This window comes from Columba livia, chromosome 1, assembly GCF_036013475.1.
Source record: "Columba livia isolate bColLiv1 breed racing homer chromosome 1, bColLiv1.pat.W.v2, whole genome shotgun sequence".
Lineage (NCBI taxonomy): Eukaryota > Metazoa > Chordata > Aves > Columbiformes > Columbidae > Columba > Columba livia.
The window spans coordinates 74,226,818-75,334,431 of record NC_088602.1 but is presented as its reverse complement, the minus strand read 5'-3'; the positions used below and the strand labels follow the sequence as shown (position 1 = coordinate 75,334,431).

Here is a 1,107,614-nt window from a genome sequence, read left to right as displayed (position 1 = left end):
TTGCCATTTTGCAGGGGCCTCTGGGCCTTTCTGCCATTTTCCTCTCTTTTCTTTCTCTGGAATTGGCTTTGGGACCAGGTGCTGTTTCCTGGGCCTGGCTGCTCAGTGTGTTTGTGAGGAGTTGCCTTGAGAATCTTTTGTTTCTATTGTATATGTATACATATATATATATATATATATATATATATTTACTAGTAGTGTATTAGTATTTTGATATTTTTTTAAACTGTATTTATCTTAATACGCATTTCTCCTTTCCCTTTTGATTCTCTCCCATGCTGGGGGTGGAGAGGGAGAGGTGAGTGACCAGCTATCGTGGTTGTATTGCTAGCTTGGGTTAAACCCTGACAAGCTTAAAAATAGTGCAATGACCAGGAAGCTAGAGGAATAAATGTTTTAACCATTTTTCACAGAGGGGAAGGTGCTAATTGAAATGCAGAATAGAGTGGTCTTACATTCCAACAACCTTGGTGATAAATTAAATTTTAAATCTTTCAAAATATTACAATTAAAATACAAATCACTGGGAAGGAATAACACTACTCTGCCAGATGAGAATTGCTCCAAAATTGTTACAGGGCTGGAGGGTAGCAAGGCACCTTTTAGACTTGGTTTGGAAATCACACCTCTGTATTGATCTGCTATTGCCCCTTCCTTGGGTGCTGATTTTTTTAATCCAGCTCTGCGCCTGGGACTTGAGTGTCACAGTCCCCTGATGCCTGTGGTGACAGGCAGCAGTACTAGCAATGAGGAAGTCTGTGGAAGTTATTGCTAGCAGTGGATGGTCCCACCTTCTTCTGCCAGCTCAACACACGGATCTGGGTTTTCCATCTCTTGGACCCCAGCCTCCAAGACTTTTTCTTTAGTTTGCAACACGTTTTGCAACCCAGTCCTCCCAGTTGGAGAAATCACCCCTGGGCCTGAGCTGCTCGAAGATGCCTGTTACTGACAATTGATCTGGCAGCCAGGGACTGCTGTCACCCCAAGGATGATATAGGGGGGCATCTCTGTAGGGAGCTGCACCTCCTGATGTTCTTGGGGACCCCAGGGCTGTGGAGATGACATGGGGATTTGTGCTGCTGTCTGCAGACAAGGATTTACTTCCTGGGGGACACAGCTGAGTGCCTCTTTGTAAGGAGTGGGCAGCTCCAAGTGAACCCTGAATCAGCAGGAGGGCAAGGATGACAAGCTCAGAGGGCATTTGCAATGCTACCCAAGGCCTTCCAGCTCTGCCCTTGTTACCCCTACTAGCTAACTGAAATGGAAATCAGGAAAGAGACCACAGGTCTATGGGAAAGCGGTTGTAACACTTGCAAATGAAGGTTTGCAACTGCTCTAAAGCACTTCCCAGGCCCCCTGCCCCAGGCAGCTACCCCAGGGAGTGATGTGTCCTTGGGCAGTGGAGGGATGGGGCATCCTGAGGCAGCCAGATCAGACTAACAGGAGCCCATTGCAGCTGAGTGATAGCAGAGTTAACAAGCCAGGAGGCACTAAGAAGATTGACTGAAGAAAGGGAGGGGTAAAAAAAAAAAAAAGACAATGGAAGCACTTTGTGCCTCTAATGATGGCTGTGATGTGGCAAATGAGGGAAAATTAGCACCAGACAGACAAATGGAAACTCATTTCAAGAGGCACTGAATGAGGCAAAATTGCAAATAGAAGCTCAGGAGATTAATTCAGTAGCAATGAAGCTTTATCTCCCAAGGAATCCAGTGCTCCCTCACACTCCCTTGCTCACTGTCTGTACCCTCGGAGCACACCTTCCCTGTCCTTTAGTGATCCCTCTTATATAAATACTATAGGCAAGAAAACATTTATTCAGAGCAGGAGGGTGAATTTACTTTGATGCCCTTCTCCCTCACACCTTTTTAAATCTGTATCTGCAACAAGCAGCTTCTGTCTGCAGCAAAGGTGGGAAGTATCACTGCTGCAGTGGCCAAAAGCTGACCTTGTGCTCAGCTTCACATGACAGACTGAGAAACTGGGATGGCTTGATCATGGTTAGGGTCATGGAGGTTTTAGCTTGGGGCATAACGACAGCAGCTGTGTGAGGTGATTTTTGCTTGTATACCAGAGGGAATAGTCCCCTTCCTCAGCCGGCTGGGCAATTTCACTTAATGAATTGCTGAATTCTGTCACTGTCCGTCTCTGAAACACTGGCTATGATATTGTGTTCTCCTGCTCTGTCTCTGTGACATGTGGTTGTTTTTTAGCCTTGTACCCTTTTGCCCTAGGAGACATAAGCTTGTCAATGTTGGGAAGAGCTGTGTGTCATGGAGAGGGGGCCTGTGCACCACTCTGTGCATCCTTCTGCACCTGGTGTCCACTCCAGGGTCACCCGTGACAGAGGAACAAGACTTGACAGCCACGCCTATATGTAGAACCTATCAAATAGGAGGGATTCACCCGTTTCATATAGTGATGCGACTCTGTGCTTGGCAGGTGCCACAGAGGTGAAGAACAGGTATAATATGTGGCATCTATGATAGGACAAGGGGTAATGGTTTTAAACTAAAGAAGAGGAGATTCAGGCTGGACATGAGGAAGAAGTTTTGTACAATGAGGGTGGTGAAACACTGGCCCAGGTTGCCCAGAGAGGTGGGAGATGCCCCAACCCTGGAGACATTCAAGGCCAGGCTGGACGGGGCTCTGAGCAACCTGATCTAGTTGCAGATGTCCCTGCTCATGGCAGGGGGGTTGGACTAGATGACCTTTGAAAGTCCCTTCCAACCCAAACTTTTCTATAATTCTATGATCTAGTTGGGAGTCTTGAAGCCATGCGGTCCCCTAATGGCACTCTTGCTCTACAAATTTAGTCTGCTGGACAAGCTATTTAACTGAGCTGCTTTCTTACAGGAGAGGCAGCCCTCAAGAAGGGCTGCCTGGGCTGTGACTCCTCTGTGTGCACTCTGTGACTGCAACAGGACCCCTGACCCTGGGCTCACTGGTCCCTCTGATTCTGGTTGAACACCTGCCCTCCAGTGCCAGCAAATGACCGTGGGCAAATCCATCAGGGGCACAGGCAGTGGGACCCTGCTGAGCGGGGCAGAACTGCAAAGGCTGAGTCTCACACAGGGCTGGAGTGTGCTGGCAGGTACCAGGCTGCTCTAATAATTTCCTTGTAATGAGCAAATTAGCTAAAATTGAAGCCAGTCTCCAGACACTTTATGAACAGATAAAAGAAGTGTGCTGCCTAGGGAGGTGTTTGATGAGTGCTCAGCTCCCGCGTTTTTACTTATTCTCGTGCTTCTCCACTATTCACGTCTCCTTTCCACCTTTATTGCTGCTAGGTAGTAAAGCTCCTTGCAGGTTTAGTGTTTGTCTCTTCCGTTTTTGTTTCGAGTGCATGATTCTTTTGAGCAAGAACGAGACATTTGGCCCACATTGATTATTTATGAAGGTGGGAACCTTTTTTCTCAGCTGCTTAGTAACTTAACGATGGTGTAGAAAGAGGCTTTCTGGAAGTAGCTGCGTGTCTTGCACGAGCTGGGAGAGAGGGAAGGAGGTTGAGAGGTGCTGCAGTACCTGATAGTGAGGGAGTGGAGAAGGGAGACAAATCAGCCTGAACTCACTGTAAAGGGTGATTTATCTACTATGCCACCAGAAAACAGGGGTAAAATGATACCCTTGGGAATTGACAGAACTCTACATTCACCTTGCAGAGGTGCTAAGAAAACACCAGTAAAGAGTGAGGCCCATTAGTATAATTTCCAACAGAAGGGAAGAGATTTTCAGGGGTGAGTGCAACAAGATCATTGCACTTCTGCTTGTGATGGGCTGGAAGCTCATCCCTCACCACCGTGTGCAGGCAGATGCTCCGCAGTTGCCTGGGTGCTGGCTGTACAGCCTGACTGCGGGTGAGGGCAGAGCTGAAGAGAACAAAGGATTTCTAGCTCAAGCCAGGCTTAATGGGAGAGGCATTGCAACCCTCCAGTGAGACCGCATACCGTGATTTCTGCAAAACCGGGCAAGTCACGCACATGTAATGGGTCACTGGGACCTGGTCAGGTGGAAACAGAAGATGAGTTTCCCTCCCCAGCCCCTGCCCTTCCAAGCCCAGCCTTTTGTATTTTCTCTCTTTCTATTGCCTGTCTGCTCACATTGCCCTTTACTAGTCCAGAAGATGGGAGAAGAAACACAGCTGACCAAGTGTTCACGAAAGAAATTTGCAGAGGGACGCCCGTATGAAAAAACACACCATTGAGAGAATACATTCTCAGGACCCCACACCCAAATACAAGGCTGGTAGCCTGGAAAGGTGTTATCCCTTTCTTATCACCACAAGTATGCAGGAAGGCAAATTCATTGCTTATTGAAAACTGCTCTAGAGCAAAACAAATAGATCAACACTAAAGGACAGGAGCTGAACTGTTTTATGAATGAAGATGCTATTAGCATGTGCTGCAAACAAGATAATGGAATATCAGTTCAAATTTCACTTTGCTGTTACTACTAAATTGGAATCCTACACAGTTTTAGTTTTCCTAAAAAATTCTCGTCGCTTCTGCTCTTCCCTTCATCTAGTGACAGCTGCACCTGTTAGATTCCAATCTGTCCCACGGCTTATGAAAAAAATATTTTATGGGAACATAAATTTAAATGCTGCTCCAGCATCAGTGCCTTTCAGACAGAAAATGTTACAGGAGCTGCCTTTGAGGTGAGAAGCCAGGTTAACGAGAGGAAAGGAGGAGGACAGTCTGCTTCCTTCTTTAGCTGCGTGTTGTCAGGATGTGCCATGACATTCTCCTATGGGACAAAAATGGGACAAGGGCAGGACATAGCTGGGAGCATCTGCAGTCAGCCAAGGAAGCACGGGCAGGCACCATGGATCTTGAGACTGGTTTAGCAAAGGACGGATCACAGGGATCTCGGCCATCATTTAAAAGCACAGCTTTCTCCACCGCAAGCAGGGCATCAGGGATAGCTGCTGAGGGAGACTGATGTCTCTGTGGCACAGATGCAGAGCCTCTACACCAGCACGACCTATCAGAGCCAGCCAAGAGAGGAGAAAGTACAACTCTCGGAGTCCATCTCAACTGAGCCAATACCCAAATGCATTCACCATGAGTGGGTTCTGTTTTTCAACCAGCTGCAGGGCTGAGGCTTTCCGTGAGGATTGCTGAACAAGAGGCAAATCTAATTTTCCCCTCCAGCAGTCTCAACAGCAGCAGAAAGCAGGGCCGATTTGTTTCGAGCAGCACAGGGGCACTTCACTGTGGCTGCCATGGCTCTCTGGCTGCTCTGTCTCCAAACCCTGGAGCAGTAGTGCTGCCGCCCCTGACTCCCCTCTTCATTGACACGGTGCAAGGGGGACATCCCCAGTCACTGACACAGTAGTGCTCCTAAAATCCTCATCATTCTCTTTCCCTGTCATACCAGCTACCACATGGCAAAGGCTGCCCAGTTCAGGTGGCCATGGCTGCACTGCTGGCTGAATGACAGTGGCATTTAAACCTGGATTCCAAGAGAAGCATGAGGGGTGGCTGACTGTGCTTGTTTGGAAGCAGAGGCCTGTGTCCATGTGCAGTGCCAAGACTTCATGCACAGCTCAGCTGGCACAGAGAGGTTACTGGTGAGCAGCCGAGTGAGCTAAGAAGTTTGTTAGGGAACAGACATCCTTAGCTTATTGAATGGTTTGGTATACAGCTTCTTGCATGGTTTAGAAACTCACTCAGCATAAGTAAGTTTGCTTAGCATAACTTCTGCAAGCTGTAAACCTTTGAAACTTTCTTCATCATAAAGTAAAAGAGGCCTCCAAGACTTCAAACTATAGAAGATAAGGAGGGCTGTGTCCCTGGAGATAAGTAAATGAACAGAATTGTGTCGAACAAGACAGAACAGAAGAATGTTTTGGCTACTGTCAATAACTTGTTTTCTTCAGCTGCAGGTGCAAAATAGCAACTGAATGTCAGAACTATAATTGACAGCCTGTCTGACAAAAATGAAGTGATCCAATGAAGAATGGGAAGATCCCAAACTCTAATTTTGCAGTTGGCCCAGAGTGACGCAAGGGCAGTGGGAGTATAATTGTCCAAGTGTTTTCTATTGAGGGTCCCTCTTCAGGAGGCACCCAGGTCAAGCTGCTCTATGCTGTACCTTTCAAATGAATTATTTATTTTAGAAGAATTTCTGGAATCCTTGCCTGAGTCTCTGCCATGTGAAACCTAGAGAAAAGAAACTTTGTTAACAAAGGTGTTTCTAGTTTAAAATTCGATCTTATGAGTTTAATAAAGATGAGCTAAAAGAAAGCACACATATGCAAACTTTTCTGTGATTACAGCAGGCTTATTCAGAGCCATGAGGATGGGAAACACTATTCAGGGAAAGACAGAGGTAGGCAGTGCACTGAGTGGGTACATGCTCTCCTGAGGCATTTCACTTAGCAAAGCGTTCACCTACAGAGATGGTCCCAAGAAGCCTATTCCTTGCTGGGTGTTTTGCTTACAGAGGAGCTCCCCAGAGATCATCCCTGGAGACGCTTTTACCCTTAGAAGACAGATGTCTTCATGGTATGTATTTTTAACAAGGCTTAAAGGTATGTTTTATTCCCCTACTCTTCCTTGCAGAATAAATACTTCAGAGCAGAGCAGTTATTGATCTGATCTGCACAAAATCCTGAAAGACGAGCTCAGTTGTGTGCATGGATACGGCCTCTTACCACACCCCTGGGCAAGCAGCAAAGCCATGCTGCACAACCAAGGGGTAGGTGTCGCAGAATATCTTGAGGGTTTAAGCTTTCACAGCCCTGAGCTGTAACCATCATCCTTTGCATGGTGCTCCAGGGGTTGTGGGGATAACGTTGTACCCAGGAGTACTGGCAGTTCCCAGGTGGAGCATGATAGAAATACCGTGATGCTAAGGCTGGCAGAGTTATGAGGTCTGGAGCCATCACCAGTGATGTGAGACAGTCTTTTCATCTTGGTATTGCTAACACCAAATTTGAATGGCTAGAACCGGCCAGCCATTTGGGCACCCAGATTTTGCTGGAGCACCTTATTTACTTGTGATGGCAACCAAAAGCCAAGTGCCTGTGCAGGGAATGGCCTGCTCGTGCAAAGGCCCTTGAATAAATAAAAAATTGGAACCTGGAAGATTTGGGAAAATGATTTCTGACCATTTTACAATTTTCTTGTATTAACAGAGAGGAGAAGTCACATCTCCCATGTGTAAATGTGCCTGGGTGGAGAAGTAAACCTGTGTTTTTGAGCTTCCCCTTTGCTTCAGGTGAAAGCACGGGTTTGATCATATGTCTCTTTCAGGGTACATCTGACACCAGGATTTGCATTTTAAACAAAGGGACACTTCTTGCCATGTGATGGCAAGCACAGTAGAGATGGAAAGGGGTTCCTCATTTCTAGGCCCTGTGGTCCCCAAGCTCCACAAGAAGGCAACAAACCAGAGAAGCATGACCTTGATGGCCTTAAATGCTTCCAGTCTGTGTCATATTGTGACAGGATCATCATGTGGATTTTGCTAGTGCAGTGTCATGGGTAAGGAAATGACAGCTACAACGGTGTAAAGCATCCAAGCCTTGTCAGGCTAACAGAGGCAGATGGTAATTACCAAGAGATGAGGGGGAACCTGAATCCTTCTTCCACCTGTGCCCAGTACCTCTGTGAAATCACTGGAGAAGTTCTATGAGGGATTATTTGCTGTGAGGCTGATAGAAAACGCACCGATAGAGAATGAAGGCATGACCATGATCTTTGCAGATGCCCACAGCCTCATTCCAGAAGATCCTTCAGAAAAGTTCTGATGAGCCATGAATGGTGCTCTTCCTTACAAGACGTGCACTTTGATACCTCAGAGAATTCTTTCTGTTCTTACCTCAGCAGTATGTTTTCTGATTATCTCAGCTAAACCAAGTAGTTTGATTCTTTTGCAAGTGCCTGTCTGCTGCTTTATAATTTCACACTTACTGGTGCTTAGATTCTTGATTTGTGCTTTTTCTACAGAGAGACAGTTAATTGCCAGACTCCAGACCTGGCATGTTTAAACTTCTGACCTGACTTGTTTAAAGCTGGGATCATTCAGGTCTTTATCCTGCATGGAAAGAGTGCTAGAAAAAAAGGTGTAGATAACCAAGTCTCACCCTGAGACACTCCCCGTGACTGCTCATGCGCTGCTGCTGCTGTTTTACAAACTCCTCTCTCCCTTCCTGGAAATAAATAAATAACCATACAACCCAACAGCTCAGATGTAAGCGCTTGAGCTCTTCATCGTGAGTGGTGTTTGGCAGTGGGGTGAAAACATGCAGATTCATTCATAGAGATGCTGTGTGGAGCTGCCATGGAAGAGCCTGTGGGCGTATGATGAATACTTAGTAATTAAGCTGATTCTGGGCACGTTGATTATAATTTCAGGGAGATGTGGAACATCCTGCAAATACTTACATAAACATCTGATTCCTGGGCCACACACACGTGTTTGTGTGCATATGGGAGGGAAGGGGAAGCAGCCTGACAACTGTTTTGAGAGTAAGAATAAATAGGTGCTGTTGCATCTGTGACACTGTTCTGGTTTTTAATCTAGCAGGAGAAACCACAGGAATTAGTACATTTATAATCCTGCTTTCTTTCTCTGCCAGACAGAGTGAACAACTCATTAGCATGAAGATTTTGCTCTTTTTATTCATCCAAATACTAATGTGGAGAGAAGCCACGTGGACTTCGGAGTCACTTACTGAGCACCTCTTGCATTTTCTGCTGTGATAGCACTAGTGCAGGAACAATCTTTTTTCTTAGGGCACTATCCAGGTCCTACTGTAATTCATGCAGTCCTTGATAAAAACTTACTTAGGACTTTAAACTGCAAGCTTCAGGAGCGTGTCTGATGTAGATGATGTTTAAATCTGGAGCAGAATGTTGCTCTTCTCCCCACCCCCCCAGCATCTCAGAGATATTTGGTTCTGGGACTTTGTTGGGGGCATATCTGTTAGTTAGACTATTTAAGCCCTGGTTTAGTACCTAAAAAGTCCGGAAAATGTCAAACTGGAGAGAAAGAAAACAGGAAAATGGAAATTAGTATGTCTGAGTAGGATCTATTTTTGTATCATGGTGGTATGTGCCACAAGTCCAGTTGCTCTTGTTTTGTGCAAGGTGGGGATGATGCAGATGATGGTCTGAGACCCCACCTGGCCCTGATCTTTTGGGATACTTCCTACAGCAGAGTGCAATGGCACTATTTATTACACCCTTTCTCCACATTTCCCAGCACTGCCTCATCAAAGCTCTGGACTTTCTCTGTACCCTAGCACAGCATTAGTGCTGAGATAAGGAGGAAACTAATTGCCTCCAGGCAGTTTTCATCAGCCTGTGCAACTCTTACAGAGTTTCTAGCTTTGCAGATGATGAAGACAGGCAGGGAAACAGACATGGGGGGGGGGGGGGGGGGGGGGGGTAGGGGGGATGGGCAGTAACTTCAGATAGCACTCGCTGCTTAATTGATTTCCTTCTTTCCCGACTGTATTAATCACTTCCCTGTGCATGCTGCCCAGGGCTCATTTCAAGCCATTTTGTGGACCTGGTAAGAGGGACAGGGAGTGGATCTCTTCCCAGCATCTTCTGGTCTGAGCCATAGGTCCCTTTATCTGTCTCCCTGGCTCCACAGCAGTGTACTTTCCACCAAGTCCCTCTTTGATGCTCTCTAATGCAGGAGGAGGTGAGCATGAAATGGACTGCTAAAACCCATGAATATTTCAGAGGAAAAAGTCAAGGGACTCCATTAAATTCTCTTCAGTCTCTGCAAATGGAGCTGGGGGGTGGGTGTGCTGGTTAATGAGGAATTCCAGTGGTATTCAGGCAATGTCAAGAATGCACCTAGCAACTTCCAGGCTGGTGTGACTGCATGATGCTATCAAAAGCTTTGCTTTTGGACCATCCCTGTAGAGCCACCCTGCTATCCTCTTCCCCAGACAAGCCCAAACAACCCTGCCATCAGCTGTGCCTTCTGCTGCCGCAGCCTATCCCTACATACCTACCCAATATTTACCACTCAGCTTACCCCAATTGTCCTCAGAGGTACCTCTTTCCTACTACCACACTGACAGCATGCCAGACTCCACCTGATATGCCCAGCAGACCTTTGGCTGTTTTTTAACCCAACACCCTCCTATAGTAGCCTGTCACCAACTGGCACACTGTTTACCAGCATCCCTCCCAGCTCACCTACCATCTTCACCCAGCCCCTTAACCAAGCCCTCATCCTCATTACAGACTCCTCAAGACATCTTTTACCCCCCATATCCCCTTATCAGCAAACAGCTAGAGCAGCGGCAGCTTTCAGAGCAACAGCCAGACAGAGCCTGACAGCCCCATATGTTTCAGCAGAGACAGTTCCTCCCTCTAATGGGCCCAGAGGAGCACGGCTTTCAAAGGATTCAGCATGGAAGTGACAGGCTGGAAAGCCTTATTAATGGGTTCTCTGCCGGCGAGGGGCTGGGAGGCAGAGAGTGCCAACAGCCCCGCAGCCCCAGCATGGTGAGGCAGAGCCAGCCCTCCCCAGCTGCCAGCGACCCACATTCTGGTGCTCCACAGTGGTGAGTGAGCCTTCCTCTCCCTTCTTTCAGACATGAGACATGGTGGTGATGCCCCCGGGGTCTTCAGCTTTTTCCTAGGGACCAGGTTTTTTAAATCTGTGTACCCTTCATCGCATTTCACACTTTGCTCTTCCAGCCCTGACTCCCAAATATGCCCTGTGGGATGTCTGGTGCAAGGTTTGGCTGTCATGAGTGGAGAGGAGCCTGGGGATGGCAACCCATGGCTGTAGGTCTCCTCTGTCTTTGCTACTGAGAAGTGGTGGGGTCAGGAAGCCGAAATGTCAGTGCTCAGAAACTGCTCACCCCTTTGCTAGTGCAGGCATGGCACATGAATTGTCTTCTGGTCTTTAAGTGTCTTCTAAAGGCGACCCATCACCACTCACAGGGCTGCTCCTCATGGATTTCTTCTCCTTGGTTTCTAGGAACATTGGTCCTTCATATCCAAAGCCACCACTGTCTCCTTTGTTAGACATCAGCCTTCCCTTAGGCCACCATTAAATCTGGCAGTTTCTTAGTTTTTGCTGTGTTGTTCTTAAATCACTCAGGTCCACCTCAAAATTAAAGACACCCAGGAAGGAAAGCCTCAAGCCCCAGGCAAACACAATGAAGAAGAATCTGCCCCACAGTACCTACAGTGAAATCGTCCCTCCAGTTTTTCATGAGCTGCTGCACAGGCAGGAGTCAATTGAGACTCATCAAAATTTAAACCACTGACTGACTGTGCTTAGATAGAGGGCCAAGGATGGGCACACTTGGTGTAGAGGGCAAAAATTGAACCTAATCCGTTAGACCTCTTCTCTAATGAGACAAACTGTTTTCCCTTCTCTGGGTCAGAGTCCTTAGGATAGCCACAAAACCTTTCAGAAGATGACTGTCTCCAGACAGAAAAAAGGGCCTAATCATGGGCTCAGTAGAGAGACATCTCAGCAGCATCTTTCAGTTCACCCTAATTAACTCTTCACTCTTACCCAGCCAGTGATGACCTGTGTCACTCTTCCTCTCTCCTGATGCAGATAATGAGTCTTATGGCTCTCTCTCTCTCAGCTTAGCATCCACCCATTGCTCCCAAAATGCTAATTACATTTTACTCATAACTGGCTTAATCAACTGCCATAATTAAAGTGCAAAGCAGTGCCTTTCTACCTGTACCCAGCTTGTAGTTTGGGTTGTAGGCTGATGCATTTGCAGAGATTGAAGTTCCCCAAGCCTGTTTCTGCAGCTATGGGAGTCTGTCTTACACAAGCTACCACCTCTCTGCATCCCTGCCTCTCAGATACAGAGTCAGTGGTGCTCCTCTGAGAGAAATGGGCTTTCACTTCCTTACTTCTCTTATTATTCGTGTTCACTGTTCCATGCCAAGCTAAATGAAAGTTATTTCCTCTTTAATAAACAAAAGTGGACCTACATTGAGACAAAATATTTACATTTTTAATAAACAAAAATTATTTTAGGTACAGAAACGTGTAATTTTCTTTGGCTTTTTCTGCTCAACTTCAGAGGGCAGCAGCCCCTGTCAGTCTGGGTGCCAGCTCTGCATACAATGGTAAAACATGGCAAAGTGTAGCAGCTTAGGAGATTGTAAATGTATATTACAGGGTACTTCATGCTGCCTGCAGGGTAAAGCATAGCAGACTTAGAAATCTGAATGATAGTATGAGAAACACCGGTCTTTTGCCGGTGACGTCAGCAAATCAATGAAGATGGCAAGTCTGCCATTGGCTTTGTCAAAAACTATGAAAACCCAAAGCTCCTGTTGTGGTTTCCCCAAGAAGAGGTCTCACCCAACCTCTTGTGGGCTAAGCTGCGGACCACCACAGGAATCAGAAACACATCACTCACATCTGAGAGAAGCTGGGGAAAGCCTGTCAGTGCAGTCCATGAGTGTAAAGAGCAATCTGAAGGGAGTTCACCTGGTGTCCTGGTTTTGTTAAAAACAAGTTTCTCTTTCAGTGAATTTTGCCTGTCAGCTAAAGCCTTCATATTAACTGCATTTTCCTGGAGAACCAGACACATTTTGGTAAACCTAGCAATGGAATGCAAACTTATTGATAAGCACGGATGGACATCTCGCGAGAAGGGCAACGAGAAAACCGGTGACCAAGAAACTGACCAACTGTGTATAACATTCCATTCATGTGAATACTTCATATAAAAGTGGGAGATCACAAGGGTCTCATCCTTTTTCCTTTTTGCCTTTGCTTTTTCCCTTCTGCTTATGGCCGACGTTAGGAGAGGACCTTGCTAGTCGTCCCTGCGAACTGAGGCCTAGTGACAGACTGAATCCAGCTCCGGTTGGCTGCAGAGTCCAATCCAGGACTTTGGTTGCCGGCTCTGCAGTTGCTGAGACTTTCATGATTGGTTTTGTATATTTTGTATTATTTTCTCTATTCTTATTAGTAGCATTAGTAAAACATTGTTAATTTTTCCAACTCTCTTCTCTCTGTCCTTCTTTCCCTCCTGATCACCTGTGGGAAGTGGGGAGAGGGAGGGGCAAAAAGGGGGAAGTGGGGGGGAAGAGGAGGTTAACAATACATCTGCCAGGGTTTTATTGTCACCCCACAATCTTAACCCTTGACACCTGGACAGAGCAGCAACTGGAGGGTGAACACTCAAGGTGAGTCACAGGTTATTTTTTGATGATTTGGGCAGAAAGTTTATTTCCAGATCACAGTGACAAGAGCATGACACTGGAAATCACACACAAAGAGCTTTGTGTGCCTTGTTAGAAAGTCTCTGGTGGAGATTTACATTAAGCTGTTTCAGCTGACACATGCAACAAGTGTGCCAGCCTCCTGCGCCCCTCTCTTGTGTAGAAGATAAAAGGGTGCAAGGCAGCCTTGCTAGCCCAAGGCAACCACTTATTTGGAGGGAAGTTCTTGGCTGGCCCTTTACAGGTGTTTTGCCCCACTGAAGCAAAGCAAATCTGCCAGGGTTGAGCCCTGCAATCTAATGATGTGGCTAATTGAAACTACTTGATTTTGAATGCTAAATATTTGTTTGCACACAAGCTGGAGTCCACGCCTTTTTTGGAGAAGCCATGGGGCAACCGATGATTACATGCAAGAATACAGACATCTAATTGCGTCATTTTCATTTGTAAATTGGCACTTTATGCAGAACCCGTGTGAGGTGCTGAGGTCTGCTCTCTTTCCCAGGCAGCTCCTTGGAGCCTCATCAGGAATTTTCCTGGGCCCTTGCTAAGCCAGCTGCTGTATTTCAGAGATGAGTTGCAAGTGATTTCTAAATGGTGGTTGCAAAGCTTCCTGGGATGAATAGATGTGATAAAAATGCTTAATTTCAGCTCTGCTCTTGAGCTGCTGACAGATACAACACAGCATGAAGTCAGCAGCGTAGCACAGCTTGGGCAGCAATTGCTGCTCTGCTCATATTTCCTTGCACTTGGCTCAAAGTTGATGCTGAGGGAAAGAATTTGGTGGGACTTCTTAGGTGCTGAAATATATATTTCTATCTCAAAAACTTCTGGACTTTCCCAGTGAACTACCGAAGCTTTAAATCTGATGACGAATTTGATACCTTTTAGATATGCTTGCACAGGATTGCCTGGTTGTCTGAAAAAAACTTATTCCATTTTGTACTCACTTTTCCATAAACATGCTGAGTGCTTTACTGCATGGTGACCCACATCACCCTTTCTGCACCCAAGCAGGTGTACTACTCGGAACACCCCAGCCCCAGCATTTTGCCATGGATATTTTGCAGACATGTGGTGCCAGGGCACAGTTTTCCTCAGTTCAGCCTGGTTTCAGGCTAGACAGCCACACACCAGCTTTTCCTGGGTCAAGAGTCTCTACAGCAATGTCTGTTACTTATTATATAAATACCCACTAATTTCACACGGAGAGACCACATCTTCCACCAGGCCTGTATCTTCTACCTCAATAGATATTTAACAACAGTAAAAACATAGCAGGCCTTTTACTTCACCCTTTCATTTTACCATAGCTTTTTACCCAGACAGAATAAGTAGAAAGTATTTCTTTCCACAGTAATAGGACTTGTCTGAGAAGGTCAAGGGAGAATGGAATGAGATTTTTCATAAAAGCATTGAAATCCTATACAAGGGTGAAATTTCTATTCCAGAAGCAAATAATTGCACACAACTACGTATATCTATAAGTGAGAGACTTTATTTGAACCAATTTTTCAAATACAGACATCTGTATTATTCTCACTTCTCGGGAATGTTTTCTGCTCATTTTTGAAGCTTGCAACCTTAGGACAATATTCAGGACATATGTGTACATTAGATCTTTGCAGATGGACACATTCATAATGCACAAGTACAATGAGTGAGAGACTCTTTCCAGATCCTCACACAAGAGCATCGGAAATGGGCCGCTCTAATTGTCAAGTTCTGCTCTTATTAGCTTCCAGACACGTCACAGTTCTTGATACTCTCTAGGCTGTAGCCGCCTTCTTCAGGCCCCAATTTACTACCATGTTACTTCAGCTGTATGCCAGTGTAACTCCTCAAAATAGGGCTTAGGTGATGCACAGGGATGTGTTTTGTTCATTGGGAACAGGAATGAGCAGAAAAAACAAGCTATTGGATGAACAGTTCACCTAGGATTTTCTTTTGTGAGAGTAGTCTAGGTCTCAGGCTGGGATTTATTTTTTGGAAGTGACCAGTGGTTCTGGGTGTGTAATAAATGAATCTTGATGGTCAGAGTATAGAGGGGACCAGTGGACTGGATCCCAGCAAGATGTCTCTCAAGTTGGGCACTCCAGACATGAGCCACTGAGGTCACTAGCCTGTTCTGCAAATCTCGACCTTCGCCTCTTCTTCCAAGTATTGCTCAACAGAGGAATGTAGTAATAAAGCATTGTAAGTAAGAATGCAGGCTCGCACATGACCTGAGATCAACACCCTGAAAAATGGATAGAGGGTAGTGCTTTCAGGACCACCTAAATGACTCATGATCTTCAGTTCCATTTTGGAAAATGACTGCAGAATTTTAGGCCTGAGACCCCAAATTCGACGCAGAGGGGAGTTTGGACGTCCTTCAGTGGCTGGGCCTTAGGAGCTTACGTCTCTTTGAAAGCCAGTGAATTGTGTGCTCTTAAGTGCCCATGTCACTTAGGTTATTCTGAAAACTGTACCCTATATACATATGGGTAGATAAGGGGCAGACTTTCACAGGCACAAGTGGCAGTTAGACATGTAACTCCCATTGATTTTTTTTCCCCCTCGGGGACCTGGAAAATCCCCCCCCCGAGGAGTTGAATCCTCCTCTCGCATTATTTTCACACCAGATTAACACCACTGGTTCCAGTGGAGTGACTCCTGAGTTACCCCAGTGTGAGCGAGAGGAGAACCAGTCCTGAGGTGCTCTAAATATCCAGTGAAAGTGCTATTGTGGCAATGTGGAAAAGCAGGGAATCTAAGCACAGGCCTGGAAGAGGACTCTCACCACCACTCCCCACGTCGCTGAGCTGCAGGTGACCACCGAACGGACTTCTGAGCCAAGAGGGGCCACAAAAACATTCATTCAGGCCCTTCCCTCCACATCTGCAAACCACAGCTGCTCTCCTTCCTTCCTAAGATACCTGTGACAAACACCAGACCTTCAGTACAAAAAGTCTCACATGCTAGTTTGCCATTCAGAGACCACAGATAAAAAGAAAATCTCCTGTGGGAAGTTTGGTATGAACACCCTCTTTCTTGTTTTCTTCTTTCTTTCTAACCCTCTCTCCTCCAGTCATGGCCATTTCTTTCATTTAGAGTGACATGGTCCCAAAGCAATGGTGTTTACATTGTCACCATAGGTGAGCTACTTCCAGCTAAGGCCTCTCATGGGGCTGCATTAGGGTTTGGGGTTGGAAAACACCGGGTCTGAAGGGATCTCAGCAGGATGCCCTTCCCCTCCCTTTGGAATGTGGCTCATGGTGGAGCTTCTTGGCTGATGCAACTATTGCAAGGGTTGTGGGCTTTCATATGCTATCAGTGTGGATAGTCTGTGGATGCCACAAGCATTGCAAAGGAAGTCCAAATTCACGTGAATGATCTGCTGCATTGATGGGGGTATTAGGTTGGGGTTTTTATACTTTTCCAAGGCTTAGTCTAGATGAGGTGAAATGTCAAGATCTGGCCTACAGCTGGTACAAGCATTCAGTATAGGTGTGGATCACTAGCATATCTTACTACAGAGGCATGGAAAAAGCCCCTCTTGGACTCTGAATTTCCACAGCACTGTACGTGAGGTCAGGCACCATATTCCCAGTGTGAGTCATCCTAACATGACCTTCCCTCTTCATATATAGGGTAACAACCACAGACACCTCCTGGCAAAGCTATATCCTCTTCAGGGAGAGAGGATTAGATATATAGTCCCTGGGGAATTCGTGTTGGCTGTTGCATCAGGAGTAGTGGAAAAGCTCCAACTACTCTGCTGGGCACTCTTTGCTGCACTCTTTACTCCTGGGACCTCCTGCCTCTTGTGCTGCTCTCAGCTCACTTGAAATCCTGCTAGAGAAATCATTCCCCAAATACCCCCGTTCTCCTTCCAGTTTCCATCCTATTCTACATCCTTTATACTGTTTCCTTTCAGCCTTTTAAAATCTGGCTGAAGAGGCAACTTAAGGAAATCCAAATGCTTTTCTCTGCTTTCTTCCTGTAACCTGAAGACAGCCCAGCTTCCTATACAAATCTTGTGTATTACACATCAAACCACTGCCTGCTCAAGACAGGGTTTTTCTGTGTCCGCTCTCTCACGCTCTTTTTGCCCTGACTCTCTGGCAGGATCAGGACACAGTACAATAAGAAAGATAGGGGGTGCTTGGTTACAGCTTGTAATTTTAAACTGGAACCAAGGGAGAGGAATTAGTATTTAAATTACTTAGGTTTGCAGTTGGTAACCACATACCACATTCTCTTTGTGGGGGTAAAGAACCAAAACACAAACCCCAACCCTTTGTTCTCTAAGCAACATGGCAAAGTGTGTTTTACAAACGGTGACAAAACACACGTGATACCCCAACCATCAGCCAAGGGGGAGGCACTATGCGAAATATAAAGATAAAACATCCCTGGGGAGAGAAAAATGTTTCTGTTTTTTGAGGAGGGAGGAAGGCCTATGTCCAGACATGAGGCAGTTTTATTTTCCTTATAAAGTTAAAAATAGTAATAGTAAAGTGGAGGCAAGATGAAAAGTTTGGAGTCTGAAGTCAGAAAAGCAGGGAGACCATGCGGACTTTGCAGAAACAGGCAAGACAGTCCTTGAAACTCTTGTAAATGGTCATGACAGGAGATGAGGCTAGACATAAACTGTGCTCTCTTCTTCCTGCCTCCTGTCAAACACCTCTCCCACAAATCCTGAGCGCTGAACCTCAGTTCTCTCGACTCGGTACTAGAGACACGGGGCACCTGCAATGTCTGATCTGGGCTGGGCACCCGGTGTGCTACAAACAGCAAACATACTCCGCACCTCTCCTTCCTACGCCTCGGCCCCCTGTGTCCATCAGAGCGCTCTCCCTCCCCAAACACCATCCACCCTCCTGCTGCTTCCATGGCAGAAACGGGAAGGGTGGTGAGACCTGACATACGGTCCAAGCAATGCCTGATGTCCGCGCTACATCTGCTGAATTGAGGTCAGGCTGGAAGGTGTCTCAGGGTTTACCACCCATCATGACATGGGAATATTAGCATATATATCGTTTATGAAGTATGACACAATACCTATCTGTCAGTCAGCCCATCTTTCTATCTATTTAGTCTGTCTAATCTACTTTAGCTAGCTACGTTTCACTATCTCTATCAATCGTCTATTGCTCCATATTATCTAATTTCTTCCTGTCTCTCTCTCATCTTTTTCACTCTAGTCTTTCTTACTCTAGCTATACTCCCCTCTCTCTCCCTATCATCCATCTATCCACTCAGAAATCTTTTCCCCCTCTTCTCTCTAATCCCTGTTTTAAAAAAATCTCTGTTCAATCTCTCTCCCACTCTCTCTTTCCCTCTCTTTTTTAAAATCCTCCCACTCTTTCTCTCTCCTATTTCTACACAATGCCAGGAAGCACATGGACATGAATCCTGATGCATTTGGATGGCACTTCCAGTGAGCGCGGTCTACGTTCAAACCGATCATCTCTGAGGAGACACCGTTCATCTTTTCTCCCTATTTCCAACAAAGAGATGGAGGAGAACAAAGGAGAAGGGCAAGGGAGGGCCAGCCAACCCTCCAAAGGCTGTGGGGCTGACAGTTCAAGTGTCAGCCACCAAGGGACATTGGGGCTGTCAGCAGACCCATCTTTGTGGGATTACTGCTGTGAGGCCAATTTAATTGTGGCCCTGCAGCGCTGTACAGCAATCCTGCAGGCTACGCTGGCTGCCGTTGCCAATGTGTCCAGGAAACCATACACAAGCTGGGGGGAAAGCACATGATAATAATCACGGCAGTGAAATAGCAAGAACTAGGCTTTCATGAAAGCCCAGTTGTGAATACATTTTAACTGTCCACTCCTGCAGCTCATAAAGAGAGCAGCAGGCCCCAACGCTGTTCAGACTCAGGCCTGGATGTCCATCAGTCACCCACTGGGACAGGGCTGGGTCTAGCGGGCATGTGGTTGGCACATACCAGGGAATACCCTGCACCCCATGGTAATGGAGATTGACAGGGTGGTGCTCTGCCCACAGCACTAAGCCTGAACCATGAGTTTAGCTGGCTGTGGGGGACAGCCATAAGTGACAGCTAAAAGCCTTGACCCTTGTTAGAGATGTGTGAACGAACCTGCGTTTCACCAGGGAGCAGGATTGAGATATTCCTCAAAGTGCTCTCAACTGGCTGTTATGCTACCAGACCTTGTCATCCCCATGTGCCTATTTGCTCAATGTATTGGCCCAATTTATTTTGCCAAACAGAACATTTTTGAAGGGCCACACTACGTTACTCAACAACTTCTCCAACCCCAGCCGGGTGCGGTGAGCATCACCCTGCTGACGGGGGAGCCCAGGCCCAAGAACCCTGTCCCATCCTGGCCCTCGGTGCTGCCCTCAGCAGGGGCTGGACCTTCAGCATGGACCAAAGCTGGTCCCTCTGCTGGGACCCAAGTGGGCTGCCTGGGCTCATACCTCCAAGGTCACCATGCTTCTCTGAATCCGGGCCTAGAGGTCTCCAAGAGGGCCGCTTATTTTGTTCTTTTCTAAAGCTGATTTTGCTGCTTTCATTATTTACGTCAGTGCTAACACCTCACTCAAAATCAAAGCCTGCTTCCCTTACAGCTTCCCTCAGCAGTGACAGGGAGAGTGGCTGGTCACTGACTGGTGGCCAAGGAGGACAGCAGAGCCACGCAAGAAGTGGCCCACCAAAGACCACAGGCCAGCAGGATGTACGGCAGCATAGAAATGCGACACGGTGGTATTAATGATCATTATTCTCATTTATTATAATTATTGTTCAGTTTGAAAAAGGAGCCTGGAGCCAAGCATTACGCTAATTGGCACATTTTTTTAGTTTTTGTTTTAGTTCTGAAAACAAACTGGGGTTCAGTATGATTTTTCTTTTCATTTGTTTGGTTTGGTCTTTTTTTCTTTTTCTTTTTTTTTTCTTTCGTTCATTCCATCACATTGAAAAAGGAAGAAAAGGACTTTTTTTTTTCCTCTTTTTTTTTAACTCACTCGGTAAGTCTGGACTCCTCGGATGAACGTAACATTGCACACACACACACTTGGAGAGGAGAGAGAGGGGAGAGAGAGAGAGAGAGAGAGAGAGCGCGCTCGCGGTGGGCAGACAGACACACGCACGCGCCAGGTCAAAGAACTCTGATACAGTGCAAGAATTTTCCCAAAATGATTGGATCATCATTACCAAAAAACTCGCCATAACAACACCAAGAAACAAAGAAATGTTTAAGCCACACTGTTTGACTGGGATTTTTCCTGCTTTTTTTTTTTTTTTTTTTTCCTTTAAATGTTTGCCACACAGAGAGAAAAAGGGTTTAAGTGGGAATGGGAGAGGGATGGACAGGCTCACAGATGTGAGCAGGAAGAGGGGAGATTGAGATTGGGGTGGGAAGGAAGGATAGAGGATAGGGGGAGGGAGGGAGGGGCAATGGGGAGTCATTTCTTAATGTTCAGGCATTTTCTTGGTCCGCCTTGCTCTCTTCTTCTTTCACCTCTTCCTGCTGGGCACTTTCAGTAGGTTTGGTTTCTTCTACAGCATCTAGTGGGGAAAGAGATGGTCCAGGGTTAGTCAGCCATTTATCTAGAGCATCCTGCACATCCGCACAGCCATCACACGATGGACTGCATGGCTTCAGGCTTCTCTCTCCCCAGAGTGACCCAGGTCTCAAAGTCCCTGGCATTTCTGCAGCATGGAAAGAACATGCCAGGGTTCAGCCCAGCAGACAAGTGTGTAGCCCTCATGGAACACCTTCAGCCTTGCCAGAAAGCACATGCAACTGGAAGGAGCTGGCTAGCGCGCTGCTGATGTGACAGGCAACTCTCATTCATTTAATCGGGTGCACTGATTAAACTCTGGGCTTACCACCTAGATGAGACTCCTGTATTACCCTTTTACTGAACCCAAAGACTGTGCCAACCATTGTTGAATTGTTGCCCCCTAATTAGTTCTACAGATTCTTCCAACTGAGTCTCAAAGAGGTCATGAAGAGAAAATTCTACATGCACTTGAAGCTTGCAAGACCCAGAGGGAAAAAATTTATAACCTGTAACTCAGACTTCTCTTAGACAGAACAGAGATCTAGAGAGATGTCTCTAAGCCTTCAAGAACAGGAGCCTTCAGCTGGGACATTGTCACATCTCTCCAGTTTTCTACGCTTTCCTTTCAAAGGTAGAGCTTCCCCAGGGGCAAACAACGAGTGTAACTTGAGGCTGGGTCTGCCTGTCAACCAGACACCTTGTTCTGACACACCATTCACACAAGAAATTAAAATGAATGCCAGGAGCAATCCCACAAAAATGAACTAGACAGGAGATCAGAACTGAGGAGAAGGCAGAGACAGCCAGGAGGGACAAGGTAAATGAAAGGAGTACCCCTCAAACTGGAGTGACCTTGCTGGATTAATCCACCCTGAGATAACAAGCCCCTCTCACTGCAGCAGGACAAATTTAATTGTCTCTGAGTTCCTGCTGACCAGCTCTTATCATCTCTAGATCATGGTACACTAACATGCTCCTGGGCCTCTTTCAGAGATCCTGCTAAGGTCTGTGCACCATGTGGACTGCTTTTTAGAGGTGAAGGTGATGGTTCACCCAGGGCTGCAGGTCTCTAAAGTGGAAGAATGCACAAGGGTCTTAGTGCACTGTAGTGATCACTCTGCTCCTTTCCCATCTCTCCCCATTCCTCACTGACTTCCCCCGCCTCCCCCCCGCCGGCCCCCGACACATACAGACCATGGAGAGGCCAAGCAAGGAGTATCACCCCAGATTTGGGAAAAAGAACAGGGAAAGACATGCTGAAGAGCTGAGTGGTGTGGGACAGACCAGAAGATTGGTATGTCACATACCTCAGTGCTGGCACTTGACGTACCTCCATAGACAGCATCACTGTGTCTCTGGTGGTCATTCACAGAGGACTGTGGAGTCCCTTTAAACTGGACGGTTCCTGGTTTCTCTGATGGGCTATCAGATTGCATTACACAAGCAAATAAAATGGGCCAGGGACTGCTCTCTGGCCCTGAGGCCAGCTGGCACCACACCGCTCATGTCCATATGGCTAAAATCTCTCTCTCTCCAGAGCAGGGTGGCTGTGTCTGGGAGCTGTCTGGGGAAAAACTAGTTGGCTTATTAAAAAAACACACCATGGCCCATGCTGTCATCTTAACAATACAGATGTTCACATGCCAATATTTAGTTTGTGAGGACCAGCATCCCCATACCCAGGTTTAGCATTAGTGAGAATGCTAATCAGGATGTGAACCTTTCTTTACTGACACCATTAATACATATTGGCCTGGTCCATTCAATGCCATCAGATGGCAGACTTGTATATGCTTCCAACACTGGCAGTAGGTGCTGCATTCTCACTTCCCTCTCCCCCTCAGCTATTTAGCCTCTTTTTTAGATTCCTTCCTACCCACCATTTCCATATGGATCATCTTTAACTTGTGTGCAACTTCCCATCCTGAATCATCTTCATTAAAGGCTCTGCTTTTGGACCTTCAAATACTTTTTGTCTTAGTAAACTCTGACTGCTGCTTTTCCAAAAGGAAAAAGTCTGTGGGAACAACCAACCCCATGGCTCAGTGCCACAGCCTGAACCCTGGCACCTGCAAAGCTCCTGTCAGCAAAAACATCTGTGGACTTGTTTTCCCTGGACACTGAATAGCTAAATAAGTACTCCTTCTATATATGGTACAGCCACAGTAATGAACTAAAGACAAAATAGGCTACTGATTAAAATATGATGCAAGTATTATCGGAAGGCAAAGCAGGCCAGCTTGCCCTAGTTTTGTTAATTTTCCTTAAAGACTTGATCACACTCCACTGGGGAGGGAGAGGAGTCCTTTTAATCCTGCTCTTGTCCAAGGCGTTCACAGCAGAAGACACACTGAATTATGGACCCAAAAGCAGAATCCCAATGAACAATCATCTACCCTAAATTTAAGCCAAAAGACTATCGTTAGCCACCAGCAAACGATGCTTTGCTCTAAGGGTCTGATAGATCCTATTAAGGCAGAATTTCTGTTTTGTCTGCATGTAAACGCAAGATGAATGAAAGAGCAACAAATGGTAGGCAATGCTTCATGAACACAAGCCCTGATGCTATATTGCATTATGTTTAAAACTTTTTGTGCCTTCCTGCCAAAAATACGCAGAGATTTTAGATGACAGTCCCCACAGCATCCTCAGGACAGCACAAAATGCAGCAAGCACAGGGACAGACCCTGGGAGGCCCTGCATACCTGTTGCGATACTGAGTGCCTTGGCCAAGACATACCAGATGCCCCCGTTACATCGGCAGCTGAAAGTGAGGTCTAGCTCCTACAGTGGTAGGCTCTTGACAATTGTCCTAGTGAGATGGGCAGGAAATCTGGTTGCACTCAAAGTGGGGGGACTGACAACTCTGGTGACACAGGGTAGCTCACAATGTTTCCTGTGATGTTCTTATCCTTAGGATAAACAGGCAGGTTGAAACACAGTTTTCTGTCGTGTTTTGTTCCCTCTTGGCTCACCACAGTGGCAAATCTAATTTCCAGGGGGAGCCTGTTGCACCCAGAGATCCCTGTCTGGCAGAGGAATTGCACAGGGGTGCCTCGCTGCCCACGTTGCTCATCTCTGGGGAGTAGTTAATCATAGGCAGGTGACTGATGAAGCAGCTCAGAGACTGCACTGATTTCTGCCATGGCTGAAATAGCCTGGACTGAGTCTGAGGTCATGGAGCAGCAGAAAGGATTCAAAGTCATTTCACCACATATTCAGGTCAACAGAAAGGAATCATACAAACCAAATGCTGGACATGGCAAACTAGAGCAAATTTTCCTGGCTGTGTATGTCCTAAGTATAAACAAGAAGTCTACATTTTTGAATAAGAATTATCACAGAAAATTCAGCCAACCACTCTCCCTCCTTTTTCTTGCATAGTATTGAAGCAATAAGTGGAAATACCCTACGCACTGTTACACCCTGCTAAGCTATGTCTTATTTTGTAATAGCTTTAGCAGGATTTCATTGATCTTTGACATGAGGTAAAAGAAGCAACCTGGTGATATATAGTAATGAAATTCAGCAAGAAGTAATATCACAAAGGATAAAAAATTCAGCACAAAAAATAAAGTTGAAGCTGTGGCACTGCTAAACCACAGCAGTGAAAAGAACAGGATTCTCTCTGTGCAATGGGAGCAAAGTAGCACAAACCTACTGACATCAGGGCTAGTTAATAGCAGTTTCTGATTCACAAAGGAGAGGCGAGACAGTTTATCTGACTCACCCTTCACCAGTTTGTTTGATGCAGGTTATTTCTGCCTCATGTTCTCTGGGCTTTTCTCCAGCCTAGTTTTCAGTGTTCTTCCTTTGGGAGGTCAAGGTATCCCCGGAGAGATAAGTAGATAGCTATCCTCAGGATTTCATACATCAGACAGGATATTTCTTACGTTGCTTTTTTACCCAATACTAGTCTTGATTTCCCACTTCCTTGAACTCTGGGCTGTTGCACCTGTTGGTTTCTAGTGGACAGATATGGCTATACAGGCAGAACTGCACAGCCTTGGCATTTTACATTAAGTTTGCACTTTGTTGGAATAGGTGTAAAAGGTGACAAAAAAGCAGCTGAGAATTCAGGACATTTAGGCAAAACGTTTAATCTCCCGCTTGAGAGAAAAAAATATTTCATCCTGGGTGGCCAAATTTCCACCTGTCTAAAATTATTTCCCTTTTGAACACATTAGCACTGTGAGATCTCCTCCTGCAAGATTGGAGTCCGCTGTGTCCACTTGCAAGGAAGAGAACAAGCAGGAGGCAGTGAGATATTAAGAAGATGGACCTGGACTGAGGCAGCACCAAGATGCACATGAAGAGATCATGAAATGGGAAAGCTGAAGTGAGAGTGGATGGACGTATCACTTCACTCCAGACATCCACAGTGACTTCTCCAGCTGATCTTCTCACCTGCTCCTTTTCTAATTAGTGGAAATAACCATGACATTTCTAGAACTCTATGAACTTGACCTATTTGGTTGCCTGCTTTAGGACAAGAGGAGTTGCAGCCTGTGAACACCTACACCTTTAGCAAGCCAAGGTGGAAACATCCACATTTGTTGTAGAGCATTTCAGCCACAGACCAAAAAGAAGGGTCCAAACTCAAACAATGAGAATAAAACACACATATGCATGGAGGAAACAGAACAGGAGGGGAGGCTGAACTGTAATATGAAGCAAAAGAAGCTTGAGAAGGGGCCAGAAGTTAAATCTGTCCTGAAGGATAAAGCAGGAATGGCTAGGTCAAAAAGCTAATGCCCCCTCCACCCCCCGCAAACAAGACCACCAGCAAAACCCACCTAGTTTGTGCTTGCAATCATGATCCTCACTGTTTTTTTAATGCGCGCTAGTCATCACTTGCACTGTTCCTAGTTATTCCAGGCCCATGGTTGCCCCTAGACACAGCTTTGAGATTTTACTTTGTTCTGCAGCTTTGCCTTTTCTTTCAGTCTTTTGAAGTTTATACTGCAGTCCAAACCATCCTATAGCATGACATAATTTTGCTAAAGAGACAACCATATGTGAGCTGAGCTGCTACCAACCTCTTTTCAATCTAGGACCCTGGATGGGGCAGCCAAGTTAAGAAAAATTTTGGGCAGCCAATTTAGAAAAGTTTGGGGCAGCCTCAGACAAACCTTAAGCTGCGGAATTGCTTAAGCAATAGAGCTGCATGGTGGAGGGGCTAAAGTGCATCTGCTTCCCAGCTGAAGGGCCTGTGTTAAAGAGATGCTTCATACCTACAGCTCCAACTGGTATCTGCTAGGGAACTGCTTTGCCCATGGAAAGGAAAAAATATGGAAGTGATCCTTGCTGAAATAGCGTCTTAGCCCCTCTTCCCCCTCAGCACCCCATTTATTTCCTGGAAAGGATAAGAGTCACATCTGTGAGCCCCGTTGGGGAGCAAACGTCTCGGACATATGCCACTCTGGTTGCTGTGAAGCTGAAGCAGGCACGCAAGCAGCATTTTTTTGCTGGATGGTGGTACTTACAGCTGCCTTTGCCTATGCTATGCTCTAATGGCTGAGTGTGCAGGCTCCTCTCCAAGTCTCTCCACTGCCCTACATTAGTGAAATTAGGTTGAGTGGATTTCCGGGTAAAACACTGTCTCTTGGGACCTGCCCAGCTCCCGTTTGACTTGCCAAGATTAATTAAATCAGAGCAGACATCAGCTTATGACCACAGTAGCAGCAACCTCTCTGCTGATCATTTCTTTTGTGGCTGGTGGCTTGGGTTTTGTTTTCCTTTTTGTCTCTGTTCCACTGCAGATCTTTAAATTACCACAGCTGATGCCAGGAGAAGAGAAACTGCACAAACACTCTGGGATTTTGCTTTTGCTGCTTTCCCATTGTTTGCATAATTATTGCTGATATTGATTGTGCAGCTAGAACTCTCCCATGCCTTCGTGCTAAAGTATTGCCCAGATCTACTCAGCCGTGGCTCGCTCTTTAGCATTTGCCATGCTCACTCCTTTCTCCCTCTGTTATCTGCCAACTACAGCTTGATCAGAGATGGAACAGAAAACCTGTGCCTCGTTTGGTCTCCTCTTTGCTCCCAAATACTAATCTGGGTTTTCCTACCCTGTTATAAGCAGAGCTCATCTGTCCCAGAGACAACTCTGTTTAGAGACATTTTTTTTGGAGGGTGAGGAGCACTGGAAGGCCCCATTTAAAATCCCTGACCCGAGCCTCTCCTAGTTTTAATGACATTTGGATCCAGATTTGGATCCAAGCTTCACAGCTTGATTCATCTGTCCCAATCCATCTGTCCTTCTAGCCAGCCAGACGCTGATTCCAGGCAGACGACGGTAGGTCTGAGACTGCTGAAACAAGATGCGCTTCAGGTTCAGAGTTATTGTTTATACAGTTCTCTTCACAATCCAAGTTAGCCCATTGCAGTCAGCCCTATGATGCATCATATGCAGTGCTAAAATCCTACGCCCTCCCCACTCGCTCCTTCTGAAAACTGGCAGATTTATCCTGGGCCAGCAAAACACTGAGAAATGAAGGAACTGGGTATTTCAGGTGAGTGGCTGTGTCGGGTCTAGGGGATTGACTTGCATGATTTCTCCCAAACCCCTGGTGAAGCCCTCACTCACTACAGACAGACCCAGGGTACCACCTGGTTCCTGCGAGCCCTGGGAGTCTTGGTGGGTGCATGGGACCTGGGCGATCTGCATATCCTTAGTAAACCCTGTAACAAGGTGGTGGGGAGGGATGATCCTACTGCAAGCAGCACGCAGGACGTCCAGGGAAGTTGCCCAGTAACTACTGGAAATAAGCAGGCAAACCCACCTGTTAAGGTTAAAATAAAAAGGTGAATACGACCACAATATAAGGTAGTTTGGGCCTCCTGCTCCTGGACTGCTTCCTCTTTGTTTCAGCACCAAGTATGTCAGCCTCAGTTGCTCCAGCAGAGAGGAAAAAAATAACAACTTCTGCCAGTCCCATGGCTCATGACTTTGGTCCAAGCTTGGATGACTGCCTCATCTTCTGATCCTGCGAAATCCTCAGAGGACAGCCAGCCCCAGTTCTGTCGCCCCAGCTGCCTTTGCGCTTTGTCAGGCCCAAGATCCAGTGGCCTAGGGGTTTCTTCTCCCTGTCCTCCTGCCCAGTGTCTTTCTTCCCCCAGCACCACCAGGGAAATCCCACCCTGCATCAGCATCCGTGCGTGCAGTAGATGGAAAGGAAGCGAGCAGTGGGAGAGATGCTCGGGGTGCACGGCTGTGGGGAGGGGGTGCCGAGGTGAGTCAAGCTTGCAGCTCCACTGCAAAGCATCTTTCACAGTGTCTAGACACCAGCTGCCTTGTTGCCATGGAAACTCCCCAACTTTGGCTGATGGGAGGGAGCAGTGAGGTCTCCAGAGAAATGGGAGTGGTGGAGAAAGAGGGTGGAGAGAGAAAAGGGAAGATGTTCCTTGTGAATGTGAGGTGTTAACCCTGTTACAGTGACACTGGCAGATATCTTTGCTTCCTGGAAAATGCGAAAAAAGTGTCTCTTCTTCTACTGCCATTTCCTTCCCATACCCATGGAGGCAGCCAGGCCTGAAGGCTGAGACAAATGACATGCTTACTTTTGGCTGGTCATTTATTCCTGCGTATTACCAGTACTTTTGGCCCAAATTTCCTGTTTACAGTGCTTATAGCTGGGCAATTACAATCCAGCTAGGGCTGGAAGAAGCCTACCAGAATGGTTAGGTTTTCAGACTGTATGATCTCCGTTAACAATGCCTTTCTCTTGGCTACCATCATTGCTACAAGCAACTGTAGCTCCAGGGAAGAAGAGGTACTCCCACCTGGCAGCAGTGAGATCTGTTGTGGTGTTTCTGTAGGGATGCCTTCTTGCACCAGAAAGTGGTGGGCAAGTGGGAGGTGGTGTAGTACAGTGGCTGAAAAGGAGGTAAAAGAGCCCTTTGGGGATGAGGCTGCCTTGGAGGCAGATATTTTGCACTGGTATTGAGTGGCCTCCTGCCAAACAGCATCAAAGGTGCTGACCTCAACAGACTCCTACCAAGGCTTCATGGTCTTTACAGCCAGGGAACCTGAAGTAGAGAAATGGGAAGTGACTTATGCAGGGTCTCCCCAGCCATCAGCTGGGGTCAGAGCTAATCTGATTCCAAATCAGTTGCTCAGCTGCCCTGTTGGAGCAGAAAGGCTCCCTTCAGGAGGGGTTCCAAGCTACCCATCTCTCCATCTCCCCAAAAAAGGGTAAGCCAGAGACAAAGACACCTCTGAAGACACTCAGACCACAGTTCTTCATTATCCACTACTTGACTTTCCAGCAAGGTAGTGTAGTGGTTTTTTTAGGTACAATATCCAGACTGTATCAGATATATAAGGTAAAACAGGGTATAATATCCAGATCATACATTCATGATGAACCCAGACCTTTGTGAATGTCAAGAGCTGTCTTCTACTGTGACCTTCCCAAATTGCTACAGGCAACCAGCAATGTAAGTATTTATCCGGTCTTCATCACCACAACCATAGCCTAACTCACAGTCATGGAGATATTTTATTCTTGTGGCACCCCAGTGAAGAAAGCAAAGGCTTTTATTTGGATTTTAGAGTGAGCAAAGCATGAGGAATTGGGCTGTGGCCACACAAAAGCTTGTAGTGTACCCAGGAGGCTGAGTCCCCTTGGCTTTTCATTCCAGCATCTCAACCAGCCACTCTGCACACAGCAACACTTAAAAATGTGTGATGCCTTGGTCCTGTGATTTCTGAAATTCCACAAAGTCCTAATTTGAGGTCAAAACTGGAGGCGTAGCAATCTCAGCGATACTCACCCTACCAACTATAACAGAAAGGTGGGTAGAAGAAAGGCATTCATTACTTCACCTGAGGAAAAGCTAAGAAGAAATAATCCACAAGCTGTTCATTTTTCTTCCCATGCCCCTGTTGATTTCACACAGGTCCTGCAGACCAGAAAGGCTACTCTTTTTAATTCCTTAAATAACTTGTGATTCGAACAGCTTGAACATAGAGGTTTTTACTTGTTTCCAGCTGTAGAATGTAACAGTTGGCAGCTGCTCTTGGCATACACGTTGGAAAACAGGATGTCCCCATCTCATCAATGGTATTATTTTGTGTAACCCATCTTTTTCCCCTTTCTGGGTTAAGTTCTGGAGGATGGCTTAGAGACAGGGAGCATGTGAGAGAACAGAAGAACAAGCACTTGAAACACCATATCAATTTATTCTTTAGCCTCTCTAGCGTGGCTGCCCTGTGAGATCATAGGGGAGAAATCAGAGCAAAGAGAAGAAGAAATGGAAGTACTCTGTGGAGGTCATGGCCAAGTGAGCAAAATGAAGACTTATTGAAGCAACTGATAGTGATTCCTGTATAGCCAGGACATTTCTAGTGAATTCAGGGAGTGAAGCTTAGAGCCCTTTGGGGATGGAGGTTTGGTTTTGGATAGGCCTGGCAGATGCACAGAGAATAGCACAGCAAGTGACAGAAGTTTGATAGACAGATCAGACCCTCAGAGGTCTGCCCATCTTACAGCTCCACTGATCAGCTTGGCCATCGTGGTAGGATCAGTAGGGGGATGAAAATGAATCCAAAACTGTGGCAGACTGCTGGCATTCATGCACCACTGATCCTGAAATAAAGAGGGTTAAGGAGGGGAAGGAAACATGCAGAGTGCTAGAGCCTTTGGGTTCCCCATGTACAGCTCGTACCTCGTCACACAGGACTGGCTGTGAGGCTGCTCTCCTCCCCTGCCCCAGCAAAGGTGGCCAGGGAAAAAAGGTCAGAGGAGGAAATCTTCCGTAATTGCAGCAAAAAGGTCTAAAAATTCCTTCAGTGCATCCAGAATTAATGCACTGCTCCTCCCTTCATACTTCTCCGCCTTCAGCTGTCGGTGGCAGGAAAACAAACTGCTGCAGCCCTTACTACTAACCACGTTTCCATTCCCCTTCCCCCAGACCAAAAGACATGTGCCATTCATAAGCTGCCTGACTGCTGGTCTCCATTATTAAAGCCTAGAAGGCTGATAAATTGGGGATTCACAGAGCCTGCAAGCCTCCAACAACCAGATTGCCATGGAAACTGGAGGCAGCCTCCATCTCCAGCAGAAACTATATTGATCTAGCTGAGGGCAGGGAATTGCAATCAAGAAGAGGATATAAAATATCACTTTTCCTTTCACTATCCTCCCATTTTGTGTTTAAATGAAGGAGAAATTTCATTTAGAGATCATTAGTTTGTTTCTGTCCATCTTCACACACCAAAGCTCTGCAAATTGGATGCTAAAATGAATTAAGTGCCCGTTGTCAGGCCTTCCACAGCCATCTTTTGTTGATAACTGTCCCCAGCAGCTGCAACATCAACACCACCAGCTCTTTGCATTAAAGATATTATGACTGTTTCCCATATGCACAGCTAGCGTGTTTGGTGCTGTACCCACTGAAGCTCCTGGGAGTCTTTGCTTTTCATTTCCATGGGAGGAGGTCATCACATATGTGACAGCCTGGACATAGGAAGAAACATTTCAAACTATAAGCACTTGTGTGGAAATCCATATTTCGAGACAATGCGGAGTGGCATTGCAGAGCAACCTTCTGCCTCTTCTGCCTCTGCCCAAAATCCCTTGTCTGCTACTGCTTAATCACAGCCCTCCAGGGATGGAAAGCTCAGGAGTCACAGCACCTGTCCTGCAAAACTGGGTGGGCAGCTGGGGAAAGTGCATTTTACACTGCAAAATCCAGATCCTCCTCAGTCTGTCACCTCATCCCTTGAGTGCCCATGAGAAAGACTAAGGGTTGGGAGGCAAAAAGCCACAGCTTGTCTTCAGGTGGGAGTTCAGACTGCATAGTTGCCTCTTCTGCCCAAGAAACCCCTGTGACCAGAGGTGTGGTGATGCTGATGCTCAGCCCTAGGGGCAAGGAGGGTGTAGGGCAGCCCTGTGGCTGGCACAGGCTGCTTTCAGAGAACCGAGCTGCACTGTGGGAGCTGCGTGGAAAATCTTTCATCAGCACTCTCATTGCCAGTGGCAGTCTTCTCTGTGAAGGTGTCAGCAGTTAGCATCAGTGATTCTCTTTTTAATTCAAATTTGGGACTTTTTTTTTTTTTTTTTAACTCAACCTTCTCCCAGTTTGAGAGGGACTTTTCAGACTCTGAACTTTCTCAGTGCTGCACCAAGTGAACAGGCACAGTTGTCCCACAGTAGCCATCTCAGTTTAATTGGCTTTTCACAATAACAATTCAATCAGGAGGGTAATGAATTCAGCTTTGGCATGGGGGCATCTGGTGGGGCAGCTGCAAATTCTGGCGAGACCTCACAGGGGCACAGCGAGGCAGCCCCATACCCAGCCAGCCATGTCACAGTGACACAAGGCCAGATTGCTTCACCTAACACCCCAGAGCACCAGGTATGTCCAGGTTGTCACTGGCAAAGACAAAGCTCCTCTGCACTGTCCACTGTGATGGAAGAAGTACCCTTACGGGGTGCTAAACCAGCCCTTTGCAGAGCTAGCCTGCAATGATGAGGCTTCTCTCTCTCTCTCATCAAAGGACATTTCAGCACTGCTGTGGCTATCCCATTGCTAGCCCAAGGTGGCCCTGCCTCTGCTGTGGGGCCAAGCAGTAGCAGTCCTCCAATATCTCATGTGTACTCAAAGTCTGTATGAAGCCCAGCTCTCCACAGGTCACAGAGGCTGTAAATTACCACAGCTCTCACTTGCAGAGTTTCTAGATTTTTGGTCAAGGTGGAGCAGCCCATACTTTTGGCTTGGTCACCATCATTTTGACAACAGCTGTCACAGAAGAGGGCCTTTTCTGAGGCCTGAGCCGCACTGAAATTGCACTGAGGCATAAAAAGTGGCACCCTGCCGTTTCGTGCTCTTGTTGTCTCCCCTGGTCCTCCCGCTGATTTTATTTGCTGTAAAGGTCCTTGGCTCAGGTCTTGCCTGCTGGTTGCAGAGTGATGTCATGAGACATCCACATGAATGAACACGTCTCTCTTATTCTTCCTCTCCTGCTGGAGCTGTTCCACTTCCACAAATCATTAAATATTCATTGGGCCAGAGGAAAACATTGACTCTGTAGGCCAGTGGTGAAGGCACTCATCTGCAGTGGGGAGACCAAACTCCACATACTGGCTCCAGCAAATCATAAATAATTTATACAAAGTGGAAAAGCTCCAGAAGGAGGGATCAGGAGAAACTTCATCCAGCAGCCCAATGGTTTGCTTTCAAAGCTCACTGGACTTCAGTCTCCTAGGGTAAGGCATGGGCACATTTTGTGTTTTGTCTCATTCAGGGAGTACCTGACCCTCACATGCTAGCTAGTCTAAAAGGAGGCAAAGTTTTCTCTTACTACTTTAATCTAGGCTTGACTTCCCCATTTTGTAGAAACATGCATATGTGTTTTGCTAGAACTGAGGACAAGAAGTAGTTGTATGCTACATCAATTGGGAAAGGCTGGAATTTTCTCCTTGTTCCCTGATGTAAAAATCAGTGACTTCATCCATCTTTCTCACAGTCATTTGGCTTCAGCCATGAAGAAGGTTTCTAGCTTGAGGCACAAAGAAACATTTTCTTTGTAATTTTGTGTCTCTTTATTGAGTGCAGTGAACAGTTCTGGATTAATATCTCTTGAGACTGAAGTCTGCTGTTCATCCAGAGAAGTGGGGCTGCTCGGCAGCAGCGCTGTACATTTCTTGCCCCTGCCTTCCTGGTGGGCCTCTGCTGTGTTTGGAAGAGGTTGAGTCATGGACAAGAGGTCAAGTTCAGTCCCTGTGCCTGGCACCATGTTTGGCCACACTGATAAGCCTTCCAGTGAAGTCCTGGAAGTAGTGCTGGGACAGGTTTGTGCAAATAGTACCTTCATCCCCAAAGATAAGCTTAAAAGCATGTGCAAAGCTGTTTACACTGCTGAATGATCTCTCAAACACCCACCAGTCCCTCTGACTTGCAAACCTGCAGCATCCTGAATGTCCACCCCAAACTCTAGGAACTGTACTGTGGGACAGGTGCAAGACTGAGCAGGTGTGGTGCAGGGCTAGGAGATCATATAGATGACAGTCATGCCTGCTTGCTGTTTGGCAATAAAGAAGTCACTTCCTTTCACTGTGCTTTCACCATCTGGATCCCTGGTGTTCCAGGTGAATAATGGACTGTGAATGCAGACAAAGGGCCAGACAGAATTGCTGCTCGTATAAATTGCAGCATCCCTACTGAAGATAACCTCACAGCAGCCCTCTAATCAGACTCTGTGAACACAGGGCATTTCCATCCCTTCTAACCACAAGGGAAAGCAGAAGACTATTACAATATTGCACCAAGTCCCTGTCAGGGGTAGAAACATACAGGTCTAAGATCAAGACCACAGACTCCTTTAACTCACATGTCTTTCTGAAGTGCAGCAGGGCAGGCCCCACCCAGGGCTTGGTCTTCTGTGGCATATCCCTTGTTTCAGCACTGATGACTGAAGATTACTCTGAATTACTTACAACACTGGGTGCTGAAATAACAGGTGAAATGCTAGCCTTACAGAAGTTAGTGAGGCTTAGATTCAATCCTGTAGCTACAGCTGGGGAGTGTTGCCTCCAAACAGGCTGTAAAAGATGGCAAGAGAGAGGGAAGAAGGGGATCTTGGAAGAGAAATTTTAGGATAGGTAACAGAGTGTCTAAGCTGCAATACATATTCCCATATTTCTAAGCTCACACCCAGTGAGGGGGTAGAGTCCTATTCTCATCTGAAAACTAGGCAGTTGTGGACTTAGTCCACATGAGCTTACATTCACACCTTCCTCTTAGAGGCTTATGTCATTTCCAAATCAACAGGTGCCCAAAACCTTTAAGAACAGCAAAGGAGTTTTTAAAAGTACTTTCCACCTCTCCAACTTCAAATCACTTTTACTTTATCCCATTGTCCACCTCTTCAAATGGTTTCACAGCTGCTAAGACAGTTCTGCCAAAGCCAGCAGCACTGGGGAATGCTCCTGCAGAATGGTCACAGCCCTGCCCTCCCACCCTTTTCCCTGTACATGCCATGCACTGTCAGCTATGGTTCTGCAGCACTGCACCACTTTAGCATTGGGATTTGGATGATCTTCCAGATGTCAGAGAGATTTTCTTCTCCATTAAGCCCTGTAGGTTACAGGTAACGTCCAGTTATCATTACTAGCATTCCCAATTACTGTGTTTTGTTGAAAGAAGATGGAGAGGTTGAATAGTGTCTGTCTTCTACCTTCTGCTTTCTTTCATAATGAAAAGAGGACTTATTTGCTGTTGCCTCAAGGTACAGCTGGAAAGTATGTGGTCCTTTGAACACTGGATAATTGGGACCTTATGACCTTTATCTAAGACTTATTTACATGAAGCCCTGAGTCTCACTTTTCCTGTCATTAGGAGAAGTGCATTTTCATTTACATCTCTGGGCGCTGCCCAGGTTTCCATAGTTCTTTTCCTGACTACTCTGCAGCCCTGCAAAGGGCAATTGTCCAACATGGGCTCCTGGCTGCCAGGACCTCAGCTGAGATTTTCAGCTCCATTTCAGTGGCTCATGCTGACAGTGATATAGCTAAGGACATAGAAAGAAAAAACAAACATTTCCACAGATCCCATTCACATTAGGTGATGATAAAGCCAAGGTTCTTTATCCTGTACGGGTTATTAAACCTAAGAGATATGCAAAGGAGGTCTTAGCAGGGAATCCAGAACTAAGAAAAAAGTCACAGTTTCAGTAACCTGCAAAAACAGACCACAGTCCCCTTCAGAGAACAGCTAAGCACACAATAGCAGCACTCTCCATCATTCGGTTTTCCCTCATACATCATCATTGTCTCCTCTATTTTCTGCCTGGAAGACATTCAACACTGACAGAGAGGAAAGCTAGGAAATGAGGGAGCCCTCCTTTGAGTCAAGCTTGCAGTATAAATGTAGTATTGAGAAAAATATTGCAGTTAGAGACCTGTTCAAATGGAGCTTGCACAAATTGGTCTTTCACAGGTCTATTGGAGGTCCAGAACTGGAGGTGAAACCTGTCCCACTGATGCCAGTGGCTTGACCTGAAAGGCTCCTGTTACTGCCTATATTTTCTTTGGTTCTCTTGGCTGCTGCCCTGTCTCGCCCACCATCATATGGTTGAATAAAATATTCATGCAGTACTTTTACAAATAGGAAGACTCCCAAGTCCAAAATGGATGTGGATGTCACTGTAGTCATCAGTGCTCATTGGGTAGCTGTCTTCAAAAAGCAAAGATGTTGGTGTCCATAAGGACTGGGATGAGAAGCAAACCAGAAGAAATATTGCATTTCTGGAAACAGGTGTATACAAGTATAGCCTTTTCTGGACTAATTTATACAGTGTCGGTTACCCCATCTCACAAAGGACATTTGCAGATTTAAAGGCTGTACAGAGAAAAGCAACAAAGATGCTAAAAGGCATGGGAATAATTTCATATAAAAAGCAATTGAAAGCATTGCTTGTGTTTTCTTCAGGAAAGAGATGAACAGCAAGGGCTATGCCCTCTGTGCATACTATATGACGCTATATAGAATAATCAATGGCATAAAGTGGGGCTATCGGAAGCTTTTGTTCTTTCTGTGACATAACGCAAGTACAGAAAGATATTTAAGGCAATGGTGGCCAATTCATTGCTGAAATTTCCGGCTATTGTACAGTTGGTTGGAGTTGGGGAAGCTATTGACACTTTGTCAATCGGATATTGTGCATTTATATACGCCAAATAAAGCCACAGCTATGATTAAGTATCAAAAGAAATAATACATCATGTTCCACTGTTAAACCAAATCCTAGCCAGAAGAGGACAAGGAAGAGTCCTAGTCATAGAGAGGCAGTTTACCCCAAATCTGTCCATGGCAGTATTTGGTGCTAGCCACTGTGAGAAGTACAATAAATGGATGCTAGACATTGCCAAGCCAGGTCCTCTAGCAGTTATTTTTATGGACTCTTGGGAGTACAACTTCACCTTATCAGAGTCCATGGAGTTGCCACAGAGACGGGAAGTGATCACTGAACTGACACTGATAATCCAGTATTAATGTACATATTATACAGCTCTTAAGGAATGTCTAACTAATCTGATCATGCTGACCTGGTGAACTTTCCCAATCTCTTTCCTTTGCATGTGGCAGTCATCTGTACCACAGAGTCAGTACTGATACTGTTAAAGTACTGCGTTTGGGAGCTGTAAATCCCAGCTGATTCTCTGCAAGCTTATATCTATCTGAAAAGTTCAACCTACTTGATCCTAGTGTAAAGAGATGACACTAGTCGTAGGAACAGAACACTGCTGGCAGCTACAGCAAACAGCTGCCACTTAAATTTCATTGTCTGTCTATTCTGCCCACTGATCTGCTGTTTGAGCCCTTCTCAGAAGAAAATTTGTTTATCATTTACGGCAGAAAGCCTTCCTCCCACGTGGGGATTTCAGAGCATTTTCTCGAGATGATCAGAGTGCAGCTGTAGCTGGCCACTGTGGAAAACCTTGTGATAAGGAGACAGTGATTTTAAGCAAAATCTAGTTGGAGTTTAACCATCAGTCTCGGCTATAGAGAGCCGTGTGTAAGCAAGAGCAACCACTATACACCCTGAGGAGCTCACACCATGACATTAGTACGCACTGCCTTAATGCCACCTGTATGTACTGCTTATAAAAGCTCCCTCCATGGAGACGTGTAAGAGCATAACGCTCTCAACAAACCTTGGTATATCATCTAGAAAATTCACTATTGTACAGATTCAAGACCAATGACTTTGTTCAGTAGGAAGAATACTATAAAGACGTAATTGAAGAGTGAGGCTTGCCAATTTCCCCACGAACAGGAGCTCTGCAGCATGCTACGATCAATGAGGAGGGGCTCAGCCAATGCCACAACAGCTGTGGTTCCCAACATCAGAAAAGGTGAAAGATTGCTGTCACCTTTCCTATAACTTCCATCCTTGACAAAACAAATGAGTTAAGCATCCTTGAGCATCTATGCATTTCTTACCAAGGTCCCAAAAGAACTGGTACCTCCTTGGTGCAAAACAGCGGTTAACCTGCTCTTTGCAAGAGGCCTTTTCCAGAGTCAGCCATCACCTTGTCGTCAGTGAAAATGCTTAGTGTGACCTCAGCTTTCACTAGAAGAGGTCAGGTCTTGCTTCACCACTGGTGCAGTTTCCACCTACATGGGGCAAGTTGCATCTCATTAGAAAGTAGCAGACCTGAGGCACACCTTGGACTAGATAAAGTATTTCACTGCAACAGAGGCAGAAATCCCGCACCTGTAGCAAGTAGTGTGTAGGTTTCCTGTTCTCTGGAAAATACTGACATTCCACTTAGCTCACCCTACCCCTCACATAGCTATTTGCACCAGTGCAAAGCAGGCTGTGAAATACATATGCAATGCTTATGCTCATGTAGACACAGTGCAAAGATTAAAAATTTCAGAGCAGCTGAGGACTAGGCACATACTTTTACACCTTTGAGAATGTTGCAGGTAACCTAAATTGCATTTATAGTCTTGCTTTGTTGCTGGAGTAGTACTACAGACAAGAAAATGCTGGCACACGTGCTTAGAGATGTTCCCTCTGGGACAGTCAAGGGAAGACTCCTGTATTTGCATTGCTTTCCTCAACTGCCAGGTGTAGCAGCAGAGATAAGCTCCCATGAAACAGAAATGGCAATGAGGGTGTTCTGCCTCATGCCAGCTACCCATGGGCCAAGACTAAAATTCCAGTTATACAACTGCAATTTGCTTACACAGTGCAGGCTGTACCTTCTAGCTGCTACATGACAATAGGCAGTCTCTGTTTCCAAATCTTTATACGGCCAGGGCTCCCTAGGTGCAGGAAGTATTGTCCTTCCATCAATGCGCTGACTGAACTGAAAACAAAGAACTGATTCAACTCTAAGCCATGAAAAAGGATCCATAGGGACTTGCTCCCTCTGAGGAAATGAAGAGAAGATGGTGCCTCCCAATGCTCCTTGCTTGCAGGATATAGAGCCCTGGGGGAACTGCTGGCCTGCTTACATGCAAAGCAATTGTCATCTGGCTGATTTTTCATTTCAGCTGTGAAACTGCTCCATTGTAAAGCTATTTCAGCGAGTGGGAGAAAGCATTCTTCATTTCCCAACAAAAGAAGATCCATTTGTTTCCTTAGGCACAATTTACTCTTTCACGTTTCTGGCCTTTGTTGTATTCTTACCTGACAATCTGAGAGTGCTTTTGATGTGAGAGCTAGCCAAAGTTGGAGGTGAGACTCAAAAATCTGGGAAAGTACAGAGAGAATCTAACATTGTGTGACATTCATCTCCTCTCCTCCCTTTAGGCACACAGTAGCCCATCTTCTTCTATAGTCTGCTGTGCTGGATGCTGATCTCACTTCAAAGCTGTGCTAATGTAGACTCTTTACAGTAACTTTGATGGAGACTCTCCGGATTTAAGCCAACAGAACCTAGATTAAAATAAGTCTCACCTCCTCATGCATATGTAATCTATAGATTCCCTCCTACCACTTTTGAATTTTGTCCTGTTGAGTAGGTTGGCATCTAAGGGAGCCTCTCCAAGCATTATACCAATATCAAAGAAGCAAAACTTGGATCATAACAAGAAAACCTGTAAACATAAATCTTGGCAAGGCTGTTCAGATAAGAGAACACTTTCTTGGCATACAAGTCACCCACCAAAAGACAAGATGACAACTAAGAGATTGCCCTTCTTACATCGATCCCTCATTGCCACTGAACAAAGCCCATTGACTCATTTCCTATCTGAGTTAGGTTGAATCCACCTACTTTTTCTATCTACTTTTTGATATATTGAGGATTGCTTAGAAACTACCCTGCCATGCAACTTGGAATGCCTGGGGTTTCAGATCAGCTAATAGTGGACACAGGATGGTTGTCTGGAGACATTTCCTAAGGTATTACCAACAGACAGGTAGAGTACATGGAACTGAATAACAAGGAGAGGTGAAGGCTGTCAGAGGAACTAGTGATTGGTATGAAGAACCACCCAGCCTTTCCCCTGCTCCAGAAACATTAAATATAAGCATTAAAAATCATGCACTTGTCTTAATTTGGTTAGTTATTCCTTTCCGCTCTTCCTGGCTTTTTTTTTGTGCTGCCCTTAGATGAAGGCAAAAATCTCTTCTGGATATAAATGAAATGTCATTGACTTCTGCTTGCATTTGCACCAGGGAAGATATCTACAAATAGCATGGTACAGCCATTGTAGTAAAATTCAAGGCAGATGAACATCAACGCACAAATGTAGCATGGTCGGCACGCCTCATGGTAGTAACAGCCAAGCATATAATGGCAACCAGCCAACTGATGACACTGGCTAGGAGCCAATTTGATTTATTTTTGGCAGCCTGACACCACATACTACTGTGCCAGTCTTCGATCACAGAAACAATAAGAGATGACCTTTGAAAGCCATTGGGATGACTTCTGGGAGAAGGGGACTGATGAAGCTGAAAGAGGATCTGTCCCCAGGCTGGAGGAGGACTGGAGTGGCAGATGTTTGGTAGCCCTCCCTCCTTCATGAATGACCAAGCCACTACAGCCGTGCCAGCAGTCACCAGTGCTGTGTTTACTGGGTGATGACTGGGAGAAAGGTCAGGACACAGAATATGTCTTTAAGTCTATGGAAAGAGTAAGTACCAAGAGAGAAACAGAGAGGTTTAAAGAGATGAGAAGGAGTAATAGGATGGAGACAGGAAAAAGAAAGCATAGGTTTTCTGTCAGGAAATATTTCCTGTCTATGGGAACTTTTATACTGTGATGATGCCCTTTTATGGAATGTTCTTTAGGGAGAAAGTAGTTCCTTACTATTCTGGATATTGTGCTATAGAGTGTACTGCAGAACACAACCCAGCAGCCTCAAGGAGATGGACAAGAAGGCTTATTTAATATTTTTTGCATTTGTTTCTTGAATGGCTCTGAGGGCACTTACTCAGTTGTTGGAATTTGTGAAGGCTGATATCATATCTATATTTCTTAACATTTTAAAGAGATTATCAGTTTGACTGTGGCTACACAGCTTCCATATTTGCTTTCTGCAAACATTGGTAAGCTTGAGTATTACTGCATACATATTGAGTAAGTATAAATAGATGCACATACCAGTCTTAAACACTCAGACAATCGCTGAAAACTCATTTTTAAATATATATTTGATTGTAGATTTTCCAACTTACCCCGTTGGCTAGATACTTACATAATAACAATATCATGTGCAAATGCATATTAAATAATGCATTTAAATGCCCACTTCAAATCATGTGGCCATGAATGGTTGTACACTTCAAATGATATTAAAGCCAACAAGAGCCTGGGAAGATACCTGCAAATAACATAGAATACTACATAGGAAGAAAATATTCTTTGATGACGGGTGACTCAAAACAGGTAAAATTAAGCAAATGGAATAGCCTACTACTATGAATTTCCTACCTCTATCCATTAGAGCAGATTCATCTGAGTAAAATTAGAATGTTATTTCAAAGCAGAATCACTAGTCCTGTTTAGGAAAAAGGCATCCCAAGTTTTAAATTAGAGCTAATTGGTACCCATTATCCTGTGTACAGAGGATCCCAAAACACTGATTCACTCTGTCCTATCTTTGCCATTGATGTTTATACCTTTGCCCAAGTATAAAAACAATGCAAGTACAGCATGCAACATAACAAATTAGCTTTCAGATATCACATGACATTTATTTTGCCACTCAACTTGTCAGGGAAAGTAAGTGCAAAGGGATCTAGAAATATTTACATGAAAGAAGGTAAAACTAGCAACCCTTTGTTGTGTACATTTAGTTTAGACTCACACTCTTGAAAGCCGCTCCTCTTGTCCATATCTTAAATCATAAATGTTCTGCATGAGCTTCTCTGTCCTTTTGGATGTCTGTTCTTTCCTATCTGTCCACTTTGTTGAACAGAAACAAAGTCACCTGAAGCCCTGAGTTAGCTATGAAGCTTGGAAATCTAATAAGAGAGTGGGAATTGTAATTTGTGGAACAGAAGTAGTAGACCAAATGAAATGAGAGAGAAATACCAGCAAGTGGACTCAGCAGACTGGGTGCTGAGGCTCTGTAACATTTACATCAGGCTGTTTATGAATATCAGAGTGATATGCTACCTTTTTACCCCAACAAGCTAATGAATGCAGAATGCCATGTACAACTGAATGTCTAATGAATGCAAAGGCTGGTTATGCTTGACACTGCCTCTTGATTGAATTTCATGTGGTGCCTACCTCTGATGTTATTAAAAAAAAAATAATAAAAAATTATGCTCTCTTTCTTTGATAACATAGGAAAGGTAAAGAACAAGGGCAAAAGTATCCTCGAGTCTTTGATGCATTTTCTACCCAGCTCAGTATCACAATTCAAAACCAGCTCTTCTTTATGGTTTGGAAGCACTACACCTCTGTCAAAAATGCTCGCTTTTGCCTCTCAAAACTTTTCACCTCTTCCCAGGGGAACCAGTTAAGTGGAGCTGCACTTGGTCAAGAGCAAAGAATTGAAAACATCTCCTAGAGCGACTGTTTGCATTCAACCCTCTCTTCCCTCTGCACTCACTGAACTGTCAGGGCCTTTAATCTTTCCTTTCTCTACCTGATTCTCTTACCATGTGGGGCTGACCCAGATGACATATCTAAAAGCTTCATGCAAGTATGACCATCACAGGCTACTCCAAGTACAGAGGCTAGAAGTATTGGTGTGGATGAAACCATAAGCAATGCTGACAGCAAGATGGTCCTGACTAGGATTGGATTGTACCAGGAATCTCATCCATTCACAAGCAGATGGTAAAAAGACCCCGTTTTGCTCCTTCTTGACCATTCCCACTAGCAAAGATAAGTGGTCTCCTGCACTATGAGAGCGCTTTCGTCTTCCGAGATTTTTCAGCTCAAGTTGGCAGCTTCCAGTGAGCTGGTATCAGGTCAGGCTGTTTCGTTGTCCCAGTGCAGCTGCCTGTGCTAGTGTGACTGGCAAGGTTCACCTCCCTCTTTAGCGTATGGAGAGCTCAGGGACGTCTCCCAGGCTTCTCCAAGCCTCCCAGTTGGGTGACGCTCTCCTGCTGCCATGGAAAAAGCGGTTGGATGTTGCCTCCACCTAGAGGAACAGGAGCCTTGAGAGGAGGTGCAGTACCTCCAACAGCTGCCAGGAAGCAGGGAAGAGGCTGTTACCAAGAACATGCAATTGCCCCTACCCCCAAAACCCAGCAAGGCGATTCCCTTGTTAACCCTCAGCCTAACCTCCACACAAGTTCTTGCTGGCTAGCCTCACATACGTCCCCAAGAGTCCAGAGAGGCATACACTTCTGGAGAGGCCCATTCCCCAGAGAAGCATTCACTCACCTGTCTTCTCTTCGGTTTGGCTGCTCTCCACTGTCTCCATTTGGGGTTGCGCTGTTGCCTTGGCAGTAGCATCCTCTGCAGGGGTGGTGGTGGCAGTGGTGTCAGCAGCAGGCACGTCGGCTTGTTTAGGCTCCTCTTTGTCTTGGGCTTCATCAGCCTTCAAGGACGGCGAGTTATCAGTGGAAGCTTTAGTGGCACTTTCCGTTTCGGCAGCAGCAGCGGGCTTTTCCTCCGAGGAGGCAGCAGGAGTGGCAGCCTGTGGGGCTGGCTGCTCTGAGCCCGTGTCGGCGGCTCCATCCCCTTTCTTCTCCTCTGCTGGCGCGCTGCTGTCTTTGCTGCCCTCCTCCAGCTGGGCACTGTCAGCGGCGGCTGCTTCTGTGGCGGCAGGAGCCTCGCTCTCTTTGTTCTCGGCCGCTCCACCAGCAGGGCCATCCTCTTTCTTGTCGGCAGCATCAGACTCAGATGCCGGGGCATCTCCCTTCTTCTCCCCCTTGAGCTTTTTCCTTGTTATGTGTCCGCGGAAGCTGGCCTGGATTTTGGTGGCTGCCTTATGAGCTTTATCTTCTGGTTTGATGCCATCTTGCTCGATCTTTTGGTCTCCATCCTCATTTTTTTCAACCTTTGAAGAAGAAAAAGGGAGGAAGAAAGAGAAGAAAACAGGGACATAAGTTAAGATTTCTCCAGGTGCAGCCCAGGCTCCGGTTTTATTGAGAATGCCTCACCTTCCCTTCCTGCTAACCGATGACAGCTTTCAGAGCAGCCTTTCCATTTGGTATGGGTTTGAAGCCAGGTGGCTTCAATTTCATCCTAAGGCTGGACAGACATGGGGAGTTTGTAAAAGGAATTTAAAGCACCTCATCATCTCTGTCAGCAATGCTGAGAGCACCTTGGCTGTGTGGAGAGGATTACACCAGCTGGGTTGTCTCTGTTCTCATGATTTATTTTCCCATCTATTTTGAAATATACCCTTTTTTTTTCCCTACTCATTTTCAAAACATTCTCCCAAGGGGGACTTTCACAGTCCTTCCAAATCCACCTTTGCCTTCAAGTCTTTGCTTCTTTTTAATGACACCTTGTTTCACAGGTGTGTGACTCTAATGACACAAAGTGTTTTGTCCTTTACAGCTTTTTGGCTCAGGATTGCCAATGGAGAATAGAATTTCTGCCCGCCCCACAACAGATGCGTGCTGTCAGACATGCACAGATACTCACAGGATATACTCCTCACAAATACCCTGCCTGCACACACTCCAAGCACTTTGCCTCTGCTCCCCACTCACTGTTTCAATGAAGGAATAATAGGCAGATAGACATCAGTCTTTCCAATTTCAGCAGAGTATTGTTATTTCTCTGACTATTGGGGGGAACTGAGCCTTGCAACAAAGAGCAGGCATTCCCCATGTTTTTTAGACTTAAGCCATGCATTAGAGTCTTAACGGGAACCAAAAGAGAGCCTGTACATCATGTTGGTCTGCTGCAGAGAGATAATGCTCAGCTTATAAACCCCCACTGAGTCTGCAGAACATACCATAGACTCATAGAATAGTATGGGTTGGAAGAGACCTTCAGAGGTCATCTAGTCCAACCCCCTTGCCATGAGCAGGGACATCTTCAACTAGATCAGGTTGCTCAGAGCCCTATTCACCTGGCCTTGAATGTCTCCAGGGATGGGGCATCTACCACCTCTCTGGGCAACCTGTTCTGCTGCTTTACCACCTGCATTGTAAAATATTTCTTCCTCCTGTCTAGCCCAAATCTCCCCTTTCCTTTAGCTCAAAACCATTATTTCTTGTCCTATCACAACAGGCCCTGCTAAAAAGTCTGTCCCCATCTTTCTCGTAGGCCCCTTTGAAGTACTGAAAGGCCAAAATAAGGTCTCCCTGGAGGCTTCTCTTCTCCAGGCCAAACAACCCCCACTCTCTCAGCCTGTCCTCACAGCAGAGCTGTTCCAGCCCTCTGATTATTTCTGTGGTCTCCTCTGGCCCCTCTCCAACAGGTCCCTGTCTTTCCTGTGCTGAGGACTCCAGAGCTGGATGCAGTACTCCAGATGGGGTCTCAGCCCAATAATTTAGCAGACCTTGGCCTAGTAACAGCTCAACTGCATATTGATGAAAGGACACTCTTCTATTAATATTCTCATTGGGAAGTATTCAAAAGAGCTACTCAGAAGCACAGCCACCGGCCTCTTTTCTGTCTGCACCTGGTTTCCCTCACTGGCTCAAGTCATAAAAGAAAGAAAACAATCTGGTTGAGATACATAGCAAGCATTTATTCCTGGGTGGGAAGAGAAAACCACCCCCAAGGCCATTGCAACTGAGAGGTGCCATCTGAGGAAAGGCCCAGGACCAGAACAGAAGAGAGAGGTGACAGACTATAAATACATTCAAAAAGAGAGCAGCAGGAACAAGGGAGAAGAAGTCACTGCAGCATGCACATGTGGCACTGGAAACACCGTGCCTGTGAAGAAAATTAGAAAGGACTGACCACACTGGCAGCAGTCACCAGGAAACAGACTGGAAGAGATCATTTTCATGGTATGAGACAGGGTCAGGCACATACATGTGAGCAAGGCTGTGTCAGTGAACCAAATGCTTGGCCACTGGCATGGCAAACGTGGTATCCACTATCTCCCCCTGGGTCCCCAGAGAGCACAGAATAGAATCATAGAATCAATTTGGTCAAAAGAGACTCCCAGGATCATTGAGTCCAACCATAACCTAACCCTGGCACTAAACCATGTCCCTAAGAACCTCATCTATATGTTTTTCAAACACCTCCAGCGATGGTGACTCCACCACTTCCCTGTGCAGCCTGTTTCAATGCCTGACAACCCTTTCTGCGAATAAATTTTTCCTAATATCCAATCTGAACCTTCCCTGGTGTAACTTAAGGTCATTTCCTCTCATTCTATCACTTGCTATTTGGGAGAAGAGGCCAAGACCCTCCATGCTACAACCTCCTGTCAGGTAGTTGTAGAGAGTGATAAGGTCTCCCCTCAGCCTCCTTTTCTCCAGGATCCTCCATCCTAGCACCGGTGCCCACCTGAGGTCATTCACCCGGTAAGCAGGCTTGAGCCTGAGTGGGTATGGTGGCCAAAGAATGAGCAGCCCCAAATCATCAATGAAAAGAGCCTCTCCATACAGCTGCGCAGAGTCTGTATACAGCAGAAATAAGTCTGGGATTGAGACAAGGCACCAGGATGCTTATATAGGCGGTGAGAGAAAAAGCCTGTGAACGAATATATAACTGATCTTAATACAGAGAATGCAGCACAAGGAGTTTTTGTGCTCCTGACTATGTCCAGGAACAAAATGGTTGTTGTAACTGTCACAGAGGCACAGCTGAGCAGTTACATCTACATTTCCCCAAGTGCAATAAGTGATGTGGTATGGAAAGTGAGTTTTCATGTTCATCTCAGCTTGTCAAAGGGCAGGTGATGGTTATGTGTAAAGACGGTGCAAGCATTAGCATGCTGTAACTGCTGATGCACGTCTTTTGCTTGCATAGCTACCGCTGCACTGTGTTATTCAGCATCTGGGATAAGTTTTTCCACCTATTGCAGCACAAGGGGATGGAGACAAATTTGAGGTACCTTTAAACTAGCATGTTCACAGAACAGCTGTGATTCAGCCAGGGTAGTGCAGAACTCTGCACAGGCTCATCCATCCTGCTCCTCAGGCAAGTTTTTCAGCTTGAAGTAAGACTTGTGTTGCTGTGGCAACATAACTACTAATACCTGGACTAGCTGTTCTAAGGAGAGGTTGAGTAAGCCTGCACTACACTGTAGCCACAGCAACATGAATATTGACTGGGTACTCCTTTATAGCACTGTGTAACACTTAGATGACCTAGCTTTCACTCTCTTTCCCAACTTCAAACAGCAGCAGGGCTGAGAGACTGGAAAGACAATTTAAACATAACTACAAGACCTTAAAGGTCCAGTCCCATATGCCTGATTCCTGCAAAACCATTAGTGAATGTGACAAAATTTTTCATCTCTGGACAAATATGAAAACCACTGACTGAAAGGAGATATCTCTTGCAACTGGCCTTGCTGCTCTCACATCCCACATACCTCCTGCACCAACCAGGACAGCAATTACGAAGCATGGCCTGCTGCATGCATGCCTCTCTGGCTCCAGAGGTGTTACCCTGTTACCTCGGCTATGCAGCTCTGCCAAGGCTTATCTCCTTCCCACTGCCAGCAGGAGGTCAGCGAACTGCAGGGTTGGCTCTCCTGCTATTCTGACAGATGAACTCATGGAGAGCTGTTGACTGACAGCCACCCCTGTACCTAGCAGGGAATGAGAGAGCACGTTTTCTCTCCGGGGAGGTCAGACTGAAACCTCTTATCCACACCTACCACGTTACAGAGTTAAAAGGCTCCTTTGCTATTCTGATGACATCACTGTCCTCTTATACCAGTTTGCATGACATCAGTTTGAGTCCTTGCCAGAACGCAACATTTGTAACTGCAAAACATATTTCTAACACGGTACTTTCAGCATAATTTCAGATACAAAAGATAAGAAACAAGAGGCTGCAGCAGAGGTGGAGTTTAAGGTCATGGATGAAAGAAATGTACTAATAGTCTGTCTGTGCCAACTGTGGCCCTCAGGAATCCTGTTTCTATTCAGTCCTTCCCCATTGAAGCATTCCAGGCATTTGAAATGCCTTATTCTCAGGCTACTGGCCTGCAGCTACTTCTGGGGTAGGACACGGTGTCCATATAGTATCACATGTTGTATCATGTTGTATCACAATGGGTTGGATGAAAAACAGATTGTTCAGAGGTAAACTTCTGTTCACACACACAAAAAAAAGACAAGGGCTCTTCATCTGTGGATTACGCACACAGCAGATAAGCCTTAATTAAGAAAGCTGCTCAAAAATAACCTGTATATAGTGAAGCTCCTGGAAAGCAATTTATATTCCTCAGAAGGCTAAAAGGGTGAGTCAGCCATGCCAGAATGTATTCAAAAGCATTTCAGTAAAAAACAAGAAAACTGTCTGTCTTATTTATCTGCCATGTGCATATGACATCTTGGTTGTAGTATTGTGGCTGGAATAAGGTAATTATTATTATAGTATTTGTACAGAATCTAGAGCTCCCAGCCAGGAATCAGGTTTGGTAAGGACAGGTTTCATATATTAGTATTCCATCACACACCCCCTCCATTTACACATTTATGTATAAAGTAAATCAATAGTAGTACTTAATGTTGACGTTTTCATGATATTTCAAGTGTGCATGCAATGTATTGTCATTTTACACAGAGTAAATGTCCTCTGTTTCATTTAGTGTGAGAGAAATCATAGATCCTTCAATGGCAGAAGGACTTGTAATCAGTGAGACTGGTGCACACATAGTTATATGGATGTATAAAGGGACATAGACAATTAAAAATGTCCTTTTTTTTTTTTTTATTCAGACCACACCCACATACCCAGTGAAGCCAGTGTGCAAAGCTTTGCCTTTATGAAACACACTGTTAAGCTTTTATGTCCCTAACTACACAATCCATGACATCTTCCAAACCTAGAGAGATGATCCTCTCACCATCCCCATCTGCTTGTCTGCCACACCTCCAGGTTTCTAGGACATCCCTTCCCAGGCAGTCTGTTCCTGTAAGTGAGACTTTCCTTGCTGTCACATAACTGAGAGAGCAGGAGATAAGGAATTAGTGTTTAAGACACAGGTAGGGCAGAGGTTGGTTCTCAGGTATTAGGAATGTGGAAGTCGCATGGAGCCATAACCTCTAGAAGATTTCTAATCTCTGGCCACCTTTCCATTTTCCATCTCTAAACCTGCAGCTTACAGAGGGGTCAAACTATGGCAAAGAATTAAGAAAGTCTTACTATAACCTCCAGGCCCTTCTGAATGTCCCACATGCTGGTAGGTCAGGAAAGGAGAAATGGAGAAACTAGATGTTTTTCAAATATTCCATGTGTTTGCATCCACATGCAGGCAAAGACAAAGAAAGAATGGGTCTGAGTACTTTGGTCCTTTGCTTGCTGTTTGTCCACTTGTCTCCTGTGTATCTCATTGCCTGGCCTTGGAAAAATAATCACATAGTTTTGTAATCTGGATGCTGGGATGGAGAGATCACGAAAGAACTTACTTTTCCATTAAAATGCCTTTCAATACTATATGGCCTCCTCTTTATAGCTATCCCCTTGCTGGCATTTCTCTGCCCACCAACATATAGCATATGTCATTCTCTTTAATGTTCATCCTAGGATCAGGCTGCTATACACCCAGTCATCACCCTGGTATCCTACTCCTTTCTGTCCTTAGATAGGAGCTCCTCTTTAATGTGACATGAAATCTCAGAGCCTTTTGATTCTTGATGCTGTCTCCTGGTATTTTGAAAGCCCTGTGCCACAAGTCCAGAGAAGGCATCTGTAGGACCACTGACAGTCGTCAATAATCTGCTTCACAACCCAAGGGAAATATGATACCTGATTATTAATAAAAAAAATCAACCCATATTCTCCATGTAACAATATAGGGACCTCAAGTCATTCCTTTCTCATGACACCTGCACTAAGGTGTGTGTGGAAATCTTTTGCTAGGTGAAGTAGCGGTGAACCAACTAATCACCTATGGTACTTGTGGGGTTAAGGTGCATGTCAGTCCATGCTCTAATCTTGACTAGAGCACAATGCATGTTCCTACTGATGTTATTCAAGGCCACTCAGGGCCAGACTCACAAAGAAATTTAAGCACCTGATTCCCATTGATTTCACAGGATTGAGTCACCTCAGTGCTTCTGCGGGCCTGGCTCTACATGACCTGATTTGTCTCAGAGATGGCATTTAAGGAGCAGAATGCATTTGAAAAAACAGACCAGCTGTCTCCCCAGAAGAAGGGAAGCATGGACACATGAGAGAGAGAGAGAAAAGGCTTTCACACCTTGTGAAGTGAGGAAGCAATTTAGCACAGACAACAGCTTTTTTTAACCCAGTTAAATGGTGTGAAGACACCTGGCTAGAGGATGGCACTTCTCAGCATAACTTGTCTGCAAGGCGAGGAAACAACCAGAGTTCCTTTTTTTCCCAGGATGACTATGGTGATGGTGGGTAAAACACCCTTGAGAGAGAAAAGGTTAATTCATCTCTCTGAAGGCTTATGAAGGGTAGTTCCCCAGGGTATAACTAGCAGGGTTTCAGCTCTCCAGTTTCAAATCCTCTAACAATGGAGTTTTCATCCTTTCCTCCACAAGATCCTCTCACATATAGGAAGTGTTCCCTCTTTTTTATGGCGCCTGGAATAGAATAAGCTAAGGATGGTCAGACAGACAAATGGATGTTATTCACTTGTGTACAGTGACTAAGAAGAGAAGTAGAAAATAATCTAAGCTAGACCTATTTAGATATTTTCAGTGTGCCTTTTCAGTAAATCCAGTATAGTCTCCTCACCTGTTTTGTGACTCTCTCTTCTGTTTTTCACCCTGTTTATGTTAGGCTGAATCATAGAATGTACTGAGTTGGTAGTGACCAACAAGTGCAACTCCTGACCCTGCATAGGACAACCCCACAGTTCACCTCAAGCGTCTGAGGGTGTTGTCCAGTCTCTTCTTGAACAGTGTCAGGCTTGGGGCTGTGACACCTCCCTGGGGACCCTCTTCCAGTGCTCCACCACCCTCTGGGGGAAGAAACTTTTCTTAATGTCCAACCTAAATCTCACCTGGCACATCTTCCTGACATTCCCTCAGGTTCTGTCATTGGTGAGAAAAGAGAAGAGATCAGCGCCTGCCACAACTCCTCCCCTTGTGAGGAAGCTGGAGCTGCCCTCTGTCTCCTCGTCTCCAGGCTGAACAAACCAAGTGACTTTAGCTGCTCTTCACACAGCTTCCCCTCTAAACTCTTCACCATCTTGGTAGCCCTCCTCTGGACATTCTCTAGTAGCATTATATCCTGCCTTTTGGCTGCCAGGGACACTGTTGGCTCATGTTCAACTTGCTGTCGACCAGAATCCCCAGATCCCTCTCTGTGGAGCTGCTTTCCAGCATCTCATTCCCCAATCTGTACATATAGCCAGGGTTGCTGTGTCCCAGCTGCAAAATCCAGCACTTGCCCTTGTTGAACTTCATGCCATTGGTGATCGCCCAGTTTTCCAATTTGTCTAGATCCTTCTGCAGGGTCTCTCTGCCCTGGAGAGTGTCAACCGTGGTGTCATGTACTACCTTGAAGCTTCAATAGCTCCAGTGGTTAAATGGAGAAAGGCACTCAGTACTGCTTATGCCGCCTTTGCAGGCTGGGTTAAAGAAAGAAGAGCCTTGTCCCTGAAGCTGATAAAAAGTGGTTGATGTCAGGACTCATACTCTCTCGAGCAGAGTGGCTCATGGATGTCACTGGGGAAAACGACTTGTCTTGGGTCTGATCTGGGCTCTGTGGAGCACTTTGGTGGTTGTACAGCACAGGAGGCATTCACTCATCTTTCAATTCAAAGCACCCAGAGTCTTAGAGACGAGACTGAGTTGCAGCTTGCCAAAGCAGTGCTTTTACAGTTAATATCAAGGGCATGTGTATATCCTGGGGTGTGGCTTAAGTGTGTGAGGGCACAAGGTCTACATGGACTGTGTTGAAGGCCCTGGGTGTCTGGCACGATCTACATCTATGCTCCCGGTTGGATCCTGGCATATACTGTGCTGGCAGTTGTGCCTGGTCTCCCTTGTGTCACTCCAGAAGGAGACAGCCAGCAGGCTGGAACCAAAACCAGGAAACAAAGCAGGAAAGTATCCAAGATGACTGTAAATCCACTCCCAAAGCAGTCCATGTTGAAGAAATTCAGCAAAAGGACCAGGTGAAAAACTTCCCTTGACCTATGCTTTGGTTAGAAAAGTCCATTCAAAGAATATGTGACTTCTGCTGCAGATGGTCTTAGACAAAAACACAAGCTCGGATGTCACTGGACTAAAAAGAAATTTTATCCAGGCTCAAACTATGTGGTTTGTGTGGTCCTGTTCAGGACAGTTTGGGCAAGGATGGTTGCTGCTATGTGAATTATTTTAAAGTTAACACCTTCAGACTCTGAATCTTATGGTCTGCTGACTACAAGCAGGTAATGAAACCCTGAATTATCAATCTCTTAACCTCCTCACCTTTTTTATCTCTTTTTTTTTCTTGCTTGTTTTAGTTTTGGACTACACCAAATTTTTCAGGGAATTGTTATTAACCTCTGGTGTCTCAGAGTGCCTGCTCCCATGAGGGCTGGATATATTTGCTTCTGCTCTAGCTGCAGCCAAGGGCCAGACGCTATAATTTACAGCTCAGACTTGCTTCGCTGAGATCTAGTGTGGGCAGCTGCTGAGCCTCCCCAGAGTCCAGGGTTATGTAGGGTCTCTAGAGCCACTTCCACAAGAAGCAGCTTCTTCCTGCAGCTTCTACCCCATTCCATCCATGGCAAAACAGGGCTGCACCAAGCTCCGGTGATCCAGCTTCCTCCTGATCTGAGTAAATCACAGGCAGGGATATTACAAGCCTTTCCACTGCTGGTCTCTGTGGTTACCTTGACCTTTCTTGGTTCCACCTAGAAATTGTGAGGAATTTTGTGCTGGGACCATCAGTCCATGGGCAACTAGATTGAGGCCCTGTCACTATCTCAGCACCTGATTGTGCTTCTTGCTGGTTTGCCCAGGGTTTTTGCAGCCAGCAGAATAACAATGAAAGGCTCAAGCCTGAAGTTCATCTGGTCTCTGAACCTTCTCTTTAACCCGCCTGTTAACTTTGAATCTCCTCTGGCACCTCCTTCTGGCAGTGACTGCCACCAACACTATGAAATCTCTCAACCTAGTGATGGGAAAGTGCTAAGCATCAAGTAGCTCCCTCCCTGCTTGATGGTAAGCTCAGGGCTGTATTAGTTCTGTTATTTTTATTATTATTGTTTTAGTTTATGTCACTGGAAGTGGGGGCAATTGTCTTCTGAGAAAGCGTTTGCAAGTTCATTAAAGTCAAACAAACATCCCCAGCAATCAGGGAAAGCAAGGCATGGACTAATTGCCAACACCTTGGGAAGCTGCTTAGAGGATGGGCTCTGCTATTGCAGCAGTGACCTTCCCCTCCAGCGCAGCCCCAGGCTTTGCCACTTGCAGGGGTGGGCAGGGAAGGAGGGTAGGTGTGGGGCTGGAACCCACGGTGGGTAGAAGGGGCACTGTGAGGAGCTGGGCTGGTAAGGCAGAAGGCTAGTGGAGGGAGAAGAACTCAAGCAGAGAAGGAAAAGAATGAGAGCAGGGGAGAGGGAAGAACAAAGGAACCAAATGGAGAGGAGAAAAGGAAAGGTGGTGGGAGAGGTAAAACCTGTTCAGTGCCAAGGCACTGAATGGAAAAAAGGCAAACAAGAGCCTCAACGACAGAAATGTGGCACAGAGGAAGGGAGACTGCAAGGAAGGCAGTGAGAAAATCACTGATCCACATCCGAAGGACATGACAGCGGGAAATACCAAGAAAAAACAGGCAGATAAATAGCTGAGCAGGGTCTCCTGGAGCAGATCTGCATGACTGAGTGTGACACAGCTGAAAGAGTTGTTGGCAATGCTCTCTCTGGCCCAAACCACCTTACTGCACAACCCTGGCTGTAATTTCCATAAGCACTGGGCTAGCAGTGGTCCCAAGCACTCTGTGTCAGCCTCTTGACAGTGTCCTGCTGGGGAGCTGGCCCTGTCAGTAAGCAGGCTGATTTGGACATGGGTGAATTCATGTGTGACAGTGCTGGCCTGAGTGTTTCCTGCTCCTTCCCCATCCTGTACAGTGGAGGTGGGAAGTGAGATGGAGCAGCTTCCCCAAGGCAGCAGGGAGATATGAGGGAGGAAATCCAGGTGGGGAATAAAGGTTGTTCAGTCCTTTGCTTGTAGCTCTATGTCACCCCGCTTGTAAAATGTAAGATGTGATGATGCTTACTCTGCCCTTGAAACATGCAGTTTTGCTGTGGTGCTGCAGGGGAGGGAAGTTGCTCTCACAAATATCCTATTCAATCATCACAGACCATCCCATCAGCCATGCTCATTCAGCTAAGGCTTCAATGAAGAAAACACTTCGGCTGTGCACCAGCCTCCTCTGTCTTCCTACACTGCCCTACAATGGACTTCAGCTCCACAGAGCATCTGGACAGTGATGTTTCTACAGTACCCCACTGCTTTACACCTTGTACCTGCACAAAGAAGAAAAGGTCTCTTTCCTCTTGCACTGCAGCTACTACTCTGTAGCTGTTACCTCTGTCCACAGAGTTGACAGCAGTTGGACTTCAGGGGGGAGAGGGGTGTGTATCCCACCAGAAGTGACAGGGTGACATGAAAAAGGTAGCCACCTGGATTCTTGATCAGGATCTCACAAGCACAGTGAAGTCCATACTGCCTTTCTTATGGTTCACCATCCTTCTGGTCTGAGCTTTGTCTTTTGTTTTTCTAACCTCCTGAAAGAGAGCCTAACCCACAGCACCACCCTTAGCCAACAGCTTCCCCATTCCCCAAGGAGCAGAGTACAATCTTTTAAATTGCCAGAGCTGCCCCCAGCAAAACACAAGTAACCTGAGTTGCAGGTCTAAAACAGCTCCGCCTAAGATAGCCTCTCTCATGACCTCTTCAGCTTTTATTCAAGAAAGACCAATCCCACATCCTCACTGCAGAGCTGAACTGTGTGTGTACCAGGATCTTGTTTGTATTCCCAAAGAGCAGGAATCCATAGCAAAGGCTTCTGCACAGACTCCATCTCCTCACTGGGACAGCTGGCTTTTTCTCAGTTTCTGGTTCTGATGGGTTCAATGGGTCTCAGTGGCATGGCCTCTCCTTACCAGCCAGGATTGGCTCTGCTTCTTGCTCCATGGGATTGCCTGACCTTGCTAACACCAGCTCCAGCTCCACTAGGACAGGGTGTCAGCCTCACTGCTGGAGGCAGGGAATGATAGTGTTGAGTACTGGCTCTAATCTTCATGGAAGCTTGGTTTATTGATTTGTGTTGTGAATCTTCATGCCCAGATCAGAGATTGCCCTCATGTGTTCACATGCACATTTTCCTCTGGCTTGCCCTGGCCATTCTCTCCACCCACCTTCACTGGTACTGATCTTCTGCAAGGTGGCTGATAGGGCTGTCATGACACAGAATGTGTATGAACTCAGCATGAGCAATGGGCAAGACATGGACCTCTCTTATGGATCTGAATTCTTCACAGCAACAGCATGTATTGGATGCCAGAGACCTTATAAACCTCCTGTGAAATCACTCCCAGCCAACATTTTTTTCTCATTTCTTTTATATGCTTAAAATGAAGCAGAGAAAGGGGAGAGATCCTCCGTCTCCTCCCTCCTTAGTCACTACTTCAGGTGAGAATGGGAAGAGCTAAAGTTACTGTTAACAAATATAGGAGACAGGTCACTGGTCCCCCTATGAGCTCTTAGAAACCGCTGACTTACAGCAAAATTTGAGAAGACCTAGACCATCTCTCTCTATTTCTCCTATCTCAAAGTTTATACAGCTTATTAACAAACAGCTATACTGAAATTTTACTGGAAGTTCTATGCCAAATGCAATCTTGGATGGTGGGAGTGTAATTTGATTGATTTCAATGATATTTTCACTAGTGATAATTTTTACAGGACCTCTGTGGTCTGCTGCTCCAACCAACTTGCAAGAGGAGACATTTTTATGTTCTAGGAGGACTCTGAACCTAAGTGAATTACTATTTGTAGTGTTGCGAGAGCATAAAATGCACGTCATTGTCGCAAGGTAAAGCCTTTTGCAGTATTTAAGCTGTGGTCTTACCTATTCCCTCCTGTCAGTGCAGGATGAGAACATCCTGAAAGAAGGCATAAGTGTCTGTCAGAACCTCAAAATGTCTCCAGAGCTGACCTGTATGACACAGCTTCTTTCACCCAGGAACCTTGGTTTGACTGCCTAAGACCATGCTCAGTTTATGTAACTTCAGTGCTTTCTAGGGTCTGTAAAACTGACGAATCAGGCCTGTGATTGCAGCCGTCACTCCTGAGCGGCACAGTGCTGAAGGCATAATGTTGTGCCATACCCCTCTCCCATCCTTCAGATAGAGCTGGCACCAGAGAACAGACATGGCTTTGACTGGGAAGATCCTTTGGGGGCACAGGCAGCTGAACACAAGATACAGTAGCCTCAGGGCTTAATCACTTATTCTAGAGACTGGCACTAAGTTATGGGAAATGCACATGTGGCTTAGAGCCATTTTGTTTCCTACTTTGCTCCTCTACTGTATACAGCCCTATTGAAAAAGGCGGAGGAGGAGGCAAGCCTGCAGTGCATGCTGTGATAAACCCTTTGTGGGCACTGTTAAGTTAGTGCTGTAAAGACCTCCAGCCAAAAGGAACATGTTGAATAGGTGTGCTAGGGGAAAAAAAAAGCCACAAGTGTTTAGATTCACCACTTTTAAGGGGTAGTATATCACAGCCACATTTAAGTTGTCACCCGGAACTTCTCCTAAGTTTCCTGCTGTAGGAGATCTATTCTTTCTTTCATTTTTTTTTACTCTCTGGGCTTCCCATCTTCAAGCTGTTATTAAAAAAGGGCTTCGATAAGCTTTAAACAGGTTGGTCCTAAAGTCTCCCGGCTTTTTTCCATTCTTCATTCAGGAATCATGGCAGTAGCCTCAAAGCACTGGGCATTGTGAAGTGTTTTCCCCAGGCACACAGTTAAGTTCATTCTGTATCTGGTGCATCTGTAGCACAACCATACTGTACATCCAGGCACACCTGGAGCCCACTCGGTGGAGGGCTTTACTCAGCAGCCCACCTGGCAGGGTAGCTGAGGGAAAAGGGACCCCTGGCAAGGATGAGGAGACGGCTGGACAGGTTGGGCACACAAAGCTCCTTCCACTCCTTTCTGCTCCACTGCAGATGTGATATGGAAAGTGAGTTTTCTTCCTGAGAAGGACTTGTGAGGTTTTGGAATAGAAACATTCTTCCCTCTGGAACCCATGAAAAGCCAGGCAGAAAGCATTGGGAAGTGTGCACAGAGAGAGGATCTAGTGCCAGAAAATGAGCAGTTTCCTCTTCTGTTAGCAAGGGCCAGTTGTCACTGCACAGATTTGTCACACACTGAAGAGCAAATAATCAGAAATCTCTGTGGTGCTCTAGGCTCTCCCTGTGCACTGCAGCAGGGCAGATCTTCTTCATCTTTAACCCACCCTGAAAGAGCAATGGTTTTTACCAGTTTTTGGACAATTCACCCAAAGATGATTCTCTGGGTTTCTCTGGCAGTTTATTCCTTTGGTGGACTAAGGAGTTCCTCCCAGAGTTTCAGCCGGCCCCCTGCATCTTGTCCATGTTGAGAATAGCTTTCCACTTTCTTAGCAACATTCTTTCACATATCAATAGCTCTCATCTGTCATACCACCCTTTTTTGCCAGATCACTCTTCCTAGCCTTCAGCTCTACTCAGAGATCTTACTTTGGTTACTGAATTCACATTTGTTCTGCTGAGAAATTAGTAAAACGTCTCCCCAGCTTTAATGAATAATGAAACACTATACTCATGAAAATAATAATTAGCAATATAGCTAAAAATAAATCAATGTGTGGATGAGACTCTCAAAGGCAGTAGGAAAAGCTGCAACCATGAACGTACTGCTGAAAATAGCTAAGCACATAGGGGAAAAAAAAAAAAGCTTAGGAGAACAATGATAGCAATCCATGTAGATTGTTAAACACAGTCCTGAGTCTGATGGCTCCGTTTCCTGTCAGCCTCACCCAAATGCTATGCAGCACATTTAGGAGTTTTCTAAACATGTCAAGAAGCTGGGTGGCTGGAGCAGGCTAGGACAAGTATGATGGAGTGGAAGAATGTCAAACAGTTTTCAGAGGTTCTCCAAGTGTTTCCATCTGGGCTCCTGTTGTCCTAATGTTGAGCCTCCAGATGAAGGAAGAGGTGCCCACTGTGAGAAGAGTCAAATCACAGAATCACATGATGTTAGGGATTGGAAGGCTGAGGGAGCTGCGTCTCTTTAGCTTGGAGAAGAGGAGACTGAGGGGTGACCTCATTAATGTTTACAGATATATAAAGGGTGAGTGTCACGAGGTTGGAGCCAGGCTCTTCTTGGTGACAACCAATGATAGGACAAGGGGTAATGGGTTCAAACTGGAACACAAAAGGTTCCACTTAAATTTGAGAAGAAACTTCTTCTCAGTGAGGGTGACAGAACACTGGAACAGGCTGCCCAGGGAGATTGTGGAGTCTCCTACTCTGGAGACATTCAAAACCCACCTGGACACCTTCCTGTGAAACCCCATCTACGTGTTCCTGCTCCGACACGGGGATTGGACTAGATGATCTTTGGAGGTCCCTTCCAATGCATGAGGATTTATGATTATGACAACCATTATGTTTTCTACATCCTTGGACTATATCTCCCTTGTGGTGTCGGGAAAGGAAGCAATAAATCAAGCAACAGGACTCAAGACAATGGGAGTGTGCTGAACACAAGAAAGGGCAGGAGCGGCATACGGGTTTACAGAGGAAAAACAATTCAGATACTATAGGAACCAGCTTGCTTTCTCCTAGCACGATCTAAAATATAGAGCCATTTCTTGGTAGAAAGACATAATTCCCACTTCTTCAGAAGTCACAGAACAAGGCTGATTCTTGCCAGACCAATCTATTGACCCATTAACAACAACAAGTCCTTATAAGACACATCACTGGAGTTAAGCAAACCATAGGTCTTCTCAAATGAAGCAAAGATTACGGTATGCATATGTCTACATTATGTGGCCGCGTTATGTCATCACTCTACTTTTCAGATAAACTGGTCTTTCAGCCATGAAAATAGACACAAAATCATGCAAATTCCATTATAGTGAATGATTACCTATCTAAAATTTTAGGCCAAGAATGCAACCTATGTTTTTTTCTTTCCAGTTACTCTTTCTTTGTCCTCCTTCCCAGTCAGAGAGAAAATCATATAAAACTATCACAACCTGCATGTCGTAAACACATACACATATATATATAAACACAGAGTGAGTAATTAGCAAAAAATCCACTGCCTGAAGTCAGTTTGCATAACCAATTCACTAAATCCTGCTGAAATGAAATCAGAAATGAAGCCTAGATACGGAATATTTTCAAACAGGTTCAACAAGAGTCATTTGATCCCTTCAAGAAAGAATGAGTTACAAATGCACGTACGCTTTCTGTACTCTTCCAAACCAGTCACTAACTTGAGGTTTTGGGATCTGCCTAATCCTTGGTAATATCTGAGAGTACTCAGTGTAGAATTGGAGCACCTATTGGAGCTTTCAGGTAACTAACATTTTTATCTCAGTGCAAAGCAGAGCAAAGAGTTTCCACCTGTATTTTGCTTTGGTTGTAGAAGCAATTATTTTGAAGCCTGAAGAAAATATAACACATCTCCCCAAGATGCCTGCTTTCCAGGTTGTACTCTCACAGCACTTTACAAACAGTCATGAATGATTAACATTTTAGTGTACATTCCTATGCTCTAGCTCTAGCGTGTCAACATAAACTTGATTGAAAGAAGAATTAAAGGTTTTAAAGAACGAATGGTGAGATCTTGACAAACGCGTGCTTGCCTTAATCCTATTGAAACCAGTGAGAATTAGGCACCCAGGCTCTTTGAAAATCCTGCTAGGCTCCTGCCTATATAAATCTTATTTGTTAGGACAGTTCTGTAAATTACCTGATACCACCATGCCACTGTTTGGAACTAGGCTTGTAAATATCTGCTGAAAGATTGCAAAGTAAAACAAAGGAGCTTAAAGAAGACTTAAAGCGTTAGCAGGAAATCTGGATATTTGAAGCTTAGGAAACTCAGGGGTATAAAAGGATTACACTAAAATCTTGGTCCTATTTTTTTGCCGTTGGAAGTTGGAAAGTTAAAATGCAAGAGACAGAGGCTTGGCAAAGGAGAACAGAGGATCTTGGAGTTAGTGCAGCCCACAGACGGGTGTCCTATAGCACTGCCCTACCTTTGCTGCTGAATTCCTCTGTTATCCTGGCCCACACTTTTCACAGGGTGATTCCTAGTGGCATGTTCTGCATCTCTGAGTAGCTGGCTTCAGACACTTTGAGTCTGATTTGGAGCAGTGCTGAGCACTCAGAGCTGCAGATGACAGTAATGGGAGATGTTTTCAGATATGTGCAATTGAAACTAGAAACTGCTAGTAAAAGTCGGGTCCTCTGTTTTCCAAATTCAATACATAGAATTAGGGGGTCCTGCTAAACAAAATCTCCCTTTGTGCCTCAGTTGTCCAACTGCAAAAATGAAGTAAAAATACTCAGTTGTTTCACGTGGGTGCTGTAAAGATTTACTAAGTAATGTTAGAGATGTGCTCAGAATCACAAGACAGACGAGGAGAAAATTAGCATTTTTTTTTTCAGAGCAGACTTTGAATAGTATTTATTGAGCAAAGCTGTGGGGTCACACGCTGACTTATTATGAGAGAACAAAATATTGACTAACTGCTCATTAAGTGAGCACTGTCTATTCAGTGACCTGAATGTGGTAGGAATCCCCGGAAACAAAAATATGATGTGTTCCTGTTATTAGAAGTGTACTGAAATACATTCACAAGAGGAGACCATGGTGAGGTTGCACAGGCTGCATTTCCGATAATGGCTAATTTTTTAATACTTGACTTAACAGCCTTAATAACTTTCTTCTAACATAGCTTCTCTGTTGTCTTTTTCACACATATACTAGCTCATGTGGCAGCTGAAGACTAAATCTATTTCCACTCCTAGTAATGTGGGATAATACAACTTGTACTCAGATTAAACTTTCTAAAATGCAACTAACTAAAATCATGGGAACTCAAAACTCTTGGCCTCAGGAGCATCTTAAAAAAAAAAAAAAACAAAATAAAGCTTCCGATGTCCAAGAGGTGTCAAACCCCTACCCAGTACTTTAGGTAAGGTGAGGGATTTTTCAACAAGTATCTCCCAGGCAGAAAACAGCAATAGGTCCCTGGGGGTCCCAGCACCCAGCATGGGAAGGGGTGAAGCTGGGTGCTCAGTTGAGTCCCAAAGCTTGTAGGGAGCTGTTGATCTCAGAAGCCCCTGAGAGCTTCCTCCCACATGGAGGTACTGATAAAAAAGGTAATCCTAACACCAGCAGTGTGCTGTCAGTAATATGCTGTATTTCCATTGTGGGAGTCTACTTCAATCACTCAGTATCTCGCTGTAGCTTTAAAGCCACAAGTTGGCCATCCTTGAATTAGGTGAGGCAGGATGATCAATGGAAAATGTAACATTTTTCTTAGCAAAAATAAATTAATAGAAAGTCTGATCTGGCAATTTAATGAGTGCACAATTACTGCATCAGGGAAAAGCCCCCCAAAGATTTAATAATTTCATATATACAAAAAGCTACTGAACAGATAATTACTTTGTTCAAAGGATCAGTTATGCCCTTGCCTAGTTTTCAGCAACTCAACGGACAGCCTGCAACATCAGAGCTAGAATAGCAGGGGTGCTGCAGGGCAGAAGCGCAGGGTGTCGATAAAAGTGGAGCAAAGGAATGACAGAAATACAGTTCAGCATTTTCCTGTGCTCTGTATAACTGAGTGCTATTTCACTGCCACTGGCAGCAAACTGACCTCCTGTTTACACCACGGTACTGGAAACTTGTGTTTTTTAAAGATCTGTGCCCATCTCCAATTCTGATTACCTTCTCCAGGCATTTCTGTGCTACTCAAGACTTTTCACAAACAGATTTCCGAGCAGCAGAATTGTTCTGTATGGTACCCCCCTGAGGTACTCAGCATACTCTGTTGTCTGCTGCGCCTGACAGCAGGGCAAGTTTAGAGGCAAGTACCCAGGAGAGAAGTTGCAAAATTACAGGTTGGCGATATCAACATCAATGATACCATACTGTGTGAAGCTGAGATGCGATGAATCATATGTGAAAGATGGAACTGAATGGGGCCGGATATAAGCAAGCAGAGCAACAAGGAGCACATTTTGCTTTCTGTGGGGACAGGTCAGAACCACAGAAGAGAAAGAGAAGAAAGCAAGCCCTGCCAGTGGGGCCACTTAACTGCACTTTGCAAGATGGGAAGGCTGACCTTATCTTGGTAAGGCCCCTTCAGTTCTGCAGTGGGTGCTTACAAGTTGCAGTATTATCTGCTGTGGTCAGTGCATCTCCTTCTATGGGGAGAAGAAGCCAGTTGAGCCGCACAATTGTAAATCTTTCAACAAAAATATCTCCTGACAGAGTCCGATGCCTTTTCTGCTTCTACCTTAATTTCTGTTCTGTGACAGTGTACACTGCTTCTTTGATAAAGCCAGAAGCATGTGTTGCCCCAGGGGTAGGGTGAAACCCCATCTGATTTGGGAGCAGTAGGGACTACAAAACCTGCACTACGTCACAAATACTAACACAAGACTTACATTTCCACTACCTTTTTGGCAAACATGGATCAGTTTAAGCCCAGAGAGACAACCAAACATGTACTTTGCAACATGGCTCTTTCTTCCCTTCACTGACAGTCTCTTCACTTCCATTCTTAACTGGAAGAAGGACAGTGTCCTTCCTCAAGACCTTCGAACAGGACCTTCTCTTCTGGCTACCTACACTGCCTCCATGAGGTATCTCTCTGGATCACTCTGCCTTGAACATCAACCCTGCATCAGTCCTGATGGCCATAGATTTAACTCCAGAGGAGGAGGAGAGTCTCTTAAGCTGTCATAGAGGACAATCTCAGCAGAAGTTTCCCAAAATAAGAGACAGGGTTTCCTCAAAAGGCACAGGCTTCAAGCCATAACCAGTGGTTAGATCTGGTGGGTTTATAGTGTCATGCCATGCTAGCATGTCTCAGGCCAACAGACATGGACAGAACTCTTCTTCCATGCTTTATGGAGTGCCAGTAAATTGCTTTTTTTTTTCCCCCAAGACTTCTGAATTTCTGTACTGGGATTTCTGTATTTTCATTTCAGTCTCTGCTAAGAAAAACTCTCCCTTGAGCACATTATGCTGCTTTGTTCCCTCCTGGGAGAAGTAAACTTTCTTCTGGAGATAATTCATGGACACAGAGGCCTGGGAGGCAACATACCACTTCATCAGCAGCCAGCATAGGTAGCAATGGTGGGAAAAATTCCCACCTATGCCTGGCCAGAAAATTGTGTCCCATCTTATGCACCAGAGATTTGAGTAAGGCAATACAGACACTCATAGTCCCCACAATAACAACAGCCTATTCAGACTAGGGAGAAACCCCAGGCAGGTTCTCATTAATAAAAATGTACAACTGTGTATCACCAATGTTCCTGTCCCTTCCTGGGCTTCCTGTTAAGCCCAGTTTGAAGGCTCTGACCTCTTTCTTAAGCCCATCCTGGTCTGGAGCTTACAGTCCAAACTGCCTGCCTGTCCTGGTGGAAGCACAACCTCTCCACCTGGAGATCCTCCACAGCAGCAAGCAAGAACCTGAACTTCATGATAACAGCAACTAGGTTGGGAGGACATACGACCTGTGATATCATAGACCTGCTTGTTTCCTCAGTTATCCAGGCCAAGCTTTCCTCAGGAGATTCTTCCATGGTCCCACCCCCACAAACACAAATATAAAGCAACTAGCAAATAAAGCAAACAAATTATTTGTATTACTCAAGCTATTTCCTCCAAGTGAGGAGAAGGGAGGGGGAGAGGAACAAAACCATACTTGTTCCGTAATTTATGGATAATTCATGCAAGCCATGTGAATATTAGTTTAAAAGCTATTGGTTGTATACAGAGAAAACAGGCAGAATGACTTCAGCAGATAATTCCACTATCTTCTGTGCCTCAGTTTCCTCACATGCAAAGGGAGTAATAGCAAGAGTGTTCCAGGCTGATTTGTTAATGATCTGAGCTGACAGGCTTCAAAACCAGTGAAAAGTGTAGTACCAGTTTTAGTGATAACACATTTGACCCATTTCAGCCCAATTATTCTGCAACCCATCATTCACAGGCACAGGTACAAAGTAATGTGACTCATATATTACATAAAAAGCCTGTCCTACAAGCATCTTTCTGGGCACATGGTAAAGGCTGAAGCATAAAATGTAAAATGGAGACTACCTCTGAAATCTCATGTTGAATCCCTTGTGCTTGTGATAGTCTTTATCACATCTTTTTATTTATTTTTTTTTTCCTTGCAAGTCTCCCCCAGCACAGCTACTACAAAGAAGAGACAGAGCTCACTGAGTGGGTAGCAATTCAGTATTTTCCCGTTATTCTAATTTGGACATGGCAAAGTGCCTTATTTGCCACACATCATTCAAATGCATCACTGAATGCAGAATACTAATTTCCTCATGGTCTTTTTCTGTGGTGCTATTTTGCCATAATATCTCAGTGCTTTTAATAGATGTTCTCCAAGGGAGGCAGGTGGGGTCGTTATCTCTAACAGCAGTGAAATCAGACACAAAGAGGTTAATGTCAAAATGGCCAGAGCACCCACTAATTTTGGCTCCCTAATTTGCAATGCCTTGAATTAGCATTTCCCCAGCTCTGTGCATGTTGAGAGCAGAACTCCACACAAAACCAGCCCTGCACTTCTGCAAGTCGGACCTCAGGTGTCTCAGACTAAGACCCCAGAAAATGAGAACACACCAATTAGTGGCCACCCATGGAAATACTCATTTCTAGGCTTTTTTTCATATCACATAGGAACTCGTGGCAAAAGGCAGGAAAAAGCCTAATTATTCAGAGCAGTATTCAATTGCCAAAACATGAGACCATTCTTCTGTTTTTGAACAGCCCCCTACCCAATTCAATACTTAACCTTCATCATTGGCAGTAAAGGAAACAGGAGACCTATAGAAAACACCTTTGTTTATGGCAAAACTCATTCAGTCCCTAAGTGTACTCCATTCTGTGCACTGAATGAGACAGGGATCCTAACGAAAAAAGTAGGTACCAGTACTTGATCTTATAATTAAGGACCTCATCATTCTGCCCACACGTGAGATGGATAGGCAACCCTTTTAATTAATTCTCTATATTCTAAGTGTTTGACTTTGAAAACTCAATGTATGCTTAACAAAAGTGTTTAATATCTTATTTTAAAAACGTAAACTAAAAGGAAGAAAATAGGAAGTTTCATCATTTGAAATAATAATGGCATTTTCTTTCCTTATATTGTAAAGGCACAACCGTTGCTTATTAAATGGCTGCAAAACTACACTTTGAAAACTTTATTCCTCTAATCTTAACAGATACAGCCAAATAACAAATTTTTAAAAACACAGCGTCTTTTTGAAGAAGACCCCTACCAAGAAAATTCTTATCCAAACAGGAAAATCTCATCAAAATTTTATATAGTTGAAAAGATTGTCTTTGACTGTTACAATTTATCTCATCCCCCAGAAGCTGGGTAATCCTGACTATATGCAGGGTGCCTAGTTCCCCCTCTTGCGTTGTGTAAAGGCGCTGGAATAAGTAAAGAAAGGATTTCTTCCTGGTGATTGTATGGACTCAGCACGTGATAAAGGAAGATACCACTGGTCAGCTTTAGTTCTTCTATATTCTCATGCAGCAGTAGCTCTTCTGCTGCATGATAATACATCCGGTGAAGGTGAATATTATATCTCAGCATGTTTTAGTCAGTATTCTCAGCAACCACTGCGACACATCATAATGGGAGCAGTGGGGATTAAGCACTGAAGGTGAGTGCTAGTAGGGGTACAACACTCCAGTTGGGAATTTCTGAGTGACTACCATATAAATGCTTTGAGACAATTCATATCAGGCAGGTAGAAGAAGCCACCAGCTGATAAATCCCTTGTAATAACTCTCTCCTGAGAATGATTAAAAGAGAACCTCAGTGTGGAGTTCTAGCAGATGTCTGTGTTCAGAAGACATATGTTGGAGCTAAGTCTAGGAAGAAGGTGAGATGCCTTGCAGAAACCATGGTCTTAAGTCCACTAGAAAATATGGGGAGAACTAGGCATATCAGTATCACGGTATACCAAATAAACACCTTTTGAACCTGCCTGTAGCAAATGCTGCAGACAGAGTGACAACAAAACTGTCTGGGTTTAGGCGTCTTGACCTGGTTATCAGGGAGGCATCTTCAGTTTTGGATCCCAAGCCCTGAACCCCTGCCCATAAAGAAACAACTATAGCTCCTCTCCGACAGCATGCAGTAGATAGGTATTTATCTAGTATCTCATTTAGCTTTCCTAAATGACAGGAGATGTTGATTCAACTCTCTACTTTACCTGAAAAGATCCCAAGCCTTACCTTCCTCCTACAGAAGACTGTTCAGAGTAAGCTGCCCCTAGCTTTTCCTGCTTAAGCACTTAGGCTTTTTAAAAAAAATGGAAGAATAAAATAAGCATGAGGCCAGAGATAGAGAGAGCACAGACGTAAATATAGTTTTATAGCCTACTGGTTAAGCACCCTTCTGCAAGAGGACGGATTGGGTCCAGTTCCTGCTTCAGTGAATATTTGATACTAATAATACAAAATAGTGTTGAGAGAGCACAAGAGATCATTTAGTCTATCCTCTGGCCCAGAAGTACTTCCTACAGCCCTTCAGTGATTGGAGCTGCCATAGTTTTCTCCATCTATTCCAGTGCATCACAATCCTTTTGGCCTCTTCCTAAAGTCTAGTCTGAATCACTCTAACAGGCCATTAAAGACCATTACTCCTTGTTTTATCCATCCTGAACAGGAAGAACAGATTATTTCCATTTTTCTTGCACTTGCAAGACTAGCACCAGCCTTATTCCTTTTAGGTTAAACAACCCTAATTATTTCAGTCTTGCCTTACAAATTGTATTTTTCTTGACCACCAGCAATTCTTACTATCCCAGTCTGCACTTTCTGTCAGTGGACCACACTTTCTTAGAGTGCAGTGCAAGACCAAGGCATGACATTTCAGCTGAGCCTTATTATACATGTGCTCAGCTGAGCTGAAGACTTAGTAGATGTGTCTTACAGCCTGTACTCCCATTTGCACAACCTTGTAAGATGATGTTTTCCTTTTTGATGATAGAATGATGTCCTAGACTAACGTTGGACTTGCGGTCATTTAGAGACCCCATCTTGCCTCCTGGAGGATGCCTGTTGGCTCCCATGGACAGCTGACTGCAATTAATTAATCATTCCCATGGAGAGCACTCGGTATTAGCTCTGATGCTGTTCAAACCAGGTCCTTGGTTTGACAAGTTTGTCTTGAACTCCAGTAATTTCCACTAGCCTGTAGCTCATTCATACCATTTGCAGATTTTAAAACCCACTTCCTCTACACAGTCATCCAGGTTGAAATTAAAATAGTAAGTACAATATATTGAATGAAAACACAAAGCATTAGCAGGCCACACCTCAAGCTTTTGGCAAACCCCTTGGTAGAGTCTTTGTTTCAACAGGAAATTAGTAAGAAATGCTCATGGAGTAGGATTATCTATATCAGTTCTGCATCCCTGCTGTAATGTTTCCCTTTGGATCATGTTTCTTTGCTTCACTTACGATAAAAGCCTGTTAGATAATGTCAAAATCCTTACAAATGACAAGGTATGACAACTACTTCCCCTGTATCCACAAGGCTTGTTACAGAAGAAAGCAAAATTAGTTTGACATGATCTATTCTTGACAGATCTGTGCTGGCTCTTAATAATCTCCTTTATTTTATTATTTCCACTATTTTTTTTTCTAGGAATGAAGATAAACTGAGTAGTCTGTAATTTCTTATCTTCTCATTCTTTTTTATCCTTCTGACACCTCATCCAGCCCTTGTGAGTCTTCAAAGCATTCAAAGCTCATGGTTCAGAGACTGCTTCCATCAGCTGTGCAAATAAGCTAGAATGACTTGAAACAATCATCTTACATCAGTACATCCTGATTTGTTCAGCTTTTCCTAGATTCTCATATTCCTTCTTTGTGGCTCCTATTAATTATTTTAGCCATCAGCTTGCAGGGGACCATGTTAATGGAGACATGCAAATTGGGCATAAAATGCTTTGGCCTTATTGACAATGTATTATGTAAAGCCTTAACCAAAGGTCTTCCTTTCCATCCACAAGTATCATAAACACTAAGGTAGAGAGTCAGGATGATATTCTTCCACCCTCTCATTCTGGCCCAATTAATATTTTATTTGTGCAAAATAGATCAGCTTCTTCAGGAAACACTGGTCCCAGTATATTCTGCAGTCTAACAGCACATTCTCCTGGGAGATGGGGTACGGATGTGTTCAGACAGAGATCATATATTCACCACATCTCTGGGTAAATACTTAAACCAAAGTGTTTCTGGATAAAAGGAAGGTAGTACATTCCCTTCCTCCTGAATGCATTCTGTGTGGACACTTGACCTGTGTGCTCTGACAACTTACCCATTTTGGCTGTGCAAGGAAAACAATTGGAAAAATACTTCATTTGTAGATCCCATGGTAGCTTAGCTGTTAAGTAAGTATTAGAGCTGATTATTGCTTATAAAACTAAGGATCATCTAGGCATGCCAGTAAGCAGCCTTTAAATGTTTAGAGGACTTTACAGGTGTAAGTGTAATTATCTTAGGACTTTAGGCACCTCCGCAGTTAGAAAGGAAGGAAGCTCTAAAGTTCTACAGCCTATGACAGACACCTCTAAGAAGGCAGTTCAACTTAAAACAATCTCTTCTGTCTCATTTTGGAAGAATGGTAAAATACTGTGACACATTTCAGACTCCTCTTGTCAGCCACTCCCTAATTAAAAAGTAATGAAATTCTTCAAGATAAGGCACTGTCTTATGGCATCTCCTCCTGAATCTCCTCTCGAATCATATGACTCAAAATAAGACAACAAGGAACCTAGGGAAAAATTAATTGATTTTTAAAGAAAGACTTGCTGAAAGTTCCTATAAGCCATTAGGGATAGTTTTTTCACTAGTTTGTCAATTCTTTTGTCTTCCACAGAGTCTTGTACACTGGCATCAAAATGGAGGGTTCTTTTTGCTCCATGTCTAGTTTTACCATATAAGAGGGAGCTTCCGGTATTGATTCACATATTAACTTAGCTAAGTATCCTCTAGAAGCTATTCAACTTCTGTTTACTTCATGGAGGTTCCAGTTAGCTTCAGTTCTTCATTTACTTTGGGGGGAGATCTTTTTTTTTCTTGCTCCATACATCCCTTCCTTAGGATGTAATCTCTTCTAGTTGGTATTCTGACTAGAATTTAGAATACAAGGCAAAAGCCATTTGCTAGATCCTGTTCTTTAGGTGGGACTGGTTGCATCCTTCTCACACTTTTGATTGCAATTTTAACAATCAACATTAAACATCAATTTTCTGTTGCGGGTCTTTGTCCTCAAAACTCTATATAGGGCTTGAAGTTCCTCTGGGTCTTCCACTGGAAATGCAAAGGGCAGGAAGGGTTAAAACCACTGTTTTTCATCTTTGATCAGGCAAGGTCTCCATTCCAATAAATTCTAACTCAGCCTTTGCAAGGTGCTAGACTGACTACTCCAACATAACAAGATAAGAATGAAAATCTTGACCCTAAGAAAGGTGACCCCAGTTGGGAGGAATCATGGAATCATTTGGGTTGTAAGGGGCCTTTCAAATGTCATCTAGTCCAATCCCCCTGCAATGTGCAGGGACATCTTCAAGTAGATCAGGCTGCTCAGAACCCCATCCAGCCTGGCCTGGAATGTCTCCAGGAATGGGGCATGTGCCATCTCTCTGGGCAACCTGTGCCAGTGTTTCACCACCCTCATTGTAAAAAATTTCTTCCTCACGTCCAGCTTGAATCTCCCCTCCTTTAGTTTAAAACCATTACCTCTTGTCCTACCACAACAGGCCCTGCTAAAAAGTCTGTCCCCATCTTTCTCATAGGCCCCTTTGAAGTATTGAGAGGCTACAATAAGGTCTCTCCGGAGCCTTCTCTTCTCCAGGCTGAAGAACACCAACTCTCTCAGCCTGTCCTCACAGCAAAGCTGTTCCAGCCATCTGATCATTTTTATGGCCTCTTCTGGCCCCTCTCCAACAGGTCCATGTCTTTCCTGTACTGAGGGTTCCAGAGCTGGATGCAGCACTCCAGGTGGGGTCTCACCAGAATGGAGTAGAGGAGGAGAATCACCCATTTCAGTGTAACTCTCCAATCTACAGTGAAGTGTCTCTGCTGAGGATAAACTTTTGGTCCAGCTTCTAAAAGCCCCTTTGCTTCAATTCCTCATTGTTCCAGTTCCCTATTGTTCCAATTCCCTGTTGTTCCAATGCCACCTCCCAGAGGCATCAGGTGCTTCTCAGGCACAGTCAAGCAGGTGATGCTCTCCTTGCATTTTCTCAGTGGGTTACTTCCAGCACTGGACTTCACTCTTACATGAAACTAAATGGCTGCAAATTTTACTGCCAGCAAATCAGCAAGTGATACTTGTTTCTTTATGTCTTTCCTTCCAAACCTAGATGTTTTTTGTTATTTATAAATCCACCACCAAATACCTTACTCCTAAAGCTGTGGGCAGACAGAAGGAATGATACAGGATGAACAATGGTCAGTTCAAAACCACTGCGGTTTACATCATGCTGGTTTCAATTTGAGCTGCAACAAATGACTGTCCTTGTGTGCAAAAAAGCAAAGCATGCTACCATGCCACCCAAGCTATGAGTACTTAACATTGCAGATTTATAAGATCGTTTGATACTATTAATAAAATAAATGGATTAGACTCTATTCAATAGTCTGATGAACTGGATGCCAATTGATAATAGTCTTAAAAATTATAAGAGTAATCGAAGCTGTAAATTATTCTGGTGATGACCAATTATTAGAAATCATCCCAATTCATAAAAAGCCTGAAGTTCCTGAGACCACAGTTTCACTCCTAGGCAATTATAAGAAAAGTGGAAACAAATTAACTTCAGAGCTATGTTCAGATCCAAACACACTGCCCTGTACCCCTAAATCTTAGGGGCATTCAAACCAAGTGAGTAGGACTTTTTCAAAGACTTTAGCTTTACTAATTACTAGCCCTTACAGAAAGGTGTCTCCAACAGAGAGAATGTTTAAATATTGTAAGATGTCACAGCTTTCTATAAATAGAGATATACTGTGATTATGGCTGGAATTAATTCAAGAAACTTCAGAAATAAGATGAGTAATGAATGGGACTGACATTTATTGGTTATAATTTAAAAGAATTTAAGTACATCCTGGCTTCCCTTTTGAGGCACCAAAGCCAAATGAACCTGGTGGGAGGAAGGCAGGCTCAGGACATCTCTCTTGGGCCAAAAAGACAGCTGGAGCACAGCCTGCCACCCAGCAGGAGTATTAACAGCCAAGGGACAAGCCCAGAAGAAGAATGAACCCCCAAGAAAGCAGAGATGGTGACACTAGTTTGTACTGTACGCATTGCTCTGATGGCAGTCATACCCCTCCCCAGCTGCCTGCTGGGGGCGGGCAACTTTTTACCTATGCTGACAGCAACACGACAGGTGAAGATGCAGCACTTTGCTGTCTCTGTCCATAGGTGCTCATTTGCAGTCGCTGTGACAGCTGCACCAGTGGAGAAGAACTGGGAAAGCTGCGAAAGCAACTGGAAGCACAAAGGAAGAACCCACATAGTTTTCCCTCCCACCAGCTTCCCTTCTGACACCAGTGCCAGGCAGGGTGAAGCAAATAAGACCCCGGTGGTAGCGGCTGATGCTGCCAGCAGGAGTCCCCAAGAAGCACAGTCTAATGGAGGGCTGGTACCCAGCTGGAGAAGAGAAGCAGCAGCAGGAGGACTGCATGGTCAAGAGAGCAGGAGGAAGACGAGTGGCAGAACAGATGGGGAGAGGAGACAAAATGAATAACAGGCGGAGACAGCGTGATCAGTGTAACTCCAAAAGCATGAGTTCCTTTTGTTATATTAAAAACAAGTCACTGTTTTCATTACACTATTCCTCCACCCCGTACACTTGTAGGTTGCTACAGGCTGGATCATTATAGTGGTAGGGGAGCAGCTAGCACACTGGTGAATAGCAGGGAGAAAACTAAGTTGTAGCGCTACTCTCAGACTCTGACCCATAGGAATAAAGCCTGGGTCTGGGATGAAAATCAATGGTTTGTGTTAAAGGAAAGCAAGTGGCTAATAAACATTCCAGCACTGCAGGAGTGACTGAGGACAGCTAAAGTAATGCTTTGCCTCTCTAAAGTACCTCTCACCTGAGAGCTACTGAATCCTTTTTTTCCTACACACTAGTTATTTTGTTTCCAAATTAAAAAGGCATCTTGCAGAGACTGCCATGACAGGCAGAGAAACTGTGCTTAGATCAATTCAGAAAGCAGGTTAATAGCACTGCTAGGAAGAGAAACCAGCTCTCCTGAAACAAATTCCTATGTACTAACTACTGGCCTGTGGTGCTTGAAACCTTGAAAAGCCATGGAGTTTTACATACACACTCAGCAGGTGATAGAGAGAGCCCTAAGGAAATATAAACACCTTCTCCACTTGATGCCATCAGAGCTCTGAGGTTACATGTCACCTCCCGCTGTGCTCAGGAGGATCTTGGAATTATAGATGAAATTAATGTGGATGGATTTCAGACTTCGACTTTGGACTTCAGGTTTTGAAAGATCTTTCACCCAGATACCTGCTCTGGTATTCCCACAGCAAGGCATTCTGATATTTCCACCAGCAAGGCACATGCACCTTCCACTGAGCCTTTCTGGATGGCAAATCTCCCCTTACCAGCCCAGCATCCCCCTGTGTAAAGTTACTGGACTATGGTTGTTGCCTTATAGCTGGTCACTGCACCTTCAAAACTCAGATGCAGCTGGGTATGGACTGCTGCTAAATCTATTCCTGAGACTTGTCAGACTCACAACACACAGGGGAATCACATAGTGACTTCCAAAGGCCATCCACAAAGAGATCTGCCATCAAAAGGTTTCCCATCTCCAGGTGCCTTTAGCCTGGAACTGTCACCAGAGCTACCATTCATTCTCAAATCCAAATAAAGCCCTCCATGTGTAGGGAGGAAGCCAAAGCAACAGAAGAGATGCAAGTCATTGATGTGCAGGAGGAGGGGACAACGGGAGAGTTGTACAGAAAGAAGGACGCATGGGCCAGCAACGCATGGACTGAGCAAGCAGTAGTCAGTGATGCACCACCAGTCTACTGGAAGCATGCAGAGGTCCTGTATTATACTTGGTGCTTTTGCTTCATACTACCTCAGCCAAAAACAGAGGCAATCTTCAGGCTATGCCAGCTGTTTTACCTGTTGATACACCAGTCTCTCAGCATATACATACCTGCTTGGTAGAGACTAGGCTGTTCCTACTCATGCCCCACATCCTCTGCACATGGAGCAGATGAGAGTCATTGAGGGGAGCACATGCCCCACATCACAAGGCCAGTGGATGGAAGCAAGTATGCACATCCTTGATTTATGTCTTGCAAGACTATCAGCCTGCTTTCATCTTGCAACGGACAAATGGGCCAGTTCACCTTCCCACTAGCACAAGAAGGCCTTGCAACTTGTCCACTGCCAGCAGCAGGGAATTCCTGTTCTCTGGGAAATGAGGAGGGAGAAGTATAATGTCTGTGGAGGGTGGCTACTAGATTCTGGGATGGTGTCACACAATCCATGACAGTTGGCTTGAAATAGAGCAGACTTGAGGTGAAACCTCTTTGCACTTTCTCCTTCCAGTCAGTCAAAGCCACATGACTGGCAAAGGGGTCCCTCTCATCCCTCAGCCCCAAGCGATGCCCACCCTCTCAGCATGGCATGGGCAGATGCTGGAGCTACAGCCCATTTTCTTATCCTCAGGCAGGGAGCAGCTTTGAGATCATTTGGTCACCCTCCACATTAGGCCAGGACAAGCCCTCAGAAAATATATGTCATTTCCTCAGGTTGCACACATGTACCCAGACTGGCACAGACAGATAGAAGATTCAACACAACCCTCTCAGGGGGGATGCCTCTACGTACCAGTGGGTACTGCCCGACTGTTTTTTTTGCTGGGACTATCATTCAGGCGCAAGTGGCAATAGGCAATTTGGATCAACAGACTGGTTTCTTTCCCTCTAAGCATTACCACTCTTCTTCTCCCCCTGGAAACTCTGCCTGCAATTAGTTCCCTAGGAGGGGGCTTGTCTGTGCCATTAAGAACAGTTACATTACGTGATCTAGGAGAAATCAATGTCTCTAATAGTCAGCAAAGGCAGTGGAGAAGGACAGGGTGATGGGAGGGGTGCTTCTCTGGAGACACTCTTGTCAGGAGAAATCCCAAGGGTATCGCCGCAGGAAGAGAAGTAGTAAGGACCTGGAGTAATTAAACTCAGCCATTGTTTACGGGAAGAAGCACAGAAACTACACGGTGTCTCTCAGAAAGGCAGAGGCTAGCCTCTCCCCAGGTGCAGATGAAATGCCTCTGCCCTGAAGTCAATGGTCTGTGGTGATTTACATCATGCTGGCAAGCAGAGGGAGGAGGGGCATGGATGGACGGACACCCTTCCTTTAAAATACCTCTTTTCCTTTCTCCAGGTTGGTGTTTAAGGGTAAGACAGTGCCCTGCAAGTTTTGAAGAATCTGGATTGTGCAGCATAATTAAGTTATTCTAAATGAGGTCCAAGACATTTTAATATCATGAGGTTAAAAAACCTTAACTCTGTGTGCATCTTCCTCTCTCTCTTTTTCTCCATTTCCTCCTTCCTGCACACCTCTGCAGTTCCTGGAATGACAAGACACCTCACCAGCTGGCTGTAATTGCTAGAACAGTTCCCTAACGTTTTCTGCTTCTCCAATTGCATTAAGCTGCATCTTCAGAGGTACAACCCTGTTTATTCATGCTGCTCGTGTGGAAGGGGAAAGAAATGCAGACTGGCTCTTCCCCCCTCCCTTCTTTGATTTGATGGGTGTGGCAGGCTTAAACCTTTGCAGCCGCTGGCTCTCCAGCACAGGGGCGAGGAGGAGAGGACGGAATGGGAGGGAAGCCGTCAGATATGGCTGGTGATGAATGAGACTCATCTCACCCACAAGTGGGAAACCTGCTTGCGGGTTATTGTTTAATCACTCATGCAATCCAATACTGAGCAGATACCCCCATAATGTCCATCTGTTCTAGTATGCGGTACATGCAACACTTGCATTTCTAGCCACCTATCTAACTATCCAGCCCTGTGTACTACCGACTTCATCTCTTGCTGGCAGTAAAGGTTGAGTTCAATTTTTCAGAAATTGCTTGACCCAGCCTTTCGGTTATGCCACCTTTTAGCAGAATGTTTTATGGGCACAGATTCAGTGCTGCAATCAGCTGTAGGCAGAAATGACAACACCAAGCTATCTACATCTCTCATGGGTGGGCACAGTCAGTCAGATACTTCACTCTTCACATTGGCATCGCATTCAAAAGGAAGAATAATCTGCAAGGTACCAGTGTGTGAACATATTTGTCTTTGAGGGGTGGGAGGACAGACACATACTGGCACACCTAGACACATATGTGAAGAGATTTCTTCCACGCCCAAGCCTGTAATTTCAACATTTTGCTCTTTAGCTGCCAGAAAGGCGAGACACCAGGGGCTTCCCCTGAAAAATAATTTGAGGACAGCTGTCTTTATTTTGGGAAGGAAACTCTTGCCTGCACTTAAGAACACATTCCATCTTCTTCTCCCTCAGAAAGGTCTGGGTGGGGACGGAGGAAGAGCAAAAGCTGAAAAACGACATCTTTTTCTTCTCCAAATTAAAGCTTCCTCTGGTGTATCACCAGCTTTGCTGAGCACACAGCTATATTGCCATTTTAGCAATGGTGGTGTGTATTCAGGTATAGAAGCAGGAGTTGGGCTCTGAGCCCAGGAACATCCACCAAATATGCACGGGTAGTCACATTCAGGTTGTATGGCTGCAAAAGGATCAGAAAGCATGTGCGAACGAGTGCATGTGTGCTTGTGCATATATGTGTAGTACAGATGCGAGCGACCAGAGAGCGGAGATGTGTGCTGCACAGGCACACGCAAAGGGGTGTGTACCATGCGGTGGATTAATGTACAGAGTGGGAAGAGAGGACTATGTGCGATCAAGACACCTGCATGCCATGCATTTCTAAATATGTCAGAATACAAAATGACAGGAGTAAACCCATAGAGATGTAAAGAACAGATGCATCGGAATATTATTCAGGAGCTTTAATGCCCAAGCTGTGATGGTATGGGCAAAATTATCTTCTTCCCCTAACAAGTCTCTTCTGACTCCAAAGAATCCCAGAGCTACCTACTTTATTTTAAAATTCGCTGTGCACCTTCGCCCACTGCTCTGTCACGCTGCCTCTCTGTCTGCCTTCCTTCTCCTCCTCTGCTCTTTTTATCCCATATTTGCCAGCTGAACGTGCTCTGTTGGCTGGCTGCAACATGTCCCCCCCCCAGCCACCACCACCTCCCTCCAGATTTTAGTGAACGTATCATTAATTGCAAAGCATTTGAAAAAACCTGCATGGGAAAAAACACTGGATGACGCAGGGTCTCTTTCTATCCTGTTCACCTGCCCCTCCCCATTATTCTACAAAATTGCGCCTTCATTTTATAGCACACACATCTCCATTCAGAAACACATTTTAACCTGGATTTTCTTTCAACACTGTGCAGTTCTACAGTAACCGGGCTTATTCACATTAGTGTGTTAGGCTATTGCTCCAGAATACTGCAGTGCTATATTGTAAGAGATATATAAATATATGCATATATAAAGAAAGTAACCAGTATGGTGCCATACCTAAGATTGAGTTGAATTATGCGCTTCAGAACGAGGACCAAAGCTCCTTGTTGCTACCTACAAATCCATAATTCAGAGAAGTTTCCAAAATGCTTTACAAAGATATCTGGGGCCAGTCACTGCCTCAAAGTTCCAACTGCATAAATCCAGCATCCTCCCAAGGAAGTCCAAGAGGTTCAGCCAAAATAGGCTCTCTTGATCAGGAGCACATTTGGGCTTTCACACAAAATAAAAAGGGGAAGGGAGAGGGAGGCATGATCTAACTAGTGGGTTTTTTTTTTCAATTTCATTATCATTTTAGACATTAAAAATTTGGCACTGAAAACTAGCCACCACCCAAACCTTCTCATCACCCCAGTTCCCTTATAGGAAAAGACAGGTGGTACCAGTAAAGAGAATGAACTGGTTTCCAACAGGTTCACACTGTAAGCTTCTCTTATCCCACCCGAGTTCGGAGCTGACAGAGGCGTGGTCCTCTGTCTCTTTACCAGCTGGTGCACAGTTGTCTAACTGGTTGTACTATGAAGGGTATTGCAAAGAGGGTGATTCTCCTCCTCCCCTGCTTAATGCTTTTATTATTATTTAATTGCATTTTTCACTATAGCGTAGGTTGAAAAAAAGCTTCAGGTTGCTCCTGCTCAGATTGTTGTAACACAAAAAAATGAATGCACCTGTCCTCCGAGCCACCTCAGAGCACATGGACATAAAGCATTTCCCATTCATTGGAGCCAGGAGCAATAGAGAGTGTTCTGACCAGGGATCAAGGCTCATTGGGCATCCTTTCTTTTTTTGGCATAAGATGAAGAATTGCTTCCTTTATCTCCAAGGTAGAGCCAGATCTCACCACGTTTCCTGCTAGCCGCACCACCCCCCCACCCCCCATCCACACCCTCAGAACCACAGACACAAAATCCTAGGCAAGACATCTGCCCACTATTAAAAAATAATAAGAATAGAGGGGAGATTCTTGTAGCTCCCAAAATGTGGATGTAGGCCACCCCCCTTCCCCACATCACCAGCCCCAGAAAGGCAAAACAGTCGAGTGGCAGGGTGTGAAAAGACCCTTCAGTCACAACATGCTGAAGAATCGCGAAAGAGACGTCTGCTGAAAACAGCTGAAATTTCCTCCCCCCTACCCCAGCCCCTACCCCAGCCCCTCACACACTCAGCCAGACACGCACCCCACGGACACCCAGCAACCTGGGGGATCTCTTAACAGGAAGAAATATATGTATAAAAATCTTCAGCTCTACCTGTTTTGTTCTTCTCATACAGCACAGCATGATCGTATTGTCCCCTTCCTTCCTTCTTCTTCCTTCCTTCTCCTCTCTCCTTTTCCTCTTCTCTCTCTTATCTCTCCCCCCCACCCTCTCCACTCCCTCCCTCCCTCCCTCTCTCTCTCTCCCTCTCTCTCCCTCGCTCTCTCGCACACTGCTCACACACACACGCACACACACACGCACACACCAGGGCAGTTAGCAGCAACTGGAAGGTCCACAGCTACTGCTCATCACACATGCACACGCTGCCTCTCCCTGCCTCCCTCCCTTACCCTTCCCAGAATTGTTCACCAGCTCTCCCCGACTCGTCACCTCCCCACCCCACCCCCACCCCAGCAGCCACCCCCCCAAGTCCCTTGCCAGCCTCATGAATAATTAAAATCTTCAATCTGGACCCAATTACCCAACGACTTTCCCACTGCACGGAGGCGACAGGGGAGCGGGGACACTGCAGACTGCGGAGGGGGTGGCAAGGGTGGGGTGGGGTGTGTCTGGGAGGCACCGGCCGAGGAGGGGAGCCCCCAGCCCCACTCCCACCCGAGCAGACGAAAACCCCAGCACCCGGCCATGGCCAGGAGTGCGATTTACGGGTGAAGAAAGCGTGGGGTGGGGTGGGCACGGAGGGGAGAAGAGGGGAGCGGGGGTATTGCTGTGGCAGGCGGTATATGCCATGTACAGGTGACGTACCGTAGGTGGGAGCTGCGAGCTGCATGGGAATCTGAAAATATAGTAAAATGGCTGTTAAAAATCCCCCTCCCCCCCACCAGCACACTCGCAAACATATATGTACGTGCTGCCTTCTTCATATATGCAGGCGTAAACCCTGCATGGTGACATCCTGCAGCACTGAATGGGACAACTTTCTCCCTCATTTCCTCAGTCCATCCTACAGACCTTCTATAGGCACAGAAAATGATACTTCTGCAACAGATCATTATTATTTTTTTTTTCCAGAATAGATTCAAAACCTACAGAAATCATCCTTTCCCTTCTATAGAGATCTCAATTAATTTCAGTGCCTAAGTAATTTCTACATCTCTTGATCTCTGCCTGCAAATTGCTGTAAACGGTTATGAGGAAGATGTGCATGTTCACACACCCAGCCAAGCCCCGTGCACGTGTGGGGACAAAATATAAGGGTTTGCATACATAGAAGACCATGGTGATGTGTGAGCCTGAGTGAACATTAATGCGCGCACACACACCCCCAAAGCACGCATCTTGGAAGTTATAACAGCCTGTTTTCTCAGAATATATGAGCAGGGTAGCTATATCTCTCATTCTGAAAAAATATTACAGGAAAGAGTTAAACCGAAGTATGACAATGTTGAGCATGTTAAAAATATAAAAAGACTGCTGGATTTTTGGGATTTCATCTACCAAAATTCAAGTTTAGCTTATTTTATTTACTGTGTCTGGGAGGCACAGTCAGATGCTGTTCTCTTTTTTAGCACTAATGTCACTACATCAACTTCTCTGCCATACCATGGAGTTATTTGTAATTTATTTTTAATGTAGAACTGCCTTGTCTTAAGTTATTATTAAGGCCTTTGCTCTTTAAATATATCTAAATACATTAGTAACACAAAGATTCACATGCAAGTGTGCACTTGTGCCAATAAGCGCATGCATATATAGACACAGTTTCTGGAATACCCCTCAGCGCAGACTCCTACATAATCATATTCAGTTCATATGACATCATTGCAGTTCCCAGTATTCCATATTTTTTAAAGGAAAGTAAACAGCATTTCAAAGAGAATCTATCTAGCTGTCTACATCTGTTGTAATTTAAGGGAAGTGCCTTTTAGGGTCAAGCAGGTATCAGCGTCAGGCCTGGCTTTGCAGTCTAGAAAAGGGAAATAATGGTATGATAATGGCATTCAGAGAAGATACTAAGCTGAGAAGAGTTGCAAACACCAGCTGACACAGAAGTAGACCAAAGGATTAAATAACAAAAATCAGATTCAGCTTCAGAAAATGCATGCAGAGAAATAGAAGGCAAACTATGCAGTCATAAAAGAAAACAGTAAGAAGTGGCAGAAAGCAATGGGCATCAAATTCGAGCAAGGGGTGTCTGTGACATACACCATGGCTGGTAACACCATACCAAGGCACTGAGGAACAGTGTAATGGCATTTTGAAATATGTCTATGGGATTTAGGAGCCTCTGCCGCGGCCCTAGAAGTTCGTGTGTCGCGAGCTTGTGGGCATTTGCTAACCCACACAACTGCTCCCAGTGCCCCTGGGAGATGAGACTCTCCCAGTCAAGCGTGCGTGTCCCCGTCTGAGAGCATCAGCCTGGACTTCCTTTGGTGACAATGAAGAGAAAGGGGAACTTTGAGGGTGTGATTCAGATCACCCTAAAGCAGGAGCCTAAACTAGGTCAGACGAATCATGCTTCAGAAGTGTTTCAGAGGCTTGTTTTCCTCCCACTGACAAGTCCTTTTTAGGGAACTTCCCTGCTGTAGGGAGCCCTGCTGAGGAAAGCCTTCTCAGCCCCCATCTTTCCCAGACACCCGCCTGGAGGGGGGCAGGCTGGCAGCAGAAGGGCTGTGTTGGTGCAGCCAGCTAGGGCCAAGCCACCTCCCTGTGCACACCTGGGGCAGTCTCTCGTCACCTCAAGTCAGAGCCACCTCCCTTCATGCCCAGCCCCATGAGCACTCTACACTCTAGCTTGTTGCAAACCACTTTTGCCACGTAGACAAAAACCCCTTAATACGCTCCCTGTGCATGTAGGTTTAGGGGTGAGTTGCCATTTTACTACAAGTAACATCTGAGTTTCCACTGAATTAATTTTCTTATGTAGAAGAGCCATAAGCTGAGACCTAAATTTACAGGGCATGTCAGTTCCTAACACCTCTTTCTTTCCAATCAAGACCCCATAAGACTTTAAATTCTTTAGCCAATTCTATGTTTCTGAAAATCATATCCCCAGCATCCCTTGCCTTGCCATTTTGGCTATGTCATCACTTCAACCTGTAGGGTAAATTACCTGGTAACACAGATGGAAAAAAAAGAACAAGTCCACAGCAATGAAAAGGCCAAAGGGAACGAGAAGGAATTAAAGGTGCAAACTTCAGCCAGGGTATTAATGAACACCAGAAGCAAAAGTCAAGTGAAGGAGAGGAGGTGAATTTCTATTTCTTGAAGTCACCAAGTCAAGATGGGATGCTTTCATCCAAGCGACACTTTTGTGTCTCCACTGCACTGCCAGCACTGGCTCATTCAGCACTCCTTCAGAGTTTCTGGATAACACTGCATCGTGCAGGACAGACATGCCTTGAAAGGCCTCTCTGACCTTGGCTTTTGAATCTACACAAATGAAAGGAAGAACAGTTCCAAAGAATAACATGAATGGGGGGGCTGGGGGAGGGATCTGGCAGGAAGGAGTGAACAATGACCATAGATTTTAAAAGCTTCATCTGTGAGACTTGACTAAATGATAGCTAAGGAGGTGGAGAAGCATGATATTTCCAAAAGGCAGAAGCCTCAAGAAGTGGAAGAAATCATCTGGAGTGATATATTAACCCACTTTTGGTGTATACTTCACGTTCCTTCACTGTGAAGAAGGGTATGGTTTGTGTAAAGTAATTATTAAGACGCCTCCTTTAATTCAAAGCCATGTCTTCTATTTAAAAGGGTCCAGATCATTTCAAAGTAATGAAAAATATCAGTGGTTGCTACAACATAGGGTGTCTGGACTGAGAGATTAAAACAAGTGCTTTTTCCCTGTTCATTTCTGCTGCAATATTCAGCAGTCCCTGAAGTTACTCCAGCAGCTCAAGGTTCATACTGGTTCAAGGAAAAAGCATTTCAGTCCAGCTGCTAATTTAGGTTTAATAGTAACAGCTTAGATTCAGTTCTAGTTTGAAGAACCACCTAATTTCAACCTGCTTCTGGGACTGTAATCAGGCCGATTCCCTGGCCAGACAAAGTTAAATAAAACCAAGAAGGGAGGTAGTTTGACTATAAGAGCTGTCCCAGTGGTAAGTATGCTAAACTGAAGAGGCGTCTCTTTGAGAGAAGTACTGTGAAAGTCCTGTTACTAGGGATATTTAAAGCTTCAGTAAAAACAGCACTGAAGTGAGCGACTTGCTTTCACTGGGAGATAGACTGGGTTTTCTTTTTATTCATGTGTTCCACATATAGTGGTAGCCTCGCCTTTTGTTAGCCAACTTTCATGCTGAAGGGAAAAAAGCCAATTTTATAAAGATTTTTTAGGATCCTCATTTGAATAGGCATTCCTGAAAATCTCACTGTTGGCCCACTTGCATTTTTAGTCTTCTCAGCAGCTTTCCAATTCTGGTCTCATTTGGTCTCACTTTCAGTCATCTATGGCTTAATGACACAAAATAGTGCAGTACAACACTATGACCAAACTCCTTTTCTAAATTATTTAGACATAGTCATGAATCTTCTTGGAGGAGTACCCATTTTTCAGTATAAGTATCACTTATGTCAATTCACCTTGAATTTCAGTTAATCTTGAATTATTAATAATAGAAAAGGAGACCCTAGTTTATTTTGACCTAAAACTGCCTGTATGCCACAGGTTGAAATGAGTGGCTTTAAACCCATGATTTTCAAAAGCTACAATGCCACTTACTCTTGCAGAGAAGGCTTTAGAAAATGCCAGTCCAGGAATGCTCTAATTCATTTAGTGCCTTTAATGACTGTTCAATTGCTTGTCCTCCATGACGCTGAACACACAATGACATTAGCACCTGTTGCCATCAGGCTAGTCAAAGAGATATGCACAGGTGCTCTGCATTTATTCCCTGTGATTTCCATTTTTCTTCCCATGCCTGCACAGCTGGGCTCACAGCACTGAAGACACCTGACTTTACAATGGGAAACATAATAAGAAATGGCCTCAATAATTTCCCTGTTGTTATCATTCTTAGAAAAAATGTGTTTTCTGTAAATTGCGTGGTGTATACAAACTCAAATATCTGAGAGGGAGCAAGGGTAGAAGGAGTTTCAACATGCACAAAGAATAGTCTGTATGACCCTCAGGTCAATATTAATTATTATTGAGCTCCAGAATTATCAAAAATGCAAACACAACAGTTAAATCCTAGCACAGCTTAGTGCTAAAGACTGTAACTCTTCAATAAAAGGAAATCTCATCTGCTTGTCTGTCAAAAAGAAAAATGTCATCACAGAAAGCAGTCAGCCCATCAGCTATTATTCTCAGTGTAGTTTCAATCTGCCACGGGGGAATGTGATACTTTACAAACCAAACCAAATATGAGACAGGATGACCCAGGAAGGCCCTTCCTGCTTCTCCAAGGACGCTCCAATAGGTGCTGTTTGGTATATGCAGCAGTCCCTTCAGATGTAGCACAGGCTTAGCAAAGCAAGCTTTGATTGAGAACCAGTAGTAACCTGGCACTCAGCATGGACCAATTTACCTCACTTCTGAGGCTGGTTCCATCACTTACTCTGAGTCCTGCAGTGCCATGGCAAGCTGCTGTCAGCACCCAGGCTGGCCACCTTACATTGCTACATGGTGGATATCTATGCTGCTCCATGCTGCAGGGTGTGATGGGACTGGCATGGAGACAAACGCCAAGGTGTGAGTCCTGCACAGTAACTTCATGGCATGATTGGAGAAGAAGAGTCCACCTTGGTGCTCTTTTACTCCCCTCCTGGCTTCTTCAGTGATATACTATACTGCCATTCCCCTAACACTGCCCTGTGATACCAGAATGATGACATGACAGTATTATGGTGCAAATCACAATTTCCTGAGCCTTCTTTGGACCTCTTGGCCCTGCTCCACACCTGCCCACAACACCCCTTATTCAAGTCAGAGTGGGGGTGATGATCTGGCTGCTCCAGGACTTGGAACATGGGAGGGCAGAGACAGGTTCCTCATTCTTCCTTTCTGTCCTCTCAGCTGATAGGACTCCTCCTTCTCTCCAGCAAAACAGATGAGCTGAGCAGATCCACTCTACATGAGGGAAGGTACATGGGGTATCCTGAACCCAAGAAATGGACAAGAAGAAAGAAAAGCTGAAGAAGACTTTCCTATGCCTGTACTTGGCACTGCAGTGTTAGCTATGGGGTTAAGCTTCCAGGGATGAAGAGCACCCAACAGATCAAATCTGCCCTAGCATTCAGCCCTTCAGAAAAGGGCATTCAAAAATTCTAACTGTGGCCAGGCTTCACTCACAGGCATATGGTGACCAGGCAACACATTGATCAGGATCACAGCAGTAGACCCCACAAACCACAGAGATGGTTTAAGGATGTTGGAAGACTATTTGTATTGGAGAAGTGTGAGGGGGTGGAGTGAACTGACAGGACCCTTTCACTCATCCAGAGCTGTACATGAAGGAGTTAGAACAGTAAAGATCTACTAGGAATTAAATGGGCAGGAAAACTGTAAACATCTACCTGCCTTAAGGCTCCAAAAAGCATTTCTCTGTGCCTTGGCTTAATTTAGATTAGCCATGAGATACACATTGAGAGGATAGCCCACACCCCTCAGTCTGTCAGGCAGGGATGGTATATGAAGATGTTTGTTCTTTTGCAGTGGAATCCTTAACACAAAACTCACTGCACCCATTAAAGTGGAAGAGCTCCCCAATCCAAAATGCGAAGCAGAAGGCTTGGGTAGGCAATGGGTCTGTAGTACAGTCTCACCATGGCCAAAATCCTGTTGCAGTTCCTTTTAAGTAGACCACTGCTAGAAGTAGGGAGATGGACCCATAATGATTTTGATGCGATTCAGTATCAAACCTCCATGAATTGCAGGTAGGGACTGTAACACTCTTACAAGCTAAAAAGTGCTCTATTTGGTCCATAAAAGCATCAATACTGGAGAATTTCATAGTTAAGATTCCAATAGCTCTGATTATCATCACATCACTCCAGCAGCATCAGAGCTGTGCTTTGGTGGGCGTGAGCATTAAAAAATAGTTCTCCTACGTTGCCAGAACCACACAATGCCCAGCCTTCATAATAGTGTCCTAGTACAGCAATTATTATTTCTTTTCCAAGACCCCACTGTTAACCCAAGGAATTCACCTCGGAAGGCAGGAAACACAGATGGAATTTTATTAAGAGTCCAGGACCAGGCAGGCTGGAATCCAAACCTGCTGCCCCGTGCATGGAAATCGCATTGCAGCGAAAAGCCCTGTTTTAGCTCAGCTCCACAGGATAAAGAGCTGTGTTTCTGGAGCATGTTTTTCCGGAGGTTTAGAAGCTTCTCCAAGCATAACAGTGAATTTTCTCACTGTGTAAATCTGGGGGATTAGCTCCCTCCCCAAGTGATTCTGGTGGCAAGGAGAAAGAGAAGCTTTCTGGCGAGGGGCAACCTAAACTCCCTAGGCTGTTACACAGCCCCGCTCGCTACTTGACGGACCTGTATTATACAACATGAGTGGCATATACCATGCCTGCCTGGCACTGCAACATGGTAGAGAAGGCTGTCCTCTTTCACGCCTGCTGCACCCCTTTCTTTGCCTTACAACCTGCATGCACAATTCACCCAGCTTGTCCCATCCTCACAGAATCAGAGAATGTTAGGGATCGGAAGGGACCTCAAAAGATCATCTAGTCCAATCCTCCCATCGGACCAGGAACACCTAGATGAGGCTACACAGGAATGTGTCCAGGCGGGTTTTGAATGTCTCCAGAGAAGGAGACTCCACAACCCCCCCTGGGCAGCCTGTTCCAGTGCTCTGGCACCCTCACTGAGAAGAAGTTTCTTCTCAAATTTAAGTGGAACCTCTTGTGTTCCAGTTAGTACCCATTGCCCCTTGTCCTATCATTGGTTGTCACTGAGAAGAGCCTGGCTCCATCCTCGTGACACTCACCCTTTACATATTTATTTTAATGAGGTCACCCCTCAGTCTCCTCCAAGCTAAAGAGCCCCAGCTCCCTCAGCCTTTCCTCATAAGGGAGATGCTCCACTCCCTTAATCATCTTTGTGGCTCTGCGCTGGACTCTCTCCAGCAGGTCCTTGTCCTTCTGGAACTGAGGGGCCCAGAACTGGACACAATATTCCAGATGCGGTCTCACCAGGGCAGAGTAGAGGGGGAGGAGAACCTCTCTCGATCTACTAACCACCCCCCTTCTAATACACCCCAGGATGCCATTGGCCTCCTGGTGTAGTTGCCACCCACAGCTGCCTGTCCCCTCTATCCAGCAGATGAGCCACAGTCTGACACAAGCACAGGCCAGAGGGAGTTTCTGAGCCTGAAGAAGACAGCGGGAAGCAGCAAGGGAGGTGACAGGCACCTGCAGTCAAGCGCTCGGGGAGCTTTATGCCTACTCAGGTAATGGCACAGGAGATGCAGTGCTCAATGGAGGTGGAAAGGTCTCCTTCAGATTGCGGGAGAAAGGAGGAAAAAGGCATTAATTTACTGCCTACGTCAGGGAAGACAAGTATGCCAGTCTTGATGGTCCTCTCATATGTGTTCATCTCAGTGGGATCAAGTTAAAATTTATTTTAATATTGTATAGTATAAAATGTAAAGGGTAATTCTTCCTTGTTACCCTGATTTATCCAGCCAGAGTGGAGGAGAAATAAGTTCATTCTTTGTTTGTTATGAAAGCTAAGCTCAAGTATGAACAATGTTCCACAGGAAATGATGGAGAGTTTGACAATCTTATCTGTATCATATGATCATATATTGAAAGGCTATATTGTTAAGAATAGGTACAAGAGAACACAATTTCAGCTGCTTCAGGAACAGTAATTCTGAGCTTCCTCAATTTAGAGTCCTTTTCAAGTCAGGGGGCTGTGTTTCCTCAGCATAGCTTTAGCATGCTATTTCCTTGGGTACTTTCTATAATGGAAATAAGTCTTTGTAATGTTAGAAAAGCAAACTATTGATGTCCGGCTTTCTCAAAGTTAGTCACAGTACAAAGATAAGACTGGCATGGCCCTTCTGTTCAAGAACAGTTCTGAGTTCTGCCTAAAACTTTAAATGTCATTAATTCCCTTCTTAAGGATAAAAGAAAAAATCAAAACACTGAGTCCTCAGGCAGCATCAAGCACAAAGAGGTAACAACCCAACAGTGTCAGGTAATCTCCATATTACACATGATATATGCCAGCCCCCCTATCCCACTTAGCTCTTAGCCACTCATGTTGAATAGAGAGCAGTGTGGTCATTTTGGTTCTTGCATTAAGCTCAAGAGTTACCAAGCCATGGTTTGAGGCACTGTGACACCCTTGAGGCCCTCCAGCATTTCCTGCAACCACTGGGAATTAATAGGCTAAAACTGAGTCTGACAGGGAAAGGAACATTGTTGAAACACAGCGCTCATTTAGTATTGTTGCCTGGAAGCCAGGGAAGGTTATTAATTCTTAGATCTTTGGTGAATACTGCCTCCCTTGTATGTTTATTCATCCAAGAAGTCAAAATGGTCTCCCAAGGGATGCTGAGCTACTGTGTCTGACTTAATTTTGATCATACTGTGCCCACTGAAAATGGGACTTTGCTGCATCTGCTTTTTTAACATCTCGTCAAGCTCCTGCAGGCTCCTATTAGATCTTCTTCACACGTAGTCTAACATTGCTGGCCAGAAATTTGCCTCGTTATTTCCCAGGACACCTACGGGTCCTTTCTGTGCAAGTACACTAGGGTCACGTCCCAGGAAAACTAAAGGATGATTTTGTACTTTGAAAACTTGAGTCATGTTCAGCATTAGAGTAGAGCTCTATTCCTCTGCACACAAAAAAATTAAGGAAGCATTGCTTTACCTTCATTGTTCTCAAAATGGATCTTAAATCCTATCTTACTGTCACTTCCTCCAGCTTTCTATTGTACACAACTTTCTGTCTGTCTTGTAGCAGTGAGGTCACGTACATATCAAAGTTGTTTGTGCTGGACGTGTTATTTCACCTAATCCCGAGAATTTCACAACAATTTTTACAAAGACGTTATTAAAAGGCGTAAGATCGAGTAAATGTTTCTGCCCTCTCCTGCAATGCTATTAAGTGGAACAGAAAGTCTACTCTGTAGTCACACTCTGCTTTTTGAACTACAACGGAAAAATTGCCCTATCTTAATAACTTAACTGAAGATTTAAAATGCTTTCATTATATCCAGTGCCATCTTGTGTTTTTGTAAAATCTATCCAAGCATTCTAATCATAATCTCATGTCCTTTTTTTTTTTTCCTGGTAAATTATTGTATTTGCTGTGAAATCTGTCTTTCTAAGATCCTTATTTCTTCTTCCTAGGGGTTAAATCTATAGAAGGATCAAAGCTAGGATTCCTTAGACTGCCAAAAACATGCCTTGATAAACATTAGATTACAAGTCTTATTCAAATTTTGATGCAGAACCACTTCCTCTCAGTTTTTCAAATTTCTTTGCAACATCCTACTAAACACGATCCACTTAAACTACGCCTGACTTTGAGCACATTTCTTTCTCTCCTTCATCACCCAGTCAGGGATCTAACAGGCTCTGTTGCTTTCTTATGGTCCCAATGTTCAATCAGTCTTAAGTATAGCTTAAAGCAACACCACCTCCTGAAACAAATAGACATTTTAGTAGACTTTAGGAAACAATTCTTTAACAGGGGGATGTATAAAGGTGAGCAACAAACAACCCTTTCTCAATGTATATACACTTATGCGCCGACAACAGCATTATCTATTTTTCTAAGGTTCAGCCTAGAGTTCATATTATTTAAAAGCTATATACATTTGCTGCAGTGTTTAGAAAGCATTTGCTCCTTTCTTTCATCATTTCAAATAGTTCCACATCTGTTTTTCACTGTAGTGAGATATTTACTGCTCCTAATATGCTTTGGGACCCTGATAAATTTACTTCTATTTCTCAATTACCACATTGCTAAAGGAGAAAAAAAAAGTTCTCACCCATCTTTCTTTAAGTTCCTTTGAAATACATCATAGTTCGTATTTATTATTAGCCACTGCTGAACACATCCATGGTTAAGGTAATTAACATTACTGTATGTGATGAAGATGCTTTGAAATGTCTCAAAACTGATCCTTTTTAAGTCACATGAGGCAAAACTCTCTTTCTTATTCTAAGACACTGTGGCACACAGTATCTCAAAATCTACCTCATGTTCTTAGAACTACCTCTCTACTTTCTGTAAACTGCCCCTGACACAGCCATCTCTTTGAACCTACATGGTCCCCTCACTTGACTCCTGTAGCCTCTAATAACTTTTTTCTGACCCAGAGATAGGGGAAGAAACAGAACTTGTCACAGCTCTTTCAGAACTAAGTGTCTGCTGATTCGTCAGACACTCTCTACCTCAGAGCTGCAAACTGTCTGGAAGAGGCTGAAAGAGTGTCTGGGGCAACATCAGGCTAGACGTGAGAAAGAAATTTTTTACAATGAGGGTGGTGAAACACGGGAACATGTTGCCCAGAGAGGTGGGAGATGCCCCATCCCTGGAAACATTCCAGTCCAGGCTGGATGGGACTCCGAGCAACCTGATCTAGTTGAAGATGTCGCTACTGATTGCAGGGGGGTTGGACTAGATGACCTTTGAAGATCTCTTCTAACCCAAACTATTCTATGATCCTATGATCTTTGTTGTTTCTTTTATTGCTGCTCTCTGTCCCTGGTTTTGGCTCCTGAATAAAGGGAGTGGACTAGATGGACCTTTGGTCTACCCAAGGATGGTCATTCTTAAGCTGCCAAACTGAGTAATGCCTGACTTTTCCTTTCCTTCACTAATTTAAATCTTTCTCTGTCCTTCACCCAGAGACAATATTCATGAAACTCCTGGAGACTGAGCTATCTTTGTGGCTACCACCTCTTTGTCAAACACGGGTGGGATGAGACAGTGAGTTGAAGACTCCACATGACAGGGACAGACCGACATCCTGAACCAGCAGAACCACCAGCATATTGGGTAGGATTCTTTGCTACTGTAGTGCCTTTTTAATACAACTTGCTCCAGAGGTAGGTTTCCAAATCAATGAATACAGCATTTCAGACCCATCAGAAGCTTCTCCTACAGCAGCTGGCTGCAAACATATTTCTCCTGCAAATTCTGGGCCTCCCAACTGTTGTTGGGCAGCAACATTTAGCCAAATGCTGTGGTGTAGGGCTCATTTAGCCAGTGACGTGTGTGATGCCTGTGGTACCAAAGAACTGCTTTGAGCTGCAGCAGCGTTAGGGCTAACAACACTCTTCCAGGCTTTCCTACTCAGCAGGAAGCAGTCACACAGCCATACAAGTAAATTACAGGCTTATCATTCCTCATTCAAGCATCAGCACAGTCACTCAGCAGAATCTCCACGTCCCTACAGCAAAACCATAGAAAAATAGTGGCTTGAACTGTACTGTGTATTTGTGCTTCACATTATTTATTGCCCCTGCTCAGTAACTTTGCTGCATGGTTATTTGACATGTGCCCTTTGAATAAGGAGCACTGGCACAGAGATGACTGGAAGACGAGGCCGTAGAAAAGAGCAGCCTAGGAAGCAGTTGTGCAAGGCTTATTATAAAGGGCAGCTAACTGATTCATCAATGCACTCCCCAGCAAACCATGCCATACAACTGCTATATTGAAATTAGCCTTGTGAAGTAAGGATTAGTTGGCAACAGTGTGCATGCTTGAAGTGTGAATATGTAATGTCTCCCCTCCCTAAAAGATGATAGGTGGGTTTTTTTCCCTGCAACTGCATGGTGCATGGTTTCAACTCAATCTATGACGTGTGCCCCAAGGCCATTCTTGCAGTCAATTCTAATTTAAGAGAACTAGCAGGATTTTCATTTTCTAGCATCGGACTGGTATTCTGGCTCTGACTCTCACCCGACAATGGAGGAAGAAAGCAAAAGAAATAGTGTTATAAACCAGCGTAACAAGATACTGCAATAGGAAGAGATAGGAACGAGGGTTGCCTCCTTTTGCAGGTCTTGCAAGGAAAAACAGCAAATCTGCCGGGCTACAGATTGCTGTGCTAGCACGCCGTGAGGTTGAAAGAGCATGTGGCAGAAATGGCTGCCTGGCTGCAGTGCACCTATTGCCAGCCCCGTCATTCAGGGCTGTGGAGGAGAGATAAAGGTTTATTTTAGTGCCCTGACAGCTGACAGGAACTTGTCATATTGCAGAAGCTGCTAAATCTCAGTCAGGGGAACGAGGGGAAGGGAAGAGAAATCGAAGCAATCGCATACTCGGTGCATGCTTGTCTAATCTCCTGGGGGGCAAGAGATAGGGTGAGGTCTCTTATGTATTCTGTGCATACAGCACATTGCATGAAGACGTGCTAACAAACACAAGAAGTAGAAGGCAGAAGAAGGTGCCAGAAGAATCTGGACTGAACTTTATTTCATGTTGTACCTGCTTGCAAATGACATGGGGAAAGCTATTGCTGTTGGGCATGGGGAAAGCTGCTCTGGGATTTCCTTGTGACTTCCCAAAATGGAGAAGAACCTGAGATGGTAGGATCTTCTTTGCAGTGTTCCTGACAATTGTAGGATTCATTCCCACAGCTCCAGAGATGGGAGATGAGGAAGAGTGGGAGGAAGAAAGGGTTTTTTTCTTTAGGGAAAATTTTGACTCAGCCTGCAAAATCAGTAAAAATTCTTGGTCTGGAAACATAGGCACTGCAATGTTTTAATCAAAATTTTCTGCAGAGAGCAGACACTTTCTGTTAGTGCATCTAGGAAAAAAAAAAAAAAGAAAAAAAATCCCATAGAATAGTTTGGTCTAAGATTTTGAGTTCTTCTTCCTCTCTAAATCATTTTATGATTTAGATTTTAGGCACATTCCCTCTACCAAGTCTTCCAACAGCTTCCCTACCCTTACTGGTGATTCCAGGCAATTCATCACATAATAGGTTTTAAGCTGGTGGCACTGCTGTGTCACTTCCACTCCCAGTAAACATGCAGCCTTTTTCCCCATCAAAGTTAGTTAGTGTCTCTTGCACAGTGTTCTGCACCTCATCAAATCACACCTACGGGCTGCTAGTTCCTTGAGGCAGGAGACCTCCTTTAGACAACATTAGATACAATGCTGAGCATACTGCCCGAGCTAGACAGACGTGTCAGCATCTTTCCACTCTTAACACAAGTGCAAATAAAAAGAAAAATCTGACCTGGATTTCAGTGGCAGTTGGGAATAAACTCTGGATTCAGATTCAACAAGCAAGGCATTTGAATCAGATTTATAGGTCTGCCTTGGAACATAATGTCCCTAAAACCAGAACCTGGATTCACTCCTTCTCATTGACATGATGTGTCAATGACACATCTTCTTAATGTGCTTCTGGTGTCTGATTGTTCCTCATGTTTTCCTCTGGCTTCACACAATAAAACACCTTTTGAACAAGCACCATGTCATCTTGGAAGCTGAATAAACCAAGGCTGTGCCTGAATCGCTGAAGAAGAGTAGGAAAGAAGGCAACAGAAATCTGCCAGCATGGCTGGAAGAGAAGCTTATCGTGCCTTGGCTGGCTTCACTTTGGTTTCCCTATCCAGCTTCTTTCCGTTAGTCGCCGTACTAATGTATCCCCAAGGGTGATGATCCCAGAACAATATGCGGCAAAGATGATTACAGTCTAAAAAAGAAAAGAAAACCCCGTCACCATGGATGTTATGGGTTTCAGCTTTTCACATTTAATCCTTTAATTGGTCTTTCTGGCAAGAAGAATTCAATACTTGGCTTTATTGCTGCATGGATGAGCCCTATTGCAAATCCCATTGGGATGAAGTTACAGTCATTTGGCAGAAAGAAGATCCTTAGCAACCTCTCAAAAGCCTACCCAGAGGGTTCCTTGTTGACATCACAGTTTCAATGTGATGTCATGAAGCCTCCTAGGAAATGAAAAAAGCGGTAATACCTCTGGATATTTGATGAGACTGGGGCTAGCCCTTACTCTGCTGTTGTATGTTTCAAGAGCTAAGTCAAAGGACAATTTGGGTCTTGGCTTGCAGCCAGGACATTGATGAATGCAGAATAAAGAATAACAAGGTTGAACAGGCTGTATGCACAATAAAAACAAATATTGTAATGATATTGAGTGTGCGGGACAAGAGGGAAAGAGAGCACTATGCCAAGGTCTTTGGGAAGGTCTAGTCTAAGATGTCCTCACAACTTACTATTGCTTCATGAACAGTTCTTTAGGTTACCTGCATGCTGTTGGGCATACCTAAACAACAGCTAAGCAATCTCAGCACCAGTCTCTTTGGAGGAGACAGTTTTATCTTATGGGAGTACCTAAGTAAATCGCCTTGGAACCTCCCAGCTAAACCTCTCAATAAAATTTAATTTCTCATGCCCCAGGCCAAGGGCGACAGCAGCTTTTTTGTGTTCAAATGAGCAGCCTCTGAGGTATGAAAGAGAGAAATGGCTTCATTTCGAATAAAATTAGACGCAGGAGCTCTGATGCACAGTCCTGTTCATTAATGACTGGTAACTCTTCTCTAAGAGAAGGAGAAAGACATAAGTCATCTCAATGAATGACCCTCCAAGATAGGAGTGTACTTTCTTTTAAGTTAAGAAGTTCCTGAATTCAAACCCGAAGATTTGGCCCTCCTCAAGTCAGTCAGTTTGTGCTGATGTAACTAATGAGGCATCTGGATCTTCCGACACATCGTCATGGTGTATGTGAATTGAAAAGAGAGCAGATTGACACCTATGAAGCTAAAAATAAAAGCGTAACCTCCGAGGTTGGGCCTATTGTGCTTATTGCAGGCGGTTGGGGTAGGATTGGTAGAGCTGTGCGTCCATCGTGGATGTCACCATGGCACACCCACGCCAACATCTCCACGGAGACACAGCACATTTCTAGCTCCTGCATCACCAACTTGTTGCCAAGGAAACATGAGGATGCAAAAAAAGAAAAAAAAAATCTCAATTACATTCAATTTTGAGACAGTCGAGAAACCCCTGAAAGGGATTTTAAAAGTGCCTGAGAAGGAAATGGAAATTGGGCTTCTAATTACAGATTCTCAACCAACTCCTTTTTATTCCCCGGTTATTCTGTCTGCTCACGTCACTGTCTTCCTGCCATTCTCTGTCTACCGAGGTACAAATGCCAGACATCAGTGAAAAGAGAATCAGAAAGAGCTTTCCTGGAGTGAAGGAGAGGAGGGAGGTAGGGAGGGAGGGAGAGCGGGGGAAAAGGTTACTCAGTAGAAGTTACATGGAACTGCTGGAGAGGGTCCAGCGTAGGGCAACGAAGATGATTAAGGGAGTGGAGCACCTCCCTTGTGAAGAAAGGCTGAGGGAGCTGGGTCTCTTTAGTTTGGAGAAGGGGAGACTAAGGGGGAACCTCATTAATGTTTATATATATATAAAGGGTGAGTGCCATGAGGATGGAGCCAGGCTCTTCTCGGTGGCAAACAATGATAGGACAAGGGGTAATGGGATCAAGCTGGAACACAAGAGGTTCTTCTCAGTGAGGGTGACAGAGCACTGGAACAGGCTGCCCAGGGGGGTTGTGGAGTCTCCTTCTCTGGAGACATTCAAAACCCGCCTGGACATGTTTCTGTGCGACCTCTCCTAGGTGTTCCTGCTCCAGCAGGGGGATTGGGCTAGATGATCTTTTGAGGTCCCTTCCAATCCCAAACATACTGTGATACTGTGATACTGTGATACAGTGGCTGTGTGCTGTTGGCAGGTGTGGTTGTACACATGCATATCTACACCCAAATGCATGTGTGTTTTTATATATGCAGCTGAGAAGGCACATGTGTATAGAAAGGTATATCTAAATCCGCACTGGATAGTCAAAAACCTGAGCTGTGCACCCCATGCCCCCTCTCCCTCCCCCTCAAATCCTTAAGCTGACTTAGAAATAAAGCAATTAAACAAGAAAAAGTTCATTTTTTTTTCCATTTTGTTTCTTTTGATGCATTATAGTGCTACATTTACAAGCTGTCTCCCCAACCACAAAAGCTACACATTTATATCCTTTTTTAAATTACAGCCAGCGTTTTCATGAAACCACCTGACTCTAGGAGGCCTAGCTTTGCAGAAAAGTAGCAAATATAAGGAGAATCACAAGAAGGTGCTGAGTGTTGGCAAGCTTGGCAGTGCACATAAAAGTGAGAGCGCACAAGAGAACCAGTGAATGCACCTGCTACAACATGCATGAGAGAGTACAAAGGGGAGGATTTGTTGGGTCTTTCTGTGCAGAGAGACATGATCACCAAGACAAGGTGTACAGCTGTTGTCAAAGCGTAGCAGAGCCAGATACCACCAGCTGTTAAACCAGCGTGGTCCAGAATTAGATGTGCCAGCTATCTAAGAGATGAGCATAGAGAAGATTAACTGTTTGAGTAAAAGTCTGCCTATCATCTTGCTTATGCATGGGAGACAGGGAAGGTTTCATTATATGATAGCACAAAGTGGCACAGATGTTTAATGGCTACCCTGCATGGCTTGCGGTATGGCTTGCATTTGGGTTACTGCTGAAAACAGATGAAAGAGCTCTGTTTTGACTTTCTTCTCTTCCGTATTCACAGAATCTCACCCTTCTTCACGCCTCAAACCTGTCATCAAGCTTGCAGCCAGAGGTGAGATGGCCGTTGGCCAAAAAGGCAAACTTACAGACAGAAGTTAACTGTTGCTGAATTGCAATGAGGGTCTTACAGAACGACACTGAAGGATCCTCATTAATACCAAAGGAGTTTGTCGAGGCTGAACAATGATGGAATTAATGATTTATGGCTGTTGATGGTAAAAGGTTGCCAACAGAAAGGTTTGGACTCCATCCCAGGTAGAGAAAAACCAGTGCTGGCCAAACAAGAATACCCCTTCTTGCCCCCTACCACCTTCTCCCTGCCCCTTGCACATGCCTTTGCAGGACTGAGATGTCTCTACCCGCTTCGATGCAGATTTTCTTCCCATTGCTAGAAGCAAATGTAAAGGAGGATGCCAAGAGTTTCTCTCCAAACCTGTGTGGTGAAAGTCCTGGCAGTCTGACAGCTTTTCCTAAGGTTGCCATGACATGGAAGTGATGGGCATATGAATCATGGTTGTGGAGAACACCAACCTACATGCAGATGCTGCGTTTGGATGAGCAGAAGCAAGTCCTGACCATCCCATTCTCCACTGCTTACTGCATAATTTGCAGTATCCAGTCACCTCAGGGACTGTAAACAGGAGGGGACAAGGAGACCAGGTCTCACAGGTATGCAGCAATATGAAACCACAGGAACACAAGCAGCCTAGGTCATCCAAATGATGAAGCCAAGGTCAGATTAAAACATTTCAAGCAGTTGCCAGTGGTCCACTTCAACTTTGTTCCTGAGTAAGGTGACAAGAGCTAGAGTGATTTAACTGAAGGCCATGGAAAGGGGTCTCTGCTTTGTCCCAATGCCAAGCTGCCTAGCAGGCTCAGCCCTTTTTCATGGAAGTAGAACACAGAGTGGGCACATCTGAAGAGGTCACCTTACCCCAGTAGAGATATAAAGACAGGGGGTGCCTGGTGCTGAAACTAAATAAGATATAGGGAAGTGGAGGCATTGCTGTCAAGATGGAGCGGAGGTCAGAGCTGGGGAGACGACAGAAGTCTTTTTACTCTCTTCAGCATATAAAAAGGAGTATCTTACTTCTCCATCACATGGCTCAGTTATACTCTTTCTCTAACATATCCAAAATGTCACCTTTTCTCAGCACAGATAAAAACACCATCCAAGTGACTACTTTCTGAATAAAAAAGGAGTGCTTTTAGCAGGCAGTTCAGATTCACAAATTACTTGTGAAAAAATGATATAATGCATTCCTTTAAAAAAAAGTATGTTTATATCACAACTTCCAGCTTCTGAATCACCAGTACATTTTCATGTTTCCTGGAGGGAAGGATGTTTTTCTAGTAACTTACTGTTTTGAATGAATTCATCGTGAAATACCCAACAAGTGTCATTAAAATTTGCTTTGGGCAAAATACAAGTTCTGAGAGTTTTTGATTTTTCTGTTTGCTACCAGTGCTGTTCATCAATTAAATGAACACTTATTCCAATTATTGACTCTTTCTTTTCAGGGGAGGGATTTTCATATTTCCCTAGATATAATTTTGCATCCTCAACAAATATTTTAAAAGCAATTTTAAAAGCCTAAGTGCTTTGAGTGAAAAGGTATTAAAAGCTCTAGGCAATTCCAAAATTTTGGAAAAATGTTTCTAAAACACTGTCGGTGCTTTCTTTTGTAAATAAAATTGGAAGAGAGTTTACAAATTATCTAAAATACCCACAGACACATGCATACATATAAACATCCATGCACTGTTATTTTTAAGCTTACCTTTTCATTTTGTGAAATAGACATACATTGTGACTTCATTTTTCTTGGAGGAGACATAGTATGACCTTCTTCTCTTTAACATACACAGTGTAGGCTCTCTCATTCATATGCATGCATACACATGCATACATACTATAACACACTGCATCCTTAAAATGCATATACACCATAATCTCACCCTCTAAACACACACAAACAAATCTGCTCTTTAGCATAAGCACAGCTACACACACACACACCTGCACAATGAAATCTTCCTAACACAGAGGCCCTGGAAACACAATTTTATCTCTCTTTAATACATACTGTCACTCCTTTTTCTAACACAATGTAATCTCTCTCTCGTTCAGTCTCCTTCATATACACAGACACACAAACAGACACATACAGCGTAATCTTATCTCTCTCAGATTCAACTACAGTATCTACATTATTTTCAAAATTGCATAAACACTTTCTGCCTGACATTTTCATTTGTAGACTCCATCACTCACAACTACACAAATGCTTGCAGAGATGTGAGGATGCAGAGGGAAGTCCTTGATCATACAAATGCCTGTGTGCTCAGGTAAAGAGGCCTTTTCTGGCAAGAAAATTTTCCAATGAAGAAGATGTTATAAGCAGTGTTTCTACTTTGGATGCAGTATTAGTTACACAGTGCTTCTTGTTATGATATTACACCACCAACAATTCATAAGGGACTTAAATAGCTTGATAAAAAATGTCTGCTAGATCATAAAAACAGATTATTTCTGTATTGCTATCATTGTCAAACACTTCATTGATACATTCCACAATACGTGCTGCGAGCAAATTACAATATGCAGTTACACCGATATTTCCTGTGACATATAATATGCTGTAGACCCTGAGATTTCAAAAGAAAAAAAAAAAAGAAAGATGTATAGAGGAGGTTCCACCTCCACTTAAGCTATTATTTCTACAACAAAAGTCTATGCTTAAATCACTTGTATTAGTAGGATTGTTCTAATGGGAATATTAGATGAGTGTCTGCCTCTGCAAGCTTCTTTACACAATGGAGAGTGGTAACAGTAAGAATTAGAGAATGTGACACAGAGCTCTTTTGCACGTCATGGATTTGGAGCCAGGGTACTTAGCTGATAGTTTCAGGGGGGCTTCTGCAAAAGTGAGTTTCGTGTCCTCACTCAGATTTCAAGTATCCAAATTACTTCACAATAGAAACAAATATCAAAATGAAAAGGACTTGCAGTTGATCAATGGTGTTCCAGATTAGCTAAAGGGGAAGCTTTTGCAGGGCCATGTTGGGCTACTAACTCCAAAGAGGGAGCTTTATAGAAAAACTGCAGAGGAAAAAGTTATTTAAAAAAAAATCTCAGGAAACTAGCTTCAAAGGTATTGTCTTAAGTCTAAACAAGCACCCTTGGCTAAACACAACTAAAGTTACTAATGGGGAATAACTTGCTACAGTCTCGGGGAAAATGCTAGTTTTAGGTCATAAGGGGGATTTCACCCAACAATTTGAGCCAAAGGATCGATATGCCTTTCAGAGCTCTTGGAGACATGAGAAAGGGAATATTTTTTCAGAGCCCAAACTCACAAAAAAAATTGATCCACTGAGGGCCTGGAAAAGCAAAAGCAGCTGTCCTGCTACCAGAAGGGACTCAAATAAATGTCTTCCTTTAATGGCCTGTGATACTGCTCTGATTAACAATACCTTGCTGTGAGAAGACTGCCTGGTGACCTGTATCAGCGCTGGGCCACACAGCTCCCAACAGAAAGACGCCTGAGCTGGGACCAACTGGGATCACAGACAACTGGAGCAGTGAGCTCAAGGCAAACAATAGGAGAAACACCGGATCCCACCTTAGGAGCGTGAAAGCCTGGAGCTTGAAGAGCTGATCTCAAAGGATATTAGGGTGGAAGTCTGCTGGCTGGCTATGACACCTGTAGATAGCACAGGCGCATCAGCAGCAGCACTGAACAGGTCATGGGAGAGTCACACAGCAACAGCATTCTGGCCTTTGTTAGGCCATAATCCCATTGGAAGTCAGTGGTTTCCTGATGCTGCCAGCCCAGCCTTCAGCTACCACACAAATACCTAAAGCCAAGCGCATGACAAAACTAGACCACTTCTAACCACTTTTGACAAGACAGAAATTGACTCTAATCTACTGCAGGAAGCACATACCACCACAGACTTTGCAAAATCCATACAGTGAGTGTTAATGTCAGCCTCTTTCCATCCACAGAATTCACAGAGCAGGAGTACATGGGCTGCAAACTTCCCACACACACCACATATCCTCATGTGCCTTTTCCCCTCTTGCCCCCTGCAATAGATGCCAAGTGTCCACTAGCCCATCTGTAAGGCTGTTCACAGCACTGGCAGGCTGTGTTGCATCAGGGACCAGAGAGCATTTCACATCAGGATCCGATCTCTCTCTACCCCCAAGGTAGGAAAGCGCCGCTAAGCCCCTTTCTATAGTGAGAAACCCACTGCAGTTGCATATAGCAACCACAAGCCTGATACAGCACATGGGCTTCCTGACCCCTTTCCTGAGATATCTGACAGCCACCTGGTAATCCGCTCCATTGCAAACATTCTCCTGAAAACAGGCTGGGAAACTAGTTCAGCTGCCCTCAGCAGCTCCACACTTTTTTTCCTTCTCCCCAAAAATTTCTCCCTAAGGACCCTGTTAATTTTGAATGCTATTTAGATGTCATTCCTGCTTGAGAAAATTTGGTAGGCCTCATGCTGCCCTGCCATGTGAGGGTCACTGACCTTAAAACCCTACTTGCTAGCTGTGAGGCAGATTTAGTTCTTGGAGTCACCTTGATGCACTTCACTAAGCCTCCAGGGACCTGTACGGAAAAGTCACCCGTGGGCTACTCTCAGCTCACGTGGAAAATTGCCTGCTTAGCATTTACTTGTGGTAGTGTCTTGGCCACTAGTTTGTCACTAGGAACAAGCACTGTTTTTTTATGCCCTGCTGAACAAATGGTTTTCCACAGATCGCTTGGCTAGCAGTGCCGCTGTCATTGCCATCCCCATCTCAGCTGCCTCCTGACCTTGCTGCTGTTCCTCCAAGCCTGAGCAGAGGCCTTGCCATCAAACTTTCTAGGTAAACCTCAGTGTGGTCTCCTGCAGCTCTTCCATTTTTATCTCTAATGAGATTGACCCACAGAGGCCACTCCATTGAGGATTCAGGAGAAAGCCACTAATCAAGCTGACAGAGCCATGTGACAAAGCTTCTTCCTCTCCCCCCCTCTCTCTCTTCCACATTTTCCCCCTTCTTTCCTTACTTTCTAATCAACTTAGTTATCTATCTTTCTGTCACAATAGTAGTTAAGTAGCTCTTCAGTATTTCAGAAATAGAAACAACCAACATCCTCCTTTCTTTTTTTCCTTCCATGGCTGTAGGAGGAATTGTTCAATTATTTTTTTAGGTGGTGTGATTTGTTTGCTTGTTTATACACATACATGTGAGTGGGTGTTTTATAGATGCATGTGAAGAGCTCAGTGGGGGAGGGCTTGGCTGAAGAGCCAAGCTGTGTATTTATTACTGAGAGTGGAAAGATGTAGTATGGACCTCCACAGCACAGTGCAGTCCCTGTCAGCACTCTGTCTCCTGCTTTTAGCTCAGCCCCATCAGCAAATCTGGGCAATCACCATGGAAGGAAGAGATTTAGTGGGGGAAGGAAGAGTAAGCAGTAATTATTTGGGGTTTGGCTACCTCAAGATTGCCTGTCCTAGACAAATAAGATAGCTCCTGCTAGTGTCTGAACATCTAAACATGAGATAAATGTTGTAGAGAGCATCAGTATCTTTTATTAGGCCAACTGCTATGGATGGAGGGGAAAAGACGCACACAAGCTTCTCTTTGGGTTTGAGGCAGCAATGGAGGGAACACTGTGCAGGTCTTTGCAGAAACTTTGACAGTTTTAGTGCTCTGAGATATGACAGAAGCAATTTCCCGGACAGTGTGCTTTAAAAAAAGAATATTTGTACAAAACTTCTCTAAAAAACATTTGTGCCATAAAGTACAAATATCCGAAAATATTTTGCTCTCGTCAATGACAGATACTCCACTGGCTTCTAACAACCACATTTACTGGAACAGCTTTCACCCTTTTAACAGCTCTTCCTTTCTCCATGTGCCATATGTTGTGTGTGGATCTCGTAAATAGAGAGAACCGGAGGCAATATCGAGGGTCTTCTGCCATTTTTGAAGCTAACTACTACTCAAGGGACAAAATAGCATCAAACATGATGTCAGGAGTTTTGCAGTGAAAGGATATAACAGAAGAATATATTTAAATCGGGAGAAGATACATTTCCAGCATTGGATTCACTGGAAGAGTGTTACCTCTATCCAGATTGCATGGCCATTTAAGGACTTCACATAATACTGGAATGACTGTTTTCAGATTTTAGAGTAAATGGTATGAAAGGGAAGAAAAAAAAAAAGTGTCTTTGTTCATTCCAAGGCAGTCTCTGTCTAAGTTTGTCCAACTGAATACCTTTCATCATCAATTTCACACAGAGCTGTCTGTTATGTCCCCAGTAGTTGAGTAGAAGAGTCACTGCTCTAAAGCCCCTCCTCACACATATGTGTATGTGGGAGCTGGGCCAGAGGGGAGAGGTGAAGGTGAGATGCTAGGTACTAGAGGAACCCTGCAGCCCTTCAATGCTCATTTTGCAGGAATCTGGGGAAGAAAGAGGAGGGAAGAGGGAAGAGGGAAGAGGGAAGAGGGAAGAGGGAAGAGGGAAGAGGGAAGAGGGAAGAGGGAAGAGGGAAGAGGGAAGAGGGAAGAGGGAAGAGGGAAGAGGGAAGAGGAGAGGAGAGGAGAGGAGAGGAGAGGAGAGGAGAGGAGAGGAGAGGAGAGGAGAGGAGAGGAGAGGAGAGGAGAGGAGAGGAGAGGAGAGGAGAGGAGAGGAAAGGAAGATTGCTGATGCAGCTGCATTCACATTCTAGGTGCCTATGAGACTGGTGGATGAAAACCTGGACATGAGCCAGCAATGTGTGTTTGCAGCCCAGAAAGCCAATCGTACCTTGGGCTGCATCAAAGAGAGCATGGCCAGCAGGTCAAGGATTCTGCCCCTCTGCTCTGCCCTGGTGAGACCCCACCTGGAGTTCTGTGTTCAGCTCTGAAGACTTCAGCACGAGAAAGACATGGACCTGTTGGAGAGGGTCCAGAGAAAGCCACAGAAATGATCAGATGGCTGAAACACCTCTCCTATGAGGACAGGCTGAGACAGTTGGTGTTGTTCAGCCTGGAGAAGAGAAGGCTCCAGGGACACCTTATTGTAGCCTCTCAGTACTTAAAGGGGCCTATAAGAAAGATGGGGACAGACTTTTTAGCAGGGCCTGTTGTGATAGGACAAGGAGTAATGGTTTTAAACTAAAGGAGGGGAGACTCAGGCTAGACACAAGGAAGAAATATTTTACAATGCAGGTGGTAAAGCACCAGAACAGGTTGCCCAGAGAGGTGGTAGATGCCCCATCCCTGGAGACATTTCCGGCCAGGCTGGACGGGGCTCTGAGCAACATGACCTAGTTTAAGATGTCCCTGCTCATTGCAGGGGGTTGGACTAGATGGCCTCTGAAGGTCCCTTCCAACCCATACTATTCTATGATTCTATGATCCTATGATTCTATGATTAAGGAAGTCCTCAACTTCAGAAAGTAGAAGGGAAGAAAACAAGCACTTCAGCTGTTGCATAGCTGCAATGAACCATCTTGAATAGTCATGATAGTATCTCAGCATCAGGATGTCAATGGGAAGTCATTGCACCTCTGTATGAGATTGGCTTAAAAAAACATGCCATTCAAAAAAAACCCTGAACCATATAATATGGGTTATTTTTATTTCCTCTCTGGGTTTTAAATCCTCAGTTTTAATCTGGTCCAATTTTTCAGTATTGTCTGCAACTGTGAAGACTAGAAGCACACATAAAAATGAAATCTTTTATTATCACGTTTTTCCATTATTCCATTGCCTGGGGATTTTAAGAAACACTTGAAGTATCTCTCAATGCACAGTGATGACATTGCTGTTCCCAGCACAGGTCTGCTATGGTCTTTGTTACTGTGTCAAGACACTTTTGCTTCCATATGCCATGACCTTTCCTTAAAGCTATGGATTTCTGCAGCTGCTGAGTTACTGCTCTGCAATGTGTATGCATATGCAGCATTAGATAGGAAACCGTGTCAAAATTTCCTTCTACGAGGCAGACTAGAAGTGAAAGAAAAGCAGCAAGAGTTGCACCCAGCATTTATTTCAAATATAGGCATTTATGCCAGCACTGGAGGGAATACATCCCAAATTAGCACATGACAGAGGGTCTCTACTAGCCCTTTCCAAGGAGAGTAACATTCCCTTGGGGAGAAGGCTCCCTCTCTCACTTTCTCTTTCTACCCATTCCGCTTCACCAAGAGAAAAGGCTGCAGTCAAGCCTGCAAATTCCTTGGCAGACAGCAGACAGATTTTTCTGTTTGCTGGCCCTTATGTGACCAATTCACACAGTACAAACAAATGATGATGCAGATGCTAAAGATGGCAAGACATTACAGTGTAAACAAAGGCTCTTACAGGATCCTGACAGCTCCACCACTCAGATCACCGCACACTGAAAGCAAGAGTGAGATCAGAATGCCTCTGTCCCCATCCCACTTGGACTCCCAGGTATGCTGGTTCATGTGTACATGAGATCTGTACGGCACATCAAAGCCTTTCCTCTGAATATCCAGCAATGGCACAGAGACCAAAAAGCTGGGAGAACTCAAGGCTCTGCAGTCTTGGTAGCATTACCAGTATTCACACAGAAATTTGAGCATCACTACCAGCAGCAAAAGCGAACCATGTTAGACCATGAGGCAGGGGGTTTCTCAAAGAGCATGTCTGTCCAGTTCCATGTACATTCTCCAGGGCAGGGAGAAAATCAGAAACCAGACAATCAACAGCATGGTGGAGCAGTGCACACACCCCCTACTCCTCTTCCTCAGGCGGTAAGCAAAGGAGGGTAAATGCTAGGAAGAAAGCAGGCTGGCTCCCCAATGTGAGAGCCTTGCTCATAAAACTCAATTAAGTGGATTACAGATGAGCTCATTCCCAGAGGCAGGTCACATTCCATTAGAGGCAGGCTCAATGCCAGGCAGACTCAGCACTGCTTGGACGGCAGCATGGTCCATCCCACCACTTACTATCACTGCCTCTGATCTCACCACACCTTGTAGGATCTCCTGCCCCGTGCCTCACCACTGTATGGCAGGGTCATTGCTCATCCCTGCTCATTCTCCCAGTGAGATAATCAGGGTGAGCATTAGGTCATGGAGAGAGACAGGGCTGACCAATCTCTCCGACACACCATGGTCTTGGGCAGCAATGTGGGATAGGAAAAGCATAGGGAGAAAGAGTCAAGGGAGCAAGCGGATGATGAGCACAAAGTGAGGTTCTGTGGAAAACAATGACATAGTTCAGGATGAGGCAAGGAAGGATGGAAACAACTGGCCCTGCAAACTGGATCAGTGGTACTTTAAGCGAAAGTGAGAGCAATCAAAGCTCTCAGCTCACTAATCCCAAAGGCTTTTTCACAGAATAGGTATAAGATTACAGCATCGTCTGCTATACGAATGTATATATGCCACCTACAGATAGTGCACTCAGCACTCAAATGTGTGTGTGTGTGCTTGTATATGGGGAACAAAGAGTGTGTCTGAGGTAGATCTGTATGGAGGATTGACTGTGTTCAGAAGAGAAAGTGGGGAGGGAGAAGAGAAGGTGAATGAAATCTGTGAAGGGTGAGCATGTGTGGGTGTAAGGGCAAGAGAAAGCTGGATGAATGAGTGTGTGGGTGTGTAATATATGGGCTAGAGTAAGTCAGATGTTATAAGCACCTGCAGGCATTTTGCCAGATTTGAGACCTATTTTGACTTGCTTTGTGCATCCCACTTTGTTTTCAACTGTTTGCAAATGTTCCTGGCAGCTCAGCTTAATTCGTACAAATAGCAACCAACTGAGAGCAAGCCAAATACGTTGTGAAATAGGTTGAGGAAGACGCAGTTTTTTGTGCAGATCCAAGCAGCAGGGGCTTTGTACCATCTGGAACTTGCGGACCAAGTCCCAGGCAAAGGCATACAAGGGAGATCAGTCTAGGTACCCTCCCTCCCTCCTCCCCATTGCCATCCCACGTGAGGAAGAAATACTTCAGGCCAGTTGCAGAGTGAGACATGCTGTCTGGACAATGATCCTCATAGAACGTGGGACCCACACAGCGCAGGCATCTGCTATCCTGGCACAGGAGACCTCAGTATCCACAACCTCTCTGCTTTACCTCAGGACTGAGAGGAAGACAGCAGGCCTATGTTTCAACCCCCTGTGCATGACAAGTGAACTGTTTGGCAATGTGAGGCAGCATGTTTCCTATTTGTTTTACCACCAGTTTACCAGGCTATTTTTGGACAACTTCACGTGCTTCTCTACACCTCTGTTTCCTAAGATGCAAAAACTAGCAGTATTGACACAGATGTGAGATCTCTTGATGAAAAGCACTATGTAGAACTCAGGTGACATTATTCTCCAACACTAGCTCAGGGTGACAGTCAAATCTCTTCTGCATTCCTTGACAGCAGTAACCAACCCTTAAGCTCTGAGGAAATCCAAGCCTGAAGTGCAGGAGCTCCAACTCTAGGCCCTACAGTTCTGCTGGTCCCTTCAGCAGGTCATGACGCAGGTTCTGGCTGTCCATCTCAGGACCTCCAGCATAACACATAGAGCCCATCCTAGGTGGCAAGTGATCTCACAGTCCCTTTGGCTTGTCCCAAGATTGTACTTGCTACTCTGCCCTTGGCAACGTCACCACCTGCCTGTATGCTGAGTGCACCAGAGTCTAGAATAGCTGGGACACAAAAGTATTGTGGCCATACCCTTTCTCTCCCCACCATGGGGACAGAAGAGTTTAGGGTTGTGTATAGCAGTCAAAAAATATGACCCCCTGCCCTTAATTCTGCTTTTCCCTTCCTTTCTGACTGCCTTTTCTTTATCATTATTCCTTCTGCTACCCTTTACAGAAAAGTCCGCTCCAGCAAGTGTGCACTGTGCTGAGCTGCCTTACCTTGTCTTACTGACGGTTCCTGTAATGGCTGACAGTACAGTGCTACATTCTCTTGTCTGTGTGCATGAATTAGCCAGCCCTTCTATTTCACCTTCAACGGAAATGAAGTGACCTGTCTATGCAAATAGCCTCCTCTCCCTTTAACTAGAGGGAAGACAATATATTTCCTCTCTAGGGAACTCAAGACAGAAAGAGAGAAAAAACAGAGATGCTATCAGGGTGCCAAAGCACTGGGTATAAGAAGCCTTTTACACCATAATAGTATATCAGGTGCTGCCCCAAGAGCAGTTATTGAGCCATGGCCAGAAATGGTGTGGTTCTATCCAGTGTGTTTTTCTCCTGTCCCCTCTCCCCCCGCTGGTGCTCTTCACTCCATGAGTCTATTTCTTTCAATGAAATAGTTTAAGGCACTGCCTGCAAGGAGGATCTTTTGTGAAATACCACAGCTCTGCCTTCTAAACCTTCCAGCTGAATGAGAATAACTGCTGCAGTTGCCACAGCACAGGCTACACAAAAATGATGCTTGTGTTTAATTACACTAAGTGGTTGAGGCCACTGCCTTACTTTGCTCCGGGATACGTTCATCTGAAAAGCAGCCAGATAATTCTGCTGCTGCTGCCATTCCCACAGTGTCCTGGGAATGGGGGAGGGGTGACAGTGAGGGGGCTTTCTGTCAGGTTTAGCTATAGCATACATATCTGAGCTGGGGGATCTCAGAGGATGTGGCTACACCAAGCAGAGATTCGCCCAAGACAGCGCCAGAGGTGGCTGGTGTATTCTCAATAGTGTAGGTAATGTCAGATTTGATGTAGGGATTTCAGCTGGGCTACTCCTGTGCAAGAAGAGGAGAAAGAAAAATGACTGGGAAGGGAAAGAAGGCAGAAAGCAACTGGAATGGGGATCCTTCAGGACTCCAGGAGGAAGAGAACAGAGGCAACCAGGATACTTCTGAGAGGCCAGTACCTTCAGCTGAAAGTGTTGTTTCAAACTACTGAGTCTTTCACTGCATGACGTTGCAGCCTGGTTTTGGCAGAGCAAACAGCAGGGTTGGAGGCATTTCAGTAGGTACAGCCTACTTTTCCTGGAGTTGGTCATGGGTAGTTCTCTCCCAAATAACACCAGAGCTGGAAGCAATATAGCCACATGTGCTTTGAGACGCAAGCAGGTCTGTTCAGAAACGGGGGAGATTAACTTCAGTGTCACGCTATGCTAATCTGGCTAATTTCCTTCCAGGGCTCATGTCTCTGCATGGATAAGCAAAGATATACCAGTTCATCTTGTGCATGCTCAAGTACTCACTGTACAAAGCACTGCCTTACCCATCAGAACATGCTTTGGGTGTCATTTTCACCCACCTCATGGACACTGCCTTTTGCAGTACAAGCAGTTCTTGGACTCAAAGCCCATCTCATCTTCAACTAAATCCTCTCAAAACGCTTCAGGAATCTGCCACTGGGATACATCAGCCAAGCTCCATTCACGGTGACCCTAAGGAGACCTGGATAAGGGAGAATCTCCTGATTTTCTTTCTTTTTTTCCCCAACCCCTTGGTTCAGACCCCTTGAGTTCCCAGGGATGAGAACCAGTGAATGACAAGCCTCTTAAACTCGGTTTAGAGTTACTCTTTTCTTAGCTACACATGCAGTAACAGAGAGATTTGCTGGTGGATCAAGGAGGTTTGTTGTCAGCCTTCTTGGGAGCCACCAATGGCTGGTGTTTTTAAAGAGTTTTTTTCCAGCGTTCTAGGGTGAATGCTTAGGACTTCCTGAAGAGGATGAAAGTTTGTATGGAGCAGTAATAACTTTTATCAGATTAAGGTATGCTGCTGGGTTAAAAAAACACACACACACAAAAAAACGAAAAACAACACACACCACAAAAACAACACACCGAAGAAACTGGAAAGCTCTTGTTACAACTGGAGATGGATAGCAAGGAGTTCTATCTGAATGCCTCATGAACAAATAAAACAACAAAAAAGTTTCATCAGATCCTTTTGGGCTTAACATTCAACATACGTATCTGAAATTTATACATAAATATACAGTGTTATAATTACCTAAAACATAAATTTGAACATTTGGTAGGCATCGAGCCTCTCAACTAGAACTTTGTTAATCCCAGCCCCTGCTGCCTTTGTTTTTGCAAGGCTCTTTTTTGAAGACATTGCCTGCGATGGACACCAAGGCACACTCATGGTGTCCTTCCTGTATACATATAGCCATCAGATGAGCACCAGGGTGATTCCAACCAGTCCAATCCAGGAATATGTATACAATTGTAACACAAATTGCGATCCCTGGCTTGCAAAGGTGAAGCCAGCTGCACTTAACCCACTGGACTCACGGACTGGTACTTTCCACTCCCAGAAAGATGCAGCATTGCTCAGTCACCATGGTGACAAGCACTTTTCTATACAGTAACCACCATCCTGAACTCTGCAACTCACTCCTGTGCAAAGACCAAGTCGGTATATTTACACACACAGTTTGTTTTGCCCTTGCAGCCCCAAGCTCTGCTCTTCACCAAGCACCTTCATACACCCCGTAACCTAGCTCTAGATCATTTCCGAGATGACCACGGGTGCCACTGGGGCTCTCACCAGAAGATGTACTGCTAAATGTTTTACAGGCAGAGTGGCTAGTGGCCTTCCCAAGCCCGCTGCAGGAGAGCTCCTCGGAAGATGCAGCCACAGAGCTGGTATCGAGCAGTCACCCGGCCAGACCTCCATGAAAGCGAGCGCTGCCGCAGTGGCATCCCCATCCCCCTGCAGACCCCTGTTTCTCCCCTGCGCACCCTGCCACCCTCCTGAATTAGGGGTACGGGCCAGCTCATCTTTTCCCCGAGGGAGGCAGGGCCAAGGTGGTGTGTGGGGAGGGCAGCGGGCGAGGGTAGCCGCAGCGCCGCCTCACCTCGGGGCTGGGGCGGGATGGCGTCTCGCCTTAGGGCGGGCAGCCGCCCTACCTGCGGGGAGCGAAGCCTGTGGAGGACCCAGCGAGCCCGGGGCTCCCCCCTGCCGCCCTCCTGGGCCTGCGGGAAAACCTCTTCCTCCCGAGCGAAGGGTTAACGCCGCCGTCCCCTCCCGCTCCCTCCCGCCATCTCTCCCCGCCCCCACTCCCCCCATCACGTCCCCACACACAACTCCTCTCAGCCAGGGCCTCCCCTGCCTCCCCGCCGGAGTCACCATGGAAACCAGCCCCGAGCAGCTGCCGGGTGCGGCCCGGCGTCGCCGGGAAAGGCGGTGGTGGCCGGTAGGAGCGGCCGCTGCGGCGGCGCGACCTGGCCCCGGGAGGCCGTTTTCCGCCCTGCCAAAGGGACCCTCCTTGGCTGCGGGCGCCGGGCGGCCCGACCCCTCCTCGGGGACGGGACAGCCCGGTACGTCCCGCTGCGGCGCTGCTGGGGGGTGGCTGGGGCAAGCAGGGCTGTAGGGCTCATGCTTGACTGCTAAATGGGCCGAGTCCCCACGTCTGTGCTCAGCAGCGATCAGTGGGGTTGCCTTGGTGGGGCTGGGAGGCCCTGAAAACAGAGGTTTAGGTGAGGTGGGCGCACCTGAGGCAGGCTGCACTTCTGCTGGCCCTGAAGTGGGATGTGGATCTGAGCTCAGGGCTTCGTTCTTTCTGCTCACCTCCCACAGGGAGACTTGGGAATGAGAAAGCTCCCCAGAAGCCTCACACGTTGCCACCAGTACCCCCTGCGACAAATATATGGCAGTAATTGCTAACCTTTACAAGCTCCCTCTTTTCCTCTGCACTACGGCATGGGCTTTCCTTCCCTGGGGAGATAAATGAGGCCTTTTGTCAGGTGTGGCAACTATCCTCCATCCACAGAAAAAAACACTGTCTCACACACCAATACCTTTTTTTCCATCGTGTGGAGTTGACCTAAGAAACAAGCCGTAATGTGGAAGTTGGTTTTACTTCGCGGTTGTAACACACTCTCTTGCAAAAGTTGTCACGAGCCCATGCGAGCCATTTCGGACCCTGTTTCCTTTCGTACAGTTCCCATGTGTGCCTGCATGGGCAAATTTGCTCACGACTCCCTGGAGAAGTGTTATGCCATGCAGCACAAGAGAGAGATGGCTCCAGAAGCCCTCACAAAATGCACAGGTGACAGCAGATTCTGTGGGAACAGGTCAGGCTTTGCCTTCATTTGCCTGCCAACCTGGAGAATTAGCCTGGTGGTGGAAATATATGTCAAAGGATGTCCTGGAAGGAGCTTGAAACAAAATAGGAAATTCAGCTTTGCTGTCCTACTATCCATAGTGAATCACGTCTTTTTTACCACCCTTATCTCAAATGCTTGCACCTTCGTGGCTAGCGAAATACCATCTCCAGTTCCAGCTCTGAGACTCATTACACCTATCCTGCCTGTAAGCTCAAAGTAGGGCCCCAGTTTTGGACTTGACCGTAATTCTATCAGGTTCTAGTCCCAAACCTGTCTCCTGCCTTCCTCTTAACTGTCCCAAATCTCATCCTGTTCTCAGTTATGTCCCTAAGTACATGGCTCCTCAAATCTTTCTGCCCAGTTTCTCGGTAATATTTCATTGTGCCCCTAACCATCAATTACACATCAGAGACCAAAAAGAGCGTTTCTCCATACCCATAAACTGCTTCTGAGACTAAGATTTTGCCTGTGTACGTGAGACCAACCTTTTGCCTCTGCTCTTCTAAATCAAACTGATGCCTCTTGGCTCCCAGCTTTCCCTCACTGTGTTTTCTTTCTAAGTATCTCTGCCTCTTACTTCTCTCCTCTATAGACTGAACGATTTGCAGTGCGGGATCTCCTTCTTTGATATCGTCCCATATTGCTCCCCAAAATGATGCAGCGCAGACACTGCAGCTGCTGTTTGGCTTCACCCAGGGCATCTCTCTCCCCCACTGCTGTTAGTTAATTATAAGATCTGATGTGGTCTAATAGGCAGGGCTGTTAGATGCAAACCCTCTCAGCTGCAAAATGCTAGGTATGGTTGCTGGTAACTCTCTATTTTCTGCTCCTCTCATGTTTTCTTATTATACCAAGTAAATATGACCCTTCCTTCTTCCTTACTAGAACAACCTATTTACCAGACATTCAAATATGTAAGTAGTGAAGGCAATACAAATGAACATTAATGGAGCATTGAGGCTGTTATTTAAATACACATAAAGCCTAGGCTATTCAATCCTTGTTATGTGATGTTGGGACAGGTCTGTAGCTCCATGGTTCAGAGGAAAGGTATAGATCAAATGGAGATGAATGCTAAGAATTACACTGGACTCCTCCAATCTGCTACTGAGGTATAGATCATTATTATTTGATTTTGTCTAAACACATGACTGCACCATTTTCTTTAGAATGAGCTCTTAGACAAGACATTTGTGTTTTTATGACTCTTGCAGCTGACCCCAGTCTTGAGATTGCTGTGGCCAAAAGCAGCTCCAATTGGTCCAGCAAGGGTCTAGAAGCCACCAAGCTGTGTAGCAGCCAGCCACGTAACTAGCTAAGTAACTCACTGCCTCAAGACATTAGACCTCAGGTCTCACTATCACCAGAACCTACTCAGCTGATCAACTAGTAGAAGAAAGAAATGCAACATGAGAAGCGAGATGAGAAATTAGATTGCTGGGGTGGTGTGATGAAATCAGCTTTTGTTTGGAGCTCAGAAACCACAGTGATGAGGATGGTACAGGCAGAGAAAAATGTAATTGATGTTAGATCTAGAATAAGAAAGTGTAAATGAAAGAGGGCCTGTTCTCCATTTCAGCATGCACTTTTTGTAAGTGTGTGTGCTAGACCATCTCAGTTCCTGATAAATCTGATGTGTAATGTACACCATTCCTAAACTTGTACTTCCCAGAGGCTTCAGCTGGCTCTCATTCATTGCAAATTCAGTGAAAATGGGGCTCAAAGGGCTACCAATACACCTTGTTGTCTGCCTTCCCTGCCACAAGCCAGGATCAGATACCAAGGAACAGCCATACTGGCAACCAGTATTGTTTCCATCACTGTAAATTTAGTGAAATAGTGGGATATTAAGCCACCTGCCAGTCTGGGTGATGGGACAAAAACTTAAGAGATGTTTTGTACGTGTAATGATGTACCTTCTTCAGGGACTTGGAGCCTTGCCAGTTTTCAGGCTGTTTTCCTTCAACTTTATGTAGAGAAGGGAAAAGAGAAGGTTTTAGCTTTCTGGATCCTCATGCAAAGAGCTTAGCTGTGTTAGCCTGTCACTTATGAGTTGGGAATCCTTCTTCCTTTCTGTCTGAAGATTAAATTTACCATAAAACAACACCATTTTTGCTTTGTACAGAATAAATTTGAAGAGGTAAAGTCAGGAAAAGCAATACCTAAATTAAGCCACCTATCATAACGTTTATCTGGCCTGGATGTATTCTAAATAGAGGAAAGTATGAAGGCCTCCTTCCATTGCTACGCTTGATAGGGTAAGCAGGGAGAACAGGAGGGAGGCCTTCCAGAAGCATGAAGATGATTTCTTGGCATAGTTCAGAATCAGCAGGAACAAAAGTTAGCTTAAGCCATCTTTAATTAAAGCTGTGCTGGATCCTGTCTCTTTTACAGCAAGCACATTCTCAGCCATAAACAGCTTTACACTGCAAACATAACACACAGAGACCAGGAACAGAATATACTACAGAGACCAAATCTCACTTTCAGTGGTGATTCACAGGGGCAAATGAGGACAAAATTAATATATGTAGGGGAGAAAAACTGACATTGCTGTGGAAACCATTTAACTTCATGACATTTTAAGTCTAAACTGTAAATTCCTGACAATGAATCAATGTAGTTTTGTGTTATTCTACCATTGCAGCCAGCCCAGAGTGGGCCATGATGACAAATACCTTCCAGGCTATCTCCCTGCAACAGAAGCCCCTACCGTTTCAGCCAAAGTGCCTGCAGTGACAGTATATGCTTTATGTGGTTCAGCTCTGACTGGGAAACTTGATCTCATAAACATCGTCAGCGTGAATTATGTTTTTATTATATGAAATTGTGTCCTGGCGTTTGCCCATATACCACATCACAGCCTGAGCGAACACATCGTACAAGCGCCTCTGCCAGAGCATGCAGGCATGGGGGCAAAGTTATGGTTGTTGCGAGGCCTCTCATCTCTGAGTCTGTCTGATTGACATCTCAGCTGTCATGTTTCATCGGTGTGAGTTCCCCCTCCCCTGCGTCATTCTTCAGCTTTTAGAAGGAAGGTGCTTGGTTCTGTGTCTATTCAGAGGCAGCACCATGACCTACACATCTGTCCCTGACCTTTAGCCTGATCAATAAAACTACAAATTGGTCTTTTCTTATCCTCGGCACTTTAGTCATAAAATCCCTATTGAGATGGAATGAAACACTGAACTTTATGTTTAGGCGTCATGAACATATTTCGAGGCGGGGGAGAGAGACTGGCAGTATTTCAGCCATCAAATATACAACCCTCTTTCTCTCGCTCACTCTCAGTGCAGCAATCCTGTGTGTTATATTTGAAACCTGTAGAACATCCCTCTTGCCTCTATATCCACACATTTTCCTAAATATTCGAGAATGCAGAGAAACTCAAGTGGCCCTTAACAATGCTTGTTTTCCACTACACATCCTTCCACCCTTTGGTGACTCTCCCTTTTCTACTTTGCTGTCTAGAGATGATGGGCTCCGCGTCTCTGGAAAACCAGTGGCCAGATCCAGCTGCCTCCTGAACATATTCTCTGGGCTACAAACAAAAGAAAAGCCACTGACCCAAACTCCTAGAAAAAGGATCTTTCTACCTTCTCACATCAGCAACCGTGAATATGAGGGGCAAGTAAAATGCAAATAGATTCATGACTGTTTTTCTGTTAAGAAGGACTTGTTTTTAACACCCAGGCTAGCCTAACACAGTGGAAGATGCAGAAATTACTCCATATCCAATGCAGACAAGAGCAGTTTTTCATCCAGGTTTGCTAAAGTAGTTTGAGATGGTCTCACATGGCACAGACAGTGTGTTCACGCAAGAAACAGCTCACACTGTCATATTCTTGTAAGCTCACCCATCAGCCAGAGACAAGCCTTTCGCCTGCCACATGCAGCTTGTGCTAGCAGCAGGCAATGCAGCAGACATGACACAGGTAGTGCTGCACCTGTGCTGCTTCAGGGATTTGTGTGCAGAGGACATGTTAGGGAGGCAGCAGAAGAAACAGCCCATTCCCACAAGGGAAGGGAAGGACAGGAGACACCAAGGGTGAGGCACAAGGACAGCCCTTCCTGCTGTAGGATGTTGGAGCTCCAAGAGGCAGAGCGGAGAGAGAAAAGCAACAGGGACAGACGACTCCACTGCATGGAGTGTTATATTCAGGAGGAAGAGGGGAGAGCCATAATTCCCTTGAGAGAGGAACAGAGAACATTTTGGGAGAGGACAAAAAAAAAAAAAAAAGGCAGTAAGAGTTTAACGCTAGATGGATGAGCTGTTGTTGCAAGTATTTCTGCTTCCAGGTGTTTTGTTGCGGTCACTGCAGAGGCCTGGCAGGCAGCATGAGCCACATGGGAGGCACAACCCCATGCGCTTGTCTCGTTAAGCCCTGCAGCAGTGTGGGCAGACCTGAGCTTGCATTTGCACTTGCTCAGGTCTGAAAAAGCATGTAAGGGCATTTTGGTTTTTTTATACCAACAGCCTTTAGCATAAAATCAGAAGGGCCTTAAGATGGCTATAAAGGTGCTTCATGTGTTAGTTTACACCCATTGCAGAGTGATGCAGGGGGAGGAAGGAGGCTGTACTGCACAGTTCTGTGCACAGCTTGGACGATCTATTTCATCCTCTTTACACTGAAAAAGCCGGTGGAGCCACATGACTTCTTCATGCTGGCAAGACAGTTGTGTATTTAGCATGCTCAGCTGCTAGTAAGGTTGGACACCACAGCTTTTACTCAGCTGCACTGCCATGGAGTGGCCCTGAATAACCTCCTGTGTCACTTCAGGGCTTTTAGCTGGTGAAATGAAACATGACTGTGAATCAGAGGAAGGAAGAAAATCATAGCAGACTGCCTTTGAATTATTTTTTGATAGTCAGACCACTCCTTATGCCAGGAAGGCTTGCCATTGTGTCCATCCATCCATAAAATAACAGAAAGCCAGATCCGGTCAATAAGGTGGACTAGAAGACTAGGAGTCTTCATTCTTTAAAGCCCAAGAAGAGTGGTATGAAAATAACACCAACTCCTATGTGTCTCTCTGATGCTGCTGTATGCTACATAACACTGCTGAGTCTGCAAACATGATTTCCTACACCTCAGCTTGGAGGAGAGGCCAGATATACTGTGTTGGAATCGCAGTACAGCATATGTTCAAGGCAGGCAGGTGGCAGGTTCAAAGTGGAGCAAATAAACAGCTCCTTTATGTAATGCACATTTTAGCTATGGAGTACCTTTTCTCAGGATTTTATGAATGCTGGAAGTTCATATGAGTTTCAAAAGTAAAAAAATAGAGTCCTAGAAGAAACAAGCATCAGAAACTACCTGATGCAGGTCTGCTGCTGTATTATACAGGCAATACTTGCTGGAGACTGCAAGAGTATCCAGGGCAAGGGTTGATATATGCTGGCCCTGATCCGTAGACTTACCGGGGTACCACTGTTGGCCACTATCAGAGGCAGAACTCTAGACTACACAGAATGGTTTCATCTGTAGCTGTTTTTATATATTCCTACATAAGGCAGGCTGAGACTAGAGTCTTCTGAATTTACACACTTGGCAGGGAAATCCCACCTTTGCAAAACAGAGGCTTTTTCTAAACAGACCTTTAGTGACATCACCTTTTAATGACAATGGATCTCTATCTCTTATTGCAGAGATGGCATTGCCATCTTTACCCATTTACCCTTTATTTCATTTGCTGTATGATCTTATCATTGTAAAAGACATCAGGTCTTTATTGTAATGTGCACTGCAGTACCCTGTAAGAAGAGAGAGGAGCTGTTCTTCAGAAGAACCTGATGCCAAAAAAGAAGATAAATAGAAGAAGAGGCACAGCAGAACAGAGAGGGAACGCAAGCTGGGGAGAAGTTGGTCCTGTTGGAACTTTTGCAAAAACAGTTCATATCTCTTAACTCCCAAATGAAACCCACAAACCTCACAAGCTATGTCATCTAGTCAAGTCACAGGCTTATTTTAAGTTCTACCTCAGAATGCTATTTTTTGCTATTTTCTTCAGTGCTTCCTGATTTCATGGCTGAGTGCCCTTTCCTCTAGAGAAAAGCACCACTCTCCGATAATGGACAACAGCTCAGCTTTTGATTATAGTTATAGCTCTATCACTGTGTCCATCTTCTTCCCTATTGCAATGCCATTAGGAACCAAACGAGCTAAATAGTTAGAGGATGATACACCGTTAGGAACCAGTCCTAGCTGCACAATACATTTTGAGCACACCAACGTTCACCCACTGGTTTCATCCGTAATCCATGCCCTGCAAAAGGATTCCAGCACTGATATTATTAAGACTTGCCCAGAGACATTCTACTGGAAGCAGTGGCATGACCAGACCATGATTTTAGCAGAAACAAGTTTTCATACTCCCAGTTCCCACTTTGTTGGCTGGTGTCATATTTGAGCATGTAACTTGAAGTACTCCAAATGACATAAAATACGCTGCATACCAACAGATTTGTGTTGGACTTGATCTAGTCATTCTGAGTTCTATATTCAGATGGTTGAACTGTGCAACGAATAAACATTTCTGGTACCAAATATAGAAAGAGTATATTTTATTGTAGATGAGAAGATATTATCTGCTCTGGTGGCAGTACTGGGGATTGATGGCAGCTTACAAAACGCAGAAACCGTGTGTGTGTCTTAATCTCTGATAGGCTTATCGCTGTACTAAACCACTTCTATAAATCGTAGGCCTAATGCTGCTTTGTGTTACACCAACACACACCCAGTAACTCCCACAGGATTTTGAGATACATAAATTACAGCAGAATTTGATCCCCTGTAGTGTCAGTATTTTTTAACACTCATTTTTTTTCAATATGTGGAACACATAAACACTCCAGATTGTTACTTAGTTCACTAAGTTCAGTCTCACTGGAAGACAACTGATGATACCCACTGAGTATAGCCAGGAGTGGCAAATTCCATAGACCCATTATGTGGGGTGATTTATGTGGCATTCATTGTGACTGGGCTTGGGGTGTTCACTTGTTTTTACAGTATATTGCTGGTCAGCTTTTAATGTATGTTAGACCTATGGATAAAATATCAGGTTCACAGAGGAAAAATAGGAACAAAATTTACATTTCATTCATTTTTTGTTTGTCTCTGCTGTTCTTACACACTCAAATGTCTAAATGCATTTGTTGTTTCCTAATCTACATGAAACTGTCCTGCAGGAACATTCATTATTCTTTTATTGCCAGCAAAACACATTGAAAAAGGGGTATTAAACATCTGGCCAACGTACATTTATGTGGCCCAAATGGCATATTCAAGTTCTAAGTATATAAGAATTCCTTTGAAAACAAAGGAAGTCTTTCCTCTGATTTGGGAGAGAACCTATCAAATACGAGCTGGTATAACGAAAGTAGTGGTCTCTGCCTGAGACAATGGATAGTTTAAAGCAGTGCCTGAGAAGTGCAAACTCCTGTATTTTACCATTAATCTCGTTTTAAGTCTAATGAGGGCACTTAGTCAGAATTAACTAGTTTGCTGCTAAGACCCAGTGATTGACAAAGAGACAAGCTTAGGGCTGGAGGTGACACAAAAACCGAATATTGCCAAAAATAAGGAAATGCATAAAGAGCAAAAGAAGCAGAGACATGCAGAAGAGCAGGGACCAGCAAAAAGTGGAGGTTTAGAAGTGATGCAGAAGATAAAAATGAATGGCTGTAGGAAGTGGGCATGTTTTCACCCCAGGAGAAAGACCTTTCAGCTAGGGGTGGAGGTGGGACCAAATCAGGAGATGCTATTTACAGCTCTAAGAGATGTGAGACCAGGTGCAGCGCAGCTTTGCTGAGGCTGCCTGAGAGGTAAATTCCTGGGTGTTGGGTCACAGCTCCAACAGCTCAAGGGTTTTCGATTTCAGAGAATTTTCCTGCCACCAGCACGTTTAGGGGAAGAAAAGTGAGTTCTGCAACAGTGCAAAAGGGCAAAGAAGGAGGTTCCAAAGGCTGGAAAGAGGAGGAGCAGGGGAAGGATCAGTGGTACCTTGGGTGGCATCAGTGTGATGGAAAGCATAGTAGATTTCAGGAGGAGAGCATGAGAGAGATGATGGAAGTGGGCTTTTCGGTTCTGTTAATATAAGATCCCATGGATAGGTGATGGGGTCTGTTTCCTCTGCTCCAGTTCTCTCATCACCTCTTCTGGTGCTCTTTACTCCTTCCTCCTTGGGCCTTCTGCCCATGCGTCCTTCCTCCATCCCATCAATCATCAGTCTACATCCCATCCAGCTGTGCACAACAGCTCCTCCAGGCAGCAGAGATGGCTGTCATAGGGATGGAGGCACAGGAGGCAGAGCTAGGAAGGTGGAAGTGGTAGCAGAAGAAGAGAATACAAGTGCAAATGATCGTTGCTGTTGATGCAGAAGACAGCAAAGGCAGGGTACAGATACAGCCTCTTCAGGCTAGGACACCCAAGGCACCTAGTTGTCCTTCATGAGGCTTCACCTTAGTACTACTCTACCTTACAGCATTCTGAAATTACCGTAATGTGGCAAGTCACTTGGGAAATGGCAGGGAAAGGTCTGCTACAGAAAATATGTGTCCATGGGACACATGTGTGTGTGAGGTCCCCTTAGAAGACACATACTCTTGTAGCAGCTTTGCAGGGCTGCAGCCTCTCTCCTGCTGAGGGACCCCCAGACCTGGACACAGCTGTCTGGCAGACACACAGGGTGTCAGAGGGGGACACTGCTGGGGGTGCTGAACAGGCAAGGCAGGAGATGCAGACACTGTGCCAGGTGGCAGGAGGGAGGTGGGGTGGAGCAGTGGGTAACTGATGTGCCTCATGCACAAGGTGCACCAGCTGGCCCCTGTCCGTACAAGGATGAGCAAAGCATAGACAAAACCACCACTTTGAAAAGAGACAAGAATGAGAGTGAGGTCAGATTCACAACATATCCAGACATATAATTTCCACTTATGCAAGACAGCTTTGCACCTTTATGCAGCATGATAGTTAAGAAATGTGGAAATAAACAAGAGAAAAAAAATATGATCAAGGCACTATCACGGAATTCAAATATCAGTGTGTGCCTGATAAAAAACATTGCCCGCTTGTTTTGTTGGATAATGGAGAAAACCTCGTATCTTTTTTTCTTTGGTTTTAAACTGGAATAACTATACTGGAGGGTCTTGTCAGATGCTTCAATAACGTGGCATTATAGCTTTATGTAAGTATGTGCTCACTTTACACATGTAGGTAGCCTAATAGACCAGCAGTAGTCTATACTAGAGTAACTACATGATTGCAGTGTGATGCCTTGGGGTCCAATTTTCAAAAGCCCGACCAAATGGATTGAAAACTTGCATCATATTTTCCAGAGTAACGTCAGTGCTTATGATGGGAGATGTTTGTGGGTGGTGAGGAAATGGCTGCTATATAAAGTAACAAAGGTTTGGTTTCTTTTGGGTCGAATTATAAGGGGAAATATAATGATAACAATAATAATAGTAGCAAGAACATCAACAGTAATGATAGGTTAGCACTCTTTTTGCTGAGGTCTGGTAACTGTACTGCAGTGATGCTGCTGCCCTCAGCTGCCCATCCTCCCCTCTGCCAAAGCATCGCTGCTGCAGAAACAGAGCTGGAGGAAGGGGACATGTGCTCGGGTCCTCGGCTGTCCCCACACACAGCTTGTGGTGGCTCCGGCTGACATGTGCCGCTGTGAAGCGCAGCAGTGGAGCTGTGAGTGCACGTTTTCCCCATTCTGCTCCGGAGATAACAGCCTCCAGCAGCGAGGTGGGATGGATAGCAAGGGGGACAGGACAGCGCCCCACCTATGGAAACCAGAGCTTTTATTTTTAGCCAGAAGAACGGAGATCGTTGTGCCATGTCTGAATATCTGTGTCCCTCCCATGGGATTGTCCCACTGATGGGTGACTGAGAGGCGCCCAACGTTTGGTCAGGGCAAACAAGTATTTCCAATGAAGCAGAATGACTAATCTTTTGTTAACCAACAAGAACAGCAGCGGAAGCATAAGAGCTAGGTGCAGCCCCGCTCTCTCAGGTCGTAACCAGGGACTGATGCAGAAGTTGTTGCCCTGGAGCCTGTCCTGGACCAGCCATCACCCCTGTGCTGAGGCCAAGCCCTGCCCACTGCAAAATGCCTGCAAAATGTCCACGGCTCTTCCTCTCAGCTGAAAACAGCTGTTGCTAGGGAACTGCTTAAAGTCAAAAAGACAGCATAGGATGAGAGGAGGGCAGCAGCTGAAGGATGGAGGGCCAGAGGCTGCCAGATGGGAAGATGAAAGGGGGGAGGGAGGCAAGATGGTCAAGAAAAAGGAAGGATGAAAGAGTGTAGGGTGGGAATTTTTCTCCATCTTGCCACAGAACAAGAATTCCATGACTTTGTCAGGACAGCATTTTCTTAAAACAGCTTCCCTTATTTATTTATTTATTTATTTATTTACTTATCTATTTATTTACGTTGCTGAGGTGGGGCCAGTGAGCAGGATCTTTCATTTTCATTTAGTGTGCTCTTTTCATTTAGTGTGCTTTCACGTGATACTTTCTACCTAATTTAATTATCACCCCTCCCTCCCTCTCCTAATGAAAATTACAGCTCTTATTTTTGCTCTGTCTCGCTCGTAGGGATTGTTATTCTTTTCCACTGTATTACTGAAATTGTGGATGCACCTCATTTTATAAATTCAGGTGGCACTAAAACAACAGGTTGTTTTGTTTTCTTTTCTTTTTTGCTCTAAATTTTCCTTCTTCCTGAAGTAAATGGAGTGCTGACAGGTGATCTCTCTCTGGAAAACATCAGGGCTGTACAGTTATTCAACATACAGAGCTACCTGTGCTCCAGTCAAGATCTACCTTGTTCACCTAAGGGTCTTTTTCAAAGTCAGCTGAACCCAGTGGCAGGTTGTCCTCGCATGAAACTAACTTTGGATTGGGCCAAGTCAGTACAAATCACTGTTAGCCCATAGCTCATATGTAAGAGAGGTGGCTTACATTTGCATCTGTTGACATTTGACTGCCCACCAAAGTGACCAGACACCATTAGAGTTGGTACAGCTCTCTGCATGGGTCCAAATGATGGTTCAGACCCTGGTATTAGGTTCTGTCAAAAGATGCTTCAATGCGTCTGCCACTGCACTGTCTATTTGCATGGGCTGAAGTGTGGTAGGTGATGGTGTTTGAATTAGAGTGAACTTTAATTGTGGGCAGTACTAATTCTGTCTGAATAGTGAACAAATGCATCTCGATAAAGGACAAGATTATATAGTTCATTGCAGAACAGAAATAGAAGGAAACAAAACATTCTTTGCAATTTAAAAAAAATAATAACATCATGTGGATAAAAGGGTTGGTAATAAGATATATATACATGAAGTCATTAAAGAAAATAAAATACGCTACGTGTGAAGTTTCCAAACTCAACTGTGGTTGCAATACCTTCCAAAGAAAGCCACGGCATATAATAAAAAGCTCTGTTTTATTGGTTTCAAATAGTATGATGTATAATTGACTTATGGCAGGGGTGGGTGGTGGGATAGGTAGTATTTCACTTTCAAGCATCTGGTCCAAAATCAGCCTTGGTTAGCAGTGATTGAATGTTATTAGTGTTTGATGGGTCTCTGGCAGAAGCTATGAAATGCACTGGGGGTTTCAGCGCACTTCCTAGTGGACAGGTGCCCAAACCACTGAAACCACAGCTCTTTTGGAGCTGGTTGCATTTGTTCTCATTGGCAATCACAGTGGAGTGACTTACGCCTGAATGGAGCATGAAGCAGGCTCCGTGCTGATATTTCTTCCTTTAGAGAAGCTCCACTGGTCCTGTGCTGAGGCACAGTAAGGCAAATATAGGCCTTGGTGGCCTGATGTTCCTAACTTGAGGTAAGAGCAAGAAAGTATCTTTCAGCTTTTGAACCAAAGGGGATGGAGGAAGATTACTGAGCTTGCAAAAGCCCATTCTCCCAAAAGAGAAACTAGAGAGGATTTAAGCCCTACATTAATGCCTGGTCTCTTGTTCCCAAGTTGTCAGGCTTCAGAAAGGAAAATTCTGTTTGTTTTGATCTCCAGCAGTCTCCTCTGTAGGACCAAAGGAGTTGTTATCTTGACTAGGCTCTTCTGTAATGCTTACAGTTCTTTGTGGCCAGAGATACGGTCATCGAGAGGCATGAGTCATGCTAAGGATGCACAGAATAAAATGTCTGGATAGGAACCATGTCATTTTCTGGACTTGGAAAGCTCACTCCACCCTCCCTATCCAGTGACAGGCAAGAGGACTGACCTCTGGAAATAAAGGCTCTTTGGCATATCAGGCTTGGTCTTTAGATGCTATTCACAGAGCTCCATAGCTCATGCTTCTTACTGACATTTAAATTTTATGTATTGCTTTCACCACATTGCCCTCATCCTGTCTGTTCTTGGCAGGCTAATAAATCCACCTGGCTTTTGAGGGCTGTCTGTCAGGCTGCTTCCCCCAGCCATCTCCAGGCCCTGTTCATTTCCTTCCACAAGTAGGCATGTCTTCTGCTTTGCTCCTATATTCATTTGCACTTGGCCTTGCAGTATCTGCCAGGTAGTTCAACATCTGAGTCTGTTGTTATCCCAGCCAGACTGTATTAGGTGGCTTTTTCATTAACCTCTTCACCGCTGTAGGAGAAATGCACTGTAGAATGGCCTTGCAAAACCAGAGAGTGAGCCATGGACAGCAGGTTGAGAGGGAAGAATTGTCCAGCAGCTACTGTCTAAGAAGCTCAGGAATTCCCTTATTGCCATGAAAATCCACAATAACTCATGCACCAGATGCTGGATGACAATAAAAAGACACTGCCCTTCTGATGCTCAACGTCATCTTTTAGTAACAGAAGCATTTGCACGGAAAGCTAGCTGCATGCCAGACCTGTGACTGCAGACTGGCCTTCTTGGTGCATTCTCCAGTTTCTTCTTGCATCCCAAAGCAGCAATGTATGGCTTTGGATCACCCCTCTGAAGGAGTCCTCCATCTCATTAATATATGCCACATAGACAAACCGGCTTCCTAACCTAGGCAGCATTTACCTCACCCTGAGAGGTGTCTCTAACAGATAGAAGCAACATCATGTGTAGCCACTTGTGTGTCCCAACTGATTACAGAGGGACCCTGAACTCAAGCTTTTATACCCCTCTTTCGGATGGCTAAACTCAGCTGAAACAAACCCCACGCTTAACAGTCTCAAGATGACAACTGAGAGATTTATGTTGTACAAGTCTACTGAAGTTACAGTTGCCTTCTTGCAGCTTTAGTGTTTCCTGAAAGTAATGAATATATCTCAATATTATCCAGCAGATCAAATTTGTCAAATAAGATAAAATATTAGTTAAACCAGAATATGACTTTTTGTGCCCAGAAATAGTTCCCTGGGACCACAGAGTTTGAGTAAGCTTTGAACTGGAATGGAATTGATTTGATATTAATTGACTAGTTGCCTTTGGCCTGAGAAGATAGAAAAGTTCAGCTGTAGTTGCTGTCATGAGGAGACAACAGCATGGTCAGTAAATGATGAAAGGTTTACTCATGCTGCCTAATAGGCTGAATAATAAAAGGGTGATGGTTTGATCAGATGTGGTTGAGGGAAGAGCTCATGCGTCAAGAAAAGCATAGTCCGACCCAGAGCGATGGGGACTGGAGCAGGAAGGGGACAGGCCCTGGAGAGTGGCAGTGCTGGCAAAGCAAGATTTTGTAACAGAGATGGTCAGTGAGGCAGAGTCTCAGCACCGAAGTCAAAACAAATGAGCATGATTCATAGAGAGTAAAGTTGTCTTAATTGCCTTCCATGTGCAGAGACTGATGTCAGTGGGTATATGAAGAAGTTGTCAGAATGGCCTGATGAATTCCAAGCAGAAATGCCGTTTCTTGACACATGGGAAGAGAAACTGTGTGTTTGCAGAGTCCTCTTCACTCCACACCAGTTTCCTCTGTGGCTTTCAAAGAATTGCTTTCCCCACATCCAGAAGTTTGCAGCTGTTGTTTCCTTTTCCTGTTCTATTGAGCCTTCCTTCCATTATCTGTTCTCCCTCATCTATCCCACCTCATCTATCCCATCCAGCATGGTCTCTTCTAACAAGCATGTTCATGTCATCTAAATAGCAGTTTCCCTCCTGAGATGAGGAGATGAGCAGCTTTACACAAGCAGTATCAGAAACAGCAGTTTTGACTCTTGGAGCAATTTACTCCAGCTCTGGGGGCTCCTGCTTTTGGTAGTCTTCATGTTCTAGCGTCAATAAAAGATCTTGGGGAAGAAAACCCTGGAAGTACAGTCCATGGGAATTTCAAATATTAGGCATTTTTGTTTGGTTGTGATTTTTAAAATACAGAATCGAGACAGGAAAATGCAGTTAGGATGCAGTAGCGTCAAAAGCTTTTGTGGTAATGTGGCTTGCCACGTTAGCAAATGTTATGAGGTAATAAGTCTGGATCTCTAAAGCAAAACGTCTTGTACAGAGGAGCTGATGTCCACATTACATGTACATGTCTTGTGGGGTTCAAGTTGGTCTAGCTGTTGTCTGGCTCCATGGGCTGAATGCCCATTAGCAGGTATGTTTAACAAGTGTTTCCATTTTAATAGGAAAATAAACTAAAGGGCACCTTTGCATCAAAATAAAATGCTAATTAAGACACATAAGTGTGCCTTAAGTGTGCCTCCCCTTTCATATAATAGAAGAAATCGTGTTCATTTGCTCAAAGAAAAAGGTTATTATTAACCACAGTCCATTTATCTGTTCAAGTGCAAGGCACTAGCAAGTGGAGTACTGCGTATTTAGAAACATTAACACTTGGAAAGCATATAGGAATGCCCTAAAAAGAAACATACCCTATGTTAACTATACTCCCTGTGCTTTAATGATCCACCCACGTCCAAAATGTTCCCTCCCTCTTTTTTAATCCTTCCTTGGCCTCATGCCACATTGATTTGAAGAAAGCAGTTTTTCCTTTGCATTATGTGTGGTTGAGAGCCCCTTGCTAAATGCTGAGAACCCTCAACGCCTGCTGACTCTGTTGAAAACTGATGGCACTCAACACTCTGTAAAAGAGCACGCAGTCCCCTGCCTGTTAGCAAAGGATGTGGACGGCAAATGGCTGTGTGGGTGTGAGCATGTCTGCAGGGAAAAGAGGAAGCAGCTGTGTGTGAGGAAAAAAAAGACTGACCAAGGAAAAGAGTTGTGTGTATGTGATAGGGGGAGACTAATACAGTTAAAATTGAAGTGATAAATCATACCTGAGATCCCTCTTGAGACCTATAAATAGGAAACTGAAAAGCATTTCCTTCTATTTATTTTATAAGTGCTATAAACTTTATCAGCTTTTAGTATTGGAGACTCGTGCAATATTTATGGGCTGTTTACTTTAGAAGTTATTCAGAGGTTAGCATCAGGAGGCTAATGAAAAAGAAAATTGGGATGGATAAAGGAAAGGGGGCTTTTCCTACGGCCCCATAGTAACAAATGCATCACATCTGAGTTGCTTGGCCTTCTTCCCGATGTCCTTTACTCCAGGGATGCCTGAATTTCTCTAGCAGGTACTTACCCTGAGCTTCACAGCTCCACAGGGGATCACAAAGAGCATCTCTTCTCGGTGAAAACAAAGACAAACTTCTTCAGAAATTCCTGTGAGGAGATTCACAAAGTGAAGAAGGAGATTGCACAATAGGGCTTGCAAAGAGGAGGTGCCTTGGAGGCTGTTTCAGAGATTTGGACAGGTGAAGGTATGTAAAGGTCCTCTAAATGGACCAGAATCTAAGGTGAGCCTCAAGTGGTCTTCATTTGCAATAGAGAGCAAGGATACTATAGGAATGTCCTCTTTGGATAAGCCAGTGGCAGTATTTTTGGACTGATTAGTAGGTTTGAACAAAATAACAATCTCCTCATCCTTCACAGAACTTCACACCAGTCACAACCCAAATGTCTAATTTATTTCTTAATGTCTGGAAGTATTATTTCAACTTTCCACACTTACGCAGTTTCATAGATGGCTTATCTGTGCTCTTTGCTTTCACATGGAGACAACAGCTGTTTTCAAAGGTTGGTTTTTTTTTTTCCAGAGCAAGATAAAATCTCTTCAAATTAATGGCTGGGTTAAAGAGTTTTCCAGAACATGCTGCCACATAGAATCCTTCTCTTGGAAAAAGTTGCAAATTGTTCACATAAGGAAATATGAACATACAGAGACAACTGGGCTCAGTTGTATGAAGGAATTCCCCCCAAAAAAGTGGTGAATACAAGCTAAAATTAAACAGCTCTAGAGTGCACATCTCATGGGCAGGACAGGAGGTCTGAGCTCAGCCAGACAAGGCATAGACACCAGAGATGGCACCAGCAAAATGTAGGGACTCTGCTGCCTGGTTGTTTCTGTGTGCAGCTGTGAGATGAGAACTAGACAAAGAAGAGAATGTGACACAAGCAGTTCACACATCTCAAAGGTAGGGAGACAAACATATTGATACATCAGTCCCTTCGTTATATCAAAGGTGAAGAGGATGGGGCACCTCTCCTATGAGGACAGGCTGAGAGAGTTGGGGTTGTTCACAGGGCCTGTTTCAATAGGACAAGGAGTAAAGGTTTTAAGCTAAAGGAGGGGAGATTCAGGCTAGACATGAGGAAGAAATATTTTATGATGAGGGTGGTGAAACACTGGCACAGGTTTCCCACAGAGGTGGTAGATGCCCTGTCTCTTGAAACGTTAAAGGCCGGGCTGGATGGGGCTCTGTGCAATCTGATCTAGTTGAAGATGTCCCTGCTCATTGCAAGGGGTTGGACTAGATGACATTTGAAGGTCCCTTCTGACCCAAACCAGTCTATGATTCTGTGATTCTATGAAAGAGGATACCAAGAGGTGTCTAACTTACCATTTTAAAATATCATCTTTGTTATGGCAAAGAAAAACAGGCCAACAACTTATAATGAGAAGCTAGACGTAGACAAATTCAAACAAGAAATGAGACCCGTTTTTTTAACAAATATAAGAACGAAGTTCAAAAATATGCTGTCTTTGGCACATTTTTAAAATCCTCAAATCAAGATCAGATGCCTTACTGGATGACACATTATTTTAACTACACACAATTTATTGGACTTATTACTGAAACAGCTGTATAAATGTCTCTGGCATGTGTCAGATTAGATGATAGTGTATCAGTCCCTTCTGTCCCTAAAACTGTAAGTTTGTGAGCAAAGAAATTACTCCTGTAGAGGTAAAACACTGTCTCTATTATTTGACTATAAAGACCTTATTTAAAAAACAAATAAACAAAAAAACCCAAACCCCACAAAAAAAAAACAAAGAAAAAACAACCACAAACACAAAGCCAAACAACCCTTCTGTGAAGTGATGTCATAGGGAGTATGGTTTTTTGCGTATGGCCTGTCTCTATACCCTGAATAAAATTTTGGCCAGCAGGAATTATGCCTTGAACCTCAATAAGGATGAGCCAGCAGCTGTCCATTAACTTCTGAGAAACTTCCAACTATTCTTCAAAGAAATTCAGCAGTGCACTGCCTGTATTTCACTTAGTGTTGGATGGACTGGCGGCACGTTTTGTTCAAGTCCTTCAAAAAACCCTGGAACAAACATTCAAGGATAGTCTTATAGTAACATGTTCTAAGTGTACTACCTTACAAGTTGCTGCTGCTGTTGACCCTGCAGAAAACTCTGACTACATTATTTTTAAACTACCATTTTACAGATTAATTTTTATTTACTTGGATGGGATTTATCAAAAGAGCTGGAAGAAGAAAATCTTTAGAGTAAATAAACCAATATGTCTCCTAGGATTTTATGTCTAGACCGGAAAGTTACTTATGGAATAACAAAAGAGAGAAAGAGAAGGAAAAGAAGGTGTTGTCAAAGGGTATAGAGCCAGTGTTATACCTAGACAAGGCTGAAAGAAAAATAATGATGATCCATGGTTCAGCTGCTGTAAGACAAAGGTTCAGAGAGGGGAAAAGGCCTGAGTTACTGGAAGGAAAATGATTAAATGATTCTGCTCTTTACTGGCCTAAGGAAGATGTAAGTGAATATGTTACTGTGGAAGCCAGATTCAGGATAGAGATGAAGAACAGTCCTTTCTGGCAGACAGTTTTAGCCACAACATAAATACTGATCTGCCAGAAGATTAAATCAATAAAAGACTAGTTTTCATAAGCATAGTATATGCATGTTATTAACTGAAACAAGATGAAGAAACCTTCTAGCATAGCATGCCTTTAAATTCTTAGGAAACTTCTCACCTTTGATGCAAGGAGTGATCTGAAGGAGTAACGATTTTTTTAATTTCAGATCCTGAGTGAACTAGGCAGCCCTCTGCACCTCCAGACTTAGGAGTTTTCCTTGCTGTTCATTTTCATACTCAAAAATAAACCGTCAGAAGAGAACATACAGGAGTTGCACTTTGTCCATATGTGAACACAATACCAGAGAGGTCCAGCTGGCAGCCTGAAGACCAGAACCAATCTTCCTTCCAGCCCACCATGTCTCCTCTGAGGAGGTGGGAAACAGCTGCCTGGGCAGCACACTTGGACCTAGGAATCAAACACCTTCGCCTATGGTTGTGAAAAATGTGATGGCTAGAGCTGCACATGCAGGAGGGGATGGTACTGGCATCAAGCCTTTTCCTTTGCTCATAGACTCCTACCAACAACCTGGGAGTTCCTCTGAGAGACCATAAAAGATTTCTGTGAACTCACCTTCCCATCTGTGAAAGTAGGTACCTAGTTATGCTAAGGGGTTTAACAATATTGAAGAAATCCTGGAAAAAAAAAATTAAAGACACCACAGACAACTAAACGAAGACTAATTATTTACCTCTTCACCTCTTCAATGGTAGATGGTACGGGTTGATTTTTTTTAAAAAAAAAAAAAGGCTCTGAGTGCATGTCTGACTAAGGCACATTACAAATTAATGTGTAGCTGTTTGTCAGTACATGCAGAGCAGCCATGTACCTTCAGTGTAAAACAACTGTTATTTTCTAATAAAGCAAGTAGCTCCATATCAAAGCACAGTTACCCATCTGGGTCTTGTAACTGAGTAGAAACTGAGAAGCTTTTTCTGCATCTGAGCTACCTTCAAAGATTCTCTCTAGTGTAGAGTTTCTTACACCTGGTAAAAGTTGAGCTCACATCACTATCCTGTCTTTGTTGGGATATTGAGATATTTGTTCTCATCTCCCTGATGAGTGTACAAACCTTATCTTTGACACTTGCACTCCTCACAAAAACAGCCAATGGGATCAAGAGCTATCTGGAAGAAAAAGCAGGAAAAAGACAGTGGTGAGTGAGAGCAAAAGTAAGTCACTAGAAAGCAGGGAGTATTTGGATTTTTTACAACAGGCTATAGCACAGAAGGGAGCAAAATGGCCACTACCCATGAACACAACCTCCTTGAGTGTCCGTAGGAGAGTGCAGGTGCAGTTCACAGAAAGCAATGCCATAGAGGACCACTCTGCTGCATTCTCAAGGTAGTATTTTCCAGCTCAAAGGGCAAGAAAATCCATCCAGTAAAGGTTTGTCCATTTAAAAAGAAGATGACAATGACTTTCAAGTGCTAGAGTGGGACCCGCTGTGATGGGAGAGGTGGCAGTGGGGAGGTGACGATGGCTTTCTCACCAGGTGACAAGACCATAAATGTCAATGAGCATTTCATTAGAGAGAAGGAAAGAATGTACAGACTAATAAAAGGCATGATGCTGACTGCACCTCCTCCTCAGCAAACATTTCCGGCCCACTCCTCTGTCATACAAGCAAAATTTATTGACACTATGCAGTGCATTAACCCTTAATGCATTGGCTAGGGTCCAGGGAATATTTCTATGGGAGTTATGTCCAGCAATAGAAAGACAAGATTTGGCTGCAGGGAGGCTAGTCGTATCCCACCCATTCTGCCAGAGTTCCTTCTGCTTGACCACGCAGCATGATTCAGTTTCTCCTCCCCACACCTATGGTTGTATCCTGCAAGCTCAGAACCAGTCTGTCCTCAGAAATCGTGGTCCTAATCATCGCTGCCAGTCTCTCATTGCATGCTCTGATAATATGCCGCTTCCCCACACCCCAGCCCTATTTTTCACCTCAGCCTGTTACTGGCTCAGTGTGGCCCTGGAACAATTCTCCGACACTACACTGCAAATGAAGATGCAGAGAGAGGTAATCCATAGGTAACCCGCAGCAGACCTCATAGCCTAAAGGCAACCATGCTTTAAGCATGCAGTGATACACAGACTTGGGAACTCTTGGTATTTGGAACAAGAAAATCTTTCCTCGCCAGCTTTTCTTTGCATTAATCACAACAACTCCTGTTTTTCTTGATGCCTTTCTGGAAGATCTCCAGGTGTGAGGTATCTGTGGATGTAGCAAGTATACCTCCTTTAGAAAATCTACTTCAGTTTGTGTTCTTTGCTCCTTGTTTCCAGCTTCCCCCTCCTCTCCAGGGCCTTCTTGTCTCCCCCTCTCCCTCTGGGGAAATATTAAAACTAGCTCCTAATTAAAGTGGTTGCAATTCCCCACTGGAGCTGTGGCGCCAGGGCCTGAACCCATCCTGTGTCTGAGTCCCCTAGAGACAACCCGGCCATGCTCAGACACCTTGCTGCTCACTCCTCCTGTCACAGGCTTTTTCATACTGGCTCCAGCAGGTTTCTCCTGTGTTTTCTCATGTGTGCTAATCTCTCTCCAGAGCTGCAGTCAGGGCATGATGGGGAGGTCACTCAGCAAATGAAATTAAGATCTCCCCGCTCTGAAAAAAATAACAAAATGGAAAGAGCTGTGGAGAGAAGCAGGAAGGACTGAAGCAATGATACAGCTCTGCCTTGTGCTGTGTTCACAGAGACAGCATTTCCATTTGACTTGCTGTTGTCCTTTGCTGAGACCCAACACGCTTCACAATGCCTGCCACCCCAATGACACTGAGCACGTAATCCTCTTACTGCCCAGATTAGCGCCACGCTCACACTGTCAGCACACATACAACGTATGGTGCACCCCATAAAGCAGCACAAATAAAAAGCTGGCCCATGCCTCTCCCATGCACATTCTGCCCACCACGTCCATGCTCATGACCCCCCACCAGGGCAGCTCAGAGGTGAAGGGCATCTCTTGTGCGGCACTGAAACCCTGACACTGAACTGCAGTATCACTTGTTCACAGGTACCACACCAAATGGGGCCTGTGTTGTGCAACTACACACACCCCTGCTGCAGCTACTGCCCACCACGCAGGTGACACAAGTTATAATACTCTGGCTAGGAACATCTGCCTCAAATGTCTCTTAAAACAGGGAGATCTTCTTCTGGAGAAGACTCCATAGCTGCCTTGTATACCAACATCATGTTCATTATGTCCAGCTCAAGAAATGTGCCAAGGGTACTGCAGAGTTTAACCACTGTGGGCCCCTCTTCATCTGGTGTGTGGTGCCTTACAGCTCCTCTTGGGAATTAGAGCTGCTCCTCCATTCAGTGGGAAGAGGCAATACAGGCTGCAGAATCCAGAGTCACTTGCACTGCAGTTCTCTGAACTAAGCAAAACTCAGCTACAGAGAGACCTTTCCCAATACATTTCAGAATATAAACTCAGCATGTATGTTTTCGACCTTCTGTGTAAACCCTCACCAGATGTGAATAAATAAGCACACACTTCGTCAAAATCATGCTCACATACAAATGCATGTGTGAAACATGTATCCCTCCCATCAGCCATACACACACAAATGTACACATGAGTTCAACTGGAAAAAAGTGCCGAGACAAAGAGAGGTTCCCTCAAGGTACGAAGGTCAGATAGTGAAAAAGAAGTCGTGCCTCACAAGCATTCAAATGACTTGCGTAATTACAGAAAATCCAGTGGTGGGAATAGTCTCTCTGTACTAATGTTTTCCAAACAGAAGTGACTAAAGAACCTAAGTCTCATTTGTAAAAATAAAGCAGACCTTACATGACTGAACCTCCTGCAGAGCCAGCTCAAAGCCCTTTGTCAGTGCAGGTGAAGTTCAATTTTCCCACCTCACTGAGAAGCAACAAAGATGGGTGCTCACTGCCCAGAGATGGCAAGCAGAGGGCAGAACTGGAGCTGGGATTGCTGCCATCCTCAGGTGTGCCTGATGATGCCAGAGGAATGGGAGGAGGATGGGCAGTGACTGCTGCTCCTAGAGAGACAATGCACATCCAGGCATAGCCCCTGGCTCATACACCTTGGCCCACATGCTTGGCAATAGCAAGCACCTCGGTCTCCATGGCTCTGGCACAGAAAGTCGGCAGAGGAACCGTGGCTGCTTTGCTGCCACCAGCAGTCTGCTGCCCTAGGCAACTGTGCTTAAAGCTGGCACTAATCATGCTGGCCTTGAATAAAGCTTAGGCTCAGGGGACTTGGCTGCCTTGGAAATTGTTAGCCTGTATTTTTCTTTCAGCTGTGACAGGCAAGGAGACAGTAAGGCAAGGAAGCGAGGAAAACCAATGTAACTGAAGTTGCCCAAAAGTTTCAATTCAATATACAAGAAATTGCTATGGGAAGGCAGAAACACTTGCTTAGAGATTCAACCTAGCAACATCAGGGACTTGCTGTCAGGTGTTTCAATAGAAAACCCGAATGAAATGAGAAAAATGGAAAAATCATTTAATCAAAATTTTCAGGGAAACCAGTTGAGTTTTCCTTATCAACTATTGCAAACCAAACTGTTTTATCGCAGAACCCAAATGGTCTAGCTGACAATAAAATAAAGAATTTGAGTTTGAAGTGCTGTTATGGTGTCTCACGGGAATGCCAGTATGAAATGTCTGGTGCTCCTGTTCCACATTACCTCCCGGGGTCTTCAGGTGGACTGCCTGTCCCATGGGACACATTGGTGTCAGTCAGAGAGATTCCATCACATTGCAGCTGTGTGCTGCAGCCATCACGAGCAATGAGATCTGGCAAGGGTGCTTGACTCTTAAGGGGAATGAGACAACCTCCTGCTTCCTCACAAAAAGGAAAGCAAATGGAAAGGACAGGTGCAGAGATACTCTGGTAGCAACAGGCATGTGAAGATCCCTCCAGTTAAGATCTTGAGCGCTGGAGGCTTACACACTGTTTGTTTCACTGAGGAGTGAGTTTGCAGCCGAATACTGATCCCACTAAGCTGGGACCATCAACAAGTCTATGAAAATAGCACAGTGTTAACCAAAAGCCTAAACAATAGCTTATGGTTGAAGTCATTAAAGATAAACCAACATGACTATCAACAAACCTTACAAGCCAGGGGTATGTAAGGAAAAATTAGTTGTTGTTTCACCCTGTAAAGAATAATCAGAATCAACACGGTTAGATAGAAGTAGTTCTTTCATATGGTATTTAAATACATTTGTATCTTCTCATAAAAAGTTGTTCAGGTCAGGAGTAGAAATGGATTCAGAAAGGGAATAGACAGTTTCACCACTGGTGATGATGCAACATTATAGTCTATCTGTGATTTTGAATTTCCTTATCTGCTAATGGTTCAGATTTGGGAATGTGGGCTTAGAAAAGATTGCTTGCTACTTGCTCTCTTCCCTCTACTCTTCCCTCAGTATTTACAACTGGCCATGCTGAAAATATAAAAACGAACAAGGCAATCTTACTACCAGTGCCAAGGTGTCAGTTTTTAGGTTATGTCCCACCACACAGTAGGACACCAGCACGCAACCACATGTGCTGTCTTACACTGGAATGAAAATGTCAGCCAGCATCAGCTCAGCCAAATGCATTCAACTGCTGGTAAGAAATGCAGTGATGTTCCCAATAATTCCTGTCTCAACTCTCGTGAGGGAATAACTATAATCTCCCCACAAATCAAAACATAATCTGCTCAACAGGGAGCTAATAAAAGAAATCCAATTCTGAGGGGAAATTTTTAGGCACATAAATTATTAATATAAAAAGATGTTGTTGTTCAAAAATAGCCCAAGCTGCTAATACATAGTTTGGAGTTACTTTCTGGACAACAACCAAAGCAGCCTGTCTAGGAAGGGATTGAAAGACTCATAGTTTCAGTAAAGTCATTAATAAGAAAGACTTATGCAGAAACTGCAGTAGTCTTGTTGCCTTTTTCTGTGTGAAGCTGTGCAAGAAACAAATACCCACTTAGATACTGAATAAGCAGTCAAACTAGAACCTGAACTCTTCTCAAAAAATAGTTTTATTCCTATGCAGGGAATCACTCATCTCAACAACCTACAATCAGAGAATAAGATAGATTACATCTGGTATACTAAAATATCTCCAAATAAGCAATTCCTGCTGTTACTGCTGCTCAAAAAACCACACAGATGATTTGTTGCTGGCTGCCCGTTATTGGAGCTACTTCGGTTTGCAGATGTCCAAGGCAGAGACATGTCTAATGAAAACAGACTGACATTTCCAACCTGATGCCTCTATCTCAAGTTTCTGTTTAGTATCATGCAAAACCTTACATGAACTAAGAGGATTAAATTCCCAGTCCCTGTATCAAAGCATACGGGACCAAATAATCCCAAAACTTCTTTTCCCACATTCCTATGCTGAGAATCATGACCAGCCCATAAAGAGAGGAGAGAGAGGAGCTGCCATGACTCAGGGACTAGCTCTACCCTGTTCTTGCTAAGAATGCACAACCATCATCACTAAATTTACCACTGTTTCTTTTTCCCAGCAATACTGACCAAGTCGGTCAGTGCTGTGGTATCTTTTGAATGTAAAGCCCCAAGAAGCTGCAGAGGCAACTTCTGTTTCACAGCTAAGCAAAGGGACTCAGAAGCAATGGTGCGGTGCTATCAGACTGTCGTGGGCACCAGTGCCCTTGCTGGCATTTGATTTGGCCTTAGACAGTCCATCTTAATCTATTGCTGCAGAAACCACCACATTCCCGATCACAAGGCCACCTTTGCCTAGGGCAGTCTGTGTTTTTTTCCAGCTCAATTGGAAGTGATTATTCCTGCAATAAAAGCAGGTAATAGTGGTGAAACTCTGGCACAGGTTGCCCAGAGAGGTGCTAGATGTCCCATCCCTGGAAATATTCAAGGTCAGGTTGAAGAGGACTCTGAGCAACCTGATCCAGTTGAAGATGTCCCTGCTCATTCCAGGGGGGTTGGATTAGATGACCTTTAAACGTCACTTCTGTGATTCTTTAAACGTCACTATTCTGTGATTCTATGATTCTGTGACTATTCTAAGTATCAACATACAGACTATAAACAGATTTCTGTCTCCTGCATATCAAGGAAGCCTTCTGAGATTTATTTGCCATTGTCAAGACAAAAAAAAAAAAAAAAAGAGTGGGCTTGCTGAGACATTGATGTCTTGTAGGACTATTGACCTTACTATTTCTCAGCAGATGTGGGACAGAAGGGATATTAAAGATGATAACTTCTAATAGTAGCTACAGTGAAATGTACAACAGGATAAAGAGCACCCTGTACAGTAATACGCTCCATCGCCATTTGTTGGCAAGGCTGAGTTTGTCAATATAACAACTGCCTTGCTCACACAGAGATGTGCCATATGTTTTTTACAACCAATTATCTTCTCCACAGCTAGAACATGTTCCCCTACTAAGCCAAAACCTGCAACTCCCGGTCCCCATCAAAGTCTCCAAATGTGCAACACTGACAATTTTGTCCCACAGGGCCAGACGTCTTTGCCTGAAGGACTGGAAAACCCCTAAACAGCATCTGTGAAGCCCACCAAATCAAACACACCTGAAAGGAAGGAAGGGAAGAAAGAGCAAGATCATAGATATGGATCTTTTCAGCCTTCAGAACTGACTCTTCCACAGGTCCATTTCTTTCTCATTCCTTATTCCTATCTTCTTTTTTTTTTTTTTTTCCCCTGATTGGACTTCTACAGAAAGAAGCGCTAAGAAAAGCAAAGCGAGGCAGCACATTCCTGTCCCTCAGCTTCCAGCCAGAGCGTGCCACGAGTGCCATGACAAGGGAGCAGCCACCCACATGGAGGAGTGGGCTGAGAGTCAAACTCTGCAGTACCTGGCACTCCCACGCCATCAGGACATGCCAGTCCCACTGGGCTACTGGTCAGCTGGAGACAAAAGCACTCTCTGTCAACAAATAGCCAGAAGGCTCTTTTGGATTCTCTGTTTTGGAATAAAACCTGATTTTAAAGAGTTCAAATCTGCTGCAAAATTGAACTATTGCTTTCAAGACAGCCACAATTAGAGCTGTGGGCATGGGACAGAAGTACCCAAGATTGAAAGTATTCTGCTTTAGAGAAAGACCTTCCAAAAAAACCCCAAAAACATAAAAAAGACCCCTAATTTTGAAATAGGGTTGCAGATCCATTTGCTATCATCACAGAAAGAAGGAGAAGCATAAACACATATACACACACCAAGGTTGAGACACGAAGTGAGGGAGTAAGTCCTTTCCCCTGTGTTCTGCACATCTAGTCCCTGAGGGTCAGTCTCAAGCACCCTTGGGACAGCAGTGATGTGAAACAGGATGGTCTCAAGGAACTCTATAACCACAGTGCACTGAAGGGGGCATTGGTGGCTCATGTAAGATGGGCACAGGTTGCCGAGCAGACCACACAAGGTCCGATGTGCCACCCAGCACACCACAGAGGAGAGCTTTGTCTGCACTACCCGCTGTAATGACATGTTGCAATTTACTGCAAGTTTTGCATGGCTTAAAAAGGCCAGGAGCTTTGCCACTGAAGTCAATGGGAGCGGGAGCAGCTCCAGGGAGACACAGCAGTTGAATCCTGTTGTCATAGGGTCACCACAGAGACATGTCAAGCATAAACCTTGGGAGTGTGGCTTGCCGTCTTCTGAACTGCTCTTCTGCAGGTGCTCAGAGGAAAGCAGTTTGCTCCAAAGGGTAAGCAAGGCTGGAGCTAAAAAAAGATAAATCCAACTGCTAATATAAACCAAGCTGAAAGGCCAAGGGTTTGTTTTTCATTTGTATTCTCTTCCTTGATCCGTGACCCACTCTGACCTCTCCCTCAGACCCCTCACCTCTGGCAGTCAGGCGGAGAATTAGTCACTCTAAGTAACGACACAGACCCTGTGGCTGTGGTCTGTGCTGGCTTCCTTAGGATCAGGGCACTGTAATTCCCTGCAGCTTGTGCTGCAGGTCATGGTGCTTCTCTCATTGGTCATCCATCTTCCATGATTCTTCAGCAGAAAGGCAATTTGCTGAAGGGTGCTCATGTCAGAAGTGTTCATGTCATATGGTAGGTGGGTCACTTGTCCTAAGTTGGCTGCCTGCTATTGCTTTGTGTTTCCTAATGTGCAGCAGAGATGGCAAGTCAAGCTTTGCAAGTCTCCTTCTCCAGTAACACTGCCAAAAGGGTGAGACACTGTCCATGAGTTGCTTAGGGTATGCAGAGCTCCAGAAATTTTGTTCTCTCTTATGACTGAGCCTTGGCTGAACCAAACACAGCTGAGACCATATGACTGGCTTCTTACTAGACTAGAAGTTAGTTTCATTAGAGGGCTCAGCCAGCAAATGCTGACTGTATTTCCTCAGGGTCTCTGATGGTCCCATGGGAGGGACAACAGGGACACAGAATTGAAATGGATGGCTTGCTCCCACTGCAGCCTCTCCAGATTTGCAATTCAATTCAATAAAAGATGGAGCAGGCTGCTGAGATGCCTTTGAAAGGGTCAGAGGGTTCAGAAGCAGCAGGAGGGAAATGGAGGCAGGTTACAAGCAGGAGAAGAGAAAACATTGTTCTTCTTCATTCCAGAATGAACACTCTACTTCTGGGGCAGGAGAAGGAACATCTCTCTGACTGAATTACCAACAAGGCCTGAAGAATAAGCAAGCGCTGGATGGCTGATGCCCATACCATTTAGCAGGCATACATGTGACTCAAACCAGGGGGAGCAGCAGCTTGTAGTCAGAAAACCTTCACCTGGGGTACTGAAAACTATTTTTCTTCACTTGTGTGCATATTTCTGTTCTACCACCTTCAAAGCAACAGCTTTCCATGTTATAGCCAAAGACAGAACCAGTGTGTTACACCAAAGTGTGAGAAAGGGTTTTTGTATGAGTTGCAAGGGGCTACAGAGATCCAGAAATATATACTGAAGTGTGCTAAGAGGTCACAGTGACATACCCTTTGCTTCTAATCCCTCAAGAAGGTGAGGTATTGCTGTAGACATCTCTACCTAATTGCTGAGTGGCTAGCATGAATTACAACACTATGATGATGAAAGCAATCTAGTCAGATAGGAGAAGACAGAATCACAGAATGTTAGGGATTGGAAGGGACCTCTAGGGAAGATCATCTAGTCCAATCCCCCTGCCAGAGCAGGAACACCTAGATGAGGTTACACAGGAAGGCGTCCAGGCTGGTTTTGAATGTCTCCAGAGAAGGAGACTCCACAACCTCCCTGGGCAGCCTGTTCCAGTGTTCTGTTACCCTCACTGAGAAGAAGTTTCTTCTCAAATTTAAGTGGAACCTCTTGTGTTCCAGTTTGAACCCATTACCCCTTGTCCTATCATTGGTTGTCACCGAGAAGAGCCTGGCTCCATCCTCCTGACACTCACCCTTTATATGTTTGTAAACATTTATGAGGTCACCCCTCAGTCTCCTCCAAGCTAAAGAGACCCAGCTCCCTCAGCCTTTCCTCATAAGGGAGATGCTCCACTCCCTTAATCATCTTTGTTGCTCTGTGCTGGACCCTCTCCAGCAGTTCCCTGTCCTTCTGGGACTGAGGGGCCCAGAACTGGACACAATATTCCAGATGTGGTCTCACTAGGGCAGAGTAGAGGGGAAGGAGGACCTCTCTCAACCTGCTAACCACCCCCCTTCTAATACACCCCAGGATGCCATTGGCCTTCCTGGCCACAAGGGCACAGTGCTGGCTCATGGTCACCCTGCTGTCCACCAAGACCCCCAGGTCCCTTTCCCCTACACTGCTCTCTAATAGGTCATTCCCCAACTTATACTGGATCCTGGGGTTTTTCCTACCAGATGCAATACTCTGCACTTTCCCTTGTTATATTTAATAAATTTTTCCCCGCCCAGCTGTCCAGCCTGTCTAGGTCTCGCTGGATGGCGAGACCTGAAAAGCTTGTCAAGAAAACATCCTGATTTAACCACCAAAATGTACAAAATCATTAGTAAGCAAGCTCTCTTCCTTAAAGTTTGAATTTGTCTTTCTTGCTGAAGTTCAGTTGATAAATGTCAGAAGAAGTCAGTGTGTCATATTAGCTTTGTAGTACAGTCCTGTCCCATACCCATGATGACAGAGCCAGAGCTATATGTTGTCATCACCAAACCTGCACTGAACTGTATGATGAAGACTTTTAAAATCTTACACTTCAGTTCAAGTATGTATCCCTGGACCAAGCAGGGCAGTTGCTGGATGTGGCTCCTTGCCTGCTGCTGGAAAAGACATCAAACAAGATGATAGACATGGAAAGCCCCTAAACAGTATTTGTGAAGCCCACCAAATCAAACACACCTGAAAGGAGGGAAGGAGAGAAAGAGCAAGATGATAGACATGGATCTTTCCAGCCTTCAGAACTGAATCTTTTCCACAGGTCCATTTCTTTCTTAATCCTTATTCCTCTTGGGTTTGATGGGGTTTTTTTTTTCTTTTTTCTTTTTTTTTTTGACAGGACTTGCTACTGTCCAGTATCTTTGTGCTGCACGCATCTCTTTCCTATGAGTCTTTCTTAGTACAAACTGATGGTGACGAGAAGCAGACATATCCATGCCATTATGTCCCAGCTCCCATTTTCCAGTACCAGACCATTCCACGAAAATACACAGGAGCTAAACACTGGAGCTTCACGCTGAACTTTGGCATAAGAGAGGGAGCTGCAGACTCTGCAGAATGCAACACTGAAGCATCCATAGCAAATGCTTTGTGCTAGAGCAGGTATGAACACAAAACATTTTCAGAAAAGGAGGAAAGGAAACAAAAGACTTGTCCTTCCCCAGCTATTTTTATAATTCCCTCAAAAGGAAGCAGACTTGCACCTGAACACATACCTGTTTTACCCACTCCCACTAGCTAAAGTAGTACATATTTTCTGCTTTTATCTGCAGAGCTTAGCAAGGCAATTTATTAATTTCTTTATCTCTCCATCATGTGAGAGTGAAAGCTTCATACAGCAGATTGCAAACAGTGTTGCTTAGACTTTTGCTGAGATGACATGTCCTGACTAAACTAGTCGTTCCATGGAGCTAGACGTCTCCTAGCCCTAACATACTTCTCCTGAAAGGCCAAGCAGGCACAGCATTATTTCTCTTCTCTGATGCACTGATATACCTATTTCTAGTGTATTTCATGGCAGTCTCTACCCAAGTATTTAGTGGATAGAATTAATCTATATTGCAAAACCATTCAAAACAGTCAGCCATCTTTGCAAAAGATCAAGGCCAAAGCCAGGGCCTCTTCTATTCTTCTCTATTCATCAGGATTTAAGTCTCATATTTTCAGAACATTTTGGCTCAGGCAGCTTCAGCAAAGTGCAAATTCCAGCTGCTCTGATCGCATGGATTCAAAACTCAACTATTTCCATTTTTGTGGCTACATGCTTCCTGTACTTTGAACTTGCTTTGAACTTTGCGTTTGAACAAACTTAGGAGCTTCCACTCATAATCAGTGAGAATTCACATAGGTGAAAAAAAAAAAAAAAAGAAAAGAAAAAATGAAAATAAAATAAAAAAGAAGATGTTCTCTATGGATCAGACGTAAAATCAGCCTTGGGTTCAGTCAGAAAGGTCAGATGAACTTCCTAATGAGCCCTACCTGAGTTTTAAGCTTGTACCGACAGCTGAAACTAGTCAAATTTTCCTCTGTTGCAGGTTTCATTTCACATGTTTCATGCACTTCTAGACCTCATCATTTTAAACGTATGTAATTTGGGTATTCCTTCTGATTTTAAGAGTAGATAGAAATCATATCAGAAAATAAGAAGGTGGCCAGACTGTTAAATCTCTCCTTCATTACTGGACTTCAACAAGGCCATTTTTTTCCATAGTATACTGGGGTTATTTCAGTTGAATGTAAAGGCGAAGTCACAGCTGTCCGTGTGGTAAAGCTGTCTCAGCTGGGCCGTGATCCTGAAGTCTCCACCAGATGGAGGGCCCATGGCTTGATGGAAGTTGCTGTAGGTGCCCGTAAGTGCTGGGACCACCTACAGGGCGAGACCTCTGGCGTCACTCTCTTCTACCCCATGCAGCAAAACACGCTGCTTTTTGGGCAGAAGCACATCCATCTGTGGAGCTACAGAGCTCTGTATGAGCGCCAATGCATGACATCAGTCTGACCTTATTTTCATGTGGCCACCTGCACAGGAAACAGCACAAACGCTTGAACTTGCAAGGTGAGAGGGCCGTGGTTGTCTGGTGCCAGCAGCATCCCAAATATCCACCTTTCTTGGATGCTGCCATTCTTCCCAGCCCACAAAAGCAGGAAAAGGCCCAAAGCTCTTTCCCGCCACTATATATACTTTGCCTTATGCCACTTTCTAGTATTAAGGCAGGGTGTGAGGTCTCATAGCCCGGTGTAGTCCATTTGACTGGTTCAATGAGAGTATTTCTCCTTCTTTCTGAAGACTGTTGCACATGATCATCTGAGCTACATGTTTAAATTAAACCTGAATGATACACAGTGAAAAGAAACTGTTTCTCTGTTTTGCTTCAAGCTGAGAGATGGAGAAAGCATGACACAACAACATGAGAGGCTGAGGCTTAGCCCAATGTAGCTTCAGTCGTCCTGTCCAGACCACATTTGGAAACCAAGCTGTCCTCTGCTATGTCCCAACAGATTTCTGCAGGTGGACAAAGAGAAGGGTGTCATCTGTGCCCACAGAGATACTCACAGCTTGCCTGAACGGGGTCCTGAGCAACTTGATCTAACTGGTCCTGCTTTGAACAGGAGGTGGAACTAGAGACCTCCAGAGGTCTTTTCCTACCTCCTTTATTCTCTGATTCTGTCATCTTCCAAGTTGTTTCACCAATACATTTCCAGGCAAGAAAAGAAGCGGAATGCAAAGTCCTCATTATAAACATATAAATATATTAAAAAGAGATATATTCTCCCATATATCAAACTCTAGCCCTTATTAGAGAAGAGAAATGTGAACTCTATTTTAACTGAAGCTGTTGCATCTCCTTTCCACTTATACAAATCAGGTAAAAATATTCAATGTCTCATGTCTATCTTTTTTCTTTCTAATAATTTTTAGCTAGCTCAAAACAAGTCAGATATACCATGGGTCTAAAGTTCAGCTGCAACTCAGATATTATAAAGATCATCTACTACCTAAGAGCTGCGATACAGAAAAGGTGAAGGAATTGTAAAGAAGAAAATTCCAATTAAAAATAGGAAGTGCAGAGTACAAAGAGAGATTGTGAAATGATGACGAGTGAGTACAGGAAATACAAGCAGAGACTGTCAAATAAGCAGCAGGAATGCGAAGAGATGGAGATTTTAATAAAAAAATACATGATAACTAAAGCTAGTCAGAAACAATTATTTTTTTCTCTGGAAACACTTTTACAAACCCTTTTGCTAGGGCTGGTTTTTTGTGTTTTGTTTTTGGTTTTGTTGCTTTTTTTTTCCTAAAGACTCGCTGTAAAAAAGGAGCTTTCACCAAACACAAAAACAATTTCAGTACAAACAGGAAAAATACCTTTTTGAGATTTTTTTTTTTTTTTTAAGGAAAGTAGTACAGAAGAAAAGATAAATTATATCATTATAATTACATTTTCCACTGAAAAAAGTTTCAGACACCTTATGGAGTAATGTGCAAGGCAGCAATGGCGATGGAAGCCTGGGGCAGCCTGGCTGTTGTCAAACCATTATCTTTCCAGAACTGCTATTTCACATTTGATTGTAGGAATGTTACACTTGCTTAATATTCCTTGGGAGAAAAAACACACCACAAACAGATTATTAAGGGGAAATAACTTCATATCTAAAAAGGTAACTGCAGAGATCTACAAAGCTACAAATATGGTATTGACCTCCTTCCTTGCGTTTTTTTCCCCCACTCAGATAACTCTCAGCTTTCACTTGTGTTTTCTGCAGCCATTAATGAAATCTTTCTTCCTACGGTACTGCCAAATGAGCTCTTTTATACACAGCAGCAAGGACAAATAATCCATCACCCGGCCCCTCTGAAATTCATGAGATACTCACCACCAGATAGTCTTCAATACAAAATGCTGACTTTAATTTTTTTCCTAACATAAGGCTATAGATGTAGATAATGATACAAAGATTGAAATAATTCCTGTGGAACATTCGCTAAAGAGCTATTCTGTGAGAGGGAAAATCTCAGGAAACCCCAGGTCCCAAAACACAGGTTTATCAAAAGCCCCATCTTGTAATGGTTACCAGTCAAGCCAACTGGAGCAGGAGGGGATACATGAAATCAGAATACAGCTTCAGCCTGAGTTTCATGCCTGCACTCTGTACTCACTTCTCTCCTTCTAGCATGAGCTTACTTTAAGCTTATACCATTAAAACACAGCAGCCTAAGGGAATGCCCAGAGCCAATATACAGATTCTCCTTACAATTTTGCAGGATCATACAGCAAAGATGTGCTTCCCATCTTTGCCTATAGGACCATTTATAAAATTGCCAGGATTATTCCTGTGCTTTTTTTTCTGGGAGTTTATTCTTCTCACGCAGAGGAAGTGAGCTGGAGAAGCCAGCCTCATGCAGTTCTTAAAATATTTGTGTTTCTAGAAGGGAGTGTGGCAGGGATTACAAGTAATGACTCTGGGGAGAAGGAGGGAGAGGAGGGGATTTGCTCATACACATTATTTCCACACAACTCAACCTCACTCTCTGCAGCTGAAGTGGCATCACTGTGCCATGGGCACACCAGGTCTGAATAGCCAGATTTGTCCAATCATGCAACTGCACTCTCCCTTATCCAGTCATTTGGTACCTTGAGCCGCTGCATCTCATTTCCAGCAGGCCTGCGTAGAGAACTATTGTAGAGATCTGTTGTTGGTGTTTGACAGATGAATGTGAAAAAAGAAAGACAAAACATTGTAGTAGTTCTGATCTGAGCCAAAATCCAAGTGCTTAGGGGACTTTCCTTGCCAAATCAATGAAAAAACAAACAAACAAACTCTATTTTTTCCTTATTTTGGCTCAAAGACAACATCTCATTCAATTCAAAGGAAATGTTCCCTTTTCATTTTCAGTAAGTTTAACAGAAACAAATGATGGGAATTAAAGACTAGAGGCAGACATTGCTTTATTCAGCAGTGCAGTGTTAAAATACACAAAGCACAGAGGGGCAGCTTTCTCCATCTGATGGACTTTGAAATATTCAGGTTTCTCCATTTTAGATCTACCCCCTTTCTATAGGAGGTTCTTATGTAAGTTAAGGTCAATCTTCACATTGCTCTGCTTCATACTACACATGCAATGCATGTAGCCAAGCTCTTTATAAACCCTGTTCAAAAAGGATTTAAATATGTTTTAGAAAATGGAACAGCTCCAGCAGCAGGGAATAAAAGAGGTTTACCTCAGAAAATCTGGGGTAGGAATATAATTTCAGGCTTGGAGTTGACAGCTGGGTTAACATGGGTCTTACTTCGTCATCCTCCAGTTTAGGAATGTAGCTTCTTACTCCTTTAAAACAAAACAAAACAACAAATCCCCTAAAACCTAACCCAGACCCCTTTTTGGCTAGTCAGTGGTGAGCTTCAAGCTCGGTGCTTGCCAAATCTAATTTCAAGCAGAGAATCCCTTAAAAAGGAAAAAAGAATTTCACTTTGCAGGACATGGCTTTCTTCATGATTATCAAGAAATCATTTATTTACCAAAAACATTTCATTGAGCCTCATTCTGGGTTACATGCTAAGGTCTTTGAATTGGTGATGGCACTTTGAAGTGCCAGTACAGTCACCGCACAGTGCTACACTAAAACCCCGAAGTTCATCAGAGCCTCTTGACAGTATGCTGACACATCAAACAGTGGAAAAGCCTTTAAATAAAAAAGGAAATAACACCCCCCCAAACCGCAGATCACCCAGTTAATAATTATAGGACTATACTGAATTCTTCCCAGTCTGTTTATTCCAAGATTTTTCGTTATGCCTGAAAGAGTTATTAGTCCAAATTATACATTTGATAAATGTGGGTTAACTCATGTTCTAAAACTCCAGTGAAAATCTCAGCCTTAGGGAAAGGGAACAGCAAAAAACCCCACCTTGGGAGCCTTCAATAATATTAAGACTGGCATCCTGAGGCATTGAAAATGGCTGGAGAGCTGAGCAGTAGGAAGAGCAGCGTCTCAACCACAGCTCACCGGCATCAAAAGGCAAATTCAGAAAAAGTGAACTAAACACTGCTCAGTGTAGCAAGACTGCAAGGCTGGCTGGGAGCTGCTTTGTGGGGCCTCCAAGCCAGTCACCACAGACCCCAATGTATATAAACTTTCTCCATTTACGCTTCCTGTGCCAGGACGGGAGCCATCTGGGCGTGCCAGCTATATGAAAGGCAACTTGGCAGCACCAGCTGTGTGTCCCCCCCAGCTCGGCACAGGTCATCCTCTGCCCCTGCACATCTAGAGCAGGTAGAAGCTCTTTGCCCATTCTTTACATTGGTCTTCGGAAAACAATGAAATCCATTTCGGTTTTGCTTATAACTGTTTCATTTCCACATGCACCTTGAATACTGTGTTTGGTTTTCAGCTCCTCACTACAAGAAAGACACTGAGGTGCTGGAGAGAGTTCAGAGAAGGGCAAGGAAGCTGGTGAGGGGTCTGGAGCACAAGTCTGATGAGGAGCGGCTGAGGGAGCTGGGGCTGTTTAGCCTGGAGAAAAGGAGGCTGAGGGGAGACCTGGTCACTGTCTACAACTACCTGAAAGTAGGTTGTAGCATGGAGGGTGTTGGTCTCTTCTCCCAAGTAGCAAGTGACAGGATGAGAGGAAATGGCCTCAAGTTGCAGCAGGGAAGGTTTAGATTTGATATGAGGAAAATTTTTTTCACAGAAAAGGTTGTCAGGCGTTGGAGCAGGCTGCCCAGGGAAGTGGTTGAGTCGCCATCCCTGGAAGTGTTTAAAAGATGCATACATGAGGTGCTTAGGGACATGGCTTAGTGCCAGAGTTAGGTTATGGTTGGACTCAATGATCTTGAGAGTCTCTTCCAATTAAAATGATTCTGTGATTGTCACTGTTCCCTGGGAATGTGGCTCTCATCATGGCACTTTGTTCTCTAGCGACTTTTTTTTCTGGAACTGAAAAAATAGTAATAATTACAGAAAAGGGTCTGCTATGCTATTGTGAATAAACGAAGCCCCTTTAAAAAGACCTGTTGGCAAAAATGAAATAAAGGTATCATCTGCCATGTTGTCCACACCCCACTCTCTCCAAATGTGTTGTATCCAACCTTCAGTATGAGCTTTCTGTAAAAGACAGAGTTTACCATGACCAGATCTGGGCACGTTAAATAATGTAATTCTTAAAATTTGGTTTTGTCACTCTGCATCTTTAAATCTCTGGGGCTATGACAAAACAAGAAATGCATGAGGAACTTCAATGAAAACCTGAATGTTCTTTTTTTGTTTTTCCCATAAGAATTAAATTAAAAGTCATTAAGCATGGGTTTTGCATACACAGATATACAGCAAGATGCTGAGCTGTGTTGTAAGTGCATACACAATTGCTGTATGGGGAGTAATTGGATCAATGAAAGCAGTTTGCAGTACCCAGCCAGCATATGCAACAACACTGGCTGAATTTTGAGAATGAAAGGTGAATGACCGGGAATGCCAGTCCCATGACCCACGTAGGTGGAGCAGCACGAGCTTCAAGCCGTGCGAGAATCAGTGCTTCCCAAATCTAATTTCAAGCAGAGAATTCCTTCGAAAGGAAAAGAGAATTTCATTTTGCAGGATTCAAGTAGTCTCTGAGCTCCTTACTGATACTGGCAAGAAGGCTGAAATATTGCCAGTAGATTTTTAGCTTGGTTTCTAGGGAAACAAGGCCTTTGTAAGCGCACAGGAGTGCCTGTGTCCATGTGTGTGCATATGTTAGCCTCTCAGATGCCCTTCACCTCCAACAGTTTTTGAGCTCTCTGGCTGGTTTCAAACCAACTTTGCTGAAGGTAGTGAAGGTACATTATTCTTACAAGTGTTGTGAAAACAGGTGATCTCACAAAAGCTCTGGTGTTCATTCTGCCACTGACAGAAAGGCTAACAAACCCACTCTTTCCAGACTTTAAGGAATCCAGGATACGGGATGCTGTATTTCATTATTTCCACAGACCACAGATCTGGTTGTTTCACCTTGTAGAAGCATTGCCCAACAACCACTGGAGTAAAACCCATCAAAAGCAGGTGACCCTTCCAACAGCCGCTGAACCCACACTGGATGCAAAGTGATTGTGGCAAAGGGATTGCAGACATGAACCCAGCAGAGCCGTGCCTTGCCTAATGCATCAGGTTTCACAAACATCAGGGGGGGCTGAGCATGCATTTGAGTCCCAGCTGAGTGGGCTTTGGGCTGTTGGACTCTCTCATCTGGGAGCATGTGGATTATTTGGCCAAAGTCCCCTGACTTGGTTGCTTTTATTGTTGCTTTTCATCTCCATGCTGACTCTGCTCTCTAAATGTATCCAGAGAGTGTTTCTGGGAGGGAGGGAATCGAGGGCACCAATGAAGCGGAGATGTGCTTAATGCAGACACCATTAATAAATCACTGATAGTTAAGATATAGATTGGGTGATGGGTGGCAGATGGGAAGGAGGAATGTCAAATTGCTTTTCTCATATAGATTATTGGATTAACAAGGAAGCAGCGGGCATGTGGCAAACCGGTGTAACAAATTACTATCATAAAAAAAAAAATGGAGCTCATCACAGGCTGGTAATAATGCCATGTCGACCATTAGCTCTCTGGAGAGGTACTTAGAGCACAACATCCGTCTTCTGGAAAAGAGACGGCCACTGGAACACCAGAGTGAAGGAGGCCCTCATTTACTTCTCCTTCCCCCTCCTCCTTCCTCTGACTTCAGGGCTCATGCTGTTGGAGCAGGGTGGTCAACAGCAGCTGTGATGAATCATAGCCATAGTTTTAATAAGTGCTGCTAATTATTCCCCCCTGCCTCTGACCAGGCTTCTGCTCTCCTCTGCACCAGCACAGACAATATTGGTGAGCAACAAACTGGCAGACTGACTCTGCAGTTGGGTCCCAATCCTGCTCCATCTCAAGTTGGTGGCAAAAATCCCATTTGCTTTAAACGGAAACAGATCAAGTCTTAATTCTCCTGCTGTTCCAGCTGTCAAATGCATCTGCCTACCTACATTGCAAGAGTTACATACTACTGTTGTGCTGCAAATAATGCCTCCTGATACACGCTTAGTGCATCAAAATAAGCCTCAAGTTGGCTTTAGTCCCTCTGTCAGAGTCCCCATTGCCTCCTACCAGGAACTAGCTATGCCTGTATGCAGCGAGCCAACACAGCAGGGGAACAGCAGACTACAGGTGTTATGGGGAAAATATGTATATCTTCTAAAATGAATAAATTAAGTGATAGTGCAGCTGTGAAAATACTATGCAGAGAAAAGAAAGAAAGAATGAATGAATGAATGAATAGCATAGCATAGCATAGCCCAGTTACCTAGTTTGGTCACTGGTTTGTTATTTATGCGTTCAGTCACTTGGTCCCACAAATTTCCTATTCAAATTAGGCTAGGTAAAATCATGTCTTTCTTCTATCCCCTGAGCATGTTTCCATGTTCAGTTTTTTAGTCACCCTGCCTTGATGTGAAGGAGGCTCACATTAAAACTCCGCAGTTGCCCCAGCCCCAGCCCAGCAGAGCTCTTGAGTCCTTCGCTCCTCATACAGGCTCCCTCCAAATAGTGCAGTCAGTGCTCATGGGGGAAAAAAAAACAACAAAACACAACAACAAACAAAAACCAGAAGTCAATGTCCAAACACTGAGTATTTTTCTTAGCCTTAAAACATGCTAGAAGTACAAAGCTGGCATAGTAAGGCAGGTAAGTGCCTTTGGTGTGCAAGCAGGGAGGGCTGTTGCAGCAGAAGCCCGATGCTGATCCATGCTGAGCACTTGCTGTCCGTGAGGCTGGAAAGCTTTTCTGAGAGAGGGCAGCTGCCCAGAGCACAGACAGCAAGGTGTGCCTGGGCTGCTGCAAAGCAGAGCCCACCTTGTGCATGAAGTCATAGGTAAGCATGTAATCAAACATGGTATTTTCGTCTCTATGTGCTACAAAGCCTAGCGAAGGTTGCACTGGTAATATTTAACTTGGAGGTGCTTCTCTCTTCACCTTTTTCTCCTTTTGATTCATGTGTCCAACAAACCAGAGTTTTAGAGGAGCAGATCCCCTCCTGTGGCATCCTCTGATGCCTCAATCCCACACCCAGCTCCTGCATTAGCCTCTCTCCACTCCCATCCATGGGTCTCCATCTTCACCTCCTTCGTCCTGATCTGATCTCAGCCTCCCCTTCCTGTCCTCTCCCCCATGAAGCTCCCTGAAAGGTCCCTGTCCTTTGGTCTCCATTCCGTTTGCTCCACTTCTCCTGTGAGCCAGGCCCTTTCCTCAGCCAGTCAGGCTCTCTAAAAGCCTTGTAATTTCATTCAGCTGCTAAACCTTCAGCTCCAGGCTGATTTTGGCCAGAAGCCTTGAGGAGTAGGATGCAGAAGGGCCAGAGAAAGAAACACCAGGATGTTTGAAGAGGGTGTTTTTCTGGTTTCAGTGGTCAACCTCCACATCAGAAAAACCACTGGTGCTCTTGGTCCTCAAAGATCATTTTATTGAAGAGGCCAATGACAAACCAAGCTGTGGAGACTGGGACGTCACAGGCAGACCAGCAAAGGCACCAAGTGCCTTGATCGTGCCCCCGCAAATCCCCCACCAGACCTGTGATCAATCAGCTTCTGCTTCCAGTGTTGTTATCTAGCGCTTCCTGCATGCACAAAATTAAAACCCCACTGAAGATGAGGTGTGTGTGCCCATGTGTGTTCCTCTGTGTGCGCATTTGTCAGTGCACTAACGTTTCAGGACCGGGCTAGGACTGTCATTCCAGCCATGCCACAACCTACCACAGGCGCCAAGGGTTACAGCTTTCCATGGAAACTCTAATCCCTGTGAAATGGGATCTTAGTTTGGTTTTGTTTTTCAAGAAAGAGATAAAAAAAAAAAGCTGAGAGATCGCAAAGCTAGATAAAAAGCTTTAAGATGGCAAGAACACCAACATCTAGTCACACAGACTGCCCCTATCTTTACTCTTCCAAAACAGTCAAGCTGGCTGGGTTTGCTTCTGAAGACATGAGTTATTTACGTCTTTCACCCACTCTGTGTCCACACATACATTGTCTGTTGTCTCTCCTTTGTCAGTTAAAAAAAAAAAAAAAAAGACAAAAATGGACAGCAATTTAATCACCTACACATCTTTCCCAATATAATTTATCCTGGACAGAGGAACAGCAATGTTCAAAGTGATTTAAATGTACAGTGGAGAAGCTGTGTGTCCATTGTATACTTAAGGGAAAAAATAGCAACAACACCCACTGATTATGAAGACAGTATTATAACTCTACATATACTACTATGTAGAATGGATTCAGGAATGACAGTATCATGATATACCAGTTGAGTATTCATTTCCTGGCTAATCTATAGCTTAGATCGTTGCTCACTAGGCTTACAAAGCACAGCTCTGGCCTGGCTCTCTGTGCTGTAATAACAAAGTTAGAGAGTGCTAAATCTAACCCATTTCCATGCAGTGTTTCACTGCCTTTATTGTGGTATTGGAGCCACAACCTCAGGGAGGGCTGAAATAACAAACCCTTGATTTCCATTTTCTTGTCCAGTGCATCTGCATAGAGCTTCACATCCAGTCCATCCACTAGCTGCACATCTGCAATGGACTGGGCACTTTCAGTTCCCTGTCCTAAGGGACAGAGTTGCCGCCACTGTGATGTCACCAGCTGTTACCCAGCACAGTGATGACATCATGCTAGGTGCTTTCATCAACAAACATGATGCTGCCGCACGAGCTGATCAAGTGCTGAAGTGCTAAACTGTGCCTGATTTAAACGAAAAAAACAAAACAAACCTACACAAGAAACAAAACCAAACCAACCAACCAATCAAAAAACCCCCACAAATTACCAGACCCAGAATATACCCCCTTTTTGTCATCTGCAGGAAACATGGTTATTTTAGCAGATTATTTCATCTCCTGAGATGCAAAGAGAGCACAACACACAGCATGCAAATGATAGGAGGAGAAAAGAATGAGAAGAAGATGAGCATGGGTGCAGACTTGGGAACAAAAGGCTGGGGAGCAGCCCCACAGAAAGAGATCTGGGGGCTTGGATTGATGGCAAGTTGAGCCCACAGTGTCCCTGGCAGCCAAGAGGGCCACCCATGTCCTGGGTGCATCAAGCTCAGCATTGCCAGCCGGGCAAGGGAGGTGATTGTCCCATTCTGCTCTGCACTGGTGCAGCCTCACCTGGAGCACTGTGTGCAGCTCTGGGTGCCACGGGATAAAAAGCATGTAAAGCTGCTGGAGAATGTCCAGAAAAGGGCTACGAAAATAGTGAAAGGCCTAGAGGGCAAGACTTTGGAGACACAGCTGAGGTGACTTGGCTTGTTCAGTTTGGAGAAGAGAAAGCTGAGGGGTGATCTTATCCCAGTCTACAACTTCCTTATGGGAGACAGGGGAGGGGGAGTCCCTGATCTCCTTTCCCTGGGTGACAGCAACAGGATTAAATTAAAGCTGTGGGCTGGAGGGAGGTAGACTGGACCCAGCCTTTTCTGCCTTTTTTTTTTTTTCCCAAGACAAAATGAAGCCTTTTGCTGCTGAAAATCCTCACTGTAGTAAACACCCATTTTTTGACTGAAGAATATTTTTATCCAGACTATATGAGTGTATTTACTCTAAGGCCACCTTGTCAATGAGGAAATGCTCCTGTTTCAATGCCTTAAATCAAAGAGTGTCTGCATAGCATATGGACTCCCAAGTTACAGACCAGGGCAAAATGGTCCATTTATGACACAGAACAGCAGACATTACATGGGAAACAGCAAGGGCGACTGCAAACATTTGATTAGTGAGACTGGATAAAATGTGTCTATCAGGCCACTGAGGTCCATATAAAAATACGAAATTGTGCCAAGTGTATAAGGAGTCTGTCTTCTAATACACTGGTAAGGTTAAAATAAAGATTTTAACAGCAGCATCCAAGGAAAAAAAAAAAGAACCCAAACTTCTCTAAGCATCCTCTAGAGGCTGTTTGTCGCTCTATGGACCATGGGCTGTCCTTGCCCTCTCAGGCCACTGGGCCAGGTGGCTCCAGACCAGATGGTCTTCTCCACACCTGTTAAAAGTCTCTATCTGTGCTGGGTGCACCCGCAGGATTTAAAGCATATAGGTCTTTGTGCAGACAGCTAATCTCTTGAATTTTATCCGTTAATTAACTAGATGCCAACTGTAGAGTACAGGTGTTTGGCAGTTTCATGAGACACACACCACAGAGTCAGCAGCTGCCATTATATTACCTGAAAGTGCCAAATGTTCCTCACTTGTAGCCCGGCACAGAGGATTGTACTGGGGATGACTCAAATGCTGTGACTGTCTGTACTACAATGAGGTTTTGCTCAGCCTTAGCGGTGGAGGAGGCCTCCACAGCTCAGACTGATGAGCCCCAGCAAATCTAACCATTGGGTTTAGGACGTTGCAGTCCCACCTTTGTTTCTGCCTGAGGTCTGACATGGCAGCAGGGATGCCCCACAACACTTGTGCCAGTGTCTCTGCTCCAGTGGTGCTGGTGAGCCCAGGGAAAAGCAGTCAGGAAAGCAGGCTGACTGGCAGTGTGTGGAAGCAGCAGAGGTCACAGACCCCAACTGCCACTGTCCCAAAGTCAGGGGCGCATCACATGGTTTGTGGTATGGTGGGGAGAAAGAGGAGGAAGATCATTCATTCTCCATGGAATAATGCAAAGGCCTTCAAAACAACACAGCATCCCCACACCTCATCCCCAGCCCTGACAGGCCATGCATTCAAAGCAGGTTTTTGGCAGCCCGTGAAAATGGGACAGATGAGAATGTATCTGAATGACACAGCTCTGGTAGCTTCATGTCCAGAAATTGGGCAGCCAGGATTGGCTTCATGTTAAAAAAATGCTCAGGTTTTAAGAGAAGAAGCCTCCATTCTCTGAGTGCAGCTCCCCCTTTCCCCATCTGTCTCACCTGCCTTGGTTTTGTCTATGGTGGGGGTTCTGGCCTGCAGACAGGAGGTGGCTGCTTGGGACTGCAAACTGGATGTAGTTCTGGATCCATTTCCACTGCTATGTCCTAGGCCACCACTTATCTCCTAGTCACAGCTTTAAGAGGAATGATCTTAAACATGGTGTAACAGAGATTATTGGAGATGTCCATTGCCCTGCTATGAGCATAGGACAGCTATGGCCACAGCTGAGAAGAGGCAGTGGTGAGACCCTCAGAGGATACTCGGTGGGCATCCAGGCTTGATCTTTCAAGAGAGGCTTAAGAAAATAATGCATCCAGCTCCCATAAAGCTTCTCTGAAAACCCATACCTCCTGCCAGTGATGAGATCCAGCATGCACCCACCAAGTTTGTCTGCGGGAGGCTACGGAATGCCTGGTGCAGGCACAGTGCTGACAGAACAGCAGGGTTCCCTGGCGAGGCCACTAGAACTGTGAACAGACAGCAAGGTCTCCTTCCCCCTCACCCCCCAACTGATTAGCGTGCTCAAGAAAGGTCTTGCATGTGCAAGATATCCGTAAGGCCTGCTGCCAGCTTTTTGCCAAAGCACTGATTTTTTGTGATGTGACTTACTGCTTTCTTCTAGTAATTATTGATAATGCTCTTGGATGAATTACAGACATTTAAAAATGAATCAGATTGTATGTGTGTCTGTCTCTCCTGTCCCCTTTCTGTTTCTCCACCACAGGATCTATGGCTTTGAAATGTTGATACATATTCATTACAGCTTCTACAACTTGAAAGGCATAGCTAAAGGGAGAGCTCAGATCAACAAGAATGTGAAAGCAGCAATGAAAGGATACATGGCTGTAAGCACAGTGAGTAAGCAGCATTTGAGCAGTTAGCTCAGGGAATGAGGTACCAGGAGATCTGAATCCTGGTCCTGGTTCTGCCAATATCTTTGATGGCTGTGGACAAGACTTCATGGTTCGGCTCCCTCAGCCAAGGCACTGACGCAGCAATGCTTACCAACACTCTGAGGCATCATGCTACATAAATGCAATCTCAAACTGATAGCAAGTGACTCCAGCTATTACCTTTCTGTCATTTGCAGTTATCAAAATGATGAATTCTTTGGGGGAAAAAAAAAAGCCCTAAGCAAATACCAAAACCATAGGTGAAAGCATCCTCTGCTCATAGCGTTCAGTGGCATGTGATGCACCTGGGCTTTTGCACAGTCTTGTGTGCACATGCACACACTTGCACACATGCTGTGTGCTGACATGGAGACAAGTTTTATTCTGCCTTGAAGAATTGCCAATCCAAAAGTTAAAACAATGCAGAAAAAGAAACTGTGGAGAGATCTTCCATATCTGTTCCTGTAGGCAGGGATGTGGTGAGAAAATGCAGATGAAAGATGAGTTTGTGTTTCTCAGGGCCATCGCAACAGTGCAGGTGTGAAGAGAGAAGCAAACTGTCTTTGTGCCAGTGGGGTGGCACAGTGTCAACATTCTCATCTGGCTTTTTTCTCCTTTTGTGCTGCAGCTCCTTCTGTGCTTTTCTTTGATGTGAAGCTGTGTCTAGCACCAGAAGGCATTCGGCTAGTGATCTCCATTTAGGGCAAGACAGAAAACCACATTGGGTAGAAATTCAATCATTAACCTTGGAAAATCCTTCCTAACCAAATTTTAATCAGAACTACTGAGAAATTTTGGTTTTAGCAAGCTGGCATTTTTTCGATAAAATCAATGCAGCTGAAAAATTCCCAGGCAGGCCTGGCTGTGACATCTGAGCAGTTCTGCCTCTCCCTGGCACAGCTTCAGAATGCAAAACTGTTGCATTTGGGACATCTTCAAGCTCTTATGTGATAGCACATTCACCTGTTAAAACCCTGCCTAAACTAGTCATTTAGTGCCTTTCCAATCAAGATACCACCTGCAATTTCTCTCTTTCTTCCTGAGAATCTCTTTACGCTTGTGCTAAATATGAGGCTAGTGAAAAGTTTCAAATTAACAGCAACGAGCTCAACACAGAGCAGGCTGAGTACTAGCAATGCTCGAGTAAGCTTTTTTCTTACAGCTCCTGACGCTAATACGTCTCAGATATTATCCCCAGAGATGAGAGAATAGCTTGCAGCATGTTCACTTGCTAGCCTCTCTGCCAGGCTTGCCAGTGAAAGAGGGAGACAGTTTCCAGAAGTGGTGGTATTTCTGACCTTCACTGATCCAGTAGGAACTGGACTGGGACTAAGTTCATTTCCTGTCGGCTGACAGCCAGTCAGCACATGATAGAAACTTGCAGTCCCTGCTGGTGTGGGCTGGATTCATATTGGCAAACTCCACATGAAAAGGCTGTCTAACCCATTACTAAACTGTTGATGCCAAGACATTTCCCCGTCTCCTGTGAGGATTCATTTTATAGTCTTTATGATGAACAGCCCTTGATATAAAATAGTCAGGGATAAAAAGCTACAAAAAAGAAAAAAGCATATACAGGACGAAAGCATAGCTCTTTGTTTCTTGATGCACAAAGATTCATCTCTGAACTCTGGAAATATGCAGGCTGGATAATGGATGCCATTAAATTTACAAAGGAGTCCTTCTTTTGACACCTACACATAGGTCACATCTGGAACATAGGCTCTAACCATCACATGCAAAGAGGGATGTGAAGCAGGTTTCCAGGAACCCTGACCAGCTGCAGTCCTCAGGGGTGCTCTGTGAAGAAGAGTGGAGTTGGGACATGTTCTAGTTGAAGCGAGAGCCCCTCCTTCCCCTAGTGCACCCAAAAGGGAGGTCATGTAAAGAACAATTCTCAGACAAGCAAACTATCTTACAGAATAGCGCCTGGACTGAGCACTTTGCTGATCTGATCCATGGTAAAGCACAGCGTGTGAAATAATACTCTGACTCACCTTACGATAAGTCCCCAGCAAGCCTGAGGGAGGACATTGTGGGAAACTCAATAAACCCATCACACAGCAGAAATCATGTGCCAACCCCCAGCTCTGCTTTTTTCTAGGTTTCTTTTAGGGGTTTTTTCCCTGCCCTTGCTCTGCAGCTCCTTCTTCCCAGGGCAGAAATTGCAAGGTCTGCTCACTAACATAAACCAGGCAGAAGGCATAGGCCAGACACTCGGCAGCATAAGCCACTTTAGTACCACAGGCCAATGGCTCTGCCCCAGTTTTACACTGGAAGAGAGCATGACCCAAGTGCGGTGTTAGGTAAACTGTGAAATTTGCTGATTAATTTACTCATACTTGACCCTGAAGTGAGCATTTAAGGGCTACTACTGAAGGTGTTCAGGTGACAGCAGCTAGAGTAAAGGAACACTGGCTTGGAAAATCAACCCTGCTACCTAACTGATGGGATGCCGCAGGGCAACACCACCTTGGTTTCCCCGACACCAGGCACAGAACGTGTATTTAGGCATCCTTTCCCGACTAACCATGCCCCAAGTGTTATTACAGACCCTCCTTATTGAGGTCACGCCTGTGGCAGCTGGTGCTCCTTCCTAAACCTTCACAAGTAAATCAGTTGCTTTGACTTACAGTGGCAAGATAGTTCTGTTTGATGACAGACTGCTTTAATGTGGCTTTTATCAGCGCCTTTCTCCCAAGATAAGGAGACTGTCAGAAAGATATCAGCAGTGGTTTAAGGTGAGCTGGATGCTGCTGTTCTAAATTAATAGCCGGACAGCCTCCATTCACATCTCCTGGTGCGAGGCACCAGAGGAGGTGTAGCCATAAGGCCTGTAGTGCTCATGACACCAGTGTGTATGCTTCTTACTATCCACTCTGTTGTGTCTACCAAGTGATTTTCTAAGGGTAGGTTTGACTCCAAGGGGGCTGCATATTCCCTTCTGATAACAGGCTACCTGATCTCATATTGCCTGTGTCTATCATCTCCGAGGCCCACACCACTTGGGAAAACAAATCGCAACCTGGAACATGAAGAGTAGAAGGAAGCATAATGCTGGAATTTGTTTCAACCAGCGAGACATGAAAGGACTGAAGTTTGAGAATAGCTGTGTCTCTAAAAAGACAAGAAGAGACACCTGTGGATTCGCACAGGAGATCACAAGTGAGTGACATGCCAAGCACTAGAGCTGCAGTAGACCATTGCTGTAGACAATGAGTTTCCAGGTCCTGACAGACCAGTGTGGTACAGACCAAGGCAGATCCAGACCCCACAGAGGGCAGGGCAAGGTAGCAAAAGATTTAATTCAAACTTAAAAACCTGTGTGGGTCCTTGCTGATATTGGGGGAGGTGGGAACAATAAGGATGGAGGAGTGAACTCCAGGCCATTAGGAATAGGGTTAGTAAATACAGGCTAGTGGTTAAAGGAGCTAGTTATTATGGGTGCTGTGATAACGTATTGCTGTGGGCAATGGGAAGAAGTGAAATAAATCTATCTGAAAGGAGTTCATTGCCCATGCTAGAGTGCATGAAATATGCCAGATCCTGGGTCTGTGCTGCTGGCTGCCTTCCCAAACCAGTGCACAACAAGGCAAGAGGGAAATTACAAATCTATTTCCCTGAAATTCTGGCAAGGGGAGACAAAATGGACACCTATTTTTCCTCAGAAGGGAGAGTCCAGCATGTTGGGTTTTTTTACCTATTCAATAAGCCACAGCACCAGAAAAGACAGCACTTTTCTCCCTTGGACAATATATCTTCTTTCTTGCATTGCCTGCTTCTGGCAGGCTGGCTCAGACTCAAACCTGAGCTGAGGGACCAAATCCTCCACTGCTTCTTCTTGATATCACCTCATTTCAGCTGTGCAAGAGGCAGACAGGAGGTATCTGATCTTGAGCTGCCTTCTGCTAAAGAAGATGGGTGATGTCCCTCAGTTCATGGTCAGGTGCCCACAGACTGTCACCACCCCCAGCTTCAGGCAGCAACGGCTGTACTCCCAAAGTGCTAAAAGATGACTCTAGAGTCTTCTGCAGGTCCTTCCTTCCATTTTGTTCACTAATGTCCATCGTCCCTGCAATCACAGCTACCTGAGGGAGGTGAGTCTTCTTGGCTGTTTCAAACTTCAGTGTGATGTATGAGGGAGCCTTTAAGCTGTGCCCACAGCTCTTCATCTTCATAATCCAAGATGGGTCCCCTTCCTTTTCTTGTCTGGGCAGGATCAGAAAGCTAAGATGTTATCGCTATCTTTAATTCGTCCATACATGTAATAGCTGTTTCTCTGAATTGCTAACACAGTATCAGCTCTCATTATACTGAAGAGAAAGTAGAGGGATTCATTCCTATTCTCAATTTTAAAATCAGAAGCAATGAATTCTTATATTGACTGGCTTTGGGTGAGAAAGTCATTGACAAAGAAGCAGAATAGTATGACTGTATCTATTTATCTATCCACCTATCTGTCTATGTATCTATCTATCTAATGTGTGTGTGTGTGTACACACGTAGATTGCCTCTGAAAAATAAAATCCTTCTGTATGCTAATTTTTCTTTTTGAGTTTCCAAGACAACAGTGGTTTCACTCAGTGCTGTCCCCATATAACTCCCTGGTCCCCTTCTCTTTGGAGACAGCTTCATGGTTTGTAAGTGCACTGGTTTTTTCTCAGTTTTTATAGATTTTTCATATGCTTCTAATCACCGACAGTGAATAGTCTTACCCCAGGAATCAGTGAATACCAGCACACAGAGAAGTTAGCCCAGAACAAGCTATGGTATGACCTTGCAGAGACCATCAGCAGCTCTGGTGTAATGACCCCACATGTTGCATGTGGAGCCACTTATCCCATCTACTTTGTCAAATGAACTACCTCACTTGGCTGTGGGGTAAAAGTCTGTTCATGGGCAGGTACTGTGCTCTCATGCTGTAAACATCACACCTTAACCTGCGATACTTTTTGTCTGGGATAACTTGTTCTGAATCTGTATCCAAAAGCATTGAAGAGGTATGTACTCTCCTCATTAAATTTGTACTGGAAGGGGTCTCAATAACCGACAGCAACAGTTGTAGATAGCAACACATAGTAGGATTTAACAGAATTTTTCCTAGACTGGCACAATTGCTCAGTAGATGTCATTTTTGCATAGGAAGCTACCAGCAGACATCTGACTTAATTTAGCCACTGCAGTTTGCAGTTTCCTGGTAACACAGCTGTGCAAGCGAAGTCTGCAAAAGCCATACAGCAGTGCCTACATCCTTCCCCACTTTCCACTGGGTACAGGTCCTTCTGGTGTCTGAAGTGCTCACCTGGTGTGAAACAGAAGCCCAAGGGCTTGTTTGGTTACCCATTTCTTGGGAAGGTTGTTCTCCTGCTGCTGGGATCTCACCTGTGGGAACACTTTCCTAATTTTCAAATTATATTCTTCACTATTGTTCCCTTAATTTCCACTGTGAGCATCAGTCCAGCTCCTTTCTTTCTCAGCTGAAAATGCAGATCATTTACCAGTTGCACCACCATCTCCTCCCATATATCTCCTTTTCTCTCCTGCAGCAAACATTGCCATGAAAAATCTTGATCCATAGGATTCAGGAAACTGCAGCAGGATATGCCAGGAAATGAGGGACAAAACATCTCTAAATAGTGGTAAGAAGTTGTGGGTCAGATTATTTGAAGGAGGCTTCTTCTCTACCTCTACTAGAAGCTCTCATTCCTCATCAGTCCAGAATATCAAACTCACTCCCTATCGGATGGGACATATGAGTGCTGGTGGGTTATAAGCAAGTGCTTTTGAAAGCAGCCAAGTTCCTGGGGTGTTACAAGTAAGCAAAAGAACAGAATTGAATAGCTGCATGTTCTGTGAAGAAGCTGTTAATCAGACATTCCTGCTTATCTATTTTTCAGGCTTTATTTTCCTGCTCTTTGAAAGAAGCTTATATTAAGCAGAAAAACAGACTCCAGGCCCCACCCAGGTTTAGAGCAGCTTTGATTTTGTGCATTCAGAAAACTGTCGAAGTTTTATAGGGGCATGTGCAGCTCTGAGAAATCCCCTTCGAAATGAAGTCTTCCCCCCCAGAAAGTTGGGCAAAATGTTCATATTTAGTATTGAGGAAAACTGAACAAACATAGAGGTGTTCAAAAACATTGTCTAAAGGTTATGTATAGCTGCAGAGGTGAAAGTGTGGTATGCCACACAGCTAGACATTGCTCTGCTCATTGACTTGCTGTGGGATATAGGGCAAAGTGTCTCAGTGTCCCCATCCATGAAATGTACACAAAAAGTGACAGGAAACCTGGCAGCTTTCATTCATATTTTTGAAATCCATTGAGATCTTCTGCAGGAATTGTTACAAAGGGATAAAATATTTTTATCTATTTCGTACTGTTTCAGGGGAGTAGAAATACTGAGAAAGTGAAGAGAACACATCTATTGAGATGTCTGGATTTCAATCCAATCTTGAACTTGGTACACATAGCTTTGATTTTGCAGTCATTGACTTGTGAATTTAAGAACTATTTGGCAATGTGTGTTGCCTTTAGGGTTCAGGGACAACAAGGTTCTGGAACACAACACATGCACACAAAGATGCCTCTTTCAGTCAGGCACCTCAATTATGTCAGAGAATTTTATTCCAGATTTTTATTCTACAGAAAACCACTCTGGAAACCTCCATCACCTTGAGAGTTCCTTGATCTTTTAGTACAATAAGCAGGTTATTACAGCTATCTGCTCTTCCTGCAGAACAGCAAACAATCAGAACAGCCAAGAAGCATGTGTGTACCCCTTCAGTTCCCAGAAGTGCTGTATGCAAAGCTAACACCAAAATAGCTTTGTCTACAGGAGCATGCCTTAGAATCGCACATCACAAATGTGTGCCTTAAGTCTGACTGTTTATTTATTAAGTATAGGCGATCAAATACAAAGAAAAAGGTAAATGATAGCATATAAAAGTGAAATAAATAATGAAAATTCTATGACTAGTAGAGGAAAAAAAGGCTTAATCTGCAGCAGTGGTGCACAGCATAGACCAACTGAAGCAAAACTGCTGTGTGGGAGCAGTTCTCACCTCCTTTGCCAGTCTTGACTTGAAGGGGGGTAGCAGAGGAGACCAGGAAGGGGACAGCTTGATTCTCACCTTCTGACAAACAGCATGACAATAGCTATTTGCCTGAAATGCAAAGCTGTGTATGAAAAGTTCCTTTCCAAAGAGGGCAAAACCCAATCTGAAGACACTCCTCCTATGAACACAAGTTCTGATGGCTTTCTGTGGCCACACGACTTTATGAGGAGCATCAAGATTTATGCAGCTTTGGCCTTATGTGAACAAAGAGTCAGTTGTCAAGTGTCAGGCTCAAATTGTAAGAGAGCTAGAGATTTTTATGTCGTTCTGTAAGGCACTTTTTAGAGATCAATAGCAGATTAAACTGCCCTATAGATACCAACAGTGACACATTTTAGCTGGATTTTGTCTAATCACACTTCAGAAGAGGGTCAGGCACAACCTAAGTCTTCTGTCAGTTCTGTTCACACCTGACTGTCACTAACAAGTGCAAAGGTCTTTACTGACACTATCAGCCAAGGGAAGAAACAATGCAAAGTGCAAAACGGCTCACGGTGAGTCATTTGCAGCTCCATGTGCAACTGGCAACCTCAAGAAGGAAGCATGTGCTTGTTGTGTGATCCTGAATTTACTACTGTGAATTAACATCTTTTTTTCCCTGTTCTTGCAATGGCCCTCTAATGGATTTACAATATCATGTGAAGACCCCTTTTATAAACTGCTGCCTGTAATAGCAGACACAATGAAAATTACCAAAGACTAGCTATGTTCTGGCTCAGAATTGTAATGCTTTTTAAATGCAGGATTTTATTTGGGAGCAGACTTTTGCAGTCCCTGTTTAGAAATCTGAGTTGGAGCTTTCACCCAAATTAACCAAACAACGTCAGCTTTTATGCTAAGCATCAGATTGTGCCAGCATTTTCAACTAAAGGTCAGCTACCCTGGCCTACAGCAAAGGTCTGTCTAGGACAAGGAGTCTGTCCAGCAGTCACTGGAAGAAAATACTTGGAGAGTGTTTGTTCTTAAGAGACCAAATATCAAATGTATATTCTGGAACACACAGAAAACCCTGATAACAACCTCTAGCAGACTCCAATTGGAATTTCCTGAGCCATTGATGATATCTTTATAACCCTCGGTAGGTTCCCATTCAGTAAACTAGCCCAGACCCCTCTGAAGCACACATAAGCGAGCATATGGCATTCACAACATCTGCAGTAAAGATCTCCACACCTGAACCACATGTTTGAAGAGCTATATCCTTTTAATGGCTCTGTTTCAGTTCCTAGTTTAATTCAGTGTCCACTGCTTCTCCAAACAGTGGGCAACCATTCTCCATACCACTAGTAAGAAATCAGAAAGGGCCCTGACTCACCCCTGGGCACAGCTCTCCCAGGAGGTGCAGAAAGTCCCTAAACAGCCCACACTCATCCCAAACTCAGGAGTTCACTTAAGCTCTTAATCAAATCCAGGCCCAAAAGGTGTGGACATTATGAAATGATAGAGTCAGGATACACTTCAAGATATCTGGGTCCTCATTGCTGGACTAGCTCATCACAATTATTGACTGTCCTTGTGGATTGACCCCTGTTTTTTTTAACCCACTTTGGCACCCTACCCACCCCCCTTTGCCCTGTGCCTGCTTTCAGCTCCAGCATGCTCTTCATCTGTGCTAAGAGGTGTCCACACAGAGCCAAGGAGGGAGGGTGTACCAGGGAGGAATGTTACTGAACAAGAAAAGACAGGGCAAGCAGGACACATCCCATGTCAGTAAATAACAAGAAGAAAGGTGCAAATGCTTCAGCCAGCTCTGAGACCGAGTAAGCTGAGCAAAGGGCTGAGCGGTGAGCATCTTTCTCCACCTCTATTCACAGAGCAGCCCAACAGGATCCAGTACCTACTGTTCTGGCATAATCCTAAACCTAATTTCAGGTGCAGTGAAGGAAGGAGTTACGATCAGATGTGCTGAACAAACAACGCAAATTTTAGCCTATGGAGCTCAGCTCATTCCCCCTTATCACCTCTCCCCCATTAACCTAAGGTTAAAATAAAGTCAGGATAAGAAAACTGTTTGTTGGAAAAGGGAAAAAAAATCTCTAAGTGTTATCTGTCAGCTTTTCTCACACAAACACCAGCAGCATCCACACACACTCACAAATACACACAGCATCTACTCAAAAGGAGGGAGTACTGTGAAAAGTCACCAATCTGTACTCATTTTCTGCCCTCAGGACCACAGAATATACAGCTTATCAAGTCCATATCCCAACCCAGAGCAGGATCAATATTTGTATAAACCTTCCCTAACAGATGAGTGTCTTACCTGTTCTGAAAAACCTCCAGTGCAAGCAATTCCTGCAGTGTCCCTAGGCCATCGATTCCTGACCTCACATATATTTTCTTTAGCCTAAAACCTTCTCCTAGTGTTTAGCCAAAGTCTCCTTCACTGCAGCTTAAGATCAATAGCCCTTCTCATACCCTCAGTTGAAAAGAAAACTAGTTTATTCCCTTTCTCTTAGTAGCAATTTCCCTATATATTTGAAAACTTAAGTTTTCCCACTCCTTCCCTTTAGTCAGTCTTTTCCTCTTTAGCCAAAATAATCACAAATCTGTCAGTCTTCCCTCACAGGTCCTGTTTTATAGACCTGAGGTCATTTTTATTCCTATTCTCTGCTGTCCTCACCAAATAGCCTGCATCTTTCTTTGCTTGCAGCATGCAACTGGCTGCAGTGCTTCAGCAAGGCTCTGCCACCACAGAGCAGACCATGGCCTCTTATGTTACATGCCTCTTTTTTGTAGCCTGATATGATATCTGATGTCTGCTGGGGTTTTTTTTGGCAATGTGGCATTTGCAGAGTATGTATAGGGACTTTCAGGGACAAATAGTTCATGCTTTAAAAGGAAGAGGTGACAAAGTACAAAGACCAAGTAGGACAAAAGGCAGAGCTTGCAGACTTAGGTCTTGATGTGGGGAAATAATTATTTCCTTTTACTGTCCTCTGGAACAACTAGAACATTGTATTGTATTTTTGACACTGCTGTATTTTGAATGCTGAAAGCCAGGGAGAGATCGACAGCATTAAAGAGAAATTCATTGAAGGACAACAAAAATGGTTAAGAAGTAAGAGAAAGAAAAATTTTAAAAAGTCATCCTCTATAATTTAATCAAGCAATAATTTTAGGAAAATATTATAGGCTTAAGCAAGCCTTGAAGATAGAAACATAAACAATGCAATGGTTTAAACAACAGCAAGCAGATGGCCAGAAGCAAATGCATTGACATAAAATTAATGAAAATACCATTTCAGTGTAACCTGGGAGAGAATGGGATTTATTAGGCCATGGAATAATTTCCACAAAAAGTGATGGAAGCCACACTGCTTGCAGCATTTGAAGCCAAACAAGGCACAAGAAATAGTCAGTGGACAGCAAGAGAAAGGTCACTGGACAAATTAGGACTGGATGATTTTCTCTAGGGCTTACCATTCCTGTTTTCAAATAAGAAAATGTGTAGATTATGTATATATCAAGGGAAAGACCCCCAACTATGTCTTCAGGCCAATGGAAAGTTCATGCGAGAGATTTTGCAAGTATCTTGGTAGGCCAGGAGACTAATCTGCAGCTCAGTGAGATCAGTGAGAATCCTTCTTCTAACTTTGCTGGAATTAGAGAAAACTCGAAAAGAATTACCTCAGGACTCCTAAGGCAGATGGCAGCTTTTGTGTTATGTCTAAGTTTGTCACACACAAGAAGAGTTTGTTACTGATACATCAGGAGCTGAGTAAAGCTGGTGTGACAGCAGTGAGGCAGCTGAATTTTTTTCTCTGTTTTTGCTGAGTCATTTGTTTCTTGTGAGCCGCACTTCCTGGGACACCAAAATGAACAGCGTATTCAAACTCAATTTGCCAAATAATTTAACGTGGAATGAGGCTAAGGTGGGGAAGAAGATCCATGTCAGTAGAGAGGTGATTTGAGACACTTCCAGTTTTTATTTCCGAGCTCATCTCATAAACAGGACAGGAAGGAAAGAGTGGATGCCCCGAAGTGTCACAGCAGGAGCAGCTGGTCACCCACCACCCTCAGCAGAAACAGCATCCTTTCGGTGCAGACAAAGCATCATTTTGAACCCAAAGAGAAGGGCTTAGTCACCAGACCGAGAGACTCTGAACTAGGCTACTGCCAGTATTTCTGGCTGCAGTTGTCCCACTTTGTACTGACACGTGGAGAAGGAGAAAAATAAACATTTCTGTCACTTGGCCCTCATGTGATAGAGTCCTCGGCAGCAATGAGAACATCACTTATTCTTGCTTTCCCACAGCTTGCTCTTGCCTTTGCACCATCATATTGTCAAAGAGGGCAGGGAAGTAGTGTCTTAGCTTAAAAATAGCCTGGCAAAACAGAAAGTGTGCTTTTAAAGCCCCATAGATTCTTCCATAAGCTTCATAACCCAACTGCCCAAGGGGGAAAAAATGCCAGAAGAATCACAGAATTACAGAACATTAGGGATTGGAAGGGACCTCAAAAGATCGTCTAGTCCAATCCCCCTGCCGGACCAGGAACACCTAGATGAGGTTACACAGGAACATGTCCAGGCGGGTTTTGAATGTCTCCAGAGAAGGAGACTCCACAACCTCCCTGGGCAGCCTGTTCCAGTGCTCTGGCACCCTCACTGAGAAGAAGTTTCTTCTCAAATTTAAGTGGAACCTCTTGTGTTCCAGTTTGAACCCATTACTCCTTGTCCTATCATTGGTTGTCACTGAGAAGAGCCTGGCTCCATCCTCCTAACACTCACCCTTTATATATTTATAAACATGAATGAGATCACCCCTCAGTCTCCTCCAAGCTATAGAGACCCAGCTCCCTCAGCCTTTCCTCGTAAGGAAGATGCTCCACTCCCTCAGTCATCTTTGTTGCCCTGCACTGGACTCTCTCCAGCAGTTCCCTGTCCTTCTGGAACTGAGGGACCCAGAACTGGACACAATACTCCAGGTGCAGTCTCAGCAGGGCAGAGTAGAAAGAGAAGGCTCTACCGAAGATGGAGGAAGACTGTCTCACCAGTCAGGAAAAGATGTTTACCCATGGGAAACAGGGAAAGTCAGACAAACCTGGAAAAGATAATGACAGAAAACTGTATGGTCCTGTGGCTAGGTATGGAAAGAGAAAACCTTGTCCTCTCAAGCCCTGATGGTGGGGGCTGGTGCTGGAGAAGGGTGCTGTACATCACAAGCAATTAGGTATCAAACACATTATACTCCTCCTACAGCTGGGCAGATGGTCCAGTTTTCCTCCAGGTTTCAGTGTCTTCTACCAAAATCCCATGTGACCCCCCAATCCAAGTAAAATGCTTTTTCAATAAGAGTGATAAGGAAAATTAGAATTACCTGAGGAAACCCCCAATCCCTCCTACTTCATGCTGTATTTATAGATATGCAGGCTCACATTCATACCCTTCATCTCCTGACCTGCAGTTAAGACTGAATTACATGTCATAGGGTGGCAGCCCTTCAGAGACAGGCCAAGCCAATGCTGCATTAAACCAGAGTGCAGAGCACCCTGAGCCTGACCTGTCAAGAGATATCACACTCATCTTCCCAGAGAAAGGCAGGGCTTCATAACTCACATCAGGTGGCAACTCTCAGGTCCTGGACATTTATGCCCTGAGCAAGTGAGCTAGTTTAATTTTTGTCAGAGGTGTTTTATTTTTTTTTAGCAAGAACTGCTGGAATAAAATGCTGTTAGCACATCAGCAGGCTTGTCACTCCCTCCCTGTCACATCAATCAGAGTGTCTCTGTGGACACAGGCTGCCTTACTGTGTGTCTCGGCACGGGAACAGAGAATCCTTTCCCCTCGCATCACTCATCCCCATTGTGAATGAGCAGCCAGGTTGTTCTGCTATGCAATGCAGTGAGGCAGGGGACAGGAGCCACCAAGTCCTACGATGTGGAGGAGAAGTCAAGACATTGCAGAGTAAGGGCGTCAGTGAAGCCATGTCCTTCATTATGCCTGGATTTGTAATCAAGGCTGATTCCAGACAGTATAGTTAATCCATGCTCCCCGAATCTCAGCTGGAAGAAAATGAATTAGCTTTACTGACTTCACTGAAGCCAAAGCAATTTACCCTGGCTGAGGATCTGATTCTTACCCTGGACATCAGTTACTGCATGTGTTTTAGCATACAGCACAAAAGCATGATTTTTCGAGCTAACCAGGGCTCTTTGGCTGATGGGAAGCAGCAGAACCAAATCCAGGCAGTACAATTTCAATGTGCTGTGAGAAACACAGCACCAGGGGGAAATGAAACCCCTGGGTTACCTCATGTGTAAAACACCACCCCACCCCCACCACAGCACCAGCAGCTGAGGCACTTCTCCTACCAGCACAGCTGGTGGCTCCCTCATTGAGGCCAAGCCAGTGTAGGTCCTGAACACGGTGGAGAAATTATAAGCAGCACTGCAGGGCATGCTGCAGGGAACATGCGAGGTTGTAAATTAAGGTCTTTCTGATTAGAAAGTGGTCAGAAGCACACACAGATTCCCAGTCTGGAGTAAGCTGCTCTTCTGCATGTCAAACTGATGTTGAAAGGCAAGCCGTCACACAGGAGATGGTGAAGGACACAGCAATGGATGAAGCAGCAGGTGCGTGTATGACACTGCCAAACGCAGAAAGCTATGAGTAGAGGCCAAGGAAGAACTTGGAGTCAGAAGACAAGCATATAATGGCAAAGGCTCATGAGACTATAGGGGAAATTCTGAACTCTAACCAAAGATGATTAGGAAGTGAGAGAAGATGTCAAAATACAAGTAAAGTGTTAGCTCACTCTGTCTAGGAAGTCCACATAGCTGCGACTCCATAAAAAAAAATATGCAATCATCGGGTCAGAAAATGTACAACCTGAAATATCTCAGTGGGGTAAATCTTTGTAGCAAAGGACAACGGAGCAGAATTATGGAGATCCTACAGTTTCTGGCAAATTAAACAACTTGGGGAGGGGGACACACATGCCTTTGTGGGATTTAAAGAAAAAGCTATTTCAGCTGCAAGGTTGAGGATGTTTTCTAGGATATGCAGGTACTACATGTTCTGGTGCAGAAAAAAGAATATCTTCCCCAGACAGCCCTTCTTGGGTATCATGCGGCAAGAGAATGGCTATGATGCTGCACCTTCTCCATGTCACAGCCAGATCCAGCCCTCATGAGGACACAGAGGCAAAGGAGAGAGTAAAGGAAAATCTCTCAGGGAAAACAGGAGGGGATCCTGTGACATAAAACTGTCTTGGATGTAGTATTCAGAAGTGCTTGAGAGGAAAAGACCAAATAGGACCTAATATTCTCTTAATGAGGCAATTTAACTGCCTGTAATTCTGTGTCCTGTGCATTGCGCTCTCCCAGCACAGGAGTTCAAAGGGTTGTCACAACAGGCCCCCAAAGGAGGGGTTTTATAATGAGTGATACTTCTTAGGGACTCAGTATGGGGCAGATATGCTGAGGAGAACAGGAAAAAAGAGAATCTAGGATACATTGAAAAACTGGTCATCAAGCTGGATAGTCAGTGAGCCATATTGCTGCTTACTGTAAAGCAGCACTAAAATCAGTGGTGCTCTCCCATAGACGGTGGCCAGTTCTGGTTTAAGAGCAGAGGCAATTCAAATTTAGTTTGACATGTTTAGCAAAGGGCCTTTGGAGGGTTTCATCTGCTCAGTTTCCCTGTGAGCAACTGTTTCCCCACTGTGAGAGAAAAATAAGGTTGTTCCTGCACAACTTGAAGGGAAGTCCTGGATTCAATTAGCTGGCAGAGAAAATGCTTTCTCTCTGTCTCTGTGTCTCTCCTCGTTCCTTAAGACGGTGGCTGTCCTTACACATGAAGGTCACCCGCAGCATGGAAGTCAGGGTAAAGGTACAGAGCAGGGGAGGCTCAGGCTGCGACACCTGCCACCTCAGTAACCTCCACAAACGCAAACATCAATTGTGCAGAGAACGGTAACTGTTTTAAATAGGTTAAAAAATAAAGACTGGTTATTTAATTTAGCTTACATGCTAGGTGGGTCAATATCTATCACTCTCTCCCTATCCTTCTTCCCTACCCCTTGGGTCTCTAAGGGCAGAGGTTTAAGTCCCAGCTGAGGAAACAAGGCATGCTTCATTTAGTAGCACAGCAGCAGGGTTGCTGGGTATGTCGTGCTTCTGATGAGACATTAAATCAAGGTAAACACTAATCTCAGGGGCATCACTGCTTAAGAAGCATAGGAAGACAAAAAATGACAAAACCTTCATGGCTTTTGTGCTTTGACCTCTCACTACAGTGTGATTCGACAAAGTGAGAAAGCCCAAATGTATGTGGAACAGGAGGTATCAAGTTTTCTGACTGCCTGCTGGTGAATTTTTTTCTTTTGCTCTAGGGGAGATTTATTGTGAATAAAGGGGCTCTGTTAAACAAAATCTTTATCAAGAAGAGCAAGCAGATATCATCCCAAGACCCAATTAAGCATCCAAGTTGCAAGACTATCCTCTCTTCTTCCTTGCACCCGTCACTCCATTCCTCCTTGCCCTACAACCCCCCTTTTGCCTTCCACCACCCCAGCAAACGTGTCCCTCCATCCACATGCTCCAGCCATCATGGGCCATTTTTCCTAGCTGAGGATTTCAAACCCTACTAGAAGGTCTGTAGCTCATGTCAGGCTGAACGTGCACAGCCATACAACAACTTATTTCTTTTACAGGTAAGAATCAACAAAGAAGACAGCTGCAGTATTTCAGCCTATTCTTCCCTTTTTCCCAGCCAGGCCCTAAACCGACTCCCTGCACAGGCATGATTTTCTCTTTGAAATAATCTTGATGCACCTGGTAATTGCTGGAATTCCTGACTGTAATGGTTCAACAATAATTATCTCTTTTTTTTCATGCCTTACACTAATTCTTTTTAATGAAATTGCTGCTCTGTGCGAGATACTGAGCTGTCCCAAAGACAAACAAAAAAGGAAAGTATTTATGCTATCAATGTCTTTACAGAGACTTCCTCACTTTATTTGGGTGTGAGCAAAGGGAGCAGAGGGTAGCAGTTTAGATCCTGCCCAGAAAAATAAACAACAAATTAACTGGGTTGCCCTCTCCAGTTCCCCTCATTTTCTGAAAGAAAAGAAAAATCAGCTCCACTTTCATGTTTTATTACAAGTCTCAGGAAGAAATAACATCCAGTAAATTCCGTAATTGATCATGCAAAAATAAAGATGAAAACATTGCAATATTTAGTCATAGGCTCCATTTAGTCTTAGATCCAAGGGAGGCTTCCAGTAACCTTTGCTGCCCCTGCTGTGGTCCTCCTCTCACTTTGATGCCAGCAGGTGTCATAGTCAGAATATGCTACATGGACCGTGATCATTTAGGAACCAGCACAGGTTGCACTGGGAAGGAGGGAGCTGCAATTTCACAGTGGGGTGAAGAACCCCACTCCAGCCCCAGTTTGTTCCTGGGGGGAGAGTGGTTGTGAGATGAAGGCAAGTTACCACACAGGGTCCCTTCTCTGTAGCAGGTACAAATCAGTGACAGGACACAGGTACTGCTCTGTCCATCATCTGTGACAAAGGCCCATATGTGACAGCACAGCTCCAGTGCAGGCACAGCCATAGCCTGACAAAAGTACCATCCCAATGATGGGCAGAGAGAGGTCTCCTCTAAAGAGGCAGGCAGAAGGGCCAGGGGAAGGAAGAGGAAAACATATCATTTTAATATTCGGGGTTATAATTTTTTATAGGTAAAAGAGAATGTGGCAGAATGCAAACCCCCCTCTCTCCCCCTCCCTCCTTCAGTATGGAAGGAGTAGGCACATCTCCCTCTCTTTCTCTGCTACTTGAGGCTAACAGCTTCTTTTGTTTGGCCCCAGAGCACCCCGGCCAGGGCCATTAGGAGAAGGGAGTGCCGAGGCCCAGTGAGCCACTGGGCACCTGCGGCCAGTGTGGGGGATGTTTGGAGGCTTCAGGGACACCCACAGCCAGTGTGGGGGTGTAGAGAAGCTTCTAGAATGCCTACAGTCAGATCTGATCAGCCAGTATAAAAACGGGATTCTTGTCGAGACTCCGCCCGTTGTCGCGGGTCTCTCGGAGCACGAGCAAGATGCTGCCGCCGAGAGGCCCCCTCCCCGGGATGGGGACTCCGCTTGCCTCACCGCCACGGCTGTGAGCAAAACTTCTCACAGGATTGCGAGTATATTTATACTTTTCATGCACATACGCACGTGTAACTTTCCGTGCTCAATATGAGCACATGTAAAATTAATCTTCGCAGAATCACGGGTGTATTTTCCTTCCGTGCACATTTGCACGCTTACTTTCTGTGCTTAATACAAGCACGTGTACTTTCCGTGCACATTTGCACACGTAACTTTCCATGCTCAATACGAGCATGTGTATAAATTATTTCCTCGCACAATCGCGAGTGTATTTTCCTCCCATGCTTCCACATAAGCACGTGTAATATTCCGTGCACATTTGCACGTGTAAGTAAATTAACTCTCGCAGGATTGCGAGTGTATTATAAATTTACCCTCGCAGAATTGCGAGTGTACGCTTTCCGTACTCACTACGAGTACATGTATCTCTTTAAAAATAATCCCGCACCATGTTCAGGCAAGTGTGTATTCGTCTCGGACTCAGGGACGGCTCCGGCATTGTTTTGAGTGAAGCCACGTGCATGCACTCTGTGGACCGCCTGTTGTATTAGTTGCTGCCCCTTAATAATTTTCCTCAACTGATATCCGAACCTTATTTAAGTCACCTTTGGAGTGTTAAAACCCTGTTTCTCACCGGTTTAATAAAAGTTGTTTTGGACCCTGTTGTCCCTTAAACTGACCTCGGGGTACCTCCATGACAGAGAATTTAGAGACTTTTGATAACCTCACTTTGTGAAAAACGAACCATTCCCCTCAGTCTGCCTCTGTCATGTGGAGTCAACAGACAGAGCTAAATCCAAAGCTACTGATTTAATTAGGCTTGCACTTGGGATTAATTTCTCTTTGCATAGCAAGCATGTCATCGGACATGCTTAAAATTTTGTTTTGACCAAGTCTCTTCAATTACCTCCCACCTACCCATCTCCCTAAATTCCTTGGACAGGTTGTATTAACCTCTGAAGAGCCTTAGACTTGCTTCTGGATCCCCTCCATCTGGCTTTCATCACCTTCCGGCCTCATGAACTGCTCCTCCAGAAACCTGCACTGGATATTTCCCAAGTCCCAAGTTTCCTCTCCCTGGAACTGCAGGTTCATTCATTTTCTGACAGTCTCTCTCTGCTGCAGCCCTCACAGCCCATACCTTAATTGTTGCTCTTTCTTCCCCTTTTAACTTAATCTGCAGGGGACCTTCATGTGCACGCATGACCCCATTACAGGGACTCTGAAATATCTTTCTCCATATTGGACCTCACCACAATCTTTATTCTCACATCTTTGTCCCCCAACACCTCCTTAAGGTTGGCTTATATTAGTCAGGCTCCATGCACAAATCTTCTCCACTACTTGTATTACTTTCCTTTGCTAATAAAGCTTTTGTCCTCACATCATCTGAGCCTGACACACAGGAGTCATCCTGGACCCTCTCCCATTGCAGAATGTGGTTGACTCCTTTAACATCATCCTTTATTCATCTGCCAGATTTACATCCCTCCCAGCCCCACTGATATTTTACCAGCAGTAAAATTATCTCCCACCCTGATGGTGACTTCATAATTTTTTGCAGCCTTCCAGTTCATCCCACATTGTTTGAAGGTCTGCTCCAGGACATCCCAACATGGCCTACCAGTGCAAGATGGTGGCTAGAAGAACCAGGATGTCAGGCAGGAGAGAGGTTGGTGTGGTTCTCTGCCAAGCTGGAAAAAGCACAGGGAAAGTTTATTAAATCCCTGGGAAGTCTGGGTAGCTCCAAACATCTCTCCCAGGACGACTCCTGCCTGACTGAGTAGTCAGATGTTTGACTCAGGAAATGCACTGACCCCTTGGGGACCGTGTCCAAGTCTCTCAGGACAGGGAGTTTGGCTGAGATGTAGGTCCAAGGGTGCCCACAAGAAGAATTCAGATGCCCCCTCATTTCCACCTGTGTCTTCATGAGTAGGATATAATGAAATTATTTTTGGTTGGATTATTTAGTGCTGCTAAAGTCTTTGCTGCTGGGTTTGCAACAGCAAACTTAACATACTCCCACCATCCCTTAGCTTATCCACCCCACAAGGACTCAAGTGCTTTTCAGGTTTTACGTGTGTCAGTGGCTGTCTTTGTACTAGCCCAAGATGCAGAAGACTGGACTGAACGTGAGTGACAGTGTATTCACACAGATCTGCATGACGTGGTCCTATTCTCCCTGTGCCTGTGCACATGTGCTCTCACACACAAAAGCCCCCGTGCCTGCCGGTAAGTGTGCCCTCTCCCATTTTACACCAGGCACACCCACACTCTGCTTCACGTCTCCTCTCCTGGCAGTTGCTCTCCCATTCACATTAGCAGCCGTGCCCAGGGACATACTCTCTGCACACAGATCCGCTCTTTTTCTCACAGGCACACCCACTCCCTCCCATGCGCTCTCCCTTTGTCTCTCTTTTCACAGTCACAGATACTCTTCACCTTAAAACTACCTCCCCCACTACCCTCAGCTGGATCTGGCCTTGAGCTCTTCCAGTGAAAGAAGCTACCTAGGAAGAAATGTTACTATTCCTTTCTAAAAATAAATATGTACCTTTTTTTTTTTTTTCTTTTCTCATGAGCCACTGAAAGATAGAGGCTGAGATCACCTTACAGTGCAGACAATGTGCCCGAGGTAAAGTGGTTCAGAGCAGTTTTACCCTGCAGATCCTCTGCTGAAGGATCAGGACCATTGCTTATTAGGAGAATAATAAAACAGCCCAAAAGCTTCGTCACTTCACTGCAGCAAGGAGTGAGCAAAATGGGGCTTCAGAGCCCCTTTCCTCTACAAGAGAAAAATTGTGCCGGCACTGCCTCCCAAGGGCTGCGGATGCCGTTGCCATAGCAACCCTGCATCTGAGTCAGAACTATCAAGGATCACCATGGCAACAAGTGTCTCACTTGCCATTTCCAGAGAGTTGACGAGGTTTGGACTCGAACCATCACATCACGGGACAGGGGCAGGGTGGGAACCATCACCCAGCAAGCCCCTGCCAGGGGCAACCGCCCCAAGGCCTTGGGACCAAACTCATCCCGGGGTACCTCCCCACAGATTCTGAGCCCCCCACCCCAGCATGGGTGATCGGTGGATCCACAGCATTGATGCCAAAGCCTCTGCACTCAAATGTGAACATGCTGAGGGTGTTGTACCCCTCGCTAGCCCCAAAGATGAGGCAGAGGTAGGGTTCAGGGTGTTTAGGGTGAGCTGACCCTCCATATAAAGCCTCTCAAATAAGCAGATTTTTTAACCTGTAAGCTCCAGACAAAGGAGGAGACAAAGCTCCCTGCTGTCTGCCAGCTCTCACCCTCCCCTCCGTGCAGGAGCCTTCATGCTCCTGTGAATATTGAGCAGAGACAGAAGCCCGGAGGGATTTGCATTTCACACTTGCCAGCAAATGAGCAACAGGAAGATCACACTGAGACCTCGGCACGGTGCTATTACCAATATGTGCACTAGATATGCACTCACTGCAGAGTCTGAAATTGCTCCTTTTTTTTCTCTCTCTGTGGAGAGGGACCAGGTGCTGCCTTTGTGGTCACAATGCCAGCACTGTCTGAAGGCAGGTGCCCTGGGTCCCGCACTTAGAAGGACTGCTGAGATTGCGCGTAGCAGGTTGATGGTGCGGCAGACCAGACCTTCTCCGTGCATGCCATGCCATGAAGTCAGACACATGTGTACGTGCAGAGAATGGCTCTGCATGTTGCACAGCAAGGTGGGTGTCACTGTTGCACAGACTGACAGTTAAGGCTCATGCAGGCAACATATAGAGGAACTCTGCAAATGCACACAGAGCTTTTAGCAACAGCATTATTTCCCAGTGGGAAGCTGGGTTTGAGGGGCACAGACACTGGCCTACAGAGAAGGAAAGAAAGCGTCCCCAAGACATCCATGTTGCAATTCTCTTCCCTACCATGTCCAAAGTGATTCTCACCACTCTCCTGCTGTAAGAATATCTGAGATGCTGGCAACACAACTCTGACAGAAAATACATGGGAATCTCAAGTTTCTCAGCCCATGCAAGGCGTTAAGCTCCTCTAGGCACTGGAACTTTGCCTCACCTACCTCTCTTTCTCAGCACTCAATCTCTGCCCTACCCTCCACACAAACTATGCACATGACACCTTTATACCAGAGAGTGCTTCTTGGAAAATGCACTGATATTGGAATAGATCGCCTACAAGACAGAGGAGGCATAGTTTTGTATGACAAGGGCTACCCAGATGTATGGGGTCTCCCACCAGCTCGTTAAGCTGGTAGGAATAGCTGAATGTACCTTCATCCTGCCGGCCCATGCTCAGGACAGGCAACACCTACTGAAGAACCTATATCCTTCAGCTACTGCCACCTCCCTGGAAAGGAGAAACCAGGTGATCCAGATGTGTCCAACCCAGATGTGTTGGTGGGTCCTTGATGACTGGACTGCACCAGGTCATCTCTCAGCCCATCCTGAGCCAGGGAACAGGTGCAGCCAAGGCTGTGCCACCTATCAGGAGGCACGCTGCTTTTTACAGGACCAGGTTTTGTGATCCTGGAACCTCTGGTGTCAAGGGTTATTTTCCCATGGCTCACACAACTCTGGCAGATTCAATGATCTTCTGTTACCAGAAAAGATCGGTTATACTGTTCTTTTTCCTTCTCCTCCTCCTCCTTGCACCATCCTACCCTCCCTGAGTTTTGGTGCACCACCCTGCCAGCAGCTATAGCACACCATTGACCCCTAATAGGCCCCAGACAAACCTTTTCACTAGAAAGACTCTTCTTTTTTTTAGTGAAAATGTTGTATTACAGGAAACACCAGGCACAGTGAGATGCTTGTTGCTCCCTATTTGTCACTACTGAACACACCTTTACCTTTGAGCTCTTTCAAGCCCAGTTGTAATGCGGCTCCCTGCTGGCTGCCCTCTTGCCTGGAGCTATTGCAATTTGAGTGAGCTGTTTTTTTGAGATATCTTTGTACTGTGTTAACTGAATTAAACAGGCACTGACAAGGCCGTAGCCATTGTGGATCAGAGCACTGGTTTGGAAAGACCAGCAGAAAACACTCACCTGAAAGCTTGAAGACTCCCCTTCTACTTGAGACTTTGAAAATGGATGAGCAGGGAGCAGTTGCACTCACAGTTGCTACCTAAAACAGATATGAAGCAGATCTTTAAGGTCTTCGAAAGACGGCAGCCTGCTATCCTCAAGACAAGCTTTAAGAAGAAGCAAGGTGGGGGTTGCAGCTGCCAGGGCACTGGGAGATTTCTATCTTCCACATCATTTCTCTGCATGTTTCCTCAGTGCCATGGGTCAACCCAAGCTGAGCGGAAACTGCCAACTGTTTATGCCTGAAATAATGAGATATTTCTGCTGGAAAAATAAAAAGAAAAAAGAAAAAAGCCATAGAACCATGGTAAAGATTGCCCTGCCCTCCTGTCTTGAAAAAGGTGTTTAGCTCCTGGTTCTTTGTATTTCTGATTTTTCATAATCTTTTTGTGTGTGTGTGTGTGTGTAACAAAGATATTTCTTTTTTTCTTATTAGAAGGGGAGAGGTAGAGAAGAGTCCTGATGAAAAGATAACGCCCAGTTCTTTCCTCCAGCAGCAGTGCCATCCTGCTCCCAGACAGTGAGCAAGCAACTGTGCCATCCCTTTTATTGTTGTAGTAATACTGGTAGGGCTTGATCTAGGCTTGCTAAAGGAGTTTGCAGTCCTTCTCCATCCTGCTTCTTCACATAAATTTACTCATTTTGTCATTAATACATGGTATACATGCCATTGACAGTAGAGCTGATGCTTTCGAGGTATGTGCAGCTACTTGGATTTAGTTCCAATTTAAACTGGCCCACACCAAAGTATTTGCAGCAAAAAGCCAAGAGCAAAAAGCCTTATGATAAGACTTTTCTAAGTAAATGGGTAAGCAAGTTTAATAAATGAATCACTTTGGAATTTTTTTTCACAAACCACCGTTTCTTCAGTGGGGCAGAGGTGGGAGATACTTTCCAGAGAAGAAAGATATTTTTTTTCCTTTAAACATTTGAGTTATCATTAGTCCTCAGAGTGAACACACCTATTAAGTTGATTCAAGGCCATTCACAATTCACTCTTTCTCTGAGATTTAATTTTAGGTCATCTTTCTCCTGAAAGCACTACATCCAGCAGTAGCCCAAGAGGCTGTTCACATCATTCTTTAGAGATCAGCACACATATGCTGCCATAACAGACCTATAAAACACCATCTTCTTTCTTTTTAATAGGAGGAAGGAAAGCCCAAGCTCTACTCAAGGTCTCAAATAACTTTCTGACAGATTTAGAGCCAAGCAGCAGGATTCACCCTCTTCCACTCTTCAGACAAAAAGGAGAAATCAGGGCCAAGCAGCTGCTGACTGTGGATCCCGTCCTGCTCCCCTGGTGCAGGCAGCTGTGGCCGCACGCCCAGCCCAAAGCATGTGATGGGGAAGTGAAGCTTTGTGCAGACATGTGTAATATTGATACAAATATGTGGCAAATTACCCTCTGCTAATGACAGACTGAGGCTATTCTCACTTATGAGTCACCTGTTTTTTTCCATATATATTCATCATGTGTTTATTTTCTTGTATTAGAGGAATAACAGCATTCCTGCTGGCCAGAAAGCTCGGTGCCTCAAAATAGCTCTGAGATGGATCTGGCTTGCACAGAGTATGCTGCTCCTTCACTTGATCCCAGGTCCTTTTGACACTGGAAAATGTTGGGTTGTGTCTAGGAGAAGAAAGAGTTTGTCTCACATCAAGATCAGTATCTGGAACCCAGACTATGAGGGCACAGCGGGCTGGGGGCAGTAGGAATGGCACTTTTTCTTCCTGCTTTTAGCTGTTTATTCCCATAAATGTTTGGCTTGCTCAGCTCCTGACAAGAAATGAAATACCGCAGGGACCAGCTGGCATTCTCCCACTCCTCCACGGACACAGCCACAAGACAAGCAATTTCATCTGCCCACGCAGGGACTGATGGAGGCTGTACAGGGGCTCTGTGCCACGGCTTGGCCTTCTCCACATCTCTGAAACTCATCTTACCTTCAAGTTGGGGTTGTTCAGCCTGGAGAAGTGAAGGGTCCGGGGACACCTTGTTGTGGCCTTTCAGTACTTAAAAGGGGCCTGTAAGAAAGATGGGGACAGACTTTTTAGCAGGACCTGTTATGATAGGACAAGGGGTAATGGTTTTAAACTAAAGGAGGGGAGACTCAGGCTGGACATGAGGAAGAAATTTTTTACAATGAGGGTGGTGAAACTCCGGAACAGGTTGCCCAGAGAGGTGGGAGATGCCCCATCCGTGGAACACTCAAGGCCAGGCTGGATGGGGCTCTGAGCAACCTGATCTAGTTGAAGATGTCCCTGATCATTGCAGGGAATTGGACTAGATGACCTTTGAAGGTCCCTTCCAACCCAAACTATTCCATGACTCTGTGATTCTACGACACCTGCTCTGTCCCATGATAACTTCAGAGGAACACAGAATAACTATAGCACAGGCCCAAGATGGCTGTGTAGACCTGACCCAGTTCTGTTCTCTTGTGTCTTCAGTCCCTGCTCAGCCCCATGGAAAACTGCTTTGACAGAGGGGGTTGCTTCTGTCCCATATTCAGACTCCTGGGAGGCTGTCAGCAGCTCCAGGATTCCTATGTACAGGGATTCCTGTCCATCAGTTTCACTAACTGACCCTGGGACAGCAAAGAATCATGACCCTTGTGTGTCAGGTTGTTTTCTATGAGGGAAGAGAAAGAGTGTGGCAAGGAAAATGTCCTGACTGGTGGATATTTTTCACTGCTGTGGCTGAATCCTTGTTAGGTACTGACTAAAGCAAGCGAGCTGGAGCATTTTAAAATTATTTTCCATTCAAAACAGTACACAAAAGCTTTATTACCAGTCCCAATGCTGGAAAATCACGTCAGGCCCCATCAAAACCATGACAGTGGCTTAAATCATGAGTTTAAAAATAGATGTGTTAGCTTATTATTGTTTGCTTTATGGTTTCTGAATCATTAGGTTAAACTGGCATCAAGTTCCAAGTGTTCCTTCATGCCAAAAGCTCTAAAAACTCATTCTAAAAATATTAATAAAACCCCTGAGATCCTCAACTAGTTTCATTCCTCTAGAATATGAATCTTCATGAAAAAAAACCACACAACACACAATGTCATAAAATCACTGTGAAAACCATGAGAACTGCCAAGCCCTTTCTTCCCCTCAAAGATTTCAAATACATGTTTTATCTGCTCATTTCTGCTAGCAACAAATTCAATCAGTGACTAAGCAGCACAAAGGCCAGGTTTACTTTTAATAGAAAGTAACACTTGCAGTTATTTAAGCATTGGCAGAGAGCCCAAAGACACTGCTGATGACCTTGCTATCAACAAACTTCCAAGCTACCATATTGCCTGCACACTGCTTAGGTTCCCTCTTTTTAATAGACCCAGTAGCTCCTGACCTGGAGGTCACTATACTCATGGAATCATTGAATAGTTTGGGTTGGAAGGAACCTTCAAAGGTCATATAGTCCAACCCCCTGGAATGAGCAGGGACATCTGCAACTAGATCAGGTTGCTCAGAGCCCTGTCCAGCCTGGCCTAAATGTCTCCAGGGATGGGGCATCTACCATCTCTCTGGGCAACCTGTTCCAGTGTTTCACCACCCTCATTGTAAAAAATTTCTTCCTCATGTCTAACGTGATCCTGGATGAGCTGTCTCCAGACCCAGAAGCAGCACAGCTCCTCAGCACTACAGCCTTCACATTTTAGGGTCCCACACCAATGTGCCCAGGGGGCTGCTGTGTTGTGCCCAGTGAATCCACGGGTCCCCGGGCACTATCTCAGGGATTTCTTGCCCTCAGGTGTATCACACTGTGCAAACCCTCAGCATTGCAGGGTGAAGGCTGTGCTGTGTGAGAGCTCCTCTACCTGTATTCAGAGGGTGAATAATGAGGGGATAATGCTGCTTTGGGGCAGGGGCCAGCCAGCCACAGCAACCACAGGGATTTATTGAGCACTATCAGCACCCTATGCATGAACTGCTGCTACCAAATACCTACTGAAGAGCAGCAATCCAGCAGGTTAAGGGAGGTTTTTCTCCCCCTTCCTTCTGCCCTGGTGAGGCTGCATCTGGAGTACCATGTCCAGTTCTGGGCTCCCCAGTTTAAGGACAAGGAATTACTGGAGAGAGTCCAACAGAGAGCTGCAAATATAATTAGGGATCTGGAGCATCTTGTGTGGAGAGACTGAGAGAGCTGGGTCTGTTCAGCCTGAAGAAGAGAAGGCTGAGAGGGGATCTCATCAATGCTTATAAAAATCTCAAGGGTGAGTGTCAAGTGGATGGGACTCCTTTCAGTGGTGCCCAACGATAGGATGAGGGGCAAAGGGTACAGACGGAAGCACAGAAGGTTCCATCTGAATATGAGGAGAAACATCTTTACTTTGAGGGTGCCAAAGCACTGGAACAGGCTGCCCAGAGAGGTTGTGGAGTCTCCTTCTCTGGAGACATTCAAAACCAACCTGGATGCATTCCTGTGTGACCTGCTCTGGGTGAACCTGCTTTAGCAGGTGGGTTGCACTAGATGATCTCCAGAGGTCCCTTCCAACACCCACCCCATCCTCTTGACGCCCTTGAGATACTTACAAGCATTGATAAGATTCCCTCTCAGCCTTCTCCAGGCTGAACAGGCCCAGCTCTCTCTCAGTCTCTCCTCATAAGAAAGATGCTCCAGACCCCTAAACACCTTTGTAGCCCACTGCTGGACTCCCTCCAGTAGTTTCTTGTCCTTATACTCTCCATCAATCCTTATGTGTCCTTGAGCCACTCTTATGTGATTTTCTTATAGTAATCTCTGGAAATTGTCTTTTTTCTGTAAAATCCAAACAGATACACCATAGCAGCAGGGAAAGAAGGGAGAAGGAGGCTGTGGATGAGGACAGAAAGGAGGTGCAGAGACATGTGGATAGTATGCATCAAGGAGTGATTGAGTTTCCTTCCTGTGCAGGTGAGTCTACCTGCTGCATTTCTAGCTGTAAAATCCAGAGGGCCAAACAAGACCCAGGAAAGACTAAAGTAACCAGCTGTGTCAGTGAAGCCAAAATGTGGTAGTGGTGGATACCTCAAAAGGAAAGAGGACAAGAAAATTACAGCTTGCTGTCAGGCATGCTCCAGTGCAGATGTGGAGCACTTCTCATGTGGCCATGGACACTCACACAGACATTGTAAACCTGGCTCCATGTGCTGACTGGCTGCTCTCTTGCATCTGGCCTGGGACTGGGACTGGAACTGGGACCAGGACTGGACTGGGACCCTCCAGTGTAAACTGGGATTTGAGCCCTTACCTCCCACCAGGCTGCAGTTGTGTCACCCTGCCGTTTGGCCACATTTTCTCCTCACAGGCTAGTTGTATCCCCTGCAGAGTCCCTTGGGAAGCAGCTTCTCTGCCACCACCCTTGCTGGCAGGAAAGCTCTGGGGAAGGATGTCCTGGAGTATTCTGTAGCAGTGGTGCAGTCCCCAGCAGATGTCAGGCTCACACCTCAGTCTTGAGGGGAAACATCAGGGCTCAGACTGAACAACCAGGCTCATGGTTAACTAATGTTCACCCAATTTTTCTTCAAAGTGTGTCAATATTAGTGCATCCAGATGTGCGGGGCACTTGCTGCTCCTTCATACCACCCAACACTGGTGCTCAGATGCTTATCTATTTGAAGCTAGCCCTCTTTGCTACTTAAAATGGAAGAGAGTCAGAGGGCAGGTTACCTTTCAAACACAGGTCCCCTGATCTGGGCTAAACCTTGCACCCTTTGCTGGTTACCCGGGACTTGCATGGCCAGAAATCAGAGACGTGCCATCAGGCTTGGTAAATGCTGGTAGACCAGGCTAATGTGGAGAGTTGGATGGGTGCAGACAGCTGGTGTAGCTAAAGGAAGAACCCTGGGGAGCTTGGAGAGATGAGAAGGGCTGAGATGAGCTGCTAGGGGATGCGAGCACTGGAAAATAAGAAATGCTGAGAGAGCCAGCTGGGGAGGCTAATAAAGCCTGCCTGTCAGGGAAACTATCTGACAGGCAGACAGCCAGAGGAGGGGAAAAAACAGCTCACTCGAGTCCACGGACCCATAACTGGGTTATAAAGCTATGTAATCCACTTAAGCTCTAAAACTGTCCTGCCTCCCTCCCCCAACCTTTACTCTCCTCTCCTGTACCTCTAATATGCAGAAATGTTTCCTCGAAGCTTCGCAGGAAGTCTTGACAGCGGTTCAATTTGATTAGCCCTGGCTGCAGAGTTTTCCCAGAGGATCTCGGGAAATACAGAGATACATGCCCCCTAGAAACCTGCAGGGTATTGACGAGTTCATACAGTGTCTGCAGTGCGGGAGAGACCTGCTCGGTAAGAGGGGCGCGCACACCAGCAGAGAGACAGGAGTGGGGTTTTTTTTAACCTGCATTAGGAATTATATGTGGACACTTAATGCAGTTTATTCAAAACCAGCTGTCTTTTCCATTATGTGTCATTTACCCTGAGAGAGATTGGAGAAGCACAAGATGCTAAAGGCCTCTTAGATCATCTAGCCTACCACCCCCCAAATGAAGAATTAATCCCATTAAGGGCCACCGTTGGCTTTGGTGGCTGCAAGATTTGGTCCTAATCGCACAAACACAAAGCCATTACAAGACTGCAATCTGACAGAGAAGCTTTCTTTTTTATATGGTATATTATTTCTTTAATTAAAGGATCTTATCTACATGCTAATAATTACAAAAATATGATCCACCTCTGCTCTTATTTCATTCTTATATCCTGGTGCACTGGATATAAGCAGGAGGTGAGAATGTGCAAACACACATATGTACTGAGATCAACAATGCACAGGCATATTAAAAAGACAGGTCCTTGCCCATGAGGGGATTATAATCTAATTTAATATATGGATTGCAGGAGTGCACTGTAAGGGAAAAAAAAAATAAAGTTCATTTTATAGTAAGGACGAGGAATGTAGCAGCAAACCTTTATCAAAAAGGGAGGGGTCCGCACTGATTTTCACATCCTTTGCATCAGCAAACCACAATAACGGAACACATTGTTGGCTATGTACGCATTTCGTTTGCTCTCTAATTATTAATTTAGAAAGGACATTCAGTCAAGGAGGGGACTGGATGATAAATGTCCCTGAGAGCTGCCTGGAAAAAATGAACAGGAAGGGATTTATGGAATGAGAGAGACAGAGTCCAGAAGGTTGTCTCCTACAGACACTGTAGAGTGGGAGAAGGTAAGAGGGCAGTAGGAGGAAGAGGACAAGGCTGAATGCACTGGCAGTGTCAAGGACACAAAGAGTGATGGGCTACAAGGTGGGAAAATGTGCAAAGAAGCCCTTTAAGAGGAGGGTAAGAAGATCAATACAGGAGGAAAATGCAAAACACAAAGAAGAAATGTATAACAGTGGAATCAAACTGTTTCTTCTTCCTCCTGCGTATTGCAGATGACAACTAAGGGCTCAAAATATTTGCATATCAATTAAACCTATATAAAACACTAGCAGCAATAGCAAGATTAGCATCAAATTACCAAAATCGACTTCAAATTTTTGGTCAACCTTGAATTTAGATTTTTTGGTGGATAAATACTTCGGTCATCTCCCCTGGTAAAAATGTGTTCCGCCATTGATCAATGCTAATGGCTTTCAATAAAGGCTAATTAAGTAATGCTATAAGATTGGACAGAGCATAAGCCAAGTCCCAAGCATGCCCTAAAGCCAATCTGAGGGGAAAAGAGAAAGGGGTACTTGTGAAGCTACGGGGGCTTATTTCCTCTACTGCAATCTTTAATAAGACTATCAATCAGCCAGGAGGGATGTTTATCCCTGTCTCCCAACATATCATACAGAGACATTCACTCCCCAGACACAAGCAAATAATGAATTGTTCTTCAAAGCAAGGGGAAGATGAGGCCCATCTAGTCACCACCTCAATCAAAATGGAAAGCACCAAGTCAGAAATATAACCCAAAGCAAGACAGAGGAGCAAAACAGATTAAATATATGTATAAATGTTTGTACACAATAAAAGGTGGGATTGGAACAAAAGAACAAACCATAACAAACCTAAAGGATAACGTAAGAGATTTCTCAGAGTTGCTGATGGGACAGATACATAAATTGTTACTGGCATCTTAACTTCTGTTGAATATCAGCATAGTGAGTTAAGCAAGGAGTGGGAGTCAAGACCACCGAAATCAGAGGTGTCTCTGCTGCCTCACACTGCTTAAACTACTGAGACATTAAAGGACACCCTCAAAGTAAGTAATTGGCCTTCATGGTCGTAGATAAAAGCTTTGAAACATAAAGCAATTGCACCCTAAAGGCAAGTGAAATGAACTCAAACCTTATTATTTCAAAATACATGATTAGCTTAAACTCTCAGGACTGATCTTCGTGGGGACAGTCTCCTGTTTCGTGAATGCTTAGGACTGAGAAAGAGGTGCTTACAGGAAGGGAAAGGACAGCTTCTTTCTGCAGACTACCCAGACCATGTGAGAAGGAAGAAAAAGGAAGAAAAGGTGGAGGTGACAGGCATAAGAAACAAACTTTTGCCATGTTAAATAAGAGTGACTCTGTGGTATTTGCAACATCCTTAATCTTTGCCCTGTCTTTTTTCTGGGTTTTCTTGTCCTTTCTACACACCACTCTACAGCCCCTGACTGAGATCATATCCCTCAAAAGATCTGTAATGGCTTGTACCTATGTGAGTGTGTTACATTGCACTTTGTATCACTCTTCTGAAGTTTCTATATGCATTGTATTCAATACCATACTAATTCTACAGCAACTTTTGCAAAGATAATACCTTGACTTTGCTGACAGTGAAATAATTGAAACTTTCATTTACAGACACCATATGAAAAAGTAAAGGGTAATATTTTTTAAGCAAAAATGTCTTGGAATGGATTAAAAGTGATGCAGCTATTGAGCCTTCTAATGCAAGCTCTCCTACTTCAGACTGCAGAGAACAGTGTCCATTAGCGACATATTCCATATTACACCAGGAAAATGTGTTTGAGACTCAGACTGAGCTATTTTACTGTTGAGTTTATTTTTGTTACTGATGTGTACATTTTAGCAGTTCTGGTGCTAACATCTTTGTGTATAAATAGTCAAATCAGTGGTTCTAGTACTCAAGTGACAAGCCATTATTTAAATAATCTTTACTCAAATGTTAGCAAATCTTGTTTATTCCCATAACCCTATGAACTCTGGTCGAACTGTACATGGGAGGTAAATAAAATCGCACATAAGAGGTCAAATGGAGGTGTGCGCTTAGTAGGAATGCAGTTTTTGGTCCATACAACCTTAAGATAAAATCATCGCAATAACAGAAGAGGTAGTCATGACAGTCTAAGGAAATCAAAACAAGATGCTGGGAGAAGTAATGTATTTTGTTAGACCGGCTGATACAGTTAGAAAAAAATGGTAATGCTTTCAAGCACATAAGCTCTTCTTGTCCTCTCCCTCTCCCCACCCAGTATATCAGCCAGTCTAATGTTGCAGCTCCTTAAAAACCTTGCTGCTTTTACAGAGAGATGAACTTGTGAAGAGGTGAGAAAATGCGACAAGCAGGACTGGCCATGCGTGCAAACCGGATCCTGAATTATTGAAAGGCAACCATGTGGCCACCACCCCAGCAAAGAGAGGTGAACAATAAGAGAAGAAGCCAGAGGAGCAGGGTCTGTGGTCATATGCCTTTCACCCCGAGTACGTATCTTTCATTTGTATCTGCATTTATTAATGGCTTAATGAGAAAGATTGTCTACATGCATAGTCTCACATGCCCTGCTTCTTTGTATGGTCTCACTCCCCCTTACTTTCTGGTGTCATTCAACAGCTGAGGAAAACAAAATGGAGAATCGGTCAGGATTTGGCTTGTGTTCCTAGCCATGTCTCTGGGTTAGACCTCAAGGCGATGGAAACTGATGGAGACCCACTGAACTCATGTGGGTCTGCTAACTTATGCCAATAAAGTATCCAACTTGTTTACTTATCAGCTGTTTATGTCTTACATGAGGAATTGTTCCTGTACTGACAGTTAATAAAAGATCTATTTATGTAAATGAGAGAGAGAGAGCATGTTCTTCAATGTTATGCCAGACTGGAGTTCATTTAGAAAAGATTGTTTTCTCCACAAAAAGTATCAGTTGAAAGACAAACAGACAGATGTCATGTTTGTTTTGAAATATTGGCACTTCAGTTAAATGAAAAAAATACAAAACTTGTTATAAAAACAGAATTTCCATTTGGCGACAAAAGTCGTTTTTTCAGGTTCTGCTGGAAAGCATTCAGCATGGACAATGTCTTGAATTCCCAGAGGTTTTTGTTTTTGTTTGGTTGTTTGGTTGGTTGGTTGATTGATTGGGTTGGAGGGGCAGTGTTTGTTTGGGTTAGGTTGGGTTTTTTTGTCTGTTTGGTTGGTTTGGTTTGTTGTTGTTGTTGTTTTTGTTTCATTTTTTTGTTTTTCTTCCAAATACATCAGTTCATCTAATAAAAGATTTTTCAGCCTGAAAGTCTTGCCTCACACCTTGGAATGTTCATACCACTTCTACAACAGCTTATATCAGCTATTTGCTAATGATGGTTTATTATCAGCAAGCAGGGTCTAATATTCACCATCCTCAGATATATGAGAATTACATATATGTGTTGCAAATGCATGAGAACATGCATGACCAGCTTGTGTTCCTCCCCAAAAGGGAAACTATGGATCAGTCACAATATACAGCTGCAACATAACAATAGCTATTGTCCTTTCATTTTCTGTGACAACTGGAACACAGACACTGAACAGCAGGACAATGGGGTTGTGTCAACATGCAGAAGGATTTCAGAGTGCTTACAGATATGAGTCATCCCAGTCTGTTATTGAACACTTAACCTTTGGCGTTATGAGACTTTCTCAGTGGTTTGATTCTCTTTGTTTTTGTCTTAATTAGTTCACCCCATCATTTCATATGGTGTGAAAGGAATGCATTCAATGCTTGCAGAAGTAAAAAGGGTTCTCTCAGGACCAGGAAGAATGGTCAAATTTCTTCAGGCGTTCTCAAACGACAGGGTAACCCACCTAATAGACGAGGGAAAGGCTGTAGATGTTGTGTACTTAGACTTCAGCAAAGCCTTTGACACCAAATCCCACAGCATTCTCCCGGAGAAAGCTGGCAGCTCATGGCCTGGATGGGTGTGCTTTGTGATGGATAAAGAATGGACCGGAGGGCTGGGCCCAAAACGCTGTGGTGAACGAAGCCAAATCTAGTTGGCGACTGGTCATGAGTGGTGTTCCCCAGGGCTCAGTAGTGAGGCTAGTTCTGTTTCATCTCTTTATCAATGATCTGCATGAGGGGATTGAGTGCACCCTTAGTGAGTTTCCAGATGACACCAAGGTGGGTGGGAGTGTTGGTCTGCTGGAGGGTAGCAAGGCTTTACAGAGGGATCTGGACTGGCTGGATCATTGCCCTGAGGCCAATTGCATGAGGTTTAACAAGGCCAAGTGCTGGGTCCTGCACTTGGGTCACAACAACCCCAGGCAACGCTACAGGCTTGGAGAAGAGTGGCTGGAAAGCTGCCTGGCAGAGAGGGATCTGGGGGTGTTAATTGAGACCAGCTGAATATGAGACAGCAGTGTGTTCAGGTGGCCAAAAAGGCCAACAGCATCCTGGCTTGTATCAGGAATAGTGTGGCCAGCAGGACTAGAGAAGTGATCGTGCCACTCTACTCAGAGCTCCTGAGGCCGCACTTTGAATCCTGTGTTCAGTTTTAGGCCCCACATCTTAATAATCATAGAATCATAGAATGTCCTGAGTTGGAAGGGACCCACCAGAATCATTGAGTCCAGCTCCTGTCCCTGCATGTGACAATTCCACAGTTCACACCATGTGTCTGAGGGCATTGTCCAGTCTCTTCTTGAACACTGTCAGGCTTGGGGCTGTGACACCTCCCTGGGGAACCTGTTCCAGTGCCCCACCACCTTCTGGGTGAAGAACCTTTTCCTAATGTCCAACCTGAACCTCCTCTGGCACATCTTCCTGACATTCCCTTGGGTTCTGTCATTGGTGACAAAAGAGAAGAGGTCAGCACCTGCCCCTCCTCCTCCCCTTGGGAGGAAGCTGTAGCCACCATGAGGTCTCCCCTCTGTCTCCTCTTCTCCAGGCTGAATAAAACAAGTGACTTCAGCTGCTCCTCATATGGCTTCCTCTCCAAACCCTTCACCAACTTTGTAGCCCTCTTCTGGACACTCTCCAGTAGCTTTACATCCTTTTTATCCTGTGGCGCCCAGAGCTGCACACAGTGCTCCAGGTGAGGCCGCACCAGTGCAGAGCAGAGCGGGACAACCACCTCCCTCACCCGGCTGGCAATGCTGTGCTTGATGCACCCAGGACATGGGTGGCCCTCTTGGCTGCCAGGGACACTGTTGGCTCATGTTCAACTTGCCATCGACCAGAACCCCCAGATCCCTCTCTGCAGAGCTGCTCTCCAGCATCTCATTCCCCAGTCTGTATATACAGTCGGGGTTGCTGTAAGAAGGACAATGAGGTACTAGAGAGAGTTCAGAGAAGGGTGATGAAGCTGGTGAGGGGTCTGGAGCACAAGTCTGATGAGGAGAAGTTGAGGGAACTGGGGCTATTTAGCCTGGAGAAAGGGAAGCTGAGGGGATACCTGATCGCTGTCTACAACTACCTGACAGGAGGTTGTAACATGGAGAGTGTTGGTCTCTTCTCCCAAGTAACAAGTGATAGGACAAGAGGAAATGGCCTCAAGTTGCACCAGGGGAGGTTTAGATTGGATATTAGGAAAAAATTCTTCACAGAAAGGGTTGTCAGGCATTGGAACAGGCTGCCCAGGGAAGTGGTGGAGTCATCATCCCTGGAGGTATTTAAAAGGTGTTTAGACGAGGTTCTTAGGGACATGGTTTAGTGCTAGATTTAGGTTATGATTGGACTTGAAGATCCTGAGGTTCTCTTGCAACTGAAATGATTCTATGATTCTATGGCTCATTATTTCTTACTCCCTGCCATACATACACACAAACCTGCACTTAAATATAAAATCTTCTGCTAGCATTGCAGATGAGAAAAGTATTGTCGAGATAGGAAAAGCCTTTGGGCTTTGTTATAGGTATATACAACAGCACAGGCATCTGCCTGACTAATGGTTTCCAATGTGTTTAGAGTTTGACCTGTTCTATATATCCATTAATACTCTGTGCTACTGGTTACTCCATAGTTCCCCTTTCTTTCCTGCTAGGCACTTTTCCATTCTTGTCCTTAACGGAACATTTTCTGTCTCTTCTCATCATTAAGAGAAATATGCGTGGCCTTTTGGGACTTGAATGAGAAAGTGTCACCCTACTTCTTTTTCTCCATTGTTACTCCAGGTGCACAGTCACCATCTCTAAACAGTTCAAGATCACTGATTCTGTATTTGGTAACAATCTGGCAGAATTTGGCACACTACACAGGAGTGAGGTCATTTGGTAGAGCAGGGATTCTGTGGGGATCTGTGGCTGTCTTGTTTGTTATTAATCTGTTCCTCCCAAGAACTCTGCTGCTGTTTTAGCTTTTAATCTTACAAATATTTTGAGTGCCATTCCTTTTTTGGAGAGCGTATTTGTTCCTTTGCCCTAAATACTGGTGCTACAGCCTCAAAATGATTTGTAGGGCTGGCAAGTGGGATCGTGCTTTCATTTGGAAGCTGTGTTTCATTGCCTGCTAGAGAAAGCACATCTAGCTCTTTGTAGGTTTAATGGTCATGAGGAACATTCGCAACACGAGTCATTCTGCACTGGAGTGTCCTTTCCCCTTTGTTGATAACACATAGATTCTCCCTCCCACCCATTCACCTCATATACTGCTCTTCTATCTTTCCCAGACAACAAACTCAAAGCACCTCCTGCACTGATCATGACCTTTTATATTTAAGTCTTTACAGTGAGACACTTGGAACACGCTGGGGGTATGGTGAAAGCTGATCATACAAGAAATATAGCGATCGTTCTGCAGCCAACTCTGTCTAGATCCCCATCTCACTTTTATTTGAGTCCCTGCCATGGGAAGTATTGAACTGGACTAATGCACAGGAGAAAGTAAATGCGTATTGAAGAACTGCTCAAGTTTTATCTAGCCACATATTAAATGATCTTGAATTTGGGGCAGATCTGGGCAAGGAAATAAAACAAAGCAGCAAATGATCTGTCTGACAGGGCTTTAGAATCGAGCTGTAACATCCAAATCTCCATGCTTATGTATGCGTGTTGTGGAGGGAGAGGAGGATGCACAAAGGGAGGGGAAGCCAGGCAAGGGGAATATATCTGTATGAGCTAATCTGTTTTTTGAGCTAATCTGTTTCTTGCTTTCCTCCTCCCCTCCCCATCTCCTTTTTTTCTGCCTGTCTCCCCTGGGAGATGACTCACACCTGCTCTGCCCTGATACTACCATTTCCCATCAGAAGCACACAGTCACTCTGATGTCACCCAAGCTGTTTTGTGTTAGATCCCTGCATTGCTTACATCTGCTCTTTGGTGTGCCAGATTCAAACACTGTGCTGGAGAGCATGCCCGTAACTCAGCACAGACTTGTGAAATCCAGCCACCCGCCCATGACATGCTGATGTCTTGATGGCATCATGAGTTTCTGAGTGCTTCAGCCTGCTGGGAACACCATTTTGGAGTGGGTCGTTGAATTGTCTCTTTGTCAGAGAGATGGCCTTTATGAGAATCCCAGGCAAAGCATTCACCAGTTGACATCAAGTCCTCAAACAGATAGACTAATGACTTTTCAATTCTAAAGGTCTGAGTCACTTAATCTGCATCTGACCTTATTCCACCTACATCTACCATCTTAGCTAAAACATATTTTGTCACCTGTGTGTAAACAACCACAATGGCATTCTATAATGCTTTCTGCGCAGGATCCCAAAGTGCCTTGAAAACATAAATGGATGAAGAATCAGGACCCCATCACTATGTCGCTAAACATTATTTTAATTCACAATTTAGGCAACTAAAGACATAGAGATAATCAGCATATTCCCCAAGGCTATATAAAAAGTTAGAAACAGAAAATTGGAAAAGAATGAGGCAACATGACTTTCAGTGCTGTATTTGAGAGCCAAGACTTATCCAATTCAGCCAAAAGGATTTGCAGGCGTTTTACATCAGTTAGTTCTGCAAAGTTTAACGTCTCCAAGTTGCTCTGTGCGTTTCAGGTTCAAGCAAGTCTGTACACTTTAGGGACATTCAATGATGATAACTGAATTCGAGTACCTTTTTGGCTCAAAGCAAGGCTATGGACTGAACAAAAGCTTAGAAAAACTTGGAGACATCTAGGTCCTGATGCCCACTGAAATATCACATAGGACAAGATCTACCTTATTCTGAATGTCAATAAGACAGTATTGTTCACCCAAACTATCCTGTCATTTATTTGTCTTCTCTGATGGGTACACCTAAAACACTTATCACTGTAGTATCCAGAGCTCCTTACAGATATTATCAAAGACAGGAAAGATGGTTTGACTGTGAGCTGTCAGAACTAAGCTCTCTATGTGCATAGATACTGTACTTATCCAGCACATACCTCTACAGCAGACAGCTAGAATTATCTGAAGAATATGACAAACGAAGGCGTGACGGCTTTCCCTAACTAGGAAGATGTTTTCCTTCAGACATGATCCCTGTACTGTGCTCTGACAGTTGCAAGCTTAAGGTTGATCTCCAGGAGATGCCACATCTCAGATGTGAGCCTTTCGCAGCGGCAGCTAAGGCCCTTGGAAGAGGCTTCCTGACATCGTGAGTGTCCTCTTCAGCCACAGCTGTCACTCCAGCTCTCAGGGAAAGTGGTGGGCAAGCCAGCTGCCCATCACAGCATGTATGACCTAATTTTTGGAAGTGCTGTAGACCTTTATTGACATGAACTCAGACTTGCAAACAACCAGGAGAAAAAGGAATTTCCTTTCTCCTTAGCACGAGAGAGACAGGCAGCTTTTTACAATTAAAATAATCACGAGCATATGTTTGACTGCTTGCATAAGGCATTAAAATCACATCCACAGTTTATTTCACTCTCATTTTCTTTGGGAAATGTGATACTGAAATAGTGCCTTGGCCTTTCACAGTGATAATTTCCCTGTTCTATTATAGGAGGGATAAAACAACAAAAAGAGTTCAGCACAGGTTTCCAAGAGGGCTTTTACATTTATATTGAGAGAAGGATGGATACTCTACTTTCTAGAGATTTTTATCTCTGTTTGGTTCAGCCATTTGTTGTTCCAGATGTCACTGGAAGTCCCAATAAAAAGCCTATTTTATATATATTACAGAGCTTTCTGAAATTCACCAGTCCCTCACTGAGCCCCTGGATTTATGCTCTGCCTTCTTGTTTGCCTCTCCTGGATGTCTGTCTTCTTCTTATCACTTTGTTCAAGCTATCATGTACCTATTTCCACAGCTTTCTGCCCCCTACAATGTTGCATTGATTCATCTCTTTCTGCTTCAGCTTTCAGTCTGGAATTGATCAGCAGAGGCATTTGGGAACTACAAAACCTGCCTCATCCCTCTAGTTTGATACTGATCACACTTAGCAGATGAGTCTTGCAGCCCCATTTACCCAGCTGCCTCAAAACACGGTAGAGAAGCAGTCAGGCACCGACACTCAGTGAGCAGTAGGGAATATGGCAGACAGGAAAACAACCCTTTGTAGTCCTGGTATCCAACTCTCTTCCAGACACTTTAGTGCTGGATTAGCTTTTATCACACTCCTGGAGTCTACAGGCTTCATCTCAGTGAAGAGATATAAAGCCATAAAGAAACATTTCAGGCACTACCTGTCCAGTGTTGGAATGGAAAAATACTAGCCACATCTGCAGTTAGCTGACACTCTGAGACTCCGAGGGGCTCCCAAAAGCCTTTCCACACAGCCTGGGACCTCTTTTTTACATTTTGCTGATGAGTAGCATGGCCTGGAGTTGCTCTTGTGTCTGTCCTTGCAGTCCATGATAACAGGGGCCTGCTAGGAAGCATCCCAATCTTTCTCCACTTCAACATTCATCACTTCATAGAATTATAGAATAGTTTGGGTTGGAAGGGACCTTCAAAGGTGATCTAGTCCACCCCCCTTGCAATGAGCAGGAACATCTTCAACTAGATCAGGTTGCTCAGAGCCCCATTCAGCTTGACCTGGAATGTTTCCAGGGATGGGGCATCTACCACCTCTCTGGGCAACCTGAGCCAGTGTTTCACCACCAGCTTTGTAAAAAAATTCTTCCTTATACCTAGTGTAAATCTCCCCTCTCTTATTTTAAAACCATTATCTCTTGTCCTATTGCAAAAGGGATATTGCTCTACTGGAAAGTCTGTCCCCACCTTTGACTTGATGTCATCCAAGTCTCCAGGGACAGATGGATCCAGTGCAGGTCTGTATGACTGCAATTCACTCATTGTGTGCTGAAATGTTCTTCAAGGCACAGGGCACCACCTGTGTATTCCCCTGTCTTAACTCTGACCCTCCTGCTACCAGTCAAGTCTAGTCAGTCCAAGGCATCTGTCAGGTAAGTAGCATGGAGGTGCTCAGCACACAACCACAGGGCTCAAATGCACAGCTAGACACTGCTTGCTGGATGTCACATATGGCCCTGTTGCCTCTGTCTTACATAAGTCTAGAAAGCACCATTTTGCTTTGCTGTGGCACTGAAGGTCCACTGTACAGCAGCAAGATGGGACACGCCCCCCACCCCTGCTGCCTGATCTGACATTGCCAGATTTTATTACCCATCTACTACACACACACACTGACACACACACATGCACAGTCCCTCTAAACTTCTGATAAAATGTGATTGATTATATTTAAATGCCAACACAAAAGCCTCTCTTGACCTCTATTTACACTGATCAATGTTTTCAAGAAACCTAAAGCTCCGGCACACTGAAGATGGAGCCTGATCTCTAACAAGTCATTTCTGAGGCTGTACCATGTCTTCTTTGGATTAACACATTTGGATCGTGTCCCTGTGTCTCGGGTGGGCAGCAGCACGACACCTGCTCCCTCTTCAAGGAACCAGGAATGAAAGAGCTTGTTCAGACAGCACAGAGAGAAAAAGTTGAGTCCTCCTAGATTTGTCAGCAATGAAGAGAGAAATAACATATTTCAGGATGGCTGAAAAATAAGGGGTTTAATGATGGTAGGAAAAAGGTACTTAAGTGGCAAGTTTAGTCATTTCTACCGAGTAATTATCTCACTTTGGTGTTATGGGGCTGTCACAGAGGCACCCCAAAGTCAGTTTTAGGCAGACAACAAGTTCCAAAATAGACTTCATTCTAACTGGAAAAGTATAGCAAATAATCGGACTAGAAACAGGGTTTATACAATTATTTAGCACTCCAACAACATAAAATACAGGTTTGGATATCAGTTGAGGAGATTATTGGGGTACAACAACATATGAATAAAAAGGTTCCACAATGTGCATGTGTACACTCACAAGAAACAAAACCAGAGCCCTCTGACTCCAGGGTACCCACAAGAAATAATCACTCGCCTGGGTTAGGCGAGGGCTTACACTCACCTGGTTAAGCAAAGACTCACACTTGCCTGGGTTACACAAGGACTCATTCAAGAATATATCCAGTAAATAATCACTCACCCAAACAAGGAGTTGAGGTGCTCTCAATCCCTCGAAGTCACACAGAATCACAGAATATTAGGGACTGGAAGGGACCTAGAAAGATCATCTAGTCCAATCCCCCTGACAGAGCAGGAACACCTAGATGAGGTTACCCAGGAATGTGTCCAGGTGGGTTTTGAATGTCTCCAGAGTAGGAGACTCCACAACCCCCCCTGGGCAGCCTGTTCCAGTGTTCTGTCACCCTCACTGAGAAGAAGTTTCTTCTCATATTTAAGTGGAACCTCCGGTGTCCTAGTTGGTACCCATTACCCCTTGTCTTATCATTGGTTGTCACCAAGAAGAGCCTGGCTCCATCCTCATAACACTCACCCTTTACATATTTATAAACATTAATGAGGTCACCCCTCAGTCTTCTCCACACTAAAGAGTCCCAGCCCCCTCAGCCTTTCCTCATAAGGGAGATGCTCCACTCCCTTCATCATCTTTGTTGCCCTGCGCTGGACTCTCTCCAGCAGTTTCCTGTCCTTCTTGAACTGAGGGGCCCAGAACTGGACACAATATTCCCGATGCGGTCTCACCAGGGCAGAGTAGAGGGGAAGGAGAACCTCTCTCGACCTACTAGGCACACCCCTTCTAATACGCCCCAGGATGCCATTGGCCTTAGACAGTGTCCCAGTCTAAGGGGAGGACTCCAGTTCACAGACTCACTGCTCCGAGAAGATCACTCAAAGGGGGCCTGTGGCAGGGACCCCATTTTATAGTCTGGTCCAGATCTGGTTGTGGGCATTACAACATAGTCCAGAAGCTTTGCAGCTACTCTCAGCACCTCCTTTGTTAAAGACCCTGTCAATTGACTCAGGGTCCTATTAAGGACCCTGTCAATTGACCAAGGGTCCCACCCCTCCTGCCCCACCAGCTGGTGGAGTTGAAGTCACCCTGCCCCGGGGCAGGAGAGGATGTGACTATCAGCACCTTGGTACCACCCTGGGTGTGTATGTGGGGACAGGCACAGTGAGGCACAAAAGGTGCTAAAGAGCCATCAGCGCCCCCACTGAAGGCTTCAGATCTCAGGGGGATGTGCAACTGCCACATGGGCTAAGAGGGAGGAGAGCTCTGCTGCCTGGTTCATGGGATGTGTTGACATTGTCTGAAGACCCAGTGCTTTCTGGCCACTGGTGCCTGAGTCTTCCCCTAGCAAATCCACACATTTTTGGTATATTCTTTTGTACCCATTATCCTTTCTAGATCACCACTTTATCTCCATTTGTAGGCTGCTACTCTTGTCAGCTAGCAGCTGCACTCAAGTGATCCTTCCAGTAAGACTCATGTGACAAAAGTAAGTGAAAAAATATATTGAATCAAATGTGCACACATGGCCCTTACTTTTCAAAATTGATTCATTAGTATACATTTCTTCTGGAAGTTTTCCTCCAGAGACTGGCAGCCTTAAGTGGTTGAAAATGCTAGGACTTCCTAGGAGATGAACCAGGCAGAAAATACAGACTATCCACAGACTATTGTGGAAACCCATAGTTTGCCCACATCTTGGAGATCTTTTGCAGCTCTGGCCACTCCATCTCAGGAGGGGACCTAACAGAGCTGGTAGAAGTTCAGAGAAAGGCAACGAGGACGTATGGAAAAGCTTATATACAAGGGATGACTAAATCATCTAGGATTCTTCAGGTTAGAAATCAGACGTCTGATAGGACTGTTAAGTAGCAAGTGCCTTGAAGATGTTGGACACCCACTGACTGTCTTTTCTGAAACAAGAACTTCAAGCGCCAAATGGAATGAGTAGGTAGCTTGTTCAAAACAAATTGGGTAGTTTATTTTCCGACACATAGCCAAACTGGAGAACTCCCTACCACAAGGCACACTATGAGCCTAGGCACATTCATAGTGTCGTTAGACAAGCTGATGGATAAAAAATTTCAGATGTACAGAAATGAGTCCAGGTTCAGGATATCCCTGAGTTGGAAACAGAGCTGGAAGTATAGTCAGAAGAAGTGTTACATTTACTTTCTCTATTCTGACACACTTCTTCAGGCATCTGCGTTTGGCCAACATCAGAGACTACCTACTGGTCCAGTTAAAACACTGCTCTAACCCAGTATTGTTGCTCTTTTATTCTTATGTCATGTATGGGCCTACTAAATGGAGATCAGCAGCTGTGACCCTACCCCACCCCCTTTCACTGCATCAGGCAACATGAGAAAGAACCTGATAGAGCTAAGAGCACCATTTTCAGAAGAGCATTTTAAAGAGAAGGCACTAAGGAGCACACTCCATGTTTACATGGCGCAATGCAAGGCAGTGTGGGGAAACCAAAAGTGTCATTTAAGATACGGGTCACGTATAGGAAGAGAGACAACTGAGCAGCACAGAGATTGCTTTCCACCTCCATAAGCCTTAAAAAAATCCACAACAAAAACCAAACCAGAAACAAAACTAAAACCAAAAACAAACAAACAAAACAAAACAAAGACATAAAAAAGAAGAGATTGTTTTTGCTGGAAAGCAAGAGGATAAGCATCCATATCACAGAAAAGCACATGCTTTTAGTCAGAGCCACTTTAGTCACAGCTCCATGGGAGAAACCAAGACCTGGAAGCATATGGAAAGAAATCTACAGCTCGATAGAAGAAACCCTGCAGCTAGGAAAGCCAGCCAGTGATAAAACCCCTGGGTGTTCCATGTTTTGGTACTTTAGAGGGGGTGAAAGGAGACTGGATCAATAGTGTTTGCATCATATTTGCGTTGTATCAATTTCATGCGTCTGTCTTCCTCTGGTGGCCTGTCTGGGCCAAATATGGGAATGCCCCCCCACTTTTGATACCTTAGTTGTCTGTAGGATGAGAGAAGAATTAATGCTGCCCGTACCTAGTGACTCTATGCAGGCAGGGCATGCTGGTGTTCCTACTCTCACTGAATTTTCTGTTACTTGGCTGATGTATCTTCCATACATGCACTCAAATTTAAGCTGATCTCTGGATTCAGGAACAGGGAATGTCTTCTATTGGTCAGATTACCTGTAATGGGGGTGTCATACTCATTTTCACAAGGGGCAACATCAGCCTTGCGGTTGCATTCAAAGGGCCTAATGTAATTTTAGGAATGTATAAATGTAACTACTCCTACATCTATACAGTACTAAAATTACATTCAGACCTTTGCAGACAACCACAAGGCAGATGTTGCCCCTTGTGAAAATGAGTTTGACACCCCTGGTTAGAACCACATGGTATCGGGGTTTGGGGTTTTTCCCTATAAGTTTTCTTTCAGTGTTCTTGTTTTGGTTTAGTGTTTTAGTTCTGTTTGGTTTGGTTTGGTTTATTTTGGTGTTGGTGGTCAGGTTTTTTTAACAAATAGCCTACTATATCAGCAACCTAGCTCATGAATGGTGGTGACCTGTCTCCTTCTCCTCTTCCATGAAACATTTAGTAAGCTTTTGGTCTTACAACAGGTTTTAAGTTTATTGTAAGGATATAGGGATTTATAAGATTGTTGTGAGCAGAGCAGATGTTCAGTAAAACCTCCCAAACCAGACCTTCAAGGCATGGTGGTCCTTTCTTAGGTGTGTTGCTTCAGGCACTGACATCCTGCTCACATTCAAGCCTCTTTGTGTCACCAAGGAGGCACAGTGATGGCACACAATGGAGAAGCTTGCTGTATGCTGCAGTACCTATGTTTTGGCGACTCATGGATTTATGCTGGCAGGGAAAAGATTCCGTTTCTGTAGGTGGCCTGAGATTGTTCTTCAGAACAGGACAGAAGGGTTTTGGTTTGTATTCAGACTGTTCACAGGTTTCACACTCACTTCCTTCATTGTGCCTGTCATCCAACACCCACACTCCTCCATCTCTTCCAAAGGTCTCAGTGTAACTCAGCTGTTTTGTATGTACTTGCAAGGTTCAGAATGGAGAGATTAATTTGTGAAGCTTAGTGCTATCAAAGGTAAAGGTCTTTCCTTCAAGCTTTTGTCTCACAAACCCCTCGTATCCTCAGGGTCCACAGAGGTCCTGCCTGTGTGCTGGAGGTCAGCCCTGACTTGAGATAACCAGAATTGGAGACATCCTGACCCAAATTTGGCTGCAGCGGGCAGACTCTGCAGAGTGTGCCCGGGATGCAAGACTGTCCATTCATCACAGCTCTCAGGATCTGCTGTCAGCAGTGAGGGCCACCCAGTATAAAATTCTCTGTGTTGCCACATCTTCTCATTTGTGACTCAAGTCTTAAAACCTTCTTCTGTGTTGGCTAAGACGGCTACAACCAGAAATGGAGAAAAGAGAGGTCTTTTTAAAAATGCAACGTCCAAGACTTCTTTTCCATTTGCTCAGAAGAGAGGCAGTGTACACTAACTTTGTCATTTCTTCTAAACAACCACAAATGCCATTCCCGGAGCTGTGTTTGGCACCCACCTCATGTTCCTTTTCAGCCTCTAGACTCCCCTCCTTTCCCTCTGATTTTTCTATTATGTCCCATGTATTCTACCTGCTCTGGCCAATCCTTCAACTGAAGGCTGTGACTTTGCTTCCCAAGAATCAAACAGGCTGCCAGCTTTCATCAATAACAATTTCCATTTTTTTTCCCTCCAGAAAGAAGTGCCTATCTGGCAGACAAAGGAAAGCACCTCTCACATAAAAGTGGAGCAGAACTAATGTATTTACTGTATTTCCCTATTTTATTATTCCTTGGAGATGTATTAGTTTAACAGGTTTATTTATGGTACGTGAAAAGTTAAATATTCCTTTGTCCTTGGGATTTACATAAACTGGTGCAGTGTGAGATTCTGAGGGTTTTAATGAGGTATTTGTCAAAATACTCTCCCTGGTATATATTTTTTTAATACCTTTGAGACCATACAGGATCGTTATACTACAATACTTGGCTTCTATTGGAAGCTGTTTGAGTGGCTTGCAATATCCTGTGGATATATTCCCTCCAGATGTCTGACTTCCCTGGTGGAGCTGTGAGAGATGAGAGGAGCAGAGCCTGGAGGATCCCTTGCAGACCCTCCGCTGAGCCAGGACAGAGCAGGGCAGCAGGAGCTTCATGCATCCTGCCTGGGTCCTTGGGGCTGGATCCGGGATGCTGCAGAGCTCACCCGATGGTCACGGGCCCCCGTGTCTGGGGTTAAGACACACTACAGGGTTCAGCCAAGGTGTTAGCGTAAAATCCTCCAAACCGAGGCATCTTGTTCCCCCAGCTCTCCTCCTTAGCAGAGTGAGGAGAAGCAGCTTAATGTCAAAAAAGATCTGGGAGAAAATGGCAGTGTGTGGTGCTGCTCTGAGTAAAGAGCTGCCAACACACGATGTCCAAAGCATCCAGGGCAGCCCTAATCTTCACAGTAAAGATACCAGCCATAAAAGACAGGCTTTACCTTAAGGGATTTACTGCAGGAGCTGGGTCAGACCCGTCACTTTTGTGGTTTTCAGTGTCAGCCCCAAGAGGCACAGCACCCCTCCTGAATTAGCACGGCAATGATGTCCTAGCCAGACAAGACATGGGCTCCATCGGGGGGGGATGTGGGGTGCGGGGTTTGTATGATCTGTTCCTGACCAGGTCCAGGAAGATGCACCCCACTTGCCTGAGTAGGGACACTCTCAGTCTCCCTCAGCATCCACAAATGCAACCCAAAGCCAGGGTACCACCACGGAGTAGCCATCGACAGGTCCCAAGGGGAAGGTTAGCTGCAGCTGGAACATTGCTGGGGATGGGGAAACAAGATGGAAGATTGCTCTGGGTATAGGGAACAGGCTGTGTCCTGAGGCTCCAGCCAGAAGGGACAGGAAAATGGGAGTGGGTTATGTAAGTGGTGCCGATCCCTCTATTTAAGGACACAGATGGAGACGAAGGAAGAAGACAATTATGTAACAACATTATTTACAGGTCTGACAAAATCCTTCCCAGCTTCCACATGTCCTTTATTGTGCGAAGTAAGCCAGATGGGAAGTGAGAATTAGAGCTAGTTAGGGATACCTTCATTAATTTATTTTTACTTCAGTAATTCTTCTGCAAATTAGAAAACACTGAAAGTTTCCTTTTTTTTTTTTTTAAAAAAAAAAAAAAAAAGAAAAAGAAAAAAAAAATACAAGGAAAAAGCTGCACCAGAAGAGAAACTAATCCCTAATTATCAGCTTAGTGGAGTGAATCAATATTTACCTCAAAACATGCTAACAATGTATATAAACACATCCTCATTCTTTCTCAGTCTGTGTGGGTGTTGATCTCCGGCTATGGCTCACTAGGCACAACCTGGGTAGTACTTAACTCCTGTTGATCCCAGGAAGAGATAATGCAGCCCTGGCTGGCACCAGAACTCAGTACTGAATCATATCAAAACCCCATGCATTGGTGGCTGCTACAGAAGCATTAGGTCCAGACGTGTTCCAGTATAACGTGCAATACCTCAAGACAAGCAGGAAAAGGTCACATGGGCAAGAGACATGGTTGGGACAGCTATGTCTTTTTCAGGGCTTTTTTTGCATTTGCATGTAGTGAAATCATCACACAGGATGTGCCAAGGTTACGCTGAGGTCCTTTCTTCAGCATGGTTTCTCCACCTTGTATCTATGGGTTCCTTTTAGCAAACTGATCAAGGGCCCACTGAAGATGGTCAGTCTTTCCATCTTTAATGGGCTTTCGATCAAGACCCATAAGGTCAATTCTATCAAATTTTAACTAATTTTGAGTACCCTCAATTCTCATTGAAATGCTAGTAGTCAGCATCTCCAGTGATGCCTTATAGATTGGGGCTCTAGATCCACTATGATGTGCAATGAGTAATTTATTTGTTTTTCAGGTGACTTTTCCAAGGTCATTTGAAGCATATGTCATTGGATGGAGAAGAGAAGCCATCTCTATGGACACAAATACCTCCTTATCCTCATGTCGGCAAGAGAGGCAGGATCGATCAGCAATGTCACATGCAGTGATAGACAACAACAAAAAAATTGGGTGCAATATTATAGAGCCAGGTTTCTATTTACTGTAGTGCTGTTACAGCTCCTAAAATATTCATTCAATTTTTAATAGGTTATCTGTTAAGCTAAAAAAAAAAAAAAAAAGAAAAAAATAAAAGTGCAGTTCTCCGAAACTAAATAAACATTCTTGCTGAATGGAAGCTTTAAATTTCAGAGTACATATCTAGCTCTAAAAGCTGAAGTGTACCCATTCATTATTTATAACCACTTATAAATTTTAAGTAATCTGCTAAGAGTTATTAGCTAACACTTGCTTTTCAGTGCCTAAAACATACCTGCTGCATGTACACAACTAGTCAGATTTTCAGTGAGGCAAAGGAATGAATCTGCCCTCTTGGTGGGCTGAGGTTTTTCAAGCATCAAAACTCCCACTGGCCATCTCTCTAACAGAGATACAGTGCTTCTTACAACACTCGCACCCCTCCCACCTGAGAAAACAAGACAGATCTAAGCTAGTCCCCAGGTCTCTGTCATAACCAACAAAGATGAATAGAGCATCTTTTGAGCAATTTACTTCATCCTAGTAGAAATGGCGTGAATTAGTCAGGGGAGGGTCTCTCATCTCTTTATGTTGATTGTAGGGAAAGCCTAGACAGCTCATTTATTTTACCCTCAGCTTTTTAGGAAAGATTTGTCCATTTATAGTCCTGTCTAAATTCTTAGCAAAGACAAATGCAAAAGGACTACAGTACACAGGGCCTCCCAGAATCTACGTGGTAGGGATGGGTACCTAGCATGGCATTTATCCACAGACACTAAAGCTCTCAGGCCTCCTTGCTCCACCCTGGACAATGTGCAAGCTGCACTGATCGAACCAAAAGACCGCAGCACTGAACTTGGGCTTTTGCACATTCTTCCAGTCTTCTTCGTGTCTTAAAATGCTTTCTGTCAGTACTTGTCTAATCCTGTGGGCTGCCATTTGGTCTCTCAGGGAGTCTCCTGTGGAGCTGCGCTGTCTTTCTCAGCTGAAGGCCAGCATTGACGTTTCCAGCTATGCCTCCTTTGCTCAAGGGGGAAGACGAGAGACATATCTTGTGCTAGGTGCAGTGAATAGATAGCTTAGTGGATTCAAAACAGACATGGAGGGAAAAAGAAGTTATGATCCTACACATGCTCGCATCTTCCCAGCTGCATTTCTGCATATTGCCTGAAAGACTGAACAAGTTGACTGCAAGAGAGCAGAGTTGTGTCCACATGAACAACTGTACTGGATTAGACAAAAGGTTCAACTGTAAGGCATTTAGCATGCAAGAAGGCAAAAGCGGTGCCTAGCAGATAGTTACTTCCATCCATTATCCTCTTTGGTTGTCCTTTCAGTTCTCAGAAATATAAACAACGTATCTCCTAAACTAAGTTTAAGAAATTAAGAAATTAACTCTCTCACTTGAGTCCTCCCTGCCATTTCTTTTTGCCTCGGTTGAAAATGTGAAAGCAAGCTTGAACTGCTGAGGAGAGAAGCAGCTGCACTGATGTCAGAGCTTCTCCGAGGACATTTCCCAACAGGCCCGGAAAAGGATTACACTGTAGCTGGTAGCAGTAGGGGATGTTGATTTTCAAATCCCTTTTATTCAGCATTTGTGTCAGCGTTTTCATGCGTGTTACCTCTGGGCTGAGCCAAACACAAATCCGTTCCTACTGGCCTTCTCATTAGCATGCATGAAGCAAATATTAGCAGAGTGGGCATCCGCACGGAATGATAGCAATCCATTTATGTGGCTTTGTGAGGCAAAAAGGAGGCAAGGAGCAGTGGAGTCTGACATAGAATCATGGATTCATAGAACGTCCTGAGCTGGAAGGGACCCACAAGGATCATCAAGTCTAACTCACGTCCTGGCATAGGAAAACCCCAAAATTCACACCATGTGTCTGAGGGTGTTGTCCAAACACTTCTTGAATATTGCCAAGGTTGGTGCTGTGAATACATCCCTGGGGAGCCTGTTCCAGTGCTCCACCACCCTCTGGGTGAAGAACCTTCTCCTAATGTCCAACCTAAACCTCTCCCAGCACATCTTCCTGACATTCCCTTGGGTTCTGTTTTTGGCAGCCAGCACCTGCCCCTCCTCCTCCCCTTGTGAGGAAGCTGTAGCCGCCATGAGGTCTCCCCTCTGTCTCCTCTTCTCCAGGCTGAACAAACCAAGTGACTTTAGCCACTCCCCATGCAGCTTTCCCCTACAAACCCATCACCAACTTGGTAGCCCTCTTCTGGACATTCTCCAGTAGCTTTATATCCTTTTTATCCCATGGCACCCAGAGCTGCACACAGTGCCCCAGGTGAGGCCGCATCAGTGCAGAGCAGAGCGGGACAATCACCTCCCTCGCCTGGCTGGCAATGCTGAGCTTGGTGTACCCCAGGACATGGGTGGCCCTCTTGGCTGCCAGGGACACTGTGGGCTCAACTTGCCATCAATCCAAACCCCCAGGTCTCTTTCCATAGGGCTGCTCTCCAGCCTCTTGTCCCCCTATTTGTACTCATGCCCATCTTCTTCTTATTCCTCTCTACTCCTATCATTTGCACACTGTGTGTTGTGCTCTCTTTGCATATCAAGAGATGAAATCATCTACTAAAATACTCACCTTTCCTGTGGACCACAGAACTGGGGTATATTCTGGGTCTGGCAGGGTTTTTTTTTTTTCTGATTGGTTGGGTTTTTTTCCTTTAAATCAGGTCTAGTTTAGCACTTCAGCACTTGATCAGCTCACACCACAGCCTCATGTTTGTTGACGAAAGCACCTAGCTGAGTGATGTCACCACTGTGCTGGGTAACAGCTGGTGACATCACAGTGGCAGCAAGTCTGTCCCTTAGGACTTGCTGTTGACGAGAACCCCACAAGGCTGTTGCTGAAAGCTGTGCATGGTGCAGAGCACTGGGCTGCTGTCTGAGAGGAGGAGCGTGTGACAGCCAGTGGGCCAGAAGCAGGTATGTGTATTGGAGTTTCAGCCTTGGAAACCAGGGACATCCATTGTCTGCTGGTGAAAGAAACTTTCTTTCATGACAGGTTTGTCACCTGTTTCTACATCCAAAGCAGAAAAGTGAGGTGGTCTTTTCATTATTCAGTCAACGTCTCAAACCAACCTCACAGGAAGAAGGTCTCTGATTTTTTTTCCTATCACTTTGATGGTGACTGACTTCTGTATATAAAATATGCTGATGTCCTAGCTCCTCAAAAGCAGGAGAGATCACTAGCAAAGCAGGGAATATGATAGAATCTAAGTTGCTCTGCTATACAAAATCCACTTTTCTGAAACAGCATTGTTTCATGGTGTATCTTTACTGTGAAAACTTAGGCACACATGAACACAAGCTCTGCATTATAAGTCATGTTAAAGAAAAAATGTTTCATACGTGCCTATAACCATGGTAGCTGGCCTTTCTCTTTTCATGCAGCAAAGCTACTGCAAACAAGGCATTGTACCAGATTCTGTATCACTAATGATACCAGAAGACTGAGAAACCCATGTCTATCAACAACATTCCTTGTGTTAAACTAATGACAAGCACCAGAAGCAGTGCAGGATGATTGTTTTCTTGGTCCCATCTGGGTCTTCTGCTGGGGAAGCAGAAAATGATAGTGCTTTTCAGGGAGAAACATTTGGCTCTCCATCCAACCTTTTATTTAAAAAAAAAAGCCACAGCATCAAGCCATGGCTTGATTCTCCAGTCTTTTGCAAAATGCTCTAGTGAAAAAGAAAAGTACATTGGAAAAAACATTGCCTTGACATGGAAAGGGCAGTGCTCTCCTCCACAGCCAACCTGATAATATGGAAGTGAGGTAAGAATTCTTATATCAGAGAAAATGCTTTAGATCCAGCATCTCAATCCACAGATCTCCTTCATTTTGTCTGAAGAACCAACACAAAGCCTTCCTTCTGAATCTCAGTGACTTTGTAACTCCAGGCACCTTGAAAAGAGATGGTACAACAGGATTCTAGCGCATCCCTACAGATCCCTTCAAATGAAGTCCATTAAGCTGAGGGGTGGGAGAAGATATCAAACAGCTGGCAGCTTCTTTGCTCAACCTCTGCCTGCAATGAGCACTGAGTGGTGACTGTCATTCTAACTTCATGCTTCTGATGCCAGTGTTTGAGGCTTTCCCCACAGTAGTGCCACCCCCATGTGCCCAATAGTAAATAAGTACCTCATAATTCAGAGTGCATTTTAAAAGCAAGCAGGTGTAACACTAGACATATCTCTCCCTTGGTGTTACTGACTGCAGAAACTGGCCCATCTTAACTTCATTGGCTCACTGAGCCAACAGGTTCATATGTAATATGTTTTTATTAGCTTATTTAATTGATCTTATGTGGTGGGAATGTAGCACAAGCTCCCCATGACTTTTCTTCAGCCAAATCAGAATTTATCTCCCCTCTGTCCACAAGTTGAGCACATAGCCTTATCCTTCAATACCTGAACAGATTCTCAGTTACCTTACACGCAGAAAGATAAATCCTTCCAGCAGATCTATGCCAGATTTCGTGGGGACAAGCTTGCCTTATCACTCTCAAATGTCATATCTGGACAAATACAGGCCCTGAGGCTCTCTGTGCAGGTTGGCCAGCACCCTATCAGCATCACTCTTCTCAGAGAAAGGCATAAGAACTTCCACAAACACCTCTGAGTGGCTAATCCTCTTGTCCCACTGCATGTCCTCTTACTGTGCTGTCATTAAACCTGAGTTAAACACAGTCCCCAAGAATTATGTTTGGGGTTTGTCCTCTTTAGCATTCTGACCTTGGAGTCCCCGTGGTCAAAGGCAGGAAAAAATTCCTACACTAATGCACGTGGCTGGCCCACCCTTGTTTCCATCCATCCATCCATCCATCCATCCATCCATCCATCCATCCATCACCCTGGAGCAGGTGAGTTAGCCATTCCTGGGGAATGGCAAACAAAAACTATCTTACCCTGATCAAAAACAAACAGAAAGGACAGGAACTGGATTTCCCTTAACTTCTGATTTTGCTTTTTCTAAATCACGTGCAATGTTCCCGCTCTCCTCAGAGATTCAGCAGGCCAGGGAACTGGGTGATCCTGGTGTGCAGTGTGATGGTCCTGCTCATCTTCTCTCAAAGTCTGTGGATAGCCCTGGGGGAAAACCCTGGGCACTGTGTGTGTTCCCTTTCCTGTTGCCCTCCGGCTGAAAAAGCAAAACAGCACAACATCAGCCTGCTGGGATGTGTTTTAAGCTAGTTTAGGATTTTTTCCTGGAAGACAGTAAAAGGGCCTCACAGTGTATTTCATGCCCTTCTGTGACATTCTAGTTATGGGATTTCTTACTCTAGGCAATCACCCAACATCCCAAGCAAAGCTGCTTTAGAGCAGAGCTGTACAGGTCTGGATTTCAGTAGTTAAATGTAACTGCTGCTGTATCAATAGTAGGAAACTTCAAACTCTCCTTTACTAAAAGTAAGTGCCTCTGATGTACATCATATGCCACAATTCTTATCATGCTTTTCTGTCTTCCTAACACTGAAGCATCATCAAACTGTTGAAACTGCCACTTTCTAGTAGCTTAATTGGTCAACAAGATCAGCTTGTATTTCTCTTGCCTATGAATTATTCTCCTCTTTGCACAATAAATATATTCACTGTTTAGGGCACATTACCACTGAGACTTCAAGACCAATTTGTTTTAAAGAACTGAGCTAGATGCTCAGAGTCTTCAGACTTGTCGTGAGAAGGTGCTACAGACCCTGCACCAGATGCCCTTCAGAAAAGGCAACACAGCAATGCTGTAGTGCCGTAATTGGTTTTAGTTGTTCCAAAGCAGGATGCTGATGAAAGAGGCACCCTTAGCCACTTTTTTCCCACACTAACACTTGTTCTGTCACAAGTATTCGTGGGACACAAGGAAGCTGGATCACAGAGCTGACGCAGCTGAAAATCAACCCAGGGCTGCATGGACATTTGCATGGCTGCATGGATGCTTGCACTGGCACAGAGCAAGTCTAGGAACATGTTGCTGGAGTGAAACAGAGGGAAGGCTTCCAGCCTCCACTTCGGTCAGCTTCACCAATTAGGAAACCACAGCTTGATGGGAAATCACCCAAAAGAACTAATGGGAAACGCAGCAGGAAATCACCCAAAGGAACTAATAGGAAATGCTATGATTAAAGGCCTTTTACTGGGCTTTTGCACCGAAGTGGAAGGAGCAAAGGGGGACTTTTATTAAATTCTTAAAAGCACGTCTCAGAGTAGCCTCTGCTCCCCTGCCTGAGAGGGGAATCTGGGTACCTCATACCATAGTGAATATTCTAAGTATTGGGCACATTTGCCTATCAGAGCAATGGCACCAGCTCATTCATCTGCGCTGCATTAGCTCTGTGTGGTTTAGACACACCTGCCAGGTCAGGACCTACCAAGGAGGCAGCTTTTCTGCTTAATCATTTGCAATCTCAGTCAAGGGCCAAGGTTTAAAAGAGGCATTGAGTAGCTTAATATGTTTGAGCTTCTACAGTGAGCAGCAGTGGTTTGGTGCTCTATTGGTAGTCTTTCTAACTAAGGTGTGAGGTTAGCAAGAAACATCTGTGGGGTCTGAAGGGTAAGTTTAGGCATGGCATATCCACTTGGTGAATGTTGTTTGTGCTGCTTAGATTTTTTTTTTTTTAAACTCTACTTTGGGATATTAAAACTGGCAATGTTTGGCTACTATCTGTAGTATCTAGCAAGTGAAGATTCACATGATACCTGCCCAACAAGATCTAAATTCTTCACCTTTTCCCACTTACAATGCTGATACACATATATACATAGGCTTTTTTCATCTGGGGAGGAAAAAAAAATCAATTCTTGATTAACCAAGAAACATAGCTAGCTTGGTCGGGTTTCTAGGCTTCCTTTTCTAGCTGACTCTATTTTCCGTTTCCTGTGTCCTAGAGAAATATCAATCTGCTTGCAATGGAATCTATGAGTCTTTCTTCAGTGAAAAACTAATAACCTTCTGTTAATCCAAACAGAAACAAAAATACCTCCTCTAATATTAATGTTTGTAATCTACCTTTAAAAATACATCCATGCCCTCCCACATACCTCCTTCTGGTTCTAAATTAATTGCTGGTGCTAACAGTGCCATCTCTTGCATGAAACCTAAAATGGAGCTTCTGACCATTTATAGTCATTGATTCCTGTAGCACTCTCATAAAGCATTGGCACTACAAAATCTGATGTCTAGCTACACTTTCCCTTCCACTTCTACCGGATATGAAGTTATTTGTCGGCTTTTATGTGAAGTCTTAAGCACTTTTGAGTGTGTTCTGTGCTGTAAGGTGAGCAACATGGCTTCCTTTAGTACTTCATGGAGAACTTGCATGGGGAGGAGGGAAGATGGCACTGTATATACAACAATTATTTGCTACAAATATCTTCTGAAGAACAGAAGGGGCATTGCTCCTTGCAACTGATGAACCTCCATAAAAGCGATCCTATTTTTATGCAAGCTTGTGTAATTATAATGAAAGGCCAAAGTGAAAAAAAACATGTAAGGAAATGTTACTAAACAGAAGACTACATTGGGCTGATGTGTTACATGCTTGGAAGTATGCACTGAGAGAATAGGCTTCTCTTTAAAGTGTGCTTAAGCAATAAGCTATTGATGTCCTTTTTGTCTGCGAATATTAGCTAATAACACAAGATGTCAATATTGGAACTGGCAGTAGAAACCAATGCCCAAGCCTGTGCTTTAGTCACCGGACCATGTGGCTCTCCACTGTACAGATGCATCCCGTTGTGGATGTGGGTGCTGCAGTGCTTAGCTGTCATGGCCTTTAGAGCAGAGCCCAGGTTCCTGGCTTAGGTTTAGGTTCCCTGTGCAGTGTCTGAGGGGAGATAAATGGCACAGAAAGAGACCTATGGAAACCTGCTTATTAAACAAGGGCACAGCTTGGGGTCAGTAGGCAACTACCAAAAGCTAGGCAATTGGGAAGTTCACACAAGTCAGTAAACCTGATGAAGCCCATCTGCTTCTCTAGGACTCACTGCTGTGAGAATAGGATTTGACTGTATGAGGATGACAGCATGGATACCATGTTGTGGAGGCCCCACCTTGAGCAGCTTGTTGCTGCCTCTATACTGAGCATGTAGCTTATGCAGGTGTGTTGGCTTAAGGGCTGGGCTGGTTTGTCTTCGGTCAGGAAACAATTCCCCTGTGGCCCCACAGAAGACAGTCCCTCTATTATTACTGAGGGACAAATAAATTTTGGGCAGAGGGCAGGACCCATCTTACATGTGCATTGCTGTCAGATCCTCTGGTGATCACAGGTGCGTGTTGCTGTGTCTGTCAGTGGAGTAAGCAAAGAATCATTCTTCTCCTTTAATGGATCTGAAGGGGATTGTCCCTAGAATAATAGCCCTGTGGTCACAGTAGTTGTGCATGATGTGGGGGAGTCTGGGCTGGGAGAGTATGTACAAAGAAGAAAACCTACTACTAGATCTCTGTTCAGGGTGAGGCAGGAGCTCAGGGCAGAGATGCTCCCATCTAGCACATAGAGAAGCAAAGCTATGCTTGGAAATCTGTGATGTGCACGTTCAAATGTCACTTATATAGGGTGCAGTTGTGTGGTGTTCTTCTTCACTCCTTCTGTGTGGATGGACTTTTTCTCTGGGGTTTATTTTGCTTATGGCTTTGTACAAGCAGTACTGTGAATATCCCAGGTTTGGGAAACTGGGCTAAAGTCATCTATGCACTTCTAGAGGGAAGTGATGAGATCTACAGTCTTGATGACTGGAGGCTGGGTATGTGATGGGAAAGGAGATTAGGGGTATTGAACTTCTTGCTAATTGCCACTATTGGTGCTCTAGCCTATTACTGGATCTGCTTAGGTGCAAGTCTCTGCATTTCAGTCCTTCTGGCAAGTGTTTTACTGCTATTCTGTGTTCTGCCAAAAGCTTATTGGATATTAATGTGCCTTCCTGTGGCTTGAATGAACCATGTCTCTTTAGCACTTCTAAGAAATACAGGAAAACCACTGATCCCATTCTCTTTCAGCACAGCAAACATCTTTGCTTCCCACTGAAAGAAGCCTGAGAGCTGCAAACCCTCACGTTTCTCTCAGTGTATCACAGAAGATGGGTGTATCAAATGACCTCTGTTCTGACAATTGCCACAATTGGTACAAAAGTTAATTATTGGGTGTGGTTCACCTCTTCCATCTTTCTGCTAAAATCAGACAGGATCAGGGCTTTAGGTAAAAGCAAATAGTTGAGTTGGAGGGTCTTTTCTCCCCAGGGAGAGAGAGCACATCAGGCACATCAGCACATCAGGCACATCAGCACATCAGGCACCTCAGTGCCCAGCAGGCACAGGCTGCAGAAATAGCACTGTTTTGTTCATACTCAGCTTCTCATGAGGCCAAGCTCTGAATGCTCCTGGCTGCTTTCAGTCTGTGGTTACTTCTTCAGTAGGCCTGGTCAACAGATCAAAACAGGCTTTTGCTAAACTCTCTGTTCATGGTTTCCAGTTCAGTGCTGGGTTTGTTCTACAGCGACTGCAGTTGTCCCAGAGAGGAGATGTTTTTCTCTTCTTGTTTGAAATCAGCATCTAATCTCACACTACAGTGAAGTTGAGCACCAAGTATGCTCCTATCCTAGTACTTGCCTACTATTGGGAGTGTGAATGTCCAGTTGTAGTGGAGATGTGACAGTATGAGCTAGCAGATAGAACACAAACCAGTGCTTGGCCTTCTGGGCATGCAGTCTAGTGGATAGGACATATTCCTATGCATAATAGTATCTTTTCACTGCTCTTTGGATCCCTCCAGCTGTCTAGGTTTTACTGCCATGGGTATGGTGGTATAAGTCCTGCTAATCTTAAATTTATCAAGTAGACAGCTGGGGACAGTGTCCCAAATGCAGTCCGATAAATGCCAGTTTTGTTGGCTTTCACTGCATATCTTCAGGGCCTAAGTCCTTCCCTGTATTTATGGAAGGACTGGACTGAGTCAGAGATGACCCGATGAACTGTGCAGCGTTTGAGTGTATCAGTGCACAGTGGCTCAGCTTGACTTTTCTTTGAAATTGTTCTAATCAAAATGGTGAAAGCACTTGCAGACTTAAATATAGCAGTACTCAGAAACTGAAGACATGAACCTTTAACAATCCTCCATTTTCTTCTGTCTACTAGAATAATTAATAATATGTAGCTTAAAAGGATCTCAAAGCATTATTTAAAGGAGGTATTTACCCCTGGCAGAAGGGCAGGGGTAAAGCCATGTGTGTCAAGTCAGTAGCAGAGCTGGCAATAAGACCTGGTTCTCTGGCACAGTGATGCAGTGTTCTAAGCACCAGATCAAAACCACCCTCATCTACTGCTGTAGTTAAACTCATCTTCAGTGAGCAACTCGCATTCTTAAAGGTCTGCAACAGTATAAAAAATGTGCTGTATTAGGACTGTAAATCGACTGCCATTTGTTTGAAATTATTTCAGGCAAAAGCTTCTGCTTTATTCCAGCATAATCTAAAAGAGCTTTATTGATGTCCTGTCTACCATCTGTTTTACATATGAACCTTGTGACTCCTAGTCTTTCAAGCTTGTTAATTAGGCCAATGAGAAGCATACCACAGGATCTCTGAAATGAAATGCTGGTGGCACATCTCTGCCAGCATGAGCTTGTTCTTTTCCCAAGTCGACAAGTGAGTGCTAGTTCCCTGAGTGGGGAACCTGTCTGTGATCAGCCCCTTTCTTTACTCAGGGGTGTGGTGCAGCACTAGTTATTTGCATTTCTTCTTGCCTTCTCACCTGTTGCATGGGAAATGTGGGCAGGAAATGGCTTTTGTGTATTTCCTCCCTTGCTGTGACACAGGCTGGATTTTTCCAGCTGCACCATACCTCCATTGAGCTCATCAGCTCATGAAAACTGCCAGATGTATAGATAGCATGAGCACCAGTGTGGGCTTCCATGGGCATCCATCTTGGTGGATTATGCAGATAGATGTTTGGAGGAGATGCAAGCAAGAGAAGCCCCCATTTGCTATGCAAGCCACTGCTAAATGGTGGAGTCTTCTATTTCCATTTACTGGCTGCTCTTTCTGAAGTCCAGTTTTGGTATTACTTATGCATTAATATAAAACAGTAGCAGAAATGCAGAGTACCTCCCCTTTTGTTCTTATCTTCTGCTTCCCCTCCACCACCACCTTGTAAAGCTATATACTCTGAAATAGAGACGCAGTTGCCTTTCCTGCTGTGCCTCCAGCTGGGGAGGGATGCTGGTTACCAGGAGACTGCCACACCTTCTTGCTGGGATAATGGCAGGCAGGGGCAGCTGGGGATGGCACACCAAGAATTGGCTTGGATTTTATTTATAGGTGTGTGATAAATTGTACCCAGCAACTCCAAGGTGTAAATCAGTTGATATCTCCATAAACAGATGCATAAAGTCTTAAAACGAATGTCTGTTCTAAAATACCATCTGATAAGGCATGTCTTTTCCTAGAAAGAGCTGTGTGGCCAGGCAGCTTCCTCCTCCTCTGCCTTCCCAGCTGAGGGAGAATGCTGCCCTCTCTTGGCTATGGACGCAAGCTATGTTTGCCACCAGAAACTACCCCTGAGGGGCTACTATTTCTGGCCACCAAAAGGGCACCATAGCATCCGGTTGCAGGGGAAGGTGATTTGCAGGCTGCTTGAGACGTAGCATCAGGATGTAGCTTCCAAGCTCCTGACTGTTTTGTTGCAGGCAGGTCACCCAGCGTGTTGTGTAGGGCTGCTGGTGGGTATGGTACCCAACATGCTTGGGTATACTTGGTTCCAAAGTGGTCAGTGAAGATGCATTTAAACAGGAAACACTTTTTTTGGGGGGGGCTGGGGGAATCTTCATATTCTCCACTTATACAGAAATGCCTGGGCTGAAACCTGAGCTCAGAGCCAGGCTGAAGGCTACACCAGCTCAGTTTTCCTCCTGCAGGCGGCCACTGTGGCTGGGACAGCTCACGTCTCCTGGAAGTGCTTGTTTTGTCTTTACAGGCTGACTGTGCAGTGTGAGGCCTGGGTTTATCTCCTATGGCTTCTTCCAGTGTCTGCAAGAATGGGCTGAGTGCAGGCACTACACTGACAGTAAACATTGCTCTGCCATGTGTGCAAGTGCAGTCTTGGGGCTTCTGAGGGATTTATTACTTGAGGACAGTTCTACCTTCCACTTTCCAGCAGAGCATAAGGTGACAGGATTTCTGTCATTCAGCCATTTGTAATGCGTTTAACAGCACCATCAGATTTTGCTACTAGACAATTGCTTTCTACAACTCTCCTGCCTTATGAGGAGTAGAAGTCAATCAAGATAATTTGGGCACTGCTTTATTCCTTCCCTCCTCTGAGCTTCTCTCAACCCTCATCATCACTTTAACATCAGCTGAAGAGTGCAGTTCCCTTTAGAGTTCCTTCCTCTTCTAAGAGCACAGTTGCTAAATGAGGTGAAGCCTTGCTTTGGGGACAAAGGGGGTGCAGACCTGCACAGTTGGGTGGTCTGGCTGAAGTTAAATTTCTCACTAGATGTGAGCAATACTAATGAATCTGTCAGGAACAAAACAAGCTCAAATATGACGAAAGGCTATCAAAATTACTTACCATTCTAGCCCGACTTGCAGTTTGATGCAGTTTTGCCTTGGTGATGTGTGCTGATTCTGATTATCCTCAGCATCTCTCAGAGTAAAAAGGTCCTTGGTTTCATACTGGAAAGCCATATGTGTTCAAGTTCCAAATTCATATTAATACATCAAGAAAGTGTCTTATCTTCTAAAGAACCACAATACAGACACAATACAGACAAGAGATTGAGGCTTGTACCAAAGAAATTGCTGTAAAACTTACTGTTAAGCTCAGACTGAATAACACTAAGCAACTCATGAGCCATAACCCATGTGCTGCAGAAAAACAACTAGTTTTTGGGTTCAGTGCTAGCTCTGAGGGCTCAACAGCATGAAGCTGAAGTGGATAACTGGACATGAGGAAGGCTTTCCTAGAGGTGAGGGCAGAAGGCATCCAAGGAGACAGGATGCAGTTTTCCACCTCAGAAAGACACAAAGGTTGGAAACCCAAAATTTGGAAGAATACTCTGGGGATGACAATGTCAACACTTTTTAGGGCCTTTCCAAATGTGGTGATCATGGTGGAGCAGTGGCTCAGCAATCATTCAGAAGGAACACTGCCATCTAGTGCACTTCCAACAGAGCATTTTCATACTACTTGGAAAATAATGTGATTCAGGTCTATGTGTGCAAAGGCACTGCCAGGTAGGAGAAAGCATTGTATTTTTCTGTTGTGTAAAGAAACAGTGTTTTAACTTACAGCTGATTTCTAAGTATGAAGATGAGGGGGAATGAACAACCCCCTTCTAACACTCCCATTTTGCATAAGTAATCCTTTTAGCTGCAATCTCTGTTTGATCTACAAAATGTGTTTCCACAAGATCTCTAGATGTATGCTTGTCCTACCCATTGCCTTGGCAACGTCCAGTTCCTTACTGGCAGTGGATAGCCTGTCAGGATGGGGACACACTTGCCTATCCTGTGTGTCCACTCACACCCTGCCTGTTCCATGCCTGCAGACTCTCTGTGTGCCAGCAAGACTGATGGTTCTAAGGAAAACTCTTTTCTATGAAACTGGTATGAATCACACACTTCCACCCTCCCCCCACCCCCGACCCCCTGAGAGATGGCCTTATGGCCTTTATTCAAACCCATAGTGGAGCAGAAAGCATCTGCAGCTCTCTCCCTGTTAAGGATAACTTTTTTTGTCTTAAAACATGAACTTCCCACATGCTGAAGTGAAGCACAGGGTGGGAAATGCTTGCATGTGGCACCACAGACCTGCTGTCTGCCTGGTGGCAGTGGGCAGAGCTCTGCACTGTGGAGCAGTGGAATGAGGCTTAGGGCTGGCAAAATAAACTGTTCTCAAGAAGGAGTCACTCAAGTTCATTTTCAGACCTATTAGAAATCCCCTCAATTTTTTCAGTGCAAGTCAAAATTACCTGTGTAGATACAAAGATGGCTAATTCTACTGGCGCTAGCGTTTTCTGTGATGTGCTCTGCTTATCTGACCTGTCAGTGAACACTTCCTTCTTTCAGGGAAGGACAACCTAACAGTTTTTGGCTCTGCAGCCTCTTCCATGTAGGAAGAAGGGATATGTCCCTCTCCATCCTGTCTCTGAAGTAGATGGAAGTTCTTCGAAGGTGGATAATGACGCTTATGGGGTTTTAGGAGGATCCAGAGGGAATTGTAAAGTGTTTGCTAACCTTGAAATGGCTGATTAGCTTTAATCATTGGTAGCAACTCAGAAATTACAGCTGGTTCTCATGTTCATGCCCTGGAGCAACGCAGCAGTTGCCTGCAGTTAAAGGTAGCCAGTTGTTCCTTCTCGGTGCAAATGCCTTCAGCCACAGCTGAAGGGTGGGTGACCAGTTTGGTGGGCTGACAGGAAGACCAAGGTCAAAACAGCTGCACCGGGTGGGGTGGTGGTGCGAAGTGGGGACCTAAAAAGTTCTAGATCAAACAATAGATTGTTCACTTCCTTGTTACTCTCAGTGAAATATTGCTGCAAAGCTGGTTTTCTTCCTTGGTGAGCTCTCCCAAACTAGCCATTAGATCATCTTTCTGACTTGGGTTTCTGATACAACTACTGCTGTCTGGTATCAGTGTAAACTTCAAGACCTTTTTTTTCAGTGTCAAGAAATGCACCCAATTTGTTCTGCACAGGGTGAATCAACAATGTAGTGAGCAGGTTGTGTAAACTGCATTCGGATGAGGCTGATAGCTCTGCTCCTACAGTCACAGCAGAAGTATGTGCTGACTTAGCAACCAGCAGCTGATGAATTAATCTGATCCCTCCACTAGATGGGATGGCAGCACCATAATTTCTAAGCACTTATGGTTAAAATGTGAAGTTCCAGCACAGTCTGCTCAATACAGCTGGGTCCCATGCCAGATTTGACTAGCCAGGGGCTATGAAAGGCAAAAGTGCTTAGTTCCAGTTCCTCTTCATCAGAAAGGGCACAAAACAGGAAATGATTCAGTGCCCCAGAGACACGATACATAGCTGATCGCGGCTGACATCATCCAGCAAGCAGCCAACATGGTGGCCCCACGACCCTCCAGGTCATATCCTAATGTGAACACAAACGAGGGAACAAGCAGAGGCTGAGAGCTGTCACTTCAGCATTGTCACTAGATGCAGCAAATGCTGTTAGCTGTCCAGAGAAAGGAGATAGAAGCGTATGTTTGGAAGCAGTAAGAAAGTATTAAGGTTACAGATCTATAAAAATGTTAACTAAGTAAAATCTTACTCCATTATTGCTAGTACAGTAATGTTGTATGGCCCCAATTGCCCATCTCATTCATTATCCCAGAGTAATGATAGCAGATAGTATGAGTAATAATTCCACTCCTCTTGCTTTATGCTTTTAATTTTGTGTGTAGAAGTTAGGAGTGTTGTTATTACCACTTTCTCTCTGAGGAAAAAGAGACATAAAGAGAATAAATATGTTGCCCAAGCGCTCTCAGCAAGTATATAGTGCAAACGAAGCAGTACCTGCATGTCCTGATTCCCAGACTCTTGAACAATATTCTACGTTATCAGGGCCCTTCATCACCATTAACTTCATAGGAACCTGGACACAGTCCCTTTAGAAAACCTGTTGGATTTTTATCTTGACAGTGCAGCAGACTAGACATTGTGTCAACTCTAATCTTAAAGGTATACTTTTACTGAAATTAAATGTGAAAATACATAGAACCTTGAGTACACTAGGTCTTGTGTTATGTTTTTATGTTTGGGTTTATTGAATCTTTTTACTTTCAGTTTTCAGAATGCTGAACATTTTTGTCCTGACACCACCACTCAGAGAGGGTTCATTCTGTCAATCCAAACTGGACAGTTGAGTAGAAGGCAACAGGAGCTTATGGGATCTGGGAAGGTGTGATGAATAAGCAAGGATTCTAGTATGAGCATGAGTTGATTAGCAGTGAAACGACTATATGTTTTGTCATTTAATGCCTAGCATTATGTTCCAGAAGTAATGAACACTGGAGAGGAACTGAACACTTGTAATTTTCCCCAAGCTAGAGCCTCAGAGGCCACAGAAGCAGTCAGGCAGTACTGCATCAGGTATGTTCAGCTAATGTGTTCAGTGCTTCCTTAGTAACCCAAAGGACTTGCATTCTGAAGCAGTTTCATGGTAAAAGATGAATGCCATTCCCAGGAAATCAGGGATTAGCCTAGGCCCTTCATGTCATATTTACTTTGAGCTAAGGACCTCTCAACTTCATTGTGGTACAGCTTTATTTTTCATCATTTGTCCTTAGTGGTGCACACTGCAACAGCACTAACTGTTGCTCCTTTGAACAACAGTAGCACCTGAGTATAAATATCCTGAGAGCACTGTCACATATCAGATACTGTGGGCAAGGCAAAATCTCCATTGTTCTGCAGTTGCTTTTTGCCCTGTGGTGTAAATTCTACTGAAAAACACTGAGTTTCCTCAGCATGTAAAAAGAGATGTTCCCATTCTTTCCTGACAAAGCATATTAGAGGATCAGAAATGTAGGTCCAACTCTTCTGGACATCCCCTTGATATGCTGGCATCACTCAGTTCTCAGCAACAAACACAACTGAAAGGGCAGCTCCAGTGACTAGTATGTGCCTCTGCTATGCCTTGAAGAATTTTCTCACACTATTACTTTAGACTAGACTTGCTGTTGTTTTCCCACTGTCTTTCTCAGCAGGTTCACAGGTCACCTTTGTGTGCTTCTATCCTAGTTATTGCTTCTTGTGATGTGTGTGTATCATTCCTGCTTTTAGCAATTGTGGCTTTTATGTTTTGCTAGTGCTGGCACACTTCTAAGGGAACAGTTTTTTGCTCCCATTGCAGGCTTCCCCGAGATTAGTCAACATCCACCTTGCCTGTGGTGGTGGACCAGTTAAGACAGATGCTGGCCACCTTGCCTGTTGGTATTATTTGTCTAGTAGTGAAGTTCGGAAGCTGTATTCCACAATGAGGTCCTCGTTTAACAGACAATAACACACAGACAGTTCCCACCCACAGAGAGCTCACTGCCTAGGGTTATGGAAAAATATATCAAGCGGAGGTCAAAGAATAGTAAAGGGCAATAATGCAACACCGGCCACCGTGCTTTCCATGGGCCTCTTGCCTCAGGGGTAACAGTCAACCTTGTCTCCATAGGACCAGCTGTGTCTTAATACATACATACACTCATGCACATACACGCAAGCTGTGCGTAAATTAAACAGTCTTTAGAGTGCTAACAAATAGCAAATGCTAAATCCAAGCCAGATGTGACCCACTCCCTAGATACCAGCTAGTGGCTTCAGGCTGGAGTTCCGTGCTGCTGGAGGTGACTTGGAAAGCTGGCCTGATGGGCAGGCTCCAGCACTTAAAATCCAGTGGGTCTCTCTGAGTTCTCACCTTTCCTCCGGTTTAGCAGAATTCCTGGACCCAGGCTATCATCCAGCAGGGAGAGTGGTTGTTCTGATGTCCTTGTGCTTTGCTTAAACACTGTACTTCTTGGAAGAAAGCAGGTGAGGGGGAGTTTATGTCCATGGTGTGGATTAGGATATGTTCTCCTTGGATGTTTGCAAAACGAAAGTATGTAGACCTTCAGAGTCTGACAATCTAGAGGATCCCATTCCTATGCATTCTATTCTGTGTAGGCATCTTTTGGGGCCTTTGTAGATCCCAGTTTTCCTGCTAATGTTGGAACTGAGACTTGTATCCAGTCTAGCAGACAACTGAGATAATGCAGGGCTGAGCAGCTGGAACTCCTTGCAAGATGGAGCAGAAAGCCTGCTGCAAAGTATCCTGCTCCACAGCTTCAAAATGAATAGCGAACATGGAGAAAACATCAGTGGCCTTGGTGCTCAGAGTGAATGCCTGTGGGAAAAGAGCCATCAGAATGGATTTGTGGATTAGGAAATCTTTTGTGAACATATTCAAAGTTGTCCTTGAAGTGATATTTCTTGGATTTCAAAAGACTGCTGTTTCTGAATTTTTTCCCTTTTGATTAACTAGGAATTGCATCAGGATCCCCATTATTATTACTAAATAAAACTCTGTTTGAGTTTCAGTCCATAAAGTTTGATCAAATGTATTTTATTGTTGCTGTCTAAACATTTAACCTGGTTAATGTCTAACTTCAAGTATTTTTAATATTTGTACTTACTAAATTATTCGGGGAGAAGCTACTGATCGTAGGCCAAACGCTGATGTCATTTACACCAACAATTAGCCCAACATTGCTCAACTCTTGTCAGGTGCTGCCAGGGTTTAAGGTTGTGGTGTCCTCCCTAGTTTCTCCCAACAGATGGCAGTCTCTTGACTTGTCTTTTTCCCTCTCAGATTTTAGGTAAAAAGCAGCAGGGAAAACACCCTTATTGTATTTTTGCCTTAAACAAGAAAGATTTTTGTCCTTCTTGATTCCACCTTTGCTTGTCAGACTAATGGTGGTGGGGGAAAGAAGCCAATTCCCGAAGCCCAGAGGAATAGAGGAGTGGATTTCACATTAATACATGAAATAACAGGGATGACTTCACAGTCAATATGTCACAAAATAGCTGTCAGAGAAGTCTGAGTCAAATGTAATGTGAAATGTTCACAGAAAAAGGAAGCAAGCCCAGCCGATCTCCTCCACTATGGCATGTTTTGGGGCACAGCTGCCTCTTGCAAACAGTCTTTAGAAACTCAAAAAAGCTCCATGACTGGCTAAAAATAAGCCTTGGCACCTTTCATGCAGACTTTGCAAAGCCCTGTTACAGACAGGAATTCATGCTCAACAGCCCCACAAGGTAAGAAGTAAAAGGCTTTTATAGATGGGGGAAAGTGGCACACCGGAGGTGGTCTACATGCAATTTTACTACTAGGTGTAAGTACTTTGAGGGCTGAGATCTTTTTATCTCTTTGTTATAACAGTGCACTCCCCGCTGTGCCAGCAGTTATAATGGTACAAAGGTACGTTATAGTTGTAAGATTATTCCCTTTGCCCAACATGAACATATTATTCTGATAAAAGTACTTGAATACAAATATAGTTGTGTTAATACTAAAGAGTTTGTATAGCTTTACTGAACTGGTACAGCTAAAGCAGTACAACCTTGGCTTATAGATAAGGACTAAATATCTTATCCAAATATGTGAAGCAAGTAAATGACTGATCTGGGAACGGTACACAGCAGTCTTCCTTCCCAAACTGCTTTTCAGATTTCCCAAAACTATTCTGTTCACATTTTTTTCCCACTATAGAGTGACACAAAGCATCATTGTTTGTCAAAATGTCATGGTTTAAAAAGAGATGCCACCCTTTTTATTTATAAAACCAAGTGAAACAAAACATTCAAAAATATTTGTCTTCTCTGGATCTTCCTTCCAGCAATACCTGGCATTTTTGTGTGTGCTTCCAGAGGAGAGAGTTCTAATAGTGTTTTAGTTGGTCCGGACCAAATATAGATATCTGTGTGGAATTCCTTGTGATAGGTTTTGTGGTTTCATTTGTGGTTTTCCTTGTTGGATTTTTTTAACATATATTTCCCAATGTTCATCCCAAATGGATAGTTAAAAAACATACTTTACACAAAGACCAGCATATCCAGCTGTCAGGTGGAAGCATGACAGAGGCTTAACAGTGTACATTTAACTACTTGTAATATATAAAATATTAGAAATGGCCCTGTCCCTGAGGGATTTCATTAAGCCTTGGATCTCAGGTTTCCTCTCTGTGCAGGTGTGGGACTCAGCTTGCTGAGCCCTGCAATGGGGACTGCCCCAATACAAGGCCAATGAGGAGGGATATGGTCCCCAAGGGTCTAACGCAGGAGGTGAGGGGCAGGGGAAGACGAGTGGCTCAGTAGAGCTTTGCTTGCAACATCGTCCAACAGTGTAATGGATGTGCAGTAGTAGCAAATGAAAAGGCAATGGGCCTTTATGGGGGAAGTAATAGGGCATGCCCACAGCTGCACCTCTTGTGAAGATTATGTTTTCATTGCATTGTTTTCCATTCAAATTATTTCTATGGCTCTGCATCCCTGTCTGAGCCACCACGTCTCATTGTTGTAGCAGTCCAGATAATGAACGTTTCTCCTATCCTCTACCAATCAGCCTTTGTGAGTTGACTTTCTTGAACATAACACCAAAATTTGTCTTCCCTGCTCACCATGGAAGAGCTTTATGGGCAATGTGGTCTGGCCATGGACTTGGTTTCTCCAAGGAGAATAATGGAACAAGCCTGTACAGCACTGGTGATATAAGGGTTGCTAGAGGCATCTAGGGCAGGCACGGACTGATCTTCAACTGAGCCAGACTGAAAAAATTCAAGACAATCAAGCCCAGATTAAATATTTCCAAAGTTCAAAGTTGTTTTTTTTTTTCTTTTAAAACTTCCATTGCTGTGGAAAAACTCTGCTAATTCAGTATTTCGAGACAAAAAATTAATTTTGAATTATCTGGATATCCCTTGGGAGGGAAATTCTGCTTTTCAGTGAGCTGGAAGTGAAGTATCTTAAAATTCCCAGGCAACAATCTTATATTGGTATTTTTAATTCTGAGGACCATTCCCATGAGTTTCTAGTATTTTTAAAGTAGGTCAAATTTTGAACACAAAAAAACCTTAAGAGTTATGCCCTTTTCATCTTTTCTTAGGAGCAATAAGCCTTTTTGGTATTATTGCTGGCTTAAATATTAAACAGGAAGCAAATTACATTTCCAGTCATTAAAGTAAAATAGAACAGCTCTATTGTCTGAATCAGTGCAATATTAGGTCAGATTGTCACAAAATGCTCAAAAATGAAGTCATATTGAAATAATGCAATAAATTAGACGTTTTATGCTCTGCTCGGCTTGATGAGGAATTACTTCTTCATTCCTGCCAACTAAGGTAGGAAATTCAGCCCCCCAAACTTGAATTCAATAAGCAACTATATGGAATTTGATATTCACATGCATGAAGTTACTACAAAAATGTAATCCATTACAATGTTGCTGTTTACAAGATTCCAGCTTACCAGTCCTCCTACTGTTGTCACCAGGTACTTTATTTTTAAGATTTGTTTTAAACTACTCCACAAATAGAGGTATTTACTTGCAACTCTATTGGCTTGAAAGTAATTGTACTCTATAGGGTTTTAGCTCAAGCAGGACAGAGGTGCGGAGCTACAAAGTGGCCTTTTGTGATAGTACTCCTCTAGTCAAACCACTGCTCACAAAAAATGTAATGCTAGGACAGATCTGAAAGGTCTTGGAGGGACAAGCGTAGAAAACACTTGACAGTATTTGACACCCCATGCCCAGTAGCCTTCTAGCAGCGTTGACCTGACTATATTTGTGTTCCCTAACTTGACATTAAGCCCGACAACAAAACTAAGCAGAAGCTGGAAATTGCTGCTGCTTAGGGAGTCAACATGCTATCATTGAGCTGAACAGTGATATCACATCTCCAGGAAAAGCTGGAGCTTCTGGCTGTTGCTGAAAGACATGGGGGGGTTTGGGTTGTTTCTCACAGGCGCTGTGCTCCCAGTGTTGCAGTTCCCAGCCTGTCCCAGTAAGGCACTGTGTCACTCAAGATCTTCCTGCTTTGCTGCCTTGGGCAACTGTCCAGAGAGTGGTTGTCCCCAATCTCTTGTAATTTTAAAAGCATTCATTATCAGGGATCCTATGGCCTCCAAGGGCTCTCTTACTGTGCCGAACACACAAAAGGTTTTCCCAATGTCTAAACCAAAACACTGCTGCAAATGAAAGCTGTAACTTTTTGTCTTGACCCAGTTGATTTAGAGAACAATTCATTTATTTTCTTCCACAGTAATTTTACTTAATGCCAGAACTTCGTACTGTTTCCCTCTTTCTTCCCTTTCCTTAGGAAATACCCTGTTTTGACCAAAATAAGACAGGGTCTTATATTAATTTTTGCTCCAAAACATATTACTTTTTTACATGTATAGCTGCCTGGACACTATTTAAATTGACTTTTTAAAGGAACCGTAATTAGGGCTTATTTTTTGGAGTAGGGCTTATACTTTGACCATCCTCAAAAATCCTGTAAAATCATGCTAGGGCTTATTTTCGGGATAGGTCTTATTTTCAGGGAAACAGGGTATAGACTGTTTTAGCCTACATTCGGGACTTAGCTTATTGAACTACCTATGGCTTCTCATAGAACTTGCTTAGAAACTGTTTACATAGAACTTCGTATAAGTAACTAAATTTGCTGTAAGCCTTAGGTCACAAGCTGTGAACTTTTGAACTTTCTGCCTAGTTAAGCAAAGAAAGCCCTAGAGTCAGTTCAAGCCAGAAGGGAGATTGGATCATCAGCAGAAGCTGCATCCCTAGAGATAAGTAAAGGAGTAAGCAAGTAAAAGTAAATGGCACATCCAGAGAAGACAAGAAACAGCAGAATGTGAGACTGACTGCTTAATACTACTGAAGAAATAGTTAATTGCTGTGACTAGGTGGTTTCATGACAAAGCTCATGGAGGAGCAGAGGAGTTAGCTAACCAAGTATGAAAAAGATGGACAACACCACGGGTTTACATTGACGCAAAAACAATCACCAGTAGCTGCTCGACCTGTCAAAAGTTCTCAAATCACAAATCAAACTCCGAGTAGGATGATGATTGTAGGCCTACTTTACTTTTCAGCAACTGCAAATAGATTATGCAGATATGCCAGCTACCAACAGGTAAAAACATTTTTTTAGCTATCAGAGTGGATAGAACTCTTCCCAACAAAAAAAGCAGATACAGGAAGAGTAAGAAAAGCCTTACTGAAAGACATTATACCCACCAAGTGTTTCAAGCAGCAAAAGTAGCGTTGTTTTGAAGTGTTTATTCAAACATGGAAAGACTCCTCCTGAGTTAACTTCAGCTTGTACAGGGCAGCTTTCCTTTCTTTAACACTCTCATTATGGTTTGATAACTCTTCCAGTTACTCTACCGCCAGATCAGAATGGTCCATGGGAGGGTCATCAGCCATGGCCAGGGTGTAGGAGAAGGCTCCCTCCAGGCACAGGGGCTCCCTGCTGCCTGGCCACCAAACTGCTAGCATATCCTTACTGGCATCTTGCTGCAGGACATTGTGCTCCCCACTTGACAAAAATGAAGTGACCCAATGAAGAATGGGGAGGCTACAGACACTAATTTTACAACTGGCCCAAACTGGCATATGAGGGGTGGGAAACACAGACTGTAAGGGCACAACTGCCAATAGATTTCTTTGTTTGGGGTCTGTCTCCAGAGGCACCCAGCTTGAGGTGCTCTCTACTGCTGTACTTTACAAATAAATTACACAAGAGGAATTTCCGGAATTCATGCCTGAGGCTCTGCTTTGGGCAACCTAGGGAGAAGAAACTTCCGTAACACCTTTCTAGACTAAACCAATCCAGTTCCTCTGCCCTATTTTGTAGGCCATGTTTTCTAAGATTCTTACCATTGCTACATCAAAACTTTTAGTCGCTGATCTTTTGAGTATCTTCTAAATGCAGTCATCAAAACCAAACACATAGTTCCAGCTGAGGCCTCCTTAGAACTGCGCACAGGCAAGCTATTTCTTTCCGGGCTTATTTTAAGTATGACTCTCCTGTTCGTACATCTTAGAATGTCTGTATACCCTAAAATTTGCACTTTTTACCTTTGCTTTGTATTTAATTTGTGGCGTAGCCTCACCTCTTGGAACTTCTTCTGTGGGCTTTCTGTCTCTTTAGTTATTCCTCTTTCAGGAGGAAATTCCTCAACTATTTCTACAGTTGATTTCTGTTTCTATACCATGGTTAATAATTCTACTAACTACAAAGCTGTTGGTTGGATGACTTCCTCAAGTTAACACAACATTCTCATCACGTCCTCTAAGAGGTTTGTAATGTTTTTGAACATGATTTCTAACCAGGAATTTTGAAAGCATGCTCTCTATCCCACAATTATTAATTATAACATTAAATAGAAGTGGACCCTTATCATCACTGGAAATACTTCGTTGTGTCAGCAAATTGCCAGTAACTTTCTGGGCATCTCTGACACTGCTGTAGTTCCCACTAGAAATGAAGCCTCATGATCTGTGGTGGACAACAAATGCTGCTCAAGGAGAGGAATCTGCACCTCTTAAAAATCTGCTGTCCTTCTGCAGTATGCTTTTTAATGACTCATTGTCATATATTCATTGCCACCTCTGCCTGTCGTTACCTAGAGTTACTAGCTGGGAGTTATCTCCTCTCTAAGGGTCACATAATTTCTCATTCAGTAAAATAACTCAGCTACAGGAGCCTTCAGCTCATTCTGATACTTAGTTACAGACTGTGAAAGATTTATGTATATGAAGTGTGCTCAGTTTTACTGTCATGCGCTATTGTTTTGACAGCCCAGATGAAGTTCCAGGTATGACATTATCAAACAGAATATGCCCAAGAGAAATTATTTTTCTGAGTGTTTTACTTCACACTCCATCTCAGCTTAAAAATGCAGAACAGGCCACAAGGAAATGAAAAGAAAATTAAAGCTTTGATTCAGCAAAGAACCTCAGCCTATACTTACATTTAAGCAGCTATGCAGTCAGATTAAGCCAATGCTTAACTACAGTACTGAGCTGAGTCTGATGGGGTCCTTACCTTTTTTTTTTTATTATTATTACTAGATGTATTTTTGCTTACTAATTACTCCCATTATATTAGGGAAAAAAATAATTTAAAAAGGCTAAATAAGGCACATTCTACCTGTGCTAATAGAGGTGCGGTGGGGTAACTCACATGACTGGAATACAAATATAAAGGTAATTCTTTCTTGAGGAAAGATACTAAGGTGGGTGGGGGAAGAGACATGTCCTTGCTTATTACACATCAGTTCTGAAATCAAATTGCTAAGAGAGTGACAAGTGCTCTAAGTCCCCTGGGACTGATGAGAGGAAAGAAGCTGGGTGCTCTCCCACTAAGGATCTGCTACAAACCCCAACTCATGACACAGAGGAGCTTTTTGCAGGCAGCTAGCAGAATAACCCAAGCTGATGGCAATAGGAGGGTTGTTTAGGAATGACCCCAGCTAGGGGCATTTCCTGGAAAATACTGGTGACAAACTTTGACATGAAAGATGGAGAAACCAACTGGAGTGGGAGCTCTTCCCCACATGGCTTCAATAGACAGATATAAACTACTCGTGTTATGAATGTGGGAGGCAACTTGGTTTAGGATGATAACTTCAGATTGGGGGATCCATGCAAAGGGAAGGACATATGTAACCCCGCAGTGTGTTACCACTGCTAGGATGAGGAAATTGGAGAATAGTTAGGGTGGATCACATAGGAGCAGTCTGTTGAGAAAAAGGAGGTAGGAAGCTCAGGGTTCTTCAGAGGAATGATAACCACCAAATCTAAATTAACCTAGTGTTCAGCAAGGAAAAGGAAGTATAGTAAGAGACAAATTTGGATGAAGTATGAGTTTTATTTGATCTGAAACAAAAAGGAAGTAGGCAGAAGGTGGAGGTAGGTAAAATGAACAGATTTCTGAAAGAACAGTGCAAGTATGCAGGATTACAGTAAGAAACACTAAAAAAAGGAAAAAGCAGAACAGGTCTTATGGAGAATAAAAGCTTTATAAATATATGAATGGTAAGAAAACTAAGGAAGGTCTTGGCCTTCTCTTTGATGGGAGGGGATGGAGACTGATACAGCCAACTGCCCTCAGGTCCCTTCTGGAGGAACCAGTGACACAAGCTGATCTTGGGACCCACAGTGCCTGTGGCAGCGACACTTATTGTCAGCTCGCTTGGGACCCAGGTGCAAAACCAACAGGTACAAACGATTCCTTCACTGTAAAAACAGCCCTCACTTCTGCCTGAGGGGCGTCTGTGCCCGAAGTCCTAAATGCAGAGGTCCCTAGAGCCCGGTGCCGAGGTGAGGAGTCCCTGGTGCAAGGCAGAGACTAGAGCGCCCCTGGGAAAACCACTTCACCGCGCTTCCCGGGCAGAAACGCCGAGAGCGGCCTCAGGAAGAAGGCGCACCGGGCGCTGCCGGGGTTACGAAGCCCGGGCAAGCCGACAACACCCGCCGCGGCTGGGGAAAGCCTCCCTCGGGCGCGCCAGGCTGTTGAAATCACACCGAAAACGCGGTCCGAAGCGGGGGGGGGGGGGGTGTGAGCTTCCCCCCGCCCCGGGCCCTGCGTGCCGCTCGCCCCGTCGTGAGGAAGGAAACGATTAAGCGTCCCTTCCTCCCACACCCGGGCCGGGGCGGTCGGCACCGCTGCCGTGAGGACAACGAGCAGCGCCCCTTACCCGCCCTCCCTGTCCCCGGCTGGCCCGGTGGCCGTTAGCGGCCACCCTGCGGGACCGGCCCCGCCCCGGCCCGCCGGGGCATCACCACCCCCGCCGCCCCTCGGCCCGGTATCCACTGCCGGCACTGGGCAGCACGGGGGGGCAGCGGGCACCGCTCGATTGGCCGGCGGAGAGCCAAGGGCGGCCTGCCTGCTGGGTTCCCATTGGCCCAAACGCATAGTAGCCCCGCCCCGCTCCTTCTCCCCCGTTGGCCGCCTTGGCCAGCTGAGCCCCGCCTTGCCCCCGCCTCTCCGGGGTCATTTAAGTTTATGGAGAAAATAAATAAATAAAGCGGGAAATAGAAATGCGTAGAATGGGGGGGGAGGGGGAGGAGGGAGCGCAGCCTAACATGCTGTTTGGGGGCGGAGGCGCTCGCGGCGACCAATCGATGCCCAGCTGCTAGAGAGAATGATTCCTCTTTAGAACCAGTGAGAGTTCTAGACTGCCGAAGGCGGCCACGATCGTTCTAAACGCCAGCCAGTGAGAGGCGCCATTCGTTTGACCAACACTTGCGCTTTCCAATAGGCGGGGCGCGTAGCGGGCCAGGGAGTGCGGCTTCGCCAATAGAAAATTAGCAGTGAGTCGCGAGGAGTGGGGCGGGCCCAGGCATCGGTGGGGGGGCGAGGCTCGTTTTGGGAGTGGCGGGGCTGTGAGCCAATGGAAGCAGGCCAGTGGGGCGGGGGGGCCGGGGGCCAATGAGGGGGCCGGCGAGGCGGCGGCGGCTGTCTGTGAAAGTGTCGAGCTGCTTCGCGAAGGGAAGGGAGAAGATGATAGAGGTACCGCGTTTCCGGGGTCAGCGGGGGGTTAGGGGCGGGGCCACCGGTGGGGACCGCCTACCAGGGGGTGGGCCGGTCGGTCCGCACCGTGAGGCGGGCGGTCTGGCGGCGGGCAGGGTGTGAGCCGGGTTTCCCGGGACACCCCGGGGGCGCGGGGCCAGGGAGCGGTGCGGCGCGCGGCAGTTTGTCCGGCGCGCGGGTGCGCGCACCCGCGCGCCAGCCGTTGGGTCGCAACCGCCGTTCTGAGGCGCTGGGCGCGCGCCAGGGATCGCGCGTCCCGCCGGGGTCGGGCGGAGCGGGGAGGGAGAGCCCCGTACCCGCCGCCTCCCCCGTCATGTCCCGCGGCTTTGCGGAGCCTCATCCCGTCCCAACAAAGTTTGCGAGCCGGCAGGGCCAACCCCGCCGTTCCCTTGAGGGTGCGTGCGGCCGAAGGGAGAGTTGGCACAGACGCATCCCCCGCTCCTCCCGCCCTCGCCCCCTCCGCGGAAGGGCCGCTGGCCGCGCCGCTGGGAAAAGTTGCCAGCGCCCTTTTGGGAGCGGCGCGACGGCAAAGCCAGGGCCGAGTCCGCAGGGACGGATGGCAGCTCGGCGGCAGCCCCCGGGAGGGAGGCGGCGGATGGTGGGGGGTGCGCAAGGTGCCCGGCGTGGCAGCGGCCGTGCCGGGTGAGGGGCGGCGGCGGGGGAGAGCCGTGCTTGGGAGGAGTTGATAGCCCTCCGACAGCGATGAGCTCAGCTGCTCTTTTATGCCGGCTCTTAGGGCTCACGGAGAAAATCGCACGTTGATCCTCGCTGAGGCTGGCAGCGCGCTTCTACCTGAGCGAGCCATCGGGATAGTTTATACCGCGGGTCCAACAGTGGCTTTAAAAGCAATCAGTCTGTTGTCCTTCCAGTGCCAGACATCTGTTTATGCCAAGATGGCAGGGTCTCGCACCCAGGTTCCCTTAGCCTTTTCGATAGGGAGTGTTCTCATATTTATTAATCGGAGTACGGAGGTAAAATTAATTCGCTAGTAGCTGCAGCGAGAGAACTAGAAAACAAACTGCCTTACTGCCCGTCATGTTATCCAGCCTGTGCTTCCTTTTGTAGCCGAGTAAGTCTCTATTTTTCAGGTTTAATGCCCTCTTGTCAGTCTTGTAGTCCCCTCTGCTGAACTGCAAATGAAAAATTGTAATAAAGTAAGACTTACAGTCTAGTAAAATGAACAAATATTGCACAAAGCCTGAACCTAGGTTCTCAGATCAAAGTAATTATTTAGGAGGAAAAAGTATTCTATAAAGACTGCGATTATTTACATCTGTGTAACAGTCCTGAAATCTGAACACCTTCTTGGGTCTTCCTGAATGGCTGGCATGTACTCTCATATAGAAATGATGTCTTTGAAATTATGGGGCTAATGTTGTAGAAATGCAGTATCATTTAGCATCTGTGAATTTTAGGGTGCTTTGCAAGAAAGAGTAACTCAAGACAAAAATAAATCTGTGGCATAAAAGTAATGTCATCCTTCTTTTACATAAAAAAACCACCCTCAGAGGCAGGAGCTCTTTTACTAGATAGGCTGTCAGATGCTATGAGTACACAATATTAGAGCTGATTAGGAGGATCCTTCCCACCCCAGTGGAAAACGTGGTATTTGTGAAGTTGCAGTTTTCTGCAGGAAAGTTCCAGTTTTACTGAAAAAAAAAAAAAGTTAGATTTTTCTGACCAGAAAATTAAAGTGATGGTTCATGGCTACCTGCCTTGAAGACTTCTGTCAGTTCCATTTTCTGCTTACAGGGAGAAAGCACACTTAAAAACATCTTCTCCTGAGACACCTCCACCCTTTTTCCCCACCCCCCCCCCCCCCTTTATTTTCCTCCCTTTAGGTGAATTACTTGGAATTTTTATTCCACAAAATATGTGAGAGCTTTACTTATCCTGAAACACAACTGAACATTTTTTCATAGGATGAAAATTCCAATATTTGGCCAGCCTGAATCAAAACTTCTGGAAACTTGAGACCAGATATTTGGCTTGTCCAAACTGGCTAGTTCCATTGTGTTTAGTCCACAGAGGATTTGGCCCTAGTTAATTAATGGTTCACCCGAGGTCATGCAGTGAGTTGATTTTTAAAGCTGAGGACTGAATCCAGAGCTGTTATTATTAAATCCTGTCATATATCTTGAAGTTTACTGCACAACATTGTATTTTTCTTAGACAAGCTGGATTAATAAGAGCCAGAATCCATGAGGCTCTGATTGCAACTTTTCTTAAAAATCATATTCTGAAAAATATATTCAATGGTGAACTTACTAGAAAAGAGAGTAAATATGTTGTAATTAGTGCATAGATGACACTGACTACCGAGGGAGAGAGAGGCCTGAAAAACTGCTTTTGTTATTTAAACCTTTCTTTCAAAGCACAAAAGCATTTGATTGGCACTTCACTGATTTAATAGTCCATTTGTAATGCAGGAAGAACATTACAGAAGATTTTAGCATTATTTTAAATCTCATCATTTAATCTGTAGGTGTTTTTAAAAATCCTCATTTCTGGCAGAATAAAACTTTCTGATAGAATGTAGAACCTGTGACTAGTTAGTTAAAGATACAGGTGCCTTTTGTCTTCCATAATGGAATAATTTATAAGTCTTAAAATGTAGCTTGTTTGTTGTGTTAGCACACACACACACACACACAAAAAAACCAACCCTTCTGGCCAAGTATTTTGTGTTTGCTGTTACTGTGTTGTAATGTTAGGAATGGAATCCTAAACCCCTGCTTTAAAATCAGGGTCACTAGCATTCAAGCTGGAGAGGAGCGAGCAGTTCAGATCCCGTACGGCAGCAATGCCAGATGTACAAGACACCAGCTAGCTCATTCAATAGTCTGAATTTACCGAGGTTGTCTTTCACCTGTACTTGTATAAAGATGCTTTGTGAAGGTTGAAATTTTTTTCTGAATTTTTTTCTGTTTTATGCATGGGGGAGATACAAAGGCAAGAAATCCAAACAGATCAGGGTGCACACTCTTGTTCCTCCCCCACCTCACCCCTTGCCTCTGTGTCTCTGATTTTGATGAGTAAAGAAGATTTTCATAAAGTTCCTGAAGGCTCATCTTTGCCTTCAAATGTTTTGGGAGTGACCTCATTGCTAAAATATTAAATGCTAGAAAGACCCTGAATTAAACAGCACTGGAATGACTTCTCAATGTCAAAGAGCCGTCAGTGACAGTCTGAACAGACCTTCTGCTGCCCAGGCCACAGCTGCACCTATTGGCTTCATTGTCCCATCCCTCCTACGCACATGCATGCCTGGCATTGTTTTGGAAATACAGCAGAAACTTGATAATTCAAACATGACTCGGAGAGGCACTTGTGGAATTAATTTATTGGGTACATTAGTGACTAGATATGCAGGCAGATTTAAAAAAAAAATGCTGTGTCATAGTGTATGATTTGTTCTGTTTCCTCAAACAGTGTGGTTTAATTGTCACTGCACTAATTGACTCTCCTGGAAAATATTTTGTTTGGTGTTTAAAAAGTGAAGTCTTAAAAGATCTCAGGGTGGTTCAATCCTTGTTATTTAAATCTGTGACGGGAATTGGGTTTTCAGCTCTTCAATGAGGAGTTATAATTTGGGATTAGAAATTAATCCATAGCACCTATTTTATGGCACAGGATTTATAGCAAGCCTCAGAGGTTAAACTGTAGCCCTAGTATACTGATGTGTGCTGTAGGCTTATTTGATTTCAGCAGGACTGCCTGCCTAAGACAAATAGGATTTGATCCTTACTGGGTAACCTTGGTCAAATTCCAGGTGACCCTCAAGACTTACTATTTCCATCTTGGTATTAGAAAATAAATGTGTCCTTTTTGTTTATTTTTCACAGGGCCTCAGTATTGTTCAGTGTAGTTTGACATGTGAGGCTGTAAATCCCTTCAAGCAAGGTGGGATTTTAGATTTGCAATGTGTTCTCAAATGATCCCATGTGTATCATGAAGGAAAAGACTGTCCTCTGGCCAAGTATGGACAGAACTTATGAAGCTAGGCTCTTTAAGTTTCCCAAGTGACTGCAGATATTAATGTAGAAGATGATATGGGGAAAATAATTATTTTTATTTTGTTCAAAGTACCAAATTCATGTTAAGTAAGCAGAATTCTTCTGTAATTGCATACATAGTACCCCAAGAAATCTCACCAGCAGTTTAAGCTCTCTGAAGAGGCCAGCTATTGCAGAAAGTGTGCATAAATCTTTACGGTATTGAAAAACAAAACACAAACATTATAGTTTCTCAAAATGGCAGCTTTTAGTAAACTTTGTTTGTTTACCCTTCCGTAGTCATGCTGGCCCTTGATCTTTGGTATCAGAGCAACACAAACAAAACAAAATTCAGTTCTTTAATTTTCATGAGCAGTATACACTGAGATGAATCATTGGGCATTTCTGAAGCAAAATAAAATAGTTCCCATTGACAGGTTTCAACAACCAGAGGTGATTTTGGAAGGTCTGTATTACTTTACAGCCTGAGGAGGCTGAGCAGAACAAAAAATAAAAGATTTCAGTATGTAGATTATTTTGTGCTTACAGTTATTAGTAGGTCTCAGATTCTACTCTGATTTTCCCAGGTGTTCATGACAGGTGCCTCAAGGACTACCAAAATGCAACACTCTGTAATCAAATTTCCTGGTAATATGAGGGAAAGATCTGAGTCCAATTCTTTTACTATTTATCTATGTATTCCAAGAAATAATTAGTCCTTCACCATTCCTTTTTTTTTTTTTTTTTTTCCCCATCAAATACGGGGTCCAACCCAGTTATTGCTTCTGGTATTTTCATTAAAGCATACTGAAGACTGAATACTTGTTTACTGGTTTTGGTTCCTGGCTTAAGACTTGGGACTTGTGAAGCTCTCTGCTCTGCCACAAATAGCATATTTGACTTTAGGGAAAATTGCTCAGCCTTTGTTTCCTATCCATGTAACGGGAATAATACCCTGTGCTGTCATCACAAATATTTGCAAAGGTATGTAGACGGAGAACTCTGAAGTGTTGCTGTTACAGTTACGTATAATATCTCAAGTAATAATGTCAAATAGTAGGTGCCAATTATTCTATTGGCTGTTTGGTTTGACAATAAATGCCAGTGTCAGTAGCTTTATAAACTTTGGTGTAGTTATTCTGGATTTGCATCAGAAAACAGAACACAGCTTAGACATGAATTTCCTCTTTGAAATAACCGAAGTGACATCAGTGGAATTATACAGGGATGATTTTGGCATGGATACTACTGAAAGACATAGCGCTGTGTGAGTGCTTTGGCCTCATACAAAGTGAGCTGTATTGGTAAAATAGGAGTTCAAAGCTTCTTTGGAACTGTGGTATCCTCTTTAGCATTTTAAGTTTTCAAGTACTGCAACTAGCACGTAGTGTTTCTGGAAGAACTTGCAGGATTCAAAAATGTGCATGTCTCACACTCAAAACTAATTATACACATAAATGTCTTAATCCCCCACACAACCTTGAGCACATCCACTTGACTAAAGCTTAAGAACTTCAAACTTTTAAAGAACTTTTGTGACAAACTCTGCTTAGAAATCTAGGCTTTTATTTCTTGTACGTAATGATTTCTATTTCCAGACATTGTAAATATTTGCCTTTGGAAAAATCTTTGTGTGATGTTTACCCACATCACTTTATGGAAGATAAAGGAAGTAGAAAATAACCACTGTTTCAAAAATTGGTGACAATGTTAACTGCCTATATTTTTGCAAGTATCTTTTCAGACCCTGAGGCTTTATTTTCACCACCAGCACTACTAGTTCTGTGTATTTGTCTCTCCCACTGATGGTAGTTGTAACTTGCAGTCATTAAGCATAGCTACCTCAAGTTAGATACTGAACACCCTCAAAACTAATGTAGAAGTTACGGCTTTTAGACATACTGAAACAAGGGCAAAGGTCTTTGGAACAGATTGGGAGGAGTGCCTGAAGTCTGGTGTTTGGGCCACTAGAAAAGTTGTTGTTCTTCAGTATTTTTAAGTGTAACAGAATGAAATTAGGGATTGAAATAGCAGGTGCTGCTCTTCTTCTGTAGAAGCAATATCTGTTTTGTTAAGCAACTTCCTGTTTCATAGCTGTAAAGTAAACAAATAAAATCTTTGTGCTATTTAGTTGGAATTTAAAGGTTGGGTCCAATTTCTCTCCAAAATATTCATGGGACTTCTTCCCTATTGTAGTGTGTGAATAACATCCACTGAACTCAATGTGAGTTGTTTTTTTTTATCATGTGGCTGAAAAGAAGAGTCCCTATTTATAGCCTTCAAACATTGGCAGGTGCAAGACTGCTGAGAAACTTTAGTCTCACACATACAAGCTAGTTGTTTAGCAGAGTCTTCTACATGGTGGTAGCAGCTCTTAGCTGGGCCGCTAGAACCAACAGCGTTGCTCAGTGGCTGTCTTCTTCTTGAGATCAATCAGCTTATATTTCCAGGAGGGTGTGTAATGAAGAAGGGCCTGATGGTGCTGATTGCAGTAATATACTTAGCTATGGCAGCTTTAGCTATTATTTATAGAAGTGCTAATTATATCAATAGAAATAGCAATATTAATACTGTTAAGTGTCAGAATCCATGCTTGACAGCATGAACCAAACGCAGCTACTGTGAAACAAAGCAGCCAGCTTGTCTCCCTTGTCAAACCACCAATATGCATTTTAGGAAGAGTACACACCCACCTTAATTGCTTGGGGTCTCACCATTTTTGCTCATCTTGTTATATCACTATCATTTCAAGCTGAAAACTCACAAGACCGGCTGTTCCCGTGAAATGTAAACTGTATCCAAAGCCAGTCTGGAAAATTCAAACTGTGACTAAAAGTGTAACAGTGGATTCCAGTTTAAAGCTGTCATCCTACAATGCTGGAAACTGAAAATTGTCTCAAAGTTCAGAATCTGACCCAAACTTCTTTTTTTGAGTCTGTATTCTACCACTTCTTGTTTACAAAATAGTTGGTGAAAACTCACATAGATTTCAATACCCACAGTTACGTGTGGTCTACGTTATAACCAGCCTTAATTGGCATCTTTTAAAGGGCAGAAATCATATTACCAAAAAATAAACAAAACTAAAAGAAAACAAGAGCATATTGAGACTCATTTTCTGGCTGCTTTTTTAACATTTAAAATGTGCTTGATTTCCTGTCACAGCTCTTGTTACTTCTGCCTACCTCTTGTGACAGTGTTTTAGACTGACTTCCCACAGGAGCTTACAAATCAAGCAGGTTAATGTCTTCATTAAAACTGAATAACAGTTTACTTTGGGAAAAAACATATTAAATATTTCAGGATATTGAACACCAAACTACTATTAAGCTTTAACTAATGCATTTACTTTGCTGACACTTGCTCTCCGATGGGACATGTAGCTCAAGTTAATGTCAGTAGAAGTGATGTTTAAGACTTCATGAGAAAGTGTTTCCAACCCCTTCTAGACAATTTTACTCTAATTCTATCACTCTGTACTTGAGAAAAAGTTTTAAATAAGTTATTTCAGCAACTTGCCATCCTTATTTTGGAAATGTACTGGGTATAAATGTCTCCTTTAGAGTTTTAAATAATCCTTTCTGTGTCCTAGATATATGTGGTACACAGTGTAAAGAAAGTGACAGTCTGCTGGCCTCTGGACATATGAAGAATGTCCTTAGCATACTTTGCCTTTGGGATGAAAATACAAGGATTGTCACAAACAGAAGAGGCTGGGTTTCTGTCACCCATGACTGCGAACGTGCCTTAAGGTGTGACTGATTTAGTGGATCAGCAGAACAGAAATGGAGGCATGTGGCCAGTCGGTCAAGGTTTCTCAGCTGGCAAATGGTGGTATTCTGCGTGGGTTGCTGCTCCTGCAAAACTGTGTGCTCATGTCTTTCTCACTCTCTGAGAATCCATTTGCAATGATGCCATGTGGGACACAGGGGCATCCCATCAGTAATAGGAATGGGGTTTGTTTGGGTTTCTTTTGTTTGTGTTGCACTGCAAATTCTGTTGGTGTAATTTGCTTTATCAGCTCTTCTTTTTTTTTCTTTTTTTTTTTAATCTCTTCATTTGGCAATCCTATGGTTTACTTATCTATTATCAGAGCCATGTCAGACTGTGATGCGTCATTCTTTCTGGGTCCAACAGCAGCAGCAGCAGCCCAGTACATGATGCAATCAAACAACATTCCTCCACTGGCAGATTTAGACCAATCCCTTTGAAGTTTGTTAATTTATCCAAAATCAAAGCCAGTTTCAGCCCTATGCTGTAATAATACTGATATTTTGTTATAACCTTTTTCATCATGGGTCTGTGATAGTCCTGGAACTCTTCTGACATCTCTTTAAACTCTGTGAACAGGTGATCTGTGAGTAAATCTCCCTGAGGAGTTAAAAACTTTCTTGAATTATTTACATCTGCTGTAGGAATTCTGGCTTGTATCGCATAGTGGGTTGGTTGCATAGATGGTACAAATTGGATGATGCAGAAAGAAACAGAGAATGTGCTTAGCACATAAAGATATGCATTAGTTGTGTGAATATATTTAATATATTTAATAAAAAATAACTCCTCCTGTAATGCTGCTGGCTTTAGCTGAGTTAACTTGAGGAAAAAAATTGCCCGCAAAAGTTAGGTTCTTAGTTATAGCCACAAAAGTGATGGTTGAAAGAGATGAATGGCTTAGAGCAGGGGTGTCAAACTCATTTTCACCAGGGGCCACATCAGCCTCGCGGTTTCCTTCAAAGGGCCGAATGTAATTTAGGACTGTATAAATGTAACTACTCCTACATTAAATGTATTAAATGTTAAATGTATTAAAGTTAAATGTAACTACTCCTACATTTATGCTGTCCTAAATTTATTTATACAGTCCTAAAATTACATTTGGCCCTTTGAAGGAAACCACGAGGTTGATGTAGCACCCGGTGAAAATGAGTTTGACACCCCTCTGCTTAGAAAATAATTTATGCAATAGGACAAAAGTAAAAAGCTGTGTTTAACTATTAGTGGGTATCTGATAGACTTCATCTCTCAGTGGTGGTGTTCTGGAATATAATGAGCCCTATCCCCATCTATTTTGGCAAACTTGGTAAGTCATGGTAGAGCAGTAGGTAATTAATGAGTGTACACGGAATATTAATTCTTTTTTATCTTTACTCATGATCACACTGCATTTAAGATGAGTAGAGTAGAAAAAATAATTGTCAGTTTTATTTGAATAATTCTGTGGGGAACTCCACTTTTTGAATAAGCAAATACAGATCAATATTTCCTTGAATTCACTTGTCATGCACATTTATTCACTATATTGTCATTCTTGCCCTTTAAGTGGTTCCACATGTCACATTTTTGAGAATTTTACATTTGTCATTTGAAAATAAAAATTGTCTGGCCTAGTCCTGACTTGCATGATAAATAAGATAAAACCTTGTATTTTTTTAACGTAGTGGCTGAGTACTTGTACTCTTGTGGTGCAAATGCATACTCAGGTTCATTATTTGTTTTCTGAACAGCCTCATGGACCTTTGTGTAGGCTTTGCTTTTTGTTCCGGTAAAGTGTAACACTTCAGTCGAAGAATGTAGACTTAGGTGGTACAGGCTGGCCTCAAGTGACATTACCAGAAACTGGAGGTTGAGATGAAGAGGGTTAGTAATCCCCCTTTGCAATGAATGGGTCATCACCCTGGTGCCACATGGGAGACATTTACCCCATCTTGCTGTCCTGCACATGTTCTGTGGATGCCCTTCTCTTGGGCTGGTAATCTGGCACTTTTTATCAATGCAGTGCTGCTCCTGGAGAGCACGATAACCTGGGTTTTGGGGAAATAGTTTACATTAATACTCTCCAGATTCCAAATTAGTGTTTAAGTTATTTGCATGTATATATTCTAACAGAAACTAGAAGTCCCAGATGAGATCAGTTCTCCATGCACTAGTGCGGGGTACTTAACCTACTGTAAAACAGAGGCACTGTTTAAGGATGCTTGTAGTTAAATAGGTGGGGGAAACAAAATATTAGAATTCCCACTATAGTGGTTGCAGACCAAGACACAGAAAGATTTAGTGACATGATCGGGATAATCCAGGGAAAGGAAAGAGAGGTTTTCAGAGGCAACTAACTCCCACTAAAGCAAGCATGGGAGTGATGTGCCAACCTGCCATTTGTGCCTTTGAAAATTTCCCCAGGGAGTCTATTGTAGAGCCAAGCATTGAACTCTGATCTTCAATCCCCTACCAGACAACCGTTCCTTTCTGCTTTAAGTATTTTTAATTGAAAAATACCATCTGAACAGTGTCTGTAAAGAATTACTTTTCCTCAGAACCTCCCAAAGAAAAGCAAAATGATGTGCTGCAGCAATAAATTAACCAGTGATCAAAATCAAAACCACAGTCTTGTTATGAAAACCAGAACTGGTGCGTAAATACTGTGAATTTCTGACACCACTGAAAAAATCTGCTGTGGTAAATGTTAATACTGTTAGAACTAAAGATTTTTGGTTTAATTATTAAACTACTCAAATCTCTTCTAAACAGACTTTACATGCAAAAGCAACAAATTGTTTAAGAAAACAGGCAGAAGTTCACCTCTTGCTTTACTGCAGGCACTATTTATATCTGTGTTGGTGTTTGTTTCAGTGAAGAGAATAAAACTGAAGCCTTCATGACCCTATCTTACTCTCCCCAAACAGCAGTAGAGTTTTTATAGAGTTGTATGTATGTTAACTCACATATTCTCATCACATCATGAGGAGGTGGACTCTCTTCCCATTTTGCAGTTTGGGAAACAGTGGCAGAACTCAAGGTTATACAAGTCCGGAGAAATTTTTAGAGTCAGATTACGCTGCTGGAGTGACCCATGTTCAGGCCACTCCAACACGTCCCCTAATAATATTTTACAAGCCTCAGCCATCTGTGTGTGATGAGATCAGAAGTAAGGAAGTCTGTAGTTGCCAAGAAAATTTTAGCTTGCAGAATTGTACAACTACAAAGAAATCCTACAGCGTCAACAAAGGAAGCTCAGAGAAATATTCACACTGAGAGCTCTTTTGGACTATTTTAATTGGAGACTATTTGCTTTTGTAAAATGTTAAGGGTTCATTCTTCCTTTTACCCACTTTATTGTTACTGACAGTGTTGTAAGCTTTGCATACATGATTAGTAGTCTCCAAAATGGCCAATCCTATATTTTGCAAAAGCAAGAATATACTATTTCTGCTGCACCTCTCTGTGCACTTGTAGGGGTAGCCAACCTTTTTGACTTGGCTGAATCCCAATCAATGTCTCACCTTCCTTCCCTTGACAGACAAGCTCGGAAGTAACCCAAACAAGACCCCTCCCCCCCCAAGAATTCTGTCCTCTTCGGACCCACAGAGTTCTTGCCATGTGGGGACCTCAGAGGTATGATGGGCTTATTACTTACATCTTCCTGCTTTTGTTTTAAGAAGTACCTCACAAAAACAAATAAATACAAAGGACAGGCTTTTCAAAAGCTCTCAGCGTCAGTCTAGCTCTTCTCCCTTTGAAGACAACTGGGACTTGAGTGGACTTGAGATGAAATTAAGCCAATACTAAGCATTTTCAACACTTCCAGTCATAGCCTCTCCCCAGAGAATTTATCATCCTAGAGAAAGGATTGATTAACACTGAAGTTGACCAATGGATTTGAATCTTTAGCTCTCAAGAACAGCTCTGATTTTGGAACAGAAAGTCTCTTGAGTTTTTGTTTTGGTCACGATGGGTTAAGTTCTATTAGAATTTCTCCCCGTTTGTTTTATTAGAAAATGGTATTTATTTGACTGTGGTATGCTACCTAAAATTGTTATAATTTGATTCTTTATTTCCATAAACATTACTGTGTTTATTTTGGAAGGGTGGTAACTTAAGAAAAAAAAAAAAAGACAAATTAAGCTTAAAAATATATTGGTTATCTCCCATATCTAATTTTCTCTTGTAATCAGTGTATATAATTTTCCTATAGCACCAATTTAAACAAAAAAAAAAAAAGGGAGAGGGAAGAGGGAAGAGAGACATTAGAATCTATTTTCAGGATGGCATATCAGACCACACGCACTTATGGGGTAGAGTAGATTTGTTATTTTGGGCGGTACTGTGGAACTTATGAGAAGCTTTCTTTTTTTATACAAAGTTAGTTCAGAGTAGATTAAAGTTTATTTCAAACTCAGCATATTTGACCTCAAGCATCATAAGAGTCATGTAGAATTGGCTCATGCTATTAAATTCCTACAGTGAACTCCATAATAATGATTAATTTCTTTCATAAACTCTCTTCATAATTAATACAGGTTTCATTGTGGGCACTGCTATTCTCATATTGATTATCTCTACAGTTTAGATTGGACTCATAAAACGATGTCTTTGTTTACTCTAATGACCAGACATTTATTTTATTTGGATAACTCTCATCATTTGCAAACTGAACTGGGGATACTGCTACCATAGAAATTACAAATATTTCAGAGCTCTTTCATGCAAGAGCAGGGATAATTTTTGGGCACCTGAGATTAATAATACTTTGGTGTTCTCTGATGCCTCTCTTCTGAGAATCTGAGTTCTTTATGAACATCAATTAATTAAGCTTTAAGACACCCTCCTGAAATAGGGAAACATTAGTAGCCTCTTGCACTGATGGATAAACTCAGATTTAGACATGTTGACTGACCTGGTCAAAGGCACCTGCCAAGTTATCATGAATATAATCCAGATTTGTTGATTACCAATCTCACTCTTCAGTCGTGAGGAGTTTCTTCTTTACTGGCATGATAACTTTCTATGTGGCATAGTTCCTTTTGATAAAATGTGGTTTTTAAAAAGTTATAATGCTTAGAAATGCTTTATCTGCTCACATGAGTATGGACCTTTCTTGTCGCTTGTTTCTTCTAAAAAATAATTTCATTTAATTTCCAGGGTTCTCTTATAAGCTGCAGTAAACTTTTAAGGCTCTAATAATCTCTTTTGGAGAAAAGAAAAAAAAAAAAGATAAGTTCACATTTCTGACAGACTTCAAAAGAAGCAGCTTTAGTGAGAAAAGCAGAACATAATGAATGATGAGACTGAGGTTTGAGTGTATTGAAGGAAAAGAGCCACAAACCAGCTTCTGTACACTTTAAACAATGTTATGCAACAGGTGAACCTTCTTCTTGGTCAGTCCTGTGTATAAACAACACAAATCCACCTTATTACGATATTAAAAAAACCCCCTTCTCCTATAGCTCCAGTCCTGAGAGCTCAAGAATGGGGACAGTATATTTTGTTTCGTTCAGTTGCTCAGACACTGAAGGATCCCATGGGAGCTGCTGAGCTCTCCTTGTTTTATTAAGTTCAGAGGGTGCTGGGGGAAGTTGCAGTGACTGGCAGCAGGCAATCCTAGAAAACCTTGGAGACAAACAGGAATTCCATTTTTTTGAGCTGCATTCAGCCATCCTGTTGTTGTCAAACCTCCAAATAGGGAGGGGGAGATGTGGATGTCATAAGTGGCACGTATAACCTTACTAATACTTGCAGTACAACATCCCCCATGCCTGAGGACAGTAAGTGCAACTGAGGACATAGTGGAGTTTACAAGAGTACCTCACATGTTGAGATGCTTTATAGTTCCCCCCTGTGAATAGCCTAGTGAAAACCATATGTGAAATATAAATATACTGGGACTTAAAAATGGAGCTGCATTCCAGCCTTTTAAGTTAATTTTGTAACATGCTGCATCTGAGGGTTTAATGTGTGTTGTATCCAATGCTAGCTGAATAGTGCAGGGCCTAATAAATGTGGTATGTACTGGAGACACTAAAGTGTCTTCTGGAAGATGCAAAAGCAGAACAAGATGATGGTGGAATTATCACATTTTAGTGAAAGAACAAATCCAGTTTGAACCAACTGGCTGCTTGCTTCCTTTGGTCTGAAGGCAACAATGAACTCCTGTTGTCATGCTGAGTCAGTTGGCAGTGACTCACTTTATCGGTCTCAAAATTGTCCGGCATTTCATTAGAACTGGATTACGCAATGGGTTGTTCCCTTTTCCCCTTTTTTCCCAATACACTTGTAATATTAATAGGTACATAAATCATCTGATGTTAACATGTTTCCTCATTAACTTTTACTTTTTTTAATTATAAGATTAGTAATGATACAACTTCCCAAAGAGGGAAATACAGTAATCCCAAATCTGACTTGAAATTCTAAGGCACAAACTTTCTTAGTTATGCACTTCTCTCAGTTAAAAATAAGTTGAAGCCTTTTGTTACTTTCCACAGGATATTGGCATAGCTAACATATGCTCACAATTGTTCAGCTGAGGTATGCGTTCTCTGTTGGGTGTGGAGAGAAAATTTGTATGTGGAAGCAGCAGCCAAGGTATCGGAGCTGAATTTTTCTCCCTAGCATGACTTTTTTGGTTATTTCTGTAAAGGCCACTCAAATGTAGTATTTTATCCACTGAAACAGTGCACATGTGTGATGCAATTTATTTTATGGGCATATTTATTCCTTAAACACAAAAAGACACATTATCTAAAATGTGAAGTGTGTGATTCTGTAATTAATAAATAAGGACACGCTCATGGTCTCTGTAGTCTGTGAAAAAACTTAGGTCTATGAGGCTTTATATCTAACTCTGCATAATAGTGCCCTTCACCAGATTCTTTTATTTTAGCACCTACGTTCTAACACAGTTTCAAAGTGATATGAATAAACTAAAAATGTGTAAAAAGTGATGCTGAGTTGGCTGGACAGCAATGCATCTGTTCTAAAATCCAGCATTTCTAAGTTCAAACATCTTGTCTGCCTTAATTTAACATCTGTATTTTCCACCTGCATTATTAAATTAATTGTGTTCAATAAAATCCATTTTGCATTACATATTTAGGGCAAAAATATGGATCTTCAGTTCTTAATCTTAGAAGACTTGATATGTTTGGAATATGTTCCGTGCCTGTCCCAATCTTGACATCCTATCCTGGGTTTCATCTTGTCTGTCTGTGTTTGGAATCAGTCCTGGTGGCAATGAAATGGAAAGCTTCCAAGCATCTTTGAATAATTTTTAATTTTTTTTCTTCAGTGGTTCTAGTTCTTTGTTGTTAATTAGATCAAACCACATTTCCACTGAGGCTGTAGCAGTAGTGTCATCAACCTGTAATCTGTTAAATCCCTCTGAAACCTTCTTCAACTGCTTTTGTAAATTTAGTACCTCTCTGTAAAGTTCCTTGCAGAGTAAAGTGTGCTATTTTTTGATCAAAGTTCTTCTTGTTCTCAGTGCAAATTTTGAGACACTTGTTGAAGCAAACGTAAAGGCACGTGTTCCCAAGAGCAACACTAAGTGTCTCTGGGAACCAGGGACATCAGTCTTCCTTTTTCATTCAAGTCAGCCAGGCTGCTGGTGATAGCAGAGTGATTTTTGTCTCTAATCTGTACAGTACAGTTTTGGGAAAATTTGGTTTCTACTTCTTCACTCAGTGTGGCTGAAATATAGCACCGAGTAGCCATGTATCAGAAGCAGAATAAAGTTTTAAACATTCTTGTTTCAATTTTGGTTTCGTTGTCTAACCAGATAGTAAAGATATCTTTCTGGTGTTTTATTTCATTGTTTTAGGATGGTATCTTCAGTAACATTGCAGCAATATTTGTGGTTTTCATTTTGGTACAGAATTAATAGCAGCATACAAGGACATACATTTCATTGTCTGTATGCTTGTGGCCATTAGGAGGTCATTTGTCATGTTCATGTAGCCAGCCTGCACTGATGTCACTGTTCAATGCTGTTACTTTTTCTTTTATTTTTCCCCGTTTCTTGACGTGGAGATTCTTGCATTGGACAGCTGAATTTACAAGTCTCTAAAATAAATGTTTCAATCATTGCTATCAATTGCTCATTTTGTGTTCCATTGAAGGCAATATCATTAAGATAAAATAAGGTTGCATCTGTCTTGTTAAGCAGAGCTTTTCTTTATAGCATAATCAACTAATAAGCTTATTTCTGAGTCTTCAAGGCACAAAGGTGTCTAATGTCGAAGAGCATCTAGGAGGTTTGGAACACAGATTTAAATTGTCATTGCAGCCACATTTAATAATGATAATGATAGCACTAAAAACATCTCACTTTCAGGATCATCAAACTCATCAGAGTTCTGCTTCAGTAGTTTCACTTAAAGAACATCTCATCTTGAAGGGTCTGCAGAAATGAATTGTCTGCACTTTTTGAAATGGATGTGAATTCATCCTAACTTTTTCTTGAACAATTTCTGACAATGCCTACACTGTACTGTTCAAGAATTATCTTGGATTTTGTATTACTTTGGTATATGCATACACTTGTTTCCTGTTGCTTTCTTCAACTTCTCTTTAAGTCAAATATATTAGTATTCTTCTGTGTGTTAACCATTAAGCTCTAGTTTGTAACAGTGATATGTTTAGTATTAACAGTAGAGCAAGAAACCTGATGTCTGGATTTAAGTTAGGATTGAAAACCTTAGTGAGATACCTAGCTTTCATTAGACCCTTGCTTATAGAATACTCAGACTACGTAGTGGCAGTTTTTAGATCCTAAAAATATTGTAAACTCATTTTCAAAACTTGTTCCATTTATTACTTTCTTTTTAGCATCTGATGACAAATGATTCCATCAGCTAGCAGCATCTCTTTAATCAGGCCCTGAAAGCATTGCTTATTCTCCGTGTAAGTAGGTAGGCAAAAGTGTAAATTTTTTGCTGTCTTTTACGAGGGACAGAAATCTTTGTACTCTTGTCACTTCCCTTTTCAGTTTTAGAGTGTTTAAATTTTTTTTCAGCTGCAGATTGAAATGAGAGCCTATTTTTTTTTAAGGATTGCATGTTCCTATTCTTTGTTATTTTCATATTATTGTTTCTAAGTGGCAAATCCTGAATAGTCAGCACTAATAGAAAAATGCCACTGGATAGTTCCGTATCTGACATTGTAAATGTAGGTGTTGTGACTCATGGACTCTTGGCCAAACTAGATATAAGCAACAGAAGCAAAATGTAATAACATCTCCCTTGGGACCATTGTGAAGGGCTGAGGACAGTTACACTGTAACTTGTGTTACAGCAGAAGCAGACCTGTCATCTTGGGCCAAATGTATTTCTGCTTGTAAAGCCACCTGTAGATTTCTCTGTTGGGCCTCTGTCTCATCAGTCACATACATGTGAGTTTTGCTTTGATGTTTAAAGAGGAGGGTGTGAGGAACACCTCTCTAAAAGACAGTGTTCCTCAGATGGTTTCAGTTGCTGAAAAGACAGAAATATGCTCGTTTACCAGTGCTATACAATTCATGCTGCTTTTGTTCGTATTTGTCACTGGCATATTTAGTGTTCCTCTATAGTTTATTGCCTTTTTTTTTTTTTCAATCTCTCTTGTGTCCGAAAAATAGTATGCATGTATGTGGGTACACATACTGCTTTTAAGAGCGAGAAGGATTTATCAGGTACTTCAGGATGTCCCAAGCAGCCTTCTGTGGGTTGAGAGCCTGGCCACAGTGGGAGAACGTGTGGGATGGTAACTCTGTGGGATGGTTTGCTCTTCATCCACCAAGTACTTCCTTGTCCCCATGGGGAATGCCTCAGGTCCAGAGCTTCTCTCAGAAATTGCCAAGGCTTGATCTAGTCCTGACTGCACATGAGACAGCTGAGTACTGAAAGGCCAAGTTCACAGGAGGGAGTAGGAGTATGAAGGTACACTTAGAGGAGCAGGGTTAAAGCTTGAAGCAACCAGGGGGTTTACTGTAGCTTTTTTCATTACGTGCCATAATCAACAGCTCTTCCCAGACATATGCAGTTACCTATGATAAGCCTAAAGACTGCAGCTATAGGAAATTCTTTTTTAGCCACAGCAGAATTGGCTAGGAGCTTTTTGGAGCTGAAGAGACTTCAGTTCAAACTCAAGTCCACGAAGATAGAGGTGCTTAGGGCTACTCCTAAAACACTGGGGTGCTTCCTAGGCATTTAATTGTGACAAAGGAGTAATTCAAGTTACCATGTATTACTTCCAGCCTCATGGTTTGCCTTTGCCGCAATTTTCAACATGCTTCCTAGTCTTTAATCTACACATCTTTCAGCTGTTAGAAGACAAATTGGAATTTTTTTCACTCTTCTTTTACTCTTGTAGGGAGCTTTTTTTTACACTCCTTGAGGGGAATGAGATAACTTTATGCACTTTTCCTTTATTTTATTCCCCGTTTTGCCTGTCTGTTCCTTGATGGCTTTCATTCTTTGATCAATTCCATCAATTTTAATTGGAATTTTTTCTCCCATCTTCTCTTGTGATAAAAAGATATTTTCACGTAATCTGTTTCTTTGGGCCCAACGGTGACAGGGCTGTCTTTGGGAATTCGGACATCTATTTTCCATTAAAATGAATGGAATACACTGTTAGTATCTTGTAGGGATTTGAACACCTTTGAGCTATTGTGAGGCAAATATTCTTGTTCCTCTGAAAGAGAGCTCTTGCCGTAGATAGAGATGGGCAATCTTGAGCTTTGAGACTTGTGGATAGTGCTGAGAGCCCGTAAGTCAACTTTTTGGTTTCATTTGTCTTGCACATAACTTTTCTTTTCTCGGAGGATTGGCCTGTAAAGTAATCTCAAAGAACTTCCAACACGATTAAGTACCTAACACCAAAAACTCCTAGAAATTGTTATGTTGTGGCTTCTCCAGAAAATGATATAATTTCTGTCTATATTTTGAGAGAGGTATCAGACTGAGCTGACTTTTAGCAGTATAGTAAACTGGTGCTTTATTTCCCTGGTGATTGACTTCTTGTGCTCAAAAACTACAGCTTTAATTTAGGAGGTAAAAAGCTTGTAGCCTGCTTGACTCTGAGTTTCTAATTAAAGATTGCACTAGATGTGAGATGACACTTGGTTATTTGCAGTCAGTCTCCTAATAGAAGAAGTCTTGGATGTTTGAAGTGGTGTTGACTCTGAAGACTTTTGACATTCATTTAAATGTTAAAACAGTTTACTGGTTTACTGTTTGTGGTTTTGTTGTTTTGTTTTTGCTTTTATTTATTTTTATTTTATTTTATTTTATTTTAAGAAATAAGGCAGGAAAAGAGATAATCCTGTTATGGAGACCTTGAGCATTGTTCTCCCATTTTGATACCTTGAACCTAGAGTAGGATTTAGATTGAAACAACAGTTTGGGAGAGTAATGCCCCATAAATTATTTTCATTATAACCCTGTGACTACCTTTTTCATACCTATTTTTAAACTGTGAATGATTATCAGCACTAGATGCATCCATGAGTTGGATGTGGTGCCTGAACAGCCAGTCCCAGCTCTTGTGACTGAGCACTGTACCTAGCAGCCATTAACAGGGCACTCCCAATTTCATCCCGTAAGACAATATCTGATAATCCCCAGTGAATTTTTATGGTGTATTACAGTTTTACTATATGTATCCTGAGGAATTCCAGATTGAAACTCGGTTTTACTTAGTTGGATGGATGCATGACATATAGCTTGATATTTATGTGAGATTTCTATCAGACATGATTTTTGTCTCTTGCTTGGTGCCTGGCCCACAAATGATCTACTAAAGCTAGTTGAGACTTTCATTTAGCTGTAGTGGTAGTACCTTTGTTTCTGAAACAGAAAGCTTTAAGGTATACTGTCAATTATGATTCTACCATCTGTGATGTTATCACAGTGTGGTAAAAACAAATGTTGAGTTATTCCAAGACCACAACAGAGAGTACTTAAAGTCATATTTGTATCCTGATTCTTACCGATATTTTGTTGGCCTCAGGACAACTCAATAAATGGAACAGCAGGACAGCAAAGTATCAGTTAATATAAAGTTATCTTTATTTTAACTTCTGTTTATTTTGTGGTTCTTGTTGCTCTTGTTGCATGCTATCAAATGGTTTCACGATGTGACCTCTGATTTTGAAGCAAAACACATTAAATGTTAGTTAGTACCGATTAGTGCAATATTATAATTGATTCTTTATTTACTCAAAAATCAGGAAATTAAAGTTCCCCTGACAAACTTGATTATGCCTAATTGCACAGATATTACAAAGGGGATATCTTATTACATAATCACAGATGATCTTGGTAGCAATACCAAATATTACAGTCCTAGCTAATAATTGAAAAGAAAGTTATAGAAAAGGAGCCCTTTAACCATAAAATAATATCTAACTTGAACTTGTTACAAAACCTGACTGAAGAGTAGCATTGAAGTTGGTGCACTTCGTTTCCATTGTATCATTTTGAAAGTATTATGCCACCTTGTTCCGTATGTTCTAGTTCTGTAATGAAAGACCCTTTTGTTCAAATACAGGTAAAAAAAATAATTGTTTGTGTGTAGGATACCCAAGCTCATTTTTGTAACCAGTAACCTCACCAGATCTTCCAATTTTTGATAGGTCTGATTGAAATAAAGGCTCTTGTCTCTGTTCTTGTGTAAAATAAGTCCTGAGGCTTAATTTTCAGCTAATACAACTTTTTGCTTTTAATTTCTTTGGCTTTAAATAATAATAAACTCTTTCATATTTTCTTTTAAAAATGAATTTAAATTAATATTTCAGGAAAAGAAATGCACCTCTAAATGTGTCCTTTAAAACAGCTGAGCAAACTGTGTTCAGATTATCCAAAAATATTCTCCTTTAGGCTAAAACAAAAGGACTAATTTGAACCAGTCTTGCTTGGTTTTTCTAACCTTATATAAAGTAAAAAACCATTCAGACCAGGACATTCCTTTTCTTTATTACATCTAGTACATCTAGCTTTTTATTCTTCAGAAACATCTCTGACTAAAAGTCTCAGAGATGATGAATCCTGTTCACCAACACACAAAAATAATCTCCCTGGGGTTGTCTATGGACAATCAAGGTTTGTGAAAATGAAAACCTTTATGTTTAATTTTGGTGGTGCTAGTGCTTGTAAAATGGTTGCATCCTTAGTAGTGTTTCCTGTGGATTTGATACAGAGATCAGCAGTTTTTTTCTTGGAGTGAGCTTTTCAGACTAACCAGGATAAACCTTTGTTTGATGTTTTACTCATTTCCATACTCCATGGTCTCTGTAATATTTAGTTTACCCCAAACAGAATCAGGCACTTTTATATACTCTCAGGTCAGAGACAGTTGGACTAAACACACCCAGGTCCCTGTGCCTGATATTTTCTGTTAGCTGGCTGTGGGATTTTAAGGGTATATATTCAGAAACACTAAGCATGGGGACTTAGTAGGAATTTGGGCCATCTGAATCTGGGTCCTAGGGTGAAATTTTGTGCTGAGCTGCTTTAAAGTATCATACAAGCCACACAGTTCTGAGAAAAAGTCCAGCCTTCTCAGTAACTTACAACTCCAGCCTACCTGGTAAATGCATTGGTTTCTCCTTGCCTAGAATACATGGAGAAAAATCTTATACAGAAACTTTCACAGAGTGCCTATATTTGAGGAAAATATTCCTACATCAGCTGAAGAGATTTCATGGTGAAGTACTAGATGAGTAATGACACTTAGTGTTGCTCCTTTCAAATATTACAGCCTTATTGTACATAGTGTGATTTGTGTGTGTGTGTTAGTCATATAGGCTTAGATTTAAGAAAATAAAAAAATAAATTTATGGTTTTTGTAAATGTATAGAAAAGCTTAAAATGTACTTGGGAGATAACAGAGATAAAAAAATCCCTGGTCTTTAAGACAATCATGTAACTTTTAGAGCCTAGTCAAGATTTTTTGGATGTTTGAAGTTTCAGTACTGTTTGTATCTTTTCTGTAGAGGTGGTTTTTGCCCACTTCACATATAGTCAATCAAATAAAAGTTAAAGTATGGAGTTTCTGTCTTTGTACATCTGATACACTTAAATTGCATTTTTGTTTCTATTTTTTCCAGAAGGGGCTATTCATTTGGGGGGGCAATCCTCTCAGATATGATACTCTAAACTAGAAGATAATTACCCGTTGAAAGAGTAGCATATTTGAAAATGCTGACATAAATATTTTCCAGGTAGAATGGATTCATGCTTATAAGCTTGTGAAAATATTCAGTTGCATTCAAAGGGTAAAATAACAGCTTCCAAAATATTGCTAGTGATGCCTCTCGCTTTTTTTCCCCACCTAGATCAGATCTTCATTCATGATCAACTTAGTGCATCTCAACTAATATGAAAATCACTAGAGTTGCAGAAGTTTGTTTTGGTTTGTTGTGGATTTTTTTTCTACTATTTAAAGCGGGTAAAATTAAAGTGATGGCCACCTAGAGCTTCAGCTTTTTCACTGTGGTTTATATCATAACCGTGTGTAATTATTATGACAGCAATCAAATCCTCCTGCATGCTCCCTAACTTTCTGTGACAAAAATAGAAATCTTTGACAGTCATCCTAGTTATCTGCTACAAGAGAGTGATGGATGTGCATCCTGACTTGTTTGTTACTGTAGCTTCTTTCAGATGGCAAAACTACTTTTTACAATTTGTTGTTCAGTTTAGGATGGATTCAGTATGGATTTCCATAAGTGAATCATCTCATCAAAATTCTAGTCCTTAAATGTTGACCGAACTGCAACATGACTCTTTATAACCAAATCATAGGTAACCTTTGGGAACAGTATAGTTATATAATAGTGGGTGCACCACACAATGCAGTAGGCTATGTAACAAGATCCGATTCCATTGTAACTCCACAGCTTGGGCGAGGGCCTTGCACATTAGCTCAACAGCTAAATTGGTCACAAATGGCCTGCCGATGCAAATAAAGGTAATATCCTATCACTCTCTAAGGGGAGAGGATGAACACATACATAGCCGAGACCACATACATAACTGCAAGTTGTTAGGTGTTAAATAATTACAACACAATCTGCACATTCAAGACAGAGCTAACACATGAACATCCCGAGTGTCTGTACATTTATGTGTAATGAGGAGATGGGGATAAAGCATGTGGGAGTCTGAGGACTTTTTATGTACTTTTGGTTTGTGAAATGGAAAACGGTATGTTGGTATGATATTGGTCTTCTGGAGTGTTCTATGAGGACTCTCAGTCCCTGTAGGTGGTGATGGACACACACCTGTGTTGATGGGTATAAAAGTAAAGGGATTGGCTTTGTTGGGACAAAATTTATTATATTGCATAGATCTCACTGTTACAATTTACTGATGCTACAGCAATATTTAGCCAATGCAATACTAGAGTAATGCAGTACTGTTGTATCTGACATGGGATTTTTATGCAGTGGAAGCACCATTTTGCAGCCTTTGTGCAAAGTGGCTTAAGGGCTTTGTGCACACAGTCATTGTGCAAAGTGTTCCTTTACCAAAGCGCTGGTAGTGTCATTCTGAAAGAAAGTAGGCATTTATGGTACTTGATACATATTACTTGCAGACAGATTTTCACAAATCCATTGAAACTGTTGGAGACATATCAGTTTTACATCTGATCTATTATTCAGGACATTCTGGGATGGAAAAAAGAACAACAAGCAACATTAGAAAAGCCAGTTCTGGTTCAGCAAGTGCGCTTCAGTCTTGCCAATCAATTGGGCTGTCTGAGAGCCTGATCCATAGAGGCAGCATAGCCTGAACTTCTTATCAGGAAAGCCTGACATCCCAATCTTACTTCTGTTCTCTCCAGAGCATTTAACTCTTTCCATTTAGTTTTTACTATTTGTAAAATGGGAATGACAGTAGCTTTTGGCCAAAGGAAGTTGTGAGATTTGATTTGTTAATAGTATTTGCAACTGAACTATGGAATAACAGATCAAAGTTATGAAATTAAAGGAAAGTATTACTTATTTGGAGGTCTGGCGCTAAGTAATGACTGCTGAGATGGGAGAACAATTGAGATTCTTTGCATATTGAAAGACACCAGAACTGCGCTGTATTTCTCTTTTTCAGTCCTCAGCATCTTCACCACTAAATCTGCAGGGATAAAGAGCTTTTGTGTGGTTCCATGTTTTTGTTGACCCCTGCTGATGTAAATCAAACATACTGTCCTCCTGTTATCTTCAGGTTTAGAAAACCTATTTTTAATCACTTCATACAGGTATCTAATTTGAATCAGCCTGCCACACTGCAGGACTCTTGTGCTTTTTTAATTGGCATCTTTCTCATTACATTTGAACAAAGTTGCAGGGACACTGCAGGACACCAGTAGAGACATCCGAATCACCAGTCCTGTTGGGCTGGCAACATGATGGTGTGATATACCAGGGGAGTCTAGGAGATCTGCGTATGTGCTGAAGGGGACTAAGTGGAAGCAATCAAGTTCAGACATGTTGCTGTGAGCATTTCTAGGTCCTGCCTATACCAGAGAGAGAATTGCGACAGAAATTTGCCTGGGATTTTTTAACACCAGTATAGTGTTAAACCAGCCTGGTTTCTAAGAGCAGTTCCTGGGATTCTAGTAAAGCAGAGTTCCGTGAAGGCATTGATGGAACTGTTGCAGGGCAGGTATGTGGAATACATCAAAACCAGTATGTTAACCCACCACAAGGATGGGCAGGATACCCAACCAGTTTATGGAATCAGTCCCACTTGCATGTCTTCAGAATTTGAAAAGTAGCCCTTAGATAACTGCTAAGAGGCCATCTGGTTTGTTTTTTTTTTTTTCAAAGGAAGTAGCTTTTAGCCTCAGGTATGGTTATATGATGCTATGACTCCAAGTTATATCTAAACTCAGCATGTTGATGCACTTGGCAATACAAAGAAGAGAGACCAGAGCAGTATAGAATATGTTATTTGGCACCAAAGCACCTTACTTCCCTCTCAGTCTGTCATCCAGAATCTCGTCATTTGCAGCAGAATTTCACAGTTCTGGTGGGCAGTTTGATTTTTCCCATGTCTCTTTTACTACTGAAGATCAGTGTGTTCTTAGGGCTCTGCATCTCCCTGGGAGAACTGTAGATGTGGCCTCTGCTGAGCCAAGCACCAGAACTTACCACCTACTATAGTGCTAATGTTTTTTTCGCTCTTTTCAAGGCTCTGCTAGAGGGGTTAGGGCTCCTTTGCCTCCCTAATGGCAGTGTCTAGCGATTAACTCTGAACTAAGAAGACAAGTTTACAGGAAAAGAAAAATAGGAGTATCATCTACTGGGTAGATCAGCATTGCCTGTTCTCGCATTCAGGATGGATAATGCAGCTTTTTACTGAGGTGTCTGAGACCCTCTGTTCCAGCTTCTTTCTCATGGGGTGAGCCCATGTGTGGCATAACCAAAATTTGGTGTCTCTGCCATGGGAGAGGTACATTCCCGGGCACGTGGCAGGATTTTCCTTGGCTGTCCTGCTGCATGGCCAAGCGTAGGCCAGCCGTGTGACAGCCATGTAGGCCCTCACCATCACATGGCAGGTGCATGTCTAGTCCTGTGACTGGGCTGAAAGCTGTCAGCAGTTACATGCCCTCTTTCCTCTTCCTGCAAGTGAACCAAGTACATAGCCCTCGACCTGCTCACGTAATGGAGAGGAGGAATTCCAGGCCCACAGGAATGCAGCGTGATGGAGAGCCGCCTCTCGTCAAGCATTTTGAATCAAGCACACAGGAAAACAATTTTATGTTGGCGAAACATTCAATCAGGATTCTCTGGTCAATTGCACCACTCAGGATTTTTTTACGCTCTTTTTGTATGGTTTAGGTAGACTGAATGATTTATAAGACAACAGAGAATCAGACCATTGATGGTTTAGATCCATTTCGAAAGACTTGCAGACGAGGAACCAGTTATGCAGATGACATCTTTTGGGGTTTTCATTCAGGTCAGATATTCCAATTTTATAAAGATTACAGCTAATTGGATTAATTTCTGATTGAGGGCCAAAACTAGCTTAAGTTGGAATCTACTTTGTATTTGCTTTCAAACAATCTTGAGGTTTGAAAGTGCTTGGTTTAATTCTGCAGTTCTGCATGTACACAAACCCCATGCAACTTTGGAAGGGGTGGCTTTGTGTTCCAGTTTGGGTCTAGTTCTAAGCATTGACATAACTGGACGGAACTGGGCTCAGTTCTAATGTACTTACTGAGATTCAGGCTTCCTCAAAATATGAGCAAATTTGGCCTGTGATCCTAGTTCAGATACATATATGATATTCCAGGAAGTAAGGATCTAGATGCCTCCCAACATACAGTTTTTGGATCTGGATCAATTGCAAATCTGAACATTTTTCAACCTTAACTGTTTCTGACTTAGTACTTGGATTTCAACCTGAATGTCTGTTAAATTTGAAGGGTTCAAGTCTGTATTTTATCCAAACTTGGTACATTTTGAATCTCTTCAGATTTGTATGTATCAGGCAGGTGGGACTGAGGAATGAATGTTATTTTGGGGTCAAATGTTCCAGACAACTATGAACTTATTACATCTGATATCCTCATTTTGGTGTAGATCTAGTTTTTAAACTTTAAATTAAAAGACTATTCCTATTATTAGAATTTAATAGTAGTATATAAAATCTTGTGGTTTTCGTCAACTGGCTCTATTACACGTCCCCTTGATAAGGTATATTTTTCCCATCATATTCTCTGTCATAAAGCTCTGAAAGATGCCAGGCTGAGATATGAAGACAAAGTACTTCATATATTTATGGTACCATCTGCTCATGGAACTACAGTTGAGTCCATTTTACAGGTGGAAAACCTGAGGCTGGGCATGGTCAGTTGGTACATAACCAGCCAGATTGAGTTACCAGTTAGAAGCAAAGTCTCCAAATGTGCTTTCTGCTTTCCTGACCTTACATACCCTTCAATAAGGTGAATATGGTCATAAAGTCCAGAGAAGCGAATATGTAATATGGCTACATTTTTGCAATATATATTTGGAGTAACTTGTAGAGCTGTCTCTACATATGCCAGGTGTGTATGCAGCTAAATATTACAGGAGTTGAACTGAGTCACCTAATAGAGCTTTTTGCTCTTTATATTTAACCGTAAGGTAAGAAAGGCTGTGTTTTGATGAAAACATCAGTGAAAATTAACCTTTTGAAAAAGAAAAAAAAAAATTAATCCTTCTGTATTTAACATACATCTGGATGAAAACAGAATGTTTACAAGTAAAATACGAAAATTTGGAGCAGCTACCAGTGAACAAAACAAATCAAATTCACCAGTCACCAGGCTGGTTAAAACTATAAAGGCTGTGTATCATGAATATCCAGCCAGCCTGAGGGTACAAATCCATGAGTCTAGGGAGTTTACCTGTCTCTTTTAGTCACCAGGCTATCCCTTTTCCATCACTGCAAGTTAGGCATATGTTGCCTAATAATAAATGGCAATAATAAAAATGTTTTGGGAAGCAGGGTGTTGTAATAGAGCTTTAGATCAAAAGTGAGTTTCATTTTACTTAATTTTAGCCAACTATGAGCTAGCTGCTGCGCCTAATCTAGTTGTGTAGGCTCTGTTCTCAGTGGAGAGAGAGAGAGAAAGCTGGGATGCATGGCTTTTGGGAGGTGCTTGTCTGCCCACTGACAATAGAGGGAGCCTCCACTACTGGCTTAGGTGGGACACTTTTAGGTGGGTATGAGTTAATCCATGCAAATTGTGTGTTAAGCATCAGGAGAGATTGGGTTCTTGTCTGTTTCCCCACTGCTTTTCAGCATAACCTTGGGAATGTCACTTAACCTTTTAAAATTTTTTTCTTGGACCCAGTTTCTCCATCTAAAAATACCCTGCAGATAAAGTTCTTGGAGAAGCTGTGTCCAAAGATGCAATACTGTTACCAGATCTTGCTTTCCTGCTTGTGCTACTTTCACATGCCTGTAGTTGTCATTAAAATCAACAAAATGTTTGTGATAGCATAAGTTTACATGTGATGAGAAGCAGGGCTGAGTAAAAATTATTTTAGAAGCAGCATATATTGTCTTCAAATATGACAGAATATTGCTAAAGTAAAAATCTAGTAACTGATTACCTGTATTGATTTTCCCATCTTTGCCTTCCCTTTACACCTTCCCTTGAGCCCCCTCCCCCAGCCGAAAAATATAGGGAGTGGGGAGAACGTTCTTCAAATTAAACCTGTATTTTAAATAACCTTGGCCTGTTTGCAACTGGGAAGATGTGGGGTGGATTTTTTTGTTTGTTAGGTTTTTTTCTTTTTTCTTTTTTCTTTTTTTTCCCCTTACTTGAGAGATTTATTTCTGTCCTTGTAACACCATGTACTATATGCATTGCACCTGTTCAGACATAAGCACAGCACATTATTATAGCTGTAGGGGTAGAAGCTTCCCAATATATATTTTTGAAAGGAGGGAATGCTGGGGAGAAGAGCCCTCTCTTTTCAATTGTTTACCGAGCAGTCTCTTATGAAGACTTCTTCCTCATCCAGATCAATTTTCCCTGCTCCCCTATTGTCTGGGGAAACCTATCTTCAGGAGCGCCTTTCTTGAAAGATCTCATGACTTTAAAATCATCAGTGGGCTTTGTGTAGCATGCCTGTCAAAAGAGATATGTTTACACCTTCCCTGCATGTGTTAAAGCTATAAGGTTACGGAGCAGAATGGCTGATACGTTTCAGCGCTTCACGCTAATATGCACCAAAAAAAAAAAAAAAAAAAAAATTATGATAATTACGTGGACTGTCTGAAACAATGCATTCCAACATCCTGTAACATAAATAAGAAAGGTGGAGCCAGCCGGCACGAAAAACTGTTTATTTGCCAGCGATCCCGCTCAGCACCCGTCTACCTTTTCTCGGCTGCCTCAGCCTGGCGGTATTGAACCTGTTGCTGCATTAGCCGAGTTGTATTTTGCTGGAGAGGGGAAGGAGGGTTGTCTGCTGTCTGGTAGGAGGGCTTTGTCTGTGCGCCTTTCTCTCCCTCTCTCTCTCCCTGCCTGTCTCTCGCACTCTCGCTGGCTCTCGCTCGCTCTCTCTCGCTCGCTCTCCCTTTCCCGTCTCTGTGGTTTGTAAGGTAGGTTGCAGTGTGTGTATATACACAACATCAAGAGCAGGAAAATGGACTCATTAGGGAGGCAGGCAGTCATTACCACTCACACTGTACTTCCAGGGAGACAGCGACTATGAGGAGACAAACTGAGGACTGGGGAACAAGGTAGGCCAGTCAACTTTTATAAAAAATAAAAGAATAAAGCCTCTACTCTCCTTAAACCACCGGCACTTCTTTATTTCCCTCCTCCCTCCCCCCCCCGCCTTGATTTTTAATTTAGAGATGTAAGTTTGCCAGACCTATTTGCTAGCTTAAAATTCGGAACATCTATAGAAGGCCTTACCCTCTACAAATGTTTTTTTCCCCTTCTACTTATTTAAGGGTGTGCCCCCTTATGATTCACTTTAATTACTTTTTTTTTTTTTAATTACAAAGGAAACAAATACGTTTGTTTTCCAACAGTAGTTCCAAGTGAATCAATATCTTTCACTCTTTTAAAACAGCCCTCTCCCTGTGTTTGTGGGTCGCTCTGCTTTTTCTTTTCTGTTTATGCAGTTCCATCTGTCCGTCCATATATCATGTTCTCCTTATTTACTGCTAAATGGGGTTTTATTAGTATTTGCCAATGACTTTTAACTGTAATGCCGGTGACCAGGGTTAACGGTGACTCTCGTTCTTTGTTTTATATATATATGCACACTGTAAGTTTAAAGTCCATGCTTGGCATACAGTAAATGAAAGCAGGTTCCACTCCTCCTGACAGGATTTTTATTCGGAGATTTTGCTGTTTGTCTGTTTTGGTGTGGGGGCGGATGGGGTTAATTTTGGTTATTGTACATGTACTTTTTCCTCCTGGATATTTTTAACGTCTATCTTTCACTATTAGTGTTTTTCCAGTTTCCTTTACTGGGAAGAAAGGAGATGTATATTCCAACTTTTATGTTGCTGATCTAATGTAACATTATGGAGGCATCGCTGAGTTAATAGGAATTCAAACTTTCTCAGAGGGAGTTTGTATCCTTGGCTGCCCCCCACCCTCCCACTTTATGCATGGTTATGCTTGTGTTTCCGTGTGTACTGCCGGCAAAGGGAGGGGGGAAGGGAATAGATATTTTTTACAGTGGTGGCAAATTATGAAATCTATCGAGCCATTTTGTCCAGAAATAGTAACTATTTATTTACCATTTTTAATTCCACAAATATGCTGCTTATTTGTAATTTCAACATTGAAGCTTTTCTCTGATTTTTTTTTTTCCTGTTTTTTTTTTTTTTTTTTTCTTTTTCTGGGGAGGGATTTGTGATGCATTTCATAGCCCATTTAACATTGTCGAGTTTTTGGAGCCCAGATTTATCATGGGTTCTAAAGACTGCTTAAATTCATCCATTTGAAATGGTTTTTTATCTGAGCTTCTGTCATTTCTGTTAGAGACTCGAACTACTACTCTGCTGGTAACAAAAAAAAGAAAAGAAAGAAAAGAAATATTGGAAGTGAGTTACATAAAATGTTCTGGAGAATCCTAAGTAATTATATAAAATGGACGCTGATCAGTGGAGGTCTCTCAACAATAACAAACGCCTTTTTTAATAGAAAATTATTTATTTAATAGCAAGAGGCGGACTTCTTAAAAACATGCATTAGGCCTTCCTCTTAGCACAAAGAAGTCCATAATGCAATATTCCCAACCCACCTGGGACTGCCTAGGAGGTTCTCCAAAACCTTCAAATCCTTTGAAATGTTTCTTAAAAATCCATTATTTTACAGCCAGGGAGAACTTTTACTGCCAGCAGGGTTTTTTTGCTGTTGTTTGGGGCTTATTTTTCAGCTGTCCTTTAACTTACGACTCCCCAGTTTCGACAGAAGTGCCTCCTCGCTGAACAAATTAAGTTAATTGAAATCCAAAGCAGCAAATCTATTCACTGGCACTTCAGCTACAGAAACTACTTGCTCCATTTTATTAGCAGCTTTATTTCCAGAACCTGAGCAAAACTTTTTGAGGTTTTATATATCGGTGTGCCAAGAATTGGTGGCTCATCTTGTAACTGGGGAATGGCATTGATTGCTTCCTATTTTTTTTCCCCTCCTGCTTTTTATTCAAGCTTCTAAATTAATATTTTGTTGGTAGACTTTAAATGTGTTTATTGCTTCAAAGGACCTGTTAACTGTAGCAAAGTGTTTCCTCATGTCTTAAAGTTTGAATCTCAAGTTTTGCAACTCAGATTTGAGTGTAAAGGGGATGCTGAATTTATGCCAAAAACGCAGAGGTCTTAAATGTGGAGTCGCTGATGCCTTTGGATGGTGATCAGTCTGCAGTGGTGCATCTGGAGCACGGACAGCCGTCCCCCTGCTGGGGTGGGTGGGTTTTCAGGCACCTGTCATTTTCTCCTAAACCTGTGCGGATGTACCTTCCTCAACAGCCCGGGTTTTTTGTAGGGAGACAGGTGAACCTGTGCTCGGGATTCTTACGCGTACATTTAGCAGAAGCCCAGCCTCATCTTAACATTTTTTAAAAACTTTAAACATGGCTAGGAGCTGCCTCTTGATTTTATGAAAATCCCAGGCAAGAAGAATTGGAGCAGAGAAAGAGAGCTGGAGTAAGAGAAACATTTTTTCATCAGCCAGTAAGATCTTTTTTAAATCTTAAAAACTTTTTCACTAGCAGGATTTAATTTTCTTTGAACCCCAAGTATTTTCTAGAAAAAAAAAAAAGAAAAATCTTAGCCTTTTCAATAGCACAAAGTCTGTTTGCAATCTGACTAGAGCAGCAAAGGGTAAAGTATGCCTAAGTAAACTTAAATCCGGCATATGATGCTGTAGCTGGAACTCGTGGAGCGTCGAATCTGTTGGCCAGGGGAGAAGGAGCGAGTTTGGCCGAGCGGCGTGTGCGGGGCAGCAAGGGGTGCTCGTGGTTCCTGTGCCCGCAGCCCGGGCAGCTGTGCAGAGCAGGGCTCACCGGGTTGATCGGGTCACGGTGCGCTTTATTTTAGCGTTGGAGCAGACAGTTATCTAACACACCCACATGAGGAAGTGCTCTGGAGCAGTTATTTCATGCTTTGCCATGCCCTGTAGCTAGAGTAATTTTGGCCTGAGTGGCGTGCGTATGTGCCTCTTTCACTCCCGTGAAACGAAAAGCAATGCTGTTGGGGTTTATTTTGTGTATATGTTTTTGTGTTGTGTTGGGGCGGTTTTTTGTTTGTTGTTGCCTTTTTTTTTTTTAACAGAACCAAAAATGGGATATAAACCAAATCCAAATACCAAGTCAAATTAATTTTAATAGCAGAGGATTTTGCTTTTCTCTTAAAGCAGGAAAAAAAATATCACTTGTTTATTTTGATAAAGACAGTTGTAGCAATTTCCTGAGTTGGACGTATCTTTATTATAAATATTACTCACAGTTTTCATATTTTCACATTTTCTTCATAGGCCCAGCTTATTCATAAGGGAAAACAGCTGCAGAAAATTTTTTAAAAAGTAATATTATTTATATAAAACTTTGATGTAAATAGGGAACAGTGTCCCCTGCTAGAGAATTCTGTGGCATGGCTTACAAATCCTGTACAAGAAAGATTACAGTCTTAGATAAATTGTTATTTAAATTATTTCAAGAAAACCCTGCTCGTTTTTGCAGACCATATGAGGTTTTAAGTAGAATGATTTGAATAGGCGTTCTGTTTAGAAATTGATGGCATGCTGTGGCCTTATAGATTTCAGTTGGTTTCACTCCTGTCTCTTTTTATAAGACTTTCTTACACTGTGATCCGTATGGTGAAGAGCTTCTACTGAAAAAGATTCATAAATGTTAATGGAAAATTAAACATTGAAATTTAACTTCAAGTTACTTTGATTATTTTTTTTAAGCAAAACTTTTAGTTGTTGTTTGTTTGTTTGTTTGTTTTTTAATGAAACAGTGCACTGCAGTTGTTTTTAAAAAATAACTTGTTCTCTCTTTAGGGTCTTCAGTTCAAACTGTGTGGCAGAGGGAAAATGATGGCAAATCAGAGTGAAACAGACTTCACTGATTTTGTTAGTTTGGCCCAAGAAAATTCAGAAAGTAAACAAGCTATCTGTTGTGAAAAATAAACTGGATTTTTAATGCAATGTCAATAATCCAGGTTGCTCTTGCTAAAGAGTTATGTTTAACCACGCTCCAAATTTTTAGATACTTTTGTAATACCTGTACAACATTAACTTGAGCATATTCTCACAGATCTAGCAAATTTTCGGTGAGGAGTGAATGAAAGCGAAGGCTTTTATCCAGGATGGTTTTTACTTTGACGATGTTACCTAGATTCCTGGTTATTATTTATCTTAAAAGTTAATATTTAGTTCTAACGGCACTGATCCAATTCTCCTCTAATAGGAAACTGGCATTTCAGAATGATTACTCTCTAGGTCTGATGTGTTTTCATATGTTTTTGTACTTAGTCCTTCAGTGCCATCATGTACTATGACGGCATTTTGACCGCCCAGCGCTGGCGGGAGTTCTGTTTGCAGACGGGTCTTGTAAAATGGTCACTGGAGGCACAGTGACGTGTGCCACCTCCATCTTCCACAGCCGCAGGGGCAGCCGGTGCCACGGGGCAGGTTACTACGCATCCCAGGAGTTTGCGAGAAGGATAAAGTTCAGCTTTTCTCATATATAGTGAAAACTATCTATCTTGAAGTGGTTAAAATACAGGAATGGGAAATCAGGGAAATGGGATAAAGCTGTCTTTAAATAAAAAAATACTGCTCCTTTGACAGCTGGGGTTTGGCTCTGGTGAAGTCAATGTGGGGGCTTCCAGCGTGTTTCTGATGGGGCAGATGTTCACCTCGCAGAGGAGTGAGCTCCTGGCCGGGTTGGCGCTGGGAGGCACTATGTGAAGAAAGGCTAGGGGAGCACAAAGGCTGAAATCCTCTCATGGCAAGTGGTCACTTCCCATCAGGGACAGCTTGCCCCGCTAGCCCCGTGGAGGGCAGTTTTGTAGCCTGTGCTGTACTTGTTCTTATCAGATGCTGTTCCTCAACATCTTCTATGAAGGACAGGTGTTCTAACAGAAACCTGTCCTACCTAATTCAGACACTGGCAGTGTCTTTAGGACTTTATTCTGTGTCGTATGCCTTTCCTTGTGCTTTTCTCAAGTGGGTGGACACAAACCCCTAGGTGACATTTTATGTCTGTTTTGCACAAGTGTAAATGACAGTTCGAAGGGTGAACCAAAACCCATATGGTGTTCCTGGATGTTTGAGTTAGTATCAAATCAGTGGTTATACAAGTCTGTATTAAAACCAGTTGGTAACTACATCAAAGAGGAAAGGAAACCTGAATGGGCAGTGCTCCCAACCTTCTAAAGCACCGATGGGAAACCCTTTGCAGGACAGAAGTGGTGCCATTCTGTCAGTTACACCTGTAGGTGACCGTTTAATGTTATGCTTCCATAATAGGTTTGTCTTGGGATTGTGGTATGGCTAAAAATTAAGGCAAGCATGGTGTGCCACTTGATTCTGAGGCAAATAGATCATGGCATGTACTCTACTGATGGTTTGGGTTTTTTTCCCAACTAAAAGGCAAGCTTCCTAATATCTTGCTTCTAAAATCATCAGTAGCTGGAAGTGCAATCAACTCCTTGACGATACAAAAGTAGGACTGGGAAAGTTGCCTTATGGACTTCAGAGTTGTCCTTTTAGCTGACTGAAAGTTAATTATTGATTTCTCTTTCCTCCCTAGAGATCCATATGCCTTTCTTTCTGGCTAGAAATTTAGTGGTCACAGTGCAGGAATTTGAGAGCAATCGTCGTGTGGCAACGCAAGATTTCATGGGCAGGATGTCAGGAACGGGTAAGATGGAGGTTGATATGGGGTGAGAGGAAAGAAAGATAACTAGGTAAAAGCTTATGTGCACTATCGTTTTATGTGGGGTGGACATGCAGCCTGTTATTCTCCATGGCTTTGTCTCCTAAACTCCTAGCAATTTGATAGCTGAGTCACAGCTATTAGTGACAGAGGGGAATGCTGAGAATGAAAACAAAACAACAACAGGAAAACAACCAAAAAATGTCATTGTTTAGGCACAAACACAAGAAAACCGTGTTTAATTGCTAATGTGCTCCCTCTGCTGGTTCTCTAAAGCTGACGAATGCTATTCCCAGGACACCGGGCCACACCCTCTGGGACAGTGCCTTACAAAAATTGTGTCTAGATGAATGACTTTGAGCTCCCTTACAACGAGCAGTATTAACAGGAAAAGAAGTCTTCCGACGAAGTATGTTAAAGCCTTATATACCAGGCATGCCTGCTGAGAAAAGTCATGAAATGTCCAGTCCTGAAATTCAGCCTTTTTTGCTTTGTTTTCAGTCTGTCTTAAATTTGACATGCATTTCTTTTTCTATCATTTCCCAAAGTTCGTCATTTCTATTTTGCTGCTGCTGCTCCTAGGATTTTTCCTGTCTGAAGGAGTTTTAAAAAATGTTCTCGGTGCTTTTAGTTTCAATTTTAGCGCAAGTAGTATCTGAAGAAGCCCCGGTGTAGCTTAGGCTTTGGCAGCTTCCTATTATTTCTATCACTGTTAGTTAAATTTGCTTGTCAACTTTATATTGTTGTGCCCACTTCATCCTGTCCTTTGGCTTCAGTACTGGCTGTTTTTTCAGGATACTCTTGAACATCCTTCCTCGCTGCAATGAATCTGTATTTCTTTTCCGAACACAGACTGAATTGTTTAAGATGTTCCCTACACAGCACATTTCCCCAGTAGACAAGATTTTAAAATCCAGTATTTTGTACTTTCATGCTATGAAAAATGTCTAAGAAGTCCTGGATATGACCGAGTATTGGAGAAAAATCCTGAAGAATGTTTATTAATTCCCACAGAGTATTTGGAATGTGTGGAAGATTTCTGACATGGTAATTATGTCATGAAAGATTGTCCTGTATTTCCTGTGTTTTCCACCTATGTGGACTGTCATGATAAAGAGCCTCATTTTGCAGGCTTTGACACGTCAATGGGAATCAGCTGTGCAGAGCTGTTGCAGGACTGGGCTCAAGTTTTCCGTGTAGAGTAGTGAAAAGTTTCCTTTCTGCAAGTCTCATGCTTCCCATCTAGGTGACTGCTTATTAAATCTTTATCCAGCAGGGACAATAAACCAAATAGCCTGGTGGGTAGCTAATTGGCTGGAGTGACTCAAGCCACACATAAATCTCATTTGTACTCAGTACGTCGACTCTCTCTGGCCTCGTCGCTTTCTCTAGTATTCGTTCATTTTGAGACAGCTTGAATATAGTGCAAAGAAAATAATCCCTGGTTCTTTCTCAAAGAGGAGGGAGGATACTTGTAGGATGCTTCTCCATTATTTCCCTTTCATAAGCCCTGCAGTTTAGGAACTCGTCCTCCTAACATGTAGCACAGGGAACTGGCCCCTCTGTGGGCAGTCACATCAGAGTCATCAGGAAACCAGTACAACACTGGGACCACATCACCCTCCTGTCACCAGGTCCTTGGACATGAGGAGTCATAGCAGGGGTTGTTATCTCTATGATAGCTTGCCCTCCTGCTGTAACCGCTGTGAGAATAAATAGGGAATTCAGCGCCTGAGGGTACCAATCTGGCACCTTTTGCTAGTGCTAAACTAATACAAGTGATTAGAAGCAACACGAACTCCCAGCGAAGGCCCAGCCCGTCCTGGCTCATGGGTGGACCATTTGAAGTCCAAGCCATGTTTTGTAATTTCCAGCATTTCATAAAAATACTGCTTTTATTTTCCTCTCTGAGCCACGGCCAAGTTTTGAAAGCTTCATAGCTTGCTCCAATTGGATAGAAAAAGTGTGTTTTCAAGATAGTGACATTTTCTAAATGAGCTGGTTCCTTCTGAACTATACCAACTTCATAGCATTTATCCACTAAGTTAGTCAGGCTCAGCCTGAAACATTTCACTGCTGTGAAAGCAGCTGCTCCTGAATGAGGTTAAAAGCCAGTTGTGCTTTTGCAGTACATTCCGCTATGCTGTACTTTGTGCTGGACAAGGGAAAGCTCAGTATTTTTCCCTGGTGCTGGGCATTTCTGGATGCTGGAATTAACTTTCTGCTAATCTCTGAGTCTCTTTTTACAGGGAACTGGAACCCATTCAAATCCTTTCTTAAACACTTTTTTAGACAAAGCTGCGGTGCAGTATCAGAAGTTGTACCCGCTTCTGGTTGCAGTGCAGTCACTACTGTCATCTATGCAAGTAAATAGGTACTGCCCAGGATAAGCGACTGATTAGGGAAACAGGATTAATTGTTTCTTTCTAGCTTTCTTTGTAACTTTCCACAAGTCACTTAATTTTTCAATGTCTGAGTTACTGGTCTTCAAGATAGGGATAATGATGTTTGTCAGTTTCTGAGAGCAGTTGGGAAACATAGTTACAGCTATGTTAGCTGATGTTATCTTTATCTCTCAATTTTGTGCCTTGTTATCACTCTAAAAGTGCATTGCAAACTCTTTTTTTACCCTAATGGGTTTGCTTTAGCCTCCTAGTGAAGTTTTTGAATACTTGTGGTCTTTCTCTGGCATGTCAGAATAGAACTGACACCTCAAGTCTTGTTTTTGGGCCGTGGGGTTTTTTTGGAGGAAGTTTTCACCTCATGGAGATTAAGAGCTAGCATTTACATAGCTAGTTTAGATGGCAGTAACTGTTCCACCCTGATCATGCAGACTGTGTTATGTTGGATCTCGGGTGGATTTTGTGTATGGTTTGAGCCATGCATTTTCACTGCATTCAGCCCTAGGCTGTCTTGACCAAACTGCTGTTAATAACTGAGCTAGGTCAGTTAAAGTTGTCTCTATGGTGGAGTGAGAGCCCTCTTGTCTGGATCACATCCATATCCAGCTTCGTGATAATTCAATCTCTTACCAGAATTACTTTCATTTTCATTCTACATATTTTTCAGGTGAAAAAAAAAAGTAGAAAACAAAAATGAAGTGAGTTAAAGTGAGCTTTTCTGGAGTTTCCTGGTTATGACTGGTTGTGCAGGAACACAATTTAGTTGACTGCAAGCTGTTTTGAAGAGTTACTAAAATCTAGCTGAGTAATGTTACTGTGGAACTTCAACGTGGCAGAAGGATCCAAATGGAGCATTTGGGAGGGATGTTTGGGAAGAACGTGAGAAGCTAGAAGAAATAAATGCTGAGATGCAGGCAGGGGGCAGAGCTGTTCAAAGAAAATGAGGACAAAAAGTCTGAACTGCATGCAAAAAGAGGGTCTAACTTGGTCCCACTGGCAGGAGAAGCAGGAAGTATTTGTGGAATAATTGTCTATTGAGGACAATGCTCTTGGGCTAAGAAGTTCCATGTTAAATTTCTGGATGTCCGTGTGTGTGCTAGAATGTTTATGGATCATATTTTACCCTAAGTTACATTTGTACGAAAGTGGACCGATTGCGTGAAAGTTAGAAGAGTCAACATTCAACTGAGAGCTGAATTTAGCTTTGTATTTCTAGCCTACTGGCTACAGCTGGCATACATCTGAAGCAGTAAAGATGATACATGGTACTCCACAAGTGATTTGTGACCAGGAGACAGTTTTCTTTAGGACAGTGCTGCTGAATTTGACCTCATTTTTGCTGTGAGACTGTCTCCCTTGTGGCAACATACATAGGTGTATTAATAAGATTCTTACCAGATCTCTCCTTGAAATCTGAGCTTGTGGAGCTGATGAAAAGGCTTGCTTTTAGGAGGTGTTGGTGATTATTCTTGTAATGCTCAGGCAAAGCCTGCAAAGAATTTAACATCCAAAAAGATGCCTTTTTTGTTGTTATTGCTCATCTGCAAAGGTTTAATCCTAAAACCTTGTGTGATTTTTTTTTGTTTTGTTTTGCTTTATTCTCATTACCCAAAAAAGAGAAGTGCCAGTTCTGTCGAAGTCTTTTCTAGGCTTTTTTAGATGGAATGACACACGTACTTCAAAACAGAGAGCAGTTATCAGCCGACTTCAGCTGGAGAAGGGAATGCTCACAAAAGGTTACAGGACAGTTTAGCCAGAGATAGCTGCTGATATGAATAAATAGCACTCTGCATTTCTGAAGAAACTTATTCAAATATCTTAAAGCGTTTAATGAAAGTAGTTAATTTAGTTTTGCTTAACTCCAGTAGCTGAATCAACATTATTATTTCCATTTTTTAATCAGGAACAATCAAGGCACAGAGAGAAAGAGGAAGTGGTGCCTGCATTTCTTCCTTCCTCAGTGTATTGTACATGCAGATGGGACTTGGAAAAGTAAAGACCATGTTCTATGGGCAAAGGAAGCTCAGATGTTTCTTGACTATATTAAAGATCGTTGGCTTTTTTTACACTGTGTGGTGTTGTAACACACATGCAACTTCTTCGCCATTAAAATCTTATTTCTCCTTTCAAAATGAGATAAAAAGACCCTGCAGTAACTGAAAATTGAGGCCAAACATATTTAACGTACCAACATGTCAACAGTCTTTTTTTTAATAGCAGAATTTAAAAAATATATTTTGGTGTTGTGTTTGTTTATCATTTATAATTACTCTCTTAACTTATTTAATATAACTTCAAAGACTTGTAAGCATATTTTCTTTCTCTGGTTGGATTTCCCACAGCTGGATAAGTCCCAGTGAGTGCCAATGTTAGCTTTGTCCGAGAAGTAGATGTTCGAAAATCAAACCAGTCTGTCGCCTCTCTTAATAATCATAGGGGAAGATTATACGTGGCTGAAATAAATAGTGGTGGTGTTTGTTCACGAGATAAGTCATCAAAAGAATACAGAAACTCCCTATCACATGTAAAGACAAAAGTACCTTCAAATAGTTACATTGTTCTGGACTGCTTATATGTATGATTGCATGTATGTATGACTGCTGTTAACCTCTATGAGAGCTTCAATATGTAAAGGAGAAAATAGCCCCTGAGGATACTTTGGACACAAGCATTTAAAGAGGATTGTTACTTGTCTGTTTAAACTGTTAGTGGAGGCAAAAGCACATGCAAGTAATAATGGCAGCTTGCTAGAACTGGGTTTGGGCAGAGCACAGATGTATTCTGGCCGAGGCATCTGTCAGAGAATGAACAGTAGGAGGAACTGAGTTGTTTGTACATTCAACCTGAAAACTGTACAATGAGTAGCTGCATTTAAGTTTTTGTTACTTGAGAATGAGGATCAGATCCACATTCTTGAAAACTTGCAAACAAGTTTTGGGTTTGTACTGCTTTCTAATATCTTTTCATTTCCCAGGAGCCAGTTTTAAAGTCTGTTGATGCTTGGAAGACCAGATTGGAAGGACAGCAACAGAAAATTTTATTAGCTAGTACAATTACTGCTTTCGTCTTTGAGAGCCAAATTCATCTAGCATAGAATGTTTACAAAAGAAAAGGCTGGAATGCACGATAAGGTTTTCCCTTTATCAGAGACATATGGACTCACCATCACTGGATATATTTGTGAGACACCATAATAAAGAACACTCCTCAGGCATATCTCACATTTCAAGGATCGAAGGGCAAACTGGATGCATGTCCCTGCTAGGAAATGGATGAACCAGCTTTTTCATATGCAGTCTCCAATTTTGGTAATCCCTGAGAAGCATTTAAAAGCCAGGATGGAGTCAGTAAAACCTTGTCTTATTAACCTCCAAAAGGACACAAAGGGGTTTGGATCGCAAAGCTGGTCTGCGTGCCAAATGCACCTCTGAAGTACTTTCATACTGTCTCAGCCTGCTTTAACTTTGGGTAGACACAGTACAATAAAGTTCATGAAGCAGATTAAAACAGTAGATGAAGAGACCAGGTTTACTGGGAAAATTCCCACCTGAGAAATGCAAGTCAAGCTTCTTTGTACAGGAGAGCTAATAAATGTCTTTCCCCACTCCATGCCTCCTAAGTAGAGATTTTTCCCTTGTTCCCCTTCCACATACACATAATTGCCTATTCCATAGATGGGACGGTCTCTGAGATTCATTTGTCTCTGGTGTTAAGCGTTGGTCCTGTGAAAGGTTCTCAAGTCAATTGTATTTGAGTCTTCTTTCTTTCTAGGACACTCATATATACTCTTACATGCTAAACTCGGACATCAGGGAGTTCTGCAGAGGTTCCCTGTTACACAGTTGTCTGTGCCTGCTATTGTGGTAATAAAAACTGGCAACTTTTTTCTGTCACTAAGCATCTCCACTGTTATGCATTTCCTTAAATAAATGAGCTTCTGGGTTTGTTTTTTAATTTACTGAGGTACAACTTTTGCTGTATATAATTAGAATGCATGAAATCTTCAGAACTGCAAATGACTGTTTTATAGGACACACAACTTTTGCTCCTGGGTGCTGTGAGCCATTATATATCTCTATATGGGTTTTAGGGAAAGATGGATTAAAGACTCAAAAACTATGTAGGCCTTAAGTCAGCAAAGGTAGTGGATACTTATTTCTTAACCATTTCACTGATTCACATCTTTTTGTCTCTTCCTTTGGTTTTAATGGGGATCACTGGTGTGTTTAGGGAGAAATTCTCCTTGCCTCTCTTGTTTTCTCAAGTTTCAAATGTGCCTAGAGATCAGTGAGGTGAGAGCGCAGCTGGGAGCTTCGGATCTGGAAGAATGACTGGCCAGGGATTTCTCTGAGCTTTTTGGGAAGGCTGGGTGAATGAGCTGAACTTCTGGCTGCACTGCTGTTAACGAGCATTGGTGAGGCTCCTTGCCTTGCCAAAGAGAGTCTTGCTTCCCCTCAGAGCACTTCTTCTGGAAAAGGCCAGGAAGGAAGTAATTCCGTGTGATTCAAGAGAGACTTTAAAGGTCTAGGCTCTATTTTTTAGGAAGCAGGCAGGCAAAGAGCCTACTTTGTTGTATACATGAAACTGTAAAACTTCAGGTTTTTATTGTTTCTTACTTTACAGAGTTTTTACTTTGCTGTATTTTTACTCTCTATGCCTATATATTTAACCTTAACAAAAGAAGCACAGTAAGATGAGCAAATGGAGTGGTATTCAATTTGCTTACTTATTTTCTGCCTGAGCAGGTCATGTACCCGCTCCTTGTGGCAGAAGGGGCCATATGCCATGGTTGCTCCTCTGTAGTATGACCAAATCTGTTGCGTGTGTACAGAAAAACTGAGCTCTGCAGAATTTGGTCCAGGTGCAGCAAGCTTACCGCTTGCGTGTGATACAGCTGTAATAATGTCCATGCCCAGGAGCTCCAGAGTTTCCTGGAATCACTAGGTTTACTGTGAACACGCCATAACTAATTGGGATGTTTGAAGTATACCCGACATGTCCCAGTGTTGCTTGACTGCATTCATGGTAGTTCTCTCAGCAGCTGTGCTGGGCTTGTGTGGGAGTAGGACCTTCCAGATGAGCATTGTCAGGAGAAGGTCATGAGTGAGATAAACAGAAGTTAAGCATCCAGAGCACAATCCTCAAAAACTGATTTTATTATTTTTTTTAATTCAGGTACTGTTTAAAATGACCTTAGGGCTTGTGTCAGAAGAGAAGATGTGAGAAATGTAAATAAGAGGACTTTTTGGGTCTGCTGCATACATTACTGATCTGAGTGCTTCAACTTCATGTCTCTGCTCTTCTATTCTGTAGCAGTAAAATGGAGTGATGAGGGTAAATTCTGCATGCCTTGAAGCTTTTTTGAACATTATGTGAAGTGTTCAGAAATCTTTAGGTGAAAAAGGCTGGGTTAAAAACAGCAATTATTGCCACATTTACCTTCTCTTGATCTGAGAGGAGCGAGCAGAAAATGCAAATGATTGTGTTACCATGAGAAATCAAAATGTGTTCATTTCAAAAATTTTCCCAATAAGATAGCCTTTCATGCCATCTGGAAATTTCTCCAGAAAACTGTCTTCTGAAGCTTTCATCCTTTCCCTCCTTATAGTGTTTTGCCTGATCGCATCATCAGTGGAAGAAAACAGAATTGAAACAAAGGGTGGCGGTGCTGAAAGACAAATGTTGATTCTTCAAAACCTTGTATCCTACTGATGTCAGTGAAAGTTTTAATTCCAGTTGAGGGTTGCAGTTAGTTCTGAGGATGACCAGGGGTGGGTATTTGGATAGAGAGGAAAATGACCAGCAAGTGTCCACCTGGATTCTGCAAAGACTTGCAGTTTGGAGACTAATCCCTCAGAGATGAAGAAACGTAGCTTGGGCATGATGAGCAATGCTGATGTGTTTATATCTTAACCCCTGGCAGAGTGAGGTCTTCAGGAAGACGGGACTCAGAAGTAGGATAGAGGTGAATCTAAATTAGGGAAAAAGGGTGAAAAGGAAGAGGAAGGTGCAGTTTGACAGCAATAACTGTCTGGATGCCTGTGTTTTTTCTGGAGTTTGTGGTGGAGCTGAGTCTCACCAGCAGTAGCGCTGCCTGTAGGGTGCTCAGCATAAATAGAATCCATAGATAGTTTTGTAGAGATCAGGATTTTATTTTGCTTCTGAAATCGGACCTTCTGTGACTCTTGGCTCTGCCATTTCTTACCTTATTGGCGGGATAAAGTTGATATTGCTTAGCCGAAATTCACATATATGAATACACTTTCATCTCTTTCTCTGTTGCTTTGTTTATCTGTCTCCGTCTATCTCTCTGTGCGCCTGCTGCTTGTCTGCCTGCCAGTTTTTTCTTTGTCTCTATCACTTCATCATTGAACCCATCTGTGTAGAAAATGGGATATTTGGCTGTCTTGTATTTTTTTAATTATTTTTTTTTTATTTGTGTCATTTTGTTCCCTGAGACTTATGAGGATAAAACTCGCACTCCTGGGGGTGCCAGGCATTTCAGATCTTGCATTTAGGAGAAGCCGTGATGCTTTTTGCGTCTGTTTGTCTGTCCATCTGTCTGCTGGTCTATAATAAGCTGTGCAGCGAGACAGCAGCTCACTATCTGTGTGTGTGAAATTAGCTAATTGGTGTTAGCAGCAATATTTTCGCATGTTTTATAAGCAAAGTGCAGCAAGGTATATAAATGTAGATATGATCCAGAGACACACACACATACACACACGCGCGCACGCAAGCCTGTCGCTGCTCATGCATAGACGCTCAGAAGTAATTAATGTTAATAAGATTTTAATGTGCTTGTGAGATCATAATGAGGAGAAATGAATGCTCTGATTAGAAAAAGGTAACTGTGTGTGTGTTTTGGCTTCAAACAAGATTCCCCGTCTTTTTTATAAATCACAATTTCAAAACTTGTTTGTGATTGCATCAGTCGGTTTTTATTTTCAAATTAGAGGTCTGTTTAGCCGTTTGAATGATTAGCCAAATAAATGGGTAAAACCCAGATCATAAGGAATGGTGCAGATTTTTTTTTTTCCTCTTAGAAAGCAATGCTACTATATGAGAGGGCTGGGCAGCTTCATCCTTCTAGCATTACATTTTTTTGATGCTGCTTTTAAAGCCTCATCAGAAACGGCTCTCGGAGACAGTGCTCATTTTTTACAAATAGAGATGTTTATCTATAGGTGTCTGCAATGCATAATCAACCACTGAAACTATTGTGCCAAGGCACATTCCTATTCATCAATAATGATGAATCCTCAGAGTCCAGAGGATCACATGATACCTTGATAATATTTTGAAATAATTAGTTTAAGAAAGCAGAAATGTATACATGTATTTTTTTCCTTTAATCAATTGGTTTCCACATAAGAGAGAAGGGAAAGTGTTTGCAGGAAATATTTTCCAAGCTAAGATATTTTTCATCCTAGGTGCTGTGTAGTCACCAGACCCCAGCTTGGCTACAATCCAGCTGGACACTAGGGGTCCTTCTCTCCAGCAAATCAGTGAAAACGTTGTCCAGAGGGCTTTGCTTTCATTTGCATAGTTATTATTGTTATTATTTTGAGTAATAAAATATATCAAAATATTAAAAAGTTCTTTCTTGATAGTGCTACACAAATCACTTTGGGATTGGGATTTTTTTTTTAATTGACACTGAGACATTAAATATTCAAAACCATCTAGAATTAAAAATGCAAGTTTAAAAGTTAATGCTCCAGTGCATGCCACGTTGCATACTACCCACTTATTTATTTTGGTGGCACCTGGCTTGAGTCGTGTTTTAAAGTGTTAGATCTATGTTTGAATTCAATGAATATGGTTCACTTCCATAAAGTGCTGAGGTACCACAACAGTGGTTGCAATGAGAAATGGTAGAACATGGTGATAAGATTGCAATTTCCAAATCATGCTGAACAAAAACCAGTGTTTAGATACAGCTTTGGCATGATTTGAAGTCTCTAAAGATGATAATGTGACAGTTTGTTTATAATGAATAGATTTCTTTTAGGGAAAGGAAGCATCATGCATTGTTTGTATTTGTTTATTCCTCTAAACACTCCTTTCAGCCAGCTGCTATACAGTAAGGCCTCTAACTCTAGTTTATCATTCAGATATTTCAATCAATGAACTTTATACAGGAACTTTAGTTTTCTGAAGTAGCTTGGGATATCATTTGCACATGTGTGTGCTTGAGTGTGTCTGTGCAAGCACATTCAGAGCGGCAGGCTGCCCAGGGGGGTTGTGGAGTCTCCTTCTCTGGAGACATTCAAAACCCGCCTGGACACATTCCTGTGTAGCCTCACCTAGGTGTTCCTGCTCCAGCAGGGGGACTGGACTAGATGATCTTTTGAGGTCCCTTCCAATCCCTAACATTCTGTGATCCTTTCTATAGATAATTTTATTAGAATCTTTTGAAAAATACCAATCCCAGTTTAGCATTAGTATTGAATTCAATTAGTATTGACTTCACAAAATAGGATTCATTTCCAGAAAGGGCTGGGGTAGCGCAACAGTGCTTGCAACGAGAAATGGTAAAGAGTGGCAATATTATTGCCATTTCCAAGTCATTATGAACAAAACCAGTGTCAGTAGATACAACTTTGGTGATTTTAAGTCTCTAAAGAAGATGATGTGACAGTTCAAATCGCGCTTCAGGGTTAGTATCTTCTTGCATTTTCTTCATTGCCTTTTTCTGCTTGTTGCCTGTGTGTTACCCTGCCAGTTCCCAAGACTAGCTTCCGTGAAATCAGAGAGAAAGTAGGTGCAAGACAACGGTAAACTCCAAAACCTCTGGATTTTCACCTTGGAGCAGGAAGCAGCTAAGCAATGTGGGGACTTTCTCTTCAGTTTTTCTGTGCTCTAGATGGAAAATGTTGAAGAAAACACTCAGTTTGATGTTCTCAACGTTAGAGATGAAGTAGCCAAGCTCCCTTCAGCTATAGGCTGAAAACTCCTTAAGGCTTGGGGAACTCAGGGGGAGCTGAGGCAAACTGGCTAAATGCATGAAGTCAGGACACAAAAATGAGTTGTGCTGAATCCTTGGAGGACTGCTTTAATTCAGGAGTAAATTAGTCTTAGACCAATGTAGCTTAACTAAATAAGGAGCTACAGGGAGCTTTGTGGTTGAATTAGAGCATCTACTCACTGCTTCAAGACAATTAAATGTGTGCATATTGATGTCAGACCTTCAGTTTACTTGTCTTGTCTTTCTCGATGTCCCCATGCAGACTTGGTTTAAGAGACAGATAAACTGTCCCAAGCAATTCATTCTGTAGCAGGGGTCCAGAACAAAACAAATTGCAATAGCTTCTTTGCTCTGAGGAAAATATCATAACACCTACTATTGCTCTGTTCTTGGCAGACTACTGGTTGCCCTGCTTCTCCTTGGGCACCATTGTTTCCTTGTGAAGTTGTTGGAGGATCCACAGATAATAAAGATGGCTTTCTGTTACAGTCTGTACATACATAAGTTCCAATATTTGGGAATAAAGCAAGCCAAAGGTAGATCTACCATGTATTTGCAATGTCTTCTAGAATTATTACATGAAAAGCAAGTGTATTCATATTCACAAGTTCTCTTTCTGCTTGGTAACCAGTTGCTTTACTTACATTTGGCTACTTTCATGTAGCGGTAGTTCAAAGGTGAGAAACAGGGTTTTGGGTGGGTTTTTTTTGGTTGTGATGGCAGAACAGAATATGGTGGGTGCATAGTAAAGACAAGTTACCTTGGGAGAAACTCATTTTCTCTTAAAGAGGCCTGTGCACAGTATGAAAACAGTATCTCCTAATTGTGTGTTGAGAGTGTGCCCTGAAGAATGTTTTAGAGTACCTTTGCCAGCCTTACTCATATTACACTTGTTTAATTTGACTGTGTTCCTAAGTACACATATAAGGTTAAAATGCTATTAATTCATGAAGTTTGTAATTGACAAACAGATTGTGAGTTAGCTGATAGAATCTCCATGCTGAACAGCATTGGATTTGCACATTGAACACCCTCTGCATGAGGATGGATTTTAGAGATAGTTGTAGGTCCTAGCTCTACCGAGCCAGCAGAGGAAGTAAGCGATCAACCTGAAAGCTTCATAGGCGATAGTCCCCTGCTAGACTCAAAGAGGAGGATTTTGTTCAAGTGTACTAACCGATGTCAGCTTTTTTCACATGATCTGGAGAAAGAAAGCATACATCCTAAAAGTGTCAAGCATTAAGCTTTAAAAGAACTGATTATCTCATCTTACTTGCCCGGTTCCCTATTTATGTTTTGAAATAAGTAGCTTCTTTTTCCAAAGTGCTTGATTTCCAGAAACACCTGCTGAAGCTGCTGGATGCAGAGAACTTCTAGCAGCATGTGGATTTAGAAAAACAGTTTTTGATACTGGTTTTGAAAATGTTGGCCAGAAGGCTCTTAGGTCTAGATGAGCTTAGAAATTCCAGATAACTGGTGTGACATCTCTGCCAAAAATGTTGTTTTAAAAAGTTGTATAATTGCTGTGTGTGGTATTTACATTATAGGAAAAAATATGGCTATCTGTAGGAAGACAGGAACTGTTAAAGAAATCAGGTAAGTTGACGTAGTTCAGTCATCTCTGCTTCTGAAAGTGTCAAAAACTTCTGAGATGGGTAAGGAAAGCCTTCTCATGAACAAGTATGGGAACACTTAGCCATGGTGGAAGTGCCTGCCTTACTCTGCCATGGGATAACTGGCCAAGTCTTGTGGGTGTAGGTTTTCTACTTGCTTAGAGTTCTGTTTGACTTAGTGATGCATATTCACACTGGTCATATGAAAGTTCTTTTTTTTAATAAGCTCTTGGTGTCAGTGTTCCTTTGCAGCAGATATGCGATCTACAGGTTGATTCACACAGGAAAGGAAATGGCTTAGTTTTTCTGAAGTTTTGTGTGTGGATATTAGGAAAGCTGTTTGGATATTTGAGGTTTCAAGTAATGTAGAAGCAGACAGCACTGAGCAACTAGATGAAGTCAGAAACTTGGATCGCTATGGCATAAATTTGCTTCCTGGTGTCTCAGTTTTGTTATCTGGTGGCCATGTGTGTGCTGTCGTTAGCGGAACTCCAGTGGCTTCAGGATTAGCTTCAGTCACCACAGAACTATACAACATAGTTTATGTATGTGCTAACTCCTGCGCTTATGCTTGTGTTTCCAAGTAGTGTATTTGGAAAGAGTCTGAATGTATAAGAAATGTATGAATAAGGAGTTTGGGTAATGGTTTGATTTATTTGGAAAATGTTAAAACTTAATCTTTTTCTCATTCCCCAAACTGACCTGCTGCTGACATTATGAGTAGGCCTTTTTACCTATGCCTGTATTAGTGATTCAAGAAAAATTGCAAATTTCCTGTGCTTCCCAAAGCATGGTGTAAGGGATCTGTTGCCTCAATTTACCTATTGTTAAGACACGATTGATATTTTTTAAGTCCTTGTCAAGCAGGTGGAACTAATTGATGGGAAAAACCTTTGTGTTCTTTTATATGAAGGCCTTTCAGATCTGCTTTTGGTCGCTCTCTGCATTACGCTTTTCAGCCATGCTGTTTGCAATGCACATGTTGGCAAGTGCAGTGCAGCAGCACCTCCTCTGCTCTGGGATTCCATATTTGAGATGCATCAGACCACCCTGCTGGCCAGCTGTGTCTTCTGTGTGTGATCCTGGGAATCAGATGGAGGTCGTGGTGCTTAACAGTGTCTGCAGGGCTTTGTGCCTCCAAGTGAGGTCCTGAGCTTAACTACATCTGCCAGCAGGATTTTTTTCTAGAGTGACAGTGTAGGTAACATGAACTGCTGTGTGAAGTCTTATGCATTGGGCCATCTGAGGTGCCTGTCTTCTAGACAGGCAAAAAGCTGTGAAATCTGATTTGGGAAGTAATGTCTCTGCAGTCTTCATTTGTGATATGTGCCACAGACTGGAGTAATCCATTGAGGTACTTGAGCCAGTGAAACAGCTGGAAGGTCCCAGCCCTGCCTACGTGGAAATTTTCATCTGACCACGTGATAAACATCCTTCCTTGGATAATGCCCTGATCATCCGAGCAGCACTTACGGAAAGTCCTGTGGCAGGTGGTGACTTGTTTCTGTCAGTGGTGGTAACCCAGCCTGCTCTGCTCCCACCGTCCACATCAGGGTCTGCACTTTGGCTTTGAGACTGGGGAGGAAGGGAACATGGGCCAGGGATCCCAGGAGAGCTGAGCAGGGAGTGAGGTAAAGGAGTGAGAGGATGGAGTTGGACCCTGGTTTTGTGGAGCTGCGGAAAGCAGGGAAGGAACGAAGCAGGAAACTGTGCCATGGGGTGGGCCATGGCAGAAGGGCATGGACAGTGGATTATGTAGATAAGTGGTTGAAACAGAATCTGCGTTCAAGGGTGGAAAGGTCAGAGTCTGTTCTGGAGGGAAAAAAGAAACAGTACAGACATACCTTCACCTCTGCACATCAGGGGTTCATCACAGCTGGGATATGTCATTGCCAAGGTGTTGGTACCATAAGAACCTTCTTTGCTTTTGGAAAAGCTTGTAAACATTAAAAACAAGTATAGTTGAGGCCCACTACTCATTACATTTTTCTTCTCTCTTAATACAGTAGTCCAGTCTCAATAAAGGTGTTTTTAACAAAATCATGCTTAAATACTGTGCCTTGGGTGCAACTGATGTACAGCATGCCACCTTTGTTGCTTCTTTCAAGGTGTTTCTACCTTATATTCCTTTTTCTTTCCCTGTTAGTGAGCAGCTGATGAAAAATTGTGAAAATTGCTGCTGCTACTTTGCTGCAACTTGTTGCTACTATCAGACCAGTTGAAAAGCCTTAACAGGTACTTGCTTTTATTCTAAAGATTCTCTGTGAGTCTCTGGACTTGATTGATTTATTTGGAAGCATCAGATATAGATTGAAACTTAAAGGATTGACAGTCCTGGTGTAATGAGGCTATCTTGAAGGATTGTAAGAGGCACTCTCACTTACTTCTGGCCTAGGTTACTTGTATAAACATGTATCTTGTTGAAATCCAGGCACAAAGATGGTCCCTTTCTGGGCTGAAATTTTCTCTTCCTAAGGTACATGATTTTTTTGTGGAGGATAAACTGTATTTTTTGTTATTCCTGACAAGTAATTGTCCAAACTGTTAAGTTGCGAGTCCCACTTTAAGTGATCTATTCTAATACATCGTTATCTTTGCAGTTAAAAAATTTTTCCTTTTGCCTAACTTGAGTCTTCCTTGCTGCAGTTTACTTCCATTACTTCTTTGGCAATTAATCGCATTCCCTTTGCAATAGCATTTTATGTACTGGAAATCTGGGTAACGTAGTCATTTTTGGCAGTTTTTCCACACTGTTTATGGCCATTATGATCATTCTTGCTTTTTTCTGGATATTCTTCAGCTGCTTCACATCTTCTTGAAATGTACTGCCCATAATTTGACAGTTTACATCTTGAAACTTCCCCAAACTGAATATAGCTGAAAGATTACTTCCCATGTCCTTGTGGCTGCATGTCTGTTTTTATAAACCCCAAAACGACAACTGACTTCTTGCTTCACCAAGATATTGCTAACTTACATCAAGCTTATAATTCACAATAACCCTATGTCCTTTTCTGAAATACTTCTACCTGCTCAGTTATCTACATCTTATATTTGTGTGATTAATTATTTTGCCCAGGTACATTACCCACATTCCTGTTGAATATCATCCAGTGCCTCTGGACAATTTTTTTTATTTGCCAAGGTCATTTTGGATTTTATTAAGTTATTCAGTGCCCTCCCAGGTTCATGTTGTCTTCAAGTTCAATAAATGTTTTCTATTCCATCATCTAGGCTATTAATGAAAAAATCAAATAGGACAAAACTCAGGGCAGAAATCCAGTTGATGTAGTTTTGTATCTTGATAATTACCATGTAGATTTCCTTATCCACATAGTTTTGCATCTGTGTAATACCATGGCTATGCTTGTTTTGTTCCTAGTTTTCTGATAAGAATATTATGTAAGATTGTCAAAGGCCAAAATAAAGTCAAGGTACATGACATTTGCTCCCTATGATGTTTCTTATTCTGTTGCAGAAGGAAATTATGTTCCTTTGACATAGTTTATTCTTAAATTAATGTTGATTGCTACTCCTCTTTTATATTTAGGTGCTTGCAAGCTAGTTCGATTCATTGTTCAAGAGTTTTTATAGGAATTAAACTTAAATTGCCTGGTCTAGAATTCTCTTGTTCTTTCTTTAGTCTTGTTTCTCTGCCTTTTTATGGTCGGTACTAGATTTATTCTTCCAGTCTTTTATTGTCTTCTACAAAGTCTCAAAGTCTGTTTGGCGCAGTTGTTGAAGGATACCAGGGTGAAATTCATAAATAAATGACTTGAAAAATACCTAGCTTATCTAAATACTCTCTAATCTGCTTGCTCTTTCTTCTGGAATGAGATCATACCCCTCCCTCTTCATGAGTATTAAGTGAGTTATCTGTGTCTCTCCACTTGAAATTTTGAATGAAAGGTGGTACAAAGAAAGGTGTTAAGCACTCAGCCTACTCACGTCATCTTGTCAGTTATCTTCCTCTTCATTGATGAACCGATCCACATTTCCCCTCATAGATCTAAATGTACTAATAGAATGGTTTCTCCTTACTCTTGATATTCCTTGTTAACTTTGTACTTTGACCATTATGATTTTGTCCCTACATGTTTGTACAATTTTCAGACTAATTCTCATGTATTCTGATATCATTCTGCTTTCTGCAGGCTTTTTTTCTCATGTTGGTAGCAGTTAAGAGCTCGTAATTTAGTGATGTTAAACCCCTGCTATTTTCCTTTCCTCTTTTTTGGGATAGCTTGTGCTTATGATAGTATTATAATTTCTTGGAAGAGCAGTTAAGCCTCTTTTGCTTCTTTTTTCCATAAACTCACAGGGGATTTTTACCTTCTAGTTCTCCAAGATCATTGCTATGTATTATACATTTCTAGAAGTCCAGTGATTTTATTTTGGTTTTCTCCCTCTTACTTTTCTGAAGAATTGTGAACTTGATGACTGTCTGTCTTGCACCCTCACCCACTCAGTCTGTTCATCCATACAGGCTAGAGCCCAGTCTAGAAGAAATGTCCTTTTGGTCTTTACTTTCTGATTAAAAAAAAAAGTCTCACATGCATTCCATGAAGGTGCTGGAAAGCTCTGATCTGCTGTGTTCTTTGCTCCACCGAATATGTGCAATTATTCTCCTTCATAGAAATGCATTGGCTTGCTTCACTAATTGTGGCTTTAACCCATCATGGCAGAGCTGGTTTCTTTTGCCTTTAATCACTACCTGTAGTTTTTCAGCAGGTTTGATGCTTGATACAGTCTGGACCTCAGAGCATGCTTGTGCAGTCTATCCGGGGCAACACTTGTTTCCTTTTTCCCTCTTCTATATCCTACTCACAAAGGTCATGTACCCTTTTATATTTCCGTTGCAGTTGTGTGAGTCAGACCGCCAGATTTCTGTCATACTAATTAAGTCACAATCTGATGATGTGTTAAGATTTCTAGTTTATTTTTTCTATTCCCCAAACTTGTTGCATGATATAGACGCAGGCGATGCTTATCTGATTGACATTTCATCCCTCTGTTTTGTTTTCTTTTCCCCTCTCGCAAACTATTTTCTGTATGGCTCACTTCCTCTTTGGAGGTCCCAACCAAGTTACTGTTGTGTATACTTAACTGTTAGGTTTTTCCACTTTCCCATTTTATTCCTTGTTAAAACACCTTCCAGTAGGTTAGCAAGTTAGTGCTTAGCTATCGTACTGCTTTTGTGTGAGGTGAATGTCCTCTTGTCCTTAGAAGCATTTCCCATGTTCAACAAAGTAAAATCTTTCCTTACTGTCACCATCTGTATCTGTGTGTAACACAGTCACCTCTAGCATTTGTGCTTAAAAGTCACTTAATTCCATTGTAATTTGAATTTACTGATTTAAAAGTTGGTTTATAGTATCAATATACTGTATTTCTTTTCCTATACTTCTGGTTTCTGTTTCTTTTTTTATTTTTAATTTTACTGCCCTCTTTCTTTTCTTTATAAAAATTATTTCTTCCTCTTAGCTTGCAAGTTCCTGTGGGAAGAATTTGTCTTCTCTCATGTCAGATATGTCTTAGGAGACTTGCTGTTCCTCTCTCAGTTTCAATTGCACGTAATTTTCTATTCTTGGTAGCATTTTTGGAAGTTTTCCAGATCAGTGCCATTGCAACTGTATGGTTCCCTATCATTGTCCTCTAAAATTAAAGTGTTCATCCAATTTCTGTCCCAGTTTTGTGTGAGTGTTCTCTATTGACCATCTTTGTTCATGCTTGTTTGTTGTTTCAGCCTGTTGTGAAACAGATGAAGGTTGAATGCTCTTTCCCAAGCCTTACTTAGTCAATAGCCATTTCAGGGCATTTGAACCCTACATCTTAAGGAAATGACGGATTTCTGTTGTACTGAAACTGTCATGTTGCCACCAATGTTTGTGTGGAAATCTTCCACACAAGCAGATATTCAATAGTCATTGGTTTAGTACTTGGAAAGATGGGAGGACATCTGAATGTGTATCTGTAGGTTTTTCCTTTTGTTTGTTTTCTTTTTAGTTTTAATACTAAATCATTGGAAAATTCTAGAGAATATAATATTTAAAGTGACTGCACAATCTGTTTTCTTACATTAATTTCTTCAGAGACCACCATTTAAAAATGATGTTTGGATACAGGTTACTTAACTGAGGTTTCCTTTAAGATGACTGAAGTTAAGACAGCCATTTAGGCTCCCTCTGTTATCAGTGGAGAGGAAGAGAAATACCTCTAGAGAGCTATTCATCCTAAATATATTGCAGTTTTAGAATGGGATTAATGGCTCTCTGGAGATGATTATGGTGGCTTCCGTTAGATACCTAACTTTAACAAAGATAATAAATGTATTATATGCATCTTAATCCCATGCCTGATCAGATTTATCAGAAAAATACTTCTACTGTCCAGATATACAACACAGGATGCTACCATGCTTTGTCTTATTTTGTAGAGATTTTGTATATTAGAGAGTTTTCCAGAGTCTAGAAGAATTGTATTTCTGTTTAAATATTTATTTTTTTAAACCTTGCTTTGTCTCCTTACCTTCTTGATTATAACTTGCTCTTTAATTAGGTTTGTGGTGAAGAAACTGTTTGGATTCTTTGGTTTTGATGTGCCTGCTTTTTGATGGGTTGCATTGAGACATCCTTTCAGCCATTTGCTCTCCAGTGTTGGAGGTAAATACTGTTCCATGTTTACTTCCTCACAGGTGACATGAAGATGAATTAAACACAGTTTCGAGTATATTGAGCTATAAGCTGTTATTTTTAGGTGAATATTTCATCTTGTATTTCAGAGCATTTCATGATGCAGCCTCTAAAAATAAGTGATCCTGGACAACAGATTAGACATATTTGTTGTTTTTTGGGGAAAAGCTAATGTCATTTTGGTGTTGCACAAGTTTCCCTCTTTATCTCTGTGCAGCCGTAAGGTGTCCATGACACTATTATTCTGGCCACTTTGTTGCCAAAAAATTGTCAAGAAATCAGTGGAGATTTCAGAGAAGAGCAACAGAAGTTAGGAGGCTGAAGAGACTGAAATATGAGCAAAGATTACAAGATTTTAATATGTACAGTTTGGACTAAATGATGACTAAGACATATGAGAGCAATCTACAAGTATTTGAAGGGTGTAAAATATTAAGACAAAAAAAGGAATTATTTTAAGATATTCAAAGGGGTAAAGCTCAGCAAGGAAAAATTTCAGTGTGAATCACAAAAACTTCCTGAGAATTGCACGTGCTGGAGTCATGAAGCAGATTCTGCAAGAAGGTGGTAAAAAGGCTCCAGTTTCACGTAGCCTGGAGATCACACCCAGGCGTGCAGCAGCAGCACACGGCTCTCGTGCCATCCGTCTCTGAGTAGCTACCGAGACCAAGCAATGCCTCAGCAGAGGCCACTGGGCTCTGTGCGGTCCGGCTGGACGGCCAGGTTGGCCTGTGTCCCAAATCAGGCTTTCCTGGGGGCTCCTGCAGAATGAGCTGCGGCACAGAGCATTCGTTCTGGTGGCAGCAAACTGTCTTCAGCTGCTGTTGGTATGTGGAAGCCCTTTTCAATCATATGGCTGTACATGCACCCATTCATTTGCTAAGCGTAGGCAGAATCAAGCTGTCACCAGCAGAATATAGGCAGAAAACTCAAGGAAATGTAATGGAGAATTTTACAGTATCCTGGTAAAAGACTGATATGACTTCAGGGGCTTTCTTTCTCCTTTTACCCTCTTCTTTCGTCTCTGTAAGTTCGTGCAATTACATCAAAAACTGTTTTTCAGTAGACTTTTTCCTCACAATTTAAGAGTCCTCAACACCTGTTTATGCATTCTGGAAAAGTCTGCAGATTAACACTGTAGGTTTGGTTAGTTAGGAGCTCCTTTATTATCTTAGTGAACTGCAGTGGACTAATTTAAGTCTAAAATATTTATATGTCGTGACCACTGTTTAATCGAGATAGTATTTTTCCTTAATAGGGACATCTTTACTGTTTATGGCTGGTTTTGCACTCATAACAGATACAGACAGAAGGAGTGCAGACGATAGTTCTTGCTTCCTTCTCTGCCCTCTGATCCTCAATTTTATTTTTTTGTGTGCAAAACCATCATGCATGCCAGCTTGGGGAGCTGGCATCCTTCCTGCTAAGAGCAAACTTGCTCTCTGTTGCAGTATAAATAGAGCTTTTTTCCAACTTTAGAGCAGTATTCTAGTGTTGCATACATACTCTAGCTCACGGGGAAGCAATAGCTGTATTAAAGGGTTTTCCATGTGTAAGAAGGGTTTTGTACTTGTGGCTTTGAATTCACTGGACAACTCTGAGCACACATCTGGGGATAGGCCTTTAAGCTCGGATGATATTAGGTTACTGGAATATTTCAGTTCTGGAGTGGCTTCATTTAAGAAGTTCTTACTTCACTGGTATGTACAGGAGAAAGCAAACCAAATGTCATTCTTTATAGTACTCCAAATATAAAGCTGGGAGCACGCCCAACTTTGGTAATCCTACGTTATCTGTAAACCACTGGAAGCAGAGAGGGAAATTACACCAGGTGAGACAGATATGTTTGAAATGCCATTTATTTTGCTAGATTGGAGCTTTTGATTTGATAAAAGCACCTTGTTCTGCTTTGTAAAAGTACTTGGCTGGGCACAACAAGAGACCGTTTGGTCAGACAGAGGCCACAGAGGAGGGTGTCTGGGGGAGTCTTGAGAGATGGGCCATTTTTTATTATAGAAGAGGCAACTTGAGCAAAACCACTACAATCTTTGCTGACAGCACATGAAGTTTCACCATGACCTAATTAGTCCTTATACTCTTGAACAATGTCCTCTGAAAGTTACCTGATAGAAAGCAGTCGCTGTCTTCCCTAGACTCACTAGAACTGATATCTTCCCAGTTGAAAATGCTGAGCTGTCTGTCCCAGTCATGCTCTTGGGAAGACCCTTTCCCATCCTTGCTTCTCTGGCACATGTGGCCAGCTACAAGCTAAACCCTGAAGAATACGAATTATTTTCTCCCCCGTCTGTGTGTTTTATTTTCTGAGTGTGGATGATCTGCTTCCACACCATCAGCCATCGTTTAGCTTCAGTCTGGACGCACTAGCGCAAGTGTTGCAGGGAGGGATTCTGGGTTTTAGGGTTACGCTGTGTTGCTACAGATCATGTCACCTCAGTGGGTAAACAGTCCAAAAATAAAACCAGCAAATGATACAAAAAGGAATCCAGTTATATTTTTATATCTCATTCAGTTTTGCTCCTCCTTCTGGTTTTATTGGCAGAGATATCAGGGGAGTGTACATCTCCATCTGAGAAGAGGTGAAAAGATTTGTAGTGGTTGTGTGGGTGGACACCTTTTTTTATTTTTTTTTTTTGCTATGGGGATTAAGTGGGAAGGGGTTTAGGATCTCGCACAACTGTCTCATTTGAGGAAATCTTTATTTTATCAGGTATAGAAAACAGCTGCTGATTTAAGATTTGTTACTAGTATCCTGCCTAGGGGTTCTTTATTTAGGTACTCAGCTCAAAGAGCTGCTGTCATTTAACCCAGAGGATTGCTTAATATTGCTGTGAGCCAAAAGTATGGTTGAGTGGACTCTCTTTTGAACCCTGATCTTGCCCTGCATGGTAGTGACAGATGAGTAGGGGTGGAAAAAAGGTGAAATTCTGCCAACCTAGGCTTTGGGGTCAACACTGGTCTGTCCCCAGAGCTCTGCATGACTTTGATTTATGACTGCAGAATACTGAGCAAGAGCCTGTCCTCTTCAAGCCCCCACGGTTCAATGTGAGATTAATAATTAATCAATACTGTTATCTTCTGTTATTTTGGGGAGTCTTCGACTGCCTACCTGTACTTCTCAGGGGATAGCAAAGACGTGGCTGCATGATTGTGTTGGAACTTGACCTGCATTCTCTATCCAAGCACATAGTGCAGCCCAAATTAGGATAGACGGTGGGAAAGAATACCACATGCCTTTGGTTTTAGTACACCTATGTCCACTGAGCAACTCCTTACCAAGGGTTTTGTTTGGGTTTTTTTTTTTTCCTAGCTTTGTGCTGGGGTCTTCCAGTATGCTCAGTGCCTGTGTAGTTAATGGCTTTTCTGGAAAGGAATTATGGCTGCCAGGATTGCTAAAGCCCTTATTCCAGGTATGCTTCCACATCACATTTATGCTCAGATTATGGTCCAGCCAGCTTTTCTGGCTTTGAGTAGGAATGGAAAACCTTTCTGTGTCAGATTTTGATCTTGAAAAAAGTTGTTTTTCAGACAGTAGCTATGGGTTTGATAGAATAAGGGTTATTATGACTCTTTATGGCTATAATCTTCTGCTGTAAGAATTCGGTTTGTCTCATGTCCCCTACTTAGGATTTCTCTGTAGTTATTTATACCATACTTACTGGACCTGGGATGCATGCGGTAAGGGGCATGACTCCTCAGTGTGGATCTGCAACCATGACGATGCATGGAAAACTTCAGTTAGTACTTAATGAACTTCTTCATATAGTCAATATGAGGACATTGCTGAGAATACAAGCCTTGGCAAGTAGAAAGTAGAAGTCTCAACTTTTTTTTTTTTTTTTTTTTAATTTTAAATACTTAAAGCGCTGAACTTAAGCACACTTCAACTCAGGAGCTAGAGAAAAACGAGATTTTCCTGAAGTCACTTCTGTAAGCCTTGTAAAGGCCAAAGAATGAGGTATTCCCAGTGAGTTAAAAAAATCTTAATTACAAAAGTCCTTTAGTAGGTACAAGTTGTGACTATTCTTTCTCTGAAAACACCAGCATTTCTGTCACTTCACTGGGGGTCTCTTTGTGCAGTAGACAAAAACGCATAAGGAAAACAAAACACATTGCATCTAGGAATTAAAAAAGAGTATTTTCTTTGTTCCAAGTAACGTATACTGGTAATTCTGAAAATTAAATAGAATATTTTTCTAAAAACTTAGTATGCAGCTCAAGCATTTCCATGGAATGTCCTTAACTATTCACTGACTCATTCCCTATTCATTTATAACTAATATATGGCACTTCTATTGTGGTTTCTAAAGCATGGAGGTTATGTGAGTCAGATGCAATTTAGAATAGAGCTTATCTTTAAATAATCAAAACCATACTTTGCCAAAAATACTAAAAAAAAGGAAAGAAAGTATTCGGTGTTATCAAAATATGAAGTGCTTTCTAAAAATGACCTTTTTTTCAATAAATATGGGGGGAGAAGTGTTACGTAAACCTAAGTGTTTAGCAGACATTCGTTTACTTCCTTCAAGGAGACAAGGGGTTTTCAGATTTTCAGAGCTCATGAGAAAGGCACATCCTTAAGTACTTGCACCAAGGACATGATGGAAACATTTTTCCTTGAAAATTTTTAGCCGTAAGACATAAGGTTAGAGGTGGCATGAATGATAACTTTCTTGAAGGCTGCAATCAAGGACGTTTTGAAGAACGTGGGGGTTTGGATCTCTCCTTCAAAAAGGGAGAGGGCAGAATCAACAACCAAATACCTCCCTGCCTACCCTTTTTTTTTTTTTATCTAATTCTTCCTTGTCCTTCTTAAGCTGATTCTGGTTCTCATGAAGTTTTTGTTAATGATACAGTGTTAGTAAGGGCACTTTTTTTTTTTCCTGTGACTTTGAAGTTCCTTTGTTGTGACAGCTGCTAGGCTGGCATTTCCTGGACATCAGTGGGATATGATGATAGCTTGCCTGCTTCCCTTCTTTCTGATGGATTTTCTCAGGAAGGGCAGCTAACTGGCAGACTCAGATTCACGTATTAAAAAGCAGAAGATGGATTGTAGTGGGCTGGATTTGAGAGAAATGCAGAGAACTGAAGAATTATCAACTTTCTTGTAACATAGTCAGCAGCATGATCTAGAGACAGAATCGAGAAGGTCTCAAAGGTAGGAACACGTATTCATCCTTCCGCTCATATCTTTTTTTTGTCTTTTTAGTCCCCCTTTATTTTTTAAGAGTTTGTTGCAGCAACAAATGGTTCTGACCTGTCAACCTGTACCAACCTCAGTAAAGGCCATAGAATAATGTGTATTTTTGCTATTGAAAGATAACATACTGATGGCTTAAAAAATCCCAAACAGCCATGCACAGAAGCATTTTCAACAATATATTAAGCCTCATATTTTTCATTTACAACATAGCTTTTTTTCCTCTGCTGATTTTGTTTTTAATAACCAAAGGAGCAAATATGTCTTGGTTTTGAGCTTTAATGTGGTGCCTTGTGTACTCTGATGACCTCCTAATCACACTCTCCATGACATGTCAATCTACTGCTATGGAAGGTGGGTGATTTGGGCTGTCACGGAAGTGTTGATAGGCTCATATGTCCTGTGCACTTAGGACAGGGGAGTTCAAAGAAATGCATTAACCAAAGGAATGAAATGGTATGAGAACCTATAATTCAGCTACTGGGTGTCCCTTTCCCAGTTCATGAGCGGTTCTTTGTCTGTATTGTGACTTTAAATGTGAGCACCAGGTGTGAAGATTTCTGTTTATTTTTATTTAAGCAAAAACAAACACAGAAATTTCAGAGCTGATGCAGATGATGAAATGTAAAGATGTGAGATGGATTTAGTAAATAATCAGGGTGCATATGTCTAAACAAAGGAGGAGATTGTAGAATGTGGTTTTAGTTTATAATGCTCTACTTTCATTACTATATAACCATCTGCCTCTCTGGCATCTTCCTTAAAATCTGGTGATCTTACACTTCAGTCTGTAACCTTCAACGTTACACTGGTTTTTCCTCTGCTGAGCTAATGGGATCATTGAGATGACAAGGTAAATGCTGTCAATATCTACAGTTTTATTCTTTGTAAAAGCTAAAAGGCAGGACTGACCTTTACTATCTTCTCGATTATTATATCTTCACAAACGAAGAGACCAGTCTAGTATGCAATTTTGAGAGGCATCATGTGAATGTGAGTCGAGGGGGAAAGGATCTGCTCCTCTTGGCACTGACAGGACTTCTTCTGTGGTCTTAAATGCAATACCCAACTGTTTTGCCAGAAATTTCCCATTTGTAATGGGTAGATAACTTGCCTCCCTGGTGAAGGTTATGACGCTTAGTTAATGTTTGTAAATTCTGTGAAAATGCTAAGTGTTGCAAATAAATAAATAAATAAATAAATAAATGTATAAAATTATGTGTCACCATGAAATTGAAGACTAAGTGAACACTTTCACCTTCAGAGTCCAGGACCTTTTATGCTGTTGTTCAATGAGCTGGGCATAGATTTATGATACTGCAGAATTGTCCTTGTTTGAGGAAGGCGTGGTCCAACATCTTAAATATACTTTTCTGTTTTTTCCTGAGAAACAGCATCATCACTTAAAACTTATTACTGAACCTTTCTTCTGAAAGTCTTTTCTAAGGCTTTTCTTCAGCTTTTCAGTTTCAGCAAATGACTAAGAGATATGTATTTCTAGATCTGCATCTCAATCCACCCTTGACTTGCTGGAAATCCTCGAGCAAGTTAGTTTGTTTACTGTGTGCTGAATCTTGACAGATCTCCTTGGATCTGCCCAATGCACTACTGAATACTGTGGTGAACAAAGCAGAAAACTTGTTCATGGACACAGACTTGAGGCCTTAAAATTACCATTCCACTTTTTTTCATCTGTAAATTAGTTACAAGGATGAAAACAGATTAATGATCTGATATGTACTTGTAAAAGATGCAAACATGACATGCCTCGGTTAATATACTTTGTTGGGTTTAAGAATGGTGAATGTTTCTTTTTTGATGCATGGTCTTGGGCAAAGGGTTAAAAGATCTGGAAGGCCAAACTCAGGTTAGTGGTTCTCTTGTTTTTTTATTATGTATGTTTTTGGAAGAGAAGGAACTTGAAGCTCCTTGCCTGGGCTGTTCTTGAGTTGTGGTGTAGATGCTTTGAGGGTATAAACCACAGAGGAAGTTGGGATAAAATAGCTACTTAAAAAGAGATTAAGGGATTTACTTCAGTGCCTCTATGGGCTGTGATTTAAAGGGAGAAGAGCCTAATTTTTCATATTGCAGCTACTTCTATTAGCTACAGGTTTTAACTTCTTGGAAAGATTCTCATGTCTTTCTATCAGCCAGTTTTGGGAGTTAATCCAGACCAGTCAACAGAACTGCATGTTGCACTTGATTTCTTGGTAATTTTAAAAGCTTTTCAGTGTCTAATCTGTCCAGTATAACTCCCTAGTCTTTTGCCGCAGATGGTATTGATCAGCAAGAATGCTAGATAACTATACTTAAACTCCATTTTCCAGAGGTTAAAAAAAAAAAAAAAAAGATACATTGGAAGTTGAGGTGTAGAGGGAAGAAGGCATTACATAAACCAGAACTGAATAAAGAATGGTGACTCCAGGTGAGAAGACTCTTGAAACTTCTCCTTGTGGACACTTAATTTTTTCTTTCCTATAGAGTTACATTAGGGACAGGTTAGAGACAAGACCTGAGATTTGTCTTCCAGCTTCCTTTGCCAGCAATGATCAGTGGGGACACAGCTTTGTCAATCTTTGAGTTTGCTGGCACCCTCAGAGTTTTACAACCACAGTTCTCATTAGAGTATTTTTGTAGAAGTTCTTGATCATCTTTACTGGAAACTAGTTTCTGTGTGACAGATAAAATGAGGCTGGCATGATATTGGGCAGTTGAGATGGAAAGCTTCAGCACTGTTATCATGTTCAGTAAGTGGAGGGTTTTTTTCAGTAATCCCAGAAGAACAAAATTGTATGCCGAGTAGTAGATGTTAGCATTTAAAAGTGTTATCTCAGGTGGTTCGTATTCAGTTATATCTGCCTATCCTGTATGAAAACCACCTTGAACCTCCTTAAATGTTCTGTCGCAAAAGCTTGATTCTAGAATTGTTCTCCATTTGTATACATTTATTTCATCTTTTTCAAATGTCAGCTCAGTATTTCAATAATAGATTTAATCATGGCTGAAGTTCTTACAATCAATTTTCAGTAGTGGATCATCCAGTTAGGAGATAATGCTCTCTGCATTTTTGTGATGCTTGATTTGTCTTATGATCAGACATATCCAAAGTCACTTTGGAAAATGAGTTGTAGATGCTAAAGTAACTTCAGTCAAAGTTCGGAAATTGTATACTGTGAGTGATTTGTTCTCCTAAATGGAAGAGGGCCAAGAGGTGAGTTTGAGCACCTGACTCCTGCTCATCTATGCAGTTCATGTGTTAGCTTTCCCTGTACTTTGTGCTTTCTCAAGTAATTCTGTTCAAGTCTGCTGTAGAGATGTTTAGCTCTGAGCAGTGTGGATATGCGCTAGTCTCAGCCACATGGGCTTAGGAGTTTGGATTGCTCTCAGCTTTAAAACTGTTTTATGTCACCGTATAGACATTTTGTGACCAGGAACCAATTGCCTGAGGCAAAAGAGGGAGACAGTCCCACTGTCTTCTGTAGTTTCACTTGAGAAAAGGGTAGACACCAAAGATCCTGTTAAAGTGAAGCAGTGGTTCTTTTCCGTGCCCCATGTGAATTGAGAATTGTCTCTGCTATGCACTGTTTGTAGGTGTGTTCTTTCATCAAGAAGGAAGCAGCGGATCTTATTTATTTGAAAGATTCCTCTGACCACATTCACTTTGATGCTATTGAGGCACTCGGCTACTATTTGGGGATCCTCAGTGGAGGTTAAATGAAGGGTGTACTTAGGGTGTAGTAAAGGGTGTACTGAGCTAGTGAGTTTGTGGGCAAATGGAAGCTCTACTTTGTGAATTCTCTGCTTCCAGCATTAGTCAGGACAAAGTAGATGGCCAGATAATCACATGTTTGCTGTCATTCTACCTCCATTGTCTGTGATGATTTATGCTTGCTCAGAGTCTGTTTGGTAAGGCTGAATCAAAATGTCAGGTTTCTATGCTGGCCATGCACAAAACTTCTGTTTATATGCACTTGGGCACCTCTTTGTCTTCCCTGTGAAAAGAATAAGAGAATTTGATTTTTCTTGTGAACATAGTTGCTTTCTTTCCTCATTGAGATATTTCTGTTTCTTAGGCTAGGTTGAATGTTCATTAGTGGGTTCCTCTGGCAGGCATTCAGTGGTAAAAATGTTTTCTGTCATGGGAAATGTTTAATAAATATGAATAAAAATCCAAGACAATCCAACCCCCAGTGGTTTCACTCATTTAACGTTTTCTTATTTCTTAAATTTCATTCTAGTTGCTTTTAAGCAAAACCAGCCAGTTTTAAGTCTGCATTAGGCCCACACTAAGGTCTAAGCTTGTATTTTTGGTCTAGAGTTTGGAAACATGAGTGTCTGATGCCCAGAGAAATGTATAATTTAATATTTTTTCTGCGTAAATTAAACCCGACTTGATGGATTACATGGGATTTTTTAAGGTATTATATATGGGATAGTAGTGGTAATGGAAAACAAGTGAAAAGGACAAAGACTTTGGATTCAGGCTGGCAGACTATATCCTAGAGGTCTTAAAGTACTATTTTAAACCTCTGGAAGGTTTGGGCTTGAATATTAGGGCTCAAATGTGCAAAGAAGGAAATCAATTTAGAAATATTTCAGGTTGAATCTTTTCAGCCTGGTTTTCTCCATGCTGCTTTCCAGCATGTGCTTTCCTTAAAAGCCTTTTCTACTTTCAGAAACTGTTTAAATGCTTGTTTTATAACTAGCATAATATTCAAAGTTTTCCAGCTTTTGGGGCACTGGAAGGAATGGTATACCCTTCACTGAAGTTCCCTAAAAGTCTGGGGGAGAGGCACAGATGAGAAATATAGCTTCTGTGCCTTTGTCCAGTATGCCATAAATATCATCCCAAACCACTGTTGGCCATTGTCACTGAAAGCCCTATAAGCTAGGCTTAAAAATAGTTGCTCAGTCTTCAGTAACAGGGAACAATACCCCTCTTACCCACATATTTACTAATGAAACTTTAATTTGGTTTGTTGTGCAGTGCTTATGGAGAGGTAGAACTATTATTTTCATTTCTTAGATGAATTGAAGCAGGGTGAGATGCCACTTGCCAAAGTAATGGCATATGTGCAGAGCCTCTGGGTGAACCTCATGCTCCACAGCCTGTGGCTGGTGCCCTGGAGTATTGATTGTTCTTGTTTTATGAGAAAATATTAGTACATACGACATGTGCCAAGCTATTGTGGAGAGATCTATCACAGCCACTTAGGAAATCTTTTTTATACTATTCTCGCACTCTTAGGAAAAAAAGAACAACATCTTAAGTCATCTGCATTGAAGTGAAGTTTCTGCGTTTATACATTAAAACACAACCTGTTAATGTAGTGGAACTTAAGAGATCTAATATCTACAAAGATTTGAACTTCACAGATCTGTTTCGTACCTTTACAGCATCCCTTTCAACCAGAGAGATTCTAGAGTCAAAATACACCATGAACTCACTGTGAAAGGGAACAGATGGAGATTAGGAACAGTAATTTCCTGCCCAGGTGACACCTGGAGGGCAATTTAGGGGTACAGTCAGGCACAGTTCTTGGAAGCACTTTTTGGCCGTGAAAGAAGAGAGGAGACAGGAAACTGGAACTTTTCTTCTTATAACCTGTTATGAAATGAAAATACTGGAAATCAGAAAGACATCACCAACTGTGAATGCAAAAGTCATGGCAGGATGCAGATTACTGGAGGCCCCTAGTACCCTCATAGTCATTGCCCAGGTGCCCTCCAAGGTGTGAGACATAATGGGAATTCAAAGTGCAAGCTCTTGATTTTTTTCCACCTTCCCTTTTCATCCTCAGGCTTTTATTTTCAAGAAGCCAAAAAGGATCTGAGATTGCAACTGTATTGTTTGAAGGCTAAATCAAAGGACTTGATCTATGATTTGCTCTACTATGTCCCTCTGAAATGAGCGTATGTGGAAAAAATTTGATCTGGTGGAAACGCACCTGTGCAGCGATTTTAAGTCGGTCAAGGGCTGGCTCTGCAACTGCTGAGTTTGGTCATGGCCTCATTCCAGCTGTTGCTGCAGAAGTGAGAACTTCTGAATTATCTTTAAGAGCATTGGGCCCAATATGAACCTTTATAATACTTCTGGGATACCTAGAAGTCCTATGATGAGTTGTTGTGACAGCTGGTTCCTCCATGTCTCCTGTCATGTCCCCTCTGCTTAAATCGCCCCGTGTTTACAGAGATGCTGGAGAAAGCCAGGGCAAACTCCTGGGCTACCTGAAGGTCTGTTTGGACCTCTCTCTTCCCCCTTCCCTGTTTGAAAGAAAATTCCACTCCCATTAAAATTTCCTCAACTTGCCAGTGAAGCTTGGTAACCAGAAAAAGGTCTTGCAAACAAGTGTGTGCAAATACACTTGTAGAGAAAGTCATCACCTCAGAGAAATTGATATTTAATCATTATAGATGATAATATTGACATTAGTGCAGATTACATTTGGTTTCAGTGTTTCTGAGGGGTTTTACCAGATTTTATAATGATTTCCTGGGGTTTATAGCATTCTTCAAAAAACAAGCCTTGTCAAAGTACCAGAAACTTTGAGAATCCATTTAGAATAGTCAGTTGCCTTATGGTCGAGTTACTTTACCTGAAATGGGGAACAACCAAGGTGAAGTCCTGTTTTTGAATAAGACAGCAAGGTCTTGTCCCTAAGCCTCACATGTGTCAGATGAAGTCTCTTATCTTTCGTATTGTTTTCATGAAAGACTAAAGAGAACTCTTCTGATCCGTAATGGGAAAAAATTACACTGTAAAGTCTCTTGGAACAGGGGGAGAATTCTATTCTGGTCTAGAAGATGCTGAATCAGTGCTTTCAGTATTAAAGCAAAAAATGTTTCATAAAATTACTACATTTTGAAACAAGAAAGAGAATCCCAGCTTTTACTATACTGCTCATGAGGAGCATAGTCAAAGTTCTTTAAAAACCAAAATCGTAGTAGGGTTTCTGTTTCCTCAATACTGTTAGGAGGACCTACTAAACAAGAGACAAAATAGCTGAGCCCTCAAGCTTACAGAAGTTTCTGAATGCCAGTGTCTAGAGAACTGGAATTATTTCAGTTGAGTTGTGTGTGAGTGGAAGATGTGAAGAGACAGGCCTGCTCACAGGATGGGGACCTCCTGACTTCATGGGCCACCAGTGAATGTTTTTATTACTCAAGCTGTGAAGTGCACGTGCACTGGAAATTGGATAACTTTTTCTCCCATTAATATCTTTCAATTCTGTTACTTTTAACTATGTTAAGTGCAAAAAACTGCAGACAAATGGTTGTTGGTTTTGGTTTGTTTGGTTTTTTTTGAGTGGAAGACTTTTTTTGTGAGAGAGGTTTTCATTGGTGTTAATAATCTACTTCTTAAATATCATTCTGCTTGTGAGCATTCCTTGGGCTGAGAAGGTGGCAGTGTGGTTCTCCCATAGAGAATTTTACCAACAAGTTCAGTTTCCATAGCTTACCATCCACCGTGCTTACTTCCTGCCCTGAAGTATGTGATAGGATTGTGCTTTTTGTTTGTTTGCAGTGGTGGTCAAAGCAGAAGGTCTGTCAAATAAGATCCTGTATGAGGTACAAAGGGAGGAAAATATTACTGAATAGTGAGGAGGCATTTACATACTTCAGAACAGATCTGAATCTTACTCCATTTTCTTTTTATAATGTCCATTTTGTAATGACTACAAGGAAAGGCACAGTTATGCTTCTTCAGTGACACCTATTTAATCCTGGTTAAGTAGGGATTTTAAGAATTTTCCTTGAAATGACTATCTGCACCAGAAGAACATTAATTTGGAAAGAGGTGTGAAATAATACAAAAATATCTGTTGACCTTACCGAAATAGAAGGAAGCCCATCTAGGCACCGTTACATGCTTTTTTGCTTTGCTAAGGTGTGCTTATGATCCATTCAAAAATACAAGTAAGGGCTTCTTAGAATTGCACAGAGAACTATTCAGAATTTAGGGACTGGAGAAGTCAAGACTGAACATTTTGCTGCCAAGGGGAGGCTGGCAGCCTAAGACCATTGCTTTTCTCTTTTACTGTTGTTAGTTGTGTGTAGTGCTTTTACAGCTGAATGCTGAAGAAAAAAAATCTGTATTTTTTTTGTACATTTGATAGACCTTCAGTAGAGGCAGTTTGTGTCCCTGGTCTATATATTTTACATTGTATATTGATGTCTCACACAGCAATAGAAAAAGAGAAAAGCAATAAGAAAACTGCTAAAATATATATTGTGGAGGGAAAAAATAAAGACATGTTTGTAAAACTCTGAACATTCTTAGAGCGTCTCAGGAGAAACAGTAAAACCCAGATCTTTGTCTAGCTAATTTTATAAAAAGGGCCTGGATTTCACGTGGTTTGTACATCAGGTAGTTGTATGGTATGACCTAAATGGATGTTGGGGGCAGTGCATGATACTTGTAATGGTGGAGCAGCATATGTTACACCTTCTATTTTCTGCACATGCTAGTATCTTTTGTCATAGGTATCGAATTTATCTTGGCTGACCCACACTTTTAAAATAATGATGTCACTTTGAGTTTTCGCCCTTAGAAACAAAATTGCATTTTTAATTAAAATATATTGATCTGCCACCCAGCATTTTTTTAGATTCAGAAACATCAAACCTTGAATTAAAAATAAAGTACGTATAAGTAGTCTACTGGTAAACTTTCAGAGCTCTATTTTGTCTTATGAGTGCACAAAGCATCTGTAGCAGTGGCAGTTCTGCAGAAAGCCCCACAACTTCCCCCTGAGTGGGCATGGAGCATCTTATGAGGAAACCAGGGCATAGGGGAGAAAGAGAATAAAGGCTGGTGCATGTTCACTTTGGTTTGGGATTTGAGATGCTATGGTGAGTGTTTGCTTAGGAGTTGTGGTGCAGACCTGGGACCTCTGCCCCTCACTCTAGCTCCTGTCTCTGTGGCCTGGGAAAACCTGCCCTCCCCTCTCTGACACCAGCTTTGGGAGTGAGCCAGCATGAAGAAGAGCATCTTCTAGTACATCATCTAATATGGAGAGAAGAAAGCTAATCATTGGTCCTGTTCTCCTCAAGACAGTAACAGAATAGCCATTACCTTCGATAGAACCCAGGGCCCAGCCCTACGCATGGTCCTATTTGGTGCTCAGCTGCCTTTCTCCGAGCACCGATGGGGGGAGATCTCCTCTGAACCGTGCCTCTGCAGTGTGGTACAGCTTTCGGCATCTACCTTCCACCTCAATCTGCTCACTTCACTACTATCCCCAAAACCAAAAACTTAATTTTGTTAGTAGTATTGAGCGGGTAGTTTATTATTATGTAGACTTTTTTGTCTGAGGGCCTGTTATTCATTCTGGGTGGAGGTGTTTGGCTTCATTCACGTCTGTGTCCACGTTTCAAGGATTTCCATGGTATTGACATTTCCATTGCAGGAATTTGAAGAATGTTCAATTATATGCAGGCCATGAAACATTATTTTCTTCTGTTTGCCAGTTGTTCCCTGCCAAATTTTAAACTGGGCTACTATGACTCTAAGATTTATTTTTCTTTTTTTACATACCTGCTATATTGTAATATATGCACATAGTGCACACACAAATAAAGCTCATACTGTAGCATTAGAAGACAGCACCAGATTTTATCTGGAGGATTATCGTGGGCCTTTTTCTAATTTATATAATGTTTTTGTTAATAGTGGTACCTCTTTTAAATGCCCAATAAAATACTGTAGCATTAATTTAAGTAGAAATTTCAGTCATTTTAGGTATCCCACCATTAGAACAGGTCAGGCTTTTAACAAATGTCTTAATAATTTTGCTATTAACAGGAATATTTCCTGAATTAAAATCAGGCCTCTTTGTCTCTGTCACTCATTGAAATGACCTACATATTTGGCAGATGGAGAGGACTTGCTTGTGCATTAGTACTGATTGGGTAGGGTTTTTCAGTTGTGTATTTTTGGAGGAGAGAGAAAGATTTAACAGAAGTTAACACTGTTTATTTTTTATTAATACTACAGTTGCCTTTTACAGAAAAATCATATTAGGCACATCTTACCTTTTAAGCATAGAGAACATCTAGGACGTTTCTCCTGGGCAACAGACTTCTGTCTTAATGTAAACCTTTCAGTGAAGCAGTGGACAACTTTTTTGCAATAACTCAGTTGCTGCAGAGGTTCTGGATGAAATCTCCTCTGGAGACCTGAGCTCTTCCAAGCCTTTCTGGGCACTGATGTTTTTCTGCTTAAGTATCTTCATTCCTTTTCCTGGCTTAGCGAGAGTTTTTCAGCATTATACTAAGGGTCTCGCTTAAAACGACTCGCTGACATGTTGTTATGTCAGCACATGTCTCTCTATTCTTTGAATTATTGAAAAAGACCTCTCAAGTTGAAGATTTCATTGGCTCTCATGATGACAGCAGAGCCTGAATCCTGCTGAGAAGAGGGAAACTGAGAGAGATTTAGTTGTAGATGTGGTCTGTTTATCTATTGCAAAATCACTCTTTGGTGTCTTGTGCACTGGTGCAGGTAGAAATGATTGCATATCATTTTTGTTTTAAGTTTGATTGGAATGTAACTAATTACACAAGGAAGTAGAAAAGCTCCATACATAAATGTGCTGCCTGAGGAAGCAATATATCCCACAGTCATTAGTCAAGAGATGAAGAACACAGTGGGACTGAGTGAAGTTACTTAAGGGATACATTTGACCCGCTATCTTTGTTTTTACTCTATGTACGCTGAAGGTCTAAGTCAAGGAGAGATACTAAGTTTGTCAGTTTCCATTGAAAGCAGAGAGAGCTGCAAGTTCTTAACATTTCTTCAAATCAGACTGTTTGAAGTCAAGTATATCAGTAGTGTCTGATCAAATTTAGTTACATATGTCCAACAAGTTCTCGAAATAGCAAAATGGGTAGTTATGGCCACTACAATGGGATTGTATTGCTGAAGATTTTCCTTGTTTGCAAGGGAGTTTAACTTGTCCTACCCAATGAGAACAGCCTACTGATCAGTCGACAGCCGGGACTGCTTTCCCAGTCATCTCTCAAACCATAAGGATGTTCCAGGGATTGAAGAGGCAAATTGGAAAAGGCCTTATATTATGATAAGCTTGTCCTTTACAAAATTCCCTACTGCTCCCCTGGTCTACACTCTAGGACTCTGAGTAGGGATATATGTGAAGTAGTTATGTGATGATGAGGATAATGATAATAATTAAAATATATATATATATATATGTATATATATAACAAATTTCAACTCTTAACTAAACTAGTTGCTTAGCATAATGTGAATAAATTCATATAAGGGATTTGATTTCCCTTCTTGGAACTGTAGGTCTTGTTTTATACTTAATTCAAGTAGAAGCAGAAGTCTTTCTGGAGGGACGGCCTCGTTTATTTGAACTCTTAAGACTTATTGTTAGCATGAGCTTCCAGGGATAGAGGAACTGCCATCATTCCACTTGGCCTGCTCTGTTATATTTTGCACCTGTGTGCTATCAGAGGAAAGTCACTGAGAATGCATCCACCTTTTCAGAGGAAAACAACAATTCTTGAGGTAAAAACATTGAATCATTGGGCTAATCATAATCTTACCGGCTACCAGTGTTGTCTCTTGAACAGGAAAGGAGGTTTTTAATTTATTAGAAGTTCTCTTGTAACAGGGACTGGAAACACAGTCCCATAGAATACCACTGGATGTTTATAATTTGTGTGTCTAAGCCAAAAAAAAAAGAAGCAGTGATGCCCTTTTAACATTATCTTTTAACTCTTTATTCTTGCATGAAGAATGATTGTAAGGAGTGAGAAAGACACTTAGAGACAACAGGGGAAACGAGGTGGTGCATCCTGTGCCCATTAACACTGTCAATTAGCACCATTTATCTTGAAATTTGTCCAGCTTGGAACACAAAGTATGTACATCAGGGTTTGGGCCAGACAGAAACATAGAAAATGATGGTATTTGTGGAGACACTGGCCAATGTGGGAGAGAGAGCAAAGGCACACAGTAATTCTAAAAAGAGCTGCATTTTTTGTGTGCAAAAATTTGATTATAAGATGATTCTTTCAACATAAACACAATTCTCTAAGGACTTATTAATGCTTCAGTAGCATAGTGGAAAGACTCTAGTGCAGTCCGCTTTAATAGCTTTCTGGCTTGAACCCCAATACATAATGTTCTAGTAATAGTTTATGGGTGACTGCAATAAATTGGTAGCAAGTGTTTTCCATTTTTTGGCTCTTCTTATCAGATCTGCTGGTGGAACATTTTGTTCTGAGAATATTGCAAAGGCAATTGATCTGCTTTGGATGTGTGCACAAGAGTTTTGTGTCTTTTAAAATATATGTATATGTGAGCTCTCTTGCCATGTTCAGAGATGTACAGTGTAAAGCTGGGGGCTAGTAGAATCTAAAGGGGGTTCAGAGCAGTTGGTTAGGCCCAGCAGGACTCCACCTACTCTAACTAATATTTATGCAAGTACTGCCAAAAAGGCAGAGCTTTCCTCCCCCCCCTGCCCCTTCCCTTCCCAATACTTTCATTGTTCTAGTCTTTTCATGCACTGGTGGAAAATTTGTTTCTGTCCATGCAGGAATAAAGATCTTTCACACAGGTTCATTTTAAACCCAAATGGCTTTTTGAAATAGAAAGAGACGTGGAATATTTTGCACTTAGTGGTGAGGGAAAGAGCCACTTTTGATTAGAGATGGGCCTGATATGGTCACCTTTGATTTCTTATTGGATTTGGAGCTGAACTTAACTGTAATTACAGAGTGAGATTCCATGGCCTCTATTATGCAGAACTGTCCCTCTTGGTCTTCAAATCAATTAATTCACAGCTCCAGATTGTCTCTACAGTCAGCCTAATTGAAACAGCCTGCTTTCATCTCCAGTCCCACAACCAGAAGAAGAGGTTGGTAGCTGAACCCAGATTGGAAATGTCTAGCTGCTTTCTGTGTTTAAGAGGCCAAACAAAAATGATCAGCCTCATTGCCTCTGGATTTTAATCCCCTGGATATGATAAATAAAGTCAGAGGTACTAAGTATCGGAGAGTAAGCCATTGTTATCCACTGAACATCCCATGCTTGTTCCTTGGCTCCATTTAGTTTCTTTAAACAGCTAGTGTGCTGGCTCTTTGCACAATCAGCCAACATAGCTTGTAGATTAGATTCAAAATGAAATGGGTACATTTCTCCAAGCTAACATTAAACACATGTAAAATTAAAGGACAGCTGAATACCTCCTTCATTCCTTTAATCTTCTGCATGTACTGGAACATTTGTTTTATATAAAGGTTATGTTACAAAAATACTGGACTTGGGGCAAAAATCAAATCTTGAAGAATGTAAACTGAAGTCTGGAGATCTCTAAAGCACAGAGTGAATAGACACTTGAGAAATATTTGAAGTAACAGAATGTGGACTTTGCCCAGTTAATGTTAAAAGTATCCCAAATGACAGCAGGGGAGTCAGTTTGGTTGTCATACAAAGCTGCAGAGAGAGCTGGAGATGAACAGAAAGTACTGAAAATCTGGCCCTGAGACAATAAATGGAAGTGCTAAGTGGATGAGAGTGAGAACTGACGAAGGAAGTTAGAAATGGAGAAGTGCAAAATAAGGGTTGTCATACCAGAACCACTTCTAATGGTGTTTACACTCTCATAAGCCTAACAAACGTGGATATTTCTTCTCTGATGCATGCTAGCCATATTATAGAAGCGTGCTAGGGACTCGTAGAAGGAGAAGAGCATCTGAATAAAAGTATGCAGCTGACTCTGACCACAGAGATTCAGTGGTACTTTTAGGCAGTTCCCATCCTGCAGCTCTTGTCTCCTTTCACTGCCTGTTTTGAACAGGGATCTTTTCTCCTTGTTTGCTTATTTAACCAAGTGATTAAGATAATACTATCAACTACTTGGAAGTGCTACCTTAAACAGTTTGATTTTCTTATTTTCCAGGGGAAAACCAAACCCAACCCATGTTCAGATACAGTTGTGGGAATCTGTTGCATATTGCATTCATATATTATAGGAGCTGAAGTTTTCCATCCTGTCTAACAGAAGACAGTTCTCAAGCACGGCTGCTAATGATGCACTAGACTGGCTCTTTCTGTCCACAAATAGAAATTTGTCCCATATCCTGCTAAGGATTCTGGGCAGGGTTGCCCAGTAGGTAATTTCCTGTAGTAAACATTACAATAATTAGAGTTATCGTTCCAGAGCACTGAACTTTCAGTATCTTTTATTACTGCATCACAGAAATCATACAAGAAGCAGCCACAGTCAGACAAAGCTGTTGTTATTAATTTCAGTTGTGCTAAAGCAAATATACCATATGAAAAATACAGAAATTAGATGGTCCTGGATTTCTAACCATTTATATTATTAACATGCCCATGAAATAAATGTGCAACAAAAAGCATGCAACTGAAGACCAAAAATTGTATTCCAAGAAGAATAGCTAAAAACTAATTTCCAAAAAAATCCCACTGCTTTCTTATGCTTCTATTATTTATGAAGTAGTTTATTTATTTTTACTAAGGAGCAGGTTTATATGTATGTTTTTAGGAAACTACTCACATGACAGACAATCAGTAAAGTCTAGTGTAATAGATAATATTAGAATGAATATAATATTTAAATTGGCAAAATTCAGAAACGTGGTGATGTTGAGAATGCAAAATGAGCAGCCCTGCAAGAAGACTCAGTGAGATTTGGTTCAAGTCATCTTGCTGGTTTATAGATGGAAATATTTTCCTGATTTTTTTTTTTTTCGATAGGTCAGAAGCAGAGAATTTGAGGGAGAATGTTCTATTAAAAATCAGTGAAAGCAGGAAAAGAAATTCGTGAGGTGTGTTCCTTTTATGTTTACTGTATTCCTTCGCTGTATAAAGTGGTCTACTTACAGTGCCATGATATGTTTGGAATAAACAGTAGAGTGCTATATTTCACTGTAAGGTCTGTCTATAGAAAGTGCTGGCTCTCAAATCAGCTGTTTACATTTTTTTGAAAAAGCTCCCATCTGTTACATCAAACTTGTTAATATAGGTCTACAGGATACAATAACATTAATGCTTTGCATATCCAAATGAAATGTCAGAGTCCAGTTGCAGACACCGAATTCGCATGTGGCAGTGTCCTGAATCCACCTCTTCAACTAACAGGCCATTTAATAATCCATGTAAGTATCTATAGATGTCTAAGTCTTTGAAGGTCTGTGAGGGGCCAGATGTACAAATGCAGTTACAACATCAAATCCTCACAAAAGCCTTTCCACCACGCTAGCATGACCACAGAAAATTTGGCCTCGTTTTTTTTGGCTGCGCAGCTACAGCACCGTCAAGACCTATTTAGAGTGAAAATAGGCTTGGTAAGGGTAGTCTCTGAGCTTCATGCTGTTTCCACTGAAGTTAAAGGCAAAGTGATCCCGTAAATAGAGATATACCTCATTTCCATGTGTATTTTGCCCCTCTTTTGAAGGAAAAAAAAAGAAGCCAAACCAAAAAAACACAGACTTTATTGGTTGTTTTGTTTATGTTTTGTCATGGTTTGCTTTGTTTCCATTTCAAACATAACTGAGTCCTTGATATTTTTATTTCTCGTATGAGCTACTATAATTTATTATTATAGTAGCCATCTGACTAGAATGAAGATGTATGCCCCTGTTTTGATCCTTGTAATGATGGAGGGTGCAATGTAAGTTTGTTATATTACCTTTCTTGTTTCTACTCTTTTGTATCCATGGTTTTTTAATTTACATTGCATTGTGAATGAAAACTCTTATCTTCTGTTATGTTTTTTTCCTGCCACTCAAATTTTACATCGACACAAAAGGTTTGTTCTTCAGTTCGTGTTCAGTATTTGGTCACGTTCATTATGAGATGTATCTAGAATACACAGATCACATATTATACATAAAATAGCATTTCTCACTGCATTTTCCTTGATATCTTATTATTAAGGGCTATTTTTTCATGGATAGAAACCCAGTCTATGCATAAAACTGCATTCAGATGAGCTTTGCACATCTAATAATATCTATTTTTATTACGAAATGCTCGATGATCAACAGTAATTTCAAGTACAATGGTAATAAATCATATTACTTGTAAACACAATGAAGCTGGTTAAATAGGACTATGCAGAGGGTTAATAGTCCAATAATAATTAAAATAATCTTCTTCAATTCAGTAATAACTTAGGCCACCTGCCTTCATCCAGCCCCCAACACCACCCTCAGTACTCCTTAAAAATATTCACATTACAGACAATCTTGTGTAACAGATTAACATAACATATCTGGAGCATTACTCAGATTTTTGGGCAGTGGCAATCTGAACATGTTCATAAGTTAAGCTTTCTTTTCTTCACAGCATCCTGCTATTAACGCTTGACTTTTTTTAGTTGTTGTGGCTCGACACAACAGGGAAGCGCTGCCTATGGTGTCGCAGGGAGGGCTGTCTAAGTTTGTGCATCGGAGGGACTCTGCTGAACAGAAATGCTCAGTGTTTTAAGGGGCTCACACAGATAAACTCAATAGTGTAAGGACTGAAATTTTACACTCAATTTTAGCTTTAAATGGCCGTGATACCTTTTACTCAGGATAGCAGATTACACAAATATGGATCCGTAGGTAGATATGCAAGAGAGACTTTTAAAATGCAGGGGTTTTTTTTCTTTAGAAAAGAAGATGTAATGTCCGTGGGTCAAAAACAGTAACATTATAATCTAACACAAGACTGGAAGTTAGGAAGCCTTTTGTTTTCTTCTTCTGTTCTTTATCTCACTCTGACTCATTTTTTGGGTAGGTTTTTCTTACTTGTAAAGTAGGAGTTGTGCCAGTGAGATTTGTGATGAGAAGTGTTTGGGGCACCAGTTATTATTGTTGAAGTATGATACAGTCTTTTATTTATGGTCCTTTTTTTTTTAGGTGACCAGACCTAGAAACAAAATAACTCTTTGCTATAAATGAGATGTAACATATAAGACCCATATTTTTGGTAACAGATTTCATCTTATCTGTTGGTAAAATAATTGGCCTCTGTAAAGAATCAGTAAGCAAACAGCCGAGCAATTTTTGCTAGTACATATCGTAATTCCCATTTTAAAAATTACTTAATAAAGATTGCTTTTTAAATAGAGCTATTTGGGTATATCAGGGGCACGTTGTACTAAATAAAAAGAGGAAGAAAAAATCCCTCTGTCTTTTGAAAGAGACCATTTAGCCTCTGAACATATTTGCTCCTCACTAAATAATAGATGTTATTCTCAGATAAATAGAACATGGTCTGTATCCTTCTGTTGGAAAGTGTTTTGTTTTGTCTGAATACTTCACCCACTCCATCTACCTGCCTCCAAAACAACAAGCAGATTTGGCTAGTATGTGTTGTAAGTAAATTTTAGGAGTGTCATATAAATTATTAATGTAATAAAGTTAATATTTAAATAAGCTTTTAATCATTAACAGAAGTGGAAAGTTCAGAGTTAAGATATTCTTTTTCCTCCCCATAAAAATAAACATTAACAAATCAGTCTCATTCCTATGCATAATGCTGGTTGCTCTGGTTTGAAAAGTTAACGGTAGTAGATGGATATGAAGATATTACTCTGGCAAAGTATTAACATTACTTTCATGCCCTAAAAAAAAGTCCAAAAGTGTTCTTGACATGTTAGTACCCGCAGTAGAAATTATTAGCATTAGCATTATTAGCATTTGGTTATTTGCATCACTGAGTTAACGGAGAGCTTTTCCGTTTGTTTTCTCATCCTCTTACCTGGAGAAAGAGTTGAGGCCACTGTGGTTTTTTGATAGCTCTTGTTTGTTAAGCATAGCTGTCTTTGGAACAGGCAGTTCAAATAAATAAATTGTGCATTTATGGAAGAAGGTGGTTAAGATTTGCAATGCAAATTTATTCCTAGGAAAAGCCACTCCGCTACTTTTGCTCAGGAAGATCCTTCTGCTCTTTGATAAATGAGCTGGTCGGCTGCTGCTGTGCTTCCTGGTGGCAGGATCTGCGATCGGAGTCCTGCTCTGTACTGTCCCTCTCCCTTCCCTCAACCGCAAAACACTGAGAGCTTGGTCTTTAGCCACTGCATTACGCATTGATTCTTCTCTGTCGGTAACAGATAACCATTTATAATTGTGATACAAATACTGGTTGGGGAACTGTTAGCATATTACTTTCATTTTAAACAGATCACCTTGCTAAATCTGAGAAGCATGAGCATGATAGCAGAGTTTTTAGCTGTTGGCTCAGTGCTCGCTGGTGGGCTTGTGATAAGCATGTATGATTCAGGCTTGTTCGCTACACAGCGATGCCTTGTTTTGAAGCAAGACTTCCGTGCTTTTACTTTTGCCTAATGTGTGCTTTTTGCCAGTAACTGAAGAAAGAGGAGAAGCTTGAATTTGCAAAATCTGAGCTCAAGATAGCTTTTTCATTCCCTTTAGGACTTGGAAAGTGATTGAGTGAAAGTGCTGGTATTTCTTCATGTGACTCCATTGTTGTCCTTGTCCTGTGATTTCTTTAGAGAACTCCTTCCCAGGTTTTATTTGGCAAAACCACTGAAATACATTACTTAACCTTCTATGAATAGAATGGAAGCTGTTAGTCTAAGTCAGTCTTCCGTGGGAGAGACAAGACAATGTATCTTTCATTATGGTTTTCTGTTTTAATGTTCCAAGAGGCATCACTTTAATTTTGCGTTAACCAGTTTTCATTTTGGAAGAGCTATTTGAAATACTACTGTACAGTTACTTCAGAGCTTCAAGATCGTACCATGTAGTATAGTGCCAGGCTTCTCTGATGTCTGCAAATATACATAGAAAAGTCAGGCATTTTTGGGCCCCCAAATCTGATGTCTGGGTTGACAGAGAAAACGGTAGAAGCATTTCTGGTTTTTAAAAGTTGTTTCAGCCACAGACAGGTTCATTTTCACTGGGATTCCAGAGGTATTGCCTTTTCTGAATAGAAGAACATGTGATCAAAGTCTGACAGCAGACTTTTATCTCCTTCCTTGGAAAAAATCTCATTTTGATGTGAGTTTTATTTATAACCGTTATTTATATTGTGACAGTATCTTGAGTATTCCTACTGGGTTTCCACTCTGGGCTAAGAGCAACACAAATCTCAGCTAGCCCTAGCAACTCATGGCCATTTGTTTGGCCTGCCAGTAGCTCAGGAAATGGTGGTCAACTGTTAGGCTTCCCAGGCTCTAAGAAGCAACGAGTTCTGTTGGTCTCATTTGTCAGTGCACTAATGGGCCTAACTTTCCTAACTTTCTGTGTGTGTGTGCTGACTAGTCAGCATGTACAGACCTTGGCCAGTCGCCGTTTTGCCTCTTAGAAATGATATCAAGGGAGCACTGAAGAGAGATCTGCTTTCTGATAGGATAGGAATATAGATCTCCATGATCTAAACATGAGTCATATAGTCTTGGCATCTAGGCTGGATGAAAGGAACAGGAAGAAGAAAGGGAGAACCTTCTCTGGTGATTGACTTAGCCTTGTATTTGAGAAGCAAAGAAATCACCCTCTCAAGATGCTCACCCTGTTCCAGTGGTGAAAGGAGCAGCCTAGACAACAGTGTCTTTTAGATGGTCAAAATTAGGTGAGATGACTTTGCCCTTAATGCCTCTATGTTTTTATTTTACTGCTTGCAAATTGAGGATAATCGAGTTCTATTTGGTTTTGCTTTGAAATTCTTTGCGATTCTTAGAGTTACGCAAATGCAAAGTAGCATGATGTTTGGAATTGCTAAGTTAATGAGGCAGTTGTAATACTGTTTTTTTCAGAGTGGACTTTATATTAATTAATAGAGAGGAAGGAAGCCTTTGTTGTTAAAGCAGTGGAGTGTAACTTGAGATAAAAGTTCGGCACTGTGTGCTGTCTCAGATTTCCTGAGTAACTCCAAACTGTGTGTCCCATCTCATCTGAAAAAGTAGTTCCTGCTCTTTCACTCTTTGGCTGGCATATCTAAAAAGATTTTTTCTAGTGATAACTGTCTCCCAGTCTGTGTTACTGCAGGGCCCAATATGTCGATCTCACTGCAATCTCAAAACTCTACTGCAATATAAATAATTTATTACTCAAAAACATAGTTTTGTTCTATATATTTCAGAAACTTTGTTTTCTTTCATTTAACATAAGACGGCAAAAACCTGGATAATCCTTGAAAAATGGAGGTAATTTTGTGCAAGTTTGAGGAAAGTGTAGATTAAAGTTATATATGTAGGTCATATTAGAATAATAATATCAAGTGGATCACCTGTTTTGAGGGGTATCACCTCAAGAAACAGGTTTTACTACATGAAGTATTTGTACTAAAGTGTTCTTACTTTTAAAAACTCATTACTGTATAGTAAGCAGTGAGTTAAATTCATCCTTGAATCTCATTGATTTTGTAAGATTACAGCAAAGGTTAGTTTGATCCAGAACTATCCATTCACGGCTGGTGAATTTTCAGCTGAAATGGTAGAGTCCCTTTTGGAAGGTTTCCTTCACTTCTTAATCTGTACAAACTTTGTTCTATAAAATATGAGGCATTCTTGTAATAGAGATATGTACTAGCTTGCAATGTAGCTCCTAATGTGGTTTTAAAACAAATGCTATATATTGATATATCTCGGCTAAGGTTTTTACTAAATCAACTGTCCTCATGTCCTTAAAGCAGGATGAATGTTAGAACTAAAAATGTCTTACTGATCTGAATATCCCAGTCCTCATGCTGATTAATATAATAGTTATTTTTGTAATAATATAAAATTTTAATTAGGCCCATTTTTTTTTACTTGGTTTCTATGTACCATTTTTTACATATTAATCATTATAAAAATAAATACTTTATCTGTAATGAATGAAATAAATTATAGGAAAATAAGGGGAAAAAGTGATGTCAGGATCAGAACTGTATTGTGGGTGTCATTTAGTACTCTTTCAAGTTTGTACTTCTAGTTCCCCTTATGTTTAGTCTAGAGGAGTGTATTGCAGCATGAAGGAACTGTTTTGTGTCCAAAAGTCATTGCAAAGTGGCAAATACTGAATTTTTAATGTCCCCCACTGAATATGACTGGGGAAAGACACATTTTCTAAGAGGTTTTGTAGGTTGTTTTGTTTTGTGGGCTTTTTCCTGGAGGAAATGCGAACTGAATTTCTCTATTGCAAGGCATTTTAGGGTGTGTCATGTAAGAGTTGTACACGTTTTGGGGTAATTTTGAAAAAAACAGTAAAGTATGAGAATAAAAAGAATGTGAAATAGGCTCGATTTTGTTTTATTTTTTGTTTTTCAAAATAAAAATGGTTTTGAATGTCATTTGGTGAAACATCAACTGAAGATACTGAGAAAAGCTTTGGAATTGATATTTTGTCAGGGATTGTAATAAACAGTAAGGGTCCTTTGTAATAGTACTGAAAATGCTTCACAAGTAGAAAAAGATGCTTTTGCTGAGATCATACATTTTTACAGAAATCAAGGTTAGTATTTACTTAAGTCTTAGCATCTATCTTAGCTACCTCATTACATAAGGTTTTACAGATGCATTGATAAATTACAGAGCAGAATATAAAAAACTAAACCATATTGATGACAAACAAGATTCTTTGCTTTTTGATGGACTTTTCCTTCTTAAATGGGATCTCACGGGCTTCAGAGGCAACTGGAGACAATTTGTCCAGGAAAGTTATCATCCTTCCTTCACCTGTCAGATGATCTCAAAAAAGCATATTCCTGGTAAGTGTCAATGATTTGCTTGTTAGAGATCAAGGCCTGTCAGGGTTAAGGTATAAGCCTTTTTTATCCCCCGGGAAAAGCTACTATACCTACTTTCCTGATGAAATTTAACAAGGGAAAGTGTAGAGTCCTGCATCTGGGCAGGAACAACCCCAGGTTCCGGTATAGGTTGGGAAATTACATATTAGAGAGCAGTGTAGGGGAAAGGGACCTGGGGGTCCTGGTGGACAGCAGGATGACCATGAGCCAGCACTGTGCCCTTGTGGCCAGGAAGGCCAATGGCATCCTGGGGTGTATTAGAAGGGGGGTGGCTAGTAGATCGAGAGAGGTCCTCCTTCCCCTCTACTCCGCCCTGGTGAGACCACATCTGGAATATTGTGTCCAGTTCTGGGCCCCTCAGCTCAAGAAGGACAGGGAGCTGCTGGAGAGGGTCCAGCGTAGAACAACGGAGATGATGAAGGGAGTGGAGCATCTCCCTTATGAGGAAAGGCTGAGGGAGCTGGGGCTCTTTAGTTTGGAGGAAACTGAGGGGTGACCTTATTAATGTTTATAAATATATAAAGGGTGAGTGCCATGAGGATGGAGCCAGGCTCTTCTCGGTGGCAAACAATGATAGGACAAGGGGTAATGGGATCAAGCTGGAACACAAGAGGTTCCACTTAAATTTGAGAAAAAACTTCTTCTCAGTGAGGGTGCCAGAGCACTGGAACAGGCTGCCCAGGGAGGTTGTGGAGTCTCCTTCTCTGGAGACATTCAAAACCCACCTGGACATGTTTCTGTGCGACCTCACCTAGGCGTTCCTGCTCCAGCAGGGGGATTGGGCTAGATGATCTTTTGAGGTCCCTTCGAATCCCAAACATACTGTGATACTGTGATATTTGTTTGAAGGGTATATAGTAAAATGAGTCACTTGTGTCTAATATGACTGAAATGATTTGAAAGTTAAGAAGGATCTGGCTGAAGTAAATAAGCTAAAACCCTTCTTCTACCCTTCCAAGGTGGTAAGAATTGCACCAGAACTGCTTATGGGTCTTTTCACGTAGGCCTGATTCTGATGAGGCTGAAGGATTTTCCCTTATCTGGCCCTTACAAATGCCTGCTGATGTAGATTTGATTCACTTTGTAAATAGGAGGGGCACGACAAACAGTATACTTTTCCTCCTAACTAAGTGCTAAACTCAAAATCTCCTTTCTAAGGGTAATTATTTGTAATTATGCAGTGAGAAAATTAGAAGGGCCAAAGCCCAATTAGAGCTTAATGTGGCTACTGCTGTAAAAGGGAACAAAAAATGCTTCTATAAATCCATCAGCAACAAAAGGAGGGCTAAGGAGAATCTCCACCCTCTGGTGGATGCAGGGAGGAACATAGTGACAGAGGATGAGGGAAAGGCTGAAGTGCTAATAGCACTTTGCCTCAGTCTTTAATAGTGAGACCATTTGTGCTCCAGGTACCCAGCCCCTGAGCCAGAAGACAGGGATGGGAAACAGAATGAAGCCCCAGTAATGCAAGGGAAAACAGTTGGTGACCTGCTAGATCATTTAGACACACACAAGTCTATGGGCCAGATTTGGTACACCCAAGGGTGCTGAGGGACCTGGCAGAGGTGATCACCAAGGCACTTTGAACTATTTATCAGCAGTCCTGGCTAACCGGGGAGATCCCAGTTGACTGAAAGTTGGTGAACGTGATGCTCATCTACAGGAAGGGCCAGAAGGAGGATCCGGGGAATTATAGGCCTGTCAGTCTGACCTCGGTGCCAGGGAAGGTCATGGAGCAGATCATACTGAGTGCCATCTTGCAGCATGTACAAGACAACCAGGTGATCAGCCCCAGTCAGCATGGGTTTATGAAAGGCAGGTCCTGCTTGACCAACCCAATCTCCTTCTGTGACAAGGTGACCTGCTTAGTGGATGAGGGGAAGGTTGTGGATGTTGTGTACTTGGACTTCAGTGAAGCCTTTGACACCATTTTCCACAGCATTGTCCTGGAGAAACTGGCAGCTCATGGCCTGGACAGGCAAACTCTTTTGCTGGGTAAAGAACTAGCTGGTTGGTCAGACCCAAGGAGTTATGGTGAATGGAGTAAAATCCAGTTGGTATCTGGTCACGAGTGGTGTTCCATAGGGCTCGGTATTGGGGCCAGTTCTGTTTAATCTCTCTACCAAAGATCTGGATGGGGGGATTAAGTGCACCCTTAGTGAGTTTGTAGCTGACACCAAATTGGGTGGGAGTGTTGATCTGCTGGAGAGTAGGAAGGCCATGCAGAGGGATCTGGACAAGCTAGATCACTGGGCTGAGGCCAATTGTATGAGCTGTAACAAGGCCAAGTGCCGGGTCCTGCACTTGGGTCACAACAACCCCAGGCAACGCTACAGGCTCCAGAGTGGCTGGAAAGCTGCCTGGCAGAAAAGGATCTGGGGGTGTTGATTGACAGCCGGTTGAATATGAGCCAGCAGTGTGCCCAGGTGGCCGAAAAGTCCAACAGCATCCTGGCTTGTATCAGGGAATAGTGTGGCCAGCAGGACTAGAGAAGTGATTGTGCCGCTGTACTCAGTGCTGGTGAGGCTGCACCTTGAATCTTGTGTTCAGTTTTGGGCCCCTCACAACAAGAAAGACACTGAGGTGCTGAGGAGAGTGAAGAGAAGGGCAACAAAGCTGGTGAGGGGCCTTGAGCACAAGTCTGATGAGGAGCGGCTGAGGGAACTGGGGTTATTTAGCCTGGAGAAAAGGAGGCTGCGGGGAGACCTTTTCGCTGTCTACAACTACCTGAAAGGAGGTTGTAGCATCATGGAGGGTGTTGGTCTCTTCTCCCAGGTAACAAGTGATAGAACAAGAGGAAATGGCCTCAAGTTGCACTAGGGGAGGTTTAGATTGGATATTAGGAAAAACTTGTTCACGGAAAGGGTTGTGAAGCCTTGGAACAGGCTGCCCAGGGAAGCGGTGGAGTCACCATCCCTGGAGGTGTTTAAAAGACATGTAAATGAGATTCATAGGGACATGGTTTAGTGGCAGGTTAACAGTTGGACTCTATGATCTTGAGGGTCTCTTCCAACCAAAATGATTCTATGATTCTATGATTCTAATTTCTGAACACCTATACAACCAGAATGGCTATAGCTATAGCCGGATAACTGGGATCCCTGGTCAGAGCTGCTCTCCAGCTCTTCCAGGAAAATTTGGATCTCATTTGGCCGAGTGATTCTTCCTTGGTACCACCTGCTGCTCATATGCACTGGGCATCCTTCCCTGGGGCTTCCAGCTAGCATCGTGTAAGTACACACTGGAAAGACTGCATAATTCATGAGGTCATAACTAACTTCATGAAGAATGTCCTGAAAGGACTCCTAAAATCAAAGAAAGATCTTACTTTGTCTTTTGGGTCTCGTGAAATACAAAAGTTTTTGGTAGGATTTGCTATATGCTTTGTTGCAGTCGTCTCTACCATGAAACTTCAGCAGTTAAGACAGTCACCTTTCCCTTCAGCTGGACATCTGCTGTGGCTTCCAGAGGAAAATTTGAAATCAAAAGTTAAAGGGATGAGCATTATGCCTATATCCCGAATTTTGCCTTTTTGGTCTGCCAAAGTATGTATAAGATAGCCTTTAACTCCATCATCAAATACATTTTTATAATTTTTTCCTACATCTCTTCTGCTTATCCTTATTTTCTGTAGCATTAGGTTTACGTAGAAATACATGTATTACTTATGCACTGTTCTTTATGTGTCAAACAGAATTTGTAAGTCATTTATGTGAGCGGTACACAGTAAACCGTTTTCACACAGTGTACTAAATATTAAATATACAGCATAACATGCTAATAAAATGTTGCTAACATAAGTAGGCCACCTAAATTAGAGCCTAAGCCAGCTCTGTGATTAACTGTCTCATCTCCTGAATTGCACCTTTGGAAGGCTTCAGTAGGGGAAAAAAAAAAAGTGTAGTACATAAATATTGACAAAATTGTTAAGATTTAAAACCAGGAAAAAAACCCAAATGACGTTGGACCATTATAGCAATTAAGAGTAAATTAATAAATGTTATCAGATATCACATTTGTAAGCGTTTGTAGCAATGATGAGGGAATAGTAGAATGTGAATACCTTGTTAAATATTATCATAATGCTCTTGTGAAGACTTCTGCTTGTATGTGAAACTTTAGAGTAGATTTTTAGTGCTGCGTCTCATATGTGCAGCTTCAGCACATATGCATATGTCTTTATTAATCCAGGGCTTCAAAAGCAACATTACAGAATCATTTCCAAAGAAAAGCTAGTTAAGAAAAGTTCAGATTCATAACCACATTTCTTCTGTGATGGTAATATAGCTTTTTTTTCTGGATGGTAATGACTGTATGATGGCCTGAGTTTGCTGAGGAGGAAACAGCATTGTTTTACCCTACTGAATGCTGGAGACTTCAAAGGGTATGTGCTGACTTCAGCAGGTATAGAAATGTTGCTGGTTTATCCAGCAAGGAGCTTGGAACTTCCCTCATTTTCAGTATATCACCGGGAAAGTCTGTGACACATCAGCACTGGGTTTGGCCGGACAGTGTGTCAGAAGGAGGGAGAACATAGAGATGGACTCAGATGGACTTCAGGCCTAGAACAACATCTTGTTGGATCGTCAGGGACTGGTGGCATTGACCTTTTTTATTTCGTTTGCGGAACTGACAAGATTTACTTCAGATGGGTAGCTTAATTCAATTTAAAAAGTGGGATTGTACCTGGGACTATTTTATCCTTTATTGTAGATTTTTTGTCTGGTTCTCCCTCTGAATCTAGCATGTTCCTAGCAGACGTACAGAAACAGGAGAGGGTGCATATGCCTCACAAGAATCTCATTTTAGTTCAATTGCAAGTCAGAAACAGCCAGCTCATTCACTAGCAATCATGTGAATATGGGATCTTTATACTAAAACTTTTATTTCTGTATTTAAAATTCCACCAGGGTTCAGTGAGCAAAAGGTATTTTGGGGTTAATAAGAAATGCATATTCTTCAAAACAACCCCACCTCCAAAAACAAAGTCCACAGCCTTATAAAATGTCTGTTTTGTGTCCTAAAATAAAACATGTATTTCATGCTCTAAAAGTCTGAGGTTTGTAGCTGAAAAAGATTAAGTAAATAATTCAGAGTTTGTTGTGTTTACCTGTTAATAATTAAGCAGGTTAGTCTGTGTACTTTTTATAGACATTGAGATTTATTTATTTATTTTTATTTACTGGGCTCATGTTCTGATTTTTAAATTTGAAGACTTTTCTGCCAAGGAAGAGATCACGAGAGAAAAATGCATCAAGGAGTTAAGTGTTGCACAGGAAGCAAAATCTGTAGGGATGCATAGTCTCTGGAGAGAATGGAGAACTGTCATCTCTTGCTTCCCTTCTGCATTCTTCCAGACTAGTCTCTAGTGCTTTGAGGGAATTAAATTTTAAAGGTGATAATGATTTTTCAGACAAAAGCAGCACCTTTGATTCCTGCTTTGTGATGCCAGTGACCAGGGATAGAGGAGTCTGTCTTTATTACAAGGTGACATTTGGTTCATCTCAGTCAAAGGAAAGTTGCAGCCTTGTTCTTTTTCAGAAATAGAACAGAAATTTTAAGGAAAAATCAGGTAACAAGACACATCCTGTATCTGTTTTCTTGTCATGTGAGCGAGTTACAGTCTAGTGAAAGGTTGAAAGCTGACAGCTGTAAAGTCTAAAATCTTTGTTGTTTGAGGAGGTGCAGAGAGGCCGACAGCAGCATGAGCTGCTCTCCCAGGCACCTTTAGATCCATCTGTTGCGGGATTGCACCGTGCGGCCGCTGAGGGTTTAGTCCAAGTGGGTCAGTCAGGGCATCTTTGTTTTCGGCGGTAATGAACAGGCCAATAGGTTCCCCTTGAACCTCAGTATCTGTCACTTGAGCAAAGAATGTGATGAGCAGCAAAATAATTCAGTGGTTTCGATCCAGTAATTGTTAGTTGCTGTTTACGTAGTCTAGACCTACGTATAGATTGAAACAGGGAATGGGAAGAGATTTGTGTTTAGGTTTGGTTTTTAACCCCCTCCCTTGCCAGGCAGTGATCCACCCCACTGCTAATTACATTCCCTTCCTGCCTTAAGCAAAGTTGTTGCCCAATGTTTTTGAATGTTTGAACTGTTCCTTAGGTCTTGGCAGAATGAGATACCGTTTGATATTTTCACTCACCTTTTCCAGAGGGGAGAGAAAGCACAGGATAGTGAGAAAAGTCAGTTGAAATGATTGGCATTAAAAGACAAAAGCTGCTGAAATGTTGAGAGTGATCTTTGGACTGTATATGAAAAATCAAAGATTTAAAAAGACTGTTTATGTGAGAATTAATAGCCTGATTTTGTTGACAGTTGAAGTCTTCATCTGTTACCATGGCATGTTTTAATTCACTGTCTGCATTGGTATTTCCTGCTGAAGAAATACATGGGCTAGTTGCTAGTACCTCTAATATTAAAAATGCCATTTGCTTCTCCTGTTCCTGGGGATGATTTCTGTTTATGTGAAGTTATGGCACATAAAGTTAAAAGGAGGTTAACCTGGTAGATAGTGTTACAGATGTTCCCATCCCTCCATCTTGTGACTGTTGCCATCAAAGGTCATTGTATCCTGGGCCTAGACAGTTAATCTAAGTCTTCCATGGAAATAAATATGGGCAGATAGTCCTTAGAATTTAGAAGCACACAGGAATCTTATTTTCTGAAAGACTTTTTCATGTGTTAAGAATGGTACTGTAACACTGCTGTTTCATGAAAATTTTTCCATACATGTGCAAAGCTTTGTTTCCTGCAAAAAAGCCAATTCATATACAGTTCATTAGCTTGTACTTGCAGGTCAGGTCAGTGGTCTGCTTTGGGCGGTTGTTTTAAAAAATTCTCCAAAATCTTCCTTTATCATGGAGTTTCTTTTCTAATTTCTTGCCTTGTTTTTCTGCCAGTGGCTGTGGCAACTGGAAGAAAAATGTTCCTCATATCACAGAATCACAGAATGGTTGGGGTTGGAAGGGACCATTTAGTTTAATGATAGTAATTTGATTTATTCCTTCCCCTTACCCCCACCCCTGACAGACAGGCTTGACTCATTAAACAAGTTAAAGAGATCTCTCCTCTAGTTCTCAGTGGACCAAAGTCCATATGACAAAAAATGTTACTATGATCAGTAGAAACTGGTCTGTGGTTGTAAGTCCAATGAAAGAGTGAACCATCCCTCAACATGGTTCCTCAGTTCAAGGCTGAGGGGCAGTGATGAGCCTGTGTGAGTCAATCTGTTCTGCTGCTGGAAGTACTGTCCTGGAAATGAGAGGATTTCAAGCTTTAAGCCTGCCAGATTAGACTTTTCCATAAGCATTAAATTCATACACAAGTCTTTTTTTAAAAAAAAAAAAAAAAATAGAACATTGCTGTGATGCATTGTCCATTTTGCTAAGGACATACTTTACCCAATGTTCGTGCCAGGTTGACTGAATCTCAAAAGAGACCAAGAGATTTACTGGTAGTCTCACAGTGAATCATTGTCTGAAACCCTTTTGGCTCCTATATTCTTAGCATTAATCAACAGTGATTCCTTTCATCCACTTGCTACCAGAGTTTAGTTTGTATGTATGATGACTGTGTTTGGAAGGAGTTGAACTGGAGTGATGGTAATATAATTTATCTTTTTGAATTTTGTTCTTTAAATATAGAGCCTTAAAAAGAGAAGATTCTCACAGTTATCGTTCTATAATATTTTCTCGCCCTGCTGTGAAAGCTCCATAACCTTAAGAGAAAATGTAAATAAAATTGACACGTACTTTAGGTGTTCTTGAACGGAATGTATTTATCTCTATTTCACTTAATCTGATGATAGTTCACTGAATAGCATTTTTTTCATTAGTCTCAAATGTCAAAAGGCCATGCAGCTTGCAAGGCATTAACATAAGGAAATGAACAAGTAGTATAGTTCTTTCTTGTTTGCATCTGAACAGCAGTACAGTATCCTGTTGTTACTGTACAAGCAACTGGCATAACAGAAGAGGCATTTTTAATTTAGGCCTGTTTAAGTTATCCATGTCTATATGTCTTATTTTTGTGGTAGATCTTGTTCTGGTTAGATGTTTCAAAAAGCAGAGCTAATAAGTGCACCTAATTTACTTCATCCTTGAAAGCACATTTTTCTAGGAAATTATCACAATCTACCTCAAGCCTCTCTGAGGATTGTGATAGATTTTGTGACTTTGAGGTCAGTAAGCCTATTGTGAGTCTGTGCTGTAAAGTACTGACCTTTGTTTAGTATGTTTGGTTTACTTTCAAGTGGACCAAAAGCAGTTTCCTGAGTCATGTGCATAGTTTTTCGCTCTGTTGATGTCATATGGATTCATCAGATTTAGAGGGTATTACTTGGTATGATATAATTTGAATCACCAATAAGATGTTGATCCAAGTGAAACCATTAAATGTAAACATGTAACTTGGAATTGTAAACAAAATGAATGGCCTGTAACTTTAGATATGGTATGTTCTAGTAGCTGTCTTGGTCCGACAAGTGACCATCTCAAGTGTAAGGCTTGATTAATTTAAATAATATATAAAAATAGTTTTAAAAACTATGTGGCAGAAATGTTGCCACTAATTAAACTCAGGCATTCAAATGTTTACAAAGGATTGATTGATGGTGGTGAAAATAAAGAAAACTAACTTTAACGGTTATACAGACTCTTGTATATCACCTTCTTGTTAGAACCACAACTTCCAAAAGTATAGCTGTCTATGTCATGGGCAGTTGTAAAAAATTTCAGGTGCCAGTAGGCCAGAGAAGAAAACTGAGACTTTTGACTTGGATTATATGTGTTGCAGAGCTTGAGGAGATAATGTCTAAGCACAGCCATGGGTCTGACTGATCAGTGGGTTGAAAATAGAAAATACTCTCTTTCACCTCGTGAACAATTTTTCCCATGCTTTCCCCCCGCTTTTCATCTCTTCCAGGTTCCCCAGTGCCACCCTCTCTTACTGGCCTCAGCACAGCCATCTCTCGCTGCAGCATGTTGTGTGCCAGCAAGTACAGAGTGGTTCAGTTGTTAGATGAGTTAGACATTAGGCAAACAGCACAGTTTCATTCCTAGTAGTATCACTTAAATCAAACATATCCCCGTGTAATACATCTAGCAGCATTTAAAGGTCAAAATCCTGTCCTCATTACTCAATATTTTAGGCCTTCTGTTTTGCTTTACTTGTTGTCTGCGCAGAACTGACAGACTATTCCAGACCATGGTTGTGTAATGTTGGAACGTACTAACAGCTGCCGTCCAGTGTGTCTATCCAGGCAACTGCAGACTTTATGAAAGCTGAAGCGTGTGCTATACAGCCTTAGCTCAAGCAAAAAAATCCGTCTTCCCTGGAAACAGTGGAAGCTGCCATCGAACAGATTATGCTGCATATGCTCAGGACTGACCCATGTAGGTTGGGGGCTTGCTGTAAGGAAATTTCTGCAAATGCTGAAGCTGGGGCATCGTTTGATTGTGATGATCAAAGGTAGAAAGCACCCAGAAAACAGGAGGAAGGCTGCAGACCTGAAAATGAATTGGGAGCCTGTCTCTGAGAAAGCAACAGAAGCATCTCTGTAGCCTAGTAGCCAGGAACTGGTGGGAAGTCAGGCTTGGGAACACTGAGCCTGAAAACCTGCTGGTGTTTCATCTTCTTTACTTGAGAAAGCAACATCTTGTTTCCTTTCTTTCTAGATAAGTAAGGGTGCTCCAAAGAGCCGTTCTTTTCTGTTAAGTAATCTGTTCTGACCTGTGGTCTCAGTGGTTAAAATGTCTTTGTGGCTAGCTTTCAACACCAATGAAGGATTCAAGAATAGCTGTAGGCCTACTTAGCCCAGTCTTGCTGTATCCAAGCTGGTATTAGATTTGAACACAGGTTCTTAGGCAGAAAGTCAGCGTTTGAGGGGAATGAACAGATCTCGCTGCTCCTCTGAGGAAACACGAAGCCTGGCTGGTGTGGATTTGGGCACTGTAATCTAAGTGAACCTCTCATAATGAGAACTGGAAGTTATGCCAGTCAGGCCCCTAAATCGTATTCTGAATTGGTGGAAGGAGGGTGCCCAAGTCTTGTTTTCAGACTTGCAAATACTCTTCCCTCAGCTGTTCAGCAGCCAGTTCTGAACATTTTGGTAATTGGTGGTATATGGTACCAAGTCTGTTTTTTGTTCTTTTTTCAAAATACAGCTTATAAAGGGGTTTTCTGACCATATTAGTAATGAAAGTCATTTATAGTTGAAAGATAAGAAGACTTTATACACGGTTTTTTATTAAAAAAAAAAAAGAACCTGTTCAAACTCTTGACCCATTAGAGTACTTACTTGTGACCTTTTCTACAAATGCATTTGAATGGCAAATGTGAGTGGCAAAACTCTGGTTGTGGCACCCATTTGTTTCTATCTCGAACAGGAATAAAACTACACTTACTGGAAAAACTGAGTGTTTTCTCTTTTAAGCATGGAGTCTTAAAAATCACTCCCTATTATTTTGGTATTCGGTTGTGTAACTTTTCTCTCTGAACGATGTGTGTAACATGACATTTTGGATACTGGTACATTTAGCTTTTGTTCATCACCTGTGCATGAAATGTGAATGTGTAGGACTTTGTTTTGTCTTCCTTCAGATAACTATATGTTTATATATGTACACTATTCCACCCACTTCCCCCACTGAGTGACTTAGGAAAACTCAAAGTGTTGTGTGTGGAGATGTCTAAACACAAGCATTTTTTTTCTTTACAGCAGCATAAGAAAGAAGTGTTGAGAGCTGCTCTTAACCCTTTTGGAGTCCGAAGTCAAAAGGTAAAACCAAATGCCAGTTTTTGGGTTTCTGAGGGGTTGATACCGTAATCATCTCTAAATGCTACTTCCTTATCACATTTGAATTGAGATTTCCCCCAGGAGAAAAGCAGGGATATGGTAAGAAGACTCAGAATATTATTAGACCTCTTTAAGAGCACCAGCCTATCTGGGCATAAATTCTACAGGTAAGTCACAACTGGTAAACTGCAATTATCTATTTTACTTAATATGAAAACATTGGCGTTAAGAGTCAGTGGGACTTTCAGTAGGGTTTAATATTGCTAAGGATTTAATGATTTTTGTCTCACTATAACTTGATAGTTTTTATGATATATAAAGTTTTTTCAAATTACAGTAAGACAAATCCTGTAGCTCTTTTCTTAGGCAAGAGTCCCTCAATGGGAGTTTTGCCTGAGTGAGAACTGAATGAGGTCTAAATAATTAGCAATTAAAATATTCAGTTACTGTGCTACTGTATATAACAAAGCACTGGAGGTATTAAAAATTGCTAATCTCCTCCTTATTAAAATGTTAACTGCTGAACATAATACAGTTTTGCATTTTCTATCATTCATTTTTGCAGTTCATTAGTAGAGGCGAAATGTTTGTGACAAATAGTCATTTGAACTTTTAAGGGATTGACTTTGTTTTCCTGGCATTTTAGTTAATATTTCTGACTGAGTTAATTTCCAGGTGGAAGTGTTTGTGGAAGCTATGGATTTTAGTCAAAAACTAGATAATGTAAAGAGGGTAGCTTCTGATATAGCATTCAAGAGTACTGACAGAAGAAACCAGATGGTAAGCTACTCATCAGGAGACAGAGCTGGGCAATTTACGTATCTGAGTTGTGTGCTTTTTGATCAGCAGCTTCTTGAAACAAACTCCAGTAATAGGTTAAGAATTGCCCATAGAGTTTACTGGGCAAATAATTTCCAGTAAGACACAAACATGTGAACAGTTCAGCAAGAGGTTAAGAAGCAAAGTTGGTGACATTGTTTAGTTGTGCACCCAGCTTTGTTAATTAGCACGTAGAGCTGTTTATTACTACCCTAGTTCCTATAAGGGCCACACTGTGCTCACATCCTGCTTCACTGCACAAAAGAATAGGGAGGAATAAGGTGCATCTCCTGTCTCCTTTGTCATGTAGCAGCAGGATGTGTGGAAAGGGAGAATGGGATTTGATGAGTGAGAACAGAGTGGTAAGTGAAGGTGATAACTGGTAGAGGAAGAAGGTGAATTACTGGAAGGATTTGGTGACAGGTGAATTTCTGAAGGGAAGGCTACTGCCTCAATACCTTTTCTCCCATAGCCACTCCCTGGAGTAAATTTTGTCACTTATTATGCCTAAAGGTTTTTTTCCTAATCTTTCTGAAGAGCCCTTCTAGACCTCGGCATTTAATTGTGCCATATAATGTTGTTGGCAATTCAGGCCATGATTCTGCAAGGATTTACGCATGTATTTCACTTCCAGCATTATGGGTAATCCAGTTGAAATAGATGAGATTAATTGCAGGACATAAAGTTAAGCATGTATATTATTCTTTGTAGTAAAAGAGGTGTATTTCAGTTTATTTATTTATTTTCAGTGTGGGAAATTATTTTTAAAAATACACAAATACAAGGGATTTTCCACCAATTTCGTGGCAACTAAAGACAAGTTGGGTGGTAACGAAATAAGCTTTTCTGCTTGTTCCCAAAATCCACAATTTCATCAGGTTCTCAGCTGTAAAGTGTGAAAAAGAATAGGCTGCTATCATTTTCCTTTTTACATACATAGTTAAACCTCCAGCTAGAATGAGATGATCATATAATTTATTATAGAGGAGTGAACAGGACAGAAATCAAACAGGAAGGCATGTGTGCTTGTGTGGACTCTTGTTTATAATTTCATCAGATTGGTGCACACCTCAGACATTTTATTTAGTGATAAGATATGCAAATTGTTCCGGAGCCAGCAGCAATACTTTCACCTGAATGTCAAAACTGACAGAGATTTTTAAATCAAACCTCAACAACAACTTGTATTTTAAATCAACTATTCCTAAGATACAACCAGCAACTGCAGACAAGTAAGTGCAGAATTGTTTTCCTGCTTTCCTTCATACTGTTTTCCTTCCTTTCTCATTTACCTCCATGGAAGAACAGGGTTGCAGGCTTACCTGTAAATACTGGGTGTAACTATGGGCAACAGTGCAGAGGAGCTATAAATCTATATGGAAGTATGCACAAAGCACAAGAATGCAAATTGAAAGTTGGGAGACTTATGAAATAAGATTTACCAGAGAAGATATCTTCTGGTTTTCCAGATGCATACATCATACCTTCCAAATCTGTTGAGGAATGGGTAGGGCAAACTCTTCAACTGTTTTTTCTCTGTTTTGTTTTATTTCTATTGTGTTTGTGCCCTTAAATCAGAATGTGGTAGTAGAAGCCTGTGGATACAATGGAAAGCTTGGACAATAGTTTTTTTATTGCAATTGAGAATTGAAGTTCCTCAAGGCTGTGGAAGTTCAGCTTCTGGGGGTTTTGGTCTTGAGTGTACATACAGCTATGGGAGAAAGGGTGTCTCTGAAAATACAGCTTGGAATTTAAATGTTAGATGTGTTTATTTTTGGAATCCTTGCTCAAGTCAGTGCCCACTGCCTATAAAGTGATAATCTTGTCTATTTTCCTCAGATTCAGTTCCTTCTCTTCCTTCTGTGAATGTCTGCATATAAGTATGTCCAAACATTTCCATCTGAGGTTTTCCTGGGGCTTTTTGGGGCTTGTTTTCTCCTTCTTTTTCTTTTTAGTGTGTGTACCTATTAACCAGAAAAATATCTGGGCTCAAAACATTTAACAAAGGGTAACAACTGAAGTATTCCTGTATCTGTGCACGAGTATATGTATGTGTGTGTGTGAGAGAGAGCTGTGATTAGAGAGATAATGAAAGATTGTTTGTTTTGTTTTTTTTTTAATGACATGCCTAGTTCCGTGTGTTTTTCTGGCTCTCTGTATTCCCTTCTACTCACTTGGTCGTTGTGTTGTAATAAATCTTCCTGTATGACAGATTAAAATTTCTGGTCCATTTCTTTAGTTGGTGACAGCCTCTTGCAGGTGGGGTTTTTTGCTTTCCACATTTAAATAAGAGCAACATTTTTGTTTTCCTACAAAATGAGAAAAAGGATCTATATGTGTTTATGATTAGAAAGGTATGACCTGTTCATACAATGAAAATCCCACAATACTTGCTCATGAAGCTGTGTCCCATAGCTTTCAGGGTCCCAAGAAGTACTCTTTGTGGAAAAGGACTTCCAAAATACTCAAGGCTTACTACTTGTGCAGATTTAGGCCACAGCAGAATATTTTGTTTACAACAGCTAATTCTAGGACCTACTTTGGTGTTGTGGATACTTAACTCCTACTTACTCAGAGACACTTCAAAATAATTAAAGCAAATGAATAATCCACACATGGAGCAAAGCCTTTCAGAGGGAAAGCGAGTTTATTGAAAGAAAGAATTTGCCTTTTTTTTTTTTTGTTCCTAAATAGCTCTTTCAAGGTCTTCTTAAATAAGCAGCAAATGCTTTTGTTGGAAAATAAAAAAAATAAAACTGAATCTTTGATTGTCATTTCTGTCATGGCTGATGAAGTTAAATCATTGAAAGCTAGGAAAAATCAGATGTAATTTGTTTTTTCAAGCTGAAGTCCAGGCAACAGTGTATTGCCTCTCCGTAAAATGTTGAGGTAGCACAGAGAGAAGTAAATGAGGTGTTGTGGTATGTTCACTTTTAATACACTAGCCTTAAAAGAATTTGGAAGGTTTGAAAGAATTTCTGGTGTTTGTTGGGGACTGCAGGGTGAAAGCACCAAAGGACGAGGAACACCCATGATGACTTTGATTTTTCCCTGACTGGCTGTAGGGATACTCATGGCTTAGTCTTTCACCTAAATGGATGCACTTTGACCATCTGCTCCAGTACTAACACCATGGCTGTAGCAATCAATGTTGATCCTTGCCAGTTGCCATTAGAGTTGTTTGCTTGCTGCTGTATAGGCAATAATTGCCTAGAGCTGATACCAATATTATTAATCTTACCGAAACTTATGCATACATATTTGATAGATGGCGATATTAGAATCTATCATATTCTTTCAACGTCAAGCTTAACAGAAAATCTCTGCTGCTGCACTTCTTCCTCACGTGCGAACTCCACAAGGGGAAATTCAGCTTCTTTCTTATGTTGACATTACATTTGCTGTTTTTTCTGTGCTGAGTTTGATTCCAGGCATCTAGGAGCATTCCAGGAGGAGAGGTGACCAGCATCGCAGCTTGCACTGCTGCTGCTCTACTTGTCATGAATAACAGCCTACTGGGCTAGTTAATCATTACACTAACTTTTCCCTATTCCTTCATAGCTGCCCAGGGGACTTGGGATACTGCAGTCTGGCTGCCAACACAAAGTTCAGTCTTGTGTTTGTGTGTTTATGCTTACCTGCATGCATATGCATTGTGTTGTTCAGCAGATATTCTACTATAGTAAAACTAACAGTGCAAGACCAGTCAGCCAATTTTTCTATATAAAACATTAGCTCTCCCACTTTTACCTTTTACAGCCCCCCCTCCTTTACCATTTTTGAAAATGAATGTGAAAGTCTCTTTATTCAACACACCGGCACAACAAATTCACAACATTCAGTGCCTTAAGAGTGGAGTTTCAGGATGCTGAAATTCTCTTTCTTAGGGCAGACGTTTGAATCATGGCCAGTGATTCACGCTGATTTGCCAGTGGCCATGATCTGACACCTCCTCTATGAAAAAGACATCCCTCTCCACTGGGAGTGAAAAAGTATGGGCAAGGAATAGATGTCAGTGAAGTCTTTCGAGATTCAGAAGAAGGTATTTAACCTCTATGGGTTTTGTTCAGATGTATGTAGCTGTACTGATTGCCAGGGTGAAAGCCAAGAAGCAACCTTCAGTCATCCTGATTTTTTTCTTCACCTGAAGTGCAGGTCATCTTGTAACAGCTGGAGGATGTGGCGCAGGTGACACCTGGCATTTTTGCCACATGGAACAAAATTTGCTATTAAATTCTTTCTTTGCCAGTGAGTTGGTTTACCTTCATTAGAAAGAATAAATAGCAATTTTGCTGTCCAGATGTCAATATTCAGGTGGCCAGACAGATTAAAGAACTGATCTTTAATATCTCTGGTGTTTGTTTTGTGAAAGTTAATTTTCTTCAATGGATAGCTCAGGACACTGAATTTTTTTGTTCATCCTCCTGGTCAGATTTCTAATCCATTGCCTTTTTTAAGCCAAATAGGCCCTTGGCTTCTATGGTTTTCCATAGAAGTAGAATTAGGGTTAACAAGGACCTAATTGTAAAAAGGAGGGTTAAATCCTCCATCTGGTGGTACAAGATTTTAACTTCAAAACATTATTGTGTCCTGCAAAATTCAATAGATATATCTTTCCCTGAATAGTACTCTGAAATCCTTTTCCCTTATTCTCTCTCTATCCCTCTCTCTTTCCCTCCCTTTATTTCTCTCTTTCTCTCTCTTTTTCTCTGTCTCAGTATCTCTCTCTTTCTCTCCCTGCCTGATCTTTCTATAGGTGGATGTATGTTTTTCTGTTAGAGCTGAATCAGGCATTTGTGTGGTGACTCCACTGAACACCTTCCATGTGCCTCGTTCATTTTGTAAACCTTCCAGTCAAAGCCACCCTTAAGTTATGCAATAGCATGATTGGCAGAGTAGCGTTGCTGCACAACTCAGTGTTATCAGTAATGCAGGTCATTAAAAGACCAACCCCCTCTTCGTCCTGTACCAGAAAATGAAAGAGCAGACAACAAAATGAGAGAGAGCAAGATGTCAGCAGTAGTGTGAGCTGGATCTTTTACATGGCAGCAACACATTTTAGTGCCATGTGGATGAGGTAGACCATTCTGACTCTGATAAACAGCTTTGAGGCCGTTTTAGCCCTTCTCTTTGGTTGTTTCGAATCAAACCTGTATCATTCTTACTGATATTAACAGGACTTTGGGGATTATACAAGTCTCTTTGCCTTCAGAAGGCATATCTTCAGGATGGCAGAGAGAATTCATGAAGGTAGTCAGAGGCACTTCTGAGAGACAAGCAGCTGAAAACTTGTATTTTTTCCTGGCAATAAATCACTATTGAAGAAAACAATAAAGAAGCAAGAAACATTGCTACTCAGCCATTCATAGAGCATTTTAATTAAGTAAGGAATTCTCCTTTAATTTTTTAAAAAATCTGAATTGTCATTTGCAGAACTTTGGAAACTGTTTCCTTCCTTTGAATTACAATATCTTTACAATACCATTTATTGGCACATTTAAATGTACTTTATGAGATGGGATTGCCCCAAGATCTCAGTATCCGGGTCTGAGAGTTCTCTTGTAAGTTACGTTCTAACAGTTTGATTGGTGTGTGGCTAAAACATAATGTTCCAGTCCATCTGCTTGGCTAGGCTATAAACATGAAACGAGCCATTTCGGTATAAACTTTAAGCCTCCTTGAGATTCTGGAGGCCACCAAACTGTATGTCTCTCAGGTAATCTTCACCAAGACTGGAGACTCTCATTGTTACTTCAGAGGTCATCAAGGGAGAGTGTCTTTCTTTTTGCTGGGACACTATACTGCAGTAGGGATTCACTCAATTTAGGGGTGATTGAACCTCCCTAGATCATTTTTACTGAAGCAAACCCCGGACATTGGAGAAATAGCTTTCCTTTGGTTATTCTGCAATTAGTTTTAAAAATCCTTAGCCTGCTGAAGTTCCTTCATTATGATTAGTGAACCTGAGCAGAGAGATTGGTGGAGACAACACTGGAATGGCAAAAACCTAGTTGTTACAAAGGCTGATGCAAGTAAGCCTTCCTCCCAGGCTTTTCAGAAAGGTGTGGAGGTTTCTTTTGAACCAGGTGTCTGGGGAGGGGAGCTGCACAGACTTTCATAGTAATGCCCACATCCCTCTTTCTCTCAGGGAGATCTCCTTCCCATAGTTTGGAGATCTGCCTGTGGATTTTTGAGGAGACAGTTACACGTGTATGTGCACTGAGCATCAGTGGCCTGCAGGTAATCCCATTGTCTCTTAACTCCAGGACTGTACTTTAGTAAAACAGGTTAATGTTCAGTTACCCAAGCTTTTTTATGGCAATAGCTGAAAGGCAGCAGCAGCTGGGAATAAACTTGAATATACCTTCTCTTGGTGTTGGCCAGATGTACCAAATGCTGTTTTCCTTCTCCAGTTAGATTTTCCATAATGTATCCTTGAAATGAGTTGTTTTAATTTTCCAGATCCCTAGAGTCATTCTGTAGTGTTTTAAGTCATTAAATTAAGCTAGCTGCTAGATTTTGTATTCAAGAAGTGACCCTTCCTACTTCTGCACCCTTATTGGATACAAAACCTCGCCAGTTTTCCAGTAATGTGGTTGTTAGGGGTGATTGGTACATTGTAGGAATAATATATATAAGCCTTAACAATGAGACTTGAGCTTAGATTTTGAAACCTGTACAGTCAAAACATGTTGATCTGGATACGGCTTCCAGAATTACAGAGCTTAACCTTTAAATAAAATCTTACTTTAGTACCTGTTACTTTGACAATTAAGTAATTGAGTGGTTTTTAAAAACAAAAAGCATGATCTAGCTGAAGGTTTTCCCTCTTTTTTGAACAATTTTCTAACCAGAGATTTTTGCTTGAAGTCTTGCCACTGGCAAAACAGGGAGGGAACGTATGGACTCATGCAGCATGCTCACTAGGGCAAAAAAAGAAAATGAAAAAAATAAAAACAACAGCCCTAAGTTATGTCTGAGCAAACGTCACATTTTTCTGATATGAATGAAATGCAGAACTCACTTCTTACTGCTTTGGAAAATGAAATGAACTAACCTCTCCATTTACCAAACAATTTCTGTGTGTGTTCCACTTTCGTTTCTTATTAGAAATCAAACAGCTTTGTTTTTCAGCACTTCTGCAAACTTAGTCCCTCATGCACACACACAAAACCTCCTAAATCCATGCATCCCAGGGAATCAAATATTTAGGAAGGTATATTTTTCATAGATGGTTATAAATATGTATTACAAATTTCCCATTGCATGAACTTCCTAAGGGGATAATACATGAAATCAGAAAGGAAAATGTTATGGCAAAAAGTAATTAAGTAAATTCAAATTTAGATCTTCCTTTTAGGAAGATGCAGACTGAAGGAACAACATGGCACAGATCCTAAAAACAGAGCAGTTGAAGTAGAACTGGTTTTGGATCTGAGGTTTTGCTTTTGACCTTTTACTAATAGAGAGTTAGAAGGCAACCTTGGAGTTGTCTTCACTTGCCTCTAGAATCTTTTTAGTTGTAGAAGATACCTGCTCATGAAATATGAGTAAGACAAGAAGTCTTCATTCTTTTGTTTGACTTCAGGGTATTAATTGTTAGCACAGCTTTCGATGAACTGAAATAGCACAGTAGCTCCTACAGGAAACATTCTTGGGGCTGATCCCTGCAAGCTTGAAACAAATGCCTTATTTTAATATATATTTTTTTAAAGAGGAGGGGCTTGGGGTATGTCTGTTATTTTTTTTCTCATTTCTCTAGTGCACTGCATACACTAAAATACCAGACGGTGAAACTTTCTCCTTACACAAAGCTGTCATTGTTTTAAGGCCATTCTGCTCCCTCTGAACTTGTGTTGAAACAGGTGCCTCACTTGCTTGGCGCTCCTGTAGCCGTTTTCCGGATTCAAGCACCACACGTACCCTGCACAGTGGCACTATTAACAGTGCGGAATGAGGCTGGGAGTGAAACTCATATAGGAGCTACACACCTAGGTGCAGTTAGTAAACAGAGGCAGTTACCCTCATTAGGCATAATTAAACCTAATATTGACTGTAAACTGTTACTTACCTTAAACTTCTTTGCAGACATTGTGGGGAAGGGATTAACCTAGCAGATAGGTACACTAATTGCTACCTTCTTCACATAAAAGTTACCATCAGGAAGGCCTATATTCATAAATAAAACATAGTAGGGGACAAGAGACTGAGAAATATGTAAATTCATTTGCAGAAAAAAAGACCAAATTAAAAAAAGAAAGTTGAGTGATGCTACTGGAAGCAAAATGGCACTCTAGCTAATTACCATGAAAAGTATGATAAATCATGGACGTGTATCCTTGACTTCTGACTGATAGAGCCTGCAGAGTGCAATCTCTCATGCGTAGCTGCATCTGACTGATTTAAACCCATACCACTATCGGGTTTGATGGGAAAGCACAAAAGTGTGTTATTTTATTTCCTTGGGTATTGTTGCTACCTCTTTCTCCTAGAAATGACTTGCAATTATTGTAAAAATACAGTCTGATTTCTTGTCTGCAGAAGAATTGTTGTTTGATGCAATTGACAAACAAAGGCTCCAAAGATGGTCTAGTTATGGTTTAATAGCTGTACTTTCAAATGCAATTGATCTGGTATATTGAGACAATTATAGAAATATAATAAAATGTCAAGGGAGGGGTTGCTTTTGCTTTGGTATATTTATTCTCATGGGAGACATCTTATGTCCCACAGACACGATCAAAAGTCAGAAACAGTTTTATTCATGGATTTCTATTTGTTTTCTGTAGAATTTTAAGTTAGGCACATAGCTGCTGTGTGCTTCAGCTTTTTGGTCTGCTTCCTCACAAATCTCATAGTTTTCTGCACTCTACAATCCCTGCAAGGGGCTGCAGACACTTAGTTAGAAGTTAAGCTGCTGAAAATGAGCGAGGTTTACAGGATGAGGCCATACTTCGTGTTATCGTGTCAGTGCTGTTACTGCTTAATGCTGTAAACACTGTATGTTTGAATACATAGTAATGATATGATTGCTGTTTGTGGGGTATTTTCTGTTTTCCTTATATATCTGTCCAGAGTACTTTTTGGTTGAGTATTATCAGAATAAAAGTGTTTTCTGCTGAGCTAGCTCACGCCAGAATAATGAGAGGACAGACTTACCCTGAGCTTCCTGAGCAGGGCATTGCCTAAGCCACAGGAATAGAAGCTTGACTACCCTAGTATTTAACACTCAAGGCGGAAATTTACCAGCACAGTGGTGTTCTTATTACGTGGATACTTTAACATAAGATTATTATTGGCTTCTAGTGAGTATTATCCTTCAACTTTGTATGAACGTCCATCGCTGGGCACACCAGAGAAGAAATCTAATATTTGTAAGGCTCATAGTATAGCATTTTGCTGAAAGAAGGAGTGGAAAAAGTGAGGTTGCTAGTTGAACACCTGTAGGTACTACCTAGTGAGTACCTTTGCTTTGTTTGCTTCTTTTCTCTTTTTGGTTTCTATTTTCTAGAGAGATTTACCCCTGTCGTATTGGTGTGACGTACAGGTAGGAATGTGTAGTTTCCAGGTACAGGTGTTATGCTTCAAGAAATAATGCTAAGTAATTAACAGTGTTTTCCTGCTCTGGTAGCCCCTATTCTTTCTCCGCAGCTTTTTGTGTACCCAGCTGCAGTGTTTATAGATGTTGTCTTCATATCTTTTTCACAGTTTCCCTGAGTTTTGACAGCATAGGATTTTAAGAAATATATGAGAATTGTTTCAGAGCTGCAAATCACTTTCAAGATTTACATGGCCAAATTCTGCAGTGACATACACACTATAACAGATTGTTAGCAAAGCAAAGAGATGTCCTCTGAGCAACATTCCAAAATTATCACTAGCTAGCAAAATCACAGGTTAAAAAAGGAACTATTTGCTGGAGTAAATACACATTTAGAGGCAAGGCGGTTCCAGCATAGAGAATATCTGCATCGCTTCTCTTGTTTAGGACTACAGAACTGCAGCAAGGAGCTTTCACCTGGGTTTCACTTTTAAGGAGCTGTTTGTTCTGTCTGCTTCTTCAGGGCGATTTAGAACAACTCTGTTACAGGCTTGTTGCTTTTTTTTCCTGGTTCCCTTTCACATCTTTCCAAAGGGAAGGAGGGGTCAATAGAGAGGAAATGGAGCAGCAGACTTGAGACATGGAAGTTATGAGGCTGCATAGCCTGTAGATTTCTGTTTATTATGAAGGTGCCTGGCCAGATTTCCCCAGAGCTGTCAGCTAGATGTCATGGGAAGTCTTAAGTCACGTTGCATCTGTAACAATGGACAGTCTAAATCCTGGGCATGCATTTCAGTGTTTGGCCTGTTAGTACCAGTTGCATGCTTTTTCTAATAAGAAATTGAAATTGGGTATATCAGCTTCCTAGGGAAACACTGAAAACAAGTATTTTTCATAAATAATAAATATTAGGAAATCTCTGTTACATAAGGAATGGGAATATAAATGCTAACCATTATTTTGGGGAGGAAAGAAATTATTCTACTTTACATGTTATCACCCTAAAAATAAACTGGATTAATTCCCATCTTCCACCCATCCAGCTGCTGCCCACTGGATGCTCTATGTCCACTGGACACAATAATAAGAGATCTCTTTGATGTCTTGTCAAACTCATTCCCTTCAGTTCTTCTAAGAGTGCACCTGAGATTCTAGCAAAACAATTATCTAAGTAATAATACACTTGAATCCCAGTCATCTCTGCAAAGCATAGGCCAAATCCTATGAATCCAAACTGAGGCAAAATTTCCACTAAAGTCAAAATTAGAAGCTTTGTCACTTGCAGGATTTCTGTCAGGCAGAAATTCCCTACTTACTTTCTTCCTCTGTAGTAAGGATGACTAAACACATTTATGGATTTTTATAATATCTGGACACAGAGAATCTTTTTTTTCTTTTTTTTTTTTTTTTTAAGTAAGGCAGATATTTTTATGAGCTTTTTTTTTTTTTGTGAAGGGAGTGTCTCATTTAAGCAGTAATATTTCTTAAATAACAGTTAAATGAAGTATTTGAAGATGAAATTTTAATTTTCATCAGTATCAGAACAGCTGGATCCTAAGACTGACTTAAGACAAAATAACTGAATGTGGACATATTTCTGCCAAGTATAATATTTGAAAATGGGATGGTACTCTTCATGTGAATTTGAGACATATTCTTAATCAACTGGTTTAATTTTATTTGAGTTAGGTAGAATGTGCCTGTTTAAAACTCTATTACATTTCTGCTGGGTGTGTAATACGTTTAAAACATTTTTGTGGTGTGGATCTTATCTGTCACATTCAGATACATTCAGCTCTGAGAGAAACTCCGTAATTTTTTTCCTTATGTGAAGTTATTCCTCTTGCAACACTCTCTAGAATGACAGTAGTAGAGTTTCCATCATTTTCCTCTATTTATAATATCAGAACACAATAGCAAATGTGTGAGGCTGTGAAGAAATCTCATCATGGTGGGATTTTTTGAAAAGAATTTGGGGTCACTTCACCAGCATCCTGGCATCTTCCTGGTATGTAAACAGACAGCATCAAGGAAATTTGGCTTTAACATGACTCCTTACTTCTTGGTTGTAAATTTTGCTCACCAGTGGGTCAATTCAGCAGTCTTCTGATCTAAATTCCTTGCTGAGCTGGGGCCTGAGAGAGAGAGGGCCTGTTGTTGCTTTTTCCATTACTAGCAAGGGAAAAAAATGTTTCCTTCTCATTGGCAAACTGTTTTGCTGAGAGCTACAGGGGAAGTCAAGAGATGCGTACAGGTGGAGGAAGAGTGTGGGAAAAAGTTGGAGACTGCCATTGTGGTATGAATGAAGAGAGGCACAAAAACTCCCTCAAAACAGAACAGCTCTTCCTGGTTAATATAAGTAGATTTAGTTACTTATCTTTTGGCATGTTAAATACTACTATATATTGAGCACAGAAACTTGCAGTCAATCCTGTAAATGCTTTAAGAAATCAATATGTGTCCAGTGCTTCTCCTGTTTCCTATTCATCCCCTTACATTTTCCTGTTTACTCCTACCATTCCCCCATATGTTATCTTCTCTAATGCTTCCTTCTCTGTTTTCATTCCTTTTTTTGTTTCCTGTTTCTTGGTAGCTCTGCTCTTTTGTGGCTAAAGCCCTGAATTTCATGGTCTGTCCTTACACAAGCAAAACACCTGTTGAAGTCAGTCAACCCCGCGTTTATCTTACCATGTTTTGGCCTTTGGTTGTTATCAGGTACTTACATTATATCCATAGCAAACTATCTGCATTTTGGGACATATGCTTCAGCCAATCTAAGGCCATTTATTTTACATTTACTTGTAGAATGAGTCTGCTTACTTCCAATCCCCCATTTGGAAGCTTATTAGGAATGCGCATGCTGCTATAACATGCAGATTCTAATGAGTAGGTGGGGAATAACTATTTTTCTTGTCTGATAGGTTAGTACTTTTATTTTACCCATTTAAAGACAAAAATGGGAATCTGCTTGTTTAATGTTCAGTAAGCTCTCAGTGTTGAGTGTCCAGGGGTATGAAGTGCCTAAACCAAAATAACTTAGGAGGTGAGGAGATAATTATATATGAAAGGAAGTACTGGGAAGGGCGGGGAATGCAAATGAAGGCAGGCCAAGATAGATTCAGTGCCACAGAATAACTCCCCGTTTACCCCTCCCTCAAACACACAGAAAATAACCCTCAATAACCTACTTGAGTTAATGAACATTTTGCTGCATCTAAAGTGTCGATGCAAGTGATCATTAGTTTTACAGGATGTCTGTGTATCTGAGCCCACCCTTGTTCTTTGGAGTCCCAACCTCCACTTTTTTGTGTAGGGTAGAAAGTAGGAAATGTTATTCCATTGGAGAAGAAGGGTTTATTTTGGGTGTTAAGATTTTCCTGTTAAGGTTATTTTCTTCTGCAGTGAAATGGAACATATGGGCTTTTTACACAAAGAGTATAAACTATGAGTGTCAGGTCATTGTAAGATAGTCCAAATCAATGTGCAGTTATCCATAATGAGTCCTGTGCTCAATTTCTCCCTTTGCTGAACGAAAAAATGACCACCTTTGCTATTAGAAGATCATAAACTGGTGAATGTCTGTGTCTGAGGGAAGGTTCTCAGTGTGCTGTCAGAAATCCAAAGACTCTGTTCCAACTGGCTATTGAAATATAGCCAGTTAGCTCTACAGGGCAGGGTGGCCTATCAGAAAACAGAGCCAAAACCAACAACACCACCAAAACCCTAAAACAACAACCCTCACAACACCAAAACCCAAGCAGGAAGTAAAAATATGAATACAGAAAGACTAAGCTAATGCTCTGAGTTCCGTGACCACTGTCCCTCTGGACCTTGGAAGGATGACTGCCTTCCATTTTCCGATTCCTCTGCATCCTGCATTGGAGAAAGATGCTACATAGTTATCACTGTAAAGCTCTTCCTACCAGTTAAGAATAAACGTACAGGTATATTTTGACTTGCAGCTAGAACCTGAAGGATTTTTCAGTTTGCATCCCTGATGTGCTGTTAGTCTGCAGCAGAATGCTCACAGATGAAGGTTGAACTTACCCTCTTTCCCTCAGCACCACTGCTGGTAGTGGGACTCAGGCTTCTCAGTTAAACGAATTTTTGTCTGCCCCAGTTTACCTATTCTGCATATCAGATCCATTGCATTTTCAATGCAATAGCTTGTTGTGCTTTAAGGAGGTAGCATAGTTACACGCCTTTGAGGTAACAAATTTTAAGTATATAGATCACACAGGAAAATGAGAAATGGTTTCTCCGGTGTTTGGAATGACTAGTAGCTTTACAGCCATCAAATTGAGCTTGGAATGCCAATTGACCCTTCCACTTTGTATATTAACTGGTGACTATAAATGAGAACTCTTTCTACCCTTGCTATGAGGTTCTGAGGCATGGCTATGTAATAATTAATGCCACTGTATCATTTTTTAACTGCTACAGAAATATAATATCAGATGCTCAGATGGCATCAATTGGCTTAGCTCCACTGAAGGCAACAAAATGCGATGCCAACTTATACCAGCTGAGGATCTGGCCCACAGTTAAAGGGAAAAAAGGGACAGGCTGCCAATATGGCAGGGAACATATTGAGATTTATGGTAGTGACTTAATCAGTAAAAAGTTCTGCTTGAAGTGGTTGTCTCTCTGCACATTCACATTAGTCATTTGAGCTGGAGACATTTGAATCTCTAACACAACCTGCATGGGCACATTCCTGCTCCTTCACTCTGTTCCGTACACTGTGCTCTCACGTATCTGAGGGCATCCCACCTCATTCCCTTCTTCTAGTTGGCAATCTCTCCTTACAGGTCTACCACAGATTCAGGGCCATACATTTTTATTTTTTTTAACATAATTTTAATTTGGATGACCGTATTTTTTCCTTTGCTAATATTTCTGGTGTTGCTTTCTTAATTGTACCTAAAATGTGGGGAATTTCACACATTGCTCTTGTAACTCTTATCAAGAAGTCCTATTTGCATGCAAGTATTATATTAATCTTGATAAGAATAAGAAAATCCTGTTTGCTGCCTTTTATTCAAATATGTACATTTTTTTTTTTACTTGGAGATAAGGTGATTGTAGCTAACTTAATACTTGTAAATTTTTATCTGCTGTAAGTATGATTGAATAACTTGATGGATACAAATTCTTTTCTCTGTATTACAGTTAGTGAATGAAATACTTATTAAAGATGAAATGGCTGTAGAATCTCCTCAGCCTGGTTCTTCTTCAGTAATATAACTATTGTAACATTTGGTATATAATGAGCGCTGTCTCTAAACTTGCGAGTCATCCCCAGTTCTGATACCCTGTTTTCGATTGTTAATAATGTCCAGAGAAAATAATCTTCTGGGCTTCGCAGTTTCCACGCTTGGTCTCATCTGTAATGTTGATTGTTCGAGAAACTCTGTGATCTGTTCTTGTTAGGTGAAGTTGAAGAAACAGCTCTCTTCTGCACTAAAATACCTGCCTTAAGAAACAAAACTAACTGATTGATGACCTGGAACTTGACCTACAATATGCACGTCCAGGCACTTTTGGATTACACCTTACAAGCAGATATTTAAGCAGGATAAACTTGTAGAAGTATTTAAATATCTAAAGCCGGCAAAGTATGTTGAGTTTTAAACATGTAATGAATTTGCTCTTCTGTGCTCTTAAAGTACAGAAAAATAAACTAATCATTAAAAACATCTCTAGATACAAAGCTCAGCTGCAGTTGTTAGGAAGTTTCAAAGGATGCTTTGAATGACACTCAGTCTCTTACCATGATGTATTTTCCTGCACTTCAAAGTAAGAGTGAGTCTTCTGTGGCATCTGTATCATGTAGGTGCGGAAAACAATGTCGAAGAGGGCAGGACACTATGTTCATTTCTTTTTCTTTTAGTTTCCTAATTATGGTATGTTTCAAAGAATGCAGTGCTACCTCAGCTGGAGGACTGTTGCCTGTCTTAGGAAAAAATACAGGACCCAGTCCATCTCTTCCTGAGGTCCATGAAAAGATTTGTGTTTCAACCAAGAGCTGGATGTTTAAACTTAAAGCATGTAGTATCTTCAAATCAAGTACGGTAGAGGTATGGTAATTGTAGCTGATTCACTTAAACAGTACATCTAAACACTTGAGAATATTGTAAAGTACTTATAAGAAAGGTATGACTTGTATTAAAATATTGCAACAAACGTTTAAAGCAATAATTATTCCTATATTCTCGGTTCTTTTTAGAAATTCCGGTGCATTTTGCCAGTTTCCAAATGATAATATATTTTTTTAAAGAACATTAGAGTGGTTTTACAAAGTATCATTATCACCATTTGATAGATGGAGGAACTGAAACACAGAACAGTTAAGTAACTTTCTCAAGGTTTTAGCATAATTCACTGCTGGCATTGAGTGTTTCATGCACTATTCCACTCCTCCTCTGTACTAAAGAATGCTACAGTGCCTTTATGATACAGTTTAAAGAAGAAACTCAACTAGTGGTCTCATGTTTACAAGTCTCTTGAAAAAGCCCTTCTTTAGACGAACATCTTCGTTTGCTATCCTGACCTTGTATCAAATTTTTTTATACACACATAGCACACAATAGAGAGAAAAACTGAACACCATCTTTGACTTGCCTGAGATTACAGTCAAAAACAGAGGGCAGAATCTGGCTAACAAATGTTGAGTTGAAATTCTTATAAATGTACTTCAACACTCCAAATACTGTTTCCTGTATATTGGACCAGAACAGAAGGTTAGTAGGAGATGGATGTCCCTAGTTATAAATAATTGTGATAACAACTAGCAGTACAGTGCACTTGAAAGAACAGTTAAGTCTTGCTGCAAAATGCATCCTAACTACAAAAATGACAGCCTGCACATTGCTGTGGATGGAGGGCAGCTTGCAGTGCTACTCAGAATAATAATATTTGCTTGTATCTGCTTAGAATATCCCAGAGTTTTGTAAATATCTCCTAGAAAGTAATCTGATGTTTCTTATTCTGATATTATTTAGGAGTGCAGGAAGTTGTAGTTTATCAGAAATCTGAAGTCAGGTTATAGCACTACTGGGCCAGGATGTATAATTGATATTCTTTTAAAATTACAATAGCTTTTACCTTACAGCAGAGTGTTGATGGTATGCTTTGCGGTCTGGCTGGCACCAGTGAAGACTGTGGTTAGTCCGGTTTTTTATTTTACAGAAGCCACTGCAGAAAAGAATACATTCTTCTTTCAGAGTCCTCTAAGCTTTGCTGAGGGGCATACAACTTGATATAAGTTGAAGGAAAGTTTCAGTTTACAGAGTGGGTAACTTCACTGTACGATTGTTGCCAGAATAGTGAGTTCTGGCCTGTTCCACAGTGTCTATGAACCTTACTTTGACTTAAAGGGATTTTTTTTGAATCATAGTTGTCATTAAACTCCACTGTATACACTGTGTACTCTCTGTTCTTGTACCACCTGAGAAATGTCTTTGCCTGACACGTAGTCACTGGCAAGTACGGAGACAAATCTGAGCTGCGTTTACCTTAGAGTCCTTCCTAAATGCTCTCACCGTTCTTGTGCCAATGCTAGCCTTAAGGGAGACATTCTCCAGCAAAAGAGAAGACAACAGTCTCTCCTACCAGTGGGGGCTGTATTATTACTCCCTGGTAACAGGTAACATTACGTGTATATATTCCTAGGGTTACTTGTTGCCTTTAGTCCTCCAAGCTGAATATATCTACATGTTGAACAATGGAATGAATAGATTGTGTCTTTCAAGATTTTAATTCTCATTTAGATGGGATAAGTTTCTGTTGTCACCATCTCTTTACCAGAGGGTCATGCTTATTTGCCAGGTAATGGGATTCATTGGGTATTGTCAGTACAATTCTTGTACAGTGTTGTCAATGGCCGCTTCATAGTTCCACATCTGTGAACTGAAGGTGCATTAAGGGGAATCAAAAGCTCGTCCATATCTGTCAGCTGCAGATGCTGTATTATCTGAGACACAGAGAGGGAAGGATGCATAGAGAAACATGAAGTAACTTGTGTTACTGTCTCAAGATCTTGGAACAAATCACACAATGAAAGCTGAAGTGGTAGCCAGTAAAATGGCTTCTGGGAGCTTCATTACTGTATATGCTTTCTAAAGTCTATGCAGAAAAACTAGGTTAAATGCTTTACAGCCATTTTGACATTTTTTGCTGAAAGAATTGATCTGTCAACTCAAGAAGAAAGTACCTTAAAAAAAGCTGAGAAATGAGCCTGTCTTAAACATTTTGATAGAATTTATAGCCTTTTACTCTGCAGCCGCTTGTCTTTACTAGAATTGTCCATCATTTATCCGATGGGAAGTAAACTTAAGTCCTAGTTCATGAACTAGTCTTCTAGTCGAGCACCTTATACTCTTACTATTGAGGCACAGCTCTGACAGTAGCTGAACCAAAACTCAGTCATGTTGGCCTTTTTCTGCTGGGGCAATTTTAGCATCCATGAGAGATTATTTGGGTTATTTAGTGCCCTTTCCACTACAGCCCCAACAACATGCAGGACACTGTAGTTACACTTTGCTGGAGAAGCTCTAATGGTTTGGGATGCTACATCCATCACTTCTAGGAGATTCTGGGTCAAAAGATGTAGTGGATTACAGTGTAAGGTGAGATAGCATCTGAAAGCTTGTTATACAGAGTCTACATTTCTGGCTTGTAGTTTTGCAGGTGTCATTGGATCACCAAATGACAAAAGCATTATAATTAATAATTCCAGTTCAGGTTTAGATGAGAACATCAAACCAGTAAATGCTGGATAAGACACCTCTAGACTTTACAATATTCAGCAAGTGCCTAACCCATGGCAATACTGTCCTCAATCATTACATGTTACCAACAGCTATCTTGAGGATCCCTTTAGGAAGACAGCAGTTGCTTTGCCCATGGAAATTTAGATTAGATGCAAAACTGGATTTTTCATAAGGCCTTGTTTTTACCTAGCTACGAATGTTTCCTTAGCACAAGTGAAAACTTTACACATTTTAGCTCAAACTGTACTCTACTAAGCCTCCCACATTTATACCCATCTTCTTGGCAGTCATCCCAAAATATGTTTGGGTTGAGGCATTACACATTACATTTGGTGAAGCTTTAGCATTCCCTGTTGCTCACATCAATCCTTATTTCTGTTTGCTCTTGTAATTTACAGTTAATGAAAATTCTAAGTTTACCTTTGTTTTTATTGGCATCTGTACAAGAGAACCTTTTAGCCTTTTCAGCCTCCCATCCAAATGGAAAGCAGAATCCAAAAGGGAAGGTAAAAACCTATCTGAGCAGTTCAATTTTAGACAGAAGCCCTTAGCATGCGTGTCAGCATTGTAGCATTTCTGAAGAAACAGCGGAAGAGCCTTGCTCTAGATTTGACCCAGGCCTGCTCCTGTGAGTAGGCTTGTAAGTAGCAGGTAGACACCAGCTAGTAGTTGATCATAACATCAGAGTGCCAGATCTTAAACGGCCATCTGGTTGACAGCCTTAACCAGTTTCTGTTCTCTTCCCATTCAGGCAAGATTCTGCCTGAAATTAACAGGAATTTGCTGGATTACCAATGTGGGAACGTGGCTAATAACAAACTCATGCTGATGACCTTAACACAGTGTAGGCAATATTGACAAAACAAACCATTCTGGAGTTAGCGCAGTCTTTTCAAACGAGCCTGTTAAAAATTGCCTCACAGATTTACAGTTCAGGAGATACTTTTTCTGTCTACCTATGCACTGAGCTGTGTATGTACAAGATTAGAATGTTAAGCAATGGGCTGTAAACAGATGGTACGTACATAATTTCTGGACATACACACAATTACATAATTGTGTGATTAATATTATGCTTATAAAACATTTATTGGACAGACAATTTTGAGTATTAACAATTCTTATACAACTACAGAATTATTTTTAAAGTAAGCTTTAAAACGCACCCTCTTCATTTATTTTTGGTGCTCATTATGCATTCTAAATCATTGCATGTTCTGAAACATTACCTCTTACATTAACAAAATATTTTGCAGGTGAGAAATACTGACAAATTTAGAAAAATGTGTAACCCAGAAGTATAATACAGTTGCATATTTCTGAAAAATAGCAGGTCTTCATGAAGGCAAACCTGACCAAGCTTTCCCACATCTGCATATAGAGCTACGCACAAGCTGTTTTTCTTATGTCATAAAAGTGTCGCTTTATCAGTAGCAACTCGCCTTTTGAAAGTTCATTAGTTGCTTTCTGGTTCTTCTTGCGTTGCCATTGCAGAGGCTGTGCAGTCTGGCATACTGGAGGACAAGGCATGGGAGAAAAGCACTGTTTGCACCTGTTTAAAATCTCCAGTGCTTTGTGTGGTTCCTGGGCAACAGGCAGGAATCCTGAAAAGCTAGGCTGCACTTGCTCAATTGTTGCTGGCAGCTGTGACTTTGAGAGAGCACATAGCAGCTCGTTAGCAGGTTGCTTGTGTTATGTGACATGCACTGAGCATGGCAAACTCCGAGCTGAGCTCTCTGCCTTTGCTGCCTACAACTGAGGCTGAGTTGCCTGGGGTTGCAGACTTGGCCAAGGAAAGCATTACTGAGACGTAAGGTGAGTTCCTCATTGGCAAAGGGGCAGGGAGGTGAGGCAAATAGATGTGAATCAGTGTTTTCTGTTTAGAAAAGGGGAACAGTAGCATAGGTTCTCTGCACCAATGGGTACTATTTTGCTCTAGCAATCACGTTTCTTCAAAGTATATTTGCAGTGGTATGACATACAAATGCAGGGGATAACGCAAATTTGAGTGTGAATGTGCGTGTATGTGTGCATATGTGATATGTGCGTTGCAGTGTGGAAATATAAGGAGACTTCATGGGATAAACCTAAATTTTATTATGAGCTTTGATTTCTGGGTCTTGTGTGCTTTCAGCGATCAGAATCAGATCTATCTGTGCAACCTTGATCTTGGCCTATTTAGGCAGCATCCAAGCAGCAGATGCAGTCACGCTGCAAGCCTGACTGGCAAATTCAGACCATGTCACCTTCATATCTACTCAGTTTGTGCCTCTTGGCTCAGATTAAACATCTCTTGGCTCTTGTGAAAGGGAGTTAGTATGTTGTAAATCTATTTAAACAAACTGCAAAGCTACAGCATTGTTATGATCTGTTGAAATCTTCATCATCAGACAGGAACAGATCTGCCATTGTCTTAAGATCTGTTTACACTCTACACTGCTTTAGCCCAGGAGAAGTGATATATAGACCAGTCTGTTCCTTGTATTTGTATCAGAGATCTCTTTTCTGCGGTTCCAGAAAACATTCTTTAGACACATGATACAAATATTGACAGTAGATGTCATTAACCCAAAATGAAGAAAAAGCAGAAGGATATCTGCCTACTAAGCAAATTAGATTCACTCTTGAAAGAAAAGTCCATCAAAGGCTGTTTAACACAAAGATATGAACGTAACCACTTGCTCAGGAAATCCCTAGCCAGTGGTTTGCCAGCAGCTGGAAAGGTTTCGTGGAGGGCAACAAGCCTCCTGATGGGCGCTGCCCACAGATTCAGTAAATAACTGCCCTGGCTGGTGTCCGGGAGATGCTGTTGAGCTTGTGCAGCTGCCTGTACGGGCTGCAATGGGACATGATGTGGACATGGTAGATTTTCAGTCGAACTGTGCTCCAGATACATGCTCTGGTGCTTATCTATTGTTGTTTATTCCTTAAGCTGAAAAAAAGAAAGCACTAGCTTTCAGGCACTGAGGGTAAATGCGATAAAATGAATAGATGCCAGAGTATGACATAATCTTGTATGTTCAGCATGAGTCCCTTGATTTATTTTTGTGTTCTAGACCAGGGCTTTTTGTTTCCTCATCTAGAAAATGAGGATAATTGGTGTTTGTATCTCACATTGCTATATAAAACCAGTATATTGTAAACTTTCTTTTCATTGTCATCCTGTATTTATCTGCTGCCACTTCCTTTTCTGTCTTAAACTAGGGTTATAGTCTATCTGACCGTGGAGGGCCTTCTGAATTCATTATCTGATATTATTTTGGCTATCAAATAATAGAAGAGAATAAACTGATATATGTGTGTAGGTCTGTGTGCATTTTTGCTCTCTTTTGTCATGCAGGCTGGAAACAGGACCACACAACTTGTGAGTTGACATCACTTTAGTCAGGACTCCCAGTTTCTATTTGAGAACCATATACATAGGGTATTATGCTATAGGAAGGTACATGTGATCCCTTTGGCTGGCTGTTCTTGATACCATCTCCTCATTGCAGTATTAGAACTGCAGGTTTCTTCTTCCTCTGCAGGTACAATGAGCAGAGAAATTTCACAAATTCGTCTTAATCCTTCTCCACTGTTTTTAAAACTCACAAAAATTATATCTGTAGGATTTTTTATGTTTGTTTAGAACAGGTTGTTAGCTGGTAATAACAACTGTGCTGCACAACACACACAAGCCATGGGCTGGATGTTTACAGAACATGATAATAGGTGTTGCATTTTTATGTGCTGATTCATTTTATGTAGACTGTATAGCACCAAAAACACCCACTCACAAATAAAGTGCAATAGAAAAATGTCATTGAAATGTTAAGGGTGTATGACTTAAAATCTTGCAACTAAGGACAATAAAATAGAGAGACTCATTCTGTTTATAAGTCATACTGTTGTCTTGGGTATTCCAGCTCATGTGGTTGAAAGGACAGACCCCACTAAGAGGACTGAGCTGCTATGTGTAGATACAGTAAGATGAATACAGTAGCCTCAAATTTTAGTGGAGATATGTTTGACAGAAGTCTCTCTTCAGTTTCAAACTTGGTCCCCTCATGGTTTAATTCATTCTGTAAATTACTGTCAGGTTTTTAACATCCCCAGGTGCTGACAGTCTGCAAAATAAAAAGTCCCCTATCTCAGAATGGTATACTTGCTTTGTTACTATAGAGTATATCTACATTCACATGCCATGCCAGACCTTTCACCATTTTCCTATGAATAGGATTGTAGAAGGAAAATGTGCTTCTGTGGAAACCTTGGTATGCAAGAACAGCATGTATTATTTGGAAGTATCAGCCAATCTCCTTTCCCATAGGCTCCCTAGTCAGAATTCAGGGCTACCAGGTACACCTTGAACAAGTTAGTGTGACAATAGACCACTCTGATGCAGTTGCATTATCAACTGAAGAACCTGAAGAATTTTAGTGACTTTAACGTGGGTCACATCTGAACACCATTTTAGAGGGAGGAGAGGAAAGAAAAAGAAGTTTGCCTCTGGAGATGTGAGCATGGGCAGAGCCAGCCCTTTCACCCTGCAGTCTCTTGTCTTTTTTTTGGGGGGGGTGGAGGGGGGCTTGTTTTCCACACTGCAGCGTCTACAAGTCTAGACAGTGAAATGTAATGACACTTCAGAGGCTGGTGTTCCTTCTGTCTGTAGTTTTATCATTGCAGCAGGTAGTTAGTGACACCTGTCATACTTGTGGTCCTTAAGATTACACAGAGCCTAGTAAAAGTCCACCGTAGCACTTGGTTACAATGCCAGCCATCTTTGACTTTTACCTTTTGGAGGGGTTTGTTATACTATATCTCAAATAGAGGAAAAGGAAAAGCAGAGAGGTCAAACAAAGAGGTATGTTAATTCTTTAATAAAACTACCTTGATAGATGATCTAAAACTAAAAAATCAAATGGAAGCTGAACTTTCCTTCTAAACTGCACAGTCCTCCCTTGCCAGGCTTCCCAAGTAGCCACCTTGTTTCACCATTGGACTTCTTGTCAGTGTTCCAGAACATGTGTAGCACGGGACAGCATTATTGCTCCTCTCTTCAGTGTATGTAACTTATAGGTTGTCTATTCTGCCTAGTCAGTGATGGGTCATGTCTTCAAAAATCCATCAAGTGTGCCTAACTGCACTAAAAGAGCTTTAAAAGAGAGCATAGTTCAAAGACACATCTGGGCACTAAAATTTCTGTTAGAAGAATGATACGATGATGATGTCTGGGCTAAATTTACTGGTGTTTGTTGCTGTTGTTCTCCTGCATGTTGTTGTTCTGTTACTAATCTCCAGAGAAACTGCATAGTTACAAGTTCTGCTAAGAAACAAGACCCCTTGAATACAAATTTACATGAGGTAATTTTCTTCTTCAATAATTGGAGATTACCTTGCCCAGTCTGCTTGTGGCTTCAGCTTGCTCTTTTTATCCAAATTCTTTTTGGTGTCAGCTCAACTAAATTGACACTTATCCCAGAGACAGTGAGACTAATTGTCCTAATTAATACAAGTGGGCCCAGGTGGGGATAGTTAGAGCTTGAGACCAGTCAGGTGGTATGGGCAAAAAGCCCTCTGGCATTTGAGAACTAGTACCATAATGGAGAAGGTGGTTGTACCTAAGACTGTAATGCTCTTGTGGCAGGTTTTAGTTAATTTATTTCTGCTTGAGTTGTTGTGTAATGTTTGTTTGATGTATGGATTTTCATGTATTAGAGGTGGTGTTTGTGGGAGGAGGGTTACGTTAAAGAAAAAGTTTCCTTTTAAAGAAAAAACATTGTCTGGTTATTCTAGCCTTGTAGCTTTTGTTGATCCTGAAACAGTCCGTAGTGTATTTCTTGCTGTGTCAGGATGTACTAGATTCGTCTAGCAGCTGGAGGTGTGTGGATTGGCTACCAAGTGAAGAAGTATTTACAAGGGTAAGTGCATGATTGTGTCGTGTTTCTGCTATGCTGTAGGTCTAAAATGAAAGCTATGACAATACTAACAAAGTGTATGAAAGGAAATCTTTTTTAATGGGAATTTTTCATGGAAATGGTTAAAGCAAACTTGTAATCTTTGAAGGTGTAGTTTATGTGTAGGGGATGGTAGAATATTATGCTCTTCTAACAAGCATCTATCATCTCATCACTGTTTACTTTGCTTCTTGATCATCCTACTCCATTTCTGAGCTACCTTTATGTCAGTAGCTGTCACTGAAGACTTCTACTTGCTCCCTTGCATCTGACAATGATTCTAAACAGGGTAAATTCTGCTTGTTGACTTTGAGAGTAGATTTTTAGCCCAATTTACATAGATAGGGTTTGGCGTGTTATCCTATCCCAAGTGTCTGTTCAGTGAAAAACATGCAGTTCTCTGTGTCTCCTCTCATTTTGTTTGCCAGCAACCTGGCAAGCAAAACTCTTTTCAAGTCTTGACCTGGCTGATGGCTATTTGAGGGCATAGAAAAAGAGAAAATAAATAGCAGTTACAGTAGTCCAGAAAACATTAATTGTGAAGGATTTAGACTAATATCCTGCAGTTCATTATCACCTTCAAGAATCCCATTGAACTGTAGTTCTAACCACCACACCTTTTTTTGTTTTGTTTTGTTTTATACCTTTGGGGTAAAGGTCACAATCTTCATTTTTGACTGTAGGGAAAATAACTTTCCCAAGCCAAGCAATAATATCGTTAAAAAATATGGGAATAGGTCAGCCAGTGCTTGCTCTGATCCCGTAGCCACAAGACAATCTTTCCCTTCATAGCAGTTTGGCTGCAGTATTGTTGTATGTAACCCATGCCGACGCTAAAAGCAGTATGAATTGTATACGTCTTGCACATCAGTTTCACTGTCTTAAAAATGAAGAGTTTTTTTCTTTTTCCACTTCCTTTGAAGTTTTAAAGCAGAACTTGCTGGTGACCCACTTTTGCTAACAGTTCTCTTAACTAACCCCTGTACTCGCTTATACTTTTTTTTTCTCTTCCCTCTTCCACCCACTGTCTGTCTAGCCTGGTTTAAAATTTTTATATATGTACTTTTAAAAAATTGATTAGTTGGAGAGCTGCCCGTTCTTCTGCGCTGTATAATAAGGATTTAAAAACTGCACACTGAATTCTGTATAGTGTAATTAAAACTGACCCAGATTTGGACCTGAGAACACCAGGACTTAGCCAAACTTGCCATGAGCTGAGTTCTGATGGCAGATGGGAGCTAATGAGGACACGCTACACTCCAGAATTTCCCAGCTGCTTGGCCCCTTTTTGTACAAACAAGGTTTGGAGTGAAGTCCCAATCCCAAGAGCATGTTCAAGCAAATGTACTGCACCCAGCATTCTGGGAAACACAGCAGTGCTGCTGTCTGACTGCTTCAGGAAATTTTTGAGGCATTATTTCCAAAGGGCTTTTACCGTGTGTCTCAGTGTCGTGCATATGCTGTTTCCCAGCTTCCATCTTATCCTAGGCTGTGATGATGTGCTTCAGACCCTGCCTGAATGTCCTCCCCCAGTTTCAGTTGGAGAACTCCCACCTTAGTTTAATGGAGTGTTAAAATCCCAAAGTACTGGTTCTCCCTTCGACCTGTGGTTCCCTTTGGTGGATTCAATGTCCTGGGACTATTCAGGCAGATGTAATTGAATCAGTTTGAAGCAGCTGTAGCTGGCATGTGGTCTCTCAGATTTCTAGCACCTGCTTGGTGGCTTGTTTTTTTGTTGTTGTTTTGTTTTTGTTTTTAACTCACTAGAGTGAAAATAGTGCCAAACCCAGCACTGGTCTTGGAGCTGATAAAGCACTTTCAGTCCTCTATCCCTTTCCCCTTCTAGCCTAGCCACCTCATTACTGGTGCCTGCAATAATGTTGTTGGTAGCGAGCAGAAACAGGTTTATGCTTCTCCTCCAACTGCCTCCCTCTCTGTCCAGCCAGCACACTGCCAATACTGACTCTCTTCTTCATAAGCTATGAGACTTAATTGTGCTCAGGTGTGCGGAGCGTCTGTGCCTTCCTTAGAAAATTGGGCAGCCCATGGTTTGCTGTATCAGATGCCCGCACTGAGTTTATCTATTGCTCTAACAGTCTATCTGCTGGCACGGCAAAGTGGCTGTGTCTAACAAATGACCAAGCAATACTGAGATGTTCTGTTCAGTGCTTCTGACCCCTTCCTCTGGTGTAGTGTACATAGATTTTGGTTACTGCGTTCCTACTGTAGTGTAAGTTTTAATAGAGTAAGATTTCAGAAGGGACTGTGAGTCATTTGGTTGCCTCCCTGTGTCGTGTGATTTATTGTAATCAAAGTTCAAATTGAACACAACAGTGCACTTGGCCAAATACAGTAACAGCACATGATGTAGTTTTCAATGTGATATTACAAAATGACATATTGAAACATTATTTTTTTAATATATCCCTCCACTGAATTCCCCTTACTCTGTACATAAAGTTTATATGCCTCCCTTTTTTGTCCCTCCCTGCCCCAGAGGATTCTTAATTCCAGCTATTTTTACCTTGGTGCTACTTTAGTTTCTGTTTCACACACCACAGTTTTCACTTTTGTCTTGAATGATGCCACTGTACTTCAGGATCCTGATAGTGAGGAAGAGTTAGACAAGAGTAACTGTGAGCTCTTATTTTTTTTCTTTGGCTTTAAATATTTGGGTAGGCTTCTCTGTTGCAGAAATTCCTATATTAGCCTATTCCAGTGTTGCTCTTTTTAAATTTTCCCCTCTTTCCCCACATTTGTTGGATGTTACTGTATATTTCTAAGGCTGAGAGGGCCTTGTCCTCAGCTGACGTACAGGGGCTTTCTTATTTCCTGCCAAACCTTTAAATACTGCTGTTGCAGGCAATTAGAAGTCATTTCCACAAAGTGTTCCAGGCAATTCTGAAGCAGTTTCTTTCTCTCCTTTTAACCTATATCTCTTATTTATATCACATATTAAAAGATTATGTGATTTGCCTGTAGATATTTGTGATGTAAGCAAAGTCATTCCTCCTGTGGAATATTCCATTGCTTCTGCAGCCAATGTGCCAGTCTGAAGCTCTCTGCGTTTTGTTGAGCTCAGGCATTTGCGCAGTGTTGTTGAAAGCAACTTCTCTAGGGTCTAAAGTACATTTCGATTCAGTGGAACTGAAATGACAGTTGATGTGTGTAGAATGAATTGTTTCTGCTTTTTCAAGGGGTGCAGTATAAAGTAGATGCTTCCCTTTATCTATTTGTTTTTACAGTAAAGAAGGCTACTATTTCTACCTTTAAGTTGCATTAGGTGTGCCTAAGTACAAGTAAAACAAGGTAGTTTATCAGAGTGTCTGTGAAAGTGATGCAGCTAAAGGTTTTTATAACTGTCTAATGGAAATACAGAGGAAGACGAAAACAGGAATTCCAATTAAGCCGGAATTGTTTTTATTAATCCAGCAAGGTGATGTCGCCACTTGATTTTTCTCTTGTCCTGTTGTGATTTGTAGTGTTTTGTTTGTTTGTGGGCTTTTTTCTTTTTTTCTTTCCATCCAGGCTCCCACTTTCCTACTCCTTTCTGGTTAGTCTTTCAAAACGTCTACCAATAAAAACATCAATTTGTAATGATAGCATTTGCAGCTCTTTGTAGTCTGGAAGTGCTACAGCTACAAATATAATCCACTGAATAAAATGTCAGCCACCAGTTCTAGGAGGGGACGGTACTAAGCCTTAAATTAAGAGATGGCGAAGGACTGCAGCTCTCAATTTTTAGTGATATTGTTGCAAAGCGGTTTTGCTATAAGCAGCAACACTCGTTATGAATTAAATAATGAAGAATAAATATGGAATATTTATCTTTTTCAGATGTTTTGGCTAGCCAAGATACATGTTGAGATCAATAGAAATACGGAAGGGAAACTGTACTTGAGACCACAGTGAATATAGCATCTAAATAAAGAGCAAATCAGAAAGTGGTGTTTGTATGCAAAAATACTTGTTGTTGGTAAGGGGCGGGGAACAAGCAAAAAGTATGCAAGTGTCTATCTTAGGATTTCTTGATGCCGTTTGTAGCGAGCCGGAACAAGAAAGCATCTGCCACCCTTATGGTTGTCTTGAAAATAAATATAGTTTTAGGTCAGCAGCAACTGCTAGCTGACATCTTTTATTCCTAGATTGTTTTTTCTTGTACTGAAGTTTACTTTAGAAATGTAGGCACTAAATAAGTGTGAATTCTACGCTAAGTACAAGAGGTAGTAGAAAACCAACAGGATTTATGTTCTTAAGAAGTCTATGTGGCATAAGTGAAAAATATATAGATGTTCTTTTCAGTCTGCTAGCATCTTGACTATATGAGTTGTGAATTAAGTAGTGTTTATAGAGCTGAACCATCCCTCTTATACATTTAATTTTAAGGTATCAGTTTAGAGACTCTATACATCTTTTACCTGGATACAGCTGACCAATTTTATGTGGAATATTCTAGCTTTTTGTGCACATGGAATAGAGCACTTCCCAAACTGAGCTATAGTAGTGAATAGCACAGGAGTGTGACAGAAAGGACGCAAAGGAAGTTAATAAATTGATAATGAAGTGGGATTATAGAGGATTGAGCATGGATATTAGAACCATTTCACACATACTTTTTAATCACTACCACTCTGCTCTGATTCTGTCTGGTGATATCACCCTGAAGTGTGTTGTTGGGTATTTGGAAAAAGACCATTTAACTTGTAGGTTATTGGCAAGCATGTCTGCATCCCTGACAGAGGCAAAGAGGTTAAGTGAATGATAGAGATGCAATTCTTCTGTTTGCCATGCAGTTGGTCCTTCTAGAATAGCCTTGAAAGAAGTTGACAAAAAATATTTGGAAAACTTGCAGTACTGTCTTTGTCTTTGATTAAAGCTTTTATTTTCTGGGTTTTTTCATTCCATCACTGAGTTCATAAATATAAAATATTAAGAAATCAGTGACCAATTTAACACTAAAGTGAATATAAAACGTGCTGCATTGTGCTTTTAAGTAATAAATAAAACTCTGCAAGGGAATCAAACTGATAGAAAGTATAGAGGAGGAAATGCTAAGAAAAAGGGAATCAGCTCTTAATTTTGGAGTATTTTCAAGAAGAAATCCCTGCATAGTTCTTTCACAGAATCACAGAATGTCAGGGATTGGAAGGGACCTCGAAATCTCATCTAGTCCAGTCCCCCTGCTGGAGCAGGAACACCCAGATGAGGTTACACAGGAACATGTCCAGGCGGGTTTTGAATGTCTCCAGAGAAGGAGACTCCACAGCCCCCCTGGGCAGCCTGTTCCAGTGCTCTGGCACCCTCACTGAGAAGTTTCTTCTCAAATTGAAGTGGAACCTCCTGTGTTCCAGTTTGTACCCATTGCCGCATGTCCTGTGATTGATTGTCACTGAGAAGAGCCTGGCTCCATCCTCGTGACACTCACCCTTTACATATTTATAAACATTAATGAGGTCACCCCTCAGTCTCCTCTTCTCCAAGCTAAAGAGACCCAGCTCCCTCAGCCTTTCCTCATAAGGGAGATTTATGTTAGGCAGGCAAATTATTGAAAGAAGTGAGTTGTCTTGTGTGGCACACATAACCCCCAGCAGCTTCCTGAAGCTTCAGTTTTCACTTTTCCCAAAATTCCATGCTCGACAACTGGACAGAAGGCTACACTGAATTAAATTTTATTGTTCTGGAGTTCTCCATCTATTTGCAATGCACATAATCAGGAATTCAGCCGTATCCCAAGAAATCTGTTTAACCTAACGAGAGCAAATGGCAATGGGTGTTTCTTACTCGGGACAGCAGTGCCAATGTTTCTGCTTAATTGGGGCATATTTGGCGGGTTCCAGTACTTCAAGTGGTTTTTAAACAGGTGTTTAATGGGTGTGGAATTCTGAACTCTGGCCCTTTGATACAGAAGTTGCCAAATAAAGATTAACAGGAATCTAAAGATCTAATGCAGAACAAATAATTTTTATCTTTGTATATTTATTCAGCATAATTTTTACTTTACCTTTTAAGTTGCGGGCAGGTGGGGAGATGTTTCTTCTCATAATTGAGAAAGTCCATTAAACAGGAACAACAGGATGTCTAACAAGGTGTCCTAATTAAAATTACCCTGTAATTTGAACAAAACATTCATTTGTATGTAGCTAAGTTTGACCTAAAACCCATCTAAATCAGGAGAAATTATTATACAAATTTTTTTCCTGCTGTAAAGGAAACTTAGCATTCTGCCAACAAACAGCATGATCCTGTTATTATACAGTATTCAAGAGTAAGGATTTTCTCTTCAGCGTTAAAAAAATAATGTTTTGAGAATATTTTTAAAATATTTCTCTCCTACCTCCACCCTTTGATAGCACTCATTCATGGTTGCATTTCTGCAGTATTTTGACAGCTGAGACCGTGTTGTTCTGTGCACACTGTAAGCCCATCTGAAGCCTTTGGTGGTGGCCAGTGTACTAGTGAACTAATAAGCAACTGAGATAGCAGCTGCTTAGCAGGACTGGTTGGCTCAGACTTGACTTTAGTATCTGCAGCTACACAGTTTCTGACTGGCTTGGAGTGCAAGCCGAGTAATTTTGTTATCTCGGGGAGCATGGGCCTGCATATGTAATCTAGGCTGTATCCACAACTAGGTAGATTTTAATTTTGTGTGTAAAAATGACGTACTCGTGTTCTAGCTGTCATGCTTTAAAATGCTGGTAGAGGCAAATAGTGTTTAATTTAATTTATTAAATCAAAGTGAATGTTTGAAAGAATTTGTTACCTTCAGAAATATTGTTTGTATCTAGAAGGGAATTCTCAGTATCTTTAACTTGGCTGAACTGCACAAGCTGCAACTTGTAGATGTTGGTTCCCAGACACAAGGTGGTGGAATTGTGTTTCCACCTGCTTTCTGGGCAGGTTGGGAGATCTTTTCAAAAGCTCTCAAAGCTGGCCTGAATGTGCTGCTGGTGTATTCAACTTAGAATCATAGCATTGTCTCAGTTGGAAGAGTCCATTGAGTCATTGAGTCCAACTATAACCTAACTCTAGTACTAAACCATGCCCCTAAGAAACTTGTCTAAATGCCTTTTAAACAGTTACAGGGATGGTGACTCCACCACTTCCCTGAGCAGCCTGTTCCAATGCCTGACAACCCTTCCTGGGAAGAATTTTTTCCTAATATCCAATCTAAACCTCCCCTGGCACAACCTGAGGCCATTTCTTCTTGTCCTATCACTTGCTACTTGGGAGAAGAGACCAACACCCTCAAGATCATAGAGTCTAACTGTTAACCTGCCACTAAACCACGTCCCTGTGAATCTCATTTACATGTCTTTTAAACACCTCCAGGGATGGTGACTCCACCACTTCCTTGGGCAGCCTGTTCCAAGGCTTCACAACCCTTTCCGTGAACAAGTTTTTCCTAATATCCAATCTCAACCTCCCCTGGTGCAACTTGAGGCCATTTCCTCTTGTTCTATCACTTGCTACTTGGGAGAAGAGACCAACACCCTCCATGCTACAACCTCCTTTCAGGTAGCTGTAGACAGTGATAAGGTCTCCCTGCAGCCTCCTTTTCTCCAGGCTAAACAGCCCCAGTTCCCTCAGCCGCTCCTCATCAGACTTGTGCTCCAAACTTGAACTACTTCACTATGATATGAGCAAATACAGAATCACACTTTTTTGATAATCCCACCCATAATGTCTAACACAAAGTGTAATGAGCCAGATACGTACAAAAAGTGGAACTTCATAAATGCCAAAATTTAATAAGGTGCAAGAGGAGCTACTTTCCACCGACTTTCACCCTTGAGGCCTGGTTATAACTCAGGTATAAAAATTCTGACTGCAGTCTGGAAAAGGTGGGTATTGGTTGTTGACCTGATGAAAGCGGATGGAGATCAGGTGTCCACAGTGATTCTTTCAGTTCTCTCAGTTACTGTAATTTCCGAAGATGGTGAATCATCTGTGGATGATAACTGGCTAGTGAAGCTGTTCCTTAGTGACTCCTTCTCCTGAAGAAATTGTATATAATGGTACTGGTGATGCCTTATTGCCACAGGATCTCTCTCACATAGGGTTTAAAATGTTTCAGTTTTTGAAGATCTCACATTTGAACTGTGGAGTAGGCAAGCTAAAAGAAGAGACTTGGACCACAGTGTCTACCATATTCAGCTGAAATCCAGAAACACATCCCACAGCATCTTGCACAAATGTTTGGGCAGAGTGACTTTAGATATCCTGATGGTTCAAAAGCTGAGTTTCCAGTCAGGATGGAATTAATGCTTGTGCTTTGGAAAAGTAGCAAAAGAAATACTGAGTACTGTAACTGTAGAGGTGTAAAAGAAAACTCCTGCTCTTTATTTCCAGATATATTTTCTGAAGTCCTTGAACGATTTTTCAGGAGCTTTTGGATGTCCTGGTAACGGTGGTTCTTAATCATGAGCTTTATCATTTGCCTTTGGCAAGAAAGCTCGATTCTTTCCTTTTGAATGTGGGACCTTGCCTTATTGCCTCAGGGAAGTATTACTGTAATGCATGTCACTTGAGGCTAATTCAACCTGCCACTTGGAAATTGCCCCTGGTGCAGATTGTAGCGATGAACCATTATTTCAAGCTATTTTTCATCAGAAGCACACTGCATGTGTTCTGTATGATCTGCATAGCCCGCTAGTTTATTTCAGGTTAGCGTGTGAGGTGGGGGCTTTTTTGCCTATAAAGCCATGATTGGTTTGGCTTCCAGCTATGTGACTGGAGCCTTCCTTCTATGTCATATACCAAAGCAGCCCCAGATATCTCAAGATGTAGGTCCACAGCAGCTTAAACTGACCAGTGCTGAGGCTGCTCTGTTGCTGTTTCTCCACCTGCAGAGTTTTGCTGCCTCTTTAACTCTGACCCCTGAGTTTCATACCTGGATGTTGAGCTGTGTCTGAGGCTTGATTTGGATGAAAACAATGGAAAATAAATTTTCATTCAGCTGCAATCTCCCTCAACCATACAGTTACCCTGTAAGGTATGGGCTCAAGGATGGGCTCAGGGACATATGGCCAGGAGAGAAAAGAGGTGAGGGAAGCCTGGGATTGGGGCAGCTCCAATTAAAATCAGCTTATATCATAGTGCAGCCACACTCTTAATGTTCTGGAAATAATAACCCATTGATTTCAGCAAGATATAGCTGTGTGCATAGGATATGATAGTTAAAGGTACTTTAGCTTAGGAATTTACTTTCTGTACTGTTTGTGAAAACCTGTGTTTTGGTATGCATCAGAAACTCCAAAGATCGCACACCTCAACCTTTCCATCCTTTTTTCCATCCTTGAAAAGGGGAAATGAGATGAAGGCTTGATTAATTTCTTTTATGAGGTTTGGTTGCTATATGTCGTTAGAAGCAAATCAGGCAGGGGGGAAAAAAAAAAAAAAAGAAGAAAACATTTTTGTAAGCAGTAGGGAATTTTCCCCTTTGAAAAAGAGCTAAAACTTCATTAACATTTCAGCCAGCTTTAAATTAAAATTTGTGTCTGAAAATAATCTGTAAAGTATTTTGAGTTCCAGTGAGGCATGTCAGGGCAGTATCAGCACAATTTTCTTCCATATGCAGCTATGTGATGTGGCTCCTGTATCTTCTGTCCCAGTGTTACTGTGCCACACATGCTGGTGTGAGACTGCCCATCAAATTAACCCTTGGCCTTCTGCTGATATGAAGCTGGTGGACCACAAACCAGGGCAAAGTGAACGGAGCAGATGACTCCTGGATCCTAAATACTACACCTGCTTTGTACACAACCTAACTTGACCTAATTATTTTTACCACGTGTAGTCCAGTTCCCTCAGGGTGCAGTGTGTCTGCTTACACTAGACAAGGTTGCACTTGTCATGTTTCTGTAGGACAGGCCCTTATAACATACCGTCGGACTGACCGGGTTGTCTTTCTCCCCTCCCTGTGCCGCTGTATGTTAGTACTTTGCTTTTTCCAAACCAGGCAGTACTTGGTCTGCCCCACTGAACAAAAGACACTGAGTGTGATGCTGGGAAGGGGAGAGTTTGAAAGTGAAGCCAGCAGCAATGCCGTGTAGGTAGTGACAAATGGCAGGCCGTTCTGCTTCACTGGATTTTGCACATTTGAGGGGACATGGAGATGTGCAACATGCAGCCTGAAATCATACTTTTTTTTTTCTTCTTTCCCTGCAAGGTTTTTATGTCAAGTCTGCATGGATTAGGTTTGCAGCTGTCCTCTGCAATCGGTACTCCCACTGCAAAGCCTTTGGAGTAAAACCCTTTGCTGATGTGTCATGCTTTTGGTAGGGCCTGTACGGGAGTTTTTGCCAACTGTTTATAAAGGTTTTTTGCTTCATGTGAGATCTTAAAGATAATTTTGTTCTCTTCTTTTAGGGAAGTAGAGGGTTTGACGCATCCCTTACATCCTGCGTTTACTCTGACCACAGTCCATCCCTTTTCTCACAAGCGGAGCTCAGCCCTGCTTCCCTTCCTGTTGATTCCCAGTCAGATACATGGTAAGTTTGCATTATCTCCAGACTTGTTGCCACAAGGTAAAATTCTGGCAGACGCTCTCTGAAATCCATTAGCACTGGGCATTGAGGGCAGAGTACTTCATGCCCATCAAAGATCGTTCAGTTGTATTCCAGGCTGACTGCAAGGAGAGGAAGATAGTATTGAATTAGTACTGGAGCTGAACTTCAGCATAGCATGTTATAGGAATAAAATATGAAGTAAAATATGTGACAGAATTAAATCCATCAGTTCTAATAAAGGAAACAGAAGAAAGCAAAGAAATCTTGGACCCCTAAATCCCATTAACCAGGCCAGAGAGAGAATGTGTTAAAAGGGAGCTGCACTGTATCTTTTTTCATTGTTTGATGAAATAATCTTTTTCACCCTTTAAGTGGTGTGTTTAAAAATCCTGGTATTTCTGAAACAAAGAGAATACACAGCCACGGAGCTAGCTGGTTTTTATACCTTCCTTTTCTTAGCATTGTCCTTCAGTACAATACAGAGCCATTTCTTTGTTCTCACAAGCTAGCAGCTAAATTGTATGTAAATGTATGCAAATTAGATGCTGTCTAATAAAGAGAGTCATTAGATGGAAGAAATATTTAGTTTAGGGGGAAAAAAGAAAAGAAAGCAGGTGTATTTTGCAATAGAAAAATGTAAGATTGCAAAAACCCCTCAAACTTTGGGTGAGGGATTTTTATAAAGCCATTAAAATATTTTCTAAAAGATTTGCCCTGCTCTTGGTCCTTTTTTCTGCCCTCTTTTTGTGTATATATATATGTACACTTCTGTAATTTTTACTTCAAACTCACCTTGGCTGTGCTATGTATGCATACTTGAACAGGTGTGTAAATATTGTAATAATAAATATTTGATTTCTTTAAATCATATAGCTATGAAGTTACACATATGTACCTTGTATTAGGGTGTGTTTTTTGCTTACTGCGTATATACAGGTGGAATCCATGTGGTAAATTTTATTTTCATGGGTTGATTTATTCATCATATGCTCTGACTGGATACCTTCTGCTCACATCGTCTTCCTTCATTTTATTAACCCCCTCCTCAAGAATTTTAAAGCTTGTTTTTTTTTCTTCCCATTTTATTTGTTCACTAAGCCTCGGCACCAGTTACGTTTCCATTCTTGCACTTGCATTTTCCACCAAGTAATCCCTTTTGAGGTGTGTACCTGATTTAAGTCTGAAGCAGCAGTGACCTTTTTAAACATGATGAAGTCACAGCTTTACTGTCAGGTGTCAGAGTGCTAAGATGCTGGGAATGTGCAGCTTTTTGTCGTCCAAAGCTGGAGATTTCTATGCCTGTGGATGCAGCACTCTGCATCCATCTAGGCTCTGAAAGATTTAAAATTGATGAACCTTATGTTCTTGCCACTTCTAAGGAGATAAAATTTAAGACTTTAATCTCTCTACTTTAGAATCTGTAGTCTCACTCTTTGAGCTCCTCTGTTTGGGTGGATTAGTATACATAGATGACATGGCTCAATTATTTTAAAGTCATTGTTGCATTTTGTTTCTGACGGTCAGTTATCATGGCTCAGGCAGGTGAGCTGATAGCTGTACATCGACTTGGCATATTTTTCCATTGCAGTTTTGCAAGTCTGGAAGTCTAAAGACATATATGTATATGTGTATAAAATATATGTATATAAAACTAATGTTGTTTAAATATTTACATATAAAGCCAAGGGATTGGCTTCCTTCCCAGAATTACTGGAACTACCTTCCCCAGGAACATTTGGACTTGAAAAATCTCTACAGCAACACTTTTCTTCTGGAACTAAACAACTTGTGAAATGAGTGACTGGCTCTGCACCCTTTGCTGTTCATATGTGTTCTGTTGCTTGGGGTGGTGGAGAGGCCTCTGTGCATGGGTGATACACTTCCAGTTAATTACGATAAGCTTATTTTTTATTGCTCTTTCCCCCCTCCCGGTTTCTCATTGGCTTATTTTATGAGAAAGTGTTTATGAGAGAAACTCTAGCACAGTGGGAATATTTTTGTCATTGTTCTAGGACAGGTCCATGCAATGTGCCACATCTGGGCCATGTGCAGTCTGGAGGCAGCAATTCCTGCCTGGACAGCTGCAGAGCAGGCAGACCGATCACTTAGAATGAACTGACTCCCCAGTTGCCCGGTGTCCCAACCATACTGGCTGAGCAGGCAGCAGAGAAACTATAATTTGTGTCTGCTACCTGGCGGGAAATGTAGGCAGGGTCATTGTAAGGAGGTGGTAGAATGTCAGCAGTGAATACTTGGGGTGCTTTTAAAGGTCTAATAAAGATGTATGGTGAATATTGCTCTGTGGGAAATGCAGGGAAAATGTGAGCTATAAGGATGCTAGGGAGAGATGAGGTTGATAAAGTGAGGAGAAACACAGGGTATAGTGGTGAGTATGAGGGATGAGGCCACACTAGTGAAGAGAAAATGTTAGTGGTTTACCCACTCACTTGGGGCACCACTCTTCTAGGCGGTTGGGTATCAAATGTTCAAAGAGAGCTGAGTCACTGGTGATGCAGATATTTAATACAGATGTTTTCATACAGGTGTTTTCTAATGCTGAAACCCTAGTTGGGAGATTTACACTGGAGGTGGGACAGGCTAGCAAACAAAATGAGTACCTTCTGTCTCTCACATTCTTGAGCAGGATGCAAAACATAGATGCAGATAGGAATGATGCTCAAATGGGGGAAGAGTGCTGCAGGTTTAGGGGCAGAAATCTGATTAATTCAGTTTTCCTCTCCAGACTTTCTGTGGTCTGGAGTAATTGTTCAGGGCGGGAGAAAATTCAGCACCTACGTACTTTTGAGGATATATGTGTTACTACCTTGCCCATCTTGAGAATAATGATAATACAACCTTCCTACCCTTGAAGTACAATCCTGAGGATATATGGATTAAAGGATGTGAGGCTTCTGTGTCCTGTGATAATGAATCCAAAAGCAGTACTGTAGACAGGTGTGAGACCAGTGGTCCATCTGGTCAGGCATAATGCTGTTCAAAGTCTTCAGCTGCAGCAGAGGGAGGCACAAGAAATCCTAAGTCATAATAGTGAAACAATCAATATTTTCACTAGTTATCTTGAAAGTAAATGAGAATTTTTAAACTTGCATTTCTCAGGAGCTTGTGCATCTTTAAGAAATAGTTTTAAGAAATAAAATATGCCACACTAAACTAATCCTAGAGCTAACAAATAGGCATTGGGACTAGCAGCTTTTGCTATTACCTACTGCTTATTATTGTTATTATTATTATTTCTTTTTAATTATGCAAAGTGCTAATCAGTTTGATTATGCACAGTGCTAATCAGGTTAATTATGCAAAGTGCTAATCAGTTGTTCTCTAAGCACACAAGGAGAGCAGAGGTGCTGGCAGTGAATGGTGGTTCTAGATGGGGGTAGTCACGGCAGTCATTCCTTGTTAAAAGAGGAGTAGGTGAGATGACAGGGGTTTTTGCTTCCATTAGAAAGTAAATTAAAAAAAAAGGCAAGCCATGAGGGTGATAGTTCTGGTGGGATAATGTCTTCTTTCACAGCAAGGCAGACTTTTTAGCAAGCCAGCTCATGCTGTTGGATAATTTCTGTAGGAGTTTTGAGTGCGCTGATTGGCAAGTACATTACAGAGAGGTCTTGTAATGGGTGGGATACAGGTTTCCCCCACTTGATAAGTTGGTATGCATAACTAGAAAATCACAAATTAGGCGAATTTGCTCAATCTGAAGTAGAGTCACCCTTTAAGCACTGGCAAGTAGGATATTGATAATGCAACATGAATAGCAGTTGATCATATGTTTGTATGGTTGAAGGTACTGCATGAGCATACAAAACGTGTATCATTCAGTGTAATGCCCTTACAAGCTGTAAGAACGTAGGGTGCCTTATCAGTGGAACGTACATTAGGCTGTGTTTCCTTTTCCTCTTTAGCACTACATTATAAACTAGAATATTGTGTTCCTGTGAAACAGGATCTGTTTTCAGTAAGCTATGTTCTCCTGACAATTACTGAAGATTCAGTGTGTCTTTCTTACTGTACTCAGTGTCTAATATCTAACCAGTATTCCTTATTTGATTATGTTTCAACTGTCGGTGTGGGATACATAAAGATTACTTTTTTCAGTTAGTAATGGGGATAACACTCCCAGAGCAGAGAGCTACTTGCTCATAAAAGTCTTGGGTAAAGGATCTTAAGAGATTTTTGAAGTCATTAAAGCAAAAGACTGCTCCTACATGAGGCCATCAATACTAGAAGGTTACTGCACCAACAATGCAAGAGAAATTTTCATTGAAAAATTAATAATTGAAGGTGCTCACTTATGGGGAATTGGGGCAAACTTTCAAGTATATTTAAGGTAGGAAGTGAAACAAAGCACCAGTAATCTATGTCTTGAACCATAGCCTGAAAATTAGTAATATTGCTGCCTTGGCTTTGTGACTACTCCACAAGACACTGACCCATGAGACAAGTTTACTACCAGGTGTGTGGTCACAAATATTCATCTGTTCTTATACATTCTTTCCGGTGTTAGAAACCCAAACATGCCAATGGTCCACCATCAAGCCTACTGCCTTAGATCTGGAGTATGGGAGTATGTGATGCAAATATTCTAAGCAAGAGGGAGATAACAACAGACACCAGTGACTTCGAATGCTTTCCTGTCTGATGAGAATGCTCTGAAGTCAATGTGCATCTTCCCATAAACTGATGGTGGACCAGGTCAATGCTGCCTCTAGGTGCTGCTCCAGAAGAACTTGATCTGTTCACCTCAGACCTGAATTTGACTTGAAGAGTCCAGTCCACAACCAGACTACTTCCATAGTTTTACTAATTTGTTTTCACTTACTGTCAGTGGCTCTTCCAGTGCACTCCACTTCTCCCTTATCAGCTCCTTGAGATGCAATAGGAGAGTGTGTATGATCTACCAACATAGGGGAAAACTCCAGCTTCTTCATGTAATCCCTTGGCATCACACAGCCTTGCAGGAAGCAGATACTTATTGTTCTGGATTATATCTCTATCTTTTGGAGGCTGGACTTATATAATATCAGAAGGGAATCAGTGTGAAAGTTATTGTGATGCTTTAGGTATGTTCCTTGCTATCATCCACATCTTTTCAAAGGGGAGCTTAATCCTGTGGAAAGAAAACCTCAAAGTTTTTGTGTTCCTGTGAGTTCAAGGGTCAGAGGAGCCTTGAAAGGCCAATAGCATAAACCACATGCTGATAGTATTTGCATGTTAGAAATGTCAATCTACCTGAGGCATAATCATAACCCCTGTTGCATTTCACCATCTCTGATGGCTGGCCTTCTGATGAACTCAGGAGCTAGAAAGTCAAAACTCTCATTCTGCTCCCATTTCTGCAGCTTTCTTTGTAACTCTGCTAAATTGCACTACCTTGCTCTGCTTTGGTTTCTCTTGACAGTACAGTATGTATAACAATATGGACCTAATGCAGGGGCATGGTTTGTAAGGCAAATGTATTGTTTGCAAGTGCTGTGGTGTCTCTGGATTAAAGGGTTTGTAGAAGTGCAGTATACTATGGGAAGTTATCCGAGTTATTAAGAAGCATCACCAAATCTTGTGATATTGTGTAAATTGGTGCAAGATAGCTACCGAAGAAGTTTGTGTATTCCTAAGAAGTGAAATAAGTGGATGGAGAAAACTCAGTTACCTTGACATTAGGCTAATGGGTTAGCAACAAATGAAGGAAGCCCAATAAAGAAATCTCTGCCTCCTGTGCTTTAAGAAGCAGTTCTCAAGAGAACAGAGAATTCTTTTGCTTGTGTGGCAGAAAGTCATTGCTTCAAAACTCCTCCTGCATTTTTTTGAGGACCTGACGGTCTTCAGAGGTGCCGGCCAACTGCTGCTCAGCTCTGTAGCAGCTGAGTCTGCTCATTGGCATTCACAGAACCGGGAGCTGGTGGGGAATTAATAACAAAAAGATTTTAAACGTTCAGCCTGACCTTTTAAAGTTACCAACCTGCATTCAGGTTACAAATACATGGCAATTTCCTCTTGAGCTGCAAAGACTCTAAATGTTAAATCAGTAACTCGATCAGACTAGCAACCCTTCTCCTCTCTGTTGTCTCGTGCCCAGCTGCCATGACTGGAGTAAAGAACGAAGAAAACTATCTAAACACATGCATAGCTTACTGTGACACAAGTACTTGGAAGAAACCCTACTGACATAAACTAACACAAAGTGACACTTTGTTTAAAAAGTTGTTTTGAATGTCTTCTCCCATTGATCTTTTGCAAGGGAGATAAATAAACACTGTGTGTGGTGCAGCCAGGCTGAGTATTTTTGCTCCTGCGAGTGTTTATACATTCTCTGGTGGTTGTTTGTATTGCTGTTTGTTGACTGTAAATTCCAGACCTGTATGTTTGTAATGTATACATTTAGAGGAGTGGTGCAGTTCTGAGAGTATGGTCAGGGTAGTGCTTTTTATGAACACAACCAGATGACTAATGGGCAGGGTTTGGTTTGTTGTTTGTTTGGGTTATTTTTTTTTTTTTTTTTGGTTGGTTGAGTTTTTTCCCCTCCTTGCAAAATAGTGAATTAGTCTTTGTGCTCCCAGTGAAAGAGAAGGCTGCGGTGGCATGAGCTTTAGCTAAGCAGGACCTTCTGTGCTCAGATTAATGCAGGTAGGTGAACAGGGAAAGCCACGTAGTATTTGCCTGGTAGGAATCAAGTTAGTTTAGCTTTTCATCTAATTAAGAAACAGGTCTGTTAGGCTTCCAGTTTGTTTGGTAATGATGAGGATGATGCATGTTTTCCCTCAGGAGGGAGGGACTGAAGTTGTTACAGAAGACAAAGTTTCTGGTGGCAGAGACCCCTCCTGCCCCTCTGTTCCTGTTTCACAGTTCTCTCCTTTGTCTTTGGACAAAATCTTCACTTTTTCACTTACCGTTGTTGTCAGCATCTCAATCCCTAGGACAGTGGGAGTGTGTAGAAGATTTTTGGGAACTGAGGCAGGCACTTCTTCATCCATCACACGGAATGGGTGTGACATCCTGAACATGTTTTGTGCAGGAATGCTTCGGCTTAATCAGTCACCATTTCTCCTGTTAGGTAGAGTTTTACTTGAACCTGTTTTTCTGTCATGTTGGTGCTAGTTAAACTGACACGTTTCTGATGTTGCAAATTGTTTAAAGCCTGCCTAGTGTTTTCTTTTTTGCTCTCTCATTCATTCACATTATGTACATTTATTAGATACATGTTGCACTTTCTTGCAGCTACCCTTACAACAACCTCTCTTGTTTCCTTATACCCTTGTAGTTAGTTTTATGTTAAACATAATTTTTTGGGAGAGCTGCTTCTGCTGCAGGTCTGCTGCTTACAAATCTAATGCTAGAGGAAAATGTTTGGTTTTGCCCATGCTAACATATTCTGAAAACATTTTCTAAGAGTTCTTGTGCCTTCAAGGTGTGGAATGATGCTTTGAAAAGAATTAGCTGAATGACCTTTGTGTCAGGGAGGTATTTTTTCCTTTTCTTTTTGACACTTGTGCATCTCACTGCCCTGACAATTAGCTGTTCCATGAAAATAAGGAGCACCTACGACCATTGTTAACTTCTTAATTAACTCAAGAGGCAAAAGTCTGTTTGATGGCCCTGAAGGTTGCGATGCTGTTGGTGGACACAAAGAACTGATACGTCGATGTGTAGCAGATGCTCTTTTTCACTTGGCTATTTGAAAATCCAGGGAATTAAATACACTAAAAAAAAAGTGAAAGAATATTTCATTTATATAAAGTCTAACCTGTAAATACTAGAATTAAAGTTTATAGAGCAGCCTTAGTTCAACTTCCCTGTTCTTTTCCAGTTTTTAATTACGTGATCATATGCTGTTTTCTGTGGGAACCAGTCTTCTCATTGTACACCTAGTAGACCTGGTCTGAGGTTGAAGAGAGGTTCTTTAGTAAGAGGCGGTTTTCTTTAAGATCAGTTGCCTCACTTACTGCAAACACTGGAAAATGTTTGATATATGAGGCAGGAGATAGCGGAAAAAGAAAGGTTGCTCTTATTCTCAAGATTATGGTGAGAGCACACATGTGCTTAAAGCAAAAAATGTGCTTGAGTTGCTTGTAAAATCGGACATCTTTAGGTGGATTACAACATAAGCTAGTCTTTCTGCTTTCCCTTACCAGTTCACTTACTCCTTTTAACCCTTCGCTATTTCTACCTTTTAAAACATTATATTCCTTTTCCTTCAGAGAAAGAAGAAAGTCAATACCAGTAGTAACAGCCTACCCTGGTCTTCTTTCTCATCACTTTACTGGTATACAAAAGGCACTTTTTTTTCCTCCCACCCATAAAATAGCATTTTCTGGGATTTGACTTTCAGTTCGTAGGAAATGCACTATGTTCCACATTACTCACTGGCAAAAGTGCACACAACTCTTCCTGAAGCTTTGACAGTTTAGTTGGAGATGCTGCTCTAAGTAGAATGTGTCTGTCTGTAGCCAGGTCTGTTTTCTAAGCGTTGGGAATTCAGCTGTTTCCTTGTGAATTCATCTTTTCATATTTTATTACTATGAAGAGAACACAAAGAGTGCTTGTTTCTTTCTTTCTCCCCTTCTCTTTTTTTTTTTTTTTTCCCCTCCAGTTGACACAATCAGTATTATTTGAAGGAAAAAATTACACACAGAATGGGAAATAGGGTGGGAAAATGTAATAGGATCTGCAAATCTTTTCTGTCTTGTCTGAGTAAATGAGAGCTGATGAGAGATGCAGCACAATGAGGGCTAGGGAATGCTAGCTGAACTGGTATATAAAGATTGATTCATTTTGCTTCATTTCATTTTACTGTATTGAATTTGAAAGGGAAAATTGCAGCGGACATGAAAGTTTGCTGTGGAAACACCTGAAGTTGCCATACCCTTGACATGAACCTGGGCAAACATGAAAAGGAATGTTAATTAAAGTGGTGTATGAAATGTGGAGGTGTGCTTCTGGAGCTACTTTTTGAAGAGTGCCCTTTCACAAAGCATGACCCTGTCTCTGGGATTGTTCTGCTGCTTCTATTTTTGATCTCTTTTATCGTGCACTTAAGTTACCAGTTTGAGGTGTCACTGTGTGGTGGGTTTTTTGTGGTTTAGGGTTTGTGGTGTTTTTGTTTGTTTGTTTTGGGGTTTTTTTGAGTCTAAACCATATGATTTTCAGGCAATACATTTTGCAGGATTATCTGGTGGCATCATTTTTTGCATGCAGACTTTCCCAAGAAGACTGGAAGGAGATTGATTCTTCCCCTGTTTATGCCCACCCTAAAGGATCATCTCGCCTTTTCAAATGGGTATAACACAGGCTAGGATAAAACTTAAGGGAACTTGTCCCTACGCAGGGTTCTGCTACAGGAATGCACTTGTCAGTAGATAATTTTACCTTGTATGTTACAAGCTGTAGGGCCTGTACACAACTGGAGTGACTGTACATCACTTGCTGAAAGGAGGAGCTGTAGTTAAAATCAGATGTCTCTTTAATCTGAAAAGTTGATTTTTGCAAGTTATTATGATAGGCATTGATAATTCCCCCAAAATGGGGAAGATAGGATTTTTTTTTTCCTAAGTCAAAGTCAGACATGGAGATCTGAAATAATGCAGCACGAACAGCAAACACTTCTGCATACAGTGTCTGACAACACAGATTGTAAGATTTGAAACTCCTATAGGAGTCACTACTCTTGGGAGATATCTTTGATGATGAAACTTATAAATATTAAACTTTTTTTTCTAGCCTAAATAAGCAGATTTTGATGTTCAGAAGTAAGATTCAACATCCTGTCTTCAGAGTCCAGCTGGTGGGACCCCAAGGCAGGTTCATGTCATGAGCACGTTTTAGACTCTTCTCTTGGGAAAGTTTTTTAATTTCTGGATTTTTATAAGATAGGCATGCCTGGCAAGCATTTACCTGGCAAACAGTTTGCTTTGTACACTCATTCCCTTACCAAAGCCCCTGAGACTGAAGAGGCTGGGATAGGGTTGGTGGACATGGGAACAAAAACAAAGGGGGATGGTTTTGCTTTTCTCCAGTCAAAAGGATGGTTTAATGGCATTGTCTAATACAGCTCTTCTGCCACTCTGAGAGCCAGGGAGAGACTGGGTCATTTTTAAATTGCCTCATCCCCAGTCATTGCTGGAGAACATCTTTCCCTCTTAACAGAGTTCTAGCAAGTGCAAGGGCATCTCTGGATGTGACTCATTCCCAAGAGCATCTCTTGAGCTCAGTACCTAAAATCGGGGTGTCACTAAGTGCCAAGGATCCATTTTTTTCCCTGGCTGTGGTCTTGGAGGTGGAAGGGGTCCTCACGTTCCCCCCTCCCCCCAAGTAAACCTTGGATAACTGAAGAAAAGTGAAGAAAAAAAAAAGTTCTTCCCTTTTTTTTGGCAGTGGGTAGCACATGGAAGAGGGAGACAGTGTTCCCTGTCTGGTAAGCAGAATAATGGCTACACAGCCTTAAGAACAGACATGAGAATTTAAAAGCTGATTGAAATCTAGAATGGGTTGGGGGTTTGGGAGGCAGGGTAAGGAAGAGTTCCGTATAGCAACCAATCTCTTCTGCAAATTATTTTAGCCAAAGTCTTCATGCTGTGCAGTCTGAATAGCTATCCTATCTCATATACAATAGTAATTCAAGGAATATTCTTTTTAGTAGAATAAACAAATTTTTGCTGCTTGACATGTGAAATGCTTGTACTAGTAAATTCCATAGACAGCTTCTTCCCCCAATATTGTTTTGTCTGATTATACAGCCTTGAAAGTTTAAAATTGACTGGTTTACCGTAAGAAGCATTAAGTAAATGCAGTCTCTCTATTTTTAATAACAGTAGCTCAAATTTCATGTGAGATCACACTAGTCCTTCAGTGTAATTAAGTTTATGGTTTTCTTATGCACTTCAAATGCCTGTGATGTGTAGTTAATAGTATTTTTCAGACAAGTATTAGGACACCTCGGCAGCGATGCCAATGTGGGCTGGTGTCTATCAGCAGTGCAGACACCAGAAAGTAATGGAAATTGCAAGACATTCTGCTATAATTTGTCTAAAAATATGCACGACAGCCAAGCTCTTTTACCTGAGTTTAGAAAGTGAGAAGGCTCTAAATTAGAGTGAAGGTTCATAAATGAATCGGGCACGAAACAAGGTTTTCAAGTTTGGCTCCGAGTCCAGTGTCTGTTGAGAGTGAAGTATGGCTGAATATCTAAAATCTTCTGCATCTTGGATTTTGTATCATGCTTGTACCTCCAGTCTAGTTTCCACTACTTAAGTTTTAACTGTAAACTGATAGAAGACTGTATAGGGAGTTTTAGAGAAAAGCTTTGGATGAACTTTTCATCCGTGTACATATATGAATACACATTGTTTGTTTAAAGGAATTGTGATTATTCAATACAAGACATTATTTTTTATTATTTCTAAGGAAAAAAAGTTATACTAAAGATGCCTAAGAATTCCAGTGAAATGGCTTGAAATTATTGGACCAAAATATTTCATTTAATTTAAACTGGTGGAGATTTTTTGTTTATTTCTAAGAAGTTTTGATTTTCAAATGTTTTGAAGATGAAGGCCAAAACTTTGCATTCATGAGGAGGAAGAAGGTTTCTGACTTGGCTCCATCCAACATGATTGTTGAACACTACAAGTTACAATTATACTTAGCTTGGTTTGTATGTAGAGCTGGATATGCACTCACAGTGTGTGTCACAGCTTTGTAAATCACAAGATGATGTGATTATTCTGATATCTTGGAATGTCTGTTCCTGAGTCAAGATTTTGGGAGTCTTAAGGTTCAGCTTGGTTGTGTATTGAAGTGTTGGAATTGAGCCCATAATCCCTTTCTGAAACAATTCCCTCTGATAGCACGTGAAAAATCTTCTCCTGCTCTAGAGAGCCAAGTACAGCTTGCTTTATGTGAGTGTTTAGGGACACAGTGAACACCAATAGGTAAGATGTGAGACAACCTCTCAGTGACCTTTTTAGCTCATGAGCTCCTGTGCAGTGCTTAGCTGTGGTGTGGGGACAGCCAATCTGGAAAAATCTCTGGCAGGTAGCCCTAAACTAGCCCTTCCCTCCTTTTCTTAAAACAGCATAGGTAAATGATAACCAACTGTTGATTTTGTTCATGCAAATTTTTGCCCATGCAAATACAGGCTGCAGGTTTTCTTTGTTACACATAAAGAGGTTGGAATGTGCTTTTGAGTGGGAAGTAATAACAGGAATAGTTGAGTAGCACCATCTTCTTTTGTTTTCTCCTCAATCAAGTGAGCATCACACAGACTTCGGCGAGACTGTTGCATCAGTAGAGGACTACAGGATTTGGTCCCACAGGTATTAAATGGTGTCAGTCCTTTGGGGAGCTTTCTTTGCCCGCTTTCTGCCTTTTTGGGAGGACCAATGGGGGCAGGAAACAGAGTGGTTGGGACAGGCTGTGGGATAACCTGCCATGGCATCAGCTGTCCATCTCTGGCTGGGAACTGCTAGTTGGCATTTGAGAGAACGTGCTTTATATGAAGAAGTGATGAGTGAATGGAAATTAAAACAAAGGGATTGAAAATAGAGCTGTAATCAGTCTAGCCCGCTATCTCAATAAACCGGGGACATTTTTTCACAGTGAATTTGGGGCAGATACTGCAGCAAGTGCCACAATAGCGGGGTCTTCCCCTCACTCCCTCCTCCCCTTCCATTAAATCTACATTTGGAAGGTGGATGGTGCTGACTCATAAATTAAATTGGAGTAATACATACAGTGTATATATATTTCTGTCACTTTGTCTCAAATTAAACACGAACCTTCTCCCCTGACAAGATGATAGAAAAGTTAATTGCTCGCCCTGGCTTTAAATTGGAATTTGAATTTGCAAAATGCTAAAGGTTTATGAGATCTAAATCATGAGGAGCTTAAATTACATTCCTGTGATAAAATATTAATAAATCAATTAAAACATAAGCCGAGTATAATATTACTTTTTTTTTGTAGGAACCTTGAACACAATAATTCATTAGAGTGTGCAGTAACAATTATTGTATCTTTTTTAATTTTCTTTTTTATTAGTTTTGTGTTTGTTTTTTTTTTTTTTAAACTGGGGAAAAGGCAGCATCAGATGGGAGCACACTACATAATGGTGGAATATTATCCTGGTACCAAATCTAGTCATCTCCTAGTAATGATGCACATACGTACAAAAGCATCTGAGCACCCCTGACTGCACACATCACATTGTGGCTCCAGTATGACAAGATGCGTTCCCTGACAGCTGGGGGCTGTTTCCCCATTTTCCACCATGGGAAAGGAGGACAGTAGCACAGGAAGAAGGGAGGAAATCTTACTGCTACTGAGGAGTTTTTTTTGGTTGTGTGTGGTTTTTGCTTTGTGTGTTTGTTGGATTTTTTTGGTGTGTGTTTTTTTTTTTTCCCTCCAGCCTCTTCCTATGCCATTTAATTATTTTCTTATTCTCCTTTCCATTTCTGGGTACAAGATTGGTATGATTTCAGTGTCAAAACCATCAAAAATTCACAGATCTTTCTGCAAAGTGGCCTGAGTTTTGTGTTGGGGAAACCTAGGCTAGAATTGGATTTTGTTACTAGATTTTCAGTTATGTTGTGAACAACTCTCACAGCTCTAATCTTTACATAACCCATTTCTGTGTACTATATAAAGAGCACTTCAGGCACAGTATGAAACTTAGTTATTTTTTGAGGAAGGAGGTGTTATGCTAGCTCAGCATGGATTTCTTATATGCAAACATTAATACACAGGGAATGCAATTACTACATATACCTGCATACCTCTAATGTCTGTGAAGGTGCGGATTCCTTTGTCAAGTGCTTTTTACCTTCTGTGAAATGACTGGACTGCATGTCTGATACAGCTACTCTTGGTAAAGGCTCTAATTGCTATTATTACATTATTTGTGTTGAATTCTTGAAACATTATTTAGTACAAATTACACATTAGTGCCAAATTGGCAGCTCCGGGGACTGAAGTCTGCTGTACATATCCGTAGCATGGGTACCACAGCTGAGGATGCTCTGCCCACACTCCCCGGCACCCCAGGGTCTTGCACAGTCTTTGCTCCTGTGAGTGGTAGAGCTTCTGTTGCCTACTCTTATTTTTGCTGGTTGTAGGCAAGACAATGGCTCCTTGTGCCCTCCCCTCCTGTGGGTCATCTGTGCTGCAACCGAGGGGTTCTTGACTAAACTAGAGAGTTTAAACAGAAGCCCAAGTTGTGTCCCCCTTTTTGGACATGGGTGGCCAGCAGAGGAGAGGGCTGTGTGCAGTAGGGAAGAGGGGGGCAGCTGCTGCTCCCCCCTCTGCCTGTGAGCAGCCTGCAGCCATCTCGCTCGCAGCCGTTCGGGACAGCTGCCGTGGCCAGCTGAAAGCAGTCAGGGCCAGAGTCAGCTGGGGAAATCAGTGAGAAGAGATCCAGGAGCAGGTGGTGGTTTGTGCTTCTAACCACTTGTCTGAGTGATGCTTTCCTTCAGTGCCCAGAAGCCATAGCAGGCTCCAGTGTTCCCTGGGTCTGGGATCCTTCGCGGTGCGACCGTAGCTGGTGGATTCAAGGATCTTGCTTTACTGTGCTCCTGGCTGTCCTAACATGGGAGTGACTTCAACTTGCAATTACATTTCAGTTTCCGCTGGCTTTTCCATTTGCCATCCCTCTGCTGATGAGACCAGTCAAGGTCTGTTGTGGTGATGCAGAATACGATAAGACTTTGTGCTTCTAAGCACAAGTACCATGTCAGTACTGCTAAGCTCTTCATGAGTATTAAAGAATCAGTTGTTAGTTTTTACATGCATTATTTTCATTATCCTTTTTTTAAGAAGGGGGATGTGGGAAAAGTCACTTTCCACCAGCTCTTGGAGTCATGCAGCAAGCTAATGGTGGAGATTCAGGTAGACCACATTTTTCCAACAGCCCAGCCTTGCACTGAACCTCATGAGGAGGACTGAAGAAACACCAAAGGCAACAACCTTTTGTTGGGAAGTAGAAGGTGATCATTGAGCTTGTTTTATGCAGACTGAGAAGTTGCTATCAGATGTGATTTGCTTCTTGTGACTGTCAAACTGAGCTAGCATTTAACCAACAAGCTAAAACAGGCGGCTTTGTATCGCCAGGGCAGTCTAATCTTCCTTTATTATGATTTTTTTACAGTGATAGATTGTTAAGGGTTGACCAGTGTTGTTTATTCCTGGCACTTCATAATTGCAGTCACTCAATAGATTCCATACTTCACAAATTCTGGTTTAGATTGTGACCAAATCATTGTGAGCATTCCTGCAAAACAGTTTTAAAAACTGGATTAGTTGAAGTTTGTGTGTGAAGTAAGGTATTCCAGATTCTTCTTGTGTACAGAGATAACTTCCAGCAGAAGTCAAGAAAACTTTTAATGCCAGGTTCTTTGTCAGTGGTACCTCTCTGCAAATCATAGGAGTTATGCTGCGGAAGTGCTTTCTCTATGGCATACTGTCCTTGCTTTGGGGCAAAGTAGACTATTCACAAGAGTGTCGTTGCCTCCTGTTCCTGCCCTCCCTAGGGCTGGAAATTTGTTTTAGCCCTGGATGACATCAAATGCTCGAGGTAGTGAATTGAGGCTGGTATATCAGCTCGTGGAAATGGAGAGGAGGGCATGTACTGGCCAGGGCCAGTACAGGTGGTACCCTACAGCTTTGAGGATCATCTTATCCAAAACCTTCCTTCCCTGTTCTGCACAGGGATTGCTATAGTTTCTTTACCCCTGCCACAGAGAGGCAGCCTGCAGGCAGATGGATGGATGGACAGACAGCCGCTGTGGTAAGGATTCCCATGCCTGTTGGGGGCACTGAGGTTCTTGCCGACAATGGTAAACATGATTTGGCTCCCATGTTCTCCTAATCAGGCTTACTCGCACTGAAGCAGAGATTGCTCTATCACAGTGCCAGGCCTCCGGCAATACCAACTGTTAAATAATAAACAGGCCCTGGTTGTTGGCAGCGGCTCCCCGGCCTTCCCTCCCCGCTCCCCACCAGCGCGGAGTACCCATTCTCTGGGCTTACCTGCCCGCCTGTGCTCTGAAACACAGACCAGTGCCCATGTTCGGTGGAGGTGGAAGCAGCACAGAGACATCAGTCTCTGTCTAATCTGCTTAGTTTATTATTCTCTGAGGACCTGGGGTGATATAGCAAACATGCAGCGCTTTGGCAGCACTAACAATGGCCATGCTGTCATTCTAGATACTATTACAGACTTTTGCCTAATGCATGGGATATTTTTCTCCTCTGTTCATCTGCACGTTCTTTAAGGTCTTCTTCTTTTTTCTTTTTTCCTTTTTTTTTTTTGTTTTCCTTTGAGGTGTGGGGTAGCTACTGGGAGGGACTAGTTCCTCCTTAATCAGCTTTGTTTTTTCTTCCTGGTAGAAGATTGGTATTTATTGTTTTATAGCATTAAACGGTATTACCAAGCCTTTTTCTTGTAGTGCATGGTTAGATTGGGCATTGGGATGAAGAACTTTTTTTTTTTGTTTTAATTGAATGAAGGGACTTTTTTGTAGAAGTCACTCCACCGATGGGAAAAAAATACTGCAGAAAATAAGCACACCTTCTTATCTTCATTTTGGCCACTTCTTTAATTTTTGTTTGATTTCCTTATAACCATATACACTATACACGTGGAAAACTGTATGTCCTGGTTTATGCAGAAGTGAAGTTCAAAAGCTTGGAGATAAGTCAGGAAAAATACTGTGATATTGTGTAGAAGAAGAGATTGTACTGCAGAGTTAAAATGTAACTGCATGAATAGATTGGTGCCTCCCTATTAATTTCTCTCTGGACCTCTAAAACCTTGTGTGGAACACAAGCCAGAATTTTCACTTGGTGGGATAATGCGTGGTTTGTTTGTTTTTTTGTTTTTTTTTTTTTTAAAGCCATATAGAAAATAAATTTTAAACAAAGATTTTTTTTCTCCATTCCATACAATTAAAAAGTCCTAAACTAAACTTTGCACAGAATAGACCATTTTTGTTCATATGTGAGGGAATTTCCTGAGCTCTGGGTTAACCATGGCATGGATGCTAAGAAAAAAATCTTTGTGTTTTCAGGAGATGTTGCACTATAAAAAGAGTGGTGTTTTCCAATGATCTGGGGGGAATTCTATCAAAAAATTCCCTATCAAGTCTACTTGAAACTCCACCCTTTATAATAATTATGGCAGGTGCAAATATAAGGAAGCAAATGTAATTACTAATCAGACCTGGGAGCACTGCCCTGCCGCTTGTTTTTCATTTCCTCTATGCAGCTTTGCTGTTACAAGTCTGAGAACTCTTTTAAAGCCCTCACATGATTAGCGTTCAGTGTCTAAACTAAGAAACACAAAATGGTGAGGTCTGAGGCTCACTGGTGCTGTTGCGTAATGTATATATGTATCTATCCTTTTTCAATGAGTGAGGCAAATTAAATACTTCAGAATAAGGTGGGAAACTTGAGTTTGTCTAAATCCTTGGGCCAAATCTCATCATATGGGATTTTCAAAACATCTAGATGACGTCAGGAGAGCAGCGCTCTGTGCTTCCCATGGCATTTGTTTTCCCAGCATACTTAAGCACTTCTGAAATTCTTGTGTGTTTTTTTAATCATCTCTGAAGGCTTTGGCCTGAACAAGCATCTGGCATTTGACGCAGTCTGTGTTGAGACTGCAGCAATGACTTCTTCCCCTGTTTGTCATTTACTGGAGTAGATCTCTACAGACGGTCTTTTGATTTATTCTCAACGGGAACAAGTTGGGAGTTCAGTGCTTCCGAAGGTCTTCAAAATACGGGAGAAGTATCAGACAATGAGCTCTTTCGTTAACGTGTTCTTTCTGAAAGTTGTAGAGTTTACATGGTTTAATATGTCTTTGTATTATTTTGTAAGAATGTTGAAGCAATGCCAACCGATAATTTTCAGGAGACTGGAACAGGGCAGCTACAGGTATGCAGGGAGAGGCAGTGTACTCCGGAGATTAATGAAGTGCCTTTGAAGCTGCTATTGTAGAAGCTGGAAACCTTGTTTCATTAAGCAGAAAAATAAACTACAGAAACAGAAGACTCCCTCTCCTTGTTTCTAACAGTGTTTCCTTTCTTAAAATGCACATTTTAAATCCAGTGGGAAGAGTCTTTTCTTACTGCTGACATACTCCTTAAATCATATTGTTTTCAGGCAGTAGGTAGAGTGTGTAGATGAGTGACATTTGCTTGTAACTGTATCTAAAACATAGTTTTAGTGACATAAAAAAAAATAATAAAAAAAATTAATGCATTTATAAGCTGAACCATTTACAGCAGGTAGAAGGAAAATTCAAACCTAGAGTTAACAATGGAAAACATTTCTCATCTCTTTCAGTGCCTGCAGCTGGGGTGTGATTTATTTAGCCAAGAGTTGTCTGGTCAGTAGTTGGTCAAGTGAATCACTAGGAAGAACTGGAGGGAGCTGTGGGAGTGATTCAGTAGATGGTGCTGTTCCCTTGAAGGCAGCTCTGATGCTGTGCCCAGCAGGATATTTAGAGGGTATTTATTTCTACAGCTGTAGCTTTCAGGTAGGACTTGAAAACCTAGCTGTTTGTTGCCATAAAAATCTTGTTAATACTTCTTGTCAGCTGCAGCAGATACATACTTGAACTTTTGGGAGCATGGGAGTGGGAAATAAGTAGAGTATGAAACATAATGGCTTCAGAGTCATCTCATACACTTAAACCCAAAGCTTAAAGAAAATTTCAGGATCTATGAAGAAACTGGAAGAAAAAAAACCTGTGGCAACAAGCAGGCAGATTTTTCCTTGCTGTGTGGATAGCATTCCTCCAGGTAGCACCAGACCTGGCTTCCAGCACAAGGCAAGGTTGAATCCAGAAGCAGACCCATAGAGGACTGCAAACATTCCAGTGCAGGGAGTTGCTTGAACGTGAGCTCTCGGTGATGGCTCTCCACTGAGCTGCGCTCTGGTGAAATACAGTCACTTAAATAAAAAACAAAGCAATGCATTTTTTCGGAGGATGTGAGCAGTGTCTTTCCAAGCTGTCTCCACACTCCAGAATTCTCAGAATCTTCAGAAGCAGCCCAACCTGTTGCACTGTGCTGGGCATATGTGCATCTTTTGTGAGAGGACTGCTTGTTGCAGTCACTCAGAAGGAAGAACGTTCTATTCAATTCTGCAGGCTGCATAAAATATAACATCAGAAATTTCCTTTCATATGGTATGAGGTCAGAAAGGACTGTTAGATCATTTACTTTCACCTTCTGTGTGTCACTAGCTGTTAGATTTGTCCAGTCATCTGTGTTTTGAACCCAGTTATGCACAGACAGCATCTCACCATCTTGAAACCATCGAGAGGCTAGAGCTCTCCCCTTCCACTGATAGTTTTGTTCCAATAGATAATTCCCTTGCTGTTTAAAAATGTGGGATTTGTTTCTGGTTTGATTTGACTCTTCTTTCTTTCTTTCTTGGCTTCATGTTCCAGATTTTGGTTCTTGTTATGCCTTTCTTCACCCAACTGAAGATCCTTGTAAAAACAATGCAATAAGGAAAAGTTAAAATGCCTTCCCAAGCCTACTACCCATTACGTCCTGTTTATGCCTCCAGGGATTGCATTAGCCAGCTTTGTGACATTGCACTAGGCATTCCTCTTCAGTTGTTTGTTTGTTGTAACATCAAAATCCTTTTCAGAATCCCTGTTTTCTGGGCTGTAGCACACCCTGCACACCCCTGTGCCCAATGCTGTGAATACAGCACGTGTTTCTTTTTCTTAAAGGTATGCCATACTAGAATGTTCTATTTGAATAAATAGAAGCTTGTGCAAATGCCTGATTCTCCGCATCTTTTGATACCCTCGTGTCCTGATCTTATATCAGTCATTGTGTCACCTAGAAATTTGTATCAGCAGTGGTTTTGTAACTTAGAAGTAATTTATCTTAATGCTTAATAGTGTCAGGTTTATTACTGATTTTACCTGTGTCTTACTAAAAACACCTGTGTTTGAAGACCCCCTAGGTTTTTCAACATGTGCTTTCATTGACAGAACTGGAATACAGTGTAGTATTACTAAGTCGAATGCTTATAAAACTGTAATTGTATATGCTTGTATGCTTAGAAACTTTATATACTTACCAACGAATGAAATCAGGTTTGTTTGACAAGACCTACTTTGCATAAAACCTTGTTGACAAGCATTAATTTTATTCCTATCCTTTAGTTCTTTATCAATAAATTCAGTCTTGGCATAAAGGGGTGCAACTTTACTGGTATCAGTAGAATTGTACATCTTGCTCACTTACAGTGTTTTAATGAGCCCATATTACTTTAAAAAAATAAGAATAAAGCAAAAATCAAGGCTAAAGGTATAGAAATGTCAGCAAGAGTATTTAGATATTTGGAGAACCAGTCTGTAACTTCTCTGTGTGGCTGTCGATGGAATGCGCTGGTAGTCCTGATGGCAGAGTACTCCCACAGTCTTCTCCAGTTTGTACTAAAGCTCGAAGAAAAACTTGGTTTTCCTCAGCTGGTCTCTTCTTTCATTTTCTAAAGTTCACAAAGGCAATCTAGTGGGAAAATCCTCAAAGCACCACAGAGTTGTAGGTGCTGATGAGATGGCTGTGAAGCAGACGTGCTGCTGTGGAGGCAGGAGGTTGATGACCCCTGTAAATATCTCTGTGTTCCTTTCAGACAGCTTGAGAGATGATTTTCTTTTCTATCAGGTCTTGAGATGTTTTGTGCCTTAAACGCCCTATTTTGGCTAGTAAGCCTGAAATAACCATTTACATTAGTCTTGCAAATAAAAAATCTTGAAGGGCTCTGCCAATAAGATTCATGGACTCCTGCTTTTGACTCTGTGTAGTGTGCAGAAATTTGCAAGATGTGAATGAGACTTGTGTGTATAGAAATATTTTAATCTTGTATAAAATAAGTATGTGGATTTTATTTCGTCTCTAGGGCATGGAGATTTGGCCAAAATTGGACTGGCACTGATACGAAAAAAAAAAAAATAAATCAGAGTATACAAGAATGACCTACTTTAAAAAATTAAATTGGAAAAAAGAGTAATGGCTTGTAGCTATGGGATAATGGAATTTGGGACACTGGTGACTATGCTTCATCCTAATCTTGCTTTTAATTGACAACAGATGTGTTTGTGCTTTATTGCGGAAGGACTCAGTGATCAACGTACCTTTGCATTAAACACTCATTGTTTTTATGGTGCTGTCCAGGATTCCAGTGTCCAGGTCCAGGATTTTCATTTGCATCCACTTGCACTATATTCTGAGGAAAGTTCACTCTGATAATTGGAAAACAAACAAACTTCACCCAGTCTCTTTCTTCCTCAGAAAATCCCCACTTTTTTTTCTGAATGCTTAAACTTCTTTCTTTCTGTTTAAAGGATGACATAGTGAAAGGCAGTGTTTCTGACAAGCATTGGGTGGCAGATTTATGTTTTCCCTGTTGAAAATACTTGGGCTAGGGACTCCCTCTTTCTGCATGGTGCAAAGGATTGTTGTTTCTGATCCAACTCTCTGGGCATTATTGTGATACAAATATTTTAATTATCATAATGTATGGATTGGAGAAGCTGAAACCGAATTTAAGTGATTTCCGCGTTTTAATGACATAAAATTAATGAGACTCAAACCTATGCTTTCAGCACTAGACTTACTCAGTAGCTGTATTCTGAAACCTAATGAAAACATTCTGTTTTCAAGAGAATATTGTTTTACAAGGAAGTTCTTAGTGATAAACCATTTGAAATAGCATTTTTTAACTTACTGTACTTTTATTACCCTGAAGTTTATTATAATTTTCTCATTCTTTTTGATGAAAATGGCATTTTATGTCTTAGCAGTTTATCTATACGTACAGTCCATAAACCCCTTCACGTTCCAAGTTCATAGTAGATTTGGTGAGATACCATGTGCCTTGGGGAACCTGAACAATTTAGTGAAATCTTCACCTTTCATCCCCTTCCAAATCCGACAGTCAGAATTCAAAGTGAGAATAATTACAGCAATGCAGTTACAGCAGTTCTGAAAGACAGGGTAATATGAAGACTCCAGAGGAAATGTTAACAATTCTAATAGTTTCTCATAAAAGAGAGACACTGTCAAACCAGAGGTTTAAACAAAGAGTAGGTTAAAATTTGAAAAAAGCAAGCAAGACTTAAAGGCCAGCAAGGGTCAGTTGAGCCATAGCACTGAGGATAAGCAACCAAAAACTTGTTGTCTTAAATACTGATATCTTTCTAGCAAAAAAAGACACATCTATTATCTGCCCCACTAGATAAGTCACAGGGGGACACAGAGGAATGAAATAAATATCTTCCACTGCTACTCTCTGAAATACTAAATTAAGGTTAGTGGCTATGTTTGACAAAGTATTTCATCTGTGCTACACATAGTGAACCACTAGTGTGACTGCTGCATTTATACAAATTGAATGGCATGCTATTGTCCATCATCTTTTTCTTTGCCTTTTTTTATTCTCATTTTGAATAATTCATGGAAAAAATGATAACTTCATAATGCCACAAACTCACAGCAGGCAAAACTAATTTTACATGATATGAAAACAGATTTTTATTTATTTAAGAGTAATATTTAAAGAAAACAACAACTTTTTGGACACCAGCTGCTGGGAAATAAATAGAATATTTTATGACAGAAAAAACTCCAAACGCGTTAAAAGCTGTTCCTGAGAGATGGATTAAAAAATAAAATATAGAGGTTGGGCAGATAAATTTAAACTTGCTGGTCACTGATGTAACTCTACTCCGTAGGGGAGTGAAGGATAGTTTTATGGAGGAAACTTCAGAGTAGCGTGAAGCTGTGCACAAGAAGTTCTCTGAATAGCTGGTGTCTGTGACTGGGGACGACCTGGGTGACAGCTCCGCAAGACCTTTCACGTCCTCTAGACCAGATGGTTTCTTCCCCTCAAGAGTCTGTTGTGTGAGAAGCAAGCCTTCTTTTCTTGCTAGTTTTTCCATATCCAACCTCAGCAATTTAGCAGGAGGAAACACGGAAGAGCTAGGATGCGGTGTTAAACTACAGCAGAGATAGATAGATAGATATGAAAAGATATATATGGGGTTATTTTTGTTTTTGGTTTTGTTTTTTTTCTTGAGGTGGCTTGATGAGTGCTGCAAGAGGTATTTTGGAGGGGGGAAAAATATATGTATATGTAAAATAAAATAAGTCTGTTAATGGTGCTGTGCGCTGCTTTTCCTTTGTGTTCTGAAGCAAGAGGAGGGAGAGCTGCCCCTCAGCACAGGGGGAACTCAGGCGGGCAGTGCTCAGGGTGCAATCATCTCCCCTGGGTACAATCTGGCGGCTGGTGTGGGGCTGAGCCGGGGCCACTGGCCCCTCCTGGGCTTCCTCACAGCTGCCTGAGGCTCCCAGGAGAAAGGGGGCCTGTGCCCAGTTTGGGCAGGGTGGGGAGGAGAAGATGGAGAGCAGGAGGAAAGCTGCCTGGTATTTTAGCACAAGAGCAGTTGGAACAAATGCCATCAGTAATATAAATGTTGTTTATTGCATTTTCATGTAAAATTGTTTAACTTAAAAACTCCTAGTGACAGAGGGAATGTAAATCTGAGGCTGAGAGCCTGAGTCACCAGCAGAAGTTTATTATTATCCCTGATAACAGCTGAATTCCAGCCTTCCTGTGTGCTATAAAATGGGGCAGTTTTGTCTATTATTGGCGCCGGGTGCACTGCTATAGTTAAGGGTTTGCCAACAGTTCAACTCTAAGCCCCTATTTTCATGGGTTTATAACTGAACTGTTCAAAATTCACTCCAGGCTGAAACTTGGCATACAAGATGAAGGCTCTAGAAGTTATGCTGAAACTTAGGCTGTCCTCAGGCAACTTCCTGATAGTGTTAAAAGACAAGGCGTGTGTATGGCTTCTTTCAAAAGACAAGAGAGAGAGCAAGAACAAGGACACCCAGCATTTTGCGCCTTTCGTTATAAAAGACGTTGTGGTTGGATTCTGGCTTAGAAGGAGCATCCCGATACCCCGCGGTATTCTTGCATGTATTAAATTGGAAAGACTTTTATTTAAATTTTGCATAACTTACCTGTCATCTTCCTTATTAGTTTTACATGGAGAAAAATCCATCAAGCCATTTGTATGTGTTTATTTAAATAGGAATTAAATGCGCTGTTGTTTTGCTATGCTTTAATGGTTAAACACCATTTAAGATTTCCATTTAACTAGCTGCCATTAATCAGTTAATATTTGTTCAGAGTATGGACAATATAACATGCTTTAACTATATGAAGTATATTTTTAAGACTTCTAGTAATATATTCCAAGAGATAGATTTGAAGGCCGCAATACAGTTGCAGCTGCTGTATATAACATTTGCTCTGGCCCAACATGATATGATACAAGGCATGCTAGAATCATGTGAAGAGAGTGTGCCTTGGTGTATTTATACACTCTAGTTCATCGGGGTATGAGGATCATCACCTTTTTTTGAAGGGACGTTCATTTTTCAAACTGCTTGGATGCTTTTATGGGGTTGTCATCTTGAAAGTTATGCCATCAGGTTACTTTTGATTTTGTAGCTGGTTATGGTGATCAGGAAGTGCCTTTGGTGCTGTAGACTGGCTGGAATCCTTTAAAGAAAGGAAGGGAATAGTGGTGACTCTTCATGTGATTATGCAGATTTATAAGTAGATTGGCCCAGCTGTGATATCTGATGCTGACCTCAGAAAATCAAGCTTTCTGTACATTAGAATCAAAAGCATGGGCAAAAAATTGCAAGATAGAAGGTCTGTTTGAGGTGTACCAAGAGGCAAAGTCTAAAAAAACCCCAAAGAAGTGGGTTAAGAATCATTCTCTGATATATATAGAAAGGTGGTGCTTGTCTTGTTATTCTTAATAAATATAAAATATGTATTTGAAATAAATGTGTCTGTACTTAGCGCATAGAATTTTGTTTAGATTTTTTCAGCACTTGACCAGTTAAGGATCTAATTCTTCACTCATATCTGTTGATGAAAGAACAGCGCTAGAAATGAAATTGGCCCAGTGAAACAAACTCTCTTATGCGGTCATAAATCAGAAGTAACCCTGGATTTACAGGTGTCAGTGTTCTGGATTTACACTAGCATATATCTAAAAATCAAAATTTAGCTAGCTATCTAAAATTTGGGAGTTTCAGTTCGTGTCATGGGGTAGCAGTTGGTTGGCATAGGCCTCCTTTTGTTGAGGTCATCTGGTGTGTCTGCCAACAACCGCGCCTGCAAAAAAATGTCATTATCTTAATATCCAACATTCTTGATGGATGACTCTCATACCTAACCTTGATTATCTCTGGAGAAAATAGTTAAATACAGTCTTCTGGGATTTGCTACCAAATATTTAAACATCTTACTGCATTGGAAATAGTAAATCCATGCAAAGAACTGTAACTGGCAGTGGGGCTGAGTGCATCTAGCTTTTTGCTGAACTTTGTTCAAATTCAGGCACTGTTGGCAGAGCACGTGAAAGGGCTTGAGGTCAAGGGGCTTCTGTGTGATCAGTCTTTGAGGTCTCAGTTTAAAAAGCATCATTAACTCAGTGTTACCTTTCAGTGCCTTTCTAAAATCTTTCATTTTAGACGAGAGGCCTGCGTGCAGAATTTAAGAGGCTTATTCTCTAACACAGAAATAATGCTGCTAAGCTGCTAGAAATCTCAGCAGCTTAATATAAGTGTTCAAATAAAAAAGTTAGTATTTTAACTGTATAACCTTCAAATATAATTAATAATGAAATCCTAAGCAGGAGCCTGGGGAAAGCGTTTGGATTCTTTCTATTTGTGGAATAGGTGCAGGTCTCTAGTGTACGGTTGAAAATAGGGACTAAATATTAGCTGATGATTTGGAAACCACTAATGTGTGCTGCTGAATACAGTCATAGTTGGGATATAAAGTAGAGCACAAGAGAAAACGAAAACAGAGGGACCTGGGCCACCAGCTTCATGCTCAGATAAAATAACAAACTTGCATAATAGGTGGAGGTATTCAGATGCAGAGTTTTTTCATTTGACCTTAGGATTAAATTATGTTATCCTGCCAGTGCAGGAATTAGTATATTATTATTTTCTTCCTTCCCTTACCAGTGCCACCCAAGTTATAATTTGGGAGCATAATTATGGGAAACAAAAATCACAGTAAGAAGGTGTGTCATGGCCACTTGTATGATGAGCCTGTTAAGATTTCTAGCACAGCAAGATGCGTTCCAGAAACATTGCCTTCTGGAGAAATAAGATGATGTCAAGAGTTAATTCGAAGGTAGTGGTCATATTCTAAGTTGCAAAAAGCAGAAAGAAGCTGTCAAGGTAATTAAGGGCATTCTCAAAAGCTGCACATGTTCTCCAGCGTGGCTGGAATTTGTTGCTCTTTCTGCGCTCTACTCTTTTCAGAACCTTTGTACCACTGTGGTACTTGAAGGATGAACAGGAAGGCCACCAGTTTGCTCCTTGATGTAGTGCGTAAGCTCTGCAGTAGTATTAGCTGTAAACAGGAACTCTCTGATTGTGACAGAATTTCGGCCTCGATAATGAAATAAACAGGGAGGAAAACTGACTGCGGGTACTTCAAGCATAAGGGATGTCCAGACAGTACTCTTCCAGAGTGCAAGTAGAAAAGGCAGAAGCCCTGAAAATGACTGGTTGCTTCTTCTTATTTTCCAGCTCTTTAAGCAGCTTGCAGTATGTGCTGCAGGTCTGATTAAGGTATGAATGAGGGTCAGGTTGGGCGTTGCTACATTAAAATCATGATTGGGAAGAAAAAAAACATGCAAGTGGAAAATGAAGTTTGGTGTATGCAGTAGTCAGTATTTACACATCACTATCACACTGTGTGACCTGAGGTATTGCAGTTATTTCCTATGTAGATATCAGTTGCCACTTTACTGACAGTTTCTGGAAGAGTGATGGTATTGGCTAATGGAGCAATCATACTGCTTGTTAGAGAAGAAAAAAATATTTTTAGACTTGTCTTTTATAACAACACCCTGAAATGGTTGATGGTACCTAAAAGGGATAACATAGAAGTCAAACTGTTACTTCACATAGCCTGTTTTTCAAACAGGAAGAAGCAAAAATCTCACAGAATGTGGAAAGGCCACTACACATTCACTCCTAGTTTGCTCTTCTAGACCCCCGTCCCCAGCATGGCAGCTACCAGGGCTGCATTTCAGTCCAGGACCAACTCTTGTGTTTCAGGCTATGTGGTGGTGTACCCTATCTGTTCTATTACAGTGGCTCAGTCAACCCTCCTGGTCCTCTCAGCAGCAATAACTTTTTGCTGCAGGAGCCGTAACCTGGGTTTCTGTGACTGACGGTGGTGGTTGTAAGAGAATCTCTCTGTTCTACACTGCCTTCTCCTCGGGAAAAAAAGACCAATTTGTTAATGCTTTCAGATGATACCAAATCCTTCTCGCACTTCGAGCAACTGAATGACTGTTTAGCAACCTCAGATTGCTTATGTTGTCTTGAAGTCGTTTATGTAACCTTTTGCGTTGTGTCTAAATGTGCCTTACACAATTAACACAGATAACTTGTTTGCTGAAGCTAGAAGCTGACTGGTTTGACATTGCAAAAATTGAAATAAAGCAGAAATTAACTTTTCCCTTACTCTAGATTCAGAAAAATGTTCTGGACATCTTAAAACGTTAGCAGATGAAGATACCAGATTTCTAAAATATTAACAGATTCCTCTAATAAGGTGTTTTAGAGTTTTGTTTGAGATCCTCATTTTCTTTAGCAATGTTTGTTAAACCTCCTATCTCCATAGGCCATACAAATTGTTCATATTAGCCAAAATCAGATATTAAGTGCTTAATATATCTGGAATGCAGATCTAATCTTCAGGACTTATATAGCTGTCAATTAAAAGCTGAAGACTTTAATTTTTTGGTAAGAGTGGTGCTTCTCGATTCTATGTAGTTTTTCTTCCACTTCGAGAAGTTAATGAGAAAACTTCTTGTCTTAGGGTTCATTTTCATCAGCACTGCTGAAGGTAGCAGAGAAGAAGAATGCATTTCTAGTAATTTTCAAGAAACAATTCATTCAGTGAGCACTGGAATTCATGAATCTAGATTTTCTGTGGATTAGTGTTACGGCTGATTGACTTGCTGCGTAAGAAGGTATGACCTCTCATTGAAGTATTTTCTGGTTTTTGAGGTGTTTATAAATCCAGTTCTGTGGTGCTTAAGGTATGAACTTGTACTGTTGGCCCTGCCTGGAGGGAATTTACAGTGTCTCTCTCTACCCCTGCCTTTATTTGTGGAGCTTGTAGGAATAATCTTTTTTTTTATTCAGGATTATACGCCTCTAGCAAATTTGGTTGAAATGGCTAAAGTGAAAGAGTATTAGGGATGGGATGTGTCCAGACAGCACAGTTTTACCCTTAAGGAGACCAAGAGAAAAAACTGATATCCAGAGACAGAATATCCTTACTTATTCCAGGTTTAACCAATGATTTGCTCTGTGACCTTTGGCAAACCACTTGTCTCTTTATGTAGTAAGAAAATATTGATTGATTGAATCGATCTCTGCATGGGATGAGGACCATTTTCAGATTCCTGACTGAGGATCTCAGGGTTCTTTATTGCCAAATACTGAGAAAGCCGAAGGTAATGGTAAACAGGCTGTCAGTATTTTCTTAAGATATGCTGACATATGTCTTGGTAATGATTCATACTGAAAGGTTTGAGTAGGTTCTGCTGGTTGAACAATGCAGGTGAAAATGTTTCTCAGAATTGAGGGCAGTTTGGGCATGGGCTGTGCAGCCTGAAGAAACACGAGCTAAGAGCATTTATGGGTTTGAGAGGTTTACCTGACCATTATCATTAAGAAAAAGATCTCCCCAAAATTAGGAGAGATTTGTTTAACTCTGCATGTACTGTCTATGAGTTATTGCCAGTTGAAACTTGCTGTAAGAGAAACAGACAACATAAGTTTACTTGCTTGGGTTTTTTTGGTCATACATTGGCAAATCTCTGAAAAGTGAAGAATCGAGGCTTCTTTTTAATTCCTTTGCCTGTCTGTAATATATGCTAAAGCAAATTCCCTCCTCTGTTTCTTATTTGATCATGTGATGTAACATGTGAGCCATGCAGTGGGAAGCTGGGTATCAGCATCACTTAGAACAAATGAGCGTCTGGAAGACTGGTAAGTTAGGCCAGCTTTAAGCTTAAAAGCAAATCTTTACATTAACAATACAAAAGCCAGTAGTTCTTAATCTCTATTCGTTATTATCACTGCATATTCAAACAGTTGATTCTTAACAATCCCATTCTACATTAGCTGTACAACAGCATTGATGCCTTGTGGTTGTCCTGCAGTCCCAGGTGGTCTTAGTCACCAAGGCTGAGGTCATCAGTTAAGAGCTTTTTTTTTATGAAGGAAGTGACTTCTATATTTCATTTGCTCTTCTTTGAGGTTTTTATGTTTCTCATCCCTCTTCCCAACCGAAAGAGGGATAATCTCATCTTCTCCCAACATTGTCTTAAAGACAAGCACTTGCCCTAGTTCTACCAGGTGGTTTTCCAGTTTAATTTTCAGGATTATTGTGGTTCCAGCAGATACCTTTCCTGCTTGTTCTGTGTCCTTTTTCTTATCCTGCAGATTTTAGTACTTCTCACAGTTTTTCCTGTACCCCCTTTTCTGCAGCAATAACACAAGTATCCATTTGCCCTTTTGAGATCATATGTTACTTACATACTGGTGCTTAGCTGTATTACAAAATGTTTCTGCATTTTGTCCAGTTATGGTGTTGGTATTATGATCCTACAAAATATTATACACTCATGTAAGTGACCAATTGCAGTGTACTTATGTTTGGGTTCAAGGCAAGCAAGTATCAATTACATCCAGCCTGGTGTACTTCTCCTTTACGTGTGCAACAGCCTGTGCTTTGGCCACACTGTGGGATTTCCAAAAGAAGGAACTTTCTGCTTGGGTCAAGCTCTTTCACAGAATTTGTTTGATTTCTCTGTGGTGCTGGGGGAATCTTCTATGATGCTCCTTAGCTAGGCAGGATAGTGAGAACAACAGGTAAAGCTCTGCATAGAAGATTGCTGGCTTTTAGTTGGCTATTGTGTGACCTTCAAGAGCCCCACATGGTTCTGATTAACTGAGTTTGTTATCCCTGTGGTCCTTAAACTTTGATTACTTCATGTGCACAGAGTTTAAGCTGTCTGTCAGGCATGAGACTGATCGTTTGATAAGTCATACATTTCACGTTTCTTGATTGTATAATGAAATGGTTCATGTTCTCAGAATTTGTTATAGTACTTCATAAAAGAGGGTGTTTGGTGTTAGTTTTGGGGTGTTGTTTTTCAGTTGTGTTGTGTTGTTCTGTGGTATGGAAAGCTGAGATGAAACTGCTTCCTCTACAGGGGTCTGTGACGTTACCAAATTTTTCATAGTTACTGCTGCCACATATGGTTTTCTGTACTCTCTGGTCTACAAGTCTTTTTCTGTTCTGTGGGGAGTCTTCAGTGAATATCAGCCAGCAGGCATAATGCAAGAAATCTCAGGGGTCGTCAGTCAGAAGTTACATTACACTATGCCAAATTTTATTTATTTATTTATTTATCTATCTATCTATCTATTTATTTATTTATTTTTACTCAGGACCTTACTTTATTTTTACCAACAGTTATTAAAAGAGGCCCATCTTGTCCAAGTTTTGAAAAAATGATGAGAAACTGTGTGTGACAAAGACCACATTAGGATGCCTCTACAAATGAGGTGGGAAGTCTTGAGCTATGTAGCCCTTACATATAGTGGAGAAAAATAGAAGGTCTCTTCTGGGCATCTCTGTAGACAGGGCTGGGGGGTGGTGCTGTAACAGGTTAGTTCATCACCATGTGGTTCCCGTGGCGTTGCTTATGCAGTGTCGGTGTAGCGTGACACCTTTCTCAAATACAGAATAAAGTACTGATTATGAAGAGTTGCTTAAAAACTATACATGTTGTAGTTTGGAAGGGAGGATCCTAGATGTTCTCTGATGTCCTTATTTTGTTTAGACCAAGTAGAAAGGACTGCTGCTTTGATTCTCGATGTACAAGCCAGCTGACATCGTGTGACAGCATGAAGAACCATGCTACTCACAAGAGGGATCTGCAATGATGATTCACTTCATCATGTTATTGCTTTCCTTCACCCTTGGCACTAACCATGCGGTGTATTGTTTTAGCTTTTAATCTTCCACTAATGGCATTGACATTCTAGGGTGAGTGATACTTAACAGACTTATCTGTAGGAGTTTCACTGGCAGTAGCACTCATTTAATTCTTCTTGGATAGATACAAGCTCAGTTTTGGATCTTTGCACTTCAGTCTCCTTTTGAGAGAGTTCAGTATGATCAGAAAAAAAGGAACAGATTAGTGCTCACCTCAAAATACTTGTCCAGTCTGGTTTGTGTGTCTATGCCTCTTTCTTTCAAGTAATGATGATGACAGAAATTATTTTGCTTTACTTTACTAGAGGACTTCTTGAAATCCTTAGATGATTACACACAGTTGCAACTCTATATTGGAAGTTCTGTTGGTTCTTTTTTCCAAATATTACTTACTAACTTGCATTAAGAAACTTAACAAACAGTATTTTGAACACCTGGAAGAATAAAAATTGCTTTCCTGCTTAATGACTCCAACTTTAATATTCACTATAATCATCCAATGTTCTGTAACCACCAATCCAGAAGTTGTCCACCATACCTTTCAAGAAAATAGCGTTGTACCATTCAAAGTGCAAAGGGAAGGCACAACAAAAAAGAAGTATAAGGAATCTTAAAAAGTAGTTTTTAGCAAAGGAAACTATGACAGCATTGTACTTATAACCTGAACTGTGTGAATTTTAAGTTGTCTTTAATGAAAACATGAAATTTACATAAAACGTGACAAAATTTGGGATTGTTACAAGTCATGTCCCTCAGAGATGCATGCAAGGTTATGAAAAGAAAAGAACACCTGCATTTCTTTTATATATGTACATATGTATCTATGTGTGTGTAAATAAAAATCTTTCAAAGCAAAAGTGCAGGCGTTTCTTTTCAGTCTCCTTCCTCCCCCATCCCTACTGTACTTAGTCCTTTCAGCCTCCTTTTTACAGAAAAAAGGCACAGATTTCAATTTTTAGGGTTGCAAACTATTTTTAAAGATCCATTCCACTTTAATATTTCTGGCTTCTGGCTTTCAAACAATTGCCATTTTACCTAAAAGGGCAATGTGTTTACATATTGTATGTGAAATAACTTTTGAGACTAGTGTTTCCTGAATGTCTCTATTATTAGCCTGGTGATAGCTCAAAGATAAAGAACCCTTCCTATTTGTAACGGTAGTGGTGAGAACTTAAAGATAGTGTTCTTAATCTTTTTTCTGATATGGACACCTCTTAATGTGGGATGCATCTTAGGAAATCTGGACAATCCTTCTCTTATTAATAGTTGCAAGGCTTCTATCCCCTCCAGGTTGGAATTATGTAGTTTTCTCTTTGAGTACTAACTGTGGTTGCTTCCAGTGCAAAGTTAAATGTTGAAAGTATTTTCAGCTGTCTTTTTTTTTTTTTTAAATGCAATTTGGCAACTGGGAGTAGGGTGAGCCAAAGCAATGTGACTAACCAGATTTCTGCAGGCCATCAGCAAGGGCCTCACCAGTGGTACATGGACTGTCATGCTACTTGAAGAGGAATGATTGTAGTGCATGACTCTTCAGGAGTCCTACAGGTAAACTCTGGCCTGGAATGTTTTGTTAGCGTTTTAAGAAGAATAAGGGAACACAGATTTTATAGGCTAATGTGTTTAAGTGGCCTTGGTATCATCAACACAGTGGGATTTTCTGCAGCATGCAGAGGTAGGAAATAGCTCTGTACACATTTACTGTGTAAGACTTCCTCCTTTTGGACTTAATGTGGCTTAGAACAAAGGAGAAACAACTTTTCACCTGTAATTCACCAGTGGAAGAATCTTTTTTAAAAGCATTAGAGAGATCTTACTTTGTCTCTGTGAATATCAGGGCCCTGCTGTACTGGTTATTTTTTATTAATGCAGACTTCCAGTCAATGAGGGCAGAAAGGAGATCGCTGACTACATAAAATTCCAGGCTGGTTTGAGTTATAGCTCAGGATATGAAAAGTTCCTCTTTTGCCCAGATATGAGGTTCAGTCACAGTTAGGAAATAAAAGGCCATAGGGCATTGTTAAAGAGAGCTAAAAGAGCGAAAAGCATGAGGGAGAGTTGTGTCAGATGACTGCAGCAGCAGATCTGGTGGCTGGATTTCTGAGTGCCCCTCTAGCATCTTCAGGTCTGCAGGGGAAACAGTGTAGCTGGTGTTGGCATCATGGTATCTCTTCATGGAAAAGAAAGTGTGTTGCTAAATAATTTTGAGATTCGAGGAGGAAAGGATGAATATGTTTGGGAATTTCTGTCAAGTTACTTTACCAACTAATTACAGGGACATTCGAATACATGGAGTTGAAAGCAAACCTCCATTCAATTGATGTTAACTAATACAGGATTTTACATAGTAGTCTTTGTTAGTACACACAGATGCATAATGAGAATGTATAGGTGTATATAAACCCTAGAATCTTTTTCTTGTAAACTGTTGCCCTAAAGTTTGGCTTCTTATTTTATATATATATATATATATATATATATATTATTTTTTTTTATTTTTTATTTTTTTTTTTGAGAAAATGGGTAACAGAGTGGGATAGCTGTTGGTTCCTGGCAGGCTTAATATATTTTGCGAGTGCCTTTACTGTGGAAGATGAATGTTCAAGTTCTTTTCCTTATGCATTGGTTAGTATTGGGGTGGAGGAAGAATGAGATGGTGCTGGCCTTCATTATTGCAAAAAGAGTCCCTCAGAACACAAAAATAAACTAAGCAGCTTCCTTTGTGTGGTATTTGTAGAGAACATAACTCAAGAGTGTTGAGCTCTTTCTGGGGGAGGTGCAGAGGAGGGAAGGAGGAGGAGGCTTTTAGATCTTCTCTGCAAATGACAGACAGGTTCATCTTTGATAAATGTACATGCATCTCAGTTGTGATGTCAAAAAGTCTTGAAGGATCTCTGCTTTTCAATCCATCGTGGCATATTGAAGAATTAAATAGTTTAGTTGTATAATATGTAAATGATCCTTTTTCTTATTTGCGAACATTATTTTCACTGTCTTAGGAATTGGGCCTGAAATATTTTTCTGGGCTTAGTGGCAACAGAAAGGCATTAGATCAAGAACATTCCAAGATTCAGATTGGCTGGTATTTGCTTATATCACCATGACTGAATGTTACCAGTTTCAAAATGCTTTTTGGTTGTTCAGGAAATTTTAAAACAGCTTTGATTTCAAACATGAAGCTTGGCAAGTGACTGGTCCATAATGCATTCTAATCACTTCTGGTATTTTGGAAAAGACTTGAAAAAGATTGAAGTTGTTATGTTATTAGAAATCTAGTTAAAAATTGCATATTTGAACTTCTCTTCTTTACCTGGAACATAATTAGCATTGGTCTTGTAGTCCTTTGCCCAGGATGAGTGGTAATGTGATGGAATTTAATTTTGTATTTTGCTGTACACAGTTTGTGTTAGATTTTACTACTAAAAATATATATACCAGTTTCAATTCTGTAGTTTAGTTGACCACCAGGGGGGTGCATTTGTTGTCATTTGTTTTGTTTAAACATATGTTATGGAACCAGTTGAATACCTTATTTTCCCAATAATAATAATAATAATAATAATTTATTGTATATTAGGGGTGGTTTGGGTTTTGTAGTGCAAATGGAGCTAGAGTGAATTTTAGTCTTGGTACTTTGAACAATTCAATGATGCAGAAGCCCTACTAGCCTGAGCTCATACCTAGCGTGTAATCTTCTTATGTATTTGAAGCAGAGAATAAATATTGCATAGATTTAAGTGTGTGCACAGTATAGTTCAGGGTCCCTGGAATAACCACAAATATCGTTTCTATTGGATCAGGTGGGCAGGATGCTGAGGTCTCTGAATCCAGTCCTGCAACATATGTAGATATAATTTGCCTCCAGCAAAAGTAGCAATTCTTTTTAAAAATCCATTTTAAACTTATCTAGTAAATATGCTGTTGCTTTATTAGCTAGATTTTGCAGGATGTGGCTGCAGCATAAAAACCTTTTTGTTGTTTTTACTAATATTGTGAGTAAATGGAAGATTTTTTTTCTCCTTTTTTTCCCCCCCAATATTATTTCCTGTTCTGACGCAGTGATCAGTTTGAATTGTTGCTGATATATTCTCTTTTTCTGTATTGTTTCCGGGGGAAAAAATGACAATAGAGCTTTGCCAAATCATAATGCAGGACGTGAACTTCCCTGAACTTTTGTATAGTTCCACCTTGGACTGAATTTCACTTCTTGTAGGGTGATGTCTAATTAAATGAGAATTATATATCTGGACTTTACTGGGAAATATTTGAGAGCTCACGTTGGTGTTACATTAAAAGTTTAAGCAGCAGATTTACAATACAGTCCAAAGGTCTCAAGGTCCTCTGGTATAAAATTTCCGAAGATTTCTGAGATGAATGAAATTGGGGGGGTGGCTGGTAGCTTTGTCCCTGTAATGTTGAATCTCAATAGCCTGTACAATAAGATATTGTTCAGTATCCTCCTTGGGCCTTGAGCTTAATATGGCAGTTACATAAACTGAAAGAATGTGAAACTTCTGGGCATGATTTGTGCGTGACATTGTGCAAGATGAAGCTGGTTTTGGACTTCAGGTTAATGGCCAACTGGCAAAAGAAAAATGTGCTTAAATAAAAGGACACATCCATTTGTGCATCTGCACATGGTAGGATAAATTCAGTCCATGCATAATTTGGAAGAGTCCCGTTGCCATGTGAGATGTGCCTCCTTATATGAGGTCCAAACTTAGGCTGTAGTCTTAACTTTACTTTCTGTTAACTGTACTGTCTCTTAAAATGTAGCATGTCCCTTCTTCCACATCAAAATCCCAAGTTCCTTCCAAGGTCCTGAGTAGGTCTGTAGAGGTAAGTTCCAAAGGAAGTGGACAAAAGGCCCTTTTAAAAACTGCTTTACTTGGATGAAGTAGGTGGCTCCCTGGGGTAGAAAAAGTGATGGAACTCCTGTCCATCTAGTGTGTTCTGGGACACTGAAGCCACACTTGCTGCTGCTCCTCTGGAAGGCTGCAGGGGGTATTGCCACCCCTTGTTCTTTCCACTCTTCGGGCATCAACTAAAACTACAAATTTAGGCCTCTGTGCTGATGCTGCTTCCCTCTTTGTCTTTTTCTTCTGTGAGAGGTGTGCTACACCTTCATCCTAATCCCTTCTCTCTCTAAAGCAAAGGATGCTTGTGTGAACATGGGAAGGAAGATTCTTGCGGTGCAGTTGGGGGATGGAGGTGTGTGTCAAGGAGGTGGGTTAGGTTGCTCTATTATAGATCCTGGGACAAGATCAAAGGTCCCAAAAATGAAGATCACAAAAGGAGCTGAATTACTAGGTATAGTCTCCTGAGGTCAGATTGCAAGGCAATGGACCATTAATGAGAAATCAAGAAAGAGTTGTGACAACTATCCAAAGTTTCTTACACGGAAAACTTGCAGCCTTTACTTAGTTGTTCAGTTTGCTTTTGCCGTCTCAAGAAAGAGGACAATAAAAGTTATTTTGTCCTTATTCTTGGAGCAGCATGATTAAGCTGAGGTTGTGGTGCTGGGGATATGTTCTCTGTACAAGGAATAAGAAAGCCTCTGTCGTAGTAACAGAGAAAGGGGCAGGATATAGTGAGCTTCCTATCTTGCTGATATTGCTGAGTTTATTCCTGAAATATTCAACTTCCATGTTTAATTGCTCAACAATTAAAGTGATATGTAGAATTCAAAATAAAGATTTATCACTTTGATCTTCTCTGCCATGTGTCCCATGAAATGTATGCGCATTGTGATATGGTTTTTCATTTCACCTCAATATATGGCTTTTCATCTAAAGGCCATATCATCAATATACGGCCTTTCATCTATATGGCCTTCATCATATTGTCCTTTGTAGATTAGGGTTGGGTTGAACTTCTTCAGGGCAGATCTGCAAAGGAAGGAGAGAGGGGAGTATTCATTAAACTGCAGGTATTACACGCACACAGTGGCTTTGTGGGGAGTACTCGATGTCATCTCCTGTAGCAGTAATCAGCAGTGAAAAGGATTTAACTAATATTCTTGCTCCAAGAAAAGAAGCTACAGGATCTTCCCTGATGACAATAGCTGCAATTTTGATTTTAGTTTGCTTTACAAGGGACCAAGTTTCACAACAAGACCATATTGCTGCAGAGTAACATGACAAAGTCATATACTCACATGGTGAAAACCTTGTATTTCTGAGTTCAGAACCAAGTTCTATATCAGTATTCAGTTCACCTTTTTTTTTTACATTTTAAGATTTAAATACTACATTGTTTTGGCTCATGCTCATCTCTGTTATATGGGTTTTACAATTTTGATTCTTCTTGCATTTCTTATTTCTAAATCATCAGTTTTGAATGCTGTCAACATTTACATTCATTTTCTCATCCTTAATGAATCTGTTTAATGATAATAATCCTAGCACCTGTTGCTCAGCATTGGAGTAGATTCATCTTTCTATTCTTATCTAATACCATTGATTAATAACTCATTGCTTCCTACCTGTCAGACAGTTTTTATCCACCTTATTGTATCATATCCAGACCATAATTCTCTAGTCTCTCTATGAGCTTCCTGTGTGGTACTCTGTCAAAGGCCTTGCTAAAATCCAAACAAATCATATCTGCCACATCTCCTTTATCCTCCCAGTTTGTCACTGCACTGAAATACCCATCACAATGAAACATTTATTGATGTAAGTTTCTGTGTTAAACCAGAATAAATGTGAAAGTTCTGCTGTGATTATATGATAGAGCCTGCTTCTTAACAGGTATTATCATTTTATGCACTAAAGATAATTTGAGCCATGGGAGATGATACCATTCAACAGGAGCAGTGCGGCTGTGAAGATCAAAGCATTATGAACCTTGAAAAGAAGTAGGAGAAGCTTATATGCTACAGTAACTTGTAAAAGGCATAAGCAAAGTCCTCAAGCTTATTCCAGGAGATGCGCAGAGAATATCAGCTGTAGAGCTGCTTCACAAAATAGAAAAAAACCTGTCTTCAGGGAAAGAATTGTTTGGGCAAGGCCTTGTGAAAGCTGCATGCTGTCACTGTTGCTGTTCCTTGGGAACATAAACAGGATCTGGGGACAGCTTGTACAAGAAAACAGTTGGAATAGGGAATATCATGGTTTTCAGCAGCCAACTTGATTACCATCATCGCCCCCATGTAGGAGGAAAGCTTCAAGAAGTATTTAGAGGAATGCTGGGTCCCACCTGGCTATAGCAGAACTACCAGTTAAACTGCACTTTAGGAGTCCAGATCAGGTCTTAAGTGCAGTTATAACAGAACTAACTCTTCAATGGGTTGAGAAGTTCAGCTTCTACTGTGCTTTCACAGCTGGGCTTCTCAAATGCTTGTTGCTTACTCTGTTAACAGTAGGAATAAATGAGAGGGGTGGACTGTGCTGTTAAGAGATCCAACACCTTTGAACAGGTATGAGGGCCCTTGTGGTGAAATTGCATCCAGTACCTGTTTTGGAGTGACTGTTAGGGTGGATTATGCATTGCAGCTTTTAATCGGTTGAGTGTCTCTAACTTCTTGAAACCCAGATTTCAAGGAGTGTTAGTCTTTGCCCAATTTTTTCATATTTAAATGAAAATAGTTCAAACACTATTGGGAGCGGGGTGGGGTGCGTGAGAAGTAACCCAAAATACACCTTTTTCCTCATTAAAATGCTTTTCTAGCTGAAACAGCCATGGTTTGGAAATTACAATTTGTAATGGATACAGCCTTCACTGGAAAAGTAAACTCAAAAGGTGAATGCCATAAGGAAGACAAAGTCTCTGTGGGCACAGAGCTTTGTGGTGAACTAATAACAGATGGAGATTTACGATTTTGACCATGAAACCTTTGGTCTCCGGTTGTCCATTACTGCAATGGCAGGAACCCTCAATCCTAACACAGTGCTGTAGGTTGTCCTCTGCTCCTGTTCTACTAAATCATGAAAACCCCTAGGTTTCTCCCATCAGCTGCCCTGTGACCCCAGTTGGAGTCACAGCCCTGGGATTTGGAAGAAACCCACTTCAGCCCTGCTATACCATACAAATGGCTACAAGTTCAAAGGCAGAACTGGAAATGACCACAACTCCTGTATACTTTTGAAAGTGTATAAGGGGCTCCAATTCAGAAAGACATTCCTTTTTGGAAGGATTGTTTAGGCACAGGCTTTTTTTTTTTTTCTTTCTTTTACATTCTATCCCCTCAAGACAGGAGACAGGTGACAAAATAAACCTGCTTATAGAGACCTACTACCAACTAAAGTACATTCACTCTAAAAAAGCAGTAGTAGTATAACGCTATATCCATGTTAATAAGACTTGTTCTTTTGCATTACCAATGAGCCTAGACAGAGCATTGTGCTGGTGTGTTTATACTGGTTGCAATTTCAAACTTTGCTTATTTTTTGTTAGATGAGGAGCCTGTGCAGCATCGACCTTCCTCTCTGATTCCTGTGACATAATTAGTCCATGGTCCTGCTGATGTTTTCAAACATAAAATGCCAAAAAGTAATCTGGGTTATATCCTGTGTCATTATTTGGGTTCTGAAGTTGGAACAAGGTCTCTTGACTGGCCCCTGAGCTTATTTGAAAATTCTCTTCAAAGTAATGGCTTGACTTTTTTTAGTAGTTGTTATTTTTCTGTGTATGTGTGTATGGTGTTCATTTGTTGTGATTTTTTTTCTTTGTTTTGTTTGTTTGTTTTTGTTTTCTCCCCCTTTCCCTGGTTGTTGCAAAGGGCTTTCTTGATGTAATCAATTAGTTCCTGAGTAAGAGCATCAGTATTTTACTTTCTGTGAACAGTTGTTTGTTGTAGTTCCTTCATCACTGATTTGCAGTTCCAGAAGTTAGAGCAATGATATGAGCAAGAACTTTGAAAGTGGTCAATTGACTGATCTTGTAAATTCTATGTAGGAAATTCAAAAGACATCAGTGAGTGTTGTGCTATATTCTCTCCTAGCCTTCCATTTCCTCATAACTAATCAAGTGTATATGATTCTTATTCACCTGCTTCAGCTGTCTTCAGGTATTCAAGGAAAATCAAACCTTCACAGATACGGAACTTCCTGATTGCTAAGAGGCTGCTGAAGGTTGACATCTTCTGAAATGTTTTCCAGTAACAAATGATACTGTATTTTCTTCTCTTTAATTTTTAGATAGAATGATTGTGGTTCTTATGAAAGTGCGGGACTAGACCATAAATGTGAGTCAGGCCCAGTAGAGTCAGATGCCATACAAGTTATGGAATATTGCTAATGAACTTTGGTCATTGTGTAGTCAGTAGCTTTGCTCTGAATTTTCAGGCTCTGCATAAACTTTATGGCAAGTAAGAATCATAAGAAAGCAAAGTGAAAGCCATTTCCCTTCTGATATTTGTTTTTAAAGCCTTTATGGAGTGCTAACACTTGCTCTCCTGTTGGCACTCTACTCATGTATCTCTTCCCGGACCTGCCATACTCCTCATTCTTGCAATTCCAGCGCTTGGGCCTCTCAAGCAAAAGTTCACTGGCTGTTCTCCAGCCATATCTCTTGCTTTCCACTAAGGGATTCGGGCACTTGGGTGAGACAGCACTCTCCTGCCCCACACTGCTAAGCACGCTCGCCCATGCACAGAAATGTAGGCATTGTGCTTAAGAAGCTGCCTCCATTGCCACCTTTTGCTCGTACATACCTATCTAAGTTGTTTCATCTTGAGGTCACAAGTTTCTCAGTGGCAACAGCTAGTATTCTGAGCTTAATAAGGCTTTCTGTAGGTTTTGCTCTGGGTTTAACTCCAACTTGTAGCTAAAATAGCTCTTTAAGATGCGCTATCTGTGTGTGTTTTATGTCAGGTGCTCTGTTAACTATGGCCATTTAACTGAAGCTTTTCAAGATGGGAGCAAACACGCTGACACAGTGAGCTGCTTCCAAGGATCCATTTCTTTTAATGGGTGAATTTAAGTTCTTGTTGAATGTCAGGAAGTAAACTGCAGTTGCATGATACCATCTCCCATGGTTCAAATTATCTTTAGTACATAAAATTATAATACCTGTTAAGAAGCAGGCTCTATCATACAATCGCAGCAGAACCTTCACATTTATTCTGGTTTAACACAGAAATTTCAGTCAACCAGTATGTGCCTGTTAGACCTGCCTTGAGGAGACAGGCAGCTGCAGGCACAGTGCTCCAGTGCTTAACTCCCAGAGAAACACTAGATGTTGCCTTTCCTCCTGTTTCTTTCCAGTCAGAAGAATGCGTGAAGGAAGGACTTCACATTGAAACTACTAGGAAAATAAAGTGAAGAGCAGTTCTCAGAATGGTGCCCAGCATGGGAAGGGGGTGCTGTATCTTTGTGCTTTGATAGGAGAGAGCTAAATGTTTCCTCATTCTCTACAATAAAATTGGAGTTTTGGACAAAATTCATTGTGATGAAGTCCATGCAGCAATTTATTCCTATTTAGGTCATCAGAATAGGGCTTCAGTCTGTATGCTGGCTCCCTATACAGGGATACATTTCACCCTCAGTGAATGCTCTTTGTTTTCTCAGTTGAGGTCAGTTTTTCATTGCATTCATTAAAAGAAATAGCTTTGGATTGCAAATACTGCTGCCCCTCTCCTTCCCTGCCAGCAAGCCAGCATTACAGTCCTGAAGATGTTAGATGAAGGGTAAATTTGGAAGGGAAAGGAAGGGGAAAAAAAGGAAGTTCAGAGGATGAAGCTGTTATCACTTATCTGGCAGTTGTGCTGTTGCCTACTTCTGACAGGCTTACCATTTTTTGGCCTGGATTTCTACACTGTTCATCTATCTTACTAGATGCCAATCAGAAGAAGGCACATATAGATATATATATATATATGTGCACACCTATATATATATATATGTATCTTGATATACAGATTACCTAAAGGATGAGGAACATGTTTCTCAAATGGTTCCTTCAATAAAAGCTTCATCCAAGCCTATAAAGATTATCCTGTGGCAGCATCATCATCATAATGCCTCTGTCTGGGGACTCTTGTTCCCGTCATTCAAATGTTCTAGAATCGGCTCTGTTCTGAGCTTGTTCCCATTTGCGGTGTACATGTGTGTCTGGACATGTTTGTGTGACGGTGTATCATCTGATACAGTGCATTTCTTTTTAAACATCTGCGGGGACAGATTTGGAAGGCTCATATAGCACTGAGGTCTGAAGAACTGGATTTTTACTCGTGGGAGAACAAAAGAAAGATTTCACTTAACAATTGCCCCCAGCCTGTGTGACATCCAAAATCAGTATTAGATTCACACCCAGGATTTATTTGCAGATCTCTGTCATTGTGCTGCTGGTGAAGAGAATGGCTTTGACTTAGAATGGGGTAAATTAGGCAAGTTCTGCTGTCACCTTTAAAAATAAAATTTAATCAAGTTTTGATTTGTTCCTTTAATGAATCATCACTACATTGTATGTGTCTGTGTATATTGCTGTATGGTTTGTTATTATGAGGCCAAATCCTGACAACTTATTGCAAAATCGTTTTAATTTATTATTAATATTTTTTTGTTTTTCTCATTTCTTCTGATTTTGGAGCCTTTATAATTAGATATAATTAAAACCACAGGTTTTAAACTCCAGTCTAACATTTAAACTCATATTTATGGCGCAACCCCTGGAGTTTTATTGTCATTCCAACTGCATTTTGAGAAAAAAAAAAATCTTTTTTTTGCATCTGTTCAAATGCTATGTCTACAGCTACCACTTTTTAATCATCTGTTTTGCACAGTAAAATGACATTTATTTTACATGATAAGAAACCGTGCAGTTTTATAGAATAGCTACTTTGTATCCCTTATCAAAAGGGTGCAAGGGACCTTTTGCCTTGTACGCTTTTTAAAAACAGCTTTCTTGTTTCTGAACTTGTCTTTCTCTGCTCCTCCGTCCAACAGTCTGAAAGTGCTACATGCTGTAGAACAAATTAGAGAAGTTGTTGGATGGCATTATGTAAAACCATATTTTCCCTCTTGGTGCGTATGTTCCGGTCATAGCAATGTCCTTGTTTTGCTGAAATTACCATTTTTCCCCTCACAGTCGTTGGTATGTGATGGTGTTTTTCCATCTTCTTTAATCGTGATGCTTTTTTTTTAATTAGTATAAGGTTGATTGTTAAAATTAAGTGGCAGAAGGCTTCTTTCCAAGTTATTCAGAGATCTTTTGCTGAAGAAATATATTTTGCTTCTCTCAATTGCCTTTTTCTCCTTATTCTTTCATTGCAAACTACTCTGGGAAGAGCTTCTTTTAACAAAAAAAAAAAAGGCTACGCTTGACTGATAATGCATTGCTTTGGATGGTGAAACATTATGAAAGTTTAATTTTTAATTAAATCTGAAATACCAATTATAACTGAAAGAGATTTTAACCTGTTTCTTTTCAGACTGCCTGAAGTTACATTGTAGATGCTGAAATCACTGCACCTTAAAAACAAAAAGATTAAGCAGCACTGTATTCCTGTAAGTAAAAGCTTTTCTGGTACCTTTTGTCCGTATTTTTCCTCTATATGCATCCAAAGTGTTAGCACAGTAGCTGGTCTCGGATAAAGGTCAGAGTCCCCTTGAATGGGATTTAGAAGTTCAAAGGATGTTTTATTTAAAAACTAAAACCGAACTTACATCTTGCAGATCTTTAATTTCAGGCCCCTGAATAGATCATTCTTTTCTGCTTTGTTTTGAATATTATTAGGAACAGTGAGCGTCTCTGTGTCTGTTGACTTACAGTTCCTGTCGCTTTGTCAGTGAGGATTTCTGCACTTCGGTGCAAAGATAACAGGAAGTAGCAGAAGATTCCTTATAGCATAAAATATAGTTTATTCTCTTTTCATGATGTCGTAACAAATTTTTCTCCTTTATACAAGAAAAAGCAAACACCTTTCTGATGACATCACAGGGGCCCTCAGCTGCTTTAGGGTGTGGATGAAGGCAGAAATGCATAATTCATCTGTGGTGTGACACAACAAAACAGTCAAAATAATGTCTTGTGTCTCTCAGCAAGAAACAAGTCCATTTCTAAGAGCATAGTTATTCCATAAATGCAACTCAGGCTGTACGTCAGTCTGATCTACCCTTATTTAGAATCTGTTTCTTGAATGTATTTGGGACAATAATTGATATTTGGAACTTCAGTGGCTGAACAACAGACACGCAAAAGAAGATTGGAAAATATAGTAGATTCACATACTCTGAACTTAATGAAATAACATATGAATAAAAATCCAGGAGCTTATAGAGTGTAGGAAAAAAAAAATATTTTAGCTGGACAGTACAAAGCTGTGGAATATTACAGAGCAAAGTCGGTTTGTTTTCTTGTTTAAGATCAAAATGTGCAGTCTGTAATGAAATACAGAGCCTTCTTCCAAAATGGTACTTTTATACTTCAGTGTTAATATATTTTAACTGTTACACAGGTTTTTTTTTCTTCCTTCTCCCCTCTCCCCTTTAAAGAAAAAAAAAAAAAAAAAAAGAGAAAAAAAGAAAAGTATTTTAATGATTTATTTTAAACTAGCTGAAGGGTACAGTACTCTGTGGGCAGCTAATGTGTGCCCCTTCCAGAATGGAGCGCCAAGCGTGACTCAGGCAGGCAGATTGTGCCATTCTGGCTCTGCTCCATTGTGTTTTTGCATTACTGGCAAGGGCCATGCCATTGTGTTGTTTAAATATTGTGTATTAACGGCAGGCTGTGGCCAGTGAATGGTATTTAACATTTTCTGCTCATCATTCCTGAACATGAGCAGCTTTCCTGGCCACCAGAGGTTAACCTTGCTATTACACTGGTGAGCTGAGTTGAACACACTTGTGGATTTGTTGGGTGCAGCGGCAATTTCAAGGGAGGTGTTGGGGGGAAAGTGAGGGAACACTTCTGAATCTCTGCATACAGAATTTCCAAGTTGTCTTGCATTTTGTGTGAGCAACCAGGAGAACTGTTTTTCGGAAAGCAGAAGTAATTATCTTTCCAAAATGCAGCAGCAGAGTGAGGAGTAAATTAAGGAATGTTCTTTGAATCCTTAGGATCCAGATGGTCAGTTAAGTCCTGCATGGATAGCCCTAAGGCAAAATACCAGGTAGCAATATATGAGCTGGCTGGAATGGGCTTTTTTTAGTTGTATGAGTCTGTAGGCTTTGGAGAGGAAATAAATACACAAGTACAAAATTTGTGTATAGGAAATGTTTTTTATTTTTATTTTTTTATCAAGGGTGGAAAGTACATGAAGGCAGAGATACTGAGCGGCTTGCTCAAAGTCAGAGTAAATTAATAGTCAAACTGGGAGTGGAGTGTGGGATCATGGCTCCCAAGCCTGTTCTGTTCTGCCCGATTTGTCTTTCAATTCCGTGAAGCAAAGGTCCAAGTTTCTAATATTTGAATGTCTTGTGTCATTTACTTGAAAAAAGAAAAATACCCCACCTGTAAACTTCTAGCCGCTCCGAAGTTCTGTAGCCTTGGCATATAGCGCATCTCTGGAATACAGAAGCACAAGGTGGGGGAACTTCATGTATGCGTGTGTGTACTGCAAAAGGAGGATGTGATCCTTGCTAGACCTTGTGTCTATGTATCTAGTAACTTGGTACAATAAAAATGGGAGCACCTTTTCTATATAAAGAAATCTGCTTTAAGGATTGCCTTTGTTTCCTGTGTGTGTTTGCTGTAATCGCACCTCTCTAATTGTAAGATCTTTATTAAAGTGGACTTCCCATTATGGCTTTCCTATATTAACCCAAAAGCAGCAAGAAAAAAAGGCAAGCCATGCTTTCGTAGTTTTCTGTTGTGGTGTGTGTTGTGCATGTTTAGGTTTTTTTTTGTTGGGTTGTTTGGTTTTGTTTGGTTGGCCTACCTGTGTGTTTTTTGTTGTTGGGTTTTTTTTGTTTCTTTTTCTCTTCGAATAGGATTTCTTTAATTGAAGCATGGCAACCTTGCTTTAGGGTAGGGATGTCCTGAAAGCAACTGATTATAATATAAGATGGGCCAAATTTTCAGCTGATACAAAAATATGCCTGACTTGATACATGGCATTAAAAGAAAATATAGATTCACAACATGTGAACGTCTGGCAGAAAGCGGCATAGAAACACAGCCTTCTAAATGTAGTGCAGGCATGTTCTTAATGGGAGAGGTCTGTGGGCTGGATTCTGCCTATGTTGGGTGCTCTGGCTGAGTTTTGCTGTGTACTGAAGTTATGTGGGTTGATAGGCAAGCAGATCCTTTGAGGTCCATGGGACTACTAAAATACTTAACTTTAAGGATGTGGTTAAGTACTTCACTGTTTTCAACTAACCCCGAACAGGATTAAGTCTAGTATGAGGAGCTACCTCTGCTCACGTTCAACATCTACTTTATTTTAGAAAGAGGCAGTGACAATGTATGGTGGGTGAAAGAAAAAGATTCTGCACACATAACCTGAAAATCTATACAAGACACACACTGGATATGCTTTCAAAGCCATGGTGTTAGTTACATTGCCATCATCTAAGGCCGATAAAGTATATGACACGTTATTTTTTGTTAAAAGAGAGATTTGACAATGTTTCAGCCTTATGCAGCCTTGTGATCTGATTACTGACCAGTCTTGGCAGATGCTGGCTCATTGAGTGGCATGGGACAAGTAATTTAACCTCGCTGTGCCTTGTTCAGCAGATCACTTTTTCAGTCTGGTTCAAACTGATACAGCTCTGTGAATGTTATTGAGTTTGTGTTAGCAAAGCTCTTAGAGGAGAAATAGTAACCATTGTTATTATTAATAAGTATATTGTGTAAACAAATCACGAGGGATGGAGATACAGCCACTCACGGGGGTGATCTTTCATAACTCACTTGTGCCTTTGTTTAATTCCATCACTCAAAGGTATCAAGGCCAACTCCAATTTACAAAAGTATTTCTCATGTCACTCTCCCCACTGTTTAGTATTTTATTGTTCACGTTCTCTCTCTGTCTGTTTCTCTGCAACTTTCCTCCATGCTGAATTAACCTTGCATACCAAACTTTATTCCCCTTTTTTGTATTATACAGCAGAGACATTTGTGTAGCCTCCAAATTACAGAGAGCAAATTCATTTTGTCTAGTGCTTGTTTGCTGATGATGTATGAAACAGACAGAAGACAGTTTGAATTTTCATAAGTTCAATTGAGCTTGCAGGCATAAGGAAAGGAAGAGGCAGAACCCAAGCCAATGTGACACAGTAAGCTGGCATCCCAGAGTGCGTGCTGCATGTGTAGCGTCAGGATGTCAGGCCTGAGAAGGGCTTCGTCCATCACCGTTGTGCTTTTAAATGAAGGAAGAGTTTTGAAGCAACAAACAAGCTACCCTGCTGTGTTCTTTACAGCACAAGAATCCTCATGGTTCCCAATGGATACGAGATCTGTCCTTCTCTCCTGTAACTTGCTGTTTTAACTAGAATTTCATGTCTAAGATGACCTCTGAGCCCTGCAAGTTCCCAGCCCCTATTCCTCTGACAAAATGTAAACCCTCAATAGTTTGTAAAGATGTTTATGGGGTTTTTGCGGCTTGTCGAAACTCTGCTGGAGAAAACTTGTACAAATGTGAAATGAATATGGAAGTGTGCTATCTTTGAACAAAGATCAGTGTCTTGGGGCTGGCTGTCACTGGGGAGTTGTGTTAGTACTAGCAAAGAGAATTAATTTTGCCTTTTCCCCTTCCTATACCAAGGCATTAATCCAGAAACTCACGAGGATAAATTCTGCCCTGATTTCTACCTGTGGAATCCCAGTGGAAATGTGGAGAGGTCAAAAATGTTTGTCAAGGTGGAAACTGTTCTAGGGTTAAAATTGTTGAGAAGGCAGAAATCGGTTGATTGTTATCTAGCCCAGGGTCAAGAGGATACATAGGAGCCCGGCGTGGCATTATATGCGTCTGAAAGTGCTGCTTTTGTTGCGTGTTAAGGAGAACATGAAAAAAATATTCTAGTGAGTGAAAAGTTATAATCAGGAGCACAGTGATTAATTGTTCTTCATTTTCACTGAGAGAAAGACCTAAAGAAATCAGTTCACTGAGCAGTGAGAATTACCAAGTTACATATTAAGAACCGTGTTCTGACTGTATTGGTTGTAAAACACTGGAATGCACAACCTGTGGGTGCTGTGGAAACAGGGGAGGTTTATTTTTTAAGGAATGGCTTGGAAAACCATCTCCTGGGGTGTGCCAGAACTCACCATAAGGCAGAAGACCAGCCTGGATGGGTTCTGTTGCTCCCTGGTGTTTCTCCGATTCAGCGTACCATTTGGGAATGTTGGTATGTGGCTAATACATTCCTGATTAATAAAGCTTAATGTTCCCAAAAGATCCCTAGGGTTCTCATTTTTCCATCCTCTTATAACTGAAACCATACTGTCTCTTCAAAGATTTTACTGGGCTGCCAGCATTCTGCTTTGACCCTTCTTTTTTTAGAGAAGGACAGGGCAGGGAGTCGTGTAGACACCAAAGGACAGATTTTCAGTCACTGTGACTGTGTTGTTTCCTTCCAGTCAGTGCACAAATGCTGATTTGTTTCAGTTACTAGCTTTTAGAATTTGGATGAATGGAGACACTCCAGGTATTGCCTCATACAAAGGCCTCTAACACAGATTGTGGAGACAGTTGAAAGTTGCAGATAGGATTGATGATCAGAGCAAATACGTAATGGGGCTGGAGTAAAGCCTGCTACAAAAAGGTAAGAGTCTCAGGAGACCGGGAGCTTTGTGATTGTCTCTGTTTTCTGATTTTTCATGAAAACATCCTTGAAAGACATTTTCACTTAGTGAAACTGCAAATCTCAAAATGCAGTTGGCCAGCCTGAAAATTTTGTTAGTTCTCAGGTTGGTTTTAATCAGTCCCATTCACAACTTAGTACAAAAAAGGAGTTGGGAATGATTGTCAGTTAAGTCCCTTATGCTTTTTTTTTGTTTGTTTTCTTGCACGTGTTTTAAGTTTGGGTTTTTTTGAGAGGTGGAAGGCTTGTGTGGGACTTTTTGTTTATTTTTGTAGGTCTGTATGCTAAGAGCATCAGTTGTAGTGTACAAATGGCTAGAATCCTGACTTTTTTCATAGGTGACAGCTCTTGTTTTTGCAGAATAGCAGCCACAATAGATGCAGGTGGGAAAATGACCCTCCAGTGTGTGGTTGCTGTAGTATATGAAGGAGTATGGATTGTGATTCACTCATATTAAAAAGACATGGGAATCTTAGCATTGATTCCCCGAGTAGCACTGCTTGACTAAGTTGTAAAACACTTCAGCATTTCAGCACCTGAAAATGTTACAGTGAAAGTGGAAAATCTTTCAGTCCATTTATCAAAACTTTTGCTGGTCGATTTCAAGATGAAAGAAAGACTAAGAATTATTGAGCAAGGAAAGTTATCTTAGACCAGAGATGTCACCAGATAAGCTACAAAGGGGAAAAAGGCAACACAGACTTGGTATTTTCCAAGCCTTGGTACTCTTATTTTGTCCTATCCAAAAGGAAATTCTTCATCTAAACCAGTGTATAATGGGAGAGACTCCACAGAAAGGCATTGTGGTTCTTCTATATTTGTATCAGCGTCCCTGAGGACACTCTCACTGAATCATGTCAGATTCCACAGTCTGATGTAGGGCAGTCTGATGAATGTAACTTACCCACACTTTCTGGTCTTTCTTCGTTAGTGTAAATGGTCTAGTTCTGAATTTTACTGTAAAGGATCTGCTTTTTCTTATTGCTGTCTTTCCCATCATTACCTCTGCATCTAGATAATAGACGAGAAGATATTTCAGTCTTGGTTGTGTCAAAATTGGTCTGTTGTTTTCAGCAGTTTCCACTGGCACGAGAGAGATCAGAATATTTGCTTCCTTTATTTATTTTTTAAAATAAATCATCTACAGAGCTCTTCTGCTGACACATCCGTCACTTTGGTGCCAGTGCACGCTCTGCAAGGCCTTCAGAGGGCTGACGGGGAACGCTGTCCTTCAAATATGTATTTTAACAGTCCTGTACTTCCTCATGACAAAAGAATTTCAGCATCTTTTGTTCTGTGTGTGCATCATCATCCTATAGCATTTTCATTTAAAAGGACTTAATTCTTGCTTCTTGCTTCCTTCTCTTATACCTCTCTCCTTTAGGAGCCCACAGGAGCTGGAATCAAGACAACCAGATTGGAGATACTGAGGACTTGGCAGATCAGTCTGTGCCTTTAAAGGCCATTGGAAAAGTATTTGGCTTTGCAAGATGTTTTGGTGTCAGTAATAACTGAAGGCAACATTGAGTCAGAACCTGAATTAACAAATTTTTTTGAACCCGTTGCTTTCCCTGTCAGATTTTTTTTCTTTTTACTTGTCTTCATAATGTTTCCTTAAAAATTTCATTTTAGTTCTTGTAATGTTCTCACAGAAGTTTTGAATAATGAAAATCTTTTGTAAAGTGGAAGAGTGTTATGGGTTTCAAGACCGGCAATAAGGAATCAAGAATCCTGTGACTTTAGCAGCGGAACATTTTCAAGGAATTCGGTGTATATATATATTCCCAGCAGCAATGATATAGGTGTGCACTAGAACACTGCATGTCTTCTCTGAATATGAACTGGTTCAGGTCATGATCATGCAGTTCCAGTTCATTTGGGTAGGTTATAGTGGCACAGTTCCAGTGTATATAGTTCGCAAGACCATCAATGGGAAAATCAGAGTCTGAGCCAGAGGCAGATGAATTTTCATTTCTCCTCAGTTTCTTTTTCCATTCATTAGGGTTTCAAGCAAAGAGGGTAACCTCTTTTGTCATATCTCTTGCCCTGTTTTAATACACAACTAACCTTCTTATGTCTGAGCGGCTGTCACTTCTCCAGTACAAGTGATGGTGGATTCCTGAAGCAAACAACTATAAAATGATCACCCTTTGGGGCAGGCTTAGTGTGTGTACATGACAGCTTTTGCCTGGATGCAGTTAACAACTAGAGGGAAATTCCAGCGGTTGGGGCATCACACAAGCCTGAGGAATGCAGAGAGACAATGCTGAGGCACCCAGAAATCAGATGACCAAGAGGGTATAGAATTACATTAGTGTATCAATCTGACAGGAAAGATAGCATGATCAGAAGTGAAAAATCCCTGAGTCAGTGGGCAAGATTGCCATAGGTAGTGACGCTTGTGAGTGGCACCAGAACCTAAGAGTTTTGATTGTTTCAATCCTACAGGAAGGAGAGGATTATGCTTTTTATTTTGTCAGGGTTTGTTGTTATTAAATTTCTTCTGGTGCCTCTTGGCCGTGTGAAAATCACCCCAGAAATAATAATGTTTGTTGTTTCTTTCTGTGTCGCAAGTTGACATATTACTACTTCTCAGCTTCTTTGTGTGTTTGTGTCGTAGAAAATACTGATCTTTACAACTACATCTGCCCTTATTCTGATCACGCTTGCCATTCATGAAGACATTTGTTTGCTGTGACAAACTCCTGTTTGCTTTACCAGTATGCTGTGGTCTTCTCACACCTGTGTGCTGATGCATGTGACTCTAGAACTGCTCTGAAGAAAACGTTCAGTTATTAGTACAACTCTAGATATCTAAAAAATATTCCTTTCCTCGGGATACCAGTCATGGTCACCTCAAGCGCCCTGTCCAGGGAACTGTCCTTTGGCAAAAGTTCAGAAGAATTGTTAATGAAGGAACATAATCGCAACTACAAACTGTAACAAATATAAAATCTTCTACATTAATTTGTATGTTTTCAAAGCAGTATAGAACCAAAGCTTTGGATTCAGATAGTCCCTGAACTTCTGGTGTTCTCAAAATTTCATTCTTTCCTCAACTTTGAAATCTTAGGCTGTTGCACAAATATGGAAATTGATGATGAAAGGCCACTTTGCTACCAGGTCCAAATCTTTTTCAGGGGCTTTAAAGCTAGATGCAGTAACACTTAGGTGCCTGACTCTGACTGGAATTTAAACTCTCGAGTCAGGGTCTTAATCCGATACTTGGGATGTAGTAAGGGCAAAGGGAAGAATATTGTACAACCTAGATGCAGCCAGAGGGAAGCTCTAGAGGGTGGGTGATTCTTCCATGGACAGGATTTCTTACTAGTAAGGAACACAGAAAGGATCTTTTCCTTACCGTAACCTTACTCACTTACTTTCCTTACTGTAACCTTCCCAGTTGTGTCCCAGAGAATTCCAAATGAGCCAGGTAAATTTTACTTCTCATGAAATTATCAGCTGTTGAAATATGTTTTGTATCCCCCTGTAGAATTTGCCTTTCAGTAACATGAGATAGGCATAGACTTCCTGTGCCTTACGATGGTGGAAAACATTCCTGATGTCCCTGCATTGTCAGACTGTCAGGGACAGAGCTTTCTATGTGATTATCTTTATTATTATTTAATTACATTTAAAAGCATTTAATTTCTAGAAGTCTCTCACACTGTCTTCTGTCACAATGTTTAGAATGTATCTATACCATACAGTAGTTATTCTTTAAGCCTCCTTATACCTAGAAAACCTTGTGAAAGAAATATACTGTGTAGCAAAATAGATGTTCCTTATGTAATACTGAAGCTTAAAGCTGAATTGTGATTACTCATGGATGTACTGGTGGAAGTTTAGAAAGAGTAATAGACATTTCCTCCTGCTTTTTTCCTGTTGAGACGTTAGAAAGCCCAAGTATCCATATTGTGAAAAACTGAGTCTCACTTTTACTGCTGCCAGTACTTCAGCCCACTGTTCAAGTGGGGTAGGGCTTTGCCTATAATTCCCCCTGTTGCTTCCTAGAGCTGGCAACTCAGGGCTGTTGAACTCAGGGGGATTCGGGGCTGCAGGTGAGCAATGTGACAAAGCAAGTTTTCATTGTAGGCCCTGGAGAGGTTATGCCAATATGGTATCACCCACAGTCCCCACCAGAACTCTGCACGCTATTTCTGCACTGAGTGCAGCCGTCTTCTGATCACTTCTTTTACAGATAGAGAGTGGAATCCTGGCTCGAATAAAGTCAGTGGGATTCTTCCACATTCCTTTCAGTGGAGCCAGGATGTGTTGCAAATTTGTGAGCTTGAGCAGCTGCCCCTTGGAAAGGCACGGGTTATGGTGTGCCTGATGCATTTACATGTGTACATCTGTTCCCACCTCTCCAGCAGTGCTGCCGCTGCTGAGGGGCAGACACCGTCTGCTCTGTCATGTCAGCCTCCAGGTACAGGAGGAGACACAGGATTTTCCATAGCTGATGTAAGGGGAAAGGATTTACAGTAGGAAAGTAAATACATCGTGCTTTCTGTAGAGAGATATTTTTTTTTTTTTTTTAAACAACTAGATTTACCCTGTTTTAAAAGTTGTCATATGCATGGTTTTGTCCAGTAGTGGTTCCGTGAAGGTTTCTTTTGTTTTTATCTCCTAATTTTAGGTGATTTTGAGTTCTTTTGTGAAAGTTTACAAAGCTATACTGATTAGAAATCATTCCCCTCTCCCATTTTATCTAGCTCAGTTTTAACACTAGCTTACAATGCAGTCTGTGGAGCTGATGAGGAACTGAAAATTTGGTATGTGGTTTAGGCAAACCGGTCCTCTGCTGGGCTGGGGTTGGGCTCTTGCTTGCACTGAAAGCAGGTGTAAAATTCCAAGTCTCTGTCTCACTTTGGCTTTTCTACTCCTCTGCAGCACCGATCTGCAATTGGAAACTCCTGTGCTGATCTTTTTCAGTGCTGAGAGCTTTCAAACCCCAGTCTGTATCTGGCCTGGATTTGTTTAAATAAAGAGAAAAATAACAGGGCTTGTTCTGCAGATTTGAAATCCTAGTCTTCTCACTCAAAGCTAGCTAAAATATTATGTGTATTTGCAAGTCTAGCACTAATTCATGTGGCTAAATTGACAGTAATGGATGAATATTAAAGATGGATAGAATTGTTGCCCTTTAAGTAGGGCTTCCATTTACTTCAGGGTTTTTTTCACCAGTTTCGATGCTTGGAAGGTCAGGTTTTGTGTCTTTTGCCAATTTGCTAATATAGCACTATTCTTTAAATTTTTCCCAGCTCATTCCCAGCGGCCACGTGATCAGGACCTTAGGTCATAGTAAAATTTTGATGCTGTGGAGGACAGAAAATGGTATGAAGCTGAACAAGAAATCCTACTGCAAATCTTGCCCAATGCAAATCTCACCTAACTTAAATTACAGGAATTGGCATCACATATAATGGCATTCTCGATGTCTGCTCTGCTTACTGTGGCTGCTCAGTTTACTAGTCCAAACCAAATTTGCACTCCTCTGTCCAGTAGATTTAGACCAGTGGAGAGGAAAAAGGAATTGTGTCCCTTCACCTCCCTGCTCTCCCCACTTCATAACTACAACCCAAATTATCTTGTCAAAGAGAAGCTTTTTATGGGGAAAAAGGTAACGTATCACCACAATAACTTCTGAATATAGCCCATGCCTCAGGACTTGATGTGGCACAGAAGGTCTTATTTTACCTCTAGGCCCTGTACAAATAGAAATACCTTGAACTGTGAGCCAGCAAAATGTGAAATTAAATAGGGGTAAAGTACATTTATTTTGTGTATAGTCACATTAATCAAATGTATCATTTTTCTTCAGAAATGACTGTTTCAACAAAAGCAAAATTATAGCAATTAAAAATGTAAGGACGAAAACTAATACTGATTTTTTGCGGTGTGTGGTTTTGTTATTTTTTGCATAATTTTGTGATGTGTAAGTAGTAACAGGTCTTACTGCACATCAATCTGTTAGACTGCAAGAGGCACTCATGTTTAAGAAAGGTGAAGGTTCAGTAAGTACTAAGCTAATGCTTAGTGACTTTTTGCATTGCACAAACCACTGCTGGTTTATCTACAGTGACATGCAATAATGCAGATATAGAAATAGAAAAGAATGGAAGGGAGTTGTGGTTTAACCTGGCAGGCAGCTAAAGATCACATACAGCGGTTTGCTCACTTCCCCCCACCCAGTGGGATGGGGGAGAGAATTGGGGGAAAAAATTGTAAAACTTGTGGGTTAAGGTAAAGACAGTTTAATGGGACAGAAAGGGAAAATTATACTTATAGTAATAAAAGAATATATAAAACAAGTGATGCACAATGCAATTGCTCACCACTCTCTGACTGATACCCAGCCAGTTCCTGAGCACCGATCCCCTGGCTCACTTTACCCCTAGTTTATATGCTGAGCATGATGTCATATCGTATGGAATATCCCTCTGGGCAGCTGGGGTCAGCTGTCCCAGCTGTGCTCCCTCCCAGCTTATTATGCACCCCCAATCCTTCCCCATCCCCCCTACCCCTGCCCCTGTTGGCAGGGTAGTACGAGAAGCTGAAAAGTCCTTGACTTAGTGAGAGCACTGCTTGGCAACAACTAAAATATCAGTGTGTTATCAACGTTATGCTCATACTAAATCCAAAACGCAGCACTATACCAGCTACTGGGAAGAAAATTAACTATCTTCCAGGTGAAACCACGACAAAGGGCTTACTTGGAAATTCTAATACACAGAATTTTTAAAACTTCTTTTTTTTTTAATTGTCTGGGAAGGCTCAGTATCACTTCTTTTTGAATTCTGGCTTTGAAAAGAAGCGAGAAGTCAAAATTTCTGACTTTACATGTAGCTCTGAAATGCCACAAAAGGCTTGGTAGCTCAACAGGAAAAGTAACAGATTGCCCTAAGTTTAAGCTCCTTGAGGCATAAGAAACAAGATCTGGGATCTGTTGCTTTTTGAAATTTTATAGGGATGAATAGTGTTCTCTTTGCAATGCTGCAGACTGCAGCACTCCAACTTTCTCTCTAATTTTCCACCATCATTCTTGTGTCTAGGTACATCTAATTCTTTGTCTTCTCTTGGGTCTCTAATAGAAAAATTAAGGTGACAACCTCCCTTTTTTGCTGACAAAGGCCACTATAATAGATAGTTGAGTATTTGTTGTGAGTGTCAGGAGGAATGACTGTTTTGTGGACAGATATTGTAGTAGACAGAAGTATTGATTTGGTTTCATTGTAATAAACATTGCCAGATGTTTTCTCAGTGTGTACTGTTTGCATTAGTAAATAAATAAATCCTCCAGAGCACAATTATTACCTATAATGTTTTTTCAAAAGTTTACTATTGTCTCCTTTTATATGTCTAAAGTGAGCTTCCTCTGCTTTCTGTGCAGCTTGAGAAACTAATGGGGACATGTGAAGCTAATTGTAAAATGCAAATCCTGCTCTAGGTTCAGATAACATGTCAAGGCCAAATCTGGCACACGTATGTAATGGCATCTTCACTTCGGGTACTCTTTCTTCATCTGAGAATTTCTCCTGTAGGAAATATCTGAACAGTTTTGGTTGGTTTTTGTTTTGTTTTGTCTTGTTTTTTTCCACTGTTGTGTTACTGTCCATACTGGTGAATATCTTGTCATGGGAATGTCATGGTAAACGTCTGTGTACTTTGACTCTTGGTAAAGATTCTTAGCTTGTGGGTCGCTATGTCCACAAAATGATGATCAGATTCCAATGTATGTGTAGTCACTGAAAAATATGGTTAAATGCCAGTGCTTGCAAGCCCAATGTGTCAGTCATCCAGTAAGTTAAACCAGCTCTGAGTAAGGATCTTCTTCTGAGTAAGCTTCCACAGAGACCAAGAATCATAGGAGTCCAGATTCACCGATCAGACTATGAAAATCACATCACATCAATGTGAAAAGCAGCCGGGTGCTCAGCACATCATCATGGTGGTCAGCACATCGTTAAGGTGCTCAGGACGTCGCTGTGGACCTGTGTGCAGCTCCTGCATCTAAGCTTTGCTAGTGCTACCTTTTTCCTTGCAACAGGCATGGAAGATTGAGGCATAATTAGGTTTTGAGTTCTCTCTGATCCCTGGTGTTATCAGCTCTCCTAAAAATATTGACCAAGTTTACAGGTGTTTTTTTTGAAGTGTAGTCAATGTCCATAGAAATGAATCGTAAATGAGAGCTGAAATTGTCTGCTGGGCGTTCTGAAAATGATTTATTTTTATTTTCAGTGAAGCCATACCGGTTTCACTGAACTAGTGGTTCCTTGCCCTGCTGGACTAAACCGTCTTGTCATTTATGATTTTGAGTCCTGAGTGTTGAACACTGGCTTCCACAGAGCTACAGATTCCCTTGGCAAGTTGGGTCATTTTGGAGCCTCCCTAAAACTTAACAATTTTGTAGGTTTAGAAAGATGCAGTGTGTATTTGAAGTGTCTGCCAGTGGGATCAGCTTTATTAACTTTATGATTCCTAAATTAAATCATCATTCTCTGTGTCACATCCAAATTTTAAGTTCATATAAAATGTCTTTTTTTCCCAAATTCTTAATAGTTTTTACTAGCTGTTGTTTGTCTGCTTCTTCCAGTTTAACAACTGAATTTAACTGCACTTATCTATTTCGCTACGTTTAGATTTTTTTATTCATTTTATTGGAACTTACTGTGATAGAAGCTTTTACAAGTTATATGTGTGTATATATTTACAGGTATCCTTTTACAACTTGGAAGGCTACCGCTTCTTAAAATTCTTATTTTGGACAAAGACTATGAAACCCATACTTGGTCATATTTCATTCAATAGTGTCTTCCCTTTTCTCTTATTTTTTATTGGCAAGTAAGGGAAAGAAGAAAAAATGAAAGAAAAGCAAAGGAAGGAGAAAGCACCTGACCTTGCTACCAAGTTTTCCTTGTATATGTGAATGCTTTCCTTCATGTCTCTTAAAACTTTGAAGACAACTACTTGCTTCCAAAAATCCCTATGTCAAATTAGGAATACTTGGCCATTAAAAATGTAGCTCTATTTCTCATTTCACTTCCTTTTGAATAGTCAAGTGCAAGGCCAAGCAACAACAGCCACTGAAGGAACAATTTCAAGTTGCATGCAAACATGGCTCATCGGATGTGCATTTTTTCCTGTTTCTAAGGAATGAAGATCACAAGTGTGAAATGAAACATAACAGAGAGGCACTGGAGTGCAGATCTGAAGGTGGAATTTGCATTGGCTGCACTTCAGCACAGATGGCGTAAAAACTTAAATCTGCTCTTGGGCCCTGAGACCTTTACCCCCCTCAGGTTAGCAAACGTATATAAGGGAGGAAGCTGGAATAGCTGAATTCCCAAGTGATTTTAATGATTTATGCTTCCTAAAAGAAGGAGCTGTGGGAAATGTGCCTGAACATCACTATTTTGTTGGATGCTACAGGATATTTGTTTAGTGAAACAGCTTTGCTAATAGCTTTGTTAATCAGTTGTGTCCCCAACAATATAGAAAGTGCAACACAGCCCTCCTCAGGTTTGGTCTTCTGCAAAATTAAGCAGCTCATTTGTTGCTCTTATCTAGGCAGGAAAAGTGCAGCAAAGAATGACCAAACTCTGCAGTTGCTCTGTCTGTAGCCCTTTTGATTTTTATGGGATAAGGAGTACATAGGCTTGCTGCTTCTTACTCAGGAGTTATGATGGAAAACCTTTATTACCTCCTTCTGCTCTCACTGTCTCTCAGCTCTGAAGTGATACAGGGACACACCATAAGACACTTCTGGTTTTGGAGAAGGTTAGGACTACTGAAGTCTTGGAGAACCAGTTCACATTTCAGGTAAATGTTGCAGCACCTAGCTGATGTGACTAGAGGTGGGTTGGTTTGTTTTCTGTTTGGTAGATAGGTGTAAATACGTTTCCTTGTGCTTTGCATCTGTGTGACCCAACCCTGTTTCTTCATGATCAGTTCTCAGGACGAGGTGGGAAGTCTGTCTCCAGGGCCAGTTTGTTTTTTGGCATCTTCTCTGTTACTGTGTGCAGAAATGCCAGTTCATGCTCATTGAAGCAGTGGATTTGCGATTCTGGTTCTTGGCCTGAACTGGATTAAGATTCATAGAAAATAATCTCAAAACACAAAGCCACCATGGGAGGCTTATAGCTTCTGTGGCTGTCTCACATGGGCTAGATTTGAATCAGCAATCAGGAGGTGAATGGTTTTGTTCTTACCCCACTGCCAATTTCCTGAGCTAACGTCATCTAAGTGTGTGTGTTACAAAACTTTATTTTCCGGTTGAATGCATCCATCCTTTAAAAACAGGTTAAAAAAATAAGAGACAAAACGTAAAGGAAATTTAACATCCAGAAATACAGAACAGTGCTCAGGACTTTTAAATATATGTAAACATCAGTTCCTGCCAAGTTAGTCATTACTAAGAGTTAACAACACGGGGGATTGATTGAGAGAATGATTGTTGCTGTAGAATGATGATTTAATAAGAGAAAATCTGATAGATTTGACATGCTACATAAAATGTTCAGAACCGTTATTCTTTGGTAAATTGCAACTTTCCTTTGTACCCCTTAGAGCTGTGTTTGTTTTGTGCCTTGCCATGCTCCCCTTTTTCCCTGCTATTCTCTTCCATTGCTAGAAATCCGTAGTATTCACCGTTGTTACACATCGCCCAGAAAAACATTTTCCTTCCCCGTCTTGTCCTTTTCTCACACCTTTGTGTGGTCTGTTCTCCTGTGAACACCTGTGGTGTTCAGTAGGGCTCTGCAAAATGTCCTGCTCCTTGTCTTGAAAAGATGGCTACCAAGAGCACTTTCTCCATATGCACCCACTCCTGGTTGTTATTTGTCCATTCTTAGTCCTAACAACATTCTTGGTGCTTTATAAGCCAGAAAATGAAAGCTATCTCAGCTCAAGGAAGTAGTACAGGACAAATAGATGAAACAGCCTGGCTATCGTTCCCGTCATTACTGATGAGTTGTACTCGGTCCTTCCATTTCTCAGCAATAATTTATGAGAGCCTGTGGGTTTTTTTTCTTTTTTCTAAATCTGAAATGCTCAGCAAAGATCCTGCAGCAAGTGTTGTCAGTGTGTTTGGTCTTCTGTAAAGCTTCGTGGTTCATGCAGGCCATGCCCAAGTAAAAGTAGTCACCTTGACCTAAGCTGTTGCTGGGCCCTTTGCTGCAGATAGGGTATACTGGTGTCAGAAGCTCGACTACAAATGGTCGTCTGCTTGCCTCCGAAAAATGTAGGGCTAGCCTTGGTTCTTGTACTCTATGAATAATAATAATAAAAAACAATCCTAGAGTCTGATTACAACAAATAAATTCCATAACACCCCCTGCACTATATCTGTTGTCGTGCCAAAGAGCATAACATAAAATGACTGAGAACAACAGCAATTCAAAACAACAGCACACAATAGTGTAATTGGACTCTTAGCACATAAAAATAATGTTTTAAAAGAAAGAAAAAAAAGCCAAAAATGGGACTGTGGACTGGCATCAGGGACAGTGTCATGAAACTGCAGTAAGATGCATGAGCCTAGTAGAAAGAAAAAGAGAAGGGGGTGGGGGGGTGAGTTACTTATGAATCAGTACAACTGTGCTTTGTTCTGCATGAGTGTTTTAATAGAGCAAGTGTAATATAAGGATCAGGTGGGCTCGTGGGAATGGAACAAAAGGTTTTGTAAAATTAAAGCAAAATAATTATAGCTCTAGGTGTAGAGTGAGCACACTCCAGCAGTTGATAGCAGGAACCTGCTCAGAATGGAGAAAGGAGGAGGGAGGAAGATGCAGTTGGAAAGGTTTTTTTGAGTTTCTTTTTTAATATATACATGCATAGACATGCACATGTAGATACATACACGTGCATATATCATGTAAACAGCTTTGTATATGTACATTAACAAAGACTTTAAATCAGTGACAGTTGTACACAACTTTACAAGTGACTAATGTACCCACACATGAAAATGCATTAAAATGAAAATTTAAGGAATAGTCTCAAATGAATTAATTAACAACAAAAAAAAATCACAGCAGAACATTGTATTTCTAATGGAATAAAGGACTAAAGTCTAAAACAGAGACCATCTTATGACATGGGATTCAAAGATGATGTTGCTGTAAAAGGCCAATGAGAAATACATGCAGAGTGCCCAGTACACTATTAAACCCAGCTTGAAGTTCCAGAAATAAATGTGATCTTCTGGGGGTCACAAGAAATCTGTCAGCAATGTATTGTGTTACAGAATCTCCTGCATTTGGGCAAAGCATCCTGCTGTGCTCTCTTACAGAAAAAGCTGTTTCCCACCTGAGTTTAAGAGTAGTTTTACCAGCAAGATGAGAGCCTGGTTGATCACAAGGTGGCCTCCCCATATCTACTTGTGTTCTTTTTCTTTCCTTTACCATCATGAAGTTGATGTGTGAAAGTGGGAGAGAAAAAAAACAAAACCAGAACAGTCTCCTGCGTGAACACCCATTTTCTCTCTGAGTTGCTGATTGTCCTCAAATATGCAACTAAAGAGGAGATGCCCAGGATCCAGGAATAGAGAAAGACTGAACTCAGGTGTGCATCCTTCTCTTTCTAGGTATGTTGTGTTAGGTTCAAAATGTTCAGAGTCTGCTCCTGTTTTGGGCAATGACTTCCAAACAAATACGATATTTTTTATTTGTGTTGAAAAAGAAACTTTAACGCTAGCCCCATTATCTCCCACAATACCCATGGGTTAGGATGGGTTTCCTTCTGCTTACACGCTCCTATATGGAATGTTATAGGGAATATGAGCAACTGCCTGCCATAAAATGGACCTAAAGCCAAAAACTGGTTTTGTTACAGGCCTCAAATTACTTCTCTCCAGGTTTCTGATGGGTGGGACGATTGCCACCTCATCGTGGTGCGGGATGCAGGCAGTCTGTGGAGCCCACAAACCAGAGTCTCAGGCACAGCTACTACAGATGGCTGACGTGCGAGATAAGGCCTTGGCAAAGGAGGAGGGCGATTAGCCTGCCTCCCACCACATTTCCCCTTACTCTGTAGTCAGATTTCCCTTATTCAGAGTTTGTTCGGGGTAATTGTTCACAGACAATATATTTTTGTGCTCACGGTGCAATCGGAGGCTGTTCTCGCTTGAAGCAGAGCACATCTCTTAGGTAGTGCTTTTTGCCAGAATGTGGAGGCAGAGATCAGAGTGAAGCTTTATGAGCTCCATTTGGTGCTTTTTACTTCCGTCTTGTTTCTCTCTCTGCAGGGGATGTGAAACTAGATTTGTCCTGTTTCCACAGCAGGGTTTTGGTTTATTTTGTTTTTCCAAAGCATTTCATTCGGTGGCTCAAATCCAGAGGAGAGTGTGTTGCAGAGATGGATTTGAATGTCAGACAGAAAAGAGTTGTGTTTAATAAACTCTTTGTTGTAAATTACAGAAACTAGAGAGCAGGAGCCCCCTGTTTAATACAAACACTCTGTGGTTAAATTATTGCTTTAAGTATTTACCCCTGAACATAAAGAGCAATGAGACAAGGTAACTTTGTTTAAGGGGTATGAACCTCAAGACTGAAATTCTTTAGTTCTGAGTGTTCTTCTGAAACCCCTTTCACCTTCCATCTTTGGTATCTCTGAGAAAATGATACTATGTAAGTCACGCTGAGACTGAGTTCTTATATACTGTTTTTCTACCTATAAGAGGACGTATGGTGGTTTGGAACAACTCAAAATCCATCCTCCATGCCCCACAGTGGTTCAGTATTGTGTCCCACTTGTACACCTGCTTTTGTCTTTTGCCTTGGAGGTAGCCACCTAATGAAACAAAGTATAGGACTAGTTTAAAAAAACAAACCAGCAAAAACAAACAATATGATGCCTTACTTGAATATGATAGCCCAACAGACAAACAGTAAACAGTTGAACATGTAGCTCCCCATATGTATGCTACTACTGCTCTCCTGTGCTCACCAGCTTTTGAAAACTCCTTTCTGTCTGTATTATAGCATGAGTTACGTATCTGTGTTGATCTAATTTCAAACTGTTTTGTTAACATGAGCCTATTATGAAATTAAAGGTCAGTAGCAGGCCAGACACTGAAAAGGGAGAGATCAAGAATAGCTAATTGCATCCCAAGTGTTCAGAGGTGCCTCATGCATTTTGTTGTTTAGGAGCAGAGATGCTGTAAATCTTCAGGGTCGAGTTCTCATTCACAGCAAGACACGATATGCCAGTATCTGTTGCATTCCAAGTCCTTGCAACGCTATTGAAGTCAGAGAATTCAAGTCACAGATTCTTGGCTTCTTTTGAGATCGGCTCATTTTCTTCCTTGCTACTCCAGTAAATCCAACATACATACATGCACACGCATACTCTTGTAGACATACTGGCGATTTCCAAAGCATGACGTTCAAAAAAGGAACAAAAGCATGGGGTTTTTTCCCTTTTCATTTTCTGACAAAAAGTAACTTCATAAGTAGTTTATATTCCAGCTTTAGTTTCTTCCATTCACTTTTTGCTGAGAGCAAAGTCTAAAGGATTAAGACAAGAACAGACCCATATTATATCTCTATGTTATTATAAATTTGTATTATATATGTTATTTATGTAATAAAAACCTGTTCTACATTGTACTAAAAAAATACGGTAGTGTTCCACTTTTGCTCAGAAAGAACCGATGGAACACTGCTCACGTTTGCCCCATTTCCTCTCGCCTTCCATCTATTTTGGAATTCAATGAGCAATAACATACAGGCATCGGTAAAGACTGCTGTCCCTCCCTCTGCTCTTTTGTCTGATGTTTTTTTTCTACTCTGTAGGAGAATGAATTTAGTCTGCCTAGAGACTTTGCACCCTGATTTTCTCATAAGGCATATGAAGTATTTTAGATAACAGTAGGGGCAATTTTTGGTCTTATTGAAGCCATTGGCAATTCTCCAGATGATTTGTTATGAGATTTGGCCTTGAGAAAAAGGATCAGTCACACTCATCTCCTTTTTATTCTGAACTAGAATGACCCGTATCACTACCCAGTGATGGCTGCCTAGGATACTAGCAGTGAATTTTTGGAAAATGATCAAAAGTTCAAATATATGCAAGAACGCATGAAACCCATGGTCTAAGAGACCAGAGAGAATGCAGCTGGCCGCAGCAAAATATGTGTTTAAATGGAACTAAATAAAACTGAAAGCTTCTTATGAAAGATCATCTATGTCCATTTTATTTTCTATACAATATCATGTTAGATGAGACCTAGAACAGTTCTCTCAAACCTAAACTTCTGTATATGTGTTTCCGCACTCCCTAAAACCTTGTGGGTGCAGAGCAGTATAAATGGTGCAAAACGAAGTCTCTTTTCCAAGTTCCCTACAGTGAACAACTTGGGAGCTTTTAGTTTTAGCTTGTGTTAGGACTTCGTGTTCTCAGAAGACAGATTCTGGCCTTTTGATCTCTAGATATAAAAATCACTGTTTCCCAGTGGCCACCAAAGATCACTGGGGACCCTAAGAAAACCCAGGAAGATGCGGGATGAGGACCTCACAGCTCCAGTCCATTTCCAGCATTGCTGCTGACTTCTTATATCATCAGGAAAAAAAACAATATTAGTCATCCCCTGTTATCCCTATTTCTGAAAGGAATTTTAAAGTACTTATCTGACTTAACAATGTGGATTAAGAAAGCAAAAAATGAAGAAATAGTTACAGTCTAACCTTAACATAACTTCTTTCATGTTTTTATGTGTGCAGGTAATCCACAAAGTAAAGTCACAGGCATGTGACTTTATAAGTCTGTATCTCATGCAGTGCCCCTTCCTATGGGAAAGGAGTTGATCAAAACCAGTACTTAAATCCATCAGTTTTCCTTGTCTTTTTGAGGGAAGGAGAAGTAGTGGGTCAAAGAGAATATAAGCTTTCATTACAATGTAGTTGTGTCTGCAGCTGAAAGCATTTCACTAACATGTTGCTATCCAGAGTTTTCACCGTCAACGTTTCTTGTAGGAGGTGAATTTTCCAGTTGGTTTGACTTTGCTGTCAAAAAAGTCAAGCTGATTTTTTTTTTTCTTTGATTAAGTGAATAAAATGTTAAGAGTAATTAAGGCAAGGAGAGTTTTAAATCTGGGTTGTTGGTTTTTGGTTTTTAATTTCTAACCTGGTAAACAAGCTGCTTGTATCCATCTTTATGGAAATATTTTAAAACTACTGTGCTGAAAGTATAGTATAAAAGCACCAGTTCTCACTTCAGAGACAAAAACACTTTGATGACCTTCAAAAACTCATATGTTAAACTCACAAGTAAAAATCATGTTTTTAATTATTCTTGTTACCTCAAGGTTACTTCAGGGCTAAGGTTTCCTGTGAAGATCAAATGAAGGTGTTTTTTTTCTGTTTTGCACATTATCACTTATGCCCAGATTATGTCCTCTGTGAAAATACTAAACCGCAAACTTTGTGGCCTTGGAGCTGAAGGGGAGGAATGCTCGGTGTTTTTAAGGCTCTGATCAGCAGACCAAGAGAGATCCGGCTTCTCCTCTCTAGCTCAGTAACCTTGGAAAAGCCACTAATATATTTGTGCCTACCGTTCCCCTCTGTAAAAGAAGGGGTTGCCATTTCCCTGCCGCACAGGTCCTTTGAAGATAAAGCTGCTCTCCAAAACAGATAATGAGCCCCGGAAAATACACGCGTGGGTCAGGTTCTCAGCCCATGCCCTGAGCAGGGTGTTTTTCCCTTGCAGGGTGCAGTGAGTGAACCTGCCCAGCCTGACATACTGTGGATTTTTTGATCCCCTGTACAGGGTGAAAGTGGCTGTCGAGGAGCTGCAACGTAGCGATTCTTCTGAGATTTATTATTGGCAAATGCTAGCGTTCCCGATACGCTGCTTTTTTAAATGTTTTGCCGAAGCCTTATTCACATAGGCTGATCATATGTGCCCCAGATACAAACAGGAAGGCAAAGTTTCCAGTTCCATCTGCTGCAGTCTAGAACAATTTTATCCACCATTCACTGGGGGAAGAAATTCTGATTTAAATGGCATGTAAGCTGTGTGTTATTAGTCTGACAAAGTAAAGTATTAAGTTGTTGGTTTTTTTTTTTCCTGGTCGGTTTTTAAGCCTGAGCTGGAAATAAGTGCACTGCATTAACTGTTAAATGGAGATGTCTAAAACAAAGAAACAAAAATTTTGGAAATGTTAGAGGCTAGAACAGTGCATCAATAATGTCTGCTTAGCACCTGGATTGTTTATTAAAATCCCTTCTGAATGATTCTTCCACCAAAGTACCCCACCAAAATACTTCTCCAGCCACTTTCAGCAGAGGTAGACAGGAAACTCCATCAAAAACAGCCAAGAAAATGCAACTTCCTCATAGCCACCACTGTTTGGAAATGAGCAATTAACAAATGCAACCTCTTCACCAGTTCCCTAAATTCCTTTGTCACTTAGTAACAGCCTGTGCAAACTACGCCTCTGTACCTGACCTAAGTTATATCATATTGTCATGTTGTGGAATAATCTATTGTTGAATGGGTATAGAAGATGATTTGTAAGATTTATTTAGTGAAAAAAAATAACTTCGGCATAGAGACCAAAATAGAAAACAAGTCCACGTGCCACGCTCAGACTGAGACACATGTCACTGCATACCTTCGTAGCTGCTTACTTCTGCTAGTAGGGAGTAGCGATGGGGTTTATCTCTTCCAAGACCCCTATCCGAAAAAGAGCTGGGCTGCAGCGGGCCTTGCACTTGCCGGTGGGGGTCTTTCCATTGCATGCTGTTTCAGACTGACTGCCTGGTCAGTCTTCCTTAAGGCATCACTGTCTTGGGGCCGGTTTGGGGCACAGTCACACCTTTGTAAATTTGTATTAGCAGTATTGATTTTGGCAGAAGTAGCTGAGGTTTGTACTGGTGTTGTTGATGAGATGCTGGTCTGTTGTTTTTCAGTAGGAACTTACCTGGGTAAAGATGTAACATGGAGCAGCTGAATTTTAGCTGTTCTGGAGCAGTTGAATCCTTTATGTTACCTGGTTAATGTACTTAAGTGTGGGCTTAATTTGCTGGATTTTTTCTCTTTTCTTCGTAACTAGCACTTTCTTTAAGTTTACGGTTTGGATTTCTACTTCCTTCATTTTTAAGTAGCCAAGGATGCTGAGCTGTACCTAGTGTGTAGTGGGTGGTACATGTTACATAGAGAATGTGGAGAGTTAATTTAGTGAGGAGATGGGATGGAGATGTTAGCACCAGCAGCCTTTGTGGGACGGAAAAAAGCACTGAGATGTTTCAAGAGCGATTTTTCTTGCTAGACGTCACTGCAGAGTGCCTGTCCAGCTTCGGAAAATAAAAATACCTTTGAAAGCGGAAGCAAAGAGGTGCTGCAAGCAGGAGAAAACAAAAGTGAGGTTAAAAAGTTGGAGCGACCACATGCTCGTTTTCCTGTTAATGGGATTTGGAAGGGATTCCTACCAAAATGTGCACATTTAGACACAGGCCCGTGTTCAGCCCCACTGCTAAAACACGTTGCCACGTGAGCGGTCGCTCGCCGGGCCGCGCAGAGCGGAGGGACGGCTGCGCTTGGCTGGCGTCCCTCAGGGAACGAATGTGAAGGAAGGAAGCAGATCACAGCGTACGAAGTCTGAGAAGTGACAGCGTTTTGCACCGAAGGCAGCTGCGTGAGGTTACCTGAGGACAATGTCTGCCTCTATGAGCCGATTGCTTAAAGCAGTTAAAAAAAAAACAAAACTCACACACACAAAAAACCAGTTAATGGGGGCACCTCCTAAGCAAACCAGATATCCCTTTTACCACGCAGTCCCTGTTGAGAAGAGCGTAATTTTACATTAATTACACTGGATAAGTAAGAATTTGTTATGTTCTGACTTTATCCAGTAAATTCCCATTTAACCCAGTTGTCTCTATTAAGTGTGTCAGCTTTTCTTGCAAAAGCTCTGCTGCGCAAAGACAAATTAGTATATTAATGTGAAAGTACGTAAAATTAGGAAAAAACAAAATTAGGAAGCGCTTATCCATTTTTTCAGAAAGAATTATTTATTACAGAATATTACAACAAACTCTGCTTGCTTACAGCTGTGTATAAAAATTACATTTATTTTTGTTCGTACTGTTTATTTTTCGCTTCTGAGCCTTAACAACAGAATTATACTTGTCACTTTCGTTTTCTTTAATGTACTTTAATTTTGTTTAAAGTTGATTTAAGTTTCCTGTTCAGATTCTCATTGAAATAGTGAAAATTTGACCTGAAAGTACCTTCTAAGACTCATCTACTCTTCTCTGTCCTCTTCTTAAATTGTACATAACATATACTAGACAATTGTCAGATTTAATTCTAAAATGCTTTGTTTGTGTCACTTTAAGTCAAAGCCTAAGGGAAAACAATTAGTTTATCTTGCATACAATTAGTATGTAACTCTGTTTAACCAAAGCCCAGTGTATTTTTAAAGACTTTCTCTCACAAGTGGTCATTGGAGAGCAGGTCCACCGCTGTCTTCTTGAAACCCTTGATAACTCTGTTGCTCAGATCAAAGGATACAGGACAGTCCCTGCCCAGGCACTTGGAAGTTCTCCTGTTTTGAAGGCACTTGTACAGCTGGATGTATTAGCCAGCAGGTGTATTTTTTGTGCCCTGTTTTTAGAGCTTTCAGAGGAAAAGCAGATTTAGGGAAGAAAGGGGCAATGCACTCAAAGTGGGGTTTTCACCTTTCACATGCTGTTTCACATGCCCTGTACTATTTAGCTTTTGGAGAGTGCTGTCTTGTGTGGAAGAGATGGTTGGTACCCTTACAAAGTTCACAGATCTCCTTCTGTTATGTCGCTGTTTAATGGGGAGGGGTTGGGAGGAAAGTTAAATCATTTTGAGCATGAACTAACAGTCAGTTTGGGCATATGGCACTGGAAGATATATGTGTTCAAGAATCCCAAAGATGACTGGGTTGTTTAGGCATGTTTCTAGCTTCTCTGCTTTTTAGCAGCTGATATATAGGATATACATAGCATAAATGCATTTTATTAGGGATGTTTGATGTCTCTGATGCTGTTTGTGCCCAGAACATGGTATTTTAGAATGTGTATTTGTACACAAGGCATTATTATTACATTTTATCATCCTGTCATTTGAATTTGTGAAAATTCCATGGTTTTCTACAGTATTATGGCATCATATGAAATGCACACAGTCCTTCTAAATGCAGTAGAGTGTCCATGATCTGATGTTAATTTTCAATTTTAGGCTCACAAGTTCTTTTCACCCGTGTCAGATGTAGCTAGACCCACTGATTTTGACAGATGATGCATTTCTATCCTAAAATTGATTTAAAGGGATTCTTTATCATACCATTCAATCCCAGGTGGGTCATTTTTTTCTTCTGCTCCCTGTTAGGGTGTTCCTGTTTTGTATTTCAGAACCTAGATTTTCATTTAGCAATTAATGTGAGTGATTCAAGTCACTCCTTCTGTATTTTATTAATTTTTGCCAAATATAGTATTTCTCTGCCTACTGTTGATTGAGCAGAATGGAACTTGCCTACACAAAATTTCTTAGGAAATACAATTTGCACATCCAGATTTCTAACTACACCCACTCTCCCCATTATTGCAAGGTGTTAATCTAGTTGTATGATGCTGCCTGCCCAGATGCATACATACATACCCTCTTTAAAAACAGGTTATGTGCCTACATCCTTATTAGAGAGCTCAGATACTGAGTTTTTTCTGGGTCTGTGTGCTCACTGAATAGTTAGCCCTTGTGGTTACTGCAACAGAGTTTTTGCGAAGGCTTTTTCCATGTGTTTTGAAGGTGCTTTTAGTAAGTAGTTTAATCCTAAGTAACGATGGAGTTCTTTTTCAGCAAAAGCAGCTACTAATTTTAAAAGTAATTTTAAATTTACACGTATCCATTTTAACAGTAGTTCTGGTTTGAGCAGTTCTCTTCTAGAAATCTACCCTGGAGAAAATGTTTTTAATCAGGTTAAAATGGAGGCAAGATACAAAAAAAACGTTTGCTGTGGCTTGACTGCAGCAGTGCTAATGAGCTCTGCTCTAATACATGAAGTAACATATGGCCCCCATCTGAATACAAACTGGACACAAAGCAGTAATTCAGCTGAGATGTCCTGAATATTGTAAACTGGGTGAATGTGGTTGAAGGTGTTTATAAACGGTGGCTGAATCCCACACACTGACTCACTGCCTTCTAATGTCCGGGGCTCAAGGTGCTATTTGTAAGAGTATAGAAAATGACCAGTAGAGGGAATTCTTAATTAATGCTAACAAAATAGCAAACTGAAGTGTTGTGTTATGGAGAAAAGACTTCTTGTGCTTGTGACGCAGCAAGAGACGGATTATGGAGAGGGTGAGTTAGGAGAAGAAAAATCACAGGACAAGCAAATTGAGTATTTACTGGCAAATAATTGCTCTCTTAAGCTGTGGCTCTCTTCCTAAATTCTTGGCATTCCTGAGCACTAGAACCATTTTCAAAAAATGCATCGTTGCAGAGTAGATGTAAAAAAAACTCTCAAGGGCTGATGGTACAGACTTGTGCAGGTAAGAATGTCCATATTACTGAATTTATTTCTTCTGAAGCTTTAGATTGTCCGTTGTTTACAGGATTGCTACTTTTTTTGTGTTTCTGAGGGAACTGATGTTTTGGTTTCACAGCTATATTTCGTCTAACAGTTGGAGAAGTAGAGATAGTCTTCTAGGCTGTAGTGTATACTTTTCTATCAGCACAGATGTATCGATGTACACAAAAACAGAACGAGCTTGTGGGAGAAAGTATACAGCCCGTAATTATTTAGTTTAAATAGGTTCCAGCTTTTATAGAAGTACCTCCAATAAAAAGCTATACATCAGCCTAATGCAGGGCAGGAACATATTGCCCCTATGTGCTTGCGTTGCTATTAGGTCTAATTTCAGTGGAGGAATGCTTGTGAGATGCTGCAGGGAAGGAACTTTTTCTAAGCAGCTCTTGGGGTCTGCCTGCATCCCTAGGGCTTCCCTAGCGGGGGCTCCCCAGGGAAATGAGATGTTGGGGAACCCCCTCTGTTTGCTCCTGTGTACAGTTTGCCTACCTGCCTCCTGTTCCTTTCCTTTTGAATTTGGCCACGTTCAGCCAAGTTCGATGGGTGAAAGTCTCCAAGATACCTAAGCTTCCACATGGCTTTTGGAAGCAGGCAGCTGGTTAAAGGGGAAAAGCTCTTTTAATGACCATGCTGAGGGAGAGGTTGCCTCACAGTTATACCCAAAATCGCACACCAGAGACCAAGCATGGACAGAAATCCATAAGAAAGGATGTGCGTTTGGGTCTCTGTGAGCTGGCTCAAATTCACCAAGCATTTTATTTTTGTTTATTCCACATGCAAACTTCATTTTCTAATAGTAAAAAGTCTGTTAGGGTATGAAGATGTATAGGTGGTTAAGAATACTCAGCCTCAAGATATGACTCTTATTCACATCTTAATCATCATATAACAAAACATTATCATTTTTTATCAAGCCCACAAAATGTTGTTCTTCATTTCCGCACCCCATTTCATCATGTGCATCAATAATCTTACTTTTCACAAGTAAATGAAAATTGCATGCACTCCTGAAGAGCAAAAACGTGCTTTTGATTTTATAGAAATCTGCTTTTGGTTATACAGACCCTGTCAGGTCAGGTAACCATGCACACTCAATTGATGGGCATATACGAATTGCAGACACCCCTCTAAAAAGCCACACGGTAAGCATCACAGAACCCAGTATCAGGTCTTTTGGAAAAAATGCTTGAGTTCCCAGTAAAGAGTAATGGTGATTTAACCTTTCCCACAGGGGTAGTTTCTCCTTAACAGATATTAAATTGAAGTTGGCCTATGTCTTTAAACACAAGCAGTTTTCAGTCCTTGTACTTTATTGTACCATAATTGTGGATATTCTGTTTATTCAGTACTATGCTAATTATTTCTATAATTATAATATATTTACTATTATTATAATGGTTTGTATTATTGTTATTATTATTATGACAATAATTAGTCCTTTTTAAACTCATAAAATCTTGGCCCTTCTGATGTCTTGGGTGCAGAGCACTGCAAGTTAATTATGTAGTATGTGGATGAAAAATAATAATCCTTTTATTGGTTTTAATATTCTGCCTTTTAGTTTTAATGACTGTCCCCTCTTTTCTTGGGAGGTCAGATTTATTTTATTTTCTCTGTGCAGTTACATTTATATCACTCCCACTATGTTCAGTCTGTTTCATTTTCTCTGTCAGTTTGAAGCTTTCTAAACTTTTCACATGTGGAAAGCTCTTGAGGGCTTTAATGAGTCTTTTTCCTCTCCGAACCCTTTTTGTTTCTTCTCCGTCCTATTTGAGACGAGGCGATCAGGGTTGGCTGCAAAATCCGAAGTGATGGCATAACACCAACTTACGTAACAGCATTATAGTATTCTCAAAAGTGTTTCCTTTGGACCCCCGCATCCGCGTGAGGTGCTGAGCAGCCCCAGCAAATCCCTGCGTTTCCGTTCTCTGAGTTGGGTGCCATGAACTTACCACGCACTGAGAGATGGAAGCAGCGCAAATTGTTTCTTTATTTCTGGTAATGGAAAAGGCTAACTACAAAATCCTAGTGAAAGTTTTTGGTTTTTTAAAAGTCAAAAGAGGGATCTGTGGAGAAGGATCCTCGTACCTTGTGTGCAGCAAACTGGAAGGATTCCATAAGATGGGGATGGCTGACATGGGAAGGAAGTACAGCTTGTTCTGTGGCTTCTAGACCATCTGCAAGTGACTTGCAAGAGATGAGAGGGTGCCAAACAAAAGCACAATTGTGATTTAATGGAAGCATGAATCAGTCAGTGGTCTACTCTTACTGGAAAAAACAGGCGAAGCCTGGGACTGTTCCTTGGGTGGCACTATGACACTTCATTCTTTTGAAAGATGTGTGTTTCGGGCACTAATTCAAGGCCAGCAGTCACTTTAAAATGTCTGAAAAAGCTTTTTGTTTTCAGTTTAGATTGTCAAATTCAATTTTTTTTATTTTCTGCAGATACATAGAGGCATGTTTTAGAAATATATAATATGAAGTCCACGAGTCCACGTAGAGCATATCAAGTTGACTTTTGCTGGAGGCAGCTGAGTTTTATTCCCATTCCTTTTGTCTTGCTTCATCCCCCTTTCTCCCTTCTTTTGCTTCCTCTTCTTGCCCCTCTCTGCCTTCCCCCTGGAATTTTCTTCCTTCCTTTCTTCATTAGTAAAAATTCTGCCTGGCATGGTATATTTTGCTACATTGTAAATGATCACTTTCAGCATTAAGGTGATAAAAAATAGTTTATGCCTTTTTGGTTGCCCAAGAGATAAAAAATAGATTTTGAAAAGCAGATGGTTGACTAGAGAGCCCTGAGGTATCGCAGAGCGAACTGGTGCAGCTCCCTATTCAGGTTCTGCAATACGAAGAAATCCGGTTTCCCAGACAAACCAGGAAAAAAACAAACAAAAAGTAACAGTGAAAATATTAACTTTAGGAGTTCAAATACATATATTTCTAAATTGTATTTATGATAGGTGATGGTCTGTACACTGAAAGTAGCCATCCAGTGCAAAGAACAAGGTAAGCCTAGTGGCTAAAGCAGACTGCTGGAAGGTGGTGACCTGCACTGAATTCTGCCATGGCCATTGACTAGCTGGGTAACTTGCATGAGCTCCTTTTACGTCTGTTTTCCACACAAAAGCAAGACAGTAGCAGAGGGATAACCAGTGTATCCTTCTACAGATCATTGTGAACCCTGCGTGGGAGAAGCTAAGGAAGGCAGAGTGTGTTACTATTGAAACACTAGCTACTGAGGCATTTCAAAACATGTTGCAGAAGTGTGTAGATCGTTCAATACCTCAAGCAAAACAACACATGTAGGTAATTAGCAAAGAAAGAAAAATCATACCATTAGTGTTACCTCTTTCTAGTTGTGTTTGTCCTATCTCACACGGTTTAATGTGGGGTAAAGTATGTAGGCAGCCTTCCCGTGGCTAGGGAACTGTGTCTACACTTCTTCAGTTCTTCACGTTTTGACAGAGCTTGGCTTCTTGTGAGCTAGTGATAACTTCAGATTGCAATTTATTCAGGGTTTTGTTCACACTGCTGTTAATCCCAATTCAGAATGAGAACGGCTGAAGAATGTAAATGCTTCATTATTAATAATAGCAATAAGCCCTAATTTTGTGATCCTAAGCTTGCGCCGTCCAACAGAAATCCCTGGCGTGTGCTTACTGAGTCAGGGCCCCGGTGCAGGGCTGGGAGCACTTCACTGTCACAGGTGCTCTTAAGCATATTTGATCTTTGGATATCAGAGAACTATGAAGTCGTGTAAACTTTCTGTAGAAATGAGAAGAGTTATCTCTGCAGAAGAAGGTGATTTATACAAGGCAACAAAATTACTTTCTGGGGTTGCTGAAGGTAGAAAAAACAGCGATCCTGATTTCTAGCCTTCTGAGTGCTGGAGAATAGGGTCTTCTATGTCAGGGCAAAATGAAAGTAAAGGAAACCAAGAGGGTAACTAATCAGAATTTTAGCTAGCAGTGAGAAATTTGTAAAGGGCAAATAATAAGCATGTGTTTTACTGCCCAAGCAATAAATATTCAAGTCTTTAAATTCTAGATTGCAAGGAAAGTGTTTCAGTCTGTTTAGTCCTATTAGAGAACAAATTTGTAATAACCATAATCACATTTTAAAATCAATGAGTACAGGAATAAGAAGCTATTATAGATCGACAATCTTATGCAAAAGTTTTTCTAGAAGTTATGGAAGCTGGTACATCATACTCTCATTTTTTTCTGTAAAGCAATTTTCCATTAGTCATCAGGTTGGAACAAAGTTTATAAAAATTGGAAAAACAAGTCATAAGAACTGTAAAACATTTTGAAAAGTTAAAATGAAAAAGATGAATAGGCTGGAAAACATTTTGAGCAGTTGGGAGAAAAGGAAGTAATGGGGAGATTTTTTTCCTGCTTTTAATTAAAAGATGGGGTCTTGATGGAGAGTTAAGCAGGGAGGATAGTGTAGCCAGCTGTGAATATATGATACCATTGGATAGAGAAAGATTGCACTCCTGTTCCTATTTTCAGACAAAGTGCCTTGGTGGTCCCGGTCCTTTGGTTCCACACAATTATCAGCTGAGCTGAAGGAGATGTCCCTATAGCTGTGAGCAGTAATGAGGCTTTAGCATTTCTTTGCACATTACTGCTAGAATGTGACCTCTGGCTAGAAGGCTCACCTTTTCATTATAAAGGTGTTACTTCTTTTCTGCATATTTAAAGCATCACTCAGGTTACTGTACAATCCCTTCACTCTGAAGCAGTAGGAAATTCAAACAAACAGAAGTTTCAGAGAGCTTCTTTAACCTGGGATGTGAAGGTTTTCAGTGATGGAGGTTTCAGTATACCAGGGCAGGAGCTTTGAAGGGGAGCAAAGGAATGGATATGTTTAGGATTCTACTTGAAATATTGTATAAATGATGCAGGAAACACAAAGAAAAGTCACAAACACATCCACATATGCTGATGTCAGAGGTGGAATGAGAGCTGCCATTCAAAACTGTGTTGACATCTGAAATGTAAATAGATGTAATGCAGTGATAGTGTCCTTTTATGAAGCCATTTGTTCTTTCCATGATTTTCCCCCTCACACCAGTTCACGTGCTCTCCTGTGACACAGAATTGATGTGACTTCATGAAATTCTAAGAAGAATGGAAATCACACAAAATGGATATTTCTACAGGGGGAAAATTACCCAGTCCCCTTAGAAGTAAAGGACATGGTGGAGGGAGTCAGTCCTCAGAAAATTATCCATGAGTTGAGATGGATAGAAGTTAGTTGGGCACAGAAGCTCTAAGTGGTGTGAGGAGGTGACACAGTGTGGCAGATTTATCCAGGGCTTTTCTGCTGGCAGGAGGGCAGGTTTTTGAGGAAGGAAGGCTTTTTTATGATCAAGCAGTGTAGGACAAAGCAGCATTGGTTTTATGTGTGTGAATGATAGACAGTGGTGAAACAGAGTACAGCAGAATCCTAAACCAGGTGATTGTGACTGGGCAAATTATAGGGGAATTTATGCTCGGCATCTATAGCTCAGATGATTTGGCTATGCTTTTTCTTTTTGTCACCCTTTTCCCAATTTATTTTGTATTATATATCATGCCTATAATTGTGTTCTCTGTTGTTTCTCTCCTGACATGTTTAATCCCGCAACACAGTCTAGTCTTGATGTTTTCCTTCTCTTTCAAAGAGTCCCAAGAGAGAGAAGCAAGGCAGGTAGATGTATTTGACTTTGGAAAATGAGTTGATGCCAGCTGCAAAAGAAATGAAATATATCACAGGGGTCTGCTGCAAGGTGGGGAGTGAAAATATTGCTTGTTTGTGACAAAAGATTGCCTTGAAGACTGCTTCAGCTTGATCAGTCTGAAGCCCATGTCTTACTGTTTCCATTACAAAGGCTTTTATGTTCCTGTTTCTTTTGGAAAAGGACTTCATCTATTTTGAAATAAATCCAAGGCTCCCCAAATGTACTGTTTGCTTTCAGGCCCAGCACATGAGAGCTGTGCATCGGGGGCACATTGCACAGGAGTTAGGAGGCTATACATTATTTAGGTTGTGAGTCAGGACAGCCAAGCAGCCCGCATGTGACCGGCCCCACAGCAGCAGAGGAGCCACAGCGCTAGGCTGACGCAGTGTGTTTTAGTTCTGTGAGGACTTTGGGTGCGGGGACATCTGGTCAGCGCAGGCGTGTTGCAGTACAGAGCCACGACTCCCCCTCAGCCCTCGTCCAAGGGATTGCAGGACGAGGGAGACGCTAAAGCGCTCCCCTGTGCAGCTGGTGCAGTGCTGCAGTGGGTGGCTGCAGGGCTGGAATCGTGTCAGGGAATCTCAGCCCGAACCAGTGAAACTGGGACTTCAAGGGCTTGTATTATGCATGAAGGCAGAACAGTATTCATACGATGCCTTCTGGCTTTCAGGTCGGTAACTCACTGCTAATCATTTCTTCAGAGGATCTCAGTCTGGATATGTTCATTGGAGTTGATCATTACAGAGCCTTGGTACATTAATGCAAGTTCTCAGCAAACAGTGGCTCGATGTCCTTACCAAGCTCCCTATGGCTTCCTGTCCTGAAGACATCGCTTTCTAAAATACTTTTTCTTTCCCTACTCCTGAGATATCCCTAATCTCTTCTGAGCATAAATCCCCATTTTTCAGCTTGCAACAGACAACTTTTTCAGTGCATGCCTATGGAGCTCATTCCTAACCTATCATTTTGATATTAATAGTCTAACCTAGTGTTAAAATACTGCTACAGTCCAGATGCATAGAAAGAAATAAAATGCACCCTCTGGAAAGGGACAGTACAGTCTTTAAATTAGTGGTGGCCATCTCTGGCGGTGCTCCTGGTGATATGTTTTGAAGTTCAAGGTCTTTTTTTCTTCTTGTTTTTCTCTCTTTAACACGTTTCTCTATTTGCACCAACTGCTAATGCTTTTACCTTAGATATTTTTGTTTAGAAATCTTACAGGGTTTTTAAGAATTTCTGTTCCTTGAATTCACCTTTTAAAAGAAATTATTTAAAAAAAAAAAAAAAAGAAAAACAAAGCAAGCAACTATCCTGTAAGATTAGCTCAAGTGAGCTGCTGCCAGCTGGTAATTTCTTTGTACTGTAAGTGGACTTTATATTTCACATGGGCAAACCATCGTGGCCTGAGTCCATGAATCCAGAAAAGTGTGAGTAAAGGTGACAGGGTGTTCACACTGGTAAGTTAGTGATATGAGAAGATGCTCATTTCTAGGAGACCACTGTTCTCCTTCCTTGTTAGCTTGAAAATGTCTGGGATTTAAGCAAGCTTGGCAGAAAGGTAGAGGCTGCAAGGAAACTGAATTCCTACAGGTTTTTTGAAAACCAGAAGTGAGGCAGAGGCAGAAATTCCTCCTGCCCTGCGAGGGAGCCTGCAGTGAGCACTCCAGAGACCCCGGCAAGGGTGGTCCTGCCAGCAGGGCCAGGCAGCTCTCCCAGGCTGGCCTGGGCGTCAGCTCCTGAGCACTTCCAGGGTGCATGACCACTCGGTATGGAGGAGGGAGCTGGGGGTGCTGTGAGCCGTGGCCAGAGGGAAGAGCAAAAGATCGTGGGAGGAAGAAATGCCAGAGCAGGAGAGGGCAGTCATAGCTGTGGATGTCATGGCTGGGATGTCGTAGAAGGGGAGAACCCAAATCCAGAGGAGGCCAGGTCTCACTGATGCTGTTCCTTGTGGGATGAATTGCTCAAGGAAGATACCCTCTCGTCTGGCACCGTATCCAGAGGTATTTTAACAAAGAAGCATTGCTTTGAGATTAAATACAGGAAACAGAGGGAAAAAGACACAAATTCTGGTCTTTAGATAATATGTGTGAACTTGACAAACTAATTATAACATCTCTGTCTCACATGCTTTATCTCTGAGAGAAGAATAAAAAAACATGTGTGTTTCAGAGGGGAGCTGAGATACTTTATCCATTTAGAAATTATTTTTCTCCTTCAGGAGACAGATGCTTTACCTTTTCCATGAAAAGTTGTAAATGTTTCAGAAACAATTAATGAAGCTTCCTGACATCCTCTTGGGCAAGGAAATATGATTGCTGTGGGAAAACTGAGGCAAAAATCTGTCATGTGAATATTTTATTTTAATAGTTAATGAACAGGGAAAAAGAAGGTATTACTGTAGAACACATGAGCAAGATTGTGGAAAACATTGGCAGAGAAAAGTGCTCAGATAAATTCTGTCCTGACTGGCACCTCTTGAAGGTCAAAGTGTCTACCTAGTGTATAAGGCAGGATTTAAATTTGGCTCATAGTGTAAATATAATCAGAAGTCTTGCCTCTTGGTATACTTAATGCACATACTGCATAAGGCAGGCTTGTCGAATAGAAGTAAATACTTTGGAAACTGGCTGCATGAAAAGATAAACTTCCTTTGGTTTCACATCAGCAATAGTACCATTACTTTTTGCATGAAAACCTCAGTATTTTGGGGTAAACAATACCTACTCTCCAGATTGCACACCTCTTCAGTTGCTGGCAAAAGGACTCGATAAACATTCACCACATCATCTCAGGGTTGTACAATTAGCATTTCCTATTTAAGGATTTGGAAATTGAGACACAGAGAAATGAAGTAGGCCACACAGCAAATAAAGAGGCAACTGAGGAAGAAAAAACAGATGCCCTGACCTTTTTCTCACTGTTTAAATCAGAAGATCCATAGCCCTTAGAAGCACGCATATGTCCTTACGGTGAAAGCAGATTTTTGTTCTTGCAGACTGTGAGTTACCCCAGATGGTCCAGTTGTTTTGACTCTTTCATCCCAAGACCCAGGTCATCAAATCAGTAAACCCTAGGTAATGTCAATTCTCCACTAGGGCAAGTCTCCCTTTTTTAGTTCTCTAGTAGATCTCTAGAACACATACCAAGCAACATTTTGAACTGCTTTCACATCATGTTACTAGCAAATTGTAATTCTATGGATATGTATGTCCCAGTGTGCATTGAATAGGTAACTGTAATATCTGTGGCAATCACTTTTCCTCCGTTAGACTTCTATATCTTTATATCAGTTCAGTATGTAACTGCATCTGTTAATCAAGCGTATTATAAAAAAAAAAAAAAGAGAAGCTTCAGCTGGTAGGAAATAAAAAATTTATGGTAAGAAAAGACAGGACCACACGTAAGCATCAGATACCTGCTGACTCTAAATGATTATTTTAGATTTCTCGGGGGTTTTTTAGGGTAAGCCTCTCAGAAGTCAGCAATGACTTAATATTTTAAGTCCATGGAAGTCAATGTGGGCTTTACCGTACACTTAAGATGAAGAAGAACAGTACTGCATATTGTGAAAATCTCATTCCTAAATAAAACCAGGTTCATATGAAAAAAAAACCACAAATAACCCAGCAACAACTGAATAACTCATACCTACCTTTGCTTTTGTGTTCCTGAAGCAGATAAATGAAGACAGTAAACAGAAATGGGCATTATTTCATATCCAGGGAGAGCTGGTGCTTTCTAGCATACTAGCCTTATTTCAAAATTGCTGAGTATTTTGTCTTACAGCCCAGCTCATCTGTGCATTCAGAGGGTTTTCCTCTGACCATAAAGGTCCATAACGTTGTTGAGTATACTAGACAAGAACCCTTTCTCTTTCTACATGCTCGTGCTGTTCCTAACTGGTAACTCGAACAGAAATAAAAAGCTAATTCTGTGGGGTTCTTCTAGGGGAGGAAGGTAGGTGAGGAGAGCACTCTCTTGCATTCTGAGGGCAGAAATCACAGACTAATTCCCCAGCAGAGTCACAAGGTTTGGACTGTTTGGTTCCTCTCCCTGGGCAAGGCCAGTGCTCTCCAGTTCTGACGTTTTCTAGATGCCATATGTGCCTGATCCCTGATTAATGCGGTGTGGTTTTAGTTACAACACAGAAGAGCTATCCTGGTTTTACTTTATTTCTGTTGTTCAAAGTATGTTAAATGGCCGTAGTTCCCTCTGGCGCTCAGAAGCTGAATGATCCCTTATTTTGTAGACAAGAGAAAAGTCACTTACTGGTGGTGTTCATGACAGAAGTATGTGAACTGTCCACTTCTATTATGGCTGTACTGGAGTCTGGATTCTCTAATAACTATCAAAAGCAGGCTTAAGATGGAGGAGATTTGGCTGCCAACTGGTCTCTACTCGCCAGAAATAGACATTTGCATTCTTTGTATCCCTGAATTAGACAGTCCTCATTCTGAGTGCCATGCTTATTCTCAGCATGATATGTGTGGTGAAGAAGGCATTGAAAGAAAACATTACGGCTAGGATAACATCAAAGAAAATGCCTCAATTTTTATTCCACATTCCATGGTGGATTAATTAAAACAAAGTGAAATGCCAGCTAACTTGAAAATAAAAGCAAATGTGTGTATGTATCCTATGACAGTTTATTCTAAAAATCAAAGTAAATTCTTCTCTTCCCCAAGCCACAGCTCTACTGATGGAATCCTTTACCTTGCTTTCTTTGACGTACATTCTCAAATTCACTGGCCAGCTCATGTGGCTGCTTTGAGAATTTTGATGTGCTGTGTCACTTGGTTGGCTTTCAGAGCTAAAACAGGTAATGCTGCTGGACCTAATATCTGCTGATACTACGTTGCGCTTGGCACAGGATGTGAAGGGATGTTACTTTAGTGCACTAACCCTCTCACTAGGCTTTGAAATAGAAAGTTCACACAGGGTCCCCACTGAGCACTCAACACGCGTAGTGGTAGTGACTATAGGAAAATGGAAAGTAGCTTTTCAGACAGAAGGACTCTAGGTAGACAACCTCAGTCTGTGCCCTCCTTTGAATTAAGGTTGCATGGCACAGTATCCTTGCCATCCAAAAAAACTGTCTAATCCTTTTATTATTTCTTTTTTATAGCTTGGTGCTTTATTTTATTTTACAATGACTACACCCTGTATAACAACATCCTGCCCAGCACGCAGACATTGCTGCTGAATGCAATCGTAAGCTCCACTAAACCATTCCCACAGTCCAGACAGGGCTGCCTCCTGCCTCAGGACACACCGAGGTAGTCACAACATTGAATTTCATTCAGCTGGCACTACGAGATGCTTTTAATAATTGAAAAAAGTAAATCCGGAGACTAACTAAATGAGTTCTCGAGTAGTAGTCAAGGTAAAATATCTGTGAGTGAAAGGGGGAGTAAGAGTAAAATCCCAAGTATGTAACGTGGAGGCCAATTGTAATCAACAGCGTGCTTTCCACATATTCAATGAGGAAACACTTAATTGTTTTCCCAGCTTTATGAGGCAAGGTGCCTCATCGTGCATTTTTCCCATGCGTTGTGAGGCGAGTTGGGCTGCCAGCTGAAGCAGACGTTGTGCTGCTGACTTCCTCTCTAGTCTTGGGCAAGTTAGTGATTCTGTTTGGATTTTGTTGGCTCAAACAAGTGGTATGGGTTTCTGCCATAAACAGCTTGTGCAAGTTGTTGATATGTTAGGGGACCAAGCACGTTGATCTGAGTAATATATTTGTCGGAATAAGTGCATCAGAATTTGGTACATTGTTATTAACACCTTTGTGTACTCTCCTCCTTTTCTTTCTCAAAGACAATGTGCATCCATAGAAATAAACCTACATGTTCAGCTTCTATTTCAGTGGATGGACATGGGGACAGAGGAGAGACATCCTGTGATACAAATCTGCTAAATAGGTCCTCCATTATTAGTTTTTTTGGACCCCACTGATTAGAGCAACACACATAGTTATTACCGAGGATATCAGCTGTAGGAAAGAAACACTCTCTCGGCTTTATACCGCATATCCCATTCTTTTGTCAGCTTACATTATAAATAAATAACAAAGCAATTTGACACATGCCCATTGATTAAAAATAAAAGTTGTCAGAGTGAGAGGAGAAAGACAAAAATATGAATTATTAATAACAATATTAAGCAATGCAAAAAAGATGCTTAACATGCAGGAAAGTCCCTGAAAAGTCACTTAGTGAAGGGGAAAGAAAGGACAGCCATGAAGGCCTTCTCTCCACTACTACTGTATGGTCTTTTCTTTGCTACTTGGGCCCTTGGAAGTTAGGATGACTGTGTAAAAGAGAAGGATGATTCTGTTAAATTACATAACCTTGTTTACCTCATCTCAGATATTTCTAACATGAACTACCTGCAATCATGGAGACAACACGCAGGGAATTAAGTCAATTATGACGATCACATTGCATCATGGTTGCCATTGGCCATTTTATGTTTTTGAGCAATCTTCCTGGCCGTGAGGTTTGAACGATCAGTTGACAACGCTGACACATCAGCTGGATAAACTAAGCTGATTTATGCTCTTTCTAAATTTTGTATACTGCACACACTTGTGATTTAGTATGCAGATATTAAGGCATGCAAAAATGCTGGTAGTAGTTTGTGTTCTGTGTACTCTGTGATGCTCCAGTTGATAAAACCTAAACAGTACCCTAGTAGCTGGCATAATTATGCATTTCTTTTCCCACCTTCTGTCGCTTATTTTGGTTGCAACTATTTAAATGCTTTAATTTATCAGGCCAGTTTGAATGGTTGTTGGGTATATTGACCATCCTGGTGATACTTAATTTTCCATCTGTGAAAATCAGATTTCTTTTTTCACTGAGGAGGAAAGGAGGAAAAAGAATACTTGCAAAGGGCAAGAGACAACTGCACAATTTCCACAAAAGCTGTAGAAACTCCATCGAGTGATGGTCCTGCTTGCTGAGGAATGTTCTTGCTCTAAAGCAGGTCCAGTGTGTGCTATCACAACAGAAGAGCTAATCAGAAAGTTTTCTCGGTAGGGTGGCACCAAAGGTCCAATTGGGGTTAAAGTGATGATGTCCTCATTGGAGCATCCTATATTAGACTTCTTCATGGCCTTTCTGAACATTGTATTATTGTAGCTGGAAAGACGACATCATCTTAAAAAAAAAAAAAAAAAGACTGCAGAAGTGGTAAGGCCCTGTGCTTATGATGTTAATGTTTCAAATTAACACGAATTAACAAACTGTTAATGAATTCACAACATGATCTCCCAATTATTGTGCCTTAACTCTGGAAAGCTTCTTTTTATGCATCTTTGGTTCAAGTAAGAGCTAAGCGCTTGTAGCTTGTGTGGATTTCATTAGATGCCAGGAAGGCTCAGACCTTCTGAAAACCACAGTCAAAGGATCTTCTAACTGGCATTTAGTTGCATATGGTGCAGGTACCTCCATCCTCATTTGGACTCCCAGTCACTCAGAGAATATTCAGTACTTCAAGGTGTGATTCAACCTATCAGAAGCAAAGGCATCTGAAATCAACCCTCATGCAAGGTCTTATGTCCCTTCATAGACTATAAGTCTGATTGAAGACTGTTAGGGAGTTGTGCTAGAAATGTTAGTCTTTGTTTTTCTGTTTCTCTGTGTAAAATGGAGGCACTATGCTGCTTTGCAGTTTACAAGAAGATGGGCTTCCCTTACTTGGTACATAACTATAATGATGAGACTTATTAGCTTCTAAATGCTTAGCATTTACATTTTATAAACTCTTTTTAATTTCACATATACTACGAGTAAAGATTAGCACTGAATGGCTATGTCTGTTAGTCTCAGCCTGGGTACATTATGCTACTGCCAAATTTGTCTGTATATGAAATTATTGGTCTCTCTTAAATATTAATTGATGTAGCTTGACTCCCCTTAGTACTTATAATCTACTAATCCTCAGGGTTTTGGTGAACATTAATTTGTGCATTAAAAGACTGGATGTAAGATAATTTCTTTGGTTTGAAGAAGTTACACAAACCAGTAGTTGCTTGACAGAGCCCAAGCAAAGACCAAACTGAGTGAAACAGAATGGCTTCTGGGGCAGGACCAAGATGATGGAGAGGGAAACAGCTGCCCTTTCTCACATGTATCCAGAACCATCAGCTGAAGTCAGATAAAGACATGTAAAAAGATCCTAGCATATTATGCCACTTTCTGTTGGGACTTGAAGGCAATAATTTAATAAATTGTTTTAGTCTACTGGTATCATATGTAGCCTTATTCTAAAATCCTGTACAAATGTCTGCAAGGAAATCTTTAGACGTTCAAAGAATTTTGTCCTTCGAAATAGAGATCCTTAAGAAAGTGCGTAGGCTTTAAAATTCAGCAAGGAGGGTTAAGAGAACCTTTGATAAGGGATTTAAAAAATCTGGGAGAAAGCACTTTAATAATACTGTTATAGTACTTTTCATCAGTCTTACTACACCCATGTGCAGTATTTCAGCTCTGTAAACTGAAGCATATTTATGTTAAATGATTTGCCCAATATCTTATCATGGGTAAGTGGCAGGCTAGAAATGGAACCCAGGAGTCCTAATTTGATTTCTTGTTGAATTCAGAGACAGCATACTGCCTCTGAAAGAAAAACACTCAAGAATTCAGCAGTAGCACTCTGCATGAGGAGTCTCCCATTTCAATAAATGTGTGGTTACAATATGTCTGTGCTCACTGACCGAGGTCCCTGAGGTTGCTTTCAGTCCAAACCCATGTCTCCTTTGTGGGTGCACATTGCACTACCAAATCTTTCAGTGCTCTAAACCAAAAGTCTTGTTCTTAATGGACACATTGGGGAAAATACAGCCATCAAGAAGTACCACCACTGCCAGTAAAAAATGCAAGTATGGGTGAAATAAAAAGAAAACGTAGAGTCATAAGAATATAGGCTGCGGTTTGAATGCTTCTGCCAGTGTTGGGCTTCTTGGGCTTCTTTTTTTTTAGACTAATGAAGATGAAACAGCAGATGATATTATTTATCTTTAAAACCCTGTCTAATAGTATTTACCAGCTCAGTGAGATCTTGAATAAATATGGATAAGTCTCTGTGTTTTTAAATCCATGTTTTGAAATTGGGCAACGCACTTGGTGAGCTTTACAGGGAGGTATTTCTATTTTTTGAGAGAGTGTCTTCATGTCTGCTTGTCTTCCCAGCAGCTTTCACAGTGTGTGAAGAAGAAAGGTAAGAACAAGAGCAAACAATACCGTCCTTCGGCATCTGGGCAAACATTTGAAATCAATGGGTTAAGTGTATTGGCTGGTGTCAGAGACCAGCATAGACTCTGGATCTAGTCTGGAAAAGCCAATCTGATAATCTTGAAAGGAAAATTTAAGAGTCAGGGGAAATGCAGGCCAACGTGATTTGTTCAGTTAGGCCTTTGTTTGTGAATTCCTGTCAGGATTGAGCTTAGTGTATTTATAAAACGTAAAAGTGATGTTTTTTCTTAGAATTCTGGATTACCCCTCAGTCAGAGAAAATTTTGCATGTGTTACAGCCAGTTTAATTTACACAGTATTAATTTCCTCAGCCAAGACATGAAGGGCACAAAGTGAAGGTTTGTGAGCAGATTTTTTTCATTAATATCTTACTTAGTGTTTGGCCAGAAAGAGAAGGAATTTGATTTTCTGTCATTTGTGCTGAGGATGAGAAAGTCTGAAAGCAATGAGTAGATGGGAAGCTACACATGCACTCTGTGGAAGGAGGGCTCAAACACAGGTATTTGGTACCATGTGAGATGCTGTAGGACATACTTCTTGGCCTTCAGCTGCTGCCCCAAGAGTATCTCAGGTATCTCAGGTATCACAGGTATCTCAGAAGTGGTAAGTCATATCAGCCAGCAATGTCCATATGTGCTTAAGCCCTAGGGCTATTCAGATGGCACTTAAAAGCTCTGTTGAAGCAAATGCCTTGAACCCTGAAAAACAAACTTTACATACTTGTAACTGCATTTAGCATATGATTTATTGATGGTAATCCTACCATATAGTACTTTGGGATAAATCCTTTTATAGCAGTTATTAGAGGTAATGTCTGACTCTGTTAAAATTGCGTATCATATAAAGAAGGGAGGCCAGATCTCAACCAGTTGATTTCATTAATGCTGATTTGATTACATCAATGATCCTGTAACAATTTAGATGAGCCCATAGACCAAAATTTTTATCTATAAATGCTCATTCTAATTGTACCATATCCTGGGGGTGTGATGGGCAGTTAAGAGTAATTAACATATAGTTTAACTGTTCATATACCTGACACATTATAAAAGCCCCCTCAGCACATATGCTGAATGGTCTGAATATGGCTTGAGTTCTCAGATTGCCATGCCTACCAATTGTAGAAAAATTTACTAAAAATTGAATTGTTGTGTTTAACTCTTCTATATTAATTGCAATACATATCAAAGTGAAAATCAGAATTTATATACATGACTGCAATTTGTGCAAATTAAAAAAAGGAAGCATTAAATACCCAGTTCGTTAAATTCTGCAATACAAAGGAAAAATATGTATTATCTGAAGTTACTCAGGGTGTATACCATGTATTTTAAACAGTTGGCTTATAATTCTTGATAGCATATAGCATGAGTTGATAATTTCCTGTTCTACGGGTATTGTTAATGACATTATTTCTTTTAAGCCGGTAAGAGAAGGTTACGTATCATGTCAGATATCAGCTAATCGGACATGATCACTCTGGTCTGCTGAATCCTTACTTTGAAGACATAATCCTTATTAAAAGCACCAGTGTGAAGTCTAAACCTTTTTCTTCCATTTCCTTCACTGGTATTCTTTTAAAACTATTTTCTAGCATGAAAATAAGAATAATGTCATTTACAAACTCTCTTCTCAGCCTTTTGTCCAGAAAAGCTCCAACTTCAGCAAGCATTTTGCCTGAGTAGAAACCAAATCAAAAGTAAGCAAAGTGTTTCAGGATTTTGTGCTCTATTTAGAGGGACTTGAAAGGATAGATTTCTTTGATGATGAAATCTGAGGAGCTTCTGAATATTACCAGTCCTGTTTATACTTTTCCAGAAAGCAATCTATAGACAGTGTTCATCAGAAACCTGTATTTTGTTGATGATCAGCACTGAAGAGTTTAGTTTCATGAAACTTCACTTAGAACCATACTTACAGAACTGAAATTACCAAGATCAGTTTTTTTATTTTATTCACCAGTTTGTTATTCTTCCACACTGGACAGTGTCATTTGTTGCCTGGAAGCATAGCGTGGAAGAGAGAGACTGTAAAGCTGCTTAATGAGTGGAATAACATCCTGTTACTCTGTTGAACTTGGTGTTAATTTAGGAAATTGTAAATCATGCTTTTTCTTTTTTTCCATTTTTGATATTTCTGTTTTTCATGTGCTCTACCTTGGTAAAGGCAAAGATTATGACCTCTGCTTACTCTAACAAATTGATTTTGGTTGTGCTCAGTACTCAGTGAATTTGGGGAAGCCACTGTCACTCAGCTTTATTACTTGATGATTCGTCTTCTGGTTAAGACTTGGGATAATGAGATAAGAAGAGTGAGGATCACATCTCCCACTATCATCCAGGGTCACTGAGTGGACTCCAGCCAACCATTTCCAGTGCAGAGGTGGTGGTAGCGTTGATTAATTCATGATCACAAAGTGCTTTGGGCTCCTGGGATAAAAAGCAGTGCAAGAAGTGCAAAGTATTATTAATAGGATGAATGCTTGACATACGTAGTGTACGATATTAAATATCATTTGAGGATGGGTACATCATGAGAGTGTGAGTGACTCAACTGAACGTAATTATGGTTATGTCTCTAATTGAGGAAAACAGATTCTTAATCAGTTCATCACAGTTTCAGCCCTCATGATAACTTCCTGTTTTATGGATTGATTTAGTCCATCTGACTAACATATGGCCTAGGAACTGGATGCTGACAGCATCTTCTGAGTTTGGAGAACATATGCAGTCACTTTTGGTAGTGATGGCTGGGAATTTCTCTTTCTCTTTTAGCTGGACTTACCCAAGCTTTCAGCTATGATTTAATTTTAAGAAGCAACATCATCCTGCAAGACCTATTTTCCCCTTTTTGAGGTGGTTGGTGGAAGAAATTTATAGTTCTTTGGGAACTCTGTTCTGGTTGTATTTATGCTGGGACAAATCTTGCTCAGTTGACAGTAACATGAAATTTGCCACTGTGTCCCCAAAGCCAGGAATTTGGCATTTTAGAGTCTGTTCCTATGTAGCAGAAAGCACTTGTTGATTGACCACTTTGTGAAATTACGCTTATGTTACAATATGCAGATTTTCTCCAGAGCAACTCACAACTACAGGGCTCTTTTTGTGGAATTTCAGTGTTTACACATGATGTGAAAAACAGAGGGATATGCACACCTAGCTGAATGTTTTACTTTGCTGGCAGTGGTTACAGTTTTACTGAAAGTTGCATAATAGCTGATGTTTTTCTTAAAGATTCTACTCTTGAAGCAAATAGATAATGTCAAGATCTTTGGGTTTTGTTTGTAAAGTAAGTTTATAGTCCTCATAATTGGAAGGAAGACACTGCATTTATGATCAAAGCATAATACAGAGACTCAGAAATGAGAAAAAATATTGAAATAAAGGCTGGTACTTATGGGATTGGTTGATAATATTTTAAAAACATGTTAGAATTTTCAGAGGGAAAATGGGGGGAAATGGTGAAAAGCAGGAGGCAAACAGCATGAGATCAGGAGCAGCAGTAGTTCATTTGTATTTTGTTTTCAGTTTGGTCTGAGGAATAGTTTACTGGTCTGAATACTAGCTTTGAAATCCCTGTGCAAGCTGAATCCGTATCTACAGTATCAGCAGCAGAACTAGGAATAAAATTCTCACCTTCACACCTCTACAAAGAACAAGCATAGCAGTGAGATTTTATTAGATATTTTGTTAGCCATTTAAACAGTGAAACTGTTCTGTCTGGTATTACTTATCTATGCCTTTATTGGTTGAACAAGAAATGCACTACTCATCATTCATCTGTATGACGTTTCTGTGCCTCTGCCTGTTCACTTATTACAACAAATTTCTAAGGAATTTTGTGATATTCTGCTGGTTTAACTCCTTAAATTAAGTTTTTATGTGTTAGTAAAAGGTCTGTGCCCATTCAGACACTATTCATTAGAACTGCTGTCAGAATTACTGGGTTCTTTATTGTATGGGAATCAGACTGCATGATACTGAGGGTCTTCTATGGTTCTGAGAGCTGTGAAATAGCTTTCAAGGCTTAAAATGAATGGTTTTGAATAATTTTGAGGGTTTTTTCCCTCTGTAAATTCCATTACGAAAATAACAATAAAACTGCAAATAAAATTGTTTGTTTGCCTAGGCAATTGTTTAGTTTGTTGTTTGGATTATAGTACTACCCAGTCCTCAAACAGAATTAGAGTTTGTTTCTAGTAAATGTTTGAGTAGTAGAAATTAAGAGATTGCCCCTGCTTTAGATCTTCATAATCTACATCAGAGATTCCTACAAATGAGAGGAGACTTTGCTACAGGCAAAATGTCAGAGGACATTTTGGAGATTATCCTGTTGTAGAGATGGGCCAAGCTATTATAAATCATATCTGAATTGTTGTAGGCAGAACGTTGTAGGCACAGGACTGTTCTGTGGATGAAACAAAACAGTGTAAATTATTACTTTCTTTTTTGAAGGCAAAAAATTTTAAAGGAACTCTGTGAGAATTGACTTCAGAGAGAATACTTTTGATTTGCAGCTGTTTTCCACAAAAATTCTTAATGTTTTCAGTAAAAGCATTTGTCTTGCAAAAATCCTGTTCAGCTGCAAATAAAATTTTTATTGATGTTTTCTTTTTCACAAATACATTTCTTTTTTTGTCAGCCTTGGTTGGGGAACAGTTAGAACCTGGTAATATCGGCCTGTGGCTCACCAGTTTTTGTGACTGCTGTGGCTTGAAGACTTGTTGAAAGGAACATAAAAATGTATATGGCTTCCTAAGGGCAAATGCCAAGTCACCCTCCATACAGTTTTGGAAGCTGTTGAGATTCTTGCTGGGTTATTCCCCGTAGAGTCTAACCAGAAATGGCATTGTCTGCAACAGATTTTAGGTAGAGCGTATCTCAAGAATGTGAAGGTGGATCCTATCTCTGTTTTGTTGATGGGAGAGAGAAGTGATGTTCTTTCTCTTTTCTTGATTTTCCTGTTTCCTAAACATAAGACTAGTTGCAGAAGAAAGTAAAAAGAGATATCCATTGCTTCTCCCTGCCTCGCTTCTGCTCTCAGATAATCTCTTCTATTGAGTAAATCAGCGCAGGTGCCGGGAATGCTGCTTCCCCAGCCAGCAGCATAAGGAAACTCTCTGGCTCTACAGAGCAAGTTTCCCAGCTCTGTGTTTATTAACATTGTGAGGAGAAGCTTTTTGGAAACTTCAGAACAAAACAAACCTAAACACATCAGATGGCATTTGGTGTTAGGGATTTTATACAATGCTGACACCTAACCAAAATCTTGAGACTCTGTTTTTATGCAGTAAATTCTAGGAGCTCCTTGAAAGCTTGAAACTTGATTTCCTAGACCACTTTAGAGCAGTTATAAAGCTATTGTCTTTTAAAATTGTATTGTTCTGTTTCCCAAGATCAGGTATATTTTTTTGGACCCTGAAGAATAAAGGTAAAGCTACACAGAAAATGGCGAGTCTGCTCTGTAGATATGATGCAGTTTGGGATGGGGGCAGAGCTATGTTAACAAGTCGTAAACAGAAATCTTAGTACAGCCACAGAAAGACAAAGGACACCATAATATTTAAATCAATCTGAATTTCCTCCAGCTAAAAATAAAATAAAGGAAATGGTGCAACTTGGCAAATACATCTTGACCTCATGCTATTTTTACAAGTCAGACAGATGTGCAGCCACCGATAAGCTGGTACCCAGAACGAGCTATCAGATCAGAAATCTGTGGACTCACTCTTCAAATCCCAGCACTAATCGCAATGATAAAGAGCTACCTTTCGATTAATCCTGCCCTGGACTTTAGACGAAAGATACTGCAGTTTAATTACTGAGTGAAATCCACTTTGTCTGATCTGCCAGTCTGCACTGTAATGTCATAATATAATCAGCTTCAGCCCTGTCTGAAGCTCTAGGGCTGTGAAGTCCAAGGACTTGTTTGATTGGAAGAAATAAAACGATGTTCAAACAACCACCAGCCACAGTACTGTAATTACCAAAATCTTGTTTGCATCTGTCTGTCATTTTCACCATTGGTTTTTTATGACACGAAGAGGCAAGGAGAGATTGTGGTGGATAAGAACAGCAACCTGACAGGTGACAAATAAGATGTGGGAGGGTTTGCTTGTAGAAAATAATAATTGTAAAATATTCAGGCTAATTAAACTGGGTCTCCTTCTTACATATTTCCCATCGGCTTCAGTGACACTTGCTGGTTCAAGCAAAGCCAGCCATCGGTACTGTCGTCTCATAATTAAAACCTGTAACTGATCAGGGAGTGTCTCCACCAGAGGTTCCAGTGCAGGGACAGAGTCGTGTGAGTGTGAGAAATCATATTTCTACCCATGTGAGAGAGGCAGCAGGGCAGCCCAATGTGAAATGTTCCTCCCCCCACCCCCTTAGGATGTATTAGCCGCAATTTGGAGGGAGTATTTCTTCAGACAAAGGAAGAGATCCTGGCTTACTAAAATGCACTACTTAATGTGTCTTGCGCAGGTGTGTGGCTCAGTTCCCACGGCAGTGTGGAAGCTCATTGCAACAAGTCCCACTGAAAGCAAGGGGAGGATTTAGGATGCTCCTGATCTCTCAGTGTCAGGCTTTCTTTCTCCCTGACCTCCTTTGTTAAAGGTGCGACCAGGAAGCGGCAGCAGCAATTTCTTTTCAGTGTATCATGGAGACTTTTATTCTGGGGAAGTTCATTAGCTTTTGCAAGCTCATCTCACAGAGCTCACTGCGTACCAGTGGCTTCCTGCCACCTCTGACCTCAGCAGAACAGGATCATTAACACGAGGTGAGATGATCCAAAGTTGCGAATACATGCTTTGTTTGGATATTTTTCTGGCCATGCCAGGGAGGTTGTAGTAGTGGTATAGAAAGAAGAATAGCTGACAAAGCCCTCAAAAACGGTTTGCTCTTGAGTTTTTGCAAGACATAGATGATAATGACAAGGAAAGGAGACGCCATTTTTATCTAGCTGTGGCTTTTAGAAAGGGCACTCCCTCCTGTGCTCGTTGGGTGAAGTCTGGTTGAATTTGCTGTCATATTTTTCAAAGCTTAGGATTTCTTTCCCCAACCACCCCCAAAATCCTGATTTATCTCACCTTACTTTCTCATCATTCAATGTTCTCTGCTTTTCCTTTGCATCTTTTAGGTCTTTGGACCCTTTCCAGAGAGACCCTCCTTTTTGTCCTTCTCACATAATGTATTCGGTACAACCCAACCCATACCATTTCAATTGCACTTTTGACTCTCTATTCCACCCTTTCAACATGGAGATCTTGTACTGTCACTCTTCTCCCCGCTTCTCTCCCTTAAAAGCCCTTGCAATTTCCATCTCTATCCATCTGTTTTTGTAGAATGAGCTGGTAGACCATCGTAGTGAATCAAAACCACAGTTTGATGATGATCCCTGTGCTGCTTCCTCCTCACAGAATGGGCTTGTTCAGCACCTGTGGCTAAAGACACTAAGCACGGGGTAAGACAAATACTCTCTAGGTATCATGGAGTTATAGCCTGTGGGCATACTTCTGTGCAAAGACCAGTTCTCCCTTGTATCGCAAAATCAGAGCAATGTCTTGGGGCAGAGACTGGGGATGAGGCAGAATATCAGACAGCAGTTGTTAGCAGTATGTGTCTGTGCCTTAAACTTGCAATGCATTTACTTTCTTCCTTTTCCTTTTGTACCCTGTAGCTGACAGCGGTGCCTAGCATTGCCTGTCAGCAGGGATGGCATGCAAGGTGTTTTGCAATGGAAATCTGGCTTTAAACCTAACTGGGTTTGTCACTAGTGTTTTAACTTCTGAATGGTATTTAAACATTACAGTCTGCAGACTCAGTTCCAGCAGGATCTATCCAGAGGAGTCTGTGTAGAGCATCTCCTCTGAACCAGCTTTGACCAGCAGCAATAGCCCTAGTGCTTTATTTGTACAGTACTTTTGCCCTCAGTCTAATCCTATGTTTTAGAAACAGAAATGTCAGAAGGAAGATGTGCACAGCTTCTTTTAAATCCCAGGAGTAGTTTTCAGCATGAAGGAGTCCATCTGCTTACATGGCCTTGCTAATACCAGTCCGCTGCACTGATGATCTTGCTTCCTGGGGGAAAAATGTCAGGGGAACAATAGTTGTATGGCCCGTTACTACAGAAATTATTTCTTTTCCAAATGCAAGGATATTGGAGGGCATAGGTTTGTGTATAATAGCACTTAAAAAAGAAAGGAAGAAATTTGTGTATATTGATCAGAGTAAATTGTGTTCCTTTACAACAGGAAAAGGATACATGCAGGTGGAGCAAAGGTTTAATGCGGGAAAGCCTTGTTGCAATGTCCAGTGGCATGAGGTTCTCACCTTTCTAAAGACCTCAGTTCATACTCAGGTGTTCAATATGCTGACAAACATAAATATGAAACATTTTTAATGTAACGGCTGTCACATACTTTGATGTGTCCATGATGCTATACTGCAGCCCAGTGACAACTTTGGGGCTTTCTGCATAGATGTGGCACAGGTTCTGGGGTAGCTTAAAACTACCACCTCATTATTGGGACTGCCATAGGAACTTGCCAGAAGGCCCAACTCCAAGTGTTCGTGGCTGTATAGGTTATTTTAGCCTTTTATCTGCTCTGGGGAAATCAGTTTCTCTTCTCTCACTCAGTAATATTTATAGGTCCCAGTTGTCTTAGAATAGATGCCATGACATCTTCTAAGAAACTATGCTGAACTTAGCCCTAATATTGAGTGAGCTAAGGATTTTTGCTGTGCAAAATCAAAGCAGCAATGATCTGTAGTTAGAGGAAGTAGCACAGATAGGAGGAGGCTATAGAGAAAGAGGAAAAGGAAGCAGAGAAGTGATTTGATAGGAGAGGAAAAGTGGTAGGCTCAGATCCCATCCTTCATAGCCCACGATGTTGTCCTTGTTGGTCTTTCAGTATTTATTCCTTAGCTCCCATACTGTGTGCTCACTCATAGTCTTGTACCCATGCTCATATAAGCCTCAGAGTTTAGACTGAACTCCACATTCACGTGGCCCATGAGGTCATGTTTACAAATACATTGGTTTCAGCTTCCCAAATTAATGTGCAGTTACTGAGACATTTTTTTACTAATTTGGGGGCAGGTTTTTTCGTGGATTAATGAAAACAGATTTTATTTTAGGTAGGTGACAAACTCAGAAGGGAATAAACCAACCAACCAAGCAAAAAAACCACCCACCCCAATGAAATTAAATAATACAAAGTGTTATCAACAGATTCCTAGGCTCCACGTGGCATAAACAAAATCTATCACAAGTAGAGAGATACTTATATATATTAGCAGCAGTTCCACTCAAATGTGCGAATCAAATAAAACTCATGCGGAATCAGGAGCAAGAACTGAATCTCAAGTCTGCTCCTCAGATGTGCACAAGTTACTGGAAAGTAACTAATTTTCTAGTTGAAAATTTTGTCATGGTGCTATTGTATTAGAGCTGGTCAGACCACTATTGACAAGGTGCCATTTCATCATAATATTCCCTTTTTAGCACAAAGACTTTGATGAAGAGAACTTTCTAGTCACTTCCAGAGACAGAGAGATTATGAACCTTGGGTTTTTAGGTCTGAAGGCATTTTGCCAGTATGTAATTTTTTACAACATTCAAAATGTGTTATTTCTGTCCCAGTGAAGGAAACAAAGTTCTCATCCAGTGGCCAGCTTTAATTAAAATTACCCCCTCCCTAGCAACAAGCCTGATGGCAGTTTGCTCTCTTTTTTGTCTAAGCACGTCACTTTGTGCACCAGGGAGAGATGCCGCGCTGAGCATCCCAAGGAAGGAGAAGAGCAGCCAAGTCCTCTGCCCACCATAGAGAAGGTAGAGCATTCCCTACAACAATGCAGGCTGACTCCTCATCCATTCACTAACAAGCAACCTGCTGACATGCCGTGGCCATCGGCCAGGTCACCTTTGCATTCACCAGAAAGCAGGGGTATGTTTGTACTACCAGTGGCCATGCTTACCCCAGTTTTTGAATAGATGATGAATTGGAGCCCCCAAGATTCTGCCAGCACCAGAGGAGAGTTAATTTTTTTGTTCTCCGTTCCTCCCGATACTGCTAACAATGTTTTAAGGGCAGAAGGCAACTGCTAATTGTGATGTAAAGTGAATGATTTCATCGCCTTACTCCTCTCACCCGATTGGGACATTCATCAACTCTTACTGGTCACTGTTGACCCAGGATGCCAGCAATCTGGCAATCTTGAAGAGCAACTTAGCCAACCTGGAGTTGATTTATCCACTCTGTTCCATTTTTGTAGATGTTTTTCTTACCCAGTTATATGTACAATATTCTCATGCTTAGCATTCTGTGGAGACTTACGATTTTGTTGTGGTTTATAATTTTTTTTTTTTCAGACAAGTTAAACTATCATGTCAAGGATGAGGAGAAACCTCATTTTAACATCTTGGTGCCAATCCCCTACGCTACAGATTTTTCCCTAAGCCCGCTGCTCTCGTAAATCATAAAATACCATTTTTGGAATAGTTATCAGTTGTAGAATCTCTCTTCCCTTTAGCATGAAGAGTAGTTGAGAAACCAGGGGGGCAGATTACTTGACTGTCAGAGCCTCTATTGAATTCATCCACAGGTCTAGACAGATCCAAATTGTTTGAACTGACCCTTTCGGTTGCCAGTGTGAAGAAAAATCCCTTATGCTTTTTGCTTTCTTGTCATGTACCATCTCCCTTTGTCAGTTCAGGTCCAAGGTCCCTGTTTTCATTTTTCTTAGGGATAGCAGGAACTCTAGCAATATCTGTCTTTATAAAGCCTGCTGAGAGAGAGCAAGAGACTGAGCAGCAGGGTGTGGGGAGAAGGGTAAAATATACTAGGTGATTGTCTGACCCTTGAGTACCTTACGCTGCCTCTGAGAACCACAGCCTTATCAAGAATCACAGTTGTGGCTTCTGTGGCAAAGGATGACAATGAAAGCAACTTTGCCCACTGCAATTATTATTCAGATTTGAGGCCTGGGTTTTAAAACAAATGCATTTGGAGCAGAGATGTGGAAAGGAGGAGAAACACAAGTGTTGCTTATTGGGGGCCCTGCAGACAGAAAATTATTGTGTTTCTAACGCTATTGATTTTTTGCAGCAGCTGATATTTCAATCTGGGTGCAGCGTGTCTGAGAGTCTACGCACACTGTCAAGAAGAAATATGATAGTGTCTTAAAAGATTAATAATATCGCTGGTCCTCAGGAGGCCTGTCTTAATTCACTGGCCTGTTCCTTGGCATGTACTGTAATTTATCTAGTCTGATTTGAATAGCAAATGGCAATCGGCTGCCATTAGGGAAATAGGCATCAGTCTTATTGATCCAGGATGGGCTGGATTTTATTTAAGGAGAGCTGCAAAATGTTATTAACTTCCGGATGAGAGGCTGGAGGTAGAGAATTTTTTTGCAGTGTTCCAAGGGGGGTGAATTGCACTGAGTCTTAAAAGTCCTGAAAATAGATAGTAAGAGGGGGGAACCTAGGGAGGGGGTTCAACTGCTACCACTTTGTTTCCAAAGACACCAGTTATTTCCAGTGCAAGTGTTCTCTTTCCTGGGCTCTCTGTATGCCTGTGTCAATGATGTACTCAGTTGTCTTTGAGTGAACGCAAAGGTGCTTTGCGTTTGGGGAGAAGAAAATTTGGTGGTTGATCTTCCTGTTGATTCAGATAAAGCTGGAGCTGACTCTTCACTGTGATGCATGAAGTGTTAGTTTTCCAGCCCTCCTCACTTGCTTAACAGGAGCTGTACGGTTTAGCTTCCAGGCATGATGGGGAAATGCAATCCTTGCTCTGCTTGATGTGTGTTTGGAGCTGCCACCAGCGCTGCCTGGGGGAGAGGCTGATGTGACCATAAGGGAGGTAATACTGCATTAGTTGTAATGGTCCTGTCCTGGTTCATACCAGTTCTCATCAGAAGTCCCTGTGGAGAATAAAACAATCTTTGGATGATCTTTAGGTACTGCAAATCGAGTGTTTTTCGGTGAACAATATTGCTACATATCATACAGAGTTATGGATGTGAGGAGGACTGGTGCAGTTACAGTCTCTACTAGCAGAGAAAAGAAATCTTATGGCAGTATTGGGGAGTCTGAAATCTAATGCCTGCTTAATAAAACTAAACATAAAGAAGTAAAATCACACCAAATACCTTGGGAAATTTCCAGTCCCATTACATGCCACTGTGGGAAGAGGTGGGACCCCAGTTATTTGGCACACTTTAAAGTTAGACTAGATAGAACATCAGAAAAAATAATGTAAGGAATATCCCAGCTCAGACGGGAGGATGGAGTGAATGATTAAATACCATAGGTCTTTCCAGCTTTAATTGCTGTAATTCTTTGATACATCAGACTCTCCCAGCAGGAACCACTAGAAAGAAAGATCCAGGAGTGCTGTCTATTAAAAAGCTTATGGATACTTCCATTCCAGCAGGAGACCCTGTAAGGAACAGTTGAAGAGTGTTGTACATAGGGGAGTTCAAAGCTGCCCTCTAGTCCCGCTCTCACTGGGAAGCCTGGTTTTCAGGGAATTGTGTGTGGGAATTGTGGCTCTGGGGAGCGCCCGGCTCCCTTTATGAGGCACTGGGAGGCCTGGGCTGGGATTGTTCTTGCAGGAGGGGGGAAGCGTATGGTGGAGAAAGGGATGAGGAAGGGAAGGTGCCGGTCAGTGTTGGCCTTTTGCCTTTGAGAAACTTCATCAGGCTCACAAGAGGATCTTACCTAACGTCTTTTTCCAACAGCATTCACAACAAGGAGAAAAAGGTGTGGGAACATTTAGAGAAGTACCTTCTTATTTCTTGCATTCCTTTTCATTTGCACCTACAACATGGGGATAGAGAATAAAGTGCTACAGGAAATGGCTATGCACAAAAGCAATAAAATAAATTGAAACTGACTTTGGTATTTCTTTTTTTGAGCGGCGGTAATTGCTATACATTGTGATGTTTGCATAAGAAATTAGTTAATGTGTAGGAGAATGACATGTGATACATTTTATTTGCCTGATGACTCTAGTCTCTGAGTGAATGACTTATTAAGGTTAATAAAAAAAAATTTGCTTGTGACTTGTAATAATCCAATTGCCAGAATTTAACATCCCCTTATGCATAGTTGCCTAAAGGGGGAAACTAAATTACACATACGTTCTAATGACCGACTGGCTATGCTTTTATTTATTTCTTAATAGCGGTTTGAGAACAAACAATGTGTTCTAAATTGTTGGTCTGTCTGTCTTTCTGCCTGCCTGGGCAGGAACGTTATGGCTTTCTTAATTCTCCTGTGTGATTTATCATCCCCAATTCATTGTTTTGCATAACTCTGCTCAAAATGAAGAAATGTCATTATTTCACAGTGAAAAAGTTGTCATTTGCATAATGCCTGCCATTAATTATTGTGAGACTAATGCAGTTGTTGATATTTTTAGGGCACAGTGGTACATCCTGCACCTTGTATAATGTCATTCTGAAAACATGGGTAGTTAATAGGTGCCACAACACTGCACAAATGCAAGAAAGGAGGAGAAGAAGAAGAGGAAGGGCACATAATGGAACAGGCTGTGATCTTTATTCAGATTTTTCTTTTCCTGAAATACATAGTGAGCGACAACTATAAATCATAAGAGTTGAGTGAAACACATTTTTGGGGTCCCAGGCTGGCAGATTCCTTCTTTCCTACGTGTTTTGTGCAACTAATATTGCTACTGCAGGAGAGCCTTCATGCAATAGCCTTTCTTCTACCCCATTGCTTTTTCAGGCCTTGGTAAGAGAATGGCAGTGAGCAGTTTCTGAGCCTGTAGTCATAACTGAATGCTAGTGGGAAGAATTTAGTTCAGAAGGCCATAAAACATCAACAGATCCTAAGGCTCTGGTATCTTTACAAGGAAATAAGAACCTCTACATCCCCTTGCCATTCGGCAGAACTACAAAGTCCTTTCTCTGTTTGCTGATGTATCTTAAAATGCCAGAAGGAGAAAACATAGCCATTTACTCTTCAGATCCTGAGATTCACTGCCTCCAGAGGGGTGTTGCTTCTTCTCCTGTTTTCTGCCATTAGAATTAAAACAACAACAGAGAAAATTAAACCACAAAAGTTCAAATAATGCTAAGAGTCTAACTGAAACCCACAAAGGGCAGGAAATTCATCTCCAAAGACTGCCAGTCTGTCCTCAGCTCACCCTATTGTCACAGAGAACTGAAAGTTGTTCCTACAGTGGGTGATCTTACAGACCACAAATGCTGCAATATGTAGGCACAACAGGAAACACAATAGAAGAACAGAGACTGAGTTTTATTCTCAGTTTCTTGGATTTGGTAGGTGTGAGACAGACCCTTAAGGTCGCAGTACATCAGGCCGATTTTTTTGTGTATGTTTTTATGCACTTAGAGCACAAGTGCAGTGGATAAAGAGTATTTCATAAAATTGTAATTCATAGTTATGAACTACACCGCAACTATAAATTGCAACCTTTAACATTACAGAAATAGTCCATGTGTCAGTTGTTGATTTCTTACACACATACCACTGCCCCTGCTTGAGAATTTTTAGAAAAATATAATATAAACCACCTCATATTTGTAAGAATCCTAGAGAACACAAATCCGAAGGAGAAATTTCTGCATAAGATTGTAACAACAAAATGTCATAACTTTGCCCTTTATCATGCTGATGATCCGAGTGTCTTCAAGGGCTTTGCAAATCTTGCGGCGGTGCCTCCTTAGAGCCGCTTTTCCCACTTCACAGGATTGCGGGCACGGTGTGGTGGGGATGAGGTCCCTGTCCATGGTATCCTGCCCCTGCTGGAGATGTTTCTGCTGCAGACCTGCGGGTCTGCTGGAAGAGCATGAGTCCTCGGAGTGCTCCTTCTGTAGGACAAGTTCAGGAGATGCTTGGCACCCCTTAGAATGAACAGAACTAAATTGGCTTCCTGTCTTTGATACAGACTTCCTGTGTGGTCATGAAGAAGACACATCATTTCTCTCATAATTTTCTTCAATGAGGAATTAAAATCATTCCAGACATCTGAGGGCACATTGTGAGGATTAATTCACCAAGATTATTGAGATATTCAGGCGCTATAGTGATGAGTACCACAGAAAAGCCAGAAACAAAAAACCATCTTATTTCATGCAAGACTTGGATGCCACTCAGTAAACAAGGCTTGGGGCCACACACTGAACAGAGAGGATAAAAAAAGAGTATTTGAATTAGTCTCATTCCCTGGATGCTATCCATTATACAGAACACAAAATATACAATCATAACCTGGAAGATTGTATTGTAACACTACAGCTGTTGTGACAGACTTCATTTTGATATTTTCATACTTTAGCGTGCTTTGCTTTGTGACCTTAATGTTTCTATGTAGTTTTTAAAAGGCATTTTTGAGTGTAACATGCACAATAAACTAACTGCAGCTCCCACAGAAATCACTCCATAGTGTGTATGTTGAACACCTATTAGAAGCAAAGGGGGTGTGTATCATCGCTGGTAACTGCATAAGGTAGGTGGTTTTCATCTCGGGAATGAATATCACCTCTTGGAATCTCAGCCAGTTAGGATAACCAGCTCTGTCTGTGTATCATAAGTCTCCTGAAAGAATACCTTGTTCTCCAAACATTTCTCTGTTTCACTCTTAACTCTTTGTCCTTAACATATACTTTAACTGTGGTTGTACCTGGGGAAGGATATTAATCAACGTTCAGTAGGTTGACAGTGCAATAGTACATCATCAGTTGCAGCCATAATCCACGTGCTCCATAAATTCATTTTAAAGCCAGAATCTTTGTGATCTATGTGTCAGCTGTGTTGAAGCTTAGCTGCCGTCTGATACACATGTCAGATTGGTTCATTCTGCCCTTCAGAAATCTGCAGATGAGCCTTCCCACTTCTTAGTGTGGGGTAATGTTTTCTGCTTTTGCATCATGTTTAATAACCCCGGTGTAAAGGGCTATTAAAGCCCAAGCCTTCTTTTCTGACTTTATCCATTTGCTTTTTGAAACCATTTTTTTTGCTTTTGGCATGAAAAACATCCCGTGCCAGAGAATTCCACAGTTTAATTACATACTGTGTGAAAACGTACTTCCTTTTGTTTGCTTTAAACCTGGTGCTTGATAACGTCTTTGAATGCTTCCTAGAAATATGTAATGAGAAACAGGGAGCAATTATTAACAGTTCACCTTGTCCTTGTTTAGTAGGATTTTATAAAACTCCTTTATATTTTTCTCAATTATTTATTTGCCAGGGCAAAGAACCCAACTTTTTTTTAAATCTTGCCTTGCACAGAAGTTGTTCCATGCTTTGGACATCTTTGTGCCCTTTTCTGCATCTTTTTTAGGCTGCTTATGTCCTCTTTTGCTTTGAGAGTTGAAACCCGCATATGGTATTCAGTATATGAGTCTACTATGTATTTATTAGAAGGATATAATTATGGGTTTAGTTTTATTTTTCTAGTTCTTTCATAATAATTCACAACTTTTTTCCTTTATGATCGATGCTGAATATTGAGCCAGTGCCTTCATAGGTATATCCACAAGGATTCCATGCTGGTTTTCCTGTGTAGTAATAGCTAAATTAAATCCTATTGTGTTGTATGAATATTTGAATATTTCTTTTATGTCATGATAACTTTCTTTTAGAGCCTTCAGTTATGGTTTTAAGGTTTCTTTTCTTTTCTTTTCTTTTCTTTTCTTTTCTTTTCTTTTCTTTTCTTTTCTTTTCTTTTCTTTTCTTTTCTTTTCTTTTCTTTTCTTTTCTTTTCTTTTCTTTTCTTTTCTTTTCTTTTCTTTTCTTTTCTTTTCTTTTCTTTTCTTTTCTTTTCTTTTTTTCCCCATACCAAGTAATATTACTTGAATCTGTCACACATGTGCCATTAATTCCTTCAAAGAACTCTGGTAGGTTTGTGAATCAAAATTTCCCTCTGCAAAAAACTCATGTTGTACCTTCCTGTTTTATCTACCCAAGTGCTTCTTATTGTTTATTATCTTTTCTACAGTTTCTATGGCGTAGAATATAGACCAGCTGATCTATGTGGGTCTTCCTAAAGCCTTTTTTTTACTATTGCTATTAAATCACTTTCCATTCTTTTGTTGCCCACCCTGATTAAGTGCAAGTGTTAATAGTTGAAATCTTTCACGTCTAAGTTTCTAAGTTGCCTTCTAAGTGTTAGATGGGAACCATTAATTCTTTTCATTACGCGCTTTCTCAGACTTGAGACCTTCCAGAGAAGAGGTTTCACTTGCAGTCTTTCTAAACTTCTCTGTAGTGGACACAAGAACAAAGAATTAATTTGGGGGTTTTGTTCTTTGAACATTCTTTTTACAGCTTATATGTTGGCAGAAACAGATTCTGTGTAAGGTGGTTAGAAAAGTTATTTATGGCTTTAAAAAGTTATTCCTTAACATTTTCATGGACCTGCCTCAAACTACATTTACTTTCTTAAAAAAAAAAAAATCATAAGAATTATCACCCTTTTCTGCTTTCTGCATTTAGATAGATTGCTCTTTTGGATGGTGTCATTTTACTTCTAGAAATCCCTTCACTTTATTTTTTTCACATGTGGTTATACATTTGTTTTGTGAGTTCTGAGTAATGAGTATAAATGAATTACTGTAGGACAACGCTAAAGGAACTGTGTCATGCTTTTCTTCTGGAGATTTTTGCCCTCTTGCAAAGGATTTTCATCTCAAGTGGCAACCAAATTATGACAGTTTACAACCTAGCATATTCAGGTAAATCAGAACTGTTTAGGGATTTCTTTAGTACCTCAGGCTGTAATTTGCTATGTCTGCCAGACAAACTGCTGAGATGTTCCTCAACATGATTGAGGCAGACAACTGGGGTTCAGGATTATTACAGCTATGCCGAGGCTTTCCTGTTACATGTAAGAGACGTGAATGTCTGATAACATATCTCCTAACAGTAGAATCTTAAAGCATTTTACCCTTAGCTGCTGCTTTTTAATTTCCTTTTCCTATGTTCCTTGTTTCAAATAGGATTTTTTTCTAGATAGTGCTGTAGTAGATTTTGTTGTTATTTTTTTCAGTCCTCTAGAGAACTGAATTTATGTTCATTATTACAAGGACATTATTAAAGTAGGTTTGGTGATCTTAGCACTAAAGAAAAGTTGTTCTTTCTTTCATAGGTTTCCTAACTAGCTGCTGCCTCTCAAGTCTTCCATTTCACATTTCATAGTCACTGTCAGCATTTTGGTAGTTTTGTTGTGTAGAATCGTTCTAACACCATTCTCTTTCTTTTTAGGCCTGGAATTAAAAAAACATGGAGATTTTATGATACTTAGGAATTTTCATTTATTCATTTTATTTATATATGTTTTAATTCACAGCAGCAGTCACTTACCTGTGCATTCTACTCTGTGATTATTATGAAATGCACCCTCATAATGCAACATACAGCATCTTTTCCAGCAGCTGAAGTTGTGTCTTATGTAAAAGTTCTTTTCTCTGAAAAACAAGTGTTGCACTTTTCTTAGTCCTTACGTTTTGTATTGAAGTGCTGACACATTTGGCCTGGCTACCTGTTTAGATACTGTGCTTAAAGTGACAACAGACTTTGTTGAGGCAGTTCTTTGCTGAATTCATTACCTGAATTTTATTAACTTATGTCCTATTATTTTTTACAAAGAGACAGAGTTCTCATGGCTTCACTCACAGATGATGCATCATTCTGGCCTGTGTACAGTTCTGTACCTCCAGCCTTAAAAATCTCTCAGTCTTTTTAAGTCTGGTCCATTTTGCTCTAGTTGGAATAATTTCTCCTTTGTAGGATCCTTTGCATCCAAAGGATTCTTCAGCTGAACTTCTCTTCCCTTGAATAGAGACTAGCCTCAAAAAAGAGCAAGTGTAATGTAATATCTGACTTACTAGCATTCTATTCAGACAATCAGTCACTCATTCAAACTAATATACTGCTGGGATTAGAAATTGTCAGATAGAGCTCAAGAAATAGTTTTGCTTTTGTGTTACGTATTGGCTGACACACTTTCCTGTCTTTTGGCTTGTCAAGAGTGCTGCCTCCCACAAGCTTGGGGATGCCTCTACCCCAGAGGACCTACAAGACCTGGAAGCTCTCCCAGTAATACACTGTAAAAAATGCTTTAAATGGTTTTCAGAGTACATCAGAATCTCAATTATCTGAAGAACATGGGAAGAACACTGAATAAAGCTCGATAATCGCGTTTACCAGTAACCAAAATGCCCTGCATGCCCATGGATCTGTGGAAATAATTAGTAATAGAAGCAATTTACCATTTAATTAATAAATGACAAGGGGCACAACCTTGTCTGGGTTCACTGGATTTGGATAATTGAGGCTCCACTGTATTTTAAAATCTGAAATATTAACCATTATTCTCTGTGCTTGAGATAATAATCATTTTTAAATGTGCACGTAACAGGATCTCAGCCTAGTTGTATTATTTCTGTAAAACAAGGAAGAATTTCATAATGTCCTACATGCAAAGATTTGCTCTACATGAAAAGATCACCTTTTTTTTTTTTTTTAAGTGTCTGGAATCTGTGTCCGTAAATATATAGATCTGTGTCAGTTTTTAATCTATACCTACATCCAGGAGCCAGCGGAGAATTTCAGAGGGCAGTGAATAACCTTTCACTGAGAGGTGTAAGAACCAGCGCAGCAGAACATCTTCAGACTGTCTCTGATCTCAGCTGCCCAGAAAGGAATCTGAGATAACTTAAACTTTATGATTTAATAAGAAAGAGACTAGAAGACTTGGGCCCACCATAAATAGCCATTTACAATATGCTGTAGCAAGTGGATCGTGGAAGGTTGGGATTGAAGACAGACATTCTTGGTTTATAGGTTATTCCAATGGGTTTAGCTGCCGGAAAGCACTGGTTTGCTGCCTCTTCAGTTATAAGTCATTGAAAAAAAGATTTCCAGACTTCTGCCTTCCTCTGCTTTGCATATGTCGTGCCATCTTACACATTTAACAGCCCCTACCTCTGAGGCATTGAAGCAGTATAACTGAAGAACAAGGACTGAGCCCCTAAAAGGCAGCACTCTTAAGCTATCAAAACCCAAGATGATTCTTTTTTCTCTCTCATGTTGTTTGTTGTATTCTATCTTTTTGTCCCTCAAATCTCCTCCAGTCTGGCATGGTCAGAAGGGATGCTGCAGAAGACAGTAGGGGTGGTCTTGAATGAGACTCTGCATTTGAATCTGAAAGTAGGGAGAATGGGATGAGTCTAGTCTCCTTCAGAAGGGCTATCCACTGCTCGAAACCTGTTGCTGGGAACATTCTATTCCTGTACCCAACAGACTTACCATAAATCAGTTTAGTTTGTACTGTCCTTTTCAAGTATACAATAGTCATCAGAGGATAGGCAGCCCTTGCAAAAGTTTAATTCCAGCCCCACACAGATGTTTCATTTGTAAGGAACTGGAGGAATGAACAATAAAACTGTGCTGTGAAGTTCTAGGTGTCAGAGCATTCTGTCTATTGCTTCCGAGGAGTGGCGTAAAAATAAAATCGGTCATTTCAATCAAGTCATTACTGTGCTCACATCAAAAGTATTGCAGAAGTTGGTGCATACAGTTGTTTCTGCTCAAGGGAACCATTACCGGAAAAGCAGGGAGGGTTGCCTCGGAAGTGATGAGTTGGCACCATTGATGGTGGTAAGGGAAGCTTGGTTATGCAATGAGCCACATCCTGCTCTCCTGACTCTGTGAGTAGCTCTGTTGGAGTCAATAGTAATTACATCTATTAAAATCAGTGGAACCACTTGCATCAATAAGATAAGTAGGATTTGGTGCAAAGGTTGGTTAATATCAATGTTTTCAATCTCTCATTTTCATAAACACTCTGTTCATTCAAGCAATGTAAAGTAAGGTGAATAAAGAACATTCTGTGCTTGCAATGTTTTGGCGTCATACACGGACAGGGCATGTGATTAATACCATATTGCTGGCTGTGTTCTTTGCTTTTCAGTTGTGGCTGGCAATGTCCTTTTGTAATTGCTGGTATACCCCCGAGCCTATATAATCACTCTCTCCAGCTTTTCTACGATGCCCTTAGATTTTTCCTGTACTCAATGTAATATGTTTCTGTATTCACTTACCCTCCCATCAGAACCATAATGTGTTTCTGATGTGCTACTCTGATGTGGTCAGAGCTGATGTGGGGCGATGTATTCACCTGACAATGTTTCCCAAACCAGATATGTTATCTGTGTTTTCTTGTGCATAACCATCACACTGCAGAATCATGCTTCGTAGTTGTCCTTCTGGGAAAACCTGTGGAACTGCAGCATGCTGGTTCAGTTGGTGGTGTTAGATAGGAAGTTGCGCTTGAATTTCAGATAGTATAGTTCACTTGGCTGCCTAAAATAATACAGTTAGGGGCTAAATAACAAAAAATGGACAATCCTGTTCATGTCATAGATCTAGAAACATCGACTTCTTGTCAGAGCATGATAATCTTGATGTTTTCTACTGAAAAGAGTAAATATATGATACTACTGTTATAGCAGAAGTATGATTTCTGCAGAAACGTGAACCACGAATGGAGTCACTGAAGTTACTCTCTAGTGTCAATGTTGATAAAATTACATAGTTAGAGGTAAAGCTTTGTTCTTTATATTTTTCAATAGGTAATATCTAGTGTGTTCGTTTCCTTCCAGTGAACTTCCTGAGAGTATGAAACTTTGTGGATGGGCATGTGTTGTCACCAGGAAACTTCTTTTGATAAAAAGACAGTAAGGACGGGTAGTTATCCGTGCTATTTAGCATGTGTCAATGAAGTGAAAGCCTTACTGAAATCAGAAAAGATTCATTAATGTGCCATGAAATTCTGCAATGCCTTCTCACAAGAAATTTCTATTTTGTTATGTTGTCACTGATGTGACATTCAAGACCAGATTCTGCTTTCAATGAAATTTGAGGTCATTTGATTGACATTAAAGGATTTTTACTGATTTAACAGTAGAATGCATAATTTATGACTACACTAGGGTAAAGGGAGAGAAATATTGTCAATATTATAATTGTTACATAGATAAAACTTGCATGCGTTCATAGTAGTAATCCATTCATTGATTAAGTTCTTTAAGGAGATTCACAACGTCCCCCTACATATACACTCCCTGTTGTTCCTTAGGGTGGAATTTCCTACAGGGTTTTGAAAATCTGAAGCCATACAGCTCCCCACTGATGCTGTGGGAGATGATGGTCTTGATGTCACTATGGGTGCAATTTGCTGGATGTTTGAGATATCTGCAGGTACTATGCAGGAGGGGGAGATAAGAGGGATGAGAGGGATTAATCCTTGTGAAAACAGAAGTCTATTACTCAAGTCTTTTTCACAATGAAGTATTTTGTGTGTTTACAGGTACTGTAAATAACCGCCTTGCAAGTTCTTTCTTGCATTGTTTATCCAGCTGCACTTATATTGATGACAGACTTTATAAACAATTCATAAAGGTTTATATATGATTTATCAATATTCTGAGAAGATTTTCATCATGGTAATAGGTATTATACTTTTTGTAAAGCTTATCACAGATCTGTCTATAGGTTATTTTAAACATCAGCTGGCTTGTTCCGCTCAATCCTTTATAACACCTAGTAAGCATTTATTGAACTTTTTATTAATCGTTTTCTAAATCTTCAAAGGGAGCCCTCATAAAAGTATGACCCTCTGTCCATATGGAGAATTTAAAGGTTCTGAGTTGAGAGTAGAAGATGGACGGTACAAATCCATATTCTTCTTATAGCAGAATTGGACAGTAATTATGAAAACTTTTTAAATTACACTGCTGTCTAAGCATTTCTTCTAATCATTTGTTGTAGAGCATATCGCATCTTTTAGCAAGCACATCTGAAAAGATTCTCACTTGTAGATGCTTACAGAAATCCCAAGAAGGTAACTTAATTCTGAGCAGCTGAAAATTCAGTAGCACTGTGCCTTAGTAAAAGCTTGCAAAGACTGATATGCCTGAGAACACTGTATTTTAAAATTAGCATCTTTTGGACTGGTAGAAAAGCAAAAGGATTCTGACTCTGTTATTGTGTTTACCATTTAGTGCTTTTCCCCTTATTTCTGAGGAGATCAGAAGAACAGAGGTTATGAGTGAGAGAGGAAACTGGCCTTTGCTATATTTCTTGTTGATTGCTTTGGCATGTTTGACTGATTTTAATTCTTAAGAATATAAGTAGCTCTATATGCATCCAACTGGGGCTCTCCAGATGTAGGTTTTCTAGTTGGGGTGGTTAGTATCTGCCTGTGTTTTTCTGGCTATGAAACCTCAATGGAATGATTATTGCTTCATCTCTTTCTGTGCTGCAATTGCTGCAACTCTTTATAGTAAGAGCAATAATGGAAGGACATTCAAGACTTTTAGGAAATATGTCAGTATTTTATCTTGACTTGTAAATAATCATACTTTTTGGAAATTTAATTTATGGCAGGTAAGAGCTTGCAGGTTATTATTAATGACGTAAATCAGTTGTGTTGGATCTGTTCATTGACATGTTAGAATTTCAAAAGTGTATGTTACCCTAGAAAAATAGATCTGGTTGAATGTATACAGAAGATCATTACTTTTTTTCTTGGACATATTTACATCAGATGGATGAAAGAGTCTTTAGGCTCTGTTGAGATGCAGAATGAAGATTTGATTTCTAAAGCAAGGTGTCATGCAGAGACAGGGAAATCTGATGGTGTATGGATTACAGTGACCTAAGTCTCTATCAGTCTCCAGCAGCTGTCATAAACAAAGTGCCTTTTGCTGCTCCTGAAGGCATTATTAAAGCATACCGGTACTTCTACTGTCTTTTCTGTTAATCTTATGCAGCCTGGAGTCAAGCTTTTTATTTCTGAGAAGACCGAAGTCCAATAAATCTATGCACAGGAATATATTTTAATATGTTTCGGTGTAGCTCCTAAATTCATATCTGAAAAGCAAATTTCACTGAACCATTGAGGTTAGAAGGGGTCAATGAAGACTGTTTAGTCTAATCCTCCAGCTCAAAGCAGCGTCACCTGGAGCAGGTTACTCAGTGCTACGTCGAGTTAGTTTTTGAGTATCTCCAAGGATGGAGACTCCGCAGTCTCTCTTGACAACCATTCTGCTGTTTGAGTGCCCTCACCATATTTTTTTTTTTCATGTTTGAATGGCATTTCCTGTATTTCCATTTGTGCCCATTCTGTGTTGTCCCTTCATGGGATAACACAGACAATAGCCTGGCTCAGTCTTTTTTACTGCCCCACATAAAGTATTTATATACATTGCTTAGGTTCCCACTAAACCTTCAAGATAACCTCCCGGGATAATTATCTGCAAAAATCCTACTCAATAGCTTTTCAATGCTTGCTGCAGGGAGAAGACTTTTCTTTCATTGTGTAAGGAGATGTGATTTGCAACAGTTCTTCAGGAAAGCTGGGAAGATCAATTTAAGTTAATAGTGATATGACTAAGATAGTTGGTTCCTTATGTTTTTGCCAGCATTTTATTTGTTGAGGTAATTCATTATTTTGGTCAAGATGATCTACGGAGTTAAACTTTTTTTTTCCTCAAGAATGTGTTTGTGCTGACTTCCAAGGAGGAATAAGGCTGTTCTCTGTGTTCAGAGAATCACAGAATATTTGAGGGTTATAAAGAAGTATGAAGTCCTGAATAGACACATCAGACTCAGTGCTAAAGCCCTGGAGCATTGCCATTTGGGAAGGTCCTTTATAGTGTTTTAAAATTCATCTGTTGATTTCTCAGTTTCAGGAGTGTATTTTGTTCTCAAGTCATCTATACTACTTGGAGTTGCTTTAAAAAAATTAAAAATAAAGAAATACTATGCATTGTGCTAAGCTAGGCATTTCTGCAGCATTCACATTTTAGTATAGCTCTATTGTTTCTGTTACTGACTTTTCTAAATCACACTTTCAGTCTTCTGTTACGGTTATGGGTAAAATTGTTTAAATAGTGGTGGAATAGCATATTTCAGAAAGCATACTGCCTAACCTGTTTCCAAATTTTAAGTGTTGTTGGCCATATGAGAGCTTCTGCTGCATAGAGAAATGGTGATGGTGCCAATTTGTACTTGTATATCTACAGTTAAAGTACTTGTTTGTTAGGAAGCAGCATTGATCAGTTGTTGCTGTTGGCATTTCAACCTGTTTTAAGAAAAGCTGCTGAACAGACTTGGTTGGTTTACAGTGTCCATGTCATTCTTTGAATTTGTACCACTAAACCCAACAAAATAATTCCCTTTTATAATTTCTCATTACTGTTTGTTCAGAAATTGGACTAATATTTTGTTTTAATCTTTAAACGCCCATTGTTGGTCTCTGAAATTCTGATTCTATATGTTAGTGTGCAGCCCACATGGTTTACTTGCTTTAAGTTTGGCATATTTGGGGCAGTTTCAGTTTTACTAAGATTAATCAGGAAATGTGTCCATTGGAATGGACAGCTGCTCTTCACCATTTTGTCTTAGGACATCTCATAAATCTATTAAGACTTAGTACGTTTACAGACTTTTTACTAATATAATTGTTTTGTTTGAAAGGATTAGTGTTTTTACTGCAGTAGTTACACTAGATCAACTTCATGCATGGATATAGTTATACTAATACAAGATTGAGTTATAAACCTATATAGTTGCATCAGCATAAAATGACATGAGGCTTTTGTTGAGGCAAAGATAGGGCTTAAGTTTTTATATTTTAATTTGGAAGCAGAGGGTTACTTTATCGAATTTGGATTTTAACATACCATTAAATCTTCCTCAAGAAATAATAAAGTATGTTTAAGATCATAGATATCAGTTAGCCAATCTAAGAGAAGGATTCCTAAGGAGGGATAGACATACATCAGATAATAAGATATATTGACAGACAACGTGCCAAGAATTGAGAGGTATTTATGTATTAACATAGCTATTCTCCTTCAAGCAGTATAAGATGTATTAGACGCTTGTCCTGGCCTATATTTTTTCAGTGCATTGTACACAAAGAAAAGGATGCATTTCTTGAACTCTAGTAATATTCACTCTCTTTGTCATAAGAAAGGAGAGAGTTTGCATTAAACAGACTCCTTTTATGTTCTACCTACAGAATTTCAAAGAATGCCGAACAAATGAGGTAGGAGTTTGTACATTTGTGCATCAAAGAAATGCTTAAATAGTTTCTTATATGTATAAAGGTACATTGTAGGGCAGCCTCAAAGAGAAACTATATTCTGTAATCAATGTCTTGCCACCTGAATAATTAAATGATGTTTTTTCAATTTAGAAAAGCTCTTAAACACACTAAAACTATAAAATATCCTGCTGAGAAAAAAACCAAACTGGTTGCTAAATGGTCACCACTAAAGAACATAAATGTAGAGTCATTACAGTTACCACAAAACTGTCATTTGTAGATGTATGGTAGTATTTTCATAACAGGCCCCAGCAAATTGATGGTGTTCAGATAATGCAGAAGTCAACCAAAAATCCTTTCTCTTCCCTCTTCCAAAGTGGTATTTTATTTCTGGATGGCAAAAATCTTTAAGTAGGACGGACCACTTGTAACAATGTAAGTTGTGCTGAACAGTTAAAAAATATTAAGTCAAAAGGATGGAATTATATTTTTTTAATTTTAAAATGGTTATGTCAGCTATGGGGGGTAAGGGGTAACTTTAACAGTGAGGAAAGCATGAAACGGAGTTTTGTTCAGTAGCTGCAGTTCAGTATAATGATTGAGAAATGGGAATATTAAGACTAAAAAAATTAAATTAAGATATCTGGATAATCTGTCTACATGGGAAGTATATACATATTATAATTAAATACCTTATTTTCTGTAGATTTCAGAAAATTTTTTCAAATGGACCATCTAATACTGGATAAGCCTAAAATGACTACAGGAGCAGTTCCTCAGTATGATCAAGTGAATGAAAGAATTATCCTGAAATCTTTGATTTAGGAAGTAGTATTTCTGGTTTAGTTACCCAACATGATCTTGACGCAAAATTTTCTTATTTGTTGTTTGTAGTGTGTTGTTTTTTTTTTCCTGACTTTCAGTTACATAACTTCTTCAAGGTTTTTAAATATACTATAATAATTTGTTTGTCCATTAAGTTACTAATTAATATGCTTATTACCTGGACTTCAGAGGAGACTTTTTTTAGACTTAAGTATAGTTTTTTACTCCTATAAAATGCCAAGATATATTGTTTGGCCCTATTTTGAGTTTTGCAGAATTTTAAAAAGATAAGGCTTTTTCAGCTGCCCTTGATACCCAGTGGTCTTTGTATCTTATTTCTTTAGCCTATATATCCAGCATGTTTTTGCTTAGGGATTCCTGTTCTTTTCAGAAGAGTCCAGAGGTCATGTATTGGATCAGCAGTTCATATTTACTGCCTTATGAGCAACCGGGAAGCCAAAATAGAGCCTCCACAATGAGGGACACTGGAAAAAACCCCCAGTGACTTTGTTGCCTAGCTTTGCTCTTGTGGCATCTCCTCCTCTAACACCACTTTGAGATGGCAGGTTTGTGAATGAACCGAGTACTGAATGAAGATCGTCCAGTGGAGACACGCTGTAATATGTTTACTTTAATGGCCTAATGCAGGCTTTCTCACATTACGGTACCATAGAGACCTTAGTGTCACAGGCTTCAGTTCTCTTGTCTCCTTTGGCAGTTCTGATAGACTTAAGACAAGCCTAGCAAGAAGAAAGGCTGAGGCAAGACCTAGCTCCATTCTAAGCCATGGGAGAGAATACCTGCAACTGTCTGGTGATACAGGCAAGTGTGACACCCTGGTTTCTCCTCATGTGAAGGTGAATACCCCAGTTTATCCTATGGTAATTTGAGAAAATATTTATTCTTAAGGCCTAAGGGCTTATTCTTAAGGCTTTTGGTCTTAAAATTGCCAGATTGACCTGGATCTGGAGTCACACCTAGTTCCTTCCCTCTAGGGGACTGCCTCCTGAACTGGTACAGGGTGGCTTAACTCTGCCCTTTTTAATGACTAGCCTGAGGGAAACTGCTAGTGGTACCAACAGGGAGTCAGTCTCCAGACAGGATGGCAGTGATTTCACAACTGTGCCAAGTAAGCTTATGCAGAAAAAACACCAGGCAAAACAACAACAAAAAATTGGTACTTCTTGAAAACTACAGCAGCAGAGTAATGTAAAGGAAACGAACTGTATACAATCCTCTTGACTAGGCAGCCTGCTGAATAATAAACCTTCCTAAAGCCAATATGGCATATTCATGGTATTGTTTATTATTTTCTTTGTACATGTGTCTTCATTTATGTTGTGTATACCACATATGTTTATATTTATACAAATCTTAGTGTTGAACAGAAGCCTACTGTAAGTATGCATATTCTTGGGTATGCCCGTATGTGTGTTTATATATGTCTGTATATTTGTCTGCATGCACACGTGTGTATGTATATATGTCTGTGTGTATGAGAAACAGATGCACTGTAGGCAGATAGAGCAGATAAATATAGATTCAAATAGATACATAAACCTTTAAATGTATACACTATACAGAGTGAAAGCAAGCGGATCATCAGAGTTTCATTATTACTTGCATTCTGTATAATAAAAGAGTAGCTGACACTGAAATGACTGAGGGGATGACACTGTTATCTCTCACCAAATGTAGTAAAAAGGTAAGAAAACTTCTTTCCAATATGAGCACCAATTATGACAGAAGATTTGTTATCGCTAATCATTCGCTTAATATTATAGAAGTCATTGAGTAGTTTCGTCTGGGGTTGAAGTGAGAGGACGTAAACAAAGCATAACATTTCTAATTTTACCTTAAATAAGTAAATAAAATAGAAATCCTGACCCACAGTCTGAGAAAGTGCAACCAATAGTTTTTATTTTACAGTAAGCTTCACGCACTGCTTGTCAGCTTCTGCTTCTGCACAACAGATCTTCTATGCTTCAGGTCCTAAAGTTTCTCCAAATGAACTTGGGTGGCAGAGTACTGGGAAAAAACATTTAAGTTCGTGAGAAAATTCACAATCAGAAATCATGTTGTGAGTGTGTTCATATGTGTAGCTTAGTCTTTTGTTTGCAAATCTCTGATGCCTGTTTTAACAGTCAGCTTTCTCTCTGTTGTAGCAATATAGCTTTAGCTAATCCATAGCTGTAATATAGGTAGATAAAGTCAACAAGGTCTTAATCTTACTAGATACAAAGAAAACACTGCATCTATTCAGGGTCAAATTTTTCTTATACTGTAACACATTGATGATATTGTTCAGATAATTCAAGATTGCTGGAAAACATCAGAAATTTGTCAATATTTTGTTTTATTTTTCTTTGTATAATACAGGTAGTATTGAGGTGTTTACAGCAAGAGGCCAGCAGCTGAGAGTTTGGCATTCTCTTTACAGGTTGACCACTCACTTAGAGCGAGATCTTACACAGATTATTTAAAGTCTATGTACTTACTTCCCCATTTGTGAGTTGAATTGGTAATAATTATGTCACAGAGTTGGGTAATTGACTTAATTTTGTTAATAGGTCTCATGATTTCACTGGAACTACTCATGGAGCAAGGTGTTCAATAAGAATATATCTCTTACGAAGTGCTCTAACAGTCATGAGGAAAAAACAAAGAACTACCAGTAGAAAATACTGTTGCTGATGTTCTGTATTGTGTTACAAACAGTTAACTTATTTTTAATTTAGTTGTTTTCAAAGTATCCCACTAGCTGATGAGTGGAACTCACAGCAAAGCGGGAGAAAGGTAAACACCAGCACGTATATATTCATACTCAGACCAACAGTACGCAATATGACAAAACATAATCAAAGAGAGAAAATTAAAATGTCACCTGGTGGAAGCCTTGCTGTAGTATTTAGCTCATAAAACACTAGTTTGCTTAAAATATCTAGTCTAAGCTAATATTCCTCTGCAGCTTGAAAGAGAAAGGCATCTCAGAATATCTGGGTTCTGATCCCGAACTCATTACATGGTTTGGTGCAAGCCGTTTTTTCTTCCATGTTCTTAATTTGATACCTGAAAATGAGCTCTTCCACGTATATTTTAACATGTTTTTCAGGTTGGACTCCCATTTCCATTCACATAGGTGCTTTCTAAAAAATTCATCTTTAAGTCATGTGAAGTATCCTGTGAAGGTGCTTGTCTTTTGACTTTGTCGAGATACCTGAATCAAACACAAAGAGGCTGAAGTGTATGAACAATAAGAAGCCGTGGGGAGATCTCTAACTGATACAGGAGGCGTTGGTGCTTTCGTTTGTCCTTGAGCTGGTGAAAAAGTTTTACAAAACAGGGACGTGCAGACTTGCTGCGATGCTGCTGCTTGTGGGGACGGTGGCAGCAGCACATCTCCCCTCCCGGCTGGAGGATGTGCTGAGCTCAGGGCACAGCTCTCGCCTGCCCCGCGGGGCTACCGTGCCCTCGGCGCTTTGAGGACTCCACAGATATGCGAGTCTGGAGAAGTCTAAGAGGAGACCTCATCATGGTCTACAGCTTCCTCGCAAGGGGAGGAGGAAGGGCAGGTGCTGAACTCTCCATTTAGCGACCAATGACAGAACCTGAAGGAATGTCAGGAAGATGTGCCAGGGGAGGTTTAGGTTGGACATTAGGAAAAGGTTCTTCCCCCAGAGGGTGGTGGAGCACCGGAACAGGTTCCCCAGGGAGGTGTCACGGCCCGAAGCCTGACAGTGTTCAAGAAGAGACTGAACAACACCCTCAGACACATGGGGTGAAATGTGGGGTTGTCCTGTGCAGGGACAGGAGTTGGACTCAATGATCCTTGTGGGTCCTTCCAACTCAGGACATTCTGTGATTCTGTGATTTGTCTGAGTATCCCTCAGTCACTGGGACTCCACAGGATATGAAACCTGAATATGATAAATGACAGTACTTCAACAATTAACAAGGCTATCCAGTAAATTCTTCCAAATTCTTCCTCATCTCATCTGAGTGCTGCGTATTATAACAACCACACGAGCTTCAAAATAAGATTTTGCTTTTAGGGACCAAAATGAATATTAGGGTTTGTTGGACAAGGATTACACTGAGCCCCAAACTACTATAAAAATATGGTCTTTTCAAAGTCTCAGGGGAAATCTGGAAGTTCCGCTGTCTCAGCATTCCCTGTGATTTCTGAATTTTGTTTTCTGCTTCCCTGCTCCTCTCTCTCCCTAATTCTGATAAATTAATAAATCCTTACTGGATTAAATTATAATGTTAGATTATATTTCCAGTAGGGGAAATACATTAAAAAAAAAAAATTGCTCTTGATCTAAACCCTTGCATGTGTTGATTTCAGTCTGGATCAGATTATTGCAGCTGAGTTATAGTCTTGAAAACTGAGGTTTATTATGGAAACACTGACATAACCTCAGTTCTTTTGGTTCTGGCAGACATGTCAAAAATATCCAGAGACCTTTTTTTTCTGACTCGAAGTTCTTTGCTAGTCTCCTTGGACTTTGCTTTCTGAGTCTTTGCCAGTTTTACTGCCATTCATTTTGACTGAAATCATCCTGGAAATATGTCAGTCTGCAAGAACTGTTAGGAAATAACACCATTACACATGTTCAGTAGGTTGGTTGAGGGGTGGGGAAAGTTTAGTAACTTCTGCTGAGTCATGGTCATTCCAAAATGGTGAGTCCGAAAGGTTCATGTGAACAAGAAGTCAGCAGGGGAAAAATAAAGGTAAATTGCCAAGAAAGCCATATTTGTTGTTAATTACTTTCAATGCAAGGAAAATCATGTTGCACAAGGTCTGCAAAAGGTTTACTGGTTCTTTAACTAGCAAGAAGAGCTGGCAAGCATCTCTAATGTATTTTTTGTCTCTATCATTTTAATAATTTTTATTATTCATTTTGCCATTAAAAGCCCATGGCAACCTAGCACTCTGCTTATCTCCTCCTACAGTCATTAAATAGACAAAAACTGTATTGAGAAACATTAAGCTTACATGCAAAATCATGAAATCCTAGAGTAATAACTTGTTTATAACCTTAGTCTCTCCCTTATGATACAGTCTTTACTGAAAAGTGGCATTGTTTTTCTGCAAATACAGAACCATAGAATCTTTGATATGTGGCATCTACTATTAATGCATTTTGCTAATCAGACAAACAAAAAACAAGCAACCAAAAAAAAATAAGGCCGCACCAAGCCCCAAAACAGCTGTCTAGCGTAGTGAAAAATTATGCTACTTTGTCTTATAGAGACAACATACATCAGGGAAGTTAAAGAATGTAACACAGTAGCATACAAAAAGGGCATTTTGTTAGGACACTCAAAGGGGGGTTTTTAGGATTTTCTGACCTAAGCGTGTATCCAAGATGCTCTTTGTAAAATATTTGGTAGGATTTTGTAGCTGTATGGACTTTGAAAATCTTCACCATTTTCATCATAGTAGAAAACTTTTTCTTGAAACATTAATCTAGCTAGTATTGACTTTATAAGCTATGAGTCTATTCATATTTTCAGTTGTTAATGCTTTTTACTATAGATGGCTTAATCTCTCTCTTTTTTTCCCTTTCTTTTAAATCTCTTGATGTTCTTTTTTTTTGTATTCTTTATGTGAAAAACAACTGAATTTTTGTTTATTCAAATTTTCATGAAATTTCATATAAGGGAAATATTAAGAATAGAAAATTTGTAGAGTTTCCAAAAACGTTGAGTAATTGAAGGCAAGTTGATAACATGGAAACTTTCGTCAACTTCACTGGATAGCCCCTCAAGTACAACTTGAACTGAAGACCCTAATTTATCTCCCCATGTTTTGGGGGGATTCAGATCTCTAGTGGAATCCAATAAGTACAATCCACAGCCAGTTGCTTATAATCTAACATGCAAAGAAGTGCCTAAATATATATGTACTCTGGATGATCATAAGCATGGAAGTGTTGGAGCTGCTCTTACTGGTATCTGAGCTTGATTTCTCTTTGCTGGTATTTCTTTAGTGTCTCTCTGTAATCTCTTTTCATATAATGTCCTGTAAAACTAATACATTTTAAGCTTCTACAGTGCATCCCATAAGATGAGGACATATTAAACATCCAGACTAACTTTAAGTGTATAAATGGTGCTGAAAAATATGTTTCTGTTCACATGACACTCTGTTCATAAGAGTGCAGGTTTTTGTTGTTTGATAAACTGGTCCTATGGTCCAGTCTTCCTGAGACATTCATCTTGCATAGCGACAAAGTTTGATTGTGAAGCATCATTTCTGGTGATCGCATGACAGTGACGTAGAGTTCGTGTTTTCATCTCATTTCTTTCTCTCAGTGTTCTCCTGGTCAACTAAGAAAACATGCCTGAGCATGTTTTGAGTTGGCTCAATCTGTATTAATGCGTGCTTAATCAAAATTGCATGCCTAGGTCACTCTTTAAGAACACCTTAATATTTTCTTTTAAGGATCAGTTTCATTTGAAGGCAAATCAGCATAGTTAGGCTGCATATAACTTTTTGGGTAAAATGTTTCTGGGGTAATTTCAATGCAATTCCAGTTTTGTACAAACAAAATGAAGAAGCACATGCAAGGCAGTTTTCTTTTTCTACCATCCCAACAGAGATCCTGACTGCATGCTGGTTGGTAGCATCATAGTTAATGTGGCTAGATGTGGATCTGGGAAAACTAAAAAAAATCAGTAGAATAGTCAGAAACGTTGCATATCTGTGGAATTTCCTTAAAATAGTATTTACGTTTCTGACAACATGGAGTTTTATGTTTGCTTGCTTTGCTAATTTAGGACTTGTAAAAATGCCTTATGCCAGACCTATAAAGAAAAACATGTTGCCAGTTACACAGAATTTGAAGAAAACAAGGTAGGGTATGCATGTCTTCCAGTAAAGATAATGAGAATAAAAGAAACTCTTAAGAGAACTGAAAGCATTTTTAATATTTTTTTTTTAATTGTGATGGGCATACTCAGTTTCATTTCTGATGCTAGGCTGGGTGTCTGCTGTGAGTTGTAATAAAGCTCCTTTTAGTCTTCAGTCTTCCAGCGTGCCTTAGAAACGATGTTGGCACACTTTGGAATCACCTTATTGACTCAATATGATTCCCATTACAGAGCCAAGAGCTTGTCTATGTCTGAATTGAGGACTCCAGGTGTGTGCTTTTGTGCAAGAAAGAACAATGGGGACATTTTGGCAGGCCTAATGAGTGAGCAAAATAGGTCAAGTGTTCCTTGTTTCAAGTCTCTAATTCCTATATTCCTGTGTCACCCTACCATCTGAAAAACTCCAGGGCTTTGTATTACATACCATGCATAGTGCTTCCGATTTCAGTGCTCCTACAAGCCTGTAGGTCCTGAAGGAGTAAGTCAAAAGTTGATGTATAGTATTGCTAAAGAAAGTTTTCTCTCAGGAACCTTAATGACCCTCATGGCTGAATATGAGCTTCCTATACATCTTTATGTGTACCACAGGAAGTGCCACAGTGGCACTGATATATGTTTTTCTGTGGTTTCTAATAGGATTCGGGTAGTGGGTGTGGGAGGGAAACTTTGCTTTTGGATGGAGGGGTTTCGTTAAGCATCCACTCTTCTGGCAAAGGGCACCAAAATGAAAAGGTTGGGAAAAGTGTGTTTGGTTCAGAAAGGCATGATTCTGTCTCTAAACGCTTTGCTCCCCTCTTTCCGTTGCACCCCTCCTCATGCATACATTAAATCTGCATCTCACCCCTCTGCGTTTCTTCGCCTGTGTCTCTCTCTTCAAGCTCTGAATTCATTATATAGAGTAGAGTAAATCAATAGTAAATGCTAACCAGCACTCTCTACTCAGTTACGCAATATCACATACCGTGTACACAGAGACAAAAAGGGAAAAAGCACACACAGGCTTTACATTCAAAAGCTCTTGCATAATTTTGCTTTTCTACAGCCAAACGGGGAAAAAAAAAAAAAAGGAAATAACAGATGGGGAGACTTGCAAGTTTTTTTTCCCTTTTCTCAGACTGCACAGAGGGGAGTGAGTTTAACATCCATGGTCACTTCTGATTGCCCTGTGCTGCAGATAAGCAAGCCAGACTTGCTTGTGCTTTAAAAATAAGACTTTCTTCCAGCTTCCATGATGTGGTGCGCTGTTCAGGTAATACAAGAAAAACTATTATGAAGTGTTTAAGGCTGAATTGGTTATTTGTTTAGTCTTAATGGAAAAAGGAAAAGAAAAACCTCACTTTACTCGGACACATGTTACAAAGCGAAAGAGGGACGACGAGTAGGGGAGGTTGGATTGAATTCTCTGGCGTGGTTTTGTGCTTCTTTCTTTCTTTTTTTTTTTTTTTTAATCTTTTTTCCTTTCTGAAAAGCAAAATATCTCTCAATGTAATATTTATGTTAAAAGCCAGTTATGTAACTCTTGCCTTTCTTTCGCTTTTGTTACCTCTCTGAACTGTACAGCTCTCCTGTTTTTCCTCACGACAGATTGTATTAAAACCTGCAAATCCTGATGAAAGGAAAGAACGACTGGGTGCCCACAGCACAGACTTTAATTTCGAGCCTTTTTAAGGGCTTAGGGCTGGAAGACAATGGATCTATTTAAGATCTGTTTTTGGCTGGAGGAATTCTTATTGAGTATTTTCCTGTCACAGTGTGCTCTGGAACATCCCTGGCTTGTGCACAGAGTTTCTGTCTCCCTCCTCCTCTCTCTTTCCCCTCTCCGTCAAACTTTGAATGTATACAATGGAAGCTTTTTCCCTTTCCTCTCCTGACCTTAATGCAAGTGTCAGGTCGGTCTCTGTGTAACAAAAGCAACTACAGGAGTATAGAGAAATTTTAAGTTGCACTGAGCTTTATTTATTCATTTTTGTTTCATTTAAGTGATTGATGACCATAGAGATCCAGAGATTCTTTTGATTAGGATTGGTTGGGATATTTTAATTGATTTCTGTCAAATACAAGTGAAAAATTTGATAACCCTGCTAAAAGAAGAAAAAATGTGGGATTTGAGGCGTTCCAAAAAGGGAAGAAAAGGGTCAATGCTAAGAAAACTTTGTACTTTTTGACCACAGGAAGAAAATATTCCTGTACGTATTGCAACTAATTTATTCCTAGTTGTATCCTCTGAGGATCTGACCTGTTTGTGGTTGCTAGCATTGTGTCGGGGTTTGTTTTCTTTTGCCCTTTACAAACCGTTCTTGTCTGCGTGCACATTCTTGGACAGATTCTTCCCTAGTGTAATGCTGCTAATTCTGTTGATATTATGTCAGGAGTCTATTAGTTCAATTACAAAGTTATAGGGCTTGATTCTCAGTTATTTTAAAGTGTTTTTCTGGCATTGGAAAGGAGTCATAAAATGAGCCTGAGCATGAATTATACCCACGTCTGGCATAATAGAAAAAATAGTTAAAGCTGACATATTTCAACTGTGATGCCTGAAAAAAAGCTTTAAATGAAATAGGGTTTTGTGAAAATGAGAAGTACTTTAGGCTCTATAAGTATATTATAAGCTGTATATTTCACCAAATTGCTGGGGAGTACATACATATTCAAAAGAGTATTGGAACACCTGGATTCCCTGCCTGATTCTGAAACCAGCCCTTGCTTTGGCTCTGGGCAACGAAAACTTCTTCTGTCTCCATTTCTGGCTCAGTACAGAATTTCTTAGGGATTACAGTAGTAGATACTTGGTTTATTGTGCCCTACAGAAATAATGTAAAGCTATTTTATTAATGTTTATAAAGTGGGTTGAAATGCACAGGGAGAAGGTGTTGAAATAATTTGGAGAGGTTAAAAAATCATTTAAACCTCATGCTGGTGTTGCTCCAAAGACCAAATTGTGGGCACCAACCATATGTAAATGTTAGCTGGGAATCAGAAGATGACCCTAGTCATCAGAAGATTCAATTCTGGAAGTCTGTCCTATAGGAATTATAGGGCCTGGAAATCCACGTAGTTCTGAGATGGGGCTGAATCAACATATCAATAGCAGTTTATAACATGGTTGCATGAAGAGGAGGAGAGTAATCTCTTGAAAATCCCTTATCCTGGTGTCCCTAATAGCTGTCGACCCTTTATAAAATGCTTGGAAGATGTACACTGTATAGTTTTAAAGAGAATATGATAAATAATGATTCCAGTGTTTAACTTAATCAAAAGAGATGTCATATATTTTTGAATGAAAACTACTTTCTGCCCATCTTCTCAGAGTTTTAGTCTATAAGTTTTTTGCCTGCACTAATTACAATGGAAGACTTATTTGGAGTAGGTCTACAAAACCAGATAATCTTTCACAGTAGACAATCTCATTTCCTTTTTAAAGGCATTTGTGTGCCTTTCCGTTACTGAGAAGTTTCTTTGCATGCCACTAGGTTACCTCTAACTCCTGAGTCTTCAGTCCCCTGCTTTGCTTTCAACACTTATGTGGAGTTGTAACAACACGCTAACCTTCCTTTATGGTCAAACGCATTTTCTGAGTATGCACGAATTAATCACGAAAAACATTGGAAATGCCTGCTGCTAAAAGTCTGGTTACAGATACACAGCTGAACAGCCAGCAGAATGATGGAATTTTGTGTTTTCTGCTGAATAGAAGCCTAATTTTAATTTATGGAGGAGAGGGTGATTTGACTTGACCAGATGCTAGACATGCAACCTGTGAAACTTCTGTCTTCCTGAATTCATAGGCAAAATAGGCAAAAGTGAGGGTTTGAACAGTTTCTTAAATGAGATGTTAATATTCAGTTTTAATGAATGAGCCTTCATTTCACAACTTAAAAAGACTCTGGTATTTTATTTTTAAACATAAGCTGTCTGAGTCCTGCCACTATGAAGCTCTGTGGCTTAGTTTTCTTAAATTCAAGTTTGTTATTTTAGAGAAAAGGTTAAATATGAACCCTAAAGGTTTAAAAACAACAGCAAGAATGAACAGAACTCTACATTAATTTTTATTTTTAAATTTAATTATTTTTCTTCCCTGACACATGCTTGAGGTTGGGTATATTGGAAAAAATAGCTAGCTAATATGATTTTGCTCTATCCAGCAATGTGCTGAATTAGCTACAGTAGTCTCTTTTTATCTAGTAATTATTCTGCAAGGTTTCCTCCCTCCCTCCCTTCCTCAGAACAGTTTTTTTTTTTGTAACTCTGATGCTTTGGTTGAAGTTTATAACAATTTTGTGACCTTCACTGTCAGTAATTCATGGCTAGTGCCTTCACTAGTTTCAAGGGTATTTTTGACTTACAGAAGTCTGTAAGAAATGAAGCAAGAAGACCTAGCTGCACTGCATGTTCCCATGCTCCTCCTTTTCAAAATCACATTAACAGCAAACAAATCAGAGGATCCGTTTCTCCTGTCTGAGTATCTGTATGTTCTAGTCTTTGCTGTTCAATCCGACGTCTGCAGGTGGGCCCCGATGCCTCCAGGGAAGGATGGCTGCAGTCCAGCGGGGCAGAGGAGCTGTCGTGTGGGCTCAGTGCTTAGAGCAGGGCTGACACCTGGATGTTCCTGGCTTTTTCTTCTGCACGGGGCTTAATATTTTCCTTTTGTCGGTAAATGAAGAGGGCTGTGTTTGGCTGGAATGCCTGCGTTGGTGTCAGGCCCACAAGAGGACACACGATGGCCTCCCTGCTTTGGGGAGGGAGCAGATCCTCCATTGCACATGGGTTTCTTTCCTTGAACGCCTGGTCTTGTCGCTGCCGATTACCAAATGCTGGTGGTTAGGGTGGGAAGGGTGGATAAATTCTCTTCACCTTATTGATGCGGAAGGTTAAAACCAAATCTTTAGGAGAAGAGCAGCAAACTAGACTTGATAATCTGGAAAGTGTGATTCAGGGTAAGTTCTTGTAAGGAAACTAACTGTAAACCGTTTCTGTGGGGACTCGATTTAGGGTATTCATAATTTTGACTGAAGAAACCTCTGACTTGTTTGGCTTTTAGGATGCACGATGGAACTCACTCTTTAAGGGAAGTTCTGGCAGAAACAGGGTATGAGGAGAGCCCACTTGTGTGAGCAGCACAGAGGATTGTTTGCTCCTGAGTTTTTAGTGATTTGTTTGCGACTGTTTGTGGCAGAATAGCTGGACTCACTGCTTTGAGAGAAAAAGACACTTGCTTGATAATGTTTTAGCTCAAAACAAATGATAATGCTCTTCATGGAAAGATATTAAGAGGACAACGTGGAAAACATGGGAAACCATCTTTGCCCATAGTTTTGACTATGTGTATTTCCTAAACTATTTTTTCTGCTTACAGTTTTTAGTAGATATCTTGGTTGCCTTAGGCCCCTTACATTACTTTAAAGAAAAAAAAGTCAAATTTTCAATGTCGTCTTCTGGGGTCCGTCTAAATGTAGGTTTCTGATTAAAAAGTGTTGGTTGCTGCTGAGGCTGGAAATGGTCTGTTCTGCTGTGAGGAAGGGAGGGGCAGATCCGTAACGGTTGTTCGAGCTGTCGTGTTTCTGAGAATCAGCTGTTTTTTCTTTATACTGCGAAGATTAAACAAAGAATGTTAAACATTTCCCAATTTAGCATTTATAATGGAAAGCGGCTGTAGGGCCACAGCTCGCTGCTGCAAGGGCAGGCGTTCATATTAGGAGTCGCTTAAAAAAGGCTTTTATTTTCTTTGAAAGCCCATCCATTCCTCTCCCGGCCCAGCTGCTGTGCTTTGCAGTCAGGTGGAGGCAGCTTTAAATTTTTACTTTCATTTAAGCAGGAGCTAATTTACTTTTGGAAACAAAAGTTAAAGCAGCTCAGCCATCTGCAAAGTGGAGGAGGAGGCAGTGGGTTTCTTTAACTTTTAAAATCTCTACAATTCTATTTCACACCAACAGGCAAGCAAAAATTACCTTCCTGAGCTCCTGTTAGTAATAATATGTAGTATCAGTGATCTAATGTCTTCATCTTGGTTTCTAAAAGGTACCAAAAGGTTGGTTATGTTCAGTCTTCTTTATACTTGCATTCAGCTCAGGAGCTTTGAAGTAGAAAGTTGTAGTCTTGAGTGCAGCAGAACCACATTTTTTGACCTACTGACAGCACAACTTTTCCCGTAGCGTTTCACTAGTGATTGCATGGAGCACTGTGCCTTTCTGTTCCTCATAGTAAAGGCAAAGAACACTTAAAGGTGTCAGGTAAATGAAAAAAAAAAAAAGGGGGGGGTGGGAGGGCCAGCATTTTGATATCCTGGTGTTATACATGCTTTTATTGTGGTTGTTTATCCGCCTTTCTTGTTTTTTAGTTTTACTTGAAGAGCCCATGGTGGAAAGAAATACATTATTCAAGCTTTGTTAGTTGAAGCTGAGGAGAATTTCAGTTTTATGCAAATATATATTTTATTCCCTATCTGAGTGAAATAAGCGTTAATACAGTTAGATTTTTTAACAGAGCAGCTAAAAATGTCCTTTGCCTGCCTCTCCATTTGCTAGTTTTCAGAAATTCAGTAGCTCTCTGTCATCACATAAGGACAAGATCTAAATATCATATATAATTAAAACATTTTCAGGAAAAAAAAAAAAAATCTGGTTTCTTGTATAAATTGTAAGCACTATAAAGAAATCAGATATCCATTTTCTTCCTTCTCCTGCATGCCTGCCTGCAAGTAGGTTTTTTCTAAACCGAATAGCCTGGCACTCATTGCTCACAAACACTTGTGTATTACGTAGGATCTACATGAGTAATTTTATTTACCTCCTATGGTAGCTTAAATATATTTGTAAATGCTTGCCCACCTTTTTGTTTCTTAAGGGAAGCTTTTTACGATATCATTTTTCTTTGAATAAGTCAAAGTTAGAGTTTTAAAAGTATTTCAATCTTCTTGTGATTGCATTTCTTGCAGAATGTTGGAATTTTTGGACTGTGCATCTGTTTAGGCACGTGGAGAAAGACAAGACTGAGATCATGTAAGTCGTGAAACTGAGGGTGAATAAACCATACTTTGTTCTCTCACCATTTTTACAATTTATATCCAGATGCAAGTAATAAACCAAAACAGGGGCGGGGGTGAAATCTAGTTAGCTTTTATTTTTAAAGTGATTAATGAAAAGCAAAGTTCAAATGAGGCCACAAATCCTGATGGTGCACAATGGGTTGATTTATTTTGTAAATAGACCATGGATAATTAACCATAAAACAAAACTTTTTTTTTTTTTTAAGAAACTTGCATAATGACACTGGTTTCTTTTAGTTGCTGTGAGTTTCACAGAGGGATAACGACTTATTCACAACTGGTTGCAACTGGTTACAGCCAAGAAAGGAAAAATCCCAGAGCAGCTAGAGGGGAAAGACTGTTAAAACACTGCTACACTTGCAGTTTTTTTAGTAAGGCATTTACTAGTGGCTACAGAATAGGCAAAGCTACCCTTGTACGACAGAGCAGATATGTACATACTCTGATGATGCTTGCCATATTATCCCATGCTTTGGCTTAAAACCTGTAAGCAAAAGACAGCCCCTGCAGCTGGCCTTGTAGTCCACAATTTTGTATTGACTTCTAAATAGCATTAGTTTATGCTTGATTACAAGCTTCCATGATGCCTGTATCTTACTACTCTGGCATTGGGGGAAGTGTCCTCTGGATAGTCAAAATAGTGTGACTTGCTGCCAAGTCCTCTTGTGAGCCACAGCGTGATGGTAGTTTTTCAGATATGTGATATGAGAAAACTGCCTGCCCGATGTCCCCTGAATTTGTCTTTTCATATTCCACAGTAATCTGTGGAAGGGATCTCTGATGCCCAAGAAGAAGAAGGTCCAATTTGTTGTGAAAGTACATTCACTACTAATTAGAGCTACCAGCTGGGACTACAGCCCTGGAGACTGCTAATAAACTAGAGCATGAGATGTTCAGATGACAATATGGCCACTTTTGTGCTGGTTTATATTAGTTGCTTGTACTCAGATTTGCTCATCTCATGCCAGCTTATTAGAGTGAAGAGAGGGTTTATGTAGGTAACAGTCAAGATGCAAGAGATTGAGTTTGCCATGCAGACACCATCTATATGGACCCCTTAGCTTGCTATCACATGCCGCAGTGGGCCTTAGAATATTTATGTGTCTATCTATAAGGTCTGCAGTTCACATGGAGCTAAAATCTGATCATGCTGTGTTCATGTGAGAGTTGGCTATTGGTGCAGTTGTGCTGTGTTTCACAGACAGTGACTAAGGTATTTGAAAAAAGCCCCTCTCATTCCCAGAGGTAGTGAGTAAAAATGCATAAAACCAGCCTAGTGTTACAGACTGATGTTGGTAAGGGTTCTCCGTCCTAAACTGATTTGTACACATGTGGTTTCTTCTGCAAATTTGGAGTTATTTATTTGCCAGCAACGTACTGCAGAGACTGGAGAGAGGAGGAGTAGGTCCTTAATGTCACACTGTTGCCTGCTGTCTGCACAAGCTTAGTGTAGATAACAGGGTATAAGGGTTGTGCATTTTTAGCTAGATCCCAGTTGCAAGACGGGGCCTTAGACCAATGCTTTAAACCCGTAACCAGAGAACTGCTGAGTTCCCACTGTGTTAGTGACACTAGTAACTACAACACATGGGCTGACACTTATAATCTTTTTTTAGGCCAAAGAGTCAAGTTAAAATAGCACTTAGTTTGAGCAAGAGGCTTGTGTTGTGGGTGGGAGTCATGCTGGGGGTAACATTAGCTTTGTACTTTCAGACGACATTGCAGTGAAGACAAGACCCCAAAAGTAAGTTAACTCTCCAAGTCTCACTCAATACAGTCTTTGGCTTCTCTTAAAGTCCTGTTGGAAGAGAAGGCAGCCAGGGTCCACTGTGGTGGTGCTAACTGGATGTGTCTGTCCCATGGGGTTTCCCTTGAAACTGCTCTTTGTCAGGCTTTTGCTTCTGGGAAGTGTGGCAATGTATGGAATCTGTTGTGTACTGTTTATTAGTTAGAACTTGATTTTATTGGCTAACTGAATCCTTGTATCTTGTGACAATCTTTTACTGTGCTCTGCATCGTGCCGAAGAGACAGGGGAGTGGTGTTGGCATATCTTTGTATGAATAGGTCTGTCGTTAAATATTTGAAATAGAAACATCTGAAATAGATCTTGCCTGAGAAGAACAATGGGGCAACTAGAGAAAGCCAGTTTTCTCCAAATTTGCTTTGGGGGCTAGAGTTTTAAGCAAACAGAAAAAAAAAAAAAACAATAATAATAAAAAAGGAAATTAAAAAAAAAAAAAAAAGACGAGACCAGGTATTAGTTCAGGGACTTAAAAATAACAAACCCGATACAAGTTGAGAGAAAAGAGGGTAGAGGTGCTTAGCAGAGGGAGGCTTTTTGTTTGGTTGGTTGGTTGTTTTAATACTTAAGACCAGCTAAGGGAGAAGGAAGCTGGTACAAAAGGATTGAATCCCTCATTTGGAAGAGGCATGGTGTTTAGGAAAGGGAAACGTTTTGCCTGATGTGAATCTAAGCCCAAGGACCATTCACTGCTAGTGCTGAGGATGCTGAGGCATGGAGGTGCATTTGGGTGTTTTTTGTTTTCTCTGATCTTTACGTTGATATTTTTATTTTGTGAAGAGTGGGAGAGTCAATCATCTTCCTCAGGCAGTTAGGCTCTGAAATCTTATTGCTAGGAAGGGGTTACAGACAGCCTTAGCTGAAGGCACACGCAAAATGAAGGAGCGTTCAGCTCCTGTCAGACTGTGGAAGGTGTCAGCACACGGGCCCAGTAAGCAGAACGCGAATTCAACACTCTACTTGGTGTGCAGCAGGAAAAGCTCTGTTAGAGGTAATTGTGGTTCAGGCTTTTGAGCAAGCCTGTGTTTTTCTCTTACGTGATAATAATCTATTTGTAAATACAAGCAATCCAAACTCCTTTTATTTTAGCCAATCTATCTCTTCCAAAATACCCATCCCCAAACCTAATACATTAAAAAAACCCACAGGTGAGGTAATCTCACAGGTCTTCCCAAGATTTTCCATGTCTCTGCCTCATAAAGCGTGGCATCTGGTGTTCTGCTAGATAGGTTCCAGTTCCTATTAGAAAGTGCTTTCATGGTGGGGACTTAGCAGAGTACAATTGTTTGAATCCTTGCACGTCTACTTCAAGCACTGTGTTCAGAAATTTGCTTTATAAGAAACAATAATTACTTGATTCTTACAGAGATTCCATCCATGTTAGAAAAAACCCTTCACCAGATGGCATGGGAAACAATGACTTCTCATAAGTATCTGAACACTGAAATAGCCAGGGGTTGCCAATCATGGGGAATGATGTACTGTCATAGTTAAAGGCGTAGCTGTACTTCAGCTCTCCTTCTGGTCTTCCTAAGTAAATACTTTCATACGTTGACACTCTTGCAGCTATCTGATCTAGGCGAAATCCCTGAGTTCTTCCCATTTTAGGCCAGGATTTGTCTTACAGCTTCAGCCAGGTTTTGCATAGCTGCATGGTGTTTTGCATTTTATTCATTTGGAGAGGTATGAGCTGTGATCAAAAGCCTTCTTAGTGGTTGGAGCAAATGGTTAAAGAAAGAGTAATTCTTAGATGTTAAACATCTTATTAATCTCAGCTGCTCTTATGTTTCTCTACTGGTTAAGTTTAAGGTTACAGGGACAGAGCAGCAACAACTAGCAATCCCCTCACTTCTCCTCACTCCAGATTCTTCTGGAGCAGCAGTCTGCTGCTTTAGGCTGCTCAGAACTGGTTTTGATACTTCCCCAAATGGCAACAGTAATTAGAGGTCTTTGACCCAGCAAGACATGTGTGAGTTGTTACATAAATGTCTGAAAAAGCCTCTTACCTTTCATATGTCAGTGGGCGCCACCGGTTCTTGAATAAGAACAACATACCAGCTGGATTATTAATAATAATTAGATTGTCACTGATATATTGATAGCATTGCAGATGTATTACAAGCTTCTGAGGCTCACTAAAGAGTACTGAAAGTGAGGACTAGAAGCACTAAAACAAAATACCTAGTGTTATTCTCTTCTTGTGGAAATACTGGTTCATTAAAAAAAATACTTAAGTACTCCTATTTATTTTCATTTTTCATACTTCCAGATGAAGCTTTGTGGCATTTATGGAGCAGAAATGCTTTGTTTCAAACTTTTCTTTCAAAAATGTATTTTATGTTCTAATAGAAAATTTAAATCAAAACTGAAAGTAACAATCAAAACAAAATTATTTTGTCAAAACAAAACATTCAACTGAGTGAAATGTGTTTTTTAAATTTTGTTTCATGAGCAACTTCACAACACAGTGTTCAACTGTGAGACAAAAGAGAATTTCAGAGTCTGCCGTTGTCCTATAAAGCAGGAATGTTGGGTTGTGCTTGGGCTATTTTGGGTGGTGCTTGGAGGAGGACTTTGGAATTCTACTGTATCTGTTCTTAAAAAGTCTATTAAATCTGTCATATTCTGTTAAAACAACAAAAATTTCAAAAGTGTGAAGACCCTTAGACTATACTGAGGTCTTGATGTTATAATGGGACTTTCTATTAATATCTCTGTAACAGTTAAGCAGAGTCTGTCTCTGCAACAATATGTAGATCTCCCCTCAAAAAATGTATATAGTATATATATATACATCGGGAAGCGTTTGATACCATTTCAGCTCTTCTGGCTTCCTTCTCTGTGGGCTGGTCATGGACAAAACCTTTCAAATTCTGAGTGCCTATCTTGGTACAATTGCTTGCAAAGTCAGCAAACAGTTGAATGTAATGATAGCGTGAGTCTAAAGCCTATACAGTTAATATTAGTGTATTCGCTTCCATTTGTTGCTTCTTAGATTGGATTTAAAAGAGACCTTCCCTTAGTAGAGCGCTTTCTGGTTATTTCTTTGAATCTTTCCTTTTCCTGTGTAATACCGAAAACATGATCTCTTTCCTCCTAATGTATTTGGTGTTTTTTCCTTTCTGTTTTCCTGTAGGATCTGTAAACTTAAACACTGTCATTTTTCTGACAGCAGTCTTATCCAGGACCACGATATGGTATGTGCCTTGAAGGCATATTACTTTAGATCGTGGTTTTGGCTAAGTTCAAATCTTCAGGATGGGCCTAAATCCATCTTAGTGGGAGCACCCTGCAAAAAAAACCCCACATTAATTTAAGGGGGGCTATTTTGAACAAGTAGAGAAAGTGTGAAGATTAAAAGCAAAGAATATAGTTAAGGATCGCTCTGTTGCTGGAAAATATAAAGCTCAATAGTGTGATGATCCTTACTTTTTTGAACAAGGACTGAGATATTAATCCACTCACATGAAACCTTCGTTTTTCAGATCTGGCTTGCTTAAATTTGGATAGATACAACAATGTTGTATTCCTTAAGAATATCAGCACTGCAGTTTTAGTAAGTTAGGGATAGAGCAGTCAACATCTGATCACCCATTCAGACAGAATTGTGGCTCTGCAGGCCTTGGAATTCTCACTCTGGTTGGAGATAAATACAAGATAACCTAACCTTTTATTTCTTTCTTTTTTTCAGACATGGAAAGGGGTATTTTGTGATACAGAAAAGCTGCTTTTAAATAAATACAGATTGGGACAATAGTGGAGTTGGTTCTGTATTCCTCAGTTACAGGCCTGTGACAAGACAGGCAGGAAGATACCCTTTGTCCAACAGCTGCCTGCTGTATTCATCAGATTTTTTTTTACATGACTAAGCATGTGACCTGTTAGATCAGTATAAATTGAATTTATTCTTAAGAAGGCTGATTTAATCAGAAGAATATATTTTGCACTCGTCTTGGATGTGAGGAGCTGGAATATTGATGCGTTTAGGCCTTAAAAGTATAAAAATAAAAATGCCCCCACCTCAGAGCCCTATAAATAAATAAATTAAAAAGTTTATGTTGTGGACACAGAGTATTTCCTGCGTGCTGGTGGAGCAGCACACATCAAAAATACAACAATATAAGCAGTAAAATATCCCAAGCAAACAGAAAGCATAGCTGGCTGGTATTATTGGGATGGTTGTTTTTAGTTTACCATGCCATTAATGCTTTGCAAATGTATATGTGCATGCTGAGGGCTGGCCAAGAGTTGAACTGTCTTGTTAATGGTTATATTTAGTTGCTGCATTGTCCCGGAATGCCTACAGACGTGTAAGAGGACAGGAAAGGTGCTCAAGAAACCATTAAACCATGCAGGATCTGGTCTACCAGCTCTACTCACAGGAGAATGTAGTGTACTATAAACAGGATGTAAAGAAACATTTATAAAGGTGTTTGGAGAAATCCAGGGATGTCACAAGTGTTTGTTAGCTCATGTCGCAGGATTGATAGGCTATGTCCCTTTTGTTGTGCTACTGCCTTTAAAAAAATAACACATTAAACTCAGAGATACAATTTAACTGTAAAGATTTGTATTGCTAAAAAGTTCTCATAAATGTAAGGCGAAAGCTATTCTGTCTCCTCATTCAGTACCTTTTCTTTCCCTCACTATTTGTAATACTCAAGTACTGACACATCTCTCTAGGCCTTCACTTCTACCTCATACTCACTTGCCAGCCTGTCTTCAGAAAGTCAAGGCCATTTCTGCAGGGTATAGGAGTGAATATTCAGGGGTGTAAACAGGAGGTATGACTGTAAGGTTTTCAAATGAACTCTGGTTTGCTGTTGGTAGCACTTCTTGTAGAAAAGAGATGAAGTTTCCTTGGAACGCGCCTGATCTAAATTCCCTCCTTGGCTTCGACAGGCTGGGGATCAAGTCCACATTGGAAATTCTCCATTCAAACTGCTGCTTGCAGTCAGAACCCGTGACTGTTGTTCAAGCTGTCGCAGCCTGTGCTGCCCTCAGCCCAGCATCAATGCTGGCAGTATGGCTGCTCTGACTGCAAATACAGAAATTAGAAAACTTCTGACATCCACTTGATATTAATTGTTACTTGAAGGAATCCCCTCTTGGAGGGTGAGTTTTTGTATACAGGAGGTTTCCTGGTCTGCTTTTTTATCTTTCTTTACCATCTCTAGAGGTAAATGGGCCATTTTGCTGGAAAATTGAGATCGTAAGGATCAATCTGAAGGGCTTCCTAATAGAAGGATATTGGCAACACAGGTAGTAGAGCCCTACTAAGAAAGCAGAGACCCCCATTCAAGAGTCAAATATCTTCAGGCCAAGAAGTCAAAAAGATTTTCCCAAACATTAATTTTGCATCAGTACATTGTGGATTGTAGCGCTTGCAAAAGCATTATCATTCACGGATCCCAACAGTCTGATCTCACTAGAGATCCTACTGCACGTAGCGTTGCTTCCAGTGATAGTTGGGCCAGGGAGATGAGTGTATCCCACCGTGGCTCCCACAAAACCATTAGCAGTACACCAGACATAGAATTGGCTCATCCTGTCCCCGCTCTGCATTCAGGGTAATTTTGGATTCCCATTTCAGATTCAACTGTTTAATAGTGCTGCTGTGTGAGCTTCAGAAATTGCTGATTTCTGTCTCAAGGATGACAAATTTCACAGTGTATTCTTTAATTCCTATTTCTGTAGCAGTTCATAAAGCATCTTCACCTACAGTTTTCTAATATTCAGTAAAAAATAAATTTGGGAATGGTGTCCTTCAGTAAGGAGCCTCTTGCAGAATTCCTTTGATCGTTACGTTGTACAAGAAGTTAGGATTTTTATGATTGAAAGTTCTGATATAAATATGAGATTGCTGTATTTGGAGGAAAATCTTGATATGTTCTTGCTGTTTTGTGGGACACTTAAGAGATCCTGAAGTATCTTTAAAGATGAAACAATGGGAAGCTGCTTACCTCATGACAAAATAAGGCAAAATAAGGTCGTGAAAACATGAAAATAAGGTCATGGTAGCAACTCCAGCAACAGAGATGAATGCATTATTTGCAACAAATAATTTAGTTTCCAAATATAGCTTTTCTTGTGCCATCAAACATCCATGAGTTGATAATTCTCTTTGATTCAAGAATCATTGGAATTTATTTGATGACTACCTTCAAAACTTATATTCTATGGCCTCTCTGTAAATGGAGGTGAAAGAGGGATGGCTGTGGTTTTAATACTGTTTGCAAAAGTCTATTCTGTAATTTTCCTCTCTGGCATCCATCTTGTAAATTTGCATTACATGATCCCAGGCATTTAGGAGTCGAGAGTTTCGATGAAAGAGGGTAACGAGTTAACGTTCATACAACAGGAGTTAATGTCTAGTGGACAGGAAGCATCACACAGGTTCCCAAATCCTCACACATCCTTCACGTTACATTTATTTTATTAACCCTATGACTGAAATGTTAAAACCTGAGAAACAAAAAAAGGGTAAAGGAGATCCTGATGCTGAATGGGTGAAGTGGGGAATGGGGTGTGATTATTTCATGAGTGCACTGATTCAGAAGATCAGCGTGAAGCTGGATCCTTCTGTTCACTGCACACAAGGGCAGAAACATGTCAGAAGTTGTTGCTGGTGGTGCTGCATTCGTAAAAGGAGCGTGGCATTCACTTCACAGCCACCAGAGAGTAAAGGAAAGGCAGACCCGCAGACATCTGTTATTGTGTTTGCTTACCTACCTCTGTTCCTGGAGGTTTTGAAGTAGGATTTGAAAAGCGCATATGACAGTAATTGTTTTTGACCATACTTAACAACGTCCTACTCAGTTTAAAGAGCCAAACTTCGGACCTCTGTAATGTAGCCAGCGATATACACAGGGCACTCTCAGTGAAAAGACTGGGAACAAAACTTAGTTCCTGGTTTCCTGCCTATTATTTATTACATATCTGATTTGAAATCTGTTTTCTGCATACCCTTGCGTGCATATTCCTTGGCACATGTACTTCTTGCCATTATGGGGCAGATCCCATAGATTTTCTGCGTCATTAGTAGAGAGAGCCAGTCATTAAAAAAAAAGCTTATTTGCCTGAGCCGTTAAGATTTTTTCTCACAGTTCTGCCTGTGGCGCCTGTCACTAGCAGTCAAATAAGGACAATTTTACCATTCTCTCCTGCTGCTCTAATTTTTTTTTCAGTGCCAGTACATGTATTTGTTATTCTTTATAACTCCCTTTGAAGTTGGGAATCCAAGGGGAATCTAAAACCGACCAGATGTTTCTGCTGCTGGAGACACAGAAGACAGCAAGGATTAAGTTTAACTGAAACTTAGTTCTCTACAAAACCTATTACAGTGAGAATTCTTCTTCAGATAGTTTTATTTATTATTTATATTTGCACTTGGTTAGGTGATACCTCAAGTCATCTTGCCTGGGAGGAAAATGGATGATTTATCCAAGTAAATAGTGTATCAGCAGCTGCCTGTGTTGATTTCCCTTATGGGGTTTCAGTTCCATTACACTGCATATTTCCCACCCACACTCTTTATACAGCATTTCATGTTGAGGAAAATCATTCCCATCTCTGTAACTTCAGAGGACAGATATGTGGAACCATCCAGAGGGAGGGCAGCGCAACTCGCACATGCATAAGGAGGCTGACGTACTGGAGAAGGTACTGGCCAGAAAGCAGTATGAGGTTTTAACTCCTTCTCCTGTCACGGTTAGAAGATGAGAGAAGGGAGTAGAAGCCAGCATGGGAGACTGGCCAAGGGAAGGAAGGGACGTGCCAGCCTCCTAAAAGTGGGGGCAGAAGAAGTTTCTCAGGTGGGGAAGGACAGGAAGAAATACTATTATTGACTTCTGGGTTCAAGTTAGATGCTTTTGAAAATGCAACACCAAAAAAAAAGAAAAAGAAAAGAAAAAAAGAAAAGTTTTATAATAATCTGTGATATGAAGTACATTATGTAGTCCTGTGGGGTGTCCATGTCCAAATTCTGCGATGGGAGATCCTGCTGGCCTGCTTCTGCAGTCATGCCTACAAGAGTAAATAGTGCACGGTCACACCTCACAGAGGTCCAAATGGGAAGGCAGCAAACAGAACAGGGCCTTGGGCTCTCTCTACCTTAGGCATAGCTTAAGCTAACATTTGGATCCACTTTCAGATTTTAAACATCCCAGATTTCTGAAGTAGTTGTTGCCAAGCTATCTCATCTAAGTTTATGGGACTGTCTGTCCCTGTGCCTGTCTGTCACACCCATACGTAGCTGTTGAGTGTGCCGATCGCTTTCAGCCAAGTCGAAAAGAACTGAAAAGATAATTTGTTTTCTACAAAATGGGTATTTAAGGAGAGGCGAAAAACTCAAATTAGTGCCCCTGCTGAGGGAAAGACGAGCAGAACGTATCAGCTAAGTGTGTTCAGCAGAGGACAGCTGGCTGGCCAGCACAGGCTTTGCTCCAGAAGAGCCGCAGCACATGCTGTCTTTTGCTCACTGAGAATTCTATCTTTGTTGTGGGAGAGGAGACCTACGATAATTGTACTCGTATTGTGCATGTACTGCTCGCAGGCTCTGATCACAAATCTGTGGGAAGACAGACTTTATCAGTATTTATTTCATGTCTGAGCTGTTTTGTTTTCTTTAAAGTCCAACAGCCTTTCATGTTGGTAAGTCAAGGTACATCTCTGGTTGATAAGTGTTTCCCCTTTCCTTTCTGCTGTGGGGTTACAACAGCTTTTCCCTGATTTTTTTCTCCCTATGGATTCACTTTATTGTTTCACACCAAATCTCGCTGCTTCTCAACTCTGGATGTCACAGCCATCGTAATTGAGAAATAGTATCGGGCTCTGCCTAAGTTACTCTTTAATTGGCGAGATGGATCACTAACGCCTTTGCTGAGGCACTGTCCTCCATCATTAGCTGTTGGAGTCGCATCCTAATATTGTAAGGCCCTGCACACCACCCTAATTTGTTTTTAAACAGGAAAATCAAAACCTTGGTAATTATATAGAGGCTCCTAATAAACTTCAGGTAAAAATGCATGCATTGTAATGAGCTCTTTTCAGACAGCAAAAGGGAGTGGAGAAAATAATTTGCTAGTGCCTACACTTACTTAAAGCTGCTTTTCTGATTTTAAATAGAAGAAGAAATCAGGTCCTGGGAACAGTGAGTGATTTTGGATGTTCTGTGAAGTTTTGAGGAAAGATAAAAAGAAAAGAAAGTAATCACATGTTTTTCATTTTATATTTGTAGGACCTGAATTTCTGAGCTTTATATTAAAAAGAAACAGGTTAAAATCAGAGAGTTTTTGACTCGCATATTTTTTCCTCCTCCTTATTTTTTTGTCAAGGCATTGAGGCAGATGGTATGAAAAGCATTTATATTGGTCTCTCTGCTGATGGAGCTTAACCTAATAATCCAGCACTTGGAACTGGGTGCTTCGATAAAAACACTTTCTGAGAGATTTTTCCATTCAAAACACCAGGAGAAGTTTTTTAATTGACAACATCAGAAATTAGTATCCTGCCAGGACTACATTTCTTTGCACCTTATTACTCAGAACAAAAAATTAATATATACTCATTCTGAGCATGAGCTTTTTCAATTTTTTTTTCCTCAATTAAACCAAAGACAAAGTGAAATGGTTTACCACAGGATTGTGAGAGTGAAAACAGGGGGAAAGTCCCAGTTCCTTGTCAGTCATTACTTTGTCCTAGTTTAAGCACTTGACTCTCTTCTGGTGATTGCTCCATTTTCCTTTTTTTTTTTGTTTATAGTCTGCTAGATACTTTGAAATGTGCAGACTTAGCTCGGTCTTTGAAATGAAGAAATCTCAGCTCTGAAAATGCCAGATTAAACTGGGATTCTGAGTTTGCCTTAATTGTGAGCAAATTCACATACAGAAAAAGCAGCACTACAGTGTGGATCCCCTTCATTCAACTTCAGCCTGAACTTCACCTCGTAACCCAATAATGGGGCAAACTGAAAGACCAAAGCCAACATATAAGAAGTTCACATCTAAGTTCACATCACATGGTTCACATTTAAAATTTGGAGCTCGGGTCTGTGTGGACCCCACCTGCATTCTTAGATTTTTGTATGTGTGTGTTCTTGAAACATTGCGTTTGAAATATATACGGGAAACTAAGCCTAGCTGAGAAGATCATAACATTTTCCTGTGTACGTTTTGATAGAATGGTATGGGGGCAGGGGGTAGGGCTGTGGATTTAAAAAACATTTTTATGCTTTTGTATCACAATCCATAGTCCATTTTAGACTTAATTCTGATTAAACAAATAGATTTAGATGTGCTGTGGAAGTTAACAAATAATGAAACAGGTTCCTTAGCATTGTGACACCGACACTCCAAAGCAGCCTGACCAAATGGGACAGGATACACTCCACTTTCTTGGGTCAGTTTGTGATTTATTTTTTTTTTCCCAGCCGCTCTACGGTGACTTTAAAGGTTACTTCTTGTGTCACCTACAGTTGTCTTCTTCCATATAGGAGCACTACAGGGAACAGTGTGCAGCAGAAGGGGCCAGTTCTGCAAACAGCAGGTGCAAAGACATGGCTCACCTGTTGTCTGTAACATACTCTCATACAGCCAAACAGGAATCTTTCTTTTATCTCATGCAGTCTTGAGTATTAGAGTGTATAGGCAAGGCGTCCAAACCAACAGGGAGCTGGAGGGTAGATTGCACATCTGACTGTGAAAGTCATCATCAGGCCAACTACTCCATCAGGCCAGTTGGAAAAGCATCTTGTTACTCAGAGGTAGGGCTGGATTTATGTTCTGCCCAGCATGATCATTTAGAGAGGGAGGATTAGATAGCCCATAATATAGCAGTTGATGCTCTTGAGCACCGAGGGTTTACCAGTCCTTTCTGCTGTGCTCAGAGTAGCGAGCACGTGAATAGGGTAAGGACTTGCATGCAGCTTCAGTGACCCCAAACGGGCTGCGTTGTTCCAACGAAGCAGCATAGACCTCTGTGGAGCACATTCTCTGCTGATTCTCATGCATTTATGTTCTGTTGGTCTTGGAAAACATCATGCCTCCTGTGATCACTTTATTAAACAATGCTCCTACTTCCCTCATGATTTAACAGCTGCCTTGCAGTTGTGGTTCTTAGATCTACCTTTCTTAGATCTCCAGTTTGCCCCATGGCCTCTTTTATCTTCCTTTCCCAGGGCTCAGGACAGATTCTGAGCTTCCTGCTACCTTGCTGTTGCTTTGTATCTGCCCTCAGATTGCAGGTGCCGGTGTTCTGACAGTCTACCCAAATCTTTTGTTGCTCAGAGGAAATAATAACTCTCATTCAACTGCTTTCTTAGCATTTATTGTGACATCCATAGACAAATGCAAACTCATCTCTAGAATCATTATTCTCTTTGAAGAACAACGGATTGTCAGGGGAGACATTTTTTTCTGTGGATTTACTTAGAAGTTCTGTCCCCCAGTGTGGTTCTCCAGCTGCCCCTGTCATATCCTCCGTTGTTGTTTATCCAACTTTTAATAATTTCCTTTTCATGCTAGAAAGGGCCACATAATTTTCTCTCTGTGCGTGCATGTATTTGTATCTACTTCATGTTTTTTCATTTCTTTCAATTCATAACACACAAAATATATAGGAAAGGCATCCATGGCACTAAATACATGCATTATTTATGCAAGTTTTGTATATGTTTTGGCCTAAATTTCATAAAATGTCTAGGGATTTTGTGTGCCTCCATTTTAAGTGCTCTGTTACAGTCTTTAGTACCTCTTAATCACCTCACATCATGATTAATTTTTGGAAGAGACATACTGATACATGAATAGTTCGGATACACCTACTTCTGTGGAGAAACGAGCAGTGAGGAGACTTGTTGGGACTACTGAAGGAGAGGGAGGCTGTGGATATTGTTCTACTTAATCAAAAGAAAGAACATCACTTAATCTATTACCAGTGGCATTGTTTCCCACAGCTGGGTATCAGCTGTTTATGTTTTCTGGATCACCCAAATTACTTTGAGGTATCAGCAGAAACCTTCAGTGGCTTTAGCTAAATTATTTTGATTTTGACTAATCTACATTTCAGATGGGAAATCAGGTCTAGCCTGGAAACGCCCAAGGTGGCGTGAAATTCTGTAGCCTAATTTGCTCTGTTAACATAAGCTTTCACCTCAAAGTGTTAAGATGAGATCAGCACAAGGCTTGCCATTACAGCAAATGCACAAACATGAGGGTGGAAAATCGCTCAGAGAAACTGTCATTCAAGTTCTCTGGGTAAAGTAGGAATCTTGTTTAGTCTTCTCAGAGTAACAGTGGCAACTTTACCTGTAGCAAAAGAAGCAGAAGGAAGAAGCAGGGAGAATGTGCTTATAACATCACTCGTGGGGGCAGGGGACAGGGAGATGGGGACGAAAATCAGAAGAGAGGATTAGAAAGCGCAGCCAGTCCTTGTCCCAGTGGAAGGAGCAGGGTTTTCAGTGACTTTTCTTTTTTTCAGTTCTGTGTCCCTAAAAAAACCCTCACGGCATGCATTTGAGAGATCAATTGGATGAGGAAGTTGTCGCCTTGGGCTGTTTTCCATGCTTTGCCCCTGCCCTCCCAGAGGACCCTGGGGAAGCAGCTCTCTGCCTCCTGGGGAGCAAGTGGTGGAGGTTTTGGGGGTCAGGATGAGCTCAGGCACAATTATAACAGCAGCCTTTTGAGGAGGTTAGATAGATACCCTGGTTCAATGTGGTCAGTGATGTGAATTGAAGCTGAAGGTAGAAAGCGTGGATCTGTGATGAAAATGGTTCCTCATAGTGGGATCTGCTGTGTGTGCACCAGATATTTGCCTGGCCGTGAGCTGCTGCACAGCTTTTCTTTCTATGTTTCATTTAAAATTTCCACCAAAATGTTTGTAGTGTAACAGTGATTTTTTCTTTCCTGCGTTAAAACAAGTGTAATCTATATATTGTATTTCTAAAATGAGGATTTTACAGGCATGAAGGACATCCATCTGTGTTACGTAAACATAGGTACCTTTTGGTTTCCTTTTCTTCCTCTTCCCGTGTTTATCCTGCACAAAGAACTTGTTAAAGCAGGCACAGTTATGGAGATTTTAGCTTTAATCTGCACAGGATTTTTAAAGCTTTTCTCACATCGTAACATACTTAACTGCTGCTTTAAAGGCAAGGAGGAATTCTGTGGCTGGGAGCAGAGGAATATGAAAGGTATAGTACCCTTCCTGTGAGAGGAATACAATAATATTCACTGACAGAGGAACTATGAAGAACAATTATCCCAAGCTGTGTCTTTCAGACAATGCTGTCAGATTTTCCAGTTCCATGAGCACAGCTGGGCATGTGGTGCCAGGGTGAGAAATTCCACAGCGGCTAGAGGCTGAGTGCATTGGGTGCCGGCCTGGCCAGCAGCGCTGGAAGTCAGGAGCTGAAACTGGAAAGAAAGGAAAGATGACTTTCTACAGCTTTGAGACTGTAAGAAAAAGCAGTTTGGGAAAGCAAGGAAGCAGTCTTTGAAAGATGCTCCTTCTCAGACTGCTGCTCCTCAGAGGTTGAGTTTGATTTTGGGCTTGAGGTTCTTAACACAGCTGTACTGACTTTGCAAGACATTTGTTCCTCTGCCTCCAGCTAAGAATTTGGTCTTGTGCAAATCTGCATCTTAGTTATATATATCTCTTGAAAGCTTGGGGATCTATTTATTTATTTATTGAATTTTCTGTACCACTGGTACCTTACCTAGGGTTTTTTATGTTTTAGGTTTCTTGTTGTGGTATGTATTTGGGGAGGGGCAGAGGGGACATTGATGGGATTATTTGGTAATCAAAGTGCTTGCCCAGCGTTAGCTAACTGAATCTCAGAGCTCTGAAGCATAAGGAAGTGGTGCAGGTCGTATCCTGGTGGGCACTGAAGTCTGAGATCTGTTTAGATGCAGAGTTTCAGTCCTGCCTGGTTACGTTTGGGTCAGCCAAGGATATGACTCTCTGACTTAAATGTAGAAGAGTGTTTGTATTGGCTGGACTTCAAGCTGATAAAGTTGGTTGCAGCCAGAGAGGTGCAAAGAGGTGAAGAGGTTCTGAACAAGGAAGAAGGGAGACACTGAATTCCTCGTTTCCTTGTGCTCCAAGTGCTAGAGACTGCTTCGCTTTTATACACAAGGTTTCATGTGTTGTTTGAATTATAAAATGGTATAGCCATATGTTGCACCTTCTGATTTGAGCACTATGTGCTGTTCTTCATAACTTTTTGGGTTTCTAGTTGTTTAAAAATGGTTTACTAAATACTTGGGTTTCATAATCTTTGGGACTCCGTTGAAAAAATCACCATCTTAAATGATCATATAGATTGCTGCTTACATCAGATTACCTTGACTTTTACCTACTGCTTTGTCTTAGTGCTTGGAAGGGATGGTCTCTTTTCTCATTCTTTGTATGAGTTGTTTCATAGAGCTGTTCCCTGGCCTACCTTTTTAATGTTTTCTAATTTCGCTGTTGAAAACGTGGGAATTCTGAGTAATTCCCTAGTCAGGTAGACAGCTCAAATAATGGACCCCGAAATGTAGGCTGTTAATTATTTTCCAGTGCAATGGCAACATAATGTGTGACAACGGACCTTTTTGATAACAAGTGAAATAATTTTGGACGTACCGAAGACTAGAGTGATTAGCACTTAAGTAACACCACACTTCTGAGGATATCAAAACCCTTCATAGCATTTAATGAAGAGGGCCTTCCTTACATACCCAAAGGATGTACTTCATCGCTGCTAGCTCTCTTCATAGGGAAGAGAGCAAAGTGGTTCAGGGAGAGGTGAGGGATGAGGCAACGTTAAAATTAGTAGCTGGATTGTCTGATGGTGATCTCAGTCAAACAAAAGCCAGAAGAGTCTGCTTTTCGGTCCTTTGTGTGAACCCCAGAGTGGCCCATGGTCAGGGTGGAATTCCTGCAGCAACTACTGCCTTACTGGGGCTCTCCGTGAGCTGACAGGAGGGTGGCCCCAGGAGGAGAAAGGCCTGCCAGGAGCTCATGTGATGCCTAAAGAGAAAAGGGAAAACATGAATGCCTTGTAGAACCGCGGGTAGAGAGCTGGTTATGAAGGGATAGGTTGGAGGAATGCAAGAGCGAGGGACAAAGTAAATGAGATTGTGCATGTTTGAGGGGGCAAACTAGTGCATGTGTGAGCCCCAAAACTAATGGGCAAAGGAGAGAAGGATGTGGAATACGATCATGTTTGCTTTCAGCTACCGGAGCACAGAAACTCAATTCATTTCCTGTGTAATCAGCACTGCAAAACTGAGCATTTTGTTGTTAATGCTCAGCTCTGAAAAACCAAGTTCTCTACCTGTGTTTTGCCACACCTTTGAACTGGACGCAGATAATAAATATCACCATTTAAGATAATGGTCATCTTGAATTTTTTAGCCTTTATGTGGAAAGGGATGAGGCTGTTGGCTTGTGGTTGTTCTGACTGATCTTTTTAGCAGTATAAGAGTACTATACTACGAGAATCTTCCTTGTGTACTCAGCCTATCCATGAGATAAGGATAGCAGACCCCAGAGTCTATCTTGAATTCCTTTGTAAATAGGTACAGCTGGTTTGCTATTATTTTTTCCTCAGTAATTACAGTAAAAAGGTACTCTTAAGTTATATCAAGTCTTAGTGTGTTGGGTTTGTTTTGTGCTTTTGTTTGTTGTGGTTTGTTGGTTGTTTTTTGTTTGTTTGGTTTGGGGTTTTTTTGTTGGTTGTTTTTTTTCTTTGTCTTCAGCAGTATTTATAAATCTGTGAACTAGGGATTTGTTTTTAAATTTGAAGAGAAAACCCCTTAGGCATAGAAATACAGGACTAAATTTGCTTTCTGGGCATTAACTTAGCCTTCAATTGGGCAAAGTGCACATGGAGAGCGATAGCTGTGCAGGACTCTCAGAACTGATTTTGCTGTATCAGACAAGCTACCTTTTAAATTCAGTGTTCTGGTCCTAGGAGTGGCCACTGAGAAAGGCAGATACCTTCAGACATATATGTGTGTGACATTTTAAAATCGTATTACTTGAAAAATACCATCACTGTTACAATTTATTCACTGCTGAAGCATACGCACAGTCGAAAAAGGTCTATGCTGATTAATGAGACAATTATACACATTAATACCAGAGTAATCAGACCTCATACTTTTAAGACGCCAACAGAAAAGACACAAATACATTTTTGAAAAGCATTATCCTATCTGTAGTTGTCACTGGCTAGTTTGGCTGAGACGTCCATAATGACTTCATAGTACTAAAGCACTCTCTCTCAAGACATGTCTCGCACATGACAAATTAAGAAAATGAAACACTGATGTTTTGAAAGGCTTAACCAAGCCCATGAAGCAACTTTCTCTCTAGTCGGCAGCTGACACAGGAATGCTGCTGTTCAGACCCCAGGCCGTGGGTTCTCAGCTGTGATCTCCTGGCTCCTGGAGAGGTGCAACATGAAATGTCTGTAACCAAAAAATTGTATCCTGGCTGAGGGATCCATGTTTTGTAGCATTCTGGATACACTTTCCTGCTCTTCATGAGAACTGTGGCTCTCATGCAGGTGTATTTGACACTGGCATAAGATGGTGTTAAGGTGAAATAATGAAAGTTTTATCAGACAATCAGAGGTTACCAGAGGTTATCAGAGGTTTGGTTATGAGCAAACAAATACCCATTCAAGTCTCATTACTGCAGCAAAAGGGTGCCTTTGGAAGCTCATACATTTATTAGGTAAAACACATTTTTAGGCAGGATAACAATGTGTTTCTTTAATTCTTTCTGTGGTGGAAGGTGGTCCTTGGCCTAATTACATCTTGCCTCTATGCTACAGAACTGATTAACCTTGAGCATGTAGCATTTGCAGCAGAGTTTGAAGGCAATCTCATTGAATGCTGAAGAGCAATACTGTTTCTCATCTGAGGGATTCTTGGCACAATAGTGTTGTGTTAGGTTTCGAATAGCGGGCTGCACCACCATTCTTCAGAGTTGGATTTAGCACACTTCCATGGTTCCTCACTGGCTCCAGAGAGGCCTTTTGGCTGTATGTTTTATTATTTGTATTTACTATTTTCAGTCTTACTGCAGTTTTCTTTTTAAACAGCAGACAGAGCTGACTCACTGCTGTTGACCCCATGCCATGCTTTCCATTTCAACCCCCACCTGCTTAAAAAGTTTAGTAGTTGGCAGTATGTCTCCTGGGACTGATGTCTGAGCAATGGATCATTGAAAAGCAAAATTAAAGGTAAAACTCCTTTTGGCTTGTGCGACAGAATCTCTGGATCTGCAGGTGAACCCCCGCTTTGCTTATCACTGAACCCAGGGAGGGGAGGAAAGAGAGGAATCTCTTTCTAAGCAAAATGACCTACTGCAAGTCAAAACCCCATCTTCCTGGCTGTATTAGCTAGTAAGAGTACAAGTGAAAAATAGCTTTTTTTGTTCTTCATGTAAAATACGTTGAAATGTCAGGAAGAAACTGAGTAGTTTTGTGAAGAGTGAGTGGTACAGGCTATGGATTTTATTTTGTTTTTATTATCAACTCACGGTGTGACTTTGATCATGTGTCTTAGTTTTCCCCTGTATTAAGTGAAGGTTGGAAAAACATGTACTGTAGTTTTTGATTTTACACTTTATTTATATAGATCCCAAGAGACCCCGCAGTTTTTTAGGTACTGTTCGGCTATTATGGAAGTGCCATGTGGACATCAACAACTTACGGTTTAACTAAACTGCAACAAGTAGAAACTTCATTATGCTAACTTTCCCCATAGCCAATTTTTCCCGTCAAAGCAAACCTCTGCTTTAAGCCTCAGTGAAGTAACAGCACATTTCTGGATATCTGAAAGGGCTCAAATATAGCTGAATGAATTTATTAATGATGTATTCCCTCACAGGAAACAGATTTGTGCTCTCCCATAATTAAGCAAGACAGAAGTAGTACTTGTCACCTTCCCTTTAGAGAAAGTGAAAATCAACACCCTACAATGTTAGACAGTTGTCTCCAAAATTCAATTTTTATTGTTGTTGAATCCCTGTAAGTCTTATGTTAACAAAAACATATGTTTTATTTTCTTATGTGTTAATATAGTTTTTTGTTTGCATTTAAATGTTCTCGTAGAGTGTTTATACCACTCTGAAGGAAAAGCATTGTTCACACATGAAAATCTGTAAATGAAACCAACTTGAAACAAAAGTAAAGCTAGCACATCTGTTTTAATATCTCAGAAAGTAAACCAGCTGTGTGTATATATAATATATACACGCTAGTTGTAGATGTTAAATTAGATTTTTAGAATTTGTTTCAGCTTAATAGCCTAAAATGTTATTAGTAACATAGATAAGGAAATTACTTAATAAAAAATATATGATTTTTAACCTGACAGTGTCCCTCTTAATTAAGTTATGAGATCCTTAGATGAATGATGTTATAAAAGTGCAGCGTGTAGCTTCTATTATTTATAAGAAAATGCCAAAGAGCTAGCTCAAACCAATTAAAGCAAGGAAAATCTCTTTGAAACTTACCATTCTGAGCAAGTGAATGGTGACTATTTCTAGAGAATTCATACAGCCTTAGCATCTCAAGCATAGTACCTAGCTAGCTGTTTTTGATGCAGGAATTGCACATTTTGGGAAAATAATGATAATGATAATAAAATAATAAAAAGGATGGTCTGGGCAGGTTCTCGAATAGGAACAAAAGGGAGAATTATTTCAGTTGTGGTGACTGATGAATTTTAAGTTAGAAGTCTGAGTATCTTCACCTACCTTACAAAGTCAGCCTTGAACTGATTATTTTTTTTCCTGAAATCCTCAAATATTACGCAGCTAACTGAGCTTCACTGTTAAAGACCCCTGTGGGGTCTACTTCTGCGTGCTCCGAGCTAGCCCAGGTATATCTACCCTTTAGCACAGTAAGCAGTATAGACCCACAAACCTTTAACCTACAGGCCTCCTAACAGTGATAGCAGAGATTTTTGGTTTTAGCTGTACCCGGGCGTGCAAGCACTTCGAGTTCAGCCGAGTCGCAGGGCTGAGGAGGGACGATGTGTGATGGACAGCAGGGCTGTGCTGGCACAGGGCACTGCCGAATCGTTTCCATCCCTCACTGGGGGTCCAGGGAGACCAACATCAGCAGCTCACCCAGCACTCCAGCTGCAAGCTCAGCTCAGCCCAGTTGTGCAGTAACACAGCAGGGCTCTTGAGAGAGTTTGTGATCTCCAGCCTGTGAGCTGCTTTTGGAAGTCCCATCCTGTGTTTCTTTGTCTGCAGAATGTGTCCTGTGGTTTTCAGCCCTAGGTTAGGTATGGTGCATGGCTTTAGAGGCAGAAAGGCTAGTTGCTCTTGATGCAAGAGAATTAAAAGGGTAAATATTGGTTTTGTTGGTGGTTAACTTAGTGAGCCCAGTTATTTTATCAGTTGGGTACTTTAGTAATTAAGTTATCTGTAATTTCAGCAAATAAGAAAGCTGAAGGCCCAGCTATATTGAAATCAATAGTAAATGCTTTCTTTCTGGGTCCGTGGTTTCATCCTAAATATCCAAATCATTGAGGTAGGGTTGATTAGTATCTCTTACTTTCTCTTTCCCGTGCTTACCACTCTCTTGAGGGCTATAAAAAATATAAATTATATGAACTTTCAATCAAAATGTATGCAGCACAAGCAGGTTATAGAGGAGAACCTATAAAATATTTGAAACTCTTTTCTACTCTGCCTTCAGAAAACTCCTGAGCAACACAAGTAATGAAGTAGTTCATTTTAAAAGCTTGATTCTGGGAATCATGTTGAAGCAGTCAAAAGACCGAATTGCTAAGCACATCTTTGAGAAAATATATGTAATAACTTAACATGATTATAATTTTAAGCTAGTTTTCTGCAGTAGTTCAAGCTATAACCCCTAGAACTGATAGAATATAATCAGGTCTTATGATGATCATGCTTGGCATGGAAAATGAACGTATGCAAGGCTTCAGCTTAGATTAACCATGCGCCACAGATGTGTTCAATGAGACTGTTTCCTGTTTTGCTTTATAAGCCCCCCCAATCCAATCCTTTAGAGACAATTTTATCTGCTAATAAGCATAATTACAGTCATTCCTGCTGTCATTTATAAAATTATAAGACATTTATTTAGTCAGTTGTAGTGTTTAAGGCTGCTGAGTTTCCCTGACCAGAATCAAAGCTCCACTGGCAAATATCTCTTTAAGAATGCAGTGGCACACCTGGTCTTGCCGTTCTCTCTCTGATAGATCATTAGCCTGTGATGAACCATTTACTGCATAGAGGTTTTCACCAGATATGCAAAAAGTTCTGGTTCTCTACCTCTATCCACTTCGTAACATTTATGATTGCATAAAGAAGACTTGGTTTTCCTCCAAGTCTCACAGGTGTGAATCTAGACCTTGAAAGCTGGTGAGTTCCAGCTGTGGACATCTCGGTGAGACAAAATGCAGGTCCAAGGGGTTTAAAGCAGAGAAATGGGGTGCGCAATGTCTTGCAAATTGGGCAAGACGCTTCCAAAGGAGTGGAAGCCCCCTGAGCAGACTCTGCCCGAAGCGGCACATCCTGAAGGACCTCCAGAAAAAGGAGGCCTTTTTGCAGGCCTTCTGCTGCTAAAGGTGCCTAACTGGGCTACATCTATCTTCAGCCATCATTTCTCCTGTAAACCATTTTAAAACTCTGGGGTTGTTTTGCCTGCTCACATGTTTTTAAGCCGCAAATAATTAGTACAATTTGATTAATACATCCGGAGACCGGAATTTCATTATATGTTCTGGTGTTACATACAAAGCGTGTGACACTCAGGCCTATCTCAAGAGTTGAGCGTATCTTTAAAAATCAATAGGTATTTTGCCCTTGACTTGAATTTAAATTGTTGAAAGGGCTTTTGTTTTTAGCGAAGATATTGAAAAGTTCCAGAATGAGCACATCTGTTAGCCAGACATCACTTCAAAATCCTGAGTTTAGTAGGAAGTTTTAAAGGCTTTGTGGGAAATAATGGGCTGTTCTGGGGAACTGCAGAGTGTTCAGATTAATCATCTAGACAGAAGTTTGTGAATCTAGGGTCTCTTCAGTGTAGAAATGCTGAAATCACAAGCAAAATTTTATGGTTGGTCACCCTGTTCTACTACAAAGAAATGCCATCCTTTTAACTTGTGAAATCCTACTGTCTAAAGGTGTCAGAGTAAAATAGTTCAGGCAGGGGCAGTATCAGTAAAAACTGTGGCTGTTACTAATTTCACCCTCACTGGTATTTATTCCATGCAACTGCTGTTTCCTCTTCCTAAGTCATATTATAGCTGAGGGTTTTTTGTTTATCCACATGAATAGACAAGCTCATGAAATGGTCTCAAGCAGCAAATGGCTTTGGAAGGCAGACAAAGTGAACTAATCTCCAGTTTATAAACGTATGGCGATGCTGAAAGAACAAATGCTTCAGCAAGCAACTTTAAAGAGGAATTGGGGTGTGGAGTTTCTGAAGGAAAGGAGTTGGAGGTGACAGAGCACAATACGGCCTGAGCACAATGACACACTGAGTAGAGAAATTTAATTATATAAAGAGGGATAATAGATGAAACAACGAGAAAAACAGACACCAGAGAGTGCAGGGAGAAAAGAAAAAGAAAAGAATCATTTGACCATAGGAAAACAAAATAAAGAGAACTTTGCAGTTTCCTACTAGCCAGCCTTTGAAACTGAAGAGAGTATATGAAATTTTGAAAAACGCATTTGTTTCTTAGACTGCTGGGGAAAGGAGACTGCAAGGAAAGAAGTAACTCTGCTATGATATGGCTCAAACTGCTTCAAAGTTCTGCCCACTGTGATAAATAGTGCAAAGCCCTTTGTGATCTCTGGATGAAAGTCACGATAGTAGGTCCAAAAAATCATTCAAAGGCCAAGTCCAGCAGTCCTCAGCCCTTATTCAGGCAAAACTGCCATTGTTTCACACATGAGTGTCTGGAAAACAGAGGATACAGAGGCATTGAGCCAACTGGCTTTTTTTGTTTGTTGGTTGGGGTGTATTTTTTCTTTTTCCTTTTTTCTTTTTTTTTAATTTATTGCAGAAAAAAGCTGAACAGCTTTTTAGGGTGGAGGAAATTGTGAGAAAGGGAGGGGGCCACCCACTTGTAATTCAAGGCTGAGCAGATCTTCCACTGCCCTCTTTCCACCTGCCCCCAATTTGCCTTATACTTTGGATCATTCATTTGAGGTCAGCCTTTCAGTCTGAAAGGAGAACTTTGCAGAAAGTTATGGGCAAACAGTCTGAATGGAAACTGTTCTGAAAACTTAATTATAGCATTTACAGTTAAATGCAAACTAGTTGCAAAAGCAGTGGAATAGCTGGGCATTCAGCAGAAGTGGCCAGGTACAAATGCTTTGATAGTTGGATCCGAATTCTCACTAAATGCCTTTTTAGCATCTGAAAAGAAAGTGTCTCACCTTTGGTTCAGGTTATATTCCTTTTTTTTTTTTTCCCTCCCTTGCCTGTGTGTACAACGAAATCATAGTCAAAGCAAAGGAAGCAACTATGTTTGGTTCTCCTTAGGGCTATATTGAAATCAATGAAGCATCTTCATGATCTATTGTTCTTAAAAACATACACGCTGAGTCACTCCCTCAGCATCTTCTTACAGTTCAGGGCAGAATTTCACCTCCAGTTTCAGAGATTGTTTAGGAGGCTGGGGGAGGATTGTGGCTGTTCTCCTTTTCCTTGCGAGTAAGCTTTCCTGGTGCTGGTAACCTTTGCAATTGCGAAGTAATAAGAAAGTGAGTTATTTGAGTGCCATTCTTTTCAAGTGTTGAAGCCACTGCGAGTTTGGAAGAGCTGAGCAGAAAGCCTAACACATTGCAGAGACAGACTTCACGCTGTGCTTCACAGGCAATCTTAACTCAGGCAAACTCGCACCGGAGTCAGCTGAGGTTTTCCCCGAGTGAGAAATGAGTTAAAAACTGAGGCAAGATCTTGATATTCTACCCAGGCACAGCTCCAGCAACTTTAGAAGAGTTGCTTTTGACTTACAGCATTGTAACGGAGATCAGAATCTGGGCTTCAATTAGGACTTCGGCATTTGGCCCCACTCCTGTGTAGACCTTTATTATCTTATTTATTTTAAAAAATGGACAATTACTTTGACTTTAATAAACTTTACCTCAAAGTTCACTTGAAAGAAAATTAACAAGACTTTTTATTTAAAAGGGGAAAGGAAAAAAAAAGGCACAAAAAACTAAAAATAAAAGTTTAGCTATGGTCAGCCAGGGTGGGAAATTCCATTGTGGCTGCAAGCCCATGGCAGGTAGAGTGGAATTTAATGAAGGAAACTGCTGTGTTTTTGTGTCTTTCTGTATGTTTTTCCTTTAAAACCAAGAGCTGGGCAGGCTTCCCATTTGACCTGATGTGACCCAAGCAAATTGCTTCTTATATAAAAACAACTGCAGACTTGGAGAATGTGAAAATGCACTGTATCCTTTTTCCAGCTCAGGGAAAATGAAAGCCTGAGAAACAGGACGGCCCTGTCAATACTCGTTGAGCAAAACTATCACTCAAGCCCGATAAAGAGAGATTAGAATAGGCTTCCTTATGCCAGAGGGATTCATTATAAGTTAGATCTCTTTATGTGGGTTTTTTTTGTTTGTTTTTTGTTTTTAACAGACACACTTACCATCACCAAGAGAAAAATCCATTTTTCAGATAGAGGTTTTTTTGTGAAGGGAGGAGAAAAGAAGTGCTTATAAAGGAAGAAAGAGAAGGAGAGAGGGAGAGAGGGGAGAGAAGAGGTTTTAACTAATGCACCCAAACAAAAAGAAATAAATTGATAATTATTAAAAAGTAGGCAGAAAGCCCACCTTTTAGCTTTTGCTGTAACTTGGGAGAGCACAGGCACAGGGATTCAGGGTGTGTCTGCTGATATTGTATTCAGATGTGTTGCCTTGGCATGTGTACTGACGGATTTATTTAAAAAACAAAGCAAAAAAAAAAAGCATTGTGTGCTCGTGAAATGACTTCATAAAATCCTTCCCTTTATGAATTATTTTGATCACAGGGCTTGTTGTTTAAATTTCTAAAGTACTGTGCTTTTTTTTTTAATTGCCTTCTTTTCAGAACTGTCTGTTCTCAAGTTGGCACCTTCCGCATAGCAGCATGCAGAGATTAAAGGAGAGGGGAGGGAGGGGAGCTGCGGAGGCTTTCATCAGACCAAGGGGGTGACGTGGTACGTAAGCAAACTCATATCTTCTGCAGGTCACCCCTGAAACGAGTCTTAAGCTCTCAGCCACTCTTCTCCCCTATAGCTGTGCCTAATCTGCAGCACCTATGATGAGGAGAGGGAAGCAAACACTTGAACCATCACATGCTGCCATGTCTTCAGAGACAGAACAGACTTTCGTTTGCTGTGTCTTGCTTAAAATGGAGGTGAAAGGCTTCCTACTCAGGAAAGCAAGATGCTGTAATGCTTTCCAGGTTCAGCAAGGCCTACCTTTCCAAAACACGGGTTTTGCTCATGTTCCACGGGCTTCTGACTATTGGTTGGGTATTTTTCGTGCTGTGGCTCCTGAGTGCGGCTGATAGACACCATGAGCATTCCCAGCATTGCGTGCTGAAAGGGAAAACGTTCAGAAGGAGGCTCTTTGGACAGTTTTGCTCCAAACGTTGTGTTAAGCACCTGCAAAGTTGGTATTAGTCACTTCCCTAAGTTCAACATGCACCACTATCATCATCCAGATCCTGCATTTATCCAGAAGTTACAATGGTATTTTCAGACTAGGCATGAAAACTGGGATGTTTTACTAGATGAAAACATGGTGCTAGGAATCAGGAGAGCTGCACTTCAGTAGCTGCTTTATTTGCTGGGGACCATTCACAAGGTCCTTATACTTTTTGTTACTTGATAGGGTCTGAAGTAAGGTAGTACTTCTGACAGCCCTCTCCTTGTGCAAAGCAGGAGGTCAGAATAGTACATACCTGAAAAAGGCTGTGCGATTTTTATTTTGAGGTCGTATTTGGAGCATTAGGATTTCCAAAGAAAGGTGGTATTTCTGTGAGGAATGCTTGTATTTTTAGAAGGCGGTACACAGATTCATGAGCCTGACACTGATTTGAGGACAGGAATAATAGTTTTATGTTATGTATATTGATTTATTTGGGTCTCATCTCATTATCCTGTCTGCTGAGCAAACAGATGGCAGCTGCACATCTGAAGTGGTGTAAAGTGACAGAAAACAATCATTCAGGGTTCTAGATTATGATGAAGAAGATGTTCATTCCCATGGAAGCCAAGAATTTTTGTTTGGCTGACTCAATGCAGTGTTAGAGCTTTGCCTTGTTCTTTAATTGGAGTACCCAGCCCACTGAGCTGGAAGACACGGATGGGAGCAGAATTGAAGCCCCAGTAATCTAAGGGGAAGAGGGGGCGGAAGGGGGCTTTGGGGAACTACAGGTCTGTCAGTCTGACCTCAGTGCCAGGGAAGGCCGTGGAGCAGATCATCCTGAGTGCCGTCACACAGCATGTACAGGACAACCAGGTGATCAGGCCCAGTCAGCATGGATTTATGAAAGGCAGGCTCAGTATTGGGGCCAGCTTTGTTTAATCTCTGGATGAGGGGACTGAGTGCATCCTCAGTAAATTTGTAACTGACACCAACCTGGGTGGGAGTGTTGATCTGCTGGAGGGTAGGAAGGGCATACAGCTAGATCATTGGGCTGAGGCCAATTGTATGAGCTTCAACAAGGCCAAGTGCCGGGTCCTGTGCTTGGGTCACAACAACCCCAGGCAGAGCTACAGGCTCAGGGAAGAGTGGCTGGAAAGCTGCCTGGTGGAAGAGGACCTGAGGACCTGGGGGTGTTAGTTGACAGCCGGTTGAACATGAGCCAGCAGTGTGCCCAGGTGGCCAAAAAGGCCAACAGCATCCTGGCTTGTATCAGGAATAGTGTGGCCAGCAGGACCAGGGAAGCGATCGTCCCCCCTGTGCTCAGCACTAGTGAGGCCCCACCTTGAATCCTCTGTTCAGTTTGGGGCCCCTCACTACAAGAAGGACATTGAGGTACTAGAGAGAGTGCAGAGAAGGGCAAGGAAGCTGGTGAGGGGTCTGGAGCACAAGTCTGATGAGGAGCGGCTGAGGGAGCTGGGGCTGTTTAGCCTGGAGAAAAGGAGGCTGAGGGGAGACCTTATTGCTGTCTGCAACTACCTGAAAGTAGGTTGTAGGATGGAGGGTGTTGGTCTCTTCTCCCAAGTAGCAAGTGATAGGACAAGAGGAAATGGCCTCAAGTTGTACCAGGGAAGGTTTAGAATGGGTATTAGGAGAAAATTCTTCAGGCTGCCCAGGGAAGTGGTGGAGTCACCATCCCTGGATGGTGTTTGAAAGACATGTAGTTGTGGCACTTAGGGACAGGGTTTAGGGGTGAACTTCGTTGTGTTAGGTTTATGGTTGGACTCAATTATTTTAAGGGTCTTTTCCAACCTAAATGATTCCATGATTTTAAGGGTTTTTTTGCTGCATGGAATTTTTCTGTGGGTAGCATAGCTTCCAGGACCTGGTAGGCTTGCTTTTAACTGGGTACAGGAAAGCTCCAAAGAGACAAACAGTGGAAACACTATTATCTTATTCTAGAGAATTTGCTTCACAGTTTAGAGATGCTTTGTTCCCAGAAACTCTTTCTCATAGCCTAATATATCTTCATTCTGATACAGAGAAATACAACTGTACATAGAAATTTTCTGTTTACTTCAGACCCTTTCCCTCTGCAGATTAGACATCACTCTGATCTTCACGCGATGGGACGTGAGTGCCATTCAGTAAGCTTTCCTTGATGGCAGCTCTTATTGTACCTTAGCGAGGAGGATGTATTGTTTTTGACATTATGAAGTTTACATAGAACTATTCTGAGCTAAATGTGCTTTTTTACTTCCTATATGTAAACGCTAGTGTGACTTTGTGCATGGTCCATCACAGGCTGGAGACTAAGCCATCAACAGCCTGGGCTGTGTCTGTGGTGTCTAATGACAAGTACAATATCCCCATCCACATCATGCTGGGACATCCTTGTGTAAACTTTGTAGGGAATTCTTACTTCAAGAGCTTGTTGGGACATGCAAACATTTCTTTGAAATGTAGCTTTTCTTAAAGAAAATCAAATAAGGAATGCGCTCCAATTTTAGGTTAGTCTTACTGTTCCTTATGAATGTTTAGAAGTATTTAATTTCAGCAGCAGAACGCAGTGCCTAGGCTGATACATCAGTCCTTGTTTATCAGTTTACAGGACAAATAATTTGGCAGAGTGAAGAGAGTAGCTTAGGTATATGGGTGTCTTTCTCAGATTTAAGAGTGAAGCACTGTAAGGTGTCTGAATTTTTGGCGATGGACTTCAGAACTGCTTTGAATTCCAGCAAAAGGCTTAAGGAAATCCCTTAAAAGACTTCCAAGGGCATTTGGCAGGTCATGGAAAAAATCCTATTGCCTGTCGGTTGTCCCAGTTTGGCCAGTGTCACAGGATGTGTCATCATGTGTCATCCCTTATTCAAGTTAGATAAAGTCTCAGCTACTGTTTTAGTCCATACTCTTTTATTGATCTCAGAGGGAATTTCGCCCAAGAAACAAGGGAATAGTGCTTCAGGATTCAGTGCTGGATTTTTACGTTCCTGGTCTTGACAATGTATGTGACCAGATTTCTGAGTGAAAGGCAGGACAAAATGAAGTTATTGTTATAGGAAAAGCAGAGGGAGGAATTTCTGGTGTAGAAATCCAAATTAACTTATCAGCAGGAGATTTGCAGTCTATTTAGAATATTTCTAATTTGTACAAGCCCATGTGGGCCTATTCCTTTCTCATTTAATGGCACACCTAGAACTTCTATTGGCTTCAGTGCAATTATTCTTGCAGCTCTGGGAACTTTCCCAATAAGCCTGCACCGAAGACCGTTTAGCTAAGTAGGAATGCTTCCAGTAACATCTGAATGCCCTGGTCTGGGCTGTATATGCAGGTACTTCTGAGCTGAGTGGTATTGAAAACAGTCTATGCTCTCATTTAAAGGATTTAAACCAAATGGAATTCTCTGATCAATGGTGCTTTTTCAGTGTCAAAAGTAGTAATAATAAAAAAAACCTACTGATAAAAATTATAGAAATTATATGATGCATTCTGCAATTTTCAATAGGTAATGGCTCAAAACCAAGATTTGTTCCTTCTGAAATTTGAGAATGTCACTGATTTTGAGACATCTCCATTCTACTGGGAACTGCATTTGTAAATATTGCAGTTTTTACATTACATACAATTTTATGCTATGTATTTGTCATATTTTCAGAGCAGTGACAGTAGTATAAAGACTGGTATTAGTATTTTGAATTTGGGTAGGTTTCTTTCCCTGAAAAAAATTCCAACGGAACTTATAAACTTAGGTCTTACTCTTGTGAATATTTATCACTACTTACTCTTTAAGTGCGTGACCAGTCCTGTAGGGCTAAAAATTCAGAGGAATAGCTAACCAGATATAAGCTGAGTAAATGAGCATATGTTTTCATAATCAGCATTTTAAATTTTTAAAGAAACTACCCAGGAACCTTATCATCCTCAAAAAAAACAGGACCACTTTTGGAATAAGAAACAAGAGCATTATTCACTAACCTGAGGTACAGAGGGAGAAAACAGACTGTTGAATCTGCAAAACGGACTGAAATGAGAAAATTGTATTTACCCAGTTTGGAATCTGGCAAGCACACTTGAAATACTTTTCTTTCTTTCTTTCTTTCTTTCTGATTCACGAAGAGCAGCAGGATTTGAGTTAGGTCTAAAGTCAAAATAAACATGATACGTCACTCGAAAAGAATGTACCTTGTTTATTTAAGAATTCATATAAAGCATTCAACCGGGCTGAGTGGTATATTATTTGGTTAAATTAGGGTTTGAGGTTTGTAAAGTTTAAACTTGGTCCCCTTTTGAGAATGATTTAAGACAGGAATGCTATAATCATCTAGTTATATGAGGCTGAAGCAGGTGCAGGGTAAGGAAAAATGTTCTTTTCTCCTCCCATCTGTTCTCTGAAGAAGTGTTTAATTCTTGCAGGAATCTGTTAAAAGCTTTTCCTAAGGTTTCCCTGTAGCCAGACAATTCGCTGCAGAACCCCACAGGCAGTGTCTCTGGATGCACTGGGAGTAACTTGTGCATAGACTTTCTGCTTTTCCAGGTGGAATGAGAAAAACAGTAAAGCACACGTAGGGGTCCTTTCCATACCTTTCTTCTGAGTACAGCAGAGATCGGACTGACTGAAAAATAGCATCACGATCCAGTTCTGGTAATGGGAGTAACATGACTTTCTGTTGTATTTAAAACAATGAATAGGGTTGGGTTGCTTTCCCTCCTATATGAGCATCTGTCAGTTATTCCGGGTTTGTTTTTTTGAATATCCAAACAAATGATAAACGAAAGTGAAACCACCTTGAAAATGTTTCATTTGTAATGCTTTCTGCTTCTGAATCAAGGCAACTTGAGTTTATCAGGCTAGATGTCCCGTTGTTGGGAAAATAAGCTGTGCTGCATTCCTTACTTCTTTGTTTGTCTTTGTGACACGCATCCTCAGATGTCTGAGCTTTGAATTTTTTTAAACTCAGGGCCCTATTCTGTTCTTAGTGCAGATTTCTTCACAACACTTCTGCTAATATTAATGGGATTCATACATAAATCTCTTTTGTAGATGTAGAGGGAGGGATCCCAAATATTTTGTTCTTCCCATCTGTATATTGGGAATGCCATCAGATGGGAAGGAAGAAAAGAGTACCAGTTTACAGCAGAAAAGTATTAGAGGAATTTGCCTGATGCACACCTCCCCTGCAGCAAAACAGAAGTATGTGCCTACAGGAAAAGTCTGTCAAGTTTGGTGTGAGCTGGGATTTAAACTTCCTCCAAGCTGTGAAGTGCTGGAATCCAGCATTTTGGTCCGACCCATTGCTACTTTGTGAGCTGATAGGGTCAAAATCAGAGCTAAGGGTAAAAATCCTTCCTGGTTGACCTTGAGAATCAGGAAATCAGAATTTTAGTTTTTTCTCTAAAACGGGCCCTTCCAGAGCATGAATTATTCTCTTCCTGTAATGGTGGGACAAATTTCTCTTTACAGGTTCCTGCCACTATCCACTGGTTAGCAAGGGTACCTGGCTGATGCAGACTTTACAGATAGCTAAAACTAGTGAGTTGAATTCTATCCAACATTGCCACACTTGGATGTGTTCAGAAAAATGACAGCAGGATGTCTTCATTTCTGTTTGAGCTTTCCTATTGGGTTTTCTATGAGCTGACACTGATCAACTGAAATGGACCTTTAACTCACACAGTGATCAGGCTCATAGACGGCACAGTTTTGAATGCAGGAAAATCCTCCATATTTCCAGAGTGTTTTAAGTTTTTTGTCACCCTTCATTCCCAAAAGCCTTGGTATCTCAGAAGATGTTTAAGCAAAAGACACTAGGCTGTAGTAATGCATTTGCATGTTGCCATTAGATATCACAGTACCAGTCTGATCCTGCTATTGGGGAAGTTACTCCAGGAGAGATTAGAAAAACTGGGCACTACCTGCACAGTTCAGCACAGTGCAGAGAACCCAAGTTAGTGGTGAACAAATCACCTTGAGAAGTGAGAAGTGGCGTAGGTATGACAGCACGGCACTCTACCCAAGCTAATAAAAGCCTTTTCAAAGTATGTATTTGTTCAGATGCACCATGACGCTGTTCTGCTTTTCTAGGTTTTTTCTAGGTTTGATCATATTTAATGTGTTGTGCTCTGCTGGTTGGTTATACAATCCTTTTCTGATTGACATTGGGGTTACTTGTGGAAATGAGAAATAGCACTGCCACAATGAAACAGTTCAGTTAGGTATGCATAGCTTGTAAAGCAATTTTTCAATATAACATAGCAATATATTTACAGTTGTTTTATTGCTGCTTAGGGATATTGTTTCTGGTTTTGATTACTAGCTTTACTGGTTGACTTTAACCCCACCTCCGGGTTTAATGGAGCCCATAGTTTAGTTTTAGGTAGTTCTATGTGGAGGAGGGAGTTGCACTTGATGATCCTTATGAGTTCCTTCAAACTGGAGTTATTCTCTGATTCTCTGATATAATCCCATCAATTTAAAAGCCCATCAACTAAATCACTGAAGGGAAGGTGAATATTTTGAGAAAGTATGACAAGAAGCTTGCTTTATTTTTATACTTTTCCTTCTAGATGCATACTCTGGGTCTCCATTGGAGAGGGAGGACTGGGCTAAATGGAACATCTGCCCCCATATATCCCCATGTTATTCAGGAGACTTTATATATGTACACAAATATACGCACACACACATATCAAGCCTTTCAGTCTCCCAGGTGCTGTGGGTAATCATTTTCATCCCTTTTCTAATAAATAGGTAACTGGAAACAGTGACTTGTCCTAATTCATGGGTAGGAGGTCCCAGGAACATATGGATTGAGAACCCAGAGCCTCTTGCTTCCTAGTTCAGGTCCTAGTTCAGTTCCTCTTACCTACACACACATCCTTCCTGCGTGAACTCTTCAGTATACATCACAAGGGCAACTTGAACTGTGTAGCCAGGGGATGGAAAACGATAGTTCTCTCGAAGAAACCTTGTGTGGGTTTATTTGGCCACTTTATGGGACTAGGCTGCTGTATGGGACTGTTAAGACATTAACATGTGAGGAGGGCATGTAATTGCTACTCGTCCTGCCCAGATGGCAGGAGTTCTGTTTTCATGCTTTCCAGTTGTTCATTGCAAGTCCAGTAGAGAATGAGTTGAGCCAGCTCATGGAACGAGTCCCAAGTATGCAGTGCTGCTACTGTTGTCAAATACATTAGTCACTTTATATTGTGTGTGCATACTCAAATATCTGTAGATGTATATATAGTTTATGTGTAAGTATATGAAAGTAGACAGGTGTACTTACATGCAGCCAAGTGCAGCACTGCATTTAGCAGCTTCACTTCGAATGACCTGAGAGTTTAGGCTTGAAGATAATTTGAATATCCATAGCAGTCTGTCTTCTCTGTAAAAGGACCATGCATGCTATATATCTGCCTTGCAAATTTGTTCTTTCCAGACACTTTTGAATAATAGGACCAGGACTGTATTTGTCTTAAAGAAGTGTTGGTGATCTGAGCAGTTATTTCTATGATAATGGAAGTATGTTTCAGATACAAGAAAGGGTTCTGCTGATCCTGGTGTCTCGTAGTGCTGTCTCTGACAATGTTTTCCTTCTGTGGCCTCGAGTAGATCACATCACCCCTTTGCCACTGTGTTCCCATCTCAAAGAGCCATTGTGAGCCTTGACTAAGTAACGCTTGGAAGGATTTTTGGAAATGAAAACTAGTTGGGAAAATGCATGGGTAGAAAAGCAAACAGTATGATCATAGACTGGTGTTTTCCATAGGTATTCTGGTGAGCTTTATGTGAAACTTAGCTCTCTATCTCTGAGCTTTAGAAACCAGAGATAATATCTGTAGTATCACATTTAGTTTTACTCATTAAAGAGATGTTTGAAATACATTATTCTGTTTAGTCAAGCAAGCCAGCCCCAAGTTAAGTGATGTGTTATGGACTCCTTCATGGGACGAAAGCACAACAGCAGAAAATATTCTATTTTCCTCTTCTAGTTTCTGCATTGTGACCTGACATTTATGTATATTGCATAAAGCACATTCTGAGCACTGCAGCTTCACTGACATGGGAGCTGATAAAGATTTTTTTTTTTCTTTTTTCTTGCTTTTTGTCATTTTCTGAGAAGTTAGACATATTGTACTGTGCAGTTCCTTGCAGATAGCTCAGAAAGGCTTGGTCATAGACTTTAGACAAGACTGCATTATAGCTCTTTGTTCATGTCCAGCATTTCAATAGAAAAATAATGTGTACCTGAGTTCAACCAAAATGATTGTGTCCGCCTGATTATATCGTCTGTAGAAGCCAAATAATCTAAAGTATGCATCGTTTGATAGACTAAGCATCCAACAAAAGCTTCCTTAAAATGAGTCATATCTTTGATTCAAGCATCACATTAGTTGAAATGAATCAGTCTTCCTCTTGCTGGCACGGGGAAATTTAAGAAGAAAAGCAAAAAAATTGCTGCAGCATAACAATGCCATCCATTGTAAGGCAGTGCCAGCCAGGGATACCAGGCAGCAACCAGCCAGGCCAATCAGCACTTATTTGTTAATTCCAGGAATGTCTCAAATATTTGAGGGCAGTTTCCGGACAGGGCAGCGATAGCGGAGGGTTCTGGCATTACAGCTTGTTGAGGCGTGATAGATCTCATGTTTGGAAGTGTTCACATTAGGGCACTGATTTCATTACACTTCAAGTAATTGTCCTTCACACTGTTGCAGCAGAAATGGCAAAAAAACTGCCTGGACAAATAAAGCAAGAAGCACTTCTTTCAACATCCCGTCTGGAGGCTAAATTCATTTTTCCTTTCTCTCTTTTTGAAACTTAATTTTACATTGAGCAAGAGGTCAGAATTCAAGCATGATAGTTGAAATGTGTGCACCTAACATGTATGTATTATAGTTACTACGTCCTTGGTTGTTTTTAGGCATAAGGGAATTTTTCTGTCTTTCCTTATGCCTTTGCAGTCCTAGTACTGTGTTCTCTGTATTTGCATTATATGTTTATCAGGTCTTCTTTAAGTACCTCCACTCAGTGTGCAGACACCTACTCCTTCAAGTGTCTCTCTCCCTTCATTATATCTCCTTAACTGGCAGTTATTCTCCTATGCCAGGCTAAGCTCTCATTTCCTTGATCTCTCTCCTGTCTATTTTTTTTTCCTTCTGCTGTCACAGGTCAAAGAAGTTTTTCACCTTATGGATTGAATGCAGACATAACCAAGTGAAATTCTATGGTTTACATTACTTAGGAGGTAAAACAGTATTACTTGGGCATACTGTTTGAGCCATAGACCTATTAATTTATTAAATTGGGGATTCCATGGACAGTGTTTCCTTCTGGCTTCTGTGGTTGCATCCAGACTTTTGCATGAGCAATATTTGAGATTTCTTTGTACAAAAAAGATGCGTATACATTGGTCAGTTCCAACCTTGGTAGCATAAATTCACACAGAAAAACCAAAAATCTAAAAGCAGTAAAATACAGCGAAAAAATGCCTGAAAATAAAATCAGTTCTATTTTATAGATTATCATTCTGCAGTCATAGTATTTGAGCATGTACCAAAAGTTCATTAAGCAATGCAGCTAATATCTGATGTGAATTTACAGTCTTGTTTGGCTTTTCCTCATTCCAACCTATGGTACCCAACCTACACTCTGCATTTTTGTCACCATGCCTTTTCCAGTTCTGTTTCTGATCTGTCCTGTTAAGTCTCTTCTCTCAGCTGTTTTCCCTAATTTAGTGAATACGGGTCTAGCATGTTTCCTAGACACAGGGTTCTCAATTCAGTAACCTTTCAGCCCTAGTATAAGCAATATTCTTTGTGTCTGCTTCCTGTATATTCAGGCCTGGTTTTAGGCCAAACCCGTTGCTCTACAGAACTGAAGGAGCAATGCTCATTGTAGCCCATTCAGCTGCTGAAAAATTGCCTCCTGCTTATTTTTTCTCCAAAGGCTGATGGAATTTCTGGAGTTCCTGGTTTTGTACCCTGCTCCTAATGTTGGTCAAGCATGACCGTTTCCCGCTTAACACTAGCCTGGTCTTGTCTGCTATACTTCTCCCTTTCAACCAAGAGGTGCAAAACAAGGTTGAGATTAAGTTCTTACCCAACAGCAGTCTGCATTGCCAAGCAAGATACCCGAGGTGAACGTCATTTCCTTCAGCTTCACAAACTGACCTGAAATTGGAGCCATACAGGTTTGCTGGTATCAGTTCTGACAGGGAAGGCAAATGCAGGGTGGCCGGAGAGCTGGCCAAAAATGGTCATTACAGCCTAACATGGAAAATATTCCCAGGAAAAACAGCTAAAACTGAGAGCAGCTATAGCTTAGTATTTTGGGAGTGGTGGGGGAAACAATGGATATTCTTCATTATTAGAGTGCTGTCTCTTTCTGAATGTATACATAGGTCTCAGAATAAACAGGCTTTCTTGTTCCCAGTCTTTTAATGTATTAACTGAATTTGTAAGAAATTAAAACTGAGTAACAAGCAGCATTTGTTCTTTGCAAACTTGCAGTGCATCGGCTGTGAGAGGGTTTGTGTTCCTAGGGATATGCAGCTTTTATACCCTTTTCTGACCAGCAACATATAGTTACATCTTCAGTCAATTAATGTATGTGGTTTTAATATATATACACATGCACATATATATCATTTAAGTAAACAGCTGTGGAAAGGAGGATAAATAGTTACAAAAATAAGCATTCAGAACAACAAATGAGCTTAGTGTATAACTAAAGGCAACTTTGAAGAAACAGGCCTTCATGAAGGAATAACATTGTTGAAACCATATGCTTTCCATGTACCAGAAGACTGTTTTAATAGTTTACAAATGTATTTAACCACAGAGAGTCTAAAATTATTCGGTGTTTTAAAGAGCTAAAGATTGACACAAGTCATTCCAGTCAGTAAAGGACTTCTTTTCATCCAGATCCAGTGAATAAACTTATGTGGCTGAGCAGGAGGAGGTGTTTGAGGGGACCAGTGTGTCTGCAGCTGATGATTAGAGTTGTACAAAATGTTGCTGGTAATTTGCAGTATCCATTTTCTTCAAGCATTGTGGCTGGTGGGAAGTATGGTGGCCTAGACCACAAATAACCTGAGTTCTGTCCCTGCTCTACTGCTGTTATGCTATATGATCTTGAACATGGCATTCATCCTTGTTGTACTAGTTTTGCCCTCAGAAAACAAGGAATCCCTTTGTAAACCACTTTGAGAACTGCTGATGGATGAAAGATGCTGGATAGGAGCTTTGTCAGTCTTTTCTCCCAAAGTTTGCTTGAATTTAGTGGCCTAAAACAAAACTCAGGTGAGTTTTTAGGGCCTCCAGGGTTTGTGCTGAAGCTGTACAAAACCTAGAATAAGGCATGTTTTACATTTTAGCAGCTCCAGGGTTTGTCTGAGCTGGGCCCCCCATCATTAACAGGGATTGTGAACCTCAGGAAATCCTTCATCGTCTGATCTGAATTATGAATTGGCAATGATGATCTTCTGTTGAGCAACAAAGGTTTTACGAGACTGTGCAACCCTGCCTCCACAAAAGCTTAGTTTTCTTTTGACAGGGCTCAAACGCCAGCTCTGCTCTGCTGCACGCCCTGCTTATTCTCCTGTTCATCCTTAGATGAACTTCATCCCAGATGGCTTCATCCTGACTTGATTTGGGACTGTGTATGTCCACAACTGCATAATGATGTCACCCTGTTCTGTGATATCACGGGCCTCCGCTGAACACGATCTAGATTGCTGCATCCATGATACTGTGTTCTCAAATGCAACATAAGGTTGCCCTTTGAGTCCAGCTGGACATCTTCCTCATCACAACAGCTATTTTCATTGTGGTTTGAGCTACATACAGAGAGAACTAAGTCACAGAGCTACCTGACAGTGCCAGAGTCACTGAAAAGTGAGTATAGTTTCCAGATAACTACATACTGGTTGTGTCCTTGCTTGACAAGTTTTCACCGCAGTGGCTCTTGTCCTGGGTTTCAGGTCTGTAGGGAACTCATTTTTATTCTAGGCGTGCTCTATACAGCTGTTGGTAGGAGCAAATTTAAGAAAAGATATACCTAAAAGAGGGAAGAAAGTCCATAATAGGTAGGCCTGGTGCTTTACCAGAAACTTTGACTGGATCTCTTTTTATATTTTTTTTTTCATAGCAAAACTGCAATAACACAAACAAACGTGCAAGCAGGAAAATCTTAACAGACTTTTGCCGCTACTAGAAATCCTATCCGTATCTTTTATTTAAACCATGGTCAAAATGTACCTAAGAAAAGGACCTGTATTAGCTCCTTTAATGAAGTACTCCTTTCAGTGTCTGTCAAAAATGGTCACATGGTAAACATTGAACAAAAATTCCAAATGTTAAAGGAATAAAACTCTTCAGGGAATAAATTATTTTTACAACTGGCCAATATAAAATAATACAGTACAAGTCTCTTAAAGTAGTAATTGATAAAGGAATAAAACTGCTAAAAGAGTATATTTTTCATTCTCTGGAGCTAACTGTATAACAGTACTCAGCTGTTTTTAATCTCCAGGGGCCTATGGAACAAGCACAAAAATGAACGTAACTTAAAATTGACATGAGTGATCTTTCATGAGATCTCTGCTACCTGCTGCCTACTGTCAACAACCATGTTCCTGCAGCAAGCCTACTCACTCAGCCCCACGGTACTTTGCCATTCCGAGCCTTCTTTTTCATCTGGATGTTAAGCCGATAATTCTCAAGGCATCTCTGTGAAGTGAACAAGAATGATTCTTCCAGCCATATACCAGGGGAAACTGAAACAGAGAGAAGAGAGCGCCTGTGCCCAGGGTCATAATGTTTGTTCTACCATGTAATGTGGCTGTAATGGGCCTTGGTCCTTCCACAGTGTGCTGAATGCACACACTAGAAGAAAAAATTTTAGACGGTGGTTTCACTGCATGTTGCGAAACAGGATTACTACTGTGTTGGAACCAAGTCCTTTGGCTTCTTTCCAGGCACACCTGAATCTCACTAAGGAAAGAAGTATCAGTTTTATACTAGTGACCAGTTAATTAAAGAACTGTCTCCATATAGTATAGAGCTATGTGAATGGGCTTCAAAGGTGACCTCACATGGGCAAAAAAAGAGCATCCCAAGAGGGAGAAAATGATCCCGCTGGGTGGCTACAGTGTGACTCCTGTTTGCCTTGGAAGCAGGTCTGTCCCAGAAACTTCTTAAACATTCATTGAGGAAAAGAAGATAAGTTTTTCTTTATGTAGATAACATTCAGAGAGATTCTTGGTTGATGAGAGGGGAAGGAAGGTGGAAAGGTGGAAGAATGCATACAAATTGTATTTCTTATGTGCTTGTTATTGTCTTGATGGGTCTTCAAGAGGCCAAGTGATTTGTAGCTCGTGCAGGCTTCACCCCGTGACATTCTCTGCCTGGGGCCTCCTCCTGGTTTTCCATCCGCTGGTAAGACAATCTGTCCCTCAGAACTAGTTTGTCCCTCTTGAGATCAGTCATTCTGAAGCAACTGTACAGCATTAGGCTTTCTGACTGCATCTGTTAACTAGTTTTGGCTTTGCTAGTGCTTCTCTCCCCTGCCTGTGAGCTCGTTCTCCATGTATTTACTGAGAAGTAAAACCAAGAGCTTTTATCTGAATAGTCTCAAACTTGGGGTGTATTTTAAAACTGAATTCTTCTTTGTATCAAAGTTACCAAACTGCATTTTTTTCGTAGCACTTTCTTATAAAGCTATCAACCCAATGCTATTAAATTATAAAGATGTTTGAACTTTAGAATTGAATCTAAATTTTACAGCATTTCTGGGTTTGGTTCCCCTAAAAATAGAAATAACTCACTTTTTTTTTTCCTTGCACTTTTTACTTTGTTTAGTTCTGGAGGAGGAGATGCAAGAAGCTTTCATGAATGGGTAAAAATAGTAGAAGTAAAGGTGCCTTTGGACAGCAGTAGACTTTGCAAAGCTCCTCTGTGTGCATACCCTGCACACTTGTGTCATGGAGTGTAGTGTCCTACCCTATTCATTGTAAGCAGACTGCAGTAATTCAGGAATAGTAGCATGCTCTTATCAATAATACAGAGATTGCTTCCTTTTATAATCCACATTATTGGTTGCAATTTTCTCCCATTAATTGTTTTAGGATAGAAATTGTTATACTTTGAGACCTGGGGTATGAGATGTAGAAGAAAAAAATTTAAAAATGAAATGAACAAGCAAAAAAACACCTCCCCCACCACTAAAGCTAGAAAAAAGCATTGGTTGGTTGGTTTTAATGTTGGTTTTAAGCATATAGAAATAAGTGAGGAAAGAGAGTGACAATAAATTGCAGTATTTCTAACATACCAAATAATATATTTGTTTCTGCCTCACGTCAAAATGACCTAAATGAATGTTATTTAAACTTCGTTTACTGTAGATACCCTTGAGAACCTGGTAATAAATCAAATGCCAAACAAGTTAGTTCAGCAGTTTCAAAGTGGTGTGTATACTTATGTAGACTGAATATCACATGTGCCTGAACCTCACTATTTTTCTCAGTTGAGATCTGTCTCCATTCTCATGGAAACCAGCCACTGATTGACAGTAATGCTGTGAACTTCACTTATTAGCTAATGCATTTTCACTGACTTTCATGAAAATAGGAGTGGAGCGGAGCACTATGGAATATTCATGGAACAAAATTCCAGAGAAAGGTCTCAGGGTCAGGAGGAGGGAGGGAATGGGAGACAGATGCCAGATTGCCTGTAGAGAGTCCAAGCATGTGTTTTTGTTTGTAGCAATGATGCACATGCCTTTTGCGGGTGCAATTATTGCTTCTGCCTTTGAAAGTTTCACCATAAATCTGTTTCTCAATCTCCCTTCATTTTTTGACCCAAATTAACCTCTTCTCTCTACAGTTCTGTTACTTAACCTCAGTTTCTCTTGGGAGTATCTGTGCACCACCATGCTGTAGGTGTTCTATCCTGAATTTTAGTGATTACTCTGAATTCAAGTCTGTTTCTGGACAGATTTAATTTGTTAAGTATTTCTGTCTTCTCATGATCTTCATGCACTGGATTTTATATTTCACTGAGTCATTGCAATGAACAACACCACATGAGTGAAAGAAATCATTCGCCCTTTATTTTGGTGTCTGCCTACCATCCAGCTTTAAGCAAAGGCGTACGATCTGTAAGTAGCTGAAAACTGAGACCTGAAGTATTTGAATATCCATTTAACATATCGTGACACTTTCCTTTTAATCTATCAAATGCTTAAAAAATCTGATTTCTCTTGTTCTAGCGATAGCTTGTCTTATTTGAGTGACACCTCGGGTCTAATGAAGCTGACTGCAGGTGACTCACAGCTAACTGTGCAACAGATGTGGGGTGAAAGCTTTTAGCAGCCATGCACCTCCAAGTGGGAATTCCCAGCCTGTAGTATCTATGACATTGATACTGCACTATTTTCCCATGTCAGACTCAAGCTTTACTGTGGACCTGACAGGTTCATCTCATCGTAGAGTGTTTTAGAGAAGAGGGATTTAAGCGTATTAGCATTTATTAGTTTTATTTAGGAAATGAGCAAAAAAAATATGCATCTCAATATTCTTGTACTCTTAGGGAGCTTTGAGCCTTTTGTGGATTTTCTAACTTGGGCCTGATCCCCAGGCTGGGATGCTCGCAAATGTGCTTCTGCTTGCTAAGTGAAGAGATTGCAGATAAATTCAACTGCTAATTGTGCGGTATCCCACTGAACGTTTAAGTGTAGTCTAAGTTACCATGAAGAGCTAAGTATCAGAACAGAGAGTCATATCACACTTCGTACAAAGTCAGGAACTTTGTGTGCCCTCTCCTTCTGGAAAGAGATCTTCAGTAACTCAGGAGCTTGTTTTGGGGACAACTAGCATGTTGCCCATGGTTTTCCCCAAATGCTTGAGGTCCACCTCCTGTGGTACCTCCTGCAATGTACAGGGCTGATGCTGCGAGAGTAAGAGCTGTAGAACAGCTCACAAATGTGAGCCTTGCGGTGCTGGGTAAGTCAAGGAGGGTCAGATGGATTGGCAGAGTTTCACGCTTTTTGGTGTGCTGCCCACAGTGGTTTGAAGTAACGGCAGCTTGCATCAGTTTTGCCAAAGCTGAGTGGTAGACTTCATCCCACATGGGATGCAACCAGCCAAATAGTGTCAGTCACTCAGGATAGCGGTTGTGTATGGATGCCTGTTGTCCTAAAGGCACTATGAGCTTAGTGAGTTCCAGCCAAGAGCTCTCTGCAATGCCATTTATCAAGAAAGCCGTACTTGTGAGCTTGAGGTGTGTGTCTGAGCCCTCAAAATAGAAGTAATTTAAATGCATATATATGTATTTTTATTTATTTTATTTTATATGGGGCGAAGTTGCCTGAAGCCTGTTTATTAGTTAATAACCCCCTCCAGGTTACCGTCTCTAATCTTGTAATGAAATTGAGTTAATAAATCCAAGATATTATTAAATAAAGTAAGTATTTAATATTACTTGTCCTCTTTGAATCCGAGTTGCAATACAACAGAATTTCATTTTATAAATAACACCTTTCCTGCTAGCACCACAGGGCATGATTCAAAAGAATCTAAATAGAACATGAATGCTGTAATCAAATGCAGACCCCAGGAAGGCAGATTAAAAAGGCACGTTGCTGGTTAGCGCAGCAGACAGGGTAAGTATAGCAGGTCACAGCAGAAAAGCTAGTTACAAAAACAAGGGCACAATCAAATGAAAATTGTTTGCTTGCCCACTCCAAACCATGACTGACTGCTTCTGTGTCCGTGACCTATTTTTTTAAATGAAGGAAGATTTTGAGAGGTTGTTACATTTTAATTGCTTTGTACTAGACAAGAAAACAACAAAAATCTCAGCTCTGTGTTTGCATCTGGAGGACACTAAGAGAATCTCTATTTATAGATAGAGACACTACATCTGGAGAAGACTTTTCCACCAGGTTTATCTCATCTCCCTCTGTTTATCTCATCTATTTGCACCCACTGCCAAAAGCTGTGTGTCTCCTCCTATAGAGAGGACCATACAGCAGAGGGGAAAACGCAGGAAAGTGCCGTGAAGCTTTGCCTCCAGAGATCCCTCAAGTGTTTAGTGCTGAGGGAAGGATCGATCAGCAATAGCAAAGGAAACCAGTCTCCAGATCTCAGGAAGCCCAGGACCCAGAGGCAGCTCTGTCATGGTATGACTTCCCTGGTAGTGCCACACGGCCTGCCGCATGTGCCTGGCTCTCCTGCCCCTAGCATCTTGCTGTCTTTCCTCCTCAATGGTGTCACAAAGGTGGAGCAAGAGGTTAATGGAGCAAAAAGCAGAATTAACCTCCATGTGCTCATCTGCAGCTGCTTGTGAGTTCTGGTCACAGCATTCTCAAAGACAGAGCCTCAGCTGCATGGAGGGGAGGAGAGAAAAGTCGGGGTCTCCAGGTGCTCTCCTGCCTCTGCTGGGTTTCTTCCCCACTTTCTTTGCTGAGGGAGAGCATCAGCCTCTTTGAGGTTTGTCCTCTCTAGACTGATACAAAGCAGGCAGAGAAAACATTAGGTCATACTGTTGTTTTGAAAAGGATTCTGTTTAGCTCTGTATGTTGTGTGTGCGTATGTAGAATTGCAGCCAAATGCGTTCGGTCATCTAGTTCAGGGGCTAATAGCCAAGTCAAGAGGTAGAAATAAAACTCTGATGACTTTATATATACATGTGGGTGTACAGATGGATGCATTTATATTTATGTGCATGACACTGTTACGAATATTACAAAATATTATATAGGGAAAGCACTTTTTAATTAGGTAGCACCTTCGAGACTCCCAGTTATTTGAATATAGGTCCCAAGAAGAAGGAACATTAGTACAGTTACCTCACCAAGCTATGTAAACAATGAAAATATTTCTGTAGGCAGTCTATTGCTTTTACTTTAACAAGTAGGATCAAAAATACTGAATTGCAAAAACTAGTCTGTAAACAGTATTGCAGAAAGAAAAACAAACAACAACACCAAACACAAACCCTCCAGAATGGTCTGCTGTACTCAAGGTAAATGAAATATTTAGTGGTGGCAGCAGCAAAAAATGAAATATGAGATCTTGCATCCCAAGTTATTAGTGACCTGTTAAAAGACAGGCTGAAAAGTGCCTTTACCAAATTAAAACTTTGAAAAAGGGTGCAAATGGGAAATGTCAAAATAAAAAATTGGAGGAAAAGGATTGTCCTCCTGGCTCTTATTTTGTAGTTCTGAGGCTGTGGCCACTGTTAACAGTAGTGAAACAAGAATGGCACAATTCAGTCTCCTGAAATCTGTAATGGAAATAGTCTGCGCTGACAGGCAGACAGGTGGAATTTACTGAGATTTCGATCACAATTGTGTGATTTGTTTGCTGCATGTGTTTTTTTTGTTTAGTCTAATTCTCAGAAACTTTGTAGGTTGTTTTTTTTTAAATAGAAAATTTCATTTGATTCTCTGCACTCTGTTTTTACAGTACACCCATCCCTAATGTTTAATGATACTAAATTATAAGAATGCCAGAGTGCTAAATTTAATGCCTGCTATTGATCTCTGGACTGTTTAGCAAAAGACTTATTAAACACAGAGGGCCATATACTGCCCTCACTTCCATCTATGTAAATTCTCTAAAGGCAGCTGAAGTATTGGGAACCTAAGGCCGGTTGATCAGCCTGCTAATTGTGTTGCCTGCTTAGAAATGTTGAAGGTTTTCCTCAGCATGGTCAGGAATTATTTTTTCAAATTCTAGTCCGTTATCCTTTATGTGCCACTCTGCTCTCTGAGCACCTGGCTCTCTGGACAACTCTCAGTAATAAGGTTTCACTTGAAAGTGCTCAAATTTATTTCAGTTTTCTTAAGTATTTCTGGCAATGCCTAGTAAACGTACAAATAGTGAGAGGTGAGTGATGAGCTGATCCATAAATGAGCAAAGCAGTTCTTAGTGAGATCAGATCAGCCGATGGATTCTTTCTGTTGCCCACAGTTCTTTCAGGCTTAGGACCTCTTTGGTATAAGCATGTATGAGCTAGATGGTCAGAATTTGCTGATTAGTCTGGTGTAATCAATTAGGCTCCCCTCTTGCCCATAGCTCCCCTGGTGCTGTATTGGTGATGTCGCTTCTACTGCTCTGTCTTAAGAAGTCTCTTGGAAATGCTTCCTTTTTTATTTTATTAAGATTACCTTGGTACTGCAGATCTAGAAGCGCTTTAACAATAGCTTTCCCAAAAGATCTGAGCCTGAAGGATCTGTGATTTACTATAAATTTGGTATTAAAGACTCTCAGCTATAATTTTCAATGATACTTCAACCTTAAGCTTGTCTCTGCCTCATCCACCTGCATCGTAAACTGATTGTTGCTAACAAGAGTCTATGACAGCGCTGCTTCGCCAGCAAGAGCATGCAGATGTAAAACTAATTAATTTTAAAAACATGTTTTCATTTTAGTGTTATGAATATGGCAGTCATCAGGAATCCAGTGGAACAGGCAATTTTTTTTTTTGAGATTTGGGAAGCTGAGTTTTGTGGTGGGCAGAATCACAGAATGTTAGTACAGGCATTTGACATTGCAACTCTGTTTCAAATGGAGGAGTCCTCTAGAAACAACATGCAGATTGAGACTGCCAGGATATCTTCAGCTATCTCATGATCTTTTAGTCTTTTGCTTCGCTTCTCCTCTGAAGTAGGTCCTCAGCTGCTGTACCCTGCTTTCCTAGTCGTGATCCAAACCACGGTATGCCAAGTACCTTGGTTGTCATCCGCAATCTGCCATGTTCTAATGCTGTACATGCGAGGCTGGTTTAATAAGCTCCTTAATAATGACTTGTAGCATACTGGTTTCTTGTAGACTTGGGCCATCCCCCATTCTAGGTCTCCAAATGTGCTTGAACAATTATTTGAATTACTCTTTCAATTGCCATCTGTAGTCCCTCATAAAGAGACTGCTATTTGCTGTGCGTTGTGCCAAATCATGCAATAGTTTTTTGCAAAACTAGGGACTGCGCTGAAATCACCAAACTTGTGTCACTTGTGAACTGCAGTATGATAAAATGTTAGCTTTAAGTAGACTACATTTGCAGTCTTGTGAGATAAGAAAGCATTGGAACTCCAGCCCATAAATCTCAAAAATTCGGAGGAGGTATGGGAGAAGTTCATGTACCTTGGGTTTTTTTTAAATACAGGTATAAAAATATTATTAGAGATATGCATCATAAAATGCATGAAATGTTCACATTGTGCATAAATAAATATACATAAATATACATATAGAGAGACACATATACTGTGCACGTCTCCTCTTTCCCCTTGCCTTGAAGTTCATCCCTGAATGTATCCTAATGGCAGAGTGATGATCAGATGAACAGAAATTTAGCACTGTGTGAAACCTTGGAATAGTGACATCTGTTGCATTTGGACAGTTTCGTTTATCTACTGGGAAATCGCATGAACTTCCCAATAGGTTTTTTTTGTTTTTGTTTTGTTTTGTTTGGGTTTTTTTCAGTTCTCGTTGCCCTTCTTCTCCTCCTCCTCCTCCTCCTCCTCCCCTCTTCCCCCCCAATAAGGGAGGGTAGTGTTAGGAGACATGGCTGCTGTCTTGCTTTCTGGTGTGGTGTAAAGTTTTCCGTCGAGAGACAATAATGTACATTCCTCTGGCAGGATGGGATGGATTTTTTTGTTTCTCTTGCTGTTGTTTATTTATAAGACATTTCCTCTTGCTTAGTGGAAGTTTGATCGTAAGAGGCTCCAGTGATTTTCCTTCCCACCTCTCCCCTCCCTAATTTCTCTGCCTCGGCACTCGCTCTGGAACAGAGCGAACTCAAAAAGCCCATCGGCGCAGGGCGCGCTTCGCAGCCAAGCCCTGCCACTCTCCAGAGACTCTGAGGTGATTCTCCTTCGTCACCGCTTGGACCAGGAACCACAGCCCTGGTGAGTGGTGAGCTCCCAGAATTTGATGTGTCAAGGCTTCTATTCTCGGGGCCGCCGCGGCGAAGCAGGAAATAAAGGTTTTTTTGTTGTGTTTTGCCCTTTTTTTTTTTTTTGGCTTGCCTTTTTTTTTTTTTTTCTTCTTATATAAAAACAAAATCAGCAAGAAGCACGAAAGGAATACGGAGCTGTGAGCGGTGGCTGCAGAGCTGAGGGCAGGGAGCTTGCTCGGCCTGGCCCGGACAGTGGGGCTGTACCCGGCCTGGCCTCCCTGCCGCCGCCAGCGGGGGTCGGGCTCGCCTGCCGCGGCCGGCTCAGGGCGGGGGTGCTGGAGGATTTGGGGGGGGAACCAGGACGGGGAAGGGGGGCCATGGGCGAGGAGAGGGAGAAAAAGAAAATGTTAATCCTTCTCTTTGGATTTTGTGTCTGGCAAGTTTTCATGCCTCCGTGTTCTGAGCATTTACATTATGCTCTGAATACCTGATTGCCCAGCCAAGCAGAAAAGAAACTCTACAGTGGATGCATAGTAAAAGAAGACGCTTCTGTGGAAGCCACCTCTGGGAATAGGAAGAACTAGTTGGTTTATAGGCTGCTGGTCCATTTGATGGGGAGGGAAGGGTTGGATATTTTATTTTTTTAATATTTTTCTTTTTTTTTTAACTCTCTCGCTTCCCTCTTTGTTTCTGTACGGGGAACTAGCAATCAAGGAAAAAAAAAGTGCTTTGGAGAACTTTATATACAAAATATTGGATGCTAAAGAATTAGGTGTTTCAGCCAACATCAAAGTAGTTACACAGAGTTGTTTCCAGCTGTTGGATAGGGAAAGCAAGGCAAGGAAAGCTGCAGCAATTTGCTCAAGGCCGCATAGGAGAGCTAGTGAAATAAAAAGATGTAGGATGTGCATCTCTAATTCCAGGCCCAGATTGCTCAGGGTGTCCTTTTGTCCTCTTCTGCATAGCTGAATGTATCATTTCTGTTAATCTTTTACTGCTATAGTGCTAAAGAAGGCCAGGGCAGTGTGGGGGCTGTTCCATTCATCCTTCATCATCTCCCACATTATCTGACTTGAAGAAATGAATAATTTCTTGACTAACATTTTCTACTTTTAAAAAAGTAGGCATATAAGAAACACAGGGTAGCAATCAAAATATTTGTATTTTGAGGTATTATCCTGTTCTTTGAAACATGTCCCTGGGAAAAGAACAAGATGTTTAACGGCATTGATGCACCTCACATGAGATGTTAACTAAGAACCATTCTTCTCACCCGTGTCTTGCCTTTGAGTTGGTTTCATTCAGCAGGTGTATCAACAAGCATGTCCCTCTGACCCCCAAGGAGACAGCCCCTCTCCAAATGTTGCTGGTACAAGTCATGTGTAAGTCACGAGGACAGTATGTAAAGGCTGGCACTGAATGATCTGTCACTGAAGTTATGGGACGCTTTGACATTGACTTCGGAACTGAGCTCAATATTAATTCACATCCAGCCCAAATTAAAGTACTTGCTATTTCTTATAACCAGTAAGTAAAGTCATGCAAGACTTGGTGGTTTTACTGCTGGGCAGTTTTTGCAAATATTTTCCTTGGTTGTGATCCATGTGGGGTTCTCAGTCCTTCCCCCTGCTTCAGTTTCAGCCTGAAGTTTGACTAACTCCGAAAACTTCAAGTGGAAGATAGACAAAACCTCCGAGATTCATACGGTTTTGTCTTAGAACCATAAAGAACTGTGAACTCTTCTTTTTTCATATACAAAACCTTAAGTTGACCGTAGACGTTTTTCAGCACTGCACAGCGAGGGTTAGCTCTTTCTCTTTGTTCCCTGGTGCTGTGGGATCTCTCTCTGAACCTAAACTAAATTACCAGCTCTTAACAAAACCCACAATTAAGTTGGCCGATCCCCTCAGTAAAAAGTCTTACATACACATGGAAATAACCTTCACAAACATCAAAGTACCAGTCCAAATGGTCCCAGCTTTTGACTAAATTGATGTTAAGATCCCGACTTGGCTGTTGCATCACCTTTCTGCAGTGTACTCAAAGCAGCTGACAGATCAGAACATCCCAAACTTTCAGGCAGTTCACATCACAGATAGAAACATAATGGGTTTTTTTCTTTTCTCTAAACGGCCTATACTGAACGCCCACACACACTTTTGGGTCTGATCTTTGAAGCTTATCTCTGATTTACTTTCTCCCTCCAGGCAGTATAAGTCTGAAAGACATTAGTACTTCTGAAATGGAAAGTTCTCAAAGCACAGTGCTAAATGTCTGAAACTTCAAACTTCTGCCTATATAGCACTTGTTCTCTGGATATACTAAAGTCAAGGGCTGTCACTCTGGCAACTTTCACCAAGAAGGCAAAACAATGTTTAATCTCTTTTTTTAAGAGTCTCTGTGTTGCTCTAAACCTCTCGATGTTTAAATTATTTAATTAATGTATTTATTCTGCAAGTCTCTGCAGTAGCAAGGGGACTTGTCTTCACTGGTATTTATGTACATCAGTGTGGAGAAAATAGGCAGTCTTTCTTGTTATGGTATAAGCTGCTTATTGATTGTATTCCAAGGCTATAATGGTTTGTCTATGGTCTAAAATCATTAGGGTGAAAATCTGCAATTTCAAATCATATTTTAACTGTCTTTTTAAGCACTCTGGGATGGTAAGATGGTAAATTATCTCATTAGTAGCAGCGTCTTTGTCTACTGTGTAATAGTTTACCATAGTTGCTTTAAAAATACCAATGAATACATACGGTTGTTCTTTTATAGATGCACCGTTTGATTCTAGCAGTAACCATTTTAGCTACAGCATCCCTTCCAACTAGTAATCTCAAAATGCCTTACATGCACTGCTGAATTACACCTCCCTCTTTTGGGAGGTGGGAAAGGTATCATTTCTTACCTAGCTCAAGCAAAGAGGAAATGGTAGTCTTTCACTCGTGTTCAAACCACTGGTTTATACTTTCGGGGAAGAGAATATATATTTATGTAGTAGAATCAAACCCACTGTTTTCTGCACAACAATTTTGTTTGATGTGATATGCTTGTTGTTCTGTGATTGTTAACTGCATCAGACAAGAACAAAGCACAGAAAAGCATGTAACGATAAAGATACACAGATTCAGAAGTGCTGGGACACTTCAGAAGTACAAGAACTGGAGCTATATCCAGAGACAATCTTTGCAGTAAAAGTACATAAAAGCAACTGCCTCATTTTGAGTGCATTGCTCATTTTAAGATTGGTTTGGTTTTTTGTGTTTGGTTTGGTTTGGTTTGGTGGGGGTTTTTTTAAGTGTTTTATATTCTAAGCCTCTCTTTTCCATAAGTTAAACAGTAGCTTATTTTCCAGGGTTACAACATTGAATTTCTCTTCCTGTAAATCAGAAAAGAAAGTAAAACTTGATTTTTAATCAAGTCATATGACAGGCAAATTACAAAAGTAAAAGAGATATGCAAGTTACTGAGGTAAAGCAGCCACTAACCACAGATCGCCGATTATCAACTGCAGAGTTGTGTTGTGACATGGAACATTTGAACAATTAACTCATGTCCTCGGCTAAAGGATAAAGAAATAGCAAGGCGCATGAATGGTAAAATGAAGGCTTCTCTTACTGTCCTGGGCTGGGAAAGGGGATGGGTGAATCATGTGATGAGAACAGAGAGAAATTGAATAGGCTTTACGAGACCTGAATCTGTATACCAGATCCATCCCTGTGTGATCTTTACCTCTGTCTGTGTCTCACTTACCCACCTGTATAATGGAAATACTTTTTCCTGCCCTCACAGGGCTACAGAAAGGGAAAACTGTCACATTTAGCCAGGCTCAGGCATGCTTGGGAAAAAAAAAGCCTATAAATACAGCGCGTGGATCCCCCCCATTGCTGCCTTGTTTGTTTTTTTCCTCTGTGCATGCTTCGAGTTTCTGGAACCGAGGCGAGTTCCAGAGCTAGCATGGGTCTGTGCTGCTGGCAAAACAAAGAAGGTGCAAATTATGGTGGAAATGAAATAGCTGGTGCTTTGAGGCGGTGGAGTGCCCAGTTCACCTCAGGGTATATGTCTGCGTTCACAAAACATGGCTATCATGCACACCCTGATTCATTAGATGTGTTATCCAGCAAACAAGAAGCCTAATCATATTTTAGCGGGAACATTCTTATGATAAACTCTGCTTTAGTGAAACTCCACGTATAGTGCAATTTCTCCCGGCCGCGTATATTACATGGTGAAGAAAAGCTACCCTGCTGCGTATCAGAAGGCTGTAATTTCATTTAGGGGTTCTATTGACATCGTAAACTGCGAGAGCAGAGCTCAAGTGGCTATTTAAGTCATAGGAACTTCAGACTGAAATTACTGCCTGGCAGTAAGTGGCCCTCCCCCCATGTGCCCCACGTACGTACTTCATGTTTTCATCCCTCTGCCTATAAATAATGAATCTCTTTGGTGGCTTTGGAAGAGAGCAGTTCCAAAATACTAGCGTTATCCGCCACCCTCGCTCTCAGTAGCACCTTCCCGACATACAGAGGAAGGAGCAGGAGCCCCAAAGCTGAGGTGGGACCATGCCTGGCAACAGCTGATGCTCCCGGGCTGACGCTCCGCTCTGGCTCCAGAGAAAGGTGAACACTCCCGTGCTCGCTAGTGAGGCCGTTTGTTGCCATCATAGCTGACATACCTGACCTTTCCCACTCGTAAGCTGTAGATATCCACCCTGGTGCATGTGAAGATTAATGCGCTGTGCCACCTGCGATCCCCGCGGCTGCAGCACATCTCCTATTTATACTGCTCCCCGCTGAAATCGCCCCCCGCAGCCCCAGGGCTGCCCCGCTGCTGGGAGAGGGGATGGATTTTTTTATTTTAACATTCAAGTAATGCACAGAGCAGCAGCCACATTGACAGAGGTTCATATATTTCATCCATGTAGGCTTGTTTCAAGAGAAGAGTGAAGTCAGGGTGCATTTGCTTTTTCTCAGGGAAGTGAGGTTAACTATTCATTAGAGATTCCCAGGAAACCTCAAATTTAAGCCAGGCACAAGAAGAGACTTTAAGTAGGACAATGGACAAGAATCATTAGTTTTGTGCTCTGTAGATACCCAGCACAGGCATTTCAAATCTGAAAACTAAAGCATCATGCACATAAATGTTAATCTTTGTTTCCCTTCTCCTCATTTTTTGACAGATAGTGGAAAAGAAGTATTTTTTGTACTCAGTGTTTCCAAGACCTTGAGGTGCGAGATAGGTGTTAAATTACCAGTGGGAACAAAATTAATAGTTATTTGTTTTCTCTGAACCAGTTTGTCCCTTCTTACATTTCATTTAACAGAATGATGGTTCACCATGTTCAATTATAAAAAACAGTTATATTACTGGTATTTCCATTCTTTATAAAGGATACTTTATTTTGGTTTTGGACCTAGCGTTTTCCTGGAAAATCAATTAAATCTTTGCCTCTCCTTAAATGCCACCATCCTGTGATTCCTGAGACCGTGGAACGGCTTAAATGAAACAGCAGCTTTGAAATTAAATAAACAAGGTTTATATAGTTATTAGACATGGCAGCTTGCAGTAGCGGGGCAGACTTTTCTGGTCTGAAGGTAAGCTGTTCACGCTTGCGTTTCATCCGACTTTGAGCAATAAACTACACTTCTCAGTCTGCATAGGCAGTTATCCTAGAGAATATGCATTCAATACTCTCCATGAATCCTTGAGAACAGCTTACACACATGCACACAGCACAAATGGGAGAAGTGAACTTGAAACTTGGTGTTGCTGACGGTGGGGGCTAGGGATGCAGGTATCAGCAGCATCTGTGCTCTGTTTCTGTCCTAAAAGAGTTCTAGCTGGGTCTTTTTATGTTGTTCCTTATGTGATTCCCTCTGCGTTAGGGACTTCTGAACCTTGTTATGACTGAAGTTACTATGTTGGCTGTGCGCATACTGCAAGTGAGAAAAAAAATGAAGTCCACAAACTGTGGATAACAGCAGATCCCACGATACAGTGAAATCAAAATAGGATGTTGCATGCCAAGACACAGAGTTCTCATGGTCCTTATCTCTGTATGGAATAACTGGAAGTGGATACAGTTTTCTTCATTTAGCGTAACTGAATGTATCAAGGGCTGAGTCTCTTTGGTGAGGTATTGACTGCCTGATGGCGTGCGTCCTAATTTCAGGACATGATGTCCTGGAATGAAGTAGTGTAGCCTTTTGTCCTGCTGAGTCTGAGTGCCTGAAATCTAAAGCTATGTTACTGTATTGGTGTCTGTCCAACAGAGATGTGTGTTCTACTTGTACCATGTGGAAAAATGAATAAAATATCTAAAGTTAAAAAACAATTCATAAACACCATATGCACATACATACTGCATGCACAACTTCTCCTTGAAAATATTACAATGGGACACCCTTCCAGATTCTGGTTGTAAAAGACTGTAACTTAATTTCTCCTACAGGTTTTTAGTCAAAAAATACTGCAACAGAGTCTGTTTTCTTTCAAATCAGCAAAAGTATAGCAGAACAGAGAGTGTTCCTTAAAATGAAATATTGATCTCTCTGTCTAACATGAAGAGCTTCTAAAGCCACCAACCTCTTAACTTGTAGGTGCCAAAAACTAATTCACACTTGGGGACCCTGGAGCAGAAACTGGTGAGGTGACTAACCTGACACCGTGCCCTGATGGAGTCTGTCCGAGTCCCCGGCCGTAGCTGCTTTGATTCACTTGCCAGAAGAGCTAGTGCAGCCTGGATGTGGAGCTGGGAGTGGAGGGCTCTGCAGGGCCCTGTGTCACGTTGAGGGGATGAAGCTTGCTACTGGAGAGACAGAGCTCCTTAAAGCAATGATACCCTGCCCTAGGTGAGAAAAGGGGCTGTTCCCAGCTGTGGAGCACCAGACTGTTGTGGCATGCCATCTCCTGGGAGAGGCATAGTTTCTGCTGAACGCCTGGCTCTCCAAAAAAACACAAGGAGAGGCTTGAGTCCTCTTTTGGTTCCATCTCCTGTTTGCTACAGCAGTACCATCATTTGTTTGGCTGGCATAGCCTTGCAGTGTCTTCGTAAAACTGGAGAGAACCTGTGGTACTGGGTTGGAAATGAGATGGATGACATTGCTGCAGCAGGGAAAGAACAGAGAATATCTGACGTGCTCTTTCTTCCCAACCCTGAGATCTGCATCTGGGTTTAATATTAGATAGGATCACTGAGGATAATTGTGGTTGGCAATTTTTACTTTTTAATGACTTAAAATGACCTGTGATGTATTAGACTCAGCAGTGTCGCTCCATAGCATGACTTCATTGTGAGACTTCCCGCCTCCACCAGAATGAGGGGTGTTGATGGTACCACTTCATCCATATTGCTTCTTTCTGCATGTGGTACCCTGCCATGTAGGGAGTGCTACAGCCGTTTTTACTTTAGAAGTATTAGTGGTCTGTCTGATATTATATCAATGGGACTTGCTGCTCCATAAAATTGACTGCTCTGTAGAGCAAAGACACAAGTACAAGGGCAGGCTGAGTCATTGGCTGTATTTGGATGTGTTTTCACATACTTTTCTGGGGAGAAGATGTATACTTGACAGGAGGAAGGCTAATTCTTCTCTGTCAGTCAGTGGAAGGCAGAAGGTTTAGTGAGAAGAGATCAGATGGGCTTGAATGAATTTTGTAATTCTGAACGTATCTAGGAAATAGAGCTGAATGATGTATAGAGAACTCCTCTGTCAGTGTGGAAAATTAGAGATTTGAACAAGATGAGTTTAATACTGAAATGAAACGAGAAGTTTATGATTAATAGGGTCTGGCAGAGACAGCACACTTATATATAATTTTGGAGGTCTAGGAAATGATCTTTGAGTAGATGTGGGTCTGAGGGCTTAAGAGGGGAGGGGTAGCCCCACAGGGAACCCTACCTGGCTTGTCTCTTTCCAGTGAAAGACCCCAAAATTTTACACAGCAGGTGTAAAATGGAAGTGGTAAATCTTCAATTTCAGAAATTCAGAGCATCTTTTAAAATATTTTACAAGGTCTAAAAGATAAATTGGGAATAAGATATCTATGGAGGTGAAACAGGCTTTTGGTTCATCTCATCTTTAGTCTGCTTCTGAAGCAGCTACCATCGGTTGTTTCAAGGCAGGACATTTTCCTTCTGGATACTGCATCTACCCAACTGAGCAGTACTGAACGCTGGACATGGAGGTCAGGTTTTCTGACCGCTGTGATGATCAACCTGCATCCTGAAACATCAGTTTGTTACATTAACTCATAAATGGCTAAATAGGCAGAGAGAGGGAATTTGCCTCGTCTTACATGGCTACAGATGCAGCTTATAATCATTAAAATTACTCATTGGCCTGTGAGGAAAACATAAAGAAAATTATTTTGTAGAAACTAACAGAAAAGGGTAAGATTCACAGCTCACTTGCTATCTTTATTCTAGGCAAATAATTAGCTGTTTTATTATGTTCTAAGGAACTTTAGAAATTTGGGTTATATTCTCCCCTCAGGACATGGTGAGGTTCTGTGTATTTTGCCTTGTGCACTCCTATTTTGAAATTTTCCTTCAGAGTGAGAGTTATTTCTCCTTTGAACACCTTTATATTTTTTCCCCGTGTAAGAGAAAAGCCATGTTCCCACACTGATGTTTTCCGACTTACAATTATCCATGTAAAGTCAGCAAACACAGAATAATTACTTCCCATTCAGAATTTGCAATAAGCAAGTTTTATTAAAAATGAGGAAAGTGCAGCTCTGGTCTTTGCCTGCCTCTCTCCAGGGTCCCATCCCCGTGCACTTTCCTTTAGGTGGCACTCCCACATTAACTTGTGTACGACCCCAGCATCTGTTTGCGATCTGTCATCTCTGTCGTGATATGTGATGGAGAGACTTAGAAATTATATTAATTGTGGTGTCCACATCCTCTCTTCATTAAAAGTTAAAAATGGCTGTTCAAATATTTCATAATCAAAAATTAATCCCAGTCTACCTGTTCCAAGTCACATATGACGCCCTCTGGGAATGAATCCCAAATCCCTGTTACAATTTGGATGCTCTCTCCTCTGGGTATTGATTACAAATTTTGGTTATTGTTCATATACTTTGTCATAGGGGGAATTAATCTCAAGTTCCTGTCTACCGTTCTGGGACTGAAAGCTATCTATAATTAACGTGTTTCTATTAAATGGATATTGACGATGAGCTTTTCCATCTACTTTTTTTGGGGTTATCTTCTGGCAGGGAAACTCTGCCTCAGCTTTTGGAGAGATTCTTCATGCTGATAATTCTGACCACCAGTTTTCAGGCCACTGTGAGCGCAGGAGTTTTGGAGGAGCCGATGGCATAGCTGGGGTGTTCTCTGATGCCGATGTTGGGTAAAAAGACGCGAGCGTTTTCACAGGGACTCAGCAAAGTGGAGCAAATAGGACAGCTGAATAAAACCAGAAGTGTTGCATCAGAAATGGAGAGGAAGATGCAAGTGTGCAATTTAGCAATCATGAAGCGCCCTACAATTATAAACCAGTTGCCACACAAAATCATAACAATCTTAGTTATGTAGAAGGGAGGAATAATTTGTCCTCCTTTTCAGTGGTGGGTAGAATAAGAATGAAAATACTGTGGTGAGAAGTAGAAGTATAAAACCACCAGAGAGACCATGTACTTTTGATGTGCGAATCTGTGTTCTGTCTGATTAGTTTCAGCAACTTTGCCTACAAAAACAACTGCTATTATTTCCACATAGATACAGTCATTTTCCATATAGCGTTGCAAAGCACAAATAATAAAAGTCTTCAGTTCCATAGCTATGTCTATCCCTGTTACTTCACGGGCGGAAAATTGGATCAGAACAGCCCTGAATTTTGGAGTAGCTGGAATCAGGACCTAGGTTTTCCTGTGTCAGCCCCACCGCTGCTGCTAATAGACATGGTGTTTCCAGTGGCAACAGTTGGCTCACACATTATTTCACACTTCAGAAGAGATTCCCCGTTTCCCTTTTTTTTTCCCCCTCTTCTTTAGCAGTGGGCAGCCTTGCAACCTTTTGATCATACCGACTTTGTACGCTACATGACTGAACTCAGCTATACCAAACATCCTTTTACAAAGTTTGACATTTGTGCCATTTGAAAAAAGAGAGGGAGAGAGAAGGAGAGGGGGGGAAGAATGAATCCTGGCGGCTTCCTCCTGCCCTTTTGATTAAGAGTGCGGTAAGTCAGCAGAAGAGGTGGGACTTTTAACAAGCGGGGGGGCATGCAAGCCGGTTGTGATCTGTGGTGTATGCACACAGATGCACACAGAGGAAAGGAAAGAAAAAGCTGGAAGGTAGACAACAGCAATCAGAAATTACTACAAGAAGTTAATTAATTGATGGAAAGTATACAGTGACAATCAAAGAGACTAGATGAGACAAAGGAGATGGCCTTTGATACTATCCTAAGCCACACGAAGGAGGTTGAACTGAAGAACTTCCAAGGTCCCTTTCAGACCTAAAAATTTCAATTCTGTAATGCCTATGTTCCTGTTCATTCCTTTGCAATTGCTATTTTGTGTGCATATTTGATTTTATTCTATTCTATTCTATTCTATGACAGCTTTTGTGTTACCATTCATTTTTCCAGTTCTTCCAGATTTTTGTCCACTTCTGTTATCCAGACTTGGAGATGGTGCAGAATTTATGGAACTGAAATGGCTGTTGTAACCTTGGCGTGCAAATAGAGAAGGGACAAGATTTAGCTGTTCTAGTATTTACAAAAGAAGATGAGGAGAGAAGACTATTGCGTAACTTTCAACAAGTCGGAAGACTTTGTTGTGTCTTCTAACTCAGTCCCTTCATTTAGTTAAAATGCCAAAGGCTCATTGGAAAAAAAGTGTCCTAGCTCTGCAGTGAGTTATAAATTTGCCCAGCTTGCTCGCTTCCCAACATGCTCACTTGGAGTTTTGCCATGTTTTAGAAATTTTAGCTTCCTTTTTCTGTTCCTCCAGAAAAGAGACAAATGTCCCGAGAAAGTTTTGTTACTGGCTGCCATGTGAGGTGGTCTTGGAGGAGACCGGGTTTGCATTGCCCGGGGATACACATCATGCTCCTGGGGAGGGATGTGTCAGGCGGGCTCTGCAACGAGTCTGTTGTGCCCTACCACATACTCAGGACATGAAGTGACCCAAAGGAGAATAATTCTGTTGGTATTGCAGAGACTCCTGGTAATTGGTCCTTGTGAGGGACAACTCCATAGCTTGGCTATATGGGTTTTTCTGTGTGCTTTGGGGATCATCCTACCTGGCGCTCAAGTTCAGTCTTTAAACTGAAGCCGATCTCTACTGGGGTAAAGGAGAAGGCTTTCGTAAAAGGGGAGCACTGAGGTTTTTTACAGCACAACCAGTGCTGGCCTCAGCTGAAGATGTGCTACTGGACTGAATGAATCACATGGTTAGTAGTTTGTGATAGCGCCTCAGTTACTGTTTTTTCAAAAGAGAGAGAGGAAGAAAGGAGAAAGGAAAAGCGGCATGTGAGAAGAAATGGCAAGCCAGAGGAGCAGTAACGTTAGACGGGCTCTTTAAGAGTCCTAAAGAAAAAGTACAGAGTGTTTTAGAGTAAGTTTGCAATGATGTGTAAAATAGTTCCCTGTGTGAAAATCTATATTGATTTTTTTTCTTTGTGTAGAGACTGTTCTCAGAATAGAAAAGCTTTGACATTTTGCCTTCTCATGTACTTAATCAGTCATTTGTGTCATCCACTGTTGCACGCATGTGTGCTCTATCTTCTCTCTGGCTGTCGGCAGAGAATAACTGCTTGCTATTATGCTTCATCCAGATCATTTGTAGAGCTATGGCTAATAATGTTGGAGACCCTGCTGCAACTCTGGCAGACATGGGATGTGTGGTGGTAGGGAAGACATGCTTTGGGTGAGCGACGAGTGGATAACACAAAGAGCTGACTCTCATTGTCCATTATACAGTTGATTGCCACACGTGGCAACCTACAGAAGTATGTTGGCTTTTGAAACTCAAAGACTTATGTGTCGTCAGGAGCTGGAACTAAGCATCAGAGTCCTTGAACTTGTTTCCAATTTTTTCCAGTCAGAAAGGTAGCTTCGTTTTTTGAAAAGGCAAAGGTAGTCACAAACAATCTAACAGACAAGGTGATGTGAAAACAAGCTCCTCTTGATCATGGCTCATGCTGGTCCCTGTTTTTACAGTGCGATTCAATAGGTGCTCTGGTCAGCAAAGCCTCGTGTGGCCAGAGACAGAAAGAACTTAGCAGAACAGTTCTTAGCGGAGAATGTTCATCTTTCTGCAGCAAAAATGGGAGCAGAGAACTGCGGGGTCTTGCTATGCCACGGACGGGGTGTTGCTGCTTGGCTTTTCGTATGGCGCTCCTTTTGCTTGTCAGGATGCTCTCAGCCCCTCTGGATTTTCCATCGGCAGGCCTGGCCATCGTGATGATGGCAGCCTCCCTTTCTCTGTCAGCACTGCCGGACAGCTGTGCCTTTGAGGGAGAAGGAGGCAGCCAGCCAGGAGCTGGGCGCATTGGTGCTCGCCTCACTTGGTGTCGTTGCATTGAAGAGCAACCCTGTGAGACAGCTTGGGGGCGGTGGGAGCAGTTGAGCCTTGCGGGAATCAGCATCTGCGCCTCTGGGAACAAGGGAGCAAATGGCTCGTGGAGCCCTGCTTCCAAGTGGCTGTATGCAGAGGGGCTCACTGAAGCCGTATTTTTAACACAGTTGGGTATAAATGGCCTGTTTTTACCTCTGCATACATCATCTACATCATCCCTTCACTTCCTTCCTCTTTAAGTGATGTCTTATGCATAGATTTGTCATTTACGCTCCAACTGCATTTTGCATTATTACATTTTAATGATATTTGAAGTTCTTTCATACATATTTGAGTTCACTGATATAAATGAAAAAGGAGAAATAATCAGCATACTTGGTTTATCTGATGGCATAAAAATGTTGTATCATAACTTTGGCAATTTCTTGGATAAGATCAAGCACAACATCAAATACTAAGAGAGGGTCCAAGTACAGCTGTCTATCTGAATGGCTCTGAAGCTAGGGTCATTCAAAGTCAACATCTGAACTTTGCAGTTTGGCCCCATTTGTACCTCAGATAAAAACCATTTAACCAATTCTACCCCTTAAGCTTTGTAACTCGTGGGTTTGGTTAAAATGAAGCTGATATCAGAGTGGCCCTTGACCCTCATGTTTTTTTTTTTGTAAAAAGGAGCATCGCACATATTGGCCTTCTTTGAGGAAGCTCTGCATGATGTAGAGGATCTAACCTCCTCCACCCCATATCTCCTGCCGACTTACGGTCTGTTATAATCTATTAAGAATCTTGAGGCTTGAGGGCAGAATTTTGTGTAGGGATAAAAGGTGCTTTCATGTTGGTGCTGTGGGATATATTTTTTTTAATTCTTTCTCTCATTCTCTGTTTCATGAAAATTCATTAATCTGTGACATTTAAAGACTCTGTCTGAGAGGTGTCTGGAGCAGCGGCCGGCTGCATACATCAATAGTTTCTCAGAGTCTGGCACTCTGTCAATATTTGGGGGCCTCAGTAACAGCCCTTAAATGCACTGCCTGCCAGCCGTCACGCTCTTAGCATGTCTGTAAGAGTCTGAATGAGCGGATATTAGCACGTCAAGTCCTTTCACAACTGGCAACACTTTAGAGGCAAACTGCGTGGTAGGTATCTCTCCTCTTCCCTCCCCTCCTGTTTTCTGGCATGTCTTCTTTGTTTATCTGATGTGATTTATGTATTTACACACAAATATGCATCCTGCGAGGAGGCATCATAAATCCTGAGGCTAGAGGTGGTATTATGGCATAATCTATGTAACAATGGAAATGGGCTGAAGCTGGATTTGGACCCAGAACCAGATTAAGCTTGGGTTGACTCCTGGGCCAGTTGAATCAGGAACAGAGTTTTGTTTGGATTTCACGGTGCCAAAATCTTTAGAGTTTAGTTCCAAATAAATGAGAATCTTGGACAAAAAATTTACAGGAAGTGCTACTGTGGCAATATTTCAACCAGCTCCAAACCAGAAGTGGAAAACAAGCCATTTCAAGACTTGGGTTGTATTCAAATCAAAACTGTTAGAGCAGGTTCAGAATCCAGACCTTCTGTTCCTTTTTTAATCCTATCCCACTGCATAAATTGGATTCACAGCTGAATATTACTCTAGGTTACCCATGAAACCTCCCTTTTCAGTGGAAAAAAAAGAAATGGGGAAGCAAAATACAGCTTTTTCTTCTTTCCTCTGGTGGAATAGGAAGTGTACAGTAACAGAAATTCAGATCAACAGATATCTATTTCTGTCCCCCCTCCTTTTATTTGGTTGAAATATTTTGGCCAGAGAGCAATCAGTATCTCTTGTCATGCAGTTCTGTTTGTTTTCTCTTCACCCATTGTGCTTCATCTCTTGCTTATTATGTTGCTGGATCTATGGCTCTGAAACCAGGTTTTCTAGAAAAGCAAATGGCCACAGTGCCTGGAAGTTGAGGTTGACTTTTTAGAGCTGAATCCTAGGCAGAAAGCACACCATGAAACTCCATCTGAATGTTTCCGTTTCTAAGTCTCTTTGGAATATTCTTTCTTTCATCCTATTTTGTGCCATATATACCAAAAGGAGATGAAGACATGGGTGAGCCCTGCATCAGGAAAATTTCCCGTACTGAATTTTGGGAACAAATGCTTAGAAGAGTAAGTCTGAACTAAGTATCCCTCTGTAGCCACATTCTTATCATCCCTACTTCACAAATCTAGGAACACCAGCCAGTGCCCCTCAGCCGTGACCTGCAGCACATCCTGCAGTGCTGGCTCGAGTCAGCAACTTCCTAATCCTTTTCCAATAGTATCCAGAAACTTTTTTTTCAAGAAACTTCCCACCTTCCGCTCGTCACACCTGCCAAAATGTCGCGTGATCACAAACTAGACAAAATTATTCTGCTGGAGCTACCTTGCAAGAGTAAGTCAGCAACAAAAATAGCGAACTACTCCTTCTCAGTCATTTCTTTGCTCATATCAACATTCTTTTCTGCCTTTATCTTGATTTTTCCCTTTCTTCAACTGCAGCTGCATCTGAATCTGATTTCCATTTTCCTGTTAGTGTCCCCAAAGCACCTGTAGTTATACAGTATTTTGTCACCTGTTGGGGAAAAAAAAAAACCAACCCTGTGAAAGTTTACAAATGTCTCTGCAGAGACAGTGAGTTACAAGGGCTGCATTTATCCCTGCAAGCAGCAAAAGGGAAAATAAACAGGCTGAAGGCTTCTGAGAATATCAGAGATGCGTCTGGCTAGATGGCAGCAATGGCCAGTAAGTACAGACAATTGGCAGAGAGGAGGATTTATTTTTAAATTGTAATAATTGCTCCGTTAGCATGACGCGGGAGCACTCGTATGCAGAGGATGCTGCCCTCGGACAGAGCGTGATCACCTTGCCAGCAACAGGGGCGGCCTGTACGCCCCTGGCAGTCCCCTCGCAAGAGGTTGGGGCTGAGACGCGGCCACAGGGGCTGCGAGATGGCAGCGGCATCTCCTAGAGCTGGGCAGCAGCCCCAAGGATGGAGACAAATAGCGTGGGGTAAAAGCTGCAGTGGGACCCCAGGATAGCTGGAGCACCCAGGATCAGGGCTGTGCGGTGGGAATAATCACCCCATATACTCTGCACTTGCTCTTTCTCAGTCTGTACTTTGTGCTGCTTTTTACCATCTCAGCAAAGTAACACACGAGCTTACCGTAACCCACGCACCTTTTGTACCCAGGGAGTACATCTCAAGACATAATGGGGCACATTTGCAGCTCTGTCCCCAGTGTTTTAAAAACGTGACTGACTTTATTTTCAGTGACAGCCCTGTGTGCTCTGATACCCCCACCCCCAGCCCCAAGAGTACATCAAAGTTGAAGAGCTCATAATGATGAATTAATTTCTGTTTCTGTGCTGTTTATTTTCTAACAAGTCCTAGAGTCATCTTTTTATTAAGCAAGCTGGCCTTGCGAGATGCAACAGGTCCCCAAAACAGAGGCTGGCAGACCCCTTCCCTTCAGCCTCCCAGGCTGTTTCCACCTCTGTGCCACCACTGGACTTGCATTTCCCATTCCAGCCATTGGTAATCGTGTGCCTGAAGTTCTGCACAGAGAGTTTGGAGGTTGCCCATGAGGCTTTCCACTAAGCAGCTCTTTCAGTCCAGCTACTTTTCCTTCCCTGGAGGGGTGACAGGATTTGTCCCCAAATAATGGGGGTACAAAAGTGCTGAGAGGATCTTGGGTTCCAGGCTCCATTCAGTACATGTCCCTGTTGGCTCCTGGTAGCTGTAAGCCTGATGTGTTCTTTGAGCGCTGAAATTGATGAAGCAGGAAAAATCTAGACTTGTCGTCCATTCATATTTTACCTCTATTAATAAGTAATTAATTAAAAAAGAACTGATGTTCCCATGATAGGCTGCTAAATATACACAAGTGAAACTATTGGCATTAAAAAGAGATTAGACTGTGGTGGAGCAGTTATTTATATTATAGTAAATCATATAGGCCCCAGCTGAGGTGAGCAATCTATTGTGTTAGGCACTGCACAGACATGCTGTAGGAGGTGCATCTAACCCCGATGAGCTCAGAGATAGCAGAGACAAAGTGTGGACAGAGAGACAACCATAAGAAACAAAATAATAACTCACCTTGGATGCAAAGACAGGGACTGAACCGAGAAGAGAATGCAGATCCCCTGCCTCCCTGCTCTTTCATTACGGTGAGAGCTGGTCAACTCACGGTTCAGCCCTTAGATTTAGGAGCTGGGTAAAACCATTGAGTTGAATGTTTTACTTGCTGGAAACTGTTTGACTCAGATACAGGTTATCCAAAGCTAAGGAGGAAAATAAACTGAGAAAAAATGTAAAAGAAATGTTTTGGAAAGACAAAGGTGTTGTTTAAATATTTCTCAACAAGGTTTCTGGTTTTGTTCTGAAACAAAGTCTATTTTAATTGAAATGTATCAAACACAAAAAAATAGCCCATTTTGTTAAACACCTAGGTGGTGTGTGTGGGGTGTTTTGGGTGGTGTTGGTTGGTTGGGGGCTTTTTGTGGTTTTGTTTTTGTTTTTGTTTTTTTCTCTTTCAATGTACTCAGTTTGGTCAGCTAGCCAAATAAATCAGTTATTTGCACTACTGTAGTTCTAATTAGAATGTAGGGCCCTGGGGACTTGGGCTATATATTTCAATACAGTACATATTTATAATACCAAGTACCCTGCCTGGTACCCCATATATAATAATAGCAAGCAATCCAGTGCACTGAGGAGATGAGGGCACTGGGGAAGACCTAGTGCCTTTTAGCTCTTAATATTTTTATTTTCAGTTGTAGTACTATCTTGGAGGATATTGCTTACAAGAAAAATGTGCATTTATTTGAGCAGCTCACAAATGGGATTCATTGCAAAGCTATCATTAAAGGGAAATAAAGCAGAAGAAGGAATAAAAGCTGCATTCTTAGCAAAGTCTGACATGTAGATGCTTTCAGAGATCCTTGTCGCCACAGGAAAAATGCCATCTTCTCACTCTACCACCACCCCCCAAAATCCTGAAAAACAGGCAAGTAAGCACAGGGGCTGTTCATAAAGTGCTGAGACTCAAACGCTGTTCAACTGTATTGTTGGCTGTTTCCAGTGTTTCTGCCTCACAAACAATTTGGTTGTTTCTATGTGATCTTTCCTGTCTTGAAGCAATTTCCTCTTGTTCCAGTTCAAAACCACACTGTGCACTGGTCTGTGAATGACTTCCAAGGGGGGTACTCTGGCATCAGGTGTTCCTGATGTGTTTCTTGCTTGTGTAGGTGTTGCCAGTTTTTGTAGGTACCTAGTAGGAACTGAAGGAATCACTTAAGGTTCTCTGTATGCTACTCTTCCTCTTCTTGTTTTAACTGGTGTTATTTAGTGTTTGCTCCGTTTATGTGTGTCCACAAGAAAGAAAACTGTGGTGTTACAGTCACGGTGCTCCCTCCAGGTGATGGTTCTCTGCAGTGTGCTGGTTTTGGTTTTGCCCCAGTCCCAGTTGAAAGGCTAAGGTGTACATCCCTTAGGATCTTTCTGTAATGAAACAGACTTCTTCTGATGAACCCAACTGGCTTGGTGAGTTAGTGGTGGAGAAAGATGCCTGTAGGATTGCTGGACCTTGGCTGCTAAGTCCTTGAAGATTAGGACTAGACTTTGTAGTGGAGAACTCTTCAGTGTTCAGTTTCGTTGGCTGAAGAATCGTAACTGTAGAAGGCAATAAAGCCAGTCTTGATCCAATAGTCTAGGTGCAGAATGGCAACCAAATAGGGAGCCATGGATAAAATATAAGAAATAAGACTTGACCAATCCCTCTCTGACTCGCCACAGGTACTCTTTGGTGAGGGTAGTTCTGTGCACGTTTTTGAAAATTTCTTTTGACATCTGTGAAGGCCTCATATCACTTTGTCCTTACCTCCAGAAGTCATTGCTGGACAAAGTGAGGGTCTGCTCCAAGCTGTCAGATTTCCTTCTCCCTTCTATTACCTCACAGCTATTCCATTTAATACTGCCTGATGGCAGGTTCCCATTCCATGGTATTCCAGATAAGTGGAAATGTGGTAGGAAAAAAGGATAGATAAGATGGGTGAGACTGGAGACTTGACTAGGGGAGGTGACAGTACTGTGAAGTATCTACCAGGATGGGCAGACATTTTTACTGAGTACATATGCATGTAGGAAGTATGGAGCTGCCTTCAATAGTCTTCATTTGTTTAGGATTTCTTCTTTTATATTTTGGCAGTCCTGGTACTCAACCCTAATGCTCACAATATTCATGTGAGATTACTTTGTGCCTGTGAGACTTGCAGCCCCAACAAGAGAGGTGCAGGAACACAGGTCCTCCTGCTGTTCCCACCAGCGTCCTGGCATAGAAAATTGTGGAGAAGTGAAATTTTTACCTCTGGTAGTTGCTGCTTTCTTTGTGCACTGGCTGCTGCTGTATCAAGCAAAGTTTTGTCTAGGCCAGAGCTCAGGGTTACTTGTTATCATTATAATTCATTTCCTTTTGCCAACAGCAGTGGCTTCTGTGGATAAACCAGAAGGGAACGCTCACATCACGGGTAGCCTCTTTTCTATGTTCTTCATTAAGCTTTGGACCATTAGCTCAAGACGCATGATTATTTTGTTTGTTCGAACAGCAAGACAAGCAGAGTCTCCTCTGAGTGTTTCTTTCAAGCAAACCAGCATGACTGAAAACTGGGAGCTTGCCAGAAAACGTTACGTGAAATAGTAGTGGCAGGTTCATCTTAGTGTGGGCGGAGAGAGAGCTGTACCCTCTATTTTACTACTTCAAACATGCAGTGTCCATATGCCATAGTTGAGCTGGTTTATGGATGGAGTACGAAGACTACTACTTGATCTACTTCATGCAAACACTGTGCGAGTGCTGCGGATGTATAGTGTTATCAACAGGAGTATCAGCTGTTGTTGCAGTCCAGACACACAGCATTAATATTCAGCATGCTATAGACAGTCCTGTTTCTCTTCTTTATATTTAGTGTTAGTACACAGAGCCAAATACTAAAAGGGGAGGGGGGGGGGGTCACATGATTAAATTAATACCATTAATTATTTAGAAACAATCAAAGGAAATACAAGACATCTGGCTTTAAGCCCAAACAACTTATGGCACTGCTGTTGCCTTGTAACCTCATCAGCTCTTAGTCCAGTCATCGCTCTTCTTTCATTATGAACACAGGAGATCCCCCCCCCTCCTTCTTTCCTGCTTCATTTCTGGCAGCTTGGAACACAGATCACAAGACTGGACTGTAGAGTTGTCTGATTATGTGTGTATGAACTCTGATTAGTTCTGCGGTAAAAAAGCACACCCCCCCACATCCCCATTGCATACAATAGCATTTGATTAGCTGTGTGTTGCAGCCATAGGTTGCGTTTTTGTCTTTGCCTCAGTATTGAGAACTAGCTGCTGTGGGAGGGAAAAACACTGTTGTTAGTGCAGTGCTGAAAGGTGTTAAACACCTAAAAAAGGTGTTACAGAGGCTGCACACAGCGTATGCAGTGAGAGACGGTTCCTGCCATGAAGAGTGGATGGTCCACGCCAGGAGAAAGGCTGGAGGAGAAATCACGTTGAGGAGAGTGGAAGCACTTTGCCCGTGATTGTGCAAGAGAGCTGTGGCAGACCCAGTCCACTGACCTTCACGTCCACCTTCCCCTGGCTGAGGCCGGTGGTCCTATCCTTTGTAGCCATGGCCAGGTGTTTTCCACTGGAGTGATTTTTCAGCGAAATCTCCTTTTCTTGAAATAAAAAATTTCCCTGGGAATAACTTTTACCCAAGAAAAGGCAAAACAAATATTTCTCAACTGCTGGTTCTGGAAGGCTCTTTAGTCTTTTTTTTTTTTCCTCCTTTTTCTTGCTAGTTGATGGAAAAATTCTGTTTTGGTAATCTGAGAGTTGAATTTTTGTGGAAAAAAGACCCAGTTGGCTTTTTTTAAAAATTCCAACTCAGGAATAGAATATTTTGGGGCCCCTTTCCCACCAAGGGATTATATCTTCATGATAAGGTTATTCCATTTTTTCTTCAGCTGTGTCTTTAATTAGTATAGATGATTTAATACAATCTAATCACGCAGTTCTTGTCTTCTGTAGGTAAATGAGTACAGAGAAGTTCCTGAAATGGTTTTACAGTTATTGGGACAAAACAGAGTTTCTTGCTGATCGTTAGGATTCCACTTTTCTGTGCACTGGTGAATGTGGACCCATTTTGATTACTAGCAGATGTATTGAAGTCATTCTCATTACATCTACGTCTGTGGAGAGGCACTGACTTTCATTTTCTTTCTTTAATCCAAAAAGCGTAGTTTCACTGGCTGTTCTCTTAATGGTTGCTGAGAGTTGCTTTGAAGAACTCTTATTTTATGAAAAGGCATTGAGAGTTCTGTCACAGTAAGGATCTCTAGACAGTCTTTACCTGCTCTTAACTACTATTTTGAAGATGCACATTCCCAATTATCTGTGAAAATGTATCGAAATATGCTTCCTTGGTTCTGAAAGGCTTACTTTAGACTGCCGCTCTCTATTATTTGTAGTATTCCATAGCCTACACTTGTCCTCAGAGAATGATGGCATCAGTTGAACATATTGGGTGTGATTTTTCAAAGTATGCAGTTATCCGCATTTGGTTCCCACTGCATTCGATGTGTGTTAACACTACCTTCAACAAAGGCAGAGTTAGGCCCATGCAGAAGGCTTGAAACACACAAAAAACCCAAACCCCCCACTTGCACCCTGGGCTGTTTGCAGGCAAGAACATATGTTGTAAGTGCTTCTGCTGCTATGCAGGGTGTTTCTTGAAGGGGCTTAGGCTGCTCTCTGAGTAATGCTGTAGTTCATTTTGATGCCATGATAGGTTTGTTTCTCTAATGTTGTCCCTTTAAGTTTATCATATGTTTTCAAAGTACTGTATCTCTTGGAATGAAATTTAGACAAAAATTCTCTGTATCCAATAAACTTTAAAAAAACCCTCTTGGATTACGCTGTTCCAATGTTTTGTTTATTTGTTTTCTGATCCTAAAGCCAGTACTTTTTATTTTGTTGTCCTCAGATGTAGTCATTGTATACAGCTGCTTGTTTATGTAAAACTTATATTTTTCTTTCCTTTTTCTTCTCTCCCTTTACTTTGCCTTTTCCTAACATCTCCATCGTGTGCTGATGGCAAGAGCAGCAGTGGTTGGCAGTTTTCCTCAGCTGTGCAAGAGAGAGAGAGATTTGGTTGGAATGAAACCTTGCTCCCTGTACAGCCTGCTTGAGATGCAGCATTGAAAGGTACCGTCTCATTTTCTATCTTGCAACCAAAGATGAAAACCACAGACAGGTAGAAATCTCAAGTGCCAAACCACCTGTTGATTCACAGCCAAAAAGCCCTTGGCAATACATTTCTCACTGTATCCAGTTGGAGTGATTACATGACTGATACCCACAGTATCTGTCTATACCTGCAAGCTTGGTAAAGAGGCTAGTTCATTTGAGAAGATTTGGATTTACATTCAGGTATGGTTAGCAGAGCAAAGAATTTTCTGTTCATAGTCTTGCTTTTTGCCTAGAGTGATATACGTCACTCATATAGCTTGTTTCAGCATTAAAAATACCAACCCTGAAGTCACAGACTGTGCAGTATAGAGCAAAATATGATTTCTTGAAACAGCTGTGTGTGAAGAGTCCAAATCTGCAATTGCATAATAACCTGGAGGTCAGAATTGAGGCGAATGGATGAAACTGTGAAGACAAAAGTTGTGAAATACCCTGCTAGTAGCACGAATACTTCATCTTTCGAGAGTATTACAATTGAAAAAATCACTTGAATTCAAGTTAAAATGCTACACTTGGACTGCTACACATACACTCCCTGTGACATGTGCGTTACAGCAACAGCCACTGTGTGCTAATATGGCATTAAAATTTTGGACTCCACCCACAAAAATTAATAACATTGTAGAAGTAAGAGTGATGTAGGATGCTGACACATTTAGGTCCATATGTTCTTGGACATGTGTCCTCCAGTGCATGAGAGAACTAGAAATTCCCAGATACTCTTTTAGCTTATTTTATTAGCTTCTTTTCTTATTTCCTGTAAAGCTGTGCTAGGAAAGTGGGAGAATGTAAGTGATGACAGGCTGGCAGGCTTTGGCCTGTGAATAATGGTACAGTAGAGCCACATATTATGTTTTTACTTGTTCTTATCGGTTTTATTCTGTTAGTGGTACTAGTTGACTTCCATGGATTTGCATAGGCATAATTTAGAGCAGATTTGGGCCACACTGTTTATATTTGTGCAGATTGATTAATGTTCGTGAAACAATTATTTCCTGTGGATCTGTTGCTTTGTCCAGTGTTGTGCAATGCTTCCATATGTATATATGAGTGGTTAAAGCACGAAATGTGTTTTGAAACAACATGACAAGGAACAGTAAAAGCTGAACAGTAATTCAGCTATACTTGGCTATCCATGTCCAATTAATGTGGTTGCTGCACTCTGAAGCCTTTCCAAGGCTGCATAAGACATGCTGTGACCTTGTAAAAGGCACAGGTTTTTTTTTTCCCGAATTTTCTAAAGATTTCTGTTGCAGATGCTACAATGACATGGGGACACTGTAATCTGTATCTTTAGTAGCAGTAACAATGACGGGTGTGAAGTATATCCCCAAAACCTGAAGGTGTGAATTCTAACCCAGCTGTGTGTGAGAATTCTACACACTGAAACCTAATTCTGTGCTGAAGAGGAATACTGTGAACTCCCAACGTAAAATAAAAGATGTTCTGTTCTCTGCTGCACTATCTTGAGCCAAACTTGGGATCTAAAAGCCAAGTAAGGTTCTTTCATCACCAGTCATACAGATACTCTAAGTCAGATTGTCCCCTCAGGCTATACATTGACAATGTAGTAAATTGAGCTTTAGGAACTTTGTACCAGATCGAGAACTCTGTCACCTTGAAACACGAAGTGTGGATCCATTATAAATTTATTCTTTTGATGTAGTTTTAAAAATACATTCTGATGTGTTGACTTTTACCAGCAAGCTCCATGCCTTATCTGCTATCTTTTGTTCCCCACTGCTGACGTTAACACATATAAGGGCTGGCAGAAATGTGAGCTCATGCCCTCACATGATCCAGATGAAATTTGTACTGTGAAGTTATCCATTAGCGCAGTCTGTTAATGTCATTAATGATCAAGCACCATCATCTTGGTTACTCCTCTGCATTTTGTTGTCTTCTTATTCTGCCCTTATTACTCGAGTCTACAATGGAAGGTGCACATGCGTCAGGAAGAGCAAAATTTGATCTGTGTTTCAAATGGGGTCAGAAAATATCTTGGATTTTGTACATGTGTATTAACACTTCCAATTCAGTGAGCTGTGTTGAGAAGAGTGAAAAAAGCTAAGTCCTGTTTCTTGCACGAAATGAAACCAGAGTGGTACAGGAAAGTACACAGGCAAATTCCTTTTTGCGTAAACTCTAGAGAAGCTGATGAGCAGGCAAAGCTTCAGAATTTTGATTTGAGGATGAGTTTGGCCGGTATTATAATTTGTCCAGAGTTCTTATTGTGTTCTTCTGCCCTCCTCCCCTTTGCTTTTCTGTGTTGTGTGATGAATGTATCATGCCCAGATTTTGCAATTGTAGCTTTGTGCTTAAAAGCCACATTGACACAATGAACGTCTTTACTAAATTATATTTCAGAATTCTTCTAGGGTGTCTGTAGTTTGGAAAGACAGAGCTGCTTGCAAAATTTTCAGTTTCAGAAATGTTGTGTACTTGAATCTATATGATTATCTTGATCTTGGTGGATCAAGATGATTCTCAATCTGATGATCTTGGTCTCCTGGGAAGAAGAATAGAGGAAGAGGAGGGAAGAACTTTACAGTGAGATTGTTGATACTGCTATGTTTAAAGCCTATTGTTTGCTGGAGTTTTGAGAAGTTTTTGATTTCTTTTCCTTCTCTCTCTGACCCAATTAATTTTATGGGATATCCCCAAGGACGTAATTTATATGACAAATGAATTTCATTAAAAGTTGCTGTCATGGTATGAAACCCCTTGTTTATGGTAAATTAAATATGTTTCGCTATTCTTTTCCTCTATAAACAGTGATCTACCACTGATAGTTTGTTTTCTTTAATTTCAGAAAAATTTGGGTGCATAGTAACTTATCGTCAGTATTAAAAATACTAAAAAATAGAAATGAAAAAGGAAAAGCAGTATTCAGTTGTTGTTAGGAAAAAGCTTCTGAAGTGGCACTAGCTGAGAGGTAGGGCTCTTTCCTTTGACTTTTTCTTCTATAGATTTATGTAGAAAAGACTCAAATAATAACAAGTATACAAGTCTACTCACCAATTCTTGACTTACTGCAGAATAAAAGCCTTAGCCCTCAAGAAGGGAGTTTTAGGAAGGAAAAGCACATACAGTTTTCATTGCTGTGTTCAGGACTGTCCCATCTGCAGTGTTTGTATTAGTGAAGCTGTTTAACCTTTTGAGGCCCATGGATCTTTGTGCTGTCCTTTCATGCAGCCTTTATTTTAATATCCACACAACCTACTGACTTCAGTGAGATAATACACACATTAAAACGTTTACTTTGAGCTTCCAAGGCTGCACACACTTTTCTGAAGGACTGAAGAGATAAGAGGGATAATTGCTGCTCCTGGTAAAAGCAGTAGGCATTTTACTAAAACGAGAGCAGGAGCAAGCTTGCTGCAATTTTGGGCCAAAATACAAATTTAGGATTTATTTGGATTCAAAAATTTTCCAGTAGCATTGCAACTAGGCGATTAATCTGAAGTCAAATAGTGACACTGTTTCCTTTTCCATACAGAATGAAATGCAGAAAATAGCTGAAATGGGGATAAAATAAAGTACAGTGCATCTTTAACAACTTTTGTTTTGATTAGGTGGAATAATCCAAGGAAGGGAACTTCTTTTGTAAAAATGTACTTAATATAGCAATATATCCCAGCAGTAATTCAGCAAAATACCCAAGTTAAGCTCGTGGTTCAGTGCTGCACTGACGTGGAGTGACTGTGCCCTGGCACGGGCTTGTTGACCCGGCCGTGGCCAGGTTCCAGCGGCTCATCCACCCACCCACCCACACCCTGAGCGGATTTCGGGAGAATCTCTTGTTAACTGTGAGGAGCTGCCGAGCTGGTAAATATGCCTAAGGGGATGACAGCAGGGAAAGGGTGTTGTGCTTATTTTGAAACACTGGATGCACTTTTTTTTAAGGTTTCTATTTCCATCCTGTGTTCCCGGCTTTTCTAAAGGACTCCTGAGTAATTTCAAAATTAAATGACTTCACTAGCAGTTTTGTGGCCCTCATAAATATGATGAAGACTGACTCTCTCTGTCTCACTTTTTCTTGAGGTGCTTAATAGTCTTATGGCATTTTAAAAATCTTCCTTCTACATCAAGACAGCATATTTCTTTAGTTAAAGGTTCAGAGGCAAATATAAAATAGTTATTTATGTTAGGTCTGCACTAACTCTGACTTTTTTATTTTTTCTTTTGGAGATGCTAAGTTTTTTCCCTTCTTTAGATGGATTATAGAGAACGTGGTGCTGTCCCACAGTCTCCAGCTTCAATTTGAAAATGGATCAAGTTCAGGTTCTGACATAATTGGCAGAGTACCATCGTTTTTCTACCCCTCCCTCAATCTGGGCCATAATTGTGGATATCCTGTGGATGGCAGCCCAGAGACTGCCAGTACTGGGAGCATACGGAAAGGAAGAGATGATGGCAATAACTTTGTAGCTTGACCTAACATTTGCATTGTTTCTCAGTCGCTGAGTGTGATGAGGGGAGCAGAGGGTTTGGTATGAACTGTAAGAAACTGGTCATGATTTGGAGGAGCAATCTCTCCTACCTGACTTGGATGTTGTTACCGGGCGCTGTTTGCACTTAAAAAATAAAATAATCCAAATAAAGGGGTATTTTAAATAAAGAGAAAGAGAGCAAATAGATAAAGTCATGCTCTAGGTAATTCCAGTGCTTACAGTGAAGTTGCACTGGGGACAGATATTAACCCCATAAAATCCCTGGGTCACAGACAGCCTTATGACAAACCCTGATAGCTTTGTGGAGACAGATTATGTCAAGCCCTCAAATTTGGAAATGTAGCAATTCCTCTGTGGTAAGATTGCAAATGAACACCCATTCAGAGATTGCCAACATTATCACAGTTTGTCAGGGTGATCTCACAGCCCACAAAGCGCCGTAAGAGATTGCTTTGCAAGTTCTGAAAGATTAGAGTGTTGAAGTATGTGACACCAGAATGATGCTTTGATGCCTGGCTTTGTCAGTCAGCTAGACAAATACATAATATCCAGTGTTTTTAATAGTGTAAAGCATAACAGGTAATGGAAATGTATAGAGAAACGCTTTCTTGTCACCGATACATGGAGCACAGAAGTGCAGACTAAAGGAAAACGGGATATGTTAATGTCAGATCCTTCGAACAGGCTGTTGTACACCTGTGTGGGTCAGTAACTGAAGTGCAGCGCTTATTGCTATTTCAGCAGATAGTAGTTTAAAGCATTAGCATTATCACGTGGCTAAATGAAACAGCAAAAATAATATGGCGATCTTGGGTTTTGATCATCTAGTGAAGCATGAAAACATATATTCTAGTACAATAAGGATGGAGTTTTGGCTAGCAAGGAGCAAAGGGCCTGGACTGCAGAAATCATGGCTTCCTCTCTTGGCTTGGGAGAGACAACAACACAGGTGTGCAGTTAGGAAGTGTTACGGAAGTAAACAGTAGAAGAGTATGAAATCCAGCATTTCTTCCCTGGCAGGAAATGTGGAAAAGCTTTTGGGTAATATGGCATGCTCAGAGTTTTGTTATGTGTTTCAGGCACATAAGAGATCAATGTGAGAATAATCTACATGCATGAAATTGGCATTTGGGACTTTCTGTAACAACTGATCTTTGTAGGGTACCCTTTTCTGGATTCCTTGAACATTCAGCCCAGATTTCCACAAAGGATGCATGGTCTGAAAACCAGTTGTGAAGCCTCAGATGAGTAAAGAGTTCCAAACAAGGCAAATTTGTCAGTCTTTGTGCTTTGTTACAAAATATTGGTATGGTTTTGTATATACCAGAGTTCCACCGAAGATTAGCCATGGATCTGATTTATGTAAATTTTCAGCCTTTAAACTTCATGGAACAGTGGATCAAAGGTGCACATCTGGTGCATTCCTCCGTTCTTACTGAGCCATTAAGTTATAGAAATGTAGGATCAGCTACAAACTCTGCATCTCTGATCCGCCTTTAGTTAGAAACCCATCATCTGCAGTTCTCTCCTACCTTGACACCAAATCACAATTTGTCCTTGACCTTGGAGATCTTTTGCCCCTATTTCTCCATCCTCATGAGCAGCAGAGTATGCACAAGTACCCAAGCATTAGTTGGTGAGTGTTTATGCAAACCAGGAGGAGCTTGGATGAAAGACCCTGTGTAAGGGCGTAGAAATATTATGACTGTTATTAACTGAATGTCTAAACCTAGACAATGTATTTGCACATGTAAGTAATTATGATGCACTTCAAGGCATTCTGTTTGTAATGCTTTGTAATGCTTTGCTCTCCATTTCCTACAAATCAAATTACTGAGGGATAGATTTGATTTCCACATCATTTTGAAAATATTTTCTTTTTCTTTTTTTAATTTCCTTTGTATTATTTTTTTTCAAAGTTCAAAACACAACCAACTGTGACTAAATGCATAAAACCAAACAAAAAACCCCTAAAGTATAACAAAATTAAAGACAGCCTAAGATGATATGCAGCAAACAATGTAAATCATACCTAACAAACATGGTTGTAATAATATACCTTATCCATGTCTGATCCACTAATAACAAATACTTATTCAGAGAACAAATAACTCATTCTTCTTCTTAGTGAGAGAGGCAAGCCCCAAATTCAAATTATATCTTATAGTCTAAACAAATATGAAAAACCTGCCAAATCTTCTTATAGAAATCCCAGCAATCTTGTATTTTCTTTGTATCCTTTGGGAATAATGAGATTGGGAGGAGGGGGAAAAAGGGCAGTTTTTACTGGGAACCTGTGGCCCGATCCTGTAGCTTTTCCCTGAGAAATCCTTGCTGCCTCCTCTTGAAAGGTTTCTGTTGCAGGTACTGGATTCAGAACAAAGCTTGGAGGAACAGCCTGGGGTTGCTTTTGGTAATTACGGATTTTTACCCTTCCTTATGAGAAGTTTCTTCAGAAGTGTTGGGTTGACAAGCAAATTACAAGAGATACCTTGGGTCAGTTTATAAAGATTGCTGCAAGAATAAAGGCTGTTACTAGAAATTAATGAATACTTTCCTCTCTGCATCATGTCAAAATACGTTTTTGCCATCTTCCCATTTCCTTTCTGGTTATAGAAATATTTATTATTTGCTTAACAGAACAACATTGGGACAATGGTCACAGACTGAAGCACAGGAGGTTCCATCTGAATATAAGGAGAAAAGTCTTTACTTTGAGGGTGCCAGAGCACTGGAACAGGCTGCCCAGAGAGGTTGTGGAGTCTCCTTCTCTGGAGACATTCAGAACCCACCTGGACACATTCCTGTGCGATCTGCTCTGGGTGAACCTGCTTTAGCAGGTGGGTTGGACTAGATGATCTCCAGAGGTCCCCTCCAAACCCAACCAGTCTGTGATTCTATGATCTTCCCCAGGTCCCTGCACCATTCCCTGGAGTTAGTCTGGTTTGGTTTCCTTCTGTGCCATGATTTGCCATCGGTATGGTAAATGGCACAAGTACTTCCCAAAGGGAAAGAAGGCAGACGTTCAGGTGTATTGCAAGCCGTGGTACATCTGATGTGCTGCACAGTGCTAATTTGTTGTTCATGACCAGGTTATGATTTGGTTGGCTGCAGTGCCAGCTTTGCTGCTTCCCCCTGTCCATGGGAGAGCAGTCCTGGCCTCAGTGCCTGCTGGTGAGAACTCATGTCTAATGACGTTTAAAGAAACTGTAAAAAATATTTATCCTCTCTCATGTTAGAGCCTTCGGGGTAGAGAACATCTCTCTGTCTTGTGTCTCTTCCGTCGCCTGTGTTGAGCCTCATGCTGGTTACCCCCCACCTTGCCACGGGCTGTGATTAGTGGGGCACAGGGTGAAGCATCTCAGTCCTCTGCCAGTCTGTGCTGCTGGAACTTCTGCTGCTGTTGCAGGGTGTAGCAGGGTGCCTCTGCGTGTCTTTATATTTTGCCTTGAGGCCTCTTGTTATTTGGCAGCCCCCTTGCCTGCTTCTCTCCTGCTGCCCCCACATGTCCCCTTAGCTGCTGTCCTACACGAAATGCCCCTGTGCCTCCCCTCACCTCACAGTGGTCCCACCATGCCTGTGTGGCAGGAGATGCCACCGGTGTTGAACGGACAAAGGCCACTGCTTCAGTGGTTGGGCGAAGGAGGGCAGTGCTGTGCTCATGCCAAGTTGTACTGCTGCTGCTGGCCATCGGTTCTGTGCCCCTTCCCAAAACTTACACCCTATCCTTCACAGCGGCTTATGAGATGTACTTCAGTGAGAAGAGCCATCAGCCTAGCATAGCAATGATCAATGCCAGAATGATCTAAGTGGCTGATTTGTGTTCAAAACTTGAGGGGGCTTTCTTGTATATTCTCAAAATCTGCATGAATACCTGAATCATTTTGAAATCTGCTATTCTCCTTGCCTAGTCTGGGAGGTTATGGTCATGAATTTTGCAGTTTCCAGATGATACTTCTTGTCATGACTATTACTTGAAGTTTAAAAAGCACCATTAGCTGAGTCCAGGTTGCCCACAGTCCAGTACATACGGATAGCATGAATACATAATGATAACGAATGGGAGATGAGTAGGATCACTGGAGTGATGTAAGGTAAGGAAGTGTTTTTAGAGCTTCTCACATTGTATTTTGTGTCATGAAATTCAGTTTAAATGCCATCAACAGCAATTTTCATTTAAAACCAAAGCCAAAGAAATTTATCAACATCTTAGCTGAGAAACATGCCTTAAAAATATGAGCCAAGCATAGCTGGTACAATATCATGTTCTAGTGTGTAAGATCCCAGATTACTGCCAGTTAAATTGTTTTTTTGTTGAGGAATACCTGATTCCGCTAACATGATTTCCAGCAAAGATGCTTTCTTCCCAGGCTAAAAATGAACCTTATTAGCTGGAATGTAAAACGTAAGAAAGAAATGGCTGTACCAGCTGTAGAAACAGAGATCTCAGATTCAGATTCAGTCTCCTAGCAGTGAGCAAATAGCCTTCACTCCATCCTGAGTACCAGGGAGAAGATGTATGTGTGTATTCTCCTTGGGGTTCTTACTAGATGTCAGATAACAGGCCTTTTTCCCCATGCATTTGTATAAAATCTTGACAGGGAAAGAAGGATTTGGGAAAAGGTAAGGACGTTTGAAGGCCAGGCTATGGAGGGCAAATTGACTTCTGTGGTAGATAGACTTGGGAACAAGTTGTTGGATCTTCCCTTTATAAGTTCCGTTCATTTAGTCAGGGTGGAGATGGTGTCTCTGCTGGAGCCACACATGGCTTTTCATTTGCATCTGCTTCTTGAATTCTCAGAGCGAAGAAGTTGCATGCATGGGTTTTGTTTAAGGAGGCTGCATTCATTTTCAGTAGGCACATCTGCTGTTGCACTGCAGTAGTGTGGACCAGTTAAGGTTGTATTTGTTCTGCAAGAGCTTAATTCTGTAACTCCTACTGACAGGATGCCAGTGGGGTAGTCCGTGTAAGTGGGAAGGATTTGCTTATGTGCTAGAGGACTGAGGTGATACAAGGCCTTAAGATACAAGGCCTTCTCTACAGCACAGCCCACACAGCATATTGTCCCCAGAGGGTGGCCATAGCAGATGTTTGTGAGAGGCAAGACCAAGCCTGCGATATGATCAGGAAAATAATTCTCAGTGGAAATTTCACTTCATTGTGCTGAAGGGAAGTGAAGCACCATTTATCGATACGACTGAAGAGTTTTACACTCTATTGTGTTATGGATAGAGCAGAGTAGTAAAACAGCTTCCACTTAGCATGTTATCAGTGCATCCACCAATTACAGGGAATTCACCCCTGCACAATGTCTTCACACCAGGGAAAGTAAACTTCCACATTACCTGGCATAGTCATCAAACTCTCTGCATGCACATCTAATCTGTGCAACCATTTCCTGGGTTATGATCTAGTATGAATACAGGTGCGCATCACTGCTTCCCATAATCTTGCCAGTGGACAGCAAGAATAGACATACAAAATCTTGGGAAGGTATGAAAACAAACGTGCAGATGTTCTCCATCTCTCTCTCTGCATTCACCATGTATCAAAAACCATGGATATGATGATACATCGCATGTCAGGGGAAAAAAACAGACTACACCCCATGCGGCCATCACACCTTGAAAACAGACATAAAATGGTAAGTCAGAATGAATACACAGCTCCTAACAGCCTAATAGAGTAGATCACACCACAGCCAGGTACATCTGTTCTCAGCATTAACCATTATCATTAGCTTAAAACACTTAAAATCACTGAGCTTCCTCAGGTCTGGGGACAGATTATACCAAGAAGAATCTGCTAAATAGATTTAGCAATGTAGCAAGCAGGGACCTTGACTACATTAAAACGATACATTTTGCATCTCAAAGGCTGTAGGCTGTTTTTCAGAGGAACAGTCTGAATGAAGAATGACGCTAACACCAGATAGCAATTTCTTTATCCCTGTTTAAATATGGAGCTTAAAACCCTACGACAAACAATTGTACAGAAGTGGAAAACTGTGAAAAAGCAGGCTTGCCTTTTGTGATGAGCCATCCACCATCCTGTAGCACTCATTCTCGTTGGATTTGTGCGTGAGATGCAAAGACCTCACCGTGACTGGACTTCAGACTGTGTGGCTGACAAAAAAAAAAAATCAAATATCTCTTATGTAGCAAAAGAAACAGAGAAGCAGAAGAAAGAGCAGATTTCCCCTTGTCTCTCTGTCTTCCCAGTCTGGTATCTGACTGCTGTTGAATGGAAGATACAGGTTCTTGCAGAGACCTTCAAGTCAGTCCAGTCATGAAAGCTTCAGAGAAGGTTTCAAAAGCAAACAAACAAAAAAGCAGTTTGATATACGTGCAGCAGTGACTGCTACAGCAGTACACCGCTGCTTGTTTCAGGCTTGCTCTAAAGGAGTTGATGGAGAAGGTATGTGACTGATTCAGTGGGAGTAGAACTGCCTGTTACTTTGAAAGAAGTGGAAATGGAGATAAGGCAAACTGACCACAATAAAATAAAAGTGTGAAATACTATTTTTGATGACTAAAAATGTCTGAAAGATGCAGAAGAGAAGTGTGCATGTTTTGCACGTTAGCAGAAAACAGGTTCTAGAAAATAGGTAAAGGTTTAGCTTGTATTCTCATACTTGTAAGGATAATAAAGGAAATAGTCTGAATTTATGGATGACTATGAAGGACAAATACCTCTGACAGAACTTCAGTATGAGGTTCTGTATATCATTACTCAGGCTCAGAGTTCTTCAGGAACACTCCACTTCTTAAGAGAAAAAGCAATAGCAGGTACCCATGGAAGGGCAACCTATTTTTAAGTCAAGTACACTCTTCTTTATCTTCAACAGAGGGCTGAGACCACATGCTTCCACAGCATCATCTTTTCCATATCTTCCCTTATCCTGTCTCATGCCCCAAATTTAAGAGGGATTAAGGCTGACCCAGTCATGAGGAGTTCTGTGGTTCCCCACAAGCAAGGCAGCTGGCTGTGCAGGCCTGATGCCAGCATAGTAACCAACTTCAGCATTCTGACAGGGCAAAGTTTCTTTGCTGTTCACTGGTTTGACCTGCAGTTTGGTAAACTGCTTCCCCTGTGTCTGAATGGCCACATTATAACCTTATTGCAAAGTCCCAAGAATGACTCTTGGTGAGGGAGGTCCTGCAGTGTTTGGCTTTGAAGGATGTATTTTTCAAGGAATCATCTTCTAACAGGAGGAGTTTGACGAGTTGAATTTTCAAGGCAGTGTGAGCACTTTTGTGGAAAGATCACTTATGTAAATAAGCAAAATGTAACTTTCCATCCATTTCCGGCAAGCTCAGCATTGTCCTTGTTCAAGACCTGCCTTTAATGCTGTACAATGGCAGCAAACAGAGTTTTTATATTCCTAGTTCTGTCTTCCAGCTGTCAGTTCTCTGATATCTTTGAAAAGCATTTCTTCCAGTTACTCCTCCCTAAGTCCTGGTAGTCCACAGTGAAAATAAAAAGGACAGTCATGTTGAAGGCACTTGATCCATAGTTTAGACATCTTTGTGAAGCAAAAGATAAGGTCTCACAAAGCCTCTTGGAGTACCTTTTTCTAACTTCTCCTGTATTGTCTATCTTATCATAATGGGCAGTGCTTTCATCTTTGAGGTTCATGCCTTTTCTGCTGGAGTACAATGTAGTGTAGCTAGGCCTGAAAACCTCAGGACTTAGAAAGCTCTGTCTGGCAGAGAACACTGGATTGTATGTACTGGGGAGCACGGATCACTGTAAAAATATTGGATGTCAGTACCACTTTCCCATAAATGTTAAATCAAATCCTTGCCTTCTAGCTACCCACATAACCTGCACGTAATGCATGGAAGTCCCCAGAAAATGTCTGTTCACAACCATATTTTTCTGGCACAAGTAGTCTCTCTATGCTAAAGGACAATCTGTAATGTTCTCAGGAGGCAATCTGAGCCCATGCAGCTAATTCCCTGAGGAACTTGTGCTTAGCGTGTACTGCACCACTCTGTGCTTCCCAGGGGAAGTGTATTTCTTTCATCATGTCTTCTTAAATATGAATACAGGGCATCAAGCACATTAAAAAGTCCTACCCAAACAGGACACCATATTGTGCCCACTTCTCTCTCTGGAGAAAGTAGAAGGGAAGGAGTAATTCATGGTAGGTATGTCAGATGGAGTTCTCAAAGCGTATCAGGATGATGCTCAGGGAGCACAGCAGTGGTCAGGGACTCAGAACCTGAGTAGAATACGTGTATACCATGGACCCCAGCAGGAGGAAAGGTTAGCTTGTGGCAAGAAACAACCCACTGTGTATGCCTGTTCATTCAGCCCCAGAATGGGGATAGGTGGGATATAATCTTTGTAAGAAAAAACAACTCATGAAGTTGCCAAGAACAGATATTTTATAATCTGTGCTAAATCTCTGCTGGAAAACATGAACAGCAATGAAACTGAGAAGACACTAAAAGAAATTCGGGGCAAAGTGCCAGACGCCCAGACGGAAACAGAATGTGGACCAAAAGCTTGCGACAATTGGGTAATTATGGTTTATGAATTTCAGCTTTAATCTGTAGTTCAGTGAGTCCTGATTAAATATCTGTTAAACACAATTAAAGTTTGTTTTTGTATTTCACCGTCTTGATCAGAATAATTAGAGACTGCGTGTTTCATGTCAAAAGTAGCAAGAGGAATTTTAGTGAATGAACATCGTTTTTAAAAGCCATTTGTAGCACCAGCTGTTGGCATTATTTTATATTTTAGTGTTATCAGCATAAAGACGGGTCCTCTCAGTGCTGAATGCTTTCCAGCGGGGCTAAGATTCTGGGAAAGGCGTGATACAGCAGGAACCGTGCCTGGCCACGGCGCTACGGAGGGAGCCCCGGCTGGGACTCTCAGACTACGACGTTCGACTGTGCACTTCAGCACTGGAGGGTGAGAAGTGCTGTGAACAGGTCACGTCACACCCAGCCTGTGCTTCTCAGCCAAAGATGTTTTAGATAGCGAGCGCGATGGATGAGTGATAGGAAGGATCATTGGAAAGGGCGTGTGTCTGATGAGCTGAAGTTGGATTCTCTCTTCACAGTGTCTTATCAGAAGGTCCGGGTGTCCCAAGGGTTAGGCGTCCGTGTTAGCTCAGAATGATAATTGTGGTAGCGTTACAAGTGCTCTTGGGAAGGAACCCTTAAACGGTGCTGACGGTGCCGTAGCAAAGGCAGCAGGCTGCAGTGATGGTCCCGTGCAGATACTGAAAAGGATGGGTTTGCACATCCCAGTTGCTGCAAGGGCTATGTGTTTGTCTCCATTACTAGCACTTTCATTTCAGTGAGAAGTTGGGATAAGATCTGCTAAGTTGTTTCTCTGAAGAATGGGAAATAAACAGTGTCATAGGGAAAATGCAGGATAGTTTTAAATAAAGGAAAGGCATACTGAGATACAGCTTCCATAGATGGAACTTAATTTTTTTTTTTTCAAGAACTCAAAATGTATCTGAATGTCACCTGAACACAGTTAGGGTGTATAAATAAATCCTGCAGGGTGTGTGTGCACATATATGGCTGACCTGGTTTTAGCCTTCATCTGTCTCCTTATACCAGTGAAGATGAATCTTCAGTCGCATTTAGTGGTGCCTGAGGAGGGGGAATAAATCTCAAATATCATAAGCTGAAAATTGAAAATACCTACTAAAGAGACTTGAAAGACAGTGCCAGTTTCTCCTCTTGAATAAGGCTTTTACTGCTCTATGTTTAGTTTCCTTCAAACAGTATCATTCCTGTAGCCTTTTCAGCTTCAGCTTCTTTGCTGAGTGTCAAAAGGAGGGGGAACACAAATGTCGTATGTAGGGGAGACTTAGTTTCAAGCACAGGACTGAGACAAGAGTCCTACTCAGAAGTCGTCTATTAGTAACAGCTCTCAGTCACCAGTGGCCTCATGGAAGGTCTGCGTGGCTCATTATCATCTTGCAGAAGCACTTCATTTGCTGGCAGCTTAAATATTTGGTAAGAGAGTTGTGCAATAAGCACAATTCAAAACTCAAGAAAGGTATTAGCTTATCTGTAATTTCATTTTTTTGCAAACGCTGGTCAGCTTTTTGCAGTTTCACCTCCCTTTCCGGCTAAGAGGGGAAAAGCAGTGCCAGAGAAAGCAGAATTTCTAAATTAGCCTTCCAAGAAAACTATAGAGCTATTAATTCCTAAGTGAAATCAAGGTTAATGGTGAAAGAGTTGAACAGAACTTAAAAATCAAAGATACTTTGGAAGACAACATCAAAGGCATATCAAAATATGGTGGTCTTTTTATAAGCTTCGAGCCCTGAAGAGATGGTGCTCCTAATAGAGCTGAGGGAGAAAGGATCAAAGCGATGATCAGATGAGTCTTTAAAGCAGAAAGAATATCTGGAGTGAATCTATGAAGAGACAGGTTTGGGATGAAACTTTCATAGCACTGGGATCGTTTATCAAGTCTTGAAGCCCAGGTACAGTACAAATGATCAGATTTCGCCAGGGAAGGAGGGGAAGGATATTTGATTCAGAACAGGAAAACTTAAGACTAAGTGTTGTCTATCCATGGAATAACAATATCAGTGTTTAAGTGTGTGTGTATTTACATACATGTATGAACAAATACATTTCTAAAATTGATACTTTATTAATTTTAGCCATACTTCCTTTCTTCAAGAGGAATATGTTTTGGTGAAACAACAGTGGTCTTTGGTTGAGTGTGTGATTTTTTTATTTTCGCTTCATAAATTTATGAGATGCAAAACGGAGTTAGGGCTTTTCTGTTATCTGCTGTTGCATTTCTGAATTACTCTGATTTTCCCTCGGAACCAGCTGCTTAAGTATATCTCATCAAATGGCTGAGCTTGTCCAAATCCACTACCCTTATGTCTGAGATAAAAAAAATCAGGACAATGAGTTGGTCTCTTGAATACAAGCTCCTTTATATGGGGGTAGGGATGGAAATGGAAATACTGACATGTAATTCTGTGTGTGTAGGCCTTTCACAACATGTATACAAGCCCAGTGAAAAAAAGGAGCTATTTTTTCTTTTGGCAAAGGTGTACATAGTTCTTCTGCAGTTTTATACTATGCCTGAGGGTCATTTCTCTTTTAAAGAAGCACTGACAGCTGTGATGAATGGTGTTACCTGGAAAGAGGAAATATCTAGATGTTTAAACAGATCAGGTTTCTTCTTACAGAAGAGTAAACATTAGGTCACAAATCAGACTGTTCTACTTTCATGGACAATCAGGATCAATTCTACACTACTTAAATGTGAACTGGAAAGGCTTAAGTGTAGCTGCATGCTGACATTAACAGAGGAAGGTAGTTTATAACCTGCGTACATTGTCACAGCTATCCTTTTACATGAAGTCATGGATGAATGCCATGTGCCCATGTTGAGTTGCCTCCTTGTCAGCAGGCAAGATTGCCCGTCCATCACCATTATCTACAACGAGGCTCATTACCTGCCAGCCAGTAAACATCTCACTCTCACCATCTGCAGTGAATTACAAAGTGACTGGAAGAATCAGGATCAGTTTGCCTTGCAGAATGATTGTCAAGTTCATTTTCATCTTTGGAGGCCCTTTGGAAATGGAAAAGATGGTGAGTGAGATAGGAAAAAAGATGATGTCCATTACCCTTAGGCGTACAAGCTGACTGACACTATTCTTACATAACTTCCATTTTACCAAAAAGCAGGTGCCTTGAAATTTTCACAGCATGCAGATGAAATAATTTCTTTTATTCTCGACTGGCTGTATCGTTTCTGATATATAGTGGTGCCATTTTCACATGAGTGGACAATGTGTCATCTCATTCAGGAAAGATTTTTTTAATGAAAATACTAATTGTACTCAGTACAAAGGTACCTCCCATTGACAAAGTTGATGTCCAGCCCATCAGCGATCCATTTAGAAAGGAGGATAGTGTATTGTAGTAATTTTTACTGTTAGATTTTGCCAGTCAGTGTTGTTTTTTGTTTTTTTTTTAAGTTACCAGATAGCTTGACAATGCTTGTAAACCTTGATGTCAGTGCATGGGCATACAGTGAATTCTGAGCATCTGCTTTAGGAAAGGCAAAATCTATTTTATATGTCTTTTAGGCGAAAACATAAAATAAGAGGGTAAATCAAGAATGTGTCAATACATTCTTGGTAGAAGGTCTGTTGGTGATGTACAGATAGGTTAGCTGTCCTACTGTTGGTAGTAGGAAGGCAGGCAGAGGGATGCGAGTATTAGCAAAAAACAAAGGTGGTTCTTACGGCTCTTCTCTTTGGCCTTCACGATGCGCCAGCATAGTGCAGAACCTGGCCCTGGGCTTGGTTGTCTGACACTTCTCTTTGGCCTCCCTGCCAACAAAATGCAGAGTTAAAAAAAAAAAATTAAAAAAAAAAAGCAGTGATAAGTGTTTGGTATGTCAGCCAATGGCCACATGTGCAGTGAGGAAATTTTCTCTGAGAGCTCCCAAAGCTCATCATCATTGTGCAAGACATAATTACACTCTTTAGAAATCCAGATCGGTCCACAATAAGGGGAGGATGGGCGAGGATTTTAGCAAGTGTATGTGTCTCCTTTCTGCAACAATTTTGGTCGTAAGTGCACTTGGCTAAATTCTCAGTTCTCCCCTGGGAAGGTTACTGGAGGGATTTCCAGGCTTTTCTGTCTGCCTGCAGCAGGCTCATGGGGAGCGAACACACTGACTACCATTCCTTGCACCTGCTGCAGAGCGGGGCAGCACGCACTCCCAGATGCTTGCCTCGGGGTGCCAGCGGGAACGGGGGAATAGGAGGAGGCTGGCATTGCTCTTCAACAGACAGTCTTTCCCCTCAGGAGTCACGAAATGCCGGTGGGCACGCTGCACCAGGGACTTTTGAGCTGAGCAAGTGCTAATGACAGTGTTTTACCTGATCCCCGTCAGATAAATAAAGAGGTTCAGAGGAGAAAGCTCTCCTGAACCCTTACTTCACTCTCATAATGCTTCAGGAATAGCTAGTATTTAGCTCCCTGTAACAGAGGAGCTTTGTGCCAGTACTTCAGAGAGTGAAATAAAATTAAAGTGGAGAGCAACCTTGCTTTCTAACTGGTTTTAACCATTTGCTTATCTGACCTAATTGTTGTTTTTAGGCTTTGTCTTTTATTTTTGACATGGAGAACCTCTTCAGACCCTTTGAGTTGTAAACATTATTTGCTAAAGGAAACTATTTTCTGAACAGTGATTCTTTTACCACAAAACAGAGCTTCAAAATGGCCTGCCATCCCAATTGTTGATGATGCCCAGATATCTGACTGACTGTTTTGTAATTCTCAAATTTTCTGTATATTGAAAATGGAACAAATGCTTTAATAAAGCAAATAAACAATACCCTCTAAACCCTTGAAGTGAGTGCCTGGAGCAAATAATGGCTGAAGCTTCACATAAACCCTCTCTTCGTACATGAACAAAATAGGTTGCAGTTACCTCTGTAGCATGCGGGGATGATCAGATACCTAGAACCAGATAGTGGAACGCTGTATGGTATACAGTGTAGCCTCTCTGGATCGTGCCTCAGTATTCAGGATGAGAGGTGAATATCTGCCTTCTAGCAGTTTTTTGTATGCTGCATTTGGCTACATGTGCATGCTGTTGTCACTTTTCCCATTTACAGAGACTCGCAATGGAGTTGGATGCCAAATTTTCAGAAGCATATAGGTGTTTAAAGATGTCGCTGTTTGCCTGAGGTATTTTAAAGAGCACGCTAGCAGGTTAGGGTCATTCCTTTGGCACTGGATGCCTTTTAAAATTCTGGTCGCTGCTTGCTGTTACGTTTGATTATAACAATTTCTCTAAAGATTTTTGTTGCCACCTCCAAGGCTTGCCAGCTCACACACCAGAACAGTTGGGAGTACCCACTAGGCTTCTTCCATATGAAGAGTGTGAAGTGGGTGATATGGCCCCAATCTGCTTCTTTCAAAGTATTGAGAAGTACACAAATATTGAGGAGAGGGCGTAAATAAGGGGGAACTAGAAAAACAGGAAATTACAGCTGACTTTGTGAAGGATAGAGAAAGCTTGTACAATGAGCGTTGCACTGAAAGCCAGAACACCACCAACGTTGTCATTGTGCTATATTTGCTGAGCAGGGAGGAGACGGATTTGAAGAATGGCAGACTTGGTGGGCTTCATGTTCACACTGACGTACCGAACAGACAAATCGGCTGCAATGTGAACTTCAGGCATTCAACAGTAAGCACAGCTTGGCTTGATAAACAGCCTCTCAGAAGAAGATACCTACGTCACCAGTCCAAGTACAGAGAAAGCTCTCCTTTATGTTATGTTTTGACTATTATCTGCTTCCAAATGGTACATTTAGCGACACTGATAGAGAAGTATCAAGCAAGAAGGAAATGATAAAATACCAAGCTGTTGAAATAGCATATCGACTAGCCAAAAGAATGTCTGGCCACATTTTTAGATATTGTAAAATTAGTACGATTGTTTAGATCTTAGTTAAAACATGCTAAGTTATACTTGTAAAACATTCAGCCCTCTTTTTTTGTAATAATTCATTTAAGTAAGAGCTTAAGTATTTCTATAGGGGTGCTGATATTCTGAAATTTCAAACATGGACTTTCAAAACAAATGAAATGGAAATGTCACTCCTAGTTACAGGCCTCATTCTTTGGGGCTTTTGAGTTTTAAAACATCCATGACTTCATGTAAAAAATTCAGCAACCCCACAAACAGCAAGAAAAAGGTTTTGGGAACCTTTCAATTGAACAAGTGCAATGGCAACACAAGCACTGAATTACGTTTCTTCCTAGACTCTGGTTGACAGAGTTAGTCGGTCCAGTTCTCTGGCAACTGCCAATAATGTTTTTTTTGGGGGAGAGGTGAAGGTGGTGTTCTATACAAAGTGTATGGTGGAGTGAATTATAAGAGGAGAAATTTGTGGGATTTTAGCCAGTAAAACACCTGCGAAAGGCTGCTTAGATGTTGCTTTAGAGAAGGACCTTAACTGAACTAAAGCTTTATTGGTTTAATGTTTTAAATAACTGTGGCACTGTTTGCAACTGCAACACTCATTAAGCTGATTGTGGGTTATTTTGTCATTTGCTTTCTTTCCTTTTTTTGCAATATACAAAGTTCAGCAGAGCTTGCATAAAGAAATGATGGTCCAGGGTCCTTAATAGCATTTATGTTATTAAGACTGAGATGACAGGAGGACTCCAATGTTTGGATCTTCCCATCTTTTCCTCAGTGAAATCTCCCCTTGACTTCACTACCTGGAAAGCGTAAGTACGAGCTGCTAAACTGAGTTCTGATTACTTTTCACTTACAATTTCACAAGTGAAACAACTTGTTATAGTTTGTCACAGCTGGGAATTTGATTTTGTTAGTTTATTTTGGTGGACAAGTTTACAACATCCAGGCAGTTGAGGAATAAACAACATGCCTGTCAGTTGCCAAATCCTCCTCAAAAGATGTGTAGGACATGAAGAACAGCATTTTAATTGAAGTATCACATTGCACAGCTGAACCAAAAAGGTCACACTGATGTATGGATGTGGTTGGATTTCACGGCAGAATCAGTGGTCATTTTGAAGCTTTTCTTGTAATTTTCTGTCTATGTATCTTGAACCAAATGGATATAAGATTATTTTTTTCTCTGAATATTTCCACAGTATATTTTATTTTTCAAGAAAGATTGTTAGAGAATATTTTAGTGGTATCTGGATGGTAGTAGAGAACATGCACCTTCTGGTTATTTACAGTGGGAATTTGAATCCAATTATAAATAATTCTACCCTTTTGTAAAGGATTTTTGAGACTTCATCTGCACGCATAGGAACAGGGACTGGTGACTGTGACGTAAGTTGATGATGTTATTTGAAAGCAGTGCCGGTCTGAGTCCAGTGGAGATTGCTGGGCAGCCTTCATTATCCAGAAGTTTTTCTGAGCATTTTACAGCAAAATCTGTGTTCTTTTGTACCCAAGCCAAGTAATTATAACCTTCCTTGCCTTTCTCTTTGCCATATTGTCAAACATACATTTTGTTGTCTATACAGTTCTAGAGCACAAAGATGTGATGTGTACAAATAATGATGCTGCAGAGATATAAATATATCCCAAGATGACTAAGAGAGGAGATAAGTTGTAGGGTTGCCACGCAAAGAGTTGCCGCTGGAAAGACAGTATCTGGCTGTTTGAATGTGTAGGTTGGTACTGATGAGCACGGGAGGTTGTGGAAGGGAAAGGTAGGATCTTGTCAGCATTTGGGTCAGAGATTACCAGTGCAGGTAATTGTAGTAATATGTAATCTTTGCTGCATCATTATTGCTTGCAGGCCTTGGGTACAGCTGCTTTTAATGAAGGAGAGGTTTTCCTTCTCTTCAAGATGTAGCTATCCTGCTTTTGGGTCCTGAGGCCTTGTGCTAAGATGAATTTTTCACAAGACAGGATAATCCTTCATTTGACATTTACTCACTCAATTACCTTCCTGCATTTTGTGCAGGCCACATCAGACTTCAAATTTTATTTGTTCTTGCCAGACCACATTTATTCATTAGCTGTATTTATTGTAGTTATGGTTGAGACAGCACTTTTATTGCAAGCCCCCTATCTTTGGTGGTTTATAACTTTCTGAAACAATTACCTTTTTGGCTGAAATTTCTCAAGCTTGTTCTGAGCTCAGAGGTGCATAATGTTTCAGTAAGTTTGAAAAAAATCCATTAAGCCATTTATGAGGACTAGACGTTCCAATAAACATAGGCACATTTATTTTTTGATGACCTACTTATTCCAATAAAGTACATCATTATTATTCTGTTTTCTCCTGTTTTAAATTATGTTATCTTTTAAAAGAGAATAAGGACATTTTATACCGGATTTCTAGATGGGCTTCAAGCGAGGTTTGTTCACGTGCCATTTTGTGCAGGCAAGCACATTTTTTTGCTATAGTACACTTAGCTCACAAACAGGACTGTTTAGGGGTGCAAAAGCTTTTGGGGTTCGGTATTGTGTTCTCTGCAGGAAAACAACAGCTCAATCTGTTGTGGTTGCAGGGGATAGTTGACAGTGTGCATGTGGAAGTCTGTGCAAGGGTAGGTAGACAAAATGAGGCCATCTATTGAATATGAGTCCTTAGTTGTGCAATGATGTTAACTCAGTATGAAGATTCAGGTATTACTTTTGCAAAAGTACAATGAATATACTTCTGCTGTCTTGCAGGCATGGGATACAATTTTTCATCACGCTGTCTTGGATTATGTGAAATGATTTGACAAATGATAAAGTCTCATGCAATTGAAAAGACAGTGCTTTTTTTCTTTTTCTTTTTTTTTTTTCTTGCATTGAACTTCTGCATTGACTGTGTAATTAAGTTCAACTGTGCTTTCTCTCATGTCTACAATGTGTTTTTTAGTATACATGTAGTGTTTTGTATTGTATAGCTTGTGTGTTACATACATTGTGAGGAAGTTCCAGTGTTTAGGCACACCAGTGTGGAGTCAACTTCTGCCTTTCTTATGATAGCATGACAGTAAATAATTCTGCTTAAAAATAAAGATCTTCTAAGTTTATGCCAGTGTAACTGAGAGCAGAATTTGGCTGATTATAATTAAATGTACTGATGAACTTTGATGCTAAATTCCATAACCTTTGCACAATTAAAATCTCAACTTCAACATTGCATTAGCTTTTCATTTAATTATACATATTTGGTTGAAAGCTCCAAAAATGTTAATATTTTAAGTCTCTTCTCCTGTTTGTAATTGAACTTTTTTGTGTGATTGTTTTCTGCAGTAATCAAGAGGACATTAGCATGGACAGGAAATGAATCTGGAACTCTAGAGATTAATATTAATCTGCTAATGTCCTGTCCTGATGTTCTCAGGAATCCTTTCTTCTCTAGCACATTATGGTACTTTAGTAATCAGCAATTAGGGTAAGGTTTTCTCATGCCTGAACTATGTCCTCGTATGTCTTTCATTTTGTGATTGCTATGGGAATGATGGTTCTTCCCCCCATGGAGTCAGACCAAAATGTCACGTTTCTTCTTCAGGAGCCATACTGCTTAGACAAATGCACGGCTGGAGACTTAGCATATCATCAGGAGGGAGATCTGAGGGTTAGTTAGGGGAGTTTAACCTCAGGTTATATTTCTGTATGGTATCTGCCATGCCTCCATGTTTTGAAATACCTTTATCCTGGTGCTAGCTCTGCATAAACAGGCATGTGTTCAGTAATGGTGCTTTGTGAGACACAGAGCCAGCAGGCCCTGGTGTGCAACGGCACTTAGGAGCATGGGCCGTGCTGAAAACAATGTCAGGAGGCACATTCTCGCCCTCTGGTTGTGTAGTCCGGGCAAGACTGTTTTGCAGATCCAGTCTTGCGTTCCCAGGCAAAAAGTCCGAGGGAGTATGTAACCTAAGTGCATTTGTTCCCTTCTGCACAGGACCTTGTTGTTCCAGCCCACAGACGTGCTGATGCCACTGCTGAAATTGTTGTACCCCTAGGACTCCAGTAGACTCCACGGATACTGCTTAAGTCTTCACGTGTAGGATTTAGGCAGGAGGTCCTGTATACACAGCTCACTAAGCCATGCTATTTCTTCCCTGTTATTTCCCCTTCTTTCCACTCCCCAGATGGTCCTGAAACATTGCATCTCGGTGACATTTAGGAAATGCAGACCTATCTGTGTGTATTCCACTCTCATTTGCATAACAAAGCTGAACTGATTTTTATTTCTTTTAGGATGTGCACGGAACTAAGAATTATTTCAGGTTTTCAGAGCACTGTAGTTTTCTGTTGGTTGGTTGTGGGGGGTGATGTTGGCATGTGTGTTTTTTTCTTTTTCTGGCATAAATGCCCATGGGTTTGCTCCAAAATATTAATTGATCGTCCATTAAAAACTTACTACAGTTGGTGTGACTTCCACTTTTATTTTTAATTTCTATTGTGCAGTTCTATCTGAATAAAAATCCCTCTAGAAGGTGCAATATTGAGAAGCAATATTGACTTGATTGTAGCAGATTATTCGATTTTTTCCTAAAAAACATTTCATTGAAATTGTTGTATTTTCAGTGTTTCGCGTTTGATAAATCAGCATCTTCCAATAGCCATATGTTCTATTGGAAAAATCTCAAGTCATGCTAGTTGTGTGCACCCAGATGATACTCAGTTTCATGATATGTTCCATCGTATGGTATTTAGTACAAAAAGAAGAAAACAAGAAAGTGATAGTGGAAACGACACTGTGGCCTGTGCTTGCACTTCAGAATAACCAGTTTTGAGTCCAAGCATCACTCAAAGCTTTAAGTTGAGTAATTTTTATTTTGGCTTAGGATAGAGAATAATTTCCATTTGTCTCAGATTGGATTGTGTCCTTTATAGCCTGTTTGTTCCAATGAAAAATGCCTACATTATCTGAACCTTTGGCCAAATACTTACTAATGGTTTTGCATGATATTCAAGTAACTGAGCTTCCACTGTTCTTAGCAGGTGAAGCGGATATTAAAGTTGCTTTGACTGACTAGGAAATGGGAATCAAAATACCATTTTAGACCTCAGCCTTAGTTTTTCTTTGCCATCCTTTCCCGCCTGTATGCACATCTCTCTAATTTATAAAGGGCGATTTAAAGATAATTTTGGCAAAAATGGAGAAGTCTTTCGTGTGGACTGTGCAAGTACCTAAGAAGGTGAAGAGATTTAGCCCAGAATCTTAGCAGGGGTGACGCGGAAGGAAGCCCAGGTTTCTGTCTGTCTGTACAATTTCTGCAATGGCAATGGGGTTCAAAGGAGAGAGATCCACTTCAGCTGAGGAGAAAACTAAGAATTTTGACTCATGAGCATGAACAGCTTGCACTGGTGTAGTAAACAATGTTACCTGCCCAAGCTCACCACTCTACCTCAACTGTGCAAAAGTCTGGGCTTCCTCTGAAATATCTACCATGACATTTTATTAGAAACATTTTCAAGGAAGCCATCACCACGTAAGATTTGCTTTATGGTCTTGGACTGTGAGCCATAGTATTTCAAAGTCTGCTTCGTGAGTATTTCAGGCAGCATTGTAGCGGTGGTTGATAGAGAGCTGGACTGGCAGCAATATTTGACATCCCAATGGCTAGGATTAATTCTAAGTTGTACCAATTCCTTGTGCTCTAGCACTGAGGTCAGGTGCATCCTCCATCTGTGCTCCATCTGCTCAGCAGGAATGCTGATCTGGTGTACTGTACCTAATGCAGTGTATCTACCTTACTATTAGGTTTAAAAAAGACAAAAGGCTCTGAGGAGATCCATAATGTATAAGTATTTTTAAAGGCTTGGCTGGAACCGTTTAAACTTCATGCCTCAGTGGTCAACAGGGGAGTTGCAGCAAGCAAGATTTCTTTATAAACTCCCTTCAGAGCCCTTTTTTTCTATATTGATCCAGTTTTGCTTTTCCAAAGGATTAATGATTCTCAGAAATATGAGCAGAAGTTGTAGGAAAGCTCACTAGAGGCACAGCCTTTGTGCTGAGGCTCTCAGCATCTTGCTGAGATATCGACTGTATTAGGACTGGTGGAATTCAGAGTCTTCTCCCCTCTGAACTGTCATAGGGATCCAGGGCTTTTTCTTGTGACAATGGCACATCATAATTTTAAAACTACAGTTTATTTGACAACTGAATTTATTCCCTGGTGGCAAGGGGAAACTGAGGCAGAAAATGACTTGATCATACAAGGGTATGAGTATCAAAGCAGAGAATGAAATCCTATATTTAATGCTGGCTTCCTGAAATCAAAGGAGAAGCTGACTTCCATGGGTCCAGCTTTTCTGAAGATAGCTCCAGATGCTTCATCCGTTTTCCGTCCATTGAACTTCTGTGCAGGCACTTATAGCTAAGGGACTAGGAAAATCAGTTTAGCTAAGTCTACAGAATGGTAGGGACTCCTCTGAATGTTTATATTTCTGAGCAGGACTACAAGTTATTTAAGGACTGCGTTGAACAGAATCTTTTGTCACTTGGTGTCACAGGCCTAGCAAATACATTGTATGTCTAAACAAAGTTTTTTCAAAAGTTCGTTGTATGTATTTCGTCCTAAAGAGCTCAGTAGTTCCATCAGCATTTTTAAAGTCTGAAGAAGATTCAGGATCCGAATATGCAACACTTACCAGAACAAAATGCTTGTTGCCTTTGTTGTTCATTCCCAAACTGGCATAGTTAAAGGATTAGTTACTCAGCAGCGTTCTGGGTAAAAGATCAGACTGGTTTGCATTTTTTTTTGCAAGCCAGTTCACTCTTCCCTGTGGCAGAAAAGGACAGTTGTATTTAAAGTGACAAGGACTGTAAATCAAACTTGGAATGAATGTTGGCAGTGGCTCTTAATTATTTCTGGGAGCTGGGATCAGGTACGGCGTCCATTCATACCACAGCTCTAAAAGGCCACAGAGAAATTTCCAAAAACTGAACAATGCACATGTCCATTTTCTGTGGGTTTCAGCTATCATAGGCTGCAGCCCACTGCTCAAACATCTGTTAAAGGAATGGGCCCATTAAAAGAACACAGCGTTGCTGTAGCATGGTGATGCATTTTAATAGACTCCTACTGTACTTCTTTCATGCTTTTTTAGTGCTGTAGAAAACCAAGCAACCAACCCGTTAGAAGTGTTCATGTGAACTGACTTGCTCTGGGGTTCACTCTGAGTCCTCATGAAAAAATGAGGTTGCTGGTTAGGTGTTCTTGTTTCTTAGCAGTTTGTTCTAAACAAGGCATGCAAAATGTCAGTTTTCGCCAGGATGCAGCGGTGTGGGGAGTTTGGTGTTTGATGGTTGTTGATGGAGGGCTTAAAAGATTTTCCCTCTTTTTACTATCAGGCCAGTGGTACCAGATAGCCATGACAGAATAATGGCTCTTGAGTAACTATTCACCTTGGGGCTGGTAGAATTTCATAATAATTTTGCAAAACCTCACTAGCCCCTAGACCGTGCTTCCTTCTCTACTTGTGTTTGAAGAGGTGGTTGTAAGTAAAGTGCTTGCGCATTCTATTGCAAACCATCATGTTTTCACAAGCATTTACAGATTTGAGTCACAGTTTTCCCATATCTGGCAGCAAATACTGATTTGAGAATAGAAGAGATATCGCTCCCTTGATCAAATTACAGTTTTTTCTTGGTATGTTGCTCCAGCTGGAAATTACTCATTTTCCCAGCACAGCCCTGCTCTTCTTACCCAGGACACTTCCACACATGCATAAAAGGTGAACTGAAGCTGGGGAAGCTGTACTTTTGGTTTATTATTATTATTATTTTATTTATTAAATGAAAGTGTGAATGTCATTCAATTTTTTACTGGTGAGAACACATTCTGAAATTTAAAATCTAGAAGCTTAGAATATGTGTGACTCCACATCATTATGATAAAGTGTGAAACACTACAACACTACTTCCTTGGAAGCTGATAGAAGCCAAGAACCTTAGGGCCTTCTAGGAGCAGTTGTCCAACATCTTTTAAAGCAAATTCTTCCTCTAGCTACATGATGTGTATGGTTTTATACAACTGGAAATGTAAAGCAAAGCATATTTCAGTCTCTAGTTTTGCTGATATTATTGCAGTATAGTATAGCTTAAATGTCCCAGTCCTCTTTTGGTATTGAACAAATCTTAAAGGGTGCTTTCCCTGATGCACGGTGTTTATAGGTTATAGATGACTTAAGTAAATAGTGATTTACCATAGCATGTGTTTCCTGCTGTGGGAGAACGCTGAGAAAGGGTTCATTTAGCATGGACATTTTGTTTCATTGTCGCTTTCCCTGGGGATTCTCAATCTGTTCTAAAGGTTTGGTCAGGATCAGTGGCCAAGCTCAGGCACAAGTACTGGTTTTTTGTAGCCCTCCCTTTGGGGATGATGATGGTATGTTGCTTGTCGATTCCTAGATTAAAGCTATGGGCACCAAGTGGTAGTTAAGCTCAGATCAGACCTTCCTCAGTCTGCATTGGTGGCCATTTACAGTTGGGGCCTTCCAACAAACCCTTGGTCCAACCTTTGCTTTCGAGGAAATCAGAATGAAAACACTGAGTCCTCTGCAATTCAGTGGCTTGGTGCCTTTGGGAGAGACATCTCCTTGAAACCCAGAGCTTCAGCTCCTGACATGCAGGGACTTTAATCTAAACAAAAAGTCTAAAGAATAGCGCTGCATGTGCCTGTATAAACAGTCTGTAAATCCGATTGTAATGAGACATTCCTGAGGTGATTTCTGAACTCCCTCGTCCCAGACAGGCAAATTCTCGCCAGGTTACACCCATGCTGCTTCACTGAAGGCAGTGGGGTAAAGCACAGATCGTCGATGGTGTGTTTCTTAGGCCTCGTGGTTGCAGAACTGTGACTGAAAGAAATGTCTGCAGATGTCTGGGTTCTACAGGAGTTAAAAGAGGGAGTGATTTAGGCCACCAAATGTGGATAGTTTATTGCGGCCCTATTGTAACTTTTCTTATATCATGAGGGATTTTATATCTTCTACTGATTGCACAGTCCTGGGACCTGCCTTGTGGCTGTGATTTATTTTTCCAGTTAAGTCATTGTTCATCATTATGAACTGAGATTATATTTCTGCGTAAATTTGACGGAGAAGCATTCTTGAACTTGCACACATTTTTAATTTTAAAAAAGCAACAGAACCCCCTTTGCCCTCCTATAATTATGATACTAAGCAATTATAACTCTTCACCCTTTGGTCTTCACAGCATTCTTGTCAGGTTAGTACAGGGAGAGGCTTAAATCAGGGCACTGCCCTGAACCACCCCACCAGCTCTGGGCTTTGAAGGGCTGTTTAAACCTGGATCCAGACACAATCTTGTCTGAACATTGAGAAGAAAACATGGAAATGCGCCAGGGAAGCAAGGCCATACAGTCACCAGATGCAGAAGTAATTTTGTTGTTGTTGCTAACGCTGAAATCCTAAGGGAACAAAACTTGATCAGGGAACCTGTTGAAGGGGAAAGAAAGAGGCCTGCTTGGTTGACCTTGGCAGATGTCAGATGAAGGAGTGTGATTGACTCTTACGAAGACTTGGAAGATCACTTGGGCAAGCCAAGAGAGGGTGAGCAGGCCTTCCTGGCCACCCAAAATTTGGCATGAAGAGAGAAGCAGGTGTACCTTGAGTAGGTCAGAGGGTGTTCCACTTGGCCTTTGGAGAATTTCAAAGGAACAGGTACAAAGCAGGTCACACATCCTGATACTTTGCGGAGGGAAGGTTATAGGAAGTCATGGAACTGTTGCTGCATGGAGTTAGAGTATCATGATGCTTTTCAGGGGGGAATAAGACATGTAGTGCTTGAAGAGTAGCAGGGAGTCCTTGCCTGGACACCTGAGACCTCCATTTTTGCCTTTTCAGTTGCAACACAGCTCGCTGAGTAATCCTCTCTCTTACAATTTATGTTTTCCTATGCTTGCTTAGAATGTAATGATAGCCTCTTAGCCTAAAGCAAAGCTTGATGTTTCTTAGGTGGAAAAGAACTATCCAAAATCTCAGTTAGATATACAAGTATTTAATTGTCTTTCGCATTTTTCTGTTCATGCTACTCAACAGTGTTTTGCTTACCACTCAATTCATCTCTTTGTCCTAGTTTAAAGTGTGTATTTTTCTGCCAAACCCAAAAGCTCCTTAACCTTTGTTGCTTCTTATTTGGGAGTCTTTGTGGATATATTTGTATCTCTCTTCTCACTCACCCACCTCCTTCCTTTTCCTTTCCCTTTGCTATCGACATGTAAGTTCATGATTTTTACTATGGGTAAGGAAGCCCAGTTGTATGTACCTCAAATTTTGAGGTCTACTGAAAGAGGGGGCAGGGGTTGAAACTAGGTTGGAGTGAGTCATCTCTCTTGGCTCTTTTGCAAGCTGGAACCAACTTCAAAGGGAGTCACAACTTGGGGGCAGTTGCACAGATGAATCCCAAACCTTTGTACGTCCTTCCTTTTCCTCCTCCTCTCTCCTCATGTAGTCTGAACAGATTTGGCAATTTCAGCTTAGCACGTCTGTGCAGTTTTTTAAAATCCATTACATAAGTTTGTTAGTTTAAGACTCTCTTTTTCAACATATGAGCCTAAAGTGGCTTTGATTTAAAAATGGAACTTGGCAGAGAATTTGTTCATATGGTAAGATTTTTTTTTTTTTTTAGTTTAGTTTCGTTTATAATATGTTTTAATCATTTTTGATGTTTTCAAAACAAATGGTGAAATATGTTTTTTTCCTTCTATTTTTGGCTACCCTACTCTGAAAGGCCTTATTTCTCCCTTGTGTGTTTAATTTGGTGCTTTAAGAAACTTTTTTAGATAGAGGGGCCTTATGCTGCAAAATTTAGACTTAAATATCCCTGTGAACAAGGAAGATTCAGACACAGATCCTGCTGGCCAAGACTTTGCATCTCAGGGCTCTCCTCTGGTAACAAGCAGAAGGGTCAGTAACTGGGGCTCAGACTATGTACAAATATAGAAAATAAATGGCATACAAGGAGGAGAAAAAAAGGAAACAAGGGGAGACAACACTATTTCTCTTTTTATGATCAGTACTTCCCAGTTATCTGGGCAATTATTATTTTTAGGACATTTTTTCACAGTCTGAGATGCAGCAAAGCAGATTGCTGCCAAGTGAAACTCTTTCTTCCCTTCCCTAAACAGAGGGACTCTGTGTTCCCTGATTGGCTCTAATTCCCCTGACTTTTCTTACAGAGGTTTTTCTTTATGATGTCCTTAGTGCATAGAATAACACATAGAAGAGATTTTTGCCCTTTAGCAGGTAGTTCAAACCACACATTCTGTTAAAATCTGTACCATGGAATTAGGTCCTAATTCTTGGGGTGATCTTCTCTTTGTATGCAAAGGTCCCAACTATGTTAGGAGTGGGAAAGCACGATGAGTGAACACTTACACCCCTGAGGCAGCTCTCTTCAGCTGGAACCTCAGAATAGATGCTTTTAAAAGAAATGCAGGGCTGATCACCTGGACTACCAGTTGCACCCAGCCACGTAGGAGATCCCAGCTTGTGTTTGTACCCAGAGCAGCTGAAACAAAATGCATGTTGCTTTTGCAAGGGATAACAGCAGAGAAGAGCATCATTAACCCAAAGATCACCCCCTTTTGGGGAAAGGGACAGGCCCTGGAAAAAAAATATCAATTTGTCCTTTTTGGGAAACCCAGTTGCCATCACTGACTCAATTCAGAATGAGAAAGAGGTAAACTCTGCATGACTAAAGCAAAGGAAGAGATGATCCACCATAGGAAAGTATGGTAGAGGAGGAAAAAAACCTGAAACTGCACTTCATCCCAGTTAAGGCTGACATATGAGGTATAGGGAAAAATCTTTCAGGCTCAGAGATGGGCTTTAGCAGATCAGCCAGGAACAAACACACACAAAAACAAGAAAGCAGAAGGCTTGGGTGGTTGTGGAGATTACTACTGACATATGGAGCCTATCAGCTTGAAGTTACACGTTTATATCTGACCTAGGTCACTCATGCCCCAAAGTCATTACTGTCGAACAGCTGTTGGGTGGCCTCTGTGAAATGACTTGGGGGTCTGAGCCCAGTTTCTAGTGGCAGGTGTCCACATTACACAAAATCCATCTGTATTAGTTGGCCCCCTATATCTGGCAATCTCAGCAGAAAGACCAAGGACTAATGGTTCACCACATAGATTGAGCTGTCCTGTTTTAACGTGGGTGGCCCTTCAAGGAAGGGGCTGAAGAACTTTAGCAAAAGTAACATAAGACAAGACAGCACAGCCCCTGGCCTCCTTGCTCTGTGCTTAAACTCAGGCCACCAGTTTTCAGATCTCTTGGACCAGCAGATTTCACTAATACTGCATTTACTCCAGTAATCAGCAGAAAGAAAGTATTTCATAACTGATTGCCAGCGCAATGTAGAATATACATCCATTTGATTTCTGCTTTCGGATCATAATAATATAAACAGGAAAACTACATTTTAAATTCATTAAGTTCTTCCTCCGCTGTTTATAAAAGATAAAAACTTCTCTCTCTTTTTTTTTTTTTTTATAAGGATTGATTGGTGTCATGTACATATTCGTTCACTTCTGTTTATGCAAGATAATAAGAGTATTAACATGGAGGTGGAATAATGGTGTTTATAATTCCATCACCACTGTTTATATAAGATAAAAACTGTTTAAAAAACACAGTAAAAAAAGAAAAATAGTGAGAGAACATTTGCAGTTATGTACATATATTATTTTTTCCACTTCTGTTTGTAAAGAATGTGAAAGAAAAAAACAAGTCTAGCAAGTTGAAGAGGACTTAATTCTGTTTATAACATTTCTGTGCTGTTCACCTAAGATAAATTAATTCAGAGTTGATGTAATGAGTAGCTTGGGAGAAGAGAATTGGGGTGAAAGAGGGACTGGTGGGGTTGTGCCTGATACTCTTAGTACCTTGTAATCCTTTCCTTTATTAAGAAACGTGAAAGATGTATACTGAATCTTTCCAGTGGGAATAAGATACCACCGGTGAGGCAGGGGACACATGGCGCTGTCACGCCAGCAAATACAGTGGCCGCTGCCAGAGGAGTCGGAGGCTTTCTCCGGGAAGAGAACTCTGAGAACAGAGAGGATGCTGCAATAGTCTGAAAAGATCTCGTGAACGTTAAACCCCTTGGTATCATTGTCCATGGACTTAGTCCAATAATTGTGTGCCTGTATGACTCTGTTTTGTTCTGCAGCTTTGAAGTCTAATCCTAATTCCTTCAGGGAGAAAGGCTTGTAAAATGTCTGCGTTTCAGAGAGGCAGAGGAATACTACCTTTGATGCAAGCTCTATTGTCAGTCCTGTGCCATCCTTTCTGATTCACCCCTGCTCCTACCCCATGCACGGGCATATTGACAGATGAGGGAAGCTGGCAGATGTGAATATTTCTTTGAGATGAGCACCGATGCACTGTTTCTCAGTGTCAACCAGAAAGGCCATTTGTACTTAATAAAAGAACAACTGTGTGGACATTAACGTGCACACACACACACACGCAAAGTCCATGAGTATTCGCTTACTTTTACAAATGAGTTTGCTCCGGCTGCAGTCACGCCCTTCATGTGTTTGCTTTGCGCAAACATTTGCGCGGACAGGCTTTGCTCCAGTGAAAGCAAACAGCCCACTTTAAAAATCGCGTGCTCGTGTGCTTTCAGGTACTGAACTGTCAGCTCACCTGTGCCTGGTAAGTACTGCAGAAGGTGGCTGTGTACGTTTCTCAGCTCCCTTGTGCAGTCAGAGGAGTCAGACCTTCTGCAAATGGTGATGGACATACATATACAGCACTTACTTGTGCATAAAAGCAGTGAGAGAAAATCAAACTGCATCCCTAACCAGGGAGCTATAGAGTATCAATAGATCTAGTATTGCATAAAAAAACCTTTTTGCCTTCTAAAAGAAGTCACTGTCTTCTATAATTCCATAGTAACATTTCTCTCCTCTCTAATCCTGAATGAATCCAAATCCCAGTGATGTCTTCATCTCTTCTTCCCAGTTCCTACTTCAGCTCAGTAAATTGTCTCTACAAAGCAAGCCGTTCAAGCACATGCATAAGTCCATTTCTGTTAAGTAGAACCTGAAGTAAAGGTTAAATTTTAATTACATGCTTGAGTCCCATTGCATTCACACGTTTGAAGCTAAGCACAGGCTTGAGTACATAGTTTGAACGCACAAGGGTTTAACATTAACCCAGCCAGGAGGCAAAGCCAATGTCTGTTATGTGACGTGGTCTATTGCATTGCTTGATCCCACCTATGCCCCGCTGCTCCAAATGTCAAGTACGTGAAGCAGACTGTATACGCTTAGTGAACAGCATTGCCCAAGGTAGATTAAAAGAGTAGGTGGCATTGAAAAAATATTGTAGTCTGCTGGTGGACCTTCCAAAAGCAGACAAGGACATGAATTAGCCAAGGAAATGATTCCTTGAAAATTTCTCTCTGTAATTGCCAGCCCCTTGTTCCCTTAATGCTGACGTGGAAGTGGATGCAAAGAGTAGGGCTAGATCTGTCAGCAAGCTGGGAAGGAGTTTAAAGGAGCTTGAATCAGAAACTTTTGTTTTTCAGATGAATACAAATTGTCATGGGTACAAAATGTCATTTCCTGAAGCGAAGGCCGCTCTCATCCCTATCTCAGAGCATTCCAACGTACAATAATCTGTGTCTTAATTATGGCATTTCAGCACAAAAGGCACAGAAATTTCACTTTTCAGAGTTGTATAATCAAGTTGCTCCACCTTGCTATTAGGCATGAATGGCAGCCAGTGCTCCAGGGAAGCCTGAAATTGAAAGAGCAGCGGGTGGGGAGCAGTGGGTCAGGATGGGTAACGCATTTAGGAGAGCTGTGTGGGGAGTCCAGAACTAGAATAGCGGGAAGTGCTGTAAATTGGATTGAACACGTTGCTAGTGGACAGGGTGAAAGATTATACAGCATTTGTCTGTGTGACCGTAATGAGCTTTTTTCCCATAAAAGATTTGGGGAGAAAGTGCTGTGTATGAATAGGGTCCCTTTAAGAAGCACTTTTAAAAGAGCTCATTTTTGATTCCAATCATGTATATGCCTCAGCAAGACTGTAGCCAGATGCTTGTAGATCTGATGAAAACAGCCCAACCCTTTTCTTATCATCTACCAGAGATGACAGACTTTAAAAACTCAATGGCACTTTCGATAACTTCTAACAAGAACTGGGACTTGCCTGGCTCCATTTGTCTGGTCAAGGCTGTATTTCTGCAATTTATCCCAGGGAGAGCTATAGCAGAACCTTACACTTAGTGTCTAAATTAATGATATTCCTTCCTTTTTGCCATGACAAAAACCACTCTGCACTATATACGTTATGCTAAAGTTTTTGTCATGGACATATTCTGTAAAAGCTTTTTCAGCTTCATCATTGTGACAAGCGATTCCATTAAATCCTTCCCAGTGATCACTTTTGTATTGTGCAGATGGGGGAGGTTGTTTGCTTGCCTGAGTTTTCCTTCTTTGAAGCTAGAAAACAGTGATCATCTGCCAGGTTACATGGTATATCTTACCACTGCCCTGTCCCCAGGAAAACATATTTTGAGGAAATGCATACATTTTCTGTATAGCTGTTGTAGTAAATAGAGTCTGCTCATTAGTTATGATGTCCTCAACTTTTCTTCAAGGCTCTTTTGGGAAGAGGACACGAGCTTACCTCATTAAGGAGGTAGGCTGGTCTGTCAATGTTCATGTACATTAAAAAGCTCTGGAATACAGAAGACGTTTCTCTCCTCAATATTTTTCACCATTTCACCTGCACTGAACTGAAAACTGTTGAGTGCTTTGAATATGGAAACACTCTAGTTATTCTCAGAATCCCCCAGTGAAGGTTCACTGTGGTGGTGTGATACCTTTACCAGGTACCTTGCTCTACCGAAGGTACCAAACAGGTCTGGGCAAACAGCACTTGCTCTGATCCTGCCATACTGCCTTGTGCTAGATGCTGCTGATAAAAGCTAGAGCTGATAAATGATAGAGCTGATAATGAAAGAAAAGGATTCTTAATTTTTAAATACATCCCCTTACGACATAGCTTCTGAGGAAGTGAGTTATTTTAATCTCAGTTTTACGGCACAAGGGAACTAGTTTTTTTTTCACTAAAGCAGGAGGGGGAACCAGATCCCACAAAACCTGCCTTTGTCTTCAAGGAATGCTTTTTAACTGTAGTTGCTACAAATCAACAAGGTGCAGAGCTACCTCTTTGCTTCGTTCTTAATGAAGCCAGTAGAGTTTTTCATGCAGACCTTAGTGATGGGCATGGCCACTGGTCTTTTTGGGAAAACTGTCAGAGCAGAATAGCATTGTATACAGCCTGCTTTTGCATAAAAAGAAAAACATAACCTATCTCAGTAGGCTACCAATGGTATCGAAGCATCTTACATTCCTTAATTTATTTATACATGCCACAGACCAAAAGCAAATTTTAAAGCTCTGTTTTTTTTGCCACCTGCTAATAACTTCGCCATCCTTTCTTTTCCAGAGTGTTTGCACTGATCCTTGTATTTCTCAAGCTGACAGCTTCCTGATCCCCAAGACTGAATGGCTGGTTATCTCAGCTTCCCATCTTATGTGGAGTTTCTCTCCCTCATTTAAAATAGTAAAAGGACTGTCTGCGTGCACAGACCATTATCCTTGTGGGGTTGTTAAAGTTCCTGTAATGCTGACTTTATTTTCTGTAACAGTTCTGGACAAAATGTTTCCTTTGAAAGGTCTCAGACCTCTATCCTCCCAACTCCTAATCACAGTAATAATCAACCTCAAGGAGTCATTAGTGAAGACTCAAACAATATCCTGTAACAAGTCAGCTATGAAGAAATTGGCATAGTTTATCTCTTTGATTCATGTTCTTATGAAAATAATGGGTTGCAAAATAAAGCCAGCATTGCTCTGATACTATACAGTATCCCTTGGATCTGAGTCTTTCCTTCCCCACCCACTTGTCTCCCAAACTAACACTAACTATGACTCTGCAATCACTTCTGAGACAGGGTCCAGCTATAGAAGTGACATGTTCTTAGACTGTAATGCCAGTTTATTGTGCTGCTTCTTAAACTAACCTATAAACCTCTTTTTGATCATTGTAACTTGTTGCATTTTTAGATGAGCTGGGAAAACGGTATAATGATTATATTCGAATCCAACCTATAAAGAAGGGTTTACTCTTCTGAAGAGAATAGATGCAGCGAACTATGTAAACTGGTTCGGATAAGTTCTTGGAATTGTTTGCTTTTGGTTTTGTCTTTGTGAAATGGACACTTACGCTTTGCAGGAAAGCTGATAAATAGCATAAACTATGGCTCACCACTAAGAGACTTTGTAAAATCTCTGTGTCTGCTGTTTGGTTTGGCTTCAGCAATCAAAGGGATCAGCTTTTCTTCATTGAAAGGAGCATGCAGGTGGCTTTTCAGGTTTCTTTAAGCATTTTTCTTCTCATTTGATGTGGTTCGGGCTCTAAACTGTCAGTTGATTTCTCAGTTCTGCTTTGTATTGGATCAGCTTCAATATCAGTTTAGCTTTCTCTGCTTGCCTTTTTTCATTCTATAAAATGGGAATAAGAACAATTCCGCCTATAAAGCAGAAGGTAGTGTTCAGCTCATTGGTGGTTTTCATAAATAATAAAACTTGTTGAGACTATGCATAATGAACTGCAGAGCTTCAAGGCATGTTAAGTTTCTCTCTGGATGAGCTGTGTTGGTATGGATGAACTATACCCATTTGGGGAAAACAAGGAGGTTTGAAAAGCCCAAGAAATAATTCAGAGAGTCATGAAGCCCATCCCTTCATTCATTTATAAATATTATTTCCATTTGGTGACTGGGTCAGAAAAATTTAGTTCCCCTGAAACTCAGTTTTCAGGGCATATGTCACAAAACTAACAGCATGCTAGAGAGTACACTGTTCTCATACTGAATATAGAATGGAGAGTATTGTTCCCAGAAGCCATTGTAGTGGGTCTTTATAAGGTAGTTTTGATTTATTTTAATAGCTACAGAGTGAGAAGAAAGAGGGGACAAAAGAAATTCCAAAGTATTGCTTATGACCTTTTGGGGAAAGAAAAAAAAAAAGTTGTTCCTCCTTCTGCAGAACTCAGAAAAAGCACATATTTAACCTGTCTTTGTACATGCTGAGGGCTTAACACTGCAGCTGCATAAGCTGCATAACCCTGGTGACTTCAGTGTGTCTTCAGGGGTTTAAAGGCAAGTGAAATACTTCTGTAATGCTTTTAGTCTCCTTCCAAGTGTTGCATACTCTCACAAGAACACAGTTCATGTTTGAAGCAGTACAAATTGTAAAATAATGAGCACAACCCCTATGGTACCTTACCTTTCAGGGATTTACTGCTCTTGTGTACAGTGTCTGTCAGGTTAGCATTTTCCTATAGGTCCTCATATAGTCACACTGTGATTTCTTTACTGGATAGGCAGTCAGAAAAACATTCTGACATTTTCTTTAAATGATTGCAACATACTTACACTTTTCCTTAATGATCTTGCTGCCACTTTGCTCCTGATACAACAGACACCCTCATATCCAAGTCCTAAACCACTCCGCTCTCACTAAAGAGAGACAACTGGATGTTTAAAGTCCAAAGTAAACCCACCCTTGGGCTTGCCAGAGTTCTGCTCATACCCTTTGCCCCCTCAGCACCCATGGGTGGTGAAGAACCCCACATCCCCGCGCAGCCCTCTGGTCCCCTTGCAGGTCAGGCTTAGCAGTGCCCCCACTCCAGCCCACCCCATGCTCAAGCCGTGTGGTGCTCACAAACTCAGGCAGTGCCCTTTAGTTCTGATCTGCTGTGCCTTCAGGGAAAAAATGATATATCGGAGTACTTATGTCCCAAATTGAATGTTAGTCAGATGTTAAGATGAAAGAAATATTGTGGAGAGTCAGCACGTCTCACTTTGGAAATAAATTATGTAAAGTACACTGGAGTGTCATGGCTCTTGGGACCACGTATGATCCAAAAATACCATTTAAGAAGTGATCACAACACTGCTAGATTTATCAGATCATCCTGGAGGAACATTAATACCCAGAAAGAAAATAGTAATTTTCAATAGCAAACTCCCAACCAATAACTTAAACTCATTTTCCAGCATCACTTCCTCATATCAGTGACTTATTTGGATGTATCACTAGATTTTATAGCAATTATTTCCTTATTAATAGTAGCCAAACTTCAGTAATTGTTATTAATATGACTGCGTTTAGCACCTAGTACCATACTTTCTCATCTTAACATTTTGGTTACTCAAGTTTAGTCTGCTTAAATAGTTCTGTGTTACTTGATTGTACTTTCTCGTGCTGTGTAGTCCCGTTCCGGCACTACTGAATTCAGGACAGGTCCTTGAGAGGGTGCAGGGAACATGGCCCGTGCTCTGGAGCTGCAAACCTCTAAGCAGGGAAGCAGAAGATACACTTCTGTGCTTCTCCAGCTTGCAGTAAGGAGAGCATGACTTGATGTGGCTGTGGTGTGAGGCAGCAGATCCAATGCTGTGAGCTGCCAGTTCAGCCACGCTGCCTCAGAACAGAAAATTCACCTACAGGCAGTAGCAGAGCCAAGACCTAACTTTTAGGGTAGGATCCTGAAAGACAGCCAGAACTTTAGATATGTATCCTTGAATATTTAGATAGATATGTTTTCTGTTTTCTTGTGTTTAAGGTTTCAAAGCTGAGTTCCAAATGCCAAGAGTAGCCGCCACAAAATGTTTTATCAAATGGAAATGTCCAAGCTGTTTATGGATCACAAAGACAACTCATCTGGTCAACAGTTGACTTCTTTTTTTCCCTCTTTTCCAAGAGTGTACATGGAACAGGCTGTAAGCTGGATGAGAACGACTCAGCCACATATCAAACACCATCTTTTCCAGAGCCATCTTTGCTCCTTCGCTGTCTCTTGCAGGGAGCACGCACAGCCACGCAGCGAGGGAATGGCAAGGGGGACACTGGGAAGATGACAGGCAAGAGCAGGCAGCTTCTGCCACTAGAGCAGTGAACCTGGCCTGAAGCACAGCCCCTTCAGGTAGCCAGATGCAGGTGATGCGAATTATTTTGGCAGCGACCGCCCCTTCCCAGGTATTCTATTCCCCAGAATGAGTCCCCCAGCACTTGAGAAGCACAGGGCTCCTTGTCCACGCAGCCCTGCGGGTGGTGGTGGGCAGCAGGGAAGGGCAGCGCTGTGGCCCTGGAAGGGTGGTGGTGGGCAACCTCCTCCTGCCCGCCGGCCAAGTACCTGCCAACCAGATGTCCTGGTTTGACATATCTTTACAAATTCCTAAAACATATAGTCAGTGGTTAGAGTTACTGGAATTTAAAAGTAATACCATTTCAGGCCATCTTTTAAGTCAAGTTGCATGCTCAAAATGCCACATTTGTTTATAAAACAATAATATATTTAACTTCTTTTTCCTCGCTTTTTGCTGGTTTCACTCTCAGCCTGAGCCCTGTAAAGCAGCTGCTGCTGAAGCCGTATGTGCTGTTGCTTCTAGAGAGCTCTCCTGCTCTTCTCTTAGAGATATTTTCCTCAGAGGTGCTTTGTGTAGAGACTTTTCTTCACTGAAGTTCTTCTCAGGGAGCTGGAGACCTCTGATGGATGTTAATTAGAGTTCAGTTTGCAGATGTAAGAGATTCCTTTTCTTATTTCATCTATCTCTTTGTTTTCACTGAGAACAGCTGGTAGGACTTAGGGCTGAGTTACCTGTGGAATGAGTCAGCTCCTTGACTTGATGTCTTTTTGAATTAGCTTGCATGCACATGAAAGTCCAAATTTTGATTGGATTAATTTCTTTCGTCTTACCAAAACATAAACTTATCCAGTCTTCCTGGCAAGCAGTGTGTGCTGAGAAATCAATTCCATCAAGACTTTTCTCTTGTATTTTCTACTTAAGGGTCCATGAAGTTTCTGTTTTATAAAAGCATTTTTGTGTAACGCACATTTAAAGTCTCCTTTTCCCACTACATATTTCTTAATATTCTTTTCAAAAAAAGAAGACAAGGCTAACCTTTTAGCTAGTCTTAATTACAAACAGTTAAAAAGTCTCCTTTTACTACATCTTCTGGTCCAAATTTCACAATGATATCAAATAGTTACTTATGTACTAATTAAAGAAGACATAAGCTATAGCTATATCACAAATCCTTTACAATATGTGATAAGGTAAACTGCAAGGTTTTCTGTCTCCAAGTTTGAGAGGGAAAAAAAATAACCTTTTCTGTTATTGACTGTGGACTGTAGCCTCTAAACAAACTCTGTCTTTGGAAAATGAGTAATGGAAGTATTATCGATGCATTTTGATTCAAAATTGTTCTCAAGTCATTGTTGCGTTTTCTAGAAAGCCACAATTTGGCTATTTCATTTAAAAGAGCGTGCACACCTGTAGCTGAGTAGATTTTTTTCAAGTTCTTTAATGAAACATAACCGTACCTCTCGTGTGACATCTGTGGCTAAGGCGTTGTCATATTTCTGGTATGCTAACATAACATTTGACTGCCTCCCTCTGCATTCTTGTAATTAACTCCTAATATTAAAGCAGTTTCCATTTCTTGGTTCCTCAGCAAGCTGATTGAAAGGTGGTTTAATTGCACAGCATTGCCAAGAAACATATTAGGTGATTGCTGGCTGTAGTAAGAGTTAATGTGAAGGTAATAGGAGATATCACAGGGACTAAGATTTTGCTGGCCATTAGCAGAGGTGACTTCAAAAAGCAAATGATAATTAGTGTAGATTTCACTGAACCAAGTTTCCATCTGCTGCTAGTCACTGGGTTTTGAGCTGCTCTCCTATTAAAGATTTGCATGTGTTTTCCTGGATTCTTGATGGAAAGGGGTATAAATCAACAAATAACAATGTAACCTGCAGAAATATAAATCTATGTAGATTAATCCGTGTTTCCTAAATTGCATACTAGATTGTAATTCAATCAAAGGGTAGGGGTCTTGTGACGTTTATGAACATTTATGGGTAGTATGAGCGCTCAGATTAAATGTCAAACCTGGTATTCAGTTTAGAATCACGTATTATCGTTGTTCATTAATATATAAAAACAATTATATCCACTAAAATCCTCAATTTAATTTTGCTGTAATCTGTCTCTGCTGTGTCAGAGATGCAGTGCAGCTTCTCTGCCCCTTCAGATCATTTACAGGGCTCCACTGAATTTCAGCTGAGTCTCCTCTTTGACTGTGTTCCCCCAGCATGGCACTTGCTCCATTTGGCCTGCTCTGAACTGAGGAATTCTCTAGTAGATTCTTTTCTTTTTCTTCCACTGCAGTTAAATTCTGGTTTTGATACTGAGCAGGTATAGTGCATCCAGGAGGAGAGGGGTGACAAGACTCTCCATCTTAGATCCAATTCAGTGAGTAGGTTACACATGATAGATCTGTGCCCTTCCCTGATTCTGTGTCAGTAAAGGGTGAAAATGTTTTGAGGCAAGAGCAGTCAGTTTATGCTTAATGCAGTTCATCCTATGCCTGCTTCTTGCCAGTCTAGGGGCTGAAGGCATAACATTTCTCACCTTGGGTAGTACATTTACATCAGAGAGATCCTAAATCACTTTGCAAAAATGGAGCAGAATTGCTGTCCCAATGTACTGCTAAGAAAAAGGCACTTAAGTGTGTTAACTAAAACCATGTAGTGAATAAATTGTAAGAAGCAACTGAATGCCAATTGCAAAAATGACTTTGGCACCTAAGATGTTAATTTCATTGTAAGTAAGTGGTGTTTAAGCTAACGAAGGTCCCCAGGTGATTTACAGCCAAAATTTCACGGACTTCCAGTGGACTTCGACATGAACACCTAAGTCACATTTGAAAATTGTAGTTAGCCTCATAAATCAATTACCTGCTTATATAATGTAACTCATATAACTGCATTTCACCATCTTAGCTCCCCATAAGTAGAAATTCTTCAGTGTTTAGGAGCCTTATTCTCATTAAACGCAAGAGGGAATAGGTTCCTAAATATCCATAACGTTTAAGCCTTGCTTGTCTCTTAGTCTTTGTGACTTAAATGAAATTTATTCGCAGAGCAAAGAAAGAGAAAGTGGGCAGAGTCCGGCCACAATGAAGCAAGGGCAGGCTTAAGATTAGCCCCTGGCTATTCTGTCCAAGGGCCAAAACATCTTCCACGTAATAATGATTAATTAACACCAAGAATTCATTATGAAAAAGATCAGTGGATTCCCTTCGTCCACCCCGCCAAATAGAGCCATACTGGCTTGAAAACAAACGACAGAAATATAGATGAGTAATTACTCTGTTTATAACATCAAGACCTGGGGAAAATGGTCAGCTTTCTTAGACTTCATTTTTTAATGTTATTATATAATAGTATATCTTGAAGAAATCTACTGTGTTAATCTAACATAATTAGGTTAAGTATGTCTCTAGTGACAAACAGCGCCATATGATAAAAAGTTTCACCCCAGCATTTTAATGGTTCAGGTTCTGCTCATGGTTTCAATTAAGTCAGCACGATTGCACAGGGCAGTGAGAATAAGATTTGGCCCACTTCTGTCCCGCATGCGTGTTCTGCAGTTATCTAACCTGGAATGAATCATTGTTTCCTCAGACACATCTTGCTTTTCCAATACTTTACATGGAAAGTTTTGTTTTCATGTATTTTCTTTTGAATAAAACGAGTAATCAAGTGTCCAGACCAATTGCAATCATTTAAAAAATTATGGCATTTCAGTTCTGGTGTTTTGCCAGATTCTAGTTTGCAGCTTCTAGTATATTGCGCCTGTCTAAAATTACCCTACAGTTTTAATTAGGTACGACTATCTTGTTCACTTCTTTTAGCTAATTTGACGGTAATGTTGCTGTAAGTCGTTACTCAGCACCTCCAGAGTCTCAGGCCATAATTTGTAGAATTCTTTGGTATCCATGTCATCGAAGTTGCTTGATGCGTTCCCTTAAGAGAACTTGTTTTATGTCGCTTCTAACAGAGCCAGACTCTAACCACTCGGCCTAAAATTTTCCATTCTGGGTTTTTTTTCCCATGCTGGATGCCTACCGCTTCTTTTTTTCTTTTTTTAAACCCTGGAGCTCCAAGGCACTGTCTTTGGCTCAGGCCTCATCTCAGGTTCTTCTATGGACTGCAGCTCACTGTCCCAGCTGCCCAAAACCCTGAAAGAAATACTTCCCAACTGCTAGCCACTAACGGTCCTTCACATATAGTCTATTGCACATGAATCCGTGGGCTTCATGGTTACATCTTCAGGAGCAGTGTAAAAGGAAAATAAGAGAGACACGCTTAGCAAAGGAGGTTTTTTTCACCAGAAGAGCTTCCCTGTTAAAGTTCATCAGAGTAATGTATTCTTGAAAACAAGGTGAATAGTGACCTGCTTTCCACCAGCCTGATCTTTCATTTTATGGCACTTCAGCTTTTCAGTCTGGGCAGAATCCAACCTGTCATCTATCTCATGTGAATCTTCCTTACATGTGGTAGCAATCAGCTTCTTTGAAGAGAAATTTGCTGTTAAACAGGGCCTCTCTGGGTGGCCTGTCCAGAGGATGCTGTAAGCATCTTGTTTGCTGCTGCCCTGCAGTTTTTAGGATTTTCTCTCCTCTTTACTGTATTTCTTTCACCTCCCTTGTGGATGACTAGCCACTAGATACACACATATGCTTTCTCTACACCATTCTCTACCAGGCCCATACTTCCCACAAGTAATAGCTACAACTCGGAACAAATTTTCTACCTGCCTTCCTCTCGTTCTCTCCTGTGGCATCTCCACGCTTTTCCTTCACTGGCTCAACTTAGGTTTGTATTCCTCTGAATATGTTTAATTGTTTTGAGGAATTATAGAGCTACTGGACAGGAAACAGTAAGTGAGGACCATGTCTTGTCTTAAGTACTGGAGTACAACAAATGGATCCCATGGTCTTTGTCTACCATGTTCTTGGACCCCTGATAGCAATGTTTTGGAGAGCACTGTCTGGTCTGACTATCTGTATTTCTCTCAGCTTGGTGAGGTGGGGACAGGACTGATTTGTAGCTTTGCACATCCTGGGGGCATCTACCTGTTTTCTGTGTCCAACAGGAGTTTATCTTCTTGTTACGATTCAGAGCATCGGGCTTTGATTCTTTTTGTCTATTACTTCATCCCAGGTTAATATCTTTTTGAAAAAGTTTGTAGTGCTTTAGCCATTCCGCTTTCATGCAGCCATTTTTTTTTCTTAGGGGTCTCAGGGTAACAAATCTGTCAAGTCCAAAAGATACTGTGTTGACAGAAGAAACTGAGACAACACAATTTTTCTGTGCAGCTATCAGCCGTAATGTAAGCATCCTCAGCCCTAATAATTTGCCTAACCCCTCTTCTGTGAAGGTCAGGATCAAGAAGGCGAGTTCTGTTGCAGAGGCTTGTATCATCTGGCATGACTGCTAAGAAGGATGCCATTCAAATCTGGCAGTGTTTTTCTGATAAGAGCATTTATCCATAGGAGCCACAAGCCTGTTTCACGGAGGCTGTTGAACAGCCACCAGAGGATATTTAGTCTCTGCTACCTTGGAATTATCCCAGGACTGAAAGGCTCTTCAGCCATTACCAGTTTTCTCAGCGGCATAGTTTTGGGGTCAGGTAATTTCAAAACTTCCAAGATTATGCAGTTTGTGACTTTAAAGCACTTTTTTTCTCTCTTGTGCAAACTGCTACTATCTGTAAGTCTCCTCGATCGCTGTTTTATATTGGTATCGTTTAGTGTGTTTATTGTAACTTAATTTCCTTTTTTTGTTTCTCCCTTTTCTTCTCAGATCGCTCACGATCAGTTTGTGGCCTTCCTCTGAAGGAACCTTTCCTGTCTCTTGTGTAAGTATTTCTACCAAACATGTTCTACTTTTCATTGAGATGAGTTGTGCATTTTGTTCAAGTTCCATCCGAGTCAGCCCAGAGCCCTTGTGAACTTCTCTGTTGCTCCCCATGGGCACAGGACTCAATACGGAGTTTTTATTCTCATGCAGCAGCCCAGGATTTTAATGCAGTGTGGTGGGACTCAGACTTAGTACAGTAACATTGTGATTGATTGATCTGAATTTATACATGCATTTCTGGATGACAATATGAAAGATTTCTGTTATATTTGAGGATATACATGTTGCAATGGGCATTATGCTGTTGCACTCTGATTCAGAATAAAACACATAGTATTCCATGCTGTGCAAGCATAAAACAAGTATAGAAAACAGTCAACTAGCATTTCAACCTGTCCTTGCTGAAATCTGATCTTGTGGCCTGGGACCCTGCCTTACCCAGTCCTGTGTGCCCTCCTACCTAATACTGACCTGCTCTTCTTACCTGGGTAGATTAAATATGCTGTATTCTCTTTGGCATCTAACAGTATTGGGATTAAAAAGCTGTGAGTGGATTCTTTGGAAAATGTTATGTAGGGTTTTTTTGTCACCTGGTCCAATTACTTGAGTTTGACTGCTGCTATGTAGGTTGTCAATTTGGTGACCTTTTTAATTGAAGAAAATACTGTATAAATTTGGATAATTGTGTTTTAAGTCCTAGAACAGGAAGAACTGAAATTTTCATGGTTTAAGTTTTTCGTTTTTTGGGGGGGATAGGGATGGAACCTTTGGGAGAGTTTGCTATCATTTGAGTTTTAATTTTGCCAGCTTCTGACATATGACGATTTTGCGTATTTGGAAGAAAAGTTTGCATTTTGCTGGGATTCCTTCATACATATTGGCAGTGAAATCCAGTGTTTTTAAAACAGTGAGGCTTCTTGTTGTGATATAAAGGGAAATATAGCACTACTGCTTCGTAATATTTACTATAGTTAAGTAAAGACAGACCAAAGTTTTCCAAATGTCCACCAGCATTTGAAGCCACTGTCTTGTGATGCCTAAGCTGGAGCTGTTTAGTGAATGCCAAAAATAATGAGGGCTTTCAAATTTAGGTTTAGAACTCCATGTCCAAATATGCCTAGACTTTGTGTTAATTTAGATCTCCATTTTGCAATTCAAGTTCATGTCTGCTGCCCATTCAGAGAGGAAAGTAGATGGCTCTTAACGTGCTGCCTGGAAGTTTGGGGGATAGGGAAAGCATAGCACAGTAAAAAAAAATAGTTCTTTCATATTTGGGAGAGGAATTAAACCTGCAAATTTATGTTCAAGTTGTGTTTTGATTGTTGAAATTTTTTCAAAGGGATGCTAAAGTGCAAATGGATATTCGTAATTCTTTCAGGTGCTTGCTGAAACAATCAAAGAGCTTTTATTCTTTTTTCCTGAAACTCGAGCTAAGATATGTGAGTTTAAGATTTAAAGTTGACTCACTACTTTTGCGGTGCAGAAGGAAATGGCACACCTCCTTCTCCCCTGCCCTGTGGGCAGAAACACCAGATACGCTGCTGCAGTGACTGCAAAAGGTGATGTGACAATGCCAGCGACCAAGGAGATGTAATTGAGCTGACCTATCATGCCTCTGGTGTCCCCATATTTCTTTCCTTTCCCCTTTGCCTTTCATTATAAGGTGTCCCAAATCTGTAATTTATAACATGCTGTTCCAGTCTGCTCTGATATATTTGCTACAAATAAGTAGGAGTCTATGCGCGTGCATAGCTCCCCATGGCGGTGTCAGGCCCGTGAGATGGGGGGAGGAGAGGCCCCCACAGAATGCAACATGGCTTATGTCTAATGTGACATTTATTTGACTCGGAAAGGCAATTGATTAAAGTCCCATCAGCCCTTTGCCGTCATGTGTTATGTATTTATCCAGCAGGGGCGGTTCATAAGGGCCCCTGACAAATCCTATTATTTTTGTTGTAGAACTTCATAATATCGATAAAAAGTGTTAATGACGCTCAGGGACATGAAGCACACACTGCTTGTGCTGAAATTTCCTGCAGCAGCGGCAAAATCATTTCTGTCTGTGGCAGGGACCATGAGCCTTCAACATCTGCACAAAGAGGCCAGTTTGTTGTTCTTCTACCTCTGCAGTGCAAGGCGGTTTAGGTTGGAAGCAGCGAGCTGGCTTCATGGTAGATAGGTAGGTATGTGGAAACCCTGAGCTGAAATCCCTCTCAGACAGTGCTTTGCTGTGTGACTACGCATAAGTCGTTCCCCATCCGTCTGCCTTCATTTCTCGACCTGTAAAACTAGAGTCACGCACTTTTTTCCTTCTTTAAGTCAGGCTTATTCCACAGCCAAGGGCTTCTTTGTGCTCCTCTGTTCCCACTTCAGCAAGCTACATAGGAGCCTCAGTTGATTTTAGTTTGTATCGTTTGTACTGGTTCTCTTCTTTCTCTCTGGAAGATAGGTCCTTCAGGCCACTGATACTCTGAATTCTTTTGGGTAACAGAAAAAGTAGAATTGGGACATTTTTGCATTATAAGCTGTTAATGGTACCTGTCAAGCATGTATCTCATCTAGTGATAATTGATTTGTTCTGCCCTCTGCCTCAGTATCCAGAGCTGGGCTTTCTTCTCATATCCCTACCCACAACTTGCAATGATTCAGTCTTCTTCCTCCTCCTCCTCCTCCTCCTCCAGGTTACACGTGTCTGATTAGATGGCATCAAGGTGCTGGAGGTGGAAGGATTTCATGGATAGATTCCCCCACGTGATATTCCCACTTAAGAGGAATACAATTAATCTCTGCTCCACTTGTATGTCCTCAGGAGTCTGAGAGAAGCAGGTGAATTCTTTGTCAAAAATCAACCTTTTCATGGAAGAAGAGTCTTCTAACCAGCCTTTCATATTATCAACAGCATGTGACAGTATCAGCAATACTAAGGTGCTTTACAGTAAGATAGGTCACTACAGTAGGATAAATAGCTGCATTAGGACACTTCTTTTAGCTCCAGAGCACTTCCCATTCAGGTGGAACCCATATAATATTGAAGAGTCATCCGCTGCTAGCTTTGGTGAGTGCAAATCAGAAATGCAACAAAGTGATCCAGATACAAAGAAGTTGTGGGACATGTTAACCTAATTCCATGACCATCTGTCCACTTCCTTGAAATAGTTTCTGATGTAACCGGGTTGTACTGAACTCCAGCATCATTCCTATTAGATTCAGCACTGATTCTAATCCTTGTTATTTGACATTCTGTTAAAAAAAAGTAGAAAATAAAAGTGTGTCATTTATTCTTCAGCTTTATGAAGACGTATTTGGTCAAGTAATGATGACCTAAGGGAAGCTGAGCAGCATCTTACTGATCTCATCATAGTTATGAGAACCATCCGTCATATGGTCAGTGATTTGTATGTCAAAAGACACCCAGCAGTATTACAGCCTGCCGGTTGCCAGTTTCTGAGGATACGTATTCACTTTATCAAACATGATGATGCTCAAATAGCCTTTGATATCTATATATGTGTCCCTGCTGTTGGTACTGGTTCAGCACCAAACTGTCATCTGTTAGCACTCTGAACCATCCTCGTGAAATAGCAACTAATTAGCACCGTCTGAATCCCTTTATTTGGTTGGTGTACTTCGTATTGTTTTGCAGATGAGGAACAGCAACAGTGATTGCTACATCAGGAACAGGGAGGAGGCATCTTTTCTCTTCTCCGGTTTCTTAAGAAGCTCTCCGTTACTTCAGAGAAAGATAATAACCTGCAGGTCAAGCTTATTCATGAATCAAAAATGAACATTTGCAAAATGCCAAAAAAGTCTAGATGTAATAAGCCTTATGTTTACAACAGCTTTCAAGAGTTAGCATTTTTCAAAAATTATCATAATTAATGTAATAAATAGACATGCAAATTATCCAGAAGAATCAGTTGATCCACTTCTGAAAAGAAGGAATTCTTGGAAGGGAATGGTCACCTACACAGCAATCTGAGACAGGAAAGGGATATTATTTCCCCAGCTTTTATGTGTCTCCTGAAAGAAGGGAATGTTCCAAAAAGAGCGAACAACATGGGCAGAGGCCCTTTATTTGGCATTTCCAAATGAGAGAAATGGTGAAACAGGCTCAAAATAGCAGTGGAGCAGAAATTCTGCTGTCATGTGTTTATAGAAATCAAACCGTATAACTGGGAATGGACCTCAGAATGAACGTTCTTGAGCAAGTGCCACAACTTCAAGGTTTATTCTTTATCTGAAAACATAACCGTCATATGGACTTAAGCAATGTTTTTACATGAAAAAACCTTATTTAAAACAAATCTGACATAGTTCATCATTTTGTTCTAAAGCATCTTTAATAAAAATAGACCCAATATCCAGAAAAACAGAGAAGTAGCCAGGTTAAAAAAATGGCAAAATTTGATACTAGTTTTTCACTCAAGCATTAATTTAAGTGTTAATGTTCAAATTATTTAACAAATAATAATGGCCACCCATAGCTCTGACATTGATGTGTGGATTACAACAGAAGCATGTAGGCAACCTGCCTTCTAATTGCAATACCTACAAGATATCCACTGAAGTTGGATGAGTTTGAATGGAAGACTGACTGACATGACAGCTGAAAATGTCTCACCTTTCTGCCACTACGCTTAATAGAGGTCTTTTTGTTCTGGGTTATTTTTCATCGATTAGCATAATACCATGTATTGAGTGTTAGCTTTTTTTTGAAATATAACAGATTACAGCAGAAGAAAATGGACTTAAAACTATACAGTTAAAGAACATAATATTTTCGATTTAGCTAGAAAAAAAGGGATAGAAAGCAAACGCGCTTTTGTCCCACACTGGCATTATTTAATATATTTGGATGGAAGATACCACCTTGCTGAATCAGTTGCAGCATTTCCTACATTAGTTTGAACACCAACAATCAAAATATTAAGACAGTCCAGTTTGTTAGGTTTGAAATCACTGAGCAAAATGGCACAACTACAGAGTGTAGCAGAGTTTTTCAGAATATTCCCCTTGTAGTTATAGTAAATTATCTTCCAACTTGGGCAAGCACATTGGTATCCTACAGTTACATCGCCAAAGGTCTTTCTTTTCTGAAATGTATTGTCAGTCCTCTTCCTTATGCAGAAATCCTCTTTGATGCACCGTGCTTTAGCTTCATGATTTATATCTGTCTTCATAAAATGTGCACACCAGATATAAGGTAAAAATGGTATCAAGAGCAAGTAGCACTGGAGGAGTAGTTTCTCTAAAACTGGATATACAGAAATAGGTGGTTTCCCAAATGTCACCTCTTGATCAAAAGATCATAGATTTGACTATTGAAACTGGCACCAAAATACAAATACTCATAGAGGTCTAAATGCCTGACCATGTCTCCATGTTCATGATGAATGTCCTATGTGTAGAACACTATGGTTGAAAATATACTCTAAAGAGTATCATCTCCGTCTCCTTATTCTCTCCGCCTCTCCCACTTAAAAAGAAATGAAAGCCGGCTGCCATGTAGGTCAGCTGTGTGCCATTACACCTTGTACGTGTCGAAACGTGTGTGATTAGTTTTCAGGCCGTGCTTCATGAAGGCTGTTTTACCTCTTGGTGTGAATGGGAACTCTTAGAAGATTCACAGTGTACTCAGAAATAATATTTCCTTCCTCTGAAGTTCTTGTTCACTGCTGCTTCTTTCCATCATTTTGGATAATATCATACTGAATATGGTTCACAAATTCAGCCCCCAGGTAGTGTTTTCATTTCATACGTTTGCATGCCCAAAATATTAGATTTTTGCACACCACTGAAAGCAAACGCTTTTGGATTTGAATAGATCTCACTCACATTCCATCATGTTGAGTTTTAAGTTTAATAGAATAGCTTTATCAGTTTTCTGAATGCTGTTTTCTAACATTTTAGCTTCTTAAGCATGAGCTTAAGAGCTTGATTTTTCAGAGACAAAATTGGAATCCCAACTTCAAATAGCATACAATTTAAAGGTATTTATGCTTCACCCGATCGCCCAAGTAAAGATCAGTTGCAACATTTGGACCTGGGTGTGTGCTTAAATTTCTTATTCATCTGTGTTCACTTATCGTGGATGTCTGTTAAAGGGATTAATTGCATTTCACTTTTTGCAGTAAATCTACTTTTACATAAAAGAATAAGATTGATGTGTTACCTTCTGGATACACTGCAATATACACTGAAGGTTGTGAAAGGAACCTACTATGTGCGATCAGCATAATACCAACCCCAAGGAATGTTGTGTTTCAGAAACTGTTTTTCAATTTTTGCACTTAACAAATCCTTCAAGTTTTGGGGTTTAGTGTCCAACACTTTTATAAGTCTTTTTGTTCACCAAGTATTTCTCCTCTGCATCTTATTCCAGCAGCATTTTGTCGGGAGGCAAGGTCCAGCATTCAAACGAGATCTAAGGCATTCAGCAAGGAGATGAATGGGCATCCTGTTCTGGGAATAAGAATATTTTAAAAGCACAAAAGTGAACTACATGTTTAATTCAACTGTACAAGTAAACTGCTGTGAGAGTTGTAGCATCTTTGGACTTCCCAAAGGACAGAACCGTAGAAATAACACGGAGACATTACAGGTGAATGAGGCCTATGTATTGTTAGTGATTTATCGAAGTTGATTGATCCTTTTATGGCTGTTAAGCATGCTCCCACTTTTTCTTACTCTACACCCCCTTCATTTGAAGGGCCTCATAAAGAAATATTACCCATTCCCCTCAAATCTTATTTGCCAGAAAATGCTATTTTTTTAAAGTAAAAGATTGTGGAAAGGCAGACTTCACCTTGCCCAGTAATTCTTCTTTCACTACTGCCCCATCTCCCCTTCAGGTAACCATTTTCTCACCTTACAGTCCTTTTGCAAACCTTAACTCATCATCCGCCTTGTGATACTGTATCAAATGCTGTACTGATAGATTAAATTTACTGCATTTCCTTTGTCTGGATAATCAGTTATCTTATCAAAGAAAGTTATCTGGTTAGTCTACTACAATCTGCTTTGGCAAACTCATGTTGTGTTTTATCCCGTTTTCCATTTACCTGTGTGTCTCTTTCATTATTTTTCCCTTCAACACTTGCTGCATTCACACTATTGAAGCTCCTGATGTTACATCAACATCAAACAGGTGTAAGTGAGATCAGAATCAGTTTCAATACACTGTAGGACAGCCTTGCAAAAACCTATTCATTCTCACGCCTGCAAAGTGTTAAGCTCTCATCTGGCATACAAATAAAATATCATCTTTTATTTTTCATTGTCATTGTAGCAAAGGGCAGGTGAGCTTTGACTGGTGAATGTTCACAATGATTTGCAAAAGGGTTTCTAGAGATAGAATCAGAGACATCTACCTGCACATGAGAGTGCTCAGACACTTGCATTAGCAAAACCTTAATGTATGTATCAGTAATGAAAATCTTAATTAAGAACGCTGCATCATTGTCCATGAACACTCTTTCTTTCTCTGTGTATGAAGTCCTTTGTGTTTTGCAGCATCTACCTGGTCCAGACAGACAGAGCCCTTGAAGAGTGTGTCTGGCAGATCTTCTCTTGATTATTAACAACTAGAAAATGGCAAACTCTTACTCTTCTATTGTCTTGACACTGACACTCAGATTAGTACAGCGTACAGCATGATTTGCAGCTTGTTTAGACTTTTCCTATTGCTTTTTCCTCTTCTTTGTTATTTGTTGTGGGTTTCAAAATCCAGTAGCATTGATTAGAACTGAATTATGTAGTTCAGAGTTGCCAAAACATGCACAGACACCTATTTACCCAATAGTATATACCTTTTCCTTTAGAAACAATACACTTGCCTTGGCCACCTTCTGTAAGCACAAAATATGTGCTAATAGGATGTGAAGACTGAGATTCTAATCTTCTTAAACTCAGGAAATTTAGAGTTGAGGTTCCCACAGCAACCTTACTTCTGCCCCTTGCTTACAATAGGGTCTCCTACTGTACGATCCTTGGCCATGGGCTTACCAAGGTGGATCCTACAGAGGGAAGACAGGGTGATGGGCAGGAACTGCTGAGTTTTTTCCCTGTAATTGTATTTCAGTGACTTCTGTTTGTTGAGCGCTGCCTGTATGTTTGATGGGGTTTGAAAGGCATTCAGAAAACCTCTCAAATTAATGGCCATAGAACTAAGTTACAGGTGTACTGAAAAAACCCACAGATAGTGTAAGGTGTGTGCACACACATATTTGTGTGAAAGCCCCTCAGAGTTGTATCTTTTGTTTTTAGATGAGTCGGACTGTCTTCTCAGATTCACTGTCATGTCACTGACATTGACAGTTTCTGTGGACTCACACCTGCACAGTAGGAAAGGTGAGAGCAGGAGGTACTGCTGTTTACTTTGAATGAGAAAAAGCTGTGGAGTCTCTTCTTGTCCATTCAAATCAGCAGTTGAGCCCCACATAGAAATCTACACATGCAGTGACTTGGCTTTTGCAGAAATGTTGCATCTTTAGAAAGAGTTTCTCCAGCCTGTTGGAAGAGTTCTTGCTGAGGCCAGTGGTTCATGCAAGGTATAAAAACCATGTATGCCTTTATGTTGTCATATAAAAAAATAGTTCTGAGCGTGAAACCCATGTAAGCAAATAATCTATCGGACTATAGCTCCTGTTTCAGCTCCCGTATATATTCTCAAAACCAACACTGTCTCCACTAAGACATCAAAACCTGAAATACTCCAGAGTAAATTAAGTTTTAAAGTAAGGAGCTGATTCTTACCTGCTTGGTATCATGTCAGTGCATTTCTGTCTAGACAGACTATAAGTGAGGAACCATTCTCAGTCTGATTTGATGCCATTCTATACCGAAATGCAAAGATGCAATAATTAAAATTGTAAAAGTATGCAAAACTAAATTGAATTCGGAATGTTTATGGAAAGCTACGGCCATCACAGCAGAGTGCCATGTGTTGTGGGCAGGAGGAAAGGACATGGTTGTCCTTGTTCCACCTTAGGTGCCAGTTCCAGGATTTTTAGAGAGTACATAGACATAAGTCTGTACTAGTAGTTGACGCATGATCTTGAAAGCAGACCATGCCACCTACACGTTTTCTGACCTTATTGCCCAGCTATTAGCCTGCCAGCTGTTAAAACTCAGGGTAACCAGCCTGGGCTTGGACAAAGTGGCCTTGAGCCACCCCTGTGGCAGACAGGGCTGCTGAGTGCCTGTGTCCAGCCCTTCCACTCTCTCTGGAGTGCTTGGGGCCAAGCTGGGTCTTGTGAAAACACCAGGCGAGAGCTTTAGCCGTTCTCTGTGCTCCGCAGGAGTGCATGTGCCGAGTGCACCATAGGCCGGCCTGAGACTGGCAGGTCTGAGCCTACCCCAGCATAAACCGTGTCCCACAGTCCTCCCTGTTACCGCTCAGTCACAGATTGCAAAAAGTAGTATTTTTTTTTCTTTCTTTTCTTTTTTTTCACTGGTCACTTACACAATCGAGTGTCTACAGTTAGAAAACTGTGGCTCAGTGTCTGGGAGAATCTTTAGGAAAATAAAGATATTTTAATATGGTAATAACCTGCTTATTTCAGAACCAAATGGTTTCAAACACAGCAGCGCTGCTACTTCTCTTTCAGGACTATGTATGTGTCAAGTTTGATGTTTTAAAACAAAGCTGTGTTATAATTATACAAGTGTGTTTAAGAAAAAAAAAAAAAAAGGCCTGTGGAAAACTTAACAGCTGGAAACTGTTTTTTACATACTTGGATGACTCAAAAACAGCTGAATGTTTTTTGCAAAGCTTTACCAAAAATGTCATTTCTGGATTGAGACAAGGCATGAGAAATATCTGCTGAAAAGGTAATAGTTTCAGAAAGGTATAAGCAAATATACACGAAGATTATTTAATTCATCAACTTCCACTGTAAGGTCATTAATGTAATTCTAAAAAAAATAAAATAATTCGTATTTATATAGTTTTTCAAAGACTTGAAAGATCTGTACTAGACTTTAAGGAACTAAGCTTTGTAGCTGTAGTTTAATCAAATATTAATATTTATATTTCGTTGGAATATCACATATTCAAACAGGAAAAACAAAGACATGGAGAAAAGTACAGGGCTTGCCAGAGTTCACACAGAAAGAGCGGATGACCACGGTGAGCACCGGCGCCTTGGCACGGCTCGGCTGGTGCAGCGTGGCTGTGCGCTCGGGCACACTCGGCACCGGGCAGCCCCGTTTCAGGCACAGCCGGCTCGCATGTGAAGAGCCTCGCTCACACGCCTGCCCTGCGCTCAGGTACCCGGCTCATCCCTTCTCTCTGTCTCCCACTTCATTTCCAAAGGCAAAGTCTGCCAAATTCCGCTTGCTGTCATCCTGAAGCTTGACTATATTCAAGTATTGCCCCCAGTTACAAGCTACTCCTCCTTCTCCCACAGCGCTCCCGAGTGCTGTCAAGGTGAGAGCTGCCACCGGAGACCGATTCTGAGGTTTCATTCAGGGCATAGTCCAATCTATAACTCAGTAACAATCATTTTACTGTTTGAAACCTCAGTCGGTGAATAAATACCGTTTTACTGCTGCTTAGTTTGGATGGTGAGCCGTATTGGAGGAAACTGCTCTTCTTTCATACTGAATTTTGTTTCAGGGTGGTGTGTGTGAAAAATAACACAAATAGGAGTATTTTTGGATGATCATCCTGAACAGTCAGCAAGAAGAAAAGTACAGTATGGTGAAGGGAAATCTGTTTGTAGTAAAAGCAATATGGGCTTGTGGTTTGCTAGCGGGACCAAGACATGAATTTTCACTTTAACCCTAGCTGTAAAACTTCCTCCGATGCTGAGGAAATCACTTGATCTCCTGTCATTGCTCCTTGGTTTCTTCCTCTCTATATTAGTGGCAGTCATGACCCAACTCACCAGAATACTGTTCCTCTAGAAGTTCAGTTATTATCAAAGGTTTTGTGGAGATGCTTTTCTAACCTAACAAGCCCACTCCTTGACAGCATTCAGAGTATCTTTGTCTTACTTTCCCGATTAAACGAGCTTTTATGGATTTCACTCTTTATTATAATAGCTTGGCAGAACCACCGATTCTGGGAGGGAGAGCAAGACTCAGTGCTGCCTTGTGCATTATGCAGGAGATTTTCAGTAGCAACCTCAGGTTAAGAATTCAGTGCTGGTATTTCAGTGGGACATAAATATAATTTCATTTTCTAAGCACCACAGCTGATGTGAGCTCCTTGAGAAATGGTAATCGTGAGACAGGCTTCAGCTTGCCACATTTGCAAGCACATGTGCAGTAGCCCCGGATTAAGGTAGATTGGATGTGTGCACCTAAACTGTGGATTTACATGAAGAAGAAACTTGAATTTAGCCAGCCAGGAGCATCTAACTCCACAAATCCCTTTGACACAGCAGGATGCCATTGATCTTTTCTCAGTTTTGGTTGTGTGTCCCACATATTGACCATCTTGCTCAGTAAGAGCCTCATTTTTGTTTTTCCTTTATCGTTTCCCTTTTGAGGCATCTAGTGTTGCCCATGGTTCTGACAAGAAGCTGTCCTTGTGCTCCTGCCAAAACCAGAATCATACCCTAAGCCAGCCTTTAACTGGGCATTAGAAGGGAATTATGCTCTTGTCATTTTGCTAGCAGCATCACTTCCTCAGCTTCACAAATAAGTTTCTGATCCAAAATTTCTCCACTTTTGCATTAAAGTGTTTTTCAATTCTCACACCTGAAACAATTCAAATGCTGAGCAGTGTTGTTGTGCATCTCTCTCCTTCTTGTAGGTATATGTGCTATGCACCAGGTGCCATGTTTGTGGATCTTTTTAACAGAGCTCATAAGTTCTTTCTTTCCTGAATAATCTTTTGTATGATTGTATGATTTTTAAATATTTGTTGGCTAGAGGATGACACGTTGAGATGACTGGATAGAGAAAAGAGGAGAAGAATTAATAAAAGGCAGCAGTCAGGAAGTTGAATAGTCTGTGGGAGAGAAATCCTTCCCTGGAGAAAGAGTTACATCCTCTAAGGCCCAGGACAGTTTAACAGAGTTGCAGGCTGGCAAATTCTCTGCTTTCCTGCTAATCATTATGAACAGAACTTACAAAAAACCAAACCAAACCACACAAAACCTTTAAATACAATTGCATTTAAACTCTGACTGCAGTAGGAGAAACAAACTAAAACCTAGTAAGAAGTCTTAGAAAGAAAGTATTTCCCATTATAGTCCATACAAGAACTGGCACCATTTAAATAGCACAGGTGCAAATGGGAGGCATTGAGGAGGCAACAGAAACTTTGCAGCATCCTCTTTGCTCCCACTCCACTCCAGCAGGTTTTTGTTCTTCAGTGTAGCTGCCTTTGCAGGACTGCATCTCGAGCTGTCGCCTTCTTTTTGGCTGAAAGTTTTTAGGCTTTGTCACTGAAAAACAAAAGTATGGAGAGGAAACAATGAAAATTTTCCTTTTCCTGCCTAATTGAAACAGCAAAAGTGGTTTGGCTGTTTTGATGAGATAGGCAAGATAGAAGGTACAGCCTCTCCATTTTAAACAACATAACTATTTTACTACCCACTTTGCACAAATGGAGCCATGGAGGTAGGCAGGATGGGTTGTGAGAGAAACAGCCTGCAAGGAGAAGCAATGCAATCTCTTGCACATCTTTAACAACAATATGACCCTTGGATACCGTATATGCACAAAGTTTTGTTGAGTTTGCACAACAAGGTTGTGCTGCCCGTGTATGTGTGGCCCACCTATTCGTGAATCTTTCCTGTAGCCCGTTTACAGTTTGCCAAGGGATTTAGCAGAGTTTTGCAATCTCAGAAAAGTCTGGCTTGTCAGATGTAGTGTTAAATGAAATTGGTTTGTATTACAACAGGATTGGTGGGAGGATCAAAGTCTTGGTATAAAATAAAAGGAGTTGTTTGGCTTCTGCATGCTGAATTGTTTCTATTTCCCTCCATTTTTTCATTAATATATATTAATCTTAAGCTATTAAGTTCTCCAGTAGTGAGCAAAATGTTGTACCAAAGTAGTTATTGAAGACAGAATTGCCCCTTCAGTTACTGAGAGAAGGGGTGCATGTTACTTGTATGAAGAGTCTCAGAAACTGTGTTTTTTTAAGGTTGATCAACATTTCATTTTAAAATCACAGAGGCATGCACCTAGACAACACAATATATCTGATAATTCTTGCTTACTCTGAAAAGCCAGTGGTCAGCTAGAAATTTGGTAGATTGTCTCTCAGGTCAGGAAGTAATTCTGGTTTCCAAATTTCAAAGCCAAAATCTGTTTTAGTATTTCTTAAATGTCAAAACAGCCCTCTGACCTTGAAAATTACTTTCTCTGTATACTTTTTGTGCTTTTAAGTAGAAAACCGACCGTTTTCTTAGGGAAATATTGTAGCCCGTTAGTCATCAAATCTGAGAATTTAGCGAAGTGACATTAACTCATCTTTTCTTTCCCTTTGTCAGTGCAAGAATGGGTGTCATTCATATCAATGGCAGGTGGAGGGAAGACATGCTAACCTTTAACTGTGCTTCCAGTTTATATCCATAATGTACACTGTATCTTCTTGACTGCTCAGTCCTCCCTCTGGAACATTTCAGACCGCATAATAATAATAATAATACATGGGAGGACACGTTTCTCTGCTGTGTATCCGATGAGACTTCCAGTGCCTCGATTTTGGACTGTCCCCTTCAAAGCATTGTAGGAAGGTAAAGGCCATATTTAAGGCAGCTGCCCAATTGCACACTTCTGTAACTCAAACTGATGATTCCTGACCCTTAATATGATCAGTTGAACTTAAATATGGCATTTGAGCAGCCTGTTTAGTTGACGTACCTCCAATATTCTCTGTAAAGTCATTTTACCACTTCTCAATGTTTGGTGGTTTCCCTTCTGAAAATATGCCCTTCTTTCATCCCTTCTGCACGCACCTCTTCTCACTCTGAAGTTTACAAAGGTGGAGGAGAAGTGGCACGGGGGCACAGAACGAGGCCCCTGTCTCTCCCCTGATAGTGAGCACAGCACATCCCCACTTTTCCCAATTGCTGCTGCTCTGCACAAAAGCAGACTCAGATCCTTTTGGTTCTGATACGATGAACCTCAAAACTTCCTACAGTGTGAGCTCTGGGCCTCTTCTGCCTCGGTATCCACAGTATATAGTGTTACTGCATTCTCCAAGACTTTCTGCCCAAGGAGTTGTAATTACTATCTAATTTTTAATAAATTAACTTTCGCTGGATTTCTGTGAAGTAGGGAGGTCGTATTTTCAGCACTTAGCTTCAGAGGAAACTGAGGCACAAGATGAATCACGTCTTGGTTGGACAGAACACCTGAGCACAAATTTCTTTTAATTTAAGAGCTGTTTTAAGAGATATTCTGATAAATCATTTGAAATGTCTGCCTTGAGTAGTCTGCTGAAAAGCATCTTAGCAAGAACTGTGTGATCTTTATAGCAATCAATTAATTAGGTACCATTGTTAGCTCAAGATGGGGAAATCAAGGCATAGCATTTGCATAAGGTCCAACAACCTGAGAGCTGGTGCTCACAGAGTAAAGCAGCTTCTTTTTCATAGTCTTTCGTGGTTACATTCCTTCCTTTCTCCCCATAGTTGATCATGTAAAAGATTGAACGAGGCTCTTTGGAGAAGAGATTAATTTTGAAGGTGTTAGCTGTAGTGTTCCAAGGTGATGGTTATTCAGCCAGTTTACAATGTAGCGTTATTAATTATTAAGTATATTAAAATGTTAAAAAGTAATACCTGCTCAGTGATATGCCAACTTAATATAGAGCAAACACCTGCTACTGATCTGTAGTTAAATTATTTAATCTAGAACTAATCTACCGTTCAAACCAGTTTCAAAAATGAAATAGTTATATCACTGAAAATAATTAATTGTTCAAACCCATAGGGCCAAATCCAGTGGTGATCTAAATGATGGGAGTGAATTACATGTCGGACACAAGCGTATGGGAAAATAAGTAACAAAATAATGTATGTTGCCCCAGTTCTCTCTGATTCCAGCCAGTATCACGCACTTTTGTTTGTAGGAATTTTTGTTTTGCTGGCTTTGCCCCCTGCCTCCTCCCTCCAGCAGTCAAGTTCCAGCACTTTTCAGACCATCTCACAGGGAAAGTTGATAGCGGTTTGCATTTCTTTTTGCCCTGCATCCACTTATGCCCATTCTGCGATCTGGCACAGGGCTTGGGCTGTGGCTGGTCCCGCTGAAGAGTTTGGCTGGGTAGGGCTGCCCCCACATCCAGGGAGGGAAGCTGTCTATCAGAGCACTCCCAGTGAACTCAGTGGAGTTGCTACTGATTCACGCTGATGTAAATACGAGCAGATCTCAGGCCAGTAGACCTTGGTGACAAAGTGTTTCCAGCATCTAATTTCAGGAAAAATAGCAAGCCCCTTTGAAGAAAAAAAAAAACACTTTTTTTTTCTTCTCTCTCACCAAATGCCTCCACCATACAACATGAGGGAAAGGAAGAGAAAAGCAAATATTCAACAGGATTTTTTTTTTTTCTTTAACCTTCTTGAAGAAAAAAAAATGCCCTCCCGACAAACTTAAACAACATGGAGCCTTGGAGCCCCACCTGCTGACCTGAGGAAATGGAGAGAAGGAACAGACGATGCCTGGTCCTGTGCCAGACACTTGGCCCTGGGCTTGTAGCGCTGTGATGTGGCACTTAAAGCTCTGGGGGACTTGGAGCCAGTGTTACAAATGCAACAAAAACTCTCATGAAAACGAGCCTCTTAACAGCATATTGAGCTGGTCTGCCATGGCCTCAGGAAATCCCCCTGGCTAGACAGGGCCTTTTTATCCACTACATTGCTCTGACTCAAAGAGAAATCTCATGTAACCTCCTTGACCAGAAACTTAACGTGCATTGAGTCCGCAGCATAAGGCTTTGCAATTTCCGTATTTCTGGTTAATCCTTTCCCACCTCCCGCTCTGAAGAAGTCTGCCCTACCTTGCTTTGCTGTCTCACCACATGTAGGGCCCAGCGCTGTAAGCACGTGGTGTGTCCTCGGGCTTCCCACTCTCCTTTCTTCATGGTCACATCCTTAGCTAATGTAAATTGGCCTAGGGCCATTGATTTCAGTGGAGATTTTAGCTGGTTGAACACTTGGCCCTTCAATTCCCAGAGAACTATTCCTTTTTAATAACATCACAACTGATGCTACTTGTTTTCAGGCTCAGGACCATCTACAAGCGAATGCTTGCGTATTAATTACAACAAAGAGCAAATCTACTTGACATTTGATTTTGTTTTTCTTGTTTCCTTGCAAGCTTGAAAATGAGCTGCTTTTGCCAAAAAAAAATCGAAATGCATTTCACACCTTTTTTTTTTAAAACTTGAAATAGGCCCCTTGAAAAAAACTGACATGTTAAACACCAGCAAGAAAATGATTATTTGGACATATGGCTCCTCTTCCTGAACTTTGCAGAGAGGTTAGATAACGCTCTTTCACATCTTAAAAGACTAGACTCCTGCTACATTAGTAACATATTCTTATGTAATAATCCAGCACTGATGATGCTTTATCCAGTCCCAGTAATATAAGACTCGTTTATGGTTTCACCAGTTATGAGGGATTTGTTTTTTCACAGATTATCTTCTAATTTGTTCTTTTTCATTACTCTGTCCTGAAGCAGAACATAGAATAGACAAGAATAATACACAAAAATACCTTGTGGCTCTATCTTTTAGCAGGGTTTTGCACTGTATGGATTGTTTCTTTTCAACATTGCATGTTTAATAGAAAAGTAAAAACAAATTTTAAAACCCCGCTCTCAAATGAAGACCAACTTATCTGAACCCATGCACTTATTTCAGGCTGCTTCATAAAGCAAAAAAATGCAAGAATTAAAGTAAAGGTGTTAAACCATTTGAAATAATGAAATTTCATGGGAAGATTGTCATTAGCTTTGTCGCGACTGATGTTAGCAGTCATGTAAGGTCTACAGGTACTTGCAGAATGCATAGTCATGTAGGAGAGTTGGCCAGGAAACAGGAATGCCTTGTGGTGAAAATACTTGAAATTCTGGAGTATGAGAATAAAAATTTATGAAACTTTTTCATAAAGAAATGAGTTTTCAAAAGGCCCACCTCAGTAGAGCTAATGACTCAAGGGCCAGGACTCCTCAAGTGGGTGAGGGACATGGAAGTCTATTCCCTTCTAGGTCTCCCTCATTGCCCTCTTAATAATCAGGCTCTAGGATCAGCCTCTTTCTCCAGCTTTGAACTAGAGTTTCTATCCTGGACACAAGAAACTTACCTAATATTTTCATTAAAAGTTATGTTTACCACAAGTTGTTTCATGTTCAGTGGCAGAACTCTGCAATGGAAAATTGTGGAATCACAGAACCCTGGAATAATAAAAATCAGAAAGGACTTTCTTAAGTCATGTGGATCCAACCCTCACTCCTCCTCAAAGCAGGGCCAGTGAGGATCAGGTTGTTTTTTCAGCCAGCTTGATTGTGTGTGCATGTATGTCCTTCTGTGTACCCGTTTTATAAGTACTTACATCCTACTGCACATTTTTGCAATAACTGTGTTTCTGAAATGTGAGGTTTTTAGAATAATTTTAGATTCTCTCTTGATAAGCAGAAGCTCGCGGTCACAATCCGTCCTGCACAGGAATGAAGGTACAGCTGTACAGCAACTGCACCATACTCTTGCTGTGCCTGGTTCTGTCTTTTAAGTGCAAGACCACTTTGTTTAGTGACAGTGGGTTGTAGGGGCTTATATTTGTCCCTGAAGTCATAAAGTAATGCTGTAACCAAGGACTTGCATTGACTATGCTTAGACTAAACCTTGTTCGTGCACAAAGGGGCGACCCTAGTTCTGCTACCCTGCATTTGTCGCTGCTCTCTGTTGCACAGAGGATGTTCAACTAGATGGAGCGGTGGTCTAATCTGATATGGCAGCTCCTACATTTTTTGTCTTTTAAGTGCTTTACTTACATGAATTAATTCTGAAAACACTCCTGTGATGTTAGTCATTGTTATGATTCCCATTTTAGAGACTCTGTGTCTAATTCCTAATTATACTAATTATTCCTTATGCTGGTGAGGTTCCAGACCTGTGAAAGGGTCTCCCAACTCAGGGAGATGGATTGCAGAAATGTCCAGGGCAAAATGAGAGTTCATTGCCCTGTAGCAATACTCTGTTTCTTTAAGGTCAGAGAGAAATATTAAAAGATGAGTATAAAAGAGGCTCTGTTGATTTGTGCTAGAGACTACGCAGGAGTTGCATAGCTCAAGCCTGTAAGAGGTGTCGTACTGGCCAAAATGAAATTATTGAGATTTTTGACACTTCTTTCACTGTGGCTACAGTCTCATCAAAAGGAAGTGAAAGCCAGCTCTGCAGCCCCTTCTTTTCCCTTTGTCAGAATACATTATCGGAGAATTGACACTCCACTCCCACCCCCCAACAAACCCAGAATGACAGTAAACCTGAAGGAGGGAAGGAGGGAGAGACTGAGGCTTGCCCAAGAATGAATAACAAGCCATTTAAAAAGTAGTCATTATGTGCTGAAACCAGAAGGGTCTTCTGTCTTTCTGTATGATAGAACTACCAGTGAAATGTATTGCAAGATAATTAGGAGCAAACAGGCAGGAAAAATGAGTGATGCACTACTCTTCATTTCCTGAGCTGGTCTTGTTCCAGCCACCTTGCAAACTGCAGCTGTGTCTGTGGAAAGGATGGAGGTAGAGATCAACCCTATCTGTTTCTTCTTTCCTCACAGCTTCACCAGCCCAAAGACATGATGGACAATCATATCTGCTCCAGAAAAGAGACAGAACTCTACACCCTCTTCTAGCTCTTTGGCTTCCCACTCTATTTATATCCAAGTCTAAGAAAGAAAGTGGTATATGCAGAGAGAGGACCCTTGCAGCTGTCTCTCAGACAGAACTAATGGTTGGACGGAGAAGCCAGAGCCCCTCAGTGGATTATAGTACACTCATTATTAAAGATGAGATTGATGGTAACACTGATTTCATATGCTTCTTCTGATGGGGAGCAAGAAATCTTAAAAAGTAAGATGGGCCAATATAATTTCAGAAAACAGTGTCATTATTTTGGTAGGAATGTCACTATTTTGGCATGCTGAGGTTGTACCACTCCCCAGACTGCTAGCAATACTGTTGTTCTTACAAAGGTTTTGTCCTGATTGAGCAATATGAAAATAATTACAATTTTTACTCAGCATTGAGCCTATGGAAAAGCCTACAGAAACAAGACGTTTTAGATAAGAAAGACTGGAGGCAGAGGCACAATACCTGTCACCTCCAAATGCGGGAAAAAAGATTTGTGAATGTGTGACAGGACCAAAGTCAGCAAGAGGGGATATATAGCATGTTTCGCATCAGCATTTAGAACAGAAGTGGGGCAGACGTCCGCTTTAAAGTTCTTCAAATCAAAGTTATAATTGTCTTCCCATGCAAGTATGAGAGAAAATTAAGCACCCTGAGATACTTCTGCTTCTTTCAAAAATTGTAGAATAAACTACAATAGAATAGAGTAGGCTGAATATAACACTTGATGCTGTTTAAGTCATTTTAATTTTGGATCTGGGACACATACATACAACAGTATGGATCATGATAGAGGGTAGAGAACGAAGTAGAGAGTTAATGTTTTCAGTGTTTAAAAGTCTTCTGATGCCTTCACAATAAGCATCCATATAAACATACACAAAACATGTCGCCTGTGAAAATCACCTCTTCATTTAGCTGCTTTTAAAACAGTGATCAGCTTTCCTTATTTTTATTGTGAAAACACACTTTTGAAATGTTACTTTTCAACCCAATGCAGCTGAAAAGGAGCAGAGGCGGGATCCTGTCTTGCTCTTCTGGTTTCTTCTCATCCAGGATGTTTTACAGAGTTCCCCTAGGTCGCACTGTTGCTTTTCCAGTAAGGCCAGGGCATTGCACTGGTGCCCGTGAGGGCATGGCTCACTTGTCAGCAGCTTATTGCTGGAAGTAATGTGCACAAAAAAACAACAAAAACATGTCTCATAGTCCAGTTTGCAATGTTTTCATTTTCTAAAAAAGAGAGGCCCTTCCACAAAATAGGCCATTCTATTTGGATTGTCTAAGAGAGAAAAAATATGGAGCCCCTCTGATATTTCAATCTATATTTCCCTATTGCCAGCAAATCTCTGAAAGGAATTGCCTTGGGAACTGCACAGTGTCAGTACCAGGTGCTTTAGGAATCAATCCTGGACATTTGATACAGTTTTATATACAGGGGAACTAGTTCTGGTAATCCAAGCAATAGGAAATAAGCTTGTTTGTTTTGTCCCAGAAAATCAAATTGTGTATATGACAGAAATGAACTAGGTTAGATGCAAGGCATGGCACCTCTCTCACCTGAGCATACAAAGGTATCTACCAAGCATAGTGGTGCACGTTAGGAATGATTGTATACCCAAAAGATAAGTAGGGAGTAGATTTCTGTAATATATGGACTTTTCAGTCTTTTTTTTCTGATTTCTTATGTACAGAATGATAATAATATATTCACCCTCTCCAGCATGCTGTGCGGGTTTACATCTCTGAACAAGAAGCACAGACTCACAGCTGTTTATGAAGACAAGCCAATAAATCTAGAGGAATATATTTATATAACTTATCCTGAGATTAGATAGTTAAATGAGATTTTTTTCAGGTAGACAGAGCTCCTTCATTACAAAGGAACCAAATTCCTCTCTGTGCCACCCAGATCAGTTGCTTTTCCGTTAACGTCAGCACATGTCGGCTGTACAGAGTGCTACAAGTTGCACTGCAGAATGCTTTACATACATTAAAGGAGCAAGTACTCTGCCATTTCCGGGTCCTTCCCAGTCTGCTGTTGTTTTCTGGCCAGCTTTTGGCTGGCATTACTTGACGCGTGTAGAAGTCAGACAGTGAGGAACAGTTCTGGTGACTTTTCCTTTCATAAATCCTGCTGTTTGCCAGTGGCAAATCCAAATACAGTTCTCAAATATCTGTTTCAATTCCGTAGCCACACTTTCTTCCTATGGAGTGAGTATCATACACCAGAGCTTGAAAGCTTCTGCAGCAGTGATTGCCTTTTCCATAGCAAATGGCAAACTTTATTCTAAAGTGATCAGTCTGAGCTTTCAGTTCTCGCTTTTTTGGCTAAACCTCCCTGATATGCACAATGATTTATGTGATGGTAGAGCAAGCAAGACGGTGCAATGCAAAGAAAGAGATCATCATCACGTATCTAAATTAAAATCCATGATAAAGTCTCAGGAGGGGAAGATGTTGTACATTTTTTGTAGAAGCTCTTGACCTTTTGCATTTAGACTCCAGGTCTGCTCTGGGTTGATATTCAGATAGAAATCAGGAGATCTTTGACCTGTGTAGCTTCTAGTAGGAGGAGACCTGCTGAGAGCAGGACTTAACAGTAGCACTTTCTACATTAAGCACTATCGGAGATTTGGGGATGACCATATCAGGAACACATGCTAATAAAATATGTGCCACATAGTAAAAACTCACCTGGGTGAAATGCTGCTCCTCCTGATATCAATGGAAATTTCCTTTTGACCAGGGGTTGCTATGGCAGCAAGCACTGGAAATGAGAACAAGGACATTTTGATATGTCTACACCGTGGATTGCAAATTATGATACCCGAGTTAGTTTTAAACAGTCTTGCAAGAAGCGGTCTAGTTAAGGCAGCCTGGAATGCCACGTGGCCTAATTTACCATGCTAAGCAGCTTGCTTTCCTCGGCACCCAGGGTCCATCCACGCTTGGGGTAGAGGAGAGGTGAAGAGGCATCTGAGGCGATGCTCATTTTAGGAAAACCGGATGAGGAACAGACTGTGACAAGGAGTAGTGTAGGGCAGGGGAAACAGCATGAGAAGAAGGAGCAATCTAGAAAGTAAGAGTCAACTGGACGGAGGGGATGGAAGCAAAACCAACAGTGACAGAAGAGATGCAGGTTTGAGGGGCCAGGGCCCAATTCCCATGGCAGTGCACTTTGCTTTGCTCCTTGGAAGTCAGCCTAGGGCTCCTGACTCTCAGCATTTCCATTGTCAGGAAGACACCATCAAACCCCTGGATGAAGCATCCTCACACTCTTCCAGCAGCTCTTAAGCACGGTTTTACTCGTGCTGCCGATGACGCTGCCGGCTGAAGTGGTGAAGTTCTGTATTACAGCTCAGCAGGTGCTAACCCACCTCAGCATCAGCAGCAACACGGAACAGCATTTGATTTTTAAGTTGACTTTAAAAGAAAACCCTGAGAAATTATATTGAAAATGCATTACTGTAATGTTAATGTTACTAAGTCAAGCACTTAAAACTTAGGAAATGCCACAGTTAATGTTGTCTGTGTAACCTTACTGAGGGCCCCTTGTACCATTACCATAGCCTGTAATTACATGACTGCACACTGTTTCTTCCACTGAACCCCTGCATCAAGTGGTCAGGTCCTCTGCATATTTCATTAGAAACAGAGCCCAGAGCTGTTTTGCACCCTGCTGGATTACTAGTTTGGGACTAAGCCAGGGAAGAAAAAACTACTTGTCTGTGTCACTGTGCTCTACAAAATCTCCACATCTGTAGGAAAGGAGTTGAGGCCATTGATGGCACCATATTTCTGTGAAATCTCCTTTTCCCTTCTTTGTTGGCATCTTACCTCCCATAATCCCATTATATTTCAAATGGGAGCAATTCATATTTTGGGGAGGCTGGGGAGACAACTCATAAATAGCATTTAACAGACCTCATTAAGTTCAATGTCCCATTTGCTTCTGCAGTGCATCCCTCTCCTATTGACCCTGGTTAGTTCTTCCTGTAATCTGTGCTGAGTCAATGGGCCCCAGGCAGATAAGCAGATGGGACACAGCCACCCGGCAAGTGGCATTTTAAAAGGTGGAAAAGGGCAGGAACCCGCCTTTTCCCATAGCAGAGGGTGATAGAACGAATGAATAATACTGATACCTCCCATCATCTCTCTGTTAATGGCAAAGCACATAAAAACCGCTGCTAGCTTTTCCTGGGGATGTATGTAGAAAAGATGATGAAACTAATATAGAGAAGTTGCTAGAGCTTCTGTCTGTCTTTTGTTTCTTCTTTAAGCATTTGTACCCAAAAGTGAGGGGGAAACCCAGCACTCCTCTCAAAGGCCAGCAGCCAGCCGTGCTGTGAATTCCTTCTCTACTTTCTTCCCATGCTTTTAAGAGATGCTTGCACGTTAGCCATGCCCATTTAGAAGTTTATATACAGCAGATGTTCACGGAGCTGATCAGAAATTACGGATTTACTGCTGTAGCTGCAGACCTATATGAAATACAGAGAATGTATTTGAAACACGCAATAAATTCACTTACACCCCCTTGCTGCCATTTGCTCGGGAGGGTACATCACAACCCATGTGCCCTGAAACCCAGAGCAGGTCTCCAGTGTCTGACAAGGGAAAGTTCTGGCAGGGTAGCAGGTGTGAAGTCTGGAGGCTAAACCTGCCGGCTGCTTCCTCTCACAGCAGCGTGTTACCTGCCGCCTTCCCTCTTGGGGGGAGAAGCTGCCTGCCCCACACCTTTTCAGAAGCAGACTTTGCAGAAGTGTCATAAATCTCTGCCTTGCCTGCCACACAGCACTGCTGCTGCGCAGGTTATCGCAAGGACTCATCCGTTTGAACTGTACTTCATTTGTCGTCCCAGGGCAGAAGGGATAGATTGCTTCACAACCTATTTTGGGGTATAACTTCTCCTGCTCTCCAGGGCCTGGGACTTGTCTATCCCAATACCCAGCACTGCCTTTTTACAGCATCTCTGTATGCAGCAGGTACTCGGTTTGTCTGTGTCTGTGCAAACATCCATGGCAAGAGTGTGCTCTCAGTGCTTGTGTCGTTCCCAAATCATAACATTCCGGTGATCCATCAGGAAAATTCAAAGGGCAGCACGGTCTCGCTTTAACCGAACCGAAGTAGCAGGCAAACCTGTGCTCCCTTCCCCTCCCCGCAGGACAGGTAGTGTTTGAAGACAGCGGGAAGGTGCGGGTGTTTATTTCGGCGAGAGCTGTGGCGGTGTGTAAGAAATTGAGGGGAGGGATCTCCCAGCTTTTTGGAGAGGGCCTCTGTATAATGCTATTCGAATCTGTACTTTTTGTTTGGTGCTAAGTTTTAATAGTTATCCTTTGAGGATTTTCCCTGCGAGCTTATCTGAATACACCAACAGTCTTTTTTGTAATATTCGCATTTCCCCTTTGGTTCAGCCGAGCCCACTGACAGATCATTCAAATTCAATTGTTTTATGTCTAAGCCGAACAGCTAATTAAAGTAGGGATGATTAACCTGACTGGCAGTGTCGCTCTCTCTCCCTCGCTCTCTCGCTCCCTCCCTCCCTCCCTCCTGTTCCAATCAGTCTTTTTCTCACACTCTCCCTCTCTCTCTCTCTGTCTTTTGCTCTACTGTGTGTGTGTGTGTGTGTGGTGTGTTTTTTTCTTTCCTTTTTTTTTTCCTCTCTCCTAAACGTGGTCTGCTTGCTGATGGCAGAATGGCACTCGGAGATTTGTGCATTGTGTCTGGTTTCCTACGGGCAGGCTGACCCAGTGCCTCTAGGGACTTATCAATAGACCACTCAGAAGAGACAGAGACAGGAGAAAGGAGGAGGGGTGGGGGGGGGGTGGGGGGGGGAGAGAGAAAGAGAGAGGGAGAAAGAGAGAGAGAGAGAGAGAATCAATATCAAGAATAGAAGGAGCTCCGAAGCCATTTTTTTTTTTTTTTTAAAGAAGTATCAGGACTTGGGAAGAGGGTGACAAAGAAGGTTTTTCAAAGAGGCAGTGGAGGAGGTTCTAATAAATTTGGAAGGAAACAGTTCCCTGTCTTGGGAAAAAAAGGAGAACTCCTGGCTGATTAGCATTCACACCAGGTATGAGATGTTCCCTACCCCTTATCACTGTCGCAACCGAGATGGAAAAGCTTTTTTTTCTTTTTCCCTCTTTTTTTCTTCTTCTTATTTTTTTTCACCCCTTCACCCCCCCCCCTCTCCCCCCCCCGCACCTCCTGCTCTTTAAGGAAACACGGAACGAGCGTTTATTTTGGGAGCGGGGGGTGGCAGTGGCCGGGGGAGCGGGAGCCGTGGGCATTTGTGTGCCGGGAGGAGGGAGAATGGAAGCAGGGCGGGGGGGCGGGGGGAGCGGAGCCGGAGTATGTTACTGTGTCTCCTCTTTGTGCACCCCTGGGGGGGTTACCCAAGTTCATTTCCAGCAGGTGGATTTAGACAGGGAGTTACTTAACGCTTGACCGCCAGTTTTGAAAAAAAGGAAAAAAAAAAAAAGGGGGGGGAAAAAAAAAAAGGACTTGCTTCCTATGTCTATTAAAGGAAGCTCCAATTTTCTCCCTCTCTCCCCTCTCTCTCTCTCTTTCCTCTCTTCCTAACCAGACAGCGGGAGGGTTTCTGGCTCCTCGCCAGCCCAAAAGCCTCTAAGTGTTTTGCACTTGTTTCAGGGAGCCCGGGGATTTTTTTCAGCATTTTCACTAGAGAACAAAGAGTTCTTTACAAAGGAAGGGGGAGAGCGAGCTTAACGCCTGAGATATGTTTTTCTATTTTTATTAGGGATTTTTTCTCCCCCCCCCCCCGCTTCCTAAAAAGAAAGAGAGAAAAGCAAAGCACAGAATGTGTGGCAGCAACAAAATAGATTGAAAGGAAATGCAGTTTCCTTACCTCCAGATTATAATTTGGAATTAATAAGAACAGGAATGGAAGGGGGACGAGACCGAGTGAGTTTGATATGTCGTTCTTTTCTCCCTCTTTTTTAACTCTCTCTTTAAATCCAATTGCTGTTTTGCCAACTTAGCTAGCCTCTATTTTTTTTTCCTTTTTTTTTTTCCCTGTTTTTTTGGCATAGAAGTTGTACTGCGAACAGTTTCTGTTTACTTAAAAATTAAACAACAAATTCTTAGTGAAGGAAAAAGAGAGGCAAATGGGGTGGTTTCGGTGAAAAAGAAATAAAGGAGTGGGAACAGAAATCTTTCACTTTCTGTCACTTAGAAAAAAAGTTGGTAATGGCTTGTTGAAGCTAGGATCTTAAAATACAGATGGGGCACTAACGTCTGTGTCCACGGACCCAGCTTTTCCCTAACCATCTGTCTAAAAGTCACCTCTCATTGGCAGCCCAAATGATTAGTTGGAGCTCAGGGATTTTTTTGTTTGTTTGTTTGTTTGCTTGTTCCTCCTGTTCAGTGGGACCCTCTCTCAAATGGCTCCATTTCCCCTTCTGAGTTTAGTTCTCTAATCGAGACCCAAATTGAGGATTTCAGGGTAGACCTCCTTGCACCGTAGATGTTTTGTTCTTCTGAATGTGTTTCTTATAGATCCACTCTTTGTCTATTTGTACGTGAAAGAGGCACACGTAATATAAAAGGGAATAATGCATCATATTTAACGAGATGTTTAGATGGGAATTTTATTGCATATAGTGTATAACATACAGGATATCTTCTCTACAGTGTCTCCTGTATAATGGTTAGGATGTTTGAGAATATATACTGTCACAAATTCAGTAGCTTAAGGAAGTGCTTTCTTTAGCCAAATTCTGCCTTCCTTCCTTTATTGATTTGTATTTTCCAGGCTTTGACAAATTACCAATCTGAAAACTGCATCATGTATCAGTGGTACAGAAAAAAAAGAGAGGAAGCTATATATTATATCCCCCCCTAAGAATCATGAGCACACAGTATGTAGAACTAGATCAAATTATTGTAGAGTTACAACGATTGTTTCTGGATGCAGGGCATTATTACTACAGTACCTTGATTTTTATATTCGTGCTGCAAGCTTCCCTCAGAAGAGGTTTTCTGTTACGGCTGCATAGGTGTCACATAGGTATCTGTGGCACCGTTTTTAAGCAACATCTATGCATTGTGTTAGTGTAGATTGAGAATTAGTTCATTTACATCTCCTCATATGATGGAGGCAAAAAACTATCCTTGGGCTCTGCCTGCGCCGCTTTAGGAATACCACTACCCTATAGCAGCAAAAAGTCCTGCAGGATACAGCCTGTCCTTCAAGAAAGTGCAGGGAAACGGTCCACGACAAGTGAAATCGTCAGGTGAAACACAGTTGTTTTCGTACCAGTATTGAGACTGGGGGCTTGCACCCCTCCGGCTCCGTTAGCCAGGGCTCTTCCCTCTCCAAAGCTGCGGTGGGCACAGCTTGCCCAGCAGAAGTTGGGGGTTGCGATGTGCTCAAGTCCCCCGCTCTGAGCCTAGGTACCTTCGCTGCAGGTAACCCAGGTGCTCTGCATTTCCATGGGTAGCAGCAATAGCGGTGTTGAGTCAGAAGGACTTTGTGGGCTCCCCAGTTTAATGCGAAACACTTGAGGGAGAGGGATGGACCACCAAAAAAAGCTGGTCGTTCTGTTGGCAAACATAATGAATAGAGGAACTTTTGGCGAATTACAAATGTGTTTCTTTTATTTTAAATCCTCGCTTTCCTCATTCCTCCAAAGAGTTTTCCCAACTCCCGGTGTTTTTCATGGTCTGACTGTTTTCTGTGACTTTCCTCTCTTGCTCTCTCACTCTCCAAAAAGGAAAAATATAAAAAATCACAGGAAAAATGAACAAAAGAGCACAGAAATGGGACTTGGCCTTTGAAGTTTTCCGTAGGACAAGCAGTCTCATTTTTTTTCTGCCTGCGTCTCTCCCCCCCCCCTTTTTTTAATCTTTTAAAATGCCTTTGTGAGCATTTTGTATCTGCAACCATAGAGATGGTGACAGAAGAGGGAGAACGTGACAGACCTGAAATCTAGATTTAGCCCCCCTCATCTCAACTAGAAGGCATCTTCCAGCGGTTGTCACTGCTTCCAGAAGTAGGGAGAAAGATGATAGCTGTCTTTCAGGGACTTTGCAGACCTGACCTGAGAGTAGCACATTCACAGTACAGGAGAAAAGAGAGGGGGGGGGGAAATTAAAAAAGGGAAAGAAAAGCTCTTTGAGCAGTAACACACTGGCTCTTTCTTCCTGTAGGCAATCCGCTCCAGCTCCTGGCGACGTGTCCTGCACTATCAGATATCATATGACTCTTTATTTGGACTCCCGTTAGCAGTATGGGCCTGTTAGGAGGCTGTTTGTTTTCTTTTCCTTTCATTTCCTTCTCCCCAGCTCCCCTCTATTTTATGTGTACCCGTGTGAGCATATCCCTTTTATAATCTCTCTTTTTGTGCTGAAGCTTTATAGAAAAAAACAAAACAAACAACAAACCAAAACAAAACCAAAAAACCCACGAACCTTAATCATTTCCCAGGGCTCTTTTTAATCCTCTGCCAAAACTGAAGTTCGTTGTCAAGTTGAAAAAAAATATAACACCTTTCGGTTTTATTTATCTCTTTTACCTCTTCCTTCGCCCTTTCTGGCACTTCTCGGTGTGTCCGTACGTACTCGTGCATGTCCCTCTGTCTCTCTTGCCTGAGCGCGTGAAGTTGGGATCCACCTGTGTCAGTGTAAGGAGGAGAACAGAGCTGCCTGCTGCCGCCCCTGCTGCTCTGTGCTGTTCCTTTCACTTTCATAAACTTTCCTCTGTTTATTTATTTCATTTGGACACCTTCTCCGCACTGAGTTTGAGAAGCTGTCAGGTAACGATCCCCGTGCTGGGCTTTTCTGCATTTAGATGATCGAACGAGGAAAGTTAAGGCTGTAAGAAAATGAAATAATGTACTGAAGGAATAAGGGATGAAGTGTGAGGTGGAAATTAGACGCGCTTTGTGTGTGCCACCCCTAAAAGTTTCCCGTAGCAGAACGCTGATGCCTGATAATAGGATGGAGGGAGCCAGATAGCAGCTAGCAATCGGAAGTGTATAGCCAAGTAGCCTTATGGCAACAATGTTTCTGATACCAAGTCACATTTTAGTTAAAGGAGGTGACTTTTTTCACTATTTGTACCGTCTTTAGCAGTACATTTTTTGGATAAACGCCGCTGCAAACTTTTTGCCGGAAAATGCGAAGTCACTTCAACAGAAATGATGAATTGCTAACAAATGTATTAAATTGTTGCAAGAAAAAAAGGTCTGTCTTTCCATAAGAGAGGTAATGTTCTGTTTTGATACTTTCCTATGCAATGCTTTCATTTCTGTTTTTGAACTAAGGTTTTATTTTGACAATTGTTGAGAATTGATTTATAAAGTAGAAGGGGGGGTAATCCTTAAAAACATTCCAAGACGAGAGGGTTTGAAGTGGGGAGATTTAGGTTGTCTAGGAGGAATTTAGAGTGTTTGTTTTTTTGTTTGTTTGCTTCGGTTTTGTGCAACCTGAATTGTAATACACTTTGGCAAGCAAACCAGAAAATGAGCTTTTTACACAACTTTGCTCCCTCTGTAATTACTGCCATATTTTTGTGGAACTCGGTGTTTTTTTCATCTGAATTTGGTAAGATCATCAAAGCTGAAATCCTGTTTGCACTGTAGAGACACAAAGGAGTTACTGACACTTTCTGTCAGAGGTGGATGCTTTGGCTGGCCAGTCCTTCCACCAACTCGCACTGTTCAGCAGCCGGCGGTGCCCGGGCCGATCGCCACGCTCCAGGGGAAAGTACCGGCATCATTTGTATACGCGATTTATATACATTTTGTGCTAATATTCCTATCAGCGTAGCTGAAGGTCTATACATTTTAGTGTTGCCTCTCTGGTGTATACTTAGACCAGTGTATAAAAGCAGTCTTGTGAGGCAAATACAGATTAGAGTAGTTTTTGTTATGAATTCAGAAACAACTGTGTTTTGGCCATTCTGTAGGTGTGTGCAACCACATCGAGGTCTCCCTGTGAGGTGGTGGTGTTTCTTATTTCTTATCTAGTTGAGATACCTTCCCACTGAATTCAGGGCAGGTTTTCCGGAGAAAGGGTTGATGAAAACCAGAGCTGGAACCTCAGGATTTAGGCTGATCCCCTTGAATCAGCGTTGGAAACCAGACACCCCAGGATGTGTTCCTGCGCGGCACAGCATCCCGCTATAGCACGCAGGGCTCACTCACTGTAGTGGAGATGCTGGAGCTGAGTTGACTCCTGCAACCTGAAACTTTATTTGTATATGCCTCCAGTTCTATCCAAATATTACCAGTATCTCTTCTTCACTCTCAACCGCAGACCATTTCTTTTTATTTAGTTTTTGCCTGTCATCTCTTTGAACAGAGACAACATTTTGAGGCTTCTTTCGTTGTGTCTCTTCCTCTAGCAACTTGAAACCAGCTCTGTTTTAACATTTTGTGCTTACACACCTTCATGGTCCTGAGGAAGGGAATTTGGGTTTGAAATAAGTGTTATGAACATTTAAAAATTGCATTCTGTTCATGCACGGTACGTGATGTTCCCTGTTACTCTGCGCACGCTCCAGTGCTCCGAGCAGTCCTAGCTGTGGGTATGTATTTGTGTGTTGATTCTGGTAGCTGCCTGTATATTTAAGTAAACAGCTCAATGGTAAGGCTGAAGTTTGTGAGTGATGTAAGAGCGAGGTAGAAGGCCTCTCTCAAGTTTTTGACTATTTCAGTGGATTGTTGCTCAGCATCTTTATTTAAAGAAAAAAATGTTCTCCTCAAGCTGCTTTGACTTCACCTCTGCGGAGTGGATTATTCTATTTCAAAGTTTTTATAAGCTCAAATAATGATAAAATACATATTTAGCCTACCTCATTAAATAAATATAGGGGAGAGCTGCAGAAAGCTGAAAGCCAAGCGCTGCAACTCATGTCTGTAAATGTGGCTCTGGGCTGGGCAGAAAAGGCCGGGCTCATTGCTGCTGAAGTTTTGTTAGCATCACTTGGACTCAGTGGAATTGCACCAAAGTTGTGTTTTGACTTGGCTTAATTTCCCTGCTTTCATCTGACTTTTTTTCTGAGCCAGCCCAATCCGGATCTATTCAGCGCTCGGGAGGGTGATAGCCAAGGGACAAAACAGCTTGTCTAACACATGTCTCTTTAGTGCACCAGTGTGCGGCTTGTGGGGCCTCAGACTGGATCACCACTGTCAAGAGAAATGCATTTTCCTACAGCGTAATAAGTCGTCCTGCTGCTTTCAGATGTCAGAGATCCCCCGTTCAGCACTTGGTGAAAAGGTCTGCTCTCAGAAGAGGTTTCCCTTCCATTTAACATTTCATTAGTGCATGCAACTCATGTAAATGTGATGTGGCCAGTAGGAGGAACAAATTCTGGTTTATTTCTGCCAGGATGCATGTATTTATTCTGTGTCTATATTAATGTTATGGTGAGATGATATTTCAACCTAAACACCGATTTCAGTGGCTTACCGCTAAAAAATGAGCTGAGTTGAAATGTCAAGTAGTTGTTCCAAGCTTGGAGGTGAAGCTCATATTTTGGAAAGTATGAGGAAAGTCATGGTTACTTCTTTCCTTTTTTTTCTTTTTTTTTCTTTTTTAATGTGTGTTGGGCAGTCACACTAAGACAGGAGCATTTTCTGATTAACTAATTACTGAAACCCATTAATTTTTCCATTCTCAATCTATTTTTAATTTTTCATGTTTCTTCAATACAAAATGAAAATTATAAAGAGCTAATTTCCTTAAACTAATTAGACTTACAATTTTAATCTCGCAAAACCCAGGAAATTCCAAGCGATGTTTTTTTGTAACTGTGCCATGTTGCACATGCCTCTTTCCTCTTTGAAACCCTTGTATTGGCCTTCAGAAAATCCTGGGAAAACACTCAACGCTTGCCTGAGCCAGCCTTGTCGGTCCAAACTCTCCTGAACTTCTGGCACTGTTAGGCATCCAGATCCAGATTTTGTGATTTGAGCTCATCTCTTTTGAAAATAACAACATGGAATTTCCAGACATTTCATTGTATGAACTTAAGGTTAAAAAAAAAGCAATCAGAGTGATTATGTTTCCACTGAAGCCAGAAGAAGCAGAATCCACATCCTCTGGGTAAAATATTAATATCTTATGGCACTTCCCAAAACTTGATTTTTGCTCAGATGGCCTTTTGGTTTTGACCATCTGGAGAGCACTAAAGTTAGCTACGGAGAATATTCTTTAGGCAGTCCTTTGACTGTGACTCCTAAAACTCTTTGACCTGTTAGTCTCAACTACATATCCCACAAAGCTTACGGAGCTAGCGTGAGAAATCATTTTCGTTCTCTCCTCACAGAAAAAAAGGTTTAGTGGTGATTTCTTTGGCTGGAGGATCAGGAAATACCAGTGAAAACTCTGTGTAGGAAGATGCCAGAGTCTTCTGTCTTCTTCAGTGAGATCAGCTGGTTTTATACATATACTTTTTTTGTTTGTGTGACTTTTTTTTTTCTGGCTTGTTGAAATATACCCCCGCAGTCTTCAGAAGCCACAGAAGATGATCAGTGCCACAATAACCCTATAGAACTGGAGAGACTAAAACAGAGCTGATCTGAGGCAGCCTTCCACAAAAATGAGACAAGCCAGCAAGCTGGTTTCAGGCTTTAGTTTGTGCCATTGCATGTGTGTTGTTGAAGCACCAGGGTGTACCCTACAAGGAATCTTATAGAATCAGTAGTTAGCCATTTCGTCCCTTCTGGTCTAATTCTCAAACTTCTATTTTCATTAAATTCTCACCAAAGTCAAGGGAAAATCTTTGTCTGGAAAGCATGGCAAAAATCGGCTCTCTCTGAGTAGAGTTAAAAATTCAATCCATCATTTGTAAAATAAGAAGAAAAGAAAAGAAAAAAGTGGATGCATAGTGGAAAGCAAAAGGGGACATTTCTTTTGCAGCCTATTCATTTTGCATTATGCTCATGTCAGACAGCGTAAGACTTCTGGTGCTTGCTTTGGAGGACCTTTGTGAAACTCTGTAGAGCTGCACAAAGCAAAGTCGGTGAGTGAGAAGCAATCTTGTTTCTGATCAAAATGAAGTAATGTGCCAACTAATGATGACAGAAACCTGGAGAGTTGTAGGTGCTCCCTTTTGTCAGAGATGTAAAATAGAGATTCAGACTGCTGTTAAAGATTGCATAATGTCCTGGCTAAATTTCAGTGAAGGTAATTATGTATTGGACTCCTTGAATTCCATGTCAGCTGAGTAGGAGAATATTCACATCGCGGCCTGAACCATACCATAAGGGTATGGAGCATGGTTAAGCATCTGCCACCTTTTACTTCGGGGATGGCTGTAGTCACTCAGTGTTGAGCCAAGTAACCGCTCTGCAATTTGATCAATGGCTGAATAATGGCACCCGCAAGCACTGCTCTTCCATACCTTCATTTGTCTCAAAATGCTTATTATAAAAATAAACAGCTTGGGCCTCTTCCCCTTGGCAGTCTGGTGGTATTTGTAAGAACTATCTCCGTTTTGCAGATGAGGAAACTGAGGCACAGAGATTTTTGAGTGACTTTAGGTTCACACAGTGAGTCAGTGGCAGAGCCAGGGGGATAACCTGGGAATCCTGGATCCCAGTCCCGTGCTCCAGCCTCTAGGAAACGCTACCGCTCTGAATGGAAGTTATTGTTATTAAGATGTGGTTTATCTTTCATGTGAGTCACCATCTGTTATATTGCCTACTTGCTATTAGTTACGAAAGCTATTCACATTTTAAACTGTTTTGCATTCTCACAGCTACTTAAGCCCACAGTAGACTTTTTGACAACAGTAACAGCACTTCTCATGTGAAAGAACTGGACAAATATTAACTCATGTTTTTTCAGTAAATTTTTGTGATGCCATAAACCCACAGTTTAGAATGAATTTAAACAGACCGTGAAAAGTCCACGTATTTGATGCTGGTTGATTCCATATCTGTCAGTTGTACCATAGTTAAGATATGACTGTATATTCTCATAGATATGATTAAGAAGATACATTTCCAAATGGTAATTTAACATAAATTGAGTCATTGATATCTTCATGTGTCTTGGTCCTAAGAGCGCTGTGGCTGCTAAGATCCTTCAAACAGGTAGTAGAAAAAAATGTATTAATCTTGAGCTCTTAGTGATGCTTCTGGGGACCTCAGTGAGCCAAGGAGAACTAGGTCAGTTTTATTGGAGGCAATCTGGAAAAGCCCTGAGCAGAAGCTGGAGCAGGCACTGGAGCTGTAAAATGATAAGAGGCTCTTGAAAAGTAAAAGTTCCTCTGTTTTTCTCCCTGTGTACAAATGGGTGATAGGGTAAAGCATTTGTTTAGATCCTCACGGTTACCATTTTTAAGGCAGCCACAAAGCCCCAGCTTGGCAAAGGGTAACCCTTGCAAAGAGGGAGAAATATCCTTTGTAGCTGAAGAGGGAAGGAGGTACCTCAAACTGTCTGGCATCTACTAGCAGGTGGGAACAAGAGACTGCCAAGCAGAGTCAAAGACAGATTGGACACTGGTGCCTTTTCATTTCTGAAGATGGTCAAGCAGCGAGGGCCCTTCTGATAGTCCCATCTACTTCCCATCACATGGTAAAGCCTACTGAATTTCTTAAAGCTCTTATCTTCTGGTGAGTTAGAACATAGCTTTTTCTTTCAGAAATACAGGTAATCTTAAAGTCTTTAAATAAGGGTATGACCACGTATTTCAGGATCCTCACAGCTAAGTTGAGGAGGTGTGGTCTAGACAATAGACTAGTGAGGTGGCTTGCAAACTGGCTTAAGGAGAGAAGCCAGAGAGTGGTAGTCAATGGTGCGGAGTCTAGTTGGAGGCCAGTATCTAGTGGAGTGCCTCAGGGGTCAGTGCTGGGGCCAATATTATTCAATATATTCATTAATGATTTGGACAAGGGAATAGAGTGTACTATCAGCAAGTTTGCTGATGACACTAAGCTGGGAGGAGTGGCTGACACTCCAGAAGGCTGTGCTGCCATCCAGCGAGACCTGGACAGGCTGGAGAGTTGGGAGGGGAAAAAATTAACGAAATATAACAAGGGCAAGTGTAGAGTCCTGCATCTGGGCAGGAACAACCCCAGGTTCCAGTATAGGTTGGGAAATTACGTATTAGAGAGCAGTGTAGGGGAAAGGGACCTGGGGGTCCTGGTGAACAGCAGGATGACCATGAGCCAGCACTGTGCCCTTGTGGCCAGGAAGGCCAATGGCATCCTGGGGTGTATTAGAAGGGGGGTGGTTAGTAGATCGAGAGAGGTCCTCCTTCCCCTCTACTCCGCCCTGGTGAGACCACATCTGGAATATTGTGTCCAGTTCTGGGCCCCTCAGTTCAAGAAGGACAGGGAACTGCTGGAGAGGGTCCAGCGTAGGGCAACAAAGATGATGAAGGGAGTGGAGCATCTCCCTTATGAAGAAAGGCTGAGGGAGCTGGGTCTCTTTAGTTTGGAAAAGAGGACACTGAGGGGTGACCTTATTAATGTTTACAAATATATAAAGGGTGAGTGCCACAAGGATGGAGCCGGGCTATTCTCGGTGGCAAACAATGATAGGACAAGGGGTAATGGGATCAAGCTGGAACACAAGAGGTTCCACTTAAATATGAGAAGAAACTTCTTCTCAGTGAGGGTGACAGAGCACTGGAACAGGCTGCCCAGGGAGGTTGTGGAGTCTCCTTCACTGGAGACATTCAAAACCTGCCTGGACATGTTCCTGTGCGACCTCACCTAGGCGTTCCTGCTCCAGCAGGGGGATTGGACTAGATGATCTTTTGAGGTCCCTTCCAATCCCAAACATACTGTGATACTGTGATTATTCTGAAGGTTTTAAAGTCCATTTCACTTCTTTTGAATCTGAATTTGTCTAACATTAGCTGCGCCTTTGTCTGATGTATTAAGGAGCCCTCTGCTGTCAGAAATCTTCTCCCCATGCTTGGTATTAATAAACTTTGCTTATGGATGATGAATTTTTAACACCCAGAGTACAGTTTGAAGGTATGCGAAGATGACTAGTGGAATTTGAAGTGAGATGTGAGGAATTACTGGTGGCAGAAAAAACAGTTGACTAGAGAAGAGCAGCAGTATGCAGAGACAGTGGATTTCTTTTCCTTCTCAAGTAGATGAGGCAGAAATGGAAGAAGTATGTGGGTAAAAATGAAGATCCAGTTAGAGAAAGACAGAGGAATATAAGAGAAAAGGTCTAGAGAATAGACGCAGGGAGAAAAAATAGTGTGAAAAGAGAAGCCTCATAAAGCTATTAAAGGACAGAAAAGAGAAAAAACGTAGTCTGCAGGGGCCCATAAGGTCAGGACAAATGGGGAAATAGATTAGGTTAAGAACGTAACTCAGAGCAGCAGTCATTCACCTTGGGTAGTATGGACTACGGCTTCTCAAGCAGTGGGTAGTTTCCTATCTCACAGGAGGCCAGCAGGCTTAGCTCATTATGGCTTTGAAAATGTACTGCTTAATCTTCAGGTTGGAGAGGGGCTGGTACAGTTTTGAAAGGTCGGAACACATTCAGACTTCGTGAAAAAGAGTGGCCAAATTTTCTGCCCAAGGCCCTTCTGTGCTCAGGATTAAAACTCCAGTGTTCAGGGCATAACGAAAGGGAGGCCTAATTAGGCAAGAAAAAAATCGTCTGACACACATAGCTTTTTTTTTCTACCGACAAAAGAACAAAGAACAGGGTAAAACTTTCCGAGGGTAAGTGTACTGTTAGTTTTCTCAAGTTGTTTCTCTTCCAGCCCTCTCTGGAGCGGTACCTCTCTCTGCTCTGGTGGCTGGAACATCGCAATTTGGACATGTTCCTCACCCGCTGCCTGCTCATGGTGCAGCCTGGGACTGGTCACTTAACCCTCTGGCTTCAAGTTATGCCAAACAGCTCTGGCCGGTGGTTTCCTATCTCAGGGGCAGCTGAGAAGATGGGATCAACGTGGCTTGTAAAACACTACAAAATCATTAGGCGCAAGTGGCAAGGTTGCCTTTATCTTTGGGCTTGATACAGTTCAGTATGAAGTATTCTTGCATCTTTGCCTCAAATATTGTGTCATTTCTCTCCTGTCTTCCTTTACCTGTGAAATAACTCTGATAATGCTTGTCATTGATGCCACAAGACTACTGAGTACGGGGTAGTGAGTTCTTTGTGCTCTGAAGGTATTTGTGTCTCCTCTTAAATATGGATAAAATTCTTTGGACAAGGTAAAATTCCAGTTGGTTTCTATTAAGAAAAACAAAAAGTATTTCTGAAGGACTTAGATTTTCTTTTCAAAACACATCACGTGCCTAGTCCTAACCAGTCTAAGAAAACAGAGACAAAAGATAATTTCTGGGTTGCCATTGAAGACCAAGCACTGAAATGGTGCCAACCTGGACCAATAAGACTCACTTTTAAGAAAATATGCGCTTATAAGAAGATAGGGGAAAAAGAAAATAATAAAATAATAATTCAAAAAAGCCAGCCCTTCAAACTGCTTTTGAGTGGTTGACTTGTCTCTGATTTGAATGAATTGCATGGAAGTGAACTTCATGATGCTCACTTTTTACTAGAAACGTTCTTGATGACTGATGGATCACAGAGCGTTGTATTCCAACATCTTTCAAACAAGGCTATCCCCTTGCATTTGTGCAAGTAGAGAAAAATAAAATTACTCAGAAGGAGAAAAAAAGCAAGAACTGCTGGAAACATGAAAGTAATTTCTAAAGCCATTTCTGCCCATTGCTGGTATGAGAAGAATTTTCATTCTCTTTAAGGCTATTTAAAATATACTTTGGGGCTAAAATAACAGAGAATACAATCCAATCCATTCTCAGCCCTGAAACCACAATGGGTAACAGATCCTTGTTGCCACATCACATCCAATGAGATAGCTTACTGGAAGAATTGGTCAAAAAAAACTCATTATTGATTGCAAAAAAAGAAAAGTAAAAGAAAAGAAAATGTTCTCGTTCCCCTTCCTCTCATTCTTTTTTCAAGGCAGGGAAAAAATAAAAAGCAAAGCACTCTTCTCATTGTTTAATTAAAAATAACTCCCTGTTTTTCAGTGATTTTAATTTCTGTGAATTTTAATTCTCCTTTTTTACATGAGGTGAAATACCAGAAAACTGTGAAAGCTGTTAAAATTTTCATTATTTTTTTTTTCATTTTTAATTCAGTTTAAAAGATTATTCTCTCACTTTCTGCTGCCCTCCTGCCTCTCTTTTCCATATTCATGCAGACTCCTGGCTGACTCTGAATGGCACTTAACTGTTTCACTCGTTAGAATGAGCAAGTGGCGGCCCCATAACTTTGTTAATTTAAGGTGAGATCATGGTAGGGACCACTCTGGATTCTGCAAATGACACAGCTTCTTGAAGATATTCTTTGTGAAGCAAGTAAGGCATATGACAGCATCACTTCTAATCAGGATGAATATCATTGCAGTCAGCAGGAGGTGTCACAAGCTATGTGGGTACATCGGGGGTCTGACATGAGAACACTTGTTTTTCATAATGTTTCTGTCACTTATTCAATGCACTATCTCTGACTTCTCTAATTTTGACTTGTTTTCCACATTAGGGCAACGTGGCACAGGTAATAAACCTAAATGTCTTTCGTTTATTTGAGGGATTACTTGAGGAGTTACCTATATGTATGGCAGCACGATTTGGGGTTGTTCTTATTGAAAAGCCAGCGCTGCCGGCTTGATCTGAGCTGACATTTATCTCCATGATGAAAGCATGCTTTTTTTTTCCCAAAACATTGAATAATGGTGAAATTAGGATGCTCTGTGACGATGGAATTAAAACTCATAATCTTAGAATAGATGTTGGTGCTGCTTTGCTGTCCACCTGTAGCACCCTTCATATTGAGCCAACAGAAATGGTAGTAGTATTAAGAAGGAAAACTTAAGTGGGCATTAGTGACCAGATGGGTGCAGCTGCTTTGTTACATTCCCACCATTTTGCATTTGAGCAGTTTATTTGCACTCTCTGGCTGTCAGTTACCATATGAATGAGAATTGAAAGACTCTTCCCCCGCTATGGGATCTATAGTCATAGGTCCCTCAGTCTCTCTGAGTTAGACTATTCTGTTTAATTCTGTCTTGTGTAGTTTCTGTCCTCTCCAGGTAGGGCTCTGCAGATTGGCATCCCAATTTAATCTACTTCCAAGAAATGCCAGACAAAAGAGAGGCAAAAATTTGTCCCAGTAGGATTAGAGGAAACCTTGAGTGATTTGACCCAGTCAACAACTGTCAGGAAGCATTGCCACTTGTGGAAAAGTAAATGCTTCATTATTGCTGCTAGACAGACGCACCTCCATAAAACACCTGGAAGTGGTTCACAGACCACAGACGGAACGTCACTGAGATTGATTTTTTTTTTTTAATGGGGAGGGAGAGCAGACCTCATATTTTTAGACATAAATTGATCATCAGCTAAGACGAGGAAGTAATCTATTGGATTTGAGTCTCGTGGAGAAACCAAGTATGTTATTAGGTGATGTCCTTTTTGTCAGATGTTGACCACTGTAGGGGGAAGGACATCAGACTGCCTGAACCATTACTTTGAAGAGCTCTACAGGAGAGATATGTTACTTGTGGTGAGACTGAAGGTGAAAGAGGTAACCACAGAGTAAGCTGCTGAGGATGCGGATTGTGGGAAGCACTACTGATAGGTGGCAGATGGTTGGATTGATCAGGGCAGCATCAGGGACTAGTAGTCTTCTTTCACCATCCCATGGTGAAGTTAAACCTGCTGCTGATAGTAATGAAGAATAGCTAATACAGATCAGACTCTGCCAGAGTAACAGCATTGGCATCGACAGCAGAAAGTTTTTCAGATTTCTGTGTGTGTGCACTTGCTACTGGTGTTCCTGGTGGGTGGCTGAATCATCCTGATGGCATTCAACAGGAACCAGCTGCTGAGAATATTAAAATGCAAGCATTTATTCCTCTAGAGAGACAGTAGCATCTGCAAAGTTTTCCTGTCTTGATAGTACAGATAATCCCAGGGAGTATTCTCTAGTAGTTTTTAACTCTCAATTCATTTACGCATATTTTTTTAAAGCTGTCTGTGCTTTGTGTCTGCACAGAAAGGTGAGCCTAGTCTTAGATCTAAGGCCATGACTGTCCTAGGCAGGTAGTTTGCAAGCCCTCTGCTCAGGCTGAAGTACGTTATGTGAGGAAAAGGAAATTGGGCTTTGCTTCCTTCTCCCCCCAGCACCTTCTTATTTCCACCCTCTTCCTCTCAGGCAGAGCTGCCTTGTAGGTTGATATGCCACCACACAGGATGTAAGTTCCATATCAGCGTGAGCTTTCTCTTAAAATTCATGGTGGCAGCAATTGTAAAAAATGGTAAAAATGGCAAGAAAGCAATTTAATTATCTGATAGAATAGGATGTTGAACATACCCTTTATGGTTTGTATTCATTACTCCCAAAGAGGGTAAGCAACACTCTCCAGCTCTGAACAGCTTATAGTCTATAGGGCACAGCTCTAGAAAGGAAAGCGAGCACTGGCAACTTTCATTAATCCAATTGGGAAGAAGGAACGCTTGTCACCCACCAGAAGATGGCTCTTGGTCTGACATGGCCATAACACCAAACTTCATAACCACACAGCTGAAGGAATTGGCAAAAGCAGATTGTAGCAACAAGGAGGCGGGGGAGCGGGGGGAGGAGAGGACAAGGCATCAGTTTCTTCTTTTAAGCCTTTTGCTCAGCTCTGCATATCTCTTTTGCTCTCCTACTTTCCTTAGAATGAGTTCTCATGCTAATAGCGTGTGAATTCACATACTAAAGGTATTTGCAGGAAGGGAAAGGCGGAGAATCTGCCTGTGACATATGATGTGAGAAAAGGGAGAAAAGGTGCAGGATTGTTTTAGGGAGAAAGAGTTATTTTGCAGAGTGACTGAAATGTTGGCATGGAGGGGAGAAACAAGTTGTAGCAGCCAGAGCTTTGTGGCAAAATAAAGGGTGAAGACTGTGATTTCATTTATAAGGGAGTATAATTCAGTGCGGTCATTGCAGTAACGTTTTGTTAAGGTGTTTTATTCTTACCTAAATAGACTTGTGTAAAATGCCTGCCTAATAGTTGCAAGGCTGTGAATAGTTTGGCTCCATTTTTCTAAGTTAGCATATTAACACATTGCGTCAAAAGAAGAAACTCACCCAAGGCAGCAAACCTCTGTTCTTGCTTCCACCTTTTGTAATCTCCAGTCATCCTCAAGACCCTGGCAGGGTGTGTCAACAAGTCAAGGTTTTGACAGGATCTTACAGACACAAGCGAGACTGCAAACACCACTCTACAAAGTTTATCGATAGCCTCTCATGATGTGACAGGCCAAGGAAGGCTGTTGCAGGAGAGGTGACAGCAGCGGCAGCACTTTGTAGCTGTTCCTGATTTCAGCTTCTCCTTGGAAAGAGCTGCTGAAACCTCTCAGCGGTGTTAGACATATAGTTTAATCTCAGTGAGACATCACAGTGATGATGCATACATCAAAGACTCTGTTGTGCTTTCCCCTTTTTGTGTGAGTTATGTTTGCTCATTTGTTTAAAAAAATAGCATAATGATTTCAATTTTAAGAGGCTTAAGCCCAAAGCTTTGGAAAGTCTTAACAAAGAATGATTTAATGAACTGGCTATTGTGTTTATTGTTGTGCTCAGCTACTTAAGTATGTCATAGGCTCTGCAATACAAACAATTAATGGTCAAGCTTCTGAGCTCAAGTGCTAAGGTCTTCTGCTTTCAGAAAAGGAGAAGTAGCATTTGAGGTCTGTTCCCACTTAAGCAGCAGTGCAATAAAACTCCAGTGGATTTAGACTAAATGCTTTGGGGTTGGATTTGTTGTTTGTTTGTCGATACAACAAAATAAAGCAGAACTTAATCCTGAGTAAGAGCAGCACTGGAAAATTTCAGGAAAATGTTGAATAATGCTCAGACATTTTCACTCCAGCATTTCCTCTAAGGGCATCCCTCTATGTGAAAACAGTCATAGGGAAGGAAAGATTCTTGAGCTTTGCCTTGATAATGCTGAGGTATGAGTGAGCTTTGCACCAGGAGGGTCATGCCCACCAGGCTTAGAGATGGGCTCATCCTCATTGCATACCTCAAGAACCCGCTTTGTTAGACCACAGGGCATCAGATGGTTCTTCACGCAGCTCAACTGATAGTATGAGGTTCGTGTCCATCTCGAAAGCTACACAGCGTGTACCCCAACAGCTCCTGGGGACTTAGGTTCTCCAGTGCAATGTAGGCTATGAATAATCTTTAAAAAGGATCAAATTACTTTCTTATTTTTTTTTTTCTGAAAGTACTTCTGCTTTTTGGTTTTATGATTTCTAGTATGTTGGCTACCTTCAGCTCCAGGTAGAGTAGGCAGGAAGTATCACATTAATGCTTCTGTGTTTTGTTATGAGTACTTCATGTCTTCTCTTTTCACTGCTTATCTACACTTTGTATTTGCCACTGCAAAATGATAGTGAGGAGATGGAGGTTAAAGAAAAATAATGAATTTTTAGAGCTGTTTATTGTCCTCAAACAGTATGATCCTCTAGGGCAATACCTCCCACCTAGTCTAAGCAGCCAGCAAAGAGACATTTGGACACAAATTCAGCCACTGAGAATGAAGTCAGAGCTCAGAGCTATAATAATAAATTCCATCCTGAGAAGAAAGGAAAGACTGAAGCTGCCAGTGGAGCAACTGAGTATCTGTGGAGCTATGACTTGCTTCTCCCTTTGCCATCCCATGGCTGAAACCACACTATGTCTGTGAGTTGTCAACTTCTCTAGACACAGGATAACGCAAGCCTGAAAATCCCCTCAATGCTCTCCGCATAGCAAGAGCTGCCACTTTTTCACTTCTGAATACTATGTCACACCTAAGTAGTAAACTACACCAACTCTGTCAGAAATGTGATAATCACGGTTAACTGCTGCATTTACTTTACTAGGAACACTTTGTGACACCACTTTGGTCTAGCCATCCACCTTTCTCCAGCCCAGTCCAGTCGGTGGATGCTTCCCCTGACTGTTGCCTTTTCAGTCAGCCCTGTAGTGTGCTAAATAAATGTGCCATCAGCATAACATGTGCTACCAACTTCCCTCTTCATCTCTAGTCTATTTACATTCAGTGTAGTTCTTTGACTGGCGCCAGCTCACTCGCAATGGTCTGTCCTCAGCCTTTTGTTCTTCAGCTTTCGCTCTGTGGGTGAAAGGAATAAACAGCAGCTGCTGGAACCCAGCAGCCAAAATAGTTGAGAGTTCACGTCTTTAAGAACAGAATCTGTGGGGATTTTTGCTCCTTTTTATTTGTTTTTTTTCCTCAAAGACTGGGAAAAGGTGCTATGCCTGCATGCTCTGGTATGGCAAGTCTTCTTTGACACCTGAAACAGTAGTTGTTCATAGTGCTGTTTCTAAGAGAAAGCTTGGATTCAGCAAATATACCAGGGCCACAGAAGAAGAGCTGCAGTAGCCCACAGACTTCCCTGCAGCCTGTAACTCGCTTGGCATTATTAGTGTTTTCTTAAAATTCCTTTATGCCATTCCTTTTTCACAGGGAGATTTCCTTCTGTTCTGAAACCTTGGAAGTTCCCTGTTTCAGATGGTTACTCGCTCTCTAGCTGGGAAAAGGAAATGTAAAGCCATGGGCATACACAGTTGTATGAAAGTGGAAGCAAAGGGAAGGTGTATTCCCTGGGTGGGGATGCAAAGCCCTTGGATCCTACAGAGAAGTGTGTTGTTAGAACTTGGTGTGCTCTTCCAAAAGTGAGTGGCAGGGTGATTTCAGTCGCCCCCGGGCCACGCTGAACAAATGCAATAGCAAAGCTGCTAGACTGTTAGTTCGGTGCTTTCCAAGGGGATTAAGCCCTGAGACGAATACCCACATAGCACAGGCTTGATAGCTTCTCTTCAAATTACATTAATAAGCATCCTATCTTTTCATTGTATTTTATGAGAGAAAAAGACAAAGTTGCAGCTGGAAGAAGAGTATTGCTCTCTAGTTTGTGGAGGAACATTGGTCTTTATGCCTTAGAAAAGACAGAACATTTTCTTGCATTTTAAAAGGGGAAGGAAAGGTTATGAACATAAACATTTTATACCCTTAGGCATATATTTCAAAACTGACTTCTAGAACTCCTGGTTGTATCTTTAGAAATGTGGGATTTGGGAGCAACTCAAGTTCTGTCCTAGGCCCATGGGCAGTTTTATTCCAAATCTCTTTCTCTGAAACGTGGTTGTCAGCAGGTGTTTGAAATTTGACATATCAGAATGAGACCCCTGTGAAAGTTTGGCAAAGCCCTACACAAGGGAGATATGGGAGGAGTACTGGAGTCCAGGACACAATATTTTGTCTGTCACTGGATGTTTTGGGGAAATATGAGTGATCCTTCACAGAGATTTAGCAGAGGGCTAGAAAATCCAAGAGACATAGAACAGTCTTTGGCTTTTTGCAGCCTATGATGTCCAAGTACACAGAACATTGTGGAGAACAAAGAACAAGTCAGAAAGGACATTTCTGCTCCCACATTTTCTCAGTCACCCTTGTAGAGTAACTTCTCCGTTAGTAGCTTTCAGTTCCAGCTACAAGCTACAGATAGATATTCATTCAAAGATGATGAAGCCTTCATTATTTTTAGAAAGTTCATCACAGCACATTTACTTGTACACTGTAAAGTATTTTCACAAATTAAACCTAAGCAGTTGTCAAAATAAATGAGCAAAGTATGGTCTGTGGTGTTTTATCCTTTATTTATTTATATTTTGTATTGTCTGTTCAAGTGTTCGTTAATTCGAAAAATTCAGTTATTTGTAATAGCTCAGCATCCTAACTATTAGCTTGAATTAGCAAGATTGTATTTTTTTTTTCTGACTAGGTATGCTCCTAATAGCAAAAGTATTAGCTGAAACACAGTTATGTTTGAGCTGGAAGACCTGCGGTCACTACAGATAATCCAAAGGATTATTCTGTGATGGATTATCCGAGATGAAGGTTTTCCCAAACTGCCTGCTCTCTGAAAGGTGGCATCACTTCTGTGCGAGACTCGGTGTCAAGCCACATTTTGGTGTTTGCAGGAGGAGGGATTCCAAAAGGAAGGGATGGAGGTGGCAGAACTGGGTGCCATGTGGTAGGCATGTCAGCGGAGGGAACGGCGTGCCACACACCTGCTTTGGGGCTCTGCTGTGCCACAAGTTAACATTTTGATGAGCAATTTCCATTCTGTTGTTTTCTCTCAACACATGGGGTTCAAAAAACAGTTAAAAGAAAACTGTACCCATTTGCTCATCCCAGAAGCCTGTGATTTCAGAAGACTCTGCCAGATGAATTTTCACATATGCAGTACTTCAGAGTTGAAACACACAGAGGACTACAGTTTATCTTTTGAAGCTGGAGTATGGTGGCCAAAGAACAATAGGTGTGCATTGCTCTAACTTCATGGAATGCTACTGACTGCTGGTTTATAAAGCTCAAGAAACCCTCTTTTGCTGTAATCAAAACTTGCAGAAGTTTCTTAAGTCTATATAATTATCATGAATACTAACCTCTACAGGGTTTTTCTCGGTGGCTGTATCCCCAAAAATAGAGAAATGCAACAATCTTTTTGCTGACTGCATATCTGCAAAGAACCTGCTTTCTATAATCACCCTATTTGAACTAGATTTCCTTTAAACCTGCACTAGAGTGACAGAATATAATCTAATGATGTGCTACATTGAAACATTTTCTTTTTGTCCATACTAGCTCTGTAACATCTTCTTGGGGTGGGGGGGCGGGGTGCAGGGAACAGGACAAGAGGAGGGGTTGTAGGAGAAATGGCTGCAGAATTCCATTGGCATGACTGCAGAAGTGATGCGGGTCTCGCAGAAACACTGTTAGCACGACTATGTATTTTAGTCAGAATAGGCTAGTCCTTTGCTAATTTACCCAGAGAAGTAACTGTTATGTGCTTGAGGAAAGAATTAGACTTGTATTTCCTGGTTAAACCTTTAATCTGATATCCATGTAGCTGATTTGGTCGTAAATTTTGGCTACTGAAAATTTTCTGTCTTGTGGTAAACCTGTATCTGTGTAATTGGAAAATAGAAGAGATTCTCTCACTTTATTCTGACGCTTATCTCCATCCTCCTTAACGCAGGAGAAAAGCCAAGGGATTTAGCATCTTCCTTCTTTTCTTGCAGCCTACTGAGACTAACTATGGTTAGAAGCCGTTTTTGATGCATTTTATAGAAGGTTGTCCATGCTGCTAGAAACCTTCTGTTGCTGAAGTCTGAAGCATTAAATCATTCAATAACCCCTTATTTTTGTCTTCCGGGAGAGTGTCAGCTTGTAAAAAGTGACACGATCAACACAGAAGTCAGCCTGTGACATGCCCTTTCACCCACAGATCATGTTCATGCGCTCCCTAGTAGAGCAGTTTAGAGGTTTCCAGTAACCTTTTAATGGAGGTAATTTCACTGGTCCCTTTCAAGGGGTCCACTTGATTTTATACCAGTAAAAGAGAGATGGCATTTGAGAATGGTTGATACACTCAACGTTTTTTTAAGCAAAGACCTTGTCGAGTTCCTCCACAGTCAGTCTCCTTGGGCTAAAATTTCAACCTATTACATGGGGATTTAGCCACTCATTTCCTATAAACATCAATGGGAGTCATGTGGCTAAATCCCTGTGCAACACATTGAAAATGTATTCCCTTATGTTTAAACTCATTTTGATGCAGATGCTTTCTTCTACAGGAAACAAGTGAAACGAAGAAGCTGTTTATTTCTTTCATTTGTCTGCCCCAGATCACCAAACCCCCAAATTATCTTCTCTCCTGCCTAGGTACCAGAGTGTCCCACAGGATTTGCTGAATCCATGTGTGACATTAAGTCAGAGGCCAAGCTTCAAGACGTTAGGGCAATGGATGCTAATTTGTATTTATTACCTACTCATGTGTGGGGAAAATGGGACAGATGACAGGCTGTCCCTTCACCCATGAGAACCAGATTGCTCATTTCTCTCAGTTCTCCTTCACCTGCTGTATCACGTATTGAAGGAGGGACCACATGCTGTTTTGAGTGGGTTTAACTAATGATCTTTGACTACAGGTTACAGTGTAGGACCAATGCTTGGTTCTCAGTTGATTTGTGCTTCGGGATACTCTTCCACAAGGTTAATGGATCTGCTAAGATCATGATATGGAGATTCTACTTCACTAACTTCCTTTGTGAGGAAGAGGGTCTTTAGACTAATTATTGGAGGGAGGGGAAATGAAAGACTATCAGGATGTAGGCACAAATGTGAATATACTATTTCAAAATCATCGGGCATGATTTTCAATAATGGCATATGTGTGTTAAGATGCAATTTTGTGCCTGGAAAGAATTGTGTTCATTATAAATGGCAGGTGCTTTTAAAGTGTTTAAATATTGCATTTTCTATTTCCACCTGCGCACCAGGTAACTGGGTATTAATATGCTACTAGTTGAGCCCATGATTCATTGCAGGTGCAGTGCTTGGGAAATCAAGGATTGCATTGAGGTCCTGATGAAAATCATGCCCTCAGGCACATCTGAGCTCCATTTTGATCAACAAGCCAAAAATAAGACTTTTATTTCAATTACGGTTCGTCTGATTTTGAACTTAATGATGCAACTCGAAGTCTATTGGCTTAGCTTCTGAGACCCAGGAAGGAGGCTGTCTGGGACCTTGTCTATTCAGTGGAATAGAGGTTCCCATTAAATTCACTCTGATCTCATTACATGTCTTTTATTTGGTCAGAAGCTCTATTTTTGCTCTTCCTGGCCTTATTGAATCTGTTGTTGATTCATTGTGCAGACTTGGTATTAATGAAAAAGACTGCCTCACTCAGGTCTCTCCAGAGGGTGAGATTTTCCATGGCCTTGTGTCTGTACCACGCGTTGGAAGCACAGACTCCGATGGGCTGCCTTGTGAAACTAGATTCGAGCAGAGCTTTATTAATAGGCTGATGAGATGTATCAGCTTGGCGAGGCTGCCTGCCTCCGTAATGAGCGAGGGCTGTATTTTACTTGCCTTAACGAACAGAAAAATCCTCAGTGATGCTTTTCCTGTCCCCCTGCTATCCCTGCTCCACATTCCTCTTTCAAAGACCTCTTTAAAGGTCTCTATTATCCCAGCTGCCTTTAGGTGTCACTCGAAGCTTTGGGTTCCTCCTGTTCATCTGGCCCTTTGTGTGCTGAGCCCTGCTTTCCCATTCAGCTGCCCCAGAGTCTTGGCAGCCCACTGGTCACCCCCCAACTACTGCCTCCCCCGTTTCTTGTTGGCACCGGCTGTCCGCACAAGTTGCGCGTTGTTCCAGTTCAGTGTTTAAATAGCATTGAAGAAATGAAAGTAATTAATTTTGTTAGCTTTTCTCATTTTAAGCGAAGCTGGATGTCAAAGGCTGCACCTGCGTTACTGGATTGGAAGCTCTGGCATGGGAGAGCACAGTTGTCCTAAAATATGTCATGGGCAGGAGACCTGTAGTTTTGACTTCCGTAAGAGTGAAAGGGCTGACTTCTGTCCGATGTTGCCAAGGTGTCCTAGCTCCTTTTGCTACTAGACTTCAAGAAATATAAATCTGGTCTTTTCTGTTTTGAGGTGGATCTGAACATTTTCAAGTGGGCCAAGTACTTTCTTGGCCTTCTGACTAAGCTTAGGTCGCTCATATAGTAAATCATTAATTTGGAGACTATATTCTGCCTTTGCTGGGAGTTAAGAGTGGTGTTCTAATAGCTTCCTTCCATCTGGAACAGTCATAAACCAGATGGATAAAGGATTGGCACCACTTATTTTGAGTCTTTACCCAATTCACCCTGTGTAAAGGGACCCTGCAATATTTCCCAGACAATTGTTGCATGTATCCAGAATCACAAGTGAAAAATATCAGGATCAGATGTGTGGGCTGCCACTTGGGGAAAGTTTTGGAGAGGTGAGCAATAAAAATTATACCTTCCTTTAGCAATATTATATTGGAGTCCATGATTAAGAAGCATATGTAAGATTGGTTTGTATCTAAGAATTATTTGAAAACAGAATTGTCTAGTTTGAATTCCAAAGTATATAGCACCTTGGGTTAAGCCAATTCAATGCAGAATTTATTTCTTAAATAGAATGGGAAGTTTTCAAGGATGTTGTGTATAAAGATCTTGGCATCGTGTCTTACTTGATCCATTGTCTTCTTCCCTGCTTTCAGGAAAATAAATTCATCACTCTGCATTTCAGTACATTCCTTTAATATGATTTAGTAAGAATGAGAAAATTGCCAGAAACTAGAAGTTGCCCCTATAGTTATTTATTTTGGTAAATTAGAAATATTAATATTTTCATTAGTGAATGGCTAGAAGGAAGAAGTCAAGCAGTTCTGGTGTGTTGCAAATAGCATTTGTTATAGAGAGTGTTTTCATTTATAGCATGTCTTTAAAGAACTGCTCTTTGGCCCAGGCCATACTGTAGGCTTTAGGAGTTGTGTCAGAACACTTTTGATGCTGCTGAATACCAGATCAGATAAATAATGGTAGCCTATTTTATTTTGGCTTAAAGAAAAAAAAAGAAATCAAGAAAGACTGTAAAATTCAGGTGAGAAAACTGAAAGGTTGAGAAAGGCTTCCTAAACATACCAGGGAAGTCGTGGAGGCATGGCATTACAAAGCACAAGAAGGAAAGGAGGAAGTTGAGTGTGCCTAAATAGGCAAAGGTGTAAGAGGTTGTTCAAGCCAGACAAATACTTTTCACGAAGTACAAGCCTAGGCCAAACAGAGCCATAAGGAAGGTATATAAAACTCAGATAAAACTTACAGAAAAAACTGATGCAACAGTGGTTAAAAAACCAAAGAACAAACCCATAGAAAGACGCAGTTTCTGTACTTGAGCTTGTAAGTCTGAGTAGAGTTATGGATAGGGCCACTGTGAAAGAAGAGAAGAAGCATGTAAGGATAGGAATACTGCCATGTTGTAATGAATCTATTTTCATTTGCCATTGTTGTATATATTGGAGGAGCCCTTTACCATTTTCAGCTGGGTAAGATCCTAGGCATATGGAAAAAAAAAAAAACTTAAATAGTGACATATTATCTAGAATCATGTTGCATATGAATCCTGGAGCATTCAGGGAACTGAGAAGAGGGCGTTGGTGCTCCTAGCCAAAAGCAATGCAATCTGTTCTTCGAATTAGCGGGAGAAATAAGGAGATTCAAAGGTTACTCTATTACTTGGAAAGACCAAATGGTCAACTTAAGAACGAATTTAGCAAACCTTGCTTCAGTAGTCTGTAAACTGTTTACCACTATAGTTAAAACCATAAACAAATTCTTGTAGGCTGATTGGCCCTCATTGGCTCTTTCCACCTGGTTGGAAGAATCTGTCTGTGCCTGAGTGCCTCAACAGCTAATGCCTCCTGTCCTGAACAGGCGACCCCTCTGTTCCCAGGTATCGTCTCTGCAGAAGGGCACCTTTTGAAGCACCAAATGCCAGGAGGTTCTGCCGCTTTCCGCTACCAGCTAGGTGCTGGTCTGGGAAGCAGTAATTGGCAGCTAGCGTTGCGTATTGCATCCAGGATCTGTTTCCTAGGCTATCCACAAGGACAGAAGAGATGGGGCAAATGTTATCACTACAGAAGTTAATAATTCAGCCCAGTCTGTCTTTGTGGTTTCATGATAAGGACTGTACTAGAAGAGCCAGTTCCTTTTAGCAGTTTCTCCCTGAAATGTGCTGGAATGTGAAGTGTTCAGATGAAATCCTTTGTGCCAGCACCTCTCTCTCTTCATCTTCTGCTATTCCCAAATTGCAAATTTGTCTCAAAAAAAAAGATGCTAAATTGAGGTATTGGGTCAAGAAATGTGTCCCTTAGAGTAACTCATTAGAAAACACTTAAAATACAGCTGTGCCTCTTCTTACAAAATCAAATTAAACTGAACTATAAAAAAAAAAATATAAGTGAACAAAAGCACCGAAGTAATAAGCAGAAACATATTGGCATTCAGCATTGGTTCACCTGACCCTCATAATATGGAAATACACAATTTAATCACTTACAAACTTCAGAAGAGAACACAGCCTGTTAACAGCGTTAGTCCAGTTTCCCTATTGCCATGTTGGTAGTACCAGGACAAACCAGTAAGTAAAATTTAAACTTGCACCTAGTATTTGCTACTAACTCCTTAAATTGGTGCTGGATGAGTGCCAAAAATTCTGCTCAAACAAGGGACCTGTAGGAAATTAGCAGCTTTTCTCTCTTGAAATGCCAGAGCTATAGAAGCTGAATACCCAGTACTGTGATTCTCAACTTTCTGAGAGCACACAAGCTGTTTTTCAGTAATTGCCTCAATCATTCACAGTATTAAAATTACATTAGTCTGGTGGCCATCTTGCCTTTTGCCATTTTGATTCAGTACATCTTCAGTCATCTCTTGTGAACTAAAAAACTTTGAAACAAAAGGCCTGAGCAGGAGCTCAGACAGCCAGTGTCACTGATGTCAGTGAGACTACCAAAATAAGAAAGGCCTGTGAGGATTAGGCTCTTGGTGTTCATACCATCTGAAAAATAGGTTGGGATCCCATTCAAATTGTCTGACAGTGGTGGCAGCTAGAGCTGCTTGGTTTTGACCTGACATCTTCTGACCTGCCTGTGTTAGAGGCACTTCTGTGGCTCTGTAGCAGTTGTCAAGTCCAGTATCTTGTTCCAGCACCAGTCCCAGATTATGATCCAAAAAAACAGACAATTCTCTCTGTCCTCAATGCAACAAACTAGTGCAGAAACACAGTCTTGCAGAATGATGTCTGTTGTTCAGAGGAACAAAAGGCTGAACTGCAAAAGTAATCATTTTGGCTTTTCTTGCTTATGCTTGACTGATTTCTAACCTTAGTATTAACATAAAGCAGAGCTACTTTACTTATCTGTTTTCTGTGAGCGTTGGTATTATCTTTAAATAATTGCTAATGCCTTACAAAAGTGTTTTCGTAGCTCACCCTAATGACCAGTAAGTTGGAAACAGGGATCTTAAAATGTAGATTACTGATGTGATCATTTGCCCCAGTTGCAGCCTTTCTAGATAATCTCTAATGCAACAGGCATTAAAAAATATAGCATGTGATAACATGGGCTGCTTACTTGCTCCACAGCAGAGCTATGAAGAACTCTGTATTTTCACATTGCAAACCTTGGCAAAGATATAATGCTGTATATGCCAGATTTTCAGAAATGATGCTATTTTGCTTTCATGCCCAGGAATAAAACAGGCTAAGGTACCAACCAATAGAAAATTTTATGGTGGGGGAATACCCCAAGAGCCTTGGATGCTATTTTTTGATAGACTTTAGACATTAGCAAATATTTTTTAAAGACTATAGCAGGATGAAGAGTTCTGTGGACATTTTGCTCTGAAAACTACACAAAATAAGCATCGGACATTAAATACAGTAACAAAAGTGCCTTCTCAAACTGTATCCTGATTTGACAAATCTTGACTGAATGTAAATGAAATAGCTGAAATGCCAACCCCTGACCAAAAATAGAGAGATGTTAGAATGAAAAGAATTATCGTCTAGGTTAATAATTGCTCTCTCTATTATTAAAATTGAAAAGAATAGTTTGTTTACCCCTGGATCATTCAGCTATTGTCTTAATAGACCAATGCAGAAGTTTTGCAAATTTCTCTCAATTTTACAAAACACCAGTTCATTGCTGCAACCTAGAGTGAAGCTGTTTACAGCTCTGTGCTAAGTAGAAAGTTCAAATCAATTATTGTCCATTAGAGTTAGGTATAACTGATGAAATATCCCCAGAGGAGTATTGTAAATGTATCAAGATGTCCTCCCCCATTACAGAAATGGGAAGGCATGGTGAATTACTTACCTTCTCTCTTACACTTAATGTCTCTGAAATGCTGCCAGGCAGAAAAGGCTTATCTGGTCTCACTGGGTTTAAGAGAGGTCTGTGCTGTAGTCTGGCATACAGGGGAGGGAAAAAAGGCAGTAGTACTGAGGGCAGACCCACATTAAGCTTTATTCTCAGACAGGACCAAGAACAAAACAACAACGAAAAAAAAAACAAAAACCAAACCAAACAAACAAAAGCAACAACAACAAAACCACAGTCAGACAAAAACAAACAAGCAAACAAACAAAAACCAGAGAAAAGCTACTCAGTAACCAGCAGTGGATTCAAAATACGTGGAGGAACTATCTGATCCAAAAATAAGTACTCGTGAGTTTTTCATATAATGTAATGGAAATTTTAGTGCAGTGAGCAAGATAATAAATTCACTCATTAAAATGTACACTGAAATAGTGTTGGGGCAGAACATAGAACCAATAGAAACCAAGAAATCCATGCTGAAGGATGTCTCCAAATGCCAAAGCACAGTGAGCGTGGTGTCAAAAGTAGCTTAGTGCTCACTATTTGTCTCCATCAGGAAAAGAGCCTTCAGCCTACCTCTCACTTGCTATCCATCTGGTTCCTGGGCAGTACTTGAAGATGTAAAGAAATAGGGAAAGACAAGGTTCTTTGCACCAAGCAATCATTATTTTGTATGTCCTTTGCTAGGGCTGTAATGAGGTTTGTGGCTGCCAGACACGCTTTACTTTTTATGATACCTGACTGAGATGTTCTCAGTCTAGTCTTGCTGCTGGCATACAGGATTGCTCAGTTTTGGGCTTCGAGTGACCTCAGCTGCATGTGACAGTCTGTGACAGCAAGCGCAAGGCAGTAGAGCTGAGGGGAAAACACACCATTGTGAGACCTCTTGAAAACTGGATGTAGCACTAGAACACACTGGCTGAGAAGAGAGGAAAAGAGATACAGGGCTAGGCAACAGCCATGTTCCTAACTGGTCTATGAAAGTGAATCTTGATTTAGCCAAGCAGTTCAGGTTTATGAAAGATGCCCTGTGCTCTCTGAGTATCCAGAATGGAAATCAGAAGAAGTAAGAAGTATGCATCTCTCCATAACATAACATCCCCAGAAGATGTTTCCATAACAAATTATAGCCTATGCTGCCCACAGAGAAACTAGGCTCAAGCCTTGTACACTTCAAGCGGTTCGATGAAGAAAAGAGAGAAGGTAGGATCAAAAGTTTAAAAAACCTGCATGATGTTTTCTTGACTCTCGGGACTTACAACATAGCAGCTTCTGCTAATCTCGGTTGCAACAAGTGGACACAGAAGGAAAAGTAGTTTCAGGTAGCTGAGTTCCCAAGCCATGTGCTGTGTATCATGAATTTCACCCCCAAAATATGCATGCATATTACAGGATACAAAGGGAAATTTACCTCAAACTTATAATTTCTTTACCTTACTTTTGACTTCCAGAACTTGAGAGGTTAGTATGCTTATTTTTTTCCTTTAGAAGAGCATCTGAGCAACTGAGCATCAAAAATGACTTCTCTGAGTATTATCCATCCTTCTGAGAATTGTAGAAGAGAGGATATTGGAGAAGAAAAAGGGGAAAATTGAAGCAAAGATTGAAAGGGCCTGGGAGGAGGGAGAAGGGTGAATTTGAGAACCTAGTGGAAGCTAAGAACTGGGAAGGAAAGAAAGGAGGGTCAAAGAAATGGGGAATCTGGAGCTGTGGGCAACAGGAATAGTGAAAGTGGCTAGAAGAGGAAAAAGTATTCAAAATGAAATATTTTGAGAATAAAGGCACAGGACAAAATGTAGTGAGAAATAACAAAGCTTCAAGATCTGATGTAACAACATGAGAGGGCAGGAGGAAAAGGGCCTTAAAGGTCTTTAATCCTGAAGTGTACAGCATGACTATTAATAGTTAAGTGACTGAATTGGAATTCTCCAGTGTGATTTTCAGATTTCTGCTTAATAGTTTCTTCTGTGACCCTTAGGCAAGTAACTTGACATCTCCAAGCTGGCACTTTGGGAATGCTGACACTTCAGTAATTGGGAGACCAAATATATTGAAGGTCTTGCAGTAAGCTGATGCTGCAGCTGTGTGATTTGCTTAAGTATCTAGAAAAGAAAGAAATGTTTGGAATGCAGATCTATGGAGTGAGACCTAATTTGAGATCAGTGGAGTGTAGATTTGGTTGTACAAAATGATTTCACCTCATAAAAGGCTGATGGTAAGATGTATGGTGAGGTCTAGCTCTCCCCCAGTCTTAAGTGTAATTTTCAAAGCTTTGTGCAAAGGAGTTAGTTTTGTAACTCATATCAGAATGCATTAATCACACAACTGTGTGTTGGAATCTGATGGATATCAAGCTATGCACAAACTTCTCTTGATGTCAGTGGTACACGATCTCGGCACCTCTCATATTCAAAAGAAATTGTTGACAGCTTGGAGTTTATCTTCGACATTTTTCTCCGTTATTTTCCATCCAAGCCACAGTGGCTAAGATAGCCACTGTCGAGAATGCCAGTCAACATGTTAATGTGTAAGAAAACAGCCCGGTGGCTCCCCAGAACTAAGTAGAAACAAGTTCACACGTGTGACAGGCATGGTGACAGATGCGGTGACGTGCCCCCAAGCAGAAACTCGCTCCCGAGGGCTCTGTCCGTGGTGCTGGGAGCCCGGCCCGGCCGCACCCACTGCCATCCTGCCTCTGGGCTGCTCCCCTGCGGCCTCCCCAGCTCCCGGGGAACAGCGGCTGTTTGCCAGCCCAACCCTTGACAGGCTGAGGGACTCCAGCACTGCTGAGCCTCAAGGCCGCTTCTTGTAAGGAGAAGGAGTAATCATTTAATCTCCCTGCACTCCAAGATGCGCTTCCGTGCTGCCGCTACTGTCTCGTACTACTGCAGAAATCTTTTCTCTGGGAAGAGAGGGCTGTATGTCGCTCACAACCAAGAGTCAGATTTGTTACCTCCACTTCTCTCCTACTCCTTCTGGATGGAGGAGGCTCAAGGACTTGAAGTGGGTTTGCCAGGAAACAACAAAATACAGCCACAGGCTAGACTGAGTAATTAGTAGGAAGGTTTCTGTTCTCACTGCTGTGATGGGGCTAGAGGATGTTTAACACCTGACATAACTTCTTAAAGTTTGGGAGAGTCGCTTTCCTGGAAATCAAAAAAATCTAAGATGAGTTGGTAACGTAAAACTTCCCATATGAATGTCATAAAGCCTTAATCCCACTCTTTGTCACTCTCTAATTCATGATATGCAATTCTTCATAAAGTAAAACAATTTGCAAAACTGTTAGAGTTCTTTATCTCACCTATTTGTATTTTGAGTCTTTAACCTTAAGCCTGGCAAAAAAAGCCACGAAATGGCATCTGTGTGTATTTGTCCAGATTCTGGTTTATTCTGCCATATTTCTCTCCTAATGAATATTTCAGAAATGTTCAGGTGAAGCTTTTTGTGGTTTTGAGCACTTATGCATTATGTGGAATATATCATCCTGTTTGAAAAGTTTGTCATTCAGTTAAAAACAGGAAGCATATGACTTAGATGACCAGACTTACAGTAGAAATAACGAATGGTAAAAAAATTAAACCTTCATATATTGCCAAAGAGATATATACTGTTTATCCAGGCTGTTCAGCTCATCCAACTGAATAACAATATCACTTGAAAAATTAAGACTTGGGTGCCAAAAATAAAAAGGGGTTACATTTTTCCATTCTGAATCAGTTGTTCCATCAAGTCTACCAATCCCTTCTTGACCAACCCTAGAGATAGGAAAGAGCTGTAAACATATTTTAGAATAATTTGAAAATTACTTATATGGCTTTTCTGTACATAGTGTTGCTATAAATAGAGTTGCTGATCTATTGGGACCTTACAAGTTGCCTCTGACCCTGTTCTGCATATCATTTTTGAAAGTGGAAGGAATTGTCTTGCTTAGATATAGAATTCTCTTATTTCTTGTCATCATGAGTTGCAAAATTCACACCTTGTATTTGTCATTGCTCCAGGAATCAAAATTGCCATTCAAGAACTCTGGACCACTTCAATTTGTGATCAGATATTCCACATGTGGGGAAAGAAAAAAATATGTGCTGTTGTTAAAAACTAAATAGGGAGGAAAGAGAGAAAGAGAGAAAGAGAGAAAGAGAAAGAGAAAGAGAAAGAGAAAGAGAAAGAGAAAGAGAAAGAGAGAAGGAAAGAGAGAGGGAGGAAGGAGGGAGGGAGAGAGGAAGGAAGGAAGGAAGGAAGGGAGGGAGGGAGGGAGGGAGGGAGGGAATAATTAGGGAGCAGGGGAAGAGTGTTTTCTTTGTAAGTATTAAGAAGTTTGAGATACTAGAAATTGCAGTGTGGAGGAGAAGCTTGTGACCAAAGGCAGAAGAGTCAGTATCTGCTGCACTCCTCTTATGGAGAGCGCTGTGGTAGAAATGACAGACTTATATTCCTGATATGATGCAGACTGTTTTATTGCAGTGAGCTTGGGACATTTGTGGTCTCTATTTCCAAGCAGTGCTGCTCAGCCTCCAAACATAGGAGGATGCAGGAAGAAGGTTTTTTGTTCTTTAGTGATACATATATTACAGAAAAATATTTTAGGTATAATGGGTCTCACTTCTGTAATTACAGGGGTAATAGATTTTATCTCTTTATATTCAGCCAGATACTTCAGATATCAGAAAAGAGACAGCACAAAGCTTAGGAAGAAAGTATTTAACATGTGCAAAATGCTTACGTGTATGTGAGTATATGTATGTATAGGTCTATATACAAGCATTCCTGTAAATATATATAGATATAAAACCAAGATTGAATAGTTGTTCACACGTATGCATACACAAATATGTATAATATTGCTGGAGTTTGATGGGTGTGTGGCTGTGCAGATGTATGTTATATTTATATATTAAATATGGGAAATGTATTTATATAGTCACTAATTTCAGTCTAGTAACAGGGTCAAAAATGAGGATGACATGTCTGATTAAGAAACCTGCTCTCTTTTCCAGAGCAGTGACATTGCACTTCTTCCAAAGCAAAACAGAAATTGCACCCGAGTGTAAAGACAAAATTTTGGATAAAGACTGGACCTCAGGCTTCTGTGGTTCTGAGAAATATTATGTCTGAACAGAGGAGAAAAACCTGTTTCTTTATCTGAGAAGAAGGAGTTATTTGAAGGAACACAGGTTGGAGAATTGTTAATCTAATTCTTGGGAGGAAAGGTTAGCCAGCAGGAGATGCTAATGTAGGACACTTAAAATTACTCCTGTGAAAAATTAATTTAGAATACACATATATGATTCATTACCTGCCTATCACTTTTACATATGCAACATACAGTGCTTTCTGAAACAGATAGTATTAAGATATTAAATTGTCTGACAGGCAAAGGTTGTGGCTTTACAGGTTTCATTCTAGCAGTTTTAAGCTTTGAACGCCATTAAACAAAAATCCTGAAAGATGCAGATCCCCTGTCTGCATCCATCAGGACATTACCCTTTGCAAGCAACTTATTTCTGGGGAAAATAGTAACAGTGGATACAGTAATCCTCAGGTATTCAAGGACACTTGTCCTCCATCTTTTGGGCCTGGTATCATTCTGGGGCAGGTGGATTCTTGCTGTGATTATGACACAACAAATGCTCTTGCTGATGTATTTCGTCAAAGCTTGCTCTAAACCACTCTGCTCCCTGTTGCCCTGGGAGATCTTCTTCACTGGAAGGAGGAGTTGAGTGAGCTATAGTTTTCTTGGCTTTGTGGTAAGTGTGAAAAGCCCCTTTCTGGGTGTTTGGAAGGGAGACTTGGTGTATCCTTGGGTCATCTCTGTACCATTATAAATAGGCTGCTGTAAACAAGAGGACAAATTGCTCTGACTTGTTCCAGACAGACATACAGTACGTGCAGATTAGCAGGCAGTTTTCTGAGTCACTGTATGCAAAACAAGCTTCCCGGGAGACTTTGCGATAAAAAAGAAGAAAGCAACTTGTTGTTATTTCAGTAATTGTGAGCCACTGAGCTGTGTAAACTAAGCCTGCCCATAGAGCCACCCATAACCTGGGAGAAGAAGGACTGTCCATGGCTCCTGCTTTCTCTCAGATCATTAAGGGCACTGGGATTCCCAAGATTTGGTGAGCCATCTTGGTTTAGTCAGCTTTTGTGTTTGGTTTGACTAGAAAGTGAGCTGTTAGAAGATAGGTCTGTCCTGTGAAGTCAAAGGAGACCTTAATCATTTTTGAGTCAGCTTCAGAGTCCAGACCAGCTGCTGCTGTGCATCCTCTCTGGATTACCTGGCTGCCAAAGCCTACTCGCCACTTACACAGCCATTGGAAACGCTGCCTGATGCCTTGCCTCTAAGCAAAGACCGGTCAGAAGAGTGTGAACAGTTTGATCAGCACCAATAAGGGGCTCCAATCTGACTGTGTAGATAAAGGAACAAGCTTTGTCTATAAATCCACGATACAGCCATGCAGGATAGATGCACCCATGGAGGGGACTCAGTACCTGAAATTGCAGGAATCGTTTGAGAAAGTGGTCACACTGATAAATGTAATGAATATCCACAGCCTGGATACTGTGGTGTGATGGGACATTGATGGTGCCAGGAAGAACAGCAGGAAAAAGATGTACAGCGTATTTCAAAAAGATGGAGCCAGTTTGAAATTGCTATTTTTTGTATTTTTTCTCAGAAGCACGTATGGATGCATGTATGTGTTCCCTACATGCTATAGATAATTTACATAGATGAAGTTGCCTCAAATTGCCCATTCTAAGATGTTGGATCATTCACCAATTACTTTGCAGTGTTCATCCCATGGAAACTCTGTTCTGAACACATACGTGCTGTATTCTTGTCTTGAATTTTACCACAGATTTGCTTTCAAAGTTGCATCTGTGCCATTCATGGAGACATAAAACAAAAATACTAATGCATTCTTTGAAGAAATGGTGATATAAAAGTCTTTTTTGGGGGAGGCAAGGGGTTGGATGTGAATGAGCAGGCCTATAACTTCCACAAGTAAAATGCTTACAAGAGAAGTGGCAGATGGAACCAGCTCAGCTCCCACTTTACTGAAAGGTTCATTAGAGCTGAAAAGTAGAGTCTGATCAGACACTTCTCTAGAGCCCCCTAACCTGTCAATAGGAATAGCAAAATCTTTAAAGTGACAGCAGAGTTTTGCTCAGTGTATTGCATTTAGCAAATACCATAACCATTGCTTCTTGTGCATGAATCCCATGCCAAGTGGATCACTTGAGGGTTTAGGTAGTGAGATATTCCTTTTTCATTTTACACAGATATTGATAATTGCATATGGTAAGCAGTGAAGCATGTGGGGTTTATTTAATGTCCTAAAGACTGCAGTGGACCCTCAGGCTGAAGCCTCTTGCTCCAAGTTTCAAAGGACAATGAAATGCAATAACAATTACACTCCTCAGAAATAGATGGTTTATTGTGTACAGCCAGGGCAGATGTTCACTTAGCTGTAACTGAGCTGCTAAAACAAAAGCTGTGTTTACCTGCTGCTGCCCAGCAGATCTGAAGTCTAACAGATCCGTGAGCTGCAATGCGAGAGGAGCCGTGTGCATGCTTTAGGTTTAATGGCACACCTCATGATGGGCCATGAAATACTGCTCTGGGAGGTGAAGAGAAGGTGAAAATATACTCTGCTCATCAAAAAAGCATCTCTGGAGCATGAAATACCCTTTGGATGGAAAAAGGTGCATCGGAAGAGTGTCAAAAGGAGAATTACAAGGGTCAATAAAGACCCTGCCAGATTTAACAGAACATTAACTCAACATGCTAGGCTTTAAAACCAAGCTTTCCTTTAACTGATTTTGTGGGAATGTTAGTGAAGAATGTAAATTGGAGCCCAGCTGATGAATCCGGGCGTTTGTGACGTGATTAATTTTTGTAAATGTAAATAGTAAAAGGACTGTTCAGTAAAGCTAACCTGTTATATTTTGCTTTAAAATAGCCATTTTTAGAACCAGTTGCTTTTCTAACATATAACACGTGGGTTTCCATTAGCATCATCAGGATGACTTCATGCATATCCTGGGGCAAGTTTTGGCCCCAAATGCTCTATAATTAAGTTCTAGTGGCTCACATGGCAAGCTTGTGTTTTGGATAACTTACTTAAGGCTGTTAGCATTTAAATGGCCACAACTGGGACTGTAATGTTAATGCCCCATTAATCCCTCCACACTGGGAGTAAGGTTTTCCTGCTTTAACATCTGTTGCACCAGCAGTAGGTGCACCTTCACCGACAGTATACAGAAGGTCAGATACACAGGGGAAGGTGTGCAGATCTCTACTAAAGGGACCATTCCAGCAGGACCATAGTTTGCATGGGTTAGAGCTGAAAAAAGCATTTTTATGTACCCTAGCCAGCCAGGCCTGATAGTGGCTAAAGAGTTTCTTGAAATGTCCTAGCCTCCCATTTGGATCCACCAGCATCTCTAATTTTAGCAGGAGCTGAATCACACATAAATTAGAGATTAGGTATTCTAGTACCTAACACTTTATGAGCCAGGAGAAAAAAGTCCTAATGCACCTTTTGGATGTTAAGATACTTCTATGTGGAAATTATGACCTACTTGCATTTGACTGGTTTTTGTTGCTCTGGTCTCAGAAATTTAGAAGACTTGTCAGGGATGTAGATGCGTTCTGAATATAGAAGCATGGTGTTGTTTACATTAGTATTTGGTGGGGAATTGTAACAAGATCTTTCTCGTTGTGGATCTTACTATGATTATCTCTGTGGGGGATGGTTTGAAAACTTTAGCTCATATACAGAGCAAGTTCTTGCTTGCGTAGTATTTTTTCTCCCAAGGACTTTAATGTATTTGCACTCTCTGAATGACAACAACTTCCAGGTTGTTCGCAAGCATAAACTGGGAGATGCTTTCTGACCTTTGAGGGGCTTTGTGGGTCTGGGTCTCTTTCTTAACAGCTGAATTATTTTGATCGGCTCAGCTGTTGATTCTCTTGCATGCCTTGTCTCACTGGTTACCACATTCATGTACCCTTCCACAGATGAAGTCAAAGATTGTTGTATTTTGGGGAGTGAGCCCTATTTATTTTCTCAGGCTTTGGGGACGAGGGAGAGTGTGCGAGGGAACTAAGTGGGAGGCTATGTAAACTGAGAAAATGAGGGCCAAGCTTGTTTCCATGAGCTGAGAGACCTTTTTTAATGTTGGTATAAGGCAAAGTCAGACTAGTCTTTGTATGTGATTTTAAATGTCAGTTTACATATACACATCAAACTTCTAGGTGGGCTCATTTTATAAATCTTTAAAATCCCTTTATGCTTAAAGAAAGTTGTCCTGAGTATTGTCAAAATGATAAAAATCACACCATTTTGGGCAGTTTGAGTTGCTAGTGACTGCAAGGCTGTGCTTGGTGTTTAGAAAAGCTATCAGCTGTCAGTCACATCAGCAGTACCCATAAAGTTAGGACTGCTGGTTTGGACAGGCTGAAGGTAATTAGAGCATCCTATCTACAAGGACTTACAGTATTAACTTTAAATTTAGCTGGCACTTGGGGGAGTGAGCAGCATTGTATTTCCTCCTCATATTTAAAGTTATCCTAGCCAGAATGACTGTCAGAAGTGTTTTGTCCATCAGCTGCTTGGAAGATCCTCTCTGACATACATGGGGTTTTAGGATACGGGGCCTGTAGAAGCTGAGGTAAGCAATGAAACACTACACGGATCTTGTAAGTGTAGAGGTCAAGTTATCAATGTGCATCAGCTGGATACAAGACACACAGCCTCAAGCCATCTTTGTCACTGGACTCCATGGCACCAAGCAGACACACCATGGGCTTGTCTTCTGTCAGATTCAGCAGGGATTCCTTTCTGTTCTCTTGAAAGAAGCTATATTTGGCTCTGCAGCTGCACAGGTACATACAATCAGTTAGCAAGGAACTGCAGAAAGCTAATAAGGTGCACAGGCTGTGATTTGTCGATATATGGGCTTCAGGGACCAAACCAGTTGAACGTATTTCTCTCTTTGGCTGCTCAGAGTTGCCAACATGTTGCACAACTGCCCCACTCGTGCCAGCACAGCTGTTTGTAGAGTCAGGTGATGAACAGAGACAGCCAATCTTCCTTTAAATTACGGATTTTTGCGAGGACCACAGAGTAACTTTTTGCAGTGGTCTGGGTAGTAATGAGAATAGCTTATCTGATAGTGCTTCTGAAATCACTGTTTCATTGGACCTTCAGCCTCAGGGCATGATTTGCAAAGTAGTCAGTACTGCATTTGTGTTTGCCATTTTGTGCAGGAAGCACCATTGCTGGTACAAACAGCTCCGCTTCTCAAAAAAATGTATTTTAATACTGAATTTGAAGTTGTGCTCCCAAAGGTAAAGCAAAGGGAAAGAGTCTTCTAGATGTCACACTTGACCAGTAAGGAAGGTTATCAGAAGATTAACTCGGAGGCAAAGATAAACTTTGTCTAAAGTCACCTGACACTTCCTGAGGTGTTTATCTTCCACATCGTGGAAGGACCCCCACAGGCAGCAGAACTGTACTCACAAGACCAAAGACTGAGCTAGCAGTGGCAGGAAGGTGCTGCATTGTCAGGGCCACATGGCATCACCAAATCTGAAGTAGCCCCTCCGATGTGAGGCCACAGGGCAGTTAAATCAGTTACTATGTCTGGTCCAAAGAGGGTTGTCTTTTTTCCCCCAGTTCCAAAAAATATAAAAAGACTAACAGATGCCACTCACATGAATATACCACTAACCTATTTTTTCTCTTTGATAATATCACTGCTGTAAAGAAAGAGTTTGTCCTTGCTGAAAAACAAGTTGATTCCCCTGTCTCTACCTTCCCTTTGCTTCTCACCTGTAAGCTCTCTACTTTCCAGTTTAAAAAGCTGAGGATTATTTCCAGTGCAGGCTGAAATTGGCCAGGATCTGATTTGCTTTATGTAATAACCTTTCTGTCTCAGGTTTAGCTGGTGGTTTTCCTGTCTGCACGCCCTGCTGCTGGAGGGGTTACGAATGGGAAGTGACAGTAGCTTTTCATCTCATCATGTCCAGACTCCTGCATTCCCTCCCCTGCAATCCCCTGCATGGCTCTGTGGTACATTTTGTCTGTTTATGCAGCTTTTTGCAATGTTTTAATACTCAAATAAGGGGAGTATTATTTTTTCTCTTATAGGCTTATATCCATGGTTCAATAGTATGGAAGACTGCAAGGCTCATTCTGTCATCATTGACTTTCTTTGGGTGCTTTATAGAGAGAATCTAGCTCCCTTTTTGCACAGTCAGGTTTCTGGATTTATTATGCAAGTATTTAAACATGCTGTAGACTAGCTGACCAATTCATGCTTTAGGAGGTCACATATCCTTTAAAGTAATTTCACCAACTCCGTTGTCACATCTTGTTGGCTGATCGATACATGCTGCTCTCTTTTTATGCAGTGGATTATCCTCTCTGCTGTGTGGCTGTTCCACATAGTGTCATCTGATGCTAAAAGAGCCTTTTCCTCAACTCACTAGGGTTTGCTCCTAGTTGTTTTACTCCTTTCTTCAAATAAAACTCTGTCTAATTCACAGAATTATCCAGTGAATATGAATTTAGTCTCCTTCTGGTTAATCATCATCTAACCTGCCAAAGTGTGTTTCATGGGTTTCCATATTTTTACGGATGGTTTTTAGGCCAGAAAAACACAGTGTACCTTGGAGTCATCAAGCTGGAAAAACAATCAAGACCTGCTCAGCCCATGTCCCCAGGGCCAATGAAGGATGGTTTGTGCATCATAGGTCTAGTGTTTTGTCTAGGGTAGTTCTAAATACACAGTCAACCTTCAGTTCCATCCCTAAGGAGACTACTCTTGAGGCTTACACTATTTGCTCCCTGGAATTTCAACTTCATGTTACTGGTCCTTAGTTCATCCATACACCATTTTGTTATTAGTTACCATCTCTTCTTTCTCTTTTTCTTGTTTTCTTGGTGGTTTTTTTTTTGTTTCTTTGTTTGTTTTTGTTGGGGTTTTTTGTTTGGTTGTTGTTGTTTGATTGGTTTGGTTTGTTTTTTTTGGCATTTGCACCTTTCCATTATATTCAGCAGATATGGCTCTTCATTTATTTACCTAACAGCTCAGTCTTTCCACCAACCTGGTCAGTTATGTTGCTTTTCTCTGAACTCTCTCCAGTCAGTCTGATGAGGAGGTGCCCAGAAACAAATGTCACATTCCAGGTGATTTCACCTCAGAGCAGAGACAGAGAGACTATTGCTCTATCTTGCTGTTATGTGATGTGATTACTTAGCTTTTAGTGGTGCTGATTTGTCTTGACTTGTCTCTCTGTGTGTGTTCGGTCTAGACTGTGGCCATCATCTGTGGCTCTTGTAAGAGCCTCTTTAGCAGCCTGCAGGCCTGTTCCGTTGATCTGAATTCATTCATTTTCCTTTTAGGCTCCTTCAGGCCCATTGCTCCCTCTTTAGCCTAAAGTGTAGGTGTCACAGAACTCAGTATAATCCTCTCATGGTACATGTGTTTTTGATACTGCAGTTAATAGTTCAGGTTGTTGGAGCCAATCTGGTGGGCTGAGATTTTGAGGCTACTTGCTCCAATGTGTAGCAAATACTGACACTCACCTTCAGCTACCTAGGTCCATCCAAGGCTTCTTTGAAAATGTTATGGTAAGTGAATTGTATTTTCCTGTAATGAGTCTTCAGGAGACTAGGTTTTAAAGTAACATGCACCTGCAGCAAAATGCAGTCTGAGCACTCCTCTCCCCAGTCTTTGGGTGATTTGAACCCAGATGTTTTACCTTTTGATGTTTATCCATGCAACAATATAAAAAAAACAAAAAACAAAAAACAAAAGGAAATACTATGTTGAGATACCTTGGAATTTTTGAAGGTATTTGTATTCCAGTAAAAATTTTGCTCTAGCCCTTACTGTCAACAGAATTGACATCAGGTTAAAGTAAACAAATAATCTGAGCAGCTTCTTAAAATGCATGAAATGTAAAAGGACAGACTTTGTTTCTCTCCACAGTACTCACCACCAGGTAAACCTATTTTGTCCATGTGGCAATTAGATATTTGGATCACTGTTACACTTACAATCATTGTTTTTCTCATTCTTATGTTCTCATGTTGTTTGTTCCTTAAATATTTACTCCTGACGTGCATATATGGAGACAAAAAAAAATCTTATACATTTCCATACGTCCCGAAATGCTTTGGGTTCATGCTTAGCTCCAGTGTGAAAACCCTTGGGTAGCTGTGCTGCTGTGACCTTTGTGCTAATTGCAGCTCGGTATTGAAAAGACAGAATTCATGTCCTTGTTAGTGAAGCCTGTTCAGGATAAGATAAGAAAAAGATACATACCTTTCCTCTATCTGCTAACTTTGATAATGCAAGATAAGAAAAGTATGCAGATTACAGTGGAAGGCACCATATGCTGTAAACAAGCAGCTATAAATATATTTGCACTGAAATGTATATTGAGTTCTCTCCATCCTATAGATGAGCATGGTTGTGATAGTCCTTTTGAATTGGTAACATATCACTGCTTGGGTTTGGTGGTAGATTATATTCTTAATCTGTAAGGTAACTCACATTTAGGCAGTTCCCTCTCTTGAGTTCTTTCTTTAGGACTAACTCCTACGAGAGACAAGAGTTGTGACAATGGTGGGTGCTACCAAAACATTGACGAACAGATTTGATTCTGCAGGTCTGACTTATGGCAGCTTGAAATCTTCTGTTTTCCATTCACATCTAAGTAAAATGGTTTGGAAAAGTTGTATCAAATCAAAATAATGTTGTTGTATTTTTATAATTCTCTTAACTTTAGTGTTCTCATTTTGGATCTGTCTTTCTTCCTAAGCTATTTTATGGATTTAGTCTACCAAGGGCTATTCCACCATATCTACTATTACAATACTCAAAAGTTTTAGAAATCCAGGTCCATTTTAAACACAAACAAGGCAGGCTGATGCCTGTGGTTGGGGACTGGTAGAATAGAGAGACTGAATGTTTGGTCCCCAAAGTCTTATAGCAACAGTTGTGGTATCCTGACCGCACTGCTATGGACAAGAGGCTGTGCACATAGCCAGCCGTCCAAGTAGTCAGAACTTCTCCTCGTCTCTCTTTCCGCCAGGCCAATAGCACAGTGTTATTGCACTGGGAAGGGGTACATGCTTACAGTGTTGCAGCGTTGCGGTCCAGTGGGGAGCAAGGCTGAGCAAGTGCACAGCAAAGCCAGGGCTCCCTTGAAGCTTTAAGCTTCCTTTGGAAATAAAATCCAAAAGAGGAAGTGATTTGTTCCTCTCCTGTGATTTCCAGGAGATGGTAAAATTGAAGAATCTCTTTTTCAAGTGTTTCCCAAATCTTCAAATTCCTTTTTGTCTTTCCTTCCATATAACACTTTCTACATAAAGACCTCAAAGTGTTTTCTCAGCTCCCATGAATTAGTTTTATAAAATGTCTGTGAAGTTGGTCTGTTATCATCTTGATTGGCCTTACAGAGAAGCTGAAGCACAAAGCACTGAAATATCTTTCTCAAGGCCAAGCACAGATTCCCCAGAAGCAGTGTAACTAGGACCCAGATTTCCTGATTTCCTAGTGCTGTTCTTTAAAACAAATAAATCTCGCTTTTGACTTCTGAAGATGCTCTTTGATGGTGGTGATGGCAGTGTAGCAAGCCTTGTTTCATATTTGTAAAATTTTTCTTTTCCCTTTTGATCTCACATCCTTTAAACCTTATTATTATTATTATTGAAGCCAGCTCTAATGTATTTCTATTTTTATTTTGGCAGCCATGAGTTTTCCATCAAATGGGTAGAACTGTCACTTACTAAACTTCTTCATAGTATTAAAATTGATGAGATTGAGTCAAGACTGCTTTTACTCTTTTTTTATTTTAACTGGTTTTTTTCCTTTTAATAAAGGCAAATCAAACTGCAATGTTCCACATTTACACCTGTACCTTCTTTCACTTCTTATAATCTGATTGATGGCTCTGTTTCGTACTACTCCTTTTCTATTATCACGCGTATCCATTTGTAGTAAAATACCCGGCTATCTTCACTGTTGTATTTTCATACTCCAGTCGAAAAGCTCATTGCCTCTGAGGCACCAAGTGCAAACCTTTTCTTTTCCATACTTTCCAGGAGACTTGTGTGGCAGCTCAGTCGTGCTGCAGACTAAAACCTTTGCCTCTTTTTTCCTTACTCATGCCATGAAGTCATAGCTGTCTGTGATACCACAATGGCTGCTATGGGAAATCGTGCAGTATGTGAAGAAGATTATAACTAGGTTAACAAAGCCGTGCCAGGACTGAAATGATAAAGGTGTTTATCATACCATAAAGCATCTCAGTAATTAGAAATTTAAGCACAGACGTTTCCTGGTTTTTGAGGGAGAGCTGGAATTTTATCTGCTTTTCTCTCTTGTGCTTCATCAAGGAAGTTCACATTTATAAAGCAAGGAGAATTGATACTGCACTTTGTTTTTCACACAGTAAGAGAGAAGGGGAAAATGTGCAGGCAGGCTAGGTCTATAACATTGATTTGTAACCAACAAAGGAAATGTCTACTTATGAGACACAAATCAATGTAACCAGACTGTGAAAGTGCAAACAGAGATGTGAGAAAATTATTTGATCGTTAGTCTTCCTTTGGAAAAGACAGAGGGCCAAATTCTGCTCTTGTTTATGAAGATGCTACTTCCACAAAAAAACAGAGGAGACTTGCCAGTGTAATTAGGAACAAAATTTCATATGGTGTCCTTTGGATGGCTGGAGGTGTAAGGCACTGGAGTCAGCAAGCAGGCGAGGTGGCAAAGGAGGCAGAAGAAAGGATGCTGTAGCAAAGAGGATATGAAACAGGTTTTGCTATTAATAAATCATAGGTACAGAAAACTTATTGATGTTCCTTCCCATGCAGAGGTGACCTGTGTGAACTGTGCACCTGCTTAATTCAGCTGAAAAGTAAACCAGTTTTCATTAACCTGAGACACTGTTGCCACAGGCTGAGGTATTTTCTTGGAGGTGGGCTGGTCTCCTGAGAATAATATAGTCCTGCCAATTCTAGACTACAGCTTCCACTATCTAGGAAAAATCCATGTGGAAATGGACCCCTTTATTCTTACATGGGTAGTCTTTGCAAGGACGGTCTGCTTCTCAGGTGGGTGGGAGTATGTCTGCCCCAGAACTGATTGCACCCCCAGATTTACCCTCTAGATTGGTAGAATTGGTTGTTTCCATGAAAACTCTCTGGGGCAAATGGTTTCTGAAGCTGTGGTTTGATGGCATGGTGGATCTGGGTCATAATACCCTATCAAAAACACTGTAGCCATAAAACACCAAGTGTTGATCTAGGATGAATTCACATACTGGTTTGAATGTTTTCAGAACAAATGAATTAACTTCATATGACAGGTTTTATGCCAGATCAGATAGCACCTGTCTGCGCCACTCTGACTTCAGGCTAGATTATATATCGTCTATTCTCTTGCAGTAACACAAACTCTTGCTAATTTGATAGCAACATGATCATGTGCTTGTGCCCAAACCAGGTTGGATCTATACTACTGAGTGATCCCGTGGTAGTGATTGTGGACTGATAGCCTGAGTCTGTTCATTAGCAGGGAAACTCATCTTGACTTTAGCATCAAAAATCCACCAAAGAAGAGGCAAACTACCTTCCTGTAGCTAGGCACCCTGCTTCGGTCTAAACTACCAGTCCTCTTTGCCTTCACTGGTTCCCTGAATTTGCATGGGTACTCAGCTTTCCCCATATGTCTCCATTCAATTCCATTAGTGCAGTCACTGGAAAGAGAAAGAGGCCAACACATACATACATACACAGTTTTAAAAGCTTGGGACCCATTTGGAGAGGTAGATATTTTTATTCTGGTTAAACTATTCTAATTCCTGTGGATATTGTTTTATTTATGCCACAATACAAGATTAAATCAGGCCATGGCTTCCCAACAGGCAAACAAAGCGAGTCTAAACAAATGATATTTTTAAAAGCTTTTGGGATAAGAATAATTTTGAATCTAAAATGCATTAAAGTGACATTAAATAACAACAAAAAGCTTACATTCACTACAAGTTAAACTCTCGTGTACAGAAGGAGATGCAACAAGTTCTGTCATTTTACTTTGTAATCTGAAGAAAGTCCTGGTTTTGATTTTTCTGTCTTCTGAACTGCACTCGGTCTTTCGAGATGGAGGCAAAACTCTCCCTGGCACTTGCCCCCAACTCCCACATATAGTGAATATTTCCCCTTGGGTGCTCTTTGTGTCGTGATATCTTAAAACAAGCATCTTTCTGTCAGGCATTGCACTTGTATAATACATGTTGTCATCTGGAGTGAGGCACAGTTGTGCACATTTAGCTGGTTTACTTGGTAATGCGTCATTACAAGTGACCGAAAACATGGTACAGGAAGTTGTTTCTGTCCCTTTTTTCATTGCTTATGCAACTCCCAAGCAGAAAATGTTCTTGAGAGCAGATGGTACAGAACAGTCAATTGCAAGCTCCCATTTTCCAGATGCATAGATGTTTCATGTCTACTTGAAGCCAGTTCAGATGGCTTTGTAAACCTGAGTGCAACTTTTGTTTAACCCTTTAGGAGGCCACCAGTGAAAGTGTTTCCTGCAGGAGTTTCAATCCTAATAAAAATAGCCTGAATGCATAAGATCCATTGTGTTCTCAGATGCTTAGCCAGAATCTGGGACATAGTGTTATGATCAGCAATTAAAATATTAACACTGTTTTTCTAGAAGGAATGTTGCAAGTTCAGCAACTGATGCATGATCTATGGTTTCCATTAGTTTCTCTCTGTCTTTCGAATTTCTAAACAGTATGTTGTAACACAGAGTAGTCACTATCTGAATTCTTACTGCTTGACAAGGGGATTACTAGATACTGAAGGCAAATTAATTTGACTTCCTACAGAAAAGGTAAGAACTTCTTACCCTAGGGCAGTAACACAGTCAGCTCATCATGACTGCATGATACTGATAAACTACAGTTTCCAACTCAGCAGGTTTCGTGTTTGATTTTTTTTTTCACTTGCTTGGTTGTTTGGACTTTTCACAGTAGGCTTGTTGCTGCTGAACCATAGGTTTTTATTTGATAACAAATAAAATTATCAGTCCATTTTTTTTCCCCTGTTGCACCCACAGAAATCTGTCTGAGATTGTATGAGTATTACGGACTAACTTAGTGGAGGGCATCTGTGAAAGCCAGTCTGCAGTTGTTGGCCAGACCAGTCAATTTGTGAATTCAAATACAATTTGGGTTTAATTCAGTTCTGACTTTACTGTAAGGTGATTTATGGATCCAGGGACTCATAATAAGCAAGATGCTTGATCCGATAATAACAATACCAAATTGTCAGTTATTGCCCATAGATACTGAGATACTGACTGGTTATGCGGTATGCCTTGGTCAGAAGTAGGCATTAGAACCAGAATCTGACATCTGATCCACTAAGGTTTATTGTGTTCAAATACTTCCAGCGAACTTTCAAGAAAGATTATCTGAGCTGATAAAGATAATAGATTTAGAAATAAAAACTGAAGAACACTTTTTTTATTACGTCCTCAGTTAAGTTTTTAACTGTTTATTACATTCCCACAATGTGAATAGATGAACCTAAATTGAACTCTCAGAACTGAACAAATCCAGAAGTCAAATTGACTTTCCAAATCCCTGGCTCAAATCCACCTCTTAAGCTGAGAGAATATAGACGTTTGGAATGGCTGAAGTCTGGCTCTTAAATTGGTAATATCATATAATCCAAGTATAGATGCCCAGGTAGGCTGATTGATGGTAAGAGAGGTCAGAAGGAACTGATTTCTTTGGAAACCCTTGTTGAACAGTCTACAACCACTCTGTTTGCGAACAGGCTCCCCAGGGAATTGGTCAGGGCACCAAGCCTGTCAGTTCAAGGAGCATCTGGACAACAATCTTAGTCAAGTGATTTAGTTTCAGGTAGGCCTGTGAGGAGCAGCAAGTTGGGCTTGATAATCCTTATAGATCCCGTCCAACTTGAGATTTTCTATGGTTCTATGATTCTCTCCCTTTGAAGAGTCTTGTGTTTGTTATTAACCAGAATCACAATACTAAAGTTGATGGACCTGATAGCATGTTTCTCTACAGCAAATTTTTGTCCCATTTGGCAAGAGGACAGGCAGTTCAGCATCTCACAGAACAGCAGCAATATTAGCAGCAAGACTTTCTTCTTGGACCTGCTGAATAAAAGTTCACAATTTTTATGACACCATAGTAATCTTCAGAAACTCCTTCTTCCTGTGGACCTCTAATGGGTTACAATATGAATAATATTTTCAATTTACAAAGTTTAATTTGAAGATCTCAGTATTGATTTGCAGCATTATATCTATTAGCCTTGCAGTAATGAAGGACCTGCATATTGCCCTTTACTTTTCCAAGGGGGCAACTGAGGGGTGGTAAAAATAGGGGTTTGTCAGAACTGTGAGAAGTACCGACTTTGTCAAAATGTGGTACTTCTCTGCGAGACAGAAGGAGAGTTCACATCTAGAAAGAGTCAAGCATTCAGGTCAGGATCCAGCCATGGTCTTTGCCATTCAATGCTCTCTCAAAACCAAACAGTGCTGTCGGGTTTTCTTTTTGCTCCCTCTTGCTGCTTGGGCTGTGAAGCAAATTGCATGTACTGGCCTGGTTTCTCAAGGCAATAAGTGAAAAATGGCATTTTAAAATAATAGTTGCCAGGTCCTACAGCTCAGAACTGTCATATTGCATGTTAAAAGCTCACTCCTTCCCAGAAGTGAGGTGTAAAAAGTAATATGAATATGTGTGTGTGTGTGCATGTGTCTGGGTCTGGGACACAGACAGATTCCCTACCTGGAAATGCCTCGCTATTATTAGACATGCAGTTACCAGGGGTTATGTAAGACAATCGAAGCTCTGTTTTTTAGCAGAGACATGATTCATGCTACGTGTAGTAACAGTAACCACCTCCAAACGAGACAGAAAGCAGACACAGACAAAAGCCTGAAGAAATCAATGCTGGCTGAACCAGCCATCCTCCTGATACCTGCTGCCTCTCAAACATCAGCAGCGTTATCAGCAGCGGAGGTTAATGCTAACTCTGAAGACTTCTGGAGTTACCGAGCCAGTCCATCTGCACCAGCAGCATTTGCAGGGAGCAGCTGAGGCTGCAGGAGCTGTGAGGTGGGACAGCGCTGGGCACGCTTTGCCGTGTTCCCAGCAACGTCTCTGGTGTTCTGCAGGAGGCTAAGGGAGCTGTGAGCAGAAGCAGCACTCCTACTCTATTTTCTCAGTTACTCCTGCTGGGAAAGGCTGGAACCAAAACAACTTTTGGCTCCTCTGCAGTTAGCACTTCTACAGTCATTTTTATAGTAATGTGGAGGGAGAGTCAAGACCTGGAGTAGCTTTGAACTTCTGCCAGCACTCTTCATTAGAGCAAATTGTGACATCTGATTGAACTAGAATAGCTCTGGGCTCCCCTACAGCTAAAATTCCTGATCCGTCTCCTATGGTCCTTCTTGCTGGTCATGGCAGAGATCAGAATATCTGCAAGCACCTTCATAATTTTGGTCATCTGGGCCATTTTCTTCTAAAGAATGTTGTTGGGAGATACCAGGAGTCAGGTAGCTGCCAGATTGTCTGCAGTCAAAGATCAAATCTCCTCTTCGCAGAATTTCTTTCCTGATAGGAAAAGGAGTTATGTTCAAAATACCAAAGTGAACACCAGTGGGGTGCTTATTTACAGAGTGTCACCTTCCAGAAATAAAAGGTGGGGAAGTTGTTATCGGGTCCCATCAAGTCACTGCTATTCCTTACCATGGCTCCTCTTGGAAGACTGTGGATCTCCTGTAAAATTTAATTTCAGTGTCATCTAAACCATTCTGCGTAGTAACTTCTGCTGTCAAGTAAGAAGATGCTGAAGACTTGGAAATGGTCTTCTTAGCACTCAGGAGACAGCCCTCCTACGTTAGCAGAACTTCAACAATAACAGAGCCAACTGCTTGAGTTTCACTCAAGAAAGTTTTGAAATGACCAGAGAAGTAGCCTCTGAGAGCCACAGAAGAGAGCTGAATACTGAATTCAAATAAATCCCAAGAGTTTATCATCTGTTAATACTGGAGTAATAATAACAATGTTATTTTCCTTAATGCATCATGCTGTATATACTGTACAGAGTAGAAATCACTTCAGCTACTATTAATGTTAGTTATCATTCTCCATCAGCCACACTGCATACAGTTTTAGGAGGAAAGTGAAAAATAACTCAGAGTGCCTTAAAAAATGGCATTGCAGTCATGTCCTGACTCCGTGCTTTCGTGGCACAGGGTATTTAAAACCCAGGTCTGAATGATGTAGCTGGTACTGACTTCTCTACATTTCAGGCACACTTAAGAAAGATGCTGTTTTGATGCAGATGATACATAACTTTAAAAAGCAAATAATTATCAGAAATATACATCACACCTCAGGACACATTGCTGTCGATGACTTGACATTTCAAATGATGAGTTTCACAAATATGCATAACTATCAGATTTGTTTAACAGTATTTTAGAATAATTCACGTGCTCATCTAGAACTTTTTTCATTGTGTTTTGGCACTGAAGCATGAAACAGGAAATCTACAGTGGGTTTCTCTTTGCTTGTAAGGAAGCAAATGCTTTGATCAGTTCTACGTACTCAAGGCTGTAGTCAGTTATTCCTCAATGGATAATGAAACCAAAGCCCAGAGTGACTCTGTTTCTCTGTGGAACCTGTGTGATATTTTATATATAGTTTTTGACATAAATCAAACAAGCTTTCATTTGTACAGTTTGAGGCCAGAGGCAGCAAGCACATGGGAAGAATGGCATGGGAAAACATGTTCATGGTGCTTTTTACCTCGTTTTTTCACTGTGCTAGTTACTGACTCTTTAATGATTGACTTGCAAGGAAAATCTTCAGGGATAGGAGACAGTCATCCAAAACAAAGAAAAATATTCAAAATCATTTGAGTGTTTTTTTTCTGACTGTCAGTAACATCATTGTTTAGCTCAGCATTCAGGCAGTGATGTTATGAATCTTAAAACTTAAGAAACAGATTCCTTGTCTCAGATCTTGCCCCTGAGAAAGCATGCAAACATGATTTTTAATATAAATCTTCCTCTAACAAAGGCAGGTAGAAATCTTGCAAGTTTCTTCCTTTCCTTATAAAACAAGTCACATAACTAAAGCTCACTAACAGTGAAGAATTCCATCAAGATGATGCTAAAATTTTTTGGGGAGGGGAAGGGTGTTGAATTTTTCTGTTTATCTATTTGATAACCTGGTTCTTGGTGCTTGAGAAAACCAGATATATGAATAAAGGCTTCATTTCCTAGTTTTCCTTGAGGGGGGTGGTTCTGTGACAAATAGATCAAATCCACTGAAATTTATAGTTGGTGATAATACATTGTCCTACATGGAATTATACTTTAAATGAATGTAAACAGTTGCTCATAGTTTCTGCAAGCAACAAGGCATGAAAAAAACAGGATTTGGGGTTGGTTGCCATTTTGTATCGTCTTCCATAGTCATGACAGTGCACTTCAGGCTTGTGATTGAGATCAGCTTTCAGTATGAGAAGGTACAAATTTGGTGGCCGGATGCTGATGCATCAAGTGCCGTACCATAGTGACCAGGAGGGAAGGGCATATGGCAGAACCAGTGCCAATTGTGTAAATCTTCATTAAATTGTGTTAATTGTTGAAATTATACAGTCCCTGCATCTAGGTAAAAATACCAGTTTGCAAACCTGGTTGCTGAACCATGGAGATCTGTTCTTTGAGGACATTCAGTACTTTCTTCAATTCGCCAAAACCTATGGGGCTAAGGGTTTCAGGGTTTATGCCAAAGTATTTGCAAGGAGAGCATTCAATGAAATCAAAGCAATGTGTAGGGGAAGAGGAAAGAAACTCAGCTCATTCTCTTCTTATGCTTTCATTGTTTTTGTTCTTCCTGAAAAATAATGTCCTTTCAGATTTCGTTTGACATCTCCATGATGTTGAACAGATTCGGAGAAATCACCAATATTTTGACAGGGTTCCTTGGCAATGAAATGTTCATGAAGCTCATCTGTCATGAGCTAATCTGGCTCATCTAGCCAAAGCAGTAGCTTAGGCGGATATATTACTGTAACAATTTAATTTCTACACATTTTCTTCGTCTCTGGTGATTGTAGTGATGGCAACTCATATTTCAGTTGCAGAAACATTGGTAGTAATTGCAGCACAACTATGCCTTTGGTTTTGTGAGAACCTTGCTTAAGGCAGCAAGGCAGAATTACAGAATCACAGAATGTTAGGGATTGGAAGGGACCTCAGAAGATCATTTAGTCCAATCCCCCTGCTGGAGCAGGAACACATAGATGAGGTTACACAGGAATGTGTCCAGGTGGGTTTTGAATGTCACCAGAGAAGGAGACTCCACAACCTCCCTGGGCAGCCTGTTCCAGTGCTCTGGCACCCTTGCTGTGATGAAGTTTCTTCTCATATTTAAGTGAAACCTCCTGTGTTCCAGTTTATATCCATTGCCTCTTGTCCTACCATTGGTTGTCACCAAGAAGAGCCTGGCTCCATCCTCGTGACACTCACCCTTTGCATATTTATAAACATTAATGAGGTCACCCCTCAGTCTCCTCTTTTCCAAGCTAAAGAGATGCAGCTCCCTCAGCCTTTCCTCATAAGGGAGATGCTCCACTCCCTTAATCATCTTCATTGCCCTGCGCTGAACTCTATCCAGCAGTTCCCTGTCCTTCTGGAACTGAGGGGCCCAGAACTGGACACAATATTCCAGATGTTATTCAAGTGCCGCCTCCTTGGTAACAAGGCAATACTCTGATTGTGCTGGACATCTTCAGTGTGCATGGCTTCAAAGCCTTAACCTCTTGCCTTGTTCTCTTCTCACCAACCTCTTGAATTTCGTTCAATAATGCTGATCTTTGTAGCTTAAAGCATCAGCACATGAATGCCTGAGGCTGTCTATACTCTCAAACTGCTTCTATTAATACTAATTAATACTATTAATACTAGAAAACTAGCACTCAAGACTTCACAATGCTCGCAGTATACAAGCACGACCCACAAATCAGTCTGTTCCCTGGAAAGCTTATGTAGGTGCATTTCCACTGAGCACAGATGATTTACTCTGTATTTGAAACCAGCATCAATAAAGTCATTACTTTATATACTTGCATCGGTTACACTCCACTTCAGTGACTTGGTGTGGTTTCATTCAACATTCATACATGATTATGAAGGCTTCATAGTAGGAATATAGATAATTCTGTGTTGTTATACCCAGTGGTATTTTGCCAGAATAAGATAATTTGAAAATAGTAATTGTGTATATAACCATACAGACATACATATATATATGGTTATCATATATGTATATGTCTATCTATATGTACAATACTGTTTCTTCTCTTTACGTCTGTGAAAAGATAAATCATGGTCTGACATGCTCTCATGGTTCAGGCTGGCATCATAGAATTTTGTATTTATTTGAATATCTAGCTGAATGTTACATCAGGGCTTTTGGTGATCTGCTTCTGCTCTGATAAAGCATACCAGCTACTGACATTTAGCTGCCTCTTCCAGGTACCAGTTATCTTCATAATTTCAAATCAGGTGTGCAAAGTCCAAACAGATGCTTAACATCACCTAACATTGCTTTACCCTGCTCTGCCCAAAGCGAGGTGCAGCCAACAGACCGGCCTACAACTCTGCTCGGGCACCGTCTAACCCATTTATCTGCAAATGTGGGGTTTATACACCCAACACACTAAGCATTAATGGAAAATATGCAGCACCCCAATTTATATCTTAAATGAGAGAGAACTTTTCCAAAAGTTCAGGATTGAGGCCTTGTACCACTGCTCAGGGCATGGGGAGTAGAAAGGAAAATCAGTAGAAGAGTTATCCTTTTGGACCTTAGCTCTCAGGTAGGATTAGAGGTTTCACTCAGAATACTACTTCCAAATAGAAGGATCAGAAGAATCAACAGTGAAAGTGAGAGCTAGAAAATGGCTAACTCTAAGTGCCAAATTCAAACTTAGGAAAAGAAGTACAGCTTAAGGAAAGTGAAATTTTATAGTATCAGATAAAAGGTAGTGAATGAAGGGGAAAGGAAACAGATACAGGCAGGTAATAGAGGGTTTGTGAGACAAGAAGTGGGAAGATAAGGTAGACTTCGCTACAAACTACATTGCTATTCCAGAGTTCATTTAAATACCCCTGGGACTTCAGGGCGAGATTTTTTTCTCTAGTACTTTTGCAAAGATGTCCTTGTGGGAAATTGGCCTTTACCAGGCAAGAGCAGTCCAGCCTCTTTAAACAGTCTTTCTGCAAATGTCTAATCCATTAACAAATTAATTTCTGAATTTCAGGCCCAATTACTGATAGTGGACATACAGTGTTCCCAGTAGAATACAGAAATGAGCAGTTTCCTCTCCTAGATGAAGCCCTGACTATTGTGAAAAATTCACGCTATGGCCTTCTGATAGCATGTCCTGTGCTGCTAGGTTTTTATGTTTTCTCTGGCACAAGTTCTGGTCTCTGTTGGAAAGGTGTTTTTATATCACAGTCCATCTTGATCTGTAAGACAGTGTGGTTGGATATCTGCCCATAGGTAGCCAACAGCCTAACCTTCTTCATGTAATGTAAATCCCACAGTCTACCCTAGTCAGGCGGCGTACCTTCTTTTGAAAAAGAAACAGTGAAATACATCTGGAATAACCCACTTCATGCAGTAAGTTGACTCTCAAATCACATTTGTTGGTGGTGAACACGGCTTCTCTTCTTCTCCTTCTCGTTGCTGCTTTAAGAGTTTAACCCAAAATGCTACTCCTGGAGAAGTGACTAAAAAAGAATTACATTTAGCCTAGACAGCTCAGTCTGAAAATATATCATGATTGTGAAAGTGTCCTTTAAAACCAACCCCACCTTACTCAAGAGACCTGCACAATACATGGATTAAGATCAGAAATGCTAACTTCTGTGGCACTAGCAAGTTCTTATTTTCTGTTGCCTCATGATAGACAGCACTGTGCCAGCACAGCAAATAAGAATAATCAGAAATAAGCTCACAAGAAGCTCTTCTTTTAATTTTTTCATTATTAGGGATCAGACGGAAGGCAGAAGGAAGCAGATTTCTGAAGAGATCAGGGAAAAGAGTATTGCAAGGATAAAATAAATAGCAATTAACTAAAAAATTGAGTCCCTTCAATCAGGAGTAACTAAGAGAAAGTACCACAAGACTATGGTACCAGGTCTCAAGCGAAAAGAAAGACATATTCTGCTGATTGTGTCTTGCTGGTCAGACATATGAATGCCCCTAGCAAACAAGAAACATTGAAGGTGTTTGATGGTATCTCTGAGCAGAAAGAAGTACAGCCAGGGGGAAGAGACAGAAATGTCCTGTGGGGAACCAGCATGTAAAACAGAAATTTCAGGACCAAGTACCAGCAGAAAATTGATGTTTATAATATTTAAGTAATTGGTAAAAGAAATATTGTGATGGTGTGTTGTGTAAAGAGCAGAGTCAGACCAATGCATGCCTATGTGTGTTTTAACTAATGTGATATGACAGACCGCATCAGATCAGTGGTGCTGATTAATGAACAGCTCTGGAAAGGTAGCTAACAAGAGATGAAAGGGTCAAGACAGAAATTCCAGGAGGGAGGAGAGGGAGGATCAGTGCATCAGAATATGGAGCTATGGTCCTGAAGCCCATTAATCATCACATTATTATGTAAAGTACTGCATTTTCTCCTGACTTTATGCCCACTGCAACTCTACCGCGATACTGGAAAATCGGCTAATTGAAGAAACTTCTAAAACCAAAATTTCTGGTTTTAAAAGCAAGCATCACCTTTATTGATGAGCCGGCACACCCACGGGGATCGTTCTGCCTAGTGGGGGAACTAGTAAATTAGTAAATGCCTAAAATCTATGACCCCTATTCATATAGACTTATTTTATTACTAATTGCTGATTTTAGGTATCACTGAAGCCATTATAGAACTGACCTAAAGTGTACCTCTTAAATCATAATCTGTCATATATCACTGCTATCATAAAACAGACCTTCCTTAATAAAAACAGTAACAGGATTATTGTTTCTTACACCCTCTAAATTACCAGATAAAGCTTGGGAAGAGCAAGGTGGTATAAAAGCGAGCATATATAAAATGCCCAAGTTACTATCATTAGTGGAAATATTTAAGTAATAAGAGCCTGCCTTTCTGGAATGCGTTCATGCAGAAAGTTTATCCTCCAAAATCTTAATTAAGCACACAGTACCTCGTGGAGCAGAAATGTTAATGCTTTCCTTTTCTGGGTAGAGAAGCCCAGGTAGAGAGGGGAGAAGTGACTTAACCCAATGTCACACATCCCATTCCTCTGTTGTCCTGCTTGTCTCTCATTTCCCCCAACCTTCTTCTGGACAAATATCCTTTTCCTCTATTTTTTTCCTAGCTAGATTAAGACTTCTAGAAAAATTTGGAGGTGTTGCCTTCTCTGTTGCACTTCCCATGTGTTCTGAAGCACCATCAGCTTTGTTGATTTTATGTCTTTAAAATGTACCTGTCAGCTGCTGATGATCTCAGTGTTTTGTGCTCATCACACTGGAGGAAAAGAGATGTATCTTCCCAGGCCATAGCAAAAATTATGGAGATAAAATAAGATCTTTTAAGTGTTGCCTTTTGTGGAGATTTTAGTGCCCAGATTTTTGTAGAAGACTTTGCACAGCCCCTCTCTAACAACTTCTCTGTCTGACCCTTGATGTGAAGCCAGATTGAGTGCTAGGCAGTGCTATGTTAGAGAAGCACTTGGACTGAGATACCAGAGATTGGAAGAGCAATAATAACACAAAAACTGAGGTGACAAAATATGCAGGATTAGTACATTTAGTTCTTAGGCTTCTTTTTCATGAAATTAGGAGTTAAGTGAGCAAGTGCTGCCGAAGTAAAGACTAAAGACCTGATCCTGTGATTTTTCTGCTTCTAGTACAAGTTAAAAATGCACGTTAACTGAAATACTGGGCACTTTTTAAGGCACATGGGATTTATGCTTTAAAAAGGTGAGCAATAGCCAGATAAAAGACAGATTGATGTGTGCAAAGTGGATATAAGAAGCAAGGTCAGCATTAACAGAATGGATGGGGTGTATATGGAAGTGGGAAGGAGAGCTTCAAAGTAAGCCATGCTGAGTGTTAGCAAGGACTTAAATCTACAGAATCCTTAGGTGTTATTGCACCTTTGAAATTCAACCCTCGGTAGTGGTCAAAGGTGCCACTGTTTTATGTAATTCTTTTGAGCTAACCCGATGCTGGCATATGGTCCATCTCCCAAGCCCTGGTGAAACTCAGAGGTTCAGGCTGAGTTGAGGATTATTTTTTCATGTTTAAATTCACTCAATCTGCAATTCAAAGCAGACTTCAAGAGGGGAGAACCCGCAAAAACTGGAATCAAATAAAATATTTGCTTGAGCCTCTGTGAAGTGTAGCTGCCAGATTTCACGTAGCCTGTTGAAATCAATATGTAGCATATATCCCACTCACCAATGAACGTCATCATTACAAAATGTGTAAATTGAACATAAAACCAAATGTATATTTTGTGAAGTACATTATTACAGTGTCATCTAAAATCCTTCATTTTGTCTGCTGGCAATCATTCCAGTGCTCCTGCTGCACAGACAGTGGGGTTTTTTTATTGTGTTGCATTTACAGAAATAAATTCCGACTTGCAGAGTGACATTAACTACCTGTGAAATAACAATTACATCTCTTATCATTTTTTGTTCACCTTCTTGATTCCTTTGATAAGGCAAATACTTGCTTTGCTCGTCTGATCAGAGTAGGCAAAATCATTTTTTCATGGAAATAGCACCATTGACTTCACTGTGGGTAGGACTGAATATGCTGATGTCCCAGGAGTTCTTTGCATAAGTGAAGCAGGACTTAATTCTGTCCCTGGATGTTAACTTCAGACATACTTCCAACATCCACAATGAGCCACCCAAAGATCATAAGTTAGCAAAGGAGCAGTTCTGTTAGTCTAGAGAGGGATGCAAGTCCCCCAAAAATGTAAATACTCACAAAAACTTAGGTCTGGGTGGTGAAATCACCCTCTAATAAATATTGGAGCTGAGGTTTTTTCTTTGGATCCCTTTCTGTATTAGTCCATTGAGTCCAACTTTCTCTTTAGCTCTGCTGCTGAGCTGAATCTTCCCTGAAAGGCTGACAATAAGTTATTTGACTGGTCTCACCGCAGTAGACCTGGTGGCTAATGGGAGATGAGTGGGGTTTCTGCTTTGATACGAACTATTATTTTTGTGATGTAAAGATGGCAAAAGAAGTGGAAGAGGATTTTGCCTTCCTTTTGCTGCCTTTCAGTCCTGAGGAAGTGTTTGTTGCTGCTCTGAACAGGACTAGCCTTGTTGTTCTGATGAGAAGCACTCGAGTGCCAAGTTTGTGCTAGCTCTCCATCACTGCTCCGTGCTCATTCCATTAGAGTGAGCAACTTCTCAGAATGAATCCTACTGATAGCACTTTGTTGCCTAATCCTTCCTCTCCTCCTCACTTCACCAGAATAGGTTGCATGGGGAGACTGGGGTAACTGGGGACTGACTCTGTTGTTGTTTGCAGCCAGTGCTGGAGGGATTGCAGTGGGAAGAATTTGGCCCTACCAGGCTGCAGCCAGCTGTACTGACAGTGGAGAATGCCAGTTAGCATCCAACAAGTTTTCTTGCTCTCAGTAAATTATTATTATTTCCCCCTGACCTTTCCTTTTTGGTTCTTTCTGGTACAGACACAGCCTCTCTCTGTTCCCTGCCCCAATGAACGTCTGCACTAGGTCCAAGGCTTGGAGTAATTTACCTGAAGAGTGATACCATTTGGAAACCACTGTAAGTATATTTTATCTCTTATAAAAGACTTCTTGTTTCAGCAAAAAAAAAAGACATCTTTAAAAAACAAAAACAAACTGCAGCACCTGTGAGCATTACAGATGAGGGTAAGCTAACTTTTGCTTTTGAAATTTGCAAGAAACTGTGTGGGCAAAACAAATGTCAATAAAAAACTGTTAAATATTTAAGTCGTAGCCTCACAGCATAGTTCAGCAATGACTGGTTTGATCTACTTGTATCTTTTCGTTTGGCAGGTTCTCCCTACTTACTGCTCTAGTTCATGCTGTTCTAGTTGGTTCGTCCATGTTTGACTTCAGAGTGTTTATCTTCTTTTTTATTCATATGACTTTTTAATGAGATACCTTTCCTCTCATTGGTGTTTCATGCAATACAGATTGAATTTACTGCAACTCCTTAAAGATTTACATTGTTTTTTTCCAGGCCCTGAGTAATTTATGATTTGGGCTGGTGTTTCTTAAGGCCCTTACAATTTGGTAAATTTGGCTGGATTACATACGTGAAGTTGCCTGAGAGAATTTTGACTTTGTGTTGTGGTTTTATTATGCTTTGAACTTATCGACTGTGTGTTATTTGCACTGTTTCCCCCCCATAGAGCTCATAGTTTTTATATGTTCTGATCAATTCTCAGTGCTTGCCAGTATTGTCACAGTGTTGCCGTAGCTGAGATGCTCTAAGATTGTAAGGCAGGCAAGCTTTGTAGGCGGGACCTACAAAGTCTCATGAACTTTCATGAGGCTTGTGGTCTAGATAGATGGAAAATAATTGACAAATTTGGGGGCATATAAGCCCCACTTCAGGTCTGAAACAGATCCAGCAAATTTCAATCTTAGTTTAACTTAATCTCTGAGTTTAACTTAATTATGTTAATCAGTCTCCTGTGAGGGATTTTGGAGTTTATTTTACTTTTTTTGCATTGATTAAGTTTTCCAGGCTTTTATTGCACAAGAACATTGGGCCTCTCTTGTTAGTTCTCTGTGCCTCCCATTCTTGCTCTTCAGTGTTCTGCTGGGATTTCTCTTTCATATTACATTTTATGGCGGTATTTTCAGGAGTTTGTGTTTTCCATTGTATGACACAAACTTGCAATCAGAGATTTTAAACAAACTGCCAGTCATGTAGCTGTAACAGCATGAAGATCAGTGTGGCTGCAAAATCATCAGAGAAGCTGTGTGAATATTCAGGCAGTCAGCCTGTGCAGGACTTTTAACTACTGAAGCAACACTTCTGGCACAAAACCTGGGATGGCTCAAGTGGTTTAAAGCAAGCTCATCTTGGGAAGCTTCACCCTCAGCCTTGGCGTTCAGTGTACCCTCAATTTTGAGGTGAGATCTCTGGGCAGATTTCAGTGCTTTTTGCTGTTCTATCAGGATTGTTTTTGTTTTGGTTTGGTTTGGTTTTATATTCAATGATTGCACACATCTCTCTCTCTTTCACTTTGTCAGTTTCTAAATATGTATTGTCAATGTCATGTCTGGAAGAGACACAACACTGGCAGTGATAAGCACTGATATCAGGAGCTGTGTTAGTCGTACACAGGCAGAGGAAGAATGTGCAGCAGAACGCTCAGGAAAAATATTGATTAAAATCAAATGTGAACTATTTTCACATTCTTATATTTTTAGGAACTCAAAAGCTAGGTTTTCTTTTTAATTATATACAGTCTCTGTGAATTACTAAGCTTACAGACAAACTGATCGTCAGTGAGTTAAGTGCAGTGCTTGGGCACTACAGGCATCTCTGACCTGAGGGCACTTACTAGAAGGTGATGCCATATCTATGAGAAGGAGAAATAGTTCTGGGAACATGGGTGGGCAGACTCAGCCAGCAGCAGCACTTGTAACAACATCAGCAACCCTGTGGCATGTTCCCTCCGTGCTGTTTAGTATGCAACGAACAAAGGTCTGGTTGGTGACCCAGCCCTCCTTGTATTCAGAGGCTGAAAACTGCCTCATTATTGTTCATTATGTAGTATTATTCTCATACAGTCACATTATCATAGCTTCCTCTGAGAGCCGGGATGCTGCTGTGGGTTCTGCACATCTACACTGCCTCCTATACCTGAGCTAATGTGTTCATCACTAACCTGGTGCCTCCTCAGGACAGAGCGCTGTTCCCTGTGTAAGGGATGGTTCAAGCATTAGTTATAGCTGCTGTGGGAGAAGTACAACAACATACATTTCCTATTTTTGACAAAGACTTGATTCGGTGGCCCAGCTGTAAGAACATGTTAATTCATTGCGGCGAAATTAATTCCAAACTCAAGTAATGGTTGTGAGGGAGATACATGCAAAGAAATAATGTGTGGAGAATGGGTGAAGGGTTTGGGGAGTGAAGGATGTATGCATGAGTGGCAGCAAGAAGGAATAGGTGTAGAAGAGGCTTTATAGTAATTGGTTTCTAGATAGCTCTGATGTTAGGGCATCCAAAATATTATCCATTTTGCCTTCAAATTAAACATGAAGGAGCTATTCTGTTTTGCAGACAGTGCCCAGGTCATTGCAGTAGCTGCAGCACTGTGAGTTGTCCACTGTCAAAGACCTTTTTGTATGCTAAAGGTACATGGAAAGGAGAGGATGCCTCACTGCAATGAATATAGTCACAGAAGAGTTTCAGAAAACAAATAAAAAGATGGCAATGATTGTAGGTCTTCTTCTTCTACACATGAGCTGGAAAGTGCTAGTACACACAGTTCAGTTCAGGGATGACAGTGGATGCAGTTAGCCTGATATTAGGTACCAGAGAGCCTACAGTCGAGAAAGGAGACCATATATTTTAAGTGGTGTAAATGAACTTAATGAAAATATCACAGTAAATATAAGGGAATGCTGAAAGTGAATACATACAAAAGAAAAGTACCTGGACATAGGATAGAAAGTTTAAAAGATGGAGTAGGTAGGATGTTTAGAAGCAGACTGGATAAATGTCCTATGAATCAGTCGTAAATATGAATTCTGCAGTGATTCTCAAGCCTTAGATTATTTTAGAAAGATCAGCATCACTTCTGTCCCCAACTTCTAGGAATCTGTGCATCAGAAGTGCTATTTCTTTGCTATGTTGGCTTTCCGCTGTCCTTCACAAGAAGCAAACATGATGACAGCCCTCTGATAATTTTAAGAATGAGTGCAGTATTTGGAAGGACTTGGGGTACACCACAGGTTGTATGTGGAGAAGGAGCTCAAAGATAACTGGGTATCAGACTAAAGCCCCTTGCACATTCCCAAGTCATTTGCAAATAAGTTGCAACTTCTATTGCCCTTAGCAAAAGTAAATAGCAAACTTCCTGTTTCCCAGATTAGTCTGTAGGGAGGAACATAATCACGTGAACCAAAGTAGCAAGGTAGACTGAGCCTCACAATTGAAATAATGACGGGACTGTCAGTCAGTGAAGTCCAGGGATGGTACATAAATAGGTTCCACAAACAATATTTATTATTTGTTTCATTCTCACTCCTAGCCCTGTGCTTTCAGGGTTTTTGACACAACTAAGACAAGTCATAGTCTTCCACAGTTACTGTACCATTTTACCTTCTGGAACACTAAGGTATATTAGAGAGCTTGCTGATGGAAGTGTTCATAGAAGTGTGCAATCAGAAAAAAAAAATAGGTTGTGAGGGTCCTCTGGAGGTCTCTAGTCCAATTCCCTGCTCAGAGCAGGCCTGACTTCCAAGTTGGATTAGGTTACTCAGGACGTTGTTCAATTAAGTTTTGAAAATCTCCAAGGATGGAGATGACACAACCTGGCTTGTCAGGCTAATCCAGTGCTTAACAACTCTCCCTGTGAAAACTATAGCAATAAGATAGCAATAGAGGTAGACTATGTAACTGAATGTAAGAATATTTAATTAGAATATATAGGTGAAGAGTGCAGCAATAGAAGCTTTTTATATGGGCAATAAGGTAAAACAAAAGGATAGCACTATACTTACAGCAATAGGAGGATTTTTCTGGCTTTGCCCATTTTCCTTTGCTGGCAACAGCAGCCCAGTATTGCAGACTGGAGAAGAACCTTGTTTGGCCATCTTCATAGGTAGTTTTGACCACAGTGTCCCCAGGATTTTTCTTTCCTGAAAAGTGTTTTTTTAGATCCTTAGCTGACTTGGCTGTTTCACTTACTCAGCCTTTCTCACATGGAAGCCTGCATTCCTTTCAGGTGGTACTGAGATGCAGGGCATGTCTAAGCAGTGTAAGAGAAACTGGGAATGCTGTGGAGAGGTATTATCTCTAGTGCCAGTCAGCACCATTGTTTCTCTTCCCGTCCTACTGAGTGCAAATCACCAAGCTGCACGACTCTGATGTGGAAAAGCGATGATGCAAGAGCATCTTGATAACATAGTGTCAGCCTTAAGAGTGAAGTGGAAAATAAATGGGTTTGGAAAGGAAGAAGCAGGGAGTGCTATGCACAGCCTCGCTGGTGTCACTACCTGGTGCTAAAGTATTTTTTAACCCGTCCCTCTAACGAGTTTTGAAGGCCTAGGAAGCACACACAGGATCAACCACACGATGAAGCATCAGTGTTTGGTCTAACAAAACAACTGTGGCTGTGCTAGCAGCTGACAGGTCATGTTTACTCAGACTGAGCCTCTACCCTGCAAATAACAACAGCACCCTGTGCAGAGGAGGCTGCTTTCTGTGTGTATGGATGGAGCTGGAAGTCAAAGTCTGTACTTCAAGCATGTAACTTGGGTTAACTCCGAGCTGAAAACAGACCTTCAATATAGCAGTTCAGTTTCCAGGCACAAGGGACTTCATTACCCCATGCATTCAGTCTAACCCTATATACATCCTTTGCTGCCTGGACAATAAGCCATGCTATCTGAAAGCTTCTTGGGTAGCAATGCTGTAAAAAAACCACTGGTTTGTACACAGATTCCCTACAGCCCCGGGTGCATGCTGCTGGCACATGGGAAAGTCATGGGATCTGTAAATGAGGCGTATGAAGGTGTGCCAGAGTTTGTACGCCAAGGATCGATGCAGACTGTTACAAACAAAACATATGCAGTCCTTATACTTTAAAATACATGTGCCCGTGTACAAGCTCTGTGTCTCGTGCATCCTCATCCGTGTAGCAAGAGATGGATCCCGGTGACAGCATGGGGAACAGACAGAAGGGTGCCCGAGCTTGGAGTGATGAAACACTGTTTACTCTTCAGGAAAAAAAAAATACACTTTTAAAAGGTTTGACTTTCCTTCCATTTAAAATGGAGGTAATTAGTTCAGCCGTTTGCTATACCTCCACAACTTCAAGTAAGGTCCATTTAGTCATCTTCTATTGATTTAGATCCGATTAGACCCCAGCCTGGTATATTTTCAGCCTGTTGATTTTACACACGGAAGACACAACGGCAGTACCCTATGCCTGTCCCGCAGCGTGGGGATTTTTAGCCCCAGCAATCCAAAACGCATCAGAGCGGGCAGGAGCCACGAGGTTGTCAGCGTGACCCTCGAGCAGCGGTGGATCACCCACAGAGTTCAGCAGCCTCAAGTCCCATCTGTCTGTGACCGAGCTCCTTTTTCTGCATTTTGGCCAGCCCAAGGCAGGTGCCAAGCGGCCAACTGGGCCCAGCACCTCCTGAGGGGCCTTTGTGCGGGGGCGGGAAGGATTTATTTCTGGTTTGGCCCACTTAACTTTTTTTTATTATTATAATTATAGTTTTTCCTCCTTTCTTTCGCGGAGCCTTCTCGTTCCGGCCGAGGCGGCAGCGCGCCGTGGCGCGGCAGGCAGGCAGGGCCGCTGCCCGGGCTGGCCGGCCGGCCGGGCCGGGCCGGGCCCAGGCGGCTGCTGCCCCCCGACGGCGGCCGCCGGGAAATGGCGTCGGGTCCCGGCCCTGCCCGCGGCCGGGCGCGCCGCCCTTATGTAACGCCCTTATGTAACCGGCCCGGGCCGTGGGCTCTGCGCTCCCCTGCCGGGCGGCTGACCCGCGCTGCTCCTCCTCGTCCCCTGCACCCCTCGGGAATGGAGCTTTTCTTGCTGTAAGATCGAGTCGTTTAAAAATTAAGAGGCCAGCCCGGTCCTCAAAAATCACGTTTTGGCATCTCAGCCGCAGGCTGTCCTCAGTGGGATGCGGGTGGGCAGAGTGTGCAGGGAGAAGGGGCCGCGTCACCGGTGTTCCTGTATTGACCTTTCAGAGGGAGGGTCCGTCCCCGTTGAGGGGGTCTTTGCTGGGACCATGATATAGGGCCTGGGCAGACGCAGGGCAGAGCCATCTTGGCTTCAGCAGCACCTCCGTGCTCTGGGACAGACCTCATTCAGGCCAGACTCTGCCCTGAAACCACGCTCGCCCAGCAGCGCGAGGTGCCGCCTTGAGAAGGATCTGCTCCCAGGGCAGCCTGCCACAGCTCGCGGCTCAGGTGCCGACAGGAGATAATGGCGTTGTATTTGGATGGCTTCAGCTACCGGGTGATTACTAGGGCACCACAGCCATGTGCTGGGGCAGGGTGGCCATGTCCCCAGCTAGAGACTGTGGTCTGAGCTCGCTGCGTGTCTTCCTGCCTTGGGAACAGAGCGAGCGCCTTCCCCTGTGGCGAGGAAACAGTGGGCACTTGCTTCCCTGTACAGAGGGCTTGCTGCGCGATTCAAAGCCCAACACTTCTCTTTGTGCCTCAGTTTCTCTGCTTGTGAAATGAAGGTAGTGATTACTTGCCTAATGTTGCTCCGAGGCTTAATTCTTTGTGTTTACAAAGTGCTCGGAAGTCCTGAATGGAGGGGGGCATTGAGAGCTCATATGCACTGCGCTCATAGCCTGTTGTCAGAGGTTACGAATCTTCATGCTTAACTTACATGACCTCTGCATCTCAAAATTACTTCAGTGCTTTTCCCTACAAAAAGAGTCTCCATGCTGATTTGTTTTGAACTGGAAACTTGTATATTTGTTTGCTTTTGAGACAAATTTATTACATTTCTGTATAACTCTATTCAGAATGCTACAGACTTGGTTAATATTTGTCAAATGGAGCTCTGATTGTCTAAACCACTGGTGATAACCAAGTGCTTGAATACTGTTGTTAAAGCAGGCCTGTGTTTCATAATATCAACACTATACGTCCCGTGTTTCTCAATAACAGCACTACACATCCTGTGTGCAACTATAATTTTGCAATAGTTTAGTATATGCATTGCATCTCCTGGAGACAAGCAGGACTTCTCAGAAATTGTATGAATATTCATTGTTGTAATGTATATAACAAGTAAGCTTTTCATCTTTGGTGTGCATGTTAAGAGGAGATATCCCCCATGCACCCAGCACTTCAATAAACCAATGTCAGCTTTTAAAACTATCACTACATTTGGAGAGTTTTCTCGGTTACTGTTTCAGTAACACTGGGGCAAGTTTTATTTTATATGTCATCCGTAGGGGCAGAATGAGGAGCTAGTTGGCCAGTTTGCTGTAACACAGTCTCAGGGCCGTTGCATCAGAGTCAAAACAAGGAGCAGCTTGTTTCCAAACAAGAAGCATGGAGGAAAGTCTTCTCTGCCTCCCTCCCTGTAAGGGAAAAGAGAGGAGAGAGGGAGGTGGCAGGGGGGGAAGAAAGTTATCTTTAACAGATTCTAAAAATGCCTTTTCCCAAATACGCAGTCAGTCCCTTCAAAGGTCTCTTTGTTTATTTTCAGGAAGAAACCCAAGACAGCTGAAAACCAGAAGGCGTCTGAGGAGAATGAGATTACTCAGACGGGTGCATGCAGCGCCAAGCCGGGCCTTCCCTGCCTGAACCTTGAAGCTGTTCTGTCTCTGAGCCCGGCCCTCATCCACTCACCACATTCACCACCAAACCTGCACGCACACACAGGGTCATCTGATTGTGAGTACACCAACACGCTGCTGGGTTGCACCAGGGTTCTTGAAAACATGCTCCTTATTGCAGACCAGGTTTTCCAGTTGGATGCTCTTTCTGTAATGGCACGAGCAGGACTCCGTCAGGGCTTACCTTTTCCCTTCTTTGGGAATTATCACTGAAACAGAGCGTTGAGGTCGTGGTAGTGCAATCAGCCAGTGGAAGCTGAGAGCATGTTGTTGGGTCAGGGTGCTACGTCTTATGCATTGAAAAGGGAAGACTCCTGAAGCATTTCTCTTCCCAGTTAGAGCTATAGTTATTCCTCTCCAGGTAGTCACATGCCTCTCGTTACCCAAGCATATCTACTGACTGGGGGTTTTGAGCCTGTGCTGTATTGCAGTGGGAGAAAACAAATGTCTGACTTTGACACCCAGGATTATAAAGGTTTTCCACCAAGAAATGGGAGAGTGTTTTGTGGAGAGGATCAGTCTGTGAGAGTCTGGAAAGTCTTTGCAGACCTGTGTGGTTGTACCAGTTTAAGGCCCTTGTTTTGAGTGTATTCACTTTCAGATTACTCAGTATGGGTTCACTGGCCTTTTGAAGGTGTTCTTTTCCATTTTGCCAAAAAATACAAAAATAAGGGAGGAAATGATTAAAACTGGATTTTGGAAAGTCAGAACTTACCCTGTCAGCTCCTCAAAACATTATCATTTCACAGCAGTCACTGCCTGGAAGTCTCTTGGGCAAGAATATGCAGGATGATGTGAACCTCATCATTCACTAGTTTTAGAATATATAGTTTACATCTTTAGCAGTAGTTTTAGGATGTTGTAAAGTTTACAAGGGAGAAAAAAGGAGAAAGAAAGATGATGACACTTGGTTTCAAGAGCTCAGAAGCCAACCAGACTTTGCAAAGGCCTATAAAAAAAAAAAAAAAGATATTAAAAAGTATGTATATCCTTTTCTTTTTTTAATTTAAAAATCCTGCCTCAGGGCCAAGTTTGGAAGCAACTGGGTTATAGGGATCATCACAATCAAAATCACTTTAGCTGCAGTTCATTCCCGTTGGCTTCTGATTTTAGTCATTGTGAACTTATTCTTGATTTTAATAGAGCTGGTAAAAACGTTGGGGAGACTTTCTTGAATCTCACCTGGTGATCTGGGGAGAAGAAAGAGATGTGAAACAATTGAGCAGCAGGCAGCACACAATTTAGTATATACAAGAATTCTCTTCAAATTGGAGATGCCAGGCTCCTTGTTAAAACAGGGGTACAGTTTTGTCTTGTGATGTTTTCTGAAAACAAAAAGCTTGTGAAAAGACACAAAAAATGAGCAGAAGAACAAGAAAAAATAATCCTTATTTTCAAACAAAGAATCTCTTTATCCCATTCACAAAGATGAAAGAGTTCATTAGTAAATGGGATTTGAAACCTCACACTGATGTTTTTTGACAGTACAAATGGAAACCCATGAAAGCAACCTTAGGATAGAGGCCAGCAGGGATTGTAGGGAACTTGGAGAATGAACTCCTGCTTTTGCTTTCTGAGGTGGCCGAGTTCAGGGGTGAGGAATATTGGCAGAGGGCAGTAAGGGGAGGTGGAGCCTGCAGCTCTTCATGCTCTACCTGTTCTGTGGACAAACAGAGTCTTTTAGACTCCAAAGTTTTTAATGTCCCCAAATCACCTTCCATTCCTACCAAATTCACAGCACTGTTACGAACAAACGGCAAAGCCAGGTTCAGTGCTCCTTTCGCACTGATTTTTTTTTTCAGAATAGAAGAAGTTTAATAATATCTTCAATATTAATATTGTCCTGTCTCAGGAATTGTTGCAGTTTAGTTCCCAAAATACAGTTGGGTCATGAAAAAAATCTAGAAATGGTACAACATCTTGTGATGTTGATCTCTTAGCTGATTATGTGTACTTTGAAACCAATGGAAAAGCTCCCATTATTTATCACAGGTTATAACCTTTATCAGGCTGTATTTGTTTGGGGCGGTATGCACGTAATTAGTGTTTGGCATGCCCTTGCAAAATGGTCATGCCAATTTCTCACATGAACTAGAAATGAGACATGATGAATATTTACTGAATATTTACCCATCTCCCATGTGATGTGGCATTATTTTTTAATATGGCCTCAATCCTTAGTGCTGGAACACATTCATTGACCCAAGAGATTAATATTTGTGGCTCCCAACATTTAAAGATGTCATTACAAACTCCTTCTCCTTACGTCTTGCCTCCCCTGCCTTTTGGAGTGACTCTTTTCCCTCACCCTGGAACCCTTCCCTGTGTCTTTCTCTTCCCCTCCTCGCAGAGCTACACTGTCACATGTTTTTTTCCTCTCAACTTTTGGACCTGTGGTGATACTTTACTTCTTTGGGCCAGCAGCACTTCCAGTCCTTCTCTCTGCCTTCTGGACACTACAACATTGTTTCTTCTCTCTTGCCCAGACCACCTCACTGCCTCTGCCGCCACAATTGGGCACATTATATTTAATTTTCAAAGGACATTCTTCCTTCTCCTGGGGAGTTTTCTAGCAGATGGTAAATAATTTCAAAATACTTTAAAATTAGGATTAAACAGGAAGTTTGAGATGAATATTCATTGAAAACATCAGAAACACCCAGAAAGAGTCAGCATTGGTAGGCATATCAATTCTTGGAAAAATGTACTGATGTACAGATGGTTCCGTAAGCCCTCATTCACGTATCTGGAAAAAAAGACTTGGATTTTATGGGCCGCCTATTCAAATCAGTTTGAAATCTTCACTGACCACTTTGCATGCACAGTCACTAGTGCTTGGCAGAAAATACCACCATTATTAGAAATATTCAGAAGCCAATCTATTTAAAAAATATGGGTGCTTTTGGAATGATTCAGATCAAAATACTTTTTCCAAGCATAGGAAATAAAACCTCTGTGATAGCCATCTGCTCCTCAGCTGTAAAAGGCAGAGGTGAAGAAAGCCTAAGCAATAGTCTAAATGCCAGTCTTACTGAAATAAGTACTTAGCAAAAAAATATATGTAAACTCATATGTGATGCACAACTTAATTTATGGCCTAATTCTATAGTGTAGTGCATTCCACATGCTGTTTCTTGTGCCACTTATTCCCAATAAAATTGCATTACTTCTGACCCTGGTAGGACTGGGTACTAGGTTTCTGGATTTGAACATTATATTTCCAGCACAGATGAATCCTTGAAGCAAAATCCAGGACCTAGGATGCATTGTGTCTGGTTCCCATCTCTTTCAGTCTTGGGAAATGTTAGCTTACACAATGCAATTGGAGAAACAAGGTAGAGGAAGGGGTGCTTCCTAAGGTAACTGTTTTCGTGTAAGGCTTGGCAAACAAAAAGCACCACTTTGAATTAATTTGGAATTAAGTCATAGAGTGAGCTGATAGAACTCCAAATGAGTTATACCTCTAGCTACTCAGCTGTCACAAGCAGATGTAGCTGATTACCCAGAAGAAAGGTGTTTCTGCAAAAAGCTACAAGGACAAGCATGGAGACACAGGTTTTGGCAAGGTTACAAAGAAGCAAAGGAAAGCATATGAGATTGGTGCTATTTGCAGTTTTCCACATACTTTCTTGCTTATGGATAGAGAATGCATAAAGTTGGTAGGGTCCTAGTTTGAAGGCTGAACTCCCTCAGGTAAGGCATCTACAGATTTTACTGAGACAGAAGGAAATGATCAGGACTTGGCTGTATTTAAACTGATTTGGTCTATATGGGCCACTCACTTCAGGAGTCCTTCAGAAAGCATCTATAACTATATATGTTTTGCAAGTGCCAAAAGATAAGATCATTTTGGCAGAAACTTTCACAAGTTCTCAGAGATGCAATCATACAAAAACTTCATTCAGGCTCTGATGTATGCATCTTAACAGATGTGTCCAGACTCAAAGGAATCCCACGGGAACAGTGCAACTGAATCTCTTTGTCTCTATTGATAGTTAAAAGAGTTATTCTAAGATATTGGATGGTCCATCTGTGAAGGAATTTGTTCCAGATAGGGGAAAAGCAACATCTTTCCAAAGAGTTTTCATGGGACTACGAGGCAGGTTGGACAATCATTGGAAAAATGCTGAAGCAATTTTTATTATTTTAGAGAACACAGAATTCTTGCAGAGACCTGAGATTCTGCTAGGGAATGAAAGTTGAGAAGAAAAGTGAGACATGGGTAATTTTTGAAAACTCCATGAAACAATCATCAACAAGATACTAAGATGCGGGAGGACTTTCAAAAGTTATGTTTTAGCAAGGAACTGGGAAGTTCTTGTGCGTTGTATAGAATGCAATTTATAAATAGTGTCAGTGAATGACCACATCTGAACCCTTTGTCCATACATTGTCAATTTATATGGCTGACTTCATCCAATTCCAGCATTTTTTAGCTTTCATAGGATCAGAACTTTGATTCAGTCAGTTTTCTTTTTCTCCTTCTAAGTTCTAAGTTTTGTAGCTTGATAGCCTTCCAGCATAATGGAGAAAGAGAGTGAATCTCACAAAGTTCGTGAACTCCACAAAGCATCAAGAGTGGATGTGGAAACTCTGAGTTTTCGTGTTCTTGAGCAGCTAGAGGGACCCACCATTCCTTTCCCTTGAATCAACAAGTTTGATTTGCCTGGGGCTAATATAGAGGTTAGCTGGATCTGAAGTTGTTTTGGCTTTGTCTTTATGTTTTAGGTTTCCTGTGTTTCAGTTTAAGGTTCTGTGGCAGGAAGGGAACAGTTATGTGCCCTTATGGTCTTCCCTCTGCCTCTGAAAATTTGTGGCTATGATTCCCTAGGAACTGCTCTGGAGCTTTCAGATGATCTCCACTCTCAGAGGGGAGGAGAGGGGCCCTGATTCTACCAGCTTCCTTGTTTTCAGAGGCTGACAGTATGTCAGTAATTTAATCTGTATTTTTGCTAGTCTATGTATAGAATGTGTTAGCTAATGCTGAATATTTTTACACTGGTTTTGGTGACCTAAGAAATAATGTATGTTTAGATACCTTTTTTAGATGATATAATAATAATGATACAGGCCTTTTCTGTAGCAAGCTAAATTGAAGGCAAGGACATCCATAGTTCTCAAATACTGATGTCACGGATTATAGGTTTGTCTTGCAGAGTATTTGAAATTTTGTTTAGTAAATGCTTTTTTTCGTAATAGTCGTGAGTTTTATGTCCAGTAGGTTATTTTTTTGTTTGTAAAATTATCAAAGAAATATCAGTCAGGAATGACTTTTGTTTTCTTAGAAACAGATATATGTTGCTTGAATTTTGTAGTGACAGAAGTACAAGTACAGGTATGTTAAACTATAAGCCAAGTTCACCCTGTTTCTGTTGAGAAAGCCATCACAATACACTGAAGAATTGGCAGTGTAAAATATTGTACTACTGATAGGAACTGGTCTCTATATTCCTAATCAGTACACTAAGTAGAGTTTTGTCAGGTTGGTCTCCTGGGCTTTTCTTCTCGTGAGAAATGACTAATAGCATATGGTACTTCAGTTATTAAGTCAGTGAGTATGTTTTCAGAAGCAACTGTGTGTCTTTGGAGCCTAAGTTTCACTGATGCATAAATCACTTACATTTATAACACATAGATGCTTTTGAAAATTTGTCTAATTATGCTAAATGTTGATTCTCTCATTTGATGACCCTGTAATGCTGGTTTGATGCTAGGCTGTCAATTCCTGTGGCATTCAGTGCTTTTCCTACTGCTCACTATTTAGGAAACTCTCAGTGATTACATGCATAGTTTCAGCTTTGGCTTAAAACAGCCGTGCAAGTTTCCAGCTTTCATGATATCAAGGGAGAACTTGAAGGTATGTCCCCAGGCTATCTGTTCTTTCCAAGTAACAGGGAACGGGATAAAAAGTCTTATTGCTCTTTACAATTCCATAGCCTCCATTCTTAAGATTTCGAGGTTAGTTGATAGTATTGTGATATTTCTGTTTGTAAGTCATGCTGCAACCACTGAGACATACTGTATCTGGCCAATAAGATACCTGCAGTCTGTTTCTGAGTTTACCTGTTCCTGTCTTTAGAATCTGCCCCTATAGATTTTTATTACCATTCTTTAAGTTGTGAGTAATATATATGTATATGAGTGTTTCAACTGCTTCACTCATTAAATGATTAATACTATACAACTATCTACCACTGTTCAATGTATTAAGATGTTGTAGTACTCTTTTGTTTTGGGGAATTTTTTGTTTGATTGGTTTTGTATGTGTTTGCGTTTTTTTAATAACAATCTCCAGAACAGTGCTTTCCTCTTCTCCCCCTTGAGCTAGCTCACCTTCTCTGTCATCCTCCATTCTGAAAATTAAAGCAATAATGTAATTTCTACTGGAGAATTTCTGTAACCTTTTTGATTACCTTTACTGCTTTCATAGATCAGTAGTCTAGCTAACCCACCGAGTCTAGTACTTGCCCACTTAATCTGTCAATCCACATAATCTGTAGCACTTCTGAGGTACTGGTCATTGCCCTGTAAGCTTTCTCTGTCTGATGTGTTTAAATAATGTTTTATTACAGTATATGTCTTTATAGCTTTAGCATTTTTTTTTCTTTAGATTTCCTCTTCACCCTACCTAATCTTTGTTTTACATCTAGCTTGCTACAGTTCATGCCCAGTCCTATTAGTGTCAGTCAGGCATGATTTCCATGTTTGGAAGGACACATTTTCAGCTTTAATGAATTCTTATACCTTGATATTTAACCACTGCAGTGTTTTCTGCTGCCTTATTTTTTTGTTGTCCTTGGATATGCATACAGACTCCAAAATAGTATTATTAATGCCACCTCCCTGCCAATCTTATGGATTTTTTTCCTTATCTTTTCTTTTCGCTCTAGCCTGCCTTCCTTCCTTCCTCCCTTCCTTCCTCCCTTCCTTCCTTCCTTTTTCCCTCCCTCCCTTCCTCCCTCCCTTCCTTTCTTTCTTTTCTTTCCTTTGTAGGAGTTGTTCCTCCTAAGTAAGTTTGGTAAGTTGCACATACCAAAACTGCCACTTGATATGATCTGCTTGAAGGATGTCAAACATAATCATGCCAATCGTAGTTATTTCATCTCTTAACCATGCATGCTGCTGCTGTCATCTCCTCTGTTCTGATTGGGTGAGCAGACTAAACCAAATGTACCATTTCCCTAATATGGTCTGCAGGGGGACACTTAATGTAGCAGTCAAACATAAAAGATTTTCCAGTGTTTGGCAGGTGACTCTTACTTGAAGGAAACTAAGCGACTACATCTGCATCTCCTTTTGTCCTACTGTGCGTTGTTAAAACCCTGCATAACTCAACACTTGTATCTCTCTTGGTTAGTCCTTTGTGTAATACAGAGACACTTTCCATGCTTGGAGAAACAAACTTGTGCATCAGTTGCCCAGTGTGTTGCACCTCTGCAACTCCAAAGCTATAGATGTAAAAACAGACTTGGTCACCTTCTGTTCCTTTTCACTACTGTGATCTGTCTAGCACCGAAGCTTTTTGCCCTTTTCATCTAAGCTTCCATAGTCACTTTCTCCTGTTTTCTCTTTTTTACCTGTGATGGAGTAGCCGTGTAGCCTTTGCGCTGTGAGTCTGCTCAGTAACTTTAGAACAAGGTAGGGCCGGAGCAGTAGTTATAGAATCACAGAATCATTTCAGTTGGAAGAGACCCTCAGGATCATCGAGTCCAACCATAACCTAGCTCTAGCACTAACCCATGTCCCTAAGAACCTCACCTAAATAAATGCCTTTTCAACAGCTGCAGGGATGGTTGACTCCACCACTTTCCTGGGCAGTCTGTTCCAATGCCTGACAACCCTTACCGTGAAGAATTTTTTCCCAATATCCATTCTAAACCTCCTCTGGCGCAACTTGAGACCATTTCTTCTTGTCCTGTCACTTGTTACTTGGGAGAAGAGACCAACACCCTCCATGCTACAGCCTCCTTTCAGGTAGTTGTAGACAGTGATAAGGTCTCCCCTCAGTCTCCTTTTCTCCAGGTCAAACAGCCCCAGTTCTCTCAGCCACTCCTCATCAAACTTGTGCTCTAGACCCCTCACCAGCTTCATTGTCCTCCTCTGCACTCTCTCTAGTACCTCAATGTCCTTCTTAGGATGAGGGGCCCAACACCAAACGCAGGATTCAAGGTGCAGCCTCACCAGTGCAGAGTACAGCGGCACAAGTTAAATGAGGGAAAACCAAAACAATTCCTGTATTGTTCTCAGCTGAACAAAGACAGCTCTTTCATTCAAAACATTTTGAAGTGAAGCCTTAACATGGTACTGGGAGAGAACCTGAAACGTAAAACCAAGATACTGCTTAATACTACCTACTAATCTTTATGAAGTGTGCTATGAGATGTTGTGGGGGGGACATCGTATTTCCACAGAAATGTGGTGTTTGATCTACTCCATAGGTGAAAGTCAGCTGTAAGGCATCAGAGTGCCACAGAACTCCTTCATTTGCATCGGAGTATTTACCTCGCAGCCTGATGCATGGCAGATCACAGTGACCATGTTCTGGCTGGCTCTGTGCATTTGGGTTCCCCAGAACAACAATTATTATTGTTTTTAGAGGGAATGCCATTGCGCCATCTTTTCATTTACAGTTGTTGTGCCCATTTTCATTGTCCATGGAGCCATTTACAAGGCTAAAATAACATGAGATCTCATCTTATGTATCTACTACTCAGGAACTGGAATACAAAGAGAATTCAAGATTTCTGGTTAATCTGTCATCACAAATAGCTCCTTGAAGAATTAACTGTGCCTGTGAAAAAAAGGATAAACAAATCCTAGAACCCCCTACTCATCCCCGCTTTGTTGTGTTAAACACTGAAAGAAACTCTGCCCGGCTGGGATGCGCAATATATACTCTGTATCAATCCGTGACATGTGGTGAAATGCTGCTTCTTGAAAGCTCACAAGAGAGAAGTAGTATAAATTAAGCGTAATCTCACAACAGCTATTTTTGAGTTCTTAACCAGTGAAAATGTAAGTGTAGCAATATTGTGCATCTATTAAAACTCTTGAAAGGCTCTTTATAAGTAGATGATAGGAATGATAACATATAATTTATTGATGTTACACAGATAGAGGAAAAAAAACACAAAGTAGCAATCTTTGCGTAGAAAAGGGGTATGATAGAGGAAATAAAAACAGAGCAAACGACTTGTCTCCACAGCTTCATGCCTGTGTGTGCAACCATATCAACTTTAGCAAAAATACCTTGTGCTTTGTTCCTGTGCAGGATTTCAAAACAGGGTATATTCCCTGTATTCAAAAGGAAAACTCCCAGATGCTATCTTTAATGTTTTTGGCTGAGCAGAGGGGTAGAATGTGCCTGGAGGCAGACCTGAGTAATAACTCTTATGCACTGTATTAGTATCACCTGTTGGTGTCTTATGCTTGTGTACACATGTAATTCCTGGACCTTTTCCATGTGGAGGAAAAAAAAAAGGCATTGGAACTGTCAACGTACATTTAATGCTACAGAACCATCTGATGATATCAAGCCACCCATGAATGCAGCGTTCTTGTTTATTGCCTTCATTTATTAGTTTAAAATGTTCTGCTGCTCTACATTTATTTTCCTATCAAAACTAAGTAGGTGATTTTGGAAATAAGTCTGCTTCCAGGGATTGCAGAGGTCTCTCTGAGGACAGAAATTTTCCCTGTGGCCTTCATCATCATTGACATAAGCATGTGCTTTTTCCTACTGATATTTAAGTCTGAATTATAAGCAGGCCTGAACACTCATCCCATAAATGCGATATAAAGAAGCCACAGTCTAAAACTGTATGAACATCTGTCTCACGATATCTCTAAGTTTAAATATTCACCAAAGCAGCCAGTTGTACTAGTTAACAATTACCCTTTCACTAATAAATTAAAAAAATAAATAAACTGAATAAAATCTAGCATTTTCATGTGATAGCTTTCCTCTACTCAAGGCTGATATGCAGCCACTGGAAGAGATAAAAGAATCCTTTTCCCAACCCTGAGGACTGGCATTTACTGCTTTTTGTCTGTTCCTTGTTTCTCTTATCAACTAGTAGTTCTGTGACCAGAGCAAAATCTCCCACACTGAAAGGCCTTTCTCTGGAAACATGGAGGGTATAAGGGGTGCTCTTCCACAGGCAGCAGCTCTTCCACCAAAGGCAGTCATTTCTGACTGCACTGTTTTCCTAACAGACTGCTGCAAACACTCCCTGTAGAGGATTCTAGCTTGAATAGATACCTTCTAAACAGGTAATTATCTTAAGAGGTTTTAATCTATATTTTACTTTTAACCAAAGCCCACAGGCTTTCAGGCATACTGTATTTAACCACACTCAAACTGATAAGCTTTTCCTCCTTGTCTTTCTGCTTGGGGGAAAAAAAAATAAAACCCACAACAATACAGGCAAAACAAGAAAGAGTTGGTGGAATAGCAATTGTCTCTTTTGGAAGCTTGTTTTAATATATTTGCACCTATTACCCTTCTAAGTAATTCTTCCTCTAACCCCAGCCCCTTCTCCTCCCCAAACAGTGCTTCTGAGAGAGGATATAAGTGTATGCAGTCCACCACAGCAAGATAACCAAAAGCAATCCCGGTTCACTTTCCTTACAGGTATTCACTCTGAAATACACTACTAGGATTTAAGCAAAAGCCCTTAAAGGCAGGTGGAGGTATTCTTAGTGAATACAGTAAGCTTATAATCAGGACCATAGAACAGCAAAATCAATCACCTTGGTTTCCTACATTTCCCAAAAAGTTTATTCTATTTTTTCCCACAAAGCGCCCCCCTATTCTTTGTCTGAGTGGGGAGTGCTCACACCATAACTTCATGGGCATCGCTGGCCCCGCTCACCTCTTCCCTGTTCTGTGGCTCTCTTGCTGCAGGGCGACTAGTGCAGCCTGCCCTCTGGGTAACAGCACCTGGCACTGTGAAGAAAAAAGGAGCAATAGATGCGCCTAGATTTTTAAAGAGCCAAACTGCCTTAAACTTATAGGTAATTGAAACAGTTGGGCCTTGCTGGGGCTTGGCAAGATCGTGTGTGAGCTCTGTAGGAACAAGCAAGCCCGGTTGAAATGGTGTTCATGTAGAACGTGAAAATGTTCCCTACTGAACAGGGATGAGCACAGCCTCGTTCCTCTTCCTAGGAAATGGTGCCATCATGTGGCGATTTTGTTTTCTCTGTTTCCCATTACAAGAGGGCACTTGTACCAACCGTTTTCTCTCTTCACATTTTGAAAAACAGCATTAAATGCTGTTTGGTGATTTCATCTTTTGCTGACATAAATAGGTTACCGTTGGCCGGGGCAAAGGAATTAGCACCCCTGTAATACGGCCAGCCTGTTGAAATCCCCGTTAACGCAGCTGTGATGACAGCTTCGGTGGTTCTCCTGTTAATGTAGTATATGTTGCTTGGAGGTGTTGTAGATGGCTACAGGTATCATTGATGTAATCCCTGTCTATGCTAGGAGGATATGATGGAATGGCTGTAGCAGCAGGGGGCTGCAAACAAGGATGGAGGGAGGAACTGAGAGAAAAAGAGTGTGTGTATATGTGTGCTGGTGTTTACAGTGGATGTATATTGGACTAGCCCCCAAACATGTGCTTGGGAATAAAAATGGCTTTTGAGTATACTGTAAAGTATCTTTGGAGTTCCTAAAATAGCAAGAACACAAACTGGAGTGAAAGTGGAAAAAGTAAATACCCTGGCTAAAAATGGAATATTTCATTAATTTAAAAATATCTGAATGTGCTGTAACACTTTGAAACGTGTGGTCACCAAATTGCTGTGAATTGGAGCTAGATTTTACCTGGTGTTTTACAGTTGTAAGTACGATATTTATCATGAAGAGGTATAAAGGAATCAGGGCACTAGAGCAGCGTGAGAGGAAAACTTTGTTTTTGTAAGCCTGGAGAACAAAATCTGAAGAGACGTATAGAGTTAATTCTTGATCTTTCTGTAGTGCTCTTTATCAAAATAATGCAGAAAAATTTCTTAAGACTAAGACAGGCAGCCCTTCTGGAGAATTGGGTGTGTGATGCTGTCCCCGTTCTACGTATGAAGCAAACAGGTACAGTCGTTGCCACCTTGCAGACTGTAGAGCCAACAGGATTAGTGCTGACCAACTCCTCCTGCAGACTTTCAGGCAAAGCATAGGAAGGTGATTCAGTGCCCATTCCCCAAGCATGTGAGCTGAAATAGAGGCTTTTATGTTTGCCATTGGGGATTTATGCCTACTGGGTGTAGAATCAATTTTATGTACAGAACACCTTATGGTTTAGTCTTCAGTTTTATGTAAAATGAGTATCTCATCATTAGGTAGACGCTAAAAAGGACAGGGCAATTAGCTGAATAAATCGTCCAAAGGAAATTTGCTGAACATTCTCTAGTCTGCAGAAAATGCCTATCTCCTGAACAAAGTCTAAGCAAACTCTTTCATATTAGAGCTTGCTCCTTGGAGATTAAGGTTGTGTTTGTGTGTGCATGCTTTTTGTCTTTCAAATAAAAGTAGTTATTAGACTATGAAATTTAGAGAAGTTTGACAGCTTTCAGAACACAGTGATTCTTCCTTCCATAAGGGTATATTACTGACACATTAATAGATGTTATGCTGGTAAAAATACAGTACTTCCTGTTAAATGTAGACTGCTACATATTTTGATTCTAACAACAATCTGGTAAGGTTAGGGCAATTCGTGTAGTGTCATCTGGTGTTTGTTTTGGATAGATATTATAGAAGGAGATACTGATTTTCAAGATGTTCAAGCAGATGATTGGGTGAAAACTCCAGCAAACCTTTAAAGCAACAGAAAGCAAGGGCTGCTCCTGGTCAGATCTCCTGCTGAGGATACAAATGTTCTTCTGTGTTCCTGAAACTCCATACAAGCTTTTCCACTTGCAGGCCCTTGTTCAGAATGAGGCCAAATATTCAGGAGAATCAGTCAGAGCAGGATTGGCTAATTCAGCCTCTCTGGTGTCATTGAGATGTACTGAGACGTCAGCCCCTACCAGGTTTTCAGGATTTGTATTCAAGTCACTTCCTTGAGTTGAAAAAATGTTGCTCCACTAAATTTGGTCCCAGAGAGTTGGAACCTGATGCAGGACTAATTTTGTGTGTGGAAACATTAGATACGAATTTTTGCTCTCTTAATCCAGTTTTATTTTAGAGTAACTAACTTGAGAATAACAGAAAATAAAACTTCATCACTGGGGATAAATCAGGTCATTGAAGCTGAAGAAAGCACCCATGGTTACAGTGCTAAGTTTGGAACAGGAGACACTAATGTATGGAAAAGAGAAAACTTCCCATGGAAATTAAAGGGATATAGTAGCTTTCACATGTGGTGACAGAAATGCTGTATTTCCGCCGAACTGTTATGTTTATGCAAGAGTTGAGATTTTCATTCCAAATTAAGGGTTCTTTACTGAAACATGCCTTTCTTAAGGAAAATTTTTACGATTTTATTTTGATAACAAGGCCCTGTTTGCTTGTGTTTATTTATTCTGTAAGGTCTTTAAAGAGTATCATATATGAAGTATCTCAGGCAACTGTTTCATTCACCTCACTCAGGTAGAGTACTTTCTCTGCTTTAGGGCCCTGCATTTTAAGTGATAGAGGACAAACTAGACTGAAGATGGAAGAAGGTAAGAATGAGGAGAGTACATATAACCAGTGAGGGTGATTGGGAGACCTGAGTTTGAATTTTCTGGAAAAGATAGGTCTAAAGAAGAAAAGTGAGGCCCCTTCCAATATATGAGAGAGTGCTGTAAAGAGGAAAGTGGTCAGTAGTTCTCAGTGTCTGCTGAAGGAAAGGATGAGTAACTGGTTTCAAAACTGAATACTAGGAAAACTTTCTTGCTATAAAAGCAGTCGAGAGTCTGTCTGGGGAGGGACTGGAAATCCCCCACATTGTTATTTTTTGCAAGCATATTAGGCAAATTTCTGACGAGGTAGTGTACACAAATTGTTCTCACCACAAGGAAGAGGTAGACTAGATGACTGTCTGAAGAACCTGATGCATCCTTTTGGTATAACCAGGAGGCCATGGTCGTCGAACGCTTGTTGTGGAGACCAAGGATTAGAGATTTCTAAAACTATGCATGGTAGAGTAAGAGTAAGGAGTAGATGATAGTGTTGGTCTCAAGCAGCAGCAGGTTTGTGGTGCTCTCTCGAACTAGTGGCCAGATTACAGATACACAGAGAAACAGCTCCAAAAGCAGAAAGCAAGCCTGTCAATCCTAACTTCCACATCTTTGTCTTATCCCAGGATGTCCTCCCACCTATGGAGGCACTTGCCATTTTGATTATAAGAATGTAAAGATACCATATTCTACACGAGATATAATGCCTCCAACTTTTCTACTGTCTCTCAAAGTGTGTATTCTTCTCAGTGCGAGGCCCAAGAAGCTTGTCAGGAAGACAAACTAGGCAACAATATCAAACTAGTTCTAAAGGCTACTGAAAAAAAAAATGAGGCAAAAACTCAATCTGTATCTGTCTCAGCAAGCCCACCAGTTCTCAAGAGTGTAAGATGATTAGTCTCTTGGCCTTGTAACTAGGAAAGCAAGGCAGAGCTTTTGGGGTTCACTCTGCTAGTTATTGATGTGAAAGACCACACAGTAAGTTTCCAAAAAGAGCTTTGATTCCAGCATCCTAGGCAGTTTGCTTCAGGTGAAGACTATGCACTGAGCTACTGCTGAGTTACAGTAGCTGTGGTGGTTTCATCATCACTGCATTTCTGGAAATGTTAGTTATTACTGTGCAATGAGCTTTGAGATACTGTGATTTTAAAGGACACTAGAGAAAATCAAATTCCCTGATATCTTTCAGTTATGAGCATTAGATACGTAAGCATTGGCTTTGCAGAAAGGGACATCTAGCGGCTGCAGAAAAAAAACCTTAATAAATATATTTTAAAATGTACAACATAGCCATTTGTGTGTGGCCTGCAGTCTTCAGTACTCCATACATCTTTATAGCTCTACTGCATCTCGTGTTTGGCATGGATCATTTTCTGTGGTTTTAGCAAACAAAAGATCACCTTTGTGAGCCATACCTTTTTAGCATTATGTCGATCTTCATATGGTAGCTTTGGCAAATACAAAGCTACCCTCAAGCCATGCTTGATATGTCTCACTGCTGCACTTCCACATTCTCTATCACCTCTTCCAGGAGTCCGCTGCCTGCTGTTCCCTTCTGCCATTGCCTTCCCCACTGGTACTGTACTTGGAGAGGTTGTCATTGTTATTGTCATGGTAAAATCTGCCTTCTTTTGAATGCCCATAGCATAAAAGTCAGCAGGAGGGGTGGATGAGATTTAGGGAAACACTAATCTAAGCACTCAGTCATGTATTACACAACAAAAGTTTTTTCCTTTCCCATCCATGTTTTGCTCCTTCTTACTAGTTGAGGATGAATTCCATGCATGTTTCTGTGAATAGCCTGACAGTTTAATCGGTACATTTGCATATGGGCAAACGGAGCTTTTTTCAAAGTTGCACAGTAATATGTTTCACCTTTATGCCATGCCAGCTTCAAATTGCATCCCAGGAGGATTGCAAATGTGCATAATCTGTGCAGTTGTCTAGGGTTTTTTTCTTTTCTTTTTTTCTGCCCTTTTTTTTTTTTTAACTGGCAAACGCCTATTCATTGCCCATCTGGGTAAGAATGGCCTTTGCATTTTCACACCCATTCTTTCCTATAAGGTTTGTGAATACCCCTCCAATCAGAACTTTCTTCACAGAAAGGGGACAAAACCATTTTACAGGAGTTTCTCAGAATAAGTCCATTGGGATCTCTACATCATGTTTACTGGATAAAAAAAAAGGGAGGGGGACGGCATTTTAACAAAGACCACTTGAATTTCACAGAAAGGTTCCCACTGTCTTGAATTTAAAAGAGTGGCAGGCCTGAGAAGAGCCTGAGACAGCAGTCTTTTTCCTGAGCCGGGCATTCTGTGCAGTGACAAGTAGGTGAGTGTGTGTGTAGCTGGGTCTTGCTAAGAGCTGACACACTTTCTGGCTTGTCCAAGGCTCTAATAGTCTTTGTCAGAATGTGGCATTTACTTTAGCATCAAACCTGCATTGGCAAGTCCACCTTTTGTGGGGAACATCACCTTTGGACTTTCAGCTTGGAAGAGCGGACAGTAAGGGCAAGAGACAAGCACAAAACTTGGATCTGGACAGAGTTTCCTGCACAGAGGGAGAAGAGCTGCATAGGACAGTGATCCAGTGGTCTAGAAGAAACATCCTAAAAAGCTGTATTAGCTTTTTTAACCATTTATTATGTGTTTCTTCCACCCACTCATCTCATTTTATCCTTAAGTAGTGAATTTCAGTTGCTTCTCAGTTGAAGAAGTGGTAGATGTTCTCCTTTCACTTGAAGAAGAGAAGAAATGAGAGGATTTTTTAAGAAAAAACTGTGTTATGCCAGTGGCAACCAAAGTGTACTCCATGCCTTTTTTGAAGTGACTCAGTTGACTTTCAGACCAGTTCCTACACCTCAATGTACATGCTAGATCACTTCCCATTGGAAAGCTATTCACATCACTCTGCTAAAGGCACACAAACCTCTTTTCTTTAGCCTTAATTAACCCCAGATTGCTGTTTTCATCACGTTAGCTATTGACCAAATACATTGTTGCTACACAACTCTCCGCAGAGCCAGAACCTGAGAAAGGCTCCTGAAACTTAGACATGAACCTTGCCCTTTCTCCTTTCTCTACAGGATCTGTGGAGAATCAGAATCATAGAATAGTTTGAGATGGAAGGGACCTTCAAAGCTCTTCTAGTCCAATCCCCCTGCAATGAGCAGGGACATCTTCAACTAGATCAGGTCACTCAGAGCCCCATCCAGTCTAGACTTGGATGTCTCCAGAGATGGGGCATCTACCACCTCTCTGGGCAACCTGTTCTGGTGTTTCACCACCCTCATTGTCAAAAATTTCTTCTTTATGTCTAGCCTGAATCTCCCCTTCTTTGGTTTAAAACCATAAGCCCTTGCCCTATCATAACAGGCCCTGCTAAAAGTGGCAGAATTCAATTTCCTCAGGACAGCATCCAGTCTCTTGGTACACATCACACCTTTCTGGAAAGGAATTGGTACTGAGGATGCATTTTTCACAGTTCCACTCACAAAATTCATTTTATCTGCCACGGTGTATAGAAACAAAGTAGGTTTCTTTGCACAGACTCAAGTTGAGACCCATCCATAGCATCCCTGGTATGTGTGGAATATTCCACCCTGGGCATGTGCAAGGCAGTATATTTGGTTTATTGAGTTAGACTGCTGCATATTTCTTCTTGTTGTCAAATACCTTATTTGACAAAGCAGAACATAAACTAGAGCTCATTCCCTTTTGCAGAAGCATATCTTAAAGGCATGTTTGTGAGAAAAGGGAACCCTAGGGTCAAACCACTTAGTCATCAATATGTATTGATGGAAAGATTTCTAGCACACTGATAGGCAACCGCTCAAAGGGAGATGCAGATAAATAGGTAGTTATACAATCAATTGCTGTGGCCTACAGTAGGTCTCGAAAAGAGGTGTCGTCTGTTCAGCATTAATTTTCCGCCCTTCTCTTTCCTCACCAGTACAAAGCTTTTACCAAGCTCTCTTCCTTTCAGATCAAGGATTATGTCTTTTTATGTAAATACATTTTGAATCCTTGTGTGATCTGACATGTTGGGCAAGGGAGTTATCTGGAACTGCCGTGGAGGCCTCTGGGGACTGACTCTATCTAGAAGGAGAAGGGAATACATCTCTTCTGTATATTATTTTGTGTAATAATATTTACAGTGGCCTTGAAGGAAGGTCTCTCAGTTTCTAAGATGTTTTTCCAATCCTATGGTCAGTCTCATCAGAGGAGGAAACTCATGTTTCCCAGCAGAGCTTATAAACAAGACATATGTAACTCACAACTTCCATGATACTGTTAGTGGGTTTCTTCTTATTTCTGCTATTTGAGCATCCCCCCCCAGTGCTCTAATCTTACATGGAAATTAGTTACTTTTTAGTCACTTGTAAAAGTTCATTTTGAAGGATATGTTGACTCTGTACCCGAATTGGTTAGGTGCTTTTCTAAACTGTTCTCCACTTAGGTTATTCACCCAAACTAAGACAAAGTCTTCCTTAGAGTAAATGTCTGTAATTTTCCAGTTCCTGTCAAGTAAATAACATCAGGAGAACATTTGTTTTTATATGATGGCATTCTAGTGCCAGTCAGAACTTGGGATATGCTAAAAATGAAGGGAACAGCTCAGGTTAACTTTTTGCTTTGGGTTCTTAGAGAGGACTGTTTGTCACTATTGGGTAGCAAATGTTCTAAACCACAACCAGACAAAACTGTGCGTGGGATTTTAGGAACATTTACAGCTTAAATCTTGAACCAGATTTGGATTTTACAAAGTGACTGCCAGTTTTTTTGATACGAGTAACTGTGCCATAAAACACAGGATCCAAATTCATTAAAATACCAATCTAGACAGAAATCACATTTTCATATAGATTCTTCGCGTTAGCAGCTTGGTGCAAAGGGTCATTAAAGTAAGAATCTGATCTTTTCTGGCATGGGTCCACATCCGAACAGCCTAAAATCCAGCTTTAATCCATGTGCTCAGTGTTTACAATTGGCTGGCTCTAGGCTTTTTAAAGCCAGATAAACTGTTAGGAAGTCCAAGGCCCAGGAATGTGGTTGGAATTTAGGCCCAGCTACACCTGTCTTTGCCTGCTTTTGTCCAAAAATTTAGGACTTGAGCTTCAGCAAATGAGTAGCAAATTTTACTTCTAGCCTTACAGAGACAGTAGCTCCACTGGTGCCTTTGTATGTGATTTTTACAGTATGATCTGTTTGCTTACCACTGGGCAGACACCTTTGCCAATGCCCTGGCAGTGGCTCTGCAGAGGACAAGACTCAAGCTGTTCTTTTTTGTTTTTTCTTTGTCACCTGCTTTGCTACAGGTAACATCAGTTGCAAGGGGATGACAGAGCGCATTCATAGCATCAACCTTCACAACTTCAGCAATTCTGTGCTCGAGACCCTCAACGAGCAGCGCAACCGTGGCCACTTCTGTGACGTGACGGTCCGCATCCACGGGAGCATGCTACGCGCCCACCGTTGTGTGCTGGCGGCTGGCAGCCCCTTCTTCCAGGACAAGCTGCTGCTGGGCTACAGCGACATCGAGATCCCCTCAGTCGTGTCAGTCCAGTCTGTGCAAAAGCTCATTGACTTCATGTACAGCGGGGTGCTGCGGGTCTCACAGTCTGAGGCCCTCCAAATCCTCACAGCTGCCAGCATCCTGCAGATCAAGACTGTGATTGATGAGTGCACAAGGATTGTCTCACAAAACGTGGGAGAGGTCTACCCGGTGATTCAGGATTCTGGCCAGGAGACACCCAGGGGAACACCTGAATCAGGCACCTCGGGGCAGAGCACTGACACAGAATCTGGCTACCTGCAGAGCCATTCGCAGCACAGCGTGGACAGGATCTATTCAGCCCTCTATGCCTGTTCCATGCAAAATGGCAGCGGGGAGCGCTCCTTTTACAGTGGAGCTGTGGTCAGCCACCATGAAACAGCCCTGGGGCTCCCCAGGGACCATCACATGGAAGACCCCAGCTGGATTACCCGGATCCACGAACGGTCACAACAGATGGAGCGGTACCTCTCCACCACTCCAGAGACCACACACTGCCGCAAGCAACCACGCCCTGTCCGAATTCAAACCCTGATGGGCAACATCCATATTAAGCAGGAGATGGAGGATGACTATGACTACTATGGCCAACAGAGGGTGCAGATCCTTGAGCGCAATGAGTCCGAGGAATGCACTGAGGACACTGACCAAGCAGAAGGCACTGAGAGTGAGCCCAAAGGGGAGAGTTTTGACTCAGGAGTCAGTTCCTCCATTGGCACTGAGCCGGATTCTGTGGAGCAGCAGTTTATGGCTGGTCTGGGCCGGGATGGGCAGCAAGAACCTTCTCAAGCAGATCAAAACGATGTCCCCGCTGATGGCACTCAGCCACAGCAGCAGCAGCAGCATGTAGATGCCAACGCTTCCTCGCCAGAGAGAAGCAATGACGTTGAAATGGACAGCAAAGTGCTCACAGTCAATAACAGCACCGAAAAGGGGGCATTGCAGCCTTCTGTCAACACAACTGTTGCCCAACCATTGCCAACCACACAGATCTACTTACGCCAGACAGAAACCCTCACCAGCAATCTGAGGATGCCACTGACTCTGACCAGCAACACTCAGGTCATTGGCACAGCTGGCAACACCTACCTGCCTGCCCTTTTCACCACACAGTCTGCTGGCAGTGGCCCTAAGCCTTTTCTCTTCAGCCTGCCCCAGCCTTTAGCTGGCCAACAGACACAGTTTGTGACAGTGTCCCAGCCTGGCCTGTCAACCTTTACTGCCCAGCTGCCAGCCCCACAGCCCTTGGCCCCATCTGCGGGCCACAGCACAGCAGGTGGGCAAGGCGAGAAAAAGCCTTACGAGTGCACTCTCTGTAACAAGACTTTCACCGCCAAACAGAACTACGTCAAGCACATGTTTGTACACACAGGTAAGAGTACGTCCCTTTGGCTTGTACATGAAGTCCTTGACAAACATGGACTTAGATTCTGTTTCCCAACCTGCCAGCCCCCAGCACAAGCAGGAGGGAGAAGTTATCCAGGGAGCTGGTATCACTGAACACTTTCCGGGTTTACTGCATTGAAGTTGAGCCCCTGCAGACACATATAGGTCCCCTATAGGGACCTAACTGTTCATGGTGCAGGAGAAAAGGTCATTTTACTTGGAGTAAAATGTGTCCTGCACCCATCCAAGGAAATGGTAAGCACTTGTTGTCCCCTGCAAGGTGACCAGGCAACATTAAGTAGAAGTGGCATAAGGAAACTGTAATAAGGCATTAAAGGAAAACAATGTCTACTAAGAAAAGGCCTTTCTCTGTAAGTTTTACAGCTATGGAGGTTCAAGCTCAACTGATGATGATTGGCATGAGCTCAGGGAAAGTTCATTCCTGGTGGAGCTGCAGCAGTAGGTCCAGGCCTGGGTGTTACACACACTGCCATACATTTTCTAAATCTCACATATTCCTATAAGAAAGCAAATTTGGAGTTTTTTTCAGGAAGTTTCTCTGTACTTCACCCAAACTGATTGCTGTAATCCCCTATTTCTTGTTAAGTCAGATGTTTCACTAGCTGCGAGTACAGAAACACGGAGCTCTATGAGAAAAATTGAAAATAATATATGTAGAACACATCAGAACACATCACATTGTTTAAAAATGTAACTGCTGTTGTACATGGTCTTTTCAGATGATGTAGGTAGCCATATTTACAACTGAGCCAGAACTGCCTTTTCTAACTTTATAAAGATATAAGACTCCAAAGCAAGGAGGTGTATGTGTCTTACATGGGCAACCTATCCTGGGTTCAGGACTGAATTTTGCTTGCTTTAGCCCTTGGCTCAGTCTGACGTTGGAGAGAAGTTCTAGTTTAGAGAAAGAGTAAATATTTCTCTCACTAAGCAGTGGTTTTGTTAATGTCAGATCTTAAAATAAAACTGGGTTTGTGATACATGGAGCAGGATCTGGAGAAGTTGCCCATGGTATGGGAGGAATGTAAGTCATTCCTTCCCATTGTATCCAATAAATTCCTCTTCCGTGTGCATATGTAAAATTTTAACTTCCATTTATCTCTAATTATTACTTAAATGAAAAATTCCACTAGACGTCTCAGGCAGACATGTACATGTACATATTCATATACAAAAAGGTCAAATTCTCAGGGCTGGTACAAAATGTATGATAACAAGGATCAAGGATCCTGAATCCTGAGATTACCTCTTGTATCTGTTGGTGTTCTCCATCTTTCTGTTGTGACTGAGTACCTATAATACTATGTAGATAGTATTGTATTGTTCAGAAAATTATCCCTTTCAGAACACAGTCAAATGTATCTGCCTGCATCCTTTTTCTAAAAGCTAGAAAGGCTTTTTCACAAACGTCTTCACTGAGATTAGATACTTTATTTCCCTGAGCCCCAACAGTGCACTGCATTTGGTATTGGGAATCCGATAAAGAATAATATTGGAAGACCTGACCTAAATATTCCTAGCTACTACACATGAAGTCAATGAAGGATGTTGATAGGCATCTCCAGTCATGAATTGATATCTTATTTTTGTGGGTCTGAGAATGCCTCAAAATAATGAACTTCAGTGACAAGCAGAGAATTGTATAGATACATGATTTCGAAGTTCATTTAGGAGCTAACTGGCTGCTGGAGTATCTGGGAGAATAATTGCATCTTAACCAACAGGGGGCAGGGCTTCAGAAAATCCTTCTGAAAATAACCTTTATAAGTACAGCCTGAGAGAAAGTATGACTATCTTGTCTAGCGCTGGACAGAATAATTATAAAAACTGAGAGGAGACAGCTGTTCCCACTGTCAGCATGATTTTCCTCAGCCCTGTTAAAAGCAGACAAGTGAAGTGGCTCAGGGAAAGATCCATGGAGAAAAGAGAAAGGTCTGGGAGATAGAAATGTTTGAATTAGTCTTGCTTGGAGGGCTCACAAGAGAAGCCATGGAGGAGTCTGATCATAAACAAGAATTCAACAACCTGAAGGACTCCTAATCTCTGCACGTTTTTGTGCTTCCAAAAACTGCCCTCTAACATAGCTTCCCATGCAATGAAAGCACCGCAATGTAGGCTCAAACCTACCTTTCTTTCTTCTTTCACGTGGACACAAACGTACTAGGGATGGATATTTTTCCATGTTCCCTGCACACTGGCTTTAGTGTATCCCAGAGTGCTGTTCTCTAAGACGTGCAGTGTTGTGGAAGTACAGTGCTAGAATGCGTGCAGGGTCCATGCACCTTATAAGCCATCATTGCCTTCTTTTACATATCATGTTGTGATTAATACTTGATAATTGTCCCACATTGCTGTCTAAAACCGGCCAAATATGAAATAAAGAACCAAAAGGGGGAACACACACATTTAATTCACTGAGCAATGTTTTCCCTGACTTCAAGATGAAGAGTCGTGGGAATTAAGAATCTGCCGTGCTTACTTAGGAAGCACATATATTTGCATACAAAAAAAGAAAACCTAAAAACTTTTGAGATTCTTAGGAGAGAAAAAATCCCAGGAAGGTTTTGAAGCTAAGATTAGAAAGTCAGAACCCAGTGTATCTTAGAAACATGCACATGCAAAAATTGGGGTATTTTCATAGCATAACTGTAACAGGGTTTAGAGCAGAGGAGACTGACTTGTTACAAATTCTGGGACATACATTGCCTAAGGCAAAAATGAGTACTGTAAATAAAACTAGTCTCCTATAAGTTAATCAGACGTTATTGTAACTGACACACTATCATTTTCCACATAATACGTGTCAAGCATATTGGTCCATCTACATTCAACGCACTACTGTGTTCAGCAAAGCCAGCAGGAAAGTAAAGACTTAATGTGTTTTGACCAAGTATCTTTCACCAACTAGGGACAAACTCATCATTGGTGCAAGGAAGAGCAGTGTGTGGACTTCATTCGCAGTTGTTACCTTCATACGTACAAAATGTGAAATAAAAAGAAACAGAGACTCAGGGGAGATAAAAAGTAGGTCCTTCCCATCCAATCCATATTAATTATCTCCTCTTAAAACTGAATATAAGCAGCATGTTGCAATCTCACTATACAAAGGGTTAATTCAATATTAACACAGGCATGTGATAGTCCCTGAAAATTGACTCTTCAGGATCTAAAACAGCGCCAGACAGATTGTAAAAAGGAGGAATCAGGATGTCTGTGGAAAAAGGGAAATAAAAGGATCTCCACTAGAGGGGAAATTGCAGGATGACCAAAGGAAAATAATTTTTCAGTCAGTGAAACAGAGGATCATTTTGATTATTACAGAGTTCTGGTACGATCTCCCTGACAGCTTTGGGGATGATGAATTACTACACCTGAAATATACCACAAGTGATTCAGAAAACAAATTAAAAAGCAGCTTTTGGTGGGGCATTCAGGGTGTTGGGTATTGTCTACATTATCAATACAGTGGCATATTGTGAAATTGTTGCCTGATAAATGAACCATGAGGTCATGGTGTTGTGTCCCAGAAGTCTGAGCATGAGGAGGAATTAAGAGTAGTCTGGACAAACTGATTGTATGTGCTCAGCTAAACTATATTTTTTCAGTTTGTCCTTGTAGTCACTGGCTTGTCTAGATATGGTCAGAGTTCACTTACACATGTTACCAGAATCAGTTTTACAAGAACCCTGGGTACACAAGGCAATGTGGTAGATGACAGAAGTATTTCATATCTCTGGTGTACCTGATGAGATTTTTTATTTAATTGGCAGTCAAATCATTTAAATATCATGTCTGTTACACCAGAAGTTTATCTATTAGACTGCCTTTTGCATGGTGCTGGCTGGACAAGGCAGTTCTGTGTATTGGGGTGCCCTCTTGAGTTTCTCTTATCCACCAAGCTTCAGATATGAGATTTGACCAGAAAAAGGGACAACGAATGTAAATCTTTTATAGAGAGCTGGATTCTTTTGGTAGTCTCTTATGTTTCTCTTCTGAGAAAGTTAAAGCAATTTGACAAAAACAAGTGTGTTACAGGTCAGCCACCTAGTAATCACCAGCTTTATCCATACCTTCATAGCGTACAGATAGGGAGATGGAGGCACTGAAAGGTAAAGTAACGTAAGACCGATCTAGAAATGAGTGCAAGGGGTAAGGCAGGAGGATGAACAGGAGAGGTGATGTCACTGAAGCCGGAGGTAAAACACGGTGAACTTTTAATCTAGTCCTGTCTTTGTCAGTGACGTGTGCTGTGTGAAAGTGAAGAAATCATCTGAGCTTCTTTTTACTGTATGTGGAATGGGAATACATACAGCCCCTTTGCAAAGCATTGTAAAACCTCTGGTCACAAAAGATTTTGGATATTGAAGCATGCTTATTGATAGAATTACTCTTTCCTAACCAGAGCACCTCTCCAACAACCTCTGGGAGACTTACCATTAATTTATTGCAAAGAGTCATAAAGAGCTGATTTAATTGTATGATTTTTTTTTTGTCTTTCTCTTTCTTTCTCTCTCTCTCATTGGTAATGAGCAGGTGAGAAACCCCACCAATGCAGCATCTGTTGGCGCTCCTTCTCGTTAAAGGATTACCTAATCAAACACATGGTGACGCACACTGGCGTGAGGGCCTACCAGTGCAGCATCTGCAACAAGCGCTTCACCCAGAAGAGCTCCCTGAATGTGCACATGCGCCTCCACCGCGGGGAGAAGTCCTACGAGTGCTACATCTGCAAGAAGAAGTTCTCCCACAAGACCCTGCTGGAGAGGCATGTGGCTCTGCACAGTGCCACCAACGGCACACCTGGAGCCACCGGCACCGGCGCCAGGGCCGTCCCTGCCGGGGTGGTGGCCTGCACGGAGGGGACCACATACGTCTGCTCTGTCTGTCCAGCTAAGTTTGACCAAATCGAGCATTTCAACGACCACATGAGGATGCATGTGTCAGACGGATAAGTAGAATCTCTCTCTCTTTGTTATGAACAAAAAAAAAAAAAAAATAGAAACAACAAAAAAAGCTATGGCACTAGAATTTAAGAAATGATTTTTGTTTCGTTTTTACCTTTATTTTCCTCCTTTTTTTGGGTTCGTTTCATTTTGTTGTTTTTGTACTACATGAAGAACTGTTTTTTGCCTGCTGGTACATTACATTTCCGGAGGCTGGGTGAATAAGAATTTTCCTAACCTCCCTCGGATGGTGGCCTTAAGGCCAGGTAGTGCTTCATGAGCTCCACTGGTTGGATCTCTAGCTACTGGCCTCTAAATACAACCCTTCTTTACTACAAAAAAACAAACAAACAAACAAACAAAAAAAACCACAAAAAAAATCAAAAAAACAGACAGAAAAAAATAAAAAAAAATTCTCACTTGTGAAGAGCACTACAAAAAAAAAAAAGAAACAAAGCGAAATATATTACAAATCTACAAGGCCTACTGTCGTTATAAGTACACCGCTCGCAGTGTTTCAATGGACATAATTCACAATGCTGACCGCTTTTGGACTTCACAGTATCCAGTTAGAACTGTGGAATATTTTGCTTCTGGTTGAGCAGCAACCAGAGGAAACAAGGCCCTGCTGGTTTCCACCACGTGTCTGCTTTCTCACACACACGGCCATCCACAAACACACGAAAGGGCTGAGGGAAGCGCGAGGCAGTGTGGCTTGGATAGTGTGGAGTCCCTGCAGGGTGAGGAAAAAGAATCAGAGGTTCCTCACCTGGATTCTGCTCCATCCCATGCTCTCTGGTGCACCCTCCCCGCTGCTTTTCCCATACCACCACCACCTTAAAGCAGAAACCAAGAAGATTCAAACAACGAGCTACGGTGGCTTTTTTGTAATTTATTCAGTGTCTTCGCTGAGCCCAGGGCCTCAGCACAATCAAGAGGGACTTTCACAGAAGGCAAAGAGAAACACAGAGGAAAATCAAAGATATCAGAGGTTGCAACCTATGGATCTAGGTACAAGAGAAGGGTTAGTTCCCACAATCTTTGCAAAAAAAAAAAAAGTTGCATCAGGATTTATTCTTGTGGAAGAAAGAGGAATAGAGGGTGGGTGGGGAGGGGAATAACTAAAAAAAGAGTTCTTGGGACTTTTTTAATTCAAAATTTTATAGAGGGGCAAAAGTGACGTTTACCAGATAGAATGCTGATTTTTTTAATATATTTACAACAGTATTTGTGTAAAAAAAAACAAAAAAGTGAGATTGTTAAAAGTAATTTTTCTTTGTTTTCTTTTTTGTTTTGCGTACACTGCCACTAATATCTTCTCTTTTATTATATATATGAATATATAGATAAATATATATTTTATTTTAAATTGAGACTGTTAAGGTTAGCTAACCTGCTTCCAGATAGAGGGGGGGAGGGGAGATGATCTTGATTTTTATTTTAAAAAAGAGGAAGGATGTTTCTTAATTTTCTTTTCTAGTATTATTCTCTCTCTCTTTTCTAATGGAATCAAGAATTACCTGGGTCGATGAGGGGCTCTGTGAAGTCATCTGTGAGATTATCTACTAGAGTTTGTGCATCCTGCAGTATCATTTGAACTGCTACTTTGTTTTTGAATTATGTGGTTCTCTTTTTGGCTCTTACCAAGGTTCTGTTGTTTCCTTTTTTTCTTTCCACCTCAGAATTTATTTCTGCTGAAGGGTGGTTCCTTTTGAGAAAGAGATTTTTCTAGCAATGTTCCCTTGGTTTGGGGGATTATAGAGTCTGTAGTCTTTTCTTTCTTCTTATTTTAAAGAGTAATGAAAGTTTTGGAAGTGTGTAATAACTAGGATTTCCCTTCTTTTTGGTCACTGGACAAGAATTAATCTGCTGTATTGTTCTCTCATCCCTGCCTTGCTCGCTAGAGAGCTTCCATATTTGTGTGGGAATCTGATCCTGCCCCTGGTAATTTGTGCTGATGCCAAAATAACTTAAAATGTTACCATTGCAAATTATCTTCCCTTCTTCATTTGCAAAAACGTCAAACTGAAGGGCCACGTCCCACATTCTCTGCATATGCAAAGCTGTGCAAGGAATGTAGGATCGGAGTGAAAGATTGATTCCTGATCTGCATATATATGTTGGTGTTTTGTATTTTGTTTTATTGTGTTTGGGCTGGTGTTCTCCCTAGTCGTCTTCTGTGTATCTGCGTGAGGATTTTCCCCCCAAAGCCAACTCCCAAAGTACAGGGGTCCTTAGTTCAGCTGGATCAGTGTCTGACTCTATCTTTGTCTTGCTTGAAATCCATAGCTAGGATTTGCACCAGCTGCACTCTGGACTTTATATTTTAGACAGAGAAGAAGCACCTAACAAAAATATGCAAAAAGAAGAAAAAAAAAAAAAAAAAAGAAAATTTGCTAGTTTAGCTTTTACTTGTGTCTATGTTTAAATTAAGCTTTCTTAAGTTTACAAAACTTTGCTTGTGAACACTGAGCATTTCACATGAGACATTTTTTTATGCTGGACAACTTTCTAACTATTGACTTGATAGATCTCCGCATACAATTTTGCGTGTTCTTTACACCTGCGGCTTCTGTATCGGATGTCTGTGATTTAGCACGGGTAACCTCATTGCTGTGTTCTACAGCTGTTCCATTACTGATTTGTTTTGGGGAAAAAAAACTGACAGGTGTTTCAGTCTCAGAATCTTTCTGTACCCTGCAAGATATTGTTCAGCAGATCCTAAACACTGAAGCCCTGATTCTCAGCTGCAGTGGGCAGCATAAAGAGACTTTCAGGCAAGTGCCAGGCCAAATGAGCCTCTTATATGGTAACGTCTTTTTTGTTATGAGTTTGTTTGGGTAGTTCAAGGGGGGTGGAAAAGGAGCACAAGTTAGTTAATAAATACAATTCTCATAACCACATTGGTAAAAACAATGCTGGCAGGTAAACCAAGAAGTGAAAAGACAATGCCTAGGAGACAGAGAGGAGGAACTAATATCTGCCATGTAAAGACACACTATGTATGTACAGAAAAAAAGGGTTCTAGAGAAAAGGGTGTGGAAGAAAATGGGTGAGGTGAACCTATACAAAAGGATTGAAGGTCATTCTCTGAAGAAAGGAGTTTTAGTATTAAGAAGTTTGGTGTTCTCCCATATTAGGAATTAATGAAGAATTTTACCCATCTTAAAAATCTGTAGCTGCTCATTTGTCATATGAGGCCTGGGGAAAAGCTGTTTAATTTACCATTGTTAAATCTGGTGAACTATAGTCGAGATGTAACGTATTCTGGCATATGGTTCTGATGCCAGAAGAGGTACGGCAGTACACAGGAAATAAGAATCAGGGTTTGCATCCACCTAAATCCAAATACTATGATGTTTAGAGAGAAAAACCCTACCTAAAATCTAAATCCTGTCCTATCTGTTTAACCTTACCTAAGTCAAAGCAGCATCATCTTTGAAATACAAATTTGTTATGGGACCTAATAAATTTGAAGTGAATTAAAGATCACTTGTGAATGAAGGGTGCCAATTAAAAAAAAAAATGAACTTCTTAAAGTAGTAGCACACTAGATTGAATTCTGAATCACTTGTCGAACAGTTTAGACCAAGGTCTTCACATATGGCTGCCTGAAATATAAACTGATTTTGTTGAACTTCTGGGCTCAAAAATTAGGGGCTTGATTTTGTAAAACATGAAGCAACTTGCAGCATGACTGTGAACGTAGCTGAAAGTGCTAATCCGTTCACTTACTTAGGTGCCTTTCTGTGAACTTAAAAGCTCAAACATAGACCCCTTTATCTTTTAAAATGTTAAATTCTTTTAAATAATGCTTCCTTCCATCTGTTGACATATTTGTTTAGTACTTGGAAACTACTACAATATTTGAATATTACAGGTATCTTCAAGCTTCATGTATCGTTACATTATTCCTGTTAAAAAATACCTGTGCTACGCTAGCAGGCCTGATGATTGACAAGCTGCTGTTGACAGTGTTTGAGTGCATTCATCTCAGTATGCTTGAAAGGTTTCTTTCAAAACACCCAATGAAATGATATAGAGGAGAAAGAGCAGGCTGTAGTGACAGAGCATGCAACATCCTGCATTCCTTGACCCTGATTCTCACTTTCCCTAAAGCTGTCTCTCTGTATGTTGCTTTGGCAATGGAAAAGGGTATTAGAAAGGACATAAGCATACAAATCCAGGCTTCTCTGCAAGGCAAAAGTGCAATAAAAGAAGCCTTAGAGTAAATGAGAGGTAAGTGCCTTCTCTTACTGCTGCTGAGGCTGATGATGTCAATTGAAAATGTGGGATTGACCAGAGCAGATCTGCCCTGTGGTCCACCTTGCCCAGTATTCTGTCTCTGACACGTGGCCAGTTGCAGATGATTTGGATGAAGACGAAATACCCATGTTGGATAATTACAAAGTAATAAGCCTATGAGAGAAGATTTATTATAATCCTCATTAGCTATGTATCTGCTTATAACCTAAAGACATAGTAATTTATGGCCTTAACATTTTATCCCATATAAAAATTATATATTGTGGCAGATAATTCTCATTATCCTTTAAAGATCTAGCTTATTAATTGCTAGGTGGCCCCAGTGCTATCCTGCAGAAGTGAGTTCCTCAGGTTAATTACCACATTGTAATTATTCCTTTTCAGGTTAATTTTGTTGCTGTTCATTGAAACACCCTTGCTCTTTTATTATGTGTAATCATAAATCAGAGAACAAAACTTCTTTTACCCATTCCACTAAAGTCTGCCTCTCTCTTGGAAGTCTGAATCCACAAGAAATGCAGGACCACAACTTCAGTGTCTGCCGGACAGTAAGGAGAGAACAGCTACCAAGTGTGTGCGGCTGCCTGTGTGGAGTGTGTGCGTTAGTGAGGTTCTCCTACAGGGATCTCTTGCAGAGGACTGGCAAGTGTGACTCGTAAATAATAGGAACATTCCAGCAGAGTACACCAGTTAAGAAGTTGTAATATGATGTGAAATATCATATCTGGTCCCTCTTCTCACAAAACCCTAATAATAGTCTCTCATAAGGGAAATAGTTACAGATATTTTGCAGGAGCTGCTCTGGGGACACTTTCTCAGCAACTGTCATGCGTCTGCTAGGCCCACTTCTGGCCCATGCTCTCTGTTGTTTTCCAAACCAGCTCGAATTCACAGTAAGCTAACAGAGAAGAGTGGCATTTAATTGACTTTCTAAAACAGTGGAATTTCCCTTTGCTCTAAGATTAAAGAGGCCAAGTGGTACCCATTTTTCTTTCAACTTCTTTTTCATCCAAAGTAGAGTAATAACCCACATACCATCAGCCCCCTCACTTCTTACCAACCCCAAACTGATTTCAGTTGAACTTCAGTTATGCGATTAATGCTGGATCATTCACATGATGGAGGAACAAATCTCTCACCTTTAGCGAGTATTATGCTAGCATGTCCTGCCTCTCTTAGTAATGAAAGCAAATCCCACAGGGAGAAGGTACAAAACATACTATTTGCAGAAGTGTTGAGTCCAATCCAAAATCCGAGCCACCCAAACCATTTAAAACATAACCAGACCTTCAGTAGGCCTAGGACTGTAGACTGGTGACCCTTCTGACAGTCTTATACTAAGAAAATCCTCCAGCTTTCACTGCCGAAGATGGCTTGCCACTCTAGAAGAAGTTTAACATCAAATTGGCACCTGGTGGCTGTTCTGTCAAGGACAACTAGACCTTGGTAATCCAACCCTTTCAATTCAGAATCCAGCTGCTCTGAGCCATTGAAATAAACCTGACAGAAATGAATCAGCAGGTAGCCTCACTGAAGCAGCACCTGATCAGCCTAAAGCAAAATAGCTGCTTTTTACATTCCTTGATTTGTTTTTATGCTGTGAAAATTTGTGAAGGAGGTGTAATGTGATGACAACTTGGCTCTGAAAGGTTTTGAGCCTACTCTGCTCCCAGGAGGTTTGTCTCTCAGTAGGATCTGGCCTCTAAGTGATCACAGCTCTGCTGAAGAAAGGCTTATGAGATTAAATCTGGAGTCTTGAGTTTGTAAATGCAATTAAAACATTTCCCCGTGCTTGAGTGTCCCACTGACAGAAACGAAAATCAGGTAGGAAGGCCTTGAAGAGGGGCAGATACTGGAGATACCAAGTCTCTGCAGCATGTCCAGTAAGACAGCCAAGTGTATGAGGTGGCCTAAGGCTATATTCATGTCCATCAGGGGTCTGTTCTGGCCAGGCCAAGTCAGTGTTCTTGCTGCTGTTAACCTTCTTATTTGTCCTGCTAGAAGTAAAAAGCTCTCAGCTGACTTCCTTTAAAGCTGCTCAGTGATCCATTTCATTTCAGCAGGAGCAAAGGAGTCCCCAGATTTTGACAAATGACTAAGCTCTGAAATTTGGAGAGAATTTTAGCTATGTGTGTATTCTTCAAACTAACTCAGACAAAACAAAAAGACAGGTTATGTTTTCTTTAGTGTAGAACAGAGAGATTTGGTCCTCAAGGGAACACTGACAAAGAGATAACCTGTCTGAAAAATGAGAATGCTTTACTCTCCTAGACCTATTGTTGTGAAGCACAAGGGGAATCTTTGTTTCATTTTTCTAAGAAAATATGTAAATGAGAAACAAAATGTGTTAGGTAATAGTGTATATCCATCTAATTATTCCCAGTGCTGATAACTAATCAACTAGATTAGTGCCTCTAGGAGCAGAGAAAATGTTACGCATTCAGTGTTTCTATTTCTGATCCCCCTCTGCTATAGATCAGGAGTAACTATCAGAAGTAACTAAGATGAAAATAGATGACTTAGAGAAATGCAAAGTCTTGGTGAACAACATAATTATTTCCCTGCTTATGTCTGCCAGTATCTGGACAAATAGCTACTCTGAACTAATGTTTATAATTACTAGGCTACTGTTAGATAATTTTGGTTTAAAAATTATGGTTTTAGTGAAAAAAATACAAAGCGAAATATTAATTGTTACTTTTTCTTGATATATTTAGCAACGGTGCTGGCTTGTTTTTGTATTTTAGCCTCTGCAGTAGTGCGTGATCCCCAGGCATTATGAGAGAGTCCAAGGAGAAGCAGAGTTGGCTGCAATTAAAGTAAAAAAGTAAATTGAGCCCCTAATGTGCTTTAAATCACTGTTCGCATTGCAATTGGTTACTCAACTAAAGAGTTTCTGGGTTTATTTTCAAATGCGAGTCAAATTTATTCCAAACATAATTCTAGCAAAGTCACATCAGGAAAAGAATCAGTAATGCCAGTTTCCCCAGTAATTGTTCATTAAAAGTTTTTAAAATAATAAGAGGCCAATTCAAGATAACTGTACTACTTTAACATGTTTCTTCATGTTATACATGATGGCAGTTTTCACTACCATGACTAAGTCAACTTTACTAATTTAATTCCTTTCCCTGCAGTCAGTGAGCTGAGATTTTTGTGCACAACCACACCTGGCCAGAGAAAACTCATGATGTTTGCCTTAGGAAAAGAAGTGTAGCATTTAGGTAAGCAGACCAAGAACATCTTCCAAACACTGTCTTAGGTGTATTTTAACCTTCCAATTTACACATTTGTCCTCAACTGTTTTTCAAAAAGCAAAAAGTGGTAAGATACTTCTTTGGGAAGCAAATACAATGCAGCCTTGAATACACTACGGCCTCGCATACAATTGCTGCCTTAAAACAGAAATGTATCTGAGCAGTATGGAGTGTACCGATGTTTTGTATCTGTAGCATAGTTTCATCTAAAACATTCCCTTCATACGAAAAGTCTTATATTGTGTTTTCCTGTTTGAGAGGGTAGGGAAGAGGTAAAGAGGTATTAATAAGGCATAATCATCTCTTCATATTGGATGATGCTTCTCAACTGTTTCTTACCTTCAGTTACAGCTTCAGGCTGGACCCTCTTCTAAAGTGATCTCCTTTTGATTGGGGTGGTTGGCATCAGCTCCCTGTAGAACACTGGAGGGTAAATCCTCTTTGTAAACTAAGTGAATAATATGGGGATAAGGCTGTGTGATGTGACTACTGACTCCAGCTTTGCCAATACCAGTGGAATTCCTGAGAGAGAAATCCAGTTAAAAGCTGCTTCCCGGTGACAAACTCAATTCTTAATTTCTATCAGCGTAACTCTATTGGCACTTTTGGGATGGCTGCATGTCACTGGAGATAAATGCAGGCCCTTTGATTGGTTTAGCTGTGATTTCTTTCAAGAAAAATGTACTCCAACAATATCCTTTTGCTGCAACAGTATCATTATACAAACAAAAAGAACCGCCAATATCCCATCATGTGTGAGAACTTTTATCCAGTTCAGCACATAAGGACATTCTTGTTTCTGTTCCTCATGCAAAATTTATTAGCACTTGAGCTCTCTTTGTGCTGCGAAGTTTCATGCACAGTCATGCAGCCACACCCCAAGCATCCTTTGTAAATGCTTTGTGTCAGGTTGGGCTTAGGTATTACAGTAGCCCAAAGGCTTTCATATAGTCTCCACTGGGACTTACCCTGCTGACAAATCTGGTCAGTTTGGCAAAGCGTTTCTTGCTTTGGGTATTTTCCAGTCAGAATTGCAGGCTTCTACTGGGTGCACACTTCATACAGTTGACTTGTTGGTGATTTTTTTGCCAGCTTCACAGTCCTATGACACTTGAGGAAAGTGCAGACCTTGGTTAGATACTTACTGTTGTGTTCTGTCCGACTCTGCAGTGACCAGTTCCTACAAAATGGACAGAAATCTTTCTGAGATCTATGCATTTAATTAGGCATCTTTTCTATTTCACTTTTCTCCTTTTCTTTTTGCAACCTGGATATCGCCATGTTCTTTAGTGAACCTAATGAAGTCTCCTAAAGGATCAACTGCCGTGTTGAATATGCACAGTTCGACTAGAAAGGACCATCACATTCAGGAAGCAGGATTACATTCACCCAACTGCCCTGACATACATCACAACTTTCTTCCTCTCACTTTTTCCATGAAGTCCTTTGCTATCATTTGTCACACAGTCTGTTGGTACCAATGGGGTCTTTGAATAAAACTCAATTATATGGCCTCTGTGTGTGTGTGCATGCAAATGTATGTGTGAGTATGCATGTGTATGTGTGCGTGCATAGGTAGATAGCAAGCTATCTCTTTCTGGCTTTACAGACAGGTTGCTTATAGAGTGTGTGGGCATGCCTGGTTCAGGAAAGGGTTTAGATGGAACAACTGTTACAACATTAACTGGAGCATTGGCATGAGTCTATATTAATATGATGAAAAATAAATACACTACTTTTGCAGTATATATGCACACATATATTAATAAAACACGTTCTGTTGGCCAAATGCTCTTAACTGATATTTGCCCAAATAAGACGTTTGTCCTCATTCAAAACTTGACATCCAGATTTGGTCCAGTGTATTTTTGTGAGTACCCATTCTGAAGGGAAGGCTGGAGTGTGCCTCTCAGAGCCCTGTGTGGTCTTTCACCCACAAAATAAATAAAACTGGCCAGCTCAGGAGCCTTCACCGGCAGAGATGGGCATCCATGGGGAGTGACAGCTCCAGAACAACTGTTGAGCTCAGTCACTCATTTCCATTGAATTTCAACATGTTCACCTGACAAAGGAATAAAATCCAAGCAAAATAATCTAACTTGCCTGTTTGCTCCCCTTAAAAAGAACAGTAAAAAATTACCAAGTCTTTAAACAGTTAGCAACACAGGGTGTTGATAGGGTCTGATATACTCCAGGTCTGGAGTCTGTAGTATCCAAAGCGCCGTATCAAACAGCTCTTTCCCCACCTCACGTACTCTGAAACATATTTACAAGTCTGAATATATTTACAAGTAATGTGAGTAATCCATTCTAAATGTGCAGTCACTAATAATTAACAATTAACTTTCTCTCTCTTGGTCTTTGCCAAAATCTTTTTGGGATTATGGTTAGTGTGTCTAGAAGACCAATAGATTGTCAGGAGAAGAAATTGGTCAGGCAGAGTATTCAGTACGTAATCCATGAGAACTGCAGGATTTCTAGAACTCATTTTTCACCTGTTTAGTTGGGGGGATGAATAAGTATGTTTAGCTACAGCTGCCTATTTTGGTATTGAGATGGCCCCAAAAGTAGCATTTTATTATTTTAACTCTTTTGCCCAGCTGGGGGATTGCCCTTGTCCAGGAAAGGATAACTGGAGACTTGGGGTGGATTTTTTTCTTTCATTTTTCATTCATAAAAGTTGAGTAAATGTTATTCCTCTTCTTAGATTGGTGGCATTTCCCTTCCCCTTTTGAATAAGATGATAAATGCAACAATTTTGGCTGGTTGATTTTGGGGTTTATTTTGGTTTGGGGTTTTCCTTTGGTTAATGTACATTGTCTCTCTATAGTCAAAATGTCTGTGACTGTAACAGTATGTATTTCTTTTACGGGAGAAAATAGACTTTTTGGTTTTTGTTAACAGTACTAGTGACTTTGTGGAAAATGACAAGTTGCTATTTAGATATGCTTAGTTAAGTACAGTACACTACAATACAGTATTTCTGAAAGCTAGAACATACAGTACACAATATATATAGCAATTCTATATCAATATATATACATAGTATAATCATTTAACTTTTGCATCTGCCTATGATCATAGAAGAATTATTTTTCACATGTATCATTCACAACCCAATCAACTGCTGCAGCTATTTGAAGCATTTAACAATCATTATTACAGCTCTAGTGTGCTTTTTCATGTTATTGGCTTCTTTGTTGTCTTTACAACTCTTTTTTCAGACTTTTAAAAATCTCTATGTAGCAAGATGTAGGAAAGTAAATTTTTTTAAGAAAAGGTAAAACAGTATTAGGCTCTACAAAAAGTTAGAGATTGTTCCCTGCTAGCCTTTCATATCAGAACAACAATTAATCAAGACAATTAAGGTTATCTATTAGCTCTCTTCTAAGATGTCCTTTTATTTCATTTGTAAAAATGTATGTCAGGCTTTCCTCTTCCATTCCTAGCCTTGGAGAAAGATGCCACAAGTGGTCTTTCACTCTTTGCAAGTCCTGTTTCTTTAAAGTTTTAAGATTTCCTGAAATGATCCTCCACACTAACGTGGGGTAGAAGAAATCTTATTCTCCATACAGTTATGCTTAATGTGGCCAGTGGATTTTGCCAGGAATTGGATAAAAAATACTTCCATCCACCACTATTAATATGTTCAAATTGCATCTTTACTTATCCACTTGATCCCCCCCCTTTTTTCAAATGAAAAGAGCCTCTGCAAGTTTGAGTTTCAGTTCAAAAGTTTTCCAAGGGGAGTGCTGCCTTTATCATTACCAGTCCACATTGCTGTTGGTTCTGAGATTCGGGTCAGTGCCACTAGATTTTAATTGTCACCACAGAGCTGCTGAAAAAATGTCACTGAGGATATGTCCATATGTAGATCCAAGTAGCCCTGAGGAAGCTGACCAACACCCAGGCCGTGTGGCTTGGCGTGTCCTTTCTGTGTTCTCATCTTGCAACAGATGGCCCAGGCAGCAAGTCTCAATCCAAACTTCGTAAGAGTGCAAACTTAACAAAAGCATTGATGTTTGCTTTTCTAATTCAGGTACATCTAGGCTGACCTTCATTCCTTGTTGATAATATATCATTCCTAAGTGAAACTGTGCAAAATCAAGTGGATGAGCTTTGTGGAGGAGGTATTCATTATATCTCATTTCTTCTAACTGTGAAGACTGGAAGAAATAAAGGATGGTCACATCAATTACAAACTGTGTTTTCGCTGAGAATGAGGAAATCTGTGTCACTGCAAATCAATAAGCTTAAAAGTGACTTGGGAGTGGGAAGAGAGGGCAAGAATTACCTATGCCACATCTTGGGATAATAAAATGAGAACTTCAAGCATGGGAATCGTCAAGTGCTGGCATTCCTTACAGACTGCTGTCATCTGCCATTTGCACTTACGTGGAGGCCACTACCACATCCTTTTTCTTTCTACTTGCAGTTTAAGAGTTATGGTCTTCCAGCAGTGACTTCTAAGTCTGGCTTTTCTTTTCTTCTGTGTATACCTTTTTGTAAGGGAAGGAAGAGACTATTCCCTCAGTATGAATTACACAGGTAACAAAATTAATTACCCTACTACATAAAGGATGGGCTTTGTCCCGTCAAGCCAAACAGGTGCCATTTCCCAAATTAATTCCAGTTAGCTGCTGCAACAGAGCGCTGATTCAGTGGTCCACATTTTCTGACCATGGTCTTTGCCTCTTCCTTTGACTGAATGCTGAATCATACATATTTTCGTAGAGAGCGTTCTCGCTTCACTGAGAACGCCTGATCATTTAACGGGCTGCATACCCATTCCACGCTTCCCCTGCTAATCCTTTGTAAGGTTCAGTAATTCATTTAGGATAATTACTAGTTTAATGTGTTTCTTGATTTGACTTCTTCGTTGCCTTTTATTTTTTCCTAATGCTTTTTTAAACACCTCAGTTCATTTTGCATCTTATACAGTTTACAGTTTATATTTTTAGGCTAAGAAGTGGTTTTACAAGCAGGATGGTACCAAACAGGTAGATTATCCACACTAGAGATTGTACTTTTAGAATGCAGTGTGTACAGGTACAATTGCCTAAGGGAAAGTGAAACTAACAAAATAATCAGCTGGTGAACACTATTTTAACATATCTTTTACATAAAAGACAGTCAGTCATTTGTGAATCCAGAAATCTTGCCTTTTTTCAATATGTATCCTTTCTTTTTCATTCTCTGAAGAAATACTAATCTTGAGGATTGTGATGTTCTAAGAAACTCATTTCATATGTGTGTATTTTCTGCTTTTCTAAGGAGAGAGAAAACTGAAGGTGGTACTGGCTTTAGAGTTGTATAGATTCTTGCATTGGAGACTTTTCTGAACTGACAGAAATGTCAAGGGGAGACTCTGTCCAAATATTAGCTTTATTCTAGTATATTATTTTTGTTATTACTTTTGTTTCTCCAACTCTTCGTTGACCAAGTAGACTCCAGGGCTAATGCAAGCTGTGATCTTGTGTGTCTGTGGTCAACAGCTCCTTTTTGCACTTCTTTTCTGTGTTATACAGCTTTTGAGGAACACAACAGTTGAAGTAGGTAACACTGTCACCACGAGAGGGAGAACCTTGTTCTCTGAGAATGTTGCTCTATGCTACTGTACAGGGACTGAAAGGGATTTTAAAGCTTTTTGCTGCAAGGTTGAGTAAGAGGAGAGTCCCCCGCCTTGGGGGTGCTTGCACCAAAGACTGGGGGCCTCCCAGGAGAGAGAAACGCTTGATCTCCGTACAAGGGACTTGCTCTTCACCTGTGCCACTTAGAGAAAAAGACTCAATCTCCAGTGTCTGCTGCTGCTCTTTTTTAAATGTATGAATATGTTTTAAAAATGTTATAGTTCCTATTTATTGGTGGAAGAGGTGTCACTCTTTCATTTATTGGAGTCAGAACTACTCGTTCACAAGTATTTTCAACAGGTTTCATAGTCTTTTGAGGTGCCCCTTTTCCTTTGTCCTAATGCCAGGTTGTAGCATGAACTGCCATGAAACTCATAGGGATCCTTTAAATCTGGAATTTATTCCCAGTTTCGTATGTGCCGAGCATTCAGTCTCCTGGATACTTGCTCCAAAGTTCAGATTCAAAGAAATTCTTACAATGAAATGAAGCAGAAAATTGGTGTTTTCCCATAAACTCCACCCATAATGAGCTTTTGTTGTCAAACACAAGATAAATAAGCTGCTCCGTTCAGGCAGGATGTACTGTGTGACCTTTCTTGTCAGCATCAGTGAGGTCTGTACTTAATCCTCAAAACTGATTGGACCAGCTCTCTGTGGGCCAAACTCTGCAGGCAGGAGCCACGTGCTCTTCTGTTGACTTCAGTGTGTTTTCTCTGGCAGAGAAGGAGTATGTAGTCCTACAGAAAGCTATGGTCCCACAAACAAGTTTCATACACACACTTCAGGGTATCACAGGACTGATCCCCATAATTTAGCATGTTTCTGCCCAAAGTTTCTGTTCTTCATAAAATTGTTTTAAGGTTTTATTTCACTCCAGTAGGCAAATTTTGCCTATGGTAATGGCTCTGTGATTAAATACTCCCTCCTTCTTGCTGGGAGGCTTGACTCAAAAGAACTATACAGGGCAGGACAGCTGCTTCACTTTGAACAAGGCGTGGGGCTTTTTCTGTCCAGAGAGTCGTAAATAGCCTAGAGTCTTTCATTCTACAAGTATGTAGCCTCTTTGGGTTTGATTGGTAAGAGCGTGTTTGTCTGAAATGATTAAACAGTGAACCACAAGAGCGAGTGTAGATACATGATACGCAGCAATCGCTTTTCTCTAACTTACACCCTTGCTGTGTCACTTTTCTATTGCCAGAACAATGTAAAAGCATTTGTGTATTTGGATATTTGGACTTCATTCTAGGTTTCTGACTGCTTTACCCAGAAGCGCTCTGGCTGTGCCTTTTCTGTAATGGTGATCACATGTTCGTGTGGGTGAAATAAAGTTCTTTCTTTGTAATATCTCATTATATAACCCCAAATTCAGACTACACATCAAACTTTCCTGAGGACTTTTTTTTTTAAGAAGTGCTACTGCACTGGGTACTCAGAGTGGATGGGAACCCACATAGTCTAGGGTGAACTTAGAATTTCAGCAAACAGGTAGAACACCCTCAAAGTACACAGTGATCAACAGCAAGAATATTTGTTGCTGCTGATTATACTGGCTATATTTATGTTTATAGATTTTACAGAAGACTTAGCAAGCTATATCCACTTTGTATCTCGTGTGCTCTGGCTCTGCACCCAGAGAGACTGCATTTAGGTTCTGGCCCCTTGTCATGGCTAGTGATTCCATTATGCTCTATTTTTCATGATAGGCTCATTGGTGAAGATAAACAGCAGAAGTCCTTACGAACTGGCATTTTTTTGTGTTGGCAGATGTTATTCAGGACCCTTGCACCCTTATTTAGATTCTCTTAGGTTTTTCCCTTATTTCTGTGCATGTGAAACACTGTTTGTTTTTTTCTGCACTAGGATGAGGCAGAGTATATCTGTGTGCCTGGAGGTGAGGGCACAGTTCTGTCTTTGCAAGAGAAAGAGAAAGGAGGAACCTGCTTCTTGGTTATCATTTGGTTTATTTGTTGGTATTTGCTTCTGTTTACATTCTGGGGTGGGTTGCCACCTTCAGCAAGGCACTGGGAGTGGGAGAAGAGGCTGAAGGTGTGAAGAAACATGTGCCTGAGCCTAAGCAAAGCAGCATTAATATTCCTCTATATACTGAGCAATTACAGTGAGATTAGTATAGCAGCAGCAGTATTACCCTAATGTGTTCCTTTTTCCATACATTTCCCTTTCTTGCTTCTCCTTCCCTGTTGTGGCCTCTTACACTGTTTTGGTGGTTCCCTACACTCCTTTCTAGTAGTTATGAGGCTTAGATGGAGACTCTTGTGTCTCTCCAAACTGAAATTAATCTCCAAACCAGTGAGTACCCGCAAGTCTTTGTTGTGTTTTCCCAGGTGATATCTTAACGAGTGGCAAACCGTGGCAGATGTTTTATATTGTTAAGAGATAGACAGGCTAGAGGAGGTCTGGGCTGATTGGGATTCAGTAACCTGCTGCCTTTGTTATTAGTGAGCTTTATTTTGTTTTTCTTATGTGTTTTCCTTTTGAGGTACTTAAGAGCTTGTAAGCCTGTCATTAAAATTCCTGCTTTTCCCATCATAGCCCTAGAAGGGCTGTGAAAAAAAATCCTTTTTATATACTCATGTATTTGCAGGATGGAGGAGGGATTTGTCCATGCACCTGCGCGTCTGTGTGAGAGGGAGAAAACTAAAGTTAGAGTCGATTTGTCCATTTGTTTTAGGGTGGCCATAGAGAGCTACCGCTTTGAAGAGTTGATTGCACTACAGAACCTTTGCTTGGGCACTGTTAAAATAAGGACTGTATATTGGGAACAGGGAAGCTTCTTAAGATTTTTATCCACACTTACACATGCCCTTTGCAAGGTGTGCCCTTGCAAAGGTCACATCTGACAACTTTGTGTGAAACCACTACTGACCTTTTTGCTGTATCCATTTAGTTCTCTCTTATTTCTGCAGCCCCCAAACAATGGCTTGTCTCCATTCAGTTTCTGTCATTTAACTTCTTATGTCTTCAATGAAAGTCCTACCTGCTAATGAGATCTCTGCATTGAGTGGGAGGAGAGAAAACGAGGCATGTGAAAGTGTGGCTGGGAGACTGCAAATCCCCCTTTGTTTTGGGGCATTAGTATGCATTTACTGAGAGCTGATTTCTTGGGGGCTAGGTGGGACGGGGAGGGAGTTTGTGCTTTTTTGGTCTGGATAAGGCTTTTTATTTTTGCACTAAGTATGACTGCACTGCACTGCATTGCACTACTGAAATGTATTTACATGTGGTGGGATTGGAAGGGGCCAATTAAGCAGGAAGAGAGAAGAGAAAGGGACAGGCACAGAAAACAGGATGTACCGTAAACCTAACCAGGCTGAAAGAACCGGGATTACCTTTACTTTAAGCAACTAGTCAGACACTGAGATAGCGGTATTGGATAGCTTCCATTTAAAAATAAATAAATAAATAAATAAAAGTATAAGAAAAATAAGCACTATAATAGAAACTAAAGAGTCATCACAGGTGTCAGGGTGCTAGAGATCTTTTTCCCCCTTTTCCTAGAGAGAGTTCTTTGGGGCTGTGAGAGAGTTTAGAGAACTGCTCAGCATGAAAACCAACCTAAGGCTTCAACCTGAAGATACCAATTCCTAGTTCAGATGTCAAAACTTGCATTGTCAGATAGGATCTCTTCAGAGAGGTTCAGCTCTGATTAGCATGCCTTCAGTATAACCCCATCTCTCAGCTCAAAAAGTGAAGCCACGAAGCCGGCTTACCAAAGGGGAAGGTCACTCAAAAAAAGCACTTATTTCTGAGGCTGTTATGGGAACAGTGCAATAAACAGTCATCCTGAACACTCAATTAAATAAAGATGTTCCAGTCAAGCCTTTGGGGCAGAGGGAGCAGGAGGGACATGTAGACAAGAAAGGGTGACATGGAATTCAGTACAGTAAGGAATATTTCTACTTACGCAAAGAAGCTGTCTAGCATTTTAAGATCTTCAATCCGATTTCTCTCCTCAGATAGTCAAGCACTATGAACGCTTTTGGATGGAAACAAATGGAATCCTAAATTGGAAACTATTTTTCCAGTCAAGCTGTATGTTGGTCTATGCCTTGGTCATTAACCTTGTAACAAGCATAATATGAGAAAAAATAAAACAGTAGTAATGTGCAGCAAGATCCACCTCTGCTGTAGCTCTTGGTGGTCTATAAACTCTCAAAAGTTTCTGTCAAATCTCTTCAGTAAGACTGTAATTACAACTTCAGCCAGAAGGTAAAGCAGGATCATGAAAAATGCTTTGTATGACAACTGGGAGAAGAATGTAAAACATGAGTGCGTCTGCTTTGCTCCCATAATGTAGGGACCGCCAGTCTAATGTACATAGAGGTTTCATGGAAAAAAAGGGGCGGTAGTCACCCAGTTGCTAAGGAAAGTCTAGAGTAGTTGGATGGTCAACAATTTACTCATGCCCTGAATTTCTTCTTAGACTTGAAGTTAAGACATTTTGGTTTCGTTACTACCAAGGAATGGGTTGTACAGACCTTACACAGAGCTGCACAATGCAAAGCGGATTGCTGTTAGTCAGTCTGTTTTGCTGCCTCAGTTGAGAGAAGTACCAAAAACTAGAGGACGAGTAATATACAAGAGGCAGGTCCTGGGTGGGAAGGAGAGAGTCTGTCTGGAACCAGAAGAGACTTTGGAGGGAAGAATGTTTTTTTCTGGCAAGCTCTGAGATTTCCACTCTTGGATTTCATCCATCCTGGCTTGAAAGGACTGGAAGAGAAGAACTGGAGTTATCCCCTGATGTAAGTTTAGATGAACTACTGAATGACTCTTCCCTTCAAAGCAGGCAGGACAGTAGAACATGCAGTGTCTTTCTGAGCCATCTGCAGGAATCCTGTAAGACGAAAGCCACTGGAAGGTCATCTTCCAGTAATGAGGCAGTGGATGCCCGACAAAAGCACAGTTCATTTGAGAGCCAGCATAATACAGTGGCAGGAAAGCCCCTTGAATTTGTAAAATGGCATTTACTTCTGTGAGAGTAATGACAGCTACAGAGTCACGATATGGGAGGAAATGAAGTCTGTCTGCTGAAGTTAATTCAGGTTATGAGCCCATACTCCCCTTTTTTGTCTAGGTGAGTTTTTGTTTTGTTTTCTTGTTTAAGGCAGCTGCATATATTGCTACTGTCAGAGTGGATTTGCATTGTCAAAGAGGAGTAGTGGACTGCTCCAGAAAAAAGTGAAGCTGAGGGTTTAGTGAGCCTGCTGTGTCCAGAGTGCCTTTCCTGCTGTGGTAAAATAAAGAACTGTAGTTTGAGCTGTTCTGGCTGACTGATTGCTGCATATTCCTCCCTTGTGGTGTGACCTGATGGCAACCATGTTTGGACGAAGAGAGGAACACTGCATGCTTGCAATGCTGTGATACGATGCCATTTGCACTAGTTTTTAAAAAGTACTGCAAACTGAAGTAGTGGGTTTGAATTCAGCCTCTTTAAACCTGATTCCAGCTGACTTAGTTTCAACAAAACCAGTCTAGTCCATGTAAACAGGAACAAAACCAGTTTTTAAAAGCCACATTCCACGCTATGTTCCCACTTATTTACAGTGCTCAACCAGATCACATCCCAGACATAAATGTGATTGTATAATTTTAATGGCTTTTAAACAAGTTATTCCTTTTTACATGGTCAGTTTGAAACCAGTTTAACTGGAACTGCATTTAAATATAGCACAAACTCATCTTTTTTCAGCATGGTACTAAAGCCCCATGTAGACAGTGCTTGACTGAGAAACCAAGGATAACTTGAGATTTATTTTAAGAAGCCAAAACATATGTTGCTGACTAGAGATGCCGCATAACTTAATGCCCTATTTTTTCTTGAAATGGAGAAACACTAAGTTCTATAATTCTCCTCCATTTGTCACCCTGCTTCATTGTTGCACCTTTTCTCTTAAATGAAAATCACTTTGGCCAGTGAGCTAGATCCAAAACAGAACTTCCCTGTACCATTTGGTCATCTGGTTTCTGTATGTTCCTTTCCTTGACATTGACAAGCACTACTGAGGATCAGCTTGAGTTTTTGCTGGCACTATGTGGCATAGATATGGTTCAATAAGACACTAGTGATATTTTCAACATTATGGTAATTTTAGAGCTTACTCTTGAGGAAAATGTTACATTTCAGAAGTTCCACAGTAAAAATCAAAATGCCAGGAATCACGATGGAGCTTCAGTCCCATTGCTGTAGCCAAGTTTGTAGGGCACGCACTTCTGGTGGCTGGTGATGCTGACATTTACGAAGGCAATTCAAAAGCAGCAGAGAGCGTGTGCTTTCTCATTTTTGCTGAACTAAGATAATTTATACTAACAGCATGATCCCAGAGTATCCTGTCAGTGTCTGTCACTTTTTCACTAGTGGAGGAGGCTAAGCAATCTATCACATCACCTTAAACAGTCTGAATTTGCTTCAAGATTGCTCCCAAATGGCCTGCCAGCAAGGTGCCCTCCCTCATTGATTTGTCACATTGGCCAAGGTGACCAAGAGATAGCCTTGGCCCCAGCTAGGAGCCTTGTACTTTCCCTTTCCTTTTGGTTTTGCATCGCATCAGGAGTGCAATTAGTGGTGAATAGATGGCAGGTCAGCTGTTGCTCCAGATGGTAAGAATGGCAAAGCCACATGGCAACTGAGCTACTGTTGTCCTCAAAGACACCAGTGAAGGCAAAAGAGCTGGTGTTGTAAACCAGCAGCTTCTGCTGCTTGCCCCTCCAAAACTTGTTTTGGTCAACTGTGCTGTTGCCCTCAAATATGCTTTGTGTGTGAAAACCTGAATGCGGTTGTTCTCTTGTCTGTCTGTTTTTCTTCTGCATCACGGATGTGGCACCAACATACTCTCACAACAAGCTTCAGTTTTGTTTTGCTGTTGTTATTAACATGTAATTCTACTGTAGACCAAAAAAACATGAAAAGGAAAAAAGATCAGTTTCAAGACATAAAAGACCAGTGAGTGAAAGGTGAAAAAATTAGGAAGTGAAGGTGTGAGAGAAGCAGTGGTTAACTGTGTTGAGTTAGAAATCTCAGAATAGCCTTACCTATTTCTTAACCAATGCTTACCAGTCATCCGGTAGTGGGGTTAGATAGCTTTCTTGGCTCATTCGTACTTGTATCCTAATATATATATATATATATATATATACATATAGATGTGTATATATATGCACAAACATATATATATATATATATATATATATATATATATATATATATATATAAAGTTTTTATTTCTTTGGTATTGCTGTTGCACATCATGTTGTCTTTTATAATGACTGATTTTTATTGTGTTGTACTTTATCAGTCTGGTTTGGTTTTGTTTTCCTTTCGAAGGATGGGAAAAGTAATGTTTCCTTTTTGTTTTGAATTTTTGAGAAAAAAATGCACTGGAAGTAAACACAAACACATTTTGCCATTTGAAAAAAAGGAAAACACACAGCCACACAGTGAAAAAGGCCAAGAAAAAGCTCCTCTCTTCCTTATTATGGAAGCATCCTCTAAAAGATATGCTAGAAAGAAAACAATCAGTCTCAATCAAGAGAGAAGCCTCTTTGATCCTAGCTCTGCAGTCTGGAGTATTTTAGCACATTGTTTTGCAGGGTTGGGCTCCTAAATGGCCAACAGTCATAAAATCCAGAACCATATGGGGCAGATTCATCCCTGGTGCAAGCAGGTGTAATTGCGATGAAGTCAAAGAAGGTACACAAAGGATGGATTTGGCCACGTGCGTGCAAGATACAGCTGCCTTACTCATAGTACTCGAGTCCCCACTGCTAGATTTTGTTGCCGTCAAAATAGTTGGTCTTTTGGCTGTGTTAATCGCATAATACCCCTTGAACATCGTTCAAGGTAGGCAAAACACTTTCCCGCTGAATAAATGAGTTCTGGATGCACCTTGGTGTGACACTTTTTGCCTACCAGCTTTCAGCTGTTACCCACTCCCAGCTGGGAGCTGATAATGATCTAACTCTGGCTGAAGAACTTGCCTTTGCCAGAAAAACGGACTTGACTATTAAGAAACTTTCTCGTATTTAATTACTATGATCCAGAAATGGCCCTTGCACTTTTAAGGCATATGGAAACATCCTCTCTGTCTTTCAAAATGGCAGCAGTTCTTTTGCGAGTAAAACGCCACATGCACCCAACATGCGGTCCCTGGGCTCATCGCCCCAAATTCTTAGCAGATCTTTCTGTGCCCGGCAGTGTCCTGTCTCCATAGTGCCTGGTCACTTGTGTACAGCGGGACAGAGACCCGTCTTGAAATAAATGCAAAGAGCGTATACATTTTAAAAGGCAGATGATTTTCCTGTTACGCCAGCATCTTTGAATCCCCCTGTCAGCTGATGGGTTTTCGTAGCCTGACAGCTTTCAATCAGTTGTTGAACCATTGGCTTTCTCTGTTTTGTTTTGGTTTTTTCTGTTTTGTTTTCCTAAGGAGGGAATGTGGGGTGGGGAGATTAATGAGTTGTTGTTTGTAACTTCACAGTCCTGGTAGTTGGTTTGTATCTTCCATATTTTATGCAAAAACAGACATTATAAGTCAATAAATAATTGTGCCCTAGGTCGAAAGTTAAGTGTTCAGGAAAGGAAAAAAAAAAGGTTGGCATTTTTCTACATTTTTGTGAAAACTCTTTTGGAAAGGAAGGGTACATATTTTTGTTGTGTAGTATTTTCTATTTTTGAATGCATTTTCTTGGTACAAGACTGTTTTGTGGAATTTTTTTTTTCTTTTTGGTGAACACATTATTTAAAAAAAAAAAAAAAAAAAAGAAAAGAAAGAAAAAAACTAATTGAAAAGTTTGCCCTTAAGGATATGCTGCAGCTTTGAGGTTAAAAAAAAAAAAAAAAAAAAAAAAAATCAAGGCGCGTGTTAAAAGTTGGGGGATTGTATTGTTGGGAGTTTTTTTGTAATTGTTACAAGAAGAAGTTTGTAGCCACTGCTGTTTATTTTGTTTCAGATGAGTAAGTAAAGGGATTGTTCTTGTGTTATTCTTTTTTTTTTTAGAAGAAAAAAGTTATTTATGAAATGTCACAAACACTGGACTGTGAGTTTGTGTGGAAGCATTTTACCACCCTGTGTCTTCATAGGGCTGTTGGTGATCCTACTTCTCATTACTCTGCCTTATGATTTCCTGAGCAAATTGGGGGAGAGGCGGGGAATGCAGGCAGAGAGAGAAACTAAATGCATTTTTGAGGCAGAGACTCGGGGGAAAAATGCAAAACAGTGTTTTTGAATCCCAAAGCCAGGCCATCAGCTCTGCTTCTCCTCCCATCCACCACAGGAACGAGAAAGGCTCCCAGTCACCCGTGGTACCAAGACATGGCGATGCGCGAGGGGTTAAGTGACTGAGAGCCGCGGTGCTCATGCTGGCCTCTGTAAATGACATCTCAGTTTCTCAGTCAACAGCTCCCCTTGTTTGCCCGTCATCCGGTGGCTTTTGTGACCAATTCACCAACCCAGGTGAAACCACGAGGATGGTTTGTGTTTTCAGTTGCCAATCAAGCCTTTTTGGCACCTCAACAGTGGGAGTGACTGGCAGGGAACACTACTCAGTTTAATCACTGGTTCTGGATTTGAGGAGAAGTAGAGACTGAGTGCGACCAAAGAGGTGTGCCATGTTCTCGATTTTTGAAGAACGGGCTTAAAAAGACTAAAGCAGTGCTCCAGGCACTCATGGGACCAGAGAAAAGGGAAGGAGGAAGACACCAACAGCCATAACAAAAACTGGAGATATGTAACTGGGCTACGTTTGAGACCAACCAGACTCTTTTCCTTCCTGGATGATAATGCAGCCAAATCTTGAGACTGTCAAGTGGACAGAAAGCTGAATGTGGCCTTCATTTCTCCTGCCTTTCCTTTTTATTCTCCCTCTTCCTTTGCCCTGAGATTTCTTCTCAGTGAGCACCGCTCCACTGAGCACTTTTTGCCCTCCACCTAAAATGCCCTTGCTTTCAAAATGTGGGTTCAGTCAGGACTGAGTAAAATCATGTGCCTTCTTTTTCCCCTTTTGTAATTATACCAACCTCCTCCCTTTCCCCGACTTACACATGTGAAGGACACAGGAGGAGGCTCTTCAGAAGTGCTACTTGTCTATAGGTGTCCAGCAAAACAGTAAGGTGGTGGTGAAGGGGAAGGAGAGTGGAGAGATGCTATTAACTCCTTTCCCTTTCCACACGTAGCAGGTCTTCCCAAGGAGACACCCTCCACCACCACCTCCTCAGATGTTCCTCTCTCCTACAGAGCAGTTGTAGTGGGCATGGGGTGGCTCTTCTCTCCCGTTTCTGTCCCAGCTGAGTGATGCACTCACTCGATTTTCAATTCATGCCATTTGCAAGCAGTTACATTGACAAGACAAATGCAGTTTGTGGCCTTATCAAGATGACTTTTAAACCACTAAAAGAAAAAAAGGCAACTCATTTCCTGCCCAAGGTTTGTGTCACTTCTAAAAACCCAGTCCATAGCAGTTCAGGCACCTTTAATTTTAATCTCAGTGCATTTTAACTATGGTGGCTAAACAGACCAGCCTAGAGCTTAATTGCTAGACCCTCTGATCTCATGCTTTCTTTGCTATAACCCCTATCGTCTGCTTGCTTTTTCTACTTTCTGCTATATTCTCTGCTTTACGAGGCAGCCCTGCCCTTTGGTGATGGATGAGAGGAGCCAGTGAGATCCTGGCTCAAGGAAGGCAGTTAAAGTATCCTTTTCAGTGTTTTAGCAGGAGAAGGATATACCAGCTGCCGTGCATGTTATGATGGGCTGGCTGCAGTATTTTTAGGGCCAATGAACCCCACCCAGTTACCGGAACATGGCTTGTTCCCAGGTCAAAAACCCTGGCGAAAAAAGAGCACACTGGCATAACAAAAAAGCAGCGTGCAATCCACAGCTGCTTGTGGGCAAAGACAGGGACCCAACCGCTGCCCGGCTTCTCTGCAGATTTGCCAGGTGCACAGTGAGTGTCCCCAGCTCCATGGAGGAGCCAGCTGCACTGTAGGGGCTTCTCTGATTTTAAGAATCAACTCAAAGCAGCCCCTGACTAGTGTCTGTCTGGCAGGCAGGCACGAGAGTGGGTGCCCACCCATGCTGTTCCTCCACACAGCATGGAGATCCGCATGGGCTTTCCAGGAACTTACCCTTTCTGAAATCCACCTCTGAAACCTGTAGCACCTGAGTGATGGAAAAGTCCCTTGAGCACTTCCATGAATGGTCCAGTAAATGAAAATGTTGTGGAGGAGGGCCTGGAAATTTATTCTTTAGGCTGGGCTCTGGAGACAGGGAGGAGCAGCAGAGGAACACTGTAAGCATTTCCCCCTCCCAGTTAACAATCTGCATGTGTGCATGTATATACAAGAGAAGGGGTGTATTCCTACCTATCTTTGGTGCTGATGGACTTAAGACATTTGTCCAAGGCCTACTTTTGACACACTTAGAGAACATAAGAAGAAAACTCTATCACATGCAATATTTCCCCCAAAAAAAGGAGTGAGGGGGAGGAGAGCAGTGTAGGCAGTGAGGATTGTTAGGGTTGGATTATTTTGCATCTTTCGTAAAACTGTAATTTCAGCAGTGCCTTATTCCTAATAGATGCTGGCACTTGGGACACACACACACACTATGAAAGACAGAACTAGGGAGAGTCAGGTGTACAGCCATAAGACAGAAGTCATTAATCATCGTAGAGGAGGCTGTACTGGGAATGACACGGCTATGTCGGAATTGAAAACAGTTCTAATATTCAACCTCTAAAGCAATTTCCATTCCACCACCTCCTGCCTTCCCTCCTTGCCAATGGTGCTGCCCAAGAATAGCTGCCTACACCAAGGCCTGTCACTGCCCCGTTTGCTTTTGGCGTTGTCAAGTCCAAGGAGTTCAGCATAGTCAAGCTTTCCACTGCTATCGTGTTTTCCATGGGGTATGTGAATGCCAGTTATTTTGCTTTAAATGCACTTTAAAAAAAAAAAAAAAATCAAAGCTCCAGACTGTTTCAAATACATAGGGGAAGATAGTGCATATGTGTTTGAACCCAGTTCACTTTATCTCCAGTTAAAATGTACTCCATGCGGTGTGTATGTATAGAACAATGTGTATGCATACAAACACACATGTCAACCTTAAATATCAGCAGACTAACCTTTCTCCTTAAGCTCATGAAACCAGATGCTACACAAACACAGCAGCAGCAGAGGAATTACGGTTGGGCTCTTGAAACAGATCACAAAAAATAAAAACAACTACTTGGTCCTTTCTGTATGTTCAATAATTACAGAAGGAATTGGGTTGTAACCAGAATAAAAAGGAACGGTGCTAACTGAATGAACAGGGAAAAAAGAAAGACAAAAACAAAAAATCAGCCCAATAACGCAGTTTGACTTTTATGCTAATTCTCACATTGGGTTGGTTTGTTACTTTTTTTTTGGTTTATACGAAAAAAGAATGCATCTAGACTAATCCACCACAGTAACAACAACAACAACAACAACAAAAAGAAGCAAACAAAAATGCATCTTGCCCTGAGGAAGCTCTTGTTTATGGAGGATGTCAGAAGTCTCAAAACTCTTGGCCTTGCTCTCACGTACCACATGCTCAATCAGTCCTTTTTTAAAAATGTCTGAAACTGAAAAAAGAAAAAAAAAAAAAGAAAAAAAAAGAAAAAAAAAAACCTTTTTGAAGCACCTTACGTGGCTTCCCATTCCAGGAGTGGGAGCCACCTTTTTTTCTTTGAGCACCTTACTGATGTGTTAATGCTATCTGCTGTCTTTTCGTTACCCGTGGGCCGAGCGGCGGCTGCCAGCACCTCCACGCCAGCGCGTGGGGGGTGACGGCAAGGCCGGGTGGGTGCTGACCATGCCCCACACGCGTGGGTCCGACGGCCTTTCTGCAAAACGCTACAGACGCACACCCGAGCGTGCAGCCCTGCAGCGGTGGGGAGGGGGCGCCCAGCCGCCTGCCCGTTCCTCCCAGCACCGGCTTGAACCCAGGCGGAGAGTTCTTGGTCTTTGCTCTGTTTTGTGGAAGGAAGAGGGGGAGAAGGGGGGAAGAAAAGAATCTGAAGCTAAATGGTGGAGAGGAGAGCACCGCACTTGTGTGTGCGGATTAATTTTCTTCTTGGGGGTGAAGAAATTCCCAACAGTCATTGGATGGTGAGTGAATGGGGAACTGCACTCAGGACCAGACCCTGTGGTCTTGATGCAGGTGACGGTGGCCACTCGCCTCAGGGGCCATCGTGCCAGGACAGAGACTTCAGGATTTGGCCCCAGAGTGAAGATCCGCCTCAGGTGATGGGTCTCGGCCGGTACTGATGCGCGTTGCCCTGGTCGTGTGTGTCATTACACGCTCACCCATCCGCACACCCACGCGTGTGCTGCCGCCTGCACACCCACCCCCACACCCACACCCACACCCACCGCTGTACAGGCATCTCTGGAGAAACATGGTTTGTGACGATGTGAAGAGCAGGTCAAAAGTTTTGAGGGGTTAAGTTCCTTTTTTTTCTCTCATTATACTCTGTAAATGGTATGTCAGTTATCAAAAACAAGCAAATAGAAAATCATTAAAAAAAAAAAATTACCTTGCATACGCCTTTTCTATCAAGTGCTTTAAAATATAGAATAAATACACACATCCTGCCAGTTTTTTCTTACAGTGAGAGTATCCTTACCTGCCATTTAATATTAGCCTCGTATTTTTCTCACGTATATTTACCTGTGACTTGTATTTGTTATTTAAAACAGGAAAAAAAAAATAAAAAAAGAAAATTAACTGTAGCGCTTCATTATACTATATTATTATTATTATTATTGTGACATTTTGGAATACTGTGAAGTTTTATCTCTTGCATATACTTTATACGGAAGTATTACGCCTTAAAAAAATACGGAAATAAATTTTACAAGGTTTCTGTTTTGTGTGGAAGAGTAATTGATGTTGCTAAGAATGATGTTTGTTTTTTGTTTTTTGTTTTTGTTTTTTTTTAATGTTACCAGCACTTTTTTTGTAAGTTTCACTTTCTGAGGTATTGTACAAGTTCACACTGTTTGTGAAGTTTGAATATGAAGGAATAATTAAAAAAAAAAAAAAAAAAAGACAAAAGAACGTGGCCGGTGTCTTTGTGTGTTTCTTTTTCTCTGGAGGACACGGAAGGTGGATGGTGAGTGTCCCGCCAACCCCACTTTGCTCAGATGCAGCGTGAGTCCTGCTGGCAGCTCTCTGCAAGGGCAGCCAAAAACTTCGTCATGTTGGGATTAGTGTCAAGTCCGAACATGAACAGTATTGAGACCTGATCGCTGTCTACAGCTACCTGAATGGAGGTTGTAGCATGGAGGGTGTTGGTCCCTTCTGCCAAGTAGCAAGTGACAGGACGAGACAAAATGGCCTCAAGTTGCAGCAGGGAACATTTAGATTGGATATTAGGAGAAATTTCTTCACGGAAAGGGTTGTCAGGCATTGGAACAGGCTGCACAGGGAAGTGGTGGAGTCACCATCCCTGGAGCTGTTCAAAAGACACATAGATGAGGTTCTTAGGAACATGCTCTAGTGCCAGAGTTAGGTTATGGTTGGACTCAATGACCTTGAGGGTCTTTACAACCAAAATGATTCTATAATTCTATGTGGAAGCCAGATGCCTGAAAGTCTGGAGTACTGGTATCTGAGATACTGCTCAGAGATAAAATTAATGACTTCCCATTCTTCCAGTTTTTAGCAACTCTGCACTGTCTGTCTATAAAAGCAAGACATTTTGCTTGCTCAGCCCTTACCAGCCCTCTCCAAATTTCAGAAGCAGATTCTGCCTCTTGGTTCAGGCTCTGAAAGAGTGAGGTGCTCCTTGGGATCTGCACTCAACTCTGAACAGTCTCATCTCTCCTGGATTTCCCCTTCTTGACAAGGACTAGTCCTCAACCCTCTAGTTTCAGTAAAACCTTTTCCCTCAGCCATTACAAGAAGCTCATTAAAAAGACAGCCCCTAAAAGCTACTAATTACTGTGTTGAACAGTGGCAAATAACACGTAATGGTTCCTGCTGTTCACTAATGTTTTTTCCTGCAGATCCAAAATTGAAATGGCCAAAATCCCACAGGCACGGTGTGCAACAGAGGCATTGCTGAATGAAACAGGCACAGTGCTACACTTAAGCAACGTCTGAAAGCAAACTTTCAAAATGGAGCAAATTTTGTCAACTATGATATTTTAAAAGTTACCAAAGACGTAAGCAGTGCCACCTTTCAGCTCTGTCCTTTTGGCCTTGCCATTTTCATAGTAGATGTCATTCTTAACTTTCTATACCTTCACTACGCTTTTCCCTCCAGTACCTATGCATCGTTGAGTTGTAATATCCTAAGCTGGATGATTTTCATTAAAAACATCAAGTAGTCAAGCCCACCAAACTTACTCTCAGGTTATTCTTGAGCCAATGCTGTAGAAATACAGAAGAGGTTCGTGCAACTTACAGCAGACGTGATGTAAAAACCAGGGCACGGACATTCCCAAGCTCAGGCTGCTAAGGCTGAGAATTAGAATTATTGTACAAACCAGAATTGGACATGCAGACCTAAACTGAGCTCCTGCTCACTGCTCAAACACTGTTTCCACTTGATCAAAACAGTATTGGGTCTAGAAAAGCTGCTCATTTTCACAGAATCACAGAATGTTAGGGATTGGAAGGGACCTCAAAAGATCATCTAGTCCATTTTGTTTCCAGGTCACCTGTTACGAGCAGTTAGGTATACTTTAGGATTACCAGTTTTCTGCTTGGAGCAGAGTGAGAGCCCGAAGGTGAGACCAAGGTACCCTATCTTAACTTTCTCCTTGTGAAAATTAGGACCATTTTGTCCTTTTGTTTCCATCTGCACGCACTGTGTGCAAAACAATTATCTTCTTCATTTTGCATAATGGGATCAAGGACAATTGTCCCCACAGTCATCTAACCCATGAGTAGTGGAAAGAAAAGTCTCCTCCCACCTGTGAGAAACCATGTTGGATAAGCCACTCCATGAACAGCTCCGAGGGGCGTTTTAGCACGCAATTAAAATCCTGTTTCTCAGCCACCATCAGCAAAAATGCCAAGCTGTCTCACGTCTAACAACTCACACCTCCCTCAAAGTTGGGTGGACAAACATGCAAGAGATCAGCTCTAGACACTGTGATTTGCTGGGCCATGGGTGGCCTAAGCCACAGCCTTCCTAGACGCGTCCCCTAGCCTTGAGGTAGGATGAGATGACAAGAAACCAAGCTTGGCCCTACCTGACCTCTTAGCTGAGAGGCTTTGCTGCCGCCATCATTCATGACATGGTGGTCTCTTGCCTTCTCACCCTCCCTGCAAGAAGGAGCCAGCCCTCCAATGGGGACTTCCACCAGTGTACCTTTCAGCCAGTCCCACTGTAGTTTCATTCATTTCCACCAAACAGCTCCTTTTTGTGCGCCTACAACACTTTCCCAACCTCTGGACGTGCTTTTACAGACCTGAGAGGAGTCAGGGATTCCAAGATAGAACTGAGGTCAGGAACAACAGGATTGACCTCATGTCCACACACTCTTCCCTCTCAGCCTCCCCTTCTTCACCAAATCAGCACATTTCTATTGCAACGCTCACACTACTGATGTGGCTTTTGTAGTGTAAGGCACGGAAATGCTCAGGTTCCGTGCACACTGGTACTCCAGGCTGACACTGCTCCTTCCTCTGCCATCGTGTGTGGTCCCCTGACATCTCTCAAAAGCACCCTCCATGGTATATATAGTATATATGGCAGTATGCAGATGGTGGTGATTCTTTTCTGCAAGGCAAACCAAGTTGTTACTTCTCAAACCAAATCATTCCACACCAGAGAAGACATCCACACACATACACCCACACTCCCCCAGAACCACTGAAATAACCAAGTTTCCCCCGGCTGCTGGCAGGTCTGGTACCAGGGTTTTAGTGAGTCTGGGCAATGCGTTGGTATGACCTAACTGAGGGTCATAATGTCTCATGAGGAGATTTTGGGTGGAAGCTCAGTGGAGGAATAAGGAGTAAACAGGGAATAGCAGTGATTTGAGATATGTCCCTGTACCAACCTCACAGGCTGGAGCACTCCTTAGGGTGTCCCAGACTCAGCTGATGAGAGAGAAGCTCCTAGAGGAAATCTGTCCCCAGTCAAGGAAGAAATAAAGCCTTATGGGCTGTGCCTTTGGTCTGTGAGGGAGAGGAAGGTCCCCTGTGGCATCTCTATGGGGTGGGGATGGAGCTGTAAAATACGCTGGCACACACAGACACACAAGATAAGCCTGAAATGAGGATCCTGACATGAGCCTCTCCTCAAAATTGCACCTGTAGTTGCTGAGAGTGGGAGAACTAGGAAATTATTTAGAAACATGGCTCTGGGAAGCCATAGCATGTTCTCAGTAAGCACCTGGAAGGACATGGGGACATCTCATGTAAACATACATGGGCACGCACATGCAGATGTTCATTCCTACTATCACACAGCTCAGAAAGGTTTCCTCAACCCAAGCCCCAGGGAAGCTTTGAGTCACGGCCCCAGCTCAGCCATCCCAGGGAGTTGGACCTCGGGCCCCCAAAAGAACCAGAAAATGCAGGTGAACACAAAAGCACAAAATGAGGGTGGGTTCAAGACCCTCATTCAGATTTGCTGAGGTTGAAAACTTGGGCCCAGGTGATATTTGTTTTGGTTGGAAACACTCAAGCAAAACTCTGCTGGCCGGGAAGATCCTCCAGCTGCCTGCCAAGAGCTGGGCTGGTGAGGTGCCACCCCAGGGAGAGCAGCCAGGACTCAGGTGCATTCAGCCAGGGTCTGGGCAGGTTTCTTAGCCCAACACAAGGGCACACACAAGTGACCCCTCGGTATGGTAAGAGACACATGGCTGCATGGTGCCTTTGTCTCCCATTCACGGGTCCATCCCTGGTCAGAGACAGGTGGCACATATTAGTGAGCCTTGCCTTGCTGTGTTAGTTTGTGTTTATATTAATCACAGATGGCCTGGGCCATGGCCAGGGCCCTCCCGTACCTGCCAGGATGAAGTAGCAGACTAAAGCTACCAGTGGTGTGTTTCCTTCCCCCTCTCCAGACTGCAGGACTGACAAAGGGAGTCCAACATCAGGTTCCTGAGCTAAACATGGTCCAAGAGTGCTCCGTGCAGGCCTTTCCTCCAATCCTCAGGCTCCTTACAGCTATGAAAATGGGCAGAGGATATTATTTGCAGCCCATCACCCCCAGCTCAGACACCTGGTAACCTCCATCTGAACACCTTAGGCCCCTTCTCTGCCTGGGACCAGACATTGCCTGACCGCACAAGCCACCCACAGGCATCTCCATCCAGGCCTCTGTGCCCGTACACACAACAGAACAGATATATAGCTGAGCATATTGATTACACAAGCTGTGTACATCAAACCATATGATAAGGCAGGAGCCACAGGAGCAAGCAACTCCCTCCAGAGCTGCCATAAACAGCCAACAGGCCTTCCTAGCTCACCAGCATAGAGCTGAAGCTTCATTGCTGGCTGGCAGACACGACTGCAGCCCTGTCAAGGTCAGCCTTAACTATTTGTTTAAAGACCCTTCACTGCAGGGGTTAATGGCTAAACTATCCCCACATGAAAATAATACATGTATATACATATATATATATAAATGCATAAGTGTTCACAGCACTAGCAAAGAAATGCAAGATTCATGGCTGGTTATTTGTGGCCCAATGCTCAGGTTACGGTGCAGCTCCCAAATCAGAATTGTTCAGAAGTGTTTATTTAAAGCTTCACGTTTGCATACTTCAGAGTATGGAAAGTGGAACATGTTTTCTTTTTTAAAAAAAACAGGAACCTCAAACTTTTTTCAGTCAGTTTTCTTCTAAAACAAGAAATGCCTCCTTCTGCCAAAATCAAAATGAATAATCCCCATTTCGCATGAAAATGTGCAAAGTTCAAGTAATTTTTGCCAAAAGTGTGATTTTGCTACATGCTGGTAAAAAAGTACAGTTGAATTTCATTAAAAATAGCTTGATTTTTTCATAAAGGCTGCAGTCCTAATGTTCTCAATGGATACCGATGGGATGTAAGACAGTTGCAGACAATATCTCAGTGATTTCAGGGGCCCGAACAAATTTATGAGACACTTTAAGGCCAGGTCCATGAGGGCAATTCTGTGTCTCTCATATGGCTCTGTTTCAAAGGAGGCAAAGCATCGATGCAGCTCCTCAGAGCTGAGCCCCAGTCCCTTTTGAAAGCTTTCCTGCAATTTTCCTTGGCTGACCCATTCACTGATGGGTCTGTGCACTGAAACCCAAGTCTGAAGCACAATAGGAGACTGAAATATCATTTCACCTAAGGAATAAAAAATGTGATTTCCTTCAGGAGACACAGGAGGATGCCCTTATACAACTGCAAGGAGATAGACCAGATGAATACTGCCATCATTGCCCCCATTGCACATCTTTCTGAGTATCAGGGATGCTCCCCCACAGCCCTGATGAAATGAGACCGACTGTGCTCCAAGACCTTGGCACAGGTGCTTCCTTTAGTAATCATCATCATCAATGACATCTCTGTGACACTCGTACAGGTACTGTGCAATGCATCTTGCAGACCAAATCATGTCAGGAGGGAGGGAAAGCATAAATATAATTAACCTAAGGAATTAAAAGTGTCTGTGGAAATTCAGCTGTGCCAACAAAGCTCTCTGTGCCTATGAACCAGCAGACAATGGGCTTCAAAATCAAACCTGGGTGGATAAAAGTACTCAGCTTACATGCCCCGCTGGGTGAGTCCCCGCTGGGTGAGTCCCTGCCAGTACTCCTGGTGCCACCAGCAAATTGTAGGCAGCAAGGATTCAGCACTTTTTTCGCACGTAGTGGCACAGGGGCCATCCTCGTGGTGCAGCACTTATGGACCTCACACTGATACAGCAGCTGAGCTTCTACCCAGTTTTAAATTCACAGGCTGTGTGCCACGGGGATTCCATGACACGCTGGCACAGTGTGTTGGGCCAAGCCAGAAGAAGTACACGATAACAGGACTTGCAGTATCACTGACCACAATCCCATCTAACTCATTTTGTCTCATTAAAATAAGCAAGCAAAGAAGAATCCAGCTATTCAGACAAGTTCTATTTTCCATAAAGCCATGCTGCCCATCATCAATTAGTCTGATGAAAGAGAAAGAGCCAGCTGTATGGAAGGACTGAAAATGGAGCAATCAAATACAAGAAAGAAAACAAACAAACAAGCAAGTAGCAGGAGCTCAACTTCCCCAGACAACAGCATAACCCTCCGTTTTTTTTTTTCTAGCCTGATTTTGGAGGCCTGCAGCATGGAGGGAAGCACTAAGTAACAAAAGCCGCTTGGCCCCACTACAGATGAATACCAGCATTTCAGACAAACCCCGAGATTTCCCATTCCCTGCCTGAACCCCAGGAAAGGCATCATATCCCAGCACACTCCAAGGACTGTACCTGAACCAGAGGGCTTTGGAATGCTGGTTACACAGCAGCATAACCCCCTTGGCAGGAGCAGCCAAACCATGCTGACACCAAGCTATGAAACCTTCAGGTCACTTGCTTGGGAAATAGGCAGAGGAGCAGAAAGACAGCTTTGTAGAAAGCTTAAAGGGTAGGAGGGGAAAAGAAGGACAAAAAAGATTAAACACTAGGGAGGAGAGTCATGACATAACCCAAACACAGTGGCTGCAGGAAGCAGCAGAGAGACACCTTCCAGCAACCTGTGTATTCAAGCCACACTGAAGCCCCATCTGCTCACCAGTGTTGACAGCTGCTGGGTTCCCTACCTATATATAAGTAAGTAAAATACATGAATGTGATTGATAAGACAGCAAAGCCAGCAGTTCATGTGTAAGCAAGCCAGCTTTGAGACTGTAGCTGAAACGGGCAGGATCAGCCCGCAGGAAAGTGAAAGCAGCAGTGAGTATCATCCTGCTGAACCCTCTGGCCTGCCAGGCTGTTGTGTCTGAACTGTAGTCAAACCACAGGGGCAGGATGCTAGACCATATATAAGCACCGGAAGTTTGTTCCCTTTTGTAATAAGAAAGTGGTGCTTACATGGAGAGCAATACATGACACCAAGATGATGAATTTTGCTGCAAAATGCCTGCTTGAATAGCGGGGGTTATTGCAGGTTTGTATGTGTAGCTGCCACAGTTTAGCCCCAGCTGGCAACTATGTACCACTGTGGCCACTCAGTCCACTCACCTCTATGGGGTGGGGAGGAGAATCAGAAAAAGAAAGAAAAAGAAAAAGAAAAAGAAAAAGAAAAAGAAAAAGAAAAAGAAAAAGAAAAAGAAAAAGAAAAAGAAAAAGAAAAAGAAAAAGAAAAAGAAAAAGAAAAAGAAAAAGAAAAAAGGGGAAAAATAGTAAAACTCATGGATTGGGATAGAAACAGTTTAACAGGACAGCAAAGGAAGAGATGAACAAGAACAATAGTAACAATGAAAGAATATACAAGCAAGACATACTCAATGCAATTCCTCAGTACCAACCAATGCCCAGACCTCTCCCAAGCAGCAACTCCCTCCCCTGGCCAGCCCCCCCAGTTTATACAGTGAGCATGCAAGTTGAACATGAGCCAACAGCGTCTGTGGCAGCCAAGAGGGCCACCCATGTCCTGGGTGCATCAAGCACAGCATTGCCAGCCAGGTGAGGGAGGTGATTGTCCCATTCTGCTCTGCACTGGTGCAGCCTCACCTGGGGCACTGTGTGCAGCTCTGGGTGCCACGGGATAAAAATGATATAAAGCTGCTGGAGAGTGTCCAAAGGATAACCACAAAGTTGGTGAAGGGTTTGAAGGGGAAGCCATATGAGGAACAGCTAAAATCACTTGAATGTTCAACCTGGGGGAGACTGAAAGCAGATCTCATCGCACCCTACAACTTCATAGAATCATTCTGGGTGGAAGAGGTGCTCAAAATCACCAAACCATGTCCCTAAGAACCTCTTCTATATGCCTTTCAAACACCTCCAGGATGGTAACTCCACCACTTCCTTGGGCAGCCTGTTCCAGTGTCTGACAACCCTTTCTGTAAAGAATTTTTTCCTAATATCCAATCTAAACCTTCCCTGGCACAACTTGAGGCCATTTCCTCTTGTCCTATCACTGCTACTTGGGAGAAGAGACCAACCCCCTCCATGCTGCAGCCTCCGGTCAGGTAGTGGCAAACAGCGATAAGGTCTCCCCTCAGCCTCCTTTTCTCCAGGCTGAACAGCCCCGGTTCTCTCAGCCGCTCCTCATCAGACTTGTGCTCCAGACCCTTCACCAGCTTCCTTGCCCTTCTCTACACTCTCTCTAGTACCTCAGTGGCTCTCTTGTCGTGAGGGGCCCCAAACTGAACAGAGGATTCAAGGTGGGGCCTCACTAGTGCTGAGCACAGGGGGACAATCTCTTCCCTGGTCCTGCTGGCCACACTATTCCTGATACAAGCCAGGATGCTCTTGGCCTTTTTGGCCACCTGGGCACACTACTGGTTCATATTCAGCTGCTATCAATCAACACCCACAGGTCCCCCAGCCACTCTTCCTGGAGCCTGTAGCTCTACCTGGGGTTGTTGTGACCCAAGTGCAGGACCTGGCACTTGGCCTTGTTAAGCCTCATACAGCTGGCCTTGGCCCATTAATCCAGCTGGTCCAGATCCTTCTGTAAAGCCTTCCTACCCTGCAGCAGATCGACACTCCTTGTCAGCTTGGTGTCAGCTACAAACTTACTGAGGGTGCACTCAATTACCTCATCCAGATCATTGTTAAAGAGATTAAACAGAACTGGCCCCAGTACTGAGCCCTGGGGAACACCACTCGTTACTGGATGCCAACTGGATTTGACTCCATTCACCACAACTCTTTGGGCCCAACAAAGAGCATGCCTGTCCAGGCCATGAGCTGCCAGCTTCTCCAGGTGAATGCTGTGGGAAATGGTGTCAAAGGCTTTACTGAGGTCTAAGTACACAACATCCACAGCCTTTCCCTCATCCACTAAGCGGGTCACCTTGTCATAGAAGGAGACAAGGTTGGTCAAACAGGACCTGCCTTTCAGAAACCCATACCGACAGGGCCTGATCACTTGGTTGTCTTGTATGTGTTGTGTGGTGCCACTCAGGATGATCATTTCCATGACCTTTCCTGGCACTGAGGTCATATTAACCTTCCAGCGCTCCTCCTTCCAGCCCTTCTTGTAAATGGGCATCACGCTTGACAACTTCCAGTCATCTGGGACCTCCCCTGTTAGTCAGGACTGCTCATGGATAATGGGAAGTGGCTTAGTGATCACCTCTGCCAGCTCCCTCAGCACCCTTGGATGTATCCCATCTGGCGCCATACACTTGTGAGTGTCTAAGTGGTGTAGCAGTGTCTAAGTGGTCCTCACAAATGGAGAAAGAGTGGCAGGCACTGATCTCTTCTCTCTGGTGACCAACGACAGAACCCGAGGGAATGGCAGGAAAATGTGCCAGGGGAAGTTTAGGGTGGACATTAGGAGAAGGTCAGGGAGGTGTCACGGCTCCAAGCCTGACAGTGTTCAAGAAGTGATTACACAACACCCTCAGACACATGGTGTGAATTTTGGGGCTGTCCTGTGCAGGGACAGGAGTTGGACTCAATGATCCCTGTGGATCCCGTCCATCCCAGGGCATTCTATGATTCCGAAAGTGACTGCTGCCTTGGAAGAAGGGTTTGCCAGCTGCCAGCTCTCCACATTGGTCAAATGATGTTTCTTCCTCACTCCAACTCTTAACCTATGTCTTCTCTGGGGTATTCATCCCCTCATCCTGCCTCACAAGCTGCAGAACAGGCATGGCAAAACGCGGGTTGTTTTGGGGCACCTGTGCGCAGCTGTGACAGGGGTTTCTTTGGCCCTGGTGGCACATGCAGCCCATGGGGCTCACACTGCTCACCACTTCACTTCCCCAGCTTAACAGCACGTCAAAACTTCACCTGCTCTTAACCTTTTTCCTCTTGCCTCCCCAAATGCTTTTTAAAACCAACCAGGCTGTCTCCAAGGGGATTTACTGTCCAGTGCAATGAAGTCAGTAGCTTGATTTTATAGCTGCTCGTGGCTTTCAGGATGCTTTGTGGCCTTCGCAAATGCAGTGGTGCAACAGCTCAAGGTTGCGGGTCTCCTCATTGCCCCTTGGCTCAGAACTGCATTAGCAACCTGAGTTGATCATAAATATAAGCTGCCCAGTGTAAGATCTCATGCGCAAATGGAACTTCAAGGTATTTTAATCCTGTTTCCTTCCCCCTCGTCCTCGAGATCTTACATGATGCCTACTGGAATCTATATATCTTCTCACCCATTTCTTTTCATCAGACACTTCTTTGGTCCATTTGCAATCTGGTTACATGGCTTTTGGGAAGATATTTTAGTGACTGTGTTTCATCACAGTGCCCAGGCTTATTTGGGTTTATGTCTTTGGACAGCCTCCAAAGGACTTTATCCAAGGGACTTAATTAGTCGCTATTAATAAAGTGCATAAACAGCTGCTTAGGAGAAAAACAGATCATAAAACCAAGTATTTTAATGAGGCGACTAGCCTGCAATTATATGTGAGACAGAAAAATGTTACCAGACTGTCCTGCACCAGCCTCGGGTGACATTTGTAAAAATGACAAAGAAATTTAGATACTGGCATCCTTCTAAGTTCCTGGCAGCAGTGCTGGCGCTGCAGAGCAGCTGCACTCCTCAGTGCCCCCTGCATGGGTGTTTGGGAGTTAGGATGTCTGCAGGGATGTGAGGGTGGCAAGCATACATAAATCCCCTATAGATATGTTTCATAAGCTATGGACCCTGTAGGGGTGGATCCTGAAAGCATTTGTCCAAACAATATGACTATGTGAACATGCTCTTGAGCTCACTTTTTGGGAAAGGTCACCAGGAAACATCCCCCCCTTTTGTGCCTACACCTGAAGTGTTCTCTAGCCAAAGCACCTGCAGACCTATATGGTCAAACTTCAGCAGTGATATTTGTTTGATGTGCACATTGAACCCAGAGCTTTAATTCCCCAGTTGCCCACACAATGTATATGCTGGTTGGAGGTCTGGTAAAAGCCAGCAAGTTTCTCTTCCAGAAAAATAATAAAAAAAAAAAACCAGAACAAAAACCAAAAGAAAACCAAAAACAAAAGCAAGCAAGCAAGCAAGCAACCAACAAAACAAAACAAAACAAAACAACAACAAAAAAAACACCAAAAAACCAAAACAAGCAAACAAGCAAAACAAAACAAAACCCCCAAACCAACCAACCAACCAACCAAAACACACAAAAAACAGGGCAGCAGCAAAGCACCATGAGCTCCAGACCAAGGGGAAACCTCCACCTTAAGCCAACTGGTGTGGCAAAGTCCAGCTAGCCTGATGTGGTTCAAGAGGAGGTTCAGTGGATATGTTTTGCCATACCAGGTGTATCAGGTGTCTCAGCTCTAAGTGCTTCCAGCAAAAGTGGGTATGACCCACCTTTGAATATGCAATTTGATTGACAAGTCAGTTGGATGTTTCCAGAGCTCCTTCTCTCCCATTCTTGGCTCTTAAGCCATCGCCTCTCTTATTTTCCCCAAATTCTCCCTCTTTTCGACACTCAAGCCCTCTCTGCCCCTGTGTCTTCTCCCTGTTAGAGTTCCTCTGTATCCTCACAGTCTTTCCCAGTTCCCTCCTCTGGCCAAGTTCCCCCAGCCCTTGCTATGCCCCTCTGAGCCACTGCGGTTCCCCTGAGGAATATCACCACAAGCACCTCAAGATGCCTCTTCCCTGACAGCTTCATCTACCCACCTGTTTGCTCCTTTTCCACTTGTCATGCTTGATTGATGCCTTTAAAGAGGCAAGCTCACAACCTACATCCTTCTTTACCTTCTTCTCTTGCCCTACCAACCAAACCACATTTTTTCATTTATCTTTACTCTCCGCTTTCTTCTCCTTCACCCCCGCCTTGACCCTCATAATTCCCTGGCCTTTCACCTTGCCTTCATTTCAGAAAAGGACTACAACAGTGAGTGGGAATATCCACATGGGCCTCAGCAGACCATGGCCAAAGTCCATGGCTGCTCACGCTGAAAGAACAAGTAAGCAGAGCTCCATTCTAGAAAAACACCTGGGTCCTCCCTCAACATCCATCCAAAAGGTATTTTGTTATTGACAGTCAAGAGAAACACAAGAGGCGTGGTGAGGACTTAGTAGACACTGTCCTGATAGCCACTGTCCTTTCTCTTCCATGTTGCGCACAAGCGGTCCTGAACAGATCACCTGAACACATACACCTTGGTGCTTGTTAGTATATGAATGTGCGTGTGTAACATCAGCCTGCTAAAAATTTGGTTTAAAAAGCATTTTCACTCTCGATAACATCTCACACTGTTTTGTTATATTTTTTCCTATGTTCTTCTTATCCTTTGAATTTGTTGCTAAGCCCCTACACCTCAAATATTCCTTAATATCTGTTTGTTTGCTACAAGTAAAATTCTACAGATCAGAAATATACTATTTGAACTAATCAAATATATAGTCATAGAGAAGTTTCTACTTACAGACTCAAATGACAGAGTTTTTTTCCATTTATGTTCCCTAATTTAGTACTGGTAGTTTGTGCAATGTTGAGAGATATTAAAATGCTCTTTCTACAAACTATTCAAATACTTCGCAGTTTTGAAGCTCTTAACTGAAAAGAAAATACAAATCCACAAGCCTTAACTAGAAAGAACAAACTGCTAGTGCACCTTATCTGGTACTGGTTTTTCGAACGAGAAGAAAATAATTGAAATGGATTAGTACCTGCCTTCTTATCCATGGATAAGAATAGGTTAGTACCTATCATTCTTATATTTGATATGTTTATCAAATACAACACCTGTGGTTTCTAAAAGTTCATGGTGAAATCTCCAAAGTAATGTCTCCCCTTTCCTGTCATTATAAATCCATGTCAGCAAATGACTTGAGAGCATACTTTACTCCTGTGCACCGAGGCACATATTTCCTTAATTGCAAACGTCCTTATTGTTGTAAGTTCTTGAAATAGTTTAACTTTCCCTCTAATACATTGAAATACTTTCAGAATTCAGAGGGAGGCATAAAGACAGCAAGAACTTTTATGGAAATATTTAGCACCCCAAGGACAGCCAAAGCGAGGAATTAATTACACAAATATCGTACTATGGTTTGGTCCACACTGACGAGTGCTGACCCACTGAGGCAACAGCAGCTGGTGAGCAAGGCAAATAACAGCAGTTTAGTTTCCTCCAGCCCATCCCACAATGCGGGTGAGTCTTGCACGGTGCTGCAATAAACTCTGGGCACTTAAAAGTTTCATGTTGGTTTTTTTTGATCCAGTGAGACACCACCAGCCTAGGCTGCAGAAAGCCCCTCAGTCCAGCTGCACCGCAGGTCTCCTGGTCTGATAGCACAGCTGCACAGCACAGGTGCAAAAGCTGTGTCACAAGTGTGTCCCAGCACACATGACACACCGTGAAGTATCTCTGACCCCTTCCCAGAAGACATATTGGGACGAAGTCACACATAGACAGCTCTAATGAGGGACTGAAAAGATTTCTGCATTGAAAGAACAAAGGTTAGAAACAACAACTAGTTTTTTTCTCTCACTGCATTTGGTGTCTTACCTTACTTTTTTGGAGATATTTATAATTAATCAATGCTAAAGCTTATTTCTGCATACCTAAAAGTTTCCTTGCTTTGACTAACATGATCATTCCATAAATGTGAAACTCTTCAATGCAAACACACTATAGCAAGTCCGCATCTTATTTGGAACAGTAACATGCACCAGGCAAGGGGGGAGGCACCAACCCCACATGAGCAGTGGGAGGAATTTGGTGAACTGAGTTGCCGACAGCCCAGAGTTGGCCTCAGAAACAATGATAGCAGCAACATGATTGTTTTCCTGTCTTTTGATATCAAGCACCGTTACATCCACATATTAAACTGGAGAAAGAATGGGCTCTCAAATTTTCCTACAATTACAGATCAATTGCGATTAACGTGAAGATTAACTTTCCAAAGCAGAAACACCCCACTATTCACATTGGCAGAGGAAACCCTGAGACAGCTGGCTCAGCTGATCAGAGGCAGCCTCTGGAGAAAGAAGATCCTCAGGGACAATACTGCCAGTAAGGTGACAGCCCGTGCTACATTCCTGAGAGCTGGTGAGTCCAGTGGGGAGTGCGCTGTGGCGCTGGGGCACTGGCTCAGGAAGGGTCCAGACTGCAGATTGTCCAGTGTTACAGTGCAGAGACATTGCCTGTTCTCCTGGGCATCCCTATGGGGCCAAAAGCTTCAATGGAAGGAACTCAAGGCTAAAGATTCAGGAGTTTAAGTTGAACCAATAACTATGGGCTTTGTAACAGCTAGTAAATGCTATTTATTTGTGAACTTCTTTCTAGGACAGAAGACAGAATATTAGCAACCTCCCTTGGGTGTTCATTTTTGAATCTTTCTGGACATGGATGGGAGATGGGCCTCACAACATCAGGTCTTTGCTTTGGGCAGCGCCATCTTGCAACCCAATAACAGAATAATCACAGCCAAGAACAGCCAGGTCAGTGATAAAAGTATGAATAATTTCACTGTTACTCTCTTATGCCGGTCAGAACTGCTAGAGATCGACTGGCTTTTTACTGATCAGTTTAACAAGCAGCACTTGACTTAATATCACTTTGTGTTTGTCCTATACTGAAGGTGAAAGCACACAGAACTAGCAATTTTATTTCGTTTTGGAATGAGACCATAATGATCCTGCTCCAGCGGATGCATTGGGACTGCTTCTGGAGCTATTCCAAGAGGGCAGAGCATCTTCCTCTAGCTGTGAGCTCCCTGGAGATTCCTCAGGGAAGATGCTGGCACAAGGAGAAGGTCTCCTGCTCCCACTTCTCCCTGTCACATGGACCAAAACATGTCCCAGTGGCTCTGCCGGAGGGTGTAGCAGCAGCCACCTCCTCGCATGGAACACGGGACTGAGGGGACAGTCTCTCTCCAATGTAAAGTGCAGAATTCAGGTGAACTGACTGAGCTAAGCTAAAACCTGAAGGACATCTTGGTGCTTCACTTTAAAAAGCTTATGGACAGGAAGACCTGGCTGAGCTGCACACTGCTGGAAGACATGGGGAGGACAAGCCTTTAGGATGATCAGCATGTGAGGTGCTCTTCAGGCACCTCATGTTACAGACTGGGCTGGTTCTGCCAGCACCAAAAAACCGATAACATACAGCAGAGCCTAAGCACACTGAAAGTTTCTAAGTACCCAAATCAAAGCAGGAATATGCATTATGGCAGTGAAGAGAGACCCCACATTCTGTAATCCAGTGATGATCTCTTAAAAGATTTGCATACAGAGCCCATTCCTGAGGAAGAGTCTGTTCAAGGATATTTGGTGTCATTAATCTTCCCTCCTAAGAAGATAGTTGGAGAAATTAAAAGAGAAAACACTCAGCACTGACATAGATTGTTTTTTAAACACCATAATTATCCTGTGTGAGTCACTGCCACACCGTATGATTGCTATCAAGAGGATAGGCAGATTTAAAAAAAAAAAACAAACAACCAAACTTGGTGTTTAGATGAGCCAGGAGACTGCATCTGCTCTGTTAGGGAAAACAACGCAGGAAACCTCTCTCTCCTTAGAGCATTGATCATGTGCAGGTTTATGAAGTTCGTCTGTAATTCTGCATTTTCTCTGAGTTTGCCCCCCACTAGCAGAGCCACCAGCGTGGGTGCTCGCCGTGTTCCCACCCAAAGGGCTGGGGTTTGGCTGCTGCCAGGATGCTTCGGTGCCTTCAGCACTGGCTGCTCCCGGGAAGGCAGCCCCCGCCTGGCGCCGGCCCCGTCCGTGGGGCCGCAGGGCCGCGCTCGCTGGGGCCGGGGCTGCTCGGTCCCCCGCGGGGTCCCGGTTTACAGCCAGGGACTGCAGCTTTGCTCACAGCCACCGGGTGTCCCACCGGGATCGGGCAGAGGTGCCGTTCCGTGGGGAGGAAAGAGTGGGGGGATGATGCTCCAGTGCCACCAGCTGCTGTGGGACACGTCCAGCCTTGTCACTGGCAGGAGGGATGGAGACAGGGAGATGTATCAAGCACCACAGAGCACCTACTAGCTGAAAAGTCGCTTTCAAAATACATTTCCAGAGCTCATCAGGCCACCTCTGGAATAGTGTGTTCAAATTTGGTCCCTGCTATACAAAAAATATGTGGACAAGCTGGAGAGGGTCCAGAGAAAATCCACAAATATGATCAAAGGACTAGGAAGCCTGACATGTGAGGAAAGGCTGAGAGAACCGGGCTTGTTCAGACTATGTTCCAGTATGTAAAGGGTGGCTACAGAGAAGATGGAGACTCCCTTTTTACAAGGTCACATGGAAAAGACAAGGAGCAATGGGTACAAATCACTCCTGGGGAGATTCTGATTGGACATGAAAGGGAAATTTTTCACAATGAGAACAATCAGCCGTTGCAATAATCTCCCCAGCAAAGTGATGGATTCCCCAACATTGGAGACTTTTAAGATTCAGCTGGACAGGGTGCTGGGCCATCGTGACAAGAGTGTGCTTTTGTCAAGAAAGGTTGGACCAGATGACCCTTGATGTCCCTTCCAACCTGGTATTCTATGATTCATTCTTCCTCCAGGTAGAAACACCTTGTCCCCTCGGGTCCCACAGGCAGACCTGTGGGCTGCTGGGACTGCTCCCTGGCACATCACTACTCTGCCACTGCCACCCCCACATACCATGTGGCAGCCACCTGTGCCCCCCACCTCCCTCGACAGCCCGTCCATCATCAGGAGTCAAGATTCTCTGGCTCCAGTTACAGCCATCCCACACTGTAGGTCTTGCCTGCCTACAGAGAAACAGCTTCCTCTTGTGATGGGTATCCCCAGTGCCCAGCTCAGGATGGCCTTTTATCTCAGTTAGGCCCCCTAGATGCTGTAGTAATAAAAGTAATTAGTCCTGCTACTTCACAGGAGCTCAGCAGAGCCTGCACACCTTCAGAACAGATATTCTGGTTGGAGCACTCAGCCCCCAAATCTGTTCATGAGATGTTACCTGTATGTGCAACCTCAGCTCTGAGTTGGGGTTCCTCAGACAAATCCCTACATGAGCAGGAGGGGGCACTTCCATAGCCCAGCAGCAATTCCCTGACAAATTTTGAATCTGAGCTGTAAACCACAGAAGACTTCAATTTTAATAGGTGGGGTTTCATTAAAGGCAAACCAGCATTTTTTCCCTTGTGTTCTAGTTCTGGCTTAACACTAGCATTGAAAGTTGCTCTGAGTAGCACAGTTAAAAGAAGCAAAGAAGAAGGCCGTATAGAAGGTTGTGTTGGGAAAGTGATCAGTAAGCGTTGCTATAGGAGTACAGTGAAAGTATTGCAGGCTTTCAGATGTTAAACAAAATATCTGCTGTTCATCAGATCGAGCTAGCCAAACATTGGCTTTTGGGCATTTTTCCACTATGAGGCATTTCCCCCAAAAACCCCGCTTTGCTCTTTGTGACCAGCCACCAGTCACAATGAACCACTCAGTGGCTTCATGGAGTTCTTGCAGCCCTGCTCTGGGCCCACAGCACTTGCTCTGCAACTGACGCACAGGAGAAAAAGGCCCCAAAGTTGAACATCAGAGCATAGTGAAAGTCCTGATTTCTGGCTCTCAGAGGCTTGGTTTAATATAAATAAATAAATAAATTAGCCTGGAGCTCCATAAAACTTGTGTGACTGCAAGTGCCCTGCAGATGACTCTGATGAAGCTGCTAGTTGTTCCTTCAGGAAAAGCACTTGGTGCAAAGTTTTAAAACCTGAGCAGCATGCACATGGCAGTAAGATAGGAAAATGCCATTAGGAACAACACGTTAAACCGTTCCTTGTCTTCTCGTGCACTTCAGGGATACAGAGTAGAAAACCCAGGGGGCAGCAGAAAATCTCACCATTTTCTGTCCTGGCAGACAGCTTAGAGTACAGGTTTACATGCAAAAGTTCACGTGGAACCATAGGTAAAGCAGAGTTCACTGAGGCAGGTGGATGAGTAGGACTCAGGGCAGGTATCTGAGAGGGGTGCAGGAGAGACAGAGGATGTCTGAGAGGAAGTTTGACTTTGATGCAGACGGGAAGTAGAGAAATTTCGGTTCACAATGGAGAAATGTGTAAATGCTACATCCACTCCAGTAATTTTCACTTGAGGTCATTTCATGGTCTGCCCGTATATAACAGCTGAAGTACCTCCGAAAGCTATAATGAAAAGTACCAGAACATGGTCTAATTTCTTGGTTCACTGTTCGGGCTGCACTTTTGTCGGTCTTGCCTCAGCTCAATGTTCTCAGTGTTTTCAAGTAAAAATGGTTCAGATGTTTTTAGCCTCATTGCTCTTTCAAGGAAACATGGTTTGTGCAATCATGTCACCTTTCTGGCCCTTTGCAAAGATTTTGAGCCCAGTGACCCAAGACTGAGAGAGGGAGCAGCAGCAGTCCTAAAGAGGATGACACTACTGCAAGCCCCACACAAACTAACAGCAAGGGGAGGACAAAGGCTGCAGACCAGGCTCTGCTGCTGCCGGCTCTCCCCAGTGTGCTGCTGTGCTTGCTTAGCACAACTTTCCCACTCGGCCAGGGAGTAAGAGGAGCAGCCGGGCTTATGGTGGTGGGAGGAAGGCAGAGGTCTCAAACCCATGGGAGGGCAGAGCTGCTCTTCCCACTGCTCCTGGAACAACTAATTTCTGAAAAAAAAAACAACAACAACAAAAACATATACACGTATATATATATATATATGGGATCTTCTGTTGTCTTTCTTAAAATAGAAACTAAATCTCCTGGAGCATTCTTGCTCTACTCATAGGCCAACATGGCTCAGAGCTAGAAAGTCAAAATTTGTCAGAGGCAACACTTCTGCATGAGGCTTAAGTGTTTAGTGTGTGTTATGGGATACATGGGCATCTTGGCCAGAGGTGATTAGGACACTCCAAGTCCATGTAGGAGCCGTCATATCTCCCCACATCCTCCCCAGCGACAGGGATATCAGCCAGTCGGTTACACCGTGGCCTGGAAAGGAGAGGTGGCCAGAGCTGCTGCCTGGTGAAAACATCTATGGTGTGGCAGCATTGTGCCACCCAAAGTGAGGGGTAGCTCTAGATGAACACTGGGGCCAGAGGCCAGTCAGTGACAGGAGAGAGCCACAAACACCCTTTTCAACTCGCCTGCAAGAATGTGCATGTTCACGCAGCCTCTTGCCTCAGGAAAAGAGGATTTTAAATTCCTGCTAGCTGTGAGATGAGCGTATTGCTGTGACCAGCACTGAGAGAAACCAAGAGGTCAGAAAATGAGCAGAAACACCCCAGAGACATGGGTGCCAGACAGCTGGGTTTGAGCTGGGATCCCAGGTGTAGGATGGAAAGCATCAGTATCGTTACTGATAATGCTGAGACCCCGAAAGCCCTTTGGTGTGGTGGCAGTGTGAGAGAAGAAGACGGACAAAGGCACTGCAGGAAGAGCTGATGCTGCGGCAGCCCTTTGCTGAGAAGGGATCCTGCTTATTGAGGATCTTCAGGCTATCACAGAGGGGAGGAATGGGGAAAAAAAGGATACTGACTTGAGGAGCAAATGTAGCTTTAACATTTGAGTTTGGCTCATAGGACCGTTCCTCCAGTTCAAATTGAGCACCTGTTTCCGTAATGGGACCTGTCTCCAGCAGGGCTTTGCTCCCATCTAGTGATGGATAGTGGTCCCATGCAGAAGGGGCGATCATGCTACCCCAGGAAATCCCTCATGTCCCTTGCTGTCTCCAGATGCAGCTGCAACAGGCACTGAGCAATAACCAGTCTTTCTGAGATTTAGGGCCACTTCAATAAATGGCTGGACAGCCCCAGCTGTTGAAATTCTGTGCTTCTCGAGAGGGCATAGAGAGAGCCACAGCAGCATAGGCCATCATGGATGAGACAGGTCTATATTCCAAGGTGGGAAGGAGTAATGATAGCCTTGCATCTCCACGGCTTCTTTGTATGAAAATGTGAACAGTTTTCCCTGGAGAGCAAAACAGTACTTTGGAACACAAATGCGCTTTTTCTTGCATATGCATTGGGCCTCTGGCATTTTTCCTCCTGTATCTCCTGGGACCACTCAACCCATGTGCACTCCGCAGTGCAGCATGAAGCCTGTGGTGAGGCACTGCAATGTGAGGTGCAGCAGTATGGTCCCCTGGCCCCCTCCACAACCCTTCTTCTGTCAGATGTCCCTGCAGACGTGGCCATCCTCATTTTAAAAGGCCAATCTTCTCATAAACAGCACCGATTGCCTGAGACTAGATGCAGAATAAAACTAACTGCAGCAGGATCTGCCCTTCATGGACACACTGCAAAACATGTGTTCTAACATGACCAACATTTAATGAAAGGAAAGTAGGATCAAAACAGTAATTTTACAGAGGGTTTGGCAGAATGCTGTCCCACCTTAATCCAATCAGACTGGAGACCCAGTTCTTCCTATTATTGGGAGCTCTTCTACTAATTATGCCTTAGGTGAGGCAGAAGAAGGATTTGGACCTGAAACTCCCAGCCTAATACCCAACACCGGATGAGAGAGTTGTTATGCTACCATCTACCCTTGCAGTAATATTATTTTGCTGTGTAAAATCCTCTGTGGATGGGATTTACATGACAAACACTCCCTGCAGGCTAAGCTCACATCGCTCTGTGCTCTGCAGGTTTTGGGATGTGCCACCTCTTTCCAGGCTGCCAGAAGAGGGAACAGGGAATGGAAAGGCTGAGCAGAAGGGAACTAACACCAGCAGGATCTGAATCTCCTGTGAATCTTAAGTTGAAGTGAACTGTGGTAGCTTCCTCCCATTTCTCCAAGGAATCTGAACTGGTTCTGCAATCTGCTGTGCATACATTATCCTGAAGCTGCCTGAATTCCTTTTTTGGTCACTGCTGTGAAAATGAGTGAGTTTTGTAAAAAAATTAAAGTGACCAAGGCTGAATAGACATATCCTATTTAGATGGTATGGCTATGAACTTACGTTTCATCTGACTTTCGGAGGTTATGCCAGACAGGAAAGCTCTGTTTGCTTTGTATCCAGTGGGCAAGATTATTTTCATGGCAGCATAGGATAATTCAGGTTGGAAAGGGTCCCCCAGAGATATCTAGTCTGGCATCCACCTCCAAATAGAGTCAACTATGAGCTCAGATTGGGGATTTATCCAGTCAGGTCTTGAAAAACTCCATAGATGCAGAGTATTTTAACAATATTCATTGTCAGGAGCACATCCTGGCTTGCAGGATGAGTTATGGGAGGTTCATTCCACCCGAGTGGCACCTATTAGACACTGCACCTCAAACACTGGCTAGAGTGACAGCAACCATGGGCGTTGAAGCACAACAAATAACATTTGCAAACAATCCTTTAAGCTTCAGGACTGCAGAGGACTAGCAATCCAGACAGAGAGGGCAAAGTGGAGAGTGAGGAGCATGGGCAGGAGCAGTTGTGGAAAATGACAAATAGTCTGGATGGAGCTGCCAGAGGTTTGGGAACTGAGTAGGATGCTGAGAGTATGGCTGGAAACTATAAAAAAAACCCCACAAGCGTGGACTGGAGAGAGAGAAAAAGACAAGATACCGGCAGTGCACACTCACTGGACAAAATTAGCACAGAGAAACACTGGGACTGATGGGCAAGGAGATGGAGGAAAGTTGAGGGAACACTGAGACTTATCTAAGTTATTTGAAATCTTTATCAAAGAGCTTTGGAGACACATAAAGAAGATTTAGGGAAGTAAGTGTTGGAGGTGGGGGCAGAGAAATGGGCTCCAGGGCACCCAGAGGGAAAATACCAGGTTTGCGAATGATGGCCCCTCTCAATTTTCTGCACGTGGAGGCAGAAAGCCTGTCATGGTATTGGAGACCTAAGTGTTTGAGAAGTCTTTACTTTTAGGACATCCACATGAAACCTGCTGGCACAGCCCCTCATTTGGAGGTTCCCACAAGTCACTACTGAGCTTTTTCTCTGCCATGCTCCAGTGATATCATGTTGTCACAGACTAAGGCTGCAACCTGTGCAATGTATAACTGACCCAAATATATGCCATATTCTTGCTTTTGGGCTAGGAAGAAGAAGATGAGTTTATGAGAGAAGCATTGCACTAGGCACTATAGTAAAGAAGTTGTAAATTAAAAAAAAAAACACTGCAAATATCACAATCGAGATTGTCTATGGAATTTTAGTTCAACCCTGTGTCTGCATGCGGTACAATCTAATCTAAATTAAATGATCACATGAACTATTATCCTGCTCTGCAAGACCTCTGCCACAGAGCAAAAAGCAAGAAAGTCATTAAGTCCCCACCCCAAAGAGCTTCCAGTCTCAGGAAAACAAAACAAGGGGATGTGAAGGGAACCATCCCAGGAAGGAGATGGGGAGGGAGCATCAGTGACTGCAAGTTCAAACAGAAACAGCAACATTCACAGCTAGATTTTTTTTTTCTCGAATCAGAGTAATATTAAGAAAATAAATCAAAATAAGTAAATCAAGAAACAAGTTTCACAGTCACCTACTGTCCATCTGTCTCATTAATCTGAGCAGGTTGATGACGGCAGGTTGCTGCAGACCTCTTGGGACCAGAGGAGGGTAAAGGACTGGGGCATTTGCAATGGGCCCCTCGGAATGCGGGATACCACAGATTAAGGGGTGAGGAGGATTCTGGGAGAGGTTCCACTGGCACACAAGGCAAAGTGACAGAGAGCATTTCAACAGTGGAAGATAAAGATGTGAATCAGAACAACAGTGCTTTAGTGGGTTCCCCCTGCTGTATCCCCACTAGCTCAGAGGAGGGGGGCAGGTGCAAGGTCATGTCTCTTTATCGATCCTTGGTTAGCCGTTACATTGAACAGAGGACATCAGTAAAGTGTATTGCAGTAGCACCTTGAGGTCCCAGCCTACTAGAGCTGCTATGAAAACCTTGCTGGTCACAACCCTTTGGGAATCACCTACAAACAAACTGCATTTAAAAAAAATGCTAAAATGAAGCTAAAATGCCTTCAGCTCTTTGCATCTCTCTAGCCCCACTGCAAGGAGCCGTGCTCACAGGCCATTCACACTCAGTCCACAACTCCCACAGCCCTCGCTAGACAGAACAAGCATCGATGCATGCGCCTTTCCCTCCAGTTTTAATGACACTAGTGTGGGTGTGTTGGACTCTTTCCAAGCTCACAGCTAAAAAGCCTCTGCTGGGCATGGGTGCGAGGGCTTTTCCCCTGCCTTGTCTGCTCCAGGCACAGTTAACAAACATGTTTCCCTGAAGGTGAGCAGTATAGGATGGATGACAGAAGAGGTTCAACTGTACACGTAAGATATAAGCACAGTGAATGCAGTCTACGTCACACTGTCCTGGAGCTCCCAAGGGGACAAGGAGGCTGTAGAGTCCTTCATAGGTCATTTGGTATATAGTCTGGAAGCTATGTCCTCCACCAAGGACACCTGTGAATGTGTCACCTGTAGGGACTAGACAGTGACTCATCCAGCAGCATCCACCAACTTGCCTCAGGGCAGTCACACAGCTTTGGTTAAAGGCAATTGGTGTCACTTAGTCCCCATCAAATCCTGTATAAGCACTTCCACCATCCCCAGCCAGGCTAAAACTGGTATTCTGAGACCTCACAGGGATGAGTGGTATCCACAGCACTTCTCCCCACTACAACCCTTACCCACAAAGAGATCATCTTGAATAGCTGCAATCAGAAGAGATGAGATCCAGGCATCCAGAGTCCCAAAGCATGCTTATCAAGGTAACTAATTTCTTAAAAATAAATAAATAAAATCTCATTTCCACAGTATCTCTTTCCCATCTTGCCTACCTACAAGATAGACTGTGGACACCCTTACCATCAGGTGTATACAGGGGAAGAGCACTTTCCGTCCTCCCTGCTGGGGCTGCAGCTCTGTTCCTGCAACTCTTGCACACCTGGAAAGGAAAACTTCGGCCCTGCAGCCGAGCTTGTAGGACCCCTGTGACAATCCTCAACGAGCCCCCGCTCGTGGTGCCAGAGTAGATGGTGAGGCCACCAGGATCGTTCATACCCTGCAGAGCCCCCACAGGGACCACAGTCTGAAGGGTAACTGGGCCTTGGAGACCTGGTCTCAGACCTCAAGGGAAACCACATCTCAGAGCCAGCATTTTTGGTCATGCTTTAGCCATGGCAGGTGCAGTGTGCTGCGCCTACCGGGGGAGGACACTTCCCCAACATCACCCTCTTTCCCAGCTTTCTCCTGAGCTGCCCACCACTCTTTCATCTCATGTTTAAGATAGCTTATTTAAATATTTCTTTAATTCTCTCCCTTTCAAAATCACCTCTCCTTTGATCATTTTTTAATTACGAACTTTTTAAGCTTTAAGTGTGAACTTCTATCCCGAGCCACACACTCATAGCGTCTCCAGAAGTGCTTTGCCTGTTGGTTTTCCACTCCAGCACAGGCAGCTGCGGCCAAGACATCTCCCCCTGCTCCACCACAGCACGGGTGCACGGCCTGGTTTTGGGGTTCTCAGCTCTATACTTTGCCTCCCAGGCAGAAGCAAGTCAGTCCCGCAGCAAACACAACCTTGCAGCAGCCCCTGGCTCCGAAATTAGCCAAGCTGTCACGTCCTTTGGGAGAGGAGCAACCGCTGGGGCACTTGAGGACGGGAAAGCGTGAGCAGCCTCCAGCACAGCTGCCCCCTCCCCGGGCACCGAGGGTCCCGGCCCGCCGCCGCCGGCGGGGCAGGGGCGGGGGGCGGGCGGGGAGGAGGTGGCCAGACCGGCCCCGCCCCGCGTCTCCGCACCGGGAGGGCGGCAGGAGGGACCGGGTCGGGCCGGGAGGCGGCGGGACCGGCACCGCGATTCGGTGGCGGCGACGGCGGCGGCAGTGGCGGTGCGACGGACCAGCGGGCCGGCGGTAAGTCCTAATTGCTGCTCTCCCGCTCCCCTCTTACCCGGTGCCGGCGGTCCCCCGCCTCGCAGCATCCCACTCCCGGGTTTCCCAAGCCTCTTTCGCCCCCCGCGACTCCACCGGGGCGCACGGCAGCCGCGGACCGGGGGGTCATGGCGGGGAGGCGCTGAGCTGCCGCTGCCCTCGGGTGCGGGAGCGGCGGGCGCGGAGCAGCAGCCGGAGCCGGACCCAAAGCTGCGGCCACACCTGGACCCTGTGCTCGGATCCCGGACCCCTCCCCTGCACCCTGTACCCCACACCTGAACCCGCGCCCGGACCCTGCCATCCGTACCGAGACCTGCACCCGGACTCCTCCGAGTCTGAGACCTGCTGGAGGAGCATCCCTCCCTTTCCCCTCCGTCTGCTCGTCCCCACGGCAGCGACCCTTGTCCCTGCCGCAGCTCGCTGCCCAGGTGCCCCCGGTGTTGAGTATCCCGGTACCCTGGTGTCCCGGTGTGCCTCTGCCCCTGTGTCCCGCCACCCCCGTATGTGGGTATCCTGGTGCCCTGGCACATCAGTATCCCGGTACTCTGGTATTAGCCGGGTTTGGCAGCAGTGTGGCCGCGGGCAGAGTGAACAGGTCCGGGGGGAGGGGTGGGGCAGTCCAGGGCTGGGGGACCTGGCAGGGCCGGTGGTGGGGAGCTGGGAGGGATCCTGGTAGGGAAGACTGGCCCCCAGATGACAGTGGAAAATAGTGCTTTAGGGTGTAAGGGGCAGGAGACAGGTCAGGAAACCTGCAGGCAAACTGTGTAATGTGGTGTCTTAAGCCTTTTGGTTATATTGTGCGTGGTGTTTTTTTCATTCCCTGTCGTGGCTTTGCTTATCAGCTAGGCAGCTGCTTAATGTAGTTTTTTTCCAACGCGACAGAACTAGCCTTTCATGGCCCCAGACAATAGAGATTTCCCAGAGAGGGAGCTGTTTCGGTGCAAGGGACATTGCAAAATGAGTTGTCTTTGGGTGGCTGCAGCTGAACTGCTTTACGAATAAACAATCCTCGACTCAGGAGCAGCGCTCATGATATGAGAAATCCTTCAGATCCAGTGGAGGGCTTAACTTCTTTCTCAGGGGCAAGCAGAAGACAGATCAAGAAGGAGAGACAAGCACAGGCACTTTCAAACAAAACACATGCCATAAGGGATTGTTTCACCCCTGTCCTGTGGGATCTGAGTTCACCGGACAGAGGGAAGTTCAGTTTCCATCTCACTCAGCCCTTGCCCTCTCCCAACTACAAAGCAGAAGGGGCAAGTGACACGAGTTTTAAGGATCAGTATACACCAAGAGGCTGGAGCAATTTATACCTATTGCACAGCTACTCTGCCAGGAGTGTGTGCATCATAGATGCTGCTGTTCCAGGAGTGAGGTGGAACAAAGAGAAATATTTATACCACGGGCACTGCAACATTTTGTCTTTGCCTTTTGTACCTGTCACCCTGATGATGAGTTCAGCGGTGGGAGCACTAGCAAAGAGAAAAAAAGAAAAAGGACACAAGTGATTAAATGTCACAGAACAACCCTGGGACAGCAAACTTCATATTCCTCAAAAAATTCATCCCCCTCCTAAATCAAGAAAGGGTAGGTTCCTGAGCACAGTCACAAATCCATTGTAAGAAAAAGAAATGCGGAGTACCCTGCAAGCATCTTTCCATTATTTCATCCTGAATGACACGATGATCTGCTCTTCAACACAGTAAGCACATCTTCTGGCCAGGCATGGAAAACATAGAGCACAATATGGATGAAATGGGGGCAGCACTGACAGTCAAGCTTTGGAAAGGCAGGCGGGGCAGAAGCAGAGCATTATTTGGACATAAGGCCTAGGACAGAAACATATTACATGTTGCAGGAAAAGAGAAATTCAGTAGGTGGTGCTTACTGTGAAGCAGCCAGGGTTCAAGAGGCTACTTGAGCATGCAGGTGTGGTCTCTCTGCCAGGCTGCTGAGCACTTGATTGTGTGAAGTTATTTAAGATATTTTTTTATGAGGGAGCAGGGAGGGTACTTCCCAGAAGAAAATATACTAGGTCCAATCTTCTGGCCAAGCCCCAGTTTGCATAAGTGTGTTGGGTCTTCCTCAGCACTCCAGATTATTGTCTTTCAAACTGTGAGTTTGCCCAACCAATTTGTACTGTAGTGTGACTTTGGTGCATCTCAAAACCATTGCCACTTTCCATACAGCTGTGTTGGCTGGTAAGATGCACCTTTCAGATGCACACAGAAGGTGAAATCTTAGATTCTTTTCTTGGTTTATATTAAATGAAAAATAAAACAGGCCAAGCAAAACTTCAGGCAAAGCTCTGGGTATACCTGAGCAGAAAAAGAACACCTCTGTAATTGGCTTGAAGTAGCATTCATGAAGGAAGTATGAAAATCATACACCACCCACAAAAGTTACTGCTCTCCACAGTTATTGTAGAGCTCTGATTTTCAGTCATCTCTTTCTTTTTGCAGCTGCATCCCCATGGCCCTCTTCACAAGAACCAGCAGTCATCCCAACACCACTGACCCCCTTCCCTGTGGGGCAGACAACACTACAGAGTCTGACTTGCCACACTCACATGCCTACTACGCCCTCTGCTACTGCATCTTGATTTTGGCCATCATCTTTGGGAACGTGCTGGTCTGTTTAGCTGTGCTGAGGGAACGCACCTTGCAGACCACAACAAACTACCTTGTGGTGAGCCTGGCGGTGGCAGACTTGCTGGTGGCTACTTTGGTCATGCCGTGGGTGGTGTATCTGGAGGTGAGTACGTCTTAGGAAAGATTAGCAGAATTTAGATGCAGTAAGAGTTCACCAGCATCAGTGCACACTGTCAGGACAGGCCAGCTCTGGTACAGATGAAGTCCTTCACATTTTAACCTCCCAGCTATTTCTTGAGTACTTGTGGGGTGGGTGGCAGCCCACAATTTCATACAGGTGGCCGTCGTAGTTTAGACACATGCCAGACAAACACACCACAGTCCCACCTGTCAGCAGGTACCCTGAGCCTTGCTTTTCCTGGCAGAGCACAGCCTCTTTGAGCTTGAAAGGCAGCTGGGCTACAGCCAGTAATGTAGATTCTGGTTCTGATGTGCTAATATTACTTTCATCTGGGCATCCTTGAAGTTGACTCCATCCCCCAGAAGGGTGCCAGTGAGCACCACGATGATCCAGGAATGGCGGGGGGAGGCAATAGGGTGGAAATATGTTGTAGGAATTTGTCTTAGATCGCAGATCAATCCCCACTCCTGCTGGCCAGAAAACAAGTGAGGGCAGTCAAATCCTCTTCTCTTGTGGAGTTTAAGAGCCTCAACATCCGTGATGTTGGGTCAGCTCAAAGCAACATTCCTCAAGCATGCTGACAAAGAGAGAAAGCTGAAGAAGATGCTCCAAAATCTTTTTAAGTCATGTGAACATTTTCAAAATAACTTCAAAGGACTCAGCAAGCCCTTGGGCTCATATTCTCCATTTCCCTTATCTTTGCACATTGGACAATGTAAAAATATACTGGAATGACCATGCACAGTATGGACAATACCATTAGGTATAGGGCAGCAAAGATGAAAACCAAATTCCCCCACACCATAGCAAAATCCTGATTTACTGAAGCCAGTCCTGGGGCAAATATTTTTACTAAAGTAAGTACATGAAGGTATGCTACAGTTGACATTTTTGTCTGTTCTCTTCAGCATTTTTACACTAATTCACAAAAATCGATAGGTCTAGAAAAATTAGCGTGAACATCTATCAGCCGTAAGCTTTCAGCTGAGCCCTGGTGCCCTGTTCGCATGCTAACAGAGACAGAATAAGCCTCTGAGCCATGATCTCACTGAAGCCTCATGCTCTTTCTGTAAGGGGCAAGCTGGGATCAGGCTGAAGGGTAGGGTAAATATTAGGTTGGCAGCTGCCCACCTTTGGCTGACCTCCCTCCTGCAAAAACAAAGCAGAAGCAGAGAGAGATTTTGACTTGTGGATACGGATTGTGTACTGTAGAAGCAGAAAGTAGGACAAGACAGGACAGCACCAGCAAATGCCGGACCTACTGTGCGGGTCCAAGGATATTTGATCAAGTAGTAGTGGCCTGCAGCCCTCCTCTGCCACCAGAGTGTGTTGGATAGGCAACATGGCTCTAAGCTTTGGCACCCAGCCTAGGCAATTCCCTTGTGCTAATCCAAGCCACCCTCCGCAGTCTCAGCAAGGCTACAATTAAAATAAATGAAGGGTTTGCTCTGTGTATAAGCATTATTAATAAGGACATCGATGGTTAATTATTTATATATAGCGTTGCTGTGGAGTGAAAGAACAAAGAGAGCACCATGATATCATGTCATCATGTCATTATGTTCCTAATGAAGTCAGTAGCAACATTTAGACTAATCTGTGTGGAGCAGTCCTGGAGCTGACCTGCAGGATGTGTACAGCTCAGTTGTGTTACACTGAATGATTAAAAAGCAAGGAATAAGTGTGTGTAGGGGGAAGTCAACCCAGCAGAACAGAATTAGACTCTGTGATTTGATTGCAACTAAAAATATTATTAAAAGTCAAATTTTATTTCAGACTGAAACAGTCCATCACCTCAAGCATATTCCAGTCTTTAAGGACATCACAATATGCTTTGCATTAGAAAAGACCACTCACTCTTGCTGTGGACAGGCTGGGACTGAGGCACATCTGTGAAGCAGCCTCTGTCCCCATGCAGTGTTGTGGTCACAATTTGTGAGCACGACCATAGGTCCGTTCCATAGCAGTGTTTATAGACCCAGTCAAGATTAATTTCCATCTATGGAGGTTGGATAATCCAAGTAGCTAATACAACAGTCACCCAAACAACAGGGAGAAGAACCCACACACATCCCAAGTGCAGTCTACCACTCCCAGCATTGTGCCGTATTTCCTGGAGAACTAGGCTGTAGGACTCCAGCAAGACTAAGTTTTAAGAACAGTCCAAGCAGCCCCAAAGTCATTTAGATGTTTGCTGCTGTTTGTGGATCAGCGATGCTACCAATGAAGTGAAAATGGCATCATGCTTCAGTACACCATGGGTCTCACAGTTGCCAAGAAATCACTCAGTCCCCAAAAAACATGTACGATAACTATTAATCTACTGAACGTTTGCCAAACCAGATATCTGAGACCTGACCATTATTTATGGAGAAGCTAAAGGTGGATGAATACCTCAGATTTAAATGCCAGTTGTGAACTTTGTACATTCCACTCAATTTTTAGAGCCATCTGTGGCCTGGTCCTTCTCCATGAAATTTATCATTTTATCAGTTATGCAGACCAGAACTGTCTCTTTCTGAGAAGTCTTTTTGCAAAGCTATGACAGAGAAAAAATAGGAACATTTTATTAAAAAAATCCTCATCTCCACCTAATGAAGATTCTGTCACAAAATGCTCTTCAGCACTGCATCTAGCAATTTTCTGGGGTCGACTGGTAGGTCTAATTTACCAGCACTACTACCCCAGTTCTTTACTGATCTCTGATGCTGTGGCTGCTGCATCTACTGAAGGCCACCAAGGTATCTAAGACAGTGGCATTAAGTTATCCTGCCCACTGGAGTCTGATGGCAATAAATACCATCATGCCTTTATAGTCATTGTACAAATGGAGTAGAACATGTAGCAGCATGGCCTGGAGCATCCTTCTCAGTCTTCTCACAACATCCAGTTCTACCTCCAAAGGGAAAAAAGCTTCAGAAGATGATTGTAACAGAGGTCCAGTCTGCAGTTCAGTTCAAAACATGAGAGTAATGCTGTCTCGTCTTCTTGTGGCGCCCACACTGGAGCAGTGAGACCTACAACTCCTCTTGGAGCTCAGGGAGCTTGCCAGACCACTGTCAAAAGAAGGACAACAGAGTCACTGCAGTCCAGCAGTTGCCTACTTGTCAGCAGGCCTGACCAACCACATGCTCTTAGTTACTCCCACTGTGCGAAAACGTAAGCAGCCATTTCACAGCCGCAGAGAACTAACAGCACCCCAAGAAGAACGCACTCTTAAATGCAAAAATCTTAAGTGAACATGCTTAGCTGTACTGCTAATTACATCTCTGAGGCAACATTGTGTTCATACTTTCTCATCCATTACTCCTCAATACAACATCATCATACATATCTGATTTACAGAGATTCTCTTGTTTATTTTTAGGGATTCAGGGGAGTGATGGTTTTGCGTAAGTTTATGAATGCACAATGTTTTTTTGTGTATTTTTTTGTTTGGTTCGTTGGGGTTTGTTTTGTTTTTGTTTTTTTACTGTAAGACTTCCTATAGGGTTGGAAAGTTAAAAATAATAATATCACAATTTTGTGGATAAAGCAAACTGGTCATCAAGCAAAACGGGGTGAGAACCTGACCTGAATAGTCTATAGGGAGCTTTAGATTGTCTTTGACAGAGCCAGGATTTCATCCCGGACTCTATTCCCACTTCTGCCGCACAGGCACTGAGTGGTAATGAGAGATTTTATCAGCTCATCTCTTTGTGTCTTGCTCTCATCAGCTGTAAGAGAATAATATTTGACCATGCACCTTACCCAGGCAGTTGTGAGGATTCATTCAGTTAATACTTTTGATGTGCTTTGAGATTCCTGGACAAAAGGTACCAGATGGATAAAGAACAGGTACCCTGCCAGCACAGGGAAACCAGAAATGCACACTAGCATGTTCTAGCTACTGTAGCAAAGACTGAGCAGAGCAGAACAGAACAATAAAAGGAAGAGCAGAAATAGAATTTTTAAAATTATGAACGAGGCTTAAAATATAAAGGCTCTTCTTCACTGTTAAATTCTGGAATAAATTCTGGGTTTGCATACCCCACAGGAAAATATTAATGACTTTACTGACTTCAGCAGAGCTGCTTCCCATTTTAGAAGTTGTGGTTTGTGGAACTGAGGATGAGTTTTAAGCCCTAATGTTTTGATCTATCAAGCATCCTCTTAATACAAGCTTAACACAAACTACAGCTTAGTATGGTGTGATCTGAATGTATCATCCTGAGAGGGTTCACTTCAGAGACATTCCCACCACCACCTTCTTCAGTTTTAATGGTTCGAATTGTGGGGTTTAGCATTTTAATGTGCACAGGACCTCGGAAACTCCCTCAGTTAAGTGCTTGCACATCTGCCAGGCTAGTGACAGCTGGCTTTCATGTGAACACCTGGCACTAGCTCCTGGAGAAATATTCTTCTTCCTCCATGAATCACACAGTCGCTGCATTGCATTTTGTCTCAGACTACAGTAACACCCCCTTCCTGAGTCCCACTTCAAAGGCTTCCAGCATGTATTTTTTTCTAATATTTTGAGGTGGTCAAGTAGATCTCAAAATCTACAACTAAAGCAGAAACAGTGTGGGGTGTCTTTGAAAACTGAACCTACATATTAAGGTCTCTATTTCAGAAGGCAAACCTTCCATTTGCACATCTTGTAGCTCACCTAATTGTGCAGAAAAAGCTCTAAGGGGTTTTGTTTATTTTTCTGTTTGTTTTTTTCCTTTGCTTGATATTTTAAAAAGAAAGCCAGGGATCCCCACATATATTAGAGAAGATGAAAGCACAGTTCCCTACTGCATTTTGCAAGCCAAATCCAATTTCTCTCCCCTGCATTCATTCAGAGTTGGGGGGGGTCTCATGGCAGACTGCCTTGTTCAGTACCTGACTTCTGACACGTAGCAGCTGAGTCCAGCAGAGAACGCCCTAAAGACACAGCTCACCTCAGCGAGTTTCTGTGCCCATTTGCAGAAATGCTGACACAATCAAAACCATTTACATTTTGCAGTATTGTTTCTTAAACAGTTCTGAAAACAACTCACACAGAGTGAATTCTGTATTTATACAAGAGCTTCTCTCTACTGGGAGCCACATCCTTCCCAGGCACCAACATGTGCTGCAGGGTTGACCCACTGCCTTTGAAGCCAAGCTTGCTTGTGGCACCCTGTCCAACCTGCTCTGAGGTGGTTACTTTTGAGAGGGTCTTGAAAACCTCCAAGGATGGAGCTTGCACAGACTCACCAAGCAACTGTCCCTGCTGCCTCCCTGTCATCATGGTCAGAAAGTTTACCTTCGTAACCAGTTTGCACCTTTCTTCTTTCAACTTACACCTGTTGATTGTTGTCCTCCCACCACGCACTGTTGCAAAAAACCTGGCTCCATCTTGTTAGTAACCTGTCTCCAACTGTCTTGTTAATAATAACACCCCACTAGGCACTAGAGGGCTGCTGTGAGCCCCCTCTCAAAGCCACATCTCCTCCAGGCTGAACAAGCTCTGTTTCCTTAGATGCTCCTCAAACAAACTCCAGCTGCCAGGGACTGTCTTGATAGGCCTCTGCTGGACTCACTCCCATTTACCAAGGTTTTTCCTGTACTGGGGCCCCAAGACAAGATGCAGTACTCCAGATGTGGTCTAAATGTAAGCAGAGAGATCAGGAAATAGTGCCAGTTCTTGATAGCTTCCCAGGATCCAACTGAACCAGCAGGATTGATTGGGTTGAAGGCTAAAATCCAGGCTCTCTCCAAGCAAGGACCTTCCTCCTTCTTTCTGTCCTACCCCTCTTCTCCAACCAGCACAGCATTAGATTCATTAGATTTGTTTGCTCTACTCATCCAATGGGCTCATCGGTTGGCGAGCAGGCTACCTCCTTGTTCTTCTCCTGCAAGGAGCAGGTGCCGAGGCAGACTGTCATCCCAGCCCCGAGAAGACCACTGCCACACAGTACTTGGAGCTTATTGTTGTCAACCAAAAAGGTCATTCTCAAGGACTTGACAGCTGGACCAAAAAATGCACTTCTCCATCACAAAGACTGACCACCGCTAAGCGTTCATGATTACACACTTCAGATTGAAAATTCAAAACCACCTGAACAAAAGCCCGGCATGGTAGCAAACCAAAACCCTTTATCCAAAAACCTTGTGAGTTCTCAGATCTAATAATCAAAATCTGTAACTGAGATAAGAATCCAAATAAGGTTTTAGAAAAGCCTTGGGTGTCAGGTCTCTGTTTCATACATAAATGCATAAAATTTTCAGCATTTTTGCATCTCACTGCCTGCAAGAGAATTCCAGCAGCTAAGCTGAGAAACACTTTCAGCCCTTAGATTTTCTCAGATAATCCTTAATCAGAGGTTATATATTGTGATATCAAATTTAAATCAATTTATCATACTAAGCCTTAAGGGAAGGGGCAGTTGCCATCTCTTTCTTCTCCTTGCCTCTCTCTGTAAGAGCAACTAAAACACTGAAATCAAGGTGCATGTCCTTCTCCATGACCTACCACTATGTCATTTTGTACACAACATAGGTGCCTTAGTTTCCTTCTGCACATCACAGTGGACAGGAACTCATCTAGCTGTTGAGATACTTGGAGGATGAGCACCTCCTTATACATAACTTATCAGGACTTGGTGCAGAACAAAGCTGACAGTTTTGTGGTTGCTGGTACAGGTAACCGGAGGAGTCTGGACTTTCAGCCGCATCTGTTGTGATATCTTCGTCACCATGGATGTAATGATGTGCACAGCCAGCATTTTAAACCTCTGTGCTATCAGCATTGACAGGTGAGAGCCAACAGCACCTAGGGGGATAGTCTGGAGATGGGGGTCCATCAGTCCCCTTTCCCAGGGTGGCAGGGACAAGGAGTGGGGTTTGCACAGGCAGCATTGGTGTCTTCAGGAACAGAAACCTCCCTGCAAGTCTGTCACTACCTCTACTGCTATTAATAATATCACAGAATCACAGAATGTTAGGGATTGGAAGGGACCTCAGAAGATCATCTAGTCCAATACCCCCGCCAGAGCAGGAACACCTAGATGAGGCTACACAGGAATGTGTCCAGGCGGGTTTTGAATGTCTCCAGAGAAGGAGACTCCACAACCTCCCTGGGCAGCCTGTTCCAGTGTTCTGTCACCCTCACTGAGAAGAAGTTTCTTCTCAAATTTAAGTGGAACCTCCTGTGTTCCAGTTAGTATCCATTGCCCCTTGTCCTATCATTGGTTGTCACCGAGAAGAGTCTGGCTCCATCCTCATGATACTCACCCTTTACATATTTATAAACACGAATGAGGTCACCCCTCAGTCTCCTCTTCTCCAAGCTAAAGAGCCCCAGCTCCCTCAGCCTTTCCTCATAAGGGTGATGCTCCATTCCCATAATCATCTTCTTGGCTCTGCGCTGGACTCTCTCCAGCAGTTCCCTGTCCTTGTTGAGCTGAGGGGCCCAGAACTGGACACAATATTCCAGATGTGGTCTCCCCAGGGCAGAGTAGAGGGGAAGGAGAACCTCTCTCAATCTACTAACCACCCCCCTTCTAATACACCCCAGGATGCCATTGGCCTTCCTGGCCACAAGGGCATAGTGCTGGCTCATGGTCATCCTGTTGTCCACCAGGACCCCCAGGTCCCTTTCCCCTATGCTGCTCTCTAATAGGTCATTCCCCAACCTATACTGGAACCTGGGGTTGTTCCTGCCCAGATGCAATACTCTACACTTGCCCTTGTTATATTTCGTTAATTTTTTCCCCTCCCAACTCTCCAGCCTGTCCAGGTCTCGCTGGATGGCAGCACAGCCTTCTGGAGTGTCAGCCACTCCTCCCAGTTTGATGTCATCAGCAAATTTGCTGACAGTGCACTCTATTCCCTCATCCAAGTCACTGATGAATATATTGAATAGTACTGATTCCAGTACTGACCCTTGAGGCACTCCACTAGATACAGGCCTCCAGCTAGACTCTGCCCCGTTGACCACAAGTCTCTGGCTTCTTTCCTTCAGCCAGTTGAAGCCATATATCTCTGTTCATCATGTATTAGAAGATGTCTGCACTTAAGGGCAGAGAGGCACAAGCAATAAAACATCACCAGTAGGTAGTCAACCATACCCTCATGCTTTTTGAAGGCAGGAGTCAGAATTGGTCATCTAATTCCCACTGACTCTCAAAGAGGGTTTCTCCTTCTGGAGATCTCACTTGTGAAGCTTTAATAAATAAAATCCTGCCCTATACATAGGGAGGGGTGAAAATTATTGCTGTGTAATCTTCAACCTTGCCCTGATTTTCAGCATCTTAAAACTGAGCCTATTTTAAGCAGTGCTAAGGGCTGGGAGCCAAGATCTCAGCACACGTGGTGCTGTCAGGATGAAGGAGTGGGGGAAGGAAAAAAAACTGCATGCTGTACCTTTCTAATATGAGGTTCAAGGGTAATCGTATGAATCAGCATAATCAGCACTGGGTTGGTTCGGTGTTTGTCCATGGGAATCTTTATCCTTGTTTCATTTGGCTCTGTCTGCAAGCAGCAGCCCCCAGGTGATCCTAAAGGTGAGACTCCCATGCCTTCCAAATCCTACCTTTGCTGAGCTGCATCCCCTAGGGCACCCTAGCAGCCACTGGCCCTGGACATCCACCTTTGAGCAATTCTCTGGCTGTCAGTGGGGCTGACACCAGAGTGGGCAGCTGAGGCACAGAATGCAGCAAGCTGTGCTTGCTCCAGAGACTGTTCTGTCCCGGCAGTGAACATATGACCTTAGAGGCTTGAGGGATGGGTGGTTCCTGGTTTCTAGGTTCATCTGATATCTCAGACCTTGTAGTTCTGCATAGCGTTTCTCTGCAGTGTTTCCAACTAACTCTGATTTCCTCTGTTCCTCCCTCCAATGCTCCACTTACCATTTCTACAAATTGCCGATCCCATCATCTGATCTTCTCTCCTTTCCTCTTCCATATCTTCACCACATTCACCATCATGTTCCCTACATGGTTTTCATTTCTCCTTTTAAAACCTGGTCCTCTTCCTTCCTCCATTCTTACCTCTCCTCTTTCTGGAGCTGGTTTGGTCCGCAGATACACTGCAGTGGTAAAACCAGTTCAGTACCAGTACAGCACTGGGCAGAGCTCCTGCAGGAGGGTCTCTCTCATGATCGTGATAGTCTGGATGCTGGCCTTCGCAGTGTCGTGCCCTCTCCTTTTTGGCTTCAATACGACAGGTAGGTGATGTCCCAAATGGTAGCATGCAGGAACGGGTTGGAAATGGAGCTGCCTCGTGTATGGCCAGGTCATGGGTACTGCAGACTTTCCAAGTTACAAGAAATTTTAGGCAACTGGAAATCACACTACAAAGGGTCAGAAAAACTTCCACTGCTGGAGAGCAGATGTGCTTTTGTCTATAAACTTGCCATTTGCTCAAGCAGACACTGGTTGTTGCTCCGAGGACAGATCTGCCTGCTTTTCTGCCAAATCAATGCCCATCAAAGTGTCCAGGGCTACAGATCCCCCCAAACAATCTGCGCATGCAGAACAATTCTCCAGACATGCAGCATGTCCAACACACACACACACACACATCAGGCTTGCTGCATCTTGCCAGTATCAACAGGTCCAGATACACAGTTTTAAATCTGAATCAGGACACATTTCTAAACAGCACGGACTGCACATCAGCTCTGCTTGTGAGAAACCTCCTTGCCATCCAACTGGCTGTCTGCCTCCTCACCTAATTCCTTGAGGAGAGCAAACAATTTAGCCTGCTCCTTGGAAGCAAGCTGTTTTTTCTCCTTGCCCTCACCTAGGGCAGCCCATTCTCCCTTCAGGCAGGACAGGAGTGCCTTCTGCCCTGTGAGCCACAGGCAGAGGTTCTCTGCTCCCCATCCATCCTCTGTGCCATGCTTGAGGTGAGAAGGGGGTGGGGGAGGGAAGTGCAGCTATCCTCCACTGCCTGGTCCAGACAGATGAGGCTGAAGTCACACTTCTGCCTCTAGACAGCTCAGAGGCTGTCAGAGGAATAGGAGAAAGTACAAAAGGAAAAAGGATCCTCTGAGAAAGGATGGGAGTAGATGTGAGAGGAGAGGACAGAGGTGTGGCCCGAAAAGCAGGCGTGATGTGATGGGTCATGCTAGATGACCCTAGGTAGAGTCCATTTTAAGCATTGGTTAGGTGAGTATGTAGGCCACAGTATAATTTGCAACAACAGAGATAGGAGATAGTCACACTCCTTGGACGCCTTTGTCCCCCACGCCACCTTTCAACTTGCTTTTCCAATGCACCAGAGCATCCCTGTACTAAACTGAAGCACCTCAGCCGCTTCTCTCTCTTTCTCTCTTCTCCTCCCCAGGGGATCCCAGTGTCTGTTCCATATCCAATCCTATTTTTGTCATCTACTCCTCTTTGGTGTCCTTCTATCTCCCCTTCATGGTGACCCTGCTGCTCTATGTCCGGATTTACCTCGTGCTAAGACAAAGACAAAAGAAGCGAACCCTCACCCGACAGGGCAGCCACAGCGCCAGCACCAAACCATGCTATGCACACAAAGTAAGATCTACACAAACAACACAGAAGCTGTCAAAAAGGACAGTGCATGCATCATTTCTTCTCCTCAAAGGGTCAAAGCACAGAACAGAGAGCATAAAGAAGGGACATGCATGTTTTCATCCCATTCCTCACTCATACTCCATTATATTTGAAAGGTAGAAGTTCCAGTTCAATCCTTTTCAGCCCTCTAGAAAGAGGATACTCCCTGTGTATCTCTGCTCTCTGGAACCAGGCAACTAGCACAGGAGCACCGCCTATTCCAATATTTCTTCAGAGCAGGGCTTTCTCAGCCATGCAGAAGTCTGGCTAATTTCTCCATTTATTGATTTTAATGCCTTCATTTATTTATTTTTGCTCTATGAAGCTTTGTTCTCAGGGCTTCACAGGCTTTAACCTAGATTGTTTAAAAAAAAAAAAAAAAAAAAAAAAAAAAAGCCCAACAACAGAAAACCACAACCTCTTCATCTGATTGAATTAAGAAATGACAATGCTCATGGTGCACGGAGTATTTGTTCTACTGGCCTTTCTAGATTAAATATCTGCAACCATGGGAACCATCACAATGGTTTGAAAGGGATCGCCTGGTCATGCATATTTACTTGTTTCACCCATTTTCTCTCCTCAAAGCTACATTTAAAAAGGGTGGGGCTGTTGAGGGGAGAAGAGTCAAAACAAATTATACAAGTGAAAGGTTAGCAGAGAGGGTGTTTCTCTTCTTGTTCTCATGCTTCTCCTCGGTGGGATGGAGGGAGAGATTTGTCAGGTGCTCGTCTACCTCTCTGATAAGCCAAGGTCAGTCCAGAGGATATGGTGCAAAACTAAGAAGCAAGTGGAACTAAGGATGACTTATACAACTTTCCTCATCATTCTTTGACCCAATGAACAGTTTGGACGGTTCCCAGTTCCTCTGTGGCATCCTCTTTTGCAGGAACACATGGAGAAAAAAGCTTTGCCAAACAGATGCCAAGGCACCTCTTCCCCCTGTCTCCCACTCAAATGCTCAGGCCAGGAGACATCTACCAAAAGGAAGCTGCTGACTGTCTTCAGTCTACAGCGGTACCGCAGCTTCTGCCATGAGGCAACACTCACCAAGGCACCAGGGACTGCACAACACAGAAGGCTGGAAGAGAGGAGAAAGAGCATGAAGCCAGGACTGGAGGTACGGAGGCTCAGCAATGGCAGAACCATGAGCTCTTTGAAGCTAGCACACCAGCAGCCCCGGCTGATCCAGCTTCGGGAGAGGAAGGCTACACAGATGCTAGCTATTGTCCTGGGTAAGTGAGAGCCATTCTGTGTAGTGAGGTGTGAGAGGGGGTGGTTTGGAACTTGCCAGAGCAAGGAATCTCCTAGTATTCTATTAAGATTAAAAAAAATGCAAGCCAGGCCCATACTTCAACTGTCACGGCTCCACGAACTCAGGAGAGAAAACGGTGGGACATTTAGAGATCTAAGGTAGAATCACAGAATAGTTTTGGTTAGAGGGGACCTTCCAAGGCCATCTAGTCCAACTCCCGTCAATGAGCAGGGACATCTGCAACTAGATCAGGTTGCTCAGAGCCCCGTCCAGCCTGGGCTGGAATGTCTCCAGGGATGGGGCATCTACCACCTCTGTGGAAAACCTGATCCAGTGTTTTACCACTGTCGTTGTAAAAAATTTCTTCCTCATACCTAGTCTGAGTCTCCTCTCCTTTGGTTTAATACCATTACCCCTTGTCCTATCACAACAGGCCCTACTAAAACGTCTGTCCCCATCTTTCTTATAGGCCCCTTTTAAGTATTGAAAGGCCACAACAAGGTCTCCTCAAATCCTCCTCCAAGCTGAACAACCCTAATTCTCAGCCTGTCCTCATACGAGAGGTATTCCAACCATCTTAGTGGCCTCTTCTGGACCCTCTCCAACAGGTCCATGTCTTTCCTGTACTGAGGGCTACTGAATTGGACACAGAACTCCAGATTGGGTCTCACAAAGCAGAAGGGTTGTGCTCTCAAATGTTGAGAGCCAAGCATGTTAGTGTTTTATTCACTATATTTTGTTACCCTCTTGTTTTAAATCACTGGCCAACACACCCTGCTAGAGGGAGCAACAGCCAACACCTTTCTTTCCCTTTTCCTTTATTTTATGATGATGATGGTGAATGTAAAGTTAGAATAATACTAAGTTTCCATACATGCAGCAGCTTTCAGGTCCAATTACAGAGGGGGAAACTGAGGCAAGGAGCAGAAGAAGAACCAGCCCATTGAGCTGGACAGAAGTCCACTCTGGTCATCTGCCACAGTCACCAGATGCACTGCTTCCTCTTAGTAACTTACTAGTAGCAGGGAAATAATGCTGCCCTTGTCATAACTGATTAAATCAACTAAGGCAGCAGTATTTCCGTCTAAGTTGTGGCCACTTGCTTTTGTCTGTCACCGGGCCACTTCTGAAGCCCCATCCATTCACATAACTGGTCCCAATAAGCCTGAGTTTTTGCCAAATCCCCCTGTATCAGGAATAAACATCACTTTCAGCATTTACCAAAAGCAGATACATGCACGGAAATAGTGAGAGGATGGAGGTAGAGGGCACAGGTGCAGTTCCCGTTCCAAGTAGCTGTTTCTCTAAAGTCATTGATTGTTTTCTCCCTCTCTTCAAACCCAGGAGCATTCATAGTCTGCTGGCTGCCCTTCTTCTTGATTCACATCCTCAACACCCACTGCCCATCCTGCCACGTGTCCCCAGGGCTTTACAGCGCCAGCACCTGGCTTGGCTACGTCAACAGCGCCCTCAACCCCATCATCTACACAACCTTCAACACGGATTTCCGCAAAGCCTTCCTCAAGATCCTCTGCTGCTGACCGCAGGGCTGGCACCAGGCTGCATGGGCTGCGGTTTGCAGCAGACTGCAGGGCTGGGGACAAGGCATGGGGCCCTTCCCTCCCTCTGCTTTATACACTGTGGGGAGTGATGTGCCCCCCTCGGCTGTGAGCGGTGGTGTTTGGCACAACACGAACGCTGCCGACAGCCAGAAAACTTCTGTACCAGAGTGAAGAGCAGGAGTGTGCCCCACCTGCACGCAACCTTCATGCACCCAGCCTCAACGCTCCTGCTTAACAGAGTACAAGTGCTTCCCACTTCTGAGGAGGGAGGAGAAGACACAGAGGCAAGCCAGTGAGTCCCTCAGTGTTGGGCACAGCAGCAGAGAGAGCCAGACCCAGGCGTGCGGTGGAAGAGCAGCCACTGCAGTGTCCCGCTTCTGGGAGCTGTGGGCAGGATCCTGCCCAAGTGGGTAGGATCTCTCATCTCCCCCATCAACAAGCTGGGAATGCATTTGCTCTCCAATTGCTGGAGGCTCAGCCTGCAGAAAGCACCCAGCTTATGCACAGCAGTCCTAATAAGAGGGCAGAACATGACCTCTTTGATAAGGATCTTGATCACTTCAATCAGGAGCCAAGAGCAAAAATTTGGCAAGAAAACTTTGAAATGGAGCACTGATGGAGAAAAAGTGATGTTTCTGTTGTCTCCGTCAAAAGCTTTGCCCATAAAACTGTGTCAGTCTCAGTGCCTGAGAAAATTGCTCCAGTTGCAAATGAAACCATCTCCTGTGCTGCCAGCATGTATTTTACTGCTCCTTGCAAGGTAAAGGGGTGGCTGCCATCCCTCTGGTAGGTCAGATCACATGAGAAGTGCAAGATTATCACAGTGTCCCTGCTCTTCCTAACCCAAGGACCAGAGATAGATTTGCCACTACTTAACTACCAGACACGCAGTCATCTACAGTGGCCACTAAATAATGAACAAGGCCCAGGATAGCTCCAGTCTTGCCTGCAATAGATTCAAAGCTGTTTATTCACCTGGGTCAGGTTGCATGCACCCTGTCTCAAAACTTGTTCATAGTCTCCTTGGAACCGATCTCCCTTCCTGCTTGTTTCCCTGTCAGGAGCACTGCTAGATTAAGGGGTTGTCCCATCTGACTGCTGTGATAACTCCTGTACAGCCCATGCCTGGGGGAGAGCTGTTTCAGTAACATCCTTCTCAGTAAGAAAGGGCATGTGCCTCAGGATCAGATTCAGGACCCTCACTGGCTCCCCTCACACATATACCTGGCAGCACACAGGGCATCCATATGTTCCAGCTTCCAGGAGATGGCCAAACACAGCCCTGCCATGGTCTCCTTTTTCAGTAGGATTGTACACAGCCATCTCTAGTAGTTTCTGGATGAAAACATCAGACAAGACCTGACATCTCATGTAAGCTGGTCTCATGTCAGGGTGCTCTAGTGCTCTTCTCCTTATATAGCCAAACCTGGCCTGGGACAGCCTCAACACGTTTCTGTCATTTCCCCCCGCCTCGCTGTACCAGATCAGAGGCTCCAACTCTCCCTTCCTAGACCAGGCTTAGCCATGCTGTTAGCTGCACTCATTTGCAGCTTTGGGCCTAACTGTGTGTGCTGTCTCTGCCTATGTCCATGCCACAGCTCCTCCACCTGGGAAAGGCTTCCTCTCTTTCCTAATATAAACCCGAATCCATTGTCCTCCGTCTCCGGAGCACATAGCAGAGCTCTAGCTTCTTCTTTGTCTGGCTTTGGAGAGGAGATGCTCATGGACAGCATGTGGTGTTTGCCTGGGGAGGTACCCTCCATACTGCATTGTAACTACATTAATTTAATAAAATAAGAATGTAATCAGAAGTTTTGGTACCTTTTGTGGTGAAAGTAGCCCTTCCACAAGCCTTTTCGCACCTGTTGCCATCTGGACACTCTCCCTGTACAAAATGGTCATCTACCTGGACACCCACGAGAGGCCTTTAGTATTACTTGCATTTTACTTGCAAGTGGGAAAGAAATCATCAGGTGCTGTAAACACTTCCAGTAGATGAATTCTGAAAATATGGCCAATTAGTTTCGCAGCTACATGAGGCAGGCGTGCAGTAGTGTTACTCCATCTGCTTAAACGTGCTGGACAGCATGGGAGGTACTCGGCACACAGGATATTGAGACTATAAATCAAGTGAATCAGCCTCTGGAGAGATTGCTTCTCAAATAATTTTCATTAAGGTGCTTCATAACACAGATCACCAGGGATCAGTTTTGGTTGCTTTATATGAAGTTGCCAGAAAGGTGGAAACAAGGAAAAATATATTTTTAAGCGTGACTACGTCCATTTCAAGCCCAGGCATAGCATCTCTCAGGTGTCATGTTCAGTTTGAACTTCCTTGAATTTGAACCTGTTCTTCAAGCAGTGATACCCAAGGCAATTCAGGATAGAGGGGAAGAATAGGAGGTGTGGCAGAAGACCAAGCAGTATTTTTGTAGCCACACAGCTATGAGCGATGGGGAAAGTTCTGTATCTAAAAATATGGTCCTTTATTTAATAATTAAGATTGGAACTATCAGATTACAGAACTGATCTCTTGAACTATAACCTGGTGGGGGGGGGGGGGTGGAAAAAGTGCACCACAAAACCCACCCACAATTATAAAATCTCAGCTCCAAAAAACCCAGTCTCCCCACTCCCTTAAGTAACGCTGGAGCTCCATGCCAAGTTTTACTGTGGCAATATGAACACAGGTGGCCTCACAGAAAAGGCCAAGGAACAGAAGCGATCAAAGGAGCAACCAGTTGATGCCCCCCAATCTTCCCCAGCAAGCCAGAGGGACAGCTGAGGATGCCCCCAGGACCTGTGCTTTACAAACCCCCACTCATTATTTGCAGTAGAATAATCCACACTCCCTCATTTTTTAACTGAAATACCTCCTCCTAACCTTCATTTTCTACAGCGTTTTAATCTTTGCTGTTATTTTTCCATGGCTCTGCAAGTGTCTGGAAGAGGAGAGGTGAGCCGTGACTCTCTGCTCTGCTGAAGAACCACAGGGTTTCATTTACATGCTGATATCCACATCAGAAGAGCCTTTGGAGAATGCAGAAAGCCCCTTTCCCACAGAGAGAAAGAGGGAGCTCAGAGACCGCCGCAGGCTGTAGATAATTCCCAGCGTCAGGAGACCTGCTCTGACGGCATGGCTGGGCAAATGTGCATACACAGTGAGGGGCCCTGCAGCCTGTGCTCCCCTTCCTTCTGCCTCCGCCAGGCAGCAGGAATGGGGTACCTAAGGTCCCCTATGCTGGATGCCAGCAGGCAAGATAGCGAGGAAGCATCTCCACTGTAGCTGGGGACAGTTAAGACCCTTCTGTGATGATGGAGAGCTGGCAAAACCCACTGGGAACAGCAGCCCTCCTCTCAAAGGTACAAGGCAGCCATCCAAAGTACTGCCTGTCTAGACACAATTACAGCACGTCTGAGAGATGGACTGAAAAACACCATTTATCCCCTGCCTCCACGGTTTCTCCATGCAGACATGTCTCAGCTTGCAGAGCTGTAGGCCCTGGCTGAACTGCTGGAGCCTGAATGAACGAGCCGCTGGGCCTGTGTACCCCCACGGCTGCCTCAGCAGGCTCACGGGGAATAACGCTCACTCTGGTTAGCAAGAGCATTGAGCACCACACACTCTGGCAAAGCCACAGAGACCCCGATCTCCTCCACACGTACCTGGGGTACATCTGTGACAGGTGTGCCACATGTTGCCTGCATCAAGCTTGCTGCTCCCACCTGTGATGCTGCTCTGTGGAGGCTCCTAAACAATACAACCCACCCAGGTGTGTGCCTGCACTTCCTAGTGCCCTCACTGGAAAGACATGGGGGACCCTGATGATGGCTGCAGGTCTAAGGCACTTTTGTTTGGTTTTTTTCTTTTTTTAGAGCATAAAACACATAAATAAAATTGATTATAAATCTGCAGTTTAGAATAAGAGTTGTTTTCAGAATAAGTGGTAAGAGCTTGACTCTGGACTGGAAAGGACAGCTATCCAGGCAGCAACTTCTTCTCCATGGTGCCTCTCAATCTGCAACCTCTCTGGCTGCTGTGTGGTAGCCACCATGGTAGAGGGTATTTAAGGTGGGTACTCAACATCTGAAAACAAAGGAAGACAAGACAATCCATCCCAAGCAGCTCTCAGTCGCTCACTCCTACAAGCAGAGCAGGCAGAAGCAAGCAGAGAGAATCTCCATAGCTCAATACCACCCCTTCACAGACCACCAAAAATTTCTGTTTAGGCAACTATATAGTGGTTATTGTAACTACTTCTGTGGCTTACTTGGGTGCAGGTACAACAGGAGATGAACATCTCGGATCAGAGCCACACATATGCCCCATGGCTCTTGGCTATGTTCTCAAGGGCCACAATTTAAACTTCAGGTCTAGCGTCAAAAATAGAGGTTATCCAAGTTACTAAAACCTTAAATGGTTGCAGGCACCAAACAGAAGCCATCCAGAGCTAAAAATCAGTAGTTCTTATGTTGAGTTTTACATTGTAAAACACAGAGAAGAAAACATAAAACACTTTCTCCCATCAGAGGCAGCAGCAGGCGTGACAGGCATCAGGTCATGCAGGAGTCTTTAAGCAGGAGAGCACAAAGGCCCATGGAGCAGAAGGTAAAACGATCTTCCATGAGGGAAAGCTGCCTGCTGGGAAGGCAAGGAAATGATGGAGGAGCGGGGTCTCACCTGACAACATGGCCCTGCTGCTCTGCAGGTAACACTGCCCAGTTGATATGCCCCAGTGCACCTTGAAGCAGCTGCAACCAGGCACCAAAAAAACACATTTGCCAGACTACAACAAGGACAAAGCAAAGTCTTGCAGAAAGCCTCGCTTGCCTAAGCAATTCTCCCTAGACTCCTTAGGGGATGGGCAGGCCCGCTATGCAGCTGAGCTCAGCTGGACCCTGCTTGTGGGGCTAAGCAGAAGCAGCTCCCAGTCCTGTAGTCTGCCGAATTGCAGCCTCCCTGAGGAGGATCAGAGTGACCTGGGGACCTAACTCCCCAGGCTGGTCCCATGTCCACAGCTGGGGTCACCACAAGCTGCTCAGGCTAGCAGCTCCTCTGGAAGGGGCAGCCTGATGCAAGAAGTAGCTTGGCTTAAGCTTATTGCAAAGCAAAGCCCTGTCTTAGTCAGTCTTACTGATATCACAGTTTGTGAAGAACATATAATCAATGCCAGCATTTTGAGGAAGGATCAACAGGCTGCAGGCTGCTGATATGGTGATGCTCAGAAAACTACAAATAGGAATTGTGGACACCCAGAGGATGCTGGTACCAATCTCATTAGTTTCAGGCAAGTGTGTGATGTTTTGCTCACAAAGTGATGACAGTTTCTGGCAGCCTTCAGTCTGCAAAATGCTCCTGGTTGTGAGGTGTCTCATGTCCCTAAGAGAATGGGCACATCAGTTCTTTCTCAGACCAATGCGGGTACTCCAAATCTAAATTAGTCTTGGAGTGAACCACTGAAGTGAACTTTTCCTTATCTAATGGTAATTATGAATTAACATAGTTGTCATCTCCTGCTGGTATCTTACCACCTGACCTGCTGCCTTCAGAGCAAAGGAAGGCTCACAAGGTTGCAGGTAATTCAAGGTGTGAGGGATTCAAAGCAGTACTTCTTCAAAGTCAGCATCAGCTGCTACATACATACATCTTGCTGAATGACATTGAACAGGAGGTAGAATATGTATCCCAGACCAATCCTGTCTTTCAAACTCAAATGTCATTGATCCAGCTGTGCTCTATTACTCTCCAAACAGCCAATCTCAACTCAAGACAGGGTGGCAACCTTTCTTGTTCTGCTTTTCTGGCATCACTCATGCCACCCTACCTTCGTTTCATACCACCTACAGCATCAGAACGGGAGTCCATCAGCTCTGAGGCCAACCAGACCTTTCTCCAACAGGGATGATCTTTCTCCCAGACCCAGGCAAGGAATTCTCTTGAGTCTCCTTCATGATTCTGGCCACACATCAGTTAATCTCCTCCTGCCAGACACTGGTCTCATCTCATCCCTGAATGTCTCTGGAAATGTGAGGCAAATAAAAAGAAAACCCCTAGAGCCAAAGAAGAAAACTAACATAATTAAAAATTAATTTCAGAATAATGTTTTAAGTATTTCAGCGAGACAAGCACCAGGCCGCTGTATGTTTGGCAATGTGGGGAAGACCCTTCTGGTTCCCTGCCCTGGCAACTCCTGCCAGTTTTAGCAAGTTTTACCCTGCAGCTTTGAGCATGGCAAACTGAACAGCAGAAGTAAAGGCTACTTTTCACGGGGCAGAACCACACTTACTTCGGTGTGGACGGGTTTCGATAGATAAAGATTTGTTGCTGAATTAGTCAGGCTCAAAGGAATCTCAAGGCCTCTTAGAGAAGCTGAGAACAGAATCTGCTGTGAGAGAGAGGGGCATTCCACAATCACTGGGGTCCTGGCGTGGTGTGAGTCATCGGACGTATCATCAGTGAGACTCCAGAGCACGGACAGCCCACGATACTCATTTAACAAATCCATGCTTGGAGCGTGGACACGTGACTAGAATATAGTTACGTATATAAGGAGACTTGTTTCTATAATAAATGGCTTAGCGTGATTCACATTGAATCGACTTGTTTTGCTGAGTCCTTATCTCGTTCCTACACTTCGGGACCTTACATTTCTTTCTGTCACCCTGTGCCACGGCAGAAGGGCTGTGATGCAGGGGGACTACTCACCTTGCTATGCCTCAGCTGGGAGGCAGCAGCATTTCTGTCCATCCCTGAGGGACAGGCAGAGGGAGATGGGTAAATCGGTAATGCTGTAGGACTCCCTTGAATATTTGTGATGGCACCAGCTGCAGGGAAGAGGTGAGCCACGTATCAGGGGTGATTCAAGCACCCCATCACCCCTCAGCCTCAGGTCGTAAGGCCACCAGCATTACCCTGTAGCCTTTTGCCTCAGTGAGCTGGAGTGCAGTGGCCATTGCTAAACTTCCTGAACGACAATAGAACACTCCTTCCTCCTCAAGACTTGGGCAAAACAAGGGATATAAAAAGGCACATGCCAGTGTCTTCTGCAGCTTGGTGTTGGCAATGCTACATGTGGACATACTGCACAGCTCCCACTCCTTTCTTTGCTGGCCTTGCCAAATCATAATCATCCTGTTTGCCTGTGCTCCTTCCTCCCAGATGCTCCATCTCCTGCTCCCTTCCTTGAAGATGCTGCCTCTCTCTGAAGGTTTTGGCTGCCTGCCAGTCTCTGTGTTTTCTCCCGTCCCAGTTCATGCAGCTTCTGAGGAAAGTATCTGGCTTTCCTAAGGGTTGGTTTCCTCAGCTGTTTTTCAGCACATTGTAGCATTAAATTTGACATTTCATTGTAGACGGTTCCGTTTTAGTCTCGGAAGGACAATATAAAAAGCTCAGGACAGATTTGTAGCCTCTGCTGACTTCCTGCAAGATGTTGCTGACATCACTTCAATACCTCCCCTGATTAACTCATCAAAAGGCAACTCAGCCGTTCACCTGTGGGAGGAGGGAGCAACAAACACAAAGCATTGCTACAAAGCCACCTTCATGTCATGCTTTGAAGTACCTGTCCAGTACCTCAGAAAGGCAGGCAACTCAAGAGCAGAAGGTATCACACACTGCAACAGCTGCAGGAACTCTGGCCAGGGACTTTGAAACCACTCTGTTATTTTGTGAAAATCTATGCTGGGCCATTACATTTAAGGGCCATAGTTTTCAGCTCTTTTCTTGAGCACTGATCTGCAAATCAACCTGCTCTGTAAGTATGGATGGGTGAGATGCACGTTGGCCTGTAGAACCACAGGCATGAACCATAGCCTTTGCCTTTCCCAGCACACTGGCCATACCCTTGAGCAGAAAAAGCTTTACACAGCAGCAGAGGGATAAGGAAGACAGGAATTGGCTAATCCTGAGATTTCTGGCAGATCAGGTGCCTCTAGTTATCATTTCTTTACTTATGGCCCCCGTCCTTGCTACATAGCTTCTTAAATTTTCAGGCCAAAGTTTGAAATAACTCTGGTTAACCAGATAACTCCTCCTTATCCAAACCTACTTCCCAAAGAGCTCTGCAAGATGTTCAGGCACACAAAGCACTGGCAAAGAGAGCAGGCTCTCTCTGAAGTTTTTGACATGACAGGGAGTGAGCAAGGCCAGGAGCTGGAGAAGGTACATCTGAAGTGTGACAGAGCATCACATTGTGTTGCACATTCATCTGACCAATCTAATTAAATCGTACAGACAACAGATGTAGAAGTAACCAGAAAGTTCATCATTACCTCCTTGTGAGGAAGGGAAGGTACTGCCTTTACCAGCCAATATGTCACCAGGGAGGAGACTGTGCGCTCTGACAGACGCCATTCACACTGGCAACATTGACAGAGAAACAAGAATATTTTGCTGCAGGAAGATGTTAACCACTTTTGCACCAGCACCAGCTTTGCGAACCTAGACCCAGCTTCTCAAAGGGATTTAACTTCATTCTCTTTTTGTTCGAAAAGTCCTATCATTCCTACAGAATATGCTTAAGGAAGGATGGTAACATATGCTTGAAAACATCTTTAATACTCTGAAGAACTGAGGGCTGCATTACCAAAAAAAGATATGAGATCTCTAGTGAAATATGTAAATCACCCCAGAGTACTACAAAAAAGGATCATTAAACTGTTCTGCACCATCATCTATTTTGTGTATGCCTTCCATATCACTGAGGAAACCTCTCTGAAATTACTGAGAAGATTTAAACATTTTAGTGGGGCCCCTTGCCTGACAACTAAGGTTACAAATCAAAAATCAACAGTGTTCAGGAAGGAAAAAACCAAACAACCTACCCAATGCTTAAAAGTACTTCTGCAACATACCTGGAAGCGATTTTTCTATTAATAAAAACTTCATGATCTGGAAGCCCTCTGGACCTAAGAGATGTAGAAATAAATTGAATACCCTGCTGGAACACTTCCAGTCTTGGGCAGCTCCTGCAATCCCGTAGAGCCACAGAAGAGCAGACCTGGAAACCATCAGCCAAAGCTTGATAGAACCTGTCACAGACACCGTGTCCTAGTCATTTAGAGGATGGATGGGGTGGGTGAATGTGTAGGGGAAGTAATTACGTACCTGAAGGAAAGGAGAATATATTTTTGTGATAAACCAGTTCGACCTCTTTTTCCTTAACACATTTTAAAGCATACCTTTGAAACTGCTAAAGAGTCTGCAATATTAAAATAGCTCTGAATGGAGTAAGTTACTGAGCAGAATACTGATGAAGCGGTCAGAAAGGCACAGGACTTGGCACTTAACATGTGGCCCTGCCAGTTATTCTCATCAGAAAGAGCATGAAAGGTTTTCCTTCTTCAAGGGGAATGTTAGCCTGAAAGTTGCTAAGGGAAAGATGTTAAAGGCTCTAATGTTTTTGTAACACACCATCTCTTTTGTGTTCCGCTCTGCTCTTTTGTACTCTGCCATTTGGGGATGGATGGCAGTCAGGGATGCTTTGCAGTCTTCTGTGCTAAGTAAATTTAATTTGGCAGAGAAAATTTTCCACTCTTTATTCAATTTTCACTTCTCCATGAAAAGTTTAGTTTCGTTAATGTAGTTTTCTTCCCCGTATTAGGGCAAGAGTTCTGTTTTTGAAATAAATAAGGTCTCTGCTTGGAAACAAAACTACAAATTTTCTAAGTTAGCAAAAGAAATGTTGCTTCATTTTTACAATGTGAACGAGAAGGACCAACAGATTGAAAACTTGTGTAAATACAACATACTAAGGTTGTTTCGGGTTAGTGCAGTTCATAACTGTGTTTGTTAGATAATGAGTAGATACAGCTGGTCAAATTTTGCCAAACAGGCAATTTTTCGCTTTGTGCAGCTCTGGTACACACAGAACAAACTAAGCAGAGAACCGTAACAGGAAAACCCAATCAGTATGACTGGAAAATGAACAGTAACACAGTAGCGTGGGAAGACTGGAAGGTCAAAAGGGTTGTTGAGAATGGCACATTATTGGTACTTACCTTAGCAGGTCACGAAGGTCCCAGTACAGCCATGTGCAGCTTCTCAGGACACCCAGATTGGAAGAAAAATAAATCCTAACGATTCACAGAGGTTGGGCAGGAATGGGGAGACTGATCACAGCTAGCTCCCAAAGGGTACAAAATAGCCCTTCCAAAACTAGCAGTAAGGTTACCAACCTGAGGGTGACAGAACACTGGAACAGGCTGCCCAGGGAGGTTGTGGAGTCTCCTACTCTGGAGACATTAAAAACCTGCCTGGACACATTCCTGTGTAACCTCATCTGGGTGTTCCGGCTCTGGCTGATGATCTTTCGAGGTTCCTTCCAATCTCTAACATTCTGTGATTCTGTAATGTGAGGAGGTCACAATAGCTAGCATCCCTTCTAGCATCCCTTATACTCTACGTCTTCACAGAGGATCCCTGACAGACCTCTTGGACACAAGCATCTTGGCGCCTGAGTGCTGGGCTGACTCATGCACTTTGGTGATTGTATGTGGGCATGAAAGTGTCAGCGAATGAGAAGATTTAAAACAGTCGCCATCCCCTAGGGTTTTGCATTGACACTTGCAACACTGTAGAAACAGACACTGCAGAAACAAGCATCGCAAGGGCCCAACACCACCACCGTATCTTGCATTCCTCTTGAAGGAAGCATGAAACACACCTGTTTCATTAGAATTCCCAGACCTTCAAGACAGTCAGACCTTCTACCTCATGCAGCATAGGCAGGACCCTGTCTCCAAGTTTCCCAGTGCTGCAACAACATTAGCAATCATAGGGTACTTCTTGGAGTAAGGACATTAGTGCTGTATTTTATGTAGTTTCTGTGGCTGAATCATTCCCCATAATGCCTGTTTAAAGACAACAGTAAAGCAGCCTTTGCACCATTTCTTGAGGATCCTGTGGAACAGAAATGTAGTTAGAGTCCTTACTACCATCCCAGCCTTATCCACTGTGTTGCACTGACACCAATCCGTAGTTGCCCAAGGAGACCGGGATGCACAGGCAATGCTGACGGGGAAGCTAAAAACTCCTTATAATCCATGGTAAAGTCATTCCAATGTGAGTTATTAAAAACTTAAAACATTAAAGAAGTGGTGAAGAAGAGCAAACCACAGAGTAATCCTTAATTGCTTTAACGCCAGCAACTTTTAACTGCAGTATTTCTTTAAGCTTAATTCAGGTAATAGAGTTCTTATGGGGAGACATATAGATGGGTGTCTTTTAACATTTCCAGGTCTATTATGGAACTGTTTTGGAGCAAATTATTTGGACCCCTGCTCTGTGACAGGATCCTGTTACTAGATGAGTCACTGTCCTCCATCAGGCTGATAGGTCAAGTTTCCAGGAGACATCTTCCTCAGCACTGCACTCAGGCTCTCTGGTACACCACCTCTGTCACACATTGAGGAGCCAGTGTAATGAATAATAAAACTTTTTATTGTTGCTTTGCAAGGTAAAATTAATAAATCCATGATTCCAAAGTAAGGAGCATTAAAAAAAAATGAATAAGAGGAATGTGACATAACTAAGTCATATTTTAAAACAAGGAGCCACAAGATTCTTTGTAAAATGCCTTTTCCTACAATACATCTCTTCTACATCTCCATCTCACATTGACATTTGTGTAGCCTGCTATTTGACCAGTGCTTGGACAGTTGGAAAGAGTTGTACATTCATTATCATCCACATGCTACTGTGGGAGTGAAATCTTAGTCCATACAGCTGAAAGGGTACAGAGTCAAAAAAACCCTCTAGAGCAGGACATGGATTAAACACTTTCTCTTCTTTCTGGCTCTAATGTCGGAGACTGGAAGCCCTGAGGCAGGGGTTTTCAAGTCCAGGCCGAGGTAGAGGGCCTCCTCCTGGCCCAGGGAACATTCTGCACTGCAGGCGGCCAGAGGGGGAAGTACACACACAGTCTCTTGTGCCACCGAACACAGCAGCATTTCCAGTCAGTCCTTCTCAGGGACACAGATGCTGGCAATGGCCACAAGGAAAAGTGTGTTAGACTGAGCTGGGATCTCTCATCAAGAAGCTGCATGATAGGACAACCAAACCACTAGGATTTTCTGGAAAAATAATTACCTGTAACATCCATTGAGTATGGAACGAGAGTCCAAAACAGCTGCTGAGCCTCTAGGCAGATGCATCAGTTTTAAGGGTATGCCCTAATTCTTCAGTCACAAGTTCAATAATTCTGTCATTCCATATGGAACACTAACAGCGAGTAACTGAAAACAAAGCTATCCATACTGGTCTTGCGACATGTTCAGGCTCTTCCATACCATAAGAACGCACCAAGCCGATTAACCAAAAGGGATATTTGAATGAGGTCTTCCTTCCCCACCAGGAAGCAAGACCTTCTTCAAATGTCCCTTTCAATTCCCTCCAGGAAGCAAGGCATTTTACTACTAACAGCTCCAGGTGACCCTGCTGGCAGTTCACCTTACACAGTCCTGCTGGATAAGGACATAGCCTGCAACCTCCTCTATCCTCTCCGAATTCACTGGCCTGGCTTCATATTTGCTGGGCCTTGAAGCGCCTGTCTGAAGACAAGCTTCTTCAGCTGATCCAGTTTATTGTCTCTTAAGGCATCCTGTATGGCATTGAAGAAACTGAAGTAGTGCTGGAAGTTGTGCATCATGAGCAGGACACCCGCCAAGAGCTCCTTGGTCATGAGGAGGTGATGGATGTAGGCACGAGTGTGTCTCTGACAACAGTAACAGGTGCATCCTTCCAGCAAAGGACCAAAATCATCTTGGTACCTAAGAAGGAAGCAAAGTTAGATAACAAAGGTAAGAAGACCCATTCAAGCAATAAAGTTTATCCGGTTACTACAAGGCCTTTTGTAGGGACCTGAGCCTTGAAGTCCTGAGAGCCTGAATCCAGCTGCTGTAAGATGTGTTGACATTCAAGACCAGCAGCACTGGCACAAAGGACTTCAGATATCATGCCAGAACTCACTACAAGGCCAAAAGGCCACATATCTAAGTCAGAGGATAACTTTGACTACATCACAGCTAACAGCAGAGAGAGGCCTTAGCTGTGCCTTCCCTGACAAAGAGGCTGCAGTGCAAGATGCCTCACTAGCTATCACAGAATCTATGAAGGAGGAAGCTACCAGAAACAAGGATATACTGATTAACAGTACTGCCCTCTGAAGTAAGATGCACCATTCTCACAAAGTAGAGAGAGGATTGGGCAAAGCAACACACTTGTCTATTCAGACAGCCTAGTGGCAGCTGTGGAAAAGAGAAGGAAGGACAGACAGCAACACTGGCCAAAGTTTTTGTGAAGTATCCAGAAACTGCAGAATTGCTCTGCAGCTGCCCAAACTGAGTCAGAAAGTGGAGGCTCTCCACAGTTTAAATAAAACCTAGCACCTCAAGATGATCCAAGTTAGATGCAAAAGACCAAAATGATCCCCTGACAACCTTTGTGAACCTACTGTCTTTCAGGTGGAACATAGTTATGACCACAGTATGTCTGCTGGGATAAATAACCAGAAAATCCCTGACTTGAGGACAGGCAAAAGACAGCGCTTTCATACACACACTGTTGCCTGACGACAAGCTAGAACACTTGTCCATCGCCCTCCATTCAATGTCCAGAAGTACTGTTTTCAACACCTTCATGTTTTATGAAGCCTACCCTCCAGCTACTGACCACATGCAATCAAATACAGAGGTCAAAAGCATTATATGTAGTGATACAGCTGCATAAGCCCTCCTCACAAATTCACGTACCTTTTGTCTTTCAGAAATATCTCAAATGGTGTCATTTCTGGATCAGCTTTGGAGATTTCATCCTGGTTTTCTTCAGCGCCATTCTCCTCCAGGTCCTGGGCCCCATTTTGCTTTAAAACTTTTAAATAAAAGACAACAGCCCTTTGTGAACAGACAGCAAGGGCAGAGGAAGCGTAGCAACCTTACAGCAGGTATTTCTGCTACTTCCTTGTCACATTAAAACTCCTGCCTCATGTTTCCACCTCCTGCCTATAGTAAGCAACTACTTTTCTTTAATTGTCATAGGTTAGTTAACACAAATACAATTTCGGATAATCAAAACAGCAAGAATCAAGTGAAAACTCATCTGCTAAACCTAATGAAGAGTTAGAGCTAAAATAACTGTGTAACTTTTTGCTGCTCTGCTGAGCTGAATTCTTGATAAAATGTCAAAAATATTTTCAGTCTGAACTGCATGCTGAACAGAAGGCAATCACCTGAACAAATTGATTTTATTGAGATTTTGTTAGAGTAGACAGGCAACTCATCTGCATTCAATCATTCTACTTTTCATGCTGTCATCAGGCTCAGAGATTTAGATACTTTTATTTTTTTTGTCTTTTTTTTAAACAATTGGAATCAAAAGAGACTGGTAGCACTACTGCAGATGTAGATTCCACATCTGCTTTTTCAACAGTCTATCTTGAAAATAAAACATCACACTGTAATTTTTTAGGTTTGCATTTTTAGGCTTGTTCTTAAGCAGGAGATGTATCTGGAAACATCAATATTAATGTTTGCACAATCCATGTACCAAGTGTTAAACAGACACAGAAAAAAATAAATTGTCCTTACCTAGAATATTATGATTTAAGAATAAGGTGAGACAAGGTAAAGAACAATAAACAAAGAGAAGGGTTAAAAAGCCAGCAGCAAGCACAAAGAAACAAGATGTTCTGTTCTATTCAGCTGGTTTTGAATTACCCAGGCATGAAAAGTGCTAGGTTCTACCCAGGAGGAAAAATGTAAAATGTTTTTCTGTATTAAAGCATTTAATAGGCCAAAACAAAACGGCTGCATGAAACACATTTGATAGATGATTTAATGGGTGATACACATGCTCTCATCTCACAGCGTAATGAGGTAATGAGTTATGAACATCTTTTTGTTTTGATATGAACTGGTGAATACAAGGACAGAGAGGAAAGCTGCCAAAAAAATGGGATCCCTAGCTTTTGTCAGCTAGAAAGAAAGGACTTCAAAAATACATTACTAAAACAGACACATATTCAGTTAATTCTAGTGAACGGGTATCATAGATCTCCACTTAATATTATAAGTCCAGCCTTAACTGCTAATGGTAACAGAAAATTTGTCAATGGTGTTGAACCAAAACACCTGTAGTCAATAAGTGTTTACAAAATACTTGAACATATTCTGGCTAATCAGGCATTCAGATCCTGGGTTGAGGCCTCAAGTCCACCTAAACAGGTTTAAAACCAAAATACCCTACCTTCAAAAGCAACATTTGACTGCGGAATCTCAGTTTTTCCAGTGGTTACTGCACTTATTTAAGGAATGAAAACCTCAAATATAGATTGCTCCAAAGCATGAGTTATGCTTGCCACAATACCGGAAGGTGCAGTAAAAATTATAACGACCATCAAGAAGCCTACCTGCTGCTTCAGGGCCTGAATGGCAGTCGTAACTGAAAACCAAGGCACAGCCTCGCTCTGTCACTTGGAAAGGAAAGAAGCTCTCGAAAATGTCCACTCCCCTTTCAATGCACTCAAGCACCTCATCTGGTTTGCCTATGCCATGGATGATTCTGTAAGACACACACAAGAAGACAAACCCAGAATACTCTTGAGTAGAAGCAAGCAGTTACCTGAAGGAAAAGACACATGCATGTAACTTATCCCTGCGACTGCTAACCAAAATGCAAGTGGGTACAACAGTCATCATTCAGAATCCTATGTGCTTCCATTTCCCTACCTCTGACCTATCCAGTACATGACAGGCTTTTATTTATCTGCCACTTAGAAGACAGCAATAATCCCTCATTTACTGCAGAAAAACCTCATTCTGTTCATTACGTTTGAAGTGATTTGATTTCTTTCACATACACACATAAATGCACTTAGATTCAAAATTTCATCTAACATCTCTGCTGTAAAACAGATATTTTCCTTAGACATGTTTGTGCCCCAGGGAACTACCGATTTCCAGACACGTGGACCCCTTTGCTTGGTGACTGTTTAGGAGACAGTCTAAAAAGACTTGATCAAGAGCAGCAGAGACAGCAGTAGATGGCTGGTCAAAGATCCAAGCCTCCAGGTGACGGACACACCATAGAGCACTTGGAGAACTGCCTGGAGGGGAATGCACTAATGAGAAATGTCATAGCAAGTAGTTCCTTGCTTTATTCGTCGCTCCTCTTTACACTCTACCTGCTCAAGCGATCTAACAAAAAAACCTCAGCTGTCACAGCCCTTGGGACATGGCACAGAGAGCCAGGAAGAGCCCAGCTGGATTGCCATCAATGGTAATAGAGATCTTGCTGTTAGCCAAATTTATCTGGAAGCTTCCCTGAGGGTGGGTGAAGCAGAAGAGAACAGAGCAGTGCCTGCTCTCCTGCAGGTGTGTGGCTGGGCTGACAGCAATAGAAACTAATGTAGGGCAATGATCTAAACAGATAATTAGGAAAATACACAGGGGCTGATAAATGAAGTCACAAGGTGCCATTTTTAGTTACTTTCCTAAGTGTTCCAATTAAATTGATGAGTACAGAATAAGGATGGGAGAAGTTTACACCATAAGTGTCATGTTTCAGGCTCTCAGGGCAGGGAGAAAATTATTCTCAATAGTTAAAAACAGTAGCTCTGCATACATGATCAAAACCTTTGCTAAAACTTACCTTTGCACAAGTTAAGGACAAACATTTGCTCTTGCAAGGGTTCTAACGCTATTGAAAAGGAAAATAAGTTTTACCAGGAGACCAGCACCTCCAGGTGCATGGAGGTACTCTAAAGAGTACATTTGCAAGATCATTTCACTATCAGAAAAAGTCATTTCTGGGGTGAAGCACAGAAAGTGTTTGTCATATTGAAGAACACTGCTCTAAAACAACTTTTCCAGCCAGAATGGCAAGGGTGATTCAGGAAAGCAGGATTGTCTGAAATTCACTTGAGGTAATTACAAGACCCCCGAGGGCCAACCAGCTTTCTTCCTACAAAGAGGTCAGAAACACTTGTCTTAACCAGGCAAGCAAATAATTTGATAGATGCAGCAGATGCACTTGTAGCTACTAAGGTTAGCTCAGCAGACTGGACTCTAATGCTCCCAGGGGATCTTCATAAGTACCTCGACCAGACAGGATGGCAACAACACAGCTAGGCGCCTAATTGTCAGGAAAATTCAAACCCTGGGCATCGCTAAGCATGAACAAGCTGCAACACCAGACACATGTTTTTGCATTTTATTTCCTTTTGAACACCATTAGGTCAGAGCAATGCTCAGCTAGCAGAGGGCAGCACAGCTAAAGAAAAAAAATGGGGCCTGAGTCACTCTCTTCAGGAAACGATGAAAAAGGCACCTATACGAGAGCAGTAGCAACAGAAGTAGCATGAACAACCCATGCAAAAGCCAGCAAACTCAACCCAATGCTAAGAAGCCCCTCCAGTTCTGAACCACTAGCAAATATTAGCACACATTTTCTGGAAGTCTTTAGTTAGTTAGTCATTTATAAATGAGAGCCAAGAATGCCACCACTCCTGTCCCAGTCTCTGACATGGATCCGATGGGCATAACCCATACCTCAGAACGTACAACAGTCCCTAAACTATGCCAGTTTAAGCAGAGAATACACATGTTTTGAGCCAGGCTGTACAATCTCTGGTAGTTCACAGGCTCAGTGCCTCAGGTAACTAGGTCAGACCTTGCTGCCATAAGATCGTATAAGCATTGGCGGGTTCCCTCAGCACTCCTTTCTTCTCTCCTCCAGTTCAGACCAGAGAGATCTGGAACATAACAGTTTTTCTCAGAAGAGGTCCCTGTAAAATAGGTGGATAACAACATTCTTGTTTGAGCTGAAGCTGAAGTAAACCATGGATGGCCTTGGAGGCCAAATGCAAGAAGCCCAGGCATGTCCTACCTGTGATTCTTCCTAAAAAAAAAGACTACTTGAACTAAAATCTTGATTATTCTCCAAATGTGGGGAATACCTAAACCCACAATGTGAGCTCAGCTTGGTGCCAGTCGCAGTTAAAAACTGAACCAAGGGTTGAAGACAAAGTGGTAGAATTTATGCAGCCTGGCACACACACTGCACAATACAGTTATTTCCTACAGTGATATTGCACAGCAGCCTGCAGACACTCCTCATAATAGGACAGACGGATTTCTTGGGATGTTACCCATACAACTTACCTTGGTTTATCCTCTGGCAGCTCTGCTGTGACAGCAGCTATCAGTTTCAACTTGGTCTCCTTGGCCATGGCACGTCCCTGGAAGCCATCTAGCAGAAAGCCACCCACAGGTCGCTTGGCAGTCTCCCTGGCTGATCTGAGCCTCTCTTCCAAGATATCTCCACCTTCAATCGCCCCAAACATTACACTTCCTTGTAGTTCCTGGCCCAGGAGAAAGCTACAAGTGTTAGAGTGTACTCTGCCAAAGACACGGAAGACATCTCACAGCCCAGGTGCCTGCTACTTAAATCCTGCATTCCCAGGAATTTGCCAGAGCAAATCCCACTGTGAAGTCCAAGTGTAAAGTAGAAATAGGATTATGAGAGACAATTCTGCTCCTTACCTTGAAAGTACCTCACTGACAACTTTGGTACCATTCTTCCCACCACCCTACAGAAGGCAATAACCACAGATCACTTTGTACACAGCTTTTTATAGAAGGCCTTTCAGCACTACATGTGTCACTGCAGAATACAAAATGGGTGCCATTATCCTGGCTGTCAGACACTAGATCTCGCAGCCTTTCAAGGGATACCAATATTAGCTCCTGTCACCCATTTTCCTTTGTAATACAGACTCAGATAATATGTCACCAAAAGGGAAGTTTTAAACCTGCTGGGGGAAATTAAGAATAGCACTGGCAAATCCTAGCAAGTGCTCCCTCACCTGGGACTGAGGGGACTTCAGAGCAAGAAGATGGGTTTTCTTAATCTGAATGAGAAGATCCTAGTCTCCCCGTGTATGTAGCACGGAGGTAGCAAAAGAAATGAAACAGTCCAAAAGTGCAATAAAATAAAAAAACATGAATTCTCCACAACTAGTAGAGATAAGTATCCTGGAACAGGAGGCAAGTTATTAAGAGGGTGGCAAAAGGAAAACCCACTGCGCTACTGGTGACACCTCCTCCAGGACTGTCACCAGTGCATTCTCTGATAAATATGTATGACACAATTTCCTACTAAATCACATCCTGGGACTGGCCCGGGATGCAGCACAGATCAAAAAGCAGCTGCAGTGCTTTTGCCTCAATATTTTTAGGACCTTACCGGTGACTTCTCTAGCAGCTGAAGGCACACATCCAGGAAGGAAAGTGACCTATCCACAGACTTCTTGGCTCTTTTTCTACCAACTTCCCCAGAAATGGTGTCTCCATCAGAGATGCACTGAAACCAGTCTGGCTGGATGGCCCGCTGTATGTCCATGAACTTGGAAGGTGTCATTTCCATGCGTCCCGAGTTTCCCCACAGGGACACCGTCTGTCAAGGAAGAACAGGTATGAATGTTAGTTGCAAAGGTTAACAGATCCTACAAGTCAAAGGAGGGAAGGGATCGATCTGGTGAAACATCAGACACTGGAATCATACTTAATAGATAGGCTGTCCAGGAGCACAGCTCAGATAATCAGCTGCCCTTGGCACAAGTGAAAGAAGATAAATGACCGAATTGGGATATCTGAGAGTCTTTGATGAAACCATCACACACACTCAACATGTTTGAAAATCTCCGAGATAGAGCAGCTGGCCTATCATCACATAAATCAGTGGCAGAATTGGAAGAAATATTGAAGAAAATATTTAAATTTCCAGATGTATGTTGTCATCTCATGAAAAGCAGCAGAGGTTGCAATGGGAAATACAGCTCACTAATTTTCTGTATACAGTGCAAAACCAACAAACTTATTTCCTCTTCCGAGCAGAAAATCAACACTGCACATGTGAATATACATCTTTATGTAAACCACACAGACACACTGGAAAGAATACAAAATGTTGTTAGGCAATTTAATCTTAGAATCCAATGTTATTTTAGGTCCCAAATCCAGGCACTTAAGAAGGGACTGAAATATCAAGTGCAAAAGAAACATAGAGCTTTCAAAGTGAACATAAGAAATGGCAGGCACTCATCAGGACTACACACAGCCTTCTCAGTCTCTACACACGCTTTCCATTCTGAGTGAGCACACAGGCCCCCATCATCCGTCATTACTCCACAACACCCTTAAAAGATTTAAAAGCAAAACAATAACATCTGCACATAGAAGTTATGTTACCTGAACACCTCTGGGCTAGCAGATGTCACCATTCAATTAGCTACACATTCATTTTCACAAAAATGTTACCACAGCCACTGCAACTATGCACACTACCATGCCTCATCCTATTCTGTAATTAACTGTAATTAATCTGTAATTAACCTGTGAGTGCAACTTGGCAGTTGCTTTCATTGTATTATTGTTAGACTTGAGGCACTGCTGCTCCAAATTTTTAAAAAGGTGCTTAAGTAGGTTAAGTATTGGGCTTGAACCGTTAAAGAGGGTAGGTTCTTTTCATATGCAACCCCATTAGTGCTTTTTTAAATGAGGAACTGTCTTCAGCTACCAGAAATGGTTTACAGCTCGAAGCGTTATGGGGACTTTTTTGGGCTTGAGGGTTTAAACACATTCTCCGAGTCTATGCCAGACAGACAGATTAAGCAGTGCAGTTCTCATGCATACTAATTTAGAAAGTGAATTTGGATGCAAAAAAATGTGAGCAGAACATTATTTTTGTCTGGTCTCAACAGAAAAACAAGAGGATTGTGCAAATACGCGTCTGTTGTCTGTCCATCCATCTCTCCTGATCGCTTTTGGCCTCATCAGCCAATATCACCAAATTTGAGTAACAAAGAAACAGAGAAAAGTCTTTAAAGTAATAACATTTTTGTAAATTTCCCATTAAAACAAATAAAAAAGCAAGTCCAAAGGAGGGAGTCCCCAAATTAGTACCTGCAGAATAAGTGGAACGCAACATCTGTATGCTGTTCTGCAACAGCATGTTGGCCAGTTAGTACCTGCTGCCTTTTATGTGAGAGCATCAAGAAACAGCTGGTAAAGGCAGATGGACAAAAATCAGAAGGGTTTGAGCCGAAGAGCAGAGAGCGTAATCAAGTCTGGTTACCTTCATTCTGCTCTCCAGAGGAAAAAAGCCGCTTTAATAAATAAAATAGCCATGCAGCTTACAGAACAGAGCGTTATGCCATGATTATTTAAATCCAGGCCTGTGCCAGGCTTTCTGCCACAGAATCCAGAGCTTTCTGTCCCACTGCTTTCAAAAAGTTTTAATAAGTATTTGTCAGTGCAGATCCAGCTCCAGAAGGCCTTGCAACAAAGTGGCAAAATCCTCACAGCTTCAAAAAAGGAAAAAGAGGAATGAAACCTGCAACACCCAGGCTTAGATCACTGCTATCACCTCACAGCTGCACAATGGAGAGACACACTTCAGGTAATTCCTTCCCCTCAGAGAGACAGGAATACTGGTTCCCAGGAACAAAGAATATATACCAACAGCTAGATGGCAGTGGCTATCCTCTGTCATTCAGTGACCTTTCACCAAATGTGACCATAACCAAACAAGCCTTGGGACTGACCATATGGGAGCAGGTGCCAGGAGTTGTCCCTTCAGGCCAAAGTGGCAGCAGGCAGCGGGTGGCGCGTGGGGTGGAATGGGCAAACATCCACAAGAGCGCACACTCCTGGATCACTAAGCCACCTTCCTGCAGAAGTACTAATTTCTTCCCCGCTGTGGGCCTGTAGCAAACTATAACCACACACACAGGGTTTCCAGTTTATTGCTTATCAGTGGCATCACCATAAGCTTGTTCAGCATACACGCTAAAACACATGTATTTTCTTTTATTACCATGTTAACCACAACAGCATGAGAGCCTAGAGCTCTCCTTTCTATCCAAATTGCTACCTAATGTTCAGAGAACACACTGCCAAGTAAGAAAACGTCCAGTTTTATTTACTCAAAGGCAGGAGCATGTAAATGACATTCCTCTTTGTGCAGACACTTATTTTGCTATAAAGCATAAAAAACATCTGGTTGTCTAAGCGTACCTACACCGATGAGGTGAGGACTGGCAGCTTTCTTTTGGGAACTTTAAGCGGATTCTTGCAAGTCTTTACAGTTACTGTACCTTGTTAGTGTTGTAGCCAGAGGGACAGGGAGTGACTGGGTCATGAAGGGAACAGTATAGCACTGTGTCTGGCATACCTGCAAACAGAGAGAGTTTTTTGATTGAATAGAGTTCCATGAACCAAAACAAAGCCAATGTAAATACACGGCTTGTAAATTTGCAAAAGGGGACAGGGTATTCTCCCATACACAAGCACATCCAATCTGACTAGGAAAAAAAAAATGTGTTCATTTGTTCTCTCAGCAACAAAGGCAACAGACTTTTTCCCAGTTTTAGTAGCTGCAATGCAGAGAGCACAGCATCAGGACAAACTTTCAAATAACACCCCTTGGTTCTGCAACCTACACAGCTCTTTTGAGATTTATTTATGTTTCTTCTTGATTAATACTCCTTCTACTAAAATTGACTGACTCACTTGACCACTCAACTGACACACTGGAGATATGTGAGATTTGACACAATCTAAACCAAGCAACAGCCTCAAGACTGAAACATTTAAGGAAGGACAACATATACTGAGAGAACAGATCAGCTACAGAAATGATAAATTTATCATCCCTGCCAGACTCAAGGTTTCAAATGTCCAGAAAGCTAGATAGTGTGTCTCAATGATGTACAGTTTTCTATTTACAGATAGCCAGTGAAACTGGTCAAGCCTCCAAAAAGTTTCAGATAAAAGGGATTTTCAATCTTTTTTTTTTTGTTCCAAGGCAGTCGAAGTTTATTGAAAGTTGGGTGCAAACTTCCTTTGGAAATTGAGCCGAAACTTTGCTTGTGTCAAAATCTTAATGTGTTTTTAAAAAAGTGCTTGGCCCAAGTATACAGGACAAAAATTCTGGAACATTTAAAAAAATATATAATAATTTACATTACTGTATATACTAATAATATATGTACAACTGGCACATACAAAACACTCATAAAAATACCTCAGTTTTGATAAAAGTTTTAGCAGATCAGAAGCTTTTTTTCTTGCAAAGTCTGCTAGATTCCATACATAAAGAACTGTCTGTGTATTATAGAAACTAAGCAGACATGCCATCACTTCAATAAGATTTACTCTAAACCCAGTATAGCCTGAGATATGCAGACAAAGCATCCAGAGAAGAACCTTGTTGACTTGGCTGATCATCCTTCAGTTCTCTGAACTACCTCCCCAGATATAAATCCAGGCTATGATACAGATATTCACACCAGATGCTAACTCTGCATTCATTGTGCACTCAGGTTCCTTCACCACATGAGGCCAACAACAGTGATCCTGGCTGCACACACTGCATGTGGTCGGGCACATTTGCTCATCTGTTATGAGAACCAGAGGAAAAAGCCAGGACAGTCACAAACACAGGAACTGCTGCTTTACTCATTCTTATCACCAAGGTGTTAAGAAAAAGATTTCATTCATTAACTGGTCCAAGAACGGAGTACAGGAACTGATGAAGATCACAAACGTTTGGTGCAGCAGCCGACGGCTATGGCAACATTGACTGTTTTGCATTTGACTATCCATAAGTTGAGTATATTCCTAAACCTGACTAACATGGAAAAATTGAAGGAGAATCCAGGGAGAAAGTACAGTCTGACCACTAAACTCACAAGAATAAAAAACAACGAAAAAATGAGCTTCTCCACCTGCTTCTTGAGCTCCTCAAAGCTCCTGCAAATCCAACATTGATCCCCTGTCATCTTCTCAGAATAGGAATAGCTCAGAGGCAGAAGCATTCACCAGCTGAGACTGATTTGATGTGGGGTACTTTATTCTTCATACTGGACAAAGATTTCCCATTGGAACTCTTCAGACGAAACCAACTGCTTTATAAGAATCCAGAAAGACAGCTTCAGCAGAAAGATACTGCCTGGAAACATATTTGGACAGCTGCATGGGGAAAGCCATTTTCACAACAACTTCTAATTCTCCTCATCAAAAGAAGTCAGAAATTGCATTTAGCAAGATCCACTTGCAGCAGTGACTAGGGGCTACAGTACAACTCCTCTCAGTTGTAGTATCAACTTTCGGGTTAAGCGCATCCCAGTCAGTGCTGAAGCCACCAAGGAGAAGGCTAGGTGCAGAAAAAGAGACATAAAGCAAAACCACTATTTTTGTAGCCTGTTTCAAGGATTACTGACAACATATTACTTCAAGTCTTCCTTAGTGCCACTTTGGGTTAGAAAATGCCTAAATGTGGAAAGCCTATGCCTACAACTTTCTGCCCACTGTACTGCCTAAAAATGCATCAGTTGGATCCACCTGTGTTATTTCTCCAGACACACAAGCAAACACACGCACTTTACCTATAAATTTTGCAGCTCCTTCTTTATATTCTTCCAAGACATCATGAAGTTCTGCCCTACATGAAATACAGAAACACAGTGATCTTTTTGACAGCCATTTACTTAGTTAGTGGTTCCATAACTAAGGCTTCCATTTCCATATTTATGTGTAACTTGGATTGATTTAAGCACTGATAGAGCTGTAAGAAGCCATTGAAGGAGGAATGTTGTTTTTACAAAACTGGGGACCTGACACCTGACCACAGCAGGGGGGAAGGACTGAGAGACATCAGACTATGAATCCTTAACGTAAAACAAAGTCTGTTCAACCTAATCCTGGAATGTATACTGATACCTGTATTTACAAATGTTAATCTAGGGGGAAAGGTAGCCAAAGAGCCAGTAACCCATATTTTAAATAGATCAATAACGGGAAGGGGATTGTTAGGGTTAATTAAATATATAAACTGAGGCAGGCATCGGGTAGTCTGTAAACCCTGGAACAGCCAACCAATGGGGAACAGGCGAGGGAATTCGCAGCCAGGATTTGGAGGGCATATAAGCAGTGGCTTTTTGCCCTGTTCCATGTGCCCACCTTTAGGGAGAACACCTGGTCTTGCAAAATGGTTAATAAAATTTGCTTTGCTGAGAGATCCTGCCTGGATCTATTATATTGGCAAGGTAATAATTTTCTACAGAGCCTAAGAATCACATCATACAAACCAGGGCACTCATAATTCTGTGGCAAAAAGTCAGAGCTTTTACCCACTCTGACCGGTGACCACTGACTTTCTGGAGCACACAAGGTCACATTGTGACTTTCTGGGCACCGTTACTAACACGCATCACTCACGCATCACGCATCACTACAGTGGTAGTCAATGGTGCGGAGTCTAGTTAGAGGCCAGTATCTAGTGGAGTGCCTCAGGGGTCAGTACTGGGGGCCAATATTATTCAATATATTCATTAATGATTTAGACGAGGGAATTGAGTGTACTATCAGCAAGTTTGCTGATGACACTAAGCTGGGAGGGGTGGCTGACACGCCAGAAGGCTGTGCTGCCATCCAGCGGGACCTGGACAGGCTGGAGAGTTGGGCGGGGAATAACCTGATGAAATTTAACAAGGGAAAGTGTAGAGTCCTGCATCTCGGCAGGAACAATCCCAGGTTCCAGTATAGGTTGGGGAATGACCTATTAGAGAGCAGTGTAGGGGAAAGGAAGCTGGGGGTCCTGGTGGACAACAGGATGACCATGAGCCAGCACTGTGCCCTTGTGGCCAGGAAGGCCAGTGGCATCCTGGGGTGTATTAGAAGGGGGGTGGTTAGTAGATCGAGAGAGGTCCTCCTTCCCCTCTACTCCGCCCTGGTGAGACCACATCTGGAATATTGTGTCCAGTTCTGGGCCCCTCAGTTCCAGAAGGACAGGGAACTGCTGGAGAGGGTCCAGTGTAGGGCAATGAAGATGATTAAGGGAGTGGAGCATCTCCCCTATGAAGAAAGGCTGAGGGAGCTGGGTCTCTTTAGCTTGGAGAAGAGGAGACTGAGGGGTGACCTTATTAATGTTTATAAATATGTAAAGGGTGAGTGTCATGAGGATGAAGCCAGGCTCTTCTTGGTGGCAAACAATGATAGGACAAGGGGTAATGGGATCAAGCTGGAACACAAGAGGTTCCACTTAATTTGAGAAGAAACTTCTTCTCAGTGAGGGTGCCAGAGCACTGGAACAGGCTGCCCAGGGAGGTTGTGGAGTCTCCTTCTCTGGAGACATTCAAAACCCGCCTGGACATGTTCCTGTGCGACCTCACCTAGGCGTTCCTGCTCCAGCAGGGGGATTGGACTAGATGATCTTTTGAGGTCCCTTCCAATCCCAAACATACTGTGATACTGTGATACTGTGAACAACTACACAAACTAGGGTCGGAAGAGCTTCTAATGAGCGTCATGATGTTAATCTTCCCTTCAGCTGCCACCGTAAGAACTAGCTTTGAGAGCTGGCTGCTTCTAAAGCTGGTTATTCTGCTGGGAAGATGATTGTGAAGTCGCTCAAAAACTGTGCAGCCCTCTGGGTCACTTACCTCCACGTGCTAACTCCCTGCACTTCCCTTCGAAAGGGAAGCAACAAAGGGGCAACCGACTCCGACATTTTGCCTTGCACCCCGGGAAGCGAGAAGCCCGGGTAACCCCAGCGGGACACGCTGTGCCCCGCAGAACCTCCCTCGCCCCTCCCCGGCACTCACATGGTCGGCAGGGTCAGCTGGGCCACGGCGGGGACGCCGCCCACCTCCTGCAGCGTGTCCTGGGTGAGGTGCGGCGCCGAGCCGGTCCGCGTGTACAGCAAGCAGCCCGGCAGCGCCAGGGCGGCGGCCCCGCTCCGGCCCAGCTCCACCAGCGTCCCGAGCCGCCCGCCGCCCGCTCCGCACAACTTCAGCTTCATCGCCGGCCCCAGAGCGCCGTTAACCGGCGTGGGCCTCCCTACTGCCCCGCCCCAATCCCCTCACGCGGCATCATCAGCGTGCGCCGGCGGGGAGATCTCGCTCTTCCGCCCGCCGTCCAGGGGGGAGCGGCGTTGCCATGGCGAAGCCGCTTCCGCCGCGGTGCGCCGTAGGACAGGCTGAGAGGGGCGGGCGGCTGGCGAGGGTGCCCGGCGTGGCCATGGCCCTCCCGGAGCACAAGCCGCAGCTGTACCGTTGGCGGCGCCTCACCGCCGGGGCCCGGCCGAAGGTAACGGGGCCTCACGGGCGGCGGGGAGCGGCGCGGAGAAAGCGCTAAAGGGGCGCCAGGGGGAGGCCTGTGGGGCGCTGTCCAATCAGGGCACGCCTTCTCTGCGGAGGGGCCGCGGGCGGTTGCCACGCCCCCAGCGGCTTTAACGGTGGCGGGAAGGGCAGGATGGGCTCAGCCGAGGGGGCTCCGTGGGTCCCCGCCGCGTTTAGGAGCAGAATCGGGCTCAGGAAAGAGGTGTCGCAGGTGTCGGAGAGGGCTGCGGCAGCGGCTGGGGGGTTCGCCGGGGGACGGGCAGTCCCCACTGCGCTCGAGTGAATGGCGCTAAGCTTGGAAGCAATAAACTCTGGTCCAAACAAAAAAAGAAAAAAGTCAGGTGGTTGCAATACCTTTTGTTGTGTTGTTTGTTTTTTTTTTTCTCTCCAGACAAGGTTTGACTCTGATAACTTGGGACACTGGATCAAGGTGAAGTAACTTGCACAGTAACTCACTTAACAGTAAGGTACCTCGTTGGCTATGCATAAAACTCACGGGTCACACGCAAAACTTAATGTTGAGCAGGACTGCAGGTTGTATGTATGGGCACGAATACAAGAGATTTATCCCAAAGCACCATCTCTTGCGTCTACAACCACCTGAGATCAAGGAAAACTAATTCTAGGGTGAACTTCCCTTTGTTTTGCTTCCTTGGGCAACCTCATGCTCCTACCCTCCGCCTGCTTCTTATGTCAGGTAGGAGTGTGCATCTGCCTCTTCAAGCAGTCTTCTTGACCTCTGGCAGCTGCTTGTTCTGCTTGTCTTAGCACAAAGGGAGGAAGCTCTGCAGAAATGTGGGCTGTCTGGGGTACAGGTGTTACATGTGAAAACACAGTGACATGTCAGGACCATTTACACCTCAGAGAAGAATATGGGACAGAAAATCACTCAGATTATCGACAGAGCGGCTAGCCCAGTTGTGACAAAATGCTGATAGCAAATTTCATAGTTGGTGGTTGCTGGGGACGAGCTCAGCAAGTCTCCATCCATCCCCCAGGGGCTGAGTGTTTGCATTCTCCGTACACGTTCTCTAATCACTATGATTGGCACTAATTGCCAAATGAATGCTTATTGCTTAATCATTTCTAAGCCCTATTTCCCCAGACATTTGGAGAAATGTGTTTCAAAATAAATCTGTTCCTTGTAACAGCCATGCTGTCTTGTGCGACATTCCCACTGATGTTTGCTTTCTTTGGAGGAGAAACCTGGATACCAGGTATAGGAAGTTTAAAAATGAATATCCAGCAATCCTTAGAAATGTGTTTTCCTTTCTTTAATTTAAAGAGAGTGCACCAAGCCTCTGAGCATGCTGTCTCTGAAGCTTTTTCCCTTGAAAAGTCAAGTTATCCACAGGGGCCTTGTGGTCCTGTGACACGTTTGGAAACCATGGAACAGCTGCAAGATCATGATGATGCCTATGAGGAAGGTGAGCTGAGATACTGCTTGCACAAGCTGCATAAAATGAACTGTTCTTGATCCAGCATTGTGGTTCTGGTCTGAACAGACTCTTGCAAAGCTTGAGACCAAAAGAAACAGCTGATAGTAAGATGTCTTTCATCTAACAGAAAGGCATAAGAAGAATCAATTGCTGGAGTTCAAGGTAGATCTTACTGAGCATACCTAAGAGACCGATAAACTCTGTCTCCTGGACACAGGTCAAGACAAGGATGAATTCTGCTCTTGAAGACACATTGTATGGTCAAATACAAGTTAGTGGGCTGTAGGAAACCGGATTAAATTACCTGACGTATTTTTGATAGCAGGCCAGATGTGAAAATAGAGTTGCTCTGTGTAACTTACACATCTACAAATAATTGTGTGGCTTTGCTTTGATTCCATGCAAAATTTTCCTCACTAATTAGCTAATAAAATATTATTTTTGTAATGCCTGCAGCCACAAGTGCTTATCGAAATTTGCAAATAAAACTGCAGTACTTTAAAAGAAAAGAGAGAGAAATTATCTCCTGTCAAGTGCTTGAAGTACATCTGCAGTATAATAAGCTGATAGGAGACAAGATTTTTAAAACTGAGTTAACCATTCTTTTAAGACTCAAAAGTGTGCCTTACAGAATGGTATGAAGACACGTCTCAAGAGCATCCACTTCAATACAAGAAGTCAGCTTTTATACTTGTAATTATCATGGCTTCTGCTGATAGGAGGGAATATACCTCTCTGCTTACAGTGCACTGTCTGAATGCATTAGACAGCATAGGGGCTCAAAAGGAGCTGTCTTTGCAGATGATGAAAAGTTGCTTGCTTTCCTTGTGTGTCATTATTTTGGTTTGCCCTTCTCAGCTAGGGTTTTCCTTTTTATAGCTACCAGTCCCTCAGGATTGTTCCTGAAAACCTTTTATCTGGAATCCATTATTAGAATACTTAATGGTATTAAGTACACATAGTGCACTTTGCAAAGAAAGGTATTGGAAAGTGCCAGAACTGTTTTACTCCAGTTATGAGGAGCTCACATTTCCCAGTCAAAAAAGTAACCCTTCTCTGAGTGATAAGCCATTTTTCTATCATCTTCTTTCTGTTATCAGATATATTTCCTTGTTCCTGAGTTGGCCTGAGAGATTATAAAAGAGAACAAAAGTGATTTGAAGGACAATAAACATTAGATTCATGTTTTCTTCAGAAAAAAACCTGCTCCTTTTTAAGGAAGTTTTAAAAAGGCTTTGTTGCCTTAGAAATACCAGGACTCAATGGGAGCATCTTCACTTTGTGTCAGAAATGGAGATTTGGAGCAGCTGCTCCCTCCTGGGTGTCTTCTTTGTGCCTTTACAGGGCATGACTTGCACTGCAGGGGCTGCTGAGGTCCCTGCTCTTTGCCCATCCTCACCGCACAGACAGCTCAAGATGGCTCTGCTTCTCGTGGGGCTGCTCCTGATGCCTTGCAGTTTACAGCCCTGCGTTCTGCTTCAGGAACAGCTTGGCCACCCATGCAGCGAGACCAGGTGGTTTGCTGAGGCAGCAGCCACGTTAGCTGTCTTGGCTTTTGAGTAAGAAGTCTGAAACAGGATTTTCTGTGTTTTTCTACAGAAAAGCGGAGATGTAAATAAAGTCCACAGGATGACTTTATATGCAGTTGTTCATTAAGCATTTGAGCTCACTGAAGCATATCAGATCCATCATGGGTGCATTCCTGTAGTTGCAGTCTTAATTCTGAGTACAGGTAGTGCCTGGTGAGGCTTACCACCTGACACATTTGTAATCTAGACTTACCAGTTATTCCTGGAGCTGTGGTACTTGCAAGGGTACCTGTACATATGAAGCAAACATTTGTCCAAACAGAGGTTCTTTTTTGTATTTAACATGTGACAAACGTGGCTGTACATGTGGAAAATACTTAAGCGCCTAAACCTAAAACCTATGAATTCTGAGTTATAAATTACCTCATGTGAATTCCATCTTGATAAATGATACTATAATCACACAAGTGATCTAAATGTCCACAGAATTTTGTAGGGAAATGGAGTGAAGAAGAATTTGTTTGTGACATATGCGATAGGGAAAAAGTTTGCCACCTTCTCTTCCTGTTCTTTTGTAGATCAAGAAGATTAAACCAGTACTATTAGCCTTATTCCGTTTTGTGTTGCAGATGAGTTTTCAGTCATTTTAGACAGCCTTCCCAGCATGTGAAATGACTCTTCCAGAGATGGAGTCTTGCTAGTTTACGCTTACCCATATATGTTTTAAGCAAGTTAGGTCATCAGTCTCTTTCCTCGTGATAGCCCAAGAGCTGCTCAGTAACTGGATGAAGTCCAAACTGCAACTGGAGCTGAAGAGTGATGGGGAAGAGGAAGCTGACTCTGTCCTCCTGGAAAAGCCTTCTGCAGCCCCTCTGAAGGAGGAGCGCTTTGATGGTGAGAGCACAACAAAGCAGTTCCTGGCTTCCTTTCTGAGAATGTGCTGGGGAAGGGAGCCATGTCTCATGGCTCGTCAGACTGAGAGGTAAAAGTTGCTTTGAGGCCAAGATAGTGGGATCAGTAGAAACAAGATTAGAGGTGATGATTTTTATCCCCCAGCTCTTACAGCAGCTTGCTGTAGGGCTGCACAAATGCACCTCATAAACATTCATTGTCTCCCTTTGTAAAAGAGAAATTTTATTTATTTTATGTATGGGTATTTATGACACCTGTCAAATTTACACAGCTATTTGAGATGCTCAGAGGCAAGGCAGTGAAAAATGGGCAAAATGTTGTTACTGCTCTAGCGTGTTCAATGCGAGACTGATTAAGACTCTGGAGATAAATGGTGTGCAGTCAGTGTGTCTGCTTTCATCAGAAATGCATTCACAGTCTGGGAAAGTGATCCCTTTAATTACGTTAGGCTCTGTGATCTGAGACAGAGGGATTTATTCATTTCAGACTAGGCTGAATTAATCTGAATTCCTCATTTCAGACTTGTGCAGCTATCTGGAACATGAACTGGAAAGTTCTTCTGTCCAAGCATACCTACAGCATCTTTTGCAGAGTGAAGTTGTGAACTATGGGATAGTGAAAGGACTTAGACTTCAAGACAGCAAAGAAAACCAAGAAATTGTAGATCCTCAAATAACCATGGAGCTCAGGCATAAGCAGGTGAGCAGGCAAGGCTGCGCAGTTAAAAGGAATAAGATGTATCATTATAGGATGAGAGTAAAAGCCCAGTGATACTTCCCCAGTATTCTCTCCCACCCTTCAATAATCTCTGATTTGGAGGCATATACCCCGGGATACTCTTCCACAGTATGGCTGAAATGTTACTGTGTTTCTGCGTGCACATTGGCCATTTACAGTAGCTTGCAGAGTTAACTTTCACTACACCTCTTCAGGTTTTCCCTCTTTTTGAAGACTGACAGGAAAAGCCACCATGGCAGTCAGTTCTGAGTTTGTTCCCATCAAATAATACTGGTTTAACCTCACTCTCATGACTGGAGTTTTTTGCTGGTCTGAGAACAGAACCAGTCCAGTCAGTACAATCTACAGGTAAGATTGCTTGCTTCATCTGTAAGGTGGACTGTGACCCACCCTGTCAGTGTATCATGAACCTCAAATTCTTCAGTCTTTGGTGACCGATTTGACTCTTACTGATTTCCTCCTGCCCAGGTGAAAGAAAACCGGATGAGGCGTCAGAAGGCATTAGAGCTTCAGAGACAAGAAAAGTCCCTGAAGAAATCACTTCTGTCTGAGGCCAAGCTCCAAGCACAGGAGGAGGACAGAAGGAAGGCTCTGAAGGCCAAGAAGGAGGAGGAAGAGATCCAGAGGGAAATGGTGAAGCTGCGAAAGGAAATGGCTGAGAAGAGGCACATCATGGCAGAAGCATGGAGAGTGTAAGAGGGAAGGGTGGGGCCTGGAAAGAACCATATGAAGAACAGTTCTCAGCTCCTTTAGCTAAATGTGAGAGAACTGGTGGTCCCAAAGGAAACATCTGCTATTCCTCTGTCTACAGACTCTCCCAAAACCTTTTATTCCTTTGTTACCAACTTCAATGGCAAAGTTTATCATTAGTGGGAAGATGGACTGAAGATCCTGTTAGCCCCTCAGCCATTACCAGCACGTACACTGAATCACACAGTAGGAGCATTTTTGTACTACCATGCATTCGCTTCATCAACTGTGTGGCCACATTCAGCCTTGTTAGCATCTAATGCAGCATGAAAGCCAGTACACACACACACACACAAAAATAGAATTAATCGCTAGCCTGCCTAGAATAGTCGTTGTTGAAAGTCTAGCACTTATGATACTTCCTGTGCTGTGAGAGAATTAAGAGCATTCTTGGCTGAGAATTCTGTAGAGACATAAATTTTGCTTCTGCTGAGCTTGGATTGTCACAGAGATGTGACTTGTAGGGATGCCATTTCTTAGGCAGCCCTGAAATCCCAAATCTTCTCATGCAAGTGCTTTACTGAAATCTTACTATTTTCTTCTGCCTGCTGTATTTTGGAAATGCTCCAGACTGTTTAATCTCTGGGACTCCAAACTGTGACAGAGGCTGTTTTCTAAAAAGTCTAAGTTAAATAATCAGCAGCTTTCTAAGCTGTAAAGGTGATTCTCTTAGCATTGGCCAGGAGGAGGGTGAAATCTGTGCTACACTACCTTCCTCATTGTATTAGATCTGTATGTTTGTTCGCTTTCCAGGGAAAGGAAGAGACAAGAAAAAAGTCAGAAGCTGTCAATGCAGGAGGTATCTATTACTACATCACAACCCTTGGTCCTGAAGAAAGAAGAGCAAGGAGAAGAGAAACAAAAAAAGGCTCAGGAGCTGTTGCGCAGGATTCAGACCAATAAGCAGAGAGTGAGCATTACTCTTCTTTATCTGAGACGCTGAGCTACCGGCCCTCAGCTACCATTTGCAAAACTTAAGTAAAAAGCCCTGGTTATCAGAATTTTTTACTTCTTCCAAATCCTTTTCCTGATACCAAGCAAGTTGAAGAGCGGGTGGAAAAGTATCTTGTAAGACTAGGAGCAAGAAATCCTGGGCCTCCACATCCCCAGTGTTTCTGTGCCTTAAGTGTACTCAGTGGGAGGTTTCACTGAGAATTGTGGATAAGGTGCAGTGCTCAGTAGTGAACATAAAGGCTTCTGCAGTTGAGAAATTGGCAGTTGTACACAGAAGACAGCAGAGCAAGATTTGTTTTCCCTTGAGGAAAGAAGTTAAAAGCAGGGCAAAGTGGCACAAAAAGGCCTGAGAAGTCCTTATTGTGTGTATGGGGAGATACTTTAAAGATTGCTTTGCAGACCCCGGTGCAGGAGCAGAGAGTAGAAAGAGAAGTGCCAAGGCCTGGGATGAAGTTTGTGCTGGTTCTCCAATAGCTGCAGTATGCCAGCACATTCACAGTAACAGGTTCTTCAGGGATCCACTCCCACTGGGTGCAGCAGGATATTCTGTGATATTGCAACAGCTCTTTTGAGGCAAATCTATAGACTTTAATAATTCCTAGTAGGAACCTGTTTCTTTTACCCTTATTCTGATACCATGACCAGCTCTGGGTTAAACACCTGGTTGTATCAAATACTTGCAATTAATGAGCAATCTTTTTGTACTGAATAATTTTATATGGGCCGTCTCAGCAAAGGAAATAAATTTCCGCAAGTGCAGGTATGAATGCCATCTATCAGGTAACATTTTTAATTAATAGAACGGTCATCATCATTAATATCTACTTACCTATATCTGGATTTTTTTTAATAGAAGAATTCTATGGCTTTTATGGTGATTCTCCCCATGGTTCACTTCATCTGCCTGCTAGATTTGAGTTTGGCTACTGTATAGCAGCACACAACCTCTCTCCAGCACAATCTAAGCTATGAAGATAAGCCTGAATAAAGCCACAGAACAATTTAGGGCTGGCATAATGTGAGAAGCCATGGCTTAGCTGAACTAAGCAATAGCGACACTGATTATTTTCATAAAGCAGAAAGAAATAGCTAATGCATCAACATTTTATCCTTCTCATAAGTCTCCATTTGGAGATTTCAGTGACTGAGAGGAATGCAATTTAAACAAGGCATTATGACAAGGGGAACAGCAGAGTCCTGTGAGCTGACCTGCCTGGAGAATCAAAATGAACAGTGTCTGCTCTGACAGGGCTAGAATTATGGGTTAGATTAGATAGCAAATTCCTGTTCTGTACAATGTATATCACTCCCAGAGGCAGTGAGTCTAATTACACAATAGGGGAATTGTTTGGCTTCCTACTGGCCCAAGGGTGAGCTTAGGTCATGTCATAAATTCATGCTAGGATGCATCTTGATTTTTGTCCAAGTTAAAAAAAACCAACCACAAGTGGTCCATGGAGGTATTTGTGAACTGTTCTCCACAGAAGTGTTCTTACCTGTAGCATTTTAGACATTTTCTAGATTTTGAAACATCTTTCCTGTCTCTAGAAATTCTGTGTTCTTTCACCTATTTTATTCCTTTACACATGGTGAACTGTGTTTCACTCAAAAGCATAGAACCCCATGATGTTATCTTTCTAGTCCCTTTTGCTTTTTGTAGAAGACCTGCACGTGCTCTGTTTTATTTCTTTTAATCCCTCAAAGTAATTGTGGAAATTGAAGATTCTAAAACGAATCTCAAAAATGAAAGTCACATAAGGGGAAAGGTGGAGAGGATCAGCAATTGTGTGATGGGCTACATCTTGCTCATTGGTTTTCTGAAACTCTCCCATGCAGTGCATGCAACGACATTTCTCTGCTTGGCTGAAAGTCCTTCTGGAGCACCACAGAATTAAAATGGAAAAAGCCAGAGCCCTTGCTGACTGGAAATGCCAACTGAAGGCCCTACGAGCCTGGAGAAACTATACTTGGGCCCAGAAGATAGAGCAGGAGGCACAGCAATTGGAAGTTCATCTCCAGGATCAAAACAGGTAGTGCCCCTACACTGTTGAATTCCTCCTCCTGCAGCAATACTCAGGCAGTGCAATAATTAGGGACTGTAAAAGGGACTTGCCAGTTAGCCAGCAGGAGGAAAACAGCAGCTTTTTGAGAAAATTACTACATTGCCTGCAGTCTGCCAGAAGTGGTGTGGCACAGATGAAAAGGAGAACAGAGATAAATCAGAGCTTTAGCGTTGTCCAACAAGCCTTCATCTAGTTCTCTCTGTAGGTATCTTTCCTGGAAATCTCACCCTGGCTTGTTCTAGACCTCAGAGAATATGAGGTGCTATATTTATTCCTGATTAGTAATTTCCTATTTCAGCAGTAGTATACAGAGACCATTTTGGCCAGTGCCTGTCGTTAAAGAGGCTGTTGGATTAATTCCCTGCCAACCAGTGAAAATTTTGCTCTCGCAGGTATCAGCCACTGCTTCCCCCTCTGCAGCTTGCAAGGGAACAGGATACCTCTTTTGCACCTACCCTGCTGCCCAAGGATGACACAGGAAACTGCAAAATGGGAACTAGGGAATCTTACTTCAGAGTAACAGACACACTTCTCCCCTCCCACTCTTCCTTGGAGAAACACTTTACAGCTTTGGAGGCCCTTCAGAATTAAGTGACAAAAGGACTTGGGAAGTTATGGGGCCTGGTGCCATGGCCTGGACTGTTGTACTTGATACAGTTGTCGCAGGCAGGCCTGGGCAGAAGCCTCACTTCTGTCATAACACAAGTGCTTTCTCATTCAGGAAAAAACAACTGTCTGTGGAGCATAACCAACGACGGCTTTTGCGCAGCTGCTTTCTGGCATGGCAGCGCTGGAGCCGAGCAGAGACAGAAAAGCGAAAGCTGCAGATCCAGAGGGAGGAGACAAAGAGAAAGATGGCACAGCTGCTGGAGGCCATGTCACTGGGGAAGGGTGGTCTGGACAGGCCACTGGAAGTTAAGAAGCCTGGGACAGCAGAAGTAAAGCATCGTCAAGGTTTGCAGCAGAACAAGGTAAATCCTTCCCACATAGTTATGTCTACTGGCATCTCAATACTCTTACAAAGTACTTTGTGTGTGCAATCTCAAATAAAGAGAACATTGTCCCAGAGGAAGGCTTATTTTCCAGGGTGACCCTAAATACCTGCCTGCAACTGTTCTGGAGAGAAGGCTTTAAAAAACAGAGGCAAACATGAAAAACATTGAATGAGTTTTTAAAACAATCTCTCGTGCTGCCAGAGAACAACGCTTCATGTACTGTGGATCGCAGTGAGCATCCCACCCCCAGCTCACTTTTGCTCAGAGATTAGTTACATCTTTGATGCCTGCTTAGACTGAAAAAGAATAACGCTTGATGGCATGACGAGATTTTGTCATGCCACTGCAGCTCTCTGGCTTCTAAGTGTGGGGAAAAAATCTTGTCACTGTCTATTTCAAGATAATGCACATCAGAGGGGCATAGGAGAGGAGAATCAAAGGTTGCTTCCTTAAATTATCATTTGTGAGGTCAGAGCCTGCCCTTCCTTTCTGTCTATGCAACCTGTACCGCAGCAGTGTCCAGATCCCAGCATGAGAGCTCACATACACATACTACAGGTCAAGCTTTTCATTTGCTTAAGCGTCAGCAAGAGTTGATTTCGTACAGTGGTTATATCATCCTAGTAGGCCCTTATTTTTCTTCGGATGCACTGGTAAAATTTTTGCTGGAAGGACAGGACTCAATTTGGGGTTTGACTTAGGAATCAGAAAGCAGACCTTACATCTGATGCCTTTTCAGGGAAACACCAAGTGTCAGAAAAGGTGCAGCCTCATTCCCCACTGTGCACCAGTTTCATGGTGATGTTTATTAAAGCTGTAGAAGAGGCATGAGAAAACAGCACCTTGTTGACTTCTCTTCCATCTGAAAAGGGACTGTCCAGTAGATCAACCACGTAGATCACTTTAACAACCGTTTTTTTCCTTTATGCTCCATTTGAGCGCTAAGTGGAGACAACACAGTCCAAAAGGGAGTGTGCTAATCCCTGAGAAATCAGCTGTCCTGAGCTGTGTTCCCTAACAAAATAGTCAGGATACATTCCCAACAGAGCTCTTGGAAATTCAGGCTAGACATGAGGAAGAAATTTTTTACAATAAGGGTGGTGAAACACTGGCACAGGTTGCCCAGAGAGGTGGTGGATGATATTCCAGGCCAGGCTGGATGAGGCTCTGAGCAGCCCGATCTAGTTGAAGATGTCGCTTCTCATTGCAGGGAGATTGGACTAGATGACCTTTGAAGGTCCCTTCCAACCCAAACTATGCTGTGATAATCAGGATTTATTCCTCCCAGGGAAATGGCACACAGCTCCTTAACAGTTCTTTCCCAAAGCCTCCCATTTTGTGCATATCAGGGCCCTTCTGTCCTGGCTAGGAATTGGATAAAGATTGCATAGCTGAGATTACCCTACTTTTCAGGCATTTCACTAGATTTACACTAAAGAAACATTTACTGTGTAGCAAGGGAAGAAGATTGCTTGGTTTTAATCAGTGCCAGGTTTTCCTAATTTTTTTTTTTTTTTCCCTAGCCAACTGAAACTTGCCTCATACAGAAAGAACCTGGCCAGACCCAAGGCCGCTCCTGTTGGGATGCTGCTCACACGTCTCATTCATACAGAAAACCCAGACATGCCTGGAAAATTACGCTAAAACATGCAGCCCCAAGTGCCCAGGACCAGGCTGTGTACAGGAATCGAACAGCCCCTCTCTCCCAGCAGTTTCAGGCACCTGGTCCAAAGACAGCTCCTGCTTACGGCAGCTGTTTTGAGCACCGTCATGCCTTCCAGCAACGTCTGATTGAGGAACAGAGGCGGCAGCTTCAGAAACAGCAAGAGCTGATCCTCGAACTGCAGGAAAATCAGAGGCTGAGCAGAGCTAAAGAAGAGGCAGCACAAGCCACGGCTATAACCCAGCAGCTTAACAACTCTGCTTCACAAACCAGGGAGGAAAAACAATCAAGATGCAAGAATACAACCCATTTGAGGTATACACCCTCGATAAAGCAGGCTCAGTTAGTCAGCTTGTCTCATTCCTACTCATGTTGAGCCACAATTTGCCAGGCATACTTCAATCATGCTGGCATTATCTACTCTTCTTCTCACCTGTGACTTTGCCTCAAGGGTAGTATCAGGCTGCCCACAGTTCTCCATCCTTCTCTCTTTTTGCAATGGCTCAACACAGTGTGATCCATACAGGATCCACTTAGAAACAGCAACACTAGTGTCACACATAGTAGCAGCAGGGATTTGTTTAGTTGGAAAGAAAGAGAGAGTGTCATCCTCAGTATTTCAGAATGTGCAGCAGACCTGGGTATTCAGCTCCTTTGCAAGGGTGCATCACTAATCCCATTTCAAGTGTGTATCAGGGATTCAGAATGGAAATACAGCACAATGAAGAATAGAAACCATAAGCCATGTTTCTCAGACATAGGCGGTAGAATTGAGACATCATTTGACCACACTCATTAATTAATTTCTTTACTCTCTCCTTTCATAGTCCACCTGTTTTTCATGGGCCAGAAAACACAAGGGCAGTGTTGCAAGACAGGAGGGCCTCCAGCCAGCTGACCTCACCTCATCCTATACTGAAAGGTATTGTTCTAGATAGCAAAGACCATTCCAGGTCTCTTTACTCAACAGCTTGTCTGGAAACCTCTCTTTCTTCACCTCAGCCTTGCTGGTTGATGACAGTATGCAAACAAACCTCAGCACTCTTTCCCAGCCTGACCAGTGCTGTGAGAGGGTGAGCTGTTTTCATGCCCAAGTCAGGCATCTGTAAAACCCGAGCCACTGCCAGCCCCTCAAGTCCATGCTCTGGTAGTGGTTACTCCTAACACTTGTGATTGTTTCTGCTGTGACAAGACTCAAAAAAGAAGCTCTACAGGCTTTTTCATTGTCAGTCTTGTTTCCTTCATTGCGCATTCACACTTGAACTGACCAGTCATTTTCATCTAACTTTGACAGAGGTAGTGAGATTTCAAAGGGAATTAAGTGCCTAGCTAGATCAGTAAAGGAGCTCCAGATCCCTGCTTTCTGTGAAGGATCTCCCCTTCTCTGGCCACACTAGAACAGCATATACACATTAAACATGCAGCGCATCCTTTTAATTAAGTAAATTAAGATCAGATTCTGTTATATCCCTGGGTCGTGTTCTTCCATATCAACTGGGTGGTGGTTACAATCTGCATGAAAGGTTGTCTGGAATATGATCATTGTGATTTTTGACAGTTTTGGGATCACCAGAGCTTTTTGGCCATGATGGCTGGGCGTTAATAGTTGCCATTCATTAACTGTGTTCAGCTCCCATGCTACCTCGTCCAAGCCATCACTCACTCTGATTTGCCTGAACTCTGCACACCTTAGAGACAGTAAACTTACTTTCAGAGCACTCAGTGCTTTTGTTTGAAGATCTCAAAAAAATTTGGTGAATAAGTTATTACTGGATGATTTTCCTTTGGCAGAGAATCCTGGGACAGCTGAGACGAGAAAGGAATCTGAGGAAACCTATCGTGGTCAAAAAACTTAAATACTCACCAGTTATTGATTGTTCCAGTCTGTGCTTCATTTGCAAATTCAGAAGAAGGGAGCACAGGTTCTCAGCTCCACTGCATCTTCTGTGTAGTCACATCAGCACTGTAACACCTTTGCTGATAGCCAGCAAGATCACTGCATTGCAATTTATCTCCCAAAAGAAGCATTAGGCAGCAGTTTCTCACTAGTGGAACCAAGTACCTGTGTGTCACTGTGGCAGAGATGCTTTCCATCATGAAGCTGCTATTTAAGTAAACAATTGGAGCTTACCAGAGTCCTTTTAGCAATTGCTGCTAAATCAGGTGCCCTGAGCCTCAGCACTCCATCAGGGAAGACAGGGATGAAACATCTGAACACAGCTCCTTTCATAACTGAGCCTTCATGGCTCTGACTGTCAATCAAGGAGGGTTCAGTGAATCTAACTGAGGTAGTTCTGAGTCATCTCATAAATGTTCATGGGTTCCTTGTCCATGACACTGCCAGCCATAAGAGGCAGCAGAAAGTAAGTCCCTTTGTGCTGGCACTGCTAGGTCAAATAGGGGCTTGGCAGTAGAGTGTAGTGGTCATGCTTATTCACCAAATTTCTGCCATTATCATATAGCTCATTTTTTACTAAGCCTTATGTCCTCTGTTTCTGTAGCTATGGAGGAGAGAGCAACTCAGCGGGCAGAACGGAGGAGGAAACTAGAAGAAGCCAAACAGCGAAGGGAAGAGGAAAAATTGGTAAGGGAAATGGAAAATGAAATAAAGTCTTTCACACCATTCCAGTTACAAGAAATGCTCTTTTTAACCCGAAAGTGAGGGACCAATCAAAGGCACTTTATCCAAATCAGGAGTTTTATAGTTTGTGAGAAAGCAGATGTCCAGCACATATCTAAAGAAGTAGTTATTGCTGCATTTACATACAGCGACAGCACTAACCCTGCCATATCACAAGCAGACACTTTATGTTGCTGCAGTTGCGGTTCTAGAAGCAGCCTCCATTACCACCCCCCCACACTTCTTTCACACCTGCCCCATGACCATAACTTGTCCTTGCTGAGGATGGGAAGGGTGGGAGTGCCTGCAGAGATCCACTTGACTGCACCCAGCAATGGTGAGTTTCGCTTCCACTGCCTTTCCTGTCTGGTTAGGTGCAGCTTGAGGATGTGCAGTCAAACCTAGTAAAAATCCTGCCTCTTTCTAGCAAATCTCTGCTGAAGAGAGAAGACACTGACAATGTTTGTAAAGTTAGTACACAAATTCTGTGATACACATCCAACAGAGAAGCCTTCTTAGCTTCAGGGCATTAAGCTGTTACTGAAAACATCCTAATGCAACTTACTGTCAATAAGAAAGCTCAGAACTGGGGTCCTACAACAACCAGCATTTTTTTCTTCCCCAAGACACACTCACATAAGCAGGAAGCTGAAATGAGCCTTAGAGGACACTTTAACCATAGAGTGGACAGACAAGCATCAGGGTAGGTTTCCTCAGCTGCAGTTTCCACAATTGTACCGATCAAGAAGCACAGTCATAGTAATGATGTGTGATAGATGGTTTGGGTTTTAGGCCTTTGACGCATACATTAAGAGCAAAAGCTCTGTGAAATGAGAGCAGAGTGGGTTTTGCAAGGGGAGTAAATAAACATTCAGAGAAGGATACTGTGTCAAGTATGACCAGTACTGAAGTAAAAAAAAAACTTCTTTGATGTTCAGTGTTTGGGGAAAGAACTGTGTGGGTACCTGTAATGCTGCTTTGCATGTAGAAATAAAACTTCAGAACAGAGCCCAGTGATTCAGAACTGACTTCAGCAATAAGGTTATCAATAAATAACTTGGTGTATGGTTTAAATTTTTTAGGGGAAGAGTGGGCAAATACTATAACTTAGGGCAAAGAAAGATACATATAGGATCATATGCAGTTCATTCATCAGCACAGATCATGTGGAGTATGTGACAAAGTCTGCTTCCTCCTGAAGTTTCAGGTGCTGTTCAATACTAGAGGAATACTGGGAAAGCTTAGAGGTCCATATTCTTTGAAAATGTCACGTGCCGAATTAATTTTTACCTTCGTCCATTTTCTCCATTTCAAGGCCCAGATGAAGGCTGAAGAGGAAGCACGACAAAGGAAGGAGGCCGAGGAGAAGGAAGCTCAGCGGGAAAAACAACGGGAGGAGAGAAGGCAGCAGAAGCTGGTGATCAAACACCTCACCTGTTTCCCCCCCTTTAGCAGAGATAGGGAAGAAGAACCATTACCCACGAGCACTCACTCAGCAGCCAGAGTAATGTGAACTGAAGGTCTTCACTAGTAGAGCAGAGTTCTACAGCACAGCACCTGCTATATAGACCCACCACCATCCCCCTTTTTGGCAGTGTTAGGAAAAGGGCTGTGGATGAAATGCACTGTGAAGTATATACTGTCTCTGTCTCATCAGCAGGAGTAAAGGCTGCAGGTGCTGGACATTCACTGCTGAGGTATAGCCACATAAGTCCCCACAGTGGCAGCATGTTCAGCCTGCTTTCATAGTGCTCCTTCTGCTTGTATCCCCCTCCAGCACACACAATGATACCAGTCACAAATACACAATTTAAAAGTAAACAAGCCTGACAGATATATCGAGGGCAACTTTCCACCTGAAGAACAGAAGCATCATCTCCTTGGAGCTAGCCTAGGAATAGCCCCACTTCATTATTTTTACTTGGAAATGAGCTGTCCTAATAACCCAAATAGCACATTTGAAACCCTGTGGGAATTTGACCCACAACTACTATTCTACTTGGACTGTTTTAGGATGTTTGACCTTCATCCCTGAGTCTCAGTCGAAAGTAATATTGTACAGTTATAAAATACCCACATCACTTCCCTACTGTTTAGTGCTAGATTAAGTGGTAAGGCCCATGCGTAAACTCAGAATCATTTTTGGACATGGTTTCAATTTCTAGTTTTACAAAGGTAGAAAGCTGCTCTCCTCGAGCTCACCAAAGGACCCCTCCCCACACTGATGAAGGCCCATCAAAAGGAGGTTCCCGCTATATCAGCACTGCTGATAGCCACAGATTATATGTCTGCTACAGTAACGCCAGACTGCAGTGCTGAGGAAAGGCCAAGTGTTGATAAATGGCCCAAGGAAATGCCCAGAAATACCATCATCTTCCCTGAGAATTTTCAAGATGGTTTGCTCTGCTTTCTACCGCAGGTTTTAGTATATGGGGTCAGGTCTGGTCTGCACTGCTCACGATTATATAGATCCCCATTTCCTGTCACGTCAGGACCTCTAGGTCAGATATGACAATCTGTTGTCATTGCTTCACATCCTCTTTAACCAGAGTGAATTAGAACTACTGCTCTTTGTATTGTAGAAAGAGCTGGAGAAGCAGAGGAGGCTGGAGAAAGAGCAGCAGCTCCTCAAAAAGGCCAGAAATCACTACGAGAAGGTCCTGCTCAGAAAGCGTGGAATAGTACCATGGAAAAGGCTGAGGGAGCTAGCCAAGGAAAACCTGGTGGTAAGTGCTGAGGATAAAGGACTGGTGCCATGGGAGGAAGGGAAAAGGAATGGATGCAGCACTCAGCAGAAACCTTAATAGGCTCTTAAGCCAGGTACAGATGGGAAAAGCAAAAATTCTCCCTGTGCACCCTGCCCTATATTATAATAGGTTTTTAAAATCAGCCCATCTGACAATAATCATGAAAGGTCGTAAAAAAACCACAAAGGGTGGCATCCTCATTTATACCTGATTAAACAGGAACCAAAAGGACACAGAAAGGAACCAATTTCAATCTAATGAGAAGTCATCTTTTGTTAGCCTCCACTTGTCTGCAGTACTAACTGCCACATGCCAATAAGACAGTGGGAGTTAGTTTAGTATGATACAGCCAAAAATAAATTGAAGTTATATGACATGAGCCTGTCAATCCTCTTGCCCCACAGCAAAGTGAATCAGTGAGACACTGCCAAGCCACTGTTGTTACAGTGGTTAACCGCATCCCATCTCTAGGGCTTACCCTCCCTCTGGAGTTGGTGCTGGTGCAGTGTTGGCCACTTGTAGAGGTGGGACACCACAGGTGATAATTCAGCACTCCGTTTGAGCATGGCCATATCCTCAGTTCAGAACAGCAAGTGGTAGTTTCTGAGACTTTGACACATAAATGAAACATTTCTGTATATGACTGGATTGGCCTGTCTTATCAGAGGTAGACTAATAACAGTCAGCGGTATCCTGAAGATTTAGCTAGAGCCCAGGGCTAAGTTGGCAAGCTTTAATTTAAGTCACTGGAACTGCAGCTACTTAAAGTATTTGACCAAATGTACATAGGCTTCCAGCTGGGAGAAGCAGAGGGATAGCAGCTGTTCCGTAAGTCCACCCTGCTGGTCAGCATTATGGACAGAGTTGGAGTAGATTGTTATAGGCCATGCCTCTGCTCAACTCACAATCAGTTAAACTCAGCATCTAATTCAGAAGGATATTCCCTAGAAGTAATGCAACAGCAGCCTGACAGAGAGACTGGTCTTATTCCTTATGCTGACCTCTTTTTGTGGGAACCTATCCTGTAAGTTATTCCAGCTGTCAAACACCTGCATTTTCTGTTGCCCCAGTTTTCTGTAGCTTTATGCTTATGTAGTCACTCATCCGAATAACTAGTTGTTGTCTCTGCTGTCTTTACTCAGGTGGCACAAAGGCATCACTGCTTGGGCCTGCAGAGGAAATGCCTGATGACTTGGCTCCAGGACACCCAGGGGAGCCTCATGGAGAAGGCGTCTCGGGCTGAGGACTTCTATTCCCATATGTTGCTGAGACGGGGCTTCAGGAACTGGCTAAAGGTTTTCCCACACCACAGTGGAGAAATGATACCAAGCGACCCAGTTGCTGCCGTGCTTTCCCCTCATCACACTGCCGCTTCACACATCTGCAGCCCAACCTTTGCTGAGTTACATGGTCACCATCCCAGCAACATCATTCCTTCCTTAAGAGATCTTCTTTCATCTCTCCACTCTCCATCATTCTTCTTCACCCAGGACACTCTCCTCCACCTTTGCACTCTGTCACCCTGCTCCCTGCTGATTTTCCTCCGCTTCTGTCTCCATTATGCTTCACGGATGCAGCTTCAGCACCATTCTGTTCCTGCTTATTGGGCTGGGGGTTGGGAGAAAGAAGCCATTCTCACCTCTTTCTCTGTCCTTCTTCTCTAGTACAAGGATTATCTCTCCACTTTGGAGGAGACAGTGAGTAACATCCACTCAGCCTGCCTCAAGAGGAAGTACTTTTGGGCATGGTTTGACCTGACCATGGAGGAAAGAAGTATCTTATGGGAGAAGCTGAAGGTTGCTACTGAACACAGTAACAAGTAAGTGTACTCCCTTGCCAGCAGTTCTTTTTACTTAGATTTAATATACCCTATAGATTATTTTAGAGACTACTTATGACCTTTCAATTATCTACTCCCCAAGAATGTGTGAAACAGTTTCTTTACTGCTGGTATTTTGCTTCTGTGACATACACAGACAACATTAGCAGAAGTTTATGGTAAGAATTTTCCATGCAGCCTCGAAGAGGAAATTTACTGGTACCCTTCACAGGACTTTTAAATCTGCTGAAAGAGAATACAGTGAAAGCAGATAAGTCACTGAAACTTTCTAAGCTGATTAGCCGATGCAGCCATGCAGCTTCTGCTAAAAGCTGCTTTTGGAAAACCTTTAAGTACAATTATAGCAAGCTAAATGTTGTGCAGGAATTACACTGTATTGTTTTGTCCACAGCAGATGATTTAGTTCACAAATCCAAAGCTGATCAACTAGAAACCCTACTTAAGGAATCTTTCAGTTTATGCCATTGTCAGCCACACAGTTCTACCAGTCGTGACTGGAGCTGGATGCACCCAGTTCACTCATTATCCCATAACTGCATTAGCTGTTGATTTTAACAGAAAGAAAAAACTATTGTCAAAGTTCAGCAGAAAACAGAAGCATGTTCACCTGTCTCACAATGAAAGCATGTTAGCTGCATGCAGTCACGAATAGGCTGCACCTGTGTATGGCCCAAACAGGATCTGCAGCACCTTCAAGGAAGAATTAAATTAAATTCTCCTCTTAGGTGGTAGAGCAAACATGTTCTAGCTTGATCTGTAAGAGCAAAACAGTGCATGATTTAACCCAACAAGCCAGCAAACTGCAAGAACTAGGAAAAATTTAGACCCAGGAAGAGACTGGATTCATTCTATGTATGACCTCATATTAGGAGCATAATGACCTGTCACTCATCATTACCTCTCATGGCACTGACTGTTCAGTTCAGACCTTGACATAGCAACCTATTCTTTAGACAGGACTGTCGCTTCCTATTGCCCATATGGGAACCCAGGCTAAGGCACCTGTAGTGGGTGGTTAAAATCAGGTAAGAACTGGAGCCCAGCTGCCTGTGCTCCTAAGTGGCTGGTCTAGACCAAGCAAACCTGCGTTTTCCTTAATAAACTGCTTTCAAAGACCTTGTTTATTCTTCAAGAAACATCTTTCATCTTCAGAGTGCTAAGCAAAAACCAAGTAATGAATCCTGTCAGAGAAAGGAGTGAAATTCTTGGGGGAGGGGAATGGAGAAGGGCAATGTATTATTTTTCCCTGGTATGATTGACATATTAATAGAGTGGTCTGAGTGCAGATGTTTAATATATCACAGCCCTGACTAGCAGCAGAAAGGGCAAATCCCACAGCTATTTTACAGGAGTTCTCCCCTCAAATAGGAGTAATCTTTTTATTACCTGTTATGTTTTAGAAACATCTTCATGTTGTCACTTTTTTCTTTGTGTCCCCAATTTCTTCAAGGAGACTCATGCTGAATGCACTCAAGACATGGAAGCAGTACCCATTGCTGATGAAAAAGGAAAGAGAGAGAGAAGAAAGGAGAAATCAGCTACGCAGGAGAGTAGCTGAAATTCTCCCCAACTTCCAAACATGACAGAAGAGAGTCAAAGGCAACAAAAAGACAGATTCTGTTCAGTGCTATCTTCCTACTGCCTGAAACAAATCCAAGGGGAAGTCTTGTCCAGTGCAAAGGGTCTTAACAGCCAAAGGAAGCTCCTTGGGGTCACTGCTGTTGTAAACTAAGTATGTATGGAAACTTATCTGACAATCTCACTTTGCATTTCAGGAGGTTATTCCCCACAAGGCCTTCCTCATGTGAAGTCTCCGTAGGGGTGTCTTGGCTGCTGGCAGAGAGGCCTAGGTAACCAAAGCCTAGGGTATGTTTCCGGCCAAGACCATTTCCAGAGCTGCAGCACTGCCATGAATCCTCCTCCATCACAGGCAGCACAGAACTGAACTGCACCTATATTTTGTTAAGCAGTTACCTGGTGCTTTTCTCTTGCCAGTCCTCTGTAGGGTGACACAGCCTGATGAGAGAGTGAACAGACCTGACTGTCACCTGACTCCTAACCACTACTGTGAACCTGGCCACCCAGAGAGCAGTTTCTAGTTAACTGTGCCAGGAAATTTGGATAGGAGGAGGAGAGGAAAGAGCTATTTATGCAGATCATATTTGCTAGTGACCCTGATCACAGTACCGCATATGGACAATCTAAAACCTGGATTCTTTTTGAAGAGACTGCCCAGTTTGCTGCACTGGCCAGGTCACAACCGTAGAGCTTTGATTTTGGTGGCAAGAGGTGATTCTAAGTTTGTAACCCTCTATTTTCTTATCATTTAAACATTTTCCAAGCTGTTTAACCGTAGTATTTAAGGATGTATTGTGCAAGTCTGTCTGGGCTTTTTCACTTGATCCAACACTTTAAAAAAAAGATCTAAGAAAAAAGGCAGGCTGTATTTTTACATAAGCTAAAGCTAGCATGATTAAAATGAAAGTTTCTTATCACTGTTTAACCTTAACCTGCACCATAGTGTAGCTAGGGTAATGCCATTAAGGTACAGTATGTCTTGTCTTAGCAACAACATAAGGCAAGAATCTGGAATCACTTCCCCCTCACAAGAAGACAGGCAAAGTTCTCTCCAAAAGCACTTGGCAGTACATGAAGCACTTGGGTTACACCAGAAAGAAGACAATTTACTGTTATCCGTTGTATCAGATAATTTTTAAAACCTGTATATGCACTGAAAGTTTCCAATAAACCCAAATCTTAAATGAACACAGCTGAGTTGTCAGTGCAAATTTTGTCAGAAGCTGGCTGAATGGCACTAGACAGAAGTCCAGGGTCACGGACTGTGCCAGCACTAAGCACGGCAGATCAAGTGGTATAGGACAGGTCAGGTGCCCAAGCCCAGCAGCAGGCTCCAGAGCTTTAGCACCAGGAGTTTGCCCATGCAGAGAGTTCACAGGATGTGGTCAGAGCCTCCCGACCCACACAAGCCAGGCTGTTAAGTGGACTCTCGGTGCATGTCTGAAGACAACTGTCACTCGTAGATTACTTCCCCCAGCCAGCCTCTACAATGTATTAATATTTACTGTCTTCCAAAGGCTGATTACAGATCTGACCACTGACAGGTCAGATGAGCGCGTGATCCAAGCGCAGGGAGCTGAAGGTGCCTGTGTGGAGTGTGGGCGAGTACAGACCATCTGGCTGCATTAAAAGGCAGATTGTGAGAGGAAGTGACAAGCTGAGAGAGGGCTGAATAACTTGGCTTGTGCAGAAGAATGGGCACTGAAGAAGGGTAGCACCTACTGCAGAGGACTGAGCCAAAGAGGCAGGGAGGAGCAGAGCTGGGAGCTGAGCTGCCAAACATGCCCCAGTGCAGCCAGCAGCCATGCTTGGTGCTAACAGCAGCAAGCAGTGGCAGCACAGCAGCAGCAAACTGCTTTCCCTTAGTACACTCTCCCTGCTTGGAAGCCTCTCCTGTGCAACACCTAACAAGCACCTGGAACACCTCCCAGCCAGCCCTCATGCTCCCATGTTACTGGCAGCCTTTTCCAAGGCAGACTTCCTCCTTACCAGGGCTTTGCAATGAACACAGCAGGGAAGTCTCCAGCCCACCCTCCATCTGGATTCATGGCATAAGAAGGATCGGGACCCAGAGGATGAAAGGTAAGGACACAAGGGTATTCTCAGCTAAAGAGAAGGTAGTGTTACGGGCACCTGCAGATGGGCCACACCACAGCTGTAAGGGGAGCAGCAGAAGTATGGAGCAGTAGGGTGGATGAGCCAACATGGAGCCTGGTCTTGATCCCAGCAACAGCCTGAGCAGGGGTTGAATCTACATCTCTGACACACTGAAAGGGTGCCCCAACCCACTGGCTACTCAGGGTTGCCTCATGCTTACTGAACTGTAAGCTCTTCCCCCAGCAATGCCACACTTGCACATTTTGTCTTCAAGGCCCACAGCTCCCACTCGCCCCAGTACCCACTCACCATCCATGAAAATAATGCTGCTTATGTAAAGCACAGCTTCCCCCACCCAGAACTTGAAGTACACTCAACACTTACTTTTGAAACTGGCCTTTGTTTCCAATACGCTTACATTTTAGGGTTTTATTCTGTTCTCAGCAGCTTTAGAATAGATTCTCTTGATAAGATGTTCCTTGGCTGGACCGTTCCAACAGCAGGGAGCTGTGGCTCCAGGAGGAGCTGTGCTTTGGCACCCCTTTGCCCTTGCCTACTGCTAATTTCCATGCTATCACAGAGCTGAAGCCTCAGCTGGATCCAGCTAAGGGGTAGGGATGATGTTCAGGGATCAGGCGCATTCATACTGAAAGTGGTCTGTATCAAGGGGGAGATGAGAAGCCCCTTAATTTCCCCATTTGATCCACACCTGGCTGAAACAATTCATACCTCCTTGGCAGAAGCAAGGCTTTGCCCAATGATGCTGTTGAGACACTGCACAGGACACCCCTAAAATCCCTGGCATTATGTGTTTTGCAAATTAAAGCTCCAGCAAACATTTCCCAGCAGGAGGGTGTCACACAAGAGAGCTTGTCAGACCAAGGAAACAGCTTCAGCCTGCAGCTGTGCTAAAGCATCCCTCCTGCTCCAGCGCTTGGTTAGATGCAGATGTCAGTGCCTTGATACTGATCATCAGCCCATGCTCACAGCTCAGGCCCACTCCTGCCTGTCAGCTCCTTGCTTTTCTTAGCAAAAGAGGGAGGTGGCTGCACAGTCAGACTTTCCTTCTCCTGAGCAAGGGGAGGGCAGGATTTGCACTTTGTTACTACAGCAAATGCAGAACCCTGAAGTGATTGCACACTTCCCCTCTCCTCAACTCCATCCTGTTGACACCTGCCCTCCAGAGTTCTTACATGCTCTCCCAAAAACCTAAACCACAGAAATATATTCTTCCTGGTAAATCTGTGCAGCAGCCTCTTTGAAGTCTCCTAGGCCCAGCTCCAACTGGATTTGCAACAGTGTCCGAAGTATTAAACAAATTTCCTCTGCTCCCCTCAGGCAAAGGAGACTGTAGCTGGGGACAGTACTCAGCCTGGGGAGGGTCCATGAACCACTGCAGTCTGATCCACAGTTCATGTCTTTGCAGACCTGTTATGTATGATGGACACCAGCTGCAGTGGTGCATCTTGGCCTGCCATGGCACATGAGTTGCCACTCCAGACACGCTCCTGTTGTGCAGGGGCAACATGGCAAGCCGTAGGCACGAAAAAAAATAATGACCAGGGAATTACAGTAGTCTCATTTGTCCCCATCACCAGCACTGGAGTTAATGAAGCTGGTGGCTGTCAGGGTATCAGAAGTCTGACACCCTTCTGCACATATCAGTCTCACCCAACTACAAACCTGGTTCACTGCTAGTACAAGGTCCTTGTTGTCAGTGAGTGCAAAATAATCTTCAAAGAGAAATAGCTGAACAGCAGAGAGAAGTGCCACCTAAGAAATCAAAGCAGAGCTCTGGGAACAATCAAAGGCACCTGTGATTCTACTCATTAAGAGTCATCCTGCCTTTCAGCAGATATCCCAAGATACCAACAGAATCAAAGGCTGTATCTCTTCCCAGTATCTGCACAGAGAATATCCATGTCATTTCCAAACATGCCTTAGAAGAGGCTTTAAAGTAAGAGACTGCTCGTTTTGGAGGTATTGCATGGGCAGGTGTAGGAGGGAAGGCAAAACACTGAACAAAAAGGCTAGGGATCGGATACTGATAATGGATTGTTTATAGGACACAAGATCCAGGTTCAGATCCCCACTGCAGGGGAATATCCCTAGGTTCCACAGTGGTGAAAACTGCCAGCAGGTTTCTGTTTCATTCCAACACCAACAAACCCAGCGGTCAGTTTCTGCAGAACTAGACAACACTTGTTTCCTAGTCTCTCCTTAGCTTGTTGCTCCCTTATTCGCAAGTCCAACTCACAGCTAAATAGCCATGAGATGATGGCAGCCTTTGGTCATTTGACCTGGCTGAGTGTGCTGGCATAAATCAACAGTCCACTCCACAGATCATCTCTACTAATTTATTTTGATTCATAATTGCATCCATTTGGAAACACTGAATACAATGCAAAATGGACACAAACACGCACACACACACACCACTCATTTCAAAGCTCACAAATAATGTTTCACAAAGTTTCTTCCTAAAACTTAGGGTGAAGAAGGAAGACAATTCTTTCAGAGTCCATCATTCTTCACATTATCACTAGAGGAGTTCCATAATGACAAAATCTTGGGATGCTGAATTCCTGCATTTCAGGAAGAACCTCACCTGTCCGCAGAAAGATTTTCGCTGTACAAACATCCTGATAGTGGAAGAAAATATTAGGAAACAGTAGAGCTCTTCACCGAAAGAAATACAGAAAAACACATCCATAATCACACACACTTCCTGCCCTAGTGAGGCAATATACATTCATATAGAAGGAAAAAACCAAGCACATTATTAAGACATTTGGCAGTGAGGCAGCATCCATTTTATCGTCAGAAGAAATTTTACAGCAAATGGTTTCATTAAGACACTTAAAAGCAACCTACTTTGAAGAAAAAAAAGCACCATCATAGCATGAAGGCTGAAACGTGATTAGGAGTCACAAGCAGCACCGACTCAGGCTCACCAGTACAAGTTAAATGGAGAAACAGTCGACGTGGGGACTTGTGACTTGCCTTCAAAAAAGCATGATGTAAGAAGACACAGTTAAAGAGTGCCAAGCCACCATTTACAGGGTGTATCTGAAGGTGCACAGTTCTTAGTATAGTCACCAAAAAAGTAGGGTGCTGGCATCCGGACATGGAGAGTTCAACACTACAACAGCAGCAACATCAGAACCCTGGCCCCTTAAGAGTTGCCCTGGTCTGCAGAAGTCCACACTATTTGTGAAACAAAAAATAGCTCTTAAAAGGTCATGGTTAAAGCAGGCTAAACCCGTTTCCATGTGTGGGTGGAGAGACATCGACGCTAGCTATTACCAAAATCCTTCCCTGCTTCTGACCAGCTCTGGGTCCTCCTTACACAGGGAAAACTTCCCAAGGGCCAGCAGAGTACTGTTTTCTGCACTGCCAGGTAGGTGCATACAGTTTTACAGGTGAGACACTGGTCCTTGCCTCAAGGCCACACAGACCATCAAGTCACCTGTCAAATGCAGCCTGCTCCCGCTGCTCAAACACCCAGGCAGCCACTAACACAGCGAGCCTGAAGACTGACTCTTACACTTTGGTTTTAACATTTTTCTACCAGCATGGCCAATTACAAGCTCAGCAATAAAATACACAGAAAAGAAACTGTCCTTTAGTGCAGAGGCGAACACAACAATCTGCACTTGCCGTAAGTGCAAAAGGGAGTGCTACCCTTCAAGAGCTTCTGGATAATTCTCAGGGCTATTAAAAGGAGAACTCCAAAGAATGCATCTGAAGCTCACTACTCTTCTGACGTTTCAGATACCTTTTGGGTATCCTGTTACTTTATGCTTCCCATCTCCCAAGGCATTCACGAGGTATATCCTCTCAGGAAGAAGCCAGGATGATAAACAAAAGCCACGTCCTTAAAGAAGTCACCATTGCTATGCAGATTACAGCCACATGAACTTCCTGTTCACTGGGGAATCAGCGCTGCATTCTCCTCCTAAAAAAGACCCAGCCTTGCAACCCTTTCAGTGTCCTGAATGGTTCCAGTTCCCTCTGGAGTAAGTGTAAAAATAAAATCTATTTTAGTATTTTACCCCTGCTATACTGGAGCAGGCTTGATCAAGGTATGGAATGGTTATATTAATCCAAAATCCTTTATTTCTAATCTGCATTCCAAAGTCCACAGAGTCTCGGTGTAAGCAGTTCAAATGAAACCTCCTGTGCCAGAGCTCACTAAGAGACAAGGGACAAGGCTGTATGGACAGACAGGTTGCAAAGTGGTAACCAAACTCTGCCTGCAAGAGAAAGTGAGCATAATGGCATCAGGCACTGTCAGAGAAAAAATCTGCGATCTGCTCTGCTCTCTCTGCTCTCTCACAGCCAGGAGTAGCAGGACTCTGAGAAACCGCTTGTCTCCAAGCTATAAAGGCTCCCAGAGGTCGTTCAGCTCATGGGTGCACAATTGATTTCTACACATGTAACTCACAGGTATAGAGGGGTTGGCTACCTCCACTGCAGGGGTTTCGTTTAGCCTAGGAGGTCATTCTGCCTTAATCTTCCCAAGCATCAGCAGGACGAGAGCCAAGAAGATCACAAACCTGCTAGCCCACACCATCCCTGCCTCCAGGGTTGCCAAGCTCCAATTCATCTCAGCAGGCGCCACCAAAGGGTATGTGACATGGAAACATTTACAGACAACTCATGTGGAAGCAAGGTCTCTGTATCAATTTCAACTCCTATGGTCAGGCTCCAAGCTCCAAACAGTCAGGTCACAGAGGAACAGTCAGCACAGTCCAGCTGGGTGCCTTTTTCTTCACATTAGGGCCAGGAATGTGGTCATAAACCTTGGTGTGTCTGGTTAGATGCAGGAAGCAAGAGAGGTGTCCCCTTTACTTCCTTACAAAAGATTGCTCACAGAGTAAAAAAGGGTAAGAGGGACACTCAGTAAGTCAGTAACTCTTTCTACACAGCCACATTCCAAGTGCAACTGCTCCTCAATTATCTGCTGGTTACACAAAGTGCCACTTGAGGGAACAGTGCAAAGAGGGATGTGGTCTTCACCTCAAACTAGGACAGGTAATCAGGAGTACACACACCAAACATGGCAGGGATCTCAAGGGACACCTCCAACACTACCTTTTGGCACCATGCACCATCCATCCATTCTTCAGAGATAATGCACTCGGCCATCATCCCTCAGCTGCCTGCCACACAACTGGAACCAGGGGTAGGTATGATCTGTGCATGCTGCACACACATCTAAAATCATCAGCAGCTGTGAAAAAGGTTCTTCCCTCTGCTTCTGCATCTTGGGTGGAAACGAGACAAGTCTTCAAACCAACGCACACCAAGCTTGCAGAAAAAATTACAAGATCAAAGGTAACAGTGCCTTCTTACTCAGTTGGACCAGAGAGGGATGCTGTAAGGAGGTGAATGGATCTTACAAAGCCCTACAGGAATGTTGCTCACAAAGGCACTTAATAAAAGCATGTGTGCAGCTAGATTGAATAGAAAAAAGAAAAACAAAACAAAACAACAATGCACCATAAAGGAGGGAGCTACTCAGCGGCTGCCTAGACAGCCTCTTTTAGCCAAAAAGCCTGGCTTCTGCAGTGGTCCATTTATTATGTGTATCAAAAGCTCACCCTCCTGACATCTCTAAAGTGTCATGGGTACGAGCCAGTTATTCCTTAACTTTTGCAAGAATCAGTGCACCCTGTGAAGTCCAGCAGTGAGTTCTCGATGCCAGAGTTCACACCTAATGAAAACTCAAGTTCTCAAAACCATGTGCTTGCTCTTCTTCCTGCTGGACTGAGCTGCACAAAGTTCTGCACAGTGGAAAAAGGCATCAGGCTCCTTCTCTTCAGGTTTATGCATATGGCTTACTGCATCCCATTGCTGGCCGACAGCACGGGAAGAACCATTCTGTCTGGGAGAGCTTCTGATGTGGTCATTGATGGGATAGGCAGTCCACACACTGACCACAAAGAAAGGGTGTGGGAGGAGGGAGTCCTAGTGGAAGGGACTGTTCCCCTCCAAAAGAAAGTCAATCAACATCATCTGCAGAAAGAAGGGTATCACACGATGTCTTCAGCAGAGTGCTGTGGAGGAGAAGATCCCAGGCTCAGGAAATGGCCCCAGTTGCATAAGAAACCCCTGTTATACTGGCCAGTGTCTATCACTAACCCACCCAGGAGCCTGCGCCCAGTGTTGTCCCGCAGAGCCAGCCGAGCTTCCCTCTCAGTCACGTTGTAGCTGATGTTCAACAGCTGGATAACGAGGATGTATCCCATGCCAGCTGTTACAATGGCACAGTACCACACACAGGTGAACGACAGAGCAGAGCTGGCAGCAGGGAAAAAGATGGGAAGGAAGCCATTTAGTTTTGGAGCAGCTGCTTTACAGTGACTTTCCCTGGTAATCACTCTCCTTTCAAATTCCTGTCTACATCTGTCACAGTGATCTCACTTTGCTGCTTTCATCAGATAATCCTTAAAGGCTTCCTCGAAATTAAAGCTGTAGGGCTTACTTAATGAGAGTTTTTGACGCTACCAGAGCTACTCTTGCACATTGCTATCATGCTACCTAGCTTCTTACTGTTGTAAAAGTACTCAGTCCTTGTTTCAGGACATGATACTCGCATTTGATAGATGGTGAAATGGAGTACAGAAGGTAGAGTCACTTGTGCTAGTGTACTCTGCACACGGGTGGTAGCGCCAGTCTCTGAACTCATGTCCAACACTTCTCACCACCCTCCCTGCCAGACAAGGCGTATCAACGCTGTCTGTTCTAAGCAGATAATTCAGAGGGACAGTCACTAGATAAACAGTGAGGGATGAGAGAAAGAGACAGCACACGGATTTCAAAATGTCACAACGTTACCTGCAGCAGGAGGGCAAACATATTTAAGGGTGTGTATGCATAGGACGCAATAAATAAAGACTTCAAATCTCAGCTCCTCCAACAACTTTTTCCAAATAAATGGTGTGCTCTCTCCAAGTCTCAGGCTCCCCACCTCGACAGAGCAGTAATATAACCTGCTTTCCAGAACTTTTTAGTGAGTGCTTTTTGGTCAGGTTTGACAGTCAACAGCACTGGCCTAAAGCACAGAATGAAAAAGAAGAGCTAAGCTGCCTGACCAAGCCCATTCCCACCCCACCTCTCTCCCAAACAGGCATCTCACCTGTAGTCAGAATAGGCCCCGGGGCAGTAGAACAATGCCACAAACGGAGTTCGGCCCCTGCAGATGGTGTGCAGGGTCAATGTTATCCCATACACAGAGGTGAGCATGAAGAAGGAGAGTGCAAGGATGAACGCTTGGTGGTTCTGCTCCCCTACACAGCTGTTAATCCTCCAAAAAGAAAGAAGATATTATTTTGCTTAAAAAGAAAAGAAACTCGCTTACCCTGTCTCCTCCCCGCCCCCCAGCCGAAAGAGAACCTAATTTCCAAGGTCCTTCTATACAATACAGGCTCATAACTTTGAAACACATTCAAAGAAGCTTTATAGCTTTTTATAGGAAGGTTACAGGCACAAGTGAATAGACTAGTAGGGTAATGGTGGTGGACCATTTACCTCAAAGTTTACCAAGTGTAATATCCTTTACTGAGACATATCTATACCCTACTGCTCCTTGGTTCCAGTACTGCATGACCACAGGCAGCTCTGGGCTCCCTTGCCCCAGGAGAGCACTAAGGCAAGCTAACTGCAGAATTGCTAGCGCTCCACAGACCAAGTCTTAAAAACAAACCAACAGATTAAAACAAAACAAACAACCACCACCAAAACAAAAAAAACTCACAACAACAAACAACAAAAAACAAAACCCACCACACACACACACAAAACCCCCAATAAAAGCCACACAAACAAACACACAAAAAATCCCCGTAGAGAACCAGAGGCAATTTTGAAGTACGTTGTAGAAGTTATCAGGTCATCCCACTTAGCCAAAAACAATTTTGTCTATTTTAAGTGGGATACCATTCTTTAAAAAATGCAGCAACCCTATTTGACAGGGATTGTAAAAGAAGCAGCTAACTTAAAGACAAAAAAAAAGAAAAAAGAAGGGAATACATGTAGCCTTCGCAGTCCAAAACTTACCAGACACAGTGATGGTCCAGTCTCCTTACACACCTGCCACAAAGCCGGCAGTGCCCTGCTCGGGCTGGTCTGACCAGCTGGCATTTAGCACACCAATCCTTTTTCACGCCTTCCAGCTCCTCAGCTGACATCCTGGAATAGCCTTTGGCCTCCCCATTCACAGCACGGTTGCTGGCAGGTCCTGATGTGGTGACGCCAGGGAGCCCATTGCAGCTCCCTCTAACACTCTTGGGCAAATCCTGGTGTGATGACTTATCGCTGCTTGCTGGGATGGGAATGTAGCCGGGGTCTTTCTTAGCTCGAGACAGGGCTGCAAGCATAAGAATTAACCCACAGGTGAGAGCGACCACTTGGGAAAACCCCACATGGCCTCGAGGAACCACCTCCTGGAGAAACACATAGTACATGTAGCCCAAGGAGAAGAGCCCCAGGCTCAAGAAAAAGAGAGTCCGTTCCTTCCTCCTGTGGGTGAGGTAGTAATACCAGAGCACCACCACGGGCAGCGATGTCAAGATGACGAGCCCCAGAAGGAAGTGCAGGGCGGCAACGTGGAGGAAGACGGGCAGCAGAACCAGCGGCGGCACGAGGCTGACGTTGATCTTCACGGCCCCGGCGAACCACGGGACCCGCAGCCGGTCCGCCACGGTGTCGGCGATTCTCCCCAGAGCTCCCGGGGGCAAGGATCTGCATGTCAGCCACCTGTTTTCGGGGGGAAGCACACACGCGGGCTGGCACCCGAGGCCCCTCCCCTGCCTCGCCCCGCTCCTGCAGCCCGTCCCGGGGCGCCCCCCGCCCGCCTCCCCCTTCCCTCTCTTCCGTCCAGCTTCCCGAGAAGCGGCGTGCGGATCTTCTCCCCTCAGGGGGCAACGGCTGTTCGCGAGGGGCAACGGCTGCCCACGGGGCTACACGCGAGGCGAGGGGCCGCCCAGAGCCCCCGCTGGCAAGGCGTCAGGCAGCCAGGCGGTGCTGAAGGAGGCCGGGGGCCCGGCGGGGCTGGGGTCGCGGAGCCCTTACCTCTCGCAGCCCTCGTCCAGGTCCTCGCAGTCGCAGCAGCACGCCGCGAGGTGGTTCCTCTCGCCCCGCCGGTCCACGTACTCGCAGCAGCAGAGAGGCTCGTCCATCGCCGCCCACCCCGCCGCGCCCTTCCCCGCCAGCCTCCCTCAGCCGCCGCCGGGCCGGGGACGCGGCTCGCACGGCAGCGCCGCCGCGGCTGCGGCCCCGCCCCGCCCCTTTCCCAGCTGCAGGTGCCTCGCACCCGCCACCGCCTCCTCCACAGCGGCCCCGCCCTCTCCGTGCAGAGCCCGGCCGCCATTGGCCGCCCGCGCCCCAAGCGTCTCCCGAAAGCGGAGGTGTGCGAGTGAGGGACACCCCCCTCCCGCCCCGGGCACATCCACCTGACGGCGGAACAGCCCAATGCCTGCCAGGGAGGGGCGGGGCTGGCTGTGACGCGGTAGCACCTGGCTTAAAGGGCCAGCGCAACAGGTGGCGGCTGCATGAGGCGGCGAGGGACAGCGGGTGGGGGGGTAGGTCCCACCAACACCGGCTTCCGCAGCCGGGAAGAGACCTCGACCCAGCCCCGCCGGCCCCTCCGCAGGCAGGGGAAGCGAGGCTGTGAGGGGCTTGGTTGGACATGCATAGCTGGGGAAGAGTTCCCCACCCAGCACAAACCGCCACCAGCCCCAGGTAGGGTTTCAGCCCAGGACCCTGCCTTTCAGGACCCCACCTCCTTCTCACCTAACCTACCCTGGGCTGCAGATAGAGCTGCTGGGCTGTTTGCACAATACCAGCCAGCACCAGCCCATTTCAATTGCTTTCAATTTTTGTTCGTCTGCCTAGAAAACACTTGAAGGCAGAAGAAAAGGGGTTTTATCATCAGGAGACACCATGGTAAGGAACTGAAGAGCAGCCCTTGACAGAGGGAAAATACTGAGGGCTGAAATTTCTCTGGGAGAGCTAGAAACATATGGCAGAAGGCAGTCTGCCAAAGCTCACAGTGTGTGAGAGATTTAGCAGAGAGGTAAGCAAGCATTTTTCCTGCTCAGTTAATTAATCTTAAAAATAGTCATCCTTAAAGACGGTGACTTGTTTTACAAGGTCTGCATAGCTAAAAAAAATGCATGTAAAGTTCCTGTGGCTTTGAAACCACTACCTGTTTTTTTCTGCAAAATGCTCTTTACTGATGGTCACTTAAGTGAACATAAAAAGCTGAGATTTCATTAAAGACAAGCCCAGCTCTCTGCTGAAGGTGTTCTTCCCTCCTCTATAATGTGCAGATCTACTTCCCAACAGTACCACTGACCTCGCTCACTCACCACAGGATCTGAGACCTCCACACTGCTCACAAGCCAGACTCCCCAGGAGAGACCAAGGAGATCTCCAAGTTATGGGAATGCAGAACCCAGCTTACTTCTTTCAGAAACCTTTATTCTATGTAGCTTTTAAGCCAAATAGTAAAGGGTCCGAAGGTGACAGGCACAATCCCTACCCCACAAGTCCTCACACACAAATCTTTTCTTCTGACGTTCTGAATGGAAAACCTGATGTGGGTATTAACTCTCCGTCTTGCTGCTCTGTGTCCTGTTCAAGTGGTCAAAGCTTCTTTGCAGCATGGAAAGGGACATCTTCAGCTGTAAAGATATAACCATCATACCCTTCTAATTATTTAAGTTAGTCTGCTGCATAGGTGAGTGATACAAGGAAAATAAGGTTTCCCTCCTCTTTTTCTTTTAAAGATTTCATGCAATTTCTACCTCCCTGTTTCTATAAAACAGTTGCCTTACTGTGTTCTCCTAACAATGATATTCAGTACAGTTTCTAATTGCCAACAGTTGAGGATGACAGAGTCTTAATTCCACGCCAGACAATAGTGCAGAAGATAAGCGACCCCAGTCATTTTTAGTCACAGTTAACATAGCAAATACTCTAAGGAACATGACAGCAAAGCATGAATTTTATTTTAATACCTGGCCCTCCCAGCACATTTTGGTGCACAAAGTGTATTTATATTATTGACAACCCTCAGAAAACACAAGATAACAGGCACTAAGACGTGTCATGACTTCCAGACAAAAGTGTTGAGAAGAAAAAGGTGGCTGAATTATCACTCTTTTTTTAAACACTGTTCAGAAGGCAGTTTAACACCTCAGAATTGTGACTTTTTTGGAGACAGCAAGCAGAGAAACTGAAAAGAGCATGGAAACCAGGAAATTCCTTTCTAGAGGGAAATTTCCAGCACTTAAGCTTTTTCAAGTTGTGATCAAAGTGGTTAATAGATTAATAACAATTTTGTGTGCAGAGACACCTCAATGAGAAGTATCAAAATGGCTTCTTTTTCTACCCTCCTTTACTGCGTGGGAGAACACAGAGCAAACTGGTGATGGATAAAGGTACATGTGAACTCCCCCACAGCTTTCCTAATCTAATCATTTCTTCTGTCACATTTTAAGATTTAATAAAAGAACTTAAAAATCAGAACATTCATAGGCTGTAAGTAAAAAAAAAAGTATGAATTTAATGTCCCTCACTTACTGAATCGAAATTTCAGCCTAGGGGTTTGCCAGTCCTGGACTTCCAGATTAGAGGGACACAACAGCATTCAACCACCTCATTTTTTTAATACGGTGTTTGTAGTATCTAAGAACCAGGAAGCGTAAATTACTGGGAAGAAGGAAGATTAACTCCATAGCTACAGACTGTATGTTTCTGAGCAGCTTTGTAGATTTATTTTTTTACTGCAGATTGGGTGGCCCATTGATACCAAGGTGTCCCTGTTTTGTTAAAAACAAGACCAGCTTCTCTTTTAGTGAATTTTCCTTTCAGCTACGTTCTACTAAGTAACTGCACTTTTCTGAATTTTTGTCTGCATGTTTTTCAGACACTGTACTCCAAAGACTGATAAGATGACCAATGAGTGCTGAAGAAGCTCATGTTTAGATTTCTTGCTATGACAGCCAAGAATTCTGATAACATCCCATAACTGAGAGTGGCATGTTTGAGGAGGGGCAGACAGAACAGATGACTAAAACTTACCGAGTATTCCATCCCATAAACATCACACACCCTATATAAGAGAGAGATCATGAGGGTCTCACTCTCTTCGACCATGGCCAGCATCTAGAGAGGACCCTGCTTGTCTGCCTGCAACCTTAGGTCTGAGACCCTGCATTCCTGCATCCAGTTTCTGGTTTGCTGTGAAGTCCCACCCAGGACTTCTGGGTGCCTGTCCTGCAGCTGCTGGAGACACATCAGCTCCTAGCTCTGCCATCTGCCATGGTTTATTTTTGCCTTGCAGTAAACCTTGACACAAGGCTAAGTGAAGCTCTCACCAATATCTAGAAGACTAACGGGGAGGAAAAGCCAGGGTAAGTCTGAATCAAGAAACCCATAATGAGGTGGGCAAATACTTTGCTATGTTTTGAGTCTTCTTAGAAAAGAGGATCTGTTTTGAATTACTCCAGTCTTTACTTTGTCACAATTCAGAACTGTAGCAGCACATCTCATCAAAAAAGGTACTTGACAGGCTTAAGAAAACTGACATGAATATTTAATCTTAGTACCCACCCCCCCAAAAAAAAACCACAAAACCCAAGACATCAGAAACATGAACATTACCTATATACCAAAATCAAGCCTAGTACAAAACAGGTCAAGAAGTCATGAAAACTTCAGTTAGTGCTAGAAGGCTTCAAACAAAAGCTATGATGGCCTAAGGGAGAAAAACTGAATTGCTGAGAAACACAAATATCACCGGGAAAGACTAGCAAACTTACCTGCTCAAGCATTTCAATTGAGTCTCTCAAAACTCCCTTCACGTGTTTAACCTGTTCCTTATTATACTGAGGGATTTCCTCTTTTGATACCATTTCTGGGGATATACTGAAAGAGATTGAGGTTACATCAGAAACCTGAAACAAGCACCTCCATGTCTTTTCTAAAAGCAACTGCTATCTGCCACCATTGCTCTGCCATTGCCAAAAGCATCCTTTTCCAAAAGCCACATAAAAAGCTGCCTGCAGTTGAATTTCATTTCCTGTTGCCTTGCAAATACTGCCTTGGACCTCTGTAGACAACAGCTGCCACAGACAAATGAGCTTACATGATGTCTACAATGTAAGTTCTCACATTTCAGAGGGCAACATCCTTCTTATGAAGAGAGTTACTCTAATCAGTTCTGAGGTGATCACTATGGGAGGTCACCACACAAGCTTCCATACTCAAGTTCGGGTTATGGTTTGTAACTTGTTTGCCAATACCATATTCAAGAGAGGAAGCAACATCTGAGCCTCTTCCATGTGTCTGAATACAAAAGGCACTTAACATGGAAGTTTGAGGGAGAGAGAAGTTTTAGTAGTAGACTCACAGAAAGAGGCTAAAAAGCTAATTTCATCTTTAACATTACATCTGAGATCATGCTGGTTCACATAGGATGGAGCAAGCACTTGGGGTCTATGATCAGCACTATGATATTCATAGAAGATGAGTTACAGCAGGGTGATAAATGCCAGCTAAGGTTAACACTCCCTCAAAAAACAGCTTATCAAAGGACAAATTCATTACTGCAAGATGCAGACACATCACTGGATATCAGCATAGACCCCAGAAGAGCAGCTAGCCTCAGCAGCTTTTGAAAACATTGAGAGCTTCATTGTTCAAAATTTATTTATTTAAATCAGATTCTCACATAAGGTGAGGAAGAAAGAACGCAAAGACTGTGAATTCAACTTACTTCAAAGAGCTTTCTTCCTGAAGCTGGACATGATAGAGAGACTGAGCCGCATGCTCTATCTTTGACAGTTTGAGAAACAGTGTTATATTCAGCAAGACCAAGAGCAGCAAACTGTAAAGAGAAGAGAACAAAAATCAAGTCCTGTAACAGTTTTGGTTGCAATGCTACAGAAACAACATCTGGGATAAAAATAGCTAAGAAAACAGAATACTTCTAGGAGGAAAAAGGTGTGGGGCAGTGCCATACTGAAAAAGATTCATTCAAACATTTCTTAGCAACTAGTGTTAAGCTGTGCAATAGCAACATACAGGAATGACAACAGTGTCTCCTCTTGGAACTTTTAAAATGAGGAAAGAGTAAATCCCAGACTTCTTTTTAATAGGATCAGGCCTAAGTAAACCTGCAAGGTAGACTGGTTTGGCAAGTCAGCATTTTCATTCCATGTGTCACTTTAAGTCAATCTATTCCTCTCCTATATCCAAGTGCTCCATTCAAATTAAGTTAGGATCTATCATCCTACATGCAATGTTAACATGCAAGTGAGGTAAAAGTACAGATGAAAACCAAGATGAGCTCGAGTCAAGCCACATTTTAATGCAAGTGAGTACTTACAAGACACTCATTACTACAATGATGGTGGTGGTCCTACTTACAGCATCTCTTTTCCTTCCTATAGGGCATGGAAGAGAAGGAGGTTAAAAAGTACTGAAGAACATTCCTAAAGGATGCCTGCAGATACATGCCAGTGCCCAGCATTTCACACAGAATAGTTCAACAGCTTCTGATGGAAAAAAATAACAGATCATGTGGGTGCACAAGATCATCTCCAACATTCACCAAGGCATTTTTGCAGTCATCTTGGACAGCTGGACAGTCAGGCTCTTCTGTCAGGAGCAGGATTCCCCCTACCCCAGTATGCTGGGGAAAACACAGCACTGGAGCACACTCACATTAAACCTAGATAGCATGAGGAGGCTACAGTGCATCCAAACACTCATTCAAAGTATACACTGCTAATCACACACAAGCAGACACAGGCTATATAGTGGTTCTCTTCTGCTTGTTCTTCTGCCCACATCAGTCTTTCCGACACACAATGTCAAATCAAGTTCTCCTGTAACTTGTCTCATCCTTACTGGCTGAAGACCTGAAGCCGGTCTTCCAAAAGAACATCTGCTAGTCCTCAGACAACAGGAACCAGACACTAGTGAGGGAGAGGAGGTGTGCATGTCTTCTCCAAACTGAGCAGCAGTCACCTTTACTATGGACAGTCTGATCTTTAAATAATAATTACCTGTTCTCCTATAATAGTTCCTTACATTCACATTTCCCACCCTGGACAAAGGCCATGCATGAAAACTAGAGACAGACATGATCACCTGAGAAGGTAGAGCAGCAGTAGCAAAATTAAGTTATCAGGAAGTAATCTCAGTTAGGTAAAGGGTCCATTACACATGCTGTTGATCCAAATACTGTGTTGCCTTCCCCTTTAGGAAAGAGCACTTTCTTCCTACTTCAGTGTTTACAATTCAACTTGTGTCACAAAATCCACCATTCGCTGGTACACATTAGTGCATGTTCCTCATCACTGCAGGTGTAGCTAATATTGCATACGCCAGTGTCCAAGTCTGCCATGCCTAGTGGCAGTGGAACTGCAAGAAATGCTTCAGTGATGCAGAAATTACAGAAGCAGACAGGAAATGGACTCTTTAATATAAAAAAAAAAAAAAAAAAATCAAATAAGAGATTATAGGATCAAGAGGCAAGTGACAGTTTAAGTTAAATCAACTCATGAGTTGCATGTTCAGTTTTTTGAAGAAATAAAGCATTTTCTCAACAACTTCACAAAGGTTAAATTTCTTTCTGATCCTACTTCATTTTCAATCCTATGCAGGCACAGTGTCTTGGTTTTTGTTTGTTTCAAAAACAGAGTGTGTGATTAGGTTTGATTTAACGAGATACTCATGGTAAAAGTGACTATGCATGCTCCAAATGTATTTTATGCAAGCCTAAACATACCAAAGCATTTGCTGTCACACCAATTAAAGACAACGAGAGTAATATACACAGAAGTGTTACTCTTGCACTACTTGACAAGTTAAACTTTCTTCAACACATGTTCTGGAAAACACTTGATATAAATATTCCTACCTGTTATACTGCCCTGGGACTCTACTCCCATGTCACTAGAGGAGTGTTGGGAAGAGCGTTTGGGAAGCGATTCTGCCAGACTCCGGTGTAAAGTACGTCGCCTTCGTCTCAGGGCAACTAATTTACCAGAGTCTTCTATGGACTGATTAAGTGCATACTCCTCCATTAAGAGATCTGATTCTGCCGTGGAAAAAAAACAAGGTTACTGAAGTTTCAAAAGGAAAATTGAAAAGCCTTGGCACTGAAGACTTCAATTGTGAGATATGGAGCGTGGCAGTGAGAGGAATAAGTGCACCTTCTATTAAGTGAAGTAGGTAATTAACATAAACTACACCCTGACCTATAGTACCTGTCCTATTTGCTAGACAGCACTTAGTACACTTTTCAGATACAGTGTACATTCAGCCTATGCAGGATTGTTTAATGCTACATTAGACAGCAGTTGGAGGAGCGCTTCACAACACTGTTAGACTGAGACTAGGAACTGTGTTAGACTGCGAGCCTGCAGCCATGACTGGGCAGGCTGGTAACAGACACAGCCAGGGAGCCTGCCAAGTGCCACTCCATCTCTTCTCATTCTCGCAGTCAAGGAAATACTTAAAGACAGGCACATGCAGTTGAGGGTAACAGCTTCCCTGCTGCTCCTCATGGTTCCTTCAAAAAACAGTTATGACAAGGCATACAAGAGCTCCTTGTTAGCATTAAGTTACAAGGCTTCTTTTACATCCTGGAACTGACAGATATATTGATGACAGGAACTTCTGACTTGGAGATTCCTTTGGTGTTGCCTTCTTTTCAAACCATTCTTTAAGGAATCAAGTCTGACAGACACTAAAACATACACAGGAAAGGACTCCTCCTTACTCTACCAAAGAAGAAAATGCCTCACCAAGTTGTTGAAAGTTTTCCTGTATTCCTCCCCAGGTATTCTTCTCAATTACAGACTTGACAAGGCCCCAAGGCTGTTTTTTGTACCTCACTTCTGCAGAAACCCTGAAAACCAGAATGCAACAGTGAAAGAGTGCTTTTCTAGGTAGCACAGTGATAGCAGAAATCACTTATCAGAAGCAGGCCTCTATCTTATGTTCATAATCTAAAATACCAACTGGAACTGCCTTGGCTTTCCAACTGGATAGCACTGACACTGAAGCAAGGCAAGAGACAGACAGCAGCAAAAAGAAAACATATCTAGCTAAAGCTTCAGGAGATCCGAATGTTCAAATTATGGAAAACATTTTCAATTTTTTCCTTCAGACTCAGACTAGGAGAGGATTTCTCTCCTCTGAAGTGTTCTCATTTTGATGTATATTTAAAATAGGTTTCAGACCTTCAGATTATAAAGTCCTGCTTTTTACTCTGTGTGTACACATGATGTATTACATGGGCACCACAAAGACAGCAGGTGAAATTCACTACCGCCGCTCACACCAAGTGCTCTTTCTACCCTGAGCAGAAAGAAATTGAAATGTTTTTCTGTGAGCATGACAGAAGGGAAGTAACATTTCTGCCTTGCAATTACACAGGTCAAGCTAATCAATAATGCTTCCAGAATAGAAATTATTTTGAGTAGAATATTCCAGAGGGCTGCTTTTAACAACTGAATTAATCCCAAAGCTCTTAAAGGACAAAAGGATAGCCTGTAATTTTTATTTGTTTAAGTCAAGAACACTGACTGTCCTAGACAACTTTTTTCAACATTTCCAAATAATCACCCAAATCAAAGTCCACTGTGCTTCTAGTCTAACAAAACAGCATCTTTCAAATAGAGTTTTGGAGCCATTTTAAACACAATATAATAAAGCCGGCTGTAACACTACTATGTGCCTTCTGTTCTCTTACATGTATGCTCTGTACAACACATTGAAACCTAGATTTTTACTCTTACCCTAGGGCTGCCATGTGTCTCAGATAAAACAACTACAGCCCTCAAAGAGAAAAAATGATTCACTGAAAGAAAATCATCCAGAACAGTTGTTCCAAGACCTTTCTTCCCTTCTCCTCCGAGAAGAGTGGGAGTCTTCAGCACTCTATAAAAAGCCTGAGATAAGCCAGAATAAAATCTGGGCTTGCTTACCTTTCTTTGGTACTGGTGAAAGCTTGAAGACAGCACAAAAACTACCAAGGATTACATAGTCAGAAAGTCATGCAAATGCGCTGACCATGGAACTTGATCGCTTCAGGCATTTTCAACAAACAGGAGAGGAAAGGGAAATGCCTTTTAAGACTCCTCTACTTAGGCAGAGTTTAATAATGAAGCCTGATTCACTTGAGTACTCTCCCTGCAAGCGTACATATGTTCTATCTTTTCTGCCCCCTCCTGTGAAACCATCCTCCTCTGCAGGGCCTTAGCAAGGACACCTGGGAAACTCTGGAACTACCCGAGATGTTTTATTACAATTTATCCCACTCACACAGCTGCACTTGAAAACACAAGGCTGGTGAGAACCCAGTTCAGTCTTGGAGATGAGCTCTATACCTCATAGAGTCAACACAAGAGTTTGTTTCTCACTGAATTAATGAGATCCAAATACAGCACACACGTGACAAGAGATAAACCAAGCTTATTTTTCAGAAGTCCCCAGCTTCAAGAAAAACTGACCCTCTCTATGCTGTTGGCAGATCTTTTGATAAGCACACTTAAGCAACCTGTAACACACATGCCTTGACTTCTCCCCTCCCACTCTGCATCCCTCAGGCTCACCGTAATCGACACTTGTGACTGGATGTGCGGCTGATGCAGTATCTGTTCACAGTGTAGAAATAATCATGGTAGGGGACATCATGGGTCAGTATCTCAGCATCCACCTGATAAGACTGACCTTTCTGGCTCTGCTTATGCAGGATCTACCATAAAAGAAAATAAAAATAAGGAGGTATATTCACAGTACTTGATTTTTTTTTTTTTTTTTTTTTTAAATCTTTCAGCCCAAATTCCTTAGGCTAGGATCAACCAACTTCAAGTGAACTGGAGCATGCCACTGACTCATGACCACAGCTCTTCTTTGAGACTGACCTATGAGACCTTTCCCAAAGCAGAATTACAGAATGGCTGAGATTGGAAGGCACCTCTGGTGGTCACCATGTCCAACCTGTTCAAGCAGGGCCATCTAGAGCTGGTTCCCAGGACCACATTCAGATAGCTTTACAGTATCTCCAAGGATGCAAACCCCATAACCTCCTTGGGCAACATGTTCCAGTGGTCCATCACCCTCACAATAAAAAAGCGTTTCCTGATGTTCAGAGTGAACCTCCTGTATTTTGGTTTGTGCCTATCGCTTCTGGTCCTTTCACTGGGCACCACTGAAAGATGTGGCCTCTGGACGTGAAGGCCTGGCTCAGTCTTCTTTGCACCCTTCCTTCAGATACTTATATACATTGTAAGAGCCCCTCCCGAGCCATCTCTTCTCCAGGCTCAATGGTCCCAGCTCTCAGCTGTTTCTCACACTAGAAGCTCCAGTCCTTTCATCATCTCAGTGGCCCTTTACTGGGTTCTCTCCATCTCTGTCTCTTATACTGGGGAGCCCAGAAGATGACACAAAGCATTTCACTGCATCTTTTCACCCCCCAATTCATAAAAGATGTTAATACTTTTCCCCACAGACTTTGTGGGAGAAGTTTACAACCATCTGTAAAGACAGAAAGCCTCTTGGATTTCATCACTATTTGCTCACTAATGATGAGAGGGGCAGCAAGCTACCCTTAGAGATACTACATTTGAACTGCAGATCCACATTCATCTCAGTAAACTCTAATCCACGGTCAGATCTGACAGATCATAGAGTCGACTTCTGCCTTGCTTTGAAGGGCACCAAACACAGACACATGCACACAGTACCTGCTTTTCAGTTGCAGTTGTGAACTTCCCACAAAGTGGATTGTTAATTGTTACAGTGTACGTCAAAGTCCTCAACTGATTGCCACTGGAATCTCTATTCCAAGGGGTTGATACAGCATCTAGATGAGAAATCATATAAAATTATGTAAAATCTCATATGCAGACTATCTAAAAGGCATTATCTCTACCCTTTAATACCTTAACAGTTTAAGAACAGTAGTGGGGAGACAGACAGAAAATGGATTCCAAATGGTCGCAGTTTTTGCAGGAAAGGGGGAAACTAGTTCACTGACAAACAAAGGCGAGGCACTAAGTAACTGAACCTGAGTCTACTGAAAGAGACTTGAGGGTGGGGAAAAGAATAAGCAATTAAATGAAATAATGTCATTTCCCATTTGTTTAAAGTTGAATAGATTCATTTAACATTATCGAAAGCTTTTGTCACTTTGCCTTCCTTGACTTAATTTTCTGTTCTTATGATCTCAGTGAAGAAAATTTACTCATCCAGAAAATTAAAGCCCGTGAGTATCATTTAGGAGGATGCAATGATTTTGCCTGTGTGCCAGCCATACACATTTCACTATTTCTGGGACACAATGCCATCAGAAATATACCATAGCATGCATCGACTTAACAGCCTACCCAAAATTCAGGCATTAAGGTGCAGTTTTGTAGTGCCATGAAACAATGTTTTTACTCTGAAACCTGACTGATCTACAGAAAAAACAGGCTAGCTCTAAATATCCTCTCTCATAATGGAACTTTAAAGCTTCAACATTTTCTCAAAGCAAGGAGAAATTTAAAATTCAACTTAGCCCAATTTAACATTTCTCAGAGGCTAAAATTTTCAGGATACTTTGCAACAAGGACAGAAGGGAGAAGAATATATTACCTACTATACTCCTGGAATTGAAAAACCTCTGCATGAAGTGAGAATTGGTAAAAAGGATTTCAAACATCTTCTCTGCAGTGATGTGGAAAACTCTGTTTATAAAAAGTTTCCCATAGAGATCATTCTCAGAGACAGTCTCCTTCACTGCTAAGGAAAGGCAGAGAAATCAGGTTAAGAAAAGAGCACTATTATGAAGAAACTTTATAATATTCCAAGCTTTATTACAGGTCAATTCCTTCCCCAGCTTGCATCAGCGTTTGTTTCTCACTCTCAGAAACCCAGCAATAATTAGTAGGTAGGTTGTCTTCAGGAGCGAAGTCCAGAGTTCATTTTCTAGCCCCCCACCGCATTTCCCTGTGCAAACATAAACTGATAAGTCAACATCATAAGGTCCCATCCCTTTAGTTTTGCTTTCAGTATTCTACTCATCCTTTAGGAAACACCAGGCAAGACAAAAAGTTATTGCAGTCTTCATTAATACGTATGCCTATTGTACAAAGGACACATGCATAGCAAGCAGGACAATGAATCCATACTAGCCTTCTTCTTTCTTTGCCTAGTTTCAGAATTCTGCTTTCGACATCTGATTCCAAAGTCTAACAGACCAGGCACAGACTCCCAAACAGTTCCTCGAACTGCTCCTATTATAAATAGGTATGGAGGGAGGAATCCAAGAGGTACTCCGCTCCATTTTGCAGTCCTGAAAAGTGCACCAAGATGCTTAATCGCTATTCTCTATTTCAAAACCACCAACAAGCACCCCAGTGATGTTCTGTGGCTGCAGCACTGATCTTTGCTATTTCTGCTTCTTGTTGGCTGCTGGCATGACTCAGCTTTGTGGTTGTATCAGCTGCTCTTGCAAGAGATAAGGGACAGAATTATAATCCTGGAGGGCAAGCAGTTTCCTACGCCAACCTCAACTCAATCTGCTTATGCTTCAGAAGCAAGTCCACCCTAAGCTATGATTACTGAAAAAACAAACAAGACCCCCTCACCCCCACACATCACTAAAATGAAACAAAAAGCCTGAAAGCAAATCTTATGGAAGCAAGACTGAAGGCAGGACATCTAACCTTTCAACTGATACAAATGAATGCTCAGAGCTAGCAAAGGTCAGTGCCAGCCACCAATGCAAAGGTACCCTGAATATCAAGCTATAGGTCACAAGCTGCCGAGAGGCTAAGGTTACTGCACTTAAAACATTACTGCTTGGTAGCAGTCAGTATTGATAAATGCAAATACAGAAACCAAACACCACAACAGTCCCTAATGAAATCCAATTCTGACTGAGCAGACTTCTACTCTAGTGCTGCTTCTAGCCTGCTCGAAGTCCCCGTTATACCTCTGCTTACAAAAATGTGAAGCATGAGTGCCACACTTTTGTGCTCACACAAGAGATGGACTTCCTTCCCACATCATGTTCTGCTTATGCAATTTTAAGTCTACACAATTGTGAGGTGGGACAGAAAGCAAGCACGTGTTTTAAGAGGCCTATTCAACCAGCCAAGATGCAGTCATTACATGTCAGAACACAGATTCTGCTGTGCTGAAACATTCTACAGGAAGCCAGAAATTCAGCCTGTTTTTTCAGCTTATATTCACTGTATTTCCTCTCAGAGCTGAACCTAAATCCAGCAAAATGCAGTCCAAGTGAACTGTAAGTTTGACCTCAGCTAACCAGACCTCAACATGACAGACCTCTCCTTTCAGAGTGCCCTCCTCACCTCCTCTCTTTTGCTCAGAGACAAGAAGCTTCAGATATTGATGCCGACATCTCCTTTGCCTACTACATATCAGCTAACATGCGTGGAACATAAATTACCAAGTAATTCGAAGCTAGTTACTCTGGTTGAGTCTTACTCAGCTGGATCTTGACATGACAAAGGAATCTGCTACCACTTTAAAAAAATACAAAGGGCCTAGACACATGATCAAGTCATCAGGTAAGCTTTGACAGCTAGTTACATGTATCTCAGCAAATACAAGATAATACAAGCTACCTTTGCCTTGGTGACGCTTAGCTAAATGACAACTTTATGTTCACCTGAAACACCTGAGGACAGCTACGATGTTGCTGCTGATGTGAGGTCATTTGGTAAGCTACAGCAACTTATGATATATGCACAAAGCCCTGAAGATGCAGACTTTGCTGCTGCGATATTTTACTCTTCAAGTATGAAGTCTGTCCTCCTCATACTGAATCTTAAGCGAGAATGCCCATGAGTCTATATGAAACTTTGTTAGTTGCTTTACCCACACAATTTCTGTCTAGTCATTTCTCTAAAAAGGAAAAGTCAAAGTGCCAGGTCCAGGAGGGTATCTATTGAAAAACAGGTCTGTTCCCTCCCCCACTATTGCCTTGCACTTCATAAGGTTATTTTCATCACTGCAAGGCAAGCTGTGATATAACGTTGGAATATAATACCATTATGCAGCAGTGATTACAAAGGTTTGCAAACATCTACAGTGCAAGAAGAGACAAAACTGGAGGGGGAGGAACGGGAGCAGGAAAGCATTATTATTAAAATTTCTGTTAACAACCAATAGCTCAAAGCTTAACGCAAACCACAAGCAAATTAAGAAAGCTGAACTGACAAGAGCAGAGGCTATCAAACAAATTAATAAGATGACTGATTTTTCCCCTCCATGGAGTTGGGGAGGATCAGAAGAAGAAAAATATATACAAATCTTGGCACTGTTGAGGATTTCCGTGCAACTGCAGATGGGGAAAAATCGCACGCTGCATGAAGAATAAGCGGGTAGGAACCTTGAACCAGACACACCTGAAATCAAGTCAATAAAACCAGTTCCTAGAGTGAACACGTTCCAGACAGTATCTATTTAAAGACTGCATCACCAACATTAACCATTATCAAAGAGCTCCCCTATAATTTAAAAGGCTGAGTACAACATTAACTTGGGGAGGTACTGAGTAAGTACTGTGACAATGTTACCTTTTTCCAGCTCACAGGACAAAAAACTTAATGCCTTTTGTCTTTAGATTACTCAAACATGTATCCTCCAAATCCCAAAGCAACAAATAATTGGTATATATTCAACAAAATCGGTATTTTGATTAAAATGCTAACAAGATAACAGGGCTACTCTTCCTTACATACATTTTATATCCAAAATTTAATAACTTGATGAAAAAAGGAGGAAAAAAACCACACACCACACACAAACAGGGCTGAACTAACAACAACCCCGTACTTCAAACATTTTCTACCCCATATATCCCCTATCCCAAGAAAAGTCCAGTCACCACTGTACCAATCTCACAGCACAGTGCTGCTCTCTTGCAGACCACACATTGATGGTGGCTATTAGCACAAATAGAAACAATACAGTAAATCTGTCAAGTTATGCACAGATATCAGGAATTTATGATGTCCCTGTATACAGTAAAGCTTTCTAGCAGAAAATACTGTTTTCAGTTTCCTGGTTCCCCCTTCTTTCTTTGAAGTATTCTATGCTGCTGAACATTGTTGATGCATATAGAAACCCCACATACAAAAGTCATTTGAGGAAACTCAAATCTCCTGGCTCTAATTTGGAAATATTTATTCTGTGCTTGAACTAAAATTTGTTTTCTGAAATTCAGCACTAAGACCACAGATATTAAATTTTAGCTTAGCCAAAAATTCTTCATGGCTTGAGATTTTTATTTCCATTTATGAAAACAAACAAAGGCACCAAGATGTAGGTCAATAGGCCAGTAGTGCAGAGTGAGATGCACACCCCTTCATCCCCCAGTAAGCGCTGTGAGAATTGCTTAGAGCAAGGGAACTATTGTTGCCATGGCTCTGGAATCCCAGCTTTGGGTGTCAGGTGGACCAGGAGTTGGAGAACAACAGTCTTGAGCCTGCCCCTCACCTTATTTGCTAGGACACCTCCATGGGCAGCCTGAACATGAGCCAGAGGACACAAGAGAGATTAATCGCATGGGTAAACCTTTGCCATGTGGGAAAGCTAGTTTTGTTTGCATGAAGGAATTCACCTTGTAACAGTATGGGGCAACTGCAATAGAAAACAGACAGAAAAACAGAAGAAAAAGATATTCTAAGTATGAAGAAGGCAATCTGAGAGAAAAGATTAATGTTGTGGGACTAGAAAAACCTGCTCTGAATAAAGCCAGACTAGTCTTGGGGAAGGGAGGAGAAATTAAAAAAGCAGCATGAAGTCAGTTCTCTTTTAAAGAGACATCTCCAGTTTAACATTCTCTATTTACTCAATATCACCAATGCAGGCATAACAGGGAGTATTTTACTGCTATCATTTAAGCAAACAGCAGCATGAAAGACAAGAGGACTATTTTCAATCAGTTTCACTGGAGATTTTGCCATAAAAAAATAAAATCCTGACACAGAAGACAGATGTGATACAACGACGACAGGAAAACTGGGAGATAACTAAAACATCTGAAGGCCAAAACTTTCTGCTGCTCTAAAACATAAGCTGGTGATGGAATAGACAATTACTTTGTGAAGCTTTTTAAGTGTGTAGGAGTATGGCATAAACAGCAGCCTGTTCAAGTAGGTATATTCACAAAAACGATACAACCTGATATGCACTGAGTTGAATCTGCACTCAAGCAGAGGAGCAGTGTGGGTGAACAAAAGGAAAGTTATTTAAATATAAGTATATCCCCAGGCAACAACCACAGCTTGCAGGCAGCCAATTCAATCCATGACTTTGAAAGCTTTCCTGGACACCTCAGCAATCCCAGCATAATGACACCTGCAAGCAGCTTCAGCTGCAAACTCTGAAAAGACGAGATGCAAAGTTTCTCAGCCAGATTAAGAACCAGCTTCAATTAACTGAACTGTTCTATTACCACCAACAGGTGATTAAAGTAAGTTCTCTTTGCATATGAAAGAAATATTCAGCTGCTACTAAACACACTGCTACTGTTGAGCTTTTCTGACCTTTGTTTGCACACCACCATACAACTTTGGAACCAATCCAGACTGTGCACACCTTGTTTGAAAGGCATTTACAGAGTCCAAGATTGGGATTGCAGAATCATAGGATATCCTGAGTTGGAAGGACCCACAACGATCAGAGTCCAACTCCTGTCCCTGCATACAACAACCCCACAGTTCACACCATGTGTCTGAGCGCACTGTCCCGTCTCTTCTCGAACACTGTCAGGCTTGGGGCCGTGACACCTCCCTGGGGAGCCTGTTCCAGTGCTCCACCACCCTCTGGGGGAAGAACCTTCTCCTAATGTCCAACTTAAACCTCCCCTGGCACATCTTCCTGACATTCCCTCAGGTTCTGTCATTGGTCACCAGAGAGAAGAGACCAGTGCCTGCCCTTCCTCCTCCCCTTGTGAGGAAGCTGTAGCTGCCATGAGGTCTCCCTCAGTCACCTCTTTAACATAACATCCACCACAACTTCAGTGAGCTGTTTGAACAACTGCCGCCCTTTGGCACAGAAAAGTTCCCCGCAGTAAGCGAAAAGCTCAACTTAGAAGAGTGAGAACTTGTCAACTGTGGGACCACAGAACAAGCAACCACAGACCTCAGCACAAGTCTCACTGTCATCCAGCCTGGGTTAGAAAGCATGCTCTGGCCTTACTCTCTCCCCAGGATGTAGCAGGAACACTCATACCCAAACCAGTATGGAACATACAGCTGTGCTTCTCTCTCCTACAGTAAGAAGAAGAAAGGAAGCACATAATAGCCAAGTTACAATCTCTGTACTACTGTGGTATCCAAGTTTCTTCTCAGGTTGTACTGGGTAATGAGGGATGAGTTGTGAGAACGGTATATTAGGATCCATTAATATACTAACTTTGTTGGCACATGAAGTATAAGCTACTCCAAGATACATGTTAAGGTGTTTTTATTTTCAGACCAGATTCAAAATATGCACAATACACTTCTGAAAGCTGGGAAGCTGTCTTGTTTAGACCTTCAGCGAGTTCCTCAGCTTACTCCACCAATAACATTAAAGCCCATATGGCTTAAAAAAGTAGAAGTGTAAAGAAGGGGGGGGTGGGGTAATCTTTCAGAAACTGGAGAACAGTCTGAAATATTTCCTCTCAGTTCCTAAGAGTGAAAACAAAGAAAAGAAAAATATTTGAAATATCTGTGAGAGCATAGAAAGTGAACAAACACCACTGCATTGTTGAGAAACTTTTTTTAGGTTAAGCTGTTAGCAACTCTTTACCCACCAAATGAGAAAAAGCAAAACCACAATTTGTTTTCATTCTAAACACCCCCAACAATTATTTTTTTTCTCCCTAGAAACTAAGTAAGATATAAGATATTATCGCTGCAATTCTGTGAAACAGATGAGCAAACAATTTTCATAAGATCAGAAAGTTCTCTAACATGCTCCACAAGTGAGATGGAACACCGGAGTCAGGTTGTCTTACAGATCACAATTGTTAAGAAATTTACCTTCTTCACTGTCTGAGGCACTGCTCTTCTCTGGGAGATTTTCATTCTCATTCAGGTCCAAAGACTTTTCTAGAGACCTGCTCCTGACTAGCTTAGGTTTCCTTTCTGAAGATTGAAGAGGGCTCTTCTTTATTTTCTTCTCACTTATGGACTCCTCCACCTGAAACAATCAAGAGGGGGGAGGGAGGGGAAAAAAACATCCATAATCACAGACCACTTAAGAGAAGGGAAAGATACTGTCGAAGAAAGGAACATAAAGGAAGCCACAAATTCTATCTGCTCAATTACCACACAGTCTAGCACTAATCTCTCCCTCATTCCCCTACCTCAACCTTCCTTCCTCTTTATTTCAAACTTTCACTTTATGTGGTAACAAGTGACATACTTGGTCATCTGTACTGTCATACATAGAGCTGCCTTAAAAGGGACAGTTTAGTCCCCATCCACTGACCAGCACAGTTTGGTCCCCCTCTCTGCATCAACACTAGCATTTATAAATTAATTAACACAGATTATTTACTTTTTATTGATCAGGCTAGTTTCTTCTTGCCAGTTTAGCAAGGGGTCCAACAATCCTGAGGGGAAGCACAATGAAATACACAGGGCCTCCCTTTTTTCCAGCAAGATTAGATCATACCAATTATATAGTTGGAAGGTGTTCTTAATTTGTAGGGCACCATAATACCCTTCGACAAAAATGAAAAAGTTTTAAAACACTGTCTACAGCCATTCTACCTATAAAATGTTGCTTCTCAGGAACAAAGCAATGGAATATCATTTGCCATCTCCAATATATATGCAGAACATCCTGAATCAACAATGCAGCTCTTGACCCTAAACTATAATAACTGGTGGCTAAGCTTACATGCCATTGCACAATTCAAAAAGTTATTTCTAGTAAGACTGTATGCCCAAGGTTTGTACATCTCAAAACAGCACTCAAGAAGCTTGGCTACTAGCTGTGAATCATAGTTTCCATTCTAAACCTCTCCCCAAATCTCCCATTGCCTCCAGCAGAACAGCTGGTAGTACAGTCCCCCCATATGCAGTTGTACACAGACAATAATAAATAAGATTAGGCCTTCTCAACTGAGTAGTTCAAATTCATCTGCAATACCATCATCCCTAAAGATTATTCAGCACCGATTCAAAAAAGCAAGAGCATCTGCTACTTGAACAGTCATAATGTACTTCCTGTACTCCTTGGCTTTTTTCAAAATAAAGACCATTTGCTTTTTTGTGTAACTGATGGCCATTAGTAGAAGGTGGGTGGATAGAAAACAGATGGGCATAAATTTGACTGCAGTATAGGTAGGCAAAAATACTCCCTCAAGGTCAAAAAAAAAAAGAGACTGCATCAGGAAAGCAGATCAATTAACAAATGCTTCTATTGAAAGGAGCAACCATGCCTACGGTTATATTCAGTCACACAATAGGAATAGTACAGACCCAACCTTTCAATATCAAAAATATTCTACCAAAACATAAAGAAGACTGAAAGGAACTAGTTGTGGTTAAACAGTCTAAGAACTGACACAGATCCAGCACAAATCCAAGGAACTCTCATTGTATCTTGAAGAACTGGTGAAGATCTGGTGAACAGGTGGAGCTCCCACCAGCAGTACAAAAGCAGTCCCACTATGCCATGGGCAGAGAAGAAAAGTCAGGCTCAAGTCAGAAGACCAGAGCAACAGCTCCTATAAAGAAAGCCTTTTGTGATATTAGGGACAAGTAAATTCATACCGAAACTTTTGAAATAATTGATCAACTCAAACGTAGTTTCCTCATTTCTATTTTTTTTCTTTTTCCTAAAGAGTAATGATCTTAAGATCTGTCAGCTGGAATTAAAGGTGTATGATTTCTTCCTTGTGTACATTTATCTCCTGAGCTAGCAAAGTACCACTAAGCCCTGTGCCAAGGCTTTTCAGCTTTTTAACCTGGGAACAGAAGGCCCCAGGATTGGGAGACTCTAAGGTCTCCCTGCATGGGGTGGAGGGATTGATTCAGACAGTCAATAAGGTGATTCCTACATTGTGAACACACATGCCATAACTGGTGTTGCACGCAGACTTTCTTTAATCAACTACAGACAGCTATCAACAATATTTTTTCCAAGACAGGACAAGCAACCCTAGCCAACACCTCCACCATTTCACGTCTCCCCCTGTAGAGACCTTTGAGACTTACTTTGCCTATGACAGCAAGAAAAGAAAGGGTCAAGTCTCTTTCTCCCCAGTCTTTGGAAGATGATTTAACATGTTTTGTATCATCAATGCCATCATTTTTGATAAATGCATTCTCAGCACTACTGCATCCTCCTATTGCCCCCTGTGCTTCTACAGCATTTGCTGTGATCCTGGGCTTGTACAGAATACGTCGATATTCTTGAGAAGTGCCAAGTTACACACATAGCTGTACACAAGCATTATGTATTTTAGTTACACTGAAAGAGTAATCTAAACAGTTTAGTTATACATTTATCAAGACTGCATTTTTACACTATGACTAAAGGACTTTTAAAAAGCCATTTATTCAAGGGAGAATCCTATAAGTTTTTCCTTGTGTACAAACCAAATCCCAAGGCATTACTGCTTACCAACACACTCAATTAGATTTAGCACCTGTAAGAGACACCTCTGGGTGTGGCACTCAGTATGGTAAACAAAACTTCTTTTTCAGGAAGAGCAATTATTTTTACATGACATGGTCTTTTCCAAATAAGACTTATGAGTCCAAACCAAGACTACCTGGCTAGATTTTTAGTTATCATAAAGAGCCCAAATTCCACCAGCATCCACAGACCTCTCTCACAGCTCTCTAAAAATCTTGTTTTATACTGCTAGGATTTCCATGAGGAATATGCATCATCTGATTCACTAAGTTTTTAACATCTGACAAACAAATGCCAGTGCTGTTTGCTGGGTATGAGTCTCCAGCCATTAACTTGGATTTTGGCAAAACTTCTTAACCTCCAGATCATTTTCAGCAAGTGACAAAAACCTAGAATATTTATATGGGAGTAAAAACTATTACAAGTACCTCCTTTTTTCCACCTCCAATTTCTCCAAAGCAGAAACAGTAATTAGGTACCCAAACCTAGTGAATTTTACAAGAAATGCTTAAGCACTTTATTTGCCTTTGCAAGATACTTCCCTTGGAGTATCCATTAATCACAAGAAAATGTCCATAGCCTTTCAGGACCCCCCAAGTACATCCAGCACACCTCGTATCACTACTAATGTGCTTGCCCTCCCGACCAGCTAAATACCTTCATAAATTCATACAGTATCATGAGTGAAACACCCATGCTTGCTCAGTTGCATTAATCCAAGGCATTAAGGGAAAACTCATCTTTACTATATCCAAGTGTGGGTTTTTTTACTCTTCCTTCTGAAATATTTCCACAAATCTAAGTTTCAAAAAGGTTTCATGTACTCACAGCAGCAGACTGACCTTTTGACATGGCTGAAACTCACACCAACAATGTTCTCTTATACAGAAGTTTGTTAATTTCCAAACTGAAGAGATATTATTGAAACCTGAAGATATTAATCCCAAATTTCTGATTATCTTCTAGACTACCATGAATTCTCACAGGCTTCTTTAGATTACTTCCCACATGCATTACAGATATGTGCTCACAGGTACACAAGTTAAGCCTATATACTTATCAGTTACAAACAGTAAGAAAGGCTGTGTCAGCACTTACTCCTGGCAACGTGCGGCCATTGAGCGATTCTCCTTCTGTCTGAAGCGTGGGTTCCCGAACTAAACCAATCATTTTAGGCAGTTTTTCATCCCTTTCTCCAGAATCATCACAAATGGTGGATCTGTCCAAAGCAAAAAGGAAGATTAGCTTTGGAGATAGCTTCTCGTGTGTGATTTTTGCATTCAAACCATGGCTGTTCAGCTAATATTAAAAACTACCAACTCATTCTTCCTACATCTGGCTCATTCACTCCAGCTGTTTTCCTCCCACTAGCTACCTCTCAGAAGATTAAGCTTCTGACCATGAAGTTAGTAAAACCAAGCACCGGTGCAGAGAGAAGTGAGTGCTGTTGGAAAAGAGGAAACGGAGATAGCTTAGAACAAATTTGGAAACAAAATGTTTCAAGAAAATGGACGACAATTTTTTTTTTCCTGCATCCCTTACTCCAGATTTGCAAAGTAGTGCATTTTTTTCATTTTTTTAATAGGACATTCCCCCCCCAAAAAAAAATATTTAATAGGACATCTTTTGCAACTTGCAGCAAACTTTAGATTCTTTTTTCTAACAAACATACTCAGATAACACAGGATTGAAGAGAGACACAAATGACATTGTTCAGTTTTGTAGAGCCATACTTATTTACATACATATACACAAATTAAAGCCCCATTATTAGATTGACACTGGCAGTTCATAGGTAAGTTCACATTTGTTCCAAAAAAATCAAGGCAAACATTTTTTTTTAAAATCCACATACCATTATGTTATACCAGCTTCCTAACTGAAGCTGAGGACAATACAAAAATAAGCTAAGACCTCAGATATCAGGAGAAAAAAGCAAAACACAAGTGTTGCAGTCTCCATAGAGGAGGGGAAAAGGTGTCTGAACATATATATAGCTCCATTCCATTCAGTCCTTCCATATTGTTGAAGGGTGTACAGATCCTAACTAGACACCATCATGATAAAACATTGCTATATAAGCCACCCTGCTGATATCCCCAAGCAGATCCAGGGAGAACCAGGTCCTCCTATCTCCTTCCACTAAGGGACCTCAGCTGTGCTCCTACTCTTTTAGACAATGAACACAATGAGGTTTTTATGCACGCTCAGTTTATGTAGTTCAGTCCTTTGCATTCTCTAACTACAGGATTAAACTTTCTAGTAAGGCTACAGCAGCACTTTGGGAAAAGAATTTTTAAGAGGGCACTGCTTCTCCCCAAGTATTTCATAAAGCTTTATAGCCTCCCCTTACCGAGGCTGCCCGTTGTCCTCTGACGATGAGTGGAAGCTCTCCATCTCCTCACTGTTCAAGCCCAGCTCAGAGCCATAGCTCTGGTGCACCAACTGCCAGAATTCCTGCTTGGTCAGCTTCTGAAAGAAAGCAAGCTAGTCAAGAGCTACTGTACAGGACAGTAAGGCACAAGAAGTAAAACAGTAAGAAGTTTTAATTACGCCACAGCCTTTAACCTCAATTCTGACAAGGACTGAAAGCATTTAGATATCACATTTCAAGATTGGATTTCAGCATTTTGGGGTACTGTACTCCTGTCTACTCCATATTCCCAACCCACTGCTGTTTAACCAATAATATCAGAAATGAGAATTGTTATTTCAAGAAAACACACTTGTAGCCACCACGTGCTTCTTCATACACCTCCAGTGTTTTCACAGATATCTTCAAGGTAGCCACCTTGAATCTCAGTTGATACAGCAGAAAACCAGTAACTGGTAGACAGCCAGGGACTCCCTCTTTGATCTTTGGCAAACAGCTTAATAGATACTTGCCCGTTTCCTCAGGATGCTCAGAGTGCTTTACAAACGGTGAGAGGCTAACATTTCAGTCGCTACAGACAGTGATGTCTAGGTCAGCCAACTAACCCTTTTGCCAAGGTGAGACAGGAGGTCCTTGCTTTTGGAATAACAGCAAAACACCTTTTATATAAAATAGTTGCTTTTACTCAGTAACTGTGTTACCTTGATTCCTCACTAACTTGTCTCTATCATATCTCTGCCCTGTTCCATGAATCCTGACAGTTACTGGGATATATTTAAGTTTGCTCAGATCATGAGAAAAGTCAGGAAGTGGAGGTAGTATGACAAACTCTTATCAGTAATGTAAGCAACTAGTTTCAAAGTCCACTTCAGCTGTAAAGGCTTAAAAAAAAAAAAAAACACACAAAAAAAAAAAAAACAACAAAAAAACAAACAAACAAAAAAAGAAAGAGAAAGGAAATAAGGTTATGGGATTTAGTAGAGCTCTGACAGCAATACTAGCAATCTTAAGAAAGAGACACGACACTGGAAAATGTGCCTCAGCCACAATCCATATTGATCAAGGGAACAGACCTGTGCTAATGAGGCAGTAACACAAGTGCTGCTTACTATTTGCATGAAAATATCACATTAAATACCCATACATTATTTAAAGAGCTTTTAAATGATCCCCTCCACCTCCTTGCTCCACCTGTAGAGTGTTATACTACTTGCAATCTTAGACACACATAAAACATCTGACCCACAAGCAGAAATGCAAATGCACAACCATACGCACCCTCACTGCTCTCCCCTCGGGACCGCCGGCACCTACCCACCCCCCTCCTCTCTCCCACTCCCCGCGCTGTGTCCCGCCCAGAGGGCCCCTGTCGCCCCGCATCGCGACAAACCTGCCGTTTCCCGCCGGGCAGCGCCGCTCCCGGGACACCCCGGGCCCCGCCGGCCGCCGCCGCCGCACTCCCACTTCCTGCTCGGCGGCGGGGCCCAGCCGGGGCCGCCCTCCCGCTCCCCCGGCGGCGGCTCCCGACAGCAGGACCGTGGCAGTGCCTTCCCCGGCAGCCCCTACCCTCCGCTCGGCCGGGGCGCCGCCGGCCCCCGGTGACGGCCCCAGGGGGAGCGGGGCACTCGAGGGCATCGCCAGGGCACCCGTCCCCGTCGCCAGGACGGCCACGGGTGTCCCTCTGCTCCCGCGCACTCGGTGCGGGACCCCCGCATTGCATCGCAAGGGAGCCTCTCCCCCGCCAAAGAGGGGGAAAGTGTGCCAGGGTCAGGGCAAACCCAGCCCAGTTCACGTTATTCCCTCAGCTCTTTTCCAGCAGAACAAGGTTTCAGGCTTTTCAGAAGGTGGCTGGCACAAGCATCCTATTGGTAGAGATCAGTTTCAAGGTATTTAATCCTACCAAGGGCAAAGTAAACATTAAAACACAAAACACACATAATAAAGCAAGGGTCATAACAGCTAATACCAGCCTCCCTCTGCTATGGGGGTTTGTTCTACAAAGCAACGTAGTGCTAAAAACACATGCATCAACATACAGCTGCGTTACTTTCCGCAGGCATGATGTCTTTTGGAGCTGTAAACTCATAACCGCAACCAACTGCCTACAGCTGTTTGCATTAATGGCTAAAACATGAGAAGGCATTACATGGTTTCAAAATATGACTGAGGTGTATGTATCTCTAGACAGCACACCTTTCAAACAGAAATTAAAGGACAGAAACAAAGCCACTTTCACTTCCGTGGCTCAGCATTGCTAGTGCCTTTATTTCCAACCATAATAAAATAACTGGGAAATAGCTGAAGTCGCTAATTAAATTCACCAGCATGTTCTGCACCAGTCTGTGGGCAAATCAGACTGCCCTTGCACAGAAAGCTCAACAGCTTGAAGGAAAGCACAGAAACTTCAAGCTATGCATTTTAGGAATCTATAAAGCTGTTTCCTGTGGTTTTATGAATCGATGTTACCAACTTCTGCTTCTAAAACAGGATTCTTGCACTCTGCTCAATTATTCCTACCTCAGCTAGACATAATTAGTTGTTAATGGTCACAGCCCAAGATCAAACCAGACTTGCTTTATTGTATCAGAAAGGATTAGTTCTGAAGGCAAAGGAAGGCACAAATTTTCTGGGTCAGACTTCTGCTTCTGAGAGGATGGTTTCAGAAGCTCTGAAGCTTGAAAGGCTGAATCTAAACATGAATTACTTTGCCCACTCAAGCTGATTGTCTACACCATCTTTTCCCCCGCTCAGTTCTCTCTGTATACAGAAGTAAAGGCTACAAGAAGCAGCCAGGATACATTTTTGTGTTTTCAATAACACATCATAAGACACCAATACTTGGTTTCGTGCTAAACGAAGTGGTGGCATGGCACAAGCAGTACTACAGAATAGTACCAACATAAGCAAAGACACCAATTTTTACCCCCTATGGACAGATGCAGAAATAAGAACACGACACTCTGTACAGGTTTACTCCAGAGACAACCCCCCAGACACACACCACACACCCACCAGGCAACTCTGATGTGGCAGTCTGTCTGATCGCTTGTTCCCAAGGGAAAACATCAAGCTCCGCTCTAACTGCCCAACAACTCAAGCCTTCTTTGATCGGTAAAACAACCCTCCATTGCACACAAAGGTGCAAATAAACATCTCCTTTTCACAAACTTCCTGAGAAGCTGCCAGGGAAGGCCAAATTGCTGTCCTGGTTTCACGTTTGTCACAAGAAGCACAGCTCATCGGAAATTCTGGTTCCTTCTCACACCTCTAGACTTACCTGCTAAAATGTCTCTGGAGACAGGTGCAAATCTCTACCCAGCAAAGCATAAGAACAACAACAGGAAAATAAATCCAACTCCAAGGAAGAGGACTCATGGGAATTGAGACCAATTAAGTTAAGATCTTGTTCCACTAGAAATAAGGAGCACTGTGTTTGTTCGGGATTTGAATGACCTGCCTAATTAGATTTTAATTGGTTCCTTCTCCCTTAAACTGAAAGGATATTTGACACCTATAATCTTTAGAAGAATAAAGCAAAAGTATAAACGTAATTCCTTTTACTGATCGCTGCTATTGACAGTAAACTTGTTTCACCAATCTGAAAAGTCTTTTACAAAACAGGAATTTTGGCTGATTTTATAAACTGATGTATTATTGAAAGCCTTAGTGGATGTGGAAGCAGCTATCTGTTTTATCAAGGCTGGTATCATGTCTCTTCCAGACCCACATTAATGACTCCTTATTTTCCATGATGCTTCCCCTTTGACCAGGACCATTTAAAAAACAATGGCAAAGTAAAAGCCTAAGAGACTCTGAGCACATTTTGTAATAGGAAAAAAAAAAAAAAAAAAACAAACTAGAATTTTCCTTTAAAGAAAAAGTATTTACATGGATATTTTGAAAAACATAGCTTAAGAAACGACCATCATAAGAGGAAGGTACTCACTGATTCCCAGAGGATCCAAAGTTGAAGGGCACCAAATGCACAGTATTGTACTCTGAGGAAGATCTGAAGAAGCAGCTATGAGCTAGAAAATTACAACTCAGATAAGTGGACCAGGAGTCCTATCAGAACAGTGGCTCCAAGCTGAGGGAGAACATCCTCAAGGCCTAAGTAGGTTTAGGCATGGAATAGCATATAACCATTTACTGTTTTCCCTTACACAACACAAAGTAAACAGCAAGTAATTTCTAACAGAAAGGCAGACTTTCCAGAAGACTCCTTGCTCAGCTGTTTAGGGCACGCAACACTTAAGAAGTACAAGGCAGAATGGCCACAAGATGGAGATCTGGGAAAGGGCATGCTGACCCTACTGAGAGGTTCTGCAGAACACCAAAGCTTCAGGTATATCAGGTAAAGAAGGTAGGGTCACTCTTCAGAGGTAAGACTTCATAACATGAAATCTCTGCCCAGGAAGCACTGAAGAGGCCAGAGCCTGAAAGCAACCTCTGCACAAACATGATCTGAAGCAAGTGCAACTACAATACCTTGGATCCAAATTCTGCAAATTGGGGATTATTTACCTTCAGGTGGCACAAACCACCACTATTGGCAGCTGCACTCAGAGTTATACTTCTTACAACACCAGAATTACTATATATCATAATATAACAGTTGGATGTCATCTCCGGGTCTAGCAGATACACTCCAAATAAAAACTAAGTTATCCATAGGCTTTAAAATATTTAGCTATCTGCAGAGGAAACATTAAAACCAGCTCCTTTTGGAACTGGTTCTAGAGTGAGATTTGGGTTTTTTTGTCACAAGTCTTACAAATTCTGAAAGGATCATTTTGACCACATGAAGGTTTCATATACTCAGGGTATTGCACACCATGCCGGAGCCTCAAGATGTTCGAGATCTCTTTCAAATGTATACTGTCCCTGCCATAGTGGGGGGTGGCAAGAAAGCCACAAAACTGTTCGGATGCACCAACTGCTTTGTTTTGGCAACAGGTGAGTGGACAGCTGTCATTCTAGCAGAGTCAGTGGATCCAGCTCTAACAGCTTCAGATTCTACTTTCACCTCCTCAGTGTCCCTCTATAGCTTGATCTAGTTTGGTTAAAGAAGGGAGAATCATAGACTGACAGGTGACTCAAAATGCATTCTAACAAAGAATCAGACATCACTAATACATTGGGAAAGCAGGAATTCAATCCAACAGGAATCCTGTTCTAAGAAGCAGCTCCAAACACACCACATCAAAAAAAACCAACAAACTAAACCAACCAACCAAAAACACCCCACAATACCAACTACGTATACTTCATGGTAATACTCTATTTTACAACTGAGAACTCCAAGTAGATGTTCACATAACAGACTTGCCTTTCAACATACTTCAGCGAGGATATAAGAAAGCTAATAGCAAGATTGGATAGAAAGAATGATGAGAATTCCAAAACTACACAGATGCACTGGTCCCTAAAACCTGCTGGCTTAATTTCATTTTACATGCAGTCCAAACCTTCTACTTTCATATCTATCCTGTAGTTACTGCTCTGAAGTGAGTAATTGTTCCTAATGTGACATTCATTTCCATGGCAAAGAGTAGAAATGCACACAAAAAAACTAACACTGAACAGCACAAAAGCTTGTTGCCTGTCTTCCAGACACATGGATAGGCTTGTAGACCTGAATGGCCATACATTCACTCTCCAGCACCACAAAGTAACCAAAGTCAATTAGCATTCCTGATAATGTTGCCTAACAAAAGAAAACAAGGTCACATAGCTAGTAGTACACTGTGGGTTTTTTGCAGTGCTACTGCTGGGTTCAAGGCAAGATGGTTATGATCTTACAGTTAAATAATATTATATTTGATGAGGGACAAGAGATTTGCAGGAAACATTGGTTTTGCCTTAAATGGCACTTTCCTTTATTTTCAGTTTTTGTTTGACAAAAAGTGCCTCTATTCTGCCCTAAAATTTGTCTAACAAAAAACCCATGTGGGTACTATTAATACATAAGTAGTACAACAGCTTTAACCTTTAGGGACTATTGTAGTGCAGTTATATATGGATATTTCAGTGTTCAGTTGCAACCGTGTTGAAATATTTAAACAAGAGTCATAAACAGGAAGAAATTGGTTTACAAAAACTGCATTACTTACAGTGATGGTCTGCAAAAGTGTTGGTACATTTTTAGAAAGAAGATTAGCTTAAGTGTCCACAAATTGGAATATAAATCAAGCTAACTAGCAGAAGTTGCCAAAATGCACTTCCATATCATACAGCCTGCCTTTATTGCATTTATTCAAGGTCAGGGGAGTTGTAATGAGTTGGTTGGCAAAGGTTCAGCTAGCTTATCTGGGAAGGTGACTTTCAGCTTTTCCCTTAAAAAGAAAAAAGCTTTCACTGAAAAGCCTCTTGCCTTTTTGATCACAAATTAGCCATAGAAAATGTGAAGCAAATGCATGCCAATTTACTAACATCTGCTTGAGTTGGTAGTGAAGAGAAGCATGCGACCTAACTTCAAAGAGAAAATTCTCCATCAACAGCAAAGTTGTAGAGGGCAGCATGAGAAGGAAAGGATGTGAAGGTTATCTAGGATCTTAAGTACAAGGAGCTGAAGGAGAAAATTAAATTAGATTTCTGTGTCAGAAAGAAAAAGCTAATTTCCTAAGGGTAGTCTCCTAACCTCCAAAGACACATCTGCTTACATTAGAAAAAGATTATTTTGTTACTTAACCAGAGATACCAGCACTTACAAGCCTACCTTATCCAGCAACACATTCTGCCATAAGCGGAAGATACTGAGGTAGCTTCTGTCTCTTGCACTGAATGATGTGAAGAAAAACTGCAGGAAAAACAAAGTGCAAAAAGCTCATTTCTCAGTATTTTCAAGAGACCTTGAATGTCCTAATGATTTCAGCAATGGCATGCTCCTCTTGCATTCAACAAACCTGGGTTCATATTCCTCACACTCCACACATTTTATCTCTTGCAGTAAGTAAGTGTTAGTTTCCCCAATATCCACATAGTTCATAATGACAATTGCTCTTCTGGTCATCCAGTTGCAATCATTGGTACCTTTGGTATAAAGGAAGAGCTTTCCCTTAACTAACTACAGTGTTACATCTTTCTCCCACTTCCAAATAGGAGGTGGGGAGAAGGAAAAAGGGAGGAGGGGAAAGGGAGAAAGCAAAAAAAACCACCCCAAACATATGCCTATTTCTTCCAAGCCACAGCCCTTTCCATCTTTCCACTACATATTCCTTTACTAATCCTTTCACATGAGAAGATGTGAAATTAAAATAACTAAAATAGGAGATCAAATTAGATGCATCATTTGCAGTATTAAAATCCTTCCCATTTGAAAGTTTGCCTAGCAGAGAAAGAAGTTTATCTTCCTTGATGATGAAAGTTAATATTTAATAAATTGAGAGGGAACAGTCAAATACAAGGAATCACAGTCTGATCACAAAGAACAGTTTCACATTCACCCTGGAAACCTATTCTCTCTATTCAGCTAAAAATTATTATTTTCAAGGCATTCACACACATATCATGAAGAGTGTTGCACATAAGAACATTCTGCATCACACTTTTCAGTTTTTCAGAGTACACACCCAAAAACTACACCTCCCAGAATACAAAATTGCATGTTGTATGGGTAGATTTCTCCGTTACTCGAAATCCATGATATCGCAGCCCTTTTGTTCCCAGTAGTTTTCTTCCAGGTGCACTTTAAATCCAGCAAGATTGCAAAAATATCAAACTCAAGAACATAAGTTCTGAACTAATGCCCTGAACTTTTAGTTTTCAAACGGCTTTCCTTTGAGTATCAGTGGGACAAAATCTTCCTTACTTTCTCATTACTGCATCAACACTACTAGAGGATTCTGCCACTAAAGATCAACTGTCGAGCCAACATGCACAGGGACCAAAACACCAAATGCATCTTCTAATCCTAATCACATTTAAAGGTTTGACAGGGAAGTTGCTTATACAAACTTAAAACTACAACGAGTGCTCTGTGTCCCAGACATCATCATTAAAAAAACCCAACACAACACAAAAAACCCCACAACACCAAACCAAACTAACAAACAACAAAACCAAACCCCACCCCCCCAAAAAAAAACCACAAACCAAAACCCCAAACAAACAACTACAAAAACAACAACGACAAAAAACACACAAACAAAACCCCCCAAACATTTAAATACAGGTTTTCACCTTCTCTCCTTTTGTTGCTATTTGTATGGCATTTGGAATAAGCCGAGCAGTCTTCTCCTTTGTCATGAAAGTGATATCCTTCAAGGCAATAGAAATCTATGTAGAAAAAGATTTTATAAGACATATTAAAAATAACTGTTAAGACTAAAAATCTACAAAGTCACAGAGCAAGCAAGAGGAACTCTAACCCCGAACCCTGGGATGCAATTCAGTTGAGATCAAAAAGGCAATTACTGTCTCTACTTGCTAACCTTGACAGCAAACCTTCCAAAGTAGAAGCAAGTTAAGATGACTTAAGAGTAACCTTTTCTTTCACACTAGGACCAGTGAAGCAAGTAGCTCACTCTTCTTCCCTTGCGCTCCTCCAGCAACACTTTAGGATTCAGAGCACAATCCCAACCTCATATAAACCACAGATCTGAAAGCCGGTCCCAGTTGGTACACTATACATGAGGCAAGACAGAGATCAGATAACAGACTATCTTGGCTATGCCATCTCTCAAAAGTTTGCAATCTAGTCCATTTTCACAAAGGTTTATTTGCAGTCCATACATTGCAAGGAAATCTTCCTACTTAGGTGCATTTGCCTTGCATATTAGTTCTTGGAACATTCCTGTTTAGAAGAGTATGGTGTGACTGGCTGCAACGACCCATTTCCATTCAGCCTAGCTCCTTTTCCTGAAGATAAGGCTGTGCTGCTGGTCAGCTTAGAGAAAGAAAGAACATCTAGTTGGATCTTGCTTTGTCCTGTGAGTGTAGAAGGTCCTCCACTTACTCTCTCTGTCTGTATCAAGATAGCCTGCTAAGGAGATCCCAAAACTTGGCTCTACCATTGTAACTGATGAGCTCAGATTGCCTTAACATTTTGCTCAAGATATCACTCTGCTGGACAAGCAGGAACAAGCTACCAGGACGTATGCTGTTTAGGCTGGAAAAAAAGAAATCAGTCTTTGCACAGTTTATATATTCAAGGGTGTATTTTTTTAAAATCTCATCTCTAAAAGAAACATTCAATCATCAAATCCATCTGATGAAATTAAGCTCAGTTTTCAGTTAAAGCATTTCTACACCCTGCCTTTGTCTAAAGAACATGAGCTATTTGTTGTCTGTCCTGTGAACTTCAGAGCACATGACATAGAATTTAAGAGGTTAACTTAAGGTATGAGCAGTATCACAGCTGCAGAACATTTTGACACATCTCCATTACCTATTAAGTAGGTTACCTTCCCTCTCCCATTCATTGCCTCATGCTATTTCTAGGGCAGATGCAACAACTGCTTGAATCAAAAATTTTAACTCATTCATCTAATTTGACAGAAATAGAGGGCCAACATGTCACCAATATCTACTTTTGCTCATACTGTTCAAAAGCTATAGACCACAACATGAGAACTTGCAGAGGTCATTTATATATTCTTTTCAGCTCTTCTTAGATGCTGATATTTACATGAAAGACTAAACCAAGTCAGGGTTCAATATTGGAGAATTTTTGAACAGGGCAACACCATATACTGTATCATGCTCCTGCTCTTATGGGAGAACATTATATGGTACAATCCTTTATAGAGCAACTCTCCATGGCAAGGAGAGGCCAACCATTATGCAGAAATGTAAAGGATAAGCTTCAGTGTAACTCCTGACCTCCTTCCTATGCTGAATGACTGACTGAGCAGGCTTACTTCAGCGTTCAAATGTCTCCAATGCTACTCACATTTCACAGAGCAACAGATCTGCATTTCCACCAGGGATGCAGGCTCATTCTTTTCAGTGCAAAGTTACTAGCATGAGATTGACAGGATAGGATTTGTTTGAGGGACTCTCATATCCTGATAGTCCAGGACAAAAAAGAAGTGGAATCCAATTGAGCTAAGAGATCTTACTGTGGTCTCCCATCGGAAAATGTTGCTGTGGAAACAGAGCCAGTTTTCAGAGAGATACAAACGTCCTTGCAGCAGAATATCCTTCTGGAGTGCACAGGCATAATCTATGTATAGAGAGCAAGGGCAAGTTTAATTACTTATTGCAGCTCAGTTGACCCAAACCTGTTAACTTCAAATGAGACAAAGGTATTACAACACAAATAAAAAAAAACAAACAAAATACAAACAAACAAAACAAAACACACATTTATTTCAGTCTTCAAGTCTGTGAAGGCAGACTTGTACTGGGTTGCATCCAACCCAGACCACTGTTCTGGGAACTCCCCAGTGCCAGAGCTGATGGAAACATCTGTGTGAGGACAGCACTTCCTGTATCAACCCCTTGTGCATTACCCATATTTTCAGAGAAGAGGTATCAGGCAAGATCAGTAGTAGATGGGAGAAGTATTCATAAGTCAAATTTCAAAGCACCCAAACAACTGAATACACAAATGTTTTATACCATAACAGATTACACCGTCAGCTCTTACATAACAGTAGTTCATATGCTGCAGTAAGATAATTTTCCACTAAACAGGTCTTATCACTAGCTAAAAGTACCTGCAGACTAAGACACTAAATGGCACCTTGAAGCTATCCAGTTCTTCAGGCATAGCATAGTTTCAGAAACTGAATGCCATTTTTATTATGATACTGCCTCTGTCTGAAACATCCCAACTGACAAACATCTTTCATCTAGAATGCAATTACCCATCATCAGAGACCTGCTAATTAAGAACAAGAGCAGATTATTTGGTTACACTTCATAAAAACCTTTTTGAGGGAACTTTCATAATTTCAAAGCTTGAATATTCAATCAAAAGGAATTTTCAGAAGTACTACTGCTAGAAAGAAAGACAGACCCAGAAGCACCAACCTAAAGAAGGTAACTTTATGTATAGAAAATACCCAGGAGGCACCTATTCATACAGTATAGTAATGATTTTAACTTCAGAAATATCAAAGTGCTTTGTTATTTGGAAAGCTTTGTACCTGGTATTGTCTGAGCCAGAACTTTGATTTTACGTACAAGAAGATCATCAATACAGTTCTTGTTCAAGTACCAAGAGGTTCAAAAGTCCCTCACCATCCTAACTTCAAGGCAGGCCTGCATCTGCAGAACCTTTTATTATTTTTAAAATTCTCTTGGGTTTTCCCCTCAAATAATCAAGTGGAAATTAAGTTTATTGCAACAATCAATGAGGCATGTATACAAGTCCTTGGAGACATGACTGCAAATGAAATTACATGAACTAAAAGAAATCCAAACAAATAAGCTGTAAATGCATGTTTAAAGAGAAGTCAGATACCAAAATGCTGGGAGAGCAGGGAGAAGGAAAGCAGCAAGAGTTTGAGGTTAAGGACTTGAGGAAAGCATTACCAAGAAGCCTGCATTCAACTTCCATGTTTGGGGGAGAGAGAAGGATTCAAATTTATAAATACCAGAGTACTGGGCAAATGATGAGCAACACCACCATGACCCACCCACACAAAAGAGAATATCAAAACAAAGGCAGAGATTAGCATTTCTCCTTCTAAGTTTTCAGATCCAGTAACCTAAGATGCTGCTTGTAAACAACATTTTCAGACAAGTTAATGGCACTCCTTTAAACTCCCAATTTGAAAGCCTAAGCAATTGTTCTTTCATTATAAGAAAAGATTTATATTTCCTATAATCTTTATATACTGTGCTCATTACAGTGGAATAGTAGCTTTTTTTTAATAACCAAGTTAACAACTGGAGCAGTTACAGCTTTTTGATGAACAGCAGTAAGTAATTGCTTCTTTGAGCACTGTAGAGCCTGTGATAAGCTTCCCTGCATCAAGCAAAGGAAAAGCTCTTTGCTTGGAGGATGCAAAAAGTCCTTCCAAAGGAGCACTGGTTTTTATAGAGTAAAAAAAAATGTATATAAATAATGACTTAGCTTACAATGGACCAGGTGCTACATTGTTGAGATTAATCCATCACTAAATCTTTCTCCAAGTCCTAGGCAGTCTGTTCATCAAAACTGTGCTTCAGAGCTTGCTCAGTGGCTTTCAACATCAATCATGTGTAAGGGAAAAACATCAAAACAACACTTTGAAGTAATATCCTTTTGTTCTGTTTTACTTCTGTACTGAACTTAAGTATTTTAAAAATGCAGAAGGCATTTCAGAGGATAACTGCCTTCTTCTGCAGCTGGAAAAGGACACCGGGATTTAACTGTTTCTGTGCAAGTGAAAGCTCTAACTTCTCTTCCATTAACCTGGAAAGAACTTGACATGCCGCAAGCATATACTGACAGGCTCTCACTATTCACTTCCTGAAAGGTTATATAAGATGAGAGGCGAACTTTAAACAGTCACAATGCCACTTTCGTATAAAAACAATATCCAATTCTTAGACAGTGTATTTGTTACACAATGCTCAGGCAGCACAGGCAGGCCTACCTGCAAAGCAAGTGATAAAAGAGGGTATAAGGCTCATCACCACATGCAAAGAAGATAGGGTTATATGCTTCTCTTATTTGGATTTTGCAGTGGGGCAAAATGGAGTCAGAGCTCAAAAGGAACATTTCAGTGCCAAGAAGTTACACACCACAGTTTGACATTCTCTGCCACCTGCTTCTGCCCCCTCCCACCTCATGCACTTCTCACCACCACTGCTCTTCCAGCTGAGCATTACTTCTATGCCTGCACTCATGTCATCAGCCTATGGATAAGCTAAGCTGGTATACTGGGCTGTGAAAAACCACTGCTCAAGGCATGAACAAACACAGAACTATCAGATTTACACAGCACAGCACCAGATAACGTACTTCATGGTCAGCACTAGCCTGGACAGTAACTACCACTGCACAAACCAGTATGGGGCATAAAACCTTTTTATCTACCCTCAGTATAGCATGTTGACAAATCTATCCAAGCACACCGCACTATAAGTCAGGATAAAAATGAAGATTAGTTTGTATTTTCCAATTATCTCCTATGACAGCTGATGGAAATGACCAACTTAAATACTGAGTTTTTTGTCCTCGTACTACATAGCTGGCATTGTCTCTGAAAAGAGTCATTTAAATTACCAACACCCACTGTGTTACTCAGCCCCAGAAGTCACATTAATCAAGGTGCCTAGGGCAAGGGTCTAGGCTTAGTTCCAGGGAGAAAGGGAGAAGCTTCTGCTAAGGATGATCTACTTAATAGTCACTGAAGAAACACCTCTTACTTTTGTAGCCAATTACCAAACCATTACAACTGTGGAATCGTTCCCTCCTGGACCAACATCTGTGGTAACTGACTCAGTCATAACTAGTTGCCTCTTTAAAGTAAAAGAGAGGACTCGGACACCCACAGGATAGAAAATAAATGGTTACGCCATTGCAAGAGGTACACCAAGTTGGTTGTCTACACTGGAAAGAACATAAATTTGATGCTCTCAGGATTTAATTCTGCCTCTGTTCTCACACTTGCATTGCACAAGCCCATCAATACACATATATTGAGCTTATGTGCTCAGTGCTCACCCTGGCCCTGCATGGTGACCTTTCCAGCTTGTCAGCTAACAGCTGTCGGTGGCATCTCTGCTGCTGTCAGGTAGGGTTTTATCTAAAAACACACTAAGAAGTAGTGGCAGCACAAGACATTAAGAGGCTCCCATCCTGTATCCTCTCCTTCACTTCTCAACCCCCAAAAGAAATCTGTCTTTTTTCACAAAGCAGGCAGTACAGGAGCAGAGTATGGACCTGACTTTCGTGAAGGTATTTGATGCTAGGTCAGAGGCAAGAGAATAGGAAGGTATCAGCTGTAGTTAAAATTCACCATTAAAAAAAAAATAAAAACCCACACCAAACAAACAACAAAACAACAACAACAACAAAAAAACACACAAAAAAATCCACCACCCTAGCCCTACATCTTACCCACTATGAGTCTCTCCGATTCTGGCAGATGAGAAAACTGTCTCTTGAATTCCTCACTCCTATATTTGTAAGTGGAACTTGAGAGCTGCAACAAAGAATGGTAGAAGGTTAAGCAAACAGATTTATTTTCAGCCAACAACTGTCTTCATACTGGATATGTAATTTTATCTTGAAGAACAAATGAACATCAAAAGAGCAATAAAGAATAACTGGTATCTAAATGTGATCATCACTCTAACTTTATCCTTGCTTATGTAAGAGTGTGCTTCTAGTATTCAGAGCAGCATGAACCAAGTTATTCCCTGTATCAGGCCAGATGCCAATTACAAGGCATTGCAGCTGTATGATGGCAACCTGCTCCACTCATAGACACAAGAGCCCCTTCCAGGCCTAAGGCTTCTAGCACAGACTAAAGGAAGAGGCAGGAAGGCCACAACACAGAAGGTGACAGAGCAGATCAAGCCCTCATGCAGACCACTAGCTGGACAAAAGGACACAACCTAGAATACCTATTTCTAACTGGAGTATCATTTCAGGAATATTATAATGAAATGGATTTTTTTTCCTCAGTTGCTATAATTAGACCTGTAGGAACAAAGGCCAAAGTTTCTTCCAGGAAATATAAATAGCTGTACCACCATCACCTCTTGATTTCCTGACGTGTTCTGCATTTCACTCTTTATTTAAAAATATCACTGTTTATTGTTCATTTAAGATTCAAATTGAGTGATAAACTCACACCAAAGAAGATTAATCCTGATGGACTTTAATTCATTCTTATAAATGAATACCCCTGCTCCCATTCAAATAAAGACCTTCAGCATAAGCAATTATGCTGTAAAATCCCTATTTTTCACTTTGCAGTAATAACAAGGCTATATTTTTTCTTAACAGATGTTGGCCACTTATTTTAGGGGCCATCCTATCTAAATGCTGTATAAGGCAATGACTTAGCTGGACTATAGCCAATAGAGGAAGAAGTCACTTTCAAGTGTTACCAAAACCAGGTATAAATTAAAAAAAAAAGGTGTAAAAGAGGCTTTTATAGTATAAGTTTTGTAAAGACCTTAAACATGGCTGCTGCTCTCTCCTAGAGTACCTCTTTACTCCAAAACTTAACGTTCACCATTAAACCCATGTCTACCATAAGATTAGTGGCTATTTACATTTCGGGTGGGGGAAGGAAGAAGAAAGGAGTCAGTTTTGACTCTAGGACCTTGGAGCACATTACCTAAAAAAACCCACCCAGTTTTAGCACACTCCTGCAACATGTTAGTTGGTCACTATCCTTTCATTATGTCTGTGTTTGTTCTCAAAACAATCCCAGAACAAAGAGACTTATTTTCAGCTTGAGGGTCTTTTAATAAATGAGCACTTAGAGTGATAAAGATTCCTATATTTTGCTGTTTCCCACAGAAGAGATTCCCACTTCTCACAGTTCAAAAGTTCCCTGAACACTACCCTACACACATTTTATGATGGTCAGTCATCTGCCTATACTTAAAAATCAAGCTCTTTGGCCACAAGAACAGAAGTGCTACTTTGAGGTCAGGTGTTTAAGTGCATATAACACAGGTGAGAGTTAAGTCACCCTGACACAGTTCAGCTTTAAAAAAAAAAAACCCCAACAAGTTAATGTTCTTCTATTACCACCAATAAAATAAAGTCTTTATGTCTGACCACTAGTGAGTACATGTTTGCCACCCACTAATATTCTGAGCATTGCAATGCAAACAGTCAGTGAGGGAGGGAGACAAAATACATCCACCTCTTCCCTTCTGAGAAAAGTAAGCATGAAAGCTTTAGGTGCAACTAACAGAGCAACATATTAGACATGTCCTCTAAACTGTATGCTTCCAGTTATATTTCAGCTATTTCTGAGCTTATGAAAACAACATTCTTGGAAGGGATGTCATATGGTTTCTTGGCCCTGCTATATCGTGCCCCAAAATGCATACTTCTAATTGATCATCTGAAACAGGTATCCAATGACTGCACCACTTGGAAGAAACTGAGTTCTTTGCAATTACTTTGGAAAGAGGGATAGGAAAAATTAAAAGTTACTTCAGATCTGTGAAGTTTCCACCAGTAGTTCCAGAGACCCTACAGTTTACGCAGTCATACCTCAATTGACTGAAGTCTCAGCTTGTGACGACAATGCTAACATACAAGGAGAAAAATGACCTGGTCTGCCATGAGAGCAGAAGGAAGTTCACGGTTTGATGTACAAACCCCAAGATTTAAGAAGTCATGCTTTTAAGGAAAGAAGTAGTTTCGCAAACACACTGTATACAAAAGATAAGAGCTACACTAAAGTTAGCATTTTTGCGGTTATAAGACAAAAGGAATCAGGAAGAGGAAAATAAGAATATTACAGTATCACAGACACATTTATATTAGGGCCTGAATCAGCCAGTTCAACAGTTCCACAAATCAAGACTCAAGATATTGAGTTTTACTCAGAAATGGAATTTTTCTAGAGCATAAAACATGCTATAGCTTGTCTGAGAAACCCTTGCTGGCATTTAGAAGTGTTCTTTGTCATGAGTGACTAACAGGCTACAAGAAATCCTCTTATTAATTGTAGATTTCTACTGAGCTCTTAGGACATTTATGGAGAGCCTGCTCTGCTGCTCTGAATTCTTATCTAATCAGTAGAAAAAAGTAAGCATACTGAAAGTTTTTAACCTTATCTCTTCCTTACTTTGTATGAAAACTAGGTCACTTAAATCTGCAGCTAGTTTGTATTCAGTGTGTGGCTTGATGATCAAGAGATCACTCAAGGGACTTGGGAAACAACCAGGGCAATTCTAACACTACTGGCACTATCAATTTCTTTAAAGTGAAGAGAATGAGACATTTCCGTTCGTCTGAATACAGCATCTCTCATAATCACTGTTATGATACCCAAGATGTGGCAGCATTTGAGGCAAGTTGACACACCTCTGGGTTACAAAACTCACCACCAAATATTAAAAGAAGGAAGGCATAAATTAGGCTGTAGAATGTCATTTAAGAGATGAAAACAGTAACTCATTTTTAGCACATGCATATTTCTAAGTTTAATTATAAGTCATCAGGCAAACGCTTTGCCTGAGGATAATCTTAGGCATTTATGGGTATGCTATATTTAATCACCAAGAAAACTATTAAGTCCAGCCAACAACATATTAGCATTCTTTATCTGAAGCCACAAAATATACCAGAAACCTGTAAAATAGCATAAGCAGAAAAACTTCAGTGTCATCCAGAAAGTTTCACAGAATACAGTTATGTAAGAACCAGGTACTACTTGAAGACACATAACCAAGTGATTCTCATACCTTGTTTAGAAACGGACCAGAGTCCAACTATATAAAGTCATGTTCCAAAATAAAAAAGTTAACCTAAATAAGGCTAAGCTGAGTTATTTATATGATAGAAGCCTGATGAAACACAGCTTCCCTTCACATTTACATCTTCAAAGTGTGGACACCGCAAATAATTTGAGCCATTTAGCAAACTGCAGAGGAAAGTTAAGCTACACCTTCTCCCAGGAGTACAGCAAAAATGCTAATCATTAGGAAATTATTTGATTGCACATATCACTAAGCATGGAAATAGTCAATCAACCTCAGCAGAAGAATGTGTACATTTTTTAACATTTGCTAACGACCGTAATAATTTGCATTTGCTTTGTTAGTGCTTTCCCCGTGTTTTGAGACACCACAAAAACCACAGGTTACCTGATAACTTGCATTCTATAGTTTTGACATGCAGTCAAAAAACAAACAGCTGAGAATGCATGTAAGTTGACCTCATCACTAGAGTAATACAGCTCTGATATTATCTCATTTTAAGAGATGTACACAAGCCTCTCACTGAACTTCCATCTTGGTATCAGTTACCACCAAACAAGTGGGGCCCCAGAATCAAACAAGCTTATAAGCAAGCTGCCCAACCTACTCCCCTTTTTACATTCTGAATCCTCACTTAACCATCAAAATATGGCAAATTAGACTCATGGTTTTGCTCCTTTGTCTACAAGGCAAGCCAACCCATGCCACTATCTCTACATCCCACTTAAAGACCACCTGATGTGCTATTCCACAAAGACAGAAGAGCTTGACCTCTACTTTCCTATGAAGTTCCTATACATAGTTGAAAACAAATTTGGAGATATTAGTGAGTTGAGAGTTAAAATATATTTTAATATTACAGTAGCACATTTAAACAAACATTAAATATCCTGGCAAAAAAGATTGCATTTCTAGTGAAGAATGCATTTTTTTCTGCGCTCTTCACATTCATCTAAAGTCGATTTTATACAAAAAGACTACTTTAGACTACAAGTATTCTTGAAACTCATGTGGTAAGGGAGAAATGAAAATTAAAAAAAGGGAAAAAACACCCCACCACACACAAAAACAGAAAAACAAAACAAACAGACACTCCATTTTCAGTGAGTCTAAAGCCTCACTAGGCTAGGAAAGAGCTAAGTTAACAGCCCTGAACAAAAGCCTCATGTAGCAAACTTCAGACCTCACATACTCCAGAACAGATTCAGGCAGACTTATCCACAAACACAAGAGCAACTCCCATGGCACTTTGAGAAGATGGCCTTTCTACTGAGGCTACCTGTAAAGTGTGACAAGTCTGACAAACCTTTCCATCAGAGAAACGTTCAGCCCACGGCAGCCATTCCTTCAGTCCAGAAAAGTTCATTTATGACCATCCAATCTAATCTATAACATACAAGCCATGGCTATCACGCAGTTTAGCTTCCACTTTCAAACCAGAGCAGCAATAACCGAATTGGGAAATTAAAAAAATGTTTTACCTTCTTAAATTAAAAGTTATCCATAACAGACAAATCTTCTAGTGATCTGTTGGTTAATCTTACATTCATTTTGTGAATTATTTTCAGATTGTGAGCAAGTTACCCCGTATTTTCTTTTGGGGTAGGAATTAAGTTTCTCAAGTCTATCCGCAAAAATATTTTTTCAGACTCACTCTCATGGCTCTCCTGAATGCCCTCCTATTTTCAATGTGCTGCTTGAGAGCTGGATGTAGCTTTGCAGGAGTCACTACAAACACACATAAATCTGACTCACATTTGCTTTAAGGCATGGAATCACAGTGGAAGCTCAAGTCCACATGACTACCAGTCTCCCTTTTCACAGTTCTAGGGCACAGCTTTCCATTGCATCTGAAAACAAGCACAAGGATGTATTTTGAAAGTGTCCGACTTGTTCTCTGTTTACCCTGTCACCAACAAACACTCTGTATCCACTCCGTTACAGTGATCTAGTTCACTAACCATTTCTTGACAGAATCACAGAAAAAAATTCAGTTAGAAAAAACTTTTACTTATTGAGTACTCATAAGCTTTGCTAACAGTAACATAATGTTCTTTTCTTTCTTTTGAAGCACAAAACCACTAAACTTGCACCTGTAAAGAGTCACTCACAGAACCTGAAAAGCAACAGCACCTTACTTAGGGTGACTTACTGTGCTGTGTACAGTACACTGTGCGCTTTGGGACTGGATGTGTACAAAGTGTCCACTTTTGTTGTTTGGTTTTGTTTTTTTTTTTAAATAAGGAGCTAGTTGATAACACCTGATTATCCACATGGTGGTATTTAATTCATAGGTCATACAAGGCATGTCAAGCAATACAAAAAAGAAAGAAAAACAAGCGACTCTTGCCAGGGTTGGCTCAGCCATTTTATTCCCTAGGAGCCTGCTTTTGGAAAGCTCTCAAGGAAATGGAAACAACCTCATAGCTGCAGTGGGAGGGGGATGAGTTTAAGGAGCCAGGACTATTTTACTTACATTCATTATTTGCTCTTCTTCATTAACCCTTAACTTCTCTGGAGAGTGGAGTCTCATAAGCACAGGGCACTCTTCCAGTGAGCCACAGGGATGCACAGGGCTGTGCACTAAGGTCATTACATCCCCGTGGCCCAGCCCCCCTCTTAATTGCAGAGGCTGCAGGAGAAACAGATTTTAACATTTCCTAGTGACTGAGAAGGAAACAAACCAATGGCAGTTCTCCTTTAGGTGCATCTGTGTACAGGCAGAGCCGCATCCGGTAAGCTTTTTGGTGCAACTATGTCTTTCTTCTTTTGGAAACACAGCATGTAAAATTTCAAGGAAGGAATATTAAAATACAGGTCATGAGCAAATAGTCAAGTTACTGTATTTTCTAGAGGTCTGGATGTTTGGTTTTTTGTTGGTTTTCTTTGGTTGGTTTTTTTTTTTTTTTTTTTACATCCTGTGAGATCCCATAAACAAGGCTAATGACAGAGGCCCTAGTGCCCCACAAATTGAGCATTACTATAAACTAGTTCTCATAGATGCATGGATATGCACACTAAAAACATTAGACAGACTATCATTTACCACTAACACTGATAGCTTCAAAAAAATCCATGTAGGAAGAAACTCTCAGAACTATTTCATTATGGAGAGCTTCTGAAATACTGGGTGCCCACTTACAAAGTATCCAACTCCCAGTGTCATGGAACTGATCGAATTAGGTACCTCTGAAAGTGAGGCTACTCCTATTTACTTTAAAGACTTGGTCTAGTGCATTAAAAGCACTGTGTCCTAGAGCACCTCAACAGTAGTCCAGCCTTCACCAGCTCCACTGCGGACATCAGCCTCACCAAGCCATCATTGACCTGACACATAAGATTCTGCTCTTCTGAAAAGCAGCTCTGGTTGACTACTGACCAAGAGACCTGCATCACAACTGTTCACCCCACAGTGTGACATGAACTCAGCTGGACTGCAATCCCATTCACAAAAAGGCCTCAGCATCTCATGTACCTCACCAGACACCTCGTCCTTCTGAGAAGTCTCATAATATTTGTACGTATGTAGGCAAAGATAAGTCATATTGGAGCACAGTTTGGAAAACATCCTACAAAATCCACAAATAAAGTTGTCGCAATTACGATTTTGACAGACAAGAAAATTTAGCATCATATGAAATACTGGAAACTATGCTGCTAATATCAGGTTATATAATTAGAAATAGAACAAAAGTACAACTTTGTGAATAATTTTAAAATTTGGTGTCCTTCCCAAGCAGAAAGAAAATTCAGACTTAATGTTTAAAAGATGAAAGATGTAAAGGTATTTATTTTAAGAACTTAAAGTTGCACAACCAGTTAAAGCTTTTTTGTTTTGGTTTGTCTGGTTAGTGTGTAGGCTGTTTTGTTTTTGTTTTTTTTTTAAATTTTTTAAGAAAAAAAAATAGTAGAAAAGATCTAGAAAATTTTTGTAACAAAGTATTTCAGTTTAAAAAATGAGTACCTAAAAGAATTAGCTCAGTTTCATAAGCCTTACATTTCACTGTAACAGGGTTCAGCTGAAGCTATTCCAGCAAGGTCCTTGGGAAACAAGCTCATAACCTTCTTATCAATGATAAGAAAGCCTCTTGTCATCTGTAGTATTATAGACTTTTCTCTGAAAAAAGTAAAAAAATGTAGCTTGGATTGAGAACATCTCCTGCATATTCTAAAGCAATTGCTTTGTAGTAGTATTATTCTGAAGCAATTGCTGTGTAGTATTCAGTACTTCCTTACTGCAAATAAGCATTCTAAAGCATTTTTATTTGTGAAGCCAGTGTACTTTGTAACAACTTTGATTTGGATACAAAATCTCAAGTTTGACATGTACAGTGAAGAGCTAAGCATATGCTCCATTTCAGAAATAAAACAGGCGTGAAGCTAACAGAGTCAGAAGACACACACCCCCTACACACACCTCCTCCTCTAGCTGCCTGCAGTCTGTTCAAACTCATGCAAATCCTTGGCCAATACTCCAGCAGCCTCTACAGCAGCTCCTTCTCTCACCCACTTGCTCAGAGCCGGTGCTGGACACGATCCAGCTGAGCTCGCTAGCATGCCAGCTTGGAAAACAGGCTGAAACACACTAGCCTTGCAAAACATGCACACAAATGCTGCAGTAAGTGGTCAAAGAAAACTTAGAGATGGGTGGGGAATAGAGCTGCCCAGCTCCAATCTAAAATCACTATCCTCTAAATGGATTTTGGGAGGCAGACTGCAGTCACATAGGTCATTTCAAGTCCACAGAAGTCCCAAAAGGCAAGGAAGAGGGAAGTACCATCACCAGAGAAACACCAGCTTGGAAAGGAGCACTCAACACCCACTGCTCCTCCTCTCTGCATCACTGAAGGCAACACCCCATGCACCGACTGTGCACCACTCTTAAAGACAGAGTACATCTACACCTGGTAACTCAGTGTGGACCCAAATCTACTTTTGAACAAAGTCTTCTTTGTAAGTCAAGCCCTTGCTACGAGACCTCCTCAGTCTGAGCTCCAGAATAGGTAGAAAAGATCAGGGCATGCTCCATGCACACCCAAGCTGCTAAAATCAGTATACTACTATACACCTCCCACCTGCTGCCCAGAGCCCAGTTCTTCATAAGCAAGGAGCAATCACAGTGAAGCAAGGGATATAGGGCTCTGCATACCTGTCAGAAGACCTATCTGCCTGCTCTGGAAGGGGAACGGCACATCTATTCTGCTTTCTTTGTGCTGTCCAACCCTTTTTGACTCTCTTACCTAGGACCTGTCTGCTGCATTTCTGTGAGAAACTATATGAAGTCAGGCTCTGCAGTCTGTGCAGGGAGCCATTCTGGAAGTGAGGAGGATTTAATTGGAAACAGTGGGCTACAAATAAGCTTCACCCATCACAGACCATGAGCCACTACAGCAGTGAGGGGCTGTGGAGCCCAGTCTTTGCTTCATGGCACCACCCCACCATTGCCAGCTGGAACACTGGGTGGTCCCGAGAAGCTATCACAACATAGATACAGTTTCAGAGCTAAAGAGGCCAGTGTCTCTGTGCTGCAACCACGTGGCTCACTGAATGCCCAGCCTCCTACACATCCCATCCCCTTGGGTATATGGCTGAAAATACAGCTAATGACTCGCCCAACAGCAGGGAAGAGAAGTCCCTCTCCTAGCACAGCCCTACCGAGGAAGCTGAAGGAAGAAACAGAAAAATGCATTTCAAGGCATTTTAATCACATTTAAATATAAATGCTGGAAAGGAGAAAATAATTGAACACAGTGGGGCCATATTTACAGCCATTTTCCCAGCCACAGCTGTTTGCTAGGATTAAGCAGTTGTCTCTGTGCACCTAGGTGGGTGGTGGCACTTTAGATGGCACGCAGATCTGTTGTCAAAATCAGCTACATATGTAAACAGCAGGAACTGGTTTCACCAGAAAAACGAGGCAACGCTTCTGCCTTTCCAGAGCAAAGTTAGGATACATCACAGGGAATCTCTGTGTGCTGAAAGAGCATCAGGATATTGGGAGGCAAATCTATACAGAAAAACATTAATTGACCATTTATTTCCAAGAGAAAGACAGTAAGAGGACTCAAATTGATCTCAGAAAGACCCTGCCAAAGCCTGGGTACCAATATGACTCAAGCCTCAGAAGCAGCAGGAGTATAAAGTGATTCAAGTGCACTTCCTGTTTATAAGATAACACCACTGTCAGCTGATTAAACAGCTGAGTCTGGAAGTTTGCAATTAGCAACAAGGCTGATAATTTCAGTTTCAAAGAGAATCATTTATATAACTGCTGCCAAGTATACCTAAGTTTGTTTGAAACAAACATTTAAATTTTAAATAAAGCTAAGCAAGAAGTTAAAGAGATCTAGACACCTCCATTGAAAAACATCTTCCCCAACTCTGGATCAGAAACTAAAGTGCTTTTAGCTCTTCCAAGAGGCAAGATGCTCTAATCTCAGATTTACTCAGCATACTCATCAATATCATCCATAGCTGGCAATAACTTCTTTAGACCTTGTAGTAAAATTATGTCTATAATGCCTCTACCAGGGCCTGTATTTCACACTGCCTCATCAAGACACTAGTACGAGCAAGGATCATGAGTGTCTTAAGTGCCTAACTCCTTTTCATTTTAAGAAAAATAAAAGTGGATCTGTACCTACTTTCCTGACTTCAAAGATGCAGCATTTTATTATTTTTTTTCAGCAATTTTATCAAAATGTTTGGTGATAAAATTAGTAAAAGGAAAGAAACAAAAACCAAACACTGAAACCACCACACCCAAACTTACTTTTTTCTTTTGTTTAAGGATGTCAAAGGATTAGGAAAAAAACAAACCAAAACCTTATAATACATCAAGTTCTAATACAAACTTAATACAAATAAACCAAGTGTGTTTGTACGAACTCTGCAATTACTATTTTAACATTGTTTAATTGAAATGAGTTTGTGATGCTCACAACACCAAGTTATCTTTTAGCTCAGATAATTTGTCCACTCCCCAGTTTAATTTCAAGTCTTGTAAATACATTGCCCAGGTTCCAACAGCCATAAGTGTGCTAACATAACGCAACGGCAATTAAAAGCTCAGTCAAGATGATTTCCTTTTGAATAAAAAAATAGATTCCTTTCTGAACAGCAGTTTCATCTGACTCATATTTCTTCCTACAGCACACGTGCGAAACAATTAGCCAATGTTATTTGTTAAGAGCATCTGTTCCTTCACCTGATCTTTCACTGCAGGCTGCCTAAGTAATGCAAAAATTAAGACTGCTTATCCTTAGACTTACTTGATCTATCTACTAAGTGGGGGGGGGAAAAATCCATACTGGGAGGACGCACACACACAACAATAACCTCATACAATAACTAAAAGACACTACTTCTGAATTCATATATTGCTTATCTGCAACCAAGATTACTTACTACAAAATTAGCTATATATGGAAGTAAAAGAACAGCATACCTCCATTGCACTTTTCCTTCCTTACTCTCCCAGAACTGGACTCTGGTATCTCTGATCTGCATTTAAGTTTAGTAACAGCCCCCCAAAATACTGGTCAGATAAAAGGTCATGAAGGAAACAAACAATCCCCTTGGCAGTAAAAATTATAGCAAGACATATTTTGATATTTTGAAAGGGGTGGGGGAAGACTTCTCAGAAGATATATTCTGCTTTCACTTAGCACTTCAGATGTAATAACTGATCTGTGCCATTCACTTTTCAGCAACTCACAGAATGATATTTTGGATCAGCACTACAGTGAAAACCAGTAGTAGCATATTTGACAAGCTATAACAGTAGTTACCTAGTTAATGCAGTAGTGACTGCAGCCAACTAGTGAACTGTGTTGGTATAAATTACACCAGTCATCTCACCAAGCCTACAAGTAGTTCTACTGCATTTGAAATTACATGAAAAATAGCAGTCACCAAGCAATTGCCCCCAAACTATTTTTCTTGTGAAATATCCGATTTGAGGACTCCCCTTTCTACCTTAAAAACGAAATGAAGAATTTACTCTTAGTCATTTCTATATTAAGATCTGCCACCAGATTTGATTGAACAATTCTTAGCAAAGACAGACCATACATAATTTTTCTTCAACTTTATATAAAAATTGAATGCAAAGGGTCAGCTATTGGGAAACTTGTATCAGTTTTTGCTGATCAGAGCTGCATACACACCACAGTTCATAATTACACGCCTCCCCTCATTCTGAAAAAGGGGTGATTTCAAGTCCTGGTAGGCAGGCATAGCAGAAAACAGAAAGAGAAGTTGTATGAGCAAGCTTAAGCCCTGAATGACTTTATCTGCCATTTCCATACAGGCTTTAGGGAGGTGCAGTATAGCAGAAAAGACATATGCTCTTGTCTAGAATGGTCTTGTTTTTGGATAGGTAAGTACACATCCCAAATAATCTCAAACTTGACAAAAGATTTCAGAAGTGTTTTTTTTTTTTTGTTTGTTTGGGTTTTTTTTAACATCTCCTGGAGTATTTTCTACTCTTAGCTGCTGCTAATGACTTAATTAAATGTATCACCAAACAATCACATCCTGTAGAGTTTTGTTAACCTGTCTTTTTTCCTTCTAAAGGGATGCAAGTAGCTCACCTGTAGCAGATTTGAAAAAGACAATGTTACACCACTGCTTGTTCGCAGAAATACCGAGCAAAGCTGTAAGCAAGCCAAAGACCAAAAAAAGAGCTTAATTTCCATGTCTTACATTTATCTTTTAAAGCTTTCATTCCATAAGCTATGAACTCCACTCTCATTAAACAGGTACTATCATTCAACCAACTCGGATTTTCCGAACTATAGTGCATTTCTAATGGTTTTGCTCTCAGTGACTTACAAAATAAGTAAACCACATTAATCTGAAGTGTTTTCTTCCTCATCTATTAAACTTAACCTTCAGATTTTAGACCAATTATTTAGGTGTGTGTAATAATAATTCACATTACATAGAACTTCCCACTGCTGCAGCTGAGGAGAGCTTATTTAGACCAGGCGCCAACTAACTGCAAGCCTACTCAGAATAGGCTTAAACTTGACAGCAGTCAGACCTACCCAGTGTTCAGTTTGGAGCTGCATCCACAGCAATAAAGAGATTTCCAGGGTGAAAATAAGTGAGAAAAACACTTCAGACTCATCAACCATATTCAATGGCTAATCAGAACTACAGTTTATCTTCTCTTTTTAACATTCTGCTTCTCTGTAGTCACTGCTATCACAGGGCTAAAAACAAAACAAAAAAAGCACCTACTCCAGAGACTCCAGATAGGTAAACAATGTACCAGCACTACAAGTACAGCAAAAACTACATATACTCGAGTTATACCATCTCCGAAAAAAACCCACAGTGTTAAGTGTGATTAAGATTTTTATTCTCAAAGACATACAGCATTTATCCAATGCTCATCCTTCTTAGCAGACTGCTTCATACTGGCAAATAAAAAGGAGCTAAAAAGCCTTCTTCAGTGTCACAGGCCACAATGTCTTCCCTTCACAACCCAAGCATTTGGAGGCACAGATGAGAAGAAAAGCTTTCTTCAGAAGTAATGTACCAAGTATACAACACAGAGGAGATGAAGCAATTATCAGAGGGACTTAAATACCAGCCTGCCAAAACATAGTTGCTGATTTAAGAAGCCTAGTAAACTATTCCCAGAGCAAACGTGAGTGTTCAGAGAAAGGTAGAAGGTACATTCAGACAAATAGAGATGCAAGAAATATTTCATCTAACCCTTACTAGTATTGGGCCCTAAAGTACATCAATTTGTGTTGCAATCTGTGTTACAATAAATTATCTTCTGTAGTGTATACCTGCATCCCTCCTGTGCAGGTGTGAGTCATGTATGTTTATCATATTCTTGGCATACGTACTCTCATACACTCCCACAAACTAGCTCTTCCTCATAGAAACCAAATCCATCTTTGCCAAAATAGAAAATCTTCTTCCAAATCTTGTGCAACCTCACTTGCTGTTTTACAAGAAATAAAAGGTTTATTTTAACTCCTCACTATATCATTTGTTTGCTTCTATCTTCATCCTCCTTCTCACAGACCAACTGCTAAAACTGACATTACATGGCAATCAAACTGTCTTTTCTAAGCTTGTTTATTATTTTATTTCCAATACCTCCTTGGCACCTCATTTCCAAATTCTTAAACAAGCAATTTTCTGAGAGATGCTAATTTGATTTCTGCTCTTTCCACCTACCTTTTCATTGCAAAGGAAAGACTTACTTTTTTGTTCTTTCTTTCCATAGGCATTCTTCTTACTGTAGACGTATATGAAGTTTCTTTGACTGTTTATTAATAGAAACTAGAGTCCCCAGAACACCCTCACTTTTGATGTAAGGATCCTTTTCATTAGCTTCCTCATTCACCTTTACCTTCTTCATTACAGCAGGAGAACACTTAAGACTTTCAAGGGTTTCTTCTTCCAAGGACATTAAATAGAATTATATTTCAGAATGAAGAGGATAAAAAGTTAATTTAGAATCTTAAGATAGGGCTTCCAGATGCAACTTAATTTCCAAAGCATCTTTGACCGCCATCATTTCTATTTGCAGTTGCCAAAACTGGAACCATTTAATCAAAAATAGATGCAAGCTTTATAGGTTGCAATAAAGAGGGAAAGGCCTGAGATTAAGTCCGCAAGTAAGCTGTTTTCTTCCTCCAGTGAGATTATAAAAGTCAAGCTTTGTCCACCTCCAGGGAACAGTCTTCAAAACAAAACAAAAAAACCACACAAAAAAATATTAAAAAAAAAAAAAAGAAGAAACAAACTGCACAACACGCCACCAAATCAAAAAAACACCCACCTTAAAAACAGCAGTTAGTGGCACTATTATTTTTTTTTCAGAGTTGGGGAAAAGTCATGGATAGTAGGATTCTCTTCTTCCTTCCCTGCAAATTCTTCTCTCTGCTCACCATAGTCAGGAAATAGATTATATGCCAGAGGCTCCCAGCCCAGGTTTGCTGCTAATGATGTGCTCACAGCACCTACTGAGCATTCACGATACCTGGCCTGACTTCCAGAGGCATGGCACAACTGCCTACTCCCACTCAAATCCATGAAAAATTGAAGTCAAACCAGTCAGGCTCTGCTATCCACATTTGGGTTCCGTCATCAGAGAAGCAAGAGTACATATATTAGAAGAAATGAATCCTTGGAGCAAACCAAAGTTGTCAAAAACATGCAGCCTCTCAAAGCAAATAACCCAGGCAACCAAAGCTGATCCCTGGATGCTACCACAGGCTAGCCTTGTTGCTAGTTCTACTGACTTGAGAGTTGGCATGAGCATAACAAATCCACACCTGCCATTTGTCTATATACTCAGCAGCTGATCAGCAAGCATGCAAGTTAGTAAAACACATTTTCTGTCTAGAAGAGCAGAGAAAGATACCAATGACATCATGTTTTAATTAGAATGCCTTAATTTTTTGCCTTGAATTTGTGACTTCCTGCCTCTTGCTACTTCTAAATTTAGTCTCCTTGAGGCTGAGAAAATGGGTACCATGGTCTCCTATAGCCATACTGATAAAGGTTTTGAAAACTCAGTAATGTAAATGGTATAGCTCTCTACAAGCCACAGCGCTATCTTACAAAAGGCAAGTATTTACACAATTCCTTTGTTTCAGTGGCAAGGTCATATTTGCAGAACCAGATAAATACTAACTTCAAACACATACTGAGGTCATGAAGTTATAAATCACAGACAGAAGTCAACCATTCAATCATACTGGAGAATACTTCACACCCTCTTAGCGGCTGCAACTGAACTGAAGAATTCCACTACCCTGAAGTTACAGGCATGTGTTACTATGAGAAGAACAAAGTAGCACTATAAGGACATACAATATTCTCACTACACATGCCTCAAGTCCTGTTCAAATAAACTTCTAACCTTCAGCATGCGTCTCAAATGTAAAAATACGAAGCAAACAGCACAGTTATATCCTTCACGTATTACACTTTAGTGACTTTTAAATTGCCAAGCTTATCAAGGAAAGACTGAGTTACTAAGTGCAAGTCAAACAAACTGACCCCAAGACCTAAACAGGTTTCTTCCTCACATAAAACGTTAACTGCATTAACAGTTGTATACAAACCATCAAGAGTTAGTTTACACAATCTGATTTGCCACCTAATGAGAGCATTGCTGGCAGCTACAACGTCCCCGCAGCCCGATTTGCTATTGACTCAAGCACAGTGTTACAGCAAGGCACAGGCAGAACAGACCTGTACTGCCTTTGTCACTGTAGGAACAGCGGAAAAAATACTGAACCATCCAAGAACTCACTCTTTGGCAACACAATTCTACGATCTGCCAGGATTCATTCACCCTGTCCCTTTTCCTTTGGCACCAGACTGTTGCTCAGTTTCAAAGCACACATACATTTAGGGGGAATTTTATGCTAGGGCCTGAGATGCAAAATCAATGTTCTGACCATCTTCTTACTTTGAACAGGAGGGATGAAAAAACATACAGGCTAGGTTTATAAATAAAGAGGTGGGAAATCTGATCCCCTGGTTCTTCTTACACCTCTGCCACAGAATCGCTATGGCCTTTGCTAATTACTTAATCTTTTACCTTCTGAGCACAGTGAACATTCTGATGACCTCACCAGAACAAGGACACAGTAGTCCAGACGATGTTCCTATGCACAAGCTGAAGCACACCAATTTACTGAGGCCACCTGATGCAGAACCTGAGTCAGAGCTGTGAGGAAGAGAATCCAGGTCTCTCACAAGGCCAGGTATTACCCTGCCTGCGGCTGCATGCACAATTGTTCCCCTTCCCTATCTAACAGCAGCAACCCATTCACCAAACTAACAATAAAACATATGCTCTAAGGTTTACCTTCTCTCGTAGCATTTAAAAAAAAAAAAATCTATCAAAAGCATGAGAAAAGTGTTAAAGACAGCATTTATTATTACACCTTCTGCTTTCAGCGAGGGTTCTCCCTGGAGAGGGGCAAAATTAGACCCCTCCTTTTTACCCTTCTTATTCACAAATCCCATTCTTTACACAGAACACAGGAAGCTTATTTATTCTCATGGAAAACAAATGTGTTCACTTGACAAAAAAAAAAAAAGACAATAGGAAAGCATATCAGAAGAACACTGAGAATCCAAATTCAGCCCTTACTGTTAAAAAGCATCAACAATGTCTTTCTAAAGGCATAAAGAGACATTGCATAGATTAATGAGCCATTCAAGGAACTAGAAGACAGGACTGGGCACAGAAGACAGAAGTCCTGTCACTAACTTGATATGTGACATCAGGCAAGCAACTTCACCCTCCCTCAGTCTCAGCTTACACTTTACTAAGCTAATAATGATAAAATTACCTATCTCACTACATGGGTGGAGAGCAGTTTACTAATTCATGACTACAAAGCAACTTGAGAACTGTGAATATAAAGCTAGTACATATACACAAATATATACATTAAAATACATACGAATTATAAATAAAATACAAGTTAGAAGAAAAAAACATTACCCAAAAGCTCCAGTCAGCACTCCAGCTGTATTGAGCAGGACCCTGCATTTTCTCTGTACATGAACTAAGAGTCTCCTCTGAATCAGCAAGCAGCTGGCTAATAAGACCATGATCCACTTCATGAACTTCCTGTGAACAAAGAAGCAAGGTATGTAATTCAACGACAGAGAAAGGTGAAATAAGAACATGGTTAATCCATTTAATGACTATATATTAAACAAAACTTGACATGCTAGTTTCACCAAAGCGAGTGTCATGTAGACAGTTCCCACCAACAGGCTTTTCACTGATTTTACATTTTTTCCAGAGTATACTATACTCAATTATTACTTACATTTTTATCAGAGTATTTTATTTTTGCAGCAGCTCCTCAACTTGCACATTGAACCTGCACAGACATTTAGAGCTAGAGTAATAGCAACATGAGATATCAGTGCATAACATGCAGCACGTTTCCAGAATCTGCGGGAACTTCCAAAACTTGAGAAAGGTCATGCAGGTGTGGCATTTACCAGAGGATTGACATATATTATTACAATACAAATACATCAAATATTTATACTTAATACTAGTTGAACTATAAATTGCCTGTGTTGTCATATACAAATACAAGCGCAACACTTCATAGGCAAATAGTTCTACTCATATCGTTTATACAGATAAGCACTCTTCCGTAGCCATCTCCCTTGATAGCAATATTCTTCACTTGAGAGGTCAGTTTTACTTCATGAAGGGAAACAACCAAAGAAGGACACTTGCCCCACACCACCTAACAAACTGGGACAAAACCAGTCCAGGGCCCTAAACAATAACTTACACCACCTGTACTACTGGATCCATCAATGATATAGAAAGCTGGGTTTTGAGTCCAGAGCGACTCAAAACTGGACTGATGTTAGGCACACATGCATGCCCACGGCTAGTCAGGGGTGCAAACACCCCGTGCCAGCAGGCCAGTGCTCCTCCCAGGCTCCAGCCAAGTCTATGGCCCAGGCTGAGGGTACACTTGAGAGATGACAAGAGCAGAAAGCAGAGACACCCCAGGCTGTGTGGTGTAAGAGATCGGGCTGTTCTCCAGAGTCTTTTCACACAAACACACAGACTTGTTGCAACTTCCACCAGTTGCTGCTCACCACCCCAGTTTATAGAATCATAGAACAGATGGAACAGACCCCTAAGAATCATCAAGTCCAACCATAACCTAACTCTGGCACTAAACCATGTCCCTAAGAACTTCATCCATGCACCTTTTAAACATCTCCAGGGATGGTGACTCCACCACTTCCCTGGGCAGCCTGTTCCAGAGCTTTACAACCCTTCCCATTAAGAATTCCTTTCTAATATCCATTGTGAGCCTTCCCTGGCACAACTTGAGGCCATTTCCTCTCATCCTATCATTTGCTACTCAGGAGACCAACACCCTCCATGCTACAAACTCCTTTCAGGTAGTTGTAGAGAGCTAAATCTCCCCTCAGCCTCCTTTTCTCTAGACAGACGCTTTCACACCACAGGAGGGACGCTCCCGACCCACCAAATCATGGGAGTTAAGCGACTGCCACAGCAGCGCCAAAGCCACCCCGCAGCACCGCGGCTGGGTTTCTCACCCGGCGGCTCTGGATACTCGGGAGCCCAGACCCTCCCTCCGCGGCCCACAGCAACCCCGCGGGGCGCCGCCCGCACCTCCTCACCGGGAGCCCACGGCGCCGGCGCTTCGCGGGCCCAGAGGGCCGCTGCCACCCCCCCGGCCGCGCCCGCCTTGCCCCAAAAAACTTTCGGGGAGGAAGGTGGCAGCAGCGGGGCTGACCGCGGCCGCCCCACACCCCAGGGCGGTGCTTCCAGCACTGGCCGCGGGGCCACCCGGCCCCCGGGGCAGCCCCGCGGCCTCGGCCCGCCCGTCCCGACCCGACCCCCGGGTGAAGGAGCGGGGCTTCCCGCCTCCCGCACCTACCTGCGCAGCCCGCCGCCAGCGGCCGGCTCGCCGGGGGGTCGGTGAGGCGGCAGCCCGCGGCGGGGCAGCAGCCGGGGGCATGGAGCCCACCGGAGAGGCGGGCGAGGGCTGGCGGGGAGCACGCAGACCGCGGCGGCGGCGCTTACCATGGAAAGGGGCGAGGGCGGCGCGGCGCCCGCTAACTGCCTCAGCGGGGCGCACGTCGGGGCCGCGGCCGCCATTTAAAGGGGCAGGCGCCGGCCGGGCCGCGGGGCGCCGACTCGAGGTGGTTGCCAAGGGCGAGCGGTGCCGCTGCTTCTGAGGAGGGGAAGCCGTGAGGGGGGACGGGGAGGACCGCGGCGCCTCTGATCGCCTCCTCGGCCAGCTCAAGAAGCGCCTCGGCGGTTTCCAAAAGGGTTAACTACGAAGCTTCAGAGCCGGTGGAAAGTTTGAGGACTGTAGCAGGAAAAACTCCTGGATACGGGTCCGGGGGCGGGGGGGCGCGGCGGCTCTATCTGCCTCCCTCCTGAGGGAAAGCCCCCCGCCCCGCCGCCCTCTCCCTGCGCACAGCCCCAGCAGCGGATTAAACAGCGTCCGGGCAGAAGAAGCGGTTCCTAAATCTGCCGAGGGGTGTTTGGGGTGCAGTGGAAAATGCCGGCGAGCGGCCGCTCCAGGGGGACACCTAGGGGGAGAGATGGGAAGAGAAGCCCGCCCGCCCTCCGCTCCGCGCTCCTGGGGCGCCCCGGGCCTGCCAACACTGCCGCCGCGCCGCCCTGCCGGGGGAAGTCGCGGCCTGAGGGGCCGGCCAAACCCCGCGGCCGCACCGCACCGCACGGACGGGCCGCCCTGCCCCGCGGGTGCGTGCAGGGGCGCAGGCGGAGGCCGCTGCCCCGCTGCGGTGCGGGCCGAACAGGGTGTAGGTTGAAATAGCGGAAGTCAGCGGTGGGGCTGTCACCTCCGGGAACGCAGGCTCCGGCTTTCAAAGCTGCTGAGCGGCGCCGAGAGGGGATGATGAAGCTGGTGAGCGGTCTGGAGCACAAGTCTGATGAGAAGCGGCTGAGTGAGCTGCGGCTGTTTAACGTGGAGAGAAGGAGGCTGAGGGGAGACATGATCGCTGTCTACAACTGCCTGAAGGGAGGTTGTAGCATGAATGGTGTTGGTCTCTTCTCCCAAGTAACAGGCAATAGGATGAGAGGGAACGGCCTCAAGTTGTGCCAGGGAAGGTTCAGATTGGATATTAGGAAAACTTTATTTGTGGAAAAGATCGTCAAGTGTTGGAACATGCTGCCCAGGGATATGGTGGAGTCACCATCCCTGGAGGTGCTTAAAAGACATGTAGATGAGGTTCTTAGGGACATGGTTTAGTGACAGTGTCCGGTTAATGTTTGGACTTGATGATCTCGAGGGTCTTTTCCAACCAAAAAGATTCTATGATTCTAAGCGTTTTCTGTCCAAGCTTTGAGCAACCAGGGGTGTGAAAAGTTGGGCTCCAAGTTAGACGGCACAAAACGGTGCCCCTCAAATCGGGGGATCCAACTGGAACAATGATGGCTTGCAGATTTGTGCCCTCAGGACACCTTGCAGAAAAAAAAAAATAATAAAGAAAGCCCTGTGACATTAAAAGAAACCTCTGCCTTGCTGAGTGGCTGTCTGATAGACAATGAAAAGGGATGGATGGTTGGATAGCCAAGGGAAGGTGAAGTAGAAGCAGTCTGGTGTGGCAGTGCTGTTTCTTCCTGATTTCCCTTTTCTCTCACCACTTCCCCAGAAAATGAGAGGAGGCTCTTCCTGAAGGGACATCTCTGAGCCCTCTGATGCCTGCCTGCTGATACATTAGCAAAGGTGCCAGAAGTCCCTGGGGCTGCTGTCCCCTTCTAGCCAACAGCCCAGACATGCCAGCTGTAACACCACCCTCTCAAAAAATTACAGGAAAGTGTAAAAACAAATGTGTGTATTACTTAATTTTTATTGCTTGCTTTCTTGATTTGGACCTCTGAAACTCAATTTTTTCAGGCTTTTCTCAACAACACTCAAGGGACTAGTTTACTTTTTTTTTGTCCAAAAGTTGAGAATCTCTCTGAATCTTACTGGATTATCCAAGTGGGAGAAACTTCATGTTCAGCTGCTGGCTGCCAGCAACACTAAAACTCCTTTATATTCCCTCAGTTAAAAGCTGTCTGACCTGGCAGTTTTGCTCAGGCGAGTCCTATTCAGTGCAGGGTTCACAAGATATTTGCTATTACAGGATGAAATGAACGTAAACAGCATTTGCTGGAACAATAGCAGTATTTCCATCACAACACACTTGAAGGTCTTTTTAGAAACACATTAAATACGTGGGTTAAAAGCAGACACTGTTTGGAATGCCTTTGGTCCAGTTCCACCTTCCCACTCTGACTTCTCTAACATGTGGTTGTGGCCAGTACTGTAAGCCAGTAACTCAGTCCCGGCTCCTCTTGATCTGCCAGGTGCCTTTGACTTTACTGGTTATTCCCTTTTCAAACTCTGTACTGTTTTTGATGTTTCTCCTTTCATAGATACTTTGGTTTTGCTCACACTTTGGCAGTACTTCCTTCAGAAGATCCTCACAATCTACCTTTCGGCTTTCTACTGAAGTGCTGTGTTGCTCTGCACTTGGTCCCAGTTCCATTCTCAATATATAATTTGGAGTGATTCCTGCCTGATAATCCCAGGTCTCCCTACTCTCCCCGCTCATTTCAGAAAATATATATTTGCTTTTTAGGTTCCTTTAGCTATACTCCCTGTAGCCTGTCCTGCTTTTACTGATAGCGGTGATACCACATCAAAGCCAGAGCAACAAGTGGTCACTCAAGGAAAGGGTTGTTCCTCTTGGCATCGTTTGTTCAGCAGAGTTTTGCAAATCAGATGTGGAATTTCTTGAAACAGTTATTGTGGAGCATCCACATGCAAAGATGTAGATCACAGAATGTATTAAAATCACATTCAAGAAAGCCATATGGCAGTAGCATGATGACAGATTTCCTCACGGTGTGATGGGGTTTTTTTAGGGGTCCTTTTTGCTTTTGAATACAAAAAAAAAAAAAAAAAAAGCCGAAATGTGTGTGCCTCTCTCAGCTGAATTGTGCATTGTGTTTTAACAAATGTGGAATTGAGTCTTTACTGGATACTTAAGTACAATTCCATTATCTGAAGAGTCGTAAAGATAAGCAAAATTGTTCGATAAGGTCTGCTGTAATCCCTAATCCCCTATCTGAGGGGAAGGGAGTTGGCCAGCCAGGGAGAGTGGCAGGTGCTTGGTACAGCGTTAGCACAGCCGGCAGGGCTGGATGCCACAGGTGAGGGCTTGGGTCTGCGGGAGCTCTTCCCACAGTGCAGTGCTGCCTGTGTATGTGCCTTTCTGTAAACCCAGAGTTTCCGTGCCAGAGCACACTCGGTAATTCTGCTGGCAGGCCACCAGCTTCAGCAGTTTCCCCCTCCCCCTGGTGGCATAGATGAGTTTCACTTAATGGAGTTTAAGTAATTGGCTTTTGGCAAATAAGGAATGCACTTAAAAAAATACTTCGGGGAATACATTTTACCTATAAATACTGTGTGCATATAACCACAAAGATACCCGATACCTGTAAGTTCCTTTCATGGCGCATAAGGATGATAAGGGTCCAGCTGCTCAGAAAATTAAGCCAATGCTCTTTCCCTTTTCACCTTCTCTAGGGAGGGCTTCATCAGAAGAGAGATCTCCTTTTGAATATCTGGATATTCTGTACTCAGCCCAGAGTTTTGGATTATACAAGGCCTAAGCAAAAAATAATGGATTATCTTTGGTCTTCGCTCAAGGCGTTTTCAGCATCTTCTCTGGGAGAGATCAAAACAGCCCCCGGAAAGTCATTGTTGTCACTTCAAACGTGGCTGTCATCCAGGCAGCAGGCAGAGCTCGAAGCTGTGGTAACTTTAGTAAGTGTGACATTCACTGGGCAGAATGCAATGTCCTGTTGCAATAACACACACATATTTTTTTTGTCTGTACTACTGGAGGGAGAGACGGTGAGACCTTATACTTCAGCAACTATGAGCCAGCACATTGAGAAGCTCTATAGATCTGCAGTGTCTTCATTCATCCTCTACTTGCTGGTGGGTGAGTACTAAACCACCTTCCTTAATTAGAAGAAATATAGCTTATTCCTAGAGCCTGGTTTAAGAGGTTTTTTCATTGTTTTTCAAAAAGCAACTTTCCACTGAGGGCTTCCTTAGGATGCAGGAAAACTGTATGTAGGATTGTGCACTGCACGAAAGCATACTTTTCTTTGTAGATACATTCCTATTTAGTTAATAGAAATGTTCAGAAAGTGTATATTTGCCTATCATTTTCAAGAAGAAGGGCTGTGTATCATCACTGCTAGAAGCTTCATTTCTATTTTGGTTCTCTGATGTATTAGCAACCAGTTATCATCACAAGGTGGTTATTCACATCCATTTGTGAAAGCCAACCTCAGCCCAGGGCAAAAGTCATATGAATTAAGATGAGCAACGTGCACTCATTGATCATTTAGTCATAGATGACTGGGAACTGGATACAGCTTGTAGAGGACCCTCATGGCACCAGCTGAGTGTGAAGCTGAGCTCTAAAGTAAATAAAACCATCTGAAAGACAGTCATTCTAGCATGAGAGGATTTTTCTGTGGGTTGTAAATTGGGCCCTATTTGCCCTCAACCTCCCCTCCATCTATTGAGTGTGAAAAAAGGAGCCTCAACGAGGCTCAACAAGAAAGGTCAAATTTTGCACTGACCTCCACCTACCATTTTGGTTCCCCGATGCTGTTGGCAGCTGGCAGAAGCAGCTTGCAAGGCTGCTTGGGTTTGCTCCAGCACCAAAGGGTGAGTTAGAGACTCCAGGACTGGAGGAGAGCACAGGTATATTTTATTCTTTCCATTTGTCACCACTCCTCCTCTAGTCTGTCTTGTGTATTGTTTACAGCAAATGATATGGCCTTACATGGGAAAGTATCAACCTGCAGATTACGTACAAGGAAAGCTGGTAGCTTAGTAGGTGTCCTATTAGTACTGCCAAATGTGGAGCACATTGTCACATTACAGGGAGTCTCAGAGAGCTTTCTCCCCTCATGGCTGAAAACTGGCCATGAACTACCGACTTCATATGACAATGACCTATTAGATCATCTAATCATTTTTCCAGGTCAAGACAAGGTCAGCCATGCTTTATTTCTCTGTACTCTGTCTATCTCGAGTGCTTTCACCAAAAAGCTCTGCATTCCTCTCCATCGGGGACTGAGCCCGACAGCCCACATGAGAGGGGACCTACACATCACTCTGCTAATGAAGCGATTGACATAAAAAGAGCTTTGAAGCACAGTCAACAAGGCATTTGGCATGGTATGCTCCCAGATGCCAATATGATAAGAGCATTGTGTATTTGAATACCAGTGAACTAGTATGTTCCAGTTTTGCAACCTTACAAAAGAAAAAGAAAGGAAGAATGGAAAATAGGGGCTGTGCTGTGACCTTCCCAGTGAAACCCCCCAAACAGAGCTGGGTGAAACGATACAGCTTACTCCTCTTCCATTTTGGTTTTCCTAATTAGCTGTAAGTTACATGGTATGTATTTAATCAAAGATGTGGGATAACACAGGTTAAAAGACTGGCTATTTAATGATAGGAAATGCAAATAAAACTTGTGACTGTGTAAAAATGATAGCTTTTACATCACTAAAAGGAATAAAAATTATAATTTTGTTGCAGGTATGTGAGACTGGAATAGCTATAGTGGAGAAGAAATTCTGTGACTGTTCCTGGAAAACAAGATAGCAGTAGCACATACTACTCTAGCTAAAGCAGCAGTATGCAGTGGAGGCAATGGTTAATGAACAGAGATTTTTAAGAGAGTGCTCATGAAAAAACTGCTCAGATTCACTCTAATGAATAACCAAATCTATCACATCAGAATATTTGATGCACAAAGGCTGTAATACATCAAGTTACCATCAGCTTTGTCAGGTATTTCAGCTATACTTTGTACTTCATCAAAGTACCTTGTCAAGATACTTCAACTTTCATGACTACTGCATCGAAATAGCGTTTTCTAACTGGAAAGGGAAAATCTGGACCTCAGCTTCCCTTGCATAGCTCCAGTGGGCTCATCAGTAAGATTATGTATGAGCATGAGGATAATATTTCATCCAGTGTCTTTACTAAGGACTACTCATTTTAGGGGACTGGATCCAGAACTACAATAATATTTAGGTCTCTAATTCTCAGGCATACGATGCCCATGGATCAGTATTCCAGTTATGAGACCAAAATTTTTACTTTGGTGTAAAAACACAGAGCACCAAACAGCTCTGAAGGGTTTTCACATGCTTTGTTGTTGCCTAGTTTCATAGCCGGCTTGTATTGTCTATATTTTTGCATCCGTGAGTTATCTCTCATCTGATATTTAAACTGTAAGCTCTGCACCCCATCCTTTTATAAAGCGCTTAGAACAACAGAGCCATGCTGTCTGACAGAAATTGTCAGTGCTACTCCCATACGAGTCATAAATAATAATAAATGTGAATACAACTGTCATTTTATGCACAAGCATGCCTAGAGGAGCCATTCAAATAACTCTCAGACTCTCTTCAAGGGGTTGGTTTTCCATTGCCTTGAGACATTTGTGCCTGAGCATTCAGGCCATTGTCATTGTGAATCTTTACCAGACCCAGACAATTGCATTTCACACCCTTGGGATGGCAAAGACAGGCTCAAGACTATGGAAAATCAAACCTTCACCGTGGGATGGTCTGCAGTCCATGGGAAGGTACCAACTAGCATGAAGGAGGACTATTTCACTTTAAGAAAATAAAAATTACAGAAGAAACTTTAAAAAAAAAAAGTTTGAACTCTTTCTTGGTGACAGCTGTTGGCTTATTTTTAAGAGTTTGTTTTCCCCTCTTTGTGTTCCAGACGGGGATTTGAGACACCAACTCTTCCTCTCATCCTCCAAGCCCAGGCTTGTTTCCAGAAATGAGATCCACGCACACTACCCTTAGCTCGAGGCTGTTTGATACTATGATTAGCAGCTGCATGGGAAAAGGCAGCTTTAAATCTCTACTACAGGCGTGTTGTCCATATTTTTCTAACAAACAGTAGCAGGACAATGTGGTCCCTTCACAGAGAATAGATGTCACCCAGTGTACTGTCAAGAGGCCTCTTGATTTTAAACATAGTAGTATAACAGTGTCTTCAGGTGCATCTTCCATGTACTGTGGGACATTGGTTGTCAAAATGGGGTTGGCTATTTCATATGCTGAGTGTTTTCACAACAACTCTGAAATTATCAAAACTCCCATGTCGAAACTCACAGCAACTCAAAGTTATCAAAAAACAATTACAGAAAGTGGCCTGCCTGGGCAGAATGACTTGACTAACTTTCTGCTAGGAAAACAGAAAATCAAATGTCATCTTTGTACTTTCCCATTCTATTTGTAAAGCAGATGTGTAATAAACTTCAGCCAGTGCCTCTCACCATGAGCTTCCCTTGGTACACGAATTTCTGCATTATAAAATCACTTTTTGTCTTTCATGAACAGACTGTTATCATGCTAGGGAAACTCACTGGTGACTGTGTGCTCAGTATCAATAGCCACAGAATGCTGAGGTGCCATCCCACAGGTTGCTAACAGCATCGGTTGGCAATGGAGATGCTTCCCACAGTTTCAAAACATCCTATCCTGAAACTGGAAGTGCATACCAGAACTTCTAAGAAGTTCACGTTATGTTTTGGGATGCAGGCAAGTGCATTAGGATGCACACATATACACTATATATGTCAGAACAGAGCTGCCTGCATGTAAGGTTAAATGCATTTTTTGCTTTGCCTCAAAAGCAGTTGAAGCAGGAACATCAAGCCCTGAGACATTTTAGGCTGGGAAGAAAGAGGTTAGTCTGCCAGGTGGAAATGTGGCTGAATGGACTCTAAGTTTCACCCAAATCCACAGGACAATGGCAATTATCTTCCTCTAGTATACCAGTAGAAAGGATCTGAGGGTCAGGAAAATGTGTCTGTACAGGTGAACATAATCTAGGCAGGAAAAACATCCCTATCAGCATAATAGTGACTACGCTCAAGTCTTAATTCCAGGGGTGTTCTTTGCACAGATTACAGGTCAGGGGCAGCCAGAAAGTTTATCATCTGATCACCCTCAACCCTCCTCTTCTTTCTCTTTCCTGGTACAGATGTTGCTGTTAGTGTTGGAAATGTGAGCAAGGAGAATGCAGCTGTAACTCATATAATTGCCCAGCCTTCATTGTTGACAACATTTGAGCCATGGCACCTTTCGGTGGCTCAAACACCAGCCAAGGAAAAAGCCAAAGAGGGTGAAACTGTGATCTTAAATTGCCACTTCAACAGTCCACGACATCCCTCCCTCGCTGACCTGACGGTGAAGTGGTACAAAGAAGATGAAAACGGGAAGATGGACCTGCTAGAAAACAATGTGACCGTCTTGCCAAATAACTCCAGGGTTTTCATGAGTGGAGACTTGTCCCATGGGGATGCTTCCCTGGTGATACTCAATGTGACAACCAGTGACCATGGTATTTATTTCTGTGAGGTTACACTTCCAGATGGGAAGGTGGTGACAGGAGATGGCACAAAACTCAGGATCAGGAGGTCTCTGGGTAATATTTGATGTTCTTTACTTCTTTCCTCCCTCTGTCTCCTCCAAAGCTGGTCTACACACTTGCAGAAAGAGGGAAGTTGGCCCATTTGGCCTCTAGCAGGTAGGGCCTTGTGTCACGGAGCATAACTGCTCTGTAGCATTTTTCATTGTTTTCATTAGGCTAGCTAACTTTGATTGGCTTGCCTCTATAAACAGTCACACAGGTATTATTATAAGGAGGGGCATTTACAACCAAAAAAAAGAAGGAATAATTTTATCACAAAAAAGAAAGTCGGTGCCAAGAATGAAACAGCCAGACAAGTTCTCTTATACTCACAGCTCTGTTTGGCAGAACCCCCATGAGTGACAGGTGTCAACATTCTGTCTTGGGCAACAGCTTCAGACTCCTTTCTTTCTGACGTTATTTCTCTCCAACTCACTATCTTGCATATTCGTACCTTAAATCTAGGTGACAGAAGTAATCCCACAATAAACATGAGGTTCACATTATATAATTTCTGCTTAACTTCATTCACATTAAAATCAAAGTTGCATTCAAAGTCCCATGCTATGTTTTCATAGCTTCACAAATAGACACCAGGCATATTAAGTAAGGACACAACTCACTTTGCCTTTACCAGCTGGAAACGTCAAAGCAGCTTTCCTTTTTATGCAGGCTAAACACATTTCAGTCCCAACAAATCAACACATCAGAAAGGTTTATTATCTTCTTATGTAATTAACAAAAAATAGCACCTTCTGTGTCAAGAGCAAATTACACAAGTGTAGTTCCCCCCTATTCATTATCAAAGCTTCTAGCTCACAGAGGTTCACTGAGCCTTTGCCATTTTGAGCCCAAGTTCTTCCATTACTAATTTTTATAAAACTACTCAGTTTAAACCGTGGCACTAACAAGGCAAGAAAACTCTGCTCCCTGCAATGTCTTGGTCATATGTCTGATGAGGTCTCTTGTTGGCTTGGTCTCATAGTCTCAGCAGTGCAAGTTACTCTTGCAATGTCTGCACCCTGGCCAGTGTAATTGCCTTTCTGTGTTCCTGAGATGACATATGTAATTTCTTCACTATGCCTGAATTAAAGGGACAAGAGAATAGGAGAAATACAATTCATAAAGAAATGCGAAGTGCCACAGATCCAGACTGTCCAAAAGCTTATCTAAAATGGAAAGGATAAATTAGCTGACTTTTAACTTGTCCATTACAGGAAGCAAATGATGTATATTTTTAAATAAGTTAAGTAATGGTTCTACAGCACCTTCAGTGCCTTCACTTTTCTGATGAAATGAGCAGTCTCACAACTGGGTTTCAGCTACAGGATACCTCCCTGTATGTGGGAAGAGAGGAGTGCTTTTTTACCAATGAGCTACAGCTGGTTTACTGGTGAGCTTCTGGATACCCATCCATTTGGCTAGGTAGCACAGAGTAGCAGCTACTCCTGCTTGCAAATCCATGTGTGAATATGGTAGCAAAACTGTTCAGATTTTCTAGTGAAGCTTAAATACAACCACATATGTAGTGGATGCCTGATTATTCTAATTGTAGATAAAACTGGAAGGCTTTTTAACCTTTTTTTTATTATGCTTCCTGGGTAAGTCATGTGGCAAAATTACTACCATGGACACAAGGCAGTCACTTCACATCTTATCCGATCAGTCTTGTGCCATCGTCCAGCCAGTTTCCCTCTCTCTAAAGAGACACTCCTACTCTGGCAGGCTCGACACTGCAGGACAGATGCTTTCCTAGCTGCACCCCATAACCCTTTAACAGTTAATCCTACTGTGCTCACCTGACCAAAGCCTCTTCCTGAATCATCTTTCAGTCCTGACAAATTAAAAAGCCATAATGCTGATGTGCTCTTATCTGAAAGAAAATGGGATTATTCCACCTTTGCCATGTCACACTCCCAAAGAGTGTCAAATCATAGAAAGGACTTGCATGGAGCTCTGCCCACCCACTGTTTCTGTCTCCTTTAGAGGTAGACAGGGACACTGGTGACTTTCTCAAAATTGTCAAAGTATTTTTTTCCATTTTAAAATTCAACATACAGGCATGAGGCCCATTCATTCAGGCAGCAGTATCTTTTGCCATCCCAATAGCATCCAGTTGTTAAGGGCAATTACTAGGGACATGGGGTTGTCCTATCCCTAAATCCTGAGAAAGTATAGCAGCTTCCTACAAAGAAATTTAAAAACTCAATAATTCCACAGAGCAATACACTCTCTCCCATGTAGAATCCCATGACTGCATGTCAGAGAAGACATCAGCACAATCGGTATCTTAGTAAGTAGCTTCCTCTGCAGCCACTGCAGAAAAAGTGGTGGCTGCAGTGTGTATGCTTGCCTGGACAACATTTTATGTTACTCCACCATCTCTCCTCCCGCAGGCTTGTTTGGTATAGAAGAATCCATTGGAACTATCATTGGGGTTGTGGCAGCTGGTATTGGAGGTGTAGTGGTTCTGATCATCGTTTTAACCCCACAGCTGAGGAAGTGCATCCTCTGCATGAGACAAGGCTCTCGCCAAGGTAAGGAACACAACCCCAAATCTGGAATCCCTTGCTAGAAAGATGAACCCAATTGCCTATTTCCAAAGGTACTTGTTTGTTTGTTTTTAACTGAAGGAAGAATTAGCCATTTACTTACCTCTGGTCACACAAGGCATCTGGTTCAGGAAATAAGCAGCGTGGATGAAACTCTAACAAGGCTGGCTCTATATTCTGTCTGTTTTTCAAATAGTTCTTTGGTTATGTTGGATAGAGCTTCATGCAAGGGCCTAATGAGTTACCTATAAACAAAACAATAGGATTTTCTTTGATTTCCACTTTTGGCAAAGAGTTGTTCAATTAGATGCTGCTTCTTCTGTTAACAAAGTCCTGGGTCTCCTTTGGTTCTTTTAGATTTATGATGAACGATGGTTCTTCCTCCCACCAACTACATGTTTGTATCTGTATAGTAATGCTCATGTACAGAAAGCCTGTGATGGCCTAAGTGTATATTTGAGGTGTAGTTTGTAAAGCCAAGTAATATCTTTTATTAGATCAGCTGATCAGGTTGGAAAAACTTGATGTTTTTGTCACACATGAGCCAAAGTAATGACCTGAGAAGAGCCTGATGTACCTGAAAACTTGCCTGTTTTTTCCACCTATGTCAGCTGGTCTAGCCAGACTGGCACCGAAGGCTGGACTTTGAAATAAGTTCAGTTCCCATTCCGTGCAACCCAATATGTGGCCTGTGTTTCAGACCGACCTCAGCTGACTTTTTGCTTTCAGTGGGAAGTTGTGTGATTTGCACCTCTTCTCCCGGCACTCGAAAATCTTGCCCGGCTGAAAACAAATCCCCATCCCTGAAGGAAAGAGGGAAGAGTTGCTCCTGCCGTGCACTGGAGTGATGCCGCCACCTGATGGCCAGCCTGGAAGGGACAGGGACACGGCCGGGAGCTCTGCCCCGCGTACCGGGGAGGGTCTTCCAGCCCGTGGTGAGAAGGGCACCCGCACCCCTAGGCTTGTGCTGCCCACGCAGCATCATCCCTTTGCAAACCCTATGCCTGAACAGAGCTCACAACTTCTTTACTTGCCAGAAAGCCTTGGAAGAGTTCATTGTGTTGTACTAATTCTGTATCGCTCACTTGCCCTCTCTCCTTTCTTGCTCAGCATAGCTTGAGGCACAGCGCTACACGAGTTGCTGGAAGATGCAAAGCCTGCAAGTGCAACGCCTTCTGATGCCCTGGAAGCCAGAAGTGGAGCTCTAGATTGAATAAAAACTTTCACCTCCGTACATGTTGTTTTCAACTTTTTATTTTTTTCAGTCTGATTCTTTTTCTCTGCAGCTTTGTCAGCCACAGTACCATATTCTTCATCCTCCTGCACCATGAGGCAAAACAGCCTTTTGTAAAGGAATTTATATTATCATCTGCCAAAACTCCACTTAGTTTGGCCACGTATCTCTGAATACAGGACTCTGATAAGGTACCTTGGGTCTTTCCCTGCCATTACTTCTTATTTTTAAGGTGGTACTCAAAGTTTGTCAGCTGTGCTTCAGAAGAGACAGAAGGAGCCAGGCCTCTTGGCCCCCTAACCCACCCGAGGAAATGGAATGCATTTCTTCTGGGGGTGCAACCACGGCTTGCGTCTGTCTGTGCCTCTCAATACTTAAGTTCTTGTCATGTTGGGTTGCTCCAGCCTACAGGCCCATAACGAAGAGGCAAAGAAGGCCCACTTGAACATATCTAGCCCTGGCTGAAAGAATGGCATCTTGTTTTACTCTTGCCAGAAGGAAATGTGGTGTTTCAATTCAATCCCCTAATACCCTTTATTAAAAAAAAAAAAAAAAAGGAGAGACAAAAGATTTGAGGAGAGACAAAAGATTTGCTTACACGACTGGTGTTATCCACAGCCCCAATTTCCTGGCCTGACAATAACTGATTCCCGGTGGTCAGAGACCTGGGGTTATGCCAATACTTGGTTAGGAGAGTAGCTTGTCAGCTCTGAACTGTGTGTGTCAGGTAAACAATATATTCTTTCTCAAAGTATGAGTGTGCCAACTAGCGAAAGTCAGAAACCCTTGCTGGCCTTGCAATGGCAATAGCCCACTGTAACTCTGCTTACTTTTGAATGTGCCTCAGAAGTGTCCCCAGTGCTGTGAGGCAGGAACATAAAGGACAAGACAGCTGGCTACATAAGCTAAGAAAAACACACCAACAGCCCACAAGAAAGGATGGAGCCCTCCCCTGGGCCAGACTCTGCTTTTTCTTTTGGTAGAAGGCAGAACTCCTCCAAGCACAAATAAGGAATAAGGAGGCATCCATCCTCCCTCATTCTTCCTGCAGGTCCAGAAAAATAAAGTGGGTCACTTTGCTTCCAGACTGGCATGCTCTGGGCCTTTGAAGGCCAGTGTATCTTTCCAGAGAGATGGATATTTTATTTTTTTACAAACTAGTCCAGCAGAAGTCCCTACATATTTTACAGATCATGTGCAAATGTGTGGAAGCTGAAGGTCAGGCAATGTGAAAAGGCAAAGAAGTCATTTGGTGTTGGGTAATGTGTTCTTACTGCACTTGCAGACCAAACGTTCTGTTTCTACAAAGGCAGTGATCAGAGCAGGATCTTAACCTTATTTCAGCATATGTTTTACAACCTATCTCCTCTCCATAAACCCTGGCCTGATAGAAATTCTCTCACACTAGTGTTAGCTCTGGTAAAATAAGTAAAATTTTATTCCAGCACCTTTAGATTCAAATGGTTAGAAGAAAGGTTTAAAAAAGACTATTCTGCTCCCCCATATCTGAAATGGCAGGTGGGATGAGTCTGTCCACATAAAAAGTCTGGCCAGAGGATGAAGTGTGGGTTGTATGGGGCTGCTCCCCAACACCTGGCTGCTTCTTGATCACACAGGCATGCCATTTTTTCACATCGATCTGTCAGGTTATCTGCAAAAGAAAATGTGAGTGGAGGATAAGAGATTCTGTATTGGACAAAGGCAAGAAACAATTTTAAGAGGAACAATTTCCTGATAAAGCAATTCTTAGGGAACAGAGGCTGTGGGAGAAGGAATGGAAGGAAGAATGGAGGAAGGCCAACCTGCCATGTTGTGTGTGGATCTGACCCTACCCTGTCCTGTCTCTGCCAACATGTCTGACCTTAACAGTGACCAAGAGCATCAGAAAGTAGCAGCTAAATGCAAATTGACAATATTGATAAAAATTTGCACAAAGCAGAGTGGTCCCCACTGTGTGAACAATGCTGTGTGAACAATGGGGACTTAGTGCAGTGGCCAAAGATAAAAAAGGAAATTATTTTAGCTTAGCCTGGGCTAAAAACATTCCATTTTCCCTCAGTCAGTCAACTTCCCTTTTAACTCCTCGCTCTGCACATCAGACCAATTTTAAAAGAAAAAATGCTGCTTTGAAAGGAAGAGTCTCCCAGAGAGACATTTGGAAACTTGTGGACACAGAAGCACCCACTGGACTTCCTTCACTTGTGCTCCTTGAGTTGCTCTTACATCTCTCTGATCACAGCAGAGGAGCCAAGGAATGGCACAGCAGGGCCAGGTACCTGATTTTTATGAGTCATCAGATAACAAAGATGATCAAAATTCTATGTATGGAACTATTTATAATACAATTATATGGCTACATGACTAGGTAAGGACTATCAAAGCAACTAGCTCAGGTGGCTACATTGCAAATGACTGATTTGGGGTTAATAAACCTTATCCCATCTTTGGTGGCTATAATGCAGCCCTTGGGCTAATATTATGTCAAAAGATAGTGCTTTGTTTATTTGAGGCTGCTATTATAGATTATCTAAATCAAACCACTGCACTAGGCAAAGTTGGAAGTGTGACTTCATGCTGGTGCACATGGGATTAGCTCCAAAATCAACTGCAAAGAGTACAGGAATCTTTCCAGATTTCACTGGGCTTTGCTGGATCAGCCCTGTATCTGATGAATAAGAAAAGCCCATATGTATTAAGCTTTTCTGAAGAGAATCACGTGTTTACCAGTAAAAAAGTGTTTCACAGGTCTCACTGATGAGGACTCAGCACAATGTCCATTTTTTTCTTAGCTACCAGTCCTGCCTGATTTTCTCCCTGCCCTCTGCTCCTTGAGTTCTTCCTATGTTGTGTGAACCACTGTCAGTCTAATGTGAATACAAGAGTCTGGCTTGGCAGACACTTCTGTTAGAGCAGAATTGTTTTTTTATCAGCACTCACAACTTATGGCCTTTTCTATATTCCAGATATTTATTGAATGGAATTCACCTACATGTGATGGCATATCAGAACTGAAAAATACGGTTTTGCCATTTTTTTTTCATTCCACGAACAAAACTGCCTGGCATTTGCAAAAGGAAGAGAAGTCCGAGGTAAAAATGAGTTTCTGTTTTATTTACCTGAAAATATCTGTGTTTATAGTACAGTGTCAGGCAACAGGCTTTTACTTCCTCTTGCATAAAAAGGAAAGGACACTGCAAGCAGATCTGCTTCTAATGTTTCTGGACATCATTACCCTAGGCCCGGAAAGCACGCCTGGAAATTCAATTCTTCACCTCTTTTGTTTGAATGAGAGCAGACATTATATCTTCGCACCTCAGTAAAACCTGCTGTGGGTAGGAAATTTGCCTTCAGAGTGCATTTCTACTGTTTGTCCCCACAGGGGATGTCAGGGGAAGCAAAGCCTGCTGAGGGCTTGTGGAGACTGGTTGGTGGATGCTTCTCAGGCCTTGCCTGGACATCAGTTAAGGAATTAATGGCATTTGATTAACTAATGTTTGTTACCCATGTTGGAGCAACGGCAGCCCTGTGCACTCTCGCAGGACATACTTTGCACACGTCTCATAGACTCGATAATACATCTTACATCGGTAACTAGGACTGTTACTTCATAGCAAAATGAAACAGGATTTCTTTTTGAATATACGAATAGCTAGCAGAAAATATCAGCCAGCTATGGGAATATGGGTAAGTGGGCGGGAGAGCCGCTATACGTTAAAGCAACACATTCCTTTGCCAGCACTTCCTATTTAATAGGTTGTTCTGGCACTTGGAAAAGAGCAACTGCAGATGTGTTGTGCCACATCCTGTATCTGCTGACACATTTTCAGCTGCTGGAGAGGCTGATGATTATACCAGTAGAACATGGTCTTCTGACAAGGTAGAAAGAGTCTTTTAAATGTTCCAGCAAGCAGCTTTGATGCTATGGGGACAGTTTTGCTCTCGCATGTTTCTTTTCAAACTTTTCAAGCATTCTACCGTGGATTTTACCATTAGGGACATTTTTGAGACTTAGAAATAGAAGTGACAGATTCTATGACTCAAGTCATCTGGCGTATGTCAAAACAAACCGGTGCGAGCAACTGATGGGCTGTGACTGTGCAATTCAAGACCTTGACCGGGTATCAGCTGTAGAGCTGAGCACAGCCTACACTCGCTGTATGCCTGCGACACTCAGGAGCATTCAGTTCTGCAAGCTTCGGAATCCCTGCTGGAGCCCTAGGGTAGAGGTACATATGCAGGATGATGCCCTAATTAACCTTTCTTGCAGCCATGCATAGCAGCATGGCCCTTCTCTAGTAGTACATAATGGTAGAATCATAGAATGGTCTAAGCTGTAAGGGACCCACAAGGATCATTGAGTCCAACTCCTGTTCTTGCACAGGACAACCCCACAGTTCACACCATGTGTCTGAGGGTGTTGTCCAATTGCTTCTTGAACACTGTCAGGCTTCAGGCCGTGACACCTCCCTGGGGAGCCTGTTCCAGTACTCCACCACCCTCTGGGTGAAGAACCTTCTCCTAATGTCCAACCTAAACCTCCCCTGGCACATCTTCCTGACATTCCCTTGGGTTATGTCATTGGTGACAAAAGAGAAGAGATCAGCGCCTGCCCCAACTCCTCCCCTTGTGAGGAAGCTCTGCCATGAGGTCTCCACGCAGACTCCTCCTGTCCAGGCTGAACAAACCAAGTGACTTTAGCTGCTCCTCCTATGGCTTCCTCTCCAAACTCTTCACCAACTTTGTAGCCCTCTTCTGGACGTTCTCCAGCAGCTTTATATCCTTTTTATCCTGTGACGCCCAGACCCGCACACAGTGCTCCAGGTGAGGCCGCACGAGTGCAGAGCAGAGTGGGACAACCACCTCCCTCACCCGGCTGGCAATGCTGTGCTTGATGCACCCCAGGACATGGTTGGCCCTCTTGGCTGCCAGGGACACTGTTGGTTCATGTTCAACTTGTCATTGACCAGAACCCCCAAATCCCGGTTGTCCTTCTTGAAGATTGGGATGTTTTCCAGGTTCCAGTCAACTGGCACCTCTCCATATTCCCAAGAGTGTTGAAAAATCATGGAGATAGGTCTCGCTATGACATCAGCCAGCTCTCAGTACCCTCAAATGAATCCCATCAGGGATTTTTACATATGGTAAGTAAAAAAGTGAACAGTTCTGCTGGAGGGAGGGCCAAAACTGCCAGAGGAGGACCACCTCTGCAGACCACTGCACAGCTGTGGGAAGGTGACTGTGAGGAACAGGCAATATGGGTGGGCAGAGAGCCTTCAGAGAGTCATCTGCATCCTTGTGAAACAGACATGGTTTGTCGGCTCCATGGCCCCCACTGCCACTCTTCAGACTGGAGAGGACTCATTACCTGGAAGGAGTGATGCTGGGGCTCCAGCATTCCTCCCAGCTCCAGGTCAGGACTCTAGGTAAGCCTAGTGTTCCTGACAAGGGATGGGAAGAGAGGTCAGAGAACAGTCGCTCCCTAAAGCAGCTTTAAAAACAGCTCAGCATACACAGACCTACCTCTGAGAGCCACAAAACTCTTCAGTCAGCCTAGCCAGCGGAGGAGGGAGCAAAACAAACCCGACGCAAGCCAGCGTTTCCTTACCACACCGCACAGCGTTCTGCTCACACTCCCACTGGTACCGCTGAACCTTGGGGTTGCAGCCTTCCTTCTCTGCCTTGTCGTAGCAGCAGTCGTGCCTGTGGCAGCACCTGCGAGAGAACAAAAGGGAAAGTTTGGGCACCCTCCTGCATCCTGCACGTTTTGCTCAGGGGTGTTTGCACGTACTCCAGGAGTGCTCCACTCATACCCCAGTCATAGCAGCAATGTTTGCCCCAGCCTGTCAGTAAATTGTCTGTTGAGGAACCAAGCGTCTTGGCATCTCCATGAAAGCTCACATGGCTCAGGATCTCATTAATGCCTTATTTGCTCCCATGACCATTGTGCTTCTTTCTCCAAGCTTTTGCCCTCAGAAAGGCAGGTGTGGACAATACATGGTAATCCCACAGAAAGGGAGCTGAAATTTTCCTACGAGGTACATGATTGTGGCTCACCAGCTTAGGCTTAGACCAATCTCAGAATTTGGAGTCAGGATGGTTTTTGCTTTGTTCAGCATCACCAAGCAGCTTCATCTTTTCAGTTCACCTGGACCTGCCATGTGCTCTTTGGCCCATCCAGTTTCTGAGGCTACAAACCCATCAGCCTCAAAGTTAACTTCAGATCCCTAAATGTAAACATCTACATTTAAGGCATTTCTCTATAACGCCTTTAGACATGTCTGGGGCACAGTTCACATTATCAGACTGAAGAGAGCCAACATAGGTGAAAAACTTCACATGTGAAAGTGCAATTACTTTTCATTGACCATAGAGGGAACTAAGGGTGACTAGCTTAGCTGACGATATCCACCCTGCAGACTAGTCAGTGAGATAATATCCACAATTGACTATTTCTGGATTTATAGGAAAACCTGACCACACTTGAATTTTATTCTGGTAGTTTAGTGACTCAAAATATGTCAAGAAAAGATTCAGCACATCCTCTGCCTGATAAAAAAGGGTGTTTCAGCAAGAATGCAAGGTCAGAAGCTGGATCCAGAGAGGAGTAATCTGCATTTCCAGAAGCTGTCCCTGAAAGATCACAGGGACATTATAGAGAAACAACTCTACTAAGTGGGAAGCATTGAGGCAGGCTAATCTTAGGGATAAATGAAGAACCCACAGCTTTTAGAGAAGTTCTTGAGCCTTAGATGGGAATGTCTTCAAGAGTTTGATGAGCTGATCAAAAGGGAGCATGGCTGTGCTGGCTGCCCATGAATTACTAAATCCAGTTGAAGACCTTGATTGTTAGCTTCAAGGCCTGAGGCCAGCGTACCTGAAAAGCCAATAGAAGTCTGGGATGCATTGTTATATCCCTCTGGAAAAGTGAAACAATCCTATAAGAAGGATAAAGGTTCCTTGTGCAGGAAGTGGGGGCTTCTCTGGTGACCCATCAGGAGCTGTCAGTACCTTATCTGAGAGCTCAGGAACATCACAGTCTTCATCACCTTCTGCTGCAGGAGGATTTTGTCCTTTTAGAAATTGGTTTACAGATATGAGGCTGGTGAGTTGTGTGATAAAACCCTGGAAAAAAAAAACTGAAGTGCAAAGAATATCTACCAGTGACTCAAATTCTAATAAAGTGACTGGAACTAAATCAGGTGAATCATGTGAAAGAGAAAACCGAATCAGACCAGTCAGATCAAATTCAGCCTTCAAGTAGCCCTTGTGATAACACACAGGCTGAATTTAGTACGGTGTGCTTTCCCTACTCATTGGGCTCCTGATTAAGTAGTTAAAGTAGCAATTTAATCCCACAGATGAGTCTGCAAACTAGATGCCATTTTTTTCTTGGCTTGCAAAGATGAAACCTATGTGATGATTACAACCAAACTATTCACTGCATTATGAAACCTAGAAATACAAGTTAGCAGCAGCAGACTAGTGTCACCCTACATGCTGCCTCCACGAAGGACCTCAGGATGGGAATAAGCCCTATGGGTTATACATAGCTTGAAGCTTTCCCAGAAGGAGTTACAGCAGTTGCTATAATTGAGTAGAGTTTATTCAGCCAAGCTGCTTTTGTTGAGTACAATGGCAGTAACAGGCTGTGAGTCAGATCTCTTGTTGGTCTGGTAATGCCTCACTCCTCAGCTTGTCCTGAAGAGGCTGGAAGAGAAAGGAGAGAAGAAATTGCAGGCTTGTGGACGGTGTGAAAGTCTCGACTTTCTCCAATGTTTGAGTCCCTGTGCAATGTGTTGTAAGATATGACAGAGATGGACTATGGCACTGAGCTACAACTGGGGCATGTGTCACCTGGAAGAGCTGCTGTAGCCCAGGGCATCCTGGCTGACGTACCTGAAGCTGCAGAGCAGGCCCATCATTGGTGTCCCGTATATGGGACAAGAGGGCATGGTGGAGAGCCACAAATCAAGCTGAGCTGAGGCAGAGTGCCAGCTGTGGAAACAGCAGGGTTTGTGAGGTCTGGGGAGTGAATCAGCAGTCAAATTAGTAACGCTAGTGTTAGTGATGGAGGAGTGTGGGGAGGAGGAACAATATGAAGGTAGATGGACAAAGGGAGGAGTTAGGAGCCTGTGTGCCAAGGGAATGAAATTGCTCTTCGTGGAGAGACAGAGGGAACAAACAGAAAAAGAGGTAGAAGAAGTGAGAACAGATATTGGGGGAGGCAAAAGATAGTCTGTGAATCAGGCAAGGACAAGTAAATGAGCTCTGAAGTGGTGTGCTAGCGAGCTGTGAAAACTCACTGCTCCTTAGCTGGCTTGGCAAAATCAGGAGGACTGCATAAGTTCTGCAGGACCACAGGTTCTCGGGCACAGTTCTGCTCCTTACCCCAGTTCCTCCTGATGATATCCACAACTGTAGCAGGATGACATGTAGCTTACACCAAGACAAAGCGAGAAGACTTTGGCTCGTATTTTACAAATACTTCTTTCAGACACGCTGAAAGAAGTGCCAGGGAGTGAAGGCTGAGGAAACCTATTGTTGTCCTTTGCCACCTTCACATGGTCCCCTCCTGCCTGCAAATACCCCTTCCTTCACCTGGGTCAGTGCATGGTGTCCAGCATTTTAATAACATGCTAACATTAAGTTAGACCCACGCAAACAGAGTTGGCCAACACTATGGCAGAGCACCCATCAACAGGTATGGAAAACAAATAAAACTCTGTCTTCTAGTTAGTAAGCAACATATTCATCACCTCTGGGCTACCAGACGGCCCTAATGGCTACAGACAGCTTGGCTGGTCTGCCAGGATCCTCTGCCCAGACCCCTGCCGTTTAGCAAATGTCATTAAGGTAAGAATTTGTCACATTATGTTTGTCACCTTAACAGCACAGTCACCGCTGTGTGTCCTTTTGTTTTGCTTTAACTCAGCAAGTGAGAGGAAATCTTAGTCTTCCCTATGAGTTTGCCAGGACTTAGATGAGCCATGAATGCCACCCTGCCTTTCACAACATTCGGTATTTTCAGGGAGATGCTGAGTGCCTTCAGGTCCTGCTTTAATAAATGGGAGCTGCAGCAATCCAGGGGAACGGAAAGGGGAAGGAGAAACAAATCTATTGACTTTATGCAGAAGAGATGCCACTATGTCTTGAAGTGATAGGACTGTGAGAACAGAACAAAAAGGAAAAGGTAATTACTGAAAATGCCACATCAAAGTCAGTCTGTGGAATAAACCTCATAAAAGGATTACCCACTCAATGGCTTTTTTTCTTTTCCTATGAAAGAGAGGTGCTTACAAGCACTCTAGCCCTGTCTAGACAGATTGACTGAATTAGTCAGAAGAAAATTACTCCTTTTGTAAGGGTCTCAGTAACAAACTTAAAAGTGTCAACGTGAGTAATTTCAAACAGTGTTTGTCACTCGCAGCCATTAGTTTTGCCACTCCACTTATTTCTTTTTTAGAATGGCAAATATGGAAAATAATACAGTCACTTTGGCAGGCACGGGGAACTCAGCCAGACTGATTTTTGCAGTAGTTCTCAGAAACGGATATCAAAAGATTCCTCTAGCAAAAATAAAGTGGAAATTTTTAGGGCTAAATCTAGTGGGGCATTACCTATTCTCCCTAGCTGAGAACCTAACTTAAAACATTTCTGGGTTTTTTGTGTGTGTTTTTTTTTCTTTTGTTTTGGGTTTTTTTCAGCCAAGTATTGCAGCTAAAGAACAGTTATGAATGCACTTAAAGGATCAAGCTTCTGTTTTACAAACTATCTGGTATTTTGAGGCATTTACAGTTGCAGAGTCCCATTTTCTGCCATGAGGATTAAATCCATGTCCCATGGAAATCATACAGTGACAGAAACACTAGATGATAAACACATGGCCATATTTTACTCTCCCTGTCTGTTTTTCTGAAGTGCTGACCACTTGCATCTCCCAGAGCCGCTTAAACTTGGGGGTCACTCAACCTATGTGGAAAACAGCTTTTAGGTGACTCCACTGAACACTTCAGTAAAAGAAGCACTGCAGATTAGTGAAGTCATGTTTTACTTTAAAGGCCTGATTATGAGAACTTGTAAAAGGCTAACAAAAATAATAGCCACCTTACAGATGCTGTTGTAGATGGTGATAATCAGGTCAAGAGATAATACTGTAGAATAAAACAAATCTCTGCGCTGAAATCTCTACACTTTGTAGGTAGTTACTCATCATTTGTAAGTCCCATATTGACTGTTTCATAGATGGAATATTTCATAGGTACAAAACAGGGACATGAACAAGAGGGAACTGGCAGTGAAATGTCTCACTCCGCTAGTTTTAAAGAAGGCTTGCTCTTCATGCCCACAGAGGAGTTGGTCTTTAACTTTGCATCTTCCTTTTTTTCCCTTTTCCTGTCCTGCCAATTCAGCAAAGTTTGGTTTTGTAGCAATGTGAAATGTCTCCAACAGCTGGGCATTCTGGAAATTTGGGTCCAGAGAAGAGCAACAAGACTGGTGAAGGGACTTGAACACAAGACCTATGGGGAGAGGCTGAGGGAGCTGGGCTTGTTTAGTCTAGAGAAGAGGAGGCTTAGAGGTGACCTCATCACTCTCTATAACTACCTGAAGGGAAGTTATAGCCAGGTGGGGGTTGGTCTCTTCTCCCAGGCAGTTAGCAATAGGACAAGGGGGCATGGGCTTAAACTCTACCAGGGGAAATTTAGGCTGGATATTAGAAAGAAATTCTTTCCAGAGAGAGTGGTCAGGCATTGGAATGGCCTGCCCAGGGAGGTGGTGGACTCGCCGTCCCTGGAAGTTTTTAAACTGAGATTGGACATGACACTAAGTGCCATGATCTAGTAAATGGACTGGAGTTGGACCAAGGGTTGGACTTGATGATCTCTGAGGTCTTTTCCAACCCAGTCGATTCTGTGATTCTGTGAAAGCTCAGTTTCCTTCCCAGTGAGCAGTACAGCGCCTTCACCCTGACTAAATTCAGTGTTTGCTTATCAGTAACACCAGGAAAGCAGACTGTAGAAAAAGACAGACTTGTGTGCTCTGTCTTTGAGGTTTAGAATGAGACAAGATTGCAAATAACAGGCTCAGAGCACACAAGAGCCCTCCATGCTCAAGGTTTACATGTATGCTGATTGCAAAGTACAAGAAAGAAACCTGTGATTGCAACACCTTCTAGATTCATTGCACTTAGCCTTGGGAATAACAAGTACAGGATATTCCTCACTAACAAAAAAAGGGGAAATAACACCCTGCTCTCCCATGGTGGCATTCTTCCTTGGTTCAGTGTGAGCTAACAGGCAATGAAGGCAACAGGTTTGGTTAATCCTTGCAATGATCTGTACTATTTCCCAGAGTTTGAACAATAATATTCCCATCACTGCGATTTTCAGGAACTGGGTGAAATAACCTTCCAAATACCTTGATCATTCCTCTTTATTCAGGCAGGGCTTGTTCTCTATGAATAAACATGCAGCTCTTTCAGGAAATCATATCCTGCTTTCTCCTTTGCTGTCCACCCCACATAGTAAAAAGTGCCAAGAGCTTTGGTCTCATCCAGAAAGTGGCTAAACCCTCCTTCAAACCCCAAGAGACATGTGAGTCCTCACTCACAGTTCCTCAGTGCTGTTCATATATACTAAGAAGTTGCCTCTCCACAAGGCAGCAACCAGTCCGTGGAGTCACAGTAGTACAAACAGGGAGGAGATCTGCACTGCTTCTGGACACATAGTTGAGGTTCTTCTTACCAGTCTGTTTTATCTTTAGGCCAGCCTCGTCCTCCCAGTCCACAGTAGCACCCGTAGCCAATATATGCCAAGGGAGACCGTCCTGTGCCACACGATATAGCTCCTGCCAATTCGATGATTCCTCGGGTGTGCAGTGAATGGGATTTTCCTAGAGCATCTTTCCAAACTACAAAGACAGAACATGGATTAAACAAAGAGACATGGATTAAACATGCCTGATGCTGATTCTCTTAAAATCCTTAAAGGGGAAATTTTTTTGGTCCTGAGTGGTTGGTAGGGTGCAGCCTTGACAGTCTAATTAGCCTTTATTAGACATTCACCCTACAAAGGGGACTCTGCAGGGGCCCTACCCGAGGGCTGGGCTGTCCAGGAGGTGGATGCTCAGGGAGTTCAGTTCATGGAACACTTACTAGCTCTGCTCTGCCAGTGTGTGACTGCAGCTATATTGCATCTGGGAGCAGAGTGCACAGTTTTTGCACATCACAGGGCCCATGCTGTTAAGCTTTGCAGGGCCTGTGCCAGCACCATGCAGAGCCAGCTGGGCTTTGCTGTATCCCAGAACTCCCAAACCTGGGAAAGCTTACTAGCTACACTGTGATCCCAAATGGGACAGGGAACAGCAGAAAACAAGCACATAGTCAGTCCTAACCTGGGCTCTACAGAAAAAAAACGATTTCTATGTTGCCCAAGAGGTCTTATATTAACTGAGTTTCATCTCCTATTTACGATAGTTTAGCCCATTTTCCAGATGGCAAAGAGCTAACGGTACTATGAATTTTCGTACAGGGATGGCTACAAGTCCCTGAGTCCATAAGGTATTCTTTGTCAAGGATCAAGTGCCTACATTAGCCAAGATATATGTATATTTGCTTTCTTTTGAGCATTTGAAAGTGTTGGCAACACTTACATCCACTTCCGCTTTCACATTCCATTTAAGCTGTAACATTAAGTTGGCTGCATTAATTTGGAAAAAAAAAAAATAAAAGGAGCTTTGTGTCAGCTGAAGTGTGCGGGTAGCCACCCAAGCCAGCCTGGACTTTTTTGAGTTACAAGTCTTTCAAACAGTGTTGTGATTTCACATGTTAATTCTCAACTTTTTTAAAAACCACAGATTCTACCTTGCAGTAACTGTTATGGAAAACAAGAGTACCCTGCCCGTAATACTCAAACCACTGTGATGCTCAGCTGCGAACACTGATGCTTATCATGCTAATGATAGCAACAGATAGGAGTATTTACTACATAGGTTTACTGTGAAGGACCAAGTGTGCTTTGCGCTGTTCTATCATGCATGGCAAATGCTCATCAGTAGCATCAAACCCCTCAGACTGACTACCTAACTCATCTGCTCATCCCACCCATGCAGATCCACCCCAAAAATAAAAGCCTGCTGAAATGGGGGGACTTTGCAGCACAGTTGGATGGAGGGGGAGGTGGCACCTGGGAGCTGGGAACCCACCACTGAAGTTGCTTTGCCGCCTGCCCCCACCTATTGCAGCACACTTGACCTCTTCAAAATGCTGTGCAAACACAGACAATTAATCCCCTAAACCACCCAAGGACTCAATAGTATTATTAAAACAGTTGCTTTCTTTTTAAGTCTTGCCTCTAATCCCATTGCTTGGGTCATTCCCTGCATCTCCTGGGCTGGCTCGCCCTCCCAGCCTGATCCAGACTCCCACTGAGGACAAGGAGGGTCTCTCCCCGTGAAGGACAAGGCAGGGCTTTGCTCCCTCTCTGCAGCCTGAGCCCTCAGCAGGAACAAGTGCTGCCCTCCACCATTTTTGCCTCTGTGGTCAGTGTGTCAGGCAGTCCCATCATGGGGTTTTACACAGCCTCCTTATGTTTCCCAGAGCATTCCTTGGGGATTAAATGCACATTCCTGAAAAAGTAACTGCTCTGCTCACCTAAACACTGCTTGAGTGTTTGGGATTCGTGCTAAAAACACATTAGGCAGGTGTTATTTGAGACTAAAGAGACGAGCTATTTCCCTTGTCTAAACAATGGGGGCTCCAGAGTTAGAAGTGGGCTCAGCTCTCAGGCACCCCATGGGAAATTACAAGCAGTGAGCTGCTCTGGATTTTAGGTTAAAATTCATGCTTTTTCAACCTGTTGCAGTTTGCAGACTCTGAAAATGTTCCAATGGAGACAAAATCTTCTTTGTAGGCATTCAGGCCTCCTGATGAGCAGCTTGCTTTTTTTTTTTGCTGTCTTTTGCTGACCTCTTAAGCCAGATCCACTGGACTTGGTCTGTTGGCTTCTGGCTGAAAAAAGCTGAGGCTGGTGTAAGGTAACTGCACCTCACCCAAAAGAAGAAAGGCCATTCTTCTCTGGGAGATATCTCTGAGGATCAAGGAACTGTAATTACAGTGTAGAGCTGCTCATGAAAGCTGAGAGAAAGCCCCAAGGGGAATTGAGCCCAAATGACGGTGCTTAGGGCTGCATGCTCTGGAAGAGCTTGAAATAACAATAACGTGGGCATCCAGGCAGCCTCTGATGTCCCTGTTTCATTCCTTGAAAGCTGGCTGGGTTTTGAGCCAGTGGTGGATCATTGCAGCTGAGAGGTCACCTCCAGCCAAGTATGTTTCAATATTCAGGTACACAGCTAATAACTTGACTGTGAACTGAAATTGCCTTTTCTGTGCTAGGCAGACAAGCCAACGCAGCTGGGAAAACCTTGAAAAAATCTAAGCCTCGATAGCACTTAGCCACATCTCTCATTTGGAGCATGTCCAGTCATTAGTTTTACTACTGGTGGGACATCTTAGCAGAGAACATACCTGCAGGGAGGTGAGTGGAGGTGGGTCTGACAACTTACACTTTCTATTTCCTGCTTAAACAGGCAGCCTTTGCTGTAGATTAAGGCAAGGTCTGGGGTTTCATTTTAAAGCTGTACTGCAGATACAACCTCAGACCTGTCAATTTAGTGTCGTGTTGCCCCTGTGTGTAGGGGCTTTATGTTAGCAGACACTTATGACTTCTTTAAACAGGCTTTTAAAAATGAATTTAAATTCAGATGAATTAAAAACTGCTTATGCCACAGTCAGTGGTATAAAAAGAGGGTCTTTCTTTGAAGAAACACAGACGCCAGCAACTTTGGAGCAGAAAAGACACAAAGAACTAGCCTAAAAGAAAAAGACCCATGTTTATACAGCCCCAGCTATGTAAACCACCAGGGAAGCAAAGCGAGCAGGCAGCTCAATTACTTACACAGCCCCTCACTGTAAGGTTGAAAAGAGTCAAGGAACCCTTTTTATTTTCTCAGTTGGCCAAACCCCACCGAGGTGCCTGCTGAGAAGCAGGCAAAGCTGATGGCAAGGGGGGAGGCTGTCCCGGTTTGGGGGGAGGCACGGGCAGCGAGAGGGACCCAGAGGTGGTACTCACCTGCCTGAAGCAGCATCAGCATCAGCAGCAGGCGAGAGCCCATGGGCAGGTCACTCCTGTGCTCCTCTACACCGCCGGAGGTTCAGCCGCCCGGACGGCCAGCAGCACTTTGCCGCGTTGCCAAATGAGCTGAGGTCTGGGTGCGCTTAACAGTCCTCTGAGTTGCTGCTGCTCCAGGGTTTATATAGACATGGCTCTGTGCCCGTCTGAAGTGAAACACCCTCTTCTGCCACCTCCCTGAGCCCCAGCCCGGGTCCAGACTGTCCCCACAGCTGGCTCCTTGCTGCTCGGGGAGAGGGTGAGGGCTGGCTCTGTTTGCTCAGCATCGCCTTTGGGAGGGAGGGGCTGCTGGAAGGGCATTAGGCTGATGGCCCCGGGGACAGCCCAAGACACCCAGGCACTAAGCTGGGCTCCTTCTTTAAGCTGTTTGCTTACAGACCCTGGTTAACCTCTGAGTAGCTGTGGAAAAGGGAAGCCTGAAACCAGGCTTTCTGTGGCTTGAGCTTGTTGCTGTGGCATCCACTTGGCAAGGATTTTCTCTTTTTATAGAACACTCTTTCCAGGGTAATTTAAAAAAAAAATTATATTATTTTGAGACTGATTATTTTTCATGTTTAAAAAAGAAGAGACAAAACTATAAAAATCCAACAGAAAGAATACTGTTAGATGCAAGTATCTAATTATAAACAGACCAACAGAGCTAATTCTGTGCCACTCCTGAAGGAAAAATACCTTCTCAGCCTGCTGCTGCACCTGACCAAGACCAACTAATTTCCTGAAAACTCACCAATATGTGAGTTACTGCAACATATCAGCAGCTGGGGACAGTCCTCTGGGGCCAGCCATGCTCTGGTCGCACCGGGCAGCCAGACTGGCCAGGTGGCCTCCCCATCACACAACTCTGCTTGTCTGGTGTAGTGGGCAAGTCAAGTGGGAGGGATGACCGTGGCTGGTTTGCCTTCGGGGTTGAAACAGCTTCATCCAGCCCTCCACGGCCTTAAAACTTCTGCCTTGCTTGGTACAGCAGCCAGATATCTGCTTTGTTGGGGTCTAAGTGTCTCCCCCTTCTCTGGCGTGGGCACAGAGGGCAGGGCCAGCTGCTCTGCTGGGAGGGAGAGGAGGGGAAGAAGGCTGTTTGCCTCTTCCTCTGCACAGCCTGGGCCCTTCTCAGCAGCACTCCTGGCCTGAGTTTCCCATGGTAAAGCTGTGCTTCCCTTCTTAACGGCATGGTTTTAAATATTTGCTTGCCAAATATTGATACTCGAATCAAAAGTCATTTATGGGGCTGCCTTCTGCTGAGACCAGCCCTACCACAGCAGCTGGCACTCTTTGCTGGGCATGTTTTCAAGACGTGATATGTATCGGGTGCCTTTGATACATGGCAAACAATAGGGCAGGATTGGGTAAATCTCATGACAACTGTGAGCCTGAGATTCCCTGCCCATCCCCATCATGTGATGGGCTGTGTGCTGGCAGCGGGAGAGGGGGAAGTGAGCCCCTGCTCCTCTGACACATCTGAGGGGGCCAGGAGGAGCTGCACAGTTTACACCCCCTTCCTCAGAAACTCCCTTCAGTATTTATATATTTACTCAAGTAATAATGCCAAATCCTATATATGTGAGCCCTCGTTGGCTAATATTTAACCTTAAGAATATAAGTTTGTGGAATGAGGATGTTGAAGGGCAAGCGCGCTGTATTTGATGGCTCTGTGGATGCAGGTCCTCAAAATGGGAAGTGCAAAGAAGTCATTAGGCTTTGAAGCACCATGTAGGGCCAGGCTGGACAAGACATCCTGCTCAAGAAAGCTCCATCCCTGATGGGGCCCCATACCTGGGGGGCCCCATTCTTAAGTGAGGACCAAGGGGAAGGTGTGAGGAACCTCTGCAGATGCTTTATGGGATTCATGGGGTGCCTAAGCCCAGAGAACTGCCTTCAGGTGCCAAAAGTGTCTACTCTATAACTTGGATTTATCAGAGTCATTTGGGTTTAGGAACCTACATTGTTCTTCCAAAGCCTTCCCAAATTACAAACCTGAACAAAAAAGGCATTATACATTTCCAGACCACAAGTTAATTCTTTTCTTCTCTTTCTCACAGCCCCCTAACCCCCCAAAATAGGTCGTTTTTTTTGCCCCGCATTTAGCAATAAGTACAAAATAAAGAAATACAGACTCATTTGATACCCAAATTTATCTGCAGTGTTTGAAGAAGACTTCTGCGGGATATCAGGGAGGGATGTCCAAATTCAACCTTAAAATGGAAAGCAAAATTAATGTATTGTTTACTTATGATTGTTTCAAACAGCTGTCTGGTCAAGTTTGCTATTTATCTGTGCAGTTGCTGATTACTGTTGCCTAAATCAGCATATTTTTAAAATTGCATTAAGTGCTAATTGTGGTCTTACTACATTACGGCAAGTGCACTGGGATCATGAGGGCATTTTTATTGCTGTTTAGGGAAAAAAAATTAATTCCCCAATCTCACTCCCTTATGTGCATTTTGCACATTACTTGCTTGAGCTTCATTTCTCACTGGTAGCAAGACACAGCACTCAAGGGTGTTAGACATTGTTTCAGCAAAATCAGATATACAGACTACCAGCTGTCTGAAACTACACATGCAATAAACTTACTTCGAGCCTTATGTCACTTGCGCAGAGCAATCAATCTGTACTGTTGGAGGGCTATCTCTTCAGATGAACCAGCTCTGTTGTAAACAGAGTTCCCTTGGTTTGCACCACCAAAGCAGCTGGCCCTCAGGAATGGTACAACTCCATGCTCTGTGGCTTCACTTTGTTGAAAGACACTACTAAGTAAAAGCCTTTGGTTGAAAGAGAGAAGAATTTATAAGGACTTCACAGTTTTCAACAATGTTTACCCAATGAGGTTAAAGATGTCAGATATTCTTGCAGAAGCTGGGCTGTCCTTTATCCCATAGAGGCTGTACTTCCTCAAATGAAATACCCAGCCATCTCTGTGGCTGTCACCCCTAACCAGAAGAAGAGGTCTCTGCTCAGCACCAGTGGGTTCAATTATGCTTTTGCTGCTCAGGCCAAAGGGTTTTCCTGTGAGGGGAAACTTTCTTGCATGGGCATTAGACGTTCCCTAAAGGAACTGCCCCCCCTGACTGGTTTATAGGAAGATGATTAAAGAGACTCATGGATACAGAATGACAGTTCGGGTACTGGGAGTTAGGAGAAAAAGTGGGTTCTAAATGGAAACAAATTCTACACTACCTGTCCAGAGGGAAAAAAAAATCTAAGACTGCCACATGATTTGTGGTGACATAACCAGTTAGAGAAGTAATAGAGTTAACATAGCAACATAAGTAAACAGCCTTATTTGATATCGTCTTGCACGGAAGGTCTGTCTGTGCTTTAGTGATGATACAGCCTAGTTGAACTTTCATGAGAAAAGACAACATTATTATTATTATTTCCGGTTTATAACTCAGCCTCGAAAAAAAGTTTTAAAAGTGGCTCCTGGTTTGAGAGTGTCCAGTAGGCATCTCCTTCAACTTCACTGCTGCACATCTTGATGGTGGCATTTCTGGATAGTGAAGCTGGATGGCTCTAGCATGCAGCACCCTCTCAAAGTCAGTGCCTGCTTTTGTCTATAGTGAGTCATGTACATAAACCCCAGGTGATGAAGAAGCAAGGTCACCTCTCTCAGGCTTTTGCTGTCATAGTTTCCTTCCAGCACAGTCTCAGAAGATGCTGTGTCCTGAGCTGACTGTGGGGGACCTTCTCCCCTGAAGTTGTTTCTACATAAAATGTTCCCCTGCTACACACTTGCTTGTTGTCCTGCCATGAAAGATTTGACCTCATGGTCTGCACATATAAGGGTGCTGGAAGGAAGGCAGGCAGAGATGACATGAGTCCTATGCCTGGGATAAAGGAAATGACGGATAGCTGAAGCAGGGGGTAGATCTGAGGTGCTGATGGAGCAGCAGCTTTTTCCATATTAGCACTGCTGGATGTGAGGTAAACATTGTGCTAGGGAAGAGTTACACCACTGCAGGGGGCTCCTTTCCCTCCTCCTGGCTGCCTCCAGCCCTTGTGAGGATCTGTTACCATTCAAACTCTGTTCATAACACACAAAACCCAGAGTTATATCCCTTCACATATCCCTTCCCAAGGCACGGGCAGAGGAGACACAAACCACGGAAGTGAGATGGGGTGCAGGTGTTCCCAGGTTGTCTTCCTGCTCTCTCATTAGGTGGAGACAGGCCGTGAGGGAATGCAGTCACTGCAGTGGGGACAGGCCCAGCTGCCTTGTTCTCTCATCACTAGAACTGTCAAGGCTTTCCTGACTTTAACAGTCTTCTTATCCTAAGTGTTAGTGACACTATCTTTTATGCCGAAGCCTTCAGAAATATCCATTTCCTAGTTTGATCTGCCCCTTCTGCTGCAGCGCCAGCAGTCGTCCTGCGCCTGTAGGACAGGCCTGCTCGGTAACAGAGAGCCTCTCATGTCCTCCAGAAACCATCAGGATTCGGTGGACATCACATAACCTGTTGCATCTGTCAGGGCAGTGGGGCCAGAAGGTTTTCATGTCACAGGTACCCAGGACATCCACAGCATGGCCTGGCATGAGGAACCTGCTGACATCATCACCTGGAGACATTGCCATGGGTACAAGCCAGGGAGAAGGGCATCTCTTTGGAGCCACGCTAGGCACTGCCTGTCGTGGCTCCAAAGAGATGGCTGAAAAGAGGAATCCCTTATCAACTGAGCACTTTTAGACAGCTGGCTCTAGTTTCAGAGCCTTAGTGACATTTCCCACTTAAAACAGTGGAAATATAACCAGCATTAAAGTACCTCTACAACAGGAACAGGCCGAATAGAGATATCTTATTTAAATACTGTTAGCACCTCAGGTTGCTTAGTTTATGAGATCCACTAAGAGGCTGGGCTGCTTCATCTAATAGGAGGCCCAGGGAACACACAAACATGGACATGAACATACACTCTGAAATACAACACAAGTTCCTGAAATTCCTCTGAGTTCTCTGAAAAGGAATGGCTAAAATAAATGTCTGTGTCCATTTAACAGGTACCCCTCTCAGAGACAAAGCTGGAAGATCCATTATACCAGTTCATACCAATGACACCAAGATTCATGATACTCATGCAGACTCTGAAGCCCACTGAAGTACTTGCATTGACATGTCAGTGTTTTGAAGTCTGTTGTTTAAATTCATATGCAGTCCTCAACAGAGCAAAATGACATTTTTCTTTTCTGGTTGTAAAGATAATGTAAACAGAGGTGTGTTGACAGCTCCTGCCATGAGACAGAGAAAAGGATGACCTGGGTGGGGAAGGCATAATACAGATTAGGAGCACATAAAATTCTTATTCCACCTTTGCAAGTACCTTTCAACCCTGATTACTCTACCATCCTCTCTCAGCTTTGCCAGCATATTTCAGTGTTGCCTATCTATGTAGTCTGCTATGCACTGAGCCATCTCCTCCAAATGCTGTCTACTTTGGCTTCTTATTTCCCCCTTGTTCAGGCTTCATTCCCACCACACCCCCCCCCCCCCCCCCCACGCTTTTTTTTCCCCACTTGCTAAAAGTTTTGCTGCTTCTGCACTTGGCATCTCACATCTCTCTCCTTCTATCTTTTGTCTTAACTTGCCATTTTCACCTACAACATCATTAATACCTTGGACTCACACTGGTACTGTCTTAAGACTCAGGTACCAACAGAGACAGAAAAGTGCTTTTTTATTTAAGGCCTCCATTTATAACAGCAGTCAGTCCTGTCTAGGTTATGAAGCACTTGGGAGCTCTGAATCTTCCACTGTTTTAAGAGGATGGGCAATTAGAGACTTCTTGAAGAAAAGAGGATATATGTTACACTACCTCCTCTCCATCATCCAGATTGCTTTATTTGGATGCACCTAGTATACATCCTAGTGTCTTTTATGTTTGATACCTGAGTATATAAAGAGAAAGCCAATAATGGGGTAACATTTCCTACAAAATATGAGAAATCAAGCATTCCCTTGAAAGTGCCACTATGATGATTCACAATCTGCTCTCCTGTAGCACTGTTGAAGGCTGGCCATGAGCTCAAGGTTACTGCTACCGATTTATTATGAGGGGCACTGGAGAACAAGGATTTAGCTGCTCTGTTTTCTTGACATCAACCAGCACTGTATATGGCAAGTTTTCAAGTGTTCCTGGAATCCTTCTGCTGTTAGTTAGGCCAGGGTTTTGTTAACGCAGAGAGACACACACGACTAAGCTTATATTGATTAAAGTACCCAACTGGGAAATTCTTCTTTACTATTTCCCCAATCACAATTAGAATTATTAAGCCCAAGTTTGAATACTGTACTCTGCTTACATAGTTAATATAATTTCACAGGTCCTTCAAAACCTCTCTCTCTACATACATGTATACACCTCAGCACCAATATTTGTATTTCCTACTGTGACCTTGTTTTTGTTTCATGACTCATCACCTCTTCAATGTTGTGGAAATTGTTGTCTTCTGGGTTTCATACTTGGTATATAAATAGGTTTGGAAAAAAAAACGAAAAGGAAAAAACATCATGACAGTTAAAGAAGCTCCACCTGTCAGGAGGAGAAGAGTAGATGGCTCTGCAATTTATTCTGCTGGGGAAGCAATGCTCACGCTGGTCATTGTGGTCACCTAGTTGGTTTGTGCTTCTTTCCTGTCTGACCACTCCCCAGCTGAGGGCACATGCTGCGTGTACTACATCTCATCTTCAGGCTTTGTGCTTGTGGTGGGTAACCGATCACTTCTGCAGCCTCAGTGCCAGTCCTTTTCTCCCTTACATGACAAGGATCTATCTGATCAAAGCCTGCACCTTCGCGCCCGGGGACAGGTGAGGTGAGGGCTGGATGCTGTTGTGGTCTGAATGCTGAATAGCCCGGTGCCTCATGCAACCAACAGCCCTCAAGCCACAGCAAGGAGCTGCAACATGGGAAGCTGCCAGGCTCACAGAGATCTCCTTCATTGCCAGTCAAACTGCCTCTTTTACATTGAGCAAACAATCCTGACGAGGAACTTCAGTTATGATGTCATGTATTCTTTTGATCACAAGTATAGGAAAATTTCAACATTTACCTAGCTCTCCCGCCTGTTTCTCTATACCATTCCCAATACTTACAGTAAAATTAAGACCACACTAAAGGACATAGATAGCATAATTATAATTTTACATGCTAATTTATCATTAGAATGTTGGTGGTGGTGGTGGTGTGGTGGAATGAGATAGCAGGCTGTGCCTGCTGAGATGCCTTATCACTTCAGGGATGCCAGTCACCGCTTGGGAGTTCAGGAGTTCACCCAGTTCCCAGCACACCAAGAAACTGCCACAATAAAAATACTTGTATACTTCGCAGAAAAAGATCTGCAATGATAAAAAAGCGTGTAAATTCATGTAGGGTGTCTTGCCCTCTAGGCTGGGCAGCAAAAAGTAGGTCAGCTCTGTAAAGCCCTAGCTAAAATCGCTAAATTCAACTTCAGTGTGTTTTCCCACAGTTAAGCCACTCATCCTTTACACTTTGCTCCATTGTATGTTTGGAAGTTGTGCATTTTCATTGTCTCTTTTTGCATTTTGGTGCCACACATAAATACCACTGGACATCAAGTCCCTTACAGCTATCAGTCATATTTGCACATTAAGCAGTGTCTGTCTCTGCCTGAAAACATTATTCTCATTCCAAACAGCTCTGATACATCTTGCAACCAGTTCCTGAACTTTCTGACATAAGATCTATGAAGGTTTCATTCTCTTAATAAGTGGTGCTATATCGGACACTCAATCCATAGTGATATTTTGGGACACATGAGAATAAGATGAGGCTTTGCTTTCCTCCAGTCAGAAGAACAAGTGTGAACACTTGTAAAGCTTGTGCCACTTCTTTGCCTACTCAGAGTTTCTTCCTGGTTCCTGCCTGGAAATTAGCTTACGGGTGGGTTTACTGATACTTACTCCTACTTCTATTGGACTGAGGACATAGATTTGTTTGGTTGTCAACTTTTCCTGTTGGGCAGGCAGCGTATTACAATATGACAAGAGCTGCAGATGCGGGCTTTTTGTGGTGACTTTTCCAGACTTGTGTCATAGACCCTGGTGATGAGCAGGTCTGCCATGTATGATGCTGCACTTATTCCTCAGTTTTGCTTCGTTGGCTCCTTCTAGGAGACACAAGAATCATTCAGCCAGTTGTCCTCACAGTCATACAGATTTCCACAATAGATGACATTCTAATATCACAGCTACTGTGCTGTGAGGATTCATATATTCCCTAAATCAGGTCCCTAGGAGCATTCCCAACCTCTCCGTCCTGTTAATAGTGTTCTTAACATGGTAAGGGACCACTCTATCCAAATTGCTGATAGTAATTTTTGGCACCAAACTGTAAGATTAATGTGGCTTTTTCCTGAATAAGATCATATTTCTTTCGTTGCATGCATCCAACAATCGACTCTTTAGGGCATTTTGTTTAAACTGGTTGGGCCTAGGCAAAGGTCCACCTTGGCTGAGTTTCCTAGGGCTATCAGAGCTGGTCACCTGGCTTTATGTACTTCAGGACAAGAATTCTGTCTATTTGCTTAGTTTCTTCCATTTATTTGGAAATTCAGATTTATTTTTTTTTTTAGTAAGTACTCCATAAAGTTCTGCTGAAGTGAATGACAGAAGCAGTCTACTTCTTGGAGTAACTTATTCAGATGTTACTTGTGTTCTTTCCAAAACACTGATTTTTTTTTGAAGCTTTGTTACAGAAAAGTCAAAATCGCATGCATGCTCTTCCAGTTGCACTTGTTCGTAGATCTGCTGAGGGTGGCAATTCTCACTGGTTTAGTAAGTTTAACTGTAAATAAATCAAAATGTATTTCTCCATAATCTCTGTGTTTTCTGTTATTTTAACCTATATGTTTTTCCTTTGTATTGCGGTTTAGCTTTCCCTGGTGGAGTGATAGTTAGGCCACTGTCTAGTTTAAATTTGGCTTGACAAGTTTGCTACCCTCTCTTGCACAGCACTGAGCACGTCTTCACACATGCAACTACTGCCAAATGGCGCGTTTGGTGCTTTGGTTCCTCTTTGTACAGGGAGCATTATTTTTTTTTTGAGACTACTACTGAATTAATTTTTGCTTGTCTGCACTATGTTAATGCCAGATATGATCAAAACCTTGTTTTCTGAGTCAATGCTTACTTTCTATAAAAAAGGATTTTTCTTTCATTTTCTTCTCTGTGTACCTTTTCTGGCTACAATTAGTGTACTTGGCTAGTAAAAGAACATTTCTGAATTTGTATTTCTTCCTTCCTACATGTGGAATTGTGGAGATGGCATCAAGTCTGAGGTTTTGCTCACTGCTGTTGTTCTGTACATGTGCATTTATTTTTCATTGTATACTCAAGGGTCCCTTGTGTTATTTGCTGATCTCTGTATCATCACACAGAGCTATAACTGGAAGCCTGATTTCATCAGGCTAACAAAAGTATGCATTGTGAAAAAGTAAGGATTAGAAATGTTCAATTGGTTGACACCTTCCCTTCACCAATATTTTTATAAGTTTTCATAGGGTAAAGCCTTAGACAAGGTAATTTGTCAGCCTCAATGCACTCTGACAGCGTACAAAGCAATGTAATCCTAGAAATTAAACGTGCAGTGATCCCTGGAGAGACATTTCTCCTGCTTAGAACCAAACACTAGGACTTGCTTTGCCTCAAAACCAACCAAAAACTCAAAACAAAACAAACCCGATAAGCTGAAAAACCACGACACAGTTTCAAAACAAGTTTCTTCTTATTCTTCTACAAGCCTCAGGGAAAGATTTTGAAACAAAATTAACATCTGCAACTAAAACCTTTAATTTATATTTAAAGCCCTTAAATGTGTGAGTTGGTCATACCAGAGTCAGAGCATTTCCTTGTAACTTTTGAATATGAAAGCTACTGCATCAGCTTCATATACTTCAGCTTCAGGTACCCACAGAGAACATAAAGTACCCACCACCATAGCATTAAGATGTTAGCAACTCGCTTCAAATTTCATTATTTCTAGTTGGACCTGGCTCTTCTGTTTGGGCTTAACTGCTTATGGCTTCAATGCACTCACCTCTTCATTACCCTTTCTCTTCTTGTTTGTTAAGTTTTGTCACTATGAGAAGATTTGTGCCATGTCCGATAACATGAATGAGAGAGAGTTCAGAGATCTCATCTGAGATAAGCCATTCGTATGTGGAAAGAACCTTAGATAAAAAAGAACAAAGAGAACAAAGAAGAACTCAAGACTGGAGTGATGATAGGACACAATGAATTGAGATAGAGCAGAATCTATTGATAGAAAGTGAATATGATGAGAAACAAATTATTTCCTATTTGAAAGGTAATTAATTCTGCCTCAGAAATCAGTAACAATGAAGAAATCTTGCTTAACTAACCTCATTTTCAGAGGCAAATTTCAAAGATGCTTTTGGGGAACCAGCTGACAAGTGCTTCTGTGTGAACAACTCAAGTAAAATATTATCTCAGAACAGATATTAATGTATCACTACCATGAAGCTACTTTCTTTCCTGCAAGGCCAGAAGGAATATCAGCTTTATTATTTGCAGTTCAGACTTATTTTCCAAACCTTGCTTTTGTCAAGTTCTCTGTCATCTCTTATTTCTGATGCTTTCCCTTGATCACTTTCATTTCAGTCTGACTCAGTAGAAAAAACATCAAAAAGAAGTCTCATTGCATATCAAACATTTGTTCTTATTCTCCTATTTATGACATTTTTTTAATGTCACTCCATATGAACTAATTCATCAATGTCTAAAAGAAAGCAATTCTGTGCTACAAACAATAGGTACGTGTGGTCTCATTTCACCCCTACAGGAAATGCTATAAATGGGACAGGAGTCTAATGTGAGATATATTGTGAAAAGTGAATCAGTGGGTGAGATTCTTCATTCCACTAAGTGACTGGCTTCCTTAAAATGCTGCATCAAGGTTCAAAACTGTTAGATACCTATGTGACTGTGAATTTTACCGATTAAATCTGCATGGCATCACTCAAGCATCTGCAGGATTTCAATGCTAGTCTTCTGTTTGTTCTAAAACCAGGAGAAGCAAGTCCCAGTGCATTTCATTCAGCCCTAGAAAAATCACCTAAAGAAGTAACAATACATAACACCTCTCATTCACTGTGTAACACTGATATCAATGATTTTTAAAAAGGGTAAGATGATCATGAACTGTAATCTAGACAAAGGACTATTCTGTCTAGCAAGCACTCAGATGGTGATGCTTCCTTCAATGGAAGCACTAAGAGGGTCCCTGTCCTCTATGAGGCCTCTTTGCAGGAAACTTGTAAGAAACAGTATTTCAGCAACTCTCGCTTGAACTGGCCAATAGATTCTGAAGAGGAAGGAAGGACAATAATCATGAATACATAGACATCGCAGTTTCCTCAGGTTTGTCTCACTTAGAAACGAAATTAAATAAACCCCAATCTAAACACACCTCAAACAAATACAATAAATGGGTTTTAGCAAAGTCTACATGAATGACCTTTTGGAACACATCTTGAGCCAGTGCCTCAGGTAAAACAAGTAGATGGATCACCACTGAATTTCGCAACAGTCATGTGAGTGAGTGTCCATGCTCAATTGCCTTTTCCAGTATTTGTATTTCATAAATTCTATGACAGAATTAGCCAAGAAAGTTCCTCAGAAATTGTATCTCTTGATAACACGCAGCAGATCAGCCCTTGGGTAGATGGAATGCTTCCTGAAGATGGTTTGAACAATGAATATAAGAGCATAGGGCTGGAAGGATCAGGCATGCCTAGACCAAGATTTTTTTCTCTGTCCACCACTTTAACTCTCCTTTACTATAAACTAAACTGGTTAACTCTTGTCCTGTCAGCAGTGGATGTGGACAACTACTAGCCGTTGTCTGCGTCAGTTCCTTTTGTAAAAAGCATTACTTGCCCCACCAAAAGAGTCCCTCCTATCCATAATAGCTCCACTGCTCCCTATCTTGTAGGTTATGGTTTCTAAACCTTCTAGAGGTGCTGTTCACTTCTCTCAGGATACCTGCAACTGCCTACAACTTCAAGACACAGCATCAGCTAAGGCTGAACATGGTCAAATGAAGAACAACTATTTCCTGCATCTTTTACGCATCTCCCAAGTTACTACATCCCAGAACAGAAAACCTCCAGAAAACATCACCTTTGCCTGAAATTAATCTTCCTGAATCATCATGGTTGGAGACTGTTGGTTGGTAACTCTCAGGATTTTGACTTGGGTTAGGGAGCTTGAAATTAGTGACATCTTTGTTGAAAATCTTATTTTATCAGTGAGAAGAAAAAGGTGACCCACATAACTTTAAGAAACTCTAGCAGTTAATCTAAAAGTTAATGACAATAATGGAAAAAACTGAGCTGAATATGTGATACAGCACCTGAAAAAATAGGAGAAAAAAAATCCCCCAAATTGTCATTACCTGTAGACCAGAATCTTTGCATTGTGCATGATGGCACTATGGGGGTTTTCTTTACTGCTCTATCAGCTGATCCATGTTTCCTTGCCTGCTTGTGGAACATGAACAATGCTCAAATATCAAGAAATTGTCAGTTTCCTACTGGCCATCTCCTGGGGTGAAGATGACCCAGGGGAGGGAGCATAACAGAAGCAGACAGCTGGCAAAAAAGAGCTCCTTTAGCCCCAACTGTGCTACATAAATCTTTTACTGCAAGGTAAGGTCTGATTTCTCATTCTGTAAACACTGGACACAGACAATTTAAAGCATAAACTGAGTACCTGGCAGAGTAGAGCCAACAGCATCCAGGTCACATTAGGAAGGGTGCCAGTGCTTTAAAGGGATTCTGGGGCACAGCTACATGCCCTAACAAATGCTCCTGTGCCCAGCTTTTCCAATTAGCTGGCTTCAGGCTTCCAGACACACCCAACTGGGTGCATAACAGGATTGCGGACAGACTTAAGGCCCTCTGAGTACAAGCCAACGTGCCTCTAAAGTGTGTAGCTTTTTTATTAATTGTGGTAAAAGAGGCTATGAAAGAGAGAGAATGGAGAGGGGAGAATCAGTGCAGGAGCTGGGAGAAGGAAGCGAGGAGACACAGAAGGGGAAGAACATGTCTTACCTGGATGATGATACTCCTGTCAGCTCACAAAGGTGGCTGGAGGTAAAACACATCTGTCTGCTCCGTAACAGGTTTGGCTTCCTTTTCCCCATAACGCTACATACTTCCTTGAGCTCTCCGCAGGGGACAGGCCTCACTGCTACAGCCTCCTCTTCAACCCCAGGCCTGCAGGGGAAATCACTGTGTATTTTCCACACTGTCTCTCACACAGCTGATGCAGTTGTGCAAGTGCTTTTCCCAGACAGGCCTGCAGTGGCTCAAGCAGAACAGCGAAGCTGCCTCGGAACCCATGACCCGCTCTGAGAGACTGTTCACGTCCCACTGCACCTGCCAGGTCCTCCTGCCTCATCTCCCAGTTCAGCACTGGGAGGCAGGGGTGACTCCTCCAGCAGCATCTCACTACTGACACCATCCGTGATATCCTCAGTTGTGAATGGTTTTATTACTTCCCAGAACTCAAAGACCTTCAGTGAACACAAGCAGTCCTAGCACTGGACAAACACTATGGTTTTATACCTCTGCTGCTGTTGTGTGGAAGTAAACATCAAAATGCAAATCACTTAAATGGGTCACTTGAGTGCATGACAAAGGGTTTTGTTTGAAAAAGAAACTACTTCAACAGCCTCAGAAGGCATTCAGAAAGCAGAGCTTATTTCTGGTGAAGTCGAAACCAACCCTTTCTCAGCCAAAACAATTTAATGAAGGTTGAGGAAATTACTCGAGTAAAGTCACAGGGATCACAAAATCACCCACACAGGTAGTTTCTTCAAATGAGGGGATCAGCAGTGGTAAGGGAGCCCAGTACAGTGTAGGGCTGAGACCCAGGAAGGATTTGGAGAGGCCATGGAACCAGTTCTCCAGAGTCTGCTATCAAGATGGCCCACAGGCAGGAAGGCTCTGGCAGAGCTGAGGCATCACAGAAAAAGGGCACCTGCTGTGTGCTGCCATGCTTCAGTTCACTCCTGCTCTCATCCAGCCAGCACTCCAAAATGCACCACATCAGTTTGGTGATTAACTGTTACATTCAATCAATTATTACGTCACCATCAGTGTAAACATATCAGATGGTCAGCTTCGCTGCTGTTCACATGTGTGTCTGTCACAGGCAAATCATCTGAGGACTGAGGGAGGTTTCTCAGTGAATTTACATAGAAACCATTTAACGTAAAAAGGTACTGCCGTGGAACTTGGCCAACAGCATCAGCTATCAGACTCAGGAGAGTAATCTCCCAGATAATCAAATTACCTAAAGGTACAAACTGCACTTGGCCTCAGAGGATGGAAAACCCCCAACATTCAATGCAGTATTGATTTTATAGCTTAGCCCAAGAGCGAACTCATGGCCTATCACAGTAGGACACTGCTGGGAAAGGCTCTAATCACCCTCACCTGACACAGTGTGAAGGACACGCTGACACAGGTAACAGGAGTCTCCACAGTCAACCTGATGAGTATGGAAACACAATGGGGCACTGGCAGAGCAGGACTCCCTCCACCAGGAAGTCTGCCTGCATTCCTCCAGGCAGACAGCTAACAGAGGATGGGTCTTCCACAAAGAGACCACATGCTGCTGCTTCATAGGGCTTTTCCATCTTTCTAAAAATAGCAGTATCGTATTGTAACCCTTTTATTATGAGGATGTTGAAAGGGGAAGTTACAACAAGGAATGGTCCTCAGCCACGGCTCAATCAAGTTAACATGCAGCAAAATAGGCTCATGCATTCAGCCGTGGAAGCTGAGTAGAAAAAGGACAGATTGTAAAGGTCCAGACACGTGGTAGGTCATAGCATGGGACAGACTTTGCTAACAAAGAGTTCTGGCAACACTTCTGCATTATTTAGTTTTTTTTAAAGACTATTAAGGATGTTTGGATCAATCTTATTTTTAGTAGGTACTCCAAATTAAAAAAAAATAAATGCATGTCTGATATCAAGAACTAGCCCAAATTACAGATGTAATGCGTACCTCCATTAAAAAGTTACATATGTGAGGATTTCCTCTTCTGAGATAGTGATACAAAATACGGTAGTAGATTGTCTTCTTTGCAAACATCAATCTGAAAAAATATTCTAAAACCATTTAATGTAAGAGAAAATTAAAGAGGCAGATCGAAGGCTTGAGAAAGCTGGAAAAATAAAAAAGGCTATTTAAAAAAATCACTAGCTTGGGGTTTTTTTGGAGAGTTTTGATTAAGTAATAATTAATTTTAACTAAACAATTATTTTAGTTTTCTTGAAATTTTTCAGCCTTCACCTCAGAAAACCCAAATGTAGAGAGATGCTTGGATCCTCTGCAAAAATCAATTATCATCTTCAACCTTGTCTGTACACAGAAAGTGTGGAGCACACAGATATCTGACACTCAGTGCTCTAACCTGATCAATAAATAAAACATTGTCCCTATGGTTATTTTTAAAAGCAGTAATTTTAGAAGGGAGGAGGAGCGAGAGGAGTGGAATACATTATCACTGTCAGATTTTTTTCAGTGGTCATCAGTTTGTATAAAGGTTTGGCATGTATCAGCAGGCAGACAGGTGCTTGTTAGGTGTAATTTTGCACATGGCCATTATTGCCATATCCAGATACCTATACAGTCTCCCAGTTACAGAGCATCCATTCTTCCACTGTCATATATCTGGACTGTAACTTGAACAAAGTTTGCAGTCTGTAGTTTTGAAAGCTGTAGTTTAAAAATATAGGGCAAGAATAATATTCTACAGGAGCAGAATATTATCTCGAGGAGTAAACACTAAAACTTTTGACCCTTTCTAATTAAAAAACACGTTTTAAAAAAGCTCTATAGCACAAACATCTAGCTATTCCTGAGGAAATAGGAAAAAAAAACTAAAGCTGCTTCAAGATGTTATCCTCTTTCTGTTGAGATACACCATCTACTCAAGCAGGAAATACACACAGATAGAGGTGGACAATCAGCCCGAGATATAACGATAACAAGCTGCTGACATTCAAGATTTTCTCTTTGAACAGCAGGCACTGGTTGAATACACACAACACTAGTGAGCAGGAAAGACCTTTTCAGAAGTCATTGCCTTGAATCACTGAACTATGACAGCACTGTAAGAGACAGACTGTGAGCTGGTACATAACTTGGTGCCAACTGTAAGTGACAAAGAACAGAAAAAATACAAAAAAACCCCAAATACCTTTCTCAAAATACACTTCAGAGCACTTTAGATTAGGGGAGAGGAGGCATTCATTATCACCGTAGCAAAAAGACTGCAACAGATCTTCCACGAGGAAAAGACCACCTGGCCAGCACACAGTCCAGAAGGAAAAGGAGGCCATCACACATAGCTTCTTAGGTTGCTGTGACTCCGCTGTCACTTGTGCCCACGACATATTAATCCTTTCCTAAGTGGTGAACCGTTCCCTTACACAAGTTTTTTTTGTGTGTCTGCTCTATACCGCTTTTTTATTCAAGTAAGGAAACAGGATTGTCTATTCTCCTGTTTTCAGCAATCTCTCCTGATACCAGTGGGAGCTGTATTTACAGCCACAACAATAAAACCCCTCTTCACAGCCTCATTGACCAGCCCCTTCTGAGAATTGTTTGGGGTGGGAGGAGAGAACAGTGCAAATGCCACTTCAAGGAAAAAGTAAGAAGCTGCTACCTAAACTGAACACTGTACTGCTCTGTGCAGCTTTCTGCTAGTCCTGCTTTCTTAGAGGTTGTGTAGTGTTGGCAGGAAAACAAGCCCAAGCCTGTGAATATTCTTCTTCATTGTCATACAGGGGCACATTTGAAGGACAACAGAACCTTTATGGGCTTCTCATTAGAGGAGAGTTCACCCATTTGCTTATGCTGCCACTGTGATAGTGCTGTGGGTGCGCAGGAAGGTGGTGGTGGTGGTGAAGGAGTGGAGGGTGGCCTTTGCTGTGCTGCCTACATAGTACCACACCAGGACTTCACGCTGGAGTCCTGGAAGCTTGCTCCAGTGCAGTGTCAAGAGTCCTTGGTTGTCACACTCAGTCTAATGGGATTCTTCCTTCTCTTTTGTTTCTCTTCGTCCTTTGATATGCCTTCACTTTCACCAGCCCATATGAGTATTACAGATGGGTGCCATTTCCCCTGAGCACACAGACACACAAGGACATTGTTTTTTCATCTATTTTGATCTCACTATGTTTATCTGCCTCATCCATACCTCCAACATTAAACCAGTACCAGTAAACATCTCTCACAGTCAGATACAAATCAGCCTTCGATCTCACCACTGTGTTCCAGAGTTGGAGCACTCTTCACTTTCTTGAGCAAGGGTGTCTGCATTTGCATATACATATGTGACCACAAACACACGTACAAGCCTCAAGCTTCCCTTGAACACAGCCAACCTCTGAATGTGGCATGAGGATCTGCCAGTATGAAGGGCCTGTACCATACATCCCATGTCAAGATTTGCCTCATTATTGCGCTTAATCATTTTTAAAATGAAATTACTACATCCTCAGTGTCTACTCGCTTTTTCTCTCCTCCTTCAACGCCATTCAGCAGACCCAAGGCAGCCGTCCAAGAAGTCTTCTTGCTCCCTTTACACCTTGGGCAAAGGAGTTCCAAAGCAAGATAGCTATATGAAGATCCAACACCCCAGACAACAGAGAGGGGTGGTTCTCATTCTGTATGAAATCTGCCTGTCACTGAAATCCATTCTGATGAAAAAATTTCTACACAAGTGAAGCAAAAATACCCCAAAACTGAAAGGCAACACTCATTTTAGTTAAATGTTCCAAATTAAGGACCAACTAAAGCCTGTTTTGTTCATTTCAGAGCCGAGAAAACCAGCAGCATTTATCTGAGGCAGACCAAAGCAAGCAATCTTGTTTTTGCTGATACTTAAAATGATCAAGAAAGGACTGACAGCACCCCTAACATTTCATTTTCTCTCCATAACAGTCTTTCATTTGGAAACAAGAATGTTAATGTTTAAAAACTGAGATTTACACTTCTGAAAAATAAGCACTGATACCAGAGGAGAGAGCAAGCACCCAGGATTCCCATTGTTCAGATTAAAATCACAGAATATGATTTTTCTGCCAGCTCCTGAAAAAAGGAAAAATTCCACCCAAGCTGTACGTAGTGTTTCCTCTCAAAGTGCAGAATAGCACCTTCCAGTCCTTTTGACCTGAGCTGAGGCTTGCATGCCCTACTATATCTGACCAATGAGGAACCAGACAAGCTGAGCAGTTAGGCCTTATCTACCTATGTCAGAGATAACCAATTACTCTGAAAAAGCGCCATACCAATAACATATCAGTGGCACAGATTTTCATTGTCTCAGTGCACAAAAGTACCACATCCCCTCTCACAGGGTTAAAATTGGCCCAGACATTGTAGAGAGGGGAAAAGCTGTTTTAGGTGGAAAGGTGAAAAATTACTCAACAGCAGGAGAAAGAGGATTATCTCGAACGGTCCACGGCTGCTTTATCAGTGATCCTGGTTTCCTTCAGCATCCTTGTTCCATTTTGTAAAGATCCCAATGATGATAGTAACAGGAGAAGTAGGTTGATCCCTATCACGTACATAATAAAAAAATGACACTAGCAGATATCCCTCATCTTCAGGGAACTCGTGACCAGGCCTGTTTGCTGACCCAGCAAACACAGCCTGAGTAGAAGTACCTACTGAAAAAAACCCCTCACAAATCAAAATTAAAAAAAAACTATAAAAATGCCTATTTCTGTGCCATTCTCATAAAAACTATCTCTAAGAATCCTTGCCATCACAGACTTATTCGTTTTGTCAGGATTTATTTCTTCTAAGACCTACTTCTTATATTAAGCATGGAGTAAGGAAATGAGGGGAGTTAAGGCCTCAGAATTAAACAATTCAGTCTTGGAACACTGTTTTCTAGAAAAGACATACCACCCAGTCTGGCTAGAGTTGCAGTGATTTACAAGAAATATGTGTAGAAGTTATGAACTTATTAGAAATTATGGGGTGTTGTATCCCCAAAGATGAGCAGAAGAAAATTAAGTTTACAGAAGTCCAAGAGTTTCATTTAAAAAAAAAAAAAAGAGGCTTCTTTGTTTCTGGTGAGATTTCCCTGAAAACAGAGAACAATCTAGATATTGGCTTTTCTTTCCCCTAGTAAAATTAACTTCATACCATTCCCTCACCCTCCCATCAGATTCACACAATGCCAAAAATTTCTGAGCTTTTTATTATTATTATAATTATTTCATTTAAACAATAGGTTTGGGGCAGGATGGGAAAAGAGCAGCACCTTTCAAAAAAACCCCTGTTGGGTGCTATGTAGGATAAATAGGTGAGCTTTAAAAAAAAAAGTTAAGTTTATATATGTACATATACACACATACACTAAACCAAAGATTTGTGAGGAGTAGTTGTTTTCAACACAAGAGAGGGGAAAGCCTTATTTCACAGCAAGCCAAAGCACCACAAGTTAAGATTTAGAGTGCACAACCACACGTAGTGCAGATACCAAAGCAGCCTGGGTGCTGGAAGCAGTGTAGCTAGAGCAGCACAAAGCTCCAAATGGGCCAACTCATCCCGCTCCTTGGCAAATGGAAGCACCGAGTTTGCTTTGGGGATGCTGTGCTCTACAGGCGCCTCCCACAGCTGGTTGCTCTGCCTGCATCAGTTTCGGCAGAAGCCAGAAAAAACAGCAAACTAGTGAGGGTAAGAGACCCAAAATGAAGCTATAGGACTGATTTAGCTACATTTATTTCCACAACAGAGGTTTCTGAGCTTCCCAATGTTTCCGAAGTGCCCTCTGTAGGTATTGCCTGCTCGGGCAGCAGACAGCTCATGATTCTTTATTATTTGTGCACAGAGGTTCCCACTCTTGCCTCTTTCCTATCTCTCTTCTACCCCACAAAACCATTCCTATTTCCTCCAGGCTAATAGGGTAATAAAATTAGGCATGTACATCTAACTAAGGGGATATTCAACAACAAAATGTAGCTTAAAAAATTATAATAATAGTATTAAAAAAACAAAACAACAATTTAAAAACTTGTTCAATTTATGCAGACTTCTGGCAGAGTTTGGTCATTTAGCCCAGAGGTCTTTGTCTTCAGGGCCTGCAGGCTAAATTGTCTCAACTGGCAAGAAGCATGCAGTACAAGGTAAAATTCTGACTAAAAGAAAAAAGTAGTATGGGCTAGGGGAGAAGAGGCTATAACATAGAAATCCCATACTTCCCTAGCAGCACTTATGCTACACGATACGCTTTCAAGAGAGTGAATTCCTTTCTGTTGGTGCGAGCCGCCCAGATGAAAAGAGCAGCTGCCATAAACTGCAAAGGTGCTGAGACACAGGCAAGGCAGAAGGACCAGCCGAATTCACCCTTCACATCATCAGGCAGGGGCAGCTTCTTATGCAGCAGCTCAATCCCAGCAACGTAGCAGCCAACCAGGCCCAGAGTACAAAGCCCTGGGGGAGGAAGCAGAAACAAGCGCAATGAGCTCATCTCTGAAGTGCTCTGGTTCTCACTGTGAGCTTCTGGAGGGCGGGAGAGGGGGTAATTGGTAGATGGCAGGAGACCCACCTGCTAGGAAATGGAGGACTCCGGTACCAATGGCTGGGTAAAGGCTGCGACAGGCACAAGCACAGAGCCCAATCAGAGCCCCAAAGCACATGAGACCAAGGCTGACAAAGGGCAGCAGGAACTGCAGTCGCCAGAGATCTGCACATGAAACAAACACACAAGTTTGTTGAAAATGTGTTAGAAACTGATCTTCTCCCACCATCTCACATTCCCTTCTACGCACGCTGCTTCTGCTCCATCAGACATTCTACATGCATAGCTAAAAAGGACCAACGGCTCCACTGAAGTAGGAAGAACTTAATTTCTTATCTCCCAAATTCCTGTACTGCATTCACAGGCAAAACCTTTGCTAACACATCTAAGTTTTGCTTTTAAACTTTGACCTACTGCCTGCGCTACTGTAAAAACACAATAAATGCAATGCAAGACACAGATGCTTTCCTCACTAGTGACTGTATTTGAGAAACATCTGTTTTTTTTTAATCTTAATCCACTTTTTAATCCACTTCACCTCCCAGAAGTGAAAGACACTTACAAGTCCGATTCAAATCCGTGCCACTATTGTGATTTCCAGGCTCTATGTACTTTTCCATAAACTGATCAGAGAGGGAAAAACTGATGCAGTTTGTAGTCAAGTCAGTTTCTGGGGTAAAAAAGAAAAAATTACCATTAGTCAACTCCCTCCCATCCCTCCACCCTCCAATTCCTCCCTTCCCAACCATTTAAGCTGAGAAGCTTCTCAAGAGTCCCATTTTAGAGAAAAAATTACCTCTCAAAACAAATTTGTAGGATGCCTTGTCATAACGTAATTAGCATAGCGTGTGAGGGACAGCATTCAAACATGAACAATCTTCAAGCTTACCTGGGTTATCCAGAGAACTGTGCCATGCTTGACAGATCAGGAAAGAAATGTGGCACATGATGCTCAACTATGTTGTTACGTATCCCTGTACTCGGAGTCCCTTAACTAAGCTGTGCTTATCTCCATGTGCAGCATGTAGTATCATACTAAATGCTTCATTCAAAAATGGGATAGAAAGGACTATTTAAAGAACAGAAAATATTTGCTTCTTTACACTAAATTTCTGCCCTTTTACACCTTAGTTAGATTTTTGCTTTGAGAACACTGTTGAGCAGAGCTGGCATAAGTGTCTTCCAAGCTAAGTATTTTCATCAGAGGAAAAAAAAGAAAAGTATTTCATCTTTCCTCCAGAAGAAGTGTTTGAAAGTACATTTCTAAGCAGGTTCAAAATGAAGGGCTTCACACACACAATATGTGTCCAAAATCTACTTTGAAGCAACTACAATAATTGCACACCGCACTTTTTTAGGCCTCAACCACTGTGAACAAGAATACAAATATTTCATTCTATATCCAACACTACAGTACAAGGAGGTCAAATGTGCTGACAGTGGGACATTTGTGACGTGAGCAAAATGAATGACTAGCTAAAAGAAGTAAGTGCCCCCTCGATAAAGTAATATCTTTATTTCATTGCTGGATCCCAGGACCTCTCCTAGAAAGACAGTGACTGGCAGAGCAACTATAATAGTATCCCCAGCTGGACAGCAGATACAAAAGAAAAATGAAGAAACACCAGACTAAATTTAGATCAAGTATCATGTGTCAAATCTAGAGCCTGTAGCACTGTCAGCCACAGACCATTTTGCCTTTCACTTCTTTAAAATTTTTAGACTGCCTTTATTAAAAATCAAAACCAAACAAAACCCCATAAGCTAGAAATAGGTCTTCTGGAGGAACAAAGTGGCATGAATATGTTGTGAGGAGTTAGGACATACCAACCCAGGCAAGCTAGGGAAGTATTAATTGCTCTGGAGATACCTGGTGGGCTGTACCAGTGAGAGTTTTTGGGTACAGTGATACACCTCCGCCACAATCCAACCGTGCCGTTGCACCGGAAGAGCGCATCTGTATAGGTCTTCTCATCTGCTTCTTCACTGACAAATTCCTCCCAGATGATCCTACCAGCTTCACTAATATTCTCAGCTGGGGACAGGGTGTGGTATTCGTACCAAAAGTCAGTGCCAATGGAAGCTGCCATATAGATGGTGGAGATGAGGCTGAGAACACAGGCAATTACTAGTGCTGTAGCAAAACGGTTATCCATCATGACGCCCTTGCTGCTGTAAGGAAAGAGAGAGCCAAGTGAGTAAATCCTCTGACAGTAAACACAAAGTTATCCTAGCAGCATCAAACCGTGACATCATTCCTCTTACACAATGTCCTCTCAGGATACATGCGTGTCTTCCTTTTCCGACATCCTGGAATCAAAGGAACACTGAACAAGTCTACAGTACTAGTCAGCATCCACTGGATCTTCCAAGTTCAAGGCACAGATATCGCCCTTCTCCCAGCCATGCTGTGCTATCTCTGAGACAGCAATTGACAGCGCAACAGCAACTCCGTCCCCAGAGCAGATGGCACAGCTCACTGCCATTTGTGATCTTGATTGTAGGAACTGCACAGAATCCATCCACAGTGCCCAGGCAGAAGACTTATCTTTTCTTATGAGATTACCAAGGGTAGACGTTATTTTTAGCCTGCCACCCCATACGGCTTTCACAGCTTGTGTTTACAGCAAAGACAAGAACCACAAGCATACCAAAAAAGCTCTTCCAGATTGTTCACAAAGGGCAGCCATGCCAAGGTGCTGGAATGCGTTTAGGGAAGCAGAGAAATGTATCTAGGCAGTAGAGACAGGACACGAAGGAAGCACTGAAAGACAAATTTGGAAATTATGGTAAATGCAATAATGCCAAAATACATACAGCGGCGTTTCTGAAGAACTAAAACAATGCAAGGGGCATGCCCTGTTCCATGGGAACAAGATGGCAAGAGCTTCCAAAACTGAAAGGCCTTCACATGCTGGCATAAGGACCTTACTCTGGTTTCTCGTATTAGGGGGTCACTTATGCCATCCTTTGCAGGGTCATACTCACAAATCGCATAAAGTCAGGGTCAAAGGAGGCATGGGAAAATACAAATGCCACACACACTTCTAAAAATACTGTGACTTTAATGAGGAATTGATTGCTAATACATGGAATGTTTTGCAGATAGTGCAATATGTCAGAGGATTCTCAGATGCCTGTTGTGCTCATGTGGTTTCTGTGCCTGATTAAATTTATGGATTATGATGAATCAGGCTTGATACACTTGCCAAAAAAAAAAAAATCAACTGAAGTTAACTCAGCAGCTAGAGCCACTCTGGCGACACCAGCTACTATCTAATCAGCTCTTGTCTATTGCTTGTTCTACCTCCCTTCTCCCACATACTTGGATCAAAATATTTTGGTTTAGTTTCTTTGCAGCTGAATGAACCACAAGTGCAAACAGTGAATGCCTTAAACCACAACATGCACAAGGAAAAATATGAGTGCTCAAGTCAGACCTGCCAGTAAGAACTTCTGAACTATGAAAAAAGGTGCAAATTAAAGTAGGGACTTTCAAAGGCACCAACAGGTATTTGCTGCTAACAATGTCATTCTTATTTTCCCTCACATCTGTTCATGTATTTGGTTGAAAGTGGCTAACAGCGTTGGGGAAGAGAAATGATGTGTACCCATATCATTCCCTATGCTTATTTTCCATATTCAAGGAGGAATATTACAGAGAGTATGAGTCATTTAACTGCAGACTTCGCAATGAGCATGATTATAAGTGATTTTAGGTGAACTGACAAACAGCACCCATTTAAAATGCAGCAAACTTTGCATACCACACCTGTACTGAAATAATAATCCACAAGCCGTGGACTTTTCTAAGTTAGGTCAAATACTGAGAGGGCTTCATATCTGGACGTATTTATCCAGAAGACATTGAAGCAAATCTAGACTTGAAAGCAAACACTCTGTGCAGTGTTTAATTCCTGGTTATGTACTTTCATTCTCCTTTGATATCCCAGCATCTAGCCCAAGGTCCAGAGGACATTGAATGAGCAGAATAGGGAGAGAGCAAGTTGCTGAATAGGGCTGACCTCACTATTCATTCCCACTGAGTTTGCGGAGGGATCCCTTCCCTTTCACAAACTTCTCACAAAGCAACTGGGGCAAGTGGGGTCTCTAGGGCCAATGCTGTGTTGCACGGCTCCCTGCCCAGCTGAGCTCAGAGCTGAGCAGATCCTCTGGGAACTCAGTCTCGGGGCAAGCAGCAGAACAGGCTGGTGAGCAGGCTGGTCTGGATTTTCCAGTATATTGCAGTCACATTCACTGCAAGAGGAACCCTCTGCAACAGACTTCTCTCTTTAGAAAGGGCTCTCTCTGGAAGGAGAAATCATAAGAACCTACAAGCTCCATCCTCAGAATAGTGTCTGGTGAAAAAGAACATAACCAGGGCATTATTAAACCATCGCTTTCCTGACACTGCATTTTAATGTAAATGCTTACACTAGCAGCCATTTGTTATTGTAACAAATGTATCAACTTTGTACCTAACGTACAGAAAGAAAACAACCGGCTCAAAAATCTAACTTTCAGATACATCATCACTGCTGCAAATGCAGAATACTAGTGCTGGAAATAATCCTATCAGAGCATCATTAAAACACAACCACACACTTCTGGTCAGCCTTCATACATACAGTGGACTGGGCAGAGTTGATTTCAGCTGGCAACCAACAGCAGTTCACAAGCACATTTAAGGGTTAAACATGAAACTGTAAATTAAAGCACTGTCCATTGTTCATTACCTACTTGGTAAAAGAGACATGTCTAACTACTGACGTTCAATCCTTGTAATGCACAGCTCCAGGGATAGGTAGAAAACAGCTGAGGTGTTTACGGTCCCCCAAATCTGGCAAGTGCCTTCGTGTATCATTTGTCCCAGAAGGGACACACATGGATTTTCAGTATGGACAAAACAGTGCCAGGGCAAGAGCACACCCCCAATTCCTTATAATAAAGGTCTCCTCATGCTTCTGTCTAACACTTCAACCAACTGTTTACAGAAGAGATTAAGAACTTTATGGCACTTTAGGCAAATTTTGAACTAGAAGTTCTTCCTGCCACAGTGTACTAGGCTTGACTACCCTGCCTGTTCACTGTGTATATGCATCTTCATTTACAGTGGACACGCCCCCACTTAAATGAGGTGTTCTTTGCTGTTTAAGAGAGAACCATCGTTCCAGCCCCAGGCAGAGCTCAATGGGAGTAGTAAGCTTAGTCAGGAAGATATAGTTACAAGAGAAGACCATGAAGAAATACACTGCATGTTTACGAGCTTATGCCGCACTTTGCAAAAGGTTCTCCACAGAATATATAGGAGGTGCCTTAGAATAAGCTTACTTACCAAAAAATAACATTACTACTACCAAAAGCTACATTAATTATAAAGACAGAAAGACTGATAACAAATAGAAATGCTTTGTCACTATAGGCTGTCAGCAAGAACTGTGACTGTTTTTACAAAACGTTTGTTCGTATGGCACTGCCACTACATTTTATTCCAACAACAGAAGTTATTTCAAACAAGTTATGGCTGAAACTATGCTATGTAATAATATAAGACAACACACGGCAGCAGTAAACAGGCACTCAAGCAGACATGTTCCACGGGACATTGTAATTACACTCATTTTTGAAAGAAGTGAGACACACAAAAATTTCAAAGCATCAGCTCACAAAAGAGAAGGCAAAAGCCAAACTAGCAGCAACGTTCAAAGGAATGACTAGATGCATGTACTTCATAGAAGGGGAAAAAAATGGCAAATCAGTAGAGCTGAATAAGAAAACAAACACAGAACAGCACAAAAGCAAGTATTCTGGCCAAAAATCAACTCTAAGACTGGAGAGCTGATAAACATTTTAGAAAGTTACTGTACCATGGCAGAAGGGAATATGAGAATATGTATATTTTTATCTTATTATAACGATCACTCCCTTCAGCCAACAGCTTGCCACCACATTTAAGAAACTGCTTTACCTGACATCACAAGAGAGTAAGATGGCATTTTCTCAAAAAACACGCTTGAACTTGACTGCTCTTTGGGAAAGCAGAATAGGCAGAAGGCCTAAAAGAAGGTATAAACATGGGGAGAGGGCTGGCAACACTACCAAACTGGATCCTCCTTTTAATACTCAGGGCAAGGGAGGGTTAGGAAAGAACGCTACCAGACACTTTTACCTTCAGAGGTCCTCAGATCCCCCAAGACACACAGCTCCAATGATTCCAAGTCACTTCAGAGACTGTGTGTTGTTTGTGTCTTGTGGCAAGCGGAGAGCATGAAATGCAAGCTTCCTATCTGCCCTAACCGTTCCATTCATTCAGTTTCTTCAACACCGCCAGTTCACAAAAACGTGATCTAGAAGTAGAAAGCAAACCAAACAGATTGAGATCATAGCTTCATTTGAGATCATAGCTTCATTTTCAATTTTTTTTATCAGAAATATCCCAGTGTTACCCATTAGGAAAACAAATATTAAAAAGTACGGGGGACTAGGGGGGGAAACCGACTGAAAGAGCCCTCAGGCAGACAGCACCGTGCCCCACCAGAATCGATCCCGGACACGGGCAGACAGGCAGCGCCGGCAGCCGCCAGGGTAAGCGACCGTCCGGACGGCTCTCGCCCCGCGCAAACGCGGAGCCCCACAGCCCATCGGCTACCCGGGCCGCGCTCCGGCACCAGCCGCAGCCGCCGGAGCGGTGCCGACACGCTTCACCCCCCGCCGCCAGGACGAGGTACGGGTCAGGCCGACCGCGTTCCAACACCCCCGGCTCCGGCCTCTCAGGCGACAGCCCAGCGAGGGGGGGATCGGCCCGGCGGGGCCGTTGGCAGGGGGCAAACCCGAGGAGAGCGCCTCAACCCTCTACCCCCTCCCACACTCAGCAACCGTCCCCTTCAACGGCTGTAACCACCCCGGCCCCGCGAGACGCGGCGCATCACCCACCGCCTATCGCCGCCTCGCACCCCCGACCCCGCCGCGCCGCTTCCGCCGTGCCCAGGGCCAGGGCGGTGTCCGCCCCTGCCCGCCCCGCGGGGCACTCTGGGGGATGTAGTTCTCCCCGTCTCTTCCGCAACGGCAACGACTCATAGGCCGCGCGGCCCCACGGGAGCTGTAGTTCTCCGCTTCGCCCCGCCCCCGCGCCACCGCCGCGATGCCGGCTGGGAGTTGTAGTCATCCGCCACCCCCGGGAAGGCCAAGTCCACCAGCTTCCCCAGCGCCCGCCGCCGGGCAACCGACCTCCCCTCCACAGGGCGCCTGGGGGCTGTCACCCCGCAGACACTTGCAGGCCTCAAAGCCGCGTGAGGCAGGGTGTCAATTAATGACTAAATTGAGTACCTGCTAGATACGGGTGCTTGGGAATCTGGAGTCATGATGCCAAGGTCCTGTACCTGCTGAAACAGCCGTGAGTATTTACAGAAACATTAAAAACACTTTGCAAACTCTCATTGCAGCAATTTCGACTACTTGGTTTCACCCTGCGGCTATAATGTTCACGTTTCTTCCTTTTTCGCTTGATTGCATGTTAAAAAGGCGTCAGGATATCCTGACTGAACAACTTGGGAGCACCAAGTAAGGAAAAAATAGACTCTGGCTCCAGACCCCAAACTGGACATTCGCCCCCATCCCTGGTACTCACACCCAAGCAAATTACAAGGGCACTCTTAAAAGTCGTTAACAACTTCCCTGCTGGGTGACCACCACACCCAGTTTTGATTTTACCAACCTCCGAATTAGCAAACAAATACTTGGAAAAAACAGAATCGCACCTGAGGTTTTCACATCTCTGAGGACTTCGGGGGAACAGCCCTGTCCAGTTACTCATTCCGAGCAGCCAGGAAACATTTTTGCAGCAAGGTAGCAAGCTAGGATGGCAAAAGTGAAAGCAGTGATGTAAGAAACTTCTCCAACTTGGTGCAACAACATCAATTTGTTTATAAAAACAAAAACAAAAAACTAACACCACAATTAAGAAACCTTAGCCTACACACCTTCCCAGACCATGGAACCGTCTCACCAACACCTCATAATGTAAGTGTGTGCAAGGACATATTTTGGGGACTGATTGGGATTTATGCTAGACTCTGAAATATTTAACATCCTTATCGATGGTCTGGAAGAAAGCAGAGCATCACTGATAAACTTCGCAGATGACACGAAGCCTGATAGAAGGGTAAATAATGAACAGAGAGGGCACTGGTACAGGGTGACCTGATCATGGGTGGCCAGGGGCAAGCAAACATGCATTTCAATAAGGTCATCAATGAGCTCATTCATTTAAGAGCAAAGAGTGGAGCCTATACTTAACCTGACATAACTTTATCCTGGGAAGCACAAAATGAAAAAGACAAATGGGTCACGGTTGATTGCCAACTGGCAAGATGGTGCTGTGGCCAAAAAAAACCAACTTCCCTGGAACCTCAGATGTATAAACACGAGGAAGAAAAATGTTATATCACATCTGGAGTTGCTGCTGGCTGCTGAAATAGCATGTCTCATTTTGATGTCCTGATAAGGTAGAAAGAAACCTGAAAAGGGACATGAAAATCACTGAGGAGTGAGAAAAACTCTCTCAAAGAAACACATCACAGAAGGTCAGTCAATTTAATTTATTGAAGAGAGAGCTAAGGAGCTGCAAAACCATAAGATCTATGTAAAAGCAATAGGAAACAAAAAAAAATCAGTAACAGTTTTTTTCAGTACACTTGGCAAAACTAGCAGAAGTTGAAGCTAGAAAATGGTTTTTGTTTGGGTTTTTTTGTTGTTGTTTTGTTTTTGTTCTTGTTTTGGTTTTTGTTCGTTTTTTAAAAAAGGCAAAACAACCCCCAAACTTCTGTATTCTAAGCCATGGGATAAGGAGAATTGGAATAATTTGTTGTAAATTGTAGTGAATTATCTAACACTGGCAAGTTTACAGGTTTTTCTCCTAAAAGATCCGGTCTCACAAAAATGAGAATCAATTCTGGAAAATTTTGCAGCCATTGCTACTTTCATTATTGAATTAGACTGCAGTGACCTCTTCTTCATAATCTGCCCTGATCAATACAATGTGTGCAGCTGCTTGAAAACAGCCAGAGGGAAGAGGTGTTTACGTTTTATTTACTTAATTTCAAATTTTCTCTACAGATTTCAGCTGGATTCCTTTCCTTTCCTTTCCTTTCCTTTCCTTTCCTTTCCTTTCCTTTCCTTTCCTTTCTTTCCTTTCCTTTCCTTTCCTTTCCTTTCCTTTCCTTTCCTTTCCTTTCCTTTCCTTTCCTTTCCTTTCCTTTCCTTTCCTTTCCTTTCCTTTCCTTTCCTTTCCTTTCCTTTCCCTTTTTCTCTTCTCTTCTCTTCTCTTCTCTTCTCTTCTCTTCTCTTCTCTTCTCTTCTCTTCTCTTCTCTTCTCTTCTCTTCTCTTCTCTTCTCTTCTCTTCTCTTTTTCTTTCCTTTTCTTTTCTTTCCTTTTCTTTCCTTATCTTTTCTTTTCTTTTCTTTCCTTATCTTTTCTTTTCTTTTCTTTCCTTTTCTTTCCTTTTCTTTCCTTTTCTTTTCTTTTCTTTTCTTTTCTTTTCTTTTCTTTTCTTTTCTTTTCTTTTCTTTTCTTTTCTTTTCTTTTCTTTTCTTTTCTCTTCTCTTCTCTTCTCTTCTCTTCTCTTCTCTTCTCTTCTCTTCTCTTCTCTTCTTTTCTCTTCTCTTCTCTTCTCTTCTGGAAAAATACCCCTCTGTATAATAAGCATAACCCAATAAAAACACTACAAACCAAGGCAGAGAGCCATTAATTCCGAACACCTATATTTTTTGTTTGTTTTCTCTTCTTGTTCCACCTCCTCATTTGCCTCAACAGAATAACTGGTTGATCAGTTCAGCCACTAACCAGGATCATTTTGGGAAGTTTTCAAAGTAAAAGTTTGCTTTAGAAACCGCAGCAGTTTGCACATGAAAGCACAAAGGAACTAACGCTGATGGATACAGCTTAGAAGCTGTTCCTGCTTTTTACAGAAGTGAAGTTTCTTAGATAGCAGACCTGGATCACGGCAAGATTAGCCAGTAGCTCTAACAGAAATTTTCAGGCACTGACAAGAGAATTAAACAGCAGTGCTGCAAATGAGAAACAAGCAAACAAAATCCTCGTATGTTGCGAACCTTCATAGAAAATTTGTGTCATTTCTAGCTCTTGCAGTCTAAGGAAATACATAAACACTTCCAGGAGGCAGCACTACCTGTATTAAAAGAAGTTGGTAGAGTATGAGGAATGAAAAAACCTTCATGCGTCCCACTCACTTTATGAGTTATTGATTCAAAGCTGAAAAAGATGCTCAAAAGTCTGCATGTTTCTTCCAATACTACTAGGTATTTACTACGAGATATTGCCTCTCCCGACAAATATTACCTCTGTAACGATAAAAAGAGCAGTTTTAGTTTTTGTGTTTTGGGCACCATCCGTGAGAATTTCATATAGCCAGAAAGCAGCAGAAAATCCCATGGATTCCCCTCAGATGTCTTTATCCAGTCTCCCTGGTTTTATTTCTGCCCTCTGTATTTTTTTAATCTGTGGCACAGAACATGGTACACTAAGAAAACCTTACCAAAATTATAAGTTTCACAGAAAGAAGACCTTTCAGATGTACTTCTTCCAAATACAATGAATAGCACAGGTTCACTTTAATGATACCCACTTGTCCTCTTAAGTCAGTGGTCTCCAAGCCTCTTTATCATGCACTCCATCAGTAAAAACTTTCTGAGCATGCTCCCATTACATGTATAATTTTAAATTATATGACAAAAATATAAACTAAAAAAGGATGAGATAAAGAGGATACATTTTCGTTTATTTATTTTATTTAAATATTTACTTTATTGAGTGTACCAAAAAAGTTTACTTCTCACAGCCCACTTTGAAGATCACTGCTCTCAGTATGAAACTATTTCAGGCTATCCCAATGCATTGGTTCAGTGCCTGCAATCTTACATGAATCAGTTCTACCCTCTCCCCTCTTTGTTCGGGGGTGAAACTTCTGTTGGTTAGCATTCATATGGTTACTTCTGAGCCTGCCTTCACCCAGGTTATGGCACAGTAGCACAGTTTCAGCCAATTTGATGGGGTTTTTTCGTTGTTTTTTATCTAAGTAGGTCTGCAAATCTCTATTCCCCACAATCATTTAGAAAGTACCACACTTTCTTTTACAGCCAAATGAACCTCTGTCCTTCTCAGCATTTATCATCATCAATAATTTACAGATAAGTAGCTTAATTTACCTAGCTGCCTGTGCTTATATAACTCAAGTGTACAAGTTCAAATAAGACCACATTTAAACTACCAGTAAAACAAAGAATGTAAAAAAAATTAGAAAAAAGCAAAACCTACACCTTGCTACCAGAAATGCTTCAATGGCAGAAATGTGTAAGGGGAGCGTGTGTGTGTGTGTGTGTAACAAACAACACCAATGACCCTGCACACTTCCTGTGCAGTTCGTTCTACTGCACATCTGTTCTACTGATTTTGCCACAAAATTAGAAGGCTGCCATAATATGTGTGTCACAAGCATTACAGAACTGTGAAAAAAGGTATGAAATCCTTTCCCTTGCTACTGTTGGAAACACCTCGGTATTTCCTATGAAGAAGATTTAAGGAATGATACAAACACAAACATGACAAACTTCATAAGTGTATTTAAAAAAGGCAGGACCATCAGAGAAACATGCAAACATTTTTTTTTGTTCTATAAAGCAGAACTGGCCAAATGCACAGCCATTATTAGAGTCGTGAGAGTGTGGTTACAAAAGCTTTAGGTTCACTCTCTTGTTCAAAACTACTCAGCACCCTGCAGCTGCCCTTTTTCAGAGCTGCATAAAGGGCTGGAAAGGTGGGCGCCCTAAAGGAAAGAATGTACACCCAAACCAAGCCAGAAGCTGCGGCTTCAGCAGAAAATTTATTCAGGAAAAGGGTTCACGTGTGTCTGGCAAGGTCTGGGAAGAATAAAGTGTCAGGGAAATCTAGAACGTGGGTGAGGGAGAGGGTAAAAGCTGTCCTCCTGGTGACAAAACATCTCACTACATCTCTTGGATCTTAGTGCATCACATGCTGAGCTTTCTGAAATATCTGTGCAGAAGGGCTATAAGGGGAATTTCCATGTACTGAGTGTTTTTGAGAGCTTGGCTATACATTAGGGAAATGAGCTCTGGGAAGAGACAGACCCTAAAAGAAGCCCTAAGTGAATCAAACGCATATAAAAAAACCACAGGGCTTACAGACTACCAACAAATACGCCTGCTGCTGCTTCGCTGGGATAAATACAGATTGCTTCATTACTCATGACAATGCCTTGTACTAGTTTTGCAAATCTTCTGTCTAGATAAGGAAGTGTCCCATTTTTAATTTGACAACACACAGCGACATCCACAAGTCTGTTTAGAGCATTCAAGAAATGCAGAGCATATTCAAGAGAACAGAGTTGATCCCTGTTGGGAAAGCCTTACTATCTGATTTTTTATGTTAGTAAGTAAGGCTATTAAACTACAGGGAGACAACAAAGTGAGGAACGGCTAACACAAGAATACATGGTCATATGCTTATCTTTATGGTTCTGTTAAGCTTTTTTGAAAGTTACTACTTTTTTTGTCTGCTCTAAGATGGGGAGAGAGAAGCAGTGAATTTCAAGAAGGAACTTGTAGCTGTATGAGATGGAGGGAAAGAAGTTTGTGCCTGATTTCTAAAGCTTGCAACTGCATGTAAGCTGTTAGGATCCAAATGCAGAGTAAAACAACATGTAGATCCATCTTTGCAAGTGGGGCAGAACTATTGTGCCACATACCGTAGGGTTCAGCTGATCTTCTACTCTAGTACTGATGTAAAGAGAATGCCTCTATTTCCCAGTGCTTCTAAAAATAAAAAACCAAACCTGAACCACAATCCTTCAAGCAGAAATAAGCAAAGATGACACCAAACTCACCTCTGCGCTGAGTCTATAAAAAAATCATTTCTGTAAACTGTTAAGCCACTTGGGCATTTTTACACAACTCTTAACTGAAAAGTACGTATATGTTTTGTGATCTTCAAAGGGCGAGAAGATTATTTTTAGCCTGTGCTTCCTTACAGCTTCAAACCTGCATTGGTGGCATACAAATTGGTAATCTAAACCAGGATGTTTTTAAACACCTTGATCTTTTTTTCACAGTTTGTGATGGCTGAATTATACTTATTGAGATAATCAAATCCTTACACATTCCATGAAAAATAGGCAGCTAGTGTCCACCAGTGCCCTACTGATAGAAAAGCAGTTGTATATAATGCGATCAGCATATTACACAAGAAAATGTGCCCACTTAAATATCCCTAGATCCAGCAGCTACCAATTTAATAGGAGCTCGTTGCTCTTCCAGGTGCCTGGAGTTCTACCAGGTACCTGGTGCACAGCAGTACATAACCTGAGCATAGGCAGAGTGAATCTAAGTGCATCCAGAGTGCACTAGAGGGACTAATTTGCTGTGCATGCAACTTGAAGTTTCTCTTTGCGTGTGTAGACACACACAGATGTGATCTATCTGCCTGGGGCTCGAGTGTACTCTGATAAACAATTTGCTCAAAGCTTTGAGAATCCTGAAGGTGAGCCTGGTCTGTGAACATGCAAACAGGAGAGAGGGGAAGGAGAAAATGAATTTATCTGCAGAAGAGAGGAAGGATGATGAAGACCAGTAGCAGAAGTTTCAAATTAGAATGCACTGACAAAGCTGCAATGAATTCAGGAGTTTAAAAAGTGAGAACTTTAATTTGATTTATGCAACCCTGAAAGGACCGTCTGTAAGGTAAGCCACAGCTAGAGACGTATTGATAATGCAAATGAAAGATGAAAGAAATCACAGTTCTTTAAGAGAAGTAAGCACGGTACATCACGACTCAACAGCCATGTGGGCTGTGCAGTCGGAAGAAGAAACAAACCACTGCTTTGGAGACCAGGACTGTGGCTGATAAGGAAACCTGCGTGGGGATAGGAACATCAAGTCAAATTTCAAATTGCAGAAGAATGTACAACACGCTGGAAACTGTCCTGTAAGTTTCTAACACATTAATAAAGCTGAGTGTGAGGAACCCAGGGCTAGGGAAGGTGGAGGGGCTGCAGGGCGAGAAGGGGGCACTGGCCTGGGAGGACCCGGGACTGATACAGAACAAATAACCACATGGCAGAACGGAGACAGTGGTTTTAAACATTTTTCCCTAAATATTTTCATATGAGATGTTTACTCTCAAAAGAAAACAATCATAAATAGACAAAGAAAGCAAGAACCTCCAAGCCTCAGAAAAGTTTAACTTGAGCCAAAAAACAACTTATACAAAACATTTTGAGAAAAGGTTAAGAATTCACTGTCCTCTGACTTCTGCTGAGCTGATACAATCTTGAATATCTGCAAACTAGTGATATCCTGTCCTAAGAAAGTTCAGAATCTTGAAAACTACCTCCCCTCCCCCCAAAATAAAAGCAAACCCCAAACTTGGTTCACTTATACAGGCAAATACAAAATGAAGATAAAATCAGTAAAACTAAACCTGATTTTAAAAAAAGAAGCAAGTGTTTATTCTGAAGACAGGGTTTTGACTAATCAGAGACTCTCATTGCTTGTCTGTTGCCTCTGTGATTGGCTAAAAGTATATGAATTACTCCCCCCAAACCACTTTTCTCCTCCTCCCTCCCCTCACTCCTCCCCACATCACTCACTAACATGTTTTTTAAGAAGACCTTGAGGGGAAGGGTTGGGGGAGCTCAGAGCCTTCCTCAGAGCAGGGATGGGGACAGCTTGGCCAGAAATGGAACTCACTCAGCTTTCGGCTGTGACTACAGTCACTTTCAACTATGACGACTTCTACTACTATGATGACAACTGCCAGTATCAGCACCTGCAACATATGTCTACTTTCCTCCCTATTCTGTATGCTGCTGTGTTCCTGGTGGGCATCGTCGGCAACTCCATCCTGATAGTAGCACTGGCCTTCAAGCAACGGGTCCAGAGGCTGATCGACATCTTTATCATCAACCTCGCTGCATCTGACTTCATCTTTCTCATCACGTTGCCATTCTGGGTGGACAAGGAGGCATCAGACGGGAGCTGGAGGGTAGGATCTTTCCTCTGTAAAGCTAGTTCCTATGTCATCTCAGTCAACATGTACTGCAGCATCCTCCTCCTCACTTGTATGAGCGCTGACCGGTACCTTGCTATCATGCATCCCTCCATCGCTAGACGAGTCAGAACAAGATCCTATTCCAGTGGACTCTGCATCTGTGTCTGGTTATTATCCTGCTGCTTAGGGATGCCAACCCTTTTGTCCAGAGAACTGAAAAAGCAATATGGAAAGACTTACTGCACAGACAAAGCTGTGACAGAAGCCAAACAGATCATGTCACTGGTGCTTTTAATCCTGGCCTTCTTCTTCCCACTGTTGAGTATCTTAACCTTTTACTACTCCATCACCAGGAGACTCTGTGTGCATTATCAAAGAGCGGGGAAACATGATAAGAAACTGAGGAAATCCATCAAGATTGTCTTCATTGTAGTGGCAGCTTTTGTTATCTCCTGGGTTCCCTTCAATCTTTTCAAGCTTATGGCCATCCTTTCAGGACTCCTGAAGCAGCCCGACTGTTTTCCCAACATGGTTGCCCATCTGGGCATGAAGGTGAGCAGCCCTTTTGCTTTTGCCAATAGCTGCGCCAACCCTTTCATCTACTATTGCTTTGACAACTACATTCGCAGAGCCATGCTCCGGTGCCTCTGCCCGTGGGTGAAGATCAGCAGCAGCGGCAGCACCTCTGATACTCTGGACACTCGCCTGAGCCACTCCTTATCCAATTTTGTTGCGGGCGAATATGCCACTAGGAAGAGGAAGCGCTCTGTGTCCCTCTGACTGTGAGCTGGGCATGTGGAGAAAGGAACTTCTCTCTCCAAAGACAGCAGGAAAAGAATAAAGTGAGAGAAGCTGAAAAAAGAGACAAGTGACAGAGGTGCCAGTGTAATGCAGCCAGGTGGGAGGAACGCTGCTTCCCTTTATACGCAGACAAATGGAATAGGAAACCTTAACCACAGAATTACGGTTCACCATGATCGCTGTGTCACTGCACGGTGTAAATCTGAAACCATCGTACTGAGAAATATCCACAAATGCTTACACTGGAACCCCAGTACGAATGCTACAAACTACAGAACAGAATCAGGTGATTCAGTCAAACCCGCTCTAAAGCAAGATTTGAACTTACATTTATTCCGCGCAGAGCAAGAAAAACACCAGAAGTGTTTCTCTTTGGTTCCTAGCTTACCCACAAACATGTCGCAATGTCCTCAAACCAACCCAATCAATTCTGGTTTTTTGGAAGTTTTATGAATTTAGATATGCAATATTTTAATTAATTTGTATGTTACTAGTTCTCATAACTTGAGTCTTGTGCATTGTTTTTGGAAGTCTCAGCTTCTTGATTATGGCATTAAATCTTCATTTTGATCACAATAATTAGTTTCTAGCCCCTGTTATTTCAGGGAAAAAAAAAAACCTTGAAGGCAGAGAAACCCAAAGACAATAAAAAGAAATCTTGCATTTAACCTTTTTCCTGTATCAAAGAAACAAACAAACTCCGCTCATTCTTTTTAAGACTTTTGGGGGGTTCTGACACAATTTCTGACTGCTTCAGTTGTGGTATAATGTGTATAATAGTACAAGATTGTGTGCCATTCAAAGCCCAGGTCTGCCTTGTTTAGCTGAACCCGGTTTATATTAAGACAGATGCTGTATGGCTACCTTCTCCCACTGGAGTCACAGTCAAATGCAAATGTCCCCAACAAGCAAAGTTAGCCAGGGAATCATGGAGAACGCTGAGAAACCTTGTGTGCAGAGATGCTCAAAGAAAGGGAATTAAAAAGGACCAATGTTTCAGTTAAAGAGTTGAACTCTGTAAATAAGACAGTTCTTTTAGTTCGCTTATAGTGTTGAACTCTGGAAATAAAACAGCTCTATAAACCTGGCTCATCAGCAATCTTTGGGAAATGCAGAGATCTAGCATTAAATATGCTGTGGGGAAGACACCAGTTGCCCAACTGGTGTAAAGTGTGACAGCAAATGAGGTGGGGGAACAGAAAAAGCTCTGTATTTTTAACAGCTGAAGTACCTCCTAGATTTACAGGCTGTAATGTGGAACAAAATGTTAAGCAGCTCATCGAAAAACTGGTACTGGACTTTTATAAAGGTGAATGACATTTATTTTATTAAATCTTTCATTTCTTACTAAATGCCAAGGGTTGATAGAAATGGTTGCTTAAAACAAAGAAACCAGGTTACAATGCTTTAAAGTGCAGAGTTAAAATAAGAGTGAAACTTCTAACTGCACTTGGATACTTCGTCTATGTTGCAACATCTCATATTCTGTTATATTTCTTGTTAAATGTTTAGCCTAATGTAATACTGCTTGTCACAAATGTAATAAATCAGTATCAAAAAGCATCCAGGATATGTAATGTGACTAAGACAAAAGACTGTTAGAAGCTTTCCTTTTGTATTTCCTGATTTTTAGAGATTTTTATCTCTGTTCTCTTTTTCACTTAGCCTTTGAAGCTCTTGAAATAGCTTTCACAAAACCCACAAAGGTGTTGACTAGAGGCAGAAGTCATCTTATCACTAAATGATAAAACAAAATACATGGAAACAAAACCTGAATTGCAAAAAGCAAAAGGTTTTAAAGGTATTTACAGCCCTGTAAGATAAAGCAAATTCAACTCTGCCAATGAAAGAGTCAGCAAATATACATCTTTGAGTCTACTTTTTAAGAAGCAAAATAAGCCTGGAACAACTTGCATGCAAACTCTTATACAGCAAATCCCGTATAATTATACTGTGCTGCAGTGTTTCAAGAGTTTGGTTCTGTGTTCCCTTCTCCCAGCTTTCCCAGGGAAGGAATAATCTGGCACACAAATCCATACTGTAGCTCACCAGGACAAGGCTGTCATAAACAAAAAGATTTGTAGCAATAGTCCCTGCGTCACTTTAAACACCAGAGAAGAGAGAGACTTTTAAATTTTATTGAAGCTAGGAATTGTTTTCCAGGCTATCAGATGCAGATGTTTTTCCTAGAAAAACAACGAGTCACTTTGCAAATCTATAGAAAGTTACTTTTATTTAATTAGGGAGCGGTCTAACTAAAAGGAGAGACTGCCTCTTACTGAAGAAGAGGACACAGAGAGTTTTATGGTGAACAGTTACATCCATGCAGACCTGTTACAAAGCTTGAAAGGGAAGACAGCTACACCAGCTAACATAATTCACACAAAAAAAAGAAAAAAGAAAAAAGAGATAAATTGGCAAAGCCTGAGGACCTGAGTACTGTCTGGATATCGGGGAAAAAAATTGTAAACAGAAGAGGTATCCCTTTGAGAAGAAATTTCTCAGTGAGGGTGCCAGAGCACTGGAACAGGCTGCCCAGGGGGGTTGTGGAGTCTCCTTCTCTGGAGACATTCAAAACCCACCTGGACACATTCCTGTGTAACCTCATCTGGGTGTTCCTGCTCCAGCAGGGGGATTGGACGAGATGATCTTTCGAGGTCCCTTCCGATCCCTAACATTCTGTGATTCTGTGATGTAAGTGCAGTGCGAGTACATTCGCTATAGCTCTTTTTTTCACACCTTTGTATTTTCTAAAGATCTGTAAAGGGGGATGACTATTTTGGGTGTTAGAAATAAATCCTGCAATTTGCATTTTTTATTGAACCTTGCGGTTGTGCTGTTTAACGTAGCCAGAGAAACAAAACGTACCTCACCCATGGGCGGCACAAACCTAGAAACCCAGGCACGAACATCTCGCCAAGCTCCCCAGCCTCTGTATGCAGAGGCCAAGCGAGGAAGTGTCCCTGGAGCAGCTGGAGAGCTGGCACCACAGGGTCAGCGGAGCCAAAAGCATCTTTCAGCAATTGCTGGGGACACTGTGTGCTGGCTGGCACACGGGTAGTGGGATCTGTGCCTGGGCTACAAGGGGGCCAGCACAGAGGTGCACACAAGCTTTTTGCTCTCCCTTCACTGCACGCTTTTTTCCCCCCTCCCCCACTACCTCTTCTAAAATATTTTGTTTTTCTTCCTTCACGTGACAGACTTTTCTCCCCACATCAAATGGCCAAACTCCTATTTCAGGCTTACAAATGCATGAAGAGCATCAACTATATTTTCAGACCTTCCAGTGTCTGAAAATCAGAAGACTGTCAGTTCAAATTTTAATCTTATTAAATACTGTCTCAATAGTCTCTTCTCAATCTCTTATCCTCCCTCTACCTTCACTAATACGTAACAAGAAAATTATTTTTTTCAATTACAAAAAGAAGCCTAAGACTTGCATTTCAACTAACCTATGATTTGTATTATAGAAAATAATCACATCTTACTAAGTCAGACTCATTCATTATTTCTTCAATTCCCACCCAAAGCAGAATAGTATTTTTGGAATATAATCAATCTTCAAGACTTTAAACAATTTTAAGTTAGGGCTGCTGGATTCCTTTGTGTTTTGGTATTTTTTTTTTAGTACTTCAAAATACCAGATCCAATTGGAACAATGACGAAAGAAATCTACCAAGATCTCCTTCCATTGCCTAAAGCTTTAGTACTGGCATTTGGAAAAAGCAAATAAACTTGCTAAATATTGCAAGGCTTGAAAAGGGTCACATATAAATGCCACAGCAAATGTACCACATGAGCAAAAAGAATACAAAAGAGATAACTAATTCAACAAAACAAAACTCTCTGGATACTTTCAGGCTTCTATACAAAAGACCATACCCTATGAAGGTGCTTATTTTACTCTTGTAAACTGCAGATCTATTTTACATTTTCACAACAGTGTATACATTATTTTCAATTATTTCTTTCAAAGAAAAGGCCATCTATGCTTGAACAAACTTACTTCTGGAATTTTGACTATTCCTTGTCAATATTCTTTGTTCATTTGTTAGCACTAATATAGCTTAGAATGACACAAAAATTATTGTGATGTAACAGGATGCCCATTTTATTTGTGTTAAAATAACATAAAGACTACAAAGTGGTTCGCTATCTGAAATGCAAATGATGCAATTACAATATGACACCTGTCAAAGACCTTGGTAAGTAATATGGACTGTTGGTTGTTGTTGTTGTTGTTGGTTTTCCCACTTTTATTATTTTAAAATAAAGCCAATACGATTGCAGCTAAGAAATATGGTTTGGTTTTTTGCAATCCAACTTCTTTTGTTGTCATGAAAAGGTGGCAAAGTGGCAAATATCTGTCAGCAGATCTGGATGGGAACATACATCTGCCCATCCCACAAACCTTTTGATGATTTCGGAGGTGCTTTTTTACTGCCTTGGAATGAAATCAAGACTTTTTGAGGTTTTTCATGAAAACAACTATACCACCAGCACCACCCTCAACAATCTAGAGGTTGCTGCACTTCCCTGAGACGTGCATAATCAAGTTGAAATGCCTCTACTTCTTGATATAAATCAAGACCTGGTTAGGTGCATGTCTTGGTCTCCATTTGGCTTCAATGAATCAGCATTTTTCAGAAACAAATTCTTTCATCTCGACACAAAGAAAAATTGTACCCAGATCTGATGCTTACTTAGATAGGCAAAGAATTTTTGGAGCCTTCATTTCAGTGCTCACAACAGTGACAGCTGCACCACTGCTAAGTAGTACTTCAAGTTGCAGAGGACTGAGGAGAGATTCACACTGGGAATAGCTTCAAATCCAAATTGAGCAGGGCCAACTTAATACCTTCAAGCAAGTAAGGTAAGTGGTGGTGTCACTCCACTGGACTGACGCTCCATAAGCACTGCAGCAAAGGTTGGCTCTTGGAAGCTAAGAGGAAAACTTACACTGACTGAGGAGCATCAAGATTTCATCTGCAAGTCTTGTCCTGTCTCTGTCAAACTCGTGGGATGAAAAACCCCTCACAGCATGTCTCAGCGGTGCCTCAGCTTTCAAAGAGACTGAGTTACAACAAGAACATTTCCTGACTTCGCGAAGACATCAAAACTATACATTTGTTGAGCACTGCACAGGAACAGTAAAGTCATTGACAAAAGAAGGGGATTTCTCTGTTGCTTGTAAGGCATACAGTACAGAGAGATGTCAACTCACAGGCAGGCACACTTGTGTTCACTTTTAGCAATTACACACTACTGGAATACTAACTTGTTATCCCTTTGTCATCACTTACACTCATGAGGTCAACAGGGACATGTCCCAAAATTTCTAACTGAAAGCCAGTTCCAGTTCTCTTGTTTAAAAGGCTTTGCCCTGTTAAGGAGCACATGTCATGGCAAGTGAAGAACAGGAAGCAGTGAGCATAAATGGTGTAAGGACAATCCTGCAATGGGAAATCCATCTACTCAGGCTACTTACCAAATATGTCACCGGAGAAAGGGAGATCAATTAATGAACAGAAACAAAGAAAGAACTAGCTGAATTCATAGCTGATGGAAACATGCACTGGTAATGCATTAAATGGACTCAGAAGTAATTACAAAGCTACCAAATGTCACACGCTGAGGTGGCTGGGTAGCCCTAGAAAACCAGAATAAGCCCATAACATCTCATATAACATTTTAATACTATACCACAAAGCTGGCAATTAGTGCACTCTATGTTTCAATAACAACCCAAGCACCTGCTCAGTTTGCAGATGTGTATTTTCAGTATCCTGCTGGAGTCATCCTGCAAGTGACAGGAGGCTTTGGAGGACCCCACTCTTGGTAAAAGCCAGAGAGAGTTTGGCCCCAAACACCCAGTCATCTAAGGATCAACAGGAGTTCATAATAAAGTAAAAGAATGCAAACTATGGGAGATGAGAAAGTGAAATGAGTTGGAAACCAACAGCCTTCAAGAAGAAAGGCAGACTTCCACATATGACATGAAAAAAGCCCTGACAAAGGCCAGGCTGGTTGGGCCGAAATTTATTTTAAAATATGAATTGAATTGTACATTTCATTTTCCCAATTCAAGTCTCCTACGTTTTTGCAAGAGATTTCAGAGGCTTTGGAATAGAGGCCACGTGTTATGGTTTGCAAGCACGCAACATGTTCAATATCAATCATCTAAATAATGCATTGTGACCAAAATACATATTTTCAAACTTCAAAACAGTTTCCTTATTAGTAAGAGAAAATATTCTTAGTCAGAAGCTCCCACTTAGTGAACACACTTCCTCTACTGTTTACTTTTTGCATTTTCTAGAGTACATGGAGTTTTACAAGAGGCATCCCAACAACAGATCTAAGAAAAGAAGAGATCACTGTTTCTTTTTAAATTTGCATTGCATTTCACTGCTTGAGGGACTAGATATTGGCACAGGAGGTAAGGTAAGAATGTGTGTTCAAAGAAAATGCTTCCCACAAAGTGATTACTAAATTCAATGGCTTTCATTTGTAAATGCCTAGCTTCAGATCCTTTGCAAAGCACTGATTTCCAGAAGGGCTGAGTACTCACTTTCTAAACAGCAGGTCCTTTAAAAATTAATGAATTAGATAATATCAGGAAATAACTGGATGTGTCCAAAATTCACTCATCAATTCTGGAAAAAAAACACTTCTTACTGTGCAACGGAGATCCCAGAATCTGATGCCTTCTTTCTTTCTAAACTGATAAAACTAGTTAATATGAATATAGAAGAACAGCTGTTACCCAAAGGATCAAATGATGCCCTTTCTTTTACCCTGAATTTGAGGCACAGAAAACCAAGACTACGAAACTGTGTGGCACTCTGCTCAGTTAGAGAATGAAACTTGGTCAGTGGTTTTTAAATCAATTCAAATTCTCAGCCTAGCTTTAAAACTGGTACGCAAAACAATCTGAAAGTCAGACTTAAAATGCAAAGAGCAGTTTTTCCACCAAGGAACACCATATATAACTACACACACAGCAAATATTTGCCCTGTATAGTACCATGCACCTGACTTGACCACTCACTTGACTTCCCTCTATGCACTGCCTAAACACCTGCATGACCACATCACCCCCACTCCTCACCCTCCCTCCTCTGGGAACCACGGAAACATCTACCCATGCCTCACACACAGCAAAACATTCAAACCATTACACAAAGACAACAACAACAACAACAAGGTGCATATTCGGTTTTGCAAAACTTTGAATCTGCGGGAGTTAGCCGCCATACATACAATCACGCCACCTAAGGACAAGTTACAGGTAAGAGTAGAAGCTTGATAGCTTTCAAGAAGTACATATACGTATATAAACTTCTGCTCTCCTCATAACTAATGAGGAAATAATGGTTAGAGAGGTTCTAAGTAGCAAAAAGAGGGCAGAAAAACACACTGAAAAGTTCAGTGGCGTGCCTAAGATCTCACACCAGCTCAGCTGTAGATAAAGTGCCAGATATTCTGATTTGTAGTCAAAGGACATTGTACTTGAGACCACTTATGAACACTTAAGTAACTGAAAAGCCCTTGTGGTTGTCTTGCCAGGAGAGAGAAAAAGGGTCAGGGAAAACTCAAGAGAATAAAGGTGAGATCTGGAGAGCACTCTTTTTTTTTTCCAAGAGCAGTACAGGATATATGGCAGATAAGAAATGTGCTAAAACAAGGCACCCACAAAAAACTAAGGTGGCACTTGAGAGAATATTTCAGACCAGAGCTGCTGCACACAAAAAGGACTAGATCTAGCTAGAGAAAAGGAGATAATAGACCTTGAATAGGCTTTATAATCCAATAGTTTCTAGGGCTAACATTTTGGCAGCATGAATGTATGGTACCGTGGCACACTTACGTTTGCACAGCCACTTTAGAAGCTGCAGCCACTCTAAAGCTGTCAAAAATATCTGGAATCCTTGCTGATTCATGAAAGTAGATGTAACCATCTTATTATTCTCATTTTAAGAACTCATGCAACTAGACTAATGATGCTTATAGGTCCTCACCTCCACTGTCACCCAAATACCAATTAAAGTCAATGGGGAAACTGCTGGTTTTGTTGAAATCAACTGGAGTTTTATACGATGAACTTCAAGAGAGTCGACGTTTGGCTAAATGAGAAGTCCAAAAGCCTAACCCACAGACCACCGACCCAGCAGTGAACCCAGCTGGATTAGTGTGGCCTCTTTCAGAGATCATGCTAATGATTCATCTCCAAAAGGCTTGAGGATCCATGAAACCCCTCTGAGTATATGGCCTCACAGATCTATGTAGAAGAGTGACCTGAACAGATACTCCCAGCTGTGCTGCTGGACTACATTTCCTGATACTATTAGCTGCACCTTCCTTAAATTGCCTTTAAGCAACTTGGATAAAGTGTAGAGTGAGATTGTGACAATTTAGACACCTGTGTTCTCTGCTAAGGTGGAGCACTGAAACAGGGACAGTATTCAAGAAGCAATTGGGCAATATCCTCAGATACACGGTGTGAATTTTGGGGTTGTCCTGTGCAGGGACAAGAGTTGGACTCAATCCTTGTGGAATGTCCTTACAACTCCGGACATTCTATGACTCTAAGCCAGCACTGCCAGGGAGCAACAGCAGGCACAGGATCAATCCCAGGCAAGCACTGCAAGTCCCTCTGCAGTTTGTGCCTGGTTTAGACCTCATTTGCACCACAGCTTGCACCGGCAAATGCAACAGCAGAAGCTGTGAACCTGCTCACCCAAATGCAGCGATCACAGGCCAAGGGCAGCAAAGATGTCATGACAAGACTATCAATACAGGATGGACAAGCCCCAGGGGCACTGGGAGTGTATGTTTGGGTTGCGAGCTGACACAGAAGTGCATGCTGGCATTTCTTCATCTAAACTAATCCTGTGAACTCGTCAAATGAAAGCAGCCACCCTTCCCCAGCAGCATCTCCATCCCCGCACAGCCAGCCCTCCCACAGCAGCCGACCACCAGCCCGGCTCTCCAGACCCCTGCCACTGGCAACAGGCAGCTCCCTGACAGCCGATGTGCTGCTCTACCCCTAGGTGCCCCCCTAGGCCATGGCACCCAGACAATGCCCCCTCCAGCCATATTTGAAAGTCAGAGGTGGGGAGTGAGGCTAAGTGGCTCAAAAAAATAAAATAAAATAATAAATAAAAAGCTGTATTTGCCTTAAGCCCAGATAGAAAAGCATGTGCCCTAAGTCAAGTCTTGTGAAAAGGTCCAGAGGAAGTGAAAAAGGAAGATTACAATAAAAACAGGATTTCCAAAACGCTGCACATAGTGAACAAGGACCAAAGTATACGTTTTCAGTCTCAAACTAAAACAACAACAAAAAACAATCTCAGTCCATCTTATGCTGAATTCAGCTTTTACATGGAAGTGTCCACATTTTTATCAGACAGAAAACAAACCAAAGGCTCCTGCCACACAACGGGTGGGAGACAGAGAAAGAGTGAAGGTCATAAATTGTAGTGTGAATTTGTGAAATGCTGAGGTGTCTGCTAACAGCTGTAGAATACTACCGGTCTTTGACATAGTGTTTCATGTTCACAGAGAGGACAAATAGGCATCTTCCTTTTTATTTTAAGAAAACAAACTTGTATTCTGACTCATGCTTTGACACAAGTGGCATTACCAGCGCAGCACAACTGCAGATCTCTGGCAATCATCTAGTTCACTAAGAGCAAATACACATAGATTATCCTTGATATATATGTTAAAAAACATAAGCGTAGGACATCATTATCCTCAGAATTCACAAAAGTCGCTGAAAATCATGAGATGCCATGTAAATATATTCAGAAGATCATTTTAATTGCTTTTGAACTTGTAGGTTTACCCTTTAACAACGTGCTTTCTTTGCAAACAGGAGGGAAAACAAGTTTCATTTAAAGAGAAAGCCGAGAGGCTTTGAGGACATAACCAGCTAGTAGCATCACCAAATTGTCTGTTCACAGAGGGACAGGACAGGCTCCCAAATACCAACTTAGGTGCTTCAAAAGCATTTTTTAAGTCACTCAGTTATGTAAGTCAGGTCTGTGATTTACTCGGTCAAAGGAGTCAGTCATAAACCCTGGTACCCTGTGGGAGCAAGCGCTTGTGGAGTACTGAAGAACTTTCTGATTCATGCTCCATATTTTGCTTTTATGCTTTATGACATAATATGAGTTAGCAATGTCTGCATTACCTGCCAGCCGTCTGGGGTGGCTGGCTGCCAGTGAGATGCCCAAAGACTTGTAACAGCGTCTAGTATGCTTGTATTTTGCCTTTTGCGACAAGCATTTTTCTCCAGGTTAACAGGTGACAATTGCCCATGGTGTATTTCTAACACTGCACATGAGCTGGCAAAAATTACTGACCTACATTGAGTCAGTTCAATACAGAAGTATTTCTTTTCCTCCCTTACTTACTTACTTACTCAGCCACCAAGCACACCCTCCACGGTAATACATGATGGAGCTAAAGGTGTTTACGATTGAAGTGGAAAATTTGTACATCTAATTGCTAATAAGAAGTCCTCAGAAAACGGACAGATTTTATATGGACTAGGACATTTTTACAAATACAGTATTTGTTCAGATGAATGACTGTTTAGGATAAAGCACTGCTTCTCAATAAATATTGAAGTATTACATGTCTTGTACGTGTGTATTGATTTTATATAGTAGATCTTTGTTTTTCTGAGGTATCAAAGTAGTCTTTGGGAAAATGGGTAACTCCAAATAAAATTAGCATTCTCTCCCTCCAGCAATATCTACCAGAGTTATTTTTACAAAATATGACTTCTATTGAGTCAACATTATTATTAGAATAATAAAAACTCCTTTTAAATCTAAAGGTCACCACAAGCTTTTACCTGCCAAAATAGACTTAATGAGTTACTTAAATTGCTAAAGTAACTGCGTAGGTTTGTAACTCAAACAATTTTTGATACCCAAAAAGGAGAAATATGAGACTTCACACTTTCACGCCCAGTAAAGCATCTCAGAAGCAGGGGAAACCTAAAATGCTGAATTAGCTGACAGCTACCAGTAGCAGTTCAACGGACAAAAGACAGCATAAATTAAGGATACAACAGCCCGTAGCTATTAACAAGGTCTGCTTTGTCTGTGTCTTTGCGCTTTACTGACCACAACTGAAAACATCTTAGTCCTGCAGATCACGCAGCCGCACCGGCTGTTTCACAGCTCTGCACTCTCCGGGAGGCAAAGCCGATCCGAGCACGCTGTTTTGAAGACGTGTCTGCAGGGAAGGTTACCTGGCAGGGTCCGTATCCACTGGCAGGACTTTTATCATCATCACCCCATAGAAGGGCAAGGGACAGTGGAGCCTCTGGAGAGAAGATAAAATGTTACAATTCGGGGAAAAAAAATTAAAAAATCTTGAAGTGGTTGTTCTAAGCAGTGAGTTTAATCCACTTGTTTGCAGACACTGAGTTGCATGTTTTCTCTTGCACCTGCTGCTTTTGTCTCTCAAGTGGACTCTGAATAAAGCAACCTCAAACCCAGTATCTGAACCCACTTAACGGGGACGCTACTGTAAACCTGCAGATAGGAAGCTGTGAAAATAAAAGATCTGTGCTCTTCACTGATATATGTCACAGCTGTACTTGTAAATATTTATTGTGCTGTTAAGATCTTAAGTAACCAGTGCAACTCGGAGTTCATACCAACTTATTTTACAGAGCATTTCCAGTGCAGCACTGAGCAGGTTAGTGCAGCCACAAGACATGGATGGTACCTGTTGCTGTGGCGCACACTGAAATGCCACCACATTTATGGGTATCTTTAATAAAGCAGTTTTATCACAGCTGCTGTCAAGACATCTTGCACTTGTGCTGCATTTTTTAATGTTTTTGAATAGGAAAACCAGAAGTGTTTCTTAAAGCATTGTTTGAGAATTGACCTAGCCGCATACCACCCCCGAATCTAAGCGCAAAGAAGAATTCTGTAATTTGGGATAATTTGGTTTGGTGTACCCTGCCTCCCACCTGAAAAATGAGGGTCTGCAAAGCGTGGCATAGTCATTATACACTCAAATGATGGGAACTCCCATCTCACTGGCAAGCATGCAGGTAAGCGGGCAAACGTATGTGAAAAACAGTCTTTCTGCACATTACGGAAACAACATTCAAACCCTCCCCACCCGACACCGTCCCAGCTGCCGCCTCTCAACCCAACTCGGCCCATGCCAAAACACCCTTCCACGGGTGGGCCCTCAGTGGCCAGGAGGGAGTGATTTACCCGTCCCAGCCGCAACAGAACCTGAGTTTGCTGCTATAAAGCTGCTCCTCCCTTGCCCCCGGGCACTCTCGACCCCTAGAGCAGGCCCAGCTCGGGGCTGCGGATCCGCTTGGCCTTCCCGGAGGGGGTTATGGTGTCCGGCTGCTGGGAGACCGGGGGAGGTCCAACACCGCGGACGCTGCCCGAGCCCCCCGAGGTGTGCCTGACGGAGGGGGAGCTTGGGGTACCGCAGCCTCCTAAAAAAATAACAGCCCCCCCGCCCCCGCAATATTGAATAAATATGTGAGAGTCTGTGTGTGTCTGCGCGGGGCAGGAGGCGCCGTAGCAACCACCCGCCTCTCCCCAGCGCTCCCGCTGCCCGAGCCTACCTGCGCCTCCGGGCCGCTCCCGGCCGCGCTGCCGCCCGGGACCCCGCTCGGGGCGGGAGTGCGACGGCCGGGAGCGGGGCCGGGAGCGAGGCGGGGGTGTCGGTGGGGGAGGCCGGCGGCATCGCGTGCGAAGCCGGCCGCGGCGGGGGTGCCGCTCTGAGTCAGTGCTCGCCGCGGCGGCGGGGGGACCGCGGGCTGTGAGCGAAACGGAGAGTGCTGCTGACTGATCTCTGCCGCCCGACGCCGGGCCGCCTGGCACGCAAGGCTTGCTGTCACCCGCCCGCGCGTTGCCGGGACGGCGCAGCTCTCCGGCCGGCCCCGCTTAGTGCCCTCTCCCCGGAGCCTCCCCGCGGCCCGGCCTGAGGCGCTTCTCTTGCCGCTGCGGGCGGGGGCCGGTAGCCCCGTCCATCCGCGCTGCTGGACACCGGCAGACGCCTCCCGCGGCGCCGGCCCGGGACCCCTGGCCACCGCCTTCCTCCTTCGGCTGCCCCTGGAGCCACCTGTGTTCTCTGGGTGCCAGTTTTCATTACTGGGATCTCATACACACACACCATCTGGGATTTTTGTATTTTGTGTTTACTTTTAAAATTTGTAAAAGCTTTTTTTTTTTTTTTTTTTTTTTTTTTGACAAAAAGCCCGTGGAGAGCACAGAACCACCTGAAAATAAAGAAAAAAGGCCATGTCAGCTCCGCACCTCACCAGCTGTCTTTGCTCACTCCCTCATGGCGGCCGTGACGGTCGCACTGCTCCGGCCCTGCCCGCACAGCTGTGGGCTGACATCTCCAGCGGAGTTAAAATACAGGGTGTTTCAAAAAGACTGAACCAATTTCAAAGATATAGTGATTTCAAATTTGGTCTGTCTTTTTGGAACAACCTGTATAATGCCTTTTAGATGGAAGTGCGAGTGTGGAGGGGAGATCACCACATGGGTCTTCAAGTGCCAGCCATAAATTTCAGATATTTTACGTGACTTTTTCCAGCCTTCATCATCTCTCCTTGGCAGGAGAAAACATTTTGCCTTCGGGTTTCTGCTGCCGAAGGGCTGTTTGTTGCCATCAACAAGGAGAGCTGCCACTGCTGACAGTGGTACAGAGCCCCAGGCATTCATTCGTTAGCATCAATTTGTGATTTTTCCAAGTGTTAAAAGTAAAAGGTGAGGGGAATTAGGAAGGGCAAAAGCCAAACAGTTCTGTGACATCAACACTCCAAGCCACTGAAAATGGTGTAAAGTATTCAGCATAGCAGATATTTTTTGAGAAAGGATGTTTTTGCAGAAATCAGGAACGCATGAGATGTTACTCCTCCACCTCAGAAACAACAGAAAACTGACATTTCACAAGATTTCATTTCAGTGGACTCATTTGAACCAGTTACACCACAAGCTTTCCCGATGCTGGTAAGTGATGATTATTCACAAAGAAAGTTTCTGTGACATGAATCTCACTGAAATGAATGCTTCCCTTACGAAGCCTCTCCAAGAATCTTGAAGCACTCAGTGAACTTTCACAGACATCACTTGGGAAGTGATTTCCATTCCTATTTTACAAAGAAATTTCAGATTAAGCTCTTTATTCCTACTGAAAAGTGGAAGAAAATGTGAAAAATTTTAACTCTGGGGGGAAAACATGGCCTCCTCATTACCTGTCCCATGAATTTGCCCTAGGATTCCTTTAGGGATAAAATGCTTCCCCCCTTTTATTTTCCTCCCCCTACCTGATCCCAGCCTGAACACTGTCTCTCAGCTGCTAGTTTCTGCCTTTAAGGAACTTACCAAAGGGTGATGCCAGTAACATCAGGGGCAGAAAAGTGGCAGTGTGAGGTTTTCTACTTTGCTTTTGGTAGCTTGCCCTACACTGTAGATTGTATGGTAGATTAATCCTCTGGAAGGTTTTCTGTTTACTTCTTTTAAAGCATACAAATGCATAGACAACTACACGATCAAGATATTCAGTATAAACAAATACATCTATGAGATGATTCAGTTTTGCCCATATGCTAAAGTCAGTCAGATGTCAAACAAGTAATCAGAATGTGGCTGGCTTGGATCTTCTGCAGGTTACATTGCAGGAGAACGAATGGGTTATAATTAAGTACATTTAATAAAATATCAAATCTTTGTTAAGTTTTAGCATGGAATTCCTACCAGGTACTGCTCTGCTCCAGCTGTGCAGTGATGAAATACAGAAATGCCACCGGGTTGCATTGATGAAGTCACACAATGGGCTTAAAGCGCAACATGAACCACCTATACTTTCCAAACTTTTTCCTATCCTTTTTGGCAGCGCACGAAAGTAGATTGAAAAGTCCGAAGCAATGATTTCCAGGACACCAGGCTCCACAGGCACATTAAGGCTCTTTCATATGACTCATGACTTTCACTCTTCAAGAAAGAAATACTTCTGAAATGCCAAAAGACAAGCTCTATCCTGAGAAAGCTCACAACGCATAATGCTTCCCTGAGGCAGGATGGGATTTAAGCTGCAGAGCTTTTCATACAAGGGCTACGTTTGGGGGATAAAAAAAAGAGAGACAGAGAGAGAGAGGAAGACTGAGCAGACACGTGAAAAACAAGCAGGTAGGAAATAATTTCTGTAGCAGAAAGAGCTGGCTTTTTCATGTGGTAAACACTCTTATCAGCCCAAACTCTGCTTTTCTAAACCTTCCTCTAAATATTGATGCATTTACATAATACCTACGTGGGTGCACATTCATACATGACCAGGGAGGCACAGACAGTCTAAGCAAAGCAGGCAGCAATAAAGAAATCTGCAAGAGAGCTCTGCAGAGGTGGTGAAGCAGCCAGAGACGGAAGAACTTGCTGCTCTGCCTGGGGACACTGATTTCATTTCAGCTGTGTGTGGTACCAAGCAGCTGCTGAGACACAGAAAATGTGAAAGGAGATTTCTTTATTCCAGACAAATGGTTAAGTGCAAGTTTATATTGATAGCTGATCTGATTGATAATAACAGAAATGAATTAATTCGCTTTTTGTCAGCTATTTGAGTTAGTTTCCATAGTCAAACCCAGCAGAGGGAAGGGTTAGCCTTGAGGGAATACATTCAGCTTTTAGAGCAATTGTCAGGGATTGGCTCAAGGAGCGTGGACATGAGTCCACTGAGCAACTGTACGAGCACAGCCCATTTTAGTTGACACAAGTAGGCCTTAGTTAGCTTTTCTATTAGGCCGTGGGAAAGGGGGGAATGGAAAAGTACTGACTAAGGCAGGGTCAGGATATCCTTGAAGAGATAAGAGTCAGAAGAATGCGGGATGCGCATAGCTAGCTAAACCCAAGTAGGTGGAGTAAGTAAATGTAAGCTTTTAGTGCTTAGCCTATTAGATAGAGACAAGTATGCATAATTATGGTATTTGGTATAAATACACGCTATCTCGGGCAATAAAGTTGAATCATGCTTTATCACTCACATTGAGTCGGCCTGCATGTTTTCCTCAGCCGTGTACTCGCAAGCAATCACTTCTGATTCTTTTTCTTCCTTCAATCTCTGTTGCTTCTGTCTCCTCCTTGTGACCCTTCATCTCTCCTCATGCACTCTTGCACAGTCCCATGGGAAAGGCCAGACACTGACATCTCCTAATTCCTCCATGGGCTTTTCTGCTTTTCCTGCTTTGCCTACTCAGTTGTTGATTACCTGGTAATCTAGAAATAGTGTCAGGGAGCAGCAAGAGCTGGGATATTCCAAGAAGGAGGACAAGCCAGAAGCCAGCAGAGACCACAGCACAGGTAGAATCACAGAATGTTAGGGATTGGAAAGGACCTCAAAAGATCACCTAGTCCAATCCCTCTGCTGGAGCAGGAACACCTAGATGAGGTTACACAGGAATGTGTCCAGGTGGATTTTGAATGTCTCCAGAGAAGGAGACTCCACAACCCCCCTGGGCAGCCTGTTCCAGTGCTCTGGCACCCTCACTGAGAAGAAGTTTCTTCTCAAATTTAAGTGGAACCTCTTGTGTTCCAGTTTGTACCCATTACCCCTTGTCCTACCATTGGTTGTCACCGAGAAGAGCCTGGCTCCATCCTCGTGACACTCACCCTTTACATATATATAAACATTAATGAGGTCACCCCTCAGTCTCCTCCAAGCTAAAGAGCCCCAGCTCCCTCAGCCTTTCTGCATAAGGGAGATGCTCCACTCCCTTAACCATTAGAGTCCACAGCCAGGGCATGGTCCCACTGTACCCAAGCAGAGGCAAGGCAGCAACTGTGACAGGATCCTTCAGCAGCCCCAGGCAAGGTAAGGTAGCAAACTGTGACAGGGAGCTCACTCAGGATGGCAGCAGGCAGAGCTGGAGGCAAGGCTATGGCATAGCTCCAAGGTCCACCCAGGAAGCACAAACAGGGATGGAACAAGGTTGCCTACAACCCATGCAAGAAAGTCAGAACCACCAGTAAGCCAGAACAGCAGGGACCAGACACAGGTCTGAGTGCCCAGAGCTTGAGTTTAGATATGGCTCCTGAGTCCAAAGGCAGGGTGCGTGGATGAGGGTCCCAGGTAGGGGCCATTATTGCTGTTCTCAAGCCCTGACAGATAGTTAAAATGTAATGCTGAAGCAGAGTTTTAAGTTTAAGACCCCAGTGAGGGGAAAGTAAACAGAGGTGTGCCTTAAAAGACAGTAGCATTGCTTTGCAGTTATTAGGCAAATCTCTTTTTTTCCAGTTGTAGCAATTCTCTCCCTCTTAAGCAGTAGCTCTGCCCATGCACGTGTGACTCCTAGATCTCAGGCTAGCAGGGCTTTGTTTTAGGCTCTGCTGCAGCCTCCCAGTGTGATTTCAGACAAATTGCCTAATTGTTTCTGATTGCATGGAGGTAGATGAATGTCTTTATCCAGTGTGGGCATCTGAGATGAGGCAGTTACACAGAGCTGACAAGGACAGTCCTGGGCATAGGTACGCCTCTCATAAACTGATCACTCTCCATCTTGAAGACAGTGAGAATTTTTTCCTCCTACTAAACAGCCTTTCAGTAGCCTCACTCATTGGCTGATGAAACATACTTTCAAAGTCCTGCTCAGGTTGATGGACAGTTCAGTTTACTAGCACTTGGTTTCCAAAATGATCTGAAATCTTCAAACACCTGGTAGAGGTGCATCTACCTGCTTCTTACCTAACCAAGGAGCACAGTCAGTAGGACCTTAACATTTTGTGGCCTTTCCTGATGTGAGGCTAAAGTTGCCATGTTGTGGCTACCCCAAAAGATGCTCAGGTAGTGCCCCCCACCCACCTGAGAAGAACCTGAGCTTAGTTAAATGTGCCTGAATGGTCAGGATTTGTTAGCATTGCCTGCAACAACTTGTGAATCACAGCTGCATTCTGGGCAGAATGGATGCCAAGGAGGATGTAATTTTGTAACAGTTAATGCAAATAGGAAACATAAGGAAGTGTAACAACCAACATTTCTTTTATTAGAGGGGCAATGGCCAAGCCATTCAGGAGGAATTAATTTTCAGGATTTGGCTACAGAAGAGCTTGACAATCTCATTGTCTTCCCCATGCCCAGCAGATGTTTCTTTTTGGGGGAGACTTAGCGAATTCTTTCCATCCTTTGGTCTTTGAAGCTGGGTTTCCTCTAGTGGCATTAAGAGGAGCATCGATTCTGTCTTATTGACTGATCTTGGTCCATAGTAGGGGCAGGGGAAAAAAGGACATTGTGAGGTGCTACCAGCTCCCATCAGGAAACAGTGACCTGTCTTCATCTGGCTAGTAGCCTAGGACTTTTGTATACCACAGGTTCTTTATTTTTTCCATCAGCTGTTCAGCCAGTATACTGAGTTTAGTTGTTTCTTTGATGAGGAAGTTCCTGCAGGAGATGAGTGTGTGTGTTAAGATACACAATACGTGAGGGCAATCTCTGTCTGCTGTAGTTATCACACGGCCTGTCACTGAGAGTGCAAACTTCCTCAGCAGTCCTGGAGAGGCTTTCCTCAGCAGACAGGGATTGCCATGAACCTGTTTCTCTTGGGTCATAAAGCTCTTCCCTTTGGGAGGAAACCCTTTCCCATTTTTTGAGGAATCTGTATTTAGAGCTGGAGCAAATTCTGTGTTTTGCGTTGGATGACAGCAGTGTTTCCTGGCACCTTCACCACTCAGTCCCTCACAGACAGCACCACAGCACCTGCCCAGCCCTTTCCAGAACAGCTGATCCCCAAGCAGCCAGTGGCCCCTCCCTCACCACCTGTGTATAAAGAGTAGTGACTGCTGCCCCCACGAACATCGTCATGTTCAGTGTGCACCCCTGGAAAGAGGTTGCACTTTCATATGAAACCATATCCCACTGTCCCACCTGCCAGAACCCCACTCCCATCGCAGTCACATCAGACTTTGGTTGCCAATTCATTTCCCATTGGGTCTCCCATATGGATACTTTATTAATCTGTTCTTTCTCCCACTCCTCCCTTTCCTTTTCCACCTATAGCTATTGCAGCACTAGTGCAGAAGATTTTTCCATACCTGGTCACAACAACTGGTTGAGTCTGGGCAGCATCCACCAAGAGCTGAGCAACTCTAGGAGACACCTTGTTCACAGCTTCATGGATGTAAGCTGCAATCGCGTCGGGAATGACCATCCAGTCACGACGGTCTTTTTCAAAGATGGCCTTTGAGTGCACTTCTGAGAAAGAGGAGGCAAAAAACCATAAGGCTTTTCCAGTCACTTGTGTCTCTGACACCTTCCCGCAGGCATAGTGGGAAGACAGTTGAAATTCCGCAATTCAAAGCCTCCCTCCGAATTCACCCTAGCAGCATCCAGCAGCACCTCATCACTCATTTTTGGGCATCTAGGCCATAGGCCTTACATGGCAGAGTATTTTCAGCAGGTACTGCAAATTTTCATGCTAGGCCCCTGCTGACTTGTTTCATGCTGCCAAGCACCACGTATTCATAGTCATGAACTGTGTTATTTGGCTTCAGTCCTACTTTATGGATGGTTCAGACTTCTTTAAGGCCAGTAAGGACCTGTAGAGCTGAGCCTTGTTTCAGGCAGACAGAAAAACTTTCCAGACTTACCGGGGACAGCAGTGCTAAAGAGCAGAATCAGAGCTATCAGCAGTGCCCTGGATTGCAGCATGGTTTGCAGTACGGGTTCCGCTCTCCACACCAAGAGACCTGCTGGAGTCAGCATATAATATTTCGTTTGTTTTCAGAGAAATAAAACATATCAGTTAAACACCAGATTTTTGCAACAAACCTAACCAATAAATGAAGAAAAGAACAGGAAAAATCATGGTGCTTTTCCTCTGAAGAAGGAAAAAATAGTATAAAAATGAAAGTGTACTTTTATGTATATATTCACAAATATCCACAATGAATAATAGCTTTTAGATATCCAGGAAATATATGACAATTAAAGTTACTTCTTTTGTATGAGAGCTAAAATTCCTTTTTTCAGGATAAGAGCAAATCACTAAAACTAGCAGAGGTTGGGTTTCCTCCACAGACAGTTGCAACCAAAAAATACATAATGTGGTTTTGTTTGTTTGTTTTTTGTAAATTGCTCTAAAGAACATTGTGCTAGCGAGTGCATCACATACAATGACCATCTCAGTGATCTGAGTATTTTGTCTTGCTGTAGTTGAGGAAACACCCAGCTAGGTTCTCATCTTTTCTACACTGGGATTAACAAAGCAGACAGTAAAGCAGACAGTAACCCAGGCAGAACAAGTTTTCAAAAGGGAATAATTGTAAACTTAACCTCCTTTATTCTGTCTATTTAAAAAGCCAGAATTAGAGGAACTCTTGAAATGTTGTTACTTGGTATGTTGAAAAGATAACATTACATCTAAATAAGCCTTTCAAACACACTACACTTAAAAATATGTTTAGGAGTTAAACTTGATTTATGGCCTGAATTAGAGGGCTGCATCACTCAGAATGACATGAAGAAAACATTGCCATGCTAGGAATAGTAATGGCAAAAACACTGCAATGTCTATTACATGTATCTGCTTTTCTAAATCCTGTTCTAGGTAGCTATGAGCCAGTGTTCCTTCTTATTGCACAGTAAGGGAATGTCCATCTGTTTTTATTTGCTTCTGTGTACAGATTACCTCCAAAAGCTACCACTCCATCTTCACTAGACATTTGCTGACCAGTAGCAGTTGTTCCCTTACCACCCTTCCTTGATTTTTAATCCTAGAGCCAGTTTCTCCCTTTGTAGACAAACGGGATACATTTACTCCCCAACGGCATAAAGAGAGGATCTTACCTGCTTCAGAGCCTGTAGTTCCTGTGGTGAAGGTAGCTAGGAAGAGGTTAGATGTCTTCCAGCACTGAAAGTCTACAATCCCTACTACAGACTTGACCCCCCTGAGTGACTTCTAGAGCTTCCATCACTCAGCTTCAATCTAGGTCACCTCAAGCACTCCCACCCTCCTCCTCCTTTTCAGCAATATTCCTGGTTATGGAGCATGAGAAGGGCTCACACTTTTGCTTGCAGTAAGAAATGGGGCAGAATAGAAGACCACCTCCACTCACCTCTGTATGTTCTAGATACACCAGTCACAAAGTCTATGCCATCCAAAACAGAGAGTTCAGCTCTTACCTGTCCTGCTTTCCCTTTCTTTCTCGGGCCAAAGCTGAGGTAGATGCTCATCTGAGACACCAGCATTTATGCAGAGCTAATATAGTGATAGCAAGGGGTCAAAGGTCCTGCTTTGTTTCCTCATTTGCTCTTTTGCAAGAAGATCCAGCTCAATGGGACAGGCAAGAAGCCGTAGAGGACTCTGAACCTGTTATTGAGATTTGGTAATGGAGGGTCAGCCTGACCTGAGCCCAAGAGATGTGGAAGGCAGCTCCTGGGTCACTGAGTCCCCTATTTTTGCAGGCACCATGTCACAGAGACCCCTTTCATAAGTTGACCAAATTCCACATTAACAATAGCAAGAGCCGGGCTGAATTTTGTTCCCACTGTTCCTGTGGGAAGGCCGGTGCCGTAACCTCGCTGCTCTGACAGCTGGAATTTATTTGTGGCTATCATGTCCATTTGTATTTCACCTTCAATTTCCAACAAATGCATTGTGCATGGGGGTAAGTGTGCACCTCTCTCGTATCTCCTCTTTCCCCATGTCCAAGCCTTTTTGTACAGGCTGACGAGTATACATCTGAGTCAGCTGTCAAAACTTGCCCAGGTAAACATCCAGCTCTGGGGCCACCAGCACAAGAGAGACATGGACCTCTTAGAGCAGGTCCAGAGGAGGGCCATGAAAATGATCAGAGGGCTGGAACACTTCTCCTGTGGAGAAAGGCTGAGAGAGATGGGGTTGTTCAGCCCGGAGAAGGCTTCAGGGAGACCTTATTGCAGCCTTTCAGTACTTAGAGAGGACTTATAAACAAAGACAGAGAAAGACTTTTTATCAAGGCCTGTAGTTACAGTATGAAGAGAAACAGCTTTGAACTGAAAGAGGGGTGATTTAGATTGGACATAAGGAAGAAATTTTTTACAATGAGAGTGGTGAGACACTGGAACAGGTTGCCCCAAGAAGTTGTGTACACCCTATCATTGGAAGAGGTCAAGGTCAGGTTGGATGGGACTTTAAGCAACCTAATCTAGTGAAAGTTATCCCTGGACAAAGCAGGGTAGGGTAGATGAGATGATCTTTAAAGATCCCTTCCAACCCAAACCATTCTATTGTAACTTCTCCCTAGGCTACCTGAGGGCCTGGTCCCAGTCAAAATGTGACCACATTGCTGCTGTAGGACATGTTTTCCCACAACTCAAGTTCCAAGTGCCCACTGGGTATTTAGGTCAGGCCAACCATCTGTATTTGGCACATGCAACCATTGAGCGGGGGGAAAGAGACAGAAAGACTGTTAGCCAAGGGAAATGGGAAGAACATGAGGCATAAATTAAGTTTACTGTGTAAGACCCAACACACTTCCATTCTTATGTCAGCCACTTCTTTATTAGGTGACTGTCCTATGTAGAAAGTGTGAAAAACTCAACCAGTATCTTCATTTATCAACCAAACAAAATTTTCTACAGGACTCTTCTTCTCACAGAGCTCAAAATACTTTACACCCAAACAGTAGCTGATCTTGTTTTATGGACATGGCAGCCAAGTCAGGGAAAGCTGCAGTGGTTCACATCATTAAAGAGGACTGCCAATGGTTTCCCAGACATTCTTCTACTCTCTTGGTGAATTAATTATTCAAACTATCCCTCATACAAGCAAACCGTTTTGCATTTTTGTCCAAAAAATAACTATACGTTCTTACTAACGTATAAAAAGGTTCATTTCAAGAAGTAGGAACAGAGAATTTTCAGTTCCACTTCTGGTGCAAAAACTTAAAAGCAATTAACGATCTAGGAAAAACAAGCCAGAGCAACTGGTTGAAAGTTCTCTTATATTTTAATCATACATTTGACAGTCATTGAAGAGCATCTACACATTTACCATCTGCTTTTACAGCTGGAATAATATTCAGAAGACCAGTAAAAGGCACATTATAGGCATTAAACTTAGCAGAAAGAGCAATGAACAGTCATTACTTGTGGGGGTTAATTTAATATAACCTCAAGTGCCATTTCTCTCCTACATGAGGTCGACAAATGGAAGTCTCTATATTAAGTGAGTATTTTAAACTGATGTGCTGCTGGAGCTAGTAACACAGAGGGGACTTAGCTGCCTACATAGCAATACATGCTGCTGAAGAGCTTTGCATTTTGGCTGTTATCACACAAGGTAACTTCCCACCGCACCAAAGTCAGCCTAACTTTAGCTCATGCTATCATGAATACAATCCCAGAGATAGCAACTGGGCATTTCAGCACTTTCTACTGCCAAACAGGCACTTGCCAAGACCAGATCAATGATTACACAAGAATCAGCCCTTGTCCTCCATTCCTGGAATGGCATTCCAGAATGGCAGGGCGCTCTGCAAATAAGCAAGAAAGCCAGATATTGCAAGTCCTTCCTTAATCAAAGAAAAACTACACGTTTTTTTATCTCTTATGAATCTCTGGTCTGAGGTGGAAAGCAACTGACAGCAGCAGCATGGGCATCCTTATCTGCCCCATGTGGCATGGTTACTTACTCATTACATTATTATTATTGTAAGTTAGGGTAACTCCAGTGGCTATCAAGGCACTTAAACTGAGACAGAAAAATACATTATTGGGGGTAAGGTGTGTTCCTTCAACTGCATGACAGGGAGAACAAAAGTCTAGAATGGCAATAACTCACAAACGTGAAACATATTCAACTTTTTTCATCACAAATGGGCTGACGTACAAACATCAGCTCTTTGGAATGGCTGAAAAATTAAGCATGAATAAATTACAGCCTAGAAAGACTGAGGCTAGGCTATTTCCTACTGTTATTTCTTTCAGTGTGCATTATTTGAGCTACTCGATTCTCTCTCTCTTTTTAAAAGACAAAGACCCTGTAATATTACTGGAAAAAAGAGTCCACATAGTCTTGTGCAGTGCTGTCACAATGGCTTTAATTTATAGCCAATTAAAAATAGAAATAAGTATTCGAAGCAGAGCCTATTTCCTTCCCACTTTTCTGTCTGTTTGCAATTGTAAAGCACGCATATATAGATTTCCTTTGTAATTATTTCACAGCCCACCGGCTGGTGTTTTATGAACCACAATGGTCTACGGACCAGTAAACTCGGTACCATTTCTGCTTCCCTGCTGGATAACCTAACCTACTTCTGTCACAATTTAAGAAGTTACAGAATTAACACTGAGACACAGTCTTTCCGGAAGAGTTTTGTTTAACGTTTCCATAAATATGAACAAAGTGACTGAAGAGGAGCTCAAGTACGATGAAGATAAAACTCTTCAGGCTTCACACAGCACAAACTGTGTAAATTCGCACAATCTACAATCAGTCACCCTAGCTCAATTATGGGGACTAGAGGAACAAATAAAGATGCAGGTCTCCTTCATAGGATTTAGACAAAAAAGCACAACCTCTGCAGTTAGTGTGCTCATACTACAGCAGCAAGCTTCAACAGCTGCTACTGTTACACAACGTCATCTGGGTTTTCTTGCTGTGTGAGGGGGTTCTTGCTCTTGGGAAAACTTGCTGGACTCATGTTGGTTTACAGACACTGAACGTGAAGGAGAGTGAACTTTCACCCATGCTACCATCTTGGGATCCCAAGTGATGTCTCAACAGCTTCTACACTTGATGGAGAAGGGGTAGCCCTTTCCTGAAACCCAGATATTTGGGCTGTGTTGAGATGACATTAAGTTGTCCTACATGATGTATGGACCTACTGGAAGCATAAGGAAAGAGTGAAATTCCAATTCAGCTTCCAAGGGGAGAACCTGCAGAGCCCTGGGTATCTGCCACTAATCACCAGAGGGCAATGCTGAAGTCAAAACAGGATGCTAGTTTTGAAGAAGGCCCATATTATTTTGCAATTGTAGTCACCATAAAGCAATCTTAATGAAAATAAATACTAGCCCATAATAGAAGAGGGGATGCATAAATCCCTCACCATGTCACTAAAAGTAAAATTACTCACATCCAGTGACTGAAAACCAGATTCAAGAGTGATACTGGCTTTGCAAGTTCTACAAACACACTTAATTCCTGCTATTCCAGGTGTAACTCATGGGTCAGTTCACATTATTCACAGTTTGGGTCTAATGCAGACAAGGATTACACTTAATACAGCCTGCCTTTCTTGAATTCAAACGTTGGAATTGGTCTTTTAGCTCTTCTAGCTCTGTTTTGTGCTAGCCATCGACTGCTGGTGAACAGCCCCTCTGTCTTCAAAAAGCAGGCCTCTGGTTCTGAAACAAAGTCAACCAGAGAAGATAGTGGGTCCTCTTCCTTTGTGTCCATACACAGGAATTAGAAATAAGCAGTAAGCCAAGAAGCTGTAGGAAAATGAGCACTCTCTGTAGTAGCCTTTAGTTGACCAGCAACTGCACTGGACATCCAGCTGGGAATATTTGCTCCAAGTGTGATGTTTTCCATCATTGTCCAAACAAAAAATAAAAAAGGAAGTGGGCAAAGTGAAAAACTCTGCAAGTCAGACTTCCAAGAGAAAGCATAAGCATATCAGTAACTGGAACATTAAAGAACAAATAGTAGCAAGTATCCCAAGTGGCACTGGTTGGGAAATAAGCCAGGCAATACAGTCATTGATACTGGCCAATCTCTAGTGCCCCTGGGTAACAAAATAATTCACAAGATGCTCCAAAAGCTCCTTGCCAACAGTTGAGTCTCTTGAATCCAAGAAGTGACTTTGGCAAGCCAGTTTCCTGTGCAAACAGCCAGCATCCAGACAACAACTCTTTTTCCAGCACATCTTAAATGAAAACAGTGGATGAATCATACCAAGGAGAAATGGCACGTTTTTCTCCTTTGCAACTTGTCTCAGAGTGTGCAGAAATTCTGCATTCTAGCTGCAAGGTAAGAGATAAGAAAACCTTGCAATCTAGTGATAAATCGGATGCACCACATAGGCAGAGTTGGTATAAATGTCAGGGTAAATATCAAGAACAATAATAAAAATGGTGACAGGGCACAGAGAGAAAAGGGAGACTATAAAATGCATGGAAAAGACTACATGGCTTAGGAAAGATATATCCACCAAAATCATGCTTCCTAGAGTTGAAATAAATTCTGGTGCATGGTGTGAGGGACAGTAATCATAACTTGCTCAGTCTGTAAGGATGGCCAAACCTTGGTAAATTTAGCCCTTAAAGGTTACAAATAAATTCAAGTCTGGGTTAAAGGCTAGAACAAGTATCTTTTAAGGCATGAAGGTCCAAGCTTAAAGTAGGGCAGGTTGTTTCAGTCAGTATAGGGCAGATAAGCTGGCAATTTGCAGACGTGCTGGTAAGCCCTTATTAAGGCAGTCAAACATCCTTCCAACACTGTCATCCTTCCGTTTGAGAGAGAGGCTTAGTGGGACAAAAGGAAGTAACTGCCCCAACTGTGCTGAGCAGACAGGCAGAAGCAGCAAACATCATACTTTGTGAAGTACTACAGAGGGCCTCAGAAAGATGTTGTGCCCCCCTACACCAAACACCCATGGGACCATATCAGATGACTTCCAGAGGTCTCTTCCAACCTAAATTATTCTACTGCCCCGTGACTTTACAACTCTGATTGTCACAGCCATTCTTCAGTAACTGGCATGCAAAGGATCAGCATTATATGGACTGGGCTTGCAGTGCCAGGGCACCTAAAAAAGACAACTGGTACCTCCCTTTAAAGATTGGGAATACACCATATACTAAAAATATCTGCTGTTTCCAACAGAATGTCTTTAGTGGATGGCAAGAATAAAAAGGAGTTACGTATTGCTTTCATGGTCAGTAGACAGAGATTCTTCAGTATTACAAGTCTAAGAGGAAGCTGCTTTATCTGTTTTTTTGCTAGTTGTCAGTTCAATCAAAAGCAGCCATCCCAACCTACATAGTAGAAAAGCTAAGAGGAGTCTAGGGGGAATCTTAGTTCTTTCAGTGCTGGCATTAAATGACTATGCTTCTTCCACTGTAGGAACTTCCTCTGTCCTGTAAGAGAAAATAAGAGGTTCTGGAACAAGGAAGGACGAATGGAAATCACGTCTTCTTACCTGCTCTGAGTACCATAACAAAACCATTCATACATACACATATCCCAGCTGGGATTAGAACTGCACTTCCTTCCAAAACTCAGAAGGGAAAATGGTAATGTCCAAAATGCAGCCCTTTAAGAAGACTCCCACCTGGTAAAATTCTGCATATATGTGATAAGGGACATATAGGGTTTTTTTTATTTTCAAAAAAACTTAAATATTTAAGAGGGAAATACACTGTCTAACTTGGACACTAGCAATTGGATGTGAAGTTTTTACACTTAAATCACCAGCTGTAGTCTAATCCCAGTGTAAACTGACAAGATGAGCTGTGAACAATAGCTGTTCACTGCCCAAATAATCCATGTTCAGTTCTCAAGAGTCTCAACAAGTGAGTCATCCTCTTCCACCTAGCCTGAAGGATCACACACTTCTCCCCACCCATGATCTTAAAGCCTCTTTCATATAGCTTTAGGCATCTTACGTGGGTGCTTTCTCATATGAACCATTTTTAAAATATTACCAAGATACTACAAAAATTAAATGTTGGAGATCAGCAATAGGAGAATCATGCACACATTAAAAGAAATCAGAAGTAAACTAACACCAGAGAGGGTTGCAGAGGGATACTCAGTACTGCTGCCTACTCTAGAAGTACACTCTCCCCATGCAATGCTAGGAGAACAGCTATTCTAACACCTACATATAGCCCCAAATGCCTCTTGGTGGGGACAGGAATGAGAACATATAACATGTCACCTGACATGGGATGTTATAGGGGACCTACTTTATTTGACTGCCCACTTTGTCCCTGAACACACTATCCACCATGCAACACATGTCTGAAGGCAGGGAACTCAGTAGCCTCTTCATAACCAAGCTGTGCAGGGCACTCAGTGCTCCTTGCCCTGTGTTTAAAAGACAATAGGTTGCAGAAAGTAACAGTCACTCTCACTTTCCAAAACCCACCTCTTCCCTTAGATGGGAAAACAAAAAGGCAGCTGACTCACCGAGCGTGGCCCTGCATGCTTCTTGTTCTTCTTGTCATCCTTGTCCTTCTTGTCCTGACCTGGGATGATGTCTAATGAACGGTAACTGGGGGGTTTATCTTCTGGCCATTCCCGAGACCGGTGTCGTCGCCTGCGGTTTGTCACTGGGACACGGACTTGCTCTTCTGAGGAGCTCCATGACCCCCGTCGAGAAGGAGGAGAGTAGCTGTGCCGCCTCTGACCTGAGTTGTTGCTCCTCCCAGTGTAGTGCTGGTAGTCTCGCCTCCCTGCGGGGTCCTCTCTCCAGCCATGATGGTGGCTGAAGCGCTCCCTGGCCTCCTCTGGATAGAAACTGGAGCTGCTGCTGCTGCTCTTGCCCCTCTCATCCTGGCGTGGAGGAGACACATCCCGTCTGTAGTGCTGGGGCCTGCCATTGTAGCCACCTGTCCTCTGCCTCTGAGGATGGTCCTCTCGCTGCCTGTCCCAGGGCTCCTGACTGTAGCTGGAATGACAATCCCCACTGGAAGGCACAGGCCACCTCCGGTTTTCCCTCCTGTCCTCTGCTGCAGAGTCTCCAGGTCTGGGGTTGCGGGCAGCTCTCTGTGGCCGTGAGGAGTTGCTGCTCCCGTGGATAGAGGAGACATGATCAGCAAGAGGAGGTGGCATGATGTCGGAGCCCAGGGAGGACAGCAAGCTGGGCTGCACAGCCTGCCGCTGGTGGGAGGGTGGCCGGAGCTGTGACATGTTAAGGTTTTGGATTTCAGACTCCAGATAGTCCAAAACACCCTTGCTAGGGGCAAGCTGAGCTTGTGGCTGCACCAGTGGAAGACTGTTCTGCAGAGACACATCTAAGGATAAAAGCACAGGAGAACGTGGCAAGTTAAGGGGAAACAACAAAGATAGGGCCCTTCTGCACTTATGATCCTGGCCAAGTCCCTTTTGAGCCTCTCTCCTTCTGCTCCTCCTCACTGCAAGAGCTGCACAAATCTCAAGCACCACAACCAGCACATCCAGACCACAGGAGGTATAGTGCAAAGAGTAGTAACTAGTAAGTGGCAGCATGATCTGTTTTTTGGGCAGCATGGAGGTAAGAAAGTCATCCAGCACACCTGGAAATATAGTTGATGGATTTAGAGAGAGGAACATTTCTTTCCTACAGCATTGGTACCAAATTTTATTTAAAAAAGATAAGAGAGAGTTCATAGTGTTTCCTCTTATATTTGGAAGAAATATGAAGCAATATTGCAAAAGAAAAAGAACTTTACATATGCACATATACACACACATGTATGTACAGATATAAGTAGCAAATGGAGAAGTTTCTTCACTAGGAGACTGGTCCAGCTCTGGAACAGTTACCTGAAGAAGTAATGGAATCTCCATCCTTGCAGGTGACCAAGACTTCGCTGGACAAAACCACAGCTAATATGACTGAGGCTGGTGACAGTCCTGCTTTGAGCAAGAGGTAGGACTACATGACCTTAGAGGTCCCTTCTATCCAGCATCCCTAAAAAGCTGACTTGAAACAAATTTCAGTGAAACAAGCACAGGAGATTCAAGGACTGTGAATACACAGGCTAAGAAACTAAGGAACTTACTTGCCCATTTTCTGCCAGCATGCACATAGATTTCCTTGAGGAGCCTCAGTGTATTCTGTATTAAATCATGGTGGCTCAGTCACCAGATCGTCCTAAAGAGAACTGGTGCCCTAGCTAGGAAACATGGTAACTGTAGAATTAACTAGCAGGCTAAAAAAGGAAATACTCAAACATCTCTAATCTAACATTTAAGATGTTTGCAGACTATTTTTTCAAACAACAGTTAAGACTTATCAGACTCAGAGTATATCTGTGACTGCTGTATAATGATGAAAAGCCAATTTCAGAAGAAAAATATGTTATATTTATTTGAGAAGTCATTATGTTGAATTCCCCTGTTTTCCTTGGGTGTTTAAATAATATTACTGGTAACAAGTTATTTTATTACTTATTTCTTTCTCTAGGACTTCAGAGACTCCATCTTTCCTCTTTCATTAAAGTTACATATAAATACCATTAATAAAAGCAATTTTGGGGCAGAACAACTGGAAAATTCTTCCTGGTTCATTAAAGAGTCCTTCATGCTACACGCAGGCTAGATCTACTGTACAGAAGGCAATTTGCCCTTAATAATTTGAAGACTAGACATTTGGTAAGCACTCAAACAAAGTGCACCTCACTTGTCACGTCAGTTCTAGCTATAAGGAGTTGACCATGACCAGCACAGCAGAACAAAGAGACAGTACCCTCCTCCACCACATGAAGCGAGATAAGCCGGGTATATTTACCCTGCAGTTGCTGGGGTGTAGCACAGATATACCTCAGTTAGTGTTAAACTACTTCACCCAGCACCGCACCTAGCAAGACACTTAAGACAGATAGGCTGGATTTATCCACCCAGGCACGTCCATAGGATGCTGCAGACATACCAGAGTTGTCATGCTAGGACATGCAGTCAGGCTAGGAACATTCTTCTCTCTTTCACAGTAGAGAGGCTAAAGACTCACTGCTGAACCTCCCTGAGAAGTTACCTGTTTCTCATCCCGATTTCCCTCTGAAATGAGGGGCATGGTCTCACCTTGTTGCAGTAGAGGGTTCAGCTGGTAAGAGGAAAGTTGCGAGTTCCTGTCACCACCTCCGTAGAGCACGTTGGGTGACATCCAAGGTGCAAGTGCCTGAGCCTGCTTCATGAACCGATACCGTTTCAGTGCTGTAAAAGTAGAAGAAGGAAGCTTACAGCAGCTATCCAGAGAGCACAGCTTGCAGACCACATACCATTTTGCTTGATAGACTGTGATCAGATATAGGAAATTCACATAATAAAAAGCTCTCTCCACCCTATGACAAAGGTAAACAGAGCACGGGAAATTCAAATACAAGTTGTACAGCTTCAGAAAGATACCTAAAACAGAAGAAAAGGGTTACTGCCTGATGTTCAGGGTACAGTTCCAGCAGCTGGGAACAAATGGCACTGTGATTAAGTACACAGCATGTAATAAAATGCAAGACTTATACCTGCCCTGTCATTATCAATACAGTTGCAAAAAGGTGGGAAATAATGTTTCATACAGCAAGACATACCACACTGTTTTATCTCTCTTTGAACTCTTTCATCTCATCATTGGTCCTTTCCCCTTTAGGCTCTGATTTACAGCTAAGCAAGACTTTTTTGCCACTTTCATGTAGGCTCTGCCCAAATCATGTTTTCCACACCATACTCCATCATTTCCTATCTTTTCCACAAATAGGGCATTCAGAGATGCATTGTCCAGCTTCTCCACTTTTGTTGTCTCTGTAATTTACCTCAGCATGACTACTAAAATTAAATCCCTGAGGACACCATGGTCAAATTGGTGACCAAACAAAATTTCCTGTTCTAAAGAGCAAACTCAGTGGAAATTTCTCTCCCTTACTGCTTTTCTACCACTGCTAACTTCAGATCCCTACTTGTGGGGTCAGGCTCCAATTCCATTTCACTTTTTTTCAGCACTTGCGTCTCACCTCCTCTACACAGACAACCTCATCATCCCCATCTTCAGAATCATCACTCATTGCAGCTTGTTTTTTGGGAATACCTAAAAGCATCTCACAGAAACTTAATTTTTCCACCACAGACAATCAAGACTCAAGATTACAAGCAAGAAAATTCTGCAAGCCTCAGACCTTACAAAGCCTGACTCTGCACGGTCTGTCTGTCATTACTGGATGAAGCTTTTCTGCAATGGGGCCTTGGCAAAATTTTTCTTATATGGCTTTCTCTGGAGTTTCAGAAGTGGCAGGCTTTTACTGCAGCCTCTGCTCTGGTCAGGCATGAACAAAACATTCCTGAATATACAGTTCAGGAGACATAGGAACCTAATTGCCTTTGAGACTTTTACCCCTCTGATAAATCTGGTTGAAGTTGGCTGATGAAATTAAAAGCTATTGGAGGGAAAGAGATAGGGGACAGACAGACAGGTTGACTGCATAAGCCTTGATTCTTCAAGAAACCAGGCTGCAGCTAAGCTCAAATTAATTCTGTCTCTTGGGTTGGCCTGCAGCAGGCAGCATTTACCCTGCATGCTCTGTGGGACTGAGCTCTCAATTTCAGGTAGCACTGCAGTTATTAAACATGTCCTCCTTTAGCTGTTCTACTGAATTTAGACAGAGCACCACTTGCAGCAAAACAGGGACTGACCATGCCTCTCAACACATCCTTCTCTTTCCCTACAGTTCATACAGCTCCACTTTGTTCTCCACTCCAAACTCCTTCCCACTCCCCAGCCTGGCTCCAACCAGAGTGAACTACAAAGCTGGAAACTTCAGGGTTTTTAATCCTAATAGTCTGGTTTTTCTTCAAAGCTGTGTGGCTTGAGGTAGCAGATTTCAAACATTCTATGTCAAACTTGCTTCATTATTTTTTTTCCCCAAGGAATTTTCCTTCAGTTCAGGTTTTAAACTTGGAGAAAGAGAGAAAGAAGAAAGGATAAAAAGAAGGGAAAGGGCTTATCTGTTCCTTTCCCATTCCTCCAGTTATCACCCTGAGAATGTCCTAGAACCTGCTGACTGCATGTCCCTGGGTTTTGACCACAGTCTTTGCCTGAGGAGCGAAAGTCCCAGCAGCTGTGGGTATATCTGCTTAGGGTTCCCCTTCTTAGGGTATGAAGGCAGTCGCTAAGACCAAAGTTATCCTGTCCCTGTAATTCTGTGGTCTCCCCCTACAGCTGAACAAACGCAGAATTACCCTTGGACTTCCTTCAATACACTCATTCTCTCTTCCTTCCCCAGGTAATTTGCCTTCCAGTTTGAAAATAATATATATATATATACAACACTGAACTCGGTACTCTGGTTCCCCACCTGCAAAATGGAAGTAAGGTTACACACCTCTTTTTAAAGAGAGCATATTTATCTGAGGAAGGTCAGATTCACCCTAGTTGCAAAATTCATACCTGCTATAAAACTTTAGCAGGATGTCATGTTGTTACCTCCACTTACTCCCTGCTGAGAAAGGTTATTTACCTTTGACAGACTTTACAGCTGCTAGGCCAATTATCCAATTATTTGGGGAAAAAAAAACCAAACCAAAACAAAAATCCAACCTAGTCAGACCCAGGTGCAGGAATATTCCATTTTGCACTGATTCATTAGTGGAAGAAGTCCACAGTAGAAAAGGAACTAATAGAAACAGAAAGAGGCCACGTGTCTATTTACCCTTGTGGGCTTTTTGCAGAGCTTTCTTTGGGGAATGTAATTGGCTTGTTCCTGGGGCACGTGTAATATTTCTGTACACCAATTCTGAATTACTCAAACAATGCATGTCTTTTATTACTAGGTTCAAAGCCATGTTAGTTAATGACCCGACTTGAAACATCCAGAATCACCTTGCTTCAGTGGCATCGATTCCCGTTCAGCAGATCTAGGCTACCCTCTAGCGGCCATAATTGGGAAGAAATTGCCCATACCTGGCTCTCTCTTAACTGCTAAAACTTGGTTAAGGATTTCTGACTTCTCTTCAGCTGTGTGGAACTGTTATTTCTTAGGACTATTTTTGAAGATGCCCCCTGGATCTATCTTCTTGTGGTTTTTAAGTCCTCCAGTTCATTTCTTGCAGTCCAAAAAAGTAAATTAGAGGCAGAATGAAGTGAAGAGAAGGTGCATTAGAGGGGAGCAGGCACAAGGATGCCTTGCAAAGTGGATAGAGGGCAGGTAGCTGGGATAGAAATCACAGCCACAGAATCCAGTACCCAGTTGAGGAGGCTGGACTCATCTGTACCTTCTGTTATGAGCAGGGAGAGGTTTTGGTAACACCACAAGAATCCCTTCTACCTATCCTCAACAGGAGGCAAGAAAGACAACAGCAGCAGTCTGGAGTGTGCTGTCATCTCCTACAGCACAGAAAACAACAACAAAAAAGAACTCACACATATTCTGAATCCCTTTTTTGATGAGAATTAGGAAGTGTAGAGGTGTGAGTCTTTCATCCCTATCACCTCTCCCTTGCTCCATGGAAACTAATTTTTCTGCCAAGTTTCCATAGGCTCCTCAACACCACACATTTTACTTGACAGCTTGTAAAACCTCCAGAAAGTGCTTTGTTTTGTTTTGCTTTTAGCAAATGCGAGGGATGCTCTGTTTGGTCTCTGCAAGGGCTAAGTAAACTAAGCTTAAATCTATGATGAGTAAGACTGGCAAACTGGTAACAACAGACGAGGAGAAGGCTGAGGTACTCAACATTTTTGCCTCAGTCTTCACCAGCAAGCTCACTTCCCACACCTCTTGAGTGGACAGATGGCAAGGCAGGAACTGAGGGAGCAAAGTCCCTCCCACTGCAAGAGAAGATCAGGTTCATGACAACCTGAGGAACCTGAATATATGTAAGTATATGGGACCTGAGGAGATGCAACCCAGAGTCCTGAGGCAATTGATGTTGTTGACAAGCCACTCTCCATGATATCTGAGAAGTCCTGGCAGTCAGGTGAAGTCCATGGTGACTGGAAAAAAGGAAACACTGTGCACATTTTTAAAGAGTAGAAAGGAGGACCCGGGGAACTAGCATTCTGTCAGGCTCGTGTCTGTGCCTGGGAAGATCATGGAACAGATCCTACTAGAATCTGTGCTAAGGCACATGGAGGACAGGGAGGTCATAGACAGCCAGCATGGCTACAACAAGGGTAAGTTCTGCCTGATCAGACTAGTGGCCTTCTATGATGTAGTGACTACATCAGTGGACAAGGGAAGAGCTACACAGATGTCATCAATCTGGACTTCTGTAAAGCGTCTGATATGGTACTTCACAACATCCTTCTCTCTAAATAGGAGAGATATGGATTTGATGGGTGGACTATTCAGTAGATGAGGAATTGGTTGGATGGTCATATCCAGAGGGTCAACAGGTCAATGTCCAGATGGAGACTGCTGACAAGTGGTGTCCTGAAGGGGTCCGTATTGGGACCAGTACTGTTTAACATCTTCATCAACGACACAGCGTGACTGAGTGAACACTCAGCAAGGCTGCAGAAAACACCAAACTAAATGGTGTGGTTGACATGCCTGAGGGACTGGAAGCCATCCAGAGGGACGGGGACAAGCTCAAGAACTGGGTGCATGTGAACCTCAGGTTCAACAAGGCCAAGTGCAAGGTCCTGCACCTGGGTCGAGGCAACCTCCGGTATCAATACAGGCTGGGGAATGAAAGGATTGAGAGCAGCCCTGTGGAGAAGGACTTGAGGATACTAGTAGACAAACAACTGAACATGAGCTGGCAATGTGTACTTGCAGCCCAGAAATCCAAATAGATCCTGGGCTGCATCACAAGGAGCATGGACCGGTTGGAGAGGGTCCAGAGGAGGCCACAAAAATGATCAGAGGGCTGGAACACCTCTCCTCTGAGGACAGGCTGAGGGAGTTGGGGTTGTTCAACCTGGAGAGAGCTCTGAGGAGGCCTTATTATGGCCTTCCAGTACTTCAAAGGGCCTATAAGAAAAATGGGGACAGACTTTCTAGCAGGGCCTGTTGCGACAGGACAAGGCATAATGGTTGTAAACTAAAGGAGGGGAGATTCAGGCTGGACATGAGGAAGAAATTTTTTACAATGAGGGTGGTGACACACTGGTACAGGTTACCCAGAGAGGTGGCAGATGCCCCATCCTTGGAGACATTGAAGTTCGAACTGGATGGGTCTCTGAGTAACCCGATCTAGTTGAAGATGTCTCTGCTTGTTGCAGGGGTTTGGACTAGATAATCTTTAAAGGTCCCTTCCAACTCAAATCATTCTGTGATTCCATGATTCTAAAGCTCTCAGTTTATGAACACCCAAGGTCTACCAAACAGCTATTTGGCAAGTAAAAGGAAACAAGAAACACAGCTCCTTGTTCACAAATCCCCTTCTTGTAGCATCTGGGGAAGAATCTGATGATCTTAGTGATAATAAATGTAACTGTTGCATTTTGTTCCTTTCAGATTGTGTAAATTGCAGGGGGGGGTATTCCATATTGTGTCACTACTGAGTTTCAGTTACAGGAACACAGAGGTTATATAACCTTAGTAGCCAAAATCAAATGCTGGCCTTATTAAGAGAACAGGGTCTGGCTGCAGAATCTTTACTACTGCTAAAAACTACACACAAAGTTTCTCTTGACCCTTTAAACCTCAGAATGCACTTGCTGGGTTGACCACCAAAACAGACCATCTCTCTCTTTTCTTTCTCCTCACTTTCTTCCCCAAAGAAAGCCAAATAAAACCTTCTTCTTGTAGAAGGAGCAGCTGTGAAAATAACATGAAGATAGAAAATTCTAATTTTTACATGATTACCTCTCAGAGCAACACATTTAAAGCTTAGGCCAGATTAGAGAGTAGTTTCAAGGCATTTGCTAGCCTTCCTCACATGCACAGGCATATGAACAACAAGACAGAGAAGTGAGATACTCACATAAGGGAACTGATCATGCCCTGGATAACATGAGAGAAGTTTGTAGCAAGGTGTGAGAAGAAACTTCTGAAAGCAAAAAACAGAGGAGCAAGATGGGCTCCATGTAACCTAGCCACCCTCCTCTAAACTCAAATAAGCTGGTTACATTGGCCAAAGGAACGTCTCAGTCTATATGGATGCTGAACTGGAGGGAGAAAGTGGAGTTCAGTAAGCTCCCAGTCAAGCTTTTGTCTTGACAGAAGCCATCAATAGATACACATTTGCTTGAATCTCACCTTCCTCATTACAGCAGCACCGGGTTGGACAGCAGACACACGGGATGTGGCAGCAGCAATACTGAGGGCAGCACTGGCACCAGCATACTCCAATCAGCAGAAGGAGGAGGAGGCCACCGAGAACAATAAGAAGTACTGTGAGCCAGTCTATAGGAAAAACAGAGAGACAAAGAGGATCCTGAGGTATCTGGGCATAGTAAGGTACTGAGCACCTCTCCACTGCTGGAGACATCTTGGGGTTGGGAAGAAGAGAACAGGAGGACTTATCTGCCACCCAGGACTTACGGAGAACAATCAGCTTAACTTCTTTGTCTGCATCACCTGAGGTATCTCCTGGTGCTTCCACAGTGCAGTAGTACACACCATGGTCCCACCACATGACCTCACTGATGACAAGGTCTGCACCTGTGGGAGAGGGATTAAGAGGTCAGTGGGCTCTTTGGGACTGACAGACAAACTCTGCCTAGAGGTAACACATAGTACTACATCTCCTCTCTTCCCAAGCATGGCCATCACTTTCAAACAATCCAATCTGAGTCCACTGAGAACTGTAAATATCTTCAGCTGCCAGTGCCCTTGATTTTGTATTGCTGGAGCAACGCTACTTAGAAGTGTGACTAGTTCTGTGTGAAGTGAAATAACCAGCATACTGCTGGGTGCTGGATGTTAACAGATACCCATTGCTGCCAGCCCTACTCATTTTGAAACACAGATCACTGTCCCTGTTAGGCCAGCCACCCCAATAACTCTTCTGGTTGAAAGTAGCAGCAGCTACTGCTTGAGAGACAGCAGGGAGCAGATATAATGCACCCAGAGAACCACACAGCACTTCTTAGAAGAAAGAACTGTTTCCTAGCCTTTGCACTCTTAAGCAAAATGCTCAGGCATCCTCAGCTCAGCCTTAGCTTGTAATGCCTCCCACACCCTCAAGGCAGCTGGGGATAGGGCCCTTCACAACTCTTATTTCATTGCCATGTCAAAGAATATGTAAGCTACAGATGACACTAGCCATGTTTATGCTTCTCTTCACTTGGCAGGCTCAGATATCAGATGGCTACTGAGTTCACTCCCTGCCTGGGAGGCTAAGTCACTTACGGTTCTGGATGGTGATCTTTCGTTGCTGGTAGTCAACACCCAGCACAGGGTCCTTCTGCCCATACTTCTGGATGACAATGCGCACCTGTCGCTGGCTGTCATTGCAGTCATCAGATGGGTCCTGGCCAAGAGCTAAACCAGCCTGGTATGCTACAAACACACATCATAAAATAAGATACCAAAAGTTATTTCAAAGGACCAATTTCTATCCCCTTGTGAGCAGCAGAGAAACTCTTGAATAGATGCGAGCATTTGGTTTGGTAATACAAAGCATGGCTTCAAACCAGCAAGGACGAGTTACTTTGGAGTACTCAAAAGCAAACAGAGGTAGAGTCACAAGAATGGCAGAGATTTTGAGAATGCAGGAATTGCAGAGGAGATGCGTCCTGTACTCAGAACTGAAAGAACAACAGTAGAAAGAAGCTGACGGGTGGTAGGCTGGAGAGCAGATCCCAGTACAAAGATAAACTGCAAGGAAAAAAAGTAATTGAACTCCCAGGAGTATTGGAACTAAAACAAAAGTGTGTTTATTTACCAAAAAAAATCTCTAGACATACATGAACCGCTGTAGGGATTGTCTCCCTTTCTCTCTTATATCCCATTAGATGTTGCGTATCTCATAAAGACAGAAAAGAATCCATCGTCTGATTCCAGCTAAGGATTATGTGTAATGAGGCCCATGAGAATTAATGGAAGGCTAGAGGCAATTTCTGTCCAATACATTTATGGTGGACTCACAATATAAACTATTTTCCAGGTATTCAGGAGCTGAGATTTGGGGAGACAACTGATACAAACAGTCAGCATTGTCTGTAAAGGGCTTGCAATGAAGAGAGGAGAGGACAAAGATTGTCAAAGGCTCCTCCATTGCTGTACCTACAATGGATCAAGAACAGCAGATCCAACTAAGCAAACACCATGACCTTATGCTTTCTGTCCTTATTGGGGGCTATTAGCTTGAGCCTGGGCTCAAAGCACTCACATTATACTGGGATTAACAGAGCCAGTGACCCATCTGCTTGTGGACTATAGTGTAGATTACTTGGTAACGTGCCTACTTAACCCATTCAGACTGCATAAAGGAGAGTTTGGGCACTGAGAAGTAAAAAAAGACCACCTATCTAGGAAGGCTGTTCCAGTGTTTGATCACCCTATCAGTAAATAAATGCTTCCTAATGTCCAGTCTAAACCTCGCCTGGTGTAGCTTTGAATGATCCCCACATGTACTATTGCTGGATCCCAGGGAGAAGAGCTCAGCACCTCCTCTCCAACTTGAATCCTCAGGAAGCTGTAGAGAACTATGAGGTTGCCTCTCTGCCTCCTTTGCTCTAAACTAGACAAACCCAAAGTCTTCAGTCACTCGTCATAGGACATTCCTTCTAGCCCTGTCACCAGCCTTGTTGCCCTCCTCTGGAGGCATTCAAAGACCTTTGATCTGTCTTAAATTGTGGGGCACAGAACTGCACACAGTACTCAAGATGAGGCACATCAATGCTTAATATAGCAAGATCATCACCTCTTTTGACCAGCTGTTTATATTGTGTTTGATGCACCCCAGGACACAGTTGCACACCATCTTAAACCCTCCCGAATTAAGGCTGCACACACCAGAATATCTGTACAGGAAGTTCTGCCACCAGTACTAAATGTTATTACTAAGAAGTCATTCTGCCCTCCAAGATGCACGTGTTTCTTCTACTTCCCAAACTCAGTAACACCTGGTCACAGGTACCTAGCTCCAACCATGGAGTCCCCCATGGAATCATGAAGTCCATTTGTTGGACGGCCCTTGATTTCAAACAAAGGGGCTGTTAAGACTGACATGTTTCAGACATGGTTGAGCTTCTCTGCCTCATCAACTCAGGTTGATGACAAGGAGGACAAATGAGCTGCACTGGCTGTGATTTCTACAAAATCATATCATAATGCCTTGACATTCCAAAAGAAATCACAGACACGACTTCTTTTTCCTCAGAGTGCAGGGAAATACCACCACCCAGCCTGGTTTGTGAACAGAAAGAGGTCAAAAGCCTGTATTCCTCACTAAGTCTACCTTCCCCTTCCTTTCTATTTCAAGAAGGATTCCTTGGAAGAGAAGCCTGACACTTACAGTATGAGTAGTAGTCAAAGATGGGGTCCTTGCAGAAGGATTTGAAGCGCCAGGTCACCACCACATCCTGCAGTTGTGCTGAGGTGCTATAGTCACACTTGAGGACAACAGTGGCAAATAAGGTGGCATAACGCTCAGCATCCTGCACTGTCACAAGGAGGGAGAGGCAACCTGCAAACGGGAACAGAGAAGGCAGTCAGCCAGCAGGAACAGACCTCATGTCACAACTTCCACTCTACAGCAGACCAGCATCCAAAGTACAGCTCCCTTGGCCTCATCTAGGACCTGCACATATGGATCTCACAAGCTCCTCTGGTGGTACCATCCAGAGTTATAAATCCTGGTTAGAATGCAGGTCCCATATTTCCCTGACAGAAGGCAGCTTGAACAAGCTGCACGGGACCGTTTTATGGACTGAATTATTTTCTGCAAGGCAACTATTAGTAGCCATTATGTAGCACATAACACACTGCTTTCCTTCTGCATGGGAAAATTTTCCCATGGGACATAATTCATTGGGCCCAGAAGCAGGATGGGATTGCCTTGGCTTGTCATCCTAGCCAGAAAAGTTCTGCAGCACCATTTTATCAAGGTTTCACTAAGACAGTAATCAGAAAGTTATCTAGTGGAGAGCAGGATTAAGACAATACAACTTTTGGGCTGCAGCATCATAATTAAACTTAATCTGTTTATTGCCACTTCAGAACAGCACACATCAATTACCCTTTTCTTTTTTGTGAAGCTATTGTTATGTACGTTTAGAACTCACCCGTATCAAACTCCACAGCATTTTCTATCCAAGCAGCTGCATCCACTGAGGAAGGTTTTACAAAGTTTCTCCTAAGCTATGTTTCATTTTAACTACACTCCAGAGACATCTCTATCTTATTTAAACTTTGATAATATAGCAAGTTGTGCTTGTCATTAACAATAGCGAAGTTATCACCAGTTGCCTTCGATAAGGCAATACAAATAGTACACAGTGAGTTTAAGATGCCCTATCTGGAATATACCCAGGAGAACAGGGCAGGGGCTGCAGTGCTATGCTAGTTGCTCCTTAACTGGGGAACACGACCACAGAAAAGAAGGGAAGGAAAGGGGGAGGCCTCCAAGGTACCAAGTGAAAGGGTCACCACGAACCAGCACTTGATCTTTATCGCATATTCAAACATTTTCCCTCTACTCCAGTTTCAGGATGAGAACAAGGGAACAAGGCACTATGTATTAACATTTGCATCACAACTGCAAGCATCATTCTTTTAGTGTCCCCTTAGGCTGCAGCTCCACAGTACATTCCAGGCAAATATAAGCTCACCCAGTTTCCACCAGGTGGAAAACATGTTGCAGAGGTGTAACACTGCCTCAACAAGTAATTCTGCAGTATGATATTGTCAATGCAGTACTTGCTTAGTTTCTTGTTTGAAACAGACTCCTGGTCAGCCAGCTCAAAGTACAGGCAAAGCAAATTCATTTGCCTTAAAAATACCACACGAACACAGAGGACCATGGAACGCCCTGAGTCCAAGGCTTTTCTGAAAAATAAAATACACACACATGCACTGAAACATAGAAATACTAGCAGCTGTGCAACCTGCTAGCAAAACCAAGGATCTCTAATTTTTACAATACTGTACGTAAGGTAAAGTCAAGATGGTGACGGGTAGTTAGAATGGCTCTTGGTTAACTACATTGTAATACATCTTCTTTTAGTTTTCATTGTGAAATACCTGATCCACAGAATCTTATTGCAGGAAATCACACAAACCAAATCCAAAATCCAGACTCTCAAGACTGGCAAAACCTTTATTTCATTGGTGATCAAATTAATTCCCATATTAATTCTGATCTCTTGAGGCTCATGGAAATAGAACAAATTTTCCATGAGTTTCCTACAGCAGCATCTCTCAGGCGAGAGTAAAATACTCAAAATCACTACATGCTTTCCACTTACAGAAACCAAAGCTCTTTATCAAAGGGATCCTTTCTCATTACCCCTGTTCTGCAAAAGAGTCCAAGTTGAAATATAAGTTCTTTATTTCTGTAAAGATGTTAAAAGTCTACTGTTTCTATGGGAGAAGAGTCATATTTCTCTGCACATCTGATGTTTCATACTAACCTCCTCCAAGAAAACAGAAAAGTTGTAAAATTAAGGCTGGTTCCTAAACTTCTACTGCATTACTCCACTGTGTGCTGCTGTCCTTCTTACTCCGGTTGGAAAGAACAAATCTGGACACTCTCAACCTCCTAAGTTACCACTACTTCAGGTCTATGGCTTTGCATTGAAGACACTAACCTTCAAAGCCAGCAAAGCCATGTTTTAGCTAGAACATTGTGCAGAGTGTGGCTGTCAAGCAATACAATCAACAAGCATATCTCTATTTTTTTTTTTTCTTCTTTTACCAATTCTGAAAAAACAAACTTTGATATTTAAAGCTAAATCACCAGCAAAGGCTGATGCATCCAAGAAGCAAAATGATCACTGTATTTCCTACAGGAGATCAGAAGCTGTCAGGCAACCTGCAAAGCTTGGCCGAAAGAACTCTGCTTGCTGAAGGCCACCTGTGGACACGGAGGCGATTTCCTGTTCTCCATATATCTAGCAGGTATGGAAGCACTGCAGCTACACCAGATCCCCAAAGGGGCTGGGGCTGATGAGCTAGCAGTAAAGGCAGGGGTGGGCTCTTGTGCCAGGCCAAAGGGAAACCCCTTCATGTTCGCATCCTGTGCTCAGGTCCAAACCAAGCTGGCCGCACACGACCGATACTGCACACTGGCAGGAAGCAGGCGGCCACTTCCTTTTAGGAGAGCAGGTGGCCGCACCTTTGGGGGACCGAAACTCCTCTCCACATGGCTTTCGCGCCGAGCCCGGGAAAGCCCCGCTCTTCCGCCCGGCGGCGAGGGTCACCAAGAGGTGAACAACACCCGCCCGGGCCAGGCCACCCCTTCCCTTCGCCGCAGGGCCGCCGCCATCGCTCCCCACCGCCGCACCACCTTAACCTAGGTCGAAACACGGGGGCACCTCCCGGGCCCCGGCCCCTGTGCCACTCGGGTGGCCGGGACGGGCCCAGGACCCCGCCGCCGTCCCACTCACCGGCCGGCAGCCAGGCCAGCAGCAGAGCCCACCGGCAGCTCCCCTGCAGGGTCATGGCGCTGCCTCCTCCGCCCGCTCTGGGACGTCGCGCCGGGCCACCCCGCCGCGCCCACAGGCCCTCCCCTTCCCGTGGCACCTGTCCCAGGGCCGGCTGCAGTCCCCTCCCTCTGCGGCCCCCCGGCGCCCGCCCGCAGGTACGCCTCCCTGCCTGCCTCCTCCGCACCTGCGCCTTCCGCCGCAAAGCCAGACGAAATACTGGCCAGAAAGTATTTTTGAAAAAATAATATATAGATATATATATGTATGAATGAGCACACAGGTGTATGTGAAGATACGGACACGGAGTTTCGCCTGAGCTCTGCCTTTCTGGGGAAAACACGCCGTGACTGGCCGGCGCACGGGAGCGCCGGCGTCGTCTTGTGGGCAGAAAGTTCAGGGAATTAATTCCATTTTCCCGCTGAGTTTTGAGAATACCGCAAAGGCGGCCAAAAGAGACGTTGCCTAAACACACAAACAAACGAGAAAAACACCCCCCACCCACCAACCCTTCTAATTTATGGCGGAATCGAGGCTGTGGTGCCGACCCCTCAGCCCTGTCCGTTACACCGGGCAACTGCCGCCAGCACGTGCCGCCTCCCGCCGCTGCCCGGCGGCCCCCCCCGACCCGCCGCGGCCCACGGGTCCGCGCATGCGCGCTCCTACTTCGAACTACAGCTCCCGGAGCGCGCCGCGGGAGCGGTTGCCTGGAAACCGGTAATGCCGCCATGGAGGAGGCCCCAGGTACGGCGTGGTGGGGAGGGTCAGGGGCCCCTGCGGCTCCACACGGGCCCCTCAACGGGCCCGCAGGCCCCCGTGTGTTCCCGCGTCCCATGGACGTCCCCGGTAGCCACCTGGGTCTTCATGCGCTGCTCACTGCCAGGGCATCCCCCCACTGTGCTCCTCTATGGCACTCTTCCCATGGCCCTGCAGAGGCTCCCTCCCCTGCACTCCCCGAGGAGCACCAGGTGTTCACTGCCTGCCCCTCTGCAACCCCCCCACCAAACAGCCTGTCATGGGGTGCTTCTGCCTTGCCATGACCTTTTCCTGGTGTCCAGGTGGTAGACAGCCTTGGAAGAGTGTAAGGCTGAGGCAGTGCTGGGCCTGCACCATCACCTTTGTGTGCTGAAGTCTGTGTGGGACCAATTTTCTTAGAAACAGGCTTTTGGAAAAGAAAAGCCTTTACTCTCATGTAGTTGCTTAGCTTCAGAAAAGTGAAACAGGGATCCAGAGGGACCCAGACGAGCTTGAGAACTGGGCCCATGCAAACCTCATCCTGCACCTGGGTCGGGGCAATCCTGGGTATCAATACAGACTGGGGAATGAAGGGATTGAGAGCAGCCCTGCAGAGAAGGACTTGAGTGTACTGGTGGATGAAAAGCTGGGCATGAGCCAGCAATGTGTACTTGGAGCCTAGAAACCCAGTTGTCTCTTGGGCTGCATCAAAGAAGCATGGCCAGCAGGTTGAGGGAGGTGATTCTGCCCCTCTGCTCTGCTCTGGCGAGACCCCACCTGGAGTTCTGTGTCCAGCTCTGGAGCACTTAGTACAGGAAAGACATGGACCTGTTGGAGAGGGGCCAGAGGAGGCCACTAAGATGTTTAGAGGGCTGGAACAGCTTTGCTGTGAGGACAGGCTGAGAGAGTTGGGGTTGTTCAGCCTGGAGAAGAGAAGGCTTCAGGGAGACCTTATTGCAGCCTTTCAGTACTTCAAAGGGGCCTATGAGAAAGATGGGGAAAGACTTTTTAGCAGGGCCTGTTGTGATAGGACAAGGGGTAACGGTTTTAAACTAAAGGAGGGTAGATTCACGCTGGTCATGAGGAGGAAATTTTGTACAATGAGGGTGGTGAAACACTGGCCCAGGTTGCCCAGAGAGGTGGTAGATGCCCCATCCCTGGAGACATTCCAGGCCAGGCTGGATGGGGCTCTGAGCAACCTGATCTAGTTGCAGATGTCCCTGTTCATCTCAGAGGGTTTGGACTAGATGGCCTCTAAACGTCCCTTCCAAATCAGACTACTCTATGATTCTATGACTCTGTGAATGTTCTGCAGCTCAGATGGAGCATCTCATACTTCATTTGAAATGTGGGACATGTTGTTTTCACTTTACCGTGTGTGAGTCAGTTAATTTTATTACCTGTTGCATTTGTAGCTCTATTCTCATGTTCATTTTTACTATTTGCATTTATACTGTAAGTTAATAAGTAACTGGTGATGTCACCAGTTTCTGTGTAATAAAAACCTAGTAACCTTTATTCACAAGGCAGACTTTAAGAGACTTGAAACTTTTGGTTTCGTGAGACAGAGCTAGGACATCTGGATCATACAGAGGACTATTTTAGTTGTAAGGTTGGAAATTAGAGTTAGGTTTTATTTCTCCTAATTTTATAGGAAAATACTTTGAATGTGTGCAACGTAGCAATAGCAAGGTTCTAAGCAGAGGTCTCCTGTCCACTTCTTTTATCTCTCTGATGGGAAGAAACAAAACAGACAATGGGGCTGTGATAAAGATGATGTGCCTAGATCGTGCTTTGTAGCTTCATCCTTGCTGTATCAGTCTCTGACTAATAAATATTTTATATACTTAACTGCTGTGAGAATTGATATCTTCTGTTATTCTGCTTGCTCTCAAGTCTTCTAGCTATTGTAAGACAGACAGCAATATTCTTTAGTACAAAAAATGTCTTCCTTGGGATTTTAGATTGATTGCCTAAAACTGACTTTTACTACTAATTTTGTAGTAATGCTGACTGGTAATGATACGCAGACAGCACTGCACAGCTATGCCAGATTTACACTTGCATATTTTTCTTTGTGTCTATAAGCACTAAAAGACTTTAGATGTTTTTGAATGAAAGTAAGTTTTGCAAAACTCTGCTGCTTGCACTCATCAGCAGCCTGGTAAATTGCTGATGTATTCTGATGTAGTCTGAAGGCTAAAAGGAATGCTTAGGGAGTTGTTCAACGGCATGCTGGTTTTCATAAAGAAATGGAAGACTCAGAAAAAACTGCTGAGGGGACTGTATCTGAAGATGAGTTAAACAAGCAGGCTTGGCAAACTGGAAGGAATCCAACACATCCAAAGCAGAGCTAGACCTGAAGAAGATGCCTCAGCCTGGAACAGACATCTCTCCCGAAAGCCATATGTTGCAGTCTCTGTTTTAGGGCAGTGTTACCCCCAGGCCTGAAAGACAGCAGAATGTAGCCTATAAGGCTTATAGTATGGTGCTAAGAGGAGTCAGGATTGGAAGCAAGAAAGCAAAACAAAGTTCTGGGATGAACTGAGTTTCTTCATGTGAAATAACAACAAGGAAGAACATACTAGACAATCTCTTCTGAAGAAAATAACAAGTGACTTTGTTTTTTTCAAAGCCTACTGGTGGCCAAAGCTTTTCTACCAAAAATTACACATTTTGGAGAGAAAAAATAAAATCCTGCAGAAGTAGCACAGTGTAGAGATGAATTTTTAATCTCTTGCTTATTACTGGTACTGATAGTACTGCAGTTATGTTCTGCAGTAATAGTTCCCTATTTCTGCATATCCTGTATCAGTGGACAAAACATTATCAGTCTTTTGTAGATATAAAAGCTGAGGTGAGATAGGTGATGTCTTTTAAGCACAGTCAGGCGGGTACTGGTGAGGCAAAGACAGCTTAAAATAATAACTACTAGATATGTTCAGTTTCTAAAGTAAAACTATAGGCTGCATTTTGATCATTATTTAATTCAATGCATTTTGTGCAGTAGAAGTTTCAGTCATGGGTTTTATGAAGGCAAGCAATGCGTTTATGAAGCTTGTACATTTAAACAACTTTTTTTTTTTTTTCTGAAAAGAGGGAAACTGTAGGAAGAGAAAATACAAAAAAAGTTGTGTCATCTCATTGTATTTGTTTACATGTTACCAAATAAACATTATTTTGATTTAATTATCCTGTATTTTGAATAAATGAGATAATTGTCTTGGATGAGAAATCTCTCATTGTCCAAGTTTACTGAGAATTTTTAAGAAGCTTCTATATACAAGGATTCTGTGTGGCAGCAAAATTGCCAAGAAACATTTCTGTTTTGAAATAACTGAAAAAATATACCCGAATGAACACATTTCTCCATTCTGAGGTGAGCTGTGGATTTTGAGACCATAGCTAAGAGAAAGGCAATCTGAAAAAAAAATCGAGCTTTGCTGAAATTCACAGCTTGTAGCACTGGCCACTGAAACAAAGAAAACCTGAATTCATTCCTGAGTGGGTTCTTAGAAAGCTAAATGGCAGAACTGATGTGGATCTGTATAGTGCTTCAGATCAGTATCTTGAATAACTAGGGAATAAGTAGGGAAAAAACAATATTAGTGTCCTGATCAGGCATACTGTATAATTCCAGCTGGGAAAATACGTCTGCTTGCCAACTTGCTTTTTTTTTTGGTCACTTTACACCAGTTCTAACTGCCACTATCTCAGTTTTCAGTATTAAAAGCCTTAATTCTAGCTTTTTTAGGAAAACTGTCTGAAAAAATATACAGGAAAAGAAAATCAGCATTCAGAGAGACGCATACCTTTGTCACAGTGAACCTACACAAAAGTTTTCTGGATAAGTCAATCCATGAAACGCAGACTCTGCAACCAAAGTAGCCATGTTCCCCAACTGAGCCTCTTCTGAGTGCTTAAATTCACAATTTGTTTTGGCACAGTGCTTGAACTCCATCACAGTAGCATGCACAATGAGCATTGCGATAGCTTTCTTTAACTAGAACCTAGATAGCAATGCAGGCGGAAATGTTCATAACCTCTTTCAGCCTAAAGCATTTTCCAGATAGGAATTAATTTATAATGAAAACTATGATAGTCTTAATTTTTAGAAGATAAATGATTGCTAATTAGTTACAATAATTTGAAATTTTATAGCACTTTTCTCTATGGATATCAAAATACTTTGCTAAGATGGGTAAGTATTATTATCTCATTTTTCACAAGAGATAACTGAGACAGCCAGAGGTGAAATGGCTGATACAAATTGTACACGTCATTAGTAGGCCTGGAATTAGAATTCAGGTCTCTGAACACTCCACTATATATTTATGCAGCTAGTCTGCAACCATTTCTTCAACTTCAGGGATATCAGTTCTGTTGCCCCATTAAAAACTCATGAATTTCATTTAAATATATTGAGATAAATGGCAATTGTTTTCTTTTGATTTGTTTTCTGAATTAAAAACTTTCTGCATGTGTATTTTTAAGTTTTTCTCAGCACTCCTGAGGGATAAAAAGCTCATTTTAATTCTTAAGGGAAATTATGCAGGAGAGTCAGATGCTGACAGAGGTTCAGAACCTTTGGATGAAGGTTGAGTAGGGCACGTTGACTATATACTGACATGAGTGATATGTCTACAATATTTCTTTGCCCTCATTGTTCTGATGGACAGCATTACGTTTGGACACTTTACCTTTCCTGAAATGCCTGAAAAGTCTGAAATGCCTTATAAGATCTTTTCCTAAATGGGTTCTGACCCGAAGCCAGAAACAGGAAATGCATTTGTAGCAACTTTTTCTTGGTATCAAAGCTACACTTACACATAAAAAGAGATTCGTTTGCATCCTGCCTATATTTGTTATTCTGAATGTTTAGGTTTCTTTACATTTAACTTCTGAATTTTCTGTTTTCTGATAGTATTTTATAGCTGTAGTATTTGTACAAAATTGCTCCAATGTTCATTTAAAGGTGTTTTGAGACCATGTTTGAAGTCAAAATGCAGAACAAATTTAGCAGAAGAGCAATGCTTGTGCTTTTTTTTGCTTCTTTCAGGGACATTTATACGAATGATCAAAGTGTTTGTTTTTTATATGAAAAAAGATTGGAGCTTTCTCACTCCAGAGGACAATAGTAACTAGTTAAATTGTATTACTCTGAAAATGCTAGTCTGAAAGCTGAAAAATTGCTGGAGGGTTAGTTAAGCTGCTTAAAGCTTTTTAAATTGTGTTAGTTTTATTAATTCACTTTCCATGAATATAGAATGTTTTGAAGAAAGTCCTTTTTTCTTAAAGATTCATCTCTCCTGCTTCTCCGTACAAGATATTAGATGGTCTCAGAATGTTTATCTCCTGATATTTTTTGTGAAGTCCACCAACAAATTTCCACCCAGTATATCAAAGAAAAGCCCCAAACATGTAAATCTCTCTTCAGCTTCTCCTGTTATGCAATATTTAGTCTTTCTATAGCAATATACTCAGAGCCTGAAGTCCTAAAACCTGAAGCAATGAATTCGCCCTACAAATGAGGACATATCTTTGGGTTATCCATATTTGTGGAGTACAAGCAGAACACAAATATTCCCTTTGGGAATCTCAAAGCATTTGAGAGGAAATGAAAATGGTATAAATGGCAGATGAAGGCAAAAATTCTGAAAGTTCCTCTTCCCACCGCCAGGTAAAGAGGACATGCCATCTCTTCCAAGGGAACAGGAGGGGGCTGATGAGAAGCCAGCAGAAGGTGCACAGGCAAATCACAGTGGTGTCCGTGGGTGTTTCCCACTGTTGTATAGTGATTTCAATACTGAACCTACAGTAGTTTCTGGCTTCTCTCACCACTCAGCCTTTCCTTACTAATAAGTGTTCATCTTCAGTTGCTGCCCTTGGTGTTGCCCAGTTTCGTTTTGACTCTGGTCCAAGATGACCCATGCCAGTGAAGTTCTGGGCTGACCAATGTGTGTGCAATTCCCGCTGCCCCATAGCACACAGTCTCTCTTCTTAAAATTTTTGCTGTTTAGACTTGACTTTTCTCTGTAGCTAGAACTGCAACCGATTCATTAACTCTTGCAGGGTCTTTCAGTCAGAGACCTGTATTTCTCTGTTTAACACCTTTTTCATCTTGATGTGCCTGTCCAGTGTGTATTTCAGAAGTTCTGCATGTCATCTAACACACTAGATCTAGGTAGAAGGGATAACAAAATCCACTAGTCAGTCTACTGTGGTGCTTATATTGGTGCATTACATTTGGCTTTTGTTTGATTATATTTACTGTTATACCTTTTTCCTGTTATAGGATGCGTTTCTTTCCTTTTCCTGGGTTTTAAAATATGTGGGTTTTCTTAAGAAACTTCTCCCTACACTTAATACTAAACAGCAGGAAGTCCATTGTTGGGCAGAAGGGATTTTTTTTACTACTACAGAACTGTGTATTTATTTAGCATGTCACGCATGAGCAAATTAGTCACAGGAATTAATACCTAGCACAGTAATCCCAATTGTCCTTTGCAGAAGAAAGAAAAACTAGTCTTCCAAAGGAATCATCAGCTGCAGAGGAACAGGAAGAAGAAGTGGAACAAGTGGAATCAGACATCGAGAAAGCTGGTGAGTATTATTTTCCACTGATGAGATGTTGGAACTACCTTAAAAATACCACTGCTTTCTAGTTTTTGGTTTTTTTCACTGTTATTGTTATGAACAGCACCTCAGACCAGTGCCATCAAGTCACAGCGACTGAGTTTCTCTACTCCTTTTCAGTTGACTTACCTTGTGTACTTCATTTTGCTCTTTCCCATGCCTGGTCTCTGAATCCTTTTGTTGTTTCACATAGAACACCTAGGAGATTAAAATATCAAGACAGGCTGAAAAGCTTACAAAAAAGGTAATAGGAATTTGACTTGAGGTATCAAATTGAAAAGTACTTTTAATAAGTGCTTATGACAAGCTGGAAGTCAAGTTAACAGTATTCTGCTTTGCAGTCCAGTGAAGAACTGCACTGGGTCACACATTAGCAGTATGACTTTTTGAGGACAATGGTGTCTCGTGGTGGTCTGTTGTATCTGTTTTTACTAATTGTTTTCTATAATGATGTTCATTCAATAGCTACTGAAAAGAGGCACTTTAAATTTTATTTGGTTTCTAAGGCTGAGATCTAAACACCAAGCACAGCTGAACTGAACAGTTTTGGTAGCATTTGAGCTTTAAAATAAATGTTTTTAAAACACTCTCAAAATTTTTCTTCTTCAAATTCTTCAGTTTTGAATATTTACAGTGAAGTTTTTAAAAGCCTGGAGTAGCACTTGTTAGAGACTGTTCCAGGACAAGTTGTTACTAAGACATGGTACCCCTTTTCCGAGCTATGGAGTGCCCATTACTCTGCTGGAGGAGGCAAGGGATGTGTAAATCCTTCCCTTTTGCAGCTAGGTGCAAATATCAGCAAAGAGCCTAAGATTTATGGTGAATATAAATTTCACTTATGTTTCCACTTCTGAGATGCTGAAGACAATTTGGAAGAGGAAGATAACAGTGAAGTACCTTCAGAAGCACAAAAAAGGCCTGAAAAGGTAGAAAAGAAAATCTCAGAAACTTTCTTCTATAACTATGAAGATATATGTTCACATCCATTTGTCACTGAAGACTCTGGGATACCAATTAACCTTCTTACTCTTAAGTATCCTTTCTGTTGAGGTTCTGCAAATTTAAAGCTAGGAATATTTAATATATCTTCTTAAAACTGACCTTGTCTAATTTGGAGAAGCCTGTGTGGCATTAGTGGGGTACCTTTGGTTGAGACACAGGTAAGAATCCTGACCAGCTATGGTTCTGGGTGAACCATCAGGCTTTTAGTGACCAGATTCAGTATTCTCATTTCAGTTTTGGTTAAGTGTTTCTATCCATTTAGTAAACTTTTCTAGAAAGCCAGTGTCAAATCTTTTCCTTATTGAACTGTTCTCAGACATTCTTTTGGATATGACTGCACCAAAAGTGCAAACCTGATGGTGATGGATAGCCAAACACTGATGTATATAGCAGGCAACCAAGTGGTGCTCCTGGACCTGAAACCTAAATCTCAAAGATATCTCCGGAGCAGCGGTGGTGGTGGAATTGGGTTTATCACGGTATGGCTTTTGTTTTGTGTTTTAGGATGTTAGTCACTTTCTAGCAGTAAAATGTTCACTTGGCTGCTTGATGGGAGATTTCTACAGCTGCACATACATATGCATAAGAAAGTATGGTATTGATTAGGGGAACTTGTGGACCAGGCAGCATGGGCTACTCATCACATCAACATAAATGGCAGAGGACAAATATCTGCACACCCAGGTCCCAGGCTCAGGTACCTTAAGGCACTCACAAGATTAATTTTTAGAATTATTACATTTTTATTCAAGTATTTTAGCTCATATAACCTTTTTTTTTTTTTTGAACACTCATCTCTCCTAGTCACAGCTAATATTAGTATAGTGTTTTACCTGCAGTTAAAATTCATAAAATCAAGTTCCTAGATAAATGAAAAGAAAAAGTATCTGGTTTCACTCTAGTAAACTCTACGAAGAGCTTCAACTCTCAAATGCTTCCTCTGGATTTGAAGCATCTTACTCTCTGAAGGGCTCTGCCATCTCTCAGTTGTATTTCACATGGGCAAGGCTTTCAGAACACCAGCCTCAGACTGTTCTGCTGCATTGTTAGCAGCCTTTTCTGGGGAATCACAGTACATCTCTATGTCTCCAGAACAATGTCATTCAGGGTGGCTTTTCTGCAGCTGTCTGCTGAAGTAGATGGCTGCTGGCACAAATGCTGCTCATGGAAAGATCAGCTAGTAGGTTGAAAGAGGCAGGAATAGTAAGAGAATGCACGATAAAGCAAATTATTTCACAGTTTGTTATGGTTCTGCATTATATGTGTGATAAACCATTTTGTTTGCGTAATGTTTTTATCATTTTGTGTGCATAGTGGCTTCTTTCTGATATTGAGCAAAAGGTGGGCAGTTGTTTAGAATAAACACATAGAAAAAGGCAACCTACTGTATCTTTTGACTAATGATTGAGTAAATTAAAAAAAAACAACTCAATAGCTAGCAGTATAGAGACAGAGGTGTCATTACAGCATGCAATGGGACTTTTGCTTTTTCAAGGCACACCCTACAAAGCAGTACTTTGCAGTAGGAGAAAAAGGAAAGAAACCAAACATCATCATCTATGATTACCCTTCACTGAGGCCCTACAGAATACTGCAAGGTAGTGTAAAAAGTTCTATTTTCATCTTACACAAATGGGCCTGGGTTTATAGATCCCAGAAAATGGAATAGTGTGTCATTTTAAGTTTAGAAGGAAATATGACCTTTTGGTCCTTCACAGCAAAATAGAAAGCACTGATTTCAAGCTTTTTCATTATTGCATGGGAGGAAACTTTTATTTAGTAGAAGTAGCCAACTGAGAGCTATTACCTAGTGAAAAAAATAATTGCAGTAAAAGTTGAGCTCCTTCTAAGTAGATTTTCCTGTTGTTTCTTCTGCTTTTCCATGTATGGGTGTATTTGGGCTTGCATGTTTCTTCAGGTGGAACAGAGGAAGCCTATGTTTTTGGTGATTTCAACCGTGCTGGCACTTTGTTGGCCAGTGTTGGGAGCAGCCCTGACTACATGCTTACTATCTGGGACTGGAAACAAGAAAACATTGTGTTGAGATCAAAAGCTTTTTCACAGGATGTTTACAAGGTCACATTTTCTGCTGATAATGAAGAGCAACTAACTACATCTGGATCAGGACACATCAGGTAGTTTTAGTGATTAGAATTAATACATATAACTTCTAAAGTCATAATATGTAGAAGATGACTAACAGGAATGTATCATTAACAAACATGGATCAATGAGGAATGCTGTTTTACCTGGCCATTACAGTTACAAAAAGGAGAATGTTCAAGTCCTTCGGACAGTCAGCCAAGTCTTTTAACACCTTTGCTGTGCAAAAAGAAGGATGCTTGATGTTGAATGTCAGTACGACTGGCTGCATTCTTGTAATTTCAACAAGTACTGGGGACAGTTAATAAAGTATATATACACACACACATATGTATATATATATAAATGTATTCCAGCTGAGAACATAACATATATGCCTCTTGTGCCTTCTGGCCTTTCTACCTTTGATTTCTTGAACTCATCTGCTGTTTGGGCAGCCATTAGAACTGGTCAAGTCGTGGATCAGAAACCCCCTGATACCTCCACAAGCCTGCAAGGAATCCTTACAACATATATACTTCCATGCACTCACTTCTCTGGTAAATTCACGGATCCTTTTGTAATAAAAAATAAATTACAACTTTAAGCTCTTTGGGACAGGGATTAGCTTTGTGTTCTGTATTTATCCAGTGTTCAATGTTAATAGAGCAGTGACTTAAGATATGACTTAGGTACTATCATGGTAGAAATTAGACCTTTAAGAGTATAACACGTCTAAAGTTCTTTGATTTTTAACAAGGGAATCAGATTAAAATCTGAGATCTGCTCTGTAGTTTGGTTGCAAGGTGGGTCTGAGATAGAAAATGGCTTATTTAGACCTGGAAAAAATGTGGTTTAGAATATATTATTTATGGAAATCTGACAGAGCAAAAATCTCTTAGAATCTTTCTTTCGAGCTAAAATACTATGGATAAGCACTGACATAGCTTTTGTAACATGATAAACAGGATCTTTCACCCAAATGTGGTCTCCAGTTCCAGTTTCCAATACCTGTCTCAAGTATAATGTGTTCTGCACAGACAGCGAACCATCCCTAATTGCAGATGTTAATTTTTCTGTAATGCAGTAATTTAAAGTTATGTTTTATACTGCTAAAATATAATTATTAAATAGAAATAGCTATGAAGATCTAGGATAAAATATTTGGCTCAGTGAAATTTTATCATCAAACTCAAGCCCATGTAGGTACTTGTATGAAATTCAGTGAAGATCTTAGTCCCTTGAATTTACAAAGTTGAGTATCATACACTGTAGACAGCAAGAGTAAAATAGGTATTCCTGACATTTTACACTTTTAAATATTGCTGTAGTCTTCATTATGACCACTCTAAATCCTTTTCCTAGCTTTTTCTTAGGGGTAGTATAGGGAAATGTTTGTGTAGTTACAAAGCTTTATCTCATTTTAAAAAGAAAAACTCCATGTCTCCCGTGAAAAAGAATAATAAAGGAACAGCGCTAACCTCAGAGGCATCCCTGGTAAGATTATTATGTCTGAGAGAGACTGAAGAGTGTGTTGAGGAAATCCTGTATCAGACAGCAATGTTTTTTCTATACTCAGGTTCTGGAAGATGGCTCTCACATTCACTGGTCTCAAGTTACAAGGAGCTTTGGGCAGGTTTGGAAAAACAGCAGTGTCTGACATTATAGGCTATGTGGAGCTGCCTGATGGGAAGGTAAGTAAGAGGAAGTTTAATTGGTTTCATGTTTCCTCTTAGGTTTAGATATAAAGTCTACTGAGTAAGTTGGAGAGTTACTATTTGCTTCAAAGTGATTTGAATTAAACCCTCAATGCACTGCTCTGATAAGCTAATATTGACATTAATTTGCCAGAAATCTGGCTTGCTTTGTAATAATTGAAAAGTACAGTTAGTATTGTAATTCCCAGACAAAAGATGTCTGTTGGCTTAGAGCTGAGGCTCCTCAAATGGGATAGTGAGAATGTTAGTGTAAAAAAATACAAAGACTGTTAGCCTTGATCTTTAACCATTTCAGTGCATGTAAATGTTGTCACATTGCTAAAAAGTTGAATCTTCTCACCTTTTACACCTTCTCATACAAATATCCATACATTGCTGTGAATTTAATGCTTGCACTGAAGGAAGCCACAAACATTAACCAGATTCTTGCCAATATTTCTGCATGGTTAAGTGCAGGTGATTATGTGGATCTCTTCATTTGCATTGAAGGTTATTTCTGGGACTGAGTGGGGCAACTTGCTGCTTTGGGAAGGGGGCCTCATTAAAGTAGAGCTCTGTCGAGCTGGAAACAAGCCCTGTCACAGTGGCCCTATCAGCCAGTTAGTTCTGGAGGAAGGAGAACTTGTCACTGTTGGAAAAGATGGCTTCATTCGGGTGAGTTTTTCTTCTACTCTGCCTTTAGTTGGGCCAATTTGTGGTCAGCAGGTAAATGTTACATATTTTCTTTATTGTAGTTTATTTATGCAGGCAAGCTATAGTGCAGTTGCTTTCCAAGAACGAATTTTTAGAACAAATAGAATAAGAGTACATCTCCACAATGTATATGCTTGAATCAGGTAGTGTTCATGCACTGTTCTGTGTTTAATAGCAGTAAACAAATCACCTTTTACTTTCGTAAATCAAAATAATTTTCAGTGATTCTCTAAAAGCTTTGGTCTTGCCTGCAATCTAACATGTTTTTTCCATGTGTATTTTTGGTTAATCTTCATATATGATTTTCAGGCCTATTAATACGTTCAGTATTATTTTAAACTATCGCAATATTTGAAATTAATTTTCTGATTATTTGCATGCTCAGATTATTAATGTTAAAATGACATAGAAATTAACTAGTATCTTGGAGATACATGTGCTGAAATAGAGGAACAATTAAAAGAAAAGACATTGGACACCCTGAAGTTAACATATAATTCTATAAATTAAGGTCAAAACAGTTTCCTTATCCATACCACTAGTTTTTGGTCTCACCTGTCAATTAGAAATGATTGTGTAATTTTGTTTGCCTTCTTTTTGAGGGAAGACAAGACATGTCTTCTGCTGGCATGTGAAAGACCTAGATAATCAACAGATAGTGGAGGGTTTCAAACACCTAATGTTTTGTTGTTGTCGTTGTTGGTGGTGGTGTGTTTTATAAAATGATATTATCCTATTAGGAAAACTCACTTGGTTATAAACGTACCAACTGATGTCTTATCCTTATCCCACAGAGCAGCACATGAATGTGTTAGATCTCCCAGTCTTTCTCTGTGCTGCCTCAGTACAAGCAAGGCAGATATAATTTACTCTCTATAGTTCTGAGGTTGCTGTGTATAGCTCTGCCAGTGCCGGGGATGAATTTAAGCTCCTGTTGTTTCAGAATTGGACAACGAAATTTTACGTATACTTTGCATTGTACCCAAGTGTATCAGGTAGTAGTTGCTGATTGCCACTATTCTAGGTGATGTTCAAAACAGTGAGGCAGATATGACAGGTTTCATAGGCTGCCTGTAGAATCTACACTCCACTGGTGTCTTATAATTTTGAATTTTCATATTAATCACGTGTGAAACCATAACATGGCCTTATAAAAGCACTTTTTTCTTTTTTAATGCTTCCAATTGCTGTGAAGGTGTGGAACTTTGAGGTAATAGATGCTGCTGATTCTGTGGATGACACAGGGTTACTGGAGGTGGAGCCTATGAATGAACTTCAGGTTGGCAAGAATGTCAGCCTGAGTTTCATGTCAAAAATTAATGACAGTGGACAGCCTGGACAGCCTATTTGGTATGCTCAGGTAAGTTACACTCAAGCACATACATCTTTGTGGAGAAACACAGAATGAGGGAGGTGATGTTAAGCAACAGCAGGAGTCAATTACAAATCAGTATGTTTCTTTTTTGTAGAATTCCATTTTCTTCTGGATATATATATAATCTTATTTTGTATATATATATATACATAAAAATATATACATTTTCTTCTTTCAGACATTGGAACAGGCTTCCTAGAGAGGTGCATGTTGCCCCAAGCCTGTCAGTGTTAAAGAGGCATTTGAACAATGCCCTTGATAAGATGCTTTAACTTTTAGTCAGCCCTAAAGTGGTCAGGCAGTTGGACTAGATGATTGTTGTATGTTCCATCAAACTGAATTATTCCATTCCAATTTTTAGTGTATAGTAGCATGTGAGACTCTGGCTTTCAGAGCCAGAACTGCACAAGAACAGGAGGATGTCAAAAGGTAATGTGCAAGTCCTGTTATCCTGGACTGATGGATAGGACTGATAGGACCAACATCATCACATTTAGTCATTCCAGTTTCACAATTATAATCATTAAGGAAATTTTAAAAAGTCACCTTGGGCAGTTTTATTTCCAAATTGAGTTTGAAAGTATTCAAGTGACGTGTTTTGTTTTTTCTTCTTCAGGATGCCAATGGAGCAATGTGGAAGCTGGATTTGACTTTTTCAAATATGGTAAGTTTGTTTTCTTTTTCTTTCTTCTAATTTCTTCAGTTCCTTTGCAATAACTTCCTTTAGCTATACTGGATGCATCTGCAATGAAGTTTGTGTTTTATGAAGGTACACAGTTAAAAATTTTAGCACTGAAACAGATTTTTCTTAAAATTTATTTTCATAATGTTATTTATTATGATGATTGTGGAGGATTATGAAAAGTAATTTTATTTTGGATTCTTGAAAATTTGGCTGCCGAATCCAAGTTACCTTAAAGGAGTTTTATTCTCATAGACTGGTAATAAAAGTTGCATGGATGCAGGAAATGAGTTCAAGGATTTATGGATATATCCTTTCTAGATAGATATTTGAAACAATCCTTACTGTTGTCTCTAAATGACATAAAGAACTAGGAAAAGCAAGGAGAAGATGAAATGCACTTCACATTTTTCCTAGTGGTTACTCGTGTTACTGCTGGAGATGTTTTTGATGGAGAAATAGGTGACACAGTTAAAATGGGGGCATTTAATTTTTGCTCCCTAATATATTACAGTAAGTGGGAACAATCCCTTTGAGTGGAATAAAATTCTGTGGCAACAGATAAAATTACGTTTCAAGAATTTTATGGTGAAGAAAAGACATACAAAGCATACTATTAAAAGTAATGTAAAAAATGTATAGCAAGCCGTAGAATTCCTTGGATAATGAAATTATTTCCCAGGCAGCATAAGCCCGAGGCTTGAGAGCATTTTCTTTGCCTTCAGAGCCACAGCTCTTTGTTAAAAATATTGATTCCAAGCCTGAAACCACTTTATGAGAGGCATTCCTCTTTATTTTCACATAGAAAATGATGGTATTTTAAATGAACTTAATCTTTCTACACTAATTTTGCTCAAGATCTTCTTATGAACATTTAAATTTTAAAAAAGGGAGGGAATTGCTTATAGGCACCTTATACATGCCAAATTTTGTTCATACAAACAGCACCTGTCTCTATTTTTGAGACTGACTGTAGGTATGGCTGGTAATACCTCGTAAGTGCAGCTCCAGAATGTAGCAGAATTTCTGTTCTTCTGTTTTTCACTGCAGACCCGTGATCCAGAGTGCCTGTGTACCTTTCACTCTGGAAGAATTGAAGCCATAAGTGTCTCTCCCATTACGTACCTCCTGGCCACCACTGCTCTTGACCGTAAGTACACTATTCCTTTCCTCTCATACCACTGTGACTGTTATTTTTGAAGAGTAATGATACTTGGTTTGGAACTATTCCATTTTGAACTGAAGTTGTGCGTTTGCACTTTGGAAAAGTCAAAAGTCACTTTATAGCCAATTGTTATTCCAGGGATTGGTACTTTAATAATTAAGACAAATCATTAATGTTTTGAAATAATGCAGTATGGCTGCTTCATCTTAAAAGCCTGGGATTTAAAATAAATGAGATAAGTTTTTAAAGGGAAGCTTTGTAAATTCTCTTCATTCTGAAGGAACTGGCTGAAAAGATGAGGCATTTGTTTTGAATAACAGCACTTGTATTCCAGACTCTAATAAGTGTTGGGATTTTTGTTTTGTAAGGGATTACACACATCTCTAGCATTGTGTAAGTCATTGTGAATATTAATATTTCTGGCTTTTTTAGAAAATACAATAGCTATCATGCTCCCAACAACACTTAACATGAAATAATAAACATATTTATTTAACTTCTATAAATGTTGCCATTTAGGTCTCTCACAGTTAGCTGTATCATGCTTTGAACCAAGAACCACTGGCCAAAACATTCACAATGTCATTTACACTTCTCAGAAAATTCTACAAGGTTTTAAACTCAATTCCTGTCAGCAGTATCTTGTCATTTGTCTGTGTTATACAATGTACATGCTCTTCTAGCCTGAAGACAAACTCCTACCAGTTGAGCAAATGACAGGATATTTGCCAGCTGGAATGGAATTTTATGCAGACCAATATGTATGTCTATGAATCTGTTAATTTCATCTCTGTGAAACTGGCTTTTCTTTGGACAATCTCCCGTTTTCATACATTTAAAATTTTCCTCTCTAGGCTAGTAGCGTGTCATCTTTTCCTACGTTGTCGGTACAGATTTTCCTTACAGTATGCCAAAGTTCTGTGATTACTCAAAAATTACACATGGTGGTCAGCATGCTGCTTATTACAACCCTCAGCCCTGACAACTCTTGGGAACGTTTCAGTTAAAGAGTGAAGAAAACTTATGTTTTGTTCATGAGCACCATGCTAGCTGTGGTACTCTGTAACCATCAGGCATGTCTTTCCAGATGGGTATTTGATACTCGAATAGAAAAACTAATAACTTTCTCTCCAGCTTTAAATAAATTCTTCATAAATCTTAAAATGTGACATTGCAAGAAATCAATTCTTACTGTCTCCTCTCCACACAGGATCAGTGCGTATCTATGATTTCATCAGCAACAGGCAACTTAGTGAAATGAAGTTTAAACAGGGAGGAACATCACTGATGTGGGCACCTCGTATTGTGAGTTTTTGTTAGTGTGTTACCAAAAATTCATAAGGGGCCTATGAGCCTGCCAACATCAAGTAAGTTGCTCATAGTACTAGAGCTTAAACAAGTCGCTGTTAGGCCATGGTGGAATTTCCTGTAGTAGAATATATGTGTGAGTTCGTGGAGTGGCATGTATGTGTATAGTATGCTTACAGTTTGGCTTTACTGTGGATTATCAGGTATCCTACTTTGTGTCTTCCTGAGATTTTAAAATCACATCTGCGTGCACTCCCAGGAAGTAGTCTTAGTTTATAGACTAAAACCGCTTCTATTTAACCCACACAGACTAATTGTCAATTAACACGAGTTAGTTAACACATTTTGAAATGACAACCCAGACAATCTACAAACATTTGGAGACAAATCATAAAAAGCTGTTGCCAGAACTGATCATTTGTAGAGTGTGGAGTCTATCACTTTTAGACATATTTGCTAATTTTAATTAAAATAGTGTTTAGTTATGTTCTTGAGGAAACATAGCAAGCCTGGTGGGTTAATTATAAGCAAATGTATGGAGGAAAGTGTTTGGATTTTCAAGGAGAGAGTAAAACTGGGACACTGCTCTTAGAACTATAATTCTGGCCATGCAGACTTTCAGGGATGCTGTTAGGTGATGACCTATACATGCAAGAGGTAAGCTGACTGCCACAACAAATGGTACAGCATTACAAAATTGATTCAGTTCAGTTTCACAAAAGTTGTTACTAAACAGAGTCTGAAAAATCAAGGGTCTTAGTCTTTCTAGCTGCATTTAAACCCCCAATGGATACTTACACATAGCTTAAAGTGATCAAAGATTTTTGAAAATCTGTGCTCACAGAGCTCATGTATTCATCCATGTCTCTTCACACAGCAATTCTCCTTCTGGTCTTATTTCTGATGTACATTAATATTGATCTGTGTCATGTCTGGAGCTGGTTCGACTTGTAAGTCACTTCAAGACACTACCATATGTGGCTAATAACAGTTAAATCCACAGGTCCAGTTAGATCCAGCTAAAACATGGGCCTGTTTCTGCTAATGCTCTCACAATTCAAACCTGTCTATGTTGTTGGCAACTGGTTTACCTACAGGGCCTGTGATAAAGGCTCCATAGCCTCCTCTTTCCATCTCACGTATAACTGTCCCTGTTAACAACTGTACTTCACATGGAGTCAGTCAGATCCAAGTCTGTGCCCTCACCTCTTCAAAAATCATACTGACATTTGATGCCAAATATTGTATTTAGAAAAATATAATAATTCCTTTTTTGAGTTCCAACTCTTCTCCTTAAGAAGAAGCTATTGATATATTTGTATATCAGTGCGAATTACCTCTTCCTCAGACATTACAACCACATCCTCATTAACATTCCCAGTCTCAATGGCATGTTAGCAATTAAAAAAACTCCAAAAAAACCCAACAATCCGAACAAAAAAATAACCCCCAGTCCTCCCACTCCCTTTACGATAGCATATTAGAGAGAATAAACAGCATTTCCCATGTATGAAGCATTCTTTGTGCTTTAGCAACACTTCCATGTAAGTTAAATTACAGGTTAACACCAGAGCATGTGCTATACTGGTTCTTATTCAGAGCTCTCAGATGCGATTCTTTTTTTCCTCATTCTTCCACTGAAAGGTAAATCCTAAAGGAGGTCTGATTGCTGTGGGGTTTGAAGACGGTGTTGTCCGCATAATTGAAGTTTATGATCCCAAGGGACTGCCCATTTATGCAGGAATGTCCAATAGAGATAATGCGGATATAAATCTCAAACAAGCTTTCAAACCTCATTCTACTGCGGTTACAGCCTTGGCATATGAACAAAATGGAGAAGTGCTTGCCACAGGGGTATGTATAACTTCTTTTGGTTTTGTTTATTAAACCACAAAGACAGAGATTATTTAAAGAGATAAGGTAAAGGTTGTTTATTGACAACACAGTTATACTTCCGTTACTGCTGTTGATCACTTCTTGTAGTTCTTTGCAGTGCCGAGGGAAGAGAAGGATCTGTTTGCACTCACATTTGTTTTCTGAAGGAAAGCACCTGTGCAATTCATACAATTCATTTTGTGAACTACTGGACTGTTTAGTGTGAATACTGTAATCCCTTTTGCAGATGGATTTGGTTCATTTCGGAATTAGTTTAGTAGTATATTGGAATTAGTAAAAGCAAGTCCGTTCATATACCACCTGGGCAGCACTCCAGCTGCTACCCAGCACTGCCTTACAACAGGATCAACCAGTTGGTTTGTCAGTGTTCCTGCTAGTCTTTGAGATGATTTCCAGTCAATGTGGTCTCTCTTTTTAAATACTGGCCTTCAGCCACGGTCAGTGCATTTACAGTTACATGTTCCTTGAGCATCACCATGCATTTCACTTAATGCAGGATTTAAGCTGTTGTACACCAGTTCTGGATTTTCTTGTTAGCTGGGGAAATGAGCCTGTGCTATCTTATATGAACAAAACGGCCTGAGCTTTAAAGGAGCTCCTGGGGCAATGGGCAGAAAGCACATGGCTGGGGCTATCAGGTGAGGCCCATCAGGACAATTAAGGGCTGTGGGCGCCCTCAGGGCCCTGGAGTAAGGTGGGCAGGTTTTTTATTTCCTCCCTGTAATCATCATGGAAATCCAGTTCTAAGTTTCAAGGCACTTTTAAGTCCCTCTGTTGAGCCACAAAACATTTGAAGTATGTATTTATGTCTCAAAGTACTTACAGTCTTTCTAAGTTTTCATCAGCTTTGCTTTGATTCAGTCATGATTTTTTTTTCTTCTCAGAGTAAAGACAAAACTGTTTTCTTTTTTGCCGTTGAAGATAAATATGAGCCAATTGGATTCATCTGTGTCCCTGGGCCTGTGCAGGCATTACAGTGGTCTCCACCTTCTCATGTGAGCAATGCATGTTTGTTTTCTTTCACAGTATTACTTTCCTTCCCTACAGTGTTAAATGTCATTTTGAAAAGAAATTCCAATGAAAATTGATGAAGATTTGTGACCCTAGAGAATGACAGGTTCTGTGTAGCTGTATCTCCAGTTCAGTCACTTTCACATGTTTTGGACTTAAATAGCAGAAACATATGCAAACCACACAATTTCGCTCAGCTTTTTGAGTTTTTGCCTTGAAGAAACAAGTTATTTGACTATGATTGCCTGTGCCTCTTGCCCATCTTAAAACAGACTTTTGCAAACCTTTCAGACCACATTAAGAAAGCTTTTGGGTGCTTCGTGGAATTCACAATCTGTGTTTGAAGTGTGTCAGTGGCATATTCAGATAGATTATTGCTAATATTTCCGAAGTTTTATAAGGTTAGAGTAAAATCTGAAAATTTAGTTGGTCCAGTATTCTCATTTAGAAGGGAGATTGTTCATTATATTTCGATGCTGACAAAGTGGCCAGCAAGATATGTTATACTAGTGCACAGTGGCAAAGTGTAGCTATTATTGCTTATTCATGGGAACTGATAAAAACTGCATTGGCAAAATAACTCTTGCTGGTATGAACTTTATCTTAGTGCAGAAATGACAGATTTTGATCTGAGAGTTATATTTTGAGTTATTTCCTTGAGGACAAGGTAGTCCTACTTACTAAAAAAGCACCCATCCTATCTTTGATATGTTAAGTTCCCTCTGAGTAATTTTATCTACTGCTATCAGGTCTTCACTGCTAGATATGAACACTTACTAAACACAGTACAAACATCCAAGTGTTATGCTACTTTTTTTCTCTTTAAAATAAATACCTTGGTCATTAAATACTATCCATTTAATGAATGTATTTGTAAGGCTGAGGTTTTAGAGACATAAGAACCATATCATCTCTAGTTAAGGTTTCCATAGCAACTCTAATATGGTCCCTTTGCACATTTTTAGTGGTGCGTCAGATAAAATAAGCCTCTCTCTATTCCCCAGATCACTTGAAAAATTGAAACTAAATAAAAATTTGCCTTTTCAAATCTCAAAACACTAAATAATTATTACCTTTACCTCACCTGTTCTTCCCAACTTTGCATTTTTAAAGAGCTGGCAGGTAGCAGCAGACCAAACTCAAAGCTAAACAGCATTTGGCAAGATTCCAAGTCCAATAGTCCAATCTTGAGGATATAAGGGATTTATTAGTATAAAAACATACAAACTTTCAAGAAATTATGAAAAGTAAACCTCAGCTCCTAACTTTTGGGTCAGGTCGATCCTTTAATTTAACAAAACTCCCAAAATATCATCATGCTGCTTCCAAGCTAGACACCGTCAGAATATCTGTTTTGAATATGGCAAGGATTTCTTCAGCTCCTTAGCTTTGGATACACAATATAAAATAAACTTGCTGATTTCTGATGTCCATTTAAAAGTGTCCATTTAAATAAGAGCACAGTTAGAGTTAATGCTTTCTGTCTGGAGCTTGGCCTGTGGATCTTCTGCCTAACTCTTTCCCACTTCTCTCAATTCCATGTATACATCTGCCCTGTACTTGTGTTTTTTTGTTTTTGTACAGGCAAACAGCATGTTGCTCATCCTTTGTGAGAATGGCTTTGTTCTCCAGGTTCCTGCCCCTATCCCTGAGGAACACGATACATCATCCACCTATCACATAAAAAACCTGCCAACGCAGTACTTCCATTTCTATAGTATTAAATCCCGAATCAAGGTAAAGAACTCTCCTGTGGAGGAACTTGATGTTTTTCATGTGCCAGAGGACAAAACTACCCAAAAAGGTTTCTAGTCCCTATATTGCATCATAGGAATTTTGCTAAGCTTCTTGAAGGGGAAGGCTGGGTAGAATACATTTGCGTCTGAATTTCAACATTTTGATTAGATTTAAAAGATAGCTTTAGTGAAAGGGAAAGGTAGTATAGCATGTTAGTTCTTCAAATATTTTCATTTTGGTAATTTTCAGAAAAAGCATGTTTCTTGTGGTTGATGTTAGCCCTGTAAGAAATCCCTTTGAACAGTCATAACACACCTATGTGACCACTTTGAGGTAAACGTGAAAGATCTTTTTTTTTTTTTCAGTAATATATTTCTGATTTTTTTAATGTTGTAACAACTTAGAAGGCATGTTATTTATTTTTGAATGAGAACTAGCATTTTATAAGATATTTGGGGACAAAGGAAATGAGTTATGCCAGCTCTCGGCTACTGTTAATTTTGTGAAATTAAAAAGCAAGCTGATGTGAGGCTCAGGAGCAGAGCTCCAGTGAGCAGACTATCAGTCCCATGTTCAATCTGCCACAATCTGACAGCCTCTCTGATTCTATTCTTAAGCTGTGATTTCTCTGCTTTGTCTATTAACTGCTCCTGTCTTCTGAGTGGTGCATTATTGAATGTCAGGCAAAGCCTCATTTCTTGGTAAAATTAGGAGGAAGTCAGCATTCAGGAGAAAGATTTCTTGGTGGTTTTCTCACAGGAAGAACCACAGGAATGATCACAAAGCTAGCATACATATATACAGAAAGACTGAGAGAATGTGTGTGGATTTTGTTTTTCTTTTTTTTTTTTTGTCAAAAGAGAAGAATATTGTTGGGAGATACTATCAATCTTTAAAAATAAAAAAGTGTTCTACAGAGAGCAAAAATATTAATTGCTATGTTTTTCCTTTAGGAGTAGACCAATAATTAATAATTTGCAACAAGGATGTTTTAGATAAGATGTAAGGAAAGATTTCTAACAGTAAGGGTGGTGAACCACTGAAATATTTTGCATAGGCTGCAGAGTCCCCATAGCAGATTTTAAAGGGTAGGTCAGGCAAACATCAGCCAATAGTGTGTTAGGTTTAGCTGATTCTGCTTTTAGGCAAAAGAATGCTCTTTTGAGATCTTCTCCAGACCTTTCTCTATGATTTGCTGTCTAATATCTTCTTAGGAAGATCCTGTTTTAGAGAATTTTTGATACTCATTTATGCTAAAATAGACTTGATTGGAAAGGGGATTTTAAAGGTTTTCTAAATCTACAAAAGTCTTCCCTTTATTGTTCAGAAGAGGTAAAGTCCATTACAGCTTCTCTTTTTACTCTACATCAATGTTGTAGTATAACTCAGGAATCTGAGTTCAGTTTTCCAGTGCTTTTCTTTCTCTTTGGCAGGCAGAGCACAGGGTTTAGGAATTCTGCAGTACTAGTATGCTAATAGTGGTTAATTTTGGAATAATATCTCTGAGGAAATACTGAAGTCTGCTTCTAATGCAGAATGGTTTCTGTTTCAAAGAACTATGAGTTAAAGTACTTTGGAGGAGAGAAATGAGGGCATTTCCACTGGAGACTCCCATGAAGTCTCTTTGATCTCTGCTTAATTGAAGGATACTCTGTATATATAATGCCAGGACCACCTTGGATTTCATTTATGAGACTCTTTCAGTCAGTAATGCATGGAGTGGTTTCATGTCTCCATGTTTCTCTTCTTGTTGTAATAGCTGGAAGAAGAGATTGCACTGAGAGAGAAAAAAAAGCAGGAGAAGGAGAAAGCAAAGCTTGAATGGATAATGCAGCAACAGGCAATGGGAAAGGAGATAGAAGAACCTGAAGAGGAACCTGAAGAAGAACCATTGCCACCTCTCTACATACCAGAGGAGCCCAGTCCCATCCTCTGTGGGTTTTATTCAGCACCAGGAAAATTTTGGCTTTCCTTGGTAAATCAATTTTTATTTCATGTTGATGAGATTGCAGGATGTGGCAACCTTCCCTTCACGTCTGGGTGCCTTTGAAAACTGATGATTTGAAACATGTTATCTCTAGGACATGGAATCCCCTTCATAATTGTGAAGTAAATCAGTAGTGTCACTCCAATTCAGATGGTTCAGTAAATTTCCAATAGGTACACTTCTTGGTGATGCCTGAATGGGCACAAAGAATAAGCTGTTCCCTCACAAGCAGAAAATAGAATCTTAACGTATTGGTACAATGTCTAGTAGTGCCAGTGATTAAGATAGATTTTTCTCTGTGGGTAAATAGGATCTCTAGATGTTTGGAAGTGACATTTTCTAACCTATAATAGATCCTTAATAAAGGAAGAATAATTCTGAAACTTTCATTTACCTGGCCAGCTGCTTCAGTGTTCTTTTGTTACCATTTCTTTCCTGTTCTTCTCCTCTTCAGGGTGGGTATGATTCAGGGTTCCTCTATCATTGCGAATTCTCCTCAAATGATCCCCAAGAAGACCCTGAAAACAGGCAAGATGAACCCTTTGAAGTGATTCCTATTGAGGGCACAGACAACAATCCCATCCACCGAATCTCCTTCTGGTAAAGCGTTGTAGTGTAAGAGTTAGCTTCATGATAAAGCATGACGAAATTGAACTTGGAAGGGAGGGGGGTACACTGCTTTGTCCCTTTTAGTTGTGGGTCAGCTGTGATATACAGGAACTCTCTCTGTTTCTCCTGGCACTGAGTTTCACTTAAAATTCCCAATAGACACAGTTGGGTACTGTGTCTGACAGAATAATTGTAAAAGCCCTTCAAATATGAAAATGTCTGATTTCTAATTAAGCACTGATTCGGACTCAAACATTCTAGATGGTAGATCTCCAGGAGACTCATTAGAAGTCTCTGCAAACTGTGATCATCAGAACAGCAGTTCTTCTTGGTAGTTAGCAAAGAGAGGCCACAGTTAGCCCTCAAGGAGAACATGGAGGGGTCAGTCCATCCCTCTTGTGCAAAGAATACAGGACATTCTGTGAACTGTACAATGAAAAGGGTAAACTGTTTTCAGACTCCCAAAATCAGGTTCCCCATAAGGCTAGGCACGATCTGCCTCTAAAGAAGCAGATTTAGTTCAGGCTTTAGTCTACAGCTGGCTGCATTCACCACCATCTGTACCAGATGGAGAGCAGGGAGGGAAAGCTGTTTTTCTATGTTTGAGCTTGGTATTCGCTACCCTGCACAACTCAGGGCTGAGACTCGTTCCATGATACCCAGCAAGTGGCGGAACATTCCTGAGCAGCCAGTTAGCTGGAAAAAAGTTGGTAGTAGTATCACACATACTTTAAATGGTTCAAATACTTCACTCCCATCTTACAAACTTGTCAAGGCTACCTTTATTCAGATATTAGCTCTTCTAAAGAAGTATCACATTGTGAGCTGTGGCCTTACTCGTTACAAGTACCTGTTACTACTGTTTCTTGTTGCTTGACAGCACCAGCAGACTACTGATGTTCTGTGGGATGCAGAATGGTGCACTGCGTGTTTATCCTCTCCAAGAAAAAGAGCTCTCAGTGGATACCCTGAAGGAATACTGGTCCTTCAATATACATGATAATGATTATGGCCAGATCCAGGGAATCTGTTCTAGTTATGATGATAGGTTTCTGATTACCTGTGGTGGAGATGGAAACATTTTTACTTTCGACATCTTGTCTCCCGAGGATGTTCATGAAGAGCTAAAGGCCAAAATCCCCTCTCCTAGGGTAAGTTGCTACCATATTTCACTGAATTAGGCCTGTTTACAATGAAACTGCTGCAGGTGAGCAAAATCCCGTTCAAATATTGGGCATCATAGATCTCTCATAGCAAAAGCTGAGGTTTCCCAAAGAATTTGGAAGAAGAGCTCTTGTGAAATCTTCCCTAACAGGTGCTGTGACTGCATTTTTCCTTCTCAATGTTTCGTGCCTTTCTCCAAATAAGCATATTATGTGTTGTTCATATGTAATATTCTGCTAGTTTTTTCCCACTCAAGGGTGTAATCATGCACATTCCTAGAATAATAGAACCACAAGGATTTGTCATACTTAATTACCTGCCTTGGATTTAATTCCGGTAAAGTATGATTCTACTCTGGATGCGGATTCTAGAAATAATGCTAGATAATGTAAAATGTATAGTTTCTCAGTGCATCTAGTATCATTCATATACAATTCACAAGTTGGCTTTTTAAAAAATTTGCAAAAGAGCACAGAATGATGCTGATCCTGTTGCTCTTTCACTTGTGGACGGCATTAGCAGTAAAGATTTTACAGGTGTCATGTAATCACTGCAGAGCTCATCACCTTTAGCATGTTTGAACAGATGACACTGGAACTGGATAACAGTTCTACTGATAATACACAAGAAGAGAGAGGTGTCAAGTCCCCCACTAAAAGTGTTCAGAATTCATTGACTTGATCAAAATGAAGCACATTTTTAAAATCTCTTGAGTGCCTGAATGAAACAAACATAACTTCAAAGAAGCAGTGAGACCTGTTGAGTAAAGAAGTGCTATCATGCACAATGAATTTTGGAGTAGATACATGTTCAGTACAGTTTAAAAGTCTTGAAAGTGTTAATATAAAACAAATTTAACTTCTAAGTATTAGTTGGTAACTACATTTTGAAAGATGTTTGACAAGGGAGGGGGAGGAAATTAATATTTGGGTCATTTAGTTAAATTGTTCACAACTAGTTGGAATTCTTTACCAGTATCACAAGAATATATACCACTTAGAACAGGCACAAAATTATTTTCTTAAACTAGGTGAATGATTGGAAACTGAGATATCAGAGCCTTGCCAGCTCCAATATTACAAGTAGCGATTAACATACAATTATAAAGTATACATATAAAGTTTTATAATTTTGAGTATGTAAGTAGGTCTATGTAAAGATCTTTATGGTCCATTTCTATTGTTCAGGCTAGCAATACTGCTTAATGACCATCCTAATAGAGTTTTTCCCTTATCAAAGTCTGTCTTCATTAAGTATCTATTCTAGTTTTAAGTCATGTGGAAGATTTTAAAAATTCCATCTTCATTAAACTTAATGGGATTCTTAGAGAATCAAATACAAATCCTCTGAAACTAATTGAGTTAAATTACAGATCAATTTAGTACAACTGTATTCCCTGTAAGGTGATAGGCCCCCCTCTTTTTTTAGAGCATGACTGCCTAGGGAAATGAGGCCTGTGTGACTGCAGTGTCCATCCATCAGTGATTTCACAGCTAGTAATTGTGAACCCATTATGCAGTCAGCAGAAGCAAACTAGATGAATTACACATGTAACTTGGAATTAGCCCAGGATATGTTGTCTCTTGTCAACCTGGCAGTGAGGGGAGACAAGAGAATTGGGTTTGGGACAGAGCAAAATTAGGACAAGCAGTGATGTAATGGTTAACGTTGATTGGGAGGATATAGGATTCGTTTTCTCTGTAAACCAACTTAGTTGCCTTTTTTCTTTCTTGAAACATTAAAACCTGGTATTTAGGGCCTGTATAGCAATATTGATTATGAAGGTTTCTTTGGGTTTTGTGAGAAGCAGTGGGAGCTATGTCCTAATGTTTGTAAAAGCTATATTGTCGGTTGAAACTATTATTGCTTGTTTAAAGGCAAGACAATATTTTTATTCCAGAGTGGTCTTGAGAAGGAAAAGGCTGCTGAGGACATTGAGGATCCCAATGCTGACAAGTAAGACATGCTTGGATAATGATGAAAGAGATTTTCAAGTGTTGGTAGCTCTTTTCTTCAGACCACAAATTTCTTTTTGCCTCCTAAGAGCAAGGAGAAGTTGATCACCCTGAATTTGGGTAATTTCCTTGTTACACACAAACTTTTTTCAGCCTTTCCCTCCATTTCATGTACTTTCCTATGGTAGTAACTCAAATATGGTGCTCCAAGACTTAGCTAACATCCAGCTACAGAGACAACACAAGGTCAAGGTCAAAACCCCATGATAATAGGATTGTACAAATAGAGAATATTGCTAAGTTATGTTCAGGGCCATTGAGTTCACTGGGAGTTTAAAGCTGTCAAGCAAATCTATTAATAAAAGTTTATGTAAACTGTAACCTTGCTTCTCTTCCATTGAGCTAATACCATTTCCTTTTTCATGTATTTTCAGCATTGAGGAAGTCAAACAGAAAAAGGAGCATGAACGGATAATGAAGGAAGCTGAAGAAAAAAAAAGAAAGAAAAGAGAGGAGTTAAACACACTGAGGCAAAAGTTTCTTCTTCTTCTTCAAAAGAATCAGGAGTTGCCCAAGCACATGCAGCTGCACAGAGAGGTACCTCTGTTTTTTATAATGATCATTTACCTTTAGAGGCACCTTTTTCTAAAATGTTGCTACTCGGCATGTTGAGGCCAAGGATGTCCAACTCAGTGGATCAAAGTAGTTCTGGGACTTCTGAGTCACAGCTGATTATTTATGCAATTTAAGAAGGATGTGAGAAAAAATGTGATTCTGAATAGCTGCTGAAGTAAAGAGTTGTGTAGATGTGCATGGAACTCTGGCACCCAAGCAAAAATAATTATCATCAAAATCTAGTAGCCAAGCTAATGTGATGCTGGGTTTTCTGTCTTTCTGCAGCAGTATGAGATAGACCATAGGTTCTTTGAGGAGCTGGATAGGCAGACAGCACAGAGAATCCAGTTAGTGCAAAAAGAGCTGGCTTGGGAGCATGAAAAATACTCGATTGGACTGCAGAAACTACGGAATCGGTAAGTACCACTTTTCTTCTACTTCTCCCTCTGACCTTCCATGTGCCTTATTGTTTACAAAGTTGTACCTTCCACAAAGAAAAAGAATGTGGTGGGTTTTTTTTTGGTTTGTTTGTGGTTTTTTGTTTGTTTGTTTTGTTTTGTTTTTTCCCCTCATATAATCAGTATTTCTTCTGTTATGATTCTGTTCTTATTTTACTGGGAAAATACACAAGAGTATATGTTGATGTTTAGGTGTACTTTTGAATCTTTGGTAAAAATTAAAATATGCAAATCAAAGAAGTAATGTCATTCTGATTCACTTCTCTGTGGAGGAAACTTGGGGTTTTTTGGAGACTAAGTATCCTTGGCTTTTTGCCAGTAAGTTCAGTAAGAATTGAGAGCTCTTATTGGAACTGTGAAGAGCAACCTATGAAATGAACCTCTGTTGCATGTTCATCAGATATTTTAGTGTCATTGCTAACACAATGTTCCCTATATGGTTTGAAGGTATGAAATGAACTTATGAATTTTCTCAACAACACCAGTTTGAGCATGAGGTGCATTTTGGGTTGGTTTTCTAAAAACTAAGTATGTAGCAAAATATTAATTCCTAAAAATAAATACACAATCAAAATAATACATAATAACAAAAACACCCTAGGCATACAGCGTGTCATTGGGAAAAATACTTTAATGAACATATTTTAATCAGTCCTTAGTGGAAGATGGAAGATATTCTCATGAAGAATATGGTGTAAGTTTCAATACTGAGAGAGGTGTTATTATGTTTATTCTTGAGCATCTTCATTCATAGATTAGATAACAGTCCATAGATAGTGTCAGATGTCATTGTGCTATTGCTTTACTAACTTGTGAATTTGCATGGAATGATTGTATGTGCAGTAAGTAAACTACGTTATTCCTGTCCTTTTGGTCAAGGAAAAATGGTAGGTCATGCCTGTTGACACATGACAGTTTTTTCTTTGGCTTTTCAGGTTTCGGGACTCATTGGAATTTGACACTGTTGTTGTTCATGCTATTCAAAGCAATCATCAAATTTCCACCTACAGAATTCTAGCAATGTCTGACAAATACTACCAAGATATGGAACGTCCATCATGGAAGAGGACAGTACTTAAAAAGATATGGAGACAAGCAGAAGAAAAGAAGATTGTTAGAGAGACGAAGCGTACGCATATGGCTAATGATGATTATTTCAATCTTTTCAGTAATATGGTTTCTCTCTTTCATCTCAGTTTGTTTTCCTGGGTCCAAGCTAAAGAAATTATTAGTTCTTTAGGTACAGGCAAAGAAATATAACTGTGGTATGTTTTTTTTTAGTACCTACATACGTAGTAACACACATGCATAGTTTTCCATGTTTATATCAATGTCAGCAACTGTCTGTCAACCCTGTGGGCAGAATGTGTCCAAGAGTCAAGTCAAAGAACCTGAATACGTTCAGAACACCCACTGCAGTGGAACTATATTGATTGATACTGGCTCTACAGGAGCCATCCCAGGTTGTTTCCAGTAATTGGGACTGCGCTGTGCTGCATGCTGTTTACATCTTCACATAGTTATTTTTTGATGCAGATGCCACAGTTTTCAAGGGTGAGGCTGAAAAGCCGAAGACAGAGATCCGAAAGCCGACCACACGTTATATAGAAAGCAAACGTGAGCAAATCAGAAGAATTGTTGAGAAATCTGACAAGGTGAAAGCTAAGATCATGAAGAGAAAGGCAGAGTGGGATGAATTGTGAGTCTTGGACTCTGTATCCTTTTAGGTCTGCTTCTTGTCTAAGGTCACATAGTGCTAATTAGCTGTCACTTGTTACTACAATCTCTCTGCCTAGTTTTTTATATTCTTAATGGTTGTAATTAAAATAGATGTGTTTTCATGTATCTCTGAGTCTCAAGAAAGCATTAAAATCTTTCAGTTAGTTTCTATGGTTCTTCTATATTATTAAACTTGGATTTGGCTAGGTAGCTGCGTCTTCAGATAGGGAGTGAAAACGTGTCTAAATCTATCATGACTGAGGGACACCTAGACTCTTAGTCAACTCTCAGTTAACCCTATCAGCACCACATAGAGCAGATGCTGTAACAGCTGGATTGGGTCAGTTGTGCTAACATCATGGCCATTATGTGAGTGTTTGTGATGTGCCTTCACCCTCCATGCTGGTCTTTATCTTCAGAGGCAAGAAAGTGGGACAAGACATCTTCGAATGCTCATGGAAATACAGAAATTCTTCATGAAGAGATGAATGCTGGGAAATAGGCCCAATGTAAAGTCGGAGTACAAGGTTTTTTAAGATTATTAAGTGTTTAACAGTATAGACTAGGATCAGGTATTCTGTGCTGTGGGCTGGTGGAGCATTGACACACAGCTCCTGAAGACTGAGAGCAGCATGTACTTACTAAACCCAGAACTCAGTCCAAGTGTAGAGGTTTAACTTGTCCCATGGCGGAGCTATGTTGTAAGAGGTTTTGGGAAAAATAATTAGTCTGAGGTTTTCATTCAGATATGCACGGATGTTCTTCTCATAGTGGTCATTGGTTTCTGAAAGAGGTGTGTGATTCTTGATCCCTACCTTGCCTTCCGAGCCTTGCTGCAGAAATTGAAAGGAATGAAATGACCCTGTTTGTTCATCTGTATGCTTCTGTCTTAAAGTTCAGCTTTGTTTTGTACCTACCAGATACAAGAGCAAACCTAGTGATGACTATGAGAATCCCAAGGACGCTGAGGAAATCAGAGAAGCACGAGAAAATATGGGATATTATAATCTGAAGACTGCCGCTAACTACAGAGAACCTGAACACAACCGTATGACCACTGAGAAGAGAGTGATGCAGCTTGCATCTCTGGAAGAGCTGGTATGTAAACTGATTTATAGATGTGTATATTTCCGCATTTTTGGGAGAGAGAGGATTAGTCACTGAATAATTTTTTTGAAAGGAAATCAAAGTAGATGTGGGAAGAGGCCTTGAAGGACAGACTGTTTTCGGTCAGGTTTAGTTACAAATCAGCCTTTCTCTTGTGAACTGTTAGTGTTTCACCAAACTCAGATCTGAATCAATCCAGAATTACTCTCAGCTGCATCTTTTTAAACATGAAAGAGAACTTACCTTTTCTAGTACTTCAGCAGGAACCTCTGTCTTTTTGAATTAATCAGAAAGTCTTACCTTCTAGTAACTGGTGTTCTTTTCTTAAAATACTGAACTAAATAAGCCCTGCCATGAAAAACCCCTACCAAAATAGAGGTGTGAGCAAGGACGGATGTTTCTAGTGTGGCCTCTCCATATTTGCACTTTGGCAACCACTGCTTCTGGTTAGTAAGTTTTGGAATCTTCCTGAGAAACCAGGTTTTTTGGAGCCACCTTTCTGTGATATGACTCCTACAGCTACTACATGTCTTTGAACCACAAAGGCACAAGAAGCTCAACTGTTGTGCAGTATCTTTGTTGCTTTCCTTGTGACTTCTTTCCCCCCATACTTCTTCTGATAGAAACTGTTTTTCATTTTATTTGGCTGGGCTGCAAAAGATTGACACATTTTTTTAGCTAAAAGAACAATGAAGAAATATCTCTTGAACTTGGAACTGTCTAGCTGCTTTTTGGTAGGCTTATTTCTTGCCCTGCTTACTGACAGAGAAGCCTTTTCACTGCATGGTTTATCTTTGTCTGGCAATGTGTAAATTATACTCTCAGTCTTCTCTAGTCTTATCTTCATTAACCAGTTGCCTAATCTCAGCCACCCTCTAGGCTGGGTCACTTTGATAGCAAGGTCTAAGCATTACAGAAGCAATGCTACAGTCTCAAGGGATTTGTTGCATCATTTTAATCTCATGCTTGGACCCCAGGACTTTGCTGTAGTGATTAACCTAACTCTGTAGGACAAGCCAATACAAACAAAGGGAACAATTCTTGTTTTAAATTACAGGTTTATGCAGATGTAGAATTCCAGTTACTTCAGGTGGCTGATGTATAGGCTTGCTTGCTTTTATAATGATCAGATAAGTTTCTGCCTAACATATTAATGTTAGATCACATTTAATTTTTATTTCATGTAAGTAAATTAATACGGCACCTCCTTATCACAGAATGATTGAAGTTGGAAGACACTTCTGATGGTAATCTAGTCCAAACCCTCTGCTCAAGGAGGGCCATCTAGATCAGGCTGCCCAGGGCCATGTCCAGATGGCTTAATATCTCCAAGAATGGAGACCCCACAGCCTTACTGGGCAACCTATGCCAGTGCTCAGCATTCTCACAGTAGAAAAGTTTCCTGATGTTCAGAGGGAACCTCCTGTGTTTCAGTTTGTGTCTGTCTCCTCTTTCCAGTCACTGGGCACCACTGAGAAGAGCCTGGGTCCATCCTCTTTGCACCTTCCCTTCAGGTATTTATATACATTGATGAGATCCTCACCTGAGCCTGCTCTTCTTCAGGCTGAACAGTCACAGGCCTTTAATCATAAAAGCAATGCTCCAGTCCCCTAATAATCTTAGTGCCCCTTCACTGGACTGTTTCCAGTAGCACCTCTCTTTTACTGGGGAGCCCAGAAGTGGACACAGCACTCCAGATGTGACCTCGTCACTGCTGAGGAGCAATCACCTTTCTCGACCTGTGGCAACACTTACTAATGCAGTCCAGGATGATCTTGGCCCTCTTTGCCACAAGTGCACATTGTTGGCTTATGGTCCACCTGGTGTCTGCGAAGACCCCCAGGTTCTGTTCTGCAGAATTGCTTTGCAGCTGGTCAGTCCCCAGCATGTACTGGTGCATGGGGTTGTTCTTCCCCAGGTGCAGGACTTTGCACTTCCACTTGTTGAACTTCATGAGGTTTGCTGTCAGCCCATCTCTCCAGCCTCCTCCTCTGGATGGCAGTACAACCCTCTGGTGTATCAGCCAGTCCTTCCAGTTTTACATTATCAGCATACTCGCTGAGGGTACATTTTACTCCATCATCCAGATAACTTAATAGAATTATTATTACTGAATTCTGAATATAGAGTTATTACTGAGGTCTGCCTACAGGCCAAGCAAAATGCAAACAAGTTGTTACAGATCAGTTTTGCTGCACTTGGCTGTTTAATTCCCATCTCTGACATCTGATATAAGTGTCACTTTTCAGATTAGTGGATATTCATCTTGAGCTGGAGAAAAAATTTTCAGCTGATGCCAAAGTTTTCTGAGTTGACTTCAGGACTCTGGATTGCTGGGAGGCCTGGAGAGAATTTGTTTTGGACATCTAGTGGCTTTTATGAAATCCAAAAGCATCCAGCAAAATGTCACTTTCTTGCTTTTAATATTACTATTGACTATACTTAGAAAAGTCAGAAATTCTAACGACCTACAGTAGCTGTGATTTCAGCTTCATCATCATATACAAAAGACAAGAATCTAATCTGCCTTCCAGAACCTACATTTATGGAGGACTGTTTCAGTATCTTTGAGGTTATGTGAGATAATGGCTTTGTTTCAACGACTATGTCAAAGTCTGGATTTCTGTACAGCTGTGCATTTGGTAGAGTGTTCAGTAAACGTCCTTTCAGGTATGTTTCTTTTGTCTTAAGGATGGAATCTTGTTTTAAAACATACTAAAAGAAATCTGATTTTCTTTTTGTTAGTGTATTTTTTGTACTATATGCCTGAAAAAAGAGACATATATCAAAGCTGAGATACTTTCTGTGTTTACTGAGAGACAGCACAAATGACGAATCCTCTACAGCCCACAGGTTATTTTCACAGCCTCTGTCTGCTTTCTGTGCTACTTCAACATGTCATGTGAGGAAACTCACAGTCAAGTCAGGAACTGAGAGAATGGGGAAGCCTTGTTTCCCGTCTTACACCTTTGCTATTTTCTGTGAAGGAGAGGAAGAGAGGTGGTTCCAAAGATTTTAAAACCACAGACTGAAAGACAGCTGTTTAAAAATGTTAATGTGTGGTGATGGTACAGAAAAGAAAGCTAGTATGGAAAGAAGGAAAGTCAGTATGATAAGCTTCTTAACCATTACTTGTGTTGGGAAAGACTGCATACTATGTAAGCATCCCTGGGGAATCCTGCTAAAGATGTTTTTCCTTTGCAGATGCATAAGAAGAAAGTGAATATGAACAAAGAGATCATGTCTTTGCGGGATCTCAAGGTTTCTGTTACTGAGGAAATCAAGTGTTTAGTGCAAGAATTGAAATCCATACAGGCAGCCTTGGATTTATCAGAATGTCTCCCTCTTCCCCCGATCCCTCAGTTACAGTCGGATGAGGTTCCTGAAAAAAGATTTGAGTATGACAGTGACATCCTGCTGAGGTTCAAAGAGGAGCAGGAGGCCAAGGCAAAGCTCCAGAAAGAACCGAAAGGGTCTCCCTCTTCTGGTGCATTGGAGCATGAGGTTCTTCGACCTCCTTCCATTAAAGAGAGTGACACCATGGTACAGGCTGGGGCTTCACACCCAATGAGAAGTGAATCATCTGTGGTCATAGATGAGCGAAAGGTTCTTGAGATTGAGAAGGCAGAGCCAACTGAAATGGAACTGGAAATTTTAAAGAGAGAGAAGATAAAAAATCTATACTTGCAGGAGACCTTGATTAAAAAGGTAGGAAGTCAAAAGTTACCTTTGTCAGACTGAACAATCCCACAGCATCAGAAATAAAACCAAAAGCCTTCCTGTCTCAGGATTGCAGCTACTCTTGCTTTCCAAAGTTCAGGTGCAAATTTACAGTGTAAATCAGTATCAGTCCCTAACTGTGAACTGTGTGCTGACTATAATCACTTGGAAAACAGATCTTAGATTTCTTATTGATTGTTCTGTGAAACTATGATCATAGTGGCCAAAAAAGGCAAGTAAAATGTTAGAAATTACTTGAAGAGTGACAAAGAGGAAATAAAGAAGTATCATTACAAGTTTGTAGATTCATGATGTTTTCAGCTCTTAAATAACTGTAGTCCCGACCCTTTGGTCTGAAAAACAATTTTGTAGAATTAGAAAAGGTACAAAAGAGAGTAACCAAAATGCTTAGTCATAGAAAAACTTCTTTAAAAGGCACATCTAAATGGATAAAACATCTTTGTCCTGGATGAGGGAGGATGAAAGATATCAAATGAAATTGTCATGTGGAAAGCTTGAATCATGGAAATGGAAATAGTTTTCCTATCCAACAGTAACTAAGCTTTGGAACTCAGTGTTAGGATAAAGTTTGAAGAAAAATCCATTCAAAGCTGTTGAGCACAAACATACTACTTCAAGCTCAGAGTATCTTTAAGTCAGAGTTTAGGAGGATACAGAGAGGAGCATGCTAGAGGTGTACCAGTGTTGACTTGTTTGCTCTGTTTCTTACCATCTTTTTGCTAACTTCTGCTATTGGCCATTGGTTCTTTGGTCTGCCCCAACACAGACACCCTTGTGTTCATGTTTGTGAAGTTTTTGAGAGAATATCCAAATGCTGCTGTGACCATCACGTATCTATATAAGTTAATGTTGGCAGCTGCTAGTACTGATTTAACTGTAAATGTCTAAGGCAAGAGCTGGCAGGTATTATATTCTCTGAAGAGTAAAATATTTCTGGGGTGGAGCAGGACGCAGTGAATTCTCCTACTATTGTGCTGAGAACAAAGACACATTTAGGGCTAACTTTGTCTTTCCAAATGCTTCAGTAAACCATAGTAAACATCATGAATGGTTTGTTGATTTGGCAGAGGGAATTTTTCCCCTCTGCTCGTTTCTCTCACTTCACAAGTTTAGTTCTACTCCTAATATTTTCCCTGTTTCTCACTGGACACTCATATGCTCCAGGTCAATGAACTGGTGATCAACTTTGATGCTGAACTTCGGTTTCTGCGGCACAAGAAACTGAAGCTGGATGTGCAGATGAAAAGTGCTGACCTGCGCTACATCACATGGTATGAAGAGCTGCTTATCCTGAGGAACCTTGAGAAACATGAGTACCTTCTCCAGGAGCGTGTTAACGCCCTCACCTGTGAGGTGGAGGCCATGAGAGTAAGTAGGCCATGTGTCTCTGGATTTACCAGTACTGGTAATGCACGGCCTGAAACAAAAGCAACCCACAAAGTAAATAGCGGCATCTTTTTACTTCATTTTAGCACTGATCCAGTGTCTAGTGCTGAATTTTAAAAAGCAAGAAAGTCTTGATGATCAACCGAGGATGGCCACTTTTAGCTTTCAGTAGTTAATCTTTTAGTGATCTTAACAGTTTTATTTTAATAGGTACTTCATGATGTTGAGTAAGTGACAAATCATACGCTTAAATTTAAGAACATGCCTCTAGGTTTTGCTTGATCGAAGCACAGGTCTAAAGAGAGAAAGACAAGTGTTACGTTTCCAGGTCTTCACAGATATATCATACGTACACAGATGCGGGTTGTACTTTTTAACTGACGTAGGTTTTTTGTTTGTTTAGCCAAAATATAACAGCTACCTTGCACAGCTGGAGGAAAGAAAGTGTGAGATTGTGAAGCTTCAGGAATGTGAGAAAGCTCTTTATGCCAACTTCCAAGCATCCCTTGGAGAAAACAATGAGTTTGCCAGTTTTCTGACCAAGGTTCTGAAGAAGAAAATTGACTACATGGGAAAAAAAGAAGTAGAAAGAGAAGCAGGTTGGAGATACCATTATTTTTGTTTTATGGATTTGTTACACCTACTTCCATGTGGTCGAGTAAATGTCTCTCAATCTAGCTGGAGCCGTGGGTACATGCAACACTGAACTCAGTTCAAAAGAACATAGATCAGACCTACCCAGATTTGCTTGTATACCAGCCCATGTTCTGTGGCAGCCATCTTGAATGAAAACAATGATGTAATTCAGTCTCTGAAGTGATTACATTTGGTCTGATGACAGGTCCTGCAATTTACTTCCTGTAAGTCAATATTGAGGACTGATAATTAGCATGAAGAATAGGCAAAGCTTTAAATAGGTACTTCCTATGCTGTACCAATGGGAGCTATAGATAAGTGATTAGTCTGCCACGTTCATGACATTCTCCTTTAATCTGTCCATTGACTAATGAGAGATCTCAGACCTAATCTGCAATTGTCTATTAGTCACAGGACTAAACATATTATGAAAGGATTTAATTTATCTTTGTGATTAAGTTTTCAACTGTTAAGGCTAGGCAGTCTCACAGAGCTAAAATACTTGTGCTCTCTCTGCCTTGGTTTTTGATTTCAAGTGGGACATGATTAGCAAAAAGTGCAAACAACAGTGATGCTTTTGTGACAGTTTTGTGCCTTCGTATTTTCCTAGGTGGACTAATCTCTGTAGTATAATAGAATAGTAAACCCCCAAGGTTTCAGTTCCTAGCACACACAAAGAGAGGAAACATTTTTAAAGGAAGTCCCAAAAATGTGCCTTTGGCACTACCAGGTGATCTTGCTCCCTCTTTTTTTTTTTTTTTTTTTTCCTTTTTTTTCTTTCTGTGAAATTATTAGATCAATGCAGTAGGCACAAGGTGCCTGGGTTGGCATATTACCAAGATCATCTTTCATGGCTTATTGGGATGGTGTTCACCAGCACACTGGCATAATGCACAACTAGTGGGCCTTGGGGTGTTCTGCAAACCAGCAGTACTGTCCTTTTCTTTCAGATGAAGAAGATGACAATGAAGAGGGGAATGATAAAGAGTCCAGCTTGGGAGCTGATGAAGAAAATTCAGGATCTGAAGATGAAGTCGTTGATGATTCTGTTTGCCCAAAGAGTACCTAAGCCATCATTTCCTTGGGTTTGGCTAGTTGTTTAGCTTTAGGGGAAATATTGTGTATTTAAAAAGAAAACACTGAATTTTTCATTCTTCACTGCATATTAATGCCATTAAGGGCCAGCATGTGTGTACCCCTCCCAAGTGCAGCATTTCTCCCCAGGAAATCTCAGTGAAGATAATGAAATTGCTGCTAGTATAGGATACCCTAATTAAAAAGTTTGGAAAAATAAAATCTAGCTAAGCACTAAGAATTAATTATTTTGTGTAAAGAACCATTCACCATGTCACGGCTGCTTTCTGGAGGGAAAAGCTCCCCAAAGCTCCCCTCAGGAGTGGAGCTGTAGCTGCTCTCTGTAAAGCTGCTGCCTGGCCTCGCCGGATCCCCGTTCAGGGCCATTCTGCAGGGACCCTACCGTGCTGTTAAATCAAGCTCTTTATTACCACCTTGTGGTTTTATGCAGCAATTGCCTGTTGCTGGGCTGCTCTCCTAAGGATACCTGTAAAGTCAGAAGCTTTACTTTGCAAAATCATCTTGGCTTATTCAACAAAGGCAAGCAACTTCCCTCCCCTTTTCTTCTCTATGAGTTCAACTAGTTTAGGGTGTTGGGTTTTAAAAAAATCTTTCAGTGATATGTCAATGACTATGCAGCAACGCTGCTTTATTTTCAGCTAGAACCTACCAACAAATAACCTTATCATATTTTTAAAATTGGATTTTAACATCCTTTCCACTAATTTAATTTTTGATTACCTCCTCATTCATCTCCTTTTTCAGTGAAATGTAGGGAAGAAAAATAGAGCTGTAAATGATCCCTACAGCAAGTTCATCATTTATAGCGAAGGGTGCTACGGATAAACAGCTATGAGTTCACATAATTGAAGATTATACTGTAACATGTATTACGTACTGGGACTGCATTACTTACAAAAGCTAACTTTTGAGCACTTGGCTTTAATACTGGGCTTTGCTGCATTTAGTCTTACTTCTGGAAACAAACTGTCTTGACTGAATGTAAAGGAAAAAGATCCATCTGAGACATTCTCTCCCTCATGGAGGAATGTGACCCATATGGTTTATGTGTGAGAAAGCTCTAGGGACCCAAGAGCACGGTCTTAGGGGGAGCACTGGGCAGTGTGTCTAGTGGGAGAAGCTACTAGCTCAAGCCTGTAACTCTAGTAGAGCCATAGTGAAATTAAGCTGTTCTTTGACTCTTTCCTTCTCAGACTGCAATGAAGCACTCTTCCGAAACACCCTCAAGCTGCGGCAGAAGCGGTTACACATTGAGAAAGCTTTAACAGAGGAGAAGAAAGTTGCTGCTAACCTCAGAAAGAAATACAATGCCTTTGCCAAAAAGGTATTGTAGTGTTTTCTTCTCGGCAAGCATCAGCTGGCTCTAGTTCAATGAAAATATTGTGCTAGTGATTTTGGCTAAGACTTAAAAACAAATCCCAACCCCTTGAGAGACCTCAGTTTGGGTAGAGAGATCTGTGGTAGCCCAGAGGCAGGAGGCAGCTCACCATGGGTCACCTGTCCTCCTGAAAAGGGTAAATTAAGGTGGGCTGACCTTAGCTGTTATGAGGCTGGATCCAGGCTTTAGGTCGAGTTCCTTCCCAGCTGTCTAACCATCACACAGCAGCGGAAACAGGATTCTCTGGTTCCGATGCAACACCTGCTGTAGCCAGGCCTATCCTCTGTGCATGTGCACAGGGACAGAGAAATTAAAGAATACTTATCCTAAAACAAATGCAGGTTAAAACAAACACATAAAATTGCTGTTCTTCCATCTATTTCTTTTGCTTTTAGTTATTTTCTTTTGCTTTTTGTCATAGTAATCACTGAATAAACTTTCTTGGTGCAAGTTTTCCTTTTAGCTTTTTTGAGCGCCTGCATTCATCAAGACATTTGATTTATATTAATTCAAAAATATGTTAATTTGAAGGGCTATCCGGGATAGAGAGTTCTGCCAAAATAACATTATGCAAGTCTTGCTTTTATTGTGTCTCAAAAATGTTCCATCAAATATGCTTAACTTACAACATTTTTTGTTTAGTTTTTAAAGGCTTTCCTAAGTGCCAGCTGCCACATATTCACCCTGGGGTCCGACATTTGGGTCTGAATTGTTTCTTTCTCATGCAGAATCAATAAGCATTTCCAGGCATAACACAATAAAAAATATCTTGCAAGCTCTGTAGACCTAGAAGTGTTTTAGACACTAAACAAAGCAGCTGTCTCTTGATATGTACAGGCTTTCTCTGCTAAGGAGACATTTATGAGTGTACATGTGCACAGGTATTCAGGACAGAATCTTGCTTGAATATGATGACCCTCGCGTTTGCCTATGAATCTCATCTTTCATAGTACATTTTTTAAAAAGGCATTTTTTTCTATACTACTTCCCCTTTGGATCAGGAGCTCTAACACAGAACCTTGCTGCCTTACGTATTTGAATACAACAGGAATTTTGTTTGTCCACAATCTGTCTTTCTGCAGATGAAAGCAGGGGAAACCAGTCTGGACACCGCAAAGAGGGAACTGGACACCTTTCAGTGGGAAAAACAGCAGAGACTGAATGAGCTCTGTGTAGTTGTACCTTTGAAACTCCATCAGGTAATTCAAGATGTTTTGCATCTGCAGGTGCAGAATGGCCTATGTACATCTAAACAATGGTGTTACTGTTCTTTGGGGCCCTTAGTTCCTGACTCACTACAGTCTCCTGGGAGTGAAGTGTCATTAATTGAACTCTGTGCTGCTATTTCCTCTAGATTTTTTTTTCCTTCTCTTATACTGACAGAAAAGAGGTAAGGACAGGCAGGTCAGTCCATTGCTCAAATCTGCATAGTCTTCAGCTGTCTTATAGGTTTGGCATGGGATTTTCTTCAGGCCATACCTACTGATGTTGTTATGGGAAAAAAAAGAATCAACCAAACCTAAAAAAAAAGCCAATAAGCTATTGAAGCTGATGGGAGTTTTGCCCAATTCAAGAATGCTGGATTGGATGCAATGCATTCATCTACACAGCTGCTAGCACAGGGATGAGGAGTAGAAAATGAAGAGGAAAACGCAAGACAATACTGTTATTTCCTTTGGGCTAAATCTTGCCCTCAGAGAGAGAAGATAGGCCTCTGCCTGCTCTAACATACCCCTGAGGCCCGCTCAGCTCTCCCCATTGTTCTGTCTCCCTTCACGTAAAGGTTGATAACAAAGACAGAAGAGTCTAAGGTCAGACTATACGATCCTGCAGCTCCTAGATCATTCAAAAGCACCTTTGGTCCGGGTGCTATAGAAGGGTAGACAGCTTTATATGTAGGTAGTCTTCACAGCTTTAGGTAGCCTTCGAGCTTTGCTGAGTGATAGTGACTCCCTGGCCCAAAATGTGATAGCTGTGCGTGTGCTTACCATTACCTTGCTCCTTAGTGCTCTAAGGCTCACACATTTGTTTTCCAGAGAGAGGACCAGCACCCACAACAAGTAAAGTGAGCCTTGTTTTTGGCTGTTTCTCACAGGTGGAGTATTTGGTTAATGGGGAGATGCCCAGTGACTTCTCTGAGGCTTTGGTATTTACCAACCAGTCCTTAGAGTATCTGCAGAAGAGAATTGTGGAACTGCGTAAGGAAAAGATAATGCAAAGAGAGACCTATAAGAAGGCCCAGGAGCAACATAAGCAGCTTATCCAGGACAAAAAGGAGATGAAGATAAAAATTAGACGTGAGTAACAAAGACTCTGAACAACACAGTATACTAGTGCTTATTCTGTCCCCCTTGCTGTCTTCACACTCGCCCAGCTGTCACAGCTGGGCACTGCAGAAAATAAAACAGAAATAGCAGATCGAGTGGACTGTTTGGATGAAGTACTGGTAGTTTGCCAGCACTGCAAAGTCATTAGGCTGTGTGAAATAATTTGGGAACTTAGTATAAGGAGAGCTGATGGACATGAGACACTGGAAGTCAGGACACACGATTGCTATTTCTGGCTGTACACCAGAACTGCTAGGGAAAAAGTGCTTTCCCCAAAACTACATAAGCTTTTTTTTGGCAATTTCCTCCTCTGTGTAACACAAGAATGAAACAGGCCCTATTTGAAACACTTTCACAAGGACCAAACCCAGAGATGTGTCTAGCACCACCAAACCTCTGGAGATCCTATATAGCCCAGTGTGGGAGTAGCATACTAGGACTGGCTTAGAGTGTGGCTTAGTGACCACACAGACATGGGCATGGGCAAGGACAAAAGGCAATATGCAGTTGTAAGCTCCGTGTGGTTTTGTGTGAATTATTTATTACAGAGCAAATACCAAAGAGCTCAGACAAAAAACTGGGGGTAAGGCGGAAATTCTTATTAACCAGTGAAAGACAGTGCTGCTCTTTGTGCCATGCCTCTTCTGCTAGAACTAGAAGAAAAGTGCAATCATCTGATGATGAAGAAGTTTGGCCGGATGGTTGATTTTGAAGCAGTTCAAGCACACACTGTTAACATACGTGTGGAAGAGTTGGAAGTAGAAATAATGGAGAAAGAATACATGCAGTCCCAGGAGCTGAAAGAGTGGGAGGTAAGGAGCAGGAAAAGAAAGAAGTCATATGTGTTGCGATGATCTGTTATGGCTTTGTTTCCCTGGGACTGAAGAGTTACACTAAAATATTTTGTGAATTTTTTTTTTTAATACGTCATTAATAGACTATAATGTCCAACCCCCTTTTCCTACCATCATTCCTACCCCTGCTCCAGTTGCTGATGCACATCCTATTCTCTTACGGAGCTAGCTACTGATTTTTCCTCAAATACATCTTTTTGCTTTGGTCCCCGTGTTAAGTTCTTCCAGACTACCTTCCTTTGGTTTTCAGCTGACATTTGGCACTTACTTCCTCCTCCCACTGCCTTTGGTGACAAACTATTTGCTTACAGGCAGCCCTCACTCATGCCTGGGATGTTGGTCTGTGCAGTCTGAAGTTCATGTGTCTCTCTGGGTTGGGGCCTAAGGCTCAACTACTGTGGTGCAAACAGGCAACACGCTTATGCTGCTCTTATAGAGGGCACATATGGAAGTACTATGTACCTAATGGCTTTCTCTTTCCCACACTTTCGCCTAACTGCTTTACCTACTTAGGCATTTGCATTATTTAAAACAGATGATGATAGAATGCACTAAAGTTACTGTGGGAATCAGGTGGTGTATGCAGGATCAGCCTGTTGTTTACCCCTCTTCTGTGACACTTCTGTTGTGATTTGCACTTCTTCCCCGCTTCACACTTTTTGTCCTCTCTCACCCCAGCTCAACCTTTTATGTATTTCTAGGAAAGAATCTTACACCTGCAGCAGCAGCTAATGAAACTCACACAGGAAAACACCAGCAAGCTGCAGCAGCTGGAAAAGTTTTACTTTGAAACACAGCAACTTGAAACTGAGCTGACTTCACTAAAGAATGATCTGGTAAGCCTTTTAGTGACCATAATACCTGCAGGTTTGGGACTGGTCAGAAAGGGGCAGGGGATCATCTGGCCCTCACCAGCTCTTGGGTGTTGCATCCTGCTCTGCAGGTCGGCAGTTCGGGCTAATATTGCAGAGTGGCACAGGCCGAATGGCTGCTCCAGATCTTGTAGACAGGGAGATGAATGAGCTGATCCTGAAGCAGGCCATAACTGAGTTTTTCCATAATTCTTGCTTAGCTACTTTCTAATATCGAAACAAACCCATTTCTAATTAAAATAACATCTTGCAGCAAGTAAAAATTACTCCTTTATTACATGGAAACAGCCAAATAAATGTTTTCTTTGCTCTGTGTTATGGAATAAGGCAGCCACCTGTGACAGCCTGAGTTAGTGGTCCCTCACTCTGACTTCCAAGTAGTTCTGACTGAGGAATGGAGAAGTCACGAAGCTGTCCTGCCTTTTGGAAAGCTTCACTTTCCTGCTTGAAATGAAATAAATTCCCATTGTTCATTCTCCAACGTTTTACAGGAGAGATTTTTTTATTCTGCTTACAGGGAGCAGAATTTCATGGCCCCCAAACTACTGACATCAAAAGGAAGGCCAAGCTGCAGTCACGGGTCGAGCACATGGCTCATGACACAGCCCTCCTAAGAGAAGAAATCCATCTCCTAAACAGAACAGGTGAGTGCTTTAGAGGACAACTCCCTCCCCTTAGCGGAAAAGATGAGTGCCTCTTTCTACAGTCACCTTCAGCATCGCAGGACTCAGAGACAACAATGGCATCATTCCCTGCTCTTACACCAGAAACAGTAATCAGCAGTCCAAGTCTCCCTTAAAAACGGACATGGCTAACTGTGGTGGTAGTCATAACTGGAAGTGTGAAACGAATCGCTTTGGCTATACAGGGGTTTAGTTGTAAAGGGTTGTAATTGTTTCCCCTAACAAAATATGACTGTAGTGACACATACAGAATAAAAAAGTGCAAATACAACCAGTGAATGCTGTTATCTGTCCATTGCAGAGATTTGCACTGGGCAGAAGCCCTGTGTGTGTGCAGATGTGTATGTCTGTTCTTCAGACGAGTGGCTGTTGAAAGCTGGATATGAGTTTCACACAGGCGAACGTAGCTTTCGTACCTGTGTTCTCAGAAATGGGAAGAGAGGTGTGTCTTCAAGGGTGCGCTTTGTTATTTACTGAACATCCTGGCAGCAACAGCACTTCTCTAGTTAGAGTCAAGGGAAAAGTGCTGTTTGTTTGGAGAAAGCAAAGGCACATTTCTGCTCAGGGCCTACAGTGCTCAGGTGGGTATGGAGCCAAACAAATACTTTCGCACTTTGCCTCTGCTCTGTAGCAGTAGAAAGTGTAGCAAGTGCAAAGTCAGCCTGTAATTCCACTGGCTTGCACCTGCCTGATCAGAATGAGAGCAAGCCAGGTTCTGTACGTTTTCAGGTCTTATTATTTTTTGCCCCTGGCATTTGGTACGGCAGCCGTGTGTGCCCGTTTACAGCACTTACCCTGCCTTACTGTGGAAACTTCCTTCATACCTGAAGCAGAGGGGGCGTGTTGTGTTGCTCTCCCAGTGCAAAGCTTCTGGGGGTCCATGGGGAGGCTGTGGGTTTGTTGCTAAGATTTAATTAAATTGTCTGAACAACCTGCAGCTGCCCTTCCTCCCCACTCCCTGCCTTTTGCCAGTGCTCAGCCAGGACCCAGCCAGAGCCCAGCCAGCCACAAGAACTGCTCCTGCTGGCCCAAACACAATTGAATGCAGCTTTTTTTTTTGGTGGGTTCCTATGAAGGTGCTGAGCATCCTCTTTTTCCTTAAGGAGAAAACCCCACCCTTACCTACAGGCATGGATGCTGAAAGCTTTTGAAGCTGGAAAACTACAGGATGGGGGTGGAAAATAAAGAAACAACATTTGCAGAGGTTTGGGTGTCTATCATCTGCTTCTCCCCCCATCACCAAACTCATGCAGCTGTCCTTGGAGATACATGAAAATTTCTTCTCGCTGTGCTCCCCACTGGAAGTTTTATGTCGCTGAACTGACACAGGCAGCAGGTGTCCCTCTTCTCCTGAGCTCAGCCTTAAGAAGAATTATGTCAGTGGCTATCTGAAAAACTGAAACCGCAGGAAAAGGTCACCTTTCCCCAGGTGTCCTGCTTGCTGTATGTCTGTAAGTGAAAAAAGAGTAGATACCTCTGTGGGAGGATTTAGCATATACAGGCAGCCACAGAAATGACTAAAGCCTTTATTTTAGATGTTAAAGCGTGGGTTTGTCTTTACAGATAAGCGGCTGCAGATGGTGTGTATGTGAAGGGTTGATGAGGCAGAGTGCATAACTCCAGTCCATTCACAGGAGTGTGTTCCTGGGACAAACCTTCCTGTGGGGGAGAAGAAAAGATCTTTTTGACAGCGGTGTCTTTCACGAAGGCCCCACTGCAAGAGGGTGGTGGCAGCTCTGTTTGGACCCGTGTCCTGTGACCTCTCTTGTGCTGCTGTTTCAATCCTGTGATCTGATGAACAGTCCAGTGCCACGGATAGCTGCTGCCGTGTTTCTTGGGCCCTCCTGTGACCTTGTTGAGGATGCCTTCTGTCTCCATAGCATTATAAAAGGCACATATACATCTATATACAAGTGCATAAATATATAAATAGGGGTGTTATACAAAAATAAATACCCATTTTCTGTTTCTCTTTAAAATAAGTCTTTTGCAAAAGGCAGCTTGGTCACTAGCTGGTGGGAGAATGAGTCTCTAAGGGCCTCAGTGGTGGCGGGCTGCTGTTCAGATGTCTTGGTAGGTCCTGACCCAAAGATGCGATCACTGGATTCTGGGGATGGAGATCTCCTCTGGATTGGCAGCAATCTAGTCTTTCTACCTCTTCAACTGGCACTAGGCCTAGGCAGCAAGGGCTTCCTGAAAGGGAAAGGAGCAAGAAACAATTATGATGCATCCAGACATGACAGATGCTGTGGTAGCTTTCTAGTTAACAGTCCACTTTATGATGACAGGTACATTCTGAAAGCCCCAGTGACACGAGAGTTTGATCCTACACTTGAGCACATCAAGTTTGATCCACACTATCTGGGTGGATCAGTGGATCGGGTCCTAGGGAGAGGGATTCACATAATTTTTCAGGGACCTTGTTGTTTTACTGGCGGTCTGGAAAATGGAAAATTTTAAGAAGGACTAAAGGAAAGCACCTCTGCACCTGGACGTGGGTATGTGCCCTTCCAGCAGCATACAGCTCAGGCTTCTGGAGAAATGAGAAATGTGTCCTCCAGACCCAAGGCAATTCACAGTCTCCAACTGCTAGCATGGTCTTTCCATGCTGCTGTTCTGTACAGCACTAAAACTGTCCTTGCACCGCAGAAGCACAAAGAGAGCCATCAGAAAGGCTCTACAATGAGATCTCCCTTCAAGATCAGCTGGTGAGATAAAGCAAGTAGGTAATTTTCCAGACCACTGACCTTGGTGGAACAGAGGATCTCGTCGAGCATCCAGGCTAGGGCCTCCCACTTTGCTGCCCATCACTGGATGATGGAGGCCAACAAAGTGCTCTTGAAGGTGAGGACAGTCATCTTGTGGCTGAAGAAGCTGGTGAGTGGAGTCATCTGGGAGACTGTAGAGGAAAGAGCTGTCTTCTGTTCTCGAGTTAGGCAATCTGGGAAGGCAAACAAAGAGGTTTAGCACTTTTAACAGATCTTTCCTCCTTGAAAAATATGGCCTATGTACCATCTCAGCCAGCTGCATCAATGCAATGACACAAAGCATTCCAAAATGAGGGGAAGAGCAGAAATGGGATGTCCTTTTGGGATGGGAATGAGGTGATGTGACCTGGTGTACATGATTAAATATCTAGTGAGTGCCACAGGAGGTGGGAGGAGTAGTGCCTCCTGGGGAGCAGGAGAGTAATGACATCTGAACAGCAAGACAGAAAGCACCCACAATTCTGGGTGCAGCTGTTTATCAGCACACAGTCATAGACGTCAGCTTCTCTCATCCTACTTTTCAGTCTTCTACTTAGGTGCAGGGGGAGGGAAAGGGGGCAGGGGGAAGCAGGTCTTGGCCATCTCTACAATTAAGTTATCCCTCCCTCAAATCGTAAGAAGAATGTGCTGTACAAAGATAATTTAGACCAAGAAGGCCTAGTGCTGGCACACTGATTTGTTTCCTAAGTGAATCAGGACAGATGTGAGCATGGCAAGGGCAAGCTTTTGTGAACACGCAGTCTTGTGGGACACCCTGGATTGTGCCACCCTCCTCCTCCACAAGCCAGGACTAACCTGGAGGGCTGGTAGTCTTGCTGGGCATTCCCGTTGTGCAGCACTCTCGCCTGCAGCAAGGCGTTGGTCTCCTCGTGTGACTGTAAGGAAAGAGAAGGATTCTCAGCAGAGCAATGTCACACAGCAGCATTAAGAGGCAGGTGTTGATCTGGCAGCCAGAGCCACTGGGTAGACTGGTGAAATTCTTATGACAGAAGACAGAGAAAGCTGAAACTGTTTATTTTGCTAGAGGACAGTGCAACTGAGCACTGAAAAGCACATGTCATGCTTACTGCTGAATCTTGGGGGATGATAACCAATTTATAGTCTCAGCTGTGGCACTGCCTTGGCCTGTGTTACTATGCACATACAGAGTCCTCAGCCTTGTCAGTCCCTGTGAGCTTTGCTCAGGAGAAACAGGAACCATTGCCATAAGAGCAGCCTTTGCTCACTGCCTCCTCCATACTTAGAGCCATTGCCCCAAGAAACCACCTCTTTAGTGTTTTGGAGACCTTTCTGTTCCTCCTGTGTCTCAGACTCCACTACAAATGGGAAATCTCTTTTAAGCCAGTCTTGCCACTTCTACGTGCTGCCAAGGGGACCAGCCACGTCTGGAGAAGTCCTCTCACTGCAACCATGGTCTCTAGTTCACGTCAAAAACCAAGTTTTAATGACAGGTGAGGACATACCTGCGGGACTTCATCTGGACTGTAATCTCGGGGCTTGGTGCTTGCATATCCCACTCCTGCAGAAGGGCAGATGCCATTCAGATGTGCCCCATTAGCATAGGGCTGCCCGTTAACATAGGGGTGGCCATTGGCACGAGGAGCAGAGATGCCCCTCAGAGGCACCATGGTGTACTGGCAGGACGATACCAGCAGCCCAGCTCCTGGGAAGCCCATGTCAATGGTTTGCTCTGCAGAGGGAAGAAAAAGCAAGCCTGAGGCTAAAATCTGAGGTAACGTTGAGCTTCTCGAATCTCAGCAGGAATAGCGTTAGGCTGTCCTATCAGGCAGCTACTTTGGTACCCAAAGCACCCTTGGAGACAAATGGTGGAAAGGTGCCCTATATGCAAGCAAAGGGGGTGCCCCTTTCCCTCTGGTCTAGTCCCAGGGTTCCTTCTAAACAAGGGACAAACAGTGGCCTTTGTCCTTATGGGGTTCCCCAGGACATTTAAGACTCACCCTCTGTCAACCTCCTCCCTGCTTCCCACAAAATGCAGCCCTCACATTTTGGGTCTTTGACCCAACTACACCCAGGGTCATATCTAACCCACTAGGCAGAGCAGATCTTGTATATCAGCCCTCAAGAAAGAACACTTACTCTGCTTGGACCAGGCTCTCCAAAGGCAAAAGGGGATGAAAGCCACAATGAGGAGTACGATAGAGCCCAGCACAACACCTACAATCAAGTATGGCAGGTCGCTGGAACGGGCCACCATGGCTCCTGTCCCCAGGCCACTGTGCCCACCACTGAGTGGGGGACGCTGCTGGGGGGCCACTGTGGGGGGTGGGAGACGACCAGGCAAACCAAGAGTCTTCCGAGCTGCGAAGGGAAGAGAGAGAGGGTTAGACACAGACATGGCCGGTGGAATAGCAGCCCACCCCAGGGATGTTTATGCTGCTAAGGACTAGACAGACTTCGATGGTGGCTTTGAAGAAGTGCTCCTGGATGACAGAGGATTTCCTAGGCTGATGTATATTGCAGTAGAGACAAGTCCTCTGTGCCTGGCTTACATATCTGCCAGGGTCTTTGGCTGCCAAAGCAAAACGAAAAAGGAAACTCACTTCTCCAAAACACACACTTGGACTTAATGCTGTTCCTACCAAGACAGTGCAGCTGTTTAGAAGACAACACAGGACCTGCTTATAACCAAACACAAGAGTTTGGCACAGCAAGGGAAAGTTAGCCCTTCTGGTTTCAGCGACCATCTGTGTGATACTTAGGAAAACAAAAGGCAACTACTTCTCTGAGGCAAACGGTAGTGGACTTTGCACAAGGTGTCAGTGAGTACTGGTGCGTGTACCTACACATACTGATCAGCAGCATCAACAAATGTATGCATCTCTTCTCCCCAGTGCTGCCTCCACCACCTTGCCTGAGCTTGGATGATGCGCCGCTGGGCAGGGCTGGTGCCTGCCTTGCTGTGCTCTGACAGCTGCAGGCAGGGAAGGCAGCAGGCTGCGCTCCCAGAGGTGCCCTGTGAAGCTGGTTACCTTTCGTTTCACAGATCATCACGTTGCTGAACTCGCTTTCACCACCCTCGTTGAAGCACTGCATCTTAATGTCATAGGAGGTTTCTGGCTGCAGGTGGCTGATGGAATGCCAGTACCGATCTCCTGAGGAAGGAACAAACACACGGTGCCGTTAGCTTCGCCGGAGAACACGCGGCTGGCCCAGCCCTGCAGCTAGTTAAAGCAGGCCTGGACAGCAGCAGCAGCCGCCCTTTGTGCACAGTGTTCCTTCTGGCTGTGTACTCTTCCAGGAGGTACCAGCAGCTGGGACATGTATCTCCTACCTTCCACCACATCCTTCTTGTAGTCGCTGTCGTTGTCACTGTCAGTGGGACGGTAGTAGATGTAAAAACCGTGGATGGGAGTGTTGTTGTTGCTGGCTGGGATATACTGTGGAGAGGGAGAGCAGAAATTAGCAGAAATGTCTGTGCTCCATACTGTATAAGGTGAGGAGGAGCAATGGGGATAAATGGGATGGGTCAGGAGGAAGATCCAGCAGGGGAATCTTCCTCGTATTGCCACTGGTTTGCAGTATTGCCACTGGTTTGCACAGTAAGGCCTTCCTTCCAAGAACTCAGTGCTATTTTATACTCTCACATCTTGCTGCTCTCAGGTAACAGACAAGCCATGAGTCTGGTCCTGTTCCCTCAAGCATCCAGTACTCTGCTCCCTCCCAGCCTGCACAGCCAGTGCTTAGAGAAAAAATGCCTCAAACGACACAATTACTCCTTCACCGCCACTCCAGTAGGCTCATGGCTTCCAGACAAACTGCATGTTACCATGAACCAGTGACCGGAGGAGTCTTGTGTTTCTGTTCCTCCCCCACCCAGGGCAGTATCATTCCAGCTCCATGTGTACTTACTGTTTTTCACCAGTATCTCCTCAGCTACTGTTTGCATGTAAATAAACAGCAGTGCGCATCCTGTCTTGTAGCAATTTCTGTCTAGAAGCAGCTAAGAGAGAAGAGGGCAATGCGTCCCTCTTGAATAAACTGAATAAGTGTTGGAAACACTTGGATCTGGGCTTGTGATCCAAAGATCCTGCCCACTTCTAAAAGTCCTCGGGGGTGGACTGCTGTAAATGATTATCAGCATCTAGGACTGCTACTCAGCAAACGAGAGTGAAGGACATACCAGTTGGAAACTACTGGGACACACAGAGGTGCTAATGGATTCCAGGAACTTGGCGAGGAGAGCAAGCAGCTGCCCTGTGTGCTGTTGAACTGTGTTTGTTGAACAAATGAGTGAAGACCCTGAGGTTATCCACTGAAACGCCTCCTGGCTACAGTCTTGGATTCAGACAAAAAGGGTCTCCTAGGCGCTCTGACTTCACCCCAAGACCAGTCCTCCCTTGCTGAAGGGAGCTATTGGATCCCAGATCCATTTGTGCTGGTGACAAGCTCCAGTGCAGTGACCTGGAAGATGTGTGAGCTGGGCAAGTAGCACCCACACACCTGCCTCCTGCACACTCAAGAGATCTCCACCCCTACAAACCTTACCATCCACTTCAGCATGATGGTGGTCTCATTGATGGCATCTGTGAAGGTGATGTATGGCCCGGCCACAGGGCGCTCGTAGACTCGGTTGCTGTACCCAGACACCACATATGGCCGAGACGCCGCACTGGGCTCACTCTCTCCCAGGATGTTCAGTGCTCGGACACGGAATTTGTAGGACATGCCTAGGGGAAAAATGGGAAATAAAAGAGTTACAGAGATTGGAGTCTTCCGAGACTTCTACTGTCAGCACAGGCCTGGCTGTAGAGAGAGGCTACATCTTCTCCAGAAGGCAGAGAGCCTACAGAGAGGTTTTGATTGAAGTACAAGCACTGAATAGCCAGATTTCAGCCATGTGCTAGATGCACCCTGCTTTTTTTGCCTTCCCCAATTCTTGTCTGGATGGTCTGGAGGCCAGGCAGCAGTTCTGGAAGGTGTGTGGTAGATTCAGAGATGCCTGAAAGGATGTTCTGACCCAAAAGCAGGTATGAGAAGGGATCCTTCCTCTACTCCTACTAACTACACAAACATCAGTTAAAAGCTCAAAGCCTAAATAATTTTTACCAAAACATTGTTTAACTTGTCTTTAAGTTGGGGTAGATATGTTGCCTTTTTAAGCTGTCCAGCTCAGTGATGCTGTCTTTTCTCACGTGAAGTGCAATGGGAATTGTGTGCCCATCTGTCTTGCCTGTGGCTAAGGAAAGTTCTGGCCTGTCTAGTAAATGGCAAAAACAAATGCCTTTAGTAACTCTATCCTGTAAGATAGAAAATACAGCATGCACAAGCCTCCCTGAGGGAGGTCAAATCTATGCTGGTCTTTGCAGCTGGAGAAATTGGAGAAGCATCTGCAGCTTTTCCCCATGCACCTAAGGCTGGAGCTGGGGAGGCTTTGTTTTGCTCACACATGCCGGGGCTGAGCATGACGTGACAGATGGCTGACCATCCTACAGGGACCGCACAGCTTTCCTACAGACCTCCGGGAAGCAGGGAGGAGAACACCTGCCTACCTTTCTCCAGGCCTGGGATTTCAACAGAGAGGCGAGAGGGAGGAATATCACTGGTGGCCAGGACCCAGTCTCCCAACTTCTTCAGTTTCTTATATTCGACACGGAAAGACTGGATGGGGAACCCACCATTCCCACGGGGGATCCAAGTCACATACACAGAAGTCTCTGATGCCACAGAGATGGTTGGACGGTCTGGTGCCTCTGGAGCTGCACAGGGTACAGAAGGACATAAGGAAATGAAACACACTCCTCTCACCCTCTTCCTTCTGTCTCTTCATTAGAGCTGGCACCCTCCTCACTCCTTTCAGTTTGCGCCCTGTAAACATCCTTTACTCGCTTCTTGCTCCATTTCCACTCCCAACTTAAGCAGGATGAGATAAGGTTTGAGGAGTGTACACCCATCATGGGAGGGAGAGCAGTGAGAGGTGTGGATGCAGGGCTGGAGACAGAGCAAAAGTCCTGGCTGATGTGGAAGCAGGGAGACTGACAACGGGGCCAGATGAGTGTAGGAGATGAAAACAGGAGAGAGTGAGAAGAACCAGCTGAGGGGGAAATAGGGAAAAGTTCTGAACTGTAGACATGTAATTTGATAGGAAAACAAAAGATGGGAGGGAAAGAGATGAATGGAGCTGTGGAGATGAAAGAAAATGCAACACATGAGTAAGTATGGGAGACTGAAGGGAGGGGACTTCACAGAAAGGATACGGATCGAAGCAGAATTTAGCAGAAAGAGGAATGCCACTGGTGAATAACAGTAGTGGCAGACATAAGGTGAGAAACAATGGATCAGATTAACCAGTAAGGAACCAAAGTTTCTTCAGTACAGCAAAATACCCAAATGAAGCACCCTGCACCCCTAGAGTGGGCACTAACTGTCCCTTGTCAGGGCTTGGCTGGGCAAGGAGGATGCCAGGACCTGCAGCAATTTGTCTCCCTTTCTTTCTCACGTTCCCCCAGCTCCTGCCAGTGCACGGCAGCTTGTTGCTCCTGTGCACCGCACATGTGCAGACCCCAGGGCAGGGCCTTCTGAACCCTCCGTGTGAAACTCCGCAAAATACAGAGTTTCTGACAAGTTCTTGCATTAATGGTGGGGACAGGCAGCAGAATCAACCTGCTCTCCTAAGACGGTCTGCCGGCCAAGTGCAGTGGCAGAGCTGAGAAGGACCTCTCCTCACCAGGAGCTGGAGACCACCCATCCAGCTTCGCACAGTCTTGCATTATCCAGCAGAGACTTCAACCCCAGCATGGTCTGGCCACCGCCATCAACAAGAGATCCAGCACCCCTCGCCCTCCCTCCTTTGCCCAGTTCAGGGAGAGCCTTACGGGACAGACGGCTGTTGTCAGGCTGGTTACTGCTCTGAGTGCTCGTGCCTGGGTCGTCCCTCTGGATTTGCTGCTCTTTGCTGGCAACAATATCTGGTTTTGGGCGCCGGCCTGTGCAGAAGGGAGAGGTGGAATTAGTGACACGGAGACATGGCCCAGAGTTAATTTTTGCTGTGATGAGCAAACACAGCCATGATGCCGAGGTAAGTACTCTCTTCAAGTGGCCTTAGGGGTTCAAAGCACTCCACCTGCAGGCAGGAATTAAAGCTAAAGCAGCACGTTTGTTAAACTGTTAATAGGTCCCCCCTCATATTTAATTTTCTAAAACTTTTAATTGGTTTTCTTGAAATGTTACTAGATTTCTGCCTGAGAAGGTGATAATTAGCACAAGACTGGGGCCTGAGGGGAGATGTGAGCAAGCCCACCATCATGGGGAAGGTTGCAACAAAGGGAAAACCATTCCCCACACTTGCTGGAGACGTGAAAAGCAGCTGGGGGACAGAGGGACTTAGCGTGGACATTTGGAACATCATTTTAGTGGCAAAGATAGCTTGGCACCAAGCAGACTGCATGAGAAGGTTTAAAGTTTCCTTTAGTGCAGGACAAGCTTTTAAGGACAGATTAGACAAACACCTGTTGGGAACAACCCCCACAGACTGATCTTGCCGCCAGGCAGAGGATGGATTAAACAAGCTCCTGCCATCCCTATTTTCTTCAGTTCTGCAGGTGTCCAGCTGAGACACAGAGGGAGGAGGGGACTTAATCCAACCCAGGCGCAGGGGAAGACCTGATTTCCCCCATCCCATCTCAACCCCACCCTCCACTTTTCCTTCTGACAAAGTCACTTTAAGCTGAGGGCAGGTGGGTTTCCAGACCCAAAACAGCCCCTTTGTCCTAAGGCTGGTGCCTGTGCCTCAGGGCTGAGTGGGACATCTCAGAGGGGCTCTCCCCTGACTGAGAGCAAAACACCCAGGGGAAGGTTTGACCTTTACCAGTCCGGAAGGTCACCATGGCCGTCTGTCCCTCGCCGGCACAGTTGTGAGCGGCCATCTCCACCTCGTAAAGGCTCCCAGGGTCCAGCCTGGTGAGGGTCAGGCGGTGCTGCGAGGCTGGGACGTCCCTCACTGCCCAGCTGTCCGAGGCGTTGGTGACCTGCTGAGAGACCAAGGCAGGCGTTGCAGAGCTGGGGGCAGGCTGGGCTTCTCGCCTGCATTGAGCTCAGAAGCCTCCATGACAGGTTGTGTATCAGCCAGGGCTACCCTCTCTGCCTGCAAAGGAAGGACATGTTTCCAGCCTGATTTTGCAAAGCTGAGGGATTCAGTAATAAGAAAGACAAGTCACTAAGAACCAAGATGTTTTCTTGACCCCAGAGGTTTTTTCAGCCCTGTCCTGTCTGCAGGTCCCCTCAGGTACCACAGTCCCTCAACACGCATAAAGCTCTGGAGCAGGCGTGCCCACAAAAGGCAGCACTAGCCTGAGGCCTGAGCTGCTTTAGGAGCCCAATCTCCCCTGCAGCCCAGCTGCTGAGCTACTCATCCAGACACCGGCCATTGCCATGGGATGAGGTACCCTGGGCCTAAATCATTTGACTAACAGCTTTTTATCCAGTTTTATCCAGCCACACCGCTGGCACATTCTGGCTGAAATGAGGAACCATAATGTTTGAGCACAGGTTTCTGCAGAGAAGAGAGACCCTGTATGGCCATGGCCCACAAAAAGGCTTGGAAACATGGTTCATTTTTCATTGATGCCCTATGAAGAGGAGGAGGGAAGGTGGGACCTTCCTCTTTCTCCCCAGCTGCAAGGATAATATTTTTGCAGGCAAATAGGCAGGACACTGAAGTGACCCGGTGCCGAAAGGAGCATTAGCAATGCAGGCAACGCAGCAAAACGGAAATGCCAAGACTCTGCCGTATCATTCATCTTCTCCAAGGGTTTGACACTGACTGATTAATGCCTGCCTCGTTTTATTTTTATTCTCCAGTCTGCAGAGTTGTGAGGCCAGGGAGGGGAGCCCTGAAGAGTGCTAGCATCCAAGAAAGAAAAAGATAAATTCTTAAGAAACAAAGATAACCGTTGCATGGCATCTGTCTGCTTGCAGGCTGCTGAGATTTTAGAAGCAGCATAAAAGCAGGGAAAAAGAGACATCTGTAGATATTTTCCAGAGGAGAAGCAGACCCTTGCCCAGTGCAAATACATCGTACTTTCTTTACAGCAGTCCTTCACAAAGAGCTTTTTCATTTGTTGCTGAATTGATTCCTTCCCTCTCAGCACACAAGCTTTTCCAATTGGAGATGTCAAAACCAGATCATTATATAACTTGATCCTAAGGTTCTCTGACAGAAAGAGACTCTCTCTAATCAAGTTTAAGGGTTATTTGGACTAATTCCTTTCCACACAATCCTTAAGCATCTTGAGAAAGAGTCTCCAGCTGAGAATTTGGACTACACTGAAAACATATTACTGCAAACTGCAGTGACCCATGGTGACCTTCACTGCCCTACAGCCCCTTCCAGGTGAAGCGCTGAAAAACAAACAAAATATGGACAAACTCCAGCCTGCAAGTTAAGATTGTGTGCAGAATTGGTAGTTACATGATATGTCATTGGGGGACAAATCTCTTATTGTCAGGCAAACAGAGCCAATAGGCTGGTGATGCTTTTGGCATCTTTTGTTTTTTATTGAAGCTTGCCCTATTGTGTTCTTGTGTTGGCATCTCCTGCAGTTTTAAAAAGCTCTTTAAAGAGACGGTTAGCTGAAATCCTCAGCTTAAGTTTTGTTTAGAAAGAAATCAAGGATGTGCAGGGATTATAACAGACTCCTATTATACCATATTTTCACAAAACTAAACAATTCCAGGAAAGTAGAGATATATATATTCACATATAATTGAAAACGGTGCCTTGCAGTGGCTGGGAATCCAAAACACGCCAGATCTGGAACATACTCAAACCTCAAAGCAAAACCTGCCTCTAGTGCAACTCCCTGCCTTCCCAAAGGAAATACAAGCAGCAAACAGATAAATTTAAGCTTCTTTTTTCCCCACTTATCCCCAGCAAAATGGGAAGAGATGCTCTATACCTCAAAAGCGGAATTTTTACCTCAACAGTGCTGCTGTGTTTAGAGAAACTGCCGGGCTACAGCTCTGCCTGCACCTAGCCCATGGTGCTGAGATGCACTACAGAGGGCAGGGGCCCTTGGGCTCAAGCAAGGCTCGGCAGTGCACCCTGTGCTCATGCCGTGCCACCAGCCCAGAGACATGCTCAACAGCGCTGCCTTTCAGTTTCCAGAATAAAACTGGTGGTCGAGGACCTTCCCAGAGGATTTGGCATGGCCATGACAGCTCTCTGCCAGCTCCTCACAGTCACCAAGCATGGGTACTTCAAATCTGCTGAGCTGGTCAGGTACAAGCAGCAGTGGAAGGCTGCCGCTCTGTGTCCTGCAGCCTGAGCCTTTCAAGGCAGAGATGTCCCAGTGGCTTGGGCTGAGACAAAAGCACTACAGAGCAAGGCACTCCACAATCTGCCCTCGGGACTTCCTACTCGTATAAGCACACAACTGGGAACTGGAAGCTCTTCAGACTGGAAATACCTGTGTGTGCATAGGCCCTCTGTGTGTTTAGGCAGAGAGGGACCACTATGGGCTCTTCTTGGACAGCTCGGCAAACCTCCTCTTGCAGCCTATACTCATCACAGCTCAACAGGCTGAGGCTGCAGCAGAAGAGGTCCCACCAACCAGTGCCACCAGTGAGCAATGGGTGCCCCCACCGCAACACACCTGCTCACAAGGTATGAAAACGTGTGGTGAGGCCACAGGCCCGCCTGTGGAATGGCGCAGAGGAAAGATGGGAGCAGGGCGAAACAGCGATACCTTGCGATGCTTCACCACGTAATAGAGGATGGGGGCTCTGCTGTCAGGCCGGGGTCTCCACACCAGATCGTAGCTGTCTGTCTTGGATGTCCGGGGAGAACTGAGGATGATGGGGGCCTCAGCTGGAGACACCAGCTCACCGTTGGCTGCACACTGTGGAGATGCTGCCAGCGGGGTTGTCTCAGGCTTTGGCAGTGCAGCTTTATCCAGAGGCAGCTTTAAGGCACTGTCCCTGGAAGGTGGTGTTGGAGGCTGAGCCGAGCCCAGCTGGGCATCTCGCCCAGGGTTGCGTGTAGCTCCTGAAAGACAAGGTGTACAGGCAAGGTGAATGCCCATCCCAGCCTGCAGTGAAAGCAGAGCTCCTTAAACATCTCAGAAGACTGGTGCTACACACCCATTGCGGCACAGGTATCTTAGACATATCATGTCCCAGGCAGTGCTGCTGTCTGTGTCACTCAAGGAGGTGTTGGCAACAATCTCTCCTTTTCCTGCTGTAAACCTAACAAATCTCACCGGCGCCTCTCTGCCACATGGGGCATCCTCCCCCTCTGAAGCCCCTCTTACCCTGGGTAAGTTCAGCAGGGTCCAAGGAATCAGCTGGTACCTCTTCTACCCCAGGTGAATCCACCCGTATCAGTGTTTATGCTCTTGCTCAGTGCAAGCTCAGAGGCAGAGCTGAGTAAGCCATGGGGCAAGGCACGACACCCAGATGGCCTCTCATGTAGAAGGAGCTCAAGTATGCACACGTGGCACTGCACTTAGAAGCAAAACCCCTACCATCTGTTCCTACAAGGAGATATGGAGATCCTACTCAAAAAAGTACTTAAAGTGTAGGGTAAAAGGGAGGGAAAAGCAAGGCAGCTCCAACACAAGCAGGAGGGTTACACACCAACTTTCTTCTGCTGCTGCCTCTGCTCTTTCCCTGTATGTTTAGGTTCTGGGATGGAATGGTCACAAGCTTGGAGAGGGGGACCTACCTGGCCTGGCTGTCCTCAGTTGCACCATGGCTTGCGCGCTGCCGACCTCGTTCTCCGCCATGCACTGGTATATACCGTCATCCTCGGGCCCCACGCTGACCAGCCGCAGTGCCTTGCGGGACAGCCGCAGCCGATGGCTGGCGGAGAGGGGGACAGCGTTGCGCAGCCACATGACGGAGGGCTGGGGGTTCCCTCGCACCTCACAGGTGAACTTGGCGCTCTGGCCCCAGGGAATGATCTGCTGGGACAGCTCCATGGTGACCTCCGGTGGCTCTGTGCAGGGGAAAAAGCAGGGCTGCTGAGTGTCACTTGGCAAGAAGGACAGCACGGTCATGGTTTTGTGCATTCCTCTCTGGAAGGGACAAGGACAGAGTGATGGAACTTCACCCCATCCCAAAGACCCACTCCCCTTGTGGGGGCCTGCAGGTATCTGCTCCATTGTACATCCCCTTCAGCATTCACACGAACTGCAAGGAGAGGTTGCCCAAGGCCATCTGCTCCTCTCAGATGACAGGAGCCACCTACAAGTCCACCTCTTCTGAGCTGAAAAGCTACTCCACAAAGATTGCGCTTGTGCCAAAACAACACATTGGCACCTGGATGAAATGCAACCCAATAAAACATAGGCTTAGCCTCCCTAATGCTTGTGAGAATGGATAGGTTGCATGGTAGAAATATCAAAGGTGGAGTATCCCTTACATTTCCCACATCATAGAGAGCTTCCTGACAGAACAGAACAAAAAAGCAAGACGCTCTGATGTCTTCCTTATGCCAATGTCAAATATGACCAAGAAGCAGCCAGTCCTCCACTAGAAAGTGTTAGAGCAAACCCATTGCCACAAATGACAAGAGAAGAGCTTCTGCAGAGAAAGGGAAGATCCACCATCTCCAGCCTATGGTGGGAGCCAGGAGGGAGGAACTACCACCCTCAAGGAAGAATTTGTCCCATCTCCTAGAAACTGGAACCACAAGAAGAAGTTTGCATTACACTGTGGTTTGTCCAGGGAGAGGAAGAGTACAGCAGCACTAGTATTTTCTTCTGAAACCAGTGGAGAAAGTCCAAGCCCTTCCTGAAACAAGGGCGATGGTAGCACTCACCAAACACCTGCACGTTGTAGAAGATGAATGCAGCTCCAGCCTCCCCAACCCCGTTGTCGGCTGTGCAGCTGTAGGTGCCCGAGTCTTCCTCACTGGTGGGGTCAATCAGGAGGTTGCTGAGCAGGAAGCGCGTCTTGTTGTATGCAGAGACACTGGAGCCATCCTTGGCCCAGCTGACCCGGGGCGGGGGGATCCCACTGGCCACACACTCTAGGATGAGGCTTTGGCCCTTGGTGACAATGATGGTCTGAGCTTCGGGGGGGTAGATTATCCGGGCTGCCTCTGCTGTGGAACCTGGTGAGGAGAGGAGGAGGAAGGAGGTGAGTGGGAAGGAAGGTGGCCAATGGGAAAGTGCCCTGTGCAGAGTGCAGGGAGGGGTAATGGTAGGGCTGGAGCGCTGCTCCCCTGTGCTGGGGTAGACAAACAGCAACATGGGCCAAGAGGCCTCAAGGGATGTGTGCACACAGCAACTGGTCTTGGAAAAGGGCCTTTGTTTGCCCATCACCAAGAACAAATCCTGAGGAATCAGAGAATCATTTTGGTTGGAAAAGACCTTTAGGATCATTGAGTCCAACTGTTAATGTAGCACTGTCAAGTCCACCTCTAAAGCACCTCCCTAAGAACCTCATGTATGTGTCTTTTAAAGGTCTCCAAAGATGGTAACTCTACCATTTCCCTGGGCAGCCTATTCCAATGCCTGACAATCCTTTCCATGAAGAAATTTTTCCTGATATCCAATCTAACAGCAATCCCAGGAGTAGAAACTTGGGGGCTTCTGCTGCTGGAAAGCAGTTTTCTCAGCAACTGATAATGTTGGTTCCCACAGAAAACAAGCTGCGAAGGCACTGGTACACGCGCCCAGGGCTGGAAGCACTATGGAGAAGACATGCAGTGCAGGTAGAGCAGCTTACGTCTCACACGGAGCCTCTCACTGGAGACAGAGGTTTTCACCTCCTGCGTCACAGGGTTGTAGGCAGCACATTTGTAAGTCCCCTCATCCTCTTGGCTGGCATTGACAATCTGAAGGTTCCCGGATGGCATGATAAGGTAATTGTCTGTAGAAAGAGAAGAGGAGGTGGCATGTGTTCACAAGACATACTTCTGTGCAGACTCCTGGAAGACATGCAGGACCGTGAAGAAAAGGTGGACAAGCAGCAAAGGAAGAAACAACGTGATAACACCAACAGCACTGAAATGACCCGCTTTGGTTCACATATTAGGGGAGAAATGATGCAATGATTGAGGGAATAGAGCTTCAGGTGAAGTTAGCTTGTCACAGGTACATGCAGTAGATGGAGTGAAGCCACAAAACTCAGATCCAAATTTAAAAATTTCCCCAAATTCAAAGTTGCCTTTTTCTAGGCTGGGCTAGAAGAACACTTCACAAACATATGGAGATGCCCAACAAAGAGTGACACTGTGCATCACCAAATTCTGCTTCCTTTCACCTTACTGCAGGCTGGTGTCATGCATGGCTCCCCAGTACCAGGCAGAGGGGACATCAGGGAGACCTGTCAGAGACCCTAAACTCAGCTGTGCTCAGACCAGCAGCAAAGGGATAATGAGGAGGCAGCAGGCAGAGAAAGCTACTGCTAGTAGGGAAGGGTAAAAATGAGGGAGGGGACCCAGCCGGGCAGACACCTGTGGCACTCACCTCGGGAGGCCTCTAGCCACTCCTGCTTCACGCTGTAGCGGACCTGAGCCTTGGGGTGACTTTCGGGCAGGTCGCAGGCGATCACGGCCGTGTTCCCTTCATCCACCTCGATCACATGCTGGCCATCAAACTTGAAATCTTTGAGATCTGCAGAAAGAGTGATTGACAGGGCATCTCAGTGGCTGGCTCACCTCCTTGGTGTCAGCTCATCCTCTCTCTGCAGACCCGGGGCTGTTTCATCGTGGTGCCGGCAGAGGACCGCCACGTCCCCAGCAGCTAGGGAAACTGGCCTGGTTTCAGAACTTTATTTCTTTTTTCTCCTTCTCCTTCCTACAAATGGATAACTTGAAACACAGCTTCTGGAGAAACTGCCTGCTCCACGGCTGAGAAACTGGGTGTGAAAAAACTTGGCCCGAGAGGAAAAAATGAGCCGAATTACTGCAGCAAAGGGCAGCCAAAAATGGTCCTTCTGCTGCCTGCTATTTCAAACATCGCTGCTGTCCTGCTACCAAGAATCTAACTGTAGTCATAGCTCAGGGAGCCCAGGCTGCTTCAAGAGTGTACAGAAGCTAGGTGACATGGTGGGAGAAGGTATGGGAATGCTGGATGCTCCCAGCACTGCCCTGAGCTCCTGCAGCGCCTGAGCAGCTGGCGTCTTTGCTCCAGGCATTCTCACTCCCATCAAATATCTCACAGCTGAGGGCTGGTTAAGCATGAGACCTTGCATGTGCCCCAGCAGTGCACACACCCCAGCTTAAAGAACAGGGACTTGCAAGGAAAAGCAGCTCCTCCTCTACAGGGCACAGCTGCCCCCACCCTAAAGCAGCCATGAAAACACCCCGTCCCAGCACATGTCCCTCTCTGAGGCTGTGATGTGGGTTGCTCCCCGAGCAGGGCCGATGCAGGCAGCAGCATTGGAAGTACAGGGATGGGTGGAAGGAGCACTTGACTTTTTGTGTTCTTTTCCCTGTTTTTCAAAGCGCGAGCAGAGGACTGAGGTGAAACCCTGCAGATCTGGCAAGGCAGGGAAAATGCCAGCCTGTCCCCACCAAGATGAAACTGGTCCCCACTCTTCTTGGGCACGATGGCAAATCTTGCCGGGGCACTGCAAGCCCAGAGTTTGTCTGAGTCAGTCTGTGCTGGGAGGGAGAAAGTTTTGTGCCAGAAAAAAAAGCGCCACATGCACATTTTTACAGTGCCGTGCACCAGCCCAGGCGACCACTAGTGACAACTGCACGTCCTGCTGTCAGTCACAAATCCTGCTGTCACATGAGGCTCAAGCCGGACCATCTTCCCTGGGACCCAGTGCTAACACACGTCTCCTGAGCGGCACGCCACTAAATCTGGACAAGACCACACTTCCTTTTAAAAACCCCACGCTAAGGCAGCGCCTCGCATCCGTCAGCACGGCCACAGCCATGGGCTGTCAACAGCTCCCTCGCCCCTCGAAACCCATCCCGGGATGTGGCGCCCGTGACCTTGGGCAGTTTGGAGAGCTGGGGGGAGGCAGGAGGGCTGTCGGCGGGCAGACGGCAGGCAGCCTCCCTTGGCAGCCCCGGCCAGCAGAAAAATGTGGTTTTGTTCTCTGGGAAATGCAGCAGCGCTCCAGGAGCAAAAGACAACTCTGGCTCCAAGCTTCTCCCACCCACAGTCATGGAAAAGTGACATGAAATTTCTCAAGCAGACTTTCTGATTAAAGCAAGATCCTTCATGGAGTTTAAATAAAAACCAGCTCTCTTGGCAAGGCGGCAAGAAAGCCTCCCCGAGCGCGGCGCGGAGGGGCTGCCGGGCGGCTGCTGGGGGAGCCAGCGTTCCCGGGCCCAGATCTGAGGGAAGGGGAGGAGGTTGAAAAAGAAAAAGGGGAGGTTTTGCAATGTCATAAAAATGATTTGCAGCGAACATGCTTAATACTTCTGGAATTTCTTGGCATCGTTCAATTAAAAAAAAAAAATAATAAGAAAAAGAAGGAATATGGGTGAACTTCAGAAATGTGATTAATCCTTTAAGACAAGCTGAGGAGGGGAGCCATGTTTCCACTGGGTATTAAAGCCAGATGAAGGTTAACTCTTAACTTGTGAAAAGCTGGCAGCGCCTCACACTCCTCCAACAACGAAAGTTATTGCTGGGGAGGGGAAGGGTGCGGGATATTTTCTCTTCTTTGCTTTTTGTATTTGATGAAGGAATAAAATAGCAAGAGCCACAGAAATGGAAAGAGGTGGAGAAGAGGAGAGAGCCCAGTGTCTGTCTGCCCACATCACGCATATTTCTCCCATCAACAAAATATAAACGAGCATCAGGAAAATTAATGTGCGCCTTGGTGGTCTGGATTCATCACAGCCAAATTAAGATTTCAGAGCCAAGGCACAGGCTCCAGCAATGCTGGCAGGGATCTGCACACACACACGCCTGCACGCACGCACGGACCCCAAAGAGGAGAAAGGGCCCAGGAGCCTGGAGGAAGAGCAGACTCACAGTCCTGGCACAGCAGAGATGGAAAATGATGTCCCCGTGCCAGGAGACCCCTTGGGACAACCTTGGGCTGAGTGGACATGGGTGTCCCTCACATGCAGCCCCTGAGATGGCAGCTCAGCCCATGGCTCTCACAGCTGCAAGTGCTGCAGCCCCTGGGGGGTGGCGGGACCCCCAAGTCTTCCTGCCTTCCCCTCCCAGAGCAGCCATGGGGGATGAGGGGCAAAGCTGTGGATGGAGGGGGAAAGGACAGAGAAAAGGCATCCTGGGGTGGCCTGGGGAGCAGAAACTGGGAACTGCTCGAGAAGCAGAGTGAAATCGGCAGAGGAGAAGGGAAAAACATCAGGTCGGCACTGGGACAAGCTATTTTCCAATACGCAAGTGTACAAGCTTCCTGCCAAGCTACTTCCCTAAATTCCTGCTCCCCCACAGTGAACAAGAAGACTGTTTTATTTGCCAGTGGGTTTCAGCCACGAGCGGTCTCAACCACCCTGCTCCTCACTGGTACGGGCACATACAGCCCTGCATTAACACTGATGGGTCGGCTGGAACTGGCAAGGGGTGGTTGGGGGCACCACTGGCCCTGTGTGGGGGGCACCCCTTGTACATGGGACACTGACCCCCTTCACACAACACTTTGCACTTGGCCCCAGAGCAGCAAAACGGAGGTGACCATGCTGGGCTAGGACACACAGTTTTGCCCTGGGGGCTTCAAATGAACCCCCTCTGAGATGTGGGGAGCCAACACGTGCCTTCCCCCAGCAGGCAGCAGAGGCAGGGGAGGAGGAGGAGAGGGTCAGTGTCAGGGGGATGCAGCACTCACCCCTTTGGCTGCCCAGCTGGCAACAGCCGTGCCTCACATCTAACATGCAATTTGCACCTCGGGTCTGACTCCCGCCACAGCTGGGAGAAACCACATCCCCTTCTCGACTGGCTGGGTTTGCCTTTCCATATGGCAGCGCCCGGTGTGCCAGCCCATGTCCTTGTCCTTAAAAGACACACTTAACCACAGGCAAGCAGCAAGTCCTCATCCACAAGCCACCGGCTGGGAGGTGCTGCGGACAGACAGTGCTGCCAATCCCAGCCGTGCTGGGATAACAGGGTTATTTTTTTTCCTCTTTTTTTTTTCCCCCTTTTTCTTTTTTTTTTTTTGTTGTTTTGTTTTCTTTAGAAGGGAGTGCAACCGAAGGACAGTGCTTGCGTCCATCTGCACCCCTCTCTGAGGCATGTCAGGGTGAGCTGGGGCGCAGGGAGGGTCAGCCCTGCTGCTGGCTGTGCCGCTGTCATCAGGGAGGGAAACCAGCTGAATCTCAGGGCTGGGGGCCAGGCAACGAGGCAGGCGAGACAGACCAGATTAAATGAATGGGAGACCATAAATAATTTCAGAGAAGCCGTAGTAAATAAAGTGCTGGCCCTCAAGGTGGAAGTCCTCCTTGCTGTAGGGAAGGGTGAAGGAGGGAAGGCAGGGGCCCTGAGAAGGGGAATGGGCAGGGATGGTGGACCCCAAGCCTGAGGGAAGGCGCCCTTCACTGATCTCCCCTTGACTGACAGAGCAGCCCTGGGTTACGGCTGTCACTCACTGCCTAGTCAGTGCCACAGGAACCTGGGCACCTGTGCTGTCCCCATCACCCCTTGCCACCTCGAGGGGACAGGCACAGCCCTCTGGCCTCTCACCTGCTCACTCACCGCCAAATGCATCCCCCCTGCCCTGCCCCACTCCCCCATGCTGCCCTGGGCCCATTGCACAGCCCTCATGCTGCAGCTCCACCAGCTCAAGCAATACCAACTGTGTTTTCCTTCTTTCTCCTCCTCACGCCACCTCTGCCCCCAGCACCAGAGCCCCCCGTGCCTGCTCAGCAAATGCTTTTCGAGCGTGCAGTAGCCCCCTTCCCATCCTCCCACCATCCCCTCCGGGGAGCCATCAGAGGAGAGGCCCAGGCGGAGGAAAATGAATGAGGCTGTCTTCAGAAAGCAGCTGCAAATTCCTGGGGGATGCCCAGCCCGACCTGGTGCAGGGTCATTGCCTGCCAGCGCCACACGCTGAGGCCCTGCTTCCCCTACGTGCTGCCCCAAACCTGGGGGCTGCCCTCACCGGCAGTGCTGATGGAGGGACATGGGGCCCATGAGCCTCACTCCTCCCACGCCATCCCCAGGACACCAGAGGCCTACACTTCTCTTGTCCCTGGCCATGGCGGATATACTGGAACAGGTGGAGTCTGTTTGCTGCACCCTTCATCTATTATTTTGTTTTTAAATGTCACATCTATCCAGGTCAGGCTTGCTGTTGTGCTCCCTGCATTGATTTTGCAAGCGCATGGCTGAATGGTGAGAGACGCGCGGCTTTCAGCACTTCTGCCCACCGGCTTTGCTTCAGCCCCACCACCAAGGGCTCACGACCTTCTGAGCCTATTGCTGTTGTAGGACCAGCCCACAGCACCCTGTTCATGTCCCTGGTGGATTTATCTGGTGTCACCAGAGCCCAGGGCAGCCATACCTTTTTCATATACAATCTCCACCCAGGAGAGGGGCTGGAGCAGGGCTTCTGGTGTCATGGCAAATTTGCCACCTGCAAGTCGGCAAAAAAAGTATCCTTCTCTTCCTTGCAGCTCTCAGCTGTATGAAAGCTTATGGCCTGGCTCAGGCAACCAGGAATATCTCTGCCCCATCCAGTCAAGCTGTCCTGGACTCCAGCCCATTACTGCCGAGCTGAAGGGCTGCACCTGGGGCCATGCGGGGCTGATATTGGGCAGCACACCAGCAACCAAAAAGTATCACAGAATCATAGGATAGTTGGGGTTGGAAGAGGCCTTCAAAGGTCATCTAGTCCAACCCTCTGCGATGAGCAGGGACATCTGCAACTAGATCAGGTTGCTCAGAGCCCCGTCCAGCCTGGCCTGGAATGTCTCCAGGGATGGGTCATCTACCACCTTTCTGGGCAAACTGCCAGTGTTTCACCACCCTCATTGTAAAAAATGTCCTCTTCGTGTCCAGCTTGAATCTCCCCTCCACAGGCTGTCAAGGTCAACTGTGGTTATCATGGAGCACCAGGTCAGCTCTAACCATACTCAGAAGTACCCAAGTAGTGTCTGAATTGCTGCTCCTTTTGTTCCTTTAAGAAATCTTCCCTTTGTGCAAATCCCTCCTCCCTCCAGTCCTCAGCTATACAATAGCTATTTTATCTCAGTTGGAGCAATTTAAAGCTAGTTTCAACCAGCCCTCTGAGCCAGGGAGAGCAGAGAACTCCGCATTGCTGTGCCACAGACGGGAGGAGGTATCGGTCCCAAGGCTACCCTGTGGCTGCCAGCATGACAGCGATGGTTATCTGTTTGCTGACCGTCAGCAAAACACAAGGAGGCCTGGAAAGACCTGGCATGCACAGGCTGGGGCACTGGGAGGGTGTTTTGTCCAGAGGAGGAAGAGAGAGAGGAGTGGAAATAGCTTAAAAGTTGGCCAGATGATGTTACCTACACCCCCTGAAACCTAGCAAGACACTTTTTCCCATGACTCCAGGTCCTCTTCCAAAACAAACCTAAACCTTGAAAATATTTCCATACCCCACCCTGCTGCTTTTATTCACTTTCTGGTTTCACTGTTCCCCTGGCTCCCCAAAATAATTTTTCAGATGGTTTACTTTCAGCCTAGCAAGTGATCTGGAAGAGATGTACCCAGTGCAACACTGACCTACCAGGGGCTTCCTTCTCCACTCCCAGAGCCGCAGTCCCACTGAACCAGCTCAGAGCAAGGCCCTGTAGAGGAGGTCTGGAGCTGGACTGAGAGCCCATAGCACATCTGCTACCATAGCTTTCAGACTCAGCTCCACCACAAATCTGTTCCCTCTCTTATTTCAGACCATTGCAAAGCCACTGTTGAAAGCAGCCTCCAGCTCACAAACTTGTTGTTTGAACCCCTCCAGAAGGTTTCCCTCCTACACCTTCAGCCCCATATCTTTCCTGGGCTGCCTTCTGTCTCTCTCCACTCGCTGACTGCCAAGACTTCCCTACCTGGGAGCTCTCTATTGCCTGAGGCTGTCTGGGTGCATGGAACACAGCCTTTGCCATCCCCAGCTCCCCTGAAGGACAAGGGACCCATGCAGCGCAGCCCAGGGCTGCTCCATGATGGATTAGTTGCTTGTTCACGCAACTTCTGGCTCCAGTTTCGTACGCTCCACAGAATGGTGCTCCTGACCTCCTCTCAGTGGTGGTGCCTTTGCCATGGCAGGGACCACAGCAATGGGCAAGCCTCCTTTTTTGCACACCCATCCCCAGGAAGTGATTTGGCTCCTGGAGAGGGCTGATGGGCTACTCAGTTGTGGCTCTGATTTGCCCTGAGGGACATGGTGGGACCTTCCGGTCTTTTAGGACCTGTCTCCCATCCACCACTGATGCTAGACCAAAGCAGACAGCTCAAACAGCCATGCCGTGTCCCTGGAAACAGAGCTGGTAGCGGTGGTGTGTTGGGGGTGAGGGGGAAAAAAGAAAAGGGGATCGGCCCAAGAAGGCACCGATCAGGCTGAGGAGGTGTGCACACCCTGCTCTCCTAAATGCAAACCATGTCTTTGGTAATCCCATCCACCTCTCCCCTTCTCTCCTTCTCTCTGTCAGGCCACCAGCGCACACAGCCCCCTTTCTGCTCTGGAATGTGTTCTCCGAAACTTAATCTCGGCACGGGGCTCAGGCCAAATCCCCCGACAGATTCGGCCCCGTGACAACCCCCTCCCACACTGCTTCAGAGCTCAGCAACCCTCCCCTCACTTTCCCTCACCTCCTCCTCCCACCCAGCCTGGCCTAAACATTTCATTCCTGATTAATGTATCAGTGACAAGCCAATAGCTCTTGGCTTTACAGCAAAGCCAGCCCCCACTTTGCACAAACATCTTCACTCTTCATTTTTTTAAGACTTAGCCCCAAACTCCCCCTTGCTGGGAAGATGAAGCCCTTTCCATGCCTGGGGCCTGTCCCCGCCAGGGGATGGCGGTCTCCTCTGCACGCACTCGCTCCACCAAAAACTGCACGGGTCTCTGAGGAGATCAGACTCTTCATTGCCTAAACAAGGGTGGTCCACGCAGAGCCCCCCCCCAGCTCTAAGCAGGCGTGGGCTGCCCTTTCTCAGATGCATCCAAACACCGCACTTTCTCACATTTGAGCATAATATCTGTCCAAAACCAGACGTCCATAAGAGAAGTTCCCCGCTCCAAGACACCCCTTCTCATGCACACGCATCTCCTTGGTCCCTCGCCAATGCCAGAGGGCAGCAGTGAGGAGCACGTAAGCTCGGAGGTAGGAGCAAAGTCCCTCACTCAAGGTGGCTCATTGCTGCCATGCCACTGTAACCTGGTAGGAAGATGACAATGGCCTGGAAAGGGGGAGCACACCCTCCTGGGACCCGCAGCAGTGGCAATGAATACAGCCTCCTGCCACTTAAATACAAAAATCTCATTACATGTGCTTTTAGATACTCTGCTCTCCTGTATCTGCCTCCTGCTGACTTCTGTGCCTGTCTGACCAAACAAGGACAGCACAGCCACTGCCTTCAGCATCTCCATGCAGCCATTCTACCACCACCCATCTCCCTCACCTTGCCTTTCAGCAAGGGATCCTCCCAGTGGTACACTGAGGACCACCAGCCCCTAAAGGGAGGTGCTCAGGAGTGCCTCCTCACCAAAACCACACCAACCTCCTCACCAAAACCACACCAACCCTTCCTTACTGTGAGCTCATGACCTGGTACTTTGGTTATGATGAGCCCAGGGGCAACATAAAAAAATGCAGGATGCACCACAGCACGAGCAGGGCAAAGGACTTCACTTTCTGTGGGTCAGGAAAGCAGCAAAACTTAGCACACACTGACCCAGCACTGGCAACAGCCCTGTAGCAGCCTAGGCTGTGGTTTGGACATCAGCACCAGCAGGTAGTTTTTGGTAACCTCAATCGAGACGTCAGCAACCAGATGGAGCAACACGAGGTATGGGGAACCAACCATACACATGAACCCCATCGCTCAAGTCTTTCCTGCTTTTTGTGGTCTTGCAAAAACTGTCACTGCAGGACAGGTCTGCAGCCTACCATGCATGAGGACTGCTTCGGTCATGGCTAGGCCACATGACAGTCACTCCATGGTCAAAAATGCTCCAAAGTGGCCTAAGCCAAAGGAGCATGAATGAGCAGGTGCAGATGAGCCTCCCAAGACACATGAGTGATGGCCATAGCTATGCAGTGGAAGGCAGAGGACTTAAGTTACTCACTAGCTAATGTGACCACTGCGGGGACACTGGCAATGACTCCTTCGGGAACTCGAGCGATGCACTGGTATCGCCCCACCGTGCGGTTGTTGAGAGCTGCGATGACAAGTTTCCCTCGCTCGATGTGGATACCCAGCACCTCGTCCGATCCAGCCAACTCTTTCCCGTTCAGTCTCCATGTGAGGTTCACTCTGGGGGGATCCACCACACACCCCAGGCTGACTAGGCCCCCGAGCTTTTGGACAATGGAGGCAGGTTGCACTGTCACCTGCAGAGATTCACCTGCACAAAGCGAAAAAATTGGAATAAGAAAGCTTTGTGAGACTCAGTAAGAAAGGACAGAGGAAAAAAATGCAGGGCTAGTACATTTTGCATTCCCCATTGCTTCTGCTGTGCTGCACCTTCCCCTTAGCTCCACATACACCCACCCCAGTGCTCTGAGATGCACACCAGCCCCATTTCTGCTGGGCAGCAACAGACAGAGAAGTCCAGCTCCAACTGTGTCCCCTTCTCCTCTGGAGGAGTGTCTGAACCTAGACCATTGGTCAAGGCTATTGAGGAAGAAGCAGAGAAAGAAAACTACTTTGTGTTTGAGGCACTGCTGCGCTAACCAGCATCAAGGCAAAACAGTAACAAAATGGGTAAGAAGAGAAACTCACTCAGTCTGGCAAAGCAGCTAGCGGCTGCAAGGATGAGGCATGAGATGGGGGACATGGGTCTCTTCTTTCCACGTGTCATTGCCATCCCATGCGGCGTGTCCTGGGGCAGAGGTGCCCAGGGAAGGGTCCCATAAGCTGCCTCAGGGGATGCAGTGGAAGCGCGGGAGCAGAATCCTGCAAACAAAAGACACAGTGGATGAAACCCTCGGACTTCCCTCTGCTTTCCAGCCCTACCTGGCTTCCCTACCAACATCCCTAAACTCCCAGGGATTCACCAGGCTGGCGGTCTGAGCACTTCTCCAGCCTCTCCCCCAAGTGTGGCCATGAGTCTCCCAAGATATCCCATCCTCAGCCCTCAGTACAAATCTACCTGTGCGTGTACAGGCACGTATTCCCCTTCCCTGTTTCGGATTCGGCACAGTGAACACATCTACTGTGCCAACAATGCACACCAGGCAATTCTCAGGAGCAAAACACAAACATTTCCAACAAAGTGCCACTGGCAATATTCACCAAGTGTTGCTGCCCCTTCTTAGCCATGTCTGGAACATATTCTAGTTTGAACACAAAAGTATATGAGTGGGTACAAGTCCCAAGCTACATGAAAACAGAGGTGATCCCACAGTTTCAGAGTCTCTTTCTGAGACACCAGCCATGCTGCTACTGGGCATGCCCATGTTTCAATCCAGATGGGATTCCTTAGGAGATGCGAAAGTTTTTCAGGGCATTTCTGCAAGGCGTTATTCTGAAATAGAGGGGACAATTCCAAGAGAAAAGAAATGTTGAGTTCTAAATTTGTTTAAATTCAGTGCAGCAAGCTGACGGTGGATTACGCTAATTTGGGATTCTACATCTTTCCTCTAAACGAAGAGACCCAATCTATAGAAATATTTCAGATTAACTGTTCTGCCAGAAACACACTGCCTATTTTGAGTTGAACTACCCTGTCCAGACAAACCGCTACATTCATATTTGAAAGCATCGACAACCTCAAAAAAACCTGAAGCCTGAGGCCACCCGTCACAACCCAGGTTGCTGTGAAGAGCTGCACGCTGCAGCAGCTGTTTTGGAGAGACTGTTGTGAACAAACACTAAAGCAGACAAGGCAGGCCAGGAGGATTAAAGATCTAAGTGGCTGCACCAAGAAACACCTTGGATGTCAGACTGAATTCAGCTTCAACCAAGGGAAAAGGCTGAAGTCAAGGACAGACCTCCCTCTACGGACATTGTAATGCAGCTACAGGATTTTGGGCCTCCTTCAGCTGTAGGACCAAGAAGATGACCTGCCAGTCTCAAAGGCATTTCAGAATTGTTCCTGTGGCATGTCCACATTAGCAAGGGAGAAGCCCAAACAAGCCATGGCAGCCAGCTCAAACAGCAGTTATATTGCCTGCTCTCCCCCCCGACACACAACAAGCTCATTAGCTCCAACCACCACCCTCAAGAACACCCGAACTCTGCAGAGCAGTATTTCCTACTTCCACTCTGGTCACTGATTGAGCCATCACCTGTTTGAGCATGTTCTTTCTACAACCATCTCAGTCAAAAAGAGGCGATGAGTCCCTTCAAACATAACCTCCAAAACTAAACCTCCTATCTCCTGAGGTAAGGACTGCCACAGACTCCCCATGAGATGTTTGGCAAGTCGTTCAAGACAAGGCTGGTTACTGCTAGCAAGGAATCACAGTGTTGGGGGAAATCTCACCAAGATACTCTCACATGACTTTGCTTGTTTTCTGGGGACAGCAAAGATACAACAGTGCAGTGCAGGATCAATGTCCATGGTTGGCCATGCTGAGGTCCACACGGTGACAGCAAGAATCCAACCAGCCAGCTGGCATGCACCTCTGCAAAGTGGGCTACCCCTCTGACAGCCTCACAAGCTGTCCCCTTCTCCCTGTCCCAGAGCACTGCCTGGGGGAGAAGTCATGGAGAAGATGTTCACATGAAGTTGAGAAGAGAGAAGACAAAGAAAAGCTACCCCTGAACTGGCAATTTCAAAAGGAAGCAATGCCAAGTACAGTGACCTGCAGCTGGAGCTTCACAAACGCCACAAATAGCATCTTTAGGTGGCACTTTGCAGGCTGACGTGAGCTGCCTCAGCAACCTGCGCAGGAGGCTCAAGGCACGGCAGCTCCTTCCCAGGAGTCTCATAGCCATGGTTAGTGTGGCCATGAGGCCAAGATAACAAGCCCTGCTGAGAGGCAGAGTAAAAGCTCAGCATGGCCTGATGTGGCCTGCAGGTGGCCAGGAGCATGGACAGAGCTTGGCCATCAGACGTCAGGCTAGGTAGCCAGGAAGATCAGCTACACTCCTACTCTAGCTAGTGCAGCCCACAGCCCTGTTACATCTAAAAATCCTCTGTGGGCAACCTCCAGTGCCAAAGTGACAAGACAGCAACTTTCCTTCCACACATCACATCCTTCCTGGTATCACTCTTCCTCCAAGGAGAGAAGAGACTCCCAACAATATGTTTTTGAAGAGTTTCCCCCATCAACCAGCACATACTGTTGTACAAGATCTTTTAGCTTTTGACTTGGAGACCATCTGAGTTACTCAAGTTCATTTCTCCACGTCAGACAGCCACCAAAGCACACTTCGTTATGCCACAGACATCTTGGGCAAACCACCACTGACCACGGCCATAAAAGTGCCCATGGTCTGTCCGCACCAGAACACGCACCGTTGAACACCATTGATGCACCGCTGGAAAAGACTTCGAGTTAGTTTAGACTTAAAAAACAGGTTTAGTGTGTACCTCACACCATTGGGGTTACTGGGGACAGAAAACCTTCTACCAATGTAGAAGAAACATTCTGGGGCAAGGACTTAATGTCTTGTTCCTCAGTGCTGGAAGCCCACAGAGCAAAGCTGACTCATTCCCCCTTATCTGGATGGGTTTGGCAGCAAGATGGAAAAATGTTGGATGGGAAAGAGTTGGTCCCTGGAGCCCATGCTGTGGGAGGGGGTAGGCAAAGACATTCTCAACCAGACCTCCCTGCAGCTCTGCGTCGTGAGGAGCCTCTAGCCAGAAGGGCAAAGCCAACAGTGCAGAAGTGTGTAAGGGACCCTTCGTGAGCTGGGACCACCCAGGCACATCGATGCAACGACTAAACTGGCTACCCCCAGGTCTGTAAAAAGATGAAGGGCAATAGGTGGGGGAAAAAAAGGGGAGATAAAAAAATTTGGCCTCGACACTGGGCAGACTCAAGAGTATTGAGCAGAGACTGAGGAGAGAAGGTGTGTTGCAACAAGTGTATGGTACCTCCCCAAGCCTCCAGGCAGAATATGAGCTCTAAATAGGGACATGTGGCCATTTCTTTCACAGCTGAGTGAAGTACAAAAAGTAAATGGCCGGCATAAAAATAATGAGGAAAACGAATGAAAACATCAGTTCCAAAAGAACTATTAGGATCCAGGGCTAGATTTTGAAATTCCACAATTGAAGCCAGATTTTCAAAAGCATTCAGTTCTTGACATGCTGAGCTCTCCTGAATAGACGACCAACTTATTCCGATGCCTAAATGGGAGCTGACCCCTTTTGAAAACGCTGCCCTTAAGCAGCCTGCAGTTGTGCAAAGCAAAGAACTTTATTAATCAGGCAGCTTTCGATCCGCCCGGTGTCCCTGCAAACCCTGCCAGAGCGGGCTGCAGCAGGAAAGGTGACAGAGATGGGGAGCGGAGGAGGCCCCAGGCACCCCGGTTGCCTTCCCAGAGCCGGCAGTCCCGGGCAGGGGGTTGTTCCTGGAGCTGCAGGGGTGCTGTACTGGGAACCATGGGGCTGCTGTACTGGGAGCCGTGGGGCTGCTGTGTGACCGTGTCCTGCTCTTCTGTCTCCTCTCCCCAGGGCAGGTATGCTACAAAATAGCCTTCCTTGCCAACACTTCTGCATCCACCAACACAACCAGCCTTAAAAGCTTCTGCTTAATTGCTACTTGGGAAAAGAAAGAGTTAAAAGTCACTTCAAGAGATTTGATGGGGGAGGGAAAACAAAAAAAAAAATATTTGTTTATTTATTTTTAATTCTTTCCTGCCAGGTTAAAATAACAATTTCCTGTCAGTGAAGCAAAGGCTCCAAGTCCCTTTCAGACAGCCCAGTAAATCAAAGGAGGGGCCATTAGAAGAACAAAATTAATGAGAGCTTCATTAGATATTGGGGGGATGGTGTGGGTGTAAAATCTGTCGGCTCGGCTTCCCGCCACACACCGAAGCCCAGCGTGGCCCCAGCTGTGCTGCCGCGACAGAGGGCACTGCACAGGGAGCGGAGAAAGAAAAGGAAAACCAGAGGTGAAGATATAAAAAAGAAAGGTGCGTGCGTGTGCAGGGTGGGATGATAAAGATGGAAAGGAAAAGGGGAATGAATTAAGCGCAGGCAGCAGGAGAGGTGTTTTCTGATTAGAAACTGAAGGTTTTACTGAGGAAATGCTGCCCACAGCCCCAAGCCCCCCTCCTGCTTAACAAGGGCCAGCCAAGCAGCCCTTGTTACTGCCACGCTGTCTGTGATTTACAAGGCTCCCAAATAAGAACCAGCATCCCCACACCGCACACCTCAGCTCCACGGGCAGGCAGAGGAGGAAATGCAGATGCAGACTGGGAGATGGGGCAAACTTGCTGATGCACATGAGGGTGATTTGGGGTTGGGGCAGGTGGCAAGCCCCCGAGCCCCCTCTATTTGCAGGGAGGAGCAGCAGGAAGGGGCTGCTTTGCACTAAGGGAAAGGCTACAGCAACTCAGGTCCAACAACCAGCTGGGGACACCCTGGGTAACTCTGGAGAATCCACTGCAGCTGGTCTCCGTTTCCAACGGGTCAAGTAGGGACAATGATACTCCCAGCACTCTATTTTGTACATTGAGACTTAAGCGCTTCAGAAAAAGCAATGTCTTACACAGTACAGCGTGCCAATTTTACTTGTAATCATTAGTTTTTAATGCAAGACAGTATTTTTGTTGTTGTTGTTCCATAGAGATTAACACACTGAAAAATAAAACGTAAAAGAGAAAAGAGCCACAGCACCCCTTTGCTTCACAGAAGGGGGAACCTGAGGTCTGGATGAGGAAGCCAGCCTGGCCCAAGGTTATACAGTAAAGCAATGGCAGGGCTGGAAATCCAAAGGTCTTTGACAGGGACCTCATCCCATCAAGCAAGTTGTCCTTGAATCTCCAGTCTTTTGCACCTCATCTGAAAAAAGCCACCACACAGCTGTATAATCCTGCAGCTGAAAAAATACTGTCACAGTGACACGCCTGAGCAGGTCACCTGCAAAGTTCCCACGTGATTCCTGGGCATGGAGGGCAACCTGGGCACCCCTGACTGTTTCTCCCCAAACCACCAAACAATAACATCCCAGAGGGTAAAATTAACCTCTACCAACCACCATCCCCACTCCAAAGTATTAATTTCACACTGTTAACTTATACTTACTCTCTCTGAAAGGGTTTGGAAAAGGAGAGGCTTGCAGCAGGACAGACATTCCCCCTCCCTTTCAACAGCACAAGCATCCAACAGGGATAGGGGTGCGAATGCCATAAGGAGAGGCAGGATCCCAAATAGGAAGCGGGTGGTGTCAGGAGGAGGTAGAATGTTTCACTGTCACACCACCATGTTTCAAGTCAAGGAGGTAGCACAGTTTATGTGAAAACAAGGATAAAAGCTTGCCTGCTTCCCTCTGTAGCACTGAAAGCTTCTGACTTCAGAGTGCATTAGCTCTGTTAACATAGCCCTTGATTAACTGTGTGAGGAGTTTCCCAACCCCCCTCCCTTTTTTAAAGTGATTAAGCAAAAAAGGCTCTCTTACTGGCTACTTGTGAGCTCAGCGAGTCCATCAAGAAGCCACAACAGAGGAAGCCTGGGATAAATTCACTCTTACACTTGGAAGAAGGACAATGTCCAGAGCAAAACCTGGCATGGCACCACCACCATGTAGATGAGCGAGTCGCCTGCAAACTGTGAATCATGCTTGGGCACTGGGTAACCCTAAAAAAGAACCACAGATTTTCCACAAGCATGTCCTGAGCAATTCAGTGGCAAGAGACACCTCTCTAAAAATTAAACTAAGTTCACAGGTAAAATTGTTCTTTTTCCTTGAACAGTACTGCTCATGCAAATCAAGCCAGCAATGAAACAAATAAAACACGCAGTGATTTTTGCGCTTTTTTTTCCTGTCTTCCTCAAGATGAAGCTACTGCTCTGGGCAGCTCGTTGCCACAACAGCCTGTGGTATCTCCAGGCAGGTGACAGGGTGTGCTGGCTTCAAATTAGCAATGTGATACAGAGCCTTCCTATTGCCCATCTGACTTTTGCTTGCACTCACGAGGACCAAATGCCTGCAGGTTTTGGCACCTCTCCATCCAACAGTTTCTCTGAAATGAGCGCCACTTTCCAGCCGGCACTGATCAGACTGACTTCACTGAGCAAACCCCTCCATGTCGGCATTTTGTCAGCCAGTGAGTGTGAGGCTGCTCAAAAAGCGAAATGCCACCCTCATGCCAGCCATGGGCTTCCCAGTGTCACGGCAGTGGTGGCACCACAGCCTCGGGTGATGCCTGCAGCATGGTGGTCCCAGGGTGGCTGGACCCACCAGCCTGAGTCAGCCCTGCTGCCGGTGGGCCAGGGATGTGAGGATGGCCTTGCCCCGCAGGATACACCTCCCTTTTTCCGCAGCTACCATGAGAGGAGCCCTGTGCTAAAAACAGAGTATGCATGCCGACTTTCGCTGCCCTTTGGTGTGCCTCGAAAACAGCTCCAGCCCTTGAAAAGACAAGGCTAATGCGTAAGAAAGAAAGAAAGAAAACCCGCGTCTTTTCTTCAATATCATGCTCCCCCCATGCCCTAGACACTTAATTTCCCTCCTTCCCCCCCCCCCGGCTTCCCCCTCCATTCTGAGTAAATTCAATTTGACAACCCTGCTAATTGGATAAACGCTGCTCCCTACGCTCCTTTAAGGCTGCCCGCTTTTCTCTCCTTGTTTTTGGAGGGCGATTGTGGCTGTTCTTTAACATGAATTCCATCTGCTTTATTTCTCCTCTGCCCATTCAAGACCCCTCCTGAATATGTATGAGGGGCTGCGCCCCCCCACCCCCTTTCTCCTCCATCCCACCTCCCTCCCTCATCACTCCCCTCATCCCTCTCCCTGCCCTCTCCCATTGCCCGGGACAATAACCCCCCAAATGCCCCCTTCTCCCACCCTGGCCCTTTTTGCTTTAGATAAACACAGGCAGTGTCAAGTGTGAGGAGGGGGGGGAAAGGATGGGGTTCAACTGCCAGTCAAGCCCCAGGCCCTCAATGAAGCCCGGAGGCCTACCCTAATCTGCTGCATGCTTGCCATATGGGAGCTGTGTTGCCCTGGGAAACACTAACAGGCAGAACGGAGCTTAATAGAGTCCATATTCATTGTAATGCAGTGAAATGGCTCGAGGGACTATTGCCCCTTGGGTCTGTTTTCATTCTTCTGTTCCCCCTCTTTCTTTTCTCTCTCTCTCTTTTTTTTTTTTTAAATAAATTTTTTTCCTCCCCTCCTTCTCCCCCTTGCCCCCCCCTTTTTTTTTTTTTTTTTTTACTTTTTCTTCCTTTCAAAAGAGCCAAGTCCCTGGAGAGCTCTAATCTGGAGAGGCTGGGGGCTCCCCAAAGGGCCGGCCAGTGGGGCAGGAGCACGAAGGGGGAAGGGAGAGGGTGGAGGTGGCTGTGGAGCTGCAGGAGAGGTGGAGGGCAAGAGGAAAGTGGCAAGTAATGAGCATGCAGCCGGCCAGCTGTCAAGATGCTGACAATGCTGCTTTGGGTGCAAAGAGCCCGGCAGCCAGCGCTGGCACGGAGGCTGGCGCAGGGTCCGCCCGGGGAAGCACTCGTCTCCCCTAAGTGCCCCCGTCCTTGTCTGCAGAACGCGGCACAAGCGACAAAAAGGAAAAAAAAAAAAAGGAGAGAAGGGCGCAGATGGAGCGTGCTGCACAGCCTCTTGAGAAACAAAGTGCACCTAGGAAACAGATGTTGTTGCTGCAACAAGCCCAGAGCTGCTGGCTGCTCTCTGGCTCCTTCTCCCAAATGCGCGAAGTGGGGAAAGCGGCCCCGCAGCAGTCGCTGGGGCTGCCCCTGCGGCAGGGACAGGATGCTTCTCTGCTCAAAAACTTTCAGTCCAATTTCAGTCCCGACCTGTGAGAGCTGCTGTAGCTTTAGACCAACTTTTCCACTGCATTTCCCATCCTTCTCATCTTCGATCCACCTGTAGACTCCTCAGCCTCCCAGTTGATTTAAAGAGCCAAGGACTCCCAAGGGGAGTGCACATCTGCAGCGCTTACTAAGGGGTGCAGGTCATGCATGCTGGGGGGTTAAACATCAAATGTCAGAGAATCAGCAGAATTGCTGGTATCAAGGTCCTGTGAGACCCTGACCAAGTGTACACAGGGTTGCAGCTCAACCTACTCTCATGCCAAAGTTGGCACAGGGAGAAAGGGTCAGGATCCCCTCAGAAAACCACGTCAATGTAGCCATGCACTTGTGGAGATCAGTTACCTACCCTGGAGCATTTTCAGTTATGCCTGCTACAAACTCAGCTCACAATGCAGCAAGAAAGTGTGACTTATCTGAGGCTTTGCAATGTGAGAACATTGTATCTTTGAGGTGAGAAACACTGCAGAAGAGGCAGCAGGAAAGGGGTCACATGTGTGATGTGAAAACACACCTTCAGTCTTAAAAGCAGGGGATTTACTGCACTGTATTACTTGCCTGAAGCATCCTATCTCTTGCCATACGAAAACAATACCCACTTTATCATTCACATCACAACTAAAGCCAGAGATCAGTGTCACAGCTACAGATGCCATAATAAACAGGGTGAAAACCATCCCATGTCCAAGAGACTTGACACCACCAGCTAGAAGGGTTACTCACTTCAGTATGTTTGGCACAAGCAGTAACAGAGTTTATCTATCTATATCTTCCTATTAGCACACAGAGGCAAAGCATGCAGCAAGGATCTGGGAATGAGGGAGAGGATGCACCTGGGCAAGGGAAGCCTGGGGGATGGCTCTGCCAGAGGCTGATGCCACGGGACCCACAGGAGGGGCGATGAGCACTGGGCGATGCCACTGGCTCTGGTCTGGGCTCCACTGTGCCGAATCCCACACAAACACCAGCCGAGTGTCAGGTTGTTCCCCCCTCTGTCAGCAACTGCAGTGGAGGAGAGCGCCGGCAGGGATGGGCAGTTCCCACCAGGAGCCGTCATCACACAGGCACAGATGTGCCTGTGGCTAGTTTACACTAGTCAGGGCACTGCTTTTGTTTTTCCCTTCTCATCCTTTCCATACAACAAAAAAAAACACCAACAGACAACTTGAAGCCTGAGGTTGAGGCTCTAATTGCCTCTTGGGTTATGGGGAGGTCAAAGAGGAGGCATGCCCGGCTGATGCTGGGAAAATGATGCCGGGCAAAAGCCCTGTGGCATACCAAAGGCAAGTGGGGAATGAAGGCGGCAGAAAGGAAAAAGCAGGAAAATTGAGATGGGACGATCAAGAAAGAAGGAGAAATGGGGGAGTTGGGATTTTGGCCAATTTCCTTATACATTTGTCCCCACTGCTCCAAGGGCTGGGCAGGCGAGGAGCAGGCAATGCCATGGCTCACCTGCCAGGTGTGAGCCCAGGCTCAAGCCCTTGCCCTGCTTTCCTCAGAGCAGGGGCTGTCACCTGGGATCGCCATGTCACCAGCGAATCTCCTTCTCCCCACCTGCCACTCTTCCACTTTGTTTAAACCTAGGTTACTCATGATAGCAGGAAAACCACTCCTGCTCTCACCAGAAACTCCATCCTGCTCCAAGTTTAATCAACAGATGCACTTCTGTAGTCTGCTCTGATCCCAGAGAAACAGTATTTTTCCATGGGGAGAGCAGGATGCTCTCCTCCAAAGCTGTTTTTGCTCAGCTTTGCTCCACATTGCTTGCCCCACAGTTCTTGGGGAGCACATACACCCAGTCAGTCCCCAACCCCCCCAACCACAGGACACCACCACGCTGACCAAAGCAAGCATTTCACCATTGATCTGGAAGCAACACTACAAATCCCGCTACCTAATATTACCCTACCGCATCTCTGCAGCCAGACCAACAGTCAGAAAGGGGCCCCAGGGAAGGAGGACCACAAATCACGGCAAAGGTGTGACACTGAGCTGCCCTGAAGAGACTCATCTCTGTATTATTGTCTCTGCCTTGTGATGGGGTCCAGCTTTCAACAGGACAGAGAATAAATATCGCAGTGTCCATTCATGCTGGTAACCACCAGATGAAACATGTTTCACTCTAAATGCAGAATCCATATAATACAAACCAAAGCACGGAGGAGCAGTATGCCAGACAAACACCACAGGTCAGCATCTGCATGAAGCGCTGCAGGAGTGCCCGAGGAGCAGAAGGCATTTTGGTGTGTTTGTCAGCTACCGCCACCGCCAAACAGGGTCTCAGAACTTGTCACTCTCAGAGCAGATCATAAGCCAGCCAGCCAGATGTTTCTTGAGAACGGTCCACTTCTCTATGTGCTAAAGCATGAACCCACCCTTTAAGTATCAAATTAAAAAAAAGAAATTATTGTCTAGGAACAATAGAAAAATCTTGTCCATGTCCAATTAGGAACAATAATAGATTGTAAAAAAGAAATAAATAAACAACAAAAAAATCCCCAAACAAACAAAACCCCAGAAAAGCCAACAGAAACTGACAGTGATATTGTTAAGTTTTCCTTGGGGGCAGCTGCAATGGGGAAAGAGCAAAGACTTGGGTAGCTTTCCCAGCTTTTGAGCTTTCTCCCAGCATGTATTTGAAAAGAAGGGGCACCTACAACAGTTGCAGTAAAAAACTGACCAAGCTTATATTAAACACAAGTCAGCAGCATAGCAGAATATCTGCTAAAACAACACAGTCAGAAGATCATAACAGAGGACTTGATTCTGCCGCCTCCAAAATCAGCCTGATCTTTGCCATGACTTCAATGGGAGCAGGCCTAGAAACTGAATTAACAAGCACGAGGCTAGTTTAACACAGTTGACATCAAAATCCAGAAGAGCATACAAAAGAGACCGGACAAAGTACTCGCTAGTAACGTCAATACAAAGTTTAATCCCCAGATGGCTGGCTTTAGAGACATCCCCATCACCACCATAAAGAGAAACTGCCTTCTAGTTTGCACTCCTTTCAGCAATGCCTTGTTGCTGGGATGCAAAAGAGAACAAGCTCATTTTTCTTGTCCTTTGAAGATGGTATTTAAAAGTTTGGTTTATTTTTTTCTCTTTTATAAATTTGAGAATAAATGGGAGCTTTTACTTTCCATAGCTGTCACTTAAATGCTTTTCACTAACAATAATCATTTTGGTTATGGGAGCAGGTCAAAAGCCTCTAGGACTCTCTGCTGGGACAAATTTCCCCTGGAAGACCTGTCACTACTCCAAAATATACAAGAGGAAGCTCGAGGCCAGCAAAACAAAGGGACAGAAATGACTGCCCATAAAAAATGCTCTGGCTGGTGCCAAATGCCTAGGTGGGGCGCAGGGTCTCGGCGCATAGTGCCAGTACCCAGATGGGCTGAGCCACAGTCCTCATTCATGCTGTGACCAGCAGCTGCTCTGCTGCTCCAAAATCCCACGGGGCCCACCTGGAGGTGAAAAACGATGGGAGACACATTCGCAGCAGGGTCTTGGGATAGGTGACAGATTTCCCCCTGCCTAGAGATGAAGAGGGGACTGTTGCATCTCTTGGGGCTTTTTTCAATGTTGTGTCTGCACATCATTTGCCCTGTTTATCATCCCAGCAATAAATACACCTTGTGAAAACCACAGTCCAAACAGTGACACAAATGTGGGCAGGAGATGCAGCAAGACCTCACATCACCCTGCAGACACAGGCAAGACCAGTCCCTGGCTTCTCCCTCTCTGCAAGGGGGATGCTCCAGGACCAAAGGATGGGGAAACATGCTGCAGAGGCACCACACTGCTGCCCCACAGCCTGGGAAGGGAGGCTCACCCGCCCTCACCCCAGCCCACCATCAGCACACACTGGTGACAGCTGTGGCCAAACGTCTGCACCCATGTTCAATGTGACCGCTTTGCCAATGCCCACCAGGCAGCAGAGCCTGTGCACCCACCGGGGGGGCAGAGCACAGACCCATCACTGCCTCCCCGCTCTTCGCCCTGGCCCATTTACACTTGCACCCGCGCTGAGACAGCGAGTGCAGAGTCGGAGGCACCTCCCCAGGCCCTTCACACAACAAGCACCAGCAGCAATTCCAGCTGCAAAGTTTGCTTTCCTTGACGCACAGTTTACTTTCTCCGTTCCCCCCGCATCCCGCCTCTGCTACTTACCCCTCACTCTATAAAGGCTCTCTCAAACAGGCTTAAGCTTTAAACAAATAAGGGCTTGGAAAAGCAGCAGCCTGCTCCTGTTTCCCTCCCCACCACCCCTGCTCTCCCCCCCTCTTGCCGCCTCCACCTCTGAGCCACAGTGCAAGCGGAGCTGGCGAGCGCCGTGCAGGCATAGAAAACAAACACGTGGAGCAGAGCCAGCTGTGGAGCCGGGTTTGGCATACGCTGTTTGGGAAAGGAATAAAAGCACATGGGGGAAGGGGGAAGGGGAGAACGGCGGGGGGCGCTGGGGGTGCCCCAGCCTCAAGGGGAGACCGTGGCTCCCGTACAAAGCCCTGGCATGCACCCACCGGAGGGTCTGTACGTAGGGGTGCTGATCCCATGTCCTGCGTGGACGCCGAGGGAAGGAACAGGCCTAAAGCAATGTTTCCCAAGCTATTTGGCATCACTCTTCCCCCATCCCTTTCCTAGCGAGCCAGACTGTTTTTGCACATGCTTGTCCCCCCTCCCAGGCAAAATCTGTGTGTTTTGATGCAACGCGTGAAAAATAAGTACAACATTTTTACCTCCTGGGGCTTGCAATTCTACCCCTCTCTTCCTGAAAGTTTCTTACACCCCATGCACACTAGGCTCCAGAAGCCCCCAGTGCAGGAAACAGTGACCCAACCTCCCCATCACCTGCGGTGAGATTACATACTTTGAGGGCACGCATTCACCCTAATCCTCCTCCTCATCAGCACCTTTTTTTTTTCATTTCTTCCCTTCCCTTTCAAGAAGGGTTTCAGACAAAAAGGCCCTCTTCTTACACCCAGGTTCCCAAGGGACATCAGCTCAGGTATTATTCTGCCGTCACCGGTCTCATCTAGCCATGTGAATGGTACTGGTGTGCTTTAGGAACAGATACCTATGGCCTTACATCAACGCTGGATCCACGCAGGTTTGCTTCCACCTCCTTCTTCTCCCAGTCATCTCCAAGTGAAACGAAAGAAGCTCATGCACTTTGCCTGGTTTGAGGCTGAATCCAGCGATTTGACGTGGTTCGCTTGTGGGTTCCACCCAAAACCATAAGCCATCCCAGGTTAGCTTGGAAGGTACTCAGCTGTGTTTGGAGGTGGTAAGAAAAACAGCAGTGTCCTACCTGGTCTTGGACCTCGTTCAAAACAGGCCAGCAGCTGGACAGATTAATAGTCCAAGTTGACCACCCAACCACCTGCAGGTAAGTTTTCACCAGTCTCATTACCACCCTTGAAACACAGCAAGATCTTTCCCTTCTCTGGGCCCGCTGTTAACACTTGTCTCTCAACATCACTCCAAACTACCAAAGGGACAAGAAACAATATTTGGATATCGCCTTTCCTGTAAAAGACATTATGGACACCCGATTGCAGCCAAGGAAGGTAACTTACCTTGGAGAAATCTTCCAATTGCCTTTTTGCTCTCGGGTGGAATTTACCGGGGTGCCAAAAAAAACCAACCCTGGGGATTGCTGTAAATAAAGCATTGCTCAAAACCAACCAACCACTCTGATTTCTTTCCTTTTGGGGGCAAATTAGGCATTACAAGACAAAGAGGGTTAGAAACTCATAGTCACAGAGGTTATGACACCACATTTCTGGAATCGCTTATTAATCTGTCGGACAAATCACACCCCTGCCTTGTGTGTCAGCTTCCCAGGCTGCAAAAACAGGAATAGCAAATCCCAGCTGGTACAAGCACTAACCAGATAAACATGAGTCAGAAGATTTCAGATTCTGAGATGAAAGGTGCTAGACAGGTATGCAGTCTTATTATCTGTACTGGTTCCTGGTAGCCCTAGGATTTTTGGAGTAGTAAAATGCAGATGTCAGCATCCTGGGGATAAGGCCTCAGTAACTGAACCAAGCAGGGAGTGGCAGGTTGATTACAACAAGGGGAAAAAAATACGAATTTGCAACACACAAAATATTGTGGTTAAGGGAGACATCAACAAAGAGATTATTGACAACAGAGAACAGGATAATTCAGTGGGGTTTGTCAGACTAAACTTTCTGTAATCACAGACTCCAGGGAAAGTGTTTGTCAAGCAAACATTCAAACATGCAGCTGCCAAGAACTAAGTAAACAGAGAAGGAGAAGCAGCAGAGTCAATGTGGCACCATTTGCAAAACGCCATAACCTAATGAAAATTAACAAGGGAAAGTGTAGAGTCCTGCATCTGGGCAGGAACAACCCCAGGTTCCAGTATAGGTTGGGAAATTACATATTAGAGAGCAGTGTAGGGGAAAGGGACCTGGGGGTCCTGGTGGACAACCAATGGCATCCTGGGGTGTATTAGAAGGGGGGTGGTTAGCAGGTTGAGAGAGGTCCTCCTTCCCCTCTACTCCGCCCTGGTGAGACCACATCTGGAATATTGTGTCCAGTTCTGGGCCCCTCAATTCCAGAAGGACAGGGAACTGCTGGAGAGGGTCCAGCGTAGGGCAACGAAGATGATTAAGGGAGTGGAGCATCTCCCTTGTGAGGAAAGGCTGAGGGAGCTGGGTCTCTTTAGTTTGGAGAAGAGGAGACTAAGGGGGGACCTCATTAATGTTTATAAATATATAAAGGGTGAGTGCCATGAGGATGGAGCCAGGCTCTTCTCGGTGGCAAACAATGATAGGACAAGGGGTAATGGGATCAAACTGGAACACAAGAGGTTCCGCTTAAATTTGAGAAGAAACTTCTCAGTGAGGGTGCCAGAGCACTGGAACAGGCTGCCCAGGGAGGTTGTGGAGTCTCCTTCTCTGGAGACATTCAAAACCCGCCTGGACATGTTCCTGTGCGACCTCACCTAGGTGTTCCTGCTCCAGCAGGGGGATTGGACTAGATGATCTTTTGAGGTCCCTTCCAATCCCAAACATACTGTGATACTGTGATACTGTGATCAGCTGTCCCAGGCCAACCGAGCCCATCAGCAGGTATTAGTGAAACCAAGGGGCTGAGCCACTACAGGAAGATCCACCACCAAGTTTGATGAACAAGGAGCCAATTCATGCCTTCAAAACATTTTCACCTAGCCCAGGATTTGCAGGCCTGGGTAGGTGTGGGTACCAGCAGCCTGTGTGGGTTCAGTGGACACTTTCCTGCAGCTCATGCGCAACCACCTGAGCAAGCGAAATGAAGCCAAACGCCAGGCTGAAGGGAGTTCTCCAAGATAACAATGTAAGGGCAAGTCAGCTGATCCCAGCGCTGAAACCAGGGGTTCTTGGTGGCACTGAGCAAATGAAGGGAAACACTGACGTTCTGCTTCCCGCCCAAATGCCTATCCATCGGTCAGTGCTTCCCACCCACGGTTTGGCAAGGCTGTGGAAAAGGGTCCATAGATGACTTAAGGGGTCCAAGAAAATTCAAGAAAAATATCTAAGTTTGGACATGCTGTGCAGTAACTTCTGTGTGTGAAATTTCCAACTAGGTTTACTGACCTCCACGGAAAATCATTCAAGATTGCACGTGTAAAAAAATAAAGCTGAAACCCACCACAGGTGATCCTGCACAGGTGATCTTCTGTCCGAATGCTCCTATTCTCACCTACCTCATCCTGATGGGAGGGACTGGAGTGGTGTTATATTAATTTCCTACAGATCAGACCACTCTTGGCTTTTTTGAAAGAAGTGTGCAAGACACAAGGCATGTTTTGAGGCCAGCACTAGTTGTATCACTTGTCTGTTAGTCACTGGCCACTGATGCACCTACAGCAGCACTGCTATAACCACTCCTGGACATGTCTGGGGCCATCTGCACTCTGTGTAGGCAACCAAAAATTCACGTGCTACAGTCAAAGCTGCTGGGAAGAGGAAGCTTGTGGTCTCCAGCTCAAAGTTACTGCCACCTTCTTTGGAGCTGAAGATGGTGTTTACGTTAAGGAGGTTCATGGAGGAGTTAGGAAAGCTGTTATCTCTTTAGCTGAACAAAAGGGACTGTGAGAGAGCCAGAGAGACTGCCAGTCCTCATGAAGAAGGGGTCTGCAGGTTTAGTTGCTGTGAATAGTGACTCCACCTGGGTTTACACAAAGGGACTTCATGCATTTTATGCACACAGCATTGGCCCCCTCGAGCTCTGAGGGAAGGACTGTGCTCTTCCCAGGAGAACCCCATCCAGACTGAAGACGCTAGAGCTCCATATCAACAAACAGTCCACCACCACAGACCAAAACCCTCTGTTTTTTTGAATCAGAAGGTACATGACCTCCTTTGGAGTCCTGACACAAGTGCTCCAAGTATTTATGACCTGGAAAAGATCTTAATGAATCCATAGGGTTGCTTTAACTTTCTATTCTCTGCTCCCCTCCTTTATTCCCCACCCTCAGTTTGCTACCATTCAACAGCCCTGGGGCAACTAAATCAGCAGCCTACACACTGTGCAATATTTATGGCCCCAGGCAGTCACAAATATAGCAGCATATGCCAGTGGAGGTTTTCCACCCCCCCATACCCTCCAATAACACAATCTTCACATACAGGAGACTGGCTCAAAACAGAGAAGAGGAACCTCCCAGCAGTCCACAGCACAACCACAAACTACCCAGGGCTAGGGCTTGCTGGTGCCCTGGTCCCAGCAGCGCAGGACTCCTTTGGTCAAAGGACAAGGTGTTTCCCAAGCTTCTTGCACATCGCGAGGCAAAAGTACTCCCTGCCCCCTGATGGAAACAGCTGAAACAGGGTTCAGCAGTGTCCCAAATCCCACCAGGTGCTCCTGACAGTGCAGGAAACAGCACAGCAGTCCTGATTCCCTGCAGGGAGCATGCTGATTTTGTTGTTCAAACCACAACTGCACTAGTTCTGGACCCTCACTGATAAACAAGCCCAGATTTCTCAACCACCCATTACGATTTTCACCAAGAATCTCAGGCTGTCATTAGTGTTTAGTCACGACAGCAAACTTTGGCTTGAGATCATTTAGGTCACCTAGGCCACGTAACATAACAGAGGTTTAGGTCCAAGACTTTGGTGTTTCCCTGCATGGCAGAAGTGGGATGACAAAGGGTTAAACCTGGTATAACCTCAAAAATCGCTCTTTGCTTTCTGAAGCAAGAACATCTTTGGCAGGGTCCCCATCTGGGAAATGACATCCTGTCCCCCTCACTTCCCCCTCTTCTCCCCCTGAACTCAGAACAAAGCACTGCACTGCCCAACATGCTCCTCCGCTGGTTTCATCTTGGTCCAAATGCTTCTTGTGTTTCAACTCTTGCCAAAAAGAAATGCATAAAAAAAGTAAAAATAAAAAAGGCATGTGTGGGGCAGGGGGAAAGGAAGCCGAGAGAGTAGAGGGAAGTCATTAAAATTGAATCTTGATTAGCTACCAGTGGTGGAAAAAGGAAACAGTAGGGAGAGGAGACTTTTCTCTTGTGGTATGTCATCTTGAAGCTAAAACCAGTAGGCCCAGAGGAGACAAGACTTCTCCACAGAATCCTCCACCTAAGACCAAACCTAGCTTTACCTTTCCAGTCCACCATGTACCACTCCACCATGATCAGAAGAGGCATCTTCTTCCTCAAAACAGTTTCATGCCAATCACCACATATATTTTTCACCACTCTCATAGCTGTAGCCCTTCCAGCGTTGGCCCACCCAGCACTGATCCCCCATTGGCAGAGGCCTGGAGGACATGGCATGTCTGGCCTGCCCTTGCTGGCCTTTCCACCTTTGCTACCAAACACAAAGGCCTAGCCACTGTAAAGCCATAGGGAATCCTGCTGGAAACACAGCCTGGAGGAGACAGTTTGTGCACGCCCTGTGGAAAAGCTGGATGGGCCAAACGAAGAGCCCTGGACCGGCTCTGTCTCCCAAACAGACACCCTCCAGACAGAAAAAAAAACAAAAAACAAACAAAAAAAAATCACATTGGCTAAAGAAGCGTTTAAAAGCAAACCAAAAAAACAGCCCAGTTTGGAGAGTCTGTAATAGCTGAATCCAGGGACATGCAGAGGATGTTTTTTGTTCCCTCAGTACAAAAGCCCTTGGTTTCCCCTCCTCCTCATTCCAGCATTTCCCCATCGGGGGTGTCAGAGACAGTTCAAGGCCTCCCAGCAGCACAGACAAAATTGGGTCTTGCTGCCCTGAGGACACGTGGCTGGGGAACAGGGGGGGCACTACAAAAATCGAGGAGATTTGGGGAGCCCTGAAGAGCTGGGCAGGCTGAACCTGTTGTCCCTGGAGGATGGCCAGAGGGTCACCCCCCAGCACCCCCATGACCCGCCGCAGGCCAGTGCTTCCCAATGGGGTTTGGCTTCCCAAGGCGTGACTCTGGCTGGCCGGCTGCAGGGCTTTGCCATTTTGATTTCCCAGGGCTCGCTTGTGCTACAGCTGGTGCTCTGCAGCATGTCAAAGAGAGGGAGAGATTAACTCCTTTTTTTTAAAGTATATCATTACTGTTATGTTTTTAAACACAGCTGGTCGAAAATTTTTCGGCAAAGCCATAAATAAATAAATACTTTAAGGAAATTTCCTGCGATTTGAAAACTTTACCTACTGGTCTGGCCGTTATCAGATGGTATTCTCTCTCCAGTACGCATAAGCTCCACTTGCTTTCACTTTCTCTCTGTAAGGACCAAATCCATCGAACCATGGATAAAATTTTGAGATTTCACTGCCTGCACTGTTTGAGATTTTTACCAACCAAGCACCTTCCTGACCAGTGCAGCAATCACATACCCATTTCTGTCCTACCTGATGACCCTTCCTTTTTCTTGCAAATGGTGATACCACCTCCCAAGACCCAGAGATATGGACACTGGAAACATATATTCCAACCCTGGCTGCAAAATACTTCTTTTCCTGCCCCTCAGGAGAAAGAAAACAGAACACAGTCAACGGGTCCTCTGATGGGTTTTCCTCTTTCGCAGATCACCCCCTGTCTCATCGGCTCCCATGCCTCCACCCTCATCAGCTTGGTTTAGAAAGCAATCAGTTTCTACAGCTGTGGACAACGTTCAAAATCACCATCTGCTATGACATCCTACATAAAATAAATAAGACAACACCACCCACCACCTTCTATTAGCGATCTGTTAAGGAAAGCAAACAATCACCCACTTCTGAAGAAGCCTGATGCGAGAGGCAGCATTTCTCTTCTAGCCTGTCCCTGCCTGCCAGTGGCAGGCTAAGCCTCTTCAGCAGCATCTGTACGGTACTTCACAACTACGTAAATAAAAACTAACATGCTGGGGCCAGCTGAGAAAAGGGGCTCCAAGTGTGACGCTCTGCACATGGAGCACTGGAAGTGCTTGCCCTCCAAAGGCTGCGCTTCTAGAGTACTTCTTGTCTTACCAGGATGGTACCCATTTAAACCTCCTTCGACCTTGGAAGAAATCGCTTCGAGCTCCCAGCCTCCTCATCCAAATGCTCACCCGCTCCTTATAGCCCAAAAAAGGAAACAAATTCATGACCAAATTGGTTTCAGTATTTTTTTTCCAGGCTATTGTTATGTGCCTGCATTTGGAAGTAAGGGAAAAAAACAAATACATGACTGTGGTTGGTGTCTGTTCCAGAATAGGGGAAAAAAAAAACACAAAAAAAAAAACCCAAAAAACACCACAATCCCAAAACCCAATCTTCGTTTTTTATGTTTAGTCATTTTTGGTGAAAACCATATGCAGTAAAGAGGCCAGGAACACACAGCAACACCAGCCCCTGGGCCTTAAGGGGCAACAACAGGAGAAGCAGAACAGAAGTGAATCTACTCTCCATCTATTAACATACACTGTTCAGTCCAAGAAATTCTTTAAAGTCCCAGAAATGGTCTAAGCCAAGAAGTCTACTTCTTCCTCTGTTGCAACGGACTAAGATGTGTTTGTGCTGTGAATTGCTTTACCAATTTAGAAAGGCTTTTTAATGCACAAATCACCTTTGATTGAGAGGCGTTAGTAAGAATTTCACAGAAAACACGACATCATTCTCTCCATAGACTCACACAGCAGTGTCCTGGGAGAACACAGCAAACCTCTGACATTTGCTCACTTTCCTATCAGGGAAAAAAAAAAAAGGCAAAAAAAAGCTCTTTGGATCTTCCAAAGATTGTTATGTTACTGCCCAGTAAAGGAACATAAGGAGTATTTGAGTCGCTTATTTGACAGAGACCCCTTTAAGACCTCAGTATTAGGTACCCTGCAAAACTACAGTAAAAAAGACATCCTCTGCCTCAAAGACATTCATCTCTAATTGCTTACAGAGACTGTCAACGCTTTCTTTGAGAAGGGAAGTCTGTGACTGTCCCACAGCACTAAATACCCCTAGAAAAAACTTTCACTATTCAGTGCAGCCATCTGTAGACCAGCTCAGTCAGTACCTACCCTCCAAATTATGTAAAATACTGTCACTTGCTGCAGACCACAAAAGCAATATTACATGTGGAAAGGAATAAGAACTTCCTCTCTCCCTGTAGCAACTGGCAAATCTAAGCTATATAGGGGAAATACAATCTCAGAATTACCTATAGGGAAAATATGGACCATTTCTTAATTTGGAAAATACCATAAACTCTTTTAGGATTAAAAGCACTGCTCAGTTTTGAGGACACAGTGCTCCATGATTTTAAATCCAATTGTGCAGCTGGTACACTCTGCTCTGGGAGGGGTAACACAAATTGTTCCCATATAGTCACAGCCACAACAGGCTGCAGGATTTAATAGTCCCTCATGAAAAAGATAAGCTATATAAACATAAACTGTAACAATGGGACAAAAAGCAGCTTCCAGAATTCCCTCTGCAAGCCCAACAGGGAAACAATGATAATTACCCTCTGCATTTCTCGCCAGCTGAAGTTTGTCTGTTCCCCCACTTTGCTTTGCCGATAAACATCTGTTGAGAGCGTCCTTCCCCATGCAAGAGGGGAACACATCCATTGCAGCCTCTGGGGCTTTGTACCCCAGGCAAAGCCTCTGGACAGTCTCTGCTGTAAAAACCACACAGAAACCTCTGCTGGTCTTACCTATCGACTACAAAAGTGTTATGTGGAAAGTTGGTCTTTTTTTGCAGCCTCCGAGCAGTTAAGGAAACCTTCAGAAAAAAAAACATGAGGAGCCTCTGAGGGAGGTGATCTCTTGAGGTCCACCCCAGATGCGCCTTACTAAGGATCTTTATTTTAGGGTCTTCCTTACCTACCACCAGCTTTTACTCATATATTTCTTCACCAGAAAGCTCTAGAAGTCCAAGGAGGAAGGCTCCCAGATAAAGCTGTAGATTTGGAACTCACTAAGAGCTCACTAAGGCTCTTTGGCCCAGTGCCTACACATGCCCCCTGCAGACGCTGGCACCTCAGTGCACGCCATATCCGCCGGCCCCGCTGAGCTGCTCCTCTGGCTGCCTGTGAGGAGACAGGTCAACACAAAACCCTCCCAGTTTGCAAAATGCTGTGAGATCAGAAATGTTGGCGGAGACCCGAAAACATCTCCTTTCAACCCCCAAGCCCCAATCCACCAGCCAGGGGAAAGAAGAGCAGGAGAGATGTGGCTCTCCTTTCAAGGATGGTATTTCTCCAGAATAACCTCTGGGGAGGCAGCAGCCCTACCTGCAACTGCAGGCAGCCGCCCTGCCTGGGCAAGGGCTCCCCAAACCCGCTCCGACACGCCAGAGCCCCACGCTCACCCCGGGTCGGTGAGGGCTGAGAGCACCTCTCCGGCAGCGGGCTGGCGCCTGGGGAGGCACCCCCAGTTGTTCCTTATCAGCCTTACCCAAAACAAGTAGGGACAGGGGCATCCAGGATACGGCTCAACAAGCCTTTCTCAGCCCCAGCAACTGTTGTTGGCACACAAGGGACCTCAGGCAGAAGAGAGGAAATTAAAGCCAGAAAACGGGGAGGGAGGAGGGTGCAAGGGCCCAGGGGGTGCAAGGGCTCAGCAGCAGCCCCTGCATTGTTTGGGAAGTGGCATGCACATGGGGAAGAGGGGCACACTACTGTCCTCAGCTGCAATCCTGTTCCCCCTCCCCATTGCAGGGTCTGAAGGAAAAAAAGCCTCCCTGGCAAAACTGAGAGGGATGTACACGCCAAGAGAGAGGAAGAGATTTTTCTCCCAACACACAAGGAGGGATGGGCAGCAATTTTTTGACACCTTCTCCATCCCAGCCTATTTCAGCTGGACAGAAATGAAAGCAACAGCTACACTAGTGCCTCCTTGGAAGCCTTTCATCACAAGAAGTGACCTGGGACTAACGGAGACAAAAAAAGCCATAACTGTGCAGCTGCCTGGCATCTCCAACCACTCCCAAGACATTGACTGAGCCAGGGAGAAACCATAAGAGCCCAAACACCTCATCTAAAATCTCTTCTGTAATTAAATCATTCAGCTTGCAGATGGCAGATCAAACCCACTCGCGAAACAGAGGAGTCCTGCTTCAGATGGGCTCCCCTCCCTGCAGAGCAGGGCAAAGAGTCATCTCTTCATGCAGCCACAAGAGCCCTTGGCTACACATTGTCATTAAAAACAATATGTTTCAAAGCATTCCTCCATGCAACAAGTCTCCAACTGCAGTTCAGGCTGTTATTCACACAGCAGCAGGGCATGACCATGAGCAGCCCCTTGGGAGAGTTTGCCCATAGCTCTTTGCAAAGAAACAGGTATCAGAAGATGCCTGTGCATCCCCACCTGCTCCCCAGAACAGTGCTGTTAAGTCAGACAAGAAAGGAGTGGTGAAAGAACCTGCCCAGGTTGCACTGAAGCAATCCTAACACCCTTGAGAGATAGTTCCCAGTTTGCTCATGTCCTGCCATCCTGCCATTGCCACACAGCTGCTCCATCCTGGGCTACCTGTGCCTACAGGGATCAGGTTAGCATTTGGGTACCCCTGCATGTCCCCAGCCACACACACACAACATGGCCTGCAGCTCTCAGGAAGAGCAGCTCTTGGTACCCCTGCTGCTCCTCATCCCTCCTCCTGCACCTCCCTACAGCATAAGGTACCTCTGTGCTGATGGCGGAGAGCTCAGCAACATCTTCTCTTGCACCTGGGCCACAGTACAAGCCACGGACTTGGCCTCAGCAGCATCTGTTAGTTTATCCTTGGCTTGTGCACCGAAAGCCAGTGCCTTCAGAGCAGGAAAAGCACAGTCCCAGACCCCTCCCAGGAAAGAAGGCACACCATGTTTACGTAATGAGACTGTATGCTGCAAGCAAAATACTTTTATTACACTGGCTTTCTGCTCTCAAAGATATCTTTCAAAGCATGGTGCCACAACTGAAAACTAGCTGACAGGAGAGAATTAATATAACAACTGGCTCCTTTCCTTCCCCTTCAGCCACGCCTAGGCAGACCTCCTGATCGTTTGCCTTCTGAAGACAGGCAGGAGTCACAGCTCTGCGAGAGAAGCTGCCTGTCCCAATGAAAGGTGAACCACGGTGGCAAGATGTTGCCAACAACACCTGCAGCGCCAAATGTCCCATTTGGGCAACCACTTACTGGAGCATGTGAAGCCATATCACTCTTCATCAACTGATGTGAGCTGAGGACTAAGGGATGAGTTTCTGCTATGGACAACTCTCAGCTTTAAGGCAGACAACTCTGGGTCAAGCCCCAGTGGTGCTTGACTTTGACCTCCTCATCTAAAGAGCAGGGCAAGGTGGAGAACAGAGCACAGGACTGGGTATCAGGCAACACAGGGCCTGTACTAAGCTCCAGTCCTGACCCGCTGAGGTACTCCAAGGCACGTGTGTTCTTTTTCATGCCCTGGTTTTACCCCCTGTTCTGCATTTGTTTTGCTGTTTTGAATAGGGATGTAGGAAACATCTCCCATTACAAGTCAGCGTGGTATCTAACATAGCCAGGTCCCAGCCTTGGTTAAAACTTGTAGACACAACGGGAACACAAATAATAATTTAGGTTTTGGAATATGTTGATGGGGGAAGATGGCATGACACGCCTTTCTCAGGCCTTCGTCCAGAGAGTCAATGTTAAGAAACCTCTACTTATCTTCAGTGCTAGAGCTATGCAAAAACTGGGTTATGCTCACATTTTTGTGGCTGCTGAAATTTTTGCTTGTTTGCTTGGTCAATAGTTCGGGAAATTTTTTTAAAGGTGGTTCTTTGAAGTGGCTCAGAGGTTAGGGATGTCCGAAGCTATCCCAGGGGATACAGATTACAGGGTAGAGTGCAAGTCAGGCATCAACGATAAACATGGCTTGCTACTTTGCTCTTGATGTTGTTGTCTTTGTGCTCTTTTTCCCTTGTCCCCAAACCTGCAGTCCAGGCAATTGTGAGGAAAACTGGACAACTGTACATTTAGCAAGTATGTTCCTGCCTAACACGCTACATGACAAACACCTGGCCCCTGCTCCCACAAAAGACAACAGGCTTCATGACACAACCAGCATGATCCCACAGCTTGTATTGCGTATTAGAATTCCAGGCAAGCACAGTTAGCTCTTGCTCGTAGCCTGATGCCTGTACTAAGAGACAGAGGGCTGGCTTCTCTTGCTGTAACTATGTAAACCATACTGCTCTTCCCTAATGCTTCCCCAAACTGGCTACTCACCTCCCTGCCAAGAGGGGAGTAGGGTTAGCAAACACACACACAGGCTCCAGCAGCTCCAGCTCCATATGTTGGTACTGACCTCCCTTCCTCAGAGTCTGTCATTGAGGTAACGGGCTGCATGGTCGCTGGGCACAGTTGACCACGATTCCAAGACCTTCTTCCCCTCCTCTGGCTGGGCAGGCATCTTTGGCAAGGCCTGACACTGGAGTGCCAATGTGCAAAACTACTCTTGCAACACTCACAGCAGCTCAGGCACCCCAAGCAGCGAGGTCCTCAAAAGCAGCTAGCCCTTGTGCTGCCTCGGACTCTTCCTCTATAGCACCACAAGAAGCGTTCAGGCACGAGCTGGCATGCAACCGGGAGCTCTGTTCTTCACCTGAGCCCTTCAGTCCAGCCACAGACACCCCAAGAGCAACATCAGAGTGGTGAAACAGGGATGATGGACACATTCGGAGCAACTGGCATGCCTCTCTGAGGAGCCCTCCATGCTCCAGCTTCTCACAGCCCTGTCTCACCCTACAAGCCTCCAGAGGTAGCTGATAGTTACAAGCCAGATACCCTGCTTGGTTAGCTGAGGGGTGGGGAAGCCCCCACAGGGACTCAAAAGCTAGACGATGTCAAGCTCTTCTCCCATCAGGGTCCCACAGCTCTGCTGTGGTCTGGCTGGCCGTGTCACATGGCCCCTGAAGGAGCCAGCGATGGGGTGCTCTGTATTGGATTCAGACCCATTCATGGCTGGATAACAGGGCCATCTTGCCCTTCTTCTGCCCAGATGACTCTGGCTTAGAAGCTGCACTTCAACTGCTTGCAAGCCAAGATGCGCCCAATAGGCACTTTTGAAGTAGGGAGTCCGCTTCTATGCAGGAGTAGGTGGTCAGGGCTAATTTGGGCAGCTGCTACACTGATGACAGTGAAACTGTCCCATAAACCCACCAAGCATGACCTTGTACTTAAAAGTAAGGGCAAAGAGAGATGTCTGGTCTCTCAACTCCCACGTCTCATTGACTCTCTATCACATCATTAAAGTTATCCCAGGTGTTTCTGAAAAATCCCACCCAGCATGTTTTTGAAAACATTTCTTGACACTGGAACTCAAACCTACCCCTTCAATCTGACACTGCCTGGGTTTGATAAACAAGCAGCTTTCTTCTGGGGTGGGGGTGGGGGGGTGGAAATAAAAATCACATTCCCATCACCATTCAGGAGGCCCAAAGGAATCTCTCACCAACAGCAGCAGGCTCTAAAGAAGCAGGGCCAGCTAGTCCTTTTTACCACCCACGGCCAAGGAATGTGCAATGTTCCTACCCCAGAGGGGACTGCCATCCGGCAGAGGGCTGGAGCGACGAAAATGCTCCCCATGTCAGCTATGGCTCAGGGAGCAACTTGGGACAGAAGGCATTAGATGAAGTAAATTATTATTCAGCATCCAGAACGCTATTGGCTTCCAAATAATTGTCTATTTGTGTGCGTGCATGCACAAGAATCCTCGCTCCATCGTCTCTGCCAACGTATTCCCAGCTCTGTGACTCTCCAGGGACAAGGCCCATACTTGTATTCAATCTCAGCTTTGGATCTCAAACACTAAGGTTTCAGATTTTATTTTTAAAAACATTTTCTCTGGCAACTGGGCTGTTAATGGATTTGACATTTTTGCTCTCACCTCCTCCCTACCTTTAAAAGCTTGGCACCAAAGGCCTTCTTTGAAGATAAGGCCAAATTTGCAATTTAAGGGGAGGAACTTCATAAAGCTAGATGTGAAGGGATGGAGAGGAAAAAAAAAAAAGAAACCAACCCAGGAGCCACTTTGCCTGTTGAGATGTACACTGTACAGCAGGCAGGATTACAATGGCCTCTCTGTACCACCACTGGCTGGAGCCATAAATTCGCTGCAGCTGCCGTGCCGCTACCTACACCAGACTCCCCGAGGGTCATGCTCAGAGAGGGGCTTCTCTACAGCCACAGACCCAGCCAGGTCTCCAAACCAAAAGCATCACGCAGCCCTCGCAGAGCCCACATCAACTCAGCGTGCAGGGGTGGATGTCCCCAGAGGCAACTGCGATACCGCAGGAGGCTTTCTGCTGAAACCAACCCTGGTCCTTACCTGAGAGGTTTTTCAAGGGCCAGCAAACCTACAGTCTTCTCTTGATCTCCAGCAGACCTACCCTCAGCACCACAAGGAGGCAGGGAAGTGCCGCTTACAGGTTTTGCAGGTGGAGAGCAGAGGCAAAGAGCAACTTGCCCCAACCTGAGGGGAGATCTGTGGTGCAGAGGAGAACCAAACCCAGCTCTCCTCACATCCCAGGCTTGTGCCCTAAAACACTGGCATCACTAAGTAAAGGTGGCTGCTCTGCCTAAAAGTACCAGGATAAATTACAGTGACATTATCAGAGGAAACCACATTTTGCATGTAAATGCTACATTCTAAGCCCGTATATCCATATTTGAGGTTTATTTCTCAAAGACTATCTCAGTAGGTTTATATCACCACAAGCTTTCTTAACCACACTAAGCTCAACACATTGATTCACAGGGTTCTGCCTAACCTGTCCTTTTGTTAGAAGAAAAATAAAAAGCAACCACGTGTTGATATTTGAAAGCTGACAACATAGTTCTTTACACCCTTTTCCTCTTCACTCTTACGATTCAAAGAACAGCAGAAGGGCCTGATGCAGAGTCTTCAGACACACAAGCTTGTTCAGACTTGCACGCTGCAACCAGTGAACACATCCTTGCATTTGGCAAGGCCCCGGGGCTGTGGCTCTGCATAAGAGCACGACCTGCTGGCTAATCTCATTACCAGAGCGGACCTTGTAGAGCCAAAACGGCATCGCCGCCACAGGGCTCAGGGTGAAAGACTTACTGCCTAAACCGGGCACAAAAGTTAATGAGAAATGATTGGTTTCCAAAACACCATCTGGCTTTCACAGACATATATAGACACGCCACAGCCCAAAACCTCTGTGAACTCAACAACAGTGGGTTTTCACAGGGGCAACATGCTGTGCTGTGGTTTGGACTTTGCCCAGAAAGCCTACAACCCACTGCATGGGCACAAGGTGCAGTTGCCATCCTCAATCTTAAGGAGAGCTCAGGGAAGGGTTTTGGCCACAGGGCAGCAGCTCCCCCAGAGCAGCTGAGCAGAAAGCAAGGGTAAAGTTTGGCTCTCACCTCTGTGCTGGCACGCTGCCTGCGAGGAGGGCAAAGAAGCTCGAGCACGTCCCACACGCTCCCTGAAGCACATTTCCCTCCATCGATCCCACCAGAGCCAAAATAAATTGGCACTGCCTCTTGCTCAAGAGCTCCTACAACACGCCATGGCAGCCCTGAGAGCCCCTCTCAGGCACCCTGTCTGCGTCGAGCCAGGTGCTCTGCTAACAACCCCACCAGGCACAGCTGAGCCTCCCATCCCATTTGTCCTTCTGCAGGAAAGAAGAGAGGCCATTTTAATAAAAGGAGCATGCAACATCCTCAGGGTAGGGATCTGTTGTTCTGTGTTCAGAAAGCCCTGCACAGCCTGCAGCAGCTTTGGGACTGTGCAAGCATTAAGCGTTTGTCTTTTTTTTTCCTGCAACAAATATCTTTCTGAGCTCTTCAACCAACTTGCTTCCACTGCATCCATGCTCCTTTTGTCTTAGCTTCCCACGGATGCTCATACAGCTGGAGCACACACTCCTACGGAGAGTAGATTTTAAAAAACTCTTACATGCAAATATGCACACGAAGCAAATTTTGAAAGCTTCCTACCCTGCAAGCATTCCCTCCAGAGACCGGGCTTCATGCACTATGTTCAGCCAACGAAGCACCAGAAACAACGTTGTGTGATTCAGGGACAAGAGGAACCGAACCAAACACCAGGAAATAAAAAACATGCTTGCAATACCTTTTATTGAACAATTACCCAAGGAACATTTATTATAGAAAACTGGGAGATTATATTCACCCCCATTTTACCTAAGGACCTGCAATTCATTTAGTCATTATTTTCCTTAAATTGTCCTCGTGGCCTAGGAACTGGCATATGTAACAACCTCCTAAACCAAGACTGACCACAGGAACACAAAAATACACAGCAGTAGGTTTTTCCCTCAGGATGTTTTTGGTCTAACCAGAAACAGGAAGTGTCCCAAGATTTTGCAAGAAAGCTTTTTCCTTGAGGAATATCCCATCCCAACCATAGACTTTGCACTGCAATGTTTTTAGCCTGGGAGGTAACGGTTTAAACCAAGAGATTTGCAAGCCCTGGTCTGTAACAGGCCAGCAGTAATACACCAAGTCATCTTTAGACATTAAAGAAGTCCAAGGAAAATGTGCCTCATACCTCTGAGGCACTCAGCATCAGGCATTGAAACAACCTGGAGCGGGTCCAGAGAAGAGCAACAAGACTGGTGAAGGGACTTGAACATAAGACCTATGGGGAGAGGCTGAGGGAGCTGGGGTTGTCTAGTCTAGAGAAGAGGAGGCTTAGAGGTGACCTCATCACTCTCTATAACTACCTGAAGGGAAGTTATAGCCAGGTGGGGATTGGTCTCTTCTCCCAGGCAGTTAGCAACAGGACAAGGGGGCATGGGCTTAAACTCTGCCAGGGGAAACTTAGGCTGGATATTAGAAAGAAATTCTTTCCAGAGAGAGTGGTCAGGCATTGGAATGGCCTGCCCAGGGAGGTGGTGGACTCGCCATCCCTGGAAGTTTTTAAATTGAGATTGGACATGGCACTTAGTGCCATGATCTAGTAAATGGACTGGAGTTGGACCAAGGGTTGGACTCGAAGATCTCTGAAGGTCTTTTCCAACCCAGTCGATTCTGTGATTCTGTGAACCAGTCCAGCATTATTTACTGCAAAAGAAACCTTTGTTAACTTGGAGTTACATTGATCTATGAAACTTCTTGTAGGCTGAGTGACTAAACTGAGCCTAATTGAGCCTGAGGTCTCTGAAAACCCACCTGCAGGCCAACCTGGGTCCAAACAACCAAAGCAGTCCCCAGTGCACTCTTTTGTGTCACTGCTCTCCCTCTTCATATGGCACCCAAGGGGAGCCATATGCCACTTTGGGAGACAGCCTATCTTTGCCTGGGAAAAGGGAGTGATTTCGGAAGCACAGAGGTGCCTCTCCAGCCCTGTGGCAGCCTCGGGGATGCTCAGCACAGCAGAGTGGGTCCTCCGTCGTACATGTGAGCTCTGTTCTGAGAGACACAAAGGAGGGAGTCAGCTGCCAAGAGTCAACATGGACAGCAGCATCTGCCCTGACACATTGCTCACCCTGTCAGCCTGGGATTTAGCTCTGTTTTCTGCAAGGGAAAACCAAGGCCGTGGAGAAAATCCTTTAAGCTCACACAGGGCATGTGGATCGGCCAAGGACAAGGACGCAGCCAAAAGAGCTCGATATCCAAGCCCCTACTTCCACTGAAGAGTATCTTTCCTGCTCTGTCACCCATGTTCTCTCCCACGGCCCAGGCAGAAGAAGTAACAGGGTTTGGGTTTTGTATTGGTCTGGTTTTGTTTGTTTTGCTGTGCATAGTATCAGACTGTGAGGTTTCCGTGCTCCCGAGGACATGGGATGCAGGAAGAGGCTGGGAACAACTGGCAGGTAGATTTGGTGGTGTTTCAGTCAAATGTGGCTATTCTGTAACAATGATGAGAAACTACAAAAATTTGGGTGCGCCCTAAGCGGGTTAGTTTTTCTTAACTCGGGAAAGGAAATTTCCTCTCTGTGCCAGTGAGAAGGATGGGGATAAAGCAGGCTGCTCGCTTCACAGCCCCACCTGCAATGTTCCTTCTTCAGCAGGAGGCTCCAGCTGGCTCCCAAAGGGCCACCTCTGCCAGCCCCAGTCAGGTGGCAGGAGCTGTACCAGCATCCTGAAAGCCCTGCAGGGCTGCCTGTTTTGACTTGATGGCTTCGAAAGATCCGTCTGCTGTTAGTTTGGAGGACAGAGAAGAATTTCAAGGAGTGAGGAGCACTGGGCAATGATTTCTCTGTTCTTCAATTATGCAAAAGTCCAAGCCAGGAGCCTCACACCCCGAGGACTGGAAAGACCTCTGCAATCACCAGGCACTGTTTTTCACTTCGCAATGTCTAAGAGCATCTTGCACTGTGCTAATGGGTGTCATGTCAGCACAAGATATAGAAAAGATGTATTTTCCAGACCATAGGGATATAAGCACCCGTAAGATTTACATGACAGTTAGGAGCACATACATTCACCTGTAACATTTCTCCTTTGTGCCAAGCAGGGATGTGCATGGATTCAGCTACTTGTCCTGGGATATCTCCCAAAGAAGGGTCCCATGGGTGTGTATGTGTATGAGACAGAGAGAGAAAACTGAACTTGTTTTTTCATATCTGCACCAGACCCTTGTGCACCTTTCAGATGAACCTGCATCATTTTCCCCAACACAAACTACACTAGCAGAGAGGACTGCTCTCTATTTGAGGGCTGCCTCACAGCAAACACCTAATGGGACCTTGTCTGTGTTGTACATGCAGGACGAGTCCCTATAACTGTATCTAGAGGGGAGAGCTAAGAAAAGTACATGGAACAAAACTCCATTTATTTTTTTGTCAGAGAATATCATGAATGCAGCAGGGAGCTCACAGCTCTCCCTAATTGTCCTATTTACTTCAGAAGATCCCAAGATTACTCGCATTAGCATGGGAAGTTATTTCACCTTCATTTCTTTAGGTCACTTAAATAAACAGAACAAATCTTTACTGCAAACCCATGATGTGTTTCTGCTAAAATCCTTCCTGGAGACATAAACCTCAATATCCAACCCACTAAAAAAAAAGTGCGTACATGTATATACATATAAATAAATATGCAAGACCCCTCCTCTAAATGTATGCACACAGAGGCAGTGAGTTGCAAAAGAAGAGAAAACTAAGATAAAATCCTATTTACAAAATGCTCACATTCTTCTAATATTTTCCACAGTAGTCTTTTAGCTCATGGGAAAAGAAACTTTGATGGCAGATTGCAAACGAACGTATGAAAAAGACACCATGGTAACGATGAAGAAGAGCACCAAATTAAGGGCACCAAGAAAAACAATCAATTTAAGACATGCCTGGAATTACGCACGGCTGCACGGTGTGTGTGTATTCCTGTTATCTCGCTCGCATAATGCTGCAGAGAGGTCAAGAGAGTTTATTTAAAACAAGCAAGCATTAAAAAAAAAAAGTTAATAGACCTGAACTGCCTCTGCCTTTCCCACAACGCCAGAGAAATAACACTTGGGGTAGCAAGATTAGTTGGGGAAGTGCCCAAAGAAGGTTTGTATTAAATACATTTGCCAGCCAGTGGTATTGGTTAAAGTCTATTACCATACTTCAAAGTAAGTATTAATATCTTCAGAGCACTTTAAAAAGTCTCACTTGAACACGGCTACAAATTCAGCATCCCATTTTCTCCCCAACACGTCTTCTATTTACAATCACCATCCAGCGGACCTGCCAAAGTTGCAGTCCCAGCAGTGAGGCACACATGCACAAATCCCACAGCATCCCACCGCCGAGCAGAAAATTACTTCGCCTGAATCAAATCCTGGGTTAAAAACTCTACAGTAGCGCAAGTAAAAGGCAAAAAGTGTACTCGCAGATTACCCACCCCTGCTTTTCTTTGCAGCAGCACCAGCCCTTTCAAGGAGCACACACCGAAATGCCTTCGCACCTGCAGGCGCCAGATCTCGCCTGCAAACTCCCATCAGCTCTTGACAAGAGTTGGAGCACCAGAGGATGGAGCTGGGGTTTACTTTGCACAGCTCTTCCCCTTCTCTCTTCGCCTCCCACCGTCCCTCCACGACTCGCCGGCGGCGAGAACGGGGCGACGCTGTGGACCGAGCTTTTGGGGAAGTTTCAGGCGAGCTCCGGGGCACGGCGGCGTGTGTGTGTGTGCAAGCGCTGCGCCCTCCATTACCGCCTGACCCGGGAAGAAGAGCTGGAGGGAGGCGGCCGAGCCCCAAACTTCTCACCTGCCCCAGCCAAAACCAAGCCCCGTGCTGGCGGAGGCCGGCGGGATCTCCGCTCCCGCCCTTGTCGTATCTCCCGCCTTCCCCTCTTTCTCCTCATCCCCACACCAACTTCCCAAACTCTGACACAAAGCTCTGGCCGCCGCCGGCTGAAGCAGTGGGGGAAACCCTGCGCCCCGCCGCCCTCCACAGCCCCTCCGCCCGGCCCCGGGCCCCGTCGCTTCACTCACCGCGGTCTCCGGTGGAGCAGGCGCGGGTAGCGGGGCGGGGGAACACAAAAGATGCCCCCAAAACGAAAGGAAGCAACAATGAGGCTTTAACTCCAGGAGCTGGGAACTTCCAGGCCGGATCTGATCTGCGGGGAACTCAGCACAACACACACACAGAGAAAAAAATAAAAAAAATAGAAGAGAGAAAGAGAGGGGAGAAGCCTGTTTTGGAGGGGAAGGGGAAGATGGGGGTCCCTTGTTTTGGGAGTGGTGGTTGTGTGTTTTCTGCGGGTTGCCGCTGGGGATGGGGGGCCGCGCAGAGCTCAGGCGCGGCGGGAGGAGGAGTAGGAGGAGGAGGGAAGAAGCGCCGGGATGCGGGAAGCCAGACCCTCCATACGGGAGACGGCTTTTGGATGACTGAACTCCCAAACAATTCCCTGCTCTGCCTACTCCTGCCCCAGAGCCTCCCTCCTCCCCTCCCCCTGAGGAGGAGGGAAGAAGAGGAGGAGCCAGGAGGAGGGAGAAAACGCAAAATAATACCCCCTTCCCCAAAAGCCAGGCGGTGAGCAGTCCGCACTCGTCCTCCCTCCGCGCCATAATGATACTACCCGGCATCATCTGTCCGGTGCCTACCCCAAAGGAGGCCGCCGGCAAACGCAGGGCCGCTCCCCGCGGCTGGCAGAAGCGGGAAAGTTGGGCCGAGAAGTTCGGCCCGGGCTGAGGGAGTGCCCCCGACCAGCTGTGGGGCACGGGGTGGCGGGGCCGTGGCTCCCCCAGGCCCGGGCGGGACAGCGGGGTAGCAGCCGGCCGGCCTGGCTGGCTGGAGCAGCCGCCCCAGCTGGGCCTGGCGGCTGACAGAGTCCCCTGGGTGTCCCCGCACCGGTGGCTGTTCTGCCTCATCCCGGCTGTGGAACTGAGCGGCTCTGATCACAGCGAGGGGGCTGGGTGGTTATT

General features: G+C 42.6%; 16 protein-coding genes and 1 long non-coding RNA gene across 56 annotated transcripts; 7 read left to right on the top strand and 10 right to left on the bottom strand.

Annotated features, from left to right (window-relative positions):
* Positions 1-14,667: 14,667 nt before the first annotated feature.
* GAP43 (growth associated protein 43) lies at positions 14,668-78,293 on the bottom strand. Its single transcript, XM_065063077.1, has 3 exons — positions 77,922-78,293; positions 43,034-43,652; positions 14,668-20,715 (listed from the first exon to the last, which is right to left on the bottom strand). The coding sequence occupies exons 1-3, from the start codon at positions 77,949-77,951 to the stop codon at positions 20,627-20,629; spliced, it is 738 nt and encodes a 245-aa protein (XP_064919149.1). The 5' UTR covers positions 77,952-78,293; the 3' UTR covers positions 14,668-20,626.
* A 139,370-nt stretch (positions 78,294-217,663) lies between these two features.
* LOC135578309 (uncharacterized) lies at positions 217,664-229,139 on the bottom strand. The gene is made up of 2 exons (XR_010469798.1): positions 228,912-229,139; positions 217,664-220,163 (listed from the first exon to the last, which is right to left on the bottom strand). It is a non-coding gene; the product is annotated as an uncharacterized LOC135578309 (long non-coding RNA).
* Positions 229,140-258,220: 29,081 nt separating this feature from the next.
* LOC102094985 (uncharacterized) lies at positions 258,221-679,781 on the top strand. 2 transcript variants are annotated; one of them, XM_065049948.1, is made up of 7 exons: positions 258,221-258,355; positions 321,380-321,439; positions 321,528-321,624; positions 356,896-357,017; positions 483,182-483,245; positions 597,189-597,243; positions 679,684-679,781. In XM_065049948.1, exons 3-7 carry the CDS (start codon positions 321,554-321,556, stop codon positions 679,726-679,728), a joined length of 357 nt encoding a protein of 118 aa, XP_064906020.1. In that variant the 5' UTR covers positions 258,221-258,355; positions 321,380-321,439; positions 321,528-321,553; the 3' UTR covers positions 679,729-679,781. The 2 variants fall into 2 exon arrangements, with proteins under 2 accessions (XP_064906020.1, XP_064906021.1); XM_065049949.1 differs by lacking the exons at positions 597,189-597,243; positions 679,684-679,781 and adding an exon at positions 485,006-485,536.
* Positions 679,782-685,696: 5,915 nt separating this feature from the next.
* ZBTB20 (zinc finger and BTB domain containing 20) lies at positions 685,697-738,931 on the top strand. The gene is made up of 4 exons (XM_005511456.4): positions 685,697-685,771; positions 687,411-687,598; positions 706,520-708,127; positions 712,696-738,931. The coding sequence occupies exons 1-4, from the start codon at positions 685,755-685,757 to the stop codon at positions 713,112-713,114; spliced, it is 2,232 nt and encodes a 743-aa protein (XP_005511513.2). The 5' UTR covers positions 685,697-685,754; the 3' UTR covers positions 713,115-738,931.
* Positions 738,932-765,011: 26,080 nt separating this feature from the next.
* Positions 765,012-783,097, top strand: DRD3 (dopamine receptor D3). 2 transcript variants are annotated; one of them, XM_065063057.1, is made up of 7 exons: positions 765,012-765,144; positions 767,625-767,916; positions 774,586-774,698; positions 776,967-777,109; positions 778,234-778,430; positions 779,359-779,704; positions 781,069-783,097. In XM_065063057.1, the coding sequence occupies exons 2-7, from the start codon at positions 767,635-767,637 to the stop codon at positions 781,263-781,265; spliced, it is 1,278 nt and encodes a 425-aa protein (XP_064919129.1). In that variant the 5' UTR covers positions 765,012-765,144; positions 767,625-767,634; the 3' UTR covers positions 781,266-783,097. The 2 variants fall into 2 exon arrangements, with proteins under 2 accessions (XP_064919129.1, XP_064919138.1); XM_065063066.1 differs by lacking the exons at positions 765,012-765,144; positions 767,625-767,916; positions 774,586-774,698 and having other exon boundaries at positions 774,712-777,109.
* Positions 783,098-792,705: 9,608 nt separating this feature from the next.
* Positions 792,706-808,168, bottom strand: QTRT2 (queuine tRNA-ribosyltransferase accessory subunit 2). The gene is made up of 8 exons (XM_005511459.3): positions 807,947-808,168; positions 805,730-805,785; positions 803,438-803,514; positions 800,527-800,736; positions 799,443-799,642; positions 796,691-796,842; positions 795,036-795,153; positions 792,706-794,054 (listed from the first exon to the last, which is right to left on the bottom strand). The coding sequence occupies exons 1-8, from the start codon at positions 808,141-808,143 to the stop codon at positions 793,793-793,795; spliced, it is 1,272 nt and encodes a 423-aa protein (XP_005511516.2). The 5' UTR covers positions 808,144-808,168; the 3' UTR covers positions 792,706-793,792.
* An 89-nt stretch (positions 808,169-808,257) lies between these two features.
* On the top strand, positions 808,258-829,478 carry CCDC191 (coiled-coil domain containing 191). 2 transcript variants are annotated; one of them, XM_065062857.1, is made up of 17 exons: positions 808,258-808,430; positions 808,854-808,892; positions 809,748-809,889; positions 812,193-812,324; positions 812,863-813,041; positions 813,549-813,772; positions 814,584-814,740; positions 816,621-816,814; positions 817,569-817,818; positions 819,366-819,820; positions 820,333-820,427; positions 822,007-822,089; positions 823,441-823,542; positions 824,708-824,851; positions 826,015-826,167; positions 826,537-826,691; positions 828,163-829,478. In XM_065062857.1, the coding sequence occupies exons 1-17, from the start codon at positions 808,281-808,283 to the stop codon at positions 828,293-828,295; spliced, it is 2,787 nt and encodes a 928-aa protein (XP_064918929.1). In that variant the 5' UTR covers positions 808,258-808,280; the 3' UTR covers positions 828,296-829,478. The 2 variants fall into 2 exon arrangements, with proteins under 2 accessions (XP_064918929.1, XP_064918939.1); XM_065062867.1 differs by having other exon boundaries at positions 808,335-808,430; positions 808,854-808,929.
* A 3,252-nt stretch (positions 829,479-832,730) lies between these two features.
* On the bottom strand, positions 832,731-840,712 carry ZDHHC23 (zinc finger DHHC-type palmitoyltransferase 23). Of its 6 annotated transcripts, none has more exons than XR_010472632.1 (5): positions 839,466-839,707; positions 838,452-839,150; positions 837,532-837,699; positions 837,231-837,447; positions 832,731-836,449 (listed from the first exon to the last, which is right to left on the bottom strand). XR_010472632.1 is itself a non-coding variant. In XM_065062962.1 (4 exons), the coding sequence occupies exons 1-4, from the start codon at positions 839,839-839,841 to the stop codon at positions 836,426-836,428; spliced, it is 1,122 nt and encodes a 373-aa protein (XP_064919034.1). In that variant the 5' UTR covers positions 839,842-840,712; the 3' UTR covers positions 832,731-836,425. The 6 variants fall into 6 exon arrangements, 4 of the variants coding, with proteins under 4 accessions (XP_064919034.1, XP_064919039.1, XP_064919035.1 ...); XR_010472636.1 differs by lacking the exon at positions 832,731-836,449 and adding an exon at positions 836,551-836,693; XM_065062962.1 differs by lacking the exon at positions 837,231-837,447 and having other exon boundaries at positions 832,731-836,693; positions 838,452-838,761; positions 839,466-840,712.
* Positions 840,713-840,854: 142 nt separating this feature from the next.
* Positions 840,855-895,709, bottom strand: GRAMD1C (GRAM domain containing 1C). 12 transcript variants are annotated; one of them, XR_010472600.1, is made up of 18 exons: positions 895,233-895,372; positions 893,285-893,413; positions 876,449-876,533; positions 872,511-872,614; positions 870,631-870,726; positions 869,168-869,248; positions 862,429-862,547; positions 861,174-861,294; positions 857,465-857,624; positions 851,055-851,201; positions 850,163-850,281; positions 849,029-849,171; positions 847,217-847,320; positions 846,328-846,507; positions 844,830-844,846; positions 844,177-844,287; positions 843,221-843,326; positions 840,855-841,078 (listed from the first exon to the last, which is right to left on the bottom strand). XR_010472600.1 is itself a non-coding variant. In XM_065062906.1 (18 exons), exons 1-18 carry the CDS (start codon positions 895,451-895,453, stop codon positions 841,001-841,003), a joined length of 2,016 nt encoding a protein of 671 aa, XP_064918978.1. In that variant the 5' UTR covers positions 895,454-895,709; the 3' UTR covers positions 840,855-841,000. The 12 variants fall into 12 exon arrangements, 11 of the variants coding, with proteins under 11 accessions (XP_064918978.1, XP_064918986.1, XP_064918995.1 ...); XM_065062906.1 differs by lacking the exon at positions 895,233-895,372 and adding an exon at positions 895,379-895,709 and having other exon boundaries at positions 844,789-844,846; XM_065062914.1 differs by lacking the exon at positions 895,233-895,372 and adding an exon at positions 895,379-895,709 and having other exon boundaries at positions 844,789-844,846; positions 851,055-851,198.
* Positions 895,710-896,029: 320 nt separating this feature from the next.
* On the top strand, positions 896,030-907,637 carry LOC106145911 (uncharacterized). 4 transcript variants are annotated; one of them, XR_010472656.1, is made up of 4 exons: positions 896,030-899,321; positions 903,423-903,866; positions 906,248-906,388; positions 907,514-907,637. XR_010472656.1 is itself a non-coding variant. In XM_065062988.1 (4 exons), the coding sequence occupies exons 1-4, from the start codon at positions 899,001-899,003 to the stop codon at positions 907,516-907,518; spliced, it is 831 nt and encodes a 276-aa protein (XP_064919060.1). In that variant the 5' UTR covers positions 896,030-899,000; the 3' UTR covers positions 907,519-907,637. The 4 variants fall into 4 exon arrangements, 3 of the variants coding, with proteins under 3 accessions (XP_064919060.1, XP_064919052.1, XP_021155292.2); XM_065062988.1 differs by having other exon boundaries at positions 896,030-899,325; positions 903,423-903,782; XM_065062980.1 differs by having other exon boundaries at positions 896,030-899,325; positions 907,519-907,637.
* Positions 907,638-908,317: 680 nt separating this feature from the next.
* LOC102095909 (phospholipase A2) lies at positions 908,318-940,021 on the bottom strand. Its single transcript, XM_065063043.1, has 6 exons — positions 935,904-940,021; positions 925,394-925,581; positions 922,763-925,011; positions 919,379-919,544; positions 913,243-913,349; positions 908,318-909,288 (listed from the first exon to the last, which is right to left on the bottom strand). The coding sequence occupies exons 3-6, from the start codon at positions 922,803-922,805 to the stop codon at positions 909,125-909,127; spliced, it is 480 nt and encodes a 159-aa protein (XP_064919115.1). The 5' UTR covers positions 922,806-925,011; positions 925,394-925,581; positions 935,904-940,021; the 3' UTR covers positions 908,318-909,124.
* Positions 940,022-942,063: 2,042 nt separating this feature from the next.
* On the bottom strand, positions 942,064-971,946 carry CLDND1 (claudin domain containing 1). Of its 7 annotated transcripts, XM_065063018.1 has the most exons (9): positions 971,907-971,946; positions 970,554-970,627; positions 951,162-951,257; positions 950,731-950,783; positions 949,574-949,751; positions 945,275-945,576; positions 943,967-944,074; positions 943,432-943,569; positions 942,064-943,316 (listed from the first exon to the last, which is right to left on the bottom strand). In XM_065063018.1, the coding sequence occupies exons 6-9, from the start codon at positions 945,561-945,563 to the stop codon at positions 943,096-943,098; spliced, it is 756 nt and encodes a 251-aa protein (XP_064919090.1). In that variant the 5' UTR covers positions 945,564-945,576; positions 949,574-949,751; positions 950,731-950,783; positions 951,162-951,257; positions 970,554-970,627; positions 971,907-971,946; the 3' UTR covers positions 942,064-943,095. The 7 variants fall into 7 exon arrangements, with proteins under 7 accessions (XP_064919090.1, XP_064919099.1, XP_064919097.1 ...); XM_065063027.1 differs by lacking the exons at positions 950,731-950,783; positions 951,162-951,257; positions 970,554-970,627; positions 971,907-971,946 and adding exons at positions 946,056-946,168; positions 950,338-950,493; XM_065063025.1 differs by lacking the exons at positions 950,731-950,783; positions 951,162-951,257; positions 970,554-970,627; positions 971,907-971,946 and adding an exon at positions 950,338-950,493 and having other exon boundaries at positions 945,275-945,573.
* GPR15 (G protein-coupled receptor 15) lies at positions 957,904-961,678 on the top strand. The gene has a single exon (XM_021299638.2). It carries the CDS (start codon positions 958,151-958,153, stop codon positions 959,261-959,263), a length of 1,113 nt encoding a protein of 370 aa, XP_021155313.2. The 5' UTR covers positions 957,904-958,150; the 3' UTR covers positions 959,264-961,678.
* Positions 971,947-977,297: 5,351 nt separating the features above from the next.
* LOC102096273 (apovitellenin-1) lies at positions 977,298-982,021 on the bottom strand. Of its 2 annotated transcripts, XM_065062846.1 has the most exons (4): positions 980,459-982,021; positions 978,925-979,026; positions 978,370-978,529; positions 977,298-977,719 (listed from the first exon to the last, which is right to left on the bottom strand). In XM_065062846.1, the coding sequence occupies exons 2-4, from the start codon at positions 978,983-978,985 to the stop codon at positions 977,620-977,622; spliced, it is 321 nt and encodes a 106-aa protein (XP_064918918.1). In that variant the 5' UTR covers positions 978,986-979,026; positions 980,459-982,021; the 3' UTR covers positions 977,298-977,619. The 2 variants fall into 2 exon arrangements, with proteins under 2 accessions (XP_064918918.1, XP_021155202.2); XM_021299527.2 differs by having other exon boundaries at positions 978,925-982,021.
* Positions 982,022-982,246: 225 nt separating this feature from the next.
* On the bottom strand, positions 982,247-1,002,594 carry ILDR1 (immunoglobulin like domain containing receptor 1). Its single transcript, XM_065062826.1, has 8 exons — positions 1,002,454-1,002,594; positions 999,363-999,533; positions 997,253-997,402; positions 996,443-996,562; positions 996,158-996,304; positions 990,051-990,182; positions 987,456-988,282; positions 982,247-986,401 (listed from the first exon to the last, which is right to left on the bottom strand). Exons 1-8 carry the CDS (start codon positions 1,002,506-1,002,508, stop codon positions 986,360-986,362), a joined length of 1,644 nt encoding a protein of 547 aa, XP_064918898.1. The 5' UTR covers positions 1,002,509-1,002,594; the 3' UTR covers positions 982,247-986,359.
* A 529-nt stretch (positions 1,002,595-1,003,123) lies between these two features.
* On the top strand, positions 1,003,124-1,047,386 carry CFAP44 (cilia and flagella associated protein 44). 4 transcript variants are annotated; one of them, XM_021299753.2, is made up of 34 exons: positions 1,003,124-1,003,233; positions 1,009,735-1,009,827; positions 1,010,716-1,010,893; positions 1,011,179-1,011,341; positions 1,012,358-1,012,460; positions 1,012,781-1,012,997; positions 1,014,524-1,014,638; positions 1,015,152-1,015,316; positions 1,016,551-1,016,715; positions 1,017,347-1,017,394; positions 1,018,463-1,018,562; positions 1,019,788-1,019,882; positions 1,021,530-1,021,739; positions 1,022,666-1,022,776; positions 1,024,377-1,024,529; positions 1,026,289-1,026,504; positions 1,026,971-1,027,116; positions 1,028,006-1,028,276; positions 1,030,190-1,030,245; positions 1,030,679-1,030,841; positions 1,031,145-1,031,275; positions 1,032,253-1,032,446; positions 1,032,854-1,033,016; positions 1,033,957-1,034,134; positions 1,037,348-1,037,851; positions 1,039,049-1,039,252; positions 1,039,674-1,039,869; positions 1,040,857-1,040,967; positions 1,042,195-1,042,325; positions 1,043,462-1,043,578; positions 1,044,475-1,044,676; positions 1,045,358-1,045,518; positions 1,046,262-1,046,396; positions 1,046,950-1,047,386. In XM_021299753.2, exons 1-34 carry the CDS (start codon positions 1,003,218-1,003,220, stop codon positions 1,047,229-1,047,231), a joined length of 5,493 nt encoding a protein of 1,830 aa, XP_021155428.2. In that variant the 5' UTR covers positions 1,003,124-1,003,217; the 3' UTR covers positions 1,047,232-1,047,386. The 4 variants fall into 4 exon arrangements, 3 of the variants coding, with proteins under 3 accessions (XP_021155428.2, XP_021155429.2, XP_064918839.1); XM_021299754.2 differs by having other exon boundaries at positions 1,003,133-1,003,233; positions 1,010,725-1,010,893; XR_010472556.1 differs by lacking the exon at positions 1,046,950-1,047,386 and having other exon boundaries at positions 1,003,130-1,003,233; positions 1,045,255-1,045,518.
* A 1,239-nt stretch (positions 1,047,387-1,048,625) lies between these two features.
* BOC (BOC cell adhesion associated, oncogene regulated) lies at positions 1,048,626-1,107,137 on the bottom strand. Of its 8 annotated transcripts, none has more exons than XM_065062801.1 (19): positions 1,106,682-1,107,137; positions 1,073,682-1,073,855; positions 1,073,026-1,073,304; positions 1,064,316-1,064,462; positions 1,063,573-1,063,716; positions 1,062,662-1,062,955; positions 1,061,564-1,061,836; positions 1,060,587-1,060,885; positions 1,057,703-1,057,871; positions 1,056,717-1,056,827; positions 1,055,394-1,055,600; positions 1,054,390-1,054,571; positions 1,053,176-1,053,281; positions 1,052,874-1,052,996; positions 1,051,981-1,052,202; positions 1,051,347-1,051,573; positions 1,050,679-1,050,758; positions 1,049,863-1,050,056; positions 1,048,626-1,049,308 (listed from the first exon to the last, which is right to left on the bottom strand). In XM_065062801.1, the coding sequence occupies exons 2-19, from the start codon at positions 1,073,764-1,073,766 to the stop codon at positions 1,049,124-1,049,126; spliced, it is 3,327 nt and encodes a 1,108-aa protein (XP_064918873.1). In that variant the 5' UTR covers positions 1,073,767-1,073,855; positions 1,106,682-1,107,137; the 3' UTR covers positions 1,048,626-1,049,123. The 8 variants fall into 8 exon arrangements, with proteins under 8 accessions (XP_064918873.1, XP_064918889.1, XP_064918879.1 ...); XM_065062817.1 differs by having other exon boundaries at positions 1,057,709-1,057,871; XM_065062807.1 differs by having other exon boundaries at positions 1,057,703-1,057,868.
* Between the last annotated feature and the right edge of the window lie 477 nt (positions 1,107,138-1,107,614).

Bases quoted from the DNA above. Each gene is read 5' to 3' on its own strand.
- GAP43 (XM_065063077.1), bottom strand. From the start codon at position 77,951: ATGCTGTGCTGTATGAGAAGAACAAAACAG. The intron at 43,653-77,921 runs GTAGAGCTGAAG...TCTTCTTCAAAG, and splicing joins GTATGAGAAGAACAAAACAG to GTTGAAAAAAATGAGGATGG. The intron at 20,716-43,033 runs GTGAGTGAATGC...TTTCCCCACTAG, and splicing joins CCAAACCGAAGAGAAGACAG to ATGCTGTAGAAGAAACCAAA.
- LOC102094985 (XM_065049948.1), top strand. From the start codon at position 321,554: ATGGTAAGAAGACTCAGAATATTATTAGACCTCTTTAAGAGCACCAGC. The intron at 357,018-483,181 runs GTAAGTTTGCAT...CATTTCTTGCAG, and splicing joins GATTCCCAGTCAGATACATG to AATGTTGGAATTTTTGGACT. The intron at 597,244-679,683 runs GTAAGTATTTCT...TTTCTGGTACAG, and splicing joins GAACCTTTCCTGTCTCTTGT to ACACAGCCTCTCTCTGTTCC.
- ZBTB20 (XM_005511456.4), top strand. The intron at 687,599-706,519 runs GTGAGTACACCA...GCTTTGCTACAG, and splicing joins ACACACAGGGTCATCTGATT to GTAACATCAGTTGCAAGGGG. The intron at 708,128-712,695 runs GTAAGAGTACGT...GGTAATGAGCAG, and splicing joins GCACATGTTTGTACACACAG to GTGAGAAACCCCACCAATGC.
- DRD3 (XM_065063057.1), top strand. From the start codon at position 767,635: ATGGCCCTCTTCACAAGAACCAGCAGTCATCCCAACACCACTGACCCC. The intron at 767,917-774,585 runs GTGAGTACGTCT...TTGCTGGTACAG, and splicing joins CGTGGGTGGTGTATCTGGAG to GTAACCGGAGGAGTCTGGAC. The intron at 777,110-778,233 runs GTAGGTGATGTC...TCTCCTCCCCAG, and splicing joins TTTTGGCTTCAATACGACAG to GGGATCCCAGTGTCTGTTCC.
- QTRT2 (XM_005511459.3), bottom strand. From the start codon at position 808,143: ATGAAGCTGAAGTTGTGCGGAGCGGGCGGCGGGCGGCTCGGGACGCTG. The intron at 799,643-800,526 runs GTAAGGTCCTAA...CTCCTGGGCCAG, and splicing joins AGCTGCTAGAGAAGTCACCG to GAACTACAAGGAAGTGTAAT. The intron at 794,055-795,035 runs GTACGTGAATTT...CTTCCTTCTTAG, and splicing joins ATATTTCTGAAAGACAAAAG to GTACCAAGATGATTTTGGTC.
- CCDC191 (XM_065062857.1), top strand. From the start codon at position 808,281: ATGGCGAAGCCGCTTCCGCCGCGGTGCGCCGTAGGACAGGCTGAGAGG. The intron at 813,042-813,548 runs GTGAGCAGGCAA...CCTCCTGCCCAG, and splicing joins TGGAGCTCAGGCATAAGCAG to GTGAAAGAAAACCGGATGAG. The intron at 826,692-828,162 runs GTAAGTGTACTC...AATTTCTTCAAG, and splicing joins GCTACTGAACACAGTAACAA to GAGACTCATGCTGAATGCAC.
- ZDHHC23 (XM_065062961.1), bottom strand. From the start codon at position 839,572: ATGGACGAGCCTCTCTGCTGCTGCGAGTACGTGGACCGGCGGGGCGAG. The intron at 839,151-839,465 runs GTAAGGGCTCCG...CCCCGAAAACAG, and splicing joins CTGGACGAGGGCTGCGAGAG to GTGGCTGACATGCAGATCCT. The intron at 836,694-837,531 runs GTGAGATGCCTG...CCCTGCTGCCAG, and splicing joins GGGGCCTATTCTGACTACAG to CTCTGCTCTGTCGTTCACCT.
- GRAMD1C (XM_065062881.1), bottom strand. From the start codon at position 895,313: ATGCCCCCGGCTGCTGCCCCGCCGCGGGCTGCCGCCTCACCGACCCCC. The intron at 850,282-851,054 runs GTAATATATTCT...TTTCTCATCTAG, and splicing joins CAATTCCAGGAGTATAGTAG to ATGCTGTATCAACCCCTTGG. The intron at 841,079-843,220 runs GTAAGTTTGCTA...ATATCTTTACAG, and splicing joins CAATTGAAATGCTTGAGCAG to CTGAAGATGTCCCTTTCCAT.
- LOC106145911 (XM_065062980.1), top strand. From the start codon at position 899,001: ATGGATTATCTTTGGTCTTCGCTCAAGGCGTTTTCAGCATCTTCTCTG. The intron at 899,326-903,422 runs GTGAGTACTAAA...TTCCTGGTACAG, and splicing joins CATCCTCTACTTGCTGGTGG to ATGTTGCTGTTAGTGTTGGA. The intron at 903,867-906,247 runs GTAATATTTGAT...CTCCTCCCGCAG, and splicing joins CAGGATCAGGAGGTCTCTGG to GCTTGTTTGGTATAGAAGAA.
- LOC102095909 (XM_065063043.1), bottom strand. From the start codon at position 922,805: ATGGGCTCTCGCCTGCTGCTGATGCTGATGCTGCTTCAGGCAG. The intron at 919,545-922,762 runs GTGAGTACCACC...CTGTCTTTGTAG, and splicing joins GCTGATGCTGCTTCAGGCAG to TTTGGAAAGATGCTCTAGGA. The intron at 909,289-913,242 runs GTAAGGAAACGC...TTTCTTTTGCAG, and splicing joins GCAGAACGCTGTGCGGTGTG to ATAACCTGACAGATCGATGT.
- CLDND1 (XM_065063018.1), bottom strand. From the start codon at position 945,563: ATGATGGATAACCGTTTTGCTACAGCACTAGTAATTGCCTGTGTTCTC. The intron at 943,570-943,966 runs GTAAGTGTCTTT...TTTCATGTGCAG, and splicing joins CACGGATTTGAATCGGACTT to ATCTCTGGCGACTGCAGTTC. The intron at 943,317-943,431 runs GTGGGTCTCCTG...TTCCTCCCCCAG, and splicing joins AGTCCTCCATTTCCTAGCAG to GGCTTTGTACTCTGGGCCTG.
- GPR15 (XM_021299638.2), top strand. From the start codon at position 958,151: ATGGGGACAGCTTGGCCAGAAATGGAACTCACTCAGCTTTCGGCTGTG.
- LOC102096273 (XM_021299527.2), bottom strand. From the start codon at position 979,039: ATGCTGACTCCAGCAGGTCTCTTGGTGTGGAGAGCGGAACCCGTACTG. The intron at 978,530-978,924 runs GTAAGTCTGGAA...CCTCTTTCTCAG, and splicing joins CTTTAGCACTGCTGTCCCCG to AAGTGCACTCAAAGGCCATC. The intron at 977,720-978,369 runs GTATGGAAAAAT...CATCTCCTGCAG, and splicing joins CAACCAGTTGTTGTGACCAG to GAACTTCCTCATCAAAGAAA.
- ILDR1 (XM_065062826.1), bottom strand. From the start codon at position 1,002,508: ATGACCCTGCAGGGGAGCTGCCGGTGGGCTCTGCTGCTGGCCTGGCTG. The intron at 999,534-1,002,453 runs GTGAGTGGGACG...TCCCGTTTGCAG, and splicing joins GCTGGCCTGGCTGCCGGCCG to GTTGCCTCTCCCTCCTTGTG. The intron at 986,402-987,455 runs GTGAGTCAGCTG...TTTCTCTTACAG, and splicing joins AGCATGCAGGGCCACGCTCG to GACAGAGGAAGTTCCTACAG.
- CFAP44 (XM_021299753.2), top strand. The intron at 1,026,505-1,026,970 runs GTAAATCAATTT...TCTCCTCTTCAG, and splicing joins GAAAATTTTGGCTTTCCTTG to GGTGGGTATGATTCAGGGTT. The intron at 1,033,017-1,033,956 runs GTGAGTCTTGGA...TGTACCTACCAG, and splicing joins AAGGCAGAGTGGGATGAATT to ATACAAGAGCAAACCTAGTG.
- BOC (XM_065062776.1), bottom strand. From the start codon at position 1,106,187: ATGGGAGTTTGCAGGCGAGATCTGGCGCCTGCAGGTGCGAAGGCATTT. The intron at 1,062,956-1,063,572 runs GTAAGCTGCTCT...TCTCCTCACCAG, and splicing joins TGAGAGGCTCCGTGTGAGAC to GTTCCACAGCAGAGGCAGCC. The intron at 1,054,572-1,055,393 runs GTAGGCAGGTGT...TTTTTCCCCTAG, and splicing joins AATCCCAGGCCTGGAGAAAG to GCATGTCCTACAAATTCCGT.